The sequence below is a fragment of the Odocoileus virginianus genome, chromosome 11, assembly GCF_023699985.2.
Source record: "Odocoileus virginianus isolate 20LAN1187 ecotype Illinois chromosome 11, Ovbor_1.2, whole genome shotgun sequence".
NCBI classification, from domain to species: domain Eukaryota; kingdom Metazoa; phylum Chordata; class Mammalia; order Artiodactyla; family Cervidae; genus Odocoileus; species Odocoileus virginianus.
Genome location: NC_069684.1, coordinates 23,497,402 through 24,415,883, shown reverse-complemented (window position 1 = coordinate 24,415,883; position 918,482 = coordinate 23,497,402). Strand labels below are relative to the sequence as shown.

The 918,482-nt window shown below is 37.7% G+C and overlaps 6 protein-coding genes, 1 long non-coding RNA gene, 2 other non-coding genes and 1 pseudogene across 20 annotated transcripts in view; 5 read left to right on the top strand and 5 right to left on the bottom strand.

The window, feature by feature from the left end:
• Nucleotides 1–2,450: 2,450 nt before the first annotated feature.
• Nucleotides 2,451–13,196, bottom strand: SERPINC1 (serpin family C member 1). The gene is made up of 7 exons (XM_020902274.2): nucleotides 13,055–13,196; nucleotides 10,657–11,026; nucleotides 9,866–10,081; nucleotides 8,805–8,942; nucleotides 6,349–6,739; nucleotides 5,369–5,433; nucleotides 2,451–2,707 (listed from the first exon to the last, which is right to left on the bottom strand). The coding sequence occupies exons 1-7, from the start codon at nucleotides 13,093–13,095 to the stop codon at nucleotides 2,531–2,533; spliced, it is 1,398 nt and encodes a 465-aa protein (XP_020757933.2). The 5' UTR covers nucleotides 13,096–13,196; the 3' UTR covers nucleotides 2,451–2,530.
• Nucleotides 13,197–24,384: 11,188 nt separating this feature from the next.
• RC3H1 (ring finger and CCCH-type domains 1) lies at nucleotides 24,385–99,555 on the bottom strand. 6 transcript variants are annotated; one of them, XM_070474055.1, is made up of 21 exons: nucleotides 99,259–99,421; nucleotides 69,184–69,263; nucleotides 67,386–67,757; nucleotides 65,082–65,202; nucleotides 64,121–64,360; nucleotides 63,449–63,624; nucleotides 62,144–62,344; nucleotides 56,774–56,906; nucleotides 51,878–51,996; nucleotides 50,439–50,551; nucleotides 46,883–47,164; nucleotides 46,323–46,537; nucleotides 44,389–44,759; nucleotides 43,725–43,892; nucleotides 39,534–39,686; nucleotides 37,284–37,497; nucleotides 36,736–36,826; nucleotides 36,477–36,609; nucleotides 34,543–34,689; nucleotides 33,161–33,276; nucleotides 24,385–31,921 (listed from the first exon to the last, which is right to left on the bottom strand). In XM_070474055.1, the coding sequence occupies exons 3-21, from the start codon at nucleotides 67,614–67,616 to the stop codon at nucleotides 31,771–31,773; spliced, it is 3,375 nt and encodes a 1,124-aa protein (XP_070330156.1). In that variant the 5' UTR covers nucleotides 67,617–67,757; nucleotides 69,184–69,263; nucleotides 99,259–99,421; the 3' UTR covers nucleotides 24,385–31,770. The 6 variants fall into 6 exon arrangements, with proteins under 6 accessions (XP_070330156.1, XP_020757936.2, XP_020757934.2 ...); XM_020902277.2 differs by lacking the exons at nucleotides 69,184–69,263; nucleotides 99,259–99,421 and adding an exon at nucleotides 99,428–99,555; XM_020902275.2 differs by lacking the exon at nucleotides 69,184–69,263.
• TRNAC-GCA (transfer RNA cysteine (anticodon GCA)) lies at nucleotides 89,038–89,109 on the bottom strand. The gene has a single exon. It is a non-coding gene; the product is annotated as a tRNA-Cys (tRNA).
• Nucleotides 99,556–174,387: 74,832 nt separating the features above from the next.
• LOC139037566 (U6 spliceosomal RNA) lies at nucleotides 174,388–174,489 on the top strand. The gene has a single exon (XR_011490452.1). It is a non-coding gene; the product is annotated as a U6 spliceosomal RNA (small nuclear RNA).
• A 30,218-nt stretch (nucleotides 174,490–204,707) lies between these two features.
• Nucleotides 204,708–881,986, top strand: RABGAP1L (RAB GTPase activating protein 1 like). Of its 7 annotated transcripts, none has more exons than XM_020902280.2 (26): nucleotides 204,712–204,900; nucleotides 277,439–277,622; nucleotides 279,260–279,452; nucleotides 289,614–289,824; nucleotides 293,207–293,381; nucleotides 300,098–300,255; nucleotides 302,152–302,262; nucleotides 329,390–329,456; nucleotides 334,818–334,920; nucleotides 338,210–338,376; nucleotides 355,656–355,797; nucleotides 392,987–393,080; nucleotides 404,215–404,365; nucleotides 599,396–599,509; nucleotides 624,667–624,741; nucleotides 642,588–642,713; nucleotides 644,557–644,700; nucleotides 691,104–691,145; nucleotides 735,061–735,189; nucleotides 844,251–844,343; nucleotides 855,070–855,180; nucleotides 867,109–867,213; nucleotides 869,516–869,599; nucleotides 872,965–873,036; nucleotides 875,344–875,541; nucleotides 876,895–881,986. In XM_020902280.2, the coding sequence occupies exons 2-26, from the start codon at nucleotides 277,485–277,487 to the stop codon at nucleotides 877,045–877,047; spliced, it is 3,156 nt and encodes a 1,051-aa protein (XP_020757939.2). In that variant the 5' UTR covers nucleotides 204,712–204,900; nucleotides 277,439–277,484; the 3' UTR covers nucleotides 877,048–881,986. The 7 variants fall into 7 exon arrangements, with proteins under 7 accessions (XP_020757940.2, XP_020757939.2, XP_070330148.1 ...); XM_070474047.1 differs by lacking the exon at nucleotides 204,712–204,900 and adding an exon at nucleotides 278,195–278,252 and having other exon boundaries at nucleotides 277,580–277,622; XM_020902281.2 differs by lacking the exons at nucleotides 855,070–855,180; nucleotides 867,109–867,213; nucleotides 869,516–869,599; ... (1 more) ...; nucleotides 875,344–875,541; nucleotides 876,895–881,986 and adding an exon at nucleotides 844,528–844,837 and having other exon boundaries at nucleotides 204,708–204,900.
• On the top strand, nucleotides 254,218–254,317 carry LOC139037569 (U6 spliceosomal RNA; annotated as a pseudogene).
• GPR52 (G protein-coupled receptor 52) lies at nucleotides 445,230–451,757 on the top strand. Its single transcript, XM_020902286.2, has 2 exons — nucleotides 445,230–445,320; nucleotides 446,416–451,757. Exon 2 carries the CDS (start codon nucleotides 446,639–446,641, stop codon nucleotides 447,722–447,724), a length of 1,086 nt encoding a protein of 361 aa, XP_020757945.1. The 5' UTR covers nucleotides 445,230–445,320; nucleotides 446,416–446,638; the 3' UTR covers nucleotides 447,725–451,757.
• On the bottom strand, nucleotides 879,413–886,787 carry LOC139037458 (uncharacterized). The gene is made up of 2 exons (XR_011490297.1): nucleotides 886,137–886,787; nucleotides 879,413–880,947 (listed from the first exon to the last, which is right to left on the bottom strand). It is a non-coding gene; the product is annotated as an uncharacterized lncRNA (long non-coding RNA).
• Nucleotides 886,788–887,175: 388 nt separating this feature from the next.
• CACYBP (calcyclin binding protein) lies at nucleotides 887,176–898,401 on the top strand. Its single transcript, XM_020902290.2, has 6 exons — nucleotides 887,176–887,356; nucleotides 891,443–891,662; nucleotides 894,584–894,680; nucleotides 894,913–895,012; nucleotides 896,280–896,377; nucleotides 897,828–898,401. The coding sequence occupies exons 1-6, from the start codon at nucleotides 887,336–887,338 to the stop codon at nucleotides 897,982–897,984; spliced, it is 693 nt and encodes a 230-aa protein (XP_020757949.2). The 5' UTR covers nucleotides 887,176–887,335; the 3' UTR covers nucleotides 897,985–898,401.
• A 7,126-nt stretch (nucleotides 898,402–905,527) lies between these two features.
• The window catches only part of MRPS14 (mitochondrial ribosomal protein S14), a 16,308-nt gene continuing 3,353 nt past the window's right edge, over nucleotides 905,528–918,482 (bottom strand). The window contains exons 2-3 of the mRNA XM_020902293.2: nucleotides 907,365–907,523; nucleotides 905,528–905,883 (exon numbers count right to left, since the gene is read on the bottom strand). Of these exons, the coding sequence (XP_020757952.1) occupies nucleotides 905,701–905,883; nucleotides 907,365–907,523 (342 nt within the window). The 3' untranslated portion in view covers nucleotides 905,528–905,700. The remainder of the gene's footprint in view (nucleotides 905,884–907,364; nucleotides 907,524–918,482) is intronic.

The window sequence follows — 918,482 nt, the reverse complement described above, 5'->3', positions numbered from 1 at the left end:
CCTGCCGCATTCCCTTACTCAAGAGAAAAACATACCCAAACAATAGGCAAAAAAAAAAAAGTCTCAGTATGTTAACTTTTCATCCTTTATGGTCTGTGTTCACTGTTGTAGCCTATTGCATTGTTTTGCAATATAATGGCAGAACTTAGATAGATCTGCCACATGAGTCAGGAACTATTGGCTTCTCCTTTAAGAAATCTTAACATCAGAACTCTCAGTTTTTGGCTTGTCAGCACAAGTGAGTAAAGGGAGAAGTACGTTGAAAGAACACTTAGGGAATTCCCTGGCCATCCAGTGGTTAGGACTTCATGCTTTCACTGCTGAGGGCTGGGGTTCAATCCCTGGTTGAGGAACTGATAGGATCCTGCAAGCCACTTAGATTTCCTGGCTTCTCATAATTTCAGGTGGGACCCACTTACGCTCTGTGTCTGAGAAGAAAAGACAGAGGGTTCAAAGATAGAAAAGTCAATGTAGCCGAAATGTGGTTTCCTTCAGATGGACATAGTCTCAAAGACATCTGTCCAGCTGTTCTCAATGGTGCTTACACGATGGGTGACAGCTGTCTCCCATCTTCCTGTCCCTGGCACTGTGCCTTCCCACTGGTCACTGTGAAAAGCAGATCACACTGGACTCAGAGGCCAGAATCCAGGACGATTTCCCCCTTCTCATCACTTCTTCATACAGCTAATAATGTAGCATATACTTCTCTTTGGAAAATTCTTGGGTTTGCCCCCCCCAAGAAATAGTAAAGCATTTAAAGGAAAAGTAAGATTCTGGTGGTAGCTATTAAAGAGATGACAGGAACATTTTAGCTTCCCCTCAGATGATATTTATTCATAGCAAGGACCAACTATGCCTCCTCATCCTCAGTTTCTAAGGATAGCATAATATTTCTAAGCAACAAAGTTATCTAACATTTTTTTCCACAACTTGTTAATCAAGGATTCATATTAAAACCGACAATCAGTTTCTAAAATGTTGTTATCCCTGAAAGGGAATGAGATAGAGTTTTTAACTAGAAGAACTTGTTTTTTTTTCCCTTTGAAAAAACTAACACTTGAGGTTTGTGTCTTTTGTCTGCAACGATTACTCCATAAAGATGTCTCAGAACAGTCAGTGAGCCAAGGCTAGCACTCTCACGCCCCTGAGGGTGCTGGACTGGGTTTGTACATCGTATTTCCTTAGAGAATATCTGTTTTTATTATGCCCTTAACTATAGATACCTATATATAGGAATGGGATTTTCACCCCACCCTCTTTTAATCATTATCACTTAAGTGTAAACCACACCTCACCCTACCCCCACTTTTACTGAAAAAAAAATGCACTTTAATTCCTAAGGAGAGTGGCTGTTCCTGGCCCCGAAGCCAGATTACTTCAGGAGGAGAGTTGAGGAGGGAGAACCCTCAGCAGACCCTGTGAAATTAACCAAATTCCTTAATGTAAACACACAAGTCAACCACTTTTAAACTGCCCCCACCCCCAGCCAAAGGGCAAAAGAAACAACCAAATGGAAAAGTTCAAAATGCCTACCCTAGTTTGAGATGTTTCACTGGGGGATATCCCCAATATTATTTTCTCAGCTACCAAATTATCAGAAACTTGAGGGTGATTTTGTGGGAGTCTGAGACTTTTTTTTTTTTTTTTTTAATGAAAAGGCCAAGTGAATCACACAGGCTATAAAATACGATCCTGATTTGTGTCATTTCTAAATACCAGATTCGTTCTCTCCCTTAATTTGACAGGTGTTCTCAAGTCTCTCCTCCTGTAGATTCTGTCCTTCCCCTGATGACAAGCCAATAGTTCTTGGTGGGGTTGCATGTCTCCTAGAGCCCCAGGAGCCCTGTTGTGTCGGGGGAGGGGGGAGGGCAGGAGGGTGGGCAGAGACTGGGGTTGGGGGAGGGAGATTCAGAGAAAGAGTGAAGATATATGGGTTTATATAAACATATTTAAAGCAGTTTAGCAAAAGCTTTCTCGTTGAACAGCTTTAAGAACAATGTGAATGAAATCTTAGCAACTTGGTTAGTAATTTGAAAAGTCTATTAATGTATACTTGAAATTCTGTTTGTATAAAAATACATTTTCCTCTTTATTTTAACACTGTGTAAAAGAACATTATGCATGTGAGTGGTTTGAGAATTAAATGATTTAATATTCAGATTTGCATCTCTGTCTCTTCTGTATTACAGAGATTAAGTCTTTTTAAACTTTTGGATTTTTTTTTAGTATAAAGGGATTATCTAGATTTCAAGCTCCCCCTGCCCTCTCAAGATGCCTACTATCTTTCAAGATGAAGTAGTAACATAGCTCCTCCCTCCTTCACTTTCTTGACCTAGATGTGTTCACCCATAGAGAAGAGTTGAAAGCTCCATTACACCAAATGCCCAGCAGCATCTCTCTCCATTTCTCCTTTCCTTGCCTTCATTTCAGATGGCAAAGTCCATTCATAGTTGTCAGATAAGGGAATAGTTTTATTTATTTTTACTTGTATTCACACACCAAAATAGGAAGAAGTACAAAGGATAACATTTTAATTAACACAAGGGTTGGCTACTCTGCCCATGAATATAATAGTGTTCAGAGCAACTTCTCTGATGAGAACCAGGAAGGGCCTGTTGGCCTTGAAGGTCACCCTGTTCGAGTTCAGCGAACGACCAGTGATGCTAATGACGGTACTTGCTGCGGCTTCACTGCCTTCCTCATTTACCTGCAGGTCAAATGGGAAGCAAACTGCCACGTTAGCTACTCTGCAGCTCATCACAAGCAGGTACATCATCCATGGACACAGCAATTCCTCAAAAATGCCATTTATTTTCTAGCTGAAAGGATATGAGTTCAATCAGATCCCCTCTAGAACCTTACTTTTAGTCTTTCTTTCATCCACTGAATACTGATGTAAGACTTGTATTCATCCAAGCCTTGTGCTGAAGGTAAGTGCCAGGGTCCATTCAGATACTCTCTGAACCAGAAATCTGGATGTATACAAGGATGTCACATTTCTCGCTGGCAACATTGTACATGATACTGAACTCTATACTAAAAGACATATTGACTCAAAATTAGAGCACCATAGTTGAGGTAGTTCCACTTTGGATCATCAAGATCCTCGATAGAACTACTGTAAACAGCCATTCTGGAGCTAGGGCCTGTGAAAAGAGGAGGGTCCTCTAGCTGGATGAGATGAGTATTTCCCAGAGCAATAGATTGAAAGGATGGTGTTGGAACTTACTGATAAGTAGAACTGCCACAGATCTGGCGGGAGATGGGAGATTCCTTAAGAAATTTTGCTTGGACACCTAGAATGTCACTAAAACTCTGTCCCTGCCTCTAAGGAAAGCATTTCAGATCCCTGAGCTTTGAGAGAACCTGGTTGATGATTTTCCCTTCCTCGTTCTTTACCACCTCTCCTTTCTACACATGCTGTCTAATTCACGATCATTTCAGTACTAAGAGCAGACGAGCTTTTGTAATACCAGGGCCCTTTTACTCAAATCAGATTCTGGTTTTCAGTGGCTTCTCAGGAGACTGACAATCAGTTAGGGTCATTGTGTATAGGGTTCCCAAGAGCCATGGAGGAACCTTGCATCATTGTTTAGTGGGCTCAGGTAGACAAAATGAAACAGAACTTTTGCTGCTTCTTGATCGTAACTCCAGGCCCTCGTGGAGGTCTGAGTCGACCACTTCCATTTGGGGTCTGTGGAAGAAGACTCTCAGTCATAGTTAAAATCCTGAGGACTCATCTTCTCTTGCCATCTAAATGTTATTTCTTCCATAATCAATATGGCTTCAGTGTTGTTTTCACTTCCAAAATCATTAATCCAGTATTCATATAGAATCCCCTGTTCTGACCTCAGTGTCTTTTAAGATATATATCTTTCTACTCTTGCTTTGGTCCTACAGGTCTCTACAGAATATAGTCCCACACTGAGGATTTTATTGCCTAGCCCATTGCTTGTCTAACCTAACTCCTGCTATCGTGTGACCTAGACAATTGAAATATCTTGGTAGGAGACCCACTCTAAACTTCCATTCCTTTCGTCTCATTGAACCCAATGAGCATTGCCTTCACTTCAGCAAACCAGCCCATGGCTGCACTTTGAACTTGCCCTCTCTCAGAACATCTCGACATTTGAAATTATAATTACATTATCCTCTCAGACTCTAACCTGTTTTTTTCAAACTATCACGTTTCCTCACTCCCATTACAATTACCCTGGCTTTTTCCTGTCCCTTGATCCTTCCACTTTCCTCCTAATGACATATTTCCCACTGAGCTTGGACTCTATAACTATATTTACTAGCATCATGCTCTGAAATTTTTCTTTTTGACCACAATCTTCTCTTTGAGATTCCTAAATTTTATGACCTCTAACATTGGCCTACCACATTTCCCTCACAGCCTGGGTCCCCCCACAAAATAGTCTACATAAATGGTTCCCAAACCTGGATGTGCATCAGAATTCCTTGAGGAGCTTTGTAAATATACAGATGCTCAGACCCTGAGTCAAGCTCTCTAGGTAGCTAACGGTATTGATCCATAGTTTAGTATTTAAGAGCCAGAAGTTCTAGAGGCTTTACACAGCTCTTACTCCAGTAAAGGTTTCCATGGGCCTCTTAGTTGGGGCAACACTGGGTTAAGCAATATTGAACCATTTTCCTCACTGTGGAACTGCTCAGACATCAACACTCCAATGTGCATTGATTCTCTGTTAATTTCCCTAGAAGAGGATATACATTTATTTGACACCTAACTTTTTATTATCTGCAGTGTAGTCTAGAGTTCTAGTTTTCTGGAACACATTGTAGGACACTACAATGATGGTCTACATTCACCAGCTCTCCTTTCTTACTTTCCATTTGCTCTTCAATCATTACCATTAGGATGTGCCCCTACTACACTGTCCAAATGCCTTAGGGAAAAGTCACGTACATTCACTTTTCAGTCTTCTTACTAGATGCTTTCCATTTTCTTAAAACTCCTTTCTGGGTTTTCATGAGCTCATCCTCTCCTGGTTCTCCTTTGAATGCCTTTGCTGGCTGCTTTTCTGGTATCACCTTCACCTTTATGTCTGTGTTCCCAGGAGAGGTAGTGGATGGAGGGTGGAACAATTAGACCATAAGGACATCAAGTCAGAGTTATGTTGTAGAGGAGAGCACTACAGACTTGGGGTTTGAGGGACACTGGAAATATGCCTTTTATCACAGTTGTTACCTGATGTTCAAACATCTGCTGTCTACACCGGAAGAGTCAAAGAAGGAATGACTCCAGAGTTACTCATCATAGGAGATACTGATGTACTGAATAATAAAGCAGCATGGTAACAAAAAAGCAAGCATAAGAAGAGAGAGCGGAGAGAGGTATACTTACCTCAAGAAATGCCTTGTGGAATGCATCTGAGACATAGAGGTCGTTCCGACCTTCTGCAACAATACCTAGAAGATCAGAGAAAGATCTGTGAAATGAGGGAAACTTGGCTTCAATCCACAGAGAGGAATTCAGTTTGGATTAAGAGGTCTTTTGGGACTTTTAGAAAAACAGAAATCCTGGACCCTCTCCTAATGATACCTTCAAAATAAATACATGTTAAAAATAATAGAATACTTTGGGTTTATTCAACCTGGTTCCTGTGAAATTAATCTGGTGCTTTAGCTCATGGGGGGTTGGGGGTTGAGCCTGAGGACGCTCACTCCACCTAGTAGCAATGTCTTTCCTTCCAGGGTGACAACACCTTGAAAAAAGGGTGTGGTTCTGAGACCTAGTTTAAAGACAGCCCATTACAGGTGAATCCACTTAACTAATCTTGTAAACTTCTTTTTAAAAATGAGATGTTTTAGTGCATATTTTTCAAGAATGGTGTGTTGGAAGAACCAAACCAACTTAACGCTATTATTGGAGTATCAAAACTGGGAAGGCTTTACTGCGTCTGTCCATGTGACCTTAGAAAACACAGAAGCCCTTTAGACTATCAGGAAGGGCTATTAAATGTCAGCGACACCTCTTTGGCGGGAGTCGGATGTCCTTGGCTCTTAATCCCATCTGTCTCTTTGCTCTGGACTCTCTGGTGGTTTTCAAGTTCCTCTCTACCTCGTCCCACCTCTTCTATCAGTTACAGACTCCAAAGGTTCCAGTGCCAGCTGGGCCCATGGAGACCCAAGAGCCAGCTTCCTCTCATCCACAGGAGACAACTGACCCCTTGAGAGGGAAGGGATTCCCCTGAGTTGGCAGTAGGACTGGGATTAGAACCCAGGTGTCCTGACTCCCTCTTGTCTACTCCTTCCCCGTCTCTTCCACCTTTGGTCAGACAACTCTGAGGGCAAAGAGAGGAGGAAAGCCCTTCCTGCCCTCACCTGGGAGCCTGGACTTCTCAGGACTGAACAGGTCTTCAAGGCCCATGTCTTCCAGCCGCTCCTTCACGCTGAAGCTGTCCTCGATGCGGAAGCGGGGCATGTGGACCACCAGCAGCGTCTCTGCCAGCTCATCCAGCCACTCCTGCAGCATGTCTGGGGTGAGTTCCTGTTCCACCTTGGCCAGGGTCTTCTCCGGCTTGGGCAGGATGAGGACCATGGTGATGTCATCACCCTTGAAGGGCAACTCGAGCACCTGGGTGCCTTCTGCCACCCTCCGATAGTGGAACTTGCCTTCCTGGTACATCATGGGTACCGAACACGACTCCCTGTCGGCCTTGTAGAACAGCTCCTCCTTTGTGTTCTCGAGGCTGAACTTTGACTTCCACAGGCCCTGGAGGAAGACACCAGGTGGGAGAATCACAAAGCAAGAAGACCAGTAACATCCGGAGAATGCTGACGTGAAAAACAGTCATAATATTTTATTACATTAAAAAAGTGAAGTCGCTCAGTCGTATGCAACTCTTTGTAACCCCATGGACTGTAGCCCACCAGACTCCTCCGTCCATGGAATTTTTCAGGCAAAAGTACTGGAGAGGACTGCCATTTCCTTCTCCAGGGGATCTTCCCAATTCAGGGACTGAAGCCGGGTCTCCCGCATTGCAGACACTTTACCATCTAAGCCACCAGGGAAGACTATGGGAAGTGCAGTTTTCAAGAACAAAGACCTCAAGGGATGTGCATAAAAAGGCTTTTAACACTGACTGTGTCAGAGTGACAGAATCATGAGTAGGGTTTTTTTTTTCAGTGAATTTTCTGTATTTCCTAGATCTTCAGCAATGACTATTTGCTTTTATAACAAGAAAAAAAATCAAAACAAGAATGCCCTACTGGCCTCTTGGCAAGTCTCTCCTGGAGTTTAAATCTAATTGCCTTTTGCCTTCTGCCTCCCACCGGCCTCTTTCTCAAAGACCATCCTCCAAAATGCTGGGCTCTGTCCCTGATGAATAAAGCCAGACAAAGGTAGTAACCCCAGGGGCTCATCTGGGAGTCCTGCCAGGCAGAGAGTGAGGCCTGGCCAACTTTCTGTTCAAAGAAGGAAGGGATACAAGATACTGCTTTGACATTTCCAAGTTGCAGTTAGCATTCCTCGTCGTCTTCTGGCTCTTTGATTTGGGGACAAGTCACTTAACTCTTTGAGTGGTGGTTCTTCGCTTGTAAAATTAGCAGCAAGTTATCCCTAATATTTGTAGGATGCTTATTGTGTGCCAGTCACTGCTCCAGGCATTTTGTATGCATTGACTTAATCCCCTCAGTAACCTTGTGAGGCAGATGTATCATTGTTACCACTTTATAGATGCAGAAACTGGGACACAGAAGGGTCTTAAGTAACTTGCTCAAGTTTGCAGCAGAAATGGAAGAGTCAGAATTTAAACTAAGTAATCTGTCTGAGCAGCTCAAGTTCTCATTTGAGATGTCATGAGAATCAGGAGGCAAAGTGTTCCATAAACTGCAAAGGGCAGTCAGTACACATTGTAGAAATGCAACCTACTGCATTTTTGGTATGAGGGAACCCCCAAGCAACAAAGCAATTGGCAACAGCAGTGACAGGCTAACCCCCCAGGCCCAGTCGGGGAGAACATATCTAGAGCATGACCCGGGAGGGCACAATTTAACCTGTTAAGCTGGTAGGCCTCCTGAGTTATCAGTGGTCTGTCTATTCCCAGTACTCTCTCCCCTCATCCTTTTTCCTAAATGTAATCAAGTTGAAACAATCTTCAGAACTTGACTTTCTGAGAAAGACAAAGCCATCTGCATGATGTCACAAGGCCTCTGCAAAATTTGTGGTTAGTCTGGTACCAGGAGGTTCAGAAGCTTCAGGCAAGAGGAATTTTGAGATGCTGCAGAAGCTGCTCTAGATGACAGAGAAAACCTCATCATTGAGGATTGTCTATAGACTTTGTCATTTTGTTTCAGATTTCAAAATGAAGCTAATTGGACAGAAGAAATCATCACTTACTTAGGAGAATTTATTATCATGCACACCTTGCTGCTGAACATGCTGGTCTATGAATGTGTACACTCTGCCTCGGCCCAGAGACATTACCAGGCCCCCTTTGGACCTCAGTCCAGCAACCACAGCCCTAGACATGACTCTAGACTCAGCAAATTTGTATTTATGCCCAGACCATGCATGTACTATTTCTCAAAATGATCTACCTACACATGCCCAGTGGTATGAAGGAAAATGAACTGGAGGAAAACATGTCATCCCTGAGGTCTCTCCAGGGTCATTTTATTTTTTCACATTTATTTTTTAAAAATATATTTATTTTTAATTGGAGGATAATTGCTTTACAATATTGTGTTAGCTTCTGCCATGCGTCAACATGCATCAGCCATAGATATACATATGTTCCCTCCCTCTTGAGCCTCCCTCCAGCGCCATTTTTGAGTACCTTGAAGTAAATGGTGTTGACTAGCACCAGGACAGTGAACTCATCGATGCCTTGCGGGGGGATGACATCAGTGATACGCCCTTCAGTCTTATTGGATATCCATTGGTTGATAGTCAATCTGGACTGCTCTGCATTTCCCTGAGGAGAACAGGAAACAAACCTACCTAACTGTGCTATTCAATTGGCTTCTCCATCTCCCCATGCAGAATTTTATGTTGTCTATCATCCCTCCACTCTTTCCCACCATTTTGTTAAACCAATCACTCTAACCCAGATTGGAGAAACCACACATATCCAGCATACTGTCGTGGATCTTCCATAGAGTTAATAAATATTAACAGAAGAAAGAGAAAGAAAGGAAAGAAAAAGAGGAAGAAATAAAGAAACAGAAGAAGAGAAAAACTGTCTGGAAAAAGAAAACAAAATATTATCTTCTTTGACTTTGGAAACCTGAACTCTTATGAGTATTCAGATGTGCCCTCTGGGAAGCTAAGGATAGATGCAGGAGGTGCAAGGGGCACAGGAGAGATGCCCATGTGATCCAAAAAGTTTGAGAAATATCTTTTGAATAAAATCAGTAAAAATAAAATCAGTAGACTTCTTTGTTGCAGGACTTTTTTTTTTTAACTTTTTAAGTAAGTCTGTTTATTGAAAAGATTTGAAAATAGTAATAAGGCTTTCAACATTTAACAAACTTTCAAGATAGTAATAATATGAGACATTAAGAATTTAGTTCAAAAACCCAGAGTTTCCTAGGTCATTCCCTGTCATGCTGTAGAAGTCGGCCTACACTTGCTCTGTTGTGTGAACTAGTGACTATGTTCTGAATGCCACTGTTGCAGGATTTTTATAACTTTTTCAGAGAAACTGCTGCAATCCATAGATAGCACTAATTTCTCAGGTTTCAAATAAGAATACATATCTCAGGGGCTTTGACTTAAAACATCTCTTCCTGCCTTCAACTAGCATAGCAGTGTTCATTAGGATCCTGCTTCCTTTTCTCTTTAACTTCTGAGTGGAGAGGAAGAACTCTGAGGTCTGGGATGACGTCTGGGGCTCACCTTGAAGTCCAGGGGCTGGAGCTTGGCCCCATATACCACTTCACTGATGTCTTGGTAGGTCTCATTGAATGTGATGGATTTGTCTCCAAAAAGACGGTTGGCTGATACCAACTCAGAGGATTTATTGGCTTTTCGATAGAGTCGGCAGTTCAGTTTGGCAAAGAAAAAGTGGATCTGGTCAGATGTCTTCTCAGAGATGGTATCAAACTTAAAAACCTGTAGAAGCCAAAAGAAAACAGTGGTGGGTCTGGTGGGACAGCCTGGCTCACATGGTCAGTGAGCATCATGCCAGTCAGCCCCTGACCAATAGTCATCAAGCACAGTGCCTAGCACAGCATAAACATTCAACTCACACTTTCTAAAGGAATAAATGGAAAAAAGAAGAAAGGGGGGCTTCCCTGCTGGTCTAGTGGTTAAGAATCTGCCCACTAATGCAGAGGACATGTATTTGATCCCTGGTCTAGGAAGATTCCACATCCCATGGGTTAGCTAAGCCCATGCGCCACAACTACTGAGCCTGTGTGCGGCAACTACTGAAGCCTGCGAGCGCTAGAGCCCATGCTCTGCAACAAGAGAAGTCGCCACAACGAGAAGCCCAAGCGCCACAACGGAAGAGTATCACCCTCTCTGGGCAACTAGAGAAAAACCCATGCAGCAACAAAGACCCAGCACAGCCATAAATAAATAAATAAATAAATAATTTGTTCTTTAAAAAAAAAGGGGGGGGTAGGAAGGAGAGAGAAAAAGAAACACAAAGAGCCGGGAATGCTCAGAAGGGCTTTGAGTTGTACCTCCATCAACTGCTTGAGTGTGTTGTCACAGGCACCCAGCTTGGTCATAGCAAAAGCTGTGGAGATACTCAGGGGTGACAGGAAAATATTGTCATTGTTATTCTTGGAGTCTGCCAGATGCTGATAGAAGACAGTGGCAAAGTGGGAATTGGCCTTGGACAGTTCCCAGACCCGCCGGTTGGTGGCCCCGGGGATCTTCTGCTCTGAGCCCTCGCCCTCAGTTGCCTTCTTCTCTGGGGATCGGTAAATACACATGGGATTCACAGGAACGTCCCGAGGCTTGGCTGTGCAGATGTCCTCCACAGGTTTCCGATGACAGGTCACATAGCCCCAGAGGCCAATAAGCAGCAAAGGGAGAAGACATATGCTCCTGTAGGGGGACAGAAAGCTGAGTTAAGCTTGGCTGAGAAATCACCTCCCCACTGTCCACCACAGATTTACCCTAGTAGATCACAGACTACCAGCCCACACTGTGGGGCCAGAAGGAGAGCCAACACCTTTGAAAAGTACAAGGGCCCAGGACAAGTTCAATCCTGGACTCCTTACCCTGGACATAGTCCTGTTGAAATTAGAACCAACTGTTGGAGTAACAATGTTATTAGAAGTCTTGTGTGCTCAAGGCCTCATGCTGGAAGAAATAAAGAACGTGAAGCTTCGAACTGGTGAACTGGACCATGCACAGATGAAAAAAGGCAGGGAATTTTAGTGCCCAGTGAAAACTTAGGTCAGTTGGAGGAGCCATTAACAGAAGCTATTTAGGGAAGGGATTTTAACCTGGAGGTTAAAGGACTGGGAAGACTTTGATTGATAGCAACACCAGATGGCTAAGAAGGAATGCCTGGGCAAAACTACAATCTATGTGCTGAAAACTCTGAAATTTCTAGCTCCAGTCCTAATCTTTCCACTGAGTTCTAGACCAGTTGTTTGCTGGACAATTCCACCTAGATGTCCTATTGATCCCTTAGTGAAATACAAGTAAACTGAACTTGTGTCTCTCACCCATACACCTGCTTCTCCTTCTATGTCCCCAACTCAGCAATGGGACCTTCAGATACCCTGTCATCCAATCTAGAGAACTGAGAGCCATCCAGGATTTCTCCCTCTCTCCCTTCTCAATAGTCAGCCCCTGAATTCTATGCATTCTGTTTTCTTGTTCTCTCGCTGCCTTAGATCAGGTCCTCATCATTTTCTGATGCCCGGAAATTTTAGTAACTTCCAAAGTGTGTTCACTAAAGTAAACAATACTAGTCTCACTTTCAAAAAAAAGATATTAAAAAAAAGATATAAAAATAAGATATGAAATTGACAAATTAGAAAAATTGGGACACCCAATTAAGTAAACAAAGTGATAAACTCTATTATAGTGTTTTTATAGATAAGACATGAGGGGCCAGACGCTTCCTCTAGTTGACTTGGGGCCCTAGGCCTACAGAAGGGAATCTGTACATGGGTACTGACTCTTCACAATCTTCCCCCAGCAGAAAAAGACAAGACATGCAGGTAGTGTAGAAAGGACTCGCCAGAGTGGTCTTCCGGGCAAGTGTGGTGCTGGCTGGAAGCTGGGGGCAGCTGAGGGGTACTTGGTTTCTTGCATGATCTGAAGTCAACCCTGAAGTCTTTTTTTTTTTTTTTTCTGAAGTCTTTTTAAGAACGGAGGCACTTCGTGGGAGAGCGGAGGTGCTGAGGGAGCTGCGGAAGACAGGGTGAGGAAGCAGAGAGAGATTGCCGCTCATCTCCCCAGCTGGCTTGTCTCTGTTTCCCACACTGTCCCTCAGCTACCTTTAGAAATACAAGTGGAGGCTGAGGGGGCCCTGGGAGCTCTGTTAAGCACAAAGAAAAACCAAGGTGATCAAGCTAGAGCCTCACTTTTAGCTCCCTGTAAAAAACAAAACAAAACGGATCAAGGAAGGAATGTGTATGATGTTAAGGGATGTGGTCCTTTGTCAAAGGTCACTGAGACCTTGGGAGGGAGTAGGGGTTGTGACGGAAAAGCGGGGGGCAGGGCAGAATTGGGTGGAAGGAGGAGCAAAAAGCAAGTTAGGAGGTCCTCATGCATTACATTCTCCCTCTTTCCAGACATATGGCAGGCCCAGCGCTTCCCCTTGGAGTGTCTCCTGGGCTGCTGTGAGGGCTGTGGCGGAGCAGCGTCTCTTCTGAGGGAAGAAATCCCCCTTGTTTCTTGGGCTGGGAATCCAAGGTGTGGCTTAGGGAAAGGCCTTATCCTAAGAACTGAGCCGGAGGGAGGGTACTCAGGACGATGTCTTCCAAACGAGTCTGATTATAACTACCAGGGAGAGAGGGCCAGGTCTTCTTGAAGGTGTCGAGGTCATCCTGGAGAGTCCCTCAGAGGTCGGGAAACCCAGTGAGGGCATGCAGAGGGAAAGCCCACCCCTCTTACCTTTTTCCAGTGGTGATTGTTCCTATCCCATTGGAAATCATGGTCGCTAACCTTCCACAGGTCTGAGCGAGTGGAGACAGTGTGGTCTGAGGCAATCCCTCTGGACTGGTTCTTTCCTCTACATCTGACTGGGGTTCCAGAGGCTAGGGTGGGGGATGGAACTGGTGAGGAGGGGAGGCCCGAGGTCAAAGGCTGATGACCAGCTCCCAGGGTTAAGCAAAGTGTGGAGCCCAGTGTTGGTTAATTAGTAGAGAAGTTTTAAAGTTCAGTCAGGTCCAGAGAAAGAGGCCCACATTTCTTACTCTCTTTATCTTTATAGAAAAGGAAAAGGAGGACATGTTCACAAAACTTCATCAGAAGATACCTGACAGATGAGAACTCTGTCTGCGGGAATTTTTTTTTCCTGGTTAACCAAACCAGGAAGTAGAAAATAGTACATATTCTATATAAATAAAACAGTATTACTGTATGAGCCGCCAGGGAAGTCCCAAGAACACTGGTGGCCATTCCTTTCTCTAGGGGATCTTCCTGACCCGGGAATTGAACCCAGGTCTCCAGCATTGGAGGCAGATTCTTTACCATCTGAGCCACCAGGGAAGCCCGTATATAGCCAAGTTGAATGTCCAGAAAATTCTAGCTTTCTACCTCTCAGTGCAATGCCCTCTTTCTCATAACTTTTTAAGGAGACCAGAGTAAAAGAGAGCTGATGTTATCTAATCAGAGGGGAGAGAAGAGAAATATTTTGAAACAGGCTCTACCTTCAGGCCTCTGAGAGACCATGTGTCTGTGACACAGACAGGTTACACCTTTGTGTAAAATGGCCTCATTCCCCATTCAGCCTTGAAGTGGTTGAGAGGGACACAATAGCAGGGGCCTCAGGGTGCTGCCACAGACATTTCTTAAAGTGGAGGAGCTGGGTGAGGAATACTGGAAAAATTCTATTGGGGGATTAGGAGACAGTATGGGACAGGTGAAAAACAAGCTTGCAACTGCTGAAATACTTCTAAAAAGCAAACAGAATGAATTATATTTATGTATATTGTTAATTTTACTTATTTTAGTAATTGGGGAGATCAAGTCAAATTAGTGGAGATAAAGGGCAAGGTTTATATTTATTTCCCTCTTCCCAAATAAGCCAAAAACAGTATCACAAGGATTGCTACAACTGTATTGAAAGGATATAAGCCACCTTCAGTGTGATTGAAGACTGGTATTAAGTTGGTATTTTCATAGGCATTCTAAAGAGTTCTCTATTCATTAGACAGGAGAAACCTCTACCTAGACTGAAGTTGTGTCTAATTTATTTTTTAACTTTTTTGGCCACACCCTGTGGCATGTGATCTTAGTTCAGGACTCAGGATTGAACTTGCACCCCCTGCAATGGAAGGCAGAGTCTATTCCCTAGAAGACTGGGGAAATCCCTGTGTCTAAGTTCTTGGCTAATTTAGACCCTGGACACTACGAAGGCCTCTGTGTATGGTATAAATGGTTACAAGGAACAGTCCTAAAAAGCCCCAGAATGGTCAGAGTCTCTTGTCACTCCAGATTAAAGGCAATTGGAAAGTCTCCTATTCAACCACTTGTGTTCAGCAAACATAGGAGCACTACCTAGACAGCAGGCACTGTTGTCGAGGTGGGAGCTCCAGTCAGGAAGACATGCGGTGATCATATAAAGAACCAACATATAAAAAATAAACCTGGGACTTCCCTTCCAGCGGCTAAGACTCTGTGCTCCCAATGCAGGGGGCCAGGGTTCAATCCCTGGTCAGGGAACTAGATCCCACATGCTGCAACTAAAGATTTAGCATGCCGCAACAAAGACCCTGCACAGCTAAATAAAATAAAATAAACTTAAAAACAATATAAAACCTGTAATATGTTGTATGTGCTTAGTTGCTCAGTCATGTCTGACTCTTTGCAACCCCATTGACTGTGGCTCCTCTGTCCATGGGAATTCTTCAGGAAAGAATATGGATTGGGTTGCCATGCCCTCCTCCAGGGGATCTTCCCAACCCAGGGATCAAACCCAGGTCTCCCACATTGCTGGCAGATTCTTTACCATCTGAGCTACCAGGGAAGCCCATGTTAAGTGTTAATAAGGGTTACAGAGGAAAATACAACAGGGCAAGGGAGTAGAAAGTGATGAGAGGAGATAGGGACATTATTGTTGTGGAACAGGTGGTAGGGAAGTCCTCCGTAATGAACTGGCATTAAGGAACCAGAATGAAGGGCAGGGGGGGGGGGGGGGGGGAATGGGCGGGGTGAGGAACCACATAGTACTTTCAGGAAGAGCTTTCCACATAGAAGAAACAGGAGATAACAAACATCCTGAGGTAGAATATGTGGTTCAGACCTATTGTTCCAGCTTGTAGAAGTTGTGAGACTTGTGCCTTGGAGGAAGGCAGACAAAGAGATGGAGCACAAGGGGTGAAGGAGGTCTAGAGAACATCTGTGGGAAAAGAGATGAGGATGCAGATAGTGAAGAACTATACATCAGCAACTGGGTTTAATATGTTCATTCATTCATTGAGTCATATGCTCATTTAATTAACATGTGTTTAATAAATGCCTATAGGTACCAGGTATGGTTGGTGCTGGGCCTGGGGCTATGAAGATGACCTTGCTCTCCAGGAGCTCCTTGCTTCACAGTAGACCCCAGACATGATGATAAACATGCCCATCAATGCTACTGGTCATCTGACTAAAGCTGGGCAGGAGAGGGGGAAGATCAGGAGGTGATAATATAGTGTAAGAAATTTTCAAGACTAAGATACAGTCTTTTTATTTTTAAATAATTCAAAAGTAACAAAAAAGTTGCAAAAGTAATACAAAATATTCTTGTACATCCTTTACCCAGATTTCCCAAATTTTCACACTGTTCTCATCTTACATTTGCTTTCTGTTGTTTCTCATACCCCTCTTCCTCACTCTCTCTGACTCCCCATCTCTATATTATATTTTCTGTATTGTTTTAAAATAATTTGCAGATATAAATGCCCTTTACTCTTATGCAGAGTGAGGTTCGTAAAAACAAGAACATCTCTTTATATGATCACAGTATAAAAGACACAAGATTGACAGTAATATAGTACCATTTTCAAATCCATAAATCTTATTCTAAATTTGCCAAATGTCCCACTAATATTCTATATTCTTTATAGCAAGTGGTTCTCAAAATTTTGGGTCTTAGGATCTCTTTTTAGTCTTGCTAAATTACATTTAAACATAATTATTTAAATAATACATACATAAAATAATTTTAACTTCCTGCATACACTGAAAGCTTTGCATAGGGGAACTCCCAGGATCACACTTTGGGAAACATTAATTTTCAGGCCCTGAAAGTCCCCGCCCCACCACCACCACTTCCAGGTCCAGGGTCACACGCTGCATTTAATTGTCATGTTTCTTTGGTCTCCTGTAGTTTGGAACAGTTGCTCTCTTTTCTTTGTCTTTCATGACTATGGAATTTTTTAAAAAAGTACGGGCCAGTTATTTTTGAAGAATGTCTTTCAATTTGAGTATATCTGAGGTTTCTTCATGATTTGATTCAAGTTACACTTTTATTCTTGGTAGGAATACTAAAGAAATAATATTGCATCATTCTCAGTGCATCATATCAGGAGGCACGAGGTATCAATTTACCCCATTAATTGGGATAATTGATGTTAGTTTTGATCACTTAGTTAAATAAGATCAGGACTGTAAAATTATAACATTTCCCTTTTTATTAAGTAAGTATCCTCTAAGAAGTTACCTTGAGAACATCATACATTATTTTTCATCAAACTGTCACGTGCTAATTTTAGCATTCCTCAGTGGTTCTTCTGTAAGACTTTTAACGCATTTTTCCTAGTTCCCATCTGATTCCCTAAAAAGAATTATCACTGAAACCATTAGAATTCAGATATCAACTAAAGTAAGACAACACACTCTTTTGCTAGGGTGTGAGGAAAATGCCCTTTCACTCATTGCTGGTGGGAATGTAGACTACTATAACCCTTTGAAGGAAAATTTGGCAATACTAACATTGCAAATGAGTTTACCCTTTGAGCCGGAAATTCCACTTCAGGAAGTGTATTCTACAGATATATCTGCATGGGTATAAGTAAGGTTACCAGTTATAACTTGATTTGCAATAGCACAAGATTAGAAACAATTTCCACCTATAGCAGACTAGTTAAACCAACATACATCCCCACAATGGAAAACTATGCCACTGTCAAAAAGAATGAGGCTCTTTTCTATGTGCTGATATGGAAGGGTTTCTAGGACCACTAAGTAGAAAGAAGCAAGCACTGCAGAGCAGTGCTTAGAGTGTGCTACCTTTCATATCACAAATTGGGGGTGATAGGGGTAGGTGTCGAGAGACAAGGGTGGGAGTGAGATTTGTCAATATGAACCTTCTTAATTTTCTATTTTTGAACATGTCAATGTTATCATTTAGTCAAGACGGTATGGACTTTGTGAGCAACAAGGGCGTCGGTGTTGTATTCCACAGAGGCTTGGGGAGACAGGAGTATAAGGGCATGACATGAAAGTGGTGGCAGCACCAAAGAGAAACTGGAAGCAGCTTGAGCCCCTGGCTGGTGACAGGAGGAAAGAATGAGAGTAGCCAAGGTCAGTGTCTGCAGGTGGAACAGAGGTGTTAGGTGTGCTCTGCCTGGGAAGCTAATTTCTAATGCCTGTATCATATTTCATTTTCTAGAATTTCAACCATTGCTTCACAGTGGCTTAGGTCAAAATCTTTAAATCTTTGAGATAATAATAATAGGTGCCATTTACTACACACCAGGATCTATGCTGAGAGCTTTATAAGCATTTGCTTCTACAATTCTCTTGTCAGCTCTACCAGGAATATATTATGCCCAGTTTACAGACAAAGCAACTGCTATTTACAATGGTTAAAGACTTCCCCCAAATCACAAAGCTGGCAAAGCAGAGATTCAAACCCTCATCTGCCTGTCTCACAGGTCTTGGGCTCCTACAGGACGGCTATCAAGAAAATGTCCAGGACTTCCCTGGTGGCAGTGGATAAGAATCCACCTGCCAATGTAGGAGACACAGGGTCGATCCCTGATCCTGCAGGATCCCACATGCCTTGGAGCAACAGAGCGCGTGTGCCACAACTACTGAGCCTGTGCCCTAGAGCCTGAGAACCCCAACTACTGAAGTCCCACTGCCTAGAGCCCATGCTTCATAACAAAAGAAGCCCCAGCAATGAGAAGCTTCTGCACCACAACTAGAGAGTAGCTCCCGCTCTCCACAACTAGAGAAAAGCCTGAGCATGAGCAGCAATGAAGACCCAGCAAAGCCAATAACTATCTAAATTAAATTTTTTTTTAAAAGGTCCGTGTCAAAAAAAACCCCCAAACAAACCAAAGTTACCTAGAATCAAATAAAAATTCACACACACACACAAAGAAAATGTCTGTTTTCCCAGGTTAAAACTTACAGTGTCCAGTTGTTTTTCTTGAGGCAGTTTGCCACTATCGAGTCGCTCAGTCGTGTCTGACTCTGCGACCCCATGGGCTGCGGCCCTTCAGGCTCCTCTGCCCACGGAATTCCCAGGCAAGAGGCCTGCAGTGGGATGCCATGCCCTTTTCCAGGGGATCTTCCTGACCCCCGGGATGAACAATGCAATACAGGGATGGACCTGTATTGCAGGCAGATTCTTGACCGTCTGAACCACAAGGGAAGCCCCTCCTGAGTAGTCTCTATCAAGTTTGTCCAGGAGTCCCTCAAAATCCAGGGCCCAGAAGCAAAACTTAGGGGCTGCCACCATTTCCTTTGTCTACCCAAATTTTATCAGACCACGTTTGTCTTTGAGGCACATTCCAAACGTGACTTTCCCAGGCAGTGCTTTGGAGTCTTTTAATACCAGCCCAGTCTTTAATTCTCTTGCACACAACTCCCCTTGGCTTTCATTGTGAAGATTTTGATGACCCCAACTCCCTTTCCTCTTGGTACATCTTAGACTGGTTTGATGAGGAAAGGAAAAAGCAGCTGGTATGTTGGGTGAACTCATTTGGGTCTCTATCTCTGTCTACACACACACACACACACACACACACACACACACACAGAGTCATTAGTATTCTGTAAAGTGTTTTTTTAAATAACTATTTTTGGCTGTGCTGGGTCTTCATTGCTACATGCAGGCTTCCTCTACTTGTGATGAACAGGGGCTACTCTCTAGTTGCAATGTGTGGGCTTCTCATTGTGGTGGCTTTTCTTGCGGTGGAGCCCAGGCTTTAAGGTATACTGGCTTCAGTAGGTGCGGCACGTGGGCTCTAGAGCACAGGCTCAGTAGTTGTGGCACATGGGCTTAGTTGCTTTGTGGCATGTGAGATCTTCCTGTATCAGAGATCGATCCCTTGTCTCCTGCATTGGCAGGCCAATTATTTACCACTGAGCCACCAGGAAAGCCCTGTGAGGTGTTTTGATAATTGTGTACCTTAAAATAAAATTCTTCATGGAAACGTCTAACCTTTTCTGGAAGTGGCGGCAAACTTTCAGAACTTTTATTAGATAAAAATCAGCACTACTTCTATGCTGAGCGAAAACAAGGTTGGAAGGAACTCAGAGGCCCTTGCTATGCTCCGCCCTGTGTTAGGGGTGGGTTTGAGGAGCTGTGGAGAGGAAAGAATGTAGCATTCAATTGTCCTCTCTTTAATGCTTCCTTCAAGGCCAGTAATAAAATATAAAACTCCTCTTTCCCTAGCCCTGCCTCTGGTCTCAGTAGTAACTCCTGTGAGCAGGAAATCAAGCTGGTCCTTGCCATTACCTCATATCCTGGACTTTTCTTTCTATTCTTTTCTTTGGAGACCTTGGCAGAGAATAAACAGTAGAACTGAGCTCCTGCTGTGGTTACTGAGTAACTCAAAGTTTAACTCTTCCACAGAAATTAGGCAAAACATCTAGCGCGCGCGCGCGCGCACGCACACACACACACACACACACACACACACACACACACACACACAGAGTTGTCTCCAACTCTCTTGGGTTTCTAGTTTACTAGATGGCTACGAGGATCTAGTAATTAAGGTGAAGTAGTAGCCATCTAGTAATTAAGGTGAAAGAAAGTATCAAACTAAATCCTGCATTATCATTTGGCAGCTAATCTCAAAGCATCTCACTGGTATTTGTCCAAATTCTCGCAAATGTGAGAAAGTTCAGTTTCAGTTTCATGGAAATCAAATAAAAACAAATACTTACTGAACATGTCCAGTGCACATGCCACAGGGTCTCGAATGTACCAGGTACTCAATAAATATTTGTGTTTGAAGAAACCCAGGTTCAGAGTAGTTTGGCTGACTTATTAAAAAGGAAGTACTTTAAATTTCTCCCAAATGGAAGGTTAAGATTATTAAGTAAAGTAAAAAAGATTATCATTGACACCTTGTATGAATAGAAACACCTCTTGCAAGGCTGAGCAAGAGAGGTTTGCATGGGGTCAAAGTTCATTGCTTAGTTCAGGAACTTGGTAGGTGGTAAAAGAGAAATTGAGAAGACAGCAGAGGCAGAGGTTAGAGGTAGTGGGAGAAAGTCCCCTGGAGAGAGACAGGGTAGGTTGGACAGACCCACCTGCAGCAACAGGCAGAAACTCACAGTAAAGCTGACGTCAAGAGTGTATGTTTTGACAAGTACAGGTCAATTGTGTGACTGGTGTCTTTTACTTACTTCTGCCAAGGGCTGCTTTAGCAAATTTAAGTCCTCTTGAGGGTGGAGGAGGAAATGAGGGGGTAGTAATAAATGAAGCTTGGCAGTTTTTGTTTTTTTTTAGCTTGGCAGCTTTTATCCCATCAAGAGATAGTTGGTTTCAGGTCCTTCCCAAACAGCCAGTGCTAAAAATCAACAGATACTGTACGGGCACAGGCTTCTAACTTTGAACAGAAACAAGTTCTAGGAACCACATCTCATGTGGCTTCACAGGTTCAGCTTACCAGGGAATGGTGCTGGATACAAAACCCTCCAGCTGCTCAGAAAGAAATGGCCCAGTTCATTCTGGAGAGGCAGACTGCATCATGGCCTAAGGCCAGGAGTTCATCCGGTGGTCTAGCTTGTTGTCAGGTTAACAAAATGTCCAGTTAGATAATAATGGTAGGCATAGGGACTGAGGAAAATTAGAGGGAATGCTTTAGATCCTAATAGCCTGAACATTTTTGGACTTGAGAGGATAACAAGATGATGACAAACTAAGGTCACTGTACGTTTTCCTTAAAACTGAATTTTTTAAGGGCTTTGATACCGTAATTGTTTTTCCCTTTAACCTGATAATATTGGATCAGGCTATGCACTTTGTCAAGGGAATTACGGGAAGTGGCTGACTTTGGTGGCACCCATTTGGGTGTTTAGAAATGCCAATCATACTCGTGCTGTTCTCAAGTATGGCCTAAATACTGTTTCAGAAATTCCTCCCCTCCTTTTCATTTTCTTTGTCCTGCTGCAAGCCCTCATCATTTCTTCTAAGTCTATTGCAACAGATTTGTAACTGAGCTCTCTGCCTTAGGCCCTTTGTTGTTGTTTAGTCACTTAGCTGTGTCCTACTCTTTGTGACCCCATGGCCTGTAACCCACCAGGCTCTTCTGTCCATGGGATTTCCCAGGCAAGAATACTGGAGTGAATTGTCACTCCACTCGGGATCTTCCTGATTCAGGGATCAAATCTGAGTCTCCTGCATTGCAGGTAAGATTCTTTACCACTGAGCCACCAAGGAAGCCATGCCTTAGGCCCTGTTCCACTTCAAATCACAATCATCACATCACTCTCAGGTTGAAAATCTTCACTAGTGTTTAATTGCTAAGAGAAAAAAATCACAACAACTCAGAAGGGGTACATAAAGCTTTCCAAGACCTGCCCTCAACCTAACTTTTCTATATCCCCAACTCCTTTAAGTTCTGTTCCAGGGCATATACTGTGTGCTCCCAGGCTTAGAACTTCTGCTCTGTTCACCATACAAACATTTCTGTGCCTTTCGGGACCAACTCCTGAAATGTAAAAACTGCTGAGTCACCGTGCTTCTCCAGCCTTACATTTGTCTTTAAGTGGTCTCCGAGTTGTGCTCCTTATGCCTCACATGTTATTCATTTCGCTAAAATAAGCATAAACTGGATCCCTCTGCTTCTAAAACTGCCTATCAAGAAAGAACCCCATTACTCCAAAGTGTGGTCTTTGGGGTTGGTTTTTGGACAGACAGCACCAGCATCACCTGGGAGCCTGTTAGACAGTCTCAGACCAACTCCAGACTTGCTGAAACAGGAGCTGCACTTTAACCAGAGCCCCAGGTGAACTGCATTCACATTAGGATTGAGAAGCAGGCTGACACAGAGCCTATTCAATAAACATGACTAAAGAGGCACAAATCTGATCGCTTTAGTTCCCCAACTTACGACCCTTCCTTGGACAGCTTTCACTTTCAGAATAAAGCCCAGCCAGCTTTGTGACCTGGCTCTGCATCTGAAGCCACCTCACTCTCTCGTCTCACTTCAATGACCTTCTTTCAGTTTCCGTAACAGTTTTTCTTTCTTTGTGGAGTTCACACATCTTTTTTTCTCTCAATAGGAGTCTCCTTACCCGCCCCACCCCCCAGAACCCCCTACCCTGCCCCAAGCCATTTCTTACCTTCAAGGCCACTGTCTCAGGAAAGCTTTTGCTGCTCAGCCAGGCAAGATTAAATCTTCCTTGCGTATATTCTCACAGCTCCTTGCTCATTTCTTCTGAAGATAATTGTGGATGAATAATCTTTTGGGTGGAGAAGGAAATGGCAAGCCACTCCAGTATTCTTGCCTGGAGAATCCCATGGACAGAGGAGCCTGCTGGGCTATAGTCCATGGAGTCGCAAAGAGCTGGGCATGACTGAGCCACTAACACAACGATCCTTTGGTAATTGTCTGTGATGTTCTGTAGATGATTGTTACCTATCCATAAATGTACACGTCAAGTTCTATAGCTGGAGTTTGAGCTCCTTGAAGGCGAGAATATTCTTTGTTCTCTATAGTATTGTGCCATATGGGGAGTACTCAGTAAATTACTTTAGTAAATACTGTAGTAAGTATTCAGTGAGTAGTTGCAAGTTTACTTCTGATGTGCTAGTTGGTCCCAATAAGGGTGGCAAGCCATTAACTAACTGAGCTACCATGTTGGAAAGCAGAGGAGTTTACAAATTGATCATGAAGACTAGCTGGTTACTGGGACTGAAATGCTAATATATACAAAGACACAAACTCTTACTCATCAATGAGTCTCAGTGTAAAGGGTCAGAAAGTAACCTGTTGCTTGTAAGCAGGGTGGGCCTGGGTAAGTGGTTAAGACAGTAGGTCTGGTTTTGGAATTCCCATTCTCGATTTTATTTTAGGCAATAGTTAACATCCCTCATACCGCCTGAGCTTTTTTTTTTTTTTGACTGTGGCCACTTCTCTTGAGGTCTGAAATGGTACCAATGGAAACCTAATGTTAACTGACAGTAGAAGGTGTGACGTTTGTTCACTGGTAATATACATTATTTTTCTTTTAAAAATATTTAGTTATTTTAAAGGAAACTCTATCCACTGTCAGTTATGTATCTTCTAAAAATATGGACATTTTATTCTATAACAATGTGCTATTGTCACCCTGAATGTTATTCCTTTGTTTTTTCTAATATTCAATGTGTAAGTCAAATTCCCCTAACTATATATATATATATATATATATATAAATCTTCGAATGTTTGGTTTGTTGAAATTAGGATCCAAAGCCCACACACTGCATGTGACTTTTGTATCTCTTAAGTTCCTTTTAATCTAAAGTAGTCCCCTCCCCTCCCCCGCTTTTTTCTTTAAGCCACTGAGTTCTTGAAGAGGGTATATTTTACAGTAGTCTCTAAAAATTCTCTAAATGTCAGGACTGATTAATTGGTGGGGATTGCAGGACAATTAGGAAAAGTGAGTAAGAAAGACAAAAAATATTTGCATCAGGAAGGTATTCAGAGTAAGGCCATGTTGCCTAAGCATAAAAAGGTCCTGCTTTTAAGAGAAGGCATAAAAACCAGAACTTCGCATGTTAACCATGGAGTCTCACTGAATGCCTGACCCTAGGATCTGAGAACCATTACCTTTATTCCTAATGTGCAGTCACTGTATAACAAATGAAGGATTCTGGACTGTGGTGTTGGACTAATTCCTGTGAAATCTATGAAACTGGCATTATGTGTTTGTGTATATTATCTACTTCTCTATTTTTCATCTAAAAAACAAACACAACTCCATAAAAAAAGGTACAAACAAGTACACAATACCAGGGTTAGAATAAGATGGCAGAGGCTCATTTACAAAAAAGACTACGCGTTTCTCTTCATTAATTTATCATTTAATATAAATGCTGACAGAGAGCAGATAAAGACCTTGTAGACACTTTCATATATTTACAAACCAAAAGGCAAATCACCTCCTTCTACTTGTTAAAATAATCCTTTTATCTGCAACTTGTGGGAGCCTTAAACACTAGTTTGGAGCAACATGAGGCTGAGTCAGTTTCCAAGATAATAATGAAAATAACACCATTTTAACAAAAGTGGCAACTTTGATATAAACAGCATGCACACAGGTTGAACAAGATGGCCTCATCCTCTCAGAACCCTGCAACAAGTAGACTACGTAGGTACTCAGACCCAGCATTTAGCTGTCCTAAACGTCTTTCTATTACCACTTTTTCCCACCTCACTTTTTTGAAGGCCATTTAAAAATTGAATATATAAACAGATTTTTAAAGAGAGAAAAATGGTCTACTTCAAAAACAGGGTTCTTTTTTCCTATTCCCAAAGAACTTCCAGGAGATAACATCTTTAAATAAGATTTCACAGTTTGCCAGATGCTAATTTCACAGCTTGTGAAATTCCAACTCATTATCTGTCTTCACTTTTTAAAGAAAAGTTGGAAACACCTGGAAAAAGTAAAATTTCATGAACTTTAGTAATTTAAAAATGAGCTGTCCCTTTAAGGCTCAATATTTTTAGTTCCTAACAGGTAGGTGAGGCAGGCAAGAAAGAATAAGGAGCTAAGGTAAGGGGAAAATAACAGAAATGCACAAAAACTTAAAAAAATTATATTCTGTCTAGCACGAATTTAAGAACAGGAGACATAAATTTTCACTAATTCAAACTGGAAATGATTTCATGGTCATTTATACCCTGACTCAAATCTCATGGGCTCCTTTATTAACCTACATTATTTTTGTCTTGTTAAATATACCTCTGCAGGGCACAATCACATACAATCAATACGATTGGTAAATTACACAAGCTCTATCCCAAGCAAATATGCATCAATATTAAAAACTTATTAAAAAACAAACAAACAAAATAAAACAATAAATCCACCCAAAAAGGTGATAATGACTGCAGAATGTCTCGGGGAGACTGGTATGAGCCTAAAGACCAAATTGACTATAGTCAGGGGAAGAGGGGAAGAAGGGTAACAAGGGGAAGAGACCACACACAAGAAGAAGAATCTCACAACTGGAAAATGTTTAAGTGGGTGAAAGGTTTTTTTCATTATCTTAATTCACTTTTTCCATTTCTGTTGTTCTAAAAAGTCATAGATTCATTATAAAGTAAAATAATGAAGCCTATGGATGGGGGTGGGGGGGATCAACTTTTTTTCTCTAAGTTCCTTTCATTCCCAGAATGTAGGAAGAAGAGAAAGGATGAAGAAGAAATAAAGGAAATTTAGGCAACAATAGACCTGGAAAAAGTAGCTCTCAGAACAGTGTCTTAGTTGAACAGAGGATGTAAACATGATAAGCAAAAGCTTAAAATGCCTTGAAATCAGAGGAATATTTTACAGGGTGGCTAAGATATTACTGTGAGAATGGTAGTCAATTAGTGGAGAAAGATTATGCTAATAAACGGTGATTTCTAAAAAAAAAAAAAAAAAAAAAGGCTACCAATTATCCACCCAATAGTTTGCTTCCATTCTTCTCTTGATCCTTTCGTACATCAGCTGGAGTTGGAGTAGGGGGCCACCTGACAGTTTCCAGTTATAAGATGACTCTTGAGTGTACAACCTAGAATGGATGCCAAAGACTTGTGAGCTCTGTCTAAAGAGTTTAAATTAAAAACAAAACAAAACCAAAAAGAAAAAAAGAAAAACCACACACAAAACACCAACTAGAAACAATGAGACCTCAATACAAGAAAATAAATCACCTTATCTAGTATACAACATACATTTAGGATAACAAACTCCACAGGATTTTATTTTTCTAAATACATATTTTGGACACAATATTTTGTCGTTATTTTAAGTTCTCTCTCTCTTGGGTTATTGTGCCTTATTTTCTTTTGAAAATGAAAGTTATTAATCTTGAGATGTTCTGCTCAGGAAAAAAGTTTAGGGGAAGTTCAGTGTTTGGCCGAAAACTCACAAGCTCTGTAATTCCAGTGGTGAGGTTAGTCCCTTTATCACAACAGGATTTCAAAGGGATCTTTACCCACTTTGTTCAGTGCAGCATTGAAAACTCACCCATTGGGAACATATTTATTATTAAAAGGTATTACTTCTTGGTGGTGGCAGTTTTTTTATTCTTAAGTAAGGTTGCTGCTAGTGTTACTTTCAGTTAGAATCTAAAACATGTGAAAACATCTTTAGCAAAGAAACTCTTAAGAATCAAATTGTAAGCTGACATTTACTATAGTTAATAGTGTCTTTTGACAAAAACATCTTTCTTTTTCCAAGTGGCTCAGGAAAGTTGAAGTAAGAATTAAAAAATATATTAACTGCAATCCACCTGTAATTCCCAATAAGTAATTTCAGCAGGAAAATTTCATAAAGCTGAGTTGAAGCCACAAATAAATATAAAAATCATAGTTGTCCAAAGGCAGAAAAGTATGCATATAGGCCAGCAAAATGGGCAGTCAAGTAAAATAATGACATCAGTAGACTGCTTACTTTTTCAATCCCTAATGTAGAACGTAAAATATGCTTTAGTTTAGAAGCCCTAATTTTCACTTAAAAGGATAGGCAGATTTTTCAGGGAAGATATCACCTTGCAAACACAATAATCATCTATCATCAATAACAACAAAATACAATTGAACTTTTAGGGTAAAAATCTAAGTAAACACTGCAGTTAATTTCCAAACAGGTTCTTAATTTCCCCTAAAAAGTAACTGGGCCTTTTAATGACATATAAAACATTACAAGTGCTTTTCACAGACAGAGTTTATACATGAAACCTTTACTCAACTCTTTAAAATGAGCAAAAAGAAAGCAGAAAAGAGATGGTTAGATCTCCATCTATCACCATTTGTATATAAGCATTAGCAACCAAGTATTATCTATCTTTAGTGAGAAGAATCTCTTTTTCTCTGAATCTGAATATAATCTAACAGGTACTGACTACAGTTAATTATCTTTCACCAATCACATGTTCACGGGTTCTTTTACTCAGTCCCAAGACTTGATCATAGTGACAGTAGACTGTCCTATAGGCACAAGTAAAATAACAAAAATATAACAAACTATCATGACAAAACAATCTCAGTATATGGGGGGAGGAACTGCTTACACACAAAAGATGTAAAAGATGACATTCATGGTTTTAGAAAAACTGATGGATTTTCATTACTTTTCTATTTTATAAGGCCAGCTAACTTTAAGAGTTAACTTTGGATACATCTCCCTACACAGTATAATCAACTCACAAATACTAAGAGGTTTCACAATCAAAATGGCCACTATTTCCTCCCAAACCAAAACAGAGTAAAGCACAAGTCTTTGGCTCTCCTTTAAAGAAAACAGCAGGTTACCATTCCTAACCAGACCTTTGTTTTGCCTACCAGTAGGGCAAATACCACATTTGTGCATCACTGAGTAATAACACCATTAGAAAAGGCAACTTCACAGAAGTTATTGGCTAAGCGAATTCATTTGAATGCTCTGTTTTGAGGCAGCAAACTGTCACTGTTGCAGATTGGGGAGGGCAGTGGGTAAATCAAGGGGAATTTGCAAGACAGATAAGGGCCAGAGAAAAAAGAAAAACAAAAACAAACTTTGAGCTCCAACTTTGAAGACCTATGGAAAATCCGATGGAGTTACATATTCAAGATAGCAAATGAGACTCATACCAATTTTAGGTCTTTCAGACCAAAAAAAAAAAAAAAAGGGAAAGACTAGGAGAAGGAAAGGGAAATAAATGGGAGAAGGAAATTAGCCATATTAATGCTGTATGAAATATATTTTTATACATTCTGAGTAGTTAAGTATTTGTAGCTGGTATTAAAAATAGTGTCTTACTATTTGAATATTACTAGAAACCTATGACTAATTTTTCTTTTGATTAGAAAAGTAACAAGGAATGGATCTTTGGTCACATCAGCCTCTGTAAATTACCCAAGACACGGCAGCTACTGAACTTATGACAGTATCTATAAGCAAGGAGAAAAAACTACATACCGGTCAGAAAATTGAGTCTAGATATCTTATTCTCAGTTCTTCTACCCTCTTCCTAAGACCCACTGAATAAAGAAAAGGTCAAAGTACTTTTATACTCTGGTTATAATAAAATTATGGTGCTATCCAAACAGAACTGAAGCAATGCTTATTACTCCTACCTTAACCCTTCAAAAGTGTTCATTTTCATCTGAGATGTCTGAGTATTGCCTTTTAATTCAGAAGAAATTAACATCTGAATAAGTAAAAAGCCTAAAGATGGTATTTCCTATCTGACTGGCTTCATCTTTTAACTGTTTCTGGAAATAAATCTAAGAAGCCAGAAAAGTCAATATCTTTCACAGATTTTAAGAAAAAAGCAGTTAAAAAGTCAAACAGTTTTACCAAAGCAGGCCATTTACCATTATAGGCTCATCATATGATAAAAAATGTCACAGGGAAAAGGAAAAGAAAGTAAGAGAAAAACAAATTTTTTGGAGGTTTTATTGAATTCCTAAAACTGCTTATGAGCACTGGAAAAGTTATAAGAATTTCCATGAGGTAAGGCAGAAAAACTAATCTTAAATAGGTGAGTTACAGGCACACATACCTTCCTCTTGCTGTTCTACCCACCTAAACTTCCTCTCAAGGGTGGGGTCTTAAGAGAGGTATAGCTAGAATTAAGGCTATAATTTAAGAGATCCCCCATCCTCACTCCATGAAAATACCTTAAAAAGAGAGACTATTTTAAGTCAGTTCAAAACAGCAGCTTTTCTGGTTTTATTCAGAATAGGAAAACATAAATCAATCCCTCTTTCTACCTAGCTTACAAAATCAAAATGGTGAAAGAATGAGTGTATTTGAATTAATAAACAAGAACAACAGAAGTTGAGTTATTAGTGGTTTCAATAGATACCCAAAATGTAATTTTACTTTTACTCCATATTTCAACAAAATCAACACCCATAAATTTCTTTTTAATACCAGAATCATTCTGAATTTCAAACTGAACCAACTATTCCTAAAACTTAGGAATTATCTAACATGTCCAAAGGAGAAATAAGATCTGCCCAAATCTGCCTACAGAAGGTTAGAGGCCAAAAATGTTGCCTTTTATGGTTAGAGAGAGAAATTAAAAATCTCAGGACTCTGTCAGACATAAAACTTCTCTCCTCCTCCTCCCCAAAACAATAAGTACTTAAATAGTAAATGTAAGAGGGTTTTAAGCAAAATAAAACAAATGAAAAAAGGCAAAAAAGCAAATGTATTTTTAAAAAATAGGAAAATATGGATATCAACTGATAAAATGCCTCATCTTCAGTCAGTGCTTCTACCTCCCAATCAGTCATTTTATCGCAACAGCTGCGCTCATGCGAAAAAATCCATAAAACATACCCAATATATATACAGATATAGCTATGTATATATGTATATATATATAATATATATATATAAATTTTTATTTAAATAAAAAAGAAAGCTCGAATCCCAAGCCAATATGTGTATATCAAATCCTTGACCAGCCAGGTCTGTAGGGCATAATCAAATTCAATGTGAAATAGTATATAAACACGGTGCCTTGACTGGGCAAATTAAATAATTGCTACTCAAAAGAGTGTTCTGTTTGGACTCTCCTACTGGTAGGCAATGGCAGGACTGTATTACCCTCCCCCCTCCCTTACCCCCCATTTGTTTCATTTAACAGTACGATAGACACAGAGCTTAGACTGAGGTGGTTATGACCTCAGCAGGAGTTAAGGGTTAAGAAAATAAGAAACAAGAAAAATACAAACTCTTGCTTTTACCCAACCAAAGCAATGCAGTAACTTATTACATAACCAGTGCTTTCTGTTTTAGTAGTATAATCCAGAAAGGGAAATTTCTAGAAAATCAGGCAAACATAGGGATACAGTGGGTGACTATGTCAAATAATCCCCACAATAAACACATATAATATGGTCTTAGTTCAGTATAGACATGTGGCATCAGAATATGTGCAGCAGAACTAAATGAGAAAAATTATTCCTTATTCTCTTCAACATTCTCATGAGGAGTCTTTTCAGTATAGTGAAGCCAAGACTACAAAAATTGATTCCTAGGTACTTACTAACTACCTACTTGTGCTAATAATTCCAAAAAGCAACTACTGATCAATTTGTAAACTATCCTTAAGATTCAAGCAGTTCTCATTTGCCAAATCTCCTTGAAAGCCAGTGGCTCTACTATATAGGAACTTCGTACTTTTGGTTTTTGAGAGTAAAACAAACATTCATTGAAATAATGTGGCTCTGCTCATTTTAAGTTCAATCAAGTGTTGAGCGGTTTTAAAACATGGTGGATTGTCCTGGTTTTTGAACATTCTATGATTTCAGAACTTCAACTTGGAAAAGCATTGCTCTGAATTTCCAGCCATTAGCTCAATATAGGTAATAAACTAAACATGTATTTTCAGTGCTAATAAACTATAGTTCATCCTTAAAATAATTTCCATTTAAATCTTATCAAGCACTCTAAAATTGACTTGGATTTCTGATTACATTAAGAGAATGGAAGCAGTTCATGATATGAAAATGAGGTCTTTAAAAATTAATTGGCAATTATTTCTCTGAAAAGCTGAAATAAACACAAAAACAAGAAATAAAGCTCTCCTGAGCAACAACAAAGTTTTAATGCCATATGAAAAACCTCCCTACACATGAAGCTTGTGACCCAGAAAGAAAGAAAATGATGGCTTCCAAATAATGGCTCTTGGAAAAGTTGATCTGCTGCACATTTTCTAATAACTAGTCTATTACCATTTCTCAAGCACCACAGAATTCTCAGAAAGACCGGTGCTTTTAGTCTGTGGTAATTTATGGGGTTGTGAGAGTTGGAAAGGATTGGGGGTATGGAATTATACACTGGGTATGTAATAGTACCAAAATACAAGAAAAACCTACTTCATTAAGATCATACAATTAATCAAACAGAGTGTATATATAATATCTTCTTTTTTTTTTAAAGCCCTGGATCCAAGGCGTCCAAAGTTATTAAAATAAAGTTCATTCACAGAACAAAAACAAATTTAATCTGAATTGCTTGCAGATACTGCTAATTTTCTTTTTCTTTAAATTAAAAAATGCATTAATATGAACTATGTGCAGGGTTTATTTTTAGTAGTGGTGTTTGTGCACATTGCCTCCGGTGCTTTTCCTGGATTTCTCTGACCACTCTCAGAGAAAGGTTTAGAAGTTATCTGTTCTCCTACCCCTATGCCTCACAGATTGGTTAGGCGCAGAAGATAAAAGTAGGACTCCTCATATTTTAGGGAGTAGAACTGGATGTAACTCCTGATCTCTGGGAGTCATTATTGTCCCCTCCTCCCTCAGGGTCCTCTGACAGGTTCAGAGAGCTGGTCTTGTTGGACAGGAGGCTGATATTCTCTTGTGTCAATGCTGATCCATTAGGCACGTCACTGTTAACATTAAAAAAAAAAGAGAGACAGTTGGAATTTTAAAAGAGGAGAGAGAGAAAACTGATTATTAGTAGAATAAAATCAACAGGGCCTTTCTATATAGCACTATGGAAAATACATGAATGGCTTTCAAACTTTAATTTACAGCTCTATATCCATGCTTTATTTTAGCATATGGGTTGGCAAACCAAGACAAGCTAGGTGATTTTTGTTTTGTTTAACTGCCTGTTTCTGTAAATAAAGTTTTATTGGAACACAGCCTGCCCATCTGTTTACATATTGTCTATGGCTGCTTTCACATTACAACGGCAGAACTGAGAGTTCTGACATGGATAGTAAGACTAATAATTTTAAATATTCACTATCTGGCCTTTAGGAAAAATGCTGACCCCTGCTTTAGCAGGTTTACTAGGACAAGATAACACATGGATTTAAACAGACAAAAATCTAAGCCTGGAAGCAACAGAGCTTTAGAAATTGTTGTACATCATCAGGAAGGCAACTCAGGACTATGCATTAAAAGCCTCAAAGTGCCCTAGCTGCAAAATATCCTAAGGTGCAAGATGTACAAAGAATTAACTACAATTTATTTTTTGCAGAGTTGTTCATAATAATTGATATGTATTCTTCCGTACCTGTAGAAGAGTAAAGGGTGATACGGACAGACCAAATTAAAAACCAGGGGGGGGCAGAACAGGGGATACATGGGTGAAAGAGGCTAAATACCTGCACACTTAAGGGTATATATACATCAAAATGTTAACAATGGTTTTAAATAAATTATAAACCAAAGGGAAGAAGGAGACGGAAACAGAAACTTTCATTTCCTGGATATTAACAGATAATTCAACCTTGACTCTCTTCTAAAATAAGTTTTATTAACTCCTTTTTGTTGTTTAGGTGCTAGGTCGTGTCCAACTCTTTGTGACCACATGGACTGTAGCGTTCCAGGTTCCTTCTATCCATAGAATTTCCAGGCAAGAATACTGGAGTGGTGTGTCATTTCCTTCTCCAGGGGATCTTCCAACCCAGGGAATCTAACCTGTGTCTCCTGCACTGACAGGCAGGTTCTTTACCACTGAGCCACCAAGGAAGCCCCTTTATTAACTCCCAAATTTATGCAAAAATATTCTTTTCTCAATGTATACAAAATAAGGATATTGTAAAAATCAAATTATATTTATGAGAGTGCTTCTATCATGACTGTATGAGACTATATGGAAGTGTCCCTTTCTTTACCTGAATGTCAACGTAAGGTCCTCAGCTGGAACCTTATTTTGTGGTTCTGGTTGTCCATTTTCTGCTTGCTTACTTGTATTCAATTTGCTTTTCATGTCCAGAGAACACTGGTTCTCCTTTGAAAGAAAAGGAAATAAATTTTATTATTTTCTATTTAACAGTGCTGATGGAGGAGAAACCAGCTGCAAGTAATACAAAATGATGAACAGAAATCATATTTAGTTCTGTAAAATGACCAAAAAAACAGGCAGATTAAAAGAATGACAACACAAAAATATAATGGAGTATGGCCCACTTGCTCATCATCCAAGATGAGAAATAAGGGGGCAATGTCTCATGTTAACATTGGAAAATCTCATTGGAAAACTGATGATTCAGAAAAATCAAGTTAAAGTATAGTAAGTATCTATAATACACTTATTGAAAACCGAAAAACAAATAAGCCCCATGTATTTCCTTTAAAAGAATGTGAAAATGATGCAAAAACAACAAAAAGAAATATCAATTACCATGCAATCTGAAGGAAAGTTTCAATCTCCCAAGATTCAAAATTTGCTAAAATGAGTGTTCATGTACCGTAACATAAATCCTAAGCATATCTGTGGATTCAACTCCACAGGAAAGAATATGCTGGTAGCATTTCATTCATGACAAAAAACAGGTCATCAATAACTTAAGGGCTGTGAAACCTAGAAATGTTACTTGGTAATATAACTTTGTATAACATGTGAAGTGAAAGTCACTCAGTCATGTCTGACTCTTTAAGATCCCATGGCCTACACTGTCCCTGGAATTCTCCAGGCCAGAATACTGGAATGAGGAGCCCTTCCCTTCTCCAGGGGATCTTCCCAACTCAGGGATCGAACCCAGCTCTCCTGCATTGCAGGTGGATTCTTTACCAACTGAGCCACAAGGGAAGTCCAAGAGTACTGGAGTGGATAGCCTATCCCTTCTTCAGTGGATCTTCCTGACCCAGGAATCTAACCGGAGTCTCCTGCATTGCAGGCAGATTCTTTACCAACTGACCTTCAAGGAAGCCCTTGGATAACAGCACTGCAAAAAAATGCCATCCCCTCTGCTTCCTTAATCAACATGTTTAACAGAAATTTAGTAACTTTCAGATAATCACCCTGTTTTCCTTGAAACTTTATTATAAATACAGAAAACTAAGACAAAAAACACACTCAAACCAAAAGATAAATGAGGAGAAAAGTGATAAAATAAGAAGGCAGTCCATCTTCACGACACTCTAAGTATTAATCACTCATTTTAGCCTTGGGGTGATGATTCTATATCTCTAGATGATTCCAGAACTCTAGAGCCACAGTTCAGTGACAAAACTACACACAGGGTTTCCTTTCACCTTCCACAGTAACACTTACCATACTCAGTTCCCGGGTTCTCTTCCCAATTTCCCTTTCCACCTGGTGCAGTTCCAAGCTCAGCTGCTCACTTGAGACCATTCCAGGCCATTTTGGAGGCGGTGGTGGCGGGGGCTGCGACTGGCCTGCCAGGGTGCTCGCCTCCCTCTGCAACAGCAGTCTGTTACTAACAGCCTAGTGCATAAAGCCCAGCACATACACAGCTCAACACACTTCACACCACGCACAGAACGACCAGGCCCGACTTCAGACCATAGCCTTAAGCAGCACATTTGCAATAAAAATGATGCAACTGTAAGGCACTGTGTCTTTGAATACCATTTGAACAAAAAAGGAAAAAGATGAGCAATTTAAACTTGGTGAACAGTAATTTAATCTTTGGTTTAAGCTGCTCTTCTTTTCTTATTTAAGAGGGAAGTCAACTATAAATGTGGGGGGAAAAAACTATAAATGTGCTTTTTTTCCCCGTTTTTGAATTGAATTTTCTCTGAAATAAATTCTATAATTTCTTTCAATGAAACTTCAATAATGACAAAGACTTTTAACCACAGTGAGTTAAATAATGCTGAAATTTTCTGGAACAGAAAATCAGTCTAAGAAATTTCAACTAAGATAAAAAGCCATGAAATAGCAAGGAAAAGAATTATATTTCATGAGGTTGATTAAAGGTCCAAATCTTTAATAACTAATTACCTGAAGATGAACATAATAAACATAGCATTCTTTTTTCTTAAAACGGGAATTAGCAAGAAGTTTTGGATCAACGTAAATAAAGCAATGGAAAAAGGAGACAAACATGAATACTATACAGGTTTATATTTCTAAACTTTATCACTTACATAAGAGTATAAGCCAGACACATGCTCAAAAACAAGCAAACACACAAAACATCCTACCTATTGGTCTTGCTAATAAGAAAGTCTAAGACAGAATCAGTTAGAAATTGATTTCCAAAGCAATGCCTTACTTATTATTAAAGATCTTGGTAGAAAGATAAAGACTAATGTTCTAAGAGTATCTTTTTCTTCAGAAGAGAGCAATGCATTTATCACTAGAATGTCTTTAGCTTTTCATATTCAAAGTTAATGTTCCAATCCAAAGGATAATATAAACAAAACCTAGTCTTCTTGATGGGGCACTTAAGGGACTTCAAGAATTTTTTGTCTTCTGACATTCTGTTTCTCTTAAGTACTAGATACTATGGTGGAAAGAACACTGAACTTGGAGTATGAAGACTTGGGCTCATGTTCAATCTCTGTGAAATTCATATCCTTCAAACAAAAAGGGAGGAAAATACCACCTGCCCAATCTACATGTCAGGAACCCGTATGGGTCAAATAAGACAGGTAATAATAATTTATAAAGTGAAAGAACTATATTAATGAAAGGTATTATTATTATGTAGACGATTTTTTTTTTTAGGTCAAAGCTGTGAGCTTCTACTAAAGATATTGAGAAGTAAAAGAAGTGAGAGAAATTTTTAAAAATTAAAGAAAATGTGAGAAATTAAAAACAAAATTTAAGTTAAAAGCATCTGTTGATTAAAAAACTATATAGTATACCTTCAACTTAAATGTGTTATCAGGGAATATAAGCTCCTTTTATGTATTTTATTTTATTTAATATTTTAGATAATCTAGTAAATTTAGATTATCTAAAATATTATACAGTATAAAAATATAAAAGCTTATATATAATATATAATAGTAACATATAAGACATATAAAAAGTGTTTCCTATTCTCAGACAATAGAAATTCTAAATTTCCTAAAGTCTGAGAACTTCAAAGTATTAAAATTCTTTGAAAAATGGACACTTATACTAACTCTTAAGAAAAAGAGTTTTAAGTTTGAGGTTCATTGAACCTCAAAAGTTCCTCCTTTTAAAATCTCTTTGAGAATGGTCTAAAACCTGGAATATCTCTAAGCCTGTACCTCTAGTCCACGTAGCTGGGTCTGTTGGCTAATTTGATGGTTTAGCTGCTGTAATTCCAGTCGTAGCTGTTCCCGCTCAGCAGACGGAAGGGGTTTTCCATGGCTAGCCACTTCTGACATAGATATTCTCTCCCTTTTGTGGGAAGGAAAATGTGGAATAAATTAAAAATTTTATTTAAAAAAAATACTATTGACCAGAAAAACAAAGAAAGCTGAGTAATTTTAAAGGTTTGTAAAAGTAATAAGAATGACGTAATACCTCTCACTGAAGTGTCCCTGAGAAGGTATGTTTTGATGAGGTGAATATGCAGAACCTCCCCAGCCACCATGGGTTCCATATGGACCATAGTCTGTAAGAGAGTAATTTACAGTGAAATGATGCAATTTGTAGATTTGATTCTTCTTTTCAGGTAGTCACAATCTAAAAGTCAAAGTTATATTCTGTACAGTTATCTTCAAAGATGGCTACCAAAATAGTAATAGGGTATTGATGTTTGTTTTTTCGCCACTCAGTCTTTGTAATTTTTCCTTTGGTATGAATTTTTAAAAAATAAGATGTGTTATTTTAACAAAAACAATGAAACTATTAAAAACTATATAGGTTATCCTCATATACAGACATTTTAGTTTGTACCCCTACAATTCCCCAGGTTATAATTACTTTTCTACAGGGCTAATTCCACAGAAAACTTTGAAGACTACTGCCCCTGAAGATTACAAAGAGCACTGATGATAAATAGGGAGAAAGTAGTGTTGGCAGTTGTGAATATGAACACTCTAAAATCTGATTACCTCTGAGATTCTTACCTGAAATGTTAATAGATTTTGTGGGAGCTCCCTGAGGTGCCATAGCCTGCATTGGGCCAGCACCCTGATATATCGTTTTGGAAGTTCGAGAAATGGCACCAAACCGAGATACTGTTGGTCGGTCTCCAAATGGGATGAGATCATCATCACTGGTTTCTGCTGCTCTTCTCTGAAGGTCCAAGCGCTGGTCTCTAATTCCTTTACTCTCCACATTCTGAGAAAAAATGAAATGAGAAATCCACTTCTCACTTAGATCTCTAACATAATTTCCTCTAGCTCTGTAATAAGGTCAAAATAGAGTATAATGTTTTTACTGATAAAGACTAAAATCATTGGTTGCTTTTAGTTGTCATATAAAACACTACCTTTTGAATCTCTGATCACTCCTTATAATGGTATTTTTTTCTACATCATCAGAAATATCTTTTACATCATTATCCAGTATACATACATACACACACATATATATACATATACAAATATATATATATATATACACATTCAAATACATATATATAAACATTCTTTAAAAATATGTGTCAACATAGGCTTTTAAAAGGGATTTCAGTCAGAAAGATAAATGGAAACTGAATTGTCAGACCCTTGCTACTTAAAGTGAGGTGAAAGTCGCTCAGTTGTGTCTGACTCTTTGCGACCCGATGGACTTCATAGTCCATGGAATTCTCCAGGCCAGAATATTGGAGTAGGTAGCCATTCCCTTCTCCAGGGGATCTTCCCAACCCAGGGATCGAACCCAGGTCTCCCGCATTGCAGGTAGATTCTTTACCAGCTGAGCCACCAGAGAAGCCCAAAGTTCAGCAGCAACAGCATCACTATAGAACTCATTAGAGATGCAGAATTTCAGGTCTCAGTCCACTTTTACTGAATTAGAACTTGAACTTTAACAGATCCTTAGGTTAAATTCTAAGGATCAGAATTCACATCCAGACTCATGTTTGAGAAACACTGGGGGAGACTTTTTTCCATTTGGGAAATGTTCAATAACATGTAGGTTAGACTGGACAACATTTTTATTCTTTAGTAATTTAAAGAAATGAGTTTTATTTTGCTAATGTTTATGTTATTTTAATTACTCTTTCTGAAACAAGGGTTTCTATCTACTCTGCCTCCTTATCTCATTCCTGTTCTTAGAGAGGCTGTTTTTTATGGCCTAAAAACAATGTTGCCCTAAACCCACTACAGAAAAGCAAAAGGTTCCTTTCTGCTTTCTTCTCATCTATATTCCTTTGCCTTTCTTCTTTTTCTATTGCCTGGCATCTAATCATATTTCTGCTACAGATGCCACTTCATTCATTTATAGCTATACTGGCATCTAAGTCTTCCTTTTCTATTACCAAAAACTGGTCTTCTCTCAACCTGCTGGACAAGTCTTTCTCTTTGAAAATCTGTATCTAACAACCCAGGGAACCTTTCTTAGAATTAATAAGGGCAAATGGCTTAAGAATAATAGTTTAAAAAAAAAGAGTCAAGGCATACCTTTAACTCATCAACACTACTCCTAAGCATAAATTTCATGCATGTAAACAAGGAAACATAGGCAAGAATGTTTACTGTAGCACTGAAGATAATAATAAAAGATAAAAAACAGCCTAAAAATAACAACACGAAAATGAATAAACAATTATATACTTATTGTATGGTATCAGTTATCATAAACGGTATCTGATAAAAGAAGTGAAAACGAATGAATTTGAACTTAGATATAAATTTGGATACATCTCAAAAACAATGCTGAAAGAAAACATAGGCTGAAATTTATAATATGTATAAGGTCTATAAATATTCAAAATAAAATTATTTATAAGTCAAATGAAAGTATCCATGAAATGATAAACTCTCAATTCAGGATAGGATTCACCTTAACTCCAGGGAAGGAGAGGTGCAGAAAATGACAGGGAGGTACAGAAAGTCAAAGGTAAAGTTTATTTCTTGAAAGGATAAATGAGCAATTAAGAGAAAATAGTCATATATTTTAAGCTTGAGTATTAGATACACTGGTGTTACACTACTTTTTGTTAAGAAGTAAAATGATTTTAGTGTAATACATTTCAGTATACCATAGCTTACTTGAAGCTAAGTAATTATAACTGTGACACAAAAACTAGTGTTGTTCACTAGATTCAACTTTGTTTAAACTTAAGAGTTTTAAGAATTATAAAAGAAATAAAGAAAGTTTAACATATAATTCAATCACACAGTATAGAATTATGGCTTAGTTGTTACACATACCATCATTTCCACACTCCCTGCTGCCACAACATCTTTAGGTTTTGCATCTTTGGTTCCAATGTAGGAGCCAATAGTGTCACAGGACCAGGGGGAGTACTGGCTATAATCATTTCCTTTGTATTTCCCAGCTACCTTCAAGTCTTCATCCAAAAACTAGAGACAGAAAAAAGAAAAAGGGGAACAAAACAGGAAATAGCTCTATGAGTAACAACACAGAGAAAGCAGGAATTTCTTTAGAATATCATGCTAAAGCAACAAAATAATGGTTATTTGATTTGTCTCACAACAGAAGATTTTTGTTGGCTATGAAAAATATAAAACAAACAAAAACTGATGTTGAGCCATTATACTTTGTTAACACAAGGTCAAAAAGAAGTATCTCAAAATCTTTCAAAGAGTCAAATTAGGATTTTTGAAGCAATTTGCTCATCCTCTTTCTCAACAGATCAAGTTAACATTTAAGCAAATAAGTACTAGGCCCTGGTTTTACTAGACCCTCTTTAATGTTTCTTTCAATAATATTTCAGGTAAATAAGAGCACTAAACACTCTTTAAAATGTAATCTTAAATGTTCTATATAAGTACATGATGACGTAATGACTTTTCCCCTGAAATCTCTTTAACAGCAACAACTTGTATCTTGAATAAAATCTGGTCCTTATGTTGATTCAATGAAGTGAAGATTCCAAATTTTCTTAAGATGATCTCTGAAGTTATATAATAACCAAATAGGTATTCTAAGTCTGATGTATTTTTACTTACATTCAAATTTGTGTAACTTTTTACAGCCTTCTAAGTGCTTTTAGATATACACTATCTTATATGTTCTTCAAGTCCAGATGAGACAACATGGGTGATCTGACCAAGGTTATACCAGTATAAGGAGTTCTAGGACACTATTAAATTACCCTCACTTTATCACAGATGTATATACTGGCATACTAACACTCCAGGGGGGTACTGGCACATATAAATGGCTCTATGCTTCCCCTATACTGGAAAAGAATAAAATAAAAAATTCTATTTTCTGAGTCATCATTCTGGTCTTCTGCACTGGCAGAAGGATCTGCTGTTCACAAATACCACTCATTTTCAAGCACAACTCCTGTTTCCATTGTGTATAACCTCTTTCCATTTTTTTGTCCTACTTCTATTTTAAAAATTCCATCTCTTTTTTACATGTCTCCTCCACACACAAATTTTGTATAAAACAACTAGTTTTTTTAAAAGACATGACCTACTAACAAGAGCGTTTTCTCCCTCCAACAGCAAGACATGCAGGATAATTGGTCAAGTAAAAACAAAAACCAAAAATATGCAAAACACAAAACCTGAAGATGTAATTACTAAATAATCCTATTAAAAATTATAACGATATGTTAGTTCATGTACAGAAAAGTTGAAATACATATTAAAAAGTTGAAATATATAATAAACTGACAATGATACAGAAAATGAGATTTTGGAGAAATTTCTTTGTTACATTATTTTCATAATGTATCAGTTTAGTATAACTATATGCGGGTTGTAATAATCAGAACTGAAGTTTAATTATATAGCTTTGTTATGTTAATAATGAGACAAATTCTAAAGTTCCTTAACAGCCACACATTATTATTTTTTAGAAATAAAAAAAAATACAAATAGTTACTATTTACTGAATGCCCACTATGTGCCAGATGCCTATGTCACATTTAATTTTCACCACACCACTATGAGGTAGGTTTTGTTATGCTCGATTTACAAATAGAGAGACCTGAGCCTCAAGGAAAGCTAAGTAACTTACAAAAGATCTGAGCCACAAAGCTGAACCTGACAGATAAGCGTATTTCATTCTAAAACTGGCTCATTTTTCATAGTGTCATATTGCTTTCCATATTTCTCAGAAAATGGTATGGCATAACAAAGCTCAGGAATATCTCTAATAATCAGCTTTTGAAAAGATATCATGTCATGTTTATCCAGGTAAAATTATATTAAAAGATGTTACAGCTTTACTAATTGATCTACACTATTGTGCAAAATTCATCCAAAGTGTTTAGATAGGAAAGCTAGATACTATGAACTCTCTTCAGTAATTTTACTTTCATACACCCCAAAGTTTACTGTTTATTATATGCAATATGGTATGCTTTACTTTTCAACTTTCATTGCTTAGAAATACTGTTTAGAATTATAATTCTACACATAAAGCATGTAAGACATTTTCTTTACATATCAACTGCACCCATACGAAAAAAAATCTATTTGACTTAAAATGGCTATACACACTGAGCTGAGGCAGTATGTATAACAACAAGCCAAAATAAATATATAAGATCAATAAAGCAAAAAGATAGCTTTCTAAAAAGATAAAATTGATGATAAATCCCTAGCAAGACTAACCAAGGAAAAAAATTATTACTAACATTAGAAGTGGAATAAACCCTGTAGACATTAGAAAGATAGTAAGATAATACTCACTGATAATAACTCTTAGCACTGTCTTGTTGAAATACTGATAACCTTGAAATTACTGTCTACTACTCTCTAGTTTATAAAACAGTTTATTCTAGCAACTCTATTTCAGTGTTTTTCTGCCTTTCACTACCTATATTAGCCTGTCTCTTGTATATGAATCAACCTTATCATCCTACTGTTTCCCTTGCTATTGAGTTTAACAAAACTTTGACATGTCTCAGTTATAAAAAGTCTAAAACTAGCAATACAGGGAAATTTTATTAATCTGATAAAGATTATCTACAAAAAAGCTGACAGCAAACATCCTAATGGTAAACTGTTAGAAGTTTCATTTGCTCAAAGACCAGAAATAAGAAAACCTATCATCATCTCTCTTTTTAATATTACAGTTGAGGATCTAGCTTACACAACTAATAAGAAAAAGAAAATACTTAAGAATTGAAAAGGAGAAAGAAAAATGGTCACCATTCACAGAGAACACAAAAATCCAAAAGAATCCACTAACAAATACTAGAATTAATAGGGAAATCTACCAAAGCTGCTGAACACAAGGATCATAATTCATAAAAATCTACTTAATTTCTCTGTAATAAGAAAAAAGAGAATATGAAACTTCAAAAAGGACTCCATTTAAAACATCTTCAAAAACATTACTTTTCTAGGAATAAGTTTAATGAAAGATGTGAAAGACACTGAAAACCACACGAGGTAGGACATTATTGAGAGAAATTAAAGAATATTCAAGGAAATGGAGAGTATACCATGTTCTTGGAGACTCACTATTGGAAAGATGTTACTTCTGCCCAAATGGACCTAAAGCAACACTGTACAGTGAAAAATATCACTGATTCACATATGTAACCTAAAAATTTTTAATAGGCACATTAAAAAATAAAAACATAAAATTAAACAATACATTTAACTTAATAATCCAAAGTGAAAAGGGGGCTTTCCTGGTAGCTCAGACAGTAAAGAATCTGCCTGCAACACAGGAGACCCAGGTTCAGTCCCTAGAAGGGGAAGATCCCCTGGAGAAGAGGTTAAATTGTTAAATAATTTTAACAATACATTTTATTTAACTTAATAATCCAAAGTAGTATAATTTTAACATGTAATTAATATATACTATATACTAATCATAATTATTATATACACTATATAAATATAAATATATTACTAAAATATTTTTGAGGGGGCACTAAATCTTCAAATCCAATATATGTTTTATGCTTATAGCACAGGGGAACTCAGATTAGGCATATTTTAAGTATCATTATCCATATATGGCTAGTGGTTAGCATACTGGGTTGTGCAGATCCAGAGATTCAAGGTAATCCTAATAAAAACTGCAGCAGATATTTCTGTGGACATCCACATGCTGATTCTAAAGTATGTTTGGAATTTCCAAGGACAAAGAACAGCGAAGACAAACCTGAAGACCAAAACTGGAAAACATACATCACCACATGAAGATAGTGTGGTGCTGGTAGAAGTACAAAGAAACAGATCAATGGAACTGAAACATATACAGTCACCTGGCTATGACTATAACCAGATTATGATACTATATACAAAAATCACTTCTAGATGGATTACAGATCTAAATGTGAAATAATAAACCTTTTAGAAGAAAACAGAAAAATATCTTCATGATCTTGGGAAGGGTGAAGATTACTTAAACCACTGATAAAGGAAAAATTGATAAACGAGCCTAAAAAGCCACAGGCTTACTTCCTCTTGATGGAAGGCAGGAGGCAATGTTGGTGAAGGTGCAAAAGGAGGTGGAGAGATAACCTTCCTTTCTTCTAGCTGTGCCATTATTTCCTTTCGCCTTCGATGTAGCTCATCTAGACTAGGATGGGGCTGGGGAGGAGGCGGAAGCCGACTGTATGGAGGCTCCTGAAAATGAAAAGATGAGTACAAATTGAAAAAGAATTTCAGGACACATTGATTCACTTAGCACATATTTTAAATAACTAGCCTGTATACTCATCTTAACATCTGGAAATAGCAAGACTTAATAAAACAAAACAAAACCCCTAAAAGTTCTCAGGATTTCCCAAAGACCTAAATATAAGTTTCTTTTTCTTGGTCAGACACCATACTTTCTAAATGAATCTAGAAATGTTAATAAAATCATCTAACATTTTCAGAAACTAAGATGGGTTAGTGGGAGTGGGGCAGTAGTTTATTTCCCTTTCAACAGTAAAAAATAAATAAATAAATAAAACCCCTAAACCTATGAAGATTATGAAAAGGTGACAAAAGACACTTTCCTTTAAAAGAATTAACTGATCAAAGGGTTATTACCATAGTAAAAGTTTAAACAAAAAATCACTATAAGCGATAGTCAAATTAAATCTACATTAATAATAATAAAAAGAACTCAGCATACTCTGTTGTACGAAGGTCTGATCTGAGCTGGGTGTGGAGCCACTGGATAGTAACCCTCCATCTGTTGGTATCTCTCTCTGGGTTCTGGTACATACGGCGGCACTGCTGCAGGTGGAATCTCAATGGGTATAGGACTTTCTCGGAACATCTCCTCTCTTGCGTAAGACTGAGCAGGGTATACTCGACGGCCATCATAGTGTGGTGGGTACATAGGTGGGTACTGTTGTGGCTGTGTGCCATACTGTGAGTTTACTACACGATCTTGCAGGTATGGTGGATAATGATCCAAGTAGGGAGCACCAGGTTCAGGAGCAGATGGTGGAGGTCGGACAAAACGGGACATACATTGTGGTGATGGCGGATAGTACATACCTGTACAATACAAAAGAGCAATCAAAAGCAACAATCAGCCAACCTATTTTTCTATGTAAGACTTTTCCTTTTAAAATATTTCAACAGTAAAGAATCAAAAATCCACTCATTTCTTTAGATGTTTCCCCCTCTGCTTAGGTATGCAGTCAGGCTAGATTTATGAAAAATATCAAGCAAAAATTCTCCTTCCAAATTATTGAAAACACCAATCTACTCACAGTCTACAAGAGTAAACTGGCTCTCTCAATTCTCTGATCATCTTTCTCATGTGCCTAATATACTGCAAACACTGGAAAGCAAAAAAACTGTATTTTCCTGAAGCTTAGGTTCTACAAATCTTTCATTTGCATAAGTTTAGAATGTGAGACTGAGTTAACTGGAAAGGGATATGGCCCTCAAAAGATCCATTCTGCTGTACAGACAGAGTGGCTAACTGCATAACTCCAGAGTTCTTTTTTTGGCCATGATGAAAGGCACATAGGTTCTTAGTTCCCCAACCAGGGACTGAACCCATGCCCTCTAGAGTGGAAACATGGAATCTTAACCACTGGACTGCCAGGGAAGTCTCCTGGAGTTCCCGACCCAACAGTTGTGGCAGTAGCTTCCCAATTTCAAGACATTTGCCTCAACTGATGAACTCCTCTGTTGGCAATTAGGACAGAAGCTTCCTATATATATTTTCTTTATTATTATTTTTTTAACATGAATTACATTATGTGAAAACTCATTCTCCATACCTAGTATTACCATTAAAACTGGCTATGTCTATTTTCTCAAATACCTGCTTCCTATTTTCTCACCACATTAGTCCAGACCTCAAGTCATACCTGATTAACAATAGTCTTACTCCTCCTTGACTCTAGATTCATCTTTACAATCCATTTGTAAATTTTCCTTTCTATTCCCCAAACCTCTGTTTAGGGCATTCTTCCACAGTCTTTTGAGACCTCAAGGTCTCAATGATCTTCCTTGAGTCTTGCAGTTAATTTCTACCACACTAATATTAACCACCACAACTCAACACCTCATTTCAAACATGTGTGTAGATATACTCTAACACATACAGTTTTCAATTCTTTACTAATATTGATTCTATACTATAAACTCTCTAGAAGTATGTATTTGCATTTTTTCCATGTATATTACAGGACCTAGAAAAAAACATTAGGTGACAACTGAAAGGAAAAAATGTACCATGTGTGTTTAATTTATATTCACCATAATATTACATTCTTTTCTCATGCTTGAAGATAACTTTTGTCAGGAAAATATATATTGCCTCAGCAAATTTCCACTGTCTACTTGAATGACTTATTTCCATAAATATGTAAACACTTTTAATATACAACTGCTTCTAGCAGTTGGGGTAAACTGGTTTTCCTAGCTTTGCTACTTCATTTATTTCATATTATTTAGCTGATCACATAACTTCAGTTTTTTCCCAAGTATTAAAAAAAAGCATTTATTTATTTTGAGGAGGTTACTGAAAATATGGTCACTCTTACTTGAAATCATTCTTGTAACTCCTAAGAAAAGTGAGTGACATAAATGAAAGATCATTACCCTGCTGATAAGGTGCTGGTTCAAACGGCGGAGCGGCTCCTCGAGGATCCTGGTAATAAACATCAGCCTGCTGTGCTGAATAGAGCTGAGAACCTCGCGGCACCATCTGAAGAGGTTTAGTGACAGGCATAGGGGGCAGCTCTGTTGGTCCTCTTGGAGGTACAGGATGTGGATTAACAGGCAAGGCAGAAATACTCTTAGGGACCGATTCTAGCCTATGGGAGCAAGAGTCTGCATGTCAAGTTTAAGGTCTTGAGAACATTTCTAAATGCATACAAACTGTTGTTACATGTAAAAAAAAAAAAAGCCAAAATTTGGGAAACAGGCTTCTTCCAATAACCATTTTTTTCCCACAAATTTTGCAAACTTTGATCTTATGTCACCTATACTGTTTCTCAAAAAAATCACTGGCACATGAAACAGAAATAAAAAACAACAGACTAGAGCCCTCCAGTTAAGGGTTTTCCCCTCCCCCAAACAAAACACTGATTATTCTTTCTTCCTTCTACTTTATGTCAATAAAGAAACTTTAAAAATAAAAGTTAGTAAAAACAACGTACAGGTCAGGAGGGGACCCAGGGGCACTACTGCTCAGGTGATCAATCTTTCCTGGTTTCAGACTGGTATCGTAGCTGGGGTCTGTCCCTCGTGGAATCAGTTGCGTTACTGTATTCCCTGCTGATACAATCCCATTCGGCAGAGCAGGGGTTTTTCTGCTAGGCAGATCCACTGCCCCTTCTTCCGGAAGGATAGCTGTTGAAGGCAGGCCCACCTCATTAAGTTGACCCAAAGAGGCACTCAGGGGTCTCCTGGGAACCAGGCGTTTGTTCATTTTACGAAATCTATAGAAAAAGCAAAGGTGCACAACAAAAACCAAAATTGTGGAAGCAAAAATCAATAAATAAAATGTATTTAAGAAACAGATACAAAAGGAAAAGATTCTGAGCATATCACTTTCTAGAAATTCTCTTAAAACACTGGCTCTAGCTATCATCTTGGAAACTTGTATATATATATACAAACTCCAAAGTTTGTGTGTGTGTGTCTATATGTGCCTGTATATATATAGACAGACATACACAAACTTTGGAGTAGGGGTTGGGGGGGACTACCCATCAACAGTAATTACTGTTAAGTTTGATATATAATACAGATTTTTCCACTCTATGCACTAGTTTAATATTCTTACGTTTGTAAGATTATTATTTACAGAAATAGGGTTATATATGGCAGAGTCAGACACAACTGAGTGACTGAACTGATGGCTGCTTAGTAAATTTTTTCCTCTACTTCAAAATCTTAACTATTCCTTTATGTCAGTATACTTTAGGTTATCCCTAATTTTTGCTATTAAAACAATGTGGTAACAGAAAATTATACACATATACTTCACACCTGTGTAAATAACCAAAAGCAGAATTACTAAGTCTAACATATGCATATTAGAAATTGTTATAATGTCCAAAGCTATTATAACTCCTACTGATTAAAAGGAAAAAAAAAAGGCTTTTTTTCAATATCTTATTAAACACTGGCTAGTCTCAGTCTCTGACAGTTAAAAAAAAATCAGGTTTTATTTTAATTCACATTTCTTTAACAATTAGTGAAACTGAACATAGTTTCACATGTTTGCTGGCCATTCGTGTTTCTTCGGTGAATTGTTTACAGGCCTGATCCATGTATCTACTGGTTCTTCTCTTTCTTATAGATTTGTAGGAGATCATTTTGTGTTACGGGTATCAAGTCATTTCACCATCATTTTTCTTCTTTTTACATTTGTGCTGTTTGAGCCATTATCTTAATTTTAAATTTTCATTTCAAATTTATTAATCTTCTTTATGCATGCCAGGTGTCATTCTTCAAAAATCGTTTCCTGGGTTTCCCTGGCAGCTTAGTGGTAAAGAATCCACCTGCCAATGCAGGAGACACAGGTTTGATCCCTAGTCCAGGAAGATCCCACATGCCACGGGGAAACAAAACCTGGGCACCACAGCTACCAAGCCTGTGCTCGGAGCTGCAACGACTGAGCCCATATCTTGCAACGACTGAAGCCTGAGTGCTCTGGAGCCCATGCTCCACAACAAGAGAAGCCACAGCAATGAGAAGCCCGTGCACTGCAACTAGAGAATAGTCTCCACTCGCCACAACTAGAGAAAAGCACATGCAGCAATGAAGACCCAGTGCAATTAAAAATAAATAAATAAAATTATATTTTTTTAAAAATCCTTTCCTACATAAGATGATGTAACAACAACAATCTCTAAGTACTCTACAGTTTTCTCCTAAATATTTAAATCTCTGATAAATTTATAATTCATTTTGGTATAAAGGTTAAGAATCTAGCCCTAATTATTTTTCAAATAGAGTTGTTTCATCATATTTTTTTTGATATTGATATGAAATGCCACCTTTTTTCACATTGCTGAGTTCATATATGTATCTGGAATTCTTTCTAGATTTTCTACTGTATTTCATTGGTCTATCTATTCCTATGCTAATACCACAGTTTTTATACTTTAGCTCATAAAACAGGTTAATATTAATAGTTATTACTCTAGTCCCCCACTGAAGACTTTTTTCCCCAGAATTTCCTGGTTATTGGCGTATTTTTTCTTCCAAATGAATGAATTTGTTAGGGCCCAAAAATCATCCTCTTAAGATTCTGAGATTTCCCTGAATTTACTGTTTAAGAGAAAATAAAACCTCTATAATGCTAAGTCTCATCCAAGAACATAGTATGCTTCATTTAGTCAACTCTTATGTTCCTAGGTAGTTTACTAATTCAATTCAATATAGATCCTGGGTATTTATTAGATTATTTGGTGTTTTACTGTTTAAGAGAAAATAAAACCTCTATAATGCTAAGTCTCATCCAAGAACATAGTATGCTTCATTTAGTCAACTCTTATGTTCCTAGATAGTTTACTAATTCAATTCAATATAGATCCTGGGTGTTTATTAGATTATTTAGTGTTTAACTTTTTTGTTTATGTTGTTAATGCAAAAGGGATTTTAATGTAACCTTACTTTTTAACTGGTTATGTTTCCCTTTTTAGTTTATATGAAAGCAATTCATTTTTTGCTTTCAATAATTTTTTGATTTGCTACTTTACTAAATTCTTGGTTCTTTTGATTCTCATACTTCTCTTGAATTTTCCCATTTAATGATGTCGGCTATTTTATTCTCTTGCTTACATACATTAGCTACAACTTCCAGAATGTTAAACAACACTTTTTACTAGCAGAAAAATTTCCCTGACTCTGGTCTGAAACAGGACTGTATCTAATAAACTAATACCAAGTAAGCATCAGGCTATCATGCTGGCTCTTGATTTGAGATATAATTATCATGTTGGGAAAATGTCTATGACATTTTTGTTCTACTAAGGAACCTTGATGGACATCAAATATTTATTCAAATGCCTTTTGGTATCTTTGGATATGATCGCATGGTTATAAAACCCTTCTCTAACCTACAGTAATTATACTGTGCTACCTTTGCACCTTTGTAATGGTGTCTATTTTAATGTACTGAATTCCAAGTTATAATAGTTGGGATTTTAAAAATATCAAGCGAGATGAATCTGTAGCTTTCTTTAATTGTGCTATCTTTGTCAAATATAGTGTCAGTGTTACACAGATTTTACAAAACAATTAAGAGGCTTTTCCTTTCTTTTTACTCTGTGCTGGAGATTTAACATCATTGAAATTATCTGGTCCTTGAAATTTGAAAGAATCTATGAAAATGAACCTGGCAGTAAATAATTCGATAGACCAAAGGGCAAATTTTTCCACTGAAAATGCAATTTTCAATTAGTTAAGGTCAACTGGTTAAAGCTGATGAATATTCTGAGACTTTTAATTTGGGGGAGGGGGTAATGAAAATGACTCACTTCTAGATTTAGTTAACCATAAGTAGTTTTCCATTTGTAGGCACAATGTAATGAAAGGTAAGGAAACTGATTTGCTTTTCTTTTTTTAAAGTTTTATTTTACTTTCTAAACATTTCCTAGTCATCAAAGAGAATGAGAATACATTTCTTCCTATTTCTCAATGGCAGCAAATTATTCTCTAACACATTATTGGAAGGTTGAGTCTGAGGACTTTCAAACTTACTTTTCCAGTTCCTCCTGTGAGTGTGCAAATGTACAGCTGGCCCCCCGAGGGCATCCTCCTCTCTGCTTCATGTCTCGACACATGTATGTTTTATATTTGCTATGCTGCGGAGGCTAAGATCAAAATTAAACATTAGCTATTTAAAATAATGTAAATTTTGTGTCGCTATTTAAGGAACTTAATAATCCAGATGAATAACTCAGATTAATTTATACACTTATCTAGACCACTCAGAGCAAAAGTGCCAGAACATCATCCTGTCTGAGGTCTTAGACAGCCCAAAAATAAATTACTTAAAAAATATAGCCCTGATTTTTCTATGTTGATATTAACTACCAAACATGTAACATCACATAAATTCTTGATTCAATCTCATGAGGGCTCTATAAGCTTCCTTCCAACATTTTACAGTGGACAAGCAAACCCCTGGAGTTTAGGACCTTCAAATACTTAACCAGTCTTTTAATACTCGATTTGGACAGTGTTCAATGTAACTATGCTTACAATTATGTTCCTTTATAACATACTACAAATCTACATGGGCAGAACTTAAAAGTTAATATTATTTTCATAACAGGCAGTTAAAAGTTAAATTTTAATGTTAATTTTGCTAATCATAAAATAAAGTTCTGATCCTAGATTGGGAAAAGCGTATCTGTACTATTCGACTTAGTAGGACACTTCTAGTATTTCTTACTTTTAAAGAAATTGTTAATATTTACCTGAGCCAGATAAATTAATAACAAAGTTTTAATTTCTCAAGCTCACTATGGCAAAATAAAAGATAAAGTGACCCTAACATAAATTCTGAGGGTGAAATGAAATCATTGGGAGTAAAATTTAAAATTCCAGCCATAACATAGGCTATTATATTTTACTGCCATATATTCCATTAAAAAATATCTGAGGAAAATTTGACCCACTGGCATAAGAGACATTATGAATGAAAATATTTAAATACTAATAGAGAAAAAGCATTTACAAAATATGTGAACAGTACCGGAGAAATACAGCATTACCACTAAAAAGTAATACTTACAATCAAACAGAAAAGCAATAGTAACCAGGAAAAAAGAATAAGTTTATATAAATGGAATAACCTTTAACATGAAATCAAATGCTGCTATATCCAATGTGAAAAGTGACTCCAGCATGACATCAGGCCAACAAGGATTACTTAATTTCAATGCTATCAGACAAAATTACTAGGCTAATCCAGTAAATTGGCTGCTAATCATTCTAAACTAAAAATCTTACTATTTTTGTTACATTTTTCTTGATGTCTAAAGGAATAGGGAGTTAAAAATAGATTTTTAATTTTTAGTTTAATTTCTAGTCTTTACGGAGTCTAAAAATATTCTTGTCATCTTATTGCCTTAATTTTTATCTGTGAGGATAACCACAGTAGCTTACTTCTAAATGTCAGATACCTCCCTTACCTGCTGTTGATCTGCTCCTTTTTTGCTGTGGTTCTGGATATAATCAACCAGCCCATGTACCACTGTACGCACAGCAACCAACCCATTTTCGAGCTGGTCCCAAGTAGGAGGAGGAGCATCTATACAACAAATAAAAAATTTTTTTTCAAACTATGTTATTCAAAGTTCTGCCCAGTACTAAATTAGTAAAGGAGGGTCAGCACTTCAGTGGAATTAAGCTAAGTTTCATATAGCTATTCATGAAACAGCTTATTCACCTAAACATCATTTTAAAGAAATAAATATATCCTTTTAAAGTAGGGGCTGCAATCTAAAGTAACTACAGAGACAGTGAAGGTAACATACAGGAATGAAATATGACAGATAATAAACAGCAACTGTCATCAGACCCTTATTGTTGGAAATAACAATAAAGAGTGACAGGTCTGGTACTCTGTGATGACCTAGAGGGGTGGGGTGGGGTGGGAGATAGGAAGGAGGTTCAAGACAGAGAGGATATATGTATATTTATGGCTGACTGACATTGTTGTATGGCAGAAACTCAAACAACATTATAAAGCAATTATTCTCCAAATTAAAAAAAAAAACTCATATCAGAATCACTGAAAAATAGAGTAAAAAATAAATTTCAAAGAGATAAAGTGATTTTTAAAAAAAAGAGTGACGGGGACTGTGTTAAACAGTATGTCTCCCATCTAAGGTTATGGTGACTACTCAACTTTAGCTGACTGTTGTTATGTGAAGGTGCAAGGATGATGCTTCCAGATATACTTCTGTTTCCCAGGGAAAACTGAAATTTGAGATTTTTATGTAAAAAGTTTTAGTTTTTAAATGTTTGCACCTAAAAAAATGAGAGTATAGTACAGACCAACACACGCTGGATCAAATGTAATTGTGAACTGCCTATAGTCAAGCCAAACTGTAATGTCTATTTTGAAATTTTGTATAAGGCAAGTATTGGTAAACAGAATGCCTAAAAAGTTTAATAGAAGAGCTATTATATAAAGCAGCTGTGCTATACGCACTCTTCATTTGGTAAGTACTGTGATTTTCTAAAGGAAAAATTAACTACAAAGCTAAATATGAAATGTTCTCTAAGAGAAATACAAAATGAAGCAGAATGCATATGTATAAATGACTTCCTGTTGGAACACTCTGAAAAATTTCTGGGTGATGGCATTTGAACTAGGCTTTGAAAGATGCATGGAACTTCATCAGGAAAAAAGGATCAAGGCACAGAGAAAATAAAAAGAACAGTCATACACAAAGTATTTTACTGAATACCTACAAAGCTTCAGGTATTATTCTAGTTGCTCGAGAAGCAGTAGATATCAAAACAAAAATCCTTATTCTATTCAAGGAGAAAAGCCAGACAATAAATAAGATAAATAATCAAAACAAACTATCTAGAGAATGATGAGTTGAATAAATAGAGCAAAGAAAGGGATTGGAATAGGTATGTGTAAAATTTTAGACAAGGTTGACTGTAAAGGCCTCCTTGAGAAGGTTACATTTGATTAGAGACTCAAAAGTAGGGTCTGAGTGTGCCTTATGGATCTACTACGATATACAGGGAGAAAAACATTCCAAGAAGAAGGAAGAATAAGTATAAAGACCCTAATATGGGAGTATGCCTGACATGTTAGTGGAGGTGAAATCTGGAATAAATGAGGTGTGAAAGAGTGAAAGAAGCTGGAGAGAGGTGAAGGAAGACCAGCTCATGTGAGGTCTGGTAGGTCATAGAAAAGACTGGCTTGTATTGAGTTTTTGAGCAAAGGGGTAATAGAATCTCTGGCTCCTATGTTAAAGCCAGACAGACAACAGGAGGTTATTCCATCATCCATGAAGAGGGAGGTAGTAGAGAGGTGATAAGCAGATGGATTCTGAACGGATTTTAAAGGTAGGGTTTAAAGGATTTAAAGGTATGCTCAGAGATCAGATGTACCTTATGAGAGAAAGATGAGTTAATGATATCTCCAAGGTATTTGGCCTGAGGAAATAGAAGAATGGAGTTGCCACTAAAAGGAATGATGGGTGGGTGGGTGGAGAATATGGGCTGGAACTCACTTTTAGACAGACTACTCTTATAATTATTGGATATTCAAATAGAACTATTGGATAATAGGCAGGCAGATATACAAAAGAATTTAAGAAGAAAGTCTAGGCTGTAAATACTAAGTTATACAGATTTTAAAACACTGTCAACTGTAATATATATCATTATTTTATGTGCTACCAAAATAAAAAAAAATGGCTAATTATTACATGTCACTAATTATACAAATGCAGCCCAATTTCAGAAATGCTAAAATCTGAAAAAATGTGAGCCTCAGAACTGATGAAATATAGCAAGTTTGTGAGTCATACAAATAAAATCTAAAGCTGTGAGACTAGATGAGATTATCTAGGGAATGAGTATAAATAGAAAAGAGAAGAGACACAAGGATTAAATTCCAGAAGCACATCAAAGGTTAGAAAGTATGGGGGAAAAAAAGAAAAAAGTTTAGAGGTTATGGAGAGAAGAAATCAGCAAAAGAGGCTGAGAAGGAGGTGTCAATGTAGTAAGAAGAAAACTAGGAAAGTACAGTGGCCTACAAGTGAAAAGAGTGGTACAAGGAGTAGAGAGTAAACAACTATGTTAAATGCTAACAGGTCAAACACAAAGAGAATCATGATTTGATATTTGGAATTAGCAGCATGGAAGTCATTTGTGACCTTGACAAAAGCCACTTTGATTGAGTGGTAGAGATAAATGTCTGACTGGAGTGTGTTCAAGAGAGTGCTATAAAAAGTACAGAACTGGAGTTGTAGGTAGATGGCAAATGATGTCAAAACTGGGTTTTGATGAAAAGAATGGTAAAATGTTTGAATGTTGACAGAGCTACTCTATAGAGAAGGAAAACTGATGACATAAGAAACAGGCTACTGAAAGGATATACTTGACAAGATGATACTGGCACATAAGGAAAGAGGGTGGCCTTAGCTAGAAGTATGGCTTATCCACTGTCACACAAGGAGGGCTTAGAATATATTGGTTCAGACTGATGTAGACAGATTGGTGATTGATGAAGCAGTGAGCTTATGAAGTGCTCTTTTGACTGCTCAGACTGTTCAAAGCACAGCAGTGGGGAAAAAATAAAATCTAAAAGATTTTAGAATCCCTGGCAGTCCAGTGGTTAGGACTCTGGGCTTCCACTGCAGGGGGTGCAGGTTCACTCTCCAGTCAGGGAACTAAGATCCTGAATCTACAAAAATAGATCTTAACTGATTAAGCAATTTTGGTAATAAATTTACTACTCTGAAATGTCATGGTCAAGTGTTCCAAGCCTTATTCTATAGGCAATGGGTGTCATTAAAAGTTTGAGTGTCAAATAAGATCAGAGATGTGATTTATTTTGCAGCAATAAGCAGATCAGATTAGAAGAATCAAAAGAGTAGAGGAAAATGACAGACATTTAGTTTCAGGAAAAGGAATGAGGCACTCATTGAGGCAGTATTAATCTATGGGCTACAGAGATACTGTGAAAGAAGAGACAAATCTTGTCTGAAATGGTGTGTAGAGCAAGTGAAAGGAAAAGATATGAGGTAAGACAAAAGACTCAGGTTTTAAGCTTACATACCTCAGAGAATCAGGTCATTTATTGAGACAGGGAATACAGGAGGAAGAGCAAGTATCAAGTGAAGATGAGTTTGCTTTGAAACACTGAGCAGAGAGGATGCAGGATCTCAGAAAGCATTTGGGAAAGTAGGTCTGGAGTGATGAACAGTGACAGAGGTATTTGGGAGTCTATTATTTGTAAAGGAATAATACCTGATGCTGAGAATGAATGACAAACATCTTCAACAGAGAGTGTAGAAAAAGCAAAATTCCAAGAACACAAGCAGCCTACTCTTTAGGGGGCAAGAGAGGAAACAGCAGACAAAGTGAACAAAACAAGACAGAACTAGCATTCAGACAGGCCAGAAGAGAATCCTAAGACTACAGAAAGATAAGGTATCAAGATAGTTTATCAAGGAAGTAGTCAACAACATTATCAAATGCTGAAGACAAATAATTTAAGAAGCCTTTGGAATTAGAAACTAGGAAATTACTAGTGAATATTAAGAGCTTTTTAGTTCGTAGTAGGAATAAACACAGGGACAGTAGCATATAAGCTAACATACCCAAGATGTAAGTATCAGGTGAAAAATGAAGGTTGGTTGACTTTCAGGTTAAGGAGAAGGAACAGGGAATGGCTTGACAAATTAGACATGCAAAAGAGGATATGTGATGGAACAAGATTATTGTGGAGATGGGAAACTTGGGACCAAAAAAATGCAACTAAGGACATATTACAGGGCTTCCCTGGTGGCTCAGAGGTTAAAGCGTCTGCCTGCAATGCGGGAGACCTGGGTTTGATCCCTGGGTCGGGAAGATCCCCTGGAGAAGGAAATGGCAACCCACTCCAGTACTCTTGCCTGGAGAATCACATGGACGGAGAAGCCTGGTAGGCTACAGTCCATGGGGTTGCAAAGAGTTGGACATGACTGAGCGACTTCACTTTCACTTTCAAGGACATATTATACAGAAAAAAAGAAAAAACCCAGAGTTTTGTCAAGAGATGAAAATGGTAAAAATATAGCACAATTTTGTGATGAGATAGGGAAGAAACATAAAGGATCCCAGAATGAATCTGTTTTCCTGATGAAGTGAACAGAACAGTAAAAAGTATTAAATAAATATTAGCTGAAGTGATAGAGAGACAGACAAGATTGGGGCCAGAAACTTAACTACGACAGAAAAGATTCAGAATTACTACTCTGGGAAATTCTAGAGAAATGTAACAAAAGACAAAAGAATCACTGAATAGTACTAAGGCACGTATGGGATAGTTCATTAATTCCCCCTGAATTTACCTGGACTAGGGTCAATGTTTGCTAATAGCTCCAAATGGGGTCTTAGTCGATTCAAGTTTGCTGGATCTCCAGTCCGCTGGAGAGCAATTGTTAGTTCCTGAACGCTTTGTGCAAAAGAGGCTGGGGTCTGCAACTTAAAAAAAGATAAATATTAACTTCCCCCAAAGACCAGATAATCCTTTTAAAATAAAGATTATTTACAAGATAACAATCATTTTTGCAATTGATTATATTTAATTTTTATCCTCGCCCACATCTCATGAGTTGGCCAACTGGATCACTCTCTTCCTGAAGAAACCTTACACTTCTCTGCATCCACAAGTTGGTATATTGCATACTCTCTTTTCTCTGCCATTACATTCCTCGAATGTGAGATCTTTCTCAACTCCTCAATTTGGAAATACTCTTTAGAGCTCAGGTTCTTTTAGCACCATGTCAGTTTGCCTCCTGGATCCATTCAAATAATTGAAATTTGGAAATACAGTCTAGAGATAATGTTATACAACAACAAAAGCAATGAAACTGGAGTCAAACCAAATTTGAATTCAAGTTCTGTTATAGACCAAAGGTTATGGCACCATATACAACATTTACAGACTCAATCTGAACTCATTTGTTGCATGGACTACATAATTTGAGTTCATTCCAGTTCAGAAAAATTCTGTATTTGGTTAGGGATTCTTGGAAGCTATCAGGTTGCGTGTTTTCCTAAGGCTTAATGGACACACATACTTGCCCTAACTCTCCTAAGGTGGCCAATACATTTTACCGTTAAAGAAAAGAAAAAGATTAGGTGATGCTTCCCTAGTGGCTCAGTTGGTAAAGAATTTGCCTGCAATGCAGGAGACCCGGGTTTGATTCCCGGGTTGCGAAGATCCCCTGGAGAAGGAAATGGCAACCTACTCCAGTATGCTTGCCTGGAGAATTCCATGGACAGAGGAACCAGGCAGGCTACAGTCCATGGGATTGCGAAGTCGGATATGACTATGCGACTAACTTCCACTTTTCACAACTAAGGGTTCTTATTTAAAAACATTTATCTGTGGTGTATTAATAAAGAAGAGGGCTGCTCTCACCTTATGAAATGGACTGCATTCTGCCTATGACATGTGCATCTTTCTAAATAAACTTACTTTCACTTAAAAAAAATACATGTATGAAACTTTTTCTCCCCTACAGGTCTTTTTTTTTTGAGGTTGGAATTGCTTTTATTGGGGCGAGTGCGGCAGGCCCGCCGTGGTCAGGTTAGTGTTCTGCCCTCGGAGGCAGCCGAAGCCGGGTACCTCCACCCGCCACCCCCCTGGGTTAGTTGAACATGCAAAGCTCAGTCAGAGGGTGGAGCCGCCAGGGCCCGGGCGATGGAGCAGGAGTGGGCGGCACCGGCCGGCAGCCTGGTTGGCACGGACCGCCCCATACAGGTCATTTTAAAAGGTAAATTTTAAATAGCATACATTTAAAAAAACATGGAGCAACACAACTAATCATTTAAAAGGGTGACATGCCCCCAATGTTCATCGCAGCACTGTTTATAATAGCCAGGACATGGAAGCAACCTAGATGTCCATCAGCAGATGAATGGATAAGGAAGCTGTGGTACATATACACTATGGAATATTACTCAGCCATTAAAAACAATTCATTTGAATCAGTTCTAATGAGATGGATGAAACTGGAGCCCATTATACAGAGTGAAGTAAGCCAGAAAGATAAAGAACATTACAGTGTACTAACACATATATATAGAATTTAGAAAGATGGTAATGATAACCCTATATGCAAAACAGAAAAAGAGACACAGATGTACAGAACATACTTTTGGACTCTGTGGGAGAAGGTGAGGGTGGGATGTTTCGAGAGAACAGCATCAAAACATGTATATTATCTATAGTGAAACAGATCACCAGCCCAGGTTGGAGGCATGAGACAAGTGCTCAGGGCTGGTGCACTGGGAAGACCCAGAGGGATCAGATGGAGAGGGAGGTGGGAGGGGGGACCGGGATGGGGAATACATGTAAATCCATGGCTGATTCATGTCAATGTATGGCAAAAACCACTACAATATTGTAAAGTAATTAGCCTCCAACTAATAAAAATAAATGGAAAATAAATAAATAAAATGGTGACATGCCTTTTATTCAATTTTTTCATCTTTGCATGTTTTTCATATACTTATAATGGGTTATTTATAACCTTCTGGATTTGTTTACCATTAACATTATAACAAAGATATTTTAAAAATATCTAACCATCTTTATTATAAAATACTTCAAAGCAATTGTCTAATATAATTCCTGTGCATCTATCACTGAGATTTAACAAAAATATTTCACTAACACTTTTAAAAAGAAATTTAATGCTATTTAATAGCTGAAGAGAGTATCTGTTCTGACATAACTGCAATTTTATTGGCCATGTAACTGTTCTGAGTAGATATATATTTACTTCTTTAACCATCCCCATATTTAATCCTTTATAAATAATTTAGCAAATAATACTTTTGAGTTTGTAGCTTTTTTGAAAGTTTGGATTATTCTTTTAAAATAAATTCCTGGAAATAATAACTCTGGTAAAGGACATGAATATTTTGATGTTTGGGGACTTCCCAGTGGTCCAGTGGTTAAGACTTCTCTTCCGCTGCAAGGAACTAAGATCCCACATGTGAAAGTAATAGAACACTGTAAATCAACTATATTTCAATTTAAAAATGGAAAAATTTGAGGCTTCACTCACAAATTAGTTCCCCAAAAATCTGTAATGTATTTTACAAACCATCAGCAATGAATGAGAGTATATGTTTCTTTATAGTTTAACAGACAGTATTTGTCATGTTTTAGATGTATATTATTAGTGGGGCCCATTCTACCCCATCCATTAGATACATTTCCTCTTTGTGAACTCTAAATTCATATTTCTTTATTAATTTAGTATGGTTATTGATTTTCTTGTCACTTTTAATAAGTTCTCTATTTCCATCATCCAATACAGTAGCCCCTAGCTATGTAAGGCTATTGAAAACTTTAAGTAATATAAAAATTTTAGTTTATCAGTTACACAAGTTACATGCCAAGTGTTTAATACCCAGGTATGGCTAGTGATCACCATACTGGACAATGCATGTATATAGAACATTTTCATTATCACAGAAGTTCTACTGCTCTATATAGTAACAAGATGTCACACTGCAAACTTCATTTACCAGTTTGTTGCATGAAAGTTTAGGACATTAAATTCAAATTAATGCTCACAATGTGAACAAATTATTACAGAGTATACATTTAGGTATATAGTCCAGTTCAGATAAGAAGGTTAATAATCTCCTACTAGAGTTTTCACAAAAGTCAGTCAAGTTTCCCTTCAGAAGTAGAAAGGAACTCCAAAAGATTATGATTAAGGTTATAATCAATTACATAATTTCACACCTAGGAATGGCAGGTAAAGTTTTGGTAAAGGTATCTAAAGGACAGAACAAATAATATATACTGAAAATTATGCATCACACAGTTATAAAACACATTTCCTAATTTTCCTTTGACATCAACCTACTACTTATTTCAAGAATTTTATCTTTAGGAATAGCAACAACAACAAAAGGGTGGGGTGGGGTGGGATGGGGTGGGAAGAATAGCCTGGAAAGAGGTTTGAGTGGTTAAGAGCCGGATTCTTGAGTCAGAGCGTCCAAGTTCAAATCTAGCTCTGTCACTTATTACCAATATGACCCTGGAGAAATGTATTTAACCATCCTCTGTTTCTGTATAAAAGGAATATTACAGGGCTGTTGAGAAGATTAAGTGAATTATTTAAAACTGTCTGAGCCACCAGGGGCTCCACTACCATGGCCAGGGTTTAATCTCTGGTCAGGGAACCAAGACCCCACAAGCCATGTGGTGCAGCCAAAAAGCAAAACATTCTAAGCAAAGTATTAACACATTAAAATAAAGATAAATAACTACAAGTACCAGACACACAGTAAGCTCTCAATAAGTGTTAAATATTTTTTATTTAGGCTACTCTTACATACTCACATTTCTTTAAATTAAATATAGGGTGGACTCTCACATATAGTCTCATTTCTATGGTTATAAGCGTTAGGCAGGTAGAATAGGGAAAAGGAGTCCAAAATGGTGGTGGCTAAAAGACAGGAAGGGAAAAGCCCGCGAAAATAGAGCAGAGAAAGGTTGTCAAAGGAAGGTCCGCCTTGGACTGGACCGGAGTGAGGACTTCAGGTAGAAGAGCACTCCTGCCTAAGCCCAATTTGCATAGGACAGGCCCAGGGGGAAGGAAAAAACATACAAAAAGAGGAGCCAAAGGGCTCTCTCTCTCCTGCACGATGGGGCGCTCTTTTCTTCGCGTCTTTGGATCAACGTGCCCTCACGCCTCAAAGATGGATTTTCCCACTATTATCTAAATAAAATAGAGCTGTAACACTGAGCTGTTAACACCGAGTTATCTAAGAGCTATAACACGGTCCACTAGAGACCTGAGAGCTATAACACGGTCCGTCCAAGACCCGAAGAGCTGTGACCCGCCGAGGGGGCTTTAATGTCTGTCACTCCAAATTTTTGTTGTGACGAGACAAAGAACCGAGGAGCATACACTCGCCTGACATAAGTATTTAAGATAAAACAGCAAAAATTAAGGAAAATAGTAGAAATTTTAAAAAAATTATTGAATACAATATATACAAATGGCACTTAAAAGACTTTTATACAGCACTTTCACAAATTTCATGTTGAATTAAACAAAACCAGCTTAAATATCACTCTATAGCTTTAAGAGAATTAAAATAGCTTTGAGAGTCAGAAATTTTAGGGATCTGACTTAAAATTCATGTGTACTTAAGTGAACTTTTCATAAAAACAATTAAAAGTAGAAATAAACTGAAAATCTAATCAAATTTAGAATGGTTGGTAACTTATTATGTGAAATTTTCCTGGCTGAGAGTCACAAGAAACCTCAGTGTACACATCTTTCAGGCTATTAAATAGGTGCTCCAGGAAGAAGATAAAAGCATTGAGAAAATGAGTTTAATGAATATAGTGATCAAAACTCAGAAAAAAATAAAAGGGAGAGAGGTGATGAGAAAATAGAGACGGGAGACTCTCAAAGGGATGGAAGGCAGCACTGGATAAAACTTAAAACATTGATTAAATCAATTCGTATGTAAGCAATGTCAACTATACCTCAATTTAAAAACCTTTATATGAACAAACTGGTATTATGGTGACTAGTTATGACATGACACTCAGCTACAGAGAATATAATTTACAAGAACTTGATATACAGTATTCATTTTAATACATATTTGTTAAATAAATGAATTATCAAACTCCATGATTAGTCCAAGAAGTAAGGAACAAAAAAAGAGTCTACCTTGTCAATAATGGACTGCATATGAGATTTGTGAGATTGGTCTCCATACAGCAAAGAGGACCACTGGTCTGGTGCAATTCGTAAGCCTGCTTCCATAGCAATCTGCACTATCTGGGAGTCATGTTCTCGCCGCAGAGCTTCATAGGTTCTAAATTCTTCTTTCAGCTGCATCAAGGAAGAGTCTTCATCACGTTTGGTGACCTAATAAGACATATGTAATCTCATAATGAGTCAAGTAAGAAACAAACTGTGTTTATATATTATAAGACCACATAGAGACATGAAAATACTTTGAAAACAAGAAAAATATCATACAACTATTCTGAAAAACACTGTGCCATTTTTAGTTTGAGTGTCAGATGAGGGGATGCGATGGCCTCCTTATAGCTTGTTATCAATTAACAATTTTTTAGACAGGTTCCCCTGGCCATGAAATACTTGTTATATGTTGTGTCAAAAGCAAGAAACCTTGACTTTAAGTAAGGAAAACAAAATGAACAGTAAGAGACACATATTGGACACCAATGTTTGAAGTAGTGCTGATTCAATCTGTCATACAAAGGACTATGTTCTGTGTACTGCATATACTAAAATCAAAATGGCAAATGGAACTCCAGTGCTGTATATGTGGAATTACGTCAGGAGCAAACAGCCACATAAAATGCTCTCCTGCTTTAGTGACTCTCTCTTTACATAAATTCTGTTTGCAGTCTTGATGGAAAAATGACATGGCTTTATAGTCTCTTCAGATACAAAAATCTATATGCCTTGATTTGATCTATGCTGTTCAATATCTAATATACAAAATTCAATGCCACAAGATTTAACTTTAATAGGACACCATCTCCCTGGAGAAGGGAATGGCAAAGCTCTCCAGTACTCTCGCCTGGAGAATCCCATAGACAGAGGAGACTGGAGGGCTCCAGGGTTTGCACAGGGTTGCAAAGAGTCAGACACAGCTAAGTGACTACATTCTTAATCTTTTTTTTTTTTAAAGATTTTTTTTCTTCTTTTCTTGATGAGGACTATTTTTAAAATCTTTGTTGAATTTGTTACAATATTGCTTCTGTTTTATGTTTTTGGTTTTTTGGCCAGGAGGCCTGTGGGATTTTATCTTCCTGAGCAGGGATCCAACCCGCACCTCCTGAATTGGAAGAAGTCTTAACCACTGGACCATCATCTACATCCTTTAAAAGAAAATCTGCTAAAATTTTATGAAAAGATACAGGCAACTTTATCAAACTCAAGTTTTACTACTTAAGTTTGGGGAAAGGAAATTTCCTTTTAAATTGAAATTTACCATACCTTGAAGCAGGAGGCTCTATAAAGGAGCTGGACAACATGCCCAATGCTAGTTTTAGAGGCTTGAGGAAACCGTGGCTCCAATCTTTGTACCACAAAGAGAACCAATACTTTTCTAGACAAAGCAGAACCATCTTCTAAGGCTAGGAGAACCAGCTTTAGGGCTTCCTCCTGCATTGCTAGGAAAAATTGAACAAAATCAAAATTTATCACGTACAGATATAAGATAAATCCATTTCTTAGAAGGGCAATATTTAATAATTTCTACAGGTACCACTTAATTAACGGGCAACACAACAACCACCAATATTCACAGCTACACTTTTTGAACCATATGGGGACAATTTTGTATTACATTCCATATATTTAAGAAATCAGGTTAATACAGTTAAGGAAAACCTCTATCAAAATGAATAAACTTTTGGCAAAAGAGAAAAGTTTTAAGTGTACTGAAAAACTGACTTGGCATTACCCAAGCCATGATTATGGGAAACTAAGTGAGACAATACTTGATAACAGAATACTGCAGAGAACTGACCTTTTTATATCACCTATAGTGCCTGGTGGGCTGCTGTCTATGGGGTCGTACAGAGTCGGACACGACTGAAGCGACTTAGCAGCAGCAGCAGCACAGTGCCTACACTATACTTTAAATATCAAATTTTAATTACATACCTGGTCCAAGGAACTGGCAGCCTCTAGCTCTGACTGCTGCCCAAAGATTGGAAGAGAGTTGCTGAGGATTCTGGTGTTGGAGAATGAGCTCTGTAACTGTTCGTTCACCTAAAGATCGAGCTGCCCTCATGGCACGAATCCTGCCTTCTTCTTCCACTAGTTGGCAGTGGACCAGCGTCACTAGCTTCCTCTGCATTGGGCGACTCAGAACACTCTGAGTAGTACTATTCAGACCCACTCCTTTAAAACAGAAGAAAGAGTTATTTCTAGGTTCCAATGAAATTTTGGAGTCCAGAAAAATTTCCTCTAATGGGCTGATTGACTTACAGGTATATGGAACAGTTCTGGGTTCTATCAGGATATTTAAATTAAACAATACAAATCACATAAATTAAGCCCAGTTTGTAGTTTAAAAGTATAAAAGCTGTTAACTGCATGCAAATGGAATACTCACTATGACATTAAATATATCATTATTCATTTTAATCATAATAAAAAAAGGTTAGTCAATATTAATAATTAAAAATTCATATCTTAGGTCTTAGCAGATTTGGTACATTTCATAGTGGTCAAGCTCACCTTTTCAAAGAAAACAAGCCATTATTGGCAAGACAGTAATGGTAACTTCCAATTGTATTATATCCCCAACAGCACACCACACAAAACTGGATAGAAGGCAGACAATTCAGGGTTGTCAAATGATACAAAGCCCTTCTGAAACCACTAGAATGTTTATATCTACTTTTGCAACCCATTCAAAAAATGTTTCCAATAAACAGTACCTAAACTTCAAATTCACTACTTTATTTGTTGTGGTTTATAATGATATTATTTAGCATCAGTGGCTTTGGCTTATAATAAATGAATGAATTTTGTTAACACAGCTCACAACTTTTACGGTCACAAAAGCATCTTTGATGAACATGTGCTTAATTAGCATGGATAATTTCATCCAATTTACCTCTAGCACTGCTGAGTGGTTTCAGGTACAGTGCTAATTCTTCTACACATTTCTTGGCTTCCTCATAATGCTTTGTATCTTCAACCCCACTACACAAAGTAATGGGCTGCTGCTCAGGAACCTAAAGGTCAAAAAAAGGGTGTCTGAGTGCTCGCTAATTAATTATGATCAAATGCTTGTTGAGTATATTTTATGCACTCCTACTCTCCCTGGTGGTTCAGATGGTAAAGAAGCTGCCTGTAGTGCAGTTCACCCAGGAGTGGTAATGCAGTGTGGGAGACCCAGGTTCAATCTCTGGGTTGGGAAGATCCCTTGGAGGAGGGAATGGCAGCCCATTTCAGTATATCTTGCCTGGAGAAGCCAATGGACAAAGGAGCCTGGTGAGCTACAGTCCACGGGGTCGCAAAAAGTCAGACACACTGAGCGACTAACACTTTCATTTACACTCTATCACTGGCACTCTATCAAAACTCCCATTAAATTTACTGAATTCTTTCAAAAAGATCTTTTCTATACATATATACAAAATTATAGCATTAAAAATTTTTTGTTTTATTTCTGTAACAGCTTTATTGAGACAATTTGCATAACATATAATTGACCCATTTAAGGTATATATCCAATGACTTTAAGTATCTTCACAGTTATGCAACATCAAAATTTTAGAACATTTTCATGGCCCCCCAAAAGAAACCCCAGTCATGCCTGCCATATTTCCCCTCAAACATCCTCCAGTTGTAGGAAGAAACTAATCTATTTTCTGACTCTCTGGATTTGCCTATTTACAACATTTCATATAAACAGAATCATATAACTTCCAAAGTAGCCGTACCATTTTGCATTCCCACCAGTAATAAATGAAGGGTCTCTGTTGCTTTATATCCTCATCAGTATTTTGTGTTATGTTTTGAATTTTAGCTATTTTAATTCATGTGTAGTGGTATTTCATTGTTGTTTGCACAATTTCAAAAGGTTATGTTTTGTTTATACTTGCTATAAAATGTTGGCTATCTTTCTCTTATTGTAAAATATATCTTTGCAGCTTATTTACTTTATACATAGTAGTTATACCTCTGACTGTCATTTTAATTTGCAATTCTTCAGTGACAAACAATGCTGAGCAAGTTTTTATTTGCTCATTTGCCATCTGCATATCTTTGGTGAGGTGTTCAGATCTCTATCCATTTAAAAATGATGTTCTTTTTATAATGGAGTTGGAAGAGTTCTTTATATGTTCTAGATACATGTTTCTTCTCAGATACATGATTTACAATTATTTTCTTCCATTCTGTGAGCTATTCTCTTACTCTCTTGACAGTGTTGTTTGAAGCACTACACTTCTGGTTTCATTTTTGTTTTCTGGCTGCAGCATGTGAGATCTTAGTTCCTTGATGAGGAATTGAACCTGGGCCCTCAGCAATGGAAGTGCAGAGTCCCAACCACTGGACGCCCAGGGAAGTCCAATAAGTTTTCCTTTTGAATAAGATGTTCTAGAACTGTTCTCTTTATCCCCAGTATACATAGTATCGACTTTCCTTACTTTTTATCCACTTATAGGAAGACTGATCCAGCAAATATTAGTGGTACTAATATTAATATAAGTATTAATGTCCAAGTTCTAGTATATTTATTCAGAAAATGATTCACAGTAAACATACGACACTTCAGACTCACACTATGCAAATCAGTGAGGGACTGTTTAAGTGAATCATATCTATCTCTGAAAAGCCTGCCCTCCTTGGCTTTGTGAAACCTTCTGAAGATACTACTCATCTCTAACTTAAGAATACTGACACAAAGCTTTCAGAGTATCACCTTCGGAATCACTAATTTTTATATTTTATGTATTTAAGGAGCATTTGCTCCTACTCTGGACAAAAAGTTCCAAAGGTGGTGTTCTATAGTTTTCATCACTTTCTGTATCTTTCATTTCAGTTACTATCTACTAAGTAAAATTGTCTGAAGCAGCTTCATTTTTCTTATTAAGTAAAATGCAACTGTTTAGCAAATAATATCTTCCCCAATATTAAGAAGTCCTTGTGACTTACCTCTGAGGTTTCTCTAGTGACCTGAGAGCTAAGGTTGTTGAGAAAATCTGACCACCAGATTGAGTGTTACTGTGCAATGACTGAGAAACACTGTACTACCACAACAAAACCTAAAGTACTGAATTAAAAGGATCTAAACAGTACTGAACAGAATTTTATCTATTTAAATAGAAGGCAATATTACTCAATCAGTTTCTCTCAGAAGGAAAATACACATATACAGACATTTAAAAATGTAATAAGTTACCCAACTAACCTGAGCACCCACTAGCTGCAGCAATGCTGAGTTCACTGGGAGGAGTTCAATGTCTGTATTGATAGTGGTCTGGTCAAATGGGCAAGCCTTGCGGTGGAGTTTGTTCAGGCACATCTTGCAGACAGTATGGCCACAACCCAAACTGATGGGCTTTCGAATTGTTTCGTCAAAAGTCTGAGTGCAAATTGGGCAGGAGAGGAAATCTGTCCACTGTGGAGCTTGTACAGGCATTGTTCTGGAGTTACAATTTACTCACACACACACAAAATCTAAAGCAAAGATTCCACTGGAATCAAAATCTTTGAAAAAAGTTTTTTTTTTTTTTTTAAATATCTTCTGTAAATACAGTCAGCACATAGTGTGAAATATAACCTGAAAAACAAAGAAAGAAAATGACTGTCTTCCTTTATTGTACATTCTCAGCCTACTACCTATAACATTTTATGCCACATTTATATCAACAGTCTACCTTTTTTGCATTTTTACAAAATCAGAGCCATAATAAAACACCTAGTCTCATCCCTTCATTTTAGAGATGGAGAGTAGATTTTTCCTCAGAAAAAGGAAGTAATTTGCTGTAGGTGACAATAACAAAGTTGGATCCAAGATCTAAGTCTCTCAATTTATCTAAGTTTATGACTGTTTTATATTTTAAAATTAGACTTAAGATAGCTAAGACTATTCTGATCTGCATAGAGTCTGTTCATCTGTGAAAATTCATGAAGCTCTATACTTAACAAGGTATACATTGTTATACCCTAATAAAAGAGTTTTTAAAAAACTAGTCTAAAGTAAAAACTACCCTACAATATTTTTATCATCAAATTCACTGTGGATAACGAGATTAAAAAGCGATTGTGGGGTTTTTAACGTTTATCTTAAGAGTTTTTTTTTTAACTGGTAAAGATCTTTAAGCTTCTGTTATGGCTTATATTTGCTGCTATAGTGTATTATGTTATAACATAGTTAAAATTATTTATTTCAAAAGATTTTTTAAATTCCAAGTTTAAGAATGATAGAACAGTACAGTTAACCAGAACATATACACATACAGTCAAATTTTACTGTCTATCCACTACCTTTTTGTAGGGGATAAAAACCAAATTACAAAACTTATCACCTGTGTCTAACAGAAATTGTCTTTACATGTAAAATCTAATCTGAAATTTCTTGCACATATCTTAAACAATACCTGCTATACTTACTCTAACTGTAGTTTCTAAAAATAAGAACTGATGAACAGAACAATAAAGTAACACAGTATTACATGTTCTTAAAGATTTGATTATGCTCCCTAGAGACCGCTTATGGAAGGAAAGAAAAACTCATCTAAGCTGTAATTAATTAGAAAGGTAAATTATCTACACATTTTCCAAGCATTCCATTTAATTCAGGTTTTACTTAAGTAATTCAACCTTAAATGCAAGCCCATTATGGAGAGAACAATTTCCATTAGTATGCTAAAAAATTTTATCCAGTCATTCAACGAATATTTTACTAAGCACTACTAGTACTGTGTGCCAGACTCTGAATTTTTAGGGAAACAATGAATCTCTGTAGTATCTGCCTTGTGAGTAACCTGAGCTTTGTCTAGATTTTTGTGCTATCAAATAAATGGATAATGGGGAAAAAATGTAAGAATCCAGACAGTTAACAAGTTAATTTCATATGTAGATCTAAAATTAAAGTTATTTGTGTATATGTTCAAATGGCCCGTGCAAAAACAGGACAGTTAGTAAAGAAAATGCCCACATTTTAATGTCTATAATTAATTATAAACATTTTAAATAAAATGTACCTGCAAATAGAATGAGGAGCTACAGGCATATTTACATTAAATCTTTATTACTTAATAAAAAGAGACCATCATCTGAAGTGCTAAAAAAGAAAATGAAGTTTCTAATTACTCAATTGTAGAGTCAAATGCTACAATTTGCATGGGGTTGTAGAATGCTCCAAAATAAAGGAGAAAAGTGCTTAAAAGACATAATACTTAGAATGAGAACTGGTTATTAGTCAGAAATGTTTGCTGAAGTTGATTAAGTATCATCCAATCTTTTCTATAAATTAGCATGCAGCTTAAATTAATGCCTAAAAAGAATCTGACCTTAACTTAAACCTTCACAGAGTAAATGGTTCCTTCCTTTTTACCAGTATGGCTGTGTGGAGAACTTAACATTTGTTAATTAATCATAAAACAAAGTTAAAACATGGCACTTTATCCCTTTAACACTATGAAACTACAGAAACCCAAAAGAGAACAAAACATAAATGCTTTATTGCACAATCACTATAATTTTTACTATTTATACGTTATGTGCCACATACTGTAAGTGTACTAAATGCTTTACATAGAACAAAATGATAAGAAGTAGGTAAGTACTGTTATCCCATTTTACAGATACAGTTGAACCTTAAACAACATAGGTTTGAACACCAAGGGTCCACTTGTATGTGGAATTTTTTTTTCAATAGTAAATACTGCAGTATTACAGCGACCTGCGTACTTCCCTGGTGGCCCAGATGGTAAAGAATCCGCCTGCAATGTGAGAGGCCTGGGTTCAATCCCTGAGTCGGGAAGATCCCCTCGAGGAAGGCATGGCAATCCACTCCAGTATTCTTGCCTGGAGAATCCCACAGACAGAGGGTTCTGGTGGGCTACTGTCCATGGGGTCGCAAAGAATTGGACACAACTGAGTGACTAAGCACAGCACAGCACAACAACCTGCAACTGGCTGAATCCTTGGGTGCAGAACCACAGATAAGGAGGAACCATACATATGGAGAGCCAACTATAAATTAAACATAGATTTTCAACTGATTGGAGGGTCAGTGGAGTTCAGCTGTCAACTCCATGAGAAATGGAGGTTTAGTAAGGCTGAATAAGCTAAAAACAAAAAGAGCTGCAATAATAACCCAGATGTTATTGTTTAGTTGTTAAGTCATGTCCTGCTCTTTTGCGGCCCCATGGATGGCAGCCCGCCAGACTCTTCTGTCCATGGGATTCCCCAGGCAAGAATACTGGAGTGGGTTGCTATTCCCTTCTCCAGGGGATCTTCCCAACCCAGAGATTGAAGCCAGGTCTCCTGCACTGTAGGCAGATTCTCTACTGTCTAAGCTGCCAGGAAAGCCCAATATGCATCATATATAGATTTTATAACAGAAAAAGGAAAAGCATAATCACATATTGAGACTAAATTCAATACAGTACAATTGGGGAGCTTGAAAAAAAATCAAAGCTACAGGGAAGCCAGAAACAAAACAAAAAATAAAACAGAGAGCAAGACAAAAAGATATGAGGTTAGACTAAAGAATTAAAAGGAACCAAAAACTATAGGATCTTTTAACTCATAACCAGTAGTTCACGTTAAAGAATCCACCTAAAAAGCAAGAGATTTTCCCGGGCCAGGAAAATCCCTTAGAGAAAGAAATGGGAACCCACTCCAGTATTCTTGCCTAGGAAATCCCATGTACAGAGGCGCCTTGGCAGGCGATGGTCCATGGAGTCACAAAAGAGTCAAACATGACTTTGTGACTAAACAACAGTGGTATCTAATCGTAATGTTAAGGCACTGAAGAGGCAGGAAATGATCCACTTCATTGCTTTTTAAAACAAGGTATGCCTACACTATCAAAACACGCAGAATAATTAAAAAGAGAATTAAGCATGTAGAAATGTTAAGTTAAAGCAAAACTTTCAGACCAATACATATGATGTCATTCGTGTTGGGGGAAAAAAACCCTACAGTCTTGGTACCAATGAATATAATTGGATAGAAGAAAAAGATACAGAAAATATCTAACAAACTTAACAGCAGTTACATAGTTGGGCAACTTACAAAATGTATACAATCACAATTTACTTATGTAAGTATAAAAAAACTGAAAGAATGAAAACAAGAGAAGATAGACCACATTTAGAACACAAATAATTATTATAAAACTATTAAAAACATTTTCTCTAATAAATTGATCTTCTTTTACTACACACATTTGGATAGTCAAATCATCAAAATTACTTATTAGTTCTTTATAAAATTCATTAAAAATTCCTTTAAGAACTTCTCTAGAATTTATGTTTCAAAGAACCAGTATAATTTATTACTTTTATAATAAAATGTATCATTTCCATCTGTATTAACCTAGTAAAATGAAGTATATTAATTGCTAACCCCTCACACATTCCAGTTAAGTAGCTCTTACAGCATAACAAAGTTGACAGAACTATCATTCAGAATCAGCACCCAGCTCTTCACAAAAAACAAAAGTATTCTTTTGACCAAAAAGATGGGTTTGAGAGACAAGGAGAAAACAGTATTTTAAAAGTTTGACTTTGGATAGAAAATTTAATGAATAAGAATAGTAAGTCAACCTTTGACGATTCTATTTCAATCAGCAAAATCATAAACCAAAGCTTTTTTAAAGACTCAAACTGGCATTAAGTTGTAGGAGATACAAGAAGAATTTCCACTTCCTCATTCTTTAAACATCTTTCTCCAAAGTCATCTTTTAAAACACTGTTCAAGCTTCTCAAAAGACAGTTATTTACACCATCTTCAACTACAAAACACATCTAAACCACAAAGGACATATGACTTTGCGAATATAATAAACATTCTTTCAATCAAGAGTAAACATAACAAGCAAGAGGAGGCTGAGAAGACAAAGGAGCTGTAACTGGACAAAGAAACAGGAATTAGGTGACTTTGTTGGAATTCTAGATGTGTCCAAAGAGATTACTGCAACAGGTGAGCACCTGGAATAAAAATGAAAAAAAAAATAAAGTAACAGGAAAACAGTGCCACACCCCACCTACGGTGACTGCGCCGGTGTTTTGGTCTCACCGCTCCAGTGGAATAAATGGCTCTTCTCAACATCCCAAGACCAAACCCTGAGCTTTTGGAGTGGGAGCACTGACTCCAAGACCCTAGGCTATCAGAGAGTCCACCCTAGGGAGTACCAAATAGTGAGAACTCCCACGAAGGAAACCACAGTATTCCTTGTGAGGAAAACACAAGTATTAAATGATACATTAGATGAGATGGATCTCACTGATGTCTTCAGGACAGTCCATCCAAATACAAAAGAATACACCTTCTTCTCAAGTGCACATGGAACAGTCAATTTATTAGAAAATTGAAATAATTATCAATCATCTTTTCTGACACAACACTATGAGACTAGCTATCAATTACAAGAAAAAAACTGTAAAAAACACAAACACATTAAGATTAAACAATACATTTCTAAATAACCAACAGGTTACTGAAGAAATCAAAAGGGAAATCAAAAATTTTCTAGAAACAAATGACAGTGAAAACACAACTCAAAACCTATGGGATGCAGCAAAAGCAGTTCTAAGAGGGAAGTTTACAGCAATACAATCCTGCCTCAAGAAACAAGAAAAACATCAAATAGACTAACTTTACACCTAAAACAACTGGAAAAGAATAATAACAACAAAAAAACAAAATTAGCAGAAGGAAATAAATCATAAATATCAGAGCAGAAATAAATTAAAAAGAAATGAAAGAAACAATAGTAAAGATTAATAAAACTAAAAGCTGGTTCTTTGAGAAGATAAACAAAATTGACAACCCTTTAGCCAGACTCATCAAGAAAGAGAGAAGAATCAAATTAACAAAATTAGAAAAGAAAAAAAGAGAGGTTACAACAAACAATGCAGAAATACAAAGGATTGTAAGAGACTATTATGAATAACTATATGGCAATAAAATGGATAACCTGGAAGAAATGGGCAGATTCTTGGAAAACTTTAATCTTCCAAGACTGAACCAGGAAGGCGCAGAAATTATGAACAATCCAATTACAAGCACTGGAACTGAAGTTGTGATAAAAAATCTCCCAAAAAACCCAGGACCAGATGGCTTCACAGGAGAACTCTATCAAACATTCAGAGAAGAGCTAATGCCTATCCTTCTAAAACTCTTTCAAAAAATTGCAGAGGGAGGAACACTTCCAAACTCATTCTACAAGGTCACCATCACCCTGATACCAAAACTAAACAAAGACAGCACGCAAAAAGAAAACTACAGGCCAATTATCACTGATGAACATAGATGCAAAAATCCTCAATAAAATCTTAGCAAACAGAATTCAACAACATATCAAAAACCTCATACACCATTATCAACTTGGGTTTATTCCAGGGATGCAAGGATTCTTCAACATACACAAATCAATCAATGTGATACATCATATTAACAAATTGAAAGATAAAAACCATATGATAATCTCAGTAGATGCAGAAAAAGCCTCGGACAAAATTCAGCAGCCATTTATGATCAAAACTCTTCAAAAAATGGGCCTAGAAGAAACCTACTTTAACATAGTAAAGGCCATATATGATAAGCCTACAGCCAACATTATTCTCAATGGTGAAAAACTGAAAGCGTTCCCCCTAAGATCAGGAATAAGACAAGGGTGTCCACTTTTGTCACTATTATTCAAGATAGTTCTGGAAGTCCTAGCTACAGTAATCAGAGAAGAAAAAGAAATAAAAGGAATCCAGGTCAGAAAAGAAGTAAAGCTCTCACTGTTTGCAGGTGACATGATACTGTACATGAAGTGAAGCGAAGTCACTCAGTTGTGTCTGACTCTTTGAGACCCCATGGACTGTAGCCTACCAGGATCCTCAGTCCATGGGATTTTCCAGGCAAGAATCCTGGAGTGGGTTGCCATTTCCTTCTCCAGGGGATCTTCCCGACCCAGGGATCGAACCCAGGTCTCCTGCATTGTAGGGAGATGCTTTACCGTTTGAGCTACCAGGGAAGCCCTATAGAAAACCCTAAAGATAGTATCAGAAAATTACTAGAGCTAATCAGTGAATTCGGCAAAGCTGCAGGATACAAAATCAATACACAGCAATCACTTGCATTTCTACATACTAACAATGAAAAATCAGAAAGAGAAATTAAGAAATCAACCCCATTCACCATTGCAACAAAAGATAAAATATCTCTAAGAATAAACTTACCTAAGGAGACAAAAGAACTGTACACAGAAAATTATAAGACACTGATGAAAGAAATCAAAGATGACATAAACAGATGGAGAGATATTCCATGTTCCTGGGTAGGAAGAATCAATATTGTGAAAATGACTATACTACCAAATGCAATCTACAGTTTCAATGTGATCCCTATCAAATTACCAATGGCAGTTTTCACAGAACTAGAAGAAAAAATTTCACAATTCATATGGAAACACAAAAGACCTTGATTAGCCAAAGCAGTCTTGAGAAAGAACAGTGGAGCTGGAGGAATCAACCTTCCTGACTTCAGATTATACTACAAAGCTACAGTCATCAAGACAGTATGGTACTGGCACAAAAACAGAAATATAGACCAATGGAACAAGATAGAAAGTCCAGAAATAAACCCACACACCTATAGGTATCTTATTTTTGACAAAGGAGGCAAGAATATATAATGGGGCAAAGACAGCCTCTTCAATAAATGGTGCTGGTAAAACTGGATAGCTACACATAAAAGAGTGAAATTAGACCACTTCCTAACACCACACATAGAGATAAACTCAAAATAATTAAAGACCTAAATGTAAGACCAGAAACTATAGAACTTTTAGAGGAAAACAGGCAGAACACTCAGTGACATAAATCAAAGCAAGATCCTCTATGACCCACCTCCAACAGTGATGGAAATAAAAACAAAAGTAAACAAGTGGGACCTGATTAAACTCAAAAGCTTTTGCACAGCAAAGGAAACTATAAGCAAGGTGAAAAGACAACCCTCAGAATGAGAGAAAACAATAGCAAATGAAACAACTGACAAAGGATTAATTTACAAAATATACAAGCAGCTCATACAATTCAGTGCCAGAAAAGCAAACAACCCAATCAAAAGTGGGAAAGAGACCTAAACAGACATTTCTTCAAAGAAGACATACAGATGGCTAACAAACACATGAAAAGATGCTCAACATCGCTCATTATTAGAGAAATGCAGATCAAAACTACAATGAGATGGCACTTCACACTGGTCAGAATGGCCATCATTTCAAAAAGTGTACAACAATAAATGCTGGAGAGGGTGTGGAGAAATGGAACACTCTTGCACTGTAGGTGGGAATGTAAATTGATACAGCCACTATGGAAGATGGTATGGAGATTCCTTAAAAAACTAGGAATAAAACCACTGTTTGATCCAGCAATCCCACTCCTAGGCATAAACCCTGAGGAAACCAAATTGAAAAAGACACATTTCCCATTGTTCATTGCAGCACTATTTACAATAGCTAGAGCATGGAAGCAACCTATATGTCCGCCAACAGATGAATGGATAAGGAAGTTGTGGTACATATACACAGTGGAATATTACTCAACCATAAAAAGGAACACATCTGAGTCAGCTCTAATGAGGTGGATGAACCTAGAGCCTATTATACAGAGTGAAGTAAGTCAGAAAGAGAAAGAAATGTCATATACTAATGTATATATACAGAATCTAGAAAAATGATAGTGAAGAATTTATTTGCAGGGCAGCAATGCAAAAACAGACACACAGAATAGATTTATGGACATGAGGAGAGGGTGACACGTACGGAGAGAGTAACATGGAAACTTACATTACCATATGTAAAACAGATAGCCAATGGGAATTTGCTGTATGTCTCAGGAAACTGAAACGGGGCTCTGTGTCAACCTAGAGGGGTAGGATTGGGAGGGAGATGGAAGGGAGGTTCGAAAGGGAGAGGATATATGTATACCTATGGCTGATTCATGTTGAGGTCTGACAGAAAACAATGAAATTCTGTACAGCAATTATCCTTCAATTAAAAAATAAATTTAAAAAAGTAAACATAAGATAAAATTACTAAATACCAACATCTAGATTATTTAAATTTCCTCAGAGCAAGGCTGTGCCAGAAAAAAAAAAAATTCTATTAATTAATGCACATGTGCTTAAAGTCTGCAGGTAAAATCATTACGTGTTAGGGCTCAGACTAAATCTAACTCGTTAGGAGCAATTCTACTGGAACCTTCCTAATCAGAAACAGCATAAATGATGATCCTCTTATTTCTAAAAAAATACAAGAGTCACTGTGCTGCTCAATGATGAGAACAATGGTTAACTTTCCCATCAGTTTAAATAAGACCTACTCTCCTCTGTAGATGGCAACAACTGGTGATCTTACTGTTGATAACTGATAATAGGTAATTTAGAATACAAATTAAACAGCACTCAGTCTGACCTTGAAGAAAGCCCAAACTTTACTCGCCTGTCCTTCACTATCTCCCGGAATTTGCTCAGATTCATGTCCATTGAGGGCATGATGCTATCTAACCATCTCATCCCTATCCTTCTATGTTAATAAAATTAATCTTCAATATTATCATTATACTTTTCCCAGAGTTTTTTTTCTTTTAAAAAGAAATAAAATCTTATCAGAGTAAGAAAATTATTTCAGTGAACAGTAAACAATAAAACCACTGACTCATTCCACCAGCTAAGTGACTAGTTTGCAGATGTCAAACTCCAAGTCAAGTAAATGCCTTGTAGTAACTCATTTCAAATCCATGACTCTGCAAGACAACAACTACATGTTGTGAGTCTTTATGGTTTAAGGGTGATTAAAGCAATTCTCAAGGACCAACTATAGACAAAATTATGATAACATGATGTGTAACAGAGCTTGGCTTTCAAAAAGTAAACCATGTGTCATGTCTTATGCCAGGTGTTTTCAGGTGCGTCTCTCACTTAAATGTCTACCACAAATCTAAACCACAATATAAACCACCACCAGTAACCAGTATTTGTTAAGCACCAACTAGGTGCCAATACTTTCAGTGCTCTATATACTGTATCTAATTAATTAAATGTTCACAGCCACACTGTGATATAGTTATTTCCATTTTAAAGTTAAAGAAACCAAAATACTAGTAAGTGGCTGGACTATGATTCAAACTCAGGCCAGCTTAATCCATAAGCTGGTACTTTAAAATTCTCTAATTTCTGCCACTTAACAGGTGCAATTAAGTCATTATGGCAAGGGAGCTTTTAGGGATGACGGAAACGTTCTAAAATTATTGTGCTGATGGTTACACAATTCTACAAATTTACTAAAAATTGTTGAATTGTACACTTAAGTAAATTTTACAGCATGTAAATTATACTTCAATAAAGCTGTTTAAATAGCCATTAAAAGCCTTTTATAAAGTCATAGTTTTTAATTTTAATGCAGTAATTTAAAAATATAAAGATATCTTTCAGACTGTTCTATAAGCACAGCAATAATTCTAGTAGTAATAGTTTAGTCACTAAGTCATGTCTGACTCTTGGATTGCCATGGACTGTAGCCTGCCAGATTCCTCTGTCCATGAGATTCTCCAGTAAAGAATACTGGAGTGGGTTGCCATTTCCTTCTCCAGGGGATCTTCCTGACCCGGGAACTGAACCCAGATCTCCTGCATTGCAGGCAGATCCTTTACTGACTGAGCTACAAGGGAATAGCTAACTTAAAGAAATAGCTAAATTATACTGCTTTGAAGATTTCATTTAAATATATTACAAACTGACATTTAAAAAATGTTTTTAAAGTTATCACTATCTCCTCTATTAAGGTTCATTTTATGTGTGTCTGATTTAGAGGGAGAAATAAGAAAATTAAAATTCCTCAAGTATCTGTTCTAGCCTGGTCACTCTTCAGAAGCATTATTATACCCATTTTATAGGTAACCCTTGATCTTCAGCAGCATTAAATAACTTGCCCAAAGCTAAGAAATTGTTGAGCTGAGACTAACTCAGTTCTTATGTGAATTCACAGTGTAAGTTACCTAGAGCAAGATATTACATCAAACAAACAAAACCTTATTGTCTGTAAGAAGAAAATCCTGGATCTCCTTCCACCCCACCCTACCCTATGAAATGAGTTTAATTATTATTTTTGGCCTTAATTTGCCATTTGCCTGGGACATTTCCATAGCGACCAATAAACAGGACAGCATCAGAGAAGAGAAAATTTTTAACTGTCTTGAAAAGTGATGCTAAGAACAGGAAATAAAAACAAAAAGAAGAAAAATAAATGAAGGTTTAGTATAATACCACTCAGTGTTATAATTCTCAGAAGAATATTAATTAATTCACATATAAAACAGCATGAGATTTCTGAAGGCTCAAGGTTTCTCCAGCAGTAACACCCTGTGAAGACCCAATTTTGACTGTAAAAATACTTCTTCCCAAAATAAACAAACTGAATTGTAACTTTATATTGTACACAACATCCTAGATATAAATAACTCTATATGCTAATGTTAGTGCAAATATAGACAAATTCTTAGGAACGGTATAAAGGGAAGGTCTTCTGACTAAAGAGGAGGAACAGGCCTGGAAAATAGAACTTGATAAAAAGGGTTGAGAAAGCGGCAAAGGGCTAATTTAGGTGGCTTATTTTCCCAGTGTTCAGAGGGACAAAAACAAACACTTCTACTTCCAATGTAAAGCCAAATTTAGATGAAAAAATAGTAAGGAAGGGTAAAGCCATTCACAGAGAAGTTGCCTGATCAAGCGGAAACACTACAAGGGAAGGACAGGTACTAACTTTGGGTATATATTTTGAGGCTTCAGGTTTCTATTCTATATAGCAAAGTTCTACACTGAGTGTAAAATGTGCTCCACAAGAGGTCATTAGAGTTATTACAGAGGTGGTGAAATAAAAAGGCCAAAGTCAAAAGCATCATCTTAAAAGGAGCTGTGAGGTAGTAGGCAGGGAAACTTATCTGTCATAGCAAAATATCAAAGAGTTATTTTTTTTAGTTTGCATTAATATTCTGCTGAAGATTACATATGTCCTCACCATTTAATGGTGGCCCAAACATCAAAGAATAATGATAATAACCAAAGTCAGATATATTTTGGAATATGTCAACACATTTTGGTTGATCTGTTATCTTGTTAACTGCTTTCAAAATAATTGTAGATGTCTGAAACTTGTTTTCTTTGTGAAAATTGATGTCTTCTTAATAATAACACTTCCTGAAAAACAATAACAAAACCAACACCAAGAACAATACACAGAAACTGTTTTGAGCCCTTTCTGTATATTAATTCATTTTACTTTAAAAATTATCCTTTAAATAAAGGAAAATAAGTTTAAAGAAAAAAAAAAACCTGAAGGCTCCTTAATTCTCTTTTTATGCCATAAAGATAACTCACTTATCTTTTGAAATCTGTCCTCCTGCTAAAATAATGGCTCCTTTTTATAAAGGAAGTTTACTCCTCCTGTCCCCAGAAGTTATTTTGAGACACAATGACAAATCTGATTGGCAAGTCCTCAATAATCTTGAATGTAAGGGAAAATGTTCACTATAAAAAAAAATTAACTTGTGTCTAATAAATTTATATTCCAGATTGTTAAATACCAATTTATAAAACTCCTGAAGAATTCAGTGAAATTGAGACATTTTAAGGCATAACACTGTTTCTTCAATGTATCCTAATTTATTACTTCTTTCCTTGCTTATATGGAAGCATTTAAGCTTAAATCTTTGTGAAAAAGATAAAACAAAACAAAAAAAATTTACTTCTATCTCCACAGTGTTATAAGTAAAAAAAAAAAACAAAACCAGTAACTCAATCCCTGTGCCTGTCTTCTTGTCTCTTTTCTTTTCTCCTTCACCTTTGAGTTTTCAACCTATCACTTTATCCCAACCACTATTAGTGTATCAACAATCTTCTTATGAAATTCAACAGTCACATCTCAATCCTTATCTTCTTTCTTTCTATATAGTGTTTATTATGTTAACCAGTTTGGGCATACTTTCCAGGTATTCCACTGATTAGGCAGCCACTCCTTACATGTCCCTTTTGAGGGCTTCTCCTTCTCTGCCCATCCTTGGAATATATGCAGTCCTTCAGAATTCCTTCCTTAGTTCTCCTCTCTACAAAATTTCCCCGAGTGATTTCATCTGCTTTCAGCTTTTGACTACCAACTGGATGCTTATGACTTCCAAAATTTCAAGCCACTCTCCTGAGTGCCAGCATCATATAACCAGTTGACCACTAGTCATCCATGTCCAACTGGGGTCTCAAACAATCTCAACCATACCAAATCTTTTGTTCCCTATGTTAATTACAAAGTGACTTACCTGTTGAGAGAAGCATGAGAAATCATCCTTCACTCTTCACTTTTCCTCAAACCTGCTCTCCCCTCAACTAACAAGCATCATGTTGCATTCATTTTATTTCCTCAGTGTTTTTTGCTTTCCACCCATTCTTAAATCCTTACTTTAGGCTACCAATATCTCTTACCTGGATTGCTGTGACAATTTCTTAGGTCCATGTTAAAAGTATCCTCAACAGAGCAGATTCTTTAAAATCAGAGAATGTCTTGGGCTTCCCCTTGTCCCCTTTCTTGATATCTTCTCTATGGTTTTAATATAGAAGCCAGCTACTACACAGTAGCAAACATATAAAGCTGGAATATTTATGCTTTCACCAACAGAAAGTCAACTGAATTAATAGAAAGCTGCTAGAGAAGAAACCTAGGGCTTTACTATCCAAAGTATCATGTACAGATAAACAAGGATAGATAAGACTTGAATAACACTATAAATCAACTAGACTTAAAAGACATCCATAGAAGGCTCAACACAACAGAACTCTTTAAGTGTTTATGCTTATGAAACATTCTCCAAGATAGACCATATGCTAGATGATAAAACAAGTCTCAGTAAGCTTAAAAGGATTGAAATCAGAAACATTATAGTCTCTGCATAAAATGGAATGAAATTACCAACAGAAAAAAACTTAAACTCACAAATATAGGAAAATTAACCAACATACTGCTAAATAACCAATAAGTCAAAGAAGAAATCAAAAGGGAAATTAGAAAATATTTTGCAGTGAATGAAAATGAAGACACACCATATCAAAATTCATGGGATGCATCTAAAGCAAGGCTTAGATGGATATTAATAGCTTTAAGTGTCCATATTAAAAAAGAAGAAAGTCTCAAATCAATAATCTTACTTTCCCACCTTAAGACATTGGGGAAAAAAGAGATCTAACACCAGTAACATGATGACAAAGTCTCTGTGGCCAAAATATAAGTTCTGAATTTAATACTGTCAAGTAATGCCAATTTTAGATGATTTCTTCCCTAAATACTACAAAAGAGAAACTTATAAACAAAAGATATTAAAAACTTAAAAACCCAAGTATTCTAATATCCCAAACAGTTTAATATTAGTTAGTTTATGAGGTGTAAATACAATTTTAAAAAATCTTGACAGTTCCTTTTTACAATGAATATACACATTTTAACTTGGAAGAGGGAGGTAGAGAGATACTTCAAGGCTGATGTACCCAAATATAAAATCTAGGTTTTTGTTTGATTATTTTAAGCAGACAACTTATAAGCAATCGAGTCTTAACATCAAAGCTAGCAAATAATAGAGGAAAAAATTCTCAACTGCATCTTTCAGAGGGGCTCTGGGACACCACTTATTAGTAGCAAGTTATGCTGCCATTCCTATCTTTGAAGGAGATTATCACAGGTTCAGGTAATAAGTGAGCAATATGACAAACCCAGACAGCATACCAAAAAGCAAAGACATCTCTTTGCCGACAAGACCTATAAAGTCAAAGTTACAGCTTTTCCAGTAGTCATGTACAGATGTGAGAGTTGGACCCTAATGAAGACTGATAGCCAAAGAAGTAATGCTTTGAACTATGCTGCTAGTCTCTTAAGAGTCTCATGGACTGGAGATCAAACCAGTCAATCCTAAAGAAAATCAACCTTGAATAGTCACTGGAAGGACTGATGCTGAAGCTGATGCTTCAATACTTTGGCCATATGAGCTGATTCACTGGTAAGGACCTTGATACTGGGAAAGACTGGAGGCAAAAGAAGAGGGCGGCAGAGGATAAGTTAGCATCATCAACTCAATGGACATGAATTGGAGCAAATTTCAGGAGACAGTGAAGGATGGGGAAATCTGGCATGCTGCAGTCCATGGGGCTGCAAAGAATTGGACGTGATTTAGCAACTGAACAACAACAACGTAAGCAAATGGAAATTTAAAGGAATGACAAGTTCTAAAATGATAATACAATTTATGATGGGTCAAAATATTCTAAAAACTTAAAGTGCCTTATTTTTTAATCCTCATGATAACCTTGCAAAATATTATTACAACTTTGAGAAAATCAGGGCTCAGATTAAGCAATGTTCTTAACATCTCACAGCCGCCAAGGGTTGAGATTCCAACCTGGTTTATCTAATTTTACTCTTGAAAAACTTTTCCCTTAGGTTTTTTAATCATTTACTGTGACAGTCTGCAAAGATGGCCACAGTTCCTCCCATCCCTTTAGCTACACCCCTTTGTAATTTGACTTTGCTGTTCTTTCTATCAAGAAAGAGAATCTTTCCCCCCACTTTGAATCTGGGTGACCTTGGCTTACTTTGAAAACTGTAGTTGAATATAGCATTAGTGATGTTTGTAGAGCTCCAGATAGAACATAAGCCTCAAGAAACCTTGCAACTTTCCACTCTTGCTGTCTTGGAACATGGTGCCACTATGTGAGGGGACTTGAACTAGACCTGAGATAAAACAGAACAGAGAAAAATTGTCCCAGCTCAGACCCCTAGAACAATCAGCCCCAGTTTTAGCTTCCAGATGACTGAAGCTGCATGCCTAACCTCAGAGACCAACAGCAGAACCACCTGCAGCTAACCTAGCTCCCAGCACTAACTCACAATTATAAGCAAATAGTTGCTGTTTTAAGCCACTCTAAATTTTGGAGTGGTTTGTTACTCAGCAATAGATTATCTGATTGTTTATACAGTCAAGACACAATTTTACATTTATAAATTTCACTACAGCCTTTTGAGAAAAGAGTAATACTGAATATGATATTCATACTAGAATCTAAAAGGTTCCCTCAACTGAATTACAAACTTAATAGAGTGAATCTCTTCTTTTTATAAGGCCTAACAATTACCAATATATTTAAGTACCTTCACAAACACCACATGCCTAAATTTAGCTTCTTATTCTTGCAGCATAAATTATCAGTAACTGAGGGGAAGAGCACTCAAGTGTACCAAAATGGTGATATTTTCAAAGCACAGCATGAACAACAAACCCTTAGACTTAACAATATGTACTACTTAGGCTTAATTTAAATCTATCTGAACCTTTGTGTTCTATTCCAACCTAATATATTTAAATTGTCATCTATGTAACAGTCCTCCATGTTGATGTGCCAGAGCAGCATTATCAACTCTTATTGAAAGTGATTCAAATACTCCCAAGTTAGGTGTTATTAGTCTTCACTGGTACAATCTAAAGGCCTAACCTTCCTTACCAGCATCACCTTAGTCATCTTCAGCAAGTTATACTTGCCTTCACCCACCTATAACTACCTTTACGTACTCCCTGAATCTTTCCCCCCTCTATCCCAAAATTGTGTGTGGCAGGGGTGGGATCTGGGTGCTAAGCACCTACACACCATCTCATTTAATCCTCCAACAACCTTCTGACCAGGTTATAGCAACTTCTATTATTTCTTTAGAAGAGAACCACAAAGCATATTTTATTAGAATATTTCACTGAGAAATAATCAGGGGACTAAAACACAAAGTGAATTTTAATTTTATAAATATTTTAATTTTTTTTTTGGGGGGGAAAAAAAAAACCAAAACACTTTAATTTTTAAGACAACTGCAAGCACCTCAAACAATGGATTATTGTTACAACACTTGTTATCTTTTCACAATCTAGTTATTGCAAAGGCATATGGATAAATGTTAATGGACAAAGTCAAGAAAAACGAGGCACCTTGAGGAATGTAAAATTTAAAAAAAAACAACATTCAATCCACTGATTTCTAAAAGAGGCTAAATGTACCTCTATATATTACATTCTAAAATTGTATTGCCTACTATGGTTTGTGTCCTGGATTCTACAATTTTAAGGAAATGCTTAAACAAAATTGTGTGCAACCTGCAAAGGGAAAATCATTTTCTCAACTTCAATGCATGGAAGGACAATGAAAAATCTAGTAAAATTTGTTGTAGCCACACACAAAACTGTCTCTGGAATGAATGCAGTCCCTGTTTTCTCTGAGATGTTAGTATTCTTTCTTTCCATTGCACTGCAAGTTGTATATACCATACCTTTGTTCTAGACAAACACGAATAAGCTTTTCCAAAAAAAAGATATGTGTATTTTTTCATTCCACACACTGAACATGTTTCTCTTGTCCAATTTAATCTATGTAGAGTTTAACTTACAGTGCCTGGAGGAAGCAACACCACGTGGTACTGGGCTACCACATTTTTAAAGGGAAATTGCTCTTTTTCCTTAAAAGTACTTTTAATTAAAAATATGCAAAAATACAAATGGGACCACTAAACTATAATGTGTAAGATACTTAATATATTGAAATATATATACATAAAAGGTATACAGAGTGTTCAGCTCAGTAAATTATCAAAGTGAGCATACCTGTATATCCCACCCTTCCCAGAAAGCCCCCTCACTATCCTTTTCTCAATCATTATCTCTTTATTCTTGTCAGAGGCCACTGCTATCATAACTTCTAATACTGTACATTAATTTTAACTATTTTAAAATTCTATGTAATGAAGTCATCAGCATGTGTTTTCTATTTTGGCTTCTTTCATTCAACATATTTTTTAAGATTGTTTTTCCTACATTTACATTACTAAACTATTACAAAACATTTCAGTTAAACTACAATTAGAAAGCAAACCTTCACGAACTCATTTTTGGAGTACTAATGATATTTGGATTTTGAATGAAGCAAATTTCTGGTGCTGAACTAGAAGGAAAATACCAGGTATCAAAAAACAAAACTGGAGAACAAAGAATTTCCTCTTCACTCAAGAAAACAAAGCAGCATATGTGTCAGACTAGTAGCCCTAGGCCTTTACTTTTACTTGTTTCTTCATTTTTTTCCTGAGGGAGCTTGTGTCCTAGACTTCCTGTGGAACTTCATAGCTACCATAGGGTAGACTGAGTCTAGAACTGGGCAGCAAAGAAAAAACAAGCAGATGTATTCAGAATAGGTAAGCTTCAAACGCAACGTGCTTCTTTTGCAATGGGTGGGTGATACTTACTGTACACTCTGACCTAGGGAATCTTTGTGTTAAAGATATAACCTATTTAATAATAGCAAAATAACAACAACATTAGTATTATTAAAATGTCCCCATAATCTACTGGCCAAGGCCTAAGGACATTTTTATCACTGTTTATTTTAGTGAAATATGCCTGAAAGAATTCAAACTATTTCCAGAACACAAAGTCACAAGGATATTCAACTGGACATATTTGAAAAAGAATGTTTAAAAAAAAAAAAGTATAGATTCATTTTCCACTTTAGAACTATTTCTAGACTGTTAACCTCAGGCAAACTTTTATTTTGAAGAGTTTAAAAGAATGAACCAATTGCTACATGGAGTCCAAACCCAGAAGCCTATAGCTACAATGTATCTTATTTACATATATCAAGTGCTTTGAAAAAGGCATATAAATTGTAAAAAGATATTCTGCTGTTCCCAAGTAGTAGCTACTGTTAGAGAACCTACTGATTTGTTACTACTGTATCAGAATTAAACACAAAACATTTCCTCCAAAATAGGTAGCAATGCTCTCTGAGGGAATAAACACAGGCTTAGGTCTGTGTAGTATGTGCAACAGGCAACAGAGGATAAAAGGATGGGATACGCCATACAGCTGTGGGTTATACAATAAACAAATCTAATTTTATACTCTATTCTTTCATAAAATAGGCAGCCTCCTTTCTTATTTTAAATTGCGAACAATTTGCTCCTCTCCCAGTCCTGAACTTTCTCCCTATTTCCCTACACATATTACTATTATGTGAATTCCCTTAGGGAGGGCCGTAGTTGATTACCTTATTTACAATGGACCCCTCAACCCTAATCATACTACAACCACAATGATAGATGCTTCCCATCTCATTCCTGATTAATTTTTCTCCAAAATATTTCTCACCATTCAATATGCTGTTTCTCTTATTTTGCTACAGTGTGGAACTGCCACTAGTAAAATTTAAGTTCCATGAAGACAGGGATTTCTGTTCGTTTCTATCCCTCATCGTTTTTGGGTATATTTTATGTGCCAGGCACTATTCTAAATTTTACATGCATTATCTCACCTGGTCCTCACAATGACACTACTAGATATCAGATATCATTATATCTTAATATTACAGTTGAAGAAACTGAGCACAAATGTTAGGTAATATGCACAAGGTCACACAGTAATTAACTTGTCCCTTATTTTTTTAAACTGGTAATTCCTTCTGTAGTCTTTGTTTCTATAGTTACCTCACTACACAACTTGACACTCAATGTATACACCTAGTAATCTGGTAAGCATCCTAGATTCCATCCCCTTCTACCTTCATTAAAAATTTTGTTCTCTCTCACATCTGTATCTTCCCTTCTATCTCTCCTTCCGTGATTGAAGGCTGTATTCATTCATTCATTCAAAAATTATTTATTGAGCACTGACCATGTGCCACACAGTGTCTGAGGATCTGAAGATGTAGTTCCTGAGCGAAACAAAGTCCCTGCTCTCATACAGGATATACTCTCACCTTCACACAGTAACCTTCTAAATGATCTGTCTCCAGCTTTGTCTTCCTTCACCCTCCTCACAGCAGCTGGTCATTCACTTATGGTTTTCTTCTATGACCAAAAAAGCAAGCAATGAAAAAAGGACAATAACTTGAAAGATCCTCTTTCACAAGAGGATATCAAAATGGCCAATAAGTGTATAAGATGCTTATTAAAGAGTCACCACGAGGGGAGTTTAAAGTAAAATGGCAATGAGAAACTACACCTAACAGAATGGCTAAAAAAAAAAAAAAATTATCTGACAATACCACATATTAAAGACTATATGAGCATGCAAAATTCTCATACAATGCTGCTAGCAGTGTGAACTGGTACATTTGGAAAACTGGCAGTATCCTCTTAGACTAAACAAAAGCCTACTAATGACTCCCAAATTTCACTGCCAGAGGAATGACTACATATTGCTGCCAAAAAACATATGCAATAATGTTAATAACAGCTTTACTCAAAAAATGCCAAAAACAGACTATAAACAATCCAAATGTTCATAAACAGTAGAGTGGATAAACTGTGACAATTTCATACAATGGAATACTATACACCAAAAATAAATATAGAACTGATCTACTGTTATATTTAACATGGCCAAATTTCAGAGATACTACAATCAACAAAGCCAGATACAAAATAGCACCTTCTGCAGGATTCAGTTTATAGAAGGAGCAAAAAGAATACATGATGCACGACTTTGAAGCAAAACAGACTATGGTGCTAGAAGTGAGAATTTACTCTTGGGAAAGCTGGGAAACATTGGGGAGGGGAAAGAGTAGAAAGAATTCCTGGGTGCCAGAAACACTGAACATCTTGATCTGGATGGTGGTCACACAAGTATACATAACGTAAAAGGTCATCAGGATGTACACCTGTGGTTTTTGCCCTTTAGTGGGTGTGTTTTGTACCTCAAACATAAAAACAAAAACAAAAAAACACAGCTCTTCGATGATGCCTTAGCAGAACTGATCCCAACTGCTTGAACATGTCATACAAGATCCCTGGGATGTGGCCCCTACCTACCTCTCCAGCTTTATTTTTCATCACCATCTGCCTCAGATTTTATATTTTAGCAACAAAAGTATGAACATTTCCCCAAACACAACATATGCTTTTTCACTCTAAGTCTTGTCTGGCTCAAATAAGTCAGGGATGTTAAACCCCAATTCACCCTTTAAGTCTCATTCAATTCAGGAAACTCAAGAAATCTCCTTCAAGTCCAGGGTATATTAGGTTGCCCCTCTGATGGCTCCAATACATTCTAAACTTTATCTATAAGAGAAAATCCATATTGTTGTATACTGCAGTACGCCATTTCATTGTTGTTTAGTTGCTCAGTTGGTCTCTTTGTGATCCCATGGACCATAGGCCACCAGATTTCTGTCCATGGAATTTTCCAAGTAAGAATGCTGGAATGGGTCGCCATTTCCTCCACTAGGGGATCTTCCCAACCCAGGGATTAAACCCACATCTCCATGTCTTCTGAATGACAGACAGATTCTTTATCACTGAGCTACTGGGGAAGCTGCTGTATGGCACATATTTGCTCAATAATTTTTAAATGACTGAAAAATACCACTACCTGATTGTGGCATGTTTCATACTTCTAAAGATAGTGCTGGACAAGTTCCATGAAAGGTAAGAGTTCAGAATATATCACATTGGTTCTATTTTTTTAATGCTGGTACTTAATATTTAGAAGAAAGTATGCCTCCAAAACTAACCACATTCTTAAAAATATCTATAAATGAGGTAAAGCTAAAACTGAAGTAACAGATTAAAAAGTTAAGGATAAAGAAGCTAATCTGAAAAGGCTATATATTGTGTGACTCCAGCTATACAATGTTAGATTGCAGATAAGCATATGAAAAGAGTCATGTGCGACTCTTTGCGACCCTGTGGACTATAGCCTACGAGGCTCCTCCCTCCATGGGATTCTCCAGGCAAGAATACTGGAGTGGGTTGCCATTTCCTTCTCCAGGGGATCTTCCCAACCCAGGGATCGAACCTGGGTCTCCCGCATTGCAGGCAGACGCTTTAACCTCTGAGCCACCAGGGAAGCCCATGTGAAAACATACTTCACATCATATGTTATCAGGGAATGCAAATTAAAACAATAAAACAGCACTACACACTATTAGAATGGCCAAAATCTGGAACACAGACAACATCAAATGTTGACAGAGATGTGGGGCCAACAGGAACTCTAATTCATTGTGGATAGGAAGGCAAAATGGGCCAATTAACTTGGAAGACAATTTGGCAGTTTTACAAAACTAAACATATTCTTACCATACAATCCAGCAATCATTCTCCTTGATATTTACCCAAAAGAGCTGAAAATCTGTATCCACGCTAAAACCTGCATATGTATATTTACAGCAACTTTATTCATAATTGCAAAACTTGGAAGAAACCAACGAAGACGTCCACCAGTGAATGGACAAATAACTGTGGTACTATCAGACAATGGAATGCTATTCAGTTCTAAAAAAAAATAAATGAACTACCAAGCCATGAAGAAACTTAAATGCATGTTACAAAATGAAAGAATGCATACTGTACAAAGCCATAAAATGTACAACAAGAATGAACCCTAACCCTAATATAGTCAGTCAATAACTGAATTTGAAATCTCTCAAAAATGGAGATTCAATTGATAGGACTTTGCTCCCCGTCCCTTCCTTCTCCTCTGCCACTTATCATTTTGTCATTATACAGCTGTGATGATGCTTAGTTTTATTTTAATACTCTGAATACAGTGAATTAACTAATAATGCATGTCAATCATTAGGGGAATAGGTGCTATTGCTCCAATATTTAAAGGTGTTTTCATAAGATTATGTTCTAAGCTTTGTGATATTCTGTTACTCTTAAATGCTTTTAAAGAGATTTAGATATTACATTTTCTATCTTAAGGATTTTCTTATTCAAAAAACCCTCTCTCTCTCTTCCTCTCCTTTCTAAAGCAGGAGAAAGAGAATAAATTGAAAGGAACTTTTGTGCCCTTATGAGTAGATTTTATCAACTGCAGACTTACATAATAAAATGACATTTCTGAAAAACTTGACTCAGGTAACGTGTAACTCAACTTTTCTAAATATATGAAGAGCCTTACATTTAAAAAAAGTTTTTAATAAATTTAAAGAGAGGCTAGATTCAAGTAGAGTGACAGTTTTAATCAAAACTGTAATTAATGTAAAAACTGACATACAAAACATGGGTTTTAAGAGCAGTAATTACAGGGAAAGTGTTTCAAAATGAAGGTTAAAATTCAGGCTTTTTTTTTTTTAAATACAGTACTTAAACATGCAAGACTACTAGTCTTTAACAGAATGTCTCCACAAAAATGAACTTTTGAGCAAACATAACCAGTGTACAGTGAAGGTCAAATCAAGACCATAAACAGTATGGCTATTTTCAGCAAAAGCAGAGGTACAGCTCACCCCAAAAGAAAAGCAAAAGAGACTGACACAAGGCTCTCCATTTGTCAAGCTCTGGAAACTTGAACATGATAATCTGAAGAATGTTTAAGAAGATACATGTTCATGTGCTAACCAAATTGGATGTTACAAAGTATTTGAATAGAATATAAACTACACCAGGGTGCCAACAGAGAATTTTGGATGGCAACAATGATCAGTTAAAATTCTATTCACTCTTACCAGCCAATTCATATTAGTACAGAAAATTAAGTTTTATTAGGCAAAATGGGTCACACACAGAGCAAAAAACTTTTCCCATCATAACTGAATTATCGAGAACAATCAGTGAAATAAGATAAACTTCATTTTCAAGTTCTTGTTTTTAAAAGACTTAGTATATCACTATTTATTAAATCTATAGCTATAACCTCTAAAGTTTTGATATAAATCACACAGTCCCCAATAAACTCTTCAAACGTGACTCTAACTTTAAAATTATTGTAAAAGCAACCCCAACTAGTGGAAATCCCCAGAGAGAACTAGAAAAAGGAGTTCTAGATTCTGATCTAATCTCTGTCAGTTATTAGCTCTGAGACATGTTTAACTTTGATAAATATTCAAAAGGCGTAGAGAAAAAATAAAGAAAAAGATGACTCTAGGTTTTAGGGACAAGAAGAGTGGAGTAAAAGATGATGCTCTGATAGGAAACCACATTATAATGGACAGCATCTGGAAAGGCTGATTCTTTGGGGGAGTAAAGAATTTTAAATTATGTTAAGTTTAGGACTGCTGGCAGCATAAGCCAAAGCACTGAAAATGTAGGCTTACTGACAAATTGAGGCTGTGCCAAAAGGTAAATTCTCTGTGAGAGTGAATGTAAATGGAGAATCACGCTTTGGTTGGTATCAGCATTCTTCAATAGAACTTCTTGAGATGACAGAAATGTGCTATATCTGCATTTTCCAATATAGCAGCCACTAGCCACATGTAGCTACATATAGCGATGGACAGGGAAGCCTGGCATACTGCAGTCCGTGGGGTCGCAAAGAGTCAGACACAACTGAGCGAATGAACTGAACTGAGCCACATGTAGCTACTGAACCCTTGAAATGTGGCTGGTGCAACTGAGGAACTAAATTTTAAATTCTAATTAATTAAAATTTAAATTTATCCATACAACAGAGCATTATTTAGCAATAAAAAGAAATGAGCTATCAAGTCATGGAGAGACAGGGAAGAATCTTAAACATACGTTGCTAAGTGAAAGACAATCTCACCCATAGAACTGTACAATAAAAATCGTGAACTGTAAACTAAACTATGGACTTTAGTTAATAATTTGTCAATACTGGTTTATCAATCATAACAAATGCACCAAACTAACATAAGATGTTAACAGAAGTAACTGTGGGGAAAGGCATACATGGAAACATTACTTACAGTGAAACTTTTATATAAACCTAAAACTGCTCTATAAGAAAGTCCATTAAATTTTTAAATTTAAATAATCACATGTAGCTAGCGGCTGGTATTAAACAGCACAGGTTCATATTAATGAAAGACTGATGTGACAAAAGAATGAGAATGGTATTTCATTTTTTACCACCAACTCCACCAGTACACAAAGTTTATTTTTATGTTGAATACTAACATTTGACAGCAGAAAATGTTCAAATAGTCTAGGTGAATATCTTTCTAAAGTGATTTTTATTAAACAAAATTTAAGTAAGAAAGTAACATTTATTGAATGCATACTATACTAAAGATATAGGTTAACTCACATAAATTTGGAAACAATCCTTTCAGATATTACCATTTCTGTTTTAGAGACAAAGAATTATACAGTTACATGATAAAAGATGGGAACTAAGATACATCTGACTCCAAAGTCTGTTTTAATATACTCTGTATATAGTTTTATGATTCCCCAAATCACACACATAAGTGAATTTTCCCAAGATGAATCCATCATGAAGATCAACAGGTTATACAGCAAAATACAATAATTAATTAATTAACTAATGATATACTCAGGAGTCTAAAGTGCCTTTGTATTTCATTGCCCCAAGCTAATGTGATAATGCAGGACTGGATGAATACAAGCTGGAATCAATATTGCTGGAAGAAATATCAACAACCTAAGATATGCAGATGATACCAGTCTAATGGCAGAAAGTGAAGAGGACCTAAAGAGCCTCTCGATGAGAGTGAAAGAGGAGAGTGAAAGAGCTGGCTTAAAGCTCAACATTAAAAACAAAGATCATGGCACCCAGTCCCATCACTTCATGTCAAATAGAAGGGGGAAAAGTGGAAACAGTGGGCTCCAAAATCACTGCAGGCGGTGACTGTAGCCACGAAATTAAGAGACGTTTTTGCTCCTTGGAAGGCAAGTTATGACCAACCTAGACAGCACATTAAAAAGCAGAGACATCACTTTGCTGATAAAGGTCCGTACAGTCAAAGCTATGGTTCTTCCAGTGGCCATGCATGGATGTGAGAGTTGGACCATAAAGAAGCTTGAGGGCCGAAGAACTGATGCCTTCAAATCAAGGTGCTGGAGAAGATTCTCGAGTGTCTTTTGGACTGCAGGAGATCAAACCAGTCAATCCTAAAGGAAATTAACTCTGAATATTCATTGGAAGAACTGATGCTGAAGCTCCAATGGGAAAAGCCAACTCATTGGAAAAGACTTTGATGCTGGGAAAGACTGAAGGCAAAAGGAGAAGAGGATGGCAGAGGATGAGATGTTAGATAGCATCACTGATGCAATGGACATAAGTTTGAGCAAACTCCAGGAGACAGTGAAGGACAGGGAAGCCTGGCATGCTGTATTCCATGGGACTGTAAACAGTCGGACATGACTTAGAGACTGACAACAAAGGTGATTTTTTATCTTACTACTCTTCCTGCTGTCCATCTTACCTAGAGTGCCTCTACTCCCACATCTAATTTGCATTTTTAATCTGCTGTGAAATTATAAAGCAGATAATCAAACTTCTTAGAATTACACACAGTGCAAAAGAGGTTCTAAGCCAGTTGCCTTCATACAGATGATTTAGTTCATTAATATTTAATAAAAGTTTTTTGTCTATTTCTTATTCTAAACTGGGATCTGGCCAGATGATACACTATTTTATAATAAAGTTAAGAATATAATGATCCTGTTTCATTCACAAATCTTACACTAAGCCGTATTTTCAAGCATAATCTCTAAACATAACCTCATTTAAAGATGTTCTTTTATGATTAAATGTTAATTTAGCACACTAGCTTTCTTATAAATGTTACTATCAAACATAACTGAGGTATATGTAAACATAAATATTTACAAATAGAGTTGACATTTTAAAAAGTCACTAGTGAAAAAAAAGAAGGGGACTTTGCTGGTGGTCCAGTGACTAAGACTCCACACTCCCAATGCAGGGGGCCTGAGTTTGATCCCTGGTCAGGGAACTAGACCCCACACCTGCAACTGAGACCAGCTGCAGCCCAATAAATAAATACTTTTTTAAAAAAAGAGAGAGAAGAAAAGCAAGCAGAAATTTTACTGCATTGAATTCTAAATATATCTATATAATTCTTTTCTATAACTTTTAAAGTTGCTCTTAAAACTACATTTAATAATTAAATTTTCCCTAAAGAAAGGAACTTGGCATCAAAATTTAAATTCTTCTTCCCTGCTTACAGTGTCTGCATTTGTAAAGTATTATAAATTTGTAACAGATAATATAAAATCTGTATTTCACTTCTCACCATAAACACTAAAATTTAAATTTAATTAGGGGAAGTACCTAATTTTGAATTTTGGAAAAGAATAAAAGAGTATTTTCAAAGTCCAAAATTGAAGCTTCAAATTCAGCAGTAATTCTAAATTTACAAAAGTCCAACTTTATTATACTTTATTCCAGAAAGAAAAAAAAAAGTCTGTTTATTTTCTCCCTCAATCGACCAACAAACATTTACAAACCAATTGCTTCTGTTTAAGTGTCCATGCTTTTGGAGGAAATTAGGTATAGAGCCAAGACCAAGGTTTTGAAGATTTAGTCAACAAGCAAATCCTAACTCCAAACAGCCTCAAATGTTAGCGGAATAAAAGTCATAAAGTTAAGACTCATAAAGATAAAAGAGCTTAAAAAAAAAAAAAGATAGAAGAGCTTCAATCTAACAAACATTTCCTACTGTAACTTCAAATAAGTTCTTATTTATTAATATTCCAAGTTTCTTCTATCTATTAAGAAAAAACAAAAGGCAAACAAGTTGCAGACAACAGACTAAGTATTCATTGCTCACAATTGTAGAGAACATTGAAATTTAATTCTCATTTAATTCTCAAAAATAAAATAAAATTTAGTTAATTCTCACAACCCTAATGAATCTGAGAGTACAACTTCTCTGGAGTGATCAAAACAAAAACTTCAAAATGCTGTGACTTCCAACTTTTCTCCCATAAAGAATTCCTGGCAGCATGCCTACTGTACTTAAAGAAGAACACAAAGAATGAGGTGGTTTTTGATTCCTAACAATCATATCACAAAGTCTTTTCTTGCAATTTCAATTATACACAGCACTCATGCTCAATCTTGGCTCAAAATGATTTTATGTTAAATTCACAGAGACAGAAAGTAGTATGGTGGGTTGCCAGGGACTGAGGAAGGGGGAATGGGGAGTAACTGCTCAATGGGTACAAGAGCTTCCTTTTGGGGTGATAAAATGTTTTAGAATTAGACAGAGGTGCTGGTTGTACAACATTGTGAATGTATTGCCACTGAACTGTTAAATATGGTTAATTTTATATTACGAGATTTAAACCTCCATTAAAAAAAATTTATGTTACAATATATAGACCATTTTAGAGTTCTTCAAAAACATTGCTACCACATTCAAATGCTATTTAGATCTTGGAGATATTTAGAAAAAAAGCATTACAAGCTAAATTATCACCATATATGTACAGTAATAGGTGTGTATTGATATCAGCGCTAAAATGCCTGACAAACATAAAAATATTGCTGACATACATTTGTAAATAGTCTCAAAAAATATATAAATGAACCTTGCAATATTTAATCCTCCAGGACAGAACACAATTTTAGTCAGCTCAACTGTGCATGTAAGGTGAACACAAAATTTTTACTAACATTTTTTTCTCAATCCTCAAACAATCAGAAATACTGTGAACTGATGAGAAATGTCTGATATTACACAAAGAGTAAGCAAGAATATAAAAAGTAAACAAGCACAAATCTGACCAACACTGGATATAAATAAGTATGCTAAAGCTAACTGTCTTGTGGATGTAGTTCAACATCACTTCAGATTGGGTAAACTTCACACGTGAAAATGTATAGACTCAACATTAAGAAACTTTGGATTAAGAAAAATTCCTTTATATAAATGATTGACAAAATTAATATTATGCTATACCCTCAGAGGCTAGTCCAAATACAGTCTAGACTTTAGGATTAAACAAAAGAGACGGTAATCTTAAAGTAGATCCTAATAACAGGCTGATTTTGAAATCCGTGACTGTCTTGATGCAGGTCAGTCTGAGAATTTAAACCCACTTGAATCCAACCCCAAAGAATACCTGAACTCCTGAGCATGGACAGGGCCAAAGCTAAACCAGGTCAGCATACCCTGCCAAGGAACATCCTGCTCTGAAATGTCCACCAAACAAGGATCATTTATCAGTTTATTTTTCACTTTACTGGATACCAACCACTTCCAAGATATATGCAAGAAAGACTCATTAGCCCCACCAAACTCCATTTCAAGCTCTAATATCTGGAGATAAAAAGTGCTGAAGAATTCGAAATGGTCTATGGCTTTAAAAAATTATAAATGAAGAACTTCAAATGTAAGCTGACCTGACCTTAACATCACTGAATGTTACTAAAATCATTTAAAAATCTTCCTAAGTATTTATTTCAAAGGCACAATTTAGTTCACAAATTAAAGCCATGAAACAATTACAACATTACCACAAATCTGTTCTATGTAAACAGTATGAGTTTCTATATGTATGACATTCAGATGTACTAAAACCAAAAAACTAGTGTTTTTCCTGTAATTTACATGAGTAAATACTTTCTCAAACTTATAAGTGAATACTGGCAGGGTACAAATAATGATACTAGAAAGGATATTAGCGCAAAAGGCAAGCACAATATTACAAAACATAGTTAATAGCTTAAAAAAAAGAAATCCGTCATACAGGAGATGCAGATTGAACCTTGGGACATATGGCAGGAGCAGCAGCAGTAAAACATCTATTAATAAGTGTGTCACAGACTTGGGTTTGAGGAAGCTTTTTCACCTGTTAATTAAGTGGCCTTTTTGCTAGTTATAGTAGCTTCTCCTTAGACTCAGACTCTTCCTATATAAAATGAGAAGACCACCAATATTACAGACGAATTAGGAGGAATAAATGCAAATATTTTTATTCATTTTACAAATATGCTTTGAAAAACTGTAATTTTAGATTTTTAATGTATTAAAAAAAGCCTTTCAAATTTCTCCAAATGAATCAAACATATAGTAACTTTTAATATTACCTCAAAAACACAAATCTAATTCTTAAGCTGTGGTCCCAAAACTTCTTAGAGGAAATTCTTACGTTATCACTTGAGAAAATCTGAACTGATATAATCAGAATAAACACTGATATTGAGGACATGACAATTGAGGGATCACATTTTAAAATAGTTTGACACAAACAAAAGCACAATTCTCCAAGAGCTTTTTCAATATCGAATAGAAACTGGGACCTAGCCTCAATGCTTGTTGGATCAGCATCCAATTTCAAACACAAAACCATCAACACTTAAAAATCTTTGTTTTCAGGAAGATGATGAGGCAAATTAGTCCTTAACACAGATCTGTTTCCACAACAAAGCACACTGATCACTTAAAATTTACAAAATCATACGTTACTACAATTGTTCTAATAGGTTTAGAGTCACAGATAAATTTAAGCATCAGTCACAGATAAATTTAAGTATCATTATGATATAGAGATTACTTGCACTCTGTATCAACCTAACAAAATTCAGCAAAAAACAGACTGATTAAATTGTAACTTTGAACACTTAAAAAATGTCCCTGTCAAAATGTATTCCCAGAAAATTCATATCAGCAGGAGCCATGTGAAAGTTGCTCTTTCCCCACTACCTAAAAAGTCACAACATCCACATTATTTACACTAGACATAAAATGAAAGTCATTCATATCATCTATTATACTTCAATTATAAACAACAAAAAAATAGTCCAACCTCCACGTTTATTCAATTGCTAGTCTATTTACCGTGAGTTCTTGTGGAAGAACCAAGGACCAGGGCCTCTAATTAAACTTCATATAACCTGAAAATGCTCTAAATTACAACAGATATGGACAATTCTAATTAGAAGTTCACCCTAAAACTGTGTAAAAGATATTAACTGGCATATTCTCTGCACAGCACAGGTCCTGTGAAGAACGCAAACTAATTGGACCATGACAGTGAATGTTCAATAGTGGAAAGCAGTCTTTCGGACACATTCAAACAATTTTAATATAAATTTCTCCAGACCGCCATAGAAACTGAAATAGAAATAACTTGGATAATTTCCTCCTTGGGAAATTAAGTTTAGGAGAAATAGTAGTTAATCATTGACATTTCAGAAATCACTACACAGGGCAACTATAATGCGTCTTGATAAGCCTAAACATCCAACAGGGAACAGTTGTTCCTACTTTTTGAAAATTGTTTAAAAAAAAAGACCAGTTTTGGCCTGGAGATGAACCTCTTCTGTCTCCTGAAGAAATGCTTCATTAGGTCTATTTTATCTAGTTAATGTTGCTTCTTATGAGGCACATTAATAATTTAAAACGGTTCCTTTGAAGAAAAGTTCTATTCAAACATTACAATTTGTCTCCGCGTTGCCAGTAAGCGGCTTTGTTTCCAGTTTCTGGGACTATTCTGGGATGTCAAGAGTTATATTATTTACCGTTCCAAAAGAGCCCTTGTTTCACTCTCACCCTGGACGCGAACACAATTGATGTTTACAGAGAACCGATGCCTAGAGATGTTTAAAGAGGAACAGCCTTTAGCTCTCTCTCTCTCCATCCTTTGTCGATAATCACATTTTACCTGGTAGATTTCTTGCTGTTGGGCACTTAATTTTTTTTTTTTTTTTTTTAAACACCTGCAAACATAACCGCCCTAGCGCCGCCGGGAAGAAAAAAAAAAGACTACCGGGCTCGTTCTGCAGTAGCTCCAGGCAGACTTCGTAAAGCCCACTTGGCCAAGGAAGGGGAGCGCTCAAGGGGCAGGGGAGAAGGTGCAGGGAGGCAGAGGCGGCGCCTGTTTACAGACGCCTGCACCTCCTCCACCCCCTCAGCCTGAGGGTCCAAAAAGCATCCCCCGGACGCTCTCTGCTCCCGCCGAGGTCCTCGGACTAACCGAGGGGCTGGGCGGCCTGGTGGCCCCCTCCCTATGGCCCAAGCCTCCCTCAGCGCCCTCCCCTCGTCCAGGGCGGCGTCTGTACCTCCACACGGCCTACCCATCCCTGCAGGCCCTCCCGGCGGCACGCGGAGGCCTGAGGCCTAAAGGACGCCGGCCACTGACAAGTCCCTGGACCACCGGCGGGGCCCGAGGCCGGGCGGGCGGACGCTACGGACGAGGAGCCGAGGGCGGCCGAGGACAGCCCCTGCCCCGCCGCGGCCGCCTATTGTTCCCGACGGAGGCCGGGCCGCGGCCGCCCGGCTCCCCACGCCGCCGCCGCCGCCTGCCGCTCGCTCACCGCGCTGGTCCGAGCAGTAGCTCCTCTCAGCTCCGAGTCCCCGCGGCCGTCGCCACCGCCGGGGCAGCCACCACCGCCGCCGCCGCTGCCACCGTCGACTCTGACTCTGTCCCAGGCCGCCGGGCCACGGCCGCCGCCGCCACCACCAGCGCCGCCTCCGGCCCCCCACCTGCTGCTGAGGCTGCTCCTGCAGCAGGGGCCATCTTGTTGGTCTGCCTCCTCTTCCTCCTCCTCCTCCTCCTCCGCCCCGTCGCTCGTTGTCCTCGTCCCCTTCCTCTTCCTCGGGCTCCGGCCCGCCCCAGAGACTGGGGCGGAGACAGGGCGAGGCTCCTCCTTCCAGGGGCGGGGCAGGCGGAGGGGGCGGGGCGGGCGCGGGAGCAAAGCTCTGAGTCACCCGCCACCAACGCCGGGGAGGGAGGGCGGCGTCGCTCCCCGCCTGGACCCGGCGCGCACCCACGCCCTGAGCCGGAGAACTGGTACTCCAGCGCCTCGGCGTCCCGCGGGCAAGTGGCCAGACGGCGAGGGTGAATCGGAAAATTTCTGACGTTTCCAACCGGCCCCGCGCTCACCTCTAGCCCCTTGGCTTTCTCAACTCGTCCCTCTGCTCGTTTCTTTTTCACGTCTCTCCTCCTACACCCCAGAAGAATTTATTCTTATCTCATTTTATCCTGGTTCTTGATCACACCAGCTTTGCCCTAGTCAGGAGTCTCTGAAGAATTCAGCCTCCCAACAGGGCTGAACAGTCCAAAGGCCTGGACACTCGACCGCCTCAAAACGTCTCTCCAGGCCTATGTGACCAATTAAGAGTTGTCTGAGGGAGGCAGGAAAAGAACTGGCTCTTAGAAGAAAAAACTCGGATCTAAAAGCTAACCTGGTAGTTATTGAAAGTTTCTTCTCCCTTATGGAAAAGAAGCAATTTTCATTTGGGGTCATGGGAGACCCCTTCAAGACTATTCAGTTTAACCAAACATTTGCTTTTAAGAAAGGAGAGAAATGGGGATTCTTCTTATACCATACAGTCCTAATTTCAAAATAAATCATCTAGAATAGAGACGGTCCTCAAATAAGCACCCAATTAATACTCCTCTGCATTATCATCCCTTTGTTTTTTCCTCAGGTCTGGCCAAGAGAAGAGAGATTTTGCCGTTCTGTCCTTTCTTCCCTGCATACATCCCCAATACCAAAAGAAGTACTATATTTAGAGAAGCTTCTGCTTTTAGGGTGATAAATTCAATTGCTATAACAGCCAGTGTTTTTATATTATTTGTAAATAATATATCACACACCTTCCTAAATTCTGAGCAGAGAACAGTTCTTTTTAGTTGCTAACACCCTCCTGCTACTCAGATTTCAGCTTCTTTCTAGAAGACCTATTGATGTCTTTATACTGATTGGAATTTAGTCTCTTTGAAGTGGGCTGAATCAGTAACCATCTCTTCAACCCAGTAAATAGTAACCCCAGTCCTGCCAAGGGCAAATTTCTAGCTACCTTGGAGGGATTAGGTGGGTGTGTGCTAATCTAAAGGCTATCTTTTGGATAACATTTCCCTTAGCCAGGCCTCCCGTCTCCTGCTGGGAAAAACAGATTAATCTGTTCCTCCAGTTTTTCCTCCTCCTCCCTTCTCACTCCTAGGGAACCTTCCACAACAGAAGGTTTCAGCGGCTGTTGCTAGGCAAACATGCCAACTTCCCTGTTTAGGTGAAGCAACTAAGCCAACTTTTATTACAGTCAACCTAGATCATGTAATTTATTTGAACTGTTAATAGTTACACCTCAACAGGTAGACCCGCTTAAAGGTCCCCTTAAAAAGTAAGGTTTTTAAGTTAAATTTATTTTTATTTTTGTTAAAAATAAGTTTAAAATGCGGGGTCTTCCCAAAATTCATTTTAATGATATAATTAAACAAACATTTGGCAAAAAAAAAAAAGACCAGCTTTGAAGAAAACAAGTGTTCGCAATAAAAACTAATCTACAAAAAGTAGTTTATATGCTTTGAATGCCCCAGATAGGGTAGACTATTAAGTGCAGAGAATAATTTCTCCCGTGAGACTGAGTCTATTTAGCAGATAATATGGTTATTCAGTGGGAAAAAAAAGATATCCTGGATTTTATTCCCAAATTAACTCTGTAAGAATTCTAGCTAGTGAATTCAGCACTTTTCCCCCCTGATGCTGCTGTTTAAAATTTTTGCTCTGTTATTGTTAAATAATAGTAACCATTTTAGGGTGTTGAGAGTTAATATGAAAAAGATTAAATAATTATGTTGAAATTTAAATTATATTTAAGCTTCTAAGTGCTTAAATTATATAATTTGTTTTAATCCAGTGAAACTTATATGTAAATTTTCATGTAAAGGGCTTAGAACAGCCCATGGCACACAAAAGGTATACAAATGTTCTTTAAAAATCCATTTTGGATATATATCATTATAGTCTTTAGTTTCTTGATCAGTCAAATAAGGATGACAGTAACCAAATACAATTTTGCTCTTAGCATGAACCCTAAAAAAATTTTAGTGCTGTTTTTTTAATGTCACACACAAATCAGAATAAGGCCTTATAAATCTTTTAAATGTGTTTTCTGATATGCCTATATAATGTTTTTCTTTTGATTATTTATTTAGAATAGGCTATGCTTTTTAGTTTATGCTAAGTGATTTTTTTAAGTTACTACATGCTTTAAAATTGATCTGGAATGTGTAATTGTCAACTTAAAGCATTGCTTATTGTATTAGGGCTAGAAAAAAACCTTAGCTACCAACTCACTCACTGAGACAGCTGGAACAGAGACTAGGATAAGTTTGGTAGGTCACATATATACCCAACTCTTTGTTATAGATAAATGCCATGTTATTGAGTAGGGGGGCTAGAGAGTGGGAAGGACTGGAAGAGGAGGAAAAAATTCAAAGATAAATGAATCATGTGTCCCTGCCTTAAAGAAATGTAATAATCTAGTGGGAAGAATACAATGAGAAGTACTTGTCAACAGCTAGAGTATAAAATAGTTTGATGATTCTTGCATAAAAATATAGACTTCTGTGAAAGTTATAAGGAAAAACTAGTGGGAATCATCATTCTAATGTCATAGAACCTACCTTTTGACAGATGTCAATACTGTGCATTAGATCTGTACATAGAGGCATATAAGTACAATCAGCTTTCAATAGATGGCTCATTGGAGGATATGAGAATGGAGTTTGAATTAGATGTATTAAAGTACAGCTGATTTCAGTATTGACCATCTGGTGATGTCCATGTATAGAGTCTTCTCTTGTGTTGTTGGAAGAGGGTGTTTGCTATGACCAGTGCATTCTCTTGGCAAAACTCTGTTAGCCTTTGACCTGCTTCATTTTGTACTCCAAGGCCAAATCTGCCTGTTACTCCAGGTATTGCTTGACTTCCTACTTTTGCATTCCAGTCCCCTATAATGAAAAGAACATCTTTTTTGGGTGTTAGTTCTAGAAAGTCTTGTAGGTCTTCATAGAACTGTTCAACTTCAGCTTCTTCAGCATTACTGGTCAGGGCATAGACTTGGATTACCGTGATATTGAATGGTTTGCCTTGGAAATGAACAGAGATCAGTCTGTCATTTTTGAGATTACACCCAAGTACTGCATTTCAGATTCTTTTGTTGACTATGAGGGCTACTCCATTTCTTCTAAGGGATTCTTGCCCACAGGAGTAAATACAATGGTCATCTGAGTTAAATTCACTCATTCCAGTCCATTTTAGTTCACTGATTCCTAAAATGTCAACTGTTCATTCTTGCCATCTCCTGTTTGACCATTTCCAATTTGCCTTGATTCATGGACCTAACATTCCGGGTTCCTATGCGATACTGCTATTTACAGCATCAGACTAAACTTCCATTACCTGTCACATCCACAACTGGGTGTTGTTTTTGCTTTAGCTCTGTCTCTTCATTCTTTCTGGAGTTATTTCTCCACTCTTCTCCAGTAGCATACTGGGCACCTACTGACCTGGTGTGTTCATCTTTCAGTGTCATACCTTTTTGCCTTTTCATACTGTTCATGGGGTTCTCAAGGCAAGAACATTGGAGTGGTTTGCCATTCTTTTCTCCAGTGGACCACATTTTGTCAGAACTCTCCACCATGACCAATCTGTCTTAGGTGGCCCTACACAGCATGGCTCATAGTTTCACTGAGCTATTCAAGGCTGTGGTCCCTGTGATCAGTTTGGTTAGTTTTCTGTGATTGTGGTTTTCAGTCTGTCTGCCCTCTGATGGATAAGGATAAGAGGCTTATGGAAGCTTCCTCATGGGAGAGAAAGACTGAGGGGGAAACTGGGTCTTGTTCTGATGGGTGGGGCTGTGTTCAGTAAATCTTTAATCCAATTTTGTTGATGGTCGGGGCTGTGTTCCCTCCCAGTTACTTCGCCTGAGGCCAAACTATGGTGGAGGTAATGAAGGTAATGGCGGCCTCCTTTGAAAGGTTCCACATAGGCACTGCTGCACTCAGTGCCTCTGACCCTCCAGCAGGCCACTGCTGACCCATGCCTCTGCTGGAGACTCCTGGACACTCATGGGCATGTCTGGGTCAGTTTCTTGCAGGGTCACTGCTCCTTTCTCCTGGGTCCTGGTGCGCACAAGGTTTTCTTTGTGCCCTTCAAGAGTCTGTTTCCTCAGTCCTGTGTAAGTTCTGGTGGCTCTATGGTGGGGTTAATGGTGACCTCCTCCAAGAGGGCTTATGCCATACCTAGGTCTGCTGCACCCAGAGCCCCTGTGGCAGGTCACTGCTGACCCGTACCTCCACAGGAGACATCAAGTGGGTCTTAGGAAGCATCACTACAAACAAAGCTAGTGGAGGTGATGGAATTTCAGTTGAGTTATTTCAAATTCTAAAAGATGATGCCATCAAAGTGCTGCACTCAATATGCCCGCAAATTTGGAAAACTCAGCAGTGGCCACAGGATAGGAAAAGTCAGTTTTCATTCCAATTCCAAAGAAAGGCAATGTCAAAGAATGTTCAAACTACCACACAATTACACTCATCTCACACACTAGCAAAGTAATGCTCAAAATTCTCCAAGCCAGGCTTCAGCAGTCCACGAACCATGAACTTCCAGATGTTCAAGCTGGATTTAGAAAAGGCAGAGGAACCAGAGATCAGATTGCCAGCATCTGTTGTAGCATTGAAAAAGTAAGAGAGTTCCAGAGAAACATCTACTTCTGCTTTATTGACTATGCTAAAGCCTTTGACTATGTGGATCACAACAAACTATGGAAAATTCTTCAAGAGATGGGAATACCAGACCACTTGACCTGCCTCCTGAGAAATCTGTATGCAGGTCAAGAAGCAACAGTTAGAACTGGACATGGAACAACTGGTTCCAAATTGAGAAAGGAGTACATCAAGGCTGTATATTGTCACCCTCTGCGTGTTATGTAACTTACATGCAGAGTACATCATGTAAAATGCCAGGTTGCATGAAACACAAGCTGGAATCAGTATTGCCAGGAGAAATATCAATAAGCTCAGATATGCAGATGACACCACCCTCATGGCAGAAAGCGAAGAAGAACTAAAGCGCCTCTTGATGAAAGTGAAAGAGGAGAGTGAAAAAGCTGGCTTAAAACTCAACATTCAGAAAACTAAGATCATGGCATCCAGTCCCAGCACTTCATGGCAAATAGATGGGGAAACATTGGAAACAGTGACAGACTTTATTTTGGAGGGCTCCAAAATCACTGCAGATGGTGACTGCAGCCATAAAATTAAAAGACGCTACTCCTTGGAAGGAAAGTTATGACCAACCTAGACAGCATGTTCAAAAGCAGAGGCATTACTTTGCCAACAAAGGTCCATCTAGTCAAAGCTATGGTTTTTCCAGTAGTCAGGTATGGATGTGACAGTTGGACTATAAAGAATTCTGAGTGTCAAAGAATTGATGCTTTTGAACTGTGGTGTTGGAGAAGACTCTTGAGAGTCCCTTGGACTGCAAGGAGATCCAATCAGTCCTTCCTAAAGGAAATCAGTCCTGAATATTCATTGGAAGGACTGATGCTGAAGCTGAAACTCCAATCCTTTGGCCACCTGGTGGGAAGAACCAACTTGTTGGAAAAGACCCTGATGCTGGGAAAGATTGAAGGTGGGAGGAGAAGGGGACAACAGAGGGTGCGGTGGTTGGATGGCATCACCGACATGATGGACATGAGTTTGAGTAAGCTCCAGGAGTTGGTGATGGACAGGGAAGCCTGGCGTGCTAGTGTCCGTGGGGTCTCAAAGAGTCAGACACGACTGAGCAACTGAACTGAACTGAAAGTACAGCTAGGTCCTGAGACCTCTCCAGTGTAAATTATTTATGTATGCAGAGGGAATGGCAGCCTCAAAAATGAACACATGCACAAAACAGAGGGTACTGGAGCTGAGTCATTTGGATTTTCTGAATTGCTTTAGGTAAATTAACTATGGGAGGCCAAATTAGTCCTCTCTTTCTCACCCTCCTTTCCTTGTATATAGATTCCCCATAGTCTACATTTTCACCCAATCTACACTTTTTACCAGTGTTCATTAAGATAAATCTGTGGGGTAAGAAATAGAGGAAGGTGTCCCAAGGAAATAGGAGGAAATCAATAGTTTCTGACCTGCCCTTAATCTTTACAGTTCAATCTCAAAACAGGCCTGAGTTAGTAACTGCAAACTACACCTAAGGGGTTGCCTTAGATCCAGGCTAACAATCCAAAATGATCATGGAAGATGTAGCCAAGTTAGTTCTGGGATTTCTGGAACTAGATTCCTGTAGACTTGATTCCAAAAGAGCTAAATAAAATGATGTATCTGAGTCCTGCCTGTAATTGCTTTTGGACTGGCCTACCACCCATGAATTAAGAATATCTGAACTTCAACCGATATCCTGAGACCCATTCCAGGGTGATAGTAAACAGCACCCCTTTATGAAAGAGACATCAGACAACTTGAGGCAGAGAGGTGCATTCTAGGTTCTATAATACTTTAAACAGTGTCATGGGAGAAAGTAGATCCACTTTTAAATTGGGCAAAACTCACTGGAATGCTGTTGGTTTTCATTATTGTGTTAGTTTGCTAGGGCTGTAGTAACAAATACTGCATTTTGGATAGCTTAAACAACAGATATTTTCTCAAAATTCTGGAGGCTAGAAGTCCAAAATCAAGGTGTAGGCAGGCTTGGTTTTTTCCAAGCCCTCGCTCTTTGGCTTGTAGACAGCCATCTTCTCCCTCTGTCTTCACCATCATGTCCATCTGTGTACTATCTCCTCTTCTTATAGGGGCGCTAGGTATTTTAGATTAGGGCCTACTCCTATAACATTACTTTACCTTAATTATCTCTCCAAAGACCCTATCTCCAAATTCAGCCATGTTCTGAGGTACTCAGAGTTAGGGCTATAACTTGTGACTTTGGTGGGAGCAAGAGGGATGGATAGACACAGTTCAGCCCATAACAATTATAAGTGCTCATTTTTACAGTATCATACTTATGAGTAAAAGGCACCCTAGTTAAAGTACAATTTTAAATCTACCCAGTGAAATCTGAAGCTGCTTTTCTTTTTCTAATTACTCCTTGCACTATAAAATATCAATGCTTTGGGAGGCATAAATTAGCAACAATAAATAGGAGACTAGAATTATAAAAACCAAATTATCAAAATTATCTAAGTCACAGCACAATGAGAGTTAGCAAAAGACAGATACTAGAACTTGAATAAACCCAAAATTAGTATGACTGGATTAAACAGTTTTATCAAGCTAATGATTTGAACAGCATTTAGAGCTCTGCCTAAATAAGCAATTATAGATATTCTTGCTGTTGTTCAGTCACTCAGTCAACTCTGTAACCCCTGGAGTGCAGCATGCCAGGGTTCCCTGTCCTTCACTATCTCCTGGAGTTTGCTCCAACTCATGTCCATTGAGTCAATAATGCCGTCCAACCATCTCATCCTCTCTTGACCCCTTCTCCTCCTGCCCTCAATCTTCCCCAGCATCAGGGTCTTTTCCAGTGAGTCGGTTCTTCCCATCAGGTGGCCAAAGTATTGGAACCTCAGCATCAGTCCTTCCAAAGAATATTCAGGGTTGATTTCCTTTATTCAGGATTGATTGGTTTGATCTCCTCGCTGTCCAAGGGACTCTTAAGAGTCTTCCCCAGCACCACAGTTCAAAAACACCAGTTCTTCAGTGCTCAGCCTTCTTTATGGTCCAACTCTCACATCCGTACATGATTACTGGAAAACCATAGCTTTGATTAGATGGACCTTTGTTGGCAAAGTGATGTCTCTGCTTTTTAATATGCCATCTGGGTTTGTCATAGGTTTTCTTCCAATGAGCAAGTCATGGCTGAAATCACCATCTGCAGTTATTTTGAAACCTATAAAAATCAAGCCAGTCACTGTTTTCCATTTTTCCACATCTATTTGCCATGAACTGATGGGACTGGATGCTGTGATCTTAGTTTTTTGAATGCTGAGTTTTAAGCCAGCTTTTTCATTCTCCTCTTTCACCTTCATCAAGAGGCTCTTTAGTTGCTCTGATATATTGAGGTTAAATACATTTTGTAACCAAATTATATCATCTAGCAAAAAATGTATGTGCAATATTTCTTAGGCACTATTAGATTTACCTTGTTATAAATAACCAGTTAAGAAACAGTCAGACATTGATATGTAAATCATTCAGGAAACCAGCATTTGAAAGTTGTGCTATAAGCAAGATGGAGAGGAAACTTCCTTTTGCTCCATGCCTTAATTTCTAAGATCTGGGCTTTGGTGAGTCTTTAGAGTTCTTTATGATGTTCTAAGAGGTTAGGGATTAAAGTTGAGCTCTACCAATAGGAGACAGGTCATGAACCAGATATGAAAATGTCCCTGTGGCATATTCCTCATTGAAGATGAGTTTTCACCCTTATGTTACTCCGTAAGTTTATTTCCCTTTTGTTATCCTCTAGATTTGAATAACATCTTATTTGAATGTTCCAGTGTTTTCTCAGATGTGCTACCTTCTTTTAATGGGAGAATTCAGCAGTTATACCTAGGCCTAAGTCGTGGCCAACTATTCTTATGGAGGTCCGTGTAACATTAGTAATGGGAAATACTACAGCTCCCCCAGAGAAAATGCACATCTCAGGGGACAAGAATCAGTATCTCTTTCCACCTGTATATTTTTCTTCTGTTGTCAGTCTTGGACATGTAGTGCAAACCCTTGTCTCGTTACTTACTGGCTGTGTTGTACAAGTTAACCTTAGAATGCTGTATTTCCTTTGCTATAAAATAAGGATTAAATGTATTTAATGTATTAAATTAAAATGTATCTAAGATGGTTTTTATGTAGGTAAATGAGAAAATACATGTTGAGCATCTAGTGCAATGCCTGACATCTATTAGTAGTAGACACTCAGTGAATGTAAATTTTTAAAATTATACTGTGCTTTTGTGTGTTCAGTTCCTCAGTTGTGTCTGACTCATTGTGACCCCCGTGGACTGTAGCCCGCCAGTCTCCTCTGTCCATGGGATTTTCCAGGCAAGGATACTGGAATGGGTTGCCATTTCCTTCTCTAGGGAATCTTCCTGACCCAAGGATTGAACCTATGTCTCCTGGTCTGCATTGGCAGGCAGATTCTTTGCCACTGAGCCATCCAGGAAGCCAAAATTACTAGGTACTGTGTATTATATTAGACTGGTGATTCTCAATTTTGTGTGAACTTTTAAAAACTGTGTATCTCCAGCTCTCCAGAGATTTTGATTTGGGGTATTGGTATGGGACCAGGGAGTTTTTCTTTTTGGGGATTTTACAGACGATCCCATTCTGTGCTCTGAGCCACTGACATAGATCAATGGTCAGCAAGATTTTTTGGTAAATGGCCAGATAGTAAATATTTTAGGCTTTACAGGCTATCTGGTCTCTGCCACAACTACTCAACTGTGTTACAGCATGCAAGCAGCTCTAGACAATGTGTAAACTAATGAACATGACTGGATTCCAGTACAACTTTGTTTATAAAAGCAGACATAAAGAGATGCTGGTGGGCTGGATTTGGCCCCCACACTGTGGTTTGTCATACCTGTCTTCCCCGAAGAGAGATTTTATTTGCTGTAGCTAGGCAAGCTATTTATTGTTATAATGCACAACAGCAGCTTTAAAAATCTTGCTTACGTGTAATGACCAATATTTGGTCTTAAACACAATTAGACAGAGATTCTGCCTTTTCAAGGAATTAGTAATCCAGAACAACAACAGTGCAGACATAATATTTGCAAATAATCCTGTATGAGTAATTGTCGTGTAAACAGATGACCCTACAAGACTAAACGGGAAACTGAGTTCCCAGGGGGGCAGATTTTCCTAATACTTTTGACTTGAAAATATCAGATAAAATCAAAGGAGCACACGGGGTCATTTAGGAGCCAATGTGAAGAGGAGAACAATGCCCCTTATTAGAATTTCCTTCTCGTCGGTAAGCTATATAAGAGAGCATCTTTTAAAAGGAGTCGCTTAAACAGATCCTCATGACTCTACATGGCTGAATTGCTTTCTCGCAATGTTATTTCATCAAAATACATTAGTTTCAAATTTATTCTCTGAGGTTAGGTGCTGTGATATAGCTGTTGTTTAATGACACCTGTGACCATACCCTTTATTTGACCTGGAGAAAAGAAAGAAGTTTCCTTTTCTCAATAGGAACCGTAAACTTAGGAAAAAACAAAAAAACAAAACTTCAGTGGATCAATTTGTGTGCTTGTGTGTACGTGTATATATGGATATGTTTATATCAATAATTGGTGATTTAGTAAGCTACCACCTCATGTGTGCTCAGTCTTGCAGTTGTGTCCGACTCTTTGCGACCCTATAGATTAGGGCCCACCAGGCTCCTCTGTTCATGGGATTCTCCAGGCAAGAATACTGGAGTGGGTTACTGTTTCGTCCTCCAGGGGATCTTTCCAACCCAGGGACAGAACTCACATCTCCTGCACCTCCTTCATTGGCAGGCAGATTCTTTTTTACTACCGAGCTGCCTGGGAAGCCCCTAACCTATGGCCTACAGTTGCAGAAATGATGTATAGTAACTGTTGGGCAGAGCAAGATTCTATCACCTCATACCCCTGAAAGATAGATGTTTATAATGGATATTTATAATTTTTTGACTGCTCATCATCTTACCCTTCCCTTCTTATACTGTTAGAGAATTTTCCAATTGGGAATATTTGTGGGTGGCAGGATCTTTCTTCCCACTACAGGCAGAAAATCCAGATATTTGCCTTCTGCCCTCCACCCGCCACCTCCTCCCCCTCTACCCCACGGCATCCTAGAGTGAGAGAAAGTGATCTAAGCTTGGTAGGCTGGATGCTGTTACTTGGAACTTTGAGTCTGAACTGAGTTACACAGACATAAGTAGAATTCATCCCACTCACACCTGTGATACCCAGAGTCTGATGAAACAGTGGCAACAATCCTGAGATGGGGTCCAGCCTCCACTGGTGAGGTCAACAGTACCCTTACCAGGCTGTTCTGGACTGACTTTAGCCCAGGTTCTAGCCATCTAGCTTCCTTCAGTTCCCTACCTTACTATTAAAAGTATAAGCCACTCAGGGTTCTTCCAGAAAATTCCCTCTCTGCTGATGTTAACCACCAAAATAGTTTAACATACAAGGGAAAGGGTACAGCAATCAAGGGTCCACAGAAATAAGCCGTTTTCTGATTTTTCATATAGTTGATGTTTACTCACTTTAAAGGAATTATCCATGTTTTTTTCTTTCTTTGGGCCCTGATTTCATGATCCTAGTCATAACAATCTCAAAGCTTAACATCTGCATCCATTTCACTTAAACTGAAGTGAAGACATCCTAAATTACATGTTTCCTTCTGTTACTCAGTTCATTGATTATACTCTAATAAGCAGTCCTCTCAAGCTTTTGATGTGATTGTTTTCTTTATTCTGCCAAGAATGTTTAGTGTCTACATTAAAAACTAATATTGCACAGATTTCTCAAGGGAAAAGTCTCCATGTAAATATCTCTTAGCTAAAAATTATGACAAATGCAAAGTGCTTTTTATTTTTTCTCAAGTTCCTTTTGCTAATAGGCATTCTTTCTAATCAAGCATTTCATCTGGGGCAAAACCTTTGCTAAAATTACATGGAAAAAGAATTATTTTTAAAATTTTGTGCAAAGTTACTTCCACTTTCATAATTGAAGTGTTCATTTATGGTTCTTTTCTGCAGAGATTTGTAACCTTGTTTCTGCAACATCTAACCAAGCATCAGATGTTCTCAACTGATGATATAAAAGTCACAGAACAAAACTAATTTGCATTGACTTTATCACAAGGAATCACAGCAAATATTTGATAACCTGTTATATATGCCTATCCCTGGAAAAGGAAATGGTAACCCATTCCAGTACTCTTGCCTGGAAAACTCCATGGATGGAGGAGCCTGGTGGGCTACAGTGCATGGGGTTGCAAAGAGTCAGACACGACTGAGTGACTTCACTTTCACTTTCTTATATATGCTTATAAACATCATTTTGCTTCTCAGATGAGACTGATATGCAGAAGAGGTTTACTGTATTTATATATATATATTTAACACAAATGATCATGAAAGAGTATTTGTGTAAACATAGTGGGTGGGGGTTCAGATCAGGATGATGCCTGGGATGGATCATCTTGCTATGATGCTAACATGTAAAATATTCTGTCACACAGTCACACATAAACCCCAAACAAAACAAACCATCTATCAACTTTCTGACCTTATCAGCAATTCCACTTCTAGATATTTACTCAAGAGAAATGAAAACATATGTCCACAAAGGTTTATACATATATGTTCGTAGCAGCTTCACTTATGATGACCTTACATGAGAAACAGCATTTTAGTGTCCATCAATAGAAGAAAATCTAAACAGTGGTGTCGCCATACAATGTAGTAATACTCATCAAGAAAAAAGAACAAGCTAATTGCAATGACATGAATGAGTCTCAAAAACATCTTGCTAAATAAAAGAAGCCTTACATATAAGAAAGAGTATATACTATATAATTCCGTTTATATGATATTCTAGAACAGGCAATCTTTGGTGGAAAAATATCAGAAATATGATTGCCTCTGTGAGAGAGGGTGTAGAGACTGACTGGAAGGGACTTGAGGGAATTTTCTGGGGTCGTCATGATGTATATACATATTGATAGGAATTTGCATTAAACAGGCAATTATACATTTGTTAAAATTCATCAAATGGAACATTTTCATTATACATAAATTTCAATTTAAAAAGTCCCATAGATAAATATTGAACTCTGGTTGATGTGCATGCATTTAGGGGTGAAATGTACTAACATCTGCAGCTTACTTTGAAATGCATCAAAAATAATATACCTTGATTGATGGATAGAAGATGAGGCAAATAAATAGAAATGGGAAAAAGCAAATATAGTGAAAAGCCAGTTATAGAATCTTGGTGGTGGGTATATGGATACTCACAATGTAACTCCTTTTTTTTTTTGTAACTCCTTATGTTTAAAGTTTTTCATCATAAAGTGTTGATGAGGAAATTATGTTCTTCAAAGCTTAGTTTTAGGCCCACTTTTTTTCTTTATTCTGTTCTCTCTTCCTGTCTAATCTCACCTACTCCTATATCTTAAGTACCAACTGATGATGCCCTCATCCTTGTATCATTATCCTAGATCTATCTGCTGAGCCTCTGATTCATATATTTCTTACCTGACATCTCACTTAGATGTCTGGTAGACATCTCAAATTCAGTATTTCAAAATAGACTTACATTTATCTTCTTCCTGGTCCAAACCTGCAATTTAAGTGTTTCTCATCTCAGTAAATCGAGTACTGCACTTTCACAGCATCATCTTTTACGATTTGAAATAACTCAAGTGGAATTCCATCAACTCCACTAGCTTTGTTTGTAGTGATGTTTCCTAAGGTCCACTTGACTTCGCAATCCAGGATGTCTGGCTCTAGGTGAGTAATCACACGATCGTGATTATCTGGGTCATGAAGATCTTTTTTGTATAGTTCTGTTTATTCTTGCCACCTTTTCTTAATTTTCTTCTGCTTCTGTTCAATCCATACCATTTCTGTCCTTTATTGTGCCCATCTTTGCATGAAATGTTCTCTTTGTATCTATAATTTTTTTGAAGAGAAAATTAGTCTTTCCCATTCTATTGTTTTCCTCTATCTCTTTGCATTGATCACTGAGGAAGACTTTTTTTTCTCTCCTTGCTATTTTTTGGAACTCTGCATTCAAATGGGTATATCTTTCTTTTCTCCTTCATGTTTAGCTTCTCTTCTTTTCACAGCTATTTGTAAGACCTCCTCAGACAACCATTTTGCCTTTTTGCATTTCTTTTTCTTGGGGATGGTCTTGACCCCTCCCTTCTGTATAATATCACAAACCTCTGTCCACAGGTTGTCCACTGGAATGGGTTGCCATTTCCTTCTTCAGGCACTCTATCAGATCTGATCCCTTGCATCTATTTCTCACTTCTGCTGTATAAATGTAAGGGATTTTATTTAAGTCATACCATTTTAGTTCGCTGATTCCTAAAATGTCGACGTTCATTCTTGCTATCTCCTGTTTGACCACTTCTAATGTACCTTGATTCATGGACTTAACATTCCAGGTTCCTATGCAATATTGCTCTTTACAGCATCGGACTTTACTTCCGTCACCAGTCACATCCACAATTGGGTGTTGTTTTGGCTTTGGCTCCATCTCTTCATTCTTTCTGGAGTTATTTCTCCACTGATCTCCAGTAGGATATTTGGCATCTACTGGCCTGGGGAGTTCATCTTTCAGTGTCCTATCTTTTTGCCTTCTCATACTGTTCATGGGGTTCTCGAGGTAAGAATACTGAAGTGGTGTGCCATTCTCTTCTCAAGTGGGCCACATTTTGTCAGAACCCTCCACCATAACCCTTACACCTTGGGTGGCCCTACATTGCATGGCTCATAGTTTCATAGTACTCACAGAACTGGAAAAGTTCAGTTTTCATTCCAATCCCAAAGAAAGGCGATGTCAAAGAATGCTCAAACTACTGCACAATTGCCCTCGTCTCACACACTAGCAAAGCAATGCTCAAAATTCTCCAAGCTTCAACAGTACATGAACCATGAACTTCCAAACATTCAAGCTGGATTTAGAAAAAACAGAGGAACCAGAGATCAAATTGCCAACCTCCACTGGATCATCAAAAAAGCGAGAGTTCCAGAAAAATATCTACTTCTGCTTTATTGACTATGCCAAAGCCTTTGACTGTGTGGATCACAACAAACTGGAAAATTCTTCAAGAGATGGGAATACCAGACCACCTGACCTGCCTCCTGAGAAATCCGTATGCAGGTCAAGAAGCAATAGTTAGAACTGGACATGAAACAGCAGACTGGTTCCAAATTGGGAAAGGAGTATATCAAGGCTGTATATTGTCACCTTGCTTATTTAACTTATATGCAGGGTACATCATGTGAAATGCCAGGCTGGATGAAGCACAAGCTGGAATCAGTATTGCCAGGAGAAATATCAATAACCTCAGATATGCAGATGATACCACCCTCATGACAGAAAGCAAAGAAGAACCAAAGAGCCTCTTGATGAAAGTGAAAGAGGAGAGTGAAAAACTGGCTTAAAACTCAACATTCAGAAAACTAAGATCATGGCATCCAGGCCCATCACTGCATGGCAAATAGATGCAGAAACATTGGAAACAGTGACAGATTTTATTTTCTTGGGCTCCAAAATCACTGCAGATGGTGACTGCAGCCATGAAATTATTTTTTTTTCATTTATTTTTATTAGTTGGAGGCTAATTACTTTACAGTATTGTAGTGGGTTTTGTCATACATTGACATGAATCAGCCATGGATTTACATGTGTTCCCCATCCTGATCCCCCCTCCCACCTCCCTCTCTACCCAATCCCTCTGGGTCTTCCCAGTGTACCAGGCCTGAGCACTTGTCTCATGCATCCAACCTGGGCTGGTGATCTGTTTCACTATAGATAATATACATGTTTTGGTGCTGTTCTCTCGAAACATCCCACCCTCGCCTTCTCCCACAGAGTCCAAAAGTCTGTTCTGTACATCTGTGTCTCTTTTTCTGTTTTGCATATAGGGTTATCATTACCATCTTTCTAAATTCTATATATATGTGTTAGTACACTGTAATGTTCTTTATCTTTCTGGCTTACCTCACTCTGTATAATGGGCTCCAGTTTCATCCATCTCATTAGAACTGATTCAAATGAATTGTTTTTAATGGCTGAGTAATATTCCATAGTGTATATGTACCACAGCTTCCTCGTCCATTCGTCTGCTGATGGGCATCTAGGTTTCTTCCATGTCCTGGCTATTATAAACAGTTGCAGCCATGAAATTAAAAGACACTTACTCCTTGGAAGGAAAGTTATGACCACCCTAGACAACATATTCAAAAGCAGAGACGTTACTTTGCCAACAAAGGTTCATCTAGTAAAAGCTATGGTTTTTCCAGTAGTCATGTATGGATGTGAGAGTTGGACTATAAAGAAAACTGAACACTGAAGAATTGATGCTTTTGAACTGTGGTCTTGGAAAAGACTCTTGAGAGTTCCTTGAACTGCAAGGAGATCCAATCAGTCCTTCCTAAAGGAAATCAGTCCTGAATATTCATTGGAAGGACTGATGCTGAAGCTGAAACTCCAATCCTTTGGCCACCTGATGGGAAGAACCGACTTGTTGGAAAAGACACTGATGCTGGGAAAGATTGAAGGCAGGAGAAGGGGACAACAGAGGGTGAGATGGTTGGATGGCATCCCCAACGTGATGGCCATGAGTTTGAGTAAGCTCCAGGAGTTGGTGATGGACAGGGAAGCCTGGCTTGCTGCAGTCCATGGTGTCGCAAGAGTTGAACATGACTGAGCAACTGAACTGAACTTAACCTCAGTAAATTATGCCACCATCCAGTCATGGCCCATGCCATAAATCTAGACACCTCCTTGACACTCAGGTCTTCCTCACATCCAGATAATCACTAAATGGTGACAATGCTTATTCCTAAATTTGTCCTAGAATGCATTGAATTCTCTCTGCTCATCACTGACACCAAAGAGGCCCCAGCTGCCTTATTTTATCTTGGCTATTTAGTCTCATAACTGGTCTCTCCACTTCTGTCTTTAAAGAATCACACTGATTCTTTCAAGACATAAACTGATCATGTCACTTCCTGGCATGAAACTCTTCAATGGTTTCTTATCACACTTAAAATGAATTTGAAATCCATGGCATATGCTACAGGCTGAATTGTATCACCTCCCCAAATTCATATGTTGAAGCTCTAACCTCCCATGGATTGTATGGATGGTAGCATCTTTAAGGAGGTAATTGAGATGAAGGGTGGAGTCTTGATCTGATAGGGCTTCCCTGGCAGCTCACATGGTGAAGAGTTTGCCTGCAATGCAGGAGACTTGGTTCGATCCCTGGGTAGGAAGATCCCCTGGAGAAGGAAGTGGCAACCCACTTCAGTATTCTTGCCTGGAAAATCCAATGGATGGAGGAGCCTGGTGGGCTATACCTCATGGCGTTGCAAAGAGTCAGGCATGACTGGGTGACTAACACACACCTGATCTGATAGCACCAATGCTCTTTATAAAAGGAGGAAGGGCTACCAGAGCGCTCTCCCCACCACATGAGGGCACAGCCAGAAGGCTACCGTCTGCAAGCCAGTAAGAGAACTCACCAGATCCTGCTCATGCTAACTAGCACCTTGATCTTGGACTTTTCACCCTGAAGAACTGTGAGAAAATAAATTTCGGTTGCTTAGGCTACCCAGTCTTTTGTAGCAGCCAGAGCTGACTAATAGAGCATAGAAGACCATATATGATCTGGCCCCAGCCTATTTCTCCAGCTTGTGTCTCACTCTCTCCCCCTTGGATCTCTACTACAACTTCTCTGCTTGATTTCATCTTCAAAACATGCCATGCTCCCTCTTGTCTCAAGGACGTCATACATGCTGTCCCTTCTGCCTTGAAGTTCTTCCTTTCCCTGTTCACCTGGCTAATTCTTATTCATCTTTTAGTCTCTAATGTTTCTTGTTCAGAATGGCCTTCCCTGACTTCTCAGTCTAAACTGAGTGCCTGTCTCATAATACTCTCTATTTTTTCTTCATAAGAAAGTTTGTAATTATATAGCTTGTGCTGTGTGCTAAGTCATTTCAATGGTATTCAACTCTTTTAGACCCTATGGACCATAGCCCGCCAGGTTCCTCTGTCCATGGGATTTTCCAGGCAAGAATACTGGAGTGGGTTGCCATGCCCTCTTAAAGGGGATCTTCCTGACCCAGGGATTGAACCCATGTCTGTTACAGCTCCTGCATCGGCAGATGGGTTCTTTACCACTAGCACCAACTGGGAAGCCCAATTATATAGTTTACAATGTTATAATCAATAACCTCAGATATGCAGATGACAGCACCCTTATGGCAGAAGTGAAGAAGAACTAAAGAGCCTCTTGATGAAAGTGAAAGAGTAGAGTGAAAAACTGGCTTAAAGCTCAACATTCAGAAAACTAAGATCATGGCATCCAGTCCTAGCACTTCATGGCAAATAGATGGGGAAACATTGAAAACAGTGACAGACTTTATTTTGGAGGGCTCCAAAATCACTGCTGATGGTGATTGCAGCCATGAAATTAAAAGACACTCCTTGGAAGGAAAGTTATAACCAACCTAGATAGCATATTGAAAAGCAGAGACATTACTTTGCCAACAAAGGTCCGTCTAGTCAAGGCTATGGTTTTTCCATTGGTCCTGTATGGATGTGAGAGTTGGACTATAAAGAAAACTGAACACTGAAGAACTGATGCTTTTGAACTGTGGTGTTGGGGAAGACTCTTGAGAGTCCCTTGGACTGCAAGGAGATCCAACCAGTCCATCCTAAAGGAGATCAGTCCTGGGTGTTCATTGGTAGGACTGATGTTAAAGCCGAAATTCCAGTACTTTGGTCATCTGATGCGAAGAGCTGATTCATTTGGAAAGATTCTGATGCTGGGAAAGATTGAGGGCAGGAGGAGAAGGAGACAACAGAGGTCGAGATGGTTGGATGGCATCACCGACTCAATAGACATGGGTTTGGGTGAACTCCGGGAGTTGGTGATGGACAGGGAGGCCTGGCGTGCTGCAGTTCATGGGGTTGCAAAGAGTCGGACACGACTGAGCAACTGAACTGAACTGAATATGTTGATATTTCCCCTCCCCTAGTATTTAAGTTTCATACATGTAGGAAGTGTGTATTATCCATTGTTGTATCATTAGGGACCAAAAATATCTCATAGATATCAGGTCTTCAGGAAATATTTGTTGAATGAAAAAACAATTGATGATCGCAGACACATATTCCTTAAATAAGATATGTTCTTTATACATCGTGAATATTAAAAAGCAGGTTATGAAACCATGTATTGATATATGATCCTTTTTAATAACATAAACAAAGAAGAACTTAGACCCTCCTGTTGAAAGCAACAAAAAATGTTGGTTTAAATATTTTCTTAAAAATTATCTTAAAAAAAAAATTATCTTGTAGGGACTTCCCTGGTGGTATAGGGGATAAGAATTTTCCTGCCCGTGCAGGGGACATGGGTTCAATACAGAAGACTCCATGTGCTGTGGGCAACTAAAGCCTGCAGCTACTCTAGAGCCAGTGAGCCGCAACTACTAAGCCTGAGTGCTGCAACCACCTAACAAGAGAAGTCACCATGAGAAGCCTGTGCTTTGTAACAAAGAGTAGCCTCCACTCTTCACAAGTAAAGAACGCCCACATGTAGCAATGAAGACCCAGCATAACCAAAAATAAATAATTTTTTAAAAGATCTTATATATATATATATATATATTATATATATAGAAGCTGGCAAGAAAGTTAGGAATATTCAGACCAAGTTCTGAATAAAGTCAAGAGCTCTCAGTTTTACAAGGAGCTGTGCGTTTTCTCCTTGAGAACATTTGCTAAAGTTGCCTCTCGGTAAATTCAGTTTTCGTGACTGAGAAGGAGTAGGGGCACAAAAAACAAAGGAAGATTCAAGATGTAAACTCTAAAATGAGAGTTTTCCCTCCTAGAGCCAGGACCCAGAGGGCTCTACCCCCAATATTAGGATGAAATATACTATGAACCTGCCCCCACCCCACAATCCTATTTTCAAAGAGAGACAACAGTAGACCAGAGTTAGGACCAGCCAATCAGACAAATGTTTACTTTGTTCCTTGTTAAGTGTTTCACTCTGTGACATGCCAAATGTATATCAAGAACAGTATTTTTCGGACTTGCCTGGTGGTCCAGTGGCTATGAATCTGCCTACCAATGCAGGGGACATGGGTTTGATCCCTGGTCCAGGAAGATTCCAGATGCCCGTGGGCAACTAGAGCCCATGCTTCACAACAAGAGAAGCTACCTCTATGAGAAGCCAGCACATTGCAACTAGAAAAAGCCCATGTGCACCAAGACCCAGCGCAGCCAAAAATCAATCAATTTATTAATTTAAAATTTTATTTAAAAAACCCCAGTCTTTGTCCTCAAGATGACAGTCTCATTGTGTACATAAGAGCAACAGGTTTGATCCCTGTTCCAGGAAGATCCACATGCTCTGGCATGACTAAACCCGTTGGTCACAACTATTGAGCCCGCACTCTATAAGTCTGCATGTTCGAAACTACTAAAGCCCCCACGCCCCAGAGCCCGTGCTCTGCAACGAAGCCCCTGCTTTGCAACAAGAGAAGCCACTGCAATAAGAAGCCTGCACATCACAACTAGAGAGTAGCTCCTGATCGCCTCAACTAGAGAAAAGCCCCAGCAGCAAGGAAGACCCTGCACAACCAAAAATAAATAAAACTGCATTTAAAAAAAAGACTGTGGCACAAACTCTAGGTGCCTAGATGTCAAAAATAGCAGAAAAGAGAAAGTATTGTCGAGAGTTGGTATAGTTAGAGAAGGCTTTAAAACTGACCAGAAAACTGGAGAATGGTTTTAATTTAGATTGGTGTAGGGGAAGGATAGTACTTCTCAGTGGTTTAAAGATTTTGAAGGAGGGAATAACCTCCAAGGAGAACAATGTAGCTGAATAGAGAGTTACACAGGGTAAGAAGAGGGGGCCTGATGATAATAGAACTTCAAAGGCAGGAAGGGAGTTTAAACAGGATACATTTGGTATACAGAGTGAGAGTGTTCAGGGATGCCAGCCAGGTGACTACTGTGGCCATCCAGCTCTGGGATGCTGAGGGATCCAGCTGGGGTGAGGCAGGTGTGAATGGCAGGAGGAAGTGATATTTGAGAGGAAATATTATTAGGCCTTCATTATCAAGAGGAGGGAAATAAAGGATGGCTTCAAAAATAACTCTCAGGGGGTCTCCTCTGTTCACTGATGTTTATGCTTACCCAGCGTTTCCACCCTCCTCTCTTTGAACAGCCTTCCATCAACGACATGTAAAACTATGCAGAGTAAAATAAGATCAAACATTTCTGATATACTCGTTCAGGGCCAGTTTAGAGTTGTTTGTCTCAATGGGAAAAGAATCTTGAGAACCAAGAATCGTTCTTATTTTCAGTCTGACTTCTTTGAACATTGAGTATGTGTTTTCCCCCTTTTTCCTTTCTTTGTTTCTTTCATTCTTTTTGATATTTAGGTATCATTATTCTGTATTTCCTTAGTCTACAACAGAATTATATCTGCTTTTGTCAGTTACATGTTTACCTGAAAACTTCTTAAGTTTCATTCAGTTCAGTTCAGTTCAGTCACTCAGTCGTGTCCGACGCTTTGCGACCCAATGGACTGCAGCACGCCAGGCCTCCCTGTCTATCACCAACTGCCGGAGTCTACGCAAACCCATGTCCATCGAGTCAGTGATGCCATCCAACCATCTCATCCTCTGTTGTCCCCTTCTCCCGCCCTCAATCTTTCCCAACATCAGGGTCTTTTCAAATGAGTCAGCTCTTCGCATCAGGTGACCAAAGTATTGGAGTTTCAGCTTCAACATCAGTCCTTCCAATGAAAATTCAGGACTGATTTCCTTTAGGATGGACTGGTTGGATCTCCTTGCAGTCCAAGGGACTCTCAAGAGTCTTCTCCAACACCACAGTTCAAAAGCATCAATTCTTCAGCACTCAGCTTTCTTTATGGTCCAACTCTCACATCCATACATGATTACTGAAAAAACCATAGCCTTGACTAGATGGACCTTTGTTGACTAAGTTTCATTATATTCCTCCAAATGCTGTTTGATTTTTCTACAAACAATAATAAAAAATAACCTGAAGTTAATACTTCACCTTTCGTTCAGAAAGATCCCAACATTCTTTACAATGTGTACTAATCTTATTGTTTTATGTAGACACACTGCATTTCCTTAATGCCTTTCATCTGAGGATCATAAAGTACACAGCAAACATTAATTAATTTTAACAACAACCTTGTGAACTATAACTTTCATGTGTATATAGTAGATGAATCACCTGAAGGATCAGCAAAACACAGGCTTTGAGAGGAAGATTAGGCTTGGCACAGCTTAATATGTAAACAGCCCAGTCAAACAGTTTAGAGCAAGAAAGGCAGTGTCATTTTTTAATTTAACTATAACCACCAGTGGAGTTTCAGTGAGAGAATAATTATCCAAATAACAACTTGTCTAGCTTTCCATAAGTAGCACTTCACATTTTGAAACAAACAGTGCCAAAAAAAAAAAGTTTTTTTTTTTTTTTTTACTTAGAGTCTATTAATATATACACCCTCAGACCTATGGTCACTCTCAAAACAAGTGCTTCAGCAACAAAGCAGTCCTACTCATTAACTGAAGCTCTGATTTAGTATCAAGGCAGAGAAAGTGTGCCACCAGCTGACTCATCAACACTTTGCCTCCTACTGAGGTTTCCCTGGAGGGTCTCTCCTTCAGGTTCTTAGCAGGCCAAGGCCTGTTTTGCTGATGAGGATGAAATCTTTCTTATTGTTATGTAGGCTGCTCTTTATATTAAAAACAAAAATAGAATTTATAATGGAAAAGCTTGAAAAGAAAATGGACTCTTGCCTTCCTAAGTTGACTCACCAAACAATCAAAGATAGATATTAACAAATGCTTTCCTTTATTGGAAACTGAAAAGTGTTAGTCACTCAGTGGTGTCTGACTCCTTGCAATCTCTTGCAATGTACCCTGCCAGGCTCCTCTCATCATGGAATTTTTCAGGCAAGTACACTGGATTGGGTTGCTTTTTCCTTTTCCACGGAATCTTCCCCAGGGATCAAACCCAGGTCTTTCACACTGCAGGCAGATTCTTTATTGGCTGAGTCACCAGGGAAACCCTTTATTGGAAGCCTTCCTTTATTGGAAACCCACCTTTTATGCTAGCTGTTTTAGTAAAGAAAATTCCTGTACAAACAGAGGTAGGTTGAATACTATAATCAAGACCCTAAATACCCATCACTTAACTAGCAAGTATCATGTGCTTTGTTTTACAAACTGTAGTCAAAGGATCTACTAAAGCTCAATTCAAAAGACATATGTCACTAACATTAGAGGGAGAAAGAAAATGGTAGTTCTAATTTGGGAGGAGGGTGTGAAAGGAAACCCTTAAGAGTTGTTGAAGTTTAACACCAGAGCTAAGGCAAGGGAGTTAGTCAAGTCCACTTTGCATTTGCTCCATTTAAAAGAACCCTGGGACTTCCCTGGTGGTCCATTGGTTGGGAATGCACCCTCCAATACGGGGGACGTGGGTTCAATCCTTGCTCCAGGAAGATTCCACATGCCATGGGGCAACTAAGCCCATGCACCACAACTACTGAAGCCCAAGTTCCTAGAGCTGGAGCTCTGCAACAAGAGAAGCCACTGCAACGAGATGCCTGTGCACCGTAACAAGAGTAGACCCGGATCCCTGCAATCAGAGAAAGCCTGTGCCCAGCATTGAAGACCCAGCACAGCCCAAAATAAATTTAAAATTTGAAAAGAACCCTAGATATCTTAACATGACAAAATGAATAAATATGTCATTTGCCCAGCAATACGATCATTTACAATAGCCATAATTGTATAATAAAGAATATTTTAAACTTCCTATGGATATAATGCTAGGTTAAATCAGAAGCCGTGCAAAATCACCATTAGTACATTCTCTAAGTCCATTATAAGCTCATGTCATTCAAGCACAGTGCATTAACTTGAATTTCATTGGCTCAGTCATCCTTACCTTTTATAGCAAATTGATTGTCAAGGTGCCAAAAAAGCAAGTGGAAGTTTGTTTGGTGTATTTTTATTTAGGACCAGTGATCCTTTTGTGTTCAGCTTCTGTTTATAGTACTTTCCTTTAAAAAGATATTCTATAAGAGAAAATTGTTTTATTTAACCTTTTATCAATTTTACTTCATTAACATTTTAAGCAAAGTATTTGCTACATGCGCATATTTTTTTTAAAAAATCAAATAGCACCAAATAAGTTATAAAAACAAACAGGAGTTTCTTGCCCCGCTCCTTCAAATTACCTCTCAATGACTGCCTCCGAAAAAACTACTTTTTAAAAAAAATCCATATTAACTGTTTTTTGTGTATAAACATATCTCCATATTCCTGGATACCTCTGTCTTTTTTCAATCTGTACTGATTATTCTCTGGGCCTGCTTCTTATATGTTGAACTGTAGTGTTTCCCAGATTGCATGTCTTTATCTGTCTTTATCTATATCTCTCTTTTGTTGTAGTACATCTTTAGTAAAATCCAGAGAAGGATGGGCAGAAAGTAACATATCTGGGTCCTTGAATCAATGAAAATGTCCTTAGTCTATGTTATGGCCTTGAATGGTACTTTTTCCTCACAATACTGAAAGCATTGTTTCATTATCTTCTAGCGTTCTTACTGATGACAGAATTCTGAAGCCATTCTCTCTTGCTCCTACGCATACTACCTGTTTTTCCTCTCTGAAAGATTTCAGAATCTTCATCTCTGGTGTTATAAAATTTCACAATGACAAATTTGTGTGTGAGTGTTTCTTTAGCCACTGCTTAAGGTATCTGGGCTTCTTCAATTTGCAGACTCCTGTCATTTGGGTCTGGAGAATTTTCTAGTATTATTTCATTGATAATTTACTCATCTGTATTTTCTCTTTTTGCAGAAATTCTACAACTTAGTTTTCAGCCTTGCTGGATTGATCATCTATATCGCTTTTATTTTCTCTTTCTCTGTTTTTCGGGGGATTTATTAACCTCTGTCAACACTTCAAATCACATTGTTATTTTGGCTATTATATTTTTAATTTCTAGATAGCTTTTACATTTTCTGTTTAATTTTTTTTACAGAAGTCTGTTTTTTAAAAAATTGATTATCACATAATCTCTTACTTCCTTAAAAGTTTAAGAGTTTTAAAAATAATTTTCTACTTCTTACATTGTCTCTATCTTCTCTGGGCCTCTTTTTTCTGTTTACTTAGGATGATTAGGTGGAAGCCAGCTATTTCACTGGAGGGTAACAAAATGTATTTTTTTCTGGAGCTATTCAGTTTCTGCCCTGCCAATCAGTAACTGCTACTTCATCTGATCCCAGTTTTAAAAAAACTTGACATTTTTAATCTGCTGTTGTTTCTTCTCCAATTCTCTTAATTTTAAAGAGGTTCTTAGGCAGGCAAGGAGAAGAATTTATATGATCAGCCTGTCACTTTCAGCTGGAATCTATTGGAGAAACGTAAAAGCCCTCAAAAATACAATTTTTGGATTATTCTTTGTGGTGGTTGTTAATGGAGGCAGCAAGATTTATAGAAAATCTCATTAAGCTTTCTCTGTGAACCCATTAGCTCGGCTGGGCAGAGCATGGTAAAATAATGCCAAGGTCATGAGTCTGATTTCCATGAAGGTCAATTAAACTTACTTAATTTCACGGGCTCCATCTTCTCCCTCATCTCAGAGGAAATTAAGAATATTGTTTTGGGTAGTTATAAAATAGGCAGGGAATAACACAGCTTTCATTTTACTGCTGTTATTACTATTCTGTGTCCTATGCAGCTGCAGGAACTTAAAAAGAACAAAAACCACTGGCAAATTGAAGGGAAATGTTAAGAAAGAGTACAGGGGTATTGTTGAAACCATTTGATGTCATTTCAGGGGCTTCGTAGGGCTTTGGTACCACAGTCCTTTATGTCTCAGTGCAGAAAATAATTTAGTGAGAGGCAGTGTGATAGATAGGAAGTGATTTATTAGAATAGGATGCTTGTGAGAATTACAAGCAGGCAGACAAGGGGGTGCCACACCCTGAGAACTTACTTGGCTATAGTTTTATAATCATCGGAAAAGTGGGAAGGGGGAAAATAACTTCTTTGTATTTCTTGAGTAGAGCTCATGCTTTCATCATCAGTTCCTCCACCAGGTTGACAGGTGAGTTTTCTTGTCCCTACTTGGTCAAGCTAGGTCTGCAAATTATTGTTTTTGGTGTGTGCAGAAAGCATATCCTAGGGATCATTAACTTACTGAGCTCACTGGGCAAGATGTAGGTCTCATGCCATCATTGTTTTATTGTTTGGGGGCATGTCTCATGCTTCTGCTGCATGCTAAGCTAGCCTGCTTGGTTTTGTGGTTAAGTAAACCTGCTCTCCTGAGTAATCATTAACTTACAGGGGTCTCCCATATTTTTCTACTTACAATCCCCTACTGGAATCAACTATTTAATCACCGACTTTGTCTCTTTCCTCTGTCCCTGTCATTACCACAAAGCAATTTATGTTTGCTGGAAGAAAATCAAATATGCCTTAGATTGTCTCCCAGAAGCAGACTCTTACTCAGTGATTGATGGAGAAAGGTTTATTGAGAAGTACTTTCAGGGACAGCACCTTTAAGGAATGAAAGCAATGGGAAAAGCTGATCTTTGGTCCAGTCACAAGAGAGGCCTCCACTGATCCCACAAGAAGTTTTGGAGCTGGGAGTCCCTTCACACATGTTCCACCTTGAGGCAAGAGGCCAGTCATTTATAACCTCACATTGACCAGTTATCAGATGAGAACTACCTTTGGAAAAGGAGCATAAACTTTTGAAAGAGTGGCTCTCATGAGCTGATGGCAATTTCCAGAGTGTTTTGAAATTTGGGCCACCAGTGAGTTGGAGTAGCAGACCATAATATTGACTCTGCTTTATAGAGCACTGTCCTTTTGAAAGTCCAAGAGCTGAGATGTTGGTTCTTCTTTTAATTTCTTCTAGATTCTTATGGGGAGAAGAAAATGAGTGGTTAAATGGCAGAAGTACAACTATATTTGGAGTTAAAAGGAACAAAAGATCTGTTCAGTCCATAAACCAGACAATTATCCTCCAAGAAATGGAATGAATGGAGTAAACTCTCCAAGGGTTTGAGTATTTTTATTCCGTATTATTGTTTGCACTTGTGCATTTTGAGTATAGTTGCTTTGGTTAGCAATTGTTCTTAGGTTTTAAAAATGAAGCCAAAGTTGTTATTTTTAGGTTTATGATGTTAAATTTGGGGTAAGTTCAAAGATAATACCTCCAGGAGGAAGAAGACACTCAGACTGTATTTCAACTTTGGCTAACAAAGCACAGAAAAGTAATGGTAAAAAAATTCTCACTAATTTTTCACTCTTTATTTATGGAGAAAGAGTAAACTAGTGACTCATTACTGAAATAGATGTCTTTGAGCATATATATATATTTTATTAGTACATTATTTTAATATTTATTGCAGTGATATATAATATTGCTATACTGCATGCTCTAAAACTGTATTTTGTTGTTGTCAGTAAAAATATTTTTAATGCTTTAGAAAAAATGATTGAGGATAACAGGGTATCAGTGTACTCCCATTTCTATTTCCTTAACTAAGGTTTTCCTTACTAAGGTTTCCATTTCCTTAGATTTTGATTTTGATTTTGATGCATTTTGTCATTTTTAAAAACCCAGAAATTCAGTATTTTCTAGGCCAACATTTATCAAAATCATTCAAAACATAGCTAAATAAAACAATGGCTTGAAACTTTACTTATTTTCCTTCAGACTTAAAGTCTGTGGAAAACCAAAGATCAAGAAAGAAAGCAGAACTTCATAGCCTACAAGTCTATTTCTCGTTGCTGGGAAACTGAAGAACATTAATCAACTAACCCAAAACTGTAAAAGAGGGAGGGAGCAAATTTTTGTTAGGCAGTGACTTAATGGGTTCAGCATGACAAGATGCACTGTGAAGAAAAGTGGTAGCTGAGTCATGTGTAGGGAACAACTAAGCTTCAACAGACATCTGAATTTAGCATCCCATAGTAATTGAGAACAAAGGAAGTTGGTTAGTCTGTGTTGCAATAAAGGCTGGGAAGATGGTGTCAGCATCATCTCAGAGAATCTTCAGAAAACTCTGGAGGTTGGGCTCATTAGGTTGAATTTTGTTCCATGTATGCAATGATTCCTGCCTTTGTGTCAACAAGAGCTTCATCACCAACTACTGTAATGATGTAAAGTAATTAGCCTCCAATTAATAAAAATAAATGGAAAAAAAAAGAATTAAAAAAATAAAGCATTATCAAAAAAAAAAAAAGAGCTTCATCACCCTTGAAATGTTAAGTCGCTCAGTTGTGTCCGACACTTTGCTAGCCCATGGACTGTGGCCCACCAGGATCCTCCGTCCATGGGATTCTCCAGGCAAGAATACTGGAGTGGGTTACCAAAGTGTTCAGCTCAGTTCAGTCGCTCAGTCGTGTCCGACTCTTTGCGGCCCATGAATCGCAGCACGCCAGGCCTCCCTGTCCATCACCAAGATAGAGCCGTACAATTCAAAAGATACTTTACATAGACAGTAAAATACTTCCTTCTTCTGTTCTCCAGACTTTTCATTCCCTTGCCAGAGGCAAACATTGTTTCCATTCCATTCCATTGTGTATTTGCCCCTAAGATATTCTAAAATGTAGGTTTTAAAAATCTACACTTTACTTTCTACTTTTGCTGCCATTACCTCCTTGTCGTTTAGAATCAATATAACTTTGAAAAAGAATTTTATCTTAGGAGTTTGTAGAAAACCTCTCTTGGCTCTTAATGATCAATTACTACTTTTTCTAAAAGTGATCCAGTACAATGTGTGTGTGTCCTCGAATTTCTCCTGTGACAGATTTCTATGGTTTCTGGGGTTATATATTGAAATTTCTCTGAGGGCCAGACAGGAAATCAAAATATATAAGATGGCTGGGAGAAGACAGCAGGAAGTGGAGGGCAGGGTACAAACTGAAGTGCCTAGTCTGAAGGTATTTCAAATACCAAGACTGTTATAGATGTAGTTCAACTAAATTATCTACTTTTGTGGTCCCTTATTGTATAATTTGCTCTTCTTAAAATCATAAACATATTTACCCACCACTTAGTATTGGTAAGACTAAGTCTTCTAACACTTAGTCTGTTTTTCCTAATTTCTTCATAATTACAAAAAGCACTTTAAAACTTTTAGGATCCTGATAGATAATGTGGTTGGGTCCCAAGAGGAACTAAAGAGCCTCTTGATGAGGGTGAAAGAGGAGAGTGAAAAGGCTGGCTTCAAACTCAACATTCAAAAAACTTAGATTGTGGCATCTTGTCCCATCACTCCCTGGCAAATAGATAGGGAAAAAGTGGAACTGTTGTCAGATTTTCTTTTCTTGGGCTCCAAAATCACTGCATCACTGCAGACAGTGACTGCAGCCATGAAAATAAGACTCTTACTCCTTAGAAGGAAAGTCATGACAAACCTAGACAGCATATTAGAAAGCAGAGACATCACTTTGCTGACAAAGGTCCATATAGTCAAAGCTATGGAGAAGGAAATGGCAACCCACTCCAGTACTCTTGCCTGGAAAATCCCATGGATGGAGGAGCCTGGTAGTCTACAGTCCATGGGGTTGCAAAGAGTCGGACACGACTGAGCAACTTCACTCACATGGTTTTTCCAATAGTCATGTATGGATATAACAGTTGGACCATAAAGAAGGCTGAGAGCCAAAGAATTGATGTTTTCAAACTGTGGTGCTGGAAAGACTCTTGAGAGCCTTTTTGACAGCAAGAAAATCAACCCTGAATATTTACTGGAAGGACTGATGTTGAAACTGAAGCTCCAATACTCTGGCCACCTGGTGCAAAGAGCTGATTCATTGGAAAAGACCCTGATGCTGGGAAAGATTGAGGGCGGGTGGAAAAGGGGGCAACAGAGGATGGGATGGTTAGATGGCATCCCTGACTCAATGGACATGAGTTGGAGCAAACTCCAGGAGATAGATAAGGACAGGGAAGCCTGGGGTGCTGTATGTAGTTTATGGGGTTGAAAAGAGTTGGACACAAGTTAGTGACTGAATAACAACAAGGGATTTAAATATAGTATGGAAATGTTTTGCATTCATTGGGCAGAATCACAGCATGTTTAAGGACATAAGCTCTGAAGTCAGAGAGACCTGAGTTTGAACGTTGGCTTGGACGTTGGCCAGATTGGGCAAATTTCTTAAGCCTTTGGCCTACTTACCTTTTTTATCTTATCCCCTTACCCTACTCACCCCCTTTACCATAGGGGATAACAATCCCTTTGCTTTGAGGATTATATTAGATAATATAGGTTAAGTGCTTGACACCTACTTGGTGCTTAATACGTTATCTCAATTTTCAATAATTTGTTTCTTCTTAACCAGTTTTTCCTTTTTTTTATGCCATGCCACATGAGACCTTACCAACCAGGTAAGGTTGGTACCAACCTTACCCAACCAGGAATTGAACTCTGTATTGGAAGCATGAAGCCTTAACCACTGGACTGCCAGGGAAGTCCCTTTTTCTTCCTTGCTTTAATCCAAAGGTCATTTTTGAAAAAAGACAGAAACAAGACAGGTTTGTTTTGTTTATTGGCTGAATTATTGGATTCAGAGAATTGACAACAAAGTTCCTCTGCTCATGGAACTTACTTTAGAGTGAGGGAGACAGACAACTAACAAATTAACAATGTATAATACAATTTCAGGTATTGATAGGTGTTAGGATTTAAGTAGACTTCCCAGGTGGCGCTAGTGGTAAAGAATCTGCCTGCCTATGCAGGAGATGTAAGAGACTCAGATTTGATCCCTGAGTTGGGAAGATCCCTTGGAGGAGGTCATGGCAACCCGCTACGTATTTTTGCCTGGAGAATCCCACGGACAGAGGAACCTGGCGGGCTGTGGTCCATAGGGTTTCAAGAAGTTGGACACGACTGAAGCAACTTAGCACACACACATGATATAGAGTAAAGCAGAGTTAAGAACCTCGGATGTGAAGGTAGTGGAGGCACAATGGAGTAGAGTATTGATAAATCATAATTAATGGGTGCCTTGTTGACACAAAAGTAGGAACTAATGAATTAACATTGTCATTGCATTTTTCTTCACATCCTCCTTAGCATTTATTCGCAAGTCTTGTAGTTCATTTGGCTTCAGCCTTGCTGATACTTTATGTTAGAGCCAATCTCTTATATTTGCTTTTGGCTACGGACCTTACTTTCTGTCTTCTGGGTTTTGTTGTTGTTGTTGTTAAGAATTGAGTTTACGATATGTTGCACACTTGAAACTAATATGGTGTTATATGTCAATTATATCTCAGCTTAAAAAAATACAAAAAGGCAGTATTGGAGGAACAACAAAAATAAGCTATTAAAAAAAAAGAAGAATCAAGGGACTTAACTGGTGCTTCAATGGCTAAGACTCCACACTTCCAATGCAGGGGTCTTGGGTTTGATCCCTGTGTTAAAGCCCACATGCTGCAACTAAGAGTTTGTGTGCCACAGATAAAGATCCCGCATGCCCCAACTCAGACGCAGCACCACCAAATAAATAAATATTAAAAAGAAAGAATTGAGATTATCAGAGACCTTCCTGTGTAACCACAGTTACTTCCCTGACTCCCTCTTGGTTTTAGTCTTACCAGAGATGTTTGCAAATGCTTCCCCTAGCACTCTGCTGTTGGTAACTATCGTCATGTAGCCATCCTTCCATAGGCCATGTCTGGCTTCTCCTTGTACAAACCTTGAGACATGATTCATTTTTTGCCACATTCCCTCCAAAACAAATCTTCTCCACAAAATACTGAGAAGGAAAGCCAATTTTTACTATTGATTTCATAGGAAGAAAAAAGTGTAGAGTTACAAGGCATATCACACAACAAATAACTTTCAATTCCCAGTTGGACTTTTCTATCCCCTTCCCAAAATACTGCCAGCCACAGAGTGTTTCACTGTCTTCTAATCCTTTATATACTCTTCCCATAGAGTAATTTAGGACTTTTCAACTTCTCCCAGTTACAAATTTTAACCTTCCCATAGACTTTTATTTTTTAGTGGTTTTATGAATTATAGTTGATTTATAGTGTTATGTTTGTTTCTGATGTATGGCAAAGTGATTCAGTGCTATGTATGTGTGTGTGTGTGTGTGTGTGTGTGTGTGTGTATAGTATATTCTTTTTCAGATTCTTTTCCATTAGGTTATTACAATATATGGAATACAGTTCTCTGTGCTATACAGCAGGACCTTGTTTTTTATTTTATATATTGTTGCACGTATATGTTAATCCCAAACTCCTAGTTTATCCCTTTTTCCACCTTCCCCTTTTGGTAACCATAAATATGTTCTCTATGTCTGTGAGTCTCTTTGTTTTGTTAGGAAGTTTATTTGTGTCATTTTTTTTTAGAGTCCATAAAAAGTGATGTCATTCAATCTTCCCATAGACTTTTGAAGCCTAACCTTTTCTAAATTGGTCTAGCAAAGTAGGTCTGCCCCTGGGGAAGGATTCATCTGCTCCCTTCCCCACAGTCTTCTTATTTATCTTGTTTCATTTCCAATTCTCTTTTTCCAGACCAAATCTTTCATATGAACTCTTGTTTTCTTTTTTTTTCCTATGCCTGAACTCTTGTTTTCTATATCTAGTTGCCACCTGCCTTCTCTGCCTAGGTGTCTTGTAGGTACTTTATTTGATCATGTGTTAAATCAAGCTTATGTTCTTTCCTGTCTTTCCAATTCTGCTTCTCTTCTGAGTTTTCTGTCTCAGAAAATGGTAGCACCATCTACTCAGGTACTCCAAGTCAGAAACCTGAGAACATTCTTGACTTCCTCTTTTCTCATACCTTCTGTGTTACCATTGCTCCCATCAGTTTAGCAGTCAATTACCAGCTTCTGTTGAGTCTATTTCCTAAGATTTTTAAAACCTACTTCTTTCCATCCTCACTTGTCATAATGAATGGGTTTCTTTTGCTCAAAAATGCACAGTGCTCTATTGTTTGGCAAATAAAAACTTCTTTGCCTTTTAAAATGAATACTAACATGGAAACGTTTTATTATGATCAGAGGATTATCAGTTTCCCTTTCAAGAAAGCCATTTATCTGATTAATTTGTAAAGATCCCTTTCACTACCTTCTTTTTTAGTGTTTATCTTCATTAAAGATATACATGTCTCTAAAGATAAAAATAATTTTGTAAGATTTGAAACTAAAATGAGCATCTTACACTTTCCTTCTCTGTAGAGGCAGAACTTTTCAACTCTAATTCATTTGGTATTCCAGATCTGTAAGCATACCATCTTTCTACTTCTTATTTTTTTTCTTAAAAAATTTTTTAAAATTTTTATTTATTTTTGGCTGTGCTGGATCTTTACTGCTCTGCACAGGGGCTTTCTCTAGTTGCGGCGAGTGGGGCCTACTCTTCCTTGCAGCCCATGGGCTTCTCACAGCCGTGGCTTCTCCTGTTGCAGGGCACAGGCTCTGGGGTGCAGGCTTCAGGAGTTGTGGTGCGTGGACTTAGTTGTTCTGCAGCATGTGGAATCTTCCCAGAGCAGAGGGATCGAACCCATGTCCTCTGCATTGGCAGGCCAATTCTTTTTCTAATTGAGGTGTAGTTGGTTTACAATATTATATTAGTTTCAGATGTATAATATTGTGATTCAAATTTCTTCTAGATTATACTCCATTTAGAGTTATTATAAGATATTGGTGATATTCTCTATGTTATACAGTATGCCCTTGTAGCTTATTTATTTTATACATAGTGGTTTGTACCTCTTAATCCCCTCTCCCTATTGTGCCCCTCCACTCTCCTTGCTAGTAACCACTAATTTGTTTTCTATGTCTATTGAGTCTGTTTCTGTTTTGTTACATTCACTGGTTTGGTTTACTTGTTAGATTCTACAGCTTTTAATACTTCTTAATTTTGAACTTTAGGTTTTACTGTAATTTTGCTGTGGTAAAATGTTCTATAGTAACCATGTAAAAACCGTTAACAGTTAAACCAAGTAATAAACTACGACAACTATTCTTGTACAACTTTTTGTTTCCCCTAGAATTAAGTGTCTTTTTTTGAAGCTGTTGTTATATAGTTAGTTCTCCATATACTTATCAATAATTCAACCCCAGCTCTCTGCCACATATCTAAATCTCCTCTCTGTTCCTTCAGCTATATTAGTCATTGTTTTGATTTAATCTTCATGGCGAAATGTCTCCAAGTATTCTGAACTGCTCCAGTGTGGAATAGCTGTCTGGTGCATGTCATTTTAGGATCTCCCCTCACCAATATCCTGGGAATTTTCACACCTCTTCCTGTATACCACATATTCTTCTTTCTTGATTTATCCACTCCTTCCCCCTCCAAATTTTGATGAAGCACGTACCAGTAGCTTGCTAAAAGAATACATAGGAGCTAAATTTTTGAGACCTTGTATGTCTGAACATATCCATAGTTTAACAGTTAATTGGCAGTTTGGTGAGGTATGTTATTCTAGGTTAGAAATAGCTTTTCTTGAGAATACTGAGTGTGTCTCCATTGTTGTCTAGGTTCCATTGTTGCTGAGAAGCTGTGTTCATTTTCTCTTGCTGTTAACAAACCATGAACCTAGCAGTTTAAGCAATACCTATTTATTAGCTCACAATTCTATAGATCAGAAATCTGAGCACAGCATGACCAAATTCTCTGCTTAGGATATCACAAGGCTGAAATCACCTCCAGCCTCATTCAGGAGATTGGCAGAATTCAGCTCCTTGTGGTTATAAGACTTAGACACATTTCTTTGTTGACTAGCGGCCAGGGACCCCTCTCAGCTGTGCTGCGCTTAGTCACTCAGTCATGTCCAACTCTTTGCAACCCCATGGACTGTAGCCCACCAGGCTCCTCTGACCACGGATTCTCCAGACCAGAATACTGGAGTGGGTTGCCATGCGCTCCTCCAGGGGATCTTCCCAACCCAAGGATCAAACCCAAGTCTCCTGCATTGTAGGCAGATTCTTTACCATCTGAGCCACCAGGTAAGTCCAGGGCATTTCTTGCTGTTTGACCTCCTTGTCTTCAAAGTCACCTATGTACAATCTCCTTTCTCAGGAAAAGCACCATCACTTTTAAGTGTCCTTTTCATTCTGATTAGGTCAAGCTTTTCCTAAAGTCAGCTGGGCCATATAACACAACCTAATTATGAGAGTGATACCCACTGTATTTATAGTAAAACATTTTCATAGTACACATGTACACAAGTGATGGGGAATCTTGAGGTTAGAATTCTGCCCACCACAGAAGTTCAAAATTATTTGAATTCATATTATATGTCCTATTTTTACCTTTGGAAGCTTGTAGAATTTTTCATTGTCTTCAGGTTTCTGAAATATCATGATGTACCTTCATATGGGTTTATTTTTATCTATTGTGTTGCACAATAGATGCATTGTGTTTCTCAGTCAGGAAACACACATCTTTCAGTCCAGTTTGACTATGTTTATTGATTATTTCCTCCCTTTCATTTTCTCTGTTCTTGTTTTCTGGGACCTGAATTATTTGGATGTTGGTCCAAATACTCTGGATGAGTATTCTTATTCTTTTTCCCACTCCCTTTCCCATTTTTTAATCTCTGTTTTTCACTCTTTGCTATACTTGTTTATCTACAACATCATCTTCCTGACATTGAATTTTTATCTGGGTTGTTTAAGTCTTAATTTACAAGGGCTGATTTTGGTTTTTGTTTTGTTTGTTTGTATTATTATTATCAATGTTCTTTTTATTTGGTGTCATGTTCTTGTTTCATTGATGCAGTGCTTTCTATTATTTCTTGGAGTCTAATGAGGATTTTTTTTTAAGAGTATTCTTTTCTCCACATGGTCTTTTTTTCCTCTGGTTACTTCAACATTTTTGTTAGAGGCTTTTCTGAGATAACTGTGAACTTTACTTATCTGTTTGAAACTGCTGAAGAGCCAGTTGTAAGCCTGAGCCCACAAGGAAAGCATGTGTACTGTGAAGTTTACTGTGGGGTGTGCTGCACTGGCCACTAGGTTAAGGAAACCCCAATGCTGGTATCTTTCCGTCTTTCCTCTTGGATGACTCAGATAGCCCTGGAAATATATTGCAAAGCCTTTTATTGGAGATTTTTGGCCTGGTTTTCAGCATCTTGGAACTGAATAGGGGAAAGAACTGAAGGTGTATATTCCTGGTAATATATCTGGAATTCAGAATTCTCTATGTTGTGGTATCAATATTAATATATGCCCTGGTTTTCTATATTCACACCTGGTAGAGTGGTTAGAATGGCTTCTTTACCCCTCATCTTTGTTGAATTTCCACCATTCTTCAGAACTCAGTTCAGGTGACCTGCCTAGATGTAACCCTTACCTCTTTTGTGATGATTTAAAATGTGGTTCATACCACTCATAGCACATTAAATATGCTTACCTTGAATCATATAATACTTGTTTACTTATCTCTTTACTAGAGACAAGCTCTTTGAGGGCAGTGGCTGTGTCTATACAATGGAGGTTCATATCATAGTTATTTTGCCCTTTATAGGCTTCTAATAAATACCTATTGAGTGACCAGTGACCACAAAATTATGTTGATATTCTCCAAGACATATCTCTACTAATTCTTTACTTTTAGTCTTTCTGGAGAGAGATTTTTTCTTATCTTATTCATTTGGTTTTAGAGATATCATTCAGAAAAGCACATTGTGTGGTTGGAAACATAACAGGAATAGACATGAAATGGCCTACCATCTTCCTGTATCAGCTAACTTCCATGTGGAACAGTAAGGGTCAAATATATAGATATTAGGATAAAACTATCTCCATTTCCTGCTGCCAAACTATTGTCAGAAACTTGCATGGCAGCAGGTACTACCAATTCTTAAATAAGATGAAACTAACTACTAGCATTATCTAGCTTATGAATGGTTGACAATGCTTATGATAAGATGTCTCATCATTCTCATTCATTCTACATTTACAAGGCTCTGTTCAAATACAGTCAGTCTGATTATATTAATGCTATTCTCCAACAGAGATGTTCAAAAAAACTCATTTTTAATCCTAGAAAAGGCCTTTTCTCCAGTACTATTAGCAATGTAGCCTGGAGTATCAGAAGGGCTTTTCTTTTTCTAGCTTCATTATTAATTTTTGTGGACATGTAACCTTTCTTATCTTGGTCTCAGCTTCATTTTGTAAAAATGACAAATAAAGTGCCCTAAATGTCAAATCTCTTTTTGAAAAACATCTTGGAAGAAGCAACTTATAGAAACTCAATTTTCGCCTGCTTTTTCTTTTTTTTAGAAAAGGTATTCTATTGACATATATTGATTTACAATGTTGTATTAATTTCTGCTGTACAGCAAAGTGATTTAGCTATACATATATATATTCTTTTTAATATTTTTTCCATTATGGTTTATTGCAGGACACTGAATATATCCTGTGCTACACAGTAGGACTTTGTTGTCTATCAGTTCTTTATATAATCGTTTGCATCTGCTAACACCAGACTCCCAACCCATTCCTCCCTAACCCCCTGCCCCCCACACCTTGGCAACCACAAGTCTGTTCTTTGTCTGTGAGTCTGTTTCATGGATAAGTTAACTTGTGTCATATTTTAGATTCAACATGTAAGTGATTCCCTTGCTTTCTGATTCACTATAGGGATTTTGAGAGCAAACCTTAAACTCCCTCCCACTTACTTTTCTGCAAATTTTTACTTAATTTCTCTTCATTTGTCAAGACTCAGCGCAATTTTTACCCCATTTAATAAGTAATCTCCTTTACTTGAAAAACAGTTTTGGAAATATAAAACAGAGAGGAAAATAAAATGTGTAAGCCTACCATTCAGAGAAAATAGTTTATTAATATTTTGGAATATCTTCTAATGCTTTTTTAGAGCACAAATATACTATGTACATAATTTGATTAAAATTATATATAAAGTTATATCAATATCTTGCACTTTTTAACATAAAAATTATAGTGTGGATATTTTCCCATATTGGAATGCTTTTCAGGAGATGTTGTAGTTAAGAGCACAGGCTCTACAGTCAAATTCATCTCTGGGTTCAAATCTTTCCTCTCCCACTTACTCACTATATGACTTTGGGTATGTTACTTAGCCTCTCTGTGCCAGTTTTCATATCCTATAAAATGAAGTAATAAAATGCTTACTTCCGGATTTCTGTGTTTATTAAGTAAACTACTATATATACAAACACTAGAAGAATACCTGGCACATAGTAAGCACTAAGTGAACATTAGTTACTATTATTTTAAAATATTTTTGAATTGAAACATAATTCCCCATTACTTATATATTCTGTAATTTATGTAATTAATCCCTTATTATTGGATATTTAGGTGGTTTTCAATTTTTAATATTGTAAATAAGCATTGTAATATGTCAGCATCTTTGTGCTCACATCTATGTTCTGGTTCAGTTCAGTTCAGTTCAGTCTCTCAGTCATCTCCGACTCTTTGCGACCCAATGAACTGAGCACGCCCAGCCTCCCTGTCCATCACCAATTCCCAGAGTTTACCCAAACTCACGTCCATTGAGTTGGTGATGCCATCCAACCATCTCATCCTCTGTCATCCCCTTCTCCTCCTGCCTTCAATCTTTCCCAGCATCAGGGTCTTTTCAAATGAGTCAGCTCTTTGCATTAGGTGGCCAAAGTATTGGAGTTTCAGCTTCAACATCAGTCCTTCCAATGAACACCCAGGACTGAACTCCCTTAGGATGGACTGGTTGGATCTCCTTGCAGTCCAAGGGGCTCTCAAGACTCTTCTCCAACACCACAGTTCAAAAGCATCAATTCTTCTGTGCTCAGCTTTCTTTATAGTCCAACTCTCACATCCATACATGACTACTGGAAAAACCATAGCCTTGACTAGATGGACCTTTTTGACAAAGTAATGTCTCTGCTTTTTAAAATGCTGTCTAGGTTGGTCATAATTTTCCTTCTAAGGAGTAAGCGTCTTTTAATTTCATGTCCGCAATCACCATCTGCCATGATTTTGGAGTGCAAAAAAATAGTCTGCCACTGTTTCCACTGTTTCCCTATCTATTTGCCATGAAGTGATGGGACTGGATGCCATGATCTTAGTTTTCTGAATGTTGAGCTTTAAGCCAACTTTTTCACTCTCCTCTTTCATTTTGATCAAGAGGCTCTTTAGTTGTATATTTATCTAATTATTTACTTTGAGTACTTAGAAATTATGAACCACATTAATTAATTTATTATTCATTATTTCTTCCTTGACTCCCTGCCCCTGTAAGAATAGTTCCAGGAAGGCAGAAAATCTGTTTTTCTTATTTAGTACTTAATTTCTAGAATCTAGAAGATTCCTTGAAACATAGTAAGGACTCAGTAAATTCTGTTTGTTGATAAGAGTATGTCCGGTTAAAGAATATTAACAAATTAATCTACATAAATTAACACTTTACCCTGAGTCTGTGAGTGCCTAGCTCATGCCTCCCTTTCTTGTCTGACAATGTAGTTTACATTTTTTGTGTGAAGCATCTTTGATAGCATCCATGAGAGACTGTTGCTCTTCTGGTATGCTGTTTGTCATACTTCACTAGCTCGATGCTTATTAAAGACGGTGACTAGCACATGCCATGCTAAGCACTGACTGTACTGCAGAAATCACCATAGACTAAGCCCCTACTTTCATAGAACTTATACTGTAATTGGAAGAAACAAACAAAATATAAATTAAATACATCATATAAAAAAAAAAATAAAGACGGTGACTAGCCTTATCCGTTTTCATTGCTACTCAATGTTCTGTGTATAGAATGATCTGCTTTAATCAGTCCTGTCTGTTCATGATCATTTCCATTTTCATGACTGTACAGGGCTCAGAAAAGGCAAATTCCTTCTACGCAACTAACTTGAGGCAACTTAAGCAAACAGGGTAATTATCTTAACTACAAGGAGTTTTCTTATAGAATTCAAGGATAATGCAATGAGAGACTCTGGAAGGGTGTAGAGACTCTTGAACCAAACAAATCAGGATTTTTCTCTTGCTCCTTCCTACTGTAGATCAATTTTCTCCACTTCTCTTCCTATTTATGGCTCCTGATGTTACATAATTACAGTTCTGCCTTGCTTAAAGACTAACCTACCTGTTTTGAGTTCCAATTCATAATTTCTGAGATAGAGAATTTGATTGGCCTGACTTGGTTTGGGTCAAGCGTTCAGGGAAGTCTAGTCAGTCTTGCCTAGAGTAGGAATTATACAGTAGAACTTGGTTATCAGGTTCTCATTACTGTGAAGGGAGGGTCAGTTGACCAAGAAGTTTGAGTTTTTCTGTAATGTCTTACAGAAAAAAAATGAATGCACTTTTTGGCCAACCCAGTATTTTGAGCTGAGCAGAAATTCCCAAAATATTTGCCATAATAATCTTAAGCAAATCCTTTTCTTGCCTGAATTTGTTGGTTCACCTAAACTTGATGTATCCTTAAAATCCCCCAAAGAATCTCCCTTTTTAGAACCACAAACATATCTGGATAGTTCAAAAAAGAATTTTTTAAACCCCTGTTCTTCTTGAGAACTTACTTTCTGCCCTTAGTATTTAGTGTTATATTAAACAATATGTTACTTTCTAATTGTTTAATTCAGAGAGCTTTTGATTTCCAAGCTGGTACATATTGTGAGGAGGAGCAAAATCTCTCAAATTTCATTTCTATACACTGAGAGGTGTTCAATTAATATATGGTAAATTGATTGCATTCCTTGATAACAGCTTTGATTTCATTGAAAGAGAACTCATCCAGTCAAGAGAAAAGATTCTATCTTGTGTATTATGCATAGAAACACTTTACTAATAACCAGTAGAACAATAGGTATATTTGATACACCTCCACTTTGTGAGCAATTTTTCATATCCATGACCATCTTTGTTGAATTCTTGTCATCTATCTGAGAGAAATAATATGAAATAATAATTATAAAATGAAATAATAACTTGATTACACTCTCATTTTGGCTCCCTGTTGCTTCTCTTGCTCCTTTCCAGCTCATTCTTCTCACAGTAGCAAAAAGATCTTCCTGAAATACAAATCCAGTCATGTCATCCCTCTCTTTAAAATCTTTCTAGTGACTGTACATTGTACTCAGGAAAACATCCAAACTTTTCCACGGCCAGTAAAACTCATTGTGATCTGACCCCACCATATGTCTTAAAACTCGTTTTTCAAGTCACTCTCCCCTTGCTCATCTGTTCTGACTATCCAGTCTTCTTTCAGCTCCTGGAGCACATCAAGATCTTTTCTCAGGGTCTTTGCATGTGCTATGTATCGCCTCTGTCAAGAGAGCTGCAGCTTTCACAATACTGCTGTTCTTTCAGGTGGTGATGGTAGTGCTTTAGTCACTGAGTCCTGACTGACTCTTGCAATCCCGTGGACTGTAGCCCACCAGGTTCCTCTGTCCATGAGGTTTTCCAGCCAAGAATACTGGAGTGGGTGGCTATTTCCTTCTCCAGGGGATCTTCCTGACCCAGAGATCAAACCGGTGTCCTTGCAGGCAGATTCTGTACTGCTGAGCCATTGGGAAACCCTGTACTTTTAGGATTCAGCTTAAATGTCATCATCTTTTACTGACTTGACTTTTCCTGAATTCTCTCTAAGATCATTTTCCTCTGTTTGTTTCTATTTTAATGTAATGAATTCATGTTTATTTCCTTTCTTCATGGAATGTTCACAACTCAGGCTATTTTTCTCCTCACATTTTTTTGGGGGGCTCTGTTTCCTCCATCAGATGATAAACTTCCCATGCAGGGACTGTGCTGGGTTCTTTTTCCCTCCTTATTGTAGCTCTGACGCCTTCTGCAGGGCCTGGCATATAGTAGCTATTCAGAATATATTTGCTAATTTCATAACTAAATGAATAATAAGATAAACAGAATGGAACTTAGAATGCTAATTTTTCAATAGCCCCATGTGATTCCAGTTATTGTTGTTCTGTTGCTAAATCATGTCTGACTCTTTTCGACCTCATGGACTACAGCACTCAAAGCTTCCCTGTCCTTCACCATCTCCTGGAGTTTGCACAAACTCATGTCCATTGAGTTGGTGATACCATCCAACCTTCTCGTCTTCTATTGTCCCATTCTCCTCCTGCCTTCAATCTTTCCCAGCATCAGGGTCTTTTCCAGTGAGTCAGCTCTAAACATCAGGTGGCCAATGTATTGGTGCCTCAGCTTCAGTCCTTCTAGTGAATATTCAAGGTTGATTTCCTTTTGGATTGACTGGGTCGATCTCCTTGCTGTCCAAGGGACTTTCAAGATAGTAAGGGGGTCCAGGATGATTAGAAGGCTAATGTCCATGATAGACACTATGTCATTTTAAGTAATTAATCTGATCTTTCTGTTCCTCAGTTTTCCCATACATAAGTAGAACATAATCATATCCTATGAATTTGTTAATGGAAACACTACTCATCAAGGCATTTGGAAGTGATGCTGAGTGACCATACTGCTAACTAGGCATGTGTATGCATGTGTGTGTTTAGTGCAAGGTGTACAGATGGATGTGGTTTCTCCCCCAAAACTGGGAAATCTGTCTGTGCAAATTAATGGAGGTTTTTCTGTTGATAGAGATGATTACATGATAAAAAGATCTCTTATCAAATCTTCATTAATTAATTTGTACTTCTTCAAGATTGAGGGGAACTAAAAAGAGACTCGCAGAATCTTAAGAGGGAAAAAGTATCCTGAAATTGTGATAGTAGATTGCTGCCTTTTATCTTTGTCTACACTAGCAAGATGAACACTATTGTCAGAAGGTTCTAAAGCCAATCTCTATAGGCCTGGAATCAAAAGGGTATATTGCATTTAGTTTCTGGAATTTTTTTCTAACAGCTTGACTTTTTACACTTTGTAATACCTACCTTACATATTTACAGCACTTTGCAACACACTTTTGCATTCCTAAACAGGAGAAAAAATATCAATATTTTAGAGGTATGGAACCTGAAATTACACAGTTTGCCCTCAGGTTATATAATTAGTAAGAACTAACAGGGTGAGGGCAGGTGAGAGACAGAGGTAGGTAAGTGTTCTCAAACCCTAGCCTTTTGATTTCTGGTCCATAGTTTATTCCACTACCCTAAGCTATCTCTTCATAAGCACTAGGTGCTAAACTGACATTTCCTGATAGTCCTGACACTTGCAAATAAGTAGTGAAAACCATCTTGTAAACAGAATCACTCAATTACAGAAATTTGTAACTATGCAAGCATCTAGAATATTAACCTTAGTGATCTCACCAATATTCTTATATAAAACCTCTTTTCTTTGGTTCATGACTTGATATGCTTTTTAAAAAAAAAAAATATATATATATATATATATATAAAATATGTAAGTCCCCACATATGAACAAATTCCATTCTGAGAGTACATTCATAAGTCCTATTTGTTCCTAAATCCAACAAAGTTAGCCTAGGTACCCAGCTAATACGATAAGCTGTATAGTACTGGGCTGTAATAGGTTTATAACACTTTTTGCAAAAATAATACATACATAAAAAATAAACATAAAAGTAGAACATTTTAAATCTTATAGTACAGTACCTTGAAAAGTACAGTAGTACAGTACAACAACTGGCATATAGGGGCTGGCACACATGTTTACATCTTTGAAAGTTTGCAACTTGAAGGTTCATATGTAGGGGACTTACCATAATGACTACGCAGTTCTAAAAATATGCATCTATTAACTGTTTTGCCACCTGAAGTTCAAAACCATCTTGATCGCCTAGTGCCCTCTACTGAAAGAGCCGTAGTATAACAATTAATTTCTTCTAAGAAACTGATAATTTATTGTTCTCAGGATCACAAAGGACTTTCAATTTTGTACTGGCTCTTCAACAAATCTTTATTTCTAAATATATAATATTATATATGAAGAAATTATATTGCCAATACTTAGCTCAGTAACCAATTCAGAGGTCACTCAATAAATGTTTGGTGAATTAATTTACCTGTATTTTGGTTTATTTTAACAGTGCTCATGTGATAGTCTACAGTAGCATTCTTTTATAAAGTAATATCATTCTTTTGCAGTTTTAATTAGTCCTCAGTAACTTCCTCTTCCACTCCTAGAGCCTTACCTTGAGACTTGACAGCCAGAGTGATTTCTAATCTTTTCCCATTCCCCCTTTCCCCTAGTTGTCAGTTTTGGTTTTGTTCGAAGTACACTGGAAGTTTATAAGAGCTTGGGCTTTTGAGTAAGACAGATCTGAGTTTAAATCCAGACTGCCACTTCCTTGAACAAGTTAGTTACTCACCCTTTAAAAGATTTTCCCACATGCAGAATGGAGAAATAGTCAAATCTAACTCCTAGGGTGCCTGTAAGGATAGAAATGATGTAATGCAAATAAAGGGCTCAGCACAATGCTTATCACTTAGCAACTGCTCAGTTGCTGTTAGTTTTCACTATTATTCAATTTTTTAAAATTATAATTTAGCTTAAGCATTAGGTTTGTCTTGAATATTGAATTCACTGGCTTAGTGAATGCACCAAAGGACTGGTTGTCGCTATACTTAACAGCATCTCCAGAATGTATTTGTTTAATAAAAATGTTTTCTTTCAAGGAAGGAAATTTCTGAAGAAGATCCCCACATTCTAGAATTCTTTTTCATATCTCGTGTTCTAACAATTTTTAGCCAAAAAGACTTGCCCAAGACTCCTATTCTTTTGAGCCTCTTTATACTTGCCATTTTTTGTTTATCTTCATTCTTTGTGAAGGTGGCAAATAATCTTCATTAAATAAAATCTGAGGGACTAGAGCACCGGAAGAGGAAATTTGGAAACCATAGAAGTGGGAGAAGATCAGACAAACAAGATTTTGTGTATTTTGCTATACTTATATGAAGGAGTTGGCTACATTTTAATTTTGTTTTAGTAAAAGAAAAAATCTTCAGTTTTCAGGGTTTTTATTTAATCTAAATTTTTTGTCACATTATAGGATGTACATAGTTTAAAAAGTCGAATTATATTATAAGGCTTTTAATGAAAAATGCGATCTCTGGACCTGTCTTTCCTCCAAGACTACCCTCCTTCCTCCATTTCCGTGAGTCACTGCTTTCAAATCTTTGAGCTGGCTGTTCTGGCATTTACACTCAAATGTCTAAATAACATGCCTATACTGCTATTTCTTTTTTTAAAATTGTTGTATAGTTGTTCTACAATGTTGTGTTAGTTTCTGCTCTACAACAAAGTGAATCAGCTATATGAACACATATGTCCCGTCCCTCTTGGACCTCCTTCCCATTCCACTCCCCATTCCACCCATCCAGGTTAGCACAGACCAACAAGCTGAGCTCCCTGTGCTATGCAGAAGCTTCCCACTAGCTATCCATTCGACACACAATAGTGTATACGCGTCAATCCCAATCTCCCAATTTATCCCACCCACTCCTTCCTCCCCACCTTCTCCACAAGTCCATTCTCTACATCTGTGTCTCTATTCCTGCCCTGCAAATAGGTTTATCTGTAGTGTTTTTCTAGATTCCACAAATATGCATTAATGTACAATGTTTTTATCTTTCTGATTTCACTGTCTATGATGGTCATTAGGTCCATCCACATCTCTGCAAATGACCCAATTTCATTCCTTTCTATGACTGAGTAATATTGGAATGGATTTCCATTTCCTCCTCCAGGGGATCTTCCTGCCCCAGGGATCAAACCTACATCTCTTGAGTCTCCTGCACTGGCAGGCAGATTCTTTACCACTGCACCACCCAGGAAGGCTTGCCGCTGTGTTGGATCCCATTTCCTGGGTCCTGCATCGCCCTCTGTACTAGATATCCAGTATTCCAGATTCTGCCCCTCAACTCCTCTCCTCCTTTTGCCACTCTGCTACATACAGGCATGGCTTGCTTTATTTCACATTGCAGGTAACACATTTTCTACAAATTAAAGTTTTATAGCAGCCCTGCATTGAGCAAGTCTATCAGCACCATTTTTCCAACAGCATTTACTCACTCTGTCTCGATATCACATTTTCATAGTTTTTAGACTATTTCAAACCCTCCATTAGCAAAATAAATCATGACTCACTGAAGGCTTGGATGATGGTTAGCATTTTTAAATTAAGGTACATACTTTTTTTATTTTTAAGACAGCCCTATTGCTCACTTGATAGACTACAGTATAGTGTAAACATAACTTTTTTTTTTTTTCTCAAGAAAGACATTTATTATTCTTTTTTTTTTTTTTTAATTTTTATTTTTATTTTTATTTTTTTTTTAATTTTTATTAGTTGGAGGCTAATTACTTTACATCATTACAGTAGTTTTTGTTATACATTGATATGAATTAGCCATGGATTTACATGTATTCCCCATCCCAGTCCCCCCTCCCACCTCCCTCTCCACCCGATCCCTCTGGGTCTTCCCAGTGCACCAGGCCCGAGCACTTGTCTCATGTACCCAACCTGAGCTGGTTATCCGTTTCACCCTAGATAATATACATGTTTCAATGCTGTTCTCCTGAAACATCCCACCCTCTCCTTCTCCCAGAGTCCACAAGTCTGTTCCATACATCTGAGTCTCTTTTTCTGTTTTGCATATAGGGTTATCATTACCATCTTTCTAAAGTCCACATATATGTGTTAGTATACTGTAATGGTCTTTATCTTTCTGGCTTACTTCGCTCTGTATAATGGGCTCCAGTTTCATCCATCTCATTAGAACTGATTCAAATGAATTCTTTTTAATGGCTGAGTAGTATTCCATGGTGTATATGTACCACAGCTTCTTCATCCATTCGTCTGCTGATGGGCATCTGGGTTGCTTCCATGTCCTGGCTATTATAAACAGTGCTGCGATGAACATTGGGGCGCATGTGGCTCTTTCAGATCTGGTTTCCTTGGTGTGTATGCCCAGAAGTGGGATCGCTGGGTCATATGGCAGTTCTATTTCCAGCTTTTTAAGAAATCTCCACACTGTTTTCCATAGTGGCTGTACTAATTTGCATTCCCACCAACAGTGTAAGAGGGTTCCCTTTTCTCCACACCCTCTCCAGCATTTATTGCTTGTAGACTTTTGGATAGCAGCCATCCTGACTGGCGTGTAATGGTACCTCATTGTGGTTTTGATTTGCATTTCTCTGATAATGAGTGATGTTGAGCATCTTTTCATGTGTTTGTTAGCCATCTGTATGTCTTCCTTGGAGAAATGTCTGTTGAGTTCTTTGGCCCATTTTTTGATTGGGTCATTTATTTTTCTGGAGTTGAGCTGGAGGAGTTGCTTATATATTTTTGAGATTAATCCTTTGTCTGTTGCTTCATTTGCTATTATTTTCTCCCAATCTGAGGGCTGTCTTTTCACCTTGCTTATAGTTTCCTTTGTTGTGCAAAAGCTTTTAAGTTTCATTAGGTCCCATTTGTTTAGTTTTGCTTTTATTTCTGAAATTCTGGGATGTGGGTCATAGAGGATCCTGCTGTGATTTATGTCGGAGAGTGTTTTGCCTATGTTCTCCTCTAGGAGTTTGATAGTTTCTGGTCTTACATTTAGATCTTTAATCCATTTTGAGTTTATTTTTGTGTATGGTGTTAGAAAGTGTTCTAGTTTCATTCTTTTACAGGTGGTTGACCAGTTTTCCCAGCACCACTTGTTAAAGAGGTTATCTTTTTTCCATTGTATATCCTTGCCTCCTTTGTCGAAGATAAGGTGACCATAGGTTCGTGGACTTATCTCTGGGCTTTCTATTCTGTTCCATTGATCTATATTTCTGTCTTTGTGCCAGTACCATACTGTCTTGATGACTGTGGCTTTGTAGTAGAGTCTGAAGTCAGGCAGATTGATTCCTCCAGTTCCATTCTTCTTTCTCAGGATTACTTTGGCTATTTGAGGTTTTTTGTATTTCCATACAAATTGTGAAATTATTTGTTCTAGTTCTGTGAAAAATACTGTTGGTAGTTTGATAGGGATTGCATTGAATCTATAGATTACTTTGGGTAGTATAGCCATTTTGACAATATTGATTCTTCCAATCCATGAACATGGTATATTTCTCCATCTGCTTGTGTCCTCTTTGATTTCTTTCATCAGTGTTTTATAGTTTTCTATGTATAGGTCTTTTGTTTCTTTAGGTAGATATACTCCTAAGTATTTTATTCTTTTTGTTGCAATGGTGAATGGTATTGTTTCCTTAATTTCTCTTTCTGTTTTCTCATTGTTAGTGTATAGGAATGCAAGAGATTTCTGTGTGTTAATTTTATATCCTGCAACTTGACTGTATTCGTTGATTAGCTCTAGTAATTTTCTGGTAGAGTCTTTATGGTTTTCTATGTAGAGGATCATGTCATCTGCAAACAGCGAGAGTTTCACTTCTTCTTTTCCTATCTGGATTCCTTTTACTTCTTTTTCTGCCCTGATTGCTGTGGCCAAAACTTCCAAAACTATGTTGAATAGTAGTGGTGAGAGTGGGCACCCTTGTCTTGTTCCTGATTTCAGGGGAAATGCTTTCAATTTTTCACCATTGAGGGTGATGCTTGCTGTGGGTTTGTCATATATAGCTTTTATTATGTTGAGGTATGGAAAGACATTTATTATTCTTATGGTTTGACTTGCTCTGCAGATCCTTTTGGATCTTTTTTTTTTTTTTTCTTTTCTTTTTTTTTTTTCCACTTATTTTTATTAGTTGGAGGCTAATCACTTTACATCATTACAGTAGCTTTTGTCATACATTGAAACAAATCAGCCATGGATTTACATAAACATAACTTTTATATGCCCTGGAAAACCAAAAAGTATGTGTGACTTGCTGTGATACTTGCTTTATTGTGGTGGTCTGGAGCCAAATCTGTAATAACTCTGAGATAAGCCATTCTGTTTGGTTTTTGATAGGGTTTGGCTAATTGAAGGCTCAGCATTTGGTATGAGGGAGGGAAGTGAAGGTGGGGTATTTATTCTCCTGACTCCTTCCCTCTGTCTAAAGTCACAGCTCCTGTCTGGTAGTCTCCATCAGATAGCTCTGTCTCTTGTCTCTGGTTTCACTAACCACTCCTGCCCCTTGACCCTTCAGGCCTAGGGGTGTTACTATGCCCAGAGTGCTTCTCTACACCTTATTGCTTTCCCTAAACCCTGTCCATATCCTAAACAGTCCCTTTATTAAACTGTCTTCAGTTACTCAGTTTGATGTACCATTTGGTTCATTCCTTCTTTTTGGTGATACATTCTTCAGCAGCTTCCTGAGAAAGGGTATATGAGAAGTAATTTTTTTTAAAAGAAGTTATTTCTTAAAAAAAATCTTGTTTGTCCACAAATGTCTTAATTCTTTCCATACACATGACCACTAGCTTCACAGGGATGGATATCCAGGTGAATATCATACTGTTCTTGCTTCATTGTTTTCTACCTTCAACTGTTGCTGCTGAAAAGTCTGAAGATATTCTGGTTTTCAACTTTTTGCATGTGACTTTGTTTTCCTTCTAAGAGCTCTTATAATTTTTTCCTAATCCCAGATTTGCCTTGATGTGGGTCTTTTTCACTTATTGTGCTAGGTACTTGATAAGTTTCATTCAATCTTAAAATTTGTCCTTCAACTATAGGAAATGTTCTTGTATTATTTCTTCAATAATTTCCTACATGCTTTATTCTTTTTCATTTCTTTCCAAATTTGGGTATTAGAGCTTAACTGATCCTTAAAATTTATTACTTTTTAAATCTCTCATTTTCCTTCAGTTTTTTGTTTTTGTCTTATTTGGTGGAGATTTCCTCAATTTTCTCTTCAGTTCTTCTGTGTATTTAAAATTATTTTTATATTATCTATTTCCTAAAATATTTTTTTGCTCTCTAAGTATCCTCCTTTTTAAAAACAGATTTGTCATCTCATTTCATGGATGCTATCTCTTTTATCTCTCTGAGAATAAGCTACTTTTTTTTTAAATAAGAATTTTTTTTCTCCCCATTACCTGTTTTTCTCCAAGTTCCTTTTGTAGTATTTCTATTGGTCTCTTCCATGTTAGAGACTATCCTGAAATGTCTGATAATTCTTGATGTTTATTCACATTTAAAGTTAAATCTCCTTCAGGGATTCCAATTCCATTTATCTTGGCCTGCTTAAAATTATCTCACAGCTGATTCTGTGTTCATTTTTCAGTCTTTTTTTTTTTTAATCTGGACATATGCATAGAGAAACCATATTGGATAATTTTTATCACTATCCCTACAAGTTCACAAAAATCTTCATCTGCAGCATCTGAACTACTACTGTTTCCATATTTTGTAGTTCAGTTTGTATCTTTTTACTATTTTCTGTGTTTGTATTTATTATTCAGTATTTCCTCTATCCTGTAGAGCACATGGAATATAGTTATAATAACTTTTTATATTCTTGTCTAGTAGTTACATCATCTGTCTCATTTGTCAGCATGTTTCTATTCATTTTTCTACTTATTAAAAAAAAAATCTGTTTATTGGATTCCCTGGTGGTCCAGTGATTGAGAATCTACTTACCATTGCAGGGGAAATGGGTTCGATCTGTGGTCTGGGAAGATTCCACATGCCATGGGGTCAACTAAGCCCGTGCACCATGACTGCTGAGCGTGGAAGCCACCACAGTGAGAAGCCTACACACCACAACTGGAGAGTAGCCCCTGCTTGTCACAACTAGAGAAAGCCCGCGTTCAGTAAGAAAGACCCAGCATGGCCAAAAAAATTAATTAATTAATAAAATTAAAAAATTATTTATTTGGCTGTGTGAGGTCTTAGTTGTAGCATATAGGGTCTTCACCGTGATGTGTGGGTTCCTTGTAGCACCTGCTAGAAACTAGTATAGTAGTCTTAATTCCTCCTCTCCCTTTTCTGCAGTATCTAATCATTCACAATATCCTACTGGTTCTGTCTCTTAAATGTCTGTTCTTGGTCAGTATCTTTTAAATCTACCCACTTTACTGGCATTAAGTTCAATCCATTAGATAACTTTTCTTTCCTGAATTTTCTCAAATCAGATTTTCTCAAGTCTAATTATCTCTTTCCTGTTAAACTTTTATGTAATCTTTCAATCTACCTTTGGGATAAAAGCCAACCCCCTTGGTATGGTTTATCCAAAGATGGAAGAGCTCTATACAGTCAGCAAAAACAAGACCGGGAGCTGACTGTGGCTCAGATCATGAACTCCTTATTGCCAAATTATGACTTAAATTGAAGAAAGTAGGGAAAACCACTAGACCATTCAGGTATGACCTAAATCAAATCCCTTACAATTATACAGTGGAAGTGACAAATAGATTCAAGGGATTAGATCTGATAGAGTGCCTGAAGAACTATGGACGGAGGTTCGTGACATTGTACAGGAGGCAGGGATCAAGACCATCCCCAAGAAAAAGAAATGCAAAAAGGCAAAATGGTTGTCTGAGGAAGCCTTACAAATAGCTGTGAAAGAAGAGAAGTGAAAGGCAAGGGGAAAAGGAAAGATATACCCATTTGAATGCAGGGTTCCAAAGAATAGCAAGGAGAGATAAGAAAGCCTTCCTCAGTGATCAATGCAAAGAAATAGAGGAAAACAATAGAATGGGAAAGACTAGAGGTCTCTTCAAGAAAATTAGAGATATAGGAGAAGGAAATGGCAACCCACTCCAGTATTCTTGCCTGGAGAAATCCATGGACAGAGGAGTCTGGCGGGCTGAAGTCCATGGGATTACATGACTGAGCATGTGTGCACGAGGGTGGAGGGAGATGGGTTGGTAGCAATAAACTGGTAGAACTAAAAAAAAAAAAAAAGAGAATTAGAGATATCAAGGGAACATTTCATGCAAAGATGGGCACAATAAAGAACAGAACTGGTATGGACCTAACAGAAGCATAAAATATTAAGAAGAGGTGGCAAGAATACACAGAAGGACTGTACAAAAAAGATCTTCATGACGATGGTGTGATTACTCACCTAGAGCCAGACATCCTAGAATGTGAACTCAAGTGGACCTTAAGAATCATCATTACAAACAAAGCTAGTGGAAGCGATGGAATTCCAGTTGAGCTATTTAAAATACTAAAAGATGATGCTGTGAAAGTGCTGCACTCAATATGCCAGCAAATTTGGAAAACTCGGCAGTGGCCACAGGACTGGAAAAGTCAGTTTTCACTCCAATCCCAAGAAAGCAATGCAAAAGAATGCTCAAACTACCACACAATTGCACTCATCTCACACGCTAGCAAAGTAATGCTCAAAATTCTCCATGCCAGGCTTCAGCAATACATGAACCATGAACTTCCAGATGTTCAAGCTGGATTTATAAAGGGCAGAGGAACCAGAGATCAAATAATCAAAATCTATCTGGAACAAAAGATGTTACAGAAAAACATCTGCTTTATTGACTACACCAAAGCCTTTGACTGTGTGGATCACAACAAATTGGAAAATTCTTCAAAAGATGGGAATACCAGACCATGATACCTACTTCCTGAAAAATCTATATGCAGGTCAGGAAGCAACAGTTAGAACTGGACATGGAACAGCAGACTAGTTCCAAATAGGGAAAGGAGTATGTCAAGGCTGTATATTGTCATCCTGCTTATTTAACTTATGTGCAGAGTACATCATGAGAAGCCCTGGGCTGGATGAAGCACAAGCTGGAATCGAGATTGCCAGGAGAAATATCAGTAACCCCAGATATGCAAATGACACCACCCTTATGGCAGAAAGTGAAGAAGAATGAAAGTGAAGCAAGAGAGTGAAAAAGTTGGCTTAAAACTCAACATTCAGAAAGCTAAGATCATGGCATCTGGTCCCATCACTTCATGGCAAATAGATGGGGAAACAGTGGAAACAGTGGCTGACTTTATTTTTTTGGGCTCCAAGATCACTGCAGATGGTGATTGCAGACATGAAATTAAAAGACACTCCTTGGAAGAAAAGCTATGACCAACCTAGACAGCATATTCAAAAGCAGAGACATTACCCTTTGCCAACAAAGGTCCATCTAGTCAAAGCTATGGTTTTTCCAGTAGTCATGTATGGATGTGAGAGTTGGACTATAAAGAAACTGAGCGCAGAAGAATTGATCCTTTTGAACTGTGGTGTTGGAGAAGACTCTTGAGAGCCCCTTGGACTGCAAGGAGATCCAACCAGTCCATCTTAAAGGAGACAAGTCCTGGGTGTTCATTGGAAGGACTGATGCTGAAGCTGAAACTCCAATCCTTTGGCCACCTGCTGCGAAGAACAGACTCATTGGAAAAGACCCTGATGCTGGGAAAGATTGAAGGCGAGAGAAGGGGACGACAGAGGATGAGATGGTTGGATGGCATTATCAACTTGATGACGTGAGTTTGAGTAAACTCCGACAGTTGGTGATGGACAGGGAGGCCTGGCGTACTGCAGTCCATGGGTTGCAAAGAGTAGGACACGACTGAGCGACTGAACTGAACTGAGTCATTATCCAGGCCCAGACTATTTATCTAGCCTGGTGTCCAAGTTCCAGCTACAGTGAACATGTTTTGTTTTATTTTTAGACTATATGGGGCAGCTTGTGGGATCTTAGTTCCCTGACCAGGGATTGAACCCGCACCCTTGGCAGTAAAGTGCAGAGTCCTAACCACTGTACTGCCAAAGAGTTCTCAAGTGAACATGTTTCTGTTCTTCAAGTGTCCTCTATTGCTTCTGAGGCTAATAAGAGCTCTTTATTTTTTCTAGAACACTGTCCCCTCTTCTTGTTTGCCTGGTTAATTCTTAGCAATCTTTTAGGTCTTGATTAAAGTTTCACCTCTGGTTTGTCCTCTTTGACCCCTAAAATAGGCTAGCCCCCTCTACTATATGCTTCATTGCCACCATGATTGTGATTACTTGTTGAATTTTCTTTTTCTATTTCCCACAAGTTCCTGGCAAGTCCTGCTCACTGTTGCATTTCCAATGCTTATTACATAGTAACAGCTCAATAAATACTTATTAATTAAATGAATGAATGATGTTTAATGGGCTTTAATGTCCACTGTCCATATTTTACAGCACAGCTTCCTCATTTGGAATTCCTATTTTTATTTCTTTCTTACTTAGTTGAATATATACTTAAAATTTCTTTAAAGAAATGAACATGAATGGTATTCCAAGGCCTGTCATTTTTCTCTTAGCATCACACATAAATACAGTGGTTCACACTTGGTTCATACTTAGACCATAGCTTGGATTTCAAATTTTATCCCTGCAAATTTGTTACAAACTCTGTTACAGTGGTGGTGGTGGTGTTGGTTTAGTCCCTAAATTGTTTCTGACTCTTGAGACATCATGGACTGTAGCCCACCAGGTTCCTCTGTACATGGGATTCTCCAGGCAAGAATACTGGAGTGGGTTGCCATTTCCTTCTTCAGGGGATCTTTCTGACCCAGGAATCAAACCCAGATCTCCTACATTACAAGCAGATTCTTTACCGACAGCTACGAGGGAATCACTGCAGATTTGTTCCAAACTCTGTTACAGTGGAAACTCTGAATGAGGACTACCTGATTTTGGTCACTTTGAAGTAATCTGTTTTAGTCTACTCAATGCTTGGGCTTCCCTGGTGGCTCAGAGGTAAAAAATCCGCTTGCAATGCAGGAGACCCAGGTTTGATCCCTGGCAATCTTGAAAAGTAGACAGTAATCTGAAATGTGAAATCTGTAAGGGAAGGTAAACCAAGAACTGGTTCTTTTTCAAAGATTATCAGAGAAGATTGACCTTAGTGGACTTCCCTGGTAGTATAGTAGATAAGAATTTGCCTGCCAGTGTTGGGGACATGTGTTCGATCCCTGGTCCAGGAGGATTCCACATGCCGTGGAGCAACTAAGCCTGTGAACTGCAATTACTAAAGCCCACACCCCTAGAATCTGTGCTTCACAACAAGCGAAGCCACCACAAGAGAAGCCCAGGCACCGTGACAAAGAGTAGCGCCTGCTCACTGCAACTAGAGAAAGCCTGCAGGCAGACACCAAGACCCAGCACAGCCAAAAATAAAATAAACAAATAAATAATGATTAAAAAAAAGAAAAGACTGACCTTAGCTAGTAGGTTCTGAAGACAAAGCCAGGAATGCTAACCTGAGGAAATAAAACACATGAGCATGTGATAGCTTTTCATAGTGCTAGATTTGGTGGGAATTATGAAGACCTTAAGTCTATTTGGAAAGTTTTTCCCACTCTTTATTTTCTCATCCTCAACGTATATCGTTCATATAGGAGGAAGTATGGATTTCCTTTGGCTCTACTCTTAGATCTTTGTGGCTTTCCTGGTGTCTCAGATGGTAAAGAATCCACTTGCAATGCAGGAAACCCGGGTTCTATTCGTAGGTTGGGAAGATCTCCTGGAGAAGGGAATGGCCACCCTCTCCAGTATTCTTGCCTGGAGAATTCCATGGACAGAGGAGCCTGGCAGGCTACAGGCCATGGAGTTGCAGAGAGTCAGACGTGACTGAGTGACTAAGACACTTTGACTTAGATCTTTAGTTAAAGTCCAGATTGGTATGCCCATGGCCAGGGCCATTCCCAGTGTTTCTTCTTACCTGGCTCTGCTTTATGGTGATGGGACACTGTGAGCCTAATGTTATTTATATACTGCCTGAGCGATAGGAACTAACTGATTCTTTGACAAAACAAGCCAGTGGAATTCATGATCTGCTATCAGCTCAGAAAACATTACGACCAGAACTCTGTCTATAGACTTTGTTCATACAGACAAATCTGCCAGGGCACAGTGGACCACTACCTGCTTCTCATTCGTACCCTATCCTTCCCCAATGAACTTTGGAAGTTGCTGTCTTCAGACATACAGAGAAAGATGCTAGCCTCTAATAGTATTATAACCAGAAAGTATGATTTGGGATTTTGGAGGCAAAAGAAGGTTGATGGCTCAGTTTGCAGCTCTGTATGGGTCCTGGCTTTCTGGGTCAGCAAGCCGACAATGGGAGAGGGATGCTCAGACATCCTACCTTCTCTACATGGTTGGATCTGCTCTGAAGCATGAAGCAAAATGTGGGCATGCCACCAACTTTTTTTCTGAATTCAACTCCATTGACCTCATAAATTCGGGTAATTCCTCTTGGTAATAAGCTGCCTGTCCATCTTCATGCTCTGCGTTGGTGTAAATTTTATCATTTTTCTTTGTCTTTTTTTGTGTTTTAGGCAGCAGTTGGGAGAGACTGAGTCAGGAGCTGCCAAATACTTAAAACTAGAAATGCCTCATTGATTTTTATTACAGTTGCACATCTGTCTGTTCTCATCCCATCAAGCTTCTGATTGTGGGATTTCCCATGGCATGGTCTTTGGCTGGTTTTTTAGTCTGCACTCTCCTTCAGAGGATTAATCCCCTCGTACACCTTTACATTTGATACCTGCTGACTGTCAAACTGCTGTCTCCAGTCCTGGAGACTGGAGACAGAAAAAATAAACATATGTGGGCATCCCTGGGGGCTCAGAGGGTGAAGAATCTACCTGCAATGTGGGAGACCTGGGTTCTGTCCTTGGGCTGGGGACATCCCCTGGAGGAGGGCATGGCAGCCCACTCTAGTATTCTTGCCTGGAAACTCCCCATGGACAGAGGAGCCTGGTGGGCTACAGTCCATGGGGTTGCAAAGAGTCAGACATGACTGAGCGACTAAGCACACACAAACGTGTATGTAGGCCACATTGCACAGCTTGTAGGATCTTAGTTCTCAACCAGGGATTGAACTGGAACCCTTGGCAGTGAAAGCACAGAGTTCTAACCACTGGACCTGCAGGGAATTCCTAGGGTATTGTATATTAATCAGAGGTTTAGAGCATTTATCACATTGTGTAGGACCATGCCAACTTCACACCTCGATATAGCATGATCCCCCAGTTGGCAAACTCAGTAACTGTGTTTTTGATAGCCATGTCACTGTTCTATAAGATCAGTACCAACTGCTTCTGGGTGATGAGATGCCAGATAAGATTTGTAAATCCGATGGATGTCATACTATGGACTCACAGAGCTCTTTTGTCTTCAGCAATGATATATGGAAAATTCATATCATATAAAATGTTTTCAGTTGCATGGAGCAGAATATCCTCTAAGTTATCATTCTTAAGGTTTTTGCCACAGGGGGATACTTCCTTCCCACTGTCCCTCTGGGTTCACCTAAACGAAGCCAAATATCACAGAAGTCCTTTTAGGACAAGAGCTACTACATTGTACAGTAGTTTCTATGAACTTGTTAGATTCCCGCCCCCTTTTTTCAAGCAAGTGATCAGAAGCAAACAGAAGTGGGAAGCCACAGAAGTGGGATGTGGGAGGCATGGCAGTGAAGTCAGAAAAAACTAAGCTGGAGGTCTGACAAAACTACATGTGTAACTTCCTTGTGACTTTTAGACCCGCTTGGCTGTAGTCCTGTTTCTTCCACTGTTTCTGTTTCTTCCACTTGATTATGATGCTTTACTTTGTGTGTAGTTAGATAATATTAAGTTTATGATGGATACAGGTATCTCATGGTCATGCACTCAGTATCCACCAGGGACCAATATGTACTCAGGATCAATATAGCAAGCCACAGGCGGTTTCTTTATAAACAGCATGTAGGACTTCCCTCATGGTATAGTGAGTAAGAATCCAACTGACAATGCAGGGGATGTGGGTTCGATCCCTGGTGCAGGAAGATTCCACATGCCATGGAACACATAAGCCCATGTGCCACAACTCCTGAGCCTGCGTTGCTGCATCTACTGAAGCCTGTGCACCTAGAGACCATGCTCTGCAACAAGAGGAGCCACTGCAATGAGAAGCCCTTGCACTGCAATGAAGAGTAGTCCCTACTCAGTGCAACTAGAGAAAGCCTACACAAAGGAACGAAGACCCAACAAAGCCAGAAAAAAAAAAAATTAATACATTACATGTATTTTTTACTATATTTTATATACTGTATTTTTACTAAGAGAATACTTTTGTTTGGCTTTAAAGTCCTGGTACTATTCACCTAACGAACTTTGGCATACTCTCTATATAAAATAACCAAATGCAGCCACTGGCACAGGACTACTTGCACTTTAGCCTTGAAAAGTTGGGATATTTTTCTCTAAAATGAACATCAGGTTCCTACTCTACCTACCACTAAGAAAGAGACGATGCTTGATGAGCCCCCTTGGATTTTAGAGGCAACATGTGTCACATGAGCCTGCTGCTCTGACCCAGTTTCACGTTAACATGAAAAGTTCTTAACTTGAGAGAGATCCAAAACAAGCGCAGTTTTTTGAAATGATTAAAGCAGGTCTGAGAGCTGTATGGAGATGATGGTAAGTTCTAATGTTGTTTAGCCACTCAGTTGTGTCCAATTCTTTGTGACCTCATGGACTGTAGCCCACCAGGCTCCTTTGTCCATTGGATTGTCCAAGCAAGAATACTGGAGTGGGTTGCCATTTCCTCCTCCTGGGGATCTTCCAGACCCATGGATAAAACCTGCATCTCTTGCATCTCCTGCATTGGCAGTCAGATTCTTTACCACTTAGCCACCTGGGAAGCCTGGAAAGTTCCAATAGGTAAATCAAAATGGAGGCATCCTACAATCTGAGAGAAAAACTGTACTCTTTTTGGCAAGTAACTATGCTATTTGTGATAAGCAACTTTTTTTTTTTAATACCAGTCTCTTGCAGAGACTGAATACTTGACCATAAGATGTCAGAGGGCTATGAATTCTGAGGAGCCCTCCATAAAACAAACCATAAAGTCTGATGTTCTCAGCAGTATTCCATCATCAAGTGAAAGTGATATATGTATGGCCATGAACAAGCAAAGTAGTAAATGACATTTATAGCATCTTTTCTGCTGCTTTTTCCTCAGCCTATACCTAGGGCTTCATGTGGAATTCTTTATATTCATTCACTGAGGAGAAGAAAAAAATTCCATCCTGGCTTACATTTATTCAGGTTTTACAACCAGAAGGCTAACAGTTCTCTTCAGCCAGAAGGACAGACCAGAGGCTTAATCTTGAACAAGTTGAATTTGAGACATCTATTATTCATCCAGGTGACAATGTCTTCAGTTGGATATATGAGCCTGGATTTTAGGGAGGAGGATCAGACTATAGCTCCATGGAGAGGTGATTGTGAAGGGCAATGGAAGAGAGAGCCCCTCCTACCCCTCATCAATTAACTTTTAAGCAGGACATTGCATTGTTCACTCCACCTAGAAAAGAAGATGTCATAAGGTAAATATGTCCACTGATTCATGGGCAATAACTCATAGTTTTGATAAATGGGCAGAGACTTGGAAGTAAAATAATTGAAGAGTGGCTTACAAGAAGTTTTAGAAAAACAGTATGAGGGCACATTTCTTAGTGTGGGCCCAGGGTATTAGAATATTTATGTCCCATGAGACTGTTCACTAAAAAATGCCCATTTCAGAGGAAGATCTCAATAATCAGGTAGACAAAATATCTGATACTCTTTTCCCATCCACCCAAGTGTTTTTTGAGTGATCTCATAAATACCTAGATTCACTAACTGGTAACATTTTGCTACATTTGCTTTATTTCTCTTTCAGTTGCACTGTGAATGTACACACACATACATTTTTGTTGTTGTTGTTGCTGTTCCTTTGAGAGTAAGTTGCAGGCATCATTATACTCCATTCCTAAATAATTCAACATTCATCAGTTATGATACATATAGTACATAACCATATCACACTCAGGATAATTCATATTTGTGTATATATCCAGTCTATTTTTAAATTTTCTCAAATGTTCCAATAATATTTTTATAGCTTTTTTAAAAAGTTTGACACAACAGCCAGTCAAGGGTTATGCATTGCACTTAGTAGTCATGTCTCTACATTTGGAACGGGCTTCCCTTCTGGCTCAGCTGGTAAAGAATCTGCCTGCAATGTGGGAGACCTGTGTTCAATCCTTGGGTTGGGAAGATCCCCTGGAGAAGGAAAAGGCTCCCCACTCCAGTCTTCTGGCCTGGAGAGTTCCATGGGGTCACAAAGAGTCTGACACGACTGTCTCAGTAATGTTTTTATAGCTTTTTAAAAAAGTTTGACACAGCAGCCAATCAAGGATCATGCATTGCACTTAGTAGTCATGTCTCAACATTTTGAAGTCTAGAATGGTTCCCCAGCTACTTTGTTTTTACTTTATAACATTGTTAGTTTTAAAGAGTCCATGCCAGTTTTGATAAATGTCTTCTAAATGAATGCATAATAGTCTCCTCAAATGTTTTCGCTTCCTGGACCTGCAGCTCTGAGCATTGATTATTTATTAATCTAAGAAAGCAAGAGAAGAATGCTTCTACAGGGAATACAAGAGCAATTTAATAATTTTATCTGATCATTTTAGGTTACTTTTACCATTGGTCCAATTGACCAAGGAAAGGGGATATTATGATGATTTATTGAGGTAACTGATTTTGGATATCGGGAAAATAGGGTTGCTGCTCCAAAAAAGGGGGCAAGAATGTTATAGATGGAGACCATCTATTGGGGCTTCTGTTATTGACATATTCAGAGGTATAAGGTGATGGAAGACTGTAGGAGATTATACAGGCAGGACCACCAAAGATTCATATCTTTCAGGAATGAAGGATGACTATTTGGTGACTATCTTGCTAAAGGCAAAGAGAATGTGCTGTCTTCATCTGAGAATTAAGTTTATAGATATCTCGTACGCTCTCATAACCATTTTCAGGGAAAAGAACTGCAGCATAGATCTGTATTTTCTCCTCTGCTGTGTCACATCAGAGAAAGAGTTAAAATTTTTATAATAACTTTTTGACTCTACATCATCTGGCCCCTTCTTTTTAATTTTTTTTTTAAATTTATGTTACTTTTTAATTGGAGGATAATTGCTTTATGATGTTGTATTGGCTTCTGTTATACAACAACATGAATCAGTCATAAGTATACACACATCCCCTCTCTCTTAAACATTTCTCTCACTCCCATACCCCATCCCACCCCTCTAGGTTGTGACAGAGCACCAGGTTGAGATTTCTGTTATCCAGCAAATTCCTACTGGCCATCTATTTTACATATGGTAGTGTATATGTTTTGGTGCTACTCTTTCAATTTGTCCCACCCTCTCTTCCCCCTACTGTATCCACAAGTTTGTTCTCTATTTCTGCATCTTTATTCCTGCCCTGCAAATAGGTTCATCAGTACCATTTTTCTAGATTCTATTGTTACTGTTCAGTTGCTCAGGTCATGTCCAACTCTGCAACCCCATGGACTGTGGCATGACAGGCTTCCCTGTCCTTGAGAGATCTCAAGCATCTTCTGGAGCTTGCTCAAACTCATGTCCATTGAGTCAGTGATGCCATCCAACCATCTTATCCTCTGTTGTCCCCTTCTCCTCCTACCATCAATCTTTCCCAGCATCAGAGTCTTTTCTAATGAGTTGGCTCTTTTCATCAGGTGGCCAAAGTATTGGAGCTTCAGCTTCAGCATCAGTCGTTCCTGTGAAATTCAGGATTGATTTCCTTTAGGATTGACTAGTTTGATCTCCTTGCTAGATTCCATATATATGTGTTAATACACAGTATTTGTTTTTCTCTTTTTGACTTACTTCACTCTGTATAATAGGCTCTAGTTTCATCCACCTCACTAGAACTCTCAAACACATTCCTTTTTATGGCTGAGTGATATTCCTTTGTGTAAATGTATGACAACTTCTTTATTCATTCATCTGTCGATGGACATCTAGGTTGCTTCCATGTCCTGGCTATTGTAAATAGTATTGCAGTGAACATTGAACATTGCAGTCTGCCCTCTTTTGGTCTCATAATCTACTACTCTCTCCATCACTGGTTTTTTCCCTTAGAGCTTCAATGCATTTTGTTCCCCTTATCTCAGTTATCTTCCCCATATACCTGCATCATATCTCATATCTCATCTCATCATCTCTTTTAGGTCTTTAGTCAATGTCAGCTTCTCAACAAGGCTGTCTTTGGTTACCCTGTCTAAAATTGCAACTCTATTCCTCTTCCATATATTTTCTCCCTCCACCCATTTTATTTTTCTTCTCATCAGTATCTAAATGATATTTATTGCTTGTCACTCCTAATAATGTTTGTTCACAACTGTAATTCCACTATATGGAAGAGTACACATGGTAAGTATTCAATAAACAACTGTTGAATTAAGTAATAAAGTATAAATTTATCTTTGAAGATTTTAAAAAATGTTTTCTATTTTCCCCACCATTTTATACTGGACTTGTAGTTAGTATTTGTCATTATAATTTAGTCTGGAGGTTAGAATATTGTGATGGGATAATGATATGATATAAGGAATAATAGATATTACTCAGAAACTATGGACTTGAAGCTGAATGAACTAATTCAATGGTCAGTAAATTTTTTCAGTAAATGGTCTGATAGGAAATATTTTAGACTTTGTGAGACATACAGTCTCTTACCACTGTTCAACTTTGACAATATAGAACAAAAGCAGCCATAGATGATATGTAACAAACGGGAATGGCTGTGTTCCAATACAACTTTACTAACAAGAAGAGCTTATAATAATAGTTAACCATCCCCTGCACCAACTGATGATGTCCCCATTTGGGGGTGATAGAGAACAGGTTTCCATTTGTTGAAGGATATGTTACAGTATTATTGAGCAGAAGTAATTAGTTGTATAACAATAGGAAGAAGTGTGTTTGCTTCTATTGGGCAGTTACAGGGTAAATTACAGTAACACTGGCTTTTTTCTTTTTGACTGCCTAGTATTTGAAGCTCTTTTGTAATATGGATGGGCTTGCTGGTAGCTCATATGGTAAAGAATCTGCCTGCAATGGATCTCTGGGTCAGGAAGATCCCCTGGAGAAGGAAATGGCAACCTACTCCAGTATTCTTGCCTGAAAAATCCTATGGACAGAGGAGCCTGATGGGCTACAGTCCATGGGGTCGCAAAGAGTAGAACATGACTGAACGACTAATGCTTGTAATATATAGGGTTTCTGCCTTATATTAGAGAAGCTGACTATTCCAGATGCCTGCTCTTCCAGCACCAGTCAGAGCCACTCTCCTGAAACATTTAGCAGGTGGTAGTGGCAGCTGAGACTATGAGGAACTCAGAGGAAGTTGCTGAAAGATCCACTCCCTGGAGCAGAGTGGTAGACATGTCTTTTGGTGATGCAGTGTCTTATTTTAGTGGTATTGGGTGATGCAGGTTGTTGCAGACGCTGCTTTCTGTTAGGAGGAATGGTGCCCTTCCTGTGTCAGTCCTAAAATGTTATTATGAACATCATTTAAGGTTAGATAGCCTAAGGGTCTGATTCTCTGGTAGATTCTGTAAGTTATCCAACATCCATAAATTTCTTTTCTATTTAAATCAGCCAGAGTTGATTTCTGTTGTCTAGAACCAATAATTCAGATTTACATTTCTTTTACATTTATCAAACAATCCTTTGATACAGTCATGAAGCTCTTTTTATAAATGATCATCAGCTAGCTTAAGTAATTTTCCCTTGGGTTTTTTATGTCAATTATGGTATTTTTTAGTTTATAAAAGATCTAGTTGGTTTTCTTAATCTGCCTTAAAAAATAATATCTTAAAAAAATAATATCTTATGTCTCTTTCCTACCATGATTCCTTCCTGTATTTTTTTTCCTTCCTGTATTTTTTTAAATAGTGCTGGATTTATGATAGCTAGAGTTTATGAATAGTACAACTCTGCTTCTCATCATTCCTTTTTTTTTATTCAAAATGTCAACATGATAACTACAGTTTAACTTGAGAGGTACTATTTTAATCTGAGTACTTCAAAGATATTCTCATTAATTTACTACCAACACACACACACACATACACACAAAGACACACACAAAGACACACACATACACACATAGAGAATCTGTCCTTTTAACCAAAGCTCTTCTAATACTTAAGACATTCAGCTCCCTTTTCTTTAATTCTTTTTGTGCTTAATTTCTAAACTGTATAAATCATTGGGTTATTTTGTACTTCCACAATACTATTTGTGTAATATGGCATTTTAAAGCAATTATTTAATGTATCTATTGTTTGACTATATTGGGAGCTTTTGTACCCAAAGACAACATACCTAAGGACCTACATAGAGGTTGTTCAGAAATTGGGTTTTTTTTGCTCAGAAATTGTTGATTGACTTTTTCTGCCTTAAAACTAGGCAGTTCCTCTCAGTGAGGACTCTATTTAATATTCAAAATAGTAACAGGAAGGAGGACCTGAATGGGAAAAAAAAGAATGTTGTGACCTAGTTCCAAACATAAACTATTAGATCATCTAAATATCTAGGGATCTTCCTGTAGCAGGTTATTTGGTGCTTTGGAGCATGGAAATTTTCTCAAAGACCAGAGAAAAACTTCTAAATTCAGAGGGACTTTCCAGGCAGTGTGAAAGTGAGCAGGGAGATATGAGATAATCTAGTTTAAAAGCCATTTGATAGCTTAAAATGCCTCTGATGGCTATTTGAGCAACAATGGCTCTAGCATCTCCAATTTCAGGAAGTTCTGTTATTAATGCATGTATAAATGCATGTATGACCTCTCTCTTCTTTCCTTTTTTAAGAATGGGGACTCTTGTAGCCTACATGAGTAAGAATAGGGTTTTCTGGAGAACTCTGGAGCACTGTTTTCACTTCCCTTGTAAGTAGAATGATCATGCAGTTTATCTCCCAAATTGAGATGAGATTTTTTTAAATTAAATTAATTAATTTATTATTTTTAGTTGCATTGGATCTTCATTGCTGCACATGGGCTTTCTCTAGTTGCAGCAAGTGGGGGCTACTCTCTAGCTGTGGTGGGCAGGATTCTCGTTGCAGTGGCTTCTCTTGTGGTGGAGCACAGGCTCTAGGGCATTCAGGCTTCAGCAGTTGTGGCACACACAGGCTTTCTCCACAGTATGTGGGTTCTTTCCGGACCAGGGTTGGAACCTACATTGGCAGGTGGAGTTTTATCCACTGACCACCAGGGAAGTCTGGATGTTGTTTTCTTTAGTAATGTCTCTGTTTGGAAAAACCTCATACTCACAGAGATTTAATTTACTGAATAAATCTTCCATAACCTCTCCATTTGATAAAATGCCCCAAGCTTGAGCCATTTATTTTGAAGTAGTATACTTGAAGCCTCACCTCGATATTAAATGTTGCTTGATGCCACAGAAGTCATGCTGGGAAGTTTGGGAGTGGTGGTAAAAGGGAATGAGAGTCTTTTGTTTTCATGCCAATGGAGCATATGGAGTCTACTGTTCAGATGACCTTTTTTGTATTTCCACAGTATGATTGTGGGCATGCTGATTTTATTAGTTCAGGGACTAGTTAAATTACTCATGGAACCTCTCCCCATTCTTCTTCTTCTTCTTTTTTTAAAATTAATTAATATATTTGGTTGCATCGGGTCTTAGTTGCATAACACAGAATCTTCATTGCCTTGCTTAGTTGCCCTGTGGCATGTGGGATCTTAGTTCCCTAACCAGGGCTCAAACCCATAACCCCTGCGGTGGAAGTGTGCAGTCCTAACCACTAGACTGCTAGGGAATTCCCACAACCCAATTTAAAAATGGGCAAAAGATCCGACCAGACATCTCACCAAAGAAGATATACATATAATAACCATGTGTGAAGAGATGCTCAACATTATATGTCACTAGGGCACTGCAAATTAAAACAAAAGTGATTTCCTACTACATATCCATTGGAGTGGCTAAAATTCCAAATACTGTCAACACCAAATGCTGACGAGGATGAGAAACAATAGGAAGTCTCATTTATTTCTGATGGGAATACAAACTAGTACAGCCCCTTTGGAAGACAGTCTACAATAAAATGTTACCATCTAATTCAGAAATGTTGCCCTAGGTATTTACCCAGATAAGCTGAAAATTCATGTCCACAAAAGAACATATACATAAATGTTTATAGCAGCTTTATTCATAATTCCTACTACTTGGAAGCAACCAAGATGTTCTTTGCTAGGTGAGTGGATAAACAAGCTGTGGTACATCCATACAGTGGATTACTTTGCAGTGATAAAAAGACATAAGCTATCAAGTCACAAAAAGATATGAAAAACCTTAAATGTTGTTTCACATTGTTAAGTGAAAGAAGTCTATATAAAAAGGCTGCATACTGTATAAAATCAACAATATGACATTCTTGAAAAGGCTAAACTGTGGAGACAGTAAAATGATCAGTGGTTGCGAGTGATTTGAAGAGAGGAAAAAAAAGAAGGATTGAATAGGTGATGCGAGGGTGTTTTATGGCACCAAAACTATTTTGTATGACACTATAGTGCTCGATACATGACGCTGCACTTTTCACAACAAACAAACAAACCCTGCTCAACAGAAAGAATGAACCCTAGAGGAAACCATGGACTTTAATAGCACATGGATGTTGGTTCATCAATTGTAACAATGTACTCCACTAACGCAAGACATTAATAGCAGAGAAACTGTGGTGGTAGAGAAGGGTATTTGGGAACTCTGTCCTTTCTGTGTAATTTTTCTGTAAGCTTATAACTGCTCTAAAAATGAAGTTTATTAATAAAAACCAGATACTAATTTTTAACCAATGGTACAGCCTAAATCAATATTGTAGAAGGAAATATGTCATTGATTAGTTATGCTTCACCCTACCCATATTTTAATGGGTCTTTATTTTTTGTGTGGAGCAACATGCCGTTTTCTTCTCTTCATAAGCTCCTACTGGAACAGGAGGAGAGCTATGTTAGCTTTTGATGGTGTGTCTCTGATGATTCTGGTTTGGATTAAGTTCCTTTGATTCACTAGTCTCCCAGTAAAAAAAATAAATGGGGGTTTCTCAGTAAAAGGGAGCACATACACCTAATTTTGCTCCCTCCTGAAACTTCAGTAAAACTAGCTTTTAAGAAAATATAAGGCCATTAAATAATATATATATAAGGCCATAAACCGACAAGCTAGAAAACAGGAGAGTAAACAAAATTAATGACATTTTGTCTGCTATGAAGCAGATAGATATAGATTGGTGGTTACTGAGAGGAGTCCATTGAAAGTAGCTTACCAAACTAGCAGGAGGAAAGCCAAGAACTAAACTGACTTGTGCTGCAGAAATGCTTAAAATGCCAGGAATTAGCAAGACTAGGTATCTCTTTAAATGGAAATAAAAGTAGGGGGAATTTTTTAAAAGGAATGTTAGTTGAAAGACAATAAAATACACAGCTAGATTTTATTTCTCAGTTCACGCTGCTGATTGAGTATCTACTCCCTGCCCCCTACAAAAGCCTATAGACTTGTTCTTTGGAGCGGGTAAAACAGAGAGGTCTCCTGTCTGAGGGTCATCGGTCACAGTTGAATGTTGAGTACTGTACCGAACATGGGAGAATGTGAGTGCATGCTGAATGCTGAATCGTAAGTCCTCTTACTGGCTTCTCAGGTGGCTCAATGGTAAAGAACCTGCCTGCCAATACAGGAGACATAAGAGACACAGGTTTGATCCCTAGATTGGGAAGATCCCTTAGAGGAGGAAATGGCAACCCACTCCAGTATTCTTGCCAGGAGAATCCCGTGGTCAGAGGAGCCTGGTGGGCTACAGTCCATAAGGTCACATAGAATCAGGCATGACTGAGTGTCTGACCAAGTACTGTTACCACAGTTGACTCCAAAATCCCAGCAATCAGGCCTAGACCTTCTAGGCAAGATGTTGGAAGATCCTTCTCTGAGGATCACAGTCCATAAATAAAGCTAAAGATAATACTTCAGGGATTCCTCAATAAAAAACAAACAACTCAGCCATATCATTTCACACTAAAACTTGAAATTGACATATGCTCAAAGCTTTCAATCAGCTTTCAGTGTCCTACATGAGCAAACAATCAATTTAATACCATAAAGTTGAAGAAATCATAAAACAGATAAAAACCAAAATGAATATTTAAAAAAGAAAAGAAAAAAAAAGTTTGAGGAGATAGCAACTAGGCAAGGAGAAAAAATTTAAATAAAGGAGATGTTACATTCCTGAAACAAGATGCTACATAAAAACAATATTCAGACAGCAAAAATTATTCTTTGAAATGAAAATCATGGTAGCATGAAAAACTCAACAGAAAGCTTGGAAGATCCAATTAAGGAAATCTTTCAGAAAGTAGAGAAAAAAGAGCAAGAGCTTGAAAATAAGAGAGAGGGGGAAAAAAATCCAGAGAACAAATCCAAGAGATCTTACAACTGAATAATAGGAGTTCCTGACAGAAAGAAATAGGAAAACAACTGGAAAGGCATTAACAAGATAATTTACAAAAACTTCCTAGAACTGAAAGCCATGAGTTTTCAGATTGAAGAATCTCACTAGGATATATATGATCAGGGATGGAAAAAAAAGACCCCCACCCAGACACATGACCATGGATTTACACTGGAGAAAAAGAGAGGATCTTATAAACTTCCAAAAAAAGAGAGAGAGAGGTTTCATACAAACAATCAAGAATCAGAATATCTTGCTTTTTCAGAAGCAATATTAGAAGCAGAAAGCATCAGTGAAATGGCCTCACAATCATGAAGGAAAATTATTTCCGACCTAGAATTCTATACTCAGTATGCAAGTAGAAGGGGAAAAAGGCATTTTCAAACATGCAAGTTCTCAAAAACCTTATTTTCCATGTATATATACTTTCTCATAAACTTAATGAAGGTTGTGTTCCAATCAGGATATCTTCATAGAAGAGGAGTGAAGAACTCTCCAAGGTTTGCCAAGGGAGATCCTAGGACCATAGCTATGCAACAAGTCCTAGCTGGAGTAGGTCAGAGGCTGGGGATAGAAATATTTAGGAAGATGAAACTGATAGTATACATTAATGAATTTAAGTACCTGACTGATAGTTTGATTGAATTAGGGATTAGAATATTAACTAAACTTACACAGAAGTTATCAACTCTAGAGAAAGCAAAATATTTTGCAAAAATGGCACTAATGACTACTGTTCTGAAAGCATATATAATCATAATAGAAACAGTATACATTTATCTAATCACTATATTGGGATGATGAGGAATGGGAACTGATTGTGTGTGTATCTGTTTAATTGTGATAGAGTGAGGGAAGACTCTTGATGAAAGTGAAAGAGGAGAATAAAAAAGCTGGCTTAAAACTCAACGTTCAAAAAACCTAATAAGATCATGGCATCAGGTCCTGTCACTTAATGGCAAATAGATGTGGAAACAATGGAAACAGTGACAGACTTTATGTTTTTGGGCTCCAAAAATCACTGCAGATGGTGTCTGCAGCCATGAAATTCAAAGATGGCTTGCTCATTGGAAGAAAAGCTATGACCAACCTAGACAGCATATTAAAAAGCAGAGACATTACTTTATCAACAAAAGTCCACATAGTCAAAACTATGGTTAAAAAAAAAAAACAACTGGTTTTTCCAGTAGTAATGTATGGATGTGAGAGTTGGACCATAAAGAAAGCTGAATGCCGAAGAATTGATGCTTTTGACCTATGGTGTTAGAGAAGACTCTTGAGAGTCCCTTGGACTGCAAGATCAAATCAGTCAATCCTAAAGGAAATCAGACTGAATATTCATTGGAAGGACTAATGCTGAAGCTGAAACTCCAATACTTTAGCTACCTGATGCAAAGAACTGACTCACTGGAAAAGACCCTGATGCTGGGAAAGATTGAAGGTGGGAGGATAAGGGGACGACAGAGGATGAGATGGTTGGATGGCATCACTGACTCGATGGACTTGAGTTTGAGCAAGCTTCAGAAGTTGGTGATGGACAGGGAAGCCTGGTGTACTGCAGTCCATGGGGTCTCACAGAGTCAGACAAGACTGAATGAAGTGAACTGAATGAAGACAACAGAGAATTCCTACAACAGAAAGAACATGGTATAGCAATAGTGAAAGTGAAAGTCACTCAGTCATATTTGACTCTTTGAGACTCCATGGGCTGTAGCCCACCAGGCTCCTCTGATCTCAGCAAGAAAATTGGAGTGGGTAGCCTTTCCCTTCTCCAGGTGATCTTCCCAACCCAGGGATAGAACCCAGGTCTCTTGCACTGCAGGTGGATTATTTACTGTCTGAGCTACCATCAGTATAAGCATGTTATTTGCAGTATGGAAGTTCATATGAAGAAAATCACCTAGAGTTGAAAGTCACTGTCTTTGGAAACAGGGGAATGATAGGTGGAAGAACTTAGGACTCTTCTACTGTTTTAAATACACTGTAAAACTCACTGACTTTTTTTTTTTTCTCACTGACTTTTATAAAAGAAAGACAAAAATTTAATTGATAATCACATTTCATAAAAATTATTTAGAACACTCCAATAGTAATTTTTCTTTTACCATGCCTTGAACATGGTGAATAGTCTCAATTGTATTTTAAATTGAGTCTTTTATTTATTTATTTGGTTGTGCTGGGTCTTCATTGCAGCATGCAGGATCTTTAGCTGTGGCATGGGAATTCTTAGTTGCAGCATGTGGGATCTAGTTCCCTGACCAGGGATTGAACCTGGGCTCCCTGCAGTAGGAGGATGGAATCTTAGTGACTGGATCACCGGGAAGACCCTGAACTGAATCTTTTAAAATGTGTCAGAAGTTATTGTAGCAAGTCATTACTAGGCCGTGATATCCTTGTGATCAGGGATTATTTCTTACACATCTTTATAGTTCTTTCAGGACATAGTGTGGCATCATCTGCATTCTACTTGTATTAATGTGTAGGGTTTTGCATGTTTTAGCCTCATGAAGAAGTAAATCAAATTCCTTCATACTCTTAGGTATAAACAATCCTGAGTTGAATATTTAACTCTACAAAGAGGATCTACTCTCTTCAGCACTGCAAATCTAAGCTCTGCCTTGCAATCAAAAAATCAACCAACAAAAAATTTTTATCATGAGCAAGACAGATCATGTTCTTTATTATATTATAGTTCTTTATTAACTATATCACATTGTCTAGGAAAAGAATCTGAGAGCTCGCTCAAGGTCACCCAGAGAAATAGGCAGTACCATCTCTTCAAATCAAACCAATTGCCTAAGCCAAACTTTCGTGATGAACACACTTAAAGTAGGTGTGAGAAAAAAGTCAGAAGGGTTTATCCCACTTGAGATTAACAGGCAGTGTAGTTTGTCCTCAACTAAAGTGTTGATGGATAAAAGACAAAATCTGGTGTGTAAATTCTGCTTTCACTATGTTGAAAGGGGATTAAAAATAGAAAGGAATTCTATTTAGGTTTAGACAGCAAAGGCTGAGATATAGAAAGGACTTTTGTAAAGGAGTGGGATTGAGATGTTTTTTCCGTACCCAAGAGCCCCAGTTATGAAGCTGCCAGAATAAGCCTCTTGCCTGCTTGCTTGTACTTCTGGTATCTTGATTAATCACATGGCTGTCCTATATCAGCAATTTTTAATCTATAAATTCACAGCTCCAGAGAGTTAATGTGAGATTATCCAGACACTGTTTAAAGGGCCAGCTATCAAGGAAACAAAGGAGCCTCTTCATTAGGGGTAGGTGAGTACTTTTCTAGTCCTTAGGCACTTGGTAATTTCACAAAGTAGATATGGTATATTTTTCAAGCAAATCTCTTTCGACAGATTCTCCTCCTCCCCATTTGTTCTTCTCAGTATAAATGGAGTTTACAGTCTATACTTCCATTAGGGGGCAATTATTTTAAGTAGAATCATTCTGCTACTATTTCCTGTATTAATGGTTGTCTCCTGTATGCAATCTTATCTTGGACATCTTAGGTTAAAAAAAAACAAAACACAGAAGAGCATCCCCAGGACTTCAGAGACTGTAAATATAATTCAGAAAGCTTTTGAAAAAACGGAGTTTAGGAAACAGTAAGTGTAAGAAAACTGAATTAATAATTACCACTTAAAAATCTACCATGCAGAAGATAACCATAAATGTGAAAGGATTTATCTATTAGCTTCTATAATTTTAAATTGATTTTCAGAGACATATTTTCCAGATAAAATCAAAGGAAGCACTCTGCATTTTTAGCACTAAATCCTGGAAGAGTCATTCAATAACAACACTTTGCACTTATTGTTCTGTACTTTTAAAAATATTTTTCTCATATATATTTTGAAATAGTGTAGATATTATTATCATTTATAGATAAAGGAAATTGACATGTGAGAATTGAAGTGATACTCTCAAAAATGCACAATTACACCATGAAAGGCAGGACCAGGCTCTGAGTCTGTTGTTTTGTTTTTTATGATCAGTAAAAACTGTATCTTTGATTTATTATGGGCATTCTCACTTTTATAGTTCAGTATATGAAGATAAGACAAAAACATTTAATGGGTTTGTTCCAGGTCATTCGGCAAGAGAAATGAACAGCTACAAAAAATACACAAGCCCTGACTTGAAATCCTTTGCTCAAGTCACTTGACCACAACAAATGTAAGCGTGAAGGCCAAAGAGTTATGGAGAACACATTGTCCATTACTGTTCTTAACATTTGTCCTCAATAAAAGTTTTCCATTCAAATCCATTTCTCCTTGGCAAATATTTGTCTTCTCTAGAAATATTAAAAACAAAAGAGAAAAGATTTCTCCTGAGTCAATAATGTAAAGGAAACAATCCATTGTGGTGGATAAAAATCAGAGGATTAAACTTTTTACAACTTAAATATAGGATTATGTTTGTCATATAGTTGTAAAATTTTTAACAGACATAAACTATTGTGTGATCAGGTAATTAAGATGTATTACAGTGACATGTTGTTAGTCTGACTTTTAAAACTTAACTTAAATCAAAGAAACTACAATGTCAGCAGGAGCATCCATATCCTTACTGTGTTTGGAGTGTTCTTGGTTCTGAGTGGAAGGGAAGGCCGGAGGGGCCAGGGAAGGGAGGGTCAGCTCTTCCCTCAAATGCTGGTCATCAGGCTGCAGGGCCTCTCTCACCCACTGACTCACAGCTGGGAGACTCACAGCATTATCACCGCATTATTGTCACAGCCATGAACCCATTGCTCATAGCCCCCTTCTGCCTCGTCCTTGGTCACCCTGACCTTTGGTTCTGAGTCATGTTCTGGCCAAAGCACAATGATGAGTGTTCAGGGGTGGGTGCATAAGAGGGGGTTAGTGGGGAAGGGATGGAATGAACTTTTTCTGTATTTTGTATTGTATGTTTTCTTTAGCATGTAACCAATCTGAATCCTGTCAATACAGTCTGCCAATTGATCGACAAAAAAAAAAAAAAAAAAAAAAGACAAATGATTGCCTTAGTGTCCTCAAATAATGTTGGAGAGCTAAAAATGTTAATAATTTGGATTCTGTAGGGGACTCGGTCATTATTTGGGCCACCTGCACTGCTTGCCTGTATTTAGAGAATTCCTCACTGTGTAAACCTTGGTGGTAAGCAAAGATGTCTCCCATAGTGGAAGTGGAGGATGTCAGATAATCTTTCTCTGCCTTCCTTGCAGCTAGGGTAAAGGCATATGACCTATGATCCAGGCTTTTCAATCAGATATCTCTGCTGGACTTTTAACTCAAACCTGAGGATACAAGTAATAGTCTCTCTTTCTTAATCTACTGGCAGGAAAGATTACTGCAATCTACCATTTCCAGTGTAGAGGTAGCCAAAAGGCAGACTGTGCGGTCTAGCCTGATGTCCTTGGCACTGGCTGGGGTCGGGGGATGCAGGGAGGACCCTCTTCTCACAGCTTGCATAGCTCTTACCCAGTCTTAGCATGGAAATCTCTGAATCTCTAGAAATCATTCAACCCCAGGAAAACCAGGATGGTTGGTTATTCTAGCCGACTCGTTCATCAGATCAGTTCTGTGGGTGGTTTATACCTGCTGCTTGACTTCAAGCTTAGTTTTTCAAGCCTTCCTAGCAATTCTGTGAGGCACTCAATATAATTTTTAAAAATTATGGAAGTATAACCCAATATCCTTTTAATCCACTATTGATCTGCTTAAATCGGTGAGAATTGGTTTCTAACTACTGCTACTGAGAACCTTGGCTAAAACAGACACTTTTGTGTTTAGTTTGGAAAGCTGCATTTCATGATGACCTATGAATCACATTGCTTTGATATAGCTTATATAGGCTTCCCTGGGTGGCTCAGGTGGTAAAAAATCTGCCTGTGATGCAGGATACCCGGGCCTGATCCCTGGGTCAGGAAGATCCCCTGGAGAAGGAAATGGCAACACCCTCCAGTATTCTTGCCTGGAAAGTCCCATGGACAGAGGAGCCTGGTGGGCTGCAGTCCATGGGGTCACAAAAGTCCGATACGACTGAGCAACTAACAACACAACAACATAGGGTTATTACAGATGCTGTTTGATGTTAACATTTTGAAAGGTGCTATAAAAGCATCTGTATGATGGTTCTTATGGGCTTCCCTGGTGGCTCAGAGGTTAAAGTGTCTGCCTGCAATGCGGGAGACCTCGGTTCGATCCCTGGGTGGGGAAGATCCCCTGGAGAAGGAAATGGCAACCCACTCCAGTATTCTTGCCTGGAGAATCCCATGGACGGAGGAGCCTGGTAGGCTACAGTCCACGGGGTCACAGAGAATTGGACATGATGGTTCTTACTGTATTTTTGAAATCTTGAGATATTTCTGATGATTGAAGACTATTGTGAACCATTTTTCCTTGGTGATGAGATAAACACTGACAGAAGTAAAGTTGCTGACATAAAATATTTGAATTTCCCCATTCCATCTCATCCTATATCCCCAAATTTATGAAAGTGTAGTTCTCCAGATGAAGACTTTTTTAAGCCTGAAAAATAGAATAAAATGATGACCTAAAAAAATCTTTGCTGAATTAACCATTTCTGGAGCATGTATAAAAGTTCTTCATGGTTTTTCCTGATAGTTAGACTTTGCTCCTGAAAGTTAGACTCTTGGAAAGATGCAGTTCTCATTTAGCTTCATCTTCTGGATATCCTCACACTTCTGCATTCTGATTTTTTCATCCTTTGGAGAGAAAACATTGAGTGAAAATACTCCTGTTCATAAAGTAGTCATTAAAATGTTATTACAGTGCTTACTTTGGCAGCATTTACACTAAAATTGGAATGATACAGAGAAAATTAGAATGGCCCCTGTGTGAGGAAGCAAATTTGTGAAGCATTCCACATTTTTAGACTTATCACAGTGACCCTTTCAATGATCATAATTACTATGATGTACACCTGAAACAAATATACTGTATATCAATTATGCTTCAATTATTAAAATATTGTTACATAAATAGTACATCTTTATTAAAGAAAAATTGAAAATATCAGAAGACAGAATAGGTATCCATAGTTCTGTCACTGCTAACATTTTAGGCTTTTTGGGGGGTAAGCATTCATGTCTATAGTTATAAATTTTAAAAAAATTTAAGGTCAAACTATACATACTATTTCAGAACCTAATTTATTAATAGTATTATGAATTTCTTCCCAGGTATATGCATATAGGTATAATTTTAAATGACTGCACACTTAATGGATAGAAATATCATCACATTCATTAATTAACTCTTGGACATTTTCAGTTTTGTAAATAATACTATTAAAATTTTATATCTAGCCTTAAACATTCATGCTAAATTGCTTCAGTTGTGTCTGACTCTGAAACCCTATGGACTGTATCCCTTCTGTTTATTTCCCCAAAATAAATATTAGAATTCTACATCAGATGCTCGGCTCATTTTTGAGATTTTTCTTATATTTTGCTTCCCAGAAAAGTCATACCTTTTATGCTCCCACTAGCCACCTGTGAGACTATACAGTTCTACCCTCAACAACCCTAAGAATTATTGTTTTTTTAAATTTTTATTAATTTGATGAAGACATTATCTCACTGTTATTGGTTACTAGTGAGGCTAAATATTTTAATGTATTTTTTTGGTCTGTTGTCCTTCTTTTTAAAATTATCTGCTCCTAAAAACATGATCTGAAAGGATACATGCACCCCAATGTTCACTGTGGCACCGTTTACAATAGTCAAGACATGGAAGCAACCTAAATGTTCATCAACAGAGGAATGAATAAAGAAAATGTGGTACATATATACAATGGAATATTGCTCAGTCATTAAAAAAAATGAAATAATGCCATTTGCAGAAACATGGATGGACCTAGAGTTTGTCATGCTGAGTGAAGTAAGTCAGACAGAGAAGGAGAAATATTGTATGACATCACTTACCTGTGGAATCTAAAAAGAAATTATACAAATAACCTTACACAGACTCACAGACTTAAGATTGCTGGGGGCGGGGAAGGTTGTTGGGAAGGATGGTTAAGGAGTTTGGTATGGACGTGTACACACTGCTATATTTAAAATGGGTAACCAGGAAGAACCTACTGTATAGTACAGGGAACTCTACTCAATATTATGTGACAGCCTGGATGGAAGGGGAATTTGGGGGAGAATCAGTTCAGTTCAGTCGCTCAGTCATGTCCGACTCTTTGCGACCCCATGAATCGCAGCATGCCAGGCCTCCCTGTCCATCACCAACTCCCAGAGTTTACTCAAACTCATGTCCATTGAGTCGGTGATGCCATCCAGCAATCTCATCGTCTGTTGTCCCCTTTTCCTCCTGCCCCCAATCCCTCCCAGCATCAGGGTCTTTTCCAATGAGTTAACTCTTCGCATGTGGTGGCCAAAGTATTGGAGTTTCAGCTTCAGCATCAGTCCTTCCAATGAACACTCAGGACTGATCTCCTTTAGGATGGACTGGTTGGATCTCCTTGCAGTCCAAGGGACTCTAAGAGTCTTCTCCAACACCACAGTTCAAAAGCATCAATTTTTCAGTGCTCAGCTTTCTTCACAGTCCAACTCTCACATCCATACATGACCACTGGAAAAACCATAGCCTTGACTAGACGGACCTTTGTTGGCAACATAATGTCTCTGCTTTTTAATATGCTATCTAGGTTGGTCATAACTTTCCTTCCAAGGAGTAAGCATCTTTTAATTTCTTTTTTTTTAATTTTTCCCATTTATTTTTATTAGTTGGAGGCTAATTACTTTACAATATTGTAGTGGTTTTTGCCATAGCGTCTTTTAATTTCATGGCTGCAATCACCATCTGCAGTGATCTTGGAGCTCCCCAAAATAAAGTCTGACACTGCTTCCACTGTTTCCCCATCTATTTCCCATGAAGTGATAGGACCAGATGCAATGATCTTAGTTTTCTGAATGTTGAGCTTTAAGCCAACTTTTTCACTCTCCTCTTTCACTTTCATTAAGGTTTTTAGTTCCTCTTCACTTTCTGCCATAAGGGTGGTGTCATCTGCATATCTGAGGTTATTAATATTTCCCCCAGCGATCTTGATTCCAGATTGTGCTTCTTCCAGCCCAGCGTTTCTCATGATTTACTGGAATAGATACATATAAATGTATGATTGAGGCCCTTTGCTGTCCTCCTGAAACTATCACAACATTGCTAATCAGTTATAGTCCAATAAAAAAATAAAAACTTTAAAAAAATGTTTGCTTCTGTCAAGGTACCTGTTTTCTTCAACATGAATGTATGAGATTAACCACTTCATTATGTCATGAAATACAAAGAAGTAAACTCAGATTCTGAAAATTTATCACCCCCTCCAAGAAATGTCATGATTTGCTTTGTCACCATCATCTACCTGTTTGATTTTCACAAATTATTTCCTCTCTGAATTAGATTTCTATTTGATTTTTACCCTTTTATTCCCACCTCAAGAAGTCCTTAGATTTTTAAAATTTATTTTCTCTTATCCCATGAAGAACTGTAATAATATTATACTATTTTAAATAGGTGTTTAGGAGTTTATGCCTTGCAAAGGAAGAAATCAAGTAGGTAGTACCAAAATGTAATTAATCTAATCCATTTTCTCTGTTTATTTTTATAGAAGTATTGTTGATTTACATTGTCATTAATTCCTGTACATATATATATATATATACATTCTTTTTAAAATATCCTTTTCCATTATGTTTTATCAAAGGATATATTTTTAAATTGGAAAATAATTGCTTTACAATGTTGTGTTAGCGTCTGCTGCACAACAATGTGAAGCAGCTTTAAGTATACATATATCCCCTCCATCAAGCCTCCCTCCCACCCATCCCTCCATTTTCTCTTTAGGTTAAAAATATTGTTTCCCTTTCAAAAAGAAAGAACTTGTATCCTGTCTTCTGAGGGACATATAAACTACTAAGTAAAATATTTACAATGCTGGCCTTTGTCACAAGGTGGGAGTTAAGAGAGGTGTAATCAGTATCTTTGCAGCAGAATTTGCTGTTTCCCAATTACTTCACTGTTTTTTTTGCTGACCCTCATGTCCACTATTGCCTCAAAATCAATCATCACCCACTTCTAAAGCCTACATGGTGGGCGTTGCTGGAGGCTGTTGATATCTGTCACATCAGAGAGAGGAGAGTTGGCGAGAAACTCCGCAGGGGATCTTGGTTGGCTTCTATATTTTAGTGCTATTTTTAACTCTCTGCAGTCAATGCTGGTGGCTTTAGACATTTGCTTCATCCCAGTGCAGTCACTCACCATTTCTTTGGCTTAGTCCTCTCACACCTTAGCGCCTTCTCCCAAACTACACCCTGTGCTTACAGTGACCATATGCTGTCTTTTACTGAAGAGTCCCAATTTCAAATATTCTGTCATATTGCCAAATCAGATGTCCGACCATATGCTTCATTTTCTTTGGGGAAATATATTCACCCATCTATGCATCAGTTTCCTAAAAACTCTGCTCATCAAGATTTCCTTTTTTTCTCTTTCCTATTTATTTTTTAAGTTATAAAAGTGTGATAACACATTTACAGAAGACTAGGAAAATACAGAGCAAAGTTACATATACTTGGTTTTGCTAGGCAGTTTATGGAAAATGTTAATAATCCAAAATGATGCTCAGATGTCTTCTCCTATGGGAAGCATTCCTTCAGAGCCCTCCTTCCTTAGATATCACTCATATGTGCTCTCAGAGCTCTCTATTCATCCTCCCAAACCTCAGGTTTCCGTTGCCCACTCACTGGAATCACCTTCCTTAGTATACTTAGGAAAAGGAAGGGTAAGAGAAATTGTGCCACATCCATTATGGATTCATCCATCTGCACTCTGTTGCTCAGAAAGGCATTCTCTGTCCAGTCAGAAAACACTCTTCATTTTTCTGCTGCTAATGGTTTGTTTGAATTGTAGATTATAGTTCACAACTTCCTTTCCTCTCCTGATAGCCTATGAATCTGAGTATCTCCCAGCAACACGTTTCCCCACTTTGCATATTTCAGCCTAGAATCAGTTCAGTCGCTCAGTCGTGTTCGACCCTTTGCGACCCCATGGACTGCAGCACACCTGGCTTCCCTGTCCATCACCAACTCCCAGAGCTTGCTCAAACTCATGTCCATCAAGTCGGTGGTGCCATCCAACCATCTTATCCTCTGTTGTCCCCTTCTCCTCCTACCTTCAATCTTTCCCAGCATCAGGGTCTTTTCCACTGAGTCAGTTCTTTGCATCAAGTATTCTTTGCATAAAGTATTAGAGTTTCAGCTTCAGCACAGTCCTTCCAATGAATATTCAGGACTGATTTCCTTTAGGGTTGACTGGTTGGATCTCCTTGCAGTCCAAGGGACTCTCGAGAGTCTTTTCCAACACCACAATTCAAAACCATCAATTCTTTGACACTCAGTTTTCTTTATAGTCCAACTCTCACATCCATACATGACTACTGGAAAAACCATAGCTTCGACTAGACAGACCTGTGTTGGCAAAGTAATGTTTCTGCTTTTTCATATGCTGTCTAGGTTGGTCATAGCTTTTCTCCCAAGAAGCAAGTGTCTTTTAATTTCATGGCTACAGTCACCATCTGCAGTGATTTTGGAGCCCCCGAAAATAAAGTCTGTCACTATTTCCATTGTTTCCCCATCTATTTGCCATGAAGTGATGGGACCAGATGTCATGATGGGACCAGTCTAGAATAGTACCATGGAAAAGGCATGGGGGTTCCAGGTGTACTTTCTATTCTAAGTCCAGCTGCATAGTCTGGTATCTAGAAAGAGCTTTGGAATTCTAAGGATTTAGTACACAATCATCAAATCAGGCACACAAACACATTGATCTGCCAAGGACAAATGTCAGTTTCCAGAGTGGTACCAACAAGAAGGAAAAGAAACATTTTCTTTTTTTTTTTTTTCCTAGCTAAACTGATCTTCATCTCTTTATTTATTTATTTTTTTTCCATTTATTTTTATTAGTTGGAGGCTAATTACTTTACATCATTACAGTAGTTTTTGTTATACATTGAAATGAATTAGCCATGGATTTACATGTATTCCCCATCCCAGTCCCCCCTCCCACCTCTCTCTCCACCCGATCCCTCTGGGTCTTCCCAGTGCACCAGGCCCGAGCACTTGTCTCATGCACCCAACCTGGGCTGGTGATCTGTTTCACCCTAGATAATATACATGTTTCAATGCTGTTCTCTTGAAACATCCCACCCTCGCCTTCTCCTAGAGTCCACAAGTCTGTTCTATACATCTGAGTCTCTTTTTCTGTTTTGCATATAGGGTTATCGTTACCATCTTTCTAAAGTCCATATATATGTGTTAGTATACTGTAATGGTCTTTATATTTCTGGCTTACTTCACTCTGTATAATGGACTCCAGAAGAAACATTTTCTTAATTTTCCTACATAACACGACTCTCACACACAATGAACTTAGAATTTACATTATAATGCAGAACAGTCTTAACTCTTTTATTCATCTCTTTCCCTCTCCTTTTTTAAAAACTTGAACTACAGTTGATTTACAATGTTGTGTTAGTTTCAGGTGTACAACAAAGTCTTTTATATATGTGTGTGTGTATATATATATATATACTTTTCAATATTCTTTTCCATTATAGGCTATTACAAGATTTGAATATAGTTCCCAGTGCTATACAGTATATTCTTATTTATCTATTGTATATATAGTACTGTCTATGTGTTAATCTCATACTCCTAATTTATCTCTCTATTCCTTTCCTTTTGGTGACCACAAGTTTATTTCCTATGTCTGTAAATCTGTCTCTGTTTTGCAAATAAGTTCATTTGTATTACTTTTCAGATTCCACATATACATAATGTATTTGTTTTTCACTGTCTGACTTCTTTTTTTTTTTTTCTGACTTCTTATTTCATTTAATATGCTAATTTCTAGGTCCATCTATGTTGCTGCAAATGGCAGTATTTCATCGTTTTTATGGCTGAATAGTATTCATATGCATGTGTGAGTGCTTAGTTGCTTCAGTCGTGTCCGATTCTGTGCGACCCTATGGACTGTAGCCCTCCAGGCTCCTCAGTCCATGGGGATTCTCCAGGCAAGAATACTGGAATGGGTTGCCATATTGTCCTCCAGGGGATCTTCCAGAACCAAGGATAGAACCCACACCTCTTTTGTCTCCTGCATTGGCAGGCAGGCTCTTTACCACCAGTGCCACCTGGGAAGCACACAACAATGTACATAAATTTCAAAATAATTATGCTGAAAGCAAGAAGCCAGACAAAGAAAAGAGTGTATGATTTTATTTAAAAAAAATTCTAGAAAATACAAGCTATATTTGTATTTTACAAACATAATTTGTGAATTACAAACATAATCCTGTATGTTGTTGTTGTTCAGTTGCTAAGTCATGTCCAACTCTTTGGGACACCATGGACTGCAGCATGCCAAGCTCCCTTGTCCTTCACTATCTCCTGGAGTTTGCTCAGATTCATGTCCACTGAATCAGTAATGCTATTCAACCATCTCATCCTCTGCCCGCCCTTCTCCTTTTATCTTTGATCTTTCCCAGTTATCAGGTTTTTCCCCCCCCGAAAAGTCAGCTCTTCACATCAGGTGGCCATAGTATTGGAGTTTTATCTCCAGCATCCTTCCTTCCAATGAATATTCAGGGTGGATTTCCTTTAGAAGTGACTGGTTTGATCTCCTTTCTGTCCAATTGACCCTCAAGAATCTTTTTCAACACCACTGTTCAAAAGCATCAGTTCTTCGGAGCCCAATCTTCCTTAGGGTCCAACTCTCACATCCGTACGTGACTACTGGAAAAACCATAGCTTTGACTACACAGACCTTTGTCAGCAAAGTGATGTCTCTGCTTTTTAATGTACTGTCTAGGTTTGTCATAGATTTCCTTCCAAGGAGCAAGCATCTTTTAATTTCATGGCTGCCGTCACCAGCCACAGTGATTTTGGAGCCCAACAAAATAAAATCTGTCACTGCTTCTACTTTTACCTATCTATTTGCCATGAAGTGATGGGACCAGATGCCATGATCTTAGTTTTTGAATGTTGAGTTTCAAGCCAGTCTTTTCACTCTCCTCTTTTACCCCTCAACAGGTTCTTTAGTTCCTCTTCAGTTTCTGCCTCTGGAATGGTATCCTTTGCATATCTGAGGTTGTTGATATTTCTCTGGGCAATATTGATTCCAGCTTGTGATTTATCCAGACTGGTATTTTGCATGATGTAATCTACATGTAAGCTAAATAAACAGTGTGACAATATACAGCCTTGACATACTCACTTCCCAACTTTGAACCAGTCAGTTGTTCTAGTGTTGCTTCTTTTCCTGCATACAAGTTTCTCAGGAGACTGGGAAGATGGGCTGTTATTAACATCTTGTTAAGAATCTATTTCATGGAGAAGGAAGTGGCAACCCACTCCAGTATTCTTGCCTGGAGAATCCCGTGGACGGGGAGCCTGGTGGGCTACAGTCCACCAGGTCACAGAGAGCACGCACACATGCACCTCCCTCTTGCCTTCCTCCCAGCTCCCCCCCACCCCGCCCCCCATCCCACCTTTCTAGGAAGTGCTGTCTTAAAGTCACACCAGCGTAGTCCACTGGGAGCCCTTGTCATATTCCCGCTTCCTCCCACTCCCCTTCCCCTTTTCTTTCTCCTATCCTGTGCTGATGGTTTTCAGACTTTCTGGGTCATGATCCACAGCAAGAAACACACTTTACATCATGAGTCAGCATGAATCTGCATCTCAAAAATTAAAAAAAAAAAAAAAGAATCTATTTCACTGTGATCCACACAAAGGCTTTAGCAGCGTAGTGAATAAAGCAGTAGTAGATGTTTTTCTGGAATTCTCTTGCTTTCTGTATGATCCAACAAATGTTGGCAATCTGATTTCTGGTTCCTCTGCCTTTTCTAAACCCAGCTTGTTCATCTGGAAGTTATTGGTTCATGTACTGCTGAAGCCTAACTTGACGGATTTTGAGCATAACTTTTACTAGCATGTGAAATAAGCTCAATTGCCTGATAGTTTGAACACTATTTGACACTGCCCTTCTTTGGGATTGGAATGAAAACTGACCTTTAACAGTCGTGTGGCCACTGCTGAGTTTTCCAAACTTACTGACATATTGAGTCAGAAAGTAAATTAGAGGTTGCCTAGGACAGAAAGCAAATTAGAGGTTGCCTAGGTCAGAAGCAGACAGGTAGAAATAAGAGGGAGGGATTAAAAAGAGACATGAGAAAACTTGGGGTGATGGATGTTCATTATTTTGATCATGGTAATATTTTCACAGATAATTTCATAAATACATATGTCAAGAGGTATCAGATTGTACACTTAAATATGTACAATTCATTCTGTGTCATTTCGATCTCAAAAAAGCTATTAAATTTTGGAGGAAAAAGAGTGAAAGGAGGCTGTCTCCATGCCCTAACAATGGCCTAAACATCTTTCTTACCCTGTAATTGAAGAGCAAGGCATGGGGCTTTCAATTCAAGTGGCCAGGCTTGGACCAGGTACCTGGTCAAGGCTTCTGATGATGCCCTGGATCTCTTTAGAGGAACTGTTTTTTGGGGGCCAGCTGAGATTCTTCACTGTAACTTTAAGTGGTGCTGGCTCTTACTCCTCCTTACTAACCTCTCATTTGCTACTTTAAAGCAAAAATAAGAATTGATGGGTTGAGACTTCTGGTTCTCTGCAGATGAGAAAAAGATGATTAATTGATTACACTGAATAGAGTCTGTGTTCTTTAAGAATGAAAAATTTTTTTGCTTTTTATTAATATTTATTTTTAGCTGGAGGATAATTTCTTTGTGTTGGTTTCTGCCATACTACAACATGAGTCGGCTGTAAGTATAAATATGTCCCCTCCCTCTTGAACCTCCTTCCCACCCCCCACCCCATCCTACCCCTCTAGGTTGTCAGCGAGCACCAGGTTGAGCTACCTGTGTTATCCAACAACTTCCCATCAGCTATCTATTTTATATGTGGTAATGTACATGTTTCAATGCTGCTGTCTCAATTCGTCCCAGCCTCTTCTTCCCCCTCGGTATTCACAAGTCTGTTCTTTAAGTCTACATCTCTATTCCTGTCCTGCAAATAGGTTCATTAGTACCATTTTTCTAGATTCTATATATATGTGTTAATACACAGTATTTGTTTTTCTTTTTTCTAAGTTACTTCACTCTGTACAACAGGCTCTAGTTTCATCTACCTCATTAAAACTGACTCAAATCCATTCCTTTTTATGACTGAGTAACAGTCTATTGTATATATGTACCACAACTTCTTTTTTTTTTTTTTGAGTACCACAACTTCTTTATTCATTCATCTGTTGATGGACATCTAGGTTGCTTTCATATTCTAGCTATTGTAAATAGTGCTTCAGTGAACATTGGGGTAAATGTGTCTTTTGGGGGTTTTCTCAGGATCGTTGGGTCATATGGTAGTTTTATTCCTAGTTTTTAAATCTCAAAAAAATAAATAAATAAATACTGTTGTCCATAGTGGCTATATCAGTTTACATTCCCACCAACAGTGCAAGAGGGTTCCCTTTTCTCCACAGTCTCTCCAGCTGTTATTGTTTGTAGATTTTATCTTGATGGCCATTCTGACTGCTGTGAGGTGATGTCTCATTGTAGTTTTAATTTGTGCTCTAATAATGAGCAATGCTGAGCATAAGATTGAATTTTTTATTTTATTTTAAAAACATTTTATTTAAAGACCCAAATTTATTTTAATATTTTGGCCACACTGCCTGTCACGTAGGATTTTAGTTGCCCTACCAAGGATTGAATCTGCACCCCTTGCATTGGAAATGCAGAGTCTTTTATTTTTATTTGTTTAATAAGCATTTGGTGAGCACCTACTAAATGCAAGGTGTTGTGGACATATTTACTGAGCAAGTTCCTCACATCTTGAATGTGGGCCTCATGATTTTCTGTGAACAGTACAATGTGGTAGAAGTAATATTGAGTGCCAGTTTGTAGCCTTCACCTTAAAGGACTTTGCTTGCCTCTACTTTCAGTCTTACATAACCTGCATAGTCCATAGGCTAAGCCCAGGCTAGTCTGTGAGAGGATGAGAGACTAGTCTAGTCTAGTCTGCTAGAGGATGCGGGCTCAACTACCCCCATTCCCTAAACTGACAGCTTTTTTAAGTGCCTGAAGTAGAACCTCTGAGCTGCTGGGCTTTTAACGTCAGACACATGTATGAGTCAAACTGAACCAGAAGAGTTAAACATGTAAACCCAGCCCAGACTTCTGACCCATAAAACCATGAGTTCAAGAATTGTTTTAAGTCTTACACACACACACACACACACACACACATACACACACACACACACACACGCTTCCTATTCTGATTACTAGTGCCTGAGTGACTTAGTCAAGTTATTTAAGCTGACTGTGCCTCCATTTCCTGATTTTAAGAATGATTGTAAAACATACCTGCCACATAGGATTATGGTTATAATTAAATGAGATGGTACTTATAAAGTGCCTTACACAGTGCTGGGCACATAGTATGTATTCAGAATTTGGTGGCAGTGTTTGTTTTGGGGGGGGGTGGGGAATGATTTTTCAAGTCAGGACCCGTATCTTACTCATCTCTGTTTCTCCAACACCTGGCACAGGCTTTTCTTCATAAGAGGAATTCAGTTAAAATTGTGACTGTTTGGGGAACTGTAGTAAGTTCAGTGAACATTCTGAGGGTGCTAAGTCGCTTCTGTTGTGTCCGACTCTTTGTGACTCCATGTGAGCCCACCAGGCTCCCCAGGGATTGAACCTGTGCCTCCTGCACCTCTTGCATTGTCAGGCAGGCTCTTTGCCACTAGCGCCACCTGGGAAACCCATTAAGATAGTACCCTAAAAAAGAAAAAAAGATAGTACCCTATAGTTACTTGGGGCTTCCCTTGTGGTTCAGCTGGTAAAGAATCCACCTGTAATGTGGGAGACCTGGGTTCGATCCTTGGGTTGGGAAGATCCCCTGGAGAAGGGAAAGGCTACCTGATCCAGTATTCTGACCTGGAGAATTCCATGGACTGTATAGGCCATGGGGTTGCAAAGAATTGGACACAACTGAGCGACTTTGACTTCACTTCACTTTGCTATAGTTACCTAGGGCTTCCCTGTAGCTCAGTTGGTAAAGAATCCACCTACAATGCAGGAGACCCCAGTTTGATTTCTGGGTCAGGAAGATCCCCGGGAGAAGGAAATGGTAACCCACTCCATCCTGGAGAATCCCATGAACAGAGGAGCCTGGAAGGCTACAGTCCATGGGTTTGCAATGAAGGAGGAAACAGAACAGGCTCTATCTTGAAAGCAGGTCTCCATCTTGGGCCAGACTGTGGACTTTGAGCTCTATGCCCAGTATGACATACCAACTGGAAAACCAGGCCCCCAGAAGAAAGAGCCCCAGGGCTCTCCATCACCTAAAAGAACACCCTAATTATCTGTGTAACTGAATAGGATCATACATTCTATTATGCTTATTGGGCTATGACCACAAGCCTATTGATAATTGTCCACTGTTAACTACCTAGGCTTAAGGCATATGAATCACGGGTTAGCTTTGATTGTATTTTTCTTTTTCCTTTGTTCAGACTAGTTTCAGGGAATTTGGGGAGATGGGTTTAGGCACATAAGCTTAGGGTATATAAGGTTTTCACAAAAACTGGTCGGGGACCTTGGCTAAGAGGAGACTCTACCTTGGGCGTGCTCGTGTAATAAACTACACTCCACTATCTGCATTGTCCTCCTGAGGGAGTTTGTTTCCTGGAACGCATGGTTACAACAGCAAGAGTTGGATTTAGCAACTAAATTACCGGTGGTTAAGAATCTTTCCTGCAATGCAGGGGATGTAGCTTCCCAGATCTCCGGCCTGGGATCCTTAGATCTCTGGTCTAAGATCCCACATGCTGTGGGGCTACCAAGGCTGTCTCTGCAACTAAGAGCTGATACAGCCAAACAAAATAAATAAATAAATAAATGCAGACAAACCAAAAAAACCCACTTTTTTAATCTTCATTTCATTGAAACTGCAGGACTGATACTGAATTGCTCACTTCTTATCTTCTTGACCTATCAGTGGCATTCAATACCAGCTGATCATTCCTTTTACTGTGAAACATTATCTTCATTTGGCTCTATGTACACCACACTCAGTGATGGACAGGGAAGGCTGGTGTGCTGCAGTTCATGGGGTCACAAAGACTTGGACATGACTGAGCAACTGAACTGAACACCACACTTAATCTGATTTCTCTTCTACTTCTCTAGCCATCTGCAGTTTTCTTTTGAGAGTTCATCCTTATCTTTTCAGCCTTTAAATAGTGAACTGCTCTAGGGATCGGTCCTTGGTTCTTTTCTCTTCTCTATTTCTATTCCCTCTCTTGGTGATCTAACTAAGTCTATGGCTTTAAATATTGTCCCTATATACTGGCAATCCCAAATTTATATCTCTGCTTCTCTCCTGAACTCCAGTCTCATAAATCCAACTTTGTATGTCTAAGTGCCTCTTTGGCATCTGTATTTGGTTATTTAACAGGCATCTGGAACTTAATGCATCCAAAATTTAAGTCCTGATTCTGTCCACTCCTATGTACTCCTAAATTTTCTCCTGTCTCAGAATATAATGACTCCATCTTTCTAGTCCCCTTTTCTGTTAGAAGAACCTAAAATGCAATTCTCCTGGTGTATTTTTCCAATGCTCTGCTTCATATTACACATAGCGGCCAGGGGTAAAGAGGAAGAGATGAGTTGTGACAGTACAACAGTTCTCAGAAGTTGCCAATCAACAGCTTGAGTACATTCAGGATCCCTTGCCTCTGCGGCAAAATTCTCCAGTCCTAATTTGCTTTTCTTTCTGGTCATTCTAGGTGATAGGACAGATACTATGATAAACTGATTAGCCTTAAGCTGCTATTTGTCAACAAAGTTTCTGTCCTTAAAAATCTTCCCTTTATGAGTGGGTTTCCCTGCTGGTATCTTATGTTGTAGTTCAGTCACCAAACCATGTCCAGCTCTTTCTGACCCTATGGACTGCAGCACATCAGGCTTCCCTGTCCCTCACCATCTCCTGGATTTTGCACAAGTTCATGTCCATTAAATTGGTGATGACGTCCAACCATCTTATCCTCTGTCACCATCTTCTGTCTTCAATCTTTCCCAGCATCAGGGTCTTTCCGAATGAGTTGGCTGTTCGCATTAAGTGATCAAAGTATTAGAGCTTCAGTTTAAGCATCAGTCCTTCCAATGAGTATTCAGGTATCTTATAAGGAACTACTTTTCCTTGCTGAATTTTTTCAGGATAATATGTACATATTAACAGAAACATTCAGTGTCTTAAATTCAAAGCAATAATATTAGCCACTGTAACATGACCAGTGGAGAATATATTATTAGGCAAGATAGTCTTTCGGTATCAGTCAAGAATATTGTACTTGGCCATCTACTTACATTTCTCATAGATGAATTCTCCCTCTCCATAGGAGGTAAGTCTGACTCAAAAGTATCATTTTAACATTTTTCTATCTTCTTTTCTTCTTAAGAGTCTTATATGCAAGGAGCCTAATTCTTTTTCCGGAAGAGTATTCCTGAATGAAACATAGTCTCTTCCCTTTTTTGTAGATTTATCTATGGTCTGGAAGATCACTCAAAATAGGAGTTTATCTGCATGGATTGGCTCACATTGTGTAAAGTTTAAAGGTTATTTTCCATCCATTAGATTTCTTATCTAATCCATTTATAATTAGATAATTAGGTAATTTCTTATCTAATTCTATTCCTATGCTAATTCTAATACTATTCTTATCTATGCATTCCTCTATTTAAAAGAAACGTTGATTTATAGAATCTGGACTATTTTTTCTTCTTTTAATTCTTTCACCTTTGTTTTGTCTAAAACTTTAAAATTTTCAAGGAGTTTTCATATTTATTATATTGCTTAATTCTTGTAATAACCCTTGTAAAGTATTATTGACCTTCCTTTGACAGACAAGGCAGCAACTCATAGAGAAACTATTCCTTAAGAAAATCACGGAGGAATTGTATATCAAATCTGCAATCCAAGTCCAGATCTTTCTTTTTTTTAATTATAGTTGATGTACAATATCATATAAGTTATAGGTGTGCATTCTCGGTGGCTTCAGTCGTGTCCAACTCTTTGTAAACTTCTCTGTCCTTGGGATTCTCCAGGCAAGAATATTGGAGTGGGTTGCTATTCCTTCTCCAAAGTTATAGGTGTAAAATATAGTGATTTACAATTTCTAAAGGTTTTCCTCTGTTCATAGTTATTATAAAATATTGGCTATATTCTCTGCATTGTATATTATACACCCAGATCTTATTCCAACTTGCGCATTTAAAAAAATAGAGATGCTCTTTTATTTGGCCCAAACTGAGTCATTCAAATTTTCCCTTCTGGGAAATTGGGAATGGATCACAGAGACTCTGATAAGTTACTGGGGACTAGTGCTTTGATCTAGGGTGGTTTTCTTCCCTCTGTGCATCTTTTTTATTTTTTAAAAAATTTTTGTATTGGGGTATAGCCGATCCTATGTTCATACTCTGATGTTTACCTCTTGGAGGCTTCAGACTGACTCACCAGGGTGGAGAGAAAGAGAAAAGAAATAGACAGTGAAAACTAGTAATGAAGGAAAGATTAATCTTGGTTCTTAACTTTCTTCTTCCTGGTTCCCCATACTTGTCTGGCCCAGATCCACTTTGTACCCATTCTTGAATCTGTGAAAAATTCTTCTTAAACAAATTCTACTTTAAACTTTATCAGTGGATTTTTGCTCTTGCTACCAAATGATATCTAAAACATGTTATTCTTGGGAGTTCCCTGGTGGTCTAGTGGTTAGGATTTGGCACTTTCACAGCTGAGGCCTGGGTTCAATCCCTTGTCAGGGAATTGAGATCCTGTAAACCATGTGGTGCGGCCAAAAAACCCAAAAGACAAAAACCTAAACAAAATAACCTAAGTCTTAAAAAATAAAATAAAATAATGTTCTTCTTTCCACTCATTTCCCCCCTCTTTATCTCCATGTCTTTGCTCACCCATGCTTTCTGCAGGGAAGACTTATTCTAGTCTCTGCCTTTCAAAATTCTGCCATCTTCAAGTTCAAAATACCACATCTCCACATCTTCCTTAATAACTTCTTTGTTCATTCCTGGAATGAACAATCACTCCATATAACTATAGATGCAGTTTATATCAACAATATAACACTCATCACAGACTGCTTTATAGAATTACATGTGTGTATGTCTCATCTGGGCTACTGTTGAGGAAACCTCTTGAGGGCAGAAAGCATAGTATGTTAATTTCTGTGTCCCCTCAACTGAGCCAACACAAGGCAGTTGTTCAAGTAGTTGTAAGAGAATATGCAATGGATGACTATGCAAAGACCTTGACCCACCCAGTTCTAAAAGGGACAGAGGCCTAAAGGCACATTTGCATGTCAAAAGTGGAACCATCTGTAATACACACGTAATTATTCTTACAAAGTCAATACTAATGGATTTTCTTATTGGCTTATATTGTTTGGAGTGAGATAATAAAATTACTGAAGTAATAGCCATTTAAACTGTTGGTGGCTCAAGGACGTAACAGAGGTGAGATGAGTCAAAACCGTTAATAGCTTCCTAGATGCAAGGGAAAAATGTTTTAGCCCAGAATTTCCTAAACTGCATTCAGTTCTGAAATAAGAAACAATAGCTATTTATTATAGAACTCATGGTTGTATAGTGAAAATATTGATGATTACAGTAATATTGACTTCTGGATTTATTTAGTATTTGTATCTTTTGCACACACAAATAATATTATCTCCAAAAGTGGCTGTCAATTATAGTTAAGAAGGTAATATTTTTATCTATCATGACATATATACATTTGGAAAACTATTTTATAAAGATCTAAATTTTTAATAAAATGCTTTTTTAAACATTATATAGCTAATATTGTTTAAACTCTTTCATGAGATGGCTTATACTGTGAAAGTCACACCCTCAACACTCTTTTCTCTCCTTTGGTATTTGCTTGCAGAGCTCCAAGCCTGCTGTAATACAACTCCCTACCTACTCAGTGCCTGCACTAATCAGTTAGAGAAAAAAGAAATCATCATGCTGACTGGGCTCACTTTTGAATTATGGCCTCGTTTCAAGTGGGTTCTCAGCATTATCCAGCCATTCTTTATATTTCTCTAGTCATTTGTCTCTCCCACTCTTCCAGATGATGCCATTCCCCTCAAGCATCTTCCTCCTTTCTCCCTCTCAGCAGATGACCTTGCCTTTTATTTCTGAGTAAAAACCATCAGTCAGAAGAGAATTTTTACAGTCTCTCACCATTAATTCCACCCACCTACTTGCATTTCACCTTCTCTCCTGTTATGAAGGCTGAGCTATTCTTGTTGCTGTCTGAATCCAAACTTTCCTCCTGTGCTTTGGGTCCTAGCTCCTTTTGCTCATTCAAGAATTTTGCTCTTAAAATGATCCCATCTGTTTTCTGTATCACCCTCCCCTCACTACCTCATGGGATTATTAACACTAATGGGGTGACCCAAGGACGAAAGAGCAGATAAAACCAAGGAGGGTCTTGGAATGCAGGAACAGAAAAACTAGACCTTTATTGTCCTTCCCTCCCCCATGTTGTAACTATTAATGGAACAGTATAACTTGTCTCTCCTCCTACCCCATAGGGAGAAGGTATTTGCCCTACTCTTCCCCTACCCAGTATACATGCCTCATCCAATTAGCAAATGACCTGCAAGACCACCTATCCCACTCCTTGTACCCTGGGTATAAAAGTGGACTAAGGACACCTGTTCAACATGGGTTCTCCCTTGAGTTGACCCGTTCTAACAGCGTCTACCACTCTAATAAACTTTATTTCCCTATCATTCTGTCTCATGTCTGGAAATTCTTTTCCAACTCACACCCAGACCATGACAAACAACATACAAATATATTTAATATCTCAGTTAATAAAAGAAGCCCTCTGAATCTCACAATCTTCTTTAGCCACTGCCCCATTTCTCTACTCCTCTTCACAGAAAAACTCAAAGGAATTTTTTATATGTGCTCTCTCATATCATTAACTCTCATTCTATCTTGAATTTACTCCAACTATATTTTTTCCCTCACCATTTCACTGGTAATACTCTCATCAAATATACCTTTGCTCTCCATATCTCTAAACCCAATGATAAATTCTTCATCGTGCTTCACCTTTTAGTAGTATTCAATGGAGTACATCGAATAAAGGAAATCATAATGGAAATCAGTCCCGAATATTCATTGGAAGGACTGATACTGAAGCTGAAACTCCAATACTTTGGTCATCTGATGCGAAGAACTGACTCATTGGAAAAGACCCTGATTCTGGGAAAGATTGAAGGCAGGAGAAGAGGACAACAGAGGATGAGATTGTTGGATGGCACCACCGACTCAAAGGACATGAGTTTGAGCAAGCTCCGGGAGTTGGTGATGGACAGGGAATCCTGGAGTGCTGCAGTCCATGGGGTCGCAAAGAGTTGGACACGACTGAGTGACTGAACTGAACTGCATGGAATATATCTTTTTGGATTTTGGAAGACATTCTATATTGGCTTCCAAGAAATTTCACTCTCCTGGTTTTCCCCCATCTCTGACTCCTTCTTTGCAGTCTACTTTATTTGTTCCTCCTCATTATTTTGACAATAAACGTCAAAGTTGGAGTTCCCCCAAGGCTTATTTCTCCTCTATCCTCATTCTCTAAGAGATCTCACTAGTTTTGTGGCTTTGCAAACTCTATATATGACTTAGCCTCTTTCTTTTACTTCCTCTTCCTTCTCAAAGCCATTAGGTAAGGCGGAGTAAGGCTGGCATTAAGTATGAGGTGAAAAGAATCACAAAAGCTCAGAGAAGGGTTTCAGGACCATCTGGGAAAGAAGAGTGCCTGTATAAGAGGACTGCCTAGAATGGATAGTCCTAGCCTGATCCAAGTGAGGAGGACTGGCCATGCACGAGGAAGCAAAGCCTCAGTAGTGTGAGGAAAAGCTTTATATTGTAGGAGCAGACAGGTATGAGTGTCAGAACCTCAATGGGTGAGGAGGAAATCTATGCAGAAAAGGGAGTGGGGTGACCCTGGAAGATCTGTTAGTTATAGGGGAGTTGATTACATAAGTAAATATATTAAAAAGTTGGGACCAGGTTTCCCACTATCAGATGGAAAAAAAAGAAAACGACAATACTGTGGTGTCAGATTATTGTTGGAGGTATTTGTGTGAATTTGTGGTTATATCCAGATAGATGATACTTATTATAGATAAAAAGATGGATAGATATAAAGAGATATAAAATAAATATAGAACTAAAGGTGTGTTTTTGTATCTCTATATCTATTTTCCCTAGCTCTGTCCACTGAAAGGGCCCGGGAGAAAAAACATTTCAATACAATTGAGCATATCTATTCTCCAGATTTTGGCTTCTAAATACCATTTCCCACAAAAGTAACCAGGATTCTTGGAGAAGTAGCTGGTTCCAGTCCTGGGGCAGCAACAATACAAGATAAGCTTAGAACATCCAGGTGAGCCAGAAAGCAAAGTGTTCCAGGAATGAGGGGGTATGTTGCTGGAGCCTGAAGGGTCTCCATGGGCAAACCTGGCACATTTTGAGCATTAAATTAAATATTGATGGAAATAGACTATAACCCATTAAATATTATATGAAACCATGAGTCAATATATGGAAAACTTTGACTAAGAAAGAAGGGGAGGAATTTGAAGTAATTTTTTATCCTCAAAAGGCAGAGTTTCAGGGATAAGTAAAAGTTGCTATATTTTATTCTGGTTAGAGAAAAAAGTAATAAGGGAATCATGCCAGAGAATACAAATCTATTACATGCCTACACATTTTCTTCTTTCTGTTTACCCATTTAGGAGAAAAGGAAAGTCTTTGGATAAGATAAAGTTGAAATATGTAGAAGTAGCAACACATATATCTAAAAGGAATTTTGATTCTTAAAGAGGTGTTTGATTTTAAAGAGGACAGCCAAATGTGTATTCTGAAAAATTTTTTTTTTACTCAGAGATGAAGAATGCAGGGTTTGTTAGAGGAAGATTTCTTAGTTCTGAAAGTATTCATGGTGGAGTAGGGAAGAGGATGTAGTAATTCAAAGAAACTATTGATAACATTTACTGATCAGAAAAATACCAAAATTTACTCTGAACTGAGTGACTACTTCGTGATTCTTGTCAACTGGTATTCCTGTTGTTCTAATAAAGGATTTTAATTTTTTTAAAGCATAATTATTTGGAAAATATGCTAGTTTTCTCTTGGTTAAATAATTCTGCGAAAAACCTGGCTATTTGAATCCTGAAGCTATAACAAATGTAACAGGAAGTTAAATAGGAAATTGTGAGTGAAGCACTCCAGTGCAGCAGGTGTGATTCTTCAGGGTGAAGTACCAGACCACCAAGCAGAAATTTCAAACAAATTTCCACTGATTAGACAGTTCTTAAAAACCACAGGGTCAAACAGATGGATAGTAAGACTGAATTTGTTAAGAGGCCTTCTTTAGAAAAAGCCATGCTGTGTACCCTAGGCTCTCTCACAAAAGTGAAGGAGGAAAGGATGCTTGCCCTTTCACCTTCAGCCTAGTGAGTGTGGACTCTACAGGATTATTCAAAGAACAGTGGTGGGAAGGATGGAGTACAAAGGACTTAGGTCTGACTCCTCCCTTGGAAAATCTAGATGGCCAGAAAGAGATGGCCTGGCAGGCTCTTTGTCATTGGAGAGGATATACCCAATAGTACTGGGATCTGGCTTCTCTGGTAGCTCTGGCAGTAAAGAATCTGCCTGCGATGCAGGACACCCAGGTTCGATCCCTGGGTCAGAAAGATCCCCTGGAGAAGGAAATGGCAACCCACTCCAGTATTCTTGCCTGGGAAATCCCATGAACAGACGAGCCTGGCTGGTTACAGTCCATGAGGACACAAAGACTCAGACACAACTGAATGACTAACACGCTTCAAACACAGTGGGATCAGTAAACTCTTTCAGAGTTTGAAGGATGAAGGATGCAAAAAGCTTTCCACAGAGCAGATGTGGGCCACACAGGGGAGAAAGAATCAGTCCAGAGATCTTTTTGACTCCCTATTCAAGAAAGCTGACTAAAATGTCAATTGGGCTCTAACAGAAAGAACCAAATGACGTAGATGTCCAAGAAATCTGAGGACGAGGGATAAGTGGCAGCAAGAATAGAGTATATGCCCAGTATCAGGAGTTGCTGAAAGAGTTGTAGCTCGTTTGACCAAGCATGCAAATCCCTGAAGACAGAGGATCAGTTTTAAACAGCTGCTAGTCCTAGAGAATACAAAGTCATCTCCCTACAGTAAGACATTTCTGTTCCCTGTTTCCTATTTGCTCCTGTACTCCAACCCAGAGAGTCAAGAACAGCAAATACTTAACAGGGAGAAGGTAAGCAGGAGAGATGAAGCAGCTGACCACATTTCTTTTCTCTAAGGCTTTCCCTTCTAAATGTCAAATTGAGGCTGACTTTTGTGATTTTAAAATGATCATAAGATAAGTGACCAGAAAGGTCGTGAGACATGCTGGAATTTTCTTCTTAGTGGCAGAGGGTAAAAATCAAAGAGAATAGTTATGTTTTGACTGTATTTCACAAGTCATACTAGCTCAGGGTAACGAGTACACAGATTTTCCACGTACAGTTAGTGGAAACCTTTCAGAAATTGCAAGTTCAGGTCTTAGGAGGAAATAAGCATTGCAAATCCAGATTCATAAAATTAAAAAATGTACAATTCCTGTGTTAGTTTTATTCAGCAGTCACTGCAGCAGAATCCTGAGATAAATGAGTATAGAATACTCAAACCTTACAGAAGAAATAAATGTAAAATTTGAATGAAAAAATTCAACCTTCCTAGGACAGGGAGAAAATTCAGTGTCCTTTCAGTAAAAAGAATATCAAATCCACATGTACTTAAATCATACATTTTAGCTATGGTTATTGAGATAAAATAATTACTGAAATTTTTATCTAGCCTTCCTGCATCAGCTATCATAAGTATGATGCATTTAAATAAAGAATTCCCATTTTAAAGGAATTAAGAGTATTATGAAACTATTTTAACTCTATTCTAAAATCATGTGAATAAAAAAAAATTCATGTGAATCAATAAAGGAGGATTACCTGAAAATGACTTAAGTATTATAGCAATGTTTAGATTTAGGTTCAGCTGCAGTGAGTAAAACCAAAGTTAAAAAAATAATAATGGATTAAATATACAAGGTTTTATTCTGTATAAATGAACTGAAGAAAAGCATTTCTAAGACAAATGTGTGAATGTGTTAATTATTCATACAATAAACACTTACTAAATGTTTAGTTACTAGGTGAAAAAAGACATGATTTTTGTCTTCCAAGAGATAGAATCTCAGTTCAGTCAGTTCAGTCACTCAGTCGTGTCCAACTCCCTGCGACCCCATGGACTGCAGCATGCCAGGCCACCAACTGCCAGAGTTTACTCAAACTCATGTCCGTTGAGTCGGTGATGCCATCTAACCAACTCATCCTCTGTCGTCCCCTTCTTCTCCTGCCCTCAATCTTTCCCAACATCAGGGTCTTTTCTAATGAGTCAGCTCTTCGAATCAGGTCGCCAAAGTATTGGACTTTCAGCTTCAGCATCAGTCCTTCCAATGAATATTCAGGACTGATTTCCTTTAGGGTTGACTGGTTGGATATCCTTGCTGTCCAAAGGACTCTCAAGAGTCTTTTCCAACACCACAGTTCAAAGCATAAATTCTTTGGTGTTCAATTTTCTTTATAGTCCAACTGTCACATCCATACATGACTAGAATCTAGTGGAGATAAATAGTCATGAAAAAATTCAAAGGTAAGAAAGTGTTATAGCTGCTGTAAGGAAGTGTGTACCAGGCATTGTTGGGGTACAGAAGAGAGATATTAATTCTATAAAAGAGCTTGAAAGGTATGTATGCAAAATAAGGCACAAAGTGACAGTGGAATTAAATCAAAAATTATTATGAAATTTTAAGTATACTGAAAGACATAGAAAATGACATAATAAACATCCAGTCATCACCAGTTATCTTATAAGATATTGTGAATATGATCACAGGATATACTTTTTAAGAAAAATAATCCTCAAACTTGGATTTTGGTATGAAATTTAAAATTATCAGCAATAATATATACAGGTATAAATATCATAGACAAATGATCTTCCACGAGAAGTTCTTATTGTCATCAAATCAGAGAGTTAAAGGGAAGTGAGAATCTTCCTGAAATTGGGGAAATTTCAGAGAAACTGTTAGGAATCTTTTAGAATATTCTAAAGCAAAAGTGTTATTTGATAATTCTCGATTACTTTAATGTTAGATAGACTTTTATAGAAGTTTGACATAAATCTTTTTTGCTTCAAATTTGCAGCTTATTTTTAATGGGGCAGAGGGAAAAGGGAGTAAGTGAACGTCTTGGGGGAGGGGTGGGAGGCGTAGAGAGGGTGGATTTCTCTCGACCAGAAGAGGAGAGTGGTAATTTTCCTCCCTTTACCATGAAAGTATTTGTAATTTTTGAAGTTGCTTTTCTGTAAAACATATGTATTTAAGGAATATATCTTATATGTTCAAAATCTAAATTCTAGGCCTGTGGCAAGTACTTCAAAGGAACGTGGGGTCACTGCCCAAGTTGTTTATTTAGACTGTGTTGGATCTTCGTTGCTGTGTGCGGGCTTTCTCCAGTTGCAGCCAGCGGGGCTTCTCTTGTTTCGGGGCCTGGGTTCTAGGTGTGCCGGCTTCAGTAGTTGTGGCGTTCTGGCTTAGTTGCTCTGTAGCATGTGTGATCTTCCCAGACCAGGGATCAAACCTGTGTCCCCTGCATTGCAAGATGGATTCCTAACCACTAGACCACCAGGGAAGCTCTGTATAGTTTCTTTACATTGTTAAAAAATAAGAGTTCCTTTCCAATATGTGTTATGTTGCTTCAGTCCCGTCGAAATCTTTGCAACCCTAGGGACTGTAACCCACCAGGCTCCTCTGTCCATGGGACTCTCTAGGCAAGAATACTGGAGTGGGTTGCCATGTCCTCCTCTTGGGGATCTTCCCAACCTGGGGATCGAACCCATGCCTCTTTGGTCTCCTGCATTGGCAGCCAGGTTCTTTACCACTAGCACCACCTGGGAAGCTAAAAGGGAGTTTTTTCCAACAGTTTTCAAAAACTTTGTTAAAAAATTAATCAAATTCATATTAAAATGGTGAGATCAGAAGTCAACTGATAAAGGAAGACACTCTGTTTTGTTGTTTTAGTCACTAAGTCCCATCTTGACTCTTTTCCGACTCCTTACCTTTCCAAAAGGGCTTCTCAGGTGGTACTAGTGGTAAAGAACACGCCTGTCAATGCAGGAGACATAAGAGATGGGGATTTGATCCCTGGGTGGGGAAGATTCCCTGGAGGAGGGCATGGCAATCCACTCCATTACTCTTGCATGGAGAATCCCATGAACAAAGGAGCCTGGCGGGCTACAGTTCATAGGGTTGCACAGAGTCAGACACAGCTGAAGTGACTTAACACACATGCAGCTTTCCAAAAATATAAAAATGCTAGATAATAATGTAAAAAATTGGAAAAAAAGTTGCCAACTTCAGTATGTTTTGAAAGCAAGAAAGGGGAAATTTTCAGATTCTAGAAAAATGGAAACAGAAAAATGGATTATTAAGCTCTACTCAATGCTCTGTAATGGCCTGCATGAGAAAAGAATCTAAAAAAGAGTGGATGTATGTCTACGTGTAACAGATTCACTTTGCTGTGCACCTGAAACTAACAAGATATTGTAAATCAGCTACAATAAAAAATTTTTTTAAAAAAGAAAAGAAAAACGAAGTATTAAAAAAAAAAAGAAAAACGAAGTATCAGAGCGAGCTGAAGCCACAGGCTCACATGGGTACTGTAGCTGGAAGCATGCCATGAGACTGGAAGGCTAAAAAGCATCTACTGATATCTACACGACTGAGTGACTGAACTTATATGTGGATAGGGAGGATGAATCTCAAATAATTCTGTTGAGAGAAAGAAGCAACATCAAATAGAATACATATTGTGTGGTTCCTATTTATAGAAAACTCTAGAAAATGCAGACTAGTCTAGAATGACAGCAATGCCTGAGGACCGGGGAGTAGAAGAGAGAACTTACAAAGAGGCACAAGGAAACTTTTTTGGGTGAAAAATATATTTGCTATCTTTACTGCTGTGATGATTTCACAGGTGTATACATGTGTCAGAACTTATCAAATTGTGCATTGTACATATGTAGAGTTCCTTGTATGGCAGTTATACCACATGAAGCTCTTGAAGCAGCTTCCCAGGTGGTGCTAGTGGTAAAGAACCCACCTGCCATTGGAGGAGACATATGAGTCACGAGTTCAATCCCTGGGTCAGGAAGATCCCCTGGAGGAGGGCTTAGCAACCCAGTCCAGCATTTTTTGCATGGAGAATCCCATGTACAGAGGAACCTGGTGGGCTACAGTCTGTAGCATCGCAGGGTCAGTCATGACTGAAGTGACTTAACATGCATGCATGAAGCTTTTAAAAACAAGCAAAGAAAATCAAGATTCAAGCAATTTAAACATATTCTCCTTCCTAATTTTATTTAAGCAATACATTTGTTAAGGAATTTGGTGGTTTGTCCCATAAATTCTCCCACATTCTGGATTTTATTGATTGCAAAAAAAAAAAATTCCTTACCTTTTAGAACTGTATAATGAAGTATATACATATATTTATTGTATTTTTTAATAGGTGAAATCCATGTGAGGGATAGAGAAGAGAAGATTGGCCATATGGTGATAATTGTTCAAGCTGAATGCTTGGACATGATGACATAATACTATTCTGTCTACTTTTTATGTGTTTAAACATTTTTGTAATAAAATGTCAAAATAAAACAAATTCCGAGGTTTGTCCCAGAATTACTGAATCTCTTCGAGGCTGAGTATAGAAGTCTGCATTTTAAAAATAAACTCCCAAGGTGATTTTGTTATACATGAAAGAGGAAGGCTGCCGCAGACCAAAGAAAAGGACTCTGAGGGGAAGATGAATTTCAGACACCTGCCACAAGGTATGGGAAAAGTTTTGGTAAGTGTCCTTTTTATTTCTTACTGAATCACAAAAGTAGTACATCAGCATTCTTCTTCAGAGAAATATCTATGATTCTGCTTGCTTTTTCTACTGCTGAGGAAATTTTCTGATTCCTATATACATATTGTTTGATTTTGCACTTATTTAGTCTTAAAAGGGTGATTTAATAGGTTTGGTTTATCATGCAGGCTTGGGCTTCCCACATGGCACTAATGGTAAAGAACCCGCCTGCCAATGCAGGAGACGCAAGAGACACAGGTTTCATCCCTGAGTCAGGAAGATCCCCTGAAGAGAGGGTATGGCAACCCACTCCAGTATTCTTGCCTGTAGAAACCCATGGACAGAGGGCCCTTGCAGTTTATGGGCTGTACGGTCTTCCAGAGTTGGACATGACTGAAGCAACTTAGTTGAGAGTGGCAAAATTGTGAGGCTTACATGAGCACCATCATGTAGGCTTACTATGACTTGCGTGAATTAGTCTGGTGAAGCCTACATGATGGTGCTCATGAATTATTCTGAATTTGGGGCTTCCCAGGTGGTGCTAGTGATAAAGAACCCACCTGCCAATGCAGGAGATGTAAGAGATGTGAGTTCGATCCCTGGATCAGGAAGATCCCCTGGAGGAAGGCATGGCAACCCACACCAGTATTCTTGCCTGGAAAATCCCATGGATAGAGAGGACTGGTGGGCTACTGTCCATAGGGTAACACAAAATTGGACACTACTGAAGCTGCTTAGCACACATGCACATGCAATCTGAATTTCAGCCATACATAGAACTGTGAAATATAAAAAATTGTCTTCTACAATATATCTATGGTCTCTTTTTATAAAAAATTTTTTTTTTCATTTGGCTGCATCAGGTCTTAGTTGCAGCATGTGGGATCTTCTTTCTTAGTTGTGGCATGTGCAAGCTTTTCTTGTGGCTTGCAGAATCTTTTAGTCGCAGCAAGATGTAGGATCTAGTTCCTTGACCAGGAATCGAATCTGGGCCCTCTGCATTAGCAGTGCAGAGTCACCAGGGTCACCACTGGGTCACCAGGAAAGTCCTAGCAATATATAGTCTCTTCTATTACATCTTTCTCTGTTGATTCTTTCCTTCCTCAGGTTCCCACTGTCTCTTTTTCTCTTTCCAATAGTAAAAAACTGCTCCAAACCCATATGATAAACTCATTTACACAAGATTACTGATGCTTTTCTCACCGAAAGCTGATTTAAACAGGGCAGAGGATTGAAGTCACGGTTGTTTGTTTGTTTTTTTTTAATGTAGTGATGATTCTAAGAGATAAGGTTACCTAGTCAGGGAAGGATTTGGGGGATGGTGGTGGTGAAGTTCCTTTCAAGACCTTGTTGAATTTTACCAAGTAGGTTGTTACCTATTCATCCCACTGGAAGGGTATTCTTAGAAGTGTCAAATAATGCAACTACAGCTTTTTCTTCTGTAACATGCATGGAAAATTTAGCTTTGGCTGCAAGTAACAAAAAGCCAAATTCAAACTTTCTTAAATAGATAAGGAAATTTATTGGCTTAGGAAAGTTACTAAATGCAGAGGAAGGTTGTCGGTTTCATTCTGGGTTGGAGCTTGTGTGTCGTGTGTCAGCTTCAGGCTGACTTCACTTAGGGCAGCAAACTGGCTACAGTAACTATGGGATTGACATTCATCTATCACACTCAGCAAAGAGACAGAGAGAGAGAGAAAGGTGGGAGGGCACTTTTCTTTCAACACAAGCTCAGGCCTTCCTTGTACTGGGCCAATTTAGATCTGTGTTAGCATCGATCACTGACAGAATCAGGTGAAGACCTGATTAGACTGATTGTGTACCTCAGTCAGGGTCTACACTTGGAGCTGGGCCTATTCCCATTCAAATCATTAGCTGCCTTCTAATTGCAGAGGGCTGGAAATGCACACGTGGGTGGGAATCAACCAGTAATACTCATCATAAAAACAAGATAACATTCCACCTCCAGACTTTCCTGGTGGTACAGTGGATAAGAATCTGCCTGCTGATGCAGGGGACGTGGGTTTGATTTCTGGTTTGGAAATACCCCACATGCTTTGGAGCAACTAAAGCCTGTGTGCTGCAACTACTGAAGCCCATATTCCTAGAGCCTGTGCTACATAACAAGAGAAGACACTGCAATGAGAAGCCCATTCACCGAAACAAAGAGTAGCTCTCGCTCACTGCAACTTGAGAAAGACTGGGTACAGCAATGAAGACCCAGTGCAACCAAAATATAATGAATAAATAAATAAAGCTATAAAAAGATTATAAGACTTTATTTTTTAAAAATTCCACCTGCTTAAATACTATACTTTAAACTCTTCCATTTTTGTTCAACATTGAACTTCTTTCCAGTTTTTGATATTCTGATATTTAAAATTGGGAACTGCAGACCCACATGAAAGAAACAGGGCAATGTGAGGTACAATAAGGAATGCAGAGACTTTGCAAAAGAGACAATGCATGTCCTGTAGCTTTCTGTCACCATGTGAAACCGTAATCTCACTGTTTCCAAATTTTCCACTTTTTAAAAAGAAGGCTGAAAAGAATGTGCAATCTTCTGGCTTTGAACTTTGGCTAACTTTTTAAGCACCAGGCAGGCTAAACAAAATGCATTTGCAGGTTAAATCTGGATCTAGGCCACTGTTTTCATGTTATGAATCATGTTAAAACATTTTATAACACCTTCCCTCAAAGTGACAGCCTCAGTCCTCTTATGAACCAGGGCTGCTGGTGTATGTTTAATGCTAAGGAAGCCATAGTGGTGAGAGAAGTGAGCAGTACTCATTTTGCGAAGAAGGCTTTGTTACTAGTTCTCTGGCACATACTTAGAACTGTTTTTCTGGTAGTGAGGATGTGTTTGTATCAAATCACCTTCACTGTCTCTTATCTGTGTTCTCTTGTGACTCGCCTCTTATCTAGGTTCTCTTGTGATATCTCTTATCCAAGTTCTATTGTGAGGAACAGTTCAGTTTTACAGAATGACCCCTTGTGATTATGAGGTGTAACATGTGGCTATGGGACAGAGTACTTTTCCTTGTAGCAAGCTGACACATCAATGATCCTATAATAGTGACTTAGCTGTTATGCTCCAGTTTAATAAGACAATTAACTAGCAACAGCCAATGGTAGACATTCTTATGCTGCCAAAGGCTTGCGGTACTGAATATGGGAACACTAAACTTATTTTGAACTTATGATTTAAAACTTTTAGTTCCTTTTTTTGGGGGTCTCTTTCTTAGTGAGTACAGATAATTGTCACGGTGTTTCGCTTTTTGTCAGAAAACTTTTTTTTTTTTCAGTTAGTAGATTTTAGAAAGCAAAAATCATGTCATTTTCATCTGTTGACATCCTTGTGCCCAGAGTAACTTTACTAGTATTTTATTTAGTAGAGGCTCAGTACATATTTGTTGGCTTCTTTATTAATAGATACAGATGATCTGAGTTATTCTGACCTTAACCTTATTAAATACCAAAATTCAGCATTTACTGGGAAAGGATTTCCTAGGAAGAAGCCCAGCACCTAGGGGAAATATTAAACAATTGTAATCCTCTTGGTCTGTCCCAGCATCTATGAAAGTGAAAGTCCCTCAGTCCTGTTTGACTCTTTGCGACCCCATGGACTATACAGTGTATAGTCCACTATTCCATATATGGAATTCTCCAGGCCAGAATACCAGAGTGGGTAGCCTTTCCCTTCTCCAAGGGATCTTCCCGACCCAGGAATGGAACCGGGGTCTCCTGCATTGCAGGTGGATTCTTTACCGAGCTATCAGGGAAGCTCCCTAGCATCTATAGATATTTAAATTAGGGATTTCTCAGGGTAGTTTTTGGATCCAGGTGGGGAAATGCGTGCAGAAAAATTTAAGTAGGAGAGAGAATTTTAAACTAAAGAAGTCATTTTAGAGTGGAAATCACTGGACACATCTAACCCCTCCTGCGATGTCTTCACTTATTTATACAATAACATTTATGGAGTACTTTCTCTTAAGTCAGATGCTATGCTAGGCATGGTGGAAGATAAAAATGAAGCAGAGCCTCAAAAGATTCTTTAGTGGGCTAAAGTATCGCACAAATTTACCCAGATAAGGCTGAATATATTTGGTGCCACAAACCTTTAGAAACAAAGTGCTAAGGAAATTCAGAAAAATTCCTCGTCATTTTTTTTTTTTTTTTTTTGCCTGCAAGATCTAGGATGAAGGATATCCAGTTTAAGGATCAGTACAGTATTAGTCAATTAAAGAGTTGGCTTATTTTTATCTCAGCTAGTTTGTATCCCCAAATTTATTACCCCACAGGATAAAAAGGTGCAAATGAGGGTAAGTTTTCTTCATAAATACTTAATAGTGCTTCCTGTTTAATCCCCACTGGTTATTTTCCTTTTCAATCTCTCCTGAGTCCCACAGAAGGAACCTTTATAAGGCCCACAAGACACCTTGAAAGAGGCACAGAAAAGAGTAACTCATGAGAGAAGTTAGAATTCTTTAAGGTGACTTCCCTGAGGAGTACTGGGCATTAAGAATGACAATATACGTATACCAGGTTTATGAGTAAGAACACAATCGCCCCAAAGTAAGAATTATCTAAGAGATCAGTAATCGCTGGGCAAGGCTTCAGCCCAACTCGCTCGGAGATCGGGGACGCCCTAGCGAACCCGCGCGGCGGGGCTCCCGGCGTGGTTAAGCTGTGGGAAGTTCTGAAGCACCGCGAGCGTCTCTAGCTCGTTCCCGGGTCCCTACTCTTCACAGTCTAGGTGGGCCAGGTCTTCACTCAGACGCTAACCCAAACACAGCCAGGCGCGGACGTGTACGCGCGTGCGCGCCCGCCGCCCCGGGCTGAGAAGGCGCCTCCGCCCCTCAGGGGCGTGCACGCCGCGCCGAGGGGCCCGGACGTGCTCGCTCCCGACCCGCCACCACCTCCTCCTCCCCGGCCCGCCCCCTCCCTAGCCTCTTCCTGCCGGGCGGCCCTCCTCCCCTCCTCTCTCCGCTCCCTCCGCCCTATTCCCTCCGCCCTCCCAGGGCTTCGGCGGCGGCAGAGTGAACGGGACGGGCCGGGCCGCAGAACGCTGGGCGACGGGTGCGACGCGGGCGCCTGGCAGAGTTGTTCCGGCCCTTCCCGCGAAGACGGGAGGAGGTGAGGCGAGGGCGGCCTGCTAGGGGCTGGCGGGCGCATCAGCGGCCCGGAGCCGCGGGCTGGGCTGGGGATGTTGGCGCCGGGGCTGCGCCGGGGGAGCGTAGCTGTGGGGGCCGGGACGGGACGGGATGCGAGAGGACCGCGGGAGGAAGGCTCGGGACAGTCGGTGGCTCCGCGGACATCGGTGGTTCTCCCTGGCGGCCGCTCCTCGGGGCCGGGGCGGGCCGGCGCCCCTCACCTGGGGGCGGGGTGGTGACTTGGGCGCTCGCCTCCAGATGTGCCCTCCTGACACTGCCGCCGGCTGCTGCCGGGGTCGCTGTCCCAGCAGCCTCACGTCCGGGGGTGGGGGTGGGCGTGTGGTGAGGGTATTTTCTTACCCACGTTCAGGCATCTGTTCGTGACCGCGTCTCGCCCTCGCGCTCCCCCTGTCTCCGCCAGGCACTTTGCTCCGCTCCTGCTGTTGATGCTTGTGGTTTTGCTGGCTGGGATGGGCTGCGTGCTGGGCAGATCTCTACCTGCAAAGAATGCCCCGCTTCAAAGTTGACCGCCTGGCCATGCCAAACATCCCCCGTCCAGGTCGTGGGTGCTCAGTGTCCTGATAACTGAGTCAAAGTTTCTGAGACTGGACTAGTACTTTGCACTGGTCGCCAGCGGTGCAGGGCTGGGCAGTGCGTCAGCATGTGGAAAGGGGCCACTGGCCAGCGGGGAGGTGTTCGGGTGCTAGGGAACTGGACCGATAGGGTTGTTTCTGATCCCAGGTTAGTGTGTCCAGGTGCTTATGTATTCTCCCTGTACTTCTTAGATAGGATCAGTTTAGAAAACGTACCGAAATTTACGTGGTCACTTGTAGAATTGAGAGTTTCATGTAAGTGATGGGAAATGCCAACCTCATTTTGCTGATGGTAAGGACAGCTTTCACTTGCCTGGTAGATTTCAACGCTGGAAATTTGATTTCAAGGTCTGCAGTTCTGGTGTTGGAAGGTTTAGGGATTTTTAAAAATACATTAAAATTTTCTTGTATGTACTGGGGAGATAGGTAGTTGCTTTTTATAATTCTGAAAACACGGTATCACGAAAACCTGACTTTTCTTATAATAGTGTTTATGTGTGGCTTCTGCTGCACTTCTGTAGAATATCTGCTCATTTGTAGAATGATGGCAGAAGATACTAACATGAAGTTTGCTTGTGGTAAAATTGGGAATGGGTTTTTCCCATGGAAAATACTGGTCCACAAGTTGCCAGTATTGGAAAACTGGCCTGTGATTCATTATTTCAACAGAGTCCCATGTGAAACTGACAATGAAACTACAAAGGAGAAAAACCAGGTGAATTTAAGGTATACATTATCTTCAAATTGTATTAAATGCTTGTTTGGTTGGGGAGTTAGTTGAGACTGAGACTGGAGTCTTAAATGAGGTCAAAATGTGCCCTGATATTTTGTATTGACAGGTCATCTGGGGAGAAGTGATGTATCTGGGCAGTCTTTATATGTGAATGTATTACATAGCCTACATTATATTCTAGGAAGCTGGAAACAAAGTAGGAAGCTGGGAACAAACTACTGGGACATAGTGAATATACCAACAGGCATAAAAGGCATAAAGGGTGTAAATGTGTGACTTTTTTTTTTTGGCCTGAGTTATTTGATGGTAATTTTTATATGTTATAGTTGCAGTGTTCTGTGAATTTTTGTGCCCTTGCTAATTGTTTCATAATTCAGATAATTTTCTTTTCACCTTAGTGGTTATTACGGTGTTTTAAAACTTGAGTAACAGAATTTTATTGGGTATGTGAAACAGTTTTTATGTTTTATCAGCTCATCAGTTCTAAATTTGTGATTTCTAAAAACTTAAAATTTTCTTTGCCTTAACCCAAAGTTGAGCACATTCAGTTAGTATATATTTATTTGAACTCAGATGGTACAGCATTGAAGCTCAAAGTCCTTTTATCCGTTCTTTTGGAGTAATCAAAGGAAGGAATTCTCTTGTGCCAAGTTAAAAAATTATGAGTGGGAGCTAACAAGGCTTTGAGAGATTAGCTTTCAAGAGAGTAGTAGCTAAGTAGCAAAACTTTCTTGTTTTGAGGGTGTAGAAATTGGTCTGAATTCTAGCCTGCTGTTGTCTTGAAGTGGTGTGGGGTCTTAGTGGCTGAATAGAGGATGTTTGGAGGATGGAGATACTGTAGGCTGTGGGATTGCCAGGCACAGAGTTTTCTTTTTGCTATGTCTCACAAGTTTTAATGAGTTGTTACATGTGTATAGCTCTTGTATGTGTGTTTGTGTATTTTCAGTTGCTCAGTTGTGTCCTGCTCTTTGCCACCCTATGGACTATAGCCCTCCAGACTCCTCTGTCCATGGGATTTCCCGGGCAAGAATACTGGAGTGGGTTGCCATTTCCTCCTCAGGGAGTCTCCCTGACCCAGGGATCGAACCCATGTTTCCTGCATTGCAGGTGGATCTTCACTGCTGAGCCACCAGGGAAGCCCAGGTATAGCGCTTACTTTCTATACATAGGTTAGCCAGTGGATCTGAGCATGACCAGCAGCCCCAGGCTATTCCAGCCTCTGGTACAGCCTGTTATAGAGATGGTCTTATGAGCATTTGGCACCACAGATAGTGGAGGCAAAGAAAATACTGACTAGAGCCTGAGTATGGTAAAACACTCAGTTTTTAAGGCAAGGTTTAATATTGTGACCATGAAGAAAGACATTGCTTGACTTGACTCTTCGTTTTTCAAAGAATCGGACATGACTGAGCAACTGAACTGAACTGAATAATTTTCACTTGATGGTCAATATTTAAAATGGGGTAGAAGGACCTATCAGCAGACTCTAATAAGGAATAGTTAATGGAATTAAGTAGAACTTGTATCCCAACGTTCTCTTTTTCATACTTCACTTACTTTCCATATTGTACTCATGCAACAGATAGGATACTACAATTGAGTATTGCTGGCTTATATTCATGCTGACTTCTTTTTTTCATCTTTTGTATTTTTTGGTGTAATTTTTGGGATTTTCCTGGGAAACTTCTGTGCATATATTCAGTTGATTTGGAGTTAGATTTGAGCTACCATTATTAGCCTACTTGAAATTCTGAGCCTCCTAGTTTTCTAAATAACCTTAAAAATAGGAAACACAATTCTTTATAAACACTCAGGAAAAATCTGGTTACAGACTGTGTTGTTGTGATAGACATAGTACAGCCAAAAATATATTCAATAAACTTGCCTTCTCACCCAGTTTAGTAAGCTTAAATAAGAAGAAAGTAAGAAAGTATGTTTTTCAATAAAAAGCCTGATTTTCCCAGAATATCAAGTCTAACAACTGTTTGCTGTGCTATATTTCCCCTTGCCTATTCTAAATTCAACAAGTACTACATGTCTCTAGTCCCTGGCAAAAACTTAATTTTAGTAGTAGGGGATTCTCAGTAATGGAAGTCTATTGAGGGATGCAGATTTGTGCTGGAAAATTTGACAGGGAAACATCAGGGATGGAAATTACCCTTTTTATAGCTCTGGTTTTCTTTGTACCCAGGTTCTAAGCAAGGGCTTCCCTGGTGGCTCAGTAGTAAAGAATCCGCCTGCATTGCAGGAAATGCGGGTTAAATCCCTGGGTCGAGAAGATCCCCTGGAGAAGGAAATGGCTACCCATTCCAATATTTTTGCCTGGGAAACCCCATGGACTGAGGGGCCTGGCAGGCTCCAGTCCATGTGTTGCAAAGAGTTGGACAGGGCTGAGTGACTGAACAAAAACAACAAGGTTCTTAGTTGGGTGGGTGAAGGGCACGTATTCACAATTACATGGACCTTTTTTCATACTATAGATGTCCTTTTCCTTTCCTCCTGTCTCCCCAACCCTTTGCTAAATGAGCCGTTGCAACTAGTAGGAGGATGTTGTAGCTCTGGGTTGTAACTGAACAAAGGCTGAGAACCTTGGTCTTTTGCTAGTACTTCCTAAGCCAAATTTTCACTTCCTGTAATTTGCCTTCTGGTGATGCCAGTAGGCATCTTTCTTACTCATTTTTGAAGAGACATATAAATTTTGGTGTTGAAGAGATTACATGTGTAACTAAGAGTGCAGTTTATTGCATTATGTAGTACATATGGAAGAGGACTAGGAGATTGTTTAGCTGAACATTTATGAATGGTTTTAACTGTGACTCACAGTAAGAAATATATTTTATACCGATTCAACATGCACACACACACACACACACACACACACGAAGTTGAAAGAAAATTTTGGTGAAATAATACTTGTCGTTTCAGGCCTTTGCTGGAGCTGGCTTATCAGTTGACTTGTAAGAGTAGTTATGCCTCTCTTTCCACCCAGGTGCATGTGTAGCTTGAAATTGGCTTTGGTGGGAGTATTTACACCAGGGACATCAACAGATGTTACAGTTCAGAGCTTTTCTCTCTCCTTTGGATAGCTAGTTAAAAATTCATAGTGTACCACTTCACTGCCTACAACATACTTTGATATTTTCTATTTTACTTCATTTTATTAAAAAGATAATGCTGGGTTTTGATGCCAAAATTGATTTTACAGCCTGATAATGGATAACTGTCTATGGTTAAAAACTGGCTTAGTCCACTTTCTTGACTTTGTGGATGAATACACTAAAAAATTGAAGTTCAAGGTCATATAGCTAGTCATTACAAAGTGGGGTCTGTGGACTCCTAATCTGGAGTTATATGTAGTGGATTTATCTCTCTTCCTAACCTCTGGAACTCAGAGAGCTTAATATGTGTAAGATGTGTTAAGCAGTTTGAACAGAGATGAATAAGGTATGAACCTTGACCCTGAGGCTTTATGCTTGTGTGGGAGATTAAATATGGAAATGAAGATAATGTAAAGCAGAAAGTAATATGTAGTAAAGAGATAAAGATAAGGAGGTATAAGTTAGAGAGAGGAGGGAGAGATTACCTTTAGTTGTAAGGATATGAGAGGAGGTGACATTTAAACCATGCTTTGAAGAATGGGTAGGATTTGGACATGTGGAAATAGGATACATAGTAGATAGAGAAAGGTCTTTCTGGGACAGGGTGACCAAAGGTATAGAGGGAAAGAGCTAGGCAAGAAAGAGTCAGTACCAAATGGTGAAGAGCCTTGAATGCCAGTTTTCCTTTCTGTTTTTCAGCTTGTCTTTCACTTTTGTCTCTGCAGTCATTTGGTACTTGCTTCTTAACGTTCAGTAAGCTCTGTATGCTTTGCTCCCGACTTGACTATGACCCAGAGAGCACTTAAGTATCCTTAGAGTAAAAGCTGAGGGAAAAGTTATTAGTGTAAGAGAAGCAAAGTTGAGTATACCAATCCTAAAACTGTTGGAAAGAAAGGGAAAACATTTTCTTTGTAAGGAGATAGCATTATTTTTTGTTTTGCCAGATAGACAGCATCAGATTGGCTGTAGCATAACAGGAAGCAGTTTTGAAAGTCTTTTTAAAGCACCTTCTAAAATGTGCTTTCTAAATGACTGGGTCTTAATTTGGAGGCAGGTTTGGCTTAGGCAGAAAGGCAGTTGATACAGATCCACAGCTGAGCTGACTAGTTTTCAGAATTTAGGACAGCAAAGCAGGGTATTCATACCACAGCCAGTTGTGAAGGCTTGCTAGATCTTTACTCAAGTAGTTCCTTTGATTTCAGCATTTATGTCTTTGACAACCTGTATGACTGGAGATGTTTTGAAGTCCTGGATGGAGCTTGCTTTGTTCCATAGGGGAATTAGATGGCTGGAAATGAAGACAAATGACAGCATGTTGTGTCTGTTAATGAAACTGATTCTCAAGATTTTCTCTCTGTTGAAGATTTCATACTCACTGCTTCTAATTAAAATGATGCACAGTCAATTTGAAGAAGCTTTACTTCTCTTTGACTTACCAATTCTATAAAGTAAAAGCCCTTTTAGAATGTTGCCCAGGTAACACATACAGACTGCTGGAAGTGTGTGGAAAATTTTGGTAATCTTGGTAATGAAGTTGCTATAGTAAAAAAAAAAAAACAAAACTTGGTAAAAAGTTGGGCTACTTCTGGATGATTGGCAAGGAATTTTGGGGTTGAGATTTGGTTCCAAAATAAATATGAATGAATGTCTTTGCCATACTGTTTTCCTCATTTAAAGTTCTGATATGTATATTGTCCTGTTACTGTAGGTTTTAGCAGTTTCACATGAACTGTTTCACAAGATAGCACATCCCAAATAGCATGATAAGAGTTTAGAGGCAGCATGCTTCAGATACTTCACAGCACTTGAATAGTGCAGCTAATCATGTCAGCACAGAGGTAGGTTTTTTTTTTTTTTTTTTTTTTTACATGTTAGGTTTTACAAATTGAGTTTATTAAAATTTTCTACCATCAGTTTTTTTGTGTGTATGTGGTACACGGTGTCCTTAATTTAAACTGTGCAAACATTTTCCTAAACACATACACATGGATGTGTATGTATAACACACATGCCACCCACCAATTGTTGGAATTTTTGGTGAAAAATGACTGAAAGTAAGTGATTTGGCTCTTTGAAGACTGTCTCTTAAGTCACAAATATAAGAGCCATGCACACCCAGTGGGTTTTTTTTTTTTCCTTTGTATGCCACATTTCCAGGAAAGTGGCACATTTTAAAAGTCCGGCATAGAATTCATTCACGTGCCAGCGAAGGAGTTCTGAATTTCACCCTTCCCCTGGGTTTTCTGTGCGCCTGTATTCTGCCCTCATCAGCGGCAGTAGGAAAAATGGCATGTGTGCACATGCAGACACTCAGTTTGCGACCCTGTGGACTGTATAGCTTACTCGGCTCTTCTGTCCATGGGATTTCCCAGGCAAGAATACTGGAGTGGGTTGCCATTTCCTCCTCCTGGGGAATCTTCCTGACCCAGGGATCGAACCCGTGTTTCCTGCATTGGCAGGTCAGATTCTTTACCATTGAGCCACCAGAGAAGCCAGGCAAAATTACAGGACCTTAAAAAATCAAACTTCCACCAGAGGGGATGCAAATAACAAGCACTATTTTTAGAGAAAATACAAACTTGTGGTTTTTCAGTTTTGAAGGTTTAAGAGAAATGTAATGCTAGTTTTTGATAAACAATGTTGAGTGTTTATTCTGTGCTTCAAGATGTACTTTGTCATTTTTGAGCCCCATTTCTAAGAGCATTGTATAAGTGCAAATGTTTGTTAGAGTGGTTATTAGGTATTTCCTTCAATAGTTTCTCTTTAATAAATTTATCTTGATAAGACACTTGGGATAAATTATATCTTTGTTTAGTGAGAAGTCAGCCTCTGAAGGGAGACTATACATATACTGGCAGATGATATGGTTTCTTAGGTTGTTTTATAGTAATTTTTTTGTCTCAGCAGCTAATAGCCATCAGACCTTAATCATTTATTATTTTATTTCCACAGAGATCTTCTCTCATGGGCTGTATTCTTTCATTTAAAATCTCAGTCTCATATTTTGCCCTACTGTTAATGGTCAGGTTTGGACTAATGTTAAAGACTTTGTCCTAGTCTTTCTATGCAAAGATGTTGCTTATCAAGTTGGTACTAAATTGTAATTTAGTTAATGTCCTCTTTCCTGCATATATTTTTTTCTCTCAATATTATAGAATCTACTTTTAATACTAACCCAAGCTTCTTGGTAAAGTTAATGGGAAAAATGAAGTTAGATGTTATTATTCAAATCTTTGGACCACCTGTTTGCTAGTACTAGTGAACCTATAAAAATTTTTGTGCGTAAGATTGGTTGTTGTTCAGTTGCTAAGTCATATCCAACTCTTCGTGACCCCATGACTATAGCATGCCAGGCTCCCATGTCCTTCACTATCTCTCATAGTTTGCCCAGATTCATGTCCTTTGAATTGGTGATGCTATCTAACTATCTCATCCTCTGCATGAGTTACGCAGCTTAATCTTTCAGTAATGAGTCTAGGCCTCTAATTATGTATTTGTTTTATTTAATTTTTAAATTGAAGAATAGTTGACTTAAAAAGTGTTGGTTTCAGGTGTACAGCAAAGTGATTAAGTTACACACACACACACACACACACACACACACACACACAAAAAAAAGATCTTCACAACCCAGATAATCACGATGGTATGATCACTCACCTAGAGCCAGACATCCTGGAATGTGAAGTCAAGTGGGCCTTAGGAAGCATCACTACAAACAAAACTGGTGGAGGTGATGAAATTCCAGTTGAGCTATTTCAAATCCTAAAAGATGATGCTGTGAAAGTGCTGCTCAATACGTTAGCAAATTTGGAAAACCCAGCAGTGGTCACAGGACTGGAAAAGGTCAGTTTTCATTCCAATCCCAGAGAAAGGTAATACCAAAGAATGCTCAAACTACCGCACAGTTGCATTCATCTCACACGCTAATAAAGTGATGCTCAAAATTCTCCACACCAGGCTTCAGCAATACGTGAACCGTGAACTTCCGGATGTTCAAGCTGGTTTTAGAAAAGGCAGAGGAACCAGAGATCAAATTGCCAACATCTGCTGGATCATCGAAAAAGCAAGAGAGTTTCAGAAGAACATCTATTTCTGCTTTATTGACTATGCCAAAGCCTTTGACTGTGTGGATCACAATAAACTGTGGAAAACTCTTCCAGAAATCGGCATACCAGACCACCTGACCTGCCTCTTGAGAAACCTGTATGCAGGTCAAGAAACAACAGTTAGAACTGGACATGGAACAAGAGACTGGTTCCAAATAGGAAAAGGAGTACATCAAGGCTGTATATTGTTACCCTGCTTATTTAACTTCTATGCAGAGTACATCATGAGAAACGCTGGGCTAACCTAGGGTTAGCATGAGAAACAAGGTGGAATCAAGATTGCCGGGAGAAATATCAATAACCTCAGATATGCAGATGACACCACCCTATGGCAGAAAGCAAAGAAGAACTAAAGAGCCTCTTGATGAAAGTGAAAGAGGAGAGTGAAAAAGTTGGCTTAAAGCTCAACATTCAGAAAACTAAGATCATGGCATCTGGTCCCATCACTTCATGGCAAATAGATGAGCAAACAGTGGAAACTGTGGCTGACTTTATTTTTCTGGGCTCCAGAATCACTGCAGATGGTGATTGCAGCTGTGAAATTAAAAGACGCTTACTCCTTGGAAGGAAAATTATGACCAACCTAGACAGCATATTCAAAAGCAGAGACATTACTTTGTCCACAAAGGTCTGTCTAGTCGAGGGTATGGTTTTTCCAGTAGTCATGTATGGATGTGAGAGTTGGACTATAAAGAAAGCTGAGCACTGAAGATGTGATGCTTTTGAACTGTGGTGTTGGAGAAGACTCTTGAGGGTCCCTTGAACTGCAAGGAGATTCAACCAGTCCATCTTAAAGGAGATCAGTCCTGGGTGTTCATTGGAAGGACTGATGCTAAAGCTGAAACTCCATTACTTTGGCCACCTGATGTGAAAATACCACCTCATTTGAAAAGACCCTGATGCTGGGAAAGATTGAGGGCAGGAGGAGAAGGGGATGACAGGATGAGATGGTTGGATGGCATCACCAACTCAATGGACATGGGTTTGGGTAAACTCCGGGAGTTGGTGATGGACAGGGAGGCCTGGCGTGCTGCAGTTCATGGGGTTGCAAAGAGTTGGACACGACTGAGTGACTGAACTGAACTGAACAGACACACATATATATATAATTTTTGATTATTTTCAATTATAGGTTATTATGAGATATTGAATATAATTCCCTCTACTATATTTTAAGTTCTAGTTGTTTATGTATAGTACTGTGTATGTTAATACCAAACACTCAATTTATTCCTCCCACCATCTTTTTTCCCTTTGGTAACCATAAGTTTTCTGTGCCTGTGAGTCTGTTTCTGTTCTGTAAATAAGTTCATTTGTATCACTTTTTAGATTCTACATAGAATGTTTGATACCATATGATATTTGTCTTTCTCTGGAATATTTCACTTAGTACGATAATCTCTAGGTCCATCCATGTTGCTGCAAATGGCATTATTTCATTCTTTTTTATGGCTGAGTAATGGTCCATTGTATATATATACACCACATCTTCTTTATCCGTTCATCTGACAGTGGGTACTTAGGTTGCTTCCATGACTTGGCTTTTGTAAATAGTGCTGCTATGAACAGTGGAGTGTTCTAATTTTTTAAAAATTCTGACATGCATTTTATATTTCTTGTTGGCACTGTCAGTAGTTTTGATAGGTGAAACAGGTTTCTCCTGTTGCACTTGATTTCACAAACAATAGAATAGCAATCTCTACCATTTGAAGATAGCATAAGTGATTTGCCACAGTTTTTCCTCTTTGCATAATAATAATAATAACAAAAACTAACATTATGAAGTGTTGAATGGGTTAGTTATTCCATAAGATAATGTGCATTATCTAGTTAATCTTCACAGTAACTACCTGAGGTAGGAACTATTACAGTGTCCAGTTTGCAGATGAAGAAATAGGCTTAGAGAAGGTCGTAACTTATGATTACACAGCTCATAAGAGGCAAATCTCTTTTGTTCCTCAAAATAGCTACATATACCCCCCAAATGTTTTTATTTTAGCTTGGATAATTAACAATCACTCTTCTTTAATTGTCAGTTTATTTTATTTTCTTTTTTTTTGCACTGAGGGTGGAAAAATGTATTATGGTTCCCTGGGGAGAATACATTTATGTATTTTGCTTTCTTTCCCACAAGATAAACAGATTTTTTTGAGGGTGCAGTGGATAAAACAGCGTAATAGTATATTGTTGCTTGCTTGCACTTAATACTTTTCTTGTGTTTTTCCCTCAAATTTAGATTTCGTAAGTGTGATTTCCACATGTAAGTTAACATTATGAGTATGAAAGGTCGTTTTTATTGTATGGGGTGTTACAGTTTTATGGCTCTTTATACAATTGGTTTCATTCTCTGACACTGTTTTATTCAGCAGGCGTTTGTAAGGCAAGGAATGGATTCAGTGCTTGAGAAACAGAGATAAGAGATGGTTAAGGAAATGACAGTCATATTGGAGAAACATGCAAGTACAGTGGAGTGTAGCCGGGATGGGGGCAGTGTAGGATGTGTCTTACAAGAAAGCTTCAGAGGGTTCTGTAACCTGGTCTGAGTTGAGTTTAAAGAGGGTGAGAAAGGCATCTTAGAGGTATGAAAATTTGAAGTTGTAACTCTTTACTTGGGTAGACCCAGTAGCTCCTCATCTTCCTGAAACATGCAGAAACCCCCAAATGGATATAATTTTTTATAAGTAACTACTTAAAAATAAAGCTCTCACTGAGAACTTACTTTTATTTTATATATGATGCTGTGGTTTCTAAAGTAGCAGATTAAAAAGAATAACATAGAATTGAAATGGTGTCATAAATATACATACTGATAATAGTGAGATTGCTGACATTGATAGCAAGGAAGAAATAGGAAAAACTATACACATACACAACCCAACTCTAAAAACCATAGATAGTAAAGGAAAACAGCCTTGCACACTTATTTAGCTTTGGGTATCTGTTGTATTTCTAATAGTATATATAGAATAATAACGAAAGTTTGTCATGTTCTCCCTTACAAGAAAAGGTTAAATATATGGTCTGCATTTATGAAGGCATTAAAGTTTTTTTCTTAGAAAGATTTTAAAATATGAAATAGAGTGAAAACCAGAGGGTAAACTCTTATGTCAGTTATCAAATTGTTTATCTTGAGTGATTGATTTCCAAAGGGCTTTGAATAACCTTAAGATTTAGTTTTCTTCTTATATATGACACATCTGTTGTTTACTAGTTGCTCAGTCATGTCTGACCCTTTTTGCAACCCCTCTGTCCTGGCTCCCCTGTGCATGGGATTCTAGACCAGGCAAGAGTAGATTGCCATTCCCTTCTCCAGGGGATCTTCCCAGCCCACACATTGAACCTACGTAGCTCAGTTAGTAAAGAATCCACCTGCAATACAGGAGACCCCGGTTCGATTCCTGGGTTGGGAAGATCCCCTGCAGAAGGGAAAGGCTACCCACTCCAGTATTCTGGCCTAGAGAATTTCATGGACTGTATAGTCCACGGGGTCGCAAAGAGTTGGACATGACTGAGCGACTTTCACTTTCACTCCTGAATTGCAGGTGGATTCTTTACTATTGAGCCACCGGGGAAGCCCATATGACATGTAGACTGCATATTTTATGGAATATTAAACATAGTTCAGACAGTAAAGAGTCTGCCTTCAATGCAGGAGACCCAAGTTTGATCCCTGGGTTGGGAACATCCCCTGCAGGAGGGCATGGCAACTCACTCCAGTATTCTTGCCTGGAAAATTCCGTGGATGGAGGAGCCTGGTGGGCTATAGTCCGCAGGGTCGCAAAGGGTTGGACATGACTGAGAGACTTCTCTTTCTTTCACTTTCAGACATAGTTCAGCACAGTCTTTGCTATGTAACATTGGCTAGAAACTACTTGCTTATATTGTTCAGTCGCTAAGTCCTGTCTGACTCTCCTGCGACCCCATGGATTCCTCTTCCAAGGAGTCCACCAGTCCACCAGTCTCCTCTTCCAAGGGATTCTCCAGGCAACAGTACTGGAGTAGGTTGCCATTTCCTTCTCCAGGTATTTGCTTATATACAGTATCAAAGTTAGGATTCTTGACCATTTGGGTATCAAGTCTTTTTGAGAGTATGGACCAGGTTGTCTTTCTGTTCTGGATGATTTATAGTTGTCTCTCTCAGCCTAGATGCTATCATCTTGAAACCTTCACTGAGACTGTAGACTGTTAGAAATCTGTTAGATATCTCTTACCTGTGTTTTTGGAGCATCTTATTTCCTCCCTGTTGTGACACTAATAGCATTGCATTGTAGCTTGTCTGTTTCTACTTTAGACTACAGTATAGGCTTTTTGAGAACAAAAGCTATTTGGTTTAGGGCTCTGGAATTGGTCTCCTCTCAATTTGAATCTTGGCTGTGTGTGGCATTGGGGAAATTATCTGTAAAGTGGGGATAATCGTACTCCATAGAGTTATTTATCTTGAATATGTTAATGAATGTAGAGGAGAAATAACACAGTTTCTGGCACATTGTTTAGTTCTCATAAATGTTTCTTCCTCCTTTTTTTTTTTCTTATTGTGTCTGGCATTTACTTTTAAATGCGTTTAAAGGTGTTACTACATTAGTACTTTTAAAGTAGTTTTGTACACTGTGTTAGAGCTCATTTGGATCTATCATTAATATTATTAAATGAAAATTTCTTAAAATGAATAATAACTAGTATATAAAAATACAGTCTTTGAGCTAGATATCAGGAAATCATGTAGTCTCCAAATTTCATTATCAGCCTGAAAAACTTTCTCCAGGCCTTGTCAAGCATGTAATTGTTGTGATGGCAGTGGGTTTAAAGTAGGTGGGCCTGGTGTTCTGTCTGTGGTGACCTGGAGGATGGGGGTAGTGGAAGAGGAGGAAGCTCAAGAGGGAGGTGATATATATGTATGTAATTATGGCTCATTTGTATTGTTGTATGGCAGAAACCAGCACAACATTGTAAAACAGTTTTCTTCCAATTTAAAAATAAATAAGATGCTTCTGAATATAAAAAAATAAAATAAGTGGAAAAGATTGTAGAGTTCCTTTTTCTGAATTTGCTGCTTTCTGACCTTGTTCACTTGTCTTGGTAGCTATGCCTCTTACTGCCATCATCTTGACTTTGTTATTGATCTCTTTCTTGGAAGGAAAGAACCCTGTGTCTGACAAACTTACTAGCTGTGTGACCCTGGGTAAGTAACCTTACTTCTGGGTTTATATATCTGTATAATGAAGTAGTAATAATACCTCATGACTCTGAAATTTTAGAAATAGGTGCCTGGTGTATAGAAGGTGCTCTGTAGATTGTAGGTATTCTTAGCTCTCTTTTCAAGCCAGAATCCTCAGTTAGTAACTTTGTTTGACAGCAGCAAACCAAGAAATAGGGTGAAGGAGAACTGGATCACTGGGGAATGATAGCAGAGATTTTGCACCAGCACCCTTGACCTCAGATGGGAGATGGATGGGAAGGGCCTGTAGCTTTATTTGAAGGAGGGTGGGTGAAATCTGATTGGATCAGATGTAACATAACATCTGTAGTCTGGCTTAAATCCTCATCAACTGGTTGGGTGGTTTTTAATTTACTTAAAATTTAAAAGTTTTGTTTAGTTTTTAGTTATTAAAATGCTTACAATACTAAACTACTTACTTGATTACAGAATGACTTTTCAGTGAGCTGAGCACAACTTATTCAAGGCTTATGGGCTGTAGAGTTGTTCCTCTGTGATAGTGTGTAAAGACATTTCTAGAAATGAAGTGTCCCTCACCCCGCCTCCCCCCACGTATCCTTTACCCCCTTAGTGCCACAAGTTGTTGAGATACATATGACTGGTACTCCTGTTGGGATCTGTTATCTCATTACATCTCTGTTGTTTGCAAGGCGTCATGTTAAGTGTTGTGGAGGAATGTAAAGAAGTAAAACCATGTATTTCAGGAAATTGATTGCAGTCGGGAAAGTGATACATACATGTATTAAAAATAACTAATTAAAAAAATAACTAATTTTTAAAAAAGCAGAATTATTAATGAAAACATCTTATTTTCTGAGCCCAATATCCCTAGGGTCATTTAAGATAGTTTTGCTGGAAAAAAAAGTCTTAGGATGTTGTTATGCAAGTGTCAAACCATGGATTAGAAAAGTTGGAAACTGAAGTTTCTGACTAATGTTAATTTTTCCATCTTATTTGTGAATCTGTATTAACATTATCTTGTAATGATTCCTTCACTAATATCTTCTAAGAATTTAAAAAATTGTCACCTTCAAATGTGATCATTGAAGAGTTCATTAATTATTCTGTGTCTTTCAAAGCAGATTAAGTTAAATCATCATGATTTAGATATTTTCCTATGGCAGTATTTTATCTTAGTTTGTGTGTCATTTGCAACAGATCATCAAGTTAGTGCTGTATTTATTATTAAATCTAGTATAAATGTAGTATCTTTACTGCAAAATGGTGCACATTTGATCAAAAGAAGCAGTGCCACCCTCCCTGTTACCTCCTGCTGTACCTTGACTAACATTTGGATATAAAAGAATCTAATCAGATTGCTCTCTCCTTTGATTTTCCTGTTGTTGACTTCCTGTCATTCAGATCTCTGCTTAAAAAAATTTATTTCTGAGTCTTTCCCAAACCACCTAATCTGAAGTGGTTCCTGATGCTCTTGGCTTGCTCTGCCACATTGCCCTATGTATTTTCATGCAGAATACTTATCCCTGTCATAGAAACTTTCTTCCTTCCTTTCTACCCCCGCCTCCCTTTCTTCACTCCCTCCTTCCTTTCTTCCATTCTTCAGTAGTTTGTATGCTCTTTGAGTGCAAGAACTTAACTGGTTTTTATCACTTCTGTTATCTCTAGAGTTTCAAATAATTCACTCAATAAAGTTTTGTTACTGTAGAATGAAGCAGACATTCTTTCCCCTAAGTAGCTTTATGGCTGTCTTGAAAGTTCATTTTACTTCATTATACCTTGTTTTCTTTTGTTGCAAAATGGGTGGGGGATGGGAGAGGAAAAAGATTGAACTAGATTATTTCTAAAGTCTCTGCTGTTAGCTTGTTGTGAGCTTTGAGTCCTGCTCTAATGGTGTTGATGAAGTTGGGCTTAGCTACTTAAATATTTTCTTCCTCTTCTCTTGAAACCAGTAATGCATATTTATATTTGTAAGATTACTGACAGCACTGGAGAGTTAACTCTGTTTGCAGACTCAGTTTTTTGGTGTATCTAGATTATTAAAGAGATTAGATCTGCAACATGATTTCTGTTTTGATGATCAGATTAGGTTCTGTGGCATAGCCAAGTATTAAGTTGAACTGATCTTTCTGGTTATTTACTCTACATATCAGGAAAGTTTAGTCATCTCTTTTTAGTTAATTTTGATTATGAGAGTTATGATTTCTATGAAATGAACTTTGAGATAATATACATATAAATGAAAGTTTACATTAAAAGTAACTTTTGTAGTAATTTCTGGAAGGCAGTTGGAATTGTAGATGTACACTAGTTTTTCCTTTGGTGCATGTGACTAGAATTTTAGACAGTGGGCTATTTTAGTCTTCATTTGGGAATATTTTATTATTATATTGAACAAAAACATTTTTGAAATGGGTAAAGGAAATGAACAGACAGTTGATATTAGAGGATATGCAACCTGTAAGCAGCTGTTAGAAGAATGTGTGATCTTCTCAGTAATCAAAGAAATGCTGACTAAAACAAAATGGAATACTGCTTTATACTTATTTCAGATTTTTTCAAAAACAGTTGTATGTAATGCTGGTTAGATATTAGTAAAGCAGGCGTATTCAGATAGTGCTACTGGATCGCAGTTTGGTAGGATGTATCTAGAATTTTTAGACTGTTCATAATTGTTTTATAAATCTGATCAGTAGCTTTCCTTCTGAGAATATCCTGAAGAAATAACTACAGAAGAAAGAAGGAAAAGATAAGAAACAGGTGTTTGCAGGAGACTGTTCAGAGCAACACTATAGTAGTGGCTTATTGGAAGCAACTTAAATTTTCAACAATAGGAGACTTTAAGGTATGGTACACTTATTGCAAGAACCATTGTGTAGCATAAAAATAATTAGACTATCATTTTAAGGAAGAGTGAATGTAACCATTTAAAATTATAAGAAAAATATCAGGGATGCACTAAAATGCCAACTGTATTAGCTCAATAGTATTATGGATCTTCCCCCCCCCAAATTTGTGTAACTTTTATAATGAAAAAAGCATAAGTAAAATCAGATTTTGCTAGCAATGATAATTTTGTTAGTATAACTAGGGCTGCCAGATTTAGCAAATAAAAATACATACACTATTTGGGATGTACATTCCAAATACAATAAAATTATTTTTCTGAGATTCAACATTAAACTGAATGCCTTATGTTTTATCTGACAACCCTAAGTGTAACACATTTTGGTTATAGTTGACCGTTGTTGAGAAATGTTGGGACACTCTGCCTCCTAAATAATTCCAACAATTGTTTTTAATTTAGTTAAAAACTAGAATTATTTAGCTAGGAAAGTTACTTTCATGGTCTAATTTTTTTTTCAGAACTTTTTTGAGTGATGCTTGGAGGAAATATGCTTCAGTGTTTGGCAAGAGTAATTAAAAAGTCATGTTACTTAAGAAAAACATGATACTGGATACTGCTTTTTTACCTTAGATAGAAGGGTGATTGGAGAAGGAAATGGCAACCCACTCCAGTACTCTTGCCTGGAAAATTCCATGGATGGAGGAGCCTGGTAGGCTACAGTCCATGGGGTTGCAAAGAGTCAGACATGACTGAGCGACTTCACTTTCTTTCTTTCTATAGTTTCTTTTGGAGGAGGAAATGGTAACCCATTCCAGTGTTCTTGCCTAGAGAATCCCATGGACGGAGGGGCCTGGTGGGCTGCAGTCTATGGGGTTGCAAAGAGTCGGACACAACTAAGCAACTAACAGACACACCCAGAAGGGTGATTTGTTGTTAACATTTTTTTAGTTTTAGAAATAACAGCATTTCTGGATTCCCCTGATGATCCAGTGGTTAGGACTCAATATTTTCACTGCCAGCGGCCTCGGTTTGATCCCTGGTTGAGGAACTGAGGTTCTGCAAGCCAGTAACTGTGGTGAAGAAAAAAAAAAAAGAGGCATTTCTTCAGTGAAACATCTTTCTACATATATCTGGGAAGGTGCTTCCCATATATGTGGGAAGGTAGGAGACTTATTGATACAGTGTTTAAGAGGTCAAGGAAATGAGAATAAGGAGGGAAGTTGAAATAGGATTGTAACTACTCTGCTTTGAAAACTGGAACTTTTTTTAAGTTTCATATTTGAAGTGAAAATAAAATGCACTTGTAAGAAGTTCTGACAGTTTTCTAAATCTTAAGTAATCCTCCACAGAATAACATGTCAGGACTTTTTGGATTGAAAAAGATGCAATTTTGGGGTCCAACTGAAGATAAATCATGAAAATGAAAATCAATTTAGTAATTATTGTTGACACAGTTAATGTATCCAATCAAGGGCTTTGATATACTAGGTACTAATAACAGAGATACCCTGCCGTCATAGACTTTATAGTTTAGGGAAGAGTTAGGCAATTACTGTGCTCTGTGATAAGTACAGTGATAGGCCATTTGAGCTGTGGGGTCGCTCAGAGGAGGGGCACCTTAGCCAGAGGAGAGGTTCTACCATCAGAGGATCAGGAGTTAGCCAGGGAAGATGATGTGGGAGTCCTGGAGATTGAGCGCAGATGTGAAGGTCCAGAAGCAGGGAGGAACGTAGCACATCTGAAGAGTGAAAAAAGGAAGTGGACAGCAGTGTATCTGAAGGAACCGGGAGAGCATATGGTAACACGTGAGGCTGTAAGGGTAGGCAGGGACCAGGTGATGGTGGCTCTTACGGACCATTTAAGATGTGGGCTTTATTCTAAGAATGCTGCTCTGTGCTTAGTTGCTCAGTCATGTCTGACTGTTTGTGACCCCGTGGAACGTAGCCCACCATGCCCATGGGGATTTTCCAGGCCAGAATACTGAAGTGGGTTGCCGTGCTCTCCCCAGGGGATCTTCCCAACCCAGGGATTGAACCCAGGACTCCTGCATTGTGGGTGGATTCTTTGCCATCTGAGACACACATTAGATTTTGTTCTAGAGAGATTATTTTGGACTGGATGTGTAGAGTTGATTTGGAGAGAAGTAGGCTAGAGTATGGAAGACAATTTAGAAAATTGTTACAGTAATCCAGGTAACTGAACTAGGATGAGAGTAGTGAAGCTTGAAAGGAGTGGACAGGTTTAAGAAGTTTTTATGAGACAAAATCATTGGGACTTTGTGATATGTTTGATTTAGGAGTGCAAGAGAAGGAGTCATAATTCTTGGGCAGGTTTACCAAGAGGAATTAAAGGGGGAGCAGTGTTTTGGGGGAAGAAAATACGAGTTCAAGGATTGACATTGTAGATGTCTGTAGGCAGCTTGACAAATGGTATAAAATGTGAGAAAGATGTCTGGGTTTGAAATGTACTAATTGAGATTAAGCAGGTAGAGTTGAAGAGACCTGGAATAGAACCCTGAGGAGCTCCCTTTAAAAAAAAGAGTGAGTGTTTTGAAAATCTTACATTTTTGGTTTTCTTCCGTCTGTGCTTACTGTATTCACTTTGTTTTCACATGTCTTTCCTCTGTTAGATTATAAGCCCCTTCAGGGCAGGACCATGTCTCTTTTGTTCACCTCTGTATGCACAGTACTTGGCATATAGTATACACTTGATAAATATTTGTGAAATGAATATAGTTTTCCCTATTACTTTTGTTCCTCATTTGAGTCTTTAGTTGTGGGCATTTATTTCCGGTATCTCTGTTCTATTGTATGATCAGTTTGTCCTCTTCCAGTTAGTATCATGTTGTTGTTCAGTCACCCAGTCCTGTCCGACTCTTTGTGACCCTATGGATTGCAGCTCTCCAGGCCTCCCTGTCCCTTACCATTTCCTGGAGTTTGTCCAAGCTCATGTTCATTGCATTGTTGGTGTATCCAGCCATCTCATCCTCTGATATCTTCTTCTGCCCGGGATCTTTCCCAGCATCAGGGACTTTTCCAATGAGTCGTCTGTTCGCATCAGATGACCAAAATACTAGCACTTCAGCATCAGTCCTTCCAGTGAGTATTTGGGGTTGATCTCCTTTAAGATTGACTGGTTTGATTTCCTTGCTGTTCAAGGGACTTTTAGGAGTCTTCTCCAGCAGCACAGTTTGAAGGCATTAATTCTTTGGCATTCTGCCTTCTTTATGGTCCAGCTTTCACAATCAGTATCATATAGGTATGTTTTCTTTTAACTTTTCATTATGGAAAATTTTAAATTTATGAGAAAGAAAACAGTTTGCTTAACATCCACATAGAAATCTAAATTGAACAATTCTTATGTTTCTCATTTTTGCTTAATCTCTTTTTTTGGGTGTAATACTGCAAATTACAGAAATTGGTTTATTTTTATCCCTAATTACTTAAATGTATCTCTCAAAAGTAAGAACATTTTCTTATATAACTATAATCACATCACACCTAACTAAATTAACAATTTCTTAATATCATCAGAAACCCAGCCTGAATTAAAATTTTGCCAGTTATACCCAAAATGTTTGTGTTAGTTTGCTAGAGCTGCCATAACCATATAACACATACCAGGTGGCTTAAACGACATAATTTATTTTCTCACAGTTTGGAGATTGTAAGTCCAAAATCAATGTATTTCTCCTGAGGATCTCTCCTTGGCTTGCAGGTGGCTGCCTTCTCTGTGTGTCCTCACGTGGTCTTTCCTCTCTGAGTGCATCCTTGGTGTTTCTGTATGTCTGAATTTCCTTCTTATAAGGGCACCAGTCAGATCAGATTAGGACCCACCCTAATGGCCTCCTTTTACCTTAGCTTTTTAAAGGCCTTAACTCCAAATATAGTCACATTCTGAGGTACTGGGGGTTAGAACTTCAAGATATGTATTATTTTTTTTGTGGTGGGAGTCGGGGGCACAGTTCAGTCCTAAACAATGTCTTTTATACTGCTGGCTTGTTCAAAGCAGGATTTAATCAAGGACTATGCAATTGCATTTAGTTGTAAATTTCTTAGGTACACTTTAATCTACATACATCTCCCCACTTTACCCCTTTTCTTCTCTTGACAATACAGACATCTAGCCAACTGTCCTGTAAGATATTCCATGTTTTGAATTTGTCTGACATATTTCATTGTTTCCTTTTTCCTATAAGCTGAAAGCTAGATCTGAAGAAGGTTTATTTAAACTAAAACATTTTGGGCACCGGTATTTATAGTTTGTGCTGTGTGGGTCATAATGGTTGTGTCTGGAGGCACATGTCTCACTGTCCTACTCTTGGTGATGCTGAGATTGATCACTGGGTAAAGTGGTAACAGAATCGAATTGTTCTGTTATAAAGCTTATTTTTTTCCCTATCATTAAGAAGTTATCTGTGGTTCAGCACTGTAAGTATCATAGGGTTTTGATCGTTGCAATTTAGGGTAGTGTGGTTGCTTGAATGCCATCATTAAGGGTTGTTACAAATGGTGAATATTTCTCATTTTTCACTTTCCAGCATTTGAACCCCTTGCCTATATTTGGCAAATTTCCCCAATTTATGAGGCAGAGCCGTCTTTTTACTAGAGAAGCTGAAAATGTTAGATGCTTTACTCCCAGTCACCTTCTTGGCTAGGTCATGGATACGTACCTGGGTTCTATCAGTCAAATACCTATGTCCAGTTTTGGACTAGAAGCTTGTAATATAAAGATGACCCTGGGAAAAAGTGCATTCCAGTGAGGGTTGGTAGCAGTAGCTAGTATCTTGTTTAGTTTAAGCAGCAGCAGGGGCACTGATTCTTAGTGTGGCATCCACCCCGTGTCTAGACTGTCGGTAATGTGGGCGGTGCTCACATCACTGAGCTCTCACATCTGTGCCAGCGGCAGTGGTGTCGTCACCGGAAAGGTTGAGGCTTGCTTTCAGGCATAGCCTCGGCTGTGTGGCCTTTTACAAGTCCTGTTCCTTGCTTTTCTGAAGATATATTTTAATAAATTCCGTTTCTACTCAGGTAGCTATAATTTCTTTTTCTTCTTAATAACTAAGACATCTTACTGGGAGAAACAGTTTGCGGGGATAGTTTAGGTCAGAAGTTGGACCCAGTCTCATCTTAGATCCTCTTTAAATCTGTAGTTATTAAAAGATCTGTAGTTATGTTTGCCTACCCATTCTTGGTTTGTAAAAGTGATTTTATATTTGTCTTTATTTCCTTGTTTTTTTTCTTTGAAATATAGTTTGTCACCGGTTGTTAAGTTTTAGAAGTATTCATTGCAAAAGCATTCATTTTATGCCTACTATGAGCCTGAGCTGGAGAAACAAGATGAATAGTAATCTGCCCTCGAGGAAGATAAATCACATAGAGATGTTAATCTTGAGAGAGGTTCAGATAAAGTGCATTGGCAGTTCAAGTAGCAAGAAAGTGTTTGCAGTAGGAGGGGTAGGAGATGATGAAAGAGGTCTGGTTTGAGCTGAGTTTTGAAGGCACGGAGGTGTCTAGGCATAGCCAGGTGAGACAGAAGGGGGCTTTGGGTAAAGGGGATAGCATGACCAGACGTAAGATGTTGACTGTGTATACGGGGGTGTTTATTCTGTTAGGAAGCAAAGCTGATAATTTAGAATGCTTTTTTGTTCATTAACAGTAATGGTAAGAAATCCATTGCATGTTGACATAAATGACATACATTTTATTGGAAAGTAACTATTTCTAAAACAAAACAGTTTAGTGAGAAAGCATGGTTTTTACATTTTGCGAATTCCTTTAATCTCTGCCTTAGTAGATGACAGATTCTCATATCTGCTACTACATTCACTCCACGGTGGTATGTTGTTTGGGTCTGGCCATTTTCCTTTACTTTTAACCACCATTCATCTTGGGGCAAGGAGTGAGGAGCTGAGAGTGCAGGTGTTTGAAGGTCTCTTCTGCATACCATTTAACCAGAATTAGATAAACAGTGAAGATTTTGTGGAGGAGGTGAGATTTGAGATGAGGCTTATAGGCATTAAATAAACAGGAGGAAATAGAAAGGCATTATTGTTGGGGCCAAATAATATAAACAAAGTTATGGAAAATTAAATGTCTCAGGAACAAAAGATTGAAACAGTTGCCTTGATTTCAAAAGGTAGAACAAAAATAAAAATGATCTTCTGAGGAGGAAATGGCAACCCACTCCAGTATTCTTGCCTGGAGAATCCCGTGGATGGAGGAGCCTGGTGGGCTGCAGTCCACGGGGTTGCAAAGAGTTGGATACGACTGAGCTACTTCACTTTCACTTTCACTTTCAACCCTCAGCTGAGAAGACTTGCAGCTCTTGTGTTTGCTACTGATTGTTTTCTTGAGTCCTCAAAGACCTGTGACCATATTTTTTTTTTTAAGTTGCCTGTTTTCTAATTGCATCACTTTACACACTGTTGTCTAATAATATGTGGTATTTAGAATGCCTTCTTATTTTGGGCAGCCATTGCCTGTATTTTCTTAGCACCTCCTTGGTTTCTTACATGAACTCCTCTGACAGGGAAATGCAGCTTTTTTGTTTGCCCTCTCTGCATACTGGACCGTCTGAGTCAGTGTTCTAACTAATCCCTGATGGTCTCTGAGCTACTGTTCTACCAGACTCAGTAGTTATGTGCTTCAGGAATTTTTCAGTAGAATTGGTCTGTTAGGAGACTCTTGGTGTCATCTTTGTTATCTTAAAAGCTGGTCCCTTCGCTGAGGCTCTTAATTTTTTGAAAACTTGATTCTATTTCAGCTGAAGATTGGCAAGGCTATTTAAAAAATTGAGGGAAGCCATTTAGGAAATTGGAAAGTAATCGCAAACAACATTGGGTAGTTGTGACTTTCAGTTCTGTATCAGTTGGATTTTTGTGCTCTTTTCCCTGTGTACGTGGTGGTTCTATTTTTCTCCAATAAAACTTTTTATTAAAAAAAAATGATCTTCATGTACTGGGATCTGATAAACTCTGGAGGATAATGGAAAGACGGTGGTACAAGTAGTTGGCTCGTAATTCTGGGGAGTAATAGTGGCTTGCCGTTTATTGTTGCTTTCTATATGTCAATTACTGATCTAAGTTTAATATATGTATTCATACATGCAAATAGCCTGAGAAAGTTGGTATTATTATTATCATTTTGCATATGAGAAACCTGAGGCACAGAGAAATTATGCTACTCACCTGAGGTCACAGTATCAGTAAACTGCAGAATTGGGATTTAAACTCAGACAAACTGGATTCCAAGGCCTACTTTTTTATGGAGCATACTAAATTGCCTCTTAAATATTAAAAAATAAGTTTATGTAATGAGGATGGTACTAGCTTCTGAAGGAATATTGAAACTGAGGAATTTCAACTTGTACAGGAGAATCTGTAAATATTTGATTTTTTTTCAGTTTAACTTATTAGAAATTTTAATTTCAAAATATTTATTGAATATGTCAGCCATTGCGGTGAGGGTATAAGGATGAGTATGGCAGAGCCTGCTAATTTTTCCTCAGCAGCTCTCTGTCCTTTCTTCTGAAGTAATATCTTCTTTTTTTTTTTTTCCATTTATTTTTATTAGTTGGAGGCTAATTACTTTACAGTATTGTAGTGGTTTTTGCTATACATTGACATGAATCAGCCATGGATTTACATGTGTTCCCCATCCTGAACGCCCCTCCCACCTCCCTCCCCATCCCATCCCTCTGAGTCATCCCAGTGCCCCAGCCCTGAGCACTTGTCTCACGCATCCAACCTGGACTGGCGGTCTGTTTCACACTTGATAATATACATGTTTTGATGCTATCCTCTCAGATCATCCCACCTTCGCCTTCCCTCATAGAGTCCAATCTTCTCTGTATCGTTCCAATTTTAGTATATGTGCTGCCGGAGCGAGCACTCTTCAGAAGTAATATCTTCTTAAGCTGGGCTCATGTTCGTTGTTAATAACGACTACATCTCCCAGCCCTTTTTGAAAGCTGGCATGGTCATATAACTAAGCTCAGGCCCTTGGGATGTAAGTAGAAGTACTGTTGGAACTTAGGTTAAGTTAAAGATGGTATATATCCTTTGTTCTCTCTCTTTTTTTCTTTTGATTTGTGCCTTTTCTCAGTCTTACAGCCTGTAAAATGCCAAAGGGAAAGGTGTTAAAAAAGAATAGAATCTCTTTGAATGGAAATTCTTATAAAGGATTGCATAGGAGCTGTCCACAATGTTAAGTGAGGGAGAAAACTCTATGTCATAGGAATTAAAATTTGGTAGGACAGTAAGAATACCAAAGATGTGTGGAAAACTTTATTAGAAGTACTCAGTTGGTGAATTTGAACATGCTGATCCTGGAGCAGCTAACATCCTTACTCACAACCTGGCATTCTCAGAAATTTCAAACTCCTAAAGATGCTTGGCCAGAAAGGGCCATGATTATCTATTCATTCGAAATGTAAGTAAAGCTTGGGAAAAAAATGACAGCATGACTCAAGTTACACAAGCAGCCTGCTTTATTTTTTTTCTTTTAACCTCATGATACTATTATTTCTATTTCTTTAAAATATTTGAATAGATGATTTTTCAGAGAAGTGTTAGGTTCATAGCAAATTTGAGGAGAAAGTACGGTTTCCATAGACCCCTCCTGCTCTACCCTCCATGCAGAGCCTACTTCACCGTCAGCATCAGACATCAAAGTGGTACATTTGTTACCATTGATGAACTTACGTTGATACATAATCATTCCCAAAGTCCGTAGTGTACATTGGAATCCACTTTTAGTTTTGTACAATTTATGAGTGTGGTTGTATAACAACATATATCCGCCACTATAGTATCATACAGAATAGTTTTACTGCCCTAAAAATCTTCCATGTTCTGCTTTTTCATCCTTCCATCCCACCTGACCACCACTCATTTTTCTTCTGCCACCAGTAATTTTGAATTTTCTAGAACGTTGCATAGTTGGAATCTTACAATAAGTATTCTTTTCGCATTGGCTTCTTTCACTTAGTATTATGAATTTGAAGTACTTCCATGTGTTTTCATGTCTTCATTGTTGCTGTTCAGTTACTCAATCATGTCTGAATGGACTGCAGCACACCAGGTTTCCCTGTCCTTCACCGTCTCCCAGAGTTTGCTTAAACTTAGGTCCGTTGAGTCGATGATGCCATCGAGCCATCTCATCCTCTGTTGACCCCTTCTCCTCCTGCCCTCAGTCTTTCCCAGCATCGAGGTCTTTTCCAATGAGTCAAGTCTTAGCATCAGGCCAGAGTATTAGAGCTTTAGCTTTAGCATCAGTCCTTCCAGTATATCAATCAGTTCAGTACAGTCACTCAGTTGTGTCCCACTCTTTGTGACCCCATGGACTGCAGCATGCCAGGCCTCCTTCTCCAACTCCCAGAGTTTACTCAAACTCATGTCCATTGAGTCGGTGATGTCATCCAGCCATCTCATCCTCTGTCGTCTCCTTCTCCTCCTCCTCCTCCTCCTCCTCCTGCCTTCAGTCTTTCCCAGCATCAGGGTTTTTTTCCAATGAGTCCATTCGTCACATCAGGTGAGTTTTAGCTTTAGCATCGTCCTTCCAATGAGTATTCAGAACTAATTACCTTTAGGATGGACTTGTTGGATCTCCTTGCAGTCCAAGGGACTCTCAAGAGTCTTCTCCAACACCACAGTTCGAAAGCATCAATTCTTTGGCACTCAGCCTTCTTTATGGTCCAACTCTCACATCCGTATATGTCTGCTGGAAAAATCATAGCTTTAAAAAAAAAAAAAAGAAAAATCATAGCTTTGACTATATGGACCTTTGTCGGAAGTGTGATGTCTCTGGTTTTTAATATGCTGTCTCTTTTTAGCACTTACTAATAGTCCATTGTCTGGATTATTTATTTATGAATTCACCTACTGTAGGAATCTTTGTTATTTCTACATTTCTGTAAATATAAATAAAGCTGTTGCAAATAACATTTGCAAGTTTTGTGTGGACACAACTTTTTGGCTCCTTTGAGTAAATAACAAAGAGTGTGATCACTGGATCATATGGCTAGTTTTGTGAGAAACCACCAAATTGTCTTCTGGAATGACCATATCATTTCACATTCCTGCCAGAAATGACTGAATTTCTGTTATCATGTTCTTGTCGGCAGTTGGTGTTGTCAGTATTCTGGATTTCAGTCCTTCTAATAGGTGTATGGTGGTATGTTATTGTTTCAGTTTGCATTTCCCTGATGACTTAGATATGGAGCATCTTTTTACATACTTATTTGCTATCTGTTAAGTTCTTTGAGATAATCTATTTTACCCCATTTTTAAAATCAAGTTGTTCATTTTCCTATTCTATTATTTTCATGCCTTTCTTTTTTCTTGTCTTCCTCTTACAGTTAATGTAAGAGACATTGTGTCTTATTGAAATCCCTTAGAATCAGACTGTTAAAATCCTGCTTCCATCATTTAATCACTGTGCCTTTGTGAAAGTTAAAATAAGCTCTTGTGCCTTAGGTTCCTTTTTGGTAAAAGAAAGGTTATAATGTATGATGGTTAAATAAATTGATATATATATATGTGTGTAATATAAAAAGGGCTTGGAGTAGGGCTTGACCTATTTTAGTACATAGTATTTATTATCCCATCATTTCATATAATTGTTATCAGTCATTGCTCTTTACCGCATTCCCTCTAGAAAACTTCTGTTCAACTTATTCACACTAATTTGTGTATGATTTTTAGAAATATTTATATTTTCAGTCTTAATTGAATTTTAAAAATCACGTTGCTACCATATGAGCATATTCTCTTGGTAAAGTGTTTAATAAATACACAAGTATATCTAGTTAAAAATAAAGTTCCCCTGCATGTAACACCTCTTCCCCTTAACTTCCTCTCGTCTTTCCAGATGCTAAGTACTGTTCACAGTTAATAGTAGATTGAGGCTGAGCAGATGGGCCTCAGGTGGTGTTCCATCTTAAAAATATTTTAAAATCTGAAGTCTTCTGGCAGCTGTTCTAATCTGGAGTCTCTTGTAGTAGAGTAGTTTCATGAAGCCCTGCATTGTTAATCTCTTGTACTCTCCTCAGGATTTATTTGTAGATCCAATACCCTGAGTAAGATCTACTGCTCTTTGTTTACTTCTTCAGTTTGTGGTAGTCAGGGTATTTTGTTTTTCATCTTGGCAGTTGTATGCTAAGAATTCCCAGCTTATTTAAAAAGATGCTTAGCATTAGTGGTGTGGAAGTTGATCCCACAGGTCACTCAAGGTTGGGGTGGAGTTATGGTGGCAACCTTAGCCTGCTCATGTTGACATTTTCTGTATGAGGCAGTGATTCTTGACTGCTTAGGATTCATGATGGGCTCCACTGAAACGTGATTGTAGAAATAGGAGGCATCAGGAGGGATGTGTCAGTGCTCAGGGCCATCCGCCTGTTACTGATCTGGGACTTGTAAGGAGACCTGGAGATGCCTTACAGTCTTTTAGCTCTAACTGCAGAGCCTACTGGCTGCCACTGTTCACTAAGAAAATATCTAGCTGAGAGGCAGAAAATTGTGTGCAGCTTGCTTGGAGAACTATAGTGCTTAAAGTACTTGAAGGGTAATTAGAATTTTATTTGTTTTAGGTTTTACTTATTGAAATGATTTTTAAAAGATGTAAAATTGTACATTCAAATAATTATTTCCTGAAAATTTCCACCTTTGTTTTAAAATCCTGGGTTCAGTTCAGTTGCTCAGTCGTGTCCTACTCTTTGCGACCTCTTGAATCTCAGCATGCAAGGCCTCCCTGTCCATCACCAACTCCCAGAGTTTACCCAAACTCATTCCCATCGAGTCGGTGATGCCATCCAGCCATCTCATCCTCTATCGTCCCCTTCTCTTGCCCCCAATCCCTCCCAGCATCAGGGTCTTTTCCAGTGGGTCAGCTCTTTGCATGAGGTGGCCAAAGGATTGGAGTTTCAGCTTCAGCATCAGTCCTTCCAATGAACACCCAGGACTGATCTCCTTTAGGATGGACTAGTTGGATCTCCTTGCAGTCCGCGGGACTCTCAAGAGTCTTCTCCAACACCACAGTTCAAAAGCATCAAATCTTCAGCGCTCAGCTTTCTTCACAGTCCAACTCTCACATCCATATGTGACTACTGGAAAAACCATAGCCTTGACTACATGGACCTTTGTTGGCAAAGTAATGTATCTGCTTTTTAATATGCTGTCTAGGTTGGTCATAACTTTCCTTCCAAGGAATAAGCATCTTTTAATTAATTTCATGGCTGTAATTACCATCTGCAGTGATTTTGGAGCCCCCCAAAATAAAGTCAGCCACTCTTTGTACTGTTTCCCCATCTATTTCCCATGAAGTGATGGGACCAGATGCCATGATCTTAGTTTTCTGAATGTTGAGCTTTAAGCCAGCTTTTTCACTCTCCTAAATCCTGGGGTAGTATGTAATCATTGTAACATATTTAAGAGTACAAGTAAAAAGTGAAATCTCCTCATTCATTGTTTATTAAATACACACATTTAAAAATAAAAGAAGTGAGCTTGCAATAGATAGTGTATTTTGGATATCTTTCTGTGACACTTATTTGGCAGCATAATACTATGTAACTTATGGAACTGTTTCCTTACTGTTGGATACAATCTGGGTCTCCCTTGCTTCCCTGGTGGCTCAGTGGTAAAGAATCCGCCTGCAGTATAAGAGATGAGTTTTGGTCCCTGGGTCGGAAAGATCCCCGGGAGAAGGAAATGGCAACCCACTCCAGTATTCTTTCCTGGAGAATCCCCATGGACGGAGGAGCTTGGTGGGCTACAGTCCATGGGGTCACAAGAGTCGGACACAACTTAGAGACTACACCACCACCTCCACTGAAAGCAAATCTTGTGTTCTTGCCATTGTATTTTCTTGTATTAATGGATATTTATCTAGGACAGATTTTTGCAGGTGTAAAACAGTGTACTTTTACTTTAAAATAAAAAAAAATTCAGTAGAATTAAATGCTGACTCTGGATTTTTAAGGGGGCAATAAGGCTCAAACTTGTTTTGGTAGAGATGAAAAATGTTTCATTTAATAATGAAAACTGTTTTATCATATAGACTATTGCAGGTAGAAACTCCCAAGGAAATTTTTACATAGTTGAGTTTCAGGTAGATGAAGATGTGAGGATAAGCTCTCAAAATAATGGCTAATACTTTTTCATTGTCATTAAAATTAAGAGGAAAAATTTCTGAAAGACTTGGTGATGTTTTGGCAAGACATTACATCAGTGTAAGCTGCTTCCTAGTGAGAGATGTAATGACGATAGTTGATGTTTTGATATAAAAGTGATGGATTCATATGGTTAAAATTTAAGCAGTTTCAGAATGTCTATATCTTCTGCTTCCATTCCACCCTCACCTTCGGAAGAACTCCTGGGTTTAGTTATGCAGGGGCTGGTTTCCCAGCTTGTCATTACATTTCCATGTAGTTTTTTTCCCTTGAGGTACAGTTGATATACAGTTTTAGGTAAATTCTATGTTTCAGGTGTACGACGTAGTTTCACTGTTTTTAAAGGTTCTACTCCATTTATAATTATTATAAAATAATGGCTATATTCCCCATACTGTGCAATATATCCATGTACCTTATTTAGTTTATACATAGTATTATAGTTTATACTTCTTAATCGACTACACTTTTCTTGCCTTTCCCTTCTTCCCTTCCACTATTGGTAACCATTAGTTTGTTCTCTATATCTATGTGTCTGGGTGGTTTTTTTTTTTTGTTGCTGTTTATTCACTAGTTTGTTTTATTCTTTGGATTCCACTTGTGATACCATACAGTGTTTGTCTTTCTCTGACTTATTTCACTTAGCATAATACTCCCCAAGTCCATCCATGTTGCTGCAAATGCTAGCATTTTGTTCTCTTTGTGGCTATTACTCCATTGTGTATACCACCTTTCCTTTATCCATTCATCTATTGATGGACACTTAGATTGTTTCTGTATCTTGGCAATTGTAAATAATGCTCCTATGAACATTGGAGAAATGTTCTAGAAACCCTTCTATAACATTTCTGATTAGTGGTTTGCTTTTTTTCCAGATGCATACCCAGGAGTGGAATTTCTGGGTCATATGGTAGTTCTATTTTTAGTTTTTTTGAGGAACCTCTATACTCTTTTCCACAGTGGCTATACCAATTTACTTTCCCACCAGCAGTGTAGAAGGGTTCTCTTTTCTCCACATTCTCACCAACTTTTGTTATTTGTGATCTTTTTGCATATCCATGTACTTCTATTTTCCTTTGTAGCTAACCACTTTGTTGCTCAGCTGTATCTCTGCTAATGTGAATGTGTAAAGGGAAAGGGAGGAGTGTGATCATGTCTGGTAGATGATGGATTATTTGAAAAAGTTGTTCAAAATAGGGAATCATGCAAACATAACACAAATACACCTTTTAACATGTTAAGTTTAAATCTGTGTGTGCCTTTATTTACCAAGCTTTTGATGTAGGGCCAGGGCCTTCTGGCATTCTGTATATTGGTCTTTCTTGCATACACCTCACCTATAATGCTTCATTTTAGATTTTTTTAGTGTGCCTAGAGTAAAACCTTAAATCCTTAAATGTGGTACAGAGTTGTATACAATCTTGTCCCTTACCAGATTCTAAGAAATCTACTCTTCCTCTGGTTTTCTGTGATCAAGTTTTGCTGACTCTTCAGTTTCTGAAACTTGCCTTAGAACTTTCCCACATGCTGTTCCCATAACTTGAAATGATCTTTTCCTCAAATCTTTGAATGTGGAATCTTAATCTCAAGTGTCCTGTTTTTAGAGAGGCATCCTTAGTGTTCCAGTCTAAAGCGGGATTACCCCCCAACCCCCGCCACCACTAATATCACCTGACTATTTTCCTTCATTCTATTTGCAGCATTTGATGAGTATAGATCTGTGGGTTTATTTGTTGTATTTCTGCCTTTTCACAAAACTAAAGGCTACATAAAGGCAAGGGTTTTATGTGTTAGACTTGTCAAAGCCTGTGCTTAGAACAGTGTATGGATATAAGAAGAAGCTTAAATATTTGTTGACTTAATTAATCAAATATTTATTAATTGTGTTTTTGTCAGTACTGTAGGGGCATTAATAAAATGCTACTTAGTCACCTTATTGGTAGCCTGTAGTATATTTTTAAATGGAAATGTGTACATTCAGGTATGCATCATGTTTAATAAAATGTATGACATTAAAATTTTCAGATGATAATATTAGAATATGCCAATTTTCTACTAAATTAAATAGAACCCTTTTTAAAACTTGGGAGAAAATGTTGCTTATCCTTTTGAAATTAGTTATTCATTCATTTTTCATTGACACTGTCTTGAGAATTCTGATCATCTTTGAAAACCTAGGAAGATCATAGGCATTGTAGCCTTTTTTCCCACTGAAGTAATTAAAGTTTTCTTTGAGACTCTGCATAATGTAGTTATACTTGTCCTCTGGAGAACCAAATAGGTTTAAAGGATAGCACTAGAAGTAAGTGGAGCATGGGCAATTAAAGCTAAACAAACACTGCAATTCTGATTTGTTGTATCTTAAGATCTTTTGTCCTTTATAAGGTGTGCTGGGATGAACAGAATGGCAGTCATCATTTATAAAGGTTTTTAATCATAGTTTTGTTTTTGCAGGACCAGAAATTTTCTCATTTGAAAGGGTATGCTTTATATAAGAGAAGTGTGTGCAGTAAGTGTTCAGCTTTTGTTTTTCTGTTAAGTCTATGGAATGTAGTTTCTTGACTATGGGTAAGTGGATTAATATTTCAAATCCCATTATAGTGGTAAAGTAGATTTGGGTTAGGTATTTGTATGGGTTGTCTAATGTGATTAACATATTAAAAGATTCTGTGTTGACATGATCTTGCTAGAGAGAAATCATTTGGTCTTTGAAATATGTAAGTTTACCCCAGCAAATGTGATATTGTCAGGTGGCGTGCTATGCTTTTGACATTTTCCTAGGAGCTTTAAATAAAAGATGAATAGACGTATGATTGCTGTCCAGGAGGAGTTAGTTGTAATTGATGAGGTAGACACATAAGTTATTATGTGATTGATAAATGCTTAAGTAAGAATATAAAGTAATGTAAAATGTTGTGTAAACACTGTAGAGGGAGTGATCTACTCTTTCTGGAAAGATTGTTAGTCAGGAAGATCAAACTGTTGAGATTTTACCCTCCCAAATTTGTATAAAATAGGGCTTCTTTTATTTATTTATTTATTTTTTGGTTTGTTTTTGGATTTTATTGAAGTATAATTGATTTACAATGTTATATTAATTTCTTCTGTACAGCAAAGTGACAGAGTTATACATATGTATATTCTTTTTCATATTCTTTTCTATTATGGTTGAAACAGGATATTGAATATAGTTCCCTGTGCTATACAGTAGGACCTTGTTGTTTATCCGTCTGATAAACAACAGACGGATAATAGTTTGCCTCTGATAATCCCAAACTCTCATTCCTTCCCTCCCCTACCCACCCCCCCACCCCCAACCTTGGCAACCACAAGTCTTCTCTATTAAATCTGATTTTTTTTTTTTTATTAGTTGGAGGCTAATTACTTTACATCATTACAGTGGTTTTTGTCATACATTGAAATGAATTAGCCATGGATTTACATGTATTCCCCATCCTGGTTCCCCCTCCCACCTCCCTCTCCACCCGATCCCTCTGGGTCTTCCCAGTGCACCAGGCCCGAGCACTTGTCTCATGCATCCAACCTGGGCTGGTGATCTGTTTCACCCTAGATAATATACATGTTTCGATGCTGTTCTCTTGAAACATCCCACCCTTGCCCTCTCCCACAGAGTCCACAAGTCTGTTCTATACATCTGAGTCTCTTTTTCTGTTTTGCATATAGGGTTATCGTTACCATCTTTCTAAATTCCATATATATGTGTTAGTATACTGTAATGGTCTTTATCTTTCTAGCTTACTTTGCTCTGTATAATGGGCTCCAGTTTCATCCAGCTCATTAGAACTGATTCAAATGAATTCTTTTTAATGGCTGAGTAATATTCCATGGTGTATATGTACCACAGCTTCCTCATCCATTCGTCTGCTGATGGGCATCTAGGTTGCTTCCATGTCCTGGCTATTATAAACAGTGCTGCGATGAACATTGGGGTGCACGTGTCTCTTTCAGATCTGGTTTCCTTGGTGTGTATGCCCAGAAATGGGATTGCTGGGTCATATGGCAGTTCTATTTCCAGCTTTTTAAGAAATCTCCACACTGTTTTCCATAGTGGCTGTACTAATTTGCATTCCCACCAACAGTGTAAGAGGGTTCCCTTTTCTCCACACCCTCTCCAGCATTTATTGCTTGTAGACTTTTGGATAGCAGCCATCCTGACTGGCGTATAATGGTACCTCATTGTGGTTTTGATTTGCATTTCTCTGATAATGAGTGATGTTGAGCATCTTTTCATGTGTTTGTTAGCCATCTGTATGTCTTCCTTGGAGAAATGTCTGTTGAGTTCTTTGGCCCATTTTTTGATTGGGTCATTTATTTTTCTGGAGTTGAGCTGGAGGAGTTGCTTGTATATTTTTGAGATTAATCCTTTGTCTGTTGCTTCGTTTGCTATTATTTTCTCCCAATCTGAGGGCTGTCTTTTCACCTTGCTTATAGTTTCCTTTGTTGTGCAAAAGCTTTTAAGTTTCATTAGGTCCCATTTGTTTATTTTTGCTTTTATTTCTAAAATTCTGGGATGTGGGTCATAGAGGATCCTGCTGTGATTTATAAAATAGGGCTTCTTTTAAACTACCTGAAAAGAACCTCACAGATGGAGGAGAGTAAGACTACCCTTTGAATATACCTCAGAGCCACTTGGAAATTTCTTAAATTCTCTGTTTTATATTAAGAAATCATGTGAATGTTGTCTTCTATTGCATACTGATTATGTAAATGTAGTAATATTTCACTCTCATAAGAGAAAATAGAATCCCGTGGGTCTATTAATTTTGGAAGACTGGCGTGAATGAATAGGACTGATGCCATGTTTGAGACACCTTCATTGTCTTAGTGTATCCCCAGCACGCCTCAGTTTGTGCCTGAGGGTATATGTATACTGACTGAGAAAAACCGATTGGTCAGTCAGATCATGGAACATTGCATTCTTCTTCCGCGTTTCCCTCCCACATTCCTGTTGCTTTCTTTCTCCTTTCCTTTACTCTGTTCTTATAATTGCTTGGTATGCTGTGATCATTTTACTTACTGTCCTGCAGGTCTTTATCAGCCAGTGAATAGAGAACATTGCTACAAGATGTTTGGGGGTATAACCAAGGGTGTTCCTAGAATAACAAAGAAAAGCTGAGTCAAGAACATTCATTGTACACAAGGAAAGGGTCAGGTTTGGCTCATGAGAGTTAGCAAAAGTCTAGGAAGGCAAGTTTATTAATAAGGGAAAGATGGGCCAGACTATAAAGTTTGGAATTAGAAGATAGAAGTTCAGTTTCATAGCAACAGCAAAGCAGGTAGTATTGGCTTAGTTTTTCCCCAAAGTGGTCAGGGTATTAGATCAAATGGTCTAAAGTTTTCATAAATTAAGTACATATTCAGAAATATATTATCTATGAAACTTTGTCATTCAATATCAAAAAGAATTATGTTACTGGTTTATTTTGTGGATGATAATATCCCTCCCTGTGTTTCTCTTGATGTTAGTGTGTTTCATTAATGACAGCTGCTTGATCTCTAATCTCCTGTATTTCTTACTATGCTGCACATGTCAGTTGGAGTTTCAGGAAGGTCTGTTGAAGTCACTTCTCCACATTCCTAGGCTCTTAATTCATTGAGGACAGAAATGAGGAGCCAAGTGAAGTGAAAGGGTTAGTTGCTCAGTTGTGTCCGATTCTATGCGACCTCATGGACTGTAGCCTGCCAGGTTCCTCTGTCCATGGGGTTTCCCAGGATACTGGAGTGGGTTGCCATTTCCTTCTCCAGGGGTTCTTCCCAACCCAGGATCCAACCCGCATCTCCTGCATTGCAGACGGACTCTTTACCATCTGAACCAGCAGGGAATCCCAAATGTGGGGAAAAATTGTTGAGCTTTAGTACTAGTAAAGATGAATTGTGAAATGTAGTAAGGATTCTAGTATTGCATTCTTCATTGCAAGAAGTGAAAGCCCCCACACAGAAGTAAGAGAACAGAAGAATAATTCCCCTGCTCCCCAGTGCAATGAATCATGACACCTGCCACAGCCACAGTTCATTCAGATGGAAAGTTTGGTCGGGGAACTAGGCAGGCATGTTTTTAATTTGGTCACTTCCCAGGCCAACACCAGACACCTAACCTATGGGCCATCCTTGCAGGAGATAGACTGCTATAAAGTGAGATTGATTTGGTTGCTCTGAATCTGGGCTCTGTGTTTAATTAGCTGTATTAACTAGAACAAATTGCTTAATCATTTGAATCTATTTCTTCATTTATAAGGTGGGAATGCAGTTAGTTCAGTGACTGTTGTGAACATAAACAACAAAAAGATAACTAAAATGCCCAATACTGTTTGGTTCATAGTAAGCATTTAGTAAATAATAGTAATACTATGGTAACTGTTATTTATTTTCAACAGACTAGACCCTGAACGTTTAAATCTTTAAAAATTACAACTACCACCTTAAACACACAGTATGTGATACTTGTTACATTCTAAATTGTACTGTTAATAGACATGCATGCCTTCAAATTGATATTGCTTCTTTGGCTTACTCATTTCATCAAAGCAAAGGTTACAATTATTTTTATGCTGATGTACTCTTATACTGCAGAGTTTACTGAATATTACACAGACAACTAGGTATAAGTTTTCATTTTCTTGTCAGAATGAAATCTCAGTAATATTTTCCACATTTTGAGGGAAGGGTCAACCACACATTCATCAACACTTGCTTATCTCAGCTGTCTTGTGTCATTGAGCTCTAAATTAAAGCTTGTGTAGGAGCTTTAATTTCAGACATGTTGATATTTTGTAAGAAGGGTATTATTTATATTAGTGTGTAGCAACACACCCCAAAAGCATTGACCTGCCTTAAACTTTATATGAATGCCTTGCACATAATTATTGTTTAATAAATATTGACTGACCTATTGTTGTATATTCATTTTCTCAGATGCTCAGATTAAGGGAGATCCTAAAGTACTTCAGTAAGGTTTGGGTATGTTCAGTCCTATTCAGTTCAGTCGCTCAGTCATGTTTGACTCTTTGCGATCCCATGAATCGCAGCACGCCAGGCCTCCCTGTCCATCACCAATTCCCAGAATTTACTCAAACTCATGTCCATCGAGTCGGGGATGCCATCCAACCATCTCATCCTCTGTTGTCCCCTTCTCCTCTTGTCTCCAATCCCTCCCAGCATCAGGGTCTTTTCCAGTGAGTCAACTCTTTGCATGGGGTGGCCAAAGTATTGGAGCTTCAGCTTCAGCATCAGTCCTTCCAATGAACACCCAGGACTGATCTCCTTTAGGATGGACTGGTTGGTTCTCCTTGCAGTCCAAGGGACTCTCAAGAGTCTTCTCCAACACCACAGTTCAAAGGCATCAATTCTTCGGCGCTCAGCTTTCTTCACAGTCCAACTCTCACATCCATACATGACCACTGGAAAAACCATAGCCTTAACTAGATGGGCCTTTGTTGGCAACATAATGTCTCTGCTTTTTAATATGCTATCTAGGTTGGTCATAACTTTCCTTCCAAGGAGTAAGCTGAGAATTTTTTTCTCCCAAAGTGCAATATGTGATTACTAGGTAGCTATATCTAAAACATAATAGATTAGGATTTACTTCAGATGTAGTGTTTGAGTTTTATTACTGGATATGTCAAATGTGAGTTTTATTTCTGTGTTTCTTCAGCTGTTTATTTTCCTCATTCTCTTGAAAGAACACACTGAAATATGTTCTTCGCTTACAGAAGTTTAATGTATTTTGATGTATTTTGACAAGACTAGGACAAATTGTAAAAGACCTATCCTTCCATTTTTTAAGCCTTCATCTTCTGGTTTGTCATATCAGGTGTTACTGAATTTGTATGCTTACTACTCTTATAAAAAAGCTAGTGATATTTAGCATATCAGGTACAAGTTACTTAAACAACACATATAAATAAAAAATAAAGTCAGGGACAGGCCCTGAGGGGCCCTGAGATGGGCTTTGACTAGGGGGAAGAAAGTTATTCGCTGTTATTTGGGGGAAAAAAAGGAAGTGAAGTTCAGATGTCAAGTTAACTACTCTGGTTTCTTTGTTGATTTTTCTTGGAAACAGCTTCCCATTTGTAGAAATTGGTTTAGAGGTGGTAATTTTGATATCAGATATATGAGTTTTTATCTGAATTCCTTTGTTCAGAAGCAGGAAAGAATCCCTGCCTCATTTTTTTACCTTTAGGGAAAAAGTATTAACAAATAATGTTTAGCTTTGTGTTAAAAAGATAAACTGGAGAATTTAAGGGGAGGGGGGACCTTTGACTTCTCACTTTGAGTATTGGCTTGCAATTGTTAGATTCCCAAATGTAAACTTTGGGAATCAAGAGGGAATTGCCTGAATAAAGTAGCATTACTGTGTTTATGACTATGTATTTACTGTCTCGGCCTATTCATACCCTTATAGGATTAGTCAATTTTTATTTTGTGTTTATAACCTGTGATATATTTTTTTATGGTAGAAATACTTGTTCATTTTTCTATTATCTGTGACTGGATTAAGTAGATGAAAAGAAAACACCTTTGGTTAAACTGAACTCAAATCTCCTAACAATGTAGTAAAATAAAAATGCCTTGGGGCAAGCAGAGTTTATCCTCACAATTTAATAAGTAAGTGAGACTGTCATGTTGGAGGATCTGTACCCACTTGTAACTTATTAATTGATAGAATTAGGGTGAACATTTTGTTTATTTGTACTTGCTCCATGCTTTTAGATGGAGTGCTTTTTTATATATGGAGTGTTGATGGTGACTTTAAAATGTAACAGTAGTCAGACTTGGGAACCAATTAGATCACTATACTCACCTCTTTAAAGTGTTTTATAACTTCCTGGTGGAATTGGTTTTGGTATTGAAATTTAGCTCAGTATAACTGACTGGAACTTTCTATCTTTGGTTTCATCTTATGTTTGTAAAAATTACATAGAGTTGAAAATTGTTATCCTAATGATTGAAGTTGTGAAAGCCTTATTTGAATTCGGGTAAGACTGATTTTTGTTTTGTTTAAGTTTACAGAGTAGCTGCGTGCTCTGTGACTTGCAGCTGAAAGAGCCAGTATTAAGTGGAGCTGTTTAAATTTCTCTCTCAGCAGTCCTCAACCTTTTGGGCACCAGGGACCGGTTTTGTGGAAGTTAATTTTTCCAAGGATTGGGTGTGTGTGGGATGGTTTCGGGATGATTTGAGTGCATTACATTTATTGTGCACTTTATTTCTATTATTATTACCTCCACCTCAGATCATCAGGCATTAGAACCCAGAGGTTGGGGACCCCTGCTGTAGATGAATGCTTCCACTTGTGAACCTGTTACACGGAGCTAGTGCTATCCATCTAATTCTTATGTTTCAAAATAGTCTCATTTTGATTTTGTGTCGAGTTCAATACGTGGGTTGGATAAATGGTTTGCTCCAAGAGTCTAAATAGTATTTTTGGAGAGTAGGGAGAATTACTCGGAAGTGCCGAGATTTTTTTTTTTTATTTTTAAAGAGCTCATAATCCCCAAAGCATATGTTGCGGTGGAGAAGCTGCAAGGATCTTCTGTGTTGTTGCAGGTATCAGGGCCTAAAAGAGCCCTGATTCATCCTCCAGCTTAGAGTGCTAAGTATATAGTGGACTTCCAATAAATGCTTGAATTAGTGAATCTATGTCATGCACATTAAAAATAATTCTTTGTTACCTTTAGGCAAGTATTTAATGATTTTTCTTCCACTTTGGGTGGAATCATTTTCAGAAATTGTGACATATTGTGTTTGTTCCTTTTTTTCAAATTTGGAAAGACATGACCATTTATAGAAATTTTAAACTTTTATCTGGTTTCCATGTTCTTGTACTTTTTTGTTAACCAATTAATCATTTAAGTGTTTCTTTTTTTTTTTTTAAGTTCTACCACTTTATTGCTACCAACCCATCTCCCTCCACCCTCATGCACACATGCTCAGTCATGTAACCCCATAGACTATAGCCCAACAGGCTCCGCTGTCCATGGACTTTTCCAAGCAAGAATACTGGAGTGGGTTGCCATTTCCTTCTCTAACATTTAAGTGTTTCTTAAATCATTCAGATATGGAATGACTAGTTTCTTATTTCCAAGATTTTTCCTACTCCCGAATATAAGATTGCTCTGCCCTTCCCCCTCTTTCTTCATCTAGATACATCTCTGGTAATAAATTCCCTAAATTTTAAGGCATGAAATAATTTGAGAGTGATACTTTGGAGGAGAATTGAGTTTCCATCTCATTTTCATTGCTTACTGGTTGTGTGGTTCCTGGATGAGTTACTTAATTCCTTTTTAATCCCAATTAACTAATTAATTAACTCCTGGCAAAGCAACTGAAAAATACTCAAATAGTAAGTGCTAATAATCAATCCAGCCGAACTATTTTAAAATACTAAAAGATGATGCTGTTAAAGTTCTGCACTCAGTATGCCAGCAAATTTGGAAAACCCAGCAGTGGCCGCAGAACAGGAAAATGTCAGTTTTCATTCCAATTCCAAAGAAGGGTATTGCAAAAGAATGTTCAGACTACCACACAATTGCACTTATTTCATGTGCTAGCAAGGTCATACTCAAAATCCTTCAAGCTAGGCTTCAACAGTATGTGAACTGAGAACTTCCAGATGTTCAAGCTGGATTTAGAAAAGGCGGGGGACCAGAGATCCAGTTGCCAACATCTGTTGGATCATAGAAAAAGCAAGAAAATTCCAGAAAAATATCTACTTCTGCTTCATTGACTATGCTGAAGCCTTTGATTGGGTGAATCACAACAAACTATGGAAAATTCTTGAAAAGATGGGAATATCAGACCCCTTACCTGGCTCCTGAGGAACCTGTATGCAGGCCAAGAGGCAACAGTTAGAATTGGACATGAAACAACAGACTGGTTCCAAATTGGGAAAGGAGTATGTCAAGGCTGTAGATTGTCACCCTGTTATTTAATTTATATGCAAAGTACATCATGCCAGGCTGGATGAAGCACAAGCTGGAATCAAGATTACTGGGAGAAATAAAAAAACCTCAGATACGCAGATGACACCATTCTTAAAGCAGAAAGCGAAGAAGAACTAAAGAGCCTCTTGATGAAAGTGAAAGAGGAGGGTGAAAAAGCTGGTTTAAAACTCGGCATTAAAAAAACTAAGATCATGGCATCCGATCCCATCACTTCATGGCAAATAGATGTGGAAACAGTGGAAACAGTGGTAGACTTTGTTTTTTTGGGCTCCAAAATCACTGTGGATGGTGACTGCAGCCATGAAATTAAAAGATGCTTGCTCTTTGGAAGAAGAGCTATGACAAACCTAGCCATGTATTAAAAAGCTGAGATATCACTTTGCCAAGAAAGGTCCGTATAATCAAAGCTATGGTTTTTCCATTAGTCATGTACGATATGAGAGTTGGACCATAAAGAGAGCTGAGTGCCGAAGAATTGATGCTTTTGAATTGTGGTGTTGGAGAAGACTCTTGAAAATCCTTGGACTGCAAGGAGATCAAAGCAGTCAATCCTAAAGGAAATCAGTCCTGAGAATTTGTTGGAAGGACTGATGCTGAAATTCCAATACTCTGGCCATCTGATGTGAACAAATGACTCATTGGAAAAAACCCTGATGCTGGGAAAGGTTGAAGGAAGGAAGAGAAAGGGATGACAGAGGATGAGATGGTGGATGGCATCACCGACTCAATAAACATGAGTTTGAGCAAACTCTGGGAGATAGTGAAGGACAGGGAAACGTAGCGTGCTGTAGTTCATGGGGTCACAAAGAATTGGACAGGACCGAGCGACAGAATGACAAAAATGCTACAAATAACTCTTTCTAACTATTACGTTAATTAAAGGAAAAGCAGAGTTAATCATGAAGGTTTAGAATGTGTTCATAGTTGAGGATGAGGGGAGATTGCACAATTGATAAGATTGTGGCAACATAGTAAAGATATTATTAATGTATTGAGGACTTTCTAAATTTGTCTTCTAGATTTAAGTACTTTTTCTGTTAAACATGCCATCTTAAAATTCATTGAAATGGTGAAGTAAAAGGCTGTTTTAGTTGAGGAATAATAGTTGCTGAACTTTTAGAAATCTAGAGTTTGTTTAGTTGTTCTTGGAGGTTCTTATGAGAAAGAAAAAGAAAAGCACGTAACACAGTGCCTCGTAAGTAATGAGCTTAATGATTGGCAGCAAATATGTGTATGTGTGTTTAGTGGTTAAGGATGTGGTCTCTCTGTTTGAACTGTCGTACTAGTTTTGTGACCTAGGGTGTCATTTAGCATCCTGTTGTTTCTTCATTTATAAAAATAGATTAATGTTCTATCTCATGTTTTTGGGGTTGCATGAAATGGAGTGTAAAGTGCATAGGACAAAATAAGCACTCAGTAAATGTTAGATGTTATTACTGTATATATATTTTTTGAGAGGCCTCATTTCATCGTGGAAAAAGAATCTTTGGGATCTGGTTAAGTTGGTTTTGAGTTTTGCCTCAACTGTATACTAGCTCTGTGTCCTTGGGCAAATTACTTAATAACTATTCTTTTCCTGTTTTCATATCTATAAAGCGAGACTAATAGGTACCTTGTAGAGTTTTTGGAAGTATTATAAATACACAGATACTCAGTGAATGGTAATTATCATAGGCATGATGCCTATAATTCAGGTCAGTAGTATTTTCTTGGGTTGGCATTGTGAGCCAGCTGGATAGATTTTTTCCTGACACTGATGGCTTTCTGAATTGAGTACTTAGTCTATAATGAAGTCAATTACGCCTTTTCTATAACAATACAATTTTATAATAACAGTTTAGTATTTACTTATTTATAATATTTTGGAATGAAATACAAATTGTGTATATTAGATTTTACTTGTGGGAATTTCTCTTACTTGTTTTTGTAGAACAGAGGTAAAAGCAACACCACTTTGGGCTCAGGATAAAGAAAGGCCATTCTGACTTCCCCTAGACGCCTTTTGCCCTGTGTGTCCTGCAAGAGAGAAATCCTGCTTATGTGGCGTTGTTTCTGGGATTTGGAGGCTTTAGAGAAGTGACAATTACCTATTTGAAGTGGACAACCTAGAACTTGTCTTGCCCAAAACACAGAACTCCTAATCAGAAGTGGCAGGTATCTTTTCTTTATTGTCACATTTTTTGTTGTATGAACAGAACTGTCACTGTCAGTGGGATCAGACAGCCCAGCTCCCAGCTTAGGTCTGCAAAGGTATGAACATTTTTCCCACAAGAGAGGATCCAGCTATTAATTTACTGAGCGTCAGTGACTAATGTGGAAAAAAAAAAACACAGTGATCAACTACTCTAAACTGAAACTGTAGCAGACTCTCACAAGGTTCTCACGCATTGAGACTGTTTATGGAGAATGTTAACAAAGGATTTTACATGTCCATTCACATATTCAAATCTTGTGGCTTCTTAGGGAGACTAAATATATACTTATGCCGTTTCCCCCCTTTTTTGAGAAGATAAATCTTGGAGCATATAGAAATCTATGGCTTAATAGTAGATTCTTGCAAAACACAAAATTTCTGATGACTAACAGTCATCTATGTATGTTTTCCTTATCTTGGGAGGTTTTGCATGTAAATGTCAATTTGACACTAAATTTTTGTTTTTGAGATGTAATTTACCATTTTAAAGTGTACAGTTAGGTGGTTTTTAGTATATTCACAAGATTGTGCACCATTATCTGTTTCCATGTAGAGTATACATTTTAAAGAAAGACATCTTTTCCCATAGTTTGATGAATTTACTTATGACTTTCTTTTCCACCTTAAGAAAAACTTGTCTTTCAGTTTGTCTCTGTTAAGTTCTTTGAAGTTGTGTTTTGTTTCAGTTTAGAGTGGTTGATCATCTGGTTTTTTTACATGAGTTACTGTTGTTCAGTTACTAAGTCATGTCCGACCCCTTGAGACCCCATGGAGTGTAGTACGCCAGGCTCTTCTGTCCTCCATTATCTCCCATAGCTTGCTCAAATTCATGTCCATTGAGGCGATGATGCTATTTAACCGTTTCACCCTCTGCTTCTCCTTCTCCTATTGCCTTCAGTCTTTCCCAGCATCAGAGTCTTTTCTAATGAGTTGGCTGTTTGCATCAGATGGCCAAATATTGGAGCTTCAGCTTCAGCAACAATCCTTCCAATGAATATTCAAGGTTGATTTCCTTTAGAATTGACTGGTTTGATCTCCTTGCTGTCCAGGAGACTCTCAAGTCTTCTCCAGCACCAGAAATTCAAAAGCATCAATTCTTCAGTGCTTGGTCTTCTTTTTGGTCCAACTCTCACATCCATACATGACTACTGGAAAAACCATAGCTTTGACTAGATGGACCTTTGTCAGTAAAGTGGTGTCTTTGGTTTTTAATATGCTGTCTCGGTTTGTCATAATTTCTATACAGGGAGCAAGTGTCTTTTAATTTCATGGCTGCAGTCACTGTCCGCAGTGATTTTGAAGAAAATCTGTCCCTGCTTCCACTTTTCCCTCTTCTATTTGCCATGAAGTGATGGGACTGGGTGCCATGATCTTTTTGTTTTTTAAATGTTGAGTTTTAAGCCAGCTTTTTCACTTTACTTTTTCACCCTCATTAAGAGGTTCTATAATTCCTTTTCAGTTTCTGCCGTTAGAGTGGTATCATCTGCATATCTGAAGTTGTTGATATTTTTCCTGGCAGTCTTGAATCCAGCCTGTGATTCATCCAGCCTGGCATTTTATGTGATGTACTCTACATATAAATTAAATAAGCAGGTTGACAATATATAGCCTTGTCATACTCCTTTTACAATTTTGAAACAGTTGCTTGTTCCATGTCTGGTTCTGTTACTTCTTGACCTGCATACAGATTTCTCAGGAGACAGGTAAATTGGTCTGGTATCCCCATTTCTTTAAGAGTTTTCCGCAGTTTGTTGTGATGCACACAGTCAAAGACTTCAGCGTAGTCAGTGAAGCGGAAGTGAATGTTTTCTCGAAGCTCCTTTGTCTTCTCTGTCATCCAGTGAATGTTGGCAGTTTGACCTCTGGTTCCTCTGCCTCTTTGAGACCCAGCTTGTACATCATTATATTCTAACAGCTGGATCTTCTTGAGGGAAATTTTTTTTACCAGCTTCAAGAAGTTCTCAAATATTTCTTTCTGTATTACTTTCATTTTTATTCTATTTCAGAGAAGATGAAAACAATGTCATTTTGATGACTTGGCCACAAGGCTGAATGATTTTTTTTTTTTTTTTGACCATGGAACATTTGTTTCATTACTTAATTATTCACTCCTTCCTCCTGCATGAGTAGTTAAGTTTTAGTATAAGCATTAGTTTTCATAGACCAGCTAGAGATGATCAATTTTCTTCCTAGAGAAGCTATACCTCTCTTTCCATCTGAACAATTTCAGTGAGATTTGTACAGGGCTTTATAATTTTCTAGCACATTTACTTTCCCTAGACAATGAACATATGCATTTAAACTTTCCGTACAGGTAGGAAGAGATCAGTAGGTGTAGAATTTAGCTTTATCTACTTTATTTGTCTAGCCTATTATATGTCTTTTTGCCTTTTCATGCTGTTCATGGGCTTCTCAAGGCAAAAACACTGAAGTGGTTTGCCATTCCCTTCTCCAGTGGACCACATTTTGTCAGAACCCTCCACCATGACCCGTCTGTCTTGGATGGCCCTACATAGCATGGCTCATAGTTTTATTGAGTTAGACAAGGCTGTGGTCCATGTGATTAGTTTGATTAGTTTTCTGTGATTGTGGTTTTCATTTGGTCTGCCCTCTGATGAATAAGAATAAGAGGCTTATGGAAGCTTCCTGGTGGGAGAGGCTGACTGTGGGGGAAACTGGGTCTTGTTCTGATTGGGGCCATGCTCAGTAAATCTTTAATCCAATTTTTAATGTCATATGACCCTGATGCTGAGAAAGATTGAAGGCAGGAGGAGAAGGGGACGACAGAGGATGAGATGGTTGGATGGTATCACCGACTCAATGGACATGAGTTAGAGCACGCTCCGGGAGTTGGTGATGGACAGGGAAGCCTATCATGCTGTAGTCCATGAGGTCGCAAAGAGTCAGACACTACTGAGCAACTGAACTGAGCTGATTGGCACGTTCAGTCCTCATGACAACCCAGTGATGCTGGTGTTACATCATGACTTGAGAGATACAAAAACTGAGATGCAGAAAGGTTTAGTACTTTGTTCGAGATCACATTAAGCTGAGGAACCAGAATTCAAACCCAGGCAGTCTCCGGCTTTAGAGCACAGGCAGTTACCCACCATCCCAAAGCTTATTTTGTTAAGTTTCACAAGAGCTTCTTTCTAAAATTTTGATGTAGATTATTTTGTTAAGTTTCATAAGAACTTCTTTTTAAAATTTTGATGTAAATCACCTTGGAGAGAATTGGCGTCTTTACACTCTGTTGTTAGTTACCTAATGGTCTATTTTCTGAATTCTACTCTCCTGGAACATTGTTTCTATTTGTTGGCTTTTTATTTTTTTGAGTGTTCAGTAGAGTTTACTCGTATTTTTTGTAGGCCTGTATATGTAAGAAGTTTATCTTGGGCATTTATTTTATTGACACTTATGAATGGGTTCCTCCCAACCTCCTTTTTGGCATAGAGTGATTGAAGGCAGGAGGAGAAGGGGACGACAGATGAGATGGTTGGATGGCATCACCGGTTCAATGGACATGAGTTTTAGCAAACTCCAGCAGATGGTGAAAGATAGGGAAGCCTGGTGTGCTGCAGTGCATGGGATCACAAAGAGTGCGACACAACTGAGCGACTGAACAACAAATGAGTTACAGCTGGCCTATAAGAAAGCTATTGAATTAATATTTTTTATGCCTGACAGTCTTGCTTAATAATGCAAGCAATACTGATTATCTGCTATCTTCACAGAGAATATATGTCTGAAAGTATTTAAAAATTAAATGTCTAATAGGAACATGATTGATTTATGTGTGTGTGTGGGGGTATTTATACTTAGCTAAGAAAGTGTGAAATATCTAGATAACAGGCTTAGGAAAATCCTGTAGCTAGTTGAAATTCTTTCCAGAGACTCAGGGTCCCTGGGTTGGGATGGAGGCCCACTCACTTTCTTAATACCTGACTGGCCAGGGAGTCTTTGGATGAGACCACACACTTGTCCGTAGTAGTGTGTGTTGGGGGGTGGTTTACTCGATGAGCACTGCTGCAGAGGAGATCCGACCTTCTTCCTCTGGGGCAGATCTTGTCACCAGAGAAGAACAGGAAATAATCTTTGCCTTGTGGATATAAATTACTGCATTTAGCATAAGAAAGGTAGGCCAATAGTGTCAAAATTGTGAAATGTGTGAAAATAGAGAAATATCAAAATAACAACAGTGAGCAGTGTTTTGTATATTTAGTGTCCTAAGAACTGTTATTTTTTTGGAAATCTTTTACTAGTTTTAATAATGTTTCAGTTGACACTTGCAGATTGTGGCCGTCTATGCAATATTACTGTAAAGGTATTGTGGAACAAAACCAGCAAGATTTTGATATGGTAGTATTCTTATTTTTACATTTTAAACAATCTGTGATGGTAGCTCTGATGTGTTTGTTGGTCCAAGTGCTTAGTGATTTTTAATTTTGTTAATTTAGTACATATTTGGTGTTTACTGTGTGTTAGACAGTCTTAGGTACTTGATGTTTTTATATGTGTTCTTACACGTAGGTGGTAGCTAGCAGTCTGGTATTCCTAGAATGTGAAACACATATAGCACATCTTGCTCTTTGGAAAATTAGCAGAGTAAGCTGTCATGAATAACTGTTTCTATTCCTGATGGGAAAATTTTATACCTTTTTGTACTTAATCCATTAGATCTTTATTTCCAGTTACTTGAATGTGAATTAAAAGCTGATAAACATTTATCTGTACATGAGCACGATGGGTAGCTCTCATCTTGATATTAGGCAAATATTTTACTAGAGTAGATTTAATCAGCTGAGGAGATTGTTGAAACTGCTGCCAGTGTTATAAGGTATGTTTTGAAGAATGCAAATTTTATTATATCTATTTTATATTATGTTAATAGTTCTAAGATTAAAATTTTTTTGTTTACTTGCTCTTTCTGGGATTGAGATAGTATTTTTGTTTCCTGCTATATTTGTTTTCTAGTCAAATTGGTCCTTATATGTCTTTTTCTTTTTTTTTGACCATGCCTTGCGGCATGCAGAATCTTAGTTCCCTGACCAGGGATTGAACCTGCGCTTAGTGCAATGGGATTGTGGAGTCTGAATCACTGAACCGATACTTGTATTTCTAGTAATTATGCTGCAGTGTTATTTGGTACATAAAATTTCAACCATGTTCTCTTGTCCTTGATAATTATAGTTTGCATTTATATAAATGACCTTTTTGGAATATGGTGCACTGCCTTTTATCTTGGAAAAATATGAAGACTTTTCATTGTGTTCCTGTTCTGTCCAAATCATCCATACACATCCGAAGTCACGGTGACCATCACTTTGAATCTCATTTTTCTTTTGAAGGCGGGCCTAACTTTAGCTATTAATTCTTGTTTTAGTCTGCTTGTCATTATGGTAGTTTATGGAAACAATTGTTTAGTTTTGACATATACTTTGGTCTTTCATCATTTATTTATTTTATTTATTATTTAGGTGCCACTAATGTGTTAGATGCAAAAGGAGATATAGGCTGTTGTTTTTGTGTTTTTGTTTTTTTAAAACTTACTTTCCATGTTATTCTTACTTTGCCTTTTTTCTGACAATTTCCAAACATATGCAGAATCAGGGCAAATGATACAAGTGTTCCTATGACCTTTTACCAATTTAGCAATGTTAAAATGATCACACTCTAGTCTCCCCTGTGCTTACCCCAGATTATATGAAATAAATCTCAGTTATCATATCATTTAATTAGTAAATATTTCACTATGTATTGCTAAAGACTCCCTCAGGATGATTCCATCATATTCACACTCTCAAAAATATCAACAGTAGCTTCTTAATATGACTGACTCTCTAGTAAGTGTTGTCATTTTTGTTGCATAAATGGGAAATTCGGTGAGGAGGTCTCTAACATTTTAATTTACTCTGTCTTCTGGTTATTTCATTAAATCCTAAACCCTTGGAAGTACTATATAATGTCAAGAATATGTGCTGGTTAGTTACCCAGTGAAAGAGATCAGCAGTGCTCTTAAAATGTCCCTTTAGAGATGAAGTCCTAGTCAGGCTGGAAGGCATTACAGGGCTCTTTGGGTTTTAGGAACTTTGTGTTTATTCATCTTGGACATTCATTTATTCAGCAAATATTTACCTGTCTGCTACAAGCCAGACATTCTTCTAGGTGCTTGGGTTACATCAGTGAATAAAAGAAAGATCCTTACCTTTGAAGATGCTATTAATACATTCTAGTGTAACAGTAAATATAATACTAAAGTGAAATTGATTGTATGTTAGAAAATAAGTATTCTGGGAAAAGAGTAAGTAGAGTAGGATAAAGGGGTATTGGAAGTTAGTGATGGGGAAATAGGTGGGGGACTGTTATTAAAGTTATGAATAGGGCTTCCATGGTAGCTCAGCTGGTAAAGAATCCAGCTGCAGTGCTCACTTCAGCAGCACATATACTAAAATTGGAACGATACAGAGAAGATTAGCACGGCCTCTGCACAAGGGTCCATTAGAAAGGCCATTAACATGGCCTCACGCAAATTCGTGAAGCATTCCATATTTTTAGAGACTAAAAACTATTTATAAAACAGCAACAAGTTTATATTGTATCAGGTAAAGAATTATAGCCATTATTGTATAATAACATTTGGTGGAGTATAATCTGTAAAATACTGAATCACTGTGCTGAACACATGAAACTAGTATAATATTATAAATCTACTGCAATTAAAAATAAAAAAATTTAAAAATTAAAAAGTAAAAAAATAAACAGGTGAATTTTCCACAGAGAATTGTTAAGATTGTATTTTCTGGATGGTACAAACCACCAGACATTTACTAAAGGGAGTTTCTATGAAAAAAAAAAAAAAAAAGAATCCACCTGCAATGCAGGAGACCCCGGTTCAACTCCTGGGTTGGTAGGATCCCCTGGAGAAGGGCATGGCAACCCTCTCCAGTATTCTTGCCTGGAGAATGCCCATGGACAGAGGAGCCTGGAGGGCTGCAGTCCATGGGGTCGCAGTCAGACATGACTGACGAACAAAGCGCAGCGCAGCGCATGAACAGGGGACTAAAAGTGTTAGTCAAGCAGACATCTGGGAGAAGAGCGTTCTGTTTTGAAACAATCAGAGTATGTGCGTCAGGAGTTTGAGAGAAAGTCAGCTCAGTTGCTCAGTCAGGAGAAAGTAAGGAGCTCATTTAGGTGGAGTTGAGGCAACCAGGCAGAGAATTGTAAGGAATAAGTCACAAAGGTAAAGTAAGATGAGGTGAGGAGAGTAATGAGGAGGCGTAAGTTTGTAGCACAGGCATGTAATGGCATTGAAACTTATTTGGCTTTTATATGAGTGAAATGGAGGAGTGATTGGAGGGTTCAGAGGACAGGTGAGAACTACATTCAAGGTATCATTCTGGTTGCTTTTGAAAATAGACCATAGAGGAGCAAGTAAAGAAACAGGGAAATTAGTTAGGAGGCTTTTAGAATAATCTAGGTAATAGATGATGGTGCATCTGGATAGTGGCAGGGGAAGTAATGAGAAATGGATGAGATTTAAAGGGAGAACCAAGGGAATTTGCTGACAGTATAGCTGTAAAGTCGGAGTGAGTGAGGGAGAAAGAGGTTGATTGGTGAAGGAGAGAAAAAGAAAGGAGTAATATGGCTCTAATATTGGCTGGAGTAACTAGAAGGATGGAGTTGCCATCAGTCAAGATGAGAAAGTCTATAGGAGGGTAGTGTGGGATGACTTGGTAAGGTTGGTGGGGGAAAGTTCCAAAGTATAATTTTTGAATGTGTTGAGTTTGGAATGTCTCTTAGATATTCGGTATGCCTGTCAAAATACATGTTCAGCATTAGCAACAACAGCAAAAAGTTCTTAAAAAATTAACTGGATTCGGTGTGAATGGCATTGAAGACCATGAGGCTGTAACACTCCATTCTTTACCCACAGCATGGCAGCAAGTCTGTTGTGGCTTGTAACCCAGGATTCAAAGGCATGACAAATACCAAGATGGATATGTGGGTTTAGGACGGTGAGAAGCCGTCAAATATTGGGTTTCTGATGGTTTGTATTTTGTCGCATTTTTCCTGTTTAAAATATCAGAAAACATTTGAAAAACATCCTTCATGTAGGATATTCAGTAGAAATGGTTATGAAGCCATTGAATAATTTGCTCTTCTAATGATATAAAGTATCACTGGGTTTTGTTTGCCTTGTGAGAGTGAAAACTTGTAAAGTAGAAACTAGTACCAGAACAATTTTTATTTTGACTTCTTTTTCCATTGAACAGTGAAAACTGTTTTTAGTTTATAGTTTCAACTCAGCAAGACCCTCTTCCCCTTTGCTTTTGTAGATACATGACATTATATAATTTCATAGAAACTGTTTTCTTATGAAATTTAATATTTAGAAAATATTAACTTCTTCAGATTATTCTTGATATTTTATTTTTGTTTTTGTGCAACAGAATTTGGATGTCCTTTTTTTAGTATTTCAAAACTTTTTTTCACATTTCTTAACTTTCCCCATAAGCATCCTGCTGAGTCATTTTACTGAAAAAATTAGGAAGTAGTATTATATATTATCCCTTTGTTAGAATGTTCAAAATCAAGGAAAAATGGCTTTTCTTGAAACCTAGTTAATCTGAGGGATTTTCATGAATTTTAGCTCTTTTATGTGGATCAGTAATTCTGTAGAACTAGGCAGGCACAAATACATACACACATACATACGTTCACATTATATGCCAAGAAGCTTTTGTGTACTGTATATTTAAATTTCTTCTCATGAGCAGGAAGGTGTTAAGTCAGTCATCTTAGAAATACTCAATGTTCTAGTATACCCCGGAGGACCTGTGCTTCCAAGACAGAAGTCAGGTCTTTGCTTATAGGCTCTAAGAGGAACAAAAAAAAAATCTTTTGACTTAATTTTCTGATTTGTATTGATGCTTGGGCAATGTCTTCTTGGACAATTACTGAGTCTCCCCTGACTGCTGAGCTTGTATGGATCAAATAGTTGAAGAGAGCAACAGGGAAACCCTTATTCTTCTACTTAGCTTCAGAAACCATGTCTGGTTGTCCAGTTCATGAAGCTTTGGTTGCTGCTTTGAATCTCTCCATGCTAGAAGTAATAAATTGGTAATGACCACATCTTGTGTTAACTTAGTGCCAGTTATATAGGAAGTACACAGTAAATTTTAATTCACTACTTTCCTCTCTCAATTCTGCTATTGTTACCAAATTCTGCTTAGTTATGCCAAACTGGGGGATTTGGCATACTTTCTGGGTATATTATGTGAAGGCAGAAGAGATAATTAGATGAAAATGTTTGCAATAGTCAAACAGAGCAGGACCCTATGTGTCTTGTCCCCCCATGTTCTCTGCTTGCCTTTTGTCCTTAGCCAGAGAATGAGTTTAGCCAAAGAGTAAGTTTAATTGAAGAAGTGAGAACATGCAGAAACAAAGGAAAGCAAACAAAGGAGACCAAATTATAATAATCACTAAGCATAGTTAAGGACCTTTAGTTCCTTCTCTAGTTCCTTTAGTTCTCTTCTCTTTTAGTTCCTTCTCTTTAGTCTCCTTAGGGCTATAGATAATAGCCTGAGCCATATCCTTTGAGCTGTCTTGTAGATGCTGAAACCCCCACCAGGTGGAAGAAGTTAACTACGTGATGACCAGACTGTAGCCATGACATAAACTGCCACAATTCCGAGAACTGGCTTCAAGAAATGGAAACAAACCAACACTGGAACTGAAGATTATCCGTACTTAAAACAATCAAGATGATGCTGGTCAGACCACTGAAGACCAATTTCAAGACGTGTGTCAGAACTGACTGAGCTGTTTCTGGATGTAGCCCCCTCCCTCAGCCTATAAAAGCTCTAACCTACTGATTGTCAGTGAAGGGGGGAGTCAGTCTTTGTATAGAGCCCCCCGCCCCCTTCTCATTTGCTGCCATCCAAGATAAAGCAGACTTTTCTTTCCTCCAGCCTCACCTCTTCATTGGCTTTTGTGTGAGGAGCAGCTGGACCCCACTTTGGGTTACAGTAGTGAAATAGTTTCCAACTCTTGGAAAGATAGTTTGCTAGTAAATAGATTTCTTAACAGAGGATTTCTAAATTCTACTTCTGACTTTGTAACTTTTTAGAGAAGTTACTTAATTTCTCTGTGCCTCAACCTTTTCATCTATATTGTTTCTTCTTCATCTACAGATATATTCAGAAAATAAATGATGTGTACATTTTTTAGAGCGAGGTCAGTTAGTCAAACCTCTTATTTTTCAGATACACCATCATGTTCACAGAAGTGAGATAGATGCCTTTCCCATGAACACAGTGGGCCAGAAGGAACTCAAGGTTGTTGACTGTGTTTTGTACTTCTGTGCAGCAGCATGCAACAGACGAAGTATTAGATGGTTTTACTAGACCAGGGAGGAAGGGGACTATAGTTAAGTGGACTCCCTAGTGTAGTCTGTCATGTGATGGATTTTTTTTCCTCTTGACCATATGCCTGTACCTTCTGGGCATAAAGCTGGCTATTAGTCTTAAGCCAAGTTTCTGGAATACTGACCAAATTGCTTAGCTGACAATCCTTGTTTTTCCAGACAAAAAGTGACTGTATAGTGCATATAACTTCATCAACTTTATTCTTGAATAGATTGCATATATGGTTGTGGTGGAAAAACCAAGAGGAAAATCTAGAGTTAAAGTCAGTCTTCATTAGAATTTTTTATTGTATTTATTTTCAGGATATTTTTCATTTGTACTATTGCCTAGGAGATATTGCTGAGTAGGCTTTTCTAAACTGCAGTATAATTCATGGGTCAAAGTTTTACGTAACTGAGTATACTTGAGGATGAATGTTAGTATTAAAAGGATAGACTATTGATGTGCATTGTAATTCAGTGGAATATAAATGAAAATTATAGAGACCAGTAGATTTTTTTAGGTAATAGTTTAAGAAATATACCAATCTTATCTTGGAAATTAACTTATTAGTTGCAAATGATAGCTTTAGCTGATTTTTATTTGAAGATAGTATAATCATGCTGAAGGAATTTAAATATAGTAAGTTTCTGAATTAGCTATTACTCTGGTAATGCTGTGTAACAATGCTGGAGTGTTTGGCTTATGACATTTAGTTTTTAATGCATGTTCGGTAAGTCTGTGAGGGAGACTTCAGACTGTAGATTGGATTCAGGTCTTTTCATGTTGCGTTTTGGGTTCACTAGTTTCCTGGTACATATTCTCCTTATGATAAATGACAGAAATTCAGGAAACCAAGTCAAAAAAACTCAAGTACCTTTGACAGTCTCTGTTCAGGTTTTGTTTATTGATATTTGTTGACCAAAGCAAATTACATGGCTAAGCCCTAACTTACTTGGGCAGGGAAGTATTTTGCTTCACTTACTCCAATTGAGGATGTTAGAAAATCAACACGGCAAGGGACATAAATGTACAATTCTGTAATAGGGAGGAAGTAAAAAGTCGGTAACAGTAGTCTGATCTACTTCAATCACACCACACATCTCACCTCCCTAATATAAATTCTTAGGTTAAAATTTTTTCCTCTATTGCAGTCTGTTTTTATGACATAGGAATATTAAATATATTGCAGTAATCATAATGTGCCAACCGTTTAAAATTCCTCTTTGTCCTATTTTGATGGCTTCCTATTTTGGTTACAGAACATTCTTCTATTGCCTTTTAAATCATGCTTTGACTATAAGTACTTGTATTATCTTTCTTTCCCACAATTATTTCAAATAAGTGTTTTATCTACCTTTTTCCTTTCTTTCATTTTTTTCACTGTACCGTTTATCTGGGAATTATTGTCAGCTTTTCAGATTCTCTTCTTCACCTATATTTCTTTTACCACAAATATTACTATATGAAACCATATGGCCATCTTCAGCCTATTAAAATATATCTTGTACATCTTATTGCTAGCATATAATTATGTTAGTACTTAATTAGACACCATGTGACAGAAAAACAATTTAAGCATGCTTATTCAACAAGAATTTATAGAAAGTGTTAAGTCTCTCAGTTGTGTCTGATTCTCTGCGACCTCATGCACTGAGGTCCTCTAGGCTCCTCTGTCCATGGGGTTTTCCAGGCAAGATTACTGGAGTGGGTGCCATTTCCTTCTCCATTTATAGGAAGGGATATGGGTTAATTGGTCTAGTTTGGATTCAGTGTTCACCTTTAGACCTGTTTGGCCACAGGGTTGAGGTTTCTATAAAATCCATGTGATTTGAGTAGAGGGAAAGCTTGTTTTCAGAAAAAAAGATTTGGAGAGTATTGCTGGACAAATAGAAATAGGTATCCACTACAGTAATGTGAATTAATAAGGTCCTTCTGTGCCTTGAATCAGAGGCAGGGACACACATATATACACTATTGGTGTGGCCCTTGCCTGGATAACTAGAATAGCAGATGGACTGGATAGTAAACAGAGGTCATGGTGGATTTTTCTAGGACTAACTTAATTCTTCGAAGCACAGAGGAATTATGGTTGGTAAATGATGTTTTAAATTATTCATGTCTGTTTTCTTTCTGTAAGTTAAGAATATTTCCTGTTTCCACTGTTATAATGGATCTACTATAGTCATTCTAATTTTCATGTCTGGTTATCTCCCAGCTTACCAGTTTTGACTCACACTCATATTTTCAGTTTCCTATTTTAGTTCAAGCGTCACTTGAAAATGAATAGGTACAAGCCCTCAATCTTAAAGCAAGAAGAAGTAGGCTAACAACCACATTTGGCACAGAAAGAAATTGGACCACGTGTACCACACCATGATTTTATAGTTCTGAATGTGTTTGGTTATTTTGGGAAGAAGATAGCTTCCAGTTAGGCTTTGCTGAATGTTGTACTGTTTCTTGTACATGTGAAAATTGTAGTTTTAGGTCTCCAAGTGAGGTGTTAATATAGATATATTGCTCATTTGACAAAATTATATGGTTTGTGGGGTCACACAGAGTTGGACACGACTGATGTGAATTAGCAGCAGCATATGGTATTAAAGTAAGAAAAGCTATTTCACTTGATAGAATTTCTAGAATTACTATGTGCTCTGATGCTCAGTTGTGTCCAAGTCTTTTCGACCACATTGACTGTAGCCCACCAGAGTCCTCCGTCTGTGGGATTCTCCAGGCAAGAATACTGGCATGGGTTCCTCCTCCAGGGGATCTTCCCAACCCAGGGATCGAACTCGTGTCTCTTATATCTCCTGTATTGGCAGGCAGATTCTTTACCACTAGTGCCACCTGGGAAGCTCAAAATTACCATAGGTGTGGGGTAAATGTGTGTTTAAGTGATTTAAGTCAGTCAGTTTATAGAACATATTTGGGTTTAGAGCAGAGGAGAAGAGATGGATAGAAGAAACATTAAACTTTCTGTAGCACTGCTAGGTTTCCTTATTCTCATATACCATTAAAATGCCCTAAAAATAAAAATGTTTATGCCTAGACTATAGTTTCAGTGTTGGTGTTGTTTTTCTTCTTCTTCTTCTTCTTCTGTGCCTGAAGAGATATAGAAATCCTTTGTCAGGTTTTGCATTATAATTTTGGGGTTACAATAGGCCAGACTTTTAAGAAAATGCATTTTAAAAGCAGCTTTGCTTTTGTGCATTGCTCTGTTTTACATGCTGAGTTGAAATGGATGTATTAGTCTTGAGTTCATAGAACAGTGAAGGTCCATGTTATTTAAAAGACTGAAAAATTTCCAGCTGCTATTTCTTTTGATTTGATATGATAGCAAATAACCATATATAAAGAAAAAGTAACATTTTGCTTAGTGTTTATTCTGCCGCATAATAGTAGACTTAGTAGGTTATATTTTTTTTGTTTTTTTTTAAATTTTTTTTTCCCATTTATTTTTATTAGTTGGAGGCTAATTACTTTACATCATTACAGTAGTTTTTGTCATACATTGAAATGAATTAGTCATGGATTTACATGTATTCCCCATCCCGGTCCCCCCTCCCACCTCCCTCTCCACCCGATCCCTCTGGGTCTTCCCAGTGCACCAGGCCTGAGCACTTTTCATGCACCCAACCTGGGCTGGTGATCTGTTTCAGCCTAGATATTGAATTGACTTGTTGGAATGGAATTCTTCTGCACTTTATGTAGAATGAGAATCTTAAGATTTAAAGTGACGTTAGAATCCATTCATTACAACTTCCTATCTGATGCATGAGTCCAGCCTGCTATATCCAAAATAATGGACTTGTTTGTTAAACAGATGTTTTGAGTCCATAGTATGTATAGGTACTGTGCTGGGGATGTGTTGGTGAATAAAATAAAAGCAGATATGGTCCCTTGTCCTTGTGTCGATAGGTGAGTGCTAAATATGTTTATTCAGTCTTAACAAGTTATTTTTTGAATCTAAGTATTTAAATAGGAAAGAATCAACATCTTAGCAATACTGAGTTTTCTGATCTATGAATATTGAGTATCTTGTAGATACTCAATCTTTTAGATTGTCTTTAATTTCTTTCATTAGTGTTTTGTAGGTTTCTACTTATGAACAGACCCTACAGGTATTTTTATAGGTTTATTTACATAATTATTTCATTTGTTTGGTGTTACTGTAAATGGTATTGCTTTTTAAAAAATGAAAAATTCAAATTCTTTATTGTTTGTATGTAGGGAAGAGATTGACTTTTGTATATTGCTCTTGTATCCTGTGACTTTTCTGTAATCATTCAATTTGGATAGATTTTTGGGATTTTCTGCATAGATAATTCTGTAATCTGTGAATAAAGACAGTTTTATTTCTTCCTTTTTAATCTTCATAGCTTTTATTTCTTATGATGTTATGTAATTTGTGAATAAAGACAGTTTTATTTCTTAATGTTAATCAGAGGTGAGAGAGAGGGGATATCATTACATGGTTCCCAGTCTTAAAGGAAAGTGTCCAGTCTCTTCTGTCTCTCACAGTTAAGTATGGTGTTAGCTGTAGGGGTGGTTTTCTTCTTTTTTTTTGTAGATACTCTTTATCAAGTTGAGGCAGTTCCATCAATCGCTGGTTCACTGAGAGTTTTTATAATGAATGGATGTTGCATCAATTGACATGATAGTGATTTTATTTTTGCTTATTGATGTTTGAATACATTGATTAATTTTTGAGCCAGTCTTGCATACCTAAGGTATAATTCTTTTTAAACATTGCTGAGTATGATTTTATAATATTTTACCTATAGTTTTCTTGTCTTGTACTCTGGTGTTAGTTTTTAATATTAGGTCAATTCTGGCCTCATAGAATAAGTAAGAAGGTATTTCCTCTCCTACTTTTTGGAAGAGATTATGGAGAATTGATACTGTTTCTTCCTTAAATCTTTGGAATTGCCAGTGAAGCCATCTATGTCCAGTGCTTTCTCTTTTGGAAGCTTATTAATTATTTTTGGTTAAATTTATTTAAAGATATAGAGCTGTTCAGGTTTTCTATTTTTCCTGCTGTGAAGTTTGGTACTTTTATGTCTTTCAAGGACATTTCATCTAAGTTACCAAATTTGTGGGCATAGAATTGTTTGTAATATTTGTTTATTATCCTGTTGATATCCAGGGGATTGGTAGTGATGACCTTCTTTCATTTTTGATATTGCTAGTTTGTGTATTCTCTTTTTCTTGTTTAGCCTGGCTAGACCTTTTATCAATTTTATCTATATTATTTATCTTTTTAAAGAAACATTTTTTTATTTTTAAATGTTTTTGTATTGCTTTTCTATTTCAATTTCATTGATTTCTGTTTTATTATTTTTTATATGCTCCCCCTCTTTTTTTTTTTTTTTTAGTTTACTAAGGTTTCTAAGGAAGTGTAAGTTTTTACATGTTTTTTTAGATTTTAGATGTTTTTTCTTTCCTAGATGTATGCATTCAGTGCAACAAATTTCTAAGTACTGCTTTCACTATATCCCACAACTTTTAATGTGTTATATTTTCGTTTTTCTTTAGTTAAAAGTATTTAAAATCTTTCCTTGTTTTGTCTTTGACTCATGGTTACTTAGGCATATGTTATTTAATTTCCAAATATTTGGGAATTTCCGGGCTATCTGTTCTTGATTTCTAGTTTAATTCTATTATGAGTTTGATAATATTTGTATAGTTTTAATTTTTAAAAATTTACCAAGGAGTGTTTTATGGTCCAGAATATGGTCTCCCTTGGTGAATGTTCTCTGTAAGAAAGTACATTCTTCTCTTGTTAGATTAGTATTTTATAAACATCAATTAGATCAGTCTGACTAATAGTGCTATTTAGGTCGTGTATGTCTTGATTAATTTTCTATCTGCTTGATCTGTCAGTTTCAGATAGAGGTGTTGAAATTTCCAACTATGATAGTGGATTTTTCTGTTTCTCCTTTCAAGTTCTACCAGTTTTTACCTCAAGTAATTTGATGCTTTGATGTGTACTCAATTCAGATTGTTATATTTTCTCAGAGAATTGACCCTCTTATTATTTTATAATACCCCTCTTTATCTCTGATAATCCTTCTAGTTCTGAAATCGGGTTTGTCTAAAATCAATGTAGTTATTTCAGCATTTTCTTCTTTTTTGAACGTTAGAAATTTCTTTATTATTACTTATTATTAAGTACCAACTAAATATGAAAAAATTTGAAGCCACCCTTTCGCAACCCACTGTCCACTCCCACACTCAAATTCCACACTTAGCTTCTGGAAGCTTGTCAAAATTATCATTTAAGTGTTCCTTCCAGTTTATGGCTCCAGCAGCTCTTACTTGCTGTCTTTCTCTTGCTTGCCCCAGATTTGAAATGGCAGTTTGTCCTGTGACCTCAGTTCTCTGATGGATCCAAGAAAACTTGCTTTTCGGTTTGTCCAACCTTTTCTTCTTATAGGGAAGAAAGTGATAATGTTCACGCTCTTTAGCTGGTAACAGAAGTTTAATTATGTCTTTTTATTATTAACTTGTAAGAGTTCCTCATTTAATCTGGATAATCAACTATTGTAAGTATATTATCATCCTGTGGATTTTACTTTTTCATGGTGTCATTTTCAGTGCATTTTAAATTTCGATGTATTTAACTGTTTTTCTTTTAACTGTTGAACTCTTTTTTTCTTCAGCCACTTGTGCTTTTACTGTCGTATCAGAAACCATCCTTAATCCAAGGACATGACGATTTACTCCTATGTTTTATGCTAAGAGTTTTATAGTTTTAGTTCTTATATTTAGGTCTATAATCCATTTTGAATTGAGTTTTGTGTATGGTATGAGGTTGGGGTCCACATCATTCTTTTGCATGTTGATATCTAATTTTCCCAACACTTTTTATTGAAAAGACTATACTTTCCCTCTTTAAATCTTATTGCTTGCCGGTGGAAATATTTTAAGTATTGACTTTTCATTCTTTGCTCTTTAAAATATTGACTTTCATTGTGTTTGTGTGTAAATTTGATAAGCATGTTGTCTCTATATTGAGGTTCAAAGCTGTCTTCAGTCCTGTAAGGTATTAGTTGTTGTTCAGTCACCAAGTTGTGTCTGACTCTTTGCAACCCTGTGGACTGTAGCATGCCAGGCTTCCCTGTCCCGCACCGTCTCTTGGAGTTTGCCCAAGTTGATGTCCATTGAACCAGTAATGCCATCCAACCATCTCATCCTCTGTCACCCTCTTCTTCTGCCTTCAGTCTTTTCCAGCATCAGGGTCTTTTCCAATAAGTTGGCTGTTTGCATCAGGTGGCCAAAGTATTGGAGCTTCAGCTTCAGCATCAGTCCTTCCAGTGTATCTTCAGCATTGAATTCCCTTAAGATTGACTGGTTTGATCTCCTTTCACTCCAAGGGACTCTCAAGAGTCACCACAGTTTGAAAGTACCAGTTCTTTGGCATTCTGCCTTCTTTATAGTCCAGTCTCACATATGTACATGACTCCTGGAAAGACCATAGCCTTGACTCTACAGGCCTTTTTTGGCAAAGTGATGTCTTTTAACACCCTGTCTAGGTTTGTTATAGCTTTCCTGCCATGAAGCAATCATCTTCTGATTTCATGCCTGCAGTTGCCATCCGCCATTTTAGAGTCTTCAGAAGAGGAAATCTGTTACTGCTTCCACCTTTTCCCTTTCTATTTGCCATGAAGTGATGGGACCGGATGCCATGATCTTAGTTGTTTTAATAATGAACTTTAAGCCATTTTAAAATTTTCCTCCTTCACCCTGCTTTAGTAGTGAAGGTACTAGTAATACCTTCACTATTAAGATAGTAGTAGTACTCAGCAAACTTCTAAGAGTATCTTTAAGGCCCTTCAAGGCAGGGTTGTTATGGTTGTACTAAAAGCTGTCTTAATTTTGAGTAGAATGAGAGGTGCAGGGTGTGTTTGGAAGAGGTCACAAAATTACATATGGTAAACTATTAGTTTCCTTGTCAGCATGGCAGAATATCTGACATTCTCTTGGGATAAAGAAAACCTCTATTAAAAATGGGCATCTCATTTGAATAAGCTACCACAATGCACATTAGTATTGAGTTACATGCTAATTCAGAATTAAATGTTAGTTTAACTGTCAACCACTAGACCATTCAGGTATGACCTAAATCAAATCCCTTATGGTTGTACAGTGGAGGTGAGAAATAGATTTAAGGGACTAGATCTGATAGAGTGCCTGATTAACTATGGACGGAGGTTCCTGACATTGTACAGGATACAGGGATCAAGACCATCCCCAAGAAAAAGAAAAGCAAAAAGGCAAAATGGCTGTCTGAGGAGGCCTTACAAGTATCTGTGAAAAGAAGAGAAGAGAAAAGCAAAGGAGAAAAGGAAAGATAATACCCATTTGAATGCAGAGTTCCAAAGAATAGCAAGGAGATATAAAGAGAGCATTTCTCAGTGATCAATGCAGAGAAATAGAGGAAAACAAAAGAATGGGAAAGACTACAGATCTCTTCAAGAAAATTAGATATAGCAAGGGAATATTTCATGCAAAGATGGGCACAATAAAGAACAGAATTGGTATGGACCTAACAGAAGCAGAAGATATTAAGAAGAGGTGGCGCGAATACACAGAAGAACTTTACAAAAAAGATCTTCAAGACCCAGATAATCACAATGGTGTGATCATTCACTTAGAGCCAGACATCCTGGAATGGGGAGTCAAGTGGGCCTTAGTAAGCATCACTACGAACAAAGCTAGTGGAGGTGATGGGATTCCAGTTGAGCTATTTCAAATAATAAAAGAAGATGCTGTGAAAGTGCTGCACTCAATATGCCAGCAAATTTGGAAAACTCAGCAGTGGCCACAGGACTGGAAAAGGTCAGTTTTCATTCCAGTCCCTAGGAAAGGCAGTGCCAACGAATGCTCAAACTGCCACACAGTTGCACTCATCTCACACACTAGTAAAGTAATGCTCAAAATTCTCCAAGCCAGGCTGCAGCAATACGTGAACCAAGAACTTCCAGATGTTCAAGCTGGTTTTAGAAAAGGCAGAGGAACCAGAGATCAGATTGCCAACATCCACTGGATCATTAAAAAAGCAAGAGAGTTCCAGAAAAACATCTATTTCTGCTTTATTGATTATGCCAAAGCCTTTGACTGTGTGGATCACAATAAACTGTGGAAAATTCTTCAAGAGATGGGAATACCAGACCACCTGACCTGCCTCTTGAGAAACCTATATGCAGGTCAGGAAACAACAGTTAGAACTGAACATGGAACAAGAGACTGGTTCCAAATAGGAAAAGGAGTACATCAAGGCTGTATATTGTTAACCTGCTTATTTAACTTCTGTGCAGAGTACATCATGAGAAACGCTGGGCTGGAGGAAGTACAAGCTGGAATCAAGACTGCAGGGAGAAATATCAATAACCTCATATATGCAGATGACACCACCCTTATGGCAGAAAGTGAAGAAGAACTAAAGAGCCTCTTGATGAAAGTGAAGAGTGAAAAAGTTGGCTTAAAGCTCAACATTCCGAAAACTAAGATCATGGCATCCGGTCCCATCACTTCATGGCAAATAGATGGGGAAACAGTGGAAACAGTGACTGACTTTATTTTTCTGGGCTCTAAAATCACTGCAGATGATGATTGCAGCTGTGAAATTAAAAGACACTTACTCCTTGGAAGGAAAGTTGTGACTAACCTAGACAACATATTCAAAAGCAGGGACATTACTTTGTCCACAAAGGTCTGTCTAGTCAAGGGTATGGTTTTTCCAGTAGTCATGTATGGATGTGAGAGTTGGCATATAAAGAAAGCTGAGCGCAGAAAATTGATGCTTTTGAACTGTGGTGTTGGAGAAGACTCCTGAGAGTCCCTCGGACTGCAAGGAGATCCAACCAGTCCATCTTAAAGGAGATCAGTCCTGGGTGTTCATTGGAAGAACTGATGTTGAAGTTGAAACTCCAATACTTTGGCCACCTGATGCAAAGAGCTGACTCATTTGAAAAGACCCTGATGCTGGGAAGGATTGAGGGTGGGAGGAGAAGGGGATGACAGAGGATGAGATGGATGGATGGCATCACCAACTCAATGGACATTAGTTTGGGTGGACTCTGGGAGTTGGTGATGGACAGGGAGGCCTGGCGTGCTGTGGTTCATGGGGTTGCAAAGAGTCGGACATGACTGAGTGACTTAACTGAGCTGAATTGAGTGTCGGGGTGACCTCAGGCTCTCTGCCTTTCTATCTATATTTCATTTCATATGAAATATAGTTGACCTTTGAACAACATGGGTTTGAACTGTCTGAGTCTGCACATACATAGATTTTTTTCCATAAATACTACAATACTACACAATCTGATTGGTTGAAGCAGATGACAAATCGTGGCTATATAATGTCAATTATGATACTTGAGCATCTGTGGATTTTGGTGTCAGTGGTGGGTCCAAGAATCAATTCTCTGTGGGTACTGAGGGACTAATGTGGTCTTACCTATACTCATTATTTTGAAGCTATCATGGCCTCCTTTCTGTTTCTCAGTAAGCCTTCTCTTAAGTGGCAACCCACTCCAGTACTTTTGCCTGAAAAATCCCAGGATGGAGGAGCCTGGTAGGCTACAGTCCATGGGATCAGATAGGAGTGAGCAGCTTCTCTCTCTGTCAGTTCAGTTCAGTCATTCAGTCGTCTCTGACTCTTTGTGACCCCATACACTGCAGCATGCCCAGGCTTCCCTGTCCATCACCAACTCCCAGAGCTTGCTCAAACTCATGTCCATTGAGTTGGTGATGCCATCCAGCCATCCCATCCTGTGTCGTCCCTTTCTCCTCCTGCTTTCAGTCTTTCCCAGCATCAGGGTCTTTCCTAGTGAGTCTGTTCTTCACATCAGGTGGCCAAAGTAGTGGAGCTTCAGCTTTAGCATTAGTCCTTCCAATGAATATTCAGGGTTGATTTCCTCTAGGATTGACCAGTTTGATCTCCTTGAAGTCCAAGGACTCTCAAAAGTCTTCTCCAGCACCACAGTTCAAAGGCATCAATTTTTCACTGATCAGTCTTCTTTATGGTCCAACTCTTACATCATACATGACTACTAGAAAAACCATAGCTTTGACTAGATGGACCTTTGTTGGCAAAGTAATGCCTCTGCTTTTTAATATGCTGTCTAGGTTTGTCATAGCTTTTCTCCCAAGGAGCAGGCATCTTTTATAAACATTTCATGGCTACAGTCACCATGTGCAGTGATTTTCGAGCCCAAGAAAATCAAGTCTCTCACTGCATTGTTTCCCCATCTATTTGCCATGAAGTGATGGGCCCAGATGCCATGATCTTAGTTTTCTGAATGTTGAGTTTTAAGCCAGGTTTTTCACTGTCCTCTTTCACCTTCATCAAGAGGCTCTTTAGTTTCCCTTTGCTTTTTCCATAAGGGTGGTGTCATCTATATATCTGAGGTTATTGATATTTCTCCCTGCAATCTTGATTCCAGCTTGTGTTTCATCCAGCCCAGCGTTTCTCATGATGTACTCTGCGTATAAGTTAAATAAGCAGGTTGACAATATACAGCCTTGACGTACTCCTTTCGCAGTTTGGAACCAGTCTCTTGTTCCATGTCCAGTTCTAACTGTTGCTTTTGACCTACATACAGATTTCTCAAGAGGCAGGTCAGGTGATCTGGTATTCCCATCTCTTGAAGAATTTTCCACAGTTTGTTGTAATCCACACAGTCAAAGGCTTTGACATATTCAATAAAGCAGAAATAGATGTTTTTCTGGAACTTTCTTGCTTTTTCTATGATCTAACAGATGTTGGCAATCTGATCTCTGGTTCCTGTGCCTTTTCTAAATCCAGTTTGAACATCTGGAAGTTCTTGGTCCATGTACTGTTGAAGCCTAGCTTGGAGAATTTTGGGCATTATTTTGCTGCTACTCCTGTGAGATGAGTGCAGTTGAGTCTGGGGGCACAGACTCCCGATGGGCACAGGCAAAACCTTGTGCTCCCCAGGACCCAGGAGAAAGGAGCAGTGACCCCACTTCAAACTGAACCAGCCTTCTCTTACATCTTGGTTTTTGATTGGATTGGCCAAGAAGATTGTTCGAAATATCGTGGAAAAATCCGAACAAACTTCTTGTCCAACCCAGTATTTGCTATTTCTTCTACATGAAGTTCTTTCTCCCTAGTTCTTTCCATGATTTGCTCATCATTATTATATCCAAATGTCGATTGGATCCGTATTGCCTCCTGCCTTCTCAGCATCTTTTCCAGTGCTTATTCCAATGTATGATCCTAATTTACTTTCTTCTGTATTATTTAACACATCAGTAAGAATGTTAGGTCTAATTGGCCCTACATTCATCTCACTATCTATTTAGTCTCTAGTTCCCATTACAATTTCTGTCATGTAGTAGGGACTCATTAAATATTTGTTGAGTCTATGAATGGCAGGTGTCCCTGTAGGAGTCAGCCATGTGAAGGCAGGTGATAAGTGCTAAGACCTAAAGTGGGAAAGAACTTTACATGACTAAAGAGCTGTAATGAAAAAGTGACAGATGCAAGGGTGTATCAGGTGTTTAAGTCATGGCTGGGAGTTTGGATTTTATTTGAATTTTAGTGAAAAGATTTTAGTCTGGAGCTTTAATGTAATCCAACTTAGCTTTCCAAAAGATTTCTTTGGCTGCTCAGTTAGTAGATTAGGGAGGAGAAGACTGGAAGGAGGAGATGGGTTAGGAGACTGTTATAATAGGTGAGATCATGGCTTGGATTAGGTTTGTAAAACGGATGTGGAGAAATAGATGTGCGGTTTATTTTGAAAGTGAGATTGACATGACTTGGTAATGAGAGGAATAAAGAAGCAGAGATGAATCAAGGATCATAATCAGATTTTTTGTTTGTGCAACTTAGTAGAAGGTGGTGTTCTTCAGAAATGGGAAATCTGAATAAGAAACAATTTTGGAGGAGACATTAGGAATTCCACTTGGGTCACACTTTAAGATACTGATAGAATTCCACATGAAGATATCAAAGAGTTGGATTTGAAATCAGGAATTTAGAGGAGACATTTGGGTTGGGATAGAAATTTGGGAGACTTTCAAAATATATAGATGCTATTTAAATCTTTGGCAATAAGAGTGAGTGGCAAAGAATCAGAGGAAAAAGCTCAGAATTTGGGGAATTTCCAACATTTAAATGTCAAGTAGAAGAGTGGCAACTGAAAAGGTTTTGGAGAAAGATTGGCCATAGAAAGAACACCTGAAGTGTGTAATGTCTTGAAAATAAAGCTTTCATGGGGCAGCCGGAAAGTTAAAAACTTGGCTGCTAATACATACTCCATTTTCAGAAACATATAATATGCAAGGGCTTCCCAGGTGGTGCTAGTGTTAAAGTCCCTGCCTGCCAATGCAGGAAACATAAGAGACATGGGTTCGATCCCTGGGTCAGGAAGATAACCTGGAAATGGCAGCCCACTCAAGTGTTCTTGTCTGGAGAATTCCATGGACAGAGGGAACCTAGTGGGTTACAGTCTATAGGGTTGCAAAGAGTTGGACACAACTAAAGTGACTTAGCACACACACATAATGTGCCTTTGGAGGACAGATGAATGTGCTTGAAGGTTTTTAAAAAAGAAGTATGTTTACATGCCTAGCAGAAATAAATGAGAGCTAGGCCTTGGACATAGCAGTAATTATTCTTTGTTTTGATATTATTGGAAAGTTTGATTTTTCAGTAATGTTAGGAAGTAATTCTTTCAATTGTGACTTGAAGCGGAAAAGTAATTTTTTTTCTCCTTTTTTGCTGAGAGTAATGGTGTTAGTGTCACCTAATGGCAAAATGAGATACTGCAACCTTTTTTTTTTTATGAGGAAGTGAACAAAATAACCTAATTAGAAAGAGAAAAAGAACATTTCTGGGGGAATTTTTTGGCATGGGTCAGACTTACCATGGTTACAAGGTCCTACATTCTTCAGCACTGGTCTACTTGTCTGCTGAGAGGGCTCAAACAAACCTTGTGCGCACCAGGGCCCAGAGACCCCACAGAGACTGAGCCAGAACTGTGTTTGATGTCTCTTGTAAAGTTATGGATCAGCAGTGGCCTGCCAGAGGGGCAGGGGCTCTGGGTGCAGCAGACCTGGGTATGGCATAAGCCCTCTTGGAGGAGGTCGCCATTAGCCCCATCATAGAGCCACCAGAACTTACATAGGACTGGGGAAGCAGACTCTTGGAGGGGACAAACAGAACCTTGTGTGCACCAGGACCCAGGAGAGAGGAGCAGTGACCCCACAAAAGACTAACCCAGACTCACCCGTGAGTGTCCAGGAGTCTCCAGCAGAGGCGTGGGTCGACGGTGGCCTGCTGCAGGGTCAGAGGCACTGAGTGCAGCAGTGCCTGGGTGGGACCTTTCAAAGGAGGCTGCCATTACCTTCACTACCTCCACCATAGTTTGGCCTCAGGTCAAACAACAGGGAGGGAACACAGCACTTCCCATCAGCAGAATTTAATTAAAGATTTACTGAGCATGGCCCATCAGAACAGGACCCAGTTTCCCCCTCAATCTGTCTCTACCAGCAGGAAGCTTCCATAAGCCTCTTATCCTTATCCATCAGAAGGCAGACAGAATAGAAACCACAGTCACAGAAAACTAACCCAACTAATCATAGGGACCACAGCCTTGAATAGCTCAGTGAAACTATGAGCCATGCCATGTAGGGCCACCCAAGATGGATGGGTTATCTTGGAGAGTTCTCACAAAACGTGGTCCAGTAAATCCATGGCTGATTCATGTCAATGTATGGCAGAAACCACTACAATATTGTCAAGTAATTAGCCTCCAACTAATAAAAATAAATTAAAAAAACCACCAAAAAACGTGGTCCACTGGAGAAGGGAACGGCAAACCACTTCAATATTCTTGCCTTGAGAAGCCCATGAACAGTATGAAAAGGCAAGAAGATAGGACATTGAAATATGAACACCCCAGGTCGGTAGGTGCCCAATATGCTACTGGAGAAAAGTGGAGATATAACTCCAGAAAGAATGAAGAGACGGAGCCAAAGCAAAAACAACACCCAGTTATGATGTGATGGGTAATGGAAGTAAAGTCCGACGCTATAAAAAGCAGTATTGCATAGGTACGTGGAGTGTTAGGTCCATGAATCAAGGCAAATTGGAAGTGGCCAAACAGGAGATGGCAAGAATGAACATCGACATTTTAGGAATCAGTGAACTAAAATGGACTAGAATGGGTGAATTTAACTCAGATGACCATTTTATCTACTACTGTGGGCAAGAATCTCTTAGAAGAAATGGAGTAGCCATCATAGTCAACAAAAGAGTCCAAAATGCAGTACTTGAATGCAGTCTCAAAAACAACAGAATGATCTCTGTTCGTTTCTAAGGCAAAAACCATTCAGTATCATGGTAATCCAAGTCTATGCCCTGACCAGTAATGTTGAAGAAGCTGAAGTTGAATGGTTCTATGAAGACCTACAAGACCTTCTAGAACCAACCCCCCAAAAGATGTTCTTTTTATTATAGGGGACTGGAATGCAAATTATGAAGTCAAGCGATAACCTGTATTAACAGGCAAATTTGGCTTTGGAGTACAAAACGAAGCACGTCAAAGGCTAATAGAGTTATGCCAAGAGAATGCACTGGTCATAGCAAACACCCTCTTCCAACAACACAAGAGAAGACTCTACACATGGATATCACCTGATGGTCAATACCAAAATCAGAATGATTTTATTCTTTGCAGCCATAGATGGAGAAGCTCTATACAGTCAGCAAAAGCAAGACTGAGCACACTGTGGCTCAGATCATGAACTCATTGCCAAATTCAGACTTAAATTGAAGAAATTAGGGAAAACTACTAGACCATTCAGGTATGACCTAAATCAAATCCCTTATGATTGTACAGTGGAAGTGAGAAATAGATTCAAAGGATTAAATGTGATAGACAGAGTGCCTGAAGAACTGCAGACAGAGGTCCGTGTCATTGTACAGGAGGCAGGGATCAAGACCATCCCGAAGAAAAAGAAATGCAAAAGGCAAAATGGCTCTCTGAGGAGGCCTTACAAATAGCTGTGAAAAGAAAAGAAGTGAAAGGCAAAGGAGAAAAGGAAAGATACACCCATTTGAATGCAGCATTCCAAAGAATAGCAAGGAGAGATAAGAAAGCCTTCCTCAGTGATCGATGCAAAGAAATAGAGGAAAACAATAGAATGGGAAAGACTTGAGATCTCTTCAAGGAAATTAGAGGTGCCAAGGGAACATTTCATGCAAAGATGGGCACAATAAAGGACAGAACTGGTATGGATCTAACAGAAGCTGACGATATTAAGAAGATGTGGCAAGAATACACAAAAGAACTATACAAAAAAAGATTTTCATGACCCAGATAAACACGATGATGTGATCACTCACCTAGAGCCAGACATCTTGGAATGCGAAGTCCAGTGGACCTTAAGAAGCATCTTTGCGAACAAAGCTAGTGGAGGTGATGGAATTCCAGTTGAGCTGTTTCAAATCCTAAGAGATGATACTGTGAAAGCACTTCACTCAGTATGCCAGCAAATTTGGAAAACTCAGCAGTGGCCACAGGACTGGAAAAGGTCAGTTTTCATTCCAATCCCAAAGAAAGGCAATCCCAAAGAATGTTCAAACTATCACACAGTTGCACTCATCTCACATGCTAGGAAAGTAATACTCAAAATTCTCCAAGCCAGGCTTCAACAGTACATGAACTGTGAACTTCCAGATGTTCAAGCTGGTTTTAGATAAGGCAGAGGGACCAGAGATCAAATTGCCAACATCCACTGGATCATCGAAAAAGCAAGAGAGTTCCAGAAAAAACATCTGCTATATTGACTACACCACAGCATTTGACTGTGTGGATCACAATAAACTGGAAAATTCTTCAAGAGATGGGAATACCAGACCACCTGACCTGACTCTTGAGAAACCTGTATGCAGCTCAGGAAGGAACAGTTAGAACTGGACATGGAACAACAGACTGGTTCCAAATAGGAAAAGGAGTCCATCAAAGCTGTGTATTGTCACCATGCTTATTTAACTTCTATGCAGAGTACATCATGAGAAACACTGGGCTGGAAGAAGCACAAGCTGGAATCAAGATTGCTGGGAGAAATATCAATAACCTCATATATGCAGATGATACCACCCTTATAGCAGAAAGTGAAGAAGAGCTAAAGAGCCTCTTGATGAAAGTGAAGAGGAGAGTGAAAAAATTGGCTTAAAGCTTAACATTCAGAAAACTAAGATCATGGCATCCGGTCCCATCACTTCATGGCAAATAGATGGGGAAACAGTGGCTGATTTTATTTTTCTGGGCTCCAAAATCACTGCAGATGGTGATTGCAGGCATGAAATTAAAAGACACTTAGTTTTTGAAAGGAAAGTTATGACCAACCTAGACAGCATATTCAAAAGCAGAGACATTACTTTGTCCACAAAGGTCGTCTAGTCAAGGGTATGGTTTTTCCAGTAGTCATGTATGGATGTGAGAGCTGGACTATAAAGAAAGCCGAATGCCAAAGAATTGATGCTTTTGAACTGTGGTGTTGTAGAAGACTCTTGAGAGTTTTGGGGCTGCAAGGAGATCATGCCAGTCAATCCTCAAGGAAATCAGTCCTGAATATTCATTGGAAGGACTGATGTTGAAGCTGAAACTCCAATACTTTGGCCACCTGATGCGAAGAGCTGACTCATTGGGAAAGACCCTGATGCTGGGGAAGAGTGAAGGCATCACCAATTTGATGGACATGAGTTTGAGTAAACTCCAGGAGTTCGTGATGGTCGGGGAAGGCTGGCGTGCTGCAGTCCATGGGGTTGGAAAGAGTTGGGTTCGACTGAGCAACTGTACTGAACTGAACTTGTCCTACCTCTCTGTCATATTACCCCCTTTGTCACTGAGCAGATTGTTTAACATACGGTTCTTTTTTTTTTTTTTTTACTCTTCCTGGTTTCAGCTCAAATACTACCTTCCTTAAAGTCGTCTGTATACTCCTTACAGCTCCTCTTTATTAGGCTGTTGTGTTTTCTTCATAGGCTGTTGAATGATTTGGGATTTCCTTACTTACTTGCCTGCTTGTTTCCTCACTAGCTGTAAGCTCCAGGAGAGAGGAGGCATCTTGTTTGCCTTACTCACTCGTGTAACCTGAAATGCGGAGTATAGTGACTCTTACATAGTGTACATATTCAGTTAAATTTAGTTGTGTGAATATTTGGATTTCTGGAAGTGATAGAGAATGTTGAGTTTCTATGGTGTGAAGTGAAAGTGAGCTGCTCATGGACTCTTTGCGACTCCATGGACTTTACAGTCCATAGATTTTTCTAGGCCAGAATATTGGAGTGGGTAGCCTTTCCCTTCTCCAGGGGATCTTCTCAACCCAGGGATCAAACCCAGGTCTCCCACGTTGCAGGCGGATTGTTTACCAGCTGAGCCACCAGGGAAACCCAAGAATACTGGAGTGGGTAGCCTATCCCTTCTCCAGCAGATCTTCCTGACTCAGGAATCAAACCGGGGTCTCCTGTACTGTAGGTGGTTTCTTTACCAGCTGAGCTACTAGAGATCTATATAGAAAACAGTACTGAGATCAATATAGAACACGGTATTTGAATACTGCTGCATGAGTGCAATGTGAAAGCTTTGCTCCACTTGCCACCCCCGCCCCCACTCCCCACTTTCTGCTTCCTATAGATAAGTGGTTTTGTGTCTGGAAAGGAAAATATACATGCCTTAGAATGTTGAATTCTGTATTAATCAGTCAACTTAAGTGACACAGAAAAAATATTTTAAGGTACAGTACTTATTAGTGTGAGGAGATAAGTTGTGCAGACATTTAGATTTGGTTATAAAGTCAGCAGTGAATGTATTTTTGTTTGTGTGTTAATTTGTACATACTTCTAGTTTATTATTTGTTTTTCTTTTTTTTTTCATATTTATTAAAAAGAACAAAAAGTGTTTCTCAGAGAAATATAGAGTGCGCCTAATAGTAGTAAATCCTTTTAGTTGAGATATGGGCAGGTTTGTGTTGTTTTTCAGGGAACAATATGGTTCTTTTAGTCTGGAAACTCAGGGTACATCTCTCTCATGTGGCCCAGTCCAAGAAGGTAGACTCCCTAGTTTTGAGATGATTCTGTCTAGCCAGCAGAATTATTTGCCTGAACCATGTTTAAAGGCCCCCAAAATATTGATCCAGGTACTGAGTAGTTCATGTTTTTATTTACCAGTGTTTTTTTTTTTTTCTTAATCTTAGTGGTTTTGACCAGGTGGATGTGGACAGAGAAGCTTGCAGAACTGAAATGGAGGTCAGAGCTTCATTACAGAAGGTTAGTGGGTCATCGGATTCTGTGACTACACTCAACAGTGAAGAATTTGTTTTGGTTCCTCAGCATGGAGGTGATACTTCTACAAAAGATGATGAAAAACCAGAACTGAAGGTATTTTTTCCTTTTCTACAAATGATATTATTTTAAATTATTCTTTTTAACTAGGTGCAACTTATTTTAGGAAGTGTATACAATCCAAAGTTTTTCCTCAAATACTCACTTTGAGAATAGAATCAACGTTTGATTTATCCAGAGACTTAATTGTTAGGTTTGTTATTTTTAAAGTTTTTTATTTTTGGTTGTTTATCTTTTAGAATTCAGAAAGAAGAAATAGGAGGGAGAAAAGAAGAGAAAGGATAATTGGCAAGTTAGACTTAATGGTTAAATCTTACATCAGTTTAATTTATCTGGATACTTTTGTCTCTCTTACTGCTGCTGGGTTTTTTGTTTTTTTTGCTGCTGCATTTTAAAAATTACTTATTTAAATATGTAGTTATGTATTCCTTTCACTTGAGAGACTTTGCTTTATGATTTTTATGCTTTAAGTCAGCTTGTAGCATTTATCTGTGTGATTAACACTTGTCTGAATATTTTTTAAGTATATGTTTTGTGATTTTAGTCATTGAGTTTTTATTTAGACGTGGTCCTTTTTATTTTTCATTTTTATGTTCTGTTTTTATTAGGCAGCTTAACGTTTGAGTTATCAAAAAAGTCTTTCTTTGAAGCTGTGTACCAATTCAAGTATGTATTTGATATATATTTTTTATTCTTGCAAACATATATATGTATGGTCTTTGACCAAATGAAAACTGTTTTCTTATTTATAAATGATCAACAAAACCAAACAAACCCAGGTATACATCTATGGGAATTGCATAACCACCTTCTAGATATAGGGAGAGAGAAATTAGCCCAAAATGCTGTATATTATTTATGACTTGTATTTAGTACTAATTATGATACAAAGGTATGTTAGTATGTTAATCTAATAAAATATCAATCTAATAAAAAATTTTACGTCTAATTTTGTAAAAATTAGATGATTAAGTACTCATTTTACATTATGTTGAGGATATATAGTTTTATAATTTCATTAAAATAGTCAAAAAATTCCTTTATATTTATTGAAATATCTATATTTAAATAGCTATTTAAATTCATTTAATTCTGTTTTGACATAAATGTGCTTAAGACATTTATTTACTTATGCTTGGTGTGTCTCACTTTGCTTTTAAGAAAAAGGTCAGCCAACTCAAATATAAGGAAATTACTGATACTTCTTGGCTACTCTAGCAAAATTTGTAAAGAAATCATAAGCATATTTATGTTACAATAACATAAAATATGACCTTTTAAATGATATTAACACTATATGTTGTCTATTTAAACTTATCCATTTTTCTCTTTAAAACACATAAATTTAGGATTACTTGATTTTTAGAATGTGTTACTGAAAGGTAAAAAAAGAAAAAAAAACCCAAAAATCTCTGTAAGTAAGATCTTAGACCAAATATAGTTAGAAACTTATTTGGGTGTTTCTGGGGAATCCTTTTCTGAAACTAATAGTCCTCTATTGTTTTTTGTTTTTTTAAACTCAGGATTTTCTGTCATATCTCATGAAATTAGGTACAACTGATTCTTGGTATTCAGTAACTTTTTAAATTTAAATATGTTCTAGAAATGCAGTATTTTTATTAAGCTCTAGGACCATATTATGATTTTAAGGAATTGTTTTCCTTTGTCTGTAGATAGTTTCTAATGGTAATGAACAACTGGAAAAAGCCATGGAAGAGATTTTGAGAGATTCAGAGAAGGGGCAAAGCAGCCTTCCTGTTGATTGTCCAAGTTCCAGTGAGATTTCAGACCATTCATTTGGAAATATTTCAGCCAGACAAACAAATAAGCCATCTCTTCAGTTAATTTTGGATCCATCAAATACAGGTACTGTATTGAACTCTTAGAAACTGTAAGAGAAAAAGTGATGATGAAAATTTTAAGATGAAAATCAGAAAATTTTATTAGCTTAATTTTCTAAGATCAAGGCCACCAGCTTTACAGTTCTGGTCGAGAGTTCCCACTTTGGTTCTTAAGCTTCTGTTTGTATCTCTACATGTAAAATCAGTCTCTGTGTTGTTTGAGGACTGATGTTATGTCTGGGTACTCACTTTACCTATGGTACTCAGTTTACCCATTAATTTCAACCATGAAATTAAAAGACACTTGCTCCTTGGAAGGAAACTGTGACAAAACGAGACAGCATATTAAAAAGTAGAGATGCCACTTTAACAACAAAGGTCTGTATAGTCAAAGCTATGGTTTTTCTAGTCGTCATGTAGAAATGTGAGAGTTGGACTGTATAGAAGTTTGAGCTCTGAAGAATTGATGCTTCAAATTGGGGTGCTGCAGAAGACTCTTGAGAGCCCCTTGGAATTCTTGGAGATCAAACCAGTCAATCGTAAAGGAAATTAACCCTGAGCATTCATTGTAAAGACTGATGCTCAAATTGAAGCTCCAATACTTTGGCCACCTGATGTGAAGAGCCAAGTCATTGGAAAAGACCCTGATGCTGGGAAAGATTGAAGGCAGAAGGAGAAGTGGGTGGCAGAGGATGAGATGGTTGGATGACATCACCGACTCAATGGACATGAGTTTGAGTAAACTCTGGGAGTTGGTGATGGACAGGGGAGCCTGGTGTCCTGCAGTTCATGGGTTCACAGAGTTGGACAAGGCTTAGCAACTGAACAATGACTTGGTGTATAATAGATCTTCAATAAATGCTTAACAAATGAATAAATTCTTGGGTATCAAAGAATAATTAATATATGCATTCTTTCATATGATATGCCTTCTTAGTCAGTTTAAATAGTTATTTTAAATTCTAATTTGTGAAAATTCTAAGTAAAATAGCATATCAACTCCATCAGTGTAATAGTACTGTAAAAGTGTTTATTACAGTATAATAAATGATAAATACATGCATGAATAAGTAGGATTTATAGTAGGAATACCAGCCTTATAAGTGAAAATGATTTTACGTCAGGAAAAGGCAGATCCACCCCAACCCAACCCCTACTGGTTTAAACACTGGAAGTGTGGTTTGATCTAGGTTCTGGTAATATTTCTTTGTAAACTACTCAGCTTTGATCTTCTCCATGTCATGGAGACAGAAGTTAGCAGCAGAAATTGATAAGTAAGGCTAAATGATTTGTTTATACCTGGTGGTTGAGAGAAAGGCTCTGGTGTTTTAACCATGGAACAAAAAGTTGTGACTATCACTCTGATTGGACCAACTGAACCATTTTGTTGTGGTCAAGGGAATGACATGAATCGATACATGCTGGTCTTGGTTATATTCAGATTCCTTACTAAGTTACTCTGCAGAAGAGATAGCATCCTAATTGATTTAAGGCTGCATGATCCATTTCTGAATGTTTATGTAGGCTCAGTGTAGATGTAGGACAAAGTGCTACAAGCTAGCTAGCTTGTGCCTCCTGCAATGTGAGGACACAGCAAAGAGATGCTGTCTAGAAAGTGAGCTCTCACGAGACAGCCATTTGCCAGAGCCTCAGTTCATGGACTTTCCAGCATGCAGAGCTGCGAGAAAGAAATGTCTTGTTGTTTGTAAGCCACCCATGTGGTATTGTTACACAGTAGCCTGAAAGAACTAAGACAAGACTTTTCAGCTGCCTCTTCATAGTTGCAGTTTTTGTTAAGAGAATTCTTGTGGTCAATTTAAAATAACTCCTAACTTCAATGTTAAGGAACTACCTGGAAAGTATCTATATTAAAATGGGCTGAAGTCAATATTAAAGATATGTAGTTTGCCAGTGATAAAATTGAATAGATAAATGCTTTTGTTTAAACATCGTTGGTTTAACTCATTGGTTAACTTTTTGGTTTTTTTTCATTTGATGATCATATATCCTGGCTACTTGGATTCAGTTGTACGGGGAAGTTTTGCTAATTTATGGCAATATACTAAAATACTGTTTGCTTACATAATGAGTCTTCTCTTTCATGCTCTTTGTTACTCTTTGCATCTTTCTGCTGAGGAAGGGATAATACAATTGAAGAAGAATGACTTGTATAGAACTGAATTTAAATTTACAGGGATATGAACTTATTGCAGTGGTGTGTGATTTTACTAGATTTAAAAGTATTGGCTTGCTAAAAAATATTTTATCATTTGTCTCCTTAATCCAGGATTTCCACTCGTCATGAGTTTTGTCTATGTGGAGGCTGCAGTTATGATACATTTAGTTGTGGATAGAATAGGATCCAATAGTGTCCAGAGATGTGTGTTTGCCATTACTTGGTTGCTGAAAGGATCACTAACTCTAAAAAATTTCATTTATTTACTGATTGATTTGTTTGGTATGTTATTGAGTGTTTAGACTTTTAGAGACTGTTACAAGTGCTGGGAATAGAAAGAGGATAGAACAATTCTTTGCCTTGAAGAGCTGATACTCTCTATAATTAAGAGCAGAATATACTTCATTTTGCTTTTAATTTGTTCTATTTTAGACCTTTTTTAGAGATTCTCCTGGAGAAGGAAATGGCAACCCACTCCAGTACTCTTGCCTGGAAAATCCCATGGACGGAGGAGCCTGGTAGGCTACAGTCCATGGGGTTGCAAAGAGTTGGATGCGACAGAGCAACTTCATTTCACTTAGAGATTAAAACATACTTGGAGCTCAGACCTGGGTTTGAATCCAGGCTCTGTCTGTGGCTTGGGCAAGTTATTCAACTTCTCTAACAGTAAGTTATCTCATCTGTAAAATAGAGATAAAATAGAAACCGTTTCATAGGGAAACTTAAATGATACCATCCATATCATCCATAGAAAGTATTTTGTATTAATAAAATGTGTGGCACAAAGTGAATACCAAATAACATGTTTTCATCATCAGTAGTTCTGGAAATCTTGAACCTCAAAATAAAATTACACACAATTTTAAGTCTGAGCCCGATAGTTATAACACAACTGCTTTAAATGGGCCCTGGGCAGGGTGTAGGCCTTTTATCTCCTTTGATGTACCTAACCCCTGGAATTCTGTGGAGCAGTCAGTGTTGTTTGAATAGTTGTTTTCTTTGAGTACTGTAAAGATGTTCTGCTGTCTTCTCTTCATAGTTTCTGATGAGGAATCTGCAGTCATTTGAATCATTTGTTGTTCCCTTATTTGTAACATGTTGTTTTTCTCTGTCTACTTTTAATATTTTCATTTTCCAGCAGTTTGATTATATGGGTATGATTTTCTTCGAATTTATCTTTATTGATGTTTATTGAGATTTTTGAATCTGTAAATTTACATCTTTTATGAAATTTGAAAGTTTTTTTTGTGCATAGTCTTTTCCTCTAAGACAACAAAAGTGTTATATTTTCCTACAATTCGTAAGACTCTTCATTGTTTCCCAGTCTTTTTTCTCTCTTTAGTTTAGATCTGTTGATCTGTGCTCCAGTTTACTGACTGTTAGTCCAGTTACCTCCTTTCTTTTGAGCCCATCCAGTGGATTTTTAATTTTAGATATTCTGTCTTTCTGGTTTTAAATTTACCTTGTTCCTTTTTACATTTTCTGTTCCTCAGCTGCAGATTTTAATATTTTTATTCATTCTGAATTCTTTCACCTTTATGCCACAGAGCATGGTTGTAATACCAGTTTTAAAGTCTTTTTCTGATGCTTACAGCAACTGCATCTTTTGGGGATTGGTATTTTTTGATTGCTTTTTTCCCTTGACAGTTGGTCACCTTTGTTTGATTTTTGTTATCGTTGTTGTTGTTAAGTAATTGAATTTTTTTTCAGACTTTCTTTTTTTTTTTTTTTTTTTTTAGACTTTCTGATTGTTAGATTTGAGATTGTATTTCCAGGTAAAATCCTCTGAAGACAATGTTGATTTTATTTTAGCAGGCAGTTCAGTTGGTTGCATCCAGACTGCAAGTTCTGTCTTGCTTTCTGGTCCCAAAGTCAGTCAGTTCTAAAACCTTTGCTATGCTTCTTTGGTCTGTTCCACACATGTATAGCATGGTGGTGAACCCCAATACTTATGTTAGTTCATACACAGAATTAGGGGATTGCCTATTCCAACTCACGGTTTCCCCCATACTCTTTGGCTTCTTGGGGCCCATTTTCCTTCTTTCCCTAAGTAGAAAGATGGATTTCTTACTTAGAGTTTTTGTTACTTTGTGCTGTTTTGTGGTCTTGTATGACGAGAGTGGTGAGAGAAAAGAAAGAAAAAAATAGCAGAGGCCTCCTTTTTCTTTTTGAACCACAAGAGTCTTGCCCCTTGCTTGGACTACTGAAAAGTAGTTTCTTTTCTTCTCCCTGGAGTTCTGGATGCTCCATTTTCTCCCCCAGTCCCCCACACATGCCCCCTCTTCCCCCAACACACACACACACACACACAGTGCTGCAGCTGTGTCATTGGGGCTGGCCTTGTGGTGGAACTGGGAGAGAGGAGAGAGAGAGAGAGAGAGAAATGTTATAACTCCCCAAACACCCTGCGGTTTACAAGGACTCCTTTTTCTGTTTTTTAGCCAGACAGATTGGATTTCTCTCGTAGTTTTCTTGCTCACTGCACAGTTCTGCAACTTGGCCTGCCCTTAGATCAAATATGAGATATAAAGGATGAAAAAATATAAAAGGAAATTCAGTACTATACTGGTAATCCTTCAGGTTTTCACTTCTGTATCCAATTTGTCTATTGTTACTTGCTTTTAAAACAAAACAAAACAAAAACAGTCCTAAGGTAGTTACTTTTTATATTCTGCCCAGTGTTTTTAGTTAATAGATAGAAGCTGTAGTAGACTTGTTACTTTGGCTTGACTGGCTCAGTTTGAGGGTCTTCAGTTCTGCTGGTTTTTGCTTCAGGTGTTTTGAAGCTCTGGTATGAGCGTCATAGCCACTTTTTAAATTATATTTTTCTTATAAATTGACCCTTTTGTTATTGTGCAATGTCTGTTTTTCTCCTGTTACTGTTCATTGTTTTGAAGTCTGATTTTTCTGGTACTGATATACCCATTCTGGTTTTCTTAGAATTAGTGTTTACGTGGTGATTCTGTTTGCATGGTATATCTAATTTATTTCCCCTCTCCCTCCTTTTCTTCCTTCCTCTCTCTTTCTTTCATCTTTATGGAAATCTTGGTGGCTGAAGTGTAGGTAATAAATTGGAGGAAAGAAGAACTGAAAGTTACTGCTGTAGTAATTTGGGTAATGAGTATGGAGCCAAAGAAAAGTAGGATGGATTCAAGAGTTATTCAAGATATGAATAGTTGAATAGATGTCTAATGAATTCAATTTTAGACATACTAACTTATAAGATTTCCAAATGGATATAATCAGCAGTCTGTTGTATTTTAAAGAAGTTAAACAGTAAGGAAAAAGTCATATTTATGACTTTTGGTGCTCTTCAGTTTCCCTCTAGTTTCGTTTTTCTTTAACATTCTTATTATGTTCTTTATAATATAAGGAACTTCTCTAACATTCTTATTTTCTTATGCAAATTAGAATTAGTTGTTATATTCACCAAGAGAATACTTCATTTCAGCTCTTGCATTTTTTGGCTCTAGAATTTCTTTTGGTTCTTTTTTTCTGTCTTCCGTTTTTCTCCTTCTTTTGTTAGGTGTTTTTCTTTAATTTCTCTACCATATTTATAATAGTTATTTTAAAAGGTCTTGTCTACCAGTTTTGCCATCTGTCGTTTTTGGATCGATTTGTGTATTGCTTTTGTATTTGGAGTCTACAGAGTTTCATGAATGTGTGCATTACACAGATTTTATAAAATATTAATTTCTTTAGAAAGCTTTTCCTGCACCTTCCCTCTTTTGTAGGACTCCAGTTACACATAAGTTAGACCATTTGAACTACTTGATCTACCATGTTCATCAGTCACTGAAGCATAGTTTTACCAGTGGCTCTTGCACGTAATTGTTTTTGCATAAGTACTTGCTCAGTTAACAAAATTCATTCTGCATACACACACATAACATTAACATTCAGCCTTAAAGTGTATTTGTAGTTTTTTCTTTCTTTCTTTTTATATTGTATTTGTAGTTTTTTGTCTCTTTTGAAATACAGTACACTGAACGGATTCAAAGTAGGGAGAAACATGCTTCAGTGATTGAAGAACATGGTAGATGAAATTCTTCATTTTGAATGACTTTAGTTTTTCAATAGAAAAAAAAGTGGTGAAGGGTGCATGATTTAGTTTTTGAAATATTTGAAAACTGTGGTGGGGAGGTTGAAAATGGCTTTTGTGAATTACATATTAATATCCTGTAAGTATAATCCTGCTAATGAGAGTTAGACCGTGCCACAAGGATCTAGTTTGGGTGAGACAGGCATGCTTAATTTTGTATAGCATGGATATGGGTAACAGGAAGAGTTGGAGACTAGCTGAATGGGAATTTTAGGTGTGGATGGGAATAGTGTGGAGGGGAAGCTTTACACTACCTGATATATGCAGATGAATGCTCTCTAACCACAGTTGGGACTTTGCTACGTGCATGCTTTGCTAGAATTAAAGTGGATTTTTTAAAAAAAGAATTGGAGCATTCATAGGATAATTCATCAAAATAATTACTTTGAGGAAAAAATTTTCATTGGGATACTTACATAGTTTGTAGAAGCCAGCAAGCCAGGATGGAACAAAATAAGGAGTTTGACTTTTGTTGATAATAATGTGAGATGGAATATCTTAACATTGTTGACTTTTGCTTAGGAAATTAGGCTGCTTAATAAATGTAATGTTATTTTCATTATTTTTTGGCACATTTACACTGTTTTTAGTATATTTTTTTTCTCCTCAATGTTTTATATCATTTGAACTCTGTATTTTTGACTTTTTAAAATACAAAGTTGAGATTTTTTTCTTTTCCTTTAAAGAAGTTATAGATAAGTAAGATAATACTTTGAGAGATTTGAAGTACAAAATGGCCAATTCCAGAACTCATAAGATATAGGATAAACATTAAAATAAGTGAAAACACAGAGAGGCCTAAATTTTTTTAAATTTGAAAACATTCACTGGATCATTGAAAAAGCAAGAGAGTTCCAGAAAAACATCTACTTCTGCTTTATTGACTATGTCAAAGCCTTTGACTGTGTGGATCACAATAAACTGTGGAAAACTCTTCAAGAGATGGGAATACCAGACCACCTGACCTGCCTCTTGAGAAACCTGTATGCAGCTCAAGAAGCAACAGTTAGAACTGAACATGGAACAACAGACTGGTTCCAAATAGGAAAAGGAGTCCGTCAAGGCTGTATATTGTCATCCCGCTTATTTAACTTATATGCAGAGTATACCATGAGAAACGCTGGGCTGGAAAAAGCACAAGCTGGAATCAAGATTGCCAGGAGAAGTATCAGTAATCTCAGATATGCAGATATGGCAGAAAGTGAAGAAGAACTAAAAAGCCTCTTGATGAAACTGAAGAGGAGAGTGAAAAAGTTGGCTTAAAGCTTCAACATTCAGAAAACTAAGATCATGACATTCGGTCCCATCACTTCATGGCAAATAGATGGGGAAACAGCGGAAACAATGGCTGACTTTATTTTTCTGGGCTCCAAAATCACTGCAGATGGTGATTGCAGCTGTGAAATTAAAAGACGCTTACTCCTTAGAAGGAAAGTTATGACCAACCTAGACAGCATATTCAAAAGCAGAGACATTACTTTGTCAACAGAGGTCTGTCTAGTCAAGGCTATGGTTTTTCCAGTAGTCATGTATGGATGTGAGAATTGGACTATAAAGAAAGCTGAGTGCTGAAGAATTGATGCTTTTGAACTGTGGTGTCCATCCTAATGGAGATCAGTCCTGAGTGTTCTTTGGAAGGACTGATGTTGAAGCTGAAACTCCAGTACTTTGGCCACCTGATGCAAAGAGCTGACTCATTGGAAAAGACCCTGATGCTGGGAAGGATTGAGGGCAGGAAGAGAAGGGGACGACAGAGGACGAGATGATTGGATGGCATCACCAGCTCAATGGACATGAGTTTGGGTGGACTCTGGGAGTTGGTGATGGACAGGGAGGCCTGGCATGCTGCGGTTCATGGGGTCACAAAGAGTTGGACACGACTGAGTGACTGAACTGAAGTGAACTGAATTAGTGTATTTTAATTGGAGGACAGTTACCTTACAATTTTGTGATGGTTTTTTGCCATACACTGATATTAATCAGCCACTGGTGCACATGTGTCCCCCATCCTGAACACTCCTCCCATCCCCCTCCCCACTCATCCCTCTGGGTTGTCCCAGAGCACTGGCTTTGAGTGCCCTGCTTCATGCATCGAACTTGTACTGGTCATCTGTTTTACATACGGTAATGTACATGTTTCAATGCTATTCTCTGAAATCATCCCACCCTCGCCTTCTCCCACAGAATCCAAAAGTCTGTTCTTTACATCTGTGTCTCTTTTGCTGCCTTGCATGTAGGGTCATTACTGTCTTTCTAAATTCCATTTATCTGTGTTAATATACAGTGTTTGTGTTTCTCTTTCTGACTTATTTCACTCTGTATAATAGGCTCCAGTTTCATCCACCTCATTAGAACTGGCTCAAATGTGTTCTTTTTTTATAGCAGAGTAATACCCTATTGTGTATATGTACCACAACTTCCTTATCCATTTGTCTGCTGATGGACATCTATGTTACTTCCTTGTTCTAGCTATTGTAAACAGTGCTGCAGTGACCATTGGGGTACATCTGTCTCTTTCAGTTCTGGCTTCCTTGGTGTGTATGCCCAGCAGTGGGATTGCTGGGTCATATAGCAATTCTATTCCCAGTTTTTTTAAGGAATCTCTACATTGTTCTCCATAGTGGCTCTACCATTCCCACGCTTTTCTCCACACTCTCTCCAGCATTTATTGTTTGCAGACTTTTTGATGGTGGCTATTCTGACTGGCATGAGATGGTACCTCATTGTGGTTTTTTTTTTTTTTTTTTAATTTTTATTTTTTTTATTATTTTATTATTTTTTCCATTTATTTTTATTAGTTGGAGGCTAATTACTTCACATCATTGCAGTGGTTTTTGTCATACATTGAAATGAATTAGCCATGGATTTACATGTATTCCCCATCCCGGTCCCCCCTCCCACCTCCCTCTCCACCCGATCCCTCTGAGTCTTCCCAGTGCACCAGGCCCAAGCACTTGTCTCATGCACCCAACCTGGGCTGGTGATCTGTTTCACCCTAGATAATATACATGTTTCGATGCTGTTCTCTTGAAACATCCCACCCTCGCCTTCTCCCAGAGTCCACAAGTTTGTTCTATACATCTGAGTCTCTTTTTCTGTTTTGCACATAGGGTTATCATTACCATCTTTCTAAATTCCATATATATGTGTTAGTATACTGTAATGGTCTTTATCTTTCTGGCTTACTTTGCTCTGTATAATGGGCTCCAGTTTCATCCATCTCATTAGAACTGATTCAAATGAATTCTTTTTAATGGCTGAGTAATATTCCATGGTGTATATGTACCACAGCTTCCTCATCCATTTGTCTGCTGATGGGCATCTAGGTTGCATCCATGTCCTGGCTATTATAAACAGTGCTGCGATGAACATTGGGATGCATGTGTCTCTTTCAGATCTGGTATCCTCAGTGTGTATGCCCAGAAGTGGGATTGCTGGGTCATATGACAGTTCTATTTCCAGCTTTTTAAGAAATCTCCACACTGTTTTCCATAGTGGCTGGACTAATTTACATTCCCACCAACAGTGTAAGAGGGTTCCTTTTTCTCCACACCCTCTCCAGCATTTATTGCTTGTAGACTTTTGGATAGCAGCCATCCTGACTGGTGTGTAATGGTACCTCATTGTGGTTTTGATTTGCATTTCTCTAATAATGAGTGCTGTCGAGCATCTTTTCATGTGTTTGTTAGCCATCTGTATGTCGTCTTTGGAGAAATGTCTGTTTAGGTCTTTTGCCCACTTTTTGATTGGGTTGTTTGTTTTTCTTGTATTGAGCTACACGAACTGCTTGTAAATTTTGGAGATTAATTTTATTTGCAATGTTTTCATTCGTTTTTGGGCAATAGATGAAATTATATTGGGAAATTCTACATTAACTTTTGAGTGTTTCTTTTTTCTTCTTTCCTCAGAAATTTCTGCACCCAGACCATCTTCTCCAAGTGAGATACCTGAAGAGGATAGTGTTTTGTTTAACAAACTGACCTATTTAGGATGGATGAAGGTTTCTTCCCCACGTAATGAAGTGGAAGCTTTACGGGCAATGGCAACTATGAAGTCTTCCAGTCAGCACCCCTTTCCTGTTACTCTGTATGTGCCAAATGTTCCGGAAGGTTCTGTGAGGTAAGCGCTAATCTTTTTTTACCATCCTTAGACACGTATGAAGTTATTTTTGGATAGTGGCGATAATATTTTATCATGAATGAGACCTTGGACTTACTTTGGATTCACTTTTACTCTGTAGCTGTGCAGGGCGAACATATTTTGGTTTAGACTGTATTCCTTATTTGCTTGGGGCATTTGTAAAATTTGCTTGGAATACTATAAATGTACCTATAACTAAAAATACCTATGATTTGTGTTTCACCTTGTCATTTAACAGTGATTCAGAAAACGACTGTTCCCTAGATTTTAAGCTCTTCACATCAGACTGGAAAGAAGCAAAATAGCTTTTTCTCATATGCTTTGCTGGGAGTAATTTTTAATGTCATCTGAATCTTGAATTTCTTTTTTCTTTTTTTGGCCTGGCTGTATTTATTTGTTTTGCATAGTATCTGGAATGAATTCATCACATTATTAGTTGGAGAGAGTTACGGCCAGCATATGTGGTGTGTTGTGCTCTGTGGATATGTAAATACAACCCATTTATTTTATTTGGGCTCCCCTGGTGGCTCAGACAGTAAAGAATCTGCCTGCAATGCAGGAGACCCACGTTTGATCGCTGGATTGGAAAGATATCCCTTGGAGAAAGGAATGGCTGCCCACTCCAGTATTCTTGCCTAGAGAGTTCCACGGACAGAGGAGCCTAACAGGCTCCAGTCCTTGGGCTTGCAGAAGAGGTGGACACGACTCAACAACTAACACTTTATTTATTATTTTTACTGGAGTATAATTGCTTTGCAGTGTTGTGTTTGTTTTCTGCTGAACAGCGAAGTGAATCAGCTATATGTTGAACCTTGGGTTTCTTTAACTGTAAATCAGATACTGTTACTTTCCTACATTCAGCCTATCAGTGGCCTCCAGTCACACTTGTGATTATTTTTGAAGTTCTCTCTTACCGTGTCTGGCCCTTATGATCTGCTTTGACCCGATCATCTCCCCCGCCCTCTCTGTTCTCTCACTTCTGTCACTACGTGTGCTTCATTCATTTGCTCTGTTCCTCTCACAGTAGCCTCTCTGTCCTTGCTCACAGGTAGTCAGGAGTCCTCCCTTGGGGCTTTTGTGTGGTCTCTACTTTGCCCAAACAGGCTTTCCTTGGTTTTCCAGTGACTCTTTCACTTCTCTCCAGTTTCACCTCAAGAAACCTTTTATTGAAAGAAGTCTTTTTTTTCTCCCTGTTTTTCTTAATAGAGTTTACTTTTGAGAGTGATTTTAGGTTCACAGCAAAATTGAGCAGAAGGTACAGAGACAGCCCATATCCCGGATAGGCACCCCCACCTCCCCCAAACACACACTTCCCTCACCATCAACGTCCTCTTCCATGTGGTACATCTGTTACAGCCAATGAAACTACACTGACGTATTTTAGAAAGTCCATAGTTTACATTAGGGTTCCCTCTTGGTGGTGTACATGCTGTGAGTTTGGACAAATATATAATGACATGTATCCAGAGTTAGAGTGTCATGTAGAGTGCTTTCCCTGTCCTGAAAATCCTGCCTTCTGCCAGTTCATCTGTCCTTTCCTGCAGCCCCTGGCAACCGCTCATCTTTTTGCTGTCACCATAGCTTTTGCATTTTCCGGTAAATTATATAGTTGAAATCATGTAATAAATAGCCTTTTCAGGTTGGCCTCTTTTACTTAATAGTAGACATTTAACTTTCTTACATGAATTTTTGTGGCTTGGTAGCTCATTTCTTTTTAGTGCTGAATAATGTGCTATCGTCTGGGTGTACCACAATTTATTTATCCATTGGCCTATGGAAGGATGTTGCGATTGCATCCAAGTTTTGGTGATTATGGATAAAGCTTCTGTAAACATCTTTGTCCAGGGTTTTAACTCATTTGAATAATACCAAGGAATGTAATTGATAGATCATACAGTATGCTTAGTTTTGTAAGAAATTGTCAAACTATCAAAATAAACCTCCTTTGATCATATCATAACCATAGTTCTTTGCTTTCACTGGGCCTTTTTTCCTTCAAAGAACCTTTCTTTGCCTTGATATTACATCTTTGTTTGTTTGTTTATTGTTTCTCTTCCTCGCTAGAATGTAAATTCTGTGGAAGCAGGTTATTGGTATTTCTTCCTGCTGCAGTTTCATTGTCTGGAGCAGTTTTGGTCCATAGCAGGTTTTTAGTAAATATTTGCTGAATGAACCCATAAGTGAACCAAGTCTAGGAGATTAAGTCAAATGTGTCTTCAGTTCATTTCAGTCACTCAGTTGTGTCTGACTCTTTGTGACCCCATGGACTGCAGTACACCAGGCTTCCCTGTCCATCACGAACTCCTGGAGCTTACTCAGACTCATGTCCATTGCGTCAGTGATGCCGTCCAACCATCTCATCCTCTGTCGTCCCTTTCTCCTCCCTCCTTCAATCATTCCCCGCATCAGGGTCTCTTCAAATGAGTCAGTTCTTTGCATCAGGTAGCCAAAGTGTTGGCCTGTACTATTCTCTGAAGGCTGATTTAAATCTTTTTCAAAATCTTTCTGATTTGCCTCATTCTCTGACGTTTAAAATGTGGGAAAAGCACCAAGTACCAAAATAGTAGCAATACAAATTTACAAGATTTTGGTAAAAATGCTTTGATTTTTCAGGAAAGGGTTTTGTAGATGGACTGTTTGTACAGTATCGCTTATAAGTGTCAAAATACCTTTCACTGTTATCTGTTAAATATCACAGTGCCAAACATGCCTTAACAAAGACTTAGTGTTTTGATTTGCCTCTCTATTCCTAATGGGTACCCCTTAGTTTCACCCCTTGATATCCTCAAGTAGTCTTGAGGTTTTGGATCAATCCAGAATCTTAGGATTTATACAGGGAAAGTCAGAGAAATATTTGAAAAATTCCACAAACTCCTTTTACCTATTAAATTTCATTAAGTTCATCTATGGAACCACTCTGACCTTTTTTATGGTAAGAGAGGTCTTTGTTGAACAGTGAATGACCTGGGACTTAGATAAACTTACAGGTGTTGCTTTAAATAGAAATGAGCTCTCCAGGGATGGTTTGTTCTGTTTTTTTCTGGGTGTTTCTTTTACCATAACAGAACAAGTCTAGTATTTAGAGATGGGCGGCATTGATTTTATCAGGCAGTGTATTCTTGGCTTTGAGATGAAGTGAATTGGATCATAGGACACAAAAGTGAAGTAATTGTGAAAAGAAAGTAAAGAATTTATGTGTGTGTGTATAATAAAAATATGAAGATAATTTGTTTTCTTGGATGATTATTAGTACCAGTTTAGTTTTGTGATTTTAAGAAAATTGTATGTTACTGGCCTAGTAAAACTGCCTTTGTTCTTTGATAGTTAATATTTAATCTCATTTTTCATAACTGTTTTGCAGAATCATAGACCAATCCAACAATGTGGAGATAGCATCTTTTCCAATTTATAAGGTATTGTTCTGTGCACGTGGCCATGATGGGACAACAGAGAGCAATTGCTTTGCATTTACAGAGAGTTCCCATGGTTCGGAAGAATTCCAGATACATGTCTTCTCCTGTGAAATTAAAGAAGCAGTAAGTATAATATTTTGTAGCAATTTGCTATTGAGATGACTCAATATTTGATTTGAGTCAAGTATAGTTGAAATCAAATCAACTATTTGATTTCACTGTCAAATAATTTAGTATGTATGACCATATACCATATTACATAATAAGTTTGGAGTATCTTTCTAAATAGAAAGTTAATATTTGTGATGGCATAGAATGAAATATGGAAATTTAAATCTGGTTACTCTGTGCTCTGAAGTGGTACTCTCAGTTTAACATCTGTAAGAGAAAAATCCCACTTGATGAGCTGTCCTCCCATCCCGCCATGGTGATGATTGCTCAGGCTTAGAAACGAAGAGTATTTTTGCGCCTCTTTTATTGTTTTGCCCAAGTTGGTTGTTCTCTGTGACTTTAAAAAATGTCTATAATAATACCTGTCTCTCTACTGAGCCTTCCACTTAGAGATTGCACTGAGATTGTGTTATAGATCTCTGCGGTTGTCACTTGTGATCATTTATTATGTGCATTTGTTCAGAGGCTGGCTTTTCTTCTATAAAACTGGTTTTAATTGTAAATGCAAATGCTCCCATTCAGCAGAATTGTCCACTTATAGTACTTTGAAGATGCCAGTGAGTTCCTCACACTAATGATTAAATGTTTATTTTTAGACTCAGAGTCAAATGGCTGTTGGGGAAATTGCTTTCTTTTTGGTATCTATTGAATTCTTCTCAAATTAAAAATAAGTTGCACTTTTAGAACTCTGGTAATTATACAGCCATTTCAGAGGAATTAATAAGTGGGTTTGGATGGGCAAATCTCAGGTGTGTTTGCTTTTGGAAATATAGATTGTCAGCAGAAAATGCTAAAAGCAGCAGTTACTCTGTTTTCTCTTTACTGTGAAATGTAAATAAACCATTGTATCGACAGGAGTTCTGAGAGTTTGTTTCTGGCCACAACATGGGAATTCATAGAAATGTGTATTTTTGTGTGTTTGATACTAAGCATGAGCAGTATGTCAGTTGTTATGCCCGGGTGATCGATTTTATTTACACTAAAACAAACGTGTACAGACATGGAAGTTCTCTGTCGGAACTGTGCCCATGTAAGGAGTTCAGATTTGTTTTGTTTGTTTGTTTTAGGTAGTTCTGAATCTATCTAAAATAGTTCTGTTTTATCCATATGTGTATGCTGCATGTATATATATATATGCATATGTTATATATATATATACACACACACACACACACACATACATATATCAATACATATACCAGTATGTATACAGATATGTGTGTACTGACTGCTTGACCAAGTGTGTGATAGAGTGAATGAGTACAAGTGTGTCTGGTACATAGGAGACAGTGAATATAAATATGTTGAAAGAATGTGTGTGTGTTTGTGAATTAGGGGGTCTATTTCTGATCCTTACAACTCCACTACAGAGGTGGGGAAGCAGATGGTAGAATCCTGGCATTTCATGTTGGCAACCATCATTTAACATGCCTGTGTGGATTCTGGATAATTGGCACTCAACAGTAAAAAAATGAACTTTGAAGAACTGGAGAACCTGCTTCTTGGAGAGGCAGAAACACTGCTGTGGAAGGAAATTGAAAGGCACCTGGTTGCAAGCATTTTTCATAACTGATGGTATGAAACTCTCTTTTTGGATTATAGCATCCACTTGTGTATGAGGGGCGTATTTGTCATTTTGAGAGCTTTAACAGTGGGTAAGCAGTGGATAAAATGAGGGGGGGTTTTTTTGGCCTATTTTGGGTATAGTATTAAGTAGTATATTTCTAGAGAGAGTGTTTGGTACATGTAGATTGTGAGAAAGTGATGCTCATGTATTTTTTTTTGAGTAAATTTTTCAAGAGTTACATTCTGGGACATTGGTGGTAAAATTGTTTGGAGGAAAAATACTTGACAGTTGTCATTCCACTTTATTATAAGCGATCATTTCTAAATACAAATAACCCAGTATAGACATAGGGCTTATGCCAGGCACTGTGTTAAATACTTACTTGATACTCATAACATCTCCATAACAGAGATAGTATTTGTTTAGACTAGTGATCTTATGCTTCTCTTTGCCTGGAGCAGTCATAGATTATGCCTGTTGTCTAAGTATATTATTAAAGCCTCCATTTTATCCTCAAAAGTGTTCTGGTTTGGGTGATAAATTGGTTACCATTTCCGTATCCCAGGTCTAAGAGAATAGATAATAAAGCTGGTTTTCAGACGAAGTATATGATTCTGAAGACCCATGTATTTTTCAGTAACAAATTTCCTGTTACTTTATTATAAAAAGTAAATGTAGATTTTTACCTTTTAGTTATGCTTTATAAAGGGATATCTTGGTCATTCCAGCAACCTTTAGGTTTTACTCATGCCTTTAGAAGGTGTCTAATATCTTCCTCTCTCCTCTCAAAAAATAATGACTTGCCTTTTGTTGCATTTACTGGTTGTCTGGTTATCTGGTTCCCAGAAGTTTCTTGTTCTATGGTGAAGGGACAGCATTAGTTCTTAGTATATGGGCCCCTCTTAATGGGCACAGACATTTGGCAAAGATAGCTCTGGAACAGACGACAGATGTTCTTACTGCTTAAATATGTACGGTGCACAATGTCGCTAATTTGTTTTCCATTGTTTGCAGAGTCCCTGGATGAGATTTGAAGAAGTTTGTCAGTTAAAAGCAAGAAGACAACTTCTAAACAGAAAGTTGCAGCATGGCTGCCACTACCATTTGTCACTGTGATATGCTCTTATTTCACCATAAAATTCCACAAGCAGCAGATACCAGCCGTGGTAGAGGGGAGGCTCAGTGTGGGTGATAGCTTTGTTGGACCTATGACGTGAGGATTAGGGGTTCCCACAGAAGGGTTAGGACATATTTGATCTGTTATTCTGGACATTCTTCTGAGGGACTCTGCTGGAGTGGATGTTAATTGTCTATGGCAAAAGAGCTGGGGAATCCAGCCAGAAGTATCTTAATGCTGATGATCTTTGTACAGGGAACATTCTGGTGAAGAATTGCAAACAAAGCATAATATCAGAAAGCATAGTGAAAAGAGCCATGGGGCACTTATTCTTGTTGAATCTTTGTGGATATATTATACAAAGCTGTTTTTAAAGATACATTTAAAAGTCTTATTGACTCTTTTAAGAATTTATTTCTACTAGTCAGTGTAACTATTTCCTTCAAAACAGATTTTTCTGTTTGTATGTTATACTTACTATTACTAGCAGTTCTTAGTGTTGTTTTTTAGAAGCAGGTTGTTATCATCTGTTAAAGGCATTCGGCCGTATTTTATGATAAATACCAAGAATATCATTAAGAAGATCTTTATTCTTAATGCTCTGGTTTTTCTTGGGATTGCTGATACACCACTACATAAAAGAAAACATAATTCTTTGGGAAAATACTGTTTCTAAACATACATTTATTGAGATGGTATTTTAGCAAAATGCCTTATTTTGGAAATTAGTTGGCAAGTTATATTGTTAGTGTTTTTCTTATATAAGTTGATTTTTATTATTAAAAAATTTCTTGTTTGATAATGCCTTTTTGTTGTTGCTTTCAGTAGTATATTTGAGCAAGTTTTTAAAAATTTTAACACATACCTTTCTGGGTATTCTTTTATGGGATGACTTTTCTACATTTATTTTTTGGATGAACATTTTCTTGATACTTGTTTTTAAAAGAGGTGATTCTCTTTCACCATTATTAGTGAAAAGGCTTTATTTTAGAAGAATTAGCTATGTTATTTAAGTAAATATTTTGTTTAATAGTATTTCTTGGACTGTTAACATGTTCTACATATTTGAAAATTTGGAAGCTACTGAAATACCAAAGAAAGATTACTCAGAATTCCACCAGAATTAAGATTTTGGTGTATCTCCTTTCCACGCATCTACCTGTGCCCTTTTCCCCAACTCTTCAAAAACAACAGCCACCACCCCAAGAGATAGTTTTGTGTTTAACTAGTGCTTTCTACAGGTACTGCCTCCTGGGGAAAAATTGTACTGTATTATTTGTTAATAAACCTTTTGACATCTACAAAGAAAATGCCTGTTCTAGATTTTGTGTGTGTGTGTGTATTTAATGGTGTGATGTGTATAGAATATTTTTCATGGTATTCTGTCTTAAATTTTCTTTTCATGATGAAATCAGTTATCTAATTTGTTCCAATAACTATTACTGATAATCATTGTCTTTTAAGCCACTCTACCTTACCCATTCTTGGATCATCATTCCAGCTTATTTACAGACTCTAGAAGTCACAAATGATTTTAACCTTGTTGGGAATAGCAACTTCTAAGACATAGTCAGGATTAAATGCAGGAGTGGATTAAATTGTTGTTAATGTACTGCTGAGTCCTTCCTCCAAAAACAGGAAGCTGTAGTCTTATTCCACTCCCTCTACTCCCATCATCCTCTGCTACTCTGGCTCATCCCCATATACTTAGCTTTTTGAAAAGGAAATTCCTGACCCTTGCCCATGCTTTAGAATTCGCCAAGTTCTTTGACTTATTTTTGGTGTGGACTCAAATGGCAGGCTTGCTGATAGCTCTGATACAAAGAAGATGAAATGACTATAGGAGAGAATAATAAATAGGGTTAGGGTTTAACTCTACTAATGTATCATAAATTATAGGTATTCTGTTTTCACATATAATGTTTTCTTAAAAATATGCTTAAAATTTTCTTTGTTTTCTTAAAAATATATAAAGTAAATAATAGACTTCACATTGTATTTGAAGTTAGGAAGTGGGGAGTACTCAACTCAAAAAGTTTTAATTACACTTTACCTTGTAGGCATACTCTTCAGTGACTTATTTCCAGCATGTTCTTTGATTCTGTTGTCGTTAACACTTAAATTATTGTGCTAAGTGAATTAAGGATCCAGTTGAGACTGAACATATCTGCTTTTGTGTTACCTAATGATTCCTTGCCACTCACCCCAAGCACATTCAACTTAACTTGTGCTGAAACTTAAACTCCATGTTCATTATTGTATCCCTTGCCCCTAAAACAAATACTTAATACACAGAAGAACTAAAAGAATATTTGTTGCATGAATGAGTGGATTTATCATTGGCTTAATTGTATAAGATTTGAAGTATAAAATTTTTATTAATATCAGTCCTTTGTTGCTTTATTTTTACTTTGTATATCAAATTATAATAGCATTAACATTTTACAAGCAGTGTGATACAAATATGATGCTGTTGCTGAAGCTGAACTTCGGGATGACAGGCAGCATTGTTATACAGTTAAAAATGTATAAGTCAGTTAATTTAGATAACTATTGATTTGGCCCTGGAAAGGCCAAATTCAGTACTTAGGTGTTAAGTGTGGCTACTGGAAGTTTTTGAAGTTTGTGATGGAGTGTGTATATGACAAAAGGTAGGATATGTGAATGTAGCAAAAATAGAAAATTGAGGAAAGACCTCCATACTTTAAGAAGTTCTGTTAATGGGAGTGCTCTTACTTTGAATTATAAAATATTATAATCTTAGACTAATACCAAGAATAATTTGAATACACTTTATCTAAAGTGAAGGATTTGTTAATATTCATAGAAGTTTCTTTACTAGTAGTACCTTCCAGTGTGAGATTTTGAAAATATGACTTTTGTTTAAATCATTCTTATTTCATCTTGTTTTTATTTGTTCAATGCGTGGGTGACCTGAGAGATTTGAAAGGTCTTTTGTGCTTCAAGAATGCAAATTTGAGATGATATGTTACTTTTTTTGGAACCAAGGAAGATAATAGCCTCTGGAAGATTGTTAGATTTAGAGTGCTCCTCCATATTAGGGGAGGAGAGTAAGTCATTTATAATATATATAAGCAGATGTATATATCAGGTAATCACCAGGGTGGCCTAATACTAATAAATAAAAATGTTTCAGATTCATTCATTTTGCTACACATTTATATAGCAACAGCATTGGGGATCAACACTGGAAGCTCTTTAAATCATGTTGCCATGTTTTGTTTCATTTTGCAAAGAACAAAATTTATTGTCTGGCTCAGTATCTAGCCCTCTGAAGCTGAGGGAAGTGAAGAGAGAAATTTGACAACTTGGGCTAAAACCTCACTTGTGTGTGTTCACTGGGAAGATTTAGATGCCAGCCTCATTCTAATAATTGTCTTTGGATTCATTCTTTGCAATATAGTATCTTATGAGTCCTAGAAACATCTATAAGTACATGCAACTTCTTCTGTGACTTTAAACATCTTTATTATGCTGTTTATTAAATGCCAGATTAAAAGAAACAAACTGCAGTTGACCCTTGAACAGTGTGCTGGGGAGGTGGAGTGTGTTAGGGGCACTGACCTTCTGCCCAGTCAAAAATTCATGTGTAGTTTATAGTTGGCCCTCCATTTTAGTGGTTCCTCCTTATCTACTGTTCCACATCTGCTGATGCAGCCAACTGTGGGTCATGTAGTTACTGTAGTATTTAGTAGTACTGTACTAAGTATTTTAAGTAGACCTAGGCACTTTAAACCCTTGTGGTTCAAGGGTCAACTGCGTGTGTGTATACACTATATGTTACAAACTCTCTCTCTCTCTCTCTCTCTATATATATATATATATATATATATATGCTTACCCTATATCTACTTTGTCTATTAAGAACATTGTGACCTTGGGAAATTACAGATTCAAGAATTAGAGGTGATCAAAATGCAGTTAAAATCTTGTCTAATATTATTTCCACTTTTATTCTTTTAGGTAAGCAGAATTTTATATAGTTTCTGTACAGCTTTCAAACGTTCTTCTAGACAAGTATCTGATGTTAAAGACTCAGTTATTCCTACCCCTGACAGTGATGTGTTTACCTTCAGTGTCTCCTTGGAGGTAAAAGAAGATGATGGAAAAGGAAACTTTAGGTGAGATTATTTGGAAAAAATAAAAATTAGTATTGTGTCTGAAATGTAACATTGACTAATATATAGGTTGCAGAAACTGTACACTGTTATAAAGCTTTAGGATGATACAGAAAAACTTCATTGGTGGATGCATGGTTCACTTTCGTCAGGCGTTTCAGATAGTTTATGTAAATTATTTCCTTGATATTTTAAAATACTGATATACTTACTATAGAAAAATTAGTAAAAGTAAAATTAGAATAAATTTTTATGGTATTGTCAGCCATATCACTTTAATTATTAAAAATAATTTTAGTATTAAAATTTTAAAGTTATTTTATAAAAAATATTTGATACTAGGGTGTACTTTTTAAACTTCTTATTTTATATTGGAGTACAGTTGATTAACAATGCTGTAATAGTTTCAGGTGTATAGCTAAGTGATTCAGTTATCTGTATGCAAGTCTCTATTCTTTTTCAAATTCTTTTTCCATTTAGATTTTTACAGAATAATGAGCAGTGTTCCTTGTGCTATACAGTAGGTCCTTGTTGATTATTTTAAACATAGCAGTATGTACATGTCAATCCCTACTATCCCTCCCCCTCCACCTCCAGAGTGTATTTTATACAGTTATATATATGTATATATATGCAGTTTTTTCCTTTTAACTTCATGATGTAAGGATTTTCCCGTATTTGGTTGCATCATGTGGGATCTTGTGTTCTGGGCTCAGTAGTTGCTGTATGTCTGCTCTCTAGTTGTGGCCTGCAGGTTTAATTGCTCCATGGCATGTGGGGTCCTAATTCCCAGATTAGGGATCAAACTCGTGTTCCCTGTATTGCAAGGTGGGTTTTTAACCACTGAACCACCAGGGAAGTCCCTAAAATATTTTTAATTAGAATTGTTTTTAATAGTTGTCAGTAGTATTTTGTATGATTTGACCATCATTTAATTAACTATTTCCTTCTGTTGTATATTTGGAATGTTGTTCTTTGGTTCAAAAATAGGCAGATAAATAATAAACAGTTACACTCTTATTGCTCACCTATGTGCCTTTACTTTGCCTTTGTTTCTGACAATAATTATTAGATAGGTATTTTATCACTTTTTTTAAGTTATAGAAATTGAGACTTAGGTCAAGTAAGTTACTGAAAGTATTTTTCCTTTTCAGGTAAGACAGCTTATATTTTAAACACTTACTGTTTTAATGGACTGATTCTTAAGAATTGTCAGTCTGGCCTAGGCTAGAATTTAACTTACCTTGATCTGTTCCTCTTTGTTCACCTTTTATTTATATTTTCTTGGATTTGTCACAGTCATCTCTAATTCTGGATGTTTAAAAGTAAGCTCTTTTTCTCACTTGTTTTGCCTTGGGTTTAACTGTGTTAAAAGCATTCATAATCATATAACCAGCTAAACCAGAAATATAATAGTCTTAAAATTAAATAAACCATGTTTCCAAATTTGTTAAAATTTAAAAACTAAAATTTGAAATGATGTAATTTTAAAAGGTTTGATTTAAAACAAACTTAACGATTACAAGGGGGGAAGTGGGGGAGTGGATGAATCAATTGGGAGAATTGGGGTTGGCATATGCACACTGCTGTATGTTAAAAAAACAGCTAATTAGAGCCTACTGTATAGCAAGCACAAGGCACTCTACTCAGTACTGTAATGACCTACCTATATGGGAAAAGAATCTGAAAGAGTGGGTATATGTATATGTATGACTGATTAACTTGCTGAACACCTGAAACTGATACAACCGAAGTTTGTCTTTACTTTGTGTTAAGGTGAAAGTTTGATATATCTTAATAAGGTTGTTAAATACTTTTGTTTCATTCTAACCTTGAAACAGATTACCTTTTTATTGTTTTTAATTATTGATCATTTCTGTTCTTTTTTGCATTTTTCAGTCCTGTGCCTAAGGATCGAGATAAATTTTATTTCAAATTAAAACAAGGAATAGAGAAGAAGGTTGTGATTACAGTGCAGCAACTTTCTAACAAAGAATTAGCTATTGAAAGGTAAGCAGCTTGCTCCTACATACTATTAAAAACTTGTATTGACATCCTTGCTGTCTCAAGAGACATACTATTGAATCTCTGCTGCATTACTGACTGGCTTTACACCATGTTTCAGTTTCTCCATTTAAAAATGAGAATGAGAATAATAATGTTTTCCCCACTTAAATGTTTAAGTTAGATGTAACTGGTTCATTGAAAGTCTCAATTGATGGGGTAAATAAACATGAAATGCTTTATTTTTTTCAGTAGTAACTGTTTCAATCCAATTGGGCTTTTTCTTGCTCTTCCTTATTTACATATAGGACAGACACCTTCCCTTCTCAATCATTTTTGTTTATTAAAAAGTCCATTTATTTACTGAGATTTTAGAATCTTTAAGAGATTTGTCTTTTAAATATATAAACACACGCATACATACATACCCATGGGTGTGCATGCATTTATATTTTTATTTCTCTGTTTAATTTTTGTTAGCAGTAGATATAGCAATGTTTTAAACTTTTTATTTGGAAGAAATTTCAAACTTACAGAAGAGTTAAAACAATAAAACTAGTACAGAGAATATATGTATATTCAGAATCACCTACTAATAATATTTTATCTCATTTGCTTTCCAAACATTTTCTCAGTCTATGTCTCAATCTTTCCTTCCCTAGACACACACACACACACACACACACACACACACACACCCAAAAAACATGATTGTTTTTCTGAACAATTGAAGAGTAAGTTGTATATACCATGATGCTTTTCCCCTATCTACTTCCTTAGGAAATGTGTCTTTCCTAGGAAAACTATGGGTAGGGCTATCTCTTATGTAACCACATCACATGTATCGTCTTTAGTAAACTTGTTTTCCATAGAATACTTTTTATCGAATCAACTGTTTGTCTCTAATTTTGCCAGTGAACCCAATAATGTCCTTCCCCCCCATCCAGTTTGGGATTCACATTAGGGTCAGATACTGTGTTTAGCTGCCATACGTCTTTAGGTTTCTTTAATTTTGAAAGATTTCCAGAGTCTTTGTCTTAAAACATGGACATTATTGAAGAATATGTCTCTTTTCCTTCTTTTTAATATGACTTTGCTCAATTTGGATTTATCTAATATTTCCTCATGATTAGATGCAGATAATTTATTGCTGCATAGAAGATTTCCCTCCTTCACAGTGTATCACATGTGGAGGCTCTTGATAAACATCTCTCCCTTTCTGGTGATGTTAATTTTTGATTTCCAGCCAAGATGTCTGATTTCTTCACTGTAATTCCCTTTTTCTCCCCCCCGCCCCTCCTCCTTTGTAACTGGTAAGCAGTTTGTTGGGAGACCCAGGAAAATATCTTGCTTCTCATCAAAATTTCCTCTTTGGTTTTGCTTCTCATCAAATCAAAATTTTCTCTTTGCTTTACCTTTCATTCATAATTCTTGTCTGATCCAATCTTTATCATGATGAATGTAAAGTGGTAATTTTCCATCTTCTGCATTTTCTCTAGGAAGCCCTTGACATTTCTCCTGTAAGCCAGACCTCTCCCTTTTTTTCCATTTTTTACTGTTTGTTTTTGATATTGACTCTTGAATTCCCTCTCCCCTGAAATAGTTCATGATTCACTGTAGTGTTTAATTATCTATGTGCTCAAATTGTCCCGGAATTTGCCAGGAGCCCAGTCAAACCCTTTGTCCTTGAAAAATGCCCTGAGCACTTCCCTTCTGGTGTAATAAAAGGCATTTCTCTTTGGTATAACAAAGGGCATTAACCAGTTTGTAGTATATGAATAACATAGGCAAAGAAGTGTTAGGTGTTGAATAATTTAACTTTAAACAAATAGTAGTTACAAATATTGAGGTTTTATGATTAAACGATATGTTGTGCCTGTATTGTAGAGGCCTGTACTCTGCTTGTATATATAGCAGTCCTTCCTTTTACGAAGGAGAAGCTCCAAGATGGATTGACTTGAGTACAGAAACCTTGGTGAATGTAGGTGAAATAGTTGAATGCCTATTTCTGTTTTCATTGTTAACTTAAACATTTATACATACATTTAAAATATATTGTATATAATAATTACTTAGAAATGTTGCCTTTGCCCATATTCTCGTATTCATAAGACAGCTTAATTCAGGCTCTCCTCAATAATCTTTGACATTAATGCCTTCATCATTACTTAGCTACTTTTTGAGTAGCTTCAAGACATTTTTCCAGAGCATAGTATCTCAACTTCTGCCTAAGTTGTTTGAGATGAAGCACTTTTTGAATCATATATATTGCTGTCATTAGAAATTTTACCTAAACCAGGTGTACCCGTTTGTATAACAGTAGAATAGTTAAAAAAAATTCATTCAATATATAACTACTTAATATATTGCTTTTATTTTAACATCATTAATGTAAATGATAATATCTAACAGCCATGTGTTCATACACTCAGCAATAATTACCAAATTTGTTGTTTTTTTTGCTTCTTTTTTCACACATTCTGTCAGATGACCTCTAAACATCCAAACTAAACTTGACTGAGATTGCTTCTGGCTAATGGGACTTGCCCAAACAATACTTTGTTCAACACAGCAGACAGAATTTCTTATGATGTGGGGTGTTTTTTAAATACTTGAATCCCCCCCACTTTTTTAAAAAAAAGAAACCCTTGCTTTCTATTGGATTATATTTGTGTTTAAATAACAAAATGTGAATAGTGGAATTTAAGGTGATCCAGTAGGTGGCAGTCTTGTCAAGGGAATTCTTAACCTCTGAATTGTAAGCACTGCTGTCGACAGAGTTCATTTGTAGTATAAAGACATCTGTGTTATCCGGGTGCCCCCTCTGAGGCCTAGATTAAAAAAAAAAAAGACATCTGTGTTAAAGTAAATACTTCAAATCACATAATTTTGGCTTACCTTCTGAGATGGAAACTGATTTATCATTTTTAAAAACAACTTCTCATTATGTGAAATTTACAACATACACAAAAGTAAAAGAATAATACATTGAACCCCAGTGCACCCATCACCCATTCTGGATGCTAATTTGCAATATTTTGGTTTTTAAAAATGTTAATTTTTATTATGAAAAATTTATTTATCTGTGAATTCAAGTTCAAGGATTCCTTCAGTTCAGTTCAGTTGCTCAGTCGCGTTCGACTCTTTGCGACCCCCATGAACCGCAGCATGCCAGGTCTCCTTGTCCATCACCAACTCCTGGAGTTTACCCAAATAATGTCCATTGGTGATGCCATCCAACCATCTCATCCTCTCGTTCCCTTCTCTTCCTGCCCTCAATCTTTCCCAGCATCAGGGTCTTTTCAAATGAGTCAGCCCTTTGCATCAGGTGACCAAAGTATTGGAGTTTTAACTTCAACATCAGTCCTTCCAATGAACACCCAGGACTGATCTCCTTTAGGATGGACTGGTTGGATCTCCTTGCAATCCGAGGGACTCTCAAGAGTCTTTTCCTACACTTCAGTTCAAAAGCATCAATTCTTTGGTGCTCAGCTTTCTTTACAGTCCAACTGTCACATCCATACATGACTACTGGAAAAACCATACCGTTGACTAGATGGACCTTTGTTGGCAAAGTAATGTCTCTGCTTTTGAATATGCTGTCTAGGTTGGTCATAACTTTCCTTCCAAAGAGTAAGCATGTTTTAATTTCATGGCTGCAGTCACCATCTGCAGTGATTTTGGAGCCCAGAAAAATGAAGTAAGCCACTGTTTCCCCATCTGTTTGCCATGAAGTGATGGGACCGGATGCCATGATCTTAGTTTTCTGAATGTTGAGCTTTAAGCCAACTTTTTCACTCTCCTCTTTCACTTTCATCAAGAGGCTTTTTAGTTCTTCTTCACTTTCTGCCATAAGGGTGGTGTCATCTGCATATTGGAGGTTATTGGTATTTCTTCTGGAAATCTTGATTCCAGCTTGTGCTTTTTCCAGCCCAGCGTTTCTCATGATGTATTCTGCATATAAGTTAAATAAGCAGGGTGACAATATACAGCCTTGACATACAAGGATTCCTTATGTGTAGATAATTGTATATACCATTTGGTCTTGACCGCTTTGTAGGCAAGTTCAGTTCAGTCTCTCAGTCGTGTCTGACTCTTTGCAACCCCATGAACTGCAGCATGCCAGGTCTCCCTGTCCATCACCAACTGCCGGAGTCTACCCAAACCCATGTCCATTGAGTTGGTGATGCCATCCAACTATCTCATCCTCTATCGTCCCCTTCTCCTCCTGCCCTCAATCTTTCCCAGCATCAGGGTTTTTTCCAGTGAGTCAGCTCTTTGCATCAGGTGGCCAAAGTATTGGAGTTTCAACTTCAGCATTAGTCCTTTCAATGAACACCCAGGACTGATCTCCCTTAGGATGGACTGGTTGGATCTCATTGCAGTCCAAGGGACTCTCAAGAGTCTTCTCCAACACCACAGTTCAAAAGCAAGTACTTGTAGGCAAGTACTGTGTCATTTATCCCAGAATCTCCAATATCTAGCACTGTGCTGGGAACCAGTTCTGTATAGTTACTTAGTCCTTCCTTAGAACTTTCTCTGTGCTGAGCACTGTTCTAGATGCTTCCTAGGAGGTGTAGATGCTATTGTCTTCATTATACAGTTAGGGAAACTGAGGCTAGAGAGGTTAAATAGCTTTCTTGAGAATACCAAGAAATATTTGTTGAGTAAGTGAGAAAAAATTGTAGAGTAAGTGAATAAAAAGTATGTAAAGATATTATAAAGTTAGGGCATTGACTAAATTCATTGTAATTTGTGGAGAGTAATAGAACGTTGTACCTGATAGACTCCTACGTTGTTTAGAGGATATGTGAAAACTGTTCTCATGTTTTGAAGATTTGTTATGTTCATGTTCTTTTGCTTTTCTCAAACACTCATGTTAGATTTTACATATTAAGCTTTATTTAGGAGCTGAACATAAGAAAAAAAATTAACAGGCAACATTTATTGAGGACTTACTGTAATGGCCATTGTAAAATTTAATTGTCATAACAACATGTGAGAAAGATATTATAATTATTACCCTATTTCTTTTTCAGAAGATGAAACAGAAGCTTAATGAGATTAAGTAACTCAGTCAATTGGCCAGAAACTAATAGAGCCAGGGTTTAAGCCAAGCCATTTAACTTCGGAGTATATACTTTTAAAGACTATACCCAATTAAATTTTGTTTATAAGCTAAATTTAAAATTAAACCAGTTAGAATATAAATGGATTAGTATTTGGTTTATTTCCAGTGGAATTTGAAAGGGAGAGTATACCTGGGGCATTCAAGTGATTGCTCAGTGATTTCAAACCCAGGGACACCTTGCCCTGGGAGAAAAGCTGATTGATTTGTTCAGGAGAAGACCAACAATAACAGCTGCGGGGTGAAGGCAAGATGATTGTAATTTGAAATGTGTGAGTTGAGCAGCCTAAGCCTAATTATTGAGAGGTTCCAGTTAAAATGTCAGAGCAAATCCAATCAGGTCAGGCTCTTCTGGTGTTTCCAAAGTGGAGGTGGCAATCTTCTGTCTTTCTCCAGCTGATACTTCCATGAATTTCGGTCTCACTGTGTGTAGAAATACTGCAGAGATTTTCTTATACACCCTGGAATTGATATGGATTTTTTAAAGCTTTGTCTAGTATTTGAAATACTCTATATACATGATAAGTAGCATTATTGTATAGTACCCACTTCGATGCTTTGATGGTTGTTGGTTATGCTGCTGCTGATGCTAAGTCGCTTCAGTTGTGTCCAACTCTGTGCGACCCCATGGACAGCAGCCTACCAGGCTCCTCTGTCCATGGGATTCTCTAGGCAAGAATACTTGAGTGGGTTTTCATTTCCTTCTCTGTTGGTTAAGCCAGCTAACCAAAAAGTGAGTAGAAAAAATTTGTTTTTGTTGTATTTGTTTTCTGACTAGTTGATTTTTGCTAAGTATTACTTCTTTATTTGTAATAAAATGATTCACGGAAAGTAATACCATACATGTTTGGAAAACTGACCTCTTCACAGTTCCCTAATGTGAAGTGGAGTTGTAAAGATGGTAATTTCAGACTTTGTGGAAGGTTAGTTGGGGAGAGATTTTGGCTTCATGGTTTTATGTCTGTCAGATCACTTTGTTCCCAGGGATCTGCCCTGATGCTTGATGTGTGAATCAGAATGAAGTATTGATATAGCAAGCGAAGTGTAATTACTAGATTTGTTGTAAGTATGCAGCTTCATTTGTACTGAGTAACATAGGCCATTACTGCTAGGAAGAAAAAATTTCCATGGGTTACTACTTGTATCTGATCCTAATTTGGGAGAGTAAAATCATTACATATATATATATATATATATATATATATATATATATAAAATATAAAACATCACTACTAGATGGCCATTTGATCATTTGTAGAGTGATTCAGAGATGTGCCTGTTTTGATAATAAATTGTTTCAGTTTTTAATTTGTGCTTGCTGGCTTAAAGCAAAAACTATATAATGAGAAGTTGCTATAACTATAGTACAATACACAAACTAGAAAATTGACATTGGTACAGTCTATAGATTTCTGTTGGAGCTCTTTTTGAATACTTTTGTAAATCATAGTATACTTCTATAATAGAAAAATAATTTCTTGTTTTCCCAGTGGCAGAAGACCTTTACTAGCTTTATTTAACTTAAGGTGGCTGATCAAGATAGTTGTGGACAAAGAGGCTACCAGGTCCTAGCAGAGAAGAGTTCCAGATTGTTCAAATGCAGTAATTTTTTTGAAAATTGAAATATATTTGACATATAACATTGTATAAACTTAAGGTGTACAACATTTTGATTTGATGTTTATATATTATAATATGATTGCAGTTGTAGCATTATTCCCTCTGTCACATCACATGATTATCAGTTATTTCTTTGTAGCATTATTCCCTCTGTCACATCACATGATTATCAATTATTTCTTTGTGATTGGAATGATTAAGATCTGGTCTCTTAACAAGTTTGACTTTAATGCAGTGTTGTCTATATTAACTATACTGTGTGTAAGATCTTCAAGGCTTATTTACCTCCGGTTGGAGTTTGTACTCTGAAACAACATCTCTCCTATTCCCCCACTCCCCAGTAACCACCAGTTTACTCTCTTTTTTTATGAGTTTGACTTTTTTAGATTCTTCATATAAGTGATATCATGCTGTTTTATCTGTCTCTGTCTGGCTTATCTCACTAGCATAATGCCTTCAAGATCCACTTTCATTGCAAATGGTGAGATATCCTTCTTTCTTATAGTAGAATAATATTCCATTATACATCCTTTGTTTAAACAAAATTAATTTTATTTATTGATTTATTTTGGCTGTGCTGGACCTTCGTTGCTGTGCAGGCTTTTCTGTAGTTGCAGCAAGCAGGGGCTACTCTGTAGTTGTGGTGCGCAGGCTTTTCATTTCAGTGGCTTCTCATTGAGGAATGTGGGCTCTAGGTCGTGTGGACTTGTGTAGTTGTGGTCATGCGCTCAGTAGCTGCAACTTCTGGGCTCTAGAGCACAGGCTCAATAGTTGTGCTTGGGCTTAGTTGCTCCATGTCATGTGGGATCTTCCCAGACCAGGGATCGAACCTGAGTCTCATGCATTGGCAGGTGGATTCTTTATCCCTGAGCCATCTGGGAAGCCCAAATGCCACATCCTCTTTATGTGTTTATCTGTGGCTGGGCGCTTAGGTTGTCTCCATATCATGGCTGTTGTGAATAATGCTGCAATAAACACAAGAGTGCATTTATCTCTTTGATATCCTGTTTTCATCTCCTCTGGGTATGTACCCAGAAGTGGAATTGCTGACTCATATAGGAGATCTAGTTTTAACTTTTTGAGCCACCTTCATTTTGTTTTCCATATTGTCTGTACCAAGATCCACTCTTATTGTTGAGTTTATCTGTACCAAGATTTATCTTGAGTGGATCTGTACCAATTTACATTCTTGATTTACATTAGGAAAAGAAATTTTGACTTATAATCTGGCTATTAAGTAATTTAAAGTGATGATGTATTTTAACTGTACCCTCCCTAAGTCATGTCTGACTCTTTGTGCCCCATGAACTGCACACCAGCCTTCCCTGTCCTTCACTATCTCCTGGAGTTTGCTCAAACTCATGTCCATTGAGTCAATGAAACCATCTGACCATCTCATCCCCTGTCACCCCCTTCTCCTCTTGCCCTCAATCCTTCCGAGCATCAGGGTCTTTTCTAGTGAGTCTGCTGTTCACGTCAGGTGGCCAAAGTATTGGAGTTTCAGCCTTAGTATCCGTCTTTCCAGTGAATATTCAGGATTGATTTCCTTTAGGGTTGACTGGTTTGATCTCCTTGCTGTCTAAGGGACTGTCAAGAGTCTTCTCGAACACCACGGTTCGATAGCGTCAATTCTTTGGCGCTCAGCCTTCTTTATGGTCCAACTCTCACATTCATACATGACTACTGGAAAAACCATAGCTCTGACTATATGGACCTTTCTTGACAAAGTGATGTCTCTAGTTTTTAATACACTGTCTAGGTTTGTCATAGTTGTTATTCCAAGAAGCAAGCATCTTTTAATTTCGTGGCTACAGTCACTGTCCACATTGATTTTGGAGCCCAAGAAAATGAAATCTGACAATTTCCACTTGCCATGAAGTGATAGAACTGGATGTCATGATCTTCATTTTTTGAATGTTGAGTTTCAAGCCAGCTTTTTCATGCTCTTCTTTTAGCTTCATTCCTTTACCTTCATCAAGAGTCTCTTTAGTTCCTCTTCACTTTCTGTCATTGAAGTGGTATCATCTGCATATCTGAGGTTGTTGATGTTTTCCCTGACAATCTTGATTCCAACTTGTGAGTCATCCAGCCCAGCATTTTGTATGATGTACTCTGCAGATCAGTTAAATAAGCTGGGTGACAGTATACAACCTTGGCATACTCCTTTCCCAATTTTGAACTAGTCTGTTGTTCCCTGTCCAATTCTAACTGTTGCTTCTTGAACTGCATGTAGGTTTCTCAGGAGGCAGGTAAGGTGGTCTGGTATTCCCATCTCTTTAAGAATTTTCCAGTTTGTTGTGATCCACACAGGCAAAGGTTTTAGCATAGTCAATGAAGCAGAAGTATATTTTTTTTTTGTTTTAATTCCCTCGCTTTTTCTGTAATCTAGCATGTGTTGGCAATTTGATCTCTGGTTCCTCTGTCTTTTTTAAGTCCAGCTTGTACATCTGAAAGTTCTCAATTCACGTCCCAGTTCTACCCTCATACTTGATCTGGAAGGGAACAGCTACCCACGCCAGTATTCTGGCCTAGAGAATTCCACGGACAGAAGAGCCTGCCAAGCTACAGTCCATGGACTTGCAAAGAGTTGACCACGACTGAGCAAGTGTCACTTCTTCACTTGATCTTCATTAGTCCAATTTTATGCATTTATTCTTGGCAGCAAGCACAATATTAAATTCCTGCAATAGGAAATGGCAGTCCACTGAAGTATCCTGGCAGAGAAAATCCCATGGACAGAGATGCCTGGTGGTCTACAGTCCATGGGGTCGTAAATAGTTGGACATGACTGAGACACTGAACACACACAATATTAAATTGTGCTGGTAGAGGGTGCTGCAGAGATACCCTGAGGAAGGGACTTGTGTCCTTGGTTCTGGTGTGTTGTGATTGCTCCCTGCTCTTGCTACAAGATTCTGGTACATCCAGTGGTGGTGTGCTCCAGCTGTGCACACAGTTCGAGCATTCTCTCTGTGAACTCTTGGCCCAGGTCCTGGCTCAGTGAGGTCTTCCTGTGGTCTTCCAGAAAAAGACACAGGCTCTGCCTCGGAGCTGCCTCCAGGAGTCCTGAGTTTCTTTGTTCACCTGCCTGCTGACATTGGCTACCTGCACCCTAGAGGATGTTTCCTGTTTTCTTGTGGTCCCGCTTTGCTGGGGCAGTCCAGAAAGCTTCGTCATCCACTGGTCATACCTTCTACAGTGAGATCAGACTACCAGCTTTAGGGAGAGGACCTTCTTTCTTGGTTTGCTCTTCTTTGGGTTTCTCTTCCTCAGCCTTAGGATAGTTTTTAAAAACTCTCTTTGTAGTCACTCTCTTGTTATAGACAATAATTTTTTTTATTAATAAGATTTCCCTGTTCAAATTATTTTTGTGCTCTCTCCCGTATTTGGACTTATACTGACAGTAACTAATTTAACTAGTATCTAATGAAATTAGCCAGTCTGGTAGATAAAGTTCCTGATACATTTCTCGGGGGAACATGTTTATTTTAGATAGTCTTTTTTTTTTTTTTTAATCTCCCAAACTCCTTTTATTGGAAAACTACTGAAGAATGTCTTCTACCAAAAAATGAGGTTTTGAATTAAATAAATACATACATGGGGTTCAGGATTCAGAATATCCAACACAATACAGAATCAGGAGTCCTGAGGGTGACAATAATGGGGACCCAGGCCAAGAGAACAGTGAACCCACATTGTTAGAGCAGTCTTCAGGAGTGATTTCCTCAAGAAGACAAATTTAACGCAACACCCACAGTACCAGAAGATTTGTAAAAGAGATTTACATAATTAAGGAAGTGTTTGAATTTGAATTACTGTTAAGTACATAGAAAAATTAAGCCAATATAAAAATACTGGAAAATCATTTCACTCCAGGGAAAACGAAATGCACTGGAAAAGACAAAGTAATAATAGTATACTATATGGTTTACCTAGGAAATAGATGCCATGTTGTTTAGTCGATCAGTTGTGTCCAATTCTTTTGCGACCCCATGGACTGTAGCCTGCCAGGCTTCTCTGTCCATGGCATTTCCCAGGCATGAATACTGGAGTGAGTTGCCATACATAGTCTTTTTAACTGATAGTCTTTTTTTGCTGTTCAAATAAAAACGTGTAATTTAACCCCAGACCTTTAGAAAATACAGTACAAACAGGTCAGAGTTCATTCAAGTCAAAGTTAAATGGAATCATTTCTTATCTCAAATTGTGATTAAAAAAAACTTTTTATTTTTTAATGGGTTATAGCTGGATTAACAATGTTGTGATAGTTTTAGGTGAATAGCAAAGGGAGTCAGCCATACATATACATGTATCCATTCTCCCCCAAACTTGCCTCCCATCCAGGCTGCCACATAACACTGAGCGGAGTTCCCTGTACTATACATTAGGTTATCCATTTTAAATATAGAAGTGTGTACATGTCCATCCCAAATTCCCTAACTATCCCTTCTCCCCATCCTTCTCCCAGCAACCGTAAGTTTGTTTTCTAAGTATGGGATCTTCCTGCATGAGGGATCAAACCCATGTCTCCTACATTGGTAGGCAGATTCTTTACCACTGAGCCAGCAGGGAAGACAAAAAATTATCTTTTTATTTACTCTTTTTTGGCAAAGGAAGGAACTAAAGCATGTTATTTTGCCTGCTAAGAAACAGCTAATAAGAGGCAGCAGGGCTTCTTGCTGGTCTTCTAAAGCTTTTCTATATGACCCTTTTGTATGACTTTATTGGGGAGACGAGCCAAGAGAGCTATTGTACCTACAGATAAAATTATTTTATATCACTTAGTAAACATTGTTTAATTACTAATACTTTGTTCTTATTTGTAATGGCAACATAATTTTCCTTTTTCTGAAAGATTTTGGTTTATTTGAAAGGAAGTAGGAGGAAGAACTACATAAAATGTTCTTTTTATTTAGTAGGAGTTTAGGCAATAATTAACAAACGTGAAAAATCTTCTGTGTGGAATACTGTATTTGTGCTCTAATTATTAATTTGATTTTATCTATTTTTAATACATTTTACTAAGTTTAGTCATCCTTTTTCAGTTCAGTTCAGTCACTCAGTCGTGTCCGACTCTTTGCGACCCCATGAACCACAGCATGCCAGGCCTCCCTGTCCATCACCAACTGCCGGAGTCTACCCAAACTCATGTCCATCGAGTCGTTGATGCCACCCAACCATCTCATCCTCTGTTGACCCCTTCTCCTCCTGCCTTCAATCTTTCCCAGCATCAGGGTCTTTTCAAATGAGTCAGCTCTTCGTATCAGGTGGCCAAAGTATTGGAGTTTGAGCTTCAGCATCAGTCCTTCCAATGAACACTCAGAACTGATTTCGTTTAGGATAGATTGGTTGGATCTTCTTGCAGTCCAAGGGATTCTCAAGAGTATTCTCCAACACCACAGTTGAAAAGCATCAATTCTTCAGCATTCAGCTTTCTTTATGGTCCAACTCTCACATCCATACATGACTACTGGAAAAACCATAGCTTTAACTAGCTAGACCTTTGTTGGCAAAGTAATGTCTCTGCTTTTTAATATGCTGTCTAGGTTGGTCATAACTTTCCTTCCAAGGAGTAAGCATCTTAATTTCATGGCTGCAGTCACCATCTGCAGTGATTTTGGAATTAGAAAAATAAAGTCAGCCAGTTTCCACTCTTTCCACATCTATATGCCATGAAGTGATAGGACCGGATGCCATAATCTTAGTTTTCTGAATGTTGAGCTTTAAGCCAACTTTTTCACTCTCCTCTTTCAGTTTCATCAAGAGGCTGTTTAGTTCTTCACTTTTGCCATAAGGGTGGTGTCATCTGCATATCTGAGGTTATTGATATTTCTCCCAGGAGTCTTAATTCCAGCTTGTGCTTCTTCCAGCACAGCGTTTCTCATGATGTACTCTGCATAGAAGTTAAATAAGCAGGGTGACAATATCCAGCCTTGATGGACTCCTTTTCCTATTTGGAACCAGTCTGTTGTTCCATGTCCAGTTCTGACTGTTATTTCCTGACCTGCATACAGGTTTCTCAAGAGGCAGGTCAGGTGATCTGTTGTTCCCATCTCTTGAAGAGTTTTCCACAGTTTATTGTGATTCACACAGTCAAAGGCTTTGGCATAGTCAATAAAGCAGAAATAGATGTTTTTCTGGAACTCTCTTGCTTTTTTGATGATCCAGCAGATGTTGGAAATTTGATCTCTAATTCCTCTGCCTTTTCTACAACCAGCTTGAACACCTGGAAGTTCACGGTTCATGTATTGTTGAAGCCTGGCTTTTCCTGTTATTTTTTAAATTGTTCTTTACCTGTTTTCTTTAAGGTTCATATGTTTAGGTAAATTATTCTGTTTTTTCTCTGTACATAGAAAATTCTTATCCTTTTGATAACTAGTCAGAGCTTCATATAACTTGATTCAGCTGTTTTAAGTAGAATTGAGCTTCTGAGGAATCCCAAATTATTTTACATGCAGATCATGTTGTTTAGTATTAATTTTTTTTTGCTTAAAATATAAACACCAAAATAGGACTGTGTAGAAAAGCGTTAACAAAAGAGGACTGAAACTACTGTTCCTGAAAGTTGTGCTCATAAGGTTGGTTCTTGTCTGGCAGTTTGAAAGCTGGCTTTGGGGATGGTTTCCACCATTCTTAGAACTGAGACTAGTGACTTATTATGCCACTTAGTACGAACAATGTGGTTTGTCTTGGGCTCCTGCTTTCCTTATGGAATCTGGGATTTTGGTATATGCTAGGCAGAGGATGCCTATGTGATTAGTCTTGAGAAAAACAGACTCTTGTCTGTGAGCGTGTCACATATGTGATGTGTCATTTCTCACATGTCACAACTCATTGATGGGAAAGTGTGTCCTCTGTGTGACTCCCCAGGAAGAGTACTCTTGGAGTCTGTGCCTAGTTTCCTCTGAACTTCACCCTGTGTGCCTTTTCCCTTTGCCAGTTTTGCTTTGTATTTGTTCACTCTGCTATGTCCTGAGCCCAAGTACAGCTGTATGCTGAGTCCTGTGAGTCCTCGTCGCAAGTCACCACTCCTTGAGTGGTCTTGGAGAGCATTTCGTTGTGACTAGTTTATCATCCAGAAATCACATTTAAGATAACTATTTCCGCGCGCGTGTGTGGCTTTTATTGATTACAGCAAATGAGTATTTGCCTAATTGAAGGTCTCTTTATGAGGATATAGAATAGCTTTTCTGCACCTTGTCTTCAGAGGAGCAATGAGTAATGAGTTGATGATAATATATAGTAAATATACTTGGGTTTATAGTTTTGGAAACGTACCACCTGAAAATGTCTTCAGACACCCAGAATAAGTTTTTCTTGATGCACTTCAAGTAGATCCTCCTCCACACTCATGTTCTGTTTCCCTTCCATCTCCCTATCAGAAATAGTAAGAGGATACTCAGAACTCCTCATTACTCTAGTAATACTGCCCCTTCCTTGTCTTGTGTACCAGAAACAGTAAAGCAGGGTACTCTTGAGTTCTTCGTTCTCTTTCCAGGAGCCTTTTTCCTACAGTCCACCTTCAGCATTGCTGAAATAATCCTTGCCGTTTTAATCCATTTTGCCTTCTTTGATGTGATTCTGTTCTTTCTGCTACCACACTCACTCCTGAGGTTAACTCATCCAGTCTAATTCCTTTAAATATATCTGTAAAATAGGTAACTTCCAACTTTTCATCTTTCACCTGAGGTCTCAGACCTCTATGTTCCTCATTCATGTATCCTGCAGCTCTACTCCTTTGGTGTCTCAAAATCACTACGCTGAAAGTCTAGACCCCCGACTGTCACAAACCTGTCCCTCCTGTAGTCTCCCCCAGCATTATGATTTATAGTCTGATCTTTCCAGTTACTCAGATTGAGAACTTGGAGTCATCCTTGACTTCTTTTTCTTTCACTGAACATCTAATTCATCAGTAAATCATATCCGCTCTACTTCCAACTATATAAAGAAAGATAAAACTCTTGAGGAAAGGGATAAAGAAAAATATGTGAATAGACATAGGTGAAAATGTTGGTAAAAGAAAAATAATTAGAAGAAAAAGAAAAAGGAGCAGGAACTCCAGGTGGAATCACTAGTATTTTATTTTGTTAAAAAGTAAACTTACTTATAGGGCTTCCCAGGTGGCACAGTGGAAAAGAATCCACCTGCCAATGCAGAAGACAGAAGAGACACAGATTTGATCCCTGGGTCAGAAAGATTCCCTGGAGAAGGATATGACCACCCACTCCAATATTATTGCCTGGAAAATTCAATGGTCAGAGCAGCCTGGTGGGCTACAGTCCATGGGGTTGCAAAGAGTTGGATGCGACTAAGCATGCATGCTAACTTGCTCATGCCTTAAACTCTCTCATCAAATTGAGTTTGTAATTTTTTTGCTGTTGTTTGGCTCAACTCCAGCTTATGTTTATGAAAGAGAAAATGGGCGCTTGTTAACCAGCAGTATAGGGAGAAAATGTTATTTTTCTTTGTTTTTGATGTTTTAAAATTATATTTATAGTTATACTCATTTATAAAAATATTTGTAGTTTGGCTTTTGATTATTTTGATGTATAAACCTGATACATGCAGAAGCCCAAATGTATCACTACCCAAATTTCCTGTATTACTACCATTGAATAATAAAGCAAAATAATTGATTTACTAAATGTTTTTAGCAGTGATTAAGCCAAGTTTTAGATTTTGATTGTTGTAATCATTTTTAATATATATTTTTAACTATAGCTAATTTCTCATTTTTTTAATTTGAAGAGAGTTAGTAAAAAGTATTCATATTTGAATCGTGGCTCTGCATTTGAAATTTTTATCCATTACGAGTGTGAGAGTTAATGGGACATTATTGTCCAAGGATGGTGTGGAGGTTGTTGTATTTTCTTGAAGCTTATTGACAGATACTTTTTTCAGGAATAGACCTAAAGATACCATCTGTTCTTTCATAACTTTCCTATAGGTTAAATTCTCTGCACTGGTAGCAGATTTAAGACAATCCTAAGCATCCATTAAAAATTTTTTTTCACAGTAATTAGTCTTCGTGTTCTAAAAATCTTTGGGGAACAAATAAAATTTCCTACCTGATGAATGAAAAGAAAAAATAACCAACTTTTAAATCTTGCTGATGAGTATAATTCCTAATGATGAAATATTATTTCTATTATTGAAGGCACTGAAGCAAGCAACATTTTTAAGGTTCACATCTATGGAATCCCCTCATCTGGGTTTGAAACCCTGCTCTACAGTGATTTGGTCAAATTATTTAACTTCTCTGTGCTTCAGTTTGTTTGTAGTTTGTAAATTCTAGTTTGTAGTTTCTAGTTTGTAAATTGTGAATGATACCTGGTAAGAATGTTGGAAGGATAAAATTAGGTGATACTTGCTAAGTATTTGAAATAGTCCCTGAAACAAATAAATGCTTGCTATACTGCTCATACCAGTACCATTAGTATTGGTGGTACTAATAGGACTATCGCAGTCATGCTGTTTTCTGAGACTGCTGGTGCTTTGTGAGTGATAACCGGAAATCAGAATAGCCTGCAGAATTAGAGTAAAATACCCCTCTGAGAAGGCAAAACGTTGGCTACATTTATTTGGAACCTACGTGTATATGCATGCAGTCTTTGTTCTGCAGATATGATATGCATGGATTTATGTTACCATGGTTTAGTTAAAGAATACCAGTCCCCCAGACACATGGTTCAAATTTTTGTTAACCATGGTATATTAATTGTGAGTAATTGCATAAAATGTAGTCTTTGCTGTTAGCAACATTTTTAAGGTTCACATCTATGGAATCCCCTCATCTGGGTTTGAAACCCTGCTCTACAGTGATTTGGTCAAATTATTTAACTTCAGTTAAATTTGTTAACTGAAATTAACTTCAGTTAATTTCAGTTAAATTATTTGACTTCAGTTCACAGTCACTACATAAATGCTTATCCAGTGACTGTTAACGTCACTTATTTCAAAGTATAAAGTAGGTTATGGTGTATATGTTGTTTAGTTCATTCATAGACAGCCAAGTGTGTTGTTTTGCCTTCTTGGTCTCTCAATGATAAACCCATGTAACGTTTTATAATAATGAATAATGGAAAGAGGTAGCCAACAAAGATGAATGCAGCAAATAAAGGAAAAGTGATAATATTGAAAATGAAATTGCATGTTATCTTAGAAGATTTGAAAATGGTGACTGCAGTAAATCAACTTCAATAAAAAATTTAAAAAAAAGAAAATGATGACAGCAAAATGAAGATCAGATGAGACCTAGCTCTGCATGAGGTTACAGTATGAAGCATATTGGAAAAGTCTGATATACAACAAAGACATGATAAAGGCATTTCAACATTTTTTAGTTTAAATTTCACTAGGAATAGAAAGCTTCTTATGATTGAAATGGAGTGTTTTATTTTTATGCTGGATTGAAGACTGCGGTAAAAAATAAAATCCAGGTTTTGCTAGTCTTCATGCCACAGTTTTGCAGTTAGTTGCAACACTGAAATATATGTTAATTATAAGAAACTGGAGATCATACAATTTCTTTAGCTGAATTTTGGAAGAGATATGACATGAAGGCATACAATTGAAAACATTCACACATCCTAACAGGAAGTAACAGTGAGTTGTATTTGTGTAGTGTGGCAAAACATTCACTGCACCGTGCAAATAACTTGGCAGGATTTGAATAGTGCATAAGTGGAGTTATAGAAGAATAGCTGACCATGGGAATGTTGGCAGTAGGTTTACACTAGGTATACAGCCAGAAGAGCTTAGTGAAGATGAACTTATCAACATAAATAAGGCAAGTGGTTTGATGAAAAGGATGAATGTCTTGGGAGGTCAAACTAGCAAAAACTTGATGTTAAAGGAGCTCTTAGAGATGTAAAAGTGCAACAGATAAAATACTGGAAGCTTATTCACAGATAGAAAGGAGTATGACAGTTTGCCAAGGCATAGGAAAAAAATGCTTATTCTGTATTGTTTATCACATGAGAAGAAAGCAAAACACTGTTTTGTTGTTGTTCACTCACTAAGTTGTGTCTGACTCTTTGTGATCCCATGGACCGCAGCATGCCAGGCCTCCCTGTCCCTCACCATCTTCGGAGTTTGCCCACATTCATGTCCATTGAGTCAGTGATGCTATCCAACCATCTCATCCTTTGCCACCGTCTTCTCCTTTTGCCTTCAGTCTTTCCCAGCATCAGGGTCTTTTCCATGTAAACACTGTTTAAACAATTCAAAGAAATAAAATATTTCAATTTTCAATATTTCTAAGTACTTTAAAATATAAAGTACTAAATCATAGTTTTATTTTTTAAAAAATTTCCCTATGTATTTGTAACTGATGAGAGTTTTTAAAGTTTTGACAAAATATTTACAGGTCACAGGACAATCATAATATTTCCCATTGTTTATAAGATCACAATGCAGTTTCAGCTTGTATGGTTATTTTTATGTTTCCACACTGCTGTGTATAGTGAGGAATGCCTGTATATCTTTTTCTACCTGATAACTTTAATAAGGGAAAAAATAATTCCAACAGTTCTTATATAGAAGACTTTTCCAACTATCTTTTTTGCTTTACCTTCTATAAGTTGGCTAGGATTCCAATTTTATGAAATTATTTAGTTTTCTAGAGTTTTTGTGTATTTTAAAATTATGATAGAATTACAGCTTTTCTTTTTTTTTTTGGATTTTCAAATTTTTTTTTTCCATTTATTTTTATTAGTTGGAGGCTAATTACTTTACATCATTACAGTAGTTTTTGTCATACATTGAAATGAATTAGCCATGGATTTACATGTATTCCCCATCCCAGTCCCCCCTCCCACCTCCCTCTCCACCCGATCCCTCTGGGTCTTCCCAGTGCACCAGGCCCGAGCACTTGTCTCATGCACCCAACCTGGGCTGGTTATCTGTTTCACCCTAGATAATATACATGTTTCAATGCTGTTCTCTTGAAACATCCCACCCTCGCCTTCTCCCAGAGTCCACAAGTCTGTTCTATACATCTGAGTCTCTTTTCTGTTTTGCATATAGGGTTATCATTACCATCTTTCTAAAGTCCATATATATGTGTTAGTATACTGTAATGGTCTTTATCTTTCTGGCTTACTTCGCTCTGTATAATGGGCTCCAGTTTCATCCATCTCATTAGAACTGATTCAAATGAATTCTTTTTAATGGCTGAGTAATATTCCATGGTGTATATGTACCACAGCTTCCTCATCCATTCGTCTACTGATGGGCATCTGGGTTGCTTCCATGTCCTGGCTATTATAAACAGTGCTGCGATGAACATTGGGGTGCACATGTCTCTTTCAGATCTGGTTTCCTTGGTGTGTATGCCCAGAAGTGGGATTGCTGGGTCATATGGCAGTTCTATTTCCAGCTTTTTAAGAAATCTCCACACTGTTTTAGCTTTTCTTCTTTGTTGTAGTTCTGTTTATTCTGTCATACTGTCACTTTCTCATTTTTAATAGCACAAGTTTAGTTTAGTAAGAGACAGTGTTCTTTAACTGATACTGGTCAGTTCCCTTCCTCTTTTCCGTTTCTTTTCCTCCTTTTTATCCATGGTCTTCATGGAGATATGTAGAATTATGATTTTTATGGACTAAAAAAGTAAAAAAAAAATAGTTTTCTATTATTGCAGGACATTAACATATAATCCTTTTTTTCCCCTCCTTTTCTCCATCAATTAAGCCTAAAGCCATACAAGATATGCAGAGTTTTTGTTGTTTGTATGGATGCTTTGGTTGGTTGGTTTAGTCATTTATTGGTTTGTGACCCCATGGACTGTAGTTTACCAGGCTCCTTCTGTCCATGGGATTTCCCAGGCGAAAATACTGGTGTGAGTTGCCATTGGATTCTCCAGGGGATCTTCCCTACCCGGGGATTGAACCCAGGTCTCCTGCATTGACAGGCAGATTCTTTACCACTGACCCACCCAGGAAGCCCATATAGAAGCTAACTTGGTGTTCAAAGCTGTTTCAAGCTCTGTTTTGAGGAAAAGACTCACTGGGCAGTGTGGAAGGTCAAACTTCACTTAATAATATTGGCAGTTATTGTTCAGTCGCTCAGTCGTGGCTGACTCTGGGACACCATGGACTGCAGCATGCAAGGCTTCCCTGTCCTTCACCATCTCCTGGAACTTGCTCAAACTCATGTCCATTGAGTTGATGATGCCATCTAACCATCTCGTCCTCTGTCATCCCCTTCTCCTGCCTTCAGTCTTTCCCAGAATCAAGATCTTTTCCAGTGAGTCAGCTCTTCGCATCAGGTGGCCGAAGTATTGGATCTTCAGCTTCAGCACTTCCAATGACTATTCAGGGTTGATTTCCTTTAGGACTGACTGGTTTGATCTCTTTGCTGTCCAAGGGACTTTCAAGAGTCTTCTCCAACACCAAAGTTTGAAGGCATCAGTTCTTTGATGCTCAGCCTTTAATATTGTCCAGCTCTCACATCCATACATGGAAAAACAATAGCTTTGACTATAACGACCTTTCTAGGCAAAGTGGTGTCACTGCTTTCTAATACACTGTCTAGGTTTGTCATTGCTTTTCTTCCAAGGAACAAAGTGTCTTTTAATTTCATGGCTGCAGTCACCTTCCACAGTGATTTTGGAGCCCAAGAAAATAAAGTCTGTCACTGTTTCCGTTGTTTTCCCTATCTATTTGCTGTAAAGAAATGGAACTGGATGCTATGATCTTTGTTTTTTGAATGTTGATTTTCAAGCCAGGTTTTTCATTCTCCTCTTTCACCTTCATCAAGAGGCTGTTTAATTCCTCCTTTCTGCCATAATGGCAGTGTCATCTGCATATCAGAGATTATTGATATTTCTCCTGGAAATCTACAGAAATGGTATGAAGCTAACAGAAGCAGAAGATATTAAGAAAAAGTGGCAAGAATACACAGAAGAACTATACAAAAAAGGCCTTCAGGACCCAGATAATCACAATGGTGTGATCACTCACCTAGAGCCAGACATCCTGGAATGTGAAGTCCAGTGGGCCTTAGGAAGCTTCACTATGAACAAAGCTAGTGGAGGTGATGGAATTCCAGTTGAGCTATTTCAAATCCTAAAAGATGATGCTTTGAAAATGCTGCACTCCACGTGCCAGCAAATTTGGAAAACTCAACAGTGGCCACAGGAATGGAAATGTCACTTTTCATTTCAATCCCAAAGAAAGGCAATGCCAAAGAATGCTCAAACTACCACACAGTTGCTCTCTTCTCACATGATAGTAAAGTAAGGCTGAAAATTCTCCAAGTAAGGCTTCAACAGTACATGAACCATGAATTTCCAGATGTTTAAGCTGGATTTATAAAGGGCAGAGGAACCAGAGATAAATTGCCAACATCTGCTGTATCATCGAAAAAGCAAGAGCGTTCCAGAAAAACATCTACTTCTGCTTTATTGACTATGCCAAAGTCCTTGACTGTGTGGATCATAACAAACTGTGGAAAATTCTGAAAGAGATAGGATTACCAGACCACCTGACCTGCCTCCTGAGAAATGTGTATGCAGGTCAGGAAGCAACAGTTAGAACTGGACATGGAACAACAGACTGGTTCCAAACTGTGAAAGGAGTATGTCAGGGCTGTATTTTGTCACCCTGCTTATCTAACTTATTGCAGGGTACATCAAAAGAAACTCTGGGCTGGATGAAGCACAAGCTGGAATCAAGATTGCCAGAAGAAATATCAATAACCTCAGATACACAGATGATAACACTGTTTTGGCATAAAGTGAAGAGGAATTAAGGAGCCTCTTGATGAAAGTGAAAGAGGAGAGTGAAAAAGTTGGCTTAATGCTCAACACTCAGAAAACTAAGATTATGGCACCCAGTCCCATCACTTCATGACAAATCGATGGGGAAACAGTGACAGAGTTTATTTTTTGGGCTCCAGAGTCACTGCAAATGGTGACTGCAGCCATGAAATTAAAAGACGCTTACTCCTTGGACCAACCTAGACAGCATATTAAAAAGCAGAGACATTGCTTTGCCAACAAAGGTCTGTCTAGTCAATGCTATGGTTTTTCCAGTAGTCATGTATGGGTGTGAGAGTTGGACTATAAAGAAAGCTGAGCACTGAAAAATTGATGCTTTTGAACTGTGGTGTTGGAGAAGACTATTAAGAGTCCATTGGACTGCAAGGAGATCCAATCAGTCAATCCTAAAGGAAATTAGTCATGAATATTAATTGCAAGGACTGATGCTGAAGCTGAAACTTCAATACTTTGGCCACCTGATGTGAAGAACGGAGTCCCTGGAAAAGACTATGGTGCTGGGAAAGATTGACGGTGGGAGGAGAAGGGGTTGACAGAGGATGAGGTGGTTGGATGGCATCACCGACTCAATGGACATGAATTTGAGCAAGCTCCTGGAATTGGTGATGGTCAGGGAAGCTTGGCGTACTGCAGTCCATGGGGTCGCAAAGAGTCGAACACACCTGAACAACTGAACTGAACTGAACTGAACCTGGCAATCTTGATTCCAGCTTGTGATTCATTGAGCCCGGTATTTGCATGTTGTAATATGCATATAAGGGTGACCATATACAGCCTTGACGTACCCCTTTCCCATTTTTGAACCAATCCATTGTTCCATATAATGTGTAATTGGCAACTACTCTAGAGTTTGCAGTGTCCTTTCCCTGTGAAATTTTTTCATTTTAACTGTATGTTAACATAGTGAAACTATAGGCAGGTATATTTGTGTTTCAGAAATGTGGAAAGTGAGGCTTTGAAGTGTGTGACTTGCCAAGGATCACACTAGGAATTTATAATTTTTTTATGATAGGCAAAATTAGAGGGGGCAGCAGCAGCAGTAGCAGCAGAGGATGAAATAGATAGCATCCCCTACTCAATGGATATTATTTGAGCAAACTCCAGGAGATTGTGAAGGACAGAAGAGCCTGGCATGCTGAAGTCCATGGGATTGCAAAGAGTTGGTCATGACTTAGCAGTTGAACAACATTGACTGATAGGCCAGAAAGTGACAAATTATAACGTTAAGTGACTATGCAGTTTTGGAGTCAGAGTCATGGCCCAATAGTTATGTTTTTTGAGCAAATCACTTCTACTTTCTGGAAACAAATTTTATCATTTGTTGTATGGAGGTTGTTTTAAAATGTGAATGCAACAATATAGTAAATGTCTGAAAACATTCAATAAACAACTGCTATAATATGGTAATTATTAATATGATAACACCATCATCTTATTCTCAGGAGGTTTGATTTCAAATTTTGGGTCAATAAATAATGTTAGTTGTGTTTTCTCTGTCCTTCTGTACTAACAGTTATCATAGAACTTACCATACAGGTTGTAATTGTCTATTATTTTCCTCCCATACTAGATTGTGAGCTCCTTGAAAAAAATAGGTGTAATAGCAGTTTGCTGAAAACATTATTTATAGAGTTAATAAGAGAAGGTTGAATGCTTTGAATTCCCTAATGAAGCACTTAATATTCACATTAGGTGTTTGTGGTACTAATAATATCTAATTACTGAGATGTTATTCCTAATAGACCCAGCTTGTCTCCATAGGAAACCTGTTGTGCTTTAATGAAATATAATTTTGGAAATGACTATTATAGCTTGATAGAAAACAATTATACAGGTTTAATGCTGGAAGAATCCTTAGAGTTCATGTGTTGTACGTCTTCTGTTTTGTAGAAGAGGAAGCAAAGGCCCAAGCGGATAGGTGCTTTCACTAAGGTTATACACTGTTGTCACTTCGTGTTGACAAACAGTGAAGTGAAAGTTGCTCAGCTGTGTCTGACTTGGCAACCCCATGGACTATACAGTCTATGGAATTATTTAGGACAGAATACTGGAGTGAGTATCTTTCCTTTCTCCAGGGGATCTTCCCAACCCAGGGATAGAACTCAGGTCTCCCATATTGCAGGTGGATTCTTGATCAGCTGAACCACAAGGGAAGCCCAGGGATACTGGAGTGGGTATCCTGTCCCTTCTCCAGGGGCTCTTACCCTACCCAAGAATCAAACTGGGGTCTCCTGCATTGCAGGAGGATTCTTTACCAACTGAGCTATCAGGGAAACCTGACAAACACGGTATAGAACTTTAATTTTTAAAACAAGCAAAAGAAAAGTAGGGATGATACTTGCTAAACTCTTAGTATTGGTTCCTGAGGTGGCTGAGATTAGAGACGAAGGAGAAATTCCCTACACACTTTGGTGTTCTTTAGCTTTTTACAGTGACTATATGATAGTTTTGTAACTTAAATGAAAGTGAAGGTCGCTCGTTCGTGTCCAACTCTTTGCGACCCCATGGACCATACAGTCCATGGAATTCTCCAGGCCAGAATACTGGAGTAGGTAGCCTTTCCCCTCTCCAGGGGATCTTCTGAACCTAGGGATCGAACCCAGTTTTTCTGCATTGTAGGAAGATTCTTTACCAGCTGAGCTACAAGGAAGGCCCTTTGTAACTTAAAAACCCATAATTGGGACTTCCTTGGTGGTCCAGTGAGTAAGACTCTCTGCTTCCAATTCAGGGGGCCCGGATTCGATCCCTCATCAGGGAACTAGATCCCACATGCCACAAGTAAGATATATCACAACCAAATAAAAAAATAAATAAGTAAATAAATAAACCAACCCCAAATCCTATAATAGGAAAAATCATTTGTAAAACACCCATGAGAGATGCAAGCTGAAACAAAATATGTAGAGAATGTGAGACATGTCTCTGTCCTCATTGACCTGACTTGGAGAAACTAAGTTGTTTTAAATTAATGAATTTATTTTAATTGGAGGATAATTGCTTTTTCAGTATTGTGATAGTTTTTTTCATACATCAACATGAATTGGCCACAGGTATACATGTGTCCCCCAATCCTGAACTCCCCTTTCTCCTTCCTCCCCACTCCATCCCTCTGGGTTGTCCCAGAGCATCAGCTTTGGGTGCCGTGCTTCATACATCATACTTGCGCTATAATGTACATGTTTCACTGTTATTCTCTCAACTCATCCCACCCTTGCCTTCTCCCACTGAGTGTAAAAGTCTGTTCTTTCCATCTGTGTCTCCTTTGCTGCCCTGCCTGTAGGAGTGTCTAAATTCCATCAGTTCAGTTCAGTTCAGTTGCTCAGTTGTGTCTGACTCTTTGTGACCCCATGGACTGCAGCACGCCAGTCTTCTCTGTGTATCACCAACTCCCAGAGCTTGCTCAGACTTCATGTCCATTGAGTCAGTGATGCCATCCAACCATCTCATCCTCTGTTTTCCCCTTCTCCTCCTGCCTTCAATCTTTCCCAGCATCAGGGTCTTTTCCAATGACTCAGTTCTTCGCATCAGGTGACCAAAGTATTGGAGCTTCAGCTTCCACATCAGTCCGTTCAGTGAATACTCAGGACTGATTTCCTTTAGGATGGACTAGTCGGATCTCCTTGCAGTCCAAGGGACTCTCAAGAGTCTTCTCCAACACCACGGTTCAAAAGCATCAATTCTTTGACGCTAAGGTTTCTTTATAGTCCAACTCTTACATCCACACATGGTTACTGGAAAAAACCATTCCATATACATGCATTAATATACAGTATTTGTTTTTCTCTTTCTGACTCACTTCAGTCTGTATAATAGGCACCAATTTCATCCACCTCATTAGAACTGACTCAAATGCATTCCTTTTTACAGCTGAGGAATATTCCATTGTGCATTTGTACCACAACTCCTTTATCCACTGTCTGCTGATGGACTTCTGTGTTACTTCCATGTCCTAGCTATTGTGAACAGTGCTGCAGTGAACATTGGGGTACATTTGTCTCCTTCAATTCTGGTTTCCCCAGGGCGTATGCCCAGCAGTGGGATTGCTGGGTTGTGTGGCAGTTCTATTCTTAGTTTTTAAAGGAATCTCTACACTGTCTTCTGTAGTTATAAATAATTTAAGGCACAATTAGAAATAATACAATAAAGTGGCTGATTAATATTTAATTTGTATAGACAGTGTTTGTTCCAAGTTTGTTCAAAGTTTGTTCAAACTCAAACTGTCTTTGAGTTCAAAGATAGTTCATAGCAATGTATAGGAATCATATTAAAATTATGAGTATTAGGTTATAATTATCTCTATTTTCATTGATTATATTTTGCTCACTGCTACAATAGTGTGTTTGGAAGGTTTTCCTCAAAACTTACTGACTTTGTTGTATCTTTGTTTATATATTTGATCATTTTTACATGACTTCTGGAAGGTATCCTCAAATATTTACAGGAAGTAAATTTTTTTTTGTTTTACCACTTACTAAGCTCATATTTGCATAGGACCACTCTCTTGTCTTGTTTATGGAAGGAAAAACCGTGCCATTGGAAAAGTAAACCTTTGGAAAACAAGGATCAGGTTTAGTATTGACTGCTCAGCTGCCATTATTTTGAAATTTAAAAAATCTTATATTTAGTTTGTTTATATTCTTTACTCCTTTTGTAAAATGCTCCATAGCATATTTTTAATGTTTGGAAAACTGTAATAAAAACTACTCTATTCTAGTAAGTGTGGGTATACATTGTTGGCAGAGAGAGGTGCACTGTAGATAGATCACATTTGCTTCTTGAGTACAAGAGGTATGTAATAGCCATATGAGTTTAAGTAAATTAACTTTTCTGGAGTTTATGTTTCCTAACAATAAAGAAAAAATAATGATATCATAACAAATATAAAGAAATGTTAGGTTTAACTGAATTTTATAGTTGATGAAAACCCTTTACAAATAAAGTGATAGTGTTAATTGGATTCCTAAAACTTCCTCAGCATCAGGAGGCACAGAATAAGTAGTTAATAATAGATTATATGCTGGATAGTATCTTCACTAGTATAATAGCATTTTTTAGTAATGAGTTTCATATGACTTTTTTTTTTTCAAACTGAAGATATAGTATTGATAGTCCACTCAGTGAACATGACTGTTGAGGGCCAGGTGATTGATTGTATTAATCTGGCTTGATGCAAAGAGAGAGTACAGTGTTTTATTCTAATTTTTTTCTAAGTTTTCTTTTATTTTAATTATATTAGTTGATCTTGATCAATATGTTTGGAATAACTCTAAGGCAAACAATCTCTAATTTTTACCTAGAAATTAGTTCATGTCTCAGTACTGTATTTTGTTTCAGTTAACAATTTGTGGCTATTTTTATCACAGTTTCTGTTCATTGGTAATCTTTCAGAAGCAGAAATAGAGATCTGGGAATTTAAATAATTTATTTCTGTGTGATTTTATTATGTATCTTGATGGATTCTTATTTGTGATGTTTCTCTAAAAAAAGTTATTTGTAAGTATAGAGCTAGACAGATTGTATAGTTACTATTAAAAGGCTTTTGCTCACTGGGCTTCTATATATTCTTGATACCTCATTTCTTCTTTTTTTCCCCCCAATATTTTCAGATGTTTTGGAATGTTATTAAGCCCAGGTCGAAACGTGAAGAACAGTGACATGCATTTACTGGATATGGTAATGAAACTTTAGCACCTTAACCAAGTATAGTAGATAGTTATTTTATGTTTTTAAAGTATTTTCTATTTTGAAATCTTGTCATTTTGTCAAAATTACGTCTAACTTTCAGCCGTGTGATAGTAGTCATTTAATTTGGAACCCCATACTTAAAATTTCTAATGAGCGAGAAACTTAGGAGTTAAAAAACTTTTGTAGAAAGAATCATATGCACGTTGAAAGCAGATAAAAGGATAGTGTTATGAAAAAGTCCATCTACTCATCTGTTTGACTTCTTAGGAAAATATCCTTTCTTTGAGCCAAACATAACAAGTACATGATTATAACAGGCGTATCCAGAGTGGATATGGTTCCTTTCATTTATTTTAATGCAATGGTATTGATGTTAATTTGAGTACTGTGATGGATGCGTTTGTTTTCTTTAAAGCATTTCCCTTTCTGAGTTTTTGCTTCTTGATTACCTTTCATTAGCAAAGTATATTTACTGTGGGAGTGGTATTCATTTAATGAATGCCCTTGAAGGTTAATATATATTTAAGAGTTGGTATTTGATGTAAAAATGGCAAGCCATCTTAACTTTTAAACAGAAATGCCTGTTAATAGTGCAGTTAATGAAAACATCGTTTATGGTTTAGAAATGTTATAAGAAATAGTTATTTTAGTATAAATATAAAGTTCTTAAATGAGATTTTTCTTTTAGGTAGCACTACATGTTCTCCTTTCAGCTGTATTTTGCAAATGTCATTTAAATATCACAAATTATATCATCTTTTTCTTTATTTCATGATAATACCATAGTGATTTTTTTACTATTAGGATGGTTTATTCAGCATTTTTGAGTACCTAATTGTATGCCAAGTATTGTGTGGAGTGCTGGCATTATAGATATGGTAATGACGTTCTAACATCTTTGGGTTCATAGTCTTGTGATGGAAACAGATTTTTACATCTGTAATGATATCATTGGGTTAAATGCTCTCATAGAGTCAGTGCAGTGAGCCACATAAATAGCGAGGAAGCATTGCTTGGGTAGGTAAGGTAAGGACAACCAATTACATTAAATGTGAAAGCAAATAAGCTATTGGTTCATCTCTCTTCCATCCATTTTTACAGCATATCAGTAATGCAGGTGGTTTTGCTTAAGGCAAGAGATAGCATTTTGGAGCCCTGAAAATTCTGTGAGGAGGGAGTTTCAAGGACATTAAATACTTATCAGCTCCTAGATCCTAATTGGTAATGATCTTGCAGAGTTTAAAAGATTAAGATGAATCACTGGCGGAGATTTAGAGACCTGGCGTGAGCTTCTGATCCCCCTTCACTTGTAGTGCATCCCTCCACCTTGAAGAATTCATACTGAAATCAAAGGCTTGTCAGCACTGAAGCTCCTGGAGGGAGCAGTGGGCTTACCAGTACAACAAATAGTTGATCAAGTTGGAGAGCTTGTATGTACAATTATCAGCAGTTGTGATTTGTTGTTACCCAGTGCTATTAATCTTCATGATATCTTAACACACAGTTATTGAGCTTTAACCAGACTACATCTAATAAAAAGGAACTCATTACCTTATAATGAAGACTATGGGACAGTTGTGGTTATTACAGGTTATACCTTTGTAGTCACCTGAGATCATATTCCTTGTAACTTTGCCTAATGTGTCTTAGTTCTGCCCTCTAGAGCAAGATATTAATACTTCTATGACATATGCACATACGTGAACTCTTTGAAAACAGATTTCCCCTTGCACTTTATTCTGACAAACTTTGAAAAAGGGTACAACTGAACGTCAGAATTTTTTTTTTTTAACATCAGAATTTATGAGGCTTTTCTATTTGAGTTGAATAATTTTTGAGCAGTGCCTACTTTGTTCCCTGAATGCTAAATAAGCAGTATGAGCTGAGACTTCTCTATACATTTATAAATTTGTTTAATATAAAATATACATAAAAAAGCTCTATTTATAAACAAAATATATTTTTAGTCAGCTGAATTACTTATATATATTATACATAGTAGATAAAATCACATATAAATAAAATTAATTAAGTTCTTTGAGGGGGGTGCAGATAATGGACTCTGAATTTTTTCCCAGTAGTGAGAAAGGTTTTGAAGATACTTGTAGTGTAGGAATAAGGAAATAAGAATTTTTGATTTACAGCCATTGATACCTAGGAAATGCTGAACAGGAAAGTACCAAAAAGAGGTGAAAACTCAGTAGACTCAGATTTCGTGCAACTGGAACACAACTTAGAATCCTAGAGGTACCTCAGAAAGTTTGTGAAAGAAAGTGAAAGAAAGTGACGTCCCTCAGTCGAGTCTGACTCTGTGTGACCCCATGGACTGTAGCCTACCACGCTCCTCTGTCCATGGGATTTTTCCAGGCAAGAGTACTGGAGTGGGTTGCCATTTCCTTCTCTAGGGCATTGTCCTGACCCAGGGATTGAACCCTGTTCTCCTGCATTGTAGGCAGATGCTTTTACCCTCTGAGCCACCAGGGAAGTCCAGAAAGTTTGTGAATCTTCATAATTAACTATTTATTAGGCCAGTAGTTGGACTCACAGAAATAAAATTTACATTGTAATCTAGTACACTTATAAATGGTAAAAAAAAAAAAAAGCTGAAGTAAAATTTTTATGAAATAATTCTTAAATTATGAAATTTAAGAAATAGTGAAATTTATGAAATAATTCATGTTTGATGAAATCTGTTATTTTTTTCTTCTACTTGATTAAAAAGTCTGATCATAATCCACTAAATTGATTTTATGATCCACAGATGGGTCACAAACTGCTGTTTGGAAATCATTAGCCTGTTAACTCCATTAAGTCAGGACCATTCTCCCTTGTTTTCTTTGCTGGACACTCACGGGCATAGAGTGTGACTCATAGTAGTCTCATATTTGCTTAAGGAATGAATGGATTAGCGAGAACTTATGTTCTTTCTTTCTTCGTGTGTTACCTCCTCCTCCTAATAACATCCATGTGCTTTACCCTGCTGTCTCTATTTGACCTCACAGCTTCAGGTACCTCATAACCTGACAGTAGTTCATTCGTGGCTTTGTATGTGATTCTTCAGCTTATGTTCCATTGCAAAGTGCCATATTCTGTTTCTATTTCCTGGTTTATTTTCTTAAGAGGAGGGCATCTGGTGGTTCCAGCCTGGCCTCTTTGGGGCAGAGGTGTTTGTTGTCCAGATGTCCTTTCCCTGATGTCCCTGATCTTGTCAGCCTTCTTGGGGGAGGGAAGGTCTGCAGAGGAGCTGGGAAAGAACTCTAGAGCAAAGATTGTGAAAGTCTCTTCACAAGGGGATGGGAGCAAGCCAGGCTATGTAATAGAAATATCTAGTACAATAACAGAAATGACTCGAGGGGAAACTTTTATTGAAGGCTTTTAATGTATGAGACACGTATTTTTGTGGTTGTGAAGACTGGAAAGAAATAAAAATATGTTTGATTTGGTTAGGCTGTTTTGCTTACAGGGAACAAAGGTTCACTTAGAGCACCTGAAGAACAAAAGAGGTTATTGACCTTGATGAAATTGTACCTGAACCTGAAGAATGGTCTCTGATTTCTTCCGGTCTGCCTCCCCTCTCCGCACGGGCTTGCTCTTTCAGTGAGCCCCTTTCCTAGGAGCTGCCCCCGTTGTCGCAGCTCTGGTGCTCTGCCCCCTTTTCTCTTTCTGCACCTTCTTCTCTCTCTCTCTCGTTTGCTCCCTTCATTGCCCACCTCGTTCCTTTTTTCCCTCTCCTGCCCTTTTCCCTCCTTGCCCTTTCTCTCTCTGCCCTTCTCTCTAGGTTCCCCACTCTCTGCTCCTTCAACTCACCTCCTTTGTATGTGCCTTTGTTTTTTGACTACATGGTTCATATTTTTAAGGATTTTTGTGTGTGTTTGTTTTCCCCATTTCTTGCTTAACACTTAGCAGTTTCCTAATACTCTGCTGTTCTTTATGTATTTTCCCCTACCTTAAATTCAGTTATTACTTCATTTTGCCTGTGGTCTGTCATTTTCATATCAAAACCTTTCAGCTCCACTGCTGACTGCCCACTTTCCTTGGTATTTGTTAATTGAAAGAGAGAATTTGATTGGTCTAGCTCATTTTTTGGACTCAAGCATAGCATACGCTTTTGTCCAGAAATGAACGAGATATTTTGGGGTCAGGTGCTCATTCTTGCTCTGAATGGGGGTCTAATTAGACAGTAGAGAGAGAAGATAGGCACATGGAAGGGAGGGAGGGAGACAGGGAAAGAGAATGAATATGAATATATAAGTGTGTTGGAGGTACTGAGTGGATTTCCTTTACATGGTCTTGAGTGTTTTTCCACTCTGCTTTACAGTCTGATCAGTGAATTATCACCAGTACAGTAGAAAAATGTACATAGTAATTACCAAATGACTGAAATAGTTTCATAAGGATTCAAAGAAGCATCTGTGTGTGGGAAATACTGGAAAAAAAAAAGTTTTTGTCTTTTAGCCTGACATTTTTAGTGCTCTCCATTCATATGAGGAAATTGGTATAGAAAATTAAAAGTATTGTAGATAATAATACTCTTTTGCAAATGCTTGTATTTGTATACTGTGTGGTTTTCTCCCATGGGACAACCTCTAAGCTCCCCCACACCGCATACACACATACATATACATAACTGAATGTGGCCTTGCTTTAACTATAGAAGTTTCTGCTTTAATGAGAGTCAAGAGCTGGCTTGGTAAAAGTCTTAAGGAGTGGAGGAAGTGAAGAGCAAGAAGAGAAGAGGAGGAGAGAATGGAAGAAGGAGAATAAATATAAGGGTAGAGGAAGATAGTTAACAACCTTGGGTATAGATTACAAACCAGTATTAGTCTCCTAATATTGATTTATGATTGTAAGAAAGTGTCCATATGTCTGGCATATAGACAATAGGAAAGTATTAACTTTAAAGGTGTTAATTGTGACAAAGGAAATTAGTTATTTTAAGAATATATTAAAAATTAGAACATTAGAATAAAAATTTTAATGTTTTCCTGTGATTAGCTTAATTCTTACTTCATATATCCTTGTATGTCTGGGTATGTGAGATTTTGATAACCAGCCTAAGATAAAGTTAAATATAACTTCATACCAATACTGTTTTTGTGAGTCAGCATCAGAGGACATACCTTTTATCTTAGAGTTTGTGTCTCTAAATAGAAATGCTGGAGAAAGCTGCAGGAGAATTTAATATTTAAAGAAATGCTTCTGTAGAGTGAAAAAAATTTACCAAGAAAATAAATGCCCTGAGTATAAATTCAAATTTAATTAATTGGATTGCTTAAAGTAAGATATAAGTTAAAATGATGATTTTTGGGGTGTAAATATTCTCAGTGATTTCTGTTTGAAATGTCATAGGAATCCATGGGAAAGAGCTGTGATGGGAGAGCTTATGTTATCACTGGCATATGGAACCCCAATGCACCAACATTTCTGGCACTTAATGAAGAAACCCCAAAAGGTGACTTTTCCTAAAAGATTATTCAGTATTTATTATAAAATTTGCATTATGGACAATATTGTTTTGCCATGTTTAAAAAATATTTTGGTACTTATTTTAAATGGAGTTATTCTTTTCATACTTTATGTGTCAATGGGGATAACCTCCTATAACTATTCAGAAGAAAGACCTCCAAGAATATGTGGATTAATTTTATTACATTCTTTAGGAAAGTATTTGGGCTTACTGTTTCATGTATCATAATAGAGTTGTTTTATTTGTAGGGGAAAAGACAGACTATGAAAGAAATGAAAGAAAATTCTGGAATTTTTACATATATTTGATAATCTATTTTAACTTTTTTTGTTTATATTACAGATTACTTATATATATATATATATTTATTTACTAATTGTTTGTTCCAGCCTTTTGACCTTTGGGAATTTAGTAATGTATATTTAAGATTTCATTTGTGGCAAATATTTTTTTAAAGTTTTTAATTTTTTCATTTTGTTTACTATATATAGTATTGAACAGAATTTATAGATGATAAATAGGCTCATTTTTCATTTTTCCCATTGTTTTTACTCCTACTTTATCTAGATATCTGTTCATTGCCCATATGGCTTTTTGTTGTTTTCTTGTCTACTGTCTGCCTTTAAACTAAAATTTAGTTTCACCTCATGGAGTTATAGTGAAAGTTGTTCAGTTGTGTCTGACTCTTTGAGACCCCATGGACTACACTGTCCGTGGAATTCTCCAGGCCAGAATACTGGAGTGGTAGCCATTCCTTTCTCCAGGGGATCTTCCCAACCCAGGGATTGAACCCAGGTCTCCTGCTTTGCAGGAAGATTCTTTACCAGCTGAGCCAGCAGGGAAGCCCAAGAATACTGGAATGGGTAGCTTAACCTTCTCCAGAGGATCTTCCCGACCCAGGAGTCGAACCAGGGTCTCCTGCATTGCAGGTGGATTCTTCACCAACTGAGCTACCAGGGAAGCCCCTCATGAGTTATAATCTTCTACTAAATGCTTTACTATGATTCAACACAATAATTTATCTTGAGAAAATATGGATCAGTTTGCTTGATTCTTAGTTTTATATTATTTACTTTATATCCACAATAGACTTTTGGTTAAAGACAGGAGCATTAGTGAATATGGATATGGAAAGATATTAATGAAGAACAGTAAATGATAATTATTCTCAGGAGTATTTACCACTTCCATAAATTGCATGCATTTGATCACACATCAAGCTGTTTCAAAATGAGGGCTAAAAAGAGAAAGATAATGATGATTATATAAAATTTAGGTTTTCATATATAGGAATAAATAATCTTTACACCCACAGTTTGTTATTTCTGGATACAGACTTGTGAATACCAGTCTATAAACTTCTTCCTTTTAATCATTCAGAAAATCAACATGAAAATGAAGAAAAATAAATCAGCTGATAATTTTGAAGAATAAAATACAGACATTTCAAACAATAACTTATAAAAGCAGTTTTTATATGTTTTTACTATAACATAGTTCAGTTTCATTTTGTAGTTTAACACCTATTTGATTGTCAATTAAAAATAATATATTTAAAAATTTATTTATTCAGTTAAACTATATAATTGTATATCAACATGACATCCTGATACAATGTTGAGAGAATCCCAGTTTTCCTTGACTTGGCAGATTGAGTGCTTGCATTTAGTACAAATGCAATACATCTTTTATTGAGTTTAATTATATTAATAGAAGTATAGTTGATGATTTTAAATGTTGTATAATGGTTAAAAAGAAACTATTGAAGATTTCTTCTAATGGTAAGCTTGGTTATTTGAACTTTCCTTTTAACTGAGAACTGAAAATTGCAGACGAAATAAATTTTTAAATTTTAAAAGTAATTTAAAAATAATACAGTTATTGGAATAATGAAACCACAGATTCCAAAAGCCCAATGAATTTCAAAAGGGTAAATCAAGTCCATATCAACCTATCATCAGTTCAGTTCAGTGGCTCAGTTGTATCCGACTCTTTGCGACCCCATGGACTGCAGCATGTCAGGCTTCCCTGTCCATCACCAACTCCCAGCTGTCCACCATCAACCTATCATAGTGAAACTAAAGATAACCAATAGACACTGGCCTAGAAGATTCTAGATTAAAATTTAAAGGAGGCTGTAGCAAGTAAGCATTTTAAATGGTAGCTGAAATGCTCACTTATAACAGTATACTGTTGTCTAAAAAAGCACTTGCCAGGGCTTTGATATATATTATATATATATTTATAGTACGTGCTCAGGCACAAAGTTGTGTCCAACTGTTTGTGACCCTGTGAACTGTAGCCTGCCAGACTCCTCTGTCCATCTGCCTGCAATGCCAGACACCTGAGTCCAATTCCTGGGTTGGGAAGATCCCCTGGAGAAGTGGAAGGCTACTCACTCCAGTATTCTGGCCTGAAGAATTCCATGGACTGTATAGTTCATGGGTTCGCAAAGAGTTGGACATGACTGAGAGACTTTCACCATAGAGTATATATTTGAAAATTACATATATTTGTAGTGTATATGTACTATAAATAGTATATGTATATTTGTAATATATTTATATTTATAGTATGTATAAATATACTGTGTGTATACATGGAGTATTTACAGAGAGAATATTTTATACATTATGTATGCCGAGAGTATGAAAATTACACAGAGCTATTTCACTAGAGCTTTGGTCAGTGATTTTCCTGAGGATTAATATTTATTTTGGAAATTGTGGGTACTAAGAAATCCTCAGAGACTTCCCTTAAAGCATGCAACATTGAGAGAATCATTTTAATAAAAATTTTCCAAGCAAATTGAACAAAACGAAGGTTGAGTGTCTCTTCTGATTTGACATTCCTTCCCATGCAACTCATCAAACAAACCTAATAATTTCTAGTATCTTTTTTTAATAGAATGAAAGGGCAAGTTTTTGTGATTTTCTATTTCTAGTGTTTTTTGTTGTTGTTGTTGTTTTGTGAGGGGCAACCTGAAAGATAGTTTTAGTGTAAAAGACATTTGAAATTTTTATATTTTTTATTGAGGGCCTGATTTTGGGAAGGAAAAATTAAAATTGTCAGAAAAGATTTAGTCTTTTCATAAGGTGGGACTAGGAGAATTGAGAAATGTACTTGGGAAACGATTACTTTGTCAATCTCTGTGTCAGTAAAACACTTAAACATAGAGGGTAACATGAGTATAAAGAACCTAAGTTCTTTAACTTTGTTTTCTCAGTCAAGTAGTAATAAAGTTAGCATAAAACACAGAACATTTCTACTGCAGATAAACGAGTATACATGACCGTGGCAGTGGATATGGTAGTCACAGAAGTGGTGGAGCCAGTCCGCTTTCTCCTGGAGACAGTAGTACGTGTGTACCCTGCAAATGAGCGATTTTGGTATTTCAGCAGAAAAACTTTCACGGAGACTTTCTTCATGAGGTTGAAACAGGTAGGATCTTTTTGTTCTTTTCATATATTGTTTTCTACTATTTTTTCTTTAATGCCAGTGTAATTCCTTAAATAGCAATAAAAAGCAATAAAATTCTTCAGATAATCAAATGATATTTAGAGTTAACAATGGAGTATTTGTAAAATGCATATGTAAGATTCAGTTCAGTCGCTCTGTCACGTGCAACTCTTTGTGACCCCGTGGACTGCAGTACGCCAGGCCTTCCTGTCCACCACCAACTCCCAGATCTTTTTCAGATTCATGTCCATCCAGTTGGTGCTGCCATCCAACCATTTCATCCTCTGCTGTCCCCTTCTCCTGCTGCCTTCAGTCTTTCCCAGCATCAGGGTCTTTTACAGTGAGTCAGTTCTTTGCATCAGGTGGCCAAAATATTGGAGCTTCAGCTTCAGCATCAGTCCTTCCAGTGAATATGTAAGATTAGTGTCAGTTGAAAAAAACAGCTAGTAAAATTAAATAGAAATTTGTTTTAGAAACCTGTAATGGTACCTGTAAAGTATCAACATACTTAATAGAAATATTAAATCTGCATCAAAAACTTTTCTGTTATATATGATTATATGAAACCAAAAAGAAAGAGCACAGAAATATATCTTTAGAAAGTAATAGTGAGAAAGTTTCTAAGTAATAACTGATTGTTATAGTTCCTTTTACCTATATAATATATGAATGTGTAGTTTGACTTATCAGTAAGGTTATACAATTATTTTAATATTAGATGAACAAAATTAGGGTTTCTCTGAAATTCTTAAGTTCTTAAGCAGTGTTAGTATGTAAAACACCCTTTTTGTAAATGAAAGAAGAAGGTTACTGTGGAAAATAATTTGAATTCTAGCAGTATCCATTGTATGAAATCAGAATGAAATATTCTGTTTGAGTGATAAGAATTCCTTATATCCTGCTTAGTGCTCCCTCTCTCCCAAATTTAAAAATGCTTGTTGCTTCATATACTGTAATATGTAAAAAGTAATGTAAAAGCAAGCATCAGTGCAGTAAACAAATACAGAAACCACTTAACCATTTTCATATTACGAAAACTTATCATTGCTCAGTTTGGCTTCATATGCTATACATATACATCTAATTATGTAAATATATAAATTCCAGTACTCTTGTTTATCTTGCAAGACTACTGGAATTTATATTTACATAAATGTAAAGAATATATGAGTGGATTTTATGACTGTTATTTTTATATTTTTTAAAATTGGTGATACTGAGTTACTGAGTGGTAAGTACCATAAGATTTCTTAGTAATAAGAAAAATACTATTTGAGGAAAAAGAAAACTATTTGACATCATTTCATGTGAATTAAAAAGATTAAATTAGACTCATTTGTAGTACTCAGCTCCATTAAATGTGAAACTGATTTAAATTAATGTAAAATAAGAAGATGGTTTCTAACTGTGTACTCAGTCGCTCAGTTGTGTCTTATTTTTCGAGACCACATGGACTGTAACCCGCCAGGCTTCTCTGTCTGTGGCATTTCCCAGACAAGAATACTGGAATGGGTTGCCATTTCCTACTCCAGGGGATCCTCCCAACCCAGGGATAGAATCCATGTCTCTTACATTGGGAGGCAGATTCTCTACTACTGCACTACTTGGGAAGCCCTTCTAACTTTGAAAAGTGAAAGAAAGTGAAAGCGTTAGTTGCTCAGTCGTTGTCTCTTTGCGACTCCATGGAGTGTAGACCCCCAGGCTTCTCTGTCCATGGAATTCTCCAGGCAAGAATACTACAGTGGGTTGTCATGCACTTTTCCAGGGGATCTTCCCGACCCAGGGATCGAACCCAGGTCTCCTGAGTTGCAGGCAGATTCTGACTTTAGTGGTATAATTTAATTTCTTTAGTAGATGATATGTTACTTTATTATTATTTTTATCTCCTCGAGTCATTTTTTGGTGATCCTCTTCTTTCAAGGAATCTTCAGTTTAATCAAGGATATTTAATTTATTGCTTAAAATATTCCCTTTTTATTTTTAATGTTTTTAGAATCTCTATGATCTGCTTTTATTTCTGATACTGGTAATTTATATATTCTCCCTTGTGTTTTTTTAATCAGCCTAGCTTGAAGTATATTGGTTTTATTGATTTTCATTCTTCCCCATAGAACCAAGTTTGGAACACATTCATTTCTCTGTTGTTTTTCTGTTTTATCTTCTGTTGGTTCCTTTTGTTTTCTTTTTTATTTCCTTTTTTTGTCCTTTGGATTTAACTTGTTTGTCTAGTTGCTACATGTGAAGATTTTAAAAAACATTTTTTTTACTAATATATTTTTTCCCTAAAATCTTTTAATTTTTAAGATTATAATTTTCCTCTAACTTCTGCTTTAGCTGTACCCATAAAAACTTGATCTTTTGAGCGCTCATAAATTTGAAATGTATATTCTGATTTCCCATGTTATTTCTTTTGTGACATGTGAGTTCTTCAGAAATATGTTGCTTAATTTCCAGATATATACAAAATTTTTACATAACTTTCTTAATCTGATTTTTAATTTCATTTTGAACAGAGAACATACTCTGAAATTTGAATCTTTTTAAGTTGTTGAGAGTTACTTACCCAAGACATGGCCTATTTTGGTGAATGTTCCAAGAGTAATTGTAAGGAATATGTATTCTGCATTTGTTGGGTGGAATATTCTATAAATGTCAACTGTGTTAAGTTCTATGATGAGATTTTTCTGTGTTTTCTATTCAGTATTCTGTATATTCAAGGAGATCTCTCCGTTCTTGTTGGAAAGAACAATAGCAACTTTTCTGACTGTTACTGTGAGCAATAGTAATGATAACAGACATCATTTAAAGAGAGTCCTACATGGTGCACCTCCTCAGTACAGCTCTGTTGAGGTGTAGTGTGGTGTTAGTCGCTCAATTGTGTCCAACTCTTTGTGACCCCATGGACTGTAGCCCGCCACCATTGAGGTGTAAGTAGCTTTATTAACCCCATTTTTTAGATAAACTTTTAGGCACAGTAGGGTTGTTATTAGGTGATAGATCAGGAATTAAGCCTAAGCAGTTTGCCCTAAAACTTGTCCTTGTGAAATGTCTATGAGAAATGGAAAATATGCTAGCTGTAACACTAAAACTAGTATTTTTTTCCTGAAAAATTTTCTATATGAGCACTGATCATTTTTGTTGTATTTCACTTAACTTGTCTTTCTTTGTATCATCTTTGTTGACATCACTGATTACATTAGGTATATAGTATATGAAGACTTTATGAGAAAATGTAAGGATTTGTAACATTGGAAACCTTGGAAGTGCAGCGACTGATTCCTTTTCTAAGAAAACGGGCTGTTCGCTGCTGAAACTTTGTTTTGTATGATGCTGATCTGAGAAGAGCACTCTGCTTACATGGAGTCACTTGAAAATGGCTTGCCAAAAAGATCCTTTGCTCTAAAAGCCTTTTTATTGTTAATGAACACCCCATATTTTACTATTGGATGCTTATTCCACTGTCTTAAAGCTTTGCTGCATGTTACCAGGAAATAGACCTTAATAACTTTTACCAGTCTTATTGACCTCATTGTTAATGAGTTTAATAAGATGCTCTCCTTCAGCTAGGTTTTAGTAGGGGTCAAGATCCAGAAATCATGAGGGCATTCATGCTTGATATGAAGTGTTACTAAACTGAGAGGGTCAAAGGCCTGTATCATAATAAGTAAAATTAGTTTGCTGAGATACCACTATTCATTTTAGAAATGATTTTCAGTGCTTTGTTTATTAAATATTTATTGAGTACCTATAGCGTGATAGTGTTGGGGATATGTGAATGAATAATACATGTTATCTTGTCTTTAAAGAGTGAAGAATAGAATAGTAAAAAGATTATCTTACTGGTGATTCATGCAACAGTAGAAGTGTATGCAAAGTGCAGAAGTGACACTCACTAATCATACTTGTCACCTTGGATTGGAGTCAGGTTCCTAGGATTGAAACCCAGCTTCCCCCCATGGCCTAGATATTTAGCCTTAGGCAAGATACTCCTCATCTCCGAAGTGGAGATTTTTATTATACACCTCAGATTTGTTTAAAGAAAACTCTGTTTCCTTTACTACTGTTCCCACCACTTCATTTTTGACTCTTTGACAGGTGGGTGTTTTTCCTATACCAATTAATTCTCCAACTGACCCTTCAGTTCAGTGATAACACTACCTGGAGTTAGCGTGGACCTCACAGTTTAAGGGCTCAGTCCCACAGGACTGTCCCCCTCCTCCTTACTTCAGATACCAACTGCAGGTTCAGGTTGTCACCTGTGTTTCTGACCAACCACCTGTAATATGGAGGTTCCCACAGCCCCCTCCTCAGGTTTGATGATTTGCTAGAACTCACAGAACTCAGGAAAACAGTTTGCTTAATAGATTACCAGTGTATTAGAAAAGGATACAACTCTGGAACAGCCAGCTAGCAGAGATGCATAGTGCAAGGTATTGGGGATATACAGTCTTGCCACCCTCTCAGTACCTCCACATGTTTACCAGCCCAGAAGTTCTCTGAACAGCTAAGTTAGGGGTTTTTTGGATGCTTCATTCTGTATGCATAATTGAAAAAAATCATTGACTGTTAGCGATTAACTCAGGCACCAGTCCGTTTCCCCTCCCTGCAGGCTGGTGGAGTGGGGCTGTAAGTTCCAGCCCTCAAATCAATGTGATAGATTCTCCTGGCATCCACCTGCCCTGTTCCCAGCTTAGGGGCTTTCTATTTTTTTTTTCAATTTTTTAATTTTTTTTTCCATTTATTTTTATTAGTTGGAGGCTAATTACTTTACAACATTGCAGTGGTTTTTGTCATACATTGATATGAATTAGCCATGGATTTACATGTATTCCCCATCCCGGTCCCCCCTCCCACCTCCCTCTCCACCCCATCCCTCTGGGTCTTCCCAGTGCACCAGGCCCAAGTACTTGTCTCATGCATTTAGGGGCTTTCTAAAAGTCACCTCATGAATATAAATTCAGCTGTAGTCGAAAGAAGCTCATTAGAAATAACAAAAAATGCTCATTTTACCTTTATTGCTCTGGAACTATTTCATGGTTCAAGACATATATATTTTTTCTTTTGGTGGCACCTTGCAGCATGTGGGATCTTAGTTTCCTGACCAGGGATCAAGCCCATGCCCCCTGCAGTGGAAGCGTGGGGTCTTAACCACTGGACCATCAGGGGATTCCCTGGAACTATTTCAGAAAATGGATAAAAACCAAGTATTATAACAAAAGATGTTTCTTTTACCTTTATTGCTGTGGAGCCAGGATGAAGACCAAAATATGTATTTCTTATTATATACAATATCATGGCTCTCATGATGATTAAATATGAATTCATCTCACACCCATTAGGACAGTGCTTATCACCTGGTATGTGCTCAATAAGTGTTAGCTATTATTATTAATATTAATTAATACTTGTCTTCTATCTAGTCTGTGTTCTTTTTGGACAGAATCTTTTGTATCTTAAGCCTAAAATAAATGAATGAATAAATTAACCAATAAGTGAATAACTAACTCTTGTAGAACTGTCAGGATTTTGAATTGTGATAAGACAGAGAAGGACATTTTAGTCAGAGACAATAGTTGAGTCAGTTCATACAGCTCTGATGCAACAAGATATGTTGAAGATCTTCAGGAGATTAGTTATTGCTGTATTGCTGAAGTATCAGTGGGCATGGTGGGTAATTATTCTGCATAAGTAGGTCATTGTCATGCTTAATACTTTGTCCTCAGGTTGGGAGAATTTTAAGCTGTGAATGACAATATGTTTTTAATTGGGAAAGGTTCAGTCTGACAGTGGTGTTAAGGATATTGACACTGGAGGCAGTGAATATGAAGTAGGAAGGCTGTTGTGGCCAAGAAAAGAAATGATGAATGCCTGAAGAAAGGCGATGGCAGTGGGGATAATTGTTGTTCAGTCACTAAGTCATGTCTGCCTTTTTGCGACCCCATGGACTGCAGCATGTCAGGCCTCCCTGCCCCTCACTGTCTCCTGGAGCTTGCCCAGGTTCATGTCCATTGAGTCGGTGATGCCATTCAGCCTATCCTCTGTTGCCTCCTCCTCCTCCTGCCCTCAGTCTTTCCCAGCATCAAGGTCTTTTCCAGTGAGTTGGCTCTTTGCGTCTGGAGACTAAAGTACTGGAGCTTCAGCTTCAGCATCAGTCCTTCCAGTGAATATTCAGGGTTGATTTCCTTTAGGATTGGATAGTTTGAGCTTCTTCTTGTCCAAGGGACTCTTTAAGAGTCTTCTCCAGCACCACAGTTCAAAAGCATTAGTTCTTCAGTGCTCAACCTTCTTTATGGTCTGTCTCTCACATCCATACATGTCTACTGGAAAAACCATAGCTTTGGCTATACAGACCTTTGTCAGCAAAGTGATATCTCTGTTTTTTAATACTCTATCTAGGTTTGTTGTCACTTTTCTTCCAAGGAGCAAGCATCTTTTTCGTGGCTACAGTCACTGTCCACAGTGATTTTGGAGCCTATGAAAATAAAATCTGCTGTTGTTTGCATTTCCCCCCCATCTCTTTGCCATGAAATGATGGGACTGGATACCATCATCTTAGTTTTTTGAATTCTGAGTTTTAAGCCAGCTTTTTAACTTTTGTCTTTCACCTTCATCAAGAGGCTCTTTAGTTCTATTTTGCTTTCTGCCGTTCAGATGGTATCATCTGTACACCACCCGAGGTATTGATATTTCTTCTGGCAATCTTGATTCCAGCTTGTGATTCATCTGACCTGGTATTTTGCAGTGGGGTAGTAGAAAAGATGAATTTGAGAGACTTTAGGGAAGTAAGAATCAAGATCTGGTGTTTGATTTGATGTGAGGTTGAGGGAAAGCAAAACCTAGGATTAGTTCTACGTGACTGGGTGGTTGTAGATCATTTTGATTGAAACAGACTCTCAAGGAGAAGTGTTTCCAGGCTCATGAGGCAAGCTAGCGGAGGTTTAGACATGCTGAATTTCACATTTCAAAGGGACGTTTAGGTTTACTAGGCAGTCATATATTTGTATCCTACGCTTGGGAAATAAAATTTTAAAAGTGGTTATTGCTTGAGAATTGTGAATAGGAGTAGGTGAAATTACCCTGAGACCAAGTGTTGAAAGAGGAGACATTTCAAAGACTGGTACAGGAAGAGTATTGAGTGAAGTGAATGTAGAAGGATAAGCACAGATCTTGGGATAAAATCACAAGAGTGTGAGGCCAGAAAAGCAAGGGGGAAGATTGTTTCCAGCAGGAGAGAAGGCCTGTAGCATTAGGTACTGAAGGGAGGTTAGCTTGGGATATGACTAGTAGATAAGAGATAAAGATCTTAGATTGTAAAACCTGAACAACTTGAGAGGAGTATTGGGGAAGAAGTCAGACTGCAGTTAATTGAGGATTGAATGGGAGACAAGATAATTCACCCCCCGTAACTGGGGACAGAGAGAGGCTGGGTACGGATGAAATATGATACATTTTACTTTACTTTAAATACAAAGTTAAAATTTTTAGAAAATTCAGTCTTTTTTTCTGTTTTTTTCTGGATTTGGACGTCTGTCCCTCTGCTAGTGATTTTGCTGAGTGAATACCTCATCAAAATATGGATGCAAGTGCCGAAAACCTTTTGTTGCCAACATTTAGAGGAATGACATAGAAGATACTGTAAAAGTGAACTGATTTCTTTCTGCTGAAATGCTATAGTTAAGAAACTATGTAGAAACTGTAAGTTAGTAGATAAAAAAAGATTCTGGAGGTCTAGTACAAAACTTAGTAATTGTAGTCAACAATCTAGTGGGCCCTTTTTCCATGGGTTCCTCAAGGGTGGATTCAACCAGTGTTTAGTTGGTCTTTGGATTAGTCCATGGCTCAGTTTCTGGTTGGTTGAATCTGTGGATGCAGAACTTGCAGATACGCAGGGACAACTGCACTCTACCATTTTATATGAGGTACGTGAGCATCTGTAGATTTCAGTGTCCACAATGAGGTCCTGAATCTAGTCTTTCCATAGGTACTAAGGTTTGACTGTACTGTACTATGTATTTTAAAAGTTGTTAAGGGATTAGATCATAATTATTCTCACCACAGGGAAGAAATGATAATGCTGTGTGCTGTTGGCTAATGCTACAGTGGTAATCATATTGCACTATATGAATGTATCAAGTCAATACATTACACAATGTTATATGTCAGTTATATCTCATTAAAATAGAAATTATGCATCACTTGGTATTTTCTTTTTTTTTAAAAATTATTAATATATGGGAGGACTTCCAAAACAGCTGGAAGCAAAATGAGAATTTTGGAAGGTTCTAATGCTTAAAATATTATCTGCTTATTACTGTGTTATTTCAGAGTGATTTTTTAATGACAGTTTTTTTTTTTTTTTTTTTGGTTTGCTTTTGTTTTTGTGTTTTTTCGGCCACACCGTGAAGCTTGTGGGAATTTAGTTCCCCAACCAGGGATTGAACCCAGGCCCTCAACAGTGAGAGTGTGGAGTCCCAACCACTGGACCTCCAGGGAATTCCCTTAAATGGCAGTTTTAAAATACCTGAAGATAGAATTCATAATTAATTGAAGATACTCATGTCTTTAAACTATGGTGACATCACCTACTGCTACATTAATAAACTGCTTAAGAAGTAATTTGATGAATATTATTTTTTTTTCTTATTACTAAAAATAAATGCTGTGCATTCCCTCATCCATAGGTGTTTATTGGCAGGATTCTTTGATAGGAAGGTTATCAGAATATAACCTTTGTAGTACTGTTTTTGTTTTGTTTTATGCTTGCTAAAATCATTGAATAATTTTATATTCTGCTGGTCCTATTTTGCATAAAGAACTATAAGACATTCAGCTGTTAACCATTTACTTTCAGGTTTGGTTTGTATTGTGCTATAGAGTGTATCTTACTATGAGACTACATCAAAGGAAATAAAATTGAATAAAGCAGGTTTTCATTCTGGGTACTGAAATGAGAATAGATTGTTTATTATAGGCCTTCATCAAAAACTTGAATTAATAGTTGAGTTAAAAGGATTTATTCTGAAAATTTGTTGTTGTTGTTGTTCAGTCACTAAGTCGTGTCTGACTCTTTGTGATCCCATGTCACAAACTTTCCTGTCCTTCACTATTTCCTGGAGTTTGCTCAAACTCCTGTCCATTCATTCGGTGATGCCATCCAACCATCTCATCCTCTTGTCTCCTTCTCCTCCTGCCTTCAGTCTTTCCCATTATCAAGGTATTAAACATTAGTGTTTTTAAGATCTGAAAAATTAGTATTTTCAGGTATGAAAAATTAGTATTTTAAGTTTTGAAATTGTAAGCCAGAGAGGAGAGACTCCTTAAATATACATATACTGTTTTGCAATGCATTTAAAAAGTAAGAAGCCAGTTGTGAAGCAAAGCAAGATGGTAAGCACCGTGACTTGGGTTCTTTTCATTAAGTACTAGCACCTCTCCCTTGTCTGTCATTTGTGTGGAGTTTAAGAAATCACACATTACCAAAGCCATGTTATCAAGTGGCCTATTAGTGAGGAATAAATGACCCTCTTATCTAAAGATTTATATTCTTTTAGTGTGTTGAAAATTTAATAAATAAAAACAAAAGGCTTCTCACTTGGAGAATGATGTGATAAGGTATTTAAATAAGGAAATTTTGCTTATTTCATAGTCAAATATACTTTCTTAAGGTATAGATAATATTCTTGCATTTAAGACTATGGTATTACTCTTAAAATACTACTTGTTTGAAATGTTGAAATGAAATTATTTTCTATGGACTGAGATAATTGATTTTGTTGCCAATAATGGTGTGCAACATTCTTAGCAGTGTTGTCCTTCATAAAAATATTTTCTACTCTGTGCTGGTGTCAAAATTTAGTAAAAATTGATGAATAAAGTTATATTAGGCATAAAAGTGTAGAGGCATACGAAGATAGGAGCTTGGAAAAAGCAGCACTTCAGTGAATTCAGTAATCTTTTATTTCATAAGTTAGGCATATTTATAAATAAGATAGTTTCAAGAAAAATTGCTGATTAGGTGAAGTTGTTGTAAAATAGAGTTCAGTTCTCAAGGGGTCAGCTGAGTCAGCAGCACTGAAAACATGTAGGGGGTGGTTCTTAAAATCCTTGCTGCATTTGTAGATTTATGATAAACTATAAAGAGCAATCGGAGGCAATTATGGAGGAAAAATAGTGTTATGAAGAAAGAAATACTTATATTCATTTTAAAGGTAATCTTAAGAAATGTTATTTACATTAGATTGATTCAGGAAATGCAGAACATTTTGAGGCCAGTACAACATATTTTAAAGTAGCTTGACATTTCTTGAAATACAAAACATATGTTGTAGAATTAATAAGGTTTAAATAATTTAAATTGAAATTTCTGTAAGTACATCAGATTATTATGATGAACAAATTTTCTGAAGAAAAAAAAAAGGATTGCTGATTAGTATGGAGATTTTTAAACTCTTGTAATAGTAACAAATTAAGTTTTGTTTAGTTTTTGGAGCATCTGGCCTTAAATGACATAGTGAAATTTACATTTGATTGAGAAGGGGTCACTTAATCCTGGTATAGAGATGTAGTGTATATCATATATTTTGGATTTAGTACATGAAATAAATGTTTTGAATTTTTATATGAAATAAGTGTGACAGATGAAGCTTTTTCTTAGTAAATAGTTAAAAAAAATAAACCTATTGGGACTCCTTTTATGTCTGGCAGCCTTGGTTTTCTTATTATAAACTAATAATGTGGGTTACTAGTATTACTGAATTTTTTTCTAAAATTCTGTGACATTTGGATTAGTGACTATAAATGATTTTTAGTACAAATAATTCCATGACTGTTGTAGTCAAGTTAATTTATAATATCTATTCTAGTGGCACAGTGATAATAAGATATTTCAAATAACAACCTTATCCCCAAAGGAACTTTGTGTCACCTCCTATTAATAAGGAAATGTATAAAAATTGCCATTTTACTTGGAGGGTTGTGATTAATACTAGATAAAAATAATGTACAGAATTCTGTGGGGTTTAGAAAAGGAAGGGGGCCATAGCAGTAGAAAGAAAGAAAGTGGTGGTTAAAAGAAGCCCCTTTGATGAGCTATGTGAGTCACGTTCTGTGATCACAGCAGAGAAGTAATATTATAAAGGTGGACAAAAATTCCTCTTCTTCCCTTTTACGTTCTTTGGCTGGCCTAATACATAAATAAATACAAGACAGATTAATAGGAGGGAAATTTAATTATGTGCCTGTGGGAGCCCCAGAAAGATATGAAGGCTCAAAAGGCAGCTGGTAATTGAAGCTTATATTCCATCCTGAGTCAGGGAAAGGGGAGGGATCTGGGGATGCAAAGAGGAGGAAGGTCATTCACAGGAAGTGGGAGGAGATATTTGGGAAATTAAAAAAAGGAGGTAGTCCTGTTATGCAGATACCTTTCTTAAGTAAAAGGATATCTCTCTTAATAGCTCTCTCCCTTTCTTAAGTCAATTTAGGCAATTGAGGGAGAGGTAGAAGAGCTTTCAAGAATCTGCTGAGTTTTGATTGTGTTTAGCTCAAAATAGTAATCCTTATGCTTGTTACTGAACTCATGTTTAGCTGCTTGCCTCTTAATAGCCAGTACTCACTGTTGGGAAAGGAAAGATTGCTTTAATAAGGAGACTGGCACCTGCGGAGAAGATGGCTCATATCCACGAACCATCTCCTATGATTCTGCTTTGTTGTTGTTCAGTCCCTCAGTCATGTCTGACTCTCTGAGACCCCATGGACTGAATTACTTCAGGCTTCCCTGTCCTTTGCCATCTCCTGGAGCTTGCTCAAACTCATGTCCATTGAGTCAGTGATGCCATCCAGCCATCTCATACTCTGTTGCCCTCTTCTCCTCCTGCCTTCAGTCTTTCCCAGCATCAGGGTCTTTTCCAGTGAGTCAGCTCTTTGAATCAGATGGCCAAAGTATTGGAGCTTCAGCTTCAACATCCGTCTTTTCTTTCTTTTTTTTTTAACATTCTTCTTTTCAATGAATATTCTGGTCTGATTTCCTTTAGGATTGACTGGTTTGGTCTCCTTGCAGTCTAAGGGACTCTCAAGAGTCTTCTCCAATACCACAGTTCAAAAGCACCAATTCTTCGGTGCTCAGCTTTCTTTATAGTCCAACTCTCACATCCATAATTGACTACTGGAAAAAACATATTTTTGACTAGATGGTAATTCTTAATAAGAATTAAAGTGACATGAGATAGAATAAAGGAAGAAAATAAAAAGTTTAATAGCATGTGTACATCAGGGCTTCCCAGGTGGTGTTAGTGGTAGAGAACTTGCCTTCCAATGCAGGAGACATAAAAGATGTGGGTTCGATCTCTGCACTGTAAAGATCCTTTGGAGGAGGGCATTGCAACCTACCTCAGTTTTCTTGCTTGGAGAATCCCATGGACAGAGGAGCCTGGTGGGCTTCAGTCTATAGGGTTACAAAGAGTCGGACATGACTAAGCAACTTAGCACAGCACACACATTGGAGAGACCCAGGAAAATTGAGTAAATTCACCTAAATGGCCAAATCCCTCACCTTGAATACCATCTTAAGTTGAAGATAAAAGAGTATGTTGGGGGGAATGTTTTTGGGGGAAAATGGTAGTTCATATGGAGCTGGGAAAGCAAATGTTTGGTAAACAGATGTTTGATGTGCTACGCAGTGACAGTGGGACAGAGGGAACTCTGATCGCTAGGCCCTGCTGAGTTTCCCCGTCACACCTAGCCCATATCCTTTGCAGGTTGTTGTAACTCTGTTCCAGGAACAGGCCTGCTATCTAAATTTAGGCAGTGAGGGGGAAGGTCAAAGCTTCTTCCTCAGTCTTTTGGGCCTTGATTGCTTCCAACTGTAAATAATCTAAATGCTCATTTTGGGGTGGTAAATTCTGCTGGCCTACAGAGGGAAGTTACAGAGAAATGAGAAACAGAGTGATAATGTCCAAGAGGTAAGACTGGAGATCACTGTTAAGGAGAGCAGAAAACTTCTCTCTTGATAAGCTGTTCTCCAGAGGCTACGATCCTGTTGTGTTTTTAGTTGACATCGTTTAGAGGGAGGAGGCTTGCCTGAAAAAAAGGGTAGATTTAGGGCATGACAAGAGTTCATCATAGTCTTACCTGCTCTCAGAAGCTCCTGTGGCTTGACCCTTATTAGAAGGAAGGGAGCTGTTTCTTATTTATTCTCTAGGAGAGCATGATCCAGACTGGAGGTGGAAGTAGCTGCCCTTTCTTAAATCTTTTCCTAGCTCAGGCCTCCTTTAGGCTTGTTATGGGCTCTGGACTAAATAAAGGTTTAATGTTAAAATAACTATTTTTTGCCCTCCTCCCAAATCTCTTCTTTGCTTTCAGGTGCCTTAACATTCTTTTCACTTGGAGGCAAAGCCTTTTATCAGTTATTAGATCTAAAAGGCATAAGAGGAAGTTTCCCTTTTGAGGATGCATGTTGATTTAAACCTATTTAAATTAAAGTATGATCAATTAGGGGAGGGATCAGTTGGGAATTTGTGATTAGCTGATGCTACTACATATAAATTAGATAAAAAGCAAAGAACTATTGTATAGCACAGGCTTCCCTTGTGGCTCAGCTGGTAAAGAATCCACCTACAATGCAAGAGACCTGGCTTTGATCCCTGGGTTCGGAAGATCCCATGGAGAAGGGAAAGGCTACCCACTCCAGTATTCTGGCCTGGAGAATTCCATGGACTGTATAGTCCACGGGGTCACAAAGAGTCGGACACAACTGAGTGACTTTCACTTCAGTTCACTGTATAGCATGGGGAACTGTGTTCTATATTCTGTAATAGCCTATAATGGAAAAGAATCTGAAAAAGAATATATATATGTGTATATGTGTATATATATACACTCATATATATGCATAAAACTGAATCACTTTGCTGTATATGTGAAACATATAAATCAACTATACTTCTACTGAAAGAATACAATCTGTTAGTAAATTACTAAGACTATGTCATGTGAAGGATGTTATTGTGGTAGCTATTTTGCAGTATATACAGTGTATCAGATTATTGTGGTGTACAGCTTAAATTTGGTGCAGTTTTCTAAGTTGTACAGTTAATATGCATAGGACGGTTTGCAGTATTTATTTATTATCCATTTGATTTCATGGAGTATATAGTGATACCCATGCTTTTGTCCCTGGTATTGATAATTTGTATCTTCTTTCTTTTTTGTTTTGTGAATTTAGCTAGAGGTTTATCAATTTATTGATCTTTGTAAAGAAACTACCTTTTGGTTTCATTGATTTTAAACTTTGTGTCCCCAGTTTTATTGATTTGTGCTGTTATCTTTTTTATTATTATTTTACTTCTGTTTGCTTTATTTTGCACTTCTTTTCCTCATTTCTTAAGGTACACGTTTAGATTATTGATTTTTGGATGGCTCATCTGAAATACATATATTTATATTTCTAAATCCTAGATGTATCCCACTAATTTTTACTTGTTGTATTTTCATTTTTGTTCAGTTAAAAATATTTTCTACTTTGAGTTTTCCTCTTTGATCCATGGAGTGTTTAGAAGTGTGTTATTTTATTTCCAAGTATTGGGGATTTTTCAGACACATTTCTGTTGTTGATTTTCAGTTTAATTATATTATGGTCACTAAACATAATTTAGTTAAGTCTAAAAAAATTTCTTAAAGTTTGTTTTATAACCCAGGACATGGTTTGTTTTGGTGAATGTTCCATGTGCATTTGAAAAGAATGTGTATTCTTCTGTTATTGAATGGAGTGATATATAATATCAGATACTATTGTTGATGATGTACAGTTCTTCTATAACATTGCTAAATTTTCGTATACTTCTTTTCATTTCTGTGAGAGAAGTGTTGATGTCTCCAATTGTAAATGTGGATTTGTCCATCTCCTTTCATTTCTGTGAATTTTTTGCTTCATTTATTTGAGAGCTGTTGTTAGCTACATATGTTTATAAGATTCTTATATATTCTTGGTGACTAGATCTTTTTAGTGTAGTGTCCTTTATACCTAGTGATTTCTCCACAGTCAAGAGTAGCCCTCGCCCTGGGATTGCTCCACAATCCCTAAACTCCAGCTCCCAGCTGCTGCCCCTTCTAGGGGACCTTCATCCCTTTCCAGGCTATGTATGGCTGCAGCAAGGACTGTCTGATTCTCATTCTATTTAGGCTGCCACAGATCAGACGTTTCATTCTCAGCCTTAAATGTTTCTCCTCTGACTCAGACAATTGCCCTGATATGGGGATCAGACCCCTGCTTCGCTTCTTCCACCCACCAAGGGCAGGTCCAGTCCTCGTAGTACTCCTGTTTTTTCCCCCTAGTTCCTCCATCCTACCGAGTTTTGCGTGATTCTGTATATTCTTTTCTGCTGCTCAGCTACTCCTGTCTGCTCTCAGCTGGTGTTCTGCGTGGACTTCTGTGTCTGAAGGTATATTCCTGATGTATCCATGGAGAGAGATATACTCCATGTCCACCTACTCCTCTGCAAGCTTGTATTCTAGTATTTCATTTTTATTGTATTTCTTTATACAATTACTTTAGTTGTTGCTTTAGGAATTGAGATCTTTGTTTCCTGAATATAGTAGAACTACAAAAAAAATGTTTGGTTTAAACCTAACCACATAATTTTTCATGGCTGTCTTCTTTTTTTTCCCCTCTATGTTTAATGCAGTGGACAATTTTACCTTTTATTGGCTAAATGGCTTGAAAATGTGCCTGAAATTTGATTTACTGTTCAGAAGAAATTCTTGAAAAGAATGAATAATTAGTTATGTTTTTGTAATTTAAGTTAATTAAAGGTGGATATTTGAGATAATTATACCTCTCTATATGCCTATACTATTGTTATTTTGTGTTCTTTAGAGTGTGGTAAAATGGTGTAAAAACTGAGATAATAATAGTAATAAAAATTTGTTTTAGTCACTCTAATTTTATGTTCTAAGTATTACTATATTTAATCTCCTTAATAATTGAGATGGTTTATTTCAATTTTATTGATAGAGGTGCTGTGCCTCAGCACAGTATTTTGTCCAAGACTACACTCTTATTTGTAGTGAAATTTGAATTCAGACTCAGGTCTGTTTGACTTTAAAATTCATGTTTTACCATTAATCTAATCATTGATTCCACAGATATTTGTTGAATACTTACTATGCGTCAGGTACCATATTGTTTCTGATTGAAAGTCAACATGATCTCTGCCCATATGATACTTCCTCTGTTGTGGATGAGATACCCATTAAACAAATATAATAAAAATATAATGTGTAGTTATATTATAGTAACTGCATTGAGGGAGAAGGAAAAGTTATGATAAGAACTGAAAACTTGGGGATTTAGTTTAGATTCTTTTTAGAAGTAACATTGAGGGCAGGAGGAGAAGGGGGTGACAGAGGATGAGATGGTTGGATGGCATCGCTAACTCATTGGACATGAATTTGAACAAACTTTGGGAGATAGTGAGGGACAGGGAAGCCTGGCATGCAGCAGTGCATGGGGTCACAAATAGTTGGATACAACAAAGCAAGTGAACAACAGAAGTAATGTTAAGAAATAAGGATCCAATATTGATGGTAGTTAGCAAACAGTAGGAGGAAAAGCTGTATTGTCAGAGAGAAAAGGATATACCACCTTGGGCAGGGAAAAAAAGAAAAAGTTCTCAGAACTGAAACAAGGCCAGAGTAGCTGAAGTATAGTATTGTAACAGTCTTTGAATATGAGATGAGGCTCACGAGAGAGGCAGGGTTCAATTTATCTAGGACTTTGTAGGCCATGCTAAGTTGGTTAATTAGTGATTGCCTTGGAAATTTTACTCCTTAAAAAAAGACCATTTAGAATGTAAGCCATTTGTAAGGTGAAAACTACTTACTTCCATGAATTAGTTGATGGATATAGCTGGTATCTCTTTATCTCAGAGCAAGGTAGTCAGTCCTAAGAATCCAGCATCACTTGCTTTTCTGTCTACCCTGGAATCTGTGGCTTCTTAGGTTTTTCTGATAAAAGAAATTTGAGATTTTTCAGATGGTTAATATGTTTTATTGTTTTGGTTAAAATAATACTAAAAGAACCATACATTTAGAATGTTATGTGAACATTGCACTTGAAAGATTTTTCTCAACTTCAGACATGCTGTAGATCAAGCATGACCTGCTGCTCTTCTTCATTTTAGTTCTTTTTAATGACCATTGAAATACAGCATCTTTCAGTGTTTACTTCAAATTTCTAATGTTTAAGCACATTTTTATATCTTTCTCAGTCTGAGGGAAAAGGCCATACCAATGCTGGGGATGCAATATATGAGGTGGTGAGTCTACAGCGAGAGTCTGAGAAGGAGGAACCAGTCACTCCTACTAGTGGAGGGGGCCCGTTGTCACCCCAGGAGGATGAAGCAGAAGAGGGTAAGAAATGAAACGTACTCAGTTTCTTGTCTTTACATAGCTGCTTTACTTGTATCCTTACAGATGTGTGTGTGTGTGTGTGTGCGCGCGCACGTGTGTGCATGTGTGCATGCGTGCCTCTCTAAGCAGTAGGGGGAGGAGTGGTGTTTCTTCGTAGTCTCTGCTACTTTTAGACTAGATTCTACTAGATGCAGAAGAGAATTTGGTCCATTTGGTTCCTTGGTTGCATACTCCTAAGTGCAACTTACACAATTATTTAAATTTGACAGCTTAACTTTGCTGTCTTGCACGTTTGAAGTGTTTAATGAGAAGTTTCAAATTCTCAGCATTTTTAGAATTTCAGTGGTTAATGCTATGTCCTACTCCTCATTTGACTTGATTCAGTTTTGATTTGTTTATTGTTGTTGCCTTATCACTTACCATTCACTTTTTTGAAACACTAGTGATTATCTGCTTTTTTTACTACATGAATGCTGCTGAGAGTTGCTAACCAACCTCATGAGAGTCACACTTCACTTGGCTTTGTGCTCAGTACTTTTTATAGAAACTAGAGCTAAATGATGGATCTTTACTTTTAACCTTTATATTACCTGCTTATAGGATAGGGTTTATTAAAAGAAAGTTTCTTTATATCATTTTTGCCATCTGTTTTATCCTTCTTGTCAAGACAGTATTCAAATCTCTTGCCCTTTCTGACATTGGGTTATTTATCTTCTTGTTGATTTTAAGATTTCTTTAAATACACTGGTAAAGGTCCTTTACCTGGAGGAGGAAATGGAAACCTACTCCAGTATTCTTACTGGAAAATCCCCATGGACAGAAGAGCCTGGCAGGCTGTATAGTCCATGGGTCGCCAAGAGTTGGACTCGACTGAAGTGACTTAACACACACAGAGGTCCTTTATTGGATGTGTTTTACAGATATTTTCTCCCACTCTGCAGTTTGCCTTTTCATTTTCTGAACAATGTCTTTTGAGAAACAAAAGATTAATTTTTGTAAAGTCTGATTTGTCAATTTCTTTCTTCTTCTTCTTTTTTTTGCTGTGTCTTGTGGGATCTTATTTCTCTGACTGAGGATTGAACCTGGACTGCCTGCAGTGAAAGTGCAGAGTCCTAACCACTGAATTCCCTGTCAGGTTTTTTTTTTCCATTAATGATGTGTCTGTGAACGATTTAAATTTTTACATGTAGTTGGAAGTAGAGTTCTTCCCCCCACACCCCACTCAGAAAACAGTTATTATCTCATGGTTTCTGTGGGTCATGAATTAGGCTTGTCTGGTCAGTTGTGGCTTTGTGTTTGTTATGGAGAGTCAGATATTATCTGGGGGATTTAGTTATTTGAAGATGACACTGATGGTGCTGAAAGCTTGGAGAAGCTTCCAGTGGGGCTGATTCATAATCGTTGTCAAAATGATGCTGGCCGTTGGCCGCGATACTTCACTTTCTCTCCACAAAGGCTTCCTACTCGTGGTGCTTGGGTGTCCATGTGGTACAATGGTGAACTCTCCCCAGACAGCAGTCCAGGGAACTAAGGTGGAAGTTGCAATGCCTATTATATCTTAGCCTTGGAGTCACAGAATATCACTTCCATAGTATTCATCTGCTTTGTGGTATACAGTGTAGTTGCTATTTCATAGACTTACCGTGCATTTTGTCTGACATTACTCCATGCCATCCAAGTCTTGGAAAGGTAGGGCTCATGAGGTTTGAAAGTTGTGTAGATGTGCAGTGTAAGGGAAGAACCGTTTGCTTATGGAAAATAACATAATTAGAAAACTGATACATTTAGAAGTAAATGGCAAACTAAATGATCCCAATTTTGGCTTGTTATTAATCAGCAAAATGTTTGGAGACATTCACTGCTAGAATCTGAAAGTCCTGTACGAAGTATTGGAAGGCCATCATTTTCTAGTCTTAGCAGGAGAGCTGACTTGGGCTCCAACTTCATTTTTGATGCTGCCCTTTTGACAAAGTTCGTTTGGTACAGGTCTGTCAAAGTGGCTGCCTCAGCATGTAAGGAAGGAAGGGCAGAAGAGATGTGAGAATATGCCTGTGGTAAAAGCAGCAAGGCTTTTAGCTGAATTGGATGTCATGGGCAGCAGAAAGAAGAGAAGAGAAGAGAAATAATCATAGATTAAATCTAGGTTTCTAGGTTAGGTGGACTGGATGATGTTAATGCCAGCAAACGAGATAGGAATACCTGGGAAGAGTGGGTCTGAGGTGGGGTATGATACATTCAGTTTCAGATAGTGATGGATTTGAACTCACTGTGGAACATTGAAGTACAGCTATTTTTCAGTGATTAGAAATGGTCTTATATTGTGAGAGAAGTTTTAACAACTGGAGATAAAGGTTTGAGGGTCATCAGTGTGAAGCAATGATAATTGGCTGAAATTTCTTTTGAGAGAAAATGTGGGAGGTGGGGGTTAACAGTAGAGTTTTGAGAGATCACTAACATTTAAGGGTAGATGCAGGAAGAGAAAAAGTCCAGCTAAAAGATCTGCAGAAGAAATGGTCAGAACAGTATGAGAACTAAGACAAGGTAGTAATGGACCAAGGAGTGGAGATTCAAAAGAAGAAAATGATGTTGCAGTATTGACAAATGGAACAAGGAGATTTAGTGTGATAAGGACCAAAGATTGTTTATTGGATTCATTTACCATTGTTCATTGGTAAATCTGAGAGGCTACTGGGTACCTCTGCAGGTCATTTTAATAAAGTTGGAAAAGAAGCCTTCTTATACTGGATTGAGGAATGACTCGAGGTGAGAAAGGGATGTTTTAAATACTTTTCAGACTATTTTTTCAAGAAAGTCAATGGAGAAGAAGAGGAAAGAGACTGGACTTTAAAACATTGCATTGCATGTGGCCACAAAAGGGCATTTTTAGGGTGTAAGAGATTTGAGCTAATCTGTAATAGGGAAAGGAGAGCTAAAAATAGTTACCCACCCAACACTTAAGGGTGCAGTTTCCTAGCAGGCTTCCTGTGTCTTTACAAATGCTATTTACTCTGCTTAGAGACTTTTTCTACTTAAGGCCCCCTGAGTAAGCTCTTCAACAAAGGCATGTTAACAGTCAAAAGAAAATAGTGATTTTAGCATACAGGCAGTTTCCATACTTAGCAATGTTTAAAAATATTTTCTATGATATATTTTAGTAGGTTGCTCAGGCAAATTGCGTTTAAAATGTATTCAATGCAGGAATGGCTTGAATAAGAAGCTTGGCAAATCTGCTTATGAAAAAGTAATCATAAATGTCAACAAAATCGTCAAAAAAACAGGCAGTGAAGGACTTGAGAAGGTGATCAAATTATATAAACATATGGAGAAAGCATTTATTCAAGAAAAACTACTGAGCCTTGAGTGAGAATTGCGAATGGTGTTTTAGTACTTGAGGCATCTCCTGTTCTGCTGATTCCCACCACTGGCTTATTATCGTGGTAGTTTTGCTAGGATGGGGTGAGCTATGAAAACTGGTAGCTTTGCTTTCACCCCTGGAAGGGACTCACTTGATTTGAAACATTATTGGAAACAATAGCGATATATATATATTTTTTAATGGCAAAAGAATGGGAAGGCCAGTGTTTTATGTAGAATGATGTAATTTTGGTTGGGAAAGAAGAAAACTCCTTCCAAAAGGAGATTTAAGGAATGACTGGCCTCATTAGTTCTGCATATCCCTGGTGGTCTGGAGGCTGTGTATACATGCAGGGCTGCACACACACTCAGGCAGATTAGAGAGGGTCCTAGCTATTCACAGATATATGCTGGACCTGAGGCCTTGCACGTGTGCAGTGGTTTTGCTTCTTTTCAGTTCTTCGAAGACAACGTGTTCCAGGTGGAATAAATGGCCGAAGGCTCATCTTCCCTGTAGGCTTCCCCTGTGAGCAAGTGGCAGCTCCTCGGCGCTGGATCTCAGGATCCAGAATCCACCCTCTCTCTGCTGCTGTCGTTTCTTGGACTGGATTGTTGCAGTACCTCCTAATGGGTCTCCTGCATTCCACCCTTGTTCACTCCCCCTTAGTCTGTGGTTCTGTACTAGCCATAGTCACCCTTTTGAAATTTGTCAGATTACATTTCTTCTCTTCTGAAAATTCTCCACCGGCTTTTCATTTTGTTTGCCAAAGTTCTTTACCATGGTTTACAAGGCTGTATGTGATTTTGCTTTCTGATTTTAACCTTTCTGACCTCATTAGCTGTCACCCTCTGCCCCACAAATTCCACCCTTGCCCTTTGCTCTCCTTCACAGTTCAGTTCAGTTCAGTTGCTCAGTCATGTCTGACTCTTGTGACCCAGTGAACTGCAACTTGCCAGGCCTCCCTGTCCATCACCAACTCCCGGAGCCTATCCCAAACTCATGTCCATTGAGTTGGTACTGCCATCCAACTATCTCATCCTCTGTCATCCTTCTCCTGCCCTCAGTCTTTCCCAGCATCAGGGTCTTTTCAAATGAGTCAGCTCTTCGAATCAGGTGGCCAAAGGATTGGACTTTCAGCTTCAGCATCAGTCCTTCCAATCAACACCCAGAGCTGATCTCCTTTAGGATGGACTGGTTGAATTTCCTTGCAGTCCAAGGGACTCTCAAGAGTCTTCTCCATCACCACAGTTCAAAAGCATCAATTCTTCGGTGCTTAGCTTTCTTTATAGTCCAACTCTTACATACATACATGACTACTGGAAAAACCATAGCCTTGACTAGATGGACCTTTGTTGGCAAAGTAATATCTCTGCTTTTTAACATTCTGTCTAGGTTGGTCATAACTTTCCTTCCAAGGAGTAAGCATCTTTTAATTTCAAGGCTGCAATCACCATCTACAGTGATTTTGGAGTCCAGAAGAATAAAGTCAGCCACTGTTTCCACTGTTTCCCCATCTATTTGCCATGAAGTGATGGGACCGGATGCCATAATCTTAGTTTTCTGAATGTTGAGCTTTAAGCCAAGTTTTTCACCCTCCTCTTTCACTTTCATCATAGGCTGTTTAGTCCTTCTTCACTTTTTGTGTCCTTCACAGACACTGCTATAATCTGCCACTGCTGCTGTCGCACTTGCTGTTCCCCTGGAAGGACACCTTGTTTCCTGGATTGCCAAATGGGTCTCTCCTTCCTCTCTAATAAGTACCACCTTCTCAGTGAGATTTTTGCCTTCTGAGTAAATAGCATGAATAATAAAAAGTGAAGGAATAAATAGAAATATTTTAACACAAAAACTATAGAATAAATGAATATGTTTTCTTTTACATTGCTTCAAGATGATTTCATACTGAGAAAGACTAGAAAAGCAGTAGTAACATTTCTGAAATTGCACTTGAAAATATGAAAACATAAATAAAGTTTTCAATTTCTCATTCTTATATATGGTTTGAATAAGAGCAAGTCATCAGATTTCTATTTTTCCCTCAAAATTTTTACTTCTGTTCTTAACAAGTTTTCACTATTTGAGATGTCAGCTTTTTTTTTTTTGAAAATCTATTAGCCATCACCCATATTAAAAAAGCCACAGAAATCACAGAGTAGGAAGTAATAGTTTCTTTTATAGATGAGACATTTCATACATTTTCAATACACTTTATTATTAGTTCTATAATTGACATTTCTGTCAACGCAGATATCAAAAGTTAGAGCTGGAGGTGGCATAGAAATGTTTTCCTGCTGGGGGGATTTGGAGTATTCTTTTATTTAATTATTTTCAGCAATTTGCCTGTCAAAGCAAAAGTGGAAGTTCAAGTCACTAAATTTTCTTACCTTAGCCTGTAATTTAACTAAAAAGGGATGCTGACTTTAAAGGACTAAAATTGCTCTTAATTTCCTGGGGAAGATCTAAAGTAAAATGAATTAAAGTATCTTTGCATATTTTTCAAATGCTGTTGAAAAAATGAAGTGTGTTAAAGGGAATTAATTTGAATGCAAGGAATCTTTGCTGAAAGTTAGGTCCATCAATATAACTGCCATAGGGATTATTTTTAAACTACCTTGCCACCTTTGTATACTCCTTCATGTTCTGAATTGCTCCTGCTTTTGAAACTTGAGGTACACTTGATACTGCTTCATTTGGTTTTCAAGCTGACTTTCTGTTTGTTGACCTCAGACTTGTATTTAGTTACTTATAACATGGATGGTAAATTATAAGAAGATAATACTTGGCAAATACAGGGTGATTTCCTTTAAGACGCATGCCCAATTAATTGTAAAAGACCAGATTCACAGTAATATGAGGCAAGCTTCACACTTGCTTGTAAACTAAACTTTACTGTAATCTGCATTTTTTGTTTTTGTATTAGGATTGGTTACATGCTATCTAGACTGAAAATATTCCCTTTGATCTCAGTGACTGGTACTCTCGACTAATACCACTTCTAATTAATTTTGGTTGCAGAGTAAAACAGTCTCAAACTCAACTAGAGGTTTATTTTCCTTTAATTTGTTAATTCATAGTCTGATTAAAGCTCTTACTGTAGAAATCAGTTTGCAAATGTGATTTCTTTATATTTGAATGAAAATACAATGGAGAATATAGAAAAGAAATGAGTTTTATTTTAAGAAATACAGTGATCATACTAGGGCTTCCCTGATAGCTCAGTTGGTAAAGAATCCACTTGCATGTATATTTTTGAGATTAATCCTTTGTCTGTTGCCTCGTTTGCTATTATTTTCTCCCAATCTGAGGGCTGTCTTTTTACCTTGCTTATAGTTTCCTTTGTTGTGCAAAAGCTTTTAAGTTTCATTAGGTCCCATTTGTTTATTTTTGCTTTTATTTCCAATATTCTGGGAGGTGGTTCATAGAGGATCCTGCTGTGATTCATGTCGGAGAGTGTTTTGCCTATGTTCTCCTCTAGGAGTTTTATAGTTTCTGTTCTTACATTTAGATCTTTAATCCATTTTGAGTTTATTTTTGTGTATGGTGTTAGAAAGTGTTCTAGTTTCATTCTTTTTCAAGTGGTTGACCAGTTTTCCCAGCACCACTTGTTAAAGAGGTTGTCTTTTTTCCATTGTATATCCTTGCCTCCTTTGTTGAAGATAAGGTGTCCATAGGTTCGTGGATTTATCTCTGGGCTTTCTATTCTGTTCCATTGATCTATATTTCTGTCTTTGTGCCAGTACCATACTGTCTTGATGACTGTGGCTTTGTAGTATAGTCTGAAGTCAGGCAGGTTGATTCCTCCAGTTCCATTCTTCTTTCTCAAGATTACTTTGGCTATTCGAGTTTTTTTGTATTTCCATACAAATTGTGAAATTATTTGTTCTAGTTCTGTGAAAAATACCATTGGTAGCTTGATAGGGATTTCATTGAATCTATAGATTGCTTTGGGTAGTATAGCCATTTTGACACTATGATGATTCTTCCAATTCATGAACATGGTACGTTTCTCCATCTGTTTGTTTCCTCTTTGATTTCTTTCATCAGTGTTTTATAGTTTTCTATGTATAGGTCAAGCAACTCCTGCAGCTCAATTCCAGAAAAATAAATGACCCAATCAAAAAATGGGCCAAAGAACTAAACAGACATTTCTCCAATGAAGACATACAGATGGCTAACAAACACATGAAGAGATGCTCAACATCACTCATTATCAGAGAAATGTAAATCAAAACCACCATGAGGTACCATTACACACCAGTCAGGATGGCTGCTATCCAAAAGTCTACAAGCAATAAATGCTGGAGAGGGTGTGGAGAAAAGGGAACCCTCTTACACTGTTGGTGGGAATGCAAACTCGTACAGCCGCTATGGAGAACAGTGTGGAGATTTCTTAAAAAACTGGAAATAGAACTGCCACATGACCCAGCAATCCCACTTCTGGGCATACACACCGAGGAAACCAGATCTGAAAAAGACACGTGCACCCCAATGTTCATCGCAACACTGTTTATAATAGCCAGGACATGGAAGCAACCTAGATGCCCATCAGCAGACGAATGGATGAGGAAGCTGTGGTACATATACACCATGGAATATTACTCAGCCATTAAAAAGAATTCATTTGAATCAGTTCTAATGAGATGGATGAAACTGGAGCCCATTATACAGAGTGAAGTAAGCCAGAAAGATAAAGAACATTACAGTATACTAACACATATATATGGAATTTAGAAAGATGGTAATGATAACCCTATATGCAAAATAGAAAAAGAGACACAGATGTACAGAACAGACTTGTGGACTCTGTGGGAGAAGGCGAGGGTGGGATGTTTCGAGGGAACAGCATCGAAACATGTATACTATCTAGGGTGAAACAAATCACCAGCCCAGGTTGGGTGCATGAGACAAGTGCTTGGGCCTGGTGCACTGGGAAGACCCAGAGGAATTGGGTGGAGAGGGAGGTGGGAAGGGGGATCGGGATGGGGAATACATGTAACTCCATGGCTGATTCATGTCAATGTATGACAAAACCCACTACAATATTGTAAAGTAATTAGCCTCCAACTAATAAAAATAAATGAAAAAAAAAAAAAAAAAAAGAATCCACTTGCAGTGCAGGACCCCGGTTCATTTCCTGGATCAGGAAGATCTGCTGGAGAAGGGATAGGCTACCCGTTCCAGTATTCTTGGGCTTCCCTTGTGACTCAGCTGGTAAAGAATCTGCCTGCATTGTGGGAGACCTGTGTTTGATCCCTGGGTTGGGAAGATCACCTGGAGAAGGGAAAGGCTACCCATTCCAGTATTCTCGCCTGGAGAATTCCATGCACTGTATAGTTCTGGACTATACTGGAGAATTCCATGGACTGGTGTCACAAAGAGTCGGACATGACTGAGTGACTTAAACTTTCGATGATCATATTGCACTTATTTGTGGTAGGTGCTGATTAAAGAAGTGCTTCTCAGGTTTTAAGTGTGTGTGTGTATTACCTTGAGATCTTGTTCAAATGAAGTCTTACTTAAAAAAAAATCTGTCAGATGCCATTGCTCCTGGTCATACTACACTCTTGAGTAGCAAGAATTTAAATTGCCTACACACATTAATTTGTTTATTCCTCATATAAACCCCATAAGGTCAATACTATTATTATATTCATTTTACAGATGAGAAATATGTTTCAACAAAATAACACTGGCATGCTAGATACTATTTATTTTCCACTCAGGTACTTTTTATATTTATAAAATTGATGTGTGTGTGCACTGCTGTGTATATGTGAAAGAGGGAAGAAAGGGCTTCATCATGTTGTTGACTGATTCTTGAATCTGTTTAAACAAATGAAAGTTAGCAAAAAATGCATTCAATAAGGGTAGGTATTTGAGAGAAAGTAGAGTGTATTAGTTTTATATTGCTCTGTAGTAAGTTATTTCAAAAATGTGGTATCTTAACACCCTTTTATTATCTCACATGGATCATGAGTGTGGCTCTGGATTAGCTGGGTCCTCTGTTCATGGTCTCCTGAGGCTGCAGTCAGAGTTTTGGCTGGGGCTTCGGTCTCATCTGAAATTTGGGATTCTCTTCAGAGCTCTCTTCATTTCATTGTTATAGTACTCAGAGGGGCTTGGTTTAAGGCCAGCAGGAGAAGGCCCAGGCCCCCCATTTTTTTTTTAATGATAGTTATTGATTTTGTTTTAATTTTTTTTGGCCATGTGGTACAGCTTGTAGGATCTTACTTCTCTGACCAGGGATTGAACCCACGCCCTCAGCAGTGAGAAACATGGATTCTTAACCACTGGACTGGCAGGAAGTAAGAGTTTGCCTGATTTGGTTAGGCTCCTCTAGGATAGCCTCCCTTTGATTAACTTAAAGCCAAAGTGGTTAGGGACTTCATATCTGCACAATCCCTTCAGCTTTGCCATGTAACACAACGTTGTCACAGCCGTGACATCCATCTTATTCACATGTCCCACTCACACCCAAGGGTAGGGATTATATAGGGTGTTTATACCAGGAGGCAGGAATCTTAGTGGTCATTTTAGAACTGCCTGTAACAAAGGGTTATGTACCAGAAGTGAAGGAAACAATCCTTTTTCAAGCATCTGTTATATATTGATGACAACCACTTTTGCATACACATTACCTCAGTTATTACCATAACCATGCAAGATAATTACTGTTACTCTTATTTTACAAGTTTGTATCTTATTTCTCCTGTTAGAGGAGGTCCTGTTAAGGGTATACATATATGCAGTACTAGGTAAACAAAAAATGATCCAGAACTTGAAAACAGTATGTGATGAATTTCCAAATGAATTATAAGAGTATTGATTGCTGTAGGTCTCTAGTGTCTTTTATTGAGCAATTTCCATTACATGTGGCATCCTCACAATCTCTGCCTTTAGAAACCAGGGTTTAGCGATCAACTTAAATGTTTTTCTCATGATTGCTCTATTTGTCCCCAGTCAGAAGTGATCTCCTGTTCACTGACTGCAGAATTCCACTATATTTACACATCTTTAGTGTCATTTATGGTACTCCATATTAAATTATAGTTCCATGTGTCTTCTTTCCCCCTTGTGACTGTAAATTCCAGTGAGAAGCTCAGATTCTTATTCATCTTAGTGGGTTTGTCAGTTAGTTCCACACAGTGGGTCTCCAGTAAACACTAGTTTTAATTCACTTTCAAATGACCACACCTGGGAAAGTCTGAAAGAGTTAGTGGTATTTGAAAGAGTAGAAAGGAAGAAGCATAGCATTCTGACATATGTGAAAGCGGAAAGTAAAGACATGAGCAGAATCTTCAGTATGCCCGGAAGACAGCGAGTGTGAGGTCAGAGGGATTGAGAGCAGGCCTTCCTTGGAGAAAGTGACTAGAAACATTGAACAGCATAGACTTTGTGTAAAGCAGTGGACAGTCTTAAAAGGATTTTGAGCTTGGTCATGGTGTGAGTGAAGGTTTGAGTTAGGTGTGAGTTAGGTAGATTAAGCTGGCAGTATATTATGTAAAATGCAGTTAAGAATAGCAAAGAATCTTTGATATATATGTCTAAGTCGAGGACATAAAGCCTGAACTAGGATGCTGGTCCTGTAAATAGAAAATGACCAATTTTAGAGAAATAATTGGCAGGGAAATGTGACTGCATCATACCTGTCTTTAATTGCCATATTCAAAGTCTCAGTGCTAGGTTAGTTCACCCTGGAAGAGGACATATTTTTATATTAATTTATTTCACCCAATAATTAAGAAATATTTGTGTTGTTGTTCAGTTGTCAAGTTGTGTCCAACTCTACAACCCCATGGACTGCAGCATGCTAGGCTTCTCTGTGCTTTACTATCTCCTGGAGGATGCTCAGACTTATGTCCATTGAGTCAGTGATGCCATCCAGCCTTCTAATCCTCTGTTGCCTACTTCTCCTCCTGCTTTCAGTCTTTCCCAACATCAGGGTCTTTTCCAGTGAATCAGTTCTTTGCATCAGGTAGCTGAAGTATTAGAGCTTCAGCTTCAGCATCAGCCCTTTCAGCAAATGTTCAGGATTGATTTCTTTTAGAATTGACTGGTTTGATCTCCTTGCAGTCCGAGGGACTCTCAAGAGTCTTCTCCAGCACCACAGTTTGAAAGCATTAATTCTTTGGCACTCAGACTTATTTATGGTCCAACTCTCACGTCCTTACATGACCACTGAAAAAACCATAGCTTTGACTATACTGATGTTTGGTAGCAAAGTAATGGTGGCAAAGTGATGTCTCTGCTTTTTAATACTCTGTCTAGTTTGTCATGGGTTTTCTTCCAAGGAGCAAGCATCTTTTAATTTCACAGCTGCAGTCACCATTTGCTGAGTTTGGAGCCTAAGAGAATAAAATCTGTCACTGTTTCCACTCTGTCTATTTGCCATGAAGTGATGGGACTGGATACCATGATCTTCGTTTTTTGAGTGTTGCATTTTAAGCCAGCTTTTTCACTCTCATCAAGAGGCTCTTTAGTTTCTCTTTGCTTTCTGTCATCAAGTGGTATCATTAAATATTAAATATGCAGAAGTATCATCTGCATATCTGAGGTTGTTGATATTTCTCCCAGCAATCTTGATTCCAACTTGTGAGTCAACCAGCCTGGCATTTTGAATGATGCACTCTGCATATATGTTAAATACGCAGGGTGACAATATTCAGCCTTGACATACTCCTTTTCCAATGTGGAACTAGTCCACTATTCCATGTCTGGTTCTAGCTGTTGTCTTTTGACCTGCATTCAGGTTTTTCAGGAGACAAGTATAGTGGTCTGACATTTTGTTCACTTCTGTCGCTCAGTCGTGTCCAACTCTGTGACTGCATACACTGCAGCACACCATGCTTCCCTGTCCATCACCAACTCCTGGAGCTTGCTCAAACTCATATCCATTGAGTCGGTGATGCCATCCAACCATCTCACCCTCTGTCATCCCCTTCTTCTCCTGCCTTCAATCTTTCCCAGCATCAGGGTCTTTTCCAGTGAGTCCATTCTTTGCATCAGGTGGCCAAAGTATTGGAATTTCAACTTCGGCATCAGTCCTTGCAATGAATAATCAGGACTGATTTCCTTGAGGATTGACTGGTTTGATCTCCTTGCAGTCCAAGGGACTCTCAAGAGTCTTCTCCAATACCACAGTTCAGAAGGATCAATTCTTCAGTGCTCAACGTTCTTTATAGTCCAACTCTCACATCCATAGATGACTACTGGATAAAACCATAGCTTTAACTAGATGGACTTTTGTTGACAAAGTGATGTCTCTGCTTTGGAATATACTGTTTAGGTTGGTCATAGCTTTTTTCCAAGGAGCAAGCATCTTTTAATTTCATGGCTGCAGTCACCATCTGCAGTGATTTTGAAGACCAAGAAATTAAAGTCACCGTTTCCATTGTTTCCCCATCGATTTGCAATGAAGTGAAGGGACAAGATGCCATGATCTTAGTTTTTGAATGTTGAGTTTTAAGCCAGGTTTTTCACTGTCCTCTTTCACTTCCATTAAGAGGCTCTTTAGTTCCTCTTCACTCTCTGCCATAAGGGTGGTGTCATCTGCATATCTGAGCTTATTGATATTTCTCCTAGCAATCTTGATTCCAGCTTGTGCTTCATCCAGACCAGCATTTAGCATGATGTATTCTGCATATGTTAGATAAGCAGGGTGACAATATACAGCCTTGACGTACTCCTTTCCCAGTTTGGAACCAGTCTGTTGTTCCATGTTCAGTTCTAACTGTTGCTTCTTGACCTGCATACAGATTTCTCAGGAGGCAGGTCAGGTGGCATGGTATTCCCATCTCTTTCAGAATTTTCCACGGTTCGTTGTGATCCACACAGTCAAAGGCTTTGGCGTAATCAATAAATCAGAAGTAGATGTTTTTCTGGAACTCTCTTGCTTTCTCAATGATCCAGCGAATGTTGGCAATTTGATCTTTGGGTCATCTGCCTTTTCTAAATCCAGCTTGAAACTTAAAGTTCACGGTTCACGTACTGTTGAAGCCTGGCTTGGAGAATTTTGAGCATTACTTTGCTAGCATGTGAGATGAGTGCAATTGTGTGGTAGTTTGAACATTCTTTAGCATTGCCCTTCTTTGGGATTGGAATGAAAACTGACCTTTTCCAATTCTGTGGCCACTTCTGAGTTTTCTAAATTTGCTGGTCTATTGAGTGCAGCACTTTTATAGCATCATCTTTTAAGATTTGAAATAACTCAGCTTGAATTCCATCACCTCCACTAGCTTTGTTTTTGGTGATGCTTCCTAAGGCCCGCTTGACTTCACATTCTGGGATGTCTGCCTCTAGGTGAGTGATCACACCATTGTGGTTATCATGATCTTTTTTGTGTAGTTCTTCTGTTTATTCTGGCCACCTCTTCTTAATGTGTTCTGCTTCTGTTAGGTCCATATCATTTCTGTCCATTATTGTGCCCATCTTTGCATGAAGTGTTGCCTTGGTTTCTCTAATTTTCTTGAAGAGCTCTCTAGTCTTTCCCATTCTATTGTTTTTCTCTGTTTCTTTGCATTGATCACTGAGGAAAGCTTTCTTATCTCTCCTTGCTGTTCTTTGGAACGCTGAATTCAGATGCTTATTTCTTTCCTTTTCTCCCTTGCCTTTTGCTCCTCTTCTTCTCTTAGCTGTTTGTAAGGCCTCCTCAGGCCATTTCTTTTTCTTGGGGATGGTTTTGATCATGAACCTCTGCCCATAGTTCTTCAGTCACCTTGTCTATCATATCTAATCCCTTGAATTTATTTGTCACTTCCACTGTATAATTATAAGGGATTTGATTTAGGTCATACCTGAATGGTCTCGTGGTTTTTCCTATTTTCTTCAATTTAAGTTGGAATTTGGCCATAAGGAGTTAATCTAAGCCACAGTCAGCCCCTAGTCTTATTTTTTCTGACTGTATAGAGCTTCTCCATGTTTGGCTGCAAAAAATATAATCAAGCTGATTTCGGTAATGACCATCTGGTGATGTCCATGTGTAGAGTCTTCTCTTGTGTTGTTGGAAGAGGGTGTTTGCTGTGACCAGTGCATTCTCTTGGCAAAACTCTTTTTGCCTTTTCCCTGCTTCACTTTGTACTCTCAGGTCAAACTTACTTGGTACTCTAGGTGTCTCTTGGACTTCCTGCTTTTGCATTCTATTCCCTTATGATGAAAAACACGTCCTTAGTATGAGTTTGTGTGTGTGTGTACCTAGATATTTTAGCAATAAGCTTGGTTCTGAGGGTGAAAAATTCCTTTATGGTTACTTATGTTTTAGGTGGGAATAAACATTTTGAATCATTGCAGCAATTAAGTAGTACTGTGACACATCACAGTGTGTATTGCAGTTACCTGAATATAATCAAGATTACAATATTCATTTAAGATTAGTAGTGTTGTTTGGGTTTCTGATCTTTTCCTTTACAAATAACTGGTGGTGTTTCAGAGAACACTGAGATCTAACCATGGGATGACTGAGTGTGACTGGATTCCATATCAACTGAACTCAAGCATTTAATTTCCTCCCCTGTGATTTGTATTTCATTTAGAAATCTAAAGTACAAACTTCACAGTGTTTGGTTCATGAATAAGATCTGTCAAGGTCTAGTTTTGTTTCCCCTCAATCATACGGTAATCTTTATATTTTAAAATACCTCCAAAGAGTGAAAATCTGTACCACTCAGTATAAGTAAACTGTATTGTCATGTGTCTAAGCTGTGAGTCTTTTTACTCCCTCCTCACAAAAAAGGTTTTATGCAGCTTTAAACAGTAATTGACCTTTCAGTTAACAAAGAGTATGTCTTAATTCACTTCCTGCAATGTTATTGTGCCTGGAAGGTTTATTATTCTGTCTTTAACTTGTGGAGCTTCACTGGAATCTAGTGTTTCAATTTGTTTTAAGTGATAAGATTCTTGGAACTGGCAGATCAAAATCTGATTCTAACATGTTCGTTGTGTATGGGAATGATTTCTATTATATTTAAATTATAAAATATATAGTCTACTCTCTTATATTACTGTAAGTATACCCGTACTTTTTAATGAAATTAATTACTTTGGAAAATGTATTACCGTGCACTTAAAAGATTCTTTCATCTTTAATATTTTGAAGCAAATAAGAATGAATACTTATTCTGAAAGTGTTAACTGTAGCCTACTGGCAAATCTGCCCCACAAGTTATTTTTTCTTATATGGCTTCTGGGCAAAGAATAGCTCTTATATTTTTAAAGGATTGTAATAACAACTTCCCCCAGTCCCCCCTCCCTCCCCGCACCAAAAAAGTAAAAAGAAACAACAATATGTGAGAGTAAAAATACTCTTTGGCCCTTTATGGAAAAATTGGCCAACCCGAACAGTTAGAGCATATTTGTGAACAGTTTAAGTATACTTAATGTAATTTCTGAAATTCTGTGGAATGTTTTGGTATTACTATGATGTCTTTTGTGTACAAAAATGGGGCCACCATATAGCTGATGTTACTTTTTGTTAGTTATATTTTATTACATAATAAATGCCCTTTTTATTAGTGTTCCAAAATAAGCTGTTGTTATAGGACTTTTGCTATGTATGGCATATTATAGTAAAGTTTTAGTGTATTTCTAGTGGAAATATATCTAAAAAATAAGTTATTTTTTTCTTTTTGCATTTTGAAATGACTTTAAGGAGAGCAAAACAAATTTCATGATTTAACTTCGTTCTTAATAGAAAATATATTTGAAAGGAAATGTAAATAGCAAGAAAAAAAGGAAAAGCAGTACTACTAGAGTTAGTGTTTTCATCATATAGGTGTGATGGTAAGCACCCATCCTCATTTAGTAACTTAAGTGTGGCTACACAGTTTCTCAATATGCAAGGTACAATTGTACTTGTGCCTACACAGTTTGTTTATATTCAAGGTACAATTATACTTGTGGTTGTTTTGGCATGTCTGAAATGTATATTTAATTCAAACTGTTATAAGTGAATAATCTAATAGAAAAAATACATCTTAAGATCATAAAAATATCTTTTTATATTGATCAGGGTGGATTGCTCTTCAAGGTTAATACAGTGCAGAATCTCTGATAAGAAAATCACACTCTTAGACATTTTATTCCAAAGTATATAAATCTACTGCATGAAGTTTTAACCTTATAGGAAGTATAAGATTATGAATATAGTAAATATGAATTGTGGATTTTTATATGGTATGTTTCTGTTAATTTTTTTCTTTTTGTGTTGTGTGCTTTTAGAAAAGGATTAGTTAGATAAATATTTTATTTTAAAATACTCCGATTTGGTTATTAAACTTCTACAGGTTTGGTTTTTCTTGGTGTCCCTTTTTTATTCTTTTGGTGTTCTGTTTTCATGCTGGTGTCAAATTTGGTTCATTTAGTACTTTGTAGATACACTGTTTATATTATCTGAAACATTTTTAATGTAAAAATATGCAGTCAAACATTAAGTGATCATGGGCCCTTTTCTTTCTTTCTAACTTATTTGGACTATAGTCTGCCAGGCTCCTCTGTCTGTGAAATTCTCCAGGGAAGAATACTAAAGTGGGTAGCCATATCCTTTTCCGGGGGATCTTCCTAATCCAGGCATCTAGCCTGGGTGTCCTGCATTGCAGGCAGATTCTTTACCATCTGAGCTACCAGAGAAGCCTCTAACTTATTTAAAATATTTATTTCACAAGTTAGAAAATTAATTTTGAATTAGCCAGTATTCCCATAGAAACTTATCCTTAGTTCTTCCTTAATCAGTGCTCTTTTCGTGTCAGTCTGATGTGCATACAACTGTCCTTAATCATTTTCTAACTTCAGTGTGATAAATTCATTTTTCCCAATTCCCTGTAAATTCTCCTGAATGCCAACTAATGTGTTACTTCATTGCCTGCTTTCATGTCTCAAACTTCTTGAAAGGTGAACGTTAAAATTAATTTAGAATGCTTAGAGAGATTGTCCCAATGCTACTTTTGCAATTTCACTATCAACAATTTCTATAAATATTATAGAATAGGATGAGAATGGAGAAGAGAAAGTATTAGAAAATAAGAGCGAGATTGAGTTCTATAAAATCTGATTATGCAAATTGCTTGATATAGCACAAGGCTAGTGCTGCATCAAGTGTGGATGAAAATTTGAGCATTTACTCATGTTTCTTATCATATTATTCAGAGTTCACGTTACATAGATGTTTTTAACGTTACATAGATATTTTTAACGGTACATAGAAAGATGTTTTTCTTTGAAATTGCAGAAGTTTAACTGAAATGGGATTTCCCCCCCCTTCATTAAGACTTCCTTTTCATACTTAATTTAATTCATAGAATAATTGAGAACTGAGGGAAAATCTTTGATATCTAAAATTTTAAATTAATACAGAATTCCTTTCTTGTTTCTTTTTCACGGTATGTAATTATCTCATGACCTGAGGATTTTTTGTTTTGATAAAATAAATCTCACATATTTATGTACATGGCAATCATATACCAAACAGAGTTTATACTGGTACTTTAAAAAAAATTGGAAGCCCTAATTTAATCCTAGAAATGTCATTGTTGATAGTAGGGCTGACCTTTATAGAGTGGATAAATGAACTTTGTACTTGAAGGGTCAGTACAACTGGCTAAATTCAGCGCAGTTTTTGTAGAAATCTGACTTTATTTATCTTTCTAATAACATTTTTGGTGTAATTATATTTTCCAAAGTGGTTCAGTCAAGCATGTGTTTGAAAAGGTTGTTTTGATCCAGCATACTAAGGGATATAAGAGTATTTATTCCTAGTGGCTTCAGCTTAATATGATACCAATAACATTTTAAATGGTAGTGTGATAAATAGAGGAGATTGGTTAGAAACAGGCTAGAATTCTTAAAATAATTACTGTTGTTGACAAAAAATGATGAATCAAATGTAATAGAAAAACCCCCAAGTGAATTCGAGATAAACTTATAATAGCATGTTCTGTTTTCCCTTGCAAATATTATTGATATGTTTGTCATTTCAATTTAACCAAGCACATGAATCAACTAAAATGGATTTTGACTGAGATAATCATTTACTTAATCAAATCTTTAAGACATTTAAATAAATTAACAGTGTGACTGAAAAATTTTCTGTGTAAAGCTAATCATTTATTTATGATTTGGGAAGATAATCATCTTTTTATTTCTTAAAAAACAAATACAAAAATACACGAAATTTTCTGTTTTTCATATTTAAAAATTTTAAATAAATGTAAAATGTACTCCTATTACCCACCAATAGTAATTCTCAAGAGAAATCATTTAAGAAGCTTATGTATTCATTTCCAAAAGGAACATTGTGTATATCATGCTTGGCAACTCGATTTTCTCATGAAGCAATCTCTTATGAACACTTCATTAAACAGTTTTTCACTATTTAAAATTGCATAGTATTTTGTGGCATGGGTATAGCATAACTTACTTTTCCATTTCTCTTTTGAAGGTTTTAAAAGCAATTACCATTTTTATTTTTTGCTATTACAGCTGTTATAAAGAATAGTCTTCTTTGTATATATACTCTGAGGTGCAATCTGGTTTTTGATAGGTAATGCTAAATTGTTTTCTAGAAAGACTGCAAATGTTTTCTTCTTCCAATAGTGTATCTGAGCACCCTTCACTGATTCCCTTCACCAATGGGAGATATTATCAGTTTTAAAATATTTACCATTCTTACTGACATCTCATTTTGTTTACATTTCCATGATTATAAATGAAGTTGAGCATGTCTTATATGCTTATTCTGCTAATAGATTTGAATTTGATTGTTAAATCTAATACAAACTGCTCTTCCTGTCAGAGACTTAGTATTTCATGATACCTATAGCAAATTCTAAAAATCTTGTTTGGTTTATGTGCCTGCATATTTGTCTAAAGGGAAATGGGAAAGAAAGTAAGCAGTATTATTGTGCTAGTGTCAGGGGAGAGTCATGGAAAACTATTGCTTCTCTCACAGCCACTTCTTTTGCATTTTTATCTGTTAAGAGGTGTATATTGTTTTGGGATCCCATCAAACTATGGATATACAGATCAAAACCACTAGGAACCCAGAAACAATAATCCATTCTATTTGAAGGGAAAGAATTTTTGCTTTCCCTTTGGATTCTGTCCCTCCCAGGTGTTTATTGAGTGTCTGCACTGTGTCAGGACTGTCGTCACTTAAGCTTACGTCATCTTTATATGTTAATATTTTTGACAAACTGAAGTGTCTCCCGATTACAGTAGACATCATTCTCCAGAACATTTAAATTCCTTCAGTCAGTTGAGGTACGATGAAGATGTCTTCATCTAACACAAATGCATTTTGATAAGGTCTGTTGCCACCACACCAGGTAAAGCAAGTGCTGTCACCCGCTTCTCCTCCTGCCCTCAATCCAGCATCAGGGTCTTTTCCAGGTAAAGCAAGTGCTGTCACCCGCTTCTCCTCCTGCCCTCAGTCCAGCTTCAGGGTCTTTTCCAGGTAAAGCAAGTGCTGTCACCCGCTTCTCCTCCTGCCCTCAGTCCAGCATCAGGGTCTTTTCCAGGTAAAGCAAGTGCTGTCACCCGCTTCTCCTCCTGCCCTCAGTCCAGCTTCAGGGTCTTTTCCAGTGAGTTGTCCCTTCTCATCAGGTGAACAAAGTATTGAAGCTTCAGCTTCAGCATCCGTCCTACAGTGAATATGCAGGGTTGATTTCCTTTAGGATTGACTGGTTTGATCTCCTTGCTGTCCAGGGGACTCTCAAGGGTCTTCTCCAGCACCACAGTTTGAAAGCATCAATTATTTGGTCCTCAGCCTTCTTTATGATCCAACTCTCATATCCATACACAACTGCTGGAAAAACCATAAGTTTGACTACACAGACCTTTGTTGGCAAAGTAGAGTGCCCTTAACACTTGGTAGGTAGACTGGTCTCTGGAAACAGGTTGAGTAACCGATTCACAAGGCAGTTAATTCTATTTTCTAGTTACTAATAATAATGAGAGATCAGTGCAAAGAAATAGAGGAAAACAATGGAATGGGAAAGACTAGAGATCTCCTCAAGAAAATTAGAGATACCAACGGAACACTTCATGCAAAGATGGGCTCAGTAAAGGACAGGAATGGTATGGACCTAACAGAAGCAGAAGACATTAAGAATAGGTGGTAAAAATATACAGAAGAACTGTACAAAAAAGATCTTCACAACCCAGATAATCATGATGGTGTGATCACTCACCCAGAGCCAGACATCCTGGAATGGGAAGTCAAGTGGACCTTAGGAAGCATCACTATGAACAAAGCTAGTGGAGGTGATGGAATTCTAGCTGAGATATTTAAAATCCTAAAAGATGATGCTGTGAAAGTGCTGCACTCAATATGTTATGCACTCAAATTTGGAAAACTCAGCAGTGGCCACAGGACTGGAAAAGGTCAGTTTTCATTCCAATCCCAAAGAAAGGCAATGCCAAAGAATGTTCAAATTACCACACAATTGCACTCATCTCACACGCTGGTAAAGTAATGCTCAAAATTCTCCAATGCAGGCTGTAGCAATACATGAACCGTGAACTTCCAGATGTTCAAGCTGATTTTAGAAAAGGCAGATGAACCAGAGATCAAATTGCCAACATCTGCTGGATCATCAAAAAAGCAAGAGAGTTTTAGAAAAACATCTATTTCTGCTTTATTGACTATGCCAAAGCCTTCAACTGTGTGGATCACAATAAACTGTGGAAAATTCTGAAAGAGATGGGAATACTAGACCAGCTGACCTGCCTCTTGAGAAACCTATATGCAGGTCAGGAAGCAACAGTTGGAACTGGACATAGAACAACAGACTGGTTCCAAATAGGAAGGAGTCCGTCAAGGCTGGATATTGTCACCCTGCTTATTTAACTTATATGTAGAGTATATCATGAGAATTGCTTGGCTGGAAGAAGCACAGGCTGGAATCAAAATTGCCTGGAGAAGTATCAATAAGCTCAGATATGCAGATGACAGGACCCTTATGGCAGAAAGTAAAGAAGAACTAAAGAGCCTCTTGATGAAAGTGAAAGAGGAGAGTGAAAAAGTTGGCTTAAAGCTCAGCATTCAGAAAACTAAGATCATGGCATCCGGTCCCATCACTTCATGGCAGATAGATGGGGAAACAGTAGAAACAGTGGCTGACTTTATTTTTCTGGGCTCCAAAATCACTGCAGATGGTGACTACAGCGATGAAATTAAAAGACGCTTGCTCCTTGGAAGAAAATCTATGACCAACCTAAACAGCATATTCAAAAGCAGAGACATTACTTTGTCCACAAGGGTCCATCTAGTCAAGGCTGTCGTTTTTCCAGTAGTCATGTATGGATGTGAGAGTTGGACTATAAAGAAAGCTGAGCGCCCAAGAATTGATGCTTTTGAACTGTGGTGTTGGAGAAGACTCTTGAGAGTCCCTTGGACAGCAAGGAGATCCAACCAGTCCATCCTAAAGGAGATCAGTCCTGGGTGTTCATTGGAAGGACTAATGTTGAAGCTGAAACTCCAATCCTTTGGCCACCTGATGTGAAGAACTGACTCATTTGAAAAGACCCTGATGCTAGGAAAGATTGAAGGCAGTAGGAGAAGGGGATGACAGAGGATGAGATGGTTGGATGGCATCACCGACTCAATGAACATGAGTTTGGGTAAACTCCGGGAGTTGGTGATGGACAGGGAGGCCTAGCATGTTGCGGTTCATGGGTTGCAAAGAGTCAGACACGACTGAGTGAATGAACTGAACTGAACTGAATAATAGTGAAGCATATGTATGGAAAGTAAATGAATTATCTGTTTAATTCTCACACCAGTCCTATTAGGTGGTATTTTATCATCTTTTTTTTTCTTTAAGTATAAAAAGATTGAAGTGTAGTCCGATTAAGCAGCTTGCTCAGAGTTACAGAGTTTATGAGTAGTTTTCATGCTAAAATCTTTCATTTGTTTTTCAGGCTAACACCTTGCTTGAATCTCCCTTTTCCTCCTCAGGCATTACCTTCTTTTCAGGTGGGAGCTGAATATGGCAGACTGCCATTCTTTATCAGCCTCACGCTGGGCTTTGGGTTGAAGCCAGAAATTACTATGAGCATCTGTGGCTCCCAAGGGCAGGGATTGGGAAAGTAGGTGTCAGGAAAAGGTCCGAGGAGGAGGCTGCTAGTTTTTGGATTCTCTTTATACAGTCTGTTTCAATCAGAACAATTTTGATAACCTCAAATCATTAACAGATTTCAGTGTTGGAACCTTGCAACAGTTTAGGCATCGTATATTTGTACACAGAATGTACTCAATAAATGTTATTTGAATTTAATTATACTGAACCATCTCATTTATGGTTCTGGAAACTGAGACCCTGAGGTTAAGTGACAGTGGCCGGACCAGAATGTATTCTCCTGATTACTTTATAATTGCTTTTGTAAACAGTTAACTCCTTTAACTGAAACAAGACTGAGAGTTTATTAACTATTTGCAGAATGTTTATGGAACTAATTCAAATGCCATTCTCTTTAGCAGCAGTTAGTATCTGAAAAGAAATGACTTAATTTTTCCATTGGAGAAATTATGGCTTTTGTTACACCATGGGGTGTGGTGTTCTAATGGTTTGAATATGGCATTGGGAGTTGAGTGACTCAGATCTCTTATAATGACAGGAGGAAAGCTGAGCTTTCTGAAAACTTAATGCTAAAAATTTTACCCTTGCTTTAATATTTGGACTCGAGTAAATATTTGAAAAGTGTATGTCAGCAGAAGGTCTACATAATACAGTAGTATTAGTGTTTTCATTACACTGTAAATAGAGATAGGCAAATTACTCAATAAAAATTCTAAGTGATACCCATTTGAGCACATTAAAATTTTTTGAGTGATATTTAAATAATAAAACAGAAGTTTGACTTTAGATAATTAGAGCTTTAATTTGTCCTTTCTCTTTGTACAAAAACCACAAACAAATTTTACATCAGAGAAATAAGGGTATTAGATTTTTTATGTCTCTTCAGAATTGCCCAGCTATAACCTGCTTAATAGTCTTCCTAATCATCTCTCTTCTCGTACCTTTATGACTCTCTAGTATTAGTTTACCCTTCCTTGCTTCTATCATTCCCAGTCTTTGCTCTGTCCTACTTATCTTTCCTTTTCAGTTTCTATTCTTTCATCCTTCTTGCATGCTAAGTTGCTCCAGTTGTATCCGACTCTTTGTGACCCTATGGACCAGACTTCTCTGTCTATGGATTCTCCAGGTAGGAATGCTGGAGTGGGTTGCCATTTCCTTCTCCAGGGAATGTTCCCAACTCAGGGATTGAACACATGTCTCTTATGTCTTCTGCACTGGCAGGTGAATTCTTTACTGTTAGTTCCACCTAGGAAGCCCAGTGTGATATTTTTAGCAGTAAGTTTTCAGTAAGCTCCAGCTGGTGAAGAATTTGCCTGCAATGCAGTAGACCTGGGTTCGATCCCTAGGTTGGGAAGATCTTCTGGAGAAGGAAATGCTACCCACTCCAGTATTCTGGCCTGGAGAATTCCATGGGCTGTAGCGTCCATGGGGTCACAAAGAGTCGGACATGGGTGAGTGACTTTCACTTTCACTTTTTCAGAAAGTTCAGCTTCTTTTCAGCTTCCCTCCAGTCATTGTAAGAGATCTGAGTCTCTCAACTCCCAATGCCCTATTCATCCTTCTCATATTTAGTTATATTTAGAGCCTGCTATATTCTAGGCACATATTAAGTGCTGTATCAAATGCTTAAGATCTGTTCCTGTCTTCTTGGTGCTTACAGTCTAGAGATGGAAATAGATGTGTAAAATAAATGCAAGATATTAAAGGTACAGGCACTCAGATAAAGGTTAGTTGAATTCTAAGAGAATTTGGATACTTCTTGAAGTCTTTGTACCTATGATCATTTCCAAAGTAAGATTTCTGTTGACTATTTATATCATATTAAGGTTAAGGGATTAAAACTTCATAATTTAAGACACCGTGAGCTTCATTCGTAGTACTTTTTTTGAAAATAGTATGCTGTTTTGCGTAAGAAGAATAATATGCCTTAATCATAGAATGATGCAACAAATTTCCATTTCTTTCAGTATGACTATCAACTGGATTTTAAGGGCAGAGATGCAGAGACTTTGTAGTTTGACTTTAATGAAGTGACTGACCTTCACGTGAGTCACATTTTGTATGTTGACCTTTATCACATTTTTTTTTAGAAAAAGAAATATAAATATACTCATAAATATACTTATAAAAGAATTAACTTGGCAGTTCCTATGTGATGCTTTCAAATTCAATTAATATATGTAGATCAGTAATTCTCAATATATGGAAGTGTCTTGTTACTTTAGAAGTGTATGTCCTAAGTTGAGAATTCACTGTGTTGAAAAAAAGATTTCATGAGAATGTGCTACATATGTGAATGATACAGAGGTAGAAAGAATTGAGAACCATTGATCATGGAAAACCACCTGTTCTGAGATTCAGTGGCCCTCAATCCAAGTGGCAATACACAGAAGACTCTTTGACTTCTGCAGTGCATTTTCATTTTACTGCTCATTCACCTAAAAAGTATACAGAGCAGCTGGGTCTTCTCTCAATCACAGTGCAAACCACAGATGCTTTTGGCACTTGCTGATGATCTCTGTTTTGAAGAGTCTGTACTATATACTGAAAAATGTAGATAGTTGATATTCAGGATGTTCCCTCTGAAGAAAACTGATGATTTATTTTTTTACGTTTTTCAAGTGTGATTTCTGGATCATTTACAATGGTTAGAAAGCCATCTATAACTCAGATTTGTTATTGGTAATTTTTATCAAAGTTTTAAAAGTTTGGTAAACTTTTAGTGGGCACCCACTGCTCTGCTCATTGCTGTGGACACAAAAATAAGATGTGACTGTTACCATTGGGGAGCTTATAGTCTGGTTGAAGAACAAGACCCATAAATAGATAATTTTAGTAAAATACAGTAGATGCAGTACAGTCATCCCTGGGTGTCTGGGGGCATTGGTTACAGGACTCCCTGTTGATACCCAAATCCTTAGGTGCCCAGGTACCCTTAGAGATGCTCCATGATTGTTTGAGTCTATGAGTGCAGACCCTATGGATCAGGTGGGCCAACTTTAGTAAGATGAGAACAGGGGATGATGTGAGCTGACTAAAGGAACTTGGTTTGGCCTGAAAATTCTGGGAAGACATTTTGAAAATTATGCCTCTGAGTTCAGTCTTGATTAATGCTATTATTTAGCTGGAAATGTTTGGACACTACCATACGGGAGCCCTTCCAGGCAGAGGAAAGCTTAAGGTGATGGGAAACCACATTATGTGCGCAATAAAATATACATTGTTCATCTGTAAGGGTGGCAAATGAGATTAGAGAGACTGTAGAGGTTGAATAATGGAGGGTCTTTTACATCATGCCGATTTTGTATTTTCTGATTTAATCAAAGGTTGGTGTAAGAGATATTTTACAGTTGTGTTAAACATGTCATCTTGGAAATGATTTATTTTATTCAGGATATATTTTGTATAAAAATTTAGGAAATAAATTGCTTACACAGCTTAGGAAAATATATGTCTATTAATGATGTAACCCTTAAGTTTTTTTCCATATTTGTGCTGCCCCCTAACTTGCCCTTCATTTTGAGCAGGGTAAGGCTTAGTTTTTCATTTACCTATTGCTCTAGCATAAGTCTTCAGATCTAAGGCATGTTTACTAACCTACTCCAACCATTGACTTTTCTGTTCCTGTTTCTGTTATAGCCCATATTCTGCTTTCCTCTCATGTGTCTATGTCCAAGCATTTATTTCCTCCTAGAACATAAATTCCTCAAAGTTAGGAGGCATGTCTGTTTCACCTTCTTAAGTTTGGTCATGTAGTGAGTACTTAGTAAATATTTGAATGAATGAATAGCTAATCAATTTTTGCTTCATTTTACTTGCACTATTTTTAACTTCTGTCTACAATTAATTTTTTTGGTAGATGAATAGAGTAAATATAAATGATATACAAATGTACTAGAGGTATGGGTTTCATGTATCTAATCTCTAAAATCATCCATTTCTTAATGTATGAAGAGAACATGGTATTATACTAATAGCTGCCATTTATTGAATGTTTACAGTATTCTAAGTATTTAAAGCTTTCCCTCAAATTGACCTTTCCTATTGTTGTGTATGTTATTCTTTGTTTGAAAGGAACTTTGATCAAAACTTGTGCTGGCTGCATTTCCTTTATCATTTAGATCTCAGTTCAGGCTCAAATATTTCTCCTTCAGATAATCTTATAGCTGAAGTAGGCTTTTTCCTCTCTTAATTTTTCCTGGAAGTGATTTTGTTATATACTGGGGTAGTGTTAGTCTTTCCATCATCATGCTCTAATGGCACTTCGTACACACCACTATTAATAATTTTTAAAATGCTTTCTTATAAATATGGTCTTTTAAATTAATTTCTGTCACCTTCTAGAGTGTGAGTTCCTAAGGGGCAGATGGTATTTTATTATTTTTTGAGCTCCCAATGCCTACCATGTAGCAAGTGTTAGGTAAATATTTGTTTAATGAGTGGGAATTTCTTAGAAATATTCGATTCAGAGACAAAAAAACATATTCTTGTTTTTAAAATCTGTTAATGAAAGTTATAATTGGTGATATAGGGGTGGATAAATGTGCAGGAAAGAGTTAACATAACAAACTTCAGACTTCCGTCCTTAGAAGAGCCTGTTTGCAAGGTTGGCCTCTGGCTGGTATTGGTAAACTTAGATTTTAGGAGGGTTGCCACATTCCCTAACTGAGAAGAGTGACTAACTCTGCCTGAATTGTTTGTACTACAGTATGGTTTGTCCTGAACACCTGCTTTTCTTCTGGCTTCTGAAATTTTGGTACATGCTCAGCATAGAGTACTTATGACCAGCCTCAGAACAAACTTCTGGCACAGAGTCTCTGATGAGCTTTCCTGGTAGATGGTGTTTCACACATGGTGTCACAGCTCATCACTGGAGGAATTGAGAGCGCTTCCCCGGTGGCTCAGATGGTAAAGAATCCTCCTGAGATGCAGGAGACATGAGTTCAGTCCCTGGGTTCGGAAGATTCCCTGGAAGAGGGCATGGCAACTCACTCCAGTATTCGTGCCTGGAGAATCCCCATGGACAAAGGAGCTTGGCAGGCTGCAGTTCATGAGGTCAAAAAGAGTTGAACACAGCTGAATGACTAAGCACTGAGCACCTGGAGAGGATTCCCCTGGGAGAGGATTCTTGGCAGTTTCTGCTTTCTTTCCACTAGCCTTCACCCAGCATGCCTTTTTCCTTTGCTGGTTTTTCTTTGTATCCTTTCACAGTCACTAGTAAATCATGTATTAAGTAACTATCTGCTGATTTCTGTGAGTCCTCCTAGGGAATCATTGAACCTGGAGTTGATCTTGAAAACCTCTGATATAATAGGATAGATAAATTTTTTCTACTTCTAATTGGGAAGAAGATAGTAGATGATAAATAAATAAGAAAAATGTGAAGAACTAATGATGCTTGATTGGTTTGGGTAGCTGCTTTAGATTAGATGGTCAGGAAAAATTTCTCTGAGTAGGTGACATTTACATTGAGATCCGAATGACAAGAGAGAGTCAGCTGTTGGAAGATGCGGAAAGGGTATTTCAGGAGGGAGGCCAGGTGGTACAGAGTCTCAGATGTGAAAGTATGCCTGATGATTTTTGAAGTGAAGGGAGGACAGATGACCAAACGGCAGGGGACAGGCAACTTAGTAGTACAACAGATGTAGACAGGTAGCCAGGGGGGCATCATGTTACTTTCTGTAAGCCACAGTGAGGGCTTTCTCATTTTTGAAGACTTTGAAGGGTTCTGAGCTGGAGAGACAAAGATTTGGTTCATGATTTCAAAATGCCACAGCAGCTGGATACATGTAGAATGGAGTTCAGTAGAGCATGAAGTTCAGAGCATGAGTTCAGGAAGATCGTTTGGGAGACCCTCATAGTAAGATCTGTCAAAATGTTAGAGGTTAGAGTTAGAGTTGTATTTGGAAAGGGAGAAAAGTAGATAGTTTTGAGACAACATTTTGGAGGTGGTATGCACAGGGTTGGGTAATTAAATGTAGGTGATGAGGGTAAAAGGTTTCAAGAACAACGTGTAGATTTGCAGTTTGAGCAACTGGATAGATAGTGATATCATTTATGAAAACACTGAAGAGGAGATCCAACCAGTCCACCCTAAAGGAGATCAGTCCTGGGTATTCATTGGAAGGACTGATGTTGAAGCTGAAAGTCCAATCCTTTGGCCACCTGATGCGAAGAGCTGACTCATTTGAAAAGACCCTGATGCTAGGAAAGATTGAAGGCAGGAGGAGAAGGGGATGACAGAGGATGAGATGGTTGGATGGCATCATTGACTCAATGAACATGAGTTTGAGTAAACTCTGGGAGTTGGCAGTGTACAGGGAGGCCTGGCGTGCTGCAGTCCATGGGGTCGCAAAGAGTCGGACATGACTGAGCGACTGGACTGAACTGAGCTGAGCTAAAGAAGGATAGGAAATCAGGCAAATACAAGTATTTGTTGTCTTTGGAGAAATGTATACTTAGGTCTTCTGTCCATTTTTTGATTAGGTTGTTTGTTTTTTTGCTATTGAGCAGCATGAGCTGTTTGTAAATTCTGGAGACTAGTCTCTTGTTTGTTGCATCATTTGCAAATATTTTCTCCCATTCTGTCAGTTGTCTTTTCATTCTGTCTGTGGTTTCCTTTGATGTGCAAACTCTTTTGAGTTTAACTAGTTCGTATTTGTTTATTTTTGTTTTTATTTCCATTACTCTAGGAGATGGCTCAGAAAAGATATTGCTGCAATTTATGATGTGAAAGATTGTTCTGCCTATGTTTTCCTCTATGAATTTTATAGTATCTGGTCTTATGTTTATGTTTCATATCCATTTTGAGTTTATTTTTGTGTATGGTGTTAAAGAATGTTCTAATTTCATTTTTTAAATATAGCTGTCCAGTTTTCCCAGCACTATTTATTGAAGACATTTTCTTTTCTCCATTGTATAGTCTTTGCCTCCTTTGTCATGGATTAATTGAACATGGGTGTGTAGGTTTATTTCTGGGCTTTATATCCTGTCCCATTGATTTGTAGTTCTGTTTCTGTGCCAGCGCCATAATGTTTTGATGACTGTAGGTTTGTAGTATAGTCTGAAGTCAAAGAGCCTGGTTCTTCTAGCTCTGATTTTCTTCCTGAAGATTGCTTTGATTGTTTGTGGTCTTTCGTGTCTCTATACAGATGTTGCCAGCCAAATCGCCCAGTACTTTGATAGGTAGGAATATAGTGATGACTAGAACACAGTTTCTAACAAAAGTGAGTAAGTTAGTCTAGAAAGGAAGGCAGACAAGTATTCAGGACATCGCAGGAAGATGTGTGATCATGGGCCACATAGAGAATGTTAGCAGGCCCAACAGATGGAACTTAAATTCCAAAAACTGGAGTTTTTCTCAAAAATCTGTTATTTTCTATTGCTTTCACAAAATTTTTTTTTTGACTTTTGAATTTTAGAATCCTTGTGTGTATGAGATCATCTGTACTGGAGTGGGTTGCTGTGCCCTCCTGCAAGGGATCTTCCCAACCCAGGGATCGAACCCAGGTCTCCAGCATTGCAGGCAGATTCTTTACCATCTGAGCCACCAGGAATGCCCATGTTAAAAGCTAACCTAAGTCTATTTTGTCAATTTTTGCTTTCCCCTCTATTGTGTTCTTTACTTGGCAATCTCTTCATATACTTAATATGCTTTCTCTTAAAGAGAACCATTTCCTCCAGATTTTGTCACTGCTCTGTATTTTGGTTACTTATCCATCTCTCTTTCTCCCTCCTTCCTCTTCCTCTCCTCATACATACACATTTCAGAGAGACACATGTGTGTACATATGTACACACTCACATATGTGTTCATAAGTGTCCACATATACATGTTTATATATATATACACATACATATATATAGGTAGGTGGATGGATCGTTATTCAGTCTTCATCATGTCTAGTTATCTGATTTTCTCAGTAACTCAACTGAATTTATATCCTGAGGTATAGTCTCTCAGTGGAATATATAAACCCAACTGCAGACATGAGCCTGATTTCACTGTTACTACTTTGACTGCCTTATTTCATGTGGCTTCTTTGGCTAGTTTTGTGGGAATTTCCCCTTCTTTTCTTATTTATTTGTGAGTATTTTCCCTTTTAATTACACACTTGGTTGAAGAGGGTCATCTGCTCAGAGGACTCTTGAGTATGTTGTGTACCACATGGTAGATGTCAGTGAGTTCCCTTTCTACCTTAAGTTAGATTTGACCTAGCCTTATGAGTTCTTTCTTGTCTTGCTACTCTTTGTTTCTAATTATCTCCAACTCTTGCTCAGTTTTTCCCTCTTAATTGGATAGCTGCCTTAAAAAAATAATTCTTTGAATGTGTTTTAAAACAATTTTTTATTAAATCATACGTTCTTTTTAAAAAATCTTCCAGATGTTATTTTCCTCTTTTACCACCTCAGTTTATTTTGGAAAGGGTCATAGATAGCACATTCAGATAGACATTACTCAAATTTCTTATTCTAGGGCTATGCTAACCTCTACAAATACATCACGCTTTATACACTAAATATCTACAGTTTTTTGTATGTCACTTGTACATACATACATACAATTTTAAAAATAGGAAAATGGAATAAAATTAAAATGCATTTCCAAAGAACTGAAATTCAAAGTGTAAATACATAACTAAATAAATTCTGAGTCATTACTATCCCAGAAAAATATAAAATGTAACAGTTTGCTTAACATTGTTAATTGTCCTTAAAGTCAGGTGTGTTGGTTGCCCTAGTTCTCTTGAGTGTGGTTGACAGGTTTCAGCAATTAATGATACATTTTTATTAATCACTTATGCTTAGGAGCTACAGGGATTATTAATTTTAAACTTGTAATTAGATTCAGAATGACAGTGATGATAATTTAGTTGGAAAGAAGCGAGCAATTTGTGGTCTCTACCTTGAATCTTTTCTCTATCGTAAATCAACTTGCTTTGAACAGTGGGAAATCTTAGAACATTTTAGAAACTAAAGAATATATTTTGTTTTACATTAATGATTTACATTTATGTGTAAGTTTCTATGTAAAACAAGTATATTCTGTGATGTGAAAATTGAGAGATTATATTATATTCAAAGTCATTAAAATGTGGCTATAGGGTTTGGCCTTCAAAATGATATTCTTTACAACTAATTAATCAAGGTGGCACTAGTGGTAAAAAATCCACATGCCAGTGCAGAAGACAAAAGAGACGTGGATTTGATCCCTGGGTTGGGAATATCCCTTGGAGTAGGAAATGGCAACCCCCTCCAGTATTCTTGCCTGGAGAATTCCATGGACAGAAGAGCCTGGCGGACTACAGTCCATAGGGTCTCAAAGAGTCGGACATGACTTAAGTGATTTAGCAGACAGCAGGCAATCAAAATGAATCACTGTTTTACTACTCCAGGTTGGAAGATGTCATTTTACAGACCTGTTTCTACACATTTTGCACCGTTAGTAAAATTTTCGTTTTTTTTCTCCCGAGTGTGTTTAGATGAAAGGTTTTAGCAACCTGTGATAGCCTGTATTTCTTTCAACAAATATTTATTACTTATTAAGAAAGACTAAAACTAAGGGGAGAAATATCTGAAAACCCTCAGTAGTCACATTTTATCTGTGCTTACTTTTCAGCTTTTTATTTTATGAGTAATTCTTTAGTAGAAAAGAAAAGGAGATTTTTGTGCTTATTTGTCCCTAATTTTGTTATTTATTTTTAACTTTATTTGAAAAAAAGTATTTTGTATATCTGTGTCTGTACTTTTTTTCCTTTTATGATGTTTGTTGATACTAATTCTGAAAATTTCCTTTTATGATTAGGATGAAAAACATCACTAATAGAAACATAGTTCTTTTTCAAAGCAGGGAGTGGTGACAAAGTTAAGAAACTAAATTATTTTGATTGCAGCATCATACATATTTATTTTGTTTGATCTAAAAATTTACATCTATTATAACTTCTTTTGGCATTGTACAATTGGTTTCTGCTCTCTGCATACTAGAAATCAGTGGATAAGACAGAACAAACCTGGAATCCTTTTTAAGTTACTTTTAAGTGCTTTGAGAATAAAAATGATAGCTAGCACTTGAGTGCTACTGTGTGCCAGGCACCCTGTGTAGTACCTCAAATGCATTTTCATTTAATTTTTACAATGCTACCTGATTGATATTATTTCCATTTCACTGATGTTTAAAGAAAGTAGTAGTCCTACAGTATGAATCCAGTGACATCTGAAATGCTCTTCATGGTCCTGCTTTCTAAAGGACACCAGTAACTGCAGGGAAATTGAAATTGATGAGGAAAATGTTCACGATAAGGAAGTGAGATTAGGCATATTAAGAAGAGTCTCTACCAAATCTTGCTATGTAAGTTAAGCAGAGTCTGCCAGAGACCTCTCCTAAAGTTAAGCTTCCTCTATAAAGAGGAAGATGAAACTATTACCTACAAATTCCCTCAACTAACTGTCTTAACATTGTCATATTTCTCCAAAGCCTCTCATGCAGTCAAAATACGAATTGTCCTCCTCTTCAATCAGTACTCCGAAACCTGGGCAATTTCATGTCTTTACAGAAAATTTGCCTGATTTCTCATCTTTCTTGCTCCAGGGTTTTCCTTCCCAATTGCCTTATATATATGAACATATTCTCAAAATACAGCAGCAACAAAATAATCCTTTTATTCATTCCACAGTCCAGTGTTATGTGCAGAAGTTTACTTATAAAGGCAAATAAGATACAATCCCAGCCCTCTAAGAGCTTGGACTTCAAGAGAAGGACATGAATGTTACAGATATTAAATATATAACTAAATAATGTAAACAGGCATGGTTTTAAAAAATTTATTATTTTTGACTGCACTGGGTCTTCATTGCTGCACATAGGCTGTCACTAGTCGGAGTGAGTGAGGGCTGCTTTCTAGTTGCAGTGCACAGGCTCGTCATTGTGGTGGCTTCTCTTGTTGCGTTCCAGGGCAGGCAAGGTTCAGTAGTTGGTGGTGCGTGGGCTTAACTGTCCCACCGCATGTGGAATCTTGAGCAGGGATTGAACCCATGTTCATTGGCAGGCAAATTCCTAAACCACTGCACCACCAGGCAGTCCAAAAGGCATGTTTTCACGGAAGTCTTAAAGATACTGTTGTAGGAGTCTATTTTGTTTGTTTGTTTATTCAGTCAGTCATGTCTCACTCTTTGTGACCCTTTGGATGATAGCCAGCCAGGCTCCTCTGTCCCTGGGTTTGCCCAGACAAGAATACTGGAGTGGATTGTCATTTCCTTCTCCAAGGGATCTTCCCAACCCAGAGATCAAACCCCCGTCTCCTGGGTCTCTTGCATTGCACATGGATTCTTTACCCACTGAGCCATTGAGGAAGCCTCCTAACTTACTTGGCTAAATCCTACTTTTCATCCAAATATTTGGCTCCTGACCTTCTGTTGTTTCTGCCTTAATTGTTCATCAGGGGTCTGGTTTTACCTCAGTGTGCCCGTTTTCTTTCCTTCTCCTTGGACTTCTCCATTGCTAATCTAGTTGCTTACAGTTCTGATTTCCTTTTTTGATGGACAGTAACTTGGGAGAGTGTCAAGAAGACAAGACATGGTTGTTATCATTCATGTTTTTATGACATAGCAGTAGGGATTAAATAAAATAGGTTTTTGTTTCATATAGCATAGGGGTCATTTAAAAGATTAAAATCCTTTCCCTGTGCTTTTTATAGTTACACATAACTTATGTTAAAAGATAAAAGTATTACAGAAATATAAAACTTAGAACTGAAAGATGCATTCCCTAAATATTTATTGAGTGCCTACTATGTGATAAGATACTATTAGTTATTGAAACGTAATTGCTGTTAATAGTTTGGTGTATATTCTTACAGCTGTTTTTAAAGATCTTTGAATCATATAAGGAATAATATTTACTAAAATAAAATCATACTTAAAATTGCTCTTTTATTTCTTTTCATCACAATATATTTTGGATGATTTTCATTTAGCATATAAAGATTCACCTATTCATTTAAACTGCTAGATAGTATTTTTTTGACTGGATAGACCATAATTTAGGTAATAAAAGTCCTATTGACAGATTCCTGATAGTTTTCAGTTTCTTTTTTCACAAACAGTGATACAATGAAAATCCTTTTACATATTTTTTTGGCATATCTGTTTCTGGATCATAAACTTCTAGAAGTGAAGTTACTAGACCAAATGGGTATATTCATCTTAGAATCTTAATAAAGATTGCTTAAGTATCAACCTTCCTGTTTCCCGTTTTATCAACACCAGATATTATTATTATTTATACTGCCTGCCAGTCTAATTGATGAATATGTTTCATTGTTTTAATTTGCATTGAAAAATTATCAATGAGATAGGGCTTTCTTTTTTAGCTAGTTGTATTTTATGTATTTTGCCCTGTACTATGTTCATGTCCTTGGCCCAATTTTCTGTTGGACTGCTCTTTATTTTGATATGTTACACAAAATAGTCCTGTCATATGTTAGAATTTTTTTCTAAATATATACTCTAAATATAGTTTTTAAAAATATATTCTGTACCTTACATCATAGAAGTTTTAATTTTATAGGTAGTCATATTTCTTATTCTTTCTTAAAGCATCTTCATTTTGTTTCATGCTTAGGGATTCCTTTCCCAGCAAGAACAATAAGAGTCCAAAAGAGTCTCAATATCAGTAGTACCTTTTGAGTTTTTTCATATTCAGGATTAGTGATGTCCATCGGTGTTCGTTGCCTTGTTTCTTTTATTGTGTTCTTAGATTTTGATCTCCCAACTTAGCGTGTACAATTTGGCACTTTGGTGTGTTATTATTTACTGTGTGGCAAATTAGAGTATAATGTGGGATCATCTTGGACTCTGCTTAATTGAATATCAACTTATAAACACTTATGTTTGGTGCTAATTAATAAGAAGGGTGACCAGAAGTCTGTTTGCCTGAGATAGTGTAAGTTTAACCTGTTTCCTAGTGTAATTTTTAATAGTGTCCCTTTTCACTGCTGATGTTAAACAAATAAAACCAGCCAGTTATTGTACCAGCAGAATAAGTTTATTTTCTAATAGGAGAGAATTGCAATTTGGGACAAGCAAACAACAGTAAACGATAGGCATATCTGGAGAATGGAGGAGAGGGGCTTGCTTTTATAGAGAAAAGGAGGAAATTGGGGAGGGCTGCAGGGGTTCTTCACTGACTGCAGGTGGCTAGCAGCTTGTCCTTGCTGGGTCGGGAGGAAATCTTCCTTCCTGTTAGTGCCTGTAAGCTGCCACGAATGATACATGTGTGAGAATTGCCCCTTCAGGGTTTCCTGACTTCATTTTAAACGAGATTTCCTTTATTCATTTTCATATTACTCACAGAAGTGCCTCATTTTAGTTAAAAATTATAAGGATTATAAGGCATAGTTTTTCATGAAAAAAACTATTCTAATATTAAGACTTCAGTTGTTTCTGTTTACTTTATTCCTCCAATACTTAGTGATACTTCATTTGCTTTAGCTTTAAAAGAAATAAAACCTCTCAGTTCTATGTGAGGTATTTCTAGAGCAGTGATGTTAGCATATAGCCTCTTAACCTTCATTCCCAATATCCAGAATAATACTTGCTTTTTAGAATAAAATGTCCATCATCATTCTTGTTTATCTGATATTGTCCTAAAGATGATGAAGCATTTGTTTGTGTGTGTATATATAGTTTGGTTTTATTTTGCTAAATATGTGATAAAATCTTTTCAGGTGGATATAAGCACATCTTTTAAACATCACCAAATAAATCTTTATTTATCACATTAATTTTTGGTGTTGAATATATCCACTGGTATGAATGAGTTTCTGCTTGGATCATTGGATTTGTCACATGCTAAGCAATATTGTTTTTAACACAGATCCCTGTGAGATTCACTTAATGCCAATCCTTATTATACTATAACAGCATTGGTGAAACTTTGGTATGTGCTATCAGCCAGACAGATTTTTATCTAGCTTATTTTATCATTCAATCAGTACTTCTGCAGCCTTTTCTTAGGTAGCACTGTGTCAAAAGCTTTGTTATAGTGTAGGTGAGTTGTGTCCATTACATTTCCTTTCTTTACCAAGTCTAAAGATTTATAGAATTTAGAATTAACTTATTTTCACTACTGATTATAAACTACAACTCAAGCTGTCTTATTCTTTCTAAAACTATTACTTTATATTTTGCAATGTTTTATGAAGTTGTCATTTTGAAAGATGAAAGTTTCATCTCTGGGAGACACTGGGACATGGATTTGATCCCTGGGTTGAGAAAGATCCCCTGGAGCAGGAAATGGCAACCCACTCTAGTATGCTTGTCTGTAGAATCCCACGGACAGCGGAGCCTGGTGGCCCTCTGTCCATAGGGTCTCAAGGAGTAGGACACGACTGAGCGACTGAATACACACACACAATATTTGAGAATACTAAACTGATGAATAAAATACTAAATAGGAATTTCTAACCATGTTACCATTAGCTTTTAAATTTTACTTCCGTTGGGTAAAGATATTTATTTATAGGTATTTTCAGTTTCATACCATGTAAACTGTGGACAAGAATTTTAATAAAAACTTTGTGCTTTGAAAATATTTATTTTGGCACTGAAATAAAATATATTATTGAAGTTTATACTGTTATTTTTGCAGTGGTGTAATATAAGCAGAAGTATTTGTTTTATTAGAAACAGTCATGCTTATTGTTTTATAACACATAAATATACAATGTACTATATAATGTTTGTTGTTTTTGTGTTTCTTCTGCAGAGAGTGATAATGAACTCTCAAGTGGAACAGGTGATGTGTCTAAGGATTGTCCTGAGAAGATCCTATATTCTTGGGGAGAATTGCTAGGAAGATGGTAAAAATTTATTTTTCTTATTGAAAATTTTATATTTATATGATTGTTCATCTGTTGTATTAATTAAAAAACTGCATGTTTATGTATCTTTATATTGAGATAACTTAGGGAGTAAATATAGATAGTCATCTAGGTGTCAAGCCCTCAACCAGCAGTTGAGTTTGGCAGTTGGAAAGATGAGTAGGAAATATTGTGCAAAGGAGTCCCAGAAAGCACAACCAATAGTGTAGGAGGAGAGTCAAGCTAAACACAAGTGAATAAGTCTATCAAGAACGAAGTGCCCAGCTGCTGAAAGGTCACGTTGGAGGAAGCCTGAGTATTTCATTTAGTCCAGCAGTTTGAATGTCACTGGTGACTCACACAAGAAACTCTCCATAGAGAGGGAGGAATGAAAGCCTGGTTGGACTATATCTAGGAGGAAAGGTAATCATCAGGTATAGATAGATAACTCTCGAGAGAAGTTTTGCTATAAAGGGGTGATAAGAAATAAGGACATATTAGTAAGTGAATGTGGGTTGAGAGATAATTTGAGCATGTACATTGTGTGCTGCTGTACGTGACTTGCAGAGAGAGAAAATTTGATGATGCCACAAGAGGACACAATTGCAAGGGAAGCTGATGAATAGGCAGGAAGAGATGGGACTTGTTGAGTGATGGAGTTAGAGTTAGGAGCATGATCATGCTGCAAGTCAATGACAGAGCCAGGGTTTGAATCTCGGCAGTCTGGCTCCAAAGGCAGGACTTTTTAACCAGTTGGACAGGCTGCCATTTCTATAATGTACATAGATTTCTGGATTCGTTATTATTGGTGCATGTAGAAGGTTTAGTAAGCGAGAGAATAGACTCAGAAAATTGATACTGTTTCCAGGCTTCTAGTATGAGTTTAAAAAGAAATAATGAGAATGACAGTATGATGGACAATACAATAAAATACGTTTATGACTAATTAGACAGCCAGTTGAGATCTTCACTCTTTAAAATTGATTTGTCCACAAGATTTATAACTTGTTTCAATATAAAGCATCCTTGTAGGCTCTAGGAGATACACAGGTAAACACATAGCTCCTACCTTTGAGATTCACAAGCAAGAAGGGTGGGAATAGATAACAGGCCATTTTAACAAAATAACTGAAAAACTGAGGTTATTTCAAATTTCTTAACCATTTTGTTATGTTTCTTTTCTGTGAAATGACAATCATTTGATTCTTGAGCCAACTTAAAAATATCATCTACTTTCTCTAAGGAACTGTACTAGACACTCCTGAGTTAAAGATGAACAGTAGAAAGTCCCTACCCCCAAGGAGTTTACCATCTTACAGAGACAGTGAAAGTGTTAGTCATTCAGTCGTGTCTGACTCTTTATGACCCCATGAACTGTAGTCCACCAGGCCCCTCTGTCCATGGAATTCTCCAGGCAGGAATACTGGAGTGGTTGTAATTTCCTTCTTCAGGGGATCTTCTGACCCAGGGATTGAATCCAGGTCTCCTGCATTGCGGGTAGATTTACTGTCCAAGCCACCAGGGAAGCCGCTAGAGGCATATAGACATTAAAGCAGAGAATTGTGACATAATGGATAAATGTTTCTGTTAGCACCCAGTGAAAATGTTGGAGTGAACACAGGAGTAGGAAAAAAAATACAATAAACACGATAAAGACAATTCCCAACAAATATTTTAAAGGTGAAGTTGCTATTATGGGGACTTCCCTGGTGGTCCAGTTGGTAACCCGGGGACTCAGATTCAATCCCTGGTAAGGGAGCTACATCCCGCATGCTGCAACTAAGACTTTGCATGCCTCAACCAGAGGTTCTCGGTGTCACAACAAAGACCAGGCACAGCCAAACAAATAAATAAAAGTAAATACTACTAAAAAAGATCTTGGAAAATAACCTTTAAAAAATTGCTTTTATTATGCTTTTTATTATTTAGAAGGTAATTTTGGAGTCAGAAGAAATTGTTAATAGAGTAACTAGTTAGGACATAACTGAATGGGTTGATGAGGTCAGTACCAAACTCATGGGCCTTCTGTATAAAGTGTAGTTCCAAATGGAGAAAGAATTCTAAAGTAGAGTTGATGGGATTCCTCAGCTACCATTCAGTGTACATTTTTTCAGAAATATAATCTTTCTACATTATATTTTTTGTAGTAGACTTTAGCTAACTCATTTATAGAATCTTAGGGAACTTTTTTAAAGAACTTAGATAAGTGGTTTTTAGACCTGTAGAAAACTTTTTGAATCTTCTACAGTTGAAGTATTTTTATGTTTACTTGTCTCATTGTAGTTGTGTCATGACAGTTTATGTGAAAATGATGAGATTTGCCTAATTGAGAGAAGTTTATTTCTATTACACAAGAATTGACAAAGTTTTAAAATTGCTCTTGGCGTATCTTTTTTAACATTAATGTTTCTGTGGGTTTAGAGCATTTCAGTGAGTCTTAGGAATATTAGTTAGGGACTTACAAGAAGATATTTTTGTGATTCAGTTAGGTAGGGCACCTATTGTGCTTCATTTTGTGCTTTGGGGGAAAATTTTGTTTATGAGGAGACAGCCTGTGTTATCAAGGGGTTTTTAAATAAAACGTAGTTGAAAGTATTTTGAACTTACTGTGAAACAATGAGATCACTATATCAAAATAAAGTGAAACTTTTATGGATAAAATCAGAACTCAGATAATGAAATATACTATTAGAAATATATAAAGGGAGACTCGGAGAAGGCAGTGGCACCCCACTCCAGTACTCTTACCTGGAAAATCCCATGGATGGAGGAGCCTGGTAGGCTGCAGTCTATGGGGTCGCTAAGAGTCGGACACGACTGAGCAACTTCACTTTCATGCATTGGAGAAGGAAATGGCAGCCCACTCCAGTGTTCTTGCTTAGAGAATCCCAGGGACAGGGGAGCCTGGTGGGCTGCTGTCTATGGGGTTGCGTAGAGTTGGACACGACTGAAGTGATTTAGCAGCAGTAGCAGCAAAGGAAGACTAATACTAATTTTAAGTTATCAGAAAAAAATAAAGATACTATGGGAAAGAAAATGGAAAACACAGTAAAAATTCAGTGATGGAGGTCTTCATATGAAATTGGAGTTAAAATGTTTTGAAATACTACATAAAAAAGTGAGCAAACAAAAGATTTAGAGAAAAGGAGAGGAAGAACGTCAGGGAGAGAGGAATTGAGGAAATGTTTGTGATAGAAATTTGGGAAGATCCCCTGGAGAAGAGATTGGCTACCCACCCACTCCAGTATTCTTTCTTGGAGTATTCCATGGACAGAGGAGCCTGACAGGTTACGGACCATAGGGTCACAGAGTCGGACATGACTGGGCAACTAACACACTTGTGATAGAAGGACTTGAAAACACCAAACTGAAAGTGGTAGCAAGATTTTTTTTTAATGTGTTGGATATATTCAGAATGGTAATGCTGATGTCTTGCATATTAAATAATTATTTAAGGAATTGGGGCAGAATTATTTCTGGAAAACTGTTTCTGGTTTTGAATTGTATCAAAGCTGTTGAGATTCTTCTTTTTTTTTTTTTTTTAACATAGAATAGAATCCTGTTTTTATTAGACTACAAATTGAAGGAGTAAATTAAGTTATTAATTTGAAATTATATTGACCTGAAAATTATCAAACAATATTTTTTAGAGAAAAACTACAGTGACAAAATCTGTAGTATGAACTCTTACTGTGAGAGCAAACCAATGGACACTATTATTATTGAATTAAAGTATTAACAGATTATCTCTGCATGGTGGGAGTTAGGGTTTTTCTTTTTTTTTTTTTTTTTTCTTTTTCCCTTTATTTTTATTAGAAGACTAGGAGAACACTGTGCTGACCCTGAACACTTAGATGTAAGTTAACTTTTGTGGTAGGAAGATTTTCTAACCAAAACACTAACGGAACTTTGTGATAAAATTTAAGTATTGGTTTACTATATATAAATAAAACTACCTTCAGACTATTCATTTACCTTTGTTAGACTTTCAGAAAATTGATACAGATTTAATAGGCACTTTGATTGTATTCTTCATGACTATCCTTATTATCAAAGTGGGAAAATATGTTCTTAATCCATGATCTCTCAACCTAGGCAAACATCAGCAAAATGATCCGCCAAAATATCTAAATTCGGAAAACATGAAGAATTCAAATCACTAAGCGTGAACATAAATAGCTTCCTTCCTTTTCACATCAGTATAATGTTCAACTTTTTCCACTAATGAAAAAACCCGGTGAAAGCATATACATATCAGAACAAAGTATGTGCTCTTGCTTTTCCTAGTGATCTTTAATCTATCTCTTTTCTTGAAACTTCTTCATGTATCTTGATTAACTTAAAGTGAGACCTCGGTTGACATATATAGGTCTTACCATTAATGAGGGAAGGACAAATCCCCAACTTTACTTGATGTTCCCCATCTTTTAGTTTCAGTTCTAACTATTCCTTTTTCTGAGAAGACCTTTTAAAGTGGGTCAAGCTGCTGCCCTTACATTCTCATATCTTCTAGCCACCTACTTCCTCTTCTTCTTTTATCAAAATTGCCCCAATTCTATAAGTGACCTCTGAGTATCATTCAATGGCTTTTCTTCTCATTTCTTGATTTCTCTGCTGTTTTTGTTAGAAATTATAGCTCCTCTTTGAAATTCTTTCCTAGACAGCCTTAAAAAATAAAGTTCTTTTTTTTTTTTTTAAATAGAGAAAGTTCTTATATGCCCAAACAGTTTCAAGAAAAGATGCCTCTTTGAAGGTAACCAGATGAATATACAACTGCTTTATGATGCTGTTAAATCAGTGAGACTGTTTGCCTTTAAAAAAAGCATTCTTTAGCTTAGCTGTATTAGTTGTTCATGTTAATTTAGTCTCATAAATCTATTCTTTTATCTAAAAGTATTGAATACTTATATATAACAGGGTACTGCTCTAGATGCTTCAGATATATAAGTAAAGAAGATAGAGATTCCTTCCCTTGTGGAATTTACATTCATGCATTACAAACTTCCCAATTACTACTGTTGAGCACATCTGGTTTATGTGTGACTTTTTTAATCATTTGATACCTGTATTGCTTCTAGTGCAGAGTTCAACACTTGTCCTAACTAGATGCCTGCTTGTAAGTCTCCTGATAGCTGTAGTTAATGTATTAAATCAATGACCATATGTAATTATATTTTTATTAGAAATACTGAAACAGTGACTATTTTTATAAATTGTCATTTTATTTGGATCCTCTTTGGTCATAGATGCATACTATAGCTTTTGGCTTGGTAGCCATTGATAGCAGTATCTCTTAAGTACAGGGTGTTGTATACAATATAATTAATTACTGTATCATTACCAGAATAGTCAGTAATTTAGAGCTGTTAATCATGTTGTATTATGAACTCCCCAGTTCTTTTTAAATGTCAGTCTGTAAGTTATTTCAACTGGTTAAGAACCAACCTGCAATGCAGGATACCCTGGTTCAATTCCTGGGTGGTGATGATTCACTGGAGAAGGGATAGGCTACCCACTCCAGTGTCCTAGGGCTTTCCTGTTGGCTGAGATGGTAAAGAATCTGCATGCAATGTGGGAGACCTGGATTTGATCCATGGGTTAGGAAGATCCCCTGGAAAAAGGGATGGCTATCCACTCCAGTATTCTTGCTTGGAGAATTCCATGGAGGGAGGAGCCTGGCAGGCTACAACCCATGGGGTTGCAAAGTTGGACACAAGTGAGCCACTTTCACGTCACTATGAAGATAAATAGTGCCTGGGTTTTAAAGAGAGGAGAAAAAGGTTTTCTATTATGCCTGGCCAAATAGACAAGGGCCAGCTAGAAGCTAGAATATTGGTTGAGTTTAATCATATTACAGTAAAAGCTGTATTAGGGACTGTTGACTGTTAACGTTAAGGTATGTGTTTGCATGTGTATGTGTGTGTGTATGTCTGTGTAAGAAGAGAAAGTTCAGATTCAGAATCTTATATAATTGATTATGCAAAGTAATTTGAGCCAATATGATATATAATCAAGCTATTTTTCTCTTCATTTTGCCTGCCGTATTGGAAATACATGGTAATAGGATGAGTGGATGTTAGGAGGCACAATGAGTAGAATTGGTAGCAATGGAGATAGGTAGGAGTGCAAGGATTTTGGAGTGGTTGGGAAAATAAAATGCATTAGATTTCTTGATAGATTAGTAATAAATTATGGGATAGAGAATAATGTGAACAGTAACATCTAGGTTTCTAATTTGGTTGAATTGTGGTGACAGTCACTGAGGTAGGACACTGTGGAAAACGATCAGGTTTAGGGAGAAAGAATATGAGTTTGAATTTGAGTATGTTGATTTCTGGAGCTCAGAATTCATGGAGATGGGTAGTAATGCCCAGAGATCAGAGAGTGGAGAGAATTAGATCATTGAGGGAGAGTGGAGAGATTTACAGTTTGAAACACTTTAAGAAGCAATCATCAGTGGGGTTTGTGAGGAGGGAAAAGAGAGTGCTTTGTCACTGATGCCAAGGAAACAAAATAGTCAGTAGTGGAAGGACTCAAAAATGTCTCTGGGACATGTGTACCCCAATGTCCATCGCAACACTGTTTATAATAGCCAGGACATGGAAGCAACCTAGATGCCCATCAGCAGACGAATGGATGAGGAAGCTGTGGTACATATACACCATGGAATATTACTCAGCCATTAAAAAGAATTCATTTGAATCAGTTCTAATGAGATGGATGAAACTGGAGCCCATTATACAGAGTGAAGTAAGCCAGAAAGATAAAGACCAATACAGTATACTAACACATATATATGGAATTTAGAAAGATGGTAACAATAACCCTATATGCAAAATAGAAAGAGACACAGATGTACAGAACAGACTTTTAGACTCTGTGGGAGAAGGTGAGGGTGGGATGTTCTGAGAGAATAGCATTGGAACAAGTATATTATGAAGGGTGAAACAGATCACCAGCCCAGGTTGGATGCATGAGACAAGTGCTCGGGCCTGGTGCACTGGGAAGACCCAGAGGGATGGGATGGGGAGGGAGGTGGGAGAGGGGATCAGGATGGGGAATACATGTAAATCCATGGCTGATTCATTTCAATGTATGACAAAACCCACTACAATATTGTAAAGTAATTAGCCTTCAACTAATAAAAAAAAATGGGAAGAAAAAAAAAAAAAAAAAAGAAAAATGTCTCTGGAATTTAGTGGCCTGGAGAGAGGTCATGTGTTACTTATATAGAAGAGAGAAGCTGTGCTGACCTGAGCTGAGGAATGAGTGTGAGGGAAGATAGAGAGAATGTGCAGTCATCCTTTAGGGAGATGTGATGTGCAAAGGGGGAAGACAGTATGACATTTGGAGTATTATGTGGGGTTGAATAAAGGTTTCTTTTATATGGGAGATATTTATTGGAGTTTTAATAGCTGTCGATACACAGTGCTGACATTGAGCTCAGTATAACATGTTCAGTTCAGTTCAGTCACTCAGTCGTGTCTAACTCTTTGCGACACCAGGCCTCCCTGTCCATCACCAGCTCCTGGAGTTTACTCAAATTCATGTCCATTGAGTCGGTGATGCCATCCAACCACCTCATCCTGTGTCATCCCCTTCTCCTTCTGCCCTCAATCTTTCCTAGCATCAGGGTCTTTTCAAATGAATCAGCTCTTCACATCAGGTAGCCAAAGTATTGGAGTTTCAGCTTCAACATCAGTCCTTCCAGTGAACACTCAGGACTGGTCTCCTTTAGGATGGACTGGTTGGATCTCCTTGCTGTCCAAGGGACTCTCAAGAGTCTTCTCCAACACCACAGTTCAAAAGCATCAATTCTTCGGTGCTCAGCTTTCTTTATAGTCCAATTCTCACATCCATACATGACTACTGGAAGAACCATAGCCTTGACTAGACAGACCTTTGTTGGTAAAGTAATGTCTCTGCCTTTGAATATGCTTTCTAGGTTGGTCATAACTTTCCTTCCAAGGAGTAAGCGCCTTTTAATTTCATGGCTGCAATCACCATCTGCAGTGATTTTGGAGCCCCCCAAAATAAAGTCAGCCACTCTTTGCACTGTTTCCCCATCTGTTTGCCATGAAGTGATGGGACTGGATGCCATGATCTTAGTTTTCTGAATATTGAGCTTTAAGCCAACTTTTTCACTCTCCTCTTTCACTTTTATCAAGAGGCTCTTTAGTTTTTCACTTTCTGCCATAAGGGTGGTGTCATCTGCATATCAGGTTATTGATATTTCTCCCAGCAGTCTTGATTCCAGCTTGTGCTTCATTCAGCCCACCCTTTCTCGTGATGTACTCTGCATATAAGTTAAACAAGCAGGGTGACAGTATACAACCTTGACGTACTCCTTTCCCAATTTGGAACCAGTCTGTTCCATGTCCAGTTCTAACTATTGCTTCCTGACCTGCATACAGATTTCTCAAGAGGCAGGTCAGGTGGTCTGGTATTCCCATCTCTTGAAGAGTTTTCCACAGTTTATTGTGATCCACACAGTCAAAGGCTTTGGTGTAGTCCATAAAGCAGATATAGATGTTTTTCTGGAACTGTTTTGCTTTTCTGGTGATCCAGCGCATGTTGGCAATTTGATCTCTGGTTTCTCTGCCTTTTCTAAAACCAGCTTGAACACCTGGAAGTTCATGATTCATGTATAACCATGTAGTACATGTAGTATATTTAACATGTAGTATATTTAATTACTTTGAATTACTCTTATATTATTCATTATGGGACTCATAATTCAGAAAACTTTGCATTTAATTTCATGAGAAATGCGCTTAGCCCTTGGCACACTGTTGTTTTTAGTTATTTTTATTTTATACTAAGAGTTCAGAAACTCAGCTAGCCCTCAAATCATGTATGTTTTTCCTATTCAAAAATATGTTGTTGCTGTTGTTCAATCTCTTACTCATGTCTGACTCTTTGCAACCCTATGAACTGCAGCATGCCAGGCCTCCCTGTCTCTCTCCATCTCCCGAAGTTTGCCCAAGTTCATGTCCATTGCATCAGTGATCAGAATCAAATAATAAAATTACAAAAAAGATCCTTTTATGAAGCTGCTCCTGGCTTGCTTTGGCGCAGCATTCCTTTGCTAATTTTAAATGCTGTTGGAGAGTGAAGACTAGGCAGCTGGAAGGAAACCCATGTGTCATATAGTTTACTCAAATGTAAGTCTTCTCAGGAATAGTTAATAATCTTTCTACTTGACATATTTTTTAAAATCAACTTTTTTTTTTAATTCTTTTTTTTTGTGTGTGGGGTCTGTGCTAGGTCTCGTTGCTGCAAGGGCTTTTCTCTAGTTGCCGTGAAGCGGGAGCTGCTCTCTAGTTAGGGTGTGCAGGCTTCTCATTGTGGTAACCTCTTTTGTTATGGAGCATGGTCTCTAGAGCACAGACTCAATAATTGTGGCACGTGGGCTTAGTTGCTCAGCGGCTTGTGAGATGTTCCCAGACCATGGATCTAACCCGTATCCTGCATTGATAGGCAGATTTTTTACCACTGCGTCCCCATGGAAGCCTCTACTTGACATATTTTATGGAGCATATTTGGCTATGGTGTTTTTCCAAATTAATTTATTTTTTAATTGAAGTCCACTGGGGAAATTTAAAGACGTGAAATGAATTTTTTTTATGTATGATTATAAAAGGATTCAAGATCATTGTAAATATTTCAAACAGTATAGAAAAATAAAAGGAATACTTTCTCTTAATTCCATTACATAGATATTTTGGTGTTCATTCTTCCATATTCTTTCCCTATGCATGTCAAGAGCAGGTTTCAAAATAGTATGTGTTAAGGAGAGAGTGTGAGAGAGAGAATGTGTAGTTAAAATAATACCATATATGTGCTATTTTAAAACCTGCTTTTTTCACTTAGCAGCATAATTAGGTTCTTTAATGGTGCCATGGCATGTTAAATCGTGTACGCTCTGCCTCTCTTTACTCTGTTTTGCTTCAAGCCTGTCAGTATCGTCAGCTTAAGATTATCTAACTCAACAATATAAAAGTTTTCCCTTAAGAGGCTGAAATAAAGCAGAATGGTCATAAATTTAATGGTTTATTAAAGATATTAATGGGATGAGTTTACTTGAACTTTTGAGTTTTGGAAGTTGTTAAAATTTTTCCGAGATAGTTGGATTATGAGAGTACGGGGAAAGCTTGGAACATATTTTCAAATGAAGGACATGCCAAAACTGAGGTCTGGGTTGCATTTGGTAGGTAAAGTAGGCAGGAGGCCAATTTTAGAAATTAGACATATGGTTTCGATGACTTCACAGGTTCAAAACCTGAAGCCAAAACCTGGGATGTTAGACCAAACCACAGTACATCTTTAAAATTTGGATGGTTACGTTAGGATCAACTCTTAAGAGATTAAAGGTGAGCAGCAAATAAAAGTAGAGATCAAGTCTGAACAAAAAGGTGTAGAACATAGCTCCAGGTTCAAGCTAGGCATAGGCTGGGAACTGCAGTTCAGTTTCAGTTCAGTTGGGCAGATTATCAGAGTTGCATACCTGCTATGTGATCACTGGCTTCATGACAATGTATTTGTCTTTGTTCAGGTTCTAAGCACCCTTGGAAATGGGTAAAGCTGCTAAGTGTATGTGACTGGGGAGTTGGATAGGTCATATGAGGTTTGTAGGAAAGGGCTAGGTTCTTCCTTTCAGGGATACTTTGGATCAGGATTTAGAGGTATAGTCAAGGTATAATAGGCCTCTTTTCTGATCCACTCTCAGCATCCCTAGCCCCCAGCCCTTGCTGTACATACCATATATTCATCTCAGGGAATTCAAATGGCTCTTTTTATGCCTTGAAATGCTTCCTGGGAATATACAGTTAACACATTCATTATTATAAGTTCATAGAATGGTAAAAAAATAAATGAGAGGAAGGAAAAACTTTCCTTTGGGTGGGATAACGTGGTTCACTAATAAGGAAGATGCCATCAAGAAAAAAAGTTGAAGATGTTACTAAACTTAAACACTATTATTATTATTTCATGCCACTCCCTGTCATTTTCCTCCTGATTCAGTCTTATACTTTTTTTTTTAAACTATAAACTCATGAATATATTTTCCATAACAGCACCAGGTCAGTAGTGGTGAAGGGAGTATGAATGATTTATCTTCTTGTTTTCTCAGGCACAATAACCTTGGTGCACGACCAAAGGGATTATCCACTCTGGTGAAGAGTGGTGTTCCTGAAGCATTGAGGGCAGAGGTATGGCAATTATTAGCAGGCTGCCATGACAACCAGGCGATGCTGGATAGGTACCGACTTCTTATCACAAAGGTAGGAGCTCTTTTCATGTTACTCTCATGTGACGATATATTAAGTAAATCCTGTTTTCATAGCTCCAATAAGTCATAAATGCTTTGAACTTTTTGAAAAGCTGTACTGCATCATTTGGTGAATATGTCTGCCTTTTGTTCTGAACACTTGTTGAATAGTGATAAACAGTGGACTGTAGTCATCTATGCACACTTAATGCCTTGGCTTTCATTTTTTTCATTTCAGTGATTGTTATAACTGTTCACTAAGTTGGGATATACTTATATTTCATGTACTTTCAATTAACCTTTCTTATTGTGTGAGATTTATACACAGTTGTACACAGTATAATTGTACTCTAGTATAATTTTAAAGTCAAATTAACTTGAAATTATGAAATTATGCTTATGTAACCTTACACGTAGATGATGTGGATAGTTGCCCAGATCCTTATCCTGTCAGGAGTCTCTGGTTCCAATGTAAATTCCTCTGCTTATGTCCAAAAACCTGATTTTAGAACATGGGTAATCCTGGCTCCTAGGCTTTCTTCTTAGGTCTTACCTCCCAATTTCTTAATCTATTGTAAATCATGGATTTTAAAATAATGATAACTTTTTTTTTAAAGAAAATCTCTATTATAAAGGAATTTTTTTGTTCAGTAAGACTTTACTACTCAGGCTACATAAGCTTTTAAAATTCTTTAGCCCCTCTAATTCCTTCTCCCCTCCCTTACCTCTTTGCCTCCAATCCTTCCACAGATGTTTTCTTAGTTCCTAGTATAGTCAGTCACTGCTCAATTCATATATTAAACACCTGTTTATACCATTTCTAATTAGTATTTTCTGTAGTGGGATGTGTAGGATAATCGATTGATGTTGAGGGCAGATATCTAAAGTTCCATTTGCAATTTTAAATTGCAAATACAAAGTGATGTTATGCTATACTCATATTTGCTGTGCTGTCGTACCTTACTAAGTTCTTGGGGCTAATAGCCACTTATCCCTTGTGGTTCAGGAGTGAGGTGGGGGACGAAGGGACTTGCATACTTCTGAATGAAATAACAGTGGTGCTCACACTCATGTATTCACTTTTAGAATATTCAGTTTTCTTGCAGTTTGCATGCATTAGGTTAGGTGGATTTACAGGTTATCTAGTTCTAACCTTCATAGCATAGATGAATGGTTTACAAAGATTTATGTCACAGGATGCTACATATCACGGTATTAAAAAAGAGAAACACATTACTCTTTTCCTTCAGTCAAAAACTAATATTATGATAATGGATGATAAAGCAACTACTTTGGGAAATAAATTCATGTTATAGGAAAGGATGTTTGAAACATTTGGCAATTTGAACATCACTGTGATTTTTGTGATTGAAAACTGCATGTCTGTGTTATTTAAAAACTCTTACCATTTTCTTTCTTTTAAATCTGGAATCATAAATTTCAAGAACATTTAAATCTTGTGCAAGTAGTTGCAGGAAATTGAGACCGATTTTTAGAAATATAAAAATTCACTGCCTTCTGATTTGTTAAGAATACTTTGAGAAAATGAGTAATCCCCTAGCTTTATTTCAACAAAATGGTTGATGGCAGGACTGAAACCAACGAGGTGCCTCTGCTCTCTGTTAGTGTTCTCCAGATATGATCACAATTAAACCATGAATCAGAAAACTGATTTGTGAAGGTTTTCAAACTGTCACTTCATAAATTGCTTGACAAACATATTAAAAGATAAGGAGTCGTAGCGTATGATTCTGTCCATATGAAATGTTCAGAATAAATATGTCTATAGAGACAGAAAATAGACTACTGTTTGTCAGGGGATGGAGGAGGGAGGAATTGGGAGTGACTGCTAACAGGTTTGGGGTTGCGTTTTGGGGTGATGAAAATATTCTGGCATTAGAGGTGACGGTTTCTCAACATTGTTAATATACTAAAAACCAGTGAATTGTACACTTTGGTGAATATTATGTCATATAAAGTTTATCTTAGAAAAATTATAGAAAATAAAAAATTAAATGACCTATATTTTATATTGAATAGCATTTTTGTAGTATTTTTGTTAAGCAAACATTTTTCATTTTAAAAAATCTTTTTTATAGTCTGTTTCTATGCTTTATAGTATTTTTATTAGTACAGTAGCACTTGTGAATAATAAACATAAATAATAAATATACATATATTGGAAGTTTATGCTCAGACATTTTTATTAATGATACCCGTCTGAGCAAAAATGTCCAGAGACCATAACTCTTGGCATCAAATCACTTTTTCCCATGAGTAAGTAATTGTATACTTTCAATGACTGTTTATGGGGTAGCAGCTACTATCATATTCTTTTCTCCACTAAGAGGCTTTGTTAATTCATACCGTTTAAGATTTCAAACTTTGGGAGAAAAATGAAATTAGTCTGCCACAATATTGTTTATAAACTCCTGACCATATACTATATCACTATATATCACTATATGTGTGATAAAAGTTTTACTAAGCATATACTTATACACATATACTAAGCAACATGGTGGTTTTGAATATACAGTTTTCAGGAGAAAGAGCCAAGAGACAGAATGACATAAATTGTTTTCATTGAATAAAATATTCCTAGACTCCTTTCACTCTGGAATTCTGACAGTGGTTTACTTTCTGCCTGTGGAGACTGGAGGGAGGAAAAAGCCATATTGTTTTTCTTTGGTAATAGTTGGCAGATGCCTGGCCTATGCCATTTGTGAGTTTTTCATCTGCTCTGGACATTCCCTTATGAATCTCCTGCCTTCATTCTGTGTTCCTTTTTCCTGCAGTTTCCTATCTGGATTAGCAGTGCCAACCAACCTCCTGATTGTAGTTGTGGCAGACCTAAAAGCTAGCAGTGATGTTCCCAGTCTTTTGGTCTCCCAGTGTTTAAGAACCTAAGTCCTCGCGTTAATCGATTTTGAAATGTTTAGAACAGGTTCTGCGTCCCTGACTGAACTCTGTCTGATATATTTGGTCTGTGCTTGTCACCTTGTTGTCTCAAATGACTTCTCTACATCGTGTTGTGTCCAGTAAAGAGGAAAGGAAAGACAAAAGCATCCAAACTTGAGGTTAAAGGAATAGTCCTCCAGACTGCTAAGTTCTGCCCAAGATTTCTGAAATCAACTACAAGGTTGGGGAGCCCCAGTGCCATTCTCACTTCATACTAGTTGGCTACAAATTTGGGGGTCCCCATAGACTCACCCATGTAGCAAAGTGTTATGATTACAAGGGTTTTTTTTAATAGCAAAAAGATATACATCAGATATACATTAGAGTCAGCCAAAGGAAGAGATACATTGGGCAGAATCTGGAACTGCGAGGGTTTCAAGGAAGCATACATTGTCCTCAGGGACACCTTACCTTCCCAGCGTCAATCTGTAGTAGTATGTATCACCAACCCAGGCATTTCAGCAAGCTTTGGAGTCCAGAATTTTTATTGGGGTTTCTTTATATATAGAGTTAATCTAATCGTATATGGGTGATTGATTGAATTATTGCCAACCATTTGGCTGAACTAAGTCTTTAGTCTTCTTCTCTCCACTGAGATTGGATTGAAATCACCTGGCTCAACACTCCTATCCTCTAATTTCATGGTTGATCTTTCTCTGGTCTTTCTGGCTTGGCCAGCTCCCATGTTTAGTCCTCTTCTTAGAATAAACTGTCTATGGTCCTTCCATGAATCACCCAAAATGTAAGCATAAATTGTAAGAGGTGATTGGTGGGTCCCACCATGAATGACAGAGATGCCTCTGTCATTTGGGAAATTCCAAGTATTTAAAGGTTACATTCCATGAACCTGAACTTTCCTTGAGTCTAGAACTCTTTGGCAGATCTGGACCAGGTGTGTCACCCTTATAAAGAGCTTTTCCTTAAACCCCACAACAACAACTTCCACTTAATTTCTTTGACCAGGATTCTGTTACATGACTATCTCCATGGAATGCTGGAAAATATTTTTTAATTTTTTTTTATTTTATTTTTTTTCCATTTATTTTTATTAGTTGGAGGCTAATTACTTTACAGCATTGCAGTGGTTTTTGTCATACATTGAATTAGCCATGGATTTACATGTATTCCCCATCCCGGTCCCCCCTCCCACCTCCCTCTCCACCCCATCCCTCTGGGTCTTCCCAGTGCACCAGGCCCGAGCACTTGTCTCATGCACCCAACCTGGGCTGGTGATCTGTTTCACCCTAGATAATATACATGTTTCAATGCTGTTCTCTTGAAACATCCCACCCTCGCCTTCTCCCAGAGTCCACAAGTCTGTTCTATACATCTGAGTCTCTTTTTCTGTTTTGCATATAGGAAAATATTTTTTTAAAATGGTATGTTGCAGTTCCTCTTCATCCACTGAAATACGAGTTTATTAATAAGAAAGAGACACTTAATACTAGGTAGACACCTGCCTTTCTATGCAACACCTGCCTATTGATAGTGACAGTGATTGAGCTTTTTGTTGTGGAATAATTTATTATGAAAAGCATCTAAGCCTAGGAGCTTATTTTAGGACAGCAAATGTTTACTAATCACCATTTGAGATTGACTAATAATGTATAATTTAAAGATAGTATAGTAAATATTTTCACCTTTGGTTTATAAATCATTGACCACATAAACTTTTTAATGTTATTAATATTTCTATCATTAACAGTGCCATTTACCAAAAAGCATTTTCATGTAAACAATGTAGAAATGTGTGGCTCTGATCATGTGCCTTTATTCAGGCTCTCAAGTCATAACATTTCTGTGAGAGGAAGTGCAGTGGTATATTTAATTTCATTGTCTTCCTTGCTTGATAGCCAAGCATAATAAAAATAAGATGAATAATGACAGTATTGAAAAAATAATTTTGTTCTTTCTCTATGCTTTCGGGTAGAAATCAGACAGCAAGTGCTTGTAGCCAAGAACATTAAGAATGCACTTTGGTGGTGAATGCATATGAGCTTAGGAGATGTTCAGGAGAAAGAGTATGAATACCTAGAGGATTTTCAGTAAGAAGTGCCTGCATGTTTAGTCCAAAGCTGGTAGTATTTTCTTTTGGTCTCATTAATCTCTCCTCTCTTATTAAGGGATGGCAAGATTTCAAGGTCAGTTAATGAACTGGTTCAGCTTGAACAAATAAACTTGCTAAAATCCCTCCCAAATATATCAGATAATATAGGGAAGAAGGAAAATGTGATTGGACTCTTAGGAGAAAAACTAGTGTGTTTATCATTTCATCCTTTAGTAGTAGTGTGCTAGTTCACTCTTTGAAAAAACAAATCACATTCTGAAGCATCCTTTTCAGGTGAGATGGCATATAGCCAGAAGACTGGATCCAGCCTATCATCTGCTTTGTGTAATCATCAGTACAATACATTAGAGAATAGTATCCATTGCTCGCTCAAGCTTGTACATCCTATTTCATAGACATACTATTCCTGCTCTTTATTACTTACTCTCTTTTCTTCACACATTGTAATACCTGACCAGGCCCTGAAATATGCTTGATTTTGTGACCCCATCATATTAGCATATCAACCTTTGCCTCAGGGGAGGGAGCTGTCACTGATAAGGAAGAAGACTTTAGGGACCAAAGTTTTAAAAAGGATGAAAAAGTCTAGACAGATTTAAGATGAGCCAGGACAGGAGCTGCAGACTAACTGCTAACCTTAATCTGGAGCTGAGGACCAAACAGAACAAGCCAGGTGAGCTGAGCCGTTTATATCATGGAGAAGTTGTGCTAACTCCAGTGCCAGGATTAGGGAACTTTTAGGCACAGCGTGCCTCGGTGAAAGCTATAACTCCACTTCGGGAGGAAATGGTGCGCACTCTGGAGGGAGGATGCGATAGTTGGATGACATCACCAGCTCAGTGGACATAGTTTGAGCTCACTCCGGGAGATAGTGAAGGGAGGGAAGCCTGGCATGCTACAGTCCATGGGGTCACAAAGAGTCAGACATGACTGAGCGACTGAACAACAACTGGAGGGAGACCATGGGTTCAGATTTCAAGCTCTAGCTCGTGACCTTGGTTACTAGCTCGTGACCTTGGGCAAATTCCTTAATTATCCTTCATCTCATTTATAAAGTGGTCTTAATAATACATATTGTATAGATTTGGGAGGATTGAATAAGATTGTAAGGTAGTTTACATAAAGGACTCAGCATGCCTAATACATGGTAAGCACTCGCTAGTGATAGGGGATGAGAAAAATTATAAAGCAGTGTATGTTTCAATGTTAAATGAGTAGCGTGGAAAAGAGGGAAATGTGGAGATTACTGTGGGTTCGTGATATCTGTGCAGATTAAGGACATTCTCTTGAGAAATAAAGAGAAAGAAGGAAAATGAAATATGTGTAACACTTTTATGGACTTGTGCCACTGATTCATCCTTTAATTTATTAAACATGCAGGTGTTTTCTGTGTGAAGAGTAACACTGGTATCTTATCTAGTAGAGATGCATGGTCCATTGGGGGAGTCAGTCTGGAAGGCAGAGGAATGGTGATGACATGGTTAGGTGCTGTGACAGAGATATGAGCGAGGTGATGGGGAGCACAGACACTGGAGCAGCCAACCCTTCTGCCCAGGAGCAAAGAGCTGGAGGGTGTGTTTAGGCTGAGGCAATGCCATATCCAATGTGAAAAGTTCTGCCATGGTCAGAAGCTGTAGGAAATTCAGTATGAGCCACAGGGCACTCTTCACCATCAACTTTAGGTCAGCAAGGACTGCATATGGATTTGCTCATTGCTATAATCTTAATATTCAACACTAGGACTGCCCTCTCAGTCAGTCAGTCAATTCAGTTGCTCAGTCATGTCCAACTCTTTGCAACCCCATGAATCGCAGAAGGCTGGGCCTCCCTGTCCATCACCAACTCCCAGAGTTTACTCAAACTCATGTCCATGGAGTCGGTGATGCCATCCAGCCATCTCATCCTCTGTCGTCCCCTTCTCCTCCTGCCCCCAACCCCTCCCAGCATCAGGGTCTTTTCCAGTGAGTCAACTTTTCACATAAGGTAGACAAAGTATTGGAGTTTCAGCTTTAGCATCAGTCCTTCCGAAGAACACCCCGGACTAATCTCCTTTAGGATGGACTTGTTGGACCCCCTTGCAGTCCAAGGGACTCTCAAGAGTCTTCTCCAACACCACAGTTCAAAAGCATCAATTTTTCGGTGCTCAGCCTTCTTCACAGTCCAACTCTCACATCCATACATGACTACTGGAAAAACCATAGCCTTGACTAGACGGACCTTTGTTGGCAAAGTAATGTCTCTGCTTTTTAATATGCTATCTAGGTTGGTCATAACTTTCCTAACAAGGACTAAGCAAGCATCTTTTAATTTCATGGTGATGCTAAAACATACTTGCTGAGAGAATCAGTGGAAAGTGTGATGGGTATTATGTCTAGTGCTTTCATATGCCATTTCCAGGTAAACCTGACATCTTCAGAGATGGAACTCCCATTTTTACCATCAATGAGATGGGAAGTTCAGAGAGTTTGAGAGACCCACAGTTACTAAATAGAAGAGTTAGTATGTGAATCCATAAAGTAGAAAACTCTAAAAATAGATGTGAAAGGGATAGGGCATTCTAATGTTTTGTCTTTTAAAGATCCTTTGGAAGGGAAAACTCTTTCTCTGTATTTTCCCCATCATTAATCATTAAGGGTAATAAATGGTTAAAGAAATAAAAGCAGTATTATCTCCTTTTCTCTACTTTATGCTAATCATTGTATGAAAATGAAAGTTTACTTGAGGAATTCTGTTTATAGAAAAAAACATGTCTAAACTTTCCAAATGATAGAAAATTTCTAACAGTACTTTATAGAATCAGTAATAGAAAAGCTGAAATCACCTAACTTCCAGCTGTCCCTTTTCAAGTGGGTGTTCACACATCTTTCCTAAAGTTGACTTGAGGCTTCAACCGGTGTCTGCTGCTACGTGATATCTGCCAGAGGCTGAGGACACCAACACTGTTGATGGATCAGTGGCAGGCTTGTACCACATACTTCTGAAAGTATAAGTTCTTTATTGCTTATCATTGAGATTTCTTGTTATTTCTATTAAATTAGCATTCTTCATAATCCTGAGGTGATCTGAAAGGACAATGGAAGGATTGTAACCTTGCTGCTCCTTGTAGAAACAAGCAGAATGTAGAGCTTCAAAGATTAGGATTAAATCTTTGTGAACAGAATATTTCATTTTGGTTACGGTGGGTCTTTGGTGCTGCAGGCGGCTTTCTCTGGCTGTGGTGAGCTGGGGCTACTCCTCACTGCGGTGCACGGGCTTCTGTCTGGTGGCTTCTCTTGTTGCGGAGCTCAGGCTCTAGGCATGCAGGCTTCGGTGCCTGCAGCCCACAGGTTCAGGAGCTGTGGTGCATGGGCTTAGTTGCTGCACACCGTGGAATCTTCCTGGACCAGGGATTGAACCTGTGTCCCCTGCATTGGCAGGCAGATTCTTGTCCATTGTACCACCAGTGAAGTCCAGAATTAAATCTTAATTGCTGGCTTTAGGAGCCACTGAGTAATGACAACATTTTCACACTTTATGAGCCATTTGACGTAGGGAAGATTGTGTGTGTTTTAGGGCAGTCTGCATTTTATGTAGCTTTACAGAAATGTACGTATAATTTTTGTAATTATGTGGCATGTGTAGTATAGTTTATCAAGTCTGCTGATTACTGCTTATATAACATAGCAAATATTAGACTATAATTCTCTCCTTTTTTGTAGAAGTGATCTAATCGATAACATTCCTACTTTATATTTTGCTAAAATCAAAATAAGCTTTTAATTGATAAGCTTTCAGAAGTAATGGTATCATAAGCCATTTCCTTCTCTCACTTAAATTTGCTTTTTTCCAAGTGAATCTTTTCTTTAAGAAGTGTTTGTATATATGTGCACACACAATTTCTTTTTAAAGGATTTAAATTCTAGTGCTAGATTGACCTGAATTTGAGTCTCACCCCTGCCATGTATTAACTTGTGATCTTGAGAAGTTATCTCAACTTTCTAAGCCTCAGCTTCATTGTTTGTAAAGCACAGATAATAGTAGTACCTACTAGAATTGTTGTGGGAATTAAGTAAAATGATAAAGTGCTTGGTACATAGTGTGTATTTAAGGTATGAATGTATGATATTAGTAATAATGGATATTTGTATCAGTGTATACTGCTACTTTAGTGTTGGTCAACTTCCAGCCACATAGTTTTCATGAGAGCATCTGATGTGAACAATAGCTGATAGAATTAAGCATTATTCTTTTTAGAAGTACAAAAAATCAGATTTGTCTTTTTTTTTTTTCCTTCTGGCTAGTGAATATCATGGAATGTCTGAATCCTTAAACTTGGCTTTATAATGATTATATGAATTATTATTTAGTCATTATGCAGTTTCAAGTATATCATAAAGTTAAATGATATTCTCTAAAAATCACTCCTAATGACTATATGATATAATCAAGACTGCAAGGGGGGATACCAGTGTCATTCACTTATTAATTAATTCATTCAGTAACTTATTATTGAGCATCTTTTATGGGCCAGGCCCTGTGCGGTTTCTAAGCCTGTGTAGACAAAAGGGGCTCACAGCTTTGAGGAGCATGGCCTAGGGAAAGCCAGACCTACATGCAGATAAATCAAATATATGATGATTCAGGTTATAACAGGTATTTTAATCAAGTGTGTGGAATATGAAAGAGGTAGTGGCAGTTCCGCTTGGGTGAGTCAGGGAAGACTTCATGGGGAAGCTGATGCCTGAGATGGGAATTAAGTATGTCTGAGTGCGATAGGGGAGGGAATAGAGGGTAGGAGTAGCTTACATAATGATTCAGGTGATCCTTAGTGACTTAGCTTGGATTATCCCAGAAGCCTTAAGAAGTGAAGTCAGTGCGCTCCTTCCTTCCCTCACTTCCACCACAGTCGGAGAACTTCATCCACTACTTATGGGTCAGTGTTTGTCCCCTGGTAAAATGAAAAGAACGTAATACAAGTTTGTTCTTCTTAGAATAAATATGTGAAGTGAAAAACCTCAGAAAATATGTCATATCAAGATGGATATTTATATTTATTTTTTATTTTTTGGATATTTATATTTAATTGCTGTACCTAGAGTTGATGTAATCATCATAATTGGTTGATGTACCTAAAGTTGAAGTAATAGAATTTGAACAAGTAATTTTACAGTATCTATTTGGTAAATGTTTGAGTCCCTATTGTGTGTCAGGTACCGTGCCAGGATGGTAATGCATTTTCAATTTTAAAATCAGTGAACTGAAAAATACCATCTACTGACTAAGTACAAAACAGTATAAACTTGAAAGAGGACATCTAATTTGACATAGTATAGAAAGCATATGCTTAAACCACTATCAGAGAATAAATAGGGCAAAGTTGCAAGTATTACTTTGGTAGTTGCTGCCAAAAAATCTTTTTTGGAATATAAATAAAAAACAACAGTAAGAGTGGCCTGTTTTAAGATTCTGCAAGTTCTCTGCTTTCTTGAGCATTGTATGGACAGATAAAGCTTCACTGTGTTTATTCTTGTCAGGTTATTGGTACTGCTCAGAGTGAAGCCTGTCTTCTCTCTGTTCTCCAGTGTATTACTGTAGCAGATGGCTTTTAATAAAACATGTAGCTAAAGAAAAAATTTTACCCTATTTTTTTTTAAAATTTTACCCTATTTTAGTGGAATGTATTGTAATTATAATTACTGGACAGTTTCAAGAGGAAGTGTTTAAATTGGTGTTTTTTTTATGATTGAATGAAATTTAGTGAATATTTGAAAAATGAAATTATGGAATCGGTTACATTTTCTTTGAAGTTTCCACAACTAAAGTAAACTTTGTATGTCATTTAGCCAGGTAGATATTTGCTTTTTCTTTACATGGCTTATTTTTTTAAAATTCAATGCTGTATGTTAGTCAGATAACATTCAACACTAGTTTCATTGAGAGGCAGGGCATTGCTTAATTACATAGCTGCTCTGTTCTCTGTCATCACCTTGTCTATTTGTAGGAAATGAGCTTTTTGATCGAATGGGTTTACTCCTGCTGAGTCTCTACCATTGGTATTATAAAAGTCACAGACTCTTGTATGGGTATATTACTGATATTGCCATAAAATTTATATAAACTTCTCCAGAAAATTTATAATTCTTTAAAATTTATTAGCCAAAAAAATAAGTGGAGCAAGGACACTAGGAATATCCACTGTGTTGTAATGAAATGACTGGAACATGTACATGCTAGAAGGTCTGTATTAAAGGAAACTTAAGAATTATTGAGATTCTTTAAGAAAATGTACCTTTTATTTTCTCTTGCATAATAAGGGTGATAGTTTCTTAATACATAATTATACCTTTGCTTGTTATTCACAGGATAAATTTTATTAAATTTTCTTTGTTCTCATTACCTGAAATCTTTCATTTTCTTTCATATCAATATGGACAACCACATGTATAAAAACTATGATGATATGTGTGAATCTGAGACTTTAGAATTCCCCCCCCCAGCATCGATCGATATGTTTCTATAAAAAGTTAAAAATATATTCTTAATTGTTTCCATGTACTTAAGTGATAATGTTCTAGTTCTAGTACTCAGTGTTGTTTTTGTTATTCTTTAAACATAATAAATAGTTTTGAGGTAAATTAAAGGAAAAGATGATTTTCTAATGAATTAGAGTAGGACTATACTGTTTTGAGAGAAGACTTTTGGGCTGTTGCTGAGCATGGATCTGGTGGCATAAAAACTGTATTTATAGCTATAGAATTGCGGATAAGAGGAAAGCACTAATATTTTTCTTAAATCTCATAATTTTCAAGAGGCTGAGGTTATAATGTGATTCCTGGGTCCCAGTTTAAAAATAACTGTGTTGGACTTATCTGCACATATTTCTAGAGCATACTTATATTTTATTGGATAATACAGTGTAATAAGTTTTCTCCAGGGTTTTTCTTTGGCTTTGATTTACTTTTCATTCAAATTTGTGCTTAGATAAGTTTGTTTCCCTGGTGACTCAGACTGTAAAGAATCCTCCTGCAGTGAGGGAGGCCTGGGTTCAATCCCTGGGTTGGGAAAATCCCTGGAGGAGGGCATGGCAACCCACTCCAGTATTCTTGTCTGGAGAATCCCCATGGACAGAGGAGCCTAGTGGGCTATGACGTTGCAAAGAGTCCTGGGGTTGCATGGGGTTGTAAGGAGTCGGACACGACTGAGTGACTAAGCACAGCACATGTTTACTATTAATTAATGCCAAGGTTAAAAAAAAAGGACAGTGAATATCCATGAGGCAGGCACCAAGATACCCCCTCCTCCAGCATATTACATATTTCTGCTTGTATTTTAGTGACAGTTTTATTTGTAACTTCTTGCTTGATTACTTCATGACCTTCTCAGTATCTTCTCTTTCTATGTCTCTTTATACTTTCTTTGTCTCTCCATCATATATTTCATTCTTTTTTATTACCTGCCTCCCTTTCTTAACTGTCATAATGTATTCTGAAAAGTGGGATTTTTTTAAAAATTTGTTGTTTTTTATTTGCTGGGTTTCACGTTACCGGTGAATTTCTCAGATTAGGCTGGTTTTTACTTTCATGGCTTTTAGTTGAATTTTAAACTAACAAGGTAGTAGATTGTGTCATCATACAGAAACTGTCATTTTATTGTTCTTTGTATTTCCAGAGCCTGGCATTTGTCCTTACTAAATATTTGTTGAATGTCTATATGAATTAAATTCTTTAGGTTAGTACTTCATGATTTGAGTAAAAAAAGTAGGAGTTAGTGGCTGTGACATTGTATGTGAAGAATTGGATTAGAAATTTTGAGTGTTGGGTTTTTTTTAATAGAACATTTCAAGTTATAGATCACAGCTGAATAATTGAAGCTTCACTTTTTTTTATCACATTTAATGAGTAGCTTTTTAGGGACCAGACCCAAGACTAGTCCTTGAAAAGTTGTCTTTTTAATTTATTCTTTTTTGTTATAATTACTTCTTTCCAGATTATGTAGTTTATATGTAATTATTGATATACATGCAAAGACCTGAAAATTTGATGTGGACTATGTCTCTTACTGCAGACTCAATTCTAGTTCCTATTTTCTTTTTTCATCAAATAGGAAAAAAATAAGCAAAGGGAAAAAAACCAGAAGAACCACTGAGTAAATTTAAGCTTATCATAGCCTTTGAAAAATTCAGTTTCTTTGTGAAATTTCTTGAACTGCTTCAAGAAAATACTAGATAAAGGCCATGTTGGGGATACTCTTGATGCTGCAAAATTTTTTCAGATTTAAAGCTTTAATGTACAAGCTGGCTTTTGTCTTAATATATTCATTCCATAGAGTGTTTAAAACTAAGTATTGTAATTAATTCAATATGTTGCAGATTTGAAAGAAGAGTTATACCATAACAATGTAATATGATTCTCATGTTTCCTTTTTTCTGTATATTAAATCTTTACTTTTTTACTTTTTATCACAATTTTCTCAACTATACCTCTATTAAGCACACAAAAGACTTGAATTTTTTACATACAAACTTTTTTTATCCCTATGAATGATGAAGAAAACTGAAAAGTGAAAGTTAAATTTTCTCAGTTGTGTATACTCTTTGCCACCCCATGTACTATACTGGAGTAGGTAGCCTTTCCCTTCTCCAGGGGATCTAGGTAAAAGTTGCTCAGAACTTTAAAATTTTTGGATTGGAATATTATAGGTATGCACATTTTCTTCTACAAGAGAGAGCTTTACTTGTTACTACTGTCAGAATAATTCAATCACTTTTACCCTTTAAGAGGATGATCTCTGACATGTTTAAAAAAGCTACTTAATCTTTTAATAGATGACTAATTTTTTGAAGACAGTGTCATGAAGCTTTTACCTTGATACCTGTAAAAATGATGTGAAAAAGAGCAATTCCATTGAACTCTTGAACCTTCAGTTCGTGTTTGAAAAAGTAAAATTGGTAATTTTTAATTGAATGCTTATGTTAATTTTTCTACCCATCTTTCTAGTTGGTACTTAGGTACACTAAGTAAAGTTCTGTCTTTTCATACAGATTATTTAATTAAAGTCTCTGAGGCTCTCTTACTTTACTTTCTAGGGACCTCAAATCTTTACTTTTGTTGTTCAATTGCTAAGAAATGTCTGACTCTTTGCGACCCCATGGACTGCAGGACACCAGGCTTCCTGGTCCTTCACTATTTTCTGGAGTCTGCTTAAACTCATCCTTTGAATCAGTGATGCTATCCAACCATCCCATCCTCTGTTGCCCTTTCTCCTTTTGCCCTCAATCTTTCCCCGCCTCAGGATCTTTTCCAGTGAATCAGTTCTTCGCATCAGGTGGCCAAAGTATTGGAGTTTCAGCTTCAGCATCAGTCCTTCCAATGAACACCCAGGACTGATCTCCTTTAGGATGGACTGGTTGGATCTCCTTGCAGTCCAAGGGACTCTCAAGAGTCTTCTCGAACCCCACAGCAAAAGCACCAATTCTTCGGCGCTCAGCTTTCTTTTTGGTCCAACTCTCACATCCATACATGACCAGCTTTTACTAGAAGGACCTTTGTCGACAAAGTGATGTCTTTGTTTTTTAATACACTGTCTAGGTTTGTCATAGCTTTTCTTCCAAGGAGCAAGCGATTTTTAATTTCATGGCTGCAGTCACTGTCCACAGTGATTTTGGAGCCCAAAGAAATAAAATCTATCACTATTTCCACTTTTCCCCCATCTATTTCTCATGAAGTGATGAGACCAGATGCCTTGATTTTCATTTTTTGAGTGTTAAGACAGCTTTCTTACTGTCCTCTTTCACATTCATCAAGAGGCTCTTTAGTTCCTCTTAGCTTTCTACCATTAAAGTATCATCTGCATATCTGAGGTTGTTGATGTTTCTCCCAGCAATCTTGATTGTAGATTGTGAACCATCCAGCCCAGCATTTTGCATGCTGTACTCTCCATATAAATTAAATAAGCCGGGTGGCAGTGTACCACCTTGATGTACACCTTTCCCAAGATTGAACCAGTCGGTTGTTCTATGTCCAGTTCTAACTGTTGCTGCTTGTCCTGCCTACAGGTTTCTTAGGAGACAGTTAAGGTGGTCTGGTATTCCCATCTCATTCTAGGCCCCACATCAGACTTCCCAACCTGGAGATCTGACAGAGGAACTGGGAATACCCAGGGAATCTAACTTTGAAGGACAGTGGGATTTGATTATAGAACTTCGACAGGACTGAGGGAAACAGAGATTCTTAGAAGGCACAAATAAAATCTTGTGCATACCAGGACCAGAGGAAAGGAGCAGTGACCCCACAAGAGACTGGGCCAGACCTGCCTGTGAGTGTTTGAGGATCTCCTGCGGAGATCTGGGTCAGCCGTGGCCTGCTGAAGGGACATGGACAGTGGAAGCAGCAGTCCTGTGAGGTGGATGTTGGCATGTTATTTTTGGAGGTTGCCAGTAGCCCTATAATTGAGCCTGCAGACTCCAGGACTAAGCAACTAACAGGCCACACAACTAACAGGGAGGGAGCACAGCCCCACCCATCAGCAGACAGTGGGATTAAAGATTTACTGAGCATAGCTCTGTCCCCCAGAGCAAGACCCAGTTTTCCCCAGTGTGTCCCTCCCATCAGGAAGGTAGAACTATAATCCCACAGCCTCCAGAATGAAAACCACAGTCACAGAAAGCTAACCAGACTGATTGCATGGATCACAACCTTGTGCGACTCAAGGAAGCTGTGAGCCATGCTGCTCAGGGCCCCCTACGATGGATGGGTCATGGTGGAGAGTTCTGACAAATTGTCACTGAAAACGGGATTGGCAGACCACTTAAGTATTCTTGCCTGGAGAACCCCACGATCTTTGCTTTGATGGGTTTCAAAGCTCAAGTATGTGCAAAGATGATTTGGGTATATTTACAAAATTTCTGTCTCATTCAGATCAACTATAGAGTTGATCATGCAGTCAAAAAGGAAATTGATCTTTATTACATACTACTGAAGATCAAGATTTTCTAAGTAAATGAAGTTATTCGAGAACCTTCAATTAAGGAAGTGAAGGAATTCCCCTAGATAATCTACATTTTTTTTTTTTTCTTTTTGGGTCTGATGATATACCTCTCCGTGTAGCTATAGTTTTTTCCAACTCACTTTTTGTGGGAGAAGATCCTTTCCCGTTTGATCAGAAAACAGGTTGAGCTTGATCCTAGAAAAAAGATGATATTTAGTACCATGAGGAGAATTGTTCATCCCAGTGGCACAGTGTAGTCTTACATTAAGTGGTCTGGGACTAATTAATCAGGAAACTAATCTAATTAAAAGGGAAACTGCTCATCAGCTGCCTGCTCAGCCTTTTTATAGAAAGAATCTGTAGACTTAGCTACTTGCTCTCTGGGTTCTAGCAACATTCTTTAACTGCTTATGTCTCCCATGGGAAAGGGGTAATTTAAGGATTTCTAGCAGATTGTTTTGTGGTAATAAACTTTGATGGACTTGTTTTCAGATATAAATTTACATAATAGCAATAATTCTGGAGTTAGAATATTTTGGCTGACCTGCAAGGCTTTCTAACTTATAATCTTGTCATCTTACCATGTTTTCTAAATCCTGAAATAAACCATGCTATATGGAAAGTATCACAGTAGATAACTTTTGGGTTTGTATCTGCATACGTGCTCAGTCTTGTCTGACACTTTGAGACCCTGTGGATTGTAGCCCGTCAGGCTCCTCTGTCCATGGGGTTCTCCAGGCAAGGATATTTGGAGTGGGTTGTCATTTCTTTCTCCAGGGGTTCTTCCGTACCCAAGGGTGGAACCCGCGTCTCCTGTAAGTCCTGCCTTCTCAGGCGGATTCTTTTACGACTGAACCTTATGGGAAGCCCCGTGTTTGTATATAGATACATGTAAGCAACTATAAACACACACACACACACACACACACACACACACAATGTACAAGATAAAAATAAACATAAATATCTAACAACAATTAGTGAATTTATTTATTTAAATCATACTGGATTTTCTGTTACTTAGCAGTCTGTCTTACCTGAAATCATCTTGGAGAATTACGGTTTACAAGCAAGTACTTAACAAGGGTATGTGTTTTATGTATGTGTTATATGTCTTGTTTCCCAGGCCTTTTTATGTTTGTGATGATTATTATATCCAGCTAATCAATTATTTCTTAATTTACCAAATCGTAATTGATTATCGACTACTAATGAGAACTTTATCATTTTTCCTGATGTTGCTTTTGTTAATTTTACTCCCTGGCTTTTGATTTTTGTCCTAATACACATATAGAGGTTTATTAGTTTCTAAAATTGGCAGGTATTTGGAAGAATTAGGAAGATGAGCGCAGGAAATCTACCCTTAGTGGGGGCTAGAATTGTAACTTACTCTTCCATGTATCCTTACCAGCCTCCCATTCCCACCCATTGGCACATGGTAGAGTCAGAGCATACTTTTGTAGTATTGATTTGAATTGCAGCCTTTTGGCAACCAATTTATTCTGTGCAATTATTTCAAATCAGTTGTAGTTCAAGATGGTAAATCTTATACAGATGTTTGCTGATACGAAACAATCTAATATTTACAAACTTCATGGCATGCTTAGCCAGGGCAAACATAATCTTAAGAATGAAGGCATAATTGCTTTTTAAAGGTAGATGCACTTCTTTTAGACCTGTAGTTTGTTTAAACAAAGAGAGAAAAGTTATTAACTTCAGAATGTCACTCACCTATATTGTATGTGATGTGTCTGATGGGAGCAAGTCAATGTCTTGAGCAAGAACAGTATTAAAGCCAGAAGCCATAGCTTTATTCATATCCGGTCTTATTTTTGTTTCGGGTTTCCTTTGAACTTTAGGTAGATGGATTTGTGTTAATTTGAATAACTCATTTACTCAGATGTTCACATTATTTGAAGTAGTCTCATGTGTTTAATACATTAAATTGATTTAGAAACATTTATTAATTTATCTTTGTGCCTTATCTGTGGAATAGATTGATTTCAAGTAATAGTATTACAACTTAATGCAGAAGTCTAAATGTTTAAATATTCAGCCCAAAGTCAAAGGCGTGTCCAAATTGGAAATAAAAACTGGACTTACCTTAATTTATCTGTGATTTCTCTCTTCTTAATGTTATGCATTGAACATTGCTTATAGCATATAAACACAGAGAATATTTCTTCTTTATATGGTGATAAAACTATAAGCCTATCAAAGTTCTCATCAATAGATAACTGCTTCCTGAAACTAAACGCTAAGAAGCAACTTGCTGGCTTTCCAGAGCTGAGGTTTTGAGTGCTGAGGCATGACAGCACTTATGTGGAACTCATTTTGTTTGTTATCTGGGTTGCTCACCAATATTGCTACCTATCCTTCTAGGTGTACACATGGCAGTGGATGAAAACTGTGCCTCACTCCAAAATGATTATGTTCCAAATTAGGCACTCAAGTCACTTACTGTTCTTAGGTAAAAGGTCATATTTAGATTTAGCAAAGTAGTAGGTATTATTTTCACTTGTATTGTTTGTGGATGTCTCCTGAAAATGATTTTATTATCATTTAAAGAGAAATTCTCTTGGTGTTAAATTCTGTCCAGTTTGTACCAAATTTGTTGGTGTCTTAAGTCACTGACAGTTCTTGATTATAGGGTCCTCTGGTTGCATATTAATACTCTGAGAGAATAGTTACAATTAAATCAGGATTATATCTTTTTATTCTGGAGATAGAGATGTTCTTTAACAATGCCTGCAGCAGTGAAGCATCCTTTAAAAACAAGAGAAGCCTGTGTCTTATCTTGCTAATTTTAAAGGTTAAGACTCATATGATGTTCCAGGGGCACCGCAAAGTCTTTAAAGAGTGTTTAGTGTTAGTTGCTCAGTCGTGTCCAACTCTTTGTGACCCCATGGACTATAGCCTGCCAGGCTCCTCCATCCATGGGATTTTCCAGGCAAGAATACTGGAGTGGATTGCCATTCCCTTCTCTAGAGGAGCTTCCTGACCCAGGAATTGAACCTTGGTCTCCCGCATTGCAGGCAGATACTTTACCGTCTGAGCTAAGAGTGTTTAGTCCCATGGAAATATGTCAGTGAAACTAATTTCCAGCATTGTGTCACTTAGATCCTATGTAGAGTATAAACTTTGAATATAATCTAAGATGCCAATTCCATACCCCTCTGCAAGTTTTGATTTAATCATTAAACACTGAGTCAGACCTTGAAAATCTGTTTTTGGTTTGATTGCTTTCAGTTTTAACTTCAACCATCGGCTTTTTTTTCTTTTGTCAGAAACATTACCTGGGACAGAAGTCTACATTTAATGGGCATTCAGAACACCTGTCACTCTTGTGAAAACACAGATTCTGATTCAGTAGGTCTGGGATGGGGATTGCGATTATCATTTCTAATGACCCATCAGATGATGCCAACACCACTACTAGTCCATGAACCACAGTTTGAGTAGAAAAGATCTGGGTCCTAGACCTTAAACACTAAAATGTTTCTGAAGTATTTTTAAAATGATTATTGGCTTAATGAATGGGTATAATTATTCCTGGCTTATTGTAGTTAAGAAAGATAAATATATTAAAAGGTCATAATGTAGTTTACTGTTTACTATAAAATAGTTAATTTTTTATAATCATAGATAGCCTTCATTAATAAAGAGTTTACAAATGGACCGATGAGTCAGTATAATTTAAAAAGTAAAATAGTTATACAGTAGTTCCTTATCAAAAGAATACTATGTAAATAAACATAAAATGGGTTAAACATAGTTGCCTTATAAGGTTTACATTTTTTCCTTAATTTATGCTTTATGTAACAAACAAGCCATGTGATACTTGGCTTTTACTTGATGGGAAAGAAGAAAGGAAATTCAGAGAATCAGAGAAGTAGGAGATGATTCTTTTGAACAGTTTTTCTCTCCTGGATTTTGGCTGTCCACTTTCATTTTTTATTCAGGCTTCGTCTTTAATGCTCAAATTGTGTGGAGCCTTTTAGGTTTTCCACTTGAGCCTATTGAACAAGAATTAAATTTTACTTCCATTAATCTTCATTCTGTGCTACTCAACCCATCACATTTAAAACCATAGTACATTTTACTTCCCGGGAAGATAAGTCCTATTTCCCATTCCTTCTGTCGATTTATATGGGAGAAGAGTCCTTTAGTGAAAGAGCCAACCACATTAATTTGAAATATTCTATTATAGAGATAGTAGCTTAACACAGATTTAAAGTTATTGGATGGCTTTTTTTTTTTCTTCTTTTTGAAATTGGGTGAATATGTAGCCAGAGAGATACTGTGACAAAACAGTCCTTTGGGAAAACCTGGCCAGTGCCTTTGCTGTAAAAGTGAAGTGATGCATATTAAATGCATTAACCCTCAAAGCCTCTTTATTTGTATTACCTTCAGAAATCACTCCTCAGAAGAAAATCTTGATTACTAACAGGTATAATTATATGAATCTTGAACATACTACATTATTGATTTAGAGACCATTAGGTTGAATGTTACTAATTTAATTTGTGGGAGTGCTTTTTAACTGACTCTCATCATTCAAGACTTTTTAGCTAAATACCCAAGAAGATTTTAAAAATAGCTTTTGATTTTCATTTCTAATATACCTTTCATCTCTCCCTTGTATGCTACTTAGCTTTGTCTGAGTACCTAATGTGGATTCAGAATTTGGGCCTAAAGCATATATGATTTTTTTGGGGGATCGGAAGCTTTTTAAGGAAAATAGTCTTTTTTTTTTTTTGCAAATTTTACCAAAGCATATAATGATGTGAACATATTTCTGGGGCCCTTCCAGAACAGAATGAAGCTTAAGCTAAGCTTTATGTTCTGCCAGTATCTCCAGCTGAGAAAATACTTTGTACTTTTTTCCTGTCGAAGTGTAGTCCAGTGTAGTTGGGAAGAGCCTACTTAGGATTCAAACATGGGCTTTCTCCATCTTTGTTATTGCTAGAGTCCTAGGTACATCTTTTTCCAAGGTGACAGCAATAACTTTCTTGATGGTCTTCCCACTTCCATTTTTTCATACTCCACCCACTTAACTACAGCTTGTTTTCCATATTATGGCCAGAAAAGACTTTTTAAAAAACTTTCATTGATGCATTTAGGATAAAGAACAAAATCCAGATATTTATTACTGTTTTCAGTCTTCTTCATTCTTGAAGATTCATGTTTTCTCTCTGCTCTCATTTCCCTTGAACCTGAAGTAATTTCCTTAGTATTTGTCATGGCATATATCTGTTGGTAACAGCATAGTTTTCCACTGTCTGAAAGTACCTTTATTTTGGCTTTCTTCTTGAAGGACTCTGTCTCTGGATATGGACAGAGTAGCCTGGTGGGCTGCAGTCCATGGGGTTGTAAAAGAATCAGATATGACTTAGCGATTAAGCAGCATCAACCACAGACTGTTGGGTTGACGGTTTTTTCTTTCAGCATTCGAGGAATGTTGTTTACCATCTTTGGCATCCATAATTCCTGATGAAAGTGAATGATCATTTCAGAGTCAATTTCATGGGCATGTGACGTGTGCAGCTGCAGAGGGCCCCATATTTATTTGTTTATTTATTTATTTTTTCCACTTATTTTTATTAGTTGGAGGTTAATTACTTTACATTATTGTAGTAGTTTTTGCCATAAATTGAGGTGAATCAGCCATGGATTTACATGTGTTCCCCATCCAAAACCCCCCTCCCACCTCCCTCCCATATTTAGAAGGGATCTGTGATTGGTTACATTTTCTGCTATTGCTGCCTTGAAATCCTTAATAGTTTGGAACAATGAGCCTTGAATATTCATTTTACACTGACGCCCACAAATTATATAGCTGGTCCCTTATCATTCATATAATCATCGTTCATATCCCCAGTGTGTAATACATTGTCTTTCTTTGGCTGCTTTCAAGATAATTCTCTTTAACTTTAGTTTTCAACAATTTGACTATAATAAGCATGGTTTTCTTCATGTTAATCCTGCATAGGATCATAAATCCATAAATTTATGTCTTTCATCAGATTTGGAGAAATTGGGAACATTATTTTTAAAATATCTCATGTTTCCCAATTCTTTCCTCTACTACTGGTACTCTAAATATTGGTATCATGCCCCCACGTTCTTGTACTTCTTTTTTTGCAGTTGTTTTTCTTTCTTCTTCAGATAGGATAATTTTTGTTGACCTTTCTTAAAGTTTACTTATCTTTTGTTTTTTATCTCACTGCTCCCTTTCTCCAGATTTTGACTACCTCTCAGAGTATACCTGCATTCGCTCTCTCTCTTCAGTGCTCAGTGAGTTATTTTTTGGGTGTGTTTAGAGCTTATGCTTGGTCTGTTAAGGCCCACCCCATCATACAAGAAGTACAGCTCCTGTGTGTATCAAACTTTAGTACTTTTGAAGGGAAGCACGAGTGATTCTTCTGAGGTTTGTTAGGTAGAAATTTTATAATTTTTATAATTATAACATTAAATTATATTTAAATATAAATATTAATTATATGTTTCATGATAATTAATAATTTTGAGTATAATTTAATCTTTTAACTCATTTAATCTTACCTTACGATGCTGCCACTGAAGCATAAAGATTTTATATTTAATAAAAATTTTGTCCAAACTAGTCATAGCAAACCAGACAGTAGATCTGTCTGGTTTAAGAAGAGCACATGTTTTAGAAAAGAAGGCTTTGTGTGATTTCTTTGAGTTTGGAGACTTCTAGGTGTAACAAACTAGAGTCTTTTCTGTGCCTATTGGGTGAGCGCTGCCTTGTAACTAGGCTTCCTGTGCCCGGTTAATAAGTAGCCTTGAGATTTAAGTCAGTTTTTCTTAACATTTGAGCAACTTCCAAAAAGTTTTAAGAATAGAAACTTAAATTCATAATAATAGGAATAATCATTTGTGTTTATTTCATAGCTATCTTAGTCCATTTGGGCTATTATAACAAAATATATACCATAGGGTACATGGCTTATATACAACAGAAATTTTTTCTCATGATTTTGGAGGCTGGGAATTCCAAAATCATGGCATTGGCAGGTTCAGTGTCTGATGAAGGCCCACTTCCTGGGGGAGCTTTCATAGATGGTACCTTCTTGCACACATGGTGGAAGGGGCAGGCTTTCTTGGACTTCATTTATAATCACTTCCCAAAGTGCTGCCTATTTCCTAATATTTCAAAATTCAAGTTTCAAGGTATGAATTTTGTTGTGACATCAACAATAAGTTCATTGAAATAGGTCTTTCATAGTTTATAAAATTTTTTAAAATATAGCTTTTAATTTTATCCTTATGAAAGCCTCATATAATACTAAGTTAGGCCAGTAATGATTCTCCCCACTTTATGGATGTGGAAATAGAGGCTGAATGGAAATTATATGAAGTAGTTGGTCAGGTATCCATTCTTCTGAGTAAAATCTTCTTTAAAATATTTTAAGTATTATTAGTGAAAAATAATGATATTTTAACATACTTTAGAATTGTTTTCTCAGAATGTTTTATAAATATTTTCTCACTATTTCAGCTGACCATCTGGGATAAGCAAAACAATTGGTGTATTATCCTATTTTCAAATGAGAAATCAAAGGAACAGGAACTTATTTGTAGGGATATGCAGTACATAGTGATAATTATAAGATCTGAAGCCATAGCCTAGATCTCTTACACTAAGTTTGGGGTCCATTCTTCTATACCACACTATTGTCTTTTGCTTACAGGTGACTGTGCCCCTATAGAATACATACTTATCTCACCAACGTTTCTCCATAGTATTTTTAGACTGCATCTGACATTGTGGGAAGCACTTTACACTTTATTAAATTGACAGTAATGAAAACAAATATTTTGGCATTATCTCCTCCTGTCTTTTGGAGTTTTCTTTATTCTCTTCTGGAAAAGTTACTATGAATAAAATTGCATTAAAAAAAAAATCTCAGAATGAGCTGCATAGTATTTCCAAAATGCTACATACCTGTACTTTGCATTTTGAGTCAACTAGTAAAAAAACTTTTAAAGACTTCTGGGCCAAAGGGGCTATTTAAATGCTAAGTAATATGCTTTGGGATTAAATGTGTACTAAATATTTATATATAAAAATTTTTCTTAAGTTCCTTTTTGGAAGTCTTGAACATACCTTTCTTTCTTTGCTCCTTTCTTTCCTCCTCTCCCTCTTTCCTTTCTTTCCTCCCTCTTTCCTTCCTAGGATAGACTGCTATTCTGTTAAAGCTATATTCTATCTTCTGCCAAGCCCTCATGTCTAATTTTGAAACAACTTCTGTAGGTAATTTAAGTACAGAAGGCAGACTAAGTGTTCATTTTACTTTTGATTTATATATGACATCTGTTTAGAACTAAACTTTCTCTCTTTTCAGAAACAGAAAAAAAATTATTTTAGGATATGTAGGCCAAAGGCAAATCTGAGAAATAAGCATCCTTGTTCCTAAAGGAAAAGTCACTTCAGTTTATAAGAAAAGATGCATTTGACCAAAACCAGAGGATTTCAAACAGAAAGCATTGGTATAGTAGGCTTTCAAGAAGTATGATGAATGAATAAAAATGTGTGTCTACATTTTTGTGGCCTTCCTAGAATATAGGATTTATCTTTTTCTTTCTGACCCACTGCCAAAGAGAGATTAAGATTTCTGTGTTCTGTAGTATTGGCCTAGAGCAGGATGTGCTTATGGTGTGAAAGTAATAACCTCTGTGTGTCTTCCTCTCAGACTTCAAGAAAGTAGAGATACTGGCTCATAGTTTAACTTCTGCTGCTTTTGCATTCTGAACCTGTTCAGTTCAGTCACTCAGTTGTGTCTTACTCTTTGTGACCCCATGGACTGCAACGCGCCAGGCTTCCCTGTCCATCACCAACTCATGTAGCTTACTCAGACTCACGTCCATCGAGTCGGTGAAGCCATCCAACCAGCTCATCCTCTGTCATGCCCTTCTCCTCTGACCTTCAATCTTTTCCAGCATCGAGGTCTTTTCCAATGAGTCAGTTTTCGTAATAGGTGGTCAATGTATTGGAGCTTCAGCTTCATCATCAGTCCTTCCAGTGAATATTCAGGATGATTTCTCCAACTAATAAACTGCAGATTTAGCCTTCATTTATTTCCTCAAGTCCATGTCATTTCTGTGTTTCTTTCATTATTAAACTCTTTTTGATAGTGGTAAAATACACATTTTACTGAACTGTTTTATCATATACTTTTCAGACTTTAATGTAAGTCATCTCAGTCAAGTGTACTCAACCATATTTTAAATAAATAATAACTATTTTAAACCAAAATTTCTGGAAAAAGGTGCTGACTAATGTAAACCATATTCAAGACACTAATCTTGTAGAAGGGAATGGCACCCCACTCCAGTATTCTTGCCTAGAAAATTCCATGGACAGAGGAGCCTGGAAAGCTACAGTCCATGTGGTTGCAAAGAGTCAGACACAACTGAGCAACCAACACAAAATCTCCTTGAACTCACACTCTTTCTGAAGTGTTTTACTGTTACTCTGAAATAAAAACAGGAATAAATTCCAGACTTTATTGCATTTCATTGGCATATATATTATCATTTATGGCACACTTTTATGTTCTATTTGTGCCCATGATTAGTGCTTTATTGGCATTATTATTGTTATAAAATTGTGATATACAATGCAATGCAAGGTTTTTTGTAATTAAAATAAGCCAACAATAGGATTATGATTTAACATTTAGAACAGAATGATTAAAACATCCTTGTCAGTCAGTGTAAGCAAATAACAGGGGAATTTCTACCTTTCCCCCCCTTTTTCTTTTTTTCTGTTTCAGTTGGTAAGGGGCATTGTTACATACTGAGTATTATTTGAGATATTTAGGTTATCAGCCACAGCATTGGGAATCTTTTTGTCATGCTGAGGTTTTTCGTTTGAATTTGTTATGGCATTTGCTGTAAATAGGATTTGACCTGTATGATTAAGCTATATTGTAGTATGTTATTTCTTGTTAGTAGTTTTCTTTGGCTTTCATGTCTACAGTCTTTGAGTTCCAGCCCTTCCTTTTTATATTTTTAATAGGCAGTGTTTAGATGTAAAAATTTCAAGACTCTCAAGAACTCTAAAAAAGGATCTAGTGTTTTTAGTGCATGCTTCACATGTTAAGTATCTCACTTTATAAATGAGATTTGTTAGGCATTTGGGACTGGGAGAAGTCAAGGGGTTTCCTTTATGTTATGCAGTGTATAAGTGAACTAAAGCTTTCTTCTCTTATTTCTAGTAGCGTTTGACTAAGACGTGAAAAGCATTCACAATACTGTGTTCAGAATTCTCCACAAAGTTGAATTCTTGTGAAAAGCCCTCCAAATGTAAGGAGTAAATTAGACATAACCTAATATTTTTTATTTTTAATAGATTAAAAAAGTAAATAAAGCACAATAGAAGCAAACACCTTAGTCTGATTGTCCTTTTCACAGTTTTATGTTAATGGTGGGGTGTAGACCAATGTTTTCTGTAAATATAGTTAACCCTCATGTTCCCTAGTAATTGACATTATCCTCTTGATACTGCTCATGTTAGTTAAACTCATTTTATGCAAAGTTGAAATTGATAAATGTAAAGACATTCCATAAATATTGGGTAAATTGTTTGTCTTTTCCAAAACTTTTCTAATACCCACTTTGTGTGCAATAAAAACCTTAATTGTAGTAGTACCATTCCATACATCTAGTTTATTAGGAAGCTCAAAGGGTTAGAATTATATTTATAATTAACTTTCATCTCCTTAGAGGGAGGAAACTTTATTGGTGGAATAACATTTATGATTGTAATTGTTTTTGCTTGAAAGGTTTAATTTTACTGTACATTGTAATCAATTATCCACCATCATTCTCATGAAGTTATATAAAAAATACTTTGCATTTAATACCTTTGCTCTTGAATAACACCAATAATTTCATTTTCCTTTGGGGCATACAGCTGTTTCCAGCCTACTCAGTGTCATATCAGGGCATAAAATCATCTTGACGGAAAGTTCTAAATTATAAATAGTCTCATAATGACATTCAGCTTGGGCGGTACATTTATAAAAGGAGTTATTAAGGAAAATGTCATTCTAACCCATTACTATAACTAGAATCCTTCATACTTTTGCAGCCATCTTTTGGTACAAAAGTTTGGTAAGATTTGCATATGTAAGCATTTAAACAGGATTACTAAATTTACAGATTTAAAGACATACAAGAAATGTTGGATTAATAGTTTCCTAAAATTTTCTAAAACTTTTCTATCACAAATACATCTTAATCATGTTTTCTCCCTGTCACAATCGCTGAAAGACTGGAGTATTAAGACTCCAAGGTTTTGATATTATTCAAATAGCATAAGCACAGGAAGTATATTGATAAAAGAAAAAATATATATGGTCAAAATGTATATGAGAAAAGAAAAAAGAATCAGGTTGATTTATCTCATTGTTATAAGCAACTTCAGAATATTGGGTATTGAGTAAAATTCTGTAAACACTTTTTTTTGTAGTGTAAATGTTGACTATTAATTACTTAGGATTAGTGTTCTGACTTCTAAATACCCAGTTAATTCTACCCTACTGACACATTTAAATCTTATGAGAATCTACTTTTAATCCAAAGCATAGTTTTCTTTAAACAAAACTACACTTTTTTCAAAAAATCTGTAATTTTAAAATAACTGTATTTCTATAAATCATCTTTATATTTTATACTGCTTGTGTATCAGGCTATTTTAGCACCTGTAGGTAAGGACAGTTAAGAGACAGTGAATGGGAAAACCAGAGGGTTGTAACATTTGTAATGTGAGTTCATGTTGTACAGCTACACTTTTCAAGGTTAACCTTGTTAGACTTGTCACTGTAAACATCTAAAGCACTGCTGAGTTGAAGCTGGCTTTGTGAAGGTGTCAGTGTTCGATTAATAGGACATTTAATCACACACACACACACACACTCTCTCTTTCTCTCTCTCTCTCTCTCTCTCTCTCTCTCTCTGTGTGTGTGTGCTCAGTGGTAAAGAATCTGCCTGCCAATGCAGGAGTTGCAGGTTTGATCCCCAGTTCGGTAAGATCCCCTAGAGAAGGAGATGGCAACCTACTCTAGTATTCTTGTCTGAGAAATCTCATGAACAGAAGAGCCTGGCAGGCTATAGTAAATGTCTCAAAGAGTTGGACATGACTTTGTGACTAAAAAGCAACAAAATACACAACCCTGTGAGTAACAAACAACAAAATATATAAATAAGTACATACATGCATATGTGTGTGGGTGTGTGTGTGTGTATAATGAATAGACATTCATTTTACTTAAAGTCCTATCCCTTAACTCAGGAGTTTGTAAACATTGTTGCTTGGCGCTACTTAGGGGGCCCCGAATTATCCAACCACCCTGCTGATCCCTACTTCAATCTTCTAATTCAGTTTTTAATCACATTTTCTTCATTGATCTCAAATCCTTCTCAATAGAGACATTTTCTTATAAGCTTCTGACAGTTTAGCAACATTTATTCCTCTTTTAGTCATGTCTTGAAAACAGCATAATAGGTTTATTCTTCCCTTTCTCAGTTTCTGTCTCTTAAAAGTGATTTCTGTCAGAGGTTCAATATTCTGAGATGTTCTCTATGCTACCTAATCACTTTAGCCACTTAGCTTTGAAACTGCCTGGTGAAAAATAAAGTTGTGCTGGAAAATGTAGGTCAGTTCATTTGACTTCTCATTTTTCTCATTCCCCCATAACATGACCCAAGGATGATGAGACAGTATAATGTTTTTAGCTTTCTTTTGAAAAGCTTTATATGGACGAGTTTAAGCTACCATAATTTATGATATTTTAAGAGAATTCAGCTGTTTGTTCTAGATTAAAATTAGTTGCTCAGTTGTGTCCAACTCTTTGCAACCCCATGGACTCTTTGCAACCTGCTAGATTAGAATCCACACTTATAAATAATTTTTATGTTGATATTTAGCAAGAGGGAAATGCAAATCAGTTAATTTGATTTATTTAGAACATACTATTGCCTAAGGAAAAGGCAACCCATTCGAATATTCCTGCCTGGGGAATCCCATGGACAGAGGAGCCTGGCAGGGTACAGACCATGGGGTCACAAAGAGTCAGACACGACTGAGTGGCTAACACTTTCTGTGATACGCCAGGCACTGTGCTTGCCGCTCAGAGTAACAGTGGTGGAAGATATTTTCAGAGGAGCTTATAACCTAGTAAAGAAGATGGTTAAATACACTGAAACTTTTTTTGGTTGGTGAATCAAATTGACATGTAAATAATTTTTTGTTCCTACAGCAGAATCTTAATGACCTTAATATGTCCCTGGTCTGAGGGTTTTCGTTTCACTCCTTTCTGTGAATTTTTTCTCTTTCATCATATTTTTAATGTGATCTTGAGTAAGCCATAGAATATATTTATAAAGTCAGCAGTGATGTCTGTTGATAAAGCATTTTGAGATCTTTGAGGGTAGGGAGTTCTGGATCAACAGAACTATTATCCTTTCAACAAACTTGTTCTGAGTATATATGATTGAAGCACTGTGTGCCAGGCTTAAAGAAAAATGAGATGATAGTGTAGGTCTAGGAGCTGACAGTACAGTGTATGGGATGGAAATATATCACATTGTATTTCCAGCATATTCATTTTGAAGACTATGCCACACCATTTCATGGGTAGAGAAGTCCTCAATAGTCCCCTTCTACCAGTGTTGACTATAAATATCATTTCATTATTACCTCAATATGAATCATATATGATATAAAATTAAATATAAACTGTTTATACTTTTATTTCTGGTGACCATAATAAGTCGAACAGAAACAATCTGTAAAATCAATAAAAACGCACACTTACAGTATTAATTTAATGTTACAGACGAGGTTATTTTCTTGAGACTAAACTGCTGGTCACAGTGTGCATGTGATCCTGACAGTTACAGTACAGATTTTCTTTGAGTCTGGCATGCTTATGGGGCCATGTGCCCTCAGATGACTCAGTTTTCCCAACACACTTTTCTGACCCACTGGCAGACTTCCTTGTACAGTGTGGTGTTAGGTCATGTAACCTTAATTTGGTATATCATTTACATATTAAACCTCTTTATGTTCTGATTTCTCAGCCTGCACAAATTCAAAACTACTTGGCTCCAAAACAGTGGTAAACACTTTGACAGTTGTTGGCACCAGTGTTGTATAACAATACTTCATTGTGAGATAGTCGTCAGATTATCAGAATCTACTTCTAGTAAAGCCTTTAAGATTGTTGTGGAAGTAAAAATTGACAATTAAAAGATATTTTTGAATACTCATGGGACCCAAAAGATAACTCTCAAAGATTCATTAGACTCCAGTTTGAGAAATTTTATAAAATGTATAATGTATACATACACATAGGCACTATATATTTCGCATAAATGAATAGAAGTCTAAACAGCTGTTATACAAGTCATGATACAGGCACTTTGTGGATATAATTTACTACATTTTTAAATCAGATTACCTGTTGAATAATTTATTTTGTACATACAATCTAAGCACTTAATATAACTCTGTGACTTTAGGTTTTTTTCCTGGTGTTTTTGTTTGTATTTTTTTCATAAAAACTATAAAAATAAGATTTTGTTGGATGATACTAATAAACATGGATTCAGAATAAAGCAAGTTATTACAAATCATTCATATCAAGGATCATATCATTTATTTTTAATAGAAAGCAATAGAATTGTATTGGCCTCAGGATCAAAATAGTACCAGTCATCACTAGTTATTCTCTTTACTGGGTCAGGTAGATAAGGAAATGTTTTGTATGTGTGTATGTATGTTTGTGTGTGTGTGTGTGTGTGTGTGTATGATATGTAACAGGAGGCTTTACTAATCAGCAGTCACACCAACAATCCCTTTCTAGGTCTAAGATATTCCTATTTCCCACTGAACCAAGTCTGAACTTTTCAAATCTTTATCAGTAGCTCACAAGATAAATCACTGTTTGTTTAAAAATAAGCTGATGTGGAGAAGGAAATGGCAACCCACTCCAGTATTCTTGCCTGGAGAATCCCATGGACAGAGGATCCATGGGGTCGCAAGAGTCGGACACGACTGAGTGACTAAAAATAAGCTGATGGTTTTAGGGTGAAAATGCTAAAATGCAGATGGATACAAATAAAACACGGGAATCAAGAAGTCTGTTCCCAGCCAATTCTCTTCCGTCCATAAATGCTGGAGAGATGTTCTGTGTTAGCACCAAATGTTACTATATTTGTTACCTGTATCTTGGTCATTAGTTATCAGAAAGGAACATACAAAGCTATAAAAGTAAAGATGTGTCTTTATTTAAGCATGTAAATCTATAGTTTTAATTAATCTGAGCTTCACTGAGAACGAACAAGAAATTTACGTTACCTCATGGTTTAAATTCTTCGAGGATCTTACCACTGATTAGAGGACCTCTATGAATTTTCTCTTGATAATTTCATTATATTCCTTAATTGCACTTTACATTTCAATGGTGGCAACCTGTTTTAGTTCTTCTGTACTATACTGTGAACTCTATGAAAGAAAGTCCTAGAACCTTGCATAATACCAAATATGCAATAGGACTTCAATAAATTTTTAAATTAATTGATGAATCTAGGCAAAGCACTTTGGCAATGGGTAGAAATTTCTTGCACTTTTAGTGTTTTCTAGAGCAGAACCAGTGAAGCCTCGAGGTTAGAAATGAGTTAGAAAATCAGAAACTCCAGGTTTTGTGCCAACTCTTGTATAGTTGAATTCAATTCAACACACATTTATTGAGTAATCATTTTCTGCTGTTCATGAAGTTTGGTAACTTGTATGGTTAGTAAAGCCACATTGTTTAATATGTATAGAATAATGAGAGAAATGTAAGGAATATAGGAAATACTTCAACTATTATGTGAGTTTGTGTGTGTGTGTTTAATTTGGACTCCAGAGATAACTTGTAAAGACAAGACCACGAGTACTTCAAATTTTCTTTTGGAGACTGAGTCATAGATGTTGCATTTCAAGCCAAGTAAAGGTTTGATTATTTTATACTTCATGGCTTTTTAAAATTCCAGTTGCTATAACAACTTTGATATTTCTTTATTATTTTTAGCACTTCAGTTGCCATAACAATAAGATATCTTAAAAAATAGCAATTTTCTTTTATAAGGGAGAAATCTCTTTCAATTAAAAATGAATTTGAATCAACAATTTCTTTCCTATAATGTGAACCCATAATTTAAAATGATATTGTTCGCTGTTCTCTTTTCATATAATTTTAACAGACTTTCCCTGGAAATGTTTTAAGGTTTAACTTTTCCTTCTATGTTTTTATTGTACAAAAATTAAAGGGAAGTGACTGTATTGAGCCCATTCTGAGAGATAATATTAATACTTAATGGCATTTCATTGATATAAAAATTAAATTTCCAAATCTGTTGTTATATAAAGAAAAGAACTTGAATGATTGATAGCTCTTATGTGAAAGTTGTAAGAAAGCTTGGAATTTCCTTTTTTCCTGTGTTGTTTCAGTGTATTTATTATGTCTATTGCCATACTAAAATAGGTACCACTTCACCTACCTGGAAATAACTGACAGTGCAGATCTGAGCTATGACACTTTATTCATAGAGCAGTACTTCTGTTTACTGTTGGAGGAAAAAAATTCTTATTAGTTTCTGATATTTAATCCTCTAGAAAATTGAAGATAGCAAGTTAAAAGAAGAAGGAAGAATACTGCTGTATTTATATATAAAAATATAGGAAGCTATATATTCTTTTCTGTGCAAATAGAATCAGAAAATATAAGGATTCATATATACAATTTATGTATTCTCTCATAGGTACCTAATTGCTCATAAAAATTAAACAAGTTTCTCTTGATTCAGTGTACATGTATATTGAATCCAAATTTTGATTTGTGTTATGAGATAGTATTCTAATTGACATTAACAGTGATGATCCCAGCCTACTAGGAAAACATTAAATTATGTTCAGAATTCTCAATTTATTAGTAAGAAGGCAGAGAAGTGAGTGATCCATCTTATAAAGATTTAAGTGTAAAATTGGATAAAGTAAAACAAAATTTTAATAATTAAAAATATATTTATCTGGGAATTGCAGGATCCTTGTAACTGAGATTTTTATGGACCAGGGTTTGGTAATTTTTATATTACTGTGTTGCTAATCACATGAATTTTCTAAGATGTGTGGTCAGGTTCAGATAATGCATAATTAAGAGTATATTTTTAATGTATATTGTATTAATGTATATTTAATGTATATTTTAAGAATATATTTTTTAAAAGGACTGTTGAGAGAGATGGCAACTCAAGAGAAAAGTGAGAGTATTGCTTTTAATTCTGTAATCTCAACAGGTTACTGTGGGCATGGTTTCTTAGGGAGAAATGACTAAACAAAAAGCCTGTTGATAGTGAAGAATATGTTTAACTTCATCATCAGTGAGAATTGAGTGAACTACCCTTATGTGCTTTTTCAGGTTTACTTTTAATTCCTAATTTTCATAACCAACTTTAAAAAAGTTAAATATTATCTCAGTTTTACATATGGAAACTGAGATACATGAAGAAAATGACGTAGCTAAGGCCTTATGGTTATTAAGTGCTGTAGCCAGTGCCAACCCAAATCTGTCTCATTCTAAAGCCTATATTTTCTTCACTAACTCACAGTCTTCAAACTAAATAGATGTTTATTAAAAATAATAATACAACTTGGAGAAATGGGAGGGAAGATCATACTGTACATGGTTTTATTTTATTGCTTGCGTACTGCTTTTGACCAATTAATTTGATTTTAATTATATATTTGAGTGTTCCCCCTGCTGAGTTAAACATGCACATAAATTAGTATTTTGTTTGTCCATTTTCCTTTGTGACTGATACAAATAATGGATTGTCTCAAAGGTTTTGCTTTCTCAGCCAGCTGTCTGAGATGCTAGCTAGCTAGGGCAGTCTGAGTGTTGTATAACTGGCATTTAATGAGAAGCCTTTTGTCACTCAGTGTCTCACTTGCATCTGGACTGTTGTGTCTGTGAGTACAAACAGTGAGCAGTGAGTCAGGTATAATGATTGAGAGAGTGTGAATGTAGACACGGGCTAAATGTACTTATTCTGTCCAGCAGTTTCTGTTCTTTCAGACATTTCAGTAGCCTATTTATTCTTAATGGGACATTGCTTCGGAGAATTCTGGTGTTTTTCTTTTTCAACATCAATGTATACGATTTCCTGGCAATGCCTTAAAATGCACTCAAGTAATTTAGGTCTCTAATTTGATGGCTTTGCACCAAAATGGGAGCACTTGAAAAAAAGCCAGTGTAATCATCTTTATCATTCTCTTCATCTATAACTTACATACACAGTAAACACGCACACACATACACACCCCTCAGCAGCCATGTTCTGATTTCTTTCATCAAAGTTTTTCCTGTTGCAGAACTTCATTGTATGGGCAGTTTTGGGCTCTGTTCTTTTAAGTCATCTGTTTGCTTATCCTTATGCCAATCTTAATTATTGTGGCTTTATAATAAGTTTTGAGGGAGGTGGGAGGGGGGACCGGGATGGGGAATACATGTAAATCCATGGCTAATTCAATGTATGACAAAAACCACTGCAATGCTGTAAAGTAATTAGCCTCCAACTAATAAAAATAAATGGAAAAAAAAAAAAGTTTTGAAATCAGGTTGTGCCAGTCCTCCAAATTTTTTTCTAATCCTTCCCTTAGATTGTTTTGCTGTCCTAGGTCCTTTGTGTTTATATATAAATTTTAGAATCAACTTCTTAGTTGATCAAAAACCTACTTGGATTTGAATTGGAATAGCAATACATCTGTAGATCAGTTTGAGAAAAATTAATATTTGTAAGAATATTGAGTCTTCTAATTTGTCAAGATTATATATCTCTCCATTTACTTAGGACCTTTTAATTTTTTTTCAGTGACATTTCATATTTTTTTTTATTTCGTATTTTTTAGGGTAGAGGACACACATGTCTTTTGTTAAGTTTATTCATATTTTCTGTGTTTTGATGCTGTTGTAAATAGCTTATTGTTTTAAAATTTCATTTATTGTTCCAAGTGTATAGAAATGCAGTGATTTTTGTATATTAACCTTGTTTCTTAAAAATTTACTCATTAGTTCTGATGGGCTTTTGGGGTGAATCTTTGGGGGTCTTTCTTACATATACAGTCATGTCTTTCTTTTCCTTTATCACTAAACTATTTGTCATGCCTGTTGTACTGGTCGAGACTTCCAGAATATTGTGCATGGACGTGGTGAGAGCAGACGTCTTTGCCTTGTTTCCAGTTTTAAAAGGAAAGCATTTACTTTTTCACTATTAAGCATTATGTTAGCCGTGGTCTTTCCCATATAGTATTTTTGTCAAGTTTGCGAAAATTTTTTTCTGTAGTACCACTAACATTTGTTAATATTTTTAATAGCTAATAACTTGCCTCATAATAAAATGAAGTTAATTTATAAACTTGTTTTCTGCTCTTGAAGGGTCACAAAATCAGTGGATTCTAAGATGTCCTACTTTATATTCTTTTTTTTTTTCTCTTGGTGCTTAGACCAAGTTGCTTTGATACTACATTTGATAGTACATTTAAAATACATTTATACTATATTTTGCAACATTTTTTAATTCTTAAAATGATAATAATCATTATCTCTCGTTAGATAGGATTTTTCTTTTTCTTTTTTTTGATAGGATTTTTCAAAGTGGCAGTCAAGTATGTGTATTGAATTGGATTTAGGTAGAGGTATAGATGAATAATGGGCTTCCCTGATAGCTCATTTGGTAAAGAATCAGTCTGCGATGCAGGAGATCCTGGTTTGATTACTGGGTCAGGAAGATCCGCTGGAGAAGGGATAGGCTACCCCCTCCACTGTTCTAGCCTGGAGAATTCCATGGACTGTATATGATTGCTTTCAAACTGTAGTGGTTTGAAAAGAGGCCCCTATAGTCCATGGGGTTGCAAAGAGTTGGACTTGATTGAACAACTTTAATAAATAAATAAATGAATAATATTGCCCTTAATTTGAATGTATTAGGAGGGATGGATTTTATATATATATATATTTGTATTTGAATTAACTAAAATAATGTTATAATCAGCAGCAGGTATAAATATCCTGTGGCAAGTAGGGAATATAGCAAATATGTGTGGTATGAAGAAAGGGTAGAGTGGGATCAGGTAGAGCCAGTTTGGTGGTGGTCGTGGTGGTTTAATCAGTAAGTCGAGTCCGACTCTTGCGACCCCATGGCCTGAGGCTCTCCAGGCTCCTCTGTCTATAGGATTTTCCAGGGAAGAATACTGGAGTGGGTTGCCATTTCCTTCTCTAGGAGCCTAATTAGCTAATCCTAAATAATAGAAAAGAGAAGTTACATTGAATAGATGTACAGAGATCAGATTTTGTAGGACCTGTTAGAATTGTATACTAAGGGCAGTATGAAATGACTGAGCATGATACCATCTAGTTTGCATTTTGAAAAGAATATTCTGTCTGTTTTGCCCATAGTGGTTTGAAAAAAGGCCACAGACCACGTGGGAAGACCAGATTGAAAGCCTCTGTGGTAGTCCACACACACGATGATGGCTAGCTGGCTTAGGGTAGTGCCAGTGGAGGTGGAGAAAAGTTAATAGGTGGGGAGGAATAGTTGAAATGAGTAAATTCTGAGTCCATACACCTTTTTGTATCTTTTAAAAATAAGCTTAGAAAACTTTTTATATTATCTCTGTCCACCCCCCACAGTATTGGTTTTGCATTTCTCCCTGATAATCATTGCCTACTGTTTATGCTTTTTACCACCAGTGGCTAATGGTTCTCTCTTCTTTTGCTGTTTAACCCCTATTGAGTAGTTGCTTGAGTTGCTTAGATGTCTAATGAAATATTGATTCATATTTGAATTTTGTATGTGCAAAGGTTGAACATATAAAACATATATAAGGTATGAATGAAAAATTAAACATCCGTGATGTATCATCTCAAGAAGTTCTAACTTTTAGCTGTTAGAAGTAATTCTGAAGTAATCCCAAATGATGATTCCTCTTAGATATTTCCCAGCCAGTGTTCATAAGTTGAAAGGAGAGGGGGGTGGTTGATAATGACTAATAAGAATGGCAGTAATAAAACATCTAATGACCCTTAAAATGAAGAGAATTATGCATAATATAAAAATAGAGTGCTTTATGCAATGAGCTGTGTAAATATATGCTATTAGTGCTGTTATTATTAGAGCTTCACTTTATAAATTAGTTTTTCTTATAATCAGTTCACAAAAAAGGAATAGAAGGAAAGGAAAGTGAGGAACTAGTAGTAAGGGTCAGTCTCAGGAAAGAAGAAAATTACCTTGTCAGAACTCCTGAAGCTGTTTTTTTAAGTTGGTAGAAGAAAAGAAGGACGCTTGGTGGGTCAAAGCTATTGCTCCTTGAACTCTGTCTCCCATATTCTCATATACCTTTGACAGCATGTACAACTAGGGATTATTTATATTTTCTTAGACTTTAGTCTCTACCAGTGATTATTTGTTGGAAATAAATGGGTCAAAGTGATCTAGTATTTGAATATCTGTAAGTGACATTTTGGTCATTTCTCTGATTTTTTAAAAATATTATGATTCAAAACTTGAAAAATAATGTATAGTGTATACTTTTAAAATGATTTTTTAAAGATTTTTTTTTCTATTTTCATGACTTTATTTGTCCCAAAGAAGTTCCTTAAGCTTAAGTAAGTCACATATCTTCTTCCCTTCTGTTTTCTCATCTACAAAGTGAGAAAAAACATTCCTATAATCCTGCCTGCCATAAAATTGCATGAGGTTAATGTAAGTAGTTTGAAAATTACAAAGCAATAAAATCAATAATATCTGTGGTAATCTTTGGGAGAATTTTTTGCAACTAATCTTTTATTTATTTTTTTAATTTCTTTTTTAAAAATTTATTTATTTTAATTGGAGGCTAATTACTTTACAATATTGTATAAAGATTTTTTTTTAGATGAGTCCACTTTAATAATTAGTTGCGTTTTATTCTTAGTGTTTTCTTCAGAAACCTTCATATTTAACTCTTTATGTGGAATGTAGGACCTGTCTACTGTCATTAATATTTATCATCTATAATTTTTAGTTTGAATATTTATTATTATTGTGAAAGAAAGTTTTAGTTAAGTCGAATCTTGTTTGATTTTCTTGTTTTTATGTGTCCCTGAAAGTCAAAATGCTTCCCTGTAAAATAGAACTTTTCTAGCCTTTTGTATTAATTTCTCATTTAAATGCTTTCTTCTCTGCAATCACCCTCTGTGTTTTTTCCGTCTTTTAATCTTCTTTAAGCTTTCAGTGACTAGGTCAACGATCTCTCTTGGTAAATGTCACATTGCACTTGAAAGTATGTGGGTTATTTTCAAATAGCTTTTGATATTGGTTTCTAACATAATTCCACAGTGATAAGAGAACAGACTTCATATAATTGCAGTACCTTTAGACCACGAAATTTTTGCACCTTGTTTTATGTCCCTACATATGTTTCAGTATCTTCTGGTTTATAGTCTATGGGAACTTTTTTACCTTGCTATTGTGTGAAAATTCTATATATCTTAATTATGTTGAATAGGTTCATACTGCTTTTCAGATCTACTATATACTTTTGCTTTTTAATTTCTTCTGTTATTTTTTGATAGTTTGATATTGAAATGACAATTAAAAATTAATTTATCTACTTAAAAATTAGTTGTAATATAGAGTAGAACTGTATGTGACTTTTTCCTGTCTTTTCTAAGTTTCTGGTAAATGTGTCGTCATACTTTCATAGTTTAAAAATATATGCAAATTTTACTTTCAAATATCAGTATGGTACTCATTCTAAGATTGTTATTCTAACATAAATTTTTCTGGTAATGAGAAATGTGGTTTCTTAATTTCACCTAACCTCATGAAGATTTTAGCAATGATATGGTCTTCCTGATAGTTAAAAATGAAGGAAAAAATAGGGTCCTGTGGTTTAGAAATCATTTTTTGAAATCCGAAAATGATTGTTCTTAGACATTTTCTTAATAGCTGCTCTAAGTGGAAAACAGAGGGAATGAGGGAGGGGTTCATCAAAATGGTTTTAAGAATGACAGTTTTGACCTGTTTCCTTCCTAGTTTCATGACTGTTAGTAAGCAAATTATACTTACCTTCTCTGGGTACCCACTCTCTTCCTTTGGAAGATGATATCTTTTGGAAGATGGGTATCTACTTCATATGGATTTAGTATTTTTACTGAGAAAAAAATGTAAAGCATATAGCATAATGTTTGGCACATAGAATATGCTCTAAATGTTGGTTATCTGTTTTCATCTTAAATTTCCTGATTCAATTCTGAAATAATGTATAAATTAATTCAAATCAGTTTTAAGAAAGTTGCTGACCCTGTTAGAAATATTTTTAAAATTGGGAATGTTTGTCTATAGTAAGTCAAAATAAGTGGAAATGGTTTTAAACATCCATTATATAAATGAGCTTAGAAATTAGCTTTCCTCTGACTTGGGTATGAATAGCTCAAGAAATATGTGAATAAGTTCTTTGACTCTTTAATTCTTTTTTTTATTAGGATAAAAAGTGAACTAAACAATCATTCTGTTTATTTCTAATGTCTACTCTTCTGAGGTCATATTTGACCTTAAATAGTCCAGCAAGTAGATTTTAGTATAGAGGTATTAGTTCCAGTGCTTTGTATAGTTAAATACATCAGATTCAGCAGTTTAGTGTGGGTGTGGCAGAGGTTGGGGAGATTATAAAGTAACTTCTATTAATCAAAATATAATATATTTTAGAGAGTAAAAATAGTTGCTCTGTCACTGAGTTCATGAAGACTTAGATGATTTTTAATAATTAATAAGTTTTTTTCTGCCAATGAGCATTTGATTACTGCTGACTTTTTAGTGTCATAGTACCTTGTGGTAGTTTCTCTACAGGGTTTAAAGGTGCATCCTAGGGTCTTTTTCCTGTCCTGCTCATAGAAAACAATCTTTACACATGCTATAAGGACAATACCTCTAGAAATTCATACATGTCATTAATATGTTATAAGGATCGGTCAGTTCCATTGTCTTCTTTTGTCAATCTTGATCGGAGCTTGCCGAGTTTAAGTCTATAAGCCTGCATGTGCCTGGCAACTGTTACCTAGTGACAGTTTCAGCTGCAGTGGCCATTGGCTGTGCTGTTGATTGGGGCAGGAGGACCGAGTCACCTTTCTGATGGTGAGTTCTTCTGCATCAGCTCAGGGTGAGGAGGAGGAGCAGGGCTTCGGCTCAGGTGCAGGAAGTGATACTGAGAGATCGTGAAGAATATACTGACAGCATCTCGGTAACTGCATCACAGTAAATTGGACTTCTGAATCAAGCAGCCCAGCCAAGCAGATGATAAGAGTGAATGTAGGTGAGAAGCATTGTTTTATTCCTGTAACAAGAGAACTATTTTATGCTAAGTGAAACTAGGAGTGTACAAGGAGGAATATCCTGTGGATATTATTATGAAAGAAGAAAGACTTCCCTGAATGACCTGGTGGTGCACAAGAAAATAACTTTGAGAAGAATGCTTTCTATTAAGCTCCTGCATTGTTCCTGAAGGAAATGTTTTTATTTCTAATGCATGTTATTTCTTCAAAAGGTATGATAACAAAGACTGACAGGAGACTCTCTGAAATGCCTGTACTTTAAAAAAGACTTTTGACAAATGCTAACCTGATAGCAGAATGACCTTGGAAGCCTTTTGGATGGATTCTATCCTGCCACTCTTTCAGTATTTCAAACTCTAGGATTTAAACTCATCTCGATGCTTTAGAAGTATTTTAAAACAAGAACATCTTATAACCTACCTAATGGCCCCTGTACTAATTCAACACTTGCTCAAAATAGAGTACAGAAATAGAAGAGACATTTTCTTAACATATGGCTGCTATAGAACTGCAAATATAACAGACAAGGTAATATTTTACTTTGAAAAGATTTAGTTGAAGTAATGATTAAATGTATTAATCATTTAATGAAAACAGAAAAGATGCAGCAGTATAGACTATAAAGCCTACTAGAAATACCTAAATAATAAATAATGACAGCATTTCTAGTCAGAAGTTCAGAGCCTATAGGAAAGTTTCTATTGTCTAGATTTTATATATTTGTGAGAGATAGGTGTGGTTGCAAAGGTGATAAATAACTTTGAGCTGTATATTTTATGATCATCCATTATAAGGAAGGTGGCGTATCAGATAATGAAGGTTATTTTCAGTTATTGATGCTGAACTTAATAGAAAAAATGATTTTGTTTTCCTTTTGAAAAGGAAAAGATATAAATTACAGTGCTGGTGGTAGCATCATTAACTGTAATGGACTAAAACTGTTTTCATCTGAATGCTTAAAGAATGCATGCAGAATTAAAACTTTAGAAGTTTGTTTTTCTATTTTGTCAGTGTTGACCCATTGTGTATTATCTTCCTTATCGGAAATATGCTTTTTTTTTCCTCTCATGAGAGTTATAGGGCAGTCTGGAGTCTGTTACCTCTCTTCTGCTCCTTTGTGCCCCAATAGAGACGAATCTTTTAGAATTAATCTTGTTGGAGAAGAGGATTCTTAGCTTTTGAGATAAAAGAAAGAGAAATGGATCATAAAGTTGACCCACCAGCATCAAACCCTGAACTGAGCCCAAAGACACTATTTAGCCCAATGAACTTTTTCTTAGCTTTCCAACCAAATTTGTGATTTTAATTATTTAAGTTCTAAAATTTGAATCCATTTCTCCTGACAGATGAAACAGGAATCCTGAGACTATTTAAGACTTTTTTTTTTCCTCCTCGTTCTTCCTAGTTGATCCCTAAGAAACTACCTTTCTGAAGAGAACTAATGGCCTACAAGAGCTTTTCTTTCCTTGGCAATTGCTTTTTTCCTTTTACAGATTTAATTTTTCATAGTGCAAGGTATTATTAAGAAGTCCATTTTCTCTAGAAGTGCCTTGTGTCTGCAAAAAGTTGTTTGAAAGCACCGGAGGAAGCTAATTGGTGACCTGTTTTTCACCTCCTTTCTAGCTTATTCCTCTTCCTTCCCCCCCCAAAGCTGAGGTGTGTTACTGCTGCACCGAGGCTGATGAAGAGACTTGAGTACAGCTCCCCGGGATGCTCAGCTGTGACAGAAGCACTGCCACTGTCTGCCGAAGCTGATGCTGAGACACTCATGGGCAGAGTTTAGCAGATGCTAGGCAGGGCACCTGCTTGCTGTAGCTAGGGCTGCAGGTCCTTTTAATTCCAAGCCATGAATGATTCCAGGTGGACTGAATGGAGGATCCTGAACACGAGCAGTGGCATTTTGAATGTGTCTGAACGTCACTCCTGCCCACTTGGATTTGGCCACTACAGTGCCGTGGACGTATGCATCTTCGAGACAGTTGTCATTGTCTTGCTGACATTTCTCATCATTGCTGGGAATTTAACGGTCATCTTTGTTTTTCACTGTGCTCCACTCTTACACCACTATACGACCAGCTATTTCATTCAAACAATGGCATATGCTGATCTTTTTGTTGGAGTTAGCTGCTTGGTTCCTACTCTCTCACTTCTCCACTACTCCACAGGTATCCACGAGTCACTGACTTGCCAGGTTTTTGGATATATCATCTCAGTCCTGAAAAGTGTTTCTATGGCATGTCTTGCCTGCATCAGTGTGGATCGCTATCTTGCCATCACCAAGCCTCTGTCCTACAATCAACTGGTCACCCCATGTCGCCTGAGAATTTGCATCATTTTAATCTGGATCTACTCTTGCCTAATTTTCTTGCCTTCCTTTTTTGGCTGGGGGAAACCTGGTTACCACGGTGACATTTTTGAATGGTGTGCCACCTCTTGGCTCACCAGTGCCTATTTTACCGGCTTTATTGTTTGTTTACTTTATGCCCCTGCTGCCTTGGTTGTCTGCTTCACTTACTTCCACATTTTCAAAATTTGCCGGCAGCACACCAAAGAGATAAATGACCGGAGAGCCCGATTCCCGAGCCATGAGGCGGCTGCCTCTGGAGAGGCCGGGCATAGCCCTGATCGTCGCTACGCCATGGTTTTGTTTCGGATAACCAGTGTGTTTTACATGCTGTGGCTCCCTTACATCATCTACTTTCTTCTAGAAAGCTCCCGGGTCTTGGACAATCCAACACTGTCCTTCCTAACCACCTGGCTGGCTATAAGTAATAGTTTTTGTAACTGTGTTATATACAGCCTCTCCAACAGTGTTTTCCGGCTAGGCCTCCGAAGACTGTCTGAGACAATGTGTATGTCTTGTATGTGTGTCAAGGATCAGGAAGCACGAGACCCCAAACCTAGGAAACGGGCTAACTCCTGCTCCATCTGAAGAAAACGCCACAGTAAATCACATGTAATCTGACAGTAGTTTTGGATTGTATTCTTGCTTCATCTGGAAATTTGCCACTAGAGAAATATTTACTTGAATAGTTGACTATGAGAGGAAGGGACTAAAAGTTTCTTTTTTTCTTTTTCATGTAAAAAAAAAAACACCTAAAGATATATAGAGGGTAATCTCATGAGATAATTGTAGTGTGTGAGTATAAATATGCAGTACTAGGAAAAGTGAAGCTCTGAGGATGAAAAAGTACCTCAGATCTTCCACAGGGCAGGAGCGAAGCCCCTGGCGTCTTGTCTCTCTTTCTGACTGGGCTTTCTCCTCTGTCTCTGCCTCTCAGTCTCTCTCTATCTCACTCTCTTCTGTGTCTTTGGAAATTACTTACATAAATTGCCCTTTATAGAAAAATGCTACATATTATATATGTGGTAAAGTATAACCTTTTGCATCAAAGTGTACTTCTAAACTCACTAATCTGCAGTCCCTAAAAGGTCCCTCCATGGAGGATACATAGCAAGCACTGTATTTTATTACCTGCCACACAACGCTTTTGCTTGTGTTTTTATACCTGTAGCACAAATTTCTGCAGTTTTTTTTTGTTTGTTTGTTTCTTCTGGGTAAATGTATGCTCCCTCCTCCTTTCTATCAGCCTGCTGTTATTTTTCCTCCATTTTTCTTTTATCTGCATCCTTTGGTACCTTAAGCCAGAAGTGTCTTAGCTAATGAAAGAATCTATTATATAAAAGTCATAATGTTGAATGGCTTATTCCTTCTAAAACAGTATTCTATATATTGTTTAAGATATTGTGTTAAGTATTTTTTAATGGCTTTGGGAAACATTTTTATTTGGTTTCTTTTGAAATAATACATGTGCCCAAAGTGGTGTCCTTTTTGGGGGGGCCTATAGTTAAGCCTTGTTTTTCTTTAAGATAATTCACAATGCAAATGCAGAGGACTCACTCAGAAGTGGGGTACTGCTCTTAAAGCTACTTGGCATGTTCTACCTGTTTTTTTAAAGAGTAAAATATTAGCCTTTTTATGTTAAGTCTGCAGAGCTTACTGTTGTGATCCACTAATTATTTGTATGATAATGCATTTGCACATACTATATTTTTTACAACAAAGAACATGTAAATTACATTATGTGATCTGTGCCTAATGTCTTCTTAGCACACTATATAGATCAGTGTTGCTTAAATCGTCAACATTGGACAAAAATATATAAAAACTTCTTTTAAGAGAAAAATACTTTTGTTAGTTGTTAATTAGATATTTCTATTAGACCAAGCTGCATTCCTAGTGATGCTGAGAATAAAGTATACTTAATTATCAAATACAGGTAAGAACTGTCAATATTTCCTTTTGTAATGATCTGTTTTCCTGTTCAGAAATTAAATTATTTTTGTGTGTGCTATATGGAGTTGTGTAATAAATTGTCAGGGGTTTAGATGTAGCAAAATGGCATTTGGAAAATTAATAGTGAAGCAGGTGTAAGTGCTAAAACATCTAAATCTTACTTTTTTTTTTTTTATCATAAGTTTCCTGCCAGATAGACATTTTAAAATTTATATCAAACTACTGAGTATTCTCAGCATTTTTGATTATTTTATGAAATGCATATAGTGAAATGTGCCTATGACTCTTCAGATTGGAAGCCAACCATGTTTGCACATTGGTGGTTTGACTTAAGAGGTCCTTTAGTAAAAGAAATGTCATTGTTTTATTGAGGTTGTTCTGAACCCATGTATATTTTTAAACATGTAAGAAAGGTTTAAAATAAAGAATAAAATAGTATTCTACATATTCAAAATCAGACTTTGCTTCAGTTTAATAAAACATTTAGAATATAAGGTTACTGTTGGGAAATCAAAAACTTATTTCACATTTTTGTGATTTGGGTTGTTTACATTGATTCTCATTCCATTTGCCAGTGACATCTTGGATAAGTTGAAATGTGCCTTTTGAGTTCAGACCAGTTTAAGGAAAATAAAGCTTGAGGAAACATAATACTAACTTTCAAGTTGACTGATATAAATAGAACTTTCAACATTGTGTGTGTTATTTGGGAATCAGATGTTGATTCCTTTAGTTTGGTATGTAAGTATAGTTAGAAAAGACGTCATACATCCTCTGTACAAAATACCTGAGGCTGTGTTTATGGCATTTTTTCTTTTTTGTTTTTCATCATGCTAGTTAATAATTATATGCCAGGCACTGTGAAGTTTTACATATGTGATAACTTTGAATTCTCACTGCAACCCTTGGAGATAGGTAATGTTTTTATCCCCATCCTAAAGATGGGGAAGCCAAAGAAAAGTGATTTATCCAAGGTCGGCCTCTAGGTCAGTTGTAGAGGTTCGTCCACACTCACATAACCATTTTGCTACCCTGCCTTTCCCCCATAAGGCCTTCAAACCTTGTACCTCTGTCTTTACCTTTTCCCTACAAAGCTTGAGTTTTTTTTTTTCTTTCTCACCTAAATTTTTGCTTCAGTTCTTTCCTTGTGATATCTTTTTCCTTGATCTTAAAACTCTCTTTTATTAAAGTAGCAATCTGATAAGGCCACACTTAAGAGTTTAGTCTTTAATCAAACTGAAACCCTGGGGCACGGCACCCCCTTGACAGTCCTTTTGTTCATTTCTGTTAAGTTTTCATTGCATATCTTTTCCAAGTCTCTCTAAATTTCTTAATAATTTTTTTTTTTTTTTAAGACAAAGGGTAGAGAAGGAAAACTTTGCTATAGGCTGAAAGGAAAGCCTCTAGAAGGCAAGTCCTTGGTTTAGGTTCTTCACTTATTCTAATGTTTTGTGGGCAATGCCAGGATAAGCCATTTAACTTCCTTTTAATATGTGTTTTGTAATAAGATAACATTTATTTTGAAACTATTTTGCCTTTTTAATATGAATATGTTTTAAGAATAGAAAGCATAACCATCATTCTTACCACTATACTGTATTCGGTGGTAATTATGCAATTTGGTTATAGATCATAGCCAAACAATAATGCTGTAGTCTATTTCTAAAGGTTCTATTATCTGTGGAGTTGTTTCTAAAGTTATATAGTGTCGTAAGGCTTTGTCACCTACGAGTTTGTGAAGCCTGAACTGACCTCATAAGCTGTTTAGCCCCAGGTAAGATACTAAATGTTGCAAGTTTTCAGTTTTCTCATCTGGATCAGAAAGATCCAGAGACTTGTACCTTCCTAGTAGGCTGGATTTAAAGATTAAATGATATAAAGCAGTCTCTGTATTCAGCATGGCTCCTGACACATACAAATTGTTCAAATTGTGGTAGCTGCTGTTTTATTGTCTTTGTAGCTGCCATATTTATTGCTATCACAAGTTAAAGATTACTGATTCTGATAAGGAAGTTTTATAACCATTTAGAGTTATATAAGATGGCATTTTTTTTTCCCCAAAATCTGTTAAACTTGGATTTGGCCTAAACCCAGGCTTCCCTCATAGCTCAGGTGGTAAAGACTCTGCCTGCAGTGCAGGAGACCCAGGTTCGATTCCTGGGTCAGGAAGATCCCCTGGAGAAGGAAATGGCAACCCACTCCAGTTTCTTTGCCTGGAGAATCCCATGGACAGAGGAACCTGGCAGGCTGCAGTCTTTGGGGTTGCAAGAGTTGGATATGACTTAGAGACTAAACCACCAGATTTTTTTAAATGTAGAAAGCTTCCATAATCTCTGAAAGCTCTTTTCCCAGGAATAGTTGTTCATGAAGATACCATTGGCGATGAAAGATATCCAGCAAGCAGACGATGGGATGAGACAGGATGACTCTGAGATTAACCTCCATCCCTGGTGCCTCAGTTGGTAAAGAATCTGCCTAAAATGCAGGAGATCTGGGTTTGATCCCTGGGTTGGAAGATCTCCTGGAGAAGGAAATGGCAACCTGCTGCAGTATTGTTGCCTGGAGAATTCCGTTGACAGGGAGCCTGGCGGGATACAGTCCATAGGGTCGGGAAGAGTTGGACACGACTAAGCAACTAGCACTTTATTTAATATAGTAAATACAAAAATTGTATTAGTTATATATTTAATACAACATAGTTAAACATTTTTCTTTCATCAGGTTGGCAGTAGTAGGAAAGCATTGTTGAGTAGTACCTTGCCATTTGTCTTTGCATTTTAGTTTTCCTTGTACACTAACATGGAATTTAAGGTATTTTGTCATAAACATATTACCTGGAAGAAACAAAGATTATAAATAGATTTGCTCACTTTATATCATTCATTATATAAAATTAGAAATGAAGTCGTTGCCTTAAATTAAATGACTTTCCTCTGTCTCTCCATACCCTGGAAGGTAATCATTAGATATGAAAAAGATATAAGTGTGTGATAAACAGAGGAAATTAAGATGTGGGGAATTTGCTTGTATAATGTGCTGAGCATAGCATCCTTTCTGTCCAGGAAGGACCATCACAGTGCACAGGAGCCTTTGTTACTAAGTTGATGCTCTGTTCTGATGTATAGGGTCCAACAGTTGCTCCTTTCCCTGAGTAAAACTCTTAAGATTAGGAAGGATGTGCAGAAAGTTGTATAATCAACAACCAAATATGTGGACATTGAGGAAAAATGATTTGAAGAGAAAAAATAATCCTCCTTTCAGTGTTTCTTATAAATGTAAGTTTTATCCAGTGCTAGTTTTGCTCTATAATTTAAAATATTTTAACTTTAATAGTGTAAATAATTCTCTTAAAATAATAAAAGTGATATGATTAGATTTTCCTTCTTTATTAATATCCTGTTTAAAAATTTTTATAGTGAACCTTCTTTTATAATTGGAAAATAGTCTTGTTAAGTGTGCTGTTTAAAAACTACTTTGATGTTTCACAGTTTTGTTGATTTTACAAGTAGCATTAGCTAATTTTGTCTCAGTACAATTTTCTTTTAAAGACAGTTTATGTAGTTTCTGACATGTATAATATTTGTTAGTACATGTAAAATTTTCAGAGACATTTGATGCCTTTCTGTTTGTGATATTAGATGTTCTTGATATAATTTTGCTTCAGCACAATCATTTTTAAGTGTTATTTGCTGAATCTAAAATGGATCTCTGTTATCTACCACATTTTGTTTAATGCATTATATTTTAAAAATGTACCACTAATGCATTTTAAAATGCATTTTCCACATGTTTAAATAACAGAAGGATGACCTTGCATTAGGGAAGCAGAGTCCAGCTTATGTGTTAGCTGCCTATTTCACATATAGGCAAGATTCTGTTTTTAGCATCCCCACCCCCAAAGATCATATCTGTAACTTTTTAGTGATAACTTTTATTTTATTCTCACATATGATTCACTATTAAGGTGAAGAAAATCATAGTAATAAATTCAGCTGGAGATTGTTACATCTGATGAGTGTTTAACATGAAAGGCATATGTGATATCAATATTTTCACTATCATAAATGGGATCAGATTAATTTTGGAGATTGTAAAATTTCAAAATATGCAAGTGATAAGTATCCAGAAGAAACAGTGCATAGTGATAGAATTTATTGAATGGAATTATTTCCTTAAATTCTAAAATTTCCCCAAATGCTCCTTTATACAAAATAAATCATGTTTCTCTTTTGAGTTTAGAAATCTGACTCCAATTTTATTTTATGTTTTCTACTTAAGTAAGTGGAAATGATGTTGATGCTGGTTAAAACTACTCATATATACTCTATGAATTCAAAGTGATGACATTATTTTCAGTGGAAGTCCCACGCATAAAAAAAATCAAGTACAAAGTTATATAGTCTGTTCTTTAAAATTCAAAATGTATCTTTAAATGCAGTGCAGACCTGTGCATTTGTCTGAGGTTATGCCTGACACAAACAAGTGTTCATGTATATACTCTGTGTAACATACAGTTTTAAAACATTTACTTATATTCCTAATAAAGTCTGAAGTTTAAAGTAGGTATTTTTAGAGTATACATTTTATATGATAAATAGCCTCATCACAATTATTTCATTTACTCCTCCTCAGGTTTTATAATTAAAAATGGTATTTGTAAAATTGACACTATAAATGCTAGATTTTGCCAAGATAAAAAAATAATTTGTGAGCAATAGGTTAAAAAAATTCTAAAGTCCTTGTTTTAATTTTTTAGCAAGTTAAACTGTATTTGGATTTTTCTTGTGATTATTTTGGCAAGGAAAAGTTTCAAAATTCTGTCTTTAGAATTCCTTGCCGATTGCAAATTACATTTTCTTATTTGTAAGAAAACAACTTCTGTATAATGTATATCTAGGTTTTTGTGAAATGTTCTTGCCATAAATTAGATTTTAAAATTTAAGAAAAATTATAAATAAATATGCATTTAACTTCTTGCTCTCCAAGATCTCAAAAGATTACTGGATTTTTAGGTATATTTACTTGGAGATAACCCTGGAAAAGTACATTTTCAAGATTTATATTTAGAATGTATTATTGTTAAGTGGGTCTTGTAATGGCTTCTGTTGTTTCAGTCATCAGCATCACTTATCAGCCCTACCTTCTCAGTTTCTATACGTGATTTAATACTTAAAATTGAACAAAAATTTAAATTTATTAGAGGGCTATACCTTGATATACTTTTATAGATTTTGAAGTCTAGAACATCTTGCAGTAGCATTTATTTATGGGACAAGATAAAAAGGTGTCTGCATGTGGATATATATGTATTTGTTATACTGCTTAAAAATCATCTTCGACTCTTTTGCAACCCCATGGACTGTAGCCTGCCAGACTCCTCTGTCCAGGGAATCCTAGGTGAGAATACTGGAGTGGGTTACCCTTACCTTCTCCAGGGGAACTTCCTGACCCAGGGATCAAAACCCATGTCTCCTACATTGGCAGGCAGATTCTTTACCACTGGGCCACCAGGGAAGCACCTGTTACAGACTGAGAAAAAATCCCTGTGTTTTTATTTTGCCGTCATTTTAGAGTGTTTACTTTTGCTATAGTTAAAGGTACACATGTTTTTTAATAGAAAACTTATTAGGATTTGAAGTAACATCTTTGTTGAGATTACCAGTGATGTCTTAGTTTGGGAATGTTAATATGGGATATATTCAAATGATTGTGTGTGCATTGAGGAGATTGGAGACAAGTCTTGCCTCTCTGTCATATGTGTTAAGAAATTATTATAAAATACTGCACATTAAGTTTTGAAAAAGCTTAAAATGCTTTTGAATATGTATAATGCCCTTGGCATTATGAATTAAATGTATTCTAAAAGCTTCTGTGAGCAAACCCTATCTCATTTTACATGTAGAAATCTGAGATAAGATTTTTAAGTGACCCTCCTCACAAGATCACATAACCAAAGATACTACTGACCATATATCTTGTGCAGCAGTGACTTTGCCTGTGATAAAGTTCTTGAATAATATATTTACGTACGGCTGGTGGTTGAGGGATCTGACCCTTTTTCATTGAGTAGAAAATGAGGAGTGACTTAGTTAATACAGGAAAAATTCCATATGAAGTTTTAATTGTATATTGAAGGTGGGATTTTGAGGTCATGGAAAATTTTAATGAGATGTATTCTCAGCAGTGCTAATTTCTTAAAGAAATTTCTTATCCATAGAGGGTTATAAAATTTACCTATCTTTTAAAAAACACAACAGTTTAAAAACATCTGGTGAATTTATTGAGAGATATGTAGACTGAATTGAGCAGTGTTAGTTATGTATTTAAAAACTATAACCTTAGTGATGATGATGTTGTTAAGTCACTAAATCATGTCCAACTTTTTGACTCCATGGACTGCAGTACGTCAGACTTCCCTGTACTTCAGTATCTCCTGGAGTTTCTTCAAACTCATGTCCATTGAGTCAGTCATGCCATCCATCCATCTTGTCCTCTGTTGCCCCCTTCTCCTTAATGATGAAGAATTGTAAAAAACACACTAGTACACACACACACACACACACACACATACATATATATATATATATATATATATATATATGCTTTTGAAAAGTAAACATGTCATAGCTGTGCACTTTATGTTCTGAATATTCTTTATAATGGATTTGCAGTGTTGTTGAAATCATAATAGGATGGTTTTTTCTAAACCTAGTGATAGAAAAGGTCTTGACATTTCTGGCTACCGTGCTTTATGAAGTGCTATGTTGTGTATAGTCTAAAAAATTGTACTCAGGGAATCAGAGAGAGCAGTCTGAATTAGTGATATTTTTACATAAAATCCTGTTAATGTATAATTCAATTTTCTTTCAGTGAAATAATATGGTTATAGAAAAATTAAAGGAACTCTAATTAGGCTAACACAGGATTGCCTTATAAATGTCCTTAGATGAACTGTTTCCTTAGTTTCTAGTGTATGCATCAACTGAATATAACTGAATTTTACTGAATTGTTTGAAAAGTTTGTTGTCTTAAACATTTAAGGTTTTTGTGAGAATTTTGATCATTTAACTTATGGTACCCATTAAAAAGATTTGCAAGATGAGTCATTGCAAAATTCAAATTATTGAAATCTGAATTAGCCAGATATTTTTGCATTTTGTATCAGTAAAGTAGGACAATAAATATTTGTTTATGTTTTATGTGACATAAATTGTGGTTCTGCAGATACTCCTGGATGCTTTTAAGTCCAGAGAGTAATTTATTGTGGGAAGCAAGCTAAGGGGCAGACTATCTAATTTCTAGAATTTTAGGGAGAGATTGCAAAATAATTTTAGGAGCAATGCAATAGATTGAAGAATTAGAGAACTTGATGCATTTTAAAGATGGCAGTTTAGTTGCTAAGTTATGTCCAACTCTTGAAACCCCATGAACTTTAGCCCGCCAGTCTGTCAGTCCATTGAATTCCCCGGGCAAGGATACTAGAGTGGATTGCCAGTTTTAAAGATGAATTGACCTAAATATTTAGCTATGTGGAAGATCTCCTGGAGAAGGAAATGGCAATCCACTCCAGTATTCTTGCCTGGAGAATCCCATGGACGGAGGAGCCTGGCAGGCTACAGTCCACGGTGTCGCAGAGAGACAGACATGACTCAGCAACTTTACTCACTTAGTCACTCACTTGGATGCTTTAGTCTCAGAGGATACCTTGGGGTATTTGAAAAGTTATTAAAGTGAAAGGGAAGGAAATGTTCAGTGTTCAACAAAGTACAAAAGTGTTGAGTTTAATTAAGTCCCATTTGTTTATTTTTGTTTTTATTTCCATTACTCTGGAAGACAAATTCAATAGTATCTTGCTGTGATTTATGTCAGAGAGTGTTCTGCCTGTGTTTTCCTCTAAAAGGTTTTTAGTATCCAGTCTCACATATCGTCTTTAATCCATTTTGAACTTATTTTTGTGTCAGGTGTTAAAGAATGATCTAATTTTACTTATTTACATGTAGCTATCCAGTTTTGCCATCACCATTTGTTGAAGAGGCTGTCTTTCCAACATTTGTCATGGATTAATTGACCATAGGTACATGGGTTTATTTCTAGATTTTCTATCCTGTTCCATTGATCTATATTTCTATTTTTCTGCCAATATCATACTGTTTTCATGATTGTAGCTTTGTAGTACAATCTGAAGTTGGGGAGTCTGATTCCTCCAGCTCCGTTTTTCTTTCTCAAGATTGCTTTGGCTATTTGGGGGTGTTCTGTGTTTCCATAAAAATTGTAAAACTTTTCTTCTAGTTCTGTGAAAAATGCCATTGGTAATTTGATAGGAATTACATTGACTCTGTAGATTGCTTTGAGGAGTATAGTCATTTTCACAATATTGATTCTTCAAATCCAAGAACATAATATATATATCCATCTGTTTGTGTCATCTTTGATTTCTTTCATCAGTGTCTTATAGTTTTCTACATACAGATCTTTTGTCTCCTAAGATAAGTTTGTTCCTAGGTAGTTTACTCTTTTTGTTGCAGTGGTGAATTGGATTGTTTGCTTAATTTTTCTTTCTGATTTTTCATTGCTAGTGTATAGGAATACAAGGGATTTCTGTATATTAATTTTATGTCCTGCCACTTTACAGATTTCATTGATTAACTCTGCTGGTTTTCTGGTGGTATCTTTAGGGTTTTCTGTGGGCTTCCCTGGTGGCTCAGATGGTAAAGCATCTGCCTCCAATGCTGGAGACCTGGGTTTGATCCCTGGGTCAGGAAGATCCCCTGGAGAAGGAAATGGCAACCCACTCCAGCACTCTTGCCCGGAAAATCCGTGGACAGAGGAGCCTGGTAGGCTACAGTCCATGGGGTTTCAGAGTTGGACACGACTGAGAGACTTTACTCACTTACTTATGTATAGTATCATGTTGTCTGCAAACAGTGTTTTATTTCTTCTTTTCCAATCTGGATTTCTTTTTCTTCTCTGATTGCCCTGCTGGGACTTCCAAAACTATGTTGAATAATAGTCTGCCTCTTCTGATTGTCATTGCTTCCACATAACTAATTGCCCCTTTTTCATCCTCAGTCAGAATTCACTTTAGTTTTTATTTTTAATCTTTAAACAAGTATTATTCCTTAAGGAAATATGTGTGTGTTAATTTCTCAGTTGTGTCCGACTCTTTGCAACCCCAGAGGCTCTTCCTTCTGTCCATGGGATTTCCCAGGCAAGAATACTGGAATGGGTTCCCATTTCTTTCTCCAGGGGATCTTCCTTACCCAGGGATTGAACCCGGGTCTCCTGCATTGCAAACAAATTCTACTGTCTGAGCCAGCAGGAAATATAAGGAGTATTTAAAAGGATAAAAAAGAGAGTGAATCACCCATAATTCTATATAATATTAACACTTAGATATAAAAACTCATTTGTTTCTTCCCCTCTATAATTTTCTACCATTGACCAGGATTTTTTCTATGTAAAGGGTTTTTAATGTAGTTATTTATATCTTAAGCATTTTTCTGTGTTATTGCATACTGTTTATGAACATTTTATAAATAAGCTTTAGTATTTAGTATTATTTTGTTCCAATTTTTAAGAAAGAGAAATACTGAATATTATTAAAATGGTTATTTATACATGGTGCCAAGTTTTTTAAAAGAAGTGAGCCAGTTTATCTTCACACTAACAGCTATCAGCCTACCTTTAGGGCTTCCCTGGTAGTTCAAATAGTAACGAATCTACCTGCTTCACCACAAGCTTTCCAGCAGCAATTGTACATTAACAAGTAAATTAAGAGAATTGACTTTCACTTTATCTCCTCTGAGCCCCTGAAAGAGGTTGCTTTGTTTAGTGTGTTTTTTGTGGTGTCTATCTTCCATGCACTGAGAAAAAACCACTAAAACCCTTAAAACTGGTATGGGTCTGCTGAGCCTCATTTAAACCATGGTACTCAAATTCTTCCTTTATTTTTTAATTTTTAATTTTTGGTGGGAAGCATGTTGTGTGTGTCATATAGCCACCTATATTAGAGTTTGAGAAAGACTTAGAACATTTTCCCTCTTGTATTCTTCTGCCTCTGTTATAGCTATGGGGGAGGATCTTTTCTCAAGCAGACAGTTTAGAGGCTTGTGTCTTTGGGTGTGGACCTTAAGACATAAGCTGTTAATGGTTGAGAACCCCAGGCCAAGTTTTGATACTTGGGATTTTTCTAACCTTCAGAACCATCATTCCCACAATGGTGACTAGAGCTGTGGTAAGCCAGTGAGAGGCTTTACCACTTTGGAGCTGTGACACCTGGTATGAATGTCTAAGGAGCCAGGGGATGCTTCTAAGTCCAGCTTTTCTCCCCATTCTTTTACATTGCCCTGGTTCCTCAGAGTGCTTTGTACATGGTGGCTACTCAGTTCTTTGTTGAGCTGAATGTAAAAGGCTCTCTATTATGTCATTTATTTATTGAGTTGAATTGAATTGAATAACTTGGCTTAACTGTATTTTGAGGTCTTATCCCTTTTCTCCCCAACTCAGTTAAGGGTTCAGTTGGACTGAAGATAATTTCAAAATTCTTTGCCCCCTGCCTTTCTAGTAGAGTATACATGAAGGAGCTATGGAAAAGAGTATTTAGAAGAAATGAAAGATTTTTAAAGTTTTATTTAATATAGCTATCTGCCTAATTGAATTCTTCCTTCCAAACCCACATTAAGTGGACATTTAGGCTTCAAATATGTGTTTTAAAGGAGGGTGAATGATCTTTGGGGTAGCTTTGAATTTTAGATAATTTTTAAATTTATACACAACTTGAATGAATGTCTTCCTGCATTTCTTTTCCTTATGATTATATGGAAAAAATTAAAATCTCTATTTTACCCAAGAACTTTCTATATATGTTAGTAGAACTATTGTGCTTATCTCCAGTCTTCTTTTGGTCTTGAGCTGTTCCTTATAAAATATGGTTTTGGAGCTCATCACAAGCTTTGCCATAAATGTGCTGTAATATATTCTTCTTTAAATGGATAAATATAATTTTCTATATGTGATATGACCAGTAGCAGAGGAGAATTGGGCTGTTATTTACTCTTGGTTTGAATATAGTATGCTTTTTATTTAGCACAGAAGTAAATTAGGAATCTTTGATAGTTATATCTTGCCATTTAATATATGGGTTTATATTAATTAATTTAATTATATTATATATTACATTAACATATGGGTTTATTTTCAATAAACCCTGAAGTCTTTTTCATACTTACTTAATTACAAGTTTGTTCTTCCTACTTGTATAGTAGCTTGTGTTATTTTTTTCCCCTGCCTCTTTTAAAAAAATTTTATTTATTTTTTAGTTGAAGGTATCTCATGGACAGAGTAGCCTGGTGGACTACATCCCATGGGGTTGCAAAGAGTTGGACACAACTGAGCAAGTAACACACACACAATTGCTTTACAGAATTTTGTTGGTTTCTGCCAAACATGAATATGAATTAGCCATAGGTATACATATTTTGTATTGTTTTTTAAAAACATAATCAGAGGCTGTCTTTATCTCAATTTCATTTTGTTAGAATCGGCTCAGTTGTTCAAGCCTTTTTGGATACTTCACTGTATCTTCCAATATATTCATTAAGCTTTTGCCATCTGCATATATGATAAGCATCTTTAATGTATAAATCAGTGTTTAGTAATCAAAGAGTCTCAAACTATCTTTATCATTAATCCCTGAGATCATCCTCAGGCTTGGTGTTCTGTTGGAAGAACTCATAAGAAATAGTAAATTGTACTTACGGTTAAGGTTTATTATAGCAAAAGGATATAAAGGAAAATGAGCAAAGGAAATCAGACAGAAGGTTGTAAGAGTTCTCTCCCAGTGGAGTCACATAGTATGCACTTAATTCCTCCAGTGAGTTGTGACAACATGTGCAAAATGTTGTCTATTGGTGAAACTAATTAAAGACTCAACTCTCAGGGGTTTTACCCAGGGCTGGTCATGTAGGCATTCTCTCTTTGCACCTGCCAAAGTCCCAGACTCCCAGAGGAAAACATATTTAACTTAACCATATTTTTTGCACACACAGTCCAGGCATAATGAGTTCCTTATCATTTAGGGGAAGTTTTATATGATTGTAGGAAACTGTTTATCAGCCATGTTCCCAGAAGCTAGCCAAAGGCCAGCCTTACAAGGAGGCTGTTCAAAGGGTAAGTAGTCTTAGGCTTGCTAAATTAACTTTTTTTATACATTATGTTATGTTGATATTTACTTATATAAATGTCATACACATACATTTATACATGTGTATATATATATTATAAATGTTTTAGGATATTGATAGAGTATTGTTTCCTACAGTATGCACCAAGGGAGGCATTCATTTCTTCTTATGCTCATAGAAATAACTGAATATAGGCCTCTTCAATTAGATTAGACCTTTTATGTTTACAGCAGTAGACTTTTATTTGAAATACACCTTTCCTTACTACTTATATTAATTTCTTTTAAACAACAGTTTTAGTGATGTAGTATTTTGATAAGAAGTTGCCTCTCCTTTCTCTTCGTGATTACCAATTGCAATATACTTACTAATTTTGTAGTTTCCAGTCTTCCAATTGGGGCTAAATTACAAAGATGCTCTATAGTTTTTAAAACTTAGTTTTCCTGTAATTTTTATCATTATGTTAACCTTGTTTATGATTAAGTAAGATTGAAAAAAGAATTAACATTAACAACAACAAAAACCACAGTTTGGAAAACTAGATCTTTATAATTAAATTTCATTAATTATAATGTCTCAATTTGATGCAGAAAGATACTGTTTATTTTAGAACATTGGGGCATGTATGGAAATGCAGAAACCTTTTTTCACCATTTGAGAAGTCCTTAATTTGATACAATACAGATAGATATTTTGGACTTGTCAGAAGATAATATATTATTTTCTAAACTTATGTGTTGAATTACAAATTCAGGAAAAAAGTGTTTAAGTCCTTCTGCTTATCTGTTTAGCAAATCAGAGTGTAATTTAATATGCAATTATTTGATAGCACTTGCTAAAAGAAAATTTACCATTTGTATTCCATAACTACATTTAAAATGTAGAAAGATTTTAATACAAATATCTTTACTATTTGGAATATATTTTGCAGGGGGGTTTTTAAGAATGCATTTTGGTGCAGGTTTTTATGAAGATGGAATGACCTTTGGGATTTTTAAGTGAACTTCTACCCAAGGACAAATGAATGATTAGTTGGCCTTTAAACATGGTCCTTCTAGAGCTATAATTTTGATGTTCTCCATTTCTTTATTTATTTCTCCCTTTGAATATTTCTACAGAAAGCTCATCCATTCTCAGGGCTTGAAGTACAATTCTTTGGCAAATATTTTCAAATGATGCTCTCCAAATATGGCCTTATAACTTTATCTTGTCACACATATTTTGCCTTTTTATTCTGGATTTCTCATAAAAATTTAAATGCAAACAATTGCAAAAGGAATTTATTATTTCCAGCTGATTCCTTATACTGACCATCTCCTTTTGTTGTGTTTTGTTTTCTATTAATTTCATTGGTACCTTCCTATTGTCTTCCTAGACCTCCAGCTTACAACTCTGTATTTAGTAAATGCTCATTGGACAAAAGTCTATCAAAATGTTTTTTTCTCCTTCACCATTTCATTCAGAATCCAATTTATACTAATTTTTTTCTTTACTGTCTTTCAAGATACCATCTCTGAGTAATCACTTAGATCACTTTCTTTCAGTCTTCATGTATCATCTTATATTCTTAATGTACTCTAAATCATAGATTTAGGTTAACTGATAACTTATGGACACAACCTCTTACCCCTAGGAATCATTTTGTGACTAGTAAGATTGCCCTTTCCATTTTTAGGCAGCTGTATGAGATGTTTCTTAATTATGAGCCCAGTCTTTTTTTCTTGAAATGTCTATCATTTGATTCTATGTCATCTTTCTGCAGAAAGCAGAAATAGGTCTTCTCCTTTTTTTGATACAGGTCTTTTGATATGTGAAAACTGCCTTATATCTTCCTCTGCTTCCCAGATTAAATGTTTTTATTTCCCTGCACTTTGCTCATTTGTTCATTTGATAGATATTTGTTGAGTACCTCTTAGGTGCAAGTCAGTTTGAAATACTTGGGATATGGTGGTAATTAAGAATGACTAACTCTTGTCTCATAGGGCTTCTGTGCAAATAGAGGTTAAACAAAAAGTATTCCAAGTTAAGACTTTGATAAATAAAACATAAGGTAATTTTGGATTATAATAAATGTCATGAAGAAAACAAAACAAGGTAGCTCAGTTGATAAAGAATCCACCTGCAATGCAGGAGACCCCAGTTTGATAGCCTGCAGTATTCTTGGGCTTCCCTGGTGGCTCGGATGGTAAAGAATCTGCCTGCAATCCGGGAGACCTGGGTTTGATCCCTGGGTTGGGAAGATCCTGGAGAAGGGAGTGGCTACCCACTCCAGCATTCTTGCCTGGAGAATCCCCATGGACAGAGGAGCCTGGCGGGCTACATTTGCAGGGTCGCAAAGAATCAGACATGACTGAGCAACTAAGCACGGCATAGCACAGGGATTGGTTTATTTGTAGCAGTAATGCCTTGTTTCACCAACTATAGTTTCAAATGAATTGGTAATTCCAGTTTACTATATATATATATATATATACACACTATATATGTATATGTATATATCAGATATATCCCAGATATACTTAGCTGTTTCAACAACAGAGTCATCCTAAGTTTATAGTGAACTTTTTAAGGTCTGTCATTTTAAACTATTCTTCAACTAGAATTTTCATATTTGGAACTTGGAAAGTTAATTTATTGAGCCTGATTGCAGGGCTTTAAAGTCATCCCTGTAAAATTTAATGTTACTAGTTTTTCCTTATAGTTTTACGTGATATTTTTGAATCTTGTTATAGATTGAAAATCTTACATTTTCTGTTGTTCTTCAAGTCAGCAGTCATGATATAAACAGAATACCTAGAACAGAACTTAACTATAAAGGTTCCTTCTAAATGAATTATGCTTTATTCAGTTAGCACTTTTTGAGCATAGATGTATATCTGTCTCTTAACTCTGCCTAATATCTAGTTCCCATTTTATCTAGTGTTAAGGTATAATTCACATTTTTTCCTTCTTATTGTTAATTATTTCATGAGATGTTTGCTAATGAGAGCGAAGCATAGTCATTCAGTCATTCCAGAGTCAAACCAATCTGGGTTTTAATTTTTCATTTTGTCTCGTTATCTGTAGTACTGGGCATGTTACCTAACCTCTCTGAACCTTGATTAGTACCTGCTTCATGGGAGTACATGCAATATTGAATATAAATCACCTGTTATAATGCCTGGCATATGAAAGAGTCCAGTAAATGTTAGCAACAGCAGCTGTCGTCATTGTTGTCAGCCCTACAGAAATTAAATATGTTCTGTCTCAAGATTTTCCTAATCAAAATCGATTAAAGGCACGTGCATGTACAGAAAGATAAACACAGTTAAATTGTTGCTATTTTTTTTTCCAAGAGTGAACACAGTGAGACATCTTTATTTCTTAAATTTTATAAGCCATTTGTCTAGAATTTTACTAGATGAAGCATAGAACTTAGTATATCTGAAATCTATATTTTTGTATTGACAGCTTTAACTTTGTGTTTTTCTAGTCATCATCTTTCTGCTGGTCCACAATTTCTCAAAGATTAATCTGATCTTTTAATAGCTACCTTATTTTTGTTCAAGCCTAGTTGAAAGTGAGACTTGGGCATGGGATGCTGAAACTAAAATTGCAAGTTGCTTGGATAGTTCACTTAGCCATGGTTCTTATCTTTTTAAACACAGAAAATAAAATTATAGCAGGGACGATAACATTGTAAATCAACACTTCAATAAAAAAATATTGAGGATGAGAAAGAATACTTATAACAGCTACTCTGTAATAAGCATTATAAAAAAGTCTCATGTATATTATTTTATTCAACTATTTACTAAGTCTGTTTTCACAGGCAGGTATATCAAACCTTGAAATTTAAATGCCTACATCTTCTTATTTCTACTAAGTAGCAGAATCTACAGAATTTGAATCCAGTTTTGTCTGACTCCAAAACCATTTCCTTTCAACTCCAATAGATGGCTGTCTCTCTGTTTCCCCCTTTATTTAGCAGTTAACCTGAAGCTGCTATTCTTTCCTTTTGTTTGTCATCTCTCCTTGGGAAACTAATAGAGAGCTGCTGTAGAGGAGATTTTCAGTCAGAGAATTGAGGAGAAGCATGACTAAAGTTGGCAAATTTTCCTCAATAAGAAAATGTTAGCATTTTATATATGCTGTAAAATCATGGAATCTTAAGAGTTAGAAGAGACTTTTTTGGTCATGTGTTTTGTTTTCTGGGCATTTCACAGTTATAAATGTGGGATATATATATTATTAAGAGGTTATTCTAGTGTTTTTGTGTCTGAAATGTTTTGATTGTCATTTAAGGTCAATTTTTGTTTTCCTTCCTGATATTTCTCTACAGTGCATGTATCTTAAAAGTTTCTTCTGTGTTTCTGGGCTTCTGTGGTGTCTCAGCTGGTTAAGAATCTGCCCACGTTGTGGGAGACCTGGTTTCCATCCCTAGGTTGGGAATATCCCCTGGAGAAGGGAACAGCTACCCACTCGAGTATTTTGGCCTGGAAAATTCCATGGACTGTAGTCCAGGGGGTTTCAAAGGGTTGGGCACGATGGAGTGACTTTTCACTTTCACTCACTCACTCTGTGTTTTTAAATTTAAAGGTTACATAAAGATACATATGAATAAGGATAAATGAATAGAAATTTTACTATTCTTACTTTATGTGTGAGAGAAACCATGGTACTCCAGCTTATCTAGTGACTTAATGATGACATTCTGTAAGAGAGTTTATACACCCAAAAAAAAGTAGCCTGATTTTATATTAAATAATTCTGCTTTTTATGTGTGTGTGTGGTACATCAGAGCTTTTATTAGTAGTTTTTAGTAGTAGTTTATTTCATCTTTCTGTCAGCCAAATTTATAAAAATTACATTTTTGTAATTTTTTAATTAAAAATTAAATTTGTAATTTGATTTTAATTAAAAATAAAAAATTACTTAAAAATATTAAAATGCAAGTAGTCATTATCCTTATGCTCTGATATCCCAATTGTACTTTCTTTTCACCTCTAGCTTTTGTAAAAAGCCAATTCAATGCACAAAAAATATTTCCAATCACCCAGAGCTGGAACAAATTGGACTGTCCCCCTTAACAATCATTTGCCTGTTACCTCCAGCTTTATTCATACATAATTTCATTGAGATATAATTGACAAAATTGTATACATTTAAATGTGCTTTAGTTTTTTATGAGAATTCATCCTGATCATTCTTCAATGCTGGATTCACATTCTACATTGGTTTTATAATCTTCTAGTGTTATAGCAGAGTATATATTTACTAACTAATTTGAGTTTAAACAGGTATTATTGATGAGGTAAACAGGATCCATTTGATGTAATTGACATATTTTTGGTATAAACATTGCACAGTGAATTTCAAATAGTGGTTAGTTTCTTAGGCTAACATTGGACATTGGACATTAAAGCATCTAAAAAAAAATTAAAAAACCCAGAGGAGAAGGATTTGACATTGACATATGTATATAAAAATCATTACAGTTTCCTCTTTCTAGAACCTTCCATCCCAGGGGGACAGGGACTTTGTCACATTCATCACTGTATTCCTGTCACCCAAAGTAGCACCCTACATGTGATAGGTGTTCAACAAGTATTTTTAGGCAATCTGTCTTGGATTTTAGGTGAGCACTATACAGAAATGAGAGTATTTTTGCTTTTGAGTAGATTATACTGATAATTATTTTAGAGCTTTGCTTGAACATTTCTAAGAATGTATGATTGTTTCCCCAGAATTTCTAGATGCTACTAGCAAAGTGCTTTATACAAAAGCTAAGAACAGAGCATAGATATTTTAGGTAACTGTACCAAACACATGCTTGTGTGTGTTTACACTCATGTCTTTTTAACTGATATTAGAAAATGACAGTTGTAACTGTGTAAGGGCCTTTCATAAATTGCTGATTGTCAGATAAGTGCTGCTTTGATTTATTGTCCTCTATAGTAGGCTCAATATGTGTGTGTGTATATAATTTTACATGAATACATTGGTAATAAGGGGTATTATTTTGGTTACCACATATCAGAAAGTTATGTTGCCTACATCTTTCTAGCAAAGATGCCTTTGCTACTTTCTAATGAATAAGGTCTTTTCTGATGTGAATTAATCACTAATCTAGCATTTCATAGAAGTGTAGGCTGTAAACAGTTTCCATCAGATTTTCTGATAGTGCTTACTAGAACTGAGCATAACCTGAAACCACCTTAGATCCACTACATCAGAATATTTGGTATGTGGGTCTCTGGAATCTGATTTTTTTTTTTATTGAATTCAGTTGATTTACAATGTTGTGTTTCAGGTGTACAGCATAGTGATTCATTTATACATATACATATATTCATTCTTTTTCAGATTCTTTTCCTATATAAGTTATTAGAGAATATTGAGTAGAGTTCCTTGTGCTGTACAGTAGATCCTTTTAATCTGTTTTATATATAGCAGTGTGTGTCTGTCAATCCTGTTCTCCCAATTTACCCTTCCTTCCTCCTCCCCCAGCCCCTCACTCCTGGTAACCATGTTTGTTTTCTATATATATGTGTATGTGTGTGTGTGACTCTATTTCTGCTTTGTAAATAAGTTCATTTGTGCCATTTGTTTTAGATTCCATGTATAGGCAATATCGTATGATATTTGCCTTTCTCTGTCTGACTTCACGCAGTATGACAATCTCCAGGTCCACTCATATCGCTGCACTGGCAGTATTTCATTCTTTTCATGGCTGAGTAATATTCCATTGTGTGTATGTACCGTGTTGTCCTCATCCATTCCTTTGTTAATGGACATTTAGGTTGCTTCCATGTCTTAGCTATTGTAAATAGTGCTGCAGTGAATGTTGGGGTGAGTGTATCTTTTCAAATTTGGTTTTCTTCAGTATATGCCCAGGAGTACAATTGCTAGGTCATATGGTAGCTCTCTTTTTAGTTTTTTAAGATATTTATCTTTATCTGCCTGACTCACTTAACTTAATGTGATAATCTCTAGGTTCATTTATGTTGTTGCAGATGACAATATTTCATTCTTTCTTATGGCTGAGTAACATTCCATCATATATATATATATATATATATATATATATATATATATTCCTAGTATATGCCCAGGAGTAGGATTCCTGGATCATATAGTAGCTCTATTTTTTGTTTTTTAAGGAACCTCCATAGTATTCTCCATAGTGATTGTGCCAGTTTATCTTCCCACCATAGGTGTAGAAAGGGTCCCATTTCTCTGCACCTCTCTAGCATTGTTTATATTTGATAATGATTGCTGTGAGCTGATAACCTCGTTGTAGTTTTGATTTGCATTTCTGTAATAATTAACAACGTTGAGCATCTTTTCATGTGCTGTTTTGGAACCTGAATTTTTAACTAAGTATTTCTCTCTGCACGCAAAAGATTGAGAGTCACTGTGTTAAATTTTGCTTAAAGTGTCTTCCCTGGGGAGAGGCTAGATCTTAGAGGCTCTGCATAAAGAACTGCTCTTCGTAAGTGCTCTGTCCCAGTGAAGTCCCAAACTAATCAGTTTTAAGACAGTGATTATTTCAGTGTGAGTTGGATCCAAACATACACTGTTTTCTAAACCCTTTGGACTGGAACAGAACAGGTACATTAAAATTGTTCACTAGACCAATACTGAAAGGAAACAAAATTTCACTCAGTTGCGATTTCTGACAGCATTCTGGGAAGTGGCTCTGCTGTCTTCACTGGGGATTGTCACTGCCAAACAGACCTTACCCTCCTGAAGCCCAGGAGCGCCAGGTACTATAGAACTAAGCTGCCTTGAGAAGAAAAAAACAAGCTCTGGTTATTTCACAGCTACAAGAGCAGAGTTCTTAGTGGTACTGAGAACTTTTGCCCAAACATGCCTTGTATCTTTGATCATTTCTTGACTGGTTGCATGATCAAGGTCTCTCTATAGCTGTGGCCCACGTTCATGCTCTTACTGGTTGCACAAAATGACTACTGCATTTGGAGGTACCTACCAAAATGTCCTGGCTCAGCATTACCCTCTCTCACAGAGTAGATTGATATACCTTTTTTTTTCACCTCTCTGTCATCAACTAGGAATTGATTCTGAATTTCACAGTTTAAGTTTGGTACTTTTTTTTTTTTTTAAATCCCCTCAAGACTCAGTTAAAAGTGTAAATTGACCTATGCACAGTCTATGTAAACTTAGCTATATCATGAAAGTAAATGGTAATGCTACTACCTTTTCTATGCAAAGATGTTGATTAATTTTCCAGAAATAATGACAGATTTTTAGTTTTATGTCCATGCTATAATGCCTGACCCTCCTTGTGTTTAAGGGAATTCTAGAATGTAGTGTTTAGGGAACAAAGCATAGCAGTTGTCATAGATTAAATCAGTGACTTACTTCATTGACTTTGTGTGCTAGCCAGGTTAACTTAAAGTTGGGTTTTGCCTTTTTATTTTATTTTCCTAGTCAGGAATTAAGAGGGCTGACACTATGTATCAAACTTTTATAATTCCACTGAAGTAACTGATTAGTATGGTGGTTTATAAATAGCAGAAATTTAGAAAAAAATCTTGATGTATTGATATTGATTGTTTCAATAGAAGCGCATTTTAGTCACTTTGCGTGAATTTCTTTGAGAAGGATTCACTAGGGTTTTAAAAATTTATCCCTTTTTTATGTAGTTTTTTGTCTTTAAATTCAGTATGCTTAGCACTTAGCTATTTTTCTGCTGAAGCTCCTTTCTTATTGAATGTGATTATTGCACTGGTGGTATAGTAGTTATTTTGAAGAATTAGCATTCCTTTCCAGTTCAGTTTAAAAAGTCAATAGTAAGACAACGGTGTGAAGATACAATGAATGACTTGGAGATACAAAATTGATATTAAGACAATGTTTACCTACTGTAATGGGGAAGGAAAGTAAAATTTTCAGCTTGCTTTCAAACACTTAAGTATACTTATTAGGGAGTAATTTGTTTATGAAGATAATTTCTTCATATATTAGAAATTTTGCAAATTGGACAATACCTTAGAAAAGTAGATACTTACTAGAATTTAACACTAGGCAATTAATATTTTTAAAAGAGCTTGAACATATCCAGATCAGAACTAAATGCTCTTTCAAACCACTCCAATTCATTAACTTCCAAAGTAAATCCCATTCAGATGTCAGATACTGACTGTGTGGTCACCAGGTCAAAGTACTTGTTTTGTGTTCTCGAGGTGCTGGAGACCCCTCCTTGGTGGCTGCAGTCCTCCTCGGAAGCTTAGTCTGGCTGCAGAATGCAGAACTTATTACAGAAGTCAGAGACCAAATAGGAGACTGTTAAGTTCTACAAGTTTAACACACACACACCCCAAATCCATGTGTTGAAACTGTTAACACCCGGTGTGACTTATATTTAGAAATAAGCCTGTGAGAAAGTGGTAAAGGTTAAGTGAGGATATAAGGGTGGGGCCCTAATGATACAGCTGGCCCTCTTGTAAGAAGAGGAAGCGATAGCAGAGTGCTCTCCTGTCTGCCGTGTGAGGGCCCTCCAAGGAGGTAACTGTCTGCAGACCAGGAAGAGAGCTCCCATCAGGGAATGAACTGGTCAGCACCTTGATCTTGAACTTCCTGGCCTCCAGAACTGTGAGAAGTAAATTTCTGTTGTTTCAGCCACTTCATCTGTAGTATTTTGTTGGGCAGTCAGAGCAGAATGAGAGAGACTGTTGTCATAATCAGAGCTTGAGGTGATCAGGAGAGTGGTAACTGGAAAGAAATCAAGGATATTGGTCTGGTGGAAATGGAAAGAAAGTAATATTATAAAAAAAGAGAGTCTGCAGGACCTGGTGGCTGACCACATATAAGGGACAAAGGATTAGGTTAGAGATTGCTGATGAGTCTTGAAATGGATCATTTATCCACTTTTCCTACAGTGGGCAGAAGTGTTATCATGGAGAGTTCCTAAGACCACTGCCAGTTTGGGGGTTTGCTATAAGGACTCACAGGATCCTGCATATAGTCACATTCATGGCTATGATTTATTACAGTAAAAGGGATACCAGCATATTAGCAAGAGGAAAAGGCACAAAGTCTGAAGGAAGCCAGGCACAAGCTTCCAAGAGTCCTCTCTCAGCTGAGTTCTCCAAGACAGGCTCACCTGAGCCTAGAAGTTCAGGGTTTTTGATCGAGTCACATAGACACACTTTATCTGGTGTGTAGAAATTCCAGACTCCTAGAAGGAAAGTATAAAATGTTCAGTATAAAATGCGTGTCTGTAGAAATAGTTTAGGTATACTTATCAGTTAGAGAGTGGTGGGACCCCTCCCCCTATTCAAGTTCCCAGATGCCAGCAAAAGGCCAGCCTTGCAAGCTGGCCCTTCTGAGGACAGCAGTCTCAGGTTTGCTGTGTTAACTGATTTTTGTACTGTAATATTTTAAACTAGAAAGAGAAAATTACATTTATGTCTTTCTGTTTTCATTAACAAAGTTTATACATAATAGGAACCAGAGAAAATTACATTTATGTCATTCTGTTTTCGTTAACAAAGTTTATACATAATAGGAACCGATTTTAACCTATCATTGTCCTCAGTTGGTCTATTATAAAGATACTTTTGAAAAGTATTAGGAGGAAAAAACAATTTTGAATACAGTGAAATCCTGCCATACATTTAAAGTCAAAGCATGGAGCAATATTTTAGGTTGTTCTGCTTATGTAGTAAGAATGTCTTTACAGTAAATACCTAGACAGGTACAAAGAGGTATGGCCCCTTTATAATAAGTTGAATGTCTGTGTTCTTTATCTACATTTCTGTTAGAGTGTTTTCTTCATTATCAGTTGGTGGAAGAATTCCTTATGAGGTAGGAATATTAACCCACGTTCATATATAGTATATTGTTACCTTCTCTCCCCACCCCTGCCAGAATATTATTAAGTCAAAAAACTGAAATCTCTGCAAAAGCAATGACAAACTAATTTACTCCTTCCAAAAAATCAGTACAGTAAACAAAGTTGGTCAGTCAGTCTCTTTCTTGTTGTTTTCTTCAGCATGCTATTTCATCTATAACCTTCCAGTCATAAACTTGTGTTTCCTAACCATAACAGGGGCAAAACTATGGTATAGGAATATTCACATGGTTTTTCTGATTGTACCGTATCAGCGTTCTTCCCATTGCTTGTATATTTCAGAGCCCAGTTGGTACTAGCTGCCTTATTTGATGATGTCCACTTCTGCCTCCTGGTAGGCCACTGCTGTTTGCGCTGGGAGTTCTGTCCCTTGACAACTTAGGACCTCTGTGAAGCATGCTGGTGTGCAGGATTCCTCATATGCTAAGTGGTGTTGCTTTCTGTGGGGTTCTGCAGAAGCAGGCTGCGTTCTCTGTTACTTTCGTAAAGCCAGCTCTCTCCCCGCTGCCCCACCCTCGCCACCAAAGCCTTCCCACCTTATACTCTCATTGTCTTGAACATTCGTTTTGAGCAACATCTTGTTTACTTTTTCTTGATATGGCATCTGCCACCTGGAACTGGGAGACAAATCCCAGTTAGAACTCAGAGGTGAACTTTGCACAGGCTCAAGAGTCTCCAGGGAACAAGACGCCCTGATGATGTTTTCCCTTCTTACAGTACCTGCGCCCCTTTTTTCCCCTTAGGTTGATATCTTACTTTGGCTCCTTAGCAAGTAATTGAGATAAGTCTCCTGGCGGACTAGACTTGCTTTCAGGTAAGCATAATTTGTCATATATAATTCCACAGTGCTAAAGTGTTTTAAATTTTTAAACTTTCTCTTGGCATTGTAGAATCATATATGCCATATTATGCTTACCTCAATGCATATCTTGTCTGCCAGGAAACTGGATGTAGAATTCAGACTAAAGGTTGTCAGGGAATAAGGTAGGGGAGGGATGAGTTGGGAGATTAGGACTGACAGATACACACTACTATATATAAAATAGATAACTAATAAGAACCTGCTGTATAGCACAGGGAATTCTGCTCAGTACGCTCTAATGGCCTATGTGGGAAAATAATCTAAGAAAACATGAGTGGATATATTTACAACTGATTCACTTTGCTGTACACCTGAAACTAACACAATGTTGTAGATCAACTATACTCCAATGAAAATTAAAAAAAAAAAAAACTTTCTTTAAAGCCAGTAAAACCTCCTTTAGATGCGTATTCCGAACTTATGATGGCTGAGCTGCTCTAAGTGAAGCAGGTTGAGGAGGCCTACTGTCAGCCATTCCCCTGAGGCTCCTGCATAGAATGTTACAGATTCTTGGGGATTTCTCATCTCTGACTCCCTTGTTTTACAGACAAGAAAATGAATGCACATGTAATTAATCCATATCAGTCAGTTCTTTGAGGGCCTTACCAAACTTTCTTTAGACAGTCTTTGGCTAACCCCATTTTCCTGTTTGTAAGGCATGGTGGAGTGGAATTAGCTGTTCCTCTGGCATTTTGTATACATGTATCTTGTAATGTAATGAAATCATTTTTTCTTTTATACTTAAATGTTCATACTGTCAGCCTCGCAGTCCCTAAGCTCAGAGAATCTTATTTTTTTTTTTTTTTGAGAATCTTATTTTTTTAAATAATTTTAGATCCTCATTACATCCTAATGTAATCCTGTCATATATTAAGTAATTAATAAATGTTACATTAAAATGAATAAATTTATTCAGTACTTTTCTTGGAAATTATGTACTCAGTTTGTAAAGTGTCATTTTGCATTTGTGGATATTTTAATTTCTTATGGGTGTTCTGTTAGTTTGTGTGAGCTACCCCTATTCTTCAACTGGATTATCACTCTTTTCAAACCTTCTATGTCTGCCCCTCACCATAACATAGTAAAAGAGAAGTGTTTTGATAAACCCAAGAGACTCTGATAAAAAGATGCCAGTGTCACAGTACTTTGCTGTATTCCCATGTTCTTATTGTCTAGTTGTTCTTATTGTTTACTTTAGTTGCTTATTGTTCAGTTGTTTCTTGCTCTTCTGTGACCCCGTGGACTGTAGCCCACCATACCTCTCTGTTCATGGCAGGAATACTGGATTGGGTTCCCATTCCCTTCTCCAGGGGCTCTTCCCAGCCCAGGGATGGAACCTGCATCTCCTGTATCCGTGGGGGGTGCCTTACCCTTGAGCCACCCTGGGAATCCCTTTCCCTTCTTAGTTCCTCTTAAAATATTTCAGACATTGACAAGTAACAGTTAAGGGTGATTCTTCTTTCATGAGACCAGTGGTTAGAGAGGCAGTGTATAACTGCAGTAGCCTGGATGCCATCCGAGGTCTAGCACCATTAACTTTTGACCATGGCCATCAGGTGGCGCTAGTGGTAAAGAACCTGCCAGTGCAGGTAGGCATAGAGGACGGGTTCCACTCCTGGGTCAGGAAGATCTACCGGAGGAGGGCATGGCAGTCCACTCCAGTAGTCTTGCCTGGAGAATCCCATAGACAGCGGAGCCTGACAGGCTACAGTCCATGGGGTCACACAGAGCTGGGCATGACTGAAGCAACTGAGCACGTGTTACTTAAGCTCCGTGACCCCTAATTCTGTCGTCTATAAAACAGGGAAAATAATATCTGTCATATTCTAATAGTAAATGAAGTAACACATGAAGTGTCTAGGAGTACCATGTTTGCCATAGTTAATGAATCTTTAAATGATAGCTGTTGTCATATTCAAGCAGGTACAATCAGCCTACTAGTTCAGTAGTGTTCAAACTTTAATGTGGGTACAAATCACCTGGGGATCTTGTTAAACTGCAGGTTCATATTAAGTATTAACAAGTATTAGGTGGTACCTGAGATCTTCATTTCTGATAAACTCTTAGGTATTGCTGGTGCTCTGATATGGAGACCACACTTGAAATAGCAGCGTGCTAGATTATTTGACATTCCCATTGTGCATTTTTTTCTATTTATATATGTTGAATGGTTGGTTGGATTACCTTTTTCAGTCATTGTGTGTCTTGTTGGACATTGTTACTGTATTTTTTGTTCAATTTTTTTCAACTTTATATTGAAGTATAGCCAATTAACAATGTTGTGACAGTTTCAGATGGACAGCAAAGGTACTCAGACATATATATACATGTATCTATTCTCCCCCAAACTCCCCTTACATCCAGGCTGCCGCATAACATTGAGAAGAGTCCCTTGTGCTATGCAGTAGGTCCTTGTGGGTTATCCATTTTAAATACAACAGTGTGTACCTGTCCATCCCAGACTCCCTAACTCTTCTTTCCGTCCTTGCTTTCCCCCTTTAATCATAAGTTCATGCTCTAAGTCTGTTTCTGTTTTATAAACAAGTTGGTTTGTATCATTTCTTTTTAGATTCGGCAATTAGGGATGCCATATGCTATTTCTTCTTCTTTGTCTGACTTCATTCAGTATGACAAAAAAGTACAATGGAGAAAAGACAGATTCCTCAATAAATGGTGCTGGGAAAACTGGACAGCTACTTGTGAAAGAAGGAAACTAGAAAATTTCCTAACACCATGTAATACATAAACTCAAAATGGATTTAAGACTTAAATTAAATGTCCAAAAACTATAAATCTTTTAGAGGAAAACAGGCAGTACACTCTTTGACATAAATCACAGCAAGGTCCTCTTTGACCTATCTTCTAGAATAATGGAAATAAAAACAAAAAGTTTGCAGTGCTGAGTATCAAAAAGTTAAGGGCAGACAATTAAGGTAAATGTGATGATCCTGTCTATTTTTGGAGATTTTGAATTTGAAAGGATATCAGTCAAGGACTTCTAGTACATTAAGGCAGATAAGTCTCTTGCTCTAGATGTATTACTTTCAGGTCAAGAAATTACAAGTGTAAACCTAAATATCCCATGTAAGATGAACTTTATAAATCTTCCTAAATTGAAACTGAAAGAGCACTAGGTTGGGAGTCGTGCATGCGTACTAAGTCCCCTCAGTTGTTTTAGACTCTGTGCGACCCTATGGACTGTAACCACCAGGCCCCTCTGTCCTGGGATTCTCCAGACAAGAATACTAGAGTGGGTTGCCATGCCCTCCTCCAGGGGATCTTCCCGACCCAGGGATGAAACCCAGGTCCCTACGTGTCCTGCATTGTTAGGCAGGTTCTTTACCACTGGCACCATGTCAGGAGATATGAATTCTGGCTTGGGGTCCAACAAAGTCTAGGAGAAGAACCTTGGAAAGGTCAGAATTAATTATAATTTTTTATGCATTTATGATACTTGATAAGAAAACTTTTCAACAAAGCTCCACGTCTTCTGTGTAAGAAAAGATCTCACAACAATTTTCTGATCTTCAGTATTCTGAATTTAAATTTAAAACTGTTGAGTACTCTAAAGATTAGTTAATTTGCCTGTACTATTTTTATTTTAGTTATATTCATTTTGTTAATAAGATTTAAATAAAATTTGGAGCAATTTATTGACCAGTCAAATATTTCAGCTATTTCACCAAAATTTGAATACATGTTAATACAATTATAAATTAAAGGAAATATAAACAGTTTAAAAACTATTTTCAGGTTATTTTTCTTCTACTGATGTAAAAGGCAAACACAAGAGATTTATGAATTTCTTAATGTTGTAAAATACTCTTCAGCTGCTGTGTGCAACTTTTGCAAATACCATGTTCATTTGCAAGTACCTCCAGAACCATAAATTAAAACATGAAGCAAGAAAATGGCCCTTGGCACTCTTGGGAAATGATACGTGGTTAAGCAGGGATTTATTGCATTCATGATGTCTGAGAGGAAGGATTTGACAAGTTAATTAATTTGTCTTTTCTCTTACCTAAGTGCTTTCATCGCTCAAATCTTCCCAAAGCTCCAGAGCAAAATCTGTCTCTGTCTTTGGCAGCAGCATAGCCCGCACAGCTTCAGGGCATTCTGACATAGTCTTCTTTTATTTCGAGGAGCAAGGATAAGAGACGGAGAGATGCGTTTCCCTGGGGCTTAAGGAGCGCTGCTTCTGAGAGTACATGTTCAGGGTCAGGGTCGCACTGCGTCAGCTGTGAGCCCCACATCCTAGCGGCAGAAGGCATCCCAGTGCTCGTCAGTAGGTTGGTTAGGGCTATTGGTGATGCTAGGATCCTCTGCAACACAGGGTCTGTGGTAGTGCCTCTTTCCTGGACCTGAAGGCGGTACTGTTTGAGTACCAGAGATGCAGGAGCAGAACTGGGTGTGCTGATATCAAAGCTGTGCATGTGGTCTCTGCCAGATTATTGTATTGTATTAAAGGTCAAATGCAGAAGTTATTGCTAGGTAGGCTTCTTTCACAAATCTTTGCAGCTAATCTGTATGTATGAATGGCAGCCAGACTTTTGAAATGTGTGAACGAATAGCATCGCAAGCTAAAATTACGCTGTTCATAAGCAAATAACCTCCACTGAGCTACTAAGCATCTTGTGGAGTGATTTCCTTGACTGTAGGCATTGCTGTGCTGTTTACATACAGTAATTATCATTGTCTAACATTTAGGACTTCTGAGCAATGAACTAATAAGTATTGTTAGTATAGCAAGTAGAAAAGGGTGTAATATGACTTTGGAATTTAGTGTTGATTTTGGATCAGCCAATATGTGACAGCAGTTTTATTTGATTTTCTGGTATTTACTTCCTGTAACATGTAACAGTGTCTTCAAATTCAGTTCTAAGTTATTAAGATGGAGCAAAGGTACTAGACATTTGGATACATTTCTTTCGCTAAGGCTTCCCTGATGGCTCAGTGGTAAAAGAATCTGCCTGTAATGCAGGAGATGAAGGTCTGCGGGTTCAATCTCTGGGTCAGGAAGATCCCTTGGAGAAGGAAATGGCAACCCACTCCAGTATTGTTGCCTGGGAAATCCCATGGACAGAAGGAGCCTCTGGGCTATAGTCCCTGGGGTTGTAAAACAGTTAGATAAGACTTAGTGACAAGACAGCAACGACATACAATAGGGACCCTGACTTAATGCATGAAAATAGCAAAATTATGTTTTATTATCATTTGACATTTAGTTTGTACTTGACTCTACATAAAACTTAGCTCTTATTGTACCCACATTACTAAGATTTTTAGCAAGTGCTTTGAAAAATCTTAGTAATGTGGATACAGTAAGTTTGGAGACTTCCCTGGTGGTCCACTGGCTAAGACACCTTGTTCTTAACACAGGGGACCCATGTTCAGTCCCTGGCCAAGGAACTAGATCCCACATGCTGCCACAAAGAGCATGCATGCTACAACTAAGACCCTGACCAGCCAAATAAATAAATATTTTTTTTTTGAAGAGTGTTATGTAGAGTCAAGTACAAATTAAATGTCAAATTATAATAAATATTAAACAAATAATAATATAATTTTGCCATTATTAAGTACTTAAATGTGTGCTTGGAGATCATTTCTCCAAAGATATTTTTTAAAGTATTTATATCAAACATGCATAGTACATTTTATAATAAGCTGAATATGTAGATAGTATTGCCATAGTTGAGTGGTAATATTGTCCTTACCTAGCAATAAATTTTATAACTAATTTAATATGCTTCTCTGATTAAGAAAGTAAGTTGTCATTTCTGTGTAGTGTTATGGAAGCATGATATTTTGTCAAATAGCACAAAATATATCTAGAATATGCACATTAGTTCTCATTTTTCCTGTCTAGTTTTCAAGTGTATCTTTCTGGACTTTAGTCCTCTCTCTAATTTGTGCCTTACCATGTTTTTAAAAAGGTTCAAAGAGAGCTGTCTCTTAATATTTTGTTTTTGATTCTTTTCATCAAATCTTTTTATTCAGTAAGAAACTGTACCCCAACCAGAAATGCATCCATACATGGGAAAACAGCTTTTAGAATGTGCTGAATTAAATGAATAAGGTCTTGCTTATTCTTTATATATTAAATGGGTCTGAAGTTGGGGACCAGGAAAACTCACAAACACACAAACGATTGCTGCTTATACACTCTCTTTTCCAGCTTTTGTGTCTGATCTCAGTTGTATTTTGAATGACTTCCATTTTCCATGATTAATAAAGTGCTTGGTAGTAAGGAATGGAGAGGATATTATTACAAACATTTAAAAATTCAATGAAAGATACTCAGAATTATCCCTCAGTGGTTTCAGCAAGGCCTTGGCTTTGATTGCCTTTTTCACTGTAAAGTGTATTTTGGGTGTTTACCATAGTATCCCTAATATACTTTGCCGTTTACTGATGGAAAGTGCCCCAGGACACCTACCTTCAAGAATAATACTGCTCTAGACAGTATAGCTGTCTAGAGCAGTATTATTAAAGTACACTTGGGGCTTTGATGTAAAAATGAATCACCTGGGGAGCTCACCTGGAGCAAATTTTGATTCAGCAGGGCTGGAAGAGGGCTGAGGTCCTGCATTTCTAGCAAGTTCCCTAGTGTTGCTACTGCTCCTGATCTAGAGATCATACCTTGAAAGTGTAGATTATATCTGTATGTCCAGTGCTTCTTAATGCATGTACGAAGTATCTCAGAAATAGATTGTTCTTAGGTAGAGGTTCTCAAACTTGAGCATGCACCAGAATCTTGTGGGAGGATGTTTGTGAAAAGTTGGGCTCTGCTTCTCTGAGTTCATTTTGGTGGGGCTTTGGAGCCCAGAAATCTGCAGTTTTCAGATCTTCTCAGATTTTTGTGCAGGTGGTTTAAGACTATACTTTGAGAAATAGTACTTTAAAATTTGAAGTTGCTATGGAAATTCTCAAACCTTTCCAGAATGACAGCTTTGTAAGACAGAGATGGAATGAAAAGCCCACCTGAAAGGTGGGCTTAAAATGCCAATGTAAAATTTGGTTAATGAAGAAGCAGTGGTATACTTTTGTATGTTTCTCTGTCTAGCTGATTACCTCAGGCAGAAGGTTCTTAATTTATTATAGTACATCAGTGGTGAAGACCATAGCTTTCTTTATTCCCTACTTAGCCCTGAAGGGGTCTTAAATTGGATAGTTGGTTTGAGGTAATAGGTGGGTACGTATATTAAATGATGGTGAATGGTTGCCAGTATTGGTTCTGCTCCTGGATATTCTGACCAGGATATTTACTTTCTCTGGAGTACATTTATATCTCTACTACTGCTATCATATATACCTAGTGTCACAAGTCTAGCCTGTTCTGTATATAAAATATAGAGTTTTCACGTTAAAAAATAAGAATTCAGATAACTAACGAGTTATTTGTAATTTTAGTTTAAGGCAGCAGTTAAAATTTAAAAGTATGTCACTCAAAGTGAATTTTTAAAAATGACATCGTTTCATAACTTTAAAATCAGTTCTTCATCTGCTCATGTCTCTGTTTTAAGGAAGTAGGTGGTATTTATATAACACTTAATTGATTCTATATAGATTATTTAAAACAAAAGGGAGTTACACAGAGGTTGCAGAAACAGTGAGTGCCATTTAGAATACTCTGATCAGCAAACTGTGTAATGTTAACCAAAGTGACTTAGAAGGTTTATTTAGGATTAATCGATTATATGGTTAAATTTATTATCTCATTTATTCCTTAATTTGCATGTGATTTTGCAATTCAGAAATTTTAAGCAAACAGAGGTGTACCCAACAATGAACTACAGGATGAACTGAAATAAAGCAGATTGTAACCAAGACCAGCCCTGGACAGAAACGTGGGATAAGTGAGCCATGATTACATTTCTCCTCTTCTGCTGCTCTGCCCTAGAGAGCAAACTCTTTTGTGCCACTTCTGGATGGTTTTGTTCCACTGCCATAGTCCCCTCCGAGGTCTCTTCTGCCCTTGAGAATTTCAAGGTGTAGAGCAGAGGCAGTTTTGAAAACCATCCTGACCTAGTACAGTAAGTGCTGTGTGAGGAGATCTGTCACACAGAGTACTTTATGATCACAGAGATTAATTCTGCCTGAAGGGAAAGGAGAGAAGGTAGACAAATGTGAGCATATAAACTGCATGACCTTTTTGAGATACCTTTCTGTTGTTAATTTTCTGGTTTATTAATAACCTAAGAACTGTGCTTTACTATCCATAATATTCGTACCTCTTGACACGGAGGTCGTTAAAATTGGGGAGGAAAAATATCTACTGGTTTTTAAAGCAGAGCAAAAAAAATTTCATTGCATGCTAAGAAGTAATTTTATTGAAATTTAAGTACAAATTTTGCTTTAATATTCTCCAACATAATATTAGGTCAGTTGTTAATGCATAGAAAGGCATTATACTTTTCTAGATAGTCCTTTGTATATTCCAGCTGCTCTGAGTTAAGAGGCATATGAATGGAGAAGTTTGAAAACTTTAAATCCTATCACATTTTTAAGAGTAGTTGATTTCAAATTAAGATGAAATTCAGGGTATTTTTTTGTACGAAAGTAGAAAGTGTGTGTTTTAGACCCATTGTCAAATTGTCTTCATCCTCACAACTAACATATTCCAAGTTTCTATAGGCATAGCTCAAGTTAATCACAATAACATTACTCTGTTGTTGTTTATTTGTTAAGCCGTGCCCAACTCTCTGTGACCTCATGGACTACAGAACATGCCAGTCGTCCCTGTCCTTCACTAACTCCTGGAGTTTGCTCAAACTCATGTCCATTGTGTTGGTGATGCTATATTATCCTCTACCACCCTCTTCTCTTTTTGCCCTCAATCTTTCTCAGGATCAGGGTCTTTTCCAGTGAGTTGGCTCTTCGCATCAGTTGACCAAAGTATTGGAGCTTCAGCTTCAGCGTCATTCCTTTCAATGAACATCCAGGACTGATCTCCTTTAGGATTGACTGGTTTGATCTCCTTGCTGTCCACAGGACTCTCAAGGGTCTTCTCTAGCACCAAAGTTTGAAAGCATCAGTTCTTTGGTGCTCAGCCTTCTTGATGGTCCAACTCTCACATCATATATGATCACTGTAAAAACCATAACTATATGGATCCTTGTTGGCAAAATGATGTCTTTGCTTTTTGATACCCTGTCTAGGTTTGTCATAGCTTTCCTGCCAAGAAACAAGCATCTTATGATTTCAGGGCTGCAGTCACCATCTGCCGTGATTTTGGCGCCCAAGAAAATTAAGTCTGTCACTGTTTCCATTGTTTCCCCATCTATTTGCCATGAAGTGATGGAACCGGATGCCTTGATTTTGGTTTTCTAATGTTGAGTTTTAAGCCAGCTTTTTCACTGTCCTCTTTCACCCTCATCAAAAGTTCTTAACTTTCTGCCATTAGGATGGTATCATCTGCATATCTGAGGTTATTGATATTTCTCCTGGCAGTCTTGATTCCCACTTGTGACTCATCCAGCATGGCATTTTGCATGATGTACACTGCATATAAGTTAAATAAGCAGAGTGACAATATACATTATTTTAGCGAAGTATAGTTATAGACATGTTTCTAATTAAAATGATGTTTGCAGTTTTACTATGTTGTTATATATAAATTAGGGAGAAAAAATAAATTAGGGAGAAGTTTTATATCATTTAAACTTAACTCAGTTACAGTTTTTTTTTTTTTTTTTAAATTTTTATTAGTTGGAGGCTAATTACTTTACATCATTACAGTAGTTTTTGTTATACCTTGATATGAATTAGCCATGGATTTACATGTATTCCCCATCCCAGTCCCCCCTCCCACCTCCCTCTCCACCCGATCCCTCTGGGTCTTCCCAGTGCACCAGGCCCGAGCACTTGTCTCATGCATCCAACCTGGGCTGGTGATCTGTTTCACCCTAGATAATATACATGTTTCGATGCTGTTCTCTTGAAACATCCCACCCTCGCCTTCTCTCAGAGTCCACAAGTCTGTTCCATACATCTGAGTCTCTTTTTCTGTTTTGCATATAGGGTTATCGTTACCATCTTACTAAAGTCCATATATATGTGTTAGTATACTGTAATGGTCTTTATCTTTCTGGCTTACTTCGCTCTGTATAATGGGCTCCAGTTTCATCCATCTCATTAGAACAGATTCAAATGAATTTTTTTTAAGGGCTGAGTAATATTCCATGGTGTAAATGTACCACAGCTTCCCCCACCCATTCGCTCTGAGGGGAAATCTGGGGTTGCTTTCCATGACCGGGGCTATTTTTAAACAGTGTTTGCAAAGGGGAACATTGGGGGGGGCATGGGGGGCTCTTTCAATCGGGTTTTCCCCCTTTGGGGTGGTATGCCCAGAAGGGGATTCCCTGGTCATAGGCATTTTCTTTTTTCCAGTTTTTTAAGAAACTCCCACACTGTTTTTCCATAGTGGTTTGGTACTAATTTGCATTCCCACCAACTTTGTAAGGGGGTTTCCCTTTTCCCCCAAAAACCCTCTCCAGCTTTTTTGCTTGTAATTTTTGGATAGAAAGCCATCCGGGGGAAAAACTGGGTGGTAATGGTCCCTTTCATTGGGGTTTTTGATTTGGCTTTTTCTCGGATAATGAGTGATGTTGAGAAATTTTTTTTCATGTTTTTGGTTACCCACCCTTTTTTCCCTTCCTTGGAGAAATTCGTTGGGGTTTTAAAATTTCTTTGGCCCATTTTTTGTTTGGTCATTTATTTTTCGGGGGAGTTGAGCTTGGGGGAAGTTGCTTGTATATTTTTGAGTTTTAAATTCCTTTTCTTTTTGCTTAAAATTTGCTTTTAAATTTTTTTCCCCAATCTGGGGGCGGTCTTTTCACCTTGTTTAAATAGTATCCTTTTTGGGTAAAAAAGCTTTAAGTTTCATTGGGGTTCCCTTTTTTTGTTTTTTTTGCTTTTTTTTCCCTGAAATTCTGGGATGGGGGTCATAAGGATCCTGCTGGGGTTTTTTATTCGGAGAGGGGTTTTGCCTATTTTTCTCCTCTGGGATTTTATATTTTCTGGTCTTACATTTGGGTCCTTAATCCTTTTTTGATTTTTTTTTGGGTGTAGGGGTTTAGAAATTTGTTCTATTTTTCTTTCTTTTAAAAATTTTGGTTGCCCTTTTTTTCCCAAACACCACTTGTTAAAGGGGGGTTTATCTTTTTTCCAGGGGGTTTTCCCCCTTCCCCCCTTTGTCGAAGAAAAGGGGTGCCCCATATTCGTGGCCCTTATCTCGGGCTTTCTATTCTTTCCATTGATTTTATATTTTCTTCTTTGGCGAAACCATACTGTTTTGGGTGACTGGGGCTTTGTAGAAAGGGGTTGAAGTCAGGCAGTTTGATTCCCCAGTTCCATTTTTTCCTTTCCCCAGGATTTTTTTGGGGCTATTCGGGTTTTTTTTGTTTTTTCCCATAAAAATTGTAAAATTTTATTTGTTCTGTTCTGTGAAAATAATACTTTTGGGTAGTTTGATAGGGTTTTGTTTTGGAAACTATAAAATTACGGGGGGTATATAGCCTTTTTAAACAATATTGATTTTTTTCCAATCCAGGGAAAAACGGTATATTTTCCCCCATCTTTCTTGTGTCCCTCTTTGATTTCCCTTTTATCAGTGTTTTATAGTTTCCCATTATTTGGTCTTTTTTTCTTTTGGGGAGATATAAACCCCAAGTATTTTATTCTTTTTTTTGCAATGGGAATTTGGGATTTTTCCTTAATTTTTCTTTTTGTTTTTCTCAATTTTTAGTGTATAGGAATGCAAGGATTTCCCGTAGTTAAATTTTTTTATCCTGCCCCCTTACTGTATTCTTTTAAAAGCTCTAGTAATTTTTGGGAAGTTCCCTTTTGGGGTTTTTCCCATGTAAGGATTTATGTCATCTGCAAACAGCAGAGTTTTTTACTTTTTTTTTTTCCTAAACTGGATTCCTTTTTTTTTCTTTCTTTTTTTCCCGCCCTGATTGCTGTGGCCCCAAAAAATTTCCCAAAAATTTTTCCCTTTGGTGAGGGGGGTGGCACCCTTGTCTTGTTTCCCGATTTCAGGGAAATTTCTTTCAATTTTTTCACCATTGAGGGTGAAAGCTTTCTGGGGGGTTTGGGCATATTTTTAGCTTTTTATTAAATTTTAGGTATGTTCCATTCCCCTTTTTCCCCTTTTCTGGGGAGTTTTAAAACATAAAAAAGGATGGTTTAATTTTTTTCAAAGGCTTTTTTTTCTTTTTTCCTGCATCTATTTTAGAAATCATATGGTTTTTTTCTTTCAATTTTTTTTAATGTTTTGGGGTATTACAAATTTTTGTGATTTGGGGGATAAGTAAAATCCTTCCCTTTCCCGGGAAAAAGGGCCCCCTTTATTGGGCTTGAAAAATGAATTTTTTTAAATATGGTTTTTTGGATTCCTTTTGCTAGAATTTTTTTAAGGGGTTTTTTCATCAATTTTTATTCTAAGGGGGTTAAATTGGGCCAGGGTTTTTTTTTTTTTGGGGCCCCAATTTCTTTTTCCCTTTTTGGAATTAAAGGGGAAAGGTGGCCTCATAAAAAGAAATTTTGGGAATTAACCTTCTTCTGCAATTTTCGGAAAAATTTGGTAAGATAGGGGTTAAACTCTTCTCTTTAAATTTTTTTTTAGAAAATTTGCTGTGAAAACCATCGGGCCTTTGGGGTTTTGGGTTTTCTGGGGGAAAAATTTCTGTTTTCAGTTTCGATTTTCCTTTCTTGTGATCATTTTTTTAAATTCTTCTATTTCTTTTCCCGGTTTTAGTTTTTAAAGTTTTTTACCCTTTTCTAAGAACCCTTTTCCATTTTCTCCAAGTTGTCCATTTTTTTGGCATAGAGCTGTGGGAGTTTGTCTCTCCCTGATTTTCCTTTTTTAATTTTAATGTTGTCTTTGGGAACTCTCCATTTTTTATTCTAATTTTGGGTTTAAAATTTTTTTTTTCTCCCTTTGGGTTTTTTAATGAGTTTTTTGCAAAAGGTTTTTTTCAAATTTTTTTAATTTTTTTTAAAAAAAACCCCCCGGGTTTTAGCTTTTTTAATTTTTTTCTAGGTCTCTTTAGTTTCTTTTGGGATTTTTTTTCGCCCCAATTTTTTAAGTTTTTTTTCCTTTTAAATAACCCTGGGGGTTTTTCCCTTTCTTCTTCCTCTAGTTCTTTAGGGATAAAAGTTATTTATTTTATTTTTACTTTTTTTTTTTCTGAGGTAGGCCTGTAATGCTATGAAAACTCCCCTTTCACGGGTTTTTAAAAGTGTCCCAAAAATTTTTTGGGGGTTGTGTTTTTTATTTTTTTTCATTTCTATGCATAATTTTTTTTTTCTTTTTGATTTTTTCTATTATTTTTTGGGTTAAACCCGAAGCGGTTGTTTAGCCTCCCAAAAGGGTTTTAATTTTTAATAATTTTTTTTTTCCCGTAAAAATTTAAAACTAAACTTACTGCACTTTTTCAAAAAGATTTACTGGGGAAAAAGATTTCCCAAACTTTTTGAAATTTTTTTAAGACTAAAATTTTGGGCCCCGGGTGTGGGTCTATTCTGGGGGGAAGGTTCCCTTTCACTTGAGAAAAAGGGGGGAAAATTTTATTGTTTTGGGGGGAAACATCCTAAAGATTTTCCAAATTGGGCTTAGCTGGTTTCCCTTGTGTCCCCTTAAAGTTTGGTTTTTTTCCTTTTCATTTTTTGTTTAGTTTGATCTTTTCCCCTATTTTGAGTGGGGTTTTTAAAATCTCCTACTATTTTTTGTTAAAAAATTAATTTTCCCCTTTCCAAAACCTTAGCGTTTGCCTTACATTGTCGGGGGCTCCTATTTTGGGTGGGGATATATTTTTAAAATTTTTTATATCTTCTTCTTGGATTTATCCTTTTTTTCATTATTTGGTTTCCCTCTTTTTCTCTTTTTACAGAATTTTTTGAAAGTTTTAAAATTTTTTTTGATATGAGTATTGCGACTCCCGGGTTTCCTTTTTGGGGCTCCCCTTTGGTAAAAAATTTTTTTCCAGCCCTTTACTTTATCTGGGAAAGTGTCCCCCGCTTTGGGTGGGTCTCTTGTTGACCCGCAATATAGGGGTCTTGCTTTTGTATCCATTCCCGCCCCGCCTTTTCTTTTTGGGTTTGGGGATTCAAAAACCCCCTTTTCATTTAAGGGAATTTTTGATTTGGAAAAATTTCCCCTTGCCCTTTATTTTTTTTTTGGGGTTCACCTTTTTTTTACCCACCTTTTTTGCGTTTCCTGTCAAGAAATCCTTTAGTAATTTTTTGAAGAGCTGGTTTTGGGTGGTGAAAATTTTCTGATCCCTTTTTCTTTCTTAAACTTTTTGAGTTTTTTCATATCTGAATGAGAACCTTTCGGGTAGGTAATCTTTGGTTGTAGGTTATTCTCTTTTATTACTTTTAAATATGTCCCCGCCATTTTCCCCTTTTGGCCGAAGGGGTTTTTATTGATAGATTTAACTGTTATCCCTTATTGGGGAATTTTTCCAAATTTTGGGGGGGGTGTTTATTTGTTTTGGGTTTCTCCTTTGGCCTTCCGCTTTAAAAATTTTTTTTTGTTCTTTGGTTTTTCCCGGAAATTTTTTTTGTTAATTTTGGGTTAAATGTGTCCCCTTGGGGTTTTTTCGCCTTTTGGGGGTTTTTCCCCGTTTGGGGCTCTTCTGGGTTTTTTTGAAAATTTTGGGTTTGGGTATTTCCTTCCCCATTTTAGGGAAGTTTTCCGCAATTAAACTCCCCCGAGTAACCCTTTTCATTTTGGGCCTTTTCTTTTTGTCTTCTTTTCTGGGCCCTATGATTCAATGTTGGGGGGGTTTCACATAGTCCCAGAGGGCCCTTTAGGTTGGGCCTCATTTTTTTTTTTTTCTTTTTTCTTTTTTTCCTCCCCCTTCCCTTTATTTATTTTCCAAATTTTTTAATTTTTCTAACCCCACTATCCTATCTTTCCTTCCCCTGTTAAATTTTCCCACCCATTGGGTTTCCCCCCAGGGGTGTTTTTTTTATCTCAAATTTATTTCATTTTTTAATTTTTAATTGATTTTTTAAAATTTTCTTCTAGGGGTTCCCTTTTTTAAACATTTTTTTGCATCTTCTCAATCTTTGTTTTCCAGCTATTTATTTGGAACTCCATTTTTTTTTTTCAAGATTTTGGATCATTTTTATTTTTCATTATTTTTAAAATTTTTTTTTCAGGTAATTCCCTATTTCCTTTCCGGGGGGCTTTTTTTTTGTTTGACTTTTTGGGGGGCTTTTTTTTAATTTTGGGTTTAAATTTTTTAAAAAAACCCTGGGGTTGGGGTATTTCCCTTCTTTTGCCTTTTTTTCCCTCCCTTGTTTTTAGTTTTTCATTTTAAAAAGGAAAAATGGGCTTTTTTTTTTGTTTAAAAAAATTTTTCTTGGGGTTTAGGTTTCCCCTTTTTTTAAATTTGGATTCACCCGGGGGGTGGGGTTTTTTTTTGAAAATTTTTCCCCGTCTCGTTTAAATTTTTTTGGTTTGGGGCTTGAATCACGTTTTGGTTTTCTTTTAAAATTTGGGTTTCTTTCCCCGGGGAAGGCCCAAAGGGAGTTCCCCTTAGTTTAGCTTTTCGTTGGGGGCTCTGGAAAAAGGGGATTTGGACCCCAAAAAGTTGCCCCCTTTTTAGGGCCTTAAAAAGTTTCCTCGTTTGCCAAAAAATTGTTGTCTGGTATTTTTACCAGTTTTTCCTTGGGTTGGGGTTTAAATTTGGGTTTTAAAACTTTTGGAATTGGGTTTTCTTATTCCAAAAAAATGTTCCGTTTTCCGGAGTTGTTCCCGGGTTTTTCTCAGGGGAGGGCCCTTTCCTCCCCCGCCCCTTGTTTTTTTCAAAGGGTTTTAGCCCCCCTTCCCATTAGTCCCAAAAAAACCCCCAACATTTACCAGGAAACAAAAATAAATAAGGGTTCAAGTTAAATGTGCCCGGGGGCTCCACCTGAGAGAACAACCAAAGAGGGTTTTAAAAGAGGTTTTCATGAAGAAAGGGAAGGGAGGAAGGGGATAAGGGAGCAGGAGGGGAAAAAAGGGGGGCTCAAAGGGGAGGGGACAGATCACCCCATTTAAACTGTTTCCCAATTTTTTTCTCTGAAACCCAACACCCACAAAGATTCACAAAAGGGTTTGGGGTTGGGGAAAGAAGGGGAAGGAAGGGAAATAGGGGGGGTTCTGAGGGAAAAAAAACAAAGATTGAAAACTAGTGAAAAAGGTTAAGCCCCTTTGAAAAAACAATATATAAAAACAAAAACACACAAAAAAAAATTTTTTTTGAACTTTAAGAATTGTTTAAAAAAAAGGGTTTTCCTCCCCCTCCTTTTTTTTTTTTTTTTTTGTGGCTAAAAGTGAAAGAAAATGAAAGTTTAAGGGAATAATAGAGGATTAAATTTGAGGGTTGGGGAAAGGAAAGGACCCCAGAAAACCCCCAAGAAAAACAAAAAAAAAAAAAAAAACGAAAAAAAAATTTTTTTTTTCCCCAAAAAAAAAAAATCGTAAAAATATAAAAAAATTGAAAGTTAGGGGTTTAATTGGGGGGGGTAATAGGGGAAATTTTAAAAAAAAAAGGAAAAAGGGAAAAAATTAAAAAAAATTTAAAAAAAAATAAAAAAAATAAAAAAAAATTTTTTTTTTAAATTAAAAAAAAGGCCCCAAAAATCTTGGAAATTTTTTAAGGGTTCCCCCCAACGAGGGTTCTTTGTTCCCAATTTTCCAAATAGCTCCTCTTTCCCCGCTTAACCCCTTTTCCATTTCAAAAGGCTTTCCCTTTCCCCTTTAAACCGGGGTTGGGGAAACCCTTTAAGGGGTTTTAATCGTTGCCACCGGGCCCCTTTTTGGGAAGGGGGGTTTTCCCCCTTTTTTTAGGGTTTTGGGTTTTTGTTTTTCTGTCTCTTTTGGGGGTTAATTTCCCTTTTTGCCCCCGACCCCAGGGGGCGGAAAGGAGATCTCTTTTTTAGGGTTTTCTAGTTTAGGTTTTAGTCCTGCAGGGGAGGGGGGGGGCGCTGCAAAACAAACCCGGGGTCTGTGTGGAAAAAGCGCTCAAACCCTGGTTTTCCCGGCCCCAATGGGTTTGCCCCGCTCACGGGGGGTTCCCGTTTTTTTTCCCCCCGTCCACTGCTCAGGCCCCCCCGGGTGCCTAATTTGGGGCGGGGGCCCCGCGTTGAGTGGGGGTTCCCCCTTTTTTGGGGACTCCCCAAAAAAGCGCAGATTCGGTTTCCCCCTTTTTTTTGTCCTTCCCCTGCCTGGCGGGTTTTTTTTGCAGCCCGAGGCTTTGGGGCCCCTCTTTCCCGGGGGCAGCACGCCCTTTTCCTCCGCGGCGACGGCCCCGGGAGCCAGAGGCTTGGGCCCATTCTCCCGGGGCGGCGCGCCTTTTTTTCCCGCGGCGGCGGCCCAGGCAGCCAAAAGCTTGGGGGCACTCCCCCGGGTCGGCGCGCCTTTTTTTTCCCCCCCCGGGGAGCGGGCCCCAGGCAGGGCCAAAAGGGGGTTTTGGGGGCCCTTTTCTCGCCCCGGGTACGGCGCGCCTTTTTCCCCCTCCGCGGCCCCCAGCAAAGCACCGCCATTTGGGGGCCCCCGGGGGTCCCTTTTCCCAGAACCCGGAAAGGGCCTGTTTGCAGTGTGGGGGGGGGTGGGTTTCAGGGGGGTGAAATTTGCCCTTTTCCCCTCCCCTCCCGCCTTTCCCACCTCCAGCGGGGGGGGCCGGCTCTTCCTAGATTCTCAGTCCCTTTGTTTTGCGTACCGCCGGGAAAAATGATTTTCCCCGGGGTTAAATTTTGGGCCCCTTTCAAACCCACAGTTTAAAAAAAGCTCCCTTTCCAAAAAATTGGCTTCTCTCGGGTCTTTTGGGGCGGGGGCCTCAACCCCCCAAACAAAAGCCCCCCAGCTCCTCTCCGTTCTGCCCCGCTTGTTGCTGGGGTACGGGCGTCCCGGGGGACTTTTCCCCGCTTTGGGGTTTCTTTTAGGCACGTAATCTGTGGGCCTTGTTTAATTTTTCCTCCCAGTTACAGTGCCGAAAACTTCCCCCAGTTCCGCCAGTGAGAGAGTTTCCTGGCGATTGGAAACTTCCTCTATTAAGACTCCCTTCCCGGGACGGGTCTCCGTCCGTAGCTCTTTCGACTCCCTTATTATCGTTTATATTTTGTCCTACCTCCCTTCGAAGACAATGGGCTGCTTTTCTGGGCGCCTGATGTCCTCTGCTAGCGATCAGAAGTTCTTTTGTGAAATTTGCTCAGCATTCAAATGTTTTTTCAATGAATTTGTAGGAGAGAAAGTGGTCTCTCCGTCCTATTCCTCCGCCATCTTGGCTCCTCCCCCTCAGTTACAGTTTTGATGTTTTTTTAATACCTAGAGCTGTGCTGTCCAATACAATAGCCATTAGCCACATGTGGCTATTTAAATTTAAATTAATTGAAATTAAGTAAAATGTAAAATTAAGTTTTAAATGTTGAAAAACATTTCAGTTGCTCAATAATCACACATGGCTAGCAACTACTTGATTGAACAGCAAAGATACAGAACATTTCTGTCACTCTCTTAGATAGTATTGGTCTACACTTTTGAGTATATGCTAGTTGTGGAATTGTTAGGATATGCACATTGTATCAGTTAGGATTAGGTTCACTTCTGTCATTTAGTCGTTAAGTCATGTCTGACTGTTTGGGGACCCCTGTGGTCTGTAGGCCACTAGACTCCTCTGTCCATGGGATTTCGTGGGCAAGAATACTAGATTGAGCTGCCATTCTCTTCTCCAGACCCACGGATCAAACTCACGTCTCCTGCGTTGGCAGGTAGATTCTTTACCACTGAGCCACCTGGGAAGCCGAGAGAGGATGGGAGTTTGTCTTTTAGCTGCTCAGCTATGTGTTCCTCCGAGAGCACTTGCTGTTGTCAAGTTCCTCAGAAGAACCAGTGACAGATTAGGTTTAATATTTAGAAATTAATTTAAATGAATGATTTTTCTAGGAATAAAACTCATTTGTAGTGTCTTCTAAAACCTAGCAGGGCAATAAGAAGCAAATAATATTACTTCATTTAACGGAGGCAGAGAGATCATTCAGACATCATAAATTTAATTAAATAATCCATATTGTGCCCAATTTTTATGTTCCTGGAGTTCAGTACTGAGCTTTTTTTTTTTAAAGTAATAGTTTATCAGATTATCTGTGAAATACTATTATTGAGTTAAGGCTTCAGTTGTGTGAGATTTTGCTCAGATATATAACCGGAACTGTCCAAATTAAACTTTTTTGAGGTTATTGAAATGAGCAAATTAATTAGTCAGAGATGATCATTTTCAGAAGAATAATATTCTTCATTTTATAATTTAATATTTTCTAAGATTTTGTCTGTGCTTGTAAATAGGTAGTATAACATACAGTTGATTTCACTGAAAAATGAAAAGTTACCAGTAATATTTTCAATATTTATTGTTTTTCTTTATGTATTTTGTTCCGTTGGAATCAAGTTTTTCTTAATTTTTCTTTGTTTCACTATTACTGGTGCTTTCAGTAATTCACTTTTTAAATGTCTATCTGCAGCATCAGTAAATTTAGAAAAGAGTATGAGAAAATATCATAAGTGAGGAGGGTACATTCAACTGCCATTCTGCTTTTTGATCACTGGTTCTTGCATGACAGATCTTGATCATCACTGTTCTTGTCATTCCTTCAGGGCTAGTGTTGTTCCATGTCTCGTGGGGGATGTAGAAACAGACCAGAGTGGTCTTAGAACATGCCGTAGCCCTTGTGTTTTAAGTCAAATGTAGTTCCTTAGTGCTACACAATTGAATATTTAATTGTATTCTTATGGGGTTTTTTTTGTTTTTTTTTAAATAGAGACATTAAAGGACTATGTTATCAGAAGGAGATAGACATAAAATAGCTATGACTTACACGGTAAAAATGGGTTCCCTGGTGGCTCAGATGGTAAAGAATACGCCTGCAATACAGGAGACCTGGTTTTAGTCAGTGGGTTGGGAAGATCTGCCGGAGGAGGGCATGGCAACCCACTCCAGTATTCTTTCTTGGAGAATCCCCTTGGACAGAGGGGCCTGGCAGGCTACAGTCCCTGGGGTCGCAGAGTCGGACTTGACTGAGTAACTAAGCACTGCACAACATATGGCTTGATTTATGTCCAGTTTCATTGATTTCTTCCTCTCGCCATACTGTGTACTACTGAACCTTTTACCTTGTCATCTCAACCTTTTTAAAAAGATTTTGCTGTTTGAAACTAGGTTTATCAAAAGAATCATTTACACTTGCACCAGCCAGCTTCTGTAAGAACTGCAACCTGGCTTCTGCCACCAGCACTTGGCTGAGTGCTCATTTGAGGTTCACCAGTCATCCACTAATTAAAACTCCAGTGACTTCTCTGTCTTTGCATTCCTTTATCTCTGCAACATTTTAATAATTTTTGACCATTCTCTCCTTGGAATTTTCAGTTCCCATTGCATCCCATTGAGTGTTCTTCACTCCATCATATTGGGACTTGTTACATATGTCTTCCTTTTTCTTTTTTCTAAATCTTCCTTCTATTTAGTCACACAAAGCCACCACCTGAAATATCCCCCATTCTCATCTCTACCTGTTACATGGATCTTACCTCTGCTTTAAGACCTACTTTATATTTTCTCCCTTAAGCTTTTAAAAATGTTCGTTCTCATTTCTGTAGTCATCTAGTTACTACTTAGAGTACTCTTAGGATGCATTTTTTTCCCCTTGACAGTGTGATATTGTACACATTTTAAAACCTACCCTAGCAGATAAAAATCACAGAAGTATAAAGGCCACCACTGCAACTTCCTCAATGTTGTGTTAAATATTCATTGAGTGTGCTGTGGTAGGCAGAGTAATGACTCCCCAGTCATTCAGAATTCCCAGAACCTCTGAATATGTTGGGTTACATGGCAAAGGAGAATTAAGGTAACAGATGAAATTAAAGTTGTAATCAGTTAACTTTAAAATACAGAGAGATTATGCTGGATTATCCTAGTGGGCTCAATATAATCATATGAGTCCTTGAAAATGCAAAAGGCAGGCAGAAAAGAGATTTAGAGTGATGCAGACTTGATTAACCCTTAATTTAAAGATGGAGGAAGAGAGCCAAAAGCAAGGGATGTGAATGACCCTTAAAAAATCAGGAAAACAGATTTCTCCTCTTGGAGAGTCCAACAGGAATTCAGTCCTGCCAGCCTTGATTTCATCCCAGGGAGACCTGTGTCAGATTTCTGACCTACTGAACTGTAAGATGTACATATTATGAAAATTCAGAGGCAGTGGGATAAAAAAATGGGAAAATAAGTAAAACAGTTATTTGAAGACTTAATTCCTTCTCAGAGAGTTTATCAATTTGACAATAATTACTTTTTTGGTTGTTTTTCAAAGGAATTGTGTGTAAGGTCATCCTAAAATAAAGAGCCCTTATATGGAGTATTGATTTTCTTTTATTTGGGCTTTATAATTTGAAAAAGATAATGGAACCTTGCCCTTTGAATGGGGCAGCTGATAATAGAAGCTGTAAAATGACAAAACTAAAACAACTTAGTAATAAATTTGATGTCCTTTCTTGAAGGGAAAACGATCCATGCACTCACTCGGGGAGTATAGTGTGTTACAAACAGTAGAGCTTTGTTCTGGAAAGATTTGGGGCAAAAGCAAGTTTATAGAGCATTAGAAGAGGCAGGTCATGCCCTCTTGGGCATGATTGACCAAGAGGTCAGGGACTTCCTTATTAGGCAAGCAGGTCCTAGTTTCTAGGGTAAGGTAAGTTAGCTAAAGCTGAGTTGGTGGGTTGCAATTAGTATATGTTAGGTTTCCTTGACAATGAGGTGTTTCCTGTAAGTGCAGGCTGACTTGGGTTTAGATATGTGATGAGGACTGGGCCAATGGGGTGGCCTCCATTTTGAGGGTCCTGATATATGCATTAACTTTATCAGAGCTCAGTAAATTTTAATTGAATGGATAACTAAGTAGAATTGAGGAGTGAAGGGAGAATGTTTCCATTCATTTACCTGAGAAAATGAATTAAGACCTTTTAGTTTCTCAAATGCCCTGCCTTCTACCTCCCTACCCTACCCTATGCCTCTCTGCTCTTATACAGGTAATTCTTCCTTTATTGGAGCCTCTTCCCCTTTCCCTTTGAATAAGTCCTAGTGACCTTTAAAGTCCTAGTTTACATGTGAAAACTTTTTAGGAAGGGTCCTAAATTCCTTCACCACTTTTTGCCCCTCCTGCTCTTCCATACTGGTCAGGTGTTGGGCAGATGAACCTGCTCTGTGGCCTCACTGCATCCTGTACTTCCAGCTTAGCCTTAATTCATTGCAATATTATTACCCATTAAATTCTTTCTCATTGTCATTGTCAGGGACTGTCTTTGTTTCATTTTTTGCTCACTGTTGAATTCCCAGAGTCTGGCATAATGTGTATTTGAGAAATATTTATTGAATGACATTTGTGAAATGTAGTAACAATTTCAAATGTGCCCAAAATAGCACACATGATTAAATAAGTGTATAAAGTGTCATTTTCAAGTTTATTTACTTATCTGTTGAAGTTCATAACACACTGAACATTAAACTTAATAATAATTTTATAGGCAGAATGCAGTCTATAGCAATGAAATCTACCTTTATTTTTAAATATGACATTGAAATCTATTCAGACTTCAGACTTAACATTTAATCTCAAAGTCTGATCTATTTCATCTTTATATTTGAATTTAAGTATTTCTTGGAAGTTACCATTTTACACTTAGTCATTATTTTTTAAGAAATAATTTTATTTTTCTGTTGACTTTTTTTTCGCTGGAGTCTAGCATTTTTAAGAGCATATGTTTAGAATATTGCTTGTGTATAATAATTTTTAGAGAAAAAATGGCATTCATCTGTTTCTTGCCTTTTGAAAATAATACTCTGTTGGAGGCTTGGAAGGGTTTAGGTCAAATTAAGTGGGCTTATGTCTGCTGATGCTCTCCTGCAGATAAAGCCACAGCCACCTTCAGCTGGGTTGCTTTTGTGTTGATGTACTGTTTTTCCCTTGGGCCAGTGGATGCTGTTTCATATAAGATAGGAATGTGATAGGAAAGGAAATTCGCTCTGTGTTGTTCCTATTTAAAGCACCGTGGAACTGGCTGGTAGACTGTGACGCAGTTCATTTAATCTTCTGTTGAAGTATTATTGTTTTTGTTTTCCTGGAGGAAAAAGTACCTCTGAGATAATTTCTACCAAGTAGTTATAATTTACAAGAGATTGGTTTTTCTGTGTGATTTGAAATGATTCTCTAGAGATTTGGGCTTGTTTGTATAAGGTTTTAGAATCTTAACCTCTCGATTGTTTCAATTCCAGTTTAGATGATTAAAGTTAAAGCTAATTTTTCCCTCTGTTTTCATTGTTACTGTGAAATTTTAAGTTGGCCATTAGAAAGAATTCCTAGCAGCCAGAATCTTTGGTCTTTTATGATGCCATTTTAAATTAGTGTTAGAAGATACGCGTTGCCCGAGGAAGCTGCTCACTTCTCCGAAGCCCATGGGACTCTCCAGCATGAGTTGTAAGGTTGTGGTGAGTGTTTGCTCGAGTCTTTGAAACTCACTCTTTCCACCCTGTGAGTGTTTGGTTGAAACTGGTTTCCCTCTGAAATGTATGCCATGAAATGTCACCGTTCCAGTTTACCTTCTTCCAGTGTCACAATCTCATGGGAAGGGAATGTGAAAGTTGGCCTAGTTCCCAGGGCGATGTGAAGAATCTTTTGGGGCTATTAAAAGTATATCTTTGTTCCAAGTATTCCCTTGTTCCTGTCCTTCCAGGCCTTCCCCCATCAGTCCATGGAACCATTTACATGCATTGTTTATTTCAGGATGAGGGTAGACGCAGCCTCAAATAAAGGAATCATTTGCTCAGCTCTGAGTTTTATTTTCAATAAATTATTTTCTTAATGTGAAATACATATATAATAACAAAATTCTAAAGGTACAAAAGGATACAAGTTTATATAAATCTCTTTACTTTCTCCCCAACTGGCCTCCACCCTTTCTCTCCCATTCAGTTTTGTGGACACAAAAGATACATAGTTTACACTCTTGTACACCTAGGTTTTTTCACATAGTATCTCTTGCTGCAGGTCCATATCAGTATGTATGAAACTGCTTCTTTCTTACCAGCTATAGTAGCCATATCCAATTGGTAGACAGTTCAATTCTTAATCTTATGCTTTTACAAATAATGCTACAGTGAATAATTCTGACCATACATAATTTTACATACCTATCAGTTTATCAGTATGATAAATTCTTAGGAGGATAATTACTGGATCAAAGTCCAATGTTTTGAGTTTTAAATTAATTTTTTTATCTATATCAAGTTTTAAATTCTAGAAACTCTAGTGTATAAAGAGTAAAATTTGAAAATTTATACATAATTTCACTATAAGCATATAAGTATACACATATAATATGGTATATAAAAGATTTAGGATGATGTATTTGTAGAAGGAAATGGCATCCCACTCCAGTATTCTTATCTGGAGAATCCCATGGGCAGAGGAGCCTGCTGGGGTCCATGGGGTCGCCAGAGAGTTGGACACGACTGAGTGATTAAACAACAAAATAGGCAATTTCTGCCAGACCAGAAGAAATCTTTTCCAGGGCTGAGAAGAACCATAGTGTATTCATTCCCCTACCTACCTTTTCAGAGGCTGAAAGTCACAGTAGAAGATAGGGAGATATGATGATGATGATGATGATAAGAATAATCTGTTGTCTTCAGGAGAGAATCTAAGAACAGCAAGATTGCCTGAAAAAACTGACTCTCTAGTGATAGAGAAATTCTCAGAGTGCTGTCAGCTGGCCAAAGCCTTTAAACAGAAAGCCTGGATACTGCAGAGTATCTGGACCTCAAAACCAAAGGGTCTCAAGCCCATAGGCTATAGCAGTATTCAAGGATGTAAGCCAAAAAATCAGCCAGATCTCACCAGACACAAGCATAGGACACTCAGTGATTAGGTAGAATGGCAGGTGTCTAAGGGGAATCCAGTCAGTTGCCTGAGCTACATATAGCATGTGAATTAACATGCCATAAGACAACTCAGTCTCCTCCTTTTAACTAGCTGCCATCCCAAGAAAGAAAAGAGGGGGAAATTCCTTAAAGAGGTTGAACTTATAACTGAATGACACAAGAAAGTTAAGGAACGTCTGAGTGGAATTTGAAGTTAGAGTTCACCCTCAACCCAGGAAGTTGCATTGGGTCACTGCCTTGCATTTTTGTCTTCAGCCCTTCCTTCCTAACACCACTGTACATTGTTTAAATTGTATAAATTTAAACATTTAAATTTAACACAATTTAACATTTAACATTTAAATTAAACAATTTAAACATTGTGTAAATTATTTTTCTTCCTGTGCTCCCTTCCTCCTACCTCTTTCATCCATTGGTTTTCTGGGCTCTCTGTGTTGTATGAATTCTCTTTCCCTCCTTTTATAACCTTGAGTCTTATTGGTGCATTGCTTTCTGGTTCTCTGAGCCTGTTTTTTATGCACCCTCCCCCTCTTGCCCTTTTGTCATTGGCAGCTTCTTGCAGATTCCCTTGCTCTTTTTTTCTCTCTTTCAGTCCAACAAAGACTGCTTATAAAGATCAGCAGCCTTGTCATTTGAACAAAAGATTCCAAGAACCCTCTGTAGGTTGGCTATTGATTTACTTGACTGAAAAAACTGATTAGCCACTTCATCTCTGGTTGAGTATCTCTATTAATGTCAAAGAGTTGCACATTACATTATTAGTAGCTCTGGCCTATACATTAATTTCATTTCTGATTTCTGTCTCAGAGGCTGTAACTACACAGTGGTCATTTTAGTATCTCCCAGAAGGGAAAATAAAATCCCTGAAAGCACCTTACCTTACAGGCTTGATTTATTTCAAGAGCCTGTAAGCTTCATGGATAAGTGACTCTTATCACATTTGGAAAGCTAGTTCTATATTTTTATTCCTTACCTTTAAAGTTCTAAACCATGCTTAGAAAAGATGGCATAATTTAGCCCATTTTGTTTATTTAGCTTTGAACTAATTAATTTGTATTCTTTGTTTTGTATTGAAATATGGTAATTGAACAAGTGAGAGTATAATGATTCAGCTAAGAAAAAGTGAGGTTATATAGTGAATATAAAAAGTGAATTTACATAGAAACCTATTTATAGGAATATGTGTACTTTTAGGGCTTACCTGGTAGCTCAGATGGTAAAGAATCTGCTTGCAGTTTAGGAGACCTGGGTTTGATTCCTAGGTTGGGAAGATCCCCTAGAGAAGGGAATGGCAGTCCACTCCAGTATTCTTGCCTGGATAATTCCATGGACAGAAGAGCCTGGTGGACTATACTCTATGGGGCCACAAAGAGTCAGACACAACTGAATTATTTTAACTTCACATGTAATATTCACATGATGTTACTTGCGTATATTTGTTTATAAAGAGAGCTTATTTAAATCAAATATATTTTATAATCTGTTAATAATTTCCTGATATCATGCTATAGACTCTAGTAAATCTGATCAGTATGTCAAGATTAATTGAATCCTATGAATATGAGGAATAAGCATTTTAACGGAAACAAAATTATAACTGTGACTATTTAGCATTGCTTTCTCTTCATAGAGGCTAGGAATTGGCTCTTTGATCTCTACTATCTAATCCCAGGCCAGGAAATATATCTGATATAATGTTTTTAATTGATAAAAACATTTGATATAATGTTTTTTAATTGATATATATGATTCTGTATATTTTATCGCTTCAAGAAGTCTCTCTTTCCAGAGGAACAATCTCTAAGTCAATTATGAGTTGATGATGTGCTATAGGTGTTTATTGCAGCAAGAGTGTTTCTTTATATTCTGAATTCCTTTTGGGCAGTATTAGGAATTCATAAATGGAATGTGCTTTCTACATATTAATAAGTTGTAATTATTCACTCGGAGTTGTTTTTCTTTCAGTCTTATGAAAGGCCAAAATATCACAATACAACATGCACAGTAGAACTGGGAAAAAATTAAAAATGAATTCCTTTATGCAAGATCGGTTATCGCATATACTACATTATGATCCAGGAAATGGCTTAGATTAGAGTGTAGTTCACATATTCTTGATGAAATCTTACAGCACATAGAAACTCAAGTTTAAAACACCTGATTATATTTTTATGGGAATCAATATTAAAAAGGAATAGCATAGTATAATAGTTATATTCATCATCAAAGGTTTTAAAATTAGTGCACACAGTTGGTATGACTTACAGCGTTCAGGGATGCTAGAGGTACATATTAGTATAAGAAAGAGTACCATGTGAGTGATTGCTTTGTTAGTATTTGTTTTAGGTCAGTTGTTGTTCAGTCGCTGAAGTCAGGTCCAACTCTTTGCAACCCCATGAACTGTAGCACGCCAGGCTTCCCTGTCCTTAACTATCTCCTGGAGTTTGCTCAAACTCATGTCCATTGAGTCAGTGATGCCACGCACCCCCTTCTCTTCTTGCCCTCAGTCTTTCCCATCATCAGGGCCTTTTGCAGTGAGTCAGCTCTTCATATCAGGTGGCCAAAGTATTGGAGCTTCAGCTTCAGCATCAGATCTTCCAGTGAATATTCAGGGTTGATTTCCTTTAGAGTTGACTGGTTTGATTTCCTTGCTGTCCAAGGGACTCTCAAGAGTCTTCTGCAGCACCACAGTTCAAAAACATCGATTCTTTGGTGCTCAGCCTTCCTTATGGTCAGTACTTACGTAATTATAAGTGGTGAGATTATTTTCTCTTATATTGAATTAGAAAGCTTATAGGTACCGAGATACATGTATTCTTAGTGTAGTGGGTTTTGGCATCAAACATACTTTGGCTTGAGAGTTCCAGCTCCAATCAATGTGACTTTGGGCTACCACTCTGAGTCTTAGTGTCCTCAGCTCTAACGGCAGTAATTACTTCATCTAATTCCCGTGAAGATGAAATGATAAAATTTACATGAAGAGTTTAACACAGTGCCTGGCACATATTGAGACTCAGTAAACGGTAGCTGCTTCTAGCAGTAGGGGCAGCAGTGACAGTTTTGTTTAGTATAAGAAAGTAAAACCTGAAACATGTATTACATATCAGTTTCTTGGCTTTTTCTGTCTTTTAAATCTCTATTCCTAGAACTTTTTCATAGTTTATATTTTAATATAAAATTTTAGACCCTTATAACTTCTATACTGTTTAGAGTTACAGTCATAAAATTACAAAATTTTGTAGCTAGAAGGAAGTTTGGGGATCTTTTAATCCAAACCTCTTATTTTACAAGTGAGAAAATGATGTCCAGAGAGGTTAAGTGATTTACCCAGTGTAAATAGCTTGTGATAAGTTTCCTTATAAGCGGAACAGAGTTCATTTTACTATTACTTCCTGATGCTTATGTATCATTCAGTTCAGATGTTAGTGGATTCTGTTACTATCAGTTCAGTTCAGTTGCTCAGTCGTGTCCGACTCTTTGCGACCCCATGAATCGCAGCATGCCAGGCCTCCCTGTCCATCACCAACTCCAGGAGTTTACTCAAACTCATATTCATTGAGTCAGTGATGCCATCCAGCCATCTCATCCTCTGTCATCCCCTTCTCCTTCTGCCCCCTATCCCTCCCAGCATCAGGGTCTTTTCCAATGAGTCAACTCTTCGCATCAGGTGGCCAAAGTATTGGAGTTTCAGCTTCAGCATCAGTCCTTCCAGTGAACACCCAGGACTGATCTCCTTTAGGATGGACTGGTTGGATCTCCTTGTAGTCCAAGGGACTCTCAAGAGTCTTCTCCAACACCACAGTTCAAAAGCATCAATTTTTCGGTGCTCAGCTTTCTTCACAGTCCAACTCTCACATCCATACATGACCACTGGAAAAACGATAGCCTTGACTGGATGAACCTTTGTGGACAAAGTAATGTCTCTGCTTTTGAATATGCTGTCTAGGTTGGTCATAACTTTCCTTCCAAGGAGTAAGCGTCTTTTAATTTCATGGGTGCAATCACCATCTGCAGTGATTTTGGAGCCCCCAAAAATAAAGTCTGACACTGCTTCCACTGTTTCCCCATCTATTTCCTATGAAGTGATGGGACCAGATGCCATGATCTTAGTTTTCCAAATGTTGAGCTTTAAGCCAACTTTTTCATTCTCCTCTTTCACTTTCATCAAGAGGCTTTTTAGTTCCTCTTCACTTTCTGCCATAAGGGTGGTGTCAACTGCGTATCTGAGGTTATTGATATTTCTTCCGGCAATCTTGATTCCAGCCTGTGCTTCTTCCAGCCCAGCGTTTCTCATGATGTACTCTGCATATAAGTTAAATAAGCAGGGTGACAATATACAGTCTTGATGTACTCCTTTCCCTATTTGGAACCAGCTTGTTGGTTCATGTCCAGTTCTAACTATTGCTTCCTGACCTGCATATAGGTTTCTCAAGAGGTGGGTCAGGTGGTCTGGGATGCCCATCTCTTGAAGAGTTTTCCACAGTTTATTGTGATCCACACTGTCAAAGGCTTTGGCATAGTCAATAAAGTAGAAATAGATGTTTTTTCTGGAATTCTCTTGCTTTCTTGATGATCCAGCGTATGTTGTCAATTTGATCTCTGGTTCCTCTGCCTTTTCTAAAACCAGCTTGAACATCTGGAAGTTCACAATTCACATATTGCTGAAGCCTGGCTTGGAGAATTTTGAGCATTACTTTACTAGTGTGTGAGATGAGTGCAATTGTGTGGTAGTTTGAGCATTCTTTGGCATTGCCATTCTTTGGGATTGGAATGAAAACTGACATTTTCCAGTCCTGTGGCCACTGCTGAGTTTTCCAAATTTGCTGGCATATTGAGTGCAGCACTTTCACAGCATCATCTTTCAGGATTTGAAATAGCTCAACTAGAATTCCATCACCTCCACTAGCTTTGTTTGTAGTGACGCTTTGTAAGGCCCACTTGACTTCACATTCCAGGATGTCTGGCTCTAGGTGAGTGAGCACACCATCGTGATTATATGGGTCATGAAGATCTTTTATGTGCAGTTCCTCTGTGTATTCTTATCACCTCTTCTTACTATCTTCTGCTTCTGTTAGGTCCATACCATTTCTGTCCTTTATTGAGCCCATCTTTGCATGAAATGTTCTCTTGGTATATCTAATTTTCTTGAAGAGATCTCTAGTCTTTCCCATTCTGTTGTTTTCCTCTATTTCTTTGCATTGATCGCTCAGGAAGGCTCTCTTTTTTTTTTCTTTTCATTTATTTTTATTAGTTGGAGGCTAATTACTTCACAACATTTCAGGGGGTTTTGTCATACATTGACATGAATCAGCCGTGGAGTTACATGTATTCCCCATCCTGATCCCCCCTCCCACCTCCCTCTCCACCCAATTCCTCTGGGTCTGAGGAAGGCTTTCTTATCTCTCCTTGCTATTCTTTGGAACTCTGCATTCGAATGGGATTCTCTTTCCCTTTCTCCTTTGCTTTTTGCTTCTCTTCTTTTCACAGTATTTGTAAGGCTGTGGCTGACTCATTGAGCCCTTAGTGTGTGCTGTATACTATACTAAATGCCCAGATACAAAGGTGAGGAATGTAGAGTTCCTAATATGCAAGCATTCATAGAGAAAGGAACCGATGGACAATCAGGACAATGTGGTAAGTGAGGTGCGGTAAGTGCACTTAAAAAGGAAGGAGAGAAACTAAGGTGCATGAAGTGCCTGTGGGACAGGTAGCTCACATGCATTGTCATCTGCATTGTTATTCAGTGATCACCATAACCTTCTGAAACAGGTATTACTGCCCATAGTTTTGTTTCTTGGCAAAGTACAGTCTCTGATTGAGAAGGAGCTAGGAGGTACAATAGCTCTGAATCCCAGTGAAACAACTCAGTGTTAATCAAGACTTGGGACTTCTATAAAAGATTTGCTCAGTATGGTGTTGCGGTTAAATGGGAGTGATGAATCTTTGTGATATCACATTTTTTATTTGCAGGTAAAATTAAATACCAATTTGCTTTTTCCTTATTTGTTTTCTATAAGCCCGTTGCCGTAATTGAGTGGAAGACATGCCTGACTTCTTAGAAGAGCAACTTCAGTGATCTAAAATGAGGAACAAGCATTTCCTATTGTGAACGTTCTTCTCTTATTTTTCTTAATGTTTCCTGAGTCAGAATCCATGGTAGAGGCCAAAGCTTGGGAAAGACACAGACGCTTCTATGTCCTTTTGAGATTCTTCATTTTCTAAACTGCTTGGTCTTTTCATTTTGTTACTTGTTTATTCTTCTCCCTATACCTCCATTAAAATCTTTTTAGTTGCTTTTTGGATGGGTACATAAGGCACTATGAGAAGACTTAGTTATTCAGTGACGACTGTAAGTAGTCATTATTGTTGATTATTTAAAATAAAAACTTTGGGGAGAGCAACTATGTACTAACAATAAGGATTCTTCCTCAAAATATTTCTATTGCATAATAATTTCTTTCTTGTAGGTGTTTCTAAAACACATGGCTGCTCTGATTTCCCAGAGGATTTTCAGCAGCGAAAAAAACACATTGATTTAGAAAATATTTATTATATATGCCCCCTTTTTGAGGAGCACACCATTTGGAATTCTTAGAATATCTATCAATTTTTTCTTAACTTAATTTTGAGCAATAATGGAGCAGTTTGGAAAATATTCTAAGTTTTTCTTAATCTAAAATTCTGCTGTTTCACTGGAACACTGATTACCTTTGAATACTGTTAATTGATATAAAGGTGTGTTTCATGTACAGAAACTGAAAATTATAAGTAGAAAATTATGTTGGTAAAAATGTGCCTCAAAACTTGCTACTCTTCATAATTACTGAAATGTAATTCAAATAAATTTCCTCATACAGTGAACTTTTTATAAATGAGTACATAGAAAAGTTCATGTAATTAATTTAAGCAGCTAAAATGCCAGATAGAATATTAGCAACTAAACTTAACACAGTGAGGAAATTGAAAGATTCAGCTCTGAGGAAACTGACCTTTCCAATGAAAAGTCTCCTAAAGAACTGACCAGCTAGCTACCTGGTCCATCTCAGTACTGTGTGAATATTGCATAGCTCACTAGCACCTGTTATATACCGTGGGGTTTGTTGAGGGGTGTACATGTTATTTAGATATATGTATGTAAATATAGGGAAGAACTAGCTCGAAGAATTGAAAATAATTTCCTCAGGAGAATAAAATGGGACAAAACACTGCAGATTTTCACTTTATCCTAAGGGTACTATTTTAAAATCATATACATTCATAGCTTTGATAAAAAGTTAAAAAATATAGTGATCAGAATTATGTTTGTTGATAGTAGTGTTGCCATGTTATACTGGTGCTTCCATTGTATTACTAAAGATATGCTGAATTCACATACTTAAGCAAAAGGCATTGTTGTTTACTTGCTAAGTCATGTCTGACTTTTGTGACCCTATGACCTATAGCTTGCCAGGCTCCTCTTTCCCAGGCAAGAATACTGGAGTGGGTAGCCATTTCTTTCTCCAGGATATTTTCCTGACTGAGGGATCAGACTTGCGTCTCCTGCATTGGCATGCAGATTCTTTATTACTGAGCCACCAGGGAAGTCCCAAACAAAAGGCATACCATGGGAAATATTAATCTATAAACACAAAAGTTATGAGTACCTTCTAGCATTCTTTTCTACCAATTTTTATTACCTGTTTTTAGGGGTCAACTGTAGTAGGTAATTGATACAGATAAGTTATTTTCATCTCTTTCGTTAATGTTATCTGTAGTTTCACAACTTCCATGCAGCAACTTCTTTTTACTATAGCTAGAATCAAGAAGCTGAAACAAAGAAGAAAAGAAAACCAAGAACCAAACCAAAACTGATTTACCCTCATAGCACATTCTTGTGGGGGTGGTGATAGTAAAAACAAGACAAAACAAACAAACAAAAAAGCACATGGGGAAAAAATATGTGAGAGTTGCAGTGGCCTCGATGAGCCATTGCCCAGTGAATTGGTTCATAGTGGATCAGATGAGTCAACACTATAACCTAATGGTAGATAGTAAGCTGTCTCTGAATTTTGTTTTACTATTAAGTATCTTTAACATACCATATTTTGTATTCACCAAATAGAGCCATTGCTCATGTAGTTAGAAATTCTTTAAAGGCAGAAACCACACTTGATTCAGTTATCTGTATTCTTTACAACATAGTGATGCCAATAAAGACATGCTCTATCTTAAATGAATTTTCACTGCTTATGAAATAGTATGTTGTATCTGCATTTCAAAAGAATTTTAAAGTTGTTAGTATATTAAAAATGTTATAAATATTATAAGTAACATTTCTTTTTCCTGATTTCTTATATACATTTGTGCTAGTGACAGTAAGGATTCTGCCATTTTCCACTCTGCTGGAAGAGGAGCCCTTATCTTCCCCACACCATACCAACAATATGTTCCTATAAAACAAGGCCCAGGATCTGCTATCTACTATTTTTCCCTTAAATTTCACCACCCTGGCAGAAGCTATTTTTAATGTGGGTTTTTACAGTTTTCTGCAGGACTTTCAATGTGCCTTGAAATATGTTTCAGTTCAGTTCAGTTGTTCAGTCGGGTCTGACTCTTTGCGACCCCATGGACTGCAGCACGCCAGGCCTCCCTGTCCATCACCAACTCCCAGAATTTACTCAAATTCATGTCTCGAGTCATTGCTGCCATCCAACCATCTCATCCTCTGTCATCCCCTCCTCCTCTGGCCTTCTATCTTATCCACCATCAGGGTCTTTTTCAATGAGTCAGTTCTTCGCATCAGGTGGCCAATGTATTGGAGTTTCAGCTTCAGCATCAGTCCTTCCTATGAATATTCAGTGTTGATTTCCTTTAGGATGGACTGGTTGGATCTCCTTGCAGTCCAAGGGACTCTCAAGAGTTTTCTCCAACTCCACAGTTCAAAAGGATCAATTCTTCAGCACTCCGCTTTCTTTATAGTCTAACTCTCACATCCACACGTGGCTACTGGAAAAAGCATAGCCTTGACTAGATGGACCTTTGTTGGCAAAGTAATGTCTCTGCTTTTGAATATGCTGTTTAGGTTGGTCATAACTTTCCTTCCAAGGAGCAAGCATCTTTTAATTTCATGGCTGCAGTCACCATCTGCAGTGATTTTGAAGTCCCTAAAAATAAAGTCTGTCACTGTTTCCACTGTTTCCCAATCTATATATTTAGTAAATCTTTTATGTATTTTTGTTTCACAGTCCTTTGCTTTTTCTCTGAATCAATACAGTTATGCCCTTTACTTTGCTATTGAATCTCAAGGTTATTTTCTTCTTAATATAGTTTTTCATCTTTTCTGCAGTGTTCTCGGAAGAATCTTGATTGCTTTTTAGCTAAATGGTACCATAACCAGAGAAAAAGTGGTTAAGATCTGATGACATATGATGAATTGGCATGTCATTTGCAATTGTGTATTTGACCCAACTCTCTATTTGAGGGAGCTGTTCTCTCCTGGGAGGGCTAGAGAAATTGTTACAGCTTCATTCCTCAGAAAAGTTATTCATAGGTATGTGTCTGTGAGAAAAGTCTAGTCTGAGGATTTCTCAAGGAAATGATTGTCCTTTCTGAACAAATGTCACATATTTTTATTGGAAGATATACTTTCTTCTCACCCTAGAAATAATGTTATTAAGCACATTATATGAGTCTAAAGAACTGTGACTGATACACACACAGTGCCTGTTTTATTACTTCTATATAACATGCAAGCCCTGTTTAGTTTGTTCATTTTGTTAGGAATGAAAAAATAGCACATTTGTGTTTAATTAAATCGGAGTGCTATAGTATTATACCATCTTTTAAGAACTACTGGCAAATTTTAAGTGTTCAAAGCACTATAGAAATAGGGGGAAAAAAAAGAAATAGGAGTGAGTAGAGTCTATTCAGGGCAAGGTAATTAGAGCATCTTTGGCTAGAAAATATCTGAGTAAAAATAGCTAGTCTCAGATAGTGTTGAAAAAAGGTAATTAAAGCTTGAAGAATAATGATTAAAACCTTTTGCTCAGATACTCTCTTTATTTTAGGTTTAACACCTTGCATTCAAAATGGTGAACCCTACCTAGAAATCTCTATGTAGTCAAAATTGGCCCAGTGGGTATGACAGAGTAAGATATATTATAATACCTTTTATCCTATCCCTGCTGAAGGAGGGAAATGCATGTGGCTTAGTAACGTTAATAGCTTATATAAATTAAAAATGTTCATCTTGCCCCTCTTTTGTCATATTTCAACTCTGTGTATGTTTGTGTATATAATCCCCTAGCCCCTACTTCCTCCTGCTTCATCCTTTTTCCTCAGGTAATGTACAAGAATGCATTAATTTTTTAATGTTCTTAACTCTCTGACCAAGAATTTATTACTCCTTTTTCTCAAACCTTAAACACAGGCATCCTTCAGTCAATCCTTCCACTACCCTCTGCCCCTGCAATCCATTCCTTTGAAGTACTTTATATTTCTACTTTTAAACCCATTGCAATGACTCCCAAATATATATTTCTGGTCCTCAAGTCTCCTGGACTCCAGAAGCTACATTGCCAGAATACCTATACTCAAAGCGTAGTGACATCTCAAACTAAATGTCTTAAAAGTCAAGAGTTATTCTCTATTCCCTCTAACCCTCTGCCCTCTGCTACACACAGTATTCATTGTCTCACTTCATGGCGTGGTCAGTCATGCTTGACAGCTTTTGACGTTTTTTGTATTCAGTGAGAGGCATGTCCATTCTACTTATATAACTACCATCACCTAATTTATTTCCGCCACTCTATTTTTTCTACTCATTGCTGAGGTTAAGGTCCACACATCTTCTTACTGGGAAAGTAGCAATTGTTGCTCTTGGTCTTCCCATCCTTTCCTCCTCCCCCAACCCCAACTTGAGTCCATTCTATCCACCATTCATAGCTCTGGTCTTCCTTAAGCTCTTGCTTGATGATGCCATTACCCTGTTTAAAAATTTCCACTGGGTTTTCACTGCATCTTAAATATAACCTAAGATGATAATTTTCAACCTCAGTTGCAAAACCTATCTCAATCTAGTTTTTTAACCTCTTTTTCCACATGTGCCATACTTAGATCAAACGCAGTGAAGTTTTTCCCTCAAATATTTTAGATTCTTTTCCGCTCCTGTGTCTTTTCGTATCATTATGTATGCTTCACGAGTGAAGTGATTTTCTTTTCATCTGTTTTTATTCACAGTTCTGTCCTTAGCTTCTAAGACAATGCCTGGCACATAGGAGGTACTCAGTAAATATTGATTAAATGAATAGGCAAGTGAATGAAAGGAGGACTTGGAAGATACCTTTCATGGGATTTAGCTGTTCTTTTCCGAATTTGCAAAGATTCTGAGTAAGAGTCCTATATCATTTCAGTGAACTCCCTTGCCTATGCTAACTTAAGGGGATCCTGTTCCTTCTAATCAAATGATCCTTGACCAAGACAGCATAATAAAGTTAGGAAACACTATTTCAGAAATTGGATAAAGGAACCTGGTTTGGAGACCTTGGGACTCCTATGGCTCTTCTCACCTTTGCCTTCACGAAGTATAAACAGACAAAATTTTGCCTCCAAGGTCAGGTATCCCACAATCCAAGTTTGTGTTAAAAGAGAAACACTTGCATTTCAGTGAAACTACTCATTGAATGGGTGCAGGGTTTCCCATGACTCTATATGCCATATTTGTTTACATGAGAACAAAGAACTTGTCATTATTTATTATAAAGCTTACCATAGCTCAACAGACAGTTCTGTCAGGATGCTAATTCAGGACATTAATTAGTTGATTTGCAAAGTGCACTGAATTGGTTGATGGTCAAACCACAAGAGAAACAATCCCATGTATCCGTATCCACAGATTTTCTTTCTTTTTTTATTTTATTTTATTTTTTCCATTTATTTTTATTAGTTGGAGGCTAATTACTTTACATCATTACAGTGGTTTTTGTCATACATTGAAATGAATTAGCCATGGATTTACATGTGTTCCCCATCCCGGTCCCCCCTCCCACCTCCCTCTCCACCCGATCCCTCTGGGTCTTCCCAGTGCACCAGGCCCGAGCACTTGTCTCATGCACCCAACCTGGGAGATTTTCTTTCTTATTTACTGACCAGAACTGCAGGCAGGAGGAGGAGCAGGATCTTAATGAAAATGTTCTGTCAAAGCTTTGACGTTTTAACTCGTAAACATGACTTCAGGGACTCCACATTCCTAACCTGTTGTAGAACTTCTTCTTTGGATAAAAACTTAGAGCATCACTTAAATGCATACAGCACACAAAAGTCAACCACGTGGTTTTGATTGTATGCAGGGATAGGAGAGGAAAGGGACCACACAGACTTCAAGCACAAAGTCAACAGATCTGTAATGTGAAGAAAGCTACAGAGTAAAGGAGAAGGAAATCTGTTTCTTTACCAGCAAAACACTGTGGCAGCGGTGCATGTTTTCAGTGAAAATAGCTTATGACTAATTTTCCTTAGTCATAAAAGAATCCAGGAGGCTCACATGTAATGCTACATGTTTACAATTGAAGTAAGCCTGCTCTTAAAAGAACACTGGAACTAAAATAAATTAAGCCGTAATTTCCACCTAAGAAAAATTAGAATTTCATGCCTTTTTTTCTCCCATGGTTCCTGGAGTAATTTTAGATATACTGAGCATTTGTCCTTCCATATTTTCTGACTCTCCATCAAGTTCCCTGGTTAATTTATCTTTTGCTGGACTTTTCAATAGCATGTGGCTTATTTACACAACTAATCATGTTGTGAAGTATTTTACAGTGTTTTTTAATGAACAGTAAACCAATCTTAATTTTAATTAATAAAGACAAAGGATTTCTCAATGTGTTTATTCATAGCACAAGTATGCTCTTGAGAAGATGAGCCTTAACCATTTGGGACAAATATTTCTTGCCTAGTACTCTGGTCGTGGTAATAGCTAATAACTGGCATTATTCTTGGAGAGAGCAGTAATGGTAGTATTATCACTTTCACTTCTTCCATTCTAGTTACTGATTTCTAGCAAACCTGTTGTGTATTTTCTAACTACCACTGCATGTAACTTTTGAAATGTATGGTAGTACATATTTTAGCTGATTTTACTCTAATGTGGAAGATAGAGAATAGAGATATAGAAGTCCATGCTTAAGATTGTACTAGAATTTACATGTTATACTCTAAAACATTTGCTACTTGGAAGCACAAGGGACAACTGAAACTTATTATCATATATATACAAGGGCTTTCCTGGTGTCTTAGATGGTAAAAAGCTTCTGCCTGCAGTGTGGTAAACCTGGGTTTGATCCCTGGGTCAGAAAAATCCCCTGGAGAAGGGAAAGGCTACCTACTCCAGTATTCTTGCCTGGAGAATTCCATCGACAGAGGAGCTTGTTGGGCTACAGTTCATGGGGTCACAACGAGACAGACACGACTGAGCTACTGACACACACCAAGTATAAAAACCATGTTTTCAGAGCATAATGAGCACACTGTAAGCCTCCAGTTTTTCTCTAACCCTTTCTCAAATTACCTGTTGTAGCAGATCAGGGATTCAAAATGAGGTAGCCAGGTAAATTAGAATCTTTGTATGACTCACCTGGTGAATTGGAGAGGCCTCTGTGACAGTGGCACTAATGTACTCTTTTCTGGAGCCACATTGCTGAAGACATTGCTTTAGGCTAGATGGTGCTGCTCAGAGAATAGTGAATATTTAAACATGTACGTGTATAAAATACATTATTCAGGATGGTTATGTTTTCAGTCAGAGATGTATGTAAATACTAGTTTTCTTGATCCTGCTAACATTCTGCACCTATAAGTGACGTTGTTGAATTGCTCAATCATGCCGACTCTTTTGGAACCACATGGACTGAGGCCCACCTAATTTCCCAGGCAAGAATACTGGAATGAGTCACCATTTCCCTCTCCAGGGGATCTTCCCCACCCAAGGATCGAACCCAGTTCTCCTGCACTCCCAGCAGATTCTTTACTGCTAAGCCAGAGGGGAAGTATAGTGACATTAAGGCAGTGGAATTAAGTCTCCCTGATAGTCACAGTCCTCCTTGAGAATGAGTTCTGTCATAGCACTGCTAGAGAGTCATGCAAATACCTTAAAGGAAGGCTTTGTGACAGATGTTAATATTATAATCAAACTATCCTTTCATTTCCATTTTAATAATTCATATAAGGCCCAGATAGTTAGCATTCATTAAGTACTTATAAAGCAATGATTCTACATCATCCCTCAGTAATATAGTATTATTTCCTTTTATCCAGTTTAAAATATATTTAACATTCAGTAGATCATTTACTAACTAAAAAATAAACATTGAACCTAGTAACTATTGTCAATTGCCACTCTTCTAGGAAAGCATGTGATATAGGCTAAGATGTGTTATTGGTATCATGTTTTTAACTAGTGTAAAAAAATTTAAATTTTTAAATAGCTTATCTGTTTTGATAGGCATTTCTCCTAATAGTATACTGAAGTTATCTAAAATTATTGATTTTAGTTACTTAATATCTATAATGAGAATTTAGGACAAATAACTCAGGTATGTAATAGTCTATATTTTAAGCACTCTTCATATGAAAAATTGTAAAACTAAACTAACACGTTTTTATGAATTTGTATATTTGTTTTTTGGAATGATGCATAGTGTGATGAAAATCAAAAGAAGAGAGACTCTTAAAGTGGTAACAGTGAATGCTTATATCCTTTAAATAAATGCTTATTTAAAGATGAAGTTTCAGCTATCAGAGCAGGAAACTGTAGGTAAAATCTGAAATAAATGAATCAAGAAATAGCTATATAAGCTTATGAATATTTAAGTACAGTGCTAATTATTACTAAAGGAAAAACAGTTGATTCTCAGAAGAGGAATCTTATGAAAAGAGGAAACATAGGCTGTTTTGTGCTACTTGACTTTTAAATCATGAAATTGGTGCTACATTTTAAGCTGAAACAGGGGAGAGTCTCTTTTTTGTTGGTGGAGGTCATTTGCCACCTTTCAAATCCAAGGATTTGAGGCTGGGGTAGAAGCCAGACTGTAAGAAAATGTGAAATGGAAAGGAAGTGGAGTAGCAGGCATAGCTCGCTCCTTCCAGAAGCCTGATCTTAACAGAGTTAAAGACTGTGAGATAGAGGGGGGTAAGTTATAAATTAGCAGATGTAGTACTCCAGTGAACCAGTTTATAGATATTCCTTTTCTGAAAATCAGCTCACCAGTATATATTAAATTTTGTAGTATTACTTGAAAGGACTAGTTGTATGCAGACTTAAAACCAGTAGCCAAATCTGATTCATCTCTTCACACCAATTCATCCTCTACCCATAGTATCTGAATTTCTTATTACACCTATATCTATATGACTATTGAAGATTTTACCCATTAACCCTCTTTTCCTGATCCAGGTGACTGACTTCTTTTTCTGTTTACGTCTGAGTTCTCACTCTAATAAAGAGTGTTGCTTATGAAGTAAATTTTCCTTTAACATTCATGCATGCCATCTCTTTGAATAAATTTCGTTATTTCCTAATATTTCTATATATTTTCTAATGCTTCTTCCCTTATTTCACCGTCTGCTCTAAAACTCATTTTGTTCAGGACGTGTTTTCTGCCTCCCCCTCTCTCGGTGCTTTAATCAAGGTTGATAACCAGCACATGGAACCTGGCTAGGAGGCATGTTGCTACTCAACTTCCTCAGGTGTGCGCCTTGACTTGGCCTTGTACCACCCACCAGTCCAAGGGGAGGGGTACTTTTTGGACTAACAGGACCATGATTAGTCATTCCATAAAAACTATATTTACTGAATAATAATGAGAAAAAGAATCACTAACCAGCAACGAGCACTTGGTTAAATGTTGGGTGTTGTGCTAAACCTAATAAAGATTTTTTCATTTTTATTTCAAAATAATCCTATGAGATAGTTCCTGTAATTACAGATAATCTAGAAGAATGGACAGATACCAAGACCAAGTCAAATTCATCTGAAATACACACTACTTTTGCAAAGTAAAATTATCTGCTCCTTTAATAAGATAAAATCTTGAAATCAGTTAGAAGATACTAGCTTTGAAAAGTGTGTGTGTGAGAGAGAGAGAGAGAGACAGACAGAGAGAGTATGTGTGTGAAATGCTTTATGCCTTCTTTAATCCTCAGCACAACTGTATGAATTAAGTGTTATAATTACCCTCATAGATGAAACTGAGGCTTAATAAGTCTAAATAAATAGCCCTAGTAAGGGACAGAGCTGAGATTTGAACCCAGTATTTGAACAGTAATTTTTAAAAAATAATAGATGCTGTAAGATGATTATTAATATAGTTCTTTGTTCAAGTGTTAGCTCATAATTCCTTTAAAATGTGGAGCAAATGAATTATTTTAAGAGGAGACCTATTGGAAGACCCTGGCAATTTCACCAAGACGAAGATTTCAGATGCACATTTGAATATTTCACTGAAGTATATAACATTATTATCATTAGTTCTGTATTATAAGAATGCAATCTAAATTTAACATGGTATTAAAATAGATTTTCTTCTGTTGGATTAAGCATGGGAAATATTTACTTCATTTCAGATATGTTTTATAGGGGGAGATGTAGAAGCAGGACTTGGCTGAATAGGACCCATTAAAAGTAATTTGAAAGAAACACTGATGTCTTCCTTGCAATATTTTAATGTCTTTGAAAATACCTGTAAGAGCTTCCAGTTTTATTTCTAAGAGAGCCATAAATTCTCTTCTGGCAAGTGACTATAATACATTACCGATCTATAGTGAACAAGTAATACCCCTCCAGTTCTAGGGAACTACTGATACAAGTTTTAGGAAGGCAAGTTTTTTTTAAAGAGTCTTAATCCATAGAAATACATACTGTAGAAATACATGGTAACAGTCAGTCAGGACTGTATTTGTTAAACTTCTTAGCTTATTAGGAAGTAAAAAATTTCAGCTAAGCCACTATAAATGCTGTGTGGTTATAGTAGACTTCCAGATGGCACTTCAGTCATCTCAATAAATTTATTTCTCATGAAGCAAAGTGTTCCACCCCTAAAGAATATTTCACGGTCTTACATGAATTACATTGTAACTCCCTAATTGCCTTTGTTTTTTTAATCTTTACAAAAATGCCACTATTTTTTATAGTATTTTCGCATCGACCTAATGCTTTATATTTGATATTTGCTAGCATCAATCAGTTAAGAATATTACTGATTTTTTGAAAGTGAAAGCTAGGAAGTGATTGTAGGTAAAAAATTTTTAGAGGGTGAAATCATTTTATATTGAAAAGCTTCGGTACAGATTTTAATATTATTAGGCCAGCGATAGTCAATCCTCATTGTATATTAAATCCACATGGAGAGTTAAAAACAAATAAACAAAACAAAACCAAAGCAGTCTATTCTGTTCTCATCTCATCTTAGGCATTAAATACACATTTAGTTCTGTCATGTTGCACAGCTAGTCTAGGGACACTGTTCATACTGTGTTCTGTGCTTCCTGGAGTTGGCTGTTGATGACATAAGTAAGCTAGTGGCTTCAGTAATTAATGATTCAGGAATATCAGGGTTACTAATATAGGAATATACAATATGACTGTTGCCCTACATACATTCCTCTTCAATTACAATATCCAAATGACTTCTTTGACAATCATTCTCTATTTTAAAATAGGTCAAATGTATGTAATGGCGAGGTTCAGGAAAGGTCTATATCTTACAGTAGCTAAGGATTCACAATATCCCAAGAGAAATATAGGGAACTGTGTTGAAATGAAAATTTTCATAGCATTTCAGCTTGGTGGCTCAGACTGTAAAGAATCCGCCTGCCGTGTGGGAAACCTGGGTTCGATCCTTGGATTGGGAAGATCCCCTGGAGATGGGAACAATTATCCACTCCAGTATTCTGACCTGGGTGAGGATCACATAGAGAGAAACTTGAGTGAGAATCACACAGAGAGGAGCCTGGTGGGCTACAGTCCATGGAGTCGCAAGTATTGCAAAGAGTCAAACACAACTGAGCAACTTTGACTCACTCACTCAGAACTGAGAGTAAGGAAGGGTCCGGCACAGCAAAAGGGCTTTTTCATCATTAAAGAGCTTATCTCTGTAAAACAGAACAGGAAAATAGCCATAATTGTAGAAAGAAATGCTTCATTAAATATCATTAGTCTAAAAACTACATGGGTCAACTGTGGAGCCTCTTTCTAACTTGACAAACAAATATTGCTAACTGTACTTAGGTTCTTTACATTTAATTAGTCTTCAGTGATGTAAAATCTGGGGGCTGCAACAATAGTTTGGTTTCAAACCCATTTACAAAGCTGAGGCGAAATGTGACTTTAGGCTGTCTCCACACCATTGTGTATGCTTTATTGTGGTGAATATCAAAATAGCAGTTAATTATAGTAGTACCATTTCTGTTCTTCACTTCATTATCTCTGTCTTGCACTATTATTTTCTGTTGCTGCTGGCGATACAGCATCAGGCCTGGCTCCAGTGAAGTGTGAACACAATGCCAGCACTGCATTCAGCACAAGAATAGAAAGGCAGATGGCAGATTTTACTATTTATAGTTGCAGCCAATTTGCCTGAGGTGAGCCCTGCTGAAATGGTTCTTATCAAGAATGTTTTCATGTATTAAGGGGATAAGGAAATGAAAGCCAAATAAAAGACTAAGTCCTCAGGACTCTGAGAGCAGAACTCCTGCTATAGATTGGAAAGCAATTCTAAATATTGATTAGACATTTATGAACTGGAAAATTATATAGTTTTCTCCCTATTCTCAAAATAAAGACTTCAGGTCGGCTGTATGCTTCATGGCAGAACTTGAAGAATTTATTTTTCAGTGAAGTTGTGTTGCCATAGCAACTTGATGTAGAGTGAATTTTAATTATTAAGAATAAAATAGGTTTATGATAACTATTTAATACCATCAAATATACTATTTAAACTATGACTGTCTTATTTTCTTAGTCATTATTTCTTTACTACCATAGGAAAAAAGACAAAACAACTGCTTTGCATTTTATTCTATATATTTTTTAAAGATTGATTATTTAAGACACTGGTAAATACATTATCAGTTAGTAATAACCGATAAAAACTTTTGAGAAAAATTTTATATTCCGAATTAAAATCATATGTGAATTATCTAGGTTTTCTTATGTAGGCATCTGTTTTAAAGTGTTTTGTTATCAAGAACATAATGTGTTTATAACTAGAAAAACCTATTAATGAATTTAAATTTAGGTGTCCTAGATAATCTGAACTATAAGCAGTGGCAGATAAAATGTATATTCCACAGAAAATAAAGAGCCTTTATTATAGGTTGAAAAAATTCATTTGATTCAGTCATAAAACTATATTTTAGCTGGATGTATTATAATTTAGCAGATTATTTAGTCACATTCAAAAATTATGCTATAACATCTATCCATTTTAAATCATGGTAAAATATTTGTCATATGAGTTCATTGGTTTTATTAAAATAACCAGTGGTCATACTCAGAAAGAAGGAGCTTATAGAAAGCTAGATTTGGAAAGAGATAGCTGCAGTCTAAATTTAATTTCTTGCTTTGTGAATTTTCTATTCATTATTGAAATGTAGTATAAAAAAAATTGAAAGGACTTCTGGTTAGACCTGACAGATTAAACATACACTGACAGCTCATGTCCTTCCCAAAGCCCCTCTAAAAGGAAACTAAAGGGCTTAAAAAAATAAACTCAAAAAGACAAAGAAAATGGGAGATACGTTACAAAATTTGAAAGATGAAAAACAGATGCATGAGTGCAAACTAACTTAGCAGACCTGAGAAAATGTAATTATAAGTTGACAGAGGGGAAAACTGAGAAAACTGATTTATATACCAGGAATTCATACTACTTAGAGTTGGAAACACTGGGTACCTCTGGAAATGGGAGTTAAAATGGGGTTAAAAACAAGAGAACTGATTTAAAAATGTGTTTAAGCAGTTGGTTTCCAAGAGCCTGTCCTTCTCACCATATAGCTGGGTTATAGTGCCTGTCTTACATGGCAGCAGTCTAAAGGCAGATTTTCTGTAAAGCATAAAATAAAGGCACCAGGCCCGAACACCACAGAATAGTAAAAGGCAGAATACAGATGGGTACTCTATTGAAATCAGGGATAATAAATGAAACTTTTGCATGTTGAATATTGAGACTTCCAGTCTTCTCTGTCAGCCCACAGGATGTAGGTAATCAGACATATATTGTCAGAGCAAGAGATGGAAAGAATTTTTTCTAGTGAATATAAGAAGTCCAAGAAGGAAAGACTTACAGATAAATTCTTTGGGGGTTCCCCAAGACACGGCTTGGCCAGATCATTCTTCAGTGAGCACCACTGTCAGCAAGCCCTATCCATCCTATTGACATTTCACCCAGTTCTTTAGTGCCCTACTCTTCCCCACCCCCAAGCTTTGTTGAGCTGTAGTTGACCTATGGCATTATGTAAGTTTAAGGTGTAAAGTGTGATGATTTGATGGACATATATATATATATATATATAGTGTGATATGATTATCACAGTAAGGTTAGTTACCGCTTCCATTAAATCACAATATTGTAATGGTGAAGAATTTAAGATTTCTCTCCTAGCAAGTTTCGAGTATATGATAGAATACTGGTAACTATAGTCACCATGCTGTACATTAATTCTCTATAACTTATCTATTTTCTATAGTAAATGGAAATTTATACCTTTTGACCAACATCTCCTCCATTTTCCCCATTTCTCAGCCTCTGGCAAACACCATTCCACTCTGCTTTTATGAGTTTGACTTCCTTAGTTTCCACATATAAGTGAAGTCATACAGTGTTTGTCTTTCTTGTTCTGGCATATTTTACTTAGCATAATGGCCCCAAGATCCATTTGTGTTGTCTCAAATGACAGAATTGCTGTAGTAATCCATTGTGGATTGTGTCTATATCAACCTTCTTTATCCATTCATCCATCAGCGGACACTTACGTTGATTCCATCACTTGGTTATTGTGAGTATTGCTTCAGTAACAAGGCAGTAAACACAGGAGTACAGATACCTCTTCAGGGTAACAATTTCATTTTATTCAGGCATATACAGAAGTGGACTTGCTGGCTCTTCTGGTAGTTCTGTCTCTGTTGTTGTGTTTTTTTTTTGAGGAACCTCCATACTGTTTTCCATAGTAGCTGTACCAATTTACAACCCCACCAACAGTATACAATGGTTCTCTTTTCTCCACATTCTTGCCAACACTTTATCTCTTTTCTTTTTGATAATAACCATGCTAATAAGTGATATCTCATTTTAAAATTTTGATGGTGGATTTGATTTGCCTTTCCCTGAAGATTAATGTTATTGGGCACTATTTCATATTCCTATTAGCCATTTTTATATCTTCTTTGGAAAAATGTCTACTCAAGCCTTCTGCCCATTTTTTAAATGGATCTTTTTTTTTTTAAGTCATCTGTATGTCTTCTTTGGAAAATGTCTATTAAGTTCCCTTTCCCTCGTTGGTTGTTTCTCTGATATTGAGTTTTATAAGCTCCTTATTTTGGATGTTAACCCCTTATCAGATATGTATTTTGCAAATATTTTTCTCCCATTCTATAGGTTGCCTTTTCATGTTGTTGATTTTTTCTTTTTTTTGGCTGTACAAAATCTTCAGTTTGATGTAATCCTGCTTCTATATTTTTTCTTTTGTTACTTGTGTTTTAGTATCATATTCAAAAGAAATTGCCAACACCAATGTCAATGGACTTTTTACCACTGTTTTCTTCCAGGGTTTTTGTGACTTCAGGTCTTACATTTAAGTCTTTAGTCCATTTTGACTTAGCTTTTGTGAGTGGTGTACAATAGGGGTCCAATTTCATCTTTGTGTGTGTGTGGGCATGCACTTTTGCTAGTGTCATTTATTGAAGGGACTGTCTTTTCCCCATTGGGTATTCTTGGGCCTTTTATGAAATACTAGTTGTCTATATATTCATGGGTTTATTTCTGGCCCTGAATTCTGTTCCATTGGTATGGGTGTCTATTTTTATGCCAGTACCACTGTTTTAATTACTGTAACTTCATAATATAGTTTGAAATTAGGAAGTGTGATGCCTCCATTTTTTTTTTTTTTTGCTGTTATGATTGATTTATCTATTTGAAGTCTTCTGTGGTTCAATATAAATTTTGGATTTTTTTCTATTTTTATGAAAAATGTTTTGGAATTTGATAGGCATTGCAATGAATCTGTGGGGCTTCCCCTGTGGCTCAGCTGGTAAAGAATCTATATCCACCTGCAATGAATCTATAGATGACTTTGAGTAGTATGGACATTTTAACAACAATTAATTTTTCTGATCCATGGACATAGCTTGTTTTTTCAGTTATATGTCTTTTTCAGTTTCTTTCATCAATATTTTATAGTTTTCAGTGTACAAATCTTTCACCTCCTAACTATCTTATAGGTTTGAAATGACAAATGGTATTGCTTTAAAAAAATTTTTTCAGATAGTACATTGTTGGCATATGTTCAACTGATTTTTATGTATCAATTTTATATCCTGAAACTTTACTGAATTTGTTTAATAATTCTGTTTTTTTTGTGAATTCCTTATGATTATCTGTATATAGGATCATGTCACCTGCAAACGGAGACACTTCTTTCTGATTTGAATTTTTTTTTCTTGCTGAATTGGTCCATTAGGACTTCAGTACTATGTTGAATTCGAAGGCAATGGCAACCCACTCCAGTACTCTTGCCTGGAAAATCCCATGGCCAGAGGAGCCTGGTAGGCTGCAGTCCATGGGGTCGCTGAGAGTCGGACACAACTGAGCGACTTCACTTTCGCTTTTCACTTTCATGCATTGGAGAAGGTAATGGCAACCCACTGCAGTGTTCTTGCCTGGAGAATCCCAGGGACAGGGGAGCCTGGTGGGCTGCAGCTCTGCTGCACAGAGTCGGACACGACTGAAGCGACTTAGCAGCAGCAGCAGCAGCAGCACTATGTTGAATTAGGAATGTCGAGGTTGGATATCTTTGTATTGTTCCTGATCTTAAAGGAAAAGATTTGAACTTTTTACTACTCTTATGATTTTAGCTATGGACTTGTCACATATGGCCTCTATTTATGTTGAGTTATGTATACAGTGTGTTGAGAGGAAGTAAACAAACTTCATCATGACAAATTCATCCTTATTGTGAAAGAATGTTTATATTTTCGAGTGCTTTCTCTGCACCTATTAAGACATCATGCAGTTTTTAAATTTTATTCTTTTAACATGGTGTATCACATTCATTTTGTATCACGTTCATTTATATATGTGTGTGTGTGTGTGTGTATTTCTCAGACGTTTTCTATGGATATGGCTATTTAACACTTCTGGTTCCCTCTTCTGGTAGAATTCTTAAACTTGTGTGACTTCTCTTGACCCTACAAAGTTGTACTGGGTGCTTACAATCTCTTGTTTGCTTGCTTTCCCTAGAGCAGTGCTGACCATGTGAGTCTGTGTGGTTTTTGCCAGTCCTGTAGAGGTGGGCCAGTTCTGTTCACATGCACGCTAGCAGCCTGTTAAAGCATTGGGGTTGTGCACATGGAGCTGGAGACCAGGTGGGAGTGTGTGTGGTTGAGGTGCAGAGAAAATCGGGGTTGTCAGCTGGGGAACAATTGATGGGATCTTGCAATGAGGCATCCACAGCGGTTCATGGACCACCTTCCTAACAGAATCTGTGGTGCATTTGTAGGATTTACATCCCATTAATGCCCTCTGAGAGCCTCAGCTGCTCTTCTGCCAGCTGTTTACCACTCCCCAGCCATGCAGTACCTCCCGTGGATCTTATGGATGAGGCGAGAAAGAAGTAAGTCTTTAGGCACTTTTCTGCAGAGCTGGGGAAGTGCCCTACTATTAAATATCATTAGGTATTAGAAGGAAGCATTTAACTTAAAAAAAAAATAAGGCCAAACCAATCAGATAAAAAACCACTTGGAGAACATGGAGCATGTGCAGAGAAAAGAGCAAACATGAAAATAGAATAAACTAAAATTAATATCTTGAGATATAAGAGATAGACAAAATAGTATATTTATACACACACATATATGTTCCTGTAAGTAGGAACATTCAGGGAATTAAAATGAGCAAAGAGACTTTTTTAAAAAAGCAAAATTAAAAAATTATTGTATAAAGAGTTGTAAAATGAAGTTGAGGAAGTCCCCCAGCAAGTATTCATAAATACAAAGAGGTAGAAAATAGAGTAGATAATTTAATAGAATTAGGTCATAGCATTAAGAATAACAAACTTGCCATACACAATAACATGAGTGAATCTGAAAGTGCAATTATTGAGTGAAAGAAATCAGTCACAACTATATAATGCATGTGTCTATTTATATGAATTTCAAGAATAATCAAAACTGTGGTTTTGGGTAGAATAGTGGCTAGCAGTCAGAGGTGGGTATAGGACAGGATGGTATATTAATATGAATGTGTCTTCCTAGGTTTTATACCTTGAATGTAAATGTAAAAATCTTTTGACCTGCATGCTTTTCTGTACTTTGTATAAGTTAATTCTGTAAAAAATAGAGGAAAATATTAGATAGTCTAAAAGGTCCAATACTTGAATAGTAAGTGATCTAGGAGAATGACTTTCCTGGCAGTCCGGTGGTAAAGACTTCGTGCTTCCACTGTAAGGAGTACAGGTTCAGTCTGTGGTCAGGGAGCTAAGATCCCAGATACCATGATGTGGGGCATGGCCAAAACAAAAATCAACCAACCAATCAATCAATCTTACTTTTTGAAAGAGTTTTAGAAGATAAAAATAGAGAATAGGAAATAAAGAATTCACAAGCATATTCATGAGTTTCCAAAATGATAGAAAACACCAGATGTCCAGCATATTGGATAAAAAGGTGGAAGAAGACAATGGAACAACACTTTCAAATATGTGAGGGATAATTCCAACCTAGAATTCTATACTCAGCAAAAATTAACAAATATAAACACAGATTAATAACATTTTAAGATGTGCTAGCTCTCCATTCGTCCTTTCTCAAGCTACTGTGAAATGTTCACCATGAAAGTATGCAAAAACAAAGAGAAAGACATAAGATACTGCAGATAGAAGACCTACCATGAAAGAGAAGTACAGAGAACCCTCTGGTTGAGGAAAAGGAAAATTTTAACCTGATTGCTGAATGGGAGGTCTGTTGAGCAACCAATTCAAATCAGAATTCAGAAGGATCTGGGCAGATATTTTTTTTTCAAGTTGATAAAATATTGAGAGTATTGGTATCTACTGAGAAGAGATTTATAAAATTAGGAAAGAGTTTTGGGTATGTAGACAACTAAGTAAAGAAACAGGACAACTATGAACTCTGGGGCTGGGAGAAACAATATGGAAACGGAAATAGAAAAGTGATAGTTTATTGTATGATTCAGCTATGAATAGAGTATGTAAGTACATAACTAATAATAGAAATGTCTCATGTAGATGGTACACTGTGAAGCATCAGAAAGTAGTGAAAGACAAACTCCTCCTCAGCATGGATACCAAAAGCATAATATGGCATGAGAAAAGTAAATTTAGGAATCCAGGCCACTTGATACCATTTATATCAAGTGTTGGTATGTTATGAGTTGTTTCTAAAACCTCATAAAAATCTATAGAGCATAATGTAAGTATCTGTATATCCACAACTGAACTTAAGAAGTTAAGTATTACAAATGTAATGGAAGCCCCCTGTGTACTCCTCTCTGGTGTCATCTTTCCTCCTTTTTGCCTAAAGGTAATCATTGTTTAGAAAAAGTTTACATCTGTCATTCCTATGTGTCTTTATATCTGTCCTTGAATAGTATTTAGCAATTTGAACGCTTTTAAACTTTGTGTGAATGCTGGTATACTATATGTTTTCTTCTGCAGTTTACTGTAAGTTTAAAAAAAGAATTTGTCTTATTTCATAAAAGGAATACAAATAAGGATCTTAAAGGCTAACACAAAACTTCTGGAAAGATGATGGGGCAAGGGAGATGAGATAAATCTTAGATTATTTTTTCAGAAGTTTCTGACCCATAAATTTGATCATTCCTCTTGTAAGTGCTCTTAGGAAATGCCCCAAGAAATAACTAGGAATCATTTATATATCTGGAAGGAAGGAGGGTGTCTCCCTGAAAGAGTATTCTCAAAGCTTGATGAGTTATGAAAGCTCAAAATGCTGGGCTGCACCCCCAGAATTTCTTTTTGAATTGGAATAGGGCCCAAGGTTTTGCTTTATTTATTTATTTTTATATTAAGTTCCCAGGTGATGCTTCTCAGCTGCTTAACTGAGCTGGTAGGAGAGTGCCCTGAGCTGCCAAGTGTTGGAGTAGCAATTAAAGCAACTAGCCAAAAATGAAAGAGTCAAGCCAGGGAAAGAGTATGATTGGCCAGGGGGCCTGAGTCCTTGAGTGCAACTCCATTTACACATTGCAGTGCATTGGCTGTGCATCACATCTGGTGTTGAGAATGTGACTTTCTTCATTTTTTCTGGTAAAGCATTTTCTAGATCTGCCCACAGGCAATCACAAAGCATACATGGGTTTTTCACCAGGAGTTGGATTCTTCAGTGCTGATGTTGTTGACTTGGAAACCACACTTGGAGAACTAATGATCTAAATTGTAAAGTATAGCAGTGCTCTTTTTGTCTGCCACTCATCAGTTCATGCCTACTTAATATATTCATCATGTTGAATTGTCACATTTTCAAAGTAAGACTCATGCAGCATTTTAAGACCGCTTTCAACCATTTGTTGACTAGTAAATATTAGCCTTGTTACTAAGTAATAATGTGAAATGTTTGTAAAATGATTAAACACTAAACCTTACTGTGCTTGAAATTATATGTAACCTCCCACAGTTGAAAATTAAAGTGTTTTGAATCCCAGTTTGTAAAGCCATAGTCCTTTGTCTCAAATACAGTTTTGTTTTGCTTTGCACTGTAACAGTGTAGTGCTTAAGAGTTCAGGGTCTGAAGCCAGATTGCCTGAGTTTCTTGCAGCTTTGCATCTTTCTAGTTTGGACAAATTATTCGCTGTCACTGAGTTTCAGATCTATAAAATGGGAATAATAATAGCACCTACCTCATAGGGTTGTTATGAGAGTTATGACATGTAAAGCACAAATAACAGCGCCTGGTTCCTGGTAAACACATAATTGACATTAACAGCCGTTATTAAAACTGCTCTCAGCATCAATCTCTTTCCCTCTGAGAGGACTTTTGTGTCACATTGAGTATTTTGTTTCGTAAAAAATGAATCATTTGTCATAAATAGGTACTTGCTTACTTTTTTTTCCTAACAGCTACTAGCTGTACTTTGGTGAACTGTGGATAATATTTAGCCTTTTGCAGTGTTGTGTCCTATTACAGGACACAAAATCAGATCTTTAATTACAAGGTAAAGAATAAAATCTAAGTATTAGATTTGACAGTGAATGGTGGTTTTTATTGCAGTTTGTTTCAAGGTGTGTCTGCCATATTGTATCTTTTATTCTCTTAATCCACTTGGACAAAGTAATTTTTGAAATGATTTCAAAATGATTTTCTTCTAATTTTGGTATATTGCATTATAAGGCACATATGTGAAGGATTTATGTCCCACTGAGCAGTTCTTTTTATTTCTAATAAACATATGAATATATTTGATTAATTTACTTGCTGAAGTTTTGGGGTTTGCTGCCCTTGCCCAAGTTAACTGTACTGTATTTTTTTGAATATGGAAAATTGTTTGGATTTGATGTTATGGGATCCATACGGATGAAACTTTTCTGCCGTGGCCAAAGATCGTAATAATCCCAGGAGATGAAAATAGATGAATTTGGGGTAAAGATGTTTTTGTTTCAATAATAAAACTTTCAGGATTCTTGGTAAGATTCTAAAGTATTCAGATTCAAAAGGTGGAGGCAATGACTAGAGTATCTTAAAAAATACAGTGAAATGGACTGCAATTATTGTTGTTTAAAAACTCCAAGAGACTTCAAGAAAAAGTCTGTGTAGAAAACAAAAACTAAATGATGTTAAAGTGAAAGAGGAGAGTGAAAAAGTTGGCTTAAAGCTCAACATTCAGAAAACAAAGATCGTGGGATCCAGTCCCATCACTTCATGGCAAATAGATGGGGAAACACTGGAAACAGTGGCTAACTTTATTTTTGGAGGGGGGGCCTCCAAAATCACTGCAGATGGTGATAGCAGCCATGAAATTAAAAGACATTTACTCCTTGGAAGGAAAGTTATGACCAACCTAGACAGCATATTCAAAAGCAGAGACATTACTTTGTCAGCAAAGGTCCATCTAGTCAAGGCTATGGTTTTTCCAGTAGTCATGTATGGATGTGAGAGTTGGACTATAAAGAAAGCTGAGTGCCGAAGAATTGATGCTTTTGAACTGTGGTGTTGGAGAATACTCTTGAGAGTCCCTTGGACTGCAAGGAGATCTAACCCGTCCGTCCTAAAGGAGACCAGTCCTGGGTGTTCATTGGAAGGACTGAAGCTCCAATACTTTGGCCACCTGATGCGAAGAGCTGACTCATTGGAAAAGACCCTGATGCTGGGAAAGATTGAAGGCAGGAGGAGAAGGAGACGACAGAGGATGAGATGGTTGAATGGCATCACCAATTCGATGGACATGAGTTTAGGTGGACTCTGGGATTTGGTGACGGACAGAGAGGCCTGGCGTGCTGCAGTTCATGGGGTCACAAAGAGTCGGACATGACTGAGCGACTGAACTGACTGACTGACTGATAATTAGTTAAGCTATACGAAGAGAAACAGGAAGTACAATAAAACACTTAAGGAGACCTAGTAGAAAATTAAGAAAAGCAATTTAATGCCTAAACATTGAGTGTAATTAAACATCAAAAGAACATAGGCCTATTGACATATATAAGAAGTAAGATTAAGGATGGTTAAAAATGAAGTCTTGAAGTTCTTTTTCTGACCTGCTGTTCTTTAAAATAAAATCAGTTGTAAGTAAAAAAAAAAAAAAAGTAATAAACTTTGAAGGTATTTAGATATAGTTAAATTTTTAGAAAATTGAAACTTTGTCTTCGGGTACCAATTTGTTGGGAATTTCAAATTGGAGTTGACAAGTTACAACCTGTCATCCAAGTCTAGTTCACTGCCTGCTTCTATGTGGCCTGAAGGCTAATGGTTTAATCAGACCTGGGTGTTCACTGGAAGGACTGATGTTGAAGCTGAATCTCCAATACTTTGGCCACTTGATATGAAGAGCTGACTTATTTGAAAGGCCCCTGATACTGGGAAAGATTGAGGGCAGGCGGAAAAGGGGATGACAGAAGATGAGATCATTGGATGGCCTCACTGGCACAATGGACATGGGTTTGGGTGGACTTCGGGAGCTGGTGATGGACAGGGAGGCCTGGCGTGCTACAGTTCATGGGGTCACAAAGAGCCGGACATGACTGAGCGACTGAACTGAACTGAAGTACTATATGAAACTAGCTGTGGAGAGAAGTTAAGTGATTTGCCCAAGGTCATACAGGTGGTGTGACAGGTCTCCATTCTTTATACTAGCAAACAGGAAACAAGATATTTGGCTTTTGTGTTCTTTGAACTGTAATCCTCTACTAGTCTCTTTGGAGTTAGAATCCTGGATTTTCAAGTTTTGATACTATTTTCATTTTTTCAGCAGGAACTAGATTCAGTAAATGGCAAATACTAAGCATCCAAACTAGAATCTCGAGATAAAGTAGAGAATTTTTGGTTAATATTGAATTTCAAATAACAACTCATAATTTTTTAGCATGTGTATTGTCCCCAATATTGCATTGCATACATATGCTAAAAAATTATTTACCATTTATTTAAAATTCAGCTTTAATTTGGTGTCTTTTAATTTGGTAAATATGCCAACTCTGCTCATAAAGGTGGACTAAGGAATCTTTGGGAAAGTTCTGTGGGGGCTGTTCACTGTCATAGAGTACTGTTATTCCTTGAGCATTGTGCAATATGGCCCTGCCTGCCTTTTTTTGGTCCATGGTACAATTTTTCCCTCTGTCCTATTTGCTAGCTGCATGCTCAGTCGTGTCCAACTCATTTGCGATGACATAGACTGGGGCCCACCAGACTGTCTGTCCGTGGGATCTCCTAGGCAGGAATACTGGAGTGGATTGCCATTTCCTTTTCCAGGGAGTCTTCCCAGCTCAGGGATTGCACCTGCATCTCCTCCTTGTCCTGCGTTGGCAGGCGGATCCTTTACCTCTGCACCGTCTAGGAAGCCCATTTATAAGCTCGGATTCTTTATATTTATGTGCATATAATTGTTCTTTATAATTAATATATAAATGCTTATATATATGTAAATAAAAAAACTGGGGACTCTAATTTTTGCTTTTTTGTAAGCTAAGTTCCCTAAATTATGCTTCTTTTTCTGGCTTCATATTTATTATAAGCATATACTTTTGTAAACCGTTGTTCCATCCTCATTCCCCATTAAGAGTTTTTATTTTCACTTGGATTTAAACATTGCTTGATTCTGGATCCAGAATCAGATTTTATTAAGTTTAATAAATTTTACTAAATTTACTTTAAAAATTTGTTATTCTTCAGAAGTTAAAAAGAACTAGGCATAAATACACACAAAGAAATGCTTCTTCATTCTCCCTTATAATTTAATTGTATTCAGTTTTGTTAGTCTCTTTGGATAAGTGTGTCCATGCGTATATCTTTCAAAGGTTTTAAGGTGTCTTATTTATGTCCCTTGCTTTTAGTAGATCATTAACTTTGTGTATTCCAGTAGACCAAGTGTTTGTGTAAAAATGGGGTCATAATCCTTGGACTTTAAGCTTTTATGATTATTATACGAAATTATGCTTAAATTTTGCTTTCTCACCTTTGGGACTTTAGAACTTTAAAATGCCACTTTCCTGACATGAATGAATGATATTCACTCTAAAGACCACTACTGTTGTAGTTAGCACTATTCTAGTTTACCTTTAATTTTCTAAATTATTTAGAAAATTAATTTTCTAAATTAATATTTATGTTTCATTTCCGTAGGATGTGATGTTTACCATTATCTTTCCTCTATTGCACATATGTCAAAACTAAACAAAATGAAGCAAAATTTCTATGAGAGCCCCATTTATATACAGATTCCTAGGTTTTTCAGGATTGTACCCAGTCATTTTTTTAAAGAAAATCTCCTCTATATGTCTTAGGATTTTGGAATGGTCCATGAGGTCCAGAACTTTGCAAGTCCAGATTGTTAGGATCTGAGCGAACTAGTTGCTCTGTGCGTTACAGATTTAGGCTTCCCTGGTGGCTCAGAATCTGCCTGCAGTGCAGGGAGACCCAGGTTCGATCCCTGGGTCGGGAAGATCTCCTGGAGAGGAAAATGGCTCCTCACTCTGATGGTCTTAGCTGGAGATGCCCACGGACAGAGGAACCTGGGGGGCTGCAGTCCATAGGGACACCAAGAGTTGGACACAACTGTGTGACTAACACGGCAGTTAATGAATAATTTGCCAAAGAAAGTTTGTGTTTAGTCTGAGTAAAGACTATTATGAAAGGACTGTAGAAGATGTACTTGGTGCCTGTTAGTTGTTCAGAATCCTTTTGGAAGAACAGAAGTGTTTAGTGCAGTGGGAACGTCTTAGTTACAATTTTGTAGCCCTCCACTTTCCAATTTCTTCAACCTTTGTCTTTCTTGAAAGCTGTGTTTTCCTAGTTATGGGGATCTACTTAGTTTTAAGAAACATGCATTTCTGAAATGATTAAGGATTAATTCCAGAGGAAAATATTCATTGTGATTATGAATAGTGCTCTGACAACAGGCTTTCATTTTTCAGATTTGCTTCTCTGGTTTTCATTGAATTAAAATATTTCAACTTTGCCATGGACTTGGTAGGAAAATTGGCAATATTTTAAAATTAAATTGGATGTGTATAATTTTCTAAGCATCAAGAAGATTCTTGAAAAATTTGTCTTTTTATACTTCATTTGTTGTAGTGTCTGTGTGTGGTAGTCAGTTAGTGAATATTGTTAAATGAACGTGATAGCCTCATATTAATGGAATTTATAAAGGCTGAAATAATGTGCATGCGTGTTTTCTGTAGAAAATCTTATCCTTATTTCACCTCAGGTTTTTATCATGACATTTTTTTCTTCTTGGCTAATATCCTTTCATCAGTATTTTAATTATTGATGAGGTCTTTACTTGGAGAATTTATTCAAATGGATAATTTCAGTGTCAGAGCAAATTTAATATATGGCCTGGAAATTTAATGTATGGCCTTTTCTCAGTGTTTATATCACTTTCTTTAAAGGTGCAGTTTGAGAATGAAAAGTTCCAAAGCAAAAATAATCTTAGCTTTCTGCAACTCTATGGGAGTGTGTGTGTGTGTGTGTTTGTGTATATGTATACAAAGGTTGAGAAAGAGGGAGAGAAGAGGAAAGGGTGTGAGGATACAGAGACAGGAAGAATTTACATGTGACTTCTATGAAATTGCAATATATCTCTAGAATGACTGACAATGATAGGTTGAGTATGGGAATAATTAAACCTTTTTACTTTTTAAAAAAAAATAGTTTTCATCAAAACAAGCATTCATAAGGTTAACAAATGGTAACTTTTAGATCAAACTGATAATTGCTTTTAGATAATAGAGTAAGTCAACGACTAGAAGAGGGGAAAACTATAAATATCTTTTGGGAAAAGGTGTGTGTTATGTTAGAAATATTTTATAGTCACGTTAAGGAAATTTGCTAAAATTTAGCAAAGAATGTTATTTGTTTTGCGCAGAAGGTAGAGTATCTGAATTATTGCCTGGTATGGTTGCACACTAAGATCTTTTAAATAATTCATATTTTTCTCTTAATAGGGAAAAAAGGCTTAGATGTTACATGTTTATTTTCCACTTTAAAATAATTTTCTTGATATAAGAAGGAATAGATATAAAGGCAGGGAGATTTTTAAATTGTAGAACATAAATAGATATTGAAATATTATCTTTCTGCTTCTGAAGTTGATTTTTTAACCTAAAAGGTCAAAAATCTCATTTATTAATTTCTTTGAAATAGAGTTGCCTTTCCTCTCTCCCTCAACAAACCATAAAGATAATTTCAGAAATGCGTTTCCAGCTGAGCTTTTGTATTTTGTCAGTTCTTCTGTGACTTAGATGAAGTTTCAATTAAAAATAGACTATAAACTTCTATGTGGGAAGCAGTTGAATGAGTTGCTATGACAGTTCATATTATGAGGTTGAACCAAGTGCAAAGTAGCTTAATAAGATTTGAGAAACATGGAGCTATATCAGTACTAGCAATCACCCTTCTTTAACCTGGGGTGGGTGTAAAGGCATATGTCTTCCTCTCAGAGGACAAAAGGCTAGTTAGGGAGTCAGTGGAGCCTGTAGCCCTGAACATACTGCTTCTAAGAACCTATCTTCCTAAGGAACACCACTCTTTCCCATTTGAGATTATGTGTAAAAGATTTTGGGGAACCAGTCATTTCTATATGGCTGTCTCCCCATTCCTTAGCAGAGGTGCTTAGTAAGTGTTACATAGCATTAGCAACTGTTGAACTTCCTGATTCTAAATCAAAGATATTTAGACTTTTCCTTTCTTTATGGAATTTTCTAAGCCAGATTCTGCTATTTTATACACTATTTATTTATCAGTAGATTTTTGGAGTATTGCAAAGTATGTCTGTGTGCCTACAAAAAAATTTTAATATTTCATTATTAATGTGCCATTGGACATTCAGCTTAGATATTGGGCAGGAAAGCAAACAGCATTTAACTGGCCTCTGTTTTAATAAAAGATTTCCATTTACAGAAACACTGGCAATTATAAATGAGGAAAAGAAAAGAGAAAAAAGTTGGCAGCTGTATTTCTATGAGGAGATGGCTAATGAAATTCATTAGGATAATGAAAATTTAGCTATCAAAAAGCATATATGTATCACGTTTATGTCCACAGTTTTAGACAGAGATATGGGTAGATGAAATGGAAAGATTTCATTCTCCTGCTGATAAAGTGTTGGTCGTTCAGAGCAAAAACAGTCAAAACCAGAGATGGAGAGCCACGGGTTTCACATGAGAAATAGGAAATCTCTTTAATTTTCCTAAATTTCAGGAAAAAGCTAAATTCTTCATAGGGGAAGTAGAGCTACCATTCTAACTAATCATGTATGTTTTGTGTATGCTCTGCTCTGCTTATAATCTGCTCTTTTAATTTCACTTAGTAAATCATTATACATATTTTCTCCATGCCATTAAACATTCAGTATTTTACAGAATATAATGTTAAAGGGGTTTACATAATATTTTTTGGTAAGGCTTTTATTGTATGAAACTTTTCCTATTGTTGACTGATCACATCATCATGGTGTGATCCAGATAACTACAACCTAGATAACCACAAGGGTGTGATCACACACCTAGAGCCAGACATCCTGGAGTGTGAAGTCAAGTGGACCTTAGGAAGCATCACTATGAACAAAGCTGGTCTAGGTTATGGAATTCCAGCTGAGCTATTTAAAATCCTAAAAGATGATGCTGTTGGAGTGCTGCAGTCAACATGCCAGCAATTTGGAAAGTTCAGCAGTGGCCACAGGACTGGAAAAGTTTAGTTTTCATTCCAGTCCTAAATAAGAGCAATGCCAGAGAATGTTCAAACTACCACACAATTGCACTCATCTCACACACTAGCAAAGTAATGCTCAAAATCCTCCAAGCCAGGTTCCAACAGTATGTGAACTGAGAACTCCAAAATGTTTAAGCTGGATTTAGAAAAGGCAGAGGAACCAGAGATCACATTGCCAAGATTCGATGTATCATAGAAAAAGCGAGAGAGTTTGAGAAAAACATCTGCTCATTATGCTAAAGCCTTTGACTCTGTGGGTACAACAAACTGTGAAAAATTCTTAAAGAGATTTGAATCCCAGACTACCTTACCTGCCTCCTGAGATGCCTGTATGCAGGTCAAGAAGCAACAGTTAGAACTGGACATGGAACAACAGACTGGTTCCAAATAGGGAAAGAAGTATGCCAAGGCTGTATATTGTCACCCTGCTTATTTAACTTGTATGCAGAGTACATCATGTGAAATGCCGAGCTAGATGAAGCACAAGCTGGAATCAAGATTGCTGGGAGAAATATCAATAACCTCAAATATGCAGATGATGCCACTCTTATGGCAGAAAGTGAAGAAGAACTACGGAGCCTGTTGATGAAGGTGAAAGAGGAGAGTGAAACAGTTGGCTTAAAACTCAACATTAAAAAACGAAGATCATGGCATCCAGTCCCATCACTTCATGGCAAATAGATGGGAAAACAATGGAAACAGTGACAGACTTAATTCTTTTGGGCTCCAAAATCACTGCAGGTGGTGACTGCCACTGTGAAATTAAAAGATGCTTGCTCCTTCAAAGAAAAGCTATGACCAACCTAGACAGCATATTAAAAAGCAGAGATATTACTTTGGCAACAAAGTTTGTGTAGTCAAGGCTGTGGTTTTTCCAGTGGTCATGTATGGATGTTAGAGTTGGACCGTAAAGAAGGCTGAGCGCCAAAGAATTGATGGTTTTGAACTGTGGTATTAGAGAAAAACTCTTGAGATCCCCTTTGACTTCAAGATCAAACCAGTCCATCCTAAAAGAAATCAATCCTGAATATTAATTGGAAAGACGGATAGTGAAGCTGAAGCTCCAGTACTTTGACCACTTGATGTGAAGAGCTCACTCAGAAAAGACCCTAATGGTGGGCAAGACTGATGGCAGGAGGAGAAGGGGATGACAGAGGATGAGATGGTTGGATAGCATCACCAACTCATTAGACATGAGTTTAAGCAAGCTCCCAGAGATGGTGAAGGACAGGAAAGCCTGGTGTGCTGCTGTCCATGGGGTTGCAAAGAGTCGGACGTGACTGAGGGACTGAACAACAACATCACTGAGTATTTCTTACAGAATTTTAATATTATACCATGACGTACAAAGAATCCTCTTTTACTTTTTAAAGTACTATATGCTGGCTTTGTACAATGACACGCAAAGAAAATATTTCTGTTTTCCCCTTAATTTAAATACCTGATGTTAAAGAAAAAGTAGTTTCAGAAGTCCACATTAAATAGTCCAGTTAGTAAGCTTCTCTTCTTGACAGCTTTCTTAGGCAGCTTTCTTGGCAAGGCTAGAAGGACTGAATGGGACACTCATACTTAGTTTTTTTTTATTTGTAGAAGGTTGCTTGCAACTTTGCCTATTTGTTTTACCACCAGCATTGCTCACATCACTGGGGCAGGTTTCTGTCTTTGCTTCCTCCCTTTTTCCATACTCGGAGCTCTATGAAATTTGTCTTGCCTCACTTCTGTGCTTCACTGGCAGCAAGTTTTTTTTTCTTCTTTTCCTGATGATTCAGGAAGGGAAATAAGTGGGGAAGGAAAAAATGAAAGGAGGGCTATTTCTTGCAGTCTTCTCAATCTCACAGCCTGTGATAGTAAAATTTAACTTGAAGAGAAACATTTTCCCCAGATCTTATTTATAAATTTAATTCAAGCTCATTAAAGCATTCCTGTGTTTCAAGTATTTATGACCCTAATTGTTGAGGCGTTTTTCTGAAGTAGTTTTTAAAATATTTTTATTGAAAGATTCTGTTGAAAATAAAACTGTTGTGACCCTTAGATTTTGAATATTATTATTTGGAGATACAGATATTAATAGATTTACAGGTGGTATACCATTACTCCATTAAGAAATGCTACTTTAAAACGAGTACCTCTAGACTAATATCTTAAAAGTACGTAAATGTAAAATTTATATTCACTTTCAAATAAAGCTCCTTGGTTCACTAAGTCCAGAGTAAGCCCTATAATATAGCAGCAGTTGTCTTTGCTGTCCCTACATTACCTGCACAGGATAACTCTCCCAACCTCCTTGAACGAGCTCCTACTCTGTACACAACATCAGTGCATGTGGCTGCCCTAACTAAGCAGTGGTTAGGGAGGTGGTTAGCAATATCAGAAGGAGAATCAAGTGGTTACTGCCAAGCACTCTTCACATTTGTTTTGAAAGAGTAGGAAGGGTGGATGAAGGTGTCTCCCAGATTACCACAGCACACCTTACCTCGGCTGAGGATACATTCTCATTTCTGGCGTGATTAGATCTCAGTGAAGGGACAGGATATCTCAATGGATATGCGAGTTCCTTTTTTCTGTGGAAGGAATATATGAATAATTATGATGTGATTTCATCTGTTGCTTCTATAATTGTTTAGTCAACAGACGTTTACTGAATCCTTACTAGATGCCAGAAGTTGAACAAAGTGTTATGAATACAACTGTACCCCAGGGCAGTCCCTGATTTGGCATGAATTGAGGTGAGGGATACACAGGCAGGAAAACTGTCAATTTGGTATAATAAGTGCTGAGCCAACAGTGTGCAGTGTTCTGTGGAAGTTTGTAGGATGGACACCTGAACCAAATCTGGGCAGAAGGGTAAAGAATGGATGACAGCCACTACCTTACCCCTAATAACTACCCCACCCATTTCCTCCTTGCAGTTTTGTCCATAACTGCCATGTTTCAGACCTTCCTACTTAAATTATTAAAACTTTGTACAGTGTTTGCCAAATATTGGTGACTTAGACCTTTCAACAGCCAGTGAAGGAGAAGGGAACCTAGTTCTTGAGTAGAGAGGAGGAGGGTGGTGCTGCCTTAGAGCACAACCCTAATGATCTGCCACCATGTGAGTTTTACATGTTTTTCTACAATATTTATGACCACTGTGCAAAATATGATTCTAATGCATGTATAAAGAGCTTTTAAGGGGCACAAAAAGTCGTTCTTGTTTCCACCACTCCAGATCTTCCAATAAAATTACATTTTAAGAAATACCTTCAGTGAATATCCAGAGGCTTCACATACCCCAGGCACAATATCATTCAACAAGTATGCAGCCAGTTAGTTTCTCTCTTACCTAGTTAATCTTCTAAAACTTGTGCCAGAGCAGTCTCCTTGAAGCTCGGAATCTGTTTTGTCATTTCCTTGTTCTTCTTAGTTTAGAAGAAAGCTCAGTTCCTTAGCCTGCTTGAAAATGCCCTCTTTAAGTCACAGATGTATAGAACAGGCTTTTGGACTCTGTGGGAGAAGGCGAGGGTGGGATGTTTCAAGAGAACAGCATCGAAACGTGTATATTATCTAGGGTGAAACAGATCACCAGCCCAGGTTGGATGCATGAGACAAGTGCTCGGACCTGGTGCACTGGGAAGAGCCAAAGGGATCAGGTCGAGAGAAAGGTGGGACGGGGGATCGGGATGGGGAATACATGTAAATCCATGGCTAATTCATGTCAATGTATGACAAAAACCACTACAATATTATAAAGTAATTAGCCTCCAACTAATAAAAATAAATGAAAAAAAAAAAGAAAATGCCCTCTTTAGTCTGCATTAGGGCCTTCCTGGTGGCTCAGTGATAAAGAATACACCTGCCAATGCAGGAAGCAAAGGTTCGATCCCTGGGTCAGGAAGATCCCCTGGAGAAGGAAATGGCAACCCACTCCAGTATTCTTGTCTGGGAAATCCCATCAACAAAGGAGCCTCATGGGCTATAGTCCATAGGGGTCACAAGTCGGTCAGGACTTAGTGACTAAACAACAGCAGAATCTGCATCAAGCTTTCTTTCCCTCTCTCAGATCTTACCGTTTTCTTCTCTGTGGGTCCCATGGTGCAGCTTCCTCTGACCTGTTCTCTGGGAAATTGTTTCTTTGTTTATGATGACATAATACTTCTATCTGGAATGCACATTCCTCTACCTTTATGTGTGAATATTTTAACTGTTCTTAAAGTTCAGTTCAAATGCTAACTTACTTTGAAATTTTTCCATCTTTCAACCTGAGAGTGATTTTTCCTGTTTTGGTTTCTTTGTGCATATCATAAGTGTTTTTTGTTTTGTTTTTTACTAGTACTTGCCTTATCCTTCCCTTATGACTCTTCATGTATCTTTTTCTGTAAGATTATTAGCTAAGAATGATTTTTCTTATATTTTCCCAAACCTTATGTTGTTTGCCATGTATCCTCTATAGTATATGACCCACAAATGTCTACTGAAGGATGACCTCACAGACTCATCACTGAATTTTCTATGAGTTAGTTATTTTTTACCCACAAAGTGGGTGTAATGATATTTCACAGTGCATTATAAAATTATTTATTGAAGTATAACCTTATAGACATACCACTAATCTAGGACTTTTGTATTCTATCCCCAGTGCTGCCGTTTACTCTTTGAATTGCAGCCTGACATTTAATTTTTCTGTGACTTAGTTTTTTTTTTTTTACCCACAAAGTGGGTGTAATGATATTTCACTCTGCGTTATAAAATTATGTTATTTATCAAAGAACTTCTTTGAACTCCCTGGGAGGAAAATGGCCAGATTTACAGAAAAATAGTAAGAGGCTTTTGCCTTTGAAATATGAAAATTTTGCACATAATTTGCAGATAATCTTTTGAAATATCAAATAATGATATTTGAAATATCAAATAATTATGAAATTATGAAATAATCTGGAAATACAGGGTCATTAATATTGCATGTGTATGTATGTGTGCACATTTGCACATGTTACAAGCTCATTTAAAATGTGATACCAATAACAGACCACAGTAAATTTGTCTGCTAAATTTTTAGCAGGGTGAAATTGCCGCAGAAAAACATATTGCTTTAGTGTGGTGGTTGAGAGTCTGGGCTCTGACAGTAGAATGCCTTGGTTTAAATTAATTTTTAACCTTCTGTGACCTTGGGTAAGTTATTTGACTTTCTAATCATATGGTTTCCTCATTTATAAATCAGATTAATAAGTGCTTCTAGTTAGAGTATCATTTTCAAGAAAAAGTTAATGCTGACACATAGTAATACATGTTAGTTATTATTATTATGATCTTTTCATGGGAAAATCAAACATAGTGTGGCTTAGTTGGCGGTCAGGCTGAGGGATTAAGAGCTCAACATTAGATAACCCTGGGTTTTAATTCTTGTTCTTCTTGTGCTTCATGTATAATTTTGTGGAAGTTACCTATTTGTTTCCAATAGATTTTTTGAGAATTGTGTGAAATAATACCTGTAAAATGTTTCACATATTGCTTGGTGCATGGCAGTTTTTAACAAACACTGTCAATTGGTTTTATGTTCAATCCCTGGGTTGGGAAGATCCCTTGTAAAAGGAAATGGCAACCCACTCCAGTATTCTTGCCTAGGAAATGCTATGGACAGAGGAGGATAGTGGACTACCATCCATGGGGTTGCAAAGAATCAGACATGAATGAGCGACTAAACAACAAGATGTTCTGCCTTTGTCTCGATCACACAGGCTGCTTCATTCTGTGCAGTATTTACGTTAGCTTAAAAAAAAAAAAAACTTCTAAGTAGAAAAGAGTTGGTGTTGTAAAAATAAAAAAAATCTTAAAGAGTAGATCTAAGTGAACATATAAAGAAAACAAGGCTTTTCTCGACCTATTCTGAACACGTTTTTGTTTACTATGAGATTGAATCTTCCACTGACCCTCCTGAGTGTTAGGGAAAAAGCCCTTGAACTGCTCTAAGGTTGGATCTGGGGTCAATTCTAGTGAAATAAGAAGCCAGAAAAAATTCTGCTTCTTTCATTCCATGATTTCCAAAATGAGGAAGGAGTGTACTGTATAACCCAGTGGGTAAGGGGAACATGTAAGACAATGTATTTACACTTGTTTTATCTAAGAATATTTACTATATAGGTTGACAGTAATGCATATAGCAAATGTACTAAGTATAAATATATTAAGGTGGGGCTCAGATGTTCATGCACCCACTCACAAACACGCACACACACACTCTCTCTACACTAAGCTCTCAAGACTCACTATTTAAATAAAGTAGGAGTTCTAGTATAAACAAAGTTTAGATATTTGCTGGTGTTATAATTTGGATGTTACTCAGTTATCTGAATTCATCAGATTTCTCATTTCCTGTAATGTGCCATCCATAATACAGGGAATAAGAACTTTGCTCTGAGTCCTTTTCTATAGTTGATTCTTTTAAAGATGCCTCTTTTGGTAATGGTAAGGTGGAGTATTTAGAGTCACTAGAATTGTTTCACAGATATTGAGGAAAAGGACTGTTGAGCTGATTTGTCTGATTATTTTTTTCTTAAATTGCGTCTGTTGAATTAAGATAAAGCAGTTAAGTGAAAAAGCCAGTAGGTGTTCATTAAACTCACTTTTGAAAATTGAGTTTTAACATTGTGATTTAAAGTTAAACAGACTTAGATTCAGATCCTTGCTCTCGATTGTACTAGCAGTGGTGCTTCTTTGTGGGAAAAGGTAAGAGTAAAATTAGTACCTTCCTCCTAGATTGATAGTAAGTCCATGCAGTGTCTGCCACATAGCAAGCAAGCCCTCAGGAAATGCCAGTATTCATTATTGTTATGGTGGTAGAGCTGGTGAAAAAAGTAAACGTTTCTTTTTCTTCCCCCTTCTGATTTATTTATTTATTTTGACTTATAGTTATTTATAATGTTGTGTAAGTTTCAGTAGTACAACAAAGTGAGTCAGTTATACATATATATATATATATATATATATATACATATATTATATATTCTTTTTTAGATTCTTTCCCATTATAAGTCATTACAAGATATTGAGTATAGTTCCCTGTGCTATACATTGGGTCCCTGTTGTTTGCCTATCTTATATATAGTCGTGTTTTTATATTAATTCTGAACTCCTAGTTTTCCTCTCCCTCCAACTCCTGCAAACCCCTTTCATAACCATAAGTTTGTTTTATATGTTTGTGTGTCATCTTCTGTTTTGTTAATAAGTTCATTTGTATAATTTTTTGAGATTCCACATGTAAGTCATATCATATGATGTTTGCCTTTCTCTGTCTGCTCTGAGTTACTTAATATGATAATCACTAGGTTCATCCATGTTGCTACAAATGGCATTATTTCATTTGTTTTTATGACTTAGTAATATCCCATTGTGTGTGTGTGTGTGTGTGTGTGTGAAGTAAGGATTTGTTATACTGTAGAGCTTGATTAGCTTTAAAAGAACAAAAATTTCAGGTTAACTAAGCAGTTTTAGAGGCAGAGAATTTCTCTGCAAAGTTTAGATATGTGGTCATAGTATTTAAGCTGACCTCGATCCATCAATTTATTGTATACTGTATTTGTTTCTTTTTATTAAAGAGGTTATATGTAGGGGATAATGAAAGTCATGGATATTTTTGTTTATTTTTGGCTATGTTGGGTGTTCATCACTGCACGTAGGCTTTCACTAGTTGCAGCAAGCAGGGGCTACTCTCTAGTTGCAGTGCTCAGACTTCTCATTGCAGTGGCTTCACTTGTTGTACATCCCAGGCTCTAGGATGCATGGGTTTCAGTAGTTTTAACATGTGGGCTCACTAGTTGCAGCTACCGGACTCTAGAGCACAGGCTCAATATTTGTGGTACGCAGCCTTAGTTGCCCCTGCGGCATGTGGGATCTTCTGGAGCAGGGACCAAACTCGTGTCCTCTGCATTGGCAGACAGATTCTGAACCACTGGACCACCAGGGAAGTCTAATACTATATTACAATGGAAAAGGATCATATTTATGTTGTCTTTCAGCAAGATTAAATTTACTTTCACGTTGGGAAAAACAATTTACCTAATCAAAGATGATCTTACAGTCTTGGTTAGGTTCTGTGAAGGTGTCTGTGACATTGTCACCAATTGTCATTTAACATTAGATGAGATGTTCTGACGTCTCACATTTTTTTGTTCCAGCTCTTTCCGTGAACCTTAATTGTACAAATACGTCCTGAGACACCAAATTCTTAGGAGACTTGATGCCTATTCATCAATTCATCAGCCCTTCTTGACAGCTTGACATGAGTGCTGCTCTCTTTCTGAGGGAGCTTAGAGTTTAGAAGTAACTTTATGGATCATTTCCCTGGTTGATGTCACGAATGTTCACTTTAGAACCTATATGAATAATCTTTCAGAATGAAGGTAATTCATGGAAAACATTATCTATAAAATCAAGCAAAACAACTTAGAATTTAAAAATTTTGCCATATAACGTTAATTAAATTGTTTACCTTCTAATGTACTTGTTTGTAAAATTACAGTTTCTGTTGTTCAAGTACTTCATACTGCTTAGTTTAAAAGTTATGTTCACCAGTATTCTTAGGACTATGAGTAGAAATATTGAAGAAACTCCGAGTTTGTTTATTTATAAATGTATCATATTATATGCTTAGTATTAGAGATAATTATAGGAATAACTTGATTTTCTCATTCTCTTTTACAAATTAAGCTATTCTCTTAAGTTTTTCAGAAGAGTAAAACCTCTCCTCTTCATCTGTTTCTGAGATACACTTTCATCACTTCCAAATAGATTTGTAGGAGTATTGTTATGCCACTCATCTTCCAATATTTCAGGCCATGGCTGGAGTTCCCTCATTTTGCTTTACTAATTTATCTTGGTTGGAAAACTCAGTTACTACTACAACTTCATGTTATGCCTTCTTATCACCTTTCTCATTTTTAAGTTTAACATTCACTAACTACTTGCTGTTATTTTTGCTGCATATGTTTAAATAACACTAAAAAAATACCTGAGTCTCCAGTTGATATTTTACAAGTTTAGTTAGAAAGTGTCCAAAAGGTTTAAAAAATAATTTAAACTGGCAACACTGACCTAGATTAAAAAAAGAAAACCATACAACTATAAAAATGTATTTCAGTTCAGTTCAGTCACTCAGTTCTGTCTGACTCTTTGTGATCCTGTGGACTGCAGCACGCTAGGCTTCCCTGTCCATCACCAACCCTTGAAGCTTGCTCACACTCATGTCCCTGAAGTTGGTGATTCCATCCAAGCATCTCATCTTCTGTCATCCCCTTCTGCTCCTGCCTTCAATCTTTCTCAGCATCAGGGTCTTTTCTAAGGAGTCAGTTCTTCACATCAGGTGACCAAAGTATTGGAGTTTCAGCTTCAGCATCAGTCCTTCCAGTGAACACCCAGGACTGATCTGCTTTAGGATTGATTGGTTTGATCTCCTTGCAGTTGAAGGGACTCTCAAGAGTCTTCTCCAACACCACAGTTCAAAAGCATCAATTCTTTGATGCTCAGTTTTCTTTATAGTCCAACTCTCCCATCCATACATGACCACTGGAAAAACCATAGTTTTGACTAGACAGACCTTTGTTGGCAAAGTAATGTCTATGCTTTTTAATACACTGTCTAGGTTTGTCATAGCTTTTCTTTGAAGGAGTACGTGTCTTTTAATTTCATGGCTGCCGTCACCATCTGCAGTGATTTTGGAGCCCAAGAAAAGAAAGTCTGTCACTGTTTCCATTGTTTCCCTGTCTATTTGCCATGGAATGATGGGGCCGGTTACCTTGATCTTAATTTTCTGAATGTTGAGCTTTAAGCCAACTTTTCCTCTCCTCTTTCACTTTCATCAAGAGGCTGTTCGGTTCTTCACTTTCTGCCATAAGGGTGATGTTGTCTGCATATCTGAGATTACCGATATTTCTCCAGGCAGTCTTGATTCCAGCTTGTGCTTCATCCAGCCCAGCATTTAGCATGATGTAATCCTGCATATAAATTAAATAAGTAGGGTGACAATATACAGCCTTGATGTACTCCTGAAAGGTTGTTACTGAACCACGAAAAGATGACAGGATTCTTAGCCTCTGGAAGAGAAGAATTCAGTCTGGGGCCAGAGAAGAATTCAGTCTGGGGCCAGAGACGAGGCTTGATCACTCAGAACTTTTGTGTGATAAAGTTTTTCTTAAAATATGAAAGAGACAGAGAAAGCTTCTGATATAGACATCAGAAGGGGACAGAAAGAGTACCCCCTTGATAGTGTTAGCAATGGAGTTATATACCTTTTAATTAGTTATTACGATGTATCAAAAGAATGTCTCAAGTTTGTGAAAATTTTACCAGACATACTCCCACAATTTACACTCTTAGGATAACAAGATTAGAATTTAACAATAGAAAGCTCCTCCAGACCCACTCCCATAATATACATTCTAAAGTATCAGGATTAGTCAGAAGGTTTTCAGGAAGGAGAAACTGTCCTCCAGCCAGATACATTCAGTTCAGTTCAGTTCAGTTCAGTCACTCATTTGTGTCCGACTCTTTGCAACCCCATGAACCGCAGCATGCCAGGCCTCCCTGTCTATCACCAACTCCCAGAATCTACCCAAACCCATGTCCATCGAGTTGATGATGCCATCCAACCATCTCATCCTCTGTCGTCCCCTTCTCCTCCTGCCCTCAATCTTTCCCAGCATCAGGGTCTTTTCTAGTGAGTCAGCTCTTTGCATCAGGTGGCCAAAGTATTGGAACTTCAGCATCAGCAGCAGTCCAAGTAGTTCTCAAAAGCAGATAGAAGAGGCAGCCTTATTTCCATAGGATGGTGCATTGTTTTGGCTCTGTTTTCTTCTTAATGATAATTATAGGAAGTAAAGCTCTATGTTTTCTTGGTGTTTGGAGGTTGTTGGCGTGGTTGCTAGAGATACTTTGTAGAGCAAGAATGCTTTCAAAGGGGAGAATGAAATTAAATATTGTGATGCAGTCCTCTGTAGGTATTCAAACCTTGAATTCTTGTGAAGAGAAAAGCAAGTTTGTACATACTTGGTCACCATTCTCAGCTAAAGTTTAGAATTATGCAGAGATGAAGTGAAGGCTTTCGATGTTTTGGTAATAGCTCTTGAGATCTCAAGAAATGGAAAAACCTGCAGAAGCAAAACTATTGAAAAGCCAAGCCACCTTGTTCCTGAGTCCCTAAAACTAAGAATAATTCCAGAAGCTTAGGTTTTTTCCTATAAATAGTATCGAGGAATTAGGCTTGCCATTAAGTAGGGAATTGAGTACTATACCAGTCTGAAACACTTGAGACCAAAACTAGCCAGGGACTAAACTCTGTTTTACTTTACAATCCCTTTCTCTATCCTCCCTTGACCTTTGTTTTAAGAGGTACTCATAATAATTGAGGGATATCATTTTTGATATTTCTCCTGGATCTGTTGTATTTGAGCTAACCGCCCGCCTGTAGTCATTACTTTCTGGACCACACTCTCTTCCCTCCTGACCTGTCTGCACATTAATCTAGTCATGTCTTTTGTCCTGTTTCAAAAATGTCCATGGTACTTACTGCCTGAAATCCAAAGTCTCTATCAGGAAACACACATTCTCTCACAATTAGTATAGCCATGCATCCCATATTTAATGATTCTACCTTGTGTCCTATATTGACTTTTTTAGGATGCACTAAATATCATGTATTTAACATTTCTAATACAAAATTCAGCAGTTAAAGCGTCTTTATTTATCTAACACAGTAACTGACATTTCAATTGTTTATATGCACTAGCTGAAAATCATCCTGCAGAAGTATAAATCTGTGTACTTTTTTATGGTCTGTCCTGTAGGTTATTCTGAAGGGAACTGAGAATTAAAAGTGTTTAGTTTTTATGTTCAATAAATGAATAGACTGTTCTTTGCCTGAAGTCCCAAGTCATGAATAAGTAACCATCATTAATTAGAAATAACTCTGGATCAGTGCACATGCTGTGAAAATCAGCCAATCAATGACAGCCTCACTCCAGTGGCCATGCCTCTGCAAATCAGCCAGTCAATAACAGCCTCAGTCTAATACCTTCACAGCTGAAAGGTAACAAATCAGTCATCACCCCCGGCTTCTGAAAGTCAGCCAATCAGTGACTGCTACTGAAAAGTTCAGTATACCTGTTCAAAATTTATTAATAAATATTCAATGTACAAAACATCAAAGTATGTTGGATGTGGCTGCTCTAGAAATTATATTAAAATGTAAATGGACCCAGGCCTCCCTTCTCAGCAACTGATAGAACTAGTATCCAGAAAATCAACAGGTATTTAAAGATCTGAACGATACTGTCAACCAGTAGAATCTATCTGGTGCACATAGAACATGCTTCCCAACAACGGCAGAATACAAGTGGAACATTAGCCAAGTTAGACTATTTCCTTGGCCATAAGATGAACCTCAGTAAATTTAAAACAGTTGAAGTCATAGATAGTATGTGCTAAGTTGCTTCAGTCGTGTCCAACTCTGTGCAACCCTATGGACTGTAGCCCCCCAGGCTCCTCTGCCCATGAGGATTCTCTAGGCAAGAATACTGGAGTGGGTTGTCATTTCCTTCTCCACATAGAGAGTATGGTCTCTGAAAATAGATTGAAAGTGGAAATCCATAACAAATATTATAGGAAGAAAAGTTATTAATAGATCACAGTGGAAGTCTCAAAGGAAATTTTTAAAACTACTTCAAATTGAGTATGAGTGAAAATAAAACATATCAAAATATGTCAAAGGTAGCTAAACCAGTTCTGACAGGGAAATCTGTAGCCCTAAATGGTTACATTAGAAATGAAGGAAGTTTTCAAATCAATAATGAAAATCCCTAATACAAGAAATTACCAATAAAAAAAAAATAGAGAAAATAAGCCCAAAGCAATAATAAAGATAAAAACAGAAACCAGGAAATTCAAACTAAGAAAACAGTAGAGTGACATCAGTAAATGGCAGACTGGGAGGTTCTGATGCTCAGCCCCTCCACAGAAACATCAAAAACAGTGAATAAGCAACTGCATATTGATGAAAATATGATGGCTTACAGCAGGGGAGCTGCAGAAAGAAGAAACTGAGAATCCTGCATAGAAAAGCACAGACAGCATTTTGACTGTGTCACTTCAACCCCTTGGTGTGACCTTCTCCCACAAGGAAAGGAACAGGAGGGCCCTAGCAATCCTCATCACGCCTGTAGACACTGGTGGCTCTCAGCATGCAGGACCGATGCCGTCTTCATTAACCCTGAACTCACTTCCTAGAGCTTCCAGAGTCCCATGTTGCTGTGCTCCCCTGCCACACAAACAAATGAACCATGCTGTCTCCACCCTCTCCCAGGAGGAGGACCAGTTAGCCCCACCAGACCCTGACTCCACAGTCGCTCAGCAAGTGCCCACACCTTCGACACCAGCACTACCATTGCAGCAGGTGTTTCTGTGCCCCAGTCCCAGGCACTGGTCATTCCGTGCCCCCAAGCCCTGGACTTCAACTCCGTACGTGCCCACACCTTGGACACTGATGCCACTGTCAGTGAGTGTGCCTGTGTCTTCAATCTCAGGAGCTATAGTTGTCCTGCAGGATCTGAGCTCCTGGATGCTCCCTGTGCATTCCATGCCCCAGTCATGTATGCCATTACTGGCACAAGTGCCCCAGATCCTACTGATGAAATAAAGAGGCCTGCTGCCACACTCAGTGCCAAGAAAGATTGCTTTGGCCAATACTCCCCCCGTATGGGAAGAAAATGAATAAGAGGATGTCAGAAGGATCCAACAGCTCTTACCCTGAATAGCCAGAGTAGTCTTAAGAAATAATAACAAAGCCGGAGGATCACATTTCTTTATTTCAAATATTGCAAATCTACCTTAATCAAGACAGTATGCTACTGGCACAGGAAAAGGTAGATAGGCCAGTGTAACAGAATGGAGAGTCAAGATAAAAATTTACCTCTTTTGTCAACCAGTCTTTGACAGTGGTGCCGACACAGAATTGGCAAAGGATCATCTCATCAATAAATGGTGTTGAAAAATGGGTATACACATGCAGAAAATTGGAATTGGATTCTTGTATGTGAAAGTGTTAGACACTGAGTTGTGTCTGACTCTTGAGACCCCATGAACTGTAGTTTGCCAGCATCCTGTGTCCATGGATTTCCCAGGCAAGAATACTGGAGTGGGTTGCCATTTCCTTCTCCAGGGGCTCTTCCTGACCCAGGGATCAAACCAGTGTCTCCTGCATTGACAGACAGACTTCTTATGTCATACTATATATAAAAATCAGCTTACAATTGGTTAAAACTCCCAGGGGAAAGCTTGGAGGGCGGGGGGTGAGCACCTTGAAATTGGTATGGGCAGTGATTTTTTGGATATGACAGCAAAAGCACAGGCAACAGAAGCAAAGTAGCCAATTAGAGTGCATCAAAGTATAAAACTTCTACACGGCAAAGGAAGCAGTTGACAAAATGAAAAGGCAACCTGTGGAATTGGAGAAAATATTTCCAATCCATATAAGGGGTTAATGTCCAAAATATATAAGGAACTTATAAAGCTCAACAGCAAAAAAAAAAAAAAAAAAAAACCCCAATAATCTGTTTACAAATGAGCAAAGGATTTCAGTAGATATTTTCCTCAAAGACTTACAAATGACTCGCAGGTACATGAAAAGATGCCCAGCTTCACAAAATGCAAATCAAAGCCCCAGTGAGGTATCATCTCACGCCATTTAGAATGGCTATTATCAGAAAGAGAAAACAAGTGATGAGGAAGATGTGGGAAAAAAAGAAACCCTGTTCACTGTTTGCTGTAATGTAAATTACCAATGTAAATTGGTACACCTGTTAGAGAAAAAGTACAGAGATTCCTCAGTAAAAATATAACTACCATATGATCAGAAATCTTTCTTTTAAGTATATACCCGAAGGAAATCAAGTCATAAACTGGAGAGAGAGCTGTACTCCCAAGATCATTTCTATTATTCATAATAGCCAAGATACAGAAACAACATAAACCTTCACCATCAGATGAGTGAAGAAAGTTTTAAAATATATACACTGCTCTCTATATATATATGAAGGAATTCCTATCATTTGTCCTATCATAGATGAACCTGAAGGATGTTATGATAATTGAAATAAGATGCAAAAACACAAACATGGTATGATCTCATTTCAATTAAAATCTAAAATAGTCAGAGTCATAGAAGCAGAGAGTAGAATGGTGGTTACCAGGGCTTGGGAAAAGTGGGAAATTTGATAATGTTAGTTAACAGTTATAAAGTTTCAGTTATATGAGATGAGTAAGTTCTGGAGCTAATGTAGTGCAATGTGACTATAGTTAACAATACTTTATTACATAATTGAAAATTGCTAAGAGGGTGGCTCTTAAAGTGTTCTCACCTTAGAAAAAGAAAATTGTGCTAACTATTGAAAAGATGAGTATGTTAACTTTCTTGAATATGGTGATTATGTAACAATTGTAGTTTCCAAGGCCAGCATGCAGGGAATTGTATATGCACATTAAATCATCAAGTTCTACACCTTACATATATACAAACCTTATTTGTCAAATAAACAGTAAAAAAAAAAAAAGGAAAGAAAATTAATGAAACAAAAAACTGATTTCTTGAAAGGATCATTGTTGGTAAATCTCTGGCAAGACTGGAAAGACAAATTTAAAAAGATAAAACACAAATTGCCTGTATCAGGAGTGGAAAATAAGATATCAGCACAGATCCTGCACACATTAAAAATACAGCAAGAGAATACTTTAAACAGCTTTATCCCCATAAATGGATAATTTAGAAGAAAAAAATCAATTCCTTGAAAACCACACACTACCAGAACTCAACCAAAGTGGAATAATCTGAATATCTCTTTATCCATTAAAGAAATTAGACTTGTAATTTAAAAGATTCTGAAAAGGAAATCTCCAGTTCTGGATGTTTCACTGGAGAATTCTACCAAACGTTTGAAGAATTAATGCCAATTTTACACAGTTTCTTCTATGAAAGTGGAGGGAACACCTCCTGATTCATGTTTAAAGCTAATACTACTTTGATACTGAAAATAGACAAGGCAGTATAGGGAAAAAAAAGCATAGACCATTATTTCTCACTTGCTTAGATGCAAAAATCCTCAACCGGAATCATAGAATCACAGGTAATTACAACTAGTGTTCCTCCTTATAGAAGGTAACAGAATTCGTCACTTAAGTGAAAATATTAATTCAGTGCTCCTTTAACGATAGCCTCAAAATTCAGTTGATTTATAATCAAATTCAACAGGTTTTTATTGTTTCATTTTGTTCTCTTCATTTATATCCCTAATGTTTTCAAGTATAATTGCTTTTACAAATTGAACCAAATCCCCTTTTTCATAAATTGAGGCTCTCCTTCGTCTTTTCTGAAACAGTTTTGCACCTTTATTTTTCTGTATTTTTTATAGTATTCAGTCTGCTTCATCTGAAGTTCTCCTCCTTTTAAAAGAAGGTATCTAAAATTTTGGAATGTGTTCATGATTAGGTTAAACCTTCCTCTTTTTGACCTGGTAAAACTGAAATCAGTTTGAGTTATAGTAATTTATTAAATGGCTTCCCTGGGTGGTTCAGCACTAAATAATCCACCTGCCAAGTTGGAGATCTGGGTTCAGTCCCTAGGTCGAGAAGATCCTCTGGAGAAAGAAATGGCAACGGACCCCATTTTTCTTGCCTGGGAAATCCCATGGACAGAGGAGGCTAGGGGGCTACAGTCCATGGGGTCGCAAAGAGTCGGACACGACTTAGCAACTGAACCACCACCACCACCACCACCAATGTACTAAATTCCCATGACATTTGCACGTGAACTCCTTGACATTTTCTGATGGTAGGTTTTCAAAAAGCAGTACATTTGCTTGGCAGTCAAATATGGAATGGCATGTACCATAGGATAAAATGTTTAATTTGGTTTATACACTGTAATTCCTTTCTTTAAAAAGACACCCTGTACTTTGAAAATAATTTTTTCAGTTTTGAGCATAGTACATTCCTAGAAATTTAACTTTCTCCCTCTGAAGTGATGATTCTCTGAAAATAAAATGTTTTAAGGGGGCGGGGGTGTCATATATCTTACCATGGATATTATCTGTTTTAAAGGAAGAAAATAAGTCTGAGTTTTATTTGGTGACATGACTCTTTTTGCGTTTTAGTGCTTAATAGCTCTTGAGGTCATAATAAACAGTAATAGTTGTATAACCCTTTTCACAGTGTTGTATTTTGCTTACACTTGTAGTTTCCAAGGCCAGCATGTAGGAAGTTGTTTATTGCTTCTTAATTAGGTTTCCAGCAGTTAGAAGAAGCAAGAGGGTGCCTGGCTTATGGCATTGCAGTGTGTCCTGTTAGGCTTCCCTTGGCTGTAGTTAAAGACAAAAGAGAAAACAGCAAGCATTCTTTTACTTTATACCTTTTCTTTCTCTATATATGAGAACTCTTTGTTTAGAGTTAAGCATTGGGAAGTAATAATATGAACATTAAATCAATGGAGTATATGTTTAGATCCTTTTCTAAAAGGTTATAATTATGCCAAGGTACAAATTATCTTTCATATTCAATTGTAACTATTTTCCATCGCTGCTTAACTCACCAGTGAGTAATATCTACATTCTTCAAGCTTTAAAATGCTCCATAATATGTTAGTAATGTAGGTAGGATACCCTTCAATAGCTTTATGGCAAAAGCCCTTGAACTCCAGAATCATGTAAATACTGAATGTTTATCAAGTACCTGGTTTAATTATATGTTAAAGTTTTTAAGTATGTTTAGGGATTCATGCAACAAACATTCATTGACCATCTATTATGTGCCAAGAAGAAAAATGCAAGTTGTGTTCCTTTTCTTTAATGTTTAATGAGATTAGTGAAGGTATAAGTAGTATTTACATAGGAAAACAACTCATAATCTATGCCAGTAAATTATCAGTTGGCTCTCAGTTTGCAGAGACATTTTAAGGAAGAGGAAAATTTCACTTTTGGTCTATAGTAGATGTAAATAACATCAAAGGTGATGTAATCTGTGAAGGTGAAGATGATTTTGATAAGGGAAGGGCTAGGGAATGCATTGTGGTAGAGAAGCAAGAACAAATTGCAGGGATGGTAAGACAAAGACTTGTACTCAGGAAGTGTAGATCAATCAGTAAGAGTGTAGGAGTCACTGTGGAAGGTAAACGCGTTGCCAGAATGGGGAGGCGTGGCGCCTGGACGGTGGAAGGCTGTGCATTTAGACTCGACTCTGAGAATGAAATAATGAAAGCAGAGTTTTCTTTTGACTGGAAAAAAAATATAATGTCATTATATGTGTCCATTGTAGAACTAGAAGGGGCTTCCCAGGTGACGCCGTTGGGTAAAGAATCTGCCTGCCAGTACATGAGACACAAGAGATATGGGTTCAGTCCCTGGGTTGGGACGGTCCCCTGGAGAAGGGCAGGACAATCCACTCCAGTATTCTTGCCTGGAGAATACCATGGACAGAGGAGCCTGGCGGGCTATAGTCTATGGGGTCACAAAGAGTTGGACCCAACTGAGCATGCGCACACATACATAGCATTATAGTGATAGCAAAAAGTAGAAAATAAAAACATGAAATGGAGGTTTTTAGAAATACTAATTTGGTGATACCCAGGATGGATGAAGTAAGGGCAGTAAAGACTGAAGACAGGAGACCAAGGATACTATTCCCATGGTGCTCTTTCTCTCACTCCTCACTGTGTACCCTTCTTTTTAGTATACCCTTCAACTGGCCATTTAGTGGCAAAAGCTTGAAATATTAATCAGAGCCTGATAAGAATGCAATCTGAATAGAACTTTGGTACTAGGTTTAAAAGCTTGAAATAAAAGGAAACAATGCACATTAAGTTTCTTTGTTGGGTCCTGAGGAAGCTCTTTGCTGAGCATTCGAGAAATTTGGAATTATTTGTAGATGGATGAAGTAAGCTCAGATTTGAGAGCACTTTTCTGATAGTCAGCAGTTGTATTTTTATAAACCTACAAGTTGCATTGCTTCTGGTCTGAAAGAGGAGTCTGGAGGTTTGTACTAATGAGTTAGGGGCATTTTTGTAAAGGGAGTTTTGTGTCTGAATTCTTCAGCCATTCAAAGATTGAGCAAATCAAGGAATCTCTATCACTGAAAGTCAGCTATAGGACCGTAAAGGCAGGATCATATCTCATGTATATATTCTCTTAAATGACATGAATTATTTTGCAAGTACATAACTACTGCACAGGGACAAAATTACATCCACATTGTATCTAGAAAGGTCAACATGAATGACTTGTGCAGGACCCTTTGCAGTTGCCCATAGAAAATGATGCTGGGTTGCCCATGATTTCCCTAAATACTTTATGAAAAGTTAGCCCAGGCTGGAGCTCGGGGTTCTCTACTGAACTTTTCAGGGTCATGGGCAGACTAGTATCTTTAGTTTGGAAATTGCCAACAGTTTGGAAATTGCTGAAATTATTGTAAATGCCTTGATTGAAGCCTGGTGGCATGGTATTCATCTGCTGGATCCCACTATCACTTCTGTTTATTTGATAGACATGTGTATCTCTTGCTTAGATGCCAGTTCTTGCCTGAACCAGTGATACACTGTTTACCAGCAGACTGTCCTCCAGGAATTCTTCCCTTCACTTCTGTGACCTTATTCTCAACCCCTTCATTCCAGTCTACCACTTGGGGACCTGTGCCTCCATCATGGCCTTGGTGGAAAACCAGGCGCTGTGTCCTGCTAAACAGTTCCTGTCTCGATTAGGTCAGAGGCTGTACTTGAGTTACATCATCTTACTGCTCTCTCTGTCATATATGAAGACAGTCGGCCCAAGCTAGGATCCCCATGGTTCCTTTTTCTTTATGCCACGCTCAGATGAACTGGGGATGTTGCCTCAGAATTCTAAGCTTCTCCCTCTAGAAGTGTGGTGCGAGTTTTAAGAGCTAGGTTATCCTGTTCCCTGGTGGCTCAGACAGTAAAGTGTCTGCCCGCAGTGCGGGAGACCCGGGTTCGATCCCTGGGTCGGGAAGATCCCCTGGAGAAGGAAATGGCAACCCACTCCAGTACTCTTGCCTAGAAAATTCCATAGATGGAGGAGCCTGGTGGGCTACAGTCCATGGGGTCGCAAAAAGTCAGACATGACTGAGCGACTTCACTCAGTCACTCACTCACTCTCCTTTGCTTCAGGATATACACATTGGAAAAAGAGGATTGCTCTTCCAGGAGGGCTGGCTACGTTTCTGACTGAGAAAGATCATGGGCCCCTGGGAAGCAAATAGACCACAGCAGTTTGGGGTCAGGGAACAGACCCAGTGCAATGAACCTCAGTTGGCTTCCTCAGAAGAAAGAGCACTCTAGCTTAATTCCTGCATTTTAACTGTTCCCAGTTCAAAGAGTTACACTGCAACCTTTTGCGACCACTTCCACCTAAAGAGAAAGATATAAGGATAACATTCTCCTCTCTCCTTAGAGTTTTCTCCAAAAAATTGAACAGAGAAAAATTTAAGTTATGTAAAGACAGGCAAGAACAGTTTACTCCTGCCACTCTTTGAGGCTGTGATAATGTCTAAAAGATCTATGTTAATCTTCCTACTGTTCAGTTGCTTTGTGACCTCCTTTTTCACAGCAAAGGTCCACCCTAGAGCTGCAAGCCGGCCACCCTGGTGCTTTCTGTAAAGGCTGTGATGTTTTGCCTCAGCCTAAGGGAACTCCTTATGCTGTTCTATAGTTTTACTGCCAGATGAAGTTAAAATTTCCATCGAATCAAGTCTATATATAGCTTAATCAGTTTGCTCCTTTACCTCATATAACCTTGTCTCACTTTCAAGGTTTGGTAAAAGTTCCCCTAGAGAGAGAGAGATTCTGTTTGTGACATCTATCATTCTGTTGACCTCCATAGTTGATTAGGCTGATCTTTCTGAACAAAGGAGAAACAATTGTTGGTAGAAGTAGCTAGACTCTATTCCAAATAAATTCTCAGGTTATATTTAGAGGTGTTATTCTTAAGTTTTGTTTTAAACCATAATGTGCCTCTTAAACCACTGTGCTGCTGCTTACCCATAATTTCCTAATATTTATCATCCCTGATGGCAGAACATTACTGGTACCATGGTGATGGGAAATAAACTCCTGGAGAAGGAAATGGCAACCCACTGTGCTTGTCTGGGAAATCCCATGGACAGAGAAGTCTGGTGGTCTGCAATTCATGGGGTCGCACAATTCAGACACGACTTAGCGACTATAAACAACCACCACCATCCATCAAAGGGAATCGTTTGTTCCCTTTTGGTGTATTGTTTGAGGTGATAATGAAGTTGGGTGAGAAAGCAGAATAAAGGGAAAGCGAATCTATGAACTTATAACCTAGGCAGGTGTTTTCTTTTGGTTTTCTCAGTCATTGTGAGTCTCGAATTCTCAACAAATGAAGGATATGATGGAAGGAATTTGAAGATGGCAGCCTAGCTCTCTTTTGACAGTGAAAGAAAGGCTAACCCATTCAGAAATGTGTCACTTAGTCACCTATTTCAAACTATGCTTTTGTTACCTAATTAAGAATTCACTGGGGAAAAAAAAAGAATTCACTGAAATTTAAAAAATCATATGTTTCATCATTTGTTTTATACTCCAAAAATTTCATTTTATAATTTATTATTATTTTAAAATTTTAATTTATTCTCAAATTGTTCTAATATATTTTTGAAGGAAGTACTATATTGTCTCTTGTTCAGGATTAACACAGAAGTCTTAGAGCTTTTATCTATATATGGCAAAGCATTGGTATAAAAATTTCAAGTTCAGTATGTCTCAACAAAAAGAGCTTAGAAAATCAAATACTGGCATAAACAAACAAACACACACACATGAAACTTTTACTTTGTTAAAAAAAATTGCCAGAAATTGCAAATTAAAATTATTTAATACTGAGTGCAAGAGACCTAGACCTGATATAATTGTATTGTCATGGGACTTTTCCACATCTTTGATAATTCAGGATAGATTGTCTTCCTCTCTGCCAGAGACCAAACTGTCCTGGCCTGATATAACACATCAAGAATATACTTAAAGCAGGCTCTGAATTGAAATACTATTTTGTAGTTTATATGTCTCTAGTTTAAAGAGGTAGGAGTCCATTTTCTTGTACTATTGAGTGGGATTGAAGATAAAAGAGAGAATTGTATGGAAGAAATAATTTCATTTGAAATCTAACAGTATTTCATGTCTTTCTAAACTGGTCAGTTTTTCTGCTTCTGGTTCTGGTGAAATCATTTTGATGAGAGTTAGAGCTGATAGAGCCAGAAGTACGACCTGGGAGCTCCCATGGCTGCCTAATTCTGCCAAAGTCCACAAACACCAGCGGCTCTGGTACTGTGAGAATGGAGTTGTCATATGTGTTCAAAATGATTCCCTTTGATGGAAGCTATATTTTAGGACAGTTGTCCCATTTGAGTTTCAGTGGAGGGAATACTCTGGACTTTCTTTCTTCCATATTCCCTGATTCTGCAGACTGAAACTAAAGTACATTTCCGTTTCCATCAAAATGTACCTCAGTATAGTATTCATAGTAGTTCTATGTATTCAGTTCTAAGAAAGAAATTTAAGAACTGTGCTTTGAAAGGAATATTGGGACTGATAGGCGACTCTCTAAATGAGTCAGCAGAGAATAGGAGGGGAGAATCTGCTGAGTTATATGTTAATTGTGATGATTCTCTTGTAGGATATTTTTGAAAATTGATTTAACATTTCTGAATTTCCTTTGTACTGTACCTCCCAGAATTGAATCTTATTTTTAATTTCCTGAGGTATTTAAAAAATTAATTTATCTTAATTGGAGGCTAATTACTTTACAATATTGTCGTCGTTTTTGCCATACATTGACATGAATCAGCCACAGGTGTAAATGTGCTACCCTGTCCTGAACCCCCCTGCACCTCCCTCCCCATCCCATCCCTCTGGGTCGTCCCAGTGCACCGACTTCGAGTGCCCTGTTTCATGCATCAAACTTCGACTGGTCATCTGTTTCACATATGATAATGTGCATGTTTCAATGCTGTTCTGTAAAATCATCCCACCATCACCGTCTCCTGAGAGTCCAAAAGTCTGTTCTTTCCATCTGTGTCTCTTTTGCTGTCACGCATATAGGGTCATTGTTACCATCGTTCTAAATTCCATATATATGTGTTAATATACTTTATTAGTGTTTTTCTTTCTGACTTACTTCACTCTGTATAATAGGCTCCAGTTTCGTCCACCTTATTAGAACTGACTCAGCATTCTTTTTAATGGCTGGGTAATATTCCATTGTGTGTATGTACCACAGCTTTCTTATCCATTCATTTGCTGATGGGCATCTAGGCTGCTTCCATGTCCTGGTTATTGTAAACAGTGCTGCAGTGAACACTGGGGTACGCATGTCTCTTTGAGTTCTGGTCTCTTCGGTGTGTATGCCCAGCAGTGGGATTGCTGGGTCGTATGGCAGTTCTATTTCCAGTTTTTTAAGGAATCTCCACACTGTTCTCCCTAGCGGCTGTACTAGTTTGCACTCCCACCAACAGTGTAAGAGGGCTCCCTTTCCTCCACACCCTCTGCAGCATTACTGTTTGTAGACGTTTTGAGGGCAGCCAATTCAACAAGACCTAAAATATGAAATTCAGTGTTTTTATTAATAGCCTTATATTTTGACAATACAATTATAAAAGCATTTTTTCAAGTTTATCTGTTATAAGCATGTCTTAAAATCCTATAAAGTAAGGGGGGATGAACCCAGGTTTTAGGATGTGAGTGTGAGTTTTTGCTCTGATACATAATTGGCTTTGTGAACTGATTTGTATCATTTAGCTTCTCTGAATGTTTTCTTCTGTAGAAAATCAGATAAATGTGCCTACTTTGTCTTCTTTATCGGGTTATTTCAGGACCAAATAGAAAAGCTGTTTTAAGGCAAATAGAAAAGATTATTTATATAAATCATTGTTCTTGAAATCAAAGTTCTTCAACCTCAGCACTACTAGCATTTTGGATAGGATAATTCTTTGTTTTAGGGACTGTACTGTGTAATATAGGATATTTAGCAGCATCCCTGACCTCTGCCTATTAGATGACAGTTAACAATGCTCTACTTGTGACAACCCCAGTTGTCTCTAGATGTTGCTTTTGGGGAAAAATCACCCCTTGCTGAGAATCACTGTCTGAACCAGAGAAATTATTTTAAGCAATGTGCTTCTGGTACTTCAGTTGTTCTAATTTTGCCATAGTAGAGCTTTTGTTTATGTATATATTGTTTTCATTTAGAGTAGGAGTGAGCAAACTAAGACCCTTAAGCAGAATCTGGCCTTCTACTCATTTTGCAGTAAACTTTGAAATTTATCATTTACATAATATCTGTGGCTGCTTTTGTGCTACAGAGAAGAGATGAGTAGTTCTTACAGAGATGTTTGAGCCAGAAGCCTAAAATGTTTTCTCTCTGGGCCTTTTACCGAAAAAAAGTTTGTACGCCCCTATTTCACAGTGTTTTAGAGTATTTTAACAGAATGCTTTTTTCCCTGCGCTGAACCATGAAGTCTAAGACTTAAAATTGTTTGGTTTATGTAAAGGTTTTGGTGAAAAAATATTTTTCAGTTTGTTCAAGCATGTAAATTAGGTATAAAATTAAATTTAACAAACAGTTATTGCATATATCTGTGCTGGCTGCTATATGGACATATGATACAGCATATTCAGAGAGCAAAAACTTTAGAGCTAGGCTCTTTCGGCTCAAATCCTGGCTCCGCTCTTCTGTGGGATTTAGAACAAGTGACTCAACCTCTCTGTGCCTCAGTTTCTCATCCATGAAATGAAAATATTATGAGGAATAAGTAAATTAACATATGCAAAGCATGCAGAACACTGGCATCTAATAAGCACAATACTTGCTACTGTGATAACAAAGGGTTCCAAAAATCAACTCAGTTTATATTTAGCCTCTGAAATTCTTTACCTTTACCTTGCATTGTGGTTTGAAGATACGCATGTGTAGTACTAGTTGTTTTAAAAATAAGGGCAAATAATTGTACTTAATTTATTTCTTCTTCCTAATACCAGCATCCTCAGTGACACAGAATGTACATGGTCTGGTCTGCTCAGTTTACAGAAATGGGTGAATAGGGGAAAGTTGTTGAATTGGCATTTAGCCAGGCTACTTGTTTAATTCCAGCCAGAGAATTGTTTTAAGACAAACCCACACAAATGTTGTCACCCCAGGTTTTGCCACTGGTAGAAAATGAATTAAGTCTAAACACCACAATGGCTTTTTCCAAATGTTTATCACTTTCAGTGCCCTCCCTGGGATGCTTATTCCAGCTCATATAAAGCTCTGCCTTGTCTTGGGCAGAGTTTAGGAACCCCAGGCACAAGCATCCCTGGCTTTCTAGAAATGCATATTTTAATACAATTGTCTATTTATGGAGTATCATTTTGCCCTGAAGCACAACAGTGATTACAGATGATCTTATTAGTCCTCTTGCAAAATGTTTAACAGTTATAGTTTTCCTTATTTTCTAGATAGAAAACTAAACAGAAGGTCAATAATACCAAGAAATTTTTTTTCCCATTTTTTTCCCCCTTGAACATAATGATTATGTCAAGTTGCCATATATACTATGACTGACCAGCTCTTTATTGAACTCCTCTGTATGTGAGACATTATGCTAAATAATACAAAATTTGAAAGAAAATATAAGGCCTGGATCTTGCTTTCAAGGGGTTTACTGTGTATGAAAAGACCATAGTACATTTATAGTTGTTTTAATAGCAATGAATCTGCACAATATTCTAAAAGTATTCCAAGAAATGCCACATGATTTTTTCATAGTAATTGTCAAGTGAGCTGTAGAGACAATGAGTATTTTATATTCAGAGAAGAGGCTGTTTGTAAATGATGATAGTGTATTTATCCTGAATTCCACAAACGTGGCCTTCTAAGTATGAGGCACTGTACTACAAATTGAGGGCATAAATAAGATAGTGTTTTTCCTCTGGGCATTATAATTTGATGAGAGACTTTTTTTTTTTTTAACTGTAGACAGGAATATAGTAAATGCTTTAATAAAGATTGTGAAAATATAAAGGGTAGAGGGAATGCTTGGGAATCCATGTTTTCTTTTTAAGTATATTCTAATACAATCTTTTTTCTCTTCTACCTAAATAACTTGCCATGTAGAGCATTTATCAAATGTTTTGCTTTTTTGGAAAGAGATTTTCATTGTTAAAATAATGTGCACATATGTACTAATCATTACCTCAGTGAAGAAAGCAGAGATGAGAACTGCTTGCTTCTCATTAGACAGACATATATTATATAGAACAAAAACTTCAGAGCTCCATGTTATATAAACTTTACCTATTTGTAGTATTTTTATAGTGGCTTCACATATCTGACTTTATTTGATTCACACAGCTGGCAAGGTTAAGTAGGTTGTTTTCCTCAACTTTATTTTTCAGCTGTGGAAACTGAGGCTCCCAGAGATTGTGCTTTATTAACTCCAGGTGACATGGCCAGCAAAATGAATCCTAGGAGATGTAGCATCCAAGTCTCCTAAGTGCATGTCTGCCCTCTTTCTGCTTGGCAATAACAGTTAAGATTTATTGATCATTTAGGGTGCGTTGGCCACTCTGCCAGGTACTTTGCACATGTCTCGTTGTTTAAGCCCTCACAACAGCCTGTGAGATGACTACTATTATTGCCATCATTTTGCAGGTAAGGATAGTGAAGCATAGGTAAGTAACCTGCTCAGAGTCACGTATTTGGCAAAATATCATTTAGGCATTAAACTCAACTCTGTTAGAGCCTGACACTCTCCTCTTCTGCCGTATTTTACTCTCTTCCATCCAGCTTAGTTGAAACGTCTCAGATCCCTTGGGCAATAGAGACATATGTAATTCAAAGTATCTTCAGAGAGGAAAGATGATCTTTCATTGAATCAAAAAAATATTTTTTTGAGTACTTACTGATTACATGCATCAGAAATCTCTTCCTTGAGGCATTCACAATCTGACTGGGGAGGTAGATAAAGTATCGTTGACTTTTTCGTGTATTAAATGCTTAGCTGGAACTTTACAGAGGATGTTATGAGAATACAGTGGAAGTTATGATTCCCATCTTAGGGCGTCGAGGAACGCTTCCTGGAAGAGATGGAACCTGAAAGAAGGATAAGTGAATTTTGCAGGAGACTCTGTGGCACTCTGCTGTGGGAAAGACTTCTGAAAGAATGACTCCTATTTTCAATCCTGAGGAAGAACTTTAGAATAATGATAAATTTTCAGTGGTCACAATACTGGTCTCTGTTCCTGGAATCCTTTAGGTATTAACTATAAGACTCCTTTTCTGGGATTCATCCATTGGGGTGTAGGGTAGACAATTCAAGAGCTCACCATAGTCTCTTTGAATCCTGTCTCTGGTGGGAAAGGTTCTGAAAGCTGTTTACAAATGCTGGTCCAGAAGTCCTTCCCCTATCTCTTCCTCACGCTCTTTCTTTCCACGGTCCAATTTTCCTGTGGTTATGCTTCTGGGCTTCTCTTCTTCCCAGGAAGTCCCATCTGCCAAAGACTCTGGTTGGATTTCAGGCACCTGAAATGTCTTGGAACTTTTTGCTGGGTTAGAAGTATCAATTTCCAAGAAGTTAAATACATATGAAATTATTGAGGAATCTCTTATTTAATGTATTTAGAACTCTCTAGATCTTCTGGGAGCTAAAATTGTTTTAAAAGTGGTAGATTGGGTTAAAAGATAGAGCCACCTTGAACTCCTGCAGGGATTAACTGTCTTCCACTTCCCAGAAAACCATGCAAGTTTCTAACCAACCCCCACTCCCCCGCCCTGCCAAAAGTTATTTCTGAGATCATGTTCATGCTTTTGAGCCCTTTAGTCTTTTCCCCACAGAGTGTCAGATATTTGCCATAACTTCAGTTGAATGATTGCATTTGAAACAACGAGAAGCATGTGTCATGGGGTATGTAGGGGTATGTCATGAAGTGAAGGGGTATTCGTGATTTAATAGGTTAGTGGGAAGATATTAGAAGGAATGGGTTTGGTGGGTATATGAAGTGTCTGAGGTAAACTCAGGCAACAGCATCATAAAAGAGCTAGAATCAGTTATTTTCTAACCTAGCACATGTCTTCCACTCTTGAGACACCTGTCATGAAACATGGTCTTTCTCTATTATCTCCCTGCTTCCACTCTGTTTAATGAACGTGTCCAGCTATGTTGTGGACACACTACATTACTTCCTCCCAATGGAGGAGTTTTGCTTCCTTAAATTTTAATGATCACCAAACTCACTGTAGGATTCTCTCACTACTTGGCATCTAGCTAATTGCCTTTATTTATTTGTTTTTTTGACTGATTACTTTCCTCTTATGACCTGTCTAATATCTCTTGGCTTCCACTTTCCTTCTGTTCCCCCTTGAATTCCTTTGGGCATGTTAATATTCAGTTGATTGTCATAATATTGTAAAGGATTCATTGTCTGAATTTGACACAGTTTGGAATGTTTCTGTGTATAACTTCTAAAGGTAAATCTCAAATATCAGGCAAAGCTGGGCTACATTATAACTTAAGCATCAGCTGCAACTCAAAAGAAATTCTACCTAAGCTTTGTTTCCCTATGTTCCCCATGTCCCAGTTGCTTTGTTTTGAGATTCGGGCTTGGGTCGGGAAGATCCACTGGAGAAGGTATATGCTACCCACTCCAGTATTCTTGGGCTTCCCTTGTGGCTCAGCTGGTAAAGAATCCACCTGCAATGCGGGAGACCTGGGTTTGATCCCTGGGTTGGGAACATCCCCTGCAGAAGGGAATGGCAACCCAGTCCAGTATTCTGACCTGGAGAATTCCATGGACTGTATAGCCCATGGGTTTCAAGGAGTTGGACAGGATTGAGTGACTGTCACTTCTTTTGATCAATGGTTGTTAGTAACAGAAAGTGCTATTGTGGTGGGGGTTGGGGGGGGATAAGGATGAGCTGCTTCAGGAAGCTGATAGATCCATTCACTTCTTGAAAACTTTAGTGAAGATTTGGATGATTTTCAGTGGTATTCTTTTCCTGTATATATAAGATGTAACCTTTTGATTGTTTCATAAATTTAAAAGAATCCTAAATTGTTCCTCAGATATGTAAGTATGAATAATCTTATGGTATACCATTATATTAACAATTCTTCATTTCTGATTAGGATTCTTAACTCCCTTTAGAATTTATTCCAAGAAGTACAAAGATATCTCAGTGATATTTCCAGTTATTAAATGTCCAGTTGATGTATACTTTAGCCTTTATTGCATCCTTTTTCCTCTGGTATGAAGCTTTTAGTATTTCCATGGTTGTTAATCACTTGTACCTCCAATAGAAACCAAACAAAGAGCAAGAATAGAAATTTCATGTTTCTGCCCTTGTCAGTAAAGGGGATGAGGCTGAGTGATGAGAGGTGGGGGAGCGTTTGGCTAGAGAGCCAGTAGTCTTACTTGAGACAGGGTTTTGGAGCCTCTTCTTTAGAAGGGGTTCAGGTCACTTTCTTAAAGGACAGATGCTAGCTTTGTTTCTTTTCCCATCATGGTCATTGCTGGGTGGGTAGTAATCGGTTACCTCACCTGAGTTATGGTCTTAAAATACTCCCCTTTTAATTTGGAGGGTGTTTTGAATCATGTGGGGGGAAAGCTAGAGGAGGAAGGCTGCGGGTGGTAATCAGTGTTCACCTTGCTCTGATTTACTTACTCCTTGGGCCCTGAGGTTCTCTGTTGCTCTAGCAGTTCAGAGTCTGCGCTTCTGCCTCAGGAGCTCAGGCCTGATCTCAGCACAGCGGCCAGTCTCAGATGCCTGGGGACCCATGATTTACTCTCTTGGATGAATGTAGTATCATGGGTGATGTTTTGAGGCATTTTTCAAGGTTGTGTGATTCAGTAACTTACAAATGTGGGGCAGCTCTCAGTGTCAGATATCCAGTTATTGAAATAGTATCGCTTCTCTTCTTCATGCCATATATTTCCCATTTGTAAAATGAAGATTGTAGAATTTCCCTTGAATCCTGGTGAAATAATTGCAAAGGTTACTTGTGTTTTGTGTCTTTGAGAGGCTTTGAATATTCTATTTAATTAAGCAAAATTTTATTGAGCACCTTGTTTGTATGTGTGTTTGTGTGTGTGTGTACAAAAATGTTCCTACAAATACTGTTAATCACATTGGGAAAGCAAGACTTGGTTTTGGATTTACTGTTTAGGTGTTTTATAGAAGTAGACATTCTCATTTTCTGTCTGCCACAAATTTTAAAGACCTATGAACCAACCATATAAAAATATCCTACTGTCTCCTGGTCCTAGAAGGTTTTCATCAGCCTTCAAGAGTCTGTGAAGTGTGACTGTCAAATAATGTGCATGATATTTTTTATTGTGGTAAAATATAATATTTATCATTTTGACCCTTCAGAAGTAGACAATTCTCTTTCTTTAAATCCATTCACAGTGTTGTATAAACTTTAGCAATATCTATACTCAGAACCTTTTCATCATTCCCAACAAAAACTCCATGCTTTTGAAATAGTAGGTCTCCTTTTCCCCTGCCCCCATCCCTTGGTAACCTCTCTTATACTTCTTGTCTCTGTGAATTTGCCTATTCTGAGCACCTCATGTAAAGGAATCTTAAAATATTTGTCCTTCTATGTCTAACTTATTTCACAAAGCATAATGTTTTCAGTGTCTGTCCATGTTGTAGCATGTATCAAAATCCATTCCTTTTATGGCTGAATAATATTCCACTATGAAAGCATGCCACATTTAGTTTATTCATATATCTTGTGTGTGATATTTTAATATGTTAAATGGTTATATTGTTTTATTGTATAATGCTCTATATGATTAAGTATCTAAGAAAGGGTTGTGTAATTGAAAGCGTTAGTTGCTTAGTCATGTCCTATTCTTTGTAACCCCATGGACTGTAGCCCACCAGGCTCCTCTGTCCATGGAATTCTCTAGGCAAGAATATTAGAGTGGCTTGCCATTTCCTTCTCCAGGGGTTCTTCCAATCCAGGGATTGAACCCAGGTCTCCCGCATTGCAGGCAGATTCTTTACTATCTGATCCACCAGGGAAGCCCAGGAAAGGGTTATGGGAAGAATATATTTTGTCAGGGAGGAGATAAGGTACAGAAGATAAATGAGTGGCAGTATGGTTTAGTGGTGAAATGCACAAGATTGCATCCAGGGGCCCTGAGTTGGAATCCTGGCTTCGACATCTCCTGGCTGTGAGAACTTGGGCAAGTTGTCTAGCCAGTCTCAGTCTCTTTTTCTTATTATAAAATGGGGACTGTTACCGTCTGACTCACAGTGTTGTTGTGAGGGTTAAATGAGTTAGTATATGGTGCTGAGAATTGCATGCTGTCATATATAATAGTGTAAGTGTGATTTTGCTGTTTATTATCTTTATTATTATAATTACTATAATTATTCTTACATTACACCTGATAAGGGGTCATGGAGGAGATCAGAAATGAGCTAGACCTTAATGACACTCTGCAGGGTGTGATTAGGAGAAGAATTTTAGATGACTTAGGTGTGTACAGAGAATGCAGTTGTTAGGTTTGTGCAAGACACCTGTCATACGGTGGTTAAATGAACAGCTCTGAAGTCCAACAAGAATTCTGTTCACATCACAGCCCTGCCATATACTTACTGTGTGACTTTGGGTATAAACTTTCTAAGCTTTAGTTGTAATTTATAATTTGGGGATAATAATGGTGATAACCTCACAGGATTATTATGAGGGTTAAAAGAGAGTTAGCACAGACATAGAGAATAGACTTGTGTTTGCCAAGGGGAAGAGAGACTTGGGAAGGATGAAGTGGGAAGTTGAGGTTAGCAGGTGCAAATTATTATATATAAGATGGATAAAGAGCAAAGTCCTACTGGGAACCATATTCAGTATAGGAATCTATATTCAGTATTCTGTGATAGACCATAATGGAAAAGAATATTAAAAAAGAATGTGTGTGTGTGTAACTGGATTACTTTGCTGTATGGTAAAAGTAACATAACATTGTTAATCAACTATATTTTTAAAATAGGAGAGAGTTCATGAGAAACCATAGCACATTATCTGGCAATGACAAAAACTCAAAAAGTGATAGCCTCTATTAACTTAGTACTTTTTATTATTATCAGGTTTGTCATTGTTATCATTAGTATTGTCTACATTGGATCATAGTGGGGATATTGTTGAAAAGGTGTTGAAGAGGTAAGGAAAGAGGATTTTTAGAGGTTATTGCATAGATTTAGGAGTTTTTTTGCACATGAATTTAGAGAGTAACATGCTGTAAAGTTTTCTTTGAGAAAGAGAGAGCATCTCTGTGTGTGTGTGTGTGTGTGTGTGTGTGTGTGTGTTAGGGACTTTAGAAAGAGGAGGGGCCTTGCTGAAAGCAGTGACTTGAGAGGATCAATCTGTTTACTCCGTGTTGATAAAATGTGGTTCGGGAAAAATCAGTAAACTAAAGGGAACAAAACAGTTTATAAAATTTTTAGCAATTGAAGGAAAATCAGTAAGCGAAAGAAAATATCTGAAGAAAAATAATTATTTACTTTCTTGTATGTGCCAGACAGTATGCTAACCCTTGTATGTTGATTATTACTATTTCACATTCACAGTAACTTTATGATGGGAGGTTCTATTATCTTTTTCATTTTAAAGATGAGACATCAGTGGCATAAAGCATTTAAGATCAAGAAGATGGTATGATAGAGACAGCTAAGTACCCCAATATCTGTTTTCGCCTACTCACAGTAATAGCAGCTCCAGCAAGTCATGGGGCCTACATTTCGTAACCTCCCTTGCAGTTAAGTGTAACTTGTTCAGTCACTAAGTCATGCCCAACTCTTGGCAACCCCATGGACTGTAGCATGCCAGGCTTCCCTGTCCTTCGCTATCTCCCGGAGTTTGCTCAAACTCGTGTCCGTTGAGTCGGCAGTGCCATCCAACCATCTCATCCTCTGTTGCTCCCTTCTCCTCCTTCCCTCAATCTTTCCCAGCATCAGTGCTTTCTGATGAGTTGGCTCTTCACATCAGGTGGCCACCGTATTGGAGCTTCAGCTTCAGTATCAGTCCTTCCAATGAATGTTCAGTGTTGATATCCTTTAGGATGGACTGGTTGGATCTCCCTGCTGCCCAAGGGTCTCTCAAGGGTCTTCTCCAGCACCACAGTTTGAAAGCATCAATTCTTAAGCACTCAGCCTTCTTTATGGTCCAACTCTCACTTCTGTACATGACTACTGGAAAAACCATAGCTTTGATTATATGGACCTTTGTCAGTGAAGTGATGTCTTTGCTTTTTAATACACTGTCTAGGTTTGTCATGGGTTTCCCTGGTGGCTCAGATGGTTAAGAACCTGCCTACAATGCATATGACCTGGTTTGATCCCTGGGTCAGGAAGATCCCTTGGAGAGGAAATGGCAACCCACTCCAATATTCTTACCTGGAAAATCTCATGGACTGAGGAGCCTGGCAGTCTACACCCCATAGGGTCGCAGAGTTTGACGCAACTGAGTCACACACACACACACACACACACACACACAGGTTTGTCATAGCTTTTCTTCCAGACAGCAAGTATCTTTAAATTTCATGGCTGCAGTCACTGTCCAGAGTAATTTTGGAGCCCAAGAAAATAAAATCTGCCACTGTTTCCATTTTTCTGCATCTGTTTACCATTGTGGCAAAAGAAAAAAATTGTTGTGGGTAATTTTGATGAACTTTTTTAAGAGAGAGTTGGCTTGCATCATCTACACCTTTTCCTTCCCTTCCCTACTCCTCCTTTCTTTTGTCGTAAGCATGTGACAGTTGATGCAAGTCTAAACCAGCTAGGGCTGCACCTTAGAAGGATAAAGCAGAAAGCTGGAAGGAACTGGGACCCTGTGGGCTTTGGGAAGCAGAACCTCTGCATCAGCCCTGAATGGCCAGTCTTGAGCATTTACACAAAAGAGACAAACTTTTGTCAAGGGTTTCCTATTATTTTTTTCAGCCAACAGAATTCTCACTAACAAAGATCATGAGGAAAGAGCTAGGAGCTAGACCTGACCACTGACTTGGGAGCCTGTTGTAACCACTCTGTACACTGCCTCATTGTATTCTTTACCTTTGCAACCCCCAAATGTCTGCTGGTTTTTGTAAGGAATTGTTAGAAACTAACTGCTGTTGCAGAGCAGAAAGCCAATTTTATCCACTTTAGGCATTTGTCCAAAAATGGATTTAGGAATCTAGCAATGTTTTCTCTCAGCCAACTAGAGAAACGTAAAAGCTTTGCTACTTCTACCTCCTCATAGATAAGATTTCTTACATTTCTCTTTCGTTTGCATTAATGTGTGTAATCTGGAGAAAGTCACCCTCCCACAAAAGGAAAGAAGCTGAAGCGCATTTTGTTTAATTATCAAGAGCAACAATTTGTAAAAGGTTTTTGGAAAACTGACACCAATCAACTGTAGTTGTTATTGTGAAAAAATAAATAAATTCTATAAAATCATTGCTGGAAAGTGAATGTGCTTTTAGGTGCTACAGAATTATTATGATTCTTATTTTGAATGATAACTAAATGATGTTGGAATTATATCAGTTGATCATTTGCTAATAGGTAATCCTGAAGTGTAAACTAGAACTAATGAAAGGTTACCCATGTTACGTGTTCATAGAAATTCTCAACTTAAAATACTTTCTAAAGCAAATAATTCAGTTGTCAACATTGCTTATAGAAGTATTACAGTGGTCAGATAGGTTTGGGCTGTTTTTTTCAGATAAACTGAGTTTTATTTTCACTCTGAACAGATTGAATGAACACAGAGCTTTGTATCTCAGTGACCAGTGGATAAGAATTGTATTTAATAATCAGTGGCAATAAAATGCTTTCTTTGAGGATCTCAAGATCTTATAGTCTTTCTAAGTCATATATATATCAGAGCTCTTTGATAATAGTTCTTATATAGTCTAAATTTGAGTTCTGTAGCTTCTCAAAAGGATATTACAATTTTGAAATATCCCAAATTTATTAATAATTATGTAATTTCAGTATTGGGAATCAAATGAATTATCACCTGTATTTACATTGTTTCAGCATGTCTCCACATTAGCTCCTAACAGAAATACTTGTTTTTATATATAAGATTAGTCTCAGTTACTTAATTTTTGAGTTATCCTGAATTGTTCTTGAGGAACAGCTTGCAAATAAAAAATGAAGAAATTTTGATGTTTTATTTTGGACAAGATTTTGCTCTTTTGGGACTATGACAGTTTACAGTTAAGCATTTTAAAACACATTCCCTGCTAAATCAAAGTGAGGTCTATCTAGGAGGTTTATATGTGCATTTGAGGTAATATGGTGTACTGGACAGAGCATGGACTATGAACTCTCCCAATCCTCGTGCTATCTTAGAGCTTGTCCTTTGCACAATGGATAACAATAGTTCTCCAACATGTAGAAAAGACTGAATGAGATAACATGTGAAATTTCCTTTTAAACCTTAACGTTAGATGTTGTTAAACCTAGCCTGTATTTATGTAGCATCTTAAAATATTCTATAAAGCCTCTAACCATTGTGTTTTAAATATACTAAAATCAGAACACAGTTTTTAAAGGCCTTATGTGGTGGTTTAATCGCTAAATCGTACCTTCTTTTTGCGACCCCATGGACTGTAGCCCACCAGGCTATCTCTGTCCATGGGATTCTCCAGGCAAGAATTTTGGCATGGGTAGCCATTTCCTTCTGCAGGGGATCTTCCCCATGCAGGGATTGAACCTGGTCTTCAGCATCACAGGCAGATTCTTTACCATCTGAGCCACCAGGGAAACAGGACTCAGAATGGCCACACTTGGCTGCAACTTGCTGTACTGATTGGGTAGCAAAGTTTAAGGCAGAGCAGCCAGTTGAGGATCTCACACTGTTGAGCTGTAAAGCAAATGGTAGTTTTCTGCTTTTAGTAATCATTGTACAGAATGGGAGCAAGTTGGAACTGGGAGGAATATTGGTAATTATTTTGGCCAATTCCTTCATTTTGTGGCTAAGTGAACTGAGATCCTGAGATAAACTGATTTTTTTAAAGCCATATAACTAGCAATGTCAGAAAAGGAAGAAACTCTTGAATCCCAAGCCACTGTCCATTTCACTTTGCCATTATTTCAAAAAATCATTGCTTTAGTATACCCAAAACTTCTTTTTTTTTTTTTTTTTCGGCCACACTTCATGACATGCGGGATTTTAGTTCCCCAACCAGGGATCGAATCCGCTTGCTCTGCAATGGAAATATGGAGTCTTAACTACTGGATCACCAAGAAAGTCCTAGTATATGCAAAAGTTTTAAGATCATTTTCTAGTGTCAAGGGCCATTTGAAATTCAAATTCAGAAGATATTACCATTCAAAGTAGCTGATAGTTTTCTGTTTTTGATCATATAGTGTGGTTATGTAAGAACAGATCCTTGCTCTTAGGATTAAAAATATAATTACTGGATACCAATTTTTATGCTAAGTACTCGCATCTAATCTTTTAAAATACTTATTCTTAAGGGAGTTGATCTGTCATCTCCCTGTGATATGGTAGACTTTTGTCTCACAATGATTTTTTTTTTCTTCCTTCTTGGTTTTGAAACGTAGGTAGAAATGATAAGAAGTGGCCACTATTGGTCTCAGACTTGTTCTGCTTCTTTTACCATAATAAACTGTTGAATGCAAACAAACAAACGGCAAGAAAACATATGAGGGTAATAAGTGCTCAACAGAGAAACATTTAGCAAACGATGAAACCAAACTTAGTAAAGACCTCATTAATTTAAACTCTTAAGGATTGTGAAACAGCTCCTGAAAAGAAATTTGCTTTTGCTTCCAGAATTCTTTCTTCATTGCCTGTGACTAATAATGTGAGCCAGATTAGAAAGGGAATGTTTTAAATGGTTAAAAGAACAGAGTGTTTCTGAGCCACCTTCAGTAGTAGGGCATCCTGATTAACACAGAGAAGAGGCATGCTAATTACAGCCAGCCTTATCTGGTCATTACAGCAGGTCCCCTCGGACCTTGCTGTTACTGAGTGGAATTGAAAGTAATAAATTTGCTTTCTCTGTAATTATTCGGTAATTAAGAATTGTACAAATTTAAATCTTTTTCTCATGATATTACCCTCATTAACTGACTTTAAGCAAATAACCATAAATGTCCTGATATGTAGTACAAAACAGATACTGATGTTTGATAAAGCAAGATGGTGCTTGTTAGAACTCATCATCCTTTCTAGTTTTCCACAGTAGTTTTGATGAGAAAGTTTAAAATCTCTTTTACATTTTTTAATTGATTCATGTGGTAGTGTTCTTACTGATCTTGTTCTTAATGAAAATAACAGCCTTCTTAGATCTCAGGACTTATCTTTTCATTCTTTGATGGAGCAAAGAATAAAGAAATTCTTTCCCCTATTGATGTGAAGATTGAAGCCTTAAACAGAAAGGAAGTATCATCAGTTTCATTTTTCAGAGAATATAGCTGATATTTAACTTGTGTCAGTTTTACTTTCCCGCATGTACAACATGTCACATATTGAAATAGTATGGTAATTTTATTACTTAGAAAAAGACATTATGTTGTTGTTGTTGTTGTTGTTATTACTGTTATTATTACAGGTATTTATGTGGCATAAATGCCATGTAAGTGTTGAAATCTTCTAAATAGCTGATTGGCTGTTGTACTGTTTAATGTGTGGTCATTTTTTCCCATAATATTTAAATAGCACAAACAAGTGAAATAGCCTAAGGGTTATACTTCATTATTCGTATCTAAGAAAGCAGTCAAACTTTTTTCATTAGGTGAAAGGAAGGGTGGAATGAATTCTCCTAGCTTGTTTGTACCTCTCTTTAGAGTTTTTACTGATTTGATAATGTTTTACCTTTTGGTACGTGGCTCATTTTCTACCTCCCTTCTCTGAACCTTGATGGAATATTGCTTTGGTGTCTGTTATGCCCAGAAACATAGTTAAAAGACCATGTTAACACTCTAATAACACACAAGTGAAGAAATAAAAGATGTAAATTGCGGAACACTTTGTTCCTCCATCATGCCACTGGGAACTACTGTCCTTCACCCGTATTCTTTAGAGTCAGCCTCAATTTCCTTGTTTTATTCAAGGGAGATATTTTAGTTCTTACTTAGACAGATTTGTGACAGTTGACATTAAGTATTCTTTTTTGAAATTTTCTCCTTTTATGTCCTTACCACTATTCTCTTCTAGTTTCTGTTATTTGTGCAGTCAGTGTTTATGTGCTCTCTGGTAGGTCTTGGGATTTAAGTGGCGAACAAAGACATTCCCTGCCCTCAAAGAGGTTACAGTCTAAAGAAGGAAATGGGTCAGTGAGCAGTTCCATGCACATGGTTTTATCCATCAGAGTCCTAACCTGAGATTTTCCTGCTCTCCCCCTCTTCCTTCCCCTCTCCTCTCATCCCCTCCCTGTTCTCCCCACCCTCTTTTAGACAAACACTCACACTCACACCCATATGCTCCTTTGGTTTTGAATCTTTAAGACACAGCTCAAATATTAGACAAATACATGCACAAATTCTTTTTAACACAAAGTCTAAATTCTAATCTTGCCCTGCCACTTTCTAGCCATGTAACTGAGCTCTGATTTAACCTTTCTGGAGATTTTGTTTTCTCATCATTTAATGTATTAATAATAACTATGCTTCTCACCAGATTGCTATGTGCATTAAATGAGTAGGAATGTATAAGAAATTCTTAGTAAATTACAAACATTATAATAAAGTAAAGTGATTTTATCTCCTTCAAGTTGGCTTTCTCCCTTACTATCTTCCTGGCTCTCTTTTCTTTTTCAAAGGACCCTACAGTAAGTTGTTTTTGCCCTAAAAGTAGTGTGTTTATTGGAGAAAATACATCTGTTAATCTAATCAGAAAATATATAGATTCTTTGTGGCTATAAACTATTTTCAAGTCATTTAAAAACAAACTATTACAAAATTTAATCTGTTTAACACATAAATAAAGCTGTTTCATAAGACCCTGAAACAGATTTATGCTAAGTAGTCTTATAAAATGAAAATGCTGTAGCATCAAATATTAATATTTTGCTAGCAGCAGGCAGCCCAAATGTTAATGGCTGGTATGCATTTGAAGGCCTACTTAACTGTGAGTTTTATTAGGACCATTTCTCAGAGGTAGAGTTATAAATGGGCTTTATAAATGAGAAATTAGCCTCCCCTCTAGGGAGCAGCAGGTTCTTTGAAATCTTAATTAACCAATCATATTGAGCTTCTCTGTTTTCAGTTTCAAGCATTTGGTTAAATGCTGAAGAAAACATTATCTGGTGGGAAACAGCTTAAATAATGGGAACACCATTCTTTTGTATGTTGAAATATATATAATCATAAAAAGAAAAATGGAAGAAATAAAAACATGGCTCATATATGCCTTTTGGATATTTTCTTTTGTCCACTGTATCTAAAAATTGAGCTGTAATATTAGGAAACTTCTTTTAAAATGTCAGAAATAAATATAAAAAACATAAACTATTTAGTCTTTATAATATAATAGTTACTTACGATATGACTTTTGAAGTACCACATCATTTTCTTCCACACAGAAGGTCACAAATTGAGGCAATTTGTGTAAGGAAAGTTAATTTTTTTGTAATGAATAATCAATGAGTTTACTGTACTTGTCATTTCCAAAAAAGAGTGCTTTAATAATAAGAAGTTTATGAAATAGAGTTTGCATTTTATTTAGCAAAGTCTCTTTATTTGTGATTTTGCTTGAACCTTGATGAAGAGTTGGACTTTAGTTATACCCTTACGTGTAATTACCAACATTTTATTTTTTTCTGTCCTTCTGCTTGATTAATATATATTACATGCATATTAATACATAATACATCCACATTCCTTGACTCCAAGAATCAAACTGGGGCCTCCTGCATTGCAGGTGGATTCTTTACCAGCTGAGCTACCCGGGAAGCCCCAAAATAGTAAACTCAGTGAAATGTAACATCACAATGTTAATTTATTTGTTAGATTTGTTTAGAAAGAGTTAAAAATGTTAATACATGTGTTTTATAACATTTTTCATTAGAGATTTTAGTAAACCTTAAGACCATAAATATAGAAATTTACAAATTTTAGGGGCTTCTCTGGTGCCTCAGATGGTAAAGAATCTGCCTGCAGTGCTTGTAGACCCAGATTTGATCCCTGGGTCAAGAAGATCCCTTGGAGAAGGGAATGGCTACTCATTCTAGTATTCTTGCATGGAGAATTCCATGACAGAGGAGTCTGGTGGGCTGTAGTCCATGGGGTCACAAAGGGGTGGACACTACCGAACAACTAACACTTTTACTTTTATACATTTTAAGAAAAGCCCTCCTCAGCTCCCTACAGTTATTTCTTTATTCTTATGCCTTCCCTTAGTCTTAGTTCCACAGATTTCATGTGCTATTCCCTCATGATAATGGCACTACTTGCATACTTTACTTGATAACTATTTCTCCTTGAATTCTCCCTGTTACTCTTTAATTATTTTACATCTGTCTTCCTGAATTTTTCCTCTCAAAGATGTTCAGCTTTTAGAACTAGTTGTCCTATTGTCCTGATTCTTAAGGGTTGATTCTCAGCTGACATAACACTTCTTCCCTGCCAAGGGAAGATATAGCTTTCCTTTGGTGATCGGTTCTCTACTCCAGCTTTATTGAACTGCAGTTGGTGTATAACATTCGCTTAAGGTGGACAGCATAATGGTTTGAAGTGTGCGTATATTGTGAAATGATTGCCATGATAAGTTAACATCCATTACCTCATGTAATTATAATTCTTTTTCTTATGATAAGTTTTTAAGAGCTATTTATTCTCTTACCAGCTTTCAGGTACACTGTACAGTATTTTTGACCATGGCAATCATGTAGTGTATTACATCCCCAGAACTTATTAATCTTCATATTGGAACTATGTACTTTTCCTCACCTTTACCCATCCCATCAACTTTAGGAACCATGGATGTATTATCTGTTTCTATGAGGGTTTTTTTTTTAAGTTTCTACATATATGTGAAATCATACAATGTTTGTCTTTATCTGATTTATTTCACTTAGCATGATACTCTAAAGGTCCATCTATGGTTTTTTTTGCAAACGGCAGAATTTCCTCCTTTTTATGGCTGAAAAATATTCCATTGTATGTATAGACACACACACACGTCACATTTTCTTTATCTGTTCATTCAATGATGATCACTTAGTTTTTTCCATGTCTTGGCTATTGTAAATCATGCTTCAGTAAACATGGGGTTGCAGGTATCTCTTCAAGATAATCACTTTGTTTCCCTCAGATATGTACACAGAAGTAGCAACTTTAATTTTAACAAAATTTAAGTAAGTCGATGCATTTTAAAGTGATGTCTGGAAAGTATCACTGATAGTGAAGTAAACATATGTAGGTGAAAATTTAGTAGCCTTTTAAATGAATTTCTTTCTCCAGAGACAGAACATCATATTTTCTGACATTCGTTGTTCTGTGTTGTGCTGCAACTTTTTTCACATGAATACATCAACCAGTATAATCTTCCTTAAAAATTTATAAAAGCAACTTATACAGTGAGTTCGTTTTGTGATCAGTTTACCATCCCTTAGACTTATTATTGTTACCTGGAAATTATCTAGTTCTATATGATTTCCATTCATATACATATTTGGATTTCCAGTATTAACTATTGAAAGAAGAAATACAGATATAACACCCTTGTTTAAGTCACTCAAATTTCTGGAAATAAAATATGGAATCATTTCCCAACATGCTAAGTCTTTTGTTGTCAAATGTAGCAAACATTATGCCTTCTAACTTGCAGTACATTTGCATAGTTATCATACTTAACGTTTAAAACAGTATTGTGAGATGAGAAATACATCTTGGGTGGAAAGAATACCATGCATGTGCAAAGAAATGTGATTATAATGTAGTATGACATATTGGATTGACTCAGAGAACTTTTAATGCTAACCTGTGAGAGCTAGTTTGCAGACTGGAAGACAAGGAGGTCAGAATGGTAGGTTGGGATAGATGATGGGGGCATGGAGTGCCAAAGAAGTGCAAAGGGGTTTAGGCTTTATTCTTTGGGCCGGCGGTCTTTGATAGATTTTAGTTTTTGCTAATACTCTGAAATTACACAGAAGAGTCTGTGTGTGTGTTTATGTGTTAGTGTACACACGCACATATCCTGGGATAGTTATAATCAGTTACTCTATTCTCACAAAGTTAAATATCACTGCAAAAATATGAAAAGGCCATGTAGAAATTTTAATTATACATTGATGCCAACAGGAAAAATTGGTTGTCTTCTTTTAAGAAAAATCACTTGGGCAGCAAGACCAAAGTTTGGTAGAGAGGTTAAAAGATTACAATAAAACCCTATGTCACATCATATTTAAAAATTACCTCAAAATAGATGAAAGATCTTAAAATAAAAGCTAAAAGTATAAAATACTTAGGAGAAAACACAGGGGTAGGTCTTCATGACATTTGATTTGACAAGGGCTTTTTAGAATCAAAGCTAAAAGCACAAGCAACAGAAGAAAAAATGATACATTTGACTTTATCAAATTTTAAAACTTTTATGACACACCCACCAGCACCATGATAGGTCCAACCATGACAATCAAAGATCAAAAAGTGGGTGGTAACCCAGTCCCTGGAATCCTCCGCCCTTCCCTGGAAATACTTGAAATAATACTCCCATTCACTAGCCTATGAAATTACCCAGCCCATAAAAACTAACCACACCATATTTCAATGATGTTCTCTCCTTCTGAGATGGTCCACATTCTGTCTGTGGAGTGTGTTTCTCTCTAAGTAAATCTACTCCTTACCTATCAAATGACTCGATGGACATGGGTTTGGGTAGACTCCAAGAGTTGGTGATGGACAGGGAGGCCTGGCGTGCTGTGGTTCATGGGGTCACAAAGAATCGGACACGACTGAGCAACTGAACTGACTGACCTATCAACAACAAAAAAAAAGACACCACACCCAGGACATTTATACATCAAAGGACATTACCGAGAAAGTGAAAAGGCAACCCATAATGGAGGAAAACATTTGCAAATCATATATCTGTTAAGGACCTAGTATCCAGAATCTATAAAGAACACTTTCAACTCAATCATAAAATGACATCCCAAGTGAGAAATGGGTAAAAGATTTGAATCAGTTATTTCTCCAAAGAAGATACACAAATGGCCAACTAGCATGTGAAAAGATACCCCAGATCATTTACTATGAGAGAAATGCAAGTCAAAGACACAGTGAGATACCACTTCATACCCATTAGGATGGCTGTAATCAAAAGTTAAGTTTGGAAAGATTGAAGCCTTCATACACTGCTGGTGGGAATTTTATTTTATTTTATTTTTTTGGTGGGAATTTTAAAATGATGCAGCTGCCTTGTGGAACTGACTGGCAGTTCTCAAAAGGTTAGGTAGAGAATTGTGATATGACCTAGGAATTTCACTTCTAGGTATATATTCAAGAGAACTGAGAATATGTTCACATGAAAACTTATACTCAAATGTTGATAGCAGTATTGCTTATATAGCCAAAAAGTAGAAACATCCCACATGTCTATAAAGTAAGGGATGGATAAATAAAATGTAGTATATCCATACAGTGGAATATTATTCAGGAATAAAAAGGAATGAAGTATTGGTACATGGTTCAGGGTTGATCTTTGAAGATCAAGTGAAAGAAACCAGTCACAAAAAGACCACATATTGTATTATTCTGTTAATATGAAATGTTCAGAACAGGCAGATATATAGAAACGTAGAGCAGAGGTTGCCTTGTGTTAAGAGGGATGAGGCTAATACAATGTGATTACTAAATGGCATGAGGTTTATTTAGGGCATATGAAGATGTTCTCAACTTAGACTGTGGTGACGATCACACAATTCTGTGCATATAGTAAACACCATTGAATTGTGTGTTTTAAATGGTGATTTTTTTTTGTTGTTAAGTCAGTTCTGTTCAAAAAAATCTATTTTCAAGGGGAAAGAAGATTATAATATCCTAGAAAGAGGAAGCTCAGTTACTGAAGTAATACTGAAAGATACTGAAATAAGGAGCAATAGTGTAATAAAATACATGATGATGATGGATTTAAGAGTGAGTTATGAGAAAGAACAGATAGGGCTTTGTGATTGGTTTTGACAGAAAGTCATATGGGAGGACACATCTATGAGGACTCCTAGATTTTTACTAGGTACCATTCACCACATGGGAGAGGGAATATGAGAGAGGCAAAGATGCTGAGTAATGGTCCCATCACTTCATGGCAAATAGATGGGGAAACAATGGAAACAGTGACAGACTTCACTTTGTTGGGCTCCAAAATCACTGCAGATGGTGACTGCAGCCATGAAATTAAAAGACACTTGCTCCTTGGAAGAAAAGCTGTGACCAACCTCAACAGCATATTAAAAAGCAGAGACATTACTTTGCCAACAAAGATCCAATTAGTCAAAGCTATGGTTATTCCAGTAGTCATGTATGGATATGAGAGTTGGACCATAAAGAAGGCTGAGCACCAATAAATAAAAATAAAAAAATAAAAAAAATAAAAAATAAAAAAAGAAGGCTGAGCATCGAAAAATTGATGGTTTTGAACTGTGGCGTTGGAGAAGACTCTTGAGAGTTCCTTGGACAGCAAAGAGATCAAACCAGTCAATTCTAAAGAAAGTCAATCTTGATTATTCATTGGAAGGACTGATGCTGAAGCTGAAGCTCCAATACTTTGGTCACCTGATGTGAAGAGCAGACTCATTAGAAAAGACCCTCTTTCCTGATTGGGAAAGATTGAAGGCAGGAAGAGAAGGGGATGACAGAAGATGAGATGGTTGAATGGCATCACCAACTCAGTGGCCATGAGTTTGAGCAAGCTCCATGAGTTGCTGATGGACAGGGAAGCCTGGTGTGCTGCAGTCCATTAGGTCCCAGAGAGTCAGACACTGCTGAGCAGCTGAACAACCACAGCAAAGATACTGAGATACTTTCGGGAAATGGTGCTGACTCTGTTTTTTCACACCCTGGGTTTGAGGTACCTGCAGGGCAGCCAGGTGGAGATGCTCAGTAGGCAATTTAAAATGTAGGCTGAAAAAAATAAATAAATAAAATGTAGTCTGAAACCTGGAGACATAACTTAAGAATCATTCATGAATGGCTTAAAGGTGAGGCCTTGTATGTAAATATAAAATCATAAGGATAGTGTTGGTTAAAAAGGAAAAAAGGCTGAAAATATGAAGTTTATACAAGAGTTGCTGGCAAAAGAGGCTGAGAAACTGTAAAGATGAGAGGACTGTCAGATAAGTGGTATTCAGGAGCCTGTCAGGGAGGAGGTTCAAGAAAAAAGAAATGGATTATAAAATAAGTCCTGGAGATGTAACATACAGTATGGTGACTATAGTTAATAATAGTAAATTGTACATTTAAGGATCACTGAGCAGATCTTAATGGTTCTCATCATACACACACAAAAGGAAGGAACATTTAGCGTTCTCAAATGCTGTCTACTTCAAACAATGGGAACACTGAAAAATAGCCTTTGTGCTTGACAATTTAGAGGTCATCGCAACCTCTAAGCAGTTTCAGTGGCGTGTTGAGGGCAGAATCCATAAGGTGTTTGAAGGAGCATGTCTTTGAAGATAAGATAGAGTTCAGTTTCATAACAGACAGACTTACTTTCCTTAAGTCTTTTCTGTCTTAATGCTAGAACTTTTTCCTTTAAGCATTTCCAACCCATGGCGCTTCATTTTTTAAAAATCACATGCGTCTTTTTAATCCATTGTTGGTCTTTCTTTTCATAACCAAAAATAGCATTGCAAACTACAGCATCTGTATTATACACGTTGAAAGTGAAGAAAATGAAGGCAGATCAGTTGTGTCCAACTCTTTGCGACCCCATGGACTATGTCCATGAAATTCTCCAGGCCAGAATACTGGAGTGGGTAGCCTTTCCCTTCTCCTGGGATCTTCCCACCCCAGGTCTCCTGCATTGCAGGCAGATTCTTAACCAGCTGAGCCACAAGGGAAACCCAAGAATACTGGAGTGGGTAGCCTATCCCTTCTCCAGCAGATCTTCCCTCTCCAGGAATCAAACCAGAATCTCCTGCATTGGAGGTGGATTCTTTACCAACTGAGCTATCAGGGAAGCTGATATTTGAAGTCTCCAATTATGTAAATCTCTAATTCCTTACACAAAAAGGATTTATACCAGATTCTATTTATAAAGTCCTTTCCGTAGTGCATTAAGTTATATATTTCCCAAATGTTTTTATTTTTAAAAAATTAATTTATTTAATTAGAGGCTAATTACTTTACAATATTGTAGTGGTTTTTTTTCCATACATTGACATGAATCAGCCACGGGTGTACATGTGTTCCCCATCCTGAACCCCCCTCCCACCTTCCTCCCCATCCCATCCCTCGGGGTCATCCCAGTGCACCAGCCCTGAGCATCCTGTCTCTCGCATTGAACCTGGACTGGTGATCTGTTTCACATATGATAATATACATGTTTCAGTGCTATTCTCTCAAATCATCCCACCCTCGCCTTCTCCCACAGAGTCCAAAAGACTGTTCTTTACATCTGTGTCTCTTCTGCTGTCTCGAATATAGGTTCCCAAATGCTTTTAAAAGGAAATAGCCATTAAGAAAAAATGAGGGGACTTCCGTGATGGTCCAGTGGTTAAGACTCTGCCCTTCTGCAGGGGGCACAGGTTCTGTCCCTAGTCAGGGAAGCCCATGTGCTGTTCAGTGTGGTAAGAAAATAAGAAAACACACATTTTTTTTTAAAGAAAAAATGAACTTGTCTTGCTCAGTGAAGAATGTATATCATCTAGGTTACCAGCTGTGTTTTGTTCTGTAGTCGTTTGAAGGTAGTTGATCTTAATACAGCCATATGGATTGAAGCTAGGATTTTTATATCTTTATCCCAGTATCCATGTTTTAGAGCCCATATTTGGCAACTCTGTCTCATGATTGCCCTAAAAATTCCTTTTCAAAGGAGTTAAATGCTCTCTTCTTTCCTGCTTATTTGTGTCTCATAAATTTTAAACAGTATCAAGGCTCCTTGAAATCCTAGTGTGTTCTAAGGCAGTGGTAGTCAAACATTTTTGACCATCCCCATATATACATCTGTGTTTGTCTGTCAGAAGGAAAAGTTTTCAGAACAGGAAGAGCAGTGGTAAAGAATCTGCCTGTCCTTGCAGGAGACACAAGAGACGTGGGTTCAATCCCTGCATAGGGAAGATTCCCCGGAGTAGGAAATGGCAACCCTCTCCAGTATTCTTGCCTGGAAAATGCCATGAACAGAGGAGTCTGGCAAGGTACAGTCCATGGGGTCCCAAAGAATCGTACATGAATGAGCACGCACGCTCCTCCACACTGAACATCGAAACATTATCATGATTCAGAAATGGAGATGTGAAGTTCCCATTGCTTACAGAGAAATGCCAAGAATTGCCATATTTTCACTAACTTTCAGTCTTTTCACCATGACTGTATCTTAGAAGTTTTGGGTATGATCTGGTTGCCTGGTAGCATCCGAAGGCTTCAGCAGTTACCCAGCTTCCAGGTACAGAAATTACTGCCCTCATGCTATAGGAAAAAAGCAAAAGAATTTCAGACTTAATGATATCCGCCATGAGTTGAATGCCTGTTATGTGCCAAGTACTGTGATTGACATGCATAATATCTAATCTTAAATTCTTAAATTTAGAATTAGCATAATTGTTTTGTTGGAAAAGTAGTGAGGACGAAGAAAACAAAGGTTAGAGACATTAAGTAACTGGTCCAAGATTATATACTTTTCAGTTGGCTTTAAAACCTAAATTTTAAAAAATTTATTTTTTAATTGGTGGAAAATTGCTTTCAGTTTTGTGTTGGTTTCTGCTGTACAACATGAATCAGTCATAATTTTATTAATATATATCCCTTCCCTCCTGAGTCTCTCTCCGCTCCCTACATCCCACCTCTTGAGGTCATCACAGAGGGCCAGACTGGGCTCCCTGTGCTACTTAACAAATTCCTAATAACTATTTTACACATAATAGTGTATTTAAGTCAGTGCTGCTTTCTCGGTTTGTCCTACTCTCACCTTCCGGTTAGAAGCACTGATGCTAAAGCTCCAATACTTCGGCCATCTCATGCAAAGAGCTGACTCATTGGGAAAGACTCTGATGCTGGGAAAGTTTAAAGTAGGAAGAGAAGGGACTGACAGGATGGGATGAATGTATGACATCACTGACACAATGTAATGAGTTTGAGCAAACTCTGGGAGATAGTGAAGGACAGGGAAGCCTGGCGTGCTGCAGTCTGTGGGGTCACAAAGAGTTGGATATGACTTAGCAGCTGAACAGTAGCTTCCCCTGCTGTGTCCACAAGTCTGTTCTCATATATATTCCATATATATGATACTTATTTTTCTCTTTCTGACTTACTTCACTATGTATTACAGGCTCTAGGTTCATCCACCTCTGACTCACATTTGTGTCTTTTTGTGGCTTAGTAATGTTCCATTGTATGAAAAAGTTCCACAACTTCTTTATCCATTCATCTGTCAGTGGACATCTAGATTGCTTCTGTGTTCTGACTGTTGTAAATAGTGCTGCAATTTGAGGTACATGTGTCTTTTAGAGTTGTGGTTTTTCTCAGGGTATGTGCTCAGTAATGGGATTGCTGTGTCATATGATAAGGAATCTGAAAGCAGTCCTGGAAACCTAGGTTTGATCCCTGGGTTGAAAAGATTCCCTGGAGAAGGGAATGGCAACCTACTCCAGTATTCTTGCCTGGAGAATTCTGTGGACAGAGGAGCTTGGCAGGCTATAGTTCATGGGTCACAGAGTCAGACACAACTGAGCAACTAACATGGTAGATTTATTCCTAGTTTTTAAAGGAATGTCCATACTCTTCTCCACAGTTGCTGTATCAGTTTACATTCCCACCAGCAGTGCAGGTGAGTTCCTTTTTCTCTACATCCTCTCCAGCATTTATTGTTCATAGATTTTTTTTTTTTTATGATGGCCATGCTGACTGGTGTGGGGTGATACTTCTTTATAGTTTTGATTTATACTTCTCTAATAATGAGCAGTGTTGTGCATCTTTTCATGTGTTTATTGACTATCTGTATGTCTTCTTTGGAGAAATCTCTGTTTCAGTCTTCTGCCTGTTTTTTTGATTGGATCATCTGTTTTTATGATACTGAGCTATATGAGCTGCTTATATATTTTGGAAATTAACTCTTGGTCAGTTACTTGGTTTGCAGTTATTTTCACCCATTTTGATGGGTTGTGTTTTCATCTTGTTTATAGTTTCCTTTGCTGTGCAAAAACTTTTAAGTTGTATTGGGCCACATTTATTTTTGTTTTTATTTCCATTACTCCGGGAGGTAGGTCAGAGAATCTTGCTGTGAATTATGTCAAAGAGTGTATTGCTTATGTTTTCCTTTAAGAGCTTTATAGTTTCTGATGTTAGAGTCCTTAATCCTTTTGAGTTTCTTTGTGTATGGTGTTAAGAAGTGTTCTAATTTCAGTCTTTTACATGTAACCATCCAGTTTTGCCAGCATCATTTATTGAAGAAGCTATCTTTTCTCCATTGTATATTCTTGCCTCCTTTGTCAAAGATAAGGGGCCCATAGATGCATTGTAGTGAAGTGAATGAACCTAGAGCCTCTTATACAAAATGAAGTAAGTCAGAAAGAGAAAAACCAGTATCATATATATATTCCATATATATGTATGGAATCTAGAAAGATGGTATTGAAGAAACTAGTAGAAAATAGACTTGTGGACACAGAAGCAGAAGGTGAAGATAGAACAAATTGAGAAAGTAGCATTGTCTGACATATATATATATACTCAACTAGTGGGAAGTTGTTGAATAACACAGGGATCCCAGCCTGGTGCTCTGTGATGATCTTGAGGGGTGGAATATGGGGAGGGGAGGGAGGGATGGCAGATAAAATTATGACTGATTCACATTGTTGTATGGCAGAAACAACACAAAACTGTAAAGTAGTTTTGTACCAATGAAATAAAATTTTAAAAAATTAAGTCTATCTTATCTGAAAAAAGAATATTTAAGAAATGGATGCTAACATTTATTTACTTACAATTTTTAATTAAAAAATCATTTAGAATATGCAACCCATAAATTTTCATTTTTCCTGAATTGGAGTTCTATGTAAAGGTTGCTTGTCCCCAGGCCACCATACCCACCAAGCCTTTCAAGTTTTCCTGATAATTTGCTATGTAAATATCAGGACAGTACATTATCCTTTGATAAGGCAAAGTAGAGTACTGTAAACTCAGGTGCAGGCTTGTGTCATTCTGCTAGTTTTGAAGCCATTTTCTTCTTAGACCAGAAAAGTTTTTCAGATGTTAATTGATTGAATTTTATTTGGCATTTAAACAGAGGAGAGACAATGTTGACTAAGTAAACATTCTGAGCATCTTTGTCTTCTGTTTACTCAGAAGAATCTTTATCTGTTCCCTGCCTTCATGTCTGCAGGGACCTCAAATCAGTCTGCTATATCTTAATTTGATCTTATTTTTCAGTTCATCAATTCAGTTTTTCTGTGCCTCACAGGCTTGGTATTCTCACTAATAATGGTGTCTGTCCATTGTTACCTAGATGTCCTCATTTTCCTCTCAGTCTTTTATAGTTTTGAAGAGATCTTTCTGATTCGATTCATAGCAATATCTGTGGCTTTTAACTAATATTTTCTCAATTTTTAAGTAAATTTAATACAGCTTTTTTGAGAAGTCAAATGTGACTAGTTCCTATCAAATATGGTACCTTCCTGGGTCGGGAAGATCCATTGGAGAAGGGATAGGCTACCCACTCCAGTATTCTTGGGTTTCCCTTGTGGCTCAGCTGGTAAAGAATCTGCCTGCAATGCCGGAGATCTGGGTTGGGAAGATCCCCTGGAGAAGGGAAAGGCTACCCACTCCAGTATTCTGCCTGGAGAATTCATGAACTACAGTCCTTGGGGTCACAAAGAATTGGACATGACTGAGCAACTTTCACTTTCACTCAACCAGTATTTAAAAGCAACTTGAACAGAGTAATATGTGAGCAGTACTCAGAAATTGCTGTTCCCCATACCGTGATAATAGTAATCTGGATAAGACCGCCAGATTTAGCAAAGATATAAATATAGGATGACCACTAAAATCTTAATTTCAGATATAAAAATAATGTTTTCAAGTAACAAGTAAGTAAGTCCTTTGCAATATGAAATCACAAGCAGTTGAACTAGGCATCCTGTATTTTATGTGGGAACCCTAAGGCTGGGGCAGAACACAGTAGTTTCTAACCCTTGTGAAATTATGAAATTTTATTTATTTATTTATTTTTATTAGTTGGAGGCTAATTACTTTACAGTATTGTAGTAGTTTTTGCCATACACTGACATGAATCAGCCATGGATTTACATGTGTTCCCCATTCTGATCCCCCCTCCCACCTCACATGTAGGACAGAAAAAGAGACGCAGAGGAATTATGAAATTCTAAAATGACTAAAGCTCACTTTATAGTTGAGCACATTGGATTAAATATGTTTTCTTTAATATGACACTAATTTTTGTACTAGTCGCCCTATTTAATCATTCAGTAAAATACAGTAAAAAAGCTCAGAAGTCAAGAATACTGCTCGTGAAGTATTACTGAGCTTTCCTCCCCTTCAGCGTCATTCTCTGCTCCTCCCCTTTGCCCACAAGGCCTTGATCTCTCTGGGGGTAATCACATCGTGGTATTGTGATATCTGCTTTCAAGGTTAAATGCAGACCACTTTTTTTTTTTTTGCTTGCCTTATTTACCTCATCCCATCTCCATCTCTTTCCTTGCATTCAGTGGCAAAAGCAGAGGTGTCCTCTTGACTGATATCTGGGGTCAGAGTGCTGTATCTTTGTTGTTTAAAGAATCAAAATCTTTTCTCCTCTCTCTGGCTTTTGGATTTGCTACGTTTGTGACAGTGTCTTGGTCCTACTATCCCCATCATGTTTCAAGGCTGTGTTATTTACCGTTGTGATCTTGAACACGTTGTCACAGCCATAGCATGAAATGCTGGCTTATAGAAGACTGTTGCTTTCAGCAGCTCCTTAGGCAATTGCAGCAAACACCGTCTTCATAAAGCATTTCAGCCTCTGCTAGGTTGAAGATAGATTTAAGTAAAATGTGTGCTTTCTGATGATCATGATAAATCTGTGTACAGACTTCTTTGATTCTCCTCTGTATATCAGGAAGTTAGCATTATGAACTAAAATGTGATGACTTATTCCAGAGCTGCCTCCAAGTAGCCCCTGACAAAGCAGTGTTTTGAACGAGACTGTCTATTTCTTGTTTGTAAAAATGTTAACCTTGGATTTGGTGATGGTAGATAACATCCTGCCTTATGATGGTTTTTTATCATTGTTCCCAAGGAGCTCAAAGCATTTCACAGGGCAGATGTGAGTAACCAAGCACGGAAAATTTACCCCAACCTAGTTTTCATTTGTGGCTCAGTGTGGGACATGACCCACCCTTTACTTAAGTAGAAATACAAGCTCGCTCTTTATTCTCTGCCCTTCTGCTTAGGTTGACCATTTTCTTGTTTTATAAAATCATTTATGACATGGGTATTTTTGTTTGGCCCTTACTGCATAGGGTACTGTATGGGTTACTATAGGGCACCATCTTTCGTGGCCAGGAGCTTAGTGGAGGTAAAATATGTCTTACCCCAAGGCAATATATAGAAGTTTTAGTTAAGTCTATACAAGTTTGTATTATAAGAGCATAAAGGAAGAAGGTATTATTTTAATTCTGGATCATCAGAAACGTACCATGCAAGAAGTCTGATATGAACCTTTATAAATGGACAGGATTTCAGAAGGGGAAAATGTGGGAAGCTGTGTCATCCAAGAGAGAGGAAAGTGCACAAAAGTATTAAAACTTGAAAGAACAGTGAAACTTTGGGGCATGAGATGTGATTCAGATGGAATGGAATAAGAATTTGTTTCTATTAGAGGATAGCAGGTGGGACCATTACTGTAGATGTGTTTGAGTGCTGCTGCTGCTAAGTCATGTCAGTCGTGTCCAACTCTGGGTGACCCCATAGACGGCAGCCCACCAGACTCCCGTCCCTGGGATTCTCCAGGCAAGAATACTGGAGTGGGCTGCCATTTCCTTCTCCAGTGCATGAAAGTGAAAAGTGAAAGTGAAGTCGCTTAGTCGTGTCCGACTCTTCGTGACCCCAAGGACTGTAGTTTGAATGCTACCCAGGAGCAAAACAGTGCTTTATCACTACAGTATATAAAATGGATAAGCAATAAAGACCTACTATATAGCACAGGGAACCACATCCAATATGAATCATTTTGTTATATGTCTGAAACTAATACCACATTGCAAATCAACTGTACTTCAATTTAAAAAAAAAAGCTATGTATTACCAAAAAATAAATAGTAAAACACTTGTGATACTGTGGAAAAACAATGACAACAAAACAACAAAGCAGTGCTTTAGGCAACTTAACCTAAGTATTGCACAGCCTGATGGAAAGAGAGCAAATCTGTGGGTGATTTAGAGGCCATGGAAAGAGCCTGAGCTTAAAGCGATAATATCCTGAACTATGGTGATGGTGCCAGAAGAAAATATGTTCTGCCTGACCTAAATGATGCTTAGTTTCTCTGAGGAATAATATTATTTTCATATTGTGAACTACTTACAAATTGTACCTAAGTACCCTGCAAGATAGGAACCATTATGTGTGTATAACTTACCAATCACTTACAGCTCTGGAAAATGAAAGATCTTTTATTTGTAGTTTTGTTGTTCTGCTCACTCGCTCAGTCATGTCTGACTGTTTGCAACCCCATGGACTGTAGCCCACCAGGCTCCTCTGCCCAAGGGATTTTCCAGGCAAGAATACTGGAGTGAGTTGCTATTTCTTCCTCCAGGGGATTTTCTGGACCCAGGGATCAAACCTGAGTCTCTGAGTCTCCTGCATTGACAGGCAGATTGTTCTCACTGAGCCAGAACTAAGCCTAAATAAAAAAGCAGCGTCGAGAAGGCGAGGGTGGGATGTTTCAAGAGAACAGCATCGAAACATGTATATTATCTAGGGTGAAACAGATCACCAGCCCAGGTTGGGTGCACGAGACAAGTGCTCAGGCCTGGTGCACTGGGAAGACCCAGAGGGATAGGGTGGAGAGGGAGGTGGGAGGGGGGACTGGGATGGGGAATACATGTAAATCCATGGCTAATTCATTTCAATGTATGACAAAAACCACTGCAATGATGTAAAGTAATTAGCCTCCAACTAATAAAAATAAATGAAAAAAAAAAAACAATATTAATTCTTCCAATCCATTAAAAAAAAAAAAAAAAAGCAGCGCTGGGCAGACACCTGGGAAGAAACGTTTCGACTCCTGCAGCACTGAGTCAAGTCAAAGTAACTTCCACAAACGTCAGTTTAATAAATGAGAAATAAATGGAGTTACTTTTAGAATTTCTTAATGTTTATACAGGTTGCATTTTCTTTCCCTTCATTAGAAATTCATACTTTATTTTTTTAATTTATTTTTCAGTTGAAGGATAATCGCTTTACAGAATTTTATTGGTTTCTGCCAAACAGCAACATGAATCAGCCATATGTATATGTATGTCCCCTCCCTCTTAAATGTACCTCCCATCTCCCTTCCCATTAGCCCTCTAGATTGTCACAGAGCCCTACCTTGACTTCCCTGAGTTATGCAGCAAATTCCCGTTGACTGTCTATTTTACATATGGTAATGTAAGTTTCCATGTTACTCTCTCCATCCATCTCACCCTCTCCTTCCTCCCCCACCCCCGAGTCCATAAGTCTGTTCTCTGTATATGTGTCTCCATTGCTGCCCTGCAGAAAATTTCATCAGTACTATCTTTGTAGTTTCCGTATATATGCATTGGTATATGATATTTATCTTTCTCAGAAATTCAGACTTTAAAAATCCTCTCTTAGCAACTTGGGTCTATTAGGAACAAATTACATAAAAATATGTGGGCAGTATAGCATTTAAATCAGAAACAAACATATGTTGATTAAAGCAGAGGAGATGGTGGTGTTTCAGAAGATGACAACCAATGAAAATGACAACCAATGCACTGTTTCTTTCTCTACTTTTTCATGATAGTGTTATAGAACTTAAATAACTAGCAGCTCAAAAGATGGAAAAAATTCTCATTTTGTGAGTATCATATTCTTATGAGATAGAATAGAAGGTGTTAGTCTTTCTAAAGGATCCTAAAATCGAAGAAGAGATGATCTGTGTCTTCCTTTGATTGAATTAAGACTAATAAAGAAACTGAACTAAAGAAACTGAACCTATTAAATACTATAATCCAGAGTTACAGTGAATAGGAAACAATTTCCTGATTGTTGTCTAATATTGATCTCAGTCTAACACTTCAGCTATTATATTGAAAAAGAGTTAACATGTAAACTATAAGGGATACTTCAGATTTCTAAAACATCATATTTAATGTAATTTGCTTCTAACAGGGTTTTGAACACATTAATTATGTAATTCATTTCCTCTCACTTTTAAAGTAAAAAGACTAATTTTTTAAAAAATGTAGCACTTGAATGTGTCTTTAATCTTTTATGAATTTTCATATAAAATGAGGTAAAACTCAGAAAACTCCAGATAGCTTTTCATAATGATGATTTTTGGCAATTGTAATGGTGATAGAATTTCTAACATTTTAAGATAGATCCATTTTGATTTTTTGTAGTTTATAAAATATCTGTAATTATTTTCATGTGTATCCTTTGATAGTAGGAGCAAGAACAATTTTGGTATGCATTTTGCTGTGAAATTTTAGTTTGGAAGTTTATCACTCCTTATCTTTGGTTTTGGTGCAAATTTTTTCCTTTTGTCACTGCTCTTGACTAAATGAGGTTAGAAGAGAATTGAAAACTCAGAATTAAAATTATATAACTTGAGTCTCTTCATCATAGAGTGTGTGTGTGTGTGTGTGTGTGTGTGTGTGTGTGTGTGTGTATGCTTCCCATGCCTGCTTCCCTTATTCTGATTCATTCAGCACCTATTTATGAAGGACCTCCTAAAGTCTCAGTCCACCAGGGAAACAAAGACAAGTAAGAACTGATTGTCTATCTGGAGGTGCCTCTCCGGTGGGGATATTCAGACATGGGTGCCAATTAATTAGAAAAGCAAAGTGGAAGACCAGAGGACAGACCGATTTAGGGAGAAAAAGAGAAGACTTCTAGAATAACTCCATGTCAGCTGAGGCATGGAAGTTCACTCCGCGGAGAATCAGAATATAGGAAATTCTGAATTGAATTTTGAGCTTGTTTTAGATGTGGATTAGTAAGTCTGTTAGACCAGTAGTTCCCAAATAACAGTTAGTGGACTTTAGCTCAAGGACAGATAGATCTTTGTTAAAAATACAGATTGCCTGGAAGTGCTTAGAGATATTGGTAGATTATATCTAGGTGAAATCTGGGGATTTAGCTTCAGAAGTAAATTATCAGATGATTCTGATAACCAGTAAGATTTGGCCTCTACTTTAGTAAAGATCCAGGAGAGAGAAGACAGATGGTAGTTAGTTACAGAGATGGGTGTGATTTCCCAAGGAGAGCCCGGAGAGTGAGCACAGAACAATGCTAAGGATGTAACACCATCAGATAAGGAGTAGGCAGAGGAGGAATCAGCAAAGAAGCTAAAAAAGGAATATACTGTGTCAAGGAGCTGGAATATATTTACCTAGACCTTCCAAGTCTTAGAATAGTAATGCTCATCTGTGAGTCCATATAGAGAAAAGCAGTGCAGAATAAAATTCTTTAGTTTCTACTCATTATTTGCCATTATTCCACAAAGGATTAATCAGATTTCAAATGTGCCATATTGCAAAAAGGATTGTACTACTTCCAGAGAAATCTGTTGGAGAAACAAAAATTGACCCTCTTGAATAGAGAATTGAGTAGAGTATCAGAAAAGAAAGTTGATATATTAACCAGAATATGGAAAACAAAAAAAATACCTTATTGTACACTTTCTAGATTGAATTAGAGTTTTTAATTATTGAGGTGACATTATTGAAATTATTGTTATCAAGAACTAGAAGTTTTATAGTCTCTCAGGAAAAAATTTTTCTGTTCTTGGCCCTTCCTGTTTTATTTTTATTATTGCTGTGATCAGTGCATCTTCTAGTCCTACTTGAGTAAAATCTCATGTTAATGGAAACATGTACTGTTACAAAAAGAATAAAATGACAATTATATAACCTGACTTGATACAAAAATTGACTTTTTCAAAACCAACACTCCAGTATAGAGTAACTTTATTGGTCCTAAAGGATTTTTAAAATATATGTATTATTGACAGTTACTTAGGGTGGTTGTTATAGTTTGAGCTTACCAGGTGGTGCTAGTGGTAAAGAACCTACCTTCCAGTGCAGGAAACATAAAAAACTCAGGTTTGATCCCTGGGTTGGGAATATCCCCTGGTGAAGGGAATGGCTACTCACTCCAGTATTCTTGCCTGGAGAATCCCTTGGACAAAGGAACCTGTCAGGCTACAGTCCATGCGGTTGCAAAGAATCAGACATGACTGAAGTGGCTTAGCACGTAGTTACTGTTTACTTACTCTCCTGTGAAGTTCCAGGTGATCCTTGATGCAAGTTATAGGATCATATCTGTAGTTGTGTGGCCTATTTTTAATTTAATGGGCTTTACTGGTTACATAGAGGTTTCTGAGAAACTCAATGAACAGATGGCTAAATGGTCAATAGTAGACCAACATTTTTAACATTTGAGGTTCTATATTAAAGGTGATTTTTTAAAAAGTCATCTGAATTGACATGGTATTGGAAGACTTTGTGAGTAATATTTTGTCAAAGACTAAGAGAAAGGCAATGATACATGTCTTTGAACAGAGAAAATTTATTGATTAGAATATGACAATAAGAACTTTTTATTTGTTGATGGCCTACTTGTCAGAATTTAACCAGTTTTAAAGTTAAGAGAGGGAGCATAGTCCACACAAGACTGCCCTTGCTTCTAACACTGGTTGTGTGAAGGTGTTAACCAAAATCACCCTCAGGTTCAGTAATTCACTGGAAACAGTCACAGAACTCCGTGAAAGCTGTAATACTAATGTATGTGTGTGCTCTTAGTCTCGCAGTCGTGTCTGAATCCTTGCAACTCCGTGGACTGCAGCCTGCCCGGCTCCTCTGCAGTGACATCATATTACAACTACAGATACAGATTAAAGCTTGCCAAGGGATGAAGGATGCCGGGCAGACTCCACGAGAAGTACCAAGCATGGTGCTTTCTTTGTCCTTTCACCATGGAGTCATGGACCATGTAGTTTCCTGACATCAGTATATGAACATGTGCTTGGAGTATTGCCAGTTAGTAAAGCTCACTTGAATCTTGTTGTCCAGAGTTTTTATAGGGGCTTGTTCATGTACTGTTTATATGACTGACCTTTAGCCTCCATCCTCTCCGTAGATAGAACTAATACTCTGTGCTTCAAAAACCCCATGATGAGTCACATTGCTAGACTATTGGGTGGTCATGCCCACATGCAAACAAAGACTTCCTATTAGACTTGATATCACAGGGGCCTAGAGATCACCTCCTAGAGGCCAAGGGCAAAGGCCAGTCCTTTTTTTGGGTAGGGTTCATCTTCACTACACGGCAGTTCTGCAGATGAGGCTCAGCTGAAACAAGAGTTCACAAAACTGTGACTACAGAGACCATGGCAGATGAAAAAACTCCTTGTTGTTTGCAGGGTTAAGTTAAAACATCTTCATTCAAGATTAACTTCCCATAGTTTAGATCCCACTCACCTTGCCCCTTTATAAATTTCCTTCTCTGGTCAGTTAGAACCGTATTTCCTGGGCCTGCCAGGTGCTTTCCTGCGTTGCAGCCTCTGCTCACACCACACTTGTCAGTGTGATCTCTTGAGATCTTTCAGCTTTGTTGAGACTGTCTTGTTTACAATGCTCAGCCTAGTCTCCATCTCCTGTGCAAGGCGACTTTTCACCATTTGATCCCTTCTATAATCATTTTCTTTACTGAATTCCTGTAGCCAGCATTACTCATATCACTTACCTGGCTGTTAGTGTGTTTCCTTCCATTTTGTCTTTACAAGTAAATCTTAAGCTCTAGCAATTTAGGGACATTATGGACTATGTCTTATACCTTTTTGATCCTGTAGATCCTCATACAATGTCTCACCCATGATGTTAAATAAATATTTGAATGGTAAGCTTTCATATAGACATATCACATTATTCAAATATATGAACTGAAACATCTTGTTACATAATCTCATTTATCCTAACAAATTTCTGAGGTAGCCAGGTTAATCCAGGAGAGTATCAGAGTTATGTTTAAGAATTCGTTGAAGACATCTGCAAACATAAAGTCAGCAAAATGCTGGAGAATGTTCAGAAAAGTATTGGCATCCTGTTCCACCTCAGGGCTCTTGCATATCCTCTTTCCTTTCCTACAAAACTTTTTCTTTAAATATTTGAATTCTCACTCAGAGAAGCAAAACCACTCTACCTGAAATACCATCCCATTCCTCACTATATCTTGTTTTATTTTTTATAGTACTTTTCACTAAACAATATTATATACTTGTTTTTTAATGTCTTTTTCCTCTATTGCTAGAATACAAACTCCATAGGGGAGGGACATTGACTTGCTAACAGTTATATCCTCTGTTCCTAAAGTAGTGTCTGATTCTTAGTAGGTACTCAGAAAAGTAGATGTTGAATGCATAAACAGATTTGAACTATGCAGCAAATAAAAAGCTTAATTTTTTATGTACATTCAATTTTTATGTCATCAATTCAAGACAATTAATTGAGCTCAAAGAGAAGCATCTAACATGATTGAAGGAATGATAGAATGTTTTATAAATAATTAAAATATTCACCCTATAAAAACAGTAACTAGTATGTATGAGGTCAAAGTAAATACAATGATAAAATGTAATGATTAGATGAAAATAGTCATATTTATCAAATGCTGATTATCAGAAGCATTCTTTAAAGTTTTATAGAAAAATGAAAGTTATTCTTACACAATGGTTAGTAAATATGTAGCCCTTTACATTTTTATTTATCTTAAAAGAGTATAAAGGACTGTTCTGATAAATTTTATAATTAATAATTTAAAAAATAATGCAAAGTTAGAAATAATCTAACTTTGGAAAATACTAGCGTATTTTCCAAACTGAACTAACAGAGTTCAGTTATTGTACTTCATTCTAACAAGAGTTGCAGAATTTATCATTGCCCATTGATACGAGTTTCCAAGACTGTCAGGTACACCAGTTGAATCCTTTATTTTGAGACAGTGAGTGGTCAGCATTCCTGGGAATGAGGGCATATCCAAATATGGCCATAGATGCATTTGGAGTCTAAAAGTAACCCCAGATATTCATCATGGAGAGGTACCTGACCTGGATTCTCTAGGATCTCAGGGAAATCCAGGCTGTTCTCATAGGCTGCAGTGCTTCTTAGTTTTCTAGTCCCAAAGAATGCTTTATTTTAATCACATAATTCCTGCTGCACTCCCCTCAGTCCCTTCAAGATTAAGGTATTCGTTATGGGTATTGACTGGTCTTATGAAGACAGTGCTTCCTCTCCCCTCACTTTCCCCTGCTCTTTGTTCTTAATGTTGCTACTGCCCCCAAGAGATCTCCATCTAGTTGAAGCCAGAATATGGCTTATATTTTTGACCTTTGTGTCAGGCTTTGATTCTGAGACATCTGGCAGCATGTGTGTGCAGTGCCCAGGAAGCAGCTTGCTAACAATATGGTTTAGTTGTTGCTTATTTCTTTGCTTCCGTATTACCCTGCTAATGCTGAGACTCCCCCTGTCCATATTCAAGAAATGAAGGCTGACAGTGATCCAGCCTTTTTGTGTTACTGTTTCTAGCTCATGATTTTAGTAGCATGTTTGAAACTAGAATGAGCTTCTTATGTTTTCTCCTTTCATCTCTGCCTCTTTGGAATTTTGGCAAACATCAAGGCAAATAAATCAGAGCCACCACTGCCAACCCATCTGCTTTCAGGGACATGTAAGCTGACTACTTTGTGATGTTTCTCCACAGATCTAGCTCCAGCATAGAACTAGAGGAGGATCCCTGTGGAGTTAGAATAGAAGGCACGTTTTAAGGTCATTTTTTTTTCTTAGGCTCTGAATCATTTATCTGCTGACTGCTTGTGGCTACGCGTGGTCTACATTGGCATTTCTAATGATACAAGTTGACATGGTACTTAAAAGTTGAAATGATTTTGTAATAGATGAAAATTGAAAATGTACTTCTAGTTTGATTTGATGATAAAGATTCATAAGAAAAGGTACAGCGAGAGTTGTAAAAATGTTGCAAATCAGACTACAACCACAGGTGTTTGTTTATCAGAACATTACCTTTTCACTTCATCTGATGCTAAAGTCACATGTGACAACACTTATCCTCACTAGAATATCTTTCCAGTTGTTGACAGCCTAGAAATTGTTCCATAAAAAATAATAAGGTATGGTCATCCAAACCTGTCTTCCTAATACTTGTTGACACTTCAATGCTGTATTCGTTTCTTTCTCACAACAAGCATGTAAGTGATGATTGCCTTCAAAGAGGAATTAAGAGGATTAGAAAGATGTCAGAATATATACAATATACTGGAAGAAAACTTATGTAATCCTCTTGATAACAGGCTGTATGTTGTCTCCACTTAAAGTGATCAAGAGTTAATCGAGATACTTATCTTACCTCTTAGCAATGGTTTTAAACTGATCTTCAGCAAGCTGAATTATATATCCTTTGTCAGGCCATGGATTTTATTACACTAGAGATTGATGTATTTTTGAAGATAAGTTTTGTTTTATGACTTAGCAGTTTGGAAATGAAAGAAAATCCTTTCTATACATATGTATAGAATAGTCTTTTGGACTCTGTGGGAGAGGGTGAGGGTGGGATGATTTGGGAGAACAGCACTGAAACACGTATATTATCATATGTGAAACGAATCACCAGTCCAGGTTTGATGCGTGATGCAGGGTGCTCGGGGCTGGTGCACTGGGATGACCCAGAGGGATGGGATGGGGAGGGAGGTGGGAGGGGGGTTCAGGATGGGGAACACATGTACACCCATGGCTGATTCATGTCAATGTATGGCAAAACCAATACAATATTGTAAAGTAAAAAAAAAGAAAATCCTTAGAAATTTCATTTCTGTGTGGTGGTAGTATCAGAGGAGTGTGGTCCGAGGAAGAAAGAAAAGGCTTCTTCCAAACTTCTCACTACTACTGCCTGTTTCTGCTCTGAGTCAGTTTGTGTGTGTGGCCCAAGCTGATGCCTCCTTAGGCAGGATAGAAGATGATCTCAAGGACTTTGCCTGCCAGTGATTTTTTTGATGGTGATGATCCAGATAGGAGACTTGTAGTAGTGATAGTGGCATTTGTTCTCTCCCTAACTGTGACTTCAACCCCTCACTGATCTTCAGATTATGAATTCTGAAGTAAAGAATGAAAACGGTAACTGTTCTGGCAAATTTAACTTCTGCTGTACTCTGTGCTTGCCAGTCTTCTTTCAGGGTATATTTGTATATGTATTTTTTTCTTGCATGAATATATGCAAAGCTGGAGCCAGAGTGTTCACACTGGCGTTAGTGGCCCCAGCATTGCCTATTGGGTTAAACATCACTTTATGTAAATAATTGTTCACTTTTGCTTTTCATCATGGACTAATAGAAACTAATATACATAAGATGCCTGATAGAAAATTCAGAAGAGGGTGCATATGCATTAGTGCATCATCACACTGAAAGCTCAAAGGGAATTGGTTTCATAATCACAATGTTTATGATCCAAAGAGAAACAGTGGCTTATTTCATTATTTAAAGTGTACAAATACAGAAGGATGTCTAAAACTAAATTCACCAGATTTTTAAACAAATGAACATGATCCTTAATGAGAAGGAGGAATAATGATTATTACTTTTATTTATTGCTTTAATGAGTTTTCTCAGATTTAGGTACTTCACTGGTAGCTTACTGATAAAAAATTTGCCTGCCAATGTAGGAGATGGTGGGTTCGATCCCTGGGTCAAGATGATCCCTTGGAGGAGGAAGTGGCAACCCACTCCAGTATTCTTGCCTGGAGAATCCCATGAACCGGGGAGCCTGGTGGGCTATAGTCCATGGGGTCACAAAGAGTCTGATACAACTTAGCAACTACACAGATTAATGAGTATTCACTTGATAATAGACAGTGTTCTAAGCACTTTACACACATTATATTATTCTAAACAACATGAGTTTGGTATTACCATCCCATTTTAAAGATGAGGAAACTGAGTTTAGTGAGATTAAATAACTTGTCTGAGCTTCTATAGTTGTTACGTGAAGTAGCCGGAAATAGAACCAATGAGTTTGACTGGCCCCAGAGCCACTAAGCCACCATATTGGACTGAAGATCGGAATGGGACATACATCCACTGGAAAGTAAATTGTGGGGATAAAGCTGTGAGTCTCTAGATCCTGGTGAATTCACCACCTGTCAGGAAGTGAATTCTTTCCTCTTCTCATTCTAAGAATAATTGTAGGGACTTAAGGAAACTCTGTTCATGGGGACCTTCCAAGAAAATGACCTCATGTCAATTTTGGTTGTGCTTATAAAATGTTTTTGGCCGTATTTTAAGAGAAGTTTTCACATGAAACTTTTTAACTCTAGATATTTGGATGGTCAGTTACTTGGCTTCTTTTTTGTCTTCTGTTCATTTTGTTTATTTTTTATAATTGGAATAAGTCTAAAAAAGGGATGAATATTGAAGAGAGACATCATTTTGTCTTCCTTTTGCAGTGTTAGGTTTAGTGATTTCCCTGACTCAAATACTTTAATGATTGAGTGGATAAATTCAGGGGATTAGATGTGGGTTCCTGAATATATACCATTGCTATTTTTAACAGTATGGGTAATTGGGAGATGGTTAACTTTCAGCTTTTGCCTTGAAAACACTATTATTTTCTCTAGCAATTTCATTCATAATAGTCTGTTTGTAAGAGTCTAGTGTACTTCTTAGGGCTTCCCTGATAGCTCAGTTGGTAAATAATCTGTCTGCAATGCAGGAGATCCCAGTTGATTCCTGGGTTGGAGAGATTCTCTGGAGAAGGGATGGGCTACCCACTCCAGTGTTCTTGGGCTTTCCCTGTGGCTCAGCTGGTAAAGAATCCGCCTGCAATGCGGGAGACCTGGGTTGAAAAGATCCCCTGAAGAAGGGAAAGGCTACCCACTCCAGCATTCTGGCCTTGAGAATTCCATGGACTGTATAGTCCATGGGGTTGCAAAGAGTTGGACATGACTGAGTGACTTTCACTTCACTTCAGTGTACTTCTTAACCTTCACTTAAATGAAAGGCATCAGTGAATAATGTAGCAAAATAGCTTATTTAGTTTATATAGTGAAGTTCCAGAAATTGTCCTCTTAACCAACTGAGAGCAATATGTAGAAAGAAAACTCTAGAAACACATATGTAGAAGGCATTTAAAAGTAATCATAGCAAGGTAAAGTTTATTAAGTTCAGAAAAGTCTATGATTTTTTAATGGGTTATCCATAACATCTTATGGAAAACTCCGCTCAATCTTTCTGCCCAACCCACTATTTTCATTTGATTTTGCTTCTTTACTTTTTAAAACAAACAAGGAAGATTCAACTATTCATAGAAAAAATTGATCAATATTATGCAGTTATATCCTAGAAATTTTTGATCAGTTTCTCTTTCTCTGAATCAGACTCTTGGCACCATTTAAACACAGCATGATAGCAACCAAGTAGGCAGTTTCTAGGGAATATATTCCAATGATTTCTTTCTCTCAGCATCTCAGAAAGTGAAAAATGAGTTATCCTGTGAAGCAGTCGACACATGTTTGCCCCTAAAATAGTTCAACTTGGGAGGAGTAACATTTTCATTGGCTATTTTTTTCAAAGAGTTTGTCGGTGGAGACTTACTGAAAAGAAATCCACTGATGGAGGAAATCTGGACAGTGAAAACTCATCTGCCCGTTACCAGATTCCCCTGCTTAGACTCAATATCATACCAGATAAATCATGCATTTTATAATATATTTTCATATACATTGCCTTTATATTTACCTTGTTCTATATCCCCCTCCTACCCCATTAGTCTGTACCATTAGAAACTACATTGGCCATGGTAAATGTAAACTTTCTATGTCTCCTTTTATTTAAGGTATGGAAAATTTTTGAAAGTTTCATTTTTATTTATCTTTAGCATTCCATTCCTATAAAGCCTCAGAATTTCCTCTGGACTGATTTGTGATATGTTTGGTGTTTGTTGGCAGATTTGGAACGTTTCAGTTTTAGTTGTTTCTCCACATGATATAAGATCTAATTACCACCCAGCATGATATAGCAGCTGAAATGAAAAAGGCAGCAAGAGAAGGCACTGACTTAACTTTAGAGCTCATCAGCTACTCCTCCTTATATACTTTTCAGCTAGAAAAAGAAAGAGAAATAGCATTTATTAAAGTAACTCATATATTAAACTTTCTTTTCTTAATTTTATCTGAAAGAGGGGATTTGTTCAAATATGGAAACAAGACATTAAAAAACACTTTTAATTTGCATTAGTAATCATTGATTCTTCTTTAATTGTGCAGGATATTTTCATTATTGGGGTTGCTAGAAGTAGTCTTGTTCTATTTTCTTGACATTTAAACAGATAAAACAAACATTGAGAAGAATAAAATCAAGTGAATGATTAATCATTTTGTATAAAGCTTAGAACTTACTCAGTTTTGAACTTTCAGATCCTAAATCTGTCTGGAAAAGAAAAGCCTCTAGATTTATATTTAAAGTGTATGTCATCTTAGTATGCTAGTTTGGAGGCTTTTTATTTTCTGAAGCAAATGAGTTGGGTAATTTACCTGTTGGCAGGAAAGATTGATAATATTTTATACTTTTTAAATGACTATGGTCTGAGTTTTCTCATATCAGATTCTCAGAAAGTCAGATTTGGTTTGGGACAGGTGTGGAGAAACACAGACACTATCATTGTTTCGATTATGTGTGGTACAACAACTCTGAAGGGAAAGTACCTTAAATGGAAATGCATATATCCAGCAATTCCACCTCTAGGAATCTGTCTTGAATATGTATGTATGGAAATATTCCTAGTGGTAGTATTTGTGATATAAATAGAAAAAATACAAAACATCAGTGATAAGAAAATGTAAATTATGGTATGTCTATATCCAAATGTACCTCATTCTTTTTAATAGTTGCTCTTAAAGAGAATTAAATACATTTACATGTACTTATAAAGAATATTCTATCAGTTACCCTGTTAAGTGAAAAGAGCAGAGAGTTTATGTCTATTTGTGCTTCAAAAAGCAAAGGATAGAGCTGGGTGTGTGCAACTTCCCTCTGTTCTCTCTTCCTCACATAAACATGGATTGACACATCTAGGGATAAATGGGTGGAAAGACACAAAAGAAACTATCAGTGGTACTTATAGTATCTTTGGTGCATGGGACTAGGCATCTGGGAAGGAAGGCAGGTTTTTTTTTAATGGAGGAAGCAGCAAATATTTTTTATGCTGTTTGAAATGTTTTAACATGTACGTGTTATTTTTCATAATTAAGAAAATTAAAATTAATGACCAACTCTACTTTTTTTTTAGGACTCAGCCCAGGAGAGTGTTATTACTCGAGATATTCATCGTACATTTCCTGCACATGATTACTTCAAAGATACTGGAGGAGATGGCCAGGAATCTCTCTACAAGATCTGCAAGGTAGGGCCCTCTGCCTTATTTTTTTCTAACTTCCTTTTCAGGGCTGCATTCTAGGAATGCATCTTAAAGTTTTTTAGATTTTCGTTCTGTCTGCATTTCTTATTTGCCCTGTGCCATTGTTTGTCCTTTACACTACCACCACCAGATCCTCCATACTGAGTCCTGAAGGTGACTTTTGGGCTGCGTGCTCTGTACCTTCTTGTGAGGGAGGGCGCATAGTTTGACTTCAGTTTGGCTTTGATGCTAACAGGAAAGGAACTGAAAGGTCCTCTTAGACTACTGCACTGAAGGCTCAGAGGATTCTCGATGACTCTGTCTATCTGACAAGATAATGTGGCAGTTGTTGCAATTTTTGACAGTAGGCAAAAGTACGGAACAGTGTGGCATCTGTTTTGGAATACTGGCAGGTTCTCTGACATTGTTGATATCCTCTGAGTTATATCACAATTTTGTGCAGTTTTTAACGTCCCATTTTGAAATCTTTCTTCTCCCTCATTATTAGTATACCTGGAAGAAAACTGTTTCCTGCTTTTCAGTAAATAGGCCTTGCTTAAATTAAAAAAACAAAAAAGACTTTGTTTATTAGTGGAGAATAGTTATCAGATTATTAATTTCTGAAAATTCTGTTAGAAATGCAGAATAACTTTTCAAATTATTATATATCATTAACTTGTATTGTCCATGCTAATTGAGGCCAGAGACTCAAAATTGCAAAATTTCCATTAAAAAAAGTTTTGCCCTTTATCCTCAAAGTTAAAATGTCCTACAAAGTGTGGTGGGTATATTCAGTATTTGTCCTTAGCTGCCATTCCAGTAAAGATTGTTAATGAATAGTGATCTACACAAAAATCTTTTAATAGTAAGGAAAACAACAAACACCATGGCTGATTTTCAAGCCAGATTACATGTTTCTGAATTATCAAATTTAGCCTTTAGTTAAGTATTAAGTAGCAAAGATTAGTCAGTAGATAGTCAGAAATATACTCCCATATCAATATCATTTTATATTTACTTTTTTAAAAACTGGCACTTGTAAGAGCAGTGCTTACATGTGCTTACCAAGTAGGATTGATGTTCTGCAAATGTTACGCTTTGATTAAAATCCTTCTTGCATGTTTGTGTTTTAGCCTTCTGCCTACTCCTATCTTGTCTTGTCTTGTCTTTTTTCCCATTTCTTTTCTTTTGATGTAGCCATATTGGAGGATTATAAATGTACACACTGATCAGAAGTCTATTTTTATATGACTATATCACTAAAAGCTAGAAATGTATTACTAACTTAAAGTCTGACAATGTACTGATTTCTGGAAGGTGATATGTCATCTATTCTTTAAATGCCTGAAACCATCAAACACCACAAAAAATGTATCTTATATTCATTATATGCTTGTAAAAAGGAAATGTAATTATTAAAATTTTTTTCTACCAGTTTTGAAATTTTACAAGCTAGTGTCTGGCTTGTATCAGGAAGATATCAAAATTTATATAGTCTATTAAGTTATTTAGAAAGGTCTGACTTATGGTTTATTGAGCAGCGTTTTTCTCCTAGAGTTTAGTATATTTTCAGCCATTCAGTAACTTTTCTTGCAATTTGTCTCTGATTGAATTTAGATACTTTTTTCACATATCTAAAACAGATGGCTCGATGTGCTTGCAGCCTGTACCTCACAGTTTTGCTCCATTGTAGTAAACCAGTATTTGCTTCCTTATGTAAGATTTAGAGAGGAAGCATCCAAACACTACTAAACACAAAGATAGAAGTTAAATAGTTGGTACATTTAAGTAGTTGATACCCCTTGTTTTTGTATTACGGATAATAATCCAGCCTTGAATTCACTAGAAAGTATTTGTTATACATTCCCACAGCTTGTGTAGCCATTTTAGAGTATCAGCGTGTGTTTTGTAATATGATTACACAGTTTTAAACTCTTTCTGAGTAAAAAATGTTATGAAAATGTAGCTCTAAGATACATTATAATTGCTGAGTAGCTTAAATTGCACTGAATTTCATGAAAATGTGGACCCCTCCCCGAAAAAATTCATATTAAAAGCATTTCAGAATTCAAGATAGTAAATAAAAGTCCCTAAGGCTTTTAATATTGTACTAAAATATATATTACCCATACATAACTTTTCAACTATCTTTGATAATGTTGGAGAAACCAAAGTTTGTTGGGGTCCTGCCTTGTGGACCACTTGGTTTGTAACTGACACAATTCCTTTTCTTCTTGAGCTGCTGTTGTTTAGTAGTCCAGTCTTCTTGCAGGAAAACCTGTGATAGTGGTGATAATTACACATAGTTTAGATTAAATATTCTTCTCAAGTTTGTTCATCCACTTTCCTTTGCTTTTTGTATTCAATTTGAGCCATATAAGCTTTATCCTGCTGTGTATGACTTTTAAGGTCACTGAGTATGATGTCCCTATTCTATCATTTTTATTTCTAGAATAGTATCTAACATCATATCTCACAGTCTTAGCAATAAAACTGAGTTTCCATTCTGGATACTTTGCACAAAGCTGAATAGCGTTAATAAAACCTTGATTTAATAGCATTAAATCAGCTATTTAGTTATACAATTTGTAAATTAGGACAGTTTTGCTTCTTCTTAAGCCATTATTATTCTTTTTTTCCCCTTAATAAGTTTTGTCTTATTGCACTGACCCAAACCTCTATTATAGTGTTAAAATGAAGTAATGATAGTAGACATCCTTGTCTCACTCTTGATTGTAAAGGAAATGCATTTAATGATTTACCACTAAGAATGATGGTATTCACATAAGCAACACATTTATAGACTTTTTTTTCACACAATAGCTTCCAGGTGTTATAATAAATTCAAATTTACAGAGTACTTTCACATATATCACCTCATTTATTTCTGACAACTCCTCATCAATGAAATCTGTTCTAGATATGTAATATGCTATGCTCTTAAATTGAGAGACAAATTATTAAGAGAACTTAAGTTAGAATAAGTGTAGAAATCAACTCTAGTTTCAAGGATACAGTCTGACTTTGTAGTTAAAAAGTTGTCAGTGACTGATGAAATGAGGAATGATCTGAACTGTCAGATTAGAGGGAATACTGTTAAAAACTCACTGTCATGTTTTAATGGCCCTGTCAATTTTAGTTTTTGACTCTTAATGTCTTTTGCAGAGTAGGAGGAAATCGAAAAGGTTCAAAGATTCTCCCGTTGTCATAAATTTATGTGTGGAAGTGGAACTGAAAGTATAACAGGATTCATAAGATTCTAGAAGCAAGAAGGTTTTGGCACCCTTCCCCTCCTTTCTCTCTCCTCTCCCTCACTCTTTTCTCCCTTCTCTCCCTCCTTTCTTTCCTATTAATTATGTCAATAACATATTTTAAAATAGTGTCCTTTAAAGGAGGAAGAAGATACAGTCTCCCCAAGTATCTTTAGCACTTTTCTAATTTACATATGATGTGAAATCTGGTTTTAGTTGAGAGACAGTTTGGCATAGTTTAAAGGACTAAACATTAAGAGATCTGATTCTGGTCTTATTCCTCCTGTAGGCAGATTTAAGACTTTGGGAAAATCACTTCTTAAATTTCCTCCTCAGTAAGAGCGTGAGGTGTGGTAAGATGATTCTTCTTACAGTTTGCTTGAAATTTTTTTTTCTGAAATATGACATATTGAATGAGGACTCGAACAGTTACTGATAATTCCTATATTAGGTCCCAGCTCTATTTGTCAATACCAGGACTATAAATGGACGTGATTTTACTTTGAAATCTTTGCCTTGCTTTCTGTTAGTGTGTTTGGGAGTGTGTTTCATGCAAACATGAAATGTAGCACATTTAGTGATTTACTTCTAGATATACATCTCTTTATAAGACCTAAGACAAGTCAGTCATAGTAATTAGCTAAAACATTGTTCACAACAGGTTAGACTGAAGTGACTCTTGTGCAGTTTAATTTGAGGCATGTTGCTTTTTCAAATTTTCTGATTCCAGCAAACTGATTTATATAAAAGAGGCTACTGCTGTGAATTAAAAGAAGGGATTGAGCATATTACAGAGAAATCACATCTCTGTTCATCTGGGTTAATAATTTGCTAGTATAATGGTTTGTAGAAGGACAAAAATAAATGTAACTCCTGTTGCAACACATATTTTTCTCAAAAATGAGGTTGGATTTAATATAAGAACTGAAGCATTTCAGGAGTTATTTTGATACCAAAATGATGAGTGGTCCGATACATAATTTTTACAGAACACAAATGATCACTGACTCTTGTGAAAGTAGATACAGTTGTATATTATTTATATTGTTTTCTTGATTTATGGGGGGTTGATTGAAGATTGAGGGCAGGAGAAGGGGACGACAGAGGATGAGATGGTTGGATGGCAACACCGACTCGATGGTCATGGGTTTGCATGGACTCCGGGAGTTGGTGATGGACAGGGAGGCCTGGTGTGCTGCAGTTCATGGGGTCGCAAAGAGTCAGATATGACTGAGCGACTAAACTGAACTGAACTGTGACTGTAGGGATGAGTTGTTACAGAATTGATAGTACTTTCGATACAGTTTTTTACCTATTTGACAACTTGTAATGCATCTGTCTTCCTTGGGGTTCCTGAATGATCCCTAGTTTGAATGACATTTTCTGAACACATTATAGCCTGCTATCATCCTTCCTCCAATCTATTAAATTCTTGATTAATGTTGTTTTATTTTTCAGTTCTAGAATTTCCATTTGATTTTTTAAAAAAGTAGATTCTAGTTCCTTGGTGAAATTACTTTTTTTTCTTTTCATTTTCTTGAACAGATTAATCACAGTTATTTTAAAGTGCAAGTCTGATAAAATCTAGTATCTGATCATCTATGAATGTATTGTAGCTCAGCTGATAAAGAATTGGCCTGCAATGTGGGAGGTCTGGGTTCGATCCCGGGTTTGAGAAGATGCCCTGGAGAAGGGAAAGGCAACCCACTCCAGTATTCTGGCCTGGAGAATTCCGTGGACTGTATAGTTCATAGGGTCACAAAGAGTCGGACACAACTGAGCGACTCACTTTTATTTTACATGAATGTATTCCTATTTTCTCTTGATTTTTATTTATTTGCTCATGTTTTTTGCCTGCTCAATCATATTTAATAGAATTCTGGGTCTTGTGTATGAAAAATTATAAAGGCTTTGGATGATGTTATTTTATTCCAGAGCAGATTCAGTATTCCTCTGGTAAGAAGAGGGAGTATGCCATATCCCTTTGAACCGGCTTTGACTTTATTTTTTTGCTTGGAGGGTTAGGATCTTCCAGGACCTCAACTGAAAGTCTGAGATATTTCCTGGAGACCTTTCTCTTTGATCGGCCCTACCTTTAATTTTCGTGTACCTGACAGGTCAACCACTGAAAATCTCTGCTGAGCTATTCTAAGTATTTATAGGCACTTTCCCACAGATTTCCCCTTCTGTAAGGTGTTACACATAGCTCCTGTGAGGAAATATGAGGGATCAAACCTTTATAATGTATTCCTCAAACTTTTCAGTAGACGTATTGTTAGTTATTAGTTTCAGAGTTTCTGGAGGATGGGGAAGCTCACTGATGATCTTGTTTACAGGGGGATAGTAGATTATCAAATTGCTAAGACTTAATCTCTCAGAGTAAGTGCTTGTTTAATTCCCCCCCCCCCTTTAAATCAGTCATTTCAAATTTTAGAAGAATTGGCTATTTCTGCTGCTTTCATGGAAGGACAATTATGTTTGTAGCTATTCAGAACATCAGGCACATGCTTACACATATACATACACATAAAAAGAAATCTTTGCAACCTGAAGTTGAAAAGCTTCACTTGTGTGTATGTGTGTGTGGTTGGGGGTTAACGTCATGCTTAGCTTTTGAGTAAATATTTTTAAAATATTTTTTATATTTGTTAGTATCATTAAACTCATACATTAAGGATGTTTGGGGTTTTTTTCTCTTTTATACACATATTAATAGGATAGACTTTCTATGACTCAGAGCTCAACTGGGAAGACATACTGTTACTTTAAATATGGAGTTTTCTTCTGAAACTGTAACAATGAAAAGGTCAGGTTTGTGAAGCTGGAGTCCTGGAAAGAGAAGGAGAGATTTGTAATGCTCTTGAGAGTATCTGAAGAGGTTTTTAAAATTTCTTTATGTGCATTAGCACATAAGAGCTTTTCTTGAAGTAGCTTTGTAGTTTCTGTGGCGCCTATAGTCTTTCAACTGAAAGGCTAATTGAAGCCGTCACACCATTATTAGAATAAAGAAGAGAAATGGTGGGATTATGAGGATAATAAAAATGTATAAAATTAGAATACAGGGATTAGAGTATATCCTAAGGGTTTGATTATAGTCACTCTTTTAAGAAAACATTACTCTTTGAGGATAAGGAGAAAAATAAGGTTACTTTTTAAAATAGAAAAGGAAAAAACAAAACTAGCCTGCAAAGACATACACAAAGAACCTTCAAATAAAATGCTAATTGTGGTACCTCCTGAATTTATGATTTTTCTCACAATAGAGGTGTGTTTCTATACCAGATTCAGATGCCTTAAATAGCCTAAGTAATAAACTCTTCAGTTATTTCTGAGTTAGTTAGCTCTAGAATTATGGACACTTCCTTCCTGTTTACTAATCGTTATGCAGTTGGCAATGTCTTTATAACTCTGAAGCCTCCTCCTCAACCAGACCTCTTCTCACATGTATTAAAGACCTTGGAAGAGTGTGAATCTGAATTGCTCTCCTCCTCCTTCCCATCTGTCCAATTCTTAGTTGCCCACTTCCCTTGTGAAGCTTATCCTACCCACTTCTACCCACAGTGATTTAGAGATTAAAAATACTCTTGCACAATTTAGGTTATTATGGATTGTATTTTGAACATTATCTTATTAGTTTCTTTTACGTCTTTTCTGCAGTGTGTTCAGTCTTGGAGGGAAGAAGCTGTCTTTGACATTTTCTTTTTCTTTGTCCCTGCTTGCTGAGCACAGTCAGGACTGGTTATCCGGTGTTAATATAGTTGACTCAGCAGTCTTGACTTGATGCAACTGACTGTGTTATTCCATGTGCTGTAGGAAGCTTATCATCCAGACAGGATTAAATGTGTAAAAAATGTATTGGGGAAGTGCCTGTGAGAGAAAACGGGAAGGAAGCTGGGTGTGCCATGCTGGTCTGACCCTGAAAGAAGAGAGGAAGGGAAGAGGGTCACATGGAAGTGTCGTGGATGTCGAGCACTTTTTTTTTTTTTTTCTAATTCTTTTAACTTTATTCCCCATCCCGGTCCCCCCTCCCGCCTCCCTCTCCACCCGGTCGCTCGGGGTCGAGCACTTTTAAGGAAAGTTTGGCAAAGCCACCGGGGTGGCCTGAGCGCCCCCTTTCCCAGAAGCTGGCCTGCCTTTGGGTTCGTGCTGAGCTCAGTCATTAACTGGGAGCAGCCCATGGCAAGTGTGATCTTGGTGCAACCGCCTGGGACCCTTGGTCAATATGTTCCCTGATGTTGGAGCTCTGAGAGGTGCATTTTCATGGTCACCGCACTGTTATTTCAGATGAAAATTTAATGTACATAAACTCTGAAAAAGCTCTCTATTTCTACCATTTCCTTCTGCAGTTTTATTAAACTTCTTCAGAACATGGCTGCTGCTTTTCTTTATTTTGTAGAGTTCCATCCTACTTTTGATGTCCTTTATGTACCATTTTTAAAAAATCGAGAGTATAAACCCTCCAAGTAATTTACCATAATCACACAGTAGTTTCTTATAAGAAGGACATAAAAATTTTTTTAAGAATATGGAAGTTACTTTACATTTCCTTAAAAACAAAAGGGTATATCAGTTCACTTTTAAGTTGTTGCCAGGGGCTTTTTTTAAAGTGTTATATAAAAGGAAACTTAAATCTAGGAATCTTGCCAGCTATGTTAGATAAGAAAATTGCTTTGTGAGTGAATATTTGTGAGACATCTAGCCTTCTACATTTATCGTCACCAGTGTTTAGATGATTTCATATCACTGAATCTATTTTTAGAGCTTATGTTGATATTCCCTTTTTATCAGCATATAGGAAAAACTTAATAATTTTTTTTTAAGCTCCAAGTTTTTATTATTAGAATCTAGGCAAAAATGATCCTGTCAAATTTATTTATATATATGTATGTATATTTCCATATTTCTCTATATTTTTTAAACAATCTCAAACTTAGAAGAAAAGTTGCAGGTACAGAATTTTATTTTCCTGTACTATTTGAGAGTGATTCTCCAACATGATACGACATCACTCCCAAATATGTTAGGATGTTTTCTAACAAGCGAGAATATTCTCCCACATGACTTGAATACAGCGTCCAAATCAGAAGAGCAAACAGTGCTATATTGCTACCACTTAAGCCTTTAGTCTTTATTAAGGTTTCACTAATTATTTAAATATTATCCTGTATAGAGAAGGAATCTAGTTTACAATCACATATTTCCTTTGATTATCTTGCCTTCTTGATTTCTTTCTGTCTAGGACAATTTCTCATTCTTCCTTCACTTTATTGACCTGAAGATTACAGACCAGTCATTTTTTAGAATGTCCCTCAATTTCCTTTGCCTGTTTTTTCCTCATGGTTAGATTTAGGTTATACGTTTTTGGCAGAAATAACACAGAAGGAATTCTCTGCTCTTCTTTCTCCCAGGTAGCACACAGGTGTGGCTGCTTCCCCATTTTTACCTTGGTTGTATAAATAAGATATTGTTTACTAGGCTTCTCTGATATGAAGTTACTCTTTTTGCCTTTGTAATTGATAACTATTTTGTGTGACACAATTTGTAGCTATGTAAATATCTCATTCCTTATCAGACTTTCAATCTATTTATTACTACTGTAGTCACTTGGACTCGTGAATCTTCATTTTATTCAGGGGATTATATTCTGTCACTAGCATTATTTGTTTTGGTGCTCAGATTGTCCCCAATTAGACAGCAGGAGACTTTTAAGACCTTCAAGTGATAGATGTACTCTATCATTCTTAGAGCATTGCCTTTCTTTCTGCCTCAAAAAGATATGTCCCAAGATTTTTTTCTCTGCCCTAGTTCTACAATTAGCTATTTCTCCAAGGAGCCCTGTTTTCTTTAGTCAAAAATGGTAAGAAACCAAAATCTGCTAGGTGTATTCATTGCTTTGGGATGTCGTTTCTCACAAGTCACCACAGTGAACATGGCTGGGGAATATACATATAGACATACATAAGCATGTGTATGCACACAAACATACATTTTTATTGAGATATAATTCACATCCCATAAAATCCACCCCTTTGAATAAGTGGACAAGTTAGTGGTTTTCAGTATATTTAAGAGGTTATGAAAACATCACCACTATTTGTTTCTAGAATGTTTCCATCACTCCCCCAACATCCTGTGTCCATTACAAGTCTCTCCTCGTCGTCTCTGCCCTTAGCCCTCGACAGTCATTGACCTTTCTGTCTCTATAGGTTTGCCAACTTTTACTGTTGTTTGTTAATGTAGTTTGGTTGGTAACTTTCTTGCATTAATTCTGGGAAGTCTATATTTTTTGGAATTTGTGGCCACTGAAGTCTCCACTTGGTGATTAGCTAGTGTCTAGACAGAGATTTCCTTAAATGCCTGCAACCATAAGTTTCTCAGTCTTTGCCATGGGGCTGTGTGTGTGTATTTAGATATGTCTTCAGTATTCAATCAAGCAGTCAGTTGACTTTCTGCTTGTGTAGAATCTCATGGATAGCCAGAGGCAAGATTTTAAAACCATTTCAGGCCTTTCCTAAAGCATACACAAAGCTTTGGGCATCTCTAAAACCTTATGCATAGGTATGACCCTATAAATTCTCAGAAATATATCTGAGCCTTTCGTAGTCCTTATGGACATTAAGCCTTTTGATTAGTCTCTTGTCTGCTCCAACTTTCATTTATTACCATAGGCAGTCACCATGTTTAATGTGTCTGTAATTGTTTTTGACAAATGCCCCTGGGGAAAAGGCTTTCATCCTGAGTGAACCTTGCAGGTAGACTGGGGAATCAATAGACAGGTCAAATAATGATAATTTTCTGGAAGTGGATCTTTACAGGAAGCTCTAGTCCCATTTTGCTCCTTCTGGTGGCTGCCAGCCTGCTTGTTTTCACTGCAGAATGCAAGTTGTTAGTTTTCCATGTCATCATGTTGCTACAGAGCAGAGGATGGAACTATGGCAAGTTAAAAATGTCACCGAGTTCCTTGCTCTTACCAAAATTCAGTTGCATTTCCAGAATAAATGTCCCTCAGGCTGCTGCAAACCTTTGTTCAATATCCAGAGCTCTAAAAAGTTGATTGTAACAGTTTCTGCCATTTTTCTTGTTGTTAAGGAGAAGCGCATTTTTGGAGATCCTTACTTTGCCTTTTCTTTCTTCTTTTTTTTTGCTGATGTATACTGACCACATTTGTTTTTGTATTGGTTTATATGTGTTGAAAACCATGGATTCATAGAAATACTTCCAACTTCAGTCCAACACCAGAGGATTAATTCTAGTGTCCTGCATTTGTAATTCCCTTCTCTGACAATGAGAAACCCAGCTCCCATTATCCTTAAAAGATTAATCCATTAGATCAACATTTCTATGTGTGACCAGTCTCCCCTTGCTGCGATCTCTTCTCTCTTGCACAGAGAGCCTCTTTACCATGGTCACGCTGTAACGCCTGTGCCAGAATGTCACCCTGCATGGACTCACCTTGTCAGCCACCACTTCCCCACATTGATGGTCTTGTCATTCTGGTTAGGGTCTGATTTTCCATGTCAGCTTACCCTTCTCTGTGTCTTTCTTTCCCTAGTGGCATCAGGAAGGAAATGGGTAGAATAATGATGTTTTACAGATGAATTTTATTATTCTTTCTGTCTTTCCTGAGTTTTACTTGTGAGAGTTTATGAAGATATATTAGACTTATATTGGCATATCTGGCTTCAAAGAGTGAAAAGAAAAGGTACAACTTACCTATCTGAATAAACGTGTGAGTTTTTTGAGGGGGGCATCTATAGAAAACTGACCATTCTTAAGAAGTCAGTGAGCCTAAGAATCGATAAAATTTTAATAGTGAGTAAGACCCCTCTCAGATAGCTTCACATTCATTCTGAAGATGGCTCAAATGAGATATTTGGGAAAAGGGCATAGTAATCTTTCTTGATGTCAGCTTGTCATTGCTACCATTTATTCAGCACTTCACTGTTTATTGACTATGCCAAAGCCTTTGACTGTGTGGAAACAATAAACTGGAAAATTCTGAAGGAGATGGGCATACCAGACCACCTGACCTGCCTCTTGAGAAACCTGTATGCAGGTCAGGAAGCAACAGTTAGAACTGGAAATGGAACAACAGACTGGTTCCTAATAGGAAAAAGAGTCCGTCAAGGCTGTATACTGTCACCCTGCTTATTTAACTTATATGCAGAGTACATCCTGAGAAACGCTGGGCTGGAGGAAGCACAAGCTGGAATCAAGATTGCCGGGAGAAATATCAATAACCTTAGATATGCAGATGACACCACTCTTATGGCTGAAAGGGAAGAAGAACTGAAGAGCCTCTTGATGAAAGTGAAAGAGGAGAGTGAAAAAATTGGCTTAAAGCTCAACATTCAGAAAACTAAGATCATGGCATCTGGTCCCATCACTTCATGGCAAATAGATGGGGAAACTGTGGCTTACTTCATTTTTCTGGGCTCCAAAATCCCTGCAGATGGTGATTTCAGCCATGAAATTAAAAGACGCTTACTCCTTGGAAGGAAAGTTATAACCAACGTAGTCAGCAGATTAAAAAGCAGAGACATTACTTTGCCAACAAAGGTCCGTCTAGTCAAGGCTATGATTTTTCCAGTGGTCATGTATGGATGTGAGAGTTGGACTATAAAGAAAACTGAGCACTGAAGAATTGATGCTTTTGAACTGTGGTGTTGGAGAGGACTCTTGAGAGTCCCTTGGACTGCAAGGAAATTCAGTCAGTCCATCCTAAAGGAGATCAGTCCTGGGTGTTCATTGGAAGGACTGATGTTGAAGCTGAAACTCCAATACTTTGGCCACCTGATGCAAAGAGTTGACTCATTGGAAAAGACCCTGATGCTGGGAAAGATTGAGGGTAGGAAGAGAAGGGGACCACAGAAGATGAGATGGTTGGATAGCATCATCAACTCGATGGACATGGATTTGGGTGGACCCCGCGAGTTGGTGATGGACAGGGAGGCCTGGCGTGCTGTGGTTCATGGGGTTGCAAAGAGTTGGACATGACTGAGCGACTGAACTGAGTGTGTCCTGGGCACTCTGTTTAATTCTCAAATAAACTTGTGTGGTTTCTATTTTTACTTTTGTGTTATAGATTAAAGCATCTGTTCCACTTTGTCACAAAAGTCCTCAGAAGATTTGTCTATACTTGCTGTAACCCATTCTTCTTCTCCATCTGTCGTAAACTTGTATCGGTCAGGATTTCACCTGTATCACTGCTCTGAAAATGGTCTGGTCAGAAAACAAATGTAGTCCAAATCAGAAAGAATCATCATAGTCTTTTCTGTCTCGGTTAATAGTAACTCCAGGTACTCAGCTAGAAACCTTGAATCATCCTTGACTCTCCTTTCTTTCTCTTACACTATTTGTTAAAAGGATAGCAACCATTCCCTACCCATTACGGGCAGCAGCCCTAGGATGTCAACCCACTGTGTGGTTTGCAGATGTTAGGGTTACTAAGAAAGATACGACTGACACGGGCACTGAAAGGAGCAATGCATTACTCTCACAGAAAAGAGAGAGGCAAGTCAGCTTCAGCAGTGAGTGTCAGCCCCTGTGGTGAGTGAGTCCCATCTGTACTGTTGCAGGGAGATGGTCTGTGCTCCAGGGATGGGCCATGTTCCATCCTCACTGAGACTGTGGATAATAATGGTGGGGTTGGCCAGGTGCCATATGACACACACACTTCAGCAGAACAATGAAGTACACATCAAGCTAGAAAAGGAAAAGATACCCCCAAACATGACAGTAAGCTCAGTACAAGCTGTGAGGGCTTCTTATTTCCACGTGTGGAAACATTCCAGGCCTATGGTGCTTTTACAGCCATGCAAAGGTCGACAGGCCGTGCATGACTTCTTTCCCAATACCACACACCTGTCCCTTAGAAAGCCTTTTTGGCTCTGTTTTCAGAATATATGCAGGACCTGACTATTTAATCACTATCTCCACTGCAGCTATCCTGGTCTAAGCTATAATTATCTACCTGATCTTTCTGCTTCCAGTGGCTTTCTATACTATTCATTATAAAAACCAAAGTCTTTATAGTGATTTACAGGGCTGTGAATTTCATGTATTAGTATTCTTTCCATCATGTATTTTAACCCAGTCATACATGCCAGCTTTGCTCACACACTGGAGTTCTTGCATTGGTTATCCCCTCTGCTTGGAACAATCTTCTCCCAGAGATCTTTGTGGCTTGCTGTTTCACCTGTCTCGACTTCTTGATCAAGTGTTACTTTCTCAATATGGCCTGCCCTAACCACCTGGCTTAAAATTGCAATCTCCTCTTAACCCAGCACTTCTAGCCCTTTTCCCTGCTGTACTTTTTCCCACTGCACTTAATAATTTCAAACATACGTGTATGTATCTTTGTACCCATGTTGGTATTTATTTATTTAGGCTATTATATTTTTCCACTGAGAAGGCTTATTTTATGAGAGCAAAGATTTTTGGCCTTTTTGTTCACTGCTTAGATCACCCTTTCACATAGTAGACACTCAATAAATATTTGTTGCCTCGAAAGAATTGAAACTTAGGGAATTCTGGTAAATGGCAGAGCTGAAATTTGAAGTATTTGGCATTCAGATCCACTAGTAGAAAACCTATGATTAAGCTTTTTCTAACCCAGCAATCAATGATTTTAGAGTTATTGTCCCGGTCACTGTAGTTAGGGACTAATTTTATGATTCTAGCTAATCTGATAACCTAATAACTGTATTGCATTCATGGTGAAACACATGCTGAGTTTCACAGAAAATAGTGGTTAATGAATGGTTCAATACTGTGGACTACTGGTACTAAATAGTAAAGAAATAAATAAAACACGTCAGTGGTAATATTCTAAAGGTTTGCATGAAAAGGAATATGATCAGGAAATTGAGTACTGAAAATTTTTAATAAAATATTGATTTATAATCAAATTTTAAAACTTGGGGCTGCACTCACATTAAGTTTTCATTTACTTGATTGTTCTAATGTTTGTGGTCCTTCATAAAACTAATAATTTATTATTCCAATAAATAACAATATTGGTTTTATTAATTTAAAATGCTTTGTATTGATTAACTTTTTGTAGACTTTTTCAGAAATAAACAATTTCAACTTAATTTTGGATATGCCTGTGTGTTTATATGTGTGTGTGTCCAAAAAGATATGTAAATTCAAAAAGATATGTAGACATGGATAAATATAGTTATCAATACTCATATACACAGAGTCGATCCTCTTTATTCATAGATTCCATATTTTCAAATTCACCTACTTGCTACGATTTGTTTGTAACCTCAAAATTGATACTTTTGGTGCTTTTATAGTCATTCACTGATGTGCCTGTGCACAATGTCTGAGTCGCATGATGAGTGAGTATCTGCCGAGTTCAGATGCAACTAGGTAATGCTCTGCCTTCTTGTTTCAGCTTTCATACCACACACCAGTGTCTTTTTTGCGGTGTAGTTAGTACCTCGTTTTTTTGCTTTTGGTGATTTTGCTGTCGAAAGTGTTCCCCACGTGTCGTGCTGAAGTGCTGCCTGTTTTGCTAAGCACCAGAAGGCTGTGATGTGCCTTGTGGAGGAAATACGTGTGTTAGATCAACTTCATTCAGGCGTGAGTGAAACGCTGTTAGCTGTGATTTCAGCATTAATGAATCAACAATAAATATTTTAAAAGGTGTATTTAAGTAGAAACACGTGTAACATAAGGTTGTATATTGATCAGTTGCTGAAAGTGTTGTGACCAGAGTCTTGCAGAAGCCTAAGACACTGTATCCCCTAGGGATAGGAATTGAATATCTGCTCGATTCAGTGTTTGAAGAAACTTCATGAGAGTATAACTAGAGTAAGTAATGAGCATCAGCCATACATGTACAGTTTTTCCCAAGAAATTAGTTTTCATTAGTTGTCTGTTTTACTATTTGAATCATTATATTAAACTGCAGCTCAGTGTGTGTCTTATACATTTATATTCTAGAGATGTCACCCAAATTGAAATCTTAACATAAACCAGTGCTGTGTTCCATTCAGTGAAATGGAATGTTAGTAATAAGTCATTTTTTAAAACTTTAATTAAATTTTTTAAATTATGAAATATGTCATATTTTAAAATTCATCAAATTTTTTAAATTATGAAATATTTTAAAATATATTCAATTTTTATAATTATGCAACATATCATACATTCAAATGACTAAACATAATTTGTATTTATGATTTTGAAAAATCAATAATAGAAGCAACATCCCTGTACATACAATTTAGGAAATAAATCATTATCAATATCTTTGAATACTCCTAGGTGCTCATCTCAGATTCAGTGTTCCCTCAGCAAAGTCAACCACTGTCGTAAACTTTGTGTTAGCATTCCTCTTCTTTAACTAAAGCTCTCTCTGTGATTTGTTTCTGAACACTCATTGATTACATAGCAAAAAGAAAAATTTATGTTTTATCATTAGGTCTTTCTTTTGCTCACATAAACTGTACCACATATGTCAACAATCATTGAGATCTAGAGACTGTATACTGACAGTAGCTAAGGCCTTGGGCTCTGAAGCTAGGTCTTAGTTTGAAGACTGGAGCTGCCTGAGTTTGAATTCTGGCCTACTGCTTACTAACTGGGTGACCTGCACAAGCTGTTTACTTTTACTTTCCCTCAGTTTTTTCTTCTATAAAATGGGGATATTAAGAGTGCTGAACTCAGAGGGTTGTTGTAAGGGTTAAATAAATTACTTACATATCCTGGGTAGCTTAGCTGGTAAAGAATCCTCCTGAAATTCAGGAGACCCCAGTTTGATTCCTGAGTCAGGAAGATCCCCTGGAGAAGAGATAGGCTACCCACTCCAGTGTTCTTGGGCTTCCTTGGTAGCTCAGATGGTAAAGAATCCACCTGCAATATGGGAGACCTGGGTTCGATCCCTGGGTTGGGAAGACCCCCTGGAGGAGGGCATGGCAACCCACTCCAGTATTCTTGCTTGGAGAATCCCCATGGACAGAGGAGCCTGGCAGGCTGCAGTCCATGGGGTTGCAAAGAGTTGGATATGGCTGAGCATCTAAGTACCGCAACACAAATATCTGGGAAAATAGTAGTTATTAATAAATGTTACTTGTTATTTGTTAGAAAAATTAATGCTGAAGAATTATTTGAAAAGCCACTTATATTCTTGTGCTATATAGAGTAATCTTTTATTTAAATGTTATTCTACTTTTAGACAACCATGTGTTTTAATGATTCTTGTCACTTTGTGACCTCTTTTCATTTAGCTTATTGTAGCATTACTTAAAATAGTATTTCTTCGGTATCTCTTTTTTTGTCTCTCAGATTGTGTGAGATCAGATCTCTTTTTAGTTTGTAAGTGAATTTATTCTACATATTTTATATTTGGATTTTGCTCCCTAGCATATTCATTTAAGGGCTACTGAGCAATAATTCAAAGGCTGATTTGTTTATCTGTTTGTTTTGGTTTCATGTTGGCAGAAGTTCATTGTAGTGATAGATTTAACCGTTTATCTAAAATTAAAAAGTGAAAAATTGCTTTACATAAATGTCAAGCTCCTATTAAAGTGGGGAAATCTGAGTTAGTATTTCCTGTTCTCAGAGCTATATTAAGTTGTGAGACAATTCAATATTTAGGTTAAAGTTTAGAGAAACACTTAACAAGTCATGGTTAAAACTAATAAACTTAACTACTGTCTATTGATAGCCATTAAGTCAGCAACTACATCAGTACTTTAGTAGTATCAAGAGGCTGAATGGGACTCTGTTTTAGAAGTTTAATTCCTTCTTGCATGCCCACATAGCAGCCTTTCTGTCTTGTTAAAGAACATCTTCTGATTTTGTTCTTCCTGTGAGTCTGAACTTCCTTCATGTTTATTTGTGTGATTGTTGGATAAAATAGTGCAGTATGTTGCACATTTCTGAGACAAAAGAGAAACACCACTCTATATTTTCTGTATCAATCTGATAAAGACATGTAAATAAGAGTGTTTGGGGAGAAACAGGTTGTCGCGATAAGGCTTTAGACAATCTAGCTTTAAGAGTAAAAACTTTCCTTAGGGATTTTAAAATAATTCAAGAGCAGTAGTGTTTATTGTGTATTTTGGATTGGGAAAGAAAGTCTCACTACCCTGTGGAAAAGTATTTTCAAAGTTAGCATCTCTATTAACGCATAAGAGTTATTCACAAGGCAAAAAAAAAAAAAAATCAAGTGTTTTCCATATTAATTTTTTTCCATTAATTTTTAAGAATTTATTTTTAATTGGAGAATAATTAACTTCACAATGTTATGTTGGTGTCTGCCATACCATAGCGTGAAACAGCCATAAGTGTATATACATCTTCTTCCTCTTGAGCCTCGCTCCCACTCCACTCCCCCATCCTGTTCCTCTGGGTCATCACCGAGCGTCAGGCTGAACCCTCGTGTTACACAGCAACGTCCCACTAGCGAGCTGTTTCACACATGGTAGTATATATATTCCAGTGCTGCTCTCAATTTTTCCCAACCTCTCCTTCACCCACCATACTGATGTTAATAAGGAGAACCTAAATTATATGTACGTGGTAGCACCAACATGATTAAGCTTTAACAGCTACCTATGTTTTCTCATGTCTAAGTTTTAGCTTATAGTCTGTATGTTAATAAACATGCATATTACATAAAGAAATGAAAACTTCTGTTTCCCTAAACCCAGAAGTTATGGACTGAAAAATATTAACTTGTCCTTGATCAGACTGTCTTTTTTTTTTTTCTTGAGAGTATGCAGTCTGATTTTCCATGTTTATTGAACCCCAAGGCAAATCAGAAGATGGACCCTCTTATCTTACGTGGATCCAAACACATAAATGTCTAAGACGAATAATTCTGCACACAGTCTAAGTGAATGTCTTAGCCTGTTCTATTACAGGAGCGCCACTCACTGGGGGGCTTAAACAACAAACATTTACTACTCAGAGTCCTTGAGGCGGGGAAGCCTTGGCCACAGTGCTGGCAGTTTTCAGTGTCTGGTGAGGACTCACTTCCTGGTTCACAGATGGCCATCTCCTCACTGTGTCCACAAGTGGCAGAAGAGGTGAGGGAGTGCTCTTGAATCTTCTTCATAAGAACAGTTAATACCATTCATGAGAGCTCTACCTCAGGACCTAAACAACTCTAAATGGCCCCACATCGAAATAACCATTACTTTGGAGATTCAACATATGAATTCTGAGAGAACACAGTCTCTAGCAGTGATATAATATAATAGTCTCTGTATTTGAGAAGATTTGAGTTCAAATCCTGGCTTTAGCTGTTTGACCTTGCCCAGGTTAATTACCCTCTCTCAATATCACTTTTGTCATCTCACAGGCTTTGTGAGGATTGATTGAGAATGTGGGAAAGCATTTAGCACAGTGTCTGACATCGTCTGCCTTTGACCATGCAGCATGCCTGAAGAATCTCAGTATTCCTTCAAGAATGTGAGGCCAAGCTTGCAGCAATTCTGGTCACATCCTCTTCTTTGAGACTAAGACAGTAGCACCTTGTCTGAGATGCTTCCCTTGCCTTTATCTCCATTCCTTGCACTATGGCTTGGTTACGCACCCTTTCCCTCTGGCTGGAACTCATCTCACTGTGTACTTTCTCACTGTACTTGCTGAGTTCTTGATTCTGAGCTGAGGAACATAGACCATATATTTTCATCCTTGTGTGTACCTCAGCACAATGTTTGATTATATAATAGATACTCAGTAAGCAGTGACTCGCTGACTGAATATAAAAAATTCCCTTGGGACCCCAGCCAGAAGCATAGTCTGTGGTCCAGAACAGAGTGAAGAGAGTATAGGAACAACACTCCCCCCTGAAAGTTACAAAGTATTTTCAAATACACAGAAAAACTCAAAGAATTGTACAGTTTACATAAATCTATCACCTAGATTCTATAACTAATATTTTGTTACCTCTTTTATCAGATGTCTCTATCCGTCTACTCTTGGATTCGATTAATTAATCCATCTTAATACTTTAAAGTATCTTGGTTCAGGCATTTGGGGTAGGTCAGGCCTTGGGCTGTGGCAGTCTGGCTATGGTCTGAGACCCAGAAGGCTTCTGAAGCACTGGAGTGGAGCAGGCACTGGAGTCGGGTCTTCAGGAAGCTGGCCAGCCTCTCATGCAGTTTACCCACCACACTCTGTGTCCTGCTTCAGGAGCAAGCAAATGCATGCATGCTTCTCACAAGTGGAGTCCAGTCTTCACACAGCCCTCCTGTTAGTCCCGTTGTCCCTCCAACCAGCCACTGGGCTTATCTTCCCTGTGTTGGTCCCCAAGGTTGAGGCACCAGTATGTGGCTCAAACCATTCACTCCCTGGGAGGATCTCTTTCCTGTATAATTTCTACTTTCCTCTGAGTCTTCTCCAGGGGCACAGGTCTGATCACTTCTCTTCCCTTTCTACTTGATTCTGTGTGGATATTTCTTACAGTCTTAGTTGTACAGTAGTCTCTCTACCAATCTCCAGTTAGTTTTCAGTGAGAACTGTTCCACATATAGGTGTATTTTTTGATGTGTTCATGGGGGAGGTGAGAATCCTCCATTTTCATCTTCTCTCCACTTGGGCATGTTCTCAATGACCATTCATAGATATTTCTCTGTGATGTATCTTTTCAGATCTTCAGTCCATTTTTAAATAGGGTTTTTTATATAAAGTTGGAGGAATTCTTTCTATATTCTGTTCAAGACTTTGTTTAGATACATTTGCAAATATTTTCCCAGTCCTTAGTTTAACTATTTTCTTAATGGTATCTTTTTATCAGTGTTGTTGTTCAGTCACCCAGTCATGTCCAACTCTTTGCGACCCTATGGACTGCAGCACACCAGGCCTCCCTGCCCCTTACCATCTCCTGAAGTTTGCCCAAGTTCATGTTGATTGCATCGGTGATGCCATCCATCCATCTCATCCTCTGACACCCTTTTCTCCTTCTGCCTTTCATGTTTCCCAGCATCAGGGACTTTTCCAGTGAGTCATCTCTTCTCATCAGACAACCAAAATACTGGAACTTTAGCTTCAGTCCATCCAGTTGATCTCCTTTAAGATTGACTGGTTTATCTCCTTGCTGTCCAAGAGATTTTCAGGAGTTTTCTCTAGCACCACAGTTCAAAGGCATCAGTTCTTTAGCATTCTGCTTCTTTTTGGTCCAGCTCTCACAACCATATGTGACCACTGGGAAGACCACAACCTTGCTTGTACGGACCTTTGTCAGCAGACTCATGTCTCCGCTTTTCAGTTTCTAAATTTTGCTAATGTCTGTTGTATTCATTTATTTTTTTTAATAGTTAATACTTCTGTGCCCTGGCTAAGAAACCTTTGCCTTTACCAAGTTACAAAGATGTTCTGTCTTTTCCCTGAGTAGCTTTATAATTTTACTTTTATATTTAGGAGTATGGTATATCTAGAATTAATTTTTTCATATGAAATAAAGTTAGGGATAAAGGTTCATTAATTTCCCCCATATGGGTTCCAATTGTTTGAGCACATTTGTTGAAACAATTTCTATAGATTTACATTTTTATGTATGTAAAAATTTCTCCTTCCCTCACTGTTATCTTGGTAACCTTGTTGCAATTAAATGACTATATGAGGGTGGCTCTACTTCTAGACTTCTTACTCGGTTTTATTTATTTGTCTATACTTGTATCAGTTTTACATTGTCTTGGATATTGTACTTTTATACTAGGTGTAGTAAAGGCTTCTCTTCTGTTACTTTTTCCCTAGCATTTCTACTCTTGCTTTCTAGCTGTTAGAGTCATCCCAGTCTGTTCTCTGATTCTTCAAGCCAGCAAATCTATAGTTTAATATCCAAGTTTTATCCTTCCATTGTGGCACCATTGTCACATGGCCTCCAGAAAAAGCCATAAAAAATGAGAATTTTATTCAGTGTCATTACTGTCTTCCAAGTTTATTCTCCCCTCCAGTTTCTTCCTCCTGCTTTTTGCTCAGTGCTCTCAGATAGTTGTTTTATATATTTTGTCTGTATATAGATTAAAGTTATTACCAGAGGGAAGGTTGGTCCAATTCCTCCTCCGTTATAGTAGTGCTATTCAGTTGGTTTCTGAAAGTCAGTTTGAGCAGGCATCTGGCCAGGGAAGCAATTACAGTGAGGAGTGGGACAAGAACGTGTGGTGCAAAAGAGAGGCAAGTTTCAAATGGAGGGATAGGATTTGGTTCAGTTCAGTTAGAGGAGGTTTAGACTAAACCCAAAGAATGCTTGGAAGAACTCCAAGGGAAAGAACATACTAGAACATTGTGTTTTTCAAACTATGAATCATAAAATCGATTTATTAGGTGGCCTCTGAAAAGTCGTTTTTGTTGCTAACCTAATCCAAAGCAATAACATAATTAGAAAGTAAGATCGATATACTGCTGACATGTACTTTTATCCTCAGCTCTTCAGTTAGAGAATAGTTTGTGGGGTCACTGAATTCTGGTGGACTCCTCTGGTGGACTGTGGACCTTTATTTTATGTTGGACTTCTCTTGTAAAACAAATGTGCATGTATAGCAAATTGCGCATGTACATAGCACACTTCTCAGTAACTATTAAATATATAAAGATGGATCAAACATTTGTCAAAATTATGTCAGGACTGATGAAGCATGATTGCCTTTAGAGATCCCCAGTTTTAAGGAATCCTCAGCTTAGACTATCTTTTATGAGAAAGGGAAGCCTCAATGCTAATATGTGACATGATGTCTAATCAAGAAATCTCAGAGTTCCTTGTTCGTGGAAAAAGAAGTAATGGAGAACCATCAGGGATGTGCTAAATAAGGATAGTACTAGAACCTCTCCCCTCTTTCTTTGTTAATTGTTCCTTTTCTTTTCTCTCTGTAATCCTTGTGTGCGCACGCGCGCACACACACACACACACCCCCAATCCATGAGCTCTGGATAAAAGTACAAATAAGCACTCATAAATAAAACTATATAAATCAAAGAAAATTAAATAAATAAAAGGATGGTAGTCCATCTTTCAGTTTTTATAATTAGGCTGATCTTGGGAAACTGGTTATAATGAAGAAAAGCTTCCTTAAAATTCATTAGGAAATAGTTCCGTGATCTAATTTTTCTCTCATTAAATGAGGGTGTGATAATGTCATCATTGGCAGAAGGTTAAAAGATAGCAACAGTTCTTCAAAAGGCACTGGGAGAAAATACCGGTAATACATATGTCAGATAATGATTCTGTCAACAGAATGTATAAAGAATTTTCATGAATCGACAGTGATAAGATGAGCAACTGAATTAAACAAATGAACAAAACTCAAAGAGATAACCTCAAAAGAAGGTGTATTAGTTGCCTAAAAACACAGTATAAGACATTCTATGTCATTAGCCATCAGAGAAATTTAAGTCAAAAGCACAGGAATTAATAAAAGGAAAAAGACTGGCAATACCAAGTATTGACAAGAATGTGAGCAGTGAGTACTCATATTTTGCTGATTTGGAGGCAATAACTGAGCAATCACTTTGCAAAATAATCTGGCAATATCTTACAAAGTTAAACATGCACTTAGCATTTGAACTTTGAACCTCCACTCCTAGGTACTTACCCAAGGGACATGGAACAACAGACTGGTTTCAAATAGGAAAAGGAGTACGTCACGGCTGTATATTGTCACCCTGCTTATTTAACTTATATGCAAAGTACATCATGAGAAACGCTGGGCTGGAGGAAGCATAAGCTGGAATCAGGATTGCCGGGAGAAATATCAATAACCTCAGATATGCAGATGACACCACCCTTATGGCAGAAAGTGAAGAGGAAGTAAAGGGACTCTTGATGAAAGTGAAAGAGGAGAGTGAAAAAATTGGCTTAAAGCTTAACATTCAGAAAACTAAGATCATGGCATCTGGTCCCATCACTTCATGGCAAATAGGTGGGGAAACAGTGGAAATAGTGGCTGACTTTATTTTTGGGGGCTCCAAAATCACTGCAGATGGTGACTGCAGCCATGAAATTAAAAGACGTTTACTCCTTGGAAGGAAAGCTATGACCAACCTAGACAGAATATTCAAAAGCAGACATTACTTTGTCAACAAAGCTCCATCTAGTCAAGGCTATGATTTTTCCAGTGGTCATGTATGGATGTGAGAGTTGGGCTATAAAGAAAGCTGAGTGCAGAAGAATTGATGCTTTTGAACTGTGGTGTTGGAGAGGACTCTTGAGAGTCCCTTGGACTGCAAGGAGATCCAACCAGTCCATTCTAAAGCAGATCAGTCCTGGGTGTTCATTGGAAGGACTGATGTTGAAGCTGAAACTCCAATACTTTGGCCACCTGATGCGAAGGGCTGACTCATTGGAAAAGACCCTGATGCTGGGAAAGATTGAGGGCAGGAGGAAAAGGGGACGACAGAGGATGAGATGGTTGGATGGCATCACCAACTCAATGGACATTGGCTTGGGTGTACTCCGGGAGTTGGTGATGGACAGGTATGCCTGGCATGCTGTGGTTCATGGGGTCGCAAAGAGTCAGACACGACTGAGCGACTGAACTGAACTGAATGAAAATCTATGTACACAAGAAGCAGCCTTGTGTTTACAAACCAGCTTTATTTGTACCAGCCCCCATCTGGGGGAAAAAACCCATATGTTCACCAGTGGGGGAGTGGATAGACCAATTGTGGTATACTTATACAGTGGAATACTCCTCAGTAGTAAAAGTGGATGATTTACTGATGTATTCAACAACATTGAAGGATCTCAGAAACATTATGCTGAGTGACAAAAGTCAGACACAAAAGAGTATATATTAATCCATTTTTATGAAATTCTTCTAAAAATGCAAAGCTAATAATTGTGAAAAAAATCAGCTCACTGGTAGCCTGGGTGGAGGTGGTTTGACTTCGGAGAGTCATGAAGGACGTTCTAGAATGATATAAATATTCTATAATGTCAGAGTTACATGAATGACTCAACATAAGGAACTGTGAAATTAAAAGGTATGCATTTCATTGAATAGAAGCTATATTTCCATAAAGATTTTTTAATTAAAAAAAAAAGAATTCTAGTCCTTATACCCTGATTACCTTGGCATATGGAAGATATGATAACTGTTCCTCGTTATCTTTGATAACCATTGCCCTGGACAGAGAGAATTTTTATACTTAAAAAATCACAGTGCACTGTATTATATTAAGTACATTAAATGGAGATGCCTTCACTAAAATGAAGTGCCACAGATAGATAGGATACATGGAATGGGGTACATGTCCAGGATTTAAACAGCACAGTTGGGGTTGTTTGTATTTTAAAAATAAATGGGAGAGCACCTGAATTATTTTTTGTTGTTGTTGTTTTAAACCAGGGGTCAGTAAACTATAGCTCTAGCCCACACTGTCTACCTTTTACTACCCTGGAGCCATAAATGGTTTTTATATTATAAAGGGTTATATAAGAAAAGAAAAATAGTATACAACAGATATGTAAGTGTCCCTCAAAGTCTGAGAACATGTAGAGGCCAGAGAGGGTGATTTGAGGCGGGGAGTCTATTAGGTTATGGTATCTGTGCTACAGGGTTCCCCCATATGGTGCATTAGAATTCCCACATCCACTGTAGAACCCTTCTACCCTCCTCCACCTTTTGCTCTTGCCTCCCATAGTCTTGTGTGCCTGACCACAAACCATAATGGATCTTTAAAAATTAATTTAGGTGCTCTGAGCATCTTTTTATTCCAGATTCTAAAGATGAACCTGGGAATAATGGGCCATCTAGAATTGCTTTAGGAAGTGTGCGGCCTCTTTGAAGGACTCCACTGTGCTAATGGCTGCACATTCAAGATGAGGGATCAGTGAAATTGTGCTGGACAGGCCAGGGATAAGAACAAGTAGCAGCGTGCTGTGAACTAGCACTTAGGTTAAAATCTGTGAATGTTTATAATATTTCTTTCCTTTCATCTTTTCTCTAGGCCTACTCTGTCTATGACGAAGACATTGGCTACTGTCAAGGACAGTCTTTTCTTGCTGCTGTATTGCTGCTACATGTAAGTAATTTTCCAGGTAATAAATGGCATAGTGCTGCCAAATTCATTGTATTTTCTGCTCGTTTTTTTTTTTTTTTTTCTCCCTTCTTATTCTCCATTTACCTGATGGAGATTACACATGGCATTTCTTTTTAAACCTGTACTTTTGGTGAGAAAATAAGAGATCTGATGTCAAGAACATGACAGTTAGTTTCTCAGTAGAATTAATTTTGTGGGCTGGTAGGGAGTAAATTGCTTATTTGGAGTTATTTTTAACTAGAACCCACTAGGGTTGAGGAAGTCAATGTATCTGCCCAAATGTGAGCAGGACCAGGAGCATCATGAAGGAATGTGACAAGGAAGTCTTTTACCTCTTCTGTGATTTATTTTTGTACATTCTCTTTCTTCTTAGTCACCTTCATTTGACAGAACATTTATTGAGGATCAGTTGTCAGTACTGGGCTAAGATGTAGGATTACAAATATGAATAATTTATTGTTTGTGTTTTCAAAGGCCTTAGGGCTGGAATGGGGCACAGGTAATGTAGGCACATACCTATTATTTTAATTCTTTTTATGTATCTTCATTATTTTTGTGATGATCACTATAGAGGACTTATGGTGTGCTAAGTGAAAGCGATGCACAGAATAAGAGAAGAGAGGAGAACTTTCAGAAAAGACTTTCTAGAAGAGGTGGTAGCTTTGCCAAGACATAAATGAGGTTGGGGGAAGACAAGATAGATAAGAGGAGTAGAGATTGCTTGGTGAGCAGATGTATGGCAAAACAAAGGGCACAATATATAAAGGGAACAGTGAAATGACAGTTTCTATATCATTGCTATAGAAAGTGTATGCAGAGAAAGATATGTGAGATAAAAATGGACACATGGGCAGGGAACAAATCATAAAGACTTAATATCAAGAAATGTAGGCTTTATTCTTTAGAGGCTTTATTCTGTACCTAATGAGGAGCCATAATCAGTTTGAAGCAAGGGAATGACAATCTGATTTTCATTTCAGATAAATTCTTATATCCACGTGGAGGATGAAACTGAAAAGAAGCATGCAATAGCAGAGATACCAGTTAGGAGATAGCAATCTAAATGAGCGCTGTTGAGACTTAGAGAAAAAGAAAGAATCATTTTTCTGCAGGCAAGATTGGTAGGTTTCATGGATGGAATGACAGAGGAAGGGTCAAAGGTAGCCTGTCTTGTTTTCGTTGCTTAAGCGACCGGGTAAATTTCGGTATTTTGAGCTGAGGTAGAAAACACATCCATTGAGATTGAATAGAAGCAAAAAGGTTAGGAGTTGATGATGAATTTAGTTTTAAAATTTTGGAAAGGGAGGGTATTTGAGGGCCATCTGAGTAGTTGTCCAGCAGCCAGCTGTATACTGGAGACTGACTCTGGGGAGAAATCAAAGTTGAAATGATGAGAGTCGATCAGATCATTTCAGAAAAATAAATAGAAGAAAAACAGAATAGAACCCAGGAATGCCAATTATTTAAAGAGCTGATGAGGAAGAGGGATCTCTGAAGAGTTTCTTGATTTTCAACAGAGAAGCAGCATTGTATAATGTCAGATGCAGCAAAGAGGACCAAGTTTAAAACAGAAACTTTTTTTTTTTACGGTTTGCATTCTGAAAATGAAGAACAATTATAGTAGATTCATGGTCCTAATTCTGATCATTTGACTTAAATGAAAAAAAAAATAATATACTGTTGTTCTATTGTGATTATTCACTCTAGCTTTGATTTCAATTTCTTTCTCTGTGGCATTATCATCTATTTATGGTGTTTTGATGTTCTCTTACTGTCCTTTTATTGTCATCTCCACAGACCACCTTCTTGAGATTTCCTGTGATAATCAAGTACTTTATAGTCATAAATTCTTGGGCCCTTAGTTCTATTACTAACGCCCCCTAGTAGATCTAGAATAGTCATGTCCCTACACAAGGGGCTGGAGGCTGGAAGCAGTGATAGTTGTTTTCATCAAGGTTCAAAACCATCATTTTTCTAAAAGGAGCTTTCATGATCGCTCTGATGAGAAGCTTATGTTCAGGCCACAGATAGTGAAGCTTCGTCTTCTACAAAGTAGTCTTTGAATATGTCATAGTTTAGCATTTTAGGCCTGTGAAACACATATCTATTAGACCTGTGAAACACATATCTATTAAACCTCAATGAGAAGAATATCACTTTAGGAAATCTGTTCTGAGACTTAACAGAAGTTTAGTTAACTGTAAGTTCATGTTTAGTTGGACACATTTTCTCCCTGAAAAAAAGAGAGTGATTCAAATAGCTAAGAAACTCAAATAACCCAGATTTTTTTTTTACATTATCTGCTCTTCTATTATAAAGGTCGTGGAAAGTCAGCTATTGTAAACATACTCAACAAAATTGTCTCCAAAGTGTGTCACAAGATGAATAGAAATGTAGTCTAGTTTCTACACTTTCTACATTAATAGAACTACGCAGTTGTTGTCATGGCTTATAAAAATAACTGGAGATATAGAAATGCCTTCAGAATCCTGGAGGAAAGATAAACTGATAATCAATGTTAGTGAAAAACAGATTAGATTGTAATTTTATTGAAAATACCTGTGATAATTCTATTAATCAGCATATTTCATTGGAAGACCAATATATCCATTAACCAATTTGAATAAGAGAAGCTAACTATAATTTTTTCTTTTCTGTATTTCATGTTGTCCCCATGGTATAAATAGGTAAAAGAATAGAGTCTAGCTTAAACAATTCATCAAATACACTATCTCGGATTCCAGGGAGATACGTTATTAGGGCCTTACTGACTAATTTTTCATCAGTTACATAAGCAGTGGCTTCTTTTTGCTGCCACATATCCTTTGGCAGCTCCACATTAATCATTGTCAGAAGCAGCTTCTTTCTGGGATGCTGTCTTCCTCACCCATGGTCATTTATATTTCACGTTCACTGCCTAAGAGGAAAGAAAGACCAAAAATGAAAGTAGGTTTAAGAACCAAAATTTAGAATTTTAAAGTTTTTCCATGTCTGAATAGTTTTAAGAAATAAATATCTTTTCCTGGTGCTTGGAAATTTTCAGATGCTTTGATAATGTTCTTTGTAACTTGTAGTAAAGCACTGGAAGAATTAAATGTTTATCACATAGATGCTGTTACATCCATTGATGGAATTATAAGAAATTTATCATTTATAGTTCAAAAAAGCTGTTACACCACAGATTGCTTGTAATCATAGTGTTTGCCTTTAAAGTCAAATATGCAATAATTATTGCTAATATCATTATATTATTAGTATAATAAATAATATCTTTTGAACATTCATTTATTCTAAATACTATGTAAAGTATTTTGGATAATTTTTAACTCTAGTATATTTCTCTCATATGTTTATTGTCAGCTTTAAAGTTTTTTTTAATCAAACATACTTTTTTAGACTTTCAGAAGATTGTGCTCCTTTTTAAGGTTAAATCACTGTGTGTGTGTGTATATATATACATAATATCAGCATGTATGGAAGCTTTCCAGCTGCAAAAAAGATTATTTTTGGAAAAGCCAGAATGTTTAAAAGTATTGCATTTTTTCAAAAACTGTAACTAGGCACAACTCCTTTGGAAACCAGTTTTGCTTTATCTGATAAAGATATGCATACCAGTTAGTTCCACTCTCAGTATATACTTTAGTCAAATTTAAGAACCTGTATACTGGTGGCTCAGATGGCAAAGAATCTGCCTGCATTGTGGGAGACCTGGGTTTGACCCCTGGGTCGGGTAGATCCCCTGGAGAAGAAAATGGCTACCCACTCAAGTATTCTTGCCTGGAGAATTCCATGGACAGAGGAGCCTGGCGGGCCACAGTCTATGAGGTTGCAAAGAATAGAACATGACTGAGTAATTAACACTTTCACTACTTTTACACTAGAATCATGTATTAAAATAGGATCATAATTACAGTTTATACTATAGGATCAGTGTTTATAATGATCACACAACTCAAATGCCCATTATTATAATGTCTAATTTTACAATTGTAATTAGACATCAAAATGGATAAATTGTGGTTTATTCATATTATGGGACACTATACAGCAATGAAAGAAATGTTTTGCACTACATGCTTGCATGCATGCTAAGTTACTTCAGTCATGGCTTACTCTTTGTGACCCCGTGGACCGTAGCCCACCAGGCTTCTCTTCCCATGGGATTCTCCAGGCAAGAATACGGGAGTGGGTTGCTATGCCCTCCTCCAGGGGATCTTCTGACCCAGGGATCGAACCCGCATCTCTTACATCTCCTGCATTGGCAGACAGATTCTTTACCACTAGCACCACCTGGGAAGTTACTATACTACATGGGCTGTTGTGAATGACTCATACAAGCATCAAGTTTAGTAAGAAAGCAAATTACTGGTATCATTTGGTATGATTCCATTTAGTATAATTCAATAACGACAAAAGTAAACTCTGTTTTTTTTTAGGATGCTATATAGATGGAAAATACAGATAATACCAATGAAGTCAATACAGTTAAAGTCAGGATCTTGACCTTCCTGGAGAAAGTTGGAATCATGACTGGGAAGGGACACATAGGGATCTTCAGGAGTAAATAATATTCTAGCTCTTAACCTGTTTATACTTCTTAATCATTTATTCTATGAAGTAAAATCTTAACTTTTATGTCTTTTTCTGTGTGCTACATTTAAAAATAATATAAGATTTAAAAATTACAAATCTTTGTAATGTCCCCCCCCCCCAAAAAGAAAAAACAAATGAGCTTTGGGTAAGATTTAACCAATAAACTTAAGAAATGAGAAGTAGAGCTACTTCTTAGTTTTCCTGAACATAAAGATTCTACAAAATCCGAGGTAACAAAACAAAGGCTTCCTAGTGTCTTTATATGCTTATATAAGTAAAAATATTTGCGCCATGATATTATATAGGAATCTTTCTGCTACATGTGACATAACATGAACTCAAAGTAGTTTAAATTTAAAAGGAAATATATTGGCTCACATAACTGGGAAGTCCAGAGCAGAGATGATTTTGATACGCTTGATATTCCAGAGTTCATATTTTGTCATCGGAAATCTGCATCTCTTTATCTCTGTTGTGCTTAGAGTTTCTTGCTTTAACTTACAAAGGCAGAGCAGAAAGTGGGCAGTTTGTCTGCAACTTGGCCTGTCTTCATATCTTTTCAGTTTTACAGCTTCATTCAGAAGGCATCATGTTTATCTTTTGCTATAGCTTCTGCACTTAAACAGAACAAGCAAGCAAAAACCCTGGAGGATCCTGCCCTTGGGGGTCTGCCATTCTTGAGTTGGTTACTGAGGTCAGGAAGTTCCAGTGTTCTGATGGGCCTGGCCCAGGTCTTAAGTTCACCTCTGTGCTGGTAATGATCTGGGTCAACCCCTCCTGAAAAATGAAATGGTGTTCCTATAAGAAAGGAGATCTTGACATAAGATGATAGGAAGGTAGAATGCTAGACATATACATCCCATTATCTTGTAGTGATTCTTTGCTATAAGAGTTTGAGTTTATTTTTAATAAGCCCTTCTTTACTTCCAAATCACTTCTTCCTTATAAACTCAAGAGATTTTTCCTGTTCTCTGTTAATTTTTGCATCAGTGCTTCAGAGTCATTCCTCAGCATTTTCTCCCTGTGTCCTGTAAATACAATCAAGGCATTTTGCCTTAAGAAAAAAATCCTCTTTTGATCCTCCCATTTAGCTCTCTCAGACGTCTTTGTCCTTTCAAAGCCGAATTCCTTCAAAGGATTATAAAAAGCACAGCTATGAATTTAAATTGTGGGTTAATACCTTTCAAGTTACATGACCTTGGGGAAGTTCCCTGAGATTGAAGAATCAGTTTCTTCATTTATAATATAAAGTGAAAATAATATTATCATCCTCCTTGGGTTTCTATGAATGTTGAATACCATGCATTATAAGTGTAGTTTTATTTTGTATCTGGTGCAGAAAGAATATAACCATGGGATTAAGTCCAGACTTTATGTAATAGATATATAGTTATTGGCAAATCACTTAACTTCCTTGAACCTCACTAGTCTAATATTTAAAATGTGGAACTTATTCTTACTTTTGTGAGGATTAATGGAGTCATGAATGAATGTCTGTAACAATGCTGTTCTTTCTAAAACTAATAATTATTTACCCAGCCAATTTTCTTTTGGGCCCTAGCTTATATTGAGCTTGCAAAGCAAACTAATAGGTGGTACAGCATGTTTTAAGACTTACAGATAGTCATTAAATTTAAATATTTTACCATGTATTTGGCACATATTTGATTTAAAAGGAAAATAAACACTCAGAAGTTTTCATCTATTTGCTTTTCAACTTGTAAATAGAAAATGAAGACTCATTAATTTATGATTGTCAGCATAGTCTCTAACACTGACCTTTGTTGAAGAAAAAAGAAATCAGTGGAATATTCATTAACTTCATGGAAAAAAGGTAGATTGACTACAAAAAGACATGAAAACACATCAGTTCAGCTCAGTTCAGTCACTCAATCATGTCCAACTCTTTGCAACCCCATGATGTGAAATAAAAACTTAGTTTTATCCTAAACAGTTATTTAAGGTTTTCAGCATATAATTTTACTTCAAAAAAATTCTTGATGTATGTTACTTGAGGTGAGTCTTAAAGACTTTTGAAGTACTTAGGGTGCTTTGTTTTGTGGTTGATTGCAGAGAGAAGCAGGGATTCCTAGGGGGCACAGTGGTAAAGAATCCGCCTGCAAATGCAGGAGACACAAGTGACATGGGTTCGATCTCTGGGTTGAGAAGATCCTCTGAGTAGGAAATGGCAACCCACTCCAGTATTCTTGTCTGGAGAATTCCATGGACAGAGGAGCCTGGTGGACTATACAGTCCATGGGGTCACAGAGAGTTGGACATGGCTGAGCACACAGAACGAAGCAGTGAAGCTTAAAGACTGGCTCCGTTCAGTGATAACCTCTGTTAGTACAGATGGCAGATCATTATCAGCATTTGTTAATAAACAGTGATTACATCAAGCTTGATTCTCAGATTGTGCATGTGAGGCAGGTATTTAGTTTTGTATTTCATAGAGCCTTGGATGACGTTTTGACATCTTAAATTATAAGCTTTTAATATTTATCTCATCATTTCCTCAGTAAAGCAGTGCTGTTTCCATGACAAAGCTCCTGTACACAGCAAAGATGGATATTCACTACTGGAGACATACTGTGCTCCAACTTCTAATAGCCGATTTTAAAATATATTGTTCAGTGATTTATTTTTATTGTAAGTTAGACAAATCAATTGCATATCAATGATAGATTAGGTTGTCAAGTTCAAGGAAATCATTGTAATAAGTTAAATGCTTCACTGGTGGCTTAGCGGTAAAGGATCCACATGCAAAGCAGGAGATGCAGGTTCGATCCCTGGTTCAGGAAGATTCCCTGGAGAAGGAAATGGCAACCCACTCCAGTATTCTTGCCTGGAAAATCCTATGGACAGAGGAGCTTAGCAGGCTACATTCCATAGGGTCGCAAGTGTCGGACACAACTTAGCAACTAAGCGACAACAGCAAATTAAATTCATTTTAATGCTTTTTAAAATAGATGGATGCCCCAGTGCTACTTAGTGGGGAACCCACTCTCACAGTAAAATGAAGCTTGCTAGTGCAGCTCCAGATTGATTTTCAGATCTTGACTGATTTTTTAAATGAATTGAGATATAAGATAAATAGCCAATACAAAATACAGATAAGACAAGAATTTCTTTTATTTATTATTTACTACAATAACATTTATATATGCTATAATATATAATATTATTATATATCATATATATTATATATAAATATAAATATAAATATATACAATTATATATAATATACTATATAATAAGTATATATATTATATATACTATATATATAACATTTACTGTAATAACATTTATCATTTACTGTAATATTAAAAGAAACCCAGTGTGAACATAGTTACATTTGGCTGCCCCTTGCTTCGACTTTGACACTCATCCTTTTCTTCTACATTTTTGTTGGCTTTTACCTTCACAGTTGCCAACTGATTGCCCCATGTGAGTGACATGCCTTTATTGATAAAGGCAGATTTATTCAGAGTTTTACTAAAATTATCTTAAATAAATATAAAATACTTGCTATTTATGTAGCTTTCTGTGCTAAGGGCTTTGGGGGATACAAAGTTACAGCAGTGCCCAGCAGTTAGTGAGTGAAAGTGAAAGTCACTCAGTCGTGTCCGACTGTTTGCGACCCCATGGACTATACAGTCCATGGAATTCTCCAGGCCAGAATATTGGAGTGGGTAGCTGTTCCCTTCTCCAGGGGATCTTCCCAACCCAGGGATGGAATCCAGGTCTCCCGAATTGTGGGCGCTTTCTTTACCAGCTGAGCCACAAGGGGAGCCCTCTTGCTCATTGTGGGATATAAATATGCATACCTGAGGGTACGTGCAGGTTTTTATGTTTGCATGGGCCTGAGTGTACAATAATAGTCGTTAATTTTCATGTGTCACTTATATGTGCGGTAAGGTCTGAGAGCTTTATATCTATCTCATTCAGTCCTCAGAAGGAAGTAGATTGTCATGATCCCTGCTTTACAGAAGAGATCTGACACCTGGGGAGGTACTGTAGCATGCCCAAGGTCACAGCTAGGATTGGTATGTGAATCTAGGTTATCTGAGTCCGGCAGTTAGTAGGGGCATAGAAGTTACTACATGCCACAAAGAGCTTTGGGATTAAGATGAAGTTATGAATGATTTTATCAGCTAAAGTGCATAACAGAGACTTTATGTTCCAAGTGCCATATATGATCAGCCTTAAAAGAAAGTAAAATTTCAAAGACACAGCTGTACTATATAATAAACCCCAACCCAGCCATTTACCCTGAGCTTGTGTGCCTTAATTCCACGAGGAGCCTGGACACTGGAGGCTGTCACTATTTCTGTAATAAGAAATGGTGAGGAACAGAAAGGGGGCATTCTTCTCATGGATCATTCTTCCGAGTGATACATAAGAAGTGCTCTCATTTATATGAAAAGAAACACATTTCTGCTGCTTCCTTTGTGTGAGCATATATTTCTGGAAACCATTTTAACAGTAGAAAGCACTTTTGTAGTAATTTCCTTTCTATCAATTTAATCTCTTAGCTTCATATACCTTTATACATTACCTCTACAATGGGAGTAGTAAATATCTCCTGTGTAGTAAGACTGATGAGTGAGTTAAATGAGATTATACACATTAAAAAAAAAAAAGTAAAGAAATTTACTTTTGTAATTTTACCTGGATAAAAAGTTTTACCCATTTCAATTCTTTTGAGTGCCTACCTGTAAAAGCACTATGACAGTTGTTGATGTAAGACATAGTTTCTGTGTCCAAGAAGGGAATGACCCCCCCCCCAGTCACCTGCCACACACCTGTGTTGTCCCTCACGTACGTCTCCTCTATCCTTGCATGCATGCTAAGTCACTTCAGTCGTCTCTGACGCTATGCGATCTTATGGACTGTAGTCTGCTAGGCTCCTCTGTCCATGAGATTCTCCATGCAAGAATCCTGGAGTGGGTTGCCATACCCTCCTCCAGGGGATCTTCCACACCCAGGGATCAAACCTATGTTTCTTGTGTCTCCTGAATTGGCAGGCAGGTTCTTTACCCTAGCTTTATCCTTACAGCATCCCAAAGTGATAACCCAAGGTGGACATCCAGCTCCCCCAGTGTTGCAAGATGCTTTCTAGGAGGACTACTTTGCTCTACCTAATAGAGATCACTAGGGTAATCTGCAGGGCTTGACCGCAAGAAATCAGATAGTGACAGAGAGGAGGATCTTTGCATACCGCATTACTGCTTTCAGTGGTATTCAATGAGATTTCCCAGCCCATAGCTCTGTCCATGTGTAGAGCCAAGCTAGTGACCTCATCTAGCCAAAGATACTGGTTGGCAGTTTGTTTGATGTAGATCATCAGTCAATGAGCTGTAGTAGTCATAGAGCTTGTTCTACTGCTGTGGCCAGGCAGGGAAGCAAATTCACAGGCCCCATACAATTTCCGGTTTAGGCTCCAGTCTTGATCTTCTAGGAAGTTTGGCCAGAGAAACAGAGCAAGCTGCCGATTGCATCTTACAGCCCTGCTCAGACAGAGAGCCAAGTCAGCAACCTTGCCCAACTGTTGGGCACAGCCTGTCCCACTGTATAACCAAGTAGCCCAAAGGGTCACTCTGGGCAGCCTCAAAGCTCAGCGTATAGTCCCATCAAGCTATGGAGCCCAGCCAGTCTAAGCACTGGTGCCACCCTGCCAGGGAACATAGTCTGTGACCTCGCCCATCCAGGGGTGATTGCGAAGCTCAGCTAGTGGCCATTCTGACCGTGGTGCACAGCCAGCAGCCCCACCCAAAGAAGATGTTTATCCAGACTTATTATAAGTCTGTTTAGTCTCTCAGCAGAAACACTGGAGGCTAAGAAATTGTGAGATGATATATTCAACATAGTGAAAGAAAAAAGTACCAACCAAGAATACCAGGCTTGGCAAAGCTGAACTTTGTAAATGAAATAGAGATAAATGTGTTCCCCAGCAAACAAAAGCAGAGGGAGTTCAGCATCACTAGTCCTGCCTTTCAGGAAAAATTAAAGGGCATCATCAAGCTGAAATAAAAGGATGCTGATTTAACATCATAAAAACATGAATTGTAAAATTCACTTGTAATGATAAATACCCTGAATATCTATTGAAAGGACTGATGCTGAAGCTGAAACTCCAATACTTTGGCCACCTGATGCAAAGAGCCAACTCATTGGAAAAGACCCTGATTTTGGGAAAGATTGAAGGCAAAAGGAGGAGAGGGTGGCAGAGAATGAGATGGTTAGATAGCATCACTGACTCAGTGGACATGAGTTTGAGCAAACTCCGGGAGATAGAGGAGGACAGGAAAGTATGGCGTGCTGCAGTCCATGGGGTCACAGAGAGTCCGACATAACTTAGTGACTGAGCAACAATAATGATGAATACATAGTCAGAGTCAGATTCTCTAATGTATACTGGTAGAACATAATTCACTTACAGCTCTTTTTAAAAAGTATAAAACAAATACCATAACTATAGTAATTTTTATCACAATATTTTTAAAAAAGGATGTAGATTGTGACATCAATAACTAAAGTGTGAAGTGGGAAGAAACATCAAGTATGAAGTTTCTATACACTATCAAAGTTAAGTTGTTGTCAACTTAAAATAGGATGTTATAAGATATTTTATATAAGGCTCATGTTAACCATAAAGCAAAACCAACAGTAGATTCACAAAAGAGAATCAAAACATGCCATTATAAAGAGTCAGCAAATCACAAAGAAAGACTGCAAGAGCAGAAGCAAGGGTCAAAGAATTCACAAAGAGAAACACAATTAACAAAATGTTAATAATGAGTCCTTATCTATCAGTATTACTTTAAATGAAAATGGATAAATTATCCCAAAAGAGATGGAGTGGCTGATTGGAAAAAGGAAGGGGGAAAAAAAAAAGGTAGGATCCAATAATATGCTGCCCAAAGAGACTCACTTTAGCCTTAAGGATACACATAGACTGAGAGTGAAGGGATAGAATTAAAGTATTTTAAACAAATGGTAACCAAAAGGAAGTAGAGGTAGCTATATTTATATCACACAAAATACACTTTAAGCTAAAAATGTTCAAAAGAGATAAAGATGAACAAAATTACATAGCTTTAGCTAAATTAATCAAAGAGAACACAGATAAATGAGGTTATTAAAAAAGGGGACATTACAATTGATACTACAGAAATATAAAGAATAACAAGAGACTACTTTGAAAAGCAATACACCAACAATTTGGATAGCCTAGAAAAAAAATGAATAAATTTCTAGAAATATACAAGACTCAAGAAATGGAAAGTCTGAATAGATCAGCAGCAAGTAAGGAGACTGAATCAGGAATCAAAACTTCCTCAACAAAGAAAACCCCAGGACCAGATGATTTTACTGCATACTACCAAACATTAAAACCAAACATTTAAAGAATTAGTACGAATCCTTCTCAAACTCTTCCCAAAAAATTGGAGAGGAGAAAAAGCTTTCAAATTCATTTTAGAAGGCAAGCTTTACTTTAATATCAAAACCAGAGAAGGTTACTACAAGGAAACTATAAGCCAATATCCCTAATAAATATAGTTCAAAAGTTCTCAACAACATACCAGCAAACTGAATTGAACAAAATATTAAAAGGATCATACACCATGTTCAAATGGATCATCAAAAAAGCAAGAGAGTTCCAGAAAAACATCTACTTCTGCTTTATTGACCATGCCAAAGCCTTAAACTATGTGGATCACAACAAACTCTGGAAAATTCTTAAAGAGATGGAAATACCAGATTTCTTGAGAAATCTATATGCAGGTCAGGAAGCAACAGTTAGAACTGGACATGGAAAGACAGACTAGTTCCAAATAGGGAAAGGAATATGTCAAGGCTGTATATTGTCACCCTGTTTATTTAACTTATTTGAAGAATACATCATGAGAAACGCTGGGCTGGATGAAGCACAAGCTGGAATCCAGTTTGCTGGGAGAAATATCAATAACCTCAGATATGCAGGTGACGCCACCCTTATGGCAGAAAGTGAAGAAGAACTAAAGAGCCTCTTGATGAAAGTGAAAGAGGAGGGTGAAACAGTTGGCTTAAAATGAGTAAAACAGTGGGATTAAAACTCAACATTCAGGAAACTAAAATGATGGAATCTGGTCCTATCACTTCATGGCAAATAGATGGGGAAACAATGGAAACAGTGACAGACTTTATTTTTTTGAGCTCCAAAATCACTGCAGGTGGTGATTGCAGCCATGAAATTAAAAGACACTTGCTCCTTGAAAGAAAAGCTATGACCAACCTAGACAGCATATTAAAAAGCAGAGACAGTACTTTGCCAGCAGAGGTCCATCCCGTCAAAGCTGTGGTTCTTCCCGTGGTCATGTGTGGATGTGAGAGTTGGACTCTAAAGAAAGATGAGTGCTGAAGAATTGATGCTTTTGAACTGTGGTGTTGGAGAAGACTCTTTTGAGGGTCCCTTCGACTGCAAGGAAATCCAACCAGTCCATCCTAAAGGAAATCAGTCCTGAATATTCATTGGAAGGACTGATGCTGAAGCTGAAACTCCAATCCTTTGGCCACCTGATGTGAAGAACTGACTCATTTGAAAAGACCCTGATGCTGGGAAAGATTGAAGGCCAGAGGAGAAGGGGACAACAGAGGAGATGGTTGGATGGCATCACCAACTGAATGGACATGAGTTTGAGTAAACTTTGGGAGTTGCTGATGGACAGGGAGGCCTGGTGTGCTGCATTCTATGAGGTCACAAAGAATCAGATACGACTGAGTGACTGAATTGAACTGAACTGATGCAAGAATGGGTCAACAAATGGAAATCATAAAAGGTATGTGTCACATTAGTAGAGTGAAAGATAAAAATCATATGATTATTTCAATAGGTGCAGAAAAGCATTTGACAAAATTCAGCATCCATTCATGAGAAGATCTTTCAACATAATGGATATAGAAGACATGTACCTAAACATAATAAAGGGTATATATGATAAGCCAACAGCTGACATCATACTCATTGGTGGTAGGTTGAAAACTTTTCCTCTGGACAAACAGATGGCCATCCTGTACATGAAAAGGTTCTCAACATCATTAATCATTATGTGTGTGTATGTGAAAATTGCTAAGTTGTGTCAGACTCTTTGCAACCCCATGGACTGTAGCCTACCAGGCTCCTCTGTCCATGGGATTTTCCAGGCAAGAATGCTAGAATGGGTTGCCATTTCCTTCTCCAGGGGATCTTCCCAACCCAGGGATCAAACCCAGGTATCCTGCATTGCAGGCGGACTCTTTACGTTAATCATTAATGAAGTGCAAATCAAACCACAGTGAAATATCACCTCACATCTGTTAGCATAGCTATCATCAGAAACACAAGAATTAATAAGTGTTGTTGAGAACATGTAGAAAAGGTTTCCCTTGTGCCCTATGGGTGAGAATGGGAACTGGTTCAGGCCCTGTGGAAAACAGAAGGGAGGTTCCTCACAAAGTAAAAAACTAGGACTAATGTTATCCAGTGATTATACTTCTGAGTATTTATCCAAAGGAAACAAAGAAACAAACTCATAAAGATACCTTCACCCCACATTCATTGCAGCATTAGTTACAATAATGAAGACATAGAAACTACCTAAGTGTCCACTGAGTGATGGATAGATAAGAGAATATGGTATACACATAGATTGGAATATTATTCAGCCATAAAAAAGGAAATCCTTTTGTTCTGACAATATGAATGAATCTTGAGGGCTTTATGCTAAGTAAAATAAGTCTTGATGTCACTTACATGCAGAAACTTTTTTTTTTCAAAAAGAGAAGTTACAAAAATAGAGTAGGTAGGTAGTTGACAGGTGTGGGGGATGGAAGATATGGGTGAGTATGGTGGAAGGGTATAAACTTCCAGTTACTAGATTAATAAGTTTACAGGATGTAACGTACAGCATGGTAAATATAGTTAACAATATTATATATTTGAAAATTGCTCACCACAAAAGAACTCAAATTCTCACAATAAAAAACAAAAATAATATCTATGTGAGGTGATATGGATATAATTATACATACATTTATATGTATGTAGAAATATATAAATCAGAAAAACCATATTTTGTGCATCTTAAACTTACACACTCTTGTACATCAATTACATTTCAGTAAAACTGGGGAAAATTAAATGGTATAAGCTTATATTAAATAACATTACAACATAAAAGTTGTAAATAGTGAAAATTAATAATTATTTTGCCATATTCTACTGTTACTTAGGCTCAAGTCTGTTTATGTCTGTTATTGTTGTTTTTCCTGCCATCATGAAGCCACTAGTGGCCACAAGTGATTATTGTTTATTATTTCCCAAATATATTTTTATCATGTAACTTATGTTTTACAATATCATCAAATCTAGACTCAGCCTTAACTCCCTGTTGTTGACATTTTACTGACATATATTTCATAAACATGCATTGTCTAATCCTTCAAAAGCAAAATACCATTATAAATCTAGGTGTGAACTTCCTTTTTTCTCTGTGGTGTAAATGTCCATGAGTATTTGTTGTTTAGTTATATTTTATAAAATATAAAATATTTTTAGTTATATAAAATATAAACTATTTTAGTTATTCTCATTTTTTACATCTTTGAGATTTTTACTAAATTTTGAGTGCTTTACCCTGCTTTCTGTTTTAATAATGAATATATTTATTGATGAGAGAGAAATACCAAGGGAAGCTTTAATTGAACATGCTAAACAGATCCCATTTCATCTTTAAACTATAAAGAGAAGGTTGAATTTCCACTTTCCAAAGGATTATACATATTTCCCATTACTTTGTTTCTTTTTTTTCCCCCATTACTTTCTTACTCGTTTTGGTAGTGAGCCTTTTCTGTTTTCACAGGGATTCATTTTTAGTTTCGTGATAAGGCACTATCTGAGATCCCGTAAGAGCTTATTATATCTGACCTTGGTCTTCACAGATAGTCAGTATTGATTCTACCCCAGCTGGACTGGTATTTTATAGGTTTAGTCTATGACTTTCATGTGACCCATGAACTACCTGAAAATCAAAAGCTTGACTGGATTGCTGAAGCTAGACCTGAAGGATACTAACTCCAAGGCTACCCACCTGCCAACAAATACAGATGTATTTTTTTAAAAATAAAGGTTATTAGGGATTTCTTTTTAGGGATCAAGTTCAAACTAAAGAACATTTATTCAATATGTTGTTGGCATGTATGTGTGAGAGGGACAGTTACATGGGTAAGGTGGAGGAGAGAGAGGGGAAAGGGGGCCAAGAAATAAAAGACAGTGATGCTTCGGGGGTAGAGGGAGAGAGAATGAGTATGGAATGAATGAATATGAATGACCTTAAGCTCCATACCTACAATCACAGTAGAAATTTACGTCTCATGTCATTTTTGTGAATAGTTTATTCTGATCTAGCTCATACTCAGCCATCCCTCTGTTTGCAGTGTAATTGTAGTGGCATCTAACTCCTCTCCCACACATCCAGCCTCCCCTACTCCACAACTTATGTGTCTATATCAAACTCAAGTTGACTTGCCTATTTCCTTGTCCTTTGGGACAACACTGTACTTTCGCCTCTGTATCCAGGGCCTAGAACAGTGCATGATCTCATATGTTCAGAGATTGCATATATGAATGCTGAAGGGTGTTTAAACATTTGCTTTAGTGGTTTTACCACATTCCAGGAAATAAGATGAGATAGCAGATGGTAAAATATTGAACTAACCATCACTGGAAACGAGGGAGAGATTAAGTGAATTAATTTCTCCAAGGCTGGTTACAATTATCTTACTTGCAGCTTTTTTGTATAGCCATGTTAGTAGGGATCTGAGAGAAGATGAAGAGGCTTAAAATGTGGTAATAAGAGAAGTACCGTGGACTATATATGTGCACGTTAGTCTCAATTGAAGCTTCAGTGACAGAATTGGTAAAGGGGTAGAAAATATAGTGTGTTTACCTTCTAGATAACTGCAAATAAACTGAAAGATGTCTGCTGATTTGAACAGCTGGGGTCAAAGCCAAGCCCCCCAACTCATAGATAAAAAAAGAAATAAATATTTAGAGAAGCAAAATGACAAGAGCTAACTATCATTATTTAACTTCAGGAGATTTTAACTAACTCACATATTTCATGGTTTATAGTAGAAAACAGAAGTGGCCAATTTGTGTAGGAACTCAGATAAACAGTTTCATTTCTAAGTGGGTGAATAGAACCCTATTTGATTCAGTTATACAGGCAGGAAGTTGGTCTAACAGATGTGTCAGATACCATAAACAGCCAAGGTCAGACTTTGAAAGAAATGACATTTAAACTAAATGTTTACATAATAGGTACATCCTCGGACCTTGAGTAAGGACAACTTTTTCTGTTTGCTTGGTACAGATTCTAGAATATTGAATATGTCCCTCTCTAAATTCTTTCAGCTTTATACTATAATTTAGAGATCTGTTCTTTTGATTTTAGACTTTATTCTCTGTTAAGATAAAAATATCTCTGGAAAGGTATATCAAAGTTTGTCATTTAAATCTTAATGAAAGAAGCTCATAAGCTTCTGAAACAGCTGAAAAATGTTTTTTATAGAGAGAAAAATAAGCAGCATAAAGAAAATTCTGGGAGGACAATATCATACTATCTATCAAAATTAAAAACACATTCTATCCTTTGGTCCAGCATTCCCTCTTTTGGGAACATTATTGAGAGCGGAAAGCAAATATACACAGCAATGTATTTAGAATGCTATCTTTCATGTAGGAAAGAGAAAAGAAGTATAATTCTTTTACTTGCATAAAGAAACTGCCAGGATACACATGAAATTATTAAGAGTAATTTTGGGATTATGCAAAAGAGGTGGGGGGCAGATACAGGGGTTAGTGTTTATAAGGATAGAGAGGAGTGGGACTTTTTTTTAACCTTCATATACTTTTACACTGTTTTGATTTTGGGGGCATCGTCTGACTGTATTACCTGTTTTTAAGATGGTTTAATGAATAAGTGAAAGGATGATTAAAATTAACAAAAGAGGGAAATTCATCTCAAGTGAGGAAGCTCAAAACTTGGAGCATATATTTTACCTATGTCTCTGCAGAAAGCTGGCTGTGAAGAATTTCATTCCCAAGTGACCTTAAACCACTGATCCAGTGGTCTAATAACATGCAGGAATGTTTCTGACATTTTAGTCACATGCCATTCAGTCATGTTCTATATGTGTATGTTTTCCTGTAGATGCCAGAAGAGCAAGCATTCTGTGTTTTGGTGAAAATCATGTATGACTATGGTTTACGAGACCTCTACAAAAACAACTTTGAAGATCTTCACTGCAAATTCTATCAGTTGGAGAGACTCATGCAGGTAAATAAATATTAAGAACTTTTATCACTAAGGAATTTGTTAAGTTACATAAAAATTCTAAAATTAATAATGGTTTATGAAAATCTAGTGGAAAGTTACAGGAAATGTAAATAGATTTGATTTTTACCAATGTCTACAGTGTGTTTATATCATAAAATATTTAACTATTTGATGGTTTATAAAAATAGTCTTCCATTAAAATATTCAACATTAAGAAACTTATAAATGTGAATATGGTGAGTTAAGTTAATGAAGAGGGTTCCCAGTATTATTTGTAAAGAAGTTATATTTTCATAATAAAAACTGAAATACTTAATATTTTTCTCAGTGTTACCTGGCACCAGTACTATATTTAGGTTCACAAGTAAGGAACACTTTAAAGAGACAGATATTGATGAAATTAAAAACCACATAAAATATTGTAATACAAGCACATATTTTAAATGTTTTCCTCTGTAATTTCCAGATCTTAAACAATGTTGTTACTATTTCATAATTTATATGTTTATATGTATGAGAAATAGGTATTCTTTTATATATATATATATATAATATATATATAAATATAATATAAAATAGATTGTGAGCAAGAGCAAAATTGTTGTTTGGTGCTGTTAAAGGAATTACTGAGTAGCTTTCAAATTTTACCTAAGGGTGTATGAAAAGAAAGAGAAGTCGCTGAGTTGTGTCTGACTCTTTGCGACTCTATGGATTGTGTCCTACCAGGCTCCTCCGTCCATGGGATTTTCAAGGCAAGAGTACTGGAGTGGATTGCCACTTCCTTTTCCCGGGGATGACCCAGGGATCGAACCTGGGTCTCCCACATTGTAGGCAGACGCTTTACCGTCTGAGCCACCAGGGAAGCTGAGGTTGAATAATAAATCCTGAGTTTGTAATGGCTCCGTGAAGCATGTTTATGTGGCTTTCTCTGTATGAAGTATTGGGAACCCAAGAGAAATGTGAAGAAAGTACGTAAATGAATTGAGTCCATAGTGGTGGGAAGTAAAGTGTCTGGGGAGGAACGTTATTGGGATGTGGCGGTAGAGGCTACCGGTAGGAGTTAATGGACATGAGCTGTCAGATCCATAGTTGTCTAAAGGGGAAGAGTCGCCAGTGTCAGACTGAACGGGGGGTGGAAGGCAGAGAGTTTGCACTGAGGTTAAGGACAGCTTTATTGAGAGAAGGGAATGCAGAAAGGTATAAGACCTTAACTGTGAAGAAGAAATAAAGGGGGAGGTGGATGTCAAAAAGAACTGTAAGCACCAGGGACAAATGGGCACTGAGGGGGAAAAAGACTGTGTGGAAGAATCTGGTTATCTATTTCATACAGGATATACTTGTACGTTTTCTATACTAAGTCATTCTTAGTATGTTGAAGCTAGATTGTTAAAAGTATGATTATCTTTTGCGCTTCAGTAATGTACTGAAGTAATACCATACAACCTAAATGACATTGATATTAAATGGTCTTCAAAGAAAAGGTGCATTGTTTTCCTGGCTATTTAGGCATGAACCCTGAATGGGAATGCTGTGACTTGACCGTGGAGTCACAGTACTCACTAGACTGCAGGTGTTCTCTCATTGCAGGTGTTTCTCAAGAAACAGGAAGAGTCAAGTAGCAAGAGCTTATCTTTGTTATTTGTTCGTAACAAGTCTGTCTTGTCCTTTGTCACGTCCCCAGTTCTCATCTCGTGTCATCACTTCTATGTAGTTACATAAAATTCAATGAATACTGTAGTAAATTGAGAGTCATCATAGCCAGCTCGTCATAAATCGCAGCTGTAGCAGAAAATAGAGCATCCTCAAGTGTTCCTCGCCCTCAATTTTCCGCCTTGACTTTCAGGAGCAGTTACCGGACCTGCACAACCACTTTTCTGATCTGAACTTGGAAGCTCATATGTACGCATCCCAGTGGTTTCTCACTCTTTTTACTGCCAAGTTCCCACTCTGCATGGTCTTCCACATCATTGACTTACTGCTTTGTGAGGTAGAGTGAATCCCGTCCTTCATATTTTAGCCAAAATAGAAAATAGTCTCTACATAAAATGGTTACAGTTTTCTTCATTTCCTTTTTTCCTTAAAAAAGAACATTAAGCCAGAAATACTGAACAAAAGGTTCTATTTGAATTCTCAGTCAAGACTACTTTAATTTTATTATTTGTGAGAAATGAGAATATCAGGAATATATAATTTCTATAAAGTAAAATAAGGTAATTAAATTGTATCATTACATTCACAATAAGCCTGTATCTGTATAATTATGCATTACTAATATAAAGGATCTTTTAAATTAAATAAATGAAATCAGGATGGGGTATTTTTAATGGTAATATAATTATACTCCAAGGAGTGAATATAAATGAAAATTTTATGGTAATTAAATTCTCAAGTCATAAGGTATCTCTTCCTGTATGTTATTTGAGGCTATTGGCCAGCTAATTGAGAAGTGATAAACTAAAGCTTCTATATCATATTTTTTAGACAGAATATTTCAGAAATTTGTTTGCAGAATTCCTTAGGTATCTATATTGTTTCTTTTTTTGTTTGTTTTTAGTTTCATAAGTGGCTGTATTTATTTACCTTTTACTTTAAAGATGTAAGTAATATTACACACATATGTATCATCTACTGCCCATCAAAATGTTTAATAGTCTGCAGTGATGAAAAGTTGCTGGATAAGAACTTTTTTATTGAGAGTATAAATATATTTAAAAATATAACTGTCTTAATGTAAAAATCTGGAGTAATCAAAAGTATAAGCCTAATATAATCTAGACAGTTTTGTATTACAGTATTACATTTTTTTAGATAAAGTTTTATAACTTCCTTAAAAAAATTCTAACCATTTTAATCACTACAGAAACTAGAAATTTAATTATAAAAATAAGATTAAAAAGATAAAGCATAATCTACATAAAGCATAATTGTCATTTTCAAGCCTACTATAGCAGTAACCATGTTATATGCAAACATAGCTGGGTTTTGCTCTTCAAAGGTTCTAGGTGGCAGTTGCACAATGTATAAAGGTTGCAGAGCATTTTATAAACACATACGATTTTAAAACATTTGTAATATATGTTGATACAGAAGAGTTGAGTGACTCAATAAGAGTCACAGAATAAATTCTCAAATTCAGAATATTATAACAGCCAAAGAACCTGGTTGATAAAACATTTAATTCTCCTGTTTATTTTACTTACAAATAAGTTTCTAAAATGCCTATTTAAATTAAGCCTAAAGGAAGAATGCAAAATTAGGAGCTAAAACCTTATTCAGAGTTAAAATGATGTGATAACAATATACACAAAACAAATTGAACATTTGTACCAAAAATTCTGCTTTGCTTGATTGTCCAAATTGGTGTGGTAAATAAACAATTCTGGCTCTTTTAATTCAGTTTAATGCTGTTTGAAAGTAAAAGCAAATTCATTGAGTTCTTTAATCTTAAAGCAGATTGATATAAAAGTTAATTTTGTTAAGTAAATATGCCTTTATCTTACTCATTGCACACTGAGCTGAGTTTAGTATTTCATGGTATGTATAAAAATAGAAAAGTGGAGGTGTGACATTTTAACAGTTTTATCTTTATATATAGTAAGAGCTTGCAAATACTATCATTGCTTCATTTTTGTTGCTGATACTATCTAAATATATAGCAGATTGGTTTGATGGTGTTCATTATAGGAAAAAAGAATGAAATTAATATGCTTAATCATACCAGTTAAATTGGATTTCTTGAGTCACTTTTGGTAGAGTAGTAACACTGGAATAGTGACTTTGTGAAATTGTTTCTTCCTGAATGGTGTGATTCCTAACATTGGAGCTTTGTCCACAGGACTTCTGGAACCCAGATTACATAATTCCTCAGGAAGTGTCATCTTGAAGAGACTTGAGTTTCTAATATCAGTTACTAAGAAAATTAGGAACTTTTATGGTAGGGAAAAGAAAAGAAAATTTATAAGCCTGCTCATCAGTTGTCCACTGTGATTCAGAATCATAATCGCAGCATTTATGATTAATTAATCTTGATGCTCATTAAAAGTAATAAGAGCATCAGAGGTGTTACTTTCTCTTCCCTTAAATGTGCACTCTGCAGCTGTTCAAGGAGGTTGCCTAGCTTTCTAAAACATGGAATTGCTTGTAAACACAACATTGTGGAAACCAGGGGAATAAGTGATAACATCCCTTAACACAGTAAAATAGCCTTTCCAAATAGAGCTTTTTGGGAATGATACTGTAGTATGCTTCAGGACATTTGTTCTTTCCACTAACTCATCTTTGTCAGAGGATTAATTTACAAAGGAAATTTTTAGATAAACTTTTATTTCCTGCTTGTCTGTGTTTTCTCCTTGCCCCTTTCCTTCTTGTGGTTAAAATATTTATAGCAAAGCCATTCTTTCATATGGGACCAAATGTTCTAAAAGAAGAAACAGCAACATAGTCTTAATTAGAAACATCCATAGGTATTTCTGTCATATTATCTCTTTAAAAAAATTTAAATATTGATGGTTATAAATTAATATTGAGTTACAAGTGGAAGGCTTGGAAATTCTCAGATGGAAAAGCTTTTGGAGTTCTTTATTCTGACTAAAAAGATGTACAGCTCTGCAGAGTATTTTGCTCAAAGATCCTATTGTGAAATGAGAAAGACATTGAGCTTAAAATTTTACTCTTGGAAAGCATATTGTCATTTCATGTTTTCCTAAGTTAAATGCTTTTAAAGATTTCTTGATTCGTCTTAAGGTTAAGAACATGAAGTTAAGTGGCAGAAAAGGGAAGAATTTTAGTAACTTTGTCAATGCATCTGGAATTAGGAAAAACTTCTAGTTAATGATGGTTTTATTTTAAATATTTACTTAAAGCTGAATATGTGGTAAATTGGGTCAATTTCTTTTTTTGGTGAAGATGGATGGCTACACGATTTGAAACTGGAGTTGAAAATACATTTTCTTATATTGAGATAAATGGAAGAACTCTGTAGATTGATATTTAGCCAATAGTTTAAATGAAAAAAAAATTAACAAAATCTTCTATGTTTATTATATACCTCTGTTTATATGGAGGGATAAGAAGAAGGCTAAAAGTATTAATTATAGTGTAAATAGTGTTCTGTTAACCCACCAAGACTAAAACATGGTGATTTTAACAAGGCAAACATACTACTGTAACACATCCCAGGTTAAAGGAGAACACTCTCTGTATTTCATAAGCCCTCCTTCCCTCCACTCAGTCATTGCTCCTCTGACAAGTAATGTGGTCTTGACTTTCAACACTTAGATTAGTTTTAATTGTTTGAAGTTTGTTTAAATGGACTCATACAATATGAACTCTTTTTCATCTTGCTTTTTCATTCATCATATTGTTTGTGGGATTCATCTATATAGTGCTCCTAGGCATGGTTAATTTGTTCCATTGTGTGACTATACTACAGTTCATTTATTCTTCCATTCTATTGTTGATGGGCATTTGGGTCATTTCCAGATTAGGGATATTATGAGTAGTGTTTCTGTAAACATTCTTGAACTTGTCTTTTGGTAAACATGTGTATACACTTCAGTGGGTACACAGCTAGGAGTGAAATTTCTGGGTCAAGACACATGTAAGCTAGGGTTTTTGTAGATGCTACCAAACAGTTTTTCAAAGTATCTTAAGCATCACTTTTTGAGTTGTTTTTATTCAGCAAAAATCTTCCTTGTGAACAGGGGCAGATTTTTGTTTTCTTTTCTTTTTTTTAGTGAGCAGGTCCTGGGTCAGATTAGTGCTCCTGAACATGAATCAAAATGAAACTCATTTGATGATTGAAATCATTCACTTAATCTCTAAAGCTGCATACTAATGAGAACTAAGAGCTGGGTCTAAGACCTGAATCACTTTTGTGCTTATATGAGGGAAGTTACCCTGGTGGGGAAAATTCAGCAATGTATTCAATTATAGAAGAAGCAACCAGAGAGACATCTTAACGTTGGAGTTGAGATAGTTGGTTTTTAAGTTAATCCTTCCTATATCACTTTACCAATATATGTATTAGTTTCTTTATCTGTGAAATGAAGCTAACAATATCTAGCTCCTGGGTTTTTTTTTTAAGGATTAAAGGCAATTATGAATATAAAGTGCCTGGTACTCTGTCTGCCACGTAGTAAATATTCACTTGGTAATATTGCCCTCCATTCTGCTCCATCCACCTGTATAATCCTTTTAGTGGCTTCTCCGTTTATTCTATAACTAGCTGACTTCAGGGATTCTTCAGAGGGCCTTAATGAGCTGCTGTTTCTTTCTTATCTTTCTAAACATCTTTGTTTTCCCCTCGGTGGAGGCGCTTCTTTGCTAAAACCAAAATTTCAGCCATTGTCCCTAACAGAAGGTTTATGCTGTTTCTCTTTGACTATGGTGATTCAGTTAGTCTTCCAAAAGTGTTTTTTCTTCCATGGTCTTTCAAAAGACATAAAGAAAACAGTGTTTCTTTTAGTCTTGACAAGATAACTGACAGCTGGTGTTTGAAGTTGACTCTTCCCAGATAGTTCAGTTTTTAGAGTATCAAATATATTCAGACTTATATAGTAACTTGGTATTTCACGAAATTTAAGGATATCATTGACCCTTCAAATTGGAATATTTTTCCTGCCTCCTTTCTTCTTAGGGTGATGAGGAGAAAAAAAATGACACTATGGGATATATGATTAAATACCACGAAGTGTAATCCCCTTTTAAAGCACTTTTCTAACGCTGTTTTCTGAAGAGTAGATTCATTATATATCCTTATTCTTTGCCCCAACTTTCCTACCTGAAATAGTGATCTGAAGAGTAGATTCATTATATATCCTTATTCTTTGCCCCAACTTTCCTACCTGAAATAGTGATACATTGAGTTTTTAATTGATACGTATATGTGTGTGTGTGTGTGTGTGTGTGTGTGTGTGTATAATCAGTTCAGTTCAGTCACTCAGTCGTGTCTGACTCTTTGCATGTCTTTGCGTGTCTGACTCTTTGCGTCTGACTCAGATTTCTCAAGAGGTAGGTCAGGTGGTCTGGTATTCCCATCTCTTTCAGAATTTTCCACAGTTTATTGTGATCCACACAGTCAAAGGCTTGGCGTAGTCAGTAAAGCAGAAGTAGATGTTTTTCTGGAACTCTCTTGCTTTTTCGATGATCCAGCAGATATTGGCAATTTGATATCTGGTTCCTCTGCCTTTTCTAAAAACCAGCTTGGACATCTGGAAGTTCTCGGTTCACATGTTGCTGAAGCCTGGCTTGGAGAATCTTGAGCATTACTTTACTAGCGTGTGAGATGAGTGCAATTGTGCGGTAGTTTGAGCATTCTTTGGGATTGCCTTATATATATATATATATAAAACATTGTGTAAGCTTGACCTCAATGAGATCCCTTACAGTTTTACAGTGGAAGTGACAAATAGATTCAAGGGATTAGATCTGATAGACAGAGTGCCTGAAGAACTATGGACAGAGGTTTGTGACATTGTACAGGAGGCAGTGATCAAGACCATCCCCAAGAAAAAGAAATGCAAAAAGGCAAAATGGCTGTCTGATGAGGCCTTACAAATAGCTGAGAAAAGAAGAGAAGCTAAAGGCAAGGGAGAAAAGGAAAGATATATTCTTCATTTGAATGCAGAGTTCCAAAGAATAGCCAGGAGAGAGAAGAAAGCCTTCCTCAGTGATTAATGCAAAGAAATAGAGGAAAACAATGGAATGGGAAAGACTAGAGATCTCTTACAAGAAAATTAGAGATACCAAGGGAACATTTTATGCAAAGATGAGCACAGTGAAGGACAGAAATGGTATGGACCTAACAGAAGCAAAAGGTACTAAGAAGAGGTGGCAAGAATACATAGAACTATACAAAAAAGATCTTCATGAATCAAATAAGCATGATGGTGTGATCACTCACCTAGAGCCAGACATCCTGGAAAGCCAAGTCAAATGGGCCTTAGGAAGCATCACTACGAACAAAGCTAGTGGAAGTGATGGAACTCCAGTTGAGCTATTTCAAATCCTAAAAGATGATGCTGTGAAAGTGTTTCACTCAATATGCCAGCAAATCTGGAAAACTCAGCAGTGGCCACAGGACTGGAAAAGATGAGTTTTCATTCCAATCCCCAAGAAAGGCAGTGCCAAAGAATGTTCAAACTACCGCACAATTGCACTCATCTCACACACTAGCAAAGTAATGCTCAGAATTCCTCAAGCCAGGCTTCAGCAGTACATGAAGCATGAACTTGCAGATGTTCAAGCTGGATTTAGAAAAGGCAGAGGAACCAGAGATCAAATTACCAACATCTGCTTGATCATTGAAAAAGCAAGAGAATTCCAGAAAAACATCTACTTCTGCTTTGTTGATTACAACAAAGCCTTTGACTGTGTGGATCACCACAAACTGTGGAAAATTCTTCAAGAGTTGGGAATATCAGAATACCTGACCTGCCTCCTGAGAAATCTGTATGCAGGTCAAGAAGCAACAGTTAGAACTGGGCACAGAAAAACAGACTGGTTCCAAATCGGGGAAGGAGTAGGTCAAGGCTGTATATTGTCACCCTGCTTATTTAATTATATGCAGAGGACATCATGTGAAGTGCCGGGCTGGATGAAGCACAAGCTGGAATCAGGATTGCCAGGAGAAATATCAATAACCTCAGATATGCAGATGACAGCACCTTTATGGCAGAAAGTGAAGAAGAACTAAAGAGCCTCTTGATGAAAGTGAAAGAGGAGAGTGAAAAAGTTGGCTTAAAACTCAACATTCAGAAAACTAAGATCATGGCTTCTATTCCCATCACTTTATAGCAAATAGATGGGGAAACAATGCAAACGGTGAGAGACTTTATTTTGGGGGGTTCCAAAATCACTCCAAATGGTGACTGCAGCCGTGAAATGAAAAGATGCTTGCTCCTTGGAAGGAAAGTTATGACCAACCTAGACAGCATATTAAAATGCAGAGACATTACTTTGCCAACAAAGGTCCGTCTAGTCAAGGCTATGGTTTTTCCAGTGGTCATGTATGGATGTGAGAGTTGGACTGTGAAGAAAGTTGAGTGCCAAAAAATTGATGCTTTTGAACTGTGGTGTTGGAGAAGACTCTTGAGAGTCCCTTGGACTGCAAGGAGATCCAACCAGTCCATCCTAAAGGAGATCAGTCCTGGGTGTTCACTGGAAGGACTGATGCTGAAGCTGAAACTCCAAAACTTTGGCCACCTGATGTGAAGAACTGACTTGTTGAAAAGGACCCTGATGCTGGGAAAGATTGAAGGCGGGAGGAGAAGGGGATGACTGCAGATGAGATGGTTGGATGGCATCATTGATGTGATGGACATGAGCTTGAGTAGGCTCTGGGGGTTGGTGATGGACAGGGAAGCCTGACATGCTACAATCCATGGGGTCGCAAAGAGTTTGACATGCCTGAGCAACTGAATTGAAGCTTGTATTACTATGTATCACAACATGTTAGTTTGATACATTTATTATTGTGCTATATAATTACTACAGAAGCACTAATATCTTCAACAAGTAATATTTTGAATTTAAAGCAAATTAGAAAGAGCTGATATAAGGAAAATTAAGAACAAAAACAAAATTTTCTGAAAATTTTAGTAGTAATTGTTCATGAAAGGAAGGAAACAAATATTTTGATTAACCAATAAACTCTATAGGCCACTTTAATGTTTTATTTATCAATAGAAAAATCTCAGGACTAGAAAAAGAACTCTCTGTATTATCTTGTTTCTGGGTGCTAATATCTTTCCCACTTTCTAGGGTCTTTATGGTTCTCACATCAGTTGTCGTATAGCTTTTTCTTGTGTTTTTGTTAATTTTGACATTACAGGAAGAGGTAGAAACCTCCAGTTAAAAAATAACGGAACAACTATCTCTACTTCCTGTGACTTTAAGAGGAATATTCATTCATTCATTTAGCAAACATTTTTTCAACGCCTACTCAGTACTTGACATCATTCAAGTCAGGGATACAACAGTAAAGAAAAAACAGATTAAACTCTTGCCCTTATTAATTTTGTTATCTTTGTGGAAGAGGGAAGCAATAAACAGATGACTAAGTAGAACTGTAGTATATCAGAGGTGGTAAATGCTATGGAGAAAGAGAAAGAAGAGAAATGTGGCAGACCTTAAACAGGGTCTTTTGACTCTTGTAGAGAATTTATGTTTTTTTGGACTAAGAGGAGAAACCACTGGAGAGGTTATGTTTTATCCTGATCATCATTTGCACTGTTGGAAAAATATGTGGGGAGAGTTCAAAGCGGGGAGTGGAAGACCACTTGGAGGCAACTGTGGTAGTCTCGGTTGTTTGGCCCAGCAGCAGTGAGGGTGGTTCAAAGCGGTTGAATTCTGAACAGATTTCGGAAGTAGGGAAAACAGGATGTGCTGATGGAGCATCTGGGGTACGTTTATTGATTACATGTTTTCATTTAGTGTAGTGGGGAGAGGAAAAGGATGGCTGATTGTGCAGTCTCTATGCTCCAGGGAGCATCTTGGAGACAGATGATGCTGTGGAGTGAAAGGGAAAGTTACTGTTACGTGCTTTTTTCTCCAAGTGCTTGGATTACAGTTCCTCTGCAGTGTTTGTTCTAGAAGCAGGTTTTTGTGCCTCTGGGAACATGTAAGGTCAACCTTTAAATAAGAACTGCAGAGGGTGGGATAATTATGAAAGATGATCAATGGGGGAATAAACATGTTAAACCTAGTACTTTAAAATACAAGAACATATTTACTCCTAAAAACAGAAGTGGTATTTTGCTTCAGTAAAATCAGACTCACAAAGACTTTGCACACTTTGAACCTGTGCAGTAACTCACAGGGTTTATTTGTGTGTTTACTTCTCATGATCAGAACCAAGATCACTGACTTTACATTGTAGGGTGACTTTTTTTTCCAATAAAAATCTTTCAGTTCATCATGAATCAGAATAACTAAAGTTACTTTATACTATTTTTGGTTGCAGAAACACTTGTAGAAGTTAAATGTACATACATGGATTGATTGAATAAAATAAACATAGTCTATTATTATTATGATTAAATATTCAAAACACGAAAGTGAAAGTGAAGTCGCTCAGTCGTGTCCGACTCTTTGCAACCCCATGGACTGTAGCCTAATAGGCTCCTCCATCCATGGGATTTTCCAGGCAAGAATACTGGAGTGGGTTGCTATTTCCTTCTCCAGGAGATCTTCCCAAGCAGGGATTGAACCCGGGTCTCCTGCGTTGTAGGCAGGTGCTTTACCATCAGAGCCACCAGAGAAGTCCATTCAAAACATACTTACAGACATAAACAACAGACTTACGGTTACCAAAGGGGAAAGGTGGTTGGGGGAGGGATAAATTAGGACTTTGGGATTAACATGTACCCACTACGATGTATAAAATAGGTCATCAACCAGGACCTGCATTATAGCACAGGGAAGTCTTCTCACTTTTCTGTATTAACGTGTATGGGAAAAGAATCTGAAAAAGAATAGGTTCGTGTGTAACTGAATCACTTTGCTGTGCACCTAAAACTAATACAACATTGTAAATCAACTATATTCCAGTATAAAATAAAAATTAAAAAAAGAAAACTAGGGACTTCCTGGTAGTCCAGAGGCTAAGACTCCATGATGCCAATGCACGGGGTCTGGGTTCACTGCTTGGTCAGGGAACTAGATCCCACATGCTACAACCAAAGATCCCACATGCCATAACTAAAGATCCTGAGTGCTGCAATTCAGTCCCAGCACAGGCAAATAAACAAAAAAAAAATATTGAAAAGTAATAATAAAACTTATAAAAAATCATTAAGACATGCAGTGAACTCCTATGTATCTACCTCTCTGGTTAAGAAATAAAACAATACCAACAATATTAGCTTTGTATATTGTTACCTCTTCCTGATCACACACACTCCCCTTTCCCTATTTCAGAGGAACCATTCAGTGTTTATCATTTTCATGCATGTCTTTATGCTCTGTGTATGTGTGTGTGTATATATATATGTATATATATCTGAGCAGTTTACAATTATTTGGAAAACATTGTACTCACTGTTTTCTCAAGTCCATTTTCAAAATATGTTTTCAAAGGAATATGTGTCTTTCTACTCAGTTGTTCAGTCACTCAATTGTGTCCAACTCTTGGGACCCCATGAACTGCAGCAAACCAGGCTTCCCTGTCCAGCACCAACTCCCAGAGCTTGCTCAAACTCATGTCCATTGAGTCAGTGATGCCATCCAACCATCTCATTCTCTGTCGTCCTCTTCTCATTCCGCCTTCAATCTTTACAGCATCAGAGTCTTTTCTAATAAGTCAGTTCTTCCCATCAGGTGGCCAGAGTATTAGAGTTTCAGCATCAGTCCTTCCAGTGAATATTCAGGACTGATTTCCTTTAGGATTGACTGATTTTTTCTCCTTGCAGTCCACCGGACTCTCAAGAATCTTCTCCAACACCACAGTTCAAAAACATTATTTCTTCAATGCTCAGCCTTCTTTATGGTCCATCTCTCACATCCATAATGACTACTGGAAAAACCACAGCTTTGACTATATGGACCTTTGTTGGCAAAGTAATGTCTCTGGTTTTGAATATGCTGTCTAGATTGGTCATAACTTTTCTTCCAAGGAGCAAGCATCTTTTAATTTCATGGCTGCAGTCACCATCTGCAATGATTTTGGAGCCCAAGAACATAAAATCTCTCACTGCTTCCATTGTTTCCCCATCTATTTGCCATGAAATGATGGGACCAGATAGCGTGATCTTCATTTTTTGAATGTTCAATTTTAAGTTAGCTTTTTCACTCTCCTCTCTCGTCTTCATTGAGAGGCTCTTTAGTTCCTCTTCGCTTTCTGCCATAAAGGTGGTGTTATCTGCATATTTGAGGTTATTGTTGTTTCTCCCAGCAATCTTGATTCTGGCTTGTTCTTCATCCAGCCCGACATTTCACATGATGTATTCTGCATATAAGTTAAAAAAGCAGAGTGACAATATACAACTTTGACGTACTCCTTTCCCAATTTGGAACCAGTCCATTGTTCCATGTCTGGTTCTAACTGTTGCTTCTTGACTTTTACTCAGTTTCATGTCCTATTCAGGAACCTCCTAACTCATCTTACCGCTTGACTTTCTTTTATCCCATGATTCTCCACAGCATCGAGAAATTTTCATAAAACCAATATCAGGTCATGCCACTGAAGGGAAGTCCTTCAGTGATTTCCCACTAAATAAAATTTACATTCTTTCACTTGGTCTGAAATCTTCCCTTCCTTTCTCCCCAGTGGCATCCCTGGGTCAGTCTTGCCCTTATTCACTATACTTCAACACTGGCCTCCTTTTAGTTTCTGAAACACTTATGATCTTTTCAGGTTGAAAACATTCCTGTAGTCTTTACCTTCTGCCTAGAATATATTCTTCATTCTATGTGCTCACTCCTTCAGATCTAAGTTTAAATGTTTCTTCCTCTAAGAAGCTTTCTGTGATCACTCATTCTTAAGTAATTCATCCTTTTACCTTCTCTGGCAGTACCCTGTAAGTTGGTGGTTGTTTATTTATTTATTGTGTATTACTTTTCAAATACCTATTTCTCTCCTTGGATTACGCATTTCTGGGAAGAGGAGCCATGTCTCTCTTCTGTTTTACTGTATACCTAGTCAGCTTGTAGACACATGTGAAACATTGTTGAAAAAGAGTAGGAATAAAGAATTAATGGGGGAAATTATTTTTACTGTCCTCATGTAGATATTTTTATGAAATCCTATGGGCTGAAATATAAGATGTCTTTTGAGTCTTTAAGAGAAAAAAATAAGTTAATATATTTAGGAATCCCTTCTCTTTTAGTTAAGAGATTTTAAGAAACAGAAACTTAGACATAGTAGCTTAAACACAGTGGACTGTTGTTATTTAGTCACTCAGTTGAGTCCGACTCTTTTGTGACCCCATGTACTATAGCCCACCAGGATCCTCTGTCCATGGGATTTTCCAGGCAAGAGCACTGGAGTGGGTTGCCATTTCCTTCTCCAGGGGATCTTCCTGACCCAAGGATCGAAAACACATCTCCTGCATTAGCTTTACCACTGTGCCATCTGGGAATTATTGTAAATATAGAGGGGACCCAGAAGAATATGAGCAAGTAGACCTCAGGAAGAACAGGTGACACACAGACTCCAGCCACTCATCTGTATTGATCTCTTGCTCTTTATGAATTAGATGTTCTCCTTTTTTGCTGACCTATATATTTGTATCTTTGCTTGTACAGGGCCTAAAATATCTCAGAAAATTCTTCCATCACCTTTCAGCTCTCAGATTAAGCTCTTGGCACTATCTTTATATTTTTAAGATAACACTCTTCAGGGAAAACGTAATTGGTCCTGCTCATGTTTTAAATAAGCCTGCATATTAATGAGTCAGATATATGTGTCACCGTAGGCTAGGTGTCCATCTCTTGTGCAGTATTCTGTGATAAGGGGCAGCCACTGGGGGAAGTCACATGACCTACAATGCACTCAGCAGGTACTCTGCATGGAATCAGATTTTCTGAGAAGGGTCATTGGTGGATCTGAAAAATAAAAATATTTCTGAGTGTATGTACTTCATGGACTGAAATTATTTAGTGTTAACTGCTTTAAAATTTGGCATTTGATATTTATTAAATAAATATTTACTCTCAAAACTATATTATCAATCTCAAAATAATACCTCAAAAATGTATTATCCAGCCATAGATATTTATTTAATTAGAATGAGGAGTAGCACAGTTTTAATATAGAGTTTAATCTTAAAAATTATGGTCCTCAGAGTTGTAGTGGTAGCAGTATTCCAAATCATGTTCGTGGTTTAGTGTTTCAAACAAGGGTTGAGTAAAGGCAGCATGTAATGTCAGTCTATGTAAATTATTTTCATAATTATGTGCAAAGCAATATGAAATATTTGAATGCTTCCCATTGTCTGAAAATTGGATTGTGATAGCGTCTTCTAACTAATACAGATTTAAAGACCTCCATTGCTATTATTCATAACAGTCTGATTTATAAATTATTTAGATTGTACATTAGAGAAGAAACTCTGTCATATAGTGTCAAGTGGCAGTAGATAGGAAATGAGACCTTCTTTTGGAGAGTAGTTCCTTGTCTTTATCATTCAGTTATAGTCATACTCAGTTTTTACTGATAAACTTTAAGCTTTCCTTTTTAAGTCTCAAAAGGTTTGGGGATGGCATACTGGCAGACTTTTCTGGGGAGTGATTCTGGGCCACACATTGCTTAAAGTTTTATATCCCTGGTCCTACTGATTCTTACCTTCTCCAAACAGACTGCTGCCCTTCATCTTCATCATATGACTGGCCAACTTAGAAACAGTTTTTATGGTAGACTGATTATTATTGTCCAAATAAACCATGATCTTTGTCTCTCTAAAGAAATCCACATTATCTACTTTCATTTAAAGATTGAGTTCTGTCATTTCTCAACATCATTTGAGGTCTCTCAGTCCAAGAATTTGTTGATCTTGTATCTCAGTTGCTCCTTCTATGGTCTAGCAGGATTTCATTATGAAATGGCTTCTTCTGATACTCCTGGTATTCTTCTCTGTCTCCCCTTTTCAGGTACTTTAGCATCAGCATCCATTATTTGGCATTTTTAACCAAATAATGATTTGATTTTTACATTATTTACCCAGAGCAATTGTATCTAGACATACAGTAATCAGCTACCACTACTGTAATAGCTGATTGCATTGGTTATAAAAGAAGCATAAAAGAACATTATCTAGGGTGAAACAGATCACCAGCCCAGGCTGGATGCATGAGACAAGTGCTCGGGCCTGGTGCACTGGGAAGACCCAGAGGGATCGGGCGGAGAGGGAGGTGGGAGAGGGGATCAGGATGGGGAATACATGTAAATTCATGGCTGATTCATGTCAATGTATGACAAAAACCACTACAATATTGTAAAGTAATTAGCCTCCAACTAATAAAAGTAAATGTAAAAAAAAAAAAAGAACATTCTGGTCTCTTGCTTTTTAGGTTGTCTCATCAGGGTTTTCAGAAGCTCTTATTTTTTTAGAAGTCACCTTGACATTTTGCTTCTTATCCATGTACTGGTAATATAGCCCATTTTGCCCTTCTTTGTGAGAAATACTGCCAGAAAAATTTCCTCAATTGAATAGAACAGTTTCCTGCATGTTCCACTGACTCATTGACCTATTGAGTTGCAGCTTGGGCTGTGTCATTATCTGGTAGTTGTTTCTTTCTTACAGCACTTAGTGGTCATGGTCTAGTTGTTCTCCTCTTCCCAGTGAAGTAGGTGCATAGTACTTCTGACTAGTCCTCTTGTTTATGCTAATTGACAGATAGGCAAGAGTCCATTTTGTCCATAAGAATCTTTAATACAGAGAAAAATTAGTGCATTCTCAGTATTCAGAATCTGTTTTCCCGTAAGTCGATTGAAAGGAATATTTATTATTATTATATGACTCTTTGTAAAAGCATGAATGATAGATATCCAATAGTCCTGATAAAATCTCTTAAGTGTTCTTTTTTCTGTTCAGCAGAAGAAAGCACATTATTGTCTAATTGTCTAATAATAAACTTTTAACTTGAAATATAAACAGCTTAAAAATAAGTGACTGGGCTGAAGCAAATAGTGCTGAACACATTCAGATATAGTGAGTCTGTCTTGAAATACACGAAATCATCAGGCTTCTGAAAAACAGGTCACCCCTGGTAGATATAACTCTGCCTATTCACCTATCGAGAAATATGATCCAGTTCTTGTCCCAGATATTATTTTTCTCCCCAAATGAGTTTAGTTGTTTTTTGTTTATGTCCCATAGTGCATCACCTGGAAATTTTATAAATATTCCTTGTTCTATGAGAATTTTTTTTTTAATATCAGAAGAGCATGATAGTGCAATACTGAAAGTCTCACTGTTAGCCGATTATAGTATAGATGTATAGATTAATGGATTATAATTGAAAGTTCACAAATATACATTTTGGGTAGTTGATTTTGATGAGGGTGCCAAGACAATTCAATAAGGAAATAATGTCTTTCCAACAAAGTTGCTGGAATGAATGGATATTGATATAAAAAAAAAGAAGTTGTATCCCCTGCCCCATACATCTGTAAGAATTAACTCAAAAAATCCATCAAAGGCCTGAATGTAAGAGTTAAAACCATGAAACTCTTAGAAGAAAATCTAACTGTAAATCTTCATGACCTTGGATTAGGCAATGGTTTCTTACATATGATGTTGAAAGCACAAGCAACAAAAGAATAAAGACAAGAGATTTCATCAAAATTTTAAAATTTTGTGTTTCAAAGGACACTATCAAGAAAGTGGAAAAAGAAAAAGAAACCCAGAGAATGGTAGAGAATATTTGTATCCCATGTCTGATAAGGGCTTTGTATCTAGAATACATAAGGAACTCTTGCAACTTAATGAATAAAGGGGTTCAGTTCAGTCGTTCAGTCATGTCTGACTCTTTGCGACCCGATGGACTGCAGCACACCAATCAGGCTTCTCTGTCCATCACCAACTCCCAAAGGTTGCTCAAATTCATGTCCATCGAGCTGGTAATACCATCCAAGCATCTCATCCATTTTTCTAAGATCAAGTGTAGTAAAAGAGTGATAGCCACTTTAAAAGTGGACAGTAGTCATGTATGGATGTGAAAGGTGGACTATGAGGAAAGCTGAGTGCTGCAGAATTGATGCTTTTGAATTGTGGTGTTGGAGAACACTTTTTTCGAGTCCCTTGGACTGCAAGAAGATCCAGCCAATCCATCCTAAAGGAGATCAGTCCTGAGTGTTCATTGGAAGGACTGATGTTGAAGCTGAAACTCCAATACTTTGGCCACCTCATGCGAAGAGTTGACTCATTGGAAAAGATGCTGACACTGGGAGAGATTGAAGGCAGGAGGAAAAGGGTATGACCGAGGATAAGATGGTTGGATGGCATCACCAACTCAATGGACATGAATTTGGGTAAACTGTGGGAGTGGGTGATGGACAGGGAGGCCTGGTGTGCTGCAGTCCATGGGGTCACAAAGAGCCAGACTCGACTGAGTGACTGAACTGAAAGAATCTGGGTAGACATTTCCCCAAAGAAGATATGCAGATGGTCGATAAGCACATTAAGAGATCTTTGACATCATGAATCAAGATGAAAAAGCAAACTAAAAGCACACACTTCATGCTCTCTAGAATACCTATAATAAAAAAGGTGGACAAAAACCAGCATTAGTGAGGATGTGGAGACGCTGGAACCCTCATAAATTGCTGATGAAGAATGTAAAGTATTATAGCTACTTTGAAAAGCAGTTTGGAAATTACTCAAAAAGTTAAAAATAGAGTTACCATACTACCCAGCAATTCAGCTTCTGTATATGCACCCAAAAGAACTAAAAACATAAATTTACCAAAAGAATACCCCCACAAGAAAACCTTGTGTACTAATGGTCATGTCAGCATTATTCATAATAACTAAAAAGTGGAAACAGCACAACTGTCCAACCCCTGATGAATGAAGAAACGAAACATGGTATACCCATATATTTAGCCATAGAAGGCATGATGTGCTGATACATCCTAGATAAATCTTGAAAATATGGTACTAAGTTAAAGGATCCAGACAGAAAGAGCACATATTTTATGATTTCATTTATATGCAAATCCATGGAGACAAAATGGAAATTAGTAGTTGCCAGGAGCCTGGGGGAAGAGAGATTGGGTATAAAAGGCTTCTTTTTAGGGTGATGAAATGTTCTGAAATTAGATAATTGAGATAGTTGTACAATCATGTGAATATACTCAAAACTACTGATTTGAACACCTTTAAAGGCTGAATGTTATGGTACTTGAATTATATCCAAAAGAAATAACTTGGAAGAGGGGTGGGGAGAGCTTGTTAATCACACAAATTCTGTAGCCCCATAGGAGACTCAAGATTCTTGAAAGATATGACCCCAGAAATTTATGTATTTAACAAATGTTTCTAGATTTTAAAATTCTCTGAAGTTTAAGGAATGCTCATTTAATACTTTCATGTGCTTATATATTGAAATGTGTTTGGGCTAAAGTTTATATACTTTTTGATCATTTTAATCATCAGTAGCAACAATAGTGGAGAGTTATGGGGGAGCTGCCTTCTGTCGCATATGGGAGCTATTGAATGGTTTAGGCACAGTTCTTTTTATGGAGGTTGAGAAGAGTGAGATGGAGAGGCATGAGAGTAGTGCACTTTTTCATTTCTTAGAATTCATTACTTGGCAAATTCTAGGAAGTAAAATAATAGTCCAAGGTAATGAATTTGGAGAAACACGAAACTTCAGGGAAATATCCAGCAATGTTTATGTGGTTGCTGTATGTTCAGATTGATTCTAGGGGTAAGAACCTCTTTCTGTTGATTCTTTTCAAGGCTATTTTGGTCATCTGTTACTATGGGCCTATCAACAAAGCCAAGTTGACAGAAAACAGATGTGTATTTTAACAGCTAAACTTCCTCAGAACTGGTATCTGGATCAGTCTTGTTTCATGACAGTGCTGTAGCAGGACAAATTATGATTAAAAATAGTCAGGTATTTTATTTCATAAAGGTTTAGCTGAAGAGTAAGATGGAACCTTTTAAAGTTAGCAGTTGCCAAATAGGGAATGAAATGTGTCTGCATTTTGTTTTCAATGTGGATGATTTGTGAGGCTTTCTCAGACTTTCACTTTCACAAAGTCAGAAAATGATATCAGTCAGTCAGTTCAGTCGCTTTAGTTTGCAACCCCATGAACCGCAGCACACCTCCCTGTCCATCACAAACTCCCGGAGTCTACCCAAACCCATGAACATCGAGTTGGTGATGCCATCCAGCCATCTCATCCTCTGTTGTCCCCTTCTCCTCCTGCCCCCAATCCCTCCCAGCATCAGGGTCTTTTCCAGTGAGTCAACTCTTCGCATCAGGTGGCCAAAGTATTGGAGTTTCAGCTTCAGCATCAGTCCTTCCAATGAACACCCAGGACTGATCTCCTTTAGGACAAACTGGTTAGATCTCCTTGCAGTCCAAGGGACTCTCAAGAGTCTTCAACACCACAGTTCAAAAGCATCAATTTTTCGGCGCTCAGCTTTCTTCACAGTCCAACTCTCACATCCATACATGACCACTGGAAAAACCATAGCCTTGACCAAATGGACCTATGATCGTTAATAACACGTTTATGTATACTAAGCTTAAAAATCTCTTTGAAAATCTAAAATTTTTCCTTCTTAAAAAATTTCAAAGCTTTTTATTTTTTTTTTCCATTTATTTTTATTAGTTGGAGGCTAATTACTTTACATCATTACAGTAGTTTTTGTCATACATTGAAATGAATTAGCCATAGCTTTTTAAAAGTCAGATTCACAAATAACTTTTTCTTTTTTACAAAGAAAAGTGTGACTTGATACTCAGTGCTTTGTGGTTGATATTAGGCACTCTTACTCTGATGAAGCCTATTTCTTTGTTTAACAGTAGAAATAGTTGATCAAGCTTAAAAGATTCTAAGTGGCTTATTAGAATGGTTTTGTTATGTGTTAACTCACTAGCATACTGAGACAAATGCTCTGATCAGTTAGGTTGTGGGAGCATGACTGTAAGTGGCTTTCCCATTTCTTTTTAGCTCATGTTCCTTCAGTACTATTAAATGGCAAACAGGAGTTGTTTATGCCATAACCTGAAGGAGAGGGAATGTTTTTTCCTCAAAATATAGAGCATCAAATACTTGCTTATACTTGTGTATCAATTGATTCAGATTGAATCCTAAGCCAACATTTACTGAAGTCTGGTTTAGGCCAATAACAGTAATTGATGATGGAGAAAAAAGAACAAACATATTTTTGCAAGGAGGCAGGTTGAGGTGATCACGTACAAATCAGACAGAAAGATTCTTCTATTGTGTTGAACCATACGGGTATGTCATTTTTGTAAATCAAAAGTCATTGAATATTGACAGTTTCCTGTGGTTCAACCTAATATTATATTGACACTAGTGATATATTAGGGTTGAGCTCATAAGAAAAGGAACACTTGATCCAAACTGGAGGGAGGTCCACTGCTCAAGCCCAGTATTGCTGGGCCATAATTGTCACTATTTACATAGTGAATGAAGTCCTCTGTGATGTCTCTTTGACATATTTACTTTTTATCGTGTGTCTGACAGTTTCGCAAACTCAAAGCTTCTGTATAGTTGCATATCATATATTTAAAATTCAGTTTTAAATTTTGCATTTTGCTCCACAGTAGAGCCAGGGCTGTTTTTATGTAAATGTTTTTTCCTAAAAATGTTTAAGTAAAAACTGTTTGTCCAAAGAGATGTAGCATATTTGCTTTGGCTTTTCTTTCCCTCACACATAACTCACTGTTACCTCAGATTTGGCGTCTGCAGTTTGGGAAACACAGTTATATAAATGGGAAGCCACTGAAACCTTTAAATCAGGGTAATGGCATGATGAAATAGATGTTTTCAAAAGGTAATCCTGGGAGAGTCAGAATAGTTGTGTGGTGTCAGCTGACACATATTCATTGAGAATTCAGCATTAAGAGTGAATGCTGATGTTGAAGATTATGGCTTTTACAGATTTATCCTCTATACCTTTTATCTTTTGCAGTAAACCTACATTTATGAGCATGTGGTGTAGTGCCAAATTGTGTAATGGTGCTACATTGTTGTGGACTTACGGGGGAGGGAACACATTATATGATGTATGCAAAAATTTTAATTAGATTTGTATAGCCTTTTTTGATATATTTTCTTACATTTGGGGGGACAGGAGTTCATAGAATACATTGGTGTGTTGCATCATTTCAGCAGGGTAACTAGATGTTTTTAAGGTTGGGTTATTAAAGGTTATAAGAGAGTCCAAATGGATTCATGAGTTAATTTGCTTTCAAAGGCATTGAAAAAGAGTGAAAACTAGGCAACTCTCATCCCAAACATGAATGTGAGACAGACTGGTACTTAGAACAGTTAGGAAGATGCCAGGAAAGCAAAAACAGGGGAAGCATATGCTTCCAAGTTGTTTTCAAGTGAAGGTTTGTCTTTTGTCTCTAGAAAAACAATAACCAGTAAATTCAACATTTAGGGGACCGGAGATACTCACTAAAGGGAAATGTTGTATTCATTCATCCAGTCATTCATTTATTTAAAAATATTGAATTCCTAATATATTCTGACACTGGGTTAGACCTAGCAGATATCATGGTTGATAGGACAGATTTATTTATTATTATTTTTTTTAGAACAGATTTGTTTTTCTATCCATGGAACTAACAGGCTATTGAGCAGACAAATACTAAATTAATACAAAACATATGTGGTTATACATTTTGATGAATGCTATAAAGGGAAAGTACAAGCTGCCTGAAGATTTTTGTAATAAGTAAACCTATTTTAGATTAGGGTCTCAGGAGTGGCCTCTCTGAGTAGGTGACATTTAGAGCTGAGAGCTGAGAGATCAGCGAGAATTCTCAGCGATGGGTGGGGAAGGTCCATGCGGGAGGCTTTTGAGTGGGAGAAAATTGAAGAAAGGCAGAACTAGTAGATCACAGACAGCAGCTGGCCAAGAGGTGGGTGGGCCCAAGTGATAACAGAGTTTGGCAGCCATGTTGAGGAGGACCTGGGATTTCGTTCCAAGTGCAGGGAGGAGCCAGTGAAGATCTATTAGATGGAATTGTGTGGTCTGATTTAATTGTTTCAGAGATCCATATGGAAAACTGTGGAAAATTCTGAAGGAGTTGGACATACCAGACCACCTTGAGAAACCTGTATGCAGGTCAGGAAGCAACAGTTAGAACTGGACATGGAACAGCAGACTGGTTCCAAATTGGGAAAGGAGTACATCAAGGCTGTATATTGTCACACTGCTTATTTAACTTACATGCAGAGTACATCATGAGAAACACTGGGCTAGATGAAGCACAAGCTGGAATCAAGATTGCTAGGAGAAATATCAATAATCTCAGATACGCAGATGACACCACCCTTTATGGCAGAAAATGAAGAGGAACTAAAAAGCCTCTTGATGAAAGTGAAAGATGAGAGTGAAAAAATTGGCTTAAAGCTCAACATTCAGAAAACTAAGATCATGGCATCTGGTCCCATCACTTCATGGCAAATAGATGGGGTAACAGTGGAAACAGTGTCAGACTTTATTTTTTGGGGCTTCAAAATCACTGCAGATGGTGACTGCAGCCATGAAATTAAAAGACGCTTACTCCTTGGAAGGAAGGTTATGACCAACCTAGATAGCATATTAAAATGCAGAGACATTACTTTGCCAACAAAGGTCCGTCTAGTCAAGGCTATGGTTTTTCCAGTGGCCATGTATGGATGTGAGAGTTGGACTGTGAAGAAAGCTGAGCACTGAAGAATTGATGCTTTTGAACTGTGGTGTTGGAGAAGACTCTTGAGAGTCCCTTGGACTGCAAGGAGATCCAACCAGTTCATCCTAAAGGAGATCAGTCCTGGGTGTTCATTGGAAGGATTGATGCTGAAGCTGAAACTCCAGTATTTTGGCCACCTGATGCGAAGAGTTGACTCATTGGAAAAGACCCTGATGCTGGAAGGGATTGGGGGCAGGAGGAGAAAGGGACGACAGAGGATGAGATGGCTGGATGGTGTCACCGACTCGATGGACATGTGTTTGAGTAAACTCTGGGAGTTTGTGATGGACCGGGAGGCCTGGCGTGCTGCGATTCATGGGGTCGCAAAGAGTCGGACATGACTGAGCGACTGAACTGAATTGAACTGAACTGATGGCTGTGACTTACCAACTCAATCACAACAGTGGCTGCTGTGAATGCATTGAAGGGGAACGAGAAGACCAAGGAGACCGGTTAGGGACCGGTGCCCATAGAAGCTGGTAGTTAGTTGAAAGCGGCAGCAGAGGAGATGAAGGGCAGTGGGTGAATTCGTATTTCAGAAAAGAGGGCATGGTTGTTGTTACAGGCACGGTTAAGGATTGCAGGACCTGATGAATTCTGACAACTCAGTGAGAAAGGATGAGATAGGGTAGAATAGGGTTGAATTGAATCAGTAACAAATGACTACCTAGAGCCAAGAGCATGGTTTTAAGTGAATTTTCATTTTTAAAAATTTATTGTTTGGACCCAAAATGAACTTTTGTGATTGAAGGGCAAAACTATTTATAAGGTAAACCCTTGAGAAGTATTATTGCTGTGTTTCACTCAGGAAAAATAGCTATCTGAGACGATGAAAAACATCACCCTCTTCCCAAAGCATTACATACACAGTTTAAAGATTGAGAAAGGAAAATATTGCAGGAAAATTTCTGATGAGTTCTTTCATATTATTTTTTTAACTTCTGAAAACATGACCTCCTGTTTTGACCAACCCCTGCAAGTTTTTGGTTTGGAAAAAGAGATTTAGTGGAATTTAGTCTTACAAATTGGAAGTATCAATAATATATAACCTCCTATATCACTTTTATTTTTTGCCTTTTAACCTTTCATTTTCATTCTATAACTGTTACAGAAATTGTGCCTATAGAATCTGTTTTCTGTCTTTGTGAAAATATAATCCATGTGCTTGATGAATCCAGGAATGAAATAGTATCTGAAGTAGTGTCTATTTGCTTGCTGAGTTACTGGTCAAAGAAGGAAAGGACTCACTTGCACTCTGTGTTTGACTTTTAGCATACCTCCCAGGTTCTTATTGTGTTTTTGGACAATACTTGGGATCATTTGGAGTCAAAGAAAAGAATTATGATGTGATTTGGTGGCAAAAAATGTAATTCTTTGTGATGTGTGGTTGACAATACCACAGATTATTGATTAAAATCAGTTTCGAAGATACAGTAATGATTTTATGATCCTTAAATTGTATATTAGATTTGTTCTTTTAATAATTTAGCAGTTTGAATTTTCCCTTTGAATTTTTATTCTCTAGAAACCTCTCTTGAGTTGGGAGTTTTTATGTTAAGAGCTCTGTTTTTAAGTTAATTTGCAGTAGACTTTTTACAATGTAGGATACCTCTTTCCTCTTTTGTATCCTCACACAAGTTTTCTTCAGCAAAATTGGATCAAAAGTAACTTCCTCATCTAAAGTGAATCTTCAAAATGAAGTCTTAAATTATCTGTCACTATTATAAAGCTAATTAGAAAATTTGAGTTATTTTAAAAAGATATCAATTTTGACAGCTTGACCTTTATGACTTTTTTTGTCATTCTTTTCACTGATGCATGGTGCCATCTGCTGTTTGTGGGAAGTACATTATATTTTGAATCACAAGGCAGAATAAGTATATAATGTCTAAAAGAAAAATGTAAAATTAAATGAAATGGAAAAATCCAAGAGCTGACCTCTGAAACTTTGAAGCCTGTGATTTATCTTATTTTTCTGTAAAATCATTTTTAATCTATTTTATTATTTCTTCATTAAAATATCATATTAAACTGGTAGAAGCATAGCTTCATTTAAAAACAGTGTCTCCTTTTGAGAATTTGATTAATTCAGATAAGAAAGTTTAAAGCAGCAATTCTACTAACCATGAGATAACTATTACTGACATTTAAAATCACTTTTAAAGTCTAGTTATCTCTAATAATTACTTGAATCACAGACTTTATACTCATTATATTGTCTTAATTTTGCTTTGTTGCTCACATCTTAGGTTTCCTTTAAGAGTTGAACATTTCTTGGTCCAGAGTAAGTAACTGATAAACTTTGTTTGTTGGTTGACTGAGTTTCACTTGGCTGTGTTTTGTGACTACCCTTGGCACCTTTTCCTAGATTCTTCTCCTGGTCATTGGTGTAGAAGCAGTGGAGGCCTTGGAGGGAGAAAGACCTAGTTCTGCAGACAGACACTGCTGCTCCCAGGCTCTGCAGCCTCAGACAAAGCTTTTCACTTCTCAGCAACTGTTTCCTTCTCTGTAAAAAGAAGATAATACTATTCATCTTTTAGGGGTTTTGGTAAGGATTAAATGAGGCAACATTTCTTCCATGCCTGGCACAGTCCTTTCTTTTCATTAAAATGTTATTATGTTGAAATTCAGTGAGTTTCCTTTTTACCTTATTTTAAAGACACCTTTGTCAGGAGTCAGATTTTGTTATTATAAGATCATAAACTCCTCCAACTGAAAGGAACTTTAGCAATTGGGTCTCAAATTTTATTATGCATTTGAATCACCTGGTGATCCTATTTAACTGCTAATTCAAATTCCAGTTGGTGGTTGTGGGATATAAAACCTGAGAGTCTGCACATCTATCTCACTCTTAGGTGATGCTGTTACTGCCCCCACCAAGCACATGTTGTATAGCAAGGCTTTCAGTTCAGTTCAGTTCAGTCGCTCAGTTGTGTCCGATTCTTTGCGACCCCCTGAATCGCAGCATGCCAGGCCTCCCTGTCCATCACAAACTCCCGGAGTTTACTCAAACTCATGTCCATCGAGTCGATGATGCCATCCAGCCATCTCATCCTCTGTCGTCCCCTTCTCCTCCTGCCCCCAATCCCTCCCAGCATCAGGGTCTTTTCCAGTGAGTCAACTCTTCACATGAGGTGGCCAAAGTATTGGAATTTCAGCTTCAGCAAGGCTTTAGAGAGTAACAAATAAATGAAACCCTTGGCAAAGTTCTTGTGTTTCCTTTTACACAGTTAATCTCCTGTACCAACCATCAGAAGTGCATTTCTTTGTAGGGAAGGAAAGGAATCCAGTCTCTCTCTCCAAAAGACATTGCAGACTAATGTCTTAACTCTTCACTCTCAGAAGTAACACTGTTTAGAGAATGACATGCAAGACTTAGCCATTTATTGCCTAAGCACTCTAAACTCCAGATACTTAGCTGGAACTAATTCAAAATGCAAGGACAAGTTTTATTTCTGTTTGTAACTTGTTACCCATTTAGATTGTCTTTAAAATTTTACAGCATGAAATTATGAAAAGCTAAGCAGATTAGTTACAAAAACTCAGAATATAAATTCTATAACAATTACTTGACTGAAATAAGACTTTTGGGGGGGATGCATTGAATACACAGTGCCTCTCTCTGGATGTTTGAACTTTGCCCCACGCTAGTTATTGTATTTAAACCTGAGTCCTCAGTGCACCGTGTGTGTTCACTGGGACATAGTGTCTGTCCACATATTCTCTGAGAAGGAAGGGCTTTACCTGTACCCAGGCATAGAGCTGTTCACACCTGTGTGGTCATCCAGCCCAGTCACACAGTTTCAGCGTCCTAAAGGAAATGAAAATGGCGTAAAATAATTTCAGCTTTGGAACATATCAATTTGGTTTAAAATGTAAAAATTATTGCCTAGAGAATAATTTAATGGGCAGAGTGACTTTTTTTCCAAGTTCATTCTGAAGTGCAAAACAGCATTGTCCTTTTTGCCTTCCTCCCTTGAGGGTGCCTCTAAGAACAACCACTTTCTTTTTTGAGGACATTCTACTTTTACCTAGTACAGTTCACTGCCCTCAGAAATATTGCTCTAAGACAACTAGAAGGTCATGAGGGCCGCTAGGAATTGTATAGACAGTTTTCATTGTCATTCTCTTTGCACACATGTAGATATTCCCTCTGAAATGAGTGCTCATCCTATTGTTTGGGCTTCCCAGGTGGCACTAGTGGTAAAGAACCCACCTTCCAATGCAGGAGACATAAGAGATGGGGGTTTGATTCCTGGGTCAGGAAGATTCCCTGGAGGAGGGCATGGCAACCCACTCCAGTATTCTTGCCTGGAGAATCCCATGGACAGAGGACTCCAGTGGGCCACTGTCCAAGGGGTCGCAAAGAGTTGGTCCTTCTGTCTAGGGTTTAGTCGGTCCTATTGTTTAGTCTCAAAAAGGAACTTTATACTTTGGTAACTTCTTCAGGTTTTTTAGTTCTCTTTCTTTTCTCAGCATTTGTGAAAAATAGATTACAATACTATTTTGATAGATATTATTTTTCCATTGACTAATCCGGGAAACAAAACAAAGCAAAACCGAAACCTTTATACACTAGACCTGCAACCTAAGACTTCTTTTTCATGCTGTTCCTGACTGTCTTGCTTTACTTTTATTCATAAACTCACCCGTCATTTACATTTGTAAGATGCCTGGAAACTCCTCCAGCCTCAGAAAGGCTAGATTCTATAGGCATATTCTGTAAATGAGGCTTGCTTCTCAGACTTTGGTATTGGTAATATTGGTGCCTTTTTTGTTACATATTCTAGTGACTGAGAGCTTAAAAGACAGCCACGTCTCTATAAATCAGTGTATTCTTTATTTGAAATCGGAAAATCAGGTGTTCCTATTGTGTATAAATTTTAAAGAGTCATGGATTGTTCACCTTGGAAAATACTCCGTGGGTAGTTCAAGACAAGAGCCCTTATTTAAAAAGAAGGGGACTCGTGTAAGTATGACAGGAAAAGCTATCAGATCCATGACTGATACTCAGGTTCAACGCAGGAGAAGCAGTTTGGTTAGGAATTAAAGTGAATACTTTGAGTATACCAGGCAATTCTTCAAAAGCTGTCTGTACCCTTTGGACCAGTGCTACAGTATACTACCTAATTTTATGGTTTTTGGGTTTTTTTTTTTTTTTTTTTAGTGGGAAATGTTATAAAAACCTTGAAGAGAGTTCATAGGTAAACAGTGAAACAATTTACAGTAGTACATATGAAGACAGATTGAAGGAACTAAGAATATTTAAACTTGAAAAGGGTGCCTTCAGAAGTATCTCAGTGACATGGAAAATTGCAACCAGGTGTTTTCCATTTCCTTTGCAGACAGAACAAAAGGAAGTAAATTTATACTATAGTAAAAGGAACAGCAGTTAGACGTGAAGCAGATCCACACAATGAAGCCAGTAAACACTGCAGTAGAAGGGATGTTCAGCTTCCTGGTTGTCTTCCTCAAATTCTCTGGTTATTATCAGTATCTATTTCCTGTGGTTGAGATTTGACATCTCAAGGCTTGAGTGCAGGCACGTCCAGAGTTCTTCCTCAGCCCAGTGACCTTGCACTGTCTAATAGTGACTATTATAGGCAAGGTAGCAGCCTAATCATGGTAAACTCCCTACATTATCAGTGCAATCAAGCTCTTTTATTAATACGACTTTTGAAAACTGCAACTAGCCATTAAGGAATAAATACTCAAAAACTAAATTAGTCAGCCTCATTATTTTCTAAGAAGCAAAAGCTATAAACATCTCTCTTTTCTATTCATTTTTCAAGTGTATTAATCCTTTGATCTCTTTCTCCTGAAGTACTAGCTATTTTTATTTCCTGGTGATCTAAGCTTTTCCTGTTAAGACTGAGTCTTTGATATGATCAAATTGATTGGGAGAAAGAAAAAATTTTTTTCGAAAAGTTATACAGGAAATGTATAGGTCAGCTTTTATCAAAATATGGAGCAAATTCCTTAAGATTTTGAATAAATGAAATTCCATATACAAATTCTGGGAAGTCCAGTTTTGTAGACTGCCATAATATGGTGTTCAGATATGCAGTGCTGAATTGTGTGTTCTAAGTGCTTCACATTTAATTCTCATAACAGCCCTCTGAGGTAGGTCACTGTTTATGAGGAAACTGAGGCAGAGACAGTTTGTAAGTCATTTCTCTAAGTCATCCAGTTAGGAGGAACTGAAGGGTTGATTCAAACTTGGGAAGGCGAACTCCAGAGTCCATCTCATAACCCCTGATACCCTGCTGCCTTTTGTGTCTTTCATGGAGCCCAAGGATCTCTTGAACTGGTAGTAAGGAAGACCAGGTTCTGGACAGTTGCAGGAGTCACGGAGGGCCAGCAAGAGTGGAGCACCTGGCCCCACCCGGACCCCCGCCAGCTCAGTCTTTGCTCACTCACACTTTTCCTCTCCACCCTCTGGAATCCCAGGCAGTTCCAGAGTGCACTATGCCTCTGTTTCTTACAGGGGCCATGCTGTTGGCTTTCAGTGTCTTCCTCTCAGAACTCCTGACCAGTGTGAGTTTATTCCTCGAAATCTGTTCAAGCATCCACTGCTTTGTGAAGCTATTCCCAGTTTACGCAACTGGAACTCATGTTTCTACCTTCTACCCCTGTGTTCATGTACATACCTCTCTTGCTGTAGTTCTCGTCATTCATCTGACAGCTATTTATTGAGCACCACTATGTGCCAAGTACAGTTCTAAATGGAAAGATCAGTCCGTCCAAACTTCTGAATTAATGAAGCTATCAAAAGTTAAGGGGAAAAAAGTAGGGTTTTGAGCAGTCATTTGATCTAATGTCTCTTTTAAAAGGGTCACTTTTAACAGAGTGGCTGCTGTTTTGACAATAGACTGGAGGACCAACAGGTAGAAATAGGGAGACCAGAAGGCTATAGCATTAATCCACATCAAGAGGGGATGGTAGCTAGGCATAGAGTGGGAGCAGTAGAGATAGTAAGAAATAATTGAATTATGGATATATATTGAATGTAGATTCTATAAGATTTGCTGATGGATTGATTGGGGGTCGTGAGAGAAATAGAAGATAATTCTCAAGTTTTTTGTCTGAACAACTAGAAGAATGCAGTTGAATGACAACTGGGGTGGCAAATATTGGAGGGAAAACAGGTTTGTGGTGAAAAATAAAGAGTTCAGATTCAGATATGACAGAGATTCCCAGATGGACATGCAAATAGAGATCTTGAGGTAGCTGGATAAATGAGTCAAGTTTAAGGGAGAAAGTGAGACTAAAGATGCTGGTTTTTGGAGTCATCAGTACATAATATGTATTTAAACAGGGTTTGATGGGGTCACCTCGGGAGTGTCAATAAAGGAGGATCAAATACTGAAGCTGTGGCACCCAGGATTTGACAAGAAAGTATGAAGAATCCTGCAAAGGAGACTGTAGTGGTCAGCTTGGTAGGGGATCTTTTCGTGCCTTTCTTAGAGCATGCAGTGTTCAAGGGCAGAGCTGTGGTTTATTTCCTATAGTTCCTAATATAGTTGTTGGTAAGTGTTAGTATATTGAAGGTAGGATTAGCTCGCTCTTAGTAGGAACACAAAGTGTGACTATAGAGATCTCTGGAGCGTGCTCAGTTGCTTCAGTCCTGTCCAGTTCTTTGTGATTCTATGGACTGTAGCCCGTCAGGCTCCTCTGTCCATGGGATTCTCCAGGCAAGAATACTGGAGTGGGTTGCCGTGAGATCTCGGGAGAGGGTAGGATTCAGAATGGAAAGCAGGTCCAGTAAGGCTTTCTAAGCCCCGCCCAAATGGGTAGGATTTGGAAGCAGGACCTCATTTCCAAAGAGGGGATTAGCAACAATAAGGTCCCTGCCCTAAAAAAGCCCGGAGAATTGAACAAGTTCACAGGTAAAAATTATAGAACCAGAGGTAAAATAGACAAATAGACAAAGGTAAAAATTCAGAATAAAGGTAAAATAGACAAAGGTAAAAAGTCAGAACCAGAACTCAGTAGGAGATAAAAACTTGGTCTTCACCTTCCAGAGTAATGGAAATAAAAGTAAAAATAAACAAATGGGGCCTAATGAAACTTAAAAGCTTTTGCACAATGAAGGAAACTATAAGCAAGGTGAAAGACAGCCTTCAGAATGGGAAAAAATAATAGCAAATGAAGAAACAGACAAAGGATTAATCTCAAAAATATACAAGCAGCTCCTGCAGCTCAGTTCCAGAAAAATAAAGGACCCAATCAAAAAGTGGGCCAAAGAACTAAACAGACATTTCTCCAAAGAAGACATACAGATGGCTAACAAACACATGAAAAGATGCTCAACGTCACTCATTATCAGAGAAATGCAAATCAAAACCACAATGAGGTACCATCTCACACCAGTCAGAATGACTGCTATCCAAAAGTCTACAAACAATAAATGCTGGAGAGGGTGTGGAGAAAAGGGAACCCTCTTACACTGTTGGTGGGAATGCAAACTAGTACAGCCTCTATGGAGACCAGTGTGGAGATTTCTTAAAAAACTAGAAGTAGAACTGCCATACAACCCAGCAATCCCACTGCTGGGCATACACACCAATGAAACCAAAATTGAAAGAGACACGTGTACCCCAGTGTTCATCACAGCACTGTTTATAATAGCCAGGGCATGGAAGCAACCTAGATATCCATCGGCAGATGAATGGATAAGCTGTGGTACATATACACAATGGAATATTACTCAACCATTAAAAAGAAGGCATTTGAATCAGTTCTAATGAGGTGGTTGAAACTGGAGCCTATTATACAGAGTGTCAGAAAGAAAAACACCAATAAAGTATACTAACACATATATATGAGATTTAGAAAGATGGTAACAATGACCCTATATGCGAGACAGCAAAAGAGACACAGATGTAAACAACAGACTTGGACTCTGTGGGAGAAGGCGAGGGTGGGATGATTTGAGAGAATAGCATTGAAACATGTATATTATCATATGTGAAACAGATCGCCAGTCCAGGTTTGATGCATGAGACAGGGTGCTCAGGGCTGGTGCACTGGGGCGACCCTGAAGGATGGGATGGGGAGGGAGGTGGGAGGGGGGTTCAGGATGGGGACATATGTACACCCATGGCTGATTCATGTCAATGTATGGCAAAAACCACTGCAATATTGTAAAGTAATTAGCCTCCAATTAAAATAGATAAATTAATTGAAAAAAAAAACTTGGTCTTAGGAGAAAGTCAAAGGATGTCTATTATAAATGAGACACGAGATGAGCTAGGGTCAAAGCTATCTTCATGTTCAACCTATTGAATACTGGATTGTAGAAGTGCTTACCTTTCTGTGTGACTGAGACCTTGCACTAATACCAGTAAGAATCAGTACACTAAGAATCAGTCTTCCAGGGTGGAACTCAGGAAGTGAACTTACCAAATCCCCCGCTTTGTTATTTTTAACCTGTGTTCCCCATTTTATTATTTAAGAATCTTACTTACAGAGAGGTTGAGACACTTGCCTAAGTTCTGAAACTTTCAGTTTACAGCATTAATGAATTCTACAGTGAATTTCCAGATTGTTTAATAGGAGTAATTTACTGTGTTTAAATGGAAATGAATTTCACAGAATTAATTTCTGGATTTTCTCCCTATAATTATAGAACTTTTGCAATAACTGCTGTATTCTTGGGCTTCCCTGATGCCTCAGCAGGTAAAAAATCCACCTGCAAAGCAGGAGATGCAGCAGAGATGGGTTCAGTCCCTGAATCAGGAAGATCTCCTGGAGGAGGAAAATAGCAAGCCACTTCATATTCTTACCTAGAAAACCCCATGGACAGAGGAGCCTGGTGGGCTATAGTCCATGGGGTTGAAAAGAGTTGGACACGCTTGGGCAACTGACACACTCAATGTATTCCTATTGCTGCAGTGTCCTTTGTTAATTAGATCCTTTTGTTTTATTATAGCTCTTACTTTTAACTTGCTCTTTTGTTGTTTTGTGTCATTCAGTAGATCTTCAGACCAAACTAACTGAACTAATTCTACTATTTTTTCCTAAATGGAGACATCTCTTCACCATGGCAGATCAATCTGTGATTTCTTGTATAATTCCTTGACGTGAGACCAGCTATCTGCCTCCTTTAGATAAATACCTTTCTTTTGGTCAGCTCTTAATAAAGGAAAAAGCTCCCCATCCATTTTATAGCTTAGAGTAATTGTGAATAACCTGAATTATATCCTAGAGCAATCAAATGACTATTCTTCATGGTACCTGAAGTCCTCAGTATTTTGTTCCATGGTCGCTAATTTCTAACAAAAAATGATTTGCTACATAAATCATAGTGCTTAACTGAAATTATACTGGAAGCTCATTTACTTTTTGCTTTCTAAAAAAGTGGATAATTATTATGGCTCATGGGTCAGAGGTTGTAGATTTTACATATCCCTGATGTATGAATGGATAAGTAGAAAAGGGAAAATTATACCCTAAATTATTAAGGATGCTGTCCAAAAAATGCTTGACAGGAAACATCATAAAGCTATAGAAAATAGGACCTTTGCCAACTTCTAACTGTTTAGTATTCAAGGAAAATCAATGCTCATCAGAATATTTTGTTACATCTAAGAATCTGTCATTTCTGTTTTGTTTTGTAAACATTTTTAGTTTCAAGATTAAGTTTTCATATTGCAGTAAAAAAATTACTGCTATTTTCAAAAGCATGTGTGTTCTCTCTTCTAGTAAGGAATGTGATTTCTGGTCAAGTGGATAATATGTATTTATGTTAAAATTTGGGGCACGTTTGTAATTGATGAGCAAATGTTGACTTTCACTGGAACTTTTAGAGGAAATAATATTAATGGCTTGTTTTCTCTGAAATCTTTTCAGTTACTAGTTCCACAAAATTAACTTGCTAAATTGAAATTTTGTTGCTTAGGTTTTCATTATGTGCTGTTCTTTTTTCACCATTAATCTGCCAAATTTTATTACTTTAAATTTTTGCTGCTGGCATTTTTATTGTGCTGAACTGTTTATAGTATTTCCTGTAGATTCAAAAATAGACAGTTGTACATAGTTTCCTATAAAATAGAATAATACCACCTATATATAAATCACTGAAGACATTTGTGAAATTGGATAAGTAACCTATTTTCAACAGTTTTCAAAGTGGCCACTTTATATTTTTTTCTACTGACAAAAGATGGGGCATATAGATTAGCCTGCAATGGATCCTAAGGTTTATGTTTTTATTAATCATTTTATCAGATATGCATCAGATCTCTCCTTTATTTCTGCACTCATTGAAATAAAAGGTCAGATATTTTCCATTATAAAATTCACCCATGCAAAAGACTGAGTTTTCAATGCATTGTTTTCTATACATTATGTGTTAGTTTTAATTTATGTTATATAGAATTATGTTTATATTTTATAAAGAATGTAGTATGCTTTTTAGAATTTGTCATATATTTATTTTTAAATACATAAAACTTAATTTAGCTTGATATTTTAAGCATGAGTTTTTTTTGCATAGTTCAAGTAAAATGTGGTGTATTGATTTACTCATTGTAGAAGCATCGACCTTCTATTTTTAGTGGATTATTACCTACATTAATGTACTTGAAAGGACCATTCATTAGAGAATTGAATATGTTCCAGTTTTTGATAACACATGATTGATATTAATGGATTCCAGAGAGATTATTTAACATCTTCATTTATTTGACCACAAGTTCTAAAAAGCTATACTGAGCTCCATATCAGTGTTATTTTTTTAAAGATATATTAGTTGCTTCTGTTTCTACCATCATCTTTACCTAGATTCCATACCTCTTAATTATATATGCTACAATGCAGCACACAGTATTTTCGGTGACATTTAATATCAGTGTTTGACTAAGAGCTTTCCACATGTGACCTTTAGAAACATTTTAAATGATATGAAATAGCTATGAGCAGACTCTAAGGCATCTTTAGATGTGCTTGTTAGAGGCATTGTGCTGTGATTCCCACACTTGGCTACATATTATAATCACCTGACCCCCACCCAGACCAATAAAATTAGACCTGGGAGTGTTAGGAAAGCTCCCCAGGTGATTCTAAGGAGCAGTTGTCTTGCTAATTTAGATAATGCTCTATTCTCCCTCTGAATTCATATTAGAGACTCTTGGCAAGTGCTTAAAAATACAAGTGGCCAGGCTCTAACCTGGAGAAATTGTTACCTGAGGTGGGACTCCTGCATCTGTGTGTCATAAAAGCAGCACAGGTGATTCTAATGTAAATCCTGGCTTGAGAACCACTTATCTAATGACAAAAGAACTGCATCAGAAGGAAACAACCATTCCAGTTCTATTTTTGTGAATTAAGATAAATCACCTAATGTATTTGACGTTCCTTTGTAAAATGGAGGTATTACCATTAGCTTATATAGCACCAGATATTGTTCCAGTTGAATGGAACAGTGTACTCAGTTCTTTGTGATAAAGCCTCTGTGAGATGGTAGCAATGAGAGCTTACCATGTAGTGGCTTCTGTAAAGTGGTGCTTATAGTTTATTTCTAAGTCCTGTGTGGTTTTTGGCAGAAAGAAGCTACATGTATCTCTGAGACAGAAAGAAATTTGGGCTCCTTGGCTATCTCCAGGGTATATTACCCTGGTTTTTAAAGTTTGCCTACATTTTTTATTCAGGCCAGGCTGCTAGTGGCTCAAGGTGGTAGCGGACCAGCAGTGGAGGGAAAATGGAGCTGCCCCATCTAGAGATTTGAGAACATTTGTGCATTCCTGTAATTAGTAACATTCTTCTTATACCTCCACAGAGACATGGTGGGCAACAAGAGTTGTTTACCTGATTTAACTTTTCATACTCATTTTCAGTACTTTCCTCCTATATCTCTTTCACCTCTACCGTCCCTGGTGTTTAAGCATCACCAACATTTACCCATATACTGAGTGAGGACAGAAGAAAGAGAAAGGGTCTCCAAAGATGAGTACACTCATCAGTGGTTTCCCACCATGACACAAGCCTCAGGACTCCAGCTCTGGAGGGGTCAGAGTCACTCTGCAGGGCATTCCCTGGTGTGTTAGTCTGGATGCAGCTTAGCACTGGCTTCATCAGTCAAGCGAAATGGCATACCATTTCGTGAGGCTTTTAAATCCTCTCCACTGTGTATTTGACTGAAAATTCTTATTTTGTTTCATTTTTTGACATGATTCTGCTTTGGGATTACTTAAAATATCAGTTCCTACTTATCTCTAAAGACAGTGATAACTGATTGGTTTTGTTTTCCTGGTGCACTATACTGTAGTTTTCAGATTTATAAAGAGGTGGTGAACCTTCTAGGACAGAAAAAGATGAACAGTAACATTCTATAATTTAGTGTTACTATCCAAGAGCTTACTTTTTTTAATATTTAAGAAGGAACTGAGTGTAACATGTTTATCTCTTCAAATAATATGAAAAGGAGACTCATCAACCAAAAAAAAAAAGTATGTAGTTAATATCAAGAAATTGTAGGAAGAAATTAGTTTGAAGAACATTTCATGAATTTTAATTCTCATCAAAGATTTTCTCCTTGATTCTGACAACCCTATTTATGTCATCCATTTCTTCAACTAATTCTGAGTACCTGCTCTGTTCAGGTAGGGTCCTAAATGATGGAAATATACCAGTAAAGAAAGGCAGGTTTCTACCCTCGTGTAACTTACAGGGAAATAGAGACTGGTGAATGAGTAGTTACCCATCAGTAGACTGAATGCTGTGATGTGGAGATCATGGGTATTTTGAAAGAACTCTATTGAGGGGTGTCTAACCCAGCAATGGAAAGCCAAAAAGCCTCCCAGAGGAATTAGCATCTAATCCCAGACCCAAACAAGGAGAACAGTAATTAAGAGAAGATGGAAGAATGTTCCAGGTAGAGAAGAACACCATAAAGTCCAGAGGTTCAGGGCATGGTCTAATATGGGGGAATATTTTCAAAACCTGTTTTTCATCTCCCCACAGCTGTTAGGTCACTGAGGAGGGTGGGATATAGGGGGAGTTGGGTACCACCAGTGAAACCCCTAACAAGCAACACGGGGCAGAGTGCCATTCTCTCCTGACATGGTAGGTGATGTGACAGCAGCCCGTGAGAGCCTTATCAAAGAAGACCTTATAGTCTACCAGCAGGTCGAAACCTTCTTATTGGGCTTGCCCAGGTGAGCACAGTAAACGGGAACACCTGTTTCTCCCTTCTGTTAAAGGGGAAATCTCAGTTAAGTGTGCCTCCTAGGCTTCTTGTCTGTGTGTTTCCTTTGCTCGCACACTCCTAACACACTCACTTCTGACACTTTCAGTCTCCCAATGTGTGGCTGTTTTTTCCCGCACCAAGCACTTACTTCCCTGCAACACCACTTGGGTGTCCCACAATTTACCTCAATTCCAACACCATCTACATGGATATAGTGTCAGGTCCCACAGGTTAAAGTCTTGCTCCCCCAACACTGTGCTCCCACCCTGCCTCAAATTCCAGGTGCAAGTAGTAGCTAGCCCAGGTCACACACAGTTCTGTCCATTTTGGCTAGACATCAGAGGCTCCCTTGACCCCCTTCTCAAGTTCAGTTAATCTGCTAGAGGGGCTCACAGGACTCAGGGAAACATTGACTTACCTTTCCCGGTTTATTGAGGAGCATGATAACGGATACAAATGACAGCCAGTTGAAGAGCTGCGTAAGACAAGGCCTGAGGGGGTCCTGAGCCCGGTGTCCCCATGGAGTTGGGGTGCATTAGTCTCCTAGAGCGGATGTGTTCGTCAGCCTAGGAGCTTTCCAAATCCCGTACTGCTGGGATTTTTATGGAAGCTTCATAACACAGGCTTAATTGATCATTAACTTTATTTTCAACCCTTCTCCTTACTCAGGAGGGTGTGAAGTAGACCGGGAAAAACCAAGCTCCAATCTTGGCTTGGTCTTTCAGTGACCAGCCCTCATCCAAGAGCCATCCAGGAACCCACCCACAGTTACTTCACTGGAACAAAAGACACTTGTATCACTCAGGAAATTATAGAGGTTTCAAGAGCCCTGTGTCAGGAACTGGGGTCAAAGATCAGGTAGTAGAACAGAGATGCTCCCAGTGTTCTTATCAGTTTGGAAATTACAAGGGTTTCTGGAGCTCTGTGCCAGAGGCCAATATGTATTTTCTATTGTCTCAGAAGTATATATTTAGTGCCGCTCAAGTTGGTATATTAATATATACCTTTAGTAATAAACCGATATACTCTCACTTATCTCTTAGCTACTGGTCTTATGGAACCATGTTTAGTCTGAAGATGCAGTATTAAAATATTTCCATTGTTAATTCGGCTAACTTTTAAAATATCTTCTCACTTAATAGCTTCAGATTTGAGGAAAATGTATAGTATACCATGGTCCTTTCAAACACTGTCTGTGCAGACAGACTGCCTGTCTTGAATTCTAGCTTCAATGATTTATGTGTGATCTAGAGTGAATTAATGAACCTTCAGCAGTGTGTTTCAATTTCTATATCACTTATACATTTATATCCCTCTCATCTCTTATCTTTTTTAGTTTAAAAGAAAGGTGAGGGTATAGGTACAAGAATTCTAATAGAATTCATATACTTTCTGGCTTCTAGGTGAGTTAGGCCAATGGAAATTAGCAGGAGATAGGAGGAAGGAAGGAATCAAGATCAGCTGGTATTTAGGAATTGGTGAGGCTACTTTGTCCTTATGAAGGGCATCAGTAACACCTCTGCAGCATGGGATGGTTGACAGATAACTGTAGCTAGAAGACAACATAATCCAAGGCTCATCATGACTTAAGGGGATTTGAGGAGAACAAAGGGTGATTGCCAGAATTCATTGCCAATAGGGAATCTTTATAGAAACTACAACATGTTTTCCTCTCCTTTTTTTTTGCCCAGGGACAGTGTTGTCTGTTCACATTTTTATCTCATATTCTTTTCCTTTCCTTGGAAGAGGATCACTTATCCATCAATGTAAACTTAAAAATGCTAGTATATACTAAGCAGTTCTCAGAGTGCCTGGCACACAGATTTGATGAATACTTGTCAAAAAACAGTGATTTATTTCTCTTATTTCACATGCTTTGTTTTTGAGAGGTTTATTTATTTCAGATGTGACTACTAAAAGTTCTTCCCAGAGTCACACGTAATTAAGGACTCAGACTTTGTAGATATACCACTTTTCAGTCGTTGTTGTTCAGTTGCTCAGTCATGTCTGACTCTTCGCAACCCCAGGGACTGCAGCACACCAGGCTTCCTGGTCCTTCACTATCTCCCTGAGTTTGCTTTAACTTATGTCCATTGAATCTGTGACGCCATCCAACCATCTCATCCTCTTGTTGTCCCCTACTCCTCCTGCCCTCCATCTTTCCCAGCATCAGGGTCTTTTCCAGTGAGTCGGCTCTTCCCATCAGGTGGCCAAAGTATTGGAGCTTCACCTTCAGCATCAGTCCTTCCAATGAATATTCAGGGTTGATTTCCTTTAGGATTGACTGGTTTGATCTCCTTGTTGTCCATGGACTCTCAAGAGTCTTCAGCACCACAGTTTGAAAGCGTCAGTTCTTTGGCATTCAGCCTTATTTATGGTCCAACTCTAACATCCATATATGACTGCTGAAGAAACTATAGATTTGACCACACAGATCTTGTTGGCAAAGTGATATCTCTGCTTTTCAGTATGCTGTCTAGGTTATTCATAGCTTTTCCTCGAAGAAGCAAGTGTCTTTTAGTTTCATGGCTGCAGTCACCATCCACGCTGATTTTGGAGCCCAGGAAAATAGTCTGCCACTGTTTCCATTGTTTCCCCATCTATTTACCATGAAGTGATGGAACCAGATGCCGTGATCTTAGTTTTTTGAATGTTGAGTTTGCTGAGAAAATGAATCCTAGGGACTTCCCTGGTGGTGCAGTGTTTGAGAATCCTCTGGATTCTGTCTTCTAATGGGGACGTGGGTTTGATCCCTGGTCTGGAAACTAGGATGGTATGTGTGGCAGGGCAACTGAACTTGCAGGCCACAAGTAGAGAGATGCCCATGTACCACGAGGAAAGATCCTGTATGCTGCAACTAAGACCCGAGGCAGCCGGAACTAAAGTAAATAAATAGAATATTAAAAACAAACAGGTCTAAGTCAAGCAAAGATAATCACCCGTGACTAAACTGACACATTCATGTTACATTTACTTCTCATCCCTCCCCCTTCTCGAACTCATCTTCACCACTCTACTTAGGAAAAAATTCACAATTCCATAACAAAAATGGAGAATATTTAATAAAACTGGGGAAATGAAGGGTGACAATCCTCCAAGTTTTTTCATATTTTATATTATTTTAGTGAATTAGTTGTAGACATAAGGGAGGACTTAGCCATGAGGGTTTTAACACATTAGTACTTAAATGAATTTGTATGCAAAGCTCCCATGAAAGTCTCAGAATTTTTTTTTTTTTTTTTTTTGGTAAAGCTGCTTCTTGGTTTTCAGTGCTACAATCCTGCCCTCTAGCGGGCATCCAGAAACAAACCAAAAGCCAGAATATTACTGCATCATTTTACTTACTACTCCATCAAAGTCCATTATTTAGTCATTCTAAAAAATTGAACTTGTAAAGTACTTATAATACAAGAAGCACAGAATAAAATAAAATACTTTTTTTTGGCTGAAATTTACAGTATTCTTTCTATAGGACCTATATTTAAAGAGCAGCCAGTATTCTTTATATTTGCATGGTAATTATCTGTCACTTTCTCTTTTCTGTGGGGGAAAAAAAATTCAGTGCAGATCACAGAAGTAAGAAATTTATCAAAGAGAAGCCAAAGGGATTCTTTCTGGTTACCTGATGTTACAAACTATGCCAAATCCGAGTGACTTTATTTTTTTAATTTTTATTTTTTTAATTTATTCATTTATTTGGCTGCACCAGGTCTAAGTTGCAGCATGTGGGATCTAGTTCCCTGAACAGGGATTGAACCTGGGCCCCCTGCATTGGGAGCTCAGAGTCTTTTTTCTTTTTTTTTTTCCATTTATTTTTATTAGTTGGAAGCTAATTACTTTACAATATTGTAGTGGTTTTTGTCATACATTGACATGAATCAGCCATGGATTTACATGTGTTCCCCATCCCGATCCCCCCTCCCACCTCCCTCTCCACCCGATCCCTCTGGGTCTTCCCAGTGCACCAGGCCCGAGCACTTGTCTCATGCATCCAACCTGGGCTGGTGATCTGTTTCACCCTAGATAATATACATGTTTCGATGCTGTTCTCTTGAAACATCCCACCCTTGCCTTCTCCCACAGAGTCCAAAAGTCTGTTCTGTACATCTGTGTCTCTTTCTGTTTTGCATATAGGGCTATCGTTGCCATCTTTCTAAATTCCATATATATGTGTTAGTATACTGTAATGGTCTTTATCTTTCTGGCTTACTTCACTCTGTATAATGGGCTCCAGTTTCATCCATCTCATTAGAACTGATTCAAATGAATTCTTTTTAATGGCTGAGTAATATTCTGTGGTGTATATGTACCACAGCTTCCTTATCCATTCGTCTGCTGATGGGCATCTAGGTTGCTTCCATGTCCTGGCTATTATAAACAGTGCTGCGATGAGCATTGGGGTGCACGTGTCTCTTTCAGATCTGGTTTCCTCGGTGTGTATGCCCAGAAGTGGGATTGCTGGGTCATGTGGCAGTTCTATTTCCAGTTTTTTAAGAAATCTCCACACTGTTCTCCATAGTGGCTGTACTAGTTTGCATTCCCACCAACAGTGTAAGAGGGTTCCCTTTTCTCCACACCCTCTCCAGCATTTATTGCTTGTAGACTTTTGGATAGCAGCTATCCTGACTGGTGTGTAATGGTACCTCATTGTGGTTTTGATTTGCATTTCTCTGATAATAAGTGATGTTGAGCATCTTTTCATGTGTTTGTTAGCCATCTGTATGTTTTCTTTGGAGAAATGTCTGTTTAGTTCTTTGGCCCATTTTTTGATTGGGTCATTTATTTTTCTGGAATTGAGCTGCAGGAGTTGCTTGTATATTTTTGAGATTAATCCTTTGTCTGTTGCTTCATTTGCTATTATTTTCTGGGAGCTCAGACACTGGGCCAGCAGGGAAGTCCCCCAAGTGACTTTAAAACAGTGATTTTGGGGCAAGATGTTGTTGATATTAATGTAGCTTCCTGATCAAATGGGCTGACCCAGCATTGATTCTGGGGTGTTTGTGCTAAGAATATATAATCTAAGTTTAATCGTAAAGAAACATCAGACACCAAATTTAGGGGCATTCTACAAAGTAACTGACCCTTACTCTTGACAAGAGTCAAGTTCATGAAAGATAAAGACCAAAAACTATCCCAGAAGAGAAACTGAAGAGACATGACAAATAAATTTAATTTATGATCCAGGATTAGATCCTGGACCAGGAAAAAATCATTAGTGGAACATTTAACAAAATTTGAATACAACTTTCTTGATTTTGGTTGTTGTTGTGTGGTTTTGTAATATGTTAACATTTGATGAAGCTGGGTGAAGGGTGGGCAGAAACTCTTGACACTATTTTTGCAAATTTTTTCCAAGTTTGAAATTATTTCAAAGTAAGTTTTTTTTAAAAGTTTGGAACTTCTGTTTATTTTATTGACAATTTCATAATTCGGGAATTTGGGAAGACTTTATCTGTGTGCTTCATCTGTGACCCACATGGCATCAGTGGGGGCACCTGAGGCTGGAGGAGTCACTTTCAGGATGACGTCTTCACTAACATACCTGGCACCGGGTGTTTCTTGGCCTCTTTCTGTGCATGGCATGTGTCCTGCACGCTCTTTCCTCTGTGTTCAGCCTCTGGAGCACTGGGAGTCTAAGTGTAATTGCACTTCTTACTTGGTGACTGGTTTCCAAGAGGGCACTCCAAGAAATAGGATATGGAAGCCATCAGTCAATGTCTTATGAAACCTGAGCCCATAATATTGGTGTAGCTTCACTTCTATCGTATTCTCTTGGTCAAAGATGTGATACAGTCTTACCAGATTCAAGAGGAAAGGACCAAGACTCTGCCTGTCAATGGGAAAAGTGTCTGAGAATTATGACCACCTTTAATTCATAACAGATATTTCACCAAACTCTCATTGGCTTTGCAATAGAGATGGAATTGGTGAAAAAAAGCATGGACATTTTTTGTCCAACATACATAAATTCTAACCCTGGCATTAATTACCATTTACTAATAGTGTGATGTCTATGATCCTCAGTTTTCTTATCTCTAAAATTGTGGCAGTAACATAAATGCCCTAGAGTATTGAGAGAACTAGTGAAAACAATATATAAAATGTAAGATATGGCAGGCAATAAATATGCAAACCTAATAATAATTGCTAGTGTTTATTGAATACTGAGCGAGTGCTCAGTTCATTCAGTATGCTTTCTGAATGCTGTCTTGGTGAGTCGTTGCCCCTTTCTGGAGTGACGTGTCCCACATTGGATGGCCAAAAGAGCAGCACCCATTTCCTCCAGCTTCAGCTGTGTTTGTCCTCCATTTATTTACCTGTCTGATCATTTTTCGCTGCCTTGTTGCTTGGATCTCCATTTCCACATACTGTTTATTTCCCATTTACGTTGATCCCTGAGGACCCCAGTGCGGGTGCACGTTTGGCACTTTTTTGACACTACCTTCCCAGCATTTGTTCTCAGCGCTGTCATTGCAGTTCTTGACAGCTTCTCACACAATCTGTCAGCCCCCTCTGAGCCCACGATTGCCTGCTGTCAGAGCCAAGACACTCGTGTCTTTGTCTCAGTGAATGCTCTGTCAGCCTGCCGTCATACAGGGTGGTGGGTGCTCAGTTGTCGGCCTACCCAGGAACACGATGATCTGCACTTTGGAGCAATTATTTAATTTGAGACAATTACTTGTAGGTGTTCTTTAAAGTGAAGATTTTTCCAGGCTGTGACTAAATTTTGATACAGCAGCTTCCCAGGCAGTTAAGGAACTACTTCATACCCAGAAGGTTGTCACTTAGTCTGTTGTCACTGGATAAAGGTGGTGACCTTATTTTCACAGCAAGCTTGAGTTTCTATTGCTGCACGTCCTGCAAGCAGTCAGATGATTTTTGTGAGTGTTTTTAATATGGAGACAAATAATAAAATTTGGTTTTGATAGAGGTCACCTATTATTAATCTTTTTCCTCCTTGCTCTCAAAATATACTTGCCTTTAAATGGGAAGAATCACTTTAATCCTTTGAGAATTAGAGGCCACATTAAATAATACTCAGCTAAGGTATTCATTCATTCATTCCTTCAGCCATCTTCTCTTAACAGTGGTTATGAGTATGACTTCTAGAGTTATACTGTATAGGTTAAAATCCTTTTAACAGCTCTGTGACCTTAGGAAATATAATTTGACTTCTCTAAATCTAATTTTTTTGTGGGTAAAATGGAATTTCAGGTTGTTGTGGGACTAAGTAAGGACGTGTTTATGGTGTAATTAATTTAGATCTTGACATGTAGGAAATAGTCAATGGATATTGACTCATTTATTATCTTGCCCTTGGAGTTAGACTTTGCATATAAATGGTAAGTAGCCATGACAGTGTATTTACCTGTTATTTTCACTCTTAATAATTCTTTAAGTACCTTAACCCTTTCAGTCCCACTAGGAACACTTATTTACCCCTCAGTGAAAAACAAATTGTTATAGATTACATATTTCTGAATAGGGAGGCATCTTGAAAGTGTATGACATCTTTTCTTTAAAAAAATTTTTTTAAATATATTTCAGCTTAATTCGACAAATGTTGGACCATGTAAGAGTAAGCGGGGCATTTAAATGGTAAAATAATGGGTCATTTAGTTCACTTGGTGCCTTGGAAAAGTGAACGGTTGTTTGCTTACAATGTATTTCACTGGTGGCTAGCAGGTTGAGGACCTAAGCTTGTACTGACATTGTCATCTTAAAAGAAACCTATTTGTGCCGCCTGAATGCTGGCCTATGGAGGTTACTATAATTTAATAATACCTCTAATTATATTCCTAAATGGGAATAACTCTTATCTAAAAGAGAAAAATAGATAATTTTAAATGTCTGACTAAAGTTGCCTTTTTTATTCTGTTAGGAAATCAGGATACATTTGTAGTGAAATAAAGAACTTGGCAGAATAGCATGTTTTTTCTAATTTCCTGCAATCTAGAGGTCTGAAAATATTGTGCCTTTGTTTGTATGGTCTGGCCACACTATTCTACTTCAATTTAAAGCTTATGAAGTCTTTACTTTTCTTCATTTTTTATGATAACTTCTAGGGTTTCACATAAACATGTACATTATGAACTTATTTAAAGAGTTTATTTGTATAAAATCTTCTAATAAATGAAGTTACCTCTTTAGCTGCCCAAGCTTAAAAAGCTACTTTTTATTTAAAACACAGACTGTGCTTTCTTCTTAAGCACAGTGTTTCAAATATAATATAAGCATTCATTAATATTTCTGGGATTACCACAGTAATGTTAGCTATTGAAGGTCTTTTGATGTCATTAGATGAGCCCAGATAGCTATACATTTTTTTAAAAGTTTACCTTCTATCAAGTATAATATTTTGATTCTGATAACTGTCTCTGTAGGCTATGTCCCTAATCCCATCTAGCACATACTTTGTCTTTTAGCTTGCTACTTATATCTGTGAACAATAAAATCATGTTGTTAGTTGCTTCAGTCGTACCAACTCTTTGGGACCCCATGGACTGTAGCCCGCCAGGCTCCTCTGTCCATGGGATTCTTTGGCAAGAATACTGGGGTGGGTTGCCATTTTCTTCTTCAGAGGCTCTTCGTGACCCAGGAATCAAACCCAGATCTCCTCCATTGCAGGCAGATTCTTTACTAATTCTAAGTGTAAGTGAAATTAAAATTTGAATAAGTTTTTTCTTTGCTATTAGCAAGAGCTGTTTTGGTTATTTACAGATTCTTTTTTTCCCTAAATTCTTCTTTGTGTGTTCCATAGCTCAATTGTCCAATAATTTGAGATAATTGAAGAAAATGTTTCTTACTGTTATTTGATGGTGACTCTACAAATTGGTCTAGTTGGGTGCATATGGAAAAGAATAAATCCCAGAAAACTTGGAGATACCTAATATAATCATTTGGTTATCAAATAAGCACTTATTATACATATTACAGCAACACTGTGAGGTGAAAATGCCATTAGACTACTCATTTGGGAGGCTTTGGAGAGTGATCCTAGCCTGCAACTGCTAAATGCATATATAACTTAGGTAATCAAGTTCATGCTCTGAAAAATGAGAATCATAATACAGATTGCTATATGGATCCCTAGATTTCACTCTTTCTGTGAAAGCATGGAGGTGGGAGAAATGTTTGGTAGGGAGGTCAAGAGCATAGCAAAGTTGGCTGAACATGGAATGGGGCTGAACATGAACATGAACTCTGAAGGAGTCTGGAAAGGAGATGGAAGGGTGGGAGACGGGCTTAGGAGGAAGGCCAGAGCTTTATGGGGATTAGAGAACTATAGACAAGAGGTGCTTACGTAGTGACAGTGATTGGGAAAAAAAACAACTAAGAATCAGAGATCCTGTGGATTTGGTCTTCACGGCAGGTTGATCAGCACAGCATTCAGGTTGTGAGGTTGGACTATGCCTAGTGGTGTGGTGTGGGGGATGGAGGGAATGTGGAGCAGGGCCTACAGCTAGAGGGCAAGGATCCAAATTTAGATTAGGAAAGCAAATTCTGCTTAATTGTAACCCAAGTTGTTTTAAAATTATTATTATTGTTATTATTATAGTAGTATCTCTCTCTTTTTTCTAATGGTGATCAAAACTAGTCTAAAATCATTGCTTGCTGTGGTAATGAACTCTTTGTCAATTTGATTTTGTCTCCTGGCCTGATTATGCTTTTTACTGCTTTGATTTCTTAACGAATTATTCAGTACACTCAAAACTTTCAGCCAACTATTTTGTGTTTATCATTCATCTCTTCTGCCATTACATCATATGTTCGATAGTTGAATGTGAGAGATTCTCATATTATAACAGGAATATACTCTAATTATCTAGTCCTAATCCTTGCTCCTGATTTTGCAGATAGTAAAAGGATGGTTCATGAGGAGTTCTTTGCATAGCACATCTAGTACAATTCCATGTCCAAAAGGTAGTTTAGATTATACTTGTGACCAAGCTGAAGAGGGCATACCACATAGTTATGGAAAGATATGAACTTATGGGAGATATCAGCTGAAATTTGAAAGGTCTTTTTTCTCATGAATGATGACTTGCATGGCAAAGAAACAGCGTATTCTGTGGCAATTTTGTTTCTGCCTCTGTCATCTTGAGCATTTAAGATTCCTTTCTCTTGACTTTTATATCTCAACATCTCACTCAGAGTCAAAATTCAGCTCCAGTATGGCTTCTTAGCAAGCTATTTAATTTTTTTTATTCCTGAAGAAATGTTGCTCTGGTTTTCTGGAAAAAAGAAGACAAGGAAGTCTAGCAGATAGCCCCTAATTGCAACCTCTAGTTGTACAAATACTCCTTGAAAACAAACACTAAAACAACAAAACAATTAGAGTGGTAGGTAGTGGAAATCCAGTGTGATGCTTACAGTTCCCCTCATATAATCTGCCTCAGTTACCAGGAACACCTTTTGTTCTCTGTTTTGTTTTCCACAGGCAGTGTAACCATATAACACAGATAGGACTTAGAAATTTCACTTAATAATTTTAGACTTCAGTGTCACTGCCATTTTGATCAAGGAACTTGACTTTTGCAGGCCTTGAACCAGAAATAGACTGAGGAAAAGTAATTTACTGTAAAAACAATAATTTTATGTGAGCATCAACTAAATAGGACCTAAAATTTATAATAAGCCTCTCAGAGAAGAAAAATACCTTTGAGAAATCTCATCGTTCAATTATTATTGCATGTGGAAATGAAAATAATCAGATTTTATTAATGATATGTGGAGGTCTTGGGAAAATACTTAATAAAATAGTGATCGATGTGATTATTGATTTTGACTCTCTTTTTCTGTTTCAGGGTTTGAACATAATCTTTCATGTAGCCTTGGCTCTTCTAAAAGTAAGTCCATTTTTATGTTTAACCAAACTGTCTTATCTCTGCCCTTGGAACTGAGCATCATTCAGTTTACAACCTTTGACTCATTCTAGATTCTTGAACACAAAAAACGACTTCTCTGAGAAACTTTGCTCTTCTATCCTTCTCCCATCGTTTGTTGTTGTTGTGTATTTCAAGTTTCATTTTCTTATAATCCATTTAATCTTGCTATCATTAACACTCTTTCCAGTAGCATATAAAAATATTTCCATTCATTCGAGTTGGATGATATGAGAAAAAGTTAAAACCTGTTCTCTGTCAAAACGATGCCAGCTTTTTCCTTAAAATGCTTCTTACCATAATAACATCTCTAAAGGTAGCTAAACATATAATTGAATTATTAGAAAGCTTCCGTAATATGCTGACTAAAAAAGAAACTGTTACTTGCAATTTGCAGTTCTTTCTCTGATAGCTAGAAATTTATATGACATGTCAGAATTCAATTATAATTACCTCGTTGGATTTTATATCAACATATCAATGCAACTTTGAAAGTGTGTTAACAGCAAGACATTTGCTACAGAGTTGATGAAAATAACCCGATTGGTTTTTGTCCTTTGGTTAAAAATGAAGTTCTATTATTATTGAAGGTGAAAATTGCCTTGTTTATAAAAAGATGCAGGCTCACCCTTTTCCTAGTAAAATGTAGTTGTTAAAATTGCAGACACCAGACTCAGATAGATTTGGTTCTAATTTCAGCTCTAATGTATGACCTTGGGCAAATTACTCATAGTGCTCAGACCCTGAGTTTTGAGATAGTAATGAAAACTAATTCATAGGCTTGCTAAATAATAGGATCCATAAAACCCCTTAACATAATGGAAAGTTGTATTGCCTAATAAATGGTAGCTGTCATTATTGTGATTACTGTTATATTCATGAAGTTACTCTGAATTTATTACTAGGTTCCCCATAAGTCTTCTACATTTCCTCAAAGATCGTAACTTGAAGCTTCAGAGAACCTCTTCATATTTTAGGAGAGCTTTCCTGTTTAACCATTAAATACTTTTATCCAAAGCAAAGGCATCACATTACATGGGCCTTATATAACTCAAGACATGGGCTACTGCTCCTTCTCTCTTATTCTGTTAAAATGTACATACAGTGTACTTCGTATTTTTCATTTTGAGTTTAGATATGAACAATTCATTTGACAAAGTTACTTTAGGAGCTCTTGTTTGAATTTTGGAGCTGACCCCACATAGAATCAGTACACATAGGCTGTACCTAAGTGTACTTAACTGATCTGACTGTTCCCACCTAGAAAAAGAATACCCCAAAATGCATTTGACAGTGATTAATTTTTAGCTTCTCATCTGTCAGATAAAAGAATGTAAACTTGTTTATATAAAAATAATAAACTTAGGGATAGCTGAAAGTGCTTATGGATCTAGCCTAACCAATTTTCAGTATAGCTGCAGAGGGATTTCTCTCTACTTCTTGTGATGAGGGGAATCAGAAAGGTAAGTAACATTACTTGAGCAATTACTTAACATTACTTGAGCACTCAATGCTAACACTTGAGCATTGACTGTTAGCTTAGATCATCTTATCAGCATATATTAAATATCCAGATGTTATTTGTAGGAGAACCATAAACTGTATCAGAGAAAACCATTTAATAATTCTCTCCCCCAGCTGATAATTGATAGAACCAAGGCCCCAGATTGTTTGAAATCTTTTGATTTAGCAAAGGTAAAGCTGAATTAATAACATTTTTAAACAACATAAACATAGGTGAGTGTCTCTGTAGCTTAGTATGGTTTATAACATCTGTTTTCTGAATGGGAGCTATTTACTTTTGGGTTAGAAACAGTCTACCAGGTGACTAGAAAGCCACTCAGCTAAAAGAAGGATTCCTTATAGTATCATCATTAAATTATTTAGGCTGTTGTCAGAATCCATTAGGTAGGATAGGTATATTCCTAAAAATCTAATTTAGTGATTATATGATGCATTCAGTAGTCATAGCATAGTACATTATAATAGATGGGAGATGATCAGTGAGAATTAATCTGAGTGACTTCATGTTGGCAGAGAAAATTTCTAATCAGAATAGATTCTTTGCTTTCTGACAAGGATTAAAAAGTAAATGACAGAACGTTTCCCTCCACCTTGACCACAAGCATATAAACATTACAGAGTTAAAGCCCATTTATAACCCTACCTCAGAGGAAATCATAATAAAAATTGGATGTAAAATCTTTCTCCTATGCTTTAGTCTATTGAATATGTAAGGATGTATTACCTACCTACATATACTCATATACATATATGTGTATATAAATAAATATGTTTTAATATAGGTTTGAGGGTTACAGATAAGACGATGGGGAGGTAGTAAGTAAATCTAAAAGAACAATGTAAAAGGATGAATATATATTTATTTTCTTTTAAAAATGCTGTTGGACAAGACTTTTTAATATAGTAATACATTATAAATATCCTTCTGTGTTATAATATACATGTAGTGGTTAAAAGCACGGGGTCAGACTGGTTGAGTTTAAATCCCATCTTACACAATTTGTCCAGTGATCTTAGGCCAATTAACAGTTTCCTCGTCTTTAAAATGGGAAATGTTAGTAATACCTATTCCATAGGATTGTTGTTAAGGTTTAATGAGTTAATATATGATTGGTGCCTGTAACTTAGTAAGCACTACAGTCACCCAGCAGCTATTATTACACATGGAACTTCCTTAGCCTTTTAAATGACTGCTTATTTTTCTATTGTATGTATCATAATTTATTTAACCAATTTTATATTTTTAACTTTTATGGAGATTAAAATTGTTTTTAGACTTCCCTGTTAAACAGAACTATAACAAACATCCTTAAATTCCATCTTTATATACTTATGGTATCTTTAGGATAAATTCCTAAGAATGTAATTGTTGGTCAAACTGTAATCACATTTTAATTTTTGATCCATATTGCAAAACTGCTGTCGGTTAACAACCATACTCTTGAAAAATCAGAATTTCTGTTTTCCTGAAGGAAAAACAAAGCAACTTAAAAAGTAATTATTATAATTGTTGTTATAAACAAATGAAATGCCTCAGTTTTGAAGATTCCAATGTTATGTACTTTTGTTTGGAAATATCTGGGATGTTTTTAGGGAAGTCAGTTGATTCTGGTTAAATTTTAGAAGAATGAGCCTTATCTTGGAGGGGCTGTGTATGTTATGTAAGTGTTATTAAGTATATCTTTTATATTATTGGTTCAATGATCTCTACTATGGTTTGTTTCCATACCATGCTATTGTAGCTTTTTTGACCAAGTCATTAATGAAATCTAGTTGACATCTTTTCTATTTTTTATCTAACTTGATCTCTCAGTAGTTATCAAAACGGTATTAGCGTAGTACTTGCTTTTCTTCCTACTCTTCTTCTGCCTCCTGAGAGCAGATTCCATCTTCAGCAGTTTATCCAGCCATCTTAGGTAACTCACTGGCTTCCCTGGTGGCTCAGATGGCAAAGAATCCGCATGCAGTGCAGGAGACCTGGGTTCAATCCCTGGGTTGGGAAGATTCCCCTGGAGAAGGAAATGACAACCCACTCCAGTATTGTTGCCTGGAGAATTCCATGGACAGTGGAGCCTGACAGGCTATACAGTCCATGGAGTATGGAGTCCTGAAGAGTCAGACATGACTGAGTGACTATTAGTAACATTTTAGGTAACTTACATTTTCCCTATCTTTAAAATGGGGATATTAGTAACATTCATCACATAGGATTGTTATTACAGTTTAATGAATTTATATATGATTGGTGCCTATAACTTAGTAAGTACTACAGTACATCTATATGCTATTATTACATATAGAAATTCTCTTCTCCCTACTCCTTGGTAAAGAATCCACCTGCAGTGCAGGAGACATGGAGACGTGGGTTCTAGCCCACGTTGGGAAGATCTTCTGACAGAGAAAATGACAACCCACTCCAGTAAACTTGCCTGGAAAATTCCATGGACAGAGTAGCCTGGCAGGCTACAGTCCATGGGGTTGCAAAAAAGTTGGCCATGACTGAGTGACTAAACAATTGACTTACTGTCATTTTGTTAATTTTTCAGGTCATTTTTGTAGCTCCTCTCTGTTCTTTTCTTCTCTTTCTCTTTTCCCGTGATTTTTTCGTGATTTTCTTTAGTATTAGATTTCTTTCTCATTTTCTTCTGTGTATTTATTAATAAGTTTTTTCTTTGTGGTTACTATGGGGTTTACATACAACATCCTATATATGTATACTCTCCATATGTCTTATATTTTTAATGACACATTTTATACCTTTTTAGTTTACTATGTGTATCTTAATTATTGTACTTTAATTTTATGTAATAATTTTGTCTCAGCCTTCATATATGCTATATAAGTGATTGACCCACTACCTTTAGTATTTATTTGCCTTTATATTGATTTTTAATTTTATCTGTTCTCATTATTAATTAGCACTTTTTAAGTTTAGAGAGGTCCCTTTAACATCTCTAATAAGGCCAATTTAGTGGTGATGAATTCCTTTAGCTTTTGCTTACCTGGAAAACTCGTAATATCTCCTTTATTCTGAATGGTAACTTTGCCAGTAGAGAATTCTTGGTTGGCAGGTTGTTTGTGTGTTTTTGTTTTTTTTTTTCTCTTCAGCGTTTTTAATATGTTATGCCGCTCCTTTATGGCATGTAAAGTTTCTGATGAAAAAAAAGTCTTCTGATGGCCTTATGAGATTTTCCTTAAGTAATTAATTGCTTTTCTCATGCTGATTTTAAGAGTCTCTGTTTATCCTTAACTTTTAGCATTTTAACCATAATGTGTCTCAGTGTGTTTGTCTTTGGATTCATCCTGTTTAGAACTCTCAGGGCTTTCTGGGTCTGGGTGACTGTTTCCTTCCCCAGATTAGAGGAGTTTTCAGCCATTATTCGTCAAATAGTCCTTCTGGCTTCTTCTTTCTTCTCATGTGAGTGTTATTCCTTTGATTTTGTACCAGAGGCCCCTAACATTTCCTCACCTCTTTTAATTCCTTTTTATTTTGCTACTCTGTGGGGTGTTTTCCATTGCTCTCTCAGCTCAGTGATTTGTGCTCAGGTTTATTTCATCTGTTCTGCTGTTGAACCCTTTTAGTGTGTTTTTCAGTTGAGTGTAATTTCTGTTTGAGTCTTTCTTATATGTTCTATTTCTTTGTTGAATTCTCTCTATGTTCGTCCATTCAGAATCACTATGCATAAGGAATAGTATAGCTCTTCCCCTTATTCTGAGAAAACCTTCATTTTACTCATACATGTGAGTTTTGTATTTGTCATCACTGTGATTCAGACTAGATTTATAGGAAACCCTAGCACTTTTTTTTCCCAGCTGTGTTGAAATATAATTGACTTTGAGGGCAGATTTTACTATTTTTTTTAAAAAAGTATCTTTGTGTATGTCTCTGGGTTTATGTAATCTACTTGCTTAATTGAAATTTTTTTTCTCTCAGAGATTATTCATTTGTCCCTGCTTACTCTGTTTACGTCATTGTTCAGCTTTTAGAAAGAAATATTTCACATTACATGAGAAATAGAAAATATATTTGTGTTACAATACTTTTTTTTTTTTCAGTTTAGCTATGTGATTCTGATTTGGATAGCAAACAGAATCTACATGCTGAACTGAAACATCTCTTTCTTTAACCAAACTTCTCTCATGTCAGTAGCCTGCTGCAGTAAGCCTGATTTTTGTATCATGGAATCGTCTTTCCAGAAATTTGTCTGTTATTTCATAGGAGAAATAATCTTTTGTATTTCGTATTTTGGCCTCCTTCTAAACCTCCCAGGGTACCCTGCTGTCAGCAGGCTGGGAGCTCTCTAATACGCCATGCTTGTGTGTCGCAACCTGCTTCCTTATCCAGTGCCCCTTCTACAGCTAAAATAACCTCTTCCTATACCATTTTAGGACATCCTTGTGTTCTCACCTGTAATAACCTGTGATTTTGTAATCTTCCACTTGTTATCTGCCAACTCATCTACCATTCCCTACTGGGAATGGACCCAGTAAAACACATTGTATACTAATAACATTCCTTCATTTGTGTGTTCATTCAGCAAATGACTTTTGAACACCTGTTGTGAGCCAGACACTGCGCTTAATGATACGGACACAACAGTGGACACACAGTGCCTTTCCTTAAGTTGTTTGAAGTAGTGTCTGACAGTCCTCTTAATGTATGGAAGCAAATCTCTTTTCCTTGCTTTTCCTTCTCCTTCAAAGAAAAAAAAATCTTCCCACCAATTTTCAATAAGAGACTATCCCAGTTTATTTTAGTTATATCACAGTATTGTGAGTCCCTTCAGCAATAGATCACTGATTCAATGGACATGAATGTGGGTGAACTTCTGGAGATGGTAAGGGACAAGGAGGCCTGGCGTGCTGTAGTCCATGGAGTTGCAAAGGGTCAGACACGGCTTAGCGACTGAACAGCAACAACAGCAATAGAACTCAAAGTGGTTATTAATCATCAGTGTACTTTGGAACCACCTGAATCCCAAGTAATTTGTTTGAATTGAACATTTCCAAATTCTTGTTCTCAGCCATGCCCCTACCCTCTAGATCTGATGCAGGAAGTTCCAGAACCAGGAGGGTAAAAAGTGCATGCGTGCTTAGTCTCTTCAGTCATGTCTGACTGTCTGCAACCCCATGGACCATGGCCTGCCAGGCATTGAGTTATTAATGTACACGGCAAAGGTCCTCAGTCTTAACTCTACATCAGAATCGCCTGTAACTAGAGTCAGCTTTAAACATTTTCTGATTCTGAGTTGTACACAACAGTTTCATTTGAACATCAAGGGATCCCAAACATCAGTATTTTTAAAAACTCTCCGGGTGACTCCAGTGTGCTGCTAAGCATCTACTACAATGTGATCAAACATTCAAAATTAAATTATCTAAAAGTGATAGTGAGGGAATAAGAGGGAAAGAAAACACATGTGCAATTAGAGGAAGCATTCACAGACACACTTAGAAAATGGATGGTCCTTATTTTCATTGCTAGCAGTTGCTAATGTGTCTGTTTTGTCTCCATGCCCACCATTGCAATGCCCACCTGTAGAATTGTAGCATCTGCTCAGTGGGGCCGTGAGAATTACTGGTAGGTTCCTGAGGAGTATATTACAGGAGTTCCTTTAAAAGGGAGACCAAAGAAGTACCGGAGTTGAGGTGTGAATTGTGCTTCAGCTAATTCATGTTGGATCATCAAGGTTGTTGCTTGAACCATAAAACCTAATTTATAAAGCAAAGCTCATCTACTGTTAGTATCTTCAAATCAAGAAAAGAGTCTTAGTAGAGAACCCAAAAAGTTTAAATTTGGCCTTGTTCATGTATCTGGAGAAAACCATAATTTGAAAAAAATACATGTACCCCAGTGTTCATTGCAGCACTATTTATTATACAAATAGCCAAATATATATACAGATATACAATAATCAAACATGGAAGCAACCTAAGTGTTCATTGACAGATGAATGGATAAAGAAAATGTAGAATATATGTATATACATATATTCTACATTCTAGAATTATTCTACATTCTACATATATTCTAGAATATATGTATGTGTATATATATATATGTGTGTATATATATATATATAAATACACATAATGGACTGTTGCTCAGCCATAAAAAGAAAGAAAGAATACCACTTGTAGCAGTATGGATGGACCTAGAGATACCATACTAAGCGAAGTAAGACAGAGAAAAAGAGCCTCTTGATGAAAGTAAAAGGGGAGAGTGAAAGCTCAACATTCAGAAAACTAAGATCATGGCATCTGGTCCCATCACTTCATGGCAAATAGATGGGCAAACAGTGACAGACTTTATTTTCTTGGGCTGCAAAATCACTGCAGATGGTGACTGCAGCCATTAAATTAAAAGATGCTTACTCCTTGGAAGAAAAGCTATGACCAACCTAGACAGCATATTAAAAAGCAGAGACATTACTTTGCCAGCAAAGGTCCATCTAGTCACAACTGTGTTTTTCCAGTAGTCATGTATGGATGTGAGAGTTGGATTATAAAGAAACCTGAGCACTGAAGAATTGATGCTTTTGAACTGTGGTGTTGGAGAGGACTCTTCTTGAAGAGTCCCTTGGACTGCAATGAGATCAAACCAGTCAATCCTAAAGGAAATCAGTCCTGAATATTCATTGGAAGGACTGATGTTGAAGCTGAAACTCCAATACTTTGGCCACCTGATGCGAAGAACTGACTCATTGGGAAAGACCGTGATGCTCTGAAAGATTGAAAGCAGGAGGAGAAGGGGATGACAGAGGATAAGATGGTTGAATGGCATCACCGACTTAATGGACGTGAGTTTGAGCAAGCTTCAGGAGTTGGCGCTGGTCAGGGAAGCCTGGCGTGCTGCAGTCTGTGGGGTCACAAAGAGTCGGACATGACTGAGTAACTGAACTGAACTGAATTTACACGTGAAATTTAAAAAAAGAAAACCAAATAAAAATAGACTCACAGATGTAGAAAATAAACTTATGGTTACCAAAGGGGAAGTGGGGGAGATGCAGAGATAAATTAGGAGTTTGGGATTAAAATATGCACACTACTATATATAAAACTACTATATATAAAACAAACAACAGGGACCTACTGTAGAGTACAGGGAACTATACTCAAAATCTTATAATAATATGTAATGGAAGAGAATGTTAAAAAAGAATGCATATACTGCAATGTTGTAAAGTAATTAGCCTCCAACTAATAAAAATAAATGGGAAAAAAAAAGAATGCTTACATATATATATATATATATATGCTTAACTGAATCATCTTGCTGTATACATGAAAACTAACACAACATTGTAAGTCAACTATATTTTAATAAAAATTTACAAAATAGAAACACAAAATACCAATAAATATTTTTTTTAAAGTAGGGAGTACATCTCTGATGTAACCCATAAATAAAATAAAGTAAAATAAAATAGGGCCTTGTTTATTTGAAAGTAAAAAAATCAGTTTTTATTCAACACTATGCTGGCTGGTTAAGTATTCCTTTGACCTTTCAAAATGCAATTCCCCTTTTCCTTTCTGTTGACACCAGAAAGAAGGATCAATTCATATTCCAGAGGCTCTCTCCTTGTGGGACCATATTTAAATACCACACAGGGTTAGAAAGCATGAAGCAAAACAGCTTGAAAATAGAAAATGGATTTTAGTTCTCTCTAGTCTGGTTTACCAACTTGGGTTAAAAAAAAAAATGTTTCTGAGCTTGAAGTTGGTGATCTAATGTAGGACTGAAATTAAGGCTGTAGTTTCTGCAGCGGCTATTCAGGTTACAAAATTAGAAGATAAAAACCTGAAAATATGAAGTAACCCATAACAGTTTTTTGGATTTGCAGTGGTTTTTACACCTTTAGTTGATTAGTTTTGACACTTTCATGAAGGAATGCCTGTTGCCCTGTAGGTGGCAGCAAAACACTACTCCTTCCTGCACTTGCAATTTGGTGATACTGCTATTCCTTTGTATTGGTTTCCCCTTCCAACATAATTGGTTGTGTGAATGTTTGGTTTGCTTTTAATTTTTTCTGTATTGTATTTCATTTTGCAGATAGATTGGTTTAGTATGCTATCCAGTGAATGCTAAAGCTGCTAACAAACACAAATTTGGGCTTCTAACTAGTGCAAGATATTCAAGGAATTTTAAAGTTTTAGAGTTTTATAAATTGTACATTTAATGGGTGAGGGATTTATATCAGAAAAAAAATATATCATCATAGTACTGTGTATATATTGTGTAGCACAGCAAATTTCTCGAGGTGATTTCTCATTATTTCTCATGAGACAGTCCAAGATGCCAGTTAAGGGAGGATAGTTGATTAAACATGCTCCGTTCCAAGTTGTCAGTAATTAATATGATCTTGTTGTATCCTGGGAAATATGGGGTCACTTGACAGAACTAAGAATAATAAAATTCAATGTCCTTCTATGAATACATTTAGCACAAGCCTTCTTTTCTTTTACTTAAAAAAAGAATCCCTCTTCGTCTTCATCCTCTGCTGTGCTTCTGTCTTTAATGAAGGTGTGCTCTGCCTTCATTCCAAAGCTACCTTGCCACTTGCAGTCTTGATGCCAGCTGTCCTGTCTCCTTTTGGAGAAGCTGTTGTGCTGGGTTAGGTCACCTATCCAACAGACATTCAGTGAGTGCCTACTGTCGACAGGTCCAGGGTCAGGTGTGGGAGCATCCAGAGATGACAGTGTGTGTCCTCAGGTTGTCCTAAGTCTAATGAAGATGGCAGATGAATAGACTGTTATCATTCAGGATGATTGCCCTGGGGTTTTAAAGGGGAGCTTCGGGAGCCTAAAGGCAGGGCTCCATGTTCGCTCTGGGGGAGCCAGGAAAGATTTTCCAAAGATGACTAAATTTTGAGGAGAGCCTTTTAGACAGCCTGAACAACATGTAAAAGAGGCATGAGGAGGAAGGGCTGAGGCAGGTTCTTTGCTCTGGTGCATTTGAGGGTGATGCATGGGATGAGGTTCTGAAGGGCTTTGATTATATTTCTGCCATCCATTTAATGTGGGTCTTAATCAAATCATCTAATCTAACACTTAATTTCCTTATTTACAGGTAAGGGGATAAGAAAATATTGTTTCTAAGGCTCTAAATTTCTGTCTTACTGACTGCTAATCTTTACTATATGCATATATATATGTGTGTGTGTATAAGTGAATGTGTCTATACCCATATCTATGTATATACATATACACACACTATATATGCTATACACAATCATCTCAGTTCTTTAGTGAATAGATAGAAATTATTACCACATTTATGTTCATCTCTCTTACAAAAAAAGAGTTTTGAGAGCAATATAATAAAGTTAGATGCAAAAGAATAATCAATCTATTGTAATTAAGAATGAATACCAACAAATTTGTTCATAATCTTACTTAAAAGTCCCTTTCAGCAGCATCCTTGAATATGAACAATTCATTTGTTCTAAGCCAGTGAAATGTCATTGTATGCATGTGTAAATGTGAGGGTGTGTGTTTAGTACATACACCTCTGTATTTCCATTATTCTTAGCAGGTGTTTCCAGACACCCAAGTAATTTGTTGGATCCATATTTTAACAAATCTAATGACTGTCATCAAAAATTCTCTGATTGTACATTTATCATTTATGATGAACTCTTAATGCACTTTAAAAATAAATAATAAAATTAATTGTTACACACATTTGTAAAGCATTTAAAATATACCTCATGCTGTACTTTTAAGCTAATTTTCATGACCTTTAATTTTTTCTTTTTTTAAAATAATTGATTTATTTTTGGCTGTGCTGGGTCTTTGTTGCTGCGCCGGCGTTTCTCTAGTTGTGGCGAGTGGGGCTACTCTGGTTGCAGCGCGTGGGCCCCTCGCTGCAGCGGCCTCACTTGTTGGAGCGCAGGCTCTCGGGCGCGCGGGCTTCAGCAGCTGTGGCTCGTGGGCCCAGGCTCTGGAGCGCAGGCTTAGCTGCTCTGCAGCGTGTGGGATCTTTCCATACCAGGGATCGAACCCATGTCTCCTGCATTGGCAGGCAGATTCTTTACCACTGAGCTACCAGGGAAGCCCAGTTTCTTTTCTCTTTTAAAAAATTGTAGTAAAATATACATAGCATAAAGTTGGTCACTTATACTGAGCTTTCTTCCAGAGCTTTCTCATCTCCCCAAGTTGTAACTCTGAGCCCATTAAGTAATTACTCCCTATTTCTCCCTGTCCCCATCAGCTAGCAGCCACCATTCTACTGTGTCTCAACGAATGTGGCTACTTTAGGTATCCCATATAAGTAGAATTATACAGTATATGTCCTCTTGTAACTGGCTTATTTCACTTATCATAATGTATGACCTTTCATTTCAATAGTGATCTTAGAAAGATTGTTATGAGTCAATATCCTCATTTACAGATGAAGAAACAAAGTCTTTGAGAAGTTGAATAACTTGGCTAAAGTCATTTGTTTAGTTGAATGACACACCAGCCTCAGAACTGGGCCTGTCTTGAACTATTGAATTAATGTTCTTAATCATTAGACTGTAGATGTGTAAGATATTTTACAGTTACCCTGTGAAGAAGAGATCATCATTCCCATTTGATGCTCAGTCCCAGAGCTCTCACCCCAAATTCCATGCTTTTTCACATTTCACAGCAGGAGATTCTTTTATTGTAGTGAAATCAACTTCCATTTCTCAAATCCATGTTGACATTGTACCATGAATGAAAAAGTTTTCTATCCATATTGTTTGAAAACTAAGTAGGGGTGGAAGAGTTTTCCTCAACCCTCATAGAATCCATGCCTGAATCTGAATACTAATTTGACAAAGGCAGATTACCAGACGAAAGCTTACAAATTTATTTAATATGTTTTATGTGACATAGGAGCCTGCAAAAGAAAGTGAAGACCTGAAGAATCAGTTAAACTGACTGTTTTCATGCTAGGTTTCATGAAGAGTGAACAGTCATAAAGAAGTATGATTAACTGAGAAAAATTTTGTAAGACCTGTTTATTTGAATTCTTTGCAGCATCTTTCTCTCTGGGAGATAAGGATGTTTTTCCTTCCAGGTGTAGAAGGGTACCTCTCACATGAGGGTGTTATGATTTGCTTCAGAGGAGAAGAATGGGGGAAGGTGGGAAAAGGCCACTTTCTCAGACTCCTTCAGCTTAAAGTATTCAGCATTCCAAGATGCTGTATTTTGGGGTCGTGTGTTTTAAACTCCTTCAACTGCGTGTTTAAAGATAGTCATCCGAATTTTGAAATGTCACTGGTTGAATAGGACAGAAACAGAGTCAGGGAAACTAGGAGCAATTGTTATGTCAACAAATAATTGAATTTAGGCTAATGAAAACCAGCTGGCTATCAAGAATGATCATGAGGGCTTCCTTGGTGGTTGAGTGGTTAAGAATCCACCTTCCAAAGCAAGGGATGCGGGTTCGATTCCTGGTCAGGGGGACTGAGGTCCCACATGCTGCAGCTAAGCCTGCTAGCTGCAACTGGAGAGCCTGCATGCCACAACAAAGACCCAGCACAGCCATATAAATAAATAATTTTTTTAAAAAAAGAGGAAGAATGGTCATGAAATTAAAATATTCTCTGCCGTTGACTGGCTAGAATAATATTTGATTCCTAAACTCAGCCTATCCATTTTTTTTTCATGGACATTAAGATGTATAAAGTCATCCCTGAATGCTGTTTAATGCCCTACTCAAATTCCGTTTCACTCTGACCAATCATTGTGTGTGAGCTGGTCATAGGGAGATACTATCAAGAGATTTTGTGAGAGGATGTCACTGCCCAATAAGTTTTTATGACCCTTTTTATCTGCAAGAGTTGCTGGCATTGCTTTTCAGCATGAAATAGACTAATTTTGTTCATTAAAGTGCTGACAGGGTTGATGACTCACTGTGGAAATCGATAGATATTATCACAATAGGATAATCAGTCAGAGGAGATTCAACTGAAGCATATAAAAACTTGATACTTGGTTTATGCAAGTTGAGAAAATGTTAAAATATACTCTTTTTACTGGAAATAAAATCACCAAAAAATTCATAGTCTTGGTCTTTTTTCTCCTTTGCTGTTTTCCTTTGACTAAGGAAATCTGGGTTTGGCATAGCCAAATGAATTTATAACAAAATCTTTTACTTGTGACCTGGGTAACTTTGATTAATTAGGGTGTAGGCTAAGCTGCTATTTAGAAAGCAGAAGAGCACATGAAAGAGAAACCATGAAAAATATGGTGGTTTAAATAAGGTAGTTTATTTCTCTCACAGGTACGTACCAGTCCAGAAAGAGAAAGACTGGCCCAGAAAGGCAGGCAACCCAGCTCTATAGATGATTTAGATAATGTTATAACTCTACTGTCTCCTAGGATGTTGTCCTCATGTACATGGTTAAAACTAGATCAATGCCATATCCAAGTTCCAATGCAGAGAGAGGGGGAAATTTTAAGCAAATGAAGAACAAGAATTTTTATTTTAAGCAAATAGTGAGTAATTTGAATATATTACTTTTGCTCACGTTCCAATGGCAAAATGTTTGTCCACGCCCCACCGAGCTGCAAGGGAACAAAGAAATACAGTCTGTACCGCGGCAGCCACGTGTCCTGTTAAAGCAGTTATGTCTGTGGAAGTGGGGAAATGTTTTAGAGAACAGTTAACAAAGTCCATCATAGTTTGCCTACCCTTTGGCCATTCATTGTCTGTGATCACCTTTTTTTTTTTTTCATTCATTAGTTGGAGGCTAATTACTGTACAATATTGTAGTGGTTTTTGTCATACACTGACATGAATCAGCCATGGATTTACATGTATTCCCCATCCCGATCCCCCCTCCCACCTGTGATCACCGTTATTCCCACATGAAAACCCTCCCTCCCTCCCAAGCGAGACATTCAAAGGCCCCCATTGAGGTACTTTATCTGCTTAGAGTCCAGGCTCCCTGGGTGATGCACAGTCCTGTCGGTCAGGTCTAGGATGGTTCCTCACAGTCCAGTGACAAGGTATCTTTTCATCTCACATCCAGTGTGCAGATGTGAGAGGGAAAAGTCTAAGTGCATAAAAACTCTCATTCTGAAAAGGGAGGAATGGGAAACGCACTGTAGTCAGTGGTCCACAGAAACAGCCAAGGTTCCCTCCTCCGGCAGTTGGGAAGCCTTCCTGGTCGGCCCATCTGGCTGCCCACTCGTTCTCATCTCCAGCAGCCATGTTGTTTTCCACCGTCCTCTGTGGCGACATCTGTTAGTGTCAAGAGTACACCCTCCTTGGGGACTGTACGGTTTGCAGAGGTGACCTCCTCCTTGTGGAGATTTGGAAGCCTGAGAGTTGCTTTAGTGATCAAATAAATAAGCTGGTTTTATTTAGGCCAGCCTTTTGGAAATTAATCTCCTCAGTATTTTTGTAGGCTTTGGGGTTTTTGCTTCCAGTCAGTTCATTATGAATAAACTCATAAAAACCCAAATCTCTCTTTTAAACATAATTCTTAAGTCTTCTTGTAGTATTTGTTTTTAGTGGTCCATCCTCATCTTCCCCCATTTTATTAATGGTTTCAGGGAGGCCAGCTCTAAAACCACAAGTTTGAGTGGGAAGGCAACATCCTTCATTTGATCTTTGCCTCTTGACTGTCTCCATATTTTGGCTGAGAAGTCTTAATGAGAGATACTTATGGAAAAATATAGACCTTGTGTATCCTTCTATTGGGGGAACAGGCTAGAGTTTCCAACTCTGAGGCGTCAGATCACTGTACTCGGTCAGTTCAGTGTATAGACCACTTTCCATCCACTTTCTCTAGGGTGACAGGTGGCACTTCACCAGTGAAGACAAAATGTCTCCAGACCGTACCAAGTGTCCGCTGGGGAGCAAAATCACCCATGGTTGTGAAATGTTGCTTTATTACCTCTTAGAATCACCTTTATGTATATGGCCAAAGCAGAATTTGATCCATAGTGAAGAGAAAAACCAACTGATCAAAATGTGCCCAGGTGTTATAATTAGCAGTGACATTAACATGGTAATTATGATTTTATTTCATATGTTCAAAAAGTTAAGCAAAGAAATAGAAGATATTAACAAATAGACCCAAATTGAATTTCAAGAGATAAAAATTACTATGTTTAATAGAACTAAGAAATATTAAATGAGATTAATGGTAGATGTGATATTATAGAAGAAAAGATTAATGGACTTAAAGACATAGCAGTTGAAACTATGCAAAATTTAAACTGAAGATGGGATTTTTAAAAAGAAAGGAATAATGAATTGTTAGGCACTGCAAAAGCCTCCTGGGTGTGTAATTGGGGTCCCTGAAGAAGAAACAAGGGAGAAGGGGCAGAAAAACATTTGAAAAAATGATGCCTGATGTTTTTCCAAATTTGATGGAAGCTATAAAATACACGGATTCAAGTTCAGTTAAATTCCAAGCAAAAGGAACATGAAGAAAAGTGCACCAAGACATGTCATAATCAAAATGCTCAAAACCATTGATAAAGAGAAAAATCTTTAAATTGCCAAAGAAAAAAGACATATTGTCTACAAAAAAACAAAGATCAATATTTAGCAGATTTCTTTTTAGAAACAATGCTAGCAATAAGACAGTGGAACAACATCTTTGAAGTATAAACAAGAAAGGGAAACTTATTTTTAAAAAACTGAGGCAAAATGCTTTTACAGATACACAAAACCTGAATGAATTCATCACTAGCAAATACAAATTGCTGAAAATGTTAAAGGAAGTCCTTTGGCTGAGTAGTGAATATATAAAACCTTTTCCTGATTAATTATCTTTAAAATATAATTCACTATTTAAACAAAAGGAATAACTCTGTATTTTGGGGTCATTGAGATGAAGCAGATGCTCACAGACACAGTTCAGAGCTATGGTGACTTGATGTTGAGTCCAGTTCCCAGATAAGGAGCCACTCTCTCTCCTTGGGGTGTGTGTTATCTCCATAACTGCTCAGCTTGCTGCAAAACAAATGCTTAATGTTGGTTTTGCTTTTTGTCTTTTTTTTTTTTTTTGTAAAAATAAAAGTCTTCTTTGGATTTCTTTAGTTAGTGAAAACAGATTCTAATGTAAGTCTTTCATAAAAGTGAAGTGCTATAAGTGAACTTTCAGAAAGCATGGGATACCTGGAATAGAATAAAAGCCAGGAGGGAAGAAATGGTAGTATGACCATTGTACAACATGTATACTGTATGTGAAGTGTACAATATCACAAGTTAAAGGAACCCTAAGTGAAGTAAAGTGAAAGTTGCTCAGTCATGTCCAACTCTTTGTGACCCCATTGGATAGTCCATGAAATTCTCTAGGCCAGAATTATCCACTGGAGTGGGTATCCATTCCTTCTCTAGATGATCTTCCCAACCCAGGGATCAAACCCATGTCTCCCACATTGCAGGCAGATTCTCTACCAGCTGAGCCACAAGGGAAACTCTACTAAAATAACAAAACAAAGAATTCCAACTAGTAAGCCAACAAAAGAAATAAAATAGAACCAAAAAAAATTTAATCTAAAAGAAGCAGGAAGGACTTCCCTGGTGGTCCAGTGGTTAAGAATCTGCCTTCCAGTGCAAGGGACGCAGGTTCGATCCCTGGTCGGGGAACTAAGATCCCATGTGCTCTGAGGCAACCAAGTCTGGACACACAACTACTGAGCCCTTGCACTCTATAGTCCACATGCTGCAATGAAGACCCAGTGCAGACAAAATAAATAAAAAAGCAGGAAAAGAAAAGGGGAAAAGAGTAGATCAAACAAACAGAGAACACATGTCAAGATGATAAACATTTATGCACCTAATAAAGACTTCTCAGCAGACTGACCAGGGTAAAAAACTTGAGAAGACAAAATTACCAAGAAGAGAAATGAGAAAGATGATGTCACTGCAGATTTTACAAACACTAAAAAGATTAGTAAAAGATTATGAACAACTTTATGACAGTAAATTTGACAGCTTGATGAAATGGACAAATTCCTCAAAAAATACAAACTGCAAAAGCTCATTGAAGAAGAAAGCGATCACCTGAATAGCCCTGTATCTATTAAGGAGTACTCTTTACATAATACGTTTAATTTTGAAACTTGAAATTTTTAATAACTGTAGAAATTGAAGCATGGACACATGAGTACTAGATTCCAACATGGGCTTCCCTGGTGGCTTAGTGGTAAAGAAACTGCCTGCCAGCGCAGGAAACAGGCGCCGCAAGTTCGGTCCCTGGATGAGTAAGATCCCCTGAGGAGGGAATGCCAACCCACTCCGGTACTCTTACCTGGAAAATTCCATGGACAGAGGAGCCTGGCAGGCTATAGTCCATGGGGTTGCATTGAGTCGGACACAACTGAGCACACATGCATGCAATCTTGTGTCTTAAGACGGAGAAGCTGCTCAGAAAAGCAGCTGGTTGAATATATGATCAGAAGATTTCATTGTTTACTTCCTACTTAGTCATAACTCTCTAGTTAGACTGGGAGAAAAAAGGCATTCTGCAGAGTTGGTACCATTGATTCTTCCCCAGTTTTCTACTGTTCAGGACCCTTACTTCTCTGCTCACTCCTTTGGTGGGTTCCTCTTTTTCCTCAGCTTTTAGCAATAGATTTGTCTTTGGGCCTTCTGAATTTTTGAATTGCATAAATTTGATTTCCAAAGAAGATAATTCCTAAATTTGTCCTTGCTCAAGTTCCAGTTTTATATCTTTAGCCACCTTGTATAATGTTTTCAGAGTCCCTTGACATTTCTTTTTCATTATTACCTTTATCATTATTGTTTCAAGTTTATTTTTGATTGGGGGATAATTGCTTTACAATATTGTGTTGGTTTCTGCCACACATCAACATGAGTCATTCATAGGTATACATACGTCCCTTCTCTCCTAAACCTCCCTCCCACCGCATCTGACCCCTGTCTTGATCATTATTCATGTGTGGGTAAGGCAACTATGTACACACAACTTCAGGGGGTGCTATTTACATAGATAAGGACCTGCACATCTGTCATCATGTCCCTGATTGTTATGCTGTATTCATCTTTTCATTCTTTCATTGAAAGTCTTTGAGCTAAACTCTAGCCTGAAACCATCTTTATTTCACATATGTCCCTTTTGCTCTGTTTATACAGAGCCTTCCTAGCCCCTATTTTCTAGCTTAAGTCCTACTTCCTTTAAAGAATGGTTCCTGACTCTTTCTGCCTGAAATGAGCGTCTACTGCAATTATAAAATGCATCATTCACTCTTTTGTTTTATTTAACTATTTCATATGTAGTTGTTCTGCATTCTCTAGTTAGACTGTTTATTTCTTAGAGATAGTCTGAAGCTTACTTTTCCTCCCCCGGAGCGGCACCTGAGTTTCTGCGTGTTCGGTAAGCATCCCCATTCCAGGAATGATGCACAGAGTAGCAGAGGGCCACAGGATTTGCCTCCTCTTTTTGCAGTTGTTGTATTTAAGTGGATTGCACCTCATCGAAAGCAATATCTGAAGTAGTTTTGTTTTTCCCCTAAAGATCTATGCTTTGTTTTCAAGTGTCACATTGGAGAGAAGGAAGCCACACTAACCCTTGCTTCTTTTGTTTAATATTTGTTGATTGTTTATCCAGTAAATGCATATCTTTTCACATAGACTATATATGCTGAAAACTCCTTTTTTTTTTAATAGAAAAGTCTCATGTTTCCCAAATTAAGTATTTTTAATTTAAATAATTATACACTGATTAAAATTTCCCTCAATTAACTTTACTAGTGTCAAGTACAGGGCTCAGACACTGTTTACATCCTTTTTTCCTATATTTAATAGGACTTCACTGACTCCTAAAGATTGAAAATGGAGTTCAGATACCTTAGTCTATTCCTAAAAACCTTTTACACTCTTTACATGGGTGGTTCTCATCACCTGTCTCTATTCTTGCTAAACCGAAGTAGAATCAAATTAGCCTCATGCACCTTGGACTTGTCTGCTTTCTGTCTGAGCATAGGCTTTTAGTCTTTGTAAATCTACATGTTTTGCAGGTCAGGCTCACATCTGACCTCGGTTATCATTTACCTTCCTCCATGTTTACATTACAGTCCTAAATAGAGATAACTCAAGAAATACTGGCAAAATGAGAACTGTAGCCTGGGATGCAGTCTCTCAGAGAGCTCTGAGAAACTGCTCCAAAGAGGTGAGGGAAGAGGTCAGTACATATGTGATTTTGGTGAAAAGGAGGGTACATGAACTCAAGTACAGTTTTGGCAGAAATTTACTGCTAGTCACAGGAAGGTTACTGCTAGTCACGAGGAGCTGATGTGTCTGTTAATGATTTTAGTGCTTTTCTAGATACGAGAGGATATTTTATGAGAAATTGGTCTCATAAAATCTTCTGAAAATAATCTAACCATCTGAAGGCCTGTTCTATCAGTTTTCCCCAGAGCAGAGTGCTGCATTCCCCATGTCCACCCTGAACTCCTTTCAGGGTGTGTTGAAGGTTAGTGACTGCAGTGGCTAGTGACTTCATTCTTATAGAACCAGATGGCAGACAACAATTTTTAGTTGGCATTTGCTAAAGTAAGTGCTTTTAAATACCTGCTTCACTTAACTGCCTTTTAAAGAACTTGAGAGGAGCTCTTTGAAATAAGCTTGTTCATTTGTTACTGTACGCTGGGTGAGCTCCGCATCTCTGTGTAGGTGGCACTTTGCATCATGGGCAGGATTACAGTTTTTGTGGGTATTTTAGATGGGAGTGGGATGTTTGGGAATATCTCATAAGAAATCTAAATGCTTTCCTAGTGCTTTCTGAGTTAGCTCTTCACTAAATGACTTCAATCATTAAACTAAGGTTTTTCCTAATAAGTGAGCTATTCAAGTAGAATTACAGTTCACATTCAAATATATGTTAATCCTCAGTTTGATATTAGTGCCATCATTCTCTGTTGATAATTGAGAGGAGAGTGCATATCTTTGCATCTTTGGTATTTCTCTCTTTTTATTTTGAGCAACTACAGATTTTGACTATTTTTATTCTGTTCTTCTTTCACTTTAGTGCTCTTGGTCCATTTATTGTATTTACCTTATCTCAGGTTTCTTTTCTTTCTTTGACATCACCAATTTGAGATTTCTCCTCTTGTGGTAAGTTGTGGTAGGAAGTGGGAGAGGCTGACCCCAGCAGGTGTGGGATTGGTAGAGGGGGTGTCATCTACCCAGAGATGGTATTATTATACTAGAAAGGTAGAGGGTTGAACAGATGAACTGAAGGAAGTGTCTGAAACAAGCTTGGGCCATCAGGTAAGGCTGGCCTAAAGTGAGTTTTAGGAACCTGGGTACAAAGCCAAAAATAGACCTGCTAGGATGCCAATCGAAATACGTGTAAAGAAAGGCAGCCCAGAGATGGAGGAGAGATGGGAGGAGAGGATGAAGAAGTAGGGAGCAGAGTGGGTGTTGATCTCCTACTAGGCTTCTACATAATCTCCAAACATTTGACTGCGTGAACCAACTCCATTTTAAAGGATGAGCCTTGAAAGAAGCTACCAATCAATTTATTTCAATTGTTTTATTTAACTTGCCCTTTCCTAATATATTTTGCACATTAAAATTCAAACAAAAACATAACTTCTGGACTTTCATTTATGTCCATCCTGCAAAGTATGTAGATTTGTCCATTGATGTACCTCCAGGGAACTAGTCAGTCTGATGACTGAGCCCCTACCCTCCCCCAATTAAGCTTGTTTCTGAAGAAATTACCAAATAAGCATGAGCATAGTACTAAATAATACTGAGTTTTATTTATTTTCTAATGGTATTTACACTGTTTTATCATGTATTTTCCTCTCTTCTTTTAGAAATCCTTAAAGATTACACTGCTTTCATTTTGACAAATTTTAATGTCTTACAATGGAGAAGGAAATGGCGACCCACTCGAGTATTCTTGCCTGGAGAATCCCATAGACAGAGGAACCTAGAGGGCTGCAGTCCATGTTGTCACAGAGTTGGAGACGACTGAAGCAACTTAGTATGCAGCAATGTCTTACAAATACAGAGGTTCAGTAAAAGAGATACATACTTGCCATCCTCTAGTTTAACACATGTCTTTAAAAATTAAGCTCATATTTTAACATTCATAGCTCACTTCTTCATTTGAGATTCAGTCATTCATTCATTTCCTCAACATTTACTTAAATGATCTGTGACCACAGTGACTAGGAGTTGTTGAGTAGTGAAGACACAACGCTGAATATGTTGTAGTCAATCTCCAAAGGAAGCAGAGGAAACAGACAAGTGTACAAATATGGTCCTGAACATATAGGACAGGATACAAAGGTGGAGGAGGGAGGTAATGACAAAGATAACTTGAAAGGGAAAGTGACATTTGAGTTTGGAGAGATTAGCAAGAGAAGACAAGGAGTGATATTTTAGATAAAGAGAACTGCATATGTAAGGAATAGAAACATCATGATATATAATACATTTCAGAAGAACCTTCATGAGAATGTTGAACATGAGGTATTAAGGTGACAGATGTAACTGGAGTGGTAGAATAGGTCTAGATTGTCTGAAAGATGTCTTACGGTTAGGGTTGTGTGCTAACCTTTGGACCTGTGGGCCAGATGGTACCCTTAACCAGGTATAGAGTTGGATAGGACATTTTGGAAGATAATTTTGGAGACAGTGAGAGAGACTGAAATGTGAAGAGATTGGTAATAAATATGGAGACTAATTAGAACACAGTTAAGGGGAGAAATAATGAAGGCTTTTTTAACCAAGGCTGGAATGATGGAGATGGGAAGGAAGTAGCAAACTGAGCAGCGTTTTCCAGATGCCCTCAGGGAGACTAGGCAAGATGCTAAGACCGCGCTAGTCTCTACTTTTTCTCTCTCTGTCATTCCTTCAGACACTTTCCTGTCATGTTCCTTCTTCAATATGAAGGAAAGGAGCTGCATATGAAGTGTTCTTTGTTTTTGTAGAGGAGGCAGCTTACTTACTAGACCTTACATTTTCACTTACTGCTCATTTAGTGATAACCAGGGTGTCCCTAGACAATTGAATAGTGCTACTGGATCAGCTTCTGCTTAGTTCAGCTTAATATATTGTGGTTTGAACTCCATTAATAATTAGACTTTCAGAGAAAGTGACCAAACCAATTGATCTTTTAACCAACTTTGTACCTCAAAGTCAGCAACTTTTAAGAGAGACACAGTGTTCATATATCATGGGTGTTTTCTCTGTAGTGTGCCTTTCCCCCTGACTTGGTAAAGAATATTTTCTCTGACAGTTTTGTATCATCAAGTTATATAAAGGAGGACATAATAAGCTACATGTATTTGGAAAGTTACACAAAGATAACGAAGAGCTGTTTTTTCTTCATGATGTTTCTCAGATTCAAGCAATGCTCTGTTTCCATGACAACCACACCGGTCCAGGCTCTCATTTTCTCACATTTGGCATTCTGCAAGAGCTTTATAACTTGTCTGCCTTTGATGTCTTCCTCTCTTAAACTCCCTTGCCCTCGGCTACCAGATTAGTTGTTCTAAAAATTATCTTCACTGTATCTTCACCTATCTGTTGTCCACTATAAGCACATTCTCTAGCATTTCATTTTCATCATAATCTATCCTCAGATATACCTACTGCCTCAACTGTACCCACTGGGCGTGTTACCACACACTGTCATGTGGACATCCTAATTGTCCCACTCATGAGGTAAGATCTCTGCCATAAAGTCTGTGATGCCATTGAGGGTAGAGAACACATTGTGTGCTAGTTTTCCCATCCGTCTAGTACCTAGCACAGCTCTGAGACCATGGTGTACACACAGAGGATGGAATGTTCCCTCTTTCTTCCTTGCCCTCGGGTTCGTTTACTCCTTTCTGTCCCCACCCGGGCTTAGGGGCTACTGCTGACTGTTTTGTGTTCAGCTTCCTTTTCTTTCCTAAAGCTGTCAGCAGTAATATAGCATATATTATCCACAGCTTGCAGGACACTTTAAAAGCCATTATGATATCTTTGTTTTTAAATATAGAAATCTCTCCTTTACCAAAAACCACAGTGACTCAGCTACTTGCATGTTTAAAATGGTTTCTGTATTTTTCTGTGGCCAGTCTTTATGATGGTTATAGATTAATCGTAGGCTTTTTGGACCTATAACATTTGTTATTAATCATGGTATTGCTGTAGTTAACCAGGTAGATCAATTTAGTTGGAGTATCATCTCTTTCTTTAATGTGTATAGACGTAGGTTTGGGGGAAAAAAAACAACTTGACATTCATAAAGGATAAATTAAAGATGTTCTTAAATTTCCTAATTTTTTAATACCTCTTTTTTTTATTCAGTTTATTAATAAAATTGAGATAAAAGTAACTGTCTTGCAATGAGAACATATAATAACTGAGAAGAATGAGACTATAAGCTAAGGTTACTCACCATCTGCTATATGGGAGTAACTAAATTCATTCCTTAGCAGACTCATAAGGTGCTATGTTGTGGCCTCATGGGGTCTCTCAGAGAGCTGAAGCAATAAATATTAAATCTATAAATGTCAAAGAGTCACTTTCATTGAGTATTGGTTGCTTAAGAAAAGAGAGATTCAAAAGGCCCTGTAAAATAATAATCTTCTAAAGTAAAAATGAGTGAGTGAATGAAAGAAGCTAAGACAAGAACCTTATTTTATGGTTATATTTTTCTAATAGCTTGTCAATCAAGATAATTTAAAAGCTCTCTCTCTTCTCCCCTGTAAGCTTTGCCATGGTACTTTCTAGTTGCAGAGAAAGATAATACATAAGAAAGGAATAAACAATTTCAAATAGTAATAAATGTCATGAAAGAAATCATACAGAGGAATCTAAGTGTTACTACTACCTGCCACTAGATAATCTGGTAAGAAAAGTCCTCCTGGAGCAAAATAACGTTTGAGTCAAATGTTGCCGTGGAACCAACCGTATGTAAATTGGAGGCAACAGGAAGTGCAAAGGCCCCGAGGCAGGAAAAGCTTTATATGTTTGAAACTGAAAGGAGGCTAGTGTGACTGGAGCCTAGTGAGTGAGTGAGCAAGATGTAAAGAGGATGGAGTTGTGGTCAGAGGTTTAGGCAGGGGCTGAATCAGTAGAGACCTGTAATGAACAGAAATACATTGGCATTTGAGTAACATGGGAAGCCAGTGTAAGTTTTAATCAGGAAGAAATTTGATGTGATTTATGGTTTTAAGACATCATTTTGAATGAGTAATTCTAGCGTGTGGAATGTAGGTTGAAAAGAGGCAAGAACAGAAACAGAGACTAATTAAGATGTTATTTCAAGCTCAGTGAGGAGATGATGTTGCCTTAGATCAAGGTAATGACAATTAAGATGGAAAAAGAGGACAGATTTCAGATAGTTTTGTGGATAGGACTGACAGGACTTACAGATAAATTAGGTTTAGAAGGCAGAAGGAAGTGAGAAATCAAGGATGTTGCAGAGATGGGACAAACTGATTTTTCAAACCATGAGCAAATCCTTTGTTTTAGCAGTGATGTTACCACAACATATTATGGGAATGAGTGAGGTCATGTGTGGAAGCAGATGATACAGGTCTGGCCCACAGTAGAAACTTACAAGGTTTTTGTTTTTACCCTCACCTCGGGACGTTTTTATTAGGAGCTTATAGTCTCACATTACTATTTATTTTGGTCACCAGATTTCAAAAGCATATGATTAGAATATCCATTGGTGAGTATGATGTGAGATTCAATCATTCATCAACTCAGTTAAGTGTTTCCTGAGCTCCTTCTATAGGCAGTTACTGTACTGAGTGCTGGAACATACTGGTGAGTGAAACTAATGCAGTAATAGAACTTTTCTGTCTGTTGGGTTGATCATTTCCCTAAAAGTATAATTATACAATTAGTTATTAAATTACATCTGGGATGATTAAGAAGACTATTCAAGTAAACTGTGAGAACAGTTCTTCATAATTTCCATGTATGTTAGTTGCTCAGTCGTGTCCAACTCTTTGCAACTCCATGGACTGTAGCCCACTAGGCTCCTCTGTCTATGGGATTCTCCAGGCCAGAATACTGGAGTGGGTAGCCATTCCCTTCTCCAGGGGATCTTCCCAACCAAGGGATCTAACCTGGGTCTCCTGCATTGCAGGCAGATTCTCTTCATAACTTCCATAGTTCCCTAATTTACTTCATTTATTCCCTTGTTTCATCTTGCATATGACTACCAGTGATTCCTAAACCCATCCGTTGGCTCCATATTCTATTTCCCATAGCCTATAGAACATCTCCAACGGATTGCCGCATATTCCTCACTAACCGATTTCATCCTCCATACTTTGTCCCCAGCACTTTCCCTATCGATTAATGCTTTTTACCAGCATCCCAGTTTACCAGGCTAGAAATAAACATTAACAGCTTCATAGTATTACTATATAAAGTGGGACTCAAAGAGGTTAACTTTCCTAAAGTCATGCAACTAATTGGACTTGAAATTGTGGTTTTAAAGCCAGGTATCTCTGATATCTCAGCTTTTGTTTTCTCCGTGACAACAGTTTTCAGGATTGTTATAATTTTTAAAGAAAAAATAATGGAGGAAATCATTCTAGAAAGAGGGAATAACCCTTTATAAGGCTCAGATGGACTTCCTTGCTCTTCAGATGCAGTGGGCGTGGGTTCAATCCTTGGTCAAGGAACTAAGACCCACATGCTATGTGGTACAACCAAAAGAAATTAAAAGGCTCAGAAATATTAAAGCATCAATATCTCTACCCAGAGAAATGTTTATCTTTCCCTCCCATGAATAATATTATTTTATCCATTTCAAATGCTGAACCATTTCAACGAATAGTTATAGAATAGCCACTGTGTCTCAAGTAATTGCCTCTATTAAGTTTTTAGGACAAAAAGAAGGCTAATACATGATACCTATCTCTAAGTGTCTCAGTAGGGGAGAAGGACCCTAAGTGTTGATTTTGATACTTAAGGTAGCAGCTTATTAAAGTATAAGAATACGAGTGTTATGAGAGAGAGAGCAAAGGCGGAAAGAGACCAAGCAGAAAGGCCATGCCCCCAACCCTGGGATTGAGGGAGGGTTCCTGCCAGAGGTAATACAAGAGCTGACTTTTAACAAATTTAGGAAAAGGTTAAGTGAAACTAGAGGGGAAGCACAGCTCAACAAAACGAGAGCAAGAACAAAGATATTAAGGTATGCAGTTACCTGGTTGTAGAGGGAGGGGAACTTCAAGTAACTTGAGTATCACAGATTATAGAAGTCCCAGCATGTCATACTAAGGCTGAACCAAATCAGAAGCGTTGGGAATGAAGAAGAGAGGATAGTTTTGAGAGATGATGAGGAGATTAAATCAACCACTCTTGAATGATGGGTTGAGTGGGAGAAGTGGAGGTAAAAAGAGGACTCTAGGATGACACCCAGGTGTCTGCTAGGGTGATTGGGTAGATGAGGATACTGTTCACTAGGATGGGAAATATAAGAGGAGGACCTGCATTGGGGAAGAAATGGTGACCTTGGACACGCCAGGACGAATTTGCATGTGAGGCTGCATTTGTCCAGGAAGAAGAGATACATAGACTGGGAGCTCTGGAGAGAGGGCTGATCTCAGGATTGGGTTGTCCAGTAGTCAAAAAAAAAAAAAAAAGGTATGGGTAAGATCACCAGGGTACAGTGTACATAAGTTGTTTTTGTCATTTCTTTTAGAACCAAGACATGTTAGTCAGTAATTAACCTCCAGTAATTAATAAATAAATAAAAATTTTAAAATGACACATTGGTCACTCTACATGACTATGAAAATCGTGTAGTTTCCACTGGACTAACTTGACTAGCCTCTAGGATCTAGCCTCCACCTCCTTCTTTGTTTCAAATAACTCAAACTAGACTTAAAATACTTATATATCAGATGTGTAAATTATAGTTGCAGGTGCCATTTAGTAGCTACACGGTCTTGTAGCTACAAGTCACTTTATTTCTTTTTTAAGCTCAGATGCCTCCTTTGTAAAGTGGGTGTATGTGTGCTTAGTCACTCAGTTGTGTCCGACTCTTTGTGGCCCCATGGACTGTAGCCCTCCAGGCTCCTCTGTCCACGGGGATTCTCCAGGCAAGAATACTGGAGAGGGTTGCCATGCCCTCCTCCAGGGGATCTTCCCAACTCAGGGATCAAACCCAGGTCTCCCACATTGCAGGTGGATTCTTTACCTTCAGAGCCAGCAGGGAAGCTCAAAATGAGTGTACTTGGTTGTTAAGATTAATTGCAGTAATAGGCCTTGGTATAATTCACGGCTGTTGCATGTGTGCTAAGTCACTTTAGTCGTGTCCAACTCTGTGCAACCCTATGGACTGTAGCCTGCCAGTCCGTGGGATTCTGCAAGCAAGAATACTGGAGTGGATTGCCATGCCCTCCTCAGGGGATCTTCCCAACCCAAGGATCGAACCTGCATCTCTTATGTCTCCTGTATTGACAGGCAAGTTCTCTACCACTAGCACCACCTGTGAAGCCCAATTCATGGCTGTTATAGGCTCCAAATAAATGGTAACTATTATTATTTATACTTTCAGTCACTTAAATATTTATCAAGAATTTGTGATGTGTAAGTTGTTTTGTTAGACTCTGCTTGAAACAAATATATGTGTGAGGTGGGGGAAGGAGCCTACCAAGCAGGAAGGACCCTCACACACTTGTTCACTTGTTCCCGTCATCCTGCAAGACAGCTTGTGGCAGCGCTCAGTGTACAGGGCTGAATGTGCAAGGGAGGTGGAGAGACAGCCAGTCACCTTCAGTGAAAGTAACGGAGAAAATCCCCTCCACTCTCACCAGCTTGCTACTTCTGAAATTCTGCTGAATCCATTCGAAGCCATGAGTGGGAAGTAGGAAAGAGGGAACTAGCATAGTCTATTAGCATCTTGATTTCAGAACGTGGACTTAGCTGTTCAGAAAAAAAAAAATTGAATGTCCTCATCTTGACATATTCATTTTGTGGAAACAAATTCACTTGCTAATACATGAGCTGACCCATATAACTCCTCCACTGAAAATATTATTTTTCACAGTGACAGCTGTTACACTACACCTAGCATTCTATGTAACACAAAGATTCCAGAGATAGCAAATTTAATAGAAACTGGAGATGGACCGTGAGAAGGAGGAAGAGGCAATTCACAACTTACAAGATGAATATAGCACCTCATTATTTTCAACAACAATGACAAAACACAGAGAAAAAGTAAAATGCTGGTCTAGCTTGAGATCATCACGGAACAGTCTAGATTCAATATGTCATGGTTTTAATCTCTGTTTAAAATTAAAAAACAGACCTTTGGGGTTTCCCTGGTGATCCAGTGGTTAAGAACTTGCCTGCCGATGCAGGGGACATGTATTGCATCCCTGGTCTGGGAAGATCCCACATATCGTGAGAAACTAAGTCCATGAGCCAGAACTATTGAGCCCACAGGAGACAGCTACAGAGGCCCACATGCATAGAGTCTGTGCTCTGCAACAAGAGAGGCCACTGCAACTAGAGAGCTGCCGCCACTCACCACAACTAGAGAAAACCTGCGCCAGAAACGAAGACCCAGTGCAGCCAGAAATAAATCATTAGGTTGGTGCAAAAGTAATCACGGCTTTTATATTGTTGAAATTTGCCATTTGATATTGAAGTACATTCTTAACTAAATGTGGTTATGTTATACATCATTTTAATGCGCATTTGTCACTCTATGTTTTTTTGCTAATGACTTATTACTTGCTGTGCATTTTATATTTATTTTAGACTATGGAAATGATGTTAGACAAAAAGCAAATTTGAGCGATTTTCTTATTTGAGTTCAAAATGGGTCATAAAGCAGCAGAGACAACTCGCAATATCAACAATGTATTTGTCTCAGAAACTGCTAACGAATGTACAGTGCAGTGGTGCTTTAAGAAGTTTTGCAAAGGAGACAAGAGTCTTGAAGATGAGGAGCATAGTAGTAGCTGGCCATCAGAAGTTGACAGTGACTAATTGAGAGCAATCATCGAAGCTAACCCTCTTACAACTATTAATAAACAAGAAGTTGCCAAAGAACTCAGTATCAACCATTCTGCTGTCATTAGCATTTGAAGCAAATTAAAAAAGTGATAAAGCTTGATAAGTGGGTGCCTTATGAGCTGACAACAAATCAAAACAATCATAGTTTTTGTTGTCTTCTCTTAATTTACACAACAACAGTGAACCATTTCTCAATGAGACTGAGAGGTATGACAAAAAGTGGATTGTACACCACGACCAGTGACGACCAACTCAGTGGTGGAACCAAGAAGAAGTTCCAAAGCACTTCCTAAAGCCAAACTTGTACCAAAAATGGTCATGGTCACTGTTTGGTGGTCTGCTGCCTATCTGATCCACTTCAGCTTCCTAAATCCTGGCGAAACCATTACATCTGAGAAGTATGTGCAGCAAATCAGTGAGATGCACTGAACACTACAAGGTCTGCAACCGGCATTGGTCAACAGAAAGAGCCCAGTTCCTCTCCATGACAATGCCTGAGTGCACATCACACAACCAACACGAGGTTGGTTTATCAAAAGATAAATGAATTGAGCTAGGAAGTTTTGCCTCATCCACCATATTCACTTGACCTCTTGCTGACTCAAGCATCTTGACAACTTTGCAGGAAAAAGCCTTCCACAACCAGCAGGAGGCAGAAAATACTTTCCAAGAGTTTACGGAATCCCAAAGGATGCATTTTTACACTACAAGAATAAACAAACTTATTTCTTGTTGACAAAAACGTGTTGATTGTAGTGGTACCTATTTTGATTAATAAAGATGTGTTTGAGCCTGTTTATTATAATGACTTAAAATTCATGGTCCAAAACCACAATTACATTTATACCAACCTATTAATTAATTAAATAATTAATTTAAAGAAACAGACCTCTGCTACCATTTATGCCTTCTGCTTCAACTTGAAAATAAAGATGAGCCTCACACAAACTGTCCAGAGGAGGGAATTAATGAACCAAGTTAGCTTCCGTTTTCAAGCCCGCATCACTAACATGGCTTCAAAAAAGCTGCTTTTATGTAGACACTGAGGCCAAGTGGCCAAGGGTGTAGCTTCTCTGTATGATTGAAGAAGAGAGTGCTTCTCAGTTCAAAACTAAAAGGCAGATGTGCTTTGTTATCACAAGTGTGTGTGTGCTTAGAAGTGTCTGTTATCAAGGTGGACTTTTGGAAGCCTCCTCTCAACTCAGATTTAAGTCTCTTAGGTTCATTCATATCAGATGGCAGGCACAGGCTTCAGACCAGTTCCATTAAAATGGTAGAGCACAGTCTTCCTTCTGAGAGTTGTTGTTGTTTTTTAATGGGCTCCATTACCGAAAGAGAGCAAGGTACAGAGCAGGAAATGCTAGGTTCTCTGCAGTGCAGTGGGGCTCTGGCTTCCTGGCTCTCCTTCAGGCATATTTTATGATTGTGAACACGTCATTTATCTGCCACCTCAGACTTTTCATCAATAAGACGAATGTGTGTGTTAAGACTTTGATGTTTCTAGGGTCTAAAAACATTGCATTATTTTATGATTCTGTTAATCATAAAATCATTATTTCATAATTCTAGAGTTATCAAGTATATTAGTGTGGGTAATACTTTATTGAGATACACTGTCTAACAAAATCATCTCCTTGGAGCAGGAGGTAGGACTGTGAACAGTCTAGAATGGTCCAGAAACCAGCTCACAGGAGACCCAGTTATCAACAAGGATAATTAGCTTGAAGAAAAGGAAACTGACTGTGTTCAGATGTTTTCACCAACATCACATGGAAAAAAATCCTGTATCCTGTATTATTATAAAATACATGATCCAACTGAGTGCCTGGAAATCTCAGGTTTCTCACTTACCATAAGTAGTCCTTTTTAAATAAATATAAAGGTCCAGTAATACAAATAGTCAGTCTTTTGAGCTAACTGCCAACAAAGATAAGGAAACAGAGCAAAATGACCAACTCCCAAAGAGACTGTAGAAGTTCTTGCATTAATAAATTATGATTACTCTTAAATCTGATCACAAGAGTAAGTAACAAGGTAATAGTGATACTGCCATGACTATTCAGAATGTTATTGAATTGCTTTTGGTGGGGAAAAGTTCTCTCTTCTACTAAAAAAGTAAAACAAAAGAACTCCTTTAAGATAGCTATGCTTAAAGTGTCACAAGAAGTCAAAACTTTTCTAGAAAACTAGGTAAGTCTGTAATATCTTACAAGGATATTTTTTCTTCTTTGAGTTCCAAAAATCTTGTAAGCCATACCAGCCATGATATTAGTTAATTACGTATTTTCTTATTTTGAACTCTTAATTCCTCAGTGTGTGAGTCCCAACTACAAGATAAATAGACTCATTTCCCTATGATCCAAGTTGTATACTTAGTCTCATTGCATTTCATTTTAGCCTTTTCTTCAAGTAGCTTGAATAATCCATAAAGACAGCAGCAGCCTCTGATGTTTCTTTTTATCTCCAGAAGCACAAGGAACAGTGCTAAGCAGAACCAAGACTTGAAAGGCAGGGTGAGTTGTAGGGTTTTTACAGTTCCAAGATATCATACTACTCGATATTATTTATTTATTTTTGTTGAATCTTAAAAAAAAAAAAAAAAACGTGAAAATGTTAATCAGTCGTGTCCGACTCTTCCCAACCCCGTGGACTTTAGACTGCCAAGCTCCTCTATTCATGGAATTCTTCAGGCAAGAATACTGGAGTGGGTAGTATCCATTCTTGTTGGCTCTCAGGAATTTGCCAAACTGTTGAGGCCTCAGCTTTTTAAAAGTAGTCTAGAAGACAAAAAAGAAATAGAGAATTGAGTTTTTGAAGTTTTACCTGTCCTAGTTGAGAAGAGCATGGATCCTTTTGCTACTTATTATTCACCATCTAAATCTCAACTAAAGAGGCAGTTTGTCTTACAGGAACATCTTTTATTGGTATTTGGGTAATTCTCTGTTAAAACATCCAGAGCCTTTTGTCTTTCTAGACTCTAACCCAGGTGAAGACGATGCATTTTACACTTGCTCTCCTCTTTTCTTGACTTTCTAGAAAGAATGAAAGAAATTCTAGGGTTATCTGGTACCCACCTTGTGTTAGGCACTAGGAGATAATTCCTTTCTATACATCAACTTATTAAATTTCAGAGTGCCTTTACTAGGTAGGTGATACTACCTTTTCACAGAGGCCCCAGAGTAGGAAGTACCTCACGAGTGTCATTCAGTTAGTAAATGTGACTAAAGGATGATGTTCATAAGCAATGCCTGCCCTGCTTTGCTCTCAGAGATCTGTTTAATTCTCATTACTCTTATAATTGGATCCAGGCCAGTCCCACTAGTCTAAACCCACTTCTGTCTGCATCTGTTGCAGACAATGGAGACATGACTAGATCATAAGACACAGTGTGTTCCTCCTTCTCTTACAGAGTCCACATCCTGCTTTACCTTTATGTTTGAATGCCTCCCTGATTTGAAGCTCCTGCAGATTGGAAAGTGTTTCCTTTTTTCACCTTTGTAACCCCTGAAGTAACTATGCACTCAGCATTCTTAATTACAGTTCCATAAATTAAGTCAAGTACGCTTTTCATTTTACAATGGAAATCTATTTATGTTCTGCACATGGCCACAGTCAGTGGAGTGGCTCAGGAAGCGCACTCAAGCCCAGAACTCTAATTAGGACGGCACCACCATGCACCTGCTTCCAGCGCTCCAGCATGAGGCTGCTGTTCTTTAGATGATGGCTTTGGGACCACTGCCTGGCCCTCTTTACCTCTCTCTCACTCTGCCTCATAGGATGACTCACCCACATTTCCCATATTATCTTCAGTTTGCTGTTGAACTTACTTTACAGAATTTTCTAAAAAATCTCCTAATGTAAGGAAATATGAGAAATCATGTATTATTAACTGGTTAATGCAGAAGAGTTTCTTTTCTATCATTAGTTTCAGTTTTGGCCTACTTATAACAACTCAAAAGTTTGTCTTTCAAAAGTTTACTGTATTTATTGCTGAATCTGATGAGCAATAAATAATTTACTTGGGGAGTTGGGGAGGCATAAGGGGAAATGCTCATTGAGATTACTCACTCTTCTAGGGCTTCAGAAATCACTAGTTACATTCTTTCTTTTTACCAAGTGATAATGTAGAATAATTACTTTCCTTGATACTGATCAACAGCCTATTCTTAAGGGGCAACCAACTTGAAAACAGGACCAGTGAGGTCATTGGCAGACAGTGGACACCTGCCAGGCTTGGTGGGCTTTCTGTACCACATCTTCCCACCGGGCATTTGATGTCACCACCTTTGCCCTTTCCACCAACTTTGCCATGTTTTGGGTCCATGGCAGTGTTGTGGTCACTCAGTGCTGTAGCTCCCTCCTCATCTTCATCTTCAGTCTCTACTGGCCTGTCTGGGGAATGAAGCCCTAGGACCTAGTTCTGACCAGGACGTCAGCAGCTCCACCTTCTCCACCCACCACTGTTGCCAGTTCTGCACCTTCTGGTTCAGGATCTTGCTTCAGGGGCTGGTAGGAGGAGTCACCTAGACCTGCCCCCATGTCTTCCCCTTCCTCTAATCCCCTGTGCCTTCAGTAGGGCCTCAGTGTGACCCCAGTTCCTTAGCCTGATTGGAGGAGGTGTGCCCTGGACCCATGACACGTCCCGCTATAAATACTTCTGCCATCCCAGCAGGAATCACCCAGAGCCCCAGCTGACTGCGCCTTTTCCCTCTTCAAGAATAATACATACATTAGGGGAACGATGATGGAGAGATAGGGAAAACTGAAATGTATTACCACCTGTTTGTAGTGCCTTTTACACAGCATCTTGTTAAATGTACCTAAATGTTTGAAGTGTAACCTGGTTTGCTCATTAAAATATCATGTTTTAATTATTACACTTAATGTTTAGTACATATATTTTTAACTTCTTTTGTGTGCATCAGAGCCAAACCCTAGAGTTCCGAAGTCTTTTGATTACTTTTTTACTTCTTTTTACCAGAGTTCCTTTGGATAATAAATTTTTTGTCTCTGGTTTACATAAATTTAAAATAATGCTTCTGCTAGTGTTCTTTGAGACCAAGTCACATACATGGGAGCAACTCCTCTATCCTTTAAAATAAAAGTCAATAATTAAAAAAAAAAATCCTTTAAGCTAAGGAGTCACTGAATTCTTCCTTCTTGTTCAAGTCAAAATATCCCCTTGCTCTTAAATGTGAAGCTACTAAGGCAGTGCTCTTCACACAATAACACAATCTTTTCAAACAAGAGCTCATGTAGAACTCCACTATGTAAAGAAGATAAAAATGGAGCTCTTTCTTATGTGTGGGGATGGGGGTGTGTTTGTTTTGGTGGGGGGTAGTTAGGGATATGAGAAGCCCAGAACCTCTTCCTTCTTTCCCCTTCTGGCTAAACCAACTGCCATCCTGGGTAACCTATCAGACATTTTCTCTAAATCCTTAGTGTTCTGAAATATATATATATATATATATTTTTTTTTTTTCTAATGGCTTTGATAATTTTACATTATAATCTTTATATTTTTTAAGAAATAATTTTTGGAAGAAATAGAGGGCTTGACAGCAATATATACATATCTTATTTAAGATATTTTGTTAATTAATACTTTAAATGTTTAACCAAACTAATGTTCTCCTGAAGTTTTGGAAAAAGAAACCAAACCATATTCTGTTAAAGAAGGCAACATTTCCCTTAATCTTCAGTTCTGTAATTAATGTATTTTGGTAATCACTATCAGAGAGATGATCATGATTTATGCCAATAAATGAGATCCATAACTCTTATTTGTCAGTTAAGAAACTAAGACTGAGAAGGAACTTGCTCTGGCTCTCCTAGCCCCATTTCTCTGTACCATGCTACAGTTATGTATGGAGAAGCTGGTCTGGTATTCATGACCAACTCTAGAGATTTAGCACCAAGATTCTGGATATGTGTTAGTTAATTGTTAGGATAAAGTTAAGAAACTCCATGAGTGGGGATCTTGTCCTTTTGCCTTGATTTTGTGACAACTGATCGTTCACACCAAGGAAATTAATGTAAAACTGCAATACCAAGATTGTAAAATTTTAAACTATGGATAAGTCTCAGTTGTCTTATACAAGGCAGGACTAGACCAGAAAATATCAAAACAATGTTTAGAACTATTAACTGAGTGTTTATCAAAGTCTTTAGGTTAGGAAAGTTATTTCTGCTTTGAGAATCTCAACTCTAATAGTTCCTTAAAGGTATACTTTTATTATAATGTTGTAGGTTTTTATGCTTTATCATATTGTGTATTTATAAAAATCTTCATTTTCACTATGTTGTATACCTGAAACTTATATTTTACATCAACCATACCTCAATAAAAAATAAAAATAAATTTTAAAAAATCTTCCTTTTAGTTGCAGCCAGCCTTCCCAGAATGCTGAGTTACTTTTGCATATCCTAGCACTGCAAAAAGTCATTACTGCACAAACACTTCAACTTGAGGGTGTGTCGTTTCTTGGCTGCTCGGTCCTTGCTCTTCTGTCCATACTTTGTCATCTTCCCCTAAGCCCCTCTTCTGTTAGAAATTTCAGTGATCTAACGAGAATTGGAGCCTCCCACTTTAGATACGTGGTATAAAATCAGACTGGTATCCATCGTTATTAGAAAGCAGGAGTGAGTAAAGGTCAGTCTTTTAGCCAGCAGACTGTCTGATTTTCCTGTGAGCATCACACGTTGGGAGAAGCTAGTTCATCTGTCTGTGGGTTTAGGATTCAACAGCATAAGCTGTCAGCCTAACACTGATTGACGGTGGACTGGGAGGGGAAGTGCATCTGCCCAGCGGCTCGCCATTGGCTTCCTATTACAGCATTCTCCCCCGAGACACAGTCTGCATGCTCATTCACCTACCTCCTTCTCTTCCCTCCCCTCCTTCCCTACCCCTTCATTACTGATTCACAGCGAGAGGCAGCAGCAGCAGCAGCAGCGCTGCTTGTCACGAACCAAGGATTGCAATGAGCTCATCCTTTTCTCCTTGCAGCTTCACAACTGCGCTGGCTTCCTGGCTACCGCTGCTGCTGTCGCTTCTCTCTCTCTCACACACACACACACACACACACACACACCGTCTCACACACACATATGCACAGCACACACACACACACACACACACACACTCACACACACTCTCATGCTAGACCCTTCTAAGCATCTTGTCCATTTTTACACATGTATGTGAACTCTCCTGCATCACTCTTGGCCATTTTCTTGTGTTCGATTGCTTTCGCCGTTTTTGGTTTTTTGTTGTTGTTGTTGTTTTTAATTTAGATCAGCATTTGATTTCATTTCCAGTATACTCTGGGGCTCTCTCACAGTGGATAATTTAGCCAAAATGTTTTTCTCGTGGAGACGTTAGCTGGCAATTCCCACCTCAGACTGGCTTGTGCGTGCTCCCGGGGAGACCGAAGCCTGGCTCCCCTCCCACCGCAGTTCTCAAAATTGTGGATAAGAGATCCCGCTTTCTCATTCTGGATACCTACTTACTGCTCATGGAAGAAGGGGTGCCCTGCCCAGCCCCAGCTGCTAAGCTCACAGCTCCCGTCAAAAAGTCCCAGGACATGCACGACGAGAGGAGCAAGCTGGTGAATGAGTATGCGTGTCGAGTGCTGGAACTTCTGGGGATGGGGCATCGTCTGTTTGTGCCTCGGCTTCTGGCGGTGAGACTGTTTTTCATTGAACTTCATTTGTAGAGAATCTGCCACCTCTGTGAGAATTCCTTGTAGCCCCGGAAGAGGCTTATGGTCTCCTGTTTCCTTCCCCACTCTACCGGGAAGGAAGTGCTGAGTGGCCACTGCCCTGGGGCTCTGCCCGAGCCTGGTCCACGCCACTCCTTAATTGACTGGCGGGGATATGGCTCTCCTCTCTGAGCCCACATCAGTGGCATTATCTCTCTGGCAGCAAAAAAGAAAAAGGTCTTATGGCTGGCCAGGCTTAGCAGTAAACCAGGATACCCAAATGCTTGGTGGAGGCATTCTGTTATTTATGTCTCCAAAGGGTTAAATTTTACAACAGACATTATTGTGACTTATCTAGACTATGTGTGGTTTGCTTTCTAACCTCTCTATTTGATATCCAGTTTGATTGTTTTAGTAGGGAATTTTATTCCCTAAAAATCATTGATTAGGAAATTACAGATTTCTCTCCTGGAATGTTTGAACTGTTTATCTGGAAACAGCTTAGGGCTGTTGGGTCTGTGCTGAGTCTGGGAAGTCTGATTTGCTTTTTTTTTTAAATTTAATTTCCTGAAGAAGAGGAAAAATTCACTCTTCCTCACTTCCCATCAAGGGTTAAAATTAAATACCCACAATCACTGGTGTAGGGTTTCTTTTTAGCGGTTTGAGAACTATACCTAGCAACTGTTCTATAATATAATTGGTCTACAGTAGCTCTATACCATTATTTGGTAATTGGGCAAGAATAATTTCGCTTTGTCTATTTTATACAATGGAGTTTAATACCATTCTAGACTGTTCCTTCATTTGGTTCTCTCATATTTGAGTCTTTTCAGAAGTACAAGATTGACTTGACTGAATTTAACTCTCTCTCTCACATATCTCCCTCTAGTATAGTTCATCTTTGTTTATACTTATCTTTACAAGTATTAACTTAGTCTTAATGTATCTATTTACAAATAAATAGGATCTCTCCTATATCATCATAACAGATATGTTAGGTAGCTGTGCACATAAGGGGTTTCTCACCCTGAAGAAAGTCTATTTATCACTGCAAGGGAAGTTGAATGCAGTGACCAGCATACAGTTATAGGGAAGGGGGTGATATTTTTTGAGAAATACAGTTCCTTTGTAATTTAAGAAGGAAGAACTCAAAATATATGTTTCAGTGCCCAGGTGAGGTCATCAGTGCTCACTTGAATTTTGTTTTCCTGAGTCACTTTTTTTTTTTCTTAATAAAGGAGAAAACGGAAGAATCATGATTCTATTTAAAAGGAGGGTTTTTTTTTTAAACAGTGAAATAAAGAGCATTTTAGGAGCTTTGACATTGAGAAGTGCTAAAATATATTTCAACAAATTATCTGCTTCTCTTTAAGGAGTCAGTTTTTTATCTAATGCATTTCTATATCCTTACAGACTGCTTAACTTTGTCTCTGACAGGCTTCCACTGATAACTTTACAGTGACCTGGTACTGCCTTTCTTTGGCATTTACATTTTTAGCATTTTGAAGGGAACATAAAATCGATAACGAGAAATGTCTCTCATACCTACATCTGCATCAGGGATGGCTTTAAACTGCCTGTAGTGTAGAATGATTGTCAACAGTAAAAGCTGTGATCTTCACAAGGTTCAGATCTGTGGGGGGCTCATAGACATCTATATGTTGCAACTGTACAAACCGCTCGGTTGCCAAATTAGGTACCCAAGTAGGTACAGCCCTCACGTTGTTCTGGGCTCAAACATTGCAGGTCATAGAGCCACTTGCAGTCTATGTGAAAAGTGTATGCTGAGTTATCTGCAGGGCCATTTGGAAATCTCTGACTTTGTTACACAGCTTAAAAGATTGTTGATAGAATTACGGTACTCTACATTCTGAGAATTCACATCACATGCCCTTTAATTAGCAATATGGCTATGAATTGGGATCAGCTATCCAGTGAGTTATTGCTCCAAGTTTAGTGTGTAGCAGGGGGATGTCCAATTGTTCAGCACATGTTATTGGACTGCCTAATGATAGGGGATCGATGGTTAATCTGCCCAGGGTGGTCCTAAGAGGAATCCTGCCACATGCAATGTTGTAATCTTTCCATTACCAGTCAGGAGGGAAGGAACTGAAGTTTAGGTTTTTAGTCATGTTTTCAATATGACTATGTAGGGGCTAACCACATACAAATCCCTGTTTTGCATTTAAGATCCCAGTACTATTTTTTTCATATGAGGCCAGTTACTTTTCTTAATGAAACAGATCAAATTAAATGAAGATTTACCAAGACAGTGTTGTGGATTTGAACTCTGAGCCTTATATTTTGTTCCCTGAGGCACAGAGGGACCATCAAACTACAGGAACACCAAGCACATTTGGAATTTTTGCTTATGGTCCTTCAAAGGTACACTTAGTAAAGAATAATTTCCCTTTAATAAATTAAGTACCAGTGTTCCACTTTAGATATTACCACAAGGCATAAATTCTGTGTGCAGACCCACCAAGCATATGTTTCTTTGGTGAAATTAAAATACTAAATAAGCAAGGGATACAGGTATCCTAGATACCAGCTAAGTAATGTTGTCCTCTTCTAAAGCCCACACTTCCAAATGATCCTCAGACCTCCAGAAACTTTGCTCAATGGAATGGAAATCCTGTTAGACTCTATGCCTAAAGGAAGAAAAAGCCATTTGTGGTGAATATAGTGAAGGTGAGAAAGAGAACTGTGCCTAGATTTTTTCCCCCCAAATAATCCTCTAAAATAATTAAATCTAGATTTTGCTGCTTATCAGAGGCCTTTAAAGAAAGATTTGTCTTTGGAGAACAGTGAGAGGTTTGGAATAGAAGCATCTGGAGCTAACACTCAAATGTTAGAACTGTTCATTACCACCCACCCTGCCTTCTTCTCTCTCTCTTTCTTATTTTTTTAATCACTTGAAAATGTGATACTCTTGCACTGAATTTTTCAGTGGGAAAAACACTCCCAAAATGGTATTAACAGTGGCATACAGCCAGAGTTCATACTCCTCTGTAAGTGTGTGAAATTTGGAGAAAGGAGAAGCTTTTACTCATGTTCAAAATCTTCCTGTCCTCCTAGATTTTTTCTTTCTTCTTTTATATGACATGGGAAATTATTATCAGATCATTGTATAACATGTCAGTGTTGGCTCTAGTTTCAGTACTGGTACTCTGGGCCCTGTGCATGGTGAAACTGGAGGACTCTCAGGCCGAGCATTGACATACACCTATAGCCAAATGCTCCCACTGTCCCTCCAGCAGCCATCTAAGGTATAATTTTGATTAGATTTCTTATGCTGTCAAACTGTATCCTAGTTTTTTTTTTAATTTGTAAACTTCCTTAAAACATTAATTTCAAGGAGAGAATGAAAAAGCAGATGAGAAAGTTTTTCTCCCATTTTTACCTCTGTTGTTGACTGCTGCAAGGATTGATTACTCACTGAAGACAGACTATATTGGATTGGTCAGAAGGTTCATTCAGGTTTTTCCATAAACCCGAACAATCGTTTTGGCCAACTCAGTAACTCTTAAAAGAAGTTAAAGACCCAAGTGTAAAAGTTGCCATGCTGGGACTTTGCTGGTGGTCCAGTGGCTCAGATCCCAAGATCCCAATGCAGGGGACCCGGATGGTCAGGTAACTAGGTCTCCCATGCCACAGCTAAAGATACCACATGCCACAATAAAGATTGAAGATGCACGCCATCTTCAATTTGGCATGAGGTTGCATGCCACAGCTAAGACCCGGTGCAGCCAGATAAATAAATAAAGATTTTTCTTAGTTCACTTGGTAGTGTCCAGCTCTTTGTGACTCCATGGGCTGAAGCCCATGTATACTTCTGATACCCCCCCAAATATAAAAATCAATTTATCACTCAAAATAAGTGCTGCATCTGCTTTCTAATTTGCACCTGATAATTTTTTGACTTTTTAATAGTGGGTATGCTTGAAGTAAGCTTCCCTGGTGGCTCAGATGGTAAAGAATCTGCCTACGATGCAGGAGACATGGGTTCAATCCCTGCATCAGGAAAATCCCCTGGAGAAGGGAATGGCTACCAGTATCTTCTCCAGTATCTTGCCTGGAGAATCCCATGGACAGAGTAGCCTGGCGAACTACAGTCCACGAGGTTGCAAAGAGTCAGACACAAATGAGCAACTCACACTTTCAGGCAATCTGGAGCTTCGGTAACACCAGCAGTGTCTTGAAAAGGCCAGTCACAGAGTACTCTGAATTCTGGTTTCCAGAGATTTCATCTGAGTTGGGCTGTATCTTTCTTCTTTTGTATGATCTCAGAAGCTGGACTTGAAACTAGGCCTTGGGCAGTATTAGAAAATTAGGCAACCTTGCTGCCTGCAGGTGATAGACTGTTCCACACCATTTTGGATCATCTGTTTGTAGGTAACTAGAGGTTAGTTGCACTGACAATAGAAAAGGTGTGCTTAGAGGTTTTGAATGATGAAGAAAGCTACCAGTCCTGTTTCACTACAAACTCTATAAGCAGCTTGTCTTGAATTTTCCCCAACAATTACCAGAGATAATCATCAGAACAAGTGTTACAGGTGAAATAGGATGTGGTATGTCTGGTATAACTGGTAGGTGGATGCTTTCTCAACAATTCAGCAGTTGATATTTCAGTTGAAGAGACCCACTTTTGGGCTGAATTTGTTTCCAGTAGCTGCCTTTCCCAGTTAAGGTGAGTTGATAGCACTTTATCCTGCTAAATATTCTCTCCACTACTTATTGCCACCATCTTTCAGTATCTATGAGGGAGGAAATAAGTCTGAGGTATACTGAAGCTTGGTTTTTTCCCTTGGCAGTGTTAGCCTGGCTCTATTTTCTGATTACTAGTTTATGAATCTAAACCTGGGCCAACCTACTCCCCTGTGAAAATGCCTGCTGTGTGAATTAATATTTTATTTTACATGTTTCTATTTAAAAGAGAAGCGAAGGGGAGAAAAAATTATATATGTAGAGTGAAAGAGAGACAAGAGAAGGATTCATTCAGTTATTCAGTAAATTTTAGTTGAGTACCTCCTATAATCTAGGCATTAGTCTTATCACTGTGGATACAGTAAAGAGCAAGACAGATAAGTCCCCTTTCTTTAGGATGAAAACAAACAAAAAACTAGAAAACGACTGGATGAAGAATGACTTGATAGGCTAGGAGGAAGAATTTAAGTGCTCAGAAAAGGTCTAACTCAAATCTTGTATTTGCGCTAAAATATAAATCACAAAAAGTTATTATCATAATGAAGATGTGGGAGAAGAATATTCCAGACAGAGATAACAGGCAATAGGCTTCAGTTAGGAATGAACTCAGTGTGTTAAAAAAAAAACCAGAAAGAAGGCTAGTGTTCTTGGAACCTGAGACCAAGAAAAGAGATGCAATTCAACATCATATTGAAGGTGAAGGCAGGGCCCCAGATCAGAAAGGGTCTTGCAGGTAATGGTAATGATTTTGGATTTTATTCTGAGCACAGTAGGGACCATTGGAGGGCTTTACACAGAAGAGCAGCGTGATTTGAAAAAGTATCTAGCTGCTGTAAGCCTAGGGAGAAAGGGGGAGACCAGCTGGGAAGTTACTGAATGACTCAGCTGAGAAACAATGACTTAGACCAGGGTGGTGATGATGACAACTCATTATGAGCAGAAATCCTCTGACTTCCTTTTAGTCTTTCAGTGTAGATGTTAATCCGTTTTACATTTGAATTTAAATAAAGTAAAATTTGAACTTTCATGTAGTTCTGTGATTTCTAGCTACTTTTTTTTTGTTTGTTTTAATCATTTTCTTTCTGCCTTTTTTGAAAATTAAGTGCTGACTCTTAACACCTAATTTTTTTTTTGACTTGGCCTATTTCAGTGTACCCAGTATGCCTCAGTCTCATAATTTGTGTCTCAATATTTGCCAATGATTATGTGTAGTTGTTTATTAAAACATTTATTGCTTTCTTATTATAAGATCTTTCCCACAGGAAATACAGCAAAATATAAAGAAGAAGAAAAAAAAACTAACCTCTTCAGAGAAACATTTTCTTTTATTTCCTTTCCGTCTTTTTTCCGTGCATGCATATATTTATAAGTAGTTGTTATTTCTTAAGTAAATTTTGCAAAAGAAATTCATAAGAATTTCATAAGAAATTCAGTAGGTAAGTGGTTTGCTTCATTTACTTTTTTTTGTCTTTAAGATATTAAATAATTTCTTATTTTCTTCATTTGAGCTGCTATTGTCATTAATTGAAAAGTCATCCTCTCATTAGGTGTTTGTTATGTAACTCTTCTGTGCTTTAATTATACTGTCTGTGTCTTCAGCCAGCTTTGTTTAAAAAAAATCCTTAAAATGCCCACCAAGTTAAAATCACAGATGTGTCCCAGAGTTCAAATTTTTTCCTTTTTCTGGCATTTTTCCTTTCCTAGAGCCATAGTGTGGTTAGCTTTGCCAGGATCCATCATTCTAATCTAGAGGTTATATAAATTAAATATGTTAACCTGTTAATTAATTCCTTTGTCACTTCTAGGATTTACGGTGACTTATTCAGCTTATACTAAAGCACTTAGAAATCTCTTCCTAAAAATTTTTGGACCTCACCTAGATCTTGGCCAATAAAAGTTACATTCAGGAAAATAGAAATTCCTTTTGCAATGTGTTTGTTATGGATGTAGGTTAAAATGTAATGGTCGATTCTTGGTGATTGTTTTGTAGACCTCAAAGGAAGATCTTCTGCAGGCTGATTTTGAAGGCGCCCTAAAGTTCTTCAGAGTCCAGCTTCCAAAGAGGTACAGGGCAGAGGAAAATGCACGAAGGCTAATGGAGCAGGCTTGCAACATTAAGGTATGATATATGAATTTATAGGCAATAAAGGTGGAGGCTGAATGCAGAGTAACATGGCAAGTTATATAAAACCCTCTGTTTGTTGCTTGATTTTGACTGTGTTTGAAGGCGATGTGGTATCTGACCTCGTCTCTCTCAGACTTTTTTGTCAAGGTGGTCTGTATCTATAGTGGCTGTATCTTCTAGTAGGACTTAGAGTGAACCTTGACTGGTTCGGATCGTAACAAGAGGAAGACAAACATTGATCTTACAAGTGGGCCTCTAGAGTAGCCTGCTCTGTTAGTGGTTTCCACGGCAGCAGACTTAATATTTAGATTTTGCCATCTATTTTAAGATTCTTTAGGGCCAAGCAAGAAATGCACCCTTCCCACCAATTTCCTGTTGGCTTGGGGATCTGTCAGAGGAGGATTTCTAGGTGAATTAGTTTCTGGAGTCCGAAGGGGTCACGTGGCTCCAGCTCCATCAGGTCTATCCATGGGCTTTTTGCACTTAACTCTTACTGGATTTTAAGTTGGGTAAAGTCATTCTTGTTTTCAGTGGCTGTTCTTGATTTGGTGTGTAATGCTTTCCAGGGAATACCTGTGTCTGTTGAGGAGCTTCCTGTTAGATGTCCCATTGCTTTCTTCTGCTTCCTGCTGCTGCACAGATAATGAATGTACAGTATACAGGACTTATGGTGGAGGTGTTTGTTCCTACCTACTTATATTTTGAAATTTATGGATATGCTTAGTGGCCATCTTTGATGATAGATGTTGTCCATGGGTTTCTGGTTTGCTACGTAATTTCTCTCCGGTTTTTGTTCTGTTTTGTTGTTCGATATGAATTCTTTAATCCAGTTGTTATTTTTTGATGTGGGGGCAAAAATAGAACTTAAAAAAACTAGGTGAAAGAATCTTAGAGGTGCTTGTTGATGATCATAGTCAGAAAGTTGATAATTTCCTGATACAGAAAAATTATACAATCAAGTTTTATAATAATTTTAATTAATTTGGGGCTTCTTTTATAATTAATCCAGTAATTCACCAGCGTCCATCATAGCTCCAATTTGTTTCTGTTCCTTTACAGAACTAAGTTAAATAAGCTCGATTGTGAGTTTGACAAAACTAGGATAAATAAATTTGATTATGAGTTAAAGAAAAGAAAAGCACCCTGCTTAGGCCATGGTTTCTTTTCTCTAAGGGACTTGGAAAGCTCTGTCTTGATCTGTCCATTTCCATCCCACACCTGACAGATATATGTGGATATATTGCTCCTTATCACATGTCTTACAAAACTAAACAAATTTTATAAATAACCTGAAATAGAAATCTCTATTTAGAGAATTGTGGTGTCAAGGTGAGGTAGTGCTTTTTAAGTTTTTTTAATCTATATTTGTTTTTTGGGCTGGGCTGGGTCTTTGTTGCGGTGCGGGCTCTCTAGCTGCAGTGCTTGGGCTTAGTTGCCCTGAAGCCTGTGGGGTCATAGTTCCCCGACCAGGGATTGAACCCACATCCCCTGCACTGGAAGAAAGATTCTTAACCACTGGGGTAGTACCAAGATAGTACATTCAAAAAAAAATTTGGAACCAATTTACTGATGCAAGTTCTTGTACCTTTGGAATATTCTAGGAAATCTTAACCTAACCATGACAAAAATATAAATTTGTATTCTGAACATAGATCCCAGGTCTTGCAGACTTTACCTTCTTGCAGAAGGAAACAGACAGCAGTAACCAATGAACATAATAAAGAATATACTTAATATGTCAGAAGGTGATAAATAGCTATGAAAAGAGAAAAAGTAGGGCAAAATAAGCAAGATTGGGGTGATGGGGAGAAGAAGCATTACAGTTGTTAGATAGGGTAGATCTCACTAAAGGTAGAGATGAGTTAGTCATGGAGATGTCTGGGGGAGGAGCGGTGCAGCAGAGGCAACAGCTGATTCAAAGTCTCAGAGGCTGGCTCATGCCAAGTAAGACCGGTGCACAGCTGGAATGAAGTGAATGAAAACAAGGGCAATAGGAGAGGAAGTTAGGTCACAAGGGCCACTGTAAGGGCGTAGGCTTTGCTTTGTATGGAGGAGCCCTTGCAGGATTTTGAGTGAAAGAGTAAGAAGATCTGTCTGCAGGTTTTGGAGGATCACAGTGCCTACTGTGTCGAAAACAGACGAGAGGAAGGTATGAGTAGAAGCAGGGAGATCAGATGTGGGTTTGCAGTAATCCTCTTGAGAAACGATGAGAGATGACCAGGGTGATCATAATGGGGAGAGACACAGAATGGAAGTGCTTGGAACCTGGACATATTCTGAAAGAGAACCGACAGGACTTCATGATGTATTAAACATGGGTGTGAGAGGGAAAAAGGAGCCAAAATGATTCCACAGATTTGGGATGGAGCAGTTATAAGAGAGAATAGCCATTGGCTTATTAAGCTCATGACTGAAAATGTGCTTTGACACAGACTTCCCTTTAGCACAATGCCCACTGTAACACTTTCTTTCTTTTTTTTTTGGTGTCCTTAGACTTGTGTTTGAATTTTAAGTTATCTTAAACTAAATTCTAAATGTTCAAAAATGTAACTCAATGTTGAATGTTAGTAACTCAGGAGAAAAAGATTACATTGTCTTCCAAATGAACTCTGTATTCGAAGAGATCATTTTCCAAAGGTATTAAGAAAGATAGACCTCTAAAGTCTTTATCCTGAAATGCAAACTTTTAAACCCTTTTTGACTGTTTTATTTGATTAAGATCAGATGACTAAGCAGAAGCCACGTTTGTCTGTAAATGTTGAAAATACATTCCAATGGTCATGGTGACTGAATTTTGTGGGTGGTAGATTTGAAAGATAGGCTTCATCCAGTCGATTGTTTCTGAGCTGTCAGAAGGAAGTACTATAACCTGGGGCAATGCTGTAGGGACCTATTAAAATAAAACATTCATTTCTAAGAAAAAGAGAGTAGCGAGTTAAGAGGTATAGGTAAATGTTTTCAAGGGAAATCTAGTGATTTCAAAGGAAATCACTGAAAACAAAAAACCCAGGAAAGTGATTTTAAAATATGAAATGTAACAGGGAAAGACTTTTGCCCAGTATAATTTATGAAGCTCCTCAGAGGATGGAGGTAACTAACAATTGTCAAGCCAGAAACATGAGATCTGAGAGACACTGAAACATAAATGTTAGAAAACAAGTTCAAAAAAAGAAAACAAGTTCAAAATATGATCTGAATGGATTGTTCCTGAGATGAAAATGCTGTGTGCAGCCACAGTGATTTATTTGCACATGAACAGATAGATAAGAATTCTTTAAAAAATAATAATAGGGTTGTTATTTTGTTTTGTGTATCTTGTTAGTTTTTGTGTTTTCTAAGGAGAGTACCTTTTTCTTAGATACATAAAACAGTACCCACAGTGTTGTTTGGTTGTTGGTTGGTCAGTCACTGTTGTGACTCTTTCCAACCCCTTGGACTGTAGCCCACCAGTCTCCTCTATCCATGGGGTTTTCCAGGCAAGAATATTGGAGTGGGTAGCCATTTCCTTCTCCACCGGGTCTCCCCAGATTAGGGATCAAACCCATAGCTCCTGCCTGGGCAGGCAGATTCTTACCACTGAGCCATGAGGGAAGCCCACCTACAGGAACACCATTTTAATTTATAACATGATTGTAAGGTGGGTGTGAGGTTTACTTGAAAGAAGGAAGGCATAAATAGTACAGTATTCAGGGTTTATGCTGGGACTAGAAGGTAGATCTCCAACATAAAAATTTAATATTGTTAACCAACACCTGCATTTTGTTTGTTTTTTTTCCCCCATTTATTTTTATTAGTTGGAGGCTAATTACTTTACAGTATTGTAGTGGTTTTTGCCATACATTGACATCCAACACCTGCATTTTGAAATAGCCTTTATGTCAAGACCTTAAACATTCATACATACTCACGCATATATACCCGAAGTGACACTTATGGTTATAATGTATGAAGCACTCTAATGTTTTTTCTTCTACTGTATTATATTCTGTTTCATTTTAAACTTCTGTCCTTCCCCTTCCAAATCCCCAAACCAGAAAGCTAGTCACAACCCACTAAGTGGATTTCACAGCAGCTTACAGTTTTGAAAAAGAACTCCGGCTGTTCCACTACTGGTCCCTCCTCCCCTTTCCCCATTCTGATAGACTGCAACTGTAAGAGGTTGTGGAGGGTGAGGTGTTACACTGAAAAATGAAAGTGGGAGTCTGGTAAGGATGTGAGTCATCGTGCCATGTTTATAGCAGCATATGCCGGCAACTGGAAATGTTAGGAAATGATGGACTTACAGACCAAAGCTCCATATTAGAGGGAACATTTAAAGAGAAAGGCAGCTATGGTATGGAATAGGCAAAAAAGTTGAACTCATGATTTCTTATCCACAGCCTGTTTAAGATTAAGAAAAGAGCTTCTGTTGAAAGTAATCCATTTTTTAAAATTTTAATTACTTTTATAGTATTTGTATATGATCATATAGTCTTTGAGTGGACATGTTCTCATTTAATTACCCTTCAAAATGAATCAGTCCTCTAATTCAAAGGAACTGGGTAACCAGTAATTTCAGTCAACTGACTGGTTTTAAAATAAATGCAACAGTTATAGGTAAAAAATAACTTGGAAGCTCTGTGTGTTGATAACAGGATTTATTGATAAAGCACATTGGATTTGATAAATAACTTTATTCATCTGAAACCTGTGTGATACTAAATATCAGGAATATTTTTGGTGTTATTTTTTAAATTTACTAACATGACTTTAAATCATTCTGATTTTCCTTCTGTTCCTATGATCCAACCAGGCTAAAATGAGAAAATATGTTACCCATCAGACATTACTTTGAAAAATCATTTGGTTACTAATATATGAATATCTTGCACTTTCACAAGAAGGCAAATTTTGTTGAATATCATTATTCAGTTGTTAGCATATAGTTTAAAGTTTTGCTGTTGGAGAGCTTCTTAAACTTGGATCTTGGCTTCATGGACTCTGAGTCACTAGAAATTTGAATTTCTTTATACAACCTTCTAAGCATCCCAAGTTTCCTAGTGAGACAATATATAGCCTTTTATGCATTCTTAAAGGCAACTCAGTGGCTCAAAGAAGTTAACTTTTGTGTTGTGGGATCATCTTAAACATATTAAGAAAATAGATATTTCTTTAAAGCATAAGAATTTATAAATGTACCTATACATATTCAAGTATATATATATCAGTTCAGTCCCTCAGTTGTGTCCGACTCTTTGCAACCCCATGGACTGTACCACAGACTTCCCTGTCCATCACCAGCTCCCAAAGCTTGCTCAAACTCATGTCCATTGAGTCGATGATGCCATCCAACTGTCTCATCCTCTGCCATCCCCTCTCCTCCTGCCTTCAATCTTTCCCAGCATCAGGGTCTTTTTCCAGTGAGTCAGTTCTTCACATCAGGCGGCCAAAGCATTGGATCTTCCGCTTTAGCATCAGTCTTTCCAGTGTATATTCAGGACTGATTTCCTTTAGGATTGATTGGTTTGATCTCCTTGCAGTCCAAATATACATATAATCTTTATAATTGTTCTTGTTATGGTTTTTTTTTTGCATACTTTCATTCAATATTAGTCACATATTGTACTAGGTTAATTTGATTAAATGACCATTCTTGTTGGTTAAATGCATGCTAAGTTGTTTCAGTTGTGTCTGACTCTCTGCGGCCCTCTGGACTGTAGCCTGCCAAGATCTTCTCTCCGTGGGATTCTCTAGGCAAGAATACTGGAATGGGTTGCCATTTCCTTCTTCAGGGGATCATCAACCTAGGTTCGAACCTGTGTCTCTTATATCTTCTGCACTGGCAGGCGGCTTCTTTACCACTGGCGCCATTTGGTCAAAAACTGCCAGTTATTCGATATTGTATATGACTTAATTCAATATTTCATGCCTCCTTATGTTTCAAATAGACTGTTTATGTAGGTGATGACATATTAAAACTTTGGCTTTTTTTAAACATTGAGCCTTTCATTTAGTGGTCATTGCTCTGATAAAAACAAAAAGATGGAAAAAAAAAAAGATGAATTAGAAGAAAATATAACAGAAGTCAGAGTACTGTAATAGGTTAGTTTTATGGCTGTGAAAACCTTTCCTGAGGATTATTCTCCAAAAGCTGGGGAGCATGTCTTTTTTTCGCCAGTTAACTTTTGTTTGGAACAGTGTTATAAATGCCACTGTTACGATGAACCCCATTAGCAGTAAAGTTCATCATATCATTCAAAATATTCTTTTGGCAGATCTTCATAATAAAATGTTTGAAAAAGTAAAATAGCCTATATTACTTGTATTTTATTAGTAAAATAACTTGAACAATATTAAAACTGTGGTCTGACATTAAAAGAAGGAGATTAGAGGGAAAAGGTAATTTACTGAGTAACTACTATGTGCCAGGAGCTATGCAAGAAGACTTTTCAGAGGAATTAACAGTTAAGATGAGACCTAAGGATTAGCAGGAATTAAGGAGTACATCTGTGACTTCCCTGGTGGCTTAGATGGTAAAGAATCCACCTGCAATGCAGGAGATCTCTGTTTGATCCTTGAGTTGGGAAGATCCCCTGGGGGAGGGCATGGCAACCCACTCCAGTATTCCTGCCTGGAGAATTCCATGGACAGAGAAGCCTGGCGAGCTATAGTCCATGGGGTCGCAAAGAGCTGGACATGAGCAGTGACTAAGCACAGCACAGCACAACAGGAGTACATGGAGGCAGGGAGAGGGAAACTCCATGCAGAGAATATGCAGAGGCTCAGACGTAATAAGAATATATGGAGTTGTCCAAAACCTAAATGCAGTTCCTCATTGGAAAATAGGGTTTGAGGAAGGATGGAATGAGGGGAATAGATGGAAGACTAGAGAGAGAAGCAGGGGCCAGACATCTGGTACAGAGCCATGTAACCCTGTAATCCAATGGTAAGCAACTTGGATTTTATCCTGGGGGAAGGGGAATGGATTGAAGGGTTTTGAATAGGAGACATAAATGATCAGATTTACATTTTAGAAAGGCTTTTCTGGCTGGTGTGTGGAAAATGGATTAAAATGGATAAGATTAGATATTGGTAACAGACCAATTCAAGAGTGGTTGCATTAATCCAGTTAATAAGTGACCAGACTAGTATTAAAGAGATGTGGACAGATTGCAGAAATATCCATGAGATAGAATCGACAGATTCTAGTGATTAAATGAGAGCTTAGGTCTGAGAAGGAGAGTCAGTAATGACTCTCAGGATTCTTATTAGGCAACTTGGTAGTAGTCACTTTATGAAGGCAAGCAAAGGACAAACTACAAGGATGGAGGATAATGAGTTAAGTATGGGACATGTTAGTCTCATGATGTATATCCACAGTCTCAAATTCAAGTACATAAAACTATCCAATAGGCAGTAGGTATGGAATGGAAGTCAGATCTGAGCTGAAAGTAGGCATTTGGATGTCATCAGTATTTGAACTATGGGAGTGGGTGAATTTTCAGAGGAGCAGAGAGAAGGGTTGAGGATAGATTCATTAACATATAAGAGATGCTCTGAGGCACAGAAGCTAGTGAGACTGGAAAGGCAACACCTAGAATAGTGTGAAGTGTAAAAGCTAAGGGAAAAGGAATATTTTCAAGAAGGAAGAAGTTGAACTTGAACTCACCAGAATGCTTAGCGTTCATGTAAGGTACTGAGAGTGGAAGTGGATGTCATGCAACAGTTGGTGATAAAGAGGTGCTTTAGTGACAGCATTTTCAGTGGGGTGATGATGTATAACAGCCAAAGATTGAAGGAATAAATGGGAGGTGAGTCAATGGAAAAGGGAAGATGAGACAACTTCTTCTAAGGAGGTTAGCATAGGGAGATAACAGAGGATGACAGCCAGCAAGCCAGAGCATAAGTATAAGAGATGTGAGGTTGAGATGAATTTTTGGAGGATGGGGAAGATGGCTTTAAGTGCTTAAAACTCCCTCAATGAGTCAATGTCTTCATATAGTATCTACTACATGCCAGGCACTGTGCTAGGCCCAGGGAATGCAAAGTTGAGCAAAAGCAGAAAAACTCCCAGAACTCATGGAGTTTATATTGTGCAGAAGATACTAATTATATAATTGTCTTAATAGATGTACAGTTGCAAAAGTGAGACAAATGCTCAGAAGGGATATAATAAAGATATATGAAGAGCAGAGAGCAAAGGAACCTGACCCAGGGGATTAGGTAAAGCTTTCTTGCACTGAGATGATAAAGCACTTCAGACTGAAGGAAACGTGTGGATGCTGTGGGGTGGGAGGGAGTGTGGTATGTTTAAGAAATGAAAGATGGCTCAAGGAATGATGACGGCTGGTATCCAGGGGCCAGACCATTCATCTTCAAATTAGAAGGAAAGGTCCACAAGAGAAAAAGCTGAAGATTCAACATATATCAACAGAGACAGACCTCAGATCAAAGAATGTACTTTTTTTTCCATTACAGCAGGAGGGACTGAGTAGATGGGGAATAAAGACAAATGTGTAGGTTAGGTAAGAGAAGGGAAGGTTGAAGGAAATTGAATTCTTATATTCCATTTAAAGATTTCTCTTATTTCTGTTAAGCAGCATCCAGAACCAAGGGAATGTAGTAGAGCTGGAGATCTAAAGAATACAGACAAACTTTTAGATATTGTAGAGAATGGAAGAACTAACTGAGAAAACACAAAAGAATTCTTGGGCTGAACTGTTGGAGATCATGAATTCATAATGACAAAAATCTGCAGCTTTTTTGGGAGTTTCTCTAGAAACACCCACCAACCCAAATACATACCTGAAGAAAGCGGTTAGTTTCACCTATCGCTGAGGTTTCCCACCAGGAAAGATAGGGATTGAGAGACTGTAGGACAGAGAGTGAGGGAGAGGAACAAAGAACTGAACTCTAAGAATGCAGAGAGTGGTGGCCGAGGACATTAAAAGTCTTATTGGTGATTACCCAAGAGAAATGCATCTTTTCTCCAAAAACACTTTTATTTTAAGGACAGTTTAGTGACATTAGAAGATAATACTGATCTGTGCTCAGAATTTTCAGTTGGTAGCTCAGGCTATGATTTTTCCAGTAGTAATGTACGAATGTGAGAGTTGGACCCATAAAGAAGGCCGAGTGCCGAAGAATTGATGCTTTTGAACTGTGGTGCTGGAGGAGACTCTTGAGAATCCCTTGGACTGCAAGGAGATCCAACCAGTCAATCCTAAAGGAAATCAATCCTGAATATTCATTGGAAAGACTGATGCTGAAGCTCCAATACTTTGGCCACCTGATGCAAAGAGCCAACTCATTGGAAAAGACTCTGATGCTGGGAAAGATTGAGGGCAGGAGAAGGGGACGACAGAGGACAAGATGGTTGGATGGCATCACCGACTCAATGGATATGAGTTTGAGGAAGCTCCAGGAGATGGTGAAGGACGGGGAAGTCAAGCATGCTGCAGTCCATGGGGTCTCTAAGAGTTGGACACGACTGAGCAACTGAACAACAACAAAAGCTCAGCTTTCTTAGTAGAGCAAAATCATACAAGTTGCTAAATATTTTGCCATCCATGGCTAGTTCACACAGTTCGCTTCTCTCTGTCCTAATGAAATTATCACCATCACTACCATTTTACTCTAATCGTAGAGATTTGAAATGCATTGTAGGAGGAATAAACAAAAAGGGCAGAGACTGTAAGAGTAAGGGAAATAAGAGTAAGAGGAGGGCTCTAGTGGCTAAAAACAAAGTCCTACCCTAGCATCTTACTCTTTCACACCAAAATCACCTTCCTAACCCTGCTAGAGAGGGGGCCACCATTGACCATATGTTACCATGGTAACTACCTGCCTCCGAAAACTCAAAGCTCTCAGTTACCTATATATTATACTATGATGGACCATTATCCATTCTCCCAAAGTGGGTTAATACAATTTGATCTTATCTCTCACAAATCATGCTTTTCATGAACTAGAGGTAAATTCATTTATCTGGAGATTTAATATTTTTCCCTCTAAGAACTCCATATCTGTAACCATGGATTTGAACTTAACTGTTTGAAAATAACTTTCTCACTAGAGCAAAACTATAAAGAACATTTGTATTAAAAGCAATTTACCTCTAATTTCTTCACGCCGTTTGCTATTTCTTTGTGGCGATTGTTGCTGTGTATAAACAAGAATGTAATCTCCCAAATAGAGGCTTTTTCTGAATTAGCAATGAGGCCACACAGAGGCTTTTGTTGACTCCATGAATCTAAAATACACACTGGTATGTGCATTGTGGAAAGGGCTCATGTTTAATGGAACCATATCTCGTGTTCCTTTCTGTAGAGACCACTCACAGCCACAGTTTGGACTATTCAGTTTCAACTGTCATAGTGTTCTGCCAGGTTACTGTTAATTTTGTTATAGGCTATAATGATGTGGTCTTTAATGAATAGATAGTGAAGGAGTTTTGATATCAAAACATTTGCCTCACTTTTCCTTTGAAGCTTCTATTAACATTGATAACCCTTAGCGTGCCTTGAGATTTGGGGCATTGTTTTGTTTTCCTCCAAACAGGGATTAATACAATCTGATCCTGCCTCTCACAAAGCAAACATTGTAGGAACGAGCAGAACATGCATCAGTGTTCACCATGCTCTGAGACAGTTCATAACAGGTAGAGAAAACAGGCCAGAGCTCCAGGTGCCCAAGCCTCAGCCACCCTTCCTCTTTAGAAAACTCTGCTCTTCTGGCCATTTCTAATCAGCTGGAATACATTTGTATCCTTCGTTGCTTCCGCTGTTTTATTCTACCATCATATCTGCTTCTGCCATTCATTCTCTTTCAGTTTATTAAGGAGAAAGCATGTAAACACTTTTAAGTTAACTTGATGGGTGAACCTGGATATTGCATGATGAACTGATCTATAAAAATCATTCCATTGTCCTATTTCAAAGAAAAGTAAGATAAATGGATATAAAAATTGATTTTTATGTGGGCATCTCTTTTTTCAGAAACAGAAATACTAAATCTTAAGAATACTTGCATCTCAAACTTGGTACAGTGTCCCTAGAGCTCTCCACATGCAATTAACAACAAAAAAGGACACGTCAGAACTACTCTTTCAACTAGAAGTTTCCCTCCTCTCAAACTTTCAAGTATTCTTTTTCCCTGCAGCTAATTCACTCTCAGCAGTCTTCTAAAGAGTTAGTAAGACAAATGGTTATGCTTTTAAGTGAGCGTTTTCATATTTCATATAACTTTCTGCAGTGCTTCGCCAGTTACTCTTATCCAGTTGTTACGATTTATGTTTATCTGTGTAGGAGAATAAAGTTAGAACTCCTCTTCCTTCTCTGGAAGGAGTGGTAATAAATAACTTTCCTGTAGCTATTTACAATGAGAGGCACATCTCTCTGTTTTCCTTTGTTGAATTTGTTGCAATATTGCTTGTGTTCTGTGTTTTGGTTTCCTGACCATGAGGCATGTGGGATCCTAGGTCCCCAAACAGGGATGGAACCCACACCCCACTCCCCTCACCATTGTAAAGTGAAATCTCAACCACTGGACTGCCAGGGAAGTCCCCCTCTTTGATTTTTTTTTTTTTTTAACTACTTGAATTCATGTTGAGATTATATTTAAAGTATGCTTCATAGTTTGTGTTTGGGGATCTGATTTAGATAAGAAAATAAATGTACTTCTCTGTGCCCCTGTTGCTGCTCATTGATAATAATTTAAGTTTTTTTTTAGGTAACAATAAAAATAAATTATAAATGTCTTAGGTGTTTAAAATAGGTTAGGAAGGCTGAGCCATTGGAACTTAGGGGTGTTTCAAACACTTCAGCTAAAGATGTGTCAGACACCAGTGCCTCTACTCTAGGGCGTATAAAGTATAATTATATTTACTTCGTTATTCATATTCTTATTTCATGAACTCATGGATCCATTTAGCATTTAACTGGGAAATGACCAAATCTAATTATTTAATAATACTCTGGAGAGCTTACTTATTTTACTCTTATACCTTTTTCTCCCTCTCCCCGCTCAACCATGAAAAATTCTTTTCTTTTTAAATGAAACATATCAATGAGAATAGCAACCCAAAAAAGATAATGGAGATTTTTTAAGCATTTTTCACATATCTCCAACTGTTTGTCAGGCTTTCTGAAGCTCCACTTAAAGGCAGACAAACTGCTAAGGGGAAAGGTAGATACCTTGATATAGTTGTTGTGCTATGCTATGCATAGTCGCTCAGTTGTGTCCGACTCTTTGTGACCCTAGGGACCATAGCCCGCCAGGCTCCTCTGTCCATGGGGATTCTCCAGGCAAGAATACTGGAGTGGGTTGCCATGCCTTCCTCCAGGGGATCTGCCCAACCCAGGGATTGAACCCAAGCAGATTCTTTACCTTCTGAGCCACCAGGGAAGCCCGCTGTAGTTGCTAGTTGGGATTAAATGGGTCACTCCTTTCTCATAGTCAGTTCCTCTAGTCTGGAGACATTTTATTGCTGCCACCTGTGGAAGCCATTTCTTTCATCTGGAATGTTTAGCCTCTTCCTTTTCTATGCCTGTACCACTTTCTACCTAAATTTCTGTAATATGTGATTCAGACGATTTATCACTGTTATCATCATTATTATATGAGGGAATCTTGGCATACAAACCACCTGAAGAGGTGGTAAAACTTAACCACGACTTACCACTTGTCGTGACTAAGCGAGGCAGAGTGTTCTGTCTCGTTGTGCAGGTTAGGGGAAGCTTCAGTCACTCAGTTTGGCACAGGCTCAGTGCCTTCAGCACTGTGTTCTTGGCAGTGTTTCATTCATTCTCCTTGCCAGGCACTACATTATCCTCTATTATCCCCTGTCCTTAGGGTCACTGTACTTTTTACTAGCTCTTACTACCTCTTGAAGTTGTTCACTGAGTTGTTTCCTAACCAACAGTACTGTTTTTTCTGGGTCTCATGTCTGTCCCCCAGTTTCATGCCTGTGGTAGTTTGGTAGAGCTGCTATAATAAAATACCACAGACTATGTGGCTTAAACAGCAGAAATTTATTTTCTCACAGTTCTGGAAGCTAGAAGTTCAAGATCAAGTTGTTGGCAGTTTCGTTTCTTGTGAGGCCTCTCTCCTCACCTTGGAGATGGCTTTCTTCTCTCTGTGTCCTCACATGGCCATTCTGCTGCCTGTGTTGCCCATGTCCTTATCCCCTCTTCTTACAAGGATACCGTCCCTAGTGGCTCAGATGCTAAAGAATCTGCCTGCAGTGTGGGTGTACCTGGGTTCAATCCCTGGGTCAGGAAGATCGCCTGGAGAAGGGAATGGCAACTGACTCCAGTGGTCTTGCCTGGAAAATTCCATGGACAGAAGAATCTGGTGAGCTACAGTCCATGGAGTTGCAAAGAGTTGGACATGACTCAGCAACTAACACTACTACTACACTGCTACAAGGATACCAGTTCTGGGAATCAAGGCTTCAACATGTGAATTTTGAGAACATACAGTCAGCAGAATGCTAATATTTCTGAAAATGTTCCCTTCTTAACTTGAACTGTATTTCCAGCATCTGGTGACACTTGACAGTTTCCTGTGTTGGTCAGTGTACCCAAGTTCTCCCATTTTCTCCTAAATTCTCAGATTTTCTAAGATATCCTATTTTTCTCCACTTTCATCAGCCCACTTGGCTGGCAAGGAATTTCCTCTGGCATGCATGTTAGCTTAATTTATCTTGTATACCCTGTTCTGGTGTGGTCTGCATGCATTAACTTCTGTATACTCCTGTCTGTGCTGTGTGCTCTGCTTGGTTGCTCAGTTGTATCCGACTCTGAGGCCACCATCTGTCTGTGGGGATTCTCCAGGCAAGAATACTGGAGTGAGTTGCCATGTTCTCCTCCAGGGGATCTTCCCAACCCAGGGATCAAACCCAGGTCTCCCGCATTGCAGGTGGGTTCTCTACTGTCTGAGCCTCCAGGGAAGCTCAGTCCTGTCTCTATACAGTATCATATCTTATACAAACCATAAGCTCCCCCATTCCCCTCATGTCCTAAAAGATAGGGTGTGAGTTTTACAAGTAAATAAGTTGCATATTAGCAGAATGTCCAGTGATAGAAGAAAATCTATATTCTGTTGTAATAGAATGAGTATTTTAAGCAACACCAAGATTTGGATACTGTTTAAGACCAAAGGATTTAGTTTATTTTCTAAAATCATTTATATACAACCTTTTATTTAAAAATGAACGTAAAGTGAAAGTAGTCTCTCAGTAGTGTCCAACTCTTTGCAACCCCATGGACTGTAGCCTGCCAGGCTCCTCTGTCCTTGGGATTCTCCAGGCAAGAATTCTTGAGTGGGTTGCCATTCCCTCCTCCAAGAGATCTTCCTGACCCCGGGATCGAACCTAGGTCTCCTGCATTGCATGCAGATTCTTTACCATTTGAGCCACCAGGGAAGCCCTTAATTCAAAAATATTTCATGAAATTTTAGGATGGCTTCCCAAGTGGCTCTAGTGGTAAAGAATTCACCTGCAGTGCAGGAGACACAGGAGATGTGGATTCAGTCCCTAGATTGGGAAAATCCCCTGGAGGAGGGCATGGCAACCTTTTCCAGTATTCTTGCCTGGAGAATTCCATGGACTGAGGAGCCTGGTGGGTTACAGTCCAAAGGATCACAGAGTCAGACACGACTGAGCGACTAAACATGCAGGGTTGTAGACATTACACTTGTAAGGGAACATTTGGGGGGGAAGTTTTGTTTTTGACATGGTAGCATCTTAGAACCTTCAGAATTTGTAGTTATAGGCCCCTGACATTGCTTGTCTGGGCTATTGTAGCTGCTTCAGACTAACTGGCCTCTCTGGCTTCCACATTTTATCTTTTAATTGAAAGATAATCACTTTAAAGAATTTTGTTGGTTTCTGCCAAGCATCAACATAAGTCAGCCACAGGTATACATATGTCCCCTCCGTCTTGAACCCCCCTCTCATCTCCCTCTGCATCCCACCCCCCAGGGTGTTACAGAGTTTGAGTTCCCTGAGTCATATAGCAGATTCCCATTGGCTGCCTGTTTTACATATGGTAATGTAAGTTTCCATGTAGTTTATATCTTCTGGAGTTTCTTTTACTCACTACCACCAAAGTTTTCTGCCTGGAAAACCAACCTCATCTTACCACTCCTCACTTCAGAGAGCACTGCTGGCTCTCAGCTTGGCACTCATCCCCAGGTTTCACATCAGCATGCCATGTGTTTTCCTGACCTCGTCACATCTTGTCCCTTCTACCTGGGACTTGTAATGACTATCCTGAGAAAGTTACTCGATTTCCTTGAGTATGAGTTTTCTCATTATGAGATAAAGCTAATACCTACTAAACAAAAATGAAGAATTAATAAAGCTAAACATATCTATGAAGCACTGGCTAAATTATTTATCCAACCCTTTTGCAGTTATGAGGTCAAGCAAACCCCGGTCATCCTTTCATAACCAGAACTGACACCACCCCTTCTGGGAGCCCAGGCTGCTATTTACTCTAATTCTGGCGGTTCCTCCACTAGAGCACCACAGCCGTGTGGTTAGAGTTAAACCTTGGCTTCTCTATTTTATTACTAGTGTGATATCTGACATTACCTGTACCTCAGTTATCTCTTCAGTAAAATGAGGATTATATTGTCTATATAATAGGATTACTGTGAGGATGAAGTGGGATAATATATGTAAGAAACTTAGCAAATACTGTGCATCATTAGTATACAAAAAATGTTCATCATTACTACTGTGATCGATTTGAGTCCGTTTCTCCCATTGTGAGTTCCTCAAGGGTTTTTCTCTACGTTGCTCCTCTCTAGATGCTTTGGGCTGGTTCAAGGCCTAGCATAAAAGCTGGATCAAAGAAGTCACTCATTAAATATTTATTCAGTTAACATAGCCTATTCATTCAAGTTGAGGAATATTGGGCTTTAAATCCTCTCTGAAAATACTTGGGAAATAGAAAAACCCTCATGTGTCCCACTGAATAATACTCCAGGTTTCTTCCTATAGAAAAGTGGAGTATCTAAATTTCTTGGTCTGAATGCAGCTTTAAGAAGGATGTCCATCATATTGTATAGATCACAGGGATCATGTAGTATAAATTTGTGAATTTTCCACCTTTCAATACCTTTAAGACTTAGATAGACTAGATAAAAGGTCAGCTTTCTTCCCTGATGCTTAGGTTACCAAATGCTCTTCCTTATCTTTACCTATGCAGGTTTTCAGATTATTAGTCAATGATTTTAGAATTCTAAAAGTTTTTTCAAGTCTTATTTGCATAAACCTCTTAGTTGTCTGTGGTCAAAACAACTGTTGAAAGAACTGAGGCCAAGGTGTATATACCACAACCTTTTTATTTACATCATTACAGTAGTTTTTGTCATACATTGAAATGAATTAGCCATGGATTTACATGTATTCCCCATCCCAGTCCCCCCTCCCACCTCCCTCTCCACCCGATCCCTCTGGGTCTTCCCAGTGCACCAGGCCCGAGCACTTGTCTCATGCATCCAACCTGGGCTGGTGATCTGTTTCACCCTAGATAATATACATGTTTCAATGCTGTTCTCTTGAAACATCCCACCCTCGCCTTCTCCCAGAGTCCACAAGTCTGTTCTATACATCTGAGTCTCTTTTTCTGTTTTGCATATAGGGTTATCATTACCATCTTTCTAAAGACCATATATATGTGTTAGTATACTGTAATGGTCTTTATCTTTCTGGCTTACTTCGCTCTGTATAATGGACTCCAGTTTCATCCATCTCATTAGAACTGATTCAAATGAATTCTTTTTAATGGCTGAGTAATATTCCATGGTGTATATGTACCACAACTTCCTCATCCATTCGTCTGCTGATGGGCATCTGGGTTGCTTCCATGTCCTGGCTATTATAAACAGTGCTGCGATGAGCATTGGGGTGCACGTGTCTCTTTCAGATCTGGTTTCCTTGGTGTGTATGCCCAGAAGTGGGATTGCTGGGTCATATGGCAGTTCTATTTCCAGCTTTTTAAGAAATCTCCACACTGTTTTCCATAGTGGCTGTACTAATTTCCATTCCCACCAACAGTGTAAGAGGGTTCCCTTTTCTCCACACCCTCTCCAGCATTTATTGCTTGTAGACTTTTGGATAGCAGCCATCCTGACTGGCGTATAATGGTACCTCATTGTGGTTTTGATTTGCATTTCTCTGATAATGAGTGATGTTGAGCATCTTTTCATGTGTTTGTTAGCCATCTGTATGTCTTCCTTGGAGAAATGTCTGTTGAGTTCTTTGGCCCATTTTTTGATTGGGTCATTTATTTTTCTGGAGTTGAGCTGGAGGAGTTGCTTGTATATTTTTGAGATTAATCCTTTGTCTGTTGCTTCGTTTGCTATTATTTTCTCCCAATCTGAGGGCTGTCTTTTCACCTTGCTTATAGTTTCCTTTGTTGTGCAAAAGCTTTTAAGTTTCATTAGGTCCCATTTGTTTATTTTTGCTTTTATTTCTAAAATTCTGGGATGTGGGTCATAGAGGATCCTGCTGTGATTTATGTCGGAGAGTGTTTTGCCTATGTTCTCCTCTAGGAGTTTTATAGTTTCTGGTCTTACATTTAGATCTTTAATCCATTTTGAGTTTATTTTTGTGTATGGTGTTAGAAAGTGTTTTAGTTTCATTCTTTTACAGGTGGTTGACCAGTTTTCCCAGCACCACTTGTTAAAGAGGTTATCTTTTTTCCATTGTATATCCTTGCCTCCTTTGTCGAAGATAAGGTGACCATAGGTTCGTGGATTTATCTCTGGGCTTTCTCTTCTGTTCCATTGATCTATATTTCTGTCTTTGTGCCAGTACCATACTGTCTTGATGACTGTGGCTTTGTAGTAGAGTCTGAAGTCAGGCAGATTGATTCCTCCAGTTCCATTCTTCTTTCTCAGGATTACTTTGGCTATTCAAGGTTTTTTGTATTTCCATACAAATTGTGAAATTATTTGTTCTAGTTCTGTGAAAAATACCGTTGGTAGTTTGATAGGGATTGCATTGACTCTATAGATTGCTTTGGGTAGTATAGCCATTTTAACAATATTGATTCTTCCAATCCATGAACACGGTATATTTCTCCATCTGTTTGTGTCCTCTTTGATTTCTTTCATCAGTGTTTTATAGTTTTCTATGTATAGGTCTTTTGTTTCTTTAGGTAGATATACTCCTAAGTATTTTATTCTTTTTGTTGCAATGGTGAATGGTATCGTTTCCTTAATTTCTCTTTCTGTTTTCTCATTGTTAGTGTATAGGAATGCAAGAGATTTCTGTGTGTTAATTTTATATTCTGCAACTTTACTGTATTCGTTGATTAGCTCTAGTAATTTTCTGGTAGAGTCTTTAGGGTTTTCTATGTAGAGCATCATGTCATCTGCAAACAGAGAGAGTTTCACTTCTTCTTTTCCTATCTGGATTCCTTTTACTTCTTTTTCTGCCCTGATTGCTGTGGCCAACACTTCCAAAACTATGTTGAATAGTAGTGGTGAGAGTGGGCACCCTTGTCTTGTTCCTGATTTCAGGGGAAATGCTTTCAATTTTTCACCATTGAGGGTGATGCTTGCTGTGGGTTTGTCATATATAGCTTTTATTATGCACAACCTTTTTAAATAGGGTAGACATGGGACTTCCCTGATGGTTCATTGGTTAAGACACTGAGCTTCCACTGCAAGGGGTAGGTGCAGGTTTGATCCCTCATTGGGGAACTAAGATCCCACATGCTATGTGGCAAAAAATAAAAAATTAAATCGGGTAGATAGTCAAATTTAATAGAGTTTATAATCAAAAGACTGCTAATACAGATCCTAAATGACAGACTAGTCTATTCCTTCTTTATATAAGAAGTTATAGTCATGTTTTGTATTTTTTATGAAATTCTCTTTACATATTTCATAATTATTAATTATATTTTATTCTTCATGAATTGAAGTCAGGGAATATCAGCAATATAGCTGCATATTTATGCTTCACATAGATCAGTTATCTATTGCTGAATAACAAGTCATCCCCAAACTTACTGGCTTACAACAACAAAATTTTCCACATTTCTGTGAGTTGACTGGCTGGTTCTGCTGCTGTTATCTCTGGATTCATTCATGTGGTAGCATTCAGCTTGTGGGATAGCTCAGAGTAGGATCTCCCTATCCACATGGTTTTTCATCCTGGGCTGCTTCTCAGCTTTGTGGTCTCAAGATTTCTAGGAAGGCAAGACCCAGTGCATAAGCACCTTTCAAGCTTCTGTTTGTGTTACATTTGTCAGCATCACATTAACCAAAGCAAAGCACATGGAGAGGACTTCACAGGGAAGATGATGCCAGAAGACATAATTGATTGGAAGCCTGTCTTGTAATGATCTACTACACATACTTGGGACATATTTGTGTTTCAGTATAAAAACAAGCCAACCAACCCCCACATTAACTCGTTTCTGATGAGAGGACTGAGTTTGATGTGGAAAGGAGACTTCCTTTCCATTTAATGTATTTACTTTCATTTATTAGTACTTTTTATTTAATTATATCTATATCCTTTTGTGCAGTTTCTTTTACTATAGGCTGATATTGCTTCTTCAATTGAAAAAAAAAAACTTTTCTCATAAACCATTATCAGTTTGGGTTCCCTGATGGCAGAAGTAATAGTTGCTTATGAATTGTTAATGAAACTTGAGTAGAGATACTCTTATTACAAAGAAAATTCAGTCTGTGATATTAATTTTATTATATATGAGAAAGGTTCACAGGAAACAAAATTTTTCAGGTTTACTGTGACATAGCTACCAATAATTTATAGGGGATTTGAAATAAATATTCTGTTTTATTTTTAGGATATTTTAGTTTTATTTCAGTTGTACTATGTGTTATCTATCCAACATGTTGACCAAAAAGAATGGTTTAGATGACATAAGTCACTGGGAGGAGAGGAATGCATTTGCCAAAATGAATGTGAACACCTTCTTAAGACAATAGTACATAGGTGTATTGCAATCAAAGATTTAGAGACAAATATGAATCTCCTAAAATACCTACTTTTTTGGCCAAAGTAGAGCAGTAGCTCGCCCTTAAATTCATATACTCTGATGAGAAAGTTAAGGTTTACTATTGAAATTGGTTTTTCAAGATAAATGTCTCAGGTTATTTTTTCCCAGGGTAGGATGAGTTCACACTATTTTAAAGAAAGGACAGTCTGATTCTTTCTCTGACACAGAGCAATGAAGATGGTAGAACCAAATGAAAGTTTGCCACAAGACACCAGCCTAGCTATTCCATGCCTTGCCATGGCGGACTCTTTCTTTGGATCTAACGTATTTGTTTTAATTCATCTCAGGGTTTGGCTGTGGTCATCTGATCCCAACAGATGTAACTTTAAACTTCTAACATGGATGATGTAGTTAAACTCATCTTAATGTAAGTTTTTCATGGTGGGCCATGCATAGATTATCTCCAGGAGTAACTGAAAAAGAGTTTCCTACCTAGAGAGCAGGGTAAAAGTATGAAAGTGAGTGTAACATCACAAGATCCAAACTCTAATGACTTTGTTTTTGATGGATCCAGGATCTAGGGAGTAGGGAATGGACACCAGAGAAGAGACTGTGTAATATATTCCCAGTATTGGGAGGGAAATGCCATTGAAAAACAAAGGAAGACAAAAGAAAGTGGGGGAAAGATCTAGTACTTTCTCTTTTGAAAAATTACATCCCCTAGTAGAGTACAGAAGGTGTCCCCAAACTCCAGGGATCTAATGCCTGATGGTCTGAGATGGAGCTGATGGAATAAGGGTAGAAGTAAAGTGCACAGTAAATGTAATGCATTGGAATCATCCCGAAACCAGCTCCCTCCTCTGGCCCACCCTACCGGTCTGTGGAAAAATTGTCTTCCACGAAACCTGTCCCTGGGGACCAAAAGATTGGAAGCCAGAGTACAGCATTTATCAGGAAAACTGATGCAGAAAACAGATCTTGTCTTTACTGCCCAGAGATACTTGCTGCTGTGAAGAAGTGCGCAACTTAATCTTGCCTATTGGCTTATGTTCCCTACTGTTTTCTATTAACTGAGCCCAAAATCAGATCCAAAGACGTCCTCCCCAGAGAGTAGGTGGATGGATGGTGTGAACTAAGCGCTATGGGCTTGTGGCTCGAGGAGATGGCAGGCCTGTCTCGGGCTCTCCCTACCACTGTGTTGATAGTACCCTCGTGCTGGCACTGGGCGCCCGCGCAGCCTCCCTCGTGGCTGTCCCTGTGTGCTCCCGAGTCCTGCTGGAACATCAGCAGCCCAAGTCCCTTTCAACTGCTTGCTACTCCTACTTATTTCCCCCCCTCATTCTGTGTAACTTCCTTTTTTCCTTTGAAGGAACCGTTGATTAGCATTAACTTTGAAATGAGAGAAGCCATAACAATGATACCTTCCTTCCTTGGATGCTTGGCATGTTTATCATTTAATCATCACCTTAAATCATGAAGTGCTCTTACTGATCTGACTGTACAGATCAGAAAACAGGTGCAGAAAACTGGCCTGTGACAAAGGCCACTTGGTCAGTAAGTGACAGATCAGAAATTTGACTCCAGGCAGTCTGGTTCCACAGTCTGTGCTTGACTCTCTCTCTCGTATACTATGTTTTATATTAATCTTATACTACATAATTTTTGAAGGCAGTCATTTTAGAAGTTGTTTACTGTTGCCAGTATTTATTGGTCACCTACAGGATGTAAGACTCTTCTGACTTACTATGATTGCATTCAATTGCATCTATTCATTTTTTTGCTTAATACGTATTTTTAAATTTCTTGTGCACCTTCTGTGTCCCAGTCCTGCATTAGCCTTTCTATTCAGTAATAATCACAACAGACAAGACTTCTGTCCTGAAGCTCACAGGATAATGGAAGGGGTGGAACAACCCAAAAACAAAGTATAGTCAGTCGAGTGCTGTAATAAAGATTTCAAAAGGAAAGAGAAGTTTGTTACAAGAGAGAAAATAGTAAGAAGATAGTTTAGACTAAGGAATGCAGATCAAGGAAAACTTGTGACATATTCAGCTGAAGCTGTAAAAGATTAACAGCGCTAACCAGATGTAGAGGAGTAGTAAAGTGTGCTATAGAAGGTCTTTTGTTTCCGGCCAAAGAGTGAACTAGATCTCAGTATAAACTCTTCTGATACAGAACATCTAAAACTTCTGGATAAAATAGTTGAAGTATATTTTTTAATGTGCAGCTGAGTGGGAAAATAAGGAAGAATTTTAGGAGCTAGAAATTCTGTGTAAACCTGAATTCTGAGATACGAGTAAATTCTAAACCTATATTTTGTTCTTTGGGCCTTTGCTGATCCTTGGTGGTCTAGATTTAGACTTTAGCAGGCCTTGTGCAGAAGACAAAGTCAGACCAAGACTTCTGAGTCATGGTTGAGTCAGAGGGAAAAGCCCATCCCCTTACACCTCTTCTTCAGAGGGAGATGGTTGGGAGAATCACCCATCTTGCCCTTGGTACTTGAGCGAGTGAGAGTCACACACATCAATCACATTCTTCTGTGTGAAAAGATATTTCATGGTAAAAGGAAAATGAATTTCATTCTTAAAACACAAGCAAACCAAAAAAAACCAATAACCATTTTCTGGGCAGAGGAAAGGCTGTATGGGAAGGCCCTTATGGAAAAAGGCACTTCACCTTTTCAGGGAACTAAAAAGCTGGTGTAGACTGAGCAAAATAAGTGCTGACAAATGAGGTTGTTAATGAAACCTGGGACCAGATCCTTGTTGTCCTCAAAGGCTTTGGCTCGGATTTTGGATTTTATCCTAAGTATAATGCAAATCTTTTGCAGAGTTTTCAATTGATTATCTGATTTATGTAAGAAAGAATAGATTGGAGAAAATATAAAAATAAAGAACTCTTCTAAAGGCAAAAACAGAGAAAAACCACAGTAATAATAGAGGTGAGAAGTGGATTTGACTTGGATTAGGAACAATTGGAAGACATTGATGGGTTCAGGATGTATTTTGAAAGTAAACCTGCTGATGAATTGGATGGTGATTTGAGAGTGAGTAGAATATGAAAGGCTATCCCCAAGCATCTGTCTTGAATAACTGGTTGTCCAAAGGTCTTTTTCTGAGTTGATTAAGTCAGAAGGAGATAGGAAAAGGGAAGATCCTAAGTTTGGCTTTAGAAATGTTGAGTTTTAGAAATGCTAAGTTTGACAAGTAAATGCAAGTGGAGACAGTACCACTATTCGATATACTAAAACTTTGTTATGTCCTGTTGGCTAAGTCGTGTTCGACTCTTTGCAACCCTGTGGACTGCAGCACACCAGGCTCCTCTGTCCTCTACTATCTCCCCGAGTTTGCTCAAACTCTCGTCATTGAGTCGGTGATGCTGTCTAACCATCTCATCCTCTACCGCCCTGTTCTCCAAGATACTTAAAATATGTTTATATAGTTGAACTCATATTCGAATAAGCCATCCCTGGAATGAAAGAACTGAATATATTTGCATATGAAGTATAATATTCTGGGAAAGACACTGTCAGAAATTGACTGATTGTTCGCCAAACCTGTTCTCTTTTCTTCCTGCTGATACAGCTTGAACTGCATTTCCCAGCCTCCTGTGCAATTGCATGTAGTCATCTGAATGGGTCTGGGCAGAGGAAAGAGAGTACAAGTGATGTACATTTTTATGTTTCTTTCTGGCTGTTTGGGAAAAAAAAAAAAAACCTCCCATATAGCTTCTGTGCTGTCTGCACTTTTGCCAACCGACACACTCAAAGTGCCTTTGGAAACCACATATTGAAGATGATAGAATCTTCCTGAATGATGACATAGTTCAGAAAACCCCCGATCATACTCTCCTGCTTACTGAACTCTACATGAACAAAAAATACACTGCTTTTATTTTAAATTACCAAGATTCTGTAATTTAACTAGTTCAGCCACTAGATTCCCTGGTGGCCCCAACAACAAAGAATCCACCTGTAGTGCAGGAGACCTGGGTTAGATCCCTGGTTTGGGAAGATCCCCTGGAGGAGGGCATGGCAACCCACTCCAGTATTCTTGCCTGGAGAATTTCATGAACAGCAGAGCCTGGCGGGCTACAGTCCATGCGGTCACAAGAGTCGGACACAACTGAGCAACCAAGCACCGCATCGTGTTAAAAGATACTGATTTTCTTTCAAGGTGGCATCAAGGACCTGATTTCTTGCCCATTCTTTTTTTTTCCTCTCGTTTTTCTTCTGTGTATATTTGATGTCATATGTAACTAGGCAGTTTGAAGGTTAGGATGTTAGAAGGTTTATATAGGAAGTGAGGGAATTTGAGAAGCTTGAGGTATGAGAGAGAGCTGAAGGTTATAAATGCCTCCTGTTCTCCATATAAGATAATTATCACTCTTCCTCTGTCCAGCCAAGTAATTCATTTCAAAGATTTACGCTCCTGTAGCCACTTTGTCCCACCCACTAATAGCACCCTCTTTGCAAAACAGTTGATAAAGATCATGATCACCTCTGCTTTACCTTATTTGATATTCACAGAATTAGATTCACACACTTGGATGCAAGAAAGTCATAAATTAAAACTGAGAAACATCTTTTCTTCCTTTATACCTCTGATAATAGATGCCACAGGATCTCTCGTGGTAAACACTTCGGGGAGAGATGCAAAATGTATCAGAATGTGTGTACATGCCTCATAGGACATGCTGAAATCAGAATACACCCCTCTGAATCTTTGGCTGTTGGATTAACCTGATAGATGTTCTCTTATATCATTTTCTCATAGTTTATCTATCAGTCTATTAGCCTTGCTGGACCTTCATGACTCCTTCCCTCTAGGGAAGTAAAAATCACTCAGTCATGTCCCACTCTTTGTGACCCCATGGACTATACAGCCCATGGAATTCTCCAGGCCAGAATACTGGAATGGGTAGCCTTTCCCTTTCCCAGGGGATCTTCCCAGCCCAGGGATCGAACCCACGTCTCCTGCATTGCAGATGGATTCTTTACCATCTGAGCCCCGAGGGAAGCGCCCCCACCACCCACCCAGGGAAGGTAGGAGGTAAATCCAGTTCCATATTCTGATCACCCAGCATAATACCTGGTGTAGTGTAAGTGCTTAGTAACTCCTTGGTTAAAAACCAAATGAAACTTTGCTAGTTAGCAAACATTGTAAATCAACTGTACTCCAGTAAAAAATAATTAAAAAAAAAAGAAATAAAAAAGTTAAAAAACAAAAACCAAATGTTGCAATTTTAGCAGTTCTGTCTATATTTTGGACACAATTTGTATGTGCATTATTTATAAAAATCTGGAAGTAGAAACAAGCAAATGTCCATCAACTGATGAATATAGAAAAAAAAATTGTAGAATATCTACACAACATAATTCATGTCCATAATAATAAAAAAACACCTAATGAATGGTTTGTATCTGGCTGATATAAAAAGTATTCCTAGTGGTGTGCATTATATGGTTTATTCACTGTAGAGAGTTTCCTTTTAACCACATCAGTAATGTACCTTTAAGATACAGGTCACTATCTGGCCATAGAAGGTATTTTTATGAAAAACATTATGATAATTTTTTTTGTATAAGGAAGTTATCAAAATTTATATTCTCTTTGTTTATGAATATATCTTCAATTTATTTAAAAAAAAGCCAGATTATATATGATTGACAGATTTTATAGTTTTCTAAGAATCAAGCAAATTGCACAGATAGGGACAGATTGGGCACATGCCCCTACAGGAGCTTTAAGGAATACATTATGACTCTGTTGGTAATTGCCTCCTCTTCAGTTCTAGTGGCATATGGCTGGGCTTGGGCAAACAGATGTTTGTACCCAGTCAGGCACTTACTGTGTCAGCTCAGGTGTTAAGCCAGGCTGAAGTTTACAGCTGTGCCCTGCTTGAAATTCTAAAGCCTTATTAGTTTATTCTCTGAGTCTGGTGTACCTCTCATCTAGAATATGGCATTGTTGACTTCTGGAATCATTTTCTTTCCCAGTCTATGAGCTGATGATAAAACCTGTTCTTGCAGGGATTGTAAGCAAAGCGAAATTCAGTCCTGAATTGTCATAAGTGAAATGAAAAGCTTTCATTTATGTGGTATTAGATGACAGAAATGTGATTATAAGTAAGCCCTGGTTTCTTTTAGGCACACTGGCGCTGAGCTATAGTGGTTTCTTTATAGAAGTCAGGACGTTGATCACCTTGGTTCCTTGGCCTACTAGGAGTAGGTAGTATTTGATATAACCCTTTCCCAGGAATTTCTAGCTGGCCAGACTAAATTCTCATGCCTTTGATGTTACAGTATATGGACTCTTATCTTGGTAGTGATTACGGTTAGATATAAAGGAAAATCTCAAATTCTATAAAATAATCATTTCTTTATGACTTCCAAGAAGCATTTTGGTTATCAGAACTGAGGAAAGCTTACTGCAATAGGCAGGCCAAAGCTAGGAGTATCTGTATACCCACAGTCCTTGTCTTAAGGACTCCTCCTGAAGACGTCAGCTCTAGGCATTGCATGTAGGTGGCCATGCTCTGTATTGCTAGACCTTACCACCTACATTTGACTTAAAGCAATCAGAAAAAATAAATACTAAAACAGGCTGTGTGGAGGCTGATCCATTAGAAGACCTAGCACCAGTGCGCTTCCTTACTGATGATGGTGACCTAGTAGGCTGATCAGATCCTCTCCCAGAAAAGTGTATATTTGAGGCAGAGAGATTTATTTGATAGGAACAGAAGTCAAATACTTAACTAGAACAAAGGTGGACAGAGATGATATGAGTCAGTAAGAAGCCATGAGTAAGCAGGAGTGATGAATAACTGAAAGCTAAGTCATGAAACTTTTTTTTTTTAATTGTATGTGGGGGAGATACAGAGATTTTACTTAACATCTGTAGGCAAAGAGCATGATCAGTAGGTTATTGTTGCCGAAGACACAAGGACCTAACCAAATGCTTACACATTTGCCTAAGCCTGGGCAACTTGAAATCTGTGTTCCTGTGCTTCTCATGAGGCCTGCTTAAGCAGCTTTCCATGACTTACTAAGAGGCCTAGCCATGTGGCATGCTTTTATTCCTTATTTTCCCATGAAACGTTACAGTAGTATTCCCGCTCATACTCCTCTTTTACACACACACACACACACACACATATGTATACACACATACACTATATACAGCCACACACAGTTACTTGGGATAGCTGATTGAGTCTCTGTTCCTTGTAGCCAAAGGGTCCTAAATGACACACCTGCTCTACAGGCTCAGCTTTTATTACCTTGGCTCCGCAGCCAAGGCGAGGACTGAAGAACAATAGCAGTTTTATGCCCACCTGGAGAGGGCACAGACTTTGAACAGGAAAAGGCAACCCTGATGTGATACAGGGAGGGACCAGAGCAAGGTAGGTAATGTTAATGACCTGAAACATGGCTTTAGAGGTGACTGTGTGGAAATGTACGTTAGCAAAAAAGTGTAAGAATATTATTTCTTCTTTTCTCCCTACTAAAGTATGAGTTTCTGAAGCATTCATGGCAGTGTGCCTCTCTAATGCCTAGAAGAGGGCCTTGCACATAGTAGGTGAAACACTAAATTGAGCACATGATGGCCCAGCTATTGATATGTCTTAAAGTTTAGCATCTGCTTTGAATTGACTGGTAAAAAAATATATACTTTCAGGCAGACTAAACTAAGCTGAAGAGAGAAATGTAAGTTAGAAGTGAGAGTAGAATTTCCAGCAGCTTCTGGGAGAGGTAGAGATAGTGTAGAATAGCCTAGAAACCTTGGGGGGAATTTCAAAGAGCTGGATCAGAAACTATCTTTCCCACTCACAAGGCTTAGGAGTGGAACATACTGTTGTCAGGAACACCTGGACAACACAGGACAGCAAAGCCTTTCACCAGAGAAAGTGATGTAGAGCACGGATCGCGGAGGAGAACTGGCAAAAACAAATTCTGGATTCTAGTTTTTCAATGACAGAATATCAGGGCATCAGTGCACTAGGAGGACAAAAAGAAGAAATATGAACCTCATCTTCCAGGAAAGGAGGAGGTATACACAACCCCAAACCACAATATGGGATAAAGAACAAATACACACAGTTGAAGAAAGATACCTGCAGCTGCCAATCTCAGAAGAAACTGAAAGAACTCTCTGAGGGACAAACCCAGAAATGCCCAGTTACTAAGGGGACAGGGTGTGTGGATGGCAGCAGGAGCGTCCTTTGCCCTGGCTGGGCATGAAGAAGAAGTTGGGTAATGGCCTCAGTGAAGAAGCGCCCAGGCAAGGCTGATGAGAGAAACAAAAGTTTCCTGGGAAAACACGAACAAAAAAGTAGGATCACATCTTCAATGTAAGGTGTGTGAGATTTAGGGGAGAGAGCTTTAAATGAGGCAAAGAGGGTGACTCATGACAGCAGCATACTACTGTCATCCATGAAACAGAAAGAGGAAGTGGGAAATACGAAGAGAAATATGTGATATGGTAGGAGACTTTAATTCACTCCTCTTGGTTAGTGAGACCAGGTGGCAAAAAAAAACAAGAAAATGAAAACCCAAATAAAGGTAATAAATGATCTAACTCTGTAATTAATATGTCACTTTGTGTCCTAAAAGCTAAGAACAGACCTTTTATACTGCTGAATAAAAGCAAAATACACTGTAAAGAAAATATCAATGAGTTCCAAAAGGTAAAATGAATACATATAGCATTCTCTCATCACACTGTAATAAAACTAGAAATTAAGAACATAATTAGAAATAGTTAAAATTTTTTATTTAAACAACTCTTGGATCATAAGGAAATCAAACAGATTATAGAAAATCTAGGAGGAAAAGCACTATATGTCAGGACTTATAGAACAGCTAAAAGTAGAATTCCGAAGCACCTATCTTAATGAAGAAAGAAAATAGCTGAATTAAATCTCTAACTCAAAAAGTTAGAGAAATAATCAATAAAACAAACATTAAAAATCAGAAAGTCAGAATAATGATAGAAGTTAATGAATTAGAAGAATAAAATTAATTAGAATAATAAATAAAAGTGCTGGTTCTTTTTTAAAAAATTAATTAAATAGATAAATCTTTAACCTAATAAAATTGAAATGTGGGTGGGGAAGAGAACATAGAATGAGAAATAATAATGGGGAAAGGATAGAAACTAGAAAGAATAAGATAATTATAAGAAAAGAATAAGAGAATTATAAGAAAATATTTTGCTCAGTCCTGCACAAATTAACTTGAGAACCTGGAAGGCATGAATGCTTTTCTAGTAAAACAGAAATAATCAATACTAATCTCAGATCATTAGTCAGGTCATTAATCATCAGAAAATCTAAACTGACTATTTATCACAGAATAACCCCACCCCCACTCCCCAACTCTCTCAGGAAGAGCTTGAGTGAGGCCCAGGTGATGTAGCAGGGGACTGCTAATAACTTTTCAGGACCACATCAGACCAGAGTTCCCAGATATGTGCTTTAGCAAACATGGAGATTTCTCACAGGAGACCTGGGAAACTAGTAAAAAGTTGTGGTTCTTGGGGATCAGAACTGGGCCTAGGGGACAGTATGAGAAGGATGTCTTGCTTCTTGTGTACTTTTATTATTTTATACCATTTGGAAATGTTTCTTACTCAAGTGTGAGGAATTTAGAATACCTTTGTTTCACATTTGGACAAGTTCACAACACCCTTTGGCTTTTTTTTTTTATTTGCCTTAATTTTTTTGCTAGACAGAATTTCTTTCTTTTTTAAAAAAATATTTATTTATTTATTTGGTTGCACTGGGTCTTAGTTGAGGCATGTGGGATCTAGTTCCCTGACCAGGGATTGGACCTGGGCCCCCCTGTATTGGGACCCCAGAGTTTTAGCCACTGGACTACCAGGGAAGTCCTAGACAGAATTTCTTTTTTTTTTTTTTTCCCATTTATTTTTATTAGTTGGAGGCTAATTACTTTACATCATTACAGTAGTTTTTGTCATACATTGAAATGAATTAGCCATGGATTTACATGTATTCCCCATCCCAGTCCCCCCTCCCACCTCCCTCTCCACCCGATCCCTCTGGGTCTTCCCAGTGCACCAGGCCCGAGCACTTGTCTCATGTATCCAGCCTGGGCTGGTGATCTGTTTCACCCTAGATAATATACGAAGGCGAGGGTGGGATGTTTCAAGAGAACAGCATTGAAACATGTATAGACAGAATTTCTTAAATGCTCTTCAAAGATGTCCCAGCCAAATTCCTGGAATCTGAGGATGTGATGAGATGTGGCTTCTCTGATAAGATTATATGTCACAGTTGACCAGAAAATAGGGATATTTTCCTGAATTATCTGAGTGGGCCTGATCTTATCATAAGAGCCTCAGATGCAGAGAACTTTCTTTGGCTGATGGCAGAAGGGAAGTCAGAGAGGGAGGAAGTATGAGATGGACTCCATACACAACTGCTGCTTTGAAGATGGAGAGGACCATGGGAGAAGGGAGGCAGGCAGTTTTGAAGAGCTGAGCGCAGCCCCCAGCTGACGGCTGGCAGGGAAATAAACCTTATCCATACAGCCTCGTCCATAGTTCCACAAGGAACTGTGTTCTGTCAACAACCTGCAAGAGCTTGGAGGCGGATTCTTGCCCAGAGCTCCCAGATGAGAGGCCAGCCCAGTAGGAATCTTGATTTTAGCCTGATGAGAGACCCCAGGCAAAGCCCAGCAGAACCCACCCAGACTGCTGACCATCAGAGCTGTGAGACAATAGATGGAAGCTACGTTCAGCTGCTAAGTCTGTGGTCATTTGTTATACAGTAATAGAAAACAAGTAGAGTAAAATTGCATTTTAAAACCTCCATACAGGAATCTGCAAAGATGGTACAGATGAGCCTGTTTGCAGGGCAGGAATAGAGACACAGACGTGGAGAAGAGACATGGAGACATGGGGGCGGGGAGCAGGAGAGGGTGGAACGAGCTGAGAGAGCGGCACTGACGTGGACACACTCCTGGGTGTACAATGCATAGTGGGAAGCTCCTGGAGGGAGCACAGCTCGGCTCTGTGCTCCGGGATGACCTAGCGGGGTGGGGTAGGGGAGTGGGACGGAGGTTCCAGAGGGAGGGGATGTATGTATACATATAGCTGATTCGTGGTGTTGTACAGCCGGAACCAACACAACGTTGTAAAGCAATTGTACTCTAATTAAAAAAAATTAAAAATACAGCCTCCATACCTGTGGGGCTTTATGAGGACTTAGAGGTGGGAACATCTTTCCTCCTGTCTGGATGTGGCGGGATCGGGCAGATCAGCCTCAGAGCCCCCAGCACAGAGACCACATGCAGAGTCGGGCTGCATGACTCCTGTGAGGTGCCATAAGTAAAACATACTCTGCTGTATTTTCATTATTTTCTTTAATTGTGTTGAAGTCCAATTTTCTTATTACTCTTTTTCGTCAGGGACTCAGTGTATAGGATGATAATTTTATTATCTTAATGAAGAGAACAAAATTTTTATAGCTGTCTTGTTCCTCTCTCCCCCTATTTGGATTATAGACTTGAAAGCAATTTGGGGGGCATTTCCATTTTAAATAGTCTTTTCTGTTTTCAGTGAAGAAATTGGAATTTTTTTCTTTGGATACTTTAGGAAGTTAACTCCTACCTTTCTAAAAACTCTTTGTTTATGTGGCCTGGGTTTTAAATTTGTCACTGGAGCAACTTCTAATCATGAAAGTGCAGTCCAATGACATTGTAATGCTTTTTTGACCAGTTTTTCTAGTCTTACTTGAGTTGCTCCGTGCATGCTGTGCGCCGTCACTAAGTCATGTCCGACTCTTTGTGACCCCGTGGACTGTAGCCAGCGAGGCTCCTCTGTCCGTGGGACTTTCCAGGCAAGAATACTGGAGTGGGTTGCCGTTTCCTTCTCCAGGGGATCTTCCCAGCTCATGGATCAAACCTGTGTCTCCTGCTTTGCAGGCAGATTCTTCACTGCTGCGCCACCCAGTTTTGTTCTAATGGCAATTTTACCTGAGACTGAATAAAAATTGTTTACCTTTTAAATTGCCAGACACTAGAAGTTAGCTTTCATTTTATTATTTGAGTTTAGTGGTGTGGGAATCAGATATCTTATTTTTATTTAATTCATTGGACTTTCATAAACTTTTGCCTTGAAATGTCAACTCTGAGAACCGCAGAAGAGAAGAATATCTGTTCAAGTCTCCAAAGAGCTTAGGAAGATTCTAGATTGCTTTTGTGGTCTCCATCACTTCAGATTCTGAGTAGAAAATACAGTCACAAGCAAGTCAGTGTCAACAGCCCAGCATGATCAACAGATTCAATAACACATAGAATGTCTAATTCTGAGTCTTGATGTCATTTCTTTTTGGTCAGTTACGTTGTTCAATTTTTCTTTCCTGGCCCATTTCAGGGGCTTGTCAGTAGTGTGCTGAGGTCAGAAAATGCTTCTGTCTTGAATATAACATCTCTGGGCAATGTGTTATAAAAATATTTATCTATAATAAATGTGAAACCCAGGAGGAAAAATTTAAACAACTGACTTTAATGACTGTACAGGGTGTGCCTAGCAGACAGAACAAACAGTTTCTATTTTGCTTTAATAATGAAATTTCTTTAAGGAAGGTATTGGTCATTTTTAGCAGAAATGTGTTGTTTTTCATAAGGGAATGAAGTGAAATATTTTTGTTTTCTCTTGAGATGTTTCTAAAAGGAAGAGAACTATATTATTGTTGATTCTGTAATAGATGGAAGCTTTCAGAGCAGCCACACTAATTATATTAGTGCTCAGTGCCAAAACATATAAAATAACCCTCACTGATTGGTGTCTGAATTATGAAAAGGTAAAAACTTGAATAATAGAAGAACAGCAGGCTCCTCCGTCCATGGGATTTTCCAGGCAAGAGTATACTGGACTGGGTTGCCATTTCCTTCTCCAATTTGAAAGAAAGCAGAGTGCTTTTCTTGAAGTCCAGTAATCTTTTTATCTAATCAAACTACTTTATCTTCTTTATAAACCATACTTTACAGTTAATGATTTAAAAGAAATTCACCCTAGTGGAAAATCTCATTTCAGAATTGTGCATAATTTAGGGGGTCCACACTCCCAGGTCTCAACTCAAAGGCTGGCTTTGCTCCAAAGTCCAAGCCTGGCTCTGGTAGACTGTTTTCAAAGACTCTTGATGATCTCTGCTAAATGTTCATTTAGGAATGGTACAGATCACCCTAAAATCCTGGTTGACTCGCTCCTGAGGTTGGGGTTTTCCTCTGGCATTTTACTTTCCAAATAATGCTTCTGCTAGGCTAAATATAAAAATTTAGTTTGCCATCTGAACCCTCCACCTAATAATATGTGTCAGAGGCATGCTGATAGGTGATGAATTTGCTAGCCCCCAAAGAGAAAGAAACGTGTGGTAATGAGGCTTTGAGAAGTATTGTAAGCTGCACATGGTAAATTTAGCATCTGCACATCATAGTTTGCCTTCAGTAATTTGGACCTCCTCAGCTTTGGGGCAATATTGCATGTAAGTGGTATATGATAAGCTTATTTAACAGAGTTCCATCAAGTAAATATAAAAATCTCAATTTTGTTATGGTGATAATATTGACCTTACATTTTTGTTTTTATTTTTTGTTCAGTGGTTTCAGGAATGAATTGCTTGGTAGGAAATCAAGTAATACACTTTCCAACTTGATATTACATATATATTGAGGCTAAAGAGTATTGTACAGAGGAGTGCCCTTATTCATAAAACATTAGGGGTAGAGAGGGTGGAGCCTTTCCATGTTTTAATAGCAAAGACCTCTCATTGTAAAAAGTGAGAGTATCCCTTTAGAAACCATATAAATTACTGAAGGGAAATATGACCAAGAATATGTTTTGGTTAAATAGATGCCAGATGCCCATTTCACTGGATGATTACTATTCTTAATATTTTTCCATTAGCTAGTTTCAGCTCAAGAAACAGATTAGACCCTTAATGGCCTAAGCAACCAGGAAATGCACAATATATTTATGGATTTCACAAGTGAATTTGAAATAAAACTTGTATATTAAAACTTCTGATTGTAGTACTCAATGTAAATTTTTTAAATGCTTTTAAAAATATTCTCTCTTCAGTTCAGTTGCTCAGTTGTGTCTGACTCTTTGCAACCCCATGAACCACAGCATGCCAGGCCTCCCTGTCCATCACCAACTGCCGGAGTCTACCCAAACCCATGTCCATTGAGTCAGTGATGCCATCCAACCATCTCATCCTCTGTCGTCCCCTTCTCCTCCTGCCCTCAATCTTTCCCAGCTTCAGGGTCTTTACAAATGAGTTGGCTCTTCGAATCAGGTGGCCAAAGTATTGGAGTTTCAGCTTCAACATCAGTCCTTCCAATGAACACCCAGGACTGATCTCCTTTAGGATGGACTGGTTGGATCTCCTTGCAGTCCAAGGGACTCTCAAGAGTCTTCTCTAATACCACAGTTCAAAAGCATCAATTCTTTGGTGCTCAGCTTTCTTTATAGTCCAACTCTCACATCCATACATGACTACTGGAAAAACCATAGCCTTGACTTGACTAGCCTTTGTGGACAAAGTAATGTCTCTGCTTTTTAATATGCTGTCTAGATTGGTCATAACTTTGCTTCCAAGGTGTAAACATCTTTTAATTTCTTGGCTGCAGTCACTATCTGCAGTGATTTGAAGCCAAAAAAATAAAGTCAATCACTGTTTCCACTGTTTCTCCATCTATTTGCCATGAAGTGATGGGACCGGATGCCGTGATACTAGTTTTCTGAATGTTGAGCTTTAAGCCAACTTTTTCAGTCTCCTCTTTCACTTTCAAGAGGCTCTTTAATTTAGTTCTTCACTTTCTGCCATAAGGGTGGTATCATCTGCATATCTGAGGTTATTGCTATTTCTCCTGGCAATCTTGATTCCAGCTTATGCTTCCTCCAGCCCAGCATTTCTCATGATGTACTCTGCATATATGTTAAACAAGCAGGGTGACAATATACAGCCTTGGCGTACTCCTTTTCTTATTCTCTCTTATCCCAACCCTTTTAAAAGTCTCATATTCTCAGTAAAGAGAAGTTACCTAAAATCATATTTTGAGAAAAGCCTGAGTTTATATTAAGTGCTGGGAGTCAATTCCCGCTGAGCCTAAATCCTGTGTTTTAGTAGTAGAAACTACTGGTCCATTTCTGGTCTAGTGTTGGAAATCTGTAGCAGTCTGACAGGGCAGCAACCATGGGCCATTCTGTTGGCTCTGTTCAGGCCTAGAGCTACTCCAGTCCAAAAGGCACTGGAGGAAGCTTATCTTCACCTTATTTAGCCCTTAGAGTTTAGCTGTGCTCTGTGAAAGACTGGGAGTGAATGTATCCTGTACATAGAACAAAGGCAAGACAGGCTTTGGCTTCCATTAGGGCTCAGGCGGTAAAAGCGTCTGCCTGTAATGTGGGAGATCTGGGTTCGGTCCCTGGGTCCAGAAGACCCCCTGGAGAAGGAAATGGCAACACACTCCAGTACTCTTGCCTGGGAAATCCCATGGACGGAGGAGCCTAGTAGGCTACAGTCCATGGGGTCGCGAAGAGTTGGACATGATTGAGCGACTTCACTTTCACTTTCACTTTTCAGAGCCCTTGCTTAACAGTCAGGAGGGCTGATTCCCACCTTAACTTCACCACTGAATAGCTTTATTGGGGGCCTTTGACATAAGCATTTGAGTTAGAGGAGCCCAGAGTCCCAGTACAGCTCTTACACCATACGAGTCTAAATTCCACCTGTGATTTCATAGATTCTTGAAGTGAGCATTCTACTCCCCTTCAAGAGGCATTGTTTCCTGCACCTGGTAAAGAAAGACACAGGCTCTTGAGATTGAGTGAAAAGAAAGGCTCAAATCAAAGACATTTTAAACAAAATGAGATTGAAAGGTATTTGTTTATTTTTTATGGGAAATGAGGGATTAATCCATGGATTTTCATTGTGTATAGAAGTTTCTTTCATTGTCTTTCTACAGTATTTTAATAGCCTGAATTCCTTGAGTTTTTCTTTATGGTACCCCAGATGTTTAACACTGTCTTCTATATGTAGGAAAAACAATAACTATGTGTTCTCTTGAATTCCACTAAAGTACCACTTAATAAAGTAAAGTGTAAACTGCCTTTTAGTATTTGCATAATTTTAAGTCAGTTTTTCATGATTGATTGATGCTTATGTAGTGAACCATTTTTATTTGTTTGTACTAACAAAAGTATAGCTTTCATTAAATGGACAGTTCAAATGAAAAGATAATTCGTGTTATTGAAATTGAGCAGGAGACTGTGGGGCTTCTGGCCACGGAAGCCTTTCTCTGTCCCTCGTTTCTTCTTTGTAAGGTATAGACTCCAGCTTCCATGACCTTCCCTGAGTCCCAAAGGGAAGATTCAAATAGTTGCTAATCAGAGAAGGGAGGGAATGAAGACACAAAGGAGGTGACCACCTGAGGCCAGATCAAAGAAGCCAGAGAAGCTCATCAGGAGAGGTTAGATTAAAGGAGTGCAGGCCCTGCACATACCCTGATACTTATTAGCAACTCTGCCCTTGAATCATTACTATAAAACTCCTCAGGAAAACCTCCCCTTTGGGACATGCAGTTTTAGAGGCATGAGCCTGCTGTGTCCCCCTTTGCCTGGCAAAGCAGTAAATCTGTTCTTGTCTACTTCACCCAAAACACTGTCTCCAAGATTCGATTTGGCACCGGTGCACAGAGGCCAAGTTTTCGGCATCCCTCTTAATTTTAAAATATTATATAGCCCTATTCTCTTGAAACATCCCACCCTCGCCTTCTCTCAGAGTCCACAAGTCTGTTCTATACATCTGAGTCTCTTTTTCTGTTTTGCATATAGGGTTATCGTTACCATCTTTCTAAATTCCATATATATGTGTTAGTATACTGTAATGGTCTTTATCTTTCTGGCTTACTTCGCTCTGTATAATGGGCTCCAGTTTCATCCATCTCATTAGAACTGATTCAAATGAATTCTTTTTAATGGCTGAGTAATATTCCATGGTGTATATGTACCACAGCTTCCTCATCCATTCGTCTGCGGATGGGCATCTAATGGTTGCTTCCATGTCCTGGCTATTATAAACAGTGCTGCGATGAACATTGGGGTGCACGTGTCTCTTTCAGATCTGGTTTCCTCGGTGTGTATGCCCAGAAGTGGGATTGCTGGGTCATATGGCAGTTCTATTTCCAGCTTTTAAAGAGATCTCCACACTGATTTCCATAGTGGCTGTACTAGTTTGCATTCCCACCAACAGTGTAAGAGGGTTCCCTTTTCTCCACATCCTCTCCAGCATTTATTGCTTGTAGACTTTTGGATAGCAGCCATCCTGACTGGCGTGTAATGGTACCTCATTGTGGTTTTGATTTGCATTTCTCTGATAATGAGTGATGTTGAGCATCTTTTCATGTGTTTGTTAGCCATCTGTATGTCTTCTTTGGAGAAATGTCTGTTTCGTTCTTTGGCCCATTTTTTGATTGGGTCATTTATTTTTCTGGAGTTGAGCTGGAGGAGTTGCTTGTATATTTTTGAGATTAATCCTTTGTGTGTTGCTTCGTTTGCTATTATTTTCTCCCAATCTGAGGGCTGTCTTTTCACCTTGCTTATAGTTTCCTTTGTTGTGCAAAAGCTTTTAAGTTTCATTAGGTCCCATTTGTTTATTTTTGCTTTTATTTCTGAAATTCTGGGATGTGGGTCATAGAGGATCCTGCTGTGATTTATGTCGGAGAGTGTTTTGCCTATGTTCTCCTCTAGGAGTTTGATAGTTTCTGGTCTTACATTTAGATCTTTAATCCATTTTGAGTTTATTTTTGTGTATGGTGTTAGAAAGTGTTCTAGTTTCATTCTTTTACAGGTGGTTGACCAGTTTTCCCAGCACCACTTGTTAAAGAGGTTGTCTTTTTTCCATTGTATATCCTTGCCTCCTTTGTCAAAGATAAGGTGACCATAGGTTCGTGGATTTATCTCTGGGCTTTCTATTCTGTTCCATTGATCTATATTTCTGTCTTTGTGCCAGTACCATACTGTCTTGATGACTGTGGCTTTGTAGTAGAGTCTGAAGTCAGGCAGATTGATTCCTCCAGTTCCATTCTTCTTTCTCAGGATTACTTTGGCTATTCGAGGTTTTTTGTATTTCCATACAAATTGTGAAATTATTTGTTCTAGTTATGTGAAAAATACCCTTGGTAATTTGATAGGGATTGCATTGAATCTATAGATTGCTTTGGGTAGTATAGACATTTTGACAATACTGATTCTTCCAATCCATGAACACGGTATATTTCTCCATCTGTTTGTGTCCTCTTTGATTTCTTTCATCAGTGTTTTATAGTTTTCTATGTATAGGTCTTTTGTTTCTTTAGGTAGATATACTCCTAAGTATTTTATTCTTTTTGTTGCAATGGTGAATGGTATTGTTTCCTTAATTTCTCTTTCTGTTTTCTCATTGTTAGTGTATAGGAATGCAAGAGATTTCTGTGTGTTAATTTTATATTCTGCAACTTTTACTGTATTCGTTGATCAGCTCTAGTAATTTTCTGGTAGAGTCTTTAGGGTTTTCTATGTAGAGGATCATGTCATCTGCAAACAGAGAGAGTTTCACTTCTTCTTTTCCTATCTGGATTCCTTTTACTTCTTTTTCTGCCCTGATTGCTGTGGCCAACACTTCCAAAACTATGTTGAATAGTAGTGGTGAGAGTGGGCACCCTTGTCTTGTTCCTGATTTCAGGGGAAATGCTTTCAATTTTTCACCATTGAGGGTGATGCTTCCTGTGGGTTTGTCATATATAGCTTTTATGATGTTGAGGTATGTTCCTTCTATTCCTGCTTTCTGGAGAGTTTTATTCATAAATGGATGTTGAATTTTGTCAAAGGCTTTTTCTGCATCTATTGAAATAATCATATGGTTTTTATCTTTCAGTTTGTTAATGTGGTGTATTACATTAATTGATGTGCGGATATTAAAGAATCCTTGCATTCCTGGGATAAAGCCCACTTGGTCATGATGTATGATTTTTTTAATATGTTGTTGGATTCTGTTTGCTAGAATTTTGTTAAGGATTTTTGCATCTATGTTCATCAGTGATATTGGCCTGTAGTTTTCTTTTTTTGTGGCATCTTTGTCTGGTTTTGGAATTAGGGTGATGGTGGCCTCATAGAATGAGTTTGGAAGTTTACCTTCTTCTGCAATTTTCTGGAAGAGTTTGAGTAAGATAGGTGTTAGCTCTTCTCTAAATTTTTGGTAGAATTCAGCTGTGAAGCCATCTGGTCCTGGGCTTTTGTTTGCTGGAAGATTTCTGATTACACTTTCAATTTCCTTGCTTGTGATGGGTTTGTTAAGATCTTCTATTTCTTCCTGGTTCAGTTTTGGAAAGTTATACTTCTCTAAGAACTTGTCCATTTCTTCCAAGTTGTCCATTATATTGGCATAGAGCTGCTGATAGTAGTCTCTTATGATCCTTTGTATTTCAGTGTTGTCTGTTGTGATCTCTCCAATTTCGTTTTTAATTTTGTTAATTTGGTTCTTCTCCCTTTGTTTCTTAATGAGTCTTGCTAATGGTTTGTCAATTTTGTTTATTTTTTCAAAAAACCAGCTTTTAGCTTTGTTGATTTTTGCTATGGTCTCTTTAGTTTCTTTTGCATTTATTTCTGCCCTAATTTTTAAGCTTTCTTTCCTTCTACTAACCCTGGGGTTCTTCATTTCTTCCTTCTCTAGTTGCTTTAGGTGTAGAGTTAGGTTATTTATTTGACTTTTTTCTTGTTTCTTGAGGTAGGCCTGTAATGCTATGAATCTTCCCCTTAGCACTGCTTTTACAGTGTCCCATAGGTTTTGGGTTGTTGTGTTTTCATTTTCATTCATTTCTATGCATATTTTGATTTCTTTTTTTATTTCTTCTATGATTTGTTGGTTATTCAGAAGTGTGTTATTTAGCCTCCATATGTTTGAATTTTTAATAATTTTTTTCCTGTAATTGAGATCTAATCTTACTGCACTGTGGTCAGAAAAGATGACTGGAATGATTTCAATTTTTTTGAATTTACCAAGACTAGATTTATGGCCCAGGATGTGATCTATTCTGGAGAAGGTTCCGTGTGCACTTGAGAAAAAGGTGAAGTTGATTGTTTTGGGGTGAAACGTCCTATAGATGTCAGTTAGGTCTAGCTGGTCCATTGTGTCCTTTAAAGTTTGTGTTTCCTCGTTCATTTTCTGTTTAGTTGATCTATCCATAGTTGTGAGTGGGGTATTAAAGTCTCCTACTATTATTGTGTTACTATTAATTTCCTCTTTCATACTCATTAGCGTTTGACTTACATATTGCTGTGCTCCTATGTTGGGTGCATATATAATTGTTATATCTGCTTCTTGGATTGATCCTTTGATCATTATGTAGTGTCCATCTTTGTCTCTTTTCACAGCCTTTATTTGAAAGTCTATTTTATCTGATATGAGTATTGAGACTCCTGCTTTCTTTTGGTCTCCGTTTGCGTGGAATATTTTTTTCAGCCCTTCACTTTTAGTCTGTATGTGTCCCTTGTTTTGAGGTGGGTCTCTTGTAGACAGCATATATAGGGGTCTTGCTTTTGTATCCATTCAGCCAGCCTTTGTCTTCTGATTGGGGCATTCAACTCATTTACATTTAAGGTAATTATTGATAGGTATGGTCCCTTTGACATTTATTTTGTTGTTTGGGGTTCACGTTTATACCACCTTTCTGTGTTTCCTGTCTAGAGAAGATCCTTTAGTATTTGTTGAAGAGCTGGTTTGGTGGTGCTGAATTCTCTCAGCTTTTGCTTGTCTGTAAAGCTTTTGAGTTCTCCTTCATATCTGAATGAGATCCTTGCTGGGTAGAGTAATCTAGGTTGTAGGTTATTCTCTTTCATTACTTTAAGTATGTCCTGCCATTCCCTTCTGGCCTAAAGGGTTTCTATTGATAGATCAGCTGTTATCCTTATGGGAATCCCTTTGTGTGTTATTTGTTGTTTCTCCCTTGCTGCTTTTAATATTTGTTCTTTGTGTTTGATCTTTGTTAATTTGATTAATATGTGTCTTGGGGTGTTTCGCCTTGGGTTTATCCTGTTTGGGACTCTGGGTTTCTTGGACTTGGGTGGCTATTTCCTTCCCCATTTTAGGGAAGTTTTCAGCTATTATCTCCTCAAGTAACTTCTCATGGCCTTTCTTTTTGTCTTCTTCTTCTGGGACTCCTATGATTCGAATGTTGGGGCGTTTCACATTGTCCCAGAGGTCCCTGAGGTTGTCCTCATTTCTTTTGATTCTTTTTTCTTTTTCCCTCTCTGCTTCATTTATTTCCACCATTTTATCTTCTAACTGACTCACTTATCCTATCTTCTGTCTCTGTTATTCTACTCATGGTTCCCTCCAGAGTGTTTTTGATCTCATTTATTTCATTATTAATTTTTAATTGACTTTTTTTTTTATTTCTTCTAGGTCCTTGTTAAACATTTCTTGCATCTTCTCAATCTTTGTCTCCAGGCTATTTATTTGTAACTCCATTTTGTTTTCAAGATTCTGGATCATTTTTATTATCATTATTCTAAATTCTTTTTCAGGTAGATTCCCTATTTCCTCCTCTTTTGTTTGACTTGGTGGGCTTTTTTCATGTTCCTTTAGCTGTTGGGTATTTCTCTGCCTTTTCATCTTGTTTAGATTGCTGTGTCTGGAGTGGGCTTTCTGTATTCTTGTGGTCTGAGGTTCCTTTTTATTGTGGAGGTTTCACCCAGTGGGTGGGGTTGGACGATTGGTTTGTCAAGGTTTCCTGGTTAGGGAAGCTTGTGTCAGCGTTCTGGTGCGTGGAATTGGATTTCTTCTCTCTGGAGTGCAAAGGAGTGTCCAGTAATGAGTTTTGCGATGGGTCTATGTGTTAGGTGTGACTTTGGACAGTCTGTATGTTGACACTCAGGTCTATGTTCGTGCGTTGCTATAGAATTTGCATGGTATGTCTTGTTCTGGAGCTTATTGGCTCTTGTGTGGTGGTTGGTTTTGGTATAGGCATGGAGGCTTTTGGATGGTCTCTTATTCCTTAATGTTCCGTGTAGTCAGGAGTTTTCTGGTTTTCTCAGGTTTTGGGCTTAAGTCTCCTGCCTCTGGATTTTAGTTTTATTCTTCCAATAGTCTCAAGACTTCTCCAACTATACAGCACTGATAATAAAACTTCTAGGTTAATGGTGAAAAGATTCTCCACCATGAGAGACAACCAGAGAGGTTCACAAAGTTACATGAAGAATAGGAGAGGGAGGAAGGAGATAGAGGTGAGCAGGAGGAGAAAAAGGGGACTCAAGAGGAGAGAGACAGATCTACGCAGTTATCTGTTCCCAAAGTGTTCTCCGTAGCCCAGACACCCACAAAGATTCACAGAATTGGATTGGGAAGAGAAGGGGAAAGGAGGAAATAGAGGTGTTCTGAGGTAGAAAACAGAGAGTCAGAAGTGGGAGAGTAATCACCACACTCCTGAATAGAAATGGGAACTGAATATTGGATTCTTAAATGTCCAAAATTTATATCACATACTGAAAAACAAAGATTAAAAATCTAGTGTAGAGGTTAGACTCTTTGAAATACAATATTTAAAAACAAAAACAAAAACACAAGAAAAATTTAGAAATGTATATGAAGTTCGGTTTAAAAATAGGGTTTCTCTCTTTTTTTTTTTGGCAAGGTTATAGTGAAATGAGAATGAAAATTAAGGAATAATAGAGGAGTATTAGAGGACTTTAAAAGGAAATAGGAGAGAAAAAGAAGAAAAAGAAAAAAAATTCTTTTTCCCCTAAGTAAAAAAATCATAAAAATATATGAAAATGAAAGTTGAGGAGTAATGGGGGAGTAATAGGGAATTTTAAAAGAAAATAAAAGAGAAAAAATTAAAAAATTTTTAAAAAGGAAAGAAAAGTAACTTGGAGCAAGTTTTGTGAATGGAAATGTAGTGCTCAAGTCACATTCTGCTTTAAAAAGTTGTAACAAATACAGATGACTTAAAAAAAAAAAAAGGAAAGAAAAAAAATTTTTTTTTAAATTAAAAAAAAAAATATATATATATATCTAGGAATTTCTCTGGAGTTGTTGCGGTCAGTGTAGATTCAGTTCAATTTCAGAAAGCTCCTCTTTCCAGCTTACACTTCTCGATATCTGTAGGCCCCTTCCGGTGTAGTCGGTGTTACCTTCAGGGATTTTAATCTGTCGCACTGGTCCTTTCTGAAGTGGTTCCCTTTGTTTATTTGGCTTCTGTTTGCCGTCTCTTCAATGTCTAATTTCCGCCCTGACACAGGCGGGCGAAGGTGATCTCTTATTTAGGTTCACTAGTTCAGTTCAGTCCTGCTATGGGGAAGGCGGGGCACTGCAGATACCGCTCTGTGTGGATAGCACTCACCGTGTTCCGGCCACACTGGGTTTGCCCCGCTCACGGGTGTCAGTGCTTTCCCCGTCTACACTGCTCAGGCTCCCGGCTGCTCTATATGGAGCGGGCCCTGCGTTGAGTGCGGTTCCAGTTTTCGGGTACTCCACAAAAGCGTGGATTCGGTTGCGCCTGCGTTTTGTGCCTTTCCTAGCCTGAGCGGTTCAGGCAGCCAGAGGCTTGGGCGCACTCTCCCTGGGTACGGCGCGCTTTTTCCCTCCGTGGCCCCAGCGCGCGCCGCCAGTCGGGTCTCAGGATGTCTTTAGAGAGGAACCAGGGGCCTGTTTGCAGTGTGGGAGGGGGTGGCTTCTCAGGGGCTGAGTTTGCCCTTTTCCCCTCCCCCTTGCCTCCTACTTCCAGCAGGGATGGGCCGGTTCTTCTCTGGAGTTTCTCAGTCCCTTTGTTTTGCGAACTGCGGGCACTGTGTTTGGGCCGGTTAATTTTGTCCCTTGCTATCCCAGTTTAAAAAAGCTCCCTCTGATTGCTCTCAGGGTCTTCCGGCCGGTCCTCTCTGTTCCGCCCCCGCTTGTTGCTGGCGGGTGCGGGCGTCTGGGGTACTTTTCTGCTGGGAGTTGCTTTTAGGCTCGTAATCTGTGGGCCTTATTTAATTTTTCCTCCCAGTTAGATTGCCGAAAACTTCCCCCAGTCCCGCCAGTGCGAGGGTTTCCTGGTGATTGGAAACTTCCTCTACTAAGACTCCCTTCCCGGGACGGGTCTCCGTCCGTAGCTCTTTTGTCTCCCTTTTTATCTTTTATATTTTGTCCTACCTCCCTTCGAAGACAATGGGCTGCTTTTCTGGGCACCTGATGCCCTCTGCTAGTGATCAGAAGTTGTTTTGTGAAATTTGCTCAGCTTTCAAATGTTCTTTCGATGAATTTGTAGGGGAGAAAGTGGTCTCCCCGTCCTATTCCTCCGCCATCTTGGCTCCTCCGTGACATATCTTGAAACTGGGGATTTGACGAAATATTGTTGGAGAAAGAGATCTATAGAGATCACCATTAGTGGTAGTAATTAGAGCATATCCTAATCTAATTTGAAATTTTCAAAATAATTAGGCTGTTGAGTGTAGAGGTCAGTATAATCATCACCGTTTCAATAAAATTAAAATATTAATGTGCTGAAGTAGCATCTCATGTGGTACCAGTGGAAAACAAACTGTTTAACCATTATTGCAAAAAGCACTAAACCTCTGTTACTGCCTGATTAGCTGGTTAATGTGTTTTGCTTTACACTTTTCAAATGCTGTTTTCTAATTTTTTGTTCAAGTTTTTTTATCTGAAAACATGCGAATTTCATGTGCTTTAGCCCTACAGAAGAGAACGTTGCTTAGCAACCACCAAAATAACTAATAAGCCTATATCTTGTAAAGCCTTAAAAGGCTTATTTGTCTTAAATTTATGTATTTCTTTATTGGGGTGGCTTAGATGGTAAAGAATATGTCTGCAACGTGGGACACCCGAGTTCGATCTCTGGGTCAGGAAGATCCCCTGGCAACCTGCTCCAGTATTCCTGCCTGGGACATTCCATGAACAGAGGAACCTGGTGGGCTACAGTCCATGGGTCTGCAAAGTACCCGACACAACTGAGTGACTAACACTTTATTGATCATTAAAATCAAGTGGAGGTTTGTTTCACTTTGAATTTCTTCCAACTTCTGCTTTTATTGGTTAATTTATAGATGTTGCATGTTTTGTAACAAAAACAAAACATATGGTATATTTAACATGAATGTCTCTTTTCTCCCATCAACCTCTTAACATTGCCCTGTGTTTATCGTTTGCTTTAGTTATTCTTTCCTGATAGGATGGCCTATCAGTGATACTGCTGACTAAAGAAATGTTTTCTAATTCATTGGCTATAGAATTCTACAATATTGGTTTTTAATGCTAAGAAGCTAATATATTAAGTACATTAAGGTTTTAAGAGAGGAAAGTGCTTAAAGATTCAGTTGAAGTGGTTCATATTACATATAGTGATTTTATTTTTGGTTATTTGACCCAGAAGTACCTCAGAAGAGTCATCTGAGCTAAGGGCTTAGAGTGGGAGGTGGTGCTGCCACATTCAGTCTCCTGTCAAACTTGTCACTTAGCCTTGGCATGTTCACTTGTCAGAGGTTTAAGTCTTCCCACTATGGCATATAGAGCTTTGCCATTGTTATTCAGTTGCTAAGTTGTGTCTGATTCTGTGAGACCTCATAGGCTGTAGCACACCAGACCTCTCCTGTCTCCTGGAGTTTGCTCAAGTCATGTCCATTGAATCAGTGATGCTATCCTACCAACTCATCCTTTGCCACCTCCTTCTCCTTTTGCCTTCAGTCTTTCCCAGTGTGAGGGTCTTTTCCAATGAGTTGGTTCTTGGCATCAGGTGGCCAAAGTGTTGGAGCTTCAGCTTCAGCATCAGTCCTGCCAGTGAATATTCAGGGTTGATTTCTTTTAGAATTGACTGGTTTGATCTTCTTGCAGTCCAAGGGACTCTCAAGAGCCCTCTCCTGTACCACAATTAGAAAGCACCCTTCCATTTTAGTTCACTGATTCCTAAAATATCAGTGTTCACTCAGTTTACCTTGATTCATGGAGCTAATATTTTAGGTTCCTAGGCAATATTATTCTTTACTACATCAGACTTTACTTTCACTACCAATTCATCATCAGACACATCCACAAGTGAGCATGGTTTCTGCTTTGGCCCAGCCTCTTCATTCTTTCTGGAGCTATTTCTCTGCTCTTCCCTGGTAGCATATTGGACACTTTCTGACTTGGGGGAGTTATCTTCTGATGCCATATCTTTTTTCCTTTCTATACTGTTTATGGGTTTTCGAGGCAAGAATACTCAAGTGGTTTGCTGTTCCCTTCTTGAGTGGACCATATTTTGTCAGAATTATCCACCATGACCTGTCCGTTTTGGGTGGCCCTTCAGAGCATGGCTCATTATTTCATTAAGTTACACAAGGCTATGATCCATGTGATGATTTTGGTTAGCTTTCTGTGATTGTGGTTTTCGTTCTGGAGGCTGTGGGATTGTAGTTCTTGTTTCTTCTGTCTGTCCTCTAATGGATGAGAATAATAGGCTTATGCAAGCTTTCTGATGCAAGGGACTGACTGTGGGGAAAACTGGGGCTTGCTCTGGTGGCAGGGCCATGCTCAGTAAGTATTTAATCCTGTTTTCTGCTGCTGGGTAGGGCTGTGGTCCCTCCCTGTTAGTCGTTTGGCCTGTGAAGGCCCTTTCCTGGCGTCTGCAGGCTTTTGGATAGGGCTAAAGGCAACCTCCAGGAAGACTTGTGCCAACCTGTGCTTCCCAGGACTGCCGCTGCCAGTGCCCCTGTCCCCTCAGCAGGCCATTGCTGACTCACACCTCCGCAGAAGGCCCGCACACACTCACAGATATGGCTCAGTCTCTTGAGGGGTCACAATGATATAAATACATGTCAAATAAAATGCATATGTGCTGGAGTCAAATAGTTTAGGACAAAAAAATAATTCAAGAGAGGTATGTGTGAGAGAGGGACTTCCCAGGTGGCAATAGTGGTAAAGAAGCCTCCTGCCAGTGCAGGAGACGTAGGAGTTGCAGGTTTGACCCCTTGTCGGAAAGATCCCCTGGAGAAGGAAATGGCAACTCACTCCAGTATTCTTACCTGGAGAATCCCACGGACAGAGGAGCCTGACAGACTACAGTCCATAGGGTCACAAAGAGTTAGACACGACTACAGCGACTTAGCTATGTTTGAAAGAGAGAGACAAAGAGAAAAATGAAGATAGATAATGTGGAGAAGAATGGTGAGGGGAATAAGAAAATGTTATGGTTGAAGTTTAAAAACTCTTTGAACCTTAACATGTTAGTTTTAAGACCAGGTTACTATTCAGTTTTTCCAGAGGAAAAGAAAAAAAATTTACAAGATCACTAATGGTGACTAAAATAGTTAATAAAAGTAGACACTTATTAATGCTTCAGTTCTGTTTTTCCAAGCACAGATAATGGGCAATTTCTTTTATCCTTTATAAAGTTTAATGCCAGAACTCTTTGTTTAACATGAAGTTTATTTAGCCTGCTTTATGAACCAGTTTTCTTGTAAACTCTATTTTAGGCACTCTCCTTTATATGTGGGAATAGAAAACTGAAAATTGGTTACACATTTGATAACTGAAATTTATATAAAATGAAACTCGTATTTATTTTAACTCTTAATTTTAACTTATTCCCATTTGATATATTAAATATATATTAAATATATACATTAAATATATACATTAAATATATATATTTGTTATTTGATATAGATGATTAAAAATAACACCCACCAGTTAAAGTCACTAATTAGAGTTTTTCCCTCTTTCCCTGTTTTTGCACTCCTTGAAAGAGAAATAGAAGTAGTGAAATAACAACTAGTTGGCCATTAGAAGAAGCAAAAGACATTATATACATAAGTTAAAGTTGTTCAGGAGCCACTAAAAAATATTTGTATCCAGTTTTACAATCTGACCATTTATTCAGATTTGCTTATATAGAAACATAATTTCAGCTAGTTAATTTTTTGTTTCACCATTATCTCAAGTTTAGTTAAACGTTGGTCTAAATATATGTCATAATCTCATATTGCACAATTAAAATTCTCCCTAAATGTATGCTGTTTAATATAAAATAACAATTCCATAGCAGTTTTGAATATTTAAAATTTGTATTTAAGAACACACTGAGGATTTTAATACAGGAAAATAAGGACAACATAATAAGGAATGTGGGCTTCCCAGATGGCACATTGGCCAACGCAGGAGACTCAGGAGAGGTGAACTTGACCCCTGGGTCAGAAAGATCCCCTGGAGTAGGAAATGGCAACCCACTCCAGTATTCTTGCCTGGAAGATTCCATGGACAGAGAAGCCTGGACAGAGAAGAAGTCCGTGGGGTCACAGAGAGTCGGACACAACTGAGCAACTGAGCATGCATGCAGTAAGGAATGCATAAGCCAGAAATTCTAGAAATTAATGGCTGCTTATTTTGCCTCTGTTTCTTTATGTATCAAGTTAACTAGTAAACTATTTAACCTAGTTAAACTAGGCCTTCCTCACCTAAATATATAAAGCTTTACTTAGATCTCAGTGAGCATTTAAAATAAGGAAGATGTTTTGCAGAATATGTATATCCTTAGGCCTGAAGGTGGTTATCATTTTAGAATCAGTGACTGAAAATAAAACCTTTAAGTCAGCTATGCAGGCCCTTATATTCCCTCTTAACTTCCTGCTTAGTTTGAAGAGGAATTAAAGCATAAGGATTTCAGCTATTTTTATGATCTTTATGATTTTAGACAGAGAGTCTCTATGATGACACTTGCTAACACTTTTTAAGCCTGAAATGATCACTTTTTGGGAAAAAAATTTTAGATGAAATATAAAAAGTAAATTCTTATCAAAATAAAATTAGAATGCTTTGGGCATTGCCACTGCTCCTACTTAACAACTACTGTTAAAAAATTATCAATACCTTTTTATTATTTTACTGTCAGCCAATTAAGCAATTCACTGTTGCTCTTAACACAAAGGAAAAGCTAATTTTTAACGTCATAAAAGCCACCGTTGACAGTTCAAAGAATGCTGTCTCAGTTCACATGGTATTTTTTGTTGTAGCAGATTCTTAGTATGTGCATGGCAGTTGTCAGTAGTTTGCCTCCAGTCTTTTCTTTTTCTTCAATTTGCAAATGCCTAGTAAGTAATATTATTCGATGCAATGAGTTTTTAGTTCATATTTTCAATATACAGTGACATAATATTAAAAACAAAATATTTAAGACATTTAATATAATATTTAAAACAAAAGAGAAGAGAAATACAGAATCTCGCTTTAGAAATTTTAAAGTTTCTATTTCAGGATCTCCAAGTTGAACCATTTTTCTTCTCAGTTAAATTCATGTTATGAAGAACTTGTTGTAGGTGGAGGAAAAAACCAAAAGCTGGGGAAAAAAAGCAACACCCAGAGCCTTTGTAATCATGTATATCAGTTTTAATCATAGGTCTGATTTACTACTGGTAAGACCTCAAATAAACTCTTAAGGCAGTGGTTTCCCCTTCTGTAAATTGGGGATAACAAAACCAGTCGAATAGTACTGCTGTTAAAACTAAAAGAAATAGAAAATAGTTAAAGCTCCCCTGCCCCCCACGTCCCCCACCCTGCTGCCGGCACAGCGACTGTTAAATATGTGTTATTTTTCCTCTCCTTCCACCTTCACCCCTAATCAAATTCAGTTGATATCTTTGAACTGAAGTAGATTACAGGTTTATTGGTCAGTTCTAAGCTTCTGGATAAGCTGTTACTCTAAACTATTGCATAGGATATTTCTTTTGACTCTAAGATACAAATGAATGCTGGAAAATCTTATTATAATACAATTATGAAGAAGGATTATGTATTTGCACATGATAGCCCATTGTAACTGTTTTCTTGATCAGGTTTTAACAGATGGATATCATTATACAACAAATGCTCTCTTTGTTCCCTGTTCTTGTCACAATTGCTCGATTTAATAAAAGGTAATTGATTAGGCTCTGTTTGCACTGTAGTCAGGAAACTGGAGAGGGAAGGCTAACTGTGAGAGATCCCCTGCCACCCCATTATCAGTCTTTTACCTCCACTAAACTGCTTCAATTATTTCTAACAGAAGGATTTGTGTAAATTACCAAATCACTCCCAAACAAAGCAACATCTATGAAAGATTAATTGCGTTGGGAAAACAGGTACAGGATTGGAGTTGTGTGACACTTTTTATTTCTCCCTCCTGAATTTTTTATTAATTGGACCAAAAAAATAGAAATGGAGGTACTGACTGCCCTCATACACTGAGAACAGCCCCCACCTCATTTCTAAAGGTTATATTCCATCTTCTTCTCCGTTTTTGACAGATGATCTTACCCCTCCAAGCTTTTCTCTCTCTCTCTCTCTCATTTTTTTTTTTTTGGCCACATGGTATGACTTGCAGAATTTCAATTCCCTGACTAGAGATTAAACCCAGGCCATACCGGAGAAAGTGCTGAATCCTAACCACTAGATCACCAGGGAACTCCCCATCATTTTTACTAATGTTGATAATAATAGCAGCTGTCACTAATCAGATACTTTATGAAGCCTGGCAGCTTAGTAAGGACTTTTATATGCATTATCTTATTCCTCATAACATTGGTAGTATTATCATTTTCTCATTTTATGGATGAGAAGACCAGTAGTGAGATAGCCTGTGAAACTTGCTCATGGTCAAAAAGCTAGTATGTGGCAAAGTATTGTATCAAACCAGGGTATTTGGAACCCTGGAGTCCATGTGTTAACCATTATACTGTGCTTCCTCTAATGACCTAATGACAAAAAAAAAAAAAAAGTGGAGGCTAGAAAGACAAAAACCCTGTAGTCTACACGGTCTGCCCTTGGCCTGCATACCTTCTATTCCAAATTTGTTGACCTGAGATTAGAAACCTACCACAGGCTGATTCAAAACTGCCTTTGAAACGTTATCCTACTGTATCTAAGTATCAGTTTACCACTCTGACCAGGCTAATTTTCTTTTTTCTCTTAAAAAAATTACTTCGCTTATGAAAACTAATCCAGTCTTTTTCCCATGAAGACTTTCCTGTCTGCAGAAGGACTTAATTCTCTTACAATTCTAATATGACTTGACACATACAGTGCATGGTATTGTGTAGCCTGAAGTGTGTGAGTGTGAAGGAGATCCCAGCGTGGGAGGAGCAGTGATGACTGGCTCAAGGCTGATTCTCCCTGCATGTTTGCTTACTTCCCCTATCTTACTTTAGTCGTGAAGGGCATGCACTTTGCAGCCAGACAGCCTGGTTTTGGAATCCTGTCGATTCCATTTCTGACTGTTGAGAACGGAGTCAAATCCCTAAACTTGTCCACACTTTAGTTACTTCATCTATAAAGCAAGGATATTTGTAGTGCCTAGCTTGTTGACTTATGTGAAGATTAAATGAGAGTCTGTGTCTAGGGCAGAGTGAGTACTTATTAAACACTAGCTATTACAGAAGAATTTTAGTGTAAGCTGCTGTTCTTCAGTCACTCAGTCATGTCTGACTCTTTGCAACCCCATGGACTGCAGCACACCAGGCTTCCCTGTCCTTCACTATCTCCCACAGCTTGCTCAAACTCATGTGTATTGGTTCAGTGATGCCATTCAATCATCTCATCCTCTGTTGTCCCCTTCTCCTCCAGTCATTATTATAACTAGTTCTATTTTACTATATTACAAATCGATAAGCCCATCTCATGCACGTTGTAGGCATTCTGTAAATGCTGCTGTTTTTATTTTTATTGATATAATTCACATACCATGAAATTCTTCTAGTTTTAACTGCAGAATTTTAGCCAAGTCCACAGCTTCACGCTTCGGTGTATGATCGACTACAGGGACCTGAGGGCTCATTGGAAGGGAGTTATCCAGGTTGGGTCAGCAACCCTACAGGAAGAACTTGAGACAAATGAACACTTGAATGAAAAGGAGCTTACAGTTCATTGTTCCCTAAACCTACCTTCTGACCTCGTGAAAAAAGGAATCTGAAACATACTCCATGTGGAATGGTTTGATTTAGTCGTCAGTAAAGCTTTTTAAAAGTTACTCAAATGCTTTAGAAATTACGCTGAAAGTATTTGTAATTACAATTCAGTTGTATATTCTGCTCAAAATGAGACAAGATGCAGCATTACTCGTATTCCTGGATTGTGTTTGAAACCATTCTCACTCAGGGTGATATTAATAGCAAATAGCAGTGAATGTGTTCAGTTCAGTTCAGTCGTTTAGTTGTGCCTGACTCTTTGCAACCCCATGGACTGCAGCACACTTCCCTGTCCCATCACCAACTTCCAGAACTTACTCATACTCATGTCCATCGAGTCAGTGATGCCATCCAACCATCTCATCCTCTGTTGTCCCCTTCTCCCCCTGCCTTCAGTCTTTCCCAGCATCAAGGTCTCTTCCAGTGAGTCAGTTCTTTGCATCAGGTGGCCAAAGTATTGGAGTTTCAGCTTTAGAATCAGTCCTTCCAATGAACATTCAGGACTGATTTCCTTTAGGATTGATTGGTTTGATCTCCTTGCAGACCAAGGGACTCTCAAGAGTCTTCTCCAACATCACAGTTCAAAAGCAAAAGTTCTTCAGCACTCAACTTTCTTTGTAGTCCAACTCTCACATCCGTACATGACTACTGGAAAAACCATAGCTTTGACTAGATGGACCTTTATTGGCAAAGAAATATCTCTGCTTTTTAATATTCTGTCTAGGTTGTTCATAGCTTTTCTTTCAAGGAGCAAGTGTCTTAATTTCATGGCTGCAGTCACCATCTGCAGTGATTTTGGAGCCCTAAAGAATAAAAGTTTGCCACTATTTTCACTGTTTCCCCATCTATTTGCCATGAAGTGATGGGACTGGATGCCATGATCTTAGTTTTCTGAGTGTTGAGTTTTAGGCCAATTTTCTCACTCTCCTCTTTCATCAAGAGGCTCTTTAGTTCTTCTTTGCTTTCTGCCATAAGTATGGTGTCACCTGCATATCTGAGGTTATTGATATTTCTCCTGGCAATCTTGATTCCAGCCCAGCGTTTCTCATGATGTACTCAACATATAAGTTAAATAAGCAGAGTGACAATATACAGCCTTGACATACTTCTTTCCAGATTTGGAACCAGTCTGTTGTTCCATGTTCACTTCTAATTGTTGCTTCTTGACCTGCATACAGATTTCTCAGGAGGCAGGTATGGTGGTCTGGTATTCTCATCTCTTTAAGAATTTTCCATAGTTTGGTGTGATCCACACAGTCAAAGGCTTTGGCATAGTAAATAAAGCAGAAGTAGATGTTTTTTGGAACTCTTTTGCTTTTTCGATGATCCAGCGGATGTTGGCAATTTGATCTCTGGTTCCTCTGCCTTTTCTCAATCCAGCTTGAACATCTGCAAGTTTATGGTTCACATACTGATGAAGCCTGGCTTGGAGAATTTCGAGCATTATTTTGCTAGTGTGCTACTTTGCTACGATTACCACACAGTTGCTCTCATGTCACACGCTAGCAAAGTAATGCTCAAAATCTCCAAGCCAGGCTTCAACAGTGAATGCTTAGGAGCACTTGAAATATTTATTTTTGGTTAGGTAAAATTTAAGTGAATATGTTGTGTTAAGAAAGAAAATTCAAGTGAGTAAATTTTAAAGATCTCACTGGCTTTATTCAACAATTCATGTATGGGAAGCAGCCAGTCTAGCAGATAGAATGGCATTCTGAGGAGTTGTACTTTTATAGGCAGAATGGAGCAGAACCAAGAAAGTTAAACTAGACAAAAAAGTTGAGTGGTTACGGGGAGATCACTTTCCCTTAGGGGAAATTCACCTGCTCTATCAGGCAGATTACCTAACTAGTGCTGATCAGGTGATTCCTGGTTTAAGATTTCATTTCTGGGAGAGTAGAAACTGTAGCAGTCTTTGGTGACATGGGGCTTTAGCATAAGGAACTCCATGTTGGACCTGTTGTCTTGTTTTTAATAGTTAGCTGTGGGTTTTAGAGTTACAAATGTGGTAGAAAGCTGACTTGTTAAAGCTTGCAGCTACTCTTTCATAGTCTGGAATGTACCTCCCCATCATTTTTTGCAGTGAGATGCAAATGAAGGAGTAAGATACCCAGTACAGCTGTTAAGCAAGTATTTGTGTCCCACTGGTTTTTGTTTTCTTAGTTTAACTCTAGGGATTTTTTTTTTTTTAAATAATCTGTGTTTTCTGAGGTTTTGAATTTGCCTAGCAATTACTGGCAAAGATAAGAAAGATAATGAGCTAAACGGTTGGAATTTGACACAAGAATAATGGTTTTCTTTAGTTACATTTGCATGATTTTGAAAAGAACCAAGATTTCTTTAATTTATCTTATACTTCTTTTTTTCCCTTTGTAAAACTCAGTATGTTACTGGACTATTCTGAAATCCAAAATCTTCTGAGAAGTTTTCTTCTATTGGTATTTCTGTGGTTTCTCTCTCATTTTATCTCTTGTTCCGCCACTGAGAGCACTTGGGTTTTAGTAATGTGCACTCCTACATGTAAAGAGAAACCTCCTTGGAATATTGCTTTTCTGTGATTAAGAAAGAGTAGAATTTTGTCTTTCTTAGAGTTCTTTATCTCTATGTCAATACCATGAACGTTTTGCGACAGTCTGTTAAAACTGAGTTGTGTGTACTCCATGAATATTTATATATATATTTCATGAATATTTATATTGAATTGAATCTATTATATTATTAATTGAATCTATAAAGATGTTACTGAATGATTAGACGAACCCCTGGGGAAGAAAAAAACGGTCTCTACCAGGCTTTGTCAGTATGTGGTGGGGGCACAGGAGACCTTTCTGTCCTCTAGGCCATATTTCTGTCATGGTGGTTTTGTCTTCTATCTTATCCTGATTTTATGGCTGTTGTGATGAGAATGTTCTACAGATAGAACCTGAGGCATGGGAGAAAGGGTCTCTAAAGCCACTCTTGTGAGGTGAGATAATTTTGTAATGATGTGTGTTCATTTTTTAAATGTATTTGCTGCTTTGATGGTGGATAACAAAATACTGCTCCCATGATTAAACTACTTTGCTGCATTTGGGGAGAACACAGAAATAGAAAATGTTCACATCTTATTCAGGCTTCTCTTGATTTTTATTTTGGCTTTTACTAAATTTGACTCTTGAGAATAGATGTTCTCTGAAGACCAGGAATGGTTTATTAGACTCAACGCTCATTTAGTATGACCCAGGTATATTTGTGTTAAATAGGAGTAATCCCAGAAGAATAGCCATTGGAACACAATCAGCTAATAGAGTAAAATCTGTGTAAAAATATTTTTAAAAACAGCATTCAAAAATCATTGGAGATATTTATTAATATTTGTTAATTTTTTTTATTTTAATGAGATCTAGAAGCCTTTTGAAAAATATTTTGTAGCCAGTTTGGCTTCTGAATAGAAAGACTGTAAAGAATAACTAATAAAAAAGTGCAACAACTGTCACCAAATCTTTTAAAAGCTGAAGAGTTGATGTTAGAAAATCCAATTTAGGGTACAAAGTAGACGACAGCTTTTGTTGGGACACATTATAGCAACCCTGGGGGGTAGTTTCCTAACATCTGGGATTAATGTTACGCTTTGTGATTCATCCTGATAGAGATTAAAAAGGTATTCTCACCTTCAAATCCTCCAATAAGCCTATTTAGTGGAGCGGAAAAGGACACACTGCTTTTGACTCTTTCTGAGCACGCAGGAAAACCTCTCATCTATTCCGTCCCTCTCAATTTACATGACCATGAGGAAATTGAAACCTTGGGAGGTTAAGTGACTTGCCCTGGGACAGACAGCTAGCTTGTTCCCGCTGGAACTGGAGCCCCTCTATTGGTTACCACAAATGCTTTATTTTCTGCTGTCCATTTAATACACAATCCTCTCCTGGTGAATTTTAGCAGCAACTGGTGCTGTCGGCAGTACACTCCTTGATTGCAGGTAATTCCACCCTCCCCCCATACCTTTCTTTCAGTGGATCTGAATGGTGTGAAGTCAGTGACTGCAGAAGCTCAGGTGGGAACCATCCGGGGAGATCCCTGGGTCCAATTCACTGGTGAAAAGGCAAACGAGTCAGAAAGATGTCTTGCAAGGCAGTGAAGTACTGCATGTAAACATGACTGTGTACAATGACTCCTGAAGTTTGGAAGGGGGGTAATAGCTGTTTATTTCTGAGACTGGAGAAAAGAATCTTTAGGAAAAGAGGAAAAGGTAGTATAAAGACAGTTTTTAAAAAAATAGATCATTGGTTTGCTAAAAAAAATTTTTTTTAATTGAGGGATAATTGCTTTACAGAATTTTGTTTTCTGGCAAACATCAACATGAATCAGCCATAGAAGTATGCTTTTTTGGGGGGACCACAGATATACATTTAACTGTATGAAAAAGGGACATTAAAATTTTTGTTTCCCAGACTGTAAAATCTGGAGGAATATTTAAGGGTGACAGAAAATGAAGGATACATACAAAACTTACGGAGCCCTTGTTCTAGTAAGTGTATGCAGTGTGGCTATTAGAGAAGACCTCTTGGATTGAGGCACAAACTGTTATGGATAATTCTAAGGCACTCTGGCTAATTGGAACAGTCTTTTGAAGATAATAAATCAGGAGCTTTGTAAAAATACCTAATTGTTTACCTAACAACCCACGTGGAGCTCTAAAAGGACTTAATTATTTGAAGTGGCTAGCTTCTTTGTCATTTTAAAACCGTCTTTACAGCCTTTGATTATGTTTCTAAAAGTGTTTTGCACTCCTATAGCCCTAATGCCTTAAAAGTTTTATGACTTTGTAACATAGCACCTAAAACTATTTAATACTGTTTTCCCTGGTCGTTTCTTTTTTTTTTCCCTTGGTTATGAGTGTTCTTAACCAAGAAGATTACCTATTGTTAAACTGAATGTGTTCTCCCAGGCTGCACAGGCAACTGCTCAAATGCGGTCATAATTCTTGTTTGCCCCTGGGCTGTTGCCAGCAGGGAATAAGGCATTATGGGAAGTGGTTTCTTTACCTTCCACAACAGGTGTCTTTGTCAGCGCACCTGATTCAGATACCAGTGTGGAAGCACTGAGTCACTGGACAGCCAAGGAAAATATGAAAGCCAGAGGAATTGCTTTCACAGCTAGAAAGTGGTCCTGCGAGATAAATCGGAAGCCTTCTGGTGCTAGTGAATGCACGAGAGGAGTCACAGTATCTTTTCAAGTACTTCTGAAAAGATAAAAAGGAATTAAAAAGGTATGAACTGCCTGACGCTTTAGAATACCTCATCTCCTGATGATCATTTAGTCTTTACCGGGTTAGTCAGTGTTGAGTGCGGGAAGAATTTTTAAGAAAAATAATACTTAAAAGGCACATCTGCCTTGTAGGGGGGGAAAAAATGAAGTGAAAATGCTTTACCAGCTCCAGCATGGGTCAAACACAGTTTGAAGCTGTTTTAATCTTGAGGATTTATTTAAAGTATTGCATTTTCGGTTTAAAATAAGCCTATTAGTCTTGCTTCTGTTTCCTGGCAGTAAGGTGTTTCCCCCCTTCTGTGTATGTGCGAGTGTGTGTGTGCGTGTGTGTGTGTTGTGTGCGTGTGTTTGTAATCCAGAATGCTCTGGTAGTTGCAAAACTCTTCTAATCACATTTAAATAGAACAGAGTACTATTTAAGTAATCATGTTCATCTAGGTGGAAATACTTTGGAAAGACAAGGAAAAATAGGCATTAGAAATTTCATTCCAAGTCTTGTTTTCTGAAAAACAAGCAAACTAAATAACATAATACTACTATGGGTAATTAGGACTAAATATTATATTTGATTAAAGATAAACATTCCCAGTTTAATTCTAACAAATATTTCTCATAGTATTGCACTGTCATACTCTGGAAAAAGCAGAGAAGATAATAGCTTAATTAGAAATACTGGCAAAACAACTTTGGGAGGAGCTTTATCTGCCCTCCTCCCTTTTTATTTGCTTAATACTTTCCCCATGGAATTAGGCTCCATTATATTTCCTGGTGATTTAGGCAACCTTGTAATGACAGTTTGGTCAGTTTTCACATTTTTCATCAGGGCACATTGAGGTTCATTTACTGTCTTCAGCTGTACTTAAAAAGACGCTTCTCATAGCTAAGGCATCAATAGTTCATTACTATCTGCTGATTTGGGTAATTAAAAGAAATCTCTAAGCTTAAAAATAGACAAAGAGAACTTTTATCATGGGAGAATAATAATCAGTTTAGAAATGACAACCTTGTGTTGTTTTCAGAATAACAGCGGAAAACTAAATTCTCTGAAAATCAAGAATTCTGTTTAAAATATTTGTTGTTTTTTTAGTGGGAGAAGAGGAAATGGTTATTAACTGATATTGCAGTCTGTTTCATTTTTATATTTTGGTACTTTTTGTTTTTAACAGAAATACTCAGAGGGGAAAAGGAACCTTTTTTTTTTCCACACTTCTTGAGATAATTTTTAATTACACCAAGAATTCTATAAATTCTGAAAAATTAAATGTTGCCATCTATTTATTTGCTGTGAACGTGAAAAAAATAAGCAGTAAGAAAATCTACATCTTCTCCAAGAAGACAAATCTTGATATAAGTAATACTGAAGTAAGAAGATAAACTTAAAAAAATTCTCAAGAACATAACATCAATTTTTGTGGTTTTTGGTTTCCTTTTTTTTTTTTTCCCATTTTTGCTCTAGGATATTTCCAGTTAGGAGACTTTTTTGAAGTTTAAAGAAGATTTCCAGAAACTAAATTTTCCAGCTGCTCTGTTAAGAATGCAGAAGGTGTTTATAGTATATACTTCCTCCGTAGATAAGAGACCTAACTCAGTTTTCTACTGGGGGTGAATTTCTAGACAAGCCTATGATAGCAGCTGCTTTTTTTTCCCCTTCTCTGGATTTTTGACACTCCACCCCCTCAAACTCAGGTGGGTGTGTGCATTGACACCAAGCTGCAATAGGATTTTCCCCTGGGTAGTCTGGTCTGGAGCTGGGACAGCAGCTGCTGTTGTGGAAAGACCAGCTGGCAAGATGATGGAAGAAATCTCCATTATGGTAGCCTATGACGCCCATGTTTTCAGCCAGCTGCACGATGAAGACTTCCTCACTAGTCTGGTGGCCATCAGCAAGCCCAGGTCTATGGTAGGTGGGGCCTTGCACATTTTCTCGGGCTGTTATTTCTTTTCTAATATGATAGTTGTACTCGTGTAGCAGTTGAGGCATAACTTCCTAGGAATTAAAATAGAAGTATTGCTGTTGACATTGTTACAGCTGCAACAAGGTCTACAGGTTTTCATGGTTTTATTTATATAAGTAAACACTATTATACTTTAGTAGTACATTTAAAGTATCCCAGAATTAAAGCTTAGGTTAATGCTTTTTTATGTAGTGAGGTTGAAAGAAGTTTTATAATGACAAACATAATGTTCTCCCATGTTTGCCTTGTATGTACATATATGGCTATTATTTACACATATATAATTCAGTATTTCTGAAGTGGAGCATTTTTACCAGTGGGCCATAACAGAGACATTAAGAATTGAACTATCTAAAAATCAAATAACTTTCAGAGTCTTTACATTATTACTTGAAACTATTATAAATATAATTTTAGTTGGGATTTAAATTTGTAACCTTTTGTTTTTAACCATTCTCCCAGAGTCTTAGTTTGCATGTCCTGGCATAATAGAAAAACAAAGTCCTTGCAAATGTTTGTTTCTTCTGTGTAAATGTCATCCTTATATCAGTCATTGATCCGTATCTTTTAAACATACTTTCCTGACTGTTGTCATAGTGACCTCTTCTATTCAGTAGTACTCATCATAAGCAAGAGAATGGGGAATAATAACGATTATCTTACTAGTTGTTTTTGTTTAGTCACTAAGTTGTGTCCGAATCTTGTGACCCCATGGACTATAGCCCGCCAGGCTCCTCTGTCCAGGATTTCCCTGGCAAGAATACTGGAGTGGGTTGCCATTTCCTCCAGGGTGTCTCCCGACCCAGGGATCAAACCCGTGTCTCCTGATTTGCAGGTGAATTCTTTTACCATTGAGCCACCATCTTACTAGTATGTAACCATAATTCTCTATTCTAAGACATAGGAACCTTAACACAATGTGGCAATTTCTTCAAACAATATATTGTAATAAAAAAAAAAAGGTGGAGGGGTAACTCATAGGTTAATTTTCAAAGACTTAAGGGTAATATCAGCTTGATGCAGTATACTGACCTTGTTTCGGTGTACTGATGACACCATAAAAAAAATCTATAAGGTAATCAGGGAAAATTTGACCACTAATTAGATATTAATAATACTGAGAAGTACTCAGTTTGTGTGTGTGCAGTAATATTTTGATTGTGTTTAAAATGATGATTTAGAGAGATGTATGGATATAGTTAATGATGATAAACAAGATAGGTAAGGATAGTTAATGTCTGCAAAGATTCAAAATGGTCCAGTAAAGAGGTTGGTGATGTGGGTAAAACTAAATGAATAGGTGTTGATAGTTGTTGAAACAGAAGAGGAGTACATAGGAATTCATTATACTTTCTCCTTTTGTAAATGTTTTATAGCTACAGTTTAAAAGAATGAGCTAGACCAAAAAAGCAAAGCAAAAACAAAACCATAATATACTTTTGTGTTCATTGGTACAAAAATATCCAGCCTATTGCATTCTTTTCCTGTTTAATATACATAATTTCTGTTTTTATAATTATATGTATTATATGGAGATTATTGTAAATCCTTAGTTAACCATAAATATGTATATATACCAAGTCAGGATAGGTTAGTTCACAGTTGTGAGTAATCTTTAAGCTTCATTTTAGCCATTAATTTTATAATATTCCATCATGAACACTTATCCAGAAAATTCAAAATTCTGTTTCACTGTTTTCTAATGGTCCTATCAAGGTCCTTTTAAGGGATCTGACCTGAGTCTTCAAAAATGTGTAGGAATTTTACAGGTCAAAGGGGAGAAGAACAAAAACAGAGATGTAAAGTAACCCAGTGTAGAGGACAGAAGATGCGGAAGAGGTAGGCAGTGACCAGGTCATGGGGAGCCTCATATACTCAATAAATACAAGACATTTGGGATGTGTGCTTATACACGTACAGAGAGACAGGAAGAGAGAAAATGAATGAATGAATGAATGACTGTTGATGTGCTTACCAGGAAACACTCTTCCATATTCTGCATATTGATATATATTATGCCTTGATGCAATTCCAGCTCCCCCTAAGGGGATTTAGCCCAGGAGCTTATTTGACATGAAATTTGGTCACTAGCATGGAAAATCTCAGAGGCATGATAAAGACACAAAATATAGCTCTATACACCGAACTTTTAAATAGTATAAATGTTAGGATGTTAAATTGATTACGGAACATTCTGGAGATTCTTAGTTCTCAAACTGGGTTTGAAATTTGAAAGAGTTTATTTACTGGTATAATCTTTTGGAAGTGATAGTTTGGTTTTAGTTTGTCTGGGAAAGTTATACTAAAATTGTAGTAAGATAAAATATTTATTATTTGCTTTTGATTCCATATTGAGTTTTCTGCTTTGTCCGGATGAACCCTTTAAAAAATCGCATAAAAGAGATAAATACTCAGATTTTCCGCAGTATAAAGTAAATTGCTTCTCAATGTGATTTATTACTGCACTGTAAAGCAAATTACATTCTTGCTAACATATAAAATCCCCTGGGTTTAGGTTGACTTTTATAAGGGTATTTAGAAACTTTCCTAGTACAGGATTAATTAATATTTCTGTAATTGGACTTTGTTTCATAATGAGAGTTATCTTGATTCCTTAAATGGTAGTAATGCCATTAAGTACAGTGGTTTTGATGTGGACACTGAATCTTTTCTTGTTCATAAGTAGCTCTGTGGCTTTCTGACATCTCTGATGGAGACACAGTGAAAAATACATCTCCCGACATTGTACACACAAGACTGAAAGAAAATTTGACTAAACCATACTTACTGTTGCTACATGTGATGTATTCAGTTTTTTTTTCTGCTCTGTTATATTTGTTTTAAAGATAGTTATGCACAACCATTGATTTCAGAAATGTCTTGATTCACACTTTGATAATATGGCTGTATCCTGTTGATCCTTTAATAATGAATGATAATGAAGAAAATCACAGATCCCTTTATATAGGCCCTTTTGATAAAACAGATAAGGAAAAAGGATAAGGAAGTCAGGTAAAATCTCTCTTTTATCATCCAGATTATTCATACACACACACAACATAAGTTTATACACATCAATACTGTAGTTGCTAAGATAAGCTAAACAAAATCCTAGAGTCATGATTATTAGACCTTCAGTTCAGTTCAGTTCAATCGCTCAGTCGTGTCCGACTCTTTGCAACCCCATGAGTCACAGCACGCCAGGCCTCCCTGTCCATCACCAACTCCTGGAGTTTACTCAGACTCATGTCCATCGAGTCAGTGGTGCCATCCAGCCATCTCATCCTCTGTCGTCCCCTTCTCCTCCTGCCCCCAATCCCTCCCAGCATCAGGGTATTTTCCAGTGAGTCAACTCTTCGCATGAGGTGGCCAAAATATTGAGTTTAAGCTTCAGCATCAGTCCTTTCAATGAATATTCAGGACTGATCTCCTTTAGGATGGACTGGTTGGATCTCCTTGCAGTCCAAGGGACTCTCAAGAGTCTTCTCCAACACCACAGTTCAAAAGCATCAATTCTTCTGCGCTTAGCTTTCTTTATAGTCCAACTCTCACATCCATACATGACTACTGGAAAAACCATAGCCTTGACTAGACGGACCTTTGTTGACAAAGTAATGTTTCTGCTTTTTAATATGCTGTCTAGGTTGGTCATAACTTTCCTTCCAAGGAGTAAGCATCTTTTAATTTCATGGCTGCAATCACCATTTGCAGTGATTTTGGAGCCCCAAAAAATAAAGTCTGACACTGCTTCCACTGTTTGCCATCTATTTCCCATGAAGTGATGGGACCAGATGCCATGATCTTAGTTTTCTGAATGTTGAGCTTTAAGCCAACTTTTTTACTCTCCTCTTTCACTTTCATCAAGAGGCTTTTTAGTTCCTCTTCACTTTCTGCCATAAGGGTGCTATTAGAACTTAGGAACTTGTAAATTACAGCATAAATAAGTTGGTATGTAAGGTGAAAATCCAGTCTAATCAATGACTCAGAAGCACTGAGAAAGCTACCTCATTGGACACAGTATCCTTGCCTTTCCTTAAATCCAGCAGCTTAATTTTCCTTTTGTTGTTCATTGGCTGAAATTAACTCTTTCATTTTGAGACAAAATTGTACCCGTTTCCTCATCCTCTGCTTATTGCAAGGTGCTCACACAGGAATAATAATAACCAATAATAACAACCGAAGGAGGAAGACTCTAAAGTTTTCCTCAGTCAGGGCCTTCTGTCTCCTAGTGGAACCACCAGCGTTCTTCTCTACCACGTCCACCGTTTCTAATTATTTTTATACTTGACTAGTGTAAATAAAGGGAAAAGATCACACCTGTTACATTTGTTATGCATTCCAAAAGGAAGCTTTGAATATGTATTTTAAATTCAGAATGTATGATTTAATGTTTAAAAATGAATAAACCTAATAACCAATGCATAGTCTGTCAAGCTTGCATATTTCAGGTTAAATGTTAACTTATGTTCTGCTGAATTATTTCAACTTTTTAATCGAAGGGAACGTTGTTTTAGCCAGTATGTAATGTTATAAACATTTTGGGATTACTGCAATATGCTGGGTATGAATAGAATATCCTTTACCCAAAGATCTCATATTAAAATAAAAGAGACAAGCAAAATCAATATTTATGGGGGTGATATTTACTGTTATCAGGTAGAATGAAGTAGAGAATAGTTACTCAGTGTGGAGGCAGAATTCCAAAGGGGATGGAAGCAATTAATTGAAGCTTTGAAGGCTGATCAGTTGTTTGCCAGCGAGTGGAAAGTAGTAGGGCCTTTCTGAGCCGGGTGAAAACAGCCTTGTGTAAAGGCTGAGGGATTAACTATTTCAGAGGCTTTAAGGTTATAAGATTCCCAGTTCAAGTTTTACATCTGCTGCTTACTGGAAAATTACTTAGTTTCTCTAAGTATCTGAATGAGGGATATAGTAGCATTACATTACTTGGTTATTTCCAAGATTAAATAAAAGCATTTAGGAGTGAACGCTCTAATTGTCTCCCCTTGTAACTGCCTGAAGAAAGCCTAAAGGATGAGTATGGTGAGTAGATAAGACATCACAGGGATGCGGAAGAAGGCGTTATTGTTGTTTAGTTGAAAAGTTGTGTCTGACTCTTTGCAGCCCCGTGGACTGTAGCCTGCCAGGCTCCTCTGTCAATGAGTTTTCCCAGGCAAGGATATTGGAGTGAGCTGCCACTTCCTTCTCCAGGGGATCTTCCTGACCCAGGGATCAAACCCTCATCTCCTGCACTGGCAGGCAGTTCTTTACCACTGAGCACCAGGGAAGCCCATGAAGAAGGCAAGGGGTGGACAAATGTACTAGTTGGGTTTGCCCTAGTGAATTGCTTTGTTTGGTAGGGGGTCACTATTAGGATATCAGTCTTATAGAAAACTTGAAGTCTGTTGCCATGAAGATGGTATAGAGCAGTGGTCCCCAACCTTTTTGACACCAGGGACCTGTTTTATCAGACAGGGTGTAGGGGATGGTTTGGGGGTAGTTCAAGAACATTAGATTTATTGTGTACTTCATTTCTGTTATTATTACATCAGCTCCACCTCAGATCATCAAGCTTTAGATCCCGGAGGCTGGGGACCCTTGCTGTAGAAGAGCTTAGGTTTGAGCCTCAGGATGGTGAGAAGGCAATGTGGCATTAATTGTAGGGATTTATATGGGTGAGACCATCTGTTGAGTAGATATATCGATTATTGCAGGAATGGGCAGTAACGGATTGACAGGTGCTGCATTGCCCATGGAGAAAAATTTTAAAGGTCATTACAGCAGGTAAAGAGAATTGACAAGAGTCTGGACTTCTTGACACTTCAGCAGCAAAAGTGTAAATAAAGAAATTCATCCAGGCACATTGCTCAGTTCTTGTAGTGGATAGGTACAGTAGAATTACTTAGGAGGCAGCAGCAGCTGATCTATACAAGACGAGTAAATGGTTGAGATAAATTGCAAATTACTGTCATGTAAACTTTCCACCTTATAAAATTAAAATTGGAAAGATTGTTACTATTGTCAGCTTGAATAGGAAAGTTGGATATTAAGACATGTAATGGAGAAAAGATGGCCCATTTTGGCTTTATCGTGTTCCACATCTAAAAATTCTAGATCACAGCATCACTGTAAGAGATTTGGTTTTAATGGTTTGTCCATTAACAAAAGCTTTTTACCCAGACTAACACATGTTTATACTCAATTAACACTGGATATAATGTTCTTAGCAGACAGATACCAGCATAGCAGCTCTGCACCAGGGAAAGAAGGGAGGTCTTCAGGAAGCTACAGTTTCTGTTGTATAACTGGGGATGAGGGCGAGCTTTCTGAAATGACTTCCTCCTTATCAGGTTGGCACATAAATTTCATCTCACATGCCAAATTAAAAAGAAAAAAAATTAGAGCAATTCCTTGTGCCAGAGATGGAGAAAAGAATGAAATCAGTAGTTGTTTCTCAATCCTCATTCTGTATATAAAAATATTGATTAGAATAAAGCTATTGACTCATCCATATTTTTTAATGTTATTATCTGAATATTTTACATTCTGATTGTTATTTCAGTGAAAATATTTTGGTAGTATTTCATCATCTGCAGTTTAGGACAGGAAGCCATATCCTCCCTCATTTGGTTTATCAGTTTTGGTATAAGTTAAGATTCTCACAGTTGCAGGTAATAAAATCTTGAGCTATCTTAAACAAGAAGCAGAATTTATCATGTGGGCACTAGGGGATGTTCCTTTAAACACAAGAGCAAGAGTTCAGCATAGCTGGTAGTGGCAAACGTTTTCCATTATCTCTTGCCATCTAATTAGTTTGTCTCTTTGCATCTACTTTATCTCTTTCCCCAAGTTCTTTGCTTTTTCATTCCCATTGCAGAATGTAGCGGCCATACAGCATTCAGATTTATAGTTCTGTCATTTGCAGAGTTAAGTTGTTACCCATTAATCACACCTCTAGATTCTTCAGAGCGAATCTGAGTGACAGGGGAGGTAACATAGTCTAGAGATGAGCCCAAGAGCCGAAGTGTCTGGGTCAAATCCCACTTCACCACCAATTAGCTCATTTACTTGGGGCAGGTTACTTGACCTCTCTGAGTTTCCTTTCTCTCATCTGTGAATTGGAAGCATGTTAGAAGTATCTTATAGGATTAAATCAGTTAATATATTAAAGCATTTAAGAATACCTAGCACATAGTAAGAGGTATATGTGTATAGATTAATATAATTCCAAACTGATTCTTCCTTTACACAGTCTTGAAATAGAGATTAACATTTAGTAGGACTTAATAAATTCATTTTCTAAAGCTCACTTAGGTTGTTTTGCTATTAAATATGAAATGAATGAACCAGCTGCTACGACACTCGTTAGGGATCCTGTTTCAGATGTTGAGAAGTTATCTTCTATACTTGATTCTGGGAGTGGGATTGATTTGTGAGTTAATTCAAAATAATCTTTTTTGGAGTTGTTATAGGAGCAATTGACATGAAATATATAATACCTGGTTTTTGTTTTGTAAAATCATAGCTTGTCCACAATGACTGAAAAATCTTATTCTAGTTTTTTTATTTCTTTTAGCACCCATATTTGCATTCAGTTTAATATTTAATTTAAAATATTCATTGATCTACTCCTGTGTGCTGTGCTGTATTTTTGGCCCTGGGAATCTAGGTGTGAGGTAGAAAGACCTGTATCAATTGCAAATCTTATATTATTTGGAGAGGTAAGACACGAATATTAGCTAACAATAACACTTGTCAGCCAGTGATAAGTGTTATGCAGAGACTTAAAATGGAATGATGTAATTAAATTGTTTAATTGGAGGCTTTATGCTGGGTAATCAGTGAGTGCCTCACTGGTGTCATTTGAGATCTGAATGCCATCCAAGGGAAAATAAGGGAAAAAAGAATGGCTCAGGCAGAGGAAACCTCTGAGAGAAAGCCCCAAAGTGGTACAGAGCTTGATATGTTAACAAAGTTACAAATACTACAGTAGATGATTACCTATATCCATAATTTTGATTTCAGAAGTTCAGGAAAACATAGATATTTTTCCATCTGAGGTCAAGGACATTGTATTCTGTCCACAGTTTCCTAACATAACATTTTAAAAAGAAATTCTTTTTTCAGGGCCCCCTGTACTGCGTGTGCCTTCTTAGTTCCCTGACGAGGGATCAAATCCCTGTTCCCTACAGTGGAGATGCGGCATCTTAACCACTGCACTGCCATGGAAGTCCCCCAACATAACATTTAACTTACATTTTCTGAGACACAAAGGCTCTGGGTAACTTTTCCTTTCCGTATGACTGCCTTGGAGAAATTTGACTATGCCTGGCAGTTTCTCTCTTCTCCTCCTTTGTTGTTCAGTTGCTCAGTCATGTCCAGCTCTTCGTGACCCCATGGACTGCAGCACGCCAGGCTTCCCTGTCCTTTACTATCTCCCAGAGTTTGCTCAAATTCACGTCCATTGAGTCGATGATGCCATTCAACCATCTCATCCTCTGTCACCCTTGTTCTCCTCCTGCCCTCAATCTTTCCGAGCTTATGGGTCTTTTCCAATGAGCCTGCTGTTAAAAATACTTGTGCAACTTGTGTGATTGTTTGACTAGTCTCTCACTAACCCATAACCTCCATGAGAACAGGGCTGTGTCTCTTTTTGTGTACCACTATATCGCTCGCCCAGCATTGTGCCTGGTGCTTTATATGCTCTCTGTACATATTTAATCGATAGTATTGGGGGGTGGGAAAGAAGTGTATATGTGTAAAAGAAGCATATGTGTAATCATGGTCTGCAGTGGATAATGTTTGTAATGATTCAGTTCAGTCCCTCTGTCATGTCCAACTCTTTGTAACCCCGTAGACGCCAGCCAACAGGCCAGGCTTCCCTGTCCATCACCAACTCCTTTTGTTTTTTTTTTTTCATTTATTTTTATTAGTTGGAGGCTAATTACTTTATAATATTGTAGTGGTTTTTGTCATACATTGACATGAATCAGCCATGGATTTACATGTATTCCCCATCCCGATCCCCCCTCCCACCTCCCTCTCTACCCAATCCCTCTGGGTCTTCCCAGTGCACCAGGCCCGAGCACTTGTCTCATGCATCTAACCTGGGCTGGCGATCTGTTTCACCCTAGATAATATACATGTTTCGATGCTGTTCTCTTGAAACATCCCCCCCACGCCTTCTCCCACAGAGTCCAAAAGTCTGTTCTGGAGCTTGCTCAAACTCATGTCCATTGAGTCAGTGGTGCCATCCAACCATCTCATCCTCTGTCATCCCCTTTTCCTCCTGCCTTCAATCTTTCCCATTATCAGGGTCTTTTCCAGTGAATTAGTTCTTCGCATCAGGTGGCCAAAGTATTGGAGCTTCAGCTTCAGCATCAGTCCTTCCAGTGAATATTTAGGTCTGATTTCTTTTAGGATTGACTGGTTGGATCTCCTTGCAGTCCAGGGGACTCTCAAAATGATTGGATACCTTCATAAAATAGGGAAGGTTATTTCAAAATCTTTTCATCCTTAGAGCTTCATACTAAATTCTTGTAAAATTTACTGTAGGATTAATTAGTTTAGAGTCTAGTTGAATGGGCTTCCCTGGTGGGCTCAGATGGTAAAGAATCCGCCTGCAATGCAGGAGACCTGGGTTCGATCCCTGGGTTGGGAAGATCCCCTGGAGAAGGGAAAGGCTACCCACTCCAGTATTCTTGCCTGGAGAATTCCATGGACAGAGAAATCTGGCAGGCTACAGTCCATGGGGTCGCAACGAGTCAGACACGAGTGAGCGACTTTCACACACACACTAGTTGAATAGTTAAATAATAGTTTTTAACTGTTTAAAACAATAATGCATTGCTTGTTTCTTTAGCTTATTCAGTGATTCATTGAACATGCATGCCTCCTGCGGGCAATGTCCTGTGTTAACCTTTAAGCTACCTTCAAAGAGACAACAGTCTAATCTGGAAGAGAGCCTTTCCTTGGTGTGCCTGTCACATTGTGTGTGTACCCGGGGCCTCACTGAGATGGATATTCTCTCTGCTTTCCTGAGGTGTGCCTTGCAGGTTGTTTTTATTTCTCTTCACTTGGCACAGACTATCTGCAGTCTGGTGTTCTCATGAATGAATAAAGGAGTTGATGGAAAAGACAGTATGGGAAATACGGATACTATCAAAAGAGATGAACATTTTTTTAGCACTTTGAGTTTTAAACTTTTACAGTTTTGCCTTTTGAATAAGTAGTACATTCACATGGTTTAAAATTTCAGTACATATAAAATAGCATCCAGTGAAATTGTTCCTGTTGTCCCAGTGGTGTTCTTCTTTTTCAGAAATATTTTATGCAGATACAAGCAAATTGGTGTTGTTCCTCCCCTCCCTTTTTACAGAAATTTTGGCATCCCATTCATGTTCTGTACTTTGCTTTTCCATATGTGTTAGAAATTCTTCTATGTCAGTACATCAAGGATTCCTTATGCAGTTGATAGATGCATAGTATTTCACTGTATGAAATTTTGTAATATGTTTGACCAGCTCCCAATGTATGTGTATTTAGAGTTGTCCCCAGTATTTTGTTGCTACAAACTGGTGCAGTAAATAAGCTTTTATATGTCATTTCACAAAAGTGTTAGAATATCCATATATCCAGTTCCTGGGGGTGGAATCGCTGGGTTGAAGGGTATGTGCATTTTGTAATTTTGATATATAAGCCAAATTGCTGTCCTTCAAAGATGTATCGTTTCACCCACCAGCAATGTATATCTGTGCCCTTTTAAAGGTGAAAACTTTTGATTAACATTCTAAAGAAAAAATGGAAAATTTTTAGGTCGTTATATGGAGAAAAAAGATGTTACAGATGAAGAGAAGAGCACTTTGAGAAACACACAGGAGAAATAGCATGTCTGGGAATTTTATCCTGCTTGATCTAGCTAGAATATGAGAGGAAGGCCAGGAAGTGATAAGAAAATAGGTGTTGGTCGTGGAGGGTTTTGTGTGTAATGCTAAGGGATCAATATTTTAGTTCTGTAGATGAAGGTTTTGAGTAGGAAAATGATGTACTAAAGTTGATTAATACATATTACAGAAAGAGTAGCTGCTTGTATCATTTATTTAAAGGGAAGCATACCAAATAGCTCTACTCCCTAAAGATCTTGCAACTTAGTTTTTTATCATTAATGAGTAAAGTAATGTTGATTATACAATAAAATTTGGGGGGAAAATATAAATAAATAATAAAAGGCAGAAATTACTAGTAATTTTACCACTCAGAAATTCTCTCTATCCAAAGAACTCCTGTGGTCCTTAAAACAATGAAAGAGAATCAATATATGTATTAGGTTAGAAAAGACAGTGATTTCCAAAGACAACCACTTGTTAAGAGTTGTGATTTCTCCCAGAAAGGAAGAAAAGAAAAAGGGGTAATTTACAGCATAGTTGTTAATGTAAGCATATAAAATGAAGGCCTTATCTTAAACATATAGGTGCCTATTAGAGACAAAGAACCATTGTTGTTTTCTTTAAGGACCTTTGTTGTTTTTCAGTCACTCAATTGTTTCTAACTCTTGGTGACCCCATGGACTGCAGCATGCCAGGCTTCCCTGTCCTTCACTCTCCCAGAGCTTGTTCTAACTTACATCCATTGAGTAGGTGATGCCACCCACCATCTAATCCTCTGTTGTCCCCTTTTCCTCCTACCTTCAATCTTTCCCAGCATCAGGGTCTTTTCTAGTGAATTGGCTCTTCACATCAGGTGATCAAAGTATTGGAGCTTCAGCATCAGTTCTTCCAATGAATATTCAGGACTGATTTCTTTTATGGTTGACTGGTTGGATCTCCTTGCAGTCCAAGGGACTCTCAAGAGTCTTTTCCAACATCTTACTACAAACCTTTAAGTAGACCCTGCTTACATGTATTGTTTTTCCTCTTTATGACATTTCATTGGCAGGTACTTCTCTAATTAGGATCTCAGCAGTTATCAGCCATGCAAAATGTCTGCTAAGTTTCAGAAAGCTGGAGTGCACTGTTCATACTCAGGAGTTCTCTTATGGAATAATCCTAGTAGTTTTAGTAACCAGGTCTTCCTTTTGTAGGGTCCATTGAAACAGTTTGTGGCAGATCCGATCCTTTCCAGGCTGTTCTTTGAAAACAGGATTTGAGAACATCATTTCTGAGTCACTGTTGTTCTCTTTAAATGCATGTGTCCTACCAGTGCATGCTTCAGAAGTACATTAAAGTATCTTCAAATAATTTTCCCTCCTTGATTAGATCCTAAGAATTATGAGGGGAAGAGGAGGAAGGTCCTAGGTGCATTTACTGAACCATCTATTGGAGAACTCCAAACTGGTAGATTGTGACAATAATTTTGGTGTTTTGGGATTCAGTATATCCCAAGATAGTGGTAAAACTCATACAGTATGTGATAATGCTGCAATCAGCAAAACCTCTTAATTGTTAAAAGGTGACTTTTGGTTCAAAGCCCAAAAGCTCTGCAGTGCCCTCTAACCTAACAGTCACACTTAACTTAATTTCACTCCTTCATGTGAAATGATCATTTTTATTGCTCTTGCCTAAAGGTGCAAATTGCTTTCTCTCTTGGGTGTAGGCTGTTGAGCTTTCTTCTTATTAAAGAGACAGGAAATGTATCTTCCATTTAAAGGATTAATGTCATCTGTAAATGTGTACTCTAATTTGTGATTGACTTGAACTCTTCGAAGAAGATATGAAAAACAAGGGATAGCTTAGGACCCACGACTCTTGCTCATGAATGAAATGTTTCCAAGGACCAGCCTTTCCAGTGATGGAAGGGTGCAGAGAGGATATGAGAGAAGACTGCAGTACACCAGAATATATTTTGTCTCTAACCAAGATGGCCACGACTGAGTTGGCTGGACTCACGAGTTCCTTTTTCTCCTACCAAGGACTTTTACCTATTTCTTCAGGAAGTGAGTACTCTCTATAATCATTGATGGAAATGGAATTTAGCACACTGCATTTGATGCAAGAAGGTTGACACTGGACCCAGGGGAGAAAAGAGATCATTTGTTAACAGACACTTGCCAAGACACAAGGACATTTTTTCAAACCCTACCAGGTCAAAACATGGTAGATATTCTACAGAATTGGGCAAATAAGTAATTGGAATAACTGAGTGAAAACGATTCATTTCTGTTAATTAGAAATAAGAGAAACTGTCCTGTGAATTTTCCAGAATTAAGAATACTGAAAATATTTAAAGGATATACAAATTTGTAGTGATATTGATATCCCACAGTAAATTACCATGTCTCCCCTAAGCAATCTTCAAGGGAAAAACAGAAATAAGAACTATGTAAAATAAAGATACTAATTCCATCTGGAGTGAAATGAAGGCATTCAGCCTGCTCAATCTTTCAAACTATATAGAAGTTTTTTTTTTTTAATATATTGGGCATGATATAAAATGACTGTGAATTCATACTGAAAAATTTCACTCACCAGTGACCTATTTAGACCAAACCCATAGGTTTCAGCTTGCTTCTGGCTGCAGGAGCCAGGGCCCAGCTGTGCAGGGTAAGTGTGGCATTGACTGGGTGACCACAGCACTGCTGACGTTGGACTGATCCACCTTTCTCTAAGCACCTCTATAGCCCAGCTGCTTGTGTAGATCCTCAGTCTTCCCTCACTTTAGAGAATTTTTTGTAGGACAGTAAGGTACTTGTCTTCGGTACCCTTACAAAGGGAAAGAATTAATTTCCTTTCTTGACTATGCACTGATTTCATGTTAGGAGACTTAGAGTAAGAATAGAAAATTAGTAGACTCACAAATTAAGATGAAAGGGGATTGAGATAATAAGGAACGTAAGGCTCAGGGTCCACAAGTTCTATAATATAACAAGTTCTCTGGTATTATATTTCATCTTTTATTATTTATTTTTAATTGACGGATAATTGCTTTACAGAGTTTTGTTTTCTGTCAAACCTCAACATGAATCAGCCATCAGTTCAGTTCAGTCGCTCAGTCGTGTCCGACTCTTTGCGACCCCATGAATTGCAGCACGCCAGGCCTCCCTATCCATCACCAACTCCCGGAGTTTACTCAAACTAATGTCCATCTAGTCGGTGATGCCATCCAGCCATCTCATCCTCTGTCGCCCCCTTCTTCTCCTTCCCCCAGTCCCTCCCAGCGTCAGGGTCTTTTCCAATGAGTCAACTCTTCACATCAGGTGGCCAAAGTATTGAAGTTTCAGCTTCAGCATAGGTATACATATATCCTGGGTTTCATATTAATAGTGATAAAATGATGCGATAAAAAGAATCACATTATTTTTAAACTTTATTTAATTCAATTAACTCATTCTTTTTTTTAAGTCATTTAACCTTCACAACAAAACTTTAGGCTTATTTTACAGATGGTCAGGCTGAAGCAGGGGTTCAGAAGATAGCTCAAGGATACACTGCAGGAAAGTAGCAAAGTCAGAATTTGAACACAGACTCCCTGGCTCTGGGACAGTGTTCTTAATCATTATTCAAAATGCGTGGCATTAAAAAAAAGATAAAATGTTTTATTTGCGTTCAGAACAAAACAAAATACATGGCATTATGCTTGGTTCTCACTCATTAGTTATTATACTATAATACTATACTTATAGTTATTATATAAGTTATTGTATAACCTTGAGATTATATATCCCTTTGATTATCAGAATCCTGAACTTTTCTACACCTAAACAGTTTCTAAGGAAGATGGTAAGTTAGATGTTAAATCTATAATTACAGTTTCTTTAATTTCTTGAAGGTGAATGATTGCTCTAACAGTGATCGGCCCTGTTGTTATTCACTGTCTTTCGGGTGTGTGGATATTAAGGTAAACATGCTTCAGTTCAGTTCTGTCGCTCAGTCGTGTCTGACTGTTTGCGACCCCATGAACTGCAGCACACCAGGCCTCCCTGTCCATCACCAACTCCCGGAGTCCACCCAAACCCATGTTTACTGTGCCTGTGATGCCATCCAACCATCTCATCCTCTGTCACCCCCTTCTCCTCCCGCCCTCAATCTTTCCCAGCGTCAGGGTCTTTTCCAGTGAGTCAGCTCTTTGCATCAGGTGGCCAAAGTATTGGAGTTTCAGCTTCAACATCAGTCCTGCCAATGAACAACCAGGACTGATCTCCTTTTAGGATGGACTGGTTGGATCTCTTTGCAGTCCAAGAGACTCTCAAGAGTCTTCTCCAACACCACAGTTCAAAAGCATGCTTACTTAAATTCTAAAAGCTCCATGTTTGACTTGGAGTTCTATACATGAAAAGATTCTTCCTTTAGCAGGTGTGCTTACAATGAATAAGTAAAGCAGTTAATAGTTTTGTCTGTTTTGAATTTCCCTAATTGTGTAGAAGGCATATGCTAACAAGAAAGTTATTGTTTGAATGTGGAACTGCTGCTGTCTTACTTGAATCTCACTTTTCAGTCTATTTATTCAAATGCGTCTGTGAACTTACTGTTGTAATGGAAAAAAAAAACTTTGATAGTCCAGAAACTGGCACTTTAGAAGAAGATTGGACAGGTACAAAAATGACTTACACTAAAAATTATCTTAAGTGAAGTGAAGTTGTTCAGTTGTGTCTGGCTCTTTGTGACCCCATGGACTATAGCCCATCAGGCTCCTCCATCCATGGAATTTTCCAGGCAAGAGTACTGGAGTGGGTTGCCATTTCCTTCTCCAGGGGATCTTCCTGGGATCGAACCCGGGTCTCCCACATTGCAAGCAGACGCTTTACCGTCTGAGTCACCAGCTTCATTTATCTTAAATGAAGGGTACTTAATTATACAAAGGCAATCTATTTTTTGGTAGTTGTGTATCAAATGTATAGAGGGCCCAGCGTGGATAGCTGGCATTTTGGTTGACAGACTCAGGACCCAGAAAAGTCTAGCTGGAACAGTGTGTCCATGAAACTTAGTAGGGCAAAGAGTAATATGTGCGATTCAAATCCAGAAGAATGCGTGTAGTATAGCATGTTAATAGCATTTTATAGATGTTTTTAGCCATTAAAAGTGAACTTAAGTCTTAGTATTAATAAAACTAAATTTTTACTAACTATGTACTTTGCACCCAGTAATGTTAGTGGTTAGTGCTATGCTTACAGAAGAGAGCAAGGTAAGTGGGGTTCCTACCTCCACAGGATTTACAGTCTAATTGGCAAAATAGATGTTAAACAATCACAAAAAACATTATGAATTTTATGAAGAGAGAGGAAGACCTGAGTCCTAAGGGAATTTTTAGGGAGATCTAGTCCAAATCTGAGGGATTAGGCTCTGTGGGAACACAGAGGGCAAACTGATCTAAATTAGGGATCAGGGGACCTGAGGGACAAGGAGGATTTAGTCAACCAAAGAGAATGAGGGGAAGGGGTCAGGTGTTCTAATAAGAGCAGGAAGTGTATTCTAAGTTTCAGGAGTGAGCAGGAAAACATAAAGAAATGGAGCAGAGAGTGTTGGGTAAGGGAAGCAAAGAATGGCTTGAAGTTAGGCTAGAGAAGAGAGTGGGCTTTAATAGCCATGTTAAGGAAATTGGACTTCATGCACAGGGCGATGGAATGCTGTTTCAAGGTTTTAAGCAGGGAAGATCTTAATTTTATGGCACTGTCAGAAACACTAAGCTAATGATTTAAACGTGGCAATGCCTTTGACCTTTCTGCTTCTGAATTTTCTCATCTTTAGAGTGAGAGTCTTGGGTTAACCATTTCAGATCAAAGATCTCTAATGTGCATGTAAATCATCTGAAAGTATCATGTCTAGGAAGAAGTAACAGCATTTTTCATCTGTTCTGCTCTGATTCTATTTTTCTTCCTTTCAGATTGGAATGTAAGTTTTGTTATGGAGCATATTTTAGTATTTTAGATGTGGTGGGTTTTTTTTTTCCCGTCATGTAGAATTTTGTCATCAGAAAGGTAATATAGATGTATTAAGGAAAAAATTTTAAATGTGGAAAATAATGAGAAGGAAATAATAGTGATGGATACTGTGATTCTAAAATACTTGGAATATAGCTAGAATGAAAGGTACAGGCTGGTATTGTTGTCGTTGTTCAGTTGTCCAGCCATGTCTGACTCTTTACAACCACATGGACTGCAGCATGCCAGGCCTCCCTGTCCCTCACCATCTCCTGGATAGGCTGGTTTCAAATCTTATCAAAAGGGCAATTCCGCTGCTGGGATAGCAGAACACTGGAGGTCCAATAATAGTCTTCAGATTTCTGAAGGACTATTGTGTGGAAGTTGGAATAAAAGGCAGAATCATGGTTAATGAGTATAGGCTGCTAGAGATACAGATTTCAACTCAGAAGTGGGAAAAACAAAACTAACAATTAGAACTTCCACTGGAAGGTTAGTAAGTTCTTCTGAATGCCTGTAAGTGTTCCAGTAAAGTGCTACATATCTTTAAGCAGTATATAGTCACTTAGGGATAATACTGAGGACATCCCAACATCAGCTAGGAAGTTAAATTATATGAACTTTGACTCCATAATCAAGGGTTTTATTTTGGAATCTTAATTTTTTACATATTTTAAGGAACACATAACTGACTTTAGTAATTTAATACTTGATTAAGAAAGAAAAGTAATTTAAGTTACTAGGTGTCTTGACTTTGAAGAAATGCTGGAAGTTTTAAACTAATTTTTAGGTATGTCATTTTTTGGTGTACAGTTGTGGCGTTGGTTATATTCACCACTATTTATTTCTAAAGCAGTTTCACCCCCCCCCCATTACAGAAATCTGTTCATCAAGCCGTTCTTCCCTATTGCCCTCCTTTCTCCTAACCCCTCATCACCTCTCATCTACTTTGTGTCTCAGTGAAATGCCTATTCTAGGTATTTCATACAAGTGGAATCATAGAATATTTGTCCTCCTATCTGGCTTATTTTACTTACTGTGGTGTTTTTGCAGTTCATCCATGCTGTATGATATTAGAACTTCATTCCTTTTTATAACTGAAGACATCCTGTTGTATGTATATACTATATGAGCACATTTTGTTTCTCTGTTCATCTGTTGTTGGACATGTGGATTGTTCCCTTATTTTGGCTGTTGTGAATAATGCTACACTGAACATGGCTGTACAAGTGTCTGTTTGAGTCCTTGTTTTTTATTCTTTTCAGTATATACCTAAGAGTGAAATTGCTTCAGTTGGTAAAGAAGCCGCCTGCAATGCAGGAGACCCCAGTTCGATTCCTGGATTGAGAAGATCCGTTGGAAAAGGGATAGGCTCCCACTCCAGTATTCTTGGGCTTCCCTTGTGGCTCAGCTGGGAAAGAATCCACCTGCGATGCAGGAGACCTGGGTTCAATCCCTGGGTTGGGAAGATCCTCTGGAGAAGGGAATGGCTACCCACTCCAGTATTCTGGCCTGGAGAATTCCATGGACTCTCAAAGAGTTGCACACAACTGAGTGACTTTTATTTTCACTTTCAAGTTAAATGTAGAATTATCCTACAGAGGAACCACCATGGTGCTTTCCATGGGGGCTGAGCGACTTTGCATTCCTACCAGCAGCTTAGGAAAGTTCTAATTTCTCTACTGCCTCACTAATATTCTTAACACTTTTTTGACTTTTTGTTTTTGTTTTTATTCTAGCCATCCTCATGGATGTGAACTGGTTATCTCGTTGTGGTTCTAATTTGCATTTCTTTCTGATGACTAATGATGTTAAGTATTTCTCATTCGTGCTTATTAGCCATTTATGTATCTGGAGAAATGTCTCTGGAGAAATGTCTACTCAACTCCTTTGCCCATTTTTAACTATCAGTTCAGTTCAGTTGCTCAGTCATGTCCGACTCTTTGTAAACCCATGAACTGCAGCACACCAGACCTCTCTATCAATCACCAACTCCTGGAGTTTACCCAAACCCATGTCCATTGAGCCAGTGATGCCATCCAACCATCTCATCCTCTGTCACCCCCTTCTCCTCCTGCCCTCAATCTTTCCCAGCAACAAGGTCTTTTCAAATGAGTCAGCTCTTTGCATCAGGTGGCCAAAGTATTGGAGTTTCAGCTTCAACATCAGTCCTTCCAATGAACACCCAGGACTGATCTCCTTTAGGATGAACTGGTTGGATTTCCTTGCAGTTCAAGGGACTCTCAAGAGTCTTCTCCAACACCACAGTTCAAAAGCATCAATTCTTCAGCGCTCAGCATTCTTTATAGTTCATCTCTCACATCCATACATGACTACTGGAAAAACCATAGCCTTGACTAGACAGACCTTTGTTGACAAAGTAATGTCTCTGCTTTTTAATATGCTGTCCAGGTTTGGTCATCACTTTCCTTCCAAGGAGTAAGCGTCTTTTAATTTCATGGCTATAGTCACCATCTGCAGTAATTTTGGAGCCCAAGAAAATAATAACTGCATCGTTTGGTGGAACTGTAAGAGTTCTTTATATATACAGGATATCAAACCCTTATTAGATATATGATTCAAAAATATTTTCTCTCATTCTGTATATTGTCTTTTGACTTTCTTCATGTTCTTTGCATAAAATTTTTAATGTTGATGAAGTCCAACTTACTTTTTTTGGTTTGTGTCAAAGATATTTTTCAGTTCAGTTCAGTTGCTCAGTCATGTACGACTCTTTGCGACCCCATGAACTGCAGCACACCAGGCCTCCCTGTCCATCACCAACTCCCGGAGTCCACCCAAACCCATGTCCATTGTGTTGGTGATGCCATCCAACCATCTCATCCTCTGTCGTCCCCTTTTCCTCCTGCCCTCAATCTTTCCCAGCACCAGGGTCTTTTCAAATGAGTCAGCTCTCCGCATCAGGTGGCCAAAATATTGAGTTTCAGCTTCAGCATCAGTCCTTCCAATGAATATTCAGGACTGATTTCCTTTAGGGTTGACTGGTTGGATCTTCTTGCAGTCCAAGGGACTCTCGAGTCTTCTCCAACACCAAAGTTCAAAAGCATCAATTTTTCTGCGCTCAGCTCTCCTTATGGTCCAATTCTCACATCCATACATAACTACTAGAAAAACCATAGCCTTGACTAGATGGACCTTTGTTGGCAAAGTAATGTCCTTGCTTTTTAATATGCTGTCTAGGTTGGTCATAATTTTCCTTCCAAGGAGTAAGTGTCTTTTAATTTCATGGCTACAGTCACCATCCACAGTGATTTTGGAGCCCAGAAAAATAAAGTCAGCCACTGTTTCCACTGTTTGCCCATCTATTTGCCATGAAGTGATGGAACTGGATGCCATGATCTTAGTTTTCTGAATGTTGAGCTTTAAGCCAACTTTTTCACTCTCCTCTTTCACTCATCAGGAGTCTCTTTAGTTCTTCTTCACTTTCTGCCATAAGGGTGGTGTCATCTGCATATCTGAGTTTATTGATACTTCTCCAGGCAATATTGATTCCAGCCTGTGCTTCTTCCAAACCAGTGCTTCTCATGATGTACTCTGCATATAAGTTAAATAAGCAGGGTGACAATATACAGCCTTGACATACTCCTTTTCCTATTTGGAACCAGTCTATTGTTCCATGTCCAGTCCTAACTGTTGCTTCCTGACCTGTATACAGGTTTCTCAAGAGGCAGGTCAGGTGGCCTGGTATTCCCATCTCTTTCAGAATTTTTCACAATTTATTGTGATCCACACAGTCAAAGTCTTTGGCATAGTCAATAAAGCAGAAATAGATGTTTTTCTGGAACTCTCTTTTTCAATGATCCAGCGGATGTTGGCAATTTGATCTCTGGTTCCTCTGCCTTTTCGAAAATCAGCTTGAACATCTGGAATTTCATGGTTCACATGTTGCTGAAGCCTGTCTTGGAGGATTTTGAGCATCACTTTCTAGCATGTGAGATGAGTGTAGTTGTGCAGTAGTTTGAGCATTCTTTGGCATTGCCTTTTTTGGGGATTGGAATGAATACTGACCTTTTTCAGTCCTGTGGCCACTGCTGAGTTTCTTGACATAAAATATCATAAAATTCATAAAAACATCTGTTTAAGAGAGTGAACTTTTATGTAATTTAATAAGAGTGCAAACTGTTCATGTGCATATGGGTAGAATAGCATATATAGATATACATAGTTGTTGCTCAGTCTTATCCAATTCTTTGTGACCCCATGGACTGTAGCCCACCAGACTCCTCTGTCCATGGAATTTTCCAGGCAAGAATACTGGGGTGGATTGCCATTTCCTACTCCAAGGGATCTTCCTGACCCAGAGATTGAACTTGCATCTCCTGTGTTTCCTGCCTTGCAAGCAGATTCTTTACCCACTGAGTCATGCAGAATAACATAGTATCTAAACTGGATGAAAACTTGTATGAGTTGTTTTGTTTCCTTCTCTAAGCTTTATCTTTCTGTGAAAAGGTTCCAATTTACTTATGAAGGATGTTTTGAGATTTTTAACTTAATGCTTACAGAATCTGGGAATGTTCTTGTAAGACTAGCAGTAAATTTTGTGAGCATATTATCTGCTTAGTAGTGACATCATCTGTCTTATTAGATTTCAAGATGTTGAAAATAGCTCATTCAAATACTCCTATTATGTGATTGAATGATTACTTATTGTTATAAAAATCAAAGCTCCCTTGTTACTGCTATGATTCTTTTCGACTGCTGAATTTAGCGACACATGCCTAAACAGAAAGATCCTTACTGCTCCCAGGTATTAGACTCTACTTGCCTTGATGGTGTAGAAAGGAGATAGCGGTGACTCTGGAGATAGTGATTTTTAAACTCCTCCAGAACTAGGATGGGTTTTTTTCCAGATATCCCAGTTTTCTCCCTGGAGCTTCTGTGTTAATGCTGACTAGACTCAGAGTAATACAACAAACCCTGGTCAGTTAGGGAATGTCCTCTTATTGCTCTGTTTCTGAAATTGTTATTCACAGCAGCTCCTACCCTTGGCAGACCTGAGTTTGTTTTGCAGTCAAATGAATGAATAGATAAGATTTGATTTTTACTTCCGAACAAGATATTTTTCCTTCTGAATTAAAGTATAATTTGAGCTGGGTAATAAGCATTTATGTTTTTACACTCATTGTTTGATAAAATAAAAACATAAAAAAACCAGTTGATGGCATTTTGCATGGCTGGCAGGTGTTAATGACATATAAACCGTGTGTTCTGCATCCACACGAGACAGATGCTTGTGTTCTGTTCTATAGGTTTTACTGCTTCTCTGCCAGTGGTGGTTTAGGTGCTCAGCCATGTCCGACTCCATGAACTGTAGCCCACTAGGCATGTCTGTCCATTGGATTTTCCAGGCAAGAATACTGGAGTAGGTTGTCATTTCCTTCTCCAGGGGATCTTCCCAACCCAGGGATCAAACCCAGGTCTCCTGCACTGCGGGCAGATTTTTTTACCAACTGAGTTACCAGGGGAGCACTTTTCTCTGCCAATAGCCTTTCAAATTTATCTCACAACAGTGGGCCAGGCAAGAGAATATGAACAGACTAGCGCACATCCATTGTCTTGGAATAGTAGCCCAAAGGACTGGATACTTGTTTTATCTTTATACAAGCTGGAGCTGTGCATTTATAAGTGGCAAGGGTGTGTACCATGCCTTATTACAGGAAATACCTAAAAGCCAAATATATGGTCTTTGATCTCAAGAATTTTCAGTGTCTTCAGAAAAGAACACACCCACATCTAGAAATGTCTTAAAAGCAAAGTATAGATAAGTAAAGATGAGTTGGACACAAACTGAATCTGTTTTTGACAGTGCCAGCTGTGTCTAGTCAGATAAGTTTATTATGGAAATGTGTATCAATCTAAAAGATAAGTCATGTCAGGTAGTTGAAATTAACTGTGAATTCATTCTCTTCTAGAGTTTCAAGAAAGGAATCCTTTAACAATAAAATTTATCTCAGATGTTCATAGCCTGTATATTTTCAAGTTTTTAAACCTAGAAAACAGTGAAAATAAATATGTGCCATTCTAATGGCAGCAACTCCTTACTGCTGTTATTTGCATTGTTATCTGGTATACGCAGTAAATAGCACAATAGTTGAAAGTTTAATTTATGGACTCTTAGGTGTTTGTTATATATGACACAGATTCTAACTTGGCTGTAAGTAGAGGTGTCTATTCATAGTCCACTCTGCTTGCTTGTTCATAAGAGCCATGTGATGAAGTCATTTAACTATAAGGATTTTGATTATTTCCCCACAGGTTTTGACATGCTCATCATTGCCATGTGAGTAAGATAGCAACACTCAACATTGTGTTTCTAGAAATAAAAGGTTTGTCCCTGTGGAATGTCAGTTAGAACAGGCAGCTTCTGTCTTGCCTGAAGAACATAGCTATTTTTGTGTTATAATCTTCCTGATAATGTAAATATGGTTATCAAACCCTCACTTTGTGAAAATTCTACAAAGCTTATTAACTTCTGTAGGGTTAATAACTGCCTCTCACTTTCAGCTCTCTCCTAGTTGATTACCTGTCAGCATTCTAAGTCAGGTGGCAGGTAAGAAAATACCTAGCCTCTTTCTACAAATGTACTGTCTGCAAAAGGTTTCTTTTTGTAATATTTATCTTAAAGTTTTATTGGAAAACTACAGGGAAAAGAAAAAAGACAAATTTTTCTTTGGTTCTATTTAAATGCCAGTGACTATATGAAGTGAAAGACTAGTGATTCCTTGTTTCAGAAAATAAATGTTGACACCTAAAAGACGGAAGCAAGTTACAAAGCTTTCATGACTTTCTGGAATGTTCTTTGAACACATATCCTTCAGATATATTCTAGTGTCCAGGATAGATTTCCCACCATGTTTATCTACAGTTGGAAACAGAATTCGTTGCATACATTTTTCTGTAATTAGATAAGAATGTTCTTACTGCTGATATGCAAACAGTTCATAAAGATAGCTGTTGTCTAAGATACTTCACAGTTAACAAGTGTTGAGTGGTGAACTCCAGTCTGCATTTTCTAAAATGTAATGGTAGTATCCTAAAAATCCAGTGGTTTTCTCACATACAGCCCGTGATGGTGAGATCCAAGTCTCAAAGGACATAGGCAGCTCTGCCATCCTCACAAGCTACTTCCATGGTGGAAGTAGGAACTAAAGAGTTGTTGGAGTCATTGCCGTCTCATGGCCAAAGGAGAAAGGAAAGCTACCAGGGCGTGTCTGGTAGCTCAGCTGGTAAAGAATCCACCTGCAACGAAGGAGACCCTGGTTCAATTCCTGGGTCAACCCAGAAAGATGCCCTGGAGACTGGAGAGGCTCCCCACTCCAGTATTTGTGGGCTTCTCTAGTGGCTCAGACAGTAAAGAATCCACCCGCAATGTGGGAGACCTGGGTTTGAGACCTGGGTTGGGAAGATCCCCTGGAGAAAGGAGAAAGGAAGTGGGGGACAAGCCCCTTCCCTTTTAAGAGCAGCAGTACAAAATGGCGTGCATCACCTTTGCTTACAGCCAGAGTTAGTCATATGGCCTCTCAAGCTGGGAAAGGCTGGGAAAGATAATCTTTTTCTTTTTCTTGGCTTTCTCTCTCTCTCAGAAAAAATTTTTTTATCTTATACTGGAGTATAGTTGATTTACAATGTTGTGTTAGTTTCATGTGTAGAGCAATGTGACTCAGTTATGCATATGCATATTTCTTTTCTTTTATATATAGAAAAGATAATTAACAAGGACCTACTGTATAGCACAGGGAATTCTACCCAGTATTCTGTAATAATCTATATGGGAAGAGAGTGTGAAAAAGATAATCTGTAGATGGGAGCCCAGTTGGAACACAGGAAGGGTAATTATTTATAGGTTTGTGCATGTGTCACCACATCAAGTTTTAGAATATTCTTGTCACCCCAAAAATTACCTTCAACATCATTTGCAGTCAATCCCTATCTCATCCCCAGACACAGTAATTTAGAATCTGCTGTTTATGGATTTACATTCTGTTAATTTTATATCAATGGAATTAAACAATTGGTAGCTTTTTACCTTGTGTCTTTCACTTAGCCTGATGATTTTGAAGTTCATCTCTGCTACTGTATACATCAGTCATTTGTTCCCTTTTGTTGTATAACAGTATTCCATTGTATGTGTATCCCATATTTTGTTTACCCATAGTTGGATGGTAAACTAGTTGTGTACGAGTTGGTTGACTTTTTTTTACTTGCTTCAGTTTTTAGCTACTGTGAGTAATGTTCCTATGAACATTTGTATACAACTTTTTGTTTGAACATATATTTTCATTTGTCTTCTGTGGGTGTCTAGGAGCAGTTGCTGAGTTGTATAGTAAGCCTGTGTTTCATTTTTAAATAAACTGCCAAACCATTTTCCAAAGTGACTCTTAACATTTTACATTCTCACCAGTAGTTTCTAATTTCTCCATTTCTTCAATAGCATTTAATATTGTTAGTCTTTTTCATTATAGACCATTCTAGTGGGTATGTAATAGTAGTTCATTGGAAGTTTTTGTTTACATTTTCCTAATTATGTTGAGCATCTTTTCATGTCCTTATTAGCCATTTGTATTTCTTCTTTGATAAAGTGACTTCAAAAATTTTGCCCATTTTTTAATTGATTAGGTTTTTTTGTCTTGTTGAGTTGTGAGAGTTCTTTATATGTTCTGGGTATGTCCTTTATCAGATATATGATTTATATATATATTCTCACAATCTATGACTTTTCCTTTTTGCTTTCTTAATGATGTCTTTTGAAGAACAAGAGTTTTTAACTTACCGTTTTTTTGTTTTATAGATTATGCTTTGGATGTCATACCTTTAAAATCTTTGCCTAATCTAATACGAAGATTTTTTTCCTAGGTTTTCTTTGAAATATTTTAGTTTTTACTCTCATATTTAGGTCTGTGTTCTATTTTTCTTTTGTTTTGGGGGGGCAAGGAGGTATGTTGTGAGATAAGAGTGTACATACATTCTTTTTTCAACATAGGGATATCCCTTGTCTCAGCACCATTTGTTGAAAAAACTATTGCATTTCCTTAGCAAACTTGTCAAAACTCAGTTCAGTTCAGTCTCTCAGTCGTGTCCGACTCTTTGTGATCCCATGAACCACAGCATTCCAGGCCTCCCTGTTCACCACCAGCTCCCAGAGTCCACCCAAACCCGTGTCCATTGAGTCGGTGATGCCATCCAACCATCTCATCCTCTGTCACCCCCTTCTCCTCCCACCTTCAATCTTTCCCAGCATCAGGGTCTTTTCACATGAGTCAGCTCTTCACATCAGGTGCCAAAGTATTGGAGTTTCAGCTTAAACATTAGTCCTTCCAATGAATATTCAGGACTGATTTCCTTTAGGGTTGTCTGGTTGGATCTCCTTGCAGTTCAAGGGACTCTCAAGAGTCTTCTCCAACACCACAGTTCTAAAGCATCAGTTCTTCTGTGCTCAGCTTTCTTTATAGTCCAACTCTCACATCCATACATGACTACTGGAAAAACCATAGCTTTGACTAAATGGACCTTTGTTGGCAAAATAATGTCTCTGCTTTTGAATATGCTGTCTAGGTTGGTCATAGCTTTTCTTCCAAGCTGCAAATGTCTTTTAATTTCATGGCTGCAGTCACCATCTGCAGTGATTTTGGAGCCCCCAAAAATAAAGTCTGTCACTGTTTCCATTATTTCCCCATCTATTTGCCATGAAGTGATGGGACTGGATGCCATGATCTTAGTTTTCTGAATGTTGAGTTTTAGGCCAATTTTTTTACTCTCCTCTTTCACTTTCATCAAGAGGCTCTTTAGCTCTTCTTCACTTTCTGCCATAAGGGAGGTGTCATCTGTGTATCTGAGGTTATTGATATTTGTGCTTCATCCCAGCTTGTGCTTGGTCTCCGGCATTTTACATGATGTACTCTGCATATAAGTTAAATAAGCAGGGTGACAATATACAGCCTTGACATACTTCTTTCCAGATTTGGAACCAGTCTGTTGTTCCATGTCTGGTTCTAACTGTTGCTTCTTGACCTGCATACAGATTTCTCAGGAGGCAGGTATGGAATTCCCATTCCTTTAAGCATTTTCCACAATTTGTTGTGATCCACACAGTCAAAGGCTTTGGCATAGTGAATAAAACAGAAGTAGATGTTTTTCTGGAATTTGCTTGCTTTTTCTATGATTCAATGGATGTTGACAATTTGATCTCTGGTTCTTCTGCCTTTTCTAAGTTTGGTAGGGGATACAAACTTGTAAACAAACAAATATAGCAGTGCTTTTGCATAGTTATCCTACTGCTTTCCTCATTTTTCCACTGTGACCCCTACCTTGTAAGGAAGTTTGCTGCTCAGTGGGTTTTTAACAGTTGTGTTTAGCGAGCAAGAGCGTAAATGGAAGTGATTGAGGATGGAGTGCTGGGAAGAAATAGTCGGAGAAGCCACTTTCCTCTTTTACTTACTGCTTTCTTCCTGTTCCCCACTGGCAGTATTGAAGAAAGATTCTGTTCCTCAGACTTGTTAAGAAAAATATGACCAAGTTTTTGTACTTTGGTCAGATTAGAAATTAGAAATGTAAATTCCTACTGATGATAAAGCAAAAGTTCAATGAGCTTGATTTTGTCCTCGTCAAGTGATGATTTACTTGGTACTTATTTTCTTCATTTTCCATGTTGAGAAGGAGATAAGAAAAAATGTGTCTCAAAAGAACTATGATTCAGAATTTGAAATAGAACGGAATCCATTTATAATGGTGTCATTTACAACATGCGCTCTAGAAAATAGGACAAAGTTACTTTATAAATCTTTCTGTCTAACTTTTATTAAACGCTTGCCCCATGGTATATCTAAATGTGGATGAAAATGGGCTATGCTATATTTGGGGCTACCTACAGCTGTTAAATAAGGCTTCCCTGGTAGCTAAGACGGTAAAGAATATGCCTGCAATACAGGAGACCCAGGTTCAATCCCTGAGTCAGGAAGATCTGCTGGAGAAGGGAATGGCAACCCACTCCAGTATTCTTACCTCGAGAATTCCATGGACAGAGCAGCAGGTGAGCTACAGTCCATGGGGTCGCAAAGAGTCAGACACGACTGAGTGATTTCACTTCTTACTTCTTATACCCCAATATAAAATGTTTTTGTATTAAAAAAATTTTTTTTAATCTCTCATTGTAACTTTAAGTGATTAGAACATCAAGGATAGAATTAGATTTCTGAACCAGTGTTTTAAATGGAAAGGACTTAAAATCCAGATCAGAATTCATTGTGTCATTGCCATAATTATACACAAGAGCTTTAATAATGGATGCATTAAAATATCTTTTTATTATGGAAACTTTTTGTTGTTGTTCACAAGTTTTTTTTGAAGTATAGTTGATTTACAAATTTAGTTTGACGTATACAGCATAGTGATTCAGTATTTTCATAGATTATATGACATTAAAAGTTATTACAAGATAATGGCTATAATTTCTTGTGCTATACAATATATCCTTGTTAGTTACATATTTTGTACATAATAGTTTGTGTCTCTTAATCCCATACCCCTGATCGGTCCCTCTTTCTTCCCCTCTCCCTGCTGGTAAGCACGAGTTTGTTTTTTATGCCTGAGTCTGCTTGTTTTGCATATATATTAATTTGTATTATGGAAATTATTAAACACACACAAAACTGGAGAGAGGAGAACCATTAATATTCATGTATCATCACCCAGCTTCAGTAACCATCAGTTTCCCACTTTATTTCTTTTCTCCTCAACATTTTTTGCTGGGGCATTAAAAATTTCAGATATATTATTTCATTCATTAGTATTTAAGTATACATCTTAAAAGATAAGAGCTTTAAAATTGTAACCAAATATTGATAAGCATTTCTGCTAAATTTAACAGTAGTCTGATGATATGTTTTTGAAGTCCAGGTGAATATGAAACCACCAAAGTCCAAGTGAAGGAATTTATCGGTTTCAGTTTATCAAATGGGGAATAGTTTGTTCTTTTTGTAGACCCTCAATTTCAGTGAGGTTTTGTTGTTGTTCCAGTTTGAGTTTCACTGGAAACATTTTGAAAAATCATACCTTCATCGTCCCCTCTCTTAAAGGAGAGAGATAAAATAAGCAATATGGGTGCTCTTAATACCTAATTTTATTTATTTTCAGAGTACTTCACAATATACATGTACCTCCTCCAGGCCAGGCTCTGGGTACTGGGAATGAATATATGTGTCCAGTGAAACTCAGTATTTTCTTATGCCATGAACATTTCCCATTTCTTTTTAAGAAGAAAGCTGATGGGATGTCTTTTGCATTATATTTAAAGAGTAAAATGCAGAATCCTCAGTGCTAATGGTAAGATTGATATTTTAATACCCTAGTTCTAAGCCTAGCTTCGAATGCTTTGAATAAGGGAAGTCATTTCTTATGGCTTCAAACAGTTAATGCTTTTTTCACTGATCCTCTTTCAGGGATTTTCTTTGTGAGGCTTTTGAAGCCTAATAGAAGCCAGTGCTTTGAGCCAAATCAAAGCTTGCTTCAGCCCTGGCAAGACATATTTTTTTTAAAAAAGAGAGAGATTAGGGAGGACAGCTATTGTCATGTGTTTTACTCAGCTATGCTGAACCAGAATTAATTATCTCAGCCAATTGGAGTATTTAAGAGGGAAGGAGGACGGCAGGGAATTTTCGTATCCATATAACATATATAGCTCTGCACTGCTCTTTGCCGCAATATGCTAAAGATTCTGATTAATTGGTAAACTAGCCATCTCAAGTTGTAAAATAAATGGGTAGTAACTTTAGATGCCCATTTACTACTTGCATAAAAGTCCCCTGGCACTGTAAGAAGCCAAAAGATGACTCCTGTTTTATAACAGAAGGTTTTGGTGATATTTAACTTAAAAAACCTATGATAATACATTGGTTCTCATCGCTTTCTGGTTGAGGATACAACCAAGTGTCAGAAATACCATGTGAAAGGCTGCATGTGATGGCCTCTTCTGTTGAAGACACTGTCTGCCTCCCTTTTTGTGTCCAGGTGTATGTAGGCTTTTGAGGTTTGCCTACTTAGTGTTAAATTAAGACTTTAATAGAAGCTTTTTGCTGCTTTTAATAAAGCTGCTTTCCTTGAACTCCTGGTGGCTCAGACGGTAAAGAATCTGCCTGCAATGCTGGAGACCTGGGTTCAGTCCCTGGGTTGGGAAGACCCCCTGAAGAAGGGAATGGCTACCCACTCCAGTATTCTGGCCTGCAGAATTCCATGGACTGTATAGTCCGTGGTGTCGCAAAGAGTTGGACACAACCAAGCAACTTTCACTTCTTCACTTCACTTCAGTTTTCCTTAGGACGGATCATGTTCCTTTGGTATGTGGTTATTTGCCTGTCCAGTGCAGTTCTGAGCTACCCATGCTCAAATTCTACTATCCATTGTGCTCTGAATGATAGATGAGCAGGAAGATAGTAAACCAGATAGAACTGGTAAACTATAAAGGACCCAGAGAAATCGTCTGGTACTTCTTCTTTCTCCAAGTAGGATTATATCAGAACAAGTCTGGAAAGTCCATCCTTTTCTTTAATATTTCAAATTATTCACTTAATTAAAATTTTTTTTTTTTAAGATAAACACTGAGCCAGGCACTGTGTTCAACTTCTGTCTTTAGACACCTTCAGTCAGCTGTTCGGTCTTTCTTTGATATTTGTAACCTTGATACTTTTGAAGATTACAAGCTAAGCTATTCAGTAGAATGTCTCTCAACTTGAGTTTGTCTAATGGTTCTGATGATGCCTCATGATTAGATTTAGGGTGTACATTTTGACCAGACTACCCTAGATATGATATTTTTTTTTTCCTCATTGTGTCCGTTCTATCAGATGGAGCATAATTTTTTAAAATATGCATTTATTTTTAGCACATGGAATCATTCATTGCAGCACACAGGCTTCTCTGTCGTTGTGGCGGAGAGGGTTCAGTAGTTGCAGCACGTGGGCTTAGTTGCCCAGTGGTATGTGAGATGTTTTTCCCTGGCCAGGATCGAACCTGCATCCCCTGCACTGGAAGGCAGACTCTTAATTATTGGACCACCAAGGAAGTCCCTGGAGCACGATTTTGATTTGTCCATTTACTGGTGATGCTCACTTCGCTCATTTGACTAATGGTGGTTCCTACCAGATTCTCCATGTAAAGTTCTGTTCTCCTACATAACTAATAAGGTTTCTGTGGAGAAGGCTTTAAAATGATATAAATAGCCCTTTCCTAATCAAAATAATTTAAATAATTTAATTCACATCTATAGAGACTTGTGATTTCCTGTTATTTTGTTCCTGTAACTATTCATTTTAATGCTCAAATATCCCTTTTGGGACCGTTAGGAGCTCCTCCAAGATGATGTCTGTGTCCTGTGACATGTTCCCATTTTTCTCTGAGGAAAACTTAGTTTTGGAACAGCATGATATTCCAGGCTCTATTTGTGCTTTCCTGCCCCTGCCCTTGAAATCTGGTATTTAAGAAGCCCTCGTTCGCTTTAGTAGAGAGTGATATTTAGAAACCAAGATCTCTGCAGTAGAGGTACACCACCAGGGAGATGGCATTGCTTCTAGGCCCCCTGAGCAGATGGAGCTAGGGAATACACACTACACATGCACACACACACACGTGAAAACTCTGACTTTGCATCATTACCTCCACTTTGAAACCAATGAGTTTGGGTGGACTCCAGGAGTTGGTGATGGACAGGGAGGCCTGGCATGCTGTGGTTCATGGGGTCACAAAGAGTCGGACATGACTAAGTGACTGAACTGAACTGAACAGGGTTCATTCTAGTTCTTTTTTCATTAATATTTTTATGAAATGTTTTTATTGAAATACAGTTCATTTATAGTATGTTGATTTCTGCTGTATTGCAAAAGTGATCCAGTTATACATATATATATATATATATGTACATTCTTGTTGTATGTTATTTTCCATTATGGCTTATCTCAGTGTATTGAATATAATTCTCTGTGCTCTACAGTAGGATCTTGCTGTATATTCTATATATAGAAGCTTACATCTGCTAACTCCAGCCTCCTCCTCCATCCCTCACTCAACCCTCTCATCTTTGGCAACCACCAGTCTGTTCTCTATGTCTGTGAGTGTTCATTTGTGTCATATTTTAGATTCCACTTACAAGCAGAATGGTATCTCTTTCTGACTTATTTCACTTAGTGTGATAATCTCTAGTTGCATCCATGTTGCTGCAAATGACATTATTTCATTCTCTTTATGGTTGAGTAACATTCCATTGTGTATATGTACCAGATCTGCTTTGTCCATTTATCTGTTGATGGACATTTAGGGTGTTTCCATGTCTTGGCTATTGTGGATAGGGCTGCTATGAACATAGGGGTTCTTTGCATTGTTATAACGACTTTCTTCGACATCAAGCAACCTGAATCCTTAACTTGTTCCACCAGTCCCTTTGTATGCACAAGGCTGTTATTTCTGCTGCCCCTGCTGCCCCCACATTGTGTGGCTGCCTTCTTCATTCCGCTGGAGCTCTAACTCCCCATGTCGGGTTGTACCTCTCTTATGGATGTCTTCCACTTGGGTTGCAGCTAGGCTGCCTCTCTGTGTAAATGCCCTCCTTACCCTTCTTGGGCTCTGATGTCCCACACAAGGCCATCCCCTTGCATGGTTACCCTCCCCACTTTTTTGGGGCCCTGGAGAAGGCCATCCTGCACTCTGTTTTCATGGGTTGGCTACAAAAGGAGATTGGGTGACTGATGAGTACTCAAGGATGTACCCTAATGAACAGAAACTAAGGCAGAGATTCTCCAAGTGTATTCTCTAGACTAGGTCCATCAGCATCACCTGGCAACTTGTTAGGGATGCGCAATTTCAGGCCTTACCTCAGACTTGATGAATCAGAGGCTCTGGGAATAGGGCCCTGAAATGTGTGCTTTAACATGCCCTCCAGGAGACTCTGATGCATACTTGTGTTTGAGACCCACTATCCTGGGGAAGACAGATTTTTGTACTCAGTATTCCAGTCTTCATTGAGGTTGTCTCTTGAATAATGAAGATTCCCTGGTTGTCACGTATGTCTGGGGACCTTTTTTAGAGTGTTGGATCCATCTGCCACTCCTGGTCTTGCATCAGGGTCAGACTGGAATATCTATCCATATCAACTCACAGTCTGTGGAAAGCCCTGTCCCCTAGGGAAAATTTTATAGTTGTAGAAGAATTAAACTTTTCTTTGTCTTCTTGGCTTAGAAACCTTTTCTGTTAAAGCCTAACAGAAACAGTTAAAGCAGCGATCAGCAATGGTAACAGTTACATCAAAGCAGTGGAATTGGTACAGTTTTGTTTTGTTTTTTTTTTAATTGTAATGTCACATATAAGAACGTACAATTAATGAACTGTTTCTCTCCTATACTAGCTATATTTTCTATAGTCATCAAAAGTATGCTATGCAAACCTTGTGCACTGTTGGTGGAAATTTAAATTGGTATAATCACTATGAAAATATCTTTTTTTTCTTGAATGACCAAAAATATTTATACTAGAAAACAGAGCATGGTTGATTCAGTGTTGTGACCTTCACCTCATGGGATTATCAGGGAATCTGTTCTTTGTTTAGATTCCTGGGCTAGATATTGTATCCTTTAGCTTTTCTGTCAGCAAAAAGGAATAATTATGACAAAGTACCTGAAGTAAAAATTTTTTTCAACTCATATTAAAAGTTCCCTTAAAACGTACTCCCTTCTTAAAAGGTGATTGATATTTCTGATTTTTTAATTTTCTTTGTTCTAAAGGAAGGCCTTTACTACTGTTCTCACAAAATTTTTGTAAATATTTCTGGGTTCTCTGTTTTGTGTTCATGTGAATAAGTTTTGAGACTATCTAGGTGTAATACCTTTGGCTTTTTTTGCAGTAGAAACAATAGATACATAAATACATACCTACTTCTGCTTACAAAGTCCAAGAGATGAAGTAAATCACTTAATTTGGACTTTGGCTTAATTTTGGCTTGTTCTTACATATTTGAATTTATAAATAATCTTTTGAAAATGTATCACAAGAAATCATTAGCTTTGAAAAAGGAAATTTGAGAAACTTAATTTCTCATAAAGGCCAAAGGAATTATGGTTTTTAACAAGAAAAGAGCCATTTGGATTAAGTTAAAGCATGCTTTAACTTAGCTTGTCAAATTTAGTAGTAGGTCCTATCTATGCTATGAACCTGTATCACCATATACTTTATATAAGCGTCAAAGTGCTTTATAAAACTATCTTAACTATTATGTTAACCAGTAGAAATTTGCTCATGAAAAGAGAAAGAAAAAGCATTTATGCAGAATTGGAAAGTACCAGAATTTATTAATAACTTTGAGCCCATATTTATAGATTCACCTTGGGCCACCTTCATTTTTTTCAACTACTGACCTGCATTTTATAGGGTGTGTTATCTGTTACATTATAAGTAGCATTCACAAAGTCTCAGGACAACCCTCATGAATATCAAGATCTATAGCAATGAGGTCTGGAAAAGGAGAACTCCATGTATTTTTTTATAAGATTCATTTTAAAATAGTAATATCTCATTAAAAAATAGATACCTGGCAGTTAGAAACTCAATCTCATTCATAACTGTTAGTGTTACTAGCACTTGGAGCTAGATGATAAGTAGGTTCTCAATATGTACTTCTTGATGTAAACGAAATTAGACTACGTGAATCAGCAGTGAAAACCGGTTGGTTATCTTAACTTGGAACTCTGCTATAGTTTATTCTTATATCCTGTTTTTGGAACTATCACCTTGAAGATTGTGGTAAGAATAAGAAGCCCATTGTAGGCCCCAAAGGTCTAATATTCCCACTTACTTACCTTGCTGGCTAATGCTCTTGATACTATTCTGTTGAATTGTATTAGGCAGTGTTCAGATTTTGTACTTGCCTGAGACATGTCCAATACATGTACAATACTACTCATGTATTTGCCTGAGCAGAAGCCAAGTTATAGGGAACAATTGGGAGCAGCAACCTCTCCATAAAGAGTGAAAAAGTACCTCAGGGATAAAATTGAGTCACTGACACGTAAAACAAAAAATCCTTTTTTTTCCTTTGTCAGCCTTCACATATATTTAAAAGGATCTTGTTCATTAATCTGAAATAATCTGAATTGAAGAGACTATTTCCCCTTGAGCTAAAAGCTTGTAACACAGATTTTTATCTTAAGTCACTTTATATGTGTATGCTAAAGCCCTTGAAAGTAGAGAGGAAATGGGCAATCTTTAGCAGGTTCTGGTTTGTCCTTTCCAATCACAGTAGCAAATATATTTCTACACACACACACACACACACACACACACACACACACACACACACACACACATATGTATATATGGGTATACCTCTCCATTTGAACTCCAACCAAAGAGATTTGAATACAGTACTGTTTGTTTATAGAACTCTTTACAAATGCCTAAGTCAAGATCTCTCACTAACATCATTGGGCTCCATGTTCTATCTCTAGGTATAGCTGACAGTCTGCACATAATTTTGTGTAATAAAATATAATTAATCATTTTTAAAAGCTGAGTTAGATCCCTCCTCTCCTCCTCTTCTCTCTCCTCTGAGTTTCATTAGTTGCTCTACACTTTCCCATGTCCACCATTTGGAAGAAGTTTGTGACATCCCAGTGACTTGATGAACATACTCTTCATTTCACTGCCTTTCCTAGTACAGTCATTTGTTTTAAAATGATATGATATTAGAATTATGAAAGACAGCAGCAGACTAAGCCTCAAAACATCCCTTTGAGTGTTCTTCCTCATGCTAGTTATATAGTCAGTTTCCCCCTTGTAAATTATTATAGTGAGGAATTTATTAGGGAAAACATCATTTAAAAATTTTAACAGCTGCTATAAACTGTCATTTGCAGTGCTCAGCTGACATTCAAACAGCTGCAATCTATGAGTGAGCTTTCACTTTCAGCTGCTGGAGGTCTTTCAATTTCTGTTCCCATGGAAATGAGGAGGGCTGGATGGGTGGAAGGGAAGTGAGGACTGACTTACATGTTTCCCCATACATTATTTTTCTTGCCTCCTCACAATTTCCATGGAAGTGAGAGTGTAAGTGCCACTCCACCCCAAGCTTTGGAGAACAGTCATTCATGTGTAAACAGTGGACCGACCTTTAACAAGGTATATACAAAACTAATCTTAACCTTTCTTCCACCTGTGCATCCAAGCCTACTTGCAAACATATTCTTATTTGATATATTTTCTCACTTAACATGATTTCGTTTAGTTAACTTTTAGAAAGCTAGTTTGATATTACCTTTTTTCAAAGTGAGAATTGTCTTAGACATACTCTTATTGACTGTCATATATATATATATATATATATATATATATATATATATCTGTCCTACCTGTATTAAGCATTTAGTATGAATGATAATGTCTTTCCCCCCAAGATTACAGAAGTGAATTTCAGTTTAGGAAACAGCATCCAATTGCATAGCATAAAAAGTTTCCTCAAATAGTCTCATTTTTATGCACTACTTTAGAAATTGCCCCACAGAGCAGAGCTAATTATTGGCTCTGTCAAACATATCAAGGAAAACTGCCATTTTTAATTGGTTATCACAGTCTTCTCATTTAGGTAACGGAAATATCCTATGTTAAGTGAATTTCTTTGTCTTTCCACTTATCAACTCTCTGTCATCACATCTCCTATAATACCCATACTCAAGGAAAATATATGGGCACAGTCTTTAATCTCTTTTTTATTCCAATATTTTTACTACTTAACACAGTCCCTGTGAACCCTGAGACATGAAGAATCTGCTTAACCAAACAAATCTGCGTTAAGCATCTACTGAGTATTCAGCTTTTTGTTTCAATTAAAGCAGGAGATATCAAGTTTAAATAAGGCAGTTTTTTTTTTTTTTTTTTTTTTTTGCCATAAGGCATCCTAATTGGATTAAGAAAGTTCATGCCCAGGAAAAACTAAGTATAGCCATATGTGATTGTTAAATAAGTTGTATAGACTAGTTTGAAAGAGGGTTTAGGAGGGGAGGGTTCTCTTGGCCTGACCAAAATGAGCAAGGAAGACTTGCTTTTAAGGCCTCTCTATTATTGGTTTTAATGGTCTTTCCTTTGCATTTCTACTGTCTCCTTTTATTTTTTTTTAATTTATTATTTTTTATTTATTAATTTTATGGATGCACCATGTAGTTTGTAGGATCTTAGCTCCCCAACCAGGGATCAAACCCAGTACCTCTGCAGTGAAAGCGTGAAGTCCTAACCATTGGGCCGCCAGGCAAGTCCTGTACTCCCACCATCTTAACAAACACCTTTTCCTGAACTGTTTTCATAACTTTGTATTTTTTCAGTTGTCACCTTCTTCCTTTTCTTTATCCCCCTTTCTAGTTTAGCATAAGACACCATTTCCAGTGAAGATTCTTACTAGCACAGTTATGATCTTTCTGTTGCCCTGTTTTAAAACCTCACTGACTTCTTACCATTTCTGGAACAGGACTTTTTTTTTTTAAAGGTAGTTCTGATGTCAAATATTCTACCTTCTAAGTCCTATAAGCTACCAAAACAATTTAAATTTAGTACTCTATGTTCTTTTGTATTCCAGATTGCTTCTCATATTCAGAATGGATACAAACATCTGCTAAGCCCACGTGCCCAGTTTTTAGTTCAGAAAATATGGTCACACAACTAGCAACTACCAAAATAGTTCACACTTTCATCAATTTGGCAATGACCTAGATCTACTAATGACCTGGCTCCGGGGTATTCTTTCCAGCCTGCTCTGCAGGTACCATACACCAGGCTTCTAGGTCCTCACCCAGACAAACGTAACTGCATGGCACAGTTAGTAGGCCCTTGTTTTTAGCTCCATGCCTTTTGCTTACAGCACTTTCTTTCTTTTTCCTTTATGGAATGAGGAGAGAAATAAGCCATAATAAGCTGTTTCCTCCTTAATCTTACCCCTCTCTATAGCTCTCACAGTCCTACCCTACTGTTAGACTCTGCAGTTTAAATGAAGATACTCCAGCCTACACAGTGTGATATGTGTTAGTTTTAGTCTATACCTTGGACTTGATTAATATTTGAAGCACCCTGATATGGGAATGGTAGTTGGTTGGCATTAGAAAGACCCCAATCAGGAGAAAACTACTATAAATTCAACCTACTTATATTTAAATCTACAGTAGAGGGTTTTCTAATTAGCATAAAGGATGTCAAATAATTTTTCATTGGGTTGGCTAGAAATACTATATGTAGGCCCCTCTGGCCTTGTATGGATTGCACGTAAGATTCTGGCAAGCTAGCAGTCTAACACCTGCAGGATGGCACCTGCAGCCGAACATGCTGGGCTTGTTGACTACCACCTAACAACTGATGCTTCCTGCTTGGTAGAAAGGTAATAGGGAGAAGACATATGGCCGTGATTATCTCCAATCCTTGGAGGCTATTGATACCTACCATAAAAGAAAAATGCTGATGAAGATGAAAAATCCTGACCAAGAAAAGTGAAAGTGTTAGTCGCTCAGTTGTATCTTGCTTTTTTGTGATGCCCACCAGGATCCTCTGTCCATGGAATTCTCCAGGCAAGAATACTAGAGTGGGTTGCCATTCCCTTCTCCGGGGGATCTTCCTGACCCAGGGATCAAACCCAGGTCTCCTGCCTTGTAGGCAGATTCTTTACCGTCTGAGCCATCAGAGAAGCCCAATGCCTATAGGTGGTCAAAACCTCCCCGAGGACAATGCCTGCTTGCATACTAGCTCCATTTTAAAGTCTGTCCTAATTTCCTCGTAGATTTGTGAAAGTATTCTCCTCTAAACTGCAACAGCAGGAGTCTCAAATTTCAATTATGGCATTAATCAAATTCTGTAGATTATTGTGAGTTTCTTTTTTTATTGTAAGTTTCTCGATGAAAGGATTGTGTCATAGCTATCTTTGTATCCCATGTAGCGTCTGGCATAGTGCCTTGTACACAGTAGATGTTTGTTGAATGAATGAGCACATACACGCACTTCCCAATTCTATGAGGAACAGAACTAACTTTGGGTCATGGGGGCACTGAGAGGCAATGTGTGAGTTCCCAGAATTCCATGAATTCAGATTTAGAGTCCTCAAGGAGTCAGTAGTAATTGTCCTTGTCTGTAACTGGATCAGCTCTGGTTGTCCCGTCAGTACAAAGACACATCGGAACTGTCATCAGTAGCAGAGGAAGGTAGCATTGTCTGTATCATCTTCAGAAATCCGCACCTAAATTTATTTTATGTTTCTTTTCCTTTTTTTTTTTTTAATGTTATTTATTTCATTTATTTGGCTGTGCTAGATCTTAGTTGTGGCATATGCAATCTAGTTCCCTGACCAGGGGTCAAACCAGGCACTGTGAATTGGGAGTGCAGAGTCCTAGTCTAAACCACCAGGAAAGTTCCCATCCTGTTGCTGTTTCTGCCAACTCTGGCTCTAGAGGATACAGTTGAAAAAAATCTTTAGAAAAATTATTTTTTCTTGTTTTTTATCTCTTAGCCAATTTGAAGCAGTTATATATAGCTAATCAAGTACGTAAAGAGATTAAAGTGACAACAGAAGACCAGGGAAAAGAAATAAAAAAGGCATAAGAATAACATATAGATATAAGAAAGCAAAATAAAATGTTTGTAAAATGATAACATCATATACTAGTTCAAAGCCAGGACTTCAGATCCAGACTGCCCTGATTAGAATGAATAGCCACCTGGCTAGCTCTGTGACCTCTGGCAAGTTATTTAACCTTCCTGACTCTGTTTCCTCCTCTGTAAAGTGAGGGAAATTAATAGCACCTACATCACAGATGTGAGGCAAAAATAAACTAATACATGTAGAGTGCCTGGCATATAAGGAAGTGATCCAGCCCAATCTTTGCTCTAAAGGCAGAGGAATGCTAATTTCAGTCCACTTGAAGTCCTTCTGTCTGTGTTTACACATTGTACCTCAAATGAGTGATCTTCATGCCTTGAGTCTCCCACAAATTGGTGCTTACAGTCTCTTGTGGAACTTACCACATTCTACCCTAAATTATGCAATTATTTGTAAGCTGCTTAGAAGCAAAGACTGTCTTCTTTGTCTTCCTCTTAGCACCCAGAAGAGTGCTTACATAATAGTCTGACTTTCACAACAGCTCTTCGGTAACTCTTTGTGGAGCTGTGCAGGAAACAGCAGGAGGTTGCTCCGTGAGGTTGGTCCCTGGGTGCCCTGTTCCTTGGCTGGTGCCCGTGTACCCCTCATACCTCTTGAGCCTCAGCTAGCCATTTCTCTCACTGTGCTCCACCGGGCCTCCAGGCCCTCCAGCTGGCTTCATGGGCACGTGCCCTGCACGACTGCGTTTGGTTTAACGCTCTACTCTCCTCTTGAAATTATCACTTTTTGAACAGGTGGCCTTGATTTTTATTTTGTATTGATCCTGGCAAATTCTGTAGCATGCTCTTTGCCATCCTGTGCCCATCATTCCCTCTGCTGGGAACACTCTCCCTTCCTACTCTTCACTGGCTGACTGACTTTTTTTTTTTTTTTTTAATTGTATTATTTATTTATTTATGGCTCCACTGGATGCAGGATTTCTCTAGTTGCTGCAAGCAGGGGCTACTCTCTAGTTGTGGTGCCCAGGCTTCTCACTGTGGTGGTTTCTTGTTGGTGAGCAGGGGCTCTAGGGCGAGAGGGCTTCAATAGTTGGGGTGCATGGGCTTAGTTGGTCCATCTCATGGGCATGTGGGAGCATCCCGAACCAGGGCTTGAACCCGTGTTCCCTGCATTGGCAAGCAGATTATTAATCACTGGACCACCAGGGAAGTCCCTGACTTAACTCTTCACTTCTCTTCAGCTTTGTTGTCATTCCGCAGAGAAGCAATCAAAGTTTAGAATCCTGTCCACTTTTATCCCCCAACCTTAACGTCTCCCTAACAGTGCTCACCTTATGTAAGTGCACTGTTTATTTCAACTGTGTGATCATTTCTTTGAAGATTTCCTCCCCACCAGCCTGAGCACCTGGAGAGGCTGCACTGTGCATTTGTTCTTGGCTGGCTTTGCCTGCAATACTGTAGGTTATCAGTACCTATCTGTGGAGTGAGTGAGCAAATGGGAGGTTTTTAAAAATGCAAAGGAGGGATGAGTTTTTCTTCCCATGTTAAACAGTTGGTATATAAAAATGGCAGTGCAAGATGTGAGGGAGGTTCAAAAGGGAGGCGATATATGTATACCTATGGCTGATTCATGTTGAGGTTTGACAGAAAACAACAAAATTCTGTAAAGCAATTATCCTTCAATAAAATAATAAATTCAAAAAGAAAAAAAATGGCAGTACAATTGTCATGCATTGAATACTCCTGCTGATGACTTCTGGCCAATTTGACTTCCTTCCTTCCAGGGACTGCCTTTAAGGTAGGTGAATACAGTAAAGGTCCCCAATTTCTCTTTCTTTCCCACTGCTTTCCTTTTCAGATAGTAGGGTATGGTAAAGGTGAATCTGAAGACAGGCATAGTCAGACTGTTTTATACAACTGCTGTTTGGCATATATATATATATATATATATATATATATATTTTAATGTGGACCATTTTTAAAGTCTTTGTTGAATTTGTTACAATATTGCTTCAGTTTTATGTTTTGATTTTTTGGCCCCGAGGCATGTAGAATCTTAGCTATAGGATCAGGAAACCATACCCGTGGAAGGCAGTTTTAACTACTGGACTGACAGGCAAGTCCCAGCATATTAGTCTTGAATTAAATTTTGTGTAGCATAAATATCTATGGCCTCCTGCCTACAGTGAATATTTTCAGCAAGAATCTGTGTTTACTTCTGACCTAATTATCAGTGGCAACGACATAAAAATACCGCTTTGGGTTTCTCAGCATCTGCATGCAGTGCAAAGGCCAGCACTATCCCAGTGAACATAGCGTTTGATGGTAATAAAGAACAGTGTCCTACATAGCTCTGCTCTCATTCTTCCCCTCCTGTCTCATTGTCTAGTTTTAAAGAAGCTTAATTAGCTCACTCTGAATGCATAGCTGTATCAGCTTTCTGTGGCCCAGTTTGGGGACTACAGCTGGTTAATCTGCTCCCTGGAATCAGACCAATACCATTCCACATGTGACCAGATTTAGTGTATTACATACTACCTTACAGTCTTAATTTTTAGCCCTGGGTAGCATTCAGTTATTTTTCAAATGTTATAATAAACATTTTCAGTGATATATTTGTCACCAAAATCTAAGAGAAAACAATTTCTATATTTCAGTTTAAAATTGAAGTTAACCAATATAGTGAGATAAGGATTTGTATTGCTTTAAAGAAAGATGGGCTAAATGTCTTTTTTCTCCTTCAGATACAAAAAAAAAAAAAAAAAATCTGAGAAAAAGACTTAAAAACTAATAGGAATGGTTGTAACCCTGTTGCAACTGTTGCATGTGGGTGAAAAAAAGAACGTGTCATTTTTTTCCTTTTTTTTTTTTCAAATCTGTACATGAGGCAGGGGGAACAGAAAGAAACAAATATAAGAACAATACATAGAGAAGGGCATTCTCAATGAAGCTGTAGGCCTCAAAAAATGTTCCATCTAAGCTCTGACGGATTCCAATACCTTAAAGTAATTTGCTTTAAGCTGTAAATCTCCTGAGTTGTTTATGCCTCATTGCTTCTTCCAGAAGGCTGGGAGAGGAGGAAAATATATCATTTCAATCTGCCCCCTCTTGAGAGTTTATGGAATTTTAAGCAGGCTTCTCTCAGAGTGAAACTCCCGGCTCAATCACCTCAGGGTCTATTTGACCTTCCCTTTTTTTCCTAGCTTGCCCAGAAAGTTCAGGGTGAAGGTGTTTGTAGTTTTCTGAGTTCCTGCTTTGTGCTGGTTAAGATGGCACATAGCCTAGGTTCACTGTCTCCCGGTCAGCTGTTGGAATAGAGCATCTCCATCCTCCTGCAGTGGCTTCACTCAGCTAGTTGCAGCAGGTGACTGATGAAGCTTAGCAAGGCTCTTGGATTTGAGAGCCCTGTGTGCTGGCTGCATGACAGGCACGTAACATACTGAGTGAAGGCTTTACCTTTGGTGTCAAGAAAGGCATCTTACCTCGGGGTTGGTCATTACTTTGGTCCCTCTGCATGTCACTTAGTCTTTCTCAGTACGCTCAACTTACTGCATGGACATAGTAAACCCAGCCCAAATGTGACTGCTGGGTTTCTGGCCTGTGCATCTCGTTGAGGGTGAACCACGGAAGAGCAAGTTGGGGTGTAGGGGGTGGGTTGTGTCTCCTGATTGAAAACATCTCAAATATGAAACATCCAATATACATGAAATTCACAGTGAATTATGTAGATTGAGTTCAGTAGAAGTCTTGGGCTGGGCACTATAAATTTGTAAGTTGTCAAAACATGAATAATAAAGAAATTACCTCCAGGTATTATTTATTGATAGGAAAACTCTAGAGCAGAAGTGCCAAGAAGTTCCATATAAATAGTTCCATATAAATAGATTAGATTTATAGGCCTGGAGATGAGAAATTAGAAATGAACAGATAAGCAGTTTCTATAAAATGCCGTGTCTCTTAGAGTTGCTACAGCACTGGGGCCAAACAGATTATATTAGAACATGGTAAAGAAAGTAGAAATCAATATTTCAGAAGCTTTCATAGATACTCTGATGAGCACACTACATTCAGGAATAAGCCACAAATGCCGGAAAGTGACTCACATCATACAATTATTCATGAATGAGAACAGGAACCTGTCACAGGAGTGTGCACCATTAGGCCTGAGTAATTGGGGAAACTGAGCGCCCCTGACGAAATGAAAGTGCAGCATTGTAGACTAATGTGTGAATTCAGGGAAAGTATGTCGAGTAATTTGATGTCTATAAACATCGGGAGTTACGTTAGAATTACAGCAGGAGATAAATACTTTTCTTGTCCTCACCCCATTAAACCACTGTATTCCTTAAGTATTGGAATACAGCTAGTGTTACCAGAGACTTGGGGCTTGGCGAGGGTGGAGGGGGGTGGTGAAATGGGTGAAAGTGGGTCAAAAGGTACAGACTTCCAGTTGTAAATAAGTCAGTCACAGGGATGTAACGTACAGCATGGTGTCTATAGTTAATAATACTGTATTGCATATTTGAAAGTTACTGAGAGAGGAGATCTTAAAAGTTCTCATCACAAGATGAAGTGAGACAGTAACAGTAGAGACATGTTAACTAAACTGAATTTGGTGATCATTTTGCAATGTGTACAGATATCAAATCATATATCTTGAAACTAATAAATGTCATTTGTCAGTTATACCTCAATAAAAATGACTCTTATGTTCTCTGAAGGTTTCCCCCAGTTGTTGTACAGTCGTTCAGTTGTGTCCGACTCTTTGCAACCTCATGGACTGCAGCACACCAAGCTTCCCTGTCCTTCACCATCTCCCGGAGCTTACTCAAACTCACGTCCTTTGAGTCGGTGATGCCATCCAACCATCTCGTCCTCTGTCATCCCCTTCTTCTGCCTTCAATCTTTCCCAGCATCAGAGTCTTTTCTAATGAGTTAGTTCTTTGCATTAGTGACTGAAGTATTGGGGCTCCAGCTTCATCATTGTCCTTCCAATGAATATTTAGGACTGATTTCCTTTATGATTGGCTGGTTGGATCTCCTTGCAGTCCAAGGGACTCTCAAGAATCTTCTCCACGTACCCTGGGGTGGGGGTGTAAATTAACTCTTTCCCTCCTCCTAGTACTAAAAACTCAAAAAGAGTCAGGGTAGCTTCTTTTGCTGAACACCATGAGGGGGGTGAAGTTAAGCCTAAAGGACATGCTCCCTCTTCTTAGATGTCTTCTCCTCTTGATGTCTTCCCAGTTATTTCATTCTAAGTCCTTTAGGCTTTTGCAAGCTTACTATTAGAATTTTGGTTGCCAGTAATCCACTTTCTGTTAACATCTTGATGGGAGGGATTCAATTAAAAATTCTCAGTCTGAGCACCTCCCACCCCCTATAACCAAGAAAGGTGGTGCTATACTGATTATTTATTTTTTTCTCTACCCGGTGATTAATATATTAAATTAGAATCATTGATGTTTAGTTTAAGAAATTATCTGATGTGAGTAAGAGCAGTAGTACATAATGGTTAATACCTTTGGTCTGTTAATGTTTTAGGCACTCAGACCTCTGACAGTCAGGAAAATATTGACTAGATCTTATCAGCCTTTTTAAAACATAGTGATTTACTTTGCCAGCATTTGTATAGATCAGTAAATAGTTTTGTATTTATTTTTGAAATAAAGAAGATTCATCAAGCCAGAAATAAGTGCCTCTTACAGGTGAGTGGCCCCTTGTTAAAAATTAGCAAAGGGAAGTATAGGAATGTTTGATTGGGCAAGGAAGTTTACATAAACCAGTCATAATGAAAAGTCCTCCTTATTGAGGTGCTCTCCCCCACCCCAGCAAATTCCTTCTTGCTCACGCTTGTACCCTTTATGAACATCTGCTGTTGGACTTATGAAATTATATGGTAATTAGACACATAATTAGCGCTATGTCTAGACTGTCAACTTCTCAAGAAGCTTTGCCTCAATCATCTGGTCCCAGGCACTAGATCCGAGTGGTCAAAGAAGACAGACTTTGCAGGCAGACTGCCAGGATCCCATTTTTGACTCCATTTATCAGCTATATAATGTTGAGCAAGTTACCTGTCTTGGGCAAACACTCTCGAAGTATTACTTGGATTTTATTTGTAAAATAAAATTTTTTTAATTTATCTTAATTGTTGGGAGGTTTTAAATGTAGAGTTTTCTAAATTATACCTCTAAAACTATTAGGAAATTCTTTGGCATGAAGACATTTCATGTTTTTCTTAATGCCAATTACTACTGATCAAAGGCCTTCCCAGGTGGCTCAGTGGTAAAGAATCTGTCTATAATGCAAGAGATGCAGGTTCTGTCCTTGGGTCAGGAAGATCCCCTGGAGAAAAAAATGGCAACCCATTCCAGTATTCTTGCCTAGGAAATCCCATGGACAGAGGTATTCAAAATAATGTAATAAAAATATGAAGTGAGGTGATAACCTAGATGGGCATGATTACTGAAGTAAAGATTATTAAGACAAATTCACCTCAAATTAATTGATATACAGCAAAACCTTGTATATACATATATGTTTTTTCTATCAGAGTCATATAAAAACAGGAAATCAGTGCTTTAAATGAAAAGGAGAGAGAGCATGGGAAATGGAGAATGTTGGGCATACAGTAGTCATTCCTTATCTGTAGTTTCACTTTCCAAGGTTTCAGTTACTCTAATCAGCTGCAATCCTAAAATACTAAATGGAAAATTCCAGAAATGAACAAATGAAAAATCCATAAGTTTTAAATTTTGAGCTGTTCTGATTAGGGTCCACTATCCTGCTGAGTCTTCCCAGGATGCGAATCACCCCCTTGCCCAGCGTATCCACACTGTGTTCCCACCAGGAGTCGCTTAACAGCCACCTTGGTTATCAGATCAGCAGTCTGGTATCACAGTGCTTGTGCCCAAGTAACCCTTTTATTATGGCATGTAATGGTTGTTCTATAATTATTATTGTTATTGCTCCTATGTATAGGAAAAAATAGAGTGTAGAGTTTGGTCCTGTTTGCAGTCTGACAACCAATATGGATGAGAGGGAACTACTGTATTCTTACTCATTCTTCGCTTTCTGTATCTCCTGCTGAGGCCAGCTTGATTAACCTTGAGAAAGAATAAGGCAAATTAGTAATTACAGTCATTCCTCAGTATCCATAGAGAATTAGTTCCAGGACCCCCCATAGATACCAAACTCCATGAATACTCAAGTCCCTTACACAAAATCACGTAGTATTTGCATATAACCTACACGCATGCTTCCCTATACTTTAAATCTCATTGTTCAAGTGCACAATTACATTAAATTTGTGTAACTTAAGGGAAAAGATACCTATACTACTCTTGAGATCATAGGTTGTTTAAATTTTAATAATTCTTAATGACTTTCTGTGTTTTTAATTAAAACTACTTACTGAAGAAGTTTTTTAATATTACATTCCCTAAAATAAAATCAATTTTGTCCTGAAATACAGGTTTTAAACCACAACAGTCTATTTTCTTTGATTATCTCATAAACGACAGGAGTTTCACATCAGCTCTCCTTCCTCCTCCACCTTTTTTTCCTTTTACTTTGTGCCAATCACAGGTGGATGCTCAATATCACCCCACAGCACAAGATAAATAAGCTTGGAAGGTTTCCTAGCAACATATTGTTCTGGGAACCTGCTCTATTTTCCTGAACAAGATGAAGCCAAACATCCTAGAATCTCAGCCAGATGGGAAAGGATTAGCTTACTGAGGGGTGTTTAATTCATTTTAAAAATATTTCCCTTTGAAATGAACCTCTTAACATAAGTAACAAGGTTGACTTTTAAAAGGACACTCTTTTACATGTTAACAAAAACCCCTCAGTCATAAATAGTTTCAATTGAAAAAATACAGTTTTAGAAGAAATTCTCTAGAGACAAGCTTATAATATGTAATTGACTTACTGGTGAATGAATCCATTTCAGAACCATGTAGAAAATGCTTCCTCCTAAAACTGATGTTCCTGGGCTTCCGAGGTGGCACTAGTGGTAAAGAACCCACCCGCCAGTGCAGAAGACAAAAGAGACTTGGGTTGGATCCTTGGGTTGGGAAGATCCCCTGGAGGTGGGCATGGCAACCGACCCACTCCAGTATTTTTGCCTGGAGAATCCCCATGAACAGAGGGGCCTGGCGGGCTCCAGTCCATAGAGTCACAAGTCAGACATGACTGAAGCAACTTAGCATGCATGCAAGACTGATGTCCAGTCTGGTACCCAGTGGTGCCAGTATTCAGCTACACAAAAATATTTACATATTGTTTAATACTTCCTTCCCATCTTGTGGGTAAGTGGCTGCTGGAGTAGGCTCCCTCCTCCTCACAAATCCTTTCACTTCTCCCCTTGACCCCTCCTCCTAGGGACACCGGGGAAACCCCTCTCATGGCTTAAAATGCTGGGACTTCTTCATTTTTCTCCCCAGCTTCAGGCGACTGCAGTTCCAGTGATCTGTCATTTCATCTTGAGAATCTGTTTTTGGTTTTCAGAGTATATGATAAGTACAGAGAAAAGAAAACTGGATAAAATTGTCCTTCTCATAGTCAAGAAATATAATGTTGCTGTTTTGTTAGTACATGATCATTTATATTTCCCTCCTTGTTCATCAGTGATCTTAAGGCCATACAGTTGGCAGGTGGCATTTTTCTGCCTTGTGCTCGAGTTGGCCACAGTGTATTGTTGAAGTCTCTGGAGACGGAGTAGTAAAGATTAGAGTTTCTTATGCCAGTATTCAGTAATGGTTTTGCAATTCAGTTAGCATGCTGGAAAGTGGCCTTTCTTCTTGTCTTCCTGGGTAGGCAGTCCTGTCAGCCAAATGAATATTGTCGTCGTGTGATTGTTAAATGATTTACACTACCTGATGGGCTTGGACTGTGTGAAACTTCCCAGTTGTGATAAAAAGCAAACAATTTCAGTACTCGCAGTGTGCTTGGATGGGAGAACAAAGTAACTAGAATAACCTAGTGTCTTTGCTTTTTATTTAACAAATTCTCTGACCAGATTCGAGAGAATTGAAACAATCCTTATCCCAGGAAACCATAAGTTTATTTTATTTTCCTTCTGCTGCTTTCCATCCTCTCTGTCGCCCTCTCACACACACACACGTTTTCTAAATGCCAGGTTTTGAACTTGACAGAAAGCAATCTGTTGAGGGCCTCCTAGGGGCCAGTTACTTTGGTAGTTGTCATGATGGAAGCTGAGTAGCATCAACACATGGCCCTTGCCTTCACTGAGTCCCCAAGAATTTAGCCAAGTAACCTCTCACACACACACACGTTTTCTAAATGCCAGGTTTTGAACTTGACAGAAAGCAATCTGTTGAGGGCCTCCTAGGGGCCAGTTACTTTGGTAGTTGTCATGATGGAAGCTGAGTAGCATCAACACATGGCCCTTGCCTTCACTGAGTCCCCAAGAATTTAGCCAAGTAACACACTTGTTTTCTTTTTAAAACTTCAGCTTCATGTTAGGACCTAAACATTAAAGGGAGATTTTGATGTTTAAAGGAATTCTGTAAATTTTGATGGTTCAAGAATAACCTAAAAGTAGACTTAGTCTGTTATATAAAATATATGACAGATTATAATGGATTAATTTTTATAATATTTTCTAGAAACACTGTTTTTAAAATCCCATGAACCAGGCATTACTTTAGATACTTTATGTTATTTAATTCTCTTGACAGCCATTATGAAATAGAAATCGTTTGCCTATCTGTTCTAGAATCTGCTTTCTCTCTGGTATATAGGTTCCACTAAAAATTTTTCTTTGTTGCTCAGTCTTTTTATAAAATAATAATTATGATTTTTAACATGGCAGAAGAATGAATTTTACTTTAAGAAAAGCAGTTAACAGAAGTAATAGCACTGTTAAATACGTTAACAAGAAAAAGGGATGCTTTGCTAGCAATGCTGTAGAACAGACATGGACCAACTACAGCTCATTTTGGTAAATAAAGTTTTGTTGGAACATGACCACACTCATTTGTTTGCATAGCACCTATCTGCAGTTTTTGTATAGTAACAACAGTGGAGTTGTAACCTAGACTGTTTGGCCCACATGGCCTAAAATATACACTATTGGGACCTTTACAGAAAAACTTTAGAAGTGAAAGTGTTAGTCGCTCAGTCATGTCCGACTCTGGACTGTAGCCTGCCAGGCTCCTCTGTCCATGGAATCCTCCAGGCAGGAACACTGAAGTGAGTAGCCATTCCTTTCTCCAAGGGATCTTCCCCACCCAGGGATTGAACCCAGGTCTCCTGCATTGCAGGCAGATGCTTTACTGTCTGAGCCACCAGAGAGTCTAGATTTCTACCCGGCATTGAGTCAGGTGTACTCCTTTGGAAAGCCAGAGACTTCGTTGGGAAACACATCAGAAAATGGTTTCCTAAATGATTTTTTCCTAACTTGGTTTTCCTCTCAACCCGGCAGGTACCGACCAAGAAGCTAAAGAAATATGAGAAAGAATATCAGACAATGCGAGAGAGTCAGCTGCAGCAGGAAGACCCAATGGATAGATACAAGGTATGGGAGACCCATGTCACCTGTCTGAGCCAATATCTTCTTTCCCCTAAAGCCGCAAGTGGGGGACATTTGTTCCCTCTATGCCTTCTTGATTGATGTTAACTCTGACTTTGCTCAATGTCCAGGTATGTTTTCATCTCAGGAGACTCCTGAGTAGCCGAACATAATATTTCTTTTCTTTCAGTTTGTATATTTGTAGGTAACTTCACCTGTTGCATTTATACTGGGAGTCTTCATAAGAAGCTGAAAGAAAGGGAAAAAGAAAAGAGAGAAAGTGGCTATCAACTACTTTCAAAAATGAGAAAAAAAAAAAGAAAAATGGCAAAGTACGGTTTTAGCTGTGCACGGTCACATCCACAAAGACTTTTAGAAGGCGAACTGTTCCAAGACTGGTACAAGGATGTTTCAGACTTACCCCTGTTTGTAGCCAATGTTAAAGATACAAACTCATTCAAAAGTAAAAAAATAAAAACCACACAGGTATATTGAGCATAGTCATGGTGTTTGTTGCAACATTTATTTCCATGAACAAATTTATAAAAAACAGTGACATTTCATTACAGAGTTCAGTTCCAAAATCAAAATGATTCAGTTTAATATCCCAGTTAGTTGCAGTATTTTTTAAAAATTGGGCTGGTTATAATGATGTCCTCAATGGCAATTAGCAACAATTTCCATAAAGCAGTGTTGGGGAAATACTGACTCCAACCTTACTTTTTTCTGACTGAAATATTAGTGTCTCTCTTCAGCATGTTTTAATTCTTCAGATTCCTACAGACTTACAATGATTCCCTCTCCACATCAGTACATCAGGATAAGAGAATACTGTATTCATACACTGAGTCCCAGCAATGCTGAAACAACTTGGCTAAAAAAAGCACTGTGATGCCGTTGTTAATTAAACCACTGACTGTGAGATGACTTCCACTTCTGTAGCTAGAGTTGCCTTTATGCAGTCAGAGAGCTGGACACAGGCCGCTGCAGCCGCGCAGTCTGTCTTGTTTCTGTTGCTGAATTGGATAGCATGGAACATTGACACAGAGGAGTGGTGGAAGGCAGTATGGATTCGGTAGTCAGATCTGAGTTCAAAACGTGAATTTCTGAAAAAGAAGACAAGATTTGGAGTCCAAGTTGAGGGTTTTAACCTCTATGCCACTGTTCAGCATTTTAGACTAATTATTGGACCTCTTCTGCATCTGTAAAATGTGTAGTATACACGTTTCCTTGAAGGATTGTTGTGAAGATGAGGTACATTGTATGCGAAGTACCCAGCACATAGTTGGTGTTCAGTAAATGGTTGTTATTAGCCTTATTAGGCCTGCTGCCTCAAATTACCCAATTATTACTAGAATAATATCCCCTTAATTTGTGTCTGCCCCACCAGTCCCTCACTTCTCTTTCTCCTATTTCTCCCAAGTATTGTTAACCTAATAATCTAACATAAGTATGTTTTTCCCTTTGTTTATTAAACTAGCTGACAGTAGAATTCCCACATACTGCTATGCAGATAACTATTACCATATAAAGTACTCATAGTTGGAAGCTAATTTCCACCGCTCAATAAAACCAATTTTAATGTAGCTAATGTAGCATGCTGCTGTAGAAAGCTTTGAAGTAGTAATTATAAAATATTTTTAAGAAGCCAAAATGAAACTCTCCTGCTGCTTGCATCATTCTGATTTTCTTATTGCTGCCATCATTCTGAGTGAAGTCTGGGAAGGGTTCTTTAAATAGAAGACAGGGAAATGAAAGACTAAAATTGTGTATTCAAATTCAGTCTGGAACTGAACTTGTTATTGTTTCTTAATATCCTTTTTATGTCAAAGCAGGTACGTATAAGTAAATAGTACAACGCATATTATTGTTTTCTTAAAAAGTGACTATCACACATATACTCTTGATGTGTACAATTTTTACTGAGAAGTCAAAGTAGAATTAAACTTATTTTTGCCCTTTGTTTTGAACAAAGGTACTTTTCAGCTTAAATGCTCTATTTATGTATATAAGATATCCTCTATAGTTTTTTTTGTGTTATTATAATAGCTTGCTAATGCATCATTCAGCTAATATTCCTATACCCTTTCAATAATGTCTAAAAATTTGTACTGGAGATAAACTTGGTAAAGTTATGGTCCTCACATCATAATTACATTTTCAAAGTGACAGTGGAGCACACGGTGTTCACCCATCAGGAGGTTTGTTCTTTCAGATAGTCAATATCTAGTTTAAGAAACTAATTACAGTTGTATTCATTAACTTAGGAAAGTATCTTAGAAAATACATTTTAGCATCTTACAGATTTAATCCTGTCAAGGGTAAGATCTATGCCCTGGGCATAAGCACTTTACAATTCATTGTTCGTGTCCAGGAACTGGGAACCTAGATATGAAAATTCTCAAGAATATCTTGGGGAAGATCTTTGAAGGCATTGACTCAGAACTTACACAGTTCACTAACAATCCCTCCTCAACAGTTAGGATCTGTAGTGTTTAAAATGCCTTGTTTACCCCCTAGTTTGCCTCCTAGCTTAATTCAAGAGAATTAAGAAGGTTGTGTCGATTAAAAACAAAGACCCAGAAATGTCATACCTTATGATATTCCAAGAGATTGTTTTTCAGCTTGATACTGTTTCTCTTGGGCATGGTGGGGTACTGAAAGAGCTGTTTCAGGGAAACCAGACATGGATTTAAAGATCCAACAAAGTAGAGATAACTTGCGGCACTCACATTCTTGCTGTGTCTATCTAAACATGTGTTTTGTGTCTATTTTTATAACATATGAAAATGTCTACTCTTGAGGTTATGTCAGCATACTCACCTATACCTAACACTTGATGAAATGGCGTCGGTATAAATTTAAATTTTGGAACCCTAAGCATAATGCAAATGTTCTGGAATTTGATAATGGTGACAGTTGTACAACTTTGAGAATGTAGAATAACCACTGAATTGTACATTTTAGAAAGATGAATTTTTGATATGTGAATTATATCCCCCCCCCCCCCGCCAAAAAAGACCTGCCAAGCTAAATGTCCCAAGAGAATTAACATCTGCCTGACATGTTTTTTTCATAAACCTCAGTCATACCGGAGGTACCTGTGCAGGAACCATACTTAAAGGAGGGAGGTCTCCTGTCAGAATTAGAGTTAATCAATGGCTGTAGATCCTGTATGTCCTCATATTTATAAGGGAAAGGCCAGCCAACAAAAGTGGGTGATGATTCATCCTTATATGGGTGTGTGTGTATGTTTCTATACTTACATGTATGCACATAGACAAAACCTATAAATGGGTAATGCACATATATGCACAGTGCCTGTGCTACCTGGTCTTGGAATAAGTCTGTATTTGAAACTCAGTGAGCTCTGTAATGACTGCTTACAGCCTCTGGTGAACTCTTTCTGTTTTATCTTCATGATTAGATTCCAAGATACAGAAAGGAAACTTTATTGGAAGAAGAATGTACAGTAATTATTATAAGCCTCTTTTATTATCCTTCTTAAGTTTGACCTGGCCGGATTTGTGTAGTGATTTTTATTTGCTCTGATGTTTTGGTTTGCATATTTATAAATTTCAGATTAAGTGAAATACAAGATAAAGAGTTGTCTGTAAAAATACATCATGTATACTTTCATCTGGGGATTTATACAATCCCTAGAAAACAAACATTCATGGATATGTACAGCTGTTTTAGTCATTTTAAAAATTAGTAGCCAAGCACCTAATAGGTGGTTATCAAGTTCAGAAGTTAAAATATTGTTTTTTATTTTAAGATGATGAACTGTTTTCGTTTGAGGGAAGTTAGTTTTCTAATGATGTAATTATTAATGGCAATTTTAGAGAACTACAGCCTTCATCTGTCTTTAGAAGATGATATGCTTTTCTTGTTTAATTAAAGAAAGAACTACTTGTACAAATGTGAGTTAAGCCTTCAAAAAGCACAGCTAATTAATTAAATTCAGTGAATTTCCCAAAGTGTAATGAAGGTTATATTATTACCTATTCTAGTTGGGCAAATCCTAGAAAGAATCAGGAATGTTTAAAACTCTCTTGGGTTTTGGGAGAGAGTATTATAAATACATAGTTTCTAATTGAAGGATCTTATCTATATTCAGTATAATTAAATTTAGAATGTTTAACTTCTTTCTTGAGGTTAGACATAGTACATTTTTTTCTTTTTTAACTAAAATGGAATTCAAACAGAAAGAAAATGACTCCTGTAATTTCACAGAAGGTTTTACTTGCCCATACTAATTTTTGTAGAGCAGTTGTCCCTGCATGTAATTTAAAATTAAGCTGTTTAATTATAAATAGTACAAACAAGGTTTTCTAAATAAAGCTTAATTTGTATTTGTATTATTTCCTATCCTTACATATCTAAGGAAATAATTTACAACAGTGATCATATTTTGTTTTTAAATTATGCTAAAGTTTAAATTATACTAACCATATCTGGAAAAAAATGATCCTCACCCCCACCCCATTTTGTTTTGTTTTGTTTTGTTTTCGTATTGGACCCTTCCTTACTCATAGAAGTTAAGAGAAGTGCATCCATCTTTGAAAAATGTTTTTCATCCAATGAAAATAAACATTTTATTATTTTTCACATCACAGAGATGTTACTGGCTTTTGGAAATATTTGTTATGAAATCACATGCTTTTAATGAATAGTGATAATCAAGAGGATGGTTTCTATCTATCTGTGACAACTTAATTATAAACCTCAGATGGCTGCCACTCTTTTTCTTTTTGCTCTTGGCTAACGCATGCACTCACTGCTGTAGGATGGTGGAGAAGGCAAACCTAAGCTCTCTTGATGCTTCTAGAGCCACTTAGCTAAGAAGGAGCAGGTGGTTTCTGATGATGCTAGTCTGCTGATTGAGTTATACTTAACAGTCAGGAGAGATATAAAGGTTATGCATATTAAGAATTTCTCAGTATGTTTATCAATGGTCTTTAGAATTAATGCTCCAAAATTTTTCTTCAATTTTTAGTACGTCTTGTTTCCTGTTAGAGGAGGATGACTGGAAAATTACATCACACTCCTGTTTCTACATCATCTGTAACCCATTTGCTATTTAAAAATTTGATGCATACGCTAGAGTAGTAGAGAGATTTATAAACCATATGGCCTGTGGGCCAAATATGGCCCACTGCCTGTTTTTGTAAATAAAGTTTTATTGGAACACAGCCACATGCTTATTATCTATCACTGTTTTTACACAACAATGGCAGAGTTGAGTAGCTGCAACAAAGACCATATGGCCTACAAAGCCTAAAATATTTACTGTCTGGGCATTTACATTAAAAGTTTGCTGACCCCTGTGCTAGAGTGTAATCTAAGATGGTTCTTAAATGCTAAAAGAAATTCAGTCTGGTTTGCCAACTGCCAGTTAGTTACTACTGACAAGATTTTCTCTTTAGTTTGACATTTAAAATTGTTTAAATTTCCACCAGAAAGATAAAACTGGCTGTGTTGGGTGAAGGAAGAGGATGAAATGGTTTCAGATATCCAGATTTGCTTTCTCAAATCTCATCTACAATGTAGACATTTAAACATTTTTGTCTGTAGGCATTTGTCTTTAAATGTCAAAAAACTGATGAAATTTTAATATGATGACTATCAAGGCTTTTGAAAGAGGCACCCAGAAGAAGAAAGGTGAGAGTTGAGTGTGTTGTTGCTAATAAAATTGCCCTGGGTCTTTTAGGAAAACATTTCTCTGGACCCTGGAATGTCTTTAAAAGCATGTGCCAAGAATTCATTATAGCAGCAGACAGCAAGCACACCCAAAATACTGAGCTAGAGTTTATAAAGCCTCCTCCTTCTCCATCATTTTTTCCTTTAAGGCTGAGTTTATTTTCTTCTGATTGCCAGTTCACATTTCTCGGGTTTCTCATCTTGGAAAAAATCACTTTCACCATTCATTATACTGCTTCACCCAAACTCCAATCCCCAGACACGAAGGAGACCTGGGACCTCCGTTTTTCTTTCTCATTTCCCTGACCAACAATATAATTCCATTGCCTGAAGATGAAATATTTTGCAAGGTTGCTGGCTTTGTCATGCCTGAAGATGAAATATTTTGCAAGGTTTCTGGCTTTATCATTGAAGGAAGTTCCTTCCGCCCAGTTCTTAACAACACAGTGTAAACAACTCACACCCTAGTTGCAAATAGTTCCACAGACAGCGTTTGCATCAGTCATGCGGACTGCAAATAGCAGTGTGGAGAGGGAGGAGTTTAGTGTATCACTCTTCGCTCCCATTGGCTGCCTCAAGTATAATTTCTTCCATCAAACGTTAGCTGTCCTGGAGAGAGCATAGAGTAAATGACACTCTAAGGAAAAACAACAGAGCAAAATAGCGTTACCAAGTGTCTGTTTTTTGTTATCACCATTTCCTAATTGTATTAGTAGGTGTGCAATTTCATTGGATATTCTTTTTTTTTTTCAATTGTCTTTGTACCTATGATTGAAAACGATAGTTGGTCTGTGACTTTTGAGGAGGTAAGTTTTTTTTGTCTGTGTGTGTCTGTAACATCAGCGTCTGTCTCTCCGAAAAATGCAGTATCCTCCTCCCCCAAGATACTAATCCAACTTTACTGGTTACACATCTCCTATGCAGGAGGGGGCAAAACTAAGGAAAAAAGTTGCTCTCTGCTTTTTGTGCACATGTTGTTAATTGTGTGACATGGAGGAGGTTTCCAAGAGTGTGATGTAAATTTGCAGGGTTATGTAAGCCTTGTCTCCTGTAGTCTTTTCCGAAAGGCAAGGGAAGCGATTTGCCTGTGTTGTCTATGGGCTCTGAGCGGTCAGCACATCTGCTCAGGCAGACATGTGGCATATGAGCATTTCTGCCGTGGCTGAGGTTAGGGGGCCACTTCAGTCTTTCTCTGGTGGACACCCTTGCCAACATTTCAGAGTGAACCAGGCAAGATTACTACCTTTCCCAAAGCTAACCTATCTTCTTTAGTATAAAGGCAAACTGACTGGGATGGGGAATACATGTAAATCCATGGCTAATTCATATCAATGTATAACAAAAACTACTGTAATGATGTAAAGTAATTAGCCTCCAACTAATAAAAATTAAAAAAAAAAAAAAAAAAAGAAAATAAAAAAAAAAAAAAAAAAAAAAAAAGGCAAACTGTTTCTTGAATCAGTCAGTTCTAAAAACAGTTTTGACTCCTCGGAAAGGCTGGAAGAGACAGCCAAGTCTTTAACCCGTGGTAAGTGTGGGCAGGTTCTTCTTCATGGAAAATCTCCATCTGACCACCCCCAGGTTCATACTTTGGAGGACGATACTGCATTTTTGGCCCCAGAGCTTGCTTCTCCACGTGTCTGTGAGTGCAGAACAGGAGTCCACACTCCCCACTGTGCTGCTTGCTTTGCAGACACTGAACTGAAGCTTCTTGCTAGAGCAAAAGCCAGTAGACTTACCCCCTAGGCTATTTTGCTTTTTAGGGACCCCTGTGTGTGTGTGCTCAATCGTGTCCAACTCTGCAACCCCAGGAGCCAGCTGTAGCCCACCACGTTCCTCTGGCTGTGGGATTATCCAGGCAACACTACTGGAGTGGGTTACCGTTTCCTCCTCTGGGGGATCTTTCTGACCCAGGGATTGAACACACATCTCCCACTTTGGCAGGCAGATTCTTTACCGCAGCCGCCTGGAAAGCCTAACAGGCCCTCAAACACCCGTAATTTCTCCCAGATCCTCCCTTTCCATCCCACTCCCTGGGCATTGTGTCAAAGGTTCGAGTGGTGACAATCATGGTAATAGGAAGTGGCCGGTCAAGTTTCAGCTGCGCTCATACCTCTTTCCTATATAGCATAACCCATCAGACATTTATTTCTAATCAATAGTGAAGTAGCTACCTGGTGTGTTTTTTAAGTTCTTTGAACAAAGTGTGTGTCCACTAGTGTTGTATGCCTTTCATGTGAAGTGAAACTGAAAGTCGCTCAGTCCTGTCCGACTCTTTGTGACTCCATGGACTAGTCCATAGAATTCTCCATAGCCTTTTCCTCCTCCAGCAGATTTTCCCACCCCAGGAATCAAACCGGGGTCTCCTGCATTGCAGGCAGATTCTTTACCAACTGAGCTATGAGGGAAGCCCCTTACCTGGAGGTTGTTTTAGCTTGGTTCTAAGCCTCTGACACTAACATGAAAAACTGGTAGCTGCAACATTTCCACTTGTGCCAAATTAATGCAATGTAAATAAATAGTGGAGGGAGCTCTTTGTGCCTTGGAGACCTCCAAGTGCAACTTCAGGAGAAATAGGACACTTGGGAATAGGTATTCAAGTCATCTTACCGTGGTCTCTTTTGAAGGGATTTATCAACAAATGAGAAAAATCTCTTCCCGGCCTGAAGCATTCTGCCTTGTGAAACATGTTATGATGAAATTGTGCTGGATATTGCTGCTGCTTTCTGACAAGGAGGGAGTTTATTGGAAAAGTTTCTGAACGATATTTTTTTAATCTAAGTTTCTACCCAGTGTGTAAGTTGTACCCACAAAAAGGGGTCATAGTTTGGTAGATCAGAATGAGAGACTAATCTCTATTCCCTGCTAGAATTTGGATGACTTCAGCACAGACTGAAAGATTCAAGGGTAGACACATACAGTATTTGATGGGTATAATTTTCCCGTACAAATATGTACACTGTCTTTTCAGTAATACATCTTGGGGAAGGGTTCCTGGAAAGATGGCAGTTTTGAGGGATTCCATTGTATCTTAGTCACAGATATGCACCCATTATAGTTTCACATAGCTTCTATTAGGAGTAAACTTTTAAAAAGTTCTTGTTTTGGCATTTTATCCTCTCCAATGAAATTGATATTCTGAATTACTTTTTATTTTTTAACTTTTTAAACACATGTATTATAAATTTATTGTAGACAACTTGGAAACATTAAAAAAAAAGACAACAATAATAATAATCCACTATCCACAGTTAATATTATTTGTGTTATCATAAAAATGGGATTTTCTAGTTACTTGTCTATCTTTTTCCCCCTGAGATGACATACAGGCTACCCCAGTGGGCCAGTGGTAAAGAGTCCACCTGCCAGTGCAGGAGAAGCGGGTTCAATCCCTGGGTTGGGAGGATCCCCTGGAGAAGGAAATGGCAACCTGCTCCAGTATTCTTGCCTGGGAAATCCCATGGACAGAGGAGCCTGGCGGGCTACAGTCCATGGGGTCACAAAAGAGCCAGACACCACTTAGCGACTAAACAGCACATTAATACATACAGATAGCATGCAGATTTCTCCTGTCATTAGATATTTTTTACTTATGTGTTAACACTCTATTGGGATTGTTTTCTTTTTCAGTAGCTCTCTTTTTCAAAAATGTTTTGACTGTTCCCAACTATCCCAGTCTGTGTTTTCCAAAGGAAAAGATAGAAATGGGCCCTGTTGACTGAGCGCAGTCAAAGTGCAAGTTTGTTCTTTGGCTTCTCTGCTGGCCCTGTTTTTGGATCTTCTGCCTCCATAAAGAGTCTCAGGCTTTGTCCTTACCGTCTGTTTCTTAGCCCATTTCTAAAAGACAGAAAGAAAGAAGTTAGGTTTTCCTCTTTTCAAGTCCAGGTTGTTCTATAGAAGATAAAATTCACTCTCTGCCCCTCCCTCTCCTCTACCCCTCTGCCCCCCACTCCAGTCTGATACACCGCCTTCCAGGGTGCAGATTCGTCTCTGGTTGCGCAACACTGCTTTGTCTTGAGTTTTTGCCGCGCTTGCAGAAAACGATGTTAGGAGTGTAAATCTGAAAAACAGGAAGGTCTCATCACATTGATGTCTTTCCTGTCAGCTCTCTTTTGAATCATCTGTAACTGCTAACAATAGCAAAGACAGCACTTTTGATACTTTGAAATGGAGGACACTAAATTGCTCTTGGGAAAATAGAGTGAGTGTACACAGTTTATAATGACTGATTAAGGGGAGTCCATGCTTCATAAGAATGAGTGACTTGCTTCTTTCATCATAGAGCTGTTTCACATTTTTTTCTGGGAGTTCAAGGGAAAAAAAAAACCAACTCAGCCATTTATTTTACCCAGAATCTTTTAATTTGAAGTTTTGTTTTTGTTTTTGTTTTTTTTAAAAGCAAAACAAACTTTGAGACATTATCATAAAGACTGTTGCTCATACCAACAAAGAAATTGGCCTTCAAAAAAGTAAATGCCTTCATATCCAAAAAGAATGAAAATATCAGTTGATAGCAAAACAGACCAAACTGTGTATCTTAAATATACTCAATTAATTTAAACCCTGAAATGGGAAAAACATTTCAGAGAAATGCCTAGCGGTTTTCGCAGTTTCATCCCTACTGTCGTGCAGTTTCCTTTGTGGTCCAGGGTGGGATTATCGTGCATGTTTCCAGCAAAGACTTGCCTGTGTCTGTTCTGGGTCTCTATGAAAATCTCACAGGATTGGGGGTAGCTTTGGAAAGTTTGCTTTTCGTGGCATGGTTTTTATGATGAAGCCCTGTCTAAGGGGCTGACAGGGTTGTAAGTTTCACTGGGTAGAGTTCTGCAGCTGCACCGCTCGCTTAACCCACCGTTGTTTCCCAGACAGCAGTCCTGCCTTCCTGTGCCACTCGCGCCTTCTCCTTCTGACACTTTCAAAAGTTCACTTTGTTGTTTTTGTCGCTTGTCTTTCCTCACCAGCTCCATCGGTGTCTGATAGTACGTCCAGGCACTAATGCCCACCTCTGGCTATTGCTCTTTTTCTGCAGAGGGAGAACCGGAGATTACAGGAGGCCAGCATGAGGCTGGAACAGGAGAATGACGACCTTGCTCACGAACTAGTAACCAGCAAGATTGCTCTGAGGAATGACTTGGATCAGGTAAGCCTGGTTTCACGAGGTAGAAATAAGACTGTGGTGACGTCCTCCAGGGCAAGGGCCAAGTTACTCTCAGAGCAGTCCCACCAGGGCTTGCTCTGTGCTTGATGCGAGTCAGCTGCTTGACGGGTGAATGGGTGGGCGGCATGCGAGAGAGTGGCAGGTGGGAGGGGACTGTTGTGTTCCTTGGAGATGGTGAAAAACACAAGCCTTTGGGGTTTCGGTCATTTTCAAACAGCGTGTGTAAGATACTTAAAAAAAAAAAATAGCTCTAAGCTTCTCTGGTGTCTCTCCTCTTAATCTCTTGTTTTAGTCACTAAGTGGTGTCTGACTCTTTCACAACCCCATGGACTGTAGCCTGCCAGGCTATTCGGTCCATGGGATTTCCCAGGTAAGAATGCCAGAGTGGGTTGCCATTTCCTTCTCTGGGGAATCTTCCTGACCCAGGGATTGAACCTACGTCTCTTGCCTTCTTCACCACCGAGCCAGCAGGGATGCCCTCTTAATCTCTTCTCCTAAACCATGGACTTACAGCATCATTACCTGAAAATAACAGTCACCAGGAGTATATTAATGCCACTCTAACATTTTATAGTTACTATACTTTTTGCTCCAAGATTTCTCATCTATAGTAAACGTGAGGACTTTATATGAAGCTTGTACATTGAGATATGTGTATTGGTGGACTGAGAGGCATCCTAGGGGCAGAGAGCCAGGACTGCCTGGGTGTCAATCCTGGCATCACCACTCACTAATCACATGACCCGGGGCCAGCCTTAACCTGCCTGTAGGTTTCAAAAAGTGTTTCCCTCGTAGGGAGGATGTGAGAATTAAATGAAGTAAAGCACTACAGTAGTATGTGTTCAATAATCATTAGCTGTTGCTAGGAAGCCCTTAAATTCTTTAACTTCCTCGTCCTTTCCAACAGTACTCATAGTTTTAGGACTTCTTGTTTTTCCATTGCTAGTGTCTTTGGAAATAATTGGCAATATAGAAGGAATCTTGCACAGTTTTAAAATCATTTTAAAATCATCACTATTTTCTAACTTTTAAAATATGAGTATTCCCAATGGCGCAGGGTCAAAAAATTTGAAACTTAGACTGGCTGAATCTGTTAAAAAAAATAAAAAAGGCTCTACCTGTACTCTAAGTATGCATTGGTAATATTTAAAATACAGATCCATTAATAATATAAATATGATTGGATGTTTAAAATGGAAGGGTTTTTTTTAATTTTTAAAAATGGTCCCTGCACAACTCCTTTTTCCATATAAACAGCTAATTTTGCAGCTCAGAAGTTTTAACCACAGTAAGTTATTGTTGTTTGTGTTGTTGCTATTGTTCTGTTGCAAAGTTGTGTCCAACTCTGTGACCCCACAGACTGTAGCACACCAGGCCTCCCTGTCCTTCACTATCTCCTGGAGTTTGCTCAAACACATGTCCACTGGGTCAGTAATGCTATCTAACCATGTCATTCCCTGCTGCCCCCTTCTCTTCCTGCCTTCAATCTTTGCCAGCCTGTGAGTCAGCTCTTTGAATCAGGTGGCCAAAGTATTGGAGCTTCAGCTTTAGCATCAGTCCTTCCAATGAGTATTCAGGGTTTGTTTCCTTTAGGATTGACCACAGTAAGATGGGAGATAAAAACCACTGTTAAGAAAAGTGCTGAAAGGGGAGAGGAGAAAGCTGAAGGAGTCAACGCTAACTGGAGTTTCAAAATAAAACAGAAACTGTGCTGCTTGGAACAGGATATAGAAGGTGGAAGCAGCAGCCCTCTGGGGGTGGGAATTGCCCTTTTGATCACAAATTGCATCAGCCAGCCCATTTGCAAGCTGTTAGAGGCGAAATGAAAAATGTGTGACCAAGAGAGTCAGAACCAAAGAAGGCAGAAGGGTCCCACTCAACAGGGCCGTTGACCCAGCATGGCCTTGGCTGTTTTACTTCTGTCATAAGTAAGACCACTGTGGTGACTCAGTACTATAAGGAAATTTTTGGCTCCATATTAACTTTCCAGATGACCTTGACTGACACTTGATTCTGCCATTTTGAATATTTTATCCATTAATAGTTTTCTTAAGATGGCTAGCTGAGTGAAAAAGTTTTACACTAAATCTGTTGTGGTAATTGTTCTACGATGTATGTAATTCAGGTCATTTTTATGTACACCTTAAACTTACACAGTGCTATGTGTCACCTCTATCTCAATAAATCTAAAAGGAAAAAAAGTTTATGTACCACAGCTTCCTCATCCATTCGTCTGCTGATGGGCATCTGGGTTGCTTCCATGTCCTGGCTATTGTAAACTGTGCTGCGATGAACATTGGGGTGCACGTGTCTCTTTCAGATCTGGTTTCCTTGGTGTGTATGCCCAGAAGTGAGATTGCTGGGTCATATGGCAGTTCTATTTCCAGCTTTTTAAGAAATCTCCACACTGTTTTCCATAGTGGCTGTACTAATTTGCATTCCCACCAACAGTGTAAGAGGGTTCCCTTTTCTCCACACCCTCTCCAGCATTTATTGCTTGTAGACTTTTGGATAGCAGCCATCCTGACTGGCGTGTAATGGTACCTCATTGTGGTTTTGATTTGCATTTCTCTGATAACGAGTGATGTTGAGCATCTTTTCATGTGTTTGTTAGCCATCTGTATGTCTTCCTTGGAGAAATGTCTGTTTAGTTCTTTGGCCCATTTTTGGATTGGATCATTTATTTTTCTGGAGTTGAGCTGGAGGAGTTGCTTATATATTTTTGAGATTAATCCTTTGTCTGTTGCTTCGTTTGCTATTATTTTCTCCCAATCTGAGGGCTGTCTTTTCACCTTGCTTATAGTTTCCTTTGTTGTGCAAAAGCTTTTTAAGTTTCATTAGGTCCCATTTGTTTATTTTTGCTTTTATTTCTAAAATTCTGGGATGTGGGTCATAGAGGATCCTGCTGTGATTTATGTCGGAGAGTGTTTTGCCTATGTTCTCCTCTAGGAGTTTGATAGTTTCTGGTCTTACATTTAGATCTTTAATCCATTTTGAGTTTATTTTTGTGTATGGTGTTAGAAAGTGTTCTAGTTTCATTCTTTTACAGGTGGTTGACCAGTTTTCCCAGCACCACTTGTTAAAGAGGTTGTCTTTTTTCCATTGTATATCCTTGCCTCCTTTGTCGAAGATAAGGTGACCATAGGTTCGTGGATTTATCTCTGGGCTTTCTCTTCTGTTCCATTGATCTATATTTCTGTCTTTGTGCCAGTACCATACTGTCTTGATGACTGTGGCTTTGTAGTAGGAAGCTGTGGTACATATACACCATGGAATATTACTCAGCCATTAAAAAGAATTCATTTGAATCAGTTCTAATGAGATGGATGAAACTGGAGCCCATTATACAGAGCAAAGTAAGCCAGAAAGATAAAGACCATTACAGTATACTAACACATATATATGGAATTTAGAAAGATGGTAATGATAACCCTATATGCAAAACAGAAAAAGAGACTCAGATGTATAGAACAGACTTGTGGACTCTGGGAGCAGGCGAGGGTGGGATGTTTCAAGAGAACAGCATCGAAACATGTATATTATCTAGGGTGAAACAGATCACCAGCCCAGGTTGGGTGCATGAGACAAGTGCTCGGGCCTGGTGCACTGGGAAGACCCAGAGGGAGGTGGGAGGGGGGACCGGGATGGGGAATACATGTAAATCCATGGCTAATTCATTTCAATATATGACAAAAACCACTGTGATGATGTAAAGTAATTAGCCTCCAACTAATAAAAATAAATGGAAAAAAAATTAAAAAAAATAAAATAAAAGGAAAAAAAGTTTTAAGAAGTTAGACTTAATAGGGATGCAATGAAATGAGTTAGAGTTGTAAATTGAAAGTTTTGTGTGAAATGTATTTGCTATATGTTTAGCCTTTAAAAGGTAGAAAAATAATGAAGTTAAATATTTACTGAATTCCTACTATTCACTAAGCACTTTATTTAGCAGTTTATAAGCATCATCTCATTTAATTTTCCTAATGACTCCATTAAGCAAGTATTTTAATCTTCCATTTTATAAATGAGGCAACTGCATATCTACCATTACTTGGAAAGCTATCCTTTAAAAAATAGTTCAGTTCAGTTCAGTCGTTCAGTCGTGTCTGACTCTTTGCAACCCCGTGAATCGCAGCATGCCAGGCCTCCCTGTCCATCACCAACTCCCAGAGTTTACTCAAACTCATGTCCATTGAGTCGGTGATGCCATCCAGCCATCTCATCCTCTGTCATCCCTTTCTCCTGCCCCCAATCCCTCCCAGCATCAGGATCTTTTCCAGTGAGTCAACTCTTTGCATGAGGTGGCCAAAGTATTGGAGTTTCAGCTTCAGCATCAGTCCTTCCAATGAACACCCAGGACTGATCTCCTTTAGGATGGACTGGTTGGATCTCCTTGCAGTCCAAGGGACTCTCAAGAGTCTTCTCCAACACCACAGTTCAAAAGCATCAATTTTTCGGCGCTTAGCTTTCTTCACAGTCCAACTCTCACATCCATACATTAACACTGGAAAAACATAGCCTTGACCAGACGGACCTTAGTTGTCAAAGTAATGTCTCTACTTTCTAATATGCTATCTAGGTTAGTCATAACTTTCCTTCCAAAAAAATAGAGACTTGCATGAAAATATATGTGCAAAGTTGTTTACTGCAGTGTTACTTACAAGAATAAAAAAATGAAATAAGGTATATGTCCAATAGAAAGAAAGGATGAAGTCACATCTGTAAAATATCTTTTTGGAATAATTTTTAAAAACAATGAGAAGATAATGATATAATATTTTTTAAAAAGTAAATTTATCTGTGTATAATGTTTACATCTAAATTGTGAGGGATATATGCTCACCCGGGGCCATCCTGGAGGAAAGGAAAGGAGGCTGGAATCTACCTTGTGACAGGAAAAAGGCCTACAAGAAAATAGAAATACATCAAAATGTTGCTACAGGAGGAACTTACCTGGTGGCGCAGTGGATAAGAATCCACATGCCAATTCAGGGAACACAGATTGGACCTCTGGTCCAGGAAAGTTGCACGTGCCGAGGAACAGCTAAGCCTGTGTCACAACCACTGAACCCGTGTTGTAGGGGCCCACGAGCCGCAACTGCTGAGCCCATGTGCTGCTACTATTGAAGCCCTCACATCTAGAGCCGGTGCTCTGCAAGAAGAGAAGCTACCACAATGGAAGCCCAGGCACTGCAAAGAAGAGCAGCCTCCCCGCTCACCACAACTAGAGAAAAGCCTGATGCCACAGATCTTGGCTTTCTCTGACTACCAAGGCCTAATAAAAAATACAGAGACAAGAGTCTGGGGGAACTAGAAAGGTGAATTTAATCCTCAGCTGGCAGAAGGGGCACAGCAAGCACGTGCCTCAAAAATGCCCCACTTCCATGAGGGATCTGTGCTCTGCTTAGTCACTCAGTCTTGTCCGACTCTTTGCGACCACATGGACTAGCCCGCCAGGCTCCTCTGTTGTTGGGGATTCTCCAGGCAAGAATACTGGAGTGGGTTGCCATGCCCTCCTCCAGGGGACCTTCCCAACCCAGAGATGGAACCCAGGTCGGTCGAACCCAGATCAGTTGAACCCAGGTCAGTCGAACCCAGGTCTTACGCATGGGAGGTTGATTCTTTACCACCTGAGCCACCAGGAAAGGCCCATGGGGCATCCAGAGGATTCTACAGATGAAGGCTTGCCCTCAGGGGTTGGTGATGAGGAGCAAAGGAGTAAAGACCTTGTATTTTTCTTCTTGCATTGTTTCAAAAGCAGTTGCAGACTCACCTCAGCCTGTTAATTGGGTCTGGCAGTCCCATAGCCTAGTAGTTGACCCCGTTGTTTTTTGTGTATTGTACTGTGGCCTTCTTTCTATAATGCAAAAAGAGAAAAAACTATGGAGTGCTCTGTAAAGAGAGTGCTGTAAAGTGAAGTGAGCACCAGATACAGGATGTAATTAGCATAGAGTTAAAGGATAGTAGGTGCAGAACCAGCTCATGCAGAGCTAGGGGGCAGAAAAGCAAGCTTAGTTATAACTACAAATTAGGACCTGTTAAAATAAAAACTAGGAGTGATTAGGCCTGCTCACTGTTCTCTGCATCTTCTTTGTTCTCAGGAAAGAAAAGTAAAACTCATTCTTCTTTTTTCTCTTTTCATTGCAACAAGCCTAAGTGCAGCAATGAAGACCCAAGGAACCCAAAAATAAAAATAAAGAATCAATTAATTTTTGAAAACTCTAAAAAATGTTTCTGTTAGGTATATCTCTGGGTTATAAGAGTAAGTCTAATTTTTATATTCATCTTTATACTTTTATCAATTATTTATCTTTTCTAAGAAGACCTTAAATTACTTAAGTGCCTTTGGCTAGAGGCTTCCCTGGTGGCTCAGATAGTAAAGAATCTGCCTGTAATGCTAGAGACCCAGGTTCAATCCCTGGGTCAGAAAGATCCCCTGGAGAAGGAAATGGCAACCCATTCCAGTATTCTTGTTTGGACAATTCCATGGACAAAGAAGACTGGCAGGCTACAGCCTATGGGGTTGCAAAGAGTTGGGCACGACTAATATTTTTACCCTTGGTTAAGTAATAACATGCCTTATAATGTTAATGATCAGAAAAATATATTATTTAAAAAATTATTTCTCCACCCCCAAAAAATTCATTTTGTAGATTAGTCTGGAAAAGTTTCTAGGGTCCTCCTGAAATAATTATTGAGTACCTAAGTATCTCATGGAGCTACTGGATCTGTCCCAAAAGAAAAGATTCCTTCATTTGTTCCTTCTCTTTATTTCCCCCCCTCATGCCTATCATTCTCTTTTTAAAACAGTAACCTGGCCCCTCTGCCTTTTGAAGCTATTATCTAGATGGAAGAATGAAATTGCTATGTCATTGAATTGCTAGTTCAAAACTAGCTATCTCCTCCTAAAATCTGATCTTGCAGTTTCTGACCGAGTGGGGTTTATATCAAAAGGTGTCCCTGCAGTTTAGGTACCTGGCCCCTCCAGACTTCGAGGAAGGACATTAGCTTGAGGCTTTGCCTGCTTTTACCCAGTTTGCCCAGTACTTTTTCATTCCCAGCTTAATCAAAATCAAATCTCTTGATTCAGATAGAAGAACATTGGTAAACATTAAACAAGCATGAAAGCAGATTGTATTTGAGACAATATGTAAACCAAACAAACACTAATTAGGTAATCATGTACTTAAAAAAAAAAACACATTCTTTCCTACCCATGTCATTTTAGAGCTGGCTTCAGGCTTCCTGGGCACCAGCAGCTCTTCATGTTTCTCTCTGACAGAGCCTTCTCTTTTGACAACTTGCCCCGGATCCTCTGGACCCCTTCAGTAAGGACTTCTCAGTGATCAGAAATGAAAAGAAGATGCATCTCCAGTTCAATTTTGGTTACCTGCTTTCAGGCCCTTCCTGTTCTTTCTGTTCCCAAGGAACAAAAACAAGAGACACAACCAGTGCTTTCCCAGTGCAGACTGGGCCCAGGTCCCTTCTGATCACAGGAGTTTGTGTTGAATCAGACACTGCATGTCACAAGTGACACATTCTTTTGTTCTGTTTTCAACTAAACAGTTGCCTTGGTTAGTCCTTTGAGAAATCTTTTTTTTTTTTTTGAGAAATCATTTTTTAAAGAGCCCCATCCCTAATGTTAGAGCGGAGCCTACTGAGAACTTGGTTCATGTTGTAATCACAGATCAAGTGCCTGTGTCTCTCATTTATATGTCATCAATTCAGTTCAGATCAGTCGCTCAGGTTGTGTCCGATTCTGCAACCCCATGAACTCAGCATACCAGGCCTCCCTGTCCATCACCAATTCCCGGAGTTGACTCAAACTCATGTCCATTGAGTCGGTGATGCCATCTAACCATCTCAACCTCTATTGTCGCCTTCTCCTCCTGCCTTCAATCTTTCCCAGCATCAGGGTCTTTTCAAATGAGTCAGTTCTTCACATCTGGTGACCAATGTATTGGAGTTTCAGCTTCCACATCAGTCCCTTCATTGAATATTCAGGACTGATTTCCTTTAGGATGGACTGGTTTGACCTCCTTGCTGTCCAAGGGAGTCTCAAGAGTCTTCTCTAATGCCATAGTTCAAAAGCATCAATTCTTCAGTGCTCAACTTTCTTTATGGTCCAACTCTCACATCCATACATGACTACTGGAAAAACTATAGCTTTGACTAGATGGACGTTTGTTGGCAAAGTAATGTCTCTGCTTTTTAATATGCTATCTAGGTTGGTCATAACTTTTCTTCCAAGGAGCAAGCGTCTTTTAATTTCATGGCTGTAGTCACCATCTGCAGTGATTTTGGAGCCCCAAAAAATAAAGTCTGTCACTGTTTCCATTCTTTCCCTGTCTGTTTGCCATGAAGTGATGGGACCGGATGCCATGATCTTAGTTTTCTGAATGTTGGGTTTTAAGACAACTTCTTCACTCTCCTCTTTAATTTTCATCAAGAGGCTCTTTAGTTCTTCTTCACTTTCTGCCGTAAGGGTGGTGTCATCTGCATACCTGAGGTTATTGACATTTCTTCCAGCACTCTTGACTCCAGCTTGTGCTTTATCCAGCCCAGTGTTTCTCATGATGTACTCTGCATGTAAGTTAAATAAGCAGATTGACAATATACAGCCTTGATGTACTCCTTTCCCGATTTGGAACCAGTCTGCTGTTCCATGTCCAGTTCTAACTGTTGCTTCCTGACCTGCATATTATATGTCATAGAAGTTAGATAACAATTAGAAGGCTTACATGGTAAATAATCTGCCTGCAATGCAGGAGACCTAGGTTTGGTCCCTGGGGTGGAAAGATTCCCTGGAGGAGGGCATGGCAACCCACTCCAGTATTCCTGCCTGGAGAATCCCATGGACAGAGGAGCGTGGCAGGCTATAGTTCATGGAGACACAAATAGTCGGACACGACCGAGAGACTAACACTTTCAGAAGGTTTCATATCAATAAGGCATTGTGAGATGTTGGTACGTGTTTAGAAGATGATAATGGCAAGTGTCCACTCAGTCTTATCAAACTATGGTGAAGGTTTTATCATTTGGGCACAAAGATAGAATTTGAATATCTGTCTGTTTAGTATTCTGTTCCTGGAGATGCTTTTAAAGTTAAAGATGGTTTTTACTTAAGCGGGGTATAGAAGTTGGCTGTACAGAGACTCAGAAGACTGTTTTTAGAAGGAGGAGGACGTTAATTCAGATCTGGTTGTATTTTGATGAGCAGAATCACCCCTACTTCACTGTCAAGCTTGAAGGAGAAACTCTGGATACAGCTTCCAGGGACTTTTCCCATGTGGGACCCAGAGCAACTCCTACAGGTGTCAGATCTGAGAACAGAAATAGAGTGAGGTCACCTGACCTTGGCCTCATGAAGAACGTGCAGCAGTGTACAGTTTATGTGTACATAAAAATGATAGGCCGTCACCTCATACGTATCTAAGTGTTTATTAAAAATTTCCTCAAGGAAGTGGATTTTTTTCCCTTTTCTTATAGATATTTCCAAAATTGTAAACATTTAGATATGCTGCAGAATTTCAGAAGCTTGGTGCTAAATGTCAGGATAGCATTGACTCTTCAGAGGTTTACAGAAGGCTCACAGTTTGAGTGAATCTTCCTTCGAGAAACCAAACTTAGAAAACATTTGTTTCAGAGTGTCGTGATATGTGCTATTAAAAGGACCATTCTCTTTACAAAATGGAACCTGCTGGCGGTGCAGTAAGAGGAAGTTAAAGTGCAGTCGTCTTTATTAGCAAGGCTGTCACTCAGAGATTCTGGGGTAGAACCGTAACCAGTGGGCAGCCATCCTAGGGAGACAGGTCTGATACGATTTTTGCTTCCCTGGTGGCTCAGAGGGTAAAGAACCTGCTTGCAGTGTGGGAGACCTGGGTTCGATCCCTGGTCGGTAAGATTCCCTGAAGAAGGAACTGGCAACCCACTCCAGTATCCTTGCCTGGAGAATTCCCACGGACAGAGGAGCCTGGCGGGCTAGAGTTCACGGGGTTGCAAAGAGTTGGGCACAACTGAGCCACTAACACTTTCACTTAAACACTGAAGCCATCAGGACCTCATTTTTTTTTCCACTAGAAAATTGAATTTTTTTACTTAAAAATATTTTCAAAGGCTAATGCCATAGTGGAACAACTGAAGGATAGTTGAACCAAACTCTCGGGGAATTAGAGGCGCATCCACCGATGCAAGCTCTTGATTTGCCACTGGGAGACCCTTCATTAGAGACTTTGGGGAGCATCTCCCACTTTTTGGGTCACTTGTCATCTGGTTTGCAGCTCTAGAATTCTCAGTTTTGAGTGTCCATAGTCAGTATCAATCATCTAGTATCTTACAATTTATTAAAACTTAACTTGCAGTATACATGTTGCTTTTTTTGAGGCCCACCTCTCCTTTTAGGATGTGTTTTTTGCCGTGTAGATTTTCTTCCTGAAATCTAATGTATCAGAACAAATTTCAGAGTCTTCAGAAGGGAATTTTTCACTTTAACTACCCGGCAGTTCCAAGTTATCTGAAAACAGCTCTGAGCCCTGGGCTGTGGGGACATCAGGAACTGGAAGACAGAACCGAGATGCTGGAAGGGAGTTTCTCTGCCAGGACCCAGCAGACTGCGCTGGCCCGGCCATCTGGACATGTGGGAGATGCGGCGAAACACAGACAGAGGGCCACCTGGCCAGTTTTCACAATGTCTTAGACAGTGTTTTGCTGCTGTCAGCCAGGGATGGCTTCTGCAAAGAGCTGCCCGTATTCAGTGTCTGTCATTTTCTCTGCTGAACTCATCCTGTGGCCCCCTTCCCCAAGTCTGCTTCTCTGATAACTCAGAGAACCACGTCCATCCACTCAGTAAACACTTACAGAGCATGAGCTCTGTTCGGTCCTGGGCTTGGTGCTGGGGGTACAGTGATGAGCGCAGGAAAGAGGGTTCCTGCCTCCTAGAGCTTGCAGCCAAGTGTGCAAGGCACACACATCACACACACAGTTTGTCAGTCTAGATCGGGGCAAGTGCTCCCAGGGGAAATACGAGTTTAGATGCGGGTGGGGAACTGATTCGGATGGGCTAAGTAGGACAGGGCTGAGGCCACCCTGTGCTGCAGAAGTGAGCTTGAAGCCAAGACCTAAAGGGTGAGGTAAGGGCCCTAATGTGTAAAGCAGGCAGACACACGTTAACTAAGTTAAATGTACATACACACACTGCTTCCACAGTGAATTTTGGCTCTGTATGCAAATTAAGAGCAGAGCACTCTCTCTGAGTTTTCTTGGCTGTTCTAGAAATACGCTCTTGTGTGCCTGATTCCTGGTCCTTACTTCAGTTTGCCTCTGGGCTGTCCCTGTTATGGGTTTTTGGTCTTCATTTCTCCTTACTGTACTCACTGCTGTTGTGAGTAGCCTGGTGGGCCAGGTTCCCTCAGCTGATCTTTAAACTTTCTCACCTAACTGTGGTTCACAGATCAGCCTGTCTGTTCCTCTTCTCTGGCTCCGCCCCACACATCACCAGGTAGAAGCTTCCCAGGGAGGCGCCAGCCCTTCATCCTGTCCTACCATAGCCTCAGAGTCTGTGCTGTTGTGGCTGCTGAAAATGTGGAAGAAACACTTAGAAGGAGCATGGCCTTCCATGCCATTCACATCTGGATTCAGACTGTGACTCTGATCTTAGATGTGTGTCCTAGTCCAGTTATTTGATCTCTTCAAATCTTGCTGTCATTACCTGGAAAATAATTTTTGCTGTGAGGATTAGAGATAACGTATGCTGAGCATGCGATAGCTAGTTGGCATTCATTGAAAGCAACCACCTCTACCCCCCACCCCTGGGTGAGCCAGAGGGGAAGAAAGGCCTCCGGGGGTGTTGCTCCATAAAGTATGTACATGCTTTCTTCACCTTCCTCATGACTAATGTGCTCTGATTTGCAGGCAGAAGACAAGGCAGACGTGCTGAATAAGGAGCTTCTCTTGACCAAACAGAGGCTGGTGGAGACCGAAGAAGAGAAGAGGAAGCAGGAGGAAGAGACGGCTCAGGTAACAGGCATGTGGGGGATGGGTAACTGGTCTTCATGCAGGTGCATTGGTTCCTGGGCTTGATTAATACTATAAACAAGAAGTAAAGTTGTTGTTGTTGTTCAGTCGCTCAGTCGTGTCCAACTCTTTGCGACCCCATGGACTGCAGCACGCCAGGCTTCCCTGTCCATCACCATCTCTCAGAGCTTGCTCAAATTCATGTCCATTGAGTCGGTGATGCCATCCAACCATCTCATCCTCTGTTGTCCCCTTCTCCTCCTGCCTTCAATCTTTCCCAGCATCAGTTAAATAGGAAGTAAAGTTAAATTTGTTCTAAATCAAGGCTGGTGCTGAAGCGGTGCATGTGAGTAGCACTGAGTCATTTCTCCTGAAGGGTGTTAGGAGAGGTGGCAGCATTTCCACCCTGGAACAGCTTTCAGGAATTTGCCTTCACTGAGATGTCTAGCAAGAGCGTGAAGTCTTCTCGGAGTTTAAGAACTTGGAATTATGACCCAAGAGCTGTGAAAATCTGTAAATTTCATGTCGCATCTCCAAGATGACTGACTTCTCTGAAGTCATTTATGAGGGTCGTTAAGCCAGGTGCCTACAGAGATCTCTGCTGAGATTTGCCTCCATCAGTCACGCTTCATTTTCTGGATTGATGACTTTGAAGAAGGAGCACCAACATTTCTGTTCCTGGCAGAACTCTCAAACTGTATTCTCTGAGGGACTAGAAAGAAACCCTTTGGGAACCAGCCTTGAGGTTAGCTCCCTCCTGCCTTCGTGTGAGCGGTGAGGGTGATCAGCTGGAAGACATGCTTTGCCAAGGAGCCCCGGAGGTGACCGTGACAGCTGGAGGCAGAGCTTCCGGCTTCCCTGAGGAAGAGCGGCTGCTTCGCCAGTGGTCTCCGTCTCTGTCCCAGCCAGGCACGCTTAGCTCAATTATTTTAATGAGTCTCATTCAGAGACATCAATAATCCTAAATATAAAACAGAACACAAAGCATCTCAAAGACCTCCTTCCAAGCAACCAGCAAAAGTTCCAGTAAAGTTACTAATGCAGGGATGTGTTATTTAGCATCTTCCAGAATTTATAAAAAGTATTCCATGATTTTCATTTTTCTCCCCTAAATAATGAAATGTTTTGGCAATTACAGTGGACCAGGAATTTTTTTTTTAATGTAATCAAAAATACTCAGGGGCTGATTATCTGGTTTGATCTTGGCATTTTGATGGGTTTTACTCTTTTCTTTGTTTCCTGCTTTTTGAGGGCCCACTTCAGTACTTTAGGTAAAGAATAAAGCTATTAACAAAGGAATTTAATCCATGATTTTCCCTTTGTGTGTGTGTGTATCCTATTTTAATTATGGTTCCCTTGTGAGATAGAGATTATTCTCATTTGTCAAATGAGTTAACTACAACTTAGAGAAACTGAGTGAACTTACTCAAAGCCTCTCAGCTACCTAAGTTGACCCTGAGTCAGTGGAGCCTTATGGCAGAAGGGACAAAGGGCATGGTTGATGTCCTTGAATTATGGAAGATAAAGAACAGAGACCAATAAAAACAAATAAGTTTGAATTAGTATAACCTGCAAATGCTCTTAAAATTTTAGAATGTAGCAAATATGAAGAAACTCTCAAATCTTCTAATGAGAAGTGCAGCTATCAATTTCAATAACTTGTGAATTTGGAAGTACTGAGTATCCTCCATTCATATTTTGGGATGCTGCAAAGCAGAATTCATCAATTGTTTTCTGATTGTGTACTTGCAGATTAACCAGGGTTGGGTTTTGTTTGGTCATCTTGGGAGAATTGAATTCTTTCCCTTTTATCTGGTAACATCTAAGCCTTTTCATTGCTCTAACCTTCTTCTTGAGCTGCCAAGCTATAGAAATAACTGTGGTTTCAGGTTTAGCATTCATAGTTTAGTATTTCTGTGACTGTAACAAGTACTGCATCCTATGTCACTTTAACTTCTAAAGTCAGTGTTTCTTTAGTCCACACCTCTATTTCTGACTCCAGTCCCAAAAGCCTCTTATTCCTTCCTCCAGAGAGGTAACAAGAGAGTCAATATGAGATGAGAAAGAAGGCCTAAAATGTTTTTTCAGTAGGCTGTGTCAGAGCATCGAGAGCACATGCAGTGTTTGCCTTGGTGTTTTTTGTTTTAGACTCATGAGAATAAAGATAGCTTCTGAATGGACCCTTATTCGACAGTTGTTTACATCGTTGTTGACTTGGAATCAGGCAGACTTGAATATGGATATTGGTGGAAATGTGTAAAGATTTTGACTGAGTCTTGATGTTTCTCATTCTTACTCTTTATAGCTAAAAGAAGTCTTCAGGAAACAGCTAGAGAAGGCGGAATATGAAATCAAGAAGACTACAGCTATCATTGCCGAGTATAAACAGGTAATGTGCCCCCGTGGGCTTCATCGCTGTAGAAGTATTTGTTTTGCTCTTATCTTTGAGGAAATTTTGTTTGTTTTTAGAGTTTCCAGAATAGTTGCTGCACTGCACGGATTATATTTGTTGGCTCATTTTCTCCTCTGAAACAGACAGTGGTTAGACATGCTTGCTGATAACATGGGAAGTTTAATTGAGCAAAACAATCTGTTGGTTGTTTTCAATGTTTGATAGATTTAGAGGAATGAGAAATCTTATTACCATTGGGATCCTGTCTCTGCCTTACTCAGAAGCTAATTTCCAATAGATCACACTTGCCAAGCACTAGAATTTAGCACTTGTACAGCTAGGAGATCTGCGCGTCCTTTGCTATCACAGTAGAGAATACGGGAGCTCTTGTCCGCACATGCCCATGTGGCCTTTCCCAACAGAGGCTAGTGCCTAGCAGGAAACCTCTTATGAACCTTAAAATGATGTTTTAAAAAAAAAAAAAAGATGTTTTAATGGTGGGTGGTGGGGGGGCTAGTCTCCTTGAGGATGTTTCTGGTCTCATCACCAGACAGGGTCTCAGAAAGCCTCCATTCCAGCTCCAGTGGTCCCTGCTGGTTAGGCTGGGGCACAGCCAGGAATCTGCTTGTTGTCATAAGACCCTGACTAGACTGTTCAAGTTCAGCTTTCTCAAATTATTAAGGCACCATATGCCACCTACTTACCCAGAAATTTCCCTAGGGTCTCCTGTTTCACAAAAGAGTTGGAAGTCTAAGTCTTAACTTTTTTAAAAAGTGGTTTTTTGCTTGTAAATAAAATGTATGTCCCTTGTGGAAGTGCAGAAAAACACAAAGAAAACAAACCTTCCTTAATCTTGAATCACTTAATACACTGAGTATGCTTTGTTGCTATTGATATATAAATAAAAATGTCAGTCATATTGTTCATGCTTTTGGAGGAAAACTAGTTCATTTGTTGTTATGACTATCTTTCCACAAGGATTCTCCCCTTTCGTGGAAGATTCCTTAGAACTAAGGCTTCAAATCTATCTTACTCTGTTTTATAATGTTTATATGCTTATTTATCTATACATATATATAATCAAAATATGTTTATTTAATGCCTGCTGCATGTGAGGTTTGATACTTTAGAGGAATAAAAGAGAAATTGATCCAGTTTTTCTTCTCTGGAAGCTAAGCTTGTAATAGGTAAAACTTGGCCATAATTAAGAGGAGAGAGAATTATGTATGGGAGATGAGGAATCCCTTCCTGGAGAAGGGAGTGATTTGAGTTGTGCTTCAAAGATAAGGTGAGGTTCAGGCATCTGGAGATAGAGAAGGAAAGGCTGGAAATGTTGGAAAGGTTGAAAAAGCGTGTGCAAAGGCAGGGGAGGTTGATTAGTGACAGTTTTGTTTAGCAAGGGTTTCAAGTAGGCAAGAAAAGCAAAGATGAGCAGGGGCCAAGATCAAGAAAGGTCTTCAGGGACAGGCTGAGGAGTTTGGATTTCATTCTGTTTGTAGCAGGACAGTGGCATGACTGGGAACATGGAACTGGAATTACTCAGTCGCAGGGAGAGATGTGGAAACCAGGGGAGAGATGCACAGGCAAAGAAAGGCACAGAGCAGTGAGAGGCCAACTGAGACAAAACGGGTCCCGGACGGCAACAAACAGTAGTGACAATGGAGAAACAAGAAATGCAAGAGAGTTAACAAGGAAATGTTGGATTTGGATAACTAGGAGAAGGACTGGTTAGACATTAAGCAGTACAAGGATCATCAAAGACCACGTGCTTGTCATCACTGCAGATGCATTTTTTCTGTCACATTAGGCCATAGGTGGCCTCCATATGCAGCACTTTTCAAAGAGCAGTCCTTGGGATGATTCTTGAATATTATCTGGCAAGCACTTTAAGCAACAGACCCATCTCTTTGAAGATAATTAAACATATAATCCAAATGCATTCTGTAGTTGGAATTGGCTACTATTGGCTATATTTCAGAAGGTTTGGGCTTATTTAAAATGGTTTATGGTTTGCCAGAATTGCTAGAGAGATTGCTTCCTTTTAATGTCAGCCAGCATAGTCCTGCGTATTGTTTCCAGGCCTGGATCTGGAGAAACTAGAGACTGGACTCAACAAGTTCTGATCTCTGAAACTATAGACTGGGATTTTTTTAAGTGTCGGTTTTGATAATAGAGGTAGACCTTTTATGTGTTTAGTCCAGATTGCATTTGAAAATTTGACATCCCCTAAATGTTTTATTCCATTTTTTTCCCAAAATAAAAGATTCTTACTTCACTCAGGCTTAGTAAGACTTGACCTTCCAGTTTTATATATATAGTATATATAGGGCTTTCTAGGTGGCACAGTGATAAAGAATCCACCTGTCAATGCAGGAGATGCAAGAGACACAGTTTCAATCCCTGGATTGGGCAGATCCCCTGGAGGAGGAACCCAGTCCAGTATTCTTGCCTGGAAAATTCCATGGACAGAGGAGCCTGGCGGGCTACAGTCCATGGGGCCACAAAGAGTCAGACATGATATATATATATATCTCTGTGCTCAGTCTCTCTCAGTGTATATACACATACACATGCACGCACGTGCATGCACACACACACATATAATTTGGGGGACTTTGAAAGCACTTATTTCTCTCTGTTCCCTGTGCTTGTTTGCACCTTGTTTCAGAATCAGAATAATGAGATGTTATTTAATCGTCCTATACTAAACCCTTTATGTACATTTTCTTTCCCAGTGATTATGACAGCACAGTACTTTTCAGTCATGAAGAAACTGAGGCTTAGAAAGATGAGTGAATATACCCAAGGACACTGTGCTAGGAAGTCGTAGAGCTAGACTTCCAGGCATTTCATTTTATGCTATGTTGCCAAACCTCTTGTTTCAAGTTTTAAGTCTCTATTACTTTCTGGTGATTTTAACTTTTAAAAAATTCACTCTGCCACTTCCTAAAGAAACTTTTGTGATTGAAAACAGAAACTCTTTGTGTTGCAGCAGACAGGAGACATCTTTGATTCAGAATTCTTTTCATCAGATTCCTAGGATAGTACCTTGCCCAAAGTAGACAGTCAGCATGATTCTACAGATTGATTCCAAAGTGAGGACAGGAATTCTCTGGAACCAGTCACGAAAACTAGTGACAGACATAAATCAAACTTATCCCGTGTTTTTTCTACTGACTGAGATAGAAATGTGCTTTACACACAGAACAGGCTTAGGCTTTCTGCTGCTCCTTGTGGGAATGACTGGCAAATTTGCAAAATTTCTTCTAGTGTCAGAGATGCTAGAGTGAATAAACAGCTATGTGCACATGCTACATGAGTTGTTCTCCTTTCTAATAAAGCAGCTCTTTTCTTTCTCTTAGATCTGTTCCCAGTTGAGTACCCGACTGGAGAAACAGCAAGCAGCCAGCAAGGAGGAGCTGGAAGTGGTAAAGGTGAGGAAGAATGGGACGGTTCTGTGATGCAGTGTCTTCCCAGTTCATGTCATCTTAAGTGAGCACCTGATCCCAGTATATGATGACACACCACAGGCAGGACAGCCTGTAAATACAGTCCCCACCCCACCTTTGTTACAAAGGGTTTAGGGATTATGGAGAATAGGATTCACCTTTGGACTGGGATGTGGACCAGCCGAAAGCCCATAACCTTTGTGGGCTGTCAGAGAAAGGTAACAGGAAAAGAGGCTAGATTTCAGCCTTGGCACACGAGGCCCCTGAGCTCTCTTGCGTGTTGGCAACCTGGGAACCCTCCCAACTGTGCCTGCATTGATGTGACGTCAGTGTGCGGCCCAGCAGGACCATCCCGTCACTCTGCTAAACAGGAGACACCATGGGCAGTGTAGAACTCAGCCGGAGGTGGATTCTTCCACCAGTGCTTTAGAGATGCAAGGAAAACCCGAAGCACTTACAGGGCTTCCCTGGTGGCTCCGTGAAGAATCTGCCCACAGTGCAGGAGACCTGAGTTCTAATCCCTGGGTCAGGAAGGTTCCCTCGGGGAAGGGAATGGCAGCCCACTCCAGGACTCTTGCCTGGAGAATTCCATGGACAGAGGAGCCTGGTGGGCTACAGTCCATGGGGTCAGAGTCACACTTATTTATATGCTGCCCCCTCGTGGTAGAACTACTTGTGTTTCTTTTCTGTTTGAAAAAAGTGATAGCTTATTCTACAGAACCAGAAATAAACCAAGTGGATTGGTATTCTTTAAGCAGCAGTGTTGGCACAGCCCACTCTTGGGACCAGTGTTAGAGAAACCTGATGCAATTCAGTTTGAATATATTCAGGTTTATACAGTGCTAGTATATAAATTCATTCTAGGCACTTTCGCATATCATTTAACAACTTGACAAGTTATTTAACCTCAACTCAGATGGTAAAGAATCCACCTGCAATGCGGGAGATGTGGGTTTGATCCCTGGTTACAAAGATCCCCTGGAGGAGGGCATGGCAGCCCACTCCAGTACTCTTGCCTGGAGAATCCCCATGGACAGAGGAGCCTGGTGGGCTGCAGTCCTTGTGGTTGCAAAGTTGGCTACGACTGAGCAACTAAGCACAGCTTTATTTTGTGCTCCATAAACTAGAGGTATTACCTACCTCATAAGGTCATTTTGAAGATTAAATAAGATGATGTATAGAAAGTGCTTGGTCTGGAACTTGGCACACAATAAATGCTGAAAAAATACATATTTTATAAGTTATAACCTGAAAATCTGAGACATGAGAACTGAAAAATCTGAACCTTGCTCTGGGAAGGTGACTTTTGGGGCTTTGGGCCTGGGAGACATGCTTGGACATACCAGAGAAAGAATTTAATGACCAGTGGAATGAAGAAGCAGCTAATGAAAAGATGATACCAAAGCCTTTAGGCCTACATGGTGGGGTCATGCAGTGACACAGAAGTGTGAGCATGGCTATTTTGTGTATGTGTGAAGAGAGGAGCATGGTTATGGCTAAGGACATGCTGAGCTTGTAACAGTCGGGCATCAAAATAGAAATGTTCTATAATATCCCTTATCTCTAAATTTTTTGAAGATATTTTAAGAAAACAGCAGTTCTGTTGTTGCTAGTGTTCAGTGCTCTCTGCTTGATTGACAATCCAGGCATGTAACCCAATGACTTTTATCACCTTAAACAATAATGACCATCTTTCCTTAAAGTTGAACAAAAGGACGTATCTTGAGTTGGCCAAAAAATTCATTCAGGTACTTCTATACCATCTTATGGAATAACCCAAACGAACTTTTTGGCCAACCCAATACTTGTTTGTTGCTCGGGTAGACTTAGGTTACTCATAATGACCTTCCTTGTCTGCCATAGGCAAGTTTACTTGTACTCTTTAAGCTTCTTCATTTGTAGATGGGGATGATAATAGTACCTAATCATATGGTAGCTCTAGGGTTAAATGAGGTAATTAATGCACGTAGAGTATATCCCATGGGCTTGGCATCCAGTAAGGATAATGGTAGAATAAAATTTCTAGAACACATTGAAGAAAATGCTGTAACACTTCCTATCTCCAGACTTTTTCTATAGACACTTGAAGAAAAAGTAGCACCTATCTTCGATAGTTGGGTTTTGTGCTGATTATAACCATTTTGGTCATAGCCCAAGAAAAATACTTTCATAAATGGGCCTTCATTTGATGACCAGAAGCAGTGTCTAAAGAAATATCGTATCACAGTGTCTCAGGACATGATATATGCTATGAAATACAGTTTGATACTGGTTATCTTTTGGGTATTTCAGGGTAAAATGATGGCCTGTAAACACTGCAGTGACATTTTCAGCAAGGAGGGTGCTTTGAAAGTAGCGGCCATAAGCAGAGAGGACCAGGGGATGGAATCGGATGACGAGAAGGACTCTCTTAAGAAGCAGCTGAGGGAGATGGAGCTGGAATTGGCACAGACCAAACTGCAGCTGGTGGAGGCCAAGTGTAAAATCCAGGTTGGTGATTTGATAAAAGACCGATAAGAAGAAAAATTAAAGTCAGTGGGCCAGGATATTCTAGGATGGTAGAGTATACCCATCAAGCTCAGAATCATGGAATGTTTCACGATTCATACCATATATGATGAATATATTTTCTGCCCACTCATGAGTTGTATTTTACGTCACTTTTAAACACTGATATAAACCAGTCAATCCTAAAGGAAATCAACCCTGAATATTCATTGGAAGGACTGATGCTGAAACTGAAGCTCTAATACTTTGGCCACCTGATGCAAAGAGCCAACTCATTGGAAAAGACCCTGATGCTGGGAAAGATTGAGGACAGGAGGAGAAGGGGACAACAGAGGATGAGATGGTTGGATGGCATCACCAACTCAATGGATATGAGTTTGAGCAAACTCTAGGAGACAGTGAAGGACAGGGAAGCTTAGCTGTCTGTGGGGTTGCAAAGAGTCGGACACAACTGAGCAACGAAACAAAAATAAACACATAGTTTTAAATAAATTTTTAATAATTAAATTTCACACCACACACACACACACACCCCCACACACACCACCTCCCTCCCACTTTATGGGAACTTAAGCATATGCCTTTTTAGTTTAACCTGAGATTTTTTTTGCCATGCTCCTTTCTCATTGAACTTGGTCACCTAGCTGATGCTTAGAGTTGAAAAGCCACACCCCTCCTGCCATCCTCGCCCTAACAATTGAATGTTGGCTGACGGCCATTCTTTTCTTTGGAGTCCCTTTTCATCTTTACCTGATTTTGCCAAATCCCTTTCCCCATAATCTCATTCCAGTTTGGAGGATACCAGAATTAGGAAAACAGTCCTGGCTTCTGATGGACTGTTCCCATTTCCTTCTTCCAGAGATCCTCACCCTCACTGTGTCCTGCCATGGCATCTGCTGCACCACACTAATAATGCTGAACTTTCTGCACCAGACCTCGTACATTCTCAGGGCCAAGGCCGTGTGTTGGGACCCAGAACTCATTCGTGCTCACACTATCAGTAAAACTTCTTTCCATCCATATGCTTATGTTTACCTGTGGTTTTAAACATCTTCTCTCAGGTTGCAGCCTAAATTGGACCTAAATTGCAAGGGGGAGGAAAGGGTAAAATGAGGTTTCCTGTCAAGGATCAGAGAAAGCACAGATTCTGGGTTTTAGTGGTAACTCTTTTAGCTCCCCGTTGTTTTTTCTTGCATTCAGAAGCGAACTAAATCTCACCTGGGTGTGTAGGATGCAAACTACGGCCATGTGGATTCCAAAAAGCTGCAGTCTGATTTTGTTTTTGGTGGAGAGAAAACATTTATCTAACTCAGATGACTTTCTTTCTTTAATTAGGAACTTGAACATCAGAGAGGAGCCCTTATGAATGAAATCCAAGCTGCAAAGAACTCTTGGTTTAGCAAAACCCTGAACTCTATCAAAACGGCCACGGGCACGCAGCCACTGCAGCCGCCACAGGCCACCCAGCCCCCCAAGGAGAGCACATAGTTCCAGCCTCACCCAAGCACAGGAGCACAACGATCAAAGCGACGGAAACCCAGGAAGAGTCCTGGTGTCCCTTTGAAAGGAAGGGAAGGAGGCCAGAAAGCAAGCCAGGATCTTTCAGTAGCTCTCAATCTTTCTCGAATGACACTTTTCAAAGGGGTGTTACTTAAACTAACCTGATTTATGTTGAATACCTGTGTTTGTGCTTCATGGAAGGCCGTGTTCCGATCCATCATAGTATTATTACACATTATTTTATATGCCTGATGTCTGGTTGGAAATAAGTAATTCAGAGCTAAATGCTTTTTATTTAGAACTAATTATTCATAATTATTTTTATCTTACATGAAAATGGAGATGTCTTTTATTTCAAGGTTGAATTGATAGGAAGATATTTGTCACAGCAAAAAAAAAAAAGATTGAAACCAAAACCTCGTAACTTTTCAGGACTTATTCAGATAAAGCACACTGTGGGGCCAGCCATGACCGTCAGGTTTCCTCTTGAAAGTGATTCCCTGGACAGCAGTAAACCTATCCGAAGGAAAGAACAGATCTGGGGTCGGACAGTTCCCAAAGAGAATTAGTTTATTTTTATTTTCTGTGGGGTACATCTGGAAATTAAGTGCCAAGAACCATGGAATAAGATAGGCTATTGAGAACACACACTAGATAAAAAAGAACTGAGGTTTTTATAAATGCAGGATAAAATAAATCACTTTGGTCCTGGTCTCCTAACAGGTCCTTTTCAGAATTCCACAGGAGAATCACAAGTTCCTAAGTAAGAATACAGTTGTGCCATCTGGCAAACGTGAAGTCAGAAGTGGATATTATGAGTTTCATCTTTAGGAGGCCTTTACCAGAGAAGCCTGAAAAGGCCCAGGAACAGTTACTGTGCTTAGAATGGAATGTAGAACCAGGGACAGAGTATTTGTTTAATGTTGACATATACTTTGCGAAGGAAACACTAATATACTCTAAGTTTGTTAAAGTTATGAAATGGGAAATAGAGGTCAGCTTCATATCACCTTAATTTAATACTAGGCCCCTTTTTCTGAGTTCTGTAGCTTCTTAAGAATGTGCCCTTGGTACCCCTAGATGAACAGATGCAGATGCATTTGTAACATTTTCAAGTGCATATAAAACCTTTATAGAAATACTTATCTCATGGAAAGGCAAAGCTATTGTGTAAAAGTTGATGGAAATATTTTTTTCAATTATATTTAACATGTCTTTATAAATAGTCTTTGCAGGAAATCCTTTGGTAAGGGAAAAACCAGTTTTCCCATTTTTTAAGCTGTTTTGGAGGCCTTCGGTCCTTTTACGTCAACCAAACTACTGTCGTCTGTGTACAGTAACATTTATTGATGCTCATCCTTGGCTTCACTGTTGAACATATTCTTTGCAGAGGATCTTAAACCCTGTAGTGGCAGAGTGACTCTCATCTGTGCCATATGTTGCAGTTAAAAGTAACACACTCTTGGAAGTAAAAATCATGTAAGAGCCATCTCAAGTCCAGGAGCATGCACTACAAGTTATTCATGGTGGATCCTCTCCTTTAAAATAATCATTAAACTCTAAAAAGTGAAGTTCCCCTCATCGGTAAGTGTTCGTATCATCTATAGCCCATAAAATTGATGTGGTTGTTTGTTATCCTTCATTACACTCATCAAATAATACTTTTCTTACAGAATTCCATTTTTTTTTTTTCTGTCCTGACATCTTTCATCATAGTTTTCATTTCCTTTCACCCCAAAGGAAAATAACTCAGCATTCTGAGTATCTGTGTTGACTTTAACATTCCCTATGTGGTGGTTTAGAAAAGTTAATATTTTTTTTGTAAAATATAATGGCTAGAAAATTGCATCTTGGTACTTGTTTTTGTAAATCATTTAGTAAAATTTGTTAGCTTTTCTGGTACTTTATGCTTTGATCCCAAGAAGCCTTGTACAAGTTGCCTTATCAGATGGCTAGCTAAATTAAGGATGTTCTTTTGTGTTTTGTGAATCTCGTAATTCTACTGTACAGAGCTCTTTTTACATTTCACAGAATGCCTAAGTTGCATACTTTTCCTTAAAGGGTAGTTGAGAGAGAACTAGCTGTAGGTTCAGTTCTTACCTGTAGACCTGGCTCAGTTTTATAGCCCCTAACATTTGCTTCTTTAAACAAAATCACCAGGTACAAACATTGTAAACATTTAATCTGTTGCATTTTAACTCTTTTAACAGATTATAATGGCCATCTATAGATTTTTTTTCCTCCTCCAGTTCCACATCATACTTGGGTATGTGTATTAGTATTATAGTCTAAACTGTCCCTCACTACAATGCCTATGGCTGAGTAGCAATAGAAAATACAGAAAGAAAGAAAATTCAAAAGTTGGTATATGATATTATTCATACAATGTTACAATAGCACTATCCCAAACCACATGCCTTTCAACATATATTGTTTCATGCATTCCAGCATTAAGTATCTGCTAGTTTTAATTTATCTCGAAGTATATTTGAGAATTCATAATCTTCTTTTGATTTTAGAAAGAGGTTGACCAGCTCAAATATCCAGGAAAATTTCAAATATTTCAGAGAGTTTTTCATCTTGTATAAAACATTCCTCCAAAAATCCAACATTTGCAGCATTCTGAAGAGTTCTCCTTTCATTAAATTCTTCAATATAAGAGAATGAAGTTCAATTTGATAATTCAGTCATTAGCTTTTATATCTTGAGAATCTTAACACATTCCTTAGAGCTGAAAGAAACCAAGTTGAATTTTTCACTGCATATGTTTGTAGCTTCCCACATCCTGAGCCATGGCACAATTTGGGTATATTTAATTCCATATAATTTAATGCAAAGAAATTCTGTTACCTAATGTTCTGTATATGAGTGCCTATCAGAAACACTAATAGGAATGTCACTTAGGCCTATGGCCTACCTTTCCATGCAACCAATAATTCTCCATCCCTCCCTATCCCAACTATTTAGTTTGTGGTTTGTTCTTCATTGGCTTTCTTAAAATTTCCATAATAAAGTAGAAATGTAATCTTTGTACTGATGTTGGGATATTTAATAGTATTTATCTGGTTTCATTGTTTTTGAAACTTTCATCCTCTTATACTATGTATTAACATTTATGTTTCTCAAACCCTTATTCCATTTTCCTAAAATACTTTCCAGTTGATAACTAGTAGCTTCATTTCCTAGCTGAAGTGAGAGAAACAAGAAAATACACAATTTAGGGCACAAGAGATGAGAGATCCTTAAAGGAACGGACTCATTTCTGAGGATAAGAATCACATATGTAACTAATGTAAGGGATTGAGTTTTCTTTTTCTTTAGTTGAGATCAGTCTACTAATTATTCTGGTAAGGTGGTTGTCCAATTTCATGACTGTGTTAGGGAAAAAGAAGCTTTTAAAAAGTGAATATTTTCTCTCTCTGGCACAGAACACTTTTACTTAGTAAGATCATTCTGTTGTATAACTTACTCTTAAAAAAAAATTCTTCTCTTGCTTCAAGTATAGGTAAACGAGAGCATGAACAAACTATTGTTTGATTTGAATGCTGTGAGATTTGTGTGTGTGTGATTGGTGATTGGTATAATTTTATACGGCTTATCCCTGCCTCTTTGGTATACCCTGGTACCATTCAACTGAACATGCACATGGTGATCAGATACAGAAGGCCACACCCAGCTCGGTGGCCTGTGTTTCCTACCAGATACAAAACTCTTGCCCTCTAGTTGCCATGCTGATGGTCACATTGAACTGGAACTGCTGCAGAACATCTTCCTGTCTCATCGTGGCTTCCGTGTAACACAGGCAGAGCCCTTAGTGATTTTCTTCTCTCTCAGGAGCGACCAGATGAAACTGTGCGTGTGGGCTGCCCCTCGATCGGAAATGGTCACCTTGAGTTGTAAGGAGAAAAGTGGAGGTTTATGAGGAGCTTAGTGACCAGTCAGCTGTCAGACATTCCTGTCTTAGCTCCCATCTCAAAGACTACATGTCAAGCTCAGCTACAAGTGTGTTTGCTCCCTGCTATAAAAACATCTTCATCAACGTGTCCCATTCTCCCTGCCTTCACCCCTGGTTTTTCATTAGTGGTATTCTGGAAACTTTTTAAGAAAAGAATCATTGAGTAGAAAATGAATATTTTAAGTTACTTTCATTTTTCATTGGCAATAAATTAACATGTAAAATCTTTTCTGTTGAAATGTAACTTTTAATAACTATATATTATATATGGAATAAAATATAGGAAACTGAATGACAAGGACATAAATTCGTCAAGACTCTGGTGTCATGAAAGCACAAGAATAAAGCCTGGAATTGGTCCCAGAATCCAAGATCGTAATAGCCTTTGCATCAGTTTCTCTATTTTTGGTGTTCTGCATAATGTATGGATCCTTAATTCATATAAGAAAGAAAGTTTCTCAGTCAGCCTCACTTCATTTCTTTCAACTCCTACCTTTCCCTTGCTGAGGAGGTAGTAGAAATTCTATGCCATCTGTTTTTACGAATTCTATGATTTTGCCCATGGCTTCTCCAATGAAAACAGGTTCCAGAATAAAGGAGTTGATTAGCTCAAACAGTGCTAATTGACTACGAAATTAGTGAGCAGCCTCTCTCCTCTATCAACTGACCAATTAGATGTTCCCATTATTCCATGTATTATGTATAGTACACTCTATAAATGTAAATGTAATGCTTGTTAAGAAAAGTGCAATTTATTGTACATTGTCCCAACAAATGTTTACTTTTATAATTGTTATGAACTTGAATTGGATTAATATCTTGTTTTCATGTGTGAATGAAGCCTTGTGAAATAAACAAATGCAACCAAGAAGGTAGCAAGGTGACTGTTTTTGTGAGCCAGTGATGTTCTCAATGCTTTGTGTTGCCCCTTTGGCCCCATTAAGCAGTAATAAACATTCGTTCTAAAATCCATCTATGTCTTTTTGATTTTTTTCTAGTTGACTTTATTCTGAATCATCTGAACCTGGCGTTGGTGAAAAGCTTCTTATCTGGTACTAGACTCTAGTCCTTGCAGCAAGGAGAAATAAATAGGAGTTTGCTCTGGGTGATTCCCTGCAAGACGACATCCTGTGCAGAGGCACAGCGAAGTGCCCTGCATGCCTCTAAGGATTCCTTGGTTGCAAGTAACAAACTCTCTCAAGCTAACCTAATGATAATAAGGCAGCTCATTAAAAGGGAAAAAGTATATCTAGCTCGTAACCAAAGGCCAGACTGTTGGGCCTGAAGCGGCGCAGGGCCAAGGGGCTGGAATGTGAACAACTGCTCTCATATTCACTCTCCTGCTTGTCTTGACAGGCGGCGCTTTGCTGCTGCTGCTGCTGTCTCTGAAAGGAGGCACTCTCTGCTTCAAACTGTGTAACCTCCAGGTTTATATGCCCTTCAAGTGGCCAGCAGAGACGGACTGGCATCTCAGTGTCCCAATTCAAAATCTTGCAACAATCTGATTGGCTAATATTGGATTGGGTGGCTGCTGCTCATCTTTCAGAGTACAGTCCAGTGGGTGACATCGTGTAATTCAGGCAGAACTCTGAAAACTCTGTAGGCTCTGCTGAAGTAGAGGCAGGGTACAGAAAATTGCGATCTGCACTGGGTTCTAATTTGCATTTTGTTCTGGGTGTCCCTGGAGCCAAATGAGGGGCTTTACTGGTGGCTCAGATGGTAAAGCGTCTGCCTGCAATGTGGGAGACCCGGGTTCAATCCCTGGGTCGGGAAGATCCCCTGGAGAAGGAAATGGCAACCCACTCCAATACTCTTGCCTGGAAAATTCCATGGACGGAGGAGCCTGGTAGGCTATAGTCCATGGGGTCGCAAAGAGTTGGACACGACTGAGCGACTTAAAGCCAGATTAGTCAGCTCCTCTTAGAATTCATGTATTAAAAAAATATTAATCAGAGATTGTAAAATTAGTTTGTGCCCCGAACCCAGACTACAGACATCTTTTGTTTGACCCATGTACCAATGAAAACAATGAGAAATTTTATATAAAAAGTAAAACCATCAAATTATCCAGAAAATATCTACTGAGCTTGGCAGTTACAAGGTCATGAATGGTCCTGTCATGAAAAGTAAGTGGAACTCGCTGTTCATTATTGATTAAAGGTCCTACACTCAAGTTACCTGTTAACCTGTAGGTTTTTGTCCAGGAAGGACGCAAATCCCATTTTCTTTCCAGTGGAATAGATGACTCCAAAAGTTAAGATATAGTTCTACTACTCTGTAGGACAGTAAGTAGTTTGTGTCTAACTTTGCAACCTTACACTAATATTCCATTGCTAACTTGTCTATAAATACCTAGCTGTGCAAATGCACTTTTTGACAGTTTTAACAAGGTATTGGTTCCCTCACTGGTTTATGCAATGAGTTGTATAAAGTATTTGTTAATATTCATTTTTTATTTGCATGAGAATCAATTTCACCTTTTTGAAATTATGCTTTTAACAAAACTTTTGAGCACTGTCAAAGGGACACTCAGAGCAAAATCTTTTAAGATTTTTTTGATGTGGACCATTTCTAAAGTCTTTATTGAATCTGTTACAATACTGCTTCTGTTTTATGTTTTGTTTTTCAGCTGTGAGGCCTGGGATCTCAGTCTCCCCTACCAGGGACTGAACCTGCACCCACTGCATTGGAAGGCAAAGTCTTAACTGCTGTACCACTAGGGAAGTCCAGAATAAAATCTTTTGAAAGTTTAATTGCAAAGTAAGTTTGTGAGGAAGTTCAGGCTTTAGAAGAACAAGCTTGCCAAATAGAAATTGCAAGAATTTATAGGAAGAAACTACACAATTTCCAAGGATAGAGTCTATAATTAGTTTGTTCATGGTTCTCACACTACGATCCATATTTTTAGACATCAGCATTGCAAAAATCAGAGACAAAGCATTTGATTTTAGGGAGTCTAATTTCAGAGGAAAGGCTCAGGTTCTCGAGTTTAGAACTAGATACCGTGACCCTGATGTGTGTGTCCATCATGGTCTGCTTTTATCTTAGGATACAAAGTTCTTCACTTTTTTCCCCTTGATTTGGGAATCTGATGTACCCAATAACTCCTGATGGAAGCAGTGCAAGGAGTCAGTTTGCTTCTACATCGTACATGGAAGGACAATTATAGGATACAACTGGAGAGAAGCAGCATTGAATTTCTGTTAAAAATGGGAAATTCTAAGGTGTTTTTAAGCGCGGGCAGAAAAGGAAGACAGAAACAGCTATGTGATGATCTGGAGGAAAACCATTCCAGACTGAAAGAAAGCACAGAGCACAGACCTGGAGGTGAGAACAAACTCAGTGGATTCAAGGAGTGACAAAAATGCCAGTGTTGTAATCAGGGAGAGGGGAGACTGGTGAGAGATGAGTTCCGGCAGATAAGGGATCGCCAAGGTGAAATTTAAGATCATGTAGAACAGTCCAGGTTGTGTAAGGAGTTTGGATTTTATTCATTTGAAAAGATTACCTTGGCTACTCTGGAAAACTAACTGTAAAGGCCCAGTGGGAAAGCAGAGAAGCCAGCTAAGAGGCTAACAGTCCAGACAAAATACTCATTGCCTTGGTCTTAGGTGGTAGCAGTGGAGGTTGTGAGAAGTGGTTTTATTCTCAACATACTTTGAAAGCCACCAAGACTTGGCAGAGGAGGGGATGTAGGACTGAAACTGAAGACTCAAGTATGACTCCTTGGCCTGAGCCACAAAGAGAATGAGGTGACCTTCACAGAGCTGGAGAATAACTGGAAAAGCTGGTCTGGGGTGTAAGGATGAGAAATCTGGAGGTGTTTTTTTTTTCTTTTCCTGGTTGGTTTGTTTTTCAGATAAGCTGAATTTGATGTGCTCATCAGACATCCAAGCAGAGGCAGAGCCTGGAGCTCAGAGGAGTGGTGCAACTGAGCAGAGTCACTGGTAACTGGTGGTATTTAAAACTGTGACCTTAGGCTATCTGGTGGGAGAATCTGCCCCAAGTGTATAATCGAGCAAATTTAAAAATCACTGGGTTAGGTCAGTTTCTCACACAGTGAAATGGGATATTTATTCCTATTTAATAAAGTACCTAAAGAATTCCAGGTTTCCAGTTAAGACTTTTTTGTTTTGGCTGTGCTTCAGGGCTTGTGGGATCTTAGTTCCCTGACCAGGGATTGAACCCAGGCCTCAGCAGTGAAAGACAAGTCCTAACTATTGGGCACTAAGGAATTCCCTAGACCCTTTTTTTTTTTGAACTTGAGATATAACTAAACAAACCAACCCACAGATCTTAGGAGTTAGTTCTATGAATTCTGACAATGGCATGTATCAGTGTAACATTTCTATCATCCAGGGAAAATTCCCTCCTGGGCCTAGTTAAATACAGCTTTTAGTTAACTATATTGCTTCCCTAGTGGATCAAACAGTAAAGAATCTGCCTGCAATGGAGGAGATCCTGGGGTTCAGTCCCTGGTTCGGGAAGATCCCCCGGAGAAGGGAATACCAATCTACTCCAGTATTCTCGCGTGGAGAATTCCACGGTTAGGGGAGTTTTGCGGGCTACAGCTCATTAGAACACACAAAAGAAAACGCAAATTACAGTTCAATGAAATTTCTACAATGTGAACACATCTGTAACCAGCATCCACAGCAAGAAAACAAAATAGTTTGAACCGCAAAAGCCCCCTTGTGGTTCCTGTCTGTCACTGTCTCTCCCGCTTAAGGAAAGACTAACCGGATTTTTAATGGTTTTAGACTTCGTTTAAAGGGAACCAAACGATAGGACTTCCTCCTGGCTTCTTTACCTTTAACATCAGGTTTGAAATTCGTGCACGTTGTGCATACCTGTAATTTGTTTTTGTACTGCCCTTCACATTCTTGACCATGATAATGGTCCGCCTGCTGTTTATACTCCTTTTACTTGCTGTTTCTAAGCTCTACCTCGGACGACTTTATAAAGCTGAATGCAGGCTATTTGACTTCTCAAGGGTTATTGTTTATGCTTTCGACGGGCTGCCAAAAGCTAAAATAATCTGAAAAGAGTTAAGGGTCTTAGGAAGCGAGATAACGGGAGCTAGAACAAGAGCAGAACGCATCCCCAGAAAAGCTTGGCTCACATTTTCTACGGTCGATGTTGTTCAGTCTCTAAGACGATATCTGTGGTCTACAGGCTCACTAAAACCGACTCCAAACCTGGGTGACAACTAGAGATTCGCAGAATGGTCGGTGAGGGCTCCACGGAAGCGCTTCCACGGTGTACGGAGGGAAGGGGTAAAAAAAGAGAGTCGCTCAGTCACGTCCGACTCTTTACAACCCCATGAACTATTATAGCCCGCCAAGCTCCTCTGTGCACGGGGTTTTCCAGGCAAGAATACTGGAGTGGGTTGCGAGACCGCAAACGCTGGGCCTACGGAGACCCATATATTACTACCCCTACTCTCCGAGCCGCGACCGCGGGTTCGGGTCAAGTGCAACCCCTCCTCCTCGCCTGGTCCGTAGTGACGTCACCACGTCGTAACGCTAAATCGTGACGTATCCAGGTGCCGCTATATTACTTGCCCCGACGCACTAATGGGTCCGCGGTCCGTGATGAGGTAACCACGTTGTACACGCTAAGTCGTGAAGTCTCCAGAGCACCAGAACCTAGTAAAAATTAAACTATTCTCTTCAGGACTCTGCAGTTAACGTTCTTGTTCCTTCTCACTTTAACATAAATAGGTTTCCTTTCCTCCCCTTTTTTTTTGGCCTCGTACAAGTTCACAGATTAGTCTTACACAAGATGGCCGCCTCCATGGCCCCGGGTCCTAGAGCGCAGGGAAACAACTGACTCTGTCGTCAATTTCCGGTTTGGACCCCGCAGATTTCCGGGGTTGGGTTATGGTTATTACCATACGGAAGGCAGCAGTTCGAAGCGGCGACTGCGCGGGCGGGACAAACGGGGTCAAAGTATACTCAGTTTCCCGGGCTGGGAGGTGGAGGCATTATTCTTCTCGAACTGTCGGTTTGATCGCGAGAGTTGAGTGTTGCTAAGAGACGAGATGGGTGGGGCGGTGCCAGGAGAGGCGAGGCGGAGCCGAGCCCGGTAGGCGGTGCTTGAGGCTGGTTGGGCGGTGGCGAAGGACTCGCGAAGGTTCCAGAGGCGCCGCGTGCGGGAGGCGGGCCGAAATCTCGCGCAGGGTCAGGTGTGCTCTCAAGCTACGTCCGCCGCTACTCGTGCCGGTGTTGTCTGCGCTCGCGGTGAGAGCGCTCGGTGCGGCGTTTCCCGTTCTCCGTCCTACGCCGCTGCAGCCCGGGCCTTGCCTGAAGCAACCCGACCATGTCTTCAGCTTTGGAAGAGGTAAGGAGTTCGGCCCTATTTTCCTCCTCGGCCTTGCTGGAGCTTTCCGCTCCGTCTCCCGCCCGTTTCCCGTGCCGAGCTGCCCTTCGGCCGCCGGCGGCACCTGCCAGTCGGGCAGCCCGCCTGCGTCCTCGGGTTCCCGCCCTACCCGCCTGGCCTCCCACCCGCCCAACCGAAGCGGCCTCGGTGCCGACCCGGCTGCTGCGGGCCTCGGGGCCTCCGCTTGCCCCCGGAAAGTTGCTTTCCGACGCCTCCCCGGCTCGGTGTGGGTGACCGGGAGATGTGTTGTGGTTCCCGGTGGCAGGTATGTGCGGTGGTGGGCCTGAGGGCTGGTCACCTTCACGTTATTCTCAGGCTCCTCCGCTCGCGTTACACTAGCCTGAGGACGTGAAGCTTCGTTAAATTACGGCTGATGCAAAAACTGTTGTTCCGTGGTAGAGGGCGGTTGGAAATGGGAGATTTTCGGTCCTAGCACTTAAATGTCTTAGTCATGTTTTCTCTGCACACACTTTGGACAAGTTATGGTGCTTCTGTGGGCCACAGTAGTATCCATTTCATGGAGTCATAAAGACCAAGAGTTCTAAATGTTCAAAACAGTGCTTGGCAAAACAGCAATCTGCTATAGACGTTTTAAAAAATAAACTGGAAAGCTAGTTGTAACTTGGTAGTGGTAAATAGCTTTTTCTCTTCTAAGCCGTGTCAACTGAACAGAGGCAGCTTTTTTGGTGACTGCGCAGTTACAGAATGGGAATCAAACTTGCATTGCTCTTTTACTGACTTAAGATGTCAATACTGTTATTCACGGTAAAGTGTTGAGTATCCACTGACTAGATTTGTTCTTTGGAAATCTTCTGATTAATATGAGCAAGACTGGGAAATCTCACACTTGACTTAACGTGATTCTGAAAGTTTGCTTTAAATGAAGAAAACGTGCATGTGTGTGTTATTCTAGATAACTTGCCACAAGTTTGTTATGTGTTAAATATAGGCCTGATGGTACCATGTGCCCGGAGGAAAGTGTATCTGAAGTGGTTTTTTTGTTGTTCAGTCGTGTCCGACTCTTTGCGACCCCATGGACTACAGCATGCCAGGCTTCCCTGTCCATCACCAACTACTGGCTGGAGCTTGCTCAGACTCATGTCCATCGAGTCGGTGATGCCATCCAACCATCTTGTCTTCTGTTGTCCCCTTTTCCTTACCCTCAGTCTTTCCCAGCATCAGGGTCTTTTCCAGTGAGTCAGTTCTTCACATCAGGTGGCCAAAGTATTGGAACTTCAGCATCAGTCCTTCCAATGAATATTCAGGATTGATTTTCTTTAGGATTGACTGGTTTGATCTTGCAGTCCAAGGGACTCAAGATTCTTCTCCAACACCATCGTTGGAACACAACAGGCTTCGGTGCTCAGCCTTCTTTATGGTCCATAAGGAAGTGGCTTTACAGTCGTACATATGGATAGTTCAGTATTAGTCATTTTCAAAGGAGGGAGCTTTTTAATTGCGATGTATACATTTAAGGACATTTTGGATTTTTGGTTTTGTTTGAGATAAAATTCACAGGTTTTAACCATTTTCAAGTGTACAGTGCAGTGCTTTTTAGTATGTTCACTGTGTTGTGCAGTCATCAACACTATAATTTTTCAACCCTCAGAGAAATCTATCAAGCAACCATTAGACAGTCACTTCCCATTACTCCCTGCCAGCACCCAGCAGTCTAGTTGTGTCTCTATGGATTTACCTATTCTAAGCATTTCATATAAGTGGAATGTTACAATATGTGACCGTTTGCTTTTTGGCTTCTTTTACTTAGCATATTGTTTTCAGATTCATTCCTTGGTGAAGCATGTATTTCTTTATATGGCTGAATAGTATTCTTTTGTTTGGTTATACCACATTTTCTTCATAAATTGATAGACACTTGGATGATTTTCACTCTCTGGGCCCCTAGAACATTGTTGCCCTGAATACTTGTGTACAGCTTTTTATGTGGATATATGGTTTTCAAATCTCTAGGTATATATCTGGGAGTGGAATTGTAGGGTCGTATGGTAACTAAGAAACTGCTGAACTCCTTCCTAAAGTGCACCATTTTACATTGCCACAAACAGTGTATGGAGGTTTCAATTTCTGCACATCCTCAACAACACTTTGGAGTTTGTTGTTAGTCATCCTAGTGGATGTGAAGTGGATTTACTATGTTTGCTTAATGATGTTAAGCATCCTTTGCTGCGCTTGGTGGCCATTTGTGTATCTTTGGAGAAATGTCTGTGCAAGTCCTTTGCCTGTTTTGAGGCACTTTGGTTTTAACGCTTCCTGGTGAAGAATCTGGAAATAAAAGACTACGTTTATGAAGAGGGATAAAAGGGAGATGTGATTTTGCATAAGGAAAACAAATGAATACTTAGACACATTAGGTAAGAAGTGCTGTATCTAAGGTATGTCTACAGGAAAAGTCCCAAGGGATTGATTTTACTGGTCAGATCTCTGCAGATAACAGAGAACTGAGGAATTACCTTCACCAGACCTGAGGTAAGTTGCTTCAAACTTTGAGTGGATATCTTATTTTTGTAGTACTATAGAGTTAGACTGGCTGTAGAGAGGGTTTAGGGATCTCTTGCATAACTCTCAGTTTCTTTTTCTTCTGGAAGAAGGATTCTTATTTCAGTCAAGAAGTAAAACCTCTTTTGTTTGGACTGTACATTTTAATTTGTTAAGTCCTTACTCTAAAAACAATATACTCACCGTGCATTTTAATTTTTTTGTCATCTTGTTATTACAATGTGAATTTTTAAAACCACGATAACAGAAAAGATTGATTTGAACTAAAAGGAACTTGGTACTATGCTTAAAAGATGAGTTTGCAATTTTTGTCTTAGTAACATGAGTTTTGGGAGGCAGGGATAGAATTTGGACAGGAGACTGGGCACAGTTGGACTTTTTATACCATGTTAGCAGTTACAGATAGGTGAAACAAAGGCATGTGAGTTAAATGAGATGAAAGACCTGAGGTAAAAGGCATTCATACAGAAAAATGCAGAAAGTCTTTGCATTTTTTAAAACTTGTAAGAAACACTTTCAGGCTGTACTTTGGATATTATACCAAGTTATCAAGCATTTAAATATTTTTACATTGAACCTTACATGATCCTGGCTATAATGTCAGTCTTCCTGTCAAATTGCTAGTATCAAGTGAGAATGTAAAGTCATTTTAACAAAAATGAATCCCTTGTTTATAAAGATCTCGTGCATTTGCAGTAGGTCAAAGGATAAGTGGGAAAAAGTTTTTAAGCTCGTTAATTTTTTAACAGTGTCTTGGTCTCTCTAGAAAGAAATAGAAATAGGCTTGGGTAGGCCATGTATTGGTGTGAGAAGAAAAAACAGGTGGCATTTTCAGTGATCCAGGAGTGTGTTGGATTGTTTGCCCAGGTTTTTCCCCTCTATTGTGCAACAAAGTCCCAGACTTCTGATGGTAAAATTAACCAGGAACTTTAGAATCAGGCAACTAATTAGAAGAAATATGTCTTTTTTTAATCTTTGGTCTTAAAATAGTAAACTTTTCTATTTATACTATTTGGGGTGGGAAGACCATTGAGGACCAATCATTATTGGAAAGTAGAGGATTACCTCAGTCAAGTAGCTGTACCATTTCACCATGCTTATCAGGTACTCATTTATTTTAATATTTAAAAAATTCCTAATATCTGATGACAGGACTGCATGTTACAATGAAATCCATGAATCCCTTTTTGTTGAATTTATTCATCTTATCAGAAAATATTTATAAATCACAAACGTATCTTGTAAATTTTTTAAAACAAAGGCAGATAGCAAACAGTCTACCAAACTGGAAAAATTTGGCTTGATTACTTATTGTTAATTCCAAGTTTTCCTTTTTAAAAGAAAGGGAGCTTGAGTTATTTATAATTCAGTAGGCTGGAGGAAAGACTCCTAGTTGCTACCATTCCTAGAAAATTTAAGTGACCCTGTCTCTTATTCTTAGCTCTTAGTTCAGTGAGTTGAAGTGATCAATATGCATAACATCAGATTATCTTGTTTATCATATCTAATTTATCTTTTATTTTAACACAGCTCCAGAAAGATCTAGAAGAGGTGAAGGTACTGCTGGAAAAAGCCACTAGGAAGAGAGTACGTGATGCCCTGACAGCTGAAAAATCCAAGATTGAGACAGAAATGAAGAATAAGATGCAGCAGAAATCACAGAGGAAAGCAGAACTTACAGAAAATGAGAAGCCAGCTGCTGTGGTTGCTCCTATCACAACAGGATATACAGTGAAAATCAGTAATTACGGTATGGCTTGTCCCTCACATCACATCCAGCTCTTTCTGCCTCTGAGGAGGCCTGTTCTTCAGTAGAGACTAACAAAATCATTTTTGAAAAGTTTTGAGTGTTTTTGGTGATTTGAAATAGAGGACCCATCAGCTCTTATTTAATAAGATGGTTTTTAAGAGATTAAAAAGGAACCTATTCTGAGATATATTCAGTATATATGGACTCAGCTTTGTGTCTGTATGTGTTTATCAAAGAAAATTTGGATAATAGAAAAAACATGGAGAAAATAATAGTAATTCTACTACCCAGAGATACTCCAGTAATAACCATAATACTGTTTAGAAAACAATATTTTATAAGGGATATATTGCATGTCCCAATAAAACACATGTAGTTTTAAACTGAAGTAAGCATTGTTCAATACTTGTTTACCATAAAATTGTAAGCATTCAGTATTTCCAACTCATTGGTAATAGTAATGTGATACATTGATATATGTTAGCTTGCTATGTATTTAAAAAACTTCCGTGTGTGTGTGTATGTGTATACGTTTTTCTATAGATTTGCTGAGTTTTCATGTGTATCTATTTTACTGGGGTATTGCTGCCTTACAGTGTTGGAGTTTCTGCTGTACAGCACCGTGAATGGCTCTGGGTGTGCTTAAGTCTGCTCTTTTTGGATTTCCTTCCTATTTAGGTCACCACAGAGCACTGAGTCGAGTTCCCTGTACTGTACAGTCAGTCCTTATTAGTTTTATCTGTTTTATACACAGCCGTGTATATATGTAAATCCCAATCCATTCCACCACCACCACCCCATTCACCCTTGGTATCTGTGTTTGTTCTCTCTATTTGTGTGTCTTATTTTTACTTTGCAGATAAGTTCACCTATACCGTTTTTCTCTTGCTGACTTACTTCATCTAAGACAATCTTTGGATCCATTCACATCTCTGCAAATGGCACAATTTTGTTCCTTTTTATGCTGAGTAATATTCCATTGTATATATGTACCACTCTTCTTTATTCATTCCTCTAGATGGACATCTAGGTTCCTTCCATGTCCTGGCTGTTATAAACAGTGCATCAGTGAACATTGGGATGCATGTATCTTTTGAATTATGGTTTTCTCTGGGTGTATGCCCAGAAGTGAGATTGCTGGATCATACGGTAATTCTGTTTTTACTTTAAGGAACCCCCAGACTGTTCTCCATTGCGACTACACCAACTACATTCCCACCAATAGTGTAGGAGGGTTCCCTTTTCTCCTTAGCTTCTCCAGCATTTGTTGTTTATAGATTTTTTTTGTTTGTTTGTTTGTTTGTAGATTTTTTGATGATGACTAGTTTCATATATGTGGACAGCTTTTTGTCTTCCTGTTTCCTATTTCACTTTGCCAAACAACCACCCATATTAACTGTGGAAGGTAATCCAATTAAATTCAAAAAACATTTCTGAGCATCTAGTATCTTGTATTGTACTTGGTCTTGCTCACTGTTGTGTATTCACAAGTCCCAGTCCCTGCTCATGGTGTGTTTGGGACATAGACATACACCTGGTACCATAACAAGGTCATACCATTTTTCCTCAGTTGACTGTAGGCTTTATTTTGGAAGCAATACAGCTTGAAGTCTGAGTAATGAGCTCTCAAGAAGTCACGGATAATCTTTTTTACTTTGTGCTCTCAATATCTAGCACATAGTAAGTACTTAATAAATACGTGCTTAACCGAATAAAGCTTTAAAGTATTATGAGACTATAGCTGATAAAATAACTCTGCTGGAAGGTAAGAGTCAGGGAGAATTAGAAGAAACATCTCAGTTTAAAAGGTGGATTCAGCAATTGTGAAGAAAAAAGAATTCTATGAGCAAAGGACATAAAGAGCTATGAAGGTCATCATGTGTTTTGAGTATTGTCATAGCAAAAAGCAGTTTTAAGTGATGTGTTGCAGTACTGTGGGAAATATGCTAAGTACTTCTTTGACTATAGAAAACCGGCCTGAAGGTGGTAGGGTTATGGCATCTTAACTAGGAATCTAGGTTTGTGTTTAGGGAGAAATTGTTGTCGGTGTGGAGGATGGGTTGAATGGATGGGAACAAACTAAATGAAGTTCTCCAGAACCCTCTAGCACATTTTTTTTTTAAAAAACACTGCATTTCTATTCTACTGGACCAGGTAAGAAACTGTCATATATATAGTATACAATAAATACATAAAAATACATTTTGTTATGTAACATGCTTTTTATGTGATGTTTGTGTGTTTTCTGTAAACAATTCATCTAGGTTAGAGACTAAATAGTTTGATAGTATATACTGAAATAACATTTTAGATATTGTTAGGTTAGTCAAATTTGGTGTATTTGGATGAATTTGACTCTAAATTTATATTCTGCTTTATCAGGGAAAGGGATTGAGGAAGCTAGGATTGCATTTGTTGAACTGCTTAGAGAAGTGGATATGATTATGGAATTAGATAATACTGATTAGACAAAACTGATGTTTAGCCTTCTAGCTTAGTGGAGATTATCAATACTTAGAACAAAATTATTTCCATAAAACAGGGAAATGAGCTGTTCTTCAGGAATGTAAATACATTTTATTAGATAGTTAAATGAACTAGATAGTTAAATAAATTAAATAAATTAGATAGTCAAAGTATCCTATTCCTTATTCAAAGGAATAAAAAGCACGGGTTTTGTGTTCAAGTAAATCTGGATTTGAGTCCATGTTATATATCACTAGCTAGGTGCCTAACTTTGGGTTGATTACTTAGCTGCTTTGAAGCTCTATTTTTCCATCTAAAAAAATCCTTAAATTTTTATTTCATGTTTCTATTAGTAGATTTTTATCTGAATTTTTTAAAATGAGCTATATGCATTTGCTGTTCCAGAGATAGTATCAGGCTTTACTCCTGTTGTTTTCTGTTGTTATTGTTACCAGGATGGGACCACTCAGATAAGTTTGTGAAAATCTACATTACCTTACCTGGAGTTCATCAAGTGCCTGCTGAGAGTGTGCAGGTGAATTTCACAGAGAGGTGAGTTCTCAACAGTGGAGAAGATTGCTTTATAATGGGTCCTTTCCTTTGCAGTGCCTAAAATTCTGCTTGAGTATTAATTATCCTTTACATCTGCTTTAAAAGTTGAGTCTTCTGCTCTGAGATGGCCAAACGCACATCCTAAAATAGAACTCTGGCTTTTTTTCCTACAGGAACTGATTATCACCTTTTATAGAACCAGAAAGATAATGTACTCACTATTGTGTTGTAGGTCATTTGATCTTTTGGTAAAGAACCTAAATGGAAAGAGTTACTCCATGATTGTGAACAATCTCTTGAAACCCATCTCTGTGGAAGGCAGTTCAAAAAAGGTAAGTTTACATTTTTGGTCATAATACTGTGAAATCATGAAATGAAGACGAACTGGAATTAACTTATCCTGCTGCTTGTGTTTTAAATAAAGTTTTATTTGGACATACCCATGCTTACCTGTGTACGTGTTGTCTGTGGCTTCTTTTGCACAACAGTGACAAGTTTAAGTAGCTACAGCACACCCTGTGGCCCACAAAGCCTTAAATGTTAAATTTATCTAGTAGCTCTTCACAGAAAAAGTTTGCCAGCTCCTGCTCTAGAAAAGTAGATTATAAGAATACTGCATTAGAATCAGGAGGGTATTGAACAAACAGAAAATAGTTAAGAATGAGACTTGGTTTTTAATGCCAGGTTTATCACTTACTGTGACCTTTGGCAGCTCACTTCATCACTTTGAACCTCAGTTTTCTCATTTGTACAATGGCAGTTTGTTTCACAAAATGGAAATAAAGTATCTTTGAAAATAATTTTCACTGATTCATATAATCTCTCTTCTCTACCTAATTTAAATAAACGAAGTTTAATGCCTCTGGTATATAGATGTGCCATTCTGCTATGTTTATATAGTTATGTAGCAGCTGAAAGGTAATATTAGAATATAGTTTAATGATTAGCTTATGACTCACTGCTCCTTTCTTTGTCCACTGATGGCATAGTTGAAGGTAGTACTCAAACAACTCCGACAGTCGTATGAATATTTGTGGGAAGGGTTGTATATTCTTGCTCTTTTTGCATACTCACCTTCCAAACTCCTTAACCAGTACTGCCTGATACGATTTTCTGCATGACTCTGACTGCTCCTACATATTATTCTGTCCTTCAGTCATCAAAATCCAGCATTCCTCCTCATTTTAAAATACACCAAAATCATCCCTTCTTGGAACCTTTCTCCTTGCTGTGTCAACTACCTGGAAGGCCCTCTTTTGCTGGATCTTGGGCCACAGCTCATTTCACCTCTGAAAGGCTTTCTGAGTAAAGTTCCTTCCTTAGTTCCCACTAATACCCTCTTTAATCTCCCCCAGTCCCATTAATACCCTCTTTATTTTGATGGCATCTACTGTTTGAAGGTATTCCAGTTTCACTTGTGTATGATTTCATTTCTCCATGAGTCTTCAGACTCCAGCCTATTTATAAAACTATTACTAACACCTAAACAGGTCATGTACATAACAGTAACTCAAGTAATTGAGTAAATAATTATATTCTAAATATTCATGCTTATCACCATGTGTTCTAAGTTGTACCTGTTTTCTACTTTTTTCCTAGGTCAAGACAGATACAGTTCTTATCTTATGTAGAAAGAAAGCAGAAAACACACGGTGGGACTACCTGACTCAGGTTGAAAAAGAATGCAAAGAGAAAGAGTGAGTCTGTTTTCATTTCTTTGATAATTATAATGTATTTTTTGCTAGGATTATAGATTTTCATTGATAATAGTCTGTAATTTGTTATATTTGTATTACAGTCTATATAATTTGACTCCTTACCTTCTAATGTCCTCTGACTAACCAACCCAGTTACCTCACGTCTGCTTCAGCTTGTCAGAAGGCACCAGAAGAGGGCATGCATCTGGCAGGTTGCTTCTCAAGGAGGTCTTTGTACTTGTGGTTGGTGGTTTTGTGCCAGCTCTTACCCCTGGGCTGTGGTGCAGAAACAGATAACTCTGCTAGTTCTGGGAGATTGCACTTCAGTAGTTACAGAGTAGCCCAGATACCCATATACAGTTTTTGAGTTCCACAAGTTTCTGCTATGTAATTAGAATTTCACTATCACTGGTAAAGAATCTGCCTGCAATGCAGGAGACCTGGGTTCGATTCCTGGGTCGGGAAGATCCCCTGGAGAAGGAAATGGCAGTCCACTCCAGTATCCTTGCCTGGAAAATTCCATGGACAGAGGAGCCTGGCGGGCTACAGTCCATGGGGTTGCAAGAGTCAGACATGACTTAGTGACTAAACCACCACCACCACCATCACTGGTATAGAGTGAAAAAGAGAATATTTTTATCCTACTTAGTAATGGCTATTCTGAAAAAAATGTTTATTCAGAGCTACTTCCATTCTAGGTCAAACATTCCTCTTGTTCTCCTGCAGGGGTAATGTACTACATTGAGTCAATTAACCATCCACATCTCTCACTCCCCCTTCCCATAGCCACTGGGCATTTTGGTTGTGGTTGGCTAAGGTTAGGCATTATCCGTGGAATTGATTTTAAATCTAGAATGGATCACCTGAATATAGGAACCTGTCTTACTGTATCCCAAGAATCTGGCACTTAATGAGGTGAGTGGAAAAGTTAATGGGCCCAGGTTGCACACTGATTGAACTACAGGTGTGCTTTTATACCACCAAGCTCAAGATGCCTGTATTTCAGTCTTAAGAGGAACGCTTTTCTAATTAAAATATATATGTGCTTCAGTATGTGTCTATGTGTTACAGTGTATGTTTATTTTTCTCTCAATGAAAATTTCAAATTACATGAGGAAACATGGTTTTAAAACATTAAAACAGCTCAGACAGGTAAATGATTATTTACTTACCTTTCCTGCTAAAACTCACCTAAAATGCCAGGGTCCCAAGATAACAACCCCTTAACCATTTTTAATGACCATTCTTTGATGAGCTAAGTGTGGGTGTATATTGTCTTAGACAGATTTGTGCATGTTTTGATTCTTTCTTTTAGGATACTGTCTGACTCTTATCTCATGTACTTCCTACAGCCGCATTTGTTTCTCTCTACTTAGTAATCACAAGGTATAAAATATCATAATTATATATATATTCCCCCACTCTTCATTGTGTATTTTTTTTTTAATAGAAAGCCCTCCTATGACACTGAAACAGATCCTAGTGAGGGATTAATGAATGTTCTAAAGAAAATTTATGAAGATGGAGATGATGATATGAAGCGAACCATTAATAAAGCCTGGGTGGAATCAAGAGAAAAGCAAGCCAAAGGAGATACAGACTTCTGAGACTTTAAAGTCTTTTTGGGAACTGTGATGTGGAAAGATAATGTTTCCAATAAGGAAATGTTGCTGAGCTGCACAAATCTGACATATAACTACTTACACAGCCTTCTTCTAAGTAAAGGCAATGAATTCTCCACTTCCTGCTGGAGGATTTAATTTAAATAAAATTCGCTTATTAAACACTTCCTCCACCGATGGTTTCTTTAGTAACCAGGTCATTTTATTCAAGAAGAGTAATGTATTCTGGTGTGAAATGTAAAAAAGCAAGTCTTGCCTAATGAAAATGCCACATTGTGTGTATTATTGTTCAGCTAAGAGGTAGAAAACAAAGTTCGTGCTTGCCTTTCAGTTCCTGACATCAGCTCCCACCAGTGTAAGAATAAGTAGAAATAAAGCCTGAATTTTTACATAAAATGCAAATTTGTACCTGTGTTTTAAGGTGGTTATAGAGGTTGATCGCTTTACTCCCACAGCTTAAGTAATGCATATAGCATGTATCACCATGGCCTAATAATCTAATCACAAATATTTTTCTCTAGGCTTAAATACATTTATGAATAAATTAGAACTAAATCTAAACATAGTAGACAGACACATTTGTATGGTACTAACAAGGAAGTTTTGCTATGGATCAGATAGATGTCTTATAAAAACGGTAACCCTAAAGCAACAATAAATGTGCAAATCCGTGTTTTATGCTCAGTAAAGTTAGTAAAGCTGTTCTGTCAAAGAGTATGTCAGAAATGTCAGGTTTTTAGGGGTATTGTTTATTTAAAGGTTATTATTCCTCCTAAAATGACAAGAGCAAGATGCAAAATCTCCACAATAACCAAACATTGGAAGAATTCTAAAATTATTAACATTTCCTTATAAAAAGGAATGTAAGTGACCTTTAACATACAAAAATACCTTGTTAAGAAGAGAAATAATTTTAAAACAGTTTAAAACATACTGTTTACAGTATGGGGCAACACATACATGGTAATGGAATAAAGAGGTTGAGAAACTTAAAACTTGTATAGAGGAATACTTGGTAGTATTTACCAGAATTATATATGTATTTATCCTCTCTCAATTCTACTAGGCCCTTTCCCAAAGATAACCCTGGCAAAAATTTGGAGTGATACTGAGGTATACACAAGATAAGAAAGACACCCAAATGTCAGTTCATAGGGGAGTGGATGAGTAAACTAGTACTTTGAAACATCTACACAGAAAGTACTGATAGTCACCAAAAAAATGAAGATTGTTTCCATATACTGATATACAGTGATCAGCCAGGATACAGTAAGTGGAAAAGCAAAGTGCAGAATGTTTCTGTTAAACCTACCTTACTGTCAGCAAGGGTGAGAAATGTGAATACATAATATATATATTTGCATGTAAATAGACAATGGAAGAAAAAACTAATAAAAATGGCCACCAGTAGGGAAAGAAAACAGATGGGATGGGAGCAATCCTGTACCTTTTTCCATTGTTTTGACCACCTGAAATTTAAGAATTTAAAACCTAGAAACCTGGGGACAGATCAAGATGGCAGAACTCACTCGTACAAATACAATGAAAACACACCCACCTAAAGAATAATTCTCACCAAATGCCCACTGAACACTGGCAAAAGGTCTCATAGAACCAAAGTGGCAAGAAATATCACCACGAGCTGGGTAGGATGAAACAAGAATCGGTGAGACCTGTGCCCCTGAGCCGTGACCAGTTTCCTCACCCTGGGATCCTTCACCAGCTGAAAGGTCAGCTGGGAAAGAGCCTCAGAGGCTCAAAGGAGGGTGCAGCACCTAGGTTGTGGCAGGCAGGGAAAAAAAAAGAGATCAGCACAGAGGGTCATGCCACCTCTGCACTTCCTAGCCCAAGTGAAGGGAATTGTACAGTATAAAAACCTATCATGGACAGGAATCTGAAAAAATACACATATATATGTGTATATGTATAGCTGAATCACTGTGGTACACCTGAAACATTATTGAATAAATCAACTACATTTCAATTAAAAAAAATCATGATCAAAACAAAGTACCTTAGGAATGAACTTGGTGGCTCAGCTGGTAAAGAGCCTGCAATGCAAGAGACTTGGGTTTGATCTCCAGTTGGAAAGACTGCCTGGTGAAGGCAGTACTCTTCCTTGGACAGTTCCACGGACTCTATGGTCCATGGGGTCGCAAAGAGTTGGACAGGACTGAGCGATTTTCACTTCAGGAAGGAATCTAATCAAGAAAGTGAAATGCATGCTGAAAACTATAATGAACTGATAAAGGATATAGAAGGTGATTCAAAGAAACAAATGCCATGTTGTTCGATTAGAAGAATTAGTTAAAATGGCCATACTACCCAAAGCAATCTACAGGTTTAATGCAATCAATGTACCCATTACATTTTTTACAGAACTAGAACAAGTAATCCTAAAACTTACATAGAACCACAGAAGATCCAGAACTATCAATGCAATCCTTAGGAGGAAAAAACAAAGCTGGAGGCATAACCCTCCTGGACTTCAGACAATACTACAAAGCTACACTAGGCAAAATAGTATGGTGTTGGCACAAAAACAGACATAGATCAGCTCAAGGGAACGGAAAGGCCAAAAATAAACCCACAAACCTGTGGTCAGTTATCTTCAATAAAAGAGGCAAGACTATGTAATGGAGGAAAAGCCTCTTCTGCAAGTGGTGTTGGGAAAGCTGAACAGTTGCATGTAAATCCATGAAGTTGGAAACACTTCCTCACATACACAAAATATTCAGTATCTCTCAACCTATAATGGAAAAAAATCTGGAAAGGAATACATATTTATGTGAATCACTTTGCTGTACACTGAAGTTAACCACACTGTAAGTCAACTAACTATACTTCAATATTTTTAAAAAGAAAAACCCTAACATTTGTAAACAAAATACATAGTGTTATACTACTTTCAAGTGACCTTAGAATATAGTGTTTTGTCTATTTTCTAGGGACAAAAGACCCCACACAAGTCATAATGCAATCATTACTATTAGTAGTAAAATTGGTAGTACATTGAAACCATATTTATGTATTATGTAATGACAGTAATAATTAGATTGATGTCATTAGGAATTTTAAGATTTTTTACAGTATAAAATCAGTATAAATTTACCAGTATAAAAGTACACATCTCCTAGCAATTGCCACCAAAAGGGCCTAAAAGCACTGATAATTCAGAATTCAATAGCAATGAGCAGCACCTTAAGGGCTCACATATAGTCTACCAACATTTCCTACTAAAAAATGGACCCTTAAAAAAAAGTATGAGGCGGGAAATAGACAAGGTAAACCTGGGTTATCTTATGCCAGAAAGCAAAGGAACTATCAAATACCCTGTACCAAATTAACAGGTTATAGGACCCAAGAGTGAAAGGATTATTTTGAGCATCAAAATCATGTATGGAGGGGACTGAAACAAATACACAGAAAGTGTAAAATTGTCACTATCATAATGATAGTGAAAAATCATGTTACCTTTGGAAGTTGCTATAGCACCAACTTTAAAAACTAATAGAAAATCATGTATGTATATCCAGTCTTTAAGAGACTTATTTCAGGAAAATAAAATTAAGTTCCTTACAGAAAAATTCCATCTAATGCAGAAAAAGTCATGGAATTTAGAAAACCACCATTAATTGAAACAGGTCAGGGTAACAACCATCAGTGAAATGCTAAAATCGCTAGGTGACATGCTAATAAATGGGTAATTTCAAATGCAGGGTTGAGGCTGACCCCTCCTGAATCCACTGAACTTCAATCAGGAGACAAGGGATGAGACTGCTGGCAAAGAAAACAGTGGAAGCAAAGGCATCAAACAGTGAAACTGCAGTCACTTCAACGTATCAGAACTACGAAGCACACAACAAAGGCCGTATCAAGGAAGGCATCACATATGTGAAGCAGCTAACACTGAAATACCAGCTGTCAGTTTTAAGCAAAGGAATGGCATAGTTTTCTTCACAGACAAATGACTAGAGCAAAAGTTAGACAACCAGATATAAGCCTTCTGATTGTAATGGAACAGGATACACAGCATCCATTCCTAAAATATTAAACCTGAATCTGGTCAAGCTACTGGATGTAAATATTACTTTATAGCAATAGAGGACCAAGTTAAAGGACACATAAAGAGGCAGACAGCCAAATGTTGACATTCTACAGGACCAATAACCTGGCTCCTCCAACAAATGAATTACATGAAGAAAAAGGAGTAGGAGATGGCTCCTCCCCCCAAATTGTGAACAGTACTTGAACCCTGATTCAAAGGAAAAGGTAGGTTGTCAATGATATGCCAGAAGTCAGCAACTTTCATGTTCTAGTTATGATCTGTAATCAGTCAGTAAAGTCACTCAGTCATGTCCAACTCTTTGCAACCCCATGAACTGCAGCACTCCAGGCTTCCCTGACTAGCATCAACTCCTGGAGCTTGCTCAAATCCATGTCCATCAAGTCGGTGATGCCATCCAACCATCTCACTCTCTGTTGTCCCCTTCTCCTCCTGCCTTCAGTCCTTCCCAGCATGAGGGTCTCTTCCAGTGACTCAGTTCTTCGCATCAGGTGACCGAAGTATTGGAGTTTCAGATTCAACATCAGTCCTTCCAATGAACTTTTTTCAGACTGATTTCCTTTAGGATTGATGATTTGATCTTTTTGCAGTCGAAGGGACTCTCAAGAGTCTTCTCCAACACCACAGTTCAAATACATCAATTCTTTGGCATTCAGCTTTCTTTATAGTCCAACTTTCACATCCATACATGACTACTGGAAAAACCATAGCCTTGACTAGACGGACCTTTGTTGACAAAGTAATGTCTCTGCTTTTGAATATGCTGTCTAGGTTGGTCATAGCTTTTCTTCCAAGGAGCAAGCATCTTTTAATTTCATGGCTACAGTCACCATCTGCAGTGATCTTGGAGCCCCCCAAGATAGTCTGTCACTGTTTCCATTGTTTCCCCATCTATTTACCATGAAGTGATGGGACTGGATGCTACGATAATAGTTTTTAATATTGAGTTTTAAGCCAGCTTTTGCACCCTCCTCTTTCACTTTTATCAAGAAGTTCCTCAGTTTCTTTACTTTCTGCTATAAGGGTGGTGTCATCTGCGTATCTGAGGTTATTGATAATTTCTCCTGGAAGCCTTGATTCCAGCTTGTGCTTTGTTCAGCCCAGCCATTTCACACGATATATTCTGTATATAAGTTAAATAAGCAGGGTGACAAAATACAGCCTTGACGTACTCCTTTCCCAATTTGGAACCAGTCTGTTGTTCCATGTCCAGTTCTAACTTGTTTCTTGACCTGCATACAGATTTCTCAGGAGGCAGATAAGGTGGTCTAGTATTCCCATCTCTTTAAGAATTTTCCAGTTTGTTGTGATCTACAGTCAAAGACTTTGGTGTAATCAATAAAGCAGATGTTTTTTTGAAATTCTCTTGCCTTTTCAATGATCCAGTGGATGTTGGCAATTTGATCTCTGGTTCCTCTGCCTTTCCTAAAACCAGCTTGAACATCTGGAAGTTCACGGTTCACATACTGCCAAGTCTGGCTTGGAGAATTTTGAGCATTACTTTGCTAGCGTGTGAGACGAGTGCAATTGTGTGGTAGTTTGAACATTCTTTGGCATTGCCCTTCTTTGGGAATGGAATGAAAACTGACCTTTTCCAGTCTGGTGGCCACTGCTGAGTTTTCCAAAGTTGCTGGCATATTGAGTGCAGCACTTTCACAGCATCATCTTTTACGATTTGAAATAGTTCAACTGGAATTCCATCACCTCCACTAGCTTTGTTCATGGTGATGGTTCCTAAGGTCCACTTGACTTAGCATTCCAGGATCTAGGTGAGTGGCTCTAGGTGAGTGATCACACCATCATTGTTATCTGGGTCATGAAGGTCTTTTTTGTATAGTTTTTCTGTATTCTTGCCACCTCCTATTATCTTCTGCTTCTGTTAGGTCCATACCATTTCTGTCCTTTAGTGAGCCCATCTTTGCACAAGATGTTCCCTTGGTATCTCTAATTTTCTTGAAGAGATCTCTAGTCTTTCCCATTCTATTGTTTTCCTCTATTACTTTGATCAGTGAGGAAGGCTTTCTTATCTCTACTTGCTATTCTTTGGAACTCTGCATTCAAATAGGTGTATCTTTCCTTTTCTCCTTTGCCTTTTGCTTCGCTTCTTTTGTCAGCTATTTGTAAGGCCTCCTCAGACAATCATTTTGCCTTTTTGCATTTCTTTTTCTTGGGGATGGTCTTGATCACTGCCTCCTGTATAATGTCATAAACCTCCATCCATGGTTCTTCAGGCACTCTATCAGATCTAATCCCTTGAATCTATTTGTCACTTCCACTGTATAATTGTAAGGGATTTGATTTAGGTCATACCTGAATGGTCTAGTGGTCTCCCCTACTTTCTTCAGTTTAAGTCTGAATTTGGCAGTAAGGAGTTCATGATCTGAGCCACAGTCAGCTCCAGGTCTTGTTTTTGTTGACTGTATAGAACTTTTACATCTTTGGCTGCAAAGAACATAATCAATCTGATTTTGCTATCGGCCATCTGGTGATGTCCATGTGTAGAGTCTTCTCGTGTTATTGGAAGAGGGTGCAGCCAAATAAACAAAGTTGTCCCCTTTTCTACTTTGCTAATACCACTACCTTAGTTCAGGCCCTTGTCATCCTCAACAATTAAGATATCCTCCTAGCTGTTTATCTTGCTTGTTGTCTTTTCCTTTCACGGCTATCCACCACATAGCTGTTATTTTAGGGCAAACTATCATGTCATTCCTTTGCTTAAAACTCTGACAGCTGGTATTTAAGTCTTAGCTCCTTCACACATGATGTCTTCCTTGATACAGCCTTTGTGGTGTGCTTCTTAGTTCTGATACGTTGAAGTGACCGCAGTTTCACTGTTTGATGCCTTTGCTTTCACTGTTTCTTTGCAGACAATCTCATCCCTTGCCTCCTGATTTAAGCTCAGGTGTCAGTTCCAGGAACATCTTCTAGACGGATGTCAGGTAGGTGCTTCCGTACTACCCCATGGATATTTTATCACTGGGCTGATGACATCATCAAGTTGCTGCACAAGACAACTTTTTCTCCCTTTATTCATTTCTGTTACAGATGAAATAAATATGAATACAGCAAATACATACCATTCCAGCAGGACTTTTCCTCCTGGGATAGGTTTTCAGGCCTTAAAGAGACACATTTTGTTCTAAGGGCTCTTGAAGATGGAGCAAGAAAACAAGTAGTGATTCTCTTTTGGTTCAGCCATCACACAAAGAGGTTGAGCATTAGTTAGATAATCCAGAACATCACATTTACCTTCCAATGTACTGTCTGTCTTCACAACCAACTAAAAGTGAGCTGTGCAGATCTGGGTAGCCAGCCCAGGATTAAAAATTACCACACATGAGTTACATGTCAAAGAGCAAGATAGTACTGCTGGATGAAGTAATGCTCTTTAAAAAAATACAGGAACACTTACATGTTGCTAAAAGATTAAATTTGAAGGAAAAGACAACCATACAGAACATATTTTCACAAACTTTTTTTTTTTATTACTCTTTGCACTATGCTTGGGAACAGTATGTTTAGAAAAATATTATTCACTGACAGAACACTCAAATAAAAATCAGGTTTTTATCTATTAGAAAAGTCTCTTCTTGCCTAAATGGTTTTCCTGCAAGGTCAGTAGGTTCTGGAGCTGATCACCATATTGCTCGCTGGATCCCAGACAGTTGCCCATGATCAGCTAAGTGACGGAAGACGATACGGCTGAGCCTCCAGCGTCGCTTTACACCTCGTGGACGGGACGTCATAACACATCGATTTCTGATTCTAACGGGGCAGCTATCCCGGGGAAGGGCAGCGATTTCTTCATCAGCCACCTCCTATGGGAAGTCACAACATTATTTACACAGATCACATGCATTTATGAATTCTAGATGATGAGTCAATGCTCAGAGGAAGAGAACACAAAAGGCTAGATTGATTAATGCAGCCGAGTTCAGCAAAAGGACCCTGGATACTATGATGAATTTTACTGAGTAGAAACAGGCCAAAAGGAAAAATGACAGAATTGTTTGACATACTCGCAATGTAATTTTTCAAAATTAAATTGAAACCTAACAAACAAAATCAAGAATCCACAAACTGTAAGTGTAAAGCTCAAAAAGTTTTCACCAATAGAAAACAGCTGTGTAACCAGCAACTAGCCTAAGAAACAATAACAGTCCCCAAGCCTTCCCTCTCCCTCCTTTCGGTCCCTGACCTCAAGGCTAACATTCTCATTTCTCTTTTGGAAAATACATGCATGCACTTCTGTTGTCTCCCCAAATGACTGTCCCAGCTTTACTGAGAAAATTGATATATAACAAATCGATCTGTACAGCAAACGAGGAAACTAGGCAAAGGGAAAATGAAACAAAAGAGCATTCTGTGAGAGCCTGTAAATTCATTAGCACTGGGACAGAAATTCGCCTTGTAAGCTAGTTAGCAGGCAACAAAGAGCCATGTAAGTTCCCAGGATTCACAGAGGCTCTGCACAGCTATTGACGGTTCTCAAGCTGGAGACTCTTCATGGAGGTCTTCATAAATTTGTCCTCCCTAACATCTTAAGCTTTGTTTCTCAGGAGCCACTTACTACTGCCTAAATATAGGCAAGTAGCTTAATGCCATTACAATAAAAGCTGTAACACAGTGGTCCAAGGCACTCTGTTTTCTGCTTATCTGGCTGAATTTAGATAAGATTTAAAAAGAATCCATGATAATGAAGAGCCTGTATATTATTCTCCAAATTTAAATGAATGAAATAATTTTTACTCTGAGCTTTTGATAAGTTTAATGACCTTGAGTATGAGTTATAGTCTCTGATAAGACTCTTGAATGCAGGTATTTTATGCTAACAATTTGGTACAGGACTTATGCTTCAGGAAGCCTGAGCTGACATTCTCTTTTTCAAGTTAAACAGTATGACAAGAAGTCAAACCTATATGAAGGCCACCTCGTGGGTAAAGGAATTCAGAAGCAGGCTTAGGGATGGCCTTCGATAAGGAATAGTGTAGGTCATGTGCTGGGCACGCTGAAAGACTGGGATGAACTGGAGAGACACCATAGGTCAAAATAATTTTCCAATTTCTGTGTGGTCACCATGCCTCAGTACTTTCTAAGTATCACCTAATGAAAAGGCTGAAAGGCTAGTTAAAAATGAATAATTTTTTCATTTGAAACTAATCAAGTTTCAATGGTATTTGTTTATGTTGACCAAGAAAACTAGATTCTAGTCTTCACAAAGTATACGAAGTTACAACAAACAGTATGAAGTGATTTGAATTAATGGTTTTCTGGCAGATACTCATCTTAATTAGCTAACCTGAAGGTTTTTTGGAAGAATAGTATTCTTCCTAAGGGAATTGATCCGTAGCCTCTCATCTGCATACTCGTAGGCCATTTTTCTTCTCTTTACATCACGCAACATTCTCCAATCAACATAGTAACTTCGAACTTGGCCTGAAGCTGATGAAGGAACCACCTAAAGGAGATAAGGAGTAAGTGAAGGAGAGTCAGAGACCCAGGATCTGCCAGAGGATCAAAACCCAACTCCACCCACGAGGGGACAGGCACCAGCCCCTCAGAGAAAGAAAACTACTGTTCTGCAACCCACAGAATAATCTGCAAATTCAGGCCAGACACTACCCTGGGACTACCTGGCCCCTGGTCATTATTGGGTGAGCAATGCTGGGATGCAAAAGATGTCTTACAGAGGAACGCTTCTCCAAAGTCAAGAAACGTAACCAACCTACTACATACATAAAATACAAACAGCATTTGAGATAAAATGAGGTGACAGAGGAATATATTTGAGACGAACGAACAAGATAAAACCTCATAAGAACAACTAAGTGATGTGGAGGTAGGCAATCTACCCAAGAAACAGTTCAGAGTAATGACCATAAAGACAATCAAAGGACTCATACTCGGCAGGAGCACAGATGCAGAGGGCAAGAAATTATAAACTTTCAAAAAAGAATTAGAAAATACAAAGAACAATGAAACAATTAAAGAATGCAATAACTGAAATGAAGGATACTATAGAAGGAATCAGTAGTGGACTCAATGATTTAGAAGAATGGATCAGTAAACTGGAAGACATAGGAGTGGAAATCACTGCCATGTAACAGAAAAAAGAATGAAAAGAAATGAGGCCAGATTAAGGGACCTCTGGGATAACAGGAAGCATGCTAACATTCACATTATAGGGATCCCAGTGAGAAAGGGTCTGAGAAAATATTTGAAGAAACAATAGCTGAAAACATCTGTGATTTGGGAAGGGAAACAGACACCCAAGTACAAAAAGCATAGAGAGTCCCATACAGGATTAATTCACAAAGGAAATATACCATAACACACTGTAATCAAAATGACAAAAGTTAAAGGTAAGGACAGACTTAAAAACAACAAGGGAAAAGCAACAAATGACTTGTAAGGGAATTCCCATTAAACTACCAGCTGATTTTTCAGCACAAACTGCAGGCCAGAAGAATGTGCATGATGTACTTAAAAGTGATGAAAGAGAAAAACCTACAACCAAGAATACTCTACTCAGCAAGGGTCTCATTCAGATTTGATGGAGAAATCAAAAGCTTTACAGACAAGCAAGAGCTAAGAAAATTCAGCACCACAAAACCAGCTTTATAAAAACTGATAAAGAAACTTCAAGAGGCAGAAAAGAAAAGGCCACAACTACAAACAAGAAAATGACAAAATGGAAACACTCACTGGTAAAGGTAAACATACAATAAATGTAGGAAACCATCCATCCACAAAGCTAGTAGGGAGGTTAAAAGACAAAAAAAAAAAAAAAAACCATTTGTATCCACAACAAGCAGTTAAGGGTTACACAAAACTAGATGTAAAATATAAAATAAACAATAGTAATCATGAGGGGAAGAGAGTACAAATGCAGAGTACCTAAAATGCATTAGAAAATAAGAGATCAACTTACAACAAGTAAGTATAAATACACATTCCAATATAAAACCTCATGGTAATTGCAACAAACCAGAAGTCTATAATATACATACAAAAAAGAAAATGGAATCCAAATATAACACTAAAGAGAGTCATCAAATCACAACAGAATAAAAGAGTAAAGGGAGAAGAGACCTACAAAAACAAAAGAAAAGACCTACAAAAACAAATCCAACACAGTAAACAAAATGGCCGTAAGAATATACATATCGACAATTACCATAATGTAAACGGATTAAATACTCCAACCAAAAGACATAGGTTGGTTGAATGAATATAAAAGATCCACAAATATGCTGTTGATGAAAGACCCACTTCTCAAGAAATACAGAATGAAAGAGACAGGATGGAAAAATGCATTTCATGCATTTCATTTATTTTATTTCATCAAATAAAAGTTGGAATAGCAATACTCAGATAAAATATACTTTTTAAAGATGGCTACAAGAGACAAAGAAGGACACTATATAATGATCAAAGGATCAATCCAAGAATATAACAACTATAAATATATATGGACCCAACATAGAAGCACCTCAATAGATAAGCCAAATGTTAAAAAAACATAAGAGGAGAAATTGACAGTAACAATAGTGAGGGACACTAACCCCCCACTTATATCAATGGGGTATAACACCCCACTTATAACACCCCACAAATATCTATCTGGATAGATCATCCAGACAGAAAATAAATAATGAAACACAGGCCTTAAATGACACATCAGACCTGATATTTATAGAGCATTCAACCCCCAAACAGAATACACATCCTTTACAAGTGCACTTGGAACATCCTCCTGGATAGATCCCATGCAGGGGCACAGAGCAGACGGTGGTCAGTTTGAGAAAACTGAAATCATATCAAGCATCTTCTCCTATCATGAGGCTATGAAGCTAGAAATCAAGTAAAAGGAAAAAAACACACACACACACTGAGATAAAACAATATGCTATTACACAAAGAATCACTGAAGAAGTCAAAGAAGAAATCAGAAAATATCTGGAGACAAATGAAAATGAGATATAGCAAAAGCACTTCTAAGAGGGAAGTTAACAGTGATACAAGTTTATCCCAGGAAACAAGAAAATCTTAAATAAACAACCTAACATTACACCTAAAGCAACCAGCGAAAGAAGAAGAAATAAAATTCAAAGTTAGTAGAAGAAATCATAAAAGGGCACAAATGAATTAAGAGACTAAACAATAAAAAAGAGCAATGAAAGTAAAAGGTTTTGGTTTTTTTTTTAAGATACACAAAATTTACAAATCTTCAGAGAGACTCATCAAGAAAAAAAGGGAGAGAGCCAAAATCAGTAAAATCATAAATGAAAAAGGAAAAGTTACAACCGACACCACAGAAATACAAAGGATTATAATAGACTAGTATGAGCAAAAATATCCCAATAAAATGTGTAACCTAATTGAAATGGACAAATTCTTTGAATGGTACAATCTCCCAAGACTGAACCAGGAGGAAACAGAAAATTACTAATACTGAAATAAAACCAATTATTTAAAAAGTGCCAATAAGAAAAGTCTAGGAACAGGCAGCTTCACAGAAGAATTCTACCAAACATTCAGAGGTGAGTTAACACCAATCCTTCTGAAACTATTCCAAACAATTGCGGAGGAAGGAACATTTCTGAACTTATTCAATGAGGCCACCATCACCCTGATACCAAAACCAGATAAAGACATCACAAAAAAAGAAAATCACAGGCCAGTATCACTGATGAACATGGATGCAAAAATTCTCAACAAAATTCTGGCAAACAAAAGCCAACAACAGATTAAGGATCAAGTTGGGTTTATCCAAGGATGCACGGATTCTTCAATATACACAAGTCAATCAATATGATATACCACATTATTAAAAGATAAAAATCATATGAAAATCTCAATAGATACAGAGAAAGCTTTTGACAAAATTCAGCACTAATTTATGACAAAAACTCTTCAGAAAATGGACACAGAAGGAACCTACCTCAACATAATAAAGGTCATATATGATAAACCCACAGCAAACATTCTCAATGGTGAAAAAGTATTTCCTCTAAGATAAGTAACAAGACGAGTGTGCCCACTCTTGCCACTATTATTCAACATAGTTTTGGAAATGCTGGCCATGGCAATCAGAGAAGAAAAATAAAAGGAATCCAGACTGGAAAATAAGTAAAAACTTTCACTGTTTGCAGATACTACACATAGAAAACTCTAAAGATATTATCAGAAAATTACAGAAAATTATCAGAAAATAACAAGAGCTAATCAGTAATTTTAGTAAAGGTGCAGGCTGCAAAATCAATACACAGAAATCCCTTGTATTACTATACACTAACAATGAATAATCAGAAAGAGAAATTAAGGAATTAATCCCATTCACCATTGCAATAGGAAAATAAAATACCTAGCAATAAACCTATTTAAGGAGACAAAAGACCTGTACTCAGAAAACTATCAGATATGGATGAAAGAAATCAAAGATGACATAAACAGATGGAGAGATATACCATCTTCCTAGATTAGAAGAATAAACACTGAAAATGACTATACTACCCAAAACAATCTACAGATTCAGTGCAATTCCTATCAAATTACCAATGGCATTTTTCACAGAACTAGAGCAAAAAACTTCACAATTCGTGTGGAAACACAGAAGACCCCAAATACTCAAAGCAATCATAAGAAAGAAGAATGGAGTGAGAGGAATTAACTTTCCTGACTTCAGATTATACTACAAAGCTACAGTCATCAAGACAGTATGGTACGGGCACAAAAACAGAAATATAGTCTAATCGAACAAAACAAAAAGCCCAGAGATAAACTCATGTACCTATGGGCACCTTGTTTTTGACAAAGGAGGCAAAATTATATAATGAAGAAAAGATAATCTCTTCAATAACTTGTGCTGTGAAAACTGGACAGCTATATGTAGAAGAATGAAATTAGAACACTTCTTAATACTATACACAAAGAGAAACTCAAAATGGATTAAAGACCTAAATGTAAGACCAGAAACTACAAGCCTTCTGGAGGAAAACACAGGCAGAATACTCCGACATCAATCACAACAAGGTTCTCTATGACCCACCTCCTAGAGTAGTGGAAATCAAAACAAAAATACACAAACAGGATCTAATTAAACTTAAAAATTTTTGCACAGCAAAGGAAACCATAAACAAGGTGAAAAGACAACCCTCAGAATGGGAGAAAATAATTGCAAATGAAGCAACTGACAAAGGATTCATTTCCAAAATATACAAGCAGCTCAGGCAGCTCAATATCAGAAAAACAAAGAACTCAATAAAAAAATGGGCAGAAGACCTAAACAAACATTTCTCAAAGAAGATATACAGATAGCTAATAAACACATGAAAAAAAATGCTCAACATTGCTTATTATTAGAGAAATGCAAATCAAACTACAATAAGGTACTACCTCACACTAGTCAGAATGGCCACCATCAAAAAATCAATGAACGATAAATGCTAAAGAGGATGTGAAGAAAAGGAAACCCTCTTGCACTGATAGTCAGAATATAAATTAATATAGCCACTGTGGAGAACAATATGGAGATTTCTTTAAAAACTAAACTACCATATGACCCAGCAATCCCACTATTGGGCATATACCCTGAGAAAACCACAATTCTAAAAGACACATGTATCCCAATGTTCACTGCTGCACTATTTTCAATAACCAGAACCCAGCAGCAACCTACATGTCCACTGACAGATGAATGGATAAAGAAGCTGTGGTTCATATATATAACAGAATATTAGTCAGCCACAAAAGGAATGAATTTGAGTCAGTTCAAGTGAGGTGGATGAACTTAGAGCCTGTAAGTCAGAATATTAATACTGTATATTAACACATATATATGTGGAATCTAGAAAAATGGTACTGATGACCCTGTTTGTAGGCAGCAATAGAGAAGCAAGACAGAACAGACTTGCAGACACAGCGTGGAAAGAAGAAGGTGGGACGAATTTAGACAGTACCACTGAAACATATATATTGCCATGTGTAAACTAGATAGCCAGTGGCAATTGCTATATGATGCAGGGAGCTCAACCTGCGCACGGAGACAAGCTAGAGTGGGAGGGAGTTTCAGGAGGGAGGGGACACATGTACACCCAGCTGATTCACACTGACGAATGGCAGAAACCCACAGAACACTGTAAAGTATTATCCTCCAATTAAAAACAAATAACTTTTAAATAAGAAAAAGAAATTCAACATCCATTTATGATAAAAATTCTCCAGAAAGTGAGCACAGAGAAAACACACTTCAGTGCAATAAAACCACAGCTAACATCATCATACTCAATGGTGAAAAGCTGAAAACATTTCCTCTAAGATCAGAAATAGTCAATAAAATTTTTAAAGTCCTAGCCAAATCAGAAAACAAAAAAAGGAATCCAAATCAGAAAGGAAGAAGTAAAACTGCCACTGTTTACAGAAGACTTGATACTATACATAGAAAATCATAAAGATGCCACTGGAAAGCTACTGAGGGTCATCAATGAACTTGACAAAGTTGCAGGATAGAAAATCAATACACAGAAATCTGTTGCATTTCTCTACACTGACGACAAAAAATCTGAAAGAGAATTAAGAAAACAACCCTATTTATCATTGCATCAAAAAGAATAAAATACCATCCTTGTGGCTCAGATAGTAAAGACTGCCTGCAATGCGAGAGACCTGGGTTCGATCCCTGGGTTGCGAGGATGCACTGAAGGGACAGGCTATCCCCCCCGGTGTTCTGGCCTGGAGAAGTCCATGGACTGTATAGTTCATGGGATCGCAAAGAGCCAGAGACAACTGAGCCACTTTCAGTTCACTTCAAATCTGCTGAGGGCTTCCCTGGGGCTCAGTGGTAAAGAACCTACCTGCCAATGCAGGAGATATGGGTTCAATCCCACCATCAGGAAGATTCTCTGGAGGAGGAAAAGGCATCCCACTCCAGTATCCTTTTTTTTTTTTTTTCCACTCCAGTATTCATGCCTGGGAAATCCCAAGGACAGAGGAGCCTGGTGGGCTACAGTCCATGGGGTCTCAAAAGAGTTGGACACAACTTAGCAAGAATAAATAAACTAAAAAAACACAACTAAACAAGAATAAAACCTACCAAGAGAGGCAAAAACCCATACTTCAAAAACTGTAAGACCTTGATGAAACTGAAGATGGCACAACACATGGAAAAACATACCATGTTCTTGGATTGGAAGAATCAATATTGTGAAAATTAACAATTTTATTGTGAAAATTACTAATACTATCCAGGGCAATCTATAGATTCAATGCAACCCCTATCAAATTATGAGTGGTATTTTTCACAAACTAAAACAAACTTTTTTTTATTTGTTTGGAATTATAAAAGACCCTGAATAGCCAAAGTGATCTTGACAAAGAAAAATGGAGATAGAGGAAATCAGACTCCCTGGCTGCTGACAATACTGCAAAGCTACAGTAATCAACAGAATATGGTCCTGGCACAAAAACAGATTAATGGAACAGGACTGTAAGTCCAGCAATAAACCCCTGCACTAGGGTGAATTCATCTAGGACAAACAAAGAATATACAATGGAGAAAAAACAATCTCTCCAGGAAATGGTCCCAAGAAAAGTTGCACTGCTACATTTTCCTAGAGGAAGATATAGGCAGAACAGTCTTTGACATAAATTGTCTCTGACATAAATTGCAGCAATATGTGTTTGGACCCATCTCCTAGAATAATGGAAATAAAAACAAAACTAAACAACTGGGACCAAGTCAAACTTATAAAGTTTTGCACAACAAAGGAAACCTATAAACATGGGCTGGGAGAAAACATTCACAAGTGATGGTACTGACAAGGGCTTGATTTCCAAAATATACAAACAGCATACACAACTCACTAACATAAAAACTAACAACCCAATTAAAAAATGGGCAAAAGATTTAAATATACATTTCTCCAGAGAAGACATACAGATGGCTAAAAAGCACACAAAAAGAAGCTCAACATGATTAATTCTCAGAGAAATGCAAATCAAAACTACAATGAGTTATCACCTGATACCAGTCAGGATGGCCGATATCAAGAAGCCTACAAACAGTAAATGCTGGAGAGAATGTGGAGAAAAGGGAACCCTCCTATACTGCTGGGTCAGAATGTAAACTGGTACAGCCACTATGGAGAACAGCATGCAGTTTCCTTAAAAATCTAAAAACAGAATTACCAGCAATACGATCCAGCAATTCCATTCCAGGGCATATACCTGAAGAAAACCGTAATTCAGAAAGATACATGCACTCCAGTGTTCACTGCAGCACTATTTACAGTAGCCAGGATATGGAAGCAACCTAAATGTCCTTCAACAAGGGAGATGGATAAAGACGTTGTGGTACATATATGTGTATGTGTGTACAATGTAATATTACTCAGCCATAAAAAAGAATGAAATACTGCCAACTGCAGAGGCATGGATGGACCCAGAGGCTGTCATACTCAGTGAAGTGAGTTAGAGAAGGACAAATATCCTGTGATACCACTTATATGTGGAATCTAAAAATATCGCATAAACTTATTTATACAACAGTCACGTGTAGAAAGAAATCTTACGGTTTGGGGGGATGGAGGGAAGGGATAAGTTGGAAGATTGGAATTGACACATATATGTAACTATATACAAAAGACAGAATTAATAAAGACCTACTGCATAGCACAGGGAACTATACTCAATACTCTGTAAGGGCCTATCTGGGAAAAGAACCTAAAGAAGAGTGGACATGTGTATATGTGTAACTGATTCACTTTGCTCTAGAGCAGAAACTAGCACAACACTGTCAGTCAATTACACTCCAACAAAAATTTTAATCTATTTAAAAAATGAGCAGAAAACATAAATAGACATTTCTCCAAAGAAGACATACAGATGGCTAACAGGTACATGTGCGTGCGTGCTGAGTCACTTCAGTCATGTCTGACTCTCTGTGACCCCATGGACCATGGCCAGCCAGGCTCCTCTGTCCATGTAAAGATATTCAATATCGCTAATTCCCAGAGAAATGAAAATCAAAACGACAGCGAGGTATCACTTCATATGGGTCAAAATGGCCACTATCAAAAAGTCTACAAATAACAATTGTTGGAGAGGGTGTGGAGGAAAGGGAACTGTCCTCCTTTGTTGGTGGGAATGCAAATTGGTACAGCCACTATGGAAAACATTCCTTAAAACTAAAAAGAGTTACAATATAATCCAGCAATGCCGCTCCTGGGCATGTATCCGGAAAAAGCTCTAAATCAAAAAGATACATGCACCACAATGTTTATAGCAGCACTATTTATAATATCCAAGACATGGAAGCAACCTAAGTGTCCATCACAGATGAATAATAAAGATGTGGGGTATATACACACACACAATGGAATATTACTCAGCCATAATAAAGGAGGTAAGGCCATTTGCAGCAACATGGATGGATCTAGAGATGATCATTTTAAGGAAAGAAAATCAAAGACTCATGATATCACTTATATATGGAATTTTTAAAAAATGATACAAATGAACTTATTTACAAAATAGAAGTGGACTCACAGATACAGAAAACAAACTTATGATCATCAGAATGGAAGGGAGGAAGAAGAGATAAATTAGGAGTGTGGGATTAACAGATACACATTAGCATGTATAAGATAATAAGAATTTAGAGTATAGCACAGGCAACTATATTCAGTATCTTGTAATAACCTATAATGGAAAAGAATTAAGAAAAGGAACACACACACAATACCAAATATAAGCAATACTGTAAATCAACTACAGTTCAATAAAAAAAAAATAATAAAAAAAAGACACAAAGTGGATTCATCCTCCCACATCATCCCTTACCTGCCCAGTGACCATACCCCCATCCCAGAGGTAACAAGTTACTAATTTCTTTTCTGTAATCTTCCAGAGATTTTTGCCTATAAAATACACGTACACACTCCCTCTCCCATGTTTCCTCTCCTACCCATTTTTTTTCACATCTAACAACAGATTTTAGAGCTCTTTCTATATCCATGTTTAAAAGCTTCCACATTGTTCTAGGTTGCATATTATTCCACTATATGGAAATGACCAGGTTCAGGAGACACTATCTCAAAATAGGGCTCCTTTGGCATACTGTTTATTTCAAGCAAAAGGAATCTGAGAAACAGCAGGTGCATGAAGGACTTTCTGACCTTTCCCTGGAACAGGTCACAAGACCCTCACGAGAGGGTTCCTTCGTATACCCAGGGTATAAAAGAAGCATCCTTATCTCTGAAGCCTGAGGAACACTGAGAAGAATCTGAATAACAGGCCATGCTAACCTTCCTTTAGTTTTCTACACATAGCTCATGCCTTTAGTCTTACCACATTTTCCCATGACTTACCAGGCTTCATTAACCCTAGCACAAAACCCACTTAGGTTTAACTCGTTTGGTTCGTCTTTCCTTATGAAAACTCCTGTGTTGGGTAAAACTTACAAATTTGTATGCTTTTCTCTTGCCATTGACACAAGGGCTCCAGCTGAGAACTTTTTTCCTCCCCACAGATGCATCATGATTTATTATCCTGTGACCTACTGGTGGATAACTAGACCATACCTCACCAGTTATCATTATAAACAATGCTGCAATGAATAATGTCTTATGTAAATCATTTCATATATATTTGTATATATCAGCAGGATAAATTCCTGGAAGCAGAACTGCTGGCTCAATGGGTACTTTGAAATTGTCACTCAAAACTCATTTCTTAGCGTGAGTTGTCCAGTAACAAGACAGAGGGTTCCTCATTGTCACATGTTTACATGGTGAGAGCCAACACTTCTAACGGTACACACAGGGTATAGGCCATTAGAAACTCAAGTCTTTCCCAAACCAGAGCAGATACTGTATGTTCATTAAATTACAGCTATGGAAAATGATGATGGCCTCTTATAACTGCTGTTTTAGAAATACATGTACAGCATGATACAGACTATAAAACTGAAAATGAGACTACTAAAAAGATAATCTTTTTTTTTTTCAACCTATCAACAAAAGATAAACTGCCTTCAATGCTTCAAAGTCTCAAGGGGAAATACGACAAATTTAAAATCATCTTCTGGAAATAAGACAGCATGTATCAAATCAATATTGAAATTTCATTCATGACTGACTCAAATGAGTACCATGGTCACAGTGGCTGGAAATATGCGTCATGGAAAGAGGGCTTAGGCAAGGCTTTGAAGGCCTGACAGAATTCTGATACAGTTAGGAAGCGGGGGAAGGGAGAGAAGGTGAAGTTTTTCCAAACCAAATGAGGAAATGGACAAGATAGAGTGGTAAGGTCCAAGGAGGTCATTCTGGCTGAAAGAAACAATTCTGAAGGGGCAATGCAATGTCTGCTGTTACCTATGAAACTGAAAGCAAAAGAGAATTAGAAAGCAAAATTAAAT

Bases quoted from the DNA above. Each gene is read 5' to 3' on its own strand.
- SERPINC1 (XM_020902274.2), bottom strand. From the start codon at position 13,095: ATGATTTCCAATGGGATAGGAACAATCACCACTGGAAAAAG. The intron at 10,082-10,656 runs GTACAACTCAAA...TGGCTTCTACAG, and splicing joins CACTCAAGCAGTTGATGGAG to GTTTTTAAGTTTGATACCAT. The intron at 8,943-9,865 runs GTGAGCCCCAGA...TGTTCTCCTCAG, and splicing joins TCCAGCCCCTGGACTTCAAG to GGAAATGCAGAGCAGTCCAG.
- RC3H1 (XM_020902277.2), bottom strand. From the start codon at position 67,616: ATGCCTGTACAAGCTCCACAGTGGACAGATTTCCTCTCCTGCCCAATT. The intron at 51,997-56,773 runs GTAAATTCAGGG...TTTGTTGTATAG, and splicing joins AAACATTGACCCTAGTCCAG to ATGCTCCTCCTCCTACTTGG. The intron at 47,165-50,438 runs GTAAGTTTGAAA...CTTTTTCTATAG, and splicing joins TCACAGGAGGAACTGGAAAA to ATTTCGTAAAATGAACAAAC.
- RABGAP1L (XM_020902280.2), top strand. From the start codon at position 277,485: ATGGAGGTCAGAGCTTCATTACAGAAGGTTAGTGGGTCATCGGATTCT. The intron at 404,366-599,395 runs GTAGGAGCTCTT...CTTTTTTTTTAG, and splicing joins ACCGACTTCTTATCACAAAG to GACTCAGCCCAGGAGAGTGT. The intron at 873,037-875,343 runs GTGAGGAAGAAT...TGGGTATTTCAG, and splicing joins AGGAGCTGGAAGTGGTAAAG to GGTAAAATGATGGCCTGTAA.
- GPR52 (XM_020902286.2), top strand. From the start codon at position 446,639: ATGAATGATTCCAGGTGGACTGAATGGAGGATCCTGAACACGAGCAGT.
- CACYBP (XM_020902290.2), top strand. From the start codon at position 887,336: ATGTCTTCAGCTTTGGAAGAG. The intron at 887,357-891,442 runs GTAAGGAGTTCG...ATTTTAACACAG, and splicing joins TGTCTTCAGCTTTGGAAGAG to CTCCAGAAAGATCTAGAAGA. The intron at 895,013-896,279 runs GTAAGTTTACAT...CTTTTTTCCTAG, and splicing joins TGGAAGGCAGTTCAAAAAAG to GTCAAGACAGATACAGTTCT.